We start from the raw sequence: 1,083,420 nt of genomic DNA, 5'->3' as shown, positions 1-1,083,420 counted from the left end.
AATTTCCTCTGTTTCTACACACCCCTCCACCCCCCGCAGTCTATTCTTAACAAAGGAGCCAGAGGGATTCTTTCAAAACATGTAAGAGCAGGTCCCTCCTCTGCTCAGAACCCTCCAACAAAGTCCTTATAAGAACCCACGAGGCTCTGTGCGGTCTGACGCAGAGGAGTGCACCTCTGTCTCCTACTGTTCTCTTCATTCACTTTGCTCCAGCGACACCGGTCCCCTTGTTGTTTCTCAGACATTCCAGACACACTCCCACCTCAGTTCTCTCCACTTAGAACATTCTTCTCTCAGCTATCCTCCTATCCCATTCCCTCACCTTCTTAAGATTTTTCTTGGCTCACTTTCTCAGTGGGACTGTCCCTGGCAGCATCTTTCTGCCTGCACTCTGACCCTGCTTTCCCTGCTCTACCTTTTTCTTTTTTATCTAACTTTTTTTTTTTTTTTTTTGAGGTACGTGGGCCTCTCACTGTTGTGGCCTCTCCCATTGTGGAGCACAGGCTCCGGACGCGCAGGCTCAGCGGCCATGGCTCACGGGCCCAGCTGCTCCGCGGCATGTGGGATCTTCCCGGACCGGGGCACAAACCCGTGTCCCCTGCATCGGCAGGTGGACTCTCAACCACTGCGCCACCAGGGAAGCCCTTTATCTAACTTTTTAACCACATAACCTATGTATTCAAATACATAGATACTTGAATATAAGCTTTTGCAGAGCAGGAATCTTTTTGTCTTTAAAAAAAAAAGGTTTATTATTTATTTATTTATTTTATTTATTTTTGGCTGTGTTAGGTGTTAGTTGCGGCATGCGGGATCTCCATTGAGGCGCGCGGGCTCTTCACTGCGGTGTGCGGGCTTCTCTCTAGTTGTAGTGTGTGGGTTTTCTCTTCTCTAGCTGTGACGCGTAGGCTCCAGGGCATGTGGGCTCTGTGGTTGTGGTGCACGCAGGCTCTCTAGTTGAGGTGCGCAGGCTCAGTAGTTGTGGTGTGTGGGCTTAGTTGCCCCGCGGCATGTGGGATCTTAATTCCCTGACCAGGGATGGAACCCAGGTCCCCTGCATTGGAAGGAGGGTTCTTTACCACTGGACCACCAGGGAAGTCCCTGTTTTGTCTTTTTAAATTACCCATGTGTCCCAAGTACCCAGAGCAGTGCCTGAAACATGGTGGATGCTCAATACATGTTTGTTGAATGAATGAATGGTTGAATGTAGAATATAATGAGATGAGTCTGAGGGTCTCCAAGGCAGATTGTGATGCTGAAGCTGAAATGTGGGAGTGATGGAAGCTGCCAAGAGCGAGTATAAGTATAATGCTGAGACTCCTGGGCTGGGTGAAGGGTACAGGTAAAAGATTATGAGGACCTGAACCAAGAGAGGGTATGGAAGGATATTTTAAAAGTGACAGTCTTGGGACTTCCCCAGCGGTCCAGTGGTTAAGACTCCGCCTTCCAATGCAGGGGGCACAGGTTCGATCCTTGGTTGGGGAACTAAGATCCCACATGCCTGCCTAGTGTGGCCAAAAACAAAAAAAAAGTGACAATCTTAAAAAACTGGAACTTACAGACACCATGTAGTTATTTGTTCATTTATTCATTCACTCAGTCATTCATTCATCAAATGCGTTCTCTGCTCCTACAATACGGAAAATATGGCGAAAGTCAATGCTGTATCCAGTCAGAGCTTTCCTGAGTTAAAAGGTGAAGTGTCCAAGTGAATGAAAGAGCTAGTGTATTCCCTGAGTAGGGCATTTGTCTCAGTCTCATAGGGTTACCAACACTTATATGAGCTGCCAAGGTGGGAGAAGTGAAAGCAGAGTGAACTGAATTGGCTGGTGCTCCTGTGGCAAATCCACTTGCTCTTTGCTGCCCAGGACCTCTGGCCTGCCTTGGGTCAAGGAGACACAAATATGGGGCCAGAGCTCTAAAGCTTCCCAAACAGCCGTGTAGGCTGAGACCCTGCTTACTGCCCCCCACTCCTGCCCTCTGTGTACTGTCTAAGGTGGGTCAACTCCTGGGGCAGGATGTGTTGGCCAGTGGAGAGGGTTCTGGGAAGACCTACCAATTAGACCAATTTTGAGATTCATCTGGGTTAACCAGCGGGGTTTTCAAATATACAAGTCCCTGAAAGGACTGATATGGATGGGGATTAGGGTGAGCAGAACTCTGGGAGGGGGAATTGGCTTGCAGGGGCTATGCACAAATAAATACACTGGGCCCTGGAGTCCAGAGGCAGCTGGAAACACAAAGGGTGCCACAGTTTCATCTTTTCCAATCCTGAGTATATCCGTGTGTGCATAACTTGCCACGTTGCTTTAGACCTTCAAGGCAAGCAAAGATCTGGATCCAGGGCAGCATGACACGGGAGTCTGGCCCCCTCACCTTTGACTCCTGTCCACATCCTCTCCCACTTGGGTCTGGCATCATAAAAATCATCGCATTTTGTAACTGCAGTTGCTGTATGGAAATGAGATTGGATGGGACAAAGAGGCTAACTTTTCACTTTTACACTTCGGTGTTACTTGAATTCTTAAAATGAGCAGGAGTTATTTTTGTTATTTAAAAAATTGGTGGTGGGTGGAGCCTGAGTCATAAAATCACTCAGTTTCAAGAAGGCCCTGCCTTTGCATCCTTAGTATTTGGACTTAGACTTTCAGCAAGTTAGTCTTATTTTTTATTTTGTATTTTATTTTATTTTATATATATTCATGTACTTTGTTTATTTATTTATTTATTTTGGGCTGCCTTGAGTCTTTGTTGCTGAGCGTGGACTTTTCTCTAGTTGCGGCGAGGGGCGCTACTCTTTATTGAGGTGCACAGGCTTCTCATTGCAGTGGCTTCTCTTGTTGTGGAGCACGGGCTCTAGGCACGTGGGCTTCAGTAGTTGTGGCACACGGGCTGAATAGTTGTGGCTCGCGGGCTCTAGAGCTCAGGCTCAGTAGTTGTGGCGCACGGGCTTAGTTGCTCTGCGACATGTGGGATCTTCCTGGACCAGGGATTGAACCTGTGTCCCCTGCATTGGCAGGCGGATTCTTAACCACTGTGCCACCAGGGAAGTCCCAGTCTTATTTTTAAAAAAGGAAGACATGGAATACAGACAAGACATGTAGATAAGCCAGCAAGTGTCAGTATTACTGACATCTATCCCCTCACCTCTACCCTCAACGCTACTGCCTTGGTTTAGGCCTTATTGCCTTTCTCCAGGCCCGTCAACTCGACAAGGGCAGGGCCGTGGTTACTATTTGATCTCCAGGTCATAGTACAGTTCCCAATACAGAGAGGCCAGTCCATTAATAAAATTAAAAGTGAATGGACTATGGTAACAATCTCCTCTTGGTCTCCCTGCCTCTAGTCTTAGTCTCCCTGCCTCTTGCTGCTAATTAAATTCAACAAAGATTCATTGATACACCTCCTATGGGTACATATTTCCTGCTGTTGTCTTTAGCCAGCAGTCCTCAAACTTTTCAGCTGCTGTATTCCCCACAATCATTTTTAGAATTTGTATTAGAAGTTTAAATAATTTCAAAGGATGTAATTTCTGGTTGCACGTACTGAATTTTTTTTTTTTTGGTAGCGCCACGCGGCTTGTGGGATTTTAATTCTCCAGCCAGGGATTGAACCCGGCCCTCAGCAGTGAGAGTATGGAGTCCTAACCATTGGACCACCAGGGAATTCCTGCATATATTGACACCTTAAAAAAATGTATCAATAGGATCTAAATACCATGGCAGTTTGATGCCCACCATTATTCATTAAAAAAAAGAAAACAAGGTAAACAAGGTCTTCTTTAAAGTTGGAATTGTATCTTGCATCTTCTCCTTAGACTTTTCCATTGAAAGTGCAAAATCCATTGCACTTCTCCCCATGGAATTTTATCCTGATATAACATATTTTTATCCTTAGAAGTTTTTTAATGATTACTTTATTATTCTTTTCTGCAACAAAAAACCATATGAATTGAAATTAAAAAAAATATATTTCCTGGGCTTCCCTGGTGGCGCAGTGGTTGAGAGTCCGCCTGCCGATGCGTGTCCTGGTCCGGGAGGATCCCACGTGCCGCGGAGTGGATGGGCCCGTGAGCCATGGCCGGTGAGCCTGCGCGTCCGGAACCTGTGCTCCGCAACGGGAGAGGCCACAGCAGTGAGAGGCCCGCGTACCACACACACACACACACACACACACACACACACACACACTCTCTCTCTATATATATATATTTCCTGTGATTATCAGATTATGGATGTTAAATTTCTTCTGGACTCAATTAGCATCATAATTATTATTAGTACATAATTGGTCAGAACAATATAGATGTTATAAATTATGATAAATAATTATTAAACATGAAAAAAGTTCAGTAAAAATGTTTTGCTCAATGAGATGATAGGCCTATGTTTTTATTTGGCCTATGTTTTATTTGGTGGTTAAATATTACATTGTTCACAAAAATAAGTAAATGAGAATGGAAGTTTTCTTTTTCTTTTATTTTATTGAAGTATCATTGATTTAAAAAGTTGTGTTAATTTCTACTGTACAGCAAAGTGATTCAGTTATTTTATATATATATATATATATATATATATCCGTTTTCATATTCTTTTCCATTATGGTTTATCACAGGATATTGAATATAGTTCCCTGTGCTATACAGTAGGACCTTGTTGTTTATCCATTCTAAATGTAATAGTTTGCATCTACTAATCCCCAACTCCCAAACCATCCCTCCCCTACCCTCCCTCCTTGGCAACCACAAGTCTGTTCTCTATGTCTGTGAGTCTGTTTCTGTTTCGTAGATAAGTTCATTTGTGTCATATTTTAGATTCCACATATAAGTGATATCCTATGGTATTTGTCTTTCTCTTTCTGACTTACTTCACTTAGTATGATAATATCTAGGTCCATCCATGTTGCTGCAAATGACATTGTTTCATTCTTTTTTATGGCTGAGTAGTATTCCATTGTATACATGTACCACATCTTCTTTATCCATTCATTTGTCGATGGACATTTAGGTTGTTTCCATGTCTTAGCTATTGTAAATAGTGCTGCTATGAACATAGGGCTGTGTGTATCTTTTCGAATTATAGTTTTCTCCAGATAAATGCCCAGGACTGGGATTGCTGGATTATATGGCAACTCTATCTCTAGTTTTTTGAGGAGTCTCCATACTGTTTTCCATAGTGGCTGTACCAATTTACATCCCCACCAGCAGTGTAGGAGAGTTCTCTTTTCTCTACGCCTCTCCGGCATTTGTTATTTGGAGGCGTTTTAATGATGGTGGCCATTCTGACTGGTGAAGGTGGTATATCATTGTGGTTTTTTTTTTTTTTTTTTTTTTTTTTTTTTTGCAGTACGCGGGCCTCTCACTGCTATGGCCTCTCCCGTCGTGGAGCACAGGCTCCGGACGCGCAGGCTCAGCAGCCATGGCTCACGGGCCCAGCCGCTCTGCAGCATGTGGGATCCTCCTGGACCGGGGCACGAACCTGTGTCCCCTGCATCGGCAGGCAGACTCTCAAGTACTGCGCCACCAGGGAAGCCCTGATTGTGGTTTTGATTTGCATTTCTCTAATAATTAGCGATGTTGAGTATCTTTTCATGTGCCTGTTGGCCATCTGTATGTCTTTTTTGGAAAATGTCTATTTAGGACTTCTGCCCATTTTTTGATTGGGTTATTTTTTTGTTATTGAGTTGTATGAGCTGTTTGTATATTTTGGAGATTAAGCCCTTGTTTGTCGCATCATTTGCAAATATATTCTCCTATTCCATAGGTTTTCATTTTGTTTATGGTTAACTTTGCTGTGCAAAAGCTTGTAAGTTTGATTAGGTCCCATTTGTTTATTTTTGTTTTTATTCCTATTGCCTTGGGGGACTGACCTAAGAAAACATTGGTCCGATTTATGTCAGAGAAAGTTTTGCCTATGTTCTGAGAGTTTTATGGTGTCATGTCTTATATTTAAGTCTTTAAGCCATTTTGAGCTTATTTTTGTGTATGGTGTGAGGGTGTGTTATAATTTCATTGATGTGACTGTCCAACTTTCCCAACACCACTTGCTGAAGAGACTGTCTTTTCTCTATTGTATATCCTTGCCTCCTTTGTTGAAGACTAATTGACCATAGGTGTGTGGGGTAAGGAGTTTTGATATTGTAGACTTTCTCAATTATTTGAGCCCCTTCTGAATTAAATGCCAAAAATCACATAGCAATCTTTTAACAAAAATTATTTTTAATAATCTATCGGTTGACACCTCAATTTTCAGTTTTGTTGAAAGCAAAAGAGTTGGAAACTACCTAACTTTCAAAAGGACTGTTACCCGGTTAGAATCACTCACTTTTCAATTTCTGGGAAGCATACCAGAAAGGCTTTACCAAGACTTAACAAATTAATATTACGTATATATTTTATTCTTTCAGATGGAAAGAATTCTTATTTAACCCAATACACTCAGAAAGAACTGGGAACATAAAAAATGAATTTTAATATGCCTTGCCCATTCAGCTCACCCTTAAACAACATGACTTTGTGTGGGTCCACTTATATGCAGGTTTTTTCAATAAATATATTGGAAAATTTTTTTGAGATCTGTGAAATTTGAAAAAATTCTCAGACAAACCACATGGCCTAGAAATATTGAAACATTTTTTTAAAAGTTAGGTATGTCATGAATGCATAAAATATATGTACATACTAGTCTATTTTACCATTTACTACCATAAAATTTATACAGATCTATTATAAAAAATTAAAATTTATCAAAACTTAGGTACACAAACACTTACAGATCATACATGGTGCCATTCGCAGGCCAGAGAAGTGTAAACAAACATAAAGATGCAGTATTAAATCATAGTTGCATAAAATTGACTGTAGTACTAACTGTACGACTCTAATAATTTTGTAGCCACATCCTGTTGCTATTGCAGTAAGGTCAAGTGTTGTGAGTATCTGCTTAAAAGGCTTTGTGAGGCTAATCATCTCCACATGAGCAGCTACTAACTGCTCTCTCCAGTAAGAAACATATCACAGTAAAATGTGATCTCTCATGGTTCTCACGTATTTTCCATTGTGTTTAAGGCAATATACACCTTGAGTAACATCCTAGGACCCATACGAAGTTCTATCAGTGATGCCGGAAGTACTCCCAAGAAGCAGAGAAAAGTCATGACATTACAAGAAAAAGTTGAATTGCTTGATACTTACCGTAAATTGAGGTCTGCAGATGTGGTTGTCCACCATTTCAAGACAAATGAATCCAGCGTACGGACCATTGCAAAAAAAGAAAAAGGAATTCTTGAAGCCCATCGCTGCAGCTACTCTAGCAGGAGTGAAAACCTTGCACTTTTTGCGAAATGCCTTTTTATCTCGTATTGAAAATGCAGCTTTTATGTGGGGGCAGGATTGCTATAAGAAAGGCATACCTGTAAACTCAAATGTGATTCAAGAAAAAGTGGTCATTACATGACAACTTAAAGCAAAAGGAAGATGAAGGATCCAAGGCTGGAGAATGTAATTCCAGCAAAGGATTGTTTGATCATTTTAGAAAGAGGTTTCGCTTAAAAAATGTCAGGACAACAGGAGAAACAGCTTCTGCTGACCAGAGGCAGCAGACAGGTTTCCAGAAGCCATTAAGAAAATCATTGAAGAGAAAGGATATCCATGTGAACAAATTTTTAATGCAGCTGAAAGTGCCCTATTCTGAAAAAAAAAAAAAGCCATAAAGGACATTTATAGTAAGGAACAGAAGTGAGCAGCAGAATTTAAGGCAGGCAGGGGTAGGTTAACTCTACTGTTTTGCACAAATGCAGTGGGGTTTGTGACCAGGACTGCCCTTACCTACAGAGCTGCTAAACCCTGAGTCTTGAAGAGAAAAGATAAACACTAGCTGCCAGTCTTTTGTTTGTACGACAAGAAAGTCTGGATGAGAACCCTTTTTCTGGATTGGTTCCATGGGTACTCTGTCCCTGAAGTCAGGAAATACCTTGCCAGTAAGAGACTGTCTTTTATATTCTTTCGATATGGGACAATGCCCCTGGCCACCCAGAACCCTATGAGTTCAACACTGAAGGCGTCAGTGTGGTCTACTCACCCCCAAACACAGCGTCTCTAATTCAGCCTCTGGATCAAGGGGTCATAAGGACCTTTAAGGCTCATTACACATGGTACTGTATGGAAAGGATTGTCAACTCTATGGAAGAGGACCCTGCTAGAGAAAACATCATGACAGTCTGGAAATGTTACACCATTGAAGATGCCATTATTGTTATAGAAAAAGCTGGGAAAGCCGTCAGTCCCCAAACAATAAATTCCTGCTGGAGAAAACTGTGTCCAGATGTTGTGCTTGACTTCATGGGATTTACTACAGAGCCTGTCAAGGAAATCACGAAGGACATTGTGGATGTGGCAAAAAAGGTGGACTAATAGACACCACACCGGAGGCGTTCACAGAAGATGACTTGATGGAGGTGAGTGCTTCTGAACCAGTGTCATACGAGGAGGAAGAAGACACAGAAGAAGCAGTGCCAGGAAACAACCTGACGTTAGACAATCTGGCAGAAGCGTTCTGATTAATTAAGACTGCTTTTGACTTCTTTTACAACATAGACCCTTCTGTGATACGGGCACTGAAACTAAAGCAAATGGTGGAAGAAGGATTGGTACCACACATTTTTAGAGAAACGAAAAAGCAAATACGTCAGACAAATTATGTTGTGTTTCCATAAAGTTACACCGAGTGTGCCTGCCTCTCCTGCCTCTGCCACCCCTGAGACAGCAAGACCAACCCCTCTTCTTTCTCCTCCACTCAGCCTGCTCAATGCGAAGATGACAAGGATGAAGACCTTTATGATGATCCACTTCCACCTAATGTACAGTATATAATCATCATGTGGTACAGTTAATAAACTTATCTGTTGTACATGTTTGTGTCTTTGTATGAAAGTCTAATACCTGCACAGCAAGACCCGTATGAGATATTTTTGTGTCAGCATCAGCATCTCCTAAGTATTCGTCTTGTAGAACATCGTGTGCAAAACTGGTATTGAAGAGGATACCCTATCCTTACGTAGGCATAAGGTGAGTGATACTTAATATAAAATTAATAATGTGTTAGTTTTCTTACTGTTTTATAACTTTGCTTTCAAAGACTTACTTTACTGTACAGTATGCCTCTCTGATAATTGGAGAAACCAGGTATCAGCCTATCATCACAGGTAAGTTGTTTTTAAAAAAATGTAACAGTGTTTCCAATACTATATTATGAATATGACTATAATACTATATGCTATAAAAATTTTATAATGATTCATTAGTGTATGGGCTAGGCTACCGTGAAGCAGTTGTATCAATTATACTAGGCTACCGTAAAGCAATCATATTGCTGCTTCTTCATTATCAATGCATGAATACCTGTAAATAAAAATTTCTTTTTTACATTATCTTTTCATTTTTCATGTCTGTTATTAGTGATACTTATAACACCTACAGTGGTTTGTATCATATAAGACAATACTCATGAAGGTGCTGACAGATGATTCATCCTGTAAACAGAGGATGTAAGTTCATGGTATTGATAAATAAAGTAAAATACTGTAATTGTATTTTCTCTTCCTTATGATATCTTTTTTTAAAAATTAATTAATTAATTTGGCTGCATTGGGTCTTAGTTGCTGCACACAGGATCTTCATTGAGGCATGCGGGATCTTTTATTGCGGCATGCAGCCTCTTCGTTGCAGTATGTGGGCTTCTCTCTAGTTGTGGCACTCAGGCTCCAGACTGCGTGGGCTCAGTAGTTGCGGTGCACTGGTTCTCTAGTTGTGGCATGCGGGCTCTAGAGCGTGCGGGCTCAGTGGTTGCAGTGCACAGGCTTAGTTGCCCCGTGGCATGTGGCATCTTAGTTCCCCGACCAGGGATTGAACCTGCGTCCCCTGCATTGGAAGGTGGATTCTTAACCACTGGACCATCAGGGACGTCCCTTGTGATTTCTTAAATAACATTTTCTTTTCTCTAGCTTACTTTATTGTAAGAATACAGTATATAATACATATAACATATAGAATATGTGTTAATCGACCATTTATATTATAGGTAAGGCTTCCGGCCAACAGTAGGCTATGAGTAGTTAAGTTTTGGGGGAGTCACAAGTATATAATGTGATTTTTGACTCTGCGGCTGGGGCGGGTGCTGGCACACCCAACCCTCACACTGTTCAACTATATAGTTTTTAAAAATAATATGTGTATATAGGGTCAACTATATAATTTTTTAAAAATAAAATGTGTTATTTTTTCTTATTATGGGCTGTACCTATAATTTGTTAAAAGCTTGGAGCTGCAGATTTGGTGCATTCAATTTAAGGGAAATGTCTGTCATATAAAAATATTGGCAACCCCAGATATTATCAAATTAATCATCCCATTAGTCTTCATTTCTCAATTTCAATAAACATGTGTTTCCCTATGGCACACATATCTCATCTGAATTCTAGCTCCAAACGAACGGCTAGATAAGGCGGAGATCCTTGTCCTGAGCGTGCTTCCCTCTACTCCTCCCTACTCTTACGGATTCACCTGAGATCTTACCACCAGAATCTTCACCACTTGTGAAATCTCCACCTTCCAGTTCTCCAGCTCACTTGTTCTAGTCACTTGATGCTGTGGTGGGCAGAACAGAGGTCCCCCAAAGATGTCCACATTCTAAACCCAGGAACCTGTGACTATACTACCTTACATGGCAAAATGGACTTTGCAGATGTAAAAAAGCTACAAAGTTTAAGATAGCTAGGTTATCCTGGATTGTCTAGGTGGGCCCAGCCTAATCACATGAAGCCTTAAAAGCAGAGAACTTTCTCTGGCTGGAATCAGAGAAATGCAACAAAGACGTAAAGCAGAAGAGATGTGGCAAAAGGGGCAGAGTCAGAGATATCTGAAGTGTGAGGAGGACTCCATGTGCTGTTGCTGGTTGGAGGATAGAAGAGACAACATAACAAGGAATGCAGGAGCTTCAAGAAGTTATGGAGGACTTCCCTGGTGGTCCAGTGGCTAAGACTCTGTGCTCCCAATGCAGGGGGCTCAGGTTTGATCCCTGGTCAGGGAACTAGATCCCTCATGCTGCAACTAAGAGTTCGCATGCCACAAATAAAGGTCCCACATGCCACAACTAAAAAAAAAAGATCCCTCATGCTGCAGCTAAAAAAACAAAGATCCTGCATGCTGCAACAACGATCCTGCGTGCTGTAACTAAGACCTGGTGCAGCCAAATAAATAAATATTTTTAAAAAATAAAGAGCTGATGCTAGAAATTAAAAAGAAAAAAAGAAGTTATAGAGACTCCTGGTTGACAGCCAGAAAGGAAATGGGGATCTGAGCCCTACAACCACAAGGAACTGAGTTCTTTTTTTTTAAAGTGAAGTATAATTGACTTACAATATAATTGACTTACAATACTATATCAGCTTCAGGTGTACAACATAGTGATTCGATATTTTTATACATTACAAAATGATCACCAAGATAAGTCTAGTTACCATCTGTCAGTATACAAAGTTATTAAAATATTATTGACTATATTCATGCTGAGCATTACATCCCAATGACTTATTTATCTTATAACTGGAAATCTGTGCCTCTTAATCTTCCTCACCTATTTCACACATCTACCCCTCCCCCACCCCACCACTGGCAACCACCAATTTCTTCTCTTGTATCTATGAGTCTGATTCATGTTTATTCCTTTGTTTCATTGTTTGGATTCCACATATAACTGAAATCATATGGTATTTGTCTTTCTCTATCTGAGATTTCACTTAGCACAATACCCTCTACGTCCCAAATGGGAAGGTTTAATTCTTTTTTATGTTTTATTTAAAAAACTAATTAATTAATTATTTATTTTTGTCTGCGTTGGGTCTTCGTCGCTGCCCATGGGCTTTCTCTAGTTGCATTTAGCGGGGGCTCCTCTTCGTTGCGGTGCGCGGGCTTCTCTTGTTGCGGAGCACAAGTTCTAGGCACGCGGGCTTCAGTAGTTGTGGTATGCGGGCTCAGTAGTTGTGGCGCATGGGCTTAGTTGCTCCACGGCATGTGGGATCTTTGCGGACCAGGGAGTGAACCCGTGTCCCCTGCATTGGCAGGTGGATTCTTAACCACTGCGCCACCAGGGAAGTCCCTCATTCTTTTTTATGGTTGGGTGTATATATATATATATATTTTTTACATCTTATCTATCCATTTATCTATCAATTGGCACTTAAGTTGCTTCCATTATGTTGGCTATTGCAAATAATGCTGCAGTGAACATAGGGGTGCATATGTCTTTTCAAATTAGTGTTTTTGGTTTCTTTGAAAAATACCCAGAAATGGAATTGCTGTATTGTATGGTAGTTCCATTTTTAATTTTTTGAGGTAATGTCATACTGTTTTTCATAGGGCTGCACCAATTTATATTCCTACCAACAGTGTACAAGTGTTCCCTTTCCTCAATATCCTCAACAGCACTTATTATTTGTTGTCTTTTTTTTTTTTTTTTTTTTTTTTTTGCTATACGCGGGCCTCTCACTGTTGTGGTCTCTCCTGTCGCGGAGCAACAGTCTCCGGACGCGCAGCAACAGTCTCCGGACGCGCAGCCTCAGCGGCCATGGCTCACGGGCGCAGCCGCTCCGCGGCATGTGGAATCCTCCCGGACCGGGGCACGAACCCATGTCCCCTGCATCGGCAGGCGGACTCTCAACCACTGCGCCACCAGGGAAGCCCTATTTGTTGTCTTTTTGACAATAGCCATTCTGACAGGTGTGAAGTGATATCTCATGGTTTTGGTTTTGATTTCCCTGATGATTAGAGATACTTAGCATCTTTACATGTGTCTGTTACCCATCTGTATGTCTTCTCTGGGGAAATGTTCAGGCCCTCTGCCTATTTGTTTAAAAATTAAATTAAATTAATTAATTATTTTCTGCGTTGGGTCTTCGTTGCTGTGCGCGGGCTTTCTCTAGTTGCGGCGAGCGGGGGCTACTCTTTGTTGCGGTGCACAGGCTTCTCATTGCAGTGGCTTCTCTTGTTGCAGAGCACGGGCTCTAGGCATGTGGGCTTCAGTAATTGTGGCACATGGGCTCAGTAGTTGTGGCTCATGGGCTCTAGAGCACAGTCTCAGTAGTTGTGGCTCACGGTCATAGTTGCTCCACGGCATGTGGGATCTTCTCGGACCAGGGCTTAAACCCGTGTCCCCTGCATTGGCAGGCATATTGTTAACCACTGCACCACCAGGGAAGTCCCTCTGCCCATTAAAAAAAATTTTTTTTAATATATTGAGCTGCAGGAGTTCTTTGTATATTTTGGATATTAACCCCTTATAGGATATATCATTTGCAAGTATCTTTTCCCATTCAAGAGTCTGTCTTTTTATTTTTAAAATTTATTTATTTTTTGGCTGTGCCACGTGGTTTTTGGGATATTAGTTCTCTGACCAGGGATTGAACCCAGGCCCACAGCTGTGAAAGCATGGAGTCCTAACCACTGGACTGCCAGGGAATTCTCTCTGTCTTTTCATTTTGTTGGTAGTTTCCGTCACTGTGCACAAGCTTTTTAGTTTGATGTAGTCTCATTTGTTTATTTTTGCTCTTGTTTCCCTTGCCAGAGGAGATATATCCAAAAAAGTATTGCTATGGTTTATATCAAACAATGTATTGGCTATGTTTTCTTCTCAGAGTTTTATAAAAGTTTCAGTTCTTACATTTAAGTCTTTAGTTCATTTTGAATTTATATTTGTGCATTGTGTGAGAGAATAGTCCAGTTTGAAACTATTCTTTTCTTTTTTAACATTTATTTATTTACTTTTGGCTGTGCTGGGTATTAGTTGCAGCATGCATGTGGGATATAGTTCCCCAACCAGGGATCAAACCTGGGGCCCCTGCATTGGGAGTGCTGTGTCTTACCCACTGGACCACCAGGGAAGTCCCTAGTTTGATACTTTTGCATGTAGCTGTCCAGTTTTCCCAGCACCACTTATTGAAGAGACTGTCTTTCCCCCATTGTATATTCTTGCCTCCTTTGTTGTAGATTAATTGCCCATATAAGTGTGGGTTTATCTCTGGGCTGTCTATTCTGTTCCATTGATCTATGTGTCTGTTTTTGTGCCAGTACCATACTGCTTTGATGACTGTAGCTTTGCAGTATAGCTTGAAACCAGGGAGAGTGATACCTCCAGCTTTGTTCTTCTTTCTCAAGATTGTTTTGGCTCTTTGGAGTCTTTTGTGTTTCCATGCAAATTTTGGAATTATTTGTTCTAGTTCTGTGAAAAATGCCATTGGTATTTTGATTGGGATTGCATTAAATCTGTAGATTGCCTTAGGGAGTATGGTCATTTTAATAATATTAATTCTTCCAATCCATGAGCATGGTATATCTTTCTATTTGTTTGTGTCATCTTTGATTTCTTTCATCAATGTCTTATAGTTTTCCAAGTATAGATCTTTCACCTCCAAGGTTAGATTTATTTCTAGGTATTTTATTCTTTTTGATGCAATTGTAAATGGGATTATTTTATTAATTTCTCTTTCTTGTATTTTGTTGTTAGTGTAAAGAAATGTAACAGATTTCTGTATATTAATTTTGTATCCTGCTATTTTACTGAATTCACTTATTAGTTCTAATAGTTTTTTGGTGGTGTCTAGCATTTTCTATATATAGTATTATGTCATCTGCAAATGGTGACAGTTTCCTTATTGATTTTCTGTCTAGATAATCTGTCCATTGATGTAAGTGGTGTGTTTGTCTCCTACTATTATTGTGTTAGTGTCAAAATTTCCCTTTATTCTTGTTGATATTTGCTCTATGTATATGTGGCTCCTATGTTGGGCACATACATATTTACAATGGTTATGTCTTCTTCCTGGATCTATCCCTTTATCATAATGTAATGTCCTTCTTTGTCTCTTGTTACAGTCTTTGTTTTTTTTTTTTCAATATTTATTTATTTATTTGGTTGCGCCGGGTCTTAGCTGTGGCACGTGGGCTCCTACAGATGCAGCAGGCAGGCTCCTTAGTTGCGACTTGAGAGCTGCTTAGTTGCGGCTCACCAGCTCCTTAGTTGTGGCACCAGTCTTTGTTTTAAAGTCTATTTTGTCTGATAGAAGTATTGCTACCCTAGCTTTTTTTAAAATGAATTTATTTATTTTATTTATATATTTTTGGCTGTGTTGGGTCTGTGTTGCTGCGTGCGGGGTTTCTCTAGTTGCAGTGAGTGGGGGCTACTCTTTGTTGCAGTGCATGGGCTTCTCATTGTAGTGGCTTCTCTTGTTGCGGAACATGGGCTCTAGGCATGTGGGCTTCAGTAGTTGTGGCATGCAGGCTTAGTAGTTGTGGCTCATGGGCTCTAGAGTGCAGGCTCAGTAGTTGTGGCGCGCGGGCTTAGTTGCTCTGTGGCATGTGGGATCTTCCCAGACCAGGGCTCGAACCCGTGTCCCCTGCATTGGCAGGCAGATTGTCAACCACTGCACCACCAGGGAAGCCCCAACCCTAGCTTTTGTTTGTTTTTTTGTTTGCATTTTCATGGAATACCTTTAAGCAATCATCTCACTTTCTGTCTGTGTCTTTTTTTTTTTGCGGTACGCGGGCCTCTCACTGTTGTGGCCTCTCCCGTTGCAGAGCACAGGCTCCGGATGCACAGGCTCAGCGACCATGGCTCACGGGCCCAGCCGCTCCATGGCATGTGGGATCTTCCCGGTCTGGGGCACGAACCCATGTCCCCTGCATCGGCAGGCGGACTCTCAACCACTGCGCCACCAGGGAAGCCCTGTCTGTGTCTTTAGATCCAAAGTGAGTTTCTTGTAGGCAGTATGTTTATGGGTCTTGTGTTTTTATCCAATTAGCCACTCTATATCTTTTGATTGGAGCATATAGTCTATTTACATTTAAAGTAATTATTGATAGGTATGTACTTATTGACATTTTGTTAATTGTTTTCTGATTGTTTTTGTAGTTCTTTTTTTTTTTTTTTTTTTCCTTTCTTCTTGCTTTGCTTTCTTCCCTTCTGATTTGATGACTATCTTTAGTGTTATGTTTGGATTCCGGTCTCCTTTTTGTGTGTGTATCTATTATAGGTTTTTGGTTTGTGGTTACCATGAGGTTCATATATAACAACCTATAAATATAGGTGATTATTTTAAGTTGTTAATCTAAGTTTGAACACATTCTAACAACTCTACATTTTTACACCCCCCCCATGTTTAATGTTTTTGACATCATATTTTACATCATTTTGTTTTTTGTATCCTTTAATTACTTATTGTAGATATAGGTGATTTTACTACTTTTGTCTTTTTTTTTTGCAGTACACGGGCCTCTCACTGTTGTGGCCTCTCCCATTGTGGAGCACAGGCTCCGGACGTGCAGGCTCAGCGGCCATGGCTCACGGGCCCAGCCGCTCCGCGGCATGTGGGATCCTCCTGGACCGGGGCACGAACCTGTGTCCCCTGCATCGGCAGGCAGACTCTCAACCACTGTGCCACCAGGGAAGCCCCTACTTTTGTCTTTTAACCTTCCTACTAGCCTTGTAAATGGTTGATCTGCTACCTTTACTGTATCATTACCATTACCAATGAGATTTTTCCTTTTGTAATTTTCATAATTCTTGTTGTGATCTATTCTTTTCTGCTTAGAGAAGTCCCTTTTATATTTCTTGTAAAGCCAGTTTAGTGCTGTTTAACTCTTTTAGCTTTTGCTTTTCTGTAAAATTCTTTATCTCTCATGAAAATCTGAATGATGGCCTTGCCAGGTAGTGTATTCTTTGCTGTAGTTTTTATCCTTCATCACTTTGAATAAGTCAGGTAGCTCCCTTCAGACCTACAAAGTTTCTACTGAAAAGTCAGCTGATAGCTTTATGGGAGTTCCTCTGTATTTAACTAGTTGCTTTTCTCTTGCTGCTTTTAAGATTCTTTCTTCATCTTTAATTTTTGCCATTTTAATTATAATGTGTCTTGGTGTGAACCTGTTTGGGTTCATCTTGTTTGGGACTCTCTGCGCTTCCTGGACCTGTTTTCTTCCCTAGGTTAGGAAAAATTTCAACTATTATTTCTTCAAATAAGTTCTCTGCCCTCTGTCTCTCTTTCTTCTCCTTTTGGGACCCCTAAATGCAAATGTTGGTACACTTGATGTTGTCTCAGAGGTCTTTTTTTTTTTTTTAAAGATTTTTTGATGTGGACCATTTTTTAAAGTCTTTATTTAATTGGTTACAATATTGCTTCTGTTTTATGTTTTGGTTTTTTGGCCTCAAGTCATGTGGGATCTTAGCTCCCTGACCAGGGATCGAACCTGCACCTGCTGCATTGGAAGGCAAAGTCTTAACCACTGGACCACCAGGAAAGTCCCCTCAGAGGTCTCTTAAACTATCCTCATTTTTTAAAAAATTATTTATTTATTTATTTTTGGCTGCGTTGGGTCCTCTTTGCTGCGTGCGGCCTTTCTGTAGTTGTGGCGAGTGGGGGCTACTCTTCGTTGTGGTGCATGGGCTTCTCATTGCAGTGGCTTCTCTTGTCGAGGAGCACAGGCTTCTCATTGCAGTGGCTTCTCTTGTTGAGGAGCATGGGCTCTAGGCATGCGAGCTTCAGTAGTTGTGGCATGCATGCTCAGTAGTTGTGGCACGCAGTCCCAGTTGCTCTGCGGCATGTGGGATCTTTCCAGACCAGGGCTCGAACCTGTGTCCCCTGCATTGGCAGGCAGATTCTTAACCACTGCGCCACCAGGGAAGCCCTATCCTCATCTTTAAAAATTCTTTTTTTGGGACTTCCCTTGTGGTGCAGTGGTTAAGAATCCACCTGTGGGGCTGGTGCCGGCCTGCTGATTGGGGAGCCAGGACCTGGTGGGGCAGACTGTGTGGCCCGGGGGTCCCAGGACTGGTGCTGGTGAGTGGGTAAGTTCACAGGCTAATAAGCTAGAGGCAGTACTCCAAAAAGTCACTTGCCAGAACCAGTGTCCTCATGGTAGAAAAAGCTCCCAAAATTGGTTGTGGCCAGCATCTGTGCCCCAGGGAGTCCCAGTTGCCTCCTGCCTCTCCAGGAGGCTCTCCAAGGTCAGCAAGTGGATCTGACCCAAGATCCTTTAAAATTACTGCCTCTGCTCTGGGACTTGAAGCATATGACATTTTGCATGTGCCTTTTGAGAGCAGAGTCTCTCTTTCCTACAGTCCTCTGGCTCTCTGCACACAAGCGCTGCTGGCCTTCAAGGCCAGATGTTCTGGGGGCTCATCTTCCTGGTGCAGGACCCCTGAGCTGGGAGCCTGATGTGTGGCTCGGACCTTTCACTCCTTAGGGAGAACCTCTGCAATTGTGATGAGCCTCCCGTTTGTAGGTCACCTCCCTGAGGGTGTGGGTCTTGACTATACTGTGTCTCCATTTCTCCTACCCATCTCATTGTAGTTCCTTCTTTCTATCTTTAGTGGTGGAAAATCTTTTCTGCTGATCTTCAGATCGTTCTCATAGATAGTTGCTCAGTAAATGGTCGTGTGCTTGTGGGAGGAGGTGAGTTTAAGGTTTTCCGAGTTCGCCATCCACACCTCCTACCTCAAGGAAATAAAGTTAGTTAGCAACCTATATTATCTCAGGAGATTTCTCCTTAGAATCTCCTGAGAGGAATACAGTCCAACCAACACTTTGATTTCAGCTTTTATGAGACTCTGAGCAGAGAACCCAGTTGAGCCATGTTGTACCTGTACTTCTGACCTACAGAACTATGAGATAATCAGTGGGTATTGTTTCAATCAATTTAGTTTGTAGTAATTTGGCAGTAATATTAATAGAAAGTGAATATGCTGTACTACAATTATTTACATTATAATCTTTTTAAAAATTTATTTCATTTATTTATTTTTGGCTGTGTTGGGTCTTCGTTGCCACGCGGGCTTTCTCTAGTTGCGGTGAGTGGGGGCTACTCTCCATTGTGGTGCGCGGGCTTCTCATTGCGGTGGCTTCTCTTGTTGTGGAGCATAGGCTCTAGGTGTGCAGGCTTCAGTAGTTGTGGCACGTGGGCTCAGTAGTTGTGGCTCGTGGGCTCAGTAGTTGTGGCTCGCGGGCTCTAGAACGCAGGCTCAGTAGTTGTGGCGCGCGGGCTTAGTTGCTCCGCAGCATGTGGGATCTTCCCAGACCAGGGATCAAACCCGTGTCCCCTGCATTGGCAGGTGGATTTTTAACCACTGTACCACCAGGGAAGTCCCAATTCACATTATATTCTAAGCTATTGATCCCCACCACTTTATCACTATTGGTCAGTCCCTCAGGCCTTTATTTCCTTTAGACTCTCTAGTCTGTCATTATAATTATTTCCTTATAAGCACCCTCAGGTCTCTTGTTCTTTCCCTTTATTGCAGTGCTGCTCAAACTTGACTGGGCGTAGCATAAGCCTCACCTGAAGGGCTTGTTAAAACGCAGATTGCTGGGCCCTACCTGCTGAGTTTCTGATTCAGGACATATGGAATGAGGCCTGAGACTTTACATTTCTTACCAGTTTTCAGTGATTCTGATGCTGCTGGTCTGGAGACCACACGGTGAGAACCACTGCTTTGCTACAATCACCCTGATTCAACTCAACTCCGTCTTTTCTGCACGTGCAACCAAGTAGCTGGATGTTGCCCAAGAGAAATCACCAACTGGGCTGACTGCTTTTGTTTAAATTTGTGATTACAGACTCCAAATGGGCCCTCAACAACTGCCTAGCTGTCCTCTCACGTTTCCCTAGTAAGGTTTCTAACTTTTCTCTTTTCTCAAACCTCCAATATCCTGCTCACCCTTAGTTTCAGCAGATAACCTCACCTCCCACGCTTCATTCAGGAAGTCGAAGCCAGGAGATGGGAACTCCCTCATCTTCCCACCTATGTACGAGGCTCTAACTCGGCTGGAGGCTGCTCCTTCTTCCCTCCCATCACCAGCCAACCTCTGCTTCTACGCTCTGCATCCCACTGCTCTCACCTCTCCAAGAACTCTGCTTCTTTAATCCCCTCCTTTCTCCTATGCTACTGATTGTGTCAATCTGGTTAGGCCTTGTATCCCCATTTTTAACCCTCCCTTGATTCTATTTACTCTCCCGGCCACCATCCCATCTCTCCACTCCCATTCACAGCAAAAATTCTTGAGAAGGTTGTCGACTTACTGTGTTTCTACCTCCTCACTTCCCATTCCCTCTTTTAAAAGATGCATGGGAGGTGTGTTTGTTTATTGACTAAATATTACATTGAATACTCTGTATCTGTTGAGCATTGTTCTGTGGTCCCCACTATCATGAGTTGGTGGACAAACCCCAAAATATGGTATTTAGAGCGAGTGACAAGTGCTACGCAGAAAACAGAAGAAAGTGGTGGTTTTCATGATTCATAGGGCATTCAAGAAATATATACTGAGCACCTACAATACACCAGGAATAGTTTTAGGCCCTGAGAATGCATCAGTGAAAAAGCAAAGGTTTCTGTCCATATGGAGTTTACATTGTATTGGAGAATATACAAAATAAACAATGATAACAAAAACTTAAAAGTACATGTTCGTGTTATGTGGTATAAGGAAAAATAAAGCAGAGAGAGTTAGGGAGTGTATGCAGGGGGACTGTAATTTTAAATAACGTGGTCAGCTAAGGCCTCACTGAGGTGACTTGAGTAAAGACCTGAGGAAGCTAGAGGAGTTAGCTGGGCAAATACCCGGGGGAAGAAAGTGCAAGAGCAAAGGCCTCAGGGCATGAGCATGCCTGGCTGGTTAGTGTAACTGCAAGAAACTGCAAGGAATGACAGGAGGAGTTGGCCTGGAGCTAGGGGAGCAAAGGGAATGACCAAGAGTCATAGAGGAGCCAGACCGAGAAGGGCAGAGTTTGGTAAACTTCTCTGTAAAGCGCCAGATAGTAAATGTTTTAAGGTTTGCAGGCCACACATGGTCTGTCACATATTCTTCCTTTAAAATTTTTAAACAACTTTAAAAAAGTGTAATAGTCTTCTTTCCTGGGCAGTACAAGGGTCTGGCCCTCTGGCCCTAGCTTGCCACCCTCTGAGACCCTGTAGGCCGTTGTAAAGATTTTGCTTTTACCCTGAGTGAGATGAGAGGCACTGGAGGATTCTGAGCAGAGGAGTGACAGGACCTCGTTTAGATTTGAAAGGATCTCTCCCACCGTTGTGTGGAGAACAGACTGAAGGGGCGGGGAGGGGAGTTGTGTGAAGGAGGAAGCAGGGACACTAGAGTTTATGTTATATGTGGGGCAAAATAAACCACCCCATAACTTAGAGGCTGAAACAACAAACTTTTATTGTTACTCATGGTGCTGTGGGTCAGGAATTCGGACAAAGCACAGCAGGGCTAGCAATTTCAGGGGGGCTGGAATGTCCTATATGGCTCCTTTGCTCACATGTGTTCACACACAGTCGGGGTCTGGCTGCAGCAGCAACACCGGGGTCACAGTTCTGACAGTTTAGTTCTTGCTGTTGGCTGGATTCCTTGGTTCACCTCCAGATGGTCTTATAGCTTCTCCCTCTTCAAGTGGCCTCTCTAACAGGGTAGCCAGACTTTGTTTTTTTTCCCCCCTTGGCCATGCCGTGTGGCTTGCGGGATCTTAGTTCCCCGACCAGGGATCGAACCCGCGTCCCCTGCAGTGGAAGCGTGGAGTCTTAACTACTGGACCGCCAGGGAAGTCCTATAGCCAGACTTCTTACATGACAGTGCAGGGCTTCCAGAGTGTAAAATTAAAAGCTGGCACGCCTTCTAAAGACTTAGGCTCAGCACTGGCAAGCATCAGTTCTGCCACATTCTCTTTTTTTTTTTTTTTTGCGGTACGCGGGCCTCTCACCGTTGTGGCCTCTCCTGTTGCGGAGCACAGGCTCCGGACGCGCAGGCTCAGCGGCCATGGCTCACGGGCCTAGCCGCTCCGCAGCATGTGGGATCTTCCCGGACCGTGGCATGAGCCTGTGTCCCCTGCATCGGCAGGCGGACTCTCAACCACTGCGCCACCAGGGAAGCCCCACATTCTCTTATTTAAAGCGGGTACAGGGCCACCTTGGTTTTGAGGGGAGGAACCATTCAAGGACATGAATACAGGAGCTGTAGTTCACTGGGGGCACCAAAGTGATAGTCCAGCACCACTGAAAGCTATTTTAATAATTGAGGCAAGATATGATGGTGGTTTGGACCAAGGCGTTAGCAATGGAGATGGTAAGAATTCACTGGTTTCTGGATATGTTTTGAAGGTAGAGTTGAGAGGATTTGCTGATGGCATTGTATGCAGGTGTGAGACAGAGAGTCCAGGGTAACTCTGAGGTTTTCAGGTTGAGCACCTGGAAGAATGCCATTTACTGAGAAGCAAAAGACTGGGGGAGGGGCAGGGTTAGGGGGCTGTCAGGAGTTCCAGCTTGTAATTTTAAGTTTGAGATTTCTATTGTGGATACTCAAGTGAGATATGAAGGAACAGTTGAATATGCAGGTTTGGAGAGGTCTGTTGTAGATATATAATTTTCAAGTTGTCAGTGTATAGATGGTATTTTAAGACCATGAGACAGGATGATATCACCAAGGCAGATTAAAAGCAAGAAAGGGAAATTTCCGGGAGGCAGAAACCAAAAAGGAGCCCAAAGCTAGTATGATGAGCAGAATTAGAAGCTGGGACAAGGTAGGTCTCAGTCACTAAGGATGGGATTTAATGTAGTTACAGCAACAGGAGATGAGGCTTTGGACTTGGTAAGACTTGGAGCTGGAATGAAGGTCCCATCATAAAGTATGAAAGGGTCCATTAAAAGTCTAGCAGGGTGATTAAAAATCCGTACTCCATGGAAAAATTTCAGAACAGTGTGGACGGGAGGTGTTCCTAAAACCTTTCAGAGAGAAAGAACTGTTTTCTACAAAGCCTCAAAGATCAGAAGGCATCTGAATTCTCACCTTTCTTATGGAAAGCTAGGAGGCAATGGGAAAATGCCTTCAAAATACTGATAAAAAATAATTTTCAGCTTAGAATTCAAACCCTACCAAACTATCAAGTATTTTCAGACATGCAAAATCTCAAAAAATGTTACTTCCTATGCACTTTTGGGACACAACAGGAGAATTTGCTCCAGTAAAGCAAGGGGTTAAACCAAAAGGGAGAAAGAATGGGAAATAGAGGACCAGGTCTTCATCATGAGAGAGAGGTGAAGGAAATCCCCAAAATGATGGTGAATGGAGAATCCAAGATGACGATGATGCTGCTAGCTTAGAGGACAACCAGCTTCCACTGGAACAAGTCAGAAGGCTCCAGAAGAGATTTCAAGGAGATGGGATAGATAGCGTGCCTAAAGGGAAGAAGTATACTTGAGAAGAGATATACACAGCTGATGGAACATTTGAAGATACATTAGGATAAGGACATAGAAAACTAAGCAAACAAAAATCTAGACTTAAAAAATTTTTTTTTAATTAGTTAATTTATTTTTGGCTGCACTGGGTCTTCGTTGCTGCACGCAGGCTTTCTCTAGTTGTGGTGAGCGGGGGATACTCTTCATTGTGGTGCGCTGGCTTCTCATTGCGGTGGCTTCTCTTTGTTGCAGAGCACGGGCTCTAGGCGCGCGGGCTTCAGTAGTTGCAGCACGTGGGCTTAGTAGTTGTGGCTCGCGGGATCTAGAGAGCAGGCTCAGTAGTTGTGGTGCACGGGCTTTGTTGCTCCACGACATGTAGGATCTTCCCGGGCCTGGGCTCGAACCCATGTCCCCTGCATTGGTAGGTGGATTCTTAACCACTGCGCCACCAGGGAAGCCCTAGACTTATTTTTAAAAAGGGGAAACAAAACTAAAACTAAAAGTTGCCAATTGATTGTAATATGTGTCATGATTTCAGAGATGTTAAGATGTGAACAAATGTACATGTTAGAATCAAAACTCAGTTGTTCATTAGGAAGGGCCTGTGAGTGGTAAGAATTCCTTAATTTTTATATGCTGAGATTCACCTCCTCTAATACTCTTGAATAATAATTTGGCAGAGTATAAATTTCTTTCATTCCTAAGGCTTTTCCTTCAATTCTGGAAAAAAACATTCTCAGTACTTTTCAAATATTTCTCTCTCTGCCATTTCTTTCAATTCTCTGGAACTCCTATTATATAAATATTTAAACCTTTTAATCTGTTCTCCATATTTTAACTACTGTTTCTTTCTGTTTAGCTCATGTTATATTGTGAGTGAGTTCCTGAGTTCTCTCTTCCAATTCTCTAATTCACTCTCCGAGTGTGTTGAATCTACAATTTCTCCCGTTGTGGCCTTTTTTTATTTTTTATTTTTGGCTACCCTGCGTGGCTTGCAGGGTCTTAGTTCCTTGACCAGGCATTGAACCCGGCCCTCCGCAGTGAAAGCGTGGAGTCCTAACCACTGGACCTCCAGGGAATTCCCCTGTTACGGCCTTTTAGATTTCAATTAGGGTATTTTTCATTTCAAGGATTTCTAATTGGTTATTGTTCATATTGTTTCATTTCAGTCTATTTTTGCTTCATAATTTCCTTTTGAAATGGAAGGTGTGCATTCATCTCTGAACATTTTCAACATCCTATTTTAAAGTCTTTCTATACTCTTTTACAAATTTCCAGTGGAAATTTGAGAAAATTTCTGATCTGATGGTTAATTTCAAAGGCCATCTTTCTCACCAAGTAGCTTCTTTCATATGTTTTGGAATTATGGTTCGAGTGAGAAAAGATTTGTTTTTGTTTGATTTCTCTCTCTTTCTGACTTTCCTCTCATCCCTTCTCAGGATGCCACCATCTGGCCCTCTGGAGCTCAACCTAGAGCCAGGGCTTTGGATTATGATCCGTCAGCCCCAGATATTAGGGAAATGGCATATCTAGTCAAGTCCAGTAGACAACTTGACAATCCCTGGTAGCAAGGTGTCCTCACCTCCCCAGGCTCTAATAAAGCCAGAGTTCCTAGATTGACAGCTGTTTTCTTCAACTTCTTTTCCCAAGCAGTGGAACCCACATCAGCCTCTGCTGTCAAGCCGTGAGTTTCAGTCCTTCACATTGAGGGGAGCACTTTACCCCCACAGGAGCTGAACGCCCACCCAGCTGCCAAAGTCCAGCTTCCAGACTTGGAGCCCACGAGCCTGAGACATGGGCCCCACTGATCTTACTGTGTTTCTATTTCATTTCTGGCTCATGGAGATATGTGAGGGTCCAGCTATATCTTTTTATTTATTTATTTATTTTTGGCTGTGTTGGGTCTTCTAGTTACGTCAAGCGGGGACTACTCTTTGTTGCGGTGCGCGGGCTTCCCATTCGGTGGCTTCTCTTGTTGCAGAGCACGGGCTCTAGGCGCGCGGGCTTCAGTTGTGGCATGCGGGCTCAGTAGTTGTGGCTCGCGGGCTCTAGAGCGCAGGCTCAGTAGTTGTGGCTCCTGGGCTTAGTTGTTCTGCAGCATGTGGGATCTTCCCAGACCAGGGCTCGAACCCTTGTCCCCTGCACTGGCAGGTGGATTCGTAACCACTGTGCCACCAGGGAAGTCCCAGCTATATCTTTTTTTAAAATCATTTTTATAATTTTAAATGTCATGGCTTGCTATGTGTTTGAAGTAAAGGGGTTTTGGGAGATAAAAACTCACTTCCTTGTGTTGACTTCAATCTCCTCACACCTGCTTTCTGTCCCCCACCCCTCTACTGAAACCACTAAGTCAAAGCCACTGATGCTGTTCAAGTTGCCAAATCCAATGCATGTTTCTCTATCCTTATCGTACTTGACTATTTGGCAGCTTTTGTCATAACTTCGTTCTTAAAACATCACTCTCGGGCTTCCCTGGTGGCGCAGTGGTTGAGAGTCCGCCTGCCGATGCAGGGGACGCGGGTTCGTGCCCCGGTCCGGGAAGATTCCACATGCCGCGGAGCGGCTGGGCCCGTGAGCCATGGCTGCTGAGCCTGCGCGTCCGGAGCCTGTGCTCCGCAACGGGAGAGGCCACAACAGTGAGAGGCCCGCGTACCGCCCCCCCCAAAAAAAAAAAAAAAAATCACTCTCTGTCTGGCTACCCAACAGTCTCATGATTCTCATTCTCTTTGTCCTTTGCAGCTCAGTAGATCAGCTATTTTAAGATATTCCTTTGTCTTCTGCCATTTATTTTTGCTCACGATGGTCTGCTAAAGCCTGTTCATCTTTTGTAGGTAGTCTGTCTTTTTCCATAGGTTGCTTTTAAGATTTTCGTTTCTTATATTTGATGGTCTCCAGTTTTACCATGATGTCTAGGTAGGCATTTATTTGTATTTTGCTCAATATTTTGTGACCTGCACCTGATGGATAATGTGAATTCCGGTCCCACATTGGTGCAGAACAGGCTTGGGGTTCTAATTTATCATCGATGATTCCTTCTCCGCCTGTCGCCCAGGCCAATGGCAGACTTTATTGCTCCTTCCCCAGGCTGGTAAGCAGAGTTTTTCTATCCTCCTGTGGGGAGTAGATAGGACTTTTATTCTAATTCCAGGCCTTGCCAGGGCTCAAGGCCTCATCTTCTGCTGCCACAGCAACATTAAAATCCCATCCCTAATGCCTAAGACCTATCCCGTCTCAGCTTCGCATCCTGCTTACCATGCTAGCTTTGGGTTCCCTTTTGATTTCTGGCACCTGGAAATTTCCCTTTGTGGTTTTCAGTCTCAGATACATCTTAAGAAAAAATTATCCAGCATTTTCTTTGTGTGAGCAGTGAGTCCTGCTTCAGTTCCGTCAGCTTGTCTTGGTTTCAAGACACCGTTTTGGAACTCGGAGCCAAAAATTTGACTCTTTCTCCTCACTGGGTTCTTTTGAGTCTTCTTTCCTGTGTCAGTAAACCTCATCTACAAGATCTAGTACAACTAAGCTGGCGAAAATTGAGTTTCGGTCAATTGAAACCAGTGTTTAATACAGTGGGGTTTGGGAATTTCTGACCTTCAGCGTAAAGTTCAAGTTCCCCAAACATTCTGATCCTATATATGTTCCTAACTCTATTTCCTGTTATGCTCTCTTATACACCCAATGCTTTTTTTAATATAAGTTTATTTATTTCCTTTATTTATTATTTTTGGCTACGTTGGGTGTTCGTTGCTGCGTGCAGGCTTTCTCTAGTTGCGGCGAGCGGGGGCTACTCTTCCTTGCGGTGTGCGGGCTTCTCATTGCAGTGGCTTCTCTTGTTGTGGAGCATGGGCTTTAGGCACGTGAGCTTCAGTAGTTGTGGCTCGCGGGCTCTAGAGTGCAGGCTCTGTAGCTGTGGCGCACGGGCTTAGTTGCTCCGTGCCATGTGGGATCTTCCTGGACCAGGGCTTGAACCTGTGTCCCCTGCATTGGCAGGCGGATTCTTAACCACTGCGACACCAGGGAAGCCCACACCCAATGCTTTTGACACACCCAAGTACCTGTTATTCTCCATATGCCCCTGAGATTTCTCACATCCATGACCTTGCATATTACCCTTTACCCAGAATACTTTTGCCATCACTTCAGGCCAAATCCAACCTGTCTTTCAAAGTCCAGTTCAACTGGTGCTCCTGCAAAGACTGGCTAATCTTATTTGCGTTTCCTCTGGATTTCTGTCACTGAGGGAGGCAGCTATGGTATAAATGACTGAATCTGTGAATTGATATCAGGACCTGGTTCTGCTACTCCTTAGCTATCTCTTATTACCTCTCTGAGCCTCAATTTTCCTTGTATAAAATAGAGATAGAAATATCTACCACATGGAGTTAAAATTTCTTTTGGCTCTTTTGATTTTGAGTGACAACAAAACCCAACCCAAACTGGCTTCCGATGAAACAGCATTTATTGATTTATATAGGTGAAAAGTCTAGGGGCAGAGATGGCTTCAGGCATGGGTGAAGTCAAATTTCAAATGATATAATCAAGCCTCTGTATCTTTCCTTCTTTCAGTTCTGCCTTTCACTCTGTCACCTTCAGGCTCAGGTTCAAAGAGTGGCAAGCATTTCCAGAACCCACAGTCTTCATGCTTCAAGTCCAGCAGACAAACTTGAGAATCTCTTTCTCAGAAGTCCCAACTAGGGAATTCCCTGGCAGGCCCAGTGGTTAGGACTCCGCGCTTTCACTTTCACTGCCGAGGGCCCGAGTTGGATCCCTGGTCGAGGGAATTAAGATCCTGCAATCTGTGCAGTGTGGCCAAAAAAAAAAAAAAAAAGAAGTACCAACTGTATTTTCATTGCTCTCGGTGGGTCACGTTTCCATCCCTGAGGTGGTCACTATGGCCAGGAGAACTTGACGCTTGGGTTGGCTGTGGCCCAGGAGACGTGTTCTGCCTCAGACCCTGGGTGCAGCCCTGGCAGCAGCACACAGGATCAGAGTGGTTGGGTGGAGATTCTTCACTGAGAAGTTAGGGTACACTTACCAGAGGGGGAAAGGATGCTGAATGAGAATAACGGCAGATGTCCATCACAAGTATGTCGAGGATCAAATGAGATAATATAAGGAAACTGTCCTCAGAAAGTCCCATTCAAATATAAATGATGATTATTCTTTGGTTCTCTCTCTTGTGGCATGAAGCACTCTCTTCCTTTGATTACAGCATCAAGGAAGCATCAAGTTCATGCTGCATCTCCCCTACTGCACCCTGAGCAGTTAGGGAGCAGGATTTGTGTCCTAGTCATCTCTGGGTCATTTCACCACTTCTAACTCAGCACCCAGAAAATAGGAAGTACTCAAAAATTGATTACGGAGTAACTGAAAGAGCCTAAAATCCCAAGCGTTCCCCAGAATGGTGCTAATCCCTAGGCCAAACTCTTGAAGGCCTGGGAGAAGTTTACACTTTCATTGCAGTCATAGGTAAGTCAGCTCTAGCTTTTTTCATAGTGGGTTGGGGTTAGGGTGAGAAATAATTTCAGGAAGGTGTGTCCTTGCATTGATTTGTTGACATGGCCAACCAAAGGCTATTCAGAGAAAAGAAAAGTCCTTCTGGTTTAATTGTTGACTTATTTGATTTCTGGTTTTATTTTTCTCTTCCTGCCCTCACTGTTAGCAGGGTGAGCTTCAGGAAAGTACAGACTGAATGAAAGAATTTCCCAAAGGCACAGACCAGCAGGACAGGTTTGGGGTTCCCTCCTGCTTCTTGAGGCCTGAGCGTCCAGGAAGTTTTGAGTTTAATTAAGGGAACTGGATATCAGATCTAGTTGAGCAGTTGGAAGACCAGCCCAGTGAATCTGTTCTGTGTCTCTGCAGTTGTATTCATTTCCTTAGATTTCCTGTCTGAACACAGAGACTGGAGCTACTGGGGCCGTACTGGAGTTTAGGAAATGAACTGTTAAGAGAGAGGATGAAGGACCCAAATCACCTCTTGAAATAGTCTACAGCTGACTGCTGCTCCAAAGTTGGCCTGGACCTGCTTTTTTGGATGATTTTGCAATAAAAACACTAACTCTTCAGCCACAAGTGTTAAGTAGGAAAGGTGATATGGTTTAACATATAAATATATGGAGGCTGTAGGGACCCACTAATTTTCAACCTGCCCTCTCTTTTGTGGTAGCAATAATCCTAATCCAGAAACCTGGGCCCTAACAGGGCAGAAACAACGGGGACAGTCTTTTTTTTTTGCGCGGTACGCGGACCTCTCACTGTTGTGGCCTCTCCCGTTGCCGAGCACAGGGTCTGGACGCGCAGGCTCAGCGGCCATGGCTCACTGGGCCCAGCCGCTCTGCGGCATGTGGGATCCTCCCAGTCCGGGACACGAACCCGTGTCCCCTGCATCGGCAGGCGGACTCTCAATCACTGCGCCACCAGGGGAGCCCGGGACAGTTTTTTAGAGAAGGAAAATTACATGATTATAGGTATTGTGAACGTGGACATAAGCACTTGACTAAGTTGCAGAGTCATTGTTGGAAACTGTTTTAGCTCCTGTATATCAAAGAAAATTGCTGATGGGCGGGGGAGTGGGAATGAGAATTGTCCAAGGGCACTGTTAGCAGGTCAGGAGTCGCCAAAGGAAAATCCGATCTGGGCGGGTCAGCAGCACCCAGCCTGCTGCTTGGTGGGCTTGAGAACATAGGCTGGGTGTTGCTTAAAAGGAACTCCCTATTCTCTATCTTCATTTCCTGGACTGTCCAAGTCAGTGCAGATTCATTTCTGGAAGGATATCCCTTGACCTTACCTCCCCTCGTGTCTCTGTCACTTCCCCAGTTGGCATTTTATCTCTCTTCCTGACACTGGCTTCCTCTTCGGGCCTCAGCAGTGTTCTCACAACTTTTTTGCGTAACACTCTCCTTGCCTGAACCTGCTGTTTGGTCTCTCTTCCCCACAGGTAGCCACAGGTGTTCTGCCCAGGCACCTGCAGCAGCACAGCCTTAGAGAAAGGGCCTGGACTTGGAAGCTACACAGAGGTGAGTTCTAATCCTAGTTCTGCCATTTATTAACAGGATGAACTTGAGCAAGTTATTTCATTTCTCTGAGGTTTCAGTGTCCTCATCTATAAAATGGGGATAATCTTTCTTACTGGGTTTCTATGAGGATGTGATAAGATAAAGGACCTAGGACAGTGAGCAGGTTGACCCTTTGTAAATGGCAGCTCTTGTTAAGAGTGAAGAGAGGGCTGGCGAGGACACATTGTACAAATGCCCCCTTCCCACCTCACCAGTGATAGCATCTGACCAACAGAATCAGGCGTTTACCCTGGCGGAAAACTCCTGCATAGATGGGAGCCTCCACTTCCTCATTTGTAATGTGCTGTAATATTTCACAGTCGGTTAGTCAGGAAATTGTTCTTAATATCTAGCCTAAGTTCCTCCTGCTACCATGTGTCACATCACAATTTTTAAAAAATGACACACAAACAGACCCATGAAAATGAGCAGATTTTTCTGTGAGTCAGAGGCACTCACAGGCCTTGGGGTTTACTCTTATCTTCGAGAAACCAGGGAATATTTGTTGTGTGACCCCTGCGGACCAGAAACTTGTGCTGGGCTTTGCTGGGAAGCTCCGGAGAGGTGTGACGAGACTCTCTTGGGACTCATGTCTCGTTTGGACCAGTGGTCTCAGTCTCTCTCCCTCTCTTTTAATTTTTGGGTTACAGATGAATGACTAATCCTAATTTAGAAAGCCTGGGAAGACAGCAAAGCAATTTAGTAGGACTGATCATGCTGGTAGGTAATCACAAATAGCAACTTGGCTCTGGCAAGGACTGAAATAAAAATTGTCCTTGTCTTTGAGATTTAAGCAGAAGATACCAGCCAGCCCCATGCAGCAGATTATTTTGTTTAACTATGCGTGTGCATTTTGCAGCTAATCCTTCTTACTGAGCTGTTACTATGAATCACGTCTTTTCAGCTATGTAGCCCCAGATCTCAGTGTCTGAGAAGCTCCTGTGGGAAGAAAATGTTTGCAGACTTTCACATGTGTCTACCCTATGGATGTACCCTAAAGCTGTGGGCTGAGCTGCAAACTGGCCGCCTGTGGACCACAGACAGCCCGTAGATGTGTGCTGTTTGGCCCCGCAGTGTTTTGTTTTTGTTCTTTTAGTTGAATTGGTTGCCCTAATCTAAAACTCCACAAGATTCACGTGATCCAGTTTTTTGGCTTCTCTTGAAAAAGGGAAGATCTGGCAACACTGAAGCTGCACTTCCTCACAGTAGCATCACCTGGGCCTGAGCAGAGATGCTCCCTGTAGACGGGATCACCGTTTCCTACTGCTTCATTCCCACTCATTTTCCTTCATGTATAGATCCTGCCTGGGCCTTGAAGGCATTTAAACTGGGGGCTCCTGGCCTGTGAAGTCCCCTTTGGTCACTGATAGCACAGCTGCTAGTGATCTGTTCCTTTGGACACTCTAACCTCTCTTCCTACACCAGAAACCAGTGTTTGTAATTTCTACAGATATCAGCAGAAATCAGTTGTGATCCCAGCATAAGTCAGTGTTTGTAATTCTTGCAGCTATGTCTTCCCTGAGTTTATAATAAATGCCACAGTTGAAGACACGTGTCATGTTACCAGTAGGTTCTCATGTGAGGATCAATGGCAGGAACCCCTGTTTGAAATTTGCCTCACCACACTGTTTCTAGGTTGTTCAAAGTCCAGGGGGCTTCTGTCTGGGCAGAGGAACATTCTCTACAACTTCCGGTATAACTGATGCTCAATTTATCCAATTTATATGCCTAATAAACAAACAAAACTAATAAATTTGGGGGGGAGGGTTTCATTTTACTTTATTTTTTCTTTAACATCTTTATTGGAGCATAATTGCTTTACAATGGTGTGTTAGTTTCTGCTGTATAACAAAGTGAATCAGCTATACATATACATATATCCCCATGTCTCCTCCCTCTTGCATCTCCCTCCCACCCTCCCTATCCCACCCCTCTAGGTGGTCAAAAAGCATCGAGCTGATCTCCCTGTGCTATGCAGCTGCTTCCCACTAGCTGTCTATTTTACATTTGGTAGTGCATATATGTCCATGCCACGCTCTCACTTTGTCCCAGCTTGCCCTTCCTCCTCCCCGTGTCCTCAAGTCCATTCTCTACATCTGCATCTTTATTCCTGTCCTGCCCCTAGGTTCTTCAGAACTGTTTTTTTTTTTTTTTTTTTAGATTCCATATACATGTGTTAGCCTAAGGTATTTGTTTTTCTCTTTCTGACTTACTTCACTCTGTATGACAGACTCTAGGTCCATCCACCTCACTACAAATAACTCAATTTTGTTTCTTTTTATGGCTGAGTAATATTCCATTGTATATATGTGCCACATCTTCTTTACCCATTCATCTGTCGATGGACACTTAGGTTGCTTCCATGTCCTGGCTACTGTAAATAGAGCTTCAGTGAATATTGTGGTACATGACTCTTTTTGAATTATGGTTTTCTCAGGGTATATCCCCAGTAGTGGGATTGCTGGGTCATATGGTAGTTCTATTTTTAGTTTTCTTAAGGAACCTCCATACTGTTCTCCATAGTGGCTGTATCAATTTACATTCCCACCAACAGTGCAGGAGGGTTCCTTTTTCTCCACACCCTCTCTAGCATTTATTGTTTGTAGATTTTTTGATGATGGCCATTCTGACTGGTGTGAGGTGATACCTCATTGTAGTTTTGATTTGCATTTCTCTAATGATTAGTGATGTTGAGCATCCTTTCATGTGTTTGTTGGCAATCTGTATATCTTCTTTGGAGAAGTGTCTATTTAGGTCTTCCGTCCATTTTTGGAGTGGGTTGTTTGTTTTTTTGATATTGAGCTGCATGAGTTGCTTGTAAATTTTGGAGATTAATCCTTTGTCAGTTGCTTCATTTGCAAATATTTTCTCCTATTCTGAGTGTTGTCTTTTCGTCTTGTTTATGGTTTCCTTTGCTGTACAAAAGCTTTTAAGTTTCATTAGGTCCCATTTGTTTATTTTTAAAACTAATACATTTTTAAAAGTTTCTTAAACTACAGTTTTACATTTAAATCCCATTATAAAATGTTTCTTTTGGGTGAAAATAAAAGAAAGCCCTGACTCAGAATGGCTTAAATGATAAGGAATTGTATTATCTCACATGACATGAAGCTCTGAGGTGGGATAGGCTGTGGGCATGGTGTGCCCAGGCTGCAGCTCCACTCTATTATGATTCTCTTGGTTCTGCCCTTCTCTGTGTCCTGGTAGAAGCCTCAGGCTTGTAGCAGTGTGGCTGCAGCAATGACATTATCATATCCAGACACAACAATTCAGAGAAAGTGGAACTTTTATTTCCCTTTTTTGGGACTGTGGAAACCTCTCTCAGAAGCCTCACATGGACTTTAATTCCCATCTCATTGGCCAGAGTTGTATCACATGCCTGTTCCTAAACCAATCACTGGCAAGGAGAATGGGACTGCCCGTTGGCTTTTATTAATTATCTCAGAGTGGAATGAGCGCTGAGAAGTCCATGATAATGATCACCTCATCACTTGCTCAAATTCCCTTAAACAATCCAAGTTATAATCACAAATCCAATAAGACTGATTTCTCAAACACTGAAACATCCCAACACACCAAACAGCAGACAGAATCACGAAAATAAAATAATCACAAAGGCTATAACCACATTTAAGTCTAACTTCAAAATATTAAAATCGTGGATTTAATTTCTTTTTCATTACTTCTATACTTATTTGTAGAGGTAATATTTATTTTGATACTTTTCTATGTTACAGTGATTTTACTAGACCCCAAGTTAAAATAATACCATTTTATACTGGCCACGGTTGTAGGTTATTTACGTAGGTTGGGGTTATTTATAATTGATTCTTGGCTGGAGCAGGGGATTTTGTGGCACCTTCTAAACTTGAGCTGGCATGCATCCGGCTGCCCTCCCCCCTTTTATAACAGCTTTATTGTCATAAAATTTACATACCATACCGTTCATCATTCAAAGTATACAGTTCAATAGCTTTTAGTATACTCACAGAGTTATGCCACCATCACCCAATCAATTTTAGAGCATTTCCATCATTCCAATGGGAAACCCATTAGGAGTCACTCCCCGTTTCCCCACTCCTCTAAGCCCCAGGCAACCATCAGTCTATTTTCTGTCTCTATGGATTTGCCTATCCTGGACATTTCCTACAAACGGAATCATACACCCTGTGGAGGCTGGGTCCCTTTTAATCATTACACTTTACTTGCTCCATCAGTGACATTTGTCATGCCTATACCTTTCATGGGGGATTTCCTGAAATTATGTATTTTATAGTTTTGCTTAGTTAGTACAGGCATACCTCATTTTATTGTGCTTTGCTTATTGCACTTCACAGATGCTGTGCTTTTTATAAATTGAAGGTTTGTGGCGACCTTATGTTGAACAAGTCTATCGGCACCATTTTCCCCACAGCATTTGCTCACTTGACATCTCTGTGTCACATTTCAATAATTCTCCCAATATTTCAAAACTTTTTCATTCTTATTATATTTTTTATGGTAAGCTGTGGACAGTGATCTTTGATATTACTATTGCATAAAAATTATGACTCACTGAAGGTTCAGGTGATGGTTAGCATTTTTTAGCAATAAAATATTTTGTAATGAAGGTAGGTACATTGGTTTTATAGACTATGCTATTATTGCACGCTTAATAGACTACAATATAGTGTGAACATAACTTTTCTATGCACTGGGAAGCCAGAAAATTCATGTGACTCGCTTTATTGCAGTATATGCTTCATTGTGGCTGGAACTGAACCCGCAGTATCTCTGAAGTATGCTTGTATTATATAATTGGTTGTACTGCCTTTGTTATGTATTTACACAGTTGTTTGGAATGATTGCAAATATAAACATGCCTTATATATTAAGCATTCACTCCCTTCTTTTCTTCCTCCATGCCTTCCTTCCTTTCTTTCTTCCTTCCGAAAATAAGTGTTGAGCATCTTCTCTGTATCAGGTATTGTGCCAGGCACTGGGAGTCCAACAATGAACATGCGGGTAGGCCCATCCCTTCATGACTTAGAATTGGGTGGAGGTCCTGTCCTTTCTGCTGATGACGAGGAGGCCATGCCATGTGGGTGCTGCTGAGCACCGTTCCAGAACTGGTCAGCGTCCTCAGAATAGCTTCCTGCTCCTTTTCATATTTCCAGTCTTCCCCTACCTCTCCTACCATCTAACCTTTGACATACTATCTTCAGGTGTATACTTACCACCATTTATGCAAACTTTTCCATACATGCTTCATTATCTTATTTTCACAATAGCAACTCATGAAAATCAGATTTGCTTTGCTACGAAGTTTTATTTGATGACAACACTAAGCTGTTCATTTGTTTCATATTTATATCTAGATCCTTCCCCCAAAAGGATTAAAATTGAAACAGAACACAGGTCATTTATAAATAGCCAAGATATAGATGTTAACAGCTAAGAAAATCTTTCTTATAGCTGAGCACTAGATTTATATTGGACCAGAAAAAGAATGCAAACAAATTTGCATCAATGGAGAGACTTCTGAATGGTGATAGATGATTCAAATAAAGATTATAAAAGAGAAGAGATTATAATCGTAGGTTTGGTGTGGGGTTCAAAATTAAGGAAGCAGAAGGTATATTAAATAACTATATTTTTACATTAGAATAAATAAGAGTTGGATAAAAGTGGAAAGATTTAATGCAAACTGATGTGGACTTAGAAAGAAAGATATTCGTCAGGTTTGTCACCTGGAAACAACTTGACTCACTACCAAACTGATTGGCACACCCAACATCCAGATTTTGGATTCTACTATGCTCCTTAAAAAAAGCCAAGACCTTTAAAAGCATAGCCAATTCCATGTCTTGGAACAGGGAAAGACAAGGAGGAGCCTGTAACATCTGAGAAAAGGATGCTTCCAAAAATATTTAAAATAGTGCTGATTGGACATTGAAGCCAATATAACAGGGCTCTCAGCGGTCGTGTTGTGATTCTTTTGAGCATCAAAAAAGAATAATAATTACAGTTAATTATAACATTTCTAAAGTCCATGGTTCAAAGTGAAAAGTTTTAAAGAGGCATATAAAAAGGTAATTATAACACCAAACGGGACTTCCCTGGTGGCGCAGTGGTTAAGAATCCGCCTGCCAATGCAGGGGACCCAGGTTCAATCCCTGGTCTGGGAAGATCCCACATACCGCGGAGCAACTAAGCCCGTGCACCACAACTACTGAGCCTGCGCCCTAGAGCCTGCGAGCCACAACTACTGAAGCCTGCACGACCTAGAGCCTGCGTGCTGCAACTACTGAACCCTCATGCCACAACTACTGAAGCCCTCGCACATAGAACCCGTGCTCTGCAACAAGAGAAGCCACCACAATGAGAAGCCTGCACACCGCAATGACGAGTAGCCCCCGCTCGCCGCAACTAGAGAAAGCCTGTGCTCAGCAACAAAGACCCAACACAGCCAAAAAACAAAAACAAACAAACAAAGAAAAAACACCAAATGAGGCTAAATGTAATAAAATATATTTAAATATTCTTATTAATTTCCAAAGTAGGTGTTACTATTTTTGACCTCTTTGTTTCTTCTGGTAAATACATTTTGTGTATTTCTGGGGCTCAGGGCAGGCCACCTCAAAATGTGCCTCAATGGCATATAGATTATTTTGAATTAAAGTTACTTAAGAAACGGCCAACATAAGAGGGACACTCTGACCCTCCCCTCGGTCTCCCTGAAAGCAGGAAGTCAGTCTCTCACGTGAAAGGTGCCCTCCCTGCATCTGGAGGTAGAAAGGACCCTTATTACTAGAGGTAAGGAAGTCAGGCCACGAAGCCTGTATAGACAAACCTGTTACTTCTTTAATATACTCCCTCAAGCCCAACTCTGTTTAGATTCTTCACTAACTGAGCAGCCAACACATAAGTTTCTTTGTCCTGTCACTTCTTCACAAACTTATTGTTTTGTTTTGGTTTTTTGTCTAAAAAGTATAAAAGTTGCCTGCTTTGGCCACTACCTAAGTCTCATTTCTATGGCATCTCCAAGTACATGAATTAAAATTTGTTTCTTTTTGTCCTGTTAATCTGTTTTGTGTCAGTTTTATTATTAGTCCCACAGGAACTCAAGAGGGGTAAAGGGGAAATTTCCACTTCCCCAACAGTATAAAGTATAAGTATATATTTCCCTCAGTGTAAAGAGGGACGAATGTATACAGGGAACAAAAGTAAGCCAAAGAATTATGTAAAAAGCAGAAATTGTACTAAGAACAGGAAAATAGGATTAACCTGATGGTCACATAATAACCAGGTAAACAGGGGGTCTGATAATGTGTTACAAGATGGGGCATCCATCAAATACCATAAGGAAAGAAAGCTGACTCGAAAGTTTCCATCCTTTGTTTCCTGGGAAGTAAAATCTGCCGATGATTCTACTAATGTATCAAAGGTTAGATGATGGGAGAGATGGGGAAAGATTGGAAATATGAGAAGGAGCAGGAAGCTATTCTGAGGACCCTGAACAGTCCAGGAGTGGTAAACTCAGCGGCACCCACATGGCATGGCCTCCTCAAGTCATCAGCAGAAAGGACGGGACCTCCACCCAACTCTAAGTCCATGAGGGGAAGGGCCAACCTGCATGTTCATTGTTGGACTCCCAGTGCCTGGCACAATACCTGATACAGAGAAGATGCTCAACACTAATTTGTGGAAGGAAGAAAGAAAGAAGAAAAGGAAGGAAGGCACTGAGGAAGAAAGGAAGAGAGTGAAGAATGGAAGATTTTTTTTTTCTTTTTGACATTGCTGATTTTCCCTCCATTTTTATTGAGGTATAATTGACAAAGAAAAATAGTATATGTTTAAGGTATATGACTTGAATTTTTTTTTTATAAATTTATTTTATTTTATTTTTTGCTGCGTTGGGTCTTTGTTGCTGCGTGTGGGCTTTTTCTAGTTGCGGTGAGCGGGGGCTACTCTTTGTTGCGGTGCACGGGATTCTCATTGTGGTGGCTTCTCTTGTTGCGGAGCACGGGCTGTAGGTGCAGAGGTTTCAGTAGTTGTGCCTCACGCGTTCTAGAGCGCAGGCTCAGTAGTTGTGGCGCACGGGCTTAGTTGCTTCGCGGCATGTGGGATCTTCCCGGACCAGGGCTTGAAACCGTGTCTCCTGCATTGGCAGGCGGATTCTTAACCACTGCACCACCAGGGAAGCCATGACTTGATGTTTTTATATATGTATACATTGTGAAATAATTCCTCCAGTCAAGCTAATTAACATAGCCATCACCTCACATAGTTACCAGTTACCATTTTTTTTTTGGTGGTAAGAACACTTAAGATCTAGCCTCTTAGCAAATTTCAAGTATACACTACAGTATTGTTAACTATATTCACATTGCTGTACATCAGATCTCCAGAACTTATTCATCTTGTAAAACTGAAACTTTGTGCCCTTGATCAACATTTCCCTACTTCTCCCTCCCGCCAGCCCCTGGCAACTATCATTCTATTCTTTTTTTTTCTTTTTTTTTTTTTTTTTGCAGTAGGTGGGCCTCTCACCATTGCGGCCTCTCCCGCTGCGGAGCACAGGCTCCGGGACGCGCAGGCTCAGCGGCCATGGCTCACGGGCCCAGCCGCTCCGCGGCATGTGGGATCTTCCCCGACCGGGGCACGAACCCGTGTCCCCTGCATTGGCAGGCGGACTCTCAACCACTGCGCCACCAGGGAAGCCCCAAATGTATATTTATTATAAATCACGATATCACATAGCCAAAGCACCATTCTTTTTTTTTTTTTTTTTTTTTTGCCTTCATACTTCTGTGCATGCAGCTAGCTACCTCTTTCTTTCTGGAATGTCCTTCCTTCTCTTCTACAGCTATCTGTGAACTTTCACTAATTCTCAAGACTCAATCTCCATGTCTAACAAGGGCTTAATCTCTGAAATATACAAACAGCTCATACAACTCAACAACAAAAAACAAACAACCCAACGGAAAAATGGGCAGAAGACCTTAATAGACATTTCTCCAAAGGAGACATACAGACAGCCAGTAGGCACATGAAAAGATGCTCAACATCATTAATTATCAGAGAAATGAAAATCAAAACTACAATGAGGTATCACCTCACACCAGTCAGAATGGCCATCATTAAAAAGTCTACAAATAACAAATGCTGGAGAGGGTGTGGAGAAAAGGGAATCCTCCTACACTGTTGGTGGGAATGTAAGTTGGTACAGCCACTATGGAAAACACTATGGAGGTTCCTCAGAAAACTAAAAATAAAATTACCATATGATCCAGCAATCCCACTCCTGGGAATATACCCAGACAAAACTGTAATTCAAAAGATACATACACCCCTATGTTCACAGCAGGACTATTCACAATAGCCAAAACAAGGAAACAAGCTAAATGTCCATCAACAGATGAATGGATAAAGAAGATGTGGTACATATATACAATGGAATGTTACTCAGCCATAAAAAAGAACGAAATAACGCCATTTGCAACAACATGGATACAACTAGAGATTATCATACTAAGTGAAGTAAGTCAGAAAGAGAAAGACAAATACCATATGATATCACTTATATGTGGAATCTAAAATATGGCACAAATGAACCTATCTACAAAACAGAAATAGACTCACAGACATGGAGAACAGACTTGTGGTTGCCAAGGGGGAGGAAGTAGGGGGGAGGGAGAGGGAGGGACTGGGAGTTTGGGGCTGGTAGATGCAAACTATTACATTTAGAATGGATAAACAAGGTCCTATCACATAGCACAGGGAACTATATTCAATATCCTGTAATAGACCATAATGGAAAACAATATAAAAATGAATGTATATATGTGTATAACTGAGTCACTTTGCTGTACAGCAGAGATTGGTACAGCATTGTAAATCAACTATACTTCAATAAAATGAAAAAAAAAGACTCAATCTCCACATCTGAGAAGCTTCTCCTAACTCTACCCTCATCCCTATTCTCAGTGGGTCAGGCTGACATGGAGTTTTCATGCATTCCATGGGGCAGTAGATATGGCCTTGGTCTCAGTGACAGATGATTAAATCAGGATTTTCATTGGAACATGAGGTTCAGCCTAAACTCCAGCTAGTGATGTTGGAGGAGGCTTTCAGAGTTAACCCTGTCACACAATTCTTACAGTTACAAGATCAGATTTTGCTGCTTTTGCACCTTGAGCAAACCACCCAACCCTAAGGCCTCAGAGGGTTTTGTCCTTGTTGGCATCAGAATTCCATTATTCTCCTCCTTCCTGTTTTTCACGACTGCCCCTCCCATTTGGATGGGCTTTAGTGACTATGCCACGCTTTCACAGCTGTTATTTTATTTGATCCTCACAATAACCCCATGAGGCGGAGAGAGCTGTTTTCACCAGTTGAGGAGACTGCAATTTGTCCTGGTTCTGAGAACTTGAATCCTGGCATCGGTTTATGAAACTTCCCATGGAACCAGAAGCTTCCTCTCAGGAAAGCTTTGGGGTAATGGCAGTCACAAAGATGCTATCAGCCCCTGAGTGGCCAGGGGCCGGACACCACTCCCACAACTGCCGGCTTCAGGCACAGTTGCTCAGCATTTCTGCTTCTTGTTGCCAGATTGTGCCCACTGATTACAGGGCATTTCAGTGATGGGATAAAATTCATATTTTATTTAAAAATTTTCTCCGCCTGTTTGGGCCTCTTCCTTCCGCTTTAGTGTGTGTTGTGCATCTGCATTACCCAGACCTCCTTAGGAGAATTTTTTTTTTAATTTATTTTATTTATTTATTTTTGGCTGCGTTGGGTCTTCGTTGCTGTGCACAGGCTTTCTCTAGTTGTGGTGAGCGGGGACTACTCTTCGTTGTGGTGTGCGGGCTTCTCATTGCGGTGGCTTCTCATTGTGGAGTACGGGCTCTAGGTGCGCAGGCTTCAGTAGTTGTGGCACATGGGCTCAGCAGTTGTGGTTCGCGGGCTCTAGAGTGCAGGCTCAGTAGTTGTGGCGCACGGGCTTAGTTGCTCCGCGGCACGTGAGATCTTCTCAGACCAGAGGTGGAACCCATGTCCCCTGCATAGGCAGGCGGATTCTTAACCACTGCACCACCAGGGAAGCCCTAGGAGAATGTTTTCCTTCTTAATCTTATAAGGGGTCATGATGAGCCTCTTCGTATGTGCAGATCTGATTGTGTCCACTGTCAGTATGTCTTTTGGTGTAGAACCCTTTGTCTCAAAAACTTATATACCTGTGCTTTGACCTGTAACAGGCAGAACAGTCCTCAGAGCTTTCTGCGAGACTGCTTCCTGCATTATAATCCTCAGGTTGGCTTGAATAAAATCTTCCATTTCTTTCTTAGATTGACTATCAGTTGATTTTTTTCTTCGACACAGACCTTTGGCCAAGATAAGATGAGAGCTCGATAGAGCTCACTGGCAGGCCTAGTGCTCCTTGTTGGTTACCAGGAGAGACTGGGGATTAGGAAGAATTTTATTTTTGAAACCAGCATATCTTGGCTCCTTTACAGTCCCTCTAGATTCTACTTGAAAATTGAACAATTCAAACTTAGTTCAACTCCCTTTTTGTATTGTGTCTTAGAGAAATAGTAGAAGCCAGTTGGCAATTTCAATGTTATGATTGGAAATCTCCTTAGCCAGATCCACAAGATCATTAAGTATCTTTACTAGTTTTTATTAGATACTCTTCCTAGTTTTTACATTATCTCAGGCAACAGTGTTGCCAAACTTTTTACCAGCTATAACTCTATTAGTTTGCTAGGGGTGCCATGATAACATGCCACAAACTGGTGGCTTAAACAACAGAAATTTATTGTCTCACAGTTCTGGAAGCTAGAAATACAAGATCAAGCTACCAGCAGGGTTTGTCCCTTCAAAAAGCTATGAGGAAGAATCTTTTCCATGCCTGTCTCCTAGCTTCTGGTGATTTGCTGGCTATCTCTGGTGTTCCTTGGCTTGTAGACCCATCACCCTGATTTCTGTCTTCATGTTCACATGTCATTCTTCCTGTGTGTTTGTGTCCAAATTTCCTCTTTTTATAAGGATACCAGTCATATTGGATTAGGGCCCACCCTAATGACCTCATTTTAACTGGATTACCTCTGTAAAACTTCATCTGAGACACTGGAGATTAAGACTTAAACATGTGAATTTTGGGGAGAGACAATTCAACTCAAAGCAGCAACTTTCAACAACAATTCCCTCACTGTCTTTCAAACCTTCCCTTGAGATCCTTTTAGCTTCTGCCACCCCCCTGCCCAAAGCCAGTAACACATGCTTTTTGTTAACAGTATCAAACTTCACAAATTTCAGTATCAGTTAGGGGCTGGTCAGGGAAGCAGCACCACTAAGGAATACAGGATTCATCACAGGGATTAAATACAGCACAATTGTAGGTAAAGCTGAGGGAGAAAAAGTCTGGAAGGAGATGGCTGGAGGATCAAAGGAAACTAACCAGGGATCACAAGGAAAGCTGCTGAAGAATTCTGTGGAAGGCTGTAGCCTCTGCATCCAGAAATGGCCTGAAACTGATAGGTCATCAGGGCTAGCAGTCAGGAAGACAGCTTGGATTGAACTGGGGGAGAGTGAGGGCACACTAGGATCCACAAGGACAAACTGGAAGCTATGAGGACAAAACGGAACCCATAGCTGTCTCTCATGCTGCTGATGCAGGTGGTCTGTAGGAGAAGTTGATGCATTTACCATAGAACTACATGTGTGCCTTGCCCCAGGGGCTTGGAGAAGCTGAAATAGGAGATGTGGTGGGAGCTGGAGGAGCTGGGGACCAGTTGCTGCTCTGCACCAACAGTGTGCCAGCAGGTCAGTAACAAGTTTACAATCCGCAGCTGGTACCTGGCATCTTCAGAGCACAAGGGCTGCTGCTTCACTTGCTCCTTTCAAATCTTACACAAATTTCTCTTGTGACCAATCCTATCTTGGAACCAGACTGGGAAGGGAAATTTGGGGAACTGAATTTCAGTTTAGTTAAATTGACACCGCACAGAACTACCACATGAGCCAAATATCAACAGTTGCCTGGTACCAGGATGCTGTGTCTCATATGTGTACTAGTGTCTCATTTAAGCCTCATCACAGTTTTGCAAGATAAATATTAGCATTTCCACTTTACATATGAAGAAATGAAGCCTCATATTTGCTCATAGGTAAGCAAATGGTGGAGTCTGGATTCTGCCCTACATCCGTGTGGTAGCCAGCTTCCAAGATGGGTCCCAGTGGTTCTTGCCTTCTGATACTCACGCTCTTTTGTATTTCCCCTCCCACCTTAAATAGGTCTGACCTGAGTAATCAGTAGAATATTACAGAAATGATGATAAGTGACTTTTGAGGCAGGATCATAAAAGACATTGCAGCTTCCACCTTTCTCTTTCTTAGACCACCTGCTCTGGGAAAAGCCAGCTGACATGTTGTAAGGACACTCAAGTAGCCTGTAGGTGGACCCATACAGGGAGGAACTGAGGCCTTTTGTGAACAAGTCCATGTGGGTGAGCCATGGTACAAGTAATTTCTACAGCAACAGCCTCCCCTTCAGATGACTACAGTCCCGTATCCTGACTGAAACCTCTCAGGAGACCTCAAGCCAGAACTATATGGCCTTTAAATTCTGGACCCACAGAAAATATGAGATAATGTTTATTATTATTTTAAGCTGCTAAATTTTGGGTTAGTTGGTTACACAGCAGTAGATAATATAATGTGTTAGGTTCCAAAGCACAGCTCCTTCCGTGACATCATTTTGCTTTAAAATTTGTTCAGATTATGAGAGTGGGGATTGTGGAAGAAGTAGGAATTTTTTTTTTTAATATACATTTATTTATTTATTTATGGCTGCGTTGGGTCTTTGTTGCTGTGCGCGGGCTTTTCTCTAGTTGCGGCGAGCAAGGGCTACTCTTCAATGCGGTGCACAGGTTTCTCATTGTGGTGGCTTCTCTTGTTGCAGAGCACAGGCTCTAGGCACGCGGGCTTCAGTAGTTGTGGCACGTGGGCTCAGTAGCTGTGGCTTGCAGGCTCTAGAGTGCAGGCTCTGTAGTTGTGGCACACGGGCTTAGTTGCTCTATGGCATGTGGAATCTTCCAGGACCAGGGCTCGAACCCGTGTCCCCTGCATTGGCAGGCAGATTCTTAACCACTGCTCCACCAGGGAAGTTCAAGAAGTAGGAATTTGAAAGTTCAGAATGTACTGGTCATGTGACCCCCACCCCCCACCACAAAGCTTTGAAATATCTTTTTGGTGCTTCCAGATACAGAGAGAGAAGGAGTGTCATCTAGTGGTTAATCTGAACCTTGAGAATTAGGAGGGTTTCTTTTTTGTCACTACCTAGGGAAAGCTGAGTTGGCATGAAGAAATTAGAGGTTAAATCATGTGTTTCTGTTGACTGGCAGACTTGAGCTGGAGTTGGGGAAGATCATTGATAGAGACTGGATTCTGGCAGAGCAAGAAAAGCCCTGACAAATGGAGAAGTGGGGTCTCTAGGGCCCTCACAGGGAGAGACTGACAGTCCCTCTGCTTTTGCCCCTTCCCTTCAACTGGGCCATCCTTTCCTCTGCCCCACCAAGTTCCCTTTGGCCTGAAGCTCACTGAAGCTGCTCCTTCCTTTTCTGCTCTTTTCCAAATCCCCCTTCCTTTTAATGATGCCCTTTTCCTTTTAATAAAGTTCATATATGTGCATTTAGGAACATAAAAGAGGAAAACAAAACCAAACTTCATCTGAGAACCGTTTCCCTTTGAAAACTCTTGGTATTTGTTTTTCTATCCATTTTGTCCAGATTTGGTCTTGGATTGGAGATGCAAGGCACTGTGCCTGGTGACTTAATCAGACTGGAGTCAGCCAGCAATATTTATTATCTTAGGATGTGAGCACTAGGAGAACCCTTCCAGAACATCTGGAGCAACCACGCTCATTTCATACGTGGAACATTTGAAGCCCAAAGAGGTCAAGTGATCATTGTTAACAGATATCAAATGAACATCTGCAATGAGGAGGACGCTCTTCCGGGCACAGATAGGTTCTTTTGAATGGTCCAACCATTCTGATTAGTAAGATGGGTGGAGTGATTTGCTGGGGTCCTTTCAGATCTCCTATTATGCAAGCACAGAAATATCAGGAAACAGCAGCATTACCCACATCAAACCCTTCCTAAATTGTGAACTGTCCCTCAACAGCTGAGAGTTAGAAAAGGTTGTCTGACCCTCTGATTTCTAAACCCACCTTAAACCTCAACTCTTTGCCCCCGGAGACCACTACACAGTAGGCATCAAGAGACGTTTGCGAAATGCATGAACCAACTTCCCTCGAGGCCCTTCCCTGCTTCCCCTTCCCCTCCTCTCCCACTAGGTACTGTGCCAGCATTTGAGCCCCTGATCGGGGACTTTTGGGGATCTTGTCTGGCCTCCTCAGACAGTGACCCCGTCCCCGGGTCAGGAGCAGGGCTCCATTTTTCACTGTGGGACGCTGGACTCTCATATTTTTTCTCGGGATAGGGGCTCTTGTTTGGGGGGCATGCGAGCATCGAAAATGGCCCGAGCTGGTCTTGGGAGCACTAGGAGGATGCGTGGTGGCGCTTGCTGTTCTAGCCGGGAAAGAAGGCCGGGCGTTCCTACCGGCAGGGAGAGGCAGACCACCGGACCCAGAGCTCCAGCTGCACAGCGCGGTTCGCCGCGGGCGCCGAGTGGGCGGGGCCTGGCGGGGGCGGGGTCTGCTGCTGTCAGGTGACAGCGCGGCGGGCGGTGGCGGCAGAGGCCAAGGGGCGTCAGACGCGCCGAGTGGCTGGCGGGACAGTCGCGGCAGCCGGGGTAGCAGGGCCGCGGCCATGGGGGGCTTGAAGGACGAGCTGCTCAAGGCCATCTGGCATGCTTTCACCGCGCTCGACCTGGACCACAGCGGCAAGGTCTCGAAGTCCCAGCTCAAGGTGGGCGCACCCGCCTACCGCGGGCCCGCACTCGCCCCTACCCGGCGCGTGCTCTACTACCACCGGGTGGAAGCGGGCAGGCGGGCGGTGACCATAGGGGATGGCGGACCGGAATGCGGCCGAGCGGCCTGCTCGGGGTGGAGGGAGCCGAGACCGGGATTTGGCATTTTTCGCCTCCCTCTTGCTTTCGGGCCTCGCGGTCGGACCGGTGCGTTAGTTCCCTCAGGGCTCCTGGTGAGCAAGGGACGGCGCGGGTGGGGGGCTCTGAGGGGCGAGCCGGTCTCCCTGTTGGCGCGGGAGGCCCAGAAAGTTTGACTCGGAGAGGGCGGTGGGAAGCTCCCTTAGGAAACCTATCCAAAGTTTCCTCCCTGCTCTGGGAGAGGAAGGGACTTGCCCAAGGTGACTGGTCAGAGCCCTCTAAGGGGCACGCTCTGCACCGGGGCAGTTCTCAAAACGGCCAAATGCCCTCCAGGCAACCAGGCAGTTCCGAGAAGAGAGAAGTGCCCCAGAGCCTGGCCCGCAGCGGCCTCCAATTTTGGGGCGCTTTGGCGGTGGGGTACCCTTTCCGACTAGGGAGGAAGACCTAGCGTCCTCAGGTCTGGAACGAATCGAGGGTGTGCCGTGTGCCGCAGGGACCTTAGTTTCCGGGTGAGAAGCTCTGATCTGGCACTTTGCAAAAGCAAGTGCTTTTGCAGAGTCTTTATTGTGACTGCCAAAGACCCCATCATTAAATGAGCGTATAAGGTATAAATAAAGGAATGCTTGTAAATTGAGTAACCCCAAGCAGGGTAAGTGGCATTTAGCCAGGAGAAATTGGCAGCTTCTTGAAAGTGTAAAATATGGAAACAGACAAGAAGAGCCATTCATAGACATTTAAAAATATACACATTTTGGATCTGAATGTCTGGTTTTCTTAGCCTCTTCTGGGAGTGAATTTCTGAAGATTGAGTTTGCTTTGTATATTTTGTGCAGTAATCAGGAGGTTCTCATGACTAGTGGCTTTTATGCCAGTAGGACTTAGCATTCTGCCTGTTTTCCTTTTACCCTTCTCTTTTTTTTCTCATTCATAAAAACATAGTCTGGAAGGTTTCATAGAGATCATCCATTTAATCTTTATTTGACTTTATTTTTAAAATTTACATAGAGTAAAATTGACTATTTTGGTGGATGGTTCTGAGTTTTAACATATATAGATTTGTATAACTACTACCAAAATCAGGGTTCCATCATCCCCAAAAGTTCCCTCATGCTGCCCCCCTCTTCCTCAACTGCTGGCAATCAATGATCTGTTCTTAATTGCTATAGTTTTGTCTCTTCTACAGTGTCATAAAAATGGAGTCATACAGTATGTAACCTTTTGACAGTGACTTCTTTTGCTCAGCATAATGCCTTAGAGATTCACCTATGTTGTTGTGTATCAATAATTCGTTTTATTGCTAAGTAATATTCCATTGTATGGTTGTACCATAGTTAATCCATTCACCCTTGAAGAACATTTGTGTTATTTCCATTTTTTGGTGATTATGAATAGAGTTGCATTTTACTCTTCACTGTTTTTACTTTTAATTTACCTATACCACTATGTTTAAAGTGAGTTTCTTGTAGATGGCATGTAGTTGGGTCTTGTTTTTTTTTTAATCCATTCTAACAATCTTTTAATTGGTGTGTTTAGACCAATTACATTTAATTATGATGTTCGATTTAGGGTTACCATTTGACTATTTGGTTTCTGTTTGTTTTCACTATTTTTTCATTTTTTTCTCTTCCAATTGATGGCATTAACGAAATATTTTCTATTACTTTTCTTGTACACCATTCAAAATTGTCTTTGTGGCTGCTTATGGAAAAAGTGTCCAGAGGATTCTTGACTGTGGGCTTGGCAGGAAGTATTAAATCCTAATGCATAGCTTTTACCCACAGGATGTTGATAATGCAAATGTGTCGTTGTATTTTGTCTCTTTGTCTGCTTAACTGAGAGATTTCGGGATTGATTCAGTTCTGTTCATCTTGCCAGTGTTTCTGGAATTGGAAATATTAAAAAGTTTCTATTTAGTTCTCTCCTTTTTGGAGTTTTGACTCTGAAGTTCGACGTTCATTGATCCATTGGCTAGGAATAGAGTTTTTGCCTTAATTTGCTCATTCATTCATTTGTTCATAAATAACCTTTTGCATATACTTTGTGTAAATTACCATACTAATTTTATAAAAAGATCAGTATTTTTAGGCTCTTAAGAGTTAATATCTCCTTGGAGAAAATATCATACAATTGATTTATTAAATAGCAGACTAAAAATTACATACCCAAAATGAGGTTAAAATTTATTGCTTTGGAAAACTGTATGGGCATTTTAAAATACTTTGGACACTTGTCTTTTTGAATTACCTTCACAGTTTTTGACGTGAGTGGTGACACTTCATGTGTTAGATACTGTGCCTAATTCTAAGGGTGATATGATAGTGAAGGTGGGGGAAAAAGAAACATGAATTTTTGCATTCAAAGAGTTTAAATGTTGGTAGGCAAACTAAAAGAATAGGCAACCGTTAGAGAAGTCTCTCTCTGCCTTTCTGTGTATATATATAGATTATATTACTTAGACAATTACCCTATCCTTAAAAAATGTAAGATCTGGTGGTAGAGATAAGAAGTACAGGAATACTATGGAGAGGAAGATGTTGAATGTGATAGAAGATAAGAGCCCATGATGAATGTGATAGAAGATAAGAGCCCATGAGATTTTAGAGGAAGAGACCAGTACTTTTTTTTTTTTTTTTTTTTTGCGGTACGCGGGCCTCTCACTGTTGTGGCCTCTCCCGTTGCGGAGCACAGGCTCCGGACGCGCAGGCTCAGCGGCCATGGCTCACGGGCCCAGCCGCTCTGCGGCATGTGGAATCTTCCCGGACCAGGGTACGAACCCACGTCCCCTGCATCAGCAGGCAGACCCTCAACCACTGCGCCACCAGGGAAGCCCAAGAAAGAGTTTTTGATGGATGGATATTTACCTGGAGATGATGTCCTTGGGTAAGTGTGGGGCTGTTGGTACAGGATCTTGGTAGTTGAAGCTTGGAAAAAGGAGAGAAGAGGTTCAACAGTGGCCTTGGGGAATGGCTACAGTAGGTGGTGAGAGGAAGAATGGAAGCCAGGGGACCAGAAATGGGATATAAGAACCACTTTGGGGCAACACTGGTGCTGAGGAAGAAGAGATTTTCAAGGAAAACATCGTCTGTTATCTTTGAGAGTTAATTTATTATTATTATGTACATATATTTTGGAGATTGTAAAGTAATGATATTGATTCTTCCCTGCCGTAGCTCATAAACTACAGTATTTCTTCTTTTGTGAAGAGAAGTTGTGAAAAGTTTGGAGTATTGGCATCATCTTGGGAATAAATTTATTTTTGACTTTTAAGGAGATTTCTTTGCAGTACAGTACTCATTTAGATAAATGTGTTTGGGTCACTGCTATAATTAGTAAATATTTTCCTTGAGGGCCCCCAGTTTAGTACAAAAATCTTACTGTTTTTCTTTTGGCTGTGTTGGGTTTTCCTTGCAGTGCGAGGGCTTCTCATTGCAGTGGCTTCTCTCGTTGCGGAGCACGGGCTCTAGGTGCACGGGCTTCAGCAGTTGTGGCTTGCGGGCTCTAGAGCGCAGGCTCAGTAGTTTTGGCGCCTGGGCTTAGTTGTTCCAGGGCATGTAGGATCTTCACGGACCAGGGCTCGAACCCGTGTCCCCTGCATTGGCAGGCGGATTCTTAACCATTGTGCCACCAGGGAAGTCCCCAAAAAGCTTATTTAAAAAAATTTTTTTTTTAATTTTAAAAATTTACTTTATTGAAGTATAGTTGATTTAGAGTGTTGTGTTAATTTCTGCTGTATAGCAGAGTGATTCAGTTATACATATATACATTCTTTTTCATATTTTCTATTATGGTTTATCACAGGATATTAAATATAGTTCCCTGTGCTGTACAGTAGGACCTCGTTGTTTATCCATTCTATATATAATAGTTTGCATCTGCTAATCCCAAACTCCCAAACCATCCCTCTCTCACCTCGCCTTCTGCTTGGCAACCACAAGTCAAAAAGCTTATTTTTTATACCTAAATTTTATTATTAACTAATAGCATTTTTAAAACATCTTTATTGGAGTATAATTGCTTTACAATGGTGTGTTAGTTTCTGCTGTATAACAAAGTGAATCAGCTATACGTATACATATATCCCCATATCTCCTCCCTCTTGCATCTCCCTCCCACCCTCCCTATCCCACCCCTCTAGGTGGTCACAAAGCACCAAGCTGATCTCCCTGTGCTATGCGGCTGCTTCCTACTAGCTATCTGTTTTACATTTGGTAGTGTATATATGTCCATGCCGCTCTCTCACTTCGTCCCAGCTTACCCTTCCCCCTCCCCGTGTCCTCAAGTCCATTCTCTACGTCTGTGTCTTTATTCCTGTCCTGCCCCTAGGTTCTTCAGAACCATTTTTTTTTTTAGATTCCATATATATGTGTTAGCCTAAGGTATTTGTTTTTCTCTTTCTGACTTACTTCACTCTGTATGACAGTCTCTAGGTCCATCCACCTCACTACAAATAACTCAATATCGTTCCTTTTTATGGCTGAGTAATATTCCATTGTATATATGAGCCACATCTTCTTTATCCATTCATCTGTCAATGGACACTTAGGTTGCTTCCATGACCTGGCTATTGTAAATAGAGCTTCAGTGAACACTGTGGTACATGACTCTTTTTGAATTATGGTTTTCTCAGGGTATATCCCCAGTACTGGGATTGCTGGGTCATATGGTAGTTCTATTTTTAGTTTAAGGAACCTCCATACTGTTCTCCATAGTGGCTGTATCAATTTACATTCCCATCAACAGTGCAAGAGGATTTCCTTTTCTCCACACCCTCTCCAGCATTTATTGTTTGTAGATTTTTTGATGATGGCCATTCTGACTGGTATGAGGTGATACCTCATTGTAGTTTTTTTTTTTTTTTTTTTTTCTGTACACGGGCCTCTCCCTGTTGTGATCTCTCCCATTGCGGAGCACAGGCTCAGCGGCCATGGCTCACGGGCCCAGCCGCTCCGCGGCATGTGGGATTTTCCTGGACCGGGGCACGAACCCGTGTCCCCTGCATCGGCAGGCGGACTCTCAACCACTGCGCCACCAGGGAAGCCCCTCATTGTAGTTTTGATTTGCATTTCTCTAGTGATTAGTGATGTTGAGCATCCTTTCATGTGTTTGTTGGCAATCTGTATATCTTTGGAGAAATGTCTGTTTATGTCTTCCATCCATTTTTGGATTGGGTTGCTTGTTTTTTTGATATTGAGCAGCTCATATTAAAGGAGATTAAGCCTTCATCAGTTGCTTAATTTACAAATATTTTCTCCCATTCTGAGGGTTGTCTTTTCGTCTTGTTTATGGTTTCCTTTACTTTGCAAAAGCTTTTAAGTTTCATTAGGTCCCATTTGTTTATTTTTGTTTTTATTTCCATTTCTCTAGGAGGTGGGTCAAAAAGGATCTTGCTGTGATTTATGTCATAGAGTGTTCTGCCTATGTTTTCCTCTAAGAGTTTTATAGTATCTGGCCTTACATTTAGGTCTTTAATCATTTTGAGTTTATTTTTGTGTATGGTGTTAGGGAGTGTTCTAATTTCATTCTTTTATATGTAGCTGTCCAGTTTTCCCAGGACCACTTATTGAAGAGTAACAGCATATTTTTGAGTAAAACAAAAATTACCATCTGTATAAATTTTGAAACTTAAAATACAAAGAAAAAATTAACATAAGAAAGATATTTGTTGGGACTTCCCTGGTGGTGCAGTGGTTAAGAATCCGCCTGCCAATGCAGGGGACACAGGTTCGATCCCTGGGAAGATCCCGCATGCCATGGAGCAACTAAGCCCGAGAGCCACAACTTCTGAGCCTGCGCTCTAGAGCCCGTGAGCCACAACTACTGAGCCCACGTGCCACAAATACTGAAGCCCGTGCACCTAGAGCCCATGCTCTGCAACAAGAGAAGCCACTGCAATGAGAAGCCTGCACACTGCAACAAAGAGTAGCCCCCGCTTGCCGCAACTAGAGAAAGCCCGTGTGCAGCAATGAAGACCCAACGCAGACAAAAAAATTTATTAAAAATAAAAGATATTTGTTGAGGCAAACATAGATTTTCATTAAACTTAGCAATAAGATAAAAATACAGAACACAGAATTTAAAAACTACTTGTGACTTACATAAGCTACTATAGAAGCAGATGTTGGGCTGTCCTCTAGTCCAGCAGTCCTCAACCTTTTTGGCAGTAGGGACTGGTTTTGTGGAAGACAGTATTTCCACAGGGCGGCGGCGGGGGATGGTTCAGGTGGTAATGCGAACAGTGGGGAGCGATGGGAATGGCAGATGAAGCTTTGCTTGCGTGCCACTCACTTCCTGCTGTGCGGCCAGTTCCTAACAGGCTGCGGACCGGTACTGGTCTGCAGCCTGGGGGTTGGGGACCCCTGCTCTAGCCACAGTGGCGTTTCTTGTTAAAACAGCTGGGCATGAGATCATTGCAGGTCAATATCTTGATCTTCATTAAAGAACACCCCTTATCACCTCCATGCCCTCCAACAAATAGGGAACCAACTTTGCCTCACTTTCCTTACCTTGATTCTTTCTTCCACATTCCCTGTGATTTCCTTGAGCTTCCTCCTGGCAATTTGTGCACCCTCTCCAGGGGACCTCTGTCTCTTTGGCTCCAGTTGTGGCATTTCTGGCTCCCTACCTGAGTTGTAGCTGTATAGGTCTCCACCCGCACAGTCAGCCTGTGCACCCCCATAGCAGTCATCAGCTATATTAGCTTAATCTGTAATTGGATTTTTAAAAGGCAACTCATTTTTTTTAAATGAATTTATTTATTTTTATTTTTGGCTGTGTTGGGTCTTCATTGCTGCACGTGGGCTTTTCTCTGGTTTCGGCGAGCAGGGGTTACTCTTTGTTGAGGTGCGCGGGCTTCTCATTGCGGCGGCCTCTATTATTGTGGAGCACGGGCTCTAGGCGCGTGTGCTTCAGTAGTTGTGGCATGTGGGTTCTAGAGCACAGGCTCAGTAGTTGTGGCACACGGGCTTAGTTGCTTCGTGGCATGTGGGATCTTCCCGGGCCAGGGCTCGAACCCGTGTCCCCTGAATTGGCAGGGGGATTCTTAACCACTGTGCCACCAGGGAAGCCCACAACTCATTTTTTAAACTGTCATTGATTTGCTGTCACTATTTTTCAGGCTGGAACACAGAGGGATACTAAACTAAGTTATTGTTTCTTCTTGTTTTTTTTTTTTTTTTGCGGTACGCGGGCCTCTCACTGTTGTGGCCTCTCCCGTTGCAGAGTACAGGCTCCGGACGTGCAGTCTCAGCGGCCATGGCTCATGGGCCCAGCCGCTCTGCGGCATGTGGGATCTTCCTGGACCGGGGCACGAACCCGTGTCGCCTGCATTGGCAGGCGGACTCTCAACCACTGCACCACCAGGGAAGCCCTAAGTTATTGTTTTAAGTTAAGCTTGTTCTAATTGTGTGGAGATCTACTTTTCAGCTGCTGAAGTAGATAGCAATAGGCTTATGGTGGGAGAGAAATCTTCAGAAACACATTCTTTACTTGCTTTTATACTTGTATTCATTAATAGCCCTTCCTTAGAAAAAACTGTAGTTTAAGTCTATGTTCATCTTGAATTCAGTTAAAAACTACTGGGAGAGATTTTGATGGAAACTTTTCTTTATATCTATAGGAAGGTGCTACATACATGTAGGTGGCTGAGTAAACATTATTGAACTTTTTTTTCACCAGTTTTTCCCTTGGTTTTGATGTTTGTGCCCTTCTTTTGTCTTTTTTTTTTTTTAATGAGGGACATTTGTGTGTGGATTCCATATTTTAGTAAACTTTATTAATATGCCATCTGAAACAGACATTGTTACTTTTAGGTATGTAAGTTTACAAAAGTCATAAGGGAAATAGGTATTGGACATATTGTTTGAAGGAGAAGCAACAATTATTTTCTTCTCCATTGGTGTTTATAAATTATCTTCAGATTATTTAGAATTTTGATGGTCTTGCAGAAAGATACTAAATCTCCAGTGTTAGTTAGAAATACATGCAATTCCAAGAAGTTGAAGAGATGAAGCCTATCATTTAAACAAATGTACATCAAAAAGAAACTTTTTGAATAGTTCATATATACATATGGTATAAAATTCATAATGTACTAAAGGGCATTTACAAAAGTGAAAAGTAAGTTTCCTCCAACCCCTGGCCCACACTAGTTACCTGCCCCTGAGGTAACCATTGTTACTAGTTTTTTTTGTATTCCTTCCAGAAATCAAAATGTACCTTAAAATTGAACTGTCCTACACTGTTGATGGGAATGTAAGTTGGTGCAGCCACTTGGAGAACAGTATGGAGGTTCCTTAAAATAAAATTGCCATATGATCCAGCAATCTCACTCCTGGGCACATATCTGGAGAAAACTGTAATTCAAAGAGGTACATGCATCCCAGTGTTCGTTGCAGCACTGTTTACAATGCCTATTGATTGATGAATGAATAAAGAAGATGTAGTATACACACACACACACACACACACACACACACACACACACACAATGGAATATTACTCAGCCATAAAAAAGAATGAAATAGTGCCATTTGCAGCAACATGGATGGACCTAGAGATTATCATACTAAATGAAGTAAGCCAGACAGAGAAAGACAAATATCGTATATCACTTATATGTGGAATCTTAAAAAAAATACAAATGAACTTATTTACAAAACAGAAACAGACCCACAGACATAGAAAACAAACTTGTGGCTACCGAAAGGGAAAGGAGGAGGGAAGGATAAATTAGGAGGTTGGGATTAACATATGCACACTACTATACATAATATGTATAGTATATTCAATATTTTGTAATAACTTATAAGGGAAAAGAACCTGAAAAAGAATATATATCTGTATATATATAACTGAATTACTTTGTTGTACACCTGAAACTAACAGATCATTGTAAATCAACTATACTTCAATAAAAAAGTACCTTAAAATTAGTACTCTTACTGTTATAGTTAGTGTTGTCTTCTTAAATATAGCAAAATCTAGTGATAGTTTTCCAACGTCTGTTATAATTTTACTTTACAATTATGGTTGCAGTGTGAATTACATGTCAGTGCTGGAAATGTCTTGAGTAAGATTATTGGCTCTGCACTCTTATCCTGTTGTTTTTAGAAACTCAGGGTTTTGTTTTGTTTTAAATTGTGCCCTTTTGAAGTAAAAGAGCTCACAACTAGTGAGGATGTAAATGAAAAAAAATTGAGGAACAACATGAGTAGTTTGAATCTTTATTCATTTCTCAATGATAGATTTTCAACTAAATGTTCTTTAATTTTTGCCCTGCGGTTGATTTTCGTATCTTGTGAATAATGTCATGTGTTCTGTTCCCATGTAGGCATTTAGCTTCAAAAATTTTTAATCTTGCTAGTTACAAAAGTAATTGAGCCAGGCCAGTGGTCTGTTGAAAATATAAAGGAAGCAAGTTACAGTAAAGGGCTTTTATTGTGTGAAACACAATGTAAAAGATTTGGTTAATTCTTGTGAATTTGGCATGTATAGTATTCCTTCCCTAATCTTTAGTGTTATGTTTCTGTTAACCCCTGTGGTTAAAGTTGTTTCTGTTCTAAAAATCTAATTTAAAAAAAACCCCATTTAGAGAACCAGAGCATGACTTAGGAGTGAGCCTGTGAAAGTCTTTGTAAATATTTTTTGCATCTCACCAAAATGAAACAGTAAAGACAGCTCTCCAAATAAAGAGCATGTAAGAGACATTCAAACATCTTAAAATGGTAATAATGGATTCTGGATTATTTCCTTTTTCCGTTTCTTACTTGCTAGAAACTTTTCAGTAAGATAGACTGGAAGTTTTTGTTTTTTTGAAACATATGTAAACTTTTGCTTTATTGAGGATAATACGCAATCCACGAGGCACTTTTGTGTGTGTGGCCTTCCATCTTAATAGCCAGTGCATTTCTAATCTTATGACTCAGAGGCTCTTAACCTTCCTGGTCCCCATTTTGTATTTCCTTTGGGGTCTTACTGCAGTCCCAGAGGTACATAGTAACTGGAAGCTAGAGACGGAAGAGGCTTTGAATAACCTTTTCTCACTTATTCAGTTTGCCCTCTCATTCCCCGACCCCCCCACCGCCCCACCCCCCAGGAGGGTTATTGTAATCCCCTCAATGATTATTAACACATTGGAATCCGAATCCTGCAACATAAGTCTAAGTTAGTCTTTGCCTCAGCTTCCTTTGTGTTTCCCAAGGCTTCATTTCATAAATCTATTTTTCTCCTCTTCTGCTTTATTTCCTTCTTCTCATTCTACCTTCAGATTCCTTTTTTTTTTTAACCCAAAATCTGTGTCTACTTGAAACTGCAGTTTTCAGAAATTAATTTTTAATTGTAGAAAGGTATTTGGGAGTAAATCTGCATATAGTCAAATTTCATATAAGGAGATCTTACAGTTAGGAAGAGATTTCTACAATGTCAGAAAAATTAGTTTTTTCATCTCAAGGTTCTTCTATGCCTTCTTTACCCTTTGCTTCCTTAGGAATATTTAGCTTTACAGCCACAATGGCTTACCAACCAGAAGTGACAGCAGTTAGGATAAAAGTTGTTCTGTCAGATGGACAATGTCGAAGGTATTCTATTTCACTGGGTAGGCACCTCTGGGAGGATGGAGCACCTGCATTACCAGGCAGCACATTTCCATCAGTTCTTTTTTTAATTGAAGTATAGTTGATTTACAGTGTTTTGCCAATCTCTGCTCTACAGCAAAGTGACTCAGTTATACACATACATATATTCTTTTTTTACATTCTTTTCCATTATGGTTTATCACAGGATATTGCTATACATGTGGTATACATTAGGACCTTGTTTATTCATTCTAAATGTAATAGTTTGCATCTACCAACCACAAACCCCCAGTCCATCCCTCATCAGTGCTTTTTGTTCATAGGGTGTTGTATGTCTCAGGCAGATGCTGTTACCTTGGAGTTGAGAGCAGGAGCTGGTAGGCAGCTGACTTAACTCTCAGTGACTTCCTTCAGTGATGATTTGAGAAAATGCTGTTAGATAATGGGACACCAGGCTGTTAGATCGAACTAGGTTGGAATTCTGAAGTTCTTCACCGGGGTGACTTTGGGGAATTTGCTTTGCTTGTTGTATTTAGGACTCTCTGTTAAATGGGAATTATAAGACATTTTAACAATATACTTGCTTGAATAGATGGAGCTCACAACCTCTATGTGTTACAACAGAACATTTACCAGCCAACAGTTTCTTACCAAACACTGATGTTGAAGAAAATTGATCTACAAAACAGTATACAAATTTGAAGGTTTTAATCTATACCTTTTGCTAGGGACTCTGGGGAAGTGAAAAATATACAGCATTGTCCCTTACCTTGAGGAGTGTGCAGTTTAGTAAAGAAGATAATACATGAAATGACTACAACAAGATAAAGTATAAGCAAGTTCTAGAAAGTGTGGGAAATGAGGGCTGTAGGCCATGCTGTCCAGTACATTAGCCATTAACCACATCTGGCTATTGAGCATTGAAAAGTAGCTAGTCCACGGGACTTCCCTGGTGGCGCAGTGGATAAGACTTTGTGCTCCCAATGCAGGGGGCTTGGGTTCCATCCCTGGTCAGGAAACTAGATCCCACATGCATGCTGCAACTAAGAGTTCGCATGCCGCAACGCCCGCCTGCTGCAACTAAGACCTGGAGCAACCAAATAAATAAATATTTAAAAAAAAAAAATGAAAAAGTAGCTAGTCTGAATTGAGATGTGCTGTAAATATAAAATATACACAGGATTTCAGAGACTTAGTACAAGAAAATAACATAAGATATCTCTTTTAAAAATATTGATTACATGTTGTAGTTATAATATTTTGGATACATTAGTAAAATTAATTTTACCTGTTTCTTTTTTTTTTTTTTTTTTTCTGTATGCAGGCCTCTCACTGTTGTGGCCTCTCTCATTGCGGAGCACAGGCTCTGGACACACAGACTCAGCGGCCATGGCTCACGGGCCCAGCCGCTCCACGGCACGTGGGATCTTCCCGGACCAGGGCATGAACCTGTGTCCCCTGCATCGGCAGGCGGACTCTCAAACACTGCGCCACCAGGGAAGCCCTCCCTGTTTCTTTTTATGTTTTAAAAATGTGGCTATTAAAAATTTTTAATTCCATATGTAGTTTGCATATTTCTGTCAGATGGAGCTGCTGTAGAAGTTTAAAGGAAATAGAGAAAAAGATGCAGACAGTTTTAGGGGCTTCCCTGGTGGCACAGTGGTTAAGAATCTGCCTGCCAACGCAAGGGACATGGGTTCGAGCCCTGGTCCGGGAAGATCCCCCATGGAGCAACTAAGCCCGTGTGCCACAACTACTGAGCCCACGTGTCACAACTACTGAAGCCCGCGCGCCTAGAGCCTGTGCTCCGCAACAAGAGAAGCCACCACAATGAGAAGCCCGCACACCACAATGAAGAGTAGCCCCCACTTGAGCACCTAGAGAAAGCCCACGCACAGCAACGAAGACGCAACTCAGCCAAAAAATAAATAAATAAATAAAATAAATCTGTAAAAAAAAAGATGCAGACAGTTGTAGACGAGAAACGTTTCATGGAGGTGATGGAATATCAGCTGCTTCTGGAGGGAATGGGGCAAATCTTGTCCAGTATAGTCACAGAAAGATGACAGGTATGATGGTGGCATTGTGGATAAGAGCAGGAGCTAAAACTTGGAGTATTTGTGAGCAGTAAGGAAATACTCTGGGTGGAGTAGTGTTTGATTTGAGGCATGGTGGAAAATTAGGATTTAAAGGGAGATGGGGTTACATTTTAGATGGTTTCGTTCTTGTACAGAATACATGATTAATATGTATTTGTGGACTATGTTAGAATGAGTAGTTTAGAACTGATCCTGTAAAGAGAGGAAGTTATTAATACTTTTTGGGTAGATATATGACAAAGGTAGAGTTTTGAGATTATTCTAACAATGTGGGTGTGTTGACATGAGGGGAGAGGCTGGAGATGGGGAGACCAAGTGGGGGACTTCTGTGAAAGTTGATGTGTGCTAGACTGGGATGGTGGCAGTGGGAATCAAAACCGATATGCTCCCTACCCTCATGGAGCTTGAAGTCTTGTGAGTGATATAGATCAGCAAACCGACAATTCAAATATGATATAAAGTACACAGCGCTGGGAAACACAGAGGAAGGGAACCTACCTAACCTGTGGTGAGAATTGGAGGAGTTAGGTCAGAGAATGCTTCTAGAGGAACAGTTGTCACTGACCTTAAGAAATGTGTGAAGCTCCTCTATAAGAACAACTGTGATGAAAGATTTGGAAAGTAAATCCCTTGGAGGCACAGCAAAAAGTGTCAGGAGAGAGAACACTGGTTAGGAAGTCAGGAGACTTGTCTCTGCTCTGTTATTTGTGTGACCCTGGAAGGTTTCTTCTCCTTGCTGGGCTTCATTTTCCTCATTTGCGAAATGTGGGACAGCAGACAAGATCTTCAAGGCTTAGCCTTCTAATTGAACTTTGTCAGCTCGATATGTTTACCACGGTCTTATCCTGGTGAGTGGTCTTTGTTAGGGCCTCAGAAGGGAGAATGGGAGCTGCTGCTGGGGGCAGGGAGCCCTTGTTTCCCCAGCCCCACATTCTCTGGTTAGCCAACAGGGGAGCTCACTCAGTGGAGAGAGGAATGGCATCTGAATTGGATCCAGAAATAGGACAAACTATAAATTAAAAAAGTACAAGAGTAGGAGAGTCCATAGTTTTGTTGTTAAGGGAATGGTGGTACCAAAGTTAGAATCGGGGTGGGAAACCTGTTTTGGGGAGAAAGGTAATGAACTCTCCTTTGGATGTTTTGGATGTGAGGCAAATTTAGCATAGAAATCTTTCATCTTAGTGATATAAACCAGAGCTCAGTTGATAGGTCAAGACCAGAAAGGGATCTGAGAGTCATTCAGGTGACTTAATGTTTTCAGAATTAAAGCACTTTTTTAAGAACTTGGGGCTCAAAATTGGGCTTTGGGAAATGTCCAGATTGGGAGAATGAAGGGTAAGGGAGGTGACCCCATAAAGGTAGACCAAGGTAGAGTAAGTTCTTTGAGAAATTTAGAAAATAGTATATCATGGGACCAAAAAAAGTCTTGAGAGGATGATCCAGACTGCTCAGTGCCAGAGACTTGGGAGAGTGAATTGTTTAGAAGGTATCTATCCCAGGTTGGGTTCTTCAGGAAACAGATGCTGAGACAGAGTTGGGAGTGCAAAAGGGTTATTGGGAAGAAACGCTTATGGGAAAAAAGAGAGGAAACAGGATTGGGAAAAGGAGCTGTCAAATCATGATACAGACTTAACAAAACCAGGAGCTCTGGAGCAAAGATGGCCTGTTAGAGAATGTCCATCCTGGGGAGAAATGGTGTCACCAGCTTGCTCAGTCATTGGCTGAGGTGGACCCCGAAAGTACTAATAACTAGAGGCTCTCAGCTAACCACAGTCCTTGTAGCAGGGCAGCAGTTCCTTTTTTGAGTGGTGCAGCTCTGTGTCTACCACAGAATCTTTTTGAAAAAGCAATTTCATGCCATTGATAGGGATAGAAAGAAGCCATATTATAGTGACTAGAAGGGGACAGAGTGGTCAGAGGGTGGGGCAGCAGAGAGGTGAACCTCAGATTTGTGATCTTTATCATCACCTTGGGTGTACACTGTGGCTTCAGATTTCCTCTTGGAGAAGAGTGTACTAAATTGAACTACCTAATTTCTCTGTCTTCTGCTATAGACTTCTCTCTCATACACTGTTAATTCCTCTTGAGTCCTTTCCTCAAAAATTTTTAGTGGAATTTTTAGAAACTGGACTGCTTTACTAGATCTCAGGTCAGATGAGTAATGCCTTCTAGTTCTGGTAGTGCTAATAACTAATGGAGGTTTTTTTACTTCAAAAATGACCTGAATTAGAGATTCCAATTAAACAAAAATTCTTCCTGGAAAGAATATACTGGTAGTATAGTGAAATACATTAAAAGACCCACATCTAGGGCTTCTCTGGTAGCGCAGTGGTTGAGAGTCCGCCTGCCGATGCAGGGGACGCGGGTTCGTGCCCCGGTCTGGGAAGATCCCACATGCCGCAGAGCGGCTGGGCCCGTGAGCCATGGCCGCTGAGCCTGCGCATCCGGAGCCTGTGCTCCGCAATGGGAGAGGCCACAACAGTGAGAGGCCCGCGTACCGCAAAAAAAAAAAAAAAGACCCACATCTAAATAAAGGTGATAGAGAAGCAAACTAAATGAAACTAAACAACAACAACAAAAAAAAACCAAAAAAAGAAAATTCTTAAATGGGACTCATTTAGTAAACATTTGTTGACATCAGGCACTCTCCCCTCGGCACTTTATTAGGTTTTTTTTTTTTTTTTTCCGGTATGTGGGCCTCTCACTGCTGTGGCCTCTCCCGTTGCGGAGCACAGGCTCCGGATGCGCAGGCTCAGCGGCCATGGCTCATGGGCCCAGCCGCTCCGCGGCATGTGGGATCCTCCCGGACCGGGGCACGAACCCGTGTCCCCTGCATCGACAGGCGGACTCTCAACCACTGCGCCACCAGGGAAGCCCTTTATTAGGTTTTGATATTGCAGGATAGATACAATAAAGATCTTCTCTTTAAGGAGCTTACAGAGTAGTGGGAGAAATAGAAACAGAAACTTATTGGAGTTAAATCTTCTTACACATGATTTATCTTCCTTTTAAAAAAATGTTTATTTATTTAGGCTGTTCTAGGTCTTTGTTGTGGCATGCAGGATCCTTTTTCTTTTTAATATTTATTTATTTATTTGGTTGCTCTGGGTCTTAGTTGAGGCAGGCAGGCTCCTTAGTTGTGGCATGCATGTGGGATCTAGTTCCCTGGCCAGGGATCGAACCCGGGTCCCCTGCATTGGGAGTGTGGGGTCTTACCCACTGGACCACCAGGAAGTCCCAGACTTATCTTCTTAAAGACATTTGTTTATGCTGTGATCCAGTGGGAGGCTGGAATCTAAGGAGGCTGCCCAGATGAGGAGACTTTGTTGCCCATAGTGTGGCTTCTTCAAGAGGCATGGCAAAGCATAGTTCTTTGTGAATGACTCAAGTGAGTTAATTTCATCAACTTTATAGTCCTACAATGATCTCTTCATATTTTTTAATTTTATTGGTGCTCTCTAGCTGAAACCCCAGATAGAGAGCACTAATACAGTTAATTTTAAAAATTAATTTAAAAATTTTACATAAATATAAAAGCTTCACTTTTTCTGATTATAAAGGTAGAACATAGAATATTCAAACAATACTTTAAGCCAGAGGTCCGCAACCTTTTTGGCACCAGGGACCGGTTTCATGGAAGACAATTTTTCCACGGAATGGCGGCGTTGAGGGGGTATGGTTCAGGCAGTAATGTGAGCGATGGGAAGCTATGGGGAGCAACAGATGAAGCTTTGCTAGCTCCCCTGCTGCTTACCTCCTGCTGTGCAGCCTGGTTTCTAACAGGCTGCGGACTGGTACTGGTCCATGGCCTGGGGGTTAGGGACCCCTGCTTTAAAGTATAGAGACAGGAACTTCCCTGGTGGTCCAGTGGTAAAGAATCCGCCTTACAATGCAGGGGATGTGGGTTTGATCCCTGGTCAGGGAACTATGATCCCACATGCCACAGGGCAACTAAGCCTGTATGCTACAACTGCTGAGCTCATGTGCCTAAACTAGAGAACCTACGTGCCGCAAACTACAGAGCCCAGGTGCCTTGGAGCCTGCGTGCCACAACTAGAGAAGAGAAAACGCACCGCCACAGCTAGAGAGAAGCCTGGGCACCACAACAAAAGATCCCGCATGCCTCAATGAAGATCCCATGTGCCACAGCTAAGACCCGATGAAGCCAAAAATAAATAAAATAAATAAATATTAAACAAATCTTTAAAAAAAAAATAAAGTATAGAGACAAAGGTAAAAGCACCCGAAATTCTACTACCAAAGGCAGATGCAGTTAACTTTGCAATGATTTTCTAACATCTTGCGCTCACCATCCTTCCTCCCTCTCTCTCCCTCTATCTCCCTTGCCTCCTACATGTATACACATGCATGCACATGTGTGCATATACTCATACATATATATCCTTTTATATAAATAGGATCCTATTTCATATGCTTTTGTAGCCTATTTTCTTAAACAGTGTGTTAGGGTCATGTTTCCATGTCAGTGCACATAGATACAGACACCATCATCCTTTATGACTATGAGCTATTTCATTGTGTTGATGAGTTATGCTTTGTTTAACTACTTTACTATTCAGAGATATTTGAGGTGTTTTGATGTTTTCAGCCAGGGATGCTGCTAAACTTCCTACAATGCATAGGACACCTCCCCCTGCTCCCCAGCAAAGAATTATCTGGCCTAAAATGTCAGCAGTGACAGAGAAAACCTGCTCTATACCTTCTCCAGTGTTGGGTGTTGGCAATTTTTACTCCCCTGTGTCTGCTCAAACAACAGGTGTTGTTTTTCAGGCAAAAAGTAGTAGCTCTTTTAGTTTGCATTATGTTGATCACTAGCGAAGTTAAGCATCTTTTCCTATACTTATTAGTCATTAGCTTCTTTTGTGAATTTTCTATTCGTGTCTGTGGTCCATTTCTGAAATTAGGTGTTCACCTTTTACTTAATAATTTCTAGGAGTAATTGAATATTGGAGCTATTAGCCTTTTTTGTTTGTTTATGGTGTCTCTTTTTAAAGGGAAATTTAAGAAGTTTTATGTGGTCAAATTTACCAATATTTTCTTTCTGATTTCTGAAGAGGGCTAAGTTAGTGAATTATCCAAAATAACTTATTAAAGGTAGTCTATGTAGAATGTAATCCAGTGGCATATACTGTAGTTCAATGGTATACGTTCTGTGGACACATCACAACAGACGGTTTTGAGTTAGATATCCTTCCTTAATGTGTCCATAAGTGCTATGCTGCCACTGAGTCCTCCCTTAACCCTCTGCTAGTCACCGTAAAGGATATGGAAGAACAACATTAGGCAGGGTTTCCTCCCTTACTGAGCTGCAGTTAGGTATTTGAGATATTACTGGTATGTGAAACAGAATTCACGTTAAGTGCTGAATAGGAGTTCAGTGGACAGAGGGGGCGGTGAAGGTTTCCTAGAGTTTATGAAGAATAACCCAGTCTTGAAGGATGTGACTAGGCAAAAGAGAATGTTTCCAGTACAGGGCATGATTGTGGGACAGGCAGTTAGGAGACCTGGGTTCTTGTTTCTGATTTGTTTCTAATCAGTTTGTGACTTAGGCAAGTCTCAGGCCTCAGTCTTTTTTTTTTTTTTTTTGAGGTATGTGGGCCTCTCACTGTTGTGGCCTCTCCCGTTGCGGAGCACAGGCTCCAGACGCGCAGGCTCAATGGCTATGGCTCACGGGCCCAGCCTCTCCGCGGCACGTGGGATCTTCCCTGACCGGGGCACGAACCCGTGTCCCCTGCATCGGCAGGTGCACTCTCAACCACTGCGCCACCAGGGAAGCCCAGGCCTCAGTCTTTTTATCAATGAAATAAGGAGATAGCAGTAGGCTATTTCCTAAGAGCATTTTCATTGTTAAAGTATTGTGGTTTTACTGTGAAAAGAGAATTTTTAGAATGAATTTGTTCAGCATTTATTGAAAGCCTTCTTCATTCTGAGTAGCACGTTAAGTGCTGTGGGGATGCAAGGGGAGGTAAGACATGGGCCTTTCAGAAATTTACAGTCCTATGGGAGAGAGAAAATCATGTGTGGTAGTGTAAGATAAGAAATACAGAGTGCTTGGGAAATGCAGAGTGAGGAAGGCCATCTTGATTTTGGGAGGTGGAGGCTTCAGAAAGGGATGGCAGTTATGTTAGGTAGAAATGGAGGTGTAGGGGTGATTAGAGCAGAGGCCTGGATGGGGCAGGGGAGTGATACAGGGTTTGTTTGGGATGCTGTGAGTAAGCTTGTTTGACTAGATTTGTACAGTTGGTGCAGAGGGGTGGGAAAAAATAAGGCTACAAATGTAAAGAGGGGCTGGCTTGCCAAGTGACTTAAATACGGAGCTCAGATACCTCTTTGGTTTTTACTTCTGTAGGCTTTTGATGACTTTCAGACAAGGTGATAATGTGAGGTCAGCAGCCCTTGAAGATTAATTTGGTAAAAGTGTCTAGGATGGTGATTGATGGCATTCAGGGACTGAGTCAGAGATGACTGAGATTTCTGAGGCTGAGTGTGATAAAGATAATTTAAGAGAAAGCAAGCAGGCCTTAAGCAGTGACAAGCAGGATGAAAAGATATTGTCGGGAAAGGGAAAATGAGTCCTTGTGGTAAGGGGCGGGACTTCTATTAAGACAATGCTCTTAAGGCAGGGCATAGCTCTGGTAGGAAGTTGGTCATTCTGTTAGGAAGAGTTTTCTGGTAATTCGCCCTGAGCTTGAAATTTTATAAATCAGACAGGAATTTTCACATTTAAAAAAAAAAAGGTTGCCCATTATGAATTATAGTTCTGTAATTGTGTCGGTTAAGATAAGCTTGTCGGAATAGAGATCCCTACCCCCCTTTTCTTCAGTGTTGAATTTTGCCCATTACGCACATCCTGTAAAGGGAAACAGTCTGTGACCAGGGGGCTCATTTCAGAGAACCTTTGTAATCTCTCCATCTTTGGGAGGGAGGAGGGTAAGCATCAGGCACTCATGTGTTAAAATACTGTTTAGTCATTCATCATCCCTGATGTCTTTTCAGGATAGTTGGAGCAAAATGCTTAAAAAGGGTAAATGGCAAACCGCTGCAAAGGAACAGACCACACGAGCAGTTAATTAGTCATCTCTCGTCAGCGGAGGCCCTGCAGAGGCATTAGCAGACAGCTAGGAAGGAACTGGAGAGATGAGGGTCTGGCATGGATGTGGATCTTTTATTGTAGTAACAATAGTTTATTCTTCAAATCGGGGCCTGAGAGCAAAGTTGCTTAGCAATTATGTGGGCGTTGAAAGAATGGCCTTTGGAGGAGCAGGCATTTGAAGTAGGATAAATTCAACTTTCTCAAGAAACTTGCAAACACTGATTAGAGTGATTGAGGGGCAGTGCTTTTACAAATCAAGAACTTGTAGTGCTATTTCCTCTTGATTGCTTTTGTCCTCATCTGTTTTCCAGCTTCCGCATCGGCAGAGGAGGCTAGTACCTCTTGGAACAGTTTCCCCCAAAGGCGGGTGCTGAGAGATGAGGGCTTCCAGAGAGAGAGTGGTCCCAGATTTCTAGACGGATGTGTTCTTCACCACTGGATTTAAGTTGGCTCCACTGAATAGCTCCAGCCATGTTGCTGGGTGCTGGAGAACTGACCGGGTGGGCACCAGTCCATCACTGCACCTTAGCAATAACATGCATGCATGGCCACAGCATTCATGTCACTTTTGTATAGGCAGGGCTCTCTTTTTTTCCAGGAGGAGAGGGAATGTGGCCGGGCAGGGAAAGGGCACCAAAGTATAAGGTTTGGGTTCTAGACCTAGTTTCACAGCACATAAAACTCTGTCATCTGGGGGACATCTCCTTATCTCTCACTCAGCCTCTTCATCTGTAAAGTAGCAATACCATCTACTTTCCAGGGGTGAGACTAAAACCAACTAATGGATGATGTGAGTCTACTCTAAAAAGCATAAACTGCTGTTTAAGCTTCTGGAGATTTTACTTCTTATTATTAGTTTATATTCTGGCCGTCAAGAATTTTTTTTTTAAAATACATTTTACTTTTTACTTTAAAAAAAAACTTGAGATACTGTCTAGGCTTTAAAAAAATTACTGATAAAATTTTTTTAAAGTTTAAAAGATGGCACATTTTTTTTTCTTTTAGTTACAAAACTTTTCCAGTTATCTATTATTCAGTTTGTTATTTTGTTTGAAGAAGACTTCCCAGTTCTAGGCCTTACTAACAATGAAAAAAGCCGAATTTCTGATCTAAATTATAGTTCTTTCTGTTGAGTTCATGAAATGAGTTTGGGTTGATAGTTAAGGATTGAGCTTTTAAAAACATTATTTTTAGAGACAAGTCACCAACTCTTCCTTTTGCAGTGAGGATACTGAGACTAAGCGAGTAAGTAGCAAAATATTCTAATATTTAAAAAGGGTAAATGGCAAACCACTGTACAGGAACAGACCACATGAATAGGGCTGGTACTCAGGTCTCCTCCTCCAGGGTTCTTTAATATAATCTGCCTCCCTCACAGTTTGCTTAACTAAATGAAGGTGGTTGAGAAAGTTATCACTGGATTTAGTTATCCCTGTATTTAATTGTCCAAGGCTGAAGTCTAGAGTTTAAATCTAAATCTTCAATGGGATCACTGGTTGAACTAAAGCAGCTCTGCAAAGATGTTGTTGACTTTAGAAAACTGGAAACATAATGTTCCTTGTTCCTGGAGAGTGTTGGACCAGCAATTACAAAACCTGACTTCTAGTCTCAGTTCTCCTAAGTAACCTAGTCAAGAAAAACAAATTTAATCTCTTTGAGCCAGTACTCACCATCTATAAGATAAGAAGGATGACAATATGGTATCTAAGGCCCCTGCCAGGGCTTTAGTTGGAGGATCTGTGAAACCCAAAGGCAAAGAAAGGGATGGGTGTGAGAGAGATTGGTGTCTGCTTTTTGTACCCTGAGGATTTTGCATTAATCAGTTACTTTTCTGATGTTATTTCTCTGTTGGAAAGCTTTCCAATTGCCCTTTTCCTATCCAAAAGCTCTTTTTATTTTAAGGCCTAGGTTACATTTCACTTAGTCTGTGAAGTCATTGTAGCACACACTATTCTTTCTGAGCTCATTTATTGCCCTTACATCTTATTCATCCATTAGTCATGGTACATTGCTGTGGAATATGTCTTCCTTTTATACCTAATCTCTAGGGAGTAAGTTAACGTAGAAGAAAAAGTGTAGAGTTCGAAGATAAGTAGATTTAGCTGTATGGGCTTAAGCTGGCCATTAAGAAAAGTGCACGCGCGCGCGCATGTGTGTATGTGTGTGTGTGTGTATGTGCGTGTGTGTATATATATATGTGTGTATATATGTGTGTGTGTATGTGTATTGTGTGTGTGTACGTGTATGTGTGTATATATACGTGTGTGTGTGTGTGTTTAATTTTTAAAATAGTTTTTATGTTTTTTGAATAGGGAAAATTTTTTCCTAAACTTAATGAAAAGGGAGATACAGTAAGAAACCTTCTTTTGCTCCTGGTCTGCAGTCATACTAGTTTTCTCCCCATGGTTACTCGTTTCTTATATATCCTTCTAGAGTATCTTATTTTTTCTTCCTTTTCCTTTTACACAAAAGATAACACACTATATGTAGTCTTAGGTACATTGCTTTTTTCACTTAAGTTATCTTGTAGATCTTTACGTATCACTACTCAGTGAGTTCCTCACTGTTCTTAACCTTCTATGAACGTACCATAGGTTAACCTGTGGTTGGGAATTTTAACTTGAGTAAAGTCCCAAATAATTTAAAAATTTGAATGACCGTTGAGCCTTATATGAGGAGTATGCTCTTTATTTCTCTATATTTCCATGGTATGTTGCAGTTTTTAAGCTCCTTACATTCCTGAAGTTGATCCTCACAACACTTTTTTGGAGGTAGATAATTACTCTGTAGGTTTTACTAGGTAAATAGAGAAAGGAAATGTCTATTTAGGATTTTGCTGACTGTGGTGCAAGATTCAGTAAAAGCTCTACCGTGCCCTTTTCATGTGCTCTACTACTGGCAAATAGAAGTTTTACTTGAGAAAAACAGCCTGCTTTGTAGGGGCTGATAGAAGTCTTCATTACTTCATTTATAACCATTTGTGAGTTTACTTCCTTTACTTTACTTACTTCCTTAAAACCAGTAGAGCATGTAGAAAAGGATCTCCACATAAATGAAGCTTTGAGAAACAAAACAAATGTAGAAAGAAGATATGCAAATGTTTTTTTATAGGTTAATTTTTTTAATCTTAAAAAATTCTAACGAAATATGTGTGTGCAGAAAAAAGTAACTTGCTTTATGGAATTGAAAGTATTCATTGAGATGAATTTGGCTCCTTAAGCGATTAAATGGGTAGGGCTGAGACAAATAGGGAAGATTTTAACCTGGGATTTAACATCTAATAAGATTCTGTGTTAGAGGCAGCATGGCCTTAGCTCTGTAATTTGACCTGTTTAGAATGCACAAATGGAATGGAAGGGATTTAAGTTTTATATTTAGATTTTCATTTAATAAGAAAAAAGAGTAGTACTGAAAGAGCCCAGACTGCTAACTCAGCTACCTGAATGTTAAAGTGTGCACTTCGATTATTGCAAGACCAGGATGCAGATTTTTTTTTTTTTTTTTTTTTTTTTTTTTTTTTTGCGGTACGCAGGCTTCTCACTGTTGTGGCCTCTCCCGTTGTGGAGCACAGGCTCCGGATGTGCAGCTCAGCGGCCATGGCTCACGGGCCTAGCCGCTCCGCGGCATGTGGTATCCGCCCGGACTGGGTCATGAACCCGTGTCCCCTGCATCGGCGGGCAGACTCTCAACCACTGCGCCACCAGGGAAGCCCCAGGATGCAGATTTTTGACAGAATATTTTCAACCATTTTGGTGACTCCTGAGATTTTTTTGCTATTGATTTTTCATGTATTTCTAAATCGGGCCCTTGATTTCTTTCTCTTTTTATATTTATACTCTTTTATACTCATCCTGAAAACTTAGCCTAGCATCACAGAATTTTAGAGATGTTTGGATGCTTAGAGTTACTAATTAATAACTAATTAATAACTAATTACTAATTAGTTATTATATTAATAATATATATTATATATATTATTATTATATTTATTATTATATATATTATTAATATATATTATATATAATATATATTATATATAATATATATTAATTAATAACTAATAACTAATTACTAATTAATAACTGGTATATTTGTATATTAACTTGGCCCTTTATATTGAACAAAGGAGAGAACTGAAGCCCAGAGAGGTTGTGGCTGGGCCCAGGTCAGCCACCTTGTCCAGAACCCCCAGCTGCAGCTGTTCAGAGCCAGGTTCTTTCTCTTACAGCTCTACTTGACGGACTGCTCTACTTAGGAGAAGTTTAATTTTAAACACATTCTCTTGCTCTTTCCCCCCTTTTTCTTTCTAATGTCGGCCAATTAATAAAAGACTACAAGGAGTCTGGTAGTCACAGATCTTGCATGGAGCCTGGCTCATTGTAGGGCATGTAAGAGAGACTTGTTTGAAGTGGACCAGAACTGGGGAGGCAATGAGACACTATGGGTAACAGGTGGGGAGCTGGCAGCCGGCAATTTATTCTTCATCTTTCTCTCCCCAGGACAGGGAGCAGCCAGTTGTGTTCGGACAGTGAAGGTGCCGTGTGCTGGTTAGTGGACGCCTCTAAACTACCCTTTTTCTCCCTTAGGTCCTTTCCCATAACCTGTGCACAGTGCTGAAGGTTCCACATGACCCTGTTGCCCTTGAAGAGCACTTCCGGGATGATGATGAGGGGCCTGTCTCCAATCAGGGCTACATGCCGTATTTAAACAAGTTCATTTTGGAAAAGGTATGACTCTAATCTCTTCCTTCTTACAGCATTGTTCAGATTGTACATTTCAAGTGGGCCCTATAGCCCCTTGTTGGTGAGTTCACTAAGGAGTTTCGGTGTGAAGCATCACGAGATAAATCAGAAAGGAAAGAAAGAATGAGACTGACAGTACTCCTATTTCTCTCTCTTCTCCAGTGTCTTCTAAAACTTTGATATTTTTATGACTTGGCTCTTTTTGGAAATTAAGTATTCTGTATTAATCTGTACCTGTCTTCTCTTAGGGAGCTTTTTTTCTTTTAAATTCTGGTTCCACATGTACTGGCAATGATTGTTAAAGCATGGATATGATGGGGTAAAATGTGATGTCAATTATCTTTATAGATATCATACAGCAAAACTTTCATCCTGGACTTTTTCGGTGCCACTTGGATGTTTCCTCTGGGATATGTTATGAGTAAAGATGCTGTAAAAAATGATTATGCAGGCTCCCCTGGTGGCGCAGTGGTTGAGAGTCCGCCTGCTGATGCAGGGGACACGGGTTCCTGCCCCGGTCCAGGAAGATCCCACATGCCGCGGAGCGGCTGGGCCCGTGAGCCATGGCTGCTGAGCCTGCACGTCCGGAGCCTGTGCTCCGCGACGGGAGAGGCCACAACAGTGAGAGGCCCACGTACCGCAAAAAAAAAAAAAAAAAAAAAAAAAAAAGATTATGTGTTTGGAAGCCATATTGGTATTTTCTGCTGGGTTTGGTTTCTCCCTTGGTTTGGATAATTAAAAATTGACACATTAAAGTTTTGACTTTAATGTTCTTTTATTTTTTTTTAAAGAAAATAATCTAAATTGATGGCACATTTAATTAAAAACATTGGTGATTAAAAAATTACAAAAAGTAGCTTTGTTATTAAATAGTCAATTAATACAAATATATGAAATAAAAAGTAAAACCTCTTTACCCTTTTTAGTCTGACTCCATGGGAGTAACCTCTTTTAACTGTTTGATGAATATCTTTGCTGACCTTTTTATAGACATGCAAATACACACTTATGCAATACATAGTGTTTTGTTTCTATACCAATAGGATTATGCTACATATAGTTCAACTTACTTTTTTAACTGAACAATATATTAGTGTCATCTTTCCATATCATGTACATTTAGTTTAGGTATGAAAGTAATCATATATGCACACGAAGGGTTGGGAATTACTGCTTTTGCTTATTTATAACACCAAGCCTGAAATTTTTGGATATATGTCAAAAATGTCTTTCAAAAAGTGACAGTGATAATACTTTTAAATTAAAAATAGGGCTTCCCTGGTGGCGCAGTGGTTGAGAGTCTGCCTGCCGATGCAGGGGATACGGGTTCGTGCCCCGGTTCGGGAAGATCCCACATGCCGCGGAGCGGCTGGGCCCGTGAGCCATGGCCGCTGAGCCTGCGCGTCCGGAGCCTGTGCTCCGCAACGGGAGAGGCCACAACAGTGAGAGGCCCGCGTACCGTAAAAAAAAAAAAAAAAAAAAAAAAAAAAAATTAAAAATAAAACACATTAAAAAGCCTGTTTTCCAATCACCTAAATACCATAACTATTGACATATATTTTTCTGTTGACTTTTTTGGGATTTTTATAGCTACTTATATGTATAAATTCTTTTTATAGTTAAGTGTCTTTTTTATAAAAGCAAAGTACAGTAATTAAAATTTATAATAATAATTTAAGTTACTGGTATGGAGAATGCCAAAATGTTGGTCAGCATTCTTTTTAAAAATCACATTATATGTTTTAGAAATTTTGCAGCAACGATTGTCCAAATTACAGTGTATTCATCTAGGTAGTATTCTTTGTACCTATATCTATTATTCCATATCAGCCTCATAATACAATTTTTTGCTCTTTATTTGTGTGTGTATGTTTTATACATATACTTGGTCATGCTTTAATTAGAAACAACTGCAGAGGGAGAAACCACACCATAATGAAATGAAAGACGATCAGACTCACAAAAGCCGCATATTGTGTGATCCAATTTATGTGAAATGTCCAAAATAGGCAAACACATAGAGATATAGAATAGATTAGTGGTTGCCAGAGGCTGAGGGGAAGTGGGAATGGTGAGTGACTACTGATGGGTTTGGGATTTCTTTTTGGGGTGATGAAAATGTTCTAGAGTTACATAGTGATGATGGTTGCAAAACCTTGTGAATATACTAAAAACTACTAAAATGCACACTTTAAGGGTGAATTTTATGGAATGTGAATTATATCATGATAAAAAAGATTCAAACAAATTATACAGAAACTGATGTGTGAGGTTTCAAAACTTCACAGTATGATGCTGTACTATTTTCTAAAGCTTTTTTGGGCTGTCTTTCTGTTTATTTATCAGGTAGCTCATTTGTGTTTATAGTTGTATTATAAGTAAATATGTCTTTTTTGGTGAAGAAATTCTTTTTATTTAGAAAAAATTCCCCCAGCTTTATTGAGATATTATTGATACCTAATATATATGTATATTGTATGTAATATATGTAAATTGAAGGTGTACAACGTGATGATTTTTTTTAATCTAACTTTTTAAAAAATTTTATTTATTTTTGTCTGTGTTGGGTCTTTGTTGTGGTGCATGGGCTTCTCTTGGCAGTGGCTTCTCTTGTTGCGGAGCACGGGTTCTAAGTGTGCGGGCTTCAGTAGTTGTGGCTCTCGGGCTCTAGAGCGCAGGCTCGGTAGTTTTGGTGCATGGACTTAGTTGCTTCGTGGCATGTGGGATCTTCCTGGACCAGGGCTCGAACCCGTGTCCCCTGCATTGGCAGGCGGAGTCTTAACCACTGCACCACTAGGGAAGTCCCCCAACGTGATGATTTGATACATATATATATTGCGAAATGATTACCACGGTAAGGTTAGTTGTGTTATCATTGCCTCCCATAGTTACCTTTTTTTTTTCCCTGTGGTTATAGCTTTTAAGATCTACTCTCTTAACAACATTCAAGTATATAATCCTGTATTGTTAATTATTGTCACAATGCTGTGCACTAGATCCCAGATCTTATTCATCTTAAAGCTGAAAGTTTGTACCCTTTGACCAGCATCTTGCCATTTCCCCTACCCCCCAGCTCCTGACAACCACCATTCTACTCTCTTATTTCTTTGAGTTCATTATTTTAAATAGTCTGCAGTATAACTGAGAACACATAGTATTTGTTTTTCTGTATCTTAAAGAAATTCTCTTAACCATGATTAGTTACAACAGCTTCAGAATCCTTGAGTTTACCGTTTGATATTTCTGCACTAATTTAAATAAAAGGCAAGAGGTTTTGAATACAACCATAGTGGTGAGAACATTTACACTCCATTAACAACCCCTAAGACAAGTGGTTAGGATATGGTACATGCCCAGATCCCACAGAAGGGGTTAAAATTAGGTATATCCCTCTTTTATTCTCCCAATATCTATTTTAATCAAGTTTAGGCCCTATGAACTAGAAACAAGACAGTCAATCTGCAGTGGACCATCAAACCCAAAGGACTCCCTTTCTCTGTGCGTCTAGGACAAACAACGGCTAGTCCCCTAATTTTTTCCCCTAAAGTATGTGTTAGCACTCTGGCATCATGGACTTTAAATAAATAAAAAATAAAGACTTATTGTCTTCCCTACTTTTAAAATACAAAAATGTGTTTTAAACAGATACTATAACCTCATCATATTTTTACTTTTCAAAAATTTCAATTTATTTAAACAAAATCAAACCAAGTTCACATAGTAAATATGTCTTATGTTCAGCAAATGTTTGATGACCTGCTGTGTGCATGTGTTTAATCTTAAAAACTAAAGACAATAAGCAGAATTATGTCTGTTATTAATATATATAGAACAGGGGCTTCCCTGCTGGCACAGTGGTTAAGAATCTGCCTGCCAATGCAGGGGACACGGGTTTGAGCCCTGGTCCGGGAAGATCCCACATGCCATGGATCAACTAAGCCCGTGCACCACAACTACTGAGCCTGCGCTCTAGAGCCCAGCAGGCATGACTACTGAAGGCCGCGCACCTAGATCCCGTGCTCCACAGCAAGAGAAGCCACCACAATGAGAAGCCTGCGCACCGCAATGAAGAGTGGCCCCCGCTCACCACAGCTAGAGAAAGCCTGCGCGCAGCAACGAAGACCCAACGCAGCCAAAAATAAATAAAACAAAATAAATAAATTTATATATATTAAAAAATATATATATATATACACATATATATAAATGAAACATACTGGGGGATTCTCAGAAATCTGGAAATTGCTTTGTTTTTCAGTGCTAGAATTTGTGTGGGCTGGACTAGTAGATAGAGAAACATGGTTGAATATCTTGAAGTGCTGTACCCTGATACCACATTTTGTTCTCCTTGATGTAACTCTCTTTAAACATCTTGAATTTTAAAGTTTTAAAATGTTCTTTGTTTTAGTATTTAGGTATTTAAAAGTTTTGTAACTGGGGGAGAAAATACAGCAGTATTTAAAAAGTCCAAAATTAGCCACAAAATTTGGAGAAAAACTTTATTCACAGAGCAAGTGAGGATGTGATGAAACAGTGAGCCCTTGTTTATTATTGCTTAGCCACCTGGAGTGGAATTTTGCCTGGCCTTCAATCCAAATAAAGCAGGCAAGGTTTTTGTGGTGTGGGTTTAAATTGAGCAAAGATTAGTGCCTTGTTTTGAAACTTGGTTGAAAAAAATGCCAATAGTGACTGAAGAATGTTAACATAAAAACTTAGAGATCGTCATCAGTTATGCAATGAAAATATGAAATGATTAAACATTGCAAGATGTGCTTTCCTATATATATGTGTGTGTGTGTGTGTGTGTGTGTGTGTGTAAAGTCTCATTTGATCCTCATGGTAATCCTGTGATGATGCACAACTGGAATTCTTATCCCCATTTAACTCAGGAGGAAATAGAGTGCATAAGGTTGCCTAGCTAAAAAGGGGTAGATAGATTTTGAACCTAAGCCATTTCACTTCTAGACCAGTGTCCTTTTAACTATATGTACTCTTGAGGGATTAATTACTCTCTTCCAGAATTAATGTTTTCCAGTTACGTAAGGGCAGGGGTAGAATGGTTTAAAAGCCATTCTGATCATCTCAGACTATCTCAGCCTCCTTCTAGTTCTCTTAGGTTCTTTCTCAAGTGTTTTAAGGTGATTTTTTCTTCTTAATTAGTATCTGGTGTTCCTCAGTGTTCATTTTGGTCATTTTCCTCCCAGGTTATTTGAGAGGTTTTCTGCCTTTGCCTAAGAGAATTACTCAGAAGGGGTTGAGACCAAGAGATAAATTATAATGAAACTTGCTTTGCGAAAGTAATTTTTCTATTTGGTTTCTATATTTGCTTCTTCAGAGAGAATAATTCCTGTTGTTCTTCACATTGATAGAATTTATTTTCAGCTTTCCTGAGGCTTCAGATGATTAACATGTGTGTTCTTGTAGCAAATATTTTGCCTCCGCTGATTGTTAACTTTTTCTTTGCTTATTTGTTAAATTTCTTCTTTAGAAGAAATAGGATTAGAAGAATAGGATTCTGGGGACTTCCTGGGTGGCGCAGTGGTTAAGAATCCACCTGCCAATGCAGGGGACACGGGTTTGAGCCCTGGTCCGGGAAGATCCCACATGCCGCGGAGCAGCTAAGCCTGTGTGCCGCAGCTACTGAGCCTGCGCTCTAGAGCCCGCGAGCCACAACTACTGAGCCTGCGCGCTTAGAACCCATGCTCCGCAGCAAGAGAAGCCACCACAATGAGAAGCCCGCCCACCACAACAAAGAGTAGCCCCCGCTCGCCACAACTAGAGAAAGCCTGCGCAGAGCAATAAGACCTGACGCAGCCATACTAACATACATAAATAAATAAAAGAATAGGATTCTGTGAACACCTAGGAAGAATTTTTTGTGAGCTTCCCCCCCACCCCTCTTTTTTTTGGGCAAAAAAACCACTGCACCTGGCTTATCTGATAGTGAGTAATTGAAGAGAGTGTTATATTGTTAACTTTTTACTATTGAGCCCTAGTAGACTACATAAAAAACTAGTTCTGCCTCAGCATGTTTATGAGGCAAGCTAAGCCTTTCATGAGATTTAGTAGCCTAATGGGCTTTTTGGTCCAAATCATGGTCAGTTATTTTCCCTGATTCTACACATTAAAGGTTGGTCTGGGCTATTTGATGATTAAAAACCAGTAATCCATTGGCAATAAGCCAGTCCTAATTGGGGAATTTGCTGCTTTCTAACATAATCCTTTTTTTTGTTTGTTTTTTTGGGAAACATACACACACACACACACACAAGAAAAACACACAAAGAGAAAAATTTTTGTTCAATATAATGTCCCTTTTCTAGAGTCTAGCAGTCTCTGCTTTCTGTTTTCCTAGGCTGGACATTTTTACTTTCTTACCGGATGCTTGCTCTTCCTGTGTTATAGTTCTATAAAATGAGTTTTCAAATTTCTTTTAGTGGAATGAATATGCCTTCGCATTCAAAATGTTGTCAAATGTATGCCTAACAAGTATCATTTAATAGGAAGGGGTACTGCTCTTAAGTTTCCCAAACCATGCTTTTGTACAGTTCTTTCTTATTGTCCTATAGCCTATGTTATTTTTTTCTTTCATTGTTGCTTGAAAGTTATATAGTATTAACTTGGTACAGTGGTCAAGTTGGACTCTACATTTTGATCAGATTTGTAAAGTTACACAGGACTAAAAACTTCGGAGTGATTAAAGAGGTTCCCTGCTGAGAATATGGATGACTTTATGTCATTGAATACTTTGGCCAGCAATATAAGAGTGATGTAGTTTAAAGAAATATTGTTTTCAAAAATAGCAGCTTTACTGAGATGTAATTCATGTACCATACAGTTTAACTATTTAAAGGGTGCCATTTGGTGGTTTTTAGTATAGTCACATTTTTGTGCAACCATCACTAAAATCAGTTTTAGAAGATTTCATTACTCTCCCTCAAAAAGACTGTACCCATTAACCCTTACTCTCCTCTCGCAGCCCTAGGCAACCACTAATCTACTTTCTACCTCTATGGATTTACCTATTCTGAACTCATACAATATGACTGGAATCATAATATGTGGCCTTTTGTGTATGTCTTCTTTCACTTAGCATCATGTTTTCAAAATTCATCCATGTTGTAGTACATAACAGTACTTCATTTCTTTTTATGGCTGAATAATATTTCATTACGGATATACCATATTTTGTTTGCACATTGGGTGATGGACATTTGAGTTTTTCCCGCTTTTTGGTTATTATGAATTTACTGCTGTTAGCATGCATGTTCAAGTTTTTGTGGGGATGTATATTTTCAGTTTTCTGGTATATACCTAGGAATGGAATTGCTGGGTCATGTGGCAACTCTGTGTTTAACCTTTTGAGAAACTGCCAAGCTGTTTTCCAAAGCAGCTGGGCATTTTACTTTTCTACCAGCAATGGCTGAGCGGTCCAATTTCTTCATATCCTCACCAACATTTTTTTTTTTTTGCTGTACGTGGGCCTCTCACCGCTGTGGCCTCTCCCGTTGCGGAGCACAGGCTCCGGACGCGCAGGCTCAGCGGCCATGGCTCACGGGCCCAGCCACTCCGTGGCATGTGGGATCCTCCCGGACCGGGGCACGAACCCGTGCGTGTCCCCTGCATCGGCAGGTGGACTCTCAACCACTGTGCCACCAGGAAAGCCCAACATTTTTTTTTATTCTAGGCATTCCAGTGGGTATGAATCTTACTGTGTTTTGATTTGCATCTCCATGATAATTAATGTAAAATACTGTTTTTAAAGTTTTTTTAATTGTAAAGGCAATAACAGGATATTGTTGAAATTAAGAAAAAAAAAGGAACTTATTAAGAAAATATGTATCACCCATAACTTTAACATATATAGGCAGTTACTGTTAACATTTTATATGTGTGCTTTGAGTTTTTATTTTATTTATTCTTTTGGCTGCACTGCACGGCTTGTGGGATCTTGGTTCCCCAACCAGGGATCGAACCCAGGCCCTTGGCAGTGAGAGCACAGAGTCCTAACCACTGGACTGCCAGGGAATTCCCAAGTTTTTGTTTTTTAAAATATGTTTTTATATATTATTTTTCAAGTTGGGATCATATTGAACACTTAACATTAATATTGTCCCATATCATTAAATTTTTTAAAAAAGACGTTGAGTATACATATGCTAACATTTATTTAGAGTCTATTGTGTATCAGGTACTAAATGTTTTAAACAGGTTTCTAATTAAGTCTTTATGTCAACTCTGTAGGTCAAGTACCATCATTACCACCATTTTAAAGATGAGACGGACCCTGGGTTAAATTGCTTGCCCAAGGTCACCCAGGTACTAAGTGGTATTCAGTGACTGTATAATAGTTTTGTACTGTGACTTTATACCCATTCCCTTTTTGGTGGACTTTTTTTTTTCCCACTCTTATAAATAATAGTGACTATCCTAGATAAATCTTTATCTGACTCGGATTCACTTGTTAGGATAGATTATTTGAAGTAGAATCACTGATCAAAGAGTGTGAATGCTTTCTGAGAAAAAAAATGTCTACAATCAATTTCTAAAGCGTCAGATTGGCCAGTTTCCCTGTCTTCTGAGAACTGTCTCTGTTCCACAGCCACTTTAGTCTCGAGCTGGTTTGTATGAAATTTCTAGTTTAGAGAACATGTGAGTTTAGTTTTGCTTTGAGTCAGGATTGAGGTCATACCTTATTCTTCATATGTATGAATTTTGGTGTGAAGTAATTATATGTTAAAAATAAGAAGGACTCTACACTTTCTTCCTGGGAAATTATCCTCCATTTGGACACCTTGAAACCACTAGCAGCCATTATTATTAAATGTGAGACTATTGATTTAATATGTGTGATACAAACTGGAATTTTGGAGCACAGTTTGTAATTGTAGATGAAATGGAGTATGGAATCATAGATTTCTAGACCTTTTGTAGTTAGAACAGACCTAGAGACCATTTCAATTTATGGATTTATTTTCATTGAGGTAATATTGAATATTGAATCCATACCTTTCAATGCCTTGCTGTTGTTTTAAGCATCTTTATCATGGCACACAGGGCCACGTTCAATTTGGCCTCTGCAACCTCTCTAGCCTCCTCTTCTTCCTCTCTCCTCCCTTCTTGTTCACTTCGGTCCAGCCACCTTGACCTTCCTCAGATTACTAAGACCCTTCCTGCCACAGAGTCTTCAGACATGCTGCTTCCTCTGCTGTAAAGTTTCCTCCACCCATAATGTGGAGGTCTTGTCTTGATTGTCACTTCCTCAGGGAGGTTTCTCCAGGTAGCACCCCACCCATTCTAGACCTAACCAGCTTTCCTGTAATGTATGCTTGCAACGTTTTGTGCTTTTCCTTTTTGCCACAGTTTTCACCACATAAGTGGTTGTGTTATTGCTGTATAGTTTGATATCTTATTACCCCCCTGGAGTGTAAGTTCTGGGATGGCAAGGACTGGTTCACCCATGTCCCACACTGTTGATTGTTTCCTTTGTGTGCAGGAGTTTTTAAGTTTGATGTAGTTTTGTCTGTTTTGCTTTTGTTGCCTGTGCTTTTAGAATCATACCCAAGAAATCATTGCCCATTCCAATGTCATGAAGCTTTTCCCCTATATTTTCTTCTTGGAGTTTTATCCTTTTAGGTCTTACACTTAGATCTTTACTCTGTTTTGGACTTAATTTCTGAACATGGTGTAAGATAAGGGTCCATCTTCATTCTATTGCATGTGGATATTCAGTTTTACCAATACCACTTGTTGAAGAGATGGTCCTTTCCTCATTGTGTGGTCTTGGCACCCTTCTTAAAGCTCACTTGACAGTATACATTAGGGTTTATTTCTGGGCTCTCTATTCTGTTCTATTGGTCTATATGTCTGTTTTTATGCCAGTACCATACTGTTTTTTGTTTTGTTTTTTTGGCTGTGCCGCATGGCTTGTGGGATATTAGTTCCCCGACCAGGGATCAAACCCATGCCTCCTGCAGTGGAAGCGTGGAGTCCTAACCACTGGACTACCAGGGAATTCCCCAGTACCATACTGTTTTGATTACCTATTAGCTTTGTAATAGGTTTTGAAATCAAGAAGTGTAAGGCCTCCAACTTTGTTCTTCTCAAGATTTTTTTTTCTTTTTTTTTTTTTTTTTGTGGTACGTGGGCCTCTTACTGTTGTGGCCTCTCCTGTTGCGAAGCACAGGCTCCGGATGCGCAGGCTCAGCGGCCATGGCTCACAGGCCTAGCCTCTCCGCAGCATGTGGGATCTTCCCGGACCAGGGCACGAACCCGTGTCCCCTGCGTCGGCAGGCGGACTCTCAACCACTGCGCCACCAGGGAAGCCCATGTTTTTTGTTTTTTAAATTTTTTGGCTGTGCCGCAGGGCATATGGAATCATAGTTCCCCAACCAGGGATCGATCCCACATACCCTGCATTGGAAGCACGGAGTCTTAACTGCTGGACTGCCAGGGAAGTCCCATCTCAAGATTGTTTTGACTATCATGGACCTTTGAGATTCCATATGAATTTTAGGAGGATGTTTTTTGTTTCTGCAAAAAAAAAAAAATGCCTTTGAGATTTTGACAGGGATTGTGTTGAATCTGTAAATTGCCTTGGATAGTATAGACATTTTAATAATTTAAGTCTTCCAGTCCATGAGCATAGAGTGTTTTTCTATTTATTTGTGTCGTCTTTAATTTCTTTGAGTAATGTTTTGTAGTTTTCAATGTACAAGTCTTTTGCCTCCTTGGTTAAGTTTATTCCTGAGTATTTTATTCATTTTGATGCTATTGCAAATGGGATTGTTTTCTTAATTTTCTTTTCTGATTGTCATTGTTAGTGTATAGAAACACAACTGATTTTTGAGGGTTGATTTTGTATCCTGGAAGTTTGCTGAATTGGTTTATTAGTTTTAATAAACCAGTTGTTGGGTGGAATCTCGAGTTTTCTACATAAGAAAAAGCATTTGGGGCTTCCCTGGTGGCGCAGTGGTTGAGAGTCCGCCTGCCGATGCAGGGGACGCGGGTTCGTGCCCTGGTCTGGGAAGACCCAACATGCCGCGGAACGGCTGGGCCTGTGAGCCATGGCCGCTGAGCCTGTGCTCCGCAACGGGAGAGGCCACAACAGTGAGAGGCCCACGTACCGCAAAAAAAAAAAAAAAAGAAAAGAAAAAAAGAAAAAGCATTTTATCTGCAAACAGAGATAATTTTGCTTTTTTCTTTCCAATTTGGATGCCTTTTATTTCTTTTTCTTGCCTAATCTCTCTGGCTGAGTCTTTCTGAACTGTGTTGAATAGAAGTGGTCAGAGTGGGCATCCTTGTCTTGTTCCTCATCTCTTCTCTAAGAGAAGAGAAAAGCTTTCAGTTTTTCATCTTTGAGCTTGATGTTAGTTGTGGACTTTTCATATATGATCTGATGTTTTCTTTTCTTAAAGGTGTAAATGCCATCGTTTGATATACTTCTACCTTTGATCATGATTAAACTAAAGAATAGTAGATTAGAATATAGAGAAGTAATAAGCCAAACAGACAATTTATTAAAATTAAATAAGACACAGAGAACTTGCACCGAAAAGCCACTATTTATTTCCTGGGAAAACTAATTTATGGAGAATCTGCTTGGTTTCTGATCCCACTGCAGTCTGACTTATATCCAGACTTCTCGCCTATCTTGAAGGTAACTAACTAGTGACCACTGAATTGCAAAACCAGTAGTCTTTTCTTAAACGACTCCTCCTTAATTTCTCTGTAGCATTTGGCACTGCAGTAGCCCCTTCTTATCCTTAGTTTCTCTTTCCATGGTTTCAGTTACCTGTCAAGCGTGGTCTGACAATATTAAATAGAAAATTCCAGAAATAAAGAATTCATAAATTTTAAATTGTACGCTGTCCTGAGTATCGTGATGAAACTTTGTGCCTTTCTGCCCTGTCCTGCCTAGGACACCAGGACATGAATTGTCCCTTTGTCCAGTGTATCCCACCCATTAGTCACTTAATAGCTATCTGAGTTATAAGATCAACTGTTGGGGTATTGCAGTCCTTGTGTTCAAGTAACTCTTTTTTTTTTTGGTTGCGCTGCGAGCCTTGCAGGATTTTATTTCCCCAACCAGGGATTGAATCGGGGCCACAGCAGTGAAAGCGCCAAGTCCTAACCACTGGACTGCCAGGGAATTCCCAAGTAACTCTTATTTTACTTAAAAATGGCCCCAAAGCACAAGAGTGGTGATGCTGGCAATTCAGATAGCCAAAGAGAAGCTTTAAAGTGTTTCCTTTAAGTGAAAAGGTGAAACTTCTATACTTAATAAGGAAAAAAAAAAAACTGTATGCTGAGTTGGCTAATATCTGTGGTAAGACCGAATCTTCTATCCGTGAAATTGTGAGGAAGGAAAAAGAAATTCTGCTAGTTTTCTTGTTGCACCTCAAACTGCAAAAGTTATGGCCAAGTACATGATAAGTGCTTAAAGATGGAAAAGGCATTAAATTTGTACAGTAAGAGACTTCCCTGTTGGTACAGTGGTTAAGAATCCGCCTGCCAGTGCAGGGGACGTGGGTTCGATCCCTGGTCCGGGAAGCTCCCACGTGCCGTGGAGCAACTAAGCCCTTGTGCCACAACTACTGAGCCCACGTGCCACAACTACTGAAGCCCACGCGCCTAGAGTCCATGCTCCACAACAAGAGAAGCCACCACAATGAGAAGCCCGAGCACCGCAACGAAGAGTAGCCCCCGCTTGCTGCAACTAGAGAAAGCCTGCGCGCAGCAATGAAGAACCAACACAGCCAAAAATAAATAAATAAATTTATTAAAAAAAATTTTTTTTACAGTAAGATATTTTGAGAGGGAGAGAGACCACATTCACATAACTTTTATTACAATATATTGTTTGTAATTGTTCTATTTTATTATTAATTATTGTTGTCAATCTCTTATTGTACCTAATTTATAAATTAAACTTTATCATAGATTTATATGTATAGGAAAAAACATGTGTATATAGGGTTCAGTACTACCTGTGGTTTCAGGCATCTACTGGGGTCCTGGAATTTATCCCTTGTGGATAAGGGGAGACTCCTGGGTTGATCAAACCTTCCTCTTACTCTTTCCTCACTCAGTTTTCATGTCTTTGTGGTTCTCCTACCACTTTGACTGTTCTTCTAGTCATCATAATTCCTCTTCCTCCTCCCGCTTGTAAATGCGAGTCTCTTGAGGTTCTGTTTTTGATTCCATCTATTTTCTCACTTTATGTTTTCTCTCAGTGATCTCACTGACCATTGTGGCTTCAGTCATTGTCGACATGCAGTTGATTCACAAATCTGCCTCTTCTGTTAGGTTACAGTTCCTTCCTCGATTGTCTTTGGACACCTCCATCTAAATGTCTTCCCAGAACTGCAGGTTGAAGATTCACATAATTGAACACCTGTCTTTCTTTCTCCCTTGTGTCCTCTTCATGCTGTGACCATCCCCAAACATGGTTGGTGTGCTGCTCCTGCCATGCCTTTGCTCATGGCATTTCCTTTCCTATCCTTTGGAGTACTTTTCCTTGTACTCTTCAATATACTTCAAGGTCTGCCTCAAATACCATCTTTTCTGCAAAGTACTATTGTGGGCTGCAGATGACCTGCTCGTTCTTTGCTCTAAACTTGGGAGTTTCCTACAGGCTATCTCTTAAAACTATAAAGCTCTTTGTGATTTTTGTCTGTGTTTGCTTTTCTAGGCATAAATCTAGCCACTCCCCCTCAGGAACTCAATAATTCACCTCATGATACACATAGAATCACTTCTTGTTCCTCAGGGCAAGACTGTATGCTTTCATGCACATGTCATTTTCCCTGGTGGCATATCTTCCACTTAGTGCTTTTTGGGGGTGTGGGTGGATAGAGTTGATAGTAGTGGTCTTTCAAACTAGTCCTGTAGAGATGTCTTCCATCACATAGATAGATGTCCTCCATCTACTGAATTCTACAAGCAGTTTGGCATAGAGAAGAGACAGGATTTGAGCTTTGATTTTAAACCCTGCTTTTGATATTTACTAGCCGTGTAAACTTGGTACTCAACTTTTCTGAACCTCTATTTCCTCATCTGTAAAATTGGGAGAGTGTTTAACCTTATGGGGCCAATACAAAGTTTAAATAAGAAACTGCATATAAAATGCCAAGCATATGCTAAGTCCTCAATAAATGGTGTTAAAGAAAAAGAAAGAAATGAAAAGAGAAGAGAAGAAAAAGAGAAGCAGCAGTTATTATTCCCTTCATGGGGTCATTTGTGTACCATGGGGGCATGGGAAATGGTGTCAGACTGAGACAGGGTGCTCAAGGCAGAGCACAAAGGATATATCTTCTTACTCGTGGGGAACTGGTTTACTAATGACAAATTCTAGCCAGAGAATGAGAGAAACTTCCTCCTGCAGCCAACTAGTGACTTCTTCCTTACATTACACACAGCACTTCATTCATCTTTCTCTAGAAAGAAATGCTTTGCTCATGTTGTCCTGTCACCCGCTCTGCCTCCTCCCGTACATTTTCCATATTGTCCCCAATACGGCTTTTAAAATGCAGGTTGTATATGTTGCCCCTCCCTCTCTTTCAGTACAGATAAATCCTAACTCCTTGCTGTGAATTATAAGGCTCTTCATGATCTGGTCTTCACCTACTTCTCTAGCCTAGTCTTTCACTGTGCCCCATGCAGTGGACATTTGTCATTTTTTCATCTGACCAGTATCAACTCTTTTCTTATGTCTGGGAAATTCCACAGTGTCTTGGTGGAGGACAGGACCTATCTCACATCTCAGATATTGAAAAGTTTGGATCCTCATTTTCCCAGCTCCCTGGCAGCTAGGGCTTAGGAATGTGACCTGGTGGGACTTTGAATCTGCATTGAGGTGGGGACTTTGAATCTGCATTGAGGGACACGGAGGATCAAGGACTGGGTCAGCGGCAACAGTGATGGCCTCATGTTATATTGGCAGTCGTGTCTCCACCCGCTGGTACCATGAGTAGTTTCAATTGCAGTTATGACTGCTTAGCCTAGATTGGTAACGGCTTAGTTTCAGAGTCTAGGTTTTTCAGCCCTTGTGTTGGATCTTTGAGGTTACCCATTGCTTTTCCAATAAATTCCTTATCTGTTTAAAGGAACTCAAGATCATTTCTCTTATTTGCATTTATAAAGAGCCTTGACTCATACCGCCCTCTAGTACCAAGTGCCCCATTCACATTAACCTTCCTGCAGTTCTTCCAGACTAACCATGGTTGTTTCTGCCTCTGGGCTTTCTCACATTCTGTTCTACCTGGAACACTCTTTACCTCATTCTCAAATTGTTTTGACTCTTGGCGGTCCTTTAGGAGTCAGCTCTGTTATGTCACTTTTTCTGCAAATCTTCCCCCAATTCTTAAGATTGGGTTAGCTCCTCAGTGTTCCCACAGAATCCTCTGCTTACCTCTATATAATACTTATCACACTATATTGTAATTGCCTTGACATCCCTTGGAGACATGGGCTAGTAGTATATTCAGTATCTTTGCATTGTCCCCGGCAGATAATAATTACTATCTAAATTTTATCTGTTGAATGAGTGAAAAACTATTGAATTATACTCTGTGTTATGTTAAAATTTGTCTATTTGCATGTCTGTTTTTCCTAATAAACTGTGACTATTCTAAGAGCAGCGGCCAAGTTCTTCTTCACCTTTATATCCTTAATTTGTAGCATAGTATTTGGCTCATAGTAGACCCTGAGAGAATGTTGAATGCATAACTGAATGACTGAGTGGCAGGGCTGTCTTTTTAGAATTTCAGTTCAACAGTTTTTCCCAAGAGAAAGTATCTTCTTTGACCATATAGGTAAAGATGAGATATCTGCATGTAGCTCATATTGAGTAATTGACATTCTCAACTTCTCTGTATCAGGATTGGTAATCTGTTTAGAAGATAATGTTTATACATGAAAAAAAAAACTATTTGACAAGCCAGTATTTTATGTGCCGACTGAGTGATACGGGCAGATGTTGCTTCAGTGTCAGGCTCAATATAACATTCTTTTTTTTTCCTTAATATTTATTTATTTTGGCTGTGCCGGGTCTTAGTTGTGGCTCGTGGGATCTTCGTTGTGGCACGTTTAGTTGCGGCCTGCGTGTGGGATCTAGTTCCCTGACCAGGGATCGAACCCGGGCCCCCTGCATTGGGAGCACAGAGTGTTACCCACTGGACCACGAGGGAAGTCCCTCAATATAACATTCTTTTTTTTTTTTTTTTTTTTGCGGTACGCGGGCCTCTCACTGTTGTGGCCTCTCCCGTTGCGGAGCACAGGCTCCGGACGCGCAGGCTCAGCGGCCATGGCTCATGGGCCCAGGTGCTCCGCGGCATGTGGGATCTTCCCGGACCGGGGCACGAACCCGCGTCCCCTGCATCAGCAGGCGGCCTCTCAACCACTGCGCCACTAGGGAAACCCTCAATATAACATTCTTAATCGAGTCTTTGAAAGTGTGGTACCTAAGCAACTAGTTAGGAAATGGTTATTGGTTAATTGGATTGATTAAAATAGAAGCCTGTAGTAGGCTTTGTCTTTCTGTTTTATTTGGTTTACATGCTGCTTATTTTGGACTGGTTCATTGGAATTTTTCCTTGTTCCTTTTTAGGTCCAAGACAACTTTGACAAGATTGAATTCAATAGGATGTGTTGGACCCTCTGTGTCAAAAAAAACCTCGCAAAGAGTCTCCTGCTCATTACAGAAGACGATGCATTTAAAGTATGGGTTATTTTCAACTTTTTATCTGAGGACAAGTACCCACTAATTATTGTACCAGAAGAGGTAAGTGTGGCTCTGGGAAGTTTTACAGGGCCATCTTAGCATTTAATAGATCTAACTTGGAAGTAGATATGGAAGGAGATCCTATACTAGTGTTTTTGGATCAGAGGCAAAAAAGCTTAGATCCAAAAAAGTCCAAAAGTTAGTGATTTAGGGTTATGCAGTAACCATGGAGATTTGCACACAGGGTGGGACTCTTCCTCTCTAAACTGCTATAATTATAGACAAATCCATCCTCATGTTCAAAGAGTCTTTATTCAGTACAAGTCACAACATAATTTTCTGTCTACTTACATATTGGCAAAACCATAAGAAATGGCTGAGTGATGCTAGGGAAACACATAGGATCCAGAATGTTGTTCCCAAGGCTGATTTATGTGAGGAAATAACTATTCTTGTTTCAAAGCCAAGGATGGAGACTTTTTTAAGACCATACTTTCTAAAGTAAATGAAAAAGGACATTTGCTTGTTTTGTTCTGGGTTATTTTCCCTGAGCTTCCAAGGGGCAGGGGGACGGCGGGGGACAGGGGGAATGCAGGAGTAAGCATTCTGTGCTCTCTTACTGCCCTAAAAAACGATCCACGTAATACATGCTTATTACAGTAGTAAATTTAGAAAAGACTAATAATATGCAGATTAATCAACTGTAGTCCTCCCCTTAAAAGAAGTCATTTGTAATCCCCTAACCTTGGACAAATGATGTAACCTCTTGAGTTTTAATTTCCTCATCTATAAAATGGGGCTCATAAAAATGTTTATTCTAAGGGTTGTGAGGCTCTGTATTTAAAGGACTTAGTTCAGTAAGTGAAATAAGTCAGAGAAAGAGGAATACTGTATGATTTTATGCATATATGGAATATGAACAAACAAACAAAATAATCGAACAAACCAAACCAAACAAAAACATATAGATACAGGGAACAGAACAGTGGCTACCAGAGGGGAAGTAGGGGTGGGAAGGGTGAAAGGGATAAAGAGGGTCAACTTTTTGGAAACTAAGTTTTCGGTGGTGAGCACACTATAGTGCATGTAGAATTAGAAATACAGTGTTGTATACATGAAACTTATATAATGTTATGAACCAATGTTACCTCAATAAAAAATCTAAAATTAAAAAAAATAATTAAATCGCGACTGGGGGAAAAAATAAATGACTTAGCTCAGTGCCTGGCACATGATATGTATTCAGTAAATGTTAGCTCCTATGACTAATATTATTGCATACATTTTTGCACACTAGTCTGCTTATTTCTGTAGGATAAATTTCCAGCAGTGGAATGCTAAGTCCTAAGAAATGCACACTTTCAGGGTATGAGATGAACGAAGCAGAATTGCCCTTCAGAAAGGCTGTACCATTTATATACCTACCAGTAGTGATTGAGGGTGCCCATTATTACCCATCCTGCCAGCATGAGTCTAGTCTGTGATTTATTTGTATGATTCATGTTTATGTTAGGAAAATCTGTTTAAAAGTTCACACTGCAATATTTTATTTCAAGTCAGCAAGGATTTATCGACTGGCAACAGTAAATGAGGCAATAAGAGGAATACAAAGTGAAAAAGATGACTTCCTGCCTTCAAGGAATATGCAGTCTGCTCAAGGAAAAGAAAAAAATCAAGTGTAATTCAAAGCAAAATAAACTACCTGTTATAAGAGAGGTGCAAATGCCATGCAAATACAGAGAAGGGAAAGATTTATTCCAGTTTGAGGGAGGTCAGGGATCAGGGAAGGCTTTTTAAGAGAGGCAGTATAATGTAGTGGTTAAAAGCAGGGTCTTAAACTTTTTCAGTAAAGGGCCAGACAGAAAATATTTGAGGTTTTGTGGGCTTCCTGGGCCATATTGTCTCTGTTATAGCTACTCAACTCTGCTGTTAATAGCGTGAAAGCAGCCACAAGACAATATGTTCCTGTGCTTTAATAAAACTTTTACTTATGGATGTTGAAATTTGAGTTTCATATAATTTTAATGGACCATGAAATATTATTACTCTTTTGATTTTACCCCTTCTAACCGCTGAAAAATGTAAAAACCGTTCTTGGAGCAAGTGTGTATAAAAACAGGCTGAGAGCCAGATTTGGCAGCTGGGGTAGATTTGACTCATGGGCTGTAATTTGGTGTTCCTTGGTTACGAGCAGGAGTCTGGAGTCAGATTTCTTGGATTTGAATTCTGGCTTCCACACTGCTCACTAGCTGTGTGACCTTGGGAAATTTACTTCATTAGTTTTTGCTGCAGTTTCCTCAACTGTAAAATAAGGCTAATGCTAGTATCTGCCTCCTAACTGCTCTTGTGAATATCAGATGAGAAGACTGCCTGGCCCTTAGAAAGTGCTCATTGTGTTACCTATTATATTTAGTGGGAAGGTAGCATTTATGCTGGGCCTTAAAAGACGGAAGAATTTTGACTAATGGAGAAGGCAGAGGAGAAGACTTACGGTTGGAGGGAACAGTGGGCAAGGTTATATGAGGCAGGAAAGGAAAGGCAGGGCATGTCGGAGATGAGTGAGGTATCCAGCTTGACTGGATTGCCAGTCTTTGAAACAGCTGGATTGACTGATTTAAGCCAAAAAGGGAATTTTAAAAAGGATGTTGGGTAGCTGACAGAATGGCTATGATGGCTGAAAAACCAGGTGTGGAGGCTGTGCAGTGAGGAACCACAGGGAAAATGTGTGTTGTACTTGTACCACGGAACACCTCTGGCCCTGCACACTGGGTGCTGTCCAGGAACTCAAATCTTCCTGCAAGTAACTGTTCTTGCTACCATGGAGAGTTTTCTGTGCCTATTTCTCAATCACAGTCAGGGCGTGATGCATCTAATTGTTATAACCTAGGTCACATGCCATGAGCTAGCTGCAAAGGAGGCCTGGAAAGTGTCCAATTGTGTTTTTAACTTCCATATTGGGAATTCCCCAGACATAAGAAGCGGGTTAGGTGCTGGGCAGTCAAAAAGAATGACACATGCCCTTTCTAACTAGAATGTGATGGCTGTACAGAGATAGAGACAAGTTTCAGGTCTGGGCAACTGGGAGGTAATATTGTATAGTTGTTTAAAGCATGGTCTTTCAAATCAGACTGCCTGGTTTAAATCCCTACTTGACCACTTTTTAGCTCTGTGACTGTGAACAGATTACTTAATCTCCCTGTTTGGGTTTCCCCATCTGGAAAATGGGGATCACTACTTCCTTCACTGGACTCTTGTGAGGACTGATAGTTGATGTATGTGAAGCATTTAACTTAATGTCTGGCTCCATGATAAACGCTCACTAAATTTTGTGTGTGTGTGTGTGTGTGTGTGTGTGTGTGTGTATGAATGAATGACAGGGTGATGAACAAATTGGGGATATGATGTATGATGATGGGTTTGGTACATTTGGCATTTTGAGTGGATCATCCTTGTGGAGCTGTCCTGTTTGAACTGAAAGAGTACATTTAGAGCTGTGAGAGGTCAGGGCTGGAGACAGAGACAGGGAAGCCATGGGAGTAGGTTAGATCAGGGAGGAAGAGACAATAGTGGGAGAAGCGAGGACTGAAGACAGAATTTTGAGCCCATTTCTGTAGCAGGAGGAGGAAGTAGATTTGGTAAAGGAAGCAGAATTGGATAGTCTGTGAGGTTGGTGGAGAACTGGGAGAGTGTTGAGTCATGGGTGCCAAAGAAAGAAGAAGTTCTAAGAAGCAGAAAAGTAGTTCCTAGCATTAGATTCTATAGAAAAATTAGAGGGTAATGAGTGAGAAGTTGCCCTTGGATTTAACAATTAGGTGGTCATTGGTAAGCAAGGAGAAGGCAGTTTCACTGTAGCGGTGGGGACAGTTTCTTAGTGCTTAATAATAATAATAATGTAATTGTGCACGTATGTGAAAGGGGAAGTAAAAAATAAAACATGCTGAGCTTCCCTGGTGGCGCAGTGGTTGAGAGACCGCCTGCTGATGCAGGGGACACGGGTTCGTGCCCCGGTCCGGGAAGATCCCACATGCCGCGGAGCGGCTAGGCCCGTGAGCCATGGCTGCTGAGCCTGCGTGTCCGGAGCCTGTGCTCTGCAACGGGAGAGGCCACAACAGTGAGAGGCCCACGTACCGCCAAAAAAAAAATAAAAATAAAAATAAAAAAATAAAACATGCTATGGAATTTTTGTCCACAAAAATTCTTTTAATACAGAAACATATAGAAGGGAATAGAATGTTGATAGATGTAGAAAAAGATATGCTAATGGTATTTTTAAAACCTAGCTACTGCTTAGGGAGAGTGGGAGGGAGACACAAGAGGGAGGGAATATGGGATTATATGTATACATATAGCTGATTCCCTTTGTTATACAGCAGAAACTAGCACAACATTGTAAAGCAATTATATTCCAATAAAGATGTTAAAAAAAACTATATTACAACAGTGACTATAAGGAAATCTTTCAAAAAAAACCTAGCTGCTGCTTGGAAGAATTGTGCTAATAAATCTCCAGTATTGTCTTTTAAGACATTTTGTAGTTATACATAGTGTTGTAAATTTATTTGCGTTTTCTTTAGAACTGGAGATGGGGTGGGTCTCTTACCCGTGATCTTTTGATCTCTAAAATATCCACAGTGGACTTGAAAGTGGCTTTGTCCTGATTTCAGAATTAGAAATTAGTTTGTAAGGAGACTTAACCATATTCCTCAAAGCAGCTCTTACTTGATGTGGAGGACTTGTCATTAGTAGATTATCACTGAGTCACAGGCTGTGGAGGGAGCCAGTCAGCATCAGCTTCCTGACTACTCTGCCTATGACACTCAAAAGATTTATGCTCGGGGGCTTCCCTGGTGGCACAGTGGTTGAGAGTCCGCCTGATGATGCAGGGGACACGGGTTCGTGCCCCGGTCCAGGAGGATGGGCCCGTGAGCCATGGCCGCTGAGCCTGCGCATCCGGAGCCTGTGCTCCGCAGCGGGAGAGGCCACAACAGTGAGAGGCCTGCGTACCGGAAAAAAAAAAAAAAGATTTATGCTCGGGACTTCCCTGGTGGCTCAGTGGTTAAGAATCCGCCTACCAAGGCAGGGGACACGGGTTCGAGCCCTGGTGTGGGAAGATCCCACATGCCGCGGAGCAACCAAGCCCATGCGCCACGGCTACTGAGCCTGCGCTCTAGAGCCCACATGCCACAACTACTGAAGCCCGCGCACCTAGAGCCCGTGCGCCACAACAAGAGAAGCCACCGCAATGAGAAGTCCGTGCACCGCAACGAAGAGTAGCCCCCGCTTGCCGCAACTAAAGAAAGCCTGCACACAGCAACGAAAACCCAACGCAGCCAAAAATAAATAAATTTATTTAAAAAAAAAAAAGATTTCTGCCCTAGGTGGCCCGAAAAACTGGGACCTACATAAGACTTGATGTGGGCCATGACTTTATTTTTATGCACCCAGAGCCCAGCCAAGACTTCACTGCTTGCTTGCCTTCCTCTTTGCAGGCTGACAGGAATGTCTTCGTCCTCTCCTAAACAAGTTAATCTTATTCGAGAAGGGAATGGCCTCTTTTGACTTGTCAGGATAGTCAAGTGGCATACCTTGTCATGTCATTGTTTGGACTTAACTCTGTTGTTTTGATGTCCTTAGCTCCCTCAGCATTCTTCTGATTAGAAGTAGAAATAGAGTTAGTTTTACAGATTATTCCTCTGTGGCCAGGAGTACTTGTTGGGGGAAAGAAGGGATCATTAAAACAGATTTACGTGGAACTGCTTTGTCTGGCTGCTGAACCGGCCTCCTAAGGTTTAAAATATGGCCTTGTATTTATTGAGCTCCTAGCACATCTCCTGGCCTTTGCCAAGCACTGCAAATTCAAGGTTGCACAGTTTATGAGAAACAGTAGAGTCATTTCTTAAGGTGCCCACTCTCTGTTAGATTTTGTTTTCTTCCTAAGTACTTTAATAGTGTTAAAAAAACTATATTTTGAATGAGTTTTAGACTTACAGATTTTAATAAAATTAAGTATGAAAATGTACATTTAAGAATAAATTTTGAAGTATAATGTCTTAATTTGTCATGAATGAGTTTGATTTGTATTATTACAAACAGTTTTTAGGCTTTATAAATTTAAAGTAATTTTTATGTTTCCAATAAGTCATTTACCATAATGATGGTTTGCATTTTAAGTCCAAAATATTTTTAAGTTAAGATTTAATTCTCCAGCTTCGATTAATACTATATGAGATATAAGTAACAGTGGTAGTGACATGAATAACATAAGTGGGGTAAGTTTGCTTTTGACTCAGTTTCCCATCACCCAGAATATCAATCAATATCAAGAATATTGAATAAATTAAGTGAAAGTGACTTAGTACCAAAAGTCAAGAAATTGCATGTCCCCATTTGAGATGGTTCTATAATTTTTGTCAAATGATATTCCTGGAAATGTGTGTCTGTAAAGTATAGTTTTTACATTAGTATTCATTTCCCACAGAGCCAAGAACAAAACAGGATGTTTGTCTGTTGCTTATTTGGAAGAATTGCCTTCTTGCAATTAAATATTAAACCTGAAATAGTTTTAAGAGATCCTTTATTAAGAAATAAAATCTGAATTGTTATTAAGTTAATAAAGACCCACTTCAATGATTACAGTGAAACAACTTCTAACAAACTTTGGAGCCAGAGGCCTCAAAAATCACATGCAGCTTGAAAGTTTATTCTTTGTTATTTTTGGTGCAACTTGCCTTGGGAGGAGGAAGTAAGCTGCTTCCTGAAACTGAATGAGCTCTTAGAATTGGTGCAGTCCACTCAGACTAACACAGCAGCACATGATTTATTACTTAGTATCATCGAATAGTTACTGAGAATGGGAATGTTTGTCTCTCCTTGGCCCAATATAATGAACTAAGAGGTCCTTAAGTTATTTGGTTATAAGTATATGACTGTGTTGAAAGCCAACAGGAAATGAATCTAGATTAGTTGCCTGGAACAGTCACTGGGAATGCAGAGCAGATGCTGAGTGCTGATGACAAACTCTGGAGCGTTGGGGGAGGGCAACTTCAGAAAGGTTCAGGATGACTCTGGGAAGCTGTTTCTAGAGCTGAGTTTGCTGCTAACAGGAAACAATGTTAAAGACATTCCAATATACATGAGGAATTGAAGCTCAGAGTGTGAGGGGCACCAGTTCATTCACAGTGGTAGGTGAGGAAAAGCTAAGGCTGTTTCTTGACTTGTCATGCCCACTTTTTGTTATCCTGTCCATGCATGTGGCCACACCCATGGCCTCACTACTAAAACTTCTAGCAGTGCCTGTACAACCTTTATCCCAAGTTGTGATCAGGCAGCATGGGCCCTCTTTTTGCTGCCTTAGGGAGATTGAATTTCTGTGCATGATAACACCTCTAAGTTATTTTACTTTGGTCAATTATTTATATAATTGACTTTTTCTCTCTTGTGTCTTATTGCCTTTAAGCTTTTTTCCTTCTACTCTTTTCTGTCCTGTTCTCTCCTTCCCTTTTCCCTTTCTTTTCTTCTTAATCATTTTCTTTTTCTCTTTTCCACTGCCTATCCCTATTACTTCTGTTTAAAAGCCAAGAAAATAATATCTGATAAGCTAAAGAGCAGATGTTACATCTTCAGCAAGAGAAAAGAAAGACCTAAGTGTGTTTTTCTCCAGCAAGTAAACATTTGTTGAATACCTACTGTATGCTAGATTTAGGGTATTAGATAATCTGCATACAAGAGGAGCTTATAATATCTCATCAAATTACAATAGAACTCTTGATATTTTTTGACCTTGTGATATTTTGCAAATGTATATTTCTTTGCAAACATGTTTTTCCTATTGTTGGCATTCTTTTTCTGTTAAAGTATGTTATTTCACAAACGACATTATAATCAAATTGTTGGAAGTGCAAAGAAGAGAAAGAAAAAATTAATTCACAATCCTATCTGTAACAAATTAGGCTCTAATATTTTGCTCTAGTATTTTTCAAAATATTTATATAAACTTTGTGCAGTGGAGATCATGGGTAAATTTAATTTTGCATTCTTCCTCACTTAATATTATTTCATAAATGCTTTCTTAAATGTAATTTTATTTTTTCTGTTTTTTAAAAATTTAATTTAATTAATTGATTTTTTATACAACAGGTTCTTATTAGTTATCTATTTTATACATATTAGTGTATACATGTCAATCCCAATCTCCCAGTTGATCTCCCACCCCCACCCCCCGCACTTTCCCCCCTTGGTGTCCATACGTTTGTTCTCTACATCTGTGTTTCTGCTTCTGCCTTGCAAACTGGTTCATCTGTACCATTTTTCTAGATTCCACATATATGCGTTAATATACGATATTTGTTTTTCTCTTTCTGACTTATTTCTCTCTGTAGGACAGTCTCTAGGTCCATCCATGTCTCTACAAATGACCCAATTTTGTTCCTTTTTATGGCTAAGTAATATTCCATTGTATATATGTACCACATCTTCTTTACCCATTTGTCTGTCAGTGGGCATTTAGGATGCTTCCATGACCTGGCTATTGTAAATAGTGCTGCAATGAACATTGGGGTGCATGTGTCTTTTTTGTTTGTTTATTGAAACAGAAAGTCACAAAAATTATAATCATCCTCATCAGTTCACTCAGCCCCATGTAATTAATTTTTTTTTCATCTTGATCTTTTGTTAGCACTTTTATGAATTCATCAGTTTTCCATTAGAGTTCTGAAAATGCTTATTCATTCAGTTCAGCAGTATAGTCAGTTACCAGAAACCTGTACTTCTTGGAGTCTTTTCAGTGAATTCCTTGAAGATGAAACCCTTTTGTAGGAACATATTTGCAAAAGCATCAGAGTACACCCAGAACTGTCTGTAAATGACAAAAGATTTAAAAATGACCACGGTTAAAGATTTGATGAAAGTTCATAATGATGCAATTGACAAGGAAATTTAGTTATTTCTGAGATATACATTTTAAAGTAATAACTAGAATTATGACTTATAACATTATACCAGAACATATAAGATTTTTAGAAATTTCATGTAATGTCTGAAACATTTATATTAACATATTTCCATACAAATAACCCAAAGGAAGTTTAGTATTAGTTGTTTTGTTTGTTTGTTTGTTTATACTGCAGGTTCTTATTAGTCATCAACTTTATACACATTTGTGTATACATGTCAATCCCAATCGCCCAATTCAGCACACCACCATTCCCACCCCACCGCGGTTTTCCCCCCTTGGTGTCCATACGTCCGTTCTTTACATCTGTGTCTCAACTTCTGCCCTGCAAACTGGCTCATCTGTACCATTTTTCTAGGTTTCACATACATGCGTTAATATACGATATTTGTTTTTCTCTTTCTGACTTACTTCACTCTGTATGACAGTCTCTAGATCGTCCATGTCTCAACAAATGACTCAATTTTGTTCCTTTTTATGGCTGAGTAATATTCCATTGTATATATGTGCCACATCTTCTTTATCCATTTGTCTGTTGATAGGCATTTAGGTTGCTTCCATGACCTGGCTATTGTAAATAGTGCTGCAGTGAACATTGGGGTGCATGTGTCTTTTTAAATTTTGGTTTTCTCTGGGTATATACCCAGTAGTGGGATTGCTGGATCATATGGTAATTCTATTTTTAGTTTGTTAAGGAACCTCCATACTGTTCTCCATAGTGGCTGTATCATTTTACATTCCCAAAAACAGTTCAAGAGGGTTCCCTTTTCTCCGCACCCTCTCCAGCATTTGTTGTTTGTAGATTTTCTGATGATGCCTATTCTAAGTGGTGTGAGGTGATACCTCATTGTAGTTTTGATTTGCATTTCTCTAATAATTAGTGATGTTGAGCAGCTTTTCTGCCAATTTTTGTGTTGGGTTGTTTGTTTCTTTAATATTGAGCTGCATGAGCTGTTTATATATTTTGGAGATTAATCCTTTGTCTGTTGATTTGTTTGCAAATATTTTCTCCCATTCTGAGGGTTGTCTTTTCATCTTGTTTATGGTTTCCTTTGCTGTGCAAAAGCTTTTAAGTTTCATTAGGTCCCATTTGTTTATTTTTGTTTTTATTTCCATTACTCTAGGAGGTGGATCAAAAAAGATCTTGCTGTGATTTATGTCAAAGAGTGTTCTTCCTGTGTTATCCTCTAAGAGTTTTATAGTGTCCAGTCTTACATTTAGGTCTTTAATCCATTTTGAGTTTATTTTTGTGTATGGTGTTAGGGAATGTTCTAATTTCATTCTTTTACATATAGCTGTACAGTTTTCCCAGCACCACTTATTGAAGAGACTGTCTTTTCTCCATTGTATATCCTTGTCTCCTTTGTCATAGATTAGTTGACCATAGGTGCATGGGTTTATCTCTGGGCTTTCTATCCTGTTCCATTGATCTATATTTTTGTTTTTGTGCCAGTACCATATTGTCTCAATTACTGTAGGTTTGTAGTATAGTCTGAAGTCAGGGAGTCTGATTCTTCCAGCTCCTTTTTTTTCCCTCAAGATTGCTTTGGGTATTCGGGGTCTTTTGTGTCTCCATAAAAATTTTAAGATTTTTTTTGTTCTAGTTCTGTAAAAAATGCCATTGGTAATTTGATAGGGATTGCATTGAATCTGTAGATTGCTTTGGGTAGTATAGTCATTTTCACAATATTGATTCTTCCAGTCCAAGAACATGGTATATCTCTCCATCTGTTTGTGTTATCTTTGATTTCTTTCATCAGTGTCTTATAGTTCTGAGTACAGATCTTTTACCTCCTTAGGTAGGTTTATTCCTAGGTATTTTATTCTTTTTGTTGCAATGGTGAATGGGATTGTTTTCTTAATTTCTATTTCTGATCTTTCCTTGTAAGTGTATAGGAATGCAAGAGATATCTGTGCATTAATTTTGTATCCTGCAACTTTACCAAATTCATTGATTAGCTCTAGAAGTTTTCTGGTGGCATTTTTAGGATTCCCTATGTATAGTATCATGTCATCTGCACACAGTGACAGTTTTACTTCTTCTTTTCCAATCTGTATTCCTTTATTTCTTTTTCTTCTCTGATTGCTGTGGCTAGGACTTCCAACACTATGTTGAATAATAGTGGTGGGAGTGGACATCCTTGTCTTGTTCCTGATCTTAGAGGAAATGCTTTCAGTTTTTCACCATTGAGAATGATGTTTGCTGTGGGTTTGTCATATATGGCCTTTATTATGTTGAGGTAGGTTCTCTCTATGCCCACTTTCTGCAGAGTTTTTATCATAAATGGGTGTTGAATTTTGTCAAAAGCTTTTTCTGCATCTATTGAGATGATCATATGGTTTTTATTCTGCAATTTGTTAATATGGTGTATCACATTGATTGACTTGCGTATATTGAAGAATCCTTGCATCCCTGAGGTAAATCCCACTTGATCGTGGTGTATTATCCTTTTAATGTGCTGTTGGATTCTGTTTGCTAGTATTTTGTTGAGGATTTTTGCATCGATATTCATCAGTGATATTGGTCTGTAATTTTCTTTTTTGGTAGTATCTCTGTCTGGTTTTGGTATCAGGGTGATGGTCGCCTCATAAAATGAGTTTGGGAGTATTCCTTCCTCTGCAATTTTTTGGAAGAGTTTGAGAAGGATGGGTGTTAGCTCTTCTCTAAATGTCTGATAGAATTCACCTGTGAAGCCATCTGATCCTGGATTTTTGTTTGTTGGAAGATTTTTAATCACAGTTTCGATTTCATTACTTGTGATTGGTCTGTTCATATATTCTGTTTTTTCCTGGTTCAGTCTTGGAAAGTTATACCTTTCTAAGAATTTGTCCATTTCTTCCAGGTTGTCCATTTTATTGGCATAGAGTTGCTTGTAGTAGTCTCTTAGGATGCTTTGTATTTCTGCGGTGTCTGTTGTAACTTCTCTTTTTTCATTTCTAATTTTATTGATTTGTGTCTTCTCCCTCTTTTTCTTGATGAGTCTAATGGTTTATCAATTTTGTTTATCTTCTCAAAGAACCAACTTTTAGTTTTTTTTTTTTTCAGCTTTTAGTTTTATTGATCTTTGCTATTGTTTCTTTGTTTCTATTTCATTTATTTCTGCTCTGTTCTTTATGGTTTCTTTCCTTCTACTAACTTCGGGTTTTGTTTGTTCTTCTTTCTCTAGTTCCTTTAGGTGTAAGGTTAGGTTGTTTATTTGAGATTTTTCTTGTTTCTTGCGGTAGAATTGTATTGCTGTAAACTACCCTCTTTGAACTGCTTTTGCTGCATCCCATAGGTTTTGGATCATCGTGTTTTTGTTGTCATTTGTGTCTAGGTATTTTTTGATTTCCTCTTTGATTTCTTCAGTGATCTCTTGGTTATTTAGTAACTTATTGTTTAGCCTCCATGTGTTTGTATTTTTTACGTTTTTTTCCCCTGTAATTGATTTCTCATTGTTGTCAGAGAAGATGCTTGATATGATTTCAGTTTTCTTAAATTTACCGAGGCTTGATTTGTGACCCAAGATGTGATCTATCCTGGAGAATGTTCCGTGTGCAGTTGAGAAGAAAGTGTAATATGCTGTTTTTGGATGGAATGTCCTATAAATATCAATGAAATCTATCTGGTCTCTTGTGTCATTTAAAGCTTGTGTTTCCTTGTTAATTTTCTGTCTGGATGATCTGCCCATTAGTGTAAGTGTGGTGTTAAAGTCCCCTAGTATTATTGTGTTACTGTTGATTTCCTCTTTTATAGCTGTTAGCATTTGCCTTATGTATTGAGGTCCTCCTATCTTGGGTGCATTTATATTTATAGTTGTTATATTTTCTTCTTGGATTGATCCCTTGATCATTATGTGTGTCCTTCTTTGTCTCTTGTCCATTCTTTACTTTAAAGTCTATTTTATCTGATGTGAGTATTGCTACTCCAGCTTTCTTTTGATTTCCATTTGCATGGAATATCTTTTTCCATCACCTCACTTTCAGTCTGTATGTGTCCCTAGGTCTGAAGTGGGTCTCTTGTAGACAGCATATATATGGGTCTTCTTTTTGTATCCATTCAGCGAGCCTGTGTCTTTTGGGTGGAGCATTTAATCCATTCACATTTAAGGTAATTATTGATATGTATGTTTCTGTTACCATTTTCTTAATTGTTTTGGGGTGTTTCTTTGTAGGTACTTTTCTTCTCTTGTGTTTCTCACTTAGAGAAGTTCCTTTAGCATTTGCTGTAGAGCTGGTTTGGTGGTGCCGAATTCTCTTAGCTTTTTCTTGTCTGTAAAGCTTTTGATTTCTCCATCAAATCTGAATGAGATCCTTGCTAGGTAGAGTAATCTTGGTTGTAGCGTCTTCCTTTTCATCACTTTAAATATATTGTGCCCCCCCCCACTTCTGGCCTGTAGAGTTTCTGCGGGAAATCAGCTGTTACCCTTATGGGAGTTCCCTTGTATTTTATTTGTTGTTTTTCCCTTGTTGCTTTTAATAATTTTTCTGTGTCTTTTAATTTTTCTCAATTTGATTACTATGTGTCTTGGCATCTTTCTCCTTGGGTTTATCCTGCCTGGGACTCTCTGTGCTTCCTGGACTTGGGTGGCTATTTCCTGTCCCATGTTAGGGAAATTTTCGACTATAATCTCTTCAGATATTTTCTCGGGTCCTTTCTCTCTTTTTTCTCCTTCTGGGGCCCCTATAATGCGAATGTTTGTGCATTTAATGTTGTCCCGGAGGTCTCTTAGATTGTCTTCATTTATTTTTTTCTTTTTTCTGTTTCACGGCAGTGAATTCCACCATTCTGTCTTCCAAGTCACTTATCCGTTCTTCTGCCTTAGTTATTCTGCTATTGATTCCTTCTAGTGTATTTTTCTTTTCAGTTCTTGTATTGTTCATCTCTGTGTGTTTGTTCTTTAATTCTTCTAGGTCTTCGTTAAACATTTCTTGCACCTTCTCGGTCTTTGCCTCCATTCTTTTTCCGATGTCCTGGATCATCTTCACTATCATTATTCTAAATTCTTTTTCTGGAAGGTTGCCTATCTCCACTTCGTTTAGTTGTTTTTCTGGGATTTTGTCTTGTTCCTTCATCTGGTGCATAGTCCTCTGCCTTTTCATTTTGTCTTTCTGTGAATGTGGTTTTCACTGCACGGGCTGCAGGACTGTAGTTCTTCTTGCTTCTGCTGTCTGCCCCCTGGTGGATGAGGCTATCTAAGAGGCTTGTGCAAGCTTCCTGATGGGAGGGACTGGTGGTGGGTAGAGCTGGGAGTTGCTCTGGTGGGCAGAGCTCTGTAAAACTTTAATGTGCTTGTCTGCTGATGGGTAGGGCTGGGTTCCCTCCCTGTTGGTTGTTTGGTCTGAGGTGACCCAGCACTGGAGGTTACAGGTTCTTTGGTGGGGCTAATGGCGGACTCTGGGAGGGCTCACGCCAAGGAGTACTTCCCAGAATTTCTGCTGCCAGTGTCCTTGTCCTCACAGTGAGACACAGCAACCTCCTGCCTCTGCAGGAGACCCTCCAACACTAGCAGGTAGGTCTGGCTCCATCTCCTGTGCGGTCACTGCTCCTTCCCCTGGGTCCTGATGTGCACACTACTTTGTGTGTGCCCTCCAAGAGTGGAGTCTCTGTTTCCCCCAGTCCTGTCAAAGTCCTTCAGTCAAATCCCACTAGCCTTCAAAGTCTGATTATCTGCGAATTCCTCCTCCTGTTGCCAAACCCCCAGGTTGGGAAGCCTGACATGGGGCTCAGGACCTTCAATCCAGTGTGTGGACTTCTGTGGTGTAATTGTTCTCCAGTTTGTGAGTCACCCACCCAGCTGTTATGGGGTTTGATTTTACTGTGATTGTCCCTCCTACCGTCTCATTGCAGCTTCTCCTTTGTCTTTGGATGTGGGTTATCTTTGTTGGTGAGTTCCAGTGTCTTCCTGTCAATGATTGTTCAGCAGTTAGTTGTGATTCCAGTGTGCTCGCAACAAGGAGTGAGTGCACATCCTTTTATTCTGCCATCTTGAACCAGTCTGCCTTAAATGTAATGTTAAATGGTTGAATAATATTCTACTCAGTGCAGAAGGAAGAAACATTGATGGAGTACATACTGTGCCAGACATTGTGCACAGTGTTCTATTTTTGTCCCATTTTATCCCCATAGTAGTTCTGTATGATGGGTGTTATTATACCCATTTCATAGATGAGAAAAATTGAGACCTAGCTTAGTTTATTTCCACTTCATTAATTGACTTCTACTACATTCTATGTATGATTCTGAGTTCTGGAGATTCAAAGATGAGTGGGACATTGTCCCTCCTGTAAGGATTTCAGAAAATCTACAGGGGGCAGCGTATGAATATAGAGATAGTTTCAATACAGTATGCTGAGTGCAGTGACACAGAAGAGGAACACCTGACCTGGGTCAGAGCAGTTTTACCAGAGCAGTGCTTCTCAAACTTTAATGTGCATATGGAAGTACTGGGGGTTCTTGTTAAAATGCAGATTCTGATTTTGGGGTCTTCGGTGCGGTATGAGATTCTTCATTTCCAACAGGCTTCCAGGTGATGCTGATGCTGCTGGTCCACATTTTGGACTATTCTGAGTGGGAATATTATAGACAATGTAGGATTTGAACAGATACCAGTTAGCTGGGTAGAGAAATGGGGAAAGGTAATCTAGATAGGACAGCATGGGGCAAGGCATAGAAGCATAAAAAAATGTGTTAAATGGGTAGACTACTTATAATCTATAGCAGGTGTTGGCAAACTACAGCTTGCTGGGTGAATTCAGCCCACATAGCCTGTTTTTATATAGCCCATGTGCTAAGATAATTTTCACGTTTTTAAAGGGTTGTTAAAAAATACCAAAAAAACAAAAAAAAAACCCGAACAAAGAAGAACATATACCAGAGATGTAGAAAGTCTTAAATGTTTACAAGCTAGCCCTTTACAGAACATGCTTGCGATCTGTGTTGATGGTGGTTATTGGTGGAGTGTAAAATCTGCAGTAGGGCATGGCAGGAAATATGTTAGAGACAGTAGGCAGGGGTGATCACAGGGGACACAGAGGAGCTTGGCCTTTATCTTTGAGGTGATAGGGAGCTAGGCAGAGTTTAAAGAAGGGAGGTGAAAACAGTAGGATTTTGTCACTGATTTGATGTAAGGGAGTGGGGAAAAGGGTCCTGACATGGGTGAATGGTGTTGTTCCCAACTGAAATCCATAATTGGAGGAGAAGCCATTTGAAAGGTAGAGATGGTTCATTCATTTTTGCACATGTTGAGTTTGAGAGAGCACTGTAGGATACCCAGGCTTTCCAGAAGATAAGAGAGATCAATTCTCATTCAGTATTACTGCATCACTGTTTTGTTTAACTGTTACTATTTCATTTACACTTTTAAAGTACTTTCATGTAACGTGTACCTCCATACTCATTCATCTGAAAAAAACAGGTTGTTGAACAGCAGGTGTCTTGTAATCCCTTTCATGCAATGTGATGTGTGTGTGTGTAGAGCTGTCTGGAAAGATGCGTGCAGTATTTTCTACTGTTTTTCTATACAAAGCTATGTGTTTCGGGATTTAATAGACTTTTCTGGCCCAGGCTAGGAATTCACCATTGTTTACAACATTGTCAGCATTCTAATGAGAAGCAGCAGCATTAATTTCAAATAATTGGCTTATGTGGAAAATTAATAAATTGGTGACTAAGTTGTACGTACTTTGAGATGCTTATTGTTCAGTAAAATTAATATTCTGATATATTGAAATCCAAGAGTAATCAGATCACATCAATTAGTTTGTGTATGATAGTATGTGTGCAGTTTGCTTTAGTTCTGTATGCAAATATACTATACTCTTAAAGATTCCAGTTTTTGATTACTTATTCTAGTTTCATATAGAATAAATGGCATTTTATCCATACCCTTCTCCCTGGTAGTATCATGATTCTTGAAAGATACACTTTTGGCACTATAAAAGAATATTTCCGAAATTGACCTTTCAGTGTAAGTAACACAGGTACATACCTAAGTTTAAAAGTTATTTTTTTGCTATGAAATAATGTTTTAAAAATTCTTTATATAGATTGAATACCTGCTTAAGAAACTTACAGAAGCTATGGGAGGAGGTTGGCAACAAGAACAATTTGAAAATTATAAAATCAACTTTGATGACAGTAAAGATGGCCTTTCCGTGTGGGAACTGATTGAGCTTATTGGAAATGGACAGTTTAGCAAAGGCATGGATCGGCAGACAGTGTCCATGGCAATTAACGAGGTCTTTAATGAGCTTATATTAGATGTGCTGAAACAGGTAAGAGTCCTATAACACTATTTCTCCTTACCTTTAGAATTTGACATGTTTGAAATAAAACAAATTTGCATTACAAAGATGAGTCTAAGTCACTTACACTTTTACACTGATTGAGAACAGGAATAAAGTTTCTTATTTTCCCAGTCTTGTGTTAGGCTTTCATTGTAAAGAATTATAGTTAAGCATTGGGAAATTACTATTTTGAAATAACTGTTTAAATGATCACATTTCTAAACATTTTTAAAGTACTTTTATGTCACGTGTACATCCATACTTATTCATCTGAAAGATCCCATGGCATATTGTTCAGTGAAAAAAAGTTTGTTGAACAGTAGGTGTCTTGTCATCCCTTTCATGCAATGTGATTTGTGTTTGTAGAGCTGTCTGGAAGGATGAGTGCCAAGATGTTGATTGCCGCTGGATTGTGGGATTTCTGTGAATTTTATTTTATTCTTTGTTCTTTTCTTATTATTGGACTTACTATTATATATGTTTACACATGTTGATCTCTCTTTATATATATGATATATATTATTTTTATAAAATCATAAAAATATTCTTTCTTTTGGGGAAAAAAACCTTTATATAGTAAAGTTGTGTTTATCATATTAGATGATAAAGTTTGTTTTCTCAGCACCTGCATAGCATCTGATATACGTATGGAGGCTTAATGCTTATTAAGTAGAATTTATATATTTTTAGTGGATTAGATTAGATTTCCTACCTTATTACATTGAATAATAGCTCTGATTTGGGATTTCCTTACTTTGGTCCTTTCTTTGCTCTGTTAGGTGATATTGCTTTTGCTCTTTTCTCCAAATGGAGCCCATCAAAAAAATTAATTGAGGCTTAATTTGTGTAAGTTTTTGGTGCTGCAAAGAGTTATGAGACATGGTCTCTGTCTGAAGAGGATTTCCAGACAGATTAGGATGGCAGAATATAGAACTACAGATGAATTGCAGTATGAGATAGCTTTGGCTTAAATGTTCAAGGATTAGCAAACTGAACAAGTAATATGATTAGAACTTAGTGTAATAATCGAATGATACAGCCAAGATATTATCATATATTTAACGATGTATATAGTCTACCATAAGCTATCAGCACCTATAGATTTACTATTTAAAATGTGAGTTAGGGCTTCCCTGGTGGCGCAGTGGTTGAGAGTCTGCCCGCCGATGCAGGGGACACGGGTTCATGACCCAGTCCGGGAGGATCCCACATGCCGCGGAGCGGCTAGGCCTGTGAGCCATGGCCGCTGAGCCTGCGCGTCCGGAGCCTGTGCTCCACAACGGGAGAGGCCACAACAGTGAGAGGCCCGCGTACCACAAAAAAAAAAAAAAAAAAAAAAAAAGTGAGTTATTCTTGAATAGTACTGAAGGGCTTTGGCCTATAATAAATGTGTACTTTTGCTGAAGTAAAAGTTTTAATCATACACCTTTGATGCTGATGTATGGGAAGGAAGCACAGGGCTAGTAAGTGTGAGCATAGAAGCTATACTTAGCAGCCAGTAGCCTAACTACTGGTCCAGTTCTTTTTCTGCTCCTTTGGAGCAGAGTCATCCTCCAGAATTGTGAGGTCAGGCAGAGAGGTACTTTGGTGCCAGAGGGGGACTGGCTGAGAAGATATGCTTGGCCAAGTTGACTGATAGGTTTTAGCATTTTCATTGATGGAGGTCTAGATTTACTGAGAATCACTGTGAGGTCTAGGTCTAGATTTACTGAGAATCTCAGATCACTGTGTGTGTGCATGTGTTTGTTTTCTATTTTAAAGGGAACAGATAGAATAGTATAATGAACTCTCGTATACCCATCACCCAGCCCCAGGAACCACTGATACCTGGTTAATCCTCCCCGCCTACTTTGAGCTCTCCTGTCTTATCTTGACACAAATCCAGACATTTCATTTTATCTATAAATATTTCAGTAGGCATCCCTAAAAGATAAGGTATTAAAAAAAGAAACCCCACAATGCTGTTAACATCAGGGGGTCTTGCAGTCTCTTATCTGCATATAGCTTTTGGCGAGGTTGGGGGGTTTGGGTGGGGGGAGGAGATGTCTCTGAGTGTCTAAAATTCTATGTAAACTTTTATCTGCACATGCTTGCATGAATTTGACTGGGTATAGTGCCCTGCCTTTGTAGCTCTTCAAAGGGTTCATGATCCACAAAGGGCAAGAACCTTTGATATTCATGTATTAAAGGCCACACATCAGATAATGGAGTAGGCAAGAATGTCAAGGAAGAGGTATCAGCTCTTATAAATAAAAGGACAGGAGTTTATATCAGATTTAATCTTTCATAGGGTTACATGATGAAAAAAGGCCATAGACGGAAAAACTGGACTGAACGCTGGTTTGTACTAAAACCCAACATAATTTCTTACTATGTGAGTGAGGATCTGAAAGATAAGAAAGGAGACATTCTCTTGGATGAGAACTGCTGTGTGGAGGTAAGAGTCAACGGTTACCTCTTTCCAGTGCTGCCCCCTGCTGTTCAAGTAGTGTATCTTCTTCTAGACTCCAGAGCCTTAAAAATAATCTTAAAATTTACATTTCCAAAATAATACAGGTATACAGTAGCCATAGTTTCTGAACCAAAAAATTAGATACCTGACAAAATTTTTTTCTAATGTGAGTTAATTTTCTTATACTCGAGAATAAAATATAGGGATTAAATCTCATTTGTACATTGAAGGGATCATTTCTTGAATAAAATGGAGTCATAAATAAGAAAATAAAGCAAAAAAAAAAATTTAGTAAGAAAGTGTTTGAAATCATGAATATATCAGAAAACCTGGGCCATTTTGAGTGTAATAGATAAACCAAAAGAAGATGTGAGCATTGCCTTGGAATACTTAGGGTGACTTTCAGAATACTTTAGTCACAGCTGCTAATTCGGTTAAAGAAGTGAAGTCCTCAAGAACATAAAGTTTTGAGTTTTTAATTTATAGCTGAACTATTGCCACATCTGTATTTATTGAAGAACATTTAAAATACCTAAGATCTCACTCATAAATGATAATGTGTTTTGATGGTTGAAATGGTATGTATTAATGTCTTAGGGTGTGCAGTGCCCAGTAAGGGGTCTTCTTAGATTCAAGTAAACATGGAGACTCACAAGATTACCATAGGTCATACCAGTCTACTTATAAGGATATAGGACAAGAACCACAGCCTGCCAGCAACAATACCCCTGGTGCAAGGAAGGGAGAGACGCATCTGGAGGGTGTGGGAATCACCCTGGGTTAGAAGCCTCATATCCTATAGGAGTCAAGACCTATTGGAACAGTCCATGGGTATATCTTCCAGGGTTCCCTTAAGAGATGTGCTAAGGTACAAGGGTTGCTGTGCTCAGGAAAGCCCAAAGCATGGCCCATAAGGTGGTGTTGGTTCTCCCAGTCTAGGTGTAGTACACTAATCCAGGGTCATTTTTACCATAAGTACTGTTGCCTAGGGGGCAGCATTAGAAAATCAATAATATTCATTTATAGGTACTTCTTATATAAATAATTAAGATTGAACTTAATCTAAATACTTTAAAATAAAATTTTAAAGACTAATTTTGCTTTCTGTCTTAGTCCTTGCCTGACAAAGATGGAAAGAAATGCCTTTTTCTCATAAAATGTTTTGATAAGACCTTTGAAATCAGTGCTTCAGATAAGAAGAAGAAACAAGAGTGGATTCAGGGTAAGGTAATTTTTATTACTTGTCATGATATGACTTGAGAGCTCTTTCAGCTTTGGATCTCATTAAAGATACTCGACATTGTTTCCTCATTGTCTATAGTTATTTCTATGTGAAACAGTAGCTAGAAGAATAACAAAGTGAGAGGAGTTCCCAAAATTTTCATCAATTTCATTTGCCTGATGAATGTGTGGGAAAATTATAAACTGGACATTTTAGGTTTTTTTACTCTTACTATTTAAAGAACATGGAATTTCCCCTTTTAAGAACTATAAAGAATTTTAAAGTAGCCATTTTGAGTATTTCGTAACGTGTAAAACAAAAGAGGAATTGTGCAATAGCTTTTGAATACTTCAAGTAATTTTCAAGATCTGTTACTTTCACAAGAAATCACTAGTTTCAAATAATTATCTCAAGAATGCAAACTTCTGATTTAATAACTTTCAAACTAAAGTATTACTTCAAAATTAGTAAAGAATGAAACACTTTATGAGATTTTATTTTTAATCATGAAAGAGGATTCTGAATGTTATATTCTTGAACATAGGTAAAATTGTTTTATTGAAAATTATGGTCATTTTGATGTAGTTTAAGAGTTTGAGGCAAGTGTACCTGGGTCTGAATCCTCTCTCCTGGGCTTCTGGGGTTGAGTTAGGAATTCTCTAGCAGCTTTCTTCTTCTGTGGAATGGGGCAAATAACAGTATCGACCTCTCAGGTTGTTGTGAGGGTTCATAATTAGAAAATGAAGATATAGTTGCATATTTAAAAAATGACACATCATTGCAGAAATGTTTGTGACAGATTGCAAACAACTTAAACGTCCATTAATTGGGGAGTGGTTGAACAGATTATGGTACAGCTACACAGTGGAGAATTGTGCAGTACTGTGCAGTATGTACTGATATGGAAAGCTCTCCAAGGCTCTGAAGAGTGTTATGCCAACATTTGTGTCAACAGAAGATGGAGAACGTATATACATGTTTATTTCTATATGCTTAAAGTATCTCAGGAAAGATGCACAGAAACTGTTAGCATTAGTTGCTAGTGGAGTGGAGAACTCAGTACTGGGGGATAGGAGTAGGAGCGAGACTTCATCTATGTCCTTTCATGCTTTTGAGTTTGAACAATGTGAAAGTATTAGCTCTTTAAGTAATTGAAACAATCAGGAAAGAAATCAGATTTCACGTAGAAATTATATAATGCATGTAAAGGGTGTATATATAGCAAATATTCAAAAAATGGTAGCTGCTGTTATCACCTCGGGAAGGGAGTATAGAGGGAGATGGTTTCATAAGGTATGGATGAGGGGCAGACTAAATACAGCAGGCAGCAAATCAGATACCAGGAACTTTATATCTCAGCCCTTGCTATGTCTTGTTCTTACCTGGCCTTTTGGGAAGTATAGGAAAGGGAGTTGGAAGTGTTGGGATTTCCTCAAATGTGTGTGATATTCCCAAATCAAGATCTGTTTAAGCACAGATAGGCAGTTACGGAACTTTGGAGCTGGAAGGGACTCCAGAGATCATCTCTCTCATGTTAGAGATGAGAAACCCGTGCTGTAAGAGGTTCTGTGACTTGCTCACGGTCACACCACTGTTCAGTGGCAGGATCAGAATTATCCTGGGTCTCTGGTTTTATTCCCACTATGCCATTTACATGTTAGGCTTACAAAGAATAAAGGGTATTCCCTGTTTTTTCTCCCATGCCTTTCACAGCCATCCATTCTACCATCCATCTGCTGAAGCTGGGCAGCCCCCCACCACACAAAGAAGCCCGCCAGCGTCGGAAAGAACTCCGGAAGAAGGTGCTGGCTGAGCAGGAGGAGCTGGAGCGACAGATGAAGGAGCTCCAGGTGGCAAATGAAAACAAGCAGCAGGAGCTGGAGACCGTGAGGAAGGTGGGTGTGGACGCTGGGCTGGGGGCGGGCTCTCATTTCACTGCAGAGGCCACAGCGACCTCACTTACTTGGTAGAGCTTTGGTTCTACCAAGACTAGGTTAATGCAACCGTAGAGAGATTTTTTTTGTGAACTGTGCTCGCAGGAAGTACATCTAGACCACTGAGTGAGACGCCCTGGTTTACCCAGCCCTTGAAAGTTATGAGGGTCTCAGGGTAGCAGGGACATTTCATTGACCAGAAAAGAACATTTATAAGAACAATGAGCACAGTTGAATTTTGTCAGAGAAAGATGAGACATTGTATTCCCCTAAGGATGTCAAGGTCACTTTTGGTGAACTGGACAGGATCTGTTGCTTTTTTAGGTTTTCCCCCTTAGCTCCCATCTTCACTCATGAGGATCTTGGAAGACCCTTAGTGTTAGAATTGTGGGGTTTTACTTATTGTTTGGAGCCAAAGATACAGTCTGGGTCAGCTTCCCTTTCCATCTCAGGGCTAGGAGGTCAAGTACCACAGGCTGTATGAGATAGTTGACATTCATTGGGAAACTTTCTTCCTCAGTTGTGTATATCACAATTCTGGGTGTGGTGCTGAGTCCTCAGTGTGTGGTCATGGTCTTTATTTGGGGCGCCTTTGGGTTGATCCTTTCTGCCTTGAATCACTGAGCACCTGCTAACCACAAGCTCAAGCATCCTTTTGTGTCCTCCTATGCAGCACCTGTGCCCTGGGATGTGGCATACTTTAAGGCCCCAAATTCCTGGTGGGGTTCTCCCTTTGCAACCCCTAGAAATGCCACACTCTGTGCTGACTTCCTCTGTTTCTGAAGTTGGTTGTCTGTCTTACTGGTGTTTCCTGGTGTGTGATGAATCATTTTTCTCTTGTTGCTTTCAAGATTTTCTTTTTGTCTTTGGTTTTCCACCGTTTTACTATGATGTGTATGTCTGTATGATATGAAGTATGTGTTAAACTCTTTGTATTATCTTAGAGTTCATTGAACTTATTGGATGTGTAGGTTAGTATTTTCCATCAGATTGGGAAAGTTTTCAGTCACTATTTCTTCCAATATTTTTCCTTCTCCTTTCTCTCTTTCCTATCCTTCAGATACTCCTGTTATGTGAATGTTGGTGTACTTAATGGGTGTCTCACATTTCTCTGATGCTGTTTTCTTCTCTGTTCTTCAGATTGCATAATTTCTATGAATCTTTTTTTGTTTTGTTTTGTTTTGCTTTGCTTTTTGCGGTACGCGGGCCTCTCACTGTTGCAGCCTCTCCCGTTGTGGAGCACAGGCTCCGGACACGCAGGCCCAGCAGCCATGGCTCATGGGCCCAGCCGCTCCGCGGCTTGCGGGATCCTCCCGGACTGAGTCATGAACTTGTATCCCCTGCATCGGCAGGCGGACTCTCAACCACTGCGCCACCGGGGAAGCCCTATCAATCTATCTTTGATAGATTCTTCCTACAGCCCAAATGTATGTATGAGAACCTCTAGTGAATTTTTCATTTCAGTTATTGTACTTTTCAACTCCAGAATTTCCATTTGGTTCTTTTTTATAATTTCTGTCTCTTTATTGATGTTGTCTGTTTGATGGGATATCATCATATCATCTATGACTTCCTTAAGCATGGTTTTCTTAGTTCTTTGAACATATAATAACTTCTTTGAAGTCTTTGCTAAATCCGGTGTCTGGGCCCCTTCAAAGGCAGTTTCTATTGCCTGCTTTTTTCCCTGCGTATGAGTCACACTTTTCTCTTTCTTTGCACATCTCATAATTTTTTGTTGAAAACTGGATGTTTTAGATAATACGTTGTAGCAACTCTAGATATGGCTTTCACCCCTCCCCCAAAAGCTTGTTATTGTTGTTTGCTCATTTATTTGTTTCATGATTTGGCTGGATTATTTCAGTGGAGTCTGTTTGCCTCATGGTGTGCAGCCTCTGACTGTCCTCCTCCCAAGCAGAACCTTGGGCATGCACACAGTGCCTTGGGGTGACCGAGGTGTCAGCAGGGCTTTTTTGGCATTCTTTTGTTTTATACAGTTTTTAAAGTTTACACTCCATTTACAGTTATTACAAAATATTGGCTATATTCCCCGTGTTGTAGAATACATCCTTAAGCCTATCTTACACCCAACAGTTTGTACCTCCCACTTTCCCTACCCCTATCTTGCCCTCCCCCCTGTAACCGCTAGTTTATTCTCTATATCTGTGAGCCTGCTTCTTTCTTGTTATATTCACTAGTTTGTTGTATGTTTTAGATTCCACATATAAGTGATATCATACCGTATTTGTCTTTCTCTGTCTGACTTATTTCACTTAGCGTAATGCCTTCCAAGTCCATCCATGTTGCTGCAAATGGCAGAATTTAATTATTTTTTATGGCTAAGTAGTATTCCATTGTAGATATGTATTCACCACATCTATTTTTTATTCATTCATCTGTTGATAGACACTTAGATTGCTTACATATCTTGACAATTGTAAATAATGCTGCTGTGAACATTGGGATGCCTGTATCTTTTCAGATCAGTGCTTTTGTTTTTCTTGGATATAAACCCAGGAGTGGGGACTTCCCTGGTGGTCCAGTGGTTAAGAATCCACCTTCCAATGCACGGGTTTGATCCTTGGTCAGGGAACTAAGCTCCCACATGCTGCAGGGCAACTAAGCCCATGCGCCACAACTAGAGAGCCCGTGCACTGCAGCTACTGAGCTTGCGCGCTCTGCAGCCCACATACCACAACTAGAGAGAAGCTCGCGTGCCACAACGAAAAGACCCTGCATGCCGCAACAAGGATCTTGTGTGCCGCAACTAAGACCTGACACAGCCAAATAAATAAATAAATAAATAAATATTCAAACCCAAAAAACCCAGGAGTAGAATTGCTGGGTCATATGGTAATTCTGCTTTTTAGTTTTTTGAGGAACCTCCGTACAATTTTCCACAGTGGCTGTACCAGTTTACATTCCCACCAACAGTGTACAAGGTTTTGGGTTGTTTGTTTTTTTGATGTTGAGTTGTACGAGCTGTTTATATATGTTAGATATTAATCCCTTATTGGTCATATCATTTGCAAATATTTTCTCCCATTTGGTAAGTTGGCTTTTCGCTTTGTCAATGGCTTCCTTTGTTGTGCAAAAGCTTTAAAGTTTAATTAGGTCCCATTTGTTTATTTTTGCTTTTATTTCTTTTACTTTAGGAGATACATTAAAAAAAATTGCTCTGATTTATGTCAAAGAGTATTCTGCCTGTGTTTTCCTCTAGGAGTTTTATAGTATCTGGTCTTACATTTAGGTCTTTAATCTATTTTGAGCTTATTTTTGTATGTGGCAGCAGAGCTCTTTGTCTCCATTTCTGATCTCTGTCAGTCTCTCAGCTCTCTGTTAAGCCGGATGCCTCTGTTGGTATCACCTCCAGTTGTTCATCTCACAGTGGCTCTGTTGTTTTCAACAATGCCCTGGAACCTACCTGGCCCCACAGTCTGATATTTGAATTCTGGCCCACATGTAGTTTTTGAGGCCTGTCTTTGAGACTTGTTCCTACTACACGGGGGCTCTTTGCTGGCCTCGCCTGTCAGACTTCTAGCTGGCCTGTGGTTTAGTTTGTTGGTCTTGTCGACTGAAAAAAAGCACAGCTAAAATCTGAGAGTTATGTTTTATTCGGGGACTTTACTGAGGACTCTAGCCAGCCCGGGAGAAAGCTTCTCAGCTCTGAGGAACTGTTCCAAAGAGGTAAGCGGGGAGCCAGGATACAAAGGAGTTTTTGTTGAAAAAAGCAAAACAAAACAAAACATGTAGTTACTGCTAATCACAAAAAACAGATATTTCAAGTTAATGATTTTAGTGCTTTTCAATGTATGGGAAGATGCAAATCTGAGCTCATTAAAATTATTTCTTAGATATGCATCTTAACTATCTAGGGCCAGGATCCTGTTTTCCTCCATCCTGAATTCCTCCCAGGGTGCACTGTTGGGACAGCTGCAGTGGCTGATGGCTTGATGGTGGGCAATGTTCTTTGTTTATTGGAACGGCAAGCAACATTTTTTTGTCTGCACCCTCCTGTGAGATACCTTAGCCCTAGATTGGAAACTGAGGAGAGAGGGAGGCTTATGTTCTTGGTTCCACGGCCATGGGGTAGAGCCTCCTTCCACTGCCATGTCGGGGGAGCAGTAGGCAGAGAGGGGGCTGCACCGTGGCTCACATGCCATAGGCTTTCACTATTCTTGCTGAGATTCAGTTGATTTTCTTGCTAAGTGTTCTCCGTTTGCTGTATGCTTTTAGGATAATTCCCAGAGACTTTAAATGGTTGTTTTTGCTTTTCTTCTAAATGTTGTTTTGCCAGGGAAAGGGTCTGTGGAGTTCCTCATGCACCCTTTGGGAAGTTGAGCTCTGATAAAGTTTTAAGGAATAATGTTAAGATGACAAAACTGTATAGGACAAGCTCAAGAAATAGATTCCTACCTCATGAATGCATTTGCAAGTGAATTTAACTTAATGACTGTACTAAAATTTTCTTGGCAAAATGTTGTTCAGAGTTATGAGGAATCATTCATTTACCTAATTTGTTTTGTATGTTGACTGGGAAAATTGTTGGAATGGAATTCCAGTGGATCTACAAGTTTTATTCGGTCTTTATTGAACACTGAGAATGTTTGACTTCCTCCATAATGTTTAAGTGTGACCATTTCTCTCCAAATACACTTCCATTGTAATATTCCCTGCTTTTCTGTGGATGGGTTTTTGGGTAGAAACTAGAAGAAGCAGCATCTCGGGCAGCAGAAGAAGAAAAGAAGCGCCTTCAGACTCAAGTGGAACTACAGGCCAGGTTCAGCACGGAGCTGGAGCGGGAGAAGCTTGTGAGTATCGCATGCCCAGAGGTGCTGCTGTGGCCTTAACTCACAGAGCCAGCCCCGGTCGGCAGAGGGGCAAAAGCCTGCCTGGGTTGGTGGAGGGTGAAGAGCTGGGAGGCTAGAGTGAGATCATCTTGCCAGCTTGGCTCTGTTGCTGACTTGCAGTGGGCTCCTGGGGAAGTTATTCATTCATTATCGGTTTATTGAGCACCTTCTATATGCCAGGTACCATGCCAAGGATATAAAGGTAAACCTTGCATTCAAGACCCCCAAGTAGAAATTTATGGAATGGGATGGTAAGTACTGTGGGTAGGAGGACTAAAGTTCCTGGTTTGCTTGGGACAGTCCCTGCCATCCTGGTACAATTATTAATAGCATCCCTTTCAGCCTTCAGAGTCTTGCCTTGGAAAATAAATAGCTACGGAAAAAGTAAGCATAAGTTCCATGACGTTGCACCTCTGTCATGAGCAGAGTGAGGGTTCTGAAGTCAGGAGAACACGTGAACGCTGGCCTGCCGCTCTTGGCAGCTCTGACTCATCATCTGATTAGAGGTTCTCATCCCCAAGAGACCCAAGGTCCAGGTTGCTTCAGGCAGCGAGCTGGTTAGTTGGAACACAGGTCTCCTCACATGAGTTGCAGTGTGTGGGAGAGGGCTGGGCCCAGGGCCTATTAAATAGGTGCTGTGACGTTCCCTTTAGCACCTTTTTGTTGCTCAGACTTGAAGTGGACGTGTTTGTGTCGCGAGAAGAAGGCATGTATGACATGGGGGGTGCTGCCCTCGTGGCCAGAAGATCTGGGTTTGTGTCCTCTGCTCCTGCTGATGAATAACTTGTTTCTCTTCTTCAAATTAGGGGGATAGTCGTATGATCCTTCATGACCCTTATGAGGGTGAACTAAGCTAATGCAAGTAAAAGTGTCTTATAAACTGCAGAGACGTATGCTAATGTGTATGTTATTGCATTTAGGATGTCCTTGTCTTTTAACTTATAAGGCAGAGATTCAAAGCTCTTTTAGCTAGAATGGAGAAACCATAAATGTGTTAGAACACTAATTAAGTGCTTGAGGTCCCCCTGGGGCCAGAGGTGCCCTAGAGAGGGAGAAAGGACGGGGTGCTGGGCAGCCAGGTAAGTGCAGAAGGGCTCACTGCAGGCCAGTCTTTCCTTTCCCCCTTATTTTAACCCTTCGGCTGTTCTGACTGGGAAAAGGTTCATTCTCTTTAGAGGAGACTCTTGGTAGAAAGATGGTGATTTTAAGACAGAAAGGAGTTTAAAGAGAAATTATACAGGGAAATATTTTTTTCTTGAGTCTGAAATGTGGAGTGAAAGGGATGAGAAATATACCAGGGCAGGAGAACAGCGTTTCGGGTGTAGTTTGTGGACCCAGACTCTTTGGTTGTGGTCTTGGGTCTTGGCATTGGGTTTGGTGCTCTTGCTTCCTCGGTCTTCGGGGAGTGAAGGACGGGCCCTGTCCACCCTGATGGGCTGCGGCTGTGGGCTGTGCTGCGGCTTCACTCAGGGTGGTGGTGGAGCGGGAGGCTTTCCCTGAGGGCGAAGTCAACCTGAGTTTAAACATGACTCTTTTATACCGTCAGATCAGGCAGCAGATGGAAGAACAGGTTGCCCAGAAATCCTCTGAACTGGAACAGTATTTGCAGCGGGTCCGGGAGCTGGAAGACATGTACCTAAAGCTGCAGGAGGCTCTCGAGGATGAGAGGCAGGCCCGGCAAGATGAAGAGACTGTGCGGAAGCTTCAGGCCAGGTGCCGATCGCCTCATCCTCTGTGCTTTATGTGCTTTGCCTGGACTCCTCATACACTTTCTAGGAATGACTAACTCTGCTGGAGAGGGAGGGGTCTCTGACAGATTGGAGAGACCCTGGGGGCTTGGCTGGCTGGGCTATTTATTCCCAGTCTGGGCCGCTGGGAGACCCTTGCTTATAGGGCTAAAGACAGGGCTCAGCTACCCTCTCCCAGTTTCTAACTTGCTTCCGCATTTGCTTTCTTTAAGATGTCATGTCAGGGGATGCAGCGCTAAAAACTGTTTCCCCAGCTGGTCAGTGCAGGCATATCTTGTGCTTTAAGCTACGCCCCCTGTTTTAGGAGCACTTGTGGGATGAGCTGGGGTACATTTTCCATAGCTGCCATGCCACACGTGGAGCAGCAACAGATGTTCTTTTAATCTTCAGGAGGAAAGAAAGAAGGAGGTTTCTTTGTTATGTATGTTGCCAAAAATGACTTAAAAATAAATGAATTAGGTTTTGAAAAGGTTGATTCTATTAAGGAAAAAATTATCTTCTAAATAGAAAATTAAATGCCTAGCACATTGCCTGGCATTTATGGGTCCCACAAGTGTGTGTTCACCATGGTGTTAACCAGAGGATGGGAACCACCACCCTGTTGTTATTGGGCAGTGATGTTAGCACACCATCCACTGCATGGGAAGGTTTGGTCCCATGTGACTTGCAAAGAGAGACATTCTAAGGGACATTAGACGTTTTTGAACCTCCTTATCATTTGTGATGTGTCAAGAGTTTATAGATCACCTTGTGCAGAGAATTCACAGGTGAGATATGTTATATATATTTACTTCTCTGAAGCTGTGAGGGAGGTTAATTATGACACGGCAGAGATTAGATCATAAAGGAAACCAGATAACTCCAGAAATTTATTAAAGTATTAGTTATTTCATGTTTATAGAATGAGTGATGTTTTGAATAAGACAGTTTTGGATAATTGATGCCAGTAGTTTTTAACCAGTGGTAAATATCATCATCCCCTATAAACCTTTTAAAAAATACTCATGTAGGGCCTGTCACAAATTTAGTAAATCAAAATATCTGTGGAGGGCTTCCCTGGTGGCGCAGTGGTTGGGAGTCCGCCTGCCGATGCAGGGGACGCGGGTTCGTGCCCCGGTCCGGGAGGATCCCGCGTGCCGCGGGGCGGCTGGGCCCGTGGGCCATGGCCGCTGGGCCTGCGCGTCCGGAGCCTGTGCTTCGCGACGGGAGAGGCCACAGCAGTGAGAGGCCCGCGTACCGCAAAAAAAAAAAAAAAAATATCTGTGGATAGGAGCCCAGGCATGAATATTGTTATTTAAAAAGCTCTCGCTAGGGAATTCCCTGGCGATCTAGTGGTTAGGACTCTGTGCTTCCACTGCAGGGGACACGGGTTCTATCCCTGGTCGGTGAACTAAGATCTCTGCATGCTGTGCAATGCGGCCAAAAAAAAAAAAAAAAAAAAAAAAAAATGCTCTGGCTAATTATTTTGTACACTCTGATTTAAGTAAATGGTTCCAACCTTTTAAATGCAAATATAACTACTACATACAGCTCTGCTCCAATAAGCTGATATTACTGCACAAAAACTAACTAGTTTTTCTTGGGGTATATAAGGCCATTTTATGAATTTTACTACTCTAAATTGTTCTTTTACCTTAGTTTTTGGAACTTGACTTTAGTTTTTGGAACTTGAAGTGGACAGGTTCGCGCCCTCTAGTGGTCATTTTTAAGTGAGGCGAGTCCATCTCTTTCCCGAAGTCACAGGAGGCTGGGCCTGATTCAGAGGGACATTTTTTTTTTTTTTTTTGCGTTACGCGGGCCTCTCACTGTTGTGGCCTCTCCCGTTGCGGAGCACAGGCTCTGGACGCGCAGGCTCAGCAGCCATGGCTCACGGGCCCAGCCGCTCCGTGGCATGTGGGATCTTCCCGGACCCGGGCACGAACCCGTGTGCCCTGCATCGGCAAGCAGACTCTCAACCACTGCGCCACCAGGGAAGCCCCAGAGGGACATTTTGTCAGATTGGCAACGGGGGCTTTCTCCTTGCTCCCACTCAGGGTAGGCCTTTCTGGGTAGGAAATCAAGGGAAGTCATCGTGGAGTTGAGATAGAAACATTTAAGTCTGGTACTAATGAACTGTAATATAATCTTAGGCTGAGGGTGTATATACAGGGCTTTTATTATTTTTTTAATTTATTTTTATTTTTGGCTGTGTGCGGGCTTTCTCTAGTTGCGGTGAGCGGGGGCTACTCTTTGTTGCGGTATGTGGGCTTCTCATTGCGGTGGCTTCTCTTGTTGCGGAGCACGGGTTCTAGGCGCGTGGGCTTCAGTAGTTGTGGCACGTGGGCTCAGTAGTTGTGGCTTGTGAACTCTAGAGCGCAGGCTCAGTAGTTGTGGAGCATGGACTTAGTTGCTCCGCGGCATGTGGGATCTTCTGGACCAGGGCTGGAACCTGTGTCCCTGCATTGGCAGGCAGATTCTCAACCACTGCACCACCAGGGAAGCCCTAGAGGGCTTTTTAGTTAGCCTCTGTCCTTTCTTTAAGCAATAGCAAGTCATTCTTCGAACGTTTGGCATCTCATTGTTCTTCCAATGGATGGTGCCTTCTCTGTCAGTGTCTTAAATTTTCCCAGAGATATTTTTTATAGTAAATTGTTTAAATACAAGAACTTTGACTTGAGCCATCTGGATCTTGTTGGGGGTTTTTTTCCCCACTAAAATTGAAGTTTTTTTTAAAAAATGTGTAATCCTGAAGGTTATCTATCCTCTCCTGAATGGGAACTCAGAAGGAAACTGTTCATTTAACATTTGGACAACTCAATCATTGGAAAGTTCTTGAGACGGAGCCATAGTCTGTCCGGTTATAACTTCCACCCACTAAATTTTTGTGTCTGTGAGGCCTAGGAGCGTACCTTAGGTCTGTATTCCCAGCAACTAGTACAGTGCATGGCACACAGTAAGTGCCCAAGGAGTCTTTTTTGAACGAATGGAGCCAGGTTCTATGCATGGGGCCATGTGGAACAACAGTCTCTTCCATGCGATAATACTCTTCATGTATTTGAAGGCAGGTTGGCGCTGAGCCCTGGTGTGAGGTCTGGGTTTGATTCCCAGCCCTGGTACTTCCTAGCTGTGTAATTTTAGAAAAGTTAGTTCATTTCTTGCAGCCTTCATTTCCTTATCTATACGATAAGCTCGTAGGGTTGTTGTGAAGGGTAAGGGAGGGGATGCTTGCAAAGAGTTTCGTGTAACGTCTGGATTTGGTGGTCACTCGGGGTATGTTGGTTTCTGTTCCTTTAGCTCATCTGCAGAGGGGGAAGATATGCAACGTATAGAATGTCAAATAAGCATTCAGAAAAGGTGCTGACAGGCTGGAATGGTGGTTTTAGAGCAAGAAGATTATTTAAAATATCAGCAGAACAAGTACAGGATCCAGGGTACTTGGCTTAATAGCAGCTCATTTGAAAAGATTCAGGGTTTTACTTCCCTGATATGATTGATTGCCAAGAACCTCATATACTCTCAGGCAGCCTTCATGAAGTGTTTGGAGCAAGTGAGGTAATAGTCCCACCGTAATAATATGAACTGATATTTATTCAGCACTTACGACATGGTAGGCACTGCTCTAAGTACCTTACTTGCATTATCACGTTTAATGGATCAGCAAACCTTTGGTGGTAGGTATAGTTCCTATTCCTTTTTTATAAATGAAGAAACTGAGGCACAGAGAGGTTCAAGTCTTTAGTCAGGAGTCTTGTTTGTAAACCACAGAAACCAACTTGGGTTAGCTAAAGCAATAAAAGCATTTGTTGGAAGGTTCTTGAGAAACTCACCAATTCCACAGAAAGGCAGGTGGCCAGGCCTTGAACACAGGCAGGAATCAAGGGAGGCTGAGCAGCCCTGACCAGGCCACGGCAAGAGCCCAGCGAGGGTGCTGCTGATGTCGACATTGGCACCGTGGGTCGGTCAGTCAGTTGTCCCCATTGCTCCTGCCATCACTTGACACTAGATGTTGCTGCCACCAAAAGATAAATTCTTCACTGTCTCTGCTCCTTTGTGTCAGTGGCTTCCATCAAGACATCCCTAGACACGTGAATGGGATTCAGGCTGGGCAGCCTAACCTCCTGCAAATGTCCCTTCCCCTCCAGACTTTCACCACTAGGATGAAGAATCCTTCCGGTCTCATTCACTGTTGTATCCCCTGTGCCTAGAAAAGCACATGGACAGTGTGGAATATATACACACTGAGTAAGTGAGTCCACTCTGCACTGGTCAGCCCACGTTGGCAGTGATGTGTTCACTGTGGATGTCACACTCCGAGGGACGTCTCAGAGGGTGCAGACTGGCCCTTGGTGGAACCCGGGGTAGGAGATGGGAGAGCTCATCTTACTTGAGAAAGAACTTTCTAAGAATCAAGGCTGCCAGAAATAAACTGACCCGGTTTGTGAAGCGTGGCCCATCACACAGAACTGGAGAACAACCCTGTAGGATGTTGTAGAGGGAATTCTTACAACGGTGTGGGACTGGGGATGGGGATTGGAGTAGTCAGATAGGGGCTGTGGAGTCTGTTACGTTACTTCTGCTGTTGTCGGTTTTAGAAGCGCAAATGCTCTTGGGTAGTAGTTACTGGCCTGCCGTGTGGCTTGTTACCATAATTCTGATGGTCAAGCCGGTAGAGATGCATCCCGTCCTGGGCTGGCATCTAACCACATTGTCTACACTTTGTGTACAGGTGGGGCTGCACGTTAATTTATTTATTAAATACTGGCATAGCTGGATATTCTCAGATAGGTAGCCTGTTATTAAAAGATAACATTTTGAAGTCACACAGGCCTGGGTTGAAATCCATTACTTACCTGTGCGTCATACTTTTAAACCCTTTGACTTCATCTGCAGGGATAATAACACCTTGCAGAATTGTGGAGGTTAGCAGCAAGGAAGGTGAAGAGCCTGACAGGCAGCGCTTCGTTAGGAAATGGTGTCTGCTCACTCTACCTTTTGTCAGCTCCTTCTTCTCTTGCTTTCATTAGTCAGCTTTTTCCTTGGTGATAGGTCTTCACTAGATAAAAAATGTTTTAATGTTGTAGCAACCCGGCAAATTTCAAAACACGGCCCTGCAGGTCACTTAGCCTTTGTGCCTCACTTTTTTCATCTCTGAACGGAATAATAATAGTACTTAAGTTTATTGTGAGGATTAATTGAGAAAACACACTTCCTTCTTGGCCCGTTAAGCCTTCAACGCATGTTATTTTTACTGCCATTTTTTTTTCATAAAAGGGTGAAACAGAGCTTGGAGCAGGACTCATGAGTCACCTTAGCCACTTTGTGAATCTAGTTTCCCTCTTGTGAAATGAGCGGTGGGTTAGATGACCCCCAGGCTTCTCTGCGGCTCTGGCGTGCTCCGACATCTGCTGGGTCAGGGGCGGTGACCGGGCGGGTCTGACGCCGAGCTCGCATCGCAGGTTGCTGGAGGAAGAGTCGTCCAAGAGGGCCGAGCTGGAGAAGTGGCACTTGGAGCAGCAGCAGGCCATTCGCACCACGGAGGCGGAGAAGCAGGAGCTGGAGAACCAGCGCGCCGTCAAAGAACAGGCCCTGCAGGAAGCCGTGGAGCAGCTGCAACAGCTGGAGCTTGAGCGGAAGCAAGCACTTGAGCAGTACGAGGTCATTAAACCCAGCCCTGCAAACACGTGCATTTAAATATTCTTAAACATTTAAAGCAACAGGATATTTGCTTTACTGTAAGAAGCGGTGTAAGAATTGTGTTTAGCTGTAGGTAGGAATTTTTTTACAGGCGATGGGGTGTAACAGTTGGAGTCCAATCAAGAGACTGAAACTACGCCGGCAATATGAACAGGGAAGGTTTAATATAAACGACTATTAACTCTAACAGGGGATTACCTCCTGAGCAGCAAAGAAAACTCTGAGCTGCAGGAAGGGCAGACACAGGAAGCAGCCACTGCCTCTAGGGCTGAGGCAGAGCGCCCAGGGGAGGAACACATCCACTTTGCTCCCTTAGCCCAGTGCTGTGAGCCAGTCCTTCTTGGAGAGGGCATGGCCTTCGCCCACTGGGTGGCAGAAAAGCTCAGTGAGGTGCTGAGACTGGGAAGCCACCCTCTGGGGCACTGGTGGAAGCTGCCCACAGCGGAGGTGCCGCTAAAACCCACTGGTGTGAGCACCATGGGTGTCCCACTAGCCGCAGGAGCTGCTGCGCAGAGCACAGTGGAGCCTCCTGCAGTGTCCCGCCAGCCCTTCCACTAACGAAGCTTAAGTGGTGCCAGCTGTCGAGGGAACGTTAGCCTAACGGCACAGGCAAGACAGCGAAGGGTGGGTTTGGAGCCGAGCGGCAGTAAGCCGGAACTGGCACACAAGGGTCTTATATATTCATCTGTAATTAGTGCGAATTACGTCCTCTGTGTGACCTCGGGCAGGTTACTTAACTGCTCTGAATCCTAGTTTCCACATCTGTAAAACGGGATAATAATATTTCGTGCTTCTTATGGCTGTGATGATTTAATGAGATAATCCACTAGTGTATAGTAAGTGCCTAATCATTGTTATTTGACTCTTAAACTACCTGTGTGTTTGCATAGTCTAAAATCTGCTTTTGTTCTAGGGAGTTAAAAAGAAGCTGGAGATGGCAACTAACAAGACCAAGAGCTGGAAGGACAGAGTGGCCCAGCATGAAGGGTTAATTCGATTGATAGAACCAGGTAACACATTCTTTGAAGTAATCAGATATTTAGTCAATTTATTTTTCTGTTTTATTTGTGTACTTGAATTGTGCTAAAAATAAAACCCCAAAAAACAAACTTCCTCAGCCCAAATATACAGAAACCCAGCTGTTTACAGTAAATTTCTCTTGAATAATCACTTGCCCTCTGATAGATAAGAAGTCCTGGTTAATCCCCTTTGTATACATCTTCTAGTTGTTTTGGCTGGTATAACCTTTATGGATGTTCCTCAGAGAAGAAATAACGTAGAAAAGTTACTCCTTTGTCTGTGGAAAAATGATAATGTTAATTGAAGAATATAAGACTTCCTATGTTTAATGCATGTTTGTCTCTTAGGTTCAAAAAACCCTCACCTGATCACTAACTGGGGCCCTGCAGCTTTCACCCAGGCAGAACTTGAAGAGAGAGAGAAGAGCTGGAAAGGAAAGAAGGCCACGGAGTGAGCAGAAGTCATGTCAGTTATGTAGGTTCTGAGTATAACTGGAAAGCTTTATGCTAAAGACAAAAGGACCTGGCTTTGCTGCTTCTAACTCTTCTTCTTTCAGTGCCTCCTGGTCAGTATACTAAGGAAGGCTTCTTACTGATCTGCCTGTAAAGAAGGGCTTACCTGAAAAGAAAAAAAACGTCAGCATCGTCAAGCTCTTTATTTACCCTTTCTCTGAAAACTTCAGCTTCTGAAAGTTCCCGTTAGCTCCCTCAGATTGCCGGTGGGGCCAGCGCTCGGACAGCGCAGTGGCGTCCTCATCGACCCGCGGCGTGTGGCTGGCAGCGAGCGGCGCTCAGCTCACCGGCTACCAGAACCTCTGCGGGCCGGGCCGTTGTTCTTCCTCCTCCGAGTGCTTGTTCCTAAACTAGATGGGCCAGCCTGCTCGCCGTGGCCCGCAGTTGACGTGGACTGCCTGTGACCACGGATGCTCTACTGGAGAAGGCGTTTCTCTCACACGTGGCCGTCGTTCTGACTAAGCGGTTGCCGTCTGTGTCTCTGGTTGTGCAGGTTCATGCAGTGTGACCGGTTGGCATCCTGGCCCCAGCGGCGCTATCTCAAGGAGGCAGAAGTCTTTCAAACAGTGCTTTGGCTGAGATAGATACTTACGAGTCAAGGACAGCACAGAGATGAACTAAGTAAATCCCATTTGGAATGATGTCTTGATACTAACTGAATTCCTCCTAATATTTAAAATGGTTTCAACTGTCCAAGTGCCGGCAGACCCCTTGGTTTTACTTTTGTAGTTACTGTACAGAACATTTCAGGTGTCCGTGAATGCTTGTCCTAATCAGACCTTTTCCTTGATAAATAGGGATATGATCATTTCTAGGAATCATTCATGAAAAAAGTTTTAAAATGTATTTTTGTGACGTGCTATGTTGAGAAGGAACAAAATATTTATAATTTTCAAACATTCTTACCTAAATGTTGTACAATGTAATATGCTGAACTTAATTTTTTTGCTAATTTTCTAAGGTATATTAAAAGTGTTTTGTATGGTTTTTGTTTGTTTTAGTAAAATGGAATCAGTAAGAAAATAAAAAAATACCAGAAGAGCATACATTTTCAACTGTCTGATTTGACAGGACAGGAGAGTAAGGTTGTGTGTATGTGTGCATGTTTTCATATAATGAGATGAACTTGGATTTAGGGACACTTCCTGAAAACACTGGGTTTGCAGTTTGGAGCCCCCAAACCAGTGCTATCATGAAGTTAGCTATGGCCTCCAATTTGGCATTTGAGTCACTCATGTGGGAAACCGTGGTGGATGTGTCAGCTCACAAACGGGAATTTACAAAGATGATTTCTCCCTCATTGTTGCTGTGCCCTCCAAATCCTCTTACCTCTGCTTTCCCGAATTTTCTTTTTATGCCTCTTAGTTTTTCTTTCAGTTTTACCAGAGTAAACCGTGTGGTTTTTTTTGTTTTGGTTTTACACAGTTGCCAAGATTAAAACGCCTCTTGTGGATTAAGCAGGCCCACTCAGTCCAGCGTGATTGTCTTGGAAAACTGATCATTTCCTTCTAGAGGAGAGAACACACTGGCTGGTGTTTTTTTAACTTTTTTTTTTTTCTGCGTCGGGTCTTAGTTGCAGCACGCGGGACCTTCGTTGTGATGCTCGGGCTCCTTGCTAGATGCGGCTCGCGGGCTTCTCTCTAGCTGTAGCGTGCGGGTTTTTTCTCTTCTCTAGTTGTGGTGCGCAGGCTCCAGGGTGCGTGGGCCCTGTAGTTTGCAGCACACAGGCTCTCTAGTTGAGGCGCACGAGCTCAGTAGTTGTGGCACGCGGGCTTAGTTGCCCTGCAGTATGTGGGATCACAGTTCCCTGACCAGGGGTCAAACCCGTGTCCCCTGCATTGGAAGGCAGATTCTTTACCACTGGACCACCAGGGAAGTCCCTAACTTCTTTCTCTACTGCAGTGGTTCTCAACCAGGGATGATACTCCCTGAACCCCCCAAGCAGAAATCTGGAGGGGCAGTGTCTGGAGACATTTTAATTGTCACTCCTGGGTTTGTTACTGGCATCTACACGTAGAGGCCAGAGATGCTACTAAACGTCCTACGATTCACGGGACGGTCCCTGTAACAAAGACTTAACATGGCCTAACATGTGACTAGTGCTGAGGTGGAGAAAACCTTCTCTGCAGAAAGGCAAGATCGAGGTTCGGAGCACAACAGTCTCTTAGAGTCAGGGTTTCCCCAGGAGGAGCAGCAGGAGTGACCTCTTTGGTGTAACTGGGGCGCATGTGGGGGGAGAGTGGCCGCGTGCTCTGTGAGCAGGCAGAGAGCAGAGGGCGGGAGCCTTGGCTCACCCCGTGCGGGGCGTCGTGCTTCAGGAACGTTGTAAATGCCTTTTCAGCATAGGTGCAAAGGGAATTGCTTTGGATATGCTTTAAAGTCTCCCTGGGATGCAGGTTGCTGGGGCGTGAAATGTAAAGCTGCCGTGACCTTGATCTCTTCATGTGAGTGGCTGAGCACGGGGAGGGGCTGTCGGAACCATTCGGCAGCTGGTGGGGGATGAGTGTTCAGATTTACGGCCTGGCTGGTGATGTACCTCACGGAGCACTGGTGCCTGTTACACTTGGCAGAGCCTCCGTCGTGCCTTCAGGGTCGTGCCAGCAAGGCATCGCTGCCCTAGTGGAGCAGGGATCAGGTGACGCCAGGCCACGGGAAGTGGGGAAGAGGCGCGGCCCAGCTGTTACCAGTTCCTAGTAGGGGCTCAACATTTACTGAAAGAATCAGTCTTGGGAATACTTTAAGGTCTATCTGTTTCTTTCCTCTTGCTCTCCCTCTACTTCCTGCCTTATTTTGATATTCATTTTGAGACCTGTAAAAGTCACCCCTCAACTTTAGGAAGCCGTATGGTGATATCTACTCAAGCTAAAGACAACACCTACCCTATGGGCCAGCGGCTCCCCCAAGGGAAATGAGGCAGGTGTCCACAGGAAGGCCCTGCAAGGAGGTTCACAGCAGCTTCATTCAGGATGACCCAAACCAGCAACAACCAAAGTGCTCATCAGCAGAGAACAGATCAATGAATATGGTATATTCAGACCAAGGAGACCATACTTTATTTAAAAAGAGTGTCACTGAGAGATGCAGCAACTTGGATGAATCTCACAGACATTATGTTGAGCAAAGAAGCCAAACACAGAGAAAATACTGTTTGATTCCATTTATATTAATTTCCAGAACCGGCAGAGCTAATCTGTGGATTTCGAAGTCAGAATTATGGTTAGCTGGGGGTGGGAAGGGTGGTTATTGACTGGAAACAAGTGAACCTTCTGGGACGCTGGAAATGGGCAGCGGTTACCTAAGTAAAATATATCAGCTTTACACTCAAGATTTGTAGTTTGCTCTTTGTAACTAGTGCCTCTAGAATGCTGGACTGGCTAGTCCCTAGGGGTCAGCTGGTCCAAAGCCCTCAACTTTGCACAGAAGGACCTGGAAGGGGATGGGCCAAATCTACCCAGGAACAGCTGCCCCTCTTCCAGGATGTGGTTCATGACAGCACCTGCCCCCTGCTGGGTCCTTTAAATACAGTTGATGTCATACGTTTTTAATCTCAGTTTTTTCTATCTCCCATCACGCAGCTGGTTGCGTGTCCCTGCTTCACCACTCAGGAGTGGCCCTGACCCCTCCTAGTCGTGTGCTCAGCTTCCATTGACCTTTCTGAGGTTGCTGAGTCTTTGGCCTTGGGTAGTGGGTGAATCTGTGGTGGACACTAAATTCCATCCAGGGTTAGCCTGAGATTCCTTTTCCACCTCTACCACGTAGATGCAGCACACTGACTCTCAGGGCTGTGCACCCACAGGAATGAAGGCCTTCCTCACTGTTTACGTCCACCTCCTCAACAGCAGTCCTCAGGGCCCGGTTGAGGGCCAGCGGGACGTGATGAGTGGGAGAGGGAAGCTTTGTCTAGCAACCCCCATTCTGTTCAGCCCTGAGCCCCGCAGCCTGCCCTTCTTCCCCATCTGAATCTCTCATTTCCTGTCCCGTATCACCCAGCCTCTTCCCCTTAACCAGCACTCTCTGCTTTGACCAGCAGCCCACAATGGGTCTCTAAATTACAATGTGTCTTGGTGTGTTCCTCTTTGGGTTCATCCTGTATGGGACTCTCTGCGCCTCCTGGACTTGGGTGATTGTTTCCTTTCCCAGGTTAGGGAAGTTTTCAGCTATTATCTCTTCAAATATTTTCTCAGGCCCTTTCTCTCCTCTTCTCCTTCTTGGACCGCTATCATGTGACTATTAGTGCATTTGATGTTTTCCTAGAGATCTCCTACACTGTCCTCATTTCTTTTCATTCTTCTTTGGTTCTGTAGCAGTGATTTCCACTACTCTTGTCTTCCAGCTCACTGACCTGTTCCTCTGTATCACTGAGTCTACTATTGATTCCTTCTAGTGTATTTTTCATTTCAGTTATTGTATTCTTCATCTCTGGTTGTTCTTTATATTTTCTAACGCTTTATTAAAAGCTTCTAATTTCCCGCTCTGTGCATCCATTCTCCACCGAGTTCTTTGATCATCTTTACGATCATTACTCTGAACTCTTTGTTTCGGGTAAATTGCCTACCCCCACTTAGTTCTTCTGGGGTTTTGTCTTGTTCCTTCATCCCTAGGGGGCCCCGGGGCTAGGGCTGGCTCACTGGTGGGCAGAGTCAGGGTCCCGAAGACTCTGCGTCTGCTGCCCACCCACTGGCAGGTGAAGCCAGGGCCTGGGGTTAGTGCCGGACTACTGGCAGGCAGAGCTGGTTCCTGGAGTCTAGCTGCAGGGCCCAGGGATCCTGGAGTTTGCTTTAGATCAGTTGCTGGGCAGAGGGTGGTTCCTGACACACCTGGGTATGAGGTTCAGGGTGTCCCGAAGGTTGCGTTCGTCTGCAACGGGACGAACAGACGAGTGGACAAGTGGACAGGGCCAGCCAGGCCCCCGTTGGGGAATTGTAGTTTTCTTCCCCCTGGTGGGTAGAGCTGGGGTTTGGCCCTCTGGTGGGCAGGGCGTTGTCTAGGGCTGCGTCTAAAGGCAGCTGTGGGCTCTTTAGTCTTTAGGCAGCCTGTCTGCAGAAGGCTGGGGCTGTGTCCTCGCGCAGTTAGCTGCTTGGCCTGAGGCGTCCCAGCGCCGGCACCTGCAGGCTGTTGGGCTAATGAGCTGGAGGAAGACTTTAAAAATGGCGCCCGCCAGCAGCGGCGTCCACGCAGCAGAAGTAGCTCCTGAGGAAGGCTGCTGCCAGTGACTTTGTCCCCAGGGCGAGCCGCAGCCATGCCCCCTGCCTCTCCGGGAGACGCTCCAAGACCGGCAGGTAGGTCTGGCCCAGGCGCCTATCAAATTATTGCTTTTGCCCAGGTGTGCGTGGGACTTTGTGTGCGCCCTCTAAGAGTGGAGTGTCTATTTCCCCCGGTCCTGAGGGGCTCCTGCAGTTAAGCCCCACTGGTCTTCCATGCCAAATGCTCTGGGGGTCGTCTTCATGGTGCTGAACCCCCGCCTGGGCTGGGGGCCTGACGTGGGGCTCAGAACTCTCGCTCCTGTGGGAGGACCTCTGCACTGTAATTATTCTCCAGTCTGAGGGTCGCCCACCCGGGGGTCATAGGGTTTGATTATATCGCGAGTCTGTCCCTCCAACCTGTCTCGTTTTGGTTCCTTCTGTTACCGAATTAAGTCGTATGGACCCTACTTGGGCCCTTTAGCCCAGCTGAGGCTCTCTGTCTTGGTGCGGTAGAGTTCTTTTCGTTTTGGGTTCAAGCAGCCGATAATAAAACCAAAGCTGAAATTGACATAGCATAGGCTCACCCGGTGGCCAGAGAACGGAGAAGCCGGAACTAAGATCAACTTCTCCCACCTGGCGGGAGGGACTTAATTTTAAAGAGTAAAGACAAAGGGAGGAGGAGCAAGGCCTGCTATGTGGCGGCAAATGCAGTAGTCTGCGGGGGAAGGGGCAGGGCTTTTTCTGAGGGAGGGGGGTCCCATCCCCCTTTTATCCTTTTTTGGTCCTTAATAGCTGGTCTTGGCTGCTGGTAGGTGTGTTATTTAATATGCTAATGTAGTAAAATCAATGTATAATGAGACTTGGGGTCTGTTGGAGGTCAGATTCATCGCCATCTTGGCCCCGGCTGGTTCTATCTGGGTTTTTTTTTCTTCTTTTTTAAGCCATTAAAAATCTGCTTTTCTTATTCAGTAATGTAGATTTTACCAGAAGGCTGATTAAAAACTAATCTTTTGAAATGTCACCAAAATAAAATCCTCGACAGATACAACACAACTAAGTATATCGTTAAAATATATTCTTAACAGAATAAAAGCCTAGAATGAGAACATTGGTTGAAAACATAGAAGCTCTACAGAAGCGGTAAATTAGGAGCTAGTCACATTTTAAATTTGCCGTCAGTGTTTCTTTGTTGAAGCCCAGAAGATAGAGCAAATTGAACGTATGGTATAAGTTAACACCGTGGTTTGTTTTTTTTTTAACCAGATTCTGGAAAAGTAGGATTAAATAAGGAGAGCTTTTAGATTATAAACTTAAATATCCACTTTTGCTGGTTTTTCTTTTTTGTGTGAGTAGTTTCATTTCTCATCTCTGGACCCTTTAAAGATTTATGTTCACTCCTGCTAAAGGGTATGGGGGGCGTTGGTAGGCTGTGAGCAGGGACACTCCTGCTAAAGGTGGGTGTTGATGGGTTTTGAGCAAAGACTTGGAGCAGCTCTGGCAACATTTTTTTATGTCTTTAGTTGTAGAAGATCTTTTCTGGTAGGTTCTGGTCTTTTTCACCGATGGTTATCCTGCAGATAGTTGTAATTTTGGTGTGCTTGTGAGAGGAGGTGAACTCTGGGTTTTTCTCCTGCAACGTCTTGGCCGCTCTCTCACACGGTGGGTCTCTGAAAGCAGCCTCCCTGGGGTCCTATCTTCCATGTCTTCTCTCCTCTGCTCTCAAAGTCTCTACCCCTCCTATGGGTCAACCAGGACCATCCTGGGCTGGTTCCCCTGGGAAGATGCACTGTAAGCCCACAGGCTGGTTTCAGGGGTGCCGAGACTGCAGTCACCTCCATGCTCACCTGTCCCGCAGCCCCTCCGGAGCCCAGGCCCCATCCCCCCATGCACTGCCCCACGCCGCTGACGGGGCTTTCTGTTCCCATGTGGAGGCCATTCGCGCCTGAAATATTGTTCACAAGGGACATGCAGGGAATCCAAAAAACGTAGATTTCATCCCCAAGTCCCAAGGCCCTGTTCTCCTAACAGCACAATTAGCTGTAAGATAAAGGGACAGTGTGAATGGCTTCTTTCTACAGTGGCTGCCCTCACAGCCTGAGATTCTAACTGGTCAGTGCTTGGCTTTCAAAAGTACTGAGTTGGAAAGAACCTGGATTCCAGAGTGACGCAGACCTGGGTCCTACTCATGGTTCTACCTTGCGGAGTTACCTTGGGTGAGCTGGGTTCAGAGTCTGCGTTCTCAGAGGGAATGTGTCCTTCTAAGGGTGTCACACGTGGAGGCACATCTGTCCCTTATCGGTGAGGGAATACATAACCGGCTCAGGTTTCTCCACTTCGCAGAGACATACTCCCTGCTGATGTGTTGTCTCAGTGCATTTCCTTAGAGTCTTGTGGTGAGGGGTTTCCATCTTGGCTGGGGCAGGTCCCCTAATGGGGATTTTGCCAGCAGGCTGGTAAGCTCTGAGGAAATCCCACAGGTGACTGAGGTAGGTCAGTCACGGGGGCTACACTTCCACGGGCAGGTGTCACTTGTGAGTGAATAAGCGAGGGCCTAGAGTGAAGGCTCCTCCCAGCCAGGCTCCCACTTGCCCAGTCACACCAGCTGCTTGGAGGACCCCAGCAGGCTGCAAAGTGGATCTCAAGGGTCTGGGATGGCCGCCTCCCAGGAGACCCCCAAGGACCCCAGGCTCTGCTTTCCCCTCAGAGATCTTGTGTCTTCCTTGTGGCCACTTCAGCTTTTCTCTGTGGTGGCCAGAGCTGTTCTCCACAGTACCTTCTGGGGCCTCACCCAGCGTTCTTGCTGATTCCCCCTCAGCACCAGTGGGGTACGGCTCCCACCGGTGCTTCAGCTCTGATGAATTCTCCCAAAGGCAAGCCCAGTGCTTGGGAAAGGCAGGCAGCCTCCTCGTAAATGTTGGCTTGTTAATAGCCCCTTTCTGAAATAAATCCTTGGTCTCAAATATGTCCCCAATACAGTCCCCCTGGGCACCATCAGCGCTTGATTGACCCACCCTACAACTCTCCTCTCATCGGTGGCTTTTACCCCACCCTATCCTGAGGTTGGGGACACGTTTCCCTTTCTTCTTAAAGAAAGTTAATCCCAGCATACTCGGAGGGTGGACCATCAACTCCAATGACGCAAGTCCTAGTTTCCTTTCTTCCAGCCAACCCTGGGAGACTTCATGCCAATGGAGACGCTAGAAAACCCAGAATTCCCTTGGCTGGACAGGCTCCATGTGATTTTAAAAAAGCAGTAATGTTGTAAGATTTTTTCTTATCACAAGGTAACACCCACACAGTGTGGAAAATGGACAGGGATGCAAAGAGAACAGAATCCTGCGCTCTAACCCGCCCCGCAAAGACAATCCCACACCCAGAGACACCGGACCAGGTCCTCGAGCAGCCCAGGTTCTCGAGCGGCCCCGGCCCGGAGGCAGGGAAAGGTCCCCGCTTTGTGGGGAAAAGCCCTCGTGCGGGGCGCGGGGACCCGCGGAGCCGCCAGGGGGCAGGCGTGTGCCGCGGACCCGGGTCCCGCCTGGACCAGGCGCTCTGCTCCGCGGCTCACGCGGGCTCGGGCCAGGCGTCTGGCGGGGGCGGGGGGGTGGGGGCGCCCAGGGTGGAGGAAGCCCCGCGCGGGCCCCACCGGGAGCGAGCACTGCCGTCAGCTCATTTTATCCTCAACAACCTGGAAACTTGGCGCTGCTTTCCTGTTTTACCGATGAGGAAGGTGAGGTTCTGAGAGTTAGTTGCCCAAGGGGACACAGGTCACGAGGGATCTGGGGCAAAACCCAGGTGTCCGGACTCCAGGGCCGCTCCCAGCCATTCCCAGCACGTGCGTGTGTGGGCAGGTTCAGGCCGGCCAGGGGGCCACATGGGGCGAGGGTGGGAGCCCCCCGTTCCCGCTCAGCCCCTGGGGATTTTCTCTTGGGGGCCTAAGGAGGGTCCTGCTGGCGCCCGGAGGCATGTTGATCATGCCTCGCCCCTCCCCCGACCCCCGAGGCACACAGCCCGGGGCCCTGTTACTGAAGGCGCCTCGGAAAGGGGGCAGCCCTCGGCCCTGTGCGGGGCGCTTGGCTGGAGGCTGCCGTTAGGGGTGAGAGTGGGTGAGGAGGGAGGCGGAGCAGCCAACAGGCAGGGGCCTGTTTCCTGCCTGGCCTGACCCCGTCAGTCCCCGGGGAGGCCCCAGCAAACTGAGCAAGGTCATCCAGGGCGAAATTCCAGCCTGCGCCCTGAGCAGCAACTTCGCTTTTCCCAATAAGGCTCAAGAAAGGACACGGAGTGTCCTCCCCACACCCCCTCCCTGTCAGCACCTCTGCTTTTGTGAAGCCTCCGCTGCAGACAGTCTGCCTGGAGAAGAGACAAAGATAGACCCTGGGACAGATAAGGAGAGACAGCGGGCATAGATAGGGCGAGGGACACAGATGAGGAGATGGGGGTGCAGGGCAGCAGCCCATGCAGTGGGTCTGGAGCCCCAGAGGTCAGAAAAGCTTCCCGATCGCGCTTGCTAAGCCACGACTGGGCTCTGGTGTTGGAGAAAGATGCAATCATGGTGGAAACAGAAGGGTTTTTGTGTGGTGGGAAAGTGGATTGGGCTGGCAGCCCCGCCCCTCTGGGCCACTGGTACGCGATGTGCGCCAACCTGGGACCGGTGGGTGAGGGTGCTGGAGAGTCAGTGGGGGGCATGGCCTCCGAGCCTCCAGATGGGGGGCCCTGTACCTGCGGTGGAGGGGCAGGTGGGGCACCCTGGGGCAAATGGGGTTGCGTCCAGGCTGCTCAGTCTCTCCTGCTCAGGACCTTCTCTTCCTCTGTATAGAATATTTGCACCCAGCACTGGCTGTTTGGCTTGGCAAGTGAGCAAGGCCACAAAGTCGTAGCTGGCCTGCGGGCGCTCAGTCAACGTATGCAGCTGAGTCAGTCACCACTACTTCCCTCACCCCCTGGGGGCAGGAGCCTCAGCTCCGCCCGCACACACAGACACATCCACACAGGTATGCGCAGACGCCATGCGGCTGAGTAATAGCCGCCTCTCCGAGAGCAGAGAGCACGTGCCTGCGCACATGCACACAGGTGAATGACGCGCATGCACCTGATTCTGAGTCACCAGAGCTGTTGAACCCTGAGGGAGGGCACCGAGAGTACGTTCTGCCTTCCCTATTTAGACGCAGGTACCCATATGTATGCGTGTACGTGCCGCCATGCATCCTGCTGCATCGTGCCAGGGGATCAATAAATATTTGTGGAATGGATAAATGAGTGAACAAATGAGTAAATGAACAAACACGTGAAGATGTGAGTGACACCCACACTGCTTGGAAACTCCTGTAAACTCGGTAAAATCGGTTGGGGCAGTGCTGCAGGGTGGGTCCCGAGTCTGTGTCTGCAGGGAGTTGTCTTGCTCCAAATATAGCCTCCGTGGGCCGGCAGGGAGCCAGGGCTGCCTCCCAGACCGTGACTTCACTGGGCCTGAGGCCCAGCCTCGGAGGAGTTGGAGAAAATTAACAGAGAAGAGGCCCCAGCTTTCCACAACCAGGACTGAAGTGTGAGACTAGAGCTGGTGGGTGACTGTGTACTCAAATGTCAGCGGCTTGAGCTGTAGGGCAGAGGGTTCTGCAGATGGGCCCAGAAAGGACCACTTCTGGGTTGGGATCCTGGGAACTACCTCTCCTGGATGTCTTGGGCCAAATGTGTGGGAGGCACAGCCCCACTTGAGGGCGGGGGCAAGCACGGTGCCTGGGTCCCTCTGGTGGGTGCCCAACCAAGGCCTCTTAGATGGTCCCCCATCTGGGCAGGCCTTCTTGCAGGGCCGTTCCCCGTCTGCAGCTTGACTCTTCCTTTCTCTAGCGGCTATGCCTCTGCCCTATTTCATCATCCAGAATATTGCAGCATTACCCCAGCTGATCTTCCTGCCTTAAGACTACCCCCTCTGGTCCATCTTGTTCACTGCTGCCAGCATTATTTTTCTAAAATACAGACCTGATTATATAACTTTTCTGCTCAAAATCTCCATAGCTTTCCGCTTCCATAGCTCCCCCCTATTTAGCAGTAAAGTTGGATTGCCTTAGCCTGGTGCCCAAGACCCTTTCATAACCTGGCCCTGCTCTACCATGTGTGTTTTGAAAGGCTGATGTGTGAAGAGATCGTTGGTTATGTGCTGACGGGTGGATTCGTGGCCGTTAGGCTGACGGATGCTTATAGGGATGGAGGGGCCCATGGACTGTTTGATTTGTAGACGAACTATGAGATGTCTGGGTGATTGGGAGGCTAGTAGTAGGGGTGGATGGGTGGCTGGTTGGAAGTCAAGGCTGTTTCGGTCGCAAGGAACAACCCGCCCCCCGCCACATGTCATCAGGAAAGGGGCAGGGGATGATTATGACCTGGGTGCCTTGCAAACCTCACTGGCGCCCGGGCCTCACGAAGGTTGGGACTGTGGCTTCTTGTGTCTTGAGCAGCTCTCGGTCTGGTCGCTTCTGCTCTTTGGTGCCCTCACTCACTCCTCTCCCAGCTGGCTTGGTTTTCCTCCTCATGGCCCAGCAGTCGTCCTCTCAGCTACTCTTTGCTCCTTCCTTCCACAGGTTTTTATCAAGTGACTGGTTATGTGCCTGTTCGCACCTCAGCCTTGCTTCTATGTGCCGAAAAATAGACTGTGAACAATAAGCTACTGCCCTTGCTGAGTGTGCTTTCTAAAGGGAGAGACAGACGCTAAGCAGTTACATGCGAGGTGGTTACATGCTGTGGAGCCAGCAGCGCAGGGCGAGGAGGTGGGCGGCGAGTGGAGAGGGGCAGGGGATGCGCAGGGAATGTCTCTGATCAGGGAGTATTTGAGCGGAGATCTGAACAAAGCGAGGGGTGAGCCCTGACGATATCTGGGAGAAGAGTGTTCTAGGAAAAAGGAATGGCAAGTGCGGTGGCCCGGAGGCGGGACCCCTCTGCATGTTTGAGGAGCATCAGTGAGGCCCATGTGGCTGATGCAGGGTGAACAAGGGGAACAGAGGTAGGAGGTGAGGTCAGATTAGCAGAGGGACTGATCACCAAGGGTTTTACAAGCCATCATTACAATTTAAACTTTTACCCCAAGAAAGAGGGGAAGACATTGGAGGATGTTCAACACGGAAGCGACAGGCTCTTATATTTTCAAAGGGCCATCTGGCTGCTGTGTTGAGAACAGACTGAAGGGGCTAGAGGTGGAGGCACGGAGGCAGTTAGGAGGCTCCTGCAGAAATCCAGGAGGTGGACCGGGGCGGCAGTGGCAAAGGCGGTGACAGGTGGTCCAGTTCAGGATGTGCTTTGAAGGCAGTTACCAGGATTTGCTGATGGATGGGCTGTGGGTGTGAGAGAGAGAGGAAAATTCTGTCAAGGATGACCCTAAAAGTTTTGGCCAGGGTGACTACGAAGATGGAGCTCCTGTTTCTGAAGAAGTAAGTTGTCTTTTTGGCAGGAGGCGGTGCAGGGAGAGGCGTTACATCACAGTTCAGATTGCATTGCAGAGTGATGCTCAAGGGGGGATATTAAGATGCAGTTGGATCTAAGAGTCTGGGGTTCAGGAAGGAGCTCTAAATTGGGGTCCCCGATGAGGGGCTTGTGCCATGTAGATGGCATTTAAAGCCAGGGGACGATGAGCTCATCTAAGGAGAGTGCAGACAGGCAAAGGGTTTGAGGCATGACCTCTTGGCCACGCCAGTGTTCGAGGTTTAGGGGAAGACCAACCTCCACAGAGACCTGGATGGAGCGTCCAGTGGGGCCGGAGGGAGAGCAGCAGATGAGGGGGCGAAGAAAATGTCTGAAGCTGGAGGGAGTGAACGTCACCTAGAGCTGCTGATGGCTCAGGAAGGACGAGGCTGGAGTGAAGGTTTGGTGGACACAGCAGTTCCTGGTTCTCAGTCCCGCCCGGTGTTTGCAGGCTCTGCTTCCGGGGAGGTGGTCATGCAGATCAGCCTGGACGAGGAGGAACTGCAGTGTGGCCCCCGCCACCCTTGTCTCGGGTAATGACACGGGGACGTGGCGGGTGCCCGAGGTCCCCGCAGCTCCTGAGCTGTACCATTGCTCTGGGTCCCACTCCTCCAAAGCAGAGGCGAGCAGCAGGCTTGATGGAAAACTTCAGTTAACAGGAAACTTAATGGAACAAAAGCTTATTGTCGCTCAGGATGGAGTCTGCAGCATGAAGGGACCTGACTTTTCAGTAATATCTAACATTCACCCTCTCCGGGGAAGGCACCATGTGATTGGCTAAGTCTGTCACCTCGAACACAGACAACCTCTTTGGGCAGACATTTTTGCCAAGCTACTCAAGTTGTGTATTTGTGTGTGTACACACACACATATATCCCACAAACACGAATATATGTATATATATAGTGCACATAGAAACACAGTTGCCTTAGTTGAGGAATCCCAAGAACCAGGCTGTGGTCTAATCAGGGTTCAGGAAGTAGAACTGATTTCACTTAATACATATGATATAACCCTCAAGATTTATGCAGAAAGAAATGTTTGTGTCCATCTTCCTCAGCAAGGGGAGGTACTAGAGCTGCAAATGCTCTTTTCTAGTATAAATGGGCTGTGAGAATAGTGACTTGATAACCAGGTGTGTATGTCATATTAATAAAGGAATCTTTATTTAGGCCAGTGAGCCATCAGGTCAGACTGGGCCAGACAGATGGGCAGAGGCGGCTGGACAGAATGTTAAAAGGGATGATAGGTAGCTGGCCGGATGAGTAAATTGGATAGAGAAATGACAGGTAGACGATGACTCTAGATTGATGGGTGTGTGAATTTTAGGTTAATGGATGGACAGTGAATGGAGAGAGAGATGGCTTGATCCCTTGTGGCAGTGGTGCTTCAGAATCATCTGGCAGGCTTGTGAAACACAGGCTGCTGGATCCAGCCCCCAGAGGTTTTGATTCAGTAGATCCATGGTAGGGCCTGAGAGTTTGCATTTCTAACCAGTTTCCAGGGGATGCTGGAAGCTCCTGGGTCAGGAGCCAGGGACCATGCTCTGAGGACCACTGCCCTCTGGGGTGCCTGGGATTGTCCTACAAGACAACAGCCAAGGTGGCATTGCCAGGCCAGCTGGAGGGATAGGGATAGCATCCAGCAGGTGTCCAGGCATCCTGTCACTGGCAACAGGCCTTTGTCCATGGTAGGCCTGGGAGCCCATGGCTCTTCCCCTGGAGATGTAGCACCCTTGCCACCGCCCAGCACCGTCTGGCTGGCTGCCTCCAATCCCTGCCTTCCACAGCTAGGGTTAAATGGAGTCCATAAGGTGCGTGCATTTGGCCAGCGAAGGCTGGGGGGCGGACACATGGAGCAATCAGGGGCAGTGCCCTGGCCAGCCCAGTGCACGGGGCAGAGACCTCCCTTCCCTGAACCCCTGCATGCCCCCTGTACCTCGGGAGCTGCCCTCAGAAGTGCTGGAAGCCACTCCAGTGTTCCTTAACCTCAGCATCCCAGAGAAGGTGTTCTTGTCAGGCCAGAACCGGCCAGGATGGCTCTTGGGGCTGCTCCCGGCGGCCCTGGGGCGCAGTGCGGCTGGGCGGGCAGTGAGGACGCCCCGGGCTGGAGGCTGTGGGTCGTGCCCCCCGCAGCCCAGCTGCAGACAAGCAGAGCGGCCCAGGCGAGCCCCCTGCTGACCCAAACCATCCTTCTGTTTGTCACCCCTGCTTTCTCAGGTTTGCTAACCGCGCATCTCAGCGGGATCCTCCTGAGCAACATAGAAACATGCTCAGGTCTCCCTCGCCTTAAAAAGCGAACAGGCAGCCCCTCTGACCCCGTGTCCCCTCCAGCTGCTGCCTCCCATTCCCGGTAAACGTCCTCCAGAGAGCTGCTCGTTCGCCTGTCTCCGTTTCTCCCCTCTCATGTACCTGCCCGCCCACCAGAGTCTGGCTTCTGCCCTCCGCCCTCCACTCAGACGCCCCTGTCAAGTCGCTGGCTTCTTCCAGGACGCCAAGCGCTCAGCCCCTCCCCGGCTCCGCAGCACCCCAGCCCTCCAGCCCTCCGAGCACTCCTGGCTTCTCCCACCGCTCTTCTCCGTTCCGTGTGTGGCACCGCCTTCCCCTGCTTCTCTCCGCACCCCTGGCACCCCTCCTGCCAGGTCCGCCCTCCGCCCAGTGCCCTGCAGCCACAGGCTGCGTCTCTTCCCTCTTCCTCTGAGCTCTAGCCCTCGGCTTGGATGACCGTCCCTACTTTTCTGTCCCCCAGATGTGCGCCTCCAGCCCCTTCCTGGCTACGAGGCCATCCCAAAGGCACGGCAGCCTCCACAGGCCCGGGGCCAAACTTACCGTCCTGTCCCGTCTGGCGGCAGCCCTGGCCAGCGCCCAGTGAGAGGCACCAGCCAGCCGTGCCCCTCAGAAACTTGGAGGCCTTTGACACACCTCTCCCCCTGGGCCTCTGTGGCCAGATGAGCACATCTCGCCCCATCTTATTGCCTCAGTCGCTTTGGACTGTGTGCAGCACTTTGCATCGTCACTGCCCCATCTGAATCCAAACCACTGTCCTTCTTCCCTGGACCACAACGGCCTCCTAAGTGGTCTTCCCACATCCTCTCTTACGTGTCTCTGGCCCTTTTTCCATGTTGCAGCTGCTTTGCGCACGGATTCTGCTCTTTTGTTTTTTGATGGCTTCGGTGCATTTTATTGGTTTTCTTTCAGAATCCTTCTACAAAAGAGCAAAGTTAAAAAGCAAGTCCCTGGCAAGAGGCTGAGGACCATTCCTCTTTCCAGAGAGCCCTCCCCCTCCCCGCGTTCCCCACCTGTGTCACTGCTGTGGTTCACGGGGGCAGAGGGCCTGTTACTCAGGACAGTCAGAGAAGCTCTCACACACACAGATGGGAGATGACTCGCCTGGAGAGGGTAGGGCCGGCTTAGGGTCACAGCAGGAGCTGGAGTCTCCAGGGCAGGAGGGCAGGCTGCTTGTAGGCTGGAGGCCCGTTAGACACGGAGCTCAGCCAGGCCTCCTCAGGAACCTAGAAAAGGCTGTGAAATTTGCAGTATCAGGTTTCGGAAAACACAGGGTCAGGGTCAAAGGAGCAGCTGGTAGTGGGGAAGGCCAGGCCCAGCTAATTTCCTGTCAGAGTGGCCCAGAGGCCCCAGCCCCTCTCCGGCTGGCCACAGGGGAGGAGATGCCGGGAATGGCTCACATTCCTCTGGCTGGGGCCACGCCGGACCTCAGGGGACCTGTGGGGAGTGAGGAGGTGGACGTGCTGAGGCCGGAGTTGGGGGCCCTCTGCAGGGACCAGGCCTCTGCCGTCCAACCCTTTGGCTGGAGGGGGGCCAGGGGCTGTACAGCAGAGCAAAAATCCATCACAGCTGCTGGAGCTTTAGGACAAAGGAGCCCAACCTTACATTTCAGATGAGGAGACAGAGGCTCAGACAGGACCAGGTCTCACAGGATCACACAAGCATCCTGGTTCTAAGCCCCAAACTCTGTTTCTTCTGGCCAGGGCTGCATTTCCTGGAAGGCCCAGCTCTGCTGAGCTGTGTGACAGTGGGGGACAAGCGGGCTAGGTCTGTGCCCCTCTTGGAGGGAGGCAGGAACCCTCACTTCCAGCCCGGGATGCGTGCTTCCCAGGTGGTCTAGCTGTGGGGTGGGCAGCCCATGTGGGGAGGGCGTGCGTGTGAACTGTGAGTCAGCTGAGGGCCCGTGTGTCCTCCCAGTGGAGGACCCCAGCTCATTCCACGCACAGATGGAACTCTCGTCCTGGTCCAGCCCTAGGAGGCTGAGGCTGTGGAGTCCTGGCCTTGAGTGGCCTCTAAGTGGCCTGGCCAGGCCCAGGGGGAGGCAGAGGTCATGGGTCCCTGGCCCGGTTGAAGTACGATGCCGGGGAGGACGAGCCGGGGATGCAGTCACACAAGCCTGGGTGCAGACCTGGCTCTGTCAGATGCTACCGTGGGACCTTGGGCCAGTCAGTTAACCTTTCTAAACTACTGGCCCCTCAGCTGCAAAGCAGGGAGGGGCTACTCCATTTCTCTCTGTCCATCAAGTGGTACGGTGGCTCTGTGACTTGGGCAGGTCTCCTGCCTGACACTGTGGGACAGAACCCCTCCCAGAGCCCAGAAAGGCTGCCCGTGCCCTCGCTCCACGGGTGCCCCCTGCTCCCCCCAAGCAGCCAGTGGCCTCCTGGGGAGGCGGGGCCCGGGCATCCGTGCTCCACCTGGCCATCCCTCCCTGTCTCCCGGCAGTTGCCTCTGAGGCTGGGGACATTTTCAGGTGTCCCAGGCATCCACCCACCAGTCAGGCCCCAGGTCCTACAGATGCCAGCTCAGGCCTGTCTCCGAGGCTTCCACATCTATCCAGCCGCTCTGCCTTCTCAAATTTGAACAAGCACAGCGGCCGCGAGCTGCCCTCCCTTCTCACTCTCCCCTGTGTGTTCTTCACTAGGGAGATCTTTTTACACCGCATCACAACCTGGTTTAACTGCCTTCGCTGCCCTCCTCCGTGCACCTTTGCATCCGTGAATTCAGCATAAATGTCAGTCACTCAGGGAAGTCTTCTGTGATCCTCAGAACTGGACTAGGATCTCCTCCCATCTTTCCACAGGCCCCGTCACAGCTTTGATTACACTAGATACCAAACCTTGTGTGTCTGGATAATGGCTTATTTCACTTGGGGTCCAGCATAGCCAGAACAGGCATCAGCACACAGCAAGCAAGAATGATGGACAAATGCCTGAAAAGATGGACACGCCATAGTTTGGGGTGATGGGCCCATTCGTAGTAGGTTCCCTCCTACAGTCAGAGGTTTGGGGGAACGTGTGCCCCTTATTAGGGCTGAGCGTGGCACCTCCCATACCAAGGCCCTGGGCAGAGACATAACTTCTGGTCACCTCCCTTTGGTGAGGCTCAAGTGATGGGGTCATGGCAGGGACCCCCAGCCCCACCTGCTAAACTGAGCTGCCCCCAGGAAATTTGGATGTTGTCAGAGGCAATGGGTGGGCCCGTGTCCGACAGCGTCTGCATGTATAAGTGCCTACGTCACTGGGGTGTGTACACGTGCAAGTGTACGTGCGTGAACACGTAGCGCTTGTCTGTTGCCTGTGTGTCAGGACTCTGTTTGCGTGTGTGTGAGTGTCCCCCTCAGGGCCTTGCAGCAGCTCCTTCCCAACCCAGCCCAGACCCTCGAGCCCATACCCTCCGTAACACCTCCACCCTCTGCCTCCCTCCTGCCTCTCCCTGGGCCATCCCCCATGCAGCATCCCTGCCCAGGGCCCCGGTGCCCTACACACACCTCTGTAATTTCGTGTATCACGGCAGTTCATCTGTATGATGCTGTATTAGTTTTCTGTTGCTGCTGTAACAAATTACTACAGACTTAGTGGCTTAAAACGGCAGATTTATTATGTTACAGTTCTGGAGGTCAGAAGTCCAAAATGGGTCTCACTGGGCTAAAATGAAAGTGTCAGCAGGGCCGTATTCCTTTGTGGAGTTTCTCCCGGCTTCCAGAGGCTGCCCACATTCCTTCGCTCATGGCCCCTTCTGTCTTCAAAGTCAGCGGTGGCTGACTGAGTCTCTCTCTTATCACATCACTCTGACGCTTGCTTCTGCCTCCCTCTTCTGCTTATAAGGACCCTTGTGATGACATTGGGCCCATCCGGGGTAGTCTCTCGAGGTCAGCTGATTAATAGCCTTAATTCCATCTGCAACCTTAATTCTTCTTTGCCACATCAGGTAGCATCTTCACAAGCTCTGGGGATGCGGACACAGACATCTTTGGGGGCGGTGCAGGGACGACATTATTCTGCACATCAGAGATGGTCTGTCCCTTCTTTCACTTGTGAGCTCTTTGGGCCTGTGCTGTGTCTTACACATCTGCAGATGCCTCAGGAGCAGAACAGTGCCCAGCCCACACTAGGTGTTTATTATATATTTGTTGGATAAATCTGATTCAGCCAACAGTTTGTGGAGAATCCATTTTGTGTTGGGTAATTTTACACATATCATCACAGCTTTTGTTCCCATTTTATAGGTGAGGAAATTGAGGCTCAGAGAAGTTAGGAACCACCCAAGGCCAAAGAGTAAGTGACAGAGCAGAAGCTCAGTGGACGTTGACCTCAGGTAGACAAGGCTGACACCTTTGTTCCTTTGAGTCTGGAGCTCCAAGAGAGACAAGCCCCTAGACCTTTGGTGGTGGCCATGAAAATGCACCTCTCAGGTTTCAGACTGGCCCCCGCTGCAGTGTTCTGACACCCGTCACCATTTGCTCTCAGGTCCCCGGACTGCTCTGACAGGCAGTCTTGGCACGAGGTCTCCCCCACTGGCCTTGTTGCTTTCTTAGATCTGAACCGCAGCCTAAGACTCTTCTGTTCCACCTTCTGTCCTCCCTTCTCTCCTCCATAGGGGTCAAACCTACATGAGTCTGATGTCCCTCCCAGCTGCCCCCCACTCTCTGCCCACCTTCCCTCACAGGTGTTACCCCTAGAAATCTCTTGCACATAGAATCCCGTCTTCCTGTCTACTCCTTTAAGTACCAGAACTGACATAAATGGTCTGAGGAAACAGTGTAAGAAGAGGACCTGAGGCTGTCTCACGCTGAGGGGAGGGGAGGAGGATGCCATCCTGGCTGGTGGGTGCCCCAGGTGGTCCCTAGAGCAGGTAGTAGCTCAAACGCTAAATATTTCACTGGTGAGGACTTGGGAACATTTCCTAGAGGGGAAGAATTCTGTGGCAGGGGTGATAATTCAGGCATTTGAAAAATAAGGGGGGAACAGTGCCTTCTAAAGATGGGCTGGTTACTGCTTGCTTGTCCTGACGCCCCACAGAGGGAGGAGGAAGGACGGCGAGCCGCCAACAAGCAGCCAGTGGGTGAGTGTGACGGCAGGGAGCCCGGGGGCGTGTGTGTGCCCGAAAAGGGGCCCTCACCCCTGGAGTGGGGGGCAGGTACAGCTGAGTGGCAGGTGAAGACAAATAGAGTTGCAGAGCCCAGATGAGTCCAAGCCCTCAGCCAAGGTAGTTGTGTGAGGACTGGGCCCAGCTGGGGAGATCTGGAACCCTGAGACTTGAGCTGAAGGCATCTGCATAGCACCCCTGAGGTCACGGGTGCTGCATCTTCCCTGACCCTCTGGGCTGGCAGGGGTGACCCACCCATGAGAACTGCCATCTCTGCCGCACTGAAAGATGCCACAGAGGCCTCGCCCCCGCAACAGTGCCCTCCCAGGAGTTGCCCCTGCTTCCTCTCCTGTCTGCCAAGGACAATGATTAGGGTTGAATTCCAGAATAATCTGGCTGGGGACCTGCTGGACCTGATAAGGGGAAAGAGACTATCTTGTGAAAGAATAGGAACTATTGTGGATACTGGCAGGAGGAGGGGGACGCTCCTGGGATCGGATTTTGAGAGTGCTTGATGAAGGGAGCTGGAGCATAAGACCGGATAAGCAAGATTCCATTGACGTGAGGACACTTTGTTGAGACACAAGATTTAATACCCTAGCTAGGATGCCAGGGGATGCGGCAGACTCTTTGAGAGGTCTGGAAAAAGCAGAGGCCGGCACTCAACGAAACGGAAATACCCAAGTTCCCCTGGCAGATGGTAGAGAAGAAATTTACGACAGCTGAGGAAAACGGGCACCTAGAATGATGTATTATGTAAGGCCAGTAGTGACGGGCAAGGCAGAGGGCAGACAAGGGGGCTTGCCCTACGGAAAGCTGTAGAGATGGTGAACAGAGCATGGTGCTCCTAGGGGCAAGACGGACAGGCAGCCAGTAGGCTCTGCTTCACATCACCGGCCAGGAAAGCAGACGGGAGTGGAGGAGCAGGAGGCAGGGCAATAGCAAGTCACGGTCCCTTGCTGAGTTCCCAGACCTGAGCCAGTTTTCAGACACGGAACCCGTCGACTGAAGAGGTGGCCAAGCCTCTAGGAGGAAGGACCCTGCAAAACTGCAACCAGTATGTACCATGGGGGTGCCTTCAGTTTTTCCCCAGAGGTCTATGGCCATTTGTTTGGGTGACTGTTCACTAGAGAAAGGGGAGCAGTCGACAGAGTTTGAGTTGACATTAACACCTGGAGACTCGAAGCATCATCACAGGCCCTTTTTCAGAGCGGGGCCTATGGAGGTCAGGTAGCAAGTGGAATCCTGGCTACAGTTCGGCTTGCAGTGGGCTCACTGGGTCCACAACCCACCCGGCAGTCCCTTGTACTCCAGTGTTTAACTAGAATTCAGGTGCTCTGATAGTAGGGGTAACCCCACATTGGGTGCCTGGCCCAGTGGGTAGGAGCTCTCATAGTAGAGAAGGCCAAGTGGAAACTTCTGAAACTGCCTTCTCACTCCCTCACCCTGCTCAAGGTAGTAAATAAAAAATAACATCTCATCCCAGGGGTTATGGCAGAAACGAATGCCACCATTAACCACTTAAAGGATGAATGGGTGGTGGTCCTATCATTTCTCATTTAATTCACCAGTCCGACCTTTGCAGAAATCGACAGATCCGGGAGGAAGACTGCAGACTGTCTCAGGCTTAACCAAGTGATAGCCCTGTTTGCAGCTGCTGTGTCAGATGTGGAATCATTGCTAGAGCAGATTAATAAGGGCTTAGGTATGTGGTTTGCGGTCATTTGGCAAATGTGTTCTTTTTCCACTCCAGTTTGAAAAGAGGATCAGAAACAGCTCACACTCACATGGGCTGAACAACAATATTCATTTACAGTTTTGCCTCAAGGCTACGCTTGTCATAGTATAATCCCTTTGTGGTAATATGCCCTTTGTCATAATATAATCCCCAGAGATCAGGGCCACGTGAGTACCACGGTGATCCACTACATCAATGACACCATGGTGATGAGACAGGATGAGTAAGAGGTGCCTCTGTGCTGGAGGCCTGGCGAGACCACATGCAGTTCAGAGTGTGGCATATAAACCTATGAAGACTCAAGGACCTGCCACTTCACTTCGTGAAGTTTGTAAGGGGTTCAGTGGCCAGGGGTATGCCAGGATATCCCCTCCCAAGTGAAAGAAATTGCTACATCTTGTCTCTTTCACAATGGTGAAGACAGCACGGTGCCTTGTACCCCTGTTTGGGGTTTGAGACAGCATATTGGTGACATGGAAGGCTGCTGGCTGTAGGTGGATCCCATAAAAGGAACAGGCACTGCAGAAGGTCCAGGCTGCAGTGCAAGCAGTCCTGCCACTTGGGTCATATCATTTGGCAGAGTCTCTGGTGTTGGAAGTGTCAGCTGGGGGAAAGGGAAAAGATGTAGTATGAAGCTTGTGAGAAGCCCCAGTGGGAGAGTCACAGGGCAGGCCCCTGGGATTCTACAGCAAGGCTACGCGATCGGCAACAGGATCACACACCTGTTGAGAAACAGTTCCTGGCACGTTACTAGGCTCTGGTTCCTAAGCTCTGGAACATTTGACCAGGGCACACCATATGGGGCATCTGAAACTGCCCATTCTGAGTTGGGGTCTGTTGGACGCATGAATTCAGAGTCAGATGGGCCTGGCAGTAGAATATTCGTAAGATGGAATTGCTCCCTCTGGGGCTGAGCCTGAGCGGGGCCAGAGGGCACCAGTAAACTGCATGAGGACATAGCCAGTGCCTGTCCCCTGGCTGGTACCTATGGCCACATGGAGGGTCCTGTACAACCAGCTGAAAGAGGAGGAAAAAGCCTGAGCCTGGTTTATGGATGGGTTGATGTGGTACATGGGTACAAACTGAAGATGGACAGTGGCTGCGTGACAGGGTGTAAAGGGAAATGGAAAATATTCCCACCGGGTAGGGCTGTGAGCAGAGGACTTGGTCATGTACTTCGTGTACAAAAAGTGGCCCAAGGTAGTGAGAAGACACACACGCTCTTGGGCAATGGCCAAATGGCCTGTTTGGTCAGGGGCCTGGAAGGAAAAGGATGGGAAGACTGGGGACAAGGAGATGTGGGGTAGAGACAAGCGGATGGACATACGGCAGAAAACATGAAGATTTTAGGGCCACGTGTTAATGCCCATTAGAAAGTACCCAACACATTAAGGCAGTGAATTTAAGCAAGTAAACAAAATGACCTGGACGGTTGATGCTAGCTGGTCCTTATCATTGGCTACATAGAACCAGCACGATGAGCATAAGTGGAGTGGCCACAATGGCAGAGGCAGAAGCCATGCAAAGGCTAACGTGGGCCCCAAAGCACAGACTCCCACATACCAAGGCCATTCTAGGCACTGCCGCCCCTCAGTGTCCAGCCCGCCAGCAGCAGAGACCTATGCTGAGCCCTCACGTGGCACCATTCCCGCCTGGGGCAAGTCCGCTACATCAGGCCCTTTCCATCCTGGAAGGGCCAGTGGTTCATCTTCACAGGGATAGAGAACTCTTCTGGGTTTCCCTTTCCTGACCACAGAGCCTCAGCACCACTGCCCAGGGACTTACAGAAGGCTGGATCCAAAGGTGTGGAATTCCACTCAGCTTAGCATTTGGCCAGGGACACAGCAAAGGTCCTCCTGCACTATAGTTCATGGCTGCCACCAGGGCGCTTAGAACTCCTATGTCCAGGAACCAGCAGGGATCCTTGACCCTGATCAGCAGAAGGCAGGCCTGCTTCTACACCATGTGGGCAGGAAGGAAGCTGTGTGCTGGGTGATCTTCTAGCTGCCTCCAAGTAATCCCCACTGTAACTGAGAAACAACCCGTGCAGCAGCCCTGACCTGAGACAGGTCTAATTACCAAGTATTCAGGTCCCTCCTCCCCCATCGAAGGTTTTGGTCACATCACCAGGCAAGCTGAGGTTGTTGAGAGTGAGGGGAATTCAAAATGGAGAGTGGGGGAGGCAGAGCGTGAGATGAACTCCATGACAGGGTAGTTAGCCCTCCGACTCCCCTCTTTCTCTCCTGAGTCTCCCTTAGAAAGAGAGGCCCAAGGGAAACAGGGAGGAACTGCTCTCTGAACCTGGCCACAAGGGGTGGACTGCAACCGCCGTGAGAAGACTTCCCCCAGGTCTCTGACTGCAGGGACTGTGCGTGACTGTCTGCCCCAGCTGTGCTTTCTGGAATCTACTACTGTGTTTGCTTCCCTGGCTGCTGCCTGCTGATGACTAAGCGGGGCAGGGCTCCCAGGCAGGCCCGCCCTTGGGAGGTGTGGGGTTCCTCTGACGATTCCTGAGGACTTCTCACCTGTCTCGCCAGGCTTCCTTGGAACTGCTCCACAGTCTAAGTCTCCCACCCAACTTTTCCTCCTCCCTCCCTTCCCTTTGTCTTTCACAAGGTCACACCTGCACCCAGGTCTCCTGGCCCTCCCAGCCTCCCCCGCTTTCCTTTCCATTCCGGGCCTGCTTCTCAGAGGACTGGGGCTAACACACCTGCCTCCCCAAGCAGGGTTCTGGACCAGCAGCCTCAGCGTCACCTGGGAGCTTATTAGACATACGGAATGTCAAGCCCCTTCTCAAACCTACTGAATCAGAATCTTTATTTTAACAAGGTGATTCATACACGCACTATAATTTAAGAAGCATTGATTTATAGATGATTTGGTCTTGTTCAGCAAATCCTTTAAATCTCAGTTTGGAATCTCAGTCATTGCAAAGGTGAACCGTTGGAATCACAAAATCGCAGATCTGGGTCCTTCATTTTATAGGTCAAAGCCTGCAGAGCTAAGGCGAAGGTTCAGCGTCATATAGTGAATTAGAACAGAGCCAGCACCCAGGTCTCTCGCCTCCCAGCTCTTTCCACTTTGGCTCTGCTGTGAGCAGGCCACTTGCTCTAAATCTGCATTGCCTAGCATGGTAGCACTGGAATGTGGCTAGTTGTGGTATAATAAAAAACAAAGTTTTTTGGGGGGGGTCTTTGTCCTGGGTTTGCGGTACAGAGTTGCTGAAACATTTAGAATTTCCTGAGTGAAAGGAAATTCATAGTGAGTCCCTTTGACCACACGTGTGTTTATGTGAATGCAGTGACTCAGGCTGGCGCCCCTAGATAGCTTTAGGATGAGGACTGGTTACCAGAAGGAGAAACGTGTGAATAGAGTGGGAAGCTACAGCCTCTAGGGGGGCTGGAGAGTGGGTTATGGAAACATCCTGAACAAGATCCAGAGAGCTTCCCAGTTGGCGACCACACGGAAGTGCGGGGAGGGTGGCACGCCACTCACTGCTCCCGAGCCTGGCCCCACACGTCTCTTCCACGCGGCTGCTGTTGTTTCCCTTACGCCAAACCAGTAAACATAAGCAAAGTATTTTCCTGAGTTCTGTGCGTTCTTCATGGCCCCTGGGACTTGCAACTGGCCTCTGAAGGGGGGCAGTCTTATGGGACCGAGCCTTTAACTGTGGGGTCTGTGCTGACTCTGGGGAGGATGTATCAGAACTGGGTGCGCTGCTGGACACCCAGCTGGTGTGGGAGAACTGGAGAATGGAGTGGGAAAATGACACGCATTTCATAAGTGGTGTCGGAAAAAAGATAACACAGTGGTCCAAACTGAGATGCGCCGTAAGTGCAAAATACACACTGGATTTTGAGGACTCAGTATGAACGAAGACTATAAAATATTTCATTAATAATTTTTTATACTGATTACATGTTGAAAAAGTGTTTTTGATAGATTATCGTAAATATATTATTGAAAATAAGATAAAATGTTATAAAATCAACTTCATCTATTTCTTTTTTTTTAAACAGTTTTACGTATTTATTTATTTGGTTGCACTGGGTCTTAGTTGCGGCAGGCAGGCTCCTTAGTTGCGGCAGGCAGGCTCCTTAGTTGCAGCATGTGGGCTCCTTAGTTGTGGCATGGGAACTCTTAGTTGTGGCATGGGAACTCTTAGTCGTGGAATGTGGGATCTAGTTCCCTGACCAGGGATGGAACCCGGGCCCCCTTCATTGGGAGCACGGAGTCTTATTCACTGCGCCACCAGGGAAGTCCCTCTATTTCTTTTCACTTTTTAAAAAAGATACACAAGTGGCTTGCATTATGTGTCTATTTGGCAGTGCTGCTCCAAGCCCTATCTCTTCATCAGCACTGCTTTATTTTTGGCTTATTTCATAGCTCTGGTTGCCGTAGCTGAGGGCATTTCCTGGTTATCAGCCTAAAATCTTGAGATTATTCAGAAGTTCTTTATGAGATAATGGGGTTACTTAACAACTCTTAAAAGAACTCCTAGTGAAATATCTATAAATGACAATTTTCACTGAAAAGCAAACCAGCCGTACCATTAACAGTTAACGCTCTGGCTCTGGAGTGAGGCCACTGGGCGGAGGGTTTGGGAGGTAAGAATAAAGAACCTGGGCTGGAGGTATTGGGGAGTGGGGCTTGCGCTCATGTGCTCCCTCGGGTCTGCATCTTTCAAGAGCCCGGAGGAGAAAGGCTTTGTCACAGGAGCCGCGGGGGCAGGGGCACCAGGCCCCAGTCCTTCTTCCTTGGAACCTAGTGCCCTTCTCCCCGTCACAGCTAAGACGGGCGGAATGAAGGGCGTCCTGACACTTGTGCTCAACTCCCAGTCCCAGTTGCTTCCCTCCTTACTGAATGTCAGGGACACAGTAGGAGAGAATGGCAGGTCCCAGGGACAGCCATTCAGAAGAGAGGCCTGGGGCTAATGAAGGCCTGAGGGCCCTGGCCTGGGTCGCATGAGCCCTCTAGACTGAGGAAATCTGAAGGCTTAAGAGGGGGATGCCACTGCCTCACCCTGGGGGTCCCCCTCAGGGAGGGCTCCTGGATGTCAAGACTTAGAGGTTCAGCCCTGAGGAGAACCTGCATTCTGATGGCTCCATTCGAGATGTAGTTAGAGTCCCCAAGGTAAACTCCAAGGGCTTATCTAGAGGAACTGTTGTCCAGAACTGAAAGCACTGATCCTTCATCTGTGCTGTTTAACTATTTCCTGAAGCAGAAAAACCTCATTCCATACTAGAGTTAAATTTCTCCTGCCTAAAGTTCTCACAAATTGCCATGTGCCACAGGTGGTGAGACTGCGACCGGGAAGAGGTGAAGCACTTAACCAACTTCACACAGCTCACCAGGGGCTCAGGGTGGGAGTGGCGGCCTCACGTCTCTTACCTAAACTCTGCAGCAGTGCGTCCAGAACCCAGAAGCTCAGGCCAGCCTGTCCAGTGTCTCTGGTTACTTCCTGAGCAAAGGGCAGTGATGACATTAAGAGAACCAAGGCAAGAAATGGGTTATGCTGCATTTTACCCTTGAACTTTTAGCCCCACGTATGAATCATAAATGTTGCCTTCTGAGTGCTAAGCAATGCACAGTGAACTTTATTTCAGTAAATGAGGGATGGTTCTTCTTAAGAAATAAATTTAATTCAAGGTGGTTAGTGAATGCAAGGCATGTAGCGCCTTCATGAAAGTTACAAGAATCCAGTTACAAAAGAAGCACTGTGTAAAGTCTCAAATAGCTGAGGGTACAACGGGCTCCATATTTTACAGAGTACAAAAAATTATTTCATATACAAAGAAAAATACAAATAATGTGCAAAAACCATTTTCACAGGTGGCAATTTATAAAATGAAAATGATAGAAAAATCCTTCATTCTTATCATCCCCCAATTTCTTATATATTAACACAATTCTATTTTCTAGTGTGTAGATAATTTTAAATTTGAAAATCTGATTTATTTTTAATCTACAAAGCGGCTTTTTAAAAAGGGAACCATTTCACTACTGAAATTTTATGAATGAATCAGTTAATTTTATATTAAATTATAAGCAGACTATCTGAAAAACAAGGATATAAGAACTCATATATACATATTTTTGAAATATTAGTTTGGTATTTAACATATTAACATTTCAAAACAAATGTAATGATCTAGCTACCTACGACTCCATCCAACCGCAGCGGCCGTTGCAGAAAAGCTGTTTCTGTGTGCCATGAGAAACAGTATTCCTGGTGTCTTAAGCTGAACAAACACAGGCTATCAGAAGTAAAGAAAACCTAAAGACCAAACAAGTCCCTACTGTTCATGTGCAGAGGTGCCGTTTGGGTATCCAGTCACGCCACAGTGCGACCTCGGTTTACACAGCCCTTGTCATAGGGGTCGTGTGGTCATAAACAGCTGGCTTCTGTCTCTCAAACATCTCCACGTTATTAGTTCAGTGCAAGTGTCTGTTTTGTGAGTTAGTGCATTCAGCTTTTTGCATGTTATTTTGTGTAAGAAGCCGTCAGGGAGCAGAAGAATACATGGGAGCACAAAGTCCTGCATCCTCAGGGCACCTTTGGCCTAGAAAATTCAGTGTTTTGGAAGCAGTATTTTCCTGCATTGGCCTGGTGATTACTGCATCATTCTCTGGACAATCTTTTTGCATCAGGATAATCTTGTGTGCCCCCCTTTGCCTGCCACTGAGCACTGATGGTCTTGCTGTGAACCCCAATGGTCGAGCAGGTATCACGGAAGCACCTTTGACAGCACCAGAGAACTGAGCATCTCTAAGGTCAGGTAGTAAGAATAGGAGCCTTTGATGAGAAACCTAGTCTATGCAGAATGGAAGATAGTCTTGGAGGATTTTGATTTTTGCTTGTCAGAAAGCTCTCCAAGGATATTAGGACCTTGGAGAACAAAAAGGATCTATGTATCTTTCATGAAGAAGGACCCAGGTAGGTGGCAGCCACTTTGCCTAAGGGATGGATGACGGTCGGCTCAGAAAGCATTCTTCTGATCCCTAACCATGAAGACCCTGTTAGAACAACCTAGTGCAAGATACAGGGAGGGCCTAGGGCTCTTGACAGACCTGTGTAACACACCCACTCAGGCTAAGCAGGCTTAGCAACTGCTAAAAGAGGGGAATGGGTTAAGTCTGGGTAGGAGAACCTTAGGCCCTAGGATGACTCATCAGAACCAGCAGGAAGCTGTTAGCTCCTCAAGGACTCACACACTTTTTTCCTATCTGGCAGCACAAGCCCCTCCTCCCTCTTCTGTTTGGGTTGACCATGGGCATCAGGCGTCAGATATACAGCTCTGGATCCTGTCCATCCACTGCTGGGCACTCTGTCCATCCTGGGCACAGAAGTTATACACACGTTTGCTGGTCTTGAGCTATAAAATCAAATGAAGAGAACCAGAGATGAAGGGCAGGGCTAGTCTATGGCTCTGGGCAAGTGTGCAAATAAATCCCTGTGACCTTTCCTTTCCGTTCTGCCCCAGAACCTCTGTTATTTTCTCTGTCTCCCACTATCATACTGTCATTGCCTTTAGAGTCATTATACTTTCCTGGCCCCGAAAGTCAAGGGGGATGTCAACAGAAGGGCCTGGCAGAGAAGAGAGACACACTAGGAAAGCCTGACTTTGCATCTTCCCGGGGCCTTCCTTGACTGAGGAAGAGGGTCAGGAATGGCTGGAGTCTCTGGCCCCGCCCACGCACTGCACCAGTGCAGCACAGGCGCCAGGAAGGCCGAGCTTCATCCACACCACGATGGAGTTGGCTTTCATGTCCCCTTTCCATCCCCTTCTCTAAGTCTTCAGTTGGGGCCACACTGGCAGCCCAGAGTCAGGGAAATGGCTTCATAGGCTGAGCAGGGCCCTAGAGTATGACCTGTGTTCCATATGTAGTCCTGCTTGGCTCTGGGGATTAGATAAGTCCCCTATCATGTGGCCCATAAAATGCCCCAAGGCCCACCTAAGGACTGCTGAAGATGTTAGGGCAGACAGTCATCATGTGTGACTAAGGATGTTTTTTTGTGGATGATCAAGCATGAAGATCAATGGATACAAAGGGAAGTAATATCTGTTCTTGACAGTAGGTGGTGAGTGAATAACTAACAATATTTAACAAGGCGTTCATCTGCTTCCACGTGTAGCTGGATCCCTTTTAAAGGAGTCTTTTGTGCAAAGCGATGTGCAGCCTTTCTGAGACATGTGGACAGCAGGGAGAGGTCAGGTTTGGGGATGAAGAGTGCTGGGTTCAAGCTCTGTAGCAATTCCCACAGCCGGGGTGGGTCTGTGACCCATGTGCAGTTACCACCAATTGCTCTGAGGCCCCATGATTCTTGGAGGTGGATGGATTGTAAGGGATCATGTGCAAATAGAGCCAGGAAAAGGCAAGATCGACTTACATCAAAGAAAGCCTTGTCACTCGTGTGCTTTGGGGCTCCCATGCTGGGGCCAGCAGGGATGACCATTTCTACCTCAGCCAGATCAATGTGGCCTTTACAGCTTGTGTCCTCACCCGAGTCATAGTATCGCAGCTGGAACCAAAAAGATACATGGGATATAAGAGACACAGAAAGGGAAAACAGCATGGCTTTTCAAAATGTATTTGAATACTTTCCCACATCTTGCTAAACTATGCCTGGAAGAATAGACAAGAAGTTAAAAACGCTGGTTGCTTCTAGGAAGAGGAATTAGACAGCTGGGAGAAAGGCGGAAAAAGACATATTTTTTGAAATTTGAACAAATAAGTGTATTACACATAGAAAAAGTCAACTAACAACTGTAAAAATATATATATACATGTAACATATAAAAAAGGGTTAATGTTTAGAATATATACCGAATTCCTAGAATTGAGAAGAAAAAGATAAACAACCTAATAGAAAAATCGTCAAAGGATTTCAACAGGCAAGTCACAGAAGAAATGTGAGTGACCTATAAACATCTGAGAAGATGAACAACCTAACTGATCAAAGAAAAGTAAATGAAATCAATGAGATTTCACTTTTCACTTAGATTAAGAAATATTAAAATGGCTGACAATATTCAGGCTGAATGGAAGGCACTAGGTATTCTCAAACACTGTTAGTGGGGATATAATTAGTCAGAAGCCTTTTAGAGGACAATTTGGCAATATGAACTAAAATTTAAAATGTTTATACCTATTGATACACCTTTCCCACCTCTAGAAATTTATCCTACAGAAACCCTCCCACAAGCATGCAAAGACACACCTATAAAGAGGTTTCCTTCAGCACTGCCTTTATTTTATTAGCTAACAACTGAAAAGGTATCTGTCAATATGGTTTTGGTTAATTAAATGATGGTACATCAATAATATGGAATTCTATACAACATTTCAAAAATGTTAAGATCTATTATGAACTGGTAGGAAAATATGTCCAAGCTATCTTTATTTATTTATTTATTTATGCGGTATGCGGGCCTCTCACTGCCGTGGCCTCTCCCGTCGCAGAGCACAGGCTCTGGACGCGCAGGCCCAGTGGCCATGGCCCACGGGCCCAGCCACTCCGCGGCATGCAGGATCCTCCCGAACCGGGGCACGAACCCGCGTCCCCTGCATCAGCAGGCAGACTCCCAACCACTGCGCCACCAGGGAAGCCCCAAGCTATCTTATATTTAAAAAGCAAGTTTCCAAATAGCATGTAGATATAAAGTGACTTTTGAAAAACAATAAATAGCTCAACATTTGATTGAGTGGTTACTGTGTGTAAGGACTGGACATCACTCTAACTAAATTAGTCTGGACTTCACTCTCTATAATCTACACGGCAGGAATGTGTGTGGCGCCTCCGTCTCTGTGGTTTTGGCCTCAGACTTTTCTCTGCCTCTCCATTCAGGCATAGTATGAGTAGGACTAAACAGAAAAACCATATACCTTTCGTGTTAAAGAAATCTAAAAGACTGGCAAGAATGCAAATATAATTTGATGTAATTGTAACTTATAGAAAAATTATGACATTCTCCTGTTATATTTAGTGATTTAATGAAACTTTTCTACACAGTGTAGGCTCTATGGTTTCAGAGACAATGTTGTTTAAAGTCCAGCCCCCTAAAAAGGGCTTCCATTGCATATCTGTAAAAACTTCTCTATATTCTTCCACAAAGATTCTGTGTAACCTTTATGAAACTCCTTGAGCAGAGGGAAAGGGGGTCCCCATGCAAAGTATTCATCTGTCAGGAGTCATCTAGGTGCAGGTCCAACAAGAGCACTGTACTGGCCTAACAGTCTGTATCTTTCTGAACAGACTCCATGTTGGACATAAGTGCATTGAGAAGCTGCTCAAGGCTGACTGGCCAGGTACAAGGTAGAGTGAGGTCTGTGGTCAGAACGTAGGAGGCCATGCGACTCTCACTAGTGAAGGGTGCAGAAGGGCTGGGTTCCACCCCAACCAAGATCACTGGAGCAAAGATTCTGACACTCAGGATTGTGCGGGGTGCTACAGCCACAGCAGAGAACCTAGCAGTGGGGAAAAGGCTTCCCAGCGTGGTCTGGGAGGTCCAGTCTAGTACTTGCCCACTGTGGATTTCAGGCTTGGGTGGGCACATCCCCTTCTGCCTATTTCAGGGCTCCCTCCATCCTCTGTTGCTGTCACCTCTGAGGGATAATGATGCCTTCTTTAGTACCAAGTACAGTGATGGGCACAGATAAAGTGTTCAATAAATGTTTGTTGAATACATGAACACCCTCGATTTTGAATGGATGTGTTATGCTGCAAAGATGAAGGTAATCTGTCTTCTGGGGAGTATTCATAGGCATGGGTTCTGTATGTGCATGTGGTATGCAACAAGCTGAAAACCTCAGGTCCTCTCGTGGCCTGGGTTTTAAGAGCAGGTAGCAGGAGCTAACATGAGCATTAAAAAGCAGAGTTCTATTGCTCTTGATGCTCTGGGCTCAGCAGTCACTGCCTCTGCCTGCACACACCTGCACTCTCTCAGAAGGCTGCTGCACTCAGTCTCAGGACTACTGCTCCTCACTGGGTCCATGGAGGAGCCTCAGGAGCATATGAGAGGCCTTAGGAAAGCATTCTGTACATGAAGGCTGTGCCTTTCTGCTGAGAGTCACACAACGGCCGGGGACTGAGCCTAGCCTAGGGAGAAGTGATTTCTATAGGCTGTGATGGTATTTATTACCTGATGTTTTGTTACATCCAAAACGAACCAGCGGGGCTTCCAACCTTTCAGCAAAGCCCCTCTTTTGTAGAGCGTTCCCTCAAAGGACCTAGAAATAACGATGACATAGAAGTTAATTTGATTTTTCATTTAAAAAGTGCTGTAAAGGGGATATCTGTTGTTTTTGTTGGTCAAGCCTCTATTTCCCCCAGATGATCCAAAAAAGATCCATCAGATCTCCCCCTAGAATTTTTCTATTAGATCTTTGGGGAAAGGCTGCCTCTTTCTGCTGGAATTACCAAACGTGTGAGGTTTGGAGCTCTCAGTAGCCATTTTTTATACCATGTTGGGGTAGATGCAGCCCATGGGAGAAAGCAGAGCTGGCAAACAACAGAAGCCTGAAGATGCTGTGTAAGAAACTGGCACATCCTTGGCCTTCCCAATTTATGTGAGTAAATTCCTCTCTGCTTGAGCTAGCGTGCGCTGGATTGCTGAAGTCTGCCCCTGAAAACGTGCTCACTAACACATATTCCCTCAAGAGATCTGGCAGACATGAGACAATAGCAATCAGGACCCGTCACAAATAACTACAACCTCTTGGCATTATTTTAGTTGTAATTTTGACTTTTCCTCTTCCAAGAACCGTCTAGCGCATTTAAACCAGAGACAAAGGATTAAAGCGGACCCATTTTAAGTTTACAGAAGGAGGCACGGCACAGGCCTAGCTTATTAAAGGGCCTGCGGTGTGGCCGAGGGCAGGGTGGGGAGAGCTTTTTCAGTACACCCGGGAGGGCTTAGCAACGTCAACCTGTTTTCATCATTCTTGGACGTGTACTGGCTGTACAGCGTGGCTGCTCTCCGGTCCACTCCGTTGGATGGGGAGATGCTGGCGTTCTGTTCCTCCCCCATGCTGCTGTCTGGGAGATGCAGCAGAGACCTCTTCTGATAGGAAGGGAGGTTGGTAGACACAATTCCTGGGGAGCCCAAAGGGTGTCTCTGGGGCTGAAAAAGACAGAACAGGAGCTAGGAAAGCTTTCCGAAGACTTTAAACAACTGATCCGATAATTTCACTTCTAAAAATTTACCTCAAGGAAATAACTGGACCATATATATGTATATGTAAAATATATATAAAAAGATGTTTATCCTGGAGTTTTTTAGGAAACTAGCAGAAAACTAGAAACCACCTAAATGTCTATCGTTATGCGACTGCTTAAAAAAAAAAGTATTTCCATACAATGGACTTCTAGACAGCCATTAAAAATGATGCTGATTTACATAACAGGGACAAACTGAAGGCCATGTACGCCACATATTAAGTAAAAAAAATGCAGGTTTTTAAAACTGCATGTATAGTAAATCCCTTTTATATGTGTTTAGAATTATAAAACAAGTTTGATGGCATAATGGTTTATTTCTAGGTTATAAATTTTGGGTGATTTCTGTCTATTTCATAACTTTCTGTATATTGTCTTATTTAAAGGAATACACATATCTCACTTTCATAATCAGAAAAAAAATTAAGAAACTATTTTATAATTCTGAGAAAAAAAGCAGTAAGACACCACCTACCTGTGGCCTGTCTGATAACAGCTCCTGAGTTGCCATCTGAAGGCAGGAGAAGGCACCCCAAGGACCCCTTCCTACCACATTGGAGGCTTCCTTCTACACTCCCTTCTCCTTGACTCCTCTGTGACATCTGACCCTGCCGACCTCTCCTTTCCTGAAGTGCTCTTCAGAACACTCATCTGTCCTAACTTCCCTTCTGTTGCACTTGGAGTCAATCTGATGTGGGTTTGACTGGTGGCCGCCCCACGTATCAGCTGTGTGATCTGAGCCTGTCCCAGCGTGCCTGAGCTGAGACGCCACTCCCTCACTGTGGGTTAACAGAATGCAAAGTGTGGGTGGCGCTCAGCACAGCCCTTCCACATACTACAGGTGGAGGGGCTGTGAGAAGCAGAAAACAAGAGTATTTGGTTTAAAAATATTTTTACGATAAATGTTTCTTAATTCAGAAACAAAAAGGGGGTGTGAACAACGGAAAGCAGCATATTTTGCTCATTTAAAACACTTCATTTTCTCTGATTATTTCTCTGGCGCAGATAAGGTCTTGGCATTGCCCTCCTCCCTCATGTGGTAGAAGATCAGCTGAAACCACAGAGGCGCTACACCAGGAATAATCTCCCCTGGATACAGGGCCCTGGAACATAAGTGTTATGTCACTGTGGTAAAGTGAGGCACTCAGGAAGTACCCAGTCATCCGGAGCTTTCTGCCCTGGACCCTCAGGGCATGACCCTCCCTTTGGCCATAAACCTCCTGAATTACCTGCGGCAGAGGCCCCACCTGACCTAGCGCCCTCCAGAAGCTCAGAAGTAGCTCTTCAAAGGGTTTTGCCAACTCACACGGTCTGCTCTGGGCTCTTCTTTAAGGTCCACAGTTACCCGTTCCCATAGCTGCTGCCACTTCTCAGCTGTTTGGTTCAATTTATGCTCCAGTCTTTCAATTTCCTGCAAAGTAATTAAAAGGAGTTTTCTGACAGATAAGTATTTCATAGAAATCAGGATGTTCCCCAGAGCCACACCCCCTCTGTACTAGATGAACAGCGTGGCCAGAGGGCAGTGAAAAACCATGGTAAGCATGGGGCCTCAGAAGCCTCCCAAGCCAGGAACAGAGGTGGGAGCTCTAGCTGGTGCGATGCATTGTGGCAAAGGTGATTTATTAGGACCTGTAACCGGGCCTTTTCGTACAGATGGCTTAAATAGATGAAATAAATATCCCCAACACCTTCACCCTTGGCCAGCCCATAGGACATCTGATGGCCACAGCAAAAGGTCAAGCACTGGGCCGGTGTCCAAACTGTAATAGCTGAGGTATATGAGAAGTCTGTCCTTGACAGAGGAACCCCTCAACTCTGATGATTCAAACCAGATGTAGAAAAAATGAACCAAGAAATGCCCAAGGAATGGAGTTTCCTTCAGACAGGGAAGCTGGAGAGCAGAGCGGCAGCCTCTGTGACGGTGTTTTCACTGAAGCACGCTCGTCCTGGTCAGGAAACTGGACGGAGAAGACTCTTCAGGAACTGTTTGGCCCGTATCTGGGCTCAAACCCTTTCCTCAGGGCTGCTGTTCTCATCAGGGTAGCTACTGCCAGGGTGGCTTCACTCCAGAATATTCCTTGTAGAAGATGGTTGGCAGTGCTCCCATCAGGCCATCAGCTACCCACACTTCTGACCAGAGGAAGTAAGGCACCCACAAAAGCCATAGCCCAGGCCTGACTCAGGCTGCTTGGCCAGCTGAAACAGCTGCGAAGCTGCAAACGGCTCCATTTGCTCGAATGCTTCCTTCTAACGCTGAAAAGCTCATTTTTACTGAGACTCTTTGCCAGTACATGAGCCTGGTTCCCCACTGATCCATGGGAGCAAATCTGGTGTCCTTATACTCCTGTAGTGCTAGCTATAGTGCTAACCCAAAGTAAGGAGAGCTATGTCCAGGAGCTGGTGAACCAGTCTTAACTAAGCTCAGTTCCTGAGGCCTCATGTGCCTCCAGGTCCCCTGGTGCCCCAAGAGTGTGTCTACACACGGCTGACTTACACTGACAAGGCTGGTGAGAGCGTCGGGCTGAGCACAGCTGACATCATCATAGCATGGCCACACTGTTCTCCTCTGGCTCTGGGGCCCAGCTCCTCTGGTCAGTTCAGAGTCTTCGGAGGGGAACTGCTTAGGGGTCAGCATTGTCCAGTCATATGAAGGCCCTGTGGAAAGGGTCTCCTCTACATAGTAATCCCACTTCTTGAGGCTGGAAACGTTTACATTGGGCTTCAGGGCCTGTATAAAGAAAATTCTGAAATATAGTTTCATCTTGACCCCAAAGTGCCCCAAGCTTACTGGCAGGCCAGCCCCTAACATTGCAGGGTCCAGGGAAAAAGTATGAATAGAGGTTCAAATACCATATATCTATATATTTAAACATTATACATCAACATAACTATTAGATAAAATATGTTCTATGCTCCTACCCTGACAAATATAACTTCCTAATGACCTAGAAGGCCAGGCTCCAATTGAGAATTCTTGGACTTCTGGGAATTCTACACCAGGAAGTGGTGGCACTGGGAAAGTTGGTCCCAGCTCCCAGTTCTTGGCCTAAAGCCCTGCTCCTCTTGACCCAGCTCTGTCCTATATTCTGAGGGTCTCTTATGAACGTGTGTATATACCCCAGCCCATGCAGCTAAACTCTTGTCTACTCCCTGTCCAAACAGCTACTCCTTAGCTGCCCTTTTAGCTTAGGGATACATTCACTGGCTTGGGGAAGTGGTCTGGTGACTAACTTGAATTTGGGCAAGGAATCTTGAAGTGCCAGAGCATGGTCTAGATGAAGGAGAGGCATCCAAGCATGTACCCTTGGTTTCTCATACACCTCACCTCATGAGAAGGGTGCATCTGGAGAAAGGCCAGGGTGAGGTCCTATTGCATGGGGCCCAGGGCCAGGCCTTCCTTGCTCCTGAGTAAGGTGGTCTACTCCACTGCAGAGCCTATTTCATGCAGACATGCATGGCAGAGGATGGCTGTCCCTGAGAGGTCATCCTTCTTGGGCTGGGCTCCAAACATCCCTGCTTCTCACAGGGGTTCTTCCATGGCTTTGGTACAAATGGACTTAGGGAAATCTTTTCTGCTTACACGGCTTGCTAAGGTTTCAAGTTTTGTTTGTTCTTTCTTCCCAGGGAAAGTTGACTTGCTCTGACTTTCTTGAAGTTATCCTTTCTATGGTTGGGGGGCCAGCTTCTAATTTTTGTGGTCAAGAATTTGGTATCCGTCTCCATTCCATCATAACCTAAACCCATAGTGTATCAACTTTTAAATAGCTTCTGGTATGAAACCTAGTCGAATGTTTATAAAACGCTTAAACAGCTTATATATGCTCAAAAAGTAAGGAAAACTTTAACACAAAATATTCCAAAAATGAAACATAAATGCTTTCTTTCTGTACCTCTGTTTCCACTGGTGAATATAAATAATTAAAGAAAATGGGACTCCTCTTGTGCATTCTATCGATACACTCCCAAATACAAATTCCTCTTTTGGCACGCTTGTCTCCTTTATCATCAAATAAAGTTCCTGTAGATCCCGTCAAAAAAAAAAAAGCAAAACAGAAGTCAGATAAATCAACAGTTTGCCTAAAAATATGATGCATGTAGCAGATGAAAAATGGAATATTTCACACGGCTCTAGAAACAGCAGCGCACGTGCAGAAGCCTTAGAAAATGACTGCAAAGCTAAAGATAGGAATGGACTTCATAGCTATATGGAAACAAATCTAAATGGAAGGAAAACCTGGGATAAAGTTTCCCCAAGCATTTAGCAGGACAGCATGACTCCCTTCCAATCGACATCCCGCGTCTATATCTAGATTCATAGAGGTCCATGCCAGGAGACATTCTACACATTTTTCAAGAGAAAATGGAAGGAAAATGATTTGATGAAAGTCAGTTAAAAACATAATTTTATGTTTCTTTTTAAAGTTGTTGGCTGTTTATTATGAAGCTATTTAAAGTGTTTTCTTTGGTAATTTATATATACCACAAATCATGGTCATGGAGACTTTGGATGTCAGAAGGATGCGGTCCGTATCCTTGGATGACTTAAACACAAAAGCTGAATTTGCGGGGGCGGGGGGCACTTCAGGTACTATATTTGTACCTTTCAAACAGTCAATCTGTTACTCACATGAGCCCACTTTATTTTTAATAGAGAGGAAGATGTGTTAGGGTGAGGCAGGAGGTATTTCTTTAAAAGGCCAGGAAGGGTGCCTCTCGTAGCAGTGCTGTCTTGCTTTGAATGAAAAGATTCAGTCAAAAGTCAACAAGCATTTTATTTATCATAAAAGAGGGTCTCATGCCCAAGGCTGCACAAAATCCTATAATATGAGGGGCCCCCAAGACTAATTAATGTTTCTTCTCTACCTTTCAACTGTAGAGTGCAGAAGAGTAGTTCTCAACCCTGGCCACTCATTAAAAAAAAAAGGGCTTAAAAAAATCCCAGTGCCTAGGTCTCACCTCAGACCCATTAAATCAGAATCTCTGAGGATGGGCCCCAGACATCAGTCATTTAAAAAAGTTCTCCAAGTGACTCTAATGTCCACTGTAACCAGCTCTACTTAATGTCTTCCCAACACACGGGTGCTTAAAAAATTAAGGTTTCTGATTATGATGTGTGGAATGACAATTTTATGAGTCAACAGAGGTCTGGAAGTACAAACAGTAAAGGAAACGGTCTCATCAGTGCTGTCTCCTTTACCAAATGGATGAAATATCATGCTAGATAATTTTAATAGCATGCACTGAAAAGCAGTATTTCTTTGCTTTCATATTTTAAACTGAGAATATTAGTAAATATTTTCAGCCATTAAGAGAGTCTTCTTTATGAATATTCAGGTATATATAATATACTGAAAATAGTCAATATAATATACTGATTTTCTTTATTTACTTGTCTTCTTAACAAAAATACTCATGTGTATCCCCCTTTCCCCCCCACTATAAGAACAGCAAAAGTAAGAATGTAAAATTCCCCTTGGGGAAATGTTTTCACAGGGCTGACTGGCTTTTGAGAATCTACTCTTTACAACTATTACTGCTATTAAAAATTATAATAACAATGGTGATGTCTAAAATTTGTTGAGTTCTTTGTGCTAGCAACTGTGCTAAGAAATTTACAAATATTTCCTAATGGAATCATCCTGGCCCAAAGGGGTGGGTGATATTATTATCCTCATTTTAAAGATGAGGAAACTCAGAGAGATACCTAACCTGTCCAAAGTACTTGGCTGGTAACTGGCAGTGTTGAAATTTAACTATTCTGTTTGCTCCAGAGCCCATGGCCGTAACTGCTATACAGACTGCTTCCAGGGGCAGGCAGCTTACCTACCAGAGTGTACCAGGGATGGAAAAACTATGAATCAAGTGTTTCTCCACTAACAGTGATACTGCTTGGAGATAATAAAATAGTAATAAGCAGATTTAACTTTTCAAAGGTGCTACATGATGACCACTTGGAGCCCCTAAGAGCTAACACAGCACATAATCTCACTCACTCATGTCCATTCTACTTTCGTAGTTTGTAGAGTAAAACCTTAAAGTGGCCTTGCCACACTTGGGGGTGGTTATCTTATTAGTGTCTTTAATTAAAAACACATAAAACTAACAAGAAAGATGGAACAAGGGCATGCAAACACGTACCGTGCTCTAATCTTTCATAGTCTGAATCCAGGAGAAATGTTTTAAAGCGATTAGACACATAGTGGAAAGCCAAGAACTTTAAGTAATAGGGATTGAATTCAAACTCAGTTGGATACTGGTTGTGAACCTGAAACACACAAGGCAAAGAAAAGAATAAGAATCAAATGGAACAAAAAGTGGATGCCATGCCACTGAGTGCTGACCTGAAATATGCAGGAGACCATTTGGTCACTCAGTCAACTGAATCCCTACCATGAGTGGAAGTCGGAAAGGAACCAGTCTTTTGACAGACACCATGCTAGGGGTTTTTTTTTATAAACGTAATCTCATATAATCTCCATAACAACACTGCAAGATAGGCATTATTTTTTTCCGGCTTTATTGAGATATAACTGACATATAACATTGTGTAAGTTTAAGGTGTACAATGTGATGATTTAATACACATATCTATTGTGAAATGATTATCACAAGAGGGTTAGTTAACACCTCCATAACCTCATACAATTACCTTTTTTTTTGGTGGTGGTGAGAACATTTAAGATCTATTCTCTTAGCAACTTTCAAGTATAGAATACAGTATTTGTTAACTATAGTCGCCATGGTGTACACGGGATCTCCAGAACTTACTCCTCTTATACCTGGAAGACAAACATCTCTCCATCCCCCCGCCCCCAGCCCCTGGTAACCACCGTTCTACTCTGTTTCTATGAGTAAGGCTTTTTTAGATTCTATCTATAAGTGAGATCATACAGTATTTATCTTTCTCTGACTTATTTCACTTAGCATAATGCCCTCGGATTCCATCCACATTGCTGCAAGTAGCAGGATTTCCATTTTTCTCATGACTGAATGAATTTCTCATGTTTATATATATAACATTTTCTTTATCCATGCATCTATAGATGGACACTTACATTATTTCCACTTCTTGGCTATTGTGAATAATGCTGCAATGAATGTGGAAGTACAGATATCTCTTTGAAATAATGACTTCATTCCCTCTAATATATCCGGAAGTGGGACTGCTGGGTCATATGGTAGCTCTATTTTGAACTTTCTGAGGGACCTCCATGTTGTTTTCCATAGTGGCTGCACCAATTTACATTCCCAACAAGGGTTCCCTTTTCTCCACATCCTCACCAACATTTGTCACCTCTTGTCTTTTTGATAACAGCTATTCTAACAGGTGTGAAGTGATGTCTCATTGTGGTTTCGATTTGTACTTTCCTGATGATTAGTGAGTGATGAACACTTTTTCATGTACCTTTGGCCGTTTGTATGTCTTTGGAAAAATGTCTATTCAGATCCTGTGAAGATGAGAATTATTACCCTCCCCTCCCCCACTTTACAAATGAGGAAGCTGAAGATGAGCAAGATTAAATAATTTACCCAAGGTCATTCACAGCAACTAGTGAGCCCAGATTTGAACCCTGGCTTGCTAGGCTCCTCGGGCTGTGCCTCCTTCACTACTTTATACTGTGCTAGATACTTGATATGCAAATTATCATAAGTTGTGGTTCTTGCTTTCTAGGCATTTGTGGTGTAATAGTGTGTAATACAGTAAGAAAAATTATGCTTACAGAAGTTTGGCAGTGACAGGAATGAGAAGAGAAGGTGGTGGTTTGGGGCGACAGCAAGAGAAATGTTTGTTTTCCCGACAAAAGAAATGTCGGGAAATGTAGGGCAACGTAGAAGGAGCCAACAGAGAGAGAATAAACTGTGGAGAAAGAGCTGATAACTAAGAGAGTAAGGCCCTGGGAAAGCAAGAATGAATGAGGCTAAGGGTCCAGAAACAGGGAACAGCCTTAAAAATGAGGAGGGACAGAAGAGTAGATAAAAAGAAAGGTATGTTCAAGTGCCAAGGGAAGGGGTAGGAGCTTATGCCTTTTAACATTAATTTTCCATCAGTAACTTAGTGAGGTCACTGGGAGAGGAATAAGGATGAGGGAATGACATGGGAGGGTGGGAGGAAGGCAGAGTCCGGAACGGTCACTGAGCTATAGCGTGCTCTAGGCAACCTGTACGCAGACTCCATGGAGCCATCTCATGTGGCAGAAGATAGGCTGATGACCTTGTGATGCTCTCCAGTCCACCCAGCAATCTCACCTTTGGATTGCTCACTCTCTCATGACCAGTTAGAGAATTTTGCTTGGTTGAGATAAGTTCCAATCATAATTGTATTTACTTAAAAGCTGTTTCAAATGAATACTGGAGGCAGGCTGTCTAAAAGCCAGCTTTCCTCTCCATGTTTTAATTTGGCAATGTAGACCAACACTTGGTCAGCCAAACAGAGCATACATGTGTGCAATATGTTGATTACCCAACAGATCAGTGGGAATTTAAAGTCATGATCTGGATATCAGTGATTTTATCAATGTTTATCATTTGATTAGAAACCTAGTTTTCTGTGATGATTAAAGGTTTTTTTTCCTATAACATTTTTTCTGGCTTTTACATTGAACTAAAATTTTAGATCATAAGTAATACAACATAAAATGGATGTTAAGAAGATGTATTAAAACAGAGTTTGACTCTTAAGCAATGGGCTTGTGTACTGTGGACCTGCTTTCTTGACCTAAGCCACTGCCCTTCCAGTTGGTTCTGGTCTCCCCAGGACAGGAACACTTTCCCTGAGACAACTGGGATGTGGCTCTGAATAGCGAGGTTGTGCGCCATATGCTACGTTTTAGAACTTAAACTCTTTAGCCTGGGTTCCTGGTTCAGAATCAGTAGCACCACCTCAAGGGGCTGGTGCACACATGATGGAGGGGGGTGACCTGGATTGTGGGTGGTGTGACAGGAGAAGGAGACAGGTCTAAGAGGATAGAACTTGGTTCTCTACCAATCTGAGAATCTCAGGGAGGAGAATCTGCAATGTGCTTGGGCAGGGTGAGCTCCAAGAACAACTTTGCCCCAACAGCCCCTGGAATAAACCTTGGTAATCACAGGCCAGACCCTTGGCTCACTGTGTCCAGGGGAAGAAGAGTTCAGGGCTATTTCCACTGACCCAGTCCATGACAGTTCAAAAAACTCTTTTAAAAACTTATTAAACAAAGCTCCAGAATAACAAAACATTTCTCTCAATGACTGTTCTCCATAAAAACCACTTGCCTCACACATAACTGTATCTTTCCTTGATTATTCTGATATTTAATGCGCTTAGGAATATAATTTTCATGACCCACTTCTGAGGTAAAGTAGAATGGAAATGATGACGAATACGACCTTAAGTTGAACTTACAGGCATTTCAGGGAGATCAGATGCTAGGACTAGAAGCACTCCTCTACAAGTGGAAAAATGCTTTCATAGCCCACTGTACTGAGTGACTGGGCTCACCACAAACCCTGCACTCCACAATTACGTTAGAAAAGCTAACACTTCTCCAAGGCCGCTGGCACCAGCCTTGCTTGAATTGGAATTGGTGCTTAGAAAACATTAAGGTGTGAGAGCTTGGGGGCAGCAGTGTCTGCATCTGTGTGCCACAATGGCACCTGCAGTTGCTAACTGCTTGGGGAAAAAAAACAGTCTGTCCTCATACTGGAGTTAGTTATCAGGTCTGTTGGAAGTGGAAGAGAAGATGCTGAACAATTTTTTTTTTTTTTTTTTTTTTTTTTTTACTGTGTAGCAACAGTTTAAGCAACAAGCATGAAAATTTCTTCAATGAAAAAAAAAATCAAATTGACCTGAGTCAAATGCTGGGTTGATTAATGCCTAGATAACCACATTTGGAATCCGACATTAAGAAATACAAGGGATTTTCTGAAATGTCTTTTTACCATAATGAGAAACAAAGACCTGATTGTATTCACAAGACAAAATCTGGTGCTTTCTCCACCATTTAGTCCTACATCCCAGGGACTCAATTTTTCCAGTTAATTGGCTTTTTTTCCTCGTCAATGGGACACCTGGCCTCTTCTGCTGTATCCCCCCACAGTGGTCTCCACAAGGCACAATCCACGTGCTTCCTTCTCCTTCTGTTAAGTATTGTTTTAATAGATGAAATGGGATCAGGCCAAAGAGACTGCCTCTAAGAACTTATTACAGGGAATGCATGAGAGTTTAGAGGTTTGTTAGCCGCAGGATTTTTTTTTAAACAACTTTAATGAGGTATAACTGACATACAATAAGCTGCATATATTTAAAGTGTACAATTTGATACCTTCTGACGTCTCCACACATCTGTGAAATCATCACCACAATCGACATAGTGAACATATCATCCATAACTCCCAAAAGTTTCCTTGTGCTCCTTTTGCATCTTCCTGCATCCTCCTCTGCAAGCAATGACTGATTTGCTTTTTGTCATTACAGATTAATTTGCATTTACTAGAACTTTATATAAATGGAATCATAAGTATGTACTCTTTTTTTTTTTTTTCGGTACGCGGGCCTCTCACTGTTGTGGTCTCTCCCGTTGCGGAGCACAGGCTCCGGACGCGCAGGCTCAGTGGCCATGGCTCACGGGCCTAGCCGCTCCGCCGCATGTGGGATCTTCCCAGACTGGGGCATGAACCTGTGTCCCCTGCATCGGCAGGCGGACGCTCAATGACTGCGCCACCAGGGAAGCCCTGTACTCTTTTTTTGTATGCCTTCTTTCACTAAGCATAATTATTTGAGATGCATCCATGTTGTTGGGTTAGCAGTACTAAATTCCTTTCTACAGCTAAATAGTATTCTACTGCATGGATATACCACAATTTGTTTATTCATTCACCTGTGGATGGACATTGGGTTGCTTCTAGATTTTTGGTTATTACATATAATGTTGTTGTGAACAGTTATGTATGAGTCCTTTTATGGGCATAAGGACTTCATTTCTCTTGTGTAACTGCCTAGGAATGGAATGCTGAATCACCTGGTAGGTAGGTATGTTTAAATTTTTAAGAACTGTTTTCTCAAACAATGGTATAATTTTATATTCCCACCAGCAGTGTTAGAAAGTTCCAGTTCTTCCACATCCTTGCTAACACTTGGGGTGGTCAGTTTTAAAATTTTAGTCATGAAAACAGGTATTTAGTAATATCTTATTTTGATTTTAAGTTGCATTTCCTAATGATAAATGATATCAAGTATCTTCATGTGCTAATTTTTCACCTATATATCTTTGATGGTCAGTATAAATGTTTTGCCATTAAAAAAAATAGGTTGGTTGTTTCTTATATATTGTTTTGCGAATTCTTTATATATTCTTGATACGAGTCCTCCAGCAGACATGATTTGCAAATGTTTTCTCCCACTCTGTGATTTGTCTTTTCATTTTTGTAACAGTGATTTTTGAAGAACAAAAGGTTTTAATTTTGACAAAGTCTAATTTATCAATTTTTTCTTTTATGGATGATGCTTTTGGTGTTGAATCTAAGATATCCTTGCCTAATAACCCAAGATCACAAGGATTTCTTCCTATGTTTTCTTCTAGAAGTTTTATAGTAGATCTTACATTTAAGATCTATGATCCCTTTTGAATTAATTTTTATATTGATGCAAGGTATGGGTCAAAGTTAATTTTTTTTTTGCATCTGGAAATCCAATTGTCTGGTACCATTTGTTGAAAAGACTAGTCTTTCTCTACCTATTGCTTTAAATTTTTTTCATTAAAAATTTTTAATTGAAATATAGCTGATTTTCAATGTTGTATTAGTTTCTGGTGTATGGCAAAGTGGTTCAGTTATATATATATATATATATAATGGTTTATTACAGGACATTGACTACAGTTCCCTGTGCTATATATATAGTAGGACCTTGCTTTTTATCTATTTTAAATGTAGTAGTTTGTATCTGCTAATCCCAAACTCTTAATTTATCCCTCCCCACCCCGTTTACCCTTTGGTAACCATAAATTTGTTTTCTAGGTCTGTGAGTCCGTTTTTGCTTTGTAAATGTTATTTGTATCATATTTTAGATTCCACAAATAAGTAACATCGTATTTCTACCTATTACTTTTGCATCTTTGTCAAAAATCCGTTGTCCATATATATGTATGGAACTATTTCTGGACAGTATTCCATTGATCTGTTTGTCTATCTTTGTACCAATTACCACACTGTCTTGATTATTATACTTTTATAATAATATCAGATAGTGCTAGTCCTCCACTTTTGTTCTTTTTCAAAGTTGTTTTGGCTATTCTAGATCCTTTGCATTTCCATATGGATTTTAGAATAAGTTTGCCAATTTCTACAAAATAGCCTCCTAGGAGTTTTATTGTGATTACACTGAATCTTTAGATTAATTTGGGGAGACTGACATCTTAACGACATTGAGTTTTCTGATCCATGAACAACAGGTATTTCTTGATTTATTTAGGTCTTTAATTTCTCTTAGTAATGTTTTATAGTTTCAGTGTCCAGGTCTTTAATGTATTTTGCTAGATTTCTTTCATGTTTTTTGATACTGCTGTAAATGGTAATGATTTTTAAGTTTCAGTTTTCCAATGGTTTATTGCCAGTATTGATTTTTGTATACTGAGCATGTATTCTGCAGCCTTGCTAAACTCATTTATTCTAGTAGCTTTTTTTCTTTTATGGGGGGGGGCGGGGATAGATTCCATGGACCATCATGTTATTTGTGAATAAAGATAGTTTTACTTTTCCCTTTCTAGCGTGGATGTCTTTTTAAAATCATTTAATTTTTTTCTCCAAATGTTCAATTTAATTTAAAAAAAATTTATTTTGGCTGTGCCAGGTCTTAGTCGTGGCACGAGGGATCTTCATTGTGGCATGTGGACTCTTAGTTGTGCATGCGGACTTCTTAGTTGTGGCACGCAGACTCTTAGCTGCGGCATGTGAGATCTAGTTCCCCGACCAGGAATGAAACCTGCGCCCCCTGCATTGCGATCATGGAGTCTTACCCACTGGACCACCAGGGAAGTCCCATGAATGTCTTTATTATTACCATTTTCTTGCCTTATTGCATGGCTATGACCTTTAGTACAATGTTGAATAGAGGTGGTGAAGCAGGCATTCACATCTTGTTCCTGATCTTAGGAGGAAAGTGTTCAGTCTTTCACTATTAAGTATGATGTTAGCTGTACTTTTTTTTTAATAGATACTATTTTTAGTTTGAGAAGATTCCTGAGAATTTTCACAAGGAATGGATATTGTATTTTGTCAAATGCTTTTTCTGCATCTATTGAGATGATGTATGGTTTTTTTAAAGTTCCTTAATATGGTGAGTTACACTGATTGATTTCAAATGTGAAACTGTGCATTCCTGGAATAAACCCCATTTGACCATGGTATATTACCTTTTAAATATATTGTTGAATTTGATTTGCTGAAATTTTGTTTAGAAAATTTGAATCTATGATCATCAGGGATACTGATCTATAGTTTTCTTTCCCTGTCTTTGTCAGACTTGGGTAATGCTGGCCTCATAGACTGAGTTGGGAAGTACTCCCTTTGCTTAAATTTTCTGTTAAGAGTTTTTGTAGAACTGTTATTATTTCTTCCTTAAATACTTGGTAGAATTTACCAGTGAAGCCACCTAGGCCTGAAGTTTTCAGTGTGGAAAGATTTTAACTACAATTTCAATTTCCTTAATAGACATAAGCGTATTCAAGTTATGTATTTCTTCTTGAGTGAGTGGGGTAGTTTGTGTCTTTCAAGGCATTTGTCCATTTCAACTAAATTTTTAATTTTATTGATGCAAAACTGTTCACAATATTCCCTTATGGTCCTTTTAATATCTGTAGAATCTGTAGGGATGTTATCGTTCTCATTTCTAATATTGGTAATTTGTGTCTTTTCTTTGATCAGTCTGGCTAGAGGTTTATTAATTTTATTGATCTTTTCAAACAAAAGCTTTTGGTTTCATTAGTTTTCTTCTTGGCCACAAGATCTGGGGGGCCTAAAGGCAAGTCTGTTTCAAATAAATTTAGCCTTATTGTATTATGTAGAATTGGGAATGACAGGCATCTCAGCCTATAAATTAATTCTATGTGAGCATTTCCCCAAATATGCTGATGAACAGAGTTTTAGGCCTCTTTCAGTCATCATCTGGATTCTGTTGTTCAAAATAATTTTGCATTTATCTTGATGAAGAGAAAAAATATACAGATTTAAAATACTAAGACTAAGCTGTTTGAGGCATTTTGGTTTTGTTTTCCATTATGGAGTAAAATCTGCCAATTTCACTTATTTATAGGAAGAGAATCTGAAATGGAATTTGGAGAAATATGAATTTATAGGGTCTTATTTTTTGCCCATATGCCATTAAGTACTTTGTAAAATTTAAAGGCCCATAAAAGTAAGCTATGACTCAAATCCCAGGAGAGATCAACATTTTGGGAATAAAATATAATAAGTTAAAACTGGATTTTGCTTTCAGGAATTAGAAATATTAAGCTACAAGAGACCCTATATTTAATGGTATCAACATTTTAAAAATTATGGGTATGTTAGACACACCCTAGAAAAATAGGTAGCTAACACTAGTTTTTGTTATTTCACAGATTAAGATTTAATAAACATTAATTGTATACCTTCTGTACTGTGCCAATCACTTCACATAAAATTTTTAATCCTTCTGCTATATATACATATATAAAGAAATTGAAGCACAGAGAGGCTGAATAATTTGTTAAAGATCAAAAATTAGTAAATGAGACTGATAGGCAAACTCAGACTTACTTTATGGGCTCAAATATTAAAAGCTTTAATGTGAAGTTGCTTTGTTATAAATCAGCTTGGAGTGTGTCAACTTTTGCCAATTTTCAGTTGACTGGGAAGCAGGCAGACACCAGAAACTCTTGAATACACCATGAATCAATTAACTGCAGTTATTTTGCCAATATGCATGGATAAATTTTAGAGTAATAGACCTATGTGAGGGCGACTTAGCTCCTCACACATGCACTCACAGGGAAAGCTCATATCTTTAAAAGGCAAATAGGTTTTCTCTTTGGAATAGGACCTAGCATAGTGCTGGCATATGGTAACTGTAGGGAGAATCATACCACAAAGCCAGACCAGAGTGAGTCAATTTACAATTTGAATAAACTTCAAAGGCAAAGTTATAACGGTTACTTGCTTTTCTCAAAGTAGCAAATAATGAGAAAGTTCTAAGACGCACTCAAAGATTTACTCTAATGCTGGAATAAAGGAGATGCTTTTCATATACGTCATGCTTTCATTCATATTATACATATCTTTTCCCTTAGTATTATATTTTAAAAGGAAATTTTGGGTAAAAAAAATTTTTGTTTTGTATTTGGATGTATTTTCCTTCTGAATTTGGTTCAACTATTTTAAGAAAAGGAAGCATCCTGTAATGATATCATTTGAGCTAAGCCAATTTCTTTTAGAAGCAACAAAAAATCTGCCAGATGTTGCTATTATGAAACTGTGATCTAGCATTTATAATTCATCTGACACCTGGATACACTGGCACAAACAATGGCTTTTTATATGATGAGGCAGTTCTAATTTGAGATCAGCGCTTCATCTGTTTTCTTTGTAACTCTATTAGTACTAATGGGCAAGTCTAGGCATACGTCCATGGACTGCCTTTTGGCATTCGGCATGTTAGAAAAGGTTAATAAGCAGGGAACACATTCCACCTGGGGAAGTTTTGCTAGCTGCTGCATAATTTTGCACTTATTTTTAAAAATGTTGTTGAGGCTTGGCTCTGTTTTGTGCTCCTGAGAGACTGAGGATAGCACTAATTCGAACTGTCTGGCAAAAGCCAGAGTCATGTAGAGCATTAGTGTTCACTTGAAAGGTATTCGAAGAAGGCATTTTCTAATGCCTAAAACCACTATGTAGGAGATGATGAAACGCTACCTTATAATTAAGTCAGCAAGAATCAAAAGCTCTGTTTGTTAACTACAGTCTTCTGTTTTTGAATGAATAAATTGTCCCTTTTCAGCACAAAATAATCTACTTCACCAAAACTGACACCTGTCATAGCCAAGCATTCTTTAAATACTGCAATTAATGTCATACACTCACTTTGCCATGACTTGCCTGAACTTAGGTTATTATGTGTGAGAGTATTAAGTTGAAGGGTTCAGACAAAGTTTTAAAAATTTATATTTTAATTTTTTTTAATGTAGTATGGCCAGATTTGAAATCATACTAAAGGGGTGTTCAGACCCGGAACAATATTATTTTCTACAGTTTGTGAAGCATTCACTTACAAATAATTGAGTTTTCATTAAAAGTCAACTTTTGTTTTCAGTTTCAGAACTGAAATTTCTTACTGATTGTGAGTAGGTTCTTTCGCTGACTCTAATATTTAGGTATGCAGAATTCTGCAAGTTGAATATGGGTATTTAACACATTTAATACTGTATTTAACTTAAGCCAAATTCAGCCATACAAACTCAGTCCCCAGCAACTCTCCCTCAATTAGAGGAAAGGAATTTTTAAAAGGTAAAAGTTGAAAACGAGGTGGGGAGAAAGGGAGGGGAGACAGTAGCAGGCCAAGAAAATTCAGAAAGATGGAAAACAGAAGGAAGAATAGCAGAAAATGACAGGAGATGAGAAGCTACACTGGGATGAAAATGATTTGAAAAGGTAACAGTTTGCCCTGTAAACCCAGAAAGGCTCAGGACTCAGAGGCCCAAGTCCTATATAGGAGGAAAAGGGGGGCTAAAAATGAGAACTAGTTTTAAGTCTAGAGAGGCAGTGGTGAGACCTCCAGGGTCCTTTCCTATCTCATGTAGTCTTTCCTGCCTCATGACTACCTTCTTGCAAGCAAGAGATTAGAGGTGTGTTCTCTGGAAAAACCAAACTTGATAAGTTCTGGACTTGGGAACACCATGCACAACTGGGTTAATGATGAGACTGAAAACAGTACAGAAAAAGTAAAACTCTGCACACTTAACTGGGATTTCCCTGGACCAGGCAGCCAGGGTTATAAGTACTTTCCTGGGTATCACAATGGCAAATTTTTCTCTAGAGAAACTAGAGAGCTGCTGGGTTTTTTTTTTTTTTTTTAGAACTCCAGTTTACTAAGAAGTTGGACTTACTAATTAAAAATTTTTTTTCATATTCAGTGAAGTATAATTTAAATATACTAAAATTTCCCTATTTTAAGCCTACAGGTTGATTAGTTTTGGTCACTGTTCATTTGGTTATACATTTGTATAACCACCACCACAGTGAGGATACAGAACAGTTCCCTCATCCTATAAAGTTTGCTCATGTCCTTTCGAAGTCGACCCCCTCCCCTGACCACTGGTACCAGGCAACCACTGATCTGTTTTTCTACCACTACCATTTTGCCTTTTGTAGGGTTTCCTATAAATGAAATCATATATTGTGTAGTCTGTAGTCTTTTTTACCCATTTTCCCCATTTTTATTGAGAAATAATTGGCATACATCACTGTATAGGTTTAACGCTACAGCATGATCGTTTGAATTACATATACTGTGAAATGATGACCACAATAGGTTTAGTTAACATCCACCATCTCATATAAATAAAAAGAAAAAAAATTTTCTCCTTGTGATGAGATTTTTTCTTTTATTTTATAAATTTATTTATTTATTTTTGGCTGCATTGTGTCTTCGTTGCTACGTGCAGGCTTTCTCTAGTTGCGGTGAGCGGGCTTCTCATTGCCGTGGCTTCTCTTGTTGTGGAGCACAGGCTCTAGGCGCACAGGCTTCAGTAGTTGTGGCACTCAGGCTTAGTAATTGTGGCTCGCGGGCTCTAGAGCGCAGGCTCAGTAGTTGTGGCACATGGGCTTAGCTGCTCCATGGCATGTGGGATCTTCCTGGACCAGGGCTTGAACCTGTGTCCCCTGCATTGGCAGGCAGATTCTTAACCACTGTGCCACCAGGGAAGTCCCTTATGATGAGATTTATCTGACTTTTTTCATTGATCATGATTTTAAGACTCATCCATATTGTTGTGTATATTAACATTTCATTCCTTTTGCTTGCTGAGTAGTATTCCATTGCATGCATGTACCAGAATTTGTTCATCTGTTCACCAGCTGATGGACAATTGGTTTGTTTTTCATGCTACTCCTTTATAGTCGCACCCATTCCCCTCCCCCACTATCTCCAAACCCTCACAACCAATAATTTATTCTGTATCTCTATAATCTTGTCATTTTGAGAATGTTATATAAATGGAATCATACAGTATGGGACCACTGGAGATTGCGTTTTCTTCACTCAACATCATGCTCTTGAGATCCATTCAAATTGTCGCTTGTATCAGCAGCTCACCCCTTTTCATTGCTGAGTAGTGTTCCATGGTATGGATGAACCAGTTTGTTTAGCCATTTACCTGTTTCAGGACATTTTGTCCCCTCCCTCCTGCAATTTCTGGCTATTATAAATACAACTTCTATGACAATACTTTCATATTTGAACCAAGTTTCTTATAAAAAGCATACTGTTACGTCATGTTTTATTTAGACCATTTCCATTTTTAATGCAATTATTGGTATGTTAGGGCTGAAGTCTGTCATTTTACTTTTTGTCTTCAGTTTGTTCTATTTCTTTTTCTTTCTGTTTTCTTTTCCCTGCCTTCTGTGGATTACCTGAACATTTTTTAGAATTTTATTTTGATTTATCTATAGTGTTTTTGAGTGTATGTCTTTATGTAGCTTTTTTAGTGGTCGTTCTGGGTATTACATTACATATCTTGTTACTGTCGACTGGTGTTGACATTTTAGTGAAGTGTAGAAACCTTACTTCCCTTTACATCCCTTTGTGCTCCCCCACTTATAATTGTCTTAACTATTTCCTCTACATATATTGAGAACATCAAAAACTGTTATAATTTTTGCTTCAACCATCAATTTAGAAAACTGAAGAGGAGGAGAAAAGTCTATTGTATTTATCCATATTTTACTTTCTGTTGTTCTTTATTCCTTCCTGATATCCCAAGATTCCTTCTTTTATCATTTATTTTCTGCTTGAATAATTTCCTTTAGCCATTTACATCTATGATCCATTTCAGGTAAATTTCTGTGAATGATGTAAGGGTCAGGGTTCATACTTTTTTATATAGATATACAGTTATTCCAATACCATTTGTTGAAAAGTTTCCTTTCCCCATGTCTCATTTTATAATTGTTTTCTGTGGGGGAAGTTGTCATTAGAGTTTTAATCCCTCATTTGTGGAAACAGCAGTTAAACTTACTTCCTTTAAACTTTATTTCACCCTTTGAAATCTGAGGATGTTATATGAAAAATATTATATGAAAAAGGGACAGTTACAAACTTTTATTTCAGCCATAAAAAAGGTTTAAGTTAATTTTAGGATAAAAATATGTGAAACCAAAAATATGGATATTTTCAAATGCCTATGGATGATATCTTAAAATAATCAGTAAAGAAGTTTGTAAACAAGTGTCCTATTCTCAGTTTAATTCTTTTAAAAAAGTTGACATGGGAATTCCCTGGCAGTCCAGTGGTTAGGACTCCATCCGTGCCTTCACTACCAAGGGCCTGGGTTCAATCCCTGGTCAGGAAACTAAGAACCTGCAAACAAAGCAGTGTGGCCAAAAAAAAAAAAAAAAAAAAAAAAAAAGTTGACATGGATTCAGTTTAATTCTTATTAAAAAAAGTCTACATGGGTGACTTTACCTGCCAGTCCTCTCATTCCCCACTGTTTTGATTACTGCAGCTTTGTAGTATTGTCTGAAGTCTGGGACAATTATGCCTCCTGCTTTGTTTTTTTTTCCTCAGAATTGCTTTGGCAATTCTGGGTCTTTTATGGTTCCATATAAATTTTTGGATCATTCTAGTTGTGTGAAAAATGTCATGGGTAATTTGATAGGGATTGCATAAATCTGTAGGTTGCTTTGGGTAGTATTGCCATTTTAACAATATTAATTCTTCCAACCCAAGAGCATGGGATATCTTTCCATTTCTTTGAGCCCTCCTTAATTTCCTTTATTAATGTTTTATAGTTCTCAGTGTAAAAGTCTTTCACCTCCTTGGTCAAGTTTATTCCTAGGTTTTTTTTTTTTTTTTTGGTGCAATTTTAAATGGTGCAATTTTAAAAGGTACTTTTTTTTTTTTTTTTACATTCCCTTTCTATTTCATAGTTAGTGTAAAGAAATACAACTGATTTCTGAATGTTAATCTTGTATCCTACTACTTTGCTGAATTCATTTATTAGATCTAGTAGTTTTTGTGTGGAATCCTTAGGGTTTTCTATATATAGTATCATGTCATCCACATATGGTGACAATTTTACCTCTTCCCATCTAATTTGAATATGTTTTATTTCTTTTTCTTGTCTGATTGCTGTGGCTAGGACTTCCAATAATATGTTGAATAGAAGGGGTGAGAGTGGGCATCCTTGTTCCAGATTTTAGTAGGAAGGCTTTCAGCTTTTCACCATTGAGTATTACATTGGCTGTGGGTTTGTCATAAATACCTTTCATTATGTTGAGATATGTTCCCTGTGTACCCACTTTGGTAAGAGTTTTTATCATGAATGGATGTTGAATTTTGTCAAATGCCTTTTCTGCATCCATTGAGATGATCATGTGGTTTTTGACTTTTCTTAATGTTGTGTATTACACTGATTGATTTGCATATGTTGAACCATCCTTGTGAATGTGTGATGAACCTCACTTGGTTGTGGTGTATGATCTTTTTTATGTGTTGTTGGATTTGGTTTCCTAATATTTTGTTGAGAATTTTTGCATCTATATTCATCAAAGATATTGGCCTGTAATTTTCTTTTTTGGTGGGATCTTTGGTTTTGGTATCAGGGTGATGGTGGCATCACAGAATGTCTTTGGGAGTGTTCCCTTCTCTTCAGTCTTTTGGAAGAGTTTGAGAAGAATCCGTATGAGTTCTCCTTTGTATGTTTGGTAGAATTTGCCTGTGAAGCTATCTGGTCCTGGCCTTTTGTTTGCAGGGAGATTTTTTAAATTACAGATTCTGTTTCACTTCTAGTGATCAGTCTGTTCAAATTATCTATTTCTTCTTGATTCAATTTAGGTGGGCTGTATGTTTCTATAAAGTTGTCCATTTCTTCTAGGTTGTCAAATTTGTTGGCATATAATTGTTCATAGAATTCTCTTATGTTTTTTTGTATTTCTGTGGTATCAGTTGAGATTTCTCCTTTTTTATTTCTTTTTTCTCTTTGGGTTCTCTCTCTCTTCTTCTTGGTGAGCCTGGCCAGGTTTGTCAATTTTATTTACCCTTTAAAAGAACCAGCTCTTGGTTTGATTTTTTCTGTGTGTTTTTTTTTAATCCCTATATGTTCTTTAAGTGTGAACACCACATTATGAAGATTGTGATTTTAATTTTTAAAGATATCCACTTTTATACGCCAAAGACATTAAAAGCAAGTCAACTGCTTCATCTGGTATTCAACTGCATAAAGAGTGATTTTTTTTTCTTTTTATAAATTTATTTATTTTTGGCTGTGTTGGGTCTTCATTGCTGTGCACGGGCTTTCTCTAGTTGCAGCGAGTGGGGGGCTACTCTTTGGTATGGTGCTTGGGCTTCTCATTGCAGTGGCTTCTCTCGTTGTGGAGCATGGGCTCTAGGCGTGAGGGCTTCAGTAGTTATGGCACATGGGCTCAGTAGTTGTGGCTCACGGGCTCTAGAGCACAGGCTCAGTAGTTGTGGCGCACGGGCTTAGTTGCTCTGCGGCATGTGGGATCTTCCTGGACTACTACTTCTTCCAGGGATCGAACCCATGTCCCCTGAACTGGCAGGCGGATTCTCCACCACTGTGCCACCAGGGAAGCCCAAGAGTGATATTATTTCAATGCAGGGGTAAAATTGGTTGAGTGTACTTATTAAGACAACAGAGGCATCCAGTGAGGAGCCTTAAGAACCTTTCAAGTGAAATTTTGACATTATTATATTCAAATTGGACATGAGGAAGAGTAATTCTTTAAGAACTGTAGAGCCACTGAAAGTTTTTGTTTGTCTGCTTTAAAGGTTTTTTGTAAAAGAGAGTAACAGCTTCATATCTGAGCATTCAGAAGATGTTATTAGCAACTCAGGACACCCTAGATGGTCTTGATGAAGGGTGGTGAGAGCCTCAACAAGGCTGAACCAGGTGGTCATTCAAATTTTCATTTATACATATTTATTGAGGGTCTACTACATTCCAGAGACTAAAATTATAATTGCATTAGATATTAGGGATATGAAGGTTAATATAACATAGACCCTTCTCCCAAGAATTCTCAGTCTAAGTAGAAGGCAACAGACACGTACAAATAGATAGATGCTAGTGTACAGATGCTACCGAAGAAGTCTGTACACGGTTCATAAGAATACAAATGAAGGGGCCAGGAAAAGGTTCAAAGATTACTTAGAATCATGGAATAAAATATAGTGCTGAGAACAGTGCCTGGTGCATAGTAAGCGGTCAAGAAATATCAGTAATGATGACTGCAGATGGTAGTGGGATATAGGCATGAAGGCAGGAAATAGCCTGTGCATAGCATAATAAGACAATGTGCAGGATAAGAAGTGCTTTCATGAAGAACTTGTAGGCGTTCAGCTATCCAGAAGTGAGAAAAAATGCTTGCTCCTCCCCTTTAGTCTCAGTTAAGCTTTCTGTTTCAGAGACAATGGGCTTCAAACTTCTCCCTCATGTACTTGTCGAAAGATGTCTGAATAAAAAAGCTAATATTCAAACAGGAAGCAAATATATAATTTGCTGCAAAGAGTTTAAAAGTATAAGCTCAACCTTGTGACCAGCTTCTCCAGATACTACTCAAATCAACTAAAATTATTCAATAGGTCTTTCTTTTCTTTAAGAAGCTGATGGGAGCAATCAAAAACATAACCTCCAGTGTTTGTGTATGTAGGGGATGGGGTCGATGGAAAAGTCACTGCTAATGGGTATGGAGTTTGTTTTGGGGTGATAAAATAATCAGAAATTGCTTGTGGTAATTGCACAACTCTGAATATACTAAAAACTACTGAATTATACACTCTAAATACATTTTTTAAAAAATTATGAAGTGAATTGATAAAGCTGATCAAGTGATTAATGGAATAAAAAACAAAACATAACCATACATAAGATGATCTAGTTCCAGTACTGGTTCCTAAAAACATTTTTACTTTTCTTTCCAACAGACACTTGAGGCCAATGTATTTCAATTTCAAAGAGGATCACTGTTCTGACAAATATGTTTGACATGCCAGAACCCATTCACTGTTGTGGTGCAGACGAAACAGGCTATAAGTGTCAACCTTACTTTTTCTAGGCCATTTTAGCCACTGGTGCCAATGCCTTCAACTTTTAAACCCAGTGCCATCCAATTCTCAAGCCCAATACTGACCAAGGCCTGAGATGAAGGTAAGAGGGAGCCCAGAGCATTCACATCTCCCCCACTCCCAGCTCCTACTGGGTTTGACTGGATTATATACCTGGGTTTCTGTCTGGTCTCTTTTTTAAAAAATAAATTTATTTTATTTATTTATTTTTGGCTGCGTTGGGTCTTCGTTGCTGCATGTGGGCTTTCTCTAGTTGCGGTGAGCGGGGGCTACTCTTCATTGCGGTGTGCAGGCTTCTCATTGCGGTGGCTTCTCTTGTTGCGGAGCACGGGCTCTAGGTGCACGGGCTTCAGTAGTTGTGGCGCACGGGCTTAGTTGCTCCGCGGCATGTGGAATCTTCCCGGACCAGGGATGGAACCCGTGTCCCCTGCCTTGGCAGGCAGATTCTTAACCACTGCGCCACCAGGGAAGCCCTCTGTCTGGTCTCTTGATTAGCCCTAATTATGCCACCCAGTAGAACTGAGCCATTGTTCTCAACCTCAGAGGCTTGCCTGGTCGGGCCCTGATTCTTTCTCTAGGGGTTTAGCTCTACCTCCTATATTTTCAGGCATAAAGTAGGGTCCTCCCCAAATGGGAAGACCACGTGCTGGATTTCAGGCTTGGCCAACACCTAGAGAGTTTTACTGTTCTACACTAGATCAAACCTTCTTCGAGAACAAGCCAAGTTTGCTCCGTTACATTAGATGGTAATTTAGAGTGCTGCCCACTTCACTTGGGAGCCAGCTCGATAGCCAGCTCAGCTAGCCTAGTTTCAGAAACCAACTAGTTTTTTCTTTTCCATTTCCAGGAAGCTACTGCTGAGATTTTAGCAAGTCTTACGGCTGAGTCCATCAGAGCTGTGACATAAAGGTACCTGGCACAGCAATGCAATGCTCAGTAAATGCTAGGTCTTTTCTTTCTCTCGTATCAAGTCGATTTAAGCTTGCTCTACTTACCTGGTGTACACAATCTAAGAACTGTAGGAAGACTGGAGTGAAACCACTGCCCTGACAGCTGAGGGTCAAGCTGCTCCGCTGACTGAATTTATGACCAAAAGAGAGCCACTCTTTTTCGACCAGCATCCGGAAGCCTTCAAGTGTCCTATAAAAGGGGTCACTGAGTAACTGAACCAGGGAGGTCACCTAGGGTACAAGCAGGTTGGATACTTCATTACTTTCAGTCCTGAAAAATTCCTGCTTCTAAGACAAAGCACTTCCTTTTGATGACTGACAGCTAATTAACAAGCAAAGTTACCTGGATGGCAAATTTGTTCACTAACTGCTCCAGGACAGCTAAGTGAATTAATTCTACAAACTTTCCATTAAAAACTGAGACTCAAATTCATTTTGGCTACATTTTCCTTCAGAGGAGAATTAAGAATTTAATCCTTGCCTGGCCAGTTTGCTGACTGTGGCCTTCTTCTAGGTTAATTAATAAGGTCAGAGGATCAGTTCAAACCTACATCTACTTTTTGGCAGATGTAGATTAATGTTTTACTGTAGATTATACTCGTACTTTTCCTTTTCACTCTGGAGTGAGTAAAGAAGGGGCTTACAGAGAACCAGAGAAAGGACTGACAAAACATGGGAAGGATGGTCCATGTCCTACACTGCTGGTCATGCTTGCATGATGCTTCTGTGGTGTGGGAGCCTGATGCCCTGAGCCAGAGCTCCAGGCTCTGTAGGGCCTGGAAACTCACGGCACAGAGCTTTTTGATGGATACCAGGTGGTGTTTAACAGAGGACTTTCTCTGTCCATAAACACATTAGTCATTATACAAAAGATTCATCTGCAGAATTTTAAAATAACTGAATTAAAATACAAATATAAAATTAAATATCTGAAAATATGTTTTAATAATTTACTTGTGCAGTGATGTCCCAGCCTTCTTCCAAACACACCAAAACTGAGGAACCATTCTCAAGTACTTCTGATACAACCACAGCAAGCTGCAATATCCTGTGAAGCTAAGAGTTAAGAAAGGAGGCCACAATTAGACCAAGTGCTTTCTGAGCACCAAGAACAGACAGACTTGCTATCAACCTTAGATAATCAAACAAGTTAGGGATTAAAATATTTGGACAAAAGAATCATATGAATTTTAAATACTTAAAGTTCTTTGTCAAAATCAAGATTAAACAATGACACATTTTAAAACAATGTGTTCAAGTGATACTTAATGAAATAAACTGACCGTACAAGATTCCCCTCAAAGCAGAAGAGCTATAATTCTTTCCAGTGGAAAAGAGTGAGGCTCTATGTGGCCCTCGCAACATAGTTATTAGATTTAAAATTTGTTCTTATGTGATATAGTGAGTTCTATTTCCGACGGCTACACAACTTTGTAAATATACTAAAAAGTACTGAATTGTATACTTTTTTTCATTTAAAAAACCTCTAATATTAGAGAAAATATACCTACAAAAAAATCTCAGGAGAAAGAAAAATATTACAAAATATATATAATGCATCTCCCCAGAGAAATTACAAAAGATATTGCTTCTATCAAATGTGAATTCTATACTAAAGTATTTGTACTGTGTATTAAATGGGAAGAAAACTTTTATTTGTGCTCAGCTTTTTAAGCCAAGACAACTGACTCCAAGTCCCTAATGAACAATTAGGGTGTGAGCAAAGCACATAGATTTCAAAACTAAATGTGTAACATTCTGGTTTAAAAAAATTTTAAACATTACTTGACATAACTTGTAGAATGAATCCAACTCTGAACTAAAACAAAACACTCCCACCCCCATATTTTAAACAGAGGTAGGCTATTATTTTTTTAAATTATTTTTTTAACGTCTTTACTGGAGTATGATTGCTTTACAATGGTGTGTTAGTTTCTGCTTTATAACGAAGTGAATCAGCTATACATATACATACATCCCCATATCTCTTCCCTCTTGCGTCTCCCTCCCACCCTCCCTATCCCACCCCTCTAGGTGGTCACAGAGCACCGAGCTGATCTCCCTGTGCTATGCAGCTGCTTCCTACTAGCTATCTGTTTTACATTTGGTAGTGTATATAAGTCCAAGTCACTCTCTCAGTTCATCCCAGAGCTAGGCTATTTTAAACACAGGAACAAGGCACATGTCCTCTTCAAGAATGGGAAGGTCCTCATTCACTGTTCCTATAACACAACTATTACCAGGCCTGAATTCTCTTGGGCTTAGCATGTGCTCCGAGTTAACTTTTAAACTGCCAATATCCCAAGTGGGGCAACGTTTTCCATTGTTTTTAGTCACTAACTTCTGATATGAATCCACTTTGAAGTAAGGAGTAGAACACAGAATAGGAGAAACATAGATGGATAGGTTGAGTGGTAGGAACACTTTGGGGCTGGGGCTTATAACTTAGGGACAGCAGGGGGTATTGATCAGCTCCTTCCATGGGTACTCAAAGTATCCTGAATTGCCTTAACAGTAATTAACACAGCCTCATATAATAGCTAATTGTATATGTGGCTGTTTTCCTAGAGTTTAAGTACCCTTGAGAATTGTCACTGCCCTGGGTACTTACATCATTTCCTGGCTTTTTTTTTCTTTTTAGTCCAATGTACTGTGGGAAACAACCCTTTTTCCTCCTCAAGAGAAGCAGGAGGAAAAAAAAAAAGGCGGGAGGCTTGGAGGTCAATGTGGACAGGGGATAGAGGGGCTGTGTGCTCCTACAAGGGGGGAAGGAATAATGGACATAGCACCAGGGGCCTAAAGACAAGGCTGAAGGCTGTATTGCAGAGAGGCTCTTGGCCAAATATCTGCATCAGTGTCTAAAACATGCATGTCATAAACACCTTTCTTTCTGTGGTTTGGAAGAAATGTGGGTTAGGTGTGCTGGCATAACTATTTCTCCTTAATTTCTCAATAAGCGTTCAATTAAAAACATCCCAAGCTTGACTTAGCTGAAAGAAGGATATGTGGTTTTTCCTAAACCTTAGGTAGGCTTCAGGGCAACCAATGTGCCTTTGTTGGGCTGGCTTGGGAGTGAAGCCACAGTCCAGAGACACAGAACAGGCAGAGACAAATAGAAAGTGAGAAAGTAAGAGGAAAAGCCCCTTGGAGTCACCTAGCAATCACATCCTGTCCTGGATCCTCACTCTGTTAGTAACAGAGCAGGAGCCCTATACATACATGTTGTTTAAATTTGTTGTATATCAAAAAGTTTCCATCTAAAAATAATAATCTCCTTCTTAGCATCCTATGGAGACCAAGCAAGTTTCAACAACAGAGAGAAAAACCCAGGCATGGAGAATTCTACCCCTTCATTTCCTGTATCACATGGTTCCCTGGAACTGAAAGCCCTTTACAGAGGGCACACAATCAAGGGAGAATGTCAGGTAGTGGGGAACATAATATTTTTTTCCTCAAATATCAATTCTGTATACCCTTGGGCCTCTCTTTTCTTGAGTTATAAGATAAGCTGCTCCAGACATTACCTGTGGGAACCACTCAGAGTCTCCCAGGGCTCTCAGGAAGGTCACTTCTGAGTCAGTAGGGATGGTGCTTGGGACACAAGCTCTCATCAGTTTTTTAAAACTGGCTTTCACTTGTCGGATGTCATGAAATTCAACAGGAACAAACTCACAATTTAAAGCAAATTCTAACTTGAAGTTCTGTGGATGAAGATGCAGAGAGAATTAGGCAGACGACGTGTTATAGGTAAAAAAAAACAATGTTTTCAACAGGGTAATGCTTAGTGATATACAGTTAGTTGAGGCCAAAGAGCTGCAGGGGCTGCAGTGGATCAAGAAAGTCAATCATTTTTCGCTAATGTGTCAGTATTGCTGGAAAGAGCCATTCAGTAAAGTCTAGTGGTTTGACTTAGCTTGCTGTCATTCTGAGAACTTGAAGAGGCTACTAGTAGACTGGAACCTGATGGAGCTTATAGGACCAAATATAAGCTACTTACAAGGCCATGAACCTGGAGGTCTAAGGAGGAACCAATGACGCCTGACAGCATGATTAATCTAAAACTGTAAACTAAGTCTCCCCAAGATGTGAATTATAATTAAAAGGTAATATGCTGTTGAGGTTCCAGAGCTCTACAAATTAAAGTTTATAGACATACACATTTGTTTCTTATTATGCAAGTAAAACATAGTCATTGTGAAAATGAAAAAAAAAAGCAGAGATAAACACTGAGAAGAATATAAAAATCACTATCTCACTGCCCTACGACTACTAATATTGTATTCTTTTAAAGCCAATAATAAAAAAATACATATACAGTAAAACATGAAAGGCTTTGTTGATTTCTAACTTTTGGACAATTTTTCACTCAGTATGACACATATATCAATCTTTGTTTCAGTATTTTTATCATTTATATTTTTAATCCATATGGAATTTTTTCTATGTGAGTTCGCAATTTTAACTAAAGAATGCTAAATTGGTGGCCCATTGAAATAGTTTATTCTGATAATCTAGTTGCCTACTTCTGAAGACGATTTAAAAGTTCTCTAACTTCTTACGCCAAAGAAAGAATGAATTAATTTTCTCATGTTCTTTTCACTTTCTTCACATTCTGCCCAAATTACTCTACTGGATCATCTGCTTTTCTAAGAGTAAACTGCTTTTTGGAGATTGGCTGTACAATAATATGAATGTACTTAGTTAGCACTGCTGAACTGTACATGTTAAGATGGTAAATTTTATGTTATTTGTATTTTACCACAATTAAAAAAAATTGCTGCCAAAGACTTACATATTGGGTCTGTTTCATGTTTTATATTGGTTACTTTATTTTTTAAAGGCCTATTAAAATTTTAAAATAAAAAGTAAAAACCCCCAAGTTGTTTTTCTTAAACAGCATTACCAATGTATATTAAGGAAAAAAAAAGTTTCTTTGTCTTAGTAATTCCACTTTTAGGAAGCTAGCCTAAAGAAATAATCTAAAATGTACGAAAAAATCCTCTAGTGGAGTGTATCTCCAATAAAAAATAAAAATAAAAAGCTATATGCTTGAAAATGTGACTGCAATTTTACATATAGATGATAAAGAAAGAAACCGAAACATCCAACAAAACAGAAAGTTATGGGACTTCCCTGGTGGTCCAGTGGTAAAGAATCCACCTTCCAATGCAGGGGACGCGGGATGATCCCTGGTAGGGGAACTAAGATCCCACATGCTGCGGGGCAACTAAGCCCGCGCGCCACAACTATTGAGCCTGTGCACCTCAACTAGAGAGGCTGCGTGCCACAAACTACAGAACCTATGTGCTCTGGAGCCCGCGTGCCACAACTACAGAGCCCATGCGCTCTGGAGCCCACGCGCCACAACTAGAGAGAGAAAACCCACACGTCACAACTAGAGAGAAGCCCGCGTGCCACGCCAAAAAGATCCCTCATGCTGCAATGAAGATCCCACATGCCATGATGAAGACCAGACACAGCCGAAAAATAAAAATAAATAAAAAGAAAATAAATATTAAAAAACGGACTGAATGTTTAAAAAAAAAGTTATGCAGTGATTAAAATAAATATGAAATGTATTACACAACATGGAAAGATGGCTTGAGATAAAGAACTTAGCACTATGAGAACATGAGTTCTTTTCTGTTAGTTTTTTTTTAATCTTTTTTTGCTTTAAACGTTCTATGCAATTCAAAACATATTATTACAATCCAGATATATTTACCAAGACATTTAGACATTTATATTCCTGAGTATAGTTCACTGTGCTATACAGTAGGCCCTTGTTGGTTATCTACTTTATTTTTTAAAATTTTCATTGGAAAATTGACTTACAGTGTCGTGTCATATTGGTTTTTTTTAAAACATATAAAAAATAGTTTACTTTTCAGAAAAACTAGATTCCTTTCCATTTCCCAACCATACTTGAGCTAGGTATACCTACCTTATAAAGCAGGAGTTATCAACCATCGTGTTCGACACACTGTTAAGATTATGAAGAATTTGTTACTAAGTATAAGATATTAAAGTATGTGAATTAAAAAAGGTAAATAAGGGCAATTCCAGATTGTTTAGAATGAGTCACTCTCACTTATTTACTTTCCTATGTTTCCTTTGTTGGGATAAAAAGGTGTGGAGCTGCAACTAGGCAGCGCTGTGCTGGCTAGACTGTGGCACACGTCAGACAGATATGCACCCATACCCTACAGACACAGTTGAATTAATAAAAAGCAAAATGTGAAGGAATATACAAAAATCCTAATAACTATTGTGCCAGAAATTATGTTTGGAATTATGTTTTTAAAATACAGTATTTTATTGATGAAAGAAAGAGAGAAAGGAGGGAGGGAGAGAGGGAGGAAAGGAGGAAGGGTCCCAATTGGTCAGTCTTTCTTACTCATATATGCATGATCACACAGCTTATCTGAGGACTGATGTGCAAAGGGAATAGCAGAGGTGAGCATTCAGGAGACAAACCTTGGGGAGTGACTCAGATCATAAATAAGAGGTGTGCTGAAGTGGGCAAAGTCTGTGCTCTGGGAAAGACACTGGTGCCAAGGAGGCTGTGCAGGCATCCCTGGACTACTGTTGAAAAATGTCCCAACTATTTTCTGGATATAAAATTATCTGCTGTATCAGAAGACACGTGTGCATATTTAAAAATTGAGCGTTACCCAGCAGTTTCATTCCCTCTACCCTAAAGCTTGGTGACTAAGTGACTGCAGTAGTCCAGGCAGTGGGAGAAGAGCTAGCAAAGCCAGACTGCCACTGAAGAGCTGACTCAGTCACTGGCATCCTGAGGACCAAGCATGTGGGATCCTGCTCACAGCCTCCATTTTACAGTTCAGCTGAACATCTGTCTAGATTGTCCAGTGCTCACTGGGGCACTGGACTAAACTTTGAGGGGATTTCTGAATTAACAAATACTTTTAGGGACTTCCCTGGTGGTCCAGTGCCTAAGAATCCGTCTTCCAATACAGGGGACGCGGGTTCGATCCCTGATCACAGAACTAAGAGCTCACATGCTGCAGGGCAACTAAGTCTGCGCACTGCTACTACTGAGCCCGCACGCCACAACTAGAGAAGCCCGTGCGCCACAACGAAAAGCCCGCGTACCGCAATGAAGACCCAGCACAGTCAAAATAAAAAACAAAAACAACCCCCCCCCAAAAACCCCAAATACTTTTATTTCCCACACACCTGTCAGTAGTAATGAAATTTATTCTGTAATGTGTGAACTGCAAAAACATTAAACCCCAAGGAATTATTGTTGCTTTTGGAGATAGAGACTATCTTTACAATTTATGGGACTTGAGCATAGTGAAGCTCTTTAACATAATAATTTAAAAGTAAGAATAAAGGGGCTTCCCTGGTGGCGCAGTGATTAAGAATCCGCCTGTCAATGCAGCAGACACTGGTTTGAGCCCTGGTCCGGGAAGATCCCACATGCCGCAGAGCAACTAAGCCCGTGCACCACAACTACTGAGCCTGTGCTCTAGAGCCTGTGAGCCACAACTACTGAAGCCTGTGCGCCTAAAGCCTGTGCTCCGCAACAAGGGAAGCCACCGCATTGAGAAGCCTGTGCACCGCAATAAAGAGTAGCCCCCACTCGTCTCAACTAGAAAAAGCCCGTGCAGCAACGATGACCCAATGCAGCCCAAAAAAAAAAGTAAGAATAAAGTTGATTACCAGCTAATATCTTACATTTTCTGACATGTCTTAGGACGTGTCACTCTATATAGTCTTGAGAACCCTTAAAGAATGTAACTTAAGAAGTGTAGCCTTGGCCTTCCCTTGCCTCCATATGCAGTGCCATGCTCTTCTTTCCACTCTTCCTTCCTGCAGCTTTATCAATAGGTTTACAAGAACAAAAACATCTGTTTTGCCATGGGCACAGACTCCTATGGAAGCTGAACTAAGACAGTGGAAAAACACAGCCTGGATAAGCCTTATTTTTTTAATGTACACTCCCTAATATTCATGATATTTATGCTGATTTTAAAAATGATTATGAATAAGCACTTGTTTTCATGCCTAATAAATATGCATTGTGTGTATGCATGTGTATCTCTATCTATATAAGTACAGGTAGACATACATGTATACATACACATGAGCTAATTTTTTTAAAGATTATTAACTCCAGGTTAAGACTCCATGCAGCAAAAAAGAAAAAAAAATTTCTAGGAAAGCTGGTTTATGAAATAAGTTTTATACACTGCCTTCACGTATCCATGAAGTTTCTAAGTGAGAAAAAGAAATCTTACCCTTAGCTGCGACTTCTCACCAAATATATAAAGGGCTGCTTGGCGTTTCAAGAGCTGGTTTTGCAGGTAAGTGCTGTTACTGAAGGACGTCGAGTGATCCTTGCCTGCCAGCCGGGCGCCAACATCAACGAAGGATGTTGGAGAGCTGATCAGGCGAGCGCTAGAGCGAAGACTTGCCCAAACACCTTCACAAAAGTCAAAACAATTGAGTGAGATAATCTGATGTGAGAATGACACTGAATAGGGGAAAAGATGCATGCTCTGTGGGTACAGTTTTAGAGGTAACAGCAAATTAATTCATCTAAGTAATCATGTATCATATTGGTCATTTGTCATTTACTTTTGCATCATATAAGCATTATTAATATAGTATTTCAAAAATCATTTGGCTCAGAGGAACCTAATAAGTCACCCAAGTCAATTCTATTTTTGTATACTGATAAAAATTCAGTAATTATAAGTAAATACTGGTATCATAAATAGAGTGCACTGGCTCTAGGAAAGAAAAAATGTGGGCAGGATGCAATAATGAAGCCTAGGAAGGAGAACGTGGAGTAAATTTCTCAGGGCTTCAAAAAAGAAGGAACATTATTCTGCTTTAGTCAGTCAATTTAACCATAAAACCACATTAAGAAATAAATTAGAACTTTACTAAACCCACTAACATCTGAGAATTAATATTTGTGTATCATGCCAAAATAATGTAATTTTAAGTCAGTATAAGTTATATTTTAGTCTTTTTTCCCCCAGTATCCAGGAAAAACAGTGAGAAGTTATAAATTTAGTAATGTGCATTTCACTGAATCTTAGGAAGCTTTATTTAAAAGGTATAGTCAGAAGCAGATGTCTTCTAAGGGAAAGGTCAAGCTAAGCTACTGGAAGGATCTCATAAGTTGACCTTAATTATATTAATTAGAAAAATCAAGGATTTCTAATATGCAAGTGAGACTATCAAATATCAAATATCTAAACACAAAGGCATATAATAAGTCCCAAATTTGACAGAGCTCCTTACAAATGCCCACAGACTGTAGCGTTCAGGCTGGTGACGGAGTCACAGTGGTGCATAACACTGCCACTGCTTCCCTAAAGTGCATTCTCTAGATTTGGAAAGGCTCTTTGAGAAGCTTTAATCTTTGCCAAATGTTAAATCAAGCCATGTTTCTAGGTGACTACAAGTCATCATGATAATGTCACATCTGCTTCTCTTTATAAGCATCTATAGGGTCAGGAGACCAGTTCTCAAGAAAAGGTATTGTAAATTTCTGCTTAACATGGATGAAACTTTCTATTACAACCTATGAGTTTTCTTAGATGTTACAGCAAGTGTTAATTTTTCGGTAAATGGCATCACAGAGGAAATTCAGAATGTGGATGAGAATAAAGATAATTTGACAAACAAATGTGAAAAAAGTCACTTGTAACACATATGCTTTCATATGAAGATGGTTAAAAAGAGTGACACATCAGGACAGATAATACAGTACCTTGATAATGGACTCTTCCCTTAGCTGAAGATTTGGGATTTGACTGAGTAAAACATTTATCTCTGTACCCATGCACTGGTAGGCAAGATTAAAGAAGGAAGAAGGAATGAAATGTATATAGCAGCAAACATCAGAGCAAATGGAGTAAGAAAAGAACAGGTTAATTTTAAACATTAAGTTAATGATAGGGGAAAAATGTAAATATATTAAAAGCAGAAGATTTGATTAACAAAAAGCTGCACGGTCACACAAAAAGATGAACTGAGTGCCTGTTAAATGAAATTTCAGCACTTGTTTATAAATATTATAAGCACAATGAAATGGACAGCGCAGCAAAGAGTGCCACTAAAAAATTATACCAAATGGAATAAGCTTTTGGAGGTTGTCATTTGGTGAGAAACAGATTTTTATAATAAAATTAAGGAATTTGGGGAGGGGTGAATACACTGGCCCTAGTATTTAAGGAGGCTGACTGATTGGCAAATACGATGTGTTGTACAACATGTTTGTTCTTTGAGCAAGGCCATCATATCAGGAATGAACCTCTAACAACCATTTGGAATAACAAAGGGCATGTTTTTGCAGTAGAGCATTAAGCATTGCCACACTATCTTCTTTTTTTCCTCTTTTCATTTGGAAATTCCATTTATTTTCCATAAGCAGATAGATAGTTACAAGCAGCAAAAATTTATGACCCTGTGACAATACCCAATGCCACTAAAAATACAGCTTGTGATGGTTGACGTAATGACTTCTCCTAAAATCCCTATTTGCACCAAAATGATAGGCAGTATCAAAGATAATACTTTTGTAATTTGAGTAATATTGTTTTTTTCCAACAGAAAGAAAGTGCTTCGTGACTTATCGCAAACTTTACCTGGTAATAACAATAATGGTGAGCGGTAAGTTACAGTTATATTCTTTCCTGAGTAAAGGAACTGCTCAAATCACTTAAGGAAAATGATTCCGTACTTATTGAGGATTGAAAACATTAATGGCAGGATTATTAAGCTATCCATTTCAAAACTGCATAAAATATGACATAATTTGATAAAAGAAAAATCATCATAAGTGATTTTTCATTTCTGCCTCACTCCTTTGGAAGTAGGAAATGAAGGGCCTTGATGGCTTTAGTGGCCAAAGGAAGTCAGAAAGCTAAGGGTTCCAGAGGCACTGGCTGATTATACACAGAGAATGCTACTGCAAGACAGAACAAAGACCTGGAACAGCATGAAAAAGGCACAGGGACTCCTGTGTGCGAGCCAGCTACTCTCCTTTCTGCCAAGGTTTTAAGCTTTCCTATTGGAATATGGATCATTAAATGCTTACAGTGAAGCCTGAGTGGTTGGTTCCTGATTCTGAGATACTGTTCCCTAAATATATCATTTTCTTATGCTAGTCCCTTGGCCTAGAATGACTTCTCCCATTTCTTTACCTGACAAACTTCTTATTCCTTAAGATCCAGGAACGATGTAAACTCCTCTGAAAAGCATTCTTGACTGTCCTCCTAGAGTTGCAGACAGCTCTATCTGAACTCTGATCCCATTGCACTGTGATTACTTGCACATTTTATTCTACTTGATTGTGTACTCCAAAGGGCAGGGACCTAATCACATTTACTCTTATATCCATGCTGAGAGCCTGATATCTAGGTACTGCAAACATTTGTTGATTATTTTCTTTTTGAAAATTGATACATATGAGCTGTTGTAGTTCTCTACTATACCTTCAACTCAATTATTTGCCCTGAAAGAATGAAAAGGGTATTAATTAAAAAAAAATTAAGCACTTTCTCAAACAGAGCCTCATTAATGAAAAACTGCCAAGTGTTTATCACCTAGCAGAAAATCAGCAATGAGAAAACGGGCTGTACTGATATGGGGCCAGCAGGGCTTGGAGAACTGTAAGTCCATCTGGCAATCACGTTAACCAAAGGCATTACACTACTGCATTGGTGGCGAGGTCTGCTTAGCTTCCTGAGTGATTCCTAGGTGTCAAATACTTGTCCTGAGCATGTAACACCGACCTGGAGCGGTGTTTTTCCAGACTGCAGGGTCCTCCTTAGTGGTTTGTGAAATCATTTTAGAAGGTCAAACCAGTATTTTTAAGGAAGTGAAACAGATTAGAGTGGAAAATACTATGAGCACTGCATGTGGTATAGATGAATATTGTTTCATGAAACTTTCGCTATAGTCTATATACATTTTGCATTGTGACTTAGTACTACCTTTGTGATATAAAATGTATATGTATACATATAGATATAAAATGTATTTCTTACTGTGAGCCATGATCAAAAGAGTTTGAAAGTTACTGGTCTAGGCCTAAGACACATTCTCCTTTATCTGCTTGCCTTTGGCCAGTGAGAAGCAACCTGGCTTAAGGTAATTTACATACAAATGTAGACTTTCCTCCCATTTCAGTGGAGTATTATGCAACAATAATGACAACAACCTCAACAATAATAATGGAACTAACATTTATTGAGCTCCTATTAATAACGAGCCACTTACTAAGTTAAGTGCTTTACATATATTATTTCATTCATTCCCCATAACTATTCTAAAGCTAGAATACTTTTTATTATCTCCATTTTACAGATGAGGACACTGAAAATTACGAAGTTTCCTGAATTGCTTAATATCATACACTAAGTGGTAGGACTGCAGCTTGAATCTGAATGTAACTGAACCAAACTCTTTATGTCTTGTCACCTAAGCAACCATGTGACCCTGGATCTGTCCAGCAGGGTCTGGCTAAGGGGACTGTTTCAGGGAAGAAGTGATACAGTTCATCCCACCCATGGGAGTGCAGTGTTGTTCAGAGCATGAGCATTTCCTAAGCAATGGTATTGTTCTCTCTACTCTGTTCAGAACAAAGGAGAGAAGGAAAAGAGATGCTTGGGTTGGACGTGACGACAGGGTATATTGAATTTATGGATGTGACCTTATGCCTAGCACAGTGCATGAGGTATAAGCTATATTCAGTGAAGGCTGCACTGAAATGGACTGACCTAATCCTAGTCCCAATTATGCTCTTGGCTGCTAAGTGATCTTGGCTAAGTTACATCATCTCTCAAAGCCTCCTAAAGTACCTGTCCTGGAGGTTATTTCAAGGATAAAATAACACTGTAGAGGAACTTAAAGGGCTATGAAAACGTAAAGGATGAAAAATTTAAAAGCTGCCTCCATGTGGCTACTTCTCAAATATACCCAGGTATTTCATTTTTATATTTAAGAGGCTGATTTTCTCATGGCATTTTTCTATACAACAAGATAATTTATCCAAGTTGCAAATACTTGCATTTTCCCCATGGGGCATAAAAGCTATCGTAATTTTAAATGAAAAGCAATTCACATCTTCATTTTTTCTTAACTGGTTTTTGCGTCAAAAAGGTTGCTTCCCCTGGCTTAGGAACTCTTCAACGTGCATGCTGAACGCTAAGTGACCACCCTCACTGAAAAAGGGTGAAGGAGAAGGTGAAGGTCAGTCTAAACCCTGGCTCATCAGAGTGGGAAAGGCACACAGTGTAAATAACATAAGAAGGAAACCTGTAATTAAGATTCTATGACAATGAAAGGAATGGAAAAACAGTGAAAATACAGACGAGGAAAAAGGAGAAGGTTAGGAGGGAGATTTCGAGACAGGAGGCTCTTCCCACACAGGGTAAATGAGGAACTGCTGGAGAAGTGGTACCCAGCTCTCTGGAAGAATGAAGAGACTCTGTACTCGAGGGTGGGAACAAGGAAATGAACTAATGTCAGGGCATGCAGGTGTCTACATATAGTCTTGCCCTGGCCAATCTGAGTGTGCGTCTACCTGCCATGTTCATGTTAATAGGGAATCTTCTGAGAATTCCCAAACTTGCTTGCCCCAGTCCATTCCTGCTTCTCTATGTGAGAGGGATGATGCTATCAGAGGAGACAAAGGAAAGCAGCGCCAGGGATCACAGAAGAAGTTGAAGGTGCCAGGAAACAGCCGTATCTCATCTTCCAGTTAATCACTGGGACCTTGGGAGATTTGGAGGCTTTGGGAATGAAGAATTAAGAGATGGAGGAAAATAATAAGATTTGCGTTTCTGGATCCTAGCTTAAGATACCAGAATGAAGGGACCTGGTTAGGAGCAAAAAATTGTCATAAGGAAACACACTAAGTTTACAGGAATTTTCAGAAGAAAATATTTGGGAAGGGGGTCAGAAATAATAATTATGGCCTCATTATGCATAGAAAGGGTCATAAACAGATTAAATAGGAGATTTTAATCCTAAAATATAAATACAGCCTTCCAGGTACCTTTGAGAATAGCAAAGAATGGACTCATGACTAGAATGTAACCACTAGTGGGGAATCCCTTGTATAAAAAAGCCATGAGTCTGAGGCCAATATAAAAAAAGCAAAGATAATGTAGTTGAAACAGATTGGTGAATATCCTTGTGCCTTAGGTACCAACACAGAAGGAGAGACAGTTTTGTACCTAAAATTTATATTATGGGTCACCTGGCCCAATGGAGGAAGAGATAACATGTTGTTGATGAAGTTTACAAAGGCAAAACTCAAGAGCAGGGTGGGGATGGGAAGACTTCAGCTAACCAGACATATGCCAGAAGTTGCACCCTACTAAAAGTTAAAGGGAAAAGTTTCTGACGTGCCTGCTAATATAAGCTTTCAGATGGCAAATAAAGCAATAAGAACTGCAACGTCGAACCAAATTCTGACAGGAGTTCTTGGCAACAAAAATACCAGAAACCTTAGGAGAAAGTCACTGTACTATCTTTTAGTTCAGATTCACCAAGAAAGAAATGATGAAAAGAATGAAGTTTGTGTCTTCAACTTTAAAACAATAGTATTTTAAAAGTTCTGGAAAAAGTTACATATGACTGTTATGGGTTTAACTGTGTCCCTACCCCCTGTCAAATTTCTTATGATGTAGTCCTAACCCCCAGTACCTCAGAAAATGTGACCTTATTTGGAGATAGGGTCACTGCAGATGTAATTAGATGAGGTCACACTGGAGTGGGGTGGACCCCTAATTCAGCATGATTGGTGTCCTTATGAAAGGGGAAATGTGGAGACAGATGCACAGGGAAAATGTCATGTAAAGATGAAGGCAGCGATATGGCTGATGCTTCTACAAGCTAAGGAATGCCAAAAATTGCCAGCAAACCACCAGAAGCTAGGGGAAAGGCGTGGAACAGATTATTCCTCACGGCCCCCCAAGGGAGCCAACCCTGACAACACCTTCGTTTTGGACTTCTAGCCTCCGGAACTGTGAGACAAATGGTTGTTTAAGCCACACAGTTTGTGGCACTTTGTTACAGTAGCCCTAGCAAACTAATACAATGACCTTAAGGCCTGATTAGGAAGATACTTGAAGAAGGGTGAAAGCTCTTAGGAAATTCTGCCATCATAGAAAGTTCTGATGAGGTAGGGAAAAAAGTATCTAAAGAATCAGTATGGCTGCCAGGAGATGTGCACAGCAATCTTGGTTTTCAAAAGGAAAAAAAGTGAATTTTGTAAAATAGAGTCTTTATGTTGATTCTGAACCACTGTCTCTTACTCCTCAAACTAGCACTTCAGAGAACAGGAGTAAAGATAACAGGCACTGGAGGCACAGCCTTTGAGTCTGGAATCATGTCTCCCTAACTGTCTATGCTTCTGTGCTCAGCCTTTCTGCACTGCAAACTTGAAGCATCATGGAATGCTGCCAGAGCTGAGTCACCATTTAGATATGTTCCCCTCCTCTCCCAGTGCTTCCAAACTCATCAGTATGTTAAGATTTCAGCAATTATTATACCTCTTGTCCCACGAGGCTAAACTCATCTGTCACCATGCTAGTAATAAATTTGATCATTCGTTTAGAAAAGGGTAATTAAAAACAAATTTAACCATAATTAGTTGATTTGAAGTATCACTATCTAGAAAAAAGTTTTCTGCTTTTAAGGTTGTATCAGTGCTCAGTTATAAAATCAATCTTACTAACCTCCTCGAGCAAAGCTATTGGATGGGTTTACATCCAAATGTCCTGGCACTACCTGCTTAAGCACAGTGGACATTCTTGAAGTCCTCCTTTCAGTCCCTAAAGTCAGCCAAAAAGAAGAACAAAAACCATGTCGTTCGGGTTAACATTACTCAAATGACAAAAAGTTATCTTCATGTGTAGCATGTCTAATTGCTGCCAAACATTGTACTTTTTAAGTACCCAAAGCTTTAATAGAGATAACAAGGCACTGTTACTATTTCCTCAGAGATACACACATCTGCAAGATTATAGAGAGTTAGGTTTGGCAAGTGCAATCAGAGAATTTAATGATAAATGAAACAAGGCATGCATGGTGTTACTTTACAAGAAAAGCCACTTTCTGCTTATGTTGAGCTATTCAAATAGCTGATTAAGCCAAGGAGACCAACTTCTCAAGTCGCATGCTCCTGTGTCTAACACATTAGGGTTACCTCTACATGAACCCTTTGGGGTTCCATCACATGATAACTGAAACAGAATATTAGTACAAGTCTTAATGGCTTCATCCAAATCTAGTGAAAACAAACTGTACTGCAAATCATAAAAGGCTGCAGAAATGTCAGGAATTTCAAAGTTATACATGATGATTTTAATAAATATACATTTAATAAACATGTTCAACTTACACATTCAACTCTGTAATATTTTAAAGTCTATGTAAAACAGATTCCAGGAAAAAAAAAAATCCCACATGACTTTATGTTTTCCACCACCTCTCCTATTACTCTTTTAAAAAGGAAATAATTAAATCTCTAAAGTTGGTTACTATTTACTACAAGTTAATAGTGGTACCCTGATGTCTAAATAAAATAAAGTTATAGCCCCACAAGGTAAAACATTAAGGGGTCATGTTGAAGGAACAATGCAAATAACTAAAGAGACTAACCCTAGGAATGAATATGACCTTTCACAGTTGTCAAGAAGAAAAATATTATTAGAACTTACCTGGAGACAGAGCAAGTGCTGGCCTGACAGTAAGGGTGTTATTGCCACTGAGTTTCTGATGGACAGAAACTGCACTCAGTAAGGCTTGCAAGTACTTTTCTTGTTCTATGCTACTGGAAGATTCTAAAGAGGAGGTAGGAGCTATAAAAGGAAAAGATATTACATAAAACAAACTGTATCTATGTTAATAAAACAGGCTCTCTCTATATACATACGCTTATTCTTTCTATATATGGTCTTCAAGTTACCGTACCCAAATATAGAAACCAGCCCCACTTAAAGCTCCAAACTATTAAATGGCTAATCCTCCTATGATATTGGTTTCACCACACCTACTTCTTGATTGCCCCATCATCCTCCCAGAAAGAGCCCAGGTCTGGAAAACCAACATACAGTCGGTCCTTCCAAGCACAGGTGCAGTTTGTCATCAACCAATCAACTCAAAATAAAGATTCATAAAAGACAGCATGTCCTTGATGATCTCCCCCAACCACTCTGTCCATGCCACTGTTTGGGAGCAAAGGATGGAGCAGTTTCCCTCAGCATCCCAGAATGGGCAGAGGTGAGAATATCCCAGTACCAGTAATTTTATTCCAATTCTGTCACATAGGCCTAGGGGATATGAACTTGTAGAGGGTTGTTGTGGAAAGAGAGGAGGAAGATGAGAAGACAAGAGCAGCTGCTGCTCAATTCCCTGGTCCTTTTGAAAGAGGATCAAAAAGTATGCACAGATGGAAACAACTGTCAGAGCAAGTCTGGGTTGGAGGGAGTCTGAGCCTGGCTTGTGTGGAGTAAAACAGAATCACTGAAATTGGCCCAGGCACTTTAAAGTGGCATCGGGAGGGATTCACTGGAAGGACAATAGATAGTAACAAATTTTCTTACAAGGTGAATAGGAAATAAATAGTTAGCATTACTATATTTTTGTATTTTATCAACTTTAAGGTGCCATCATATTTTATAAACTCTAAAATGTCATCAATTATAAGATGCACCACAATTTTATGTACTAAGACTAAAAAACTCTGCCATTTAAACCATGACACAATTATTTCTGTCACATGAATTGTAAGTTGCATTCCAATTTCAAAGATATTAAAATGTGAGCAAATGTGTGAGCTCAAAAATGTGAAATATAGTAAATTTATATTGAAAAATAAGAAACCAGTGGAATAAAACAATTTCAATTTTTCTAACTAAAAGTTCAGTGATATGCTCATTAATGCTTAGTGATATGCTCATTAATGCATTAATGCTGAAATGATTCTCTCTCTTTATATAACCTACATATGCTGTGTTCTATTATACCCATTATGTGGCTTGGGAGGATTCCTCTGGGCAGAAAAAGTTAAAAGCCAACTGCCTTCAATTACACAAAAATGCCAGGTGAAATAATAACAATAACAACAACAACAATAATAATATAGCGTGGTGTGTGTCATGCCCTCAGTCAACTGAATGATCAAAGATGTACTGGCCAACTTTTAACTTTCAGGAAGGAACAGATGAGAATAAAGAAGAGATATCAAAAAGCACATGGTTCTACCTACTGAACCACTGAACTTGAGTGAGTTCATTTCCAAAGAGGAAAGAATGCAGCAGCCATCCCTAAACTGGATCTGATATCTTAGCGGTCCTTGTTTAATTTTATTGAGCATCTACTTTAAGCTAGAAGTTATGAAAAAGCTTAGCAAAATATAGCTCCCGACTGACCTCAGACCTCAGACATCGTGCTCAAAAATATCCTCAGAAAAAGGGGCAGTGCACTTAGTGTATCGTTTTTAAGTTGGCCAGCCTCTGGCTTCCTGAAAACCTCTCTGCTTGAGAGCTCCTAAAGCAGCATTTTGGTCATTAGTTTGCGTGTGTGTGTGTGTGTGTGTGTGTGTGTGTGTGTGTGTGTGTGTGTGTGTGTGTGTGTGTGTGTGTGTTGTAGGAATGAGATAGGATATCTTATACCACGTGGGACAGAATCCCTATTTGCTTCTGAAGCGGTTAAATATATTTGAATGCTTCCCAAAAGAAAAGAAAATGATTAGTATATGTAACCTGTTTCCATCTGTGGATACTCTGGTTTGTGAAGTGAAAACAGCCTAGAACCAAAGACTTCATTATGTTAATTTCTATTAAAATCCAAATATAAACAGACATATTAAGCAAGATGGCAAATTCAAGGTGGAGCCCCACATTGTCAAGTCTAGTTCTTAAGCTGTACATGTATATAGCACCGTGGAAAAGGCTATGTGTGAGAGGCTCGATGAAAGGGTACAACTGGCATTCCCAGATTTTACTTCCTTCATTTTTTGGAATACTCTGAAGTGGAAGGATCAGAATACTGCTGTAAGAGAGCCGCTTACCTGCCTGAGGGGAGTTCTGAGATTTAAAAAGGCCAACTACTCCCTTCCCATGGAATCCTCCAGATCGCAGAAGCAGGGTACTGCTTCTTGAGTTCTTCCAACATACAACAGGCAGGCGATTGTGTCGATAGCAGCGGGCTACTCTTGGTAAACTACTGTCCTGTACAGCTTGAGGTACAACTAAGAGGCCAGGATAGCTTTAGGGACATGGAAGGGAGAAAGAGAATAATTTGGATGGGCGAGGAGGGGTGGGGAGAGGAGAAGAAAAAAGAAATGGAGAGAAAGAGAATATAAGAACATGAATATCATAATATCATAGTAATTTTCTAAGACTCAAACATATTGGTGGAGTGGTAAGACATATATTTCAAACATGAAACTAAGTTTTAACTCAGTTCTTTAGCGTTTGAGAAGAAAAGGCCTAGATGGTGAAGACAGCTAACTCATCCACTAATCTGTATTATTATTATTATTTTTAATAAGCCTCCTTCAGTGATACTGCAGCCTTTTGCTAAGGAACAAGCTTAGAAAATGAAAACGTTACAAAGAATTATTAAAAAGGCTTCTGTTAAACGTGATTTCCCTTGCCTTATACATGACTTGAAATAAAGATTGCAAGATTAATGTATTTTTAAAAATTAATTAATTTATTTATGGCTATGTTGGGTCTTCGTTGCTGTGTGCAGGCTTCTCATTGCAGTGGCTTCTCTTGTTGCAGAGCATGGACTCTAGACACACAGGCTTCAGTAGTGGTGGCTCACGGGCTTAGATGATATGCGGCATGTGGGATCTTCCTGGACCAGGGATCGAACCCATGTCTCCTGCACTGGCAGGCGGATTCTTAACCACTGCGCCACCAGGGAAGTCCCAAGGTTAATGTATTAGTGTCAACTTTATGAGAATGACAAATCAAACTGTCAACTCATTGGATTGCTGAAATGACAACAGAGAATAGAGTACACTAATATTTAGACTGCCAGAGATGGTGAAAGGATTAAAAATCAAAACCAAATGATCTTTGGTATGAAAACAATTCGTTCAAATGTCAAGTGCATTTAAATATTTTATTAACACTACATGTTGATAATTAAAAAAAAAAGATTAGCTCGTAAAGTTACAGGATATGATGCTGGGAAAATGAAAAACAGGCAAGAGACCTTGTTTTTAAAGATTACTAAGTACTAAAGACAGGCAGCTTTCAGAGCATTTCTTTCCTTTAGTTTATTTAGAAATATTAGACCAAAGAGATTTCATATTAATAACCTCCTAACCTCTAATCCATGTCTTTTTTTGTGACTTTTTTTATTGTGGTAAAATAAACCTAACATGAAATTTAACATGTTAGCCATTTTCCGTGCACAAATCAGTGACATTAATACTTAACCAGAGATACCTTGGAAGTATTCTGAAAACCTAGTACTTCCATGCTTCAGGAAGTTACAGGCTGTATTCTTCTAATACCACAAACTGATAAAGAGACCTAGCTATAGACATAATCATTCAAGAAGACTTGAAAAGCAGTTCCATTATTTAGGGCCCTCTATTTCTTTTTAGAAATCCATATCACTAGCACCTAGGTCAAGAAATGGACCATAACCAGCATCCCCTGTGTCACCTCCCAATCACTATTTCTCCCTCTTCCTCCTCAAAGATTATCACTATCCTTGACTGCTAACAACATGGATGAGTTTTGCCTGTTTTTTTGAATAAAAAAGGAACGAATAGAATTTATTTTTTTGTGTCTGGCTTCTTTTGATCAACAGTATGTTTATGAGACCCACCCAAGCCTTTGCATATAACTGTAGTCTGTTCATTTTCATTGCTATATAGTAGCCCACTATGTGACTATACTATTTATCTATTCTTCTGTTGTTGATTTTGAGTAGTTTCTAGTTTTTGACTATGTAAGAAACACGTTGCCATGAACATTCTTGCAGTTGTCTTTTGGGAGAACATATGCATTCCTAGATGGAGTAGAATTTCCAAAAGATACATGACAGATTGTGCACTGTTCAATACATGTCTAGAAGTTTAGTAGATGCTGCCAGACAGCTTTCTAAAGCTGTTCAACCAATTTACAGTCACACCAGCAATAAAGAGTTCTACTTGCTCAACATTTTTACTAGCATTTTGTATTGTTGGTCTTTTAAATTTTAGCCATTTTTGCAGGTATAAAGCAGTCTCACTGGGACTTTAATTTGTATTTATCTGAAGACTAATAGGTTGAGCATTGTTGGAGGATGGAGGGAACCAAAAGTACCCACCAAACTGAGAAGGCATCTTGAGACTAAAAAATCAGACAGGCAGCTCCATATAATTAATGGATCAGTTTATTACAGGGTAACTAACTCATAGGGTGGGATCTAGATCGGGTGAATAATGATGAGGAAACATTCTCAACTGCACTCCAAGCCACTGAGGGGCCACTGGGACAATTTTATAGTTAACCTAGGGTATGGGGGTAGGTGCTTGGAAACAGGATGTGCATTCTCAAGTTAAGAGATATGAATAGGTAACTACTCTCATGGGTACTGGGAATACTTAAGGGAAGGTTTTCATCATTGTTTGGGGACTAACAGAGCATAGAGGCTACCTGGTCCTAATGATCATTAAACAATATCTATTAACTACAAAGCTCTTGATGACAGAGAAGTGATTCACTGCATAGTACAGTGCTTGGTAGGGTCAGCGAAAGACAGGAGAAACCGTAAGGGCCCAAGATGGCATCAGTTATGCTAACAGCCATACAAGCATCTTTTCAGATATTTATTGCCCACCAGGATATCCTCACAAAAGAGGATATCCTCTGCCATTAGTTATTGCCTTTTTACTCTCTTAATGATGTCTTCTGATATATAAGACTTCTTAATTTATCAATTTTTTACTTTCTGGATAGTGTTTTTCCTGTCTTAAATCTTTCCCTACTTCAAGGTCATGAAGATATTCTCCTGTCTTCTGGAAGCTTTTAATTATTTTAACCTTTTACGGGTAGATCTACAGATCAATGGGAATTGATTTTTGTCTATGCAGTGTAAGGTAGAGGTCAAAATTAATTTTTTTCTTGTATGGATATCCAGCACCATATATTGAAAAAAACATCTTTCATCCACTGCTCTTAAGTGCTATCTTTATCTTAAACCCAGTGTTCTTATATGTTGAGATATTTCTATATTCCCTCTTTTGCTCTAGTGGTCTGTTTGTCTATTCCTGTGTACATCCCATACTGCCTTAATTACTGTAGCTTTATAAGAAGTCTTGATATCCTGCAGTGTTATTCTATAAGACTATCCTGACTACCTCTAGCCTTTTGCATTTTAGTGTAACTCTTAGAATCATCTTTTCAATTTCTGTAAACATTTTTCTGGGATTTTGATTGGGACTGCATTGAATCTATAGATCAATGTCTGGAGAAATCGCAGTTTTAGAATATTGAATATTCTAGTCCAAGAACATTAAATATCTATTTATTTGTATCTTTAATGATCCTTAATATTGTTTTGACTGTTCCATGTAGAGGTCTTACGCATCTTGTATTAGATTTATTCCTAAGTATTTAATGTTTTTTAGTGCGACTTTAAGTAGTATCAGTAGTACTAAAATAACATCATTTAAAATTTCATATTTTAATTATTTGTTTTTGGTACATATATGACTAATTTTTGTATAATGACCTTGTACCAGTGACCTTATTAAATTCACTTATTAATATAACAAGTTTATCTGTTGATTCCTTCAGATTTTCTATGTGTATAATCAGATCATCTGTGAATAATACAGTTTTATTTCTTTCTTTTCAATCTTTCTGACTTTTATTATCTATTTTTCTAGTCTTTTTGTACTTCCTAAGACCTCTAGTACAACACTGACTGGAAGTGGTGATAGTGGGCATTCTTTTCCTGATCTCAGAGTACAAGTTTTCAATAGTTTACCATTAAGTAATTTTTGCTATAGGATTTTTTTAGACACTTAGGAGATTAAGGAGCTTCCCCTGTATTTCCAATTTGCTTAGGGTTCTTCTGTAAAAAATCATAAATATATATTACACTTTATAAAATGCTTTTCTGTATATAATGAACTTAAAACACTTCGTAATTCTTTTAATGTGGTGAACTATGCCGATTAATTTTCAATTGTCAAGCCAGTTCTGTATTCTTGTAATAAACTATACTTGTTTATAATAAATTCTGCATGAAATGAAACTTTTGTCATTATGAACTATCCTTTTTTATTGCTAGTAAAATTTTACTTTAAAAATCTACTTTAATATTTATATAGTGACAATAGGTTTTTTTAAAGGTAGTTTTGCATGGTGTATTCTTTCTGTTCACTTTCAACATTTTTGTAATCTTGTACATTAGATAAAGCCCTTAAAAGCAGCATAAAGCTTAAAAAATTCTGATTATCTTTTTCTTTTAATTGGAGCATTTGTCAATTTATAACTAACATAATTACTGATATATTTGAATTTAAATTTACCATCTTACTCTTTGCTTTCTATTTGTCCCATCTGTTCCATACTTCCTTTTCTCTCCTTTCTTGCCTTCTTTTGGATTATTTTTTATTATTCCATTTCCTTCCTTCTAATAGCTTGAGGGATTTATGTTATTTAATATCACCATAAGTTCTTTATAATAAGTGTTCTAATAAGTGGTCTGTTAAGATTTTATTTTGTTTCTGACAGATTGAAATGATAAATAATGTCTGTTTTCTCACTGTCAGGTATGATTTTGATAGCAAGCTTCTCAAATAGTAGGACATCACGCCTTACACCTTTGCTTACACTTATATACAAAGAGAATATAGTTAGAATGATAGAGTATCAGGAAAATTACTGCATACTCAACAAAATCACAGCCTTTCAGTACTTAATGCAAAAATTTTATCTGTCCCAAATCTCACACTATACTCCCAATCTGTTTCTCAAGTTTCACATTGGTATTTGTACATTTAAATTGTCATTTAAAATGAGATATCTATAGTTCTTTGAGAACAGTAGGATTGAAACTAATAGTAACATTAAGACAACTTTCTAAGATATGTACAAGGCTTACAACTTACAAAGTACTTTCACAGCATTATTGTATTTAATCAAACCAGTAATTTATAAATGCAAAGAATAGAATTTACCTGGAAATGAAAATGATTAAACTTGTGGATGGTAGAAATGTAGTTTTAAAAGATATAAAGCATGGAATAGGGCTTAACAGATATATAAAACAGCAATAGACAAAAGAACAGAAAAAAGAACATGTGTTCATTTACATTCTTTAAGTAATATCTCCTGAAAAAATTCCAATTAGACAGCATAAGGAAACCCTACCTACACTTGGGTTAGCAAATTACAGCCTGTGGGCCAAAACTGGCCTTGCCCATTTATTTATGTGCCGTCTATGGCTGCTTCAGTGGCAGAGTTGAGTAGTTGCAATGAGAGAACATATACCCTGCAAAACTGAAAATATGTATGTACTATTTGGCCCTTTAAAGAAAAAGTTTGCAGACCCCTGACCTATAGCAGATTTTCATCTCTCCTCTCTGCCTGGGCAAATTCTATTCTTACTCAAGTTATCTCAGACATGTTAGAAGAGAGGCAAATGGGAAGAGAAAGACAAATATGGGAAATTCATAAAGCGGACAAAAACTTTTACCATTCACTTTCTGATCTAATACAGGCACTGTTCAGTGATATAACTACTTCTGAGAATGTCAGTGAGATGCTTGCACATGCTGCATAAAAAGTGTCCCTTAAACACACATACCCCTGGACACCTTGCTCCTGTTTTCTAGCATCTCTCTTTCTCTCTGTGCTATGGATGCAAATAGCCCATTCAAGATGCAAATGGAAGGAAGGAAAGGTCTCTTTTTGGACACCACCAACAGACTTACCTCCGGCAGAGTGAGTACATCCTGTTGGAGGCAGTGATTCGAAAGTACTCTGGTTTTGAGCGAGAAGAGCTGCTACTTATGGTTCCCAAACCTAAACGCTGATAGTCTCTGAAACAAGCTTTTTCCACTAACTGTTCCATTGTAGATTTCTCCGAAGCCTTCAGGGTGGTACTTGTGGGGAGTTCACTATCATCTGAAACTGTGAAGGAAGAAACAGGTTTTGAAGAAATGATATAGCTCAAAGTAGAGGATTAAAAACTTCCTTCTGAAGAGGATACTTAACCAAGAGAGGTTTATATTAGGGCTAGAGGTGCTATGTATACCAAAATTAAATCATGTAACTTCTCTGAGGAATCATTATGCTTAAACATAAATTAAAACTGTAATAGTCAGGAAATAAAACATCAGGAGCTCAACTAACTCAAAGTATCAGGGAAATTAACTCAAAATTTCTAAAAACAATCTAATTTTGAATTCATTACCCATATTTTTCTGTTTCAGTCAGGCTTGCTTATTAATGTCCACCTGCAGTGATTTCTGTTTAGGACTCTATAGAATAAACATTCATACTTTGTGAGAGACTAACCTGTCAGTAAAACTGATCTCTAACATGATCACTACACAAACTCATCATTCCAGGTTTCAGTTAACTTCAAAAGCATAAATTTTTATTAGAAATTTTTAGATTAAGCAGAAGTTCACTAGTGGGAAATGACCTTTCTTAGGTATGAAGGAGTTGTATTTCGTAGAAGTTATATTTTGTCAGAGGATGTGGTATATATGGGAAACTCCCTCACAATTTTGCAATCGCAGGTTACAGAATCCTTTAAGATTTTAGATGTTGGAAGAATTCCCAATAATGAAGTATTTTAGGGAGGATTTTTTAAAAAACAACATTCCTAATTGGTACTGCATGTTCTAACTAAAAAAAAAAAAAATTTCCATGTTAAAGACTATCTTTACTTACTTCCCTGTTTATTTTTAAAGTGAGAGAAGTCAAATTAAGCTTTCAAAGTTTTTGGAAATGTACTCAAAGTTCTAAAGTCAAAGGGAATGATATGGCTCTCTTCCATTAAAAGGAAAAAAAAAAACCCAGCTTATCTCTATAAGACTTTGTGCTTTAGTTTGTGAACTTCACAATGCAAATATATCATTAGGTATCAGTTTTATTTGTGTTGGCCTCTTCAGAGGAGCAAAGAGCATTATATAATTTGGTCTTTTGGTGGAATAACTATCATAGAATAAGTTTTTGTTCTGTGAAGTCATAAAAATCTTTGAATTAGAAGTCAATAGTGATGGGTAGCAGTAGTTTTTGTATGGCTTTCCATGTGACTGTGAGAAGCCAGGGTTCCAATAAATGGTCTTTTCATTGCCCCCAGAGGCAAGCCCATAGATACACATACTGAAATGGAGACCTTTAGCTAGTGAGCTCTCTAAAGGTGAGGTTTCTATCTTTAAAATGTTCTTGTTGTTATTAGTAGGAGTAAAAGTAGCAGTTGTATAATCACTGATTGAGTCTAAGAGCCTGAGAAAGAAAAGGGTACAATGGCATCCTCTCTATTAGACCAGATTCTCTCTAGTGTTAATTCCATAAGCATACTTGACACTAGGTTAAGGAATAACCTTTTGCTGCTAGTTTTCTGCCTTTATTTTCCTGACGGAGAGTTATCTCCACTTCCCAGATTCTGCTCTTTTAAATATTTAGCAGGCACTTTTTTCTTATCATCTAAGAGTGCCTTCATCTTAGGCCCCCATTTTGATTAAGAGCACCCACAATGTTCTTACCAAAACCTCAAATCTTCAACTTTGAATATTTAATGCCCTTATTTCCTTATTCTTATTCCATAACAATAACGTATGGGGGACTACTTTATACCTAAATTTTCTATGTAGTGGGGTTTCTTTCTTTTTCCCTTTAATGAGACCCACATAACAGTGGCCAATCAGCTGTATGGATTTGGTAGAGGAGGAATATAACTTAACAAAATCTTATCTGAACAATGGAATATTGGGAAAATAAAAATTTTTTTTTTCCAGTTCTGAGAAGCTGGTAAGTGCCTCTCATCTTATTAGACAGATCTAGGTTTTTGAGAGTCAGGTTTAAGTGCAACTATGTCTTAGTCTCTTGTTCTTACTCATATAAGAAGAAAGATACAAAGTTCATTCATGAAGGAAAAACAAGTTCTCACATACCAGATATGTCATCCTCTTCATTCCATCCAGGACGGTTCACTCTCTCTTCCACAATTGTCCCTGTCCTCCTCTTCAATAAATACTGCCGCCCAATCGTCATTTTCCCTGCCCTTTTGGCACCTTTCACAATTGTTTTTGAGAAGGTGCTACAAGTCACAAAACCAAAGAGAATGTCAATTTAATATGAAGGTGCCACTTATATTTTTTGATACCTACGTTGCTCAACTTGTTTCTTCTCTATTCCCACAGCCACTACCATTGTCCAGACCTTCATTAAGCCTCTCTTTCTTTAGATCACTTTTTATATGTCAGCAGACTAATTTCCCATAAAACACTGCTGTCATCAGGACACTGTTTTAGGCAAAAAGTGCAAGAACCTAGAGTGGGACACAAACTACTTATCATTCCCCATCTAAACTCCTCAGTTTGGCTTTTTGGTCAAGCATGTCCTTAACCTACTCTGGTTATCCATGCCACTCCCCCCACCAGTTCCCATAGACTATGCTTGCGGAAGTCCTCCTCCATGGAAAGCCAGCCTGCCTCCTTCTCTGCTGATTCAAACTCTCTACTAACTCATAAGTTTTTCTTTAAGATCTTGACAATTATAACTGGCAACACCTTTACTTATTTCTTAAGTGTTTTAAATGTGTATGTGTGGTGTCCTGCCTTCTGACACTAGAAGCCTTCTGAGATACAGAAAAGAGTAAAATCATTCCCCTCTTTGAGAGGAGAAAAAATAAGAAACCAGAAATTTGAGTATCCTTTTGAGAGTCAGCTTTAATTAAAGAGAAACTAGGATTTAAGTCATTTGGACCTAAAAGTACTTTATTTAAATGGTTTACTTTTTCTTGCTGATAGAAATTCTGGGTATAGATATCTACAATTCAAAGAATTAAACAAAGAACCTATTTCCTGAATAATCATATTGAGATGAAGGTTTCAAGTAAGATTGTTTTTGATTATGTTCTTCTTTATTGCAAAGAACAGAACTCTTTTTGTGTTTTCTTGTCATTCGATGAAAGGTGGTAAGGATTCTTTTGTTGTCAAATAGTTTTGCCAGTCCTTGTCTTTAGTGATCTGAAGTGTAAATCTGAGGGTTATGAGCATGTTTTACATAGTTGTTAGAAATCACAGAATACTGGTACTTCCTAAATTAAGCCTATTGTGAATCACTTCAGGTGTAACTTAAACTTAATGGGATTTTTGAATTTTTTCCAGCTAGAGCTATATCTTTTGTTTTATATATGCAAGACAATTCTAAGATATTTAAGAATTTAAAATTGCTATATCTCTGTTGTAGCTTGACAGAATCAGCTTGATTTTATAGATATATATAACCAACCCCACCCTGACAGTTTCTAAACATAAAACACCATACAAAACTTTGTTTCTTCCATAGAGGGCTGAGATAATGAATATCACAGGCTCCCCTGTGACCCCACAGTGCTAAGATAAGATGCTTAGCTCACCATTGTAATTGCCTAGAAAGCTGCTCATACTTCTTCAGCATCTCATATCTGGCTATGCGTGGTCTCTTTTGCTCACCAGGTAACAACGGTACAAGTGGCTAGCTATGCAGTTTAGAAATGACTCAAATCACCTATAATCCCCAACCTATCCCACTTTCAGGCAAAAAGAAGGCCTTTTCTCCAAAATCTGCAGAGTACTCCCTAATATGTAATTTGTACTAGCAGATGTCCAAATTCCAGGTGTTTGATGATGAATGGACTGAAATGTTAAGCCTTATATTTTATCACTAACTGAAGAGAATTTTAAAGCAATTGTTATTTTGTAATAACTGAAATTTAAAAGTTTCAACATGAATTCCTCAACATTTTCATCAGAAAATAAGTATTCCTACTAAAGAAATATGACAAGTAAATGCAATGCCTGATCCTGGATTGGATCCTGTACCAGACAGAAAAAAAAAGTAGCTGTAAAGGCTCATAAGCAAAATTTGAATATGGAATCTGGGTTAGGTAAAAGTTTTATGACAATTAAATTTCCTGGTTGTGATTACTGTACTGTGGTTATATAAGATAATGTCTTTGTTCTTAGGAAATGTATACTGATGTATTTAAGGATAAAGGGGCATTATATATGTAACGCAAATGGTTTAGAAAAAATATATATATGAGAGAGAAAATGATAAAGAAAATGGAATAAAACAAACAACTGGTGAATCTGGGTAAAGGGTATACAGGAATCCTTTGTACTATGTTGTAACTTCTCTATAAATTTGAAATTATATCTAAATAAAAAGTTACAAAAAAGAAAAAATAAACATTCTCATCTCTAGACCAGAGCAAAACTGTCTACTAGGCCTGGATATTAATGAAAACTGAAGTTAGAAAGCGATCAGTACAGGAAAAAGGGAAAACAGAATTTCACATTCTAAAAATGCATCATGAGCAATGGACATGATTGTTACATATATTGATGCTGCTGTTCCATAACTCCTGAGCTTGGTTCAATGGGTGTGACAAAACAGCAAACAAAAAGAACAGTCACATATTGACCCAAAAGATAGGTCACTTCGCCTGACAGTCAACTATGGGAGGGCTGAAATGAAGAAACCTGTCTTCTTACCGAAAGGAAGTGTTCTTTTCCTTCTGCTTGGGTAAAATTATTTGTGGGGTAGTTTGTCCAGCAGCAAAAGCAAAGGTGGTAAAAATGGACTGAGGATAACGAAACTTCATCAGCTGTTTCTTAAAGATCTCTACTACTTCTGGACTCACTTCTTCATCAAATGCTACTTTAATCAACTAGGGACAAAAGAAATTAAACATATCAGAAACATTAAGGATTTCCAGATAGCTTCCCCCAAATTACTGAAATAACAAAAAAATAATAATACTAAATGGCAAGAGTTTCGAAGTTGAAGGGACCTTGGATATCATGCAATAAAATTTAAAAATTTCAAAAATAAAAAAGGCTCAGAAAGGTTTACTTGTTATAGATGGTTAGTTGGCAAGGAAAATCGTGTATCTTGAAGTTGAGTTTCTTTAAGACTATCTTTTCTCAATTTCTTTTCATTTCTTTTCTTTTTTTTTTTTTTTTTTTGGTTGAGCCACACAACTTGTGGGATCTTAGTTTCCTGATCAGGGAATGAACCCAAGGCCCTCGGCAGTGAAAGCACAGAGTCCTAACCACTGGACAGCCAGGGAATTCAAGACTATCTTTTCTATGATGGGATAGGGAAATTAACTTATAGTGGCTGGAGTAGGAAACATGTCCTTCTCATTTATTAACTGTTGGTTCTAGATAGGGAATTTGGCCTAAGAAGGTCTCTTCCTACCCAGAGATACTATAAACCTAGGAAGAAAAAATTCAGTTTGACTAGAATCCTACCCAGTAGACCCATGCAGCATTCTAGTTTAGAGTCCTTTGGCAGTTGGAATAGTGAAGAAATCTCTAGGAGGTCAGTACTCTCAGGTGACCAGAGAAGGTCTGGGCCTAGAGATCAGCAGACTTACATTTCACACAATTAGCATATGGAGGTACTAGGGAGGGCTTCTTGCCTGGAAGGAACGAGGCAAGAACTGGAACCCCTGCAAATCTGAGAAGTCAGAGACAAAGCAGGAAGAGTGAGAAGAGCACAATGTCGCAGACCGAGAATTATAAAAAAAGGAAAACTAAGAAAAGATCACTCTTCCAAGTGTCTGGTTTGCATCAATAATTTCACAAGTTCTGATACGTTCAGAGCTCCCTGAAAAAACCTTTGCTTCATCAGGGGTTACTTAGAACCTTAGACCTAGCTATAATTCTCAGAGCTCTACCTTTTCCACAGAAGAGCCACAGGGCATTTCCTTCTGAAACAGATCCCAAGAGATGCTTTCTGTCTAAAGACTTTATCAAACCCAAACTAAGGTATGACTTGGCACAGAATAAGAGTCAACTGTGTGTGTCTGAATTTCTAAGATCACTGAATATCAACAGATAATCTGTTATTACTCTGAGTTGACTGCAGGGCTCAGGAAATGGAGGATTAAATCCAATACCATTCAAGAGTTGACTCAATCAAAGATTACCCTCTCAGACCCTCTAATTCTCCTCATCCTCTAACTCCTGACCATATGATCAAAAGAAAGTGGCCATGACATCATTTGTAGAAAACTTTTAAACAGCAGACAAATGGCTCCCTTTCTTAATACCTGAAAAGATGCTGATGTGATCTGCAGTCCTTCTTGCATGTTCTGTTGTAGCTGGTTCTGCATTGCGATCTTCTTCTCCTTGGTGATGGAGGCAATGGGAAAACTTCGCACAACTGTCTGCTCACCAACTATAGGAAGACAGGGTACAGACTAAGCAACAGCACTTTACAGCTCATTTATTTTTTAAAAATAAATTTATTTATTTATTTTTGGCTGCATTGGGTCTTTGTTGCTGCATGCGGGCTTCTCATTGTGGTGGCTTCTCTTGTTGCAGAGCACAGGCTCTAGGCACGCGGGCTTCAGTAGTTGTGGTGTGTGGGCTCAGTAGTTGTGGCTCACGGGCTTAGCTGCCCCGTGGCATGTGGGATCTTCCCGGACCAGGGCTCGAACCCGTGTCCCCTGCATTGGCAGGCGGATTCTTAACCACTGCGCCACCAGGGAAGCCCTTTTCTAGAGGTCTTTTTTAGAGTCTCTGCGCTCATTTCACCAGCCTCTGCCGGAGAAATGTGTCTGGAGAGGACAATGTCCAGGAATGCAGTGAGAGAAAGTGCCACGACTCTAGAATTGCATTCATTAGTTTTGTTGCATGGCAATTCATTCCTGAGAAAGAATCCTTTCCCAGAATGAAGGAACTGTCCCAGCCTGCCAGGCTTCATTCTAGTTCCCCAGCCTATTATGTGCCACACAAGATCATCTGGTTTAAGGTATCTTATAGGAAGGGTAGGTTTTATACAGAAGAAAAGAAGTATCTTCAAATATTGAAAAGACACTTATCATATTTAATGTAATAATAAAGCAAAACAGAAAAGATTATTAAAGTTTGTTTCTGTATAAAGGTGCTATACTATGTATATGTGCCTTCAGAAGATATATGATTGGGCTTAGGCCCAAGATTTTCAGGAGTTTAAATATTAAAGCAAGAAAGGGAAAATACAAATAATTATTTATCAACTACCTGAGGGTATGAAGATGAGCATCTAGAAAAGAAGCAGCACACATGAAGCTTCCCTTGGAGAGCTCACAGTTCCCCATGGGGGAGGAAAGTCACATGCAGAATACAGAATACAACAACATGCAATTAGCTCCTAGGTTTGAGGGAACACGGCTTTAAATATTTCAGAAGGGGAGAAGACTTCTGCACGCTAGATGGCTAGAGACTGATTCCTGGAAGAAGTGAGAGAGAAGGTGAGCGTTGAAGAGAATGTAGGTTTGGATCTGCAGAGGGGGAAAGGGTGGGCATTTCAGGCAGTGGTACAAGTAACAGAAAGGAGGAGCAATGGGCAAGGCCCCTCAGCTAGTAAGCCAAAGGGGGTGAGATTTAAACTAGGTTTATCTGACTTAAGAGCCCATATATTAAGTAATCTACTTATTATTATCAGAATTCCTCAGTCCCTGAACTTTTGAATTCCTAACCTGGAAAATTCTCTTATATTAGACTCGTACCTAGAGCCTAAACAAAATCAAGACATACACAGGATTTAAGTTCTAAGATGTATTAAATGACTTATATAACACATGTCAAATGATCAGATTTCTATGTGGCATTAAAGGAGAAATTTTAAAATTTAAATTAACTTAAAAAGAGAAATAAAAGAGGCAAATACAAAACTTTTCTCTGATGAAAATAATTTTCCTAAAATGTGAAATTAACCCAAAAATTGTCAGGAAAAAACAAGAGACCAATACAAGCTTTCACACTAAATATGGCTTTGATTTCTTTAAAAGACATAAATTAGAGCAATTTAAATGACCAAGTATCTCATATATTTATATGCCCAAAATATATGTTTATGGCCACTGAGCTCACAAAGGTTTTAGTAAAAAAATGCTTTAAGTACTAGATATTTAGTTTTAAAAATACACTTGCTTACAAATACAAATGTAATTTATTTACAGTAACATGACAGGAGAGGATTGAGAAATTTTGCTCTCCTTTTCACTCTTTTTCAAAAGAGCACAACTATTCCTGCTGATTCATTTTCTTTATTGAATTTTACAAGCTTTTTGCTTTTCATGTGGTAAGCAATCTTTATGACCAATAAACCATCTTGATTCTATCTAAGCAAGGGATTATACAACTGTGAGATGTTGAAGATAATACAGTTTATAAATCTGAATTCCACTGTCTAACAAAGTGCATAACACATAGTACACACTCATCAAATGCTATTGAATAAATAATTTCAGATGAGGAAAGAATTCTAGTGACCATTTATCCCAATGTTTCTCAATCCTCAGTATGTAACAAAAATACACAGATGCCTGGGGGGGGTTCCCCCTCCTAGAATCCTATTACAGATTCTAATTCAATTGTTTGAGAGTTAGGCCCAGAAAAAAACCTTTTTTTCTAAAGCTTCCCAGATAATTCATGTACGCAGGCAAGGCTGAGAGCGACTGCATTATCACCAAGCAAGCCCAATTCCCTAATTTTATCAAAGGGGAAATTGAAACTCAGAGAGGTTAGGGGACTCACTTAAGATATCAAGATTGGTCAACAGTGATCTAAACCTGAGCTTCTTGATTTGGAGTCCAATAATTTTACCTAAAACCTTATATGCTTTTCCTATCAACCAGAATAGTTTATATAGAGATTTGAAAAAGATAATTCAGACTTGATAAGGTATGCTATTCCTTGCTAATACAGAAGATTGTAGAGCGTAGTAGTAAGTAGAAGTTGAGGGAGTTTAGTGAATAGAAGAGAGGTATCTTCTTAGAAGAGAGGTCTGCTGAATAGAAGAGAGGTCTGCTAAGAGAGGAATGGGGTTAGTTGAAATGGAATGAGAGAAGTGGGGTTAGTTAGTTAGTGCTGTACAGCCCTGCAATGCTTAGCACACCCTTCCACAAAAGGGATCATGAGTCTGGAAAACCTCAGCCTTACAGTTTACTGCAGGACTCAGAAGGTGGGGCAAATCAGCAGAGGATGTTAGTAGCTGGATACTATGAATATCCCTAAGTCACAAAATGCTGCCTCATGAAATTATTATAGTTTCAGTGGATGAACCGTGGTTTGCTCTCTAGAAGATACCTTTGGTTCTTCAAATAAGAATCTATGATCCAAATTATTATTAGCTTTGACAGACAAAAGTTCTAAAAAAAATCTGTGTAGTAAAAAGGCTTACTCTGAATCTGAACTGACTCGCAAATCACTGCACACAGATGGAATCGAAGCCTCATGCAGCACATAGATAACCCTGTTCTGATGGCATTATATGAGCCATACCTAGCTGATCATGGGGAGTCCCTCTGAACAGAATTCTGTATGTGGTGAGGAACAAGGCTCCTTCTGCTGGCAGGAGCTGAGGGCCTCCAAGAAGGCCTCCAGTGGCTTCTTCTCTTCCATCAGGATCCAGCAGGACTCGAAGACCTTCACAAACAATTTCTTCTCCAGGCAGTAGAGCAGGTCTAAGAATCTTGGGCTAGCAACAGAGAAAGTTAATTTAAACACAACTCTAGTGGGATTTCCAACCCTTAGACCAAGGTTATCTTTGCAGTTACAGAGCTAAAAAATTTGAGCCAGACTTCCCAAGTAGCCAAAATGAGTAAACAGATTTGGGAAGAGGCAGAAATGATGTTTCTATATCCAAATGCAAAAAGATTCTTCTCAGCATTGCTTATTCACAGTAAAATCATTGGAAATTACTAAACTTTTTGAGATACCTATTCAATGGAACATTTTGCAACCATTAAAAAGAATGACATGGATCTATATATGTGAACATAGAAAGATGCCAGAATACATGGCTAAGTAAAAAAAGAGCTACCAACCAGTGTGTATATTATGATCCCCTTTTAGAATATGAACCAAACTGTTAAAGGTGGTGCTATCATGGTTAAGAGTAGAGGTCGGGGTGAGGAGGACCATGGGGGACTTTCATTTTGTACAATGTGTGCTTCTTTAATGTTTCAATTTTATACAAAAGCATTGTTACTTTGAAAATTGAAAAAACAAATATTTTTTAAAAATGGATGCATCTTTGAAGAGCCTTTCTTAGCCTTTTATAAAGATTAACACAAAAAATGGCCAAGCTATGACCATTTATACATCTTGGGAAGTAAGGAACCACATGATACACTTCCCTGAAGGGTTCAAAACAATCCATCTCTCCTGAAGATATAATACGCTTATTATTTTTTTTTTACTGAGCAATAAAAACTATATAAATCAGCACTATTCTTTTTGTTGGCTCTAGGAACCTCAGAGCTAAATGTAAAGCCAAAGTATAATGATCACTGTGTGTCAGATTTCTGATAGAATTATCTCTCCTTTCCATCTGGCTTCTGATTTCTCCTTTGAATTTATTTTTAGTAGTTCTCTTATACAGGTAAGAGGGTCTTGAACCCTGGTTCCACAGAGTGGTGCCAGACTAACTGCAAAATAATCATCTGGGAGGCTTGTTAAAGTACAGATTCCCAGGCCAAGTCCCAGGGTACTCCTATTCAGGAGGCTGGGCTGGGATTCAGGCCTCTCAATTTTTAATAGACTTCCCAGATGTTTGCGATGTATGCTTGTAATGGATACAGATTCAGGAACCTGGTGATTTTATGGTAATTGCCTTAAGTCATTTTTGGGGGGAAAGAGGCAGGGCATAAAATCGTGGCTTGGGCTTGGAAGTTAGAATGTTCATAATTTATGCCTCGCCTATAAAAGTAGACTCAACAAGAGGTTATGATTGCTCCTTTGTTGATCCACTATTCTGTTTCACTATACTTTTTTATGAGGATCTACATGTAAACTCCTCTCAAAGTTTAATGCATCATTAAAACTAGAGCTGGTCTCTGTAGAAGGTTAGGAGAAGGTACTTTCTGGGGCACAACTGTTTACTGTTGCTATTTTTAAGAGATTTTATACTCTGAAAGCATGTAGTCTGGAATAATTACCTTCTGTATAGGTGGAAGTCTTCTACTCTCTCGATGCACTGCTTCTAGGGTTTCAACGTGCATAGCTACAATTCCTGGGATGAATCAGAGTATTCAAAATGAAAGAGTACCAAACAAGCAGAATTAAAACAAATTCTGGATATTTTAGAATTAAAAACTAATCATAGTTTGGTGGTTCCTCAAAAAGTTAAACACAGAATTACCATATGACTCAGTAATTCCACTCCGAGGTATATACCCAAAAGAACCGAAAATAAGACTCAGATACTTGTACATGAATATTCATAGTAGCACTGTTCACAACAGCCAGAAGGTCAAAACAATCCAAGTGTCCATCAACAGATGAATGGATAAATAAAATGTGGTATATCCATACAATTACAGTATTATTCAGTCATAAAAGGAAATGAAGTTACAATACCTGCTACAACTGGATAAACCTTGAAAACATTATGCTCAATGAAATAAACCAGACACAAAAGGACAAGTGTTATATGATTTCACTTATATGCAGTATCTAGAATAGGCAAATTCATAGAGATAGAAAGTAGATTAGAGGTAACCAGGGGCTAGAGGGTGGAGAATGGGGAGCTGTTGCTTAATGGGTACAGAGTGTCTGTTTGGGGTGATGAAAAAGTTTTGGTAATAGACAGTTGGTGACAGTTGTACAACATTGTGAATATAATTAATGCCACTAAATTTTACACTTAAAAAAGTTTAAAATGGCAAATTTTATGATATATTTTACTATAATTTAAAACTATTGAAAGAAACTAATTGAAACAAAAAATAAATAGCAGGCTAAACTACATGGAAGCCAAGTATTATGCTGGAGAAAACAGACCCATAAGAATAATTCTTATTCAGTTATCTCTAATATTCTGGTTCTCTGATATCTGCAAAGTGATTACCTGGTATCATGCAATGCAGGCTCTTGATGTGATCCTGAGTAACTCCACTCTCTGTACAAACTTTGTCAATAAATCGGGTAATGAAACGCACAACAGAATTGGCAATGTCATTATTCTCTGAATCTTCAAACCCACTTTCTGTATCATAGCTCTCAGCTACACTTCCTGCAATACTAAGAAAGTCAAGGAAAGAAATCATGGTCAGTAAAACAAATGACTACTATATCACAGTGATCTTCCACAGCAATTTAAACTTGCTCAAAGGGATGTATACTCAAGTAGAAACCTCACTTAACTCCATGGCTTCTCTATAAGTGATAGTGGTGAAACACGATGTTCTGTTTGCCGACATTTGGAAGCTATTGTCAGGCATTGTTCTTTGGATCCAGATTTGTTTTTGTAAGGAATACCTTCTGTCATTTTTCTAAGAGGAACTCACGAACCACAGAAAATAAAACAAAAAGAGACTTTAAATTTTATCTGATACTTGGACCTTCTAAAAAAACTTGTCCTTCCAAATTAATTGCCACATGGAGCCAGACAAAGTAATATGGCTATCTTTGGCCTTTGGCAACCGGGGGACATGTCCCTGGTAGGCAAAGTAAAAGAACTTTTTTCAGCAAGTAGCATATTTTTCCAAATGGAAGAACAAAATTGTCCTATGAACCCTTCTCTTGCCAATATTCTTCTTTCTGTCAGTGAATCACAACCATTTTGGTCACTTTGAAACCATCATTTGTCTGTAGGTGATACAAATCATGCAAAAGAAGGGAATAAATTTGAAATGGAGCAGATGTGAAAGTGTAATACCTGCCCGTGTTGCTTTTTTTTTTTTTTTTAATTCAATAAATACTCCTGCCTCCTATGACTTCTTTTAGACTGCTAGTCATGGAAAAGACTCACTGCCAATTCTAAACTACTCACTTCTCTTTCTTCCAAATCCAACCACATTAGCTGAATCAGTGTTAGAAGTAAAGCAAAGCAATGAATTTGGCCATCACACCATCCCAAAGCATTAACAAACTTAGGTGTCTTAGCCACTCACTATGTAAATCAGATTGTAGAAAATGTCATGAAAGAAAAAAAAGGTATGAGCAAGTGATGGATGTGTTACTTAAGACAAGGAAGTCAGGAAGGCCTCTCTGGGTGGGTGACATTAGAGCAGAGAACTAAATGAAGTGAGGGAGTGATTCTTATGACTATTTCAGGAAGAGTATTCCAGATTGCAGGAACAAGAAGTACAAAGGCCCTGAGGCAGTATCATGCCTCGAATGTTGAACAGGGATACCAGTTTCATTGACGGAAGAGTGATAGGAAATAAGGTCTGAGCAATAGCCAGGGGCCAGATCCTGTTAGGCCTTATGGTTTTATTCTCAGTGGTATGGGAAGTAGTAGGGTTAAGAGCAAGGAATGGTTGAGGACATGATTACAGGCAAATGCAATGGATAAACTGAGGAAAAGGAGGGCCAAGAAACAAATAATCACTTTGACAAGAAGGAGTTCATTAGTAATTTTCCAGAGTGCTTTCTGTAAATTGCTGTGGTGGAAAGTGACTGAAGGGCTGGATCAGTAGTGGTTGAGACATTTGAAAAATCAGAGGTCATGAAAGAGAAGAGAGTATGGGAGGTGATTAACAATAGTTGGATGTAGTGAAAGTCTTTTAATAGAGAAAAGCTGAGCAAGTCTGAAGATGAGGAAAATGGTTGCTTTTTGAAATATGTATAGCAATATTTGCCCGAAATACTTTATATTCTGTGCTAAGCCAAGAAGAATAGGAGGGTCTCTGTGTGTCCACATTTGGTACCTGTTTGTGACAATGCTGTTGCTCCCACTTTCCCAGTCTCCTGGTGCTGATGTTCTTAGGAGCTTGTTTTTACTTGTATCTAGTGGAACTAGCAGATTGACCATGAGGTTTGCAAAGTGAATGGCCTGACTGAAGACAGTGCTTTCCTCACGTTGCACCAGCTCCTGCTGAGCTGATTTGCTCAGAGTAGGCCAAAGGCGTAGCTGCTCGGCTGCCAGGTCCATTGCTGTCTTCTCCTGATATTGGTCATCAGGCAGTTTACCCTAAAAACCAAAGCAAAAATATCCAAATCTGGGACTTCCCTGGTGGTGCACTGGTTGAGAGTCCGCCTGCCAATGCAGGGGACATGGGTTCGATCCCTGGTCTGGGAGGATCCCACATGTTGCAGAGCAACTGAGCCCGTGCGCCACAACTACTGAGCCTGCGCTCTGGAGCCCGTGCGCCACAGCTACTGAGCCCGCATGCTGCAACTACTGAAGCCCGTGCTCCCTAGAGCCTGTGTTCCACAACTACTGAGCCCACGTGCTGCAATTACTGAAGCCCTCGCACCTAGAGCTTCGCACCCCTCGCACAAAAGAAGCCACTGCAAATGAGAAGCCTGTGCGCTGCAACGGAGAGTGGCCCCCGCTCGCCGCAACTAGAGAAAGCCCGTCTGCAGCAACGAAGACCCAACGTAGCCAAAATTTTAAAAATATAGTAAAAATTAAAAAAAATCCAAATCTATCACTTGACATGAGCTTCAAAAAACATGGAAGATGTTTTAATAATTCATCTATCAAATACCTATGTCAGTAAAAATGAAAATATATAAACAAAATATAACAACATGAAACGTAGTCTTTTTTTCTGAGCTCCAACAGGCCTTGAATGGAACCACATGACAAACACAAGGAAGCAGCAGCAAAACAAAGATGTACACACTTCTCATTGCTAACATTTCACTGCATTTATTTATCTCTATGGCTCTATCCCCTTCAAGTTGCCAGTTATAACAAATCGTTGACCTGAAGTACCTATTAACGCTCAGGTCAAATGTGCCAGTAGCATTTTCTAGTACTCTGCTGTTTCTTTTCTTCTGCTCTTTGGAGAAGAAGATAGAATGACCAAAGTCACAAAAAATCAGAGCTAGGTTTCTTTGTAAATATGGGAATCAAACATTATCACCACATGGGTATATAGGTGTCCATGGGATTTTAAAGAGGGGTTTCCTATAGGCTGAAGAGTTAAACAACAGCAGTAACCCACATCTGCACAGCACTTTACAGCTTATGAATAGCTGGTATATCTATAGTCTCACTCATACCTAAACTGGGGATCAGAGACAGACTTTTATAGAATAAAGGACACAGAAGCAGTGACATGTATTTGCTCTAGGAACGTTTTTGAGATATACCAATGTTAGCACCACATCTTCTTTAAAAATTATCAAAAGCACCCCACCAGGCCAATTATTTCTAGAATATGACTTCGAGCTAATACTTTTTGAATCTTCTACAAGTTACCCCTTTTCCAAGTGCATCTGGTGTTTTGAGAGTTTTAAATTAAGAAAAAACAATTAAAGCTAATTGTACAACAATAATTTGCAATACCAGATTGATGTCATATAGTGCTATTTGTTATTTAAATTTCTGTTCTTATCATACTCAATAATAGATCAATAATATGTTTAAAATTACTTGAGGTCATAGAAATATGGGACTACTAGGTAGTTTCAGTTAGCTATAGAGGTTCATTTATCTCATGTAATATAAGGCAAATTTAAAATGGAGGAAAGGATCAGCAGCAATGTATTAGCCCAGCATGTAGGATTAAAAATTACTCTTCAATTATATTTCAATAAAAAAATAAATTAAAAAAAACTTTAAAACAAAATTACTCTTAAAGTGAACCAACACTGATAATCAGCCCTTAGTGCTGCTTTAAGTTCAATTAATGAGGACAGTAATTTCTAACAGTTATTATTTAGTATGTGCCAGGAACTCTTCAATGTCCTTTACTTGTATTAGACATTAAAGTCTTACAATAATCTAATCTATTGATTTTACCAATGTAGAAATAAGGCACAGAAAGGTAAAGTGAATTGCCTAAGACCAGACAGCTAGTGTATGACATTTCAGAATTTCAGAAAAATTTAAACTGCTCTTTCAAATTAAAACCAATATTCTTTATTTTAAACTATTTTCTTGATAGTTTCCTTAAATTTATTTTATGGTGATAAAAATATATGGAAACATATAGAATACTCCTAAAAGAAGACCTAGATTTATTGCTGGCATACTTTTGAGCATTTATTTAGGAGTCAACTGACTTTAATTTGACATTTCTTCAAGAAGTTAATTGCATAAAGACATCTGCCTAGGTATTTTAGGGTTATTCTTTCTGTTCAACTTCCTATAGTTGTTTCCAGCGAATTCTTATTTATTAAAATACAATAAAACAATTCTAGTGCTACAGAACTGTAGTAAGAAGTTATTATGGAAAAAAAATGTCAGAAATCAACAGGAGAAAGATGCTCACCAGAGGGCTTCCTAAAGTAAACCCCAAATACACTGGTAGGAAGTGGCTAGATTTCCTTTGGCCCTGGGAACACCTGAGTAAGCTTTCCTTGAAGCCAGGACCACAGCCCCACACAAATACCTTTCTTTATCTTACCTTTTGCTTCAGATGTGGGGCATGATTGTCTTCCTTGGCTGAGAGATACAGGGATCGAACCTGTTCCTGCACCGCATTGTAAAAGGTTGTCTCCCAAAATTGCTGATTCGTCCAAATGGGGTGGTCCTGTACACAGGTGTAAGCAAACTGGCTGACTCCAGGGGCCAGTTTCTGTGAGAACACACAATATACATCACCATGGGGCTGACAGAGTCATGACAGTTCAGAAGGTTACAGGGGCCGCAGATAATCATGAATGTGATAAAAGGATTTATCTAAACAATATCTTATGGCAGTGCAAGCTTAGCAATCATCAACTTACATATTTTTAACTGGCAACTTTGGGCTTGCTATCAAATCCTTCAGGGTCTCTGTCACTTTATCTATTAAAATGGACATTTTAGCAACAGCTAAAAATCAAAGGAATTATATGAATTAGAGAATATATGAAAAGTACCTAAACACTGTACTGTGCACACAGCAAGCACTGTAGAGTTGGTAGCTCTTATTACAATTAGGACATATAATAAAATTCATGACAACCTAAATATAAAACTCCAGATAATTCAAAATTTCTTCTACTTGGTAACAGAGTACATTTTGGTGGGGTTAGGGGGACACTAATTGAAATGCGAGTGAGCCTACAGCTTCGCCTTGCACACAGAATGAGGGCATATTATGAATCTGGGACTCAAGAGGAATTGCACCCTCCCTCCTGCTCACTCCAGCCATTTACCTCCCTACCGAGGCTGCTGTCTGGCTCACAAAATCCATAGATGACTGTCCCGGGCTTCTGGGGCATTTTCTGGTAACCAGGTCTGGGTGTGAGAAGGTAATCTCAAACCAAACCTTCCTTTCCAGAACTTCCTGCTGGGCTTCTAAGTAAGAGTAAACCCTACTCTGTGATTAACAACAGAGGGAAAGAAAACTAACTCTGCAGTCACTTGAGGCTCTTCATAAATCTTTATGCATCTCATTTATACTAAAAATCTCGTTAAGATGCACATTATTATTGCCAATTTAAAGAAGAGAAAACAGAAATTCAAGGTTTAAGTGATTGCCCAAGGCCATATAGCAATTACATAAGTGGTGGAACGAGGTTTCAAGCCCAAAGTTTGTTTGTTTCCAAAGTCCCTGCTCTTTTTGCTATAGCAAATTATCTTGCAAAGAAACTGAAAGCAAATCATAAATAAATTAAATACTGTTTAGCACAACTATCTGTTTTTTTTCCTTCACTTTAGGATTTTGTTTCCCAAAGTAGTATTCTGCCTTGAAACCTCTGATATGATTTTAATTAATGCTGCGTTTTAAATTTTACAGACAACTTAGTTGCCAAACTTCAGTAAATGATTTGAGTCACCTTTCCATAGCTGTTTCTTTCACCTCTAAAAGTTAAAGATGTTTCAAAAAATTTTAAATCCATTATTTCTCAGCAAATACCTGATAATACTTTCAATAGACAGATAATTTTTGTTCCATTTTATTCTTTAGAATTGAGTTAATTTGTTTTCTATCAGTAAAGTTTTTGATAATGTAAGTTTTATTTTGAAGTAATTCAATAAGCGAATTCTCTTCTAAAATGTTGGACACTGAAGATCACTATTAAGGTTATATACATAGCAGTTATGTAGCAAAAAGTTGGTTCATTTCTTAGGGATGCATAACAAATGTATAAGATTCCTGGTAAAAATCATATGCTCAGTACATGCTAATTAATTTCCTTCTTGATTAAGAACAGACTAAACCTACAGCTGGAATAGGCACCATGTATACCATGAAATGTAGTACTTATATAGTTGGAAGTGGGGTGGCTGTGATTTTGCCTAGTAGAGTCTCTGTACTTCTGCATCCCATATGTAAGTCCCTTTCAAGATAGGCCTATGCACTGCTGTTGGGATGATCGTCCATAACTCTTTTAAGGGCTATAAGCTGGAACTGACCATGAAGCACCTATCAGGAGATCCCCAAGGGGAAGCTGTGCAAAGACTGCTCATTTAAGACACAGCTACTCTCCACCTATGGGAATCAAGGACAAAATGTGTGTGGTTCTGTGAGCCACAGATACTGTGAGTCACATACTCCTTCTATACTCTACTTGAGGACACCTGAGATGTGGGTTGAACTGGGTTTATTTTTGCCCCAACCACTCTAAGAAATAACAATGACCTCAGTGGCAGTGCATAGGCCTATTGTGAAAGAGATTTTAAAGGCATAAAATTTAAACAAGGTAAAAGCATAATTCTCAACTGCCTTTCCCTTGAGTATAGCCAGAGGCAGCACCATTTCTTACAAACACAATGTAACAACAGATTCTAAAATTTTGGAGTTCTGAAATTGTATTAATATAGATGAGCTCAGAAAAACTGAGCTCTTAACAAATCCTTATCAGTTTCTCACATGTGGTCCTTTTAGGATCATCAACAAAACAGAAAGTTATAATTAATTATAAATCTCTTATTACAACTTGACAGAGCACTGTAGGAATCTGAGAGTCTAATGAAGCCCTGCCTCTCTCTTTCAGCAGTTTTCTCACTGATGCTGCATATTCACTTTCCTTGGCACATACCAGTTATTATCTACCTGTTTATTCACAAACTACAAGTGAATATGTAAAAACTTCCCTAAATCTTTTGAACAAAAGTGGACTGAATGTGTTCCAAGGCAGAAAAATGGTGTAACAGTGACAGTGGCCCAAAGGGTCAGAACCCACAGCTTGTTTACTAGGTGAGAACGACAGCAAGGTGAAGGGATTATAGGATAAGCACTTTTTGGTGGCAAGTCAGTCACAAATGGTGATGGCATCTGATACATGCATAAGAAATCATTAATGCCCCAATACTTTAAATATTATTATTTTTTCAAATATGAAATGTGCTTCCTTTCTTTGTGGTTTCCTGCTATGTCTTCTCAAGTGCAAGCAAGGGGCACTGAGTTCCTTGCTGTTCAGATGGGCAGATCCACTGCACTGGTGGGTAGGTGTGTTCTTAGGGCCAGCAGAGGGCAGTAGCACCTTATTCTGCCTAGATTCCATCCATATAAGGCTTTTTAAATAAGAATTGCAAAAATGGAGCCATGCATTCTGACTGGGCTAGAAAGTTGGGTGGAAGGTGAATACTGCATGCCCTCACTGTACATTTGAGAGACCCCATAAAGCAAATGGATTTGCCCAAGGTCACACAGCAAGATGGGTAGAAGAAAAGGGAACAGAGATAAGGTTTTCCATTATTCTATGTCATTTCTGTAAGATACAAAAACTAAGATATTTCACAAAACAAAACTATAATTATCTAGAGAAAGAGGCAATGATACTGCTTAGGGGTTCAGATTCATTATGTTCTATGATAGTGTTAATAGTAGTTTTAGTAAACAAAGAAAATAAGCACCTGTAGATAAAACTCTCTCATGATTCTGATCACTTTTTTGGTTTGAAAAAAAAGACTTTCCCAAGATGGTTTCTCGAATTGGCCCATATGCCAGCGTTATGACCTTTTATTTTGTACACAGATGAGACTTAATCCACAATGAAGGTTTGAGGGTGGTGGTAATACTGTTGTCAAATGGCATCTTTTTTTCCTCTTCAATTTTGGCAATAATATTTATTTACATTTCATAATAATTCTTATGATTTTATCCTACATAAACAAGTGATATTTTGCCATGCAATTTTATGAGATGTTTAAGAATGTGTTGACTTCCTTCCTTATCTAGAAAAAATAGCTCTGAAGGTACTAGATTAAGAATACCATTCATTTTCCACAAAGCATTCAAAGGAAACCCAGCATGGGACAAGATATGGAGAATAAACTTCACGGGGCTCATTAACCAGCAGGCCAGATTCAAATCCAAGTAAATGGATACAAGTCATCTCAGAGACGAGTTGGTCAAGGGAAGGTTAAGATATCAGTATGAGAGGCCTATCTAAGGACTGTCTGGCTAGATACGTTTGCTCTCCAGCCCCAAGGCTTCAGTTAGGGAGTTCAGAGGGAAGCCAGATTTCAGGAGAAAAAGCTCCTGGGAGGAGTGATTCCATAAATATGTAGTGTTCTTAAAAAGAATAATTAGAATACAAAGATTCACTGTTTAAATTGCTGGGTATTTCCTATCCAGTTCTGGACACTGGAATACAAGTGTACCCTACGGCACAGTTCAGGGATGGTGCCAGCCAGCCCTTTTATGATTCTACACTGGCCTGTGAAGTCCACATATTAAGTCACTTGAAGAATTAACATGGACATATATATACACTACCAAATGTAAAATAGATAGCTAGTGGGAAGCAGCCGCATAGCACAGGGAGATCACTCGGTGCTTTGTGACCACCTAGAGGGGTGGGAAAGGGAGGGTGAGAGGGAGGGAGACGCAAGAGGGAAGAGATATGGGAACATATGTATAACTGATTCACTTTGTTATAAAGCAGAAACTAACACACAATTGTAAAGCAATTATACTCCAATAAAGATGTTGAAAAAAACAAAAAAAAATTAACTTCTGAGTATTTTCTGATGAGCTTTGGTGAAATGCTTAGTCTTGAGAGACAAACAAAAGGGAGACAGGAATGGGGAAAACGTGTATTCAAAACCTATATTTATCAACTCTTAACCACATCTTAAACATATTTGCTTTGTGCATTTTTTTAAAACAAAGGACATACAACATTATGGATCTGGTTGAAGCCTACTGTGTACCTCTGTTGATCCCATTTCTCTCCTATCCTAGAGGCAACAATGATCCTGAATTAGGTATTTTTCATTCCTATTTATGTTTTTATACCTGTTTATATCCATAAAGAATATATAGGATTATATTGCATTTTATTCCTTATTAATGCTTTTCAAAGTATACATCTTATATTTCATTGATTTATGTAATATTTAATTAAACTATATAATTAATTGGGACAAAACACCTAGCTCTTTGTAAACAAACAACTCAGAAGGGACAGAAAGACAGTGGCCTACAACAACGAAAACTGTGTTCATTAGTCAGTGGGGTTTACAGAAAGGTGAGTAATCAAATTAGTTAAACGGAGGTAATGTGAGAATCTACCATAGTTTTTCCTGTTCTACTACCTGATACTGAAGAGTGCAAGTAACCTCAAATGCGTAATGGTCTAAACCTCTCCTGGGCTGCTTAGAAGATCCAGGCACAAAATTTCTACACAAGAAGTATATTCATTCACAAGCATTGCCCAGTATTCATTTGATGTGCCAGTGTCAGTAGCTGGAATGACAGGGTTGAAGTCCTTAAACTATGTATCCTTCTAATGATTCTCTGTATGAAGCTGCTTAGTAAATATTGAGAGAAGAGAGGATGAATCAATTTCTTTCCTTTGTGGTCCAGAATTTAGTAGAAATCAAATACTAGCTTGTTGTCAAGTCCTTTGCCTGGGTCTCGTATTCCTAAAAACACAAAACTGGATCTAAATCCCTGCCTCTTTTTGGTAGGTTTTTAAACTTTATATAAATGGTACCATATTGTGTTTTATTCTGCCACTTGGCTTTTCACGTATTATGTTGCTAGACTTATTAAGGTAATAATAATTATTGCTATTATAACTAACTTGTACTGATCTCTCACTATATACATTTGTCAACTTACTTAGTATTTATAGCAATCTTATGATCCACTGAGGTAAGTACTATTATTACCCTTGTTTTAAAGGGGAAGAAACTGAGGCACAGAGAAGTTAAGTAATTTGTCCAAGAGAATATTGCCAGGAAATGGTGGAGCAGAGCTGGGATTCAAACCTAGGTAGTTTAGCTAAGAATTTAATTTCTTAATCACAATTTAACTATTGTGTGAAATTCCACTGTATGAATATATAGCATTTCCTTGTTCCTGTTAATGGATATTTGTATTGTTTCTACCTTTTAGCTATTATAAACAATGGTTCATGTCAACTGTCAACTTCGATTATTAGCTTCAGTACTATTTAATATAGTTCCTGGAACTACTTGAGAGGAGCCTAAGAAATATTCCCATTGTTATCTGTACCAATAAACATTTTTGGGTTATTGTACATTGGTTATTTTTCTAATGAGAAATTATTTCACATAGACTTTTTACAGATCTACTATTTGAAAAAATTAACAATAATTCTTTAATATAAAATATCTAGTCAGTGTTTAAATTTTTAATTTATCTTATAAATGTTAAAAAGTTTGTCTTTTTCCTTGTTTTTTATTTTTATTTTTTTTTTACAGTTTGTTTGACTCAGGAAGGACCCAAATAAGGCCCATATATTACATTAGTTTATATATCTCTGAGGCTGGTTTTAATCTACAGATTTCTTTACCACCTGTCTGTCTGCCTCTCTTTTTTTCCCACCACTTGCAATCTGTTTTTTGAAGAAACTGGATTATTTGTCCAACAGAACTTCCATCCGTCTAGTGGCTGCTGACTGCGTCCCAATGGTCTCACGTGACCTATTCTTTTGTCCTCTGCATTTCCTGCAAATTGGTAGTTGGATCTAGAAGCGTGATCAGATTCAGGCTTGATTGTCTGGCAAGAATATTTCATGGAGATACTATTGTAAGAGGCAAATCTGGTTGTCTTTCTGTAATTTTTTTTTTTTTTTGCGGTACGTGGGCCTCTCACTGTTGTGGCTTCTCCCATTGCAGAGCACAGGTTCCGGACGCGCAGGCTCAGCGGCCATGGCTCACGGGCCCAGCCGCTCTGCGGCATGTGGGATCTTCCCGGACCGGGGCATGAACCCGTGTCCCCTGCATCGGCAGGCGGACTCTCAACCACTGCGCCACCAGGGAAGCCCCTCTTTCTGTAATATTAAAGGCCATTGATGGTCAATGCCTAGATTCATTAATCATTAAGAGCAATAAAATACTGATATTGTCATTCTACCATTACCTCCTCACTTATTAGCTAGAATGTTTCTATAAAGAAAAAGTTCCCCTCATCAACTGTTTGGAGACCCAAACATATAGTGTAAATTAGAAAGCAGGTTAAAAACATGATTTTATCCCTTCATTTATCAGTTTTAAAAACAATGACTTGGGGACTTCCCTGGTGGTGCAGTGGTTAAGAATACCTGCCAATGCAGGGGACACGGGTTCGAGCCCTGGTCTGGAAAGATCTCACCTGCCACAGAACAACTAAGCCCGTGTGCCACAACTCCTGAGCCTGTGTTCTAGAGCCCGTGAGTCACAACTACTGAGCCCACATGCTGCAACTACTGAAGCCCGTGCACTCTAGGGCCCGCATGCCACAACTAGTGAGCCCACGTGCTGCAACTACTGAAGCCTGTGCACCTAGAGCCCGTGCTCTGCAACAAGAGAAGCCACCGCAATGAGAAGCCCATGCACCGCAATAAAGAGTAGCCCCCGCTCGCCACAACTAGAGAAAGCCCATGCACAGCAACAAAGACCCAATGCAGCCAAAAATAAATTTAAAAAATTAAAAAAAAAACACCAAAAATTTAAAAAAATGACTTGTTTTTCCAGCATCTATTACAGATGAACAATTACTTTTTCTTTTTTTAAATTCATATTTTTACAAACTCACAGATTTTAAAACATATTTTATTTAACTATTCTTAAACCTGTTTAGAAACAAGCCAAAAAAAATCTATCCATAAGTGTTTATTGGAAGCTGTGGACTGATGAACCTAATGATGTTGTTTATAACAGCACTGTAAACCGGGAGGATAAAGTACCTGATTGGGAGAATATAATCAGCAAAAAGACTAGTAGATACATAACAAGGTATTTTCTCTGAGGTGTAATTGCAAAAGGAGCAATAGAATAAAGGCATCAGTGAGTCCTGGCACAGGAAATGGAGGAATTTGGTGAGTCATAGTTCTTACTAGGTGTACTTGCAAATGGCCCAAAAGCTCAACAAAAATGTTTATTATAGCATTATCTTTAATAGCTATACCCTCTCCAAAGTTAGCAATTTTAATGTCTAACTATAGAGATGAAAGGTTAGACAAATGATGGTACATTATTAACACAAAAGAATATTATGCTACCATTAAAGTGGTTAATATGATACTGTGCTTATGAATGAAGTGCTTATGCTGTATTTCAGAAAAACAAGTCAATTATGCTATGATTATGTCTGTAAGTACACAAAGACTGGGAGGAAAAAGACAAAATGAAAATGAATTAAAGGTAATAGAATTCTGAACAATTTATTTTCCTTCTTCAAAAATAATTTTAAGAGATTTTTAAATTAAATGTGGCAGACTGAATATTCTTTTGCTCCCTGAACTCCACTGAAATGACAGCAAAAGAAAAACATTTTTTAAACATACAAGAACAAAGAGAATGAGAAAACAGACACCAGATAAATGATGTTAATAAAATTTTAGATGTCATAAAATGGATTTATAAGCAGTAACAAATGTTGAAGATCAGATAAAGCTGAAACCCCTACTACATAGAGAAGGAAAGCCCTTTTCACACTTTAAAAGAGTAAATTTTAGGGTATATGAATTATATCTCAATTTAAAAGATGGAAACAACCCAAATGTGTATCAACTGATGAACAAAATGTAGTATATATGTACAATGTAATACGTGCCAGTAAAAAAATGTGAGGTACTGATACACGCTATACCATGGATGAACCTTGAAAACATTATGCTAAGTAAAAGAAGCCAGTTATGAAAGATTACATATTGCATGGCTTCATTCATGTGAAACGTCCAGAACAGGCAAATACATAGAGATAGGAAGTAGACTTGTTGTGGCCTAGGGCTCGGGGGATGAGGAGAAATAGGCAGTGACAGCTAATGGGTACGGTGTTTCTTTTTGTAGTAATAAAAATGTTTGAAAATTGCTTATGGTGAAAGGGAATACACTAAAAACCACTGAAATGTATACTCTGAATGGGTGCATTATTATGGCATGTGAATTATATCTCAATAAAACTTTTAAAAAAGGTTGCTATGTATACTTTATTTTATCACTTAAAAAAAAAAGGTTGCTGACAGGAGAAACTGGGCAAGTACACATGGAAACTATCTGTCTTAGCAACTTCTGGTAAATGTCAAAATGCTCTGAAAGTTTACTTTAAAAACAAGATGGAAGAATATATAGTATAGTGACACTAGTCAAAAGGAAGCTGGCGTGGCTATGTTAATAGAAGATGATTTCAAAGCAAAGAATATTACCACAGATAAAGAAGGTCATTTCATAATGGTAAAGGGTCAATTAATCAAGAAGACATAAAACCCCAGAGTGTTTATGTACAAACAAGAGAGCTTCAAAATACATGAATGAAATCTCATAGAAATGCAAGGAAAAATACACAATTATAGTTGGAGATTTCAATATCTCTAAGTAATTAATGGAAATGTAATCAGAAAATCAGCAAGGATATAATAGACTTGAATAACACTATCAACTAACTTAACCTGATAGACATTGATAGCACAACAGCAAAAAACCCACCCTTTTCAAGTGCATAAAAAACATTTATCAAGAAAACCTGCTCTCTGGGCAATAAGTCTTAATATATTTAAAGGGATTCAAATAATACAAAGTATATTCTCTGACCAAAATGGAATTAAATTAGAAATCAATAGCAGAAAGGTATCTAGAAAAATCTTCAAATATTTGGAAACTAAACAACTCATGGATCAAAGGGGAAATAAAAAAGGAAATTAGAAAATACTTTGTACTAAATGAAAATGAAAACACAACATATCAGAATTTGTGAGATGCCACTAAAGCAATACTTTGGTGGAGATTTATAGCAATAAATGCCTGTATTGGAAAAGAATGGTCTCAAATCAATGACCTTAGCTTATACTTAGAGAGATTAGAAAAAGAAAAGCAAATTAAAGTCAAAACAGGCAGAAGAAGGCAATTAATAAAGATTAAAGCAGTAATCAATGAAACAGAAAACAGAAAATCAATAAAGAAAACCAATGAAACCAAAAGCTGGTTCTTTGGGAAGATTAATAAAATTGATAAGTAGTCAATTAGTCAGACTGCTTAGAAAAAGAAAAAAGATAAAATTACTGCTATCAAGAATGAGAAGTAACACTATTAGAAATTCTACAGATATTAAAAGGATCATAAATACTATGAATAACTTTGTTATTGACAATATTGACAAATTAGATGAAATGGACAAATTCTTTGAAAGATATTTATACAAACTACCAAACCTCAAACAAAAGAAAACAGATAACCTGAATAGGCCCATATCTATTACAGAAATAGAAATTTTAGTAAAAAAATCTTCCCACAAAGAAAACTCTCAACACATGGTTCCACTAGGAATTCTACCAAACTTTTGAGAAAGAACTAATACCCCTTCAACACAAATTCTTCCAAAGTTTGTCAAAAATGTGGATCTTCCCACATGTTTGACCAAGGTGTAAGGCAATTAAGTAGAGAAAGGATAATCTTTGCAATAAATGGTGTCAGAGCAATTGAATCTTTGATCATATCTAGTACCATATATAAATATTAACTCAAAAGGAATCATAGACTTAAATGTAAAACCTAATACTCTAAGGCTTCTAGGGATATTTGCAAATCATAAATTTGCTAAGGAGTTATATCCAGAATATGTAAAGAATTCTCAAAACTCAACAGTAAGAAAACAAACAATTCAGTTTTAAAAGATGGGCAAAATACCTGAATAGACACTTTACCAAATATGATACACAGAAAGCAAATTAGCACATGAAAAGACTCTCAACATTATCAGTCATTAGGGAAATGAGAATAAAAATCACAATGAAATATCACTACATATCTATAGAATGGCTAAAATTAAAAGCAATGACATTAGTGTGTGAGGAACTGGAACTCTCATTCACTACTGAAAGGAATATAAAATGGTAGCATTTTGGAAAAAAACTTCGGCCATTTCTTAAAAAGTTAAACATACACCTACCATATGATCCAGCCACTCCGTTCTTAGGTATTTACCCAAGAAAAAAATGAAATGTATGTCCATACAAAGATCTGTATACAACTATTCACAGTAGCTTTATTTGTAATGGATAAAATCTGGAAACAACAAATGTTCACCAAAAGGTTAACTGCGGGATTTTTTTTTTTACAATGGAATACTACTCAGCAATAAAAAGGAATAAACTGCAACAACATAGATGAATCTCAAAATAATTATGCTGAAGAAATCAGACAAAAAAGATCATATACTGTATAACTACATTTATATATAACCACAGAATATGCTAACTACATGCAAATTCTGTACTGACAGAAATTAGATCAGTAGTTTCCTGGGGATGGGGGTGAAGGTTAGATGAGATGAAGAGATTACAATGAAACATGAGGAAACTTTTGGGGGTAATGAGTATGTTCACTATATTGAGTGTGGTGATGGTTCCATGGGGGACATATATATATGTCAAAACTTATCAAATCAAATTGTACAGTTTAACTATGTAAGTTTATGTGTTAGTTATACCTTAATAAAGCTACTAAGGGCTTCCCTGGTGGTGCAGTGCTTAAGAATCTGCCTGCCAATGCAGGGGACACGGGTTTGAGCCCTGGTCCGGGAAGATCCCACATGACGCGGAGCAACTAAGCCCGTGCGCCACAACTAGTGAGCCTGTGCTCTAGAGCCCACGTGCCACAACTACTGAAGCCCACGTGCCTAGAGACTGTGCTCGGCAACAAGAGAAGACACCGCAATGAGAAGCCCACGCACCGCAACCAAGAGTATCCACCGCTCACCACAACTAGAGAAAGCCCACGTGCGGCAACGAAGACCCAACACAGCCAAAAATAAATAAATAAATAAATAAAATTTATTTTTTAAAAAAATTACTAAAAACACTTAGTAAATGTACACGTAAGTTTGTATGTAAATTTTACCTCAAAAGAAGAAAATGCAAACTCTAATTACAATTCTCGCTACAAAACGACATGCGTGTTGAAGTACTGGAATTATATGTTGACTATAATTTGCTTTAAAATACATCAAAAATAAGATAGACTGATGGATGGATAGATATATACAAAGAAAGGATAGAAAAAATGTTAATACTAAACTCTAGATGGTAGGTTTATGGATGTCTACTGTAAATTAAAAAAATTTTCTCTCTGTTTGAAAAATTTCATAATAAAATATTGAAAAAAAAATAAGAGTATTAGTCTAGGCATTAGTATCCGACTAGTAGGAGTTCGAGAAAGAAAAATAGGAAAAACAGATGATTAAATAAATGAATAAATAAATAAATCGAAGGGCATGGATTTTCAAATTGAAAGAGCCATCTCATGTCTGGCAAACTGAATGAAAAAAGAACCACATTAAAGTATATCATTAGGGACACTTAATCCTTAAAGGAGAATCCTATAAAGAAGCACAAGGAAAAAAATGGGCGACACAAAGGATTAGAAATCACTGCGGCATCAGACTTTTTGCCAGGTAGGGTGGTATTTGTGTGGAATGGAAGGAGGGAGGGAATTTATAAGTAAGAATATGTAGAGGTGGTATGGTGGTGAAAGTAGGAGATCTAAATTTTCATATTCCAAGTAAACTGATAACATCTAACATTGTAAAATTAAGAAATAGCAGTAAAAGCATGTTAGAAACACTAAGCCAAATACCAAAAGAAACATCTGAACAATTGAACATGATTGTCTCTGGAAAGCAGATCTTGGAAGTAAGGCAGGGACCTTTGTTTTTTGTTATAAACCATGTAATCTTTATATTTCTGACTTATATACATATATTACTTTGAAAGGTCTTAAATTAGAAAACACTTTAAAATGCAATTATTATACGTGGAATAAAGTTAAATAGAAAATAATTTTTTTATTTTATTTTGTTTTATTTTTAAAAATTTTTATTTTTGGCTGCATTGGGTCTTCATTGCTGCATGCGGGCTTTCTCTAGTTGCGGCGAACGGGGGCTACTCTTCGTTGCGGTACGCGGGCTTCTCATTGCGGTGGCTTCTCTTGTTGTGGAGCACAGGCTCTAGGCGCGTGGGCTTCAATAGATGTGGCGTGAGGGCTCAGTAGTTGTGGCTCACGGGCTCTAGATTGCAGGCTCAGTAGTTGTGGCGCACGGGCTTAGTTGCTCCGCGGCATGTGGGATCTTCCCGGACCAGGGCTCAAACCTGTGTCCCCTGCATTGGCAGGCGGATTCTTAACCACTGCGCCACCAGGGAAGCCCCAATAGAAAATAATTTTTATTAGTTACTTCTCAGAGAATATTCTTTTGAAACCTGTTTTTACAAATATGTAAATTGAGACACGGAAAAATGAAATATGTTTAGACTAAGTTAGTGGATGGGTCAACTTCTATTATAATGACCTAGAAGCAAGTGTTAAAGGTCTTCCATTATCTCAGAATTTTGTTCTTACAAAATATGTGGGCCCTTGAGTGGTCTGGAAATAAATCTCTATTATGTCATGTAGAGTTTTTACTCTCTAGCAACCACAGGTATAGTATTTATCCCTAGTACTTGAGAGATTTCAGAAAAATGACAAATTCAAACTCCAAACCTTGCAGGGCATGTTTTAGGCTCAGCTAAGATTCAGCAGGTTATTGAAATTTTGCCTACAAAATCTCTGTTCCTAGGTAAGAATTGTATTTCAAATAATAAACCCAAAGTTCTAAAAAACGCTGAAATAAAAAGTTTGGCCAATTGTGCTTATTTTACTATATTATCAAGGCAGGAAAGTAGTCCAAAATAAGATTTTCAACTATGTGGTTTGAAATGAAATGTTTAAGGTTTTTTTTTTTGGCCATGCTACATGGCTTGTCGGATCTTAGTTCCCCAACCAGGGATTGAACACGGGCCCTTGGCAGTGAAAGCATGGAGTCCTAACCACTGGACCTCCAGGGAATTCCCCAAAATGTTTACAGTTTTAATCCTAGGTTAATTAGAAAAAAATTAATCAGGATATTGTAAAGTTTTGCTGGATATTAAAATTTTGTGATTTGGCCTCAATCTATTATGCAATCTCTGTCTTAAGGATACATTTCTTTTTATTAAAAATTAATTCATTCATTCATTTAATTTTGGCTGCATTGGGTCTTTGTTGCTGCGTGCGGGCTTTCTCTGGTTGTGGTGAGCAAGGGCTACTCTTCGTTGCGGTGCGTGGGTTTCTCATTGCAGTGGCTTCTCTTGTTGCAGAGCATGGGCTCTAGGCACGCGGGCTTCAGTAGTTGTGGCATGTGGGCTTCAGTAGTTGTGGCTCGCAGGCTCTAGAGCGCAGGCTCAGTAGTTGTGGTGCACGGGCTTAGTTGCTCCACGGCATGTGGGATCTTCCCAGACCAGGGCTCGAACCTGTGTCCCCTGCATTGGCAGGCGGATTCTTAACCATTGCACCACCAGGGAAGCCCGAGGATACACTTCTATAAAGATACCCATTAACTGAAATCTAATTTACAAGAGGCCATTCCCTTGACTTATACTGCTCAGAGTAGATGATCTATACTGTTTCTTTCTCTTTGTTCATTAGTATGTACAAAATTCCTCCTGGAGCACAGAGGAATTTGATCTAAGCAAATAGATCTAGAGTGAGAGAATTGACATTTGGAACAATGCAACGGTTTAACAAGTGAGGGTGGAAGAGGCACTGACAACCATTGGTTCCAATGCCCAAGCCCTACCGTCTTGGCAGATTGCAGAGATGGAGTGACAAAGGCAAAGATGCTATACATTTACCCAAAATAGCACATGTTCTAAGGTAACTCATTCCTCCGCTGATGGAACTGAATATTGTTCCTAGATAAAAATTATAGATTAGCTAGTCTAAAAATAGCTTTGGTGATACTAATGATTCTTGGATTTCACTTTATCAGAGATGAAAGGAAAACCACCTTTCTAGGGCTTGGAGAGTCTTTTCAGTGACCTGAAGTAATCACTAAAAAGCAATTTTTACAGTGTGCTACACAGGTCTAAAGAGATTTGGATTAGTGTCGTATATATAAATATGATGACATTGGATTTGGCAATGATTTCTTAGATATGACATTAAAGGCACAGGTATCAAAAGAAAAAAGACAAGTTGGACTTCATGAAATTAAAAATTTTGTGCATCAAGACACAATCCACAGAGCAAAAAGGCAACCCACACAATGGGAGAAAATATTTGCAAATCATATATCTGATAAGGGATTAATATCCAAAATATATATAGAACTTCTAAAACTCAACAACAACAACAGAACAACTTGATTAAAAATGGGTAAAGGACTGAAATAGACATTTCTCCAAAGAAGATATACAAATAGCCAATATGCACAAGAAAAGATGCTTAACATCACTAATTATTAGGGAAATGCAAATCAAAACTACAATGAGATACCACCTTACACCCACTAGGATGGCTACTCAAAAAAAAATCAGAAAATAACACGTGTTGGTGAGGATGTGGAGAAAGGGGAACCCTTGTACACTGTTGGTGGGAATGTAAAATGGTATAGCTGCTGTGGGAAACAGTATGATTAATTCCTTAAAAAATTAGAAGTAGAATTACCATATGATCCAGCAATTCTACTTCAAAGGAATTGAAAGCAGAGCCTTAAAAAGATATCTGTGCAGGTATGTTCATAGCAGCATTACTATTATTCACAATAGTTAAAATGTCAAAGCAACCCAAGTGTCCTTCGACTGATGAATAGATAAGCAAAACATGGTATATACATACAATTATTCAGTCTTAAAAGGGAAATTCTGTAATATGCTATAACATGGATGAACCCTGAGGACATCATGCTAAGTGAAGTAAGCCAGTCACAGAGAGACAAATACTGTATGATCCCACGTATATGATGCACTTAGAGTAGTCAAAGTCATAAAGACTGAAAATGAAATGGTGGTTACCAGGGGACAGGGCGAGAAGTGAATGGGGAATGATATTGTTTAATAGGTATGGAGTTTCAGTTTTACAAGATGAAAAGAATTATGGGGATGGATGGTGGTGATAGCTGCACAGCAATGTGAATGTATTTTATGTCACTGAACTCTACACTTAAAAGCAGTGAAGATGGTAAATTTTACGTTATGTGTGTTTTACCACAATAAAAAAAGAAAAAAATGAGCTCACAATCATGAATGGTAGTAGTCATTCACCACAGCCTTGGTAATTCAGAAGGTATATTATGAAAGCAAAACTAAGAAAATTATGGTGTACCGTCTGTGCTAATTTCATGTCAGCTTAGCTCTGCCCCAAGGAGGTGGGAAGATTCGATATGGAAAACACTTAGCATAGTACCTGGCAGTTAATATGTATTTAGTAAATAGTACAACTATGCCAAGGTTGTACTAGGTCATGTGCAACATAGTTGCATTAGGCATAGTTGTACTAGGTCATGTGCAACAGCCGAAAGCCCATGTGGGAAGTCATAGATATCTCCGGAAAATATAAGCGCCTGCCTGGGTAGAGGAACAGTAAGCAGTTTTAGGGATATACAGAGGCAGCTGGGCAGGCCAGACACCTAGAAAGCTGGCAACAGTCATCCAGCTCTAGATGTCCTGCATGTTAACAGTTCACTACTATATTAGGATAAAAAAGACAAAGATGTATCCCATGGAAAAGCACATTTATTTTCTTATGTGATTAAACTTTAGAATTTAAATCCTCTGATTAAATTTGGATAATGTTATCACTGTCTTAGAGACTGTTCTGATAACAAAGAATCTAGAGAGAAAACACAATCAGAAAGCTTTGATTTCAAGTGATTTTTAACTTGAGTTTTATTACCAAGTAAATAATCTTAAGAAAAATGAACTTCTTCCTTACACTATTTTCTACTTCTTACTAGATGAAAGCAGAAATCACAGTACTGTTAGATTACAATTTTGAGGTACATCTTCTCCTTCCTTAGTTTCCATCTACTCAACTTTTCTAGACACACAAAGACACACACACCGTTAAATTATTTTGTTAGAATTATAAAGAGCAAAGTAAGTCCTGAAAGCATCCTTACAAACAACAAAATCAACATCTTGGGGCCTAAATTTCTGTATTTTATTGAAATTTTGACTCAAAAACTTAAGACTCTTGTCAATGACCAAATAAAGACTCAAATTGTAGGCTGCATCCATAGTACACTCAATTGCAGGTGAAGTAATGGCAACTGTTTTCTAAGGGTTATATTTTGAAACTGTGGTCTTCAGAGAACAAGTGATGGACAGCCGATATGAGTCATGAAGCTGGTGCCCACGCAAAGTGGAGGCCACAGAGCAGTGAGTACTAGGGCTGGACATTGAAGTGCTTCTGACGGATAGAATATTCTCAGATGAGTCACCTAAGCTCATTATAAAGACAACACCTTTTTGACTTGGATGTGTATCTGATAGAGGCAGACCAACCTATTTTTGAGAAGAAAAACTCAGTATTATAAGTTGACTGTATATAGTGGGGGAAAAGGTTATTTCTTGAAAAGAAATACGCCCTTGTTTTTGAGGAAAACAGCTCTTCTTCAATTTCAGTTCTACTGTTCCTTATTTATTTTGGAAAGATTCATTAAAACTGAGCCTCTAGAATGATGAACAAGCTGTTGATCTAGTAGCTGTTTCCCAAGAAGAATTATCCACTGAATCATAAAGATCAGGTCAAAGTTACCTAAGTGTTTGCATGGTAAGTCCACAACTATACCCAGAATTCTAAAAAATAAGTAAATAACAGTATTATCTGGCTAAAAATAACTAAGACAGGTCCAGGCTAAGAATAAAATAGCTGTAAAGCTATACTAAACTCTTCTAGGGGATGGTTTTTAAGCTCCAAGGGATCATTTCCCACTTCTAAGGATTTTAGGGACACCAGAAAATCCACCTATGCACCCCCATTCCCAGCTTTTATGTCCATTTATTAATGTCTAAAATTTTACTGTTCATGTTTCTTTCTTATAGTTTAAGGTCTAGTTCCTACTAAAAGGCAAATATCCCTGAAGGTTTGGGGATACCTTTAGCCAGTTGCCTACCAATGAATACGAAAAAGGCTTTGAGATTAAGTTTCCTTAGCAGGGTAGAAAAAGCAGTCATTAGGAAACTGGAAGCCTGATGCAGGAGAAAATAAGAGGGCCAATGAAGTTGGAAAAGGGCATGGAACAAGGCTGGGGAAATCATCTATCTCCCCAGTTTGCCTGATCAGTTCTCCCTGGGAGGTCCAGTTTGGGTCCTTGGAATATGCAGAGAAATGTTCCTAATTCATGGAGAGGTGGGAGGAGTTCAAGTTCAACATACCTAAGTGACAGTAGGTTTCTATGCCTATCATCAAACACTTGCAGAAGTATGCATATCTGCTGGTGTGAGAGCACAAATGTGAAAGTATACAGGCACACACAAACACATAACATGTGTTAAACTTAAATCACTTATTTTTTTTTTTGAAGTATAGACTCCCTAAGTTAAAAGAAACCTCAGAGATAGTTGAATTTTTTCATTGACACATGGGGGTGTTAAGACACACAGAAGTAAAGTGACATAATCAAGGTCACACAGCTACTTAGAGCAGTACTGAAACGAGGAAATGATGTTTTATAAGATACTAAATAATTTGGCCACATCCTCTCTTTCTGGACCTCCTGAGTACTATTCACTTATGTAGATGTCATCCTGCAGGTGAAGGAGCTGAATGATCTATGTGCTGAACATATTCTTTGCTTTCCCATTGCCATGACATTGGTTAAACTATTTCTGCCACTTGGAATCTCTCCTTCCAATCTCTAATGGTTAAAATCCTATTCATTCTCCAAAGGTCTATTCAAAGGTCTCTTTCAAAATGCTTTTCCTGGTTACTCCCTCTCTATTTCCTATCTGTTAGGACTGTTCGTGCCTCCCTAAACTTCATATGTTGAAGACCTAACTCCCCAGTTTGGTTGTATTTGAAGGAACTAAGGTTAAATGAGGTCATAAGGATGGGGCCCTAATCTGATAGGATTAGTGCCCTTATAAGAAGAGATACCAGAGAGCTCTCTCTCCCTCTCCCCCTCCCTCTCTACTCCCCACACATGCATGAGGTAAGGCCCTATGAGGACAGAGCAAGAGGTGGATTCAAGCCACAGAGTCCTTAACCAGAAATCAAATTGGCTGGAACCTTGATCTTGGATTTCCAGCCTCCAGAACTGTGAGAAAATAAAATCCTGTTGTTTAAACCACCCAGTCTATGGTATTTTATTGTGGCAATCTGAGCAGACTAAGACATTATCTTATACAGAACTTCGTTTATACTTCTCTAACAATTATTTCATTCTATTTACATCTAGGACTATTTTTGCTCAAGAATGTGCTAAAATGCCATCTTAAAACCTCTCTCAGAATTATATAAGATAGAACAACTACTGACAGATTTTAGCTGCCAATGTAGTACAATGTAATAGCAATAAAGAGTATTAGTATTTGTATTACAACAAAAATGATCAAGGTACAGAGGGTTTTTTTTTTTTAAAGAAGTAATACCCTACTGTTTTATAAGAAAATGTATTATGTGAAATCAGTTCCTATATTGTTCCTATCTTCACATGGTCATTAAGAGATGATAATAAATATTTATTAATAGGCCAAAATTTATTAGGTTTTAAAAACTAAGCATTAACCTATGAATTAAACACAAATAATTAAAAACTTTTGTGTACATATCATCTCTCTCTTAAAGCCATCTCTGGCACATCTTGGAATCAACTCAAATGTCTGGTTAAAGTATCTTAAATATGAGTATTGGGGATATACAGAATGCTTGTTGAATTTTTAAAAAGTTAATTACATGTTTTCCAGTGGTTTGCTTCTAACATTACAATATTCATTCTAATTTTATTAGCTAGAAATGTCACCCAAGAGTATAATAAAACTATTTAATTTCTCACGGTCATTCCAGCTGGTTCTCTGACTTCTTCCTGGTAATCCCCTGCCGTCAGTACTGAAGCAGTCCTATGACTGAGCGTTCTCCCTGCTTTCATTTCCCCAGTACTTAATCTCCCTCTGAAAGTGGTCTCTCTTTATCTTTATGCCTCTCTCACCACAGAAAAATCTATCAGTGACAAACGGGGACAACTGCAAGGCTGCAGAAATTAAAAACAGACTTCATGAGTTAGGTACAAAACGTTTCCCTTTGGACATAAAGGGAATTTGCTGAGTCACTGAGTTAAGTATTTATAGCACCACATAATTTATTTTCTGCTGTAATAACTTCTTCCGTAATTCAGCAGCTCCTCCACAAGTCTCCATCAAATCTATGATTACTCAAAAATGCTAACAATGCTGACTAATAAGAAGGAAACAGTGCTACCTAAGCAAAATTAAACTAGAAGAATAATCTATGTATAAAGTGCTTTTTAGGGACAAGTTTTAATAAAATCTTTGCTTCCATTATCCACAAAGAGAGTCATAAGTTTTGCATTTTACATTCCTTTCTCAATTATGTTATCAGGCTATACCGCATCAAAAGTTTTTAAATTCCTATCCTTAGCCCTTTCCCTACTACACTCAAGAATTCACAACCAGAAGAAGCTAAAAGCTACAGGTTGTAAAGTCAGCCTCCTATTAGCTACATCTGGCTGCAGATGTGTTTCTTTTTTGGCTGTCAAAAGCCTTTTAAAAAATTAAGCCAACATTTAAAAATGAAAAGATTCTACATAAAAGCTAAATTTCTAACTTCTTTTGAAAAACTGAAAGACGTGGTAAAAATATTCCTGCATTCCTGCATGGTGACAACTGCTGAGGCTGACCGGGCTGCCCTCATTAGACAGTCTCTTCCTTTGGCCTGCTTAATTAATTCATTTGCCTTATTTGTTTGGCCTCCATAGGCATTTGGCTTGTCTCCCTTGCTAAAAGCAAACCACGCTATAGATAACTTTGTGGATCTCTCCTTAAGTACTCTCATCAACACTCACCTGCTACACTAGCCTATTAAGCGGCTTCTGTTCCTCTAACCTCTCAATCCTCCTGAACATCTACACTGCTGTTAAGTTTCTGAAACACAAGCAGGTCACTGCCCTGTTCTAGAGAATGCTATTGCATGCTTCTTAGTGACTAGAGAATAACATTAATCTAAACTCATAACATGACATTCTAGGCATTCTGCGATCAGATTCCAAATTACCTTTCCCATCACATTTGCTAAGTAGATTGACACTATCCGAAAAGGAAGTGTCAAGTGGTCTGCTATGAAGTTCTGCTCTTTTCACCATTTTAATCAATGACTTAAATAACGAGAAGTATGATTTTCAGATTTCAGGAGGAGAGGGAATAGGAAATATTTATAATTTATTTACGTTCATCCTGTGAGATGTGTACCTTAATCTTTTTACTGCCTTCGACAAGTGCTCACCCATGGAAAACAAAAAGATCTGGGGTCAATGGTGTTTTAAGATTACACAAATGTCAATCATAAAGATACACAGCTCCTTTGCCTTTTACAGCATAGTAAGCATTCCTAAAGCATTTCTGGATATGGAATCTTAATTTTTCAAGACCAAGAAGAAAAGCAAGATGACAGATAAAAGACATAAATAAATTGAAGCAATGGTTACATAAAATAAGATTTGCATTTGGACAGAAGGCTTTCTGCACCGCACTGGTACCTAAGGATATATTATACTATAACCACGAACATTTTTCAGAGTACCAGAGGTGTGTTTAGCACTCTGCAGGGGTCTGGGATGGTAGTTCTAAAATGTACTGTCACTTATAAGGTTTTAAAACACTGGGATGAAGCCCTGTGAAATAGAATAGAGTTGTGTTAGGAAGAACAAGTAACTGCCAATTGTGACACAGCATCCCACTAGAGAAAGAGTTATGCTATAAAAATTTTAAGTTTGTTCATTCCAGAAAAGGTGATACAGTCCAGATAACTTTTTTCTTTTTTTTTTACTCAATCTTTTGGATTCAAATTCCATTCCTGGTGGACCAGTTTCTCATGATAACACTTTGGCATGGGGCATGCCCAGATGTTAGCTGCAATGCACTTCCCAGAAGTCATGTCAGCTTCAGTTAACTTTCTTGAATGGAAAAGATCACAGATTTCAGTTTTGGCCAAGTATAGTCTCTGCAACTCCAACCCCCGACCCCCAATTAAACAAATGAATTTGTTTTGTAAGAAAAACAATAAAGCAAAATGTGTTGTTTTTCCACAGGCTTTTCTTGTAAACCACAGGTCTCTCTCTTTTAGTTTTTACATCTTTATTGAAGTATAATTGCTTTACAATGTTGTGTTAGTTTCTACTGCATAACAAAGTGAATCAGCTATATGTGTACATATATCCCTGTGTCCCCTCCCTCTTGTGCCTCCCTCCCACCCTCCCTATCCCACCCCTCTAGACGGTCACAAAGCACCAAGCTGATCTCCCTGTGCTATGCAGCTGCTTCCTACTAGCTAGCTATTTTACATTTGGTAGTGTATATAGGTCAATGCTACTCTCTCACTTCCTCCCAGCTTACCCTTCCCCCACCCCATGTCCTCAAGTCCATTCTCTAAGTCTGTACCTTTATTCCTGTCCTGCCCCTAGGTTCATCAGAACCATTTTTTTTAAGATTCCATATATATGTGTTAGCATACGGTATTTGTTTTTCTCTTTCTGACTTGCTTCACTCTGTATGACAGACTCTAGGTCCATCCGCCTCACTACAAATAACTCAATTTCGTTTCTTTTTATGGATGAGTAATATTCCATTGTATACACGTGCCACATCTTCTTTATCCATTCATCTGTCAATGTACACTTAGGTTGTTTCCATGTCCTGGCTATTGTAAATAGAGCTGCAAAGAACACTGTGGTACATGACTCTTTTTGAATTATAGTTTTCTCAGGGTATATGCCCAGGAGTGGGATTGCTGGGTCACATGGTAGTTCTATTTTTGTTTTTTTTTTAAGGAACCTCCATACTATTCTCCACAGTGGCTGCATCAATTTACATTCCCACCAACAGTGCAACAGGGTTCCCTTTTCTCCACACTCTCTCCAGCATTTATTGTTTGTAGACTTTTTTGATGATGGCCATTCTGACCGGTGTGAGGTGATACCTCATTGTAGTTTTGATTTGCATTTCTCTAATGACTGGTGATGTTGAGCATCCTTTCATGTGTTTGTTGGCAATCTGTATATCTTCTTTAGAAATGCCTATTTAGGTCTTCCACCCATTTTTGGAGTGGGTTGTTTGTTTTTTTGATATTGAGCTGCATGAGCTGCTTATATATTTGGGAGATTAATCCTTTGTCAGTTGCTTCATTTGCAAATATTTTCTCCCATTCTGAGGGTTGTCTTTTGGTCTTGTTTATGCTTTTCTTTCCTGTGCAAAAGCTTTGAAGTTTCATTAGGTCCCATTTGCTTATTTTTGTTTTTATTTCCATTTCTCTAGGAGGTGGGTCAAAGAGGATCTTGCTGTGATTTATGTCACAGAGTGTTCTGCCTATGTTTTCCTCTAAGAGTTTGATAGTGTCTGGCTTTACATTTAGGTCTTTAATCCATTTTGAGTTTATTTTTGTGTATTGTGTTAGGGAGTGTTCTAATTTCATTCTTTTACATGTAGCTGTCCAGTTTTCCCAGCACCACTTAATGAAGAGGCTGTCTTTTCTTCATTGTATATTCTTGCCTCCTTTGTCAAAGATAAGGTGACCATAGGTGCCTGGGTTTATCTCTGGGCTTTCTATCCTGTTCCACTGATCTATATTTCTGTTTCTGTGCCAGTACTATACTGCCTTGATTACTGTAGCTTTGTAGTATAGTCTGACATCAGGGAGCCTGATTCCTCCAGTTCCGGTTTTCTTTCTCAAGATTGCCTGGCTATTCGGGGTCTTTTGTGTTTCCATACAAATTGTGAAATTTCTGCTTCTAGTTCTGTGATAAATGCCAGTGGTAGTTTGATAGGGATTGCATTGAATCTGTAGTTTGCTTTGGGTAGTATAGTCATTTTCACAATGTTGATTCTTCCAATCCAAGAACATGGTATATCTCTCCATCTGTTTGCATTGTCTTTAATTTCTTTCATCAGTGTCTTATAGTTTTCTGCATTCAGGTTTTTTGTCTCCTTAGGTAGGTTTATCCCTAGGTATTTTATTCTTTTTATTGCAATGGTAAATGGGAGTGTTTCCTTAATTTCGCTTTCAGATTTTTCATCATTAATGTATAAGAATGCAAGAGATTTCTGTGCATTAATTTTGTATCCTGCTACTTTACCAAATTCATTCATTAGCTCTAGTAGTTTTCTGGTAGCATCTTTAGGATTCTCTATGTATAGTATCATGTTATCTGCGAAGAGTGACCCACTGTCTACTTGTAAAGTATGTTATTAAATTATATTAGACACCATTAGTATTTTCACAAAAGTTCATGATAGATTCTCAGGGTTTTGGGATCCTTAAATACCTCTCAGTCCAACTGTGGAACTTTTAAGGCACTGATATCCAGTCTTCAGCCCAAGATTTTGGTTTCACCTGGCCTTTGATAGGAGTTTTATATCTGTTGTCTTTAAAAGCACTCCAGGTGATTCTAATGTGAGCAGGGTTGAGTGGATCCAGGTAAAAGGATTAGAGCTCATTTAGAGAAATAAATGATTGGGAATCAGGGGACTTGGGCTATTGTACTGAATGCTGAATAATCAATTCAACAAACTTTTTGGTGAAATGCTCTGTACCATTTAAAGACGGGGGTGGGTTTCAAACCTTTTTTTTAAAATGCAATTTTGGCTTTTCTTCAAATGAAATCTTATTTGTAATTCAATGTATGCGAAAGAAACAAAAGGGAAGTGGGTTGGGGTTAGGAACTTCTCCTCTATTGCATTAGCCTTCCCACTGCTCTTCTAAGTAAGAAGCTATCTCTCCAATCCTATAGCATTTTCATCCTATAGCTTTGATGGCACACTTGTTCCTTATCCCAAGGTTGCATATTTCACTTTTCCTGGAGTATAACTGAAATGAGGACAGGCGTTTGTCGTAGAGCTGTGGGTGGGCAAAATACACGTGCTCATAAGAACCCTGCCCCTGGAGGATCTCTATCTGCTCAAGCCCTGCAGCCTGTGTCTGGTTTCTGACTTCCCACTTAGGCTCTCCCATGTGTCCTCTGAGGTAAATCAAGAATTAACCACTGTTCTCCAATTATTCTTGGTAATACTAAAAGAAAGCCTAACAAAATAAGTTATGTATTCAATCATGTAAACACATTCCAAACGTTTCATGGAAACACCCTAAGGTAGTCAATATATAAACCAAAGCTTTTGAGACCTAGATATTGAAATAGTGTAATTACTTCCTGTTACTATACATGATGTCAACACTCCAAAGTAGTTCATGTACTTTTAATTGCATTATTTAAAAATGTGGAATATTCTTTAAATAATTTAAAATCTATAGTCTAATGTTTTCTTCCAATCCTCATGTTGCCCATGAATACCCTGTCTATTCCAAAGCTGTATAATTCACAGTCATGTCCCTGCACTCCACCCCCACCCCCCACCCCACCAAGTTCATTAAGCCTGGATAGTTCCCTTCTCAATTTTGGGGGATATAAACATTTTATACTATATTCTATACATGGTGATAGCAAAGTAAGAAGAGATATACTTTTGGGAGAAGTCTATTTTCTCTAGAAGATGAAAACTTTCAAACAAATTTTTATGTTTTGATTAAGTTATTCTGTTGTAAAACTTTTACCTTTAAATCTGTATGTCAGGAATTATTTGACTGCCCTGGAATCCTGCAACGGGATCTAGCACACCAGGTATACTAAGGCTCAGGCAGAATCAGACTTACAGAAACTCTGCAGCCCTGCCCTCATCTTCCAGTGTGACTTTTCAGCAGATGGAATGCTTCCTCCCTTCAAATGTACTTGGAGGCGCCAAGAGAATACATCAAATTCCATGCAACTGTAGAGTAAGTTGGAGCCTAGCTTCAGCTCATAATTATATTTCCATTCTCATTGTTTTCTTGTAAAATAAATTAGTTGATTTTTAATGGCACTAAATAACCTACAGAAAGACTGCTTAAATTAGCAACTTTCTTTAACTTCCGTTTGAAAGCAGGAATTTTGCAACTTCTCTTGATCTCCTACATGTGATTCTCTTGTGCTGTTTCACCCTTTGGCCTTTCTTCCTTTCCTCATTCCACAGATTTTTTTCTCTTCTCTCTCCTCCCAGTAGGGTTTGGTAATCATCTCTCTTTAGAAGCCTCTCAAATTTAAGCCTCTCATTGTTTTCTTCACAGATCCACACAGAAGTTCTATAGCAAAGGCATCAAACTGGCATCCTGCAGTTCTTTTGTTTTATTTTGAATTTTATTATTGATAATTAGGAAAATTTTAAAAATTTGAAGCAACATGGATGGACCTAGAGATTATCATACTAAGTGAAGTAAGTCAGAAAGACAAATACCAAATGATATCACTTATATGTGGAATCTAAAATACGACACAAATGAACATATCTACAGAAAGACTCAGACACAGAGAGCAGACTTGTGGTTGCTGGTGGGGGGGCGTGTTGAGGGAGGGATAGAGTGGGAGTGTGGGGTTAGCAGATGCAAACTAGTATATATAGGATGGATAAACAATAAGGTCCTACTGTACCACACAGGGAACTATATTCAATATCCTGTAATAAACTATAGCGGAAAAGAAAATGAAAAAGAATACATAATGTATATATAAAACTGAGTCACTCTGCTGTACAGAAGAATTAACACAACACTGTATATCAACTATACTTCAATAAAATTAAAAACAAACCAACCAACCCCCCCGCCACTCGACAACAAAACAAAACCCCCCCAGATCTCTGTCTTATTTTGAAAAGTGCAAGACCCAGCAACACTTGCCCACATTTCTGCCTGACAACAAAAGAATGGAACTAAATAGAAGATGTTCTCTTAACATGGAACAAGCATTCTGCAGTTCTATGTACTTCCACTTCAATCATTTACATTACCAGTTTGGTGTCCTTAAGCATTTGAGTTTGCAATCTCGTCAAAGAGGATAGGAAGAATAGATAGCAGGCCTGACTTTTAGATTCCTTCCACCCCAAAGTGTCAATGTTTAGTGACAGTCTACCTTTAAATCCATATATTTGCCGTGATATCACTGGGGAGTTAGTCATATATTGTTTGTTTTCAGTTTAAGTAATCAGCACATGACCTTTCAGTAGGGAGTGTATAGCCTGATAAGCAGAGTGGTGTGCAGATCTGTATGTGTGAATTGGGGGGAGGGCTGTTCTTATGGAGCCCCTGGAGGGTTATCACAAAGTTCTCTTGATCCAAGAGCAATACATAGACCATGTCTTCCATTTGTCTACAACTCCCCTCCTTCCTCACATCACTGGTCTGTTATTGCCATCAAAACTCAGCACAACTTTTGCACAGTGCTATTTATGCTAAGAAAATGCAATAAATACATCTTTGGTGCTTCTGAAAACAAAACAAACAAAAAAACTCAGCACAGAGCCAATAAGAATTAACTGGACAGTTGGTTTGAGTGTTGATTCTTGTGTTAGACAACTGATGTGTCCACCTATAGGACTTCTGATTGGCTTTCACCACATTTATAACACTTCCTGGGAGAACTCAGCTAAACTTGACACAAGGAAAAGGAGGAGGAGAAAGTGTAATAACAAAAATATCATCAGTAGTCATTAACATTTATTGAAGGCTTATCATGTGCTGGTCAGTAAAGCACTTTACATGTGCTACAGCATTTAATGCTCATAATAACCCTATAAGGTAGATACTATTATCATCCTTATTTATGGCTAATGACACTGGCAAAGAGAAGTAAACTAACATGCCTAAGCTCACAGAGCTATTAAGTCCCAGTCAATCTGATTGCAGTGCCCACTCACTAGATGGTAAGCTTTGTGAAGGTGGAAGGAAGTTGTATTTTGGAAACTGTATACTGTGTAATGGTTAAAAGGATGGATTCTGGAGTTCAACAAAACTGGAATATAAAGTCTTTTCAGAAAACAACTTTGGGTTTTGTTGATCCTTTGTACTGTATTTTTGTTTTCCCTTTTCATTAATTTCCTTCATTAAGGACTGATTGTGTAACAGACACAATCTAGGAGATGGGGACAGATCAGTGAACAAATGAAATTTTCTGCTTTCCTGGAGCCTACATTCTAGTGGCAAGACCCAGAAAATAAATGTAATAAATATATGTGATGTGCACATACCCACAAAAAAGCAGAGAAGGGGGACTAAGCGTGGAGAGGGATGGGTAAAATTTTAAACAGGGTTATCAGGATAGGCCTCACTGAGAAGGTGACATTTAAGCACAGATAGGGAACTGAGGGACAAAATCATGGAGTTAATTTAAGAAAGTGCCTCTGAGTATGATGAGAAGCAACTGCGGGGTTTTAGCCGAGGAATGACATGATTTGATGTATGTTTTAAAAGGGTAACTTTGGCAGCCGTGTTGACAATAGAATGTAAGGGGCAAAGGTGGAAGCAGGGAAACCAGTAAGAGGGTAATAATCCAGGCAAGAGACTGCCATGGGCTTAGGAAATGTTTTTTAATTTATAAGTTTGTCTATAGATTTCAGTCTCCCCACCCAGTGCCAAAGGCTCTAGGTTCAGGGTACAGCTGGATGCTTTCAGGTTAGCTGCAGCTTTAGCCAGCAGCAGCATTCCACCTTGATTCCTGCTTCCTTTTCATTTTTCACCCACGAAGATTTCCCTGACGTTCTTGTGCTTAGTTATGCATTTACTAAGATATTTTATTTTACACTACATGTTCAGTGTTTTATTGCTGGTGGTGGGAGTGCTGGCCAGGGATGTTTCAGAACATCTAGTATGCTACACTGTCAGAGTGGAAGTCCCTGGGTTTGAATTCCACCTTTTCCCATTTAATAGTTGTATGACCTTGGCAAGTTATTTATCTAGACTCAGTTTCCTCAAATGTAAAATGGAGAATATAATATCTAGATCATGGGGTGGTTATAAAGATTATGATCTTCTAATGCACATAAAGTGCTTAGCCACAATGCTTGGCACATAGGAAATGCTTAATATACTTTATCACTATCATCATCATCATCAACATGCCTGCAGCATTTTATACATAGTAGGTATTCAATAAACGATTGCTAAAGTGATCTATTGAAAATAAATTACAAATAGCAGTGTGCTCAGTGGAAAAGACATGCAGCTGGGTTGTCTCTAAGTATACATCACAACCAGAGCCAAATGCATAAAAATGTTAGGAGAACTCTTGCCACCCACTCACTCCCTTTAAAAAAGTGAATACGGGCTGCACTCAACTAACTGTAATTCATTAAATGTCTTCAGTTAAACACCCATGCTGTCTTTATGGCCACCTTCCACTACCCCAGGAGCAGAAGTGAAGGGGGAAGTAACTAGCCAAATGTCAGACTCTACAATCTCATGCCTTCAAGAACAGTCAGGGGATGCAAACAGAGGGAAATAAAGTAGGATTTCTTCTCTGTAACTTGTGGGTCCCACCAAGATGCTAGCTCTTCTTTCTTCCAGGCAGTGCTTTCTCTCAATTGACATGGTGGCAATGGGTAAGATGCTCATCAGGTTCCTTGGAGGAGGCACAGGGTTTCCTCTTTTCATGAGACTATTACACTCATTAGCTATTTAAACAAGATACTATCAGATAAAAGTTTAACTGATTTCTATTTTTTTTTTTAACTGATCTCTATTTTAAAGTGAGTATAATTTAAAATTTCTCATAAAATGTATCAAGTGTAAATCGATGTTATTTGAATTATAAATCACAGTCTGGGCTGGTCAATGCAAGTAGTTCTAGAAAAGTAGGTTAATATTTGATCTCACTAAGAATGTTTAGCTTTCCACAAGGAAAATTTTATTTTATAACCTGAACTAATCATGAAGGGAATCTGGCATATAACAATGGATGGCTAAGAGAGAACTCAATTCCTCTCCTGAAGTCAGTTCTACAGTCTTTGTGATGTTTGTGGTGGCTGGACATCATCCATCATCTCATCATTCCCTACAAAGGACAGCCCAGCACATGTTAATAATATAACATATTACCATATGATCCAGCAATCCCACTCCTGGGCATATATCTGGAAAAGATGAAAACTCTAATTCAAAAAGATACATGTGGGGACTTCCCTGGTGGCACAGTGGTTAAGAATCTGCCTGCCAGTGCAGGGGACACGGGTTCGAGCCCTGGCCCAGGAAGATCCCACGTGCCGTGGAGCAAGTAAGCCCGTGTGCCACAACTACCGAGCCTGCGCTCTAGAGCCTGTGAGCTACAACTACTGAGTCCACGTGCTACAAATACTGAAGCCTGCGTGTCTAGAGCCCATGCTCTACAACAAGAGAAGCCACCACAATGAGAAGCTTGCACACCGCAAGGAAGAGTAGCCCCCGCTCGCCACAACTAGAGAAAGCATTGTGCGCAGCAACAAAGTCCCAATGCAGCCAAAAATAAATAAATAAGTAAATAAACTTATAGAAAAAAAAAGATACACGTGCTCTAATGTTCATAGCAGCACTATTTACAATAGCCAAGACATGGAAGCAACCTAAGTGTCCATCAAAGATGAGTGGATAAAGAAGATGTGGTACATATATACAAATGGAATATTACTCAGTTATAAAAAAGAATGAAATATTGCCATTTGCATCAACATGGATGGACCTACAGATTATCATACTAAGTGAAATAAGTCAGAGAAAGACAAATATTATATATCACTTCTATGTGAAATTTTAGAAAGAATACAAATGAACTTATTTAGAAAACATAAACAGAACCACCGACATAGAAAACAAGTTTATGGTTTACCAAAGGGGACGGTGGGGGGAGGGATAAATTACGAGTATGGGATTAACAGATACACATTGCTATATATAAAATAAACAACAAGGATTTACTGTATTCAATTTCTTATAATAACCTACAATGGAAAAGAATCTGAAAAAAGAATATATATATTATATATGTATAAAAACCAAATCACTTTGCTGTACACCTGAAACACAATATTTTAAATCAACTATACTTCAATAAAAATATATTAATGTATTATTGAATAATAAAAATCTTTTCTGAGGTTTAACAAGTTAAATGGCTTCAAATATGGCTTACTTTTTTTTGACTCTGAAAATATCTTTGTGGGTAAATTTTTAAAATTTCATAGTGAATTCTGTATATAAATACAAACTATCAAGTATTAGAAAATCCATGAAAAAAATTATTTCATGAGCTTTCACCCTGTTTTCTAAAATCTAGATATGTGCGTTTCAGACAAGCCCAAATTTTACCAACAGATGACAAGAAGTCAGACCATATGTTAAGAATTTTTAAAAATAGCATGATTGATTATATTTTAAAAATGGGAATAATAATAGTTATTATTATCCCATGCATATAAAGCATTTAGCTTATTAGTTCCTGGTATGTCAGAAGTACTCAATAAAAGTAGTTATGATTTTTATTATTCTTTTATTTATTTTCTTTCAATAGCCAACAGCTATAATAGTTATGCTAAAATTAACATTAATGCCTGTCATAGCCACAAGACAATTTATGCATGGGGTCTTACTGATGTCATTATTCCTAATCTGTCATTCAGTTTAATTGGGCCCTAGTGACATTGGGAAAATACACAGACAATTGCTTCTGTAGTTAGATCCAGAGAACACACACACGAGAAGGTTACACGCAATGTTCAGTTTGGTGTGAACCAAATTAAACAAATAAATCAACCAGTATTAGTAAGGAAACTAAGTTAGGTAAAAGTAAGTAATTACACACACCACCGCTATATAGAATCTTTTCAAGAATATTTAAATAAATGGTGTCTAATCCATTCCACATAAATATTTTAAATCTGCATTTACAACTCTCCTTTTAAGGTTAGGCTGTTGCCCAAATCACTTATGAAAAATTTCTGGAATTTAGCTAAGGATTTTATGTAACCAAGATTCTGATCTTTTCTTAGTATATTAAACACCCTTTACAATAACTGTACTTACACTATATTCTCTGAATCTCTTACTACAGTAGACACTATTCTCACTTAAGGCACCAAATTCCAGAACAAAAAAATATAAATATTAAAAACTAAGAAGAGAGTAAAGTCGGACCATCCTTCTGTTCCCAAGCACCTGGTTTGACCACCACGTTGAATGGTAGTTTGTACTTCAAACTCGACTCTGCTACATGATAATAATGGAAGAAAAGGTCTCTCCTCCAAGGTGGTTATTTCTCAGAGAATGACTGGGGTTAACAGTTTTGACTCAATATTGATAATAAATCCTGAGGTTGAAGGTTAATTATTGGTAACTAATTATCCTTTGTGAATAACAACTTTCTCTAGAACATTAATAAAAGTGTCTTGATTTGTATAGCTTTCATGTATATTAATGTTGAAGGATGCTCTAAGACTGGCTGAAGCAGAAGAAATAACAGAAAGAGGGTTCTGAAAAGAGGGAAACGAGTAGAGAATGACAAATAAGCCCAGGAAAGCATGGAAAGTTGATTAGAAAGCCTGATGGAGAATGCCCCCATGTGAGGGAGGGGACAAAACTCACAGCATAGCCTGAACCCACAGGAAATGGTAGGAAGAGAAAACAGAATTCCCACAAATCATGGTGTCATTACGTAAGGGAGACTATGGAGGATTAAAAAAAGTAAAGAATAGATTAGTCTCCTTAATCCTTGACACTCTCCTACTAGTTTAATAGTTCACTTTGTCTGTACCTTTTCTACTTAGTACTAGTGATTTTCATGCCTATCTATCCTACTGCATAATCAATGGATAGCAGAAATCATGTCTTATGCATCATTGCAACTCACACAATTCGTAGTACAGAGTTTTACACAAAGTAGACAGAGACTTTGTTGAAATAAAATTTTCTACCAAAGTGGTTAAAGTAACTTTACATTTACAAGTAACCATGTTCCTTCAAATCTTGTTCTTGCTATTAGTTTGTTTAAACCTTAAAAAAAAATTATGAGGGTAGAAGTAAAAAATCCTCGTTATTTATATAACATTATTCAAACTCCTTAACGTGGCACACAAAGCCCTGTATACACTAGCCACAGACTACCTTGTCTTTCTGCCTCCACCTCTAGTCACAATTCCCACTAAGTGGTTCATGGTGTTTTCTCTGCCTGTAGTATTTATGTCTTCCCTGCCCACCCACTTCTCACCTCATCCCCACCTGTAAGACAAATGCCTATTTATCTTTCAAGGCACAAATGTCCTAATTTTTTTGTAGTGTTCCTTGCTGCACCAGGAATTAATGTATGTATAGTACTTACATTATACCTGTTTTAGAACACTTACGTTGTGATTTATTTTACTAATCTATCTTTTCTGTAAGCATGTGTGCTCCTTAAGGGCAGAGACCTTGACTGTTCACTTTGTATTACTAACACTTGGGACATGGTGGTTGTAGTTCAATGTCTATTAAACTGAATTGTACTGGTAGGCTGTCTTATTTCCCCAAGAATGAATAAAAGGGCCTCCGACCTCTGAGAATATAATATGAAAAAGTTGAAAAGTCCAGAAAAATGCTCCATAAATACTTGTTAATTCTTCACTGGAATACACAATAATAATTAATATCTGTTCTTGAGTGTTAGAGTAAATTATTCTATAATTGCCTTGTATCACTAGTTTAAACTATGAATATTAAACTAATATTAATAAAGAACAGTAATTCCAAACTAATTATATAATTATAGAGGTTTTCCAGGAGGACCAGGAGAAAGGAGCAGCCATGTAAAACTGGAAAGAAAGAGTGAGAGAAGCAAGAAGAGGTTGTGCTGAGAGGGAGGAGGAGGAATGCTAAGCTGTCCTAAAGAAAAGAAGAAAATAAAAGGAGGAAGTAAAAGTAAGATACTGTTTTTCTGGCCATTCTAAAATTCTGCTGTGCTGGAGGCATCTGCTATAACGAACACATTCATTCACATATCTTTTCCAGGCCAAATTTGGATTGAGCCCAGTGTTGATGCCTGTCTTCACTTTGAAACGTTGTCCTGCTGTCATTTTTAAGATTAGTATTTGATTTTACAGCACAAAAAAGATGAAAAAAGACCCTTCATCACCCCCACTCTTTTTTTGGCCAAAAATGTAATTCTTTGAGACCTGTTATAGGAAATGCAATATATCCAGATCATGAAGTCTAAGAAAAACAAAATTCTTTTCCTATTTTGTAGATTTTTAAGAATCTCTCTCGTCATTTACCAATGGGGGAAAAATGAAGACTGATGAAATATCTAGTTTTTATTACTATAAGATTTTTCTTCTAGCAGCAATCTTCCATCAGTTAGAATCTATAGTAGGATCATATCTATAGTAGGATAAGTAGGGTCCATGCTAATGACTAAGAGGCAAAGCCAGTTAGTTATTCAAGAAACTTCTAAGTCATCAAAGAAATGCAAAACTGCATGTGGTGTGACTCTGAGTACTTAGTAGGTTTTATATTAGAAATATGTGGAAATTAGAGATTTATAAATAATGATGTGTGATAATTATTTATTAGATTAACCATAATATACAGTTAATCAGCATCTCCTAACTTTGCCTCCTCCAAGCCAAAGCTTAATGAAACATCCTTGCTGGATATATGGATGAAATAATTGGAGGAATGAGGAGGTAGGAGTGATGCCAGTTCAATACCTCTAAGCAAAGAGACAAAAAAACCCAAAACTCCGAGAAGTATGCTGCATAATTGGGACTCACATGGGGAATTGTATTATAGTTAAAGAATACGAGCTTTGGAGTCAAGTACAACTGAGTTTGAGTCCTGGCTCTGCCACTTACTTGCTCAGTGGTACAGATTCTCTCTAAGCCATAGTTCCTTTGTCTTAAAATGGGAATAATACTCTCTGAGTTGGATTAGGTACAGTAAACCAAATGTAGCATCTTGTACACAGTAAAAATTCAATAAATATTATTATTCCTATCACCTTCCTCTGGATTTCTGTTCTTTACTATGTTCTAGTAGGTGCACACGCTTACATAAGAGATATACAGCTTTGACATGAAAGACACAGACATGAAAGACATAATGGGAGGGATTTGGCATACTTTGATAGACTCTGGACTATCTCTTACATAAGAGATATACAGCTTTGACATGAAAGACACAGATAATAGATTTTAGTTTATTTTGCGGGGGCAGGTGTTGGGTGCAGAATTACTGCTAGAGTCTGGTGGCAGGAAGGTCATCGTTCAGGAAATCTACTAGCAAATTCTGTGATTCTCCATGTTTTAATGTTCACTTTCTGATGATTAGGTAGGCCAGGTTTACACAAATGACTTTTTTCAGATTTTCAACAGATTTTCTTAACATACTATGCTGAATATACTTACTTTGGGCTTTTATATTTTGAAATGGAAATGATACCTAGGTCTCAAGTTTTATTTAGTCAGATAAGCTAGTGGATATTCATTTAGAATGTATAAGCAAAAGTTAAAATTTAGCAATGGAAAAATTAAGAACTATAAACTCATGTAGAGAGAAATGTAAAATTCATTTCTTCAAACTGAGAAATCAGGCTTTACATCTCATATTTTTTCTAATATATTTATTAAAAGATAATAGTTTAATTATATATTACATTTGAATTAGGTATAAATTGAAACAATACAGAAGGTGACTTAAGCACTCAGCGTGTGAAAAAATTTTCATTAATAATTAACAGCCCTAAAGAAATCTTCTAAAAAAATAGGTGAACTTCAAGTATATTACGCTCAGTGAAAGAAACCAGACATAAAAGAACATATATTGTATGATGCAATTTATATAAAATATCCAGAAAAGGCAAATTTATAGAGACAGAAAGTATATTAGTGGTTGCCAGAGAGTGGAGAGTGACTGTAAATGGGCATGAGATTTCTTTTTTGGGGCGACAGAATTGTTCTAAAATAGGATGGTGGTGATACTTGTACAATGCTATAAATATACTAAAAGTCGCTGAAATGAGACTTAAAAAGAGTGGATTTTATGGTATTTAACTTATACCTCAATAAACCTGTTAATAAAAATAAATCTTCCACGTGGCTGGATTTTAGAAAACATATTTTTACATGCTAAATGAAACGAGGATTTTGAAGAAGAAATCTATTTCTACTGCAAATGAGAGCCTGAATAATGCTCTTATGGTGAAATAAGACATAGCTCAAACAGTAAATCAATAAACATTCTCAAAGTGCCATCTGCAGGGCTTCCCTGGTGGCGCAGTGGTTGAGAGTCCGCCTGCCGATGCAGGGGACACGGGTTCGTGCCCCGGTCCGGGAAGATCCCACATGCCGCGGAGCGGCTAGGCCCGTGAGCCATGGCCACTGAGCCTGCACGTCTGGAGCCTGTGCTCCGCAATGGGAGAGGCTGCAATAGTGAGAGGCCCGCGTACCGCAAAAAAAAAAAAAAAAAAAAAGTGCCATCTGCATATGGAGATCTTTGGAATTTGGGAAGGCAACACATCAGGGTGCTTGAATTGAGGTAAATAGGGTGTTGCTTTTTCCCCCTCAGGTAAACATAAACCACAGTGCGTACCAAAGGAGAAAGTGTCATCTCTCCTGGGAGTCATTTTGAGCATCGGTAACCAACAGATGTGCATCAAAGACATAATGGGAGGGATGTGGCATACTTTGATAGACTCTGGACACTCTCCAGATTACTTGGGTTATTAAGAATTGCAACAGGGTGACCCTAAGTTACACAGGTCACTAGGAGAAGGTACTAAATGGTGGTTCATGGTAGAGGGGTCCATGGCCTTCACTGTTGCTCAGTGCTATCGCTAGGAAAGAGCAACGCAGGGGTATCCGATTTTGGTTCCACTTCTGCACTGAGTATTGGTTTTATCTTATGCTTTAATTAATTTTCTTCCCAAAAAAGTAACATTTAGACAAGAACCCCTGCTTTAAACTCTGCGTATATATTCTGGTTCTTATTTTAACAAACATGATCTTTGAATAAAAAGGACCTAAGTAAAAAAAGAGTAGACCAATGTTATTCATTAACTGTGAAATGGTTCCTCTGTCAGTAGTTAATTAATGGATACAACATTAGACCGTATGCTTCTTGAGGGTAAGGACCATGTTATTCATCTGTAACTCTGCAACAAACATAAGCACAGGGCTTGGCACACCTAATAAATGTTTGCTGAACCGAGAATGAAAGCACCATATAAATAATAAACATAACATGAATGTAAAAGATTATATTATTTTTCACCACAAAACTAATCCTAATAATTTAAACCTAGCTGTTAAGGCACTACCTTCAAGAAAGGCTTTGAAAAAACCACATTCACAGAAAGACAGACAAGATAAAAAGGCAGAGGGCTATGTACCAGAAGAAGGAAAAACAAAAAAGCCCAGAAAAACAAGTAAATGAAACGGAGATAGGCAATCTTCCAGAAAGAGAATTCAGAATAATGATAGTGAAGATGATCCAAGACCTCGGAAAAAGAATGGAGGCAAAGATCGAGAAGATGCAAGAAATGTTTAATAAAGATCTAGAAGAATTAAAGAACAAACAAACACAGATGAACAGTACAATAACTGAAATGAAAACTACACTAGAAGGAATCAATAGCAGAATAACTGAGGCAGAAGAACGGATAAGTGACCTGGAAGACAGAATGGTGGAATTCACTGTTGGGGAACAGAATAAAGAAAAAAGAATGAAAAGAAATGAAGACAGCCTAAGAGACCTCTGGGATAACATTAAACGCAACAGCATTCGCGTTATAGGGGTCCCAGAAAGAGAAGAGAGAGAGAAAGGACCTGAGAAAATATCTGAAGAGATTATAGTCGAAAACTTCCCTAACATGGGAAAGGAAATAGCCACCCAAGTCCAGGAAGTGCAGAGAGTCCCATACAGGAAAAACCCAAGGAGAAACACGCCGGACACACAGTAATCAAATTGGCAAAAATTAAACACAAAGAAAAATTATGGAAAGCAGGAAGGGAAAAACGACAAATAACATACAAGGGAACTCCCATAAGGTTAACAGCTGATTTCTCAGCAAAAACTCTACAAGCCAGAAGGGAGTGGCATGATATATTTAAAGTGATGAAAGGGAAGAACCTACAGCTAAGATTACACTACCCGGCAAGGATCTCATTCAGATCCAATGGAGAAATCAAAAGCTTTACAGACAAGCAAAAGCTAAGAGAATTGAGCACCACCAAACCAGCTCTACAACAAATGCTAAAGGAACTTCTCTAAGTAGGAAACACAAGAGAAGAAAAGGACCTACAAAAACAAACCCAAAACAATTAAGAAAATGGTCACAGGAACATACATGTCAATAATTACCTTAAAGGTGAATGGATTAAATGCTCCAACCAAAAGACAGAGGCTTGCTGAATGGATACAAAAACAAGACCCATATATATATGCTGTCTACAAGAGACCCACTTCAGACCTAGGGACACATACAGACTGAAAGTGAGGGGATGGAAAAAGATACTCCATGCAAATGGAAATCAAAAGAAAGCTGGAGTAGCAATACTCATATCAGATAACATAGACTTTAAAATAAAGAATGTTACAAGAGACAAGGAAGGACACTACATAGTGATCAAGGGATCAATCCAAGAAAAAGATATAACAACGGTAAATAGTTATGCACCCAATATAGGAGCACCTCAATACATGAGGAAACTGCCAACAGCTCTAAAAGAGGAAATCAACAGTAACACAATAATAATGGGGGACTTTAACACCTCACTTACACCAATGGAAAGATCATCCAAGCAGAAAATTAATAAGGAAACAAGCTTTACATGACACAACAGATCAGACAGATTTAATTGATATTTATAGGACATTCCATCCAAAAACAGCAGTTTACACTTTCTTCTCAGTGCACACGGAACATTCTCCGGGATAGATCATATCTTGGGTCACAAATCAAGCCTCAGTAAACTTAAGAAAATTGAAACCATATCAAGCATCTTTTCTGACCACAACACTATGAGATTAGAAATCAATTACAGGGAAAAAAAATGTAAAAAACACAAACACAGGGAGGCTAAACAATACGTTACTAAATAACCAAGAGATCACTGAAGAAATCAAAAAATACCTAGAGACAAATGACAATGAAAACACGACGATCCAAAACCTATGGGATGCAGTAAAAGCAGTTCTAAGAGAGGAAGTTTATAGCTATACAAGCCTACCTCAAGCAACAAGAAACATCTCAAATAAACAACCTAACGTTACACCAAAAGGAACTAGAGAAAGAAGAACAAACAAAACCCAAAGTGAGCAGAAGGAAAGAAATCATCAAGTTCTGAGCAGAAATAAATGAAATAGAAACAAAGAAAACAATAGCAAAGATCAATAAAACTAAAAGCTGCTTCTTTGAGAAGATAAACAAACTTGATAAAGCTTTAGCCAGACTCATCAAGAAAAAGAGGGAGAGGACACAAATCAATAAAATTAGAAATGAAAAACGAGAAGTTACAACAGACACCGCAGAAATACAAAGCATCCTAAGAGACTACTACAAGCAAATCTATGCCAATAAAATGGACAACCTGGGAGAAACGGACAAATTCTTAGGAAAGCACAACCTTCTGAGACTGAACCAGGAAGAAATAGAAAATATGAACAGACCAATAACAAGTAATGAAATTGAAACTGTGATTAAAAATCTTCCAACAAACAGAAGTCCAGGACCAGATGGCTTCATAGGTGAATTCTACCAAACATTTAGAGAAGAGCTAACACCCATCCTTCTCAAACTCTTCCAAAAAATTGCAGAGGAAGGAAAACTCCCAAACTCATTCTATGAGGCCACCATCACCCTGATACCAAAACGAGACCAAAATACTACAAAAAAAGAAAATTAAAGACCAATATCACTGATGAATATACATGCAAAAATCCTCAACAAAGTACCAGCAAACAGGATCCAAACACACATTAAAAGGATCATACACCATGATCAAGTGGGATTTATCCCAGGGATGCAAGCATTCTGCAATACATGCAAATCAATCAATGTGATACACCATATTAACAAACTGAAGAATAAAAACCATATGATCATCTCAATAGATGCAGAAAAAGCTTTTGACAAAATTCAACACCCATTTATGATAAAAACTCTGCAGAAAGTGGGCATAGAGGGAACCTACCTCAACATAATAAAGGCCATATATGACAAACCCACAGCAAACATCATACTCAATGGTGAAAAACTGAAAGCATTTCCTCTAAGATCAGGAACAAGACAAGGATGTCCACTCTCACCACTATTATTCAACATAGTTTTGGAAGTCCTAGCCACAGCAGTCAGAGAAGAAAAAGAAATAAAAGGAATACAAATTGGAAAAGAAGAAGTAAAACTGTCACTGTGTGCAGATGACATGATACTATACATAGGGAATCCTAAAGATGCTACCAGAAAACTACAAGAGCTAGTCAATGAATTTGGTAAAGGAGCAGGACACCAAATTAATGCACAGATATCTCTTGCATTCCTATACACTAATGATGAAAAATCTAAAAGAGAAATTAAGGAAACACTCCCATTTACCATTGCAACAAAAAGAATAAAATACCTAGGAATAAACCTACCTAGGGAGACAAAAGACCTGTATGCAGGAAACTATAAGACACTGATGAAAGAAATTAAAGATGATAACCACAGATGGAGAGATATACCATGTTCTTGGATTGGAAGAATCAATATTGTGAAAATGACTATACTACCCAAAGCAATCTACAGATTCAATTGAATCCCTATCAAATTACCAATGGCATTTTTTACAGAACTGGAACAGAAAATCTTAAAATTTGTATGGAGACACAAAAGACCCCGAATAGCCAAAGCAGTCTTGAGGGAGAAAAATGGAGCTGAAAGAATCAGACTCCCTGGCTTCAGACTATATTACAAAGCTACAGCAATCAAGACAATATGGTACTGGCACAAAAACAGAAACAGAAATCAATGGAACAGGATAGAAAGCCCAGAGATAAACCCACACACCTATGGTCAACTAATCCATGACAAAGGAGGCAAGGGTACACAATGGAGAAAAGACAGTCTCTTCAATAAGTGGTGCTGGGAAAATTGGACAGCTACATGTAAAAGAATGAAATTAGAACACTCCCTAACACAATATACAAAAATAAACTCAAAATGGATTAAAGACCTAAATGTAAGACCGAGCACTATAAAACTCTTAGAGGAAAACATAGGAAGAACACTCTTTGACATAAATCACAGCAAGATATTTTTTGATCCATCTCCTAGAGTAATGGAAATGAAACCAAAAATAAACAAATGGGACCTAATGAAACTTAAAAGCTTTTGCACAGCAAAGGAAACCATAAAGAAGACGAAAAGACAACCCTCAGAATGGGAGAAGATATTTGCAAACGAATCAACGGACAAAGGAATAATCTCCAAAATAAATAAACAGCTCATGCAGCTCAATATTAAAGAAACAAACAACCTAATCCAAAAATGGGCAGAAGACTTAAATAGACATTTCTCCAAAGAAGACATACAGATGGCCAAGAGGCACATGATAAGGTGCTCAACATCACTAATTGTTAGAGAAATGCAAATCAAAACTACAATGAGGTATCACCTCACACTGGTTAGAATGGGTATCATCAGAAAATCTACAAACAAGAAATGCTGGAAAGGGTGTGGAGAAAAGGGAACCCTGTTGCACTGTTGGTGGGAATGTAAATTGATACAGCCATGGAGAACAGTATGGAGGTTCCTTAAAAAACTAAAAATAGAATTACCATATGACCCAGCAATCCCACTACTGGGCATATACCCAGAGAAGACCATAATTCAAAAAGACACATGCACCCCAATGTTCATTGCCACACTATTTACAATAGCCAGGTCATGGAAGCAACCTAAATGCCCATCGACAGACGAGTGGATAAAGAAGATGTGGTACATATATACAATGGAATACTACTTAGCCATAAAAAGGAACGAAATTGGGTCATTTGTAGAGATGAGGATGCATCTAGAGACTGTCATACAGAGTGAAGTAAGTCAGAAAGGGAAAAACAAATATCGTATATTAACATATATATGTGGAACCTTGAAAATGGTACAGATGAACTGGTTTGTAGAGCAGAAATTGAGACACAGAAGTAGAGAAGAAAACGTATGGACACCTAGGAGGGGAAAGAGGCAGGGGTTCGGGTGGTGGTGTGATGAATTGGGAGATTGGGATTGACATGTATACACTGATGTGTATAAAATGCATGACTAATAAGAAAAAGAAAAGAAAGGAAAGCAGAAGGTGAAAAATTTCTTAAAATGTTTTGACTTCTTACTATGATCTGCCCACCTTTATAGACAATTTATCGGTATTAAATTGATCTCTAAAAAATATATAAAAAATTAAAAAAAAGAAAAAGAAAGGCTTCATAAGTTAAAGACACATGAAATACATACAAGTTCGTAGAAGTAGAAAAACGTGTGAAGGAACTGTAGAGAAAAAAAAAAACCCTAAACTTATGGTGGCTGTGGTGTAACAAATTCCCTAAGATCTAATATAGATAATGTTGCAAGTGGAACATCTTTCACTCTAAGTAAAGCTCTAAAAGATAAACATTTGTGGGCTTCCCTGGTGGCGCAGTGGTTGAGAGTCCGCCTGCTGATGCAGGGGACGCGGGTTCGTGCCCTGGTCTGGGAAGATCCCACATGCTGCGGAGCGGCTGGGCCCGTGAGCCATGGCCACTGAGCCTGCGCATCTGGAGCCTGTGCTCCGCAACGGGAGAGGCCACAATAGTGAGAGGCCCGCGTACCACACAAAAAAATAATAATAATAATTAAAAAAAAAGATAAACATTTGTTTCATTTAGGCCAATAAAGTACTTCGCTTTTATGAGAATGGTAAGTATATACATAATTATCTTTTTATTAAAAAGAAAATACATGCTGAAAACTATAAACCATTGATAAAGGAAACTGAAGATGATTCAAAGAAATGGAAAGATATCCAATCTTCTTAGTTTGGAAAAATTAATATTGTTAAAATAGCCATACTACCCAAAGCAATCTACAGATTTAACGCAATCCCCATCAAAATACCTATGACATTTTTCACAGAAGTAGAACAAAGAATTCTAAAATTTATATGGAATCAGAAAAGGCCCAGAATTACCAAGGAAATCCTGAGGAAAAAGAACAAAGCTGGAGGAATAACCCTTCCAGACTTCAGGCTATACTACAAAGCTACAATAATCAAAACAGCATGGTACTGGCACAAAAACAGACATATAGATCAATGGAACAGTATAGAGAGCCCAGAAATAAACCTGCACACCTACAGTCAATTAATCTATGATAAAAGACGCAAGAATATACAACGGATAAAAGACAGTCTCTTCAATAAATGGTGTTGGGAAAGCTGGACAGCTACATGTAAATCAATGAAATTAGAACATTCCCTCACACCATATAGAAAAATAAACTCAAAATGGATTAAAGACTTAAATTTAAGACATGACACCCGAAAACTCCTAGAAGAGAACATAGGCAAAACATTCTCTGACATAAATCGTAGCAGTATATTCTTAGATCAGTCTCAAAATATACAAGGCAAAAGAAATAAAAGCAAAAATAAGCAAATGGAACCTAATCAAACTTAAAAGTTTTTGCACAGCAAAGGAAACCATCAATAAAATGAAAAGACAACCTATGGAATGGGAGAAAATATTTGCAAATGATGCGACCAACAAGGGGCTAATAAGCCAAAATATACAAACAGCTAATAAAACTCAATATTGAAAAAACAAACCCAATCAAAAAATGGGCAGAAGCCCTAGACATTCTCCCAAAGAAGACATACAGATGGCTAAGAGGCACATGAAAAGATGCGGAATGAACATGCTCAAAAGATGCTCATTGCTAATTACTAGAGAAGCACAAATAAAAACTACAGTGAGGTATCACCTCACACCGGTTGGAATAACTATCATCAAAAGTCTACAAATAATAAACACTGGAAAGGGTGTGGAGAAAAAGGAACCCTCCTACTCTGTTGGTAGCAATGTAAATTGGTGCAGCCACTATGGAAAACAGTATGGAGGCTCCTTAAAAAACTAAAACTATAGCTACCATATGATCTAGTAATCCCACTCCTGGGTACATATCCAGAAAAAATGAGAACTATACTTCTAAAAGATACATGCACCCCAATGTTCACAGCAGCACTATTTACAAGAGCCAAGACATGGAAACAACCCAAGTATCCATCAACAGATGACTGGCTTAAGAAGATGTGGTATATATATATATATACATATACATATATATATACACACACGCACGTGAACACACACACACACACACACACACACTGTGGAATATTACTCAGCCATAAAAAAGAATGAAATATTACCATTTGCAGCAACATGGATGGACCCAGAGAATATTATACTTAGTGAAGTAAGTCAGACAAAGACCCTCTCTGACTATATGATATCACATATATGTGGAATCTAAAAATAATACAAATGAATCTATATACAAAACAGAAACAGACTCATAGACATAGACATAGAAGACAAACTTATGGTTACCAAAGGGGAAGGAGGAAGGGACAAATTAGGAGTATGGATTAACAGATACAAATTACTATATATAAAATAGATAAGCAACAAAGATTTACTGTATAGCACAGGGAATTATATTCAATATCTTGTAATAACCTATAACGGAGTACGATCTGAAGAACATAAGTGTGTCACCTTGTTGTACACCTGAAACTAACAGAATATTGTGAACCAACTATACTTCAATTAAAAAAATAGCTGGTTTACTTAGAAAGAAAGAAAGAAGGAAGAGGGGGGAGGGAGGGAGGAAGGAAGGAAAGAAGGAAAGAAGAAAGGAAAGAGGAACGGAAAAAGGAAAGGAAAGGAAAGAAAGAGGCACCTGATCCATCATCTCGCCTACGTCCTTACCCAGAGCAGGCTTTGACTTCCAGTATTAAAAAAAATACGTGTGTGTGTGTGTGTGTGTGTGTGTGAAAAAAGTGAAAAAAGCAAGGTGAGAAAAGTGTGAATGGTTTGATCATTTTAGTTTAAAAAAAGATAATTTTATCTGCATATCCTAGCAATAATACACAACTTTTTTTCCCAGGAAGAAATCAACTGTCAGAAGAAATGGAGTAGAGGTGGAAAAGGGGGCGTTTATGTTGCATTTTGTATCTTTCTGTACTATCTGAATTTTCTAACCATGCATATGTACTACTTTAAGAAAATGTCCATCTGACTGATGAAACTGTAGACCAGTTTGGTTATTTATTTATTATTTATTGTATTATAAAGACTAATGTAAGTTCCTAGTGGCCACATCAATGTTTTGTTCATCTTGCTGCCCAAGATGCTGCCTGGCATAGTAACCTTTTATATTTCCATAAGATAGACGTTCAGAAAGTATATAAGAATCAATATGATCCACTCCCTAACCCTCTCTGTTGGTTATCAATGCAGTACCTCTTTCCTCCAAATCTATCTTTCTTTGCCTTGCTTTGTGGTACTGGAGCTGGACCTGTAAAAATTTCTCCTTTGCCAGCTGGCACAATATTAAGCTTTGTCAGTAGGGACAGAGCAATATGAAGTGGTTTCTTTTCCTGGTTCTGGTGTGCTTTTTTCTTCTTGTTCCTGTGACATGTACCTGCTAGCCGTGTGTGGGACAGCCAGTTGTGCTCACCACTCACCCTAGTGAGTGGATTCCTAGCAAGTCTTGCCAGAACTCCAGTAGGCAGTTTCCTGCTTGCCAGTCTTAGTCTGTGGCCCTTCAGTGAAGTTCACCTCAGTGCCATCCAGTGGCCACAGAAACACCTCTCCAACAAGGTCTGAATCTCGGTCTTGTTGGGAAGTGGCACACTCCAAGTTGAAAATTCTCTTTATTTCTTAGTAGTTGATCCCCTATTACTACTTAATAACTCCTTATATTAAAATTTTCCTGTTCATATTACTGGTATGGTTTCTGGTGCCTAATTGGACCTTTCATGCCCAAATCAAATTAAACCAAAAGAAACCAAGTAAAATCAAGCCAAGTCAACAACAAAAAATTAAATCTATAAACCCATCATAAAACATAAGTTTGTATTATTAAGTATAATAACACAGAGAAGAGCATGGCATGTAGCCCAACTTGTTAACTAATTGCATTAAAAACTTCCACAAAACAAAAAAACACGATGTGATGGTTTTGTACTGTGTAAACTAAACTAAGCTAGAACTGTATTTCCCAGAATTCTCTTTCCTCCATGATTCTAGGTTAGGGTTGACTACAGAGAAATTTGTCTAAAATTTGGAAGGCAAAAATGAAGCAGCAGCCATTATACTCTGAAGGTCAGTATAGGATGCCAGGTGCTGCTGTATCTCATACGCTTTGTTGCAGATCTGCTGGACCATCTTGATGTGTGGAAAGAACTGTGCTCACATTTCCTGCAGTTCCTTCTGGATCTCTTCCTTTAGCTGCTCCTAGCCAGGGCCAGGCACATGTGTAACTCCATGGTCAGTAATGCTGCTTCTTTTCCAGGTCACCTGCTTTCTTGAGGTTGGAGGACTTTAAAAGACATACATAGATTCTAGTTTGTCCTTGTTCTTCCCTGTATCATGCCCAGCTTTTCTTCCTGACTGCTGCCCTGATGATCTATAGTGACTTCAGGGCCACAGGCAGACCCTAATTCAAAGCTTTCCATAAACTTCTTCCCCAGCTTCTACAACAGAATAAAAGCTGGTCCCTATAATAGATTCCTTACTTCCTACCACTCATGGTGCTTCTGCTATGATGATCAAACCCTCACTAATATACACTATAAAACAGATAAATGATCCAGCTTAAAAAAAAATCTTAAGTAATTTGGATTTCTTGAGCAATTGAGTTTCTACTGTCAATTCTTATTTCCCCTATGTTTCTTATTTATTTCTACATAATATCTAAGTTTAAAAAATAGATGTTAAAGTGGGAAAAATTTTAAATGCCATTTTCTTTAACAAATGCCCATGTGAGGGCCCATATGAAGGCTAGTTAGAACCAAGTTTTTTGGTTCCTCTGAGATAGATATGGAGACAAATTTCCTTGGTGGCCTAAGATACAGGAGAGCCTGACCTATTTTTGTAACATTATTCTCCATGCCAGGAGGGGAATAAGATGAAGAACTACTAGGGAGAGTTCTGAGAAGACGAATATGTATGCATTTAAGAAAAACTAGAGTGGGCCTGGAGATAAGTTTAAGCTGATGAGGGAAAACCAAAAGATGATGCCTAAGCTCCAGATGGTTGTCATTAGTTTCTAAACCCAAATTCATTTGTTTAACATTTTTGAGATTTGTCCTTGTTTCCTGAGCATGCTCAGTATGACCTGCCAGGTCTCAGAAGTATGAGTCTCACAAATTCCATTTTCTGTTTTAGAAGAGGATGGGAGGGTAAGGAGGAAGAAAGAGGAATGCAAGTGAGTTAGCAGCAAAGAGTTCCTGATTACGGAGAACCTTAGGGTTAAGACCTTTAACTCAGAGACTGTGGACAAATCATTTGAAGTAAAGTTTTTAAAAAACTGAGTTTATCAAGAAATATTTATTGGGTACCTACTAAGTGCAGGAGGGGGGCTAGACCTTATCAGTTAGAAATGGTGGATGAAACAAAAAGGACGGGCAGAACAAAAAGAGTAAGAGAATACTGCCAGCATTTAAGGGCATGGATCATTTCATCACTCAGCTAAGGCACTTTATCTGGTGCCTAGTTCTCTACTAAAACAGATCTAGGAATATTTGATAATCTCTCCTGACTTAGCGCCCATGAAACATGGAGTAGCTTTAGCCAGAAGTCCTTCCATAAGTCCTGGGCTTCCTGAAGCTACCTGCACACAGCTGCACAGTGAGTCAGCCTGGCTATCACAGGTTTATTGCTTCCTACTGTACATTTCAGAAGGACGTATTCAATGTGCTGTTCAGAGTGTGGCTATTTAACTCCTTACAAGTCCTTCATAGGAAAAGAGGGAATAAGAGTTTGCTGGATTTATTTGCCCTAAGAATTAATCTCTCTATGAAAAGGCATGGATAGGACAACTACAATAAATGACAGGATTAAGAAAAGCACTGAACATTCTGGAAAATTTTCAGAAGGTTCATAGAAATTGCCGGTGAAGTTAAATTCTAATTTCTGCCTCCATTTATTTATCTAGCTTGTTAATTTGTTCATTCATTCATTCAACAAACATTTGTTGATTGACACTGGGATACAGCAATGAATAAGACAGACAATATCCCAGCCTCATGAAATTTATTTTCTTTGGTGGGGGAAAACAGTCAAACGTAAACTAACCAACACACAACACAATTTCAGGTGTTATTAAGTGCTTTAAAGAACAATAAAGTAGGGATGGAATGGTGGGGTTATATCTTAGGAGATGATTTAACATTATATATTATATTTTTTACATATAGCATGCAATAAACATTGTAACAAATATAACCACAGATATGTCTTAGATACACTAAGGGGACGCGATTGATGTAGTTCCATGATAAATCAAACTGAATACATCTATATAAATCATAATGACTTATATATAGACCAATGAGACTTACCCTATAGAAAGCACTGGTCAAAGGGAGTAATGCTGCAGCAATGTTATATTCTTCTAAACTTGAACAATCCTTAAACAAAACAAAGAGAAATGAGATTAGGACATTTACCAGAAATCACAAATATGTGGAAACAAAAATCTATGATACATGATTTACTGTCCTAAGGGGTTTTTACTTTTATTTCAAATTGTCATTAAGGCTTACGTAGATAAGTGTGAAAAAAAAGTATGAAAAAATACTGTCCCGAAGCACATTGTTTTTTTAAAAAAATATATTTTATTTTTTTTAATTAAAAAAAAAATTCTGTTTTTTGCTCGTGCCACGTGGCATGTGGGATCTTAATTCCCCGGCCAGAGATGGAACCCATGGCCCCGCAGTGGAAGCACGGAGCCTTAACCACTGGACCACCAGGGAAAGTCCATTCTTTTAGAAATGATATAAAAATACATTTGAGAAAGATGTTTTCATACACTATTGGTGAGTAGCTACTTTTACTTTCCTGTTTTACAAAAGTTGTGTTTACAGCTGTGCATATTTGTCCAAAAATTTCTGGACGAGGTTTTAGTGCATTTAACGACTGTATTTCATTGAATCTGAGATACACATTTTCTCCCCACATTTTAACTTCTCTGAGACTGGGATGTATAATTGAAATAATATATTTTTTCTTAGTCTTACACATGAAGGGTTTATAAAATTCTGTTATTGATCAGGCAAGAAATACCACTGATGCCAAAACCCCTTGGGTGAAATGTTGTTGGGGAATGGGACGGTCAGAAAATCTCAGTGGGAATGTAAAATGGTGCAGCTGCTAGGAAAACAGTATGGCAATTCCTCAAAAACTGAAAAGTAGAATTATCCTATAATCCAGAAATTCTACTTCTGGATATATACCTAAAACAACAGTGACTTGAACAGACATGGGGGGCCATGGTCTGGAACAATGTTCAAGGGTAATACCCTTAGAGAGGTCAGGTACAGTAATTTCAGCCCCAACCTTAGACAATATAACTATCGCCATCAAAATGCAAATTCATCAGCTATTCATAGGTTTGTATGAATTGATTTTAAACTCACAGAGCTGAGACCTTAATATCAATTATTCCAATGCAATTCCTCTACTTTTCAGATGAGAAAAAGAGGCCTAGATGTCAGCCAGTACTGGAATTTAGATTTATCTACCTATCAGCCTGGTGCTTTTTCCTCTAAACACCGCCTTTTGTACTTGATTACTTTCCTCATATTCTTGAGGAGGCGGATATGAGTTTTCTGAGCTGCCAGCACTGATTTTGGAATGTGAGGGAGGGAGTACAGGCCTCAACAGCAGAGCAGTTGGAGGCTTAAAGCTGCAAAAGGGCAATGGTGCCAGGGACAGGGCCCCTAGAAAAAGGAGAAAGAGTCAGAAGCAAAGAGAAAATACACCATAGACAACCTTGGTCTATTTCAAAATACTACTATGGCTTGGCAGGGCTGAGGGTGTAGTTCTGCCCTGAGGAAAAAAAGGAGGAAACTTTCTTTCAAAAGTCATGGCCCAAAGGCGGGCATCTCTTCTAATGCTAGTCTTGCTTAGCATGAGTACATTTGGTATTATGATCTGCTAAAAGAGTTCTTAATAGAATTTCATGCATTTTTAACTACGAAAAACACAGCTATAGAATACACTAAATGTCCAACTCCAGAAAACACTGAAACAATACTGGGTTACAAGACAAATCTCTGTAATAAAGAATCATTCTCATAGACGTGACATTCTTTGACCCAATTTAAAAAAAAAACTAAAAGGTAGGCTCAAACTTCCTATACTGTCCTAAAAATAATAGTTCTAATTAATTCACCACACAGAGTAAACATTTATTGGATAAATGAATAAGTGAATGAAAAAAGGAATAAATTCAAGAAGAGAGAGAAATGAGGAGAAGAAGCTAAGGACAGAAACCTGGGAAAGATATATTTATAGAGAAGGAATAAAGGAAAATCAAGATGGGAAAGAGAAGTAGGAGAAAGCAGTACTATAGTTGTCACGAGAAGAAGAAACGACCAATAGTGTTGAAGTCTCCAGAGAAATTCAGTAAAATGAAGATTGAGAAAAAGCCAAGAAACTTGTGAATCAAAGAGGTCACTGGTGACATGATGAGGGTATAAGTGAGTAGAGTAAAAAAGGTCCTGAGTGTAAATGCTCATAGTTGTAAAGGGAAGGAAGCTGTTTGAGGAGTTATGACATCCAAATGGGTAGCTGAATGAATCTTGGTAGGCCTAAACCAGATGAATACTAAGATTCTATGTAATCCTTTGATTCTATACGAATTAGAAGGGACCTAAGTACACCAAGGAGGAAAATCCGAGGGAGAGAGAGTTGAAAAAGAAAGGTCACTGATAGAACAAGGTCTCTGTGATATCGCTGCTAATCAATATGGTCCCCATTTCTAAGGGGGAAACATCTCATTTCCATAAAAAGCAAATAAACAGAATTTATATTAACCAGCAGGATCTCTGAATATTTCAGCAAATATAACTTATTAGGAGAGAGAAGCTTGTTTCTACAACGGAGACTCAGGCCTACCTAAGAGGCTTCCATGGGAAAAGCGGGGAGAGAGTCCTCAGACTGTTGTGCAAACACTAGTTTTATGGAGTACTGACAGCTGTTACTTGGGGGGAAATTGGGGAAATGCTGGGTAAACAAAATTAAGTGCGATGTTTTTGTTTTAAAAAACTGTAGGACTTCTCAGGGCTTTATACTGTGACTGGATGAAAGGAATTTGGTGGCAGCATTTCCAACCTAATTTGACTAAGAACATTTCTTTTAGAAAGCAATTGAAAAATATATATATATTTAAATTGAGGGCAATTGCTATTTTATTATTATTATTTTTTAAAATTATTTATTTATTTATGGCTGTGTTGGGTCTTCGTTGCTGTGTGCGGGCTTTCTCTAGTTGAGGCGAGCGGGGGCTACTCTTCGTTGTGGTGCGCGGGCTTCTCACTGCGGTGGCTTCTCTTGTTGCGGAACACAATCTCTAGGTGTGCGGGCTTCAGTAGCTGTGGCACACGGGCTCAGTAGTTGTGGGGCATGGGCTTAGTTGCTCTGCAGCATGTGGGATCTTCCCGGACCAGGGATCGAACCCGTGATCCCTTCATTGGCAGACGGATTCTTAACTACTGCGCCACCAGGGAAGTCCAGAAAAATATATTTTGAAAAAATGATTTAATATCATAAAATATCTTCTGAGAGCACTCCAACCAAAAGATCATTTAAAAACTTAGTTATGAGCTTTTATTTCTTGACTTATGGTCATATACTGACAGGCATTTTTACTGTAAAGAACTAAAAATGCTAGATAATATATTTAAAAATCTTTAATGCAAGGCAATGAACTGGCAAGAAAGTAAGGAACACTCAGGCCAAAATATAAGTTAAGTGGGAACCTGGAGAGATACAGCACTAAAGTGCAATTTTACCTCAAGAACAGTTGGTGAGCAAAGTAAATTTGAGTATTAGTTTTGAACAACTCAAAGGACTCAAAAGATAGGAGACAAAACCCAGCACTCGCTAAAGGTAGGAAGTCCATTAGGAGAACTACCTTATGGTAGGGACCCCCTAGGGCCACCTGAAACACCAGATGGAAAGTCTGAGATATAAAACGATAATTCAGCAAGGGAAGTAATGAATATGTGAGTAAATTAAGCATACACTGACTATATAAAACACAAAAATAATGTCTTTCAGTATTAAAGAAAAATAAGATACAACTAAAATATACAACCACGGTAGCACAGACATTGTAAGGTGGTGGACTGGAGCTGGATTTTGATAAATTAAGTAAACATTTAAATTTCTCTGTGTTATTGCCAAAGGAACAGAATGGGTTACAACTTCTAAACTAGTGGGGGAAAAAGTGGACTGAAAGAAAAATAACCCAAAGGAAAGCAAGAAGGAGGAAAAGAAACTCAGAAAAAGGAAACAATCAAAAAAGAACAAAATAAGATAGTGGGAATAAATAAAAATATAATAGCAGAAATAGACCAAATACTCTGGTTAAAAGACAACTATTGTAAGAAGAAATGGGAAGATGTTGGTAAAAGAGTACATATAAGATGAATAAGGTCTGAGAATCTAATATATAACATAGTGACTATAGTTGATAATACTGTATCATATAATTAAAATTTGCTAAGAAAGTGGAACTTAAGTATTCTCACCCCTCCCCCAAAAAGGAAATCTGTGAGGTGATGGATGTGTTAATTCGATTGTGGGAATCCTTTCACAATGTATGGTATATTAAGTCATCATGCTGTACACTTTAAATATGTTATAGCTTTATTTGCCAATTATACCTCACTAAAACTGGAAAAAGTATATAGGCCATGTAGGAAAACACCACACCTTTTTCCTATTCTCTGTCATCTCCATGGATTTTATAAAATAATCCCAGAATACGGCAAAAAGGGTGAATCATCTTTTTCTTCCTGACTTATTCCTCACCCTCTTGCTTAGGACACTGCTATGCACAAGAATGTCATCCCCTGTGTCCTAGCACATCTGAGTTTCTTTAACAGAAATGCCTTGCATGTTTCTGAAGACTGTCATGAGGCCCAAGGCAATAAAAGTTCAACAGACTTGAGCTGTAATCTTCTCCTAAGGAAATGGCTGGGATGCCAAGATGCCTTTTGACTTTGATTTCACAGCAGGGCTTCATTTGTAATGATGCTGTCCAAACTTTAAATGACAACAGCTGTGATATGAAGTCCCACACACTCATTTATAAAAATTTCCCACAAATTAAAAAAAAATTAAACAATGGGGAATTTCAATCCATGACCAATTAGCAGGGAACAGGCAATCATAAAACATTTAGGGGCTATTTATTATCTTATAAAATGTTTACACATTGTAGTGCATGTCTCAAACCTGAGCGCCAGTCAAATGCTGATTGCAAAATATAAATATAAAATTCTTTGCAAATCACGTTAGAGATATTCTAAGTTAATTAGATTGAAAAATGGAAAAAATTTTGAAACAATAAGTACAACTATTGACATAGCAATAGCATTCCGGAATAGTGCAGTTATCTGTTGGGGAATCAGTCCATAAATACACATCCTGAAACCCCCTGTGTTTTGGCCACGTAATAGCAAAGTAGTTACAGACATACCAGACAATTTATAAGACTGCAAGGACTTGAATGACTATACATGTTTTATTCTGAGCTTTGCTATGCAGCTTACCTTTAATTTTCCTCCTACAACTGAAGAGTGAGCCCTGCAATCTTAATTTCTCATTACCCTCAGTTACTTCATATTTTGATTTGCATATCTTTGGACTGTCACAACCAGCATTCCCATTTTTGTAAAACTTTGGAACCTCTCAAAAACGATATAGGTAAACATTAAAGAAAAAAATAAGACTGAAAGGCAGAATGTCTTGCAAAACTGACTTTTCTTGAGTTTAGACTTAATATAGCTCAGAAAAAATTTTTTTTGAATTGTCCAAAACACTGAGAACATTTGTATCTTCTACGTAGGGACAAAAATTAAAACTACCAAAGCCCCAAATACCTCTGTATATCATGTTAGTCTTCTGCTCAAAAATGTCAGCTATGTTCTGACCATTACAGGATAATGACCAAACTCTTCTGCCAAACTTGTAAACCCTCCGTGGTGTGGACCCATCTCCACACTTACCCAACCATATGGCCCTCCTGCAATAAGCCGCAGGTCTAGTCAGTCTGCTTTATTTATCATCTTCTATTCTATATCATAATTACCTCCTACCACATCTAATACCCCTAGAATAGCACCCATGCCTTGCTTTATCATTTACACTCTTCCTCCTTGGCACCTCCATATGCATGCCCTCGTGTTTTCCCACCCTTTCTAAGTACGGTGCTAAGTACAAAATAAGCAGTAGGACTCATTGTTGTTTCGGCCTCAGGTTACATTTTAATGCTAAATCTACGAATATAACCATTGAGGATGTATCACAAGTTTGAACACTATGGTTATTTAATATGTACCATTACTCCCATTGAGATAGAAGATGAATGCTAGACTTGACAAATATTATCAAGCTTTGCTTTAAGTTTTTGAGTGAATGGCGCAAGTCCGCTTCAATTTTATGTCTGGAAACTAGGACACTGCACCTGGCATATAGTAATAATAGTTAACATTTATTGAGTGCTTACTAAGTATCAAACATATTTTCAGTATGAATTTACAGAAATTATTTCATTTAATTTTTACAGCACCTCTAGGAGGTAGATACTACAATTATATCCATTTTGTTGATGAAGGAACTGAGTTTCTCAGAGGTTAAATAATTGCCTGAGATTACATGGGCACAAATGACAGAGCCAGAGCTCAAACCCAGGTAGTCTCACTCCAATGTTTGTGCTTTAAAGCTCTATGCCCCGTTGCCTCTCAAATGCAATTGAACCTAAAGATGGCATCTGTGGAAACATATAATTCAGGCAAAAGAAGAAATTTTCCACTAATTATAAATAATTTCCTCAAAAGAGGCTGAAACTATACTACATCTGTGAAAAAGCAATTGAAAACTTAAAATGTGGCTGCTAAAATTAAAATGCAAAGGAAGGGCTGGAAGTTAATTTTTTTTCCCTCATGGTATCCTTTTATTTCATCTCTATCTTCATAATTTCTTAAAAAATTAAGAAATACAAAGGATCATGTCAAAGCTTCTAAAATACGCCTAATAGGAGTGCTGGAAAGAGAGAACAAAGTAGGTAGAAGAAAGCAAAAGAAACAATAAAAAGAATTTTGTCTTCATATGCAAAGAGTCCAGCGAGTGTCAAATAGGACAAATGAAAAAAGATATTTGGTACAATGAATAAAATGTGGTATACTCATACAAAACAATACTACATGAAAGTGAAAATAAATGAATTATAATTATATCCAAAATCATGGATGAATCTCCCAAACAAAATTTTGATCCAGAGAATCAAGGCAAAAAGAACACATCATCATCATCATCATCATCATCATCATCATCATCAGTCACTGCTGAAACACACATTCTTAATTAACATTGGCCTCTATCTCTATTTACCACATCAAACACACCATTGTAAACACGTAGGATTTCATAAAGTCTACTATAGCAATGTCAAAGAATTACTTTTATCAAATCATACTGACAAAGGAAAATCTAACAAAATCAGGTCAAGTGAAAAAAAAAGATCACCAGTTCGGATGATTTTATGCTAAGTGTTTTAAAAGAAAATGATTTGATGTCAGAGGATTAAAGGGAGTCCCTTAAGAAAAATAATGAAGGCTTTAAATATTTTTGCAAAATGATCATCTTTGAGACAGTGCTGTAAAAGCCAAACATAAAGTAAGTCATAATGCTATTTCGTTAGGAGAATTATTTTAAATACCTTTCCCTTCCCCAGACAAAAGTGAGATTCATACTTTGGTTCTAAAAATATCAGCATATGGTAAAAATTATAACCTAAATATCTGTTAAAATTTTATATTTCTTCTTCGAAATATAATGTATCAAACAAACCGTTCCCCCACTATTTGGTATGAAATTTTAGTTCCTATTTTATATGGATTTACTGGTGGTGATAGTGAAGATTAGTTCTACTCTTAATGATCTAAAGGATGCAGGAGTGATGGTCTCTGTCATATCTCTATTTAATTCTCCAGTCTTGTGTCTGTAGAAACCAGACAGATCTGGAGGATAAAAGCAGACTACAGCAAATTCAATCACGCGGTAGCTCCAATGGCAGTTTTATAATAAAGATGTTTTGTCTTTGCTACAGCAGATTATCATGGTCGTGGGTATGTTGCATGCAATTACTGATGTGGTGAATAAGTTCTTTTCTATCTCTATCAGAGAGGAGGATCTGAATTTGGACCATCTGAACATCATATAGAATATTATGCTGATCTACTACATTGATGACATCATGCTAATCAGGCTGGATGAGCAAGAAGTGGCTACCATGTTGGAAACCTTGGTGAGACATGCACTCCAGAACATGGGAGATAAACCTTATAAAGGTTCTGGCCTGCTGGGACATCTCATTCAAAGTAAAGGACAATTTGTTGTATCTTGTATCTCCCATCATGAGGAAGGAAGCAAAAATTCTGGTAGGCCTCTTCGGGCTATGAAGGAAGCATATTCCACATCTGGGATTACTGTACAGGCTCATACCAGGTGACACAAAAAGCTACCAGCTCTGAGTGGGGCCCAGAAGAAGAAAGGGCTCTGTAGCAGATCCAGGAATTAAAAAGCCCTGCTTACCATCACAGTCAGTGACCCACTTAGAGAGTTTGCACTTTCCATTGCTGTAACTCTGAGTTGTGCAAGGTTATAGATTCCAGTCCCCAAAGGAGAAACATTTCTACCAGGGGACAAAACAAGAATCTCATTAATCTATGAACTACAGCTGTCACCAAGGCACATTATACTCCTAATGCCCAGAAATTGGCAGACAAGAGGAACCATAATTTTTTTTTTAACATCTTTATTGGAGTATAGTTGCTTTACAATGGTGTGTAAGTTTCTGCTTTATAACAAAGTGAATCAGCTATATGTATACATATATCCCCATATGCCCTCCCTCTTGTGTCTCCCTCCCACCCTCCCTATCCCACCCCTCCAAGTGGTCACAAAGCACCGAGCTGATCTCCCTGTGCTGTGTGGCTGCTTCTCACTAGCTATCGATTTTACATTTGGAGGAGCCATCATTTTGGCAGAAATAACTGAACCTGAATGCCAGGGAGGTAGGGCTAATGTCACATAATGGGAACAAGGAGGAATATGTTTGGCACCCAGTTAAGTCCTTGGGTACCTCTTGGTACTTCCTTGCCAAATTCTGATGGAAAATGAACAAATGCAGCAACCCTAGGATGAGAAACACAAAGTGACCAGTGACCAGAGACTAGGACCCCTCCAGGATGAGGGTCTGGGTCATAAGAAGGGAAGTTAGCATCATTTGCAATCCTACAATCAGCTACATCTGCAGGGGCAAACGTTTTTCCCACTTACCCTCTTCTAAGTTTCCCTCAGCAAGAAAGGCACACTAGAATTCTGGAGGAACTGCTCCTGAATACCTATGAAGAAGTGGAGGCGAGCACCACAAGGGATGAACATGAGAATGCCTTATCCAAACACCCCTTCAAGGGAGGACTTGTTGCCTCCATGACTGGCAGTGCTGTCAATAGCCCTTCCCGAAGCAGCAAATATTCAATGACTGATTAAGGTGTGGGTCCATACGCAGCCATTCTGACTTAACGTGGGACAACTTCAGCTCCAGAACTTTGTGTGGGTTAGGCTGAGGTTATCCTTGAGCTCACAATATTGCCTGACTTCCCCTTTTGCCCAATTCTATTTATTTTCCCTCCCTCCCACAGGTGTTGATCCAAAGACCACTCCCTAACAAACATCCTTTGCACTAAACTCTGCCTCAGAATCTGTTTCCAACCTGAAACAACTTCCTAATAAAGTAGTAGCACACACTGTTTTCTGGGGAACCCAGGCTAAGAGAGATCTGTAATTTGAAAAGCTCACTATTGGCTATGGGACAATGAATGCATTTGGGCAGGAACAAAAGTGGATGTGGGAAGAATGCTTAGATGGGTATTATAACAATCTAAGTGGGATGATGGTAGTTTTGATTGGGGTATTACAGGTGGAGGTAGGAGACAAGTGGATCGAGTTAAAAGGTTTTTATGGGGGTAAAAATCAGTATAACTTGGTGTTAGAGATGAAGGAGAAGAAGGTGTCAAGGATTACTCAGGTTTTAGTTCGTGTAACTGGATCAATGGTCGTGCCATTTGCCAAGATTAGGGACAATGGAAGGGAATCAGGTTTGAGGGTTGAGGGGTAAAGGAAATGCATGATCATGACTTCAGTTTGTAACCATTAAAGCTGAGCGTCTTTGACACATGAAAACGAGATACCAGGTATACAGCTGGATATAAAGGTGTAGCTCAGAGAAAAGGTAGAAAAATAAACTTACGAGTCATCAACATGTAGGTGGTAGTTTACGTTGTGGGTGTGAAAGAGACCATCCTTGAAGTGAGTATAGAATGAGACAAAAATTAATAAATAATATAAGGCTTTAAAAATTAAAGGCCAAGTGGAGAAGGATGAGCTTTCAAAGATGGAGAAGGAATGGCCAGAAAGGTACGAGGATATGTAGAAAATGTTGCATCATGGAAGCTAAGGAAAGAGAGTGCTTCAAAAAGAAATTCTAATTGATAAACTGCTTCCTCTATCTTCAAAGCATGGAAAAGTCAGTGGACTTAACCACGAAGAGATAACATGAATAATTTATATACTTTACAGTTTCAAGGTAGCTACTATAACATATTTTTTGTTTGCTTTCCTATATTCCCCTTCCCCTCAAAAAGACCGTAATTTAAATTCCTGTGGGAAAAAAAGAAAGTGAATTATAAATCTGCCACATTTAGAATGGCTAATCTGTCATATTTAGAAGGACTAATAAATAAAACCTACAGAAAAGCCTTCTACATTAGAAAAGCCTTCATGTATATAAGTGAGGTTATGAACAAAAACAAACACCTCTTTTTAGCATTTTAAATCCATAGGTTAGGGACTTCCCTGGTGGTCCAGTGGTAAAGAATCCGCCTTCCAATGCAGGGAACGCGGGTTCCATCCTTGGTCTCAGAACTGGGATCCCACATACCTCAGGGCAATTAAGCTCACGTGCCTCAATGAGAGAGCCCACGTGCCGCAAACTACAGAGCCCGTGCACTCTGGAGCCCACGCGCCACAACTAGAGAGAAGCCCATGCTGCAACAAAAGATCCTGCATGCCTCAACGAAGACCCTGCGTGCCACAACTAAGACCCAACGCAGCCAAAAAAAAAATGAAAAAAAAAATCCATAGGTTATCATTATGCTGCTTTTATAATATAAGCAAAAGATAAAATAATCAAATACTTATATAACCAACTACTGCAAATAACTAGAGACAATTTTCTTCATGATTTATGTTGTAAAAGCAATGATAACATAAGATCAGGAAAAAAACTTAACTCGCTCTTATTTTCAATAATATTCTGGAATGCCATTGTGAAGAGTTAAAAATGGACATTGGCAGAAAAATTTTAAATTGTAAGACTCATTGGCAGCATTATTTATGAAAATCTTTTTGAAAATCAAAATCAGTTTCCACACAATGAATGAAATATGTGAAAAGTGAGATGCAATTAACCACATCTCACCATCCTTAAATATAAATAGGCAAGGAATTATCAATCCTATGGTTAAATACATTTTTTTCTGGTGCACTGATAAGAAAGACACTCAGTAAAATGTAAAGTGTTACCTAAGGTCAGGATAGTAACATGAAAGCATTTCTGGGAATCCTAAGAAAACAATGCTTGCGAATTCTGAACTTATTTCTTAAAGACAACATAAAACTAGACACTGGTCAGAAAATCAACCCCCTCTGGATTGGCTTTGGCCTTCTCAACCCCGCGCCCTCACTTTCACTGGCAAAGGTCACCACCTGTGACCTCTTACTTGCCAACCAAATGGATTATGTTTAGACATTTAATTTAACCTCTATACCATTTGTCAAGATTAAACACATATTTTCTCTTTTTTAAAAACTACTTTCCTTTAAAAAAACTCACAAACTTTCATTTCTTTATAAAAGATCTAGGAAAGGCAGGTAAGTGAAAAAAAAAAAAGAAAAATATCTTGTCATAAATCCCACAACCTTTAAACAACCAATGTAACACTTTGGTGTCTATGCTTCCTATTTTTCCAAGTCACAAATTGTATATTTATTCATATAATTTTTTTTTTTTTTTTTTTGGCGGTACGCGGGCCTCTCACTGCTGTGGCCTCTCCTGCTGCGGAGCACAGGCTCCGGACGCGCAGGATCAGCGGCCATGGCTCACGGGCCCAGCCGCTCTGTGGCACGTGGGATCCTCCCGGACCGGGGCACGAACCCGCGTCCCCTGCATCGGCAGGCGGACTCCCAACCACTGCACCACCAGGGAAGCCCTATTCATATAATGTAACTTTACTTTTATATAGTCATTTCATCTTTAAAAAAAAATTAATTTTTCTTCCAGTTTTATTGAGATACAATTGACGTACAGCACTGTGTAAGTTTAGGGTATAGGGTATAATGATTTGATTTATATACACCATGAAATGATTATAACAATAAGTTTAGTGAACATCCATCATCTCATACAGATATTAAAATAAAGGAATAGAAAAAAAGTTCTTCTTTCTTGTGACAAGAATTCAGGATTTACTTTCTTAACAACTTTCAAATATAACATACAGCAATGTCAATTATATTTATCATATTATACATTACATTCCTAGAACTTATAACTGGAATTTCATACCTTTTGACTGCCTTCATCCAATTCCCCCTCCTCTGACCCTCCACCTCTCGTAACCACAAATCTGATCTGTTTTTCTCTGAGTTTGATTTTGAAGTATAATTGGCCTACAATACTGTTAGTTCCTGTTATACAACATAGTGATTTGATACTTCTATACATTTCAAACTGATCACCATGATAACTATAAGTCTAGTTACGCTATGTCACCAAAGATATTGTTACACAGTTACTGACTATATTCCCCGCAGTATACATTTCAAACTATGCCATTTATTTTGCACCTGGAAGTTTGTACCTCTTAATCTCCGTCACCTACTTCTTCCCCTACCCTCCCCCATAAACACACTGTTACAACCGTGCATTTTTACTCACCTCCCCCTGCATTTACTGTTTTTGACAACATATTTTACGTTTTTTTTGTTTTGTGTATCCCTTAACTACTTATCATGGATAGATGATTTTTACTACTTTTGCCTTTTAACCTTCGTACTAGCTTTACACGTGGCTGATTTACTACCTTTACTGTATATTTGCCTTTACCAATTAGATTTTTCCTTTTGTAATTTTCATGTTACTCATTGTGGCCTCCTCTTTTTCAATTAGAAGAAGTCCCTTTAATATTTCTTGTAAAGCTAGTTTGGTAGTGTCAAACTCTTAGCTTTTGTTTGTAAAACTTCTGATCTCGCCATCAAACCTGAATGAAAGCCTTGCTGGGTAGAATATTCTTGGTTGTAGGTTTTTCCCTTTCATCACTTTAAGTATATCATGCCACTCCCTTTTGGTCTCAGAGGCTAGATCCTGGGGCAGCTGCCTGAGGGGTCCAAGGTGTCTCAGAACTAGTGCTGGCCCGCTGATGGGTGGAGCTGGGTCCCAGGGTCTGTGACTGCAGGGCCCTGGGGGTCCCAGGGCTAGTGCTGGCACACTGGTATGTGGGGCCAGGACCTGGGCCCCCTGGTAGACTGGGCTACATTCCAGGATGGCTGTAGGCTCAGAGGCTCTTAAGGCAGCCAGCCTGCTGATGGTGGGGCTGGGTCCTAGTGCTAATAATTTAGAGGGAAGATTCCAAAATGGCGCTTACCAGCACCAGTGTCCAGGTGGCAGAACAAACTCAGAATGGCTGCCGCCAGTGTCTATGTCCCCAAGGTGAGCTCCAGTTGCCTTCTGCCTCTCTGGGAGGCTCTCCAAGATCAGCAGGTGGGTCTGACCCAGGCTCCTTTCAAATTGCTGCTTCAGCCTTGGGTACTGGAGCATGTGAGATTTCATGTGCGCCCCTGAAGAGTCTCTATTTCCCAGAGCCTTCTCACTCTCCTGCAAGTAAGCCCTTCTGACCTTAAAAGCAAACATTCTGGGGGCTCATCTTTCCAGTGTAGGACTCCCGGGATGGTTAGCTCAATGCGGTACTTGGACCACTCACTCCTTGGGAAGAATCTTGGTAATTGTAATTATCCTCCCATTTGTGGGTTGCCCACCTGGCAATATGGGTCTTGACTACACTGAGTCTCCAGCCCCTATTACTTTACTTGTTGTGGTTCCTTCCTTATATCTTTAGCTGTAGAAAATCTTTTCTGCTAGTCTTCTGATCCTTCTCATCAATAGTTGTTCTGTAAATAGCTATAATTTTGGTGTGCCTGTGGGAGGAGGTGAACTCACAGTCTCCCTACTCTACCACCTTGGCCTGCATTCTTCCTAGTCACTTCGTTCTTAAATTAATTTCCTACCTTGGCTTCTATGACCCCATTTTCTCCTTACACCTTTTCTCCTCTTACATCTATGACCCTTTCATCTCAATGTTTATAGGTTTTATTATTCTGCTCACCCCTTAAATGTCAGTATTTCTCAGGTTTTTTTCCCCATCCTTAGATCTCCTCTCTTATAGTACCTACTTTCCTTAGGCTGGCTCAACCATTTCTATGAGATAGAGTGCCACTGTATTTCCAGCCTAGACAACTCTCCTCAGCTCCAGCCGACTGGGCTCTTCCAATTTGTTGTAGAGACCTCAAACTCAATATATCTTAAACTGAATTATCTCCACCCCTCACATATACCTTCAAGCCTGACACTCTTCCATACTACCTTGGTAAAGCATCTATTCAGTCGACTAGCCAGAAACCTTTTCTATCGCATCATACTCTCACACTCAGTCAGATATCAAGTTGATGCTTCCAGTGTTATCCTGCTTCCATTTATCCATCCAACAAATATCTTTAGTTGAACTAGGTACATTGCACTGGGGGCTCTGAATTAAACAGTTATATAATCATTGCCCTCTTTTTTTTTTTGTGGTACGCGGGCCTCTCACTGTTGTGGCCTCTCCCGTTGTGCAGCACAGGCTCCGGACGCGCAGGCTCAGCGGCTATGCCTCATGGGCCCAGCCACTCCGCGGCATGTGGGATCTTCCCGGACCGGGGCACGAACCCATGTCCCCTGCATCGGCAGGCAGACTCTCAACCACTGTGCCACCAGGGAAGCCCATCATTGCCCTCTTGAAGCTGAATCAAATACTGTTAATTCTGTCTTTATCACATTTGTCATCTCTTCCCTCTTCTTCATATTTACTACCTTTGTTTGGGCTTTCACCACAGGTATAACTTCTTTACTCCAACCAATTTCTGAGCCTTTGGGGAGTTCTGTATCAGAACTCAGAATGCTTCTCTGTTTTGCCCCATCTTCCTAATTTCAGCTTTCTCATGTCTGAAAAATCAGTTAACACTTGTTCATGTGCTGTCTTTTAAAATTTTGTGCTAACATTTCTTTACCTGTTTTCTTTGTCCTTGTAGAATTGTGTTTATCTTTTAAAAATCCCTCTACTATCCCTTTTAGTTGAGTTTCAGAAGGGAAATGGAAATAAATGTGTGGAGATAGTGACCAGGCACCCCAAATCAAGTCATTCTAGAGTTTATAATTTCTAGAAGTTTCTCTATGCCACCATTTTTAGAATACTTTAATATCTCTTCCTTCACATTTCCTAGCTATGTGATTTTCCACCAAGAAAATTCGAAATAGCCTCTAGTTCATTCCTTAAAAAAAATTATTAGTATCTTATATAGTCATCTAGTCACCGAGGAAATAGTAAATAAAATTCAGTAAGTAGGTAGATGTATTAGGACTGTATAGCAACCATGTACAACTCATTAGGCAACAACGTGCAAATATTAGTGACATACCTTGGGCCTTAAATCTCAGGTGGAAATTAGGTCTAATTTTTTATTTTGGAACACTAAAGCCTACCTGCCAAATGACTGGCATGACAGCCTACCAGAAAATTCTTTCTGATCTTAGCTAAATATTTTAGAGAACTATGAATGTTTCTTCTACAAAACTTTTGGAATGAACACACACAAACACACATACACACACAGAGCCATGGTATTTTTGAAAGGATACGAGAGTTAACCTTGAAACTGAACAATCAACCAAATATTTACTTAATTCCTATTCCTTAGGGGAAAACAAATCACACCACTGGCCGGAATTCTCTGAAAAAAAAATCAGACCTTTTCTTTCTAGGTGTAGTTTTCCTAAATAACACACAAACATACAAAATAGAATTCAGCTAGCTGAGAAAAGGCAGTAAGGGCTGTAGAAACTGAAAAGGTGCTGGACATGAGGAGAGAAGTGGCAAGGTTACTGGAAAAAAGAGAGGAATCCTTGTCGGAGAAGACACATCAGGAATAATTTTTTTTTTTTTTTAATGAAAAGACAGGCAGAATTGGGATGGAGAAAGAATATATTCTAAGTTGGGCAACTAAGCTTTGTACAGGAGTAGGGGAGGAAGGTACAGGAGGGAAAGGCAAAAGCAGGCCAAGCTCCTGACACAGAGAGGAGTTATCAGTTTTGAGTGTAGTTTATTAAGACTCAACATGGACACTCTGGGCACTAGTATAAGCACACATATGCCTTAGTAGATACCTAGTCTGTCTTTCAGAGCATACACATAAAGGAATTTTGTGATCAGGCTACAGATGATTAGACTCTCCTCCACTAGATAAGGTTTTTATTCCTTTATATGTGAAAAAAGACATCATCTAAGAGTTCCTTACCATTTTACCTTTTTATCCCTGAGATTTTAGTGCTGTATAGAAAAGTTGTCCTTCAAAGCACTGGTTTGAAAAGACTAGCTGCAGAAGAAGCCTATTTTCTGAAACAAAATTGACTGGCTAGTAGAGAGTGAGTTTGGTTGTGGTACTCAGTGCCTTTATTTCAGAATGGTAAGTGTCAGGTGAGTGGCACCCCAGTCAGGGAAGTATGAAGTGGAGAAAGGCCACGTCTTTCTAATGTTTTGGTGTTCTGTCAGGGCTCCACAACTGCTCCTTCCCTTAATCCTCCCACTCATTGTGTACACTGCCACACTTCCTTCTTTCTCTTCTTCAGCTTGCCTCTCCTCTCTTCTTAGTCTATTTGCCTATGATACCATTTCAGAAAATTGAGGTCCCTGGACCAGCAGTAGTAGTGTGACCTGAGAACCTGTTAAATATGCAAATTCACAGGCTCCACTCCAGACCCACTGAATTAGAAATCTAGGTGTGGGGATCAGCAATCTGTGTGTTAACAAGCTCTCCGGTTATCCCAATACATGCTAAACTTTGAGAATCACTGGGCTACAGTGTACAACTATCCTTTCTGATACAACCGTGAACCATTCTAGAAAAATAGGGCTATATTTGACTTGATTTTAGATTTAGGTGAATGTGTGAACGATTTTGTGTTATTCAAATTACTCTACATTTGCTTAAAGTAACCGGCACCAAATACTTTAGACTAAAATCTAAATGCTTAGAAGAAATAAGTTTATGTTATTTAGTTTATACTTACATGTTTTCATTTTTTCAACCAATAAATATGGGCCTACAAAGTGAAAACTTGCATACGGTCCCTACATGACAGGGCTTACAAGGTAGTGGAACCAGCAGAGAGGCCTAACAAGATGTAATGAAAATCAATGTGTTCAACATGCCACAGGAGAAAGTGAAGTAGAAAAAGTTGTTATGGGAGCATAGACGAGGGAGTGATTCCACCAGAGCAATCAGAAAAGGCTTTATGAATGAGGGGCATCTGAGCTGAACTGGAAGATGAATAGGCTCTTTGGATTAATTTCTCTTCCTTACATCTCTAATTTTTTCCTCTTATATGCCAGTTAATGGCTATTTTGCATATGGTTTTAGATGCAGTGTTTAAAAAATATATAAAGGTTAAACATGACGATATATATATATTCTGTATGGGAAATGAGGCCCAGTGATTTTGGTTTTAAGAAAAGCATTATTATTTGCTTCAAGACAAGTTTCCAATATTGAGCTAGTTTATGTTTATTTAAAGTTTCCTTTAAATAAATCTGAAGAAATGTTTTTATGGTTATAGACCAAAACCTATTTTATTGTTTAAAGACTATGTGTAGTATATTGGAAAAAGCACAGGACAGAACAACATTAAGACCACATTCTTATTCACAGTGTGTCACTATATGGTGCTGTGGTCTTGAGGAAATTACTTCACCTCTCTGGACCTTAGTTTCTTCATCTAGAAAAGTTTGGACTCAGTGATCTCTGAGGACCTTTATTTTTATTTCTTCTTTGTCAAAACCCTTTTGAATTCCATTTATAATTTCAATTGGTTCAATTATTAAAATATTCATCAAGAGGGGAATGCCTCTTTTTCTGGCTATCTAGGCAAATATACTCTACAAATACTTTGGCTACAAAAGTAGATTCCAGAAGCTAGTCGCATGAAGTTTACAGAACACAATGTTAGGCTCAAAACGTGTTCATCACAGACCACATTAGGAAAGAGTGTCCTTAAAATTACATTACTTCATCTCTAACAAGAAGTGTCTCAAGAGGCCATGGCAGTGGTCAAAACCTTGGCTGAATGACTTTCTGTTGTATAATTGACAGAAAAGTCATTCCTCAAACTGTAAAACCTGCTCTGAAACATACCCTAATTAAACAACAACAATAACACAGATAAGGCCAGAACTGAATTTCATAACGGAGAACATAAGAGATTTAAATCAAGTAGAAGATTTTTTGCTACAGTGAGACTCTACGAAAACATGGTTAGAATATTTCAGTCCAAATATAATTCTTAGTGCACAGAAAAATAATGACAAGTGTTTACTATGGTTGTGAAATTTTGAACCTTTCAAAAAGTTGAGTAACCTTAAAGAATGAAAAGTTATATAAAAAGGAACATGTCTTCTTGACTCTAAAGTAGGTTGTAGACCATTTTCTAGCCTGGCTCCTCCTGGTGCATGGCGGTCATGTTCTGAACTGCAGGAGGGGGGATTTAGTAGTGACCTTTTGGAATGAACCACGTTACTGGCCAAGTGTCTGTACCTAATTGATTTTCCTCACCCTTTTAAAAGTGCATCTCTAATTCCTGGCCCTAAACACCTGCTTAAAGTTCAGCCAATTTCTGCGGTGAGATCCAAGTTAAGTGAATTTCACTGAAGTGTGAAGTGTGAGGCAGACACAGAGTTCATTATCCTGACTGTGGTGATGGTTTCATAGGTGTATACACATGTTAAAAAAGTTATCAAGTTGTACACTTGAAATATGTCCAGTTTATTATATGTTAAAAGTTCAGTTTAAAATGTTACAAAAAACTACTATCAGTGCTATGGTAAGAGTATATAAGAGATGAGTATAGGGGCCATTCTGACCTGAGAAATACAGGAAAGATAAAAGTTGAGCTGAGGCTTGAATGATATGTTCACCAGTTATGGGGGAAATTGAAGGATAGTGGGCATTACAGGACAAAAAAACTGAACAAAGGTACAAAGGCAAAACATAGTTTTGTCATTGTACTGTAAAGAATGTGGCTGAGTGGAATTTAAACTAGTAAGACGACATGTGGTGATAAATACAAGGCTAGAAAGAAAGGCATGGCTTTGATGCCATTCTAAGATAACTTGACTTTACTTTGTAGGTGACTAAAGTTGAAAATTTTATACACATCTGAATTTGCTTCCTTGTAAAACCCCACTTAAATTACAGTAAAGATATTATTTTCTCAATGCAATCCCTAGCAAAATTCCAATGGCACTTTTCACAGAAATAAAACAAAAAAATCCTAAAATTTCTATGGAACCACAAAAGACCCTGAATAGCCAAAGTAATCTTGAGAAGGAAGAACAAAGCTGGAGGTATCATGTTCCCTAGTTTGCAGAACACCAGACCCAGCTGAAGGTAGGTGTACCATACTGAAAATGAGCGAAATTAAGTAAAATATTACATACCGAACGTTAGGACACCTAAACCTCTTACTCTATTGGGCTCCTAGAACTCTGGCAGCCAGGTTTCTACATTCCAGGGAGGAGACCAGATAATTTTCTGGGAAATATGACCAGCTCCATGCTCCCACAAAAAAAAAAAAAAAAAAAGGAAAAAAAAGAAAATTAAAGCTATTGATACTGAGGGTTATCCTATAAACAGATAACCAAATATTACCATACATCTGAGCAAAGCTTCTAATATAAAAGACAAAGACCAAAAAAAAAAATTGACTGAGAAAACTATGGAGAGACAGAAACCAAGCACCTCTCCCCCTCCCCCACCCCCTCTCTCTCTCTCTCTCTCTCTCTCTCACACACACACACACACACACACACACACACACACGCTCTTTGTCAATATCCTCAGACAGATATGTGAAGCTATTACATTCATGAAACAAAACTAGAATACCAAAAACGAGAATATTCAGAGAATAAAAGTGTCTTTGGGTATGAAAACATATGATAGCTGAAATGTAAAATTTAATAGAAGGTTTGGAAGATAATGTTGAGGTAATCTCCCAGAGGGTAAGTCAAAAAGGCACAGAGAGAAAATAGAAAATAAAATTAGAGTACTGGTCCAAGAAGGCCAACATCTGAAGAGTATAAATCCCAGAAGAACAAACTGAGGAAATGAAGGAAAGGATATCAAAGAAAATAACTGAAGAAAATTCCCCGGAATTTAAGGACAGGAACTTCCAGATTAAAAAGGCCTATCAAGTATCCAGCACAACACATGCAAATAGCCCAATGACATCAGGGGACATCATTGTGAAATTTTAGAAGACTGGGGTCAAAGAGAAGATCTTACAAGCTTCCAAAGAGAAAAAACACAAGTTTCATGGGAAGGGTAAAGGAACGCAAGCATGGTTCAATTCGGGATATTTATCCATTTAATCCATTTTATCAACACAATAAGGGAGAGAAAACCATATTATTATAATAGGTGCTGAAAATCCATAAAAATATTTATCAGCCAATACATATAATAACCAAGTAAAACAGTAATACAAGAAAGCTAGTAAGATATAATAAGAAACATCCACTAAAGCCAAATAATAAATATTACCCTAAGTGACAAAACACTAACCATTTCGATCAGGAATGAGACATGGATGACTTTCATGAAATTTTTATTTAACACTGTCTTGGAGGTTCTGGCAAATAGAATAAGACATCAAAGTGAAACAAATAAATGGTGTAAACACTGGCAAAGAAGAAATGAAACTATCATTTTTGGGGACTTGTACTATTATATGCCTAGAAAACCCAAGCACTATAATAGCAAACAGAAATTAATAAGAGAATTTAGTAAAATGGATTGATATAAAATATACAAAATCAATAGCTTTAATTTATTTTTGGAAAAAGTAACTAGAATGGAAATGGGAAAAGCACTTCAGTCACAACAGCAATATGAACTATCAAATACTAGGGAATAATACATTTAAAAAAGCAAAAAACTTACGAGAAGTAAACTTTAGAAGCTAATTAAATGGCATAAAACAAACCAGTTATTGCTTGGGAAGGCTTAACATAATAAAATATTAACTTTCCCCAAATTGACATAAAAATTAAATGCAATTTCAATTGGGTTTTCATTCTCAGTTCTAATGGAATATTTTGGGGAATTGAATATTATTATCTTAATGTTTATATGAAAGAATCAATAGCCAGGAATGGCTAAAAAAATACAGAAAAGAATATCACTGTAGGATAATTTGTTTTACCAGAACATAACAAAGCCCCTTAAATCAATATGGTATTGGTTAAGATATATATAAATATCCATGGATTAGAATAACAAATCCAGAAATAAGTTACAGTATATATGAGAATTCAATATATGACAAATGTGGTAATTCAATTCAACAGTAAAGCAACGAATTATTTAGTAATTTGTGCTGATATCAACTGGCTATCCTTTTGGAAGAAAATAAAATTGGACACTTATGATATACTACGTAATTATAAAAATAAATTCCAGATGGAATAAGAATCTTGCAAGAACATTTAGACAAGATGTATATCTTAGGAACGAAAAAAAGGGTCTTAATTAGAATGAAAATACAGAGGCTATTAAAAAAAAAAGAACAGCCAAAATCGGAACAAAAAATTAAGTTTTTCTATGGCAAAAGATAAAATACAAAGCCAACAGATGAATAAATGTATTTGGGAAAAAAACTGAAAGGGCAATATGTACATTAAACAAAGTGTTCATACAAAATGGCTAGAAAAAGTCAAATAACCCAAAAGAAAAGTGGGCAAGAGGTATGCATAAGCAAGTCACAGAAGAACAACTCCAGAAAGGTCAAACAAACATCTAAATTGATGCTAAAATTCAGTAACAGTCAAAGAATTGCAAATTGAATGAACAATGAGATTAGCTGACTGACTGGCTGGCTGGTTGATTCATTTATTCCTGATTCACACATTCAACAAATATTTACTGAAAATTTTCATGGGTCAAATACTGTTTAAGGTGCTGGGGATCAGAAGTTAACTAAACAAAATCCTTTATGTGTAATTTTTGCCATATCATTTTTGCCCATCTGTCAAAGAGCAAACATTGAAAAGAGCAACTGAACCTATCACTGGCAAAGATGTGGGGAAGGAGATACCCTCAATAAATTGGCAGAAACATGAAACATAACAGCCTTTCTGAAAAGCAATCTGGCAATACCTATTAAAAATACACACACACATATATATACAAATATATAGCCTTACATATACCCCCCCCCCCCCACACACACACACTCTTTGAGCAATTCCATTCCTAGGCATCTAACTTACAGAAGTACAAAACTAACACAGTAAACAAAGACATATGTTGTTTACTGAAGCTTTGTGTTGGAAAAAAACTGTACAGAGAGTAAATTCCCATCAATAGGGAAATGCTTGAAAAAAACTGGGTTGCAGCCACACCATGAAATATTATACAGTAATTAAAAAGAATGTTTAGAACCCTGGTTCCCAAACTATGAGATGAGTCATTCTGTAGTGCTACATCAAAATCACAGAAGTGACATGGTATATAATTCTAATGTTCAGGGGAAATACAGCATCTTTCAACATCTCTTGACCTTGCATGAACAACTAGCTGGAGGTAATGCACATTTTCAACATTAGATTGTGCTACATTACTATCAACAACATATCTTTGTGAAGCTGGGGTATTCAGTAGTTGTTGTGATTTAAAAGCAAGTACTATAATTAAAGCAAGATGGAACGGGATATGTAGGTAGTGCAAATCATGGTTTGAACAGCTATGAAGTACTTAACAGGAGCACACATTCCATTAGTAAACGCTTGTAGTTATTTAAAAATGAAATAACAGTATTAATTTTTTCAATTTATGTGTATTTTTTTCAAATGGTTATTCACTTTCAAGGACATCAATACATATTAAGCTGGCTCTAATTACTTAAGAAGTGAAGCTGTTAGGTATTTCTTTTTGGCCCAGGGGGCACCAAGAAAAAATTGCTGAGATACTAAGGACTCTGAACTCAGGAGGTTTGGGAACCTCTTAAACTTGTAGTTCAAGAAGTCAAAAATAATAGAATAAAATTAAAAAGTTGACAAAAAGGAATAATACAAATAGAGGAAAAATTACAAAGGCAAAGGGTATTTCTTCTTAAAAAAGAAGAGAGAAGTCAATAATACACAAATTCCTAGGAAAAAAATACCAAAGAAAAATGAAAAATTTCAAGTCTATAATTAGAAATTTAAGATATTCCTACAAAGAAAACACTAAGTTCAGATGGCTTTACTAACGAGCTCTAACAAACTTTCAAGGAACATGCAATTTCAATCTAATATGCACTATATCAGAGAGAGATACAGAGGAACACTCCCTACTTTATTTTCTGAAACTAAATGTGACCTTGTTCTAATACCAGTCAAGGACAATATAAAAAGGTATAGGCTAATTTCAATCATGAAAACAATCATGGGAAAAAAACCCTAACACATAAAGGCCAACAATGCATAAAAACAATTGATAGCTGCAGAAAAAGCATTTCATAAAATTCAATACTTATTCATGATAAAAACTCTTAAACTAGGAATAGAAGAGTACTTTTTAACCTGATATAGGACACTTATCAAAAACCTTTTAGCAAATACAAAGCTCAATAATGAAACTTTAAAAGTCCTATCACTTTTATTTAATGTTATACTATAAATTCTTGCCAGACAATAAGAAAAAGAAATAAAATGTATAAAATTTTTAAAATAAGGCAAAAAGCATTACTATTACTGGATTATATGCTTGCCAACACGAAGTACTAAAAGGAATGCATAGACAAATTATAAGAATTAAGGAAGTTTGCAATATTAATGAATACATTTATATTTCTATATATCAGAAAAAAGCAATTAGAGTATGTAATTTTAAAAAGACACCATTTGTAATATAAACAACAGTAAAGACAAAAAAAAAAAATAGGGCAACCAGAAATAGATCTAAAAAAAGATGTATAAAATCTTCACAGAGAAAATCATAAAATGTTATTAAAAGACATTAAAGGCCTATATACATTAAGAAATATACCATGTTTATGGATAGGAAGACTTGCAAAAATGTCAGTTCTTCCTTAAATTAGTCTATGGATTCAATGTAATTTTAATCAAAGTGCCCATAGATTTTTTTATGGAATCCAACAAAGTGATTCTAAAATTATATAGAAAAACAAAGGGCAAAGAAGAGGCAAGATATTTCTTAAGAAGACATAGCATGGGGACTTGACTCGTGGGTATTAAAATTTAATATAAACTTTAGTTAAGACTATGAGACGCTTTTGTGAAAACAGGCTAACAGATTAATGGAACAGAAATCCTGAATAGACCCATATACTTATAGAAATGTGGTGTGTGAAGAGGGGGCCACAGCAAATCACTGGAGAAAAGATATTTATAGAAATAAATCATTCTGTGGGCAACTGGTTATACATTTGGAAAAAAATAAACTGGCTCTACCTCATACAATCCACAAGAAATCAATTTCAGATAGATTAAAGGACTTAAATATGAAAGGCAAAATTATTAAACTTTTTAAGTGGATATGAACATATCTTTATGACCTCACTGAAGGGAAGTATTTCTTGCACGAGACATAAGAAGAGTACAAATCATAAAGGAAATGCTTACAAACTTATAGTCATCAAAATGTGCTAGAAAGACAAGGAAAAGACAACCACAATCTAGGAAGAGATACCTGCAACATGAAAGGATTGGTGTTCAGAACATATTAAGAACTCCTCCAAATCAAAGAGAAAAAGATAAACAATTCAGAAGAAAAAAGGGCTGAAGAAGCAAATAGGAATTTCCTTACATAGAAAACATGCAAAGCCAATAAACATGAAAAATTATTCCACTTTATTAGTTATCGGGGAAATGCAAATTATAACTACAATGATATACCCTTATATAATGACCAGACTGGCAGAATTTAAAAATTAAGATTTTTTTAATACCAAAAGTTGGCAAAGATGTGAAGTAAAAGAAACTCTCATACACTGCTGCAATAATGTAAATTTATAAAGATATTTTAGAAAATAATTTGTCATAATCTAGGAAAGTTGAAGTTGCACATACTCTTGACTCAGCAATTCCATTCCTATGTGTTTATTCAGGAGAAATTCTTACACAAGTGCATCAGTGTATAAGAATGTTCATACAACATTGCTTGAGTTACAACACTGCTTTCATTGCTGGGGCAATGAAACAGTCCAAATATCCTTCAACAGTAGAATGGACTCACACAGCAGTGAATAAATAAACCATAACTACATGTATCAACACAGGTGCTCATTATGAGCAGTTACTCAAAAAATACTTACTGTATCAATGAAAAAACAGGATGATTCCACTTACATGAAGGTCAAAGCAGTCAAAACTAAACTGAATTATAGTTTAAGAGTACACATATGGGGTAAACCACGAAGAAAAGCAAAGGAATGAATAACATCAAATTCAGGAGAGTAGCTCTAAGGGAGAGGAAGAGTCAGAGAACAGTTGAGTGGAACTCCCAAGAACTTTAATATGAATGTTCTATCTCTTAAACTAGATGTTGGGTACATGTGTGCTTTATTACTACTCTTTAAACAATACATATGTCACAATTACCATATCACAAATAGAATTTCATGAATCACACAATGACTACTTGAAAACAAGGTCAAGTTGAGATGCATGATGGGTAATGATTCTCAAGGTTTACACACTAGCTAAGTGTTCCACTAGTAAACACTAGCATTACATGTACAGTTCATATTTCTGCCTCAGCAAAAATACAAATTACTATTTATCATGGATTGTTCTCAAATAATCAGTATATAGAATGTCAACCCTACGATTATCAGCAGTCCGTTAAATTTCCATCAAGTGTCCCTTAGAAATGTACAGTAAACACTCAATGAGATCTGATATAACTAGGTAAGAATTTTAAATTCCATTTTCAAAATCATTTTATTGTCCAGAATCTTCAGAAATTATTGTTGGTGTTTCTACACATTTAGACAGATGTAACTGAGATAAGTAAAATAAAACAAACTTGCAGAAAATGAAGATTGCTACTTAAGGATTTTCCTGACCTGTACCAGAACTTATTACAGGAAAAAAGCAATCTAAGGATGGAAATCTGGACTTGGTTCGTTGATCTGATTAGATTCAAAAGCATTAAAAATTGGTGGTGGTGGGGGGGTATGAAAAGGCAGAGGAGTTTTAGGGTAGTGAAAATACTCTGTATAATATCATTATGATGGATATACCTCATTAAACATTTGTCCAAACCCAATGAATGCACAGCGCCAAGAATGATGCAAACTGTGGACTTAAGGTGATTATGATGTGTCAATGTAGGTTCATTAATTGTAACAATGTACCACTTTTGTGGGAAATGCTGATAATGAGGGAGGCTATGCATGTGTGGGGGCAAGGGATATATGGGAAATCTCTATACCTTTCTCTTAATTTTGCTGTGAACCTAAAACTGTTCTTAAAAAATAAAGTCTTGCGAGTCAGGTGTGGCCCATCTGGGTGGGCTGTGTGGGCTTCGGGGAAGAACACGCAGCCACTCAGGGGCAGGTTCTTGGTGGAGGAAAGCAGGCAGGTCACCCACGGCACCCCTGCCACGCCGAGGACACTCAGGAGCCTGGCGACCCAGGAGCAGCCACCGCGCACCAGGAGCAGCACATATCTGAAAAAAAAGTCCCTCCTGCTGACAGAGAGATGGCAAAACCTACAAGCTGGCTTAGAGACTTTACCTACAAAGCGAGAAACCGTGCGGCTGACAGGGTCTTGGGGCTCCAGTCTGGTGTCAGGCCTGAGCCCCTGAGGTGGGAGAGCCGAGTTCAGGACACTGGACCACCAGAGACCTCCCTGCCCCACACAATATCAATTGGCGAGAGCTCTCCCAGAGATCTCTGTCTCAATGTTAACACCCAGCTCCACCCAATGGCCAGCAAACACCAGTGCTGGATGCCCCATGCCCAAAACTAGCAAGACAGGAACACAACCCCACCCATTAGCAGAGAGGCTGCCTAAAATCATACTAAGTTCACAGACACCCCAAAACACACCACTGGACACAGCCCGGCCCAACAGAAAGACAAGATCCAGCTCCACCCACCAGAACACAGGCACCAGTCCCCTCCACCAGGAAGCCTACACAGCCCACTGAACCAACCTCACCCACTCGGGGCAGACACCAAAAACAACGGGAATTACAAACCTGCAACCTGTGAAAAGGAGACCCCAAACACAGTAAGTTAACAAAATGAGAAGACAGAGGAATATGCAGCAGATGAAGGAGCAAGGTAAAACCCACCAGAACAAACAAATGAAGAGGAAATAGGCAGTCTACCTGAAAAACAATTCAGAGTAATGATAGTAAAGATGATCCAAAATCTTGGAAATAGAATGGAGAAAATAAAAGAAACGTTTAAAAAGGACCTAGAAGAACTAAAGAGCAAAAAAACAATGATGAACAACACAATAAATGAAACTAAAAATTCTCTAGAAGGAATCAATAGCAGAATAAATGAGGCAGATCGGATAAGCGACCTGGAAGATAAAATAGTGGAAATAACTACCACAGAGCAGAACAAAGAAAAAAGAATGAAAAGAATTGAGACCAGTATCAGAGACCACTGGGACAACATTAAATGCACCTACATTCAAATTATAGGGGTCCAAGAAGAAGAAGAGAAAAAGAAAGCATCTGAGAAGATATTTGAAGAGATTATAGTTGAAAACTTCCCTAACATGGGAAAGGAAATAGTCAATGAAGTCCAGGAAGCACAGACAGTCCCATACAGGATAAATCCAAGGAGAAACACACCAAAAAACATATTAATCAAACTATCAAAAATTAAATACAAAGAAAAAATATTAAAAGCAGCAAGGGAAAAGCAACAAATAACATACAAGGGAAACCCCATAAGGTTATTAACAGCTGATCTTTCAGCAGAAACTCTGCAAGCCAGAAGGGAGTGGCAGGATATATTTAAAGTGATGAAAGGGAAAAACCTACAACCAAGATTACTCTACCCAGCAAGGATCTCATTCAGATTTGACAGAGAAATTCAAACCTTTACAGATGAGAAAAAGCTAAGAGAATTCAGCATCACCAAACTAGCTTTACAGCAAATGCTAAAGGAACTTCTCTAGGCAGGGAACACAAGAGAAGGAAAAGACCTACAATAACAAACCCAAAACAATTAAGAAAATGGTAATAGGAACATACATATCAATAATTACCTTAAATGTAAATGGATTAAACGCTCCAACCAAAAGACATAGACTGGCTGAATGGATACAAAAACAAGACCCATATATATGCTGTCTACAAGAGACCCATTTCAGACCTAGGGACACATACAGACTGACAGTGAGGGGATGGAAAAAGATATTCCATGCAAATGGAAATCAAAAGAAAGCTGGAATAGCAATTCTCATATCAGACAAAATAGACTTTAAAATAAAGACTATTACAAGAGGCAGAGAAGGACACTACATAATGATCAAGGGATCAATCCAAGAAGAAGATATTACAATTGTAAATATTTATGCACTCAACATAGGAGCATCTCAATACATAAGGCAAATGTTAACAGCCATAAAAGGGGAAATTGACAGTAACACAATCATAGTAGGGGACTTTAACACCCCACTTTCACCAATGGACAGATTATCCAAAATGAAAATAAATAAGGAAACACAAGCTTTAAATGATACATTAAACAAGATGGACTTAACTGATATTTATAGGACATTCCATCCAAAAACAACAGAATACACTTTCTTCTCAAGTGCTCACAGAACATTCTCCAGGATAGATCATATACTGGGTCACAAATCAAGCCTTGGTAAACTTAAGAAAACTGAAATCATTTCAAGTATAATTTCTGACCACAACGCTATGAAACTATATATCAATTACAGGAAAAAAACTGTAAAAAAAACACACACATGGAGGCTAAACAATACACTACTAAATAACCAAGAGATCACTGAAGAAATCAAAGAGGAAATCAAAACATATCTAGAAACAAATGACAATTAAAACACGACGACCCAAAACCTATGCAATGAAGCAAAAGCAGTTCTAAGACGGGAGTTTATAGCAATACAATCCTACCTCAGGAAACAAGAAAAATCTCAAAAAAACAACCTAACCTTACACCTAAAGCAATTAGAGAAAGAAGAACAAACAAAACCCAAAGTTAGCAGAAGGAAAGAAATCATACAGATCAGATCAGAAATAAATGAAAAAGAAGTGAAGAAAACAAGAGCAAAGATCAATATAACTAAAAGCTGGTTCTTTGAGAAGATAAACAAAACTGATAAACCACTAGCCAGACTCATCAAGAAAAAAAGGAGAAGACTCAAATCAACAGACTAAGAAATGAAAAAGGAGAAGTAACAACTGACACTGCAGAAATACAAAGGATCATGAGAGATTACTACAAGCAACTATATGCCAACAAAATGGACAACCTGGAAGAAATGGACAAATTTTTAGAAAAGCACAACCTTCTGAGACTGAACCAGGAAGTAATAGAAAATATAAACAGACCAGTCACAAGCACTGAAATTGAGATTAAAAATCTTCCAACAAACAAAAGCCCAGGTCCAGATGGATTCACAGGTAAATTCTATCAAACATTTAGAGAAGAGCTAACACCTATCCTTCTCAAACTCTTCCAAAATATAGCAGGGGGAGGAACATTCCCAAACTCATTCTACGAGGCCACCATCACCCTGATACCAAAACCAGACAGAGATACTACAAAAAAAAGAAAATTACAGACCAATATCACTGATGAATATACATGCAAAAATCCTCAACAAAATACTAGCAAACAGGGCTTCCCTGGTGGCGCAGTGGTTTAGAGTCCGCCTGCCGATGCAGGGGACGTGGGTTCGTGCCCCGGTCCGGGAAGATCCCACATGCTGCAGAGTGGCTGGGCCCATTAGCCATGGCCGCTGAGCCTGCGCGTCCGGAGCCTGTGCTCCGCAACGGGAGAGGCCACAACAGTGAGAGGCCCGCGTACCACCAAAAAAAAAAAAAAAAAAATACTAGCAAACAGAAACCAACAACACATTAAAAGGATCATACACCATGATCAAGTGGGGTTTATCCCAGGAATGCAAGGATTTTTCAATATACGCAAATCAATCAATATGATACAACATATTAACAAGCTGAAGGATGAAAACCATATGATCAATTCAACAGATGCAGAAAAAGCTTTTGACAAAATTCAACACCCATTTATGATAAAAACTCTCCAGAAAGTAGGCATAGAGGGAACTTACCTCAACATAATAAAGGCCATATATGACAAACCCACAGTCAACATCATTCTCAATGGTGAAAAACTGAAACCACTTCCTCTAAGATCAGAAACAAGACAAGGTTGCCCACTCTCACCACTACTATTCAACATAGTTTTGGAAGTTTTACCCACAGCAATCAGAGAAGAAAAAGAAATAAAAGGAATCCAAACTGGAAAAGAATAAGTAAAACAGTCACTGTTTCCAGACGACATGATACTATACATAGAGAATCGTAAAGATGCTACCAGAAAACTACTAGAGCTAATCAATGAATTTGGTAAAGTAGCAGGATACAAAATTAATGCACAGAAATCTCTTGCATTCCTATACACTAATGATGAAAAATCTGAAAGAGAAATTAAGGAAACACTCCCATTTACCACCACAACAAAAAGAATAAAATACCTAGGAATAAACCTACCTAAAGAGACAAAAGACCTGTATGCAGAAAACTGTAAGACACTGATGAAAGAAATTAAAGGCAATACAAACAGATGGAGAGATATACCATGTTTTGGATTGGAAAAATCAACATTGTGAAAATGACTATACTACCCAATCTACAGATTCAATGCAATCCCTACCAAACTCCCAATGGCATTTTTCACATAACTAGAACAAAAATTTTCACAATCTGTATGGAAACACAAAAGACCCCGAATAGCCAAAGCAATTTTGAGAAAGAAAAATGGAGCTGGAGGAATCAGGCTCTGTGACTTCAGACTACACTACAAAGCTACAGTAATCAAGACAGTATGGTACTGGCACAAAAACAGAAATATAGATCAATGGAACAGGATAGAAAGCCCAGAGATAAACCCACGCACCTATGGTCACCTTATCTTTGATAAAGGAGGCAAGAATATGCAATGGAGAAAAGACAGCCTCTTCAATAAGTGGTGCTGGGAAAACTGGACAGCTACATGTAACAGAATGAAATTAGAACACTCCCTAACACCGTATACACAAATAAACTCAAAATGGATTAAAGACCTAAATGTAAGGCCAGAGACTACAAAACTCTTAGTGAAAATATACACAGAACACTCTGTGATGTAAATCACAGCAAGATCCTTTTTGATCCACCTCCTAGAGAAATGGAAAGAAAAACAACAACAAAAAAAACAAATGGGACCTAATGAAACTTAAAAGCTTTTGCATAGCAAAGGAAACCATAAACAAGACGAAAAGACAACCCTAAGAATGGGAGAAAATATTTGCAAATGAAGTAACTGACAAAGGATTAATCTCCAAAATATACAAGCAGTTCATGCAGCTCAATTTCAAAAAAAACAAACCACCCACTCCAAAAATGGGTGGAAGACCTAAATGGACATTTCTCCAAAGAAGATATACAGATTGCCAACAAACACACGAAAGGGTGCTCAACATCACTAATCATTAGAGAAATGCAAATCAAAACTACAGTGAGGTTATCACCTCACACTGGTCAGAATGGCCATCATCAAAAAATCTACAAAACAATAAATGCTGGAGAGGGTGTGGAGAAAAGGGAAGCCGCTTGTACTGTTGGTGGGAATGTAAATTGATACAGTCACTATGGAGATCAGTGTGGAGGTTCCTTAAAAAACTAAAAATAGAACTACCATATGACCCAGCAATCGCACTCCTGGGCATATACCCTGAGAAAACCATAATTCAAAAAGAGTCATGTACCACAATGTTCACTGCAGCTCTATTTACAGTAGACAGGACATGGAAGCAACCTAAGTGTCCGTCGACAGATGAATGGATAAAGATGTGGCACATATATACAATGGAATATTACTCAGCCATAAAGAGAAACGAAATTGAGTTATTTGCAGTGAGGTGGATGGGCCTAGAATCTGTCATCCAGAGGGAAGTGAGTCAGAAAGAGAAAAAGAAATACTGTATGCTAACACATATATATGGAATCTAAAAAAAAAAAAAAAAAGTGGTTTTGACGAACCTAGGGGCAGGGCAGGAATAAAGACGCAGACGTAGAGAATGGGCTTGAGGACATGGGGAGGGGGGATGGGTAAGCTGGGACGAAGTGAGAGAATAACACTGACATATACACACTACCAAACGTAAAATAGATAGCTAGTGGGAAGCAACTGCATGGCACAAGAAGATCAGCTCGGTGCTTTGTGACCACCTAGAGGGGTGGGATAGGGAGAGTGGGTGGGAGGCGCAAGAGGGAGAGGACACAGGGATATATGTATACATATAGCTGATTCACTTTGTTATACAGCAGAAACTAACACAACACTGTAAAGCAGTTATACTCCAATAAAGATGTTAAAAAAAATAAAGTCTTAAAGAAAAAATAAAGTTTTGATAAAAATAATTATTAAAACCAAAAAGCATTAATAAATCTTTTGCCAGTGGTTAATGAGAAACTGGTAGTCCATGGCACTCAAAAGCAAAACAGTTACCTAAATTAACACCTATAAACAACCGTAATCAGGTGCCTATGTAATCAAATCAGTGTTGCCATACATATTTTAATTCAAATAAGAGGAACAATAAGCCTCGCCTACTGTATCAAAGTTCACTAGAGAATTTGAAGGAAGATCATAATAAGCTCAAGATGCTAAATTTCTATCACAAGGTTCAGCTAAGGGACCAGAAAGTTTCTATGACTACTCTAAAAGATAAATGAAATAAGATCCTGTAGCTGCAGGGTTCAGATGTGTAACTATCATAACAAAGTTTAACCCTTAGGTGACTGAATTACAGTACAAACTGAGGTCACAGCCTTACAGGGTCTCATGTTAAATGAGGGTATTGATGGGGAAGAAGAGTGGAGTGACTTTGCAGTATGTCAATTTAGCTAAGCTGGAACTACAGTCCCCAGAATTCCCTTCACTGTACAGTTCTGAGCTAGAGTTGCCAGAGATGTGGAAGGTGCAAGTGACGCAGTACACATGCTTATGTTCAGAAGTAAGTGTAGGGTTAGGTGCTGCATGCACATACTGTTACTGATCTGCTGGCTACCTTGTCAGTCAGGCCTGCAGCTCCTTCAGCTGGATTTCCTCTTTCAGGATCTTTGAATTTCTGAGCTAATGTATATGCAGCTCTGTGATGAAGAGAATTAACTTTTTCTGCAAGCAAACTTGAAGGCTTAAAGGCAGTTTGCTTGCAGAAAAAGTAGGGACGTGATGAGATATTTGTATACCCATGCTCACCACAGCATTATTTGCAATAGCCAAGGTAGAAGCAACCTAAAATGCTCATCAACAGAAGAATGGATAAGCAAAATGTGTTATACTCATACAGTATAATATTATTTGGCCTTAAAAAGGAAGGCAATTCTGACACATGCTACAACATGAATGACCTTAAGGATATCATGCTAAGTGAAATAACCCAGTCATGGAAAGACATATATTGTATGACTTCACTTATATGAAGTACTTAGAGTAGTCGAATTAATACAGATAGAAAGTAAAATGATAGTTGCCAGGGGCTGGGGTGGGAGGTAGGCAGAAATTGGGAGTTACTGCTTAACTGGTACAGAATTTCAGTTTGGGAAGATGGAAAAAGTTCTGGAGATGGATGGTGGTGATGTTTTTGCATAACAGTGTGAATGTACCTAATGCCACTGACCTGTACACTTGAAAAGGGTTAAAATGTTGAATTTAATGATGTGTATATTTTACCACAATAAAAAAAGTCCAACTAGAGCTCATTCATTCTTTGAGCACTTCTGTACTTCCTGAAATATAAAGCCTTTCTCATGTTTTATTTGCTCTAGTCCTGGCCCTAGTAATTTCTTCAAGGAGTCATTTCTTCCTTTTGATGGAGACTGGTATTTAGAAACCAAGATGTGGATACTAGGTGTGTTCATTGTTATACGGGGGTGTCTCTGCTGCCTGGCCCTCTCAATACATACAGCTAGGAAATATATATATGCACCCTCCCCCCACATATTCACAGACATACACACACATTTCCACATATTTTTTTCAATGTATATATGTTGAAAACCATGAGTTGGCATTATTAGCCCTAATTTATTCAAAACCATAAGATTCATGCTAGCTTCTCTTTTTCGATACTTATACTTTCTTCTTTTATCAGTGAAAAACCTGGCTACAATTATCCTCAACACCTTTACTTAATTTGGTCAGTCTTCTGACTATAAATAGTACTCTTATTCCACTGGGCCACCGATACCAATTCATCTACTCTCTGTGTGTTTGTAAGTATGGGATTCAGCCTCTGTCTGGCTACCATTACCCTGCCTGAGCCTGCCCAATGGTGCTTGGATACGGGAGGAAGGAAGGAAAGAAGGAAGGGGAGAGAAAGGGGGAATTAAAAAATTTTTTTACTTGTTAGTTGGTTTTTGCTGGTAAAAAGAAATATTATTGAGTTTTGTAGATTGGTCTTACATTCAGTAATCTAAATGAATCATCTGAGTAGTTAATTTGTCAATGTGGCACTTTTTCCAGGCAGAGGATCATATCATCTGAAAATAATGACAGTTTTTTCTTTCTCTTCTAATCCTTGGATCTCATTTTCCCCTTGTAACATTTTTTAATTGAGAAAGAATTCACATGTAACATTGTATTAGTTTTAGGTATACAACATAAAGATTTGACACATTGTTAACACTAGTGATAAAAGTAAGCATCTTTATCTTATTACAGTCTTAAAGTGAACACATAACATTTCTTCAATAACTATAAGGCTTGCTATAGGTCTTTGGTATGTAGGTTTTACCAAGTATGGAAGCTTTTCTCTAATAACAGTTTGCTAAGAACTTTTACACAAATACACATTGAATTTTATTAAATGCCTTCTCTGTACTGATTAAGATAATCTTAATTTTCTCCTTTAATCTATTAATGTGGTGAATTATACTGAAAGGATCCAGGGACCAATTCTACTATATCATGATGGTTTGGTTTTTTTTAATACACTAATATAATCAATTAGCCAATATTTTATTTAAGAGCTCTGCACTTTCCTTGATATGAAAAGTGGGACTAATTTTTCTTTCCTTCTACTGTATTTATTTGGTTTTAGAATCATATTTACACTAGCCTCCTAAGATGATATTAAAAATATAATGCTGATTGAAAAAGAAACAGAATATGTACTACAACATTTACATAAAATTAAAAATACATGTGCACTAAATAATATGCAATTTTAAACAACATCTACATTGAAAATAATATATTAAACACATTAAAATAATTGAGGGAGATTGGGAGCATAATGGTAATAAAAATAAATGAATAGGGACTTCCTTGGTGGTCCAGTGGTTAAGACTCCACACTCCCAATGCAGGGGGCCCAGGTTCGATCTCTGGTCAGGGAACTAGATCCCACATGCCGCAACTAAAAGATCCCACGTGCCGCAACTAAAGACCTGCGTGCTGCAACTAAGACCCAGTGCAGCCAAATAAATAACTATTAAAAAAGAAAGAAGAACTTTAAAAATAAATGAATAAAACAAGAATGGGACCTGCATGGACCAAAGATGATATGGTGTTATGAACTAGAGAGGACCACGATTGCTCCTACTAAGCAAGGATGAAAAAAAGGGTCCTGAGATGATAGAATTTATAAGAGGAATCCGGGGGACATCTAGTCCAACCTCTTTGACAATGCAGAAATCCTTTTTCAGCTTTCCTGAAAATGACTGAAGAGTATTTGATGGATTGCATATCTATAAAGCTGTCCTTTTCGCTGTTGAAAAGTTTTAAATGTTGGCTCTAATCTACCCCTTACAGACTTACCAAATCAGAATCTCTGATGATGGGGCCCAGAAATGCACATTTAAAAATTTTAAGGAAAGCTTAATAAATGGCTACACCAGATAACAGGACACTGATTTTTCAACTCTAGTTACATGTCAAATTTACCTGTGGAACTTTAAAAAAAATACAACATGCTTCATCCCTGAGATTCTAACACAGTAGATACGAACACTCATGCTTTAAATATTGGGTGGGACAAAAGGTTCGCTTGGTTTTTTCTGTAAGATGGCTCTAGTAGCACTTAGTTGTCTTTAACTTCATTTGAAACAATTTTGTTAGACTGTATGTGACAGCTGTCATATCAGCGTACATTTAAAAAAAGACTTTTCAAAATTAGTGAATTTCTGTGTAGCCATTTCAAAACTGAAGATGGAAAAAAGCGCATTTTCAGCATATTATGCTTTATTATTTCAAGAAAGGTAAAAACACAACTGAAATGCAAAAAAAAGATTTGTGCAGGTATGGAGAAGGTGCTGCGACCGACTGAACGTGTCAAAAGAGGTTTGCAAAGTTTCGTGCTGGAGATTTCTCACTGGACGATGCTCCATGGTCAGGTAGACCAGTTGAAGTTGACAGAGATCATATCGAGACATTAATTGAGAACAATCAACATTATACCACGTGGGAGATAGCTGACATACTCAAAATAACCAAATCAAGCATTGAAAATCATTTGCACCAGCTTGGTTATGTTCATCGCTTTGATGTCTGGGTTCCAAGTAAGTTAAACAAAAAAAACCTTCTGGACCATATTTCTGCATGCTATTCTCTATTTAAATGTAATGAAAACGTTCCGTTTTTTAAAGAAATTGTGACAGGTGATGAAAAGTGGATACTGTACAATAATGTGGAACGGAAGAGATTGTGGGGCAAGTGAAATAAACCACCACCAACCACACCAAAGGCCGGTCTTCATCCAAAGAAGATGATGTTATGTATACGGTGGGACTGGAAGGGAGTCCTCTATTATGAACTCCTTCTGGAAAACCAAAGGATTAGTTCCAACAAGTTGGTCCCAATTAGACCAACTGAAAGCAGCACTAGACGAAAAGCATCCCAAATTAGTCAACAGAAAAAGCATAATCTTCCATCAGGATAACACAAGACCGCATATTTCTTTGATGACCAGGCAAACCTGTTACAGCTTGGCTGGGAAGTTCTAATTCATCAGCTGTATTCACGAGACATTGCACCTTCGGATTTCTATTTATTTCGGTCTTTACAAAATTCTGTTAATGGAAAAAATTTCAATTCCCTGGAAGACTGTAAAAGGCACGTGGAAGAGTTCTTTGCTCAAAAAGATAAAAAGTTTTGGGAAGATGGAATTATGAAGTTGCCTGAAAAACGGCAGAAGGTAGTGGAACAAAAGGGTGAATATGTTGTACAATAAAGTTCTTGGTGAAAATGAAAAATGTGTCTTTTATCTTTACTTAAAAAACTGAAGGCACTTTTTGGCCCATTCAATATATCATTGACAGTACTGTCGACTGGGACAGTATTTGCCAGCTATATGTGAACTTTAAATTTTGCTTTCAAGCAGAGGTTGTGAATTATCAAACCATCGATCTAGGTTTTCTTTCCTAGATATTCCTGTGCACAGAGATACAAAAGTGAGCAGAGGCTAGCTCTGGCAACCTGTTTAAGGATGGAAGCTGTGGAGAATTGAAACTCTAACCAGATAAGGTAAGCAGCTACTTATATTACATTCACTTATTCATTTACTCATTCATCCAAGTTGTACTGAGACACTATTTCATGCCAGACATAATGGAGAATATAGGTACACCAACAGGTAATTTCATTATATGTGGTAAGCGTTATTGTAGGATCACGGTGGATAGAATGGACGCAGTACAAAATACAGTAGAAGCACACAGAAATGGCTACCAACCTAAAACTGACGGGCCAAAGAAGGCTTCCAGGAGGAAGTGACATCTAAACTAAGAGTAAAGGATGACTAGGTTAACTAGGTGAAAGGGACAATTGAGGGAGTAGGGAGTAGAAAAGAATAGTGTTCCAAACTAAGGCAGTAAGATGTGCAAAGGCCAGAGGATTGACAGCAGTGAAAAATGAGGCTGTAGAGGTAGGAAGGAGCAAAGATATGACAAGAATTTACTTTGAGGGCACGGGGAAAGGATTTTAAGTTGGGAAGTGATGAGATCCAACCTGAATTGTAGAAATATCACTTTTGTAAAGCAAGGAAACAGATAAAGTAAGGGGATGGGTCAGGAGAGAGGTGGGAAGACCAGTTAAGAAGTTGCTGCAGTAAAAGAGGTAAGAAACGTTGGTGACTTAAATCAGGATATTGGAATTTAAGGACAGAGAAAAGTGGATGGGAGTTGAGAGACATCAGGAAAGAGACATAGGAACGCAGACTCTATAGGACTCAGTGGCTGATCAGACGTGAGGATAAGGCTAAGAGACTAATTTCATGTTTTTTGCTTATTTGGTGCCATTTGTTAAACCAGGAAACTCAGGAGGAAGAGGTTGTGGATGGTGCCTGAAAATGGGGATAAAAGGTGATTATTTCAGTTTGGAACATAACATCTAAATAGCTTTGGGACATTCAAGTAAAGATGGAGAGCAACCAGCAAGATATTCAGTTCTGGAGGAAGATTTGGAAGGATTACGTAGAAGACAGTAATGGGGATGAATAAGATTGCCTAGGTAGAATCTTAGACTGGGAGAAGGTTTAAGATTTAAGATAAACATTTAAGATTTTAAAATAAACATCACGACTTGCAGGATGGGGATAAGAAGGCTTACCAAAAAGACTGAAAAAGAGATTCAAAAGAAGTAGAAAGTCAGGAGAAATGGTATCATCGAAGATAAGGGAAGGGGGGGCTTCCCTGGTGGCACAGTGGTTGAGAGTCCACCTGCCGATGCAGGGGACACGGGTTTGTGCCCTGGTCCGGGAAGATCCCACATGCCGCGGAGCGGCTGTGCCCGTGAGCCATGGCTGCTGAGCCTGCGCGTCCGCAACGGGAGAGGCCACAACAGTGAGAGGCCCGCATAACGCAAAAAAAAAAAAAAAGATAAGGGAAGAGGGTTTTGCACAGAAGTGGCCAGTGGTCATCATCAAATCTACCATGTGTCAATAAACAAACAAACAAACAGATAAATAAATAAGAACTGAAGAGTTTCCACTAGATTTATCAATGAGTTCTCATTGGTTGAGTTGGTGATAGCCAAAGATTTGGCCTAAACCTTACAGATGTTAGAACAGCTAACTTCTTAATGAATTTTCTCCTATATCTGAAATTCAAAGGGTTGACAACCAAGTTAGTTCCTTATTAAGTAACTTAGAAAAGTAGACTCTTATTTCAATAATTACCACTTCCATGAAATTATGTAATCATTCATGTATTCAAATAATATCTGAATACTTTCTATGTGCCAGGTACTGTGCTGGATGTTGGGTATACAATGATGAACAATAAAAACAAGGTCTGTTTTCACTCAGTTAAGGTTGGGGTTTTTCAATAGCAATTGCTATTTAGGAAAAATAAAAATAAAGATCCACAAGTTTCCAGAATTTAACTTCCTGATCTAAACTTAAATTTAGCTATATAGTACCTATTGCCACAGTTTTTTGTTTTGTTTTGTTTTGTTTTTTGTTTTTTTTGGTACACGGGCCTCTCACTGTTGTGGCCTCTCCCATTGCGAAGCACAGGCTCCGGAAGCGCAGGCCCAGCGGCCAAGGCTCATGGGCCCAGCCGCTCCGTGGCACGCGGGATCCTCCCTGACAGGGGCACAAACCCGCGTCCCCTGCATCGGCAGGCGGACTCTCAACCACTGCGCCACCAGGGAAGCCCTGCCACAGTTTTTGAAGAACACAGTATATCAGTGACTTAAAGGCAAGAATAAAAAAAAAAAAATTATATTTAGGACTCACTTTTCAAATTACAAGCTGTGTGATTTGAGAAAATCACTTAATTTCTTTGAGCCTATTTCCAGAGGGTAGTAGTGATTGTGGATGACCCTGTTTCAAAGCCAAAAGAAAGCTGAGGTTGTCTGAGGCAGTCAGAGGAATAGAGGTACCCAAGAAGGAAAAGGACAGAATAATTATGGATGCTGACTAGATGGTTCTCTCACAAGGGGCGTGGAGAATGAAAGCAGAGTTGAGGAACAATGGTGGGGAGTAGGAACGGACTTTGTTTAACTGACCCCTTCTGCTTAGGTCATCCTTCGCAAGAGGTAAACCAAAGAATGACAAAAGAAAAAGAACGTGTCCATGGTGAAGCTTGTTGACTGAGAGCTTCATTATAGCATGACCTGGTTGAGCTGTTCCGTTAAGAAACTCTTATCTCAGTATTTTTAGTAAAATCTTTTCCTCTTTGGCTGGTCACATTTCTCAGAGAGCTGTCTTCCAATGTCCTGCTTGAGGGAAGGTTGCCAAAGTTCTAGGAGCTGAAGGGGGAAAGTTGTCGACTGGTATTCTTAATATCTGACACTCACTTTACTCCCATGTTTGCAGCAAAACAGTATTTCCTTCAGCCAGACATAGTGTTTCCCTGGCCTGTTCACGCTCTGTCTCTCTCTCTCAAAAATATACAAACCAACCAACCAACCTCTAATACTCTGCCAGGGTAAAGGAGAGGCAGCTGGCTGTTAACACAGAACTGGAAAAGATCTGAGACGGGACTCTAACTGCATCTTAAGGAGACTTTCAACTAATCCTCTTTTTAATGTTTTAACTCCATCTTAACCTCCTGCTTTGAGCAATAACTTGATATCTCTAATTCCTGAGCCCTGTGCAGTTCCACAAACTGGGGTGCTTTAAGGCTTGTACAAATGTTAGTTAGGAGAAGTCTTTCTTTGGGCTGCTAAGTAAAGGCAATCATCCATCAGCTTTCTAGTTTCTAAAATGTTGTTGCTGTTGTCTCCTATCCTGTTTTGCCTGTGGGTTTACACATTAAAAAAACTCTTTACTTTTGTTTTAGGGTTTTGGGGTAGTAGCTGAGGTTAAATGTATGTATTCAATGTTCACTTTAACCAGACGTTACTCTATCTACTTATCTCATCTCCCACCACCTTTCTATATTACACCTGGCAACATGGAAATATTTTTTAATTTTCAAAAACACAGGTGCTTTCCATACTTTTTTCTACTAGCAACTTCGTCTATTTGGAACACTCTCCCTCCCAATCCTTGTCTGACAAGTGCCCTCTGTGACCACCTCCTTCCCACTCTAAACCCAGTAACCCGTAACAGCATTCGTAGCACTTTTTCATACACCTCTATCAGTGCATATTCTACTATATTATAAATACAAGTTTACCTGTGAGTTTTTCCTTCTAGACTGTGAACTCCTTAAGAACCAAAATGATATCTTAATCATCTCAGTATGTCTAGTACCTATTACGGAGACTAGTACATGATAGAAATCAGTAAATGTCTGGAGGAGGAGAAAGGAGGAGAGGAGTAAAATACATACCCTGCTCAAGCAAAAGATGTATTCTACTGATTAACATACTCTTTTTTAAAAAACTGAAGTACAGTTGACTTACAATATTATGTTAGTTTCACGAACACAGCAAAGTGATAGTTGAATATATATATATATTTTTTTCTTTCTCAGATTCTTTTCCATTATATGTTATTATAAGATATTGAATATAGTTCCCTGTGCTATACAGTAAATCCTTGTTGTTTATCTATTTTCTATATAGTATTGTATATCTGCTATCTCATACTCCTTATTTATCCCTCCCTCCTTCCCCTTTGGTAACCCTAAGTTTGTTTTCTATGTCTGTGAGTCTGTTTCTGTTTTGTAAGTAAGTTTATTTGTATTATTTTTTAGATTCCACATATAAGTGATATCATATAGTATTTGTCTTTCTCTGACTTATTTCACTTAGTATGATAATCTCTAGGTCCACATGTTACTGCAAATGGCAATATTTCACTCTTAATTGCCAAAATATACAAAGAGGGCTTCCCTGGTGGCACAGTGGTTGAGAGTCCGCCTGCCGATGCAGGGGACACGGGTTTGTGCCCTGGTCCGGGAAGATCCCACATGCCACGGAGCAGCTGGGCCCGTGAGCCATGGCCGCTGAGCCTGCGCGTCCGGAGCCTGTGCTCCGCAACGGGAGAGGCCACAGCAGTGAGAGGCCCGTGTACCGCAAAAAAAAAACCCACAAAGATTTCATACAATTCAATATCAAAGAAACAACCCAATCAAAAAATGTGCAGAAGAACTAAATAGACGTCTCCAAAGAAGTCAGACAGATGGCCAACAGGCACATGAAAAGATGCTCAACATCACTAATTATTAGAGAAATGCAAATCAAAACTACAATGAGGTACCACCTCACACCGATCAGAATGGTCATCATCAAAAAGTCTACAAAGGGTGTGGAGAAAAGGGAACCCTCCTACACTACTGGTGGGAATGTAAATTGGTGCAGCCACTACAGAAAATAGTATGGAGGTTCCTTAAAAAACTAAAATACAACTACCAAATGATCCGGCCATCCCACTCCTGGGCATATATCCGGAAGAGATGAAAACTCTAATTTGAAAAGATACGCGCACCCCAATGTTCATAGCAGCACTATTTACAGTAGCCAAAACATGGAAGCAACCTAAATGTCCATTAACAGATGAATGGATAAAGATGTGGTGTGTATATTCAAGGTCAGAGTGCCAGCATGGTTGATTGAGGGCCCTCTTCAGGGTTGCAGACTTCTTGTTATATCTTTACACAGTGGAAGGGGCTGGGGAGCTCTGCTGGTTTTCTTTTGAAAGGGCATTAATCTAGTTTGTGATGTCTTTACCTTCATGACCTAATCCTTAATACCATCACCTTGGGCACTAGGTTTCCAACATATGAATCTGGGAGGACACATTCAGAACACAGCACTTAACAAAATTCTCAAATTTGCTACCTCTTACATAGGACTGGTCATCAGCAGTGCTTGAGTGTCCTTAAAAACTTGTAGATTGTGGAACGTTTGGGGTTCCAGAAGATAAGCCATTTTTCTCATACTTTTAAACCTCTGTGTGGTTTCCTATATTATTCAGAGCCCTTAGCCTAAGATGCCCAATATAAGAATTTATCCAGTAACCAATGGAATTTTATAAAACAATTTTATTGGTACCAGAATTTTCAGCCTTGACAAAATCTGAGGCTTGACTGTGAAGCCTATCCTCTTTAATAAGGCAGGACCCTTAGTTACTTTTGGAGATACTGACCACTGCCAGTTGAAGTCATAGTAAGCCCACTGTTGAGTAGCTTGCTTGCTTATTTATGTATTTATTTATTTATTTATTTAAGCAAGACTTTCTCAATGAAGAGAAAGCCACTGATTCACATTCTGGCACAAGTTCCTTACCTTGTCACAGACTACTACTTTGAATAGCACTGTGTTAGACCATCTCATTATATCCTCCATGTATCTTAACTTCTCTTCCATATTCTCCATCTTCTTGTCTCTCTCTGCTCCACTATGTGTAATTGCTTCAGATCTGTATTCCAGTTCACTACAAGTCTCTCACTGCATTTAGTGTGATGCCTAACCCATCCAATGAGCTTTTTGTAATTATGTACTTATTTCTTTGTTTACTTATTTTACCCAAATAATTTCAAATATATTATCAAAATTGAAAGAATTTTACAGTGAACACCTGTATACTAACCACCTAGACTGTCATTAACATTTTACTACACTTGCTTTATCATTTAGCTATTCATCTACCTATCCTTTAACCCATCTTATTTTTAGTGCATTTCAAAGTAAATCGCAGACATCAGTTATACTTCCCCCAAGTACTTTAGTATGCATATCATTAGAGGTCAATATTTGTTTATAGGTTCTTCTTTTGCCGTATAATTTACATACAATAAAATGCACAAACTTTTAGTGTTCACTGGGTTTTGACAAATATGCCATAATGTTTTTGAGATATATCTATGTGATTGCACGTATCATTATCCTGTTTTTGTGTGTGTGTGTGTGTGTGTGTGTGGTACACGGGCCTCTCACTGTTGTGGCCTCTCCCGTTGCGGAGCACAGGCTCCGGACGCGCAGGCTCAGCGGCCATGGCTCATGGGCCTAGCCGCTCCGCGGCATGTGGGATCTTCCCAGACCAGGGCACGAACCCGTGTTCCCTGCATTGGCAGGCAGACTGTCAACCACTGCGCCACCAGGGAAGCCCCTAGCCTGTTTTTTTTAATCGCCGATTAGTATTACATTGTATGGATATATGGCAGTTAAAGAAAAAAGCATTCTCTGATTGATGGGCACCTGGGCTGATTCTAGTTTTAGGCTATTATGAATAAAGTTCCTACGAATACTTTTGTATAAGTCTTTTTATGGTCATATGTTTTAATTTTTTTAAGGTAAGACCCAGGAGTGAAATTACTGGATCATAGGCTAGGTATATGCTTAGTTTTATAAGAATCTCCCAGTCTTTTTTCTAAAGTGATTGTAACAGTTTACATTCTCAACAATAAAAGCTGAGAATTCCAAGTACTTTACAACTCTGTCAACATTTGGTATTGTCAGTCTTTCCAATTTTAGCCATACTGGTGGTTATATAGTAGTATCTCATAATGGTTTTAATTTGCATTTCCCGGATGACTGATACAGAGCAGTTCTTCATGTTTTTACTGACCATTCACATATCTTATTTTGTGAAGTGTCTGTTCAAACTGTCCATTTTCAAAAACTGGTTTGGCTTCACCTTATTAAGTTGTAGGAGTTCTTTATATAAACATGACATCAGTTCTTTGTCACGTTTACATTTTGGGAATATTTTTTCCTAGTCTTAACTATTCATTTTCTTAATGCTGTCTTCTGAAAAGCATATTTTGATAAAGTACAGTGACCTTTTTTTCTTTTTTGGTTATCACTTTTTGTGACCCGAGAAACTGTTGCCAGTTATAAAGAATATAAGTGGCAATAAAGATTCAATTAATTATTAAAAAAAAGAGAAACTGTTGCTCATTCCCAAGTCATGACTCTATTCCATGCTTTCCCCTAAAAGCTTTATTGTTTTATATTGTATGTTTATGTCTGTGCTCTACCTCAAGTTAATCCTTGTGTTTGATGTGAGGTAGAGATATTGGTTCACTTTTTTTCCATATGGATATATTCAGTTATTTCAGCACTATTTGTGGAAAAAACTTTCTTCTCCCGATTGGATTGCTTTGGTGCCTTTGTCAAAAATGCCATAAACGCGGGTCTATTTCTGAGTGCTCTTTTCCACTGATCTATTTGATATGTCAGTATCACACTGTCTTGATTACTGTGGGTTAACAGTAAATCTTGAAATCTGGTAGTGTTAAGTCCTCCAAATTTGGTCTTTTTCGAGACTGCTTTGGCCATTCTAAGTCCTCTGCATTTCCACATACATTTTACAATTATCCTGTCAATTTCTAGAAAAAATTCTGCTGCAGTTTTTATTGGGATTTCATTCAGGCTACAGATTGATTTGTGGAGAACTGACATCTTAACAATATTGGGTTTTCCCTATCCTTTGAGTTTTTACTTTACTGATTATATAATCTAAACTTACCTGGCCATTTTTGTTAGTTTCTTGTTATTTGCTTATTTTGTATTCGATCCTTTACTTATTTAAGTATTTTAATTATTATATGTTCATACTGAATAATTCCAATATATAAAGCCTTTGGGAGTCTCAATCTGCTGTTGGTTGTTTCTGTTGACACTATTTCATATTGGCTCATTTCTTTGGTATTTGGTCATTTAAAAATTGTGAGTTCATATCTTACTGAATTTTATCTGTGGGAATCCTGACTGCCTAAATTGTGGCTGCATTATTCTAGAAAGGATTTATAATTGCTTCTTCTGGAGGCAAGGGTGAGGGGCATGCCGCTGAAGAGGGATTATTTTATTCCTCTTCCAGTGTCCTAACCTGATGTAAATAAAGCTCTCAGGTTCAACCAGCTCTCTTTACAGAAGTCGACTTAATTGTGCTCACAAATCTGGTTTCCCTACCTGCTAATAGCTCAGAATTTGGTTTTTCCTATTTGTCCTTTTCTTGAGAGTAGAGGAGGGGCCTATTATAGATTTCCTTTTCTCCTTGGGAAAAACTATATATCAAAATCATGGGGTATTTTTGTTGTTGCTTCAATTTTCTAAGATCTATTTCTACATTAGTGAGAGGGTCCCTCATAACATGCAGTTTATCATAATGCTGGAAATAGAGGACTTTACTGGGTTTTTAAATTATAATTTACTGTGAAAAGATCTTAGCTAAGATCCTGACACAAAAATCATAGATCTGCTAAAATGAAAAGAGTTAAGGCCATGATATTTTTGAAGAGATTTCTAGTAATCTCAGTTACAAAAAACAACTAAAATACGATCAGTTATTTGAGATGAGAAGATACATAGGAATAATCTATAATCTCTATAAACCAGTCCTTTAAAAAATTATCTTGGCAGTGAAAGAACCTGATAAACAAAATAACCCCTTGGCAGTACTCATGTTCCATTTAATTTTCCCTTGAGGACAGAAAAGACAGAATAACTTCAAGATCATGAAGAGCAAAAATTACTAAAATTTCTGAATCACTACCTAAAAATTGGTTCATTTAATGTTTCTATCTTAAAACACCAACACAGATGTTTGGCCTCTCTGCCTTGACATTCTATGCTTTTGTAAAGAATGTTCAGAATGTCATGTTAAATCCCCGCAAGTAACATTGTTGCAACAAGAATATAAATATTAATAAATCCCAAGTTGGTAATAAATAACCCATTAAAATAAGAGTATCACATGTGAACCCATTTATAACTGAAAAGAGCCTTTCTATAATGTTAAACAACAGCATATGCTGGAAGAAAGACAGGATATATTTTAATGTATTTATGAAATAGTGAATTCAAAAATATTAAGTGTTCATCAGTACAGGTGTATCTGGAAACAACACCAACAAAAAAATGCAAGCTTTTTACCCCTAGAATATGATTATTCAAATGAAAAGGAGTATTTTTGTAACCCAAGGGTACCTAGCTATTCTATAAGTAATTACTAATTAGTATATGCTAAAATTAAGTTTAGAGAAAGCCTTATAAATTAGTTCTTCAGTTAATTACAGCACATAAAGTACAAACGGAAAAAAGCTCCCTAAAACAGTTTTTATAGTTTTATCACCAGTTATAGGGAATCAGGAAATTACCTAACTTTATAGCTTCTGGTGACCTTGATCTATTAATCAAATTCCTTTGTTCTCTATAATGACAGTACCAAAGTAACTGTAAGAAAGTAACAAAAGTAGCAAAAGACATGAGTTTTTTTAGGGTAAATTTATTACGTCTTATTCTTCTCATAAATGTTTGATAATTTCCTTCCTATAAAAATGAGAATCATTTTTTAAGTTATAAAATATGCTTGTTATATGTTTTATATAACTTAATTATGCTTGTGTGTATGTGTGTGTTTCAAGCAGAGAAAAGTTTAAATGGAAGTCAAAACTCCTCTATCTATGCCAGAGATAACCATTATTAAGGATTTAGTGTAAATATCCTTCCAGATTTTTACCATGATATACATACATACATATATGTAATTTTAGATCAAAAATAGAATTATATCTACTTTATGTAACTTCCTTTTGCCCACCTGGCAATACATAACAGAAGCTTTTTCATATGGGTACATATTATAGAGCTACATATTACAGCTGTACATATTATAGAGCTACCTCTTTCTATTTAGTAATTGAACAGTATTCCGAAGAAGAGTTCTACCATAATTAGATTAATCAAAATCCAAATGGTAAACATTTAGGATGCTTTCAATTTTTGCTATTATAAACTATTACAGCTCGTCTCTTATGCTCTAAAGTAAGAATGTATTTCCAGTAAAGGTGAATCATCTCCTATCGTGCCAATTTGCTTAAACAAGATTACTTTTTTTTTTTTTTTTTTTCGGTACGCGGGCCTCTCACTGTTGTGGCCTCTCCTGTTGCGGAGCACAGTCTCCGGACGCTCAGGCTCAGCGGCCACGGCTCACGGGCCCAGCCGCTCTGCGGCACGTGGGATCTTCCCGGACCGGGGCACGAACCCATGTCCCCTGCATCGGCAGGCGGACTCTCAACCACTGCGCTGCCAGGGAAGCCCCAAGATTACCTTTTTGATGCTAGATTTTAAGTTAGAATTTCTGAGAAAGGTATCACTTGAAATGGGTTTTAAAAGATAAATATACCCGGGCTTCCCTGGCGGCGCAGTGGTTGAGAGTCCATCTCCCGATGCAGGGGACATGGGTTCGTGCCCCGGTCCGGGAAGATCCCACGTGCCGCAGAGCGGCTGGGCCCGTGAGCCGTGGCCGCTGAGCCTGAGCGTCCGGAGACTGTGCTCCGCAACAGGAGAGGCCTCAACAGTGAGAGGCCTGCGTACCGAAAAAAAAAAAGAGATAAATATGCCCTGCAAAAAAATGTAACAGTAGTACCCTAAGACATTAATGTGTATAAGTTATAAGATTATAAATAATAATGATACAATTAACACCCATATACACAGTTTAAGAAATAGAGTATTACCATTACCTTTGAAGATCTCTATGTTCATGTCCTTCCTCTCTGTCTCCTGGAGGTAATTTTCTTCAATATTTTGCTTATTCCCTTGATTTTCTTTTTTCCCAGTTTTATTGAGGTACATTTGACAGATAAAATTGTAGTATACAATGTGATGATTTAATATATGTACACATTGCTTTTCTTTTTAGTTTTAACACATATATTCTATCCCTAACTTAAATATCTCTAAATAATATATTACATGCTTTGAATTTTATATGAATGAAAGCATATTGTAATTGAATTGCCTTTTTATTTTTGCACAAAATTATCTTCTTTAAGATTCATCCACATTATTCCTTATAGCTGCAATTCATTCATTACCTCTGCAAATAATGTTCTAACATAAGAAAATAGCACAATTTATCTATACATTCTACTGCTGGTTGGCATATGAGTTGTTTCCAGTTTCCTGCTATTTCAAACAATGTTCCTATGAACATTTTTGCGCATATCTCTTGGTGTATGTGGGTAAGATCTCCTCTAAGAGTGGAATCACTGGGTCATAGAATATGTTCATATTCAGCTTTACAAGAAAATCTTTGTACCATTTTACACTCTAACAAGCAGAGTTTACATGCTCCATTTGTTCGATAACTTCACCAATACTTAATATTATCCAATTATACAATTATTGCAAAACAGTGAATGTAAAATGCTATCTCATTGTGGTTTTAATTTATATTTTTCCAGTTATTGACACAGATCATCTTTTTAAAAAATGTCATTTTATTTATACACTAATTATCCAACTGGATTTCCTTTCCTCTGGGATACTTTAAGTCTCTTGCCCATTTAAAATTTGGGTTGTCTTTTTCTTATTGATTTGTAGGAGCTTTTATAATCTGAGTACTAATCAGTTGGTAGTCATATGCTCTGCAAACATCTCTCACTCTGAAGTTTACATTTTCATTCTCTTTATGGTATTTTTTGATGAATTTTAATGTAGTCAATTTAATGTAGTCAAATTTACCAATCTTTTCTTTCTAACTGAGGTAAAAGTGGTATATAACAATATTTTCTTTTAAGATTGGCACTATTTTTACCATGTTTAACAAATCTTCCCCTCCCCCAAAGTCATAAGGCTATGCCATTTATTCTCTTTGAAAGACTATATAGGTTGGCTTTTCATATTTAAGTATTAATATTTAATCCACATAAAACTGATTTTAGTGTATAGTGTGAGGTATCGGTACATTTTTCCTGTACATGGTTCATTATGTGTACATGGTCACCCAACTGTCCCAGTACTAGTTATTGAATTTTTTACCTCTTTGTCACTAATCTGAAACACCAACTCTGTCATAAATCACATTTCCAAACATGTGTACATCTGTTTATAAACTCTAAATTCTGCTCTACTGGCCAATTTGTTTATGATTGTGCCACACACTGTCTTAATTACTACAATCTTAAACTAATTAAAAAATTTCTTAAGTGTTATTGAGGTATAACTGACAAATAAAATGGTAAGATATTTAAAGTGTGCACTGAGGTGATTTGATATATGTATACATCGTGAAAGGATTCCCACAACTCCGTTAAATAACACCTCTCCTTACACATTTATCTGTCTTTTTTTTTTTTTTTTTTTTTTGGTGAAAACATTTAAGTTCAACTCTTTTAGCAATTTCAGTTATATAATAAAGTGTTACCAATTGTAGTCCCCATGTTGTACCTTGGATCCTCAGGCCTTATTCATCTTATAGCTAAAAGTTTGTACCACTTATCGACCTCTTTCTATTTCTTCCACCTCTCAGCCCCTGGCAACCATTTTCTACTCTGTTTCTAAGAGTCTGACCTTTTTTGTTTTTTAAGGTTCCACATATAATACCATGCAGCATTTGTCTTTCTCTGTCTGGCTTATTTCACTTGGCAGAATGCCTTCAGGGTTCATCCACGTTATTGCAAGTGGTAGAATTTCCTTCTTTCTCATGGCTGAATAATATTCCACTGTATTGTGTATATATACCACATCTTCTTTATCCATGTATCCATGTATCCACTGATGGACATTTAGGTTATTTCCACATCTTGGCTATTGTGACTAATGCTGCAGTGAACATGGGAGTGCAGATACTTCTTCAATAGCCTGTTTTCATTTCCTTTGGATATACCCAGAGTGGAACTGCTGGATCATATGGTATGGTTCTATTTTTAATTTTTTGAGGAATCTCCATACTATTTTTTATAGTGGTTACACCAATTTACAGTCCTACTGACAGTGCACAAGGGTTCCTTTTTCTCCATATCCTTGCCAATACTTATTATCCCCTGTGTCTTTGATAATAGCCTTTCTAACAGATGTGAGGTGGTATCTCGTTGTGATTTTGATTTGCATTTTCCCGATGATTAGTGATACGGAGCACATTTTCACTTACCTTTTGGCCATTTGTGTGTCTTCTTTTAAACTAATTTTTGATATGTGACAAGGCCAATTCCCAGGCTTTGCCGTTTGTTTTAGGAGCATGTTGATAATTCTCAGACTTTTGCTCTTTCTGTTGGGATTCTGATGGGAATTGCAGTAACTCTATAGATTATTTTGGGGAGAACTGATATCTTTATAATACTGAGTCTTCCAATCCATGAACATGGTATATCTTTCCATGTCTTTAGGCCTTCTTTCATCCACAAATGTTATTATTAATTATATCCTGTAATTCTCACTTTCCAATCTACCAGAATTTAACATGCATTTTACTCAATCTCTCTGGAGTTCCACAGATAGTCTTTGAAATCTTAATATTTAATCACATTTTTCTCTTTGTACAAAAAGTTTAAGAAAGAATTTTTGCATCACCTACAAAGAATACGATGCCAATGTCAAGGGACAGGATAGGGAAATCAGATTATTTGCTTCTCCTAAACTGTGTCCTCATTATTGTGTGGGAAGTTTACCTCTGTAAGATAATACATGTATGTTGAAGCCAACTGGAAATATTTTTTTTGTGTGCTTTACCCACACAAAGTACTTAGTAAACGCTTAACTGAGTAATTCATTTATCATTTGGATTACCCACCATTCATTGCCCTCTGCTTTAATAGTACAACTGAAGACTGACTGAAAAGGGCTGACATGAATACAGACATTAAGTAATATACTACTGAATGTTTTAAAGATGACTTTTCATTTTCAGAAAGCTTGCTTATAGAACTAGTAAAATAACCTAATATTTTTCAAGAAAAAACAAAGAAAGAATAAAAAAACTCTTAATATTTATGCCAAGTAATACATAAGTGTTTCTGACAGAAATGGTATGGATATTGGCTCTTCATCCTATTAGGTGCAGAAGGCTCAAGAACCTGATATATTGGTAATTACTGAATCACCTGGAAAAATAAAAAGTATTCTCAAATAAGAAGGATAATCTGAAAGAACTAAAAGTTACCTGTAGAGTACAGTTCATCATCCTTATTATGTAGTCGAACTGTTGATGGTCTAATATTGCCCGGTTTTGCTGAACATGTAAACCCAGCTCATCAGTGAGACACTGTCTTGCTGCCTTTCCTTTAAGGGCTCTCAGTGCAGCAGGAAGGGTCTGAGGACAAGAGAGGAAGACATGAACAAAAGGTACCACTGGAAAAAAAGTAACTTTCAATCATACTGAAAACTCACGTGTATCCTATAAACCATTTAACAGAGTTATTAGTAGAATTAAACTGCTAGAAAAGAGTTGATGTACTGTTAAGGACAACAGTAAACAGATGGATTTATAGTGATTTTTTAATTTGTAAGGCAGCATGAAAATAAGTAGGACTAGTTTATGTGATACATTTAAAAAACAATAAACTTCATTTAAAAAAACTCATCAAAATTGTGGTCACCAAAATAACTGTTGCTTCAGATTATGAGTCAAAACCACAGACACTTAGACATGTTCTTGCAATAACTGGTCACATCTCCATGGCAAGAATAGAAGGAAAAATTAAAATGACAAGAATCATGGGTGATTTTATACTTTTCAAGTGATTAGCAACTTAATCACTACTCAGTTTTAATTTATGACTGGAAAATTCTGCAATCTCTTCTTATTTCAAAAGCATAATTAAGAAGGAAAAAAACTCAGAGCAACAAACAGAAACCTCTAGGTGTATGTACTAAAATTCTTTCACTTCATCACCCACAAGAACGCCTCTTCCGTTTCACCTTTAGAGCTGAATTAATTTACTTTACATAAAGTAATAATTTAACTTTGAAAACCTAAAATGAGAACAAAGGGGCAAAGAAGAAGGAAGGGAAGAAGACTGAGAGTAGGGGGACCTAATATTGTTACCACGGGTACAGGAAACAGGCTGTGAAAGCTGAAAGCAAGAGAAGCAAAAGAAAGTCTGTAACACTTCAACCATAAGAAAAAAATGGATACCAGAAAAACTCAAAATATAAAGAGGCTTGAGGTCATTTAGTGCAAGGGTAAAAACTTCATTTTACATGTTTTACTAGCCCCTTGTAATAAATGTTCAGAATTATGACGAGTCACTAAGGAAAGGTTACATATGTTTAGTATGTTTTATTAAAGAAGGCAAGAAAATGTGCTTTAACAAGGCATATTTAAATGAATACCACAATTTTTATAATTCATTACTTGTTCTAACTAGATTCTTTGTAATAAATAAAATTATATTTTAGATGTTAAGTTTCTAAGTAACATGCCAAAATAGAATTAATGAACAATGTTTAAAAGTTCCGGGGGGGGGGAAATGACTATCAATACTTCTCTGGTTGCCATATAATTAGGCTTGGGTAAGATTTTAAATCTTAGACACTGTTCATTTAAAATGATCAAAACAATGAAAGGATACTTTATAAGGAAAAGGGATTGAATCAGAGAAGCGGTCAGTAGGCAAGCTAAACATAGAAATCTGAAAGGGATGTGATGAATGCTTACTTGGGAAAGATGGCATTTTATTACCTTTTCAGTCTCCAATGTTTTATTTTCAAATATGAATGAGATGCAGTTTCTAACAACTTCCAGTCTCTGTGCACTGTTGAAAACTGTTGTCACCTTATCCATTATTGAAACTAGTAAAGGAGTATAAGGAAAACACAAATTAAACTCCTTCAGCAATTACAAAAGGGGAATATTACTGTTTACAGTTTATGACTGTTTACATGACCAACACTTAAGCGTTTTTTTCCCTTGTTACATGACACTGAAAGTATTTCATTTCCTCACTTTGATTACATTTTTAGGTTGTGAAGTGGCAGTCTAGTCAATGGGTTATTTAGGATAATTTCACAGGATAGATTCTAACACTGTACTTAACTCTTAGGCAAATTAATTCATATTTACATTGCTCAGTAAATTTTTTTTAAGGTAATAATTTTTCCTTTAATTGTAAACAAACAAAACAGATAAAAAATATTTTGGGTACAAGATCATGACAAAAATAGCAAACACTCATATGTAAGAGGACTGACTACTAACAGACAAAGAAGTTGATACTTCTAACATATTACCAAAGAAAAACCACATACCACAAAAAATTAGGTTCTACAAATCTGAGTACAGGTGACCTGAAGAAGCACTGCACACAAAGAGAAATGATCATGGCCAAAGAATCACTATAAAAATTTGGGAGAGTCACTTCTCAGTTCTGTGAACTTAGTACCTGTCAACTTTACAAGGTTGGATAATTCTAGTGTACTACATAGGCTTACATTACTTAAAATAAATTTAACTTATTAAAAGAATATTAGAAAGATATAAATTGAAGCAGTATTTGTCAAATAAAAAGTATAATTTCACAAAGAACTACACTATATAATTTGTACAAATGAGGCAGTATCAATAATTCTTAAGCCTTATACTTTATGGCTGCTCTTACCTAACAAGAAAGACCACCATATCTTACTCTTAGCATTCCTTTCATTTCATCAATACGAAATTTTATATCCTTCAAATAATTTTTTAAACTTTTAAAAATCTTGAAATAATTATAAGCTTACAAAAAGTTGCAAATTATTACAGAGAAGATCCATGCACTTAATCACCTTCCCCCATGGTGATATCTTACATAACTATACTGCTTTATCAGAATCAGGAAATCAATCTTACTTGGTTTTTACTGTAGTTTTCTTGAAATCACTTAAAATCATGTAAGATTAACATTAATGACCATGACTGTAAAATAGATCATTTCATATGACTTTTCTGTCTGAAACATGCATTCTTAATTTTGCACTCTGGTGCTTCCCACATGTGTAGGTCAGTGGCATAGACTGAAATTGAAATTGATCTATATTTAGAGTAGAAAACTTCTTAGTCTCCAAATAAGACCACATGCTTTATTGAGAGAGTAACATCTTTAACCTATGTTTATAAAATTTTAATTCTAAAATCTTTTTAGCAGCATTTTAAATTTTCTTTAGGATGAACCATTAAAAACCCCACATTTTCTTATAATGAATCTGCTTACCATCTGGGAATTATTATTTTCCTTTGGAGACTATGACTTAGTTCATTCCCAGAAGAAAGTTCTTCACTTAGAGTTACTGATGTATCAGGCATTGGCCAAATCCCCAGTTGTGGCATTCTAATACTAGCTTTCTAACATTTGATAACAACTCTGGTTTGTGGGTATTTGACCTCCCCAGGGCTTCCTTCCCAAGGCTTTGGCTTTCAAATGCTATTTCTAGCATTTGAAATAGCATTTGAATAGTATTCTTCAACACTCTGGTCCCTCTGAGGAACAGCTGGAAACTAATTAACCTCTCAAAATGTGAATGGCTCTTAAAGTGACAGAGCAATTCTACATTCAGATTAAATGGGTATCATGTAAAATGAAACATTCATACCTTTTAATTTTAATACAAGGGAAATCCTAATTCTGATCAACTCAAATGAACCAGAAACTGGGACAGAGGTCCCTGTATTCGTCTTTCACTCATTCATTCATCATTTGTTCGTTTGTTCATTCATTCATTCATTCTAGTTTTACAGGAAGTGCATGCAGGGACAAATACTGAGTCATGTGTAACTCTTTCACTGACTACAATGAGACATTCCATATGCATCTAAAAAAAGAATTTGATGCTGATTGAAAATGAAAGTAAAGAGATTATACAAAAACAATATTGAGACAAGGCTACAATTCAAGCAAATTAAAATTTAAACCAACTTCTAATCTGTTCATGTGGGTATTTAAAGAAAGCATTCAACTAGCTCATGGATATTAAAGTTAAATGACCAAACCCTTCAAAAAATAACTACCCTAACATGTCTACTTCTCCTCCATTCTCTTCTCTATGTGAAAGTACAATCAACACTTAAGTAAAAGCTGTTACTACTTAGGGAAATAATAACAAATTAACATTATTAAGTAAATAATAAGTAATATTAACATTACTATATAACATAAACGTTAAGATACATAAATTATTAACATTACAACATAAACAACATAAATAATTAATAAATAATTAAACAACATAAATAATTAATATATTATTATCCCGGAATTTTAATAATAAAATTTCACTCACTTCCAAGTATGATGGAACAGTTTGTAACAAACTAAAACTCCCACCAGGAACAATTATATAAAAGTAAGATAAAATGCAAAAGCCATCTATTTAAATATATCAGAGTGCTACAGAAACACATGGATTAGAGGACCTAAAATTCCAGAGAAAGGAAAAGACCAAAGAGGTAAGTTAACAAGTACATCCACTTTTTCCCTAAGAGATTTGCCAATATTGAGTACAGACAGGAAGCTGAGAATCTGGGCTTGATTCTGGCAGATGGCCAGGTTGACCAGCAAAGTTTCTGTTGAGAGCTGAACAGACAAAAGTGGATGTATGCTATAGTCCTGAAGTAAACCTCTAAAAGAACAGTAAACGTATATAAATAACAAGTTAACAGATATAAATTATGGAATAGAAAATAATTTATTAATCGAAAAGAATGAAAGAAAGCAGGGGAAAATGTAAAACAAGAGGATCAAATAGAAAAAACCCAGTAAATTATATTAAAGCCATTACTGTATGAGTAATTATATTTATATAAATGAGCTAAATACAAGTAATATACTACAATAGTCAAACTGGAGGAAAAAAACCCTCACATGCTGCTTACAAGAGGCATACCTTAATTATAAGGACCCAGAATTTGAAAATAAAAAAATAAAAAACGATAAACCATACAAACACTAACCAAAGGAAGGCTGGTCTAGCCGTATAAAACTCAAAGTACACTTTATGCCAAGAAGTGTTACTAGAGACAAAGCAGGACATTCCATAATGATTAAGGGGTCAATCACCAGGATGCTATAATATTTGTAAATATATTTGCATATAACAAATCAATTTCAAAATACATAAAGAAAAAATGGAGAGAACTAAAATGAGAACTAGGCAATTCTATTACTTATCATGGGAGACTTTAACACATCTCCCGCAATAGCTGAAGAAAAAGAAGAGATAAAAATCAGTAAAAAAAAAAAAAAAAAAAAAAAAAAAGACAATGCACAGAATGGGAAAAAATATTTGCAAATTAACATGTTTCATAAGGGACTTGTATACAGAACATACAGAGACTTCTTAAACAAAAAGACAAATAGCTCAATTTAAAAATGGGCAAAGGGGGGCTTCCCTGGTGGCGCAGTGGTTGAGAGTCCTCCTGCCGATGCAGGGGACACGGGTTTGTGCCCCGGTCCGGGAAGATCCCACATGCCGCAGAGTGTCTGGGCCCGTGAGCCATGGCCGCTGAGCCTGCGCGTCCGGAGCCTGTGCTCCGCAACGGGAGAGGCCACAACAGTGAGAGGCCCGCATACCACAAAAAAAAAAAAAAAAAAAATGGGCAAAGGATCTGAACAGAGACACTTCTTTTCCAGAAAAGATATAAAAATGGCCAATAAGCACATGAGAAGATACTCTACATTAGTAGATGTGGAGAAACCAGAATGCCATACATTGCTGGTAGGAATGTAAAATAGTGTGGTTGTTTTGGAAAATAGCCTGGCAGCTCCTCAAAACATTAAACACAGGCTTATCATATAACCTGACAATTCCACTCCTAGATATTTACCTGACAGAACTGAAAACATATGTCCACACAAAAACTTACACATGAACGCTCACAGCAGCACTATTATTAGTAGCCAAAAAGTAGAAACAACCCAAATGTCCATCAACTGATATATGGATAACAAAATGTGATACATACCCATACAATGGAATATTATTCAGCCACAAAAAGCAATGAAGTACTACACATGCTACATGGATGAACCTTGAAAATATCATGCTACATGAAAGAAGCCAATCACAAAAGATCACATATTGTACAATTCCATTTATATAAAATGTCCAAAATAGGCAAATCTATAAAGACAGGAAGTAGATTACCGCCTAAAGCTGGGGAAGGAGTGGTTTTGGGGGTGGGGTGGGGAGTAACTGCTAATGGGTATGGGTGTTTCTATTTGGAGGAATGAAAATGTTTGAAATTAGACAGTGAAAATGCACTCTGTGAAGATACTAAAAACCACTGAATTGCACACTTTTTTTTTTCTTGGCTGCGTTGGGTCTTTGCTGCTGCACACGGGCTTTCTCTAGTTGTGGTGTGCAGGCTTCTCATTGCGGTGGCTTCTCTTGTTGCTGAGCACAGGCTCTAGGCACGTGGGCTTCAGTAGTTGTGGCTCACGGGCTCTAGAGCGCAGGCTCAGTAGTTGTGGCGCACAAGCTTAGCTGCTCCACGGCATGTGGGATCTTCCCGGACCAGGGCTCAAACCCGTGTCCCCTGCATTGGCAGGCGGATTCTTAACCACTGCGCCACCAAGGAAATCCTGAATTGCACACTTTAAATGGGTGAATTTTATGGTATGTGAATTACATCTCAATATAGCTATTTTTAAAAAAGAGAAGATTCCACAGTGGGAGCCGTTAGGCTAATCGTTACCCTGTGAGGGGTACTGAATGGAAAAGTGTTTCTAGGTATTGATAGTGCTGATTCTGGTTGCACGAATTTGTTCACTTTGTGAAAACTCATCAAGCTGTGCACTTCTGTTTTTGTGTCTTATATCTTAATAAAAGGTTCTTTTTTCCTTTTAAGATTTATTTATTATTTATTTTTGGTTGCGTCGGGTCTTAGTGGCAGCACATGGGATCTTCGTTGAGGCATGCGGGATCTTTCAATGCAGCGCGCAGGCTCTTCGTTGCAGTGCACGGGCTTCTCTCTAGTTGTGGCATTCAGGTTTTCTCTCCCTAGTTGTGGCACACAGGCTCCAGGATGCGTGGGCTCTGTAGTTGTGGCACAGGGGTTCCAGAGCGCGTGGGCTCTGTAGTTTGCAGCACTTGGGCTCTCTCATTGAGGCACGTGAGCTCAGTAGTCGTGGCGCGCGGGCTTAGCTGCCCCGTGACATGTGGGATCCCAGTTCTGCGACCAGGGATCGAACCCACGTCCTCTGCATTGGAAGGTGGATTCTTTACCACTGGACCACCAGGGAAGTCCTCAAAAGGTTTAGTTTTAAAACAAATAAATGGACAAATACATACCAACAGGTGGACCTGCGGGCACAACACATTTCTTTTCCACTCTTGAAGCAGGAGGTGCATTCTGGTTCTTGGCAAGATTTTCCTGTATTAATTCCTGTACCCGAGTTTCATCAATCTTTGGGAAAGGAAGAATATGAACTCGCAAGTGGGATCCTTCTGTTGGACGTGGAACTTTCTGAAACGCCATATGAGGGTTTGGATTTTCCTGCGATATGAAACATACGTAAAATGATTCCAAAGTTAAAAGAACAATGGCAGATTGTCAGCCAGAAACTGAAATCAGAGAGATGAGACACTGTACATACATTCAAATATATGCCATAAAATACAGAGTATTGGAATCTTACTTCTTACATGATTTACCAGCAGCATCTGATACAGCTGATCACTCTTTTTCCTCTTCAAGGAACACTTTCTTCACTTGGTTTCTAGGTCGTCTTGTTACATCTTTGTTTATTTTTCATCTCCCTAATCTCTTAACTATGTGAATACCCCAGGGCTCAGATCATGGGCCACTTTTCTAATTACACTTACTTTCTTGGTGATAACTTCCAGTCTTTTATCTTTAAACCATAAATCACCAATGATTCACAAATTTTTATCTCCAAATGAGCTTCCTCCTGAACTCCATACCTGTATATTCAACCACCTGCACATAGTGTTTCCATCTGGATTTAAAATAACATTGTAAATATATGTCCAAAATGGAGCACTTAATATTCACCTCCTCCAAATCTGCTTTCTACAGTCTTCCCCACTTCAGTAAGTGGCATATTTATTTTTTCCAATCACTCCGGTGAAAAGCTTAATCATTAATGCCTTTCTCTAATACCGAATTATCCATTCCTCTGCAAACCTTTTACACTTTGCCTTTAAAATACGTTTATAACCTGACCACTTTTCAATACATCTTGGTTCAAGCCAATATCTCTCATGTTGCTACAGAACATTCTCTTAACCAGTCTCCCTGCTCCACCCTTTGCTCCTACCCTCACTCTATTTTTAACACCGCAGACAGAGTGATCTAGTTAAAATGTCAAATCATCACCTAACTACTCTGTTCATTCAAATAGCTCTTCATCTCATTCAGAGTAAAACCAAAAGTTCTTACAATAATTTACAAGATATGGCTTCTCTATATGACTGTGCCCTACTACTGTTTCCTTCATTCATTCTGCTCCTGCTACACAGGCCTTCTAATTCCCGCCTCAAGGTCTTCACACTTAACTGTTCCCTCTGCCTGGAATGCCCGTCTCCCACCAGTTTGTACAGCACCCTCTCTCTTTTCCTGCATGTCTTTGCTCAAATGCCACCTTTCGTGCCCACCCTATCTAAAATGACACCCCCCAACACAGTCCCTATCCCCCTTACTATATTTTCCTTGTCACCTTCTCACATACTACAAATTCTATTTAACTTGTTTATTGTCTGTCCTTTTCTCATTAAAATGAAACTCAAGAGGACAGACATTTTGATCAATTATAAACTATTTTTTTATCCTCTGCTGTATACATATTGCATCTAGAAACTGCCTGGCACATAGCAGGCACCCTAAACTACTTCCTACTGTATGCTAATGAGTGGGACACAATGTTGAACACATATTAGAATTGCAGTAATTAAATTAATTGTGTCAGTTAATATTTTCATAGACCCTTAGGGCTGGCATGGACTTTTATCCAGCTACCACTTAAGTAGAATTATATTTCAAATACTACGGGCAGAGTGGAATCCATCCTTTTTACAAAGTTCTCTAAAGAATGCTGCTATAGGGGCTTCCCCGGTGGCGCAGTGGTTGAGGGTCCGCCTGCTGATGCAGGGGACACGGGTTCGTGCCCCGGTCCGGGAGGATCCCACATGCCGTGGAGCCGCTGAGCCTGTGCGTCCGGAGCCTGTGCTCCGTAACGGGAGAGGCCACAACAGTGAGAAGCCCGCATACCACACACACACAAAAAAAAGAAGGCTGCTATACAATCATTCTTAGACCAATTCTTGCATTTATTATTCTTTGCAACCAGAAAATTTCTTTTTCCTCCTGAACCTGTGTTATTCACGTTGTACATTAGGCTCAATACTGCCCTATACATTCTCTGGACAGTTAAAATGGCCAACTCTCATCATCTACCAGAGCTGCTCCCCACAATTCTTTTTGGTTATTTGACCCAGACCCAGACCACAGCAGATGATATAGGGAGCATATCTCAGCAATACAATGGAAATAATACTCCTTTAAGTGTCAAAAGCCTGGGTTCCAGTTTTTGCTCTGCTCATTATGTGATGCTGGATAAATAACTTTGCCTAAGTATATACAGGCATACCTTGTTTTATTGCCCTTCACTTTATTGTGCTTCGTAGATACTAGGTTTTTTACAAATTGAAGGTCTATGGCAATCCTGTGTCGAACAAGAGTACTGGCACCATTTTTTCCAACAGTATTTGCTAACTTTGTGTCTCTATGTCATGTTTTGGTAATTCTAACAATATTTCAAACTTTTTCATCATTATTATATTTGTTATGGTGATATGTGGTCAGGGATCTTTGATGTTATTATTACAAAAAGATTATGATTTGCTGAAGGCTCAGATGATGGTTAACATTTTTTAGCAAAAAAGTATTTTTAAATTAAGGCATGTACATTGTTTATTTAGACACAAATACTATTATTGCACAGTTAACAGACTACAGTACAGGGTAAACACAACTTTTATATGCACTGAGAAACCAAAAAATGCGTGTGACTCACTTTATTGTGATATTCGCTTTACTGCAGTGGTCTGGAACTGAACCCACAATGTCTCTGAGGTATGCCTGTACTTACGCTTTTCTTAAAAGGTTCCTGAGAAGGTGAAATCAGATTGAAAACTTGTTCTTGCCAAAGTAGCCCTCATACACACTTTGTATTTTCCCCTTATATTGTCAGCAAAGACAGGAAAAAATAAGTAAATTCCTATGCCAAGTCTTCACAATCACCACTTTCTAAACTATATGTTGAAAAAACTGTTCCAAAATTACACCTGGATTAACACCAATATCACTAGCCCAGAATTTCTGAAACTGCCCTTTTCCAAAAGCAGCATGTTTTTTCTCTGTTCTTTAGGCACAATATCTAAGATACCTCGTCTTCTCAAAAGTTATAAATATCAACTTTCTAATACCCATTGGGCAGATATTTCTTTCAGGAGGGGGAGGTAATTCATGTGGATTTTGAGTTTGAATCATTTAAAGTACATTCTTCACTACTTCCATTTCTATCTATACTTATTTTCTTTATAATAAAATAAAAACTTTAAAGATACTTCCTATGATATAAATAATATTCATTAAAACAAATTTGAAAAAATGGAAAAATAAAAGTAGAAATCTTCTTAGTGGTGCCAGTATCTTTTCTAGTATATTTTCTCTCTCTCTTACTATGTATTCTTCTCTCTTGCTCCAAAAATGACTTAAGGTGGTTTAGAAAAATAAAGATACACATATTGATTGCTTCTAATCAAAATTCTGTAATGTTATGGATTCATCCTAAACTTTGTAAGGAAGATCAAAGATCCAAAAACAGTCAAGGCAATTCTGAAGAAGAGTAAATAGAGAAGTCAAACTTTCCAGATATCAAAATTTATGCAAACCTTTAATAATTAATACAGTATAGTAACTGGCATCACTGAAGGGTTAAAGGGCTAATGGAATAGAGAAGCCCAGAAGCAGGACTATATGTGAAAATGTGATAGAGACAGGAAACACTATAATTCAGAAGGAAAAGTTAGACAATTCAATGAGAGAAGGTAATACAACAAAGTAATTTTAGCTCATGGTCTCTGATATCAGACAGCCTGGGTCAAATCCTAGCTTAGCCACTCACTAGTAGCGTGACCCGGTGCAGTATCAATTCTCTTACCACTTGGGTTTTAGTTTCCTCATCTGTAAGGAAGATAATAATATAATACCTACTTCACAAGGTTCTTGTGAGGGTGGAACAAGTTGTTATAGGAAAGCTTTACAACACACACACACACACACACACACACACACACACACACACTTCCCCAGAATAAATCTGAAAGCTCTTTTCTGAAAGTTTAGAGTATATTCATTTGAAAAATGTTTAGTCACTGCATATTCTATGGCATGACACCATGCCTCTGAAACTAAAACCACCTCTTTCTCCCAGGGTTCCCATCATATCACCAGCTACTTATATTTTAACAACAATGACAACAATAATAGTACTCAATGAGGGTTTAAATAAAAATCACTTATTAAAGAAAAGATATAGCTATTTGTCACTAATAGTATTTTTTTTCTCATAAGCAATTTGAAATATTGTAAACCAAATCCATATACAATTCAGAATAATAAGCATTCTAAAAAATGATTTTAAAACAAAGTTCAAAGCTGAGGCTATCCTTTAGCTGTACAGATAGTCTTCATAAAAATTCAGATTATGGGCTAAAGTTACTAAATGATAATATATTCAGCTGTGTTTAGAAAATTCAAAAAAGGCTCATGCTCCAAGATCTAGTACTATTTGGTTTTCTGGCGGCCGTATTTGTACGCTGCTGCCCTCTAGCGGGCAGTATGGTAAATATAAAGGACCACACTCACCACCTCACACCCACCTTAGTCACATAATGACTTCTGAGAAGATAGCAGAAATGAGACATTTTAAGCCTCGTTGAACTCTGCATGTTCTTGGAAACATGCTATAATTTGTAACTCCAAATGCGTTTAGATCAATCCCTTGAAGATTACTGAGCTCATTAAAAACCGCAGCCCAATTTCATTGTTGAATCTCCGTGTTGAAATAAGGAAATGCATTATTTTCCAACAGAACAAAAAAGCAGCCAAATACTCATCTTTGATTTTAGAGAAGTGCAAATATAAAGTAATAACCAAGGACTTAGACAACTACATACTTATGGTGAACATAATTCTGTCCAAAGCAACAAGAAAGCTGGCAAAATGCACTATCATTTAGAGGGAATTTTAAAGTTGGATAATGATTTTCAAGAAGTGGGTTCTGTAATCCTGCTTTTAGAGTATACTATAGCAATGGGAGGTATAATGATTTTCTCAGACTTGAAAAAATGACACACACACCATCTGGTCTGGAAACATGGATTTTTCTTTTCTCTCTCTCTTTTTTTTTGGCAAGCTAAATGAGAATATGCTTAGGGCTTACAAAAAACAAGGCTGAGAAAGCACTTCAAATAAAAGCAAAGGAAAGCAAGACAAAACAAAAAGCCCCAAACCCTACTGGAAATTCAAAGTAGGCACACTGGGAAAAAAAATTTCTTCCAACACATTGGTCTCAGCAATGAATGACAAATCAATGTGACCTTGTCAGGGTTTACCAAGTTTCCCATATTAATTTAGGTATTTAATAATTATTTAATGTGCACCAATCATACCTAGACCTGTGTTACACAAATTCTTAAAAATCCTTTTAAATACAGCCGAAACCAATACTATCAATTGGACTAAATCGTTAAACACTGAAAAAATGTAACTGGACTTTTTAGAGTTGCCTGGCTGTGAACATGTTTGATGGAAAGAAACACTCTCAATTTTCCATCCTCACAGGTCTTTCAATGATCACCTAATAGAATTAATGTCTCATCCTTAATACAAAGAAATTTGGTATATGACTTCAATATGTAATGTGCTGGTTGCCCTAATTCAGGGTTTCTTAACCTTGACACTATTGACATTTTGGGCTAGATAATTCTTTGTTTGGTGGTGGGGGGCAGGGAAAAGTGGGTGTCTTGTATACTGTAAGATGGTTAGAAGCATCCCTGGCCTCTACTTACTAGATGCTACTAGTATACCCTTTCTAGTTGGGACAGCCAAAAAATGTCTCCAGACGCTGACAAATTTCTGGGGGTACAGAGTTTGCCCCTGTTAGAACAACTGCTCTAATTCATGACTCTAGACGGAGGCTTCATGGTCTAAGACAAGTCTTTTTACAAGTACCAAGAAAGCACAAAGTGACGAGCTAGGAGACCTAATACTCTCACTCACCCGCTGGCATGCAAATTAAAGCCATAAAAGGATAAAACCACACACCTATTAAAATGGCTAAAAACAAAGCAAAACAAAAAAACAACTGAGGATACCAACTGTTGGTGAAGACACAAAGCAAACAGAACACTCAAATATTGCTGGCGGGAATGCAAAAATGGTATAGACTTAAGGAAACAGTCTGGCAGTTTCTTACAGAGATAACATTTTGTTACCATTTTTCCAGCATCCTACTCCTAAATATTAACTCAGGAGCAAAAAATATTCAAGTTCACACAAAAACCTGTGCAAATGTTTAGGGTGGTTTTACTCATAATTGCCAATACTGTCCTTCATTTGCTCAACAGATAAATAAAACTCTGGTATAACCATACAATGGAGTACTGCTCAACAATAAACAGGAATGACATACATGCAGTGGCATGGATGAGTCTGAAATGCATTATTCTAAGAGAAAGAAACCAGACTCGAAAAACTATGTCATGACATTATGGAAAAAGCAAAAACTACAGAGACAGAAAACAGATCAGGTGCCAAGAGTCTGAAGTGGCAGAGCGATGTGACTCTAAGGGAGCATTAAGAAGAAACTTGGGGCGACAGAAATGCTCTACGCCCTCAGTGTGGTGGCGGTGGCCGCAAAACTCATTCGTTTACCAAAACCCATCAAACCGCACGTTAAGAAGGGTAAATCTTACTACCTGTAGATTACACCATGGTAAACCCGACTGAAAATAGACAAGCAAACCAGACAGGGTGGAGGAAGGAATCTGATTTTTACGCTTTGGGGTGGGGGCCTCATTTCATCCTAACAATCTAAGTAAGTTGTTTATGTTTTGACTTTTTAAGATGAAAGATGACTGTAATATTTTACTTTCTTCCTATAACAACAAAAACAAACCCCTTTATTCACAGTTGGCAAAGAGTACAAATATCATCAGTGTAGACTGAATGTGCCTGGGAGTGAAATTAACTTCTGCAGAAATGTAAAGGGAACAGATCTTATGTGATTTAGAATGGCTACTCCTGCATTTGGGCTTTGTTCTCTCATTAGTTTTCAGACTTATTTGTTTCAACATTGGGCAATGAAATACTTATTAGGCACAAACAGAAATCTCATATTATTTTATAAGAAAGTCCAAGTCCTCTCATTTTTCCTTTAATTTTTAAGAAAACAAATTACACAGTCTAGCAAATGTTTATGTACTACCGCAGATGAAAAACAAATTAGAAAAACTGCACTATGTAAAACAGTAAAACACATGTCCAATTGATTTCTTGCTGCCTTGGAACAGATGTTTATAAAGCTCTTGATCTGACCTATCCTAATATTCTCATTTTGCATTCAGCTAGTTGTCTTTTATAAGTGTATACCAAGAATCACAGAGAAAGAGCAGGTGAGTAGCTACATGTGCTGTCATGTAGACATCAAGAATTCTGATAGCCAAAGTAGGCAGACACAGTATTATCAACCCGGCATGGAAAGAAAAGCTGTACCAATGTATGGCCAATAAAAATCTTCATGGTATAACTTTGCCAACACATACACATTTGTCTCTAATGGATTTATTCCTTTCCTTCGTCTTCATTCCACCTTCCCTTTCCCTTCTCCACCAAACTCACCAAACACTTTTCTTAACTATTTAGGAAGCTTCAGAAAGTTAAAAGAGCAGCTAAACCCCGTTGCAATTCATCCTACTCAGGTCTACTCACATTCCTACAATTCATCCCTACTCACTGAAAAGCACTATAAGGGAATGATGATAAGAAACTGGACAGTTAACGTTTGTTTTTGAGGTACTTCAAAGGGAAGTGAAAGAGAGAGGCTAGATACACATACCAGACTTCAGTGCAATAAAGTATTTACAAACATCTGAATGGAATCACCAGGTCTCAATTCTAACCCAATAATAAGGAAACAGTCAAATTATATGGTTGGTTTTTGCTTACCAAAAGGGAATTTTAGAAATGTGATAAAAAAAAAAAAGACTAGTTAAAAATAGAACCATCTGGATTATTTTCCTTGCATTGAGACCATCCTTCCTCCCTCCCCTCAACTTCCTGTACAACCCAAGAAAGTAACTTTACCATCATGTCTGTTTTTAACTTTGTATCTACTTCAGATAAAACTTTGTATTTACTTCAGAAAAAACTTTGTATTTACTTTAGGACCATCATGGATTTAGAATCACAGAACTGGAAGGAATCTCATAAAGTCTGATGATAATCCACTGGAATATTCTCAAATACTCATTACTCATTCATCATGTATGTGTATCCCCTTCTCAAGGATATTAGTGGAATCATGTACCTAGAAAATGCCTGGAACTAGTAGGTACCTAATATACATACTGAATGAACAAATTTGATTAACTTAAATGGAACAGAATTAGACTGTGGAAGGGAAAAAGCCCAGCAAGGGCTCAAGAAATGCAGAGTACATTTGAAGGGCGATTTCCATATCTTACCTAGTAATACATCCCTCACGATGATCACTTTAAAAGTGCTATTCTATAGGATGGGGGCTGTTTGTGTTTTACAATCACCCTTAAGAACATATAATTACTAGATATTTATTTTATTGCAGTTTTCAGTTTTGTTTTGGCTTAGTGTAAGCTACGTATCATTAAATTTAAGTTACAGATTACATTTAAGCTATCATTATATTTCAGTTACTTTGTTTTTGCATCACAATGGCTTGGCACACTCCCTTACATACACTGCATATTCTGTCCTGTGACAGAGACAAACCTGGGTCACAACCCCAGCTCTGGTCACTTACTGGCTATACAATTTTGCAGTTCTGGAACAGTCTTGTAAAAATGCAAGAAATAGATACTCAGTTATTAAAGGGATCAGTCCCAGAGTCTCAAACACTGATTCCCATTTGATGTTTTGCTATTCTTTGAAATCCATAAATAAATCACTCCTAGTAGGCCAGGAAAAAACCTTTCTAATCTTCAATTTCCTCACATATCAACACCTGCCCTATCTACCTCACAGGGCCATTTTCAAGTCAAATGAGAAAATACATTAAAGAGCTTTATAAAGAAAAAAGTATAAAGTCAGCCTTTGGAAGTACCACTATTTTTCCAATTGGAGATGAGCCAGCCTAATGGAGTGAAAGAAGATAGTCTTAGGAACTGGATAGAGGAAAATTCCTGAATTTAAAATCTGGATTCAATCACTTAATAACCATATGATCCTGAGCCAATTATTCCCAGTAAAATGGGGATAATGACACCTATTTTACATCGTTATAAGGATTAGAGATGATGTATGTAAAGTGCTTAATTCCATGCCTGGCACGTTGTGCTAAACACTCAATATTTATTATTATTACAATACGTCAACAGAATTTTCTCATGTGATCACGCTACACGTTAGTTCTATACAGCCATCATATTGACAATAAATGGCAAAGACCAACACAGAACACAAGTTTTCCTTCTGACAGAATTCTTTTTTAAGTTTCAGCATACTAATCAAGAAACAGATTTATTATATTGGACACAGTTATAAATGTGGAATTTAGGATATCAGTCCAAGGGATAAATTTTAAAATAACTTCAGGAATAAAATTCATAAATAACTGAATAATATGAAACAAAGAAACACAGTTTAGTATTCATGTTTTTATCCAATTGGTTCTCAGATTTCGAATGGATGTGACAAAGCACTGACTAATGATCCAACATCCAAAAAGGTCCACCTATTCAAATAATGAAGTTATACAATACCAGTATACTGACCCAAAATCTTTCTTAACTGTATTTCCTTTAAAATGCATCTTCCCTCAACTTTCCCCTGGAAAACCATACTTCCCACTTACTTCCCTTTACTTAGTAAAAAGATTCAACTCTGAAAAGCTTCACACGCAGGAGATATCATTAGCCACAATCCACTTTTCTGTGTGCATCTTAGGTTTTCTTCTTTCCTGGTATCCAAATGCATATTTTACCACATTCCAGTCTTTTTAACTTATTGTATTTCTTCTCTCAGGGAATATTTTCACCCTTGAGTTTCTGTAGTCACCTGACAGTTTTCTTTCTTTCTTTCTTTCGCTTTTCACTCCCTATATGTTCAAAACAATACAACTCAAAGTTTTTCCTGATACAGTGGACAATCACTGTACAAAGCTAGAGCAGAGTAAATTGGTCAATTCTGTCTGACGCAGTTCTGGTTTCCAATGAGTCTAATCTTTACATCTCAAAAATGTTCAATACACTCTTAAGAAGACAGAGACCTAAATGAAAATCACAATGAAGGCAAATGACAAACTGGAAAATTGTGACTAATATGTTTTTGTAATAGAGCAATTGACAGGAAAATCACTTTGAAAAGTGAGGTCTATTTTGATGCCCAGTACCAACTGTAATATCTTGTAACTCATAGTCCCAAAGGTTTTAAATCAGAACAAAAGAGATAATCACTAGGAATACAAAGCTTTTTAATTTTTCAAACAAAATACTTTATTAATACTTTTAAAATTAATGGCTGTCTAAATAAATACACTTACTTACATTTTTGAATAGTTGCTCAGCAAGTTCTCTGACATGCTTTATCATCTTCACTGGGTTATTTTCTTCAACTTTAATTCGCTCTACTTCAAAAGCTACCAACTTGGAAAAAGAATCAAATGGTAAAACATCAACTCCCAAATATGCTGAATATAGAAAACTGTGTGAAAATTTCACACAATTTGCAAACCAGAAAGCATCCAAAATGTATACTATTATTAAAACAAATTGTTTTAGATTTTTACTGTGTTTTGCCTCTATTTTACAGTTACAGAGTCAGTCAAGCCCTTGCATGTTCTGGTGGTCTCTCTCTGCTGATTTAGGGTCTTGGAAAAAGTCATTTCTGGAACTCAGATTCTTCTCTCATTCTCCAGGCCTCACTCAGAGAATTCTCTCAGAGAATTTCAGATGGTCAGAAAGTCTTCAAACATTTCCCTAACTCACAAAATATGAACCAAATGTTCAAGTTGGGTCACTCTAGTCCTAGCATGCTAACAGCATGATTTGAAACAAGTCACTAAAACTCCTGAGCTTCAGTTTCTTCATCTCTAAAATAAGATGGAAGAACAAGATGACCTTTAGGTTCCTTCTAGTTCTCAAATTTTATAAACTCTGATCCATTTCCTAACCAACTAACTTACTGGGAGAACTGTGCTAGTGTGTACACTTGAAGTAGAGCAAAGAGTACTGACAGGAAAAAATGAGGTATAGGGAGGAGGTAAACAGATGGATTTTTTTTTAAGGGTATAATGTAGGAATTCTCATGCAAGGAACTAATAGATTCACTGGAGCAGACATATAAAACTATGACTCCACCTCTTCTAGGCCAGGATTCAGAAGGATTGCCAAAGAAAGTCAAACGTTTCTTTCCTTCTAGCAGGTCTATTTGATGGGAGTGTGGGGACAAGACAACACACAGTGCAAGCTGTCACTCCAAGCTCCATAAGCCTTGTGTGTGGTAGGCTGCCCTTGGCTAAATGAAAACAAGGATCCCTTTCCCAGGAGCAAGTGTAATTTTCCTAAAAGCACATTCCCCTGCAAACCAGTTAAATGGCCAAAGAGGGTAGAAGAAGAAATTACTTAGGTCTGGTGTCCCATTTTTTTTAAGCCCTTGACTGAAGTAAACATACAAATAACTGGTTTTCAAGTAACATCATCAATAAGACATCAAAAATCATCACTGTAGACAGAACACAGAACTGGATGAACACTAAGGGGAGACCCAATAGGAATCTCACACAGAGTCCTTGCCTTATCATTGTTTCCAAACTGAAGAATCAATCTATCCATCCATCCATCCATCTATCTATCTATCTATCTATCCCTTAAGTATATAAATGAACATAATAAAAGACAAGTTGCCATATAAAGTTAGAGACATAAAATAAAGGCTAATGCAGACTAGTGGCTCTCAGAGTCCTCTACTCTGGGAAAGTCTGGAGGAGGTGGTGAGATATGAGAAGAGTATCGAAAATGGACTGAAAAGGAGAAAGAGAGCACTTCAGACAAGGGAAGCAGTTACAAATACAGTCAGAGGCTGTGGCAAGCCGGCAAGCAAGTTTTCTGGAAGTAATCAATCTGGGTTATTAGTTGTGATGAAGATGCTAGAGAGAGCTACTAAAGGAATTTGGATAGAAAGCAAAGGGTACATAAACCAATGTTACTATTTAGAATGCTTCAGAGACTAATAAAGCATAGGCGCTAGAAAGGACCCTGGGGAGCACCTAATTCATCCACATAAAACATTATGTATCAATTACTTAGTTCAAGATCTAAAGGCTGGTATATGTTAGTATTAGATAATCAATGATCAATCATATTAGAGAATCAGAGATCAACAGTGATCAGAAAAAATTGTCCACCTCAGGGCAATCTCTCCTAGATCTTCACATGCTTTGTGTTATTATTAAGTAAAGCATTTGGTGCAGATCTCCATACTCAGAACTAAAACATATGCCTTTTCTTTCATTCTTACCTTACTTAACTATCTTTACAGAGAATAAAAGACCCTTCTCTGAACCAAGCATCTTTAAAACCTTGATTCCTAACTTCTCTATATAAAATAAGACCACCAGAAGCATAATATGATCACTATTACTATTCTTCACTACCTTGGGTGCCAGGAGTGTTTTTCTTTTATAGACTTCTAAGAACTTTTACATTTAACTTTTACATTTATTGGTTCCAATATAATGTTCTTCCAGAAACTGAAATGGGAGTAAGAGTCATTGTTCTATCCACCAGAATGGGCTGCTATGAACATAGTTAAATGATAAATGGAAAGATGCATTACAATAAGAAAATTCACAACTAGCAAAAAATAGGATCCTTATTGTGAGTTGCATCTGCCCTAACTTTTCCTTTATATGGCCAATTCCTTGAAGATAGAGACTAAATCTGTTTTAAATATACTTAGTATCTCCTAAGGGAGCTAGACAAATGCTGATTATTGATTAGTAAGAATGGCTTAGCTAAACGCAAAGAAGGTGCTAATTCTTACTTGAAATCTGCTATATTTTCCAAGGATTAGTACTTAAGAAAATACCCTTATTTGTGGTTCTATCTTTTACCGAGGAACTGAAATTGTATCTTCCCTACTTTATTTTCCAAGCTTTGATTAAAATAAAGATAACAGTTAAAAAAAAAAAAAGAATGGCTTAGCTAAACTATGGCTCTAAGACACTGATAGATTAAATGTAACTGCAGTCTGAAATAAACTATTTATACATTGAACTTAGATCTTTCTCTCTATAAAACTGATAAGTTCTATCTATACAATCACTGTCAATTTTTCAAAAAGATTTTAATCAAATATTTAAAATTCAGTTGTTCAAGGGAATTCCCTGGTAGTCCAGTGGTTAGGACTCCACGCTTCCACTGCCGGGGATACAGGTTCCATCCCTGGTCAGAGAACTAAGATCCCGCAAGCTGCACAGCGGGGCCAAAAAAAAAAAAAAAAAAAACTCAGTTGTTCAAGATTTTTATGTATTTCTGAGACATCCAATAATTATATTTTTTTCTAATTTTTCTAATCCACATTATAAACATCAAGATCTGATATGCATAATAATAAATATTTTTGATTTTGATTAACTGTTTAAAACACTACTTCTCTACTTTTATCTACTAGTCTAATTTTGTGTGTAAATAATGCATTCATTTGATAAGAACTATACCTCATCAAAAAGATCACAGGATCTATAGGGAGGACCTCTTTCTGAAACAAAACCTGCAAATGCCATTCCATTGAGAACTTTTGTGAGGAAATCATTCTCAATCAAACCACGCTGTCCCAAGAAAGCTGTCTGTAAAGAAAGAAAATGTGAAATGAATAAGTTATCACTTAGTAATGGATGAATGATCAAAACATAAATATAATAGAAAGATCAAAGCCTGAATAAATGTCTTCATGCATAAATGTGTTGTTAAAAAATACATTCCTCTCTAAAAGGGTTTTGATACCTGAAATACTACATGTATTGAAAAGAATAAAAATGAATCTGTCTGTAAAGCATGAGGGGAAATCAGAAATAACCTCAATTTTAAAAGAAAAATCAACTTAAAGTTACCATACTATAAAGGAAAATATGTCAGCTCCACAGTACTATTAAAGATTATCGTACACCTGACACTAACACAACACTGTAAATCAACTACGTTCCAATAAAAATATAGAAAAGAAGAAAAATATTATCACCTAACCACAAAAAGCAGAGATTTTAAATAATCACATTTGATAAATTAAGGTCAAAATACATGGCTAGAAAAAGATAACCAAGTTGTTTTATTAAATAGAGTCTACATTTTGGATACATACAATATGGTATTATATCTTACCTTGTGAAAATGTATTACTGGTTCTGTATGAATTCTTATGAGTTGTAAGCATGATCTATATCCTTGGAAAAGCTGTGCAAATAATCTAAGAAAAACTGCACGCACTTCTTTATCCTGAAAATATAAGAAGAAATATGTTAGATAATTAAATTGCTTAAAAAAACAAACGAAAAATCACAAAGTCGGAAAGTTGGAAAGAACCTGAGAGATTATTTAATAAATCTGTCTGTGTTTCCTACACAGAAGACTCATTTGTGGCAGCATTAAGTGATGGACATCTAGTCTGTCCCACTGTTGGAGAGTAGAGGCCATTAAATAGTTCTTTTAAAAGCTGAACCAAACAAAACTTGCCTCTAGTACATCCAATTTTCCTCTCAGAAAAAAACATAAATCACAGGGTCTCCCCTTTCACCATGTTAGAGAAGGGCATATTTCCCAAGTCATTTGATTTTTATATCCATCAAATGAATTACAGTCACAAATACAAAAGAAAACACTCAAGACCGTATCTTAAAGGCTTATGAAACTGTTCCAAAGTTTATCCAATTTATAAAAATCTATTCTTATATTAATAAGGTATAACAAAAATCTGTTTTGATAATTCAGATTTTTAAAAAATCATAGTTTTAGAACTCTAAGGAAACTTACAGATTTATTTAGTCAACCTCTTATTTAATTGACAAAGAAACAGTTAAAAATGCTTCATAATTTGTCAAAGGTGTGCAGCTCTATAATGTTCCTTACTGACCACAAAGCTCATCTCTAAGAAATGCAATGATCAAAATTAAAAAAGGGTCTCTGTTATATATTCACTCTTTTATGGCTTCCATTTGGAGCTACATTCATCCACTCACTCCTTAAACTTAATTCTCTCCTGTAACCAACAATCTCTGTTTCCATTTTTTGTAAGCTTCCCTTTTTTATCCTTGCCTGACCCTTTTGATTTGATGCTTGACACAGTTTTTCAGGCTCTAATCTATGTTCTGATTTTTTGTCCCATACTTACTCATGCCTCCTCAGAGCAACAGTCTTAGCTTACTCCCCCTCCCAGTCAGTGTACTGCCTGAGGCTTCTCCTTGAGCAGGTCACAAGGTCAGTCAGTGACAATTCTCCTAATTTCTAATTTGGCACACCTTTACTAGGCTGCCCATCTAACTCTCACTATACTCAGCTTCTTTGAAAAACATACAAAGAAAAGCAACTCTTTTTAAAAACATCAAATTTAAATATTAAACTTCTTACCAGCATTTTTGAGTGAGATAAAGCTGTTCGTGGAGGGGGAAAAGCATGATCTGCTACTTCCAAATCTGGGTGTAGAATCTAAAGCAAAGAAGCTTTGTTACATAAAAGATTGTAATATCAGTAAAATCTATTATTTGATCTACCTGGGGCATTAAGATGAAAAAGTGTCAGTACATGAATTACAATATATTCCCTCCATGAAATACAATGAGTTAGCTGAGGCAGCTCTGTATGTACTATGTGAAAAGCAAGAAAAAATATTTAATTAAAAAACACGTTCTAGGGACTTCCCTGGTGGTCCAGTGGTTAAGAATCCGCATGTAAATGCAGGGGACACAGGTTTGAGCCCTGGTCCGGGAAGATCCCACATGCTGCGGAGCAACTAAGCCCATGTGCCACAACTACTGAGCCTGCACTCTAGAGCCTGTGAGCCACAACTACTGAGCCTGTGCGCCACAACTACTGAAGGCTGCGCGCCTAGAGCCTGCGCTCCACAACAAGAGAAGCCACTGCAATGAGAAGCCCGCGCACCGCAACAAATAGTAGCCCCCGCTTGCTGCAACTAGAGAAAGCCAGCAGGCAGCAACGAAGACCCAATGCAGCCAAAAATAAATAAACAATTTTTAAAAACCCACGTTCTAGAAAAACACACATAGTGTGATTTCATTTATTTGAATATAAAACAAAATAAATCCTAAATCTATATATGTACATGCACTGATATATATATATAAATGAAAATGTAAAGTTCTGAAATACACACTAAACTGTAAAACAGTAGTCACTTCTGGAAACAGAATGGTCTAGGGCAGAGTTATTTGTCTATACAGTTGAAAATCTTAAGCATTTGTTCTTATGTTTCTTAGTGTAGTTAAAAATTAATTAGTTAATTAATTAAAATACTGAGGAGAAAGGAAATAAATTTATGAACCTCAAAGTCCAGAGGGGTAACAGTATAACATAATGTGACAAGTATTACAAATATATAAAATAGTAATATATGAATATAAAGTATAATTAATTCAACCTCGGGAAAGTTAAAAAAGAAGGTAACTAACATTTGTGTTAGGCTTTGAAGGAAAGCAGGTTGGGGAGCAGGTGGGAAAGAAAGGTCCATGCAGGACTTAAAAGAAAAAAATAACTTTGTATCATTATGTAGCAAATTTTTGTCTTTGCAGAATCATTTTCAAATACTCAGCGTTTCGTAACATACTTACAATAGACCAAAAGGCTCAAAACAACACTTACACACGACACCAAAATATCGATAATATTTACAATCCAATCACCAAATCATTACTACAGTATAATAACATCTTCATGTCTATAAATTATCCATGATTATTATACAGTTGGAGTACTGTGTAACCATTTGATTACAATTATTGACTGACCAAATGAAGCTCATATACTTGTGTGTCAAATCTCCCACACGGTCCATCTTTTTGGTCCAATTTTGCCAGTATACTATGCTCTCATGTACACTGTCGTACATAATCCACCAGTGCTTGAAAACTACATAAGTAGGCATACTCAGTTTTATCAGAAATGAATTTTACTCATTGATTAAACTTGGTGGCACAGGTGTTGTAGGTTAAGGTTTACCAGTGTGCAGCAGAACCTCTACCAAGAGCCACTGATTTAAGAACTAAAATCTTAATCTTTGTTAATTTTGGTACCTAATTCCTGCATAATTAAAAATATCATTAAGTAATCATACATAAGATTTTAAAACTTATTTAATTTTCTAGAAACATAAAACTTTTTTCAATCACTCAAATACTACCTTCTCAGCTTTTGCTATATCCATATACGACTGATGCAATTATTTACCTAATATTTTTCTTTAAAATGTCTTTAAATTATCTTATCTCTTTAAATCTAGTATTTTCTTAGATGATACCATCTGTGAAGTCACAGGTTTTGTATGCTATTTTTAATAAACATTATAATACATAATTATTAAAATAAAAAAAGTTGCCACATACCACCCCAAATCATCTCGATACTTCACTCTGGGAAACAGTCATTTGTCATCCTTTGTATAAAATATTCATCCTATTGATAAAGACTAGGAAACAGAGGCCTAGAGATGTAATGTGATTTGCTCAAAATATCAAGTGGCAGGATGTAGACTGGAATTTAGTTCTCCTAAGTCCTAAACTAGTTGCTTTTTACTCTATCACACCTTGTATCCCAGATTACAAATTATATTAGGAAAAGTCAGTCTTCTCTAAATGTTCCCATTCCACAGAATCCACTATAACAACATAAGGACTAACAATTCTGAGAATAAATCCCTCCTGGTAATCCTAGACTTCTGAGTTCCTAAGTTCCTGTTTAAGGGGAAAAAAAAAAAAGATCTTAAACAGCTCAGACTGGAATACTATTCAAGAAGAATATGAAGGTCTTAGTTCTAGTAATGACTTGAAAGGGAATGCAAAATTTCTAAGTTTCAAATTTCTGATGATGGATAAATGGGCACCTAAAATGTTGTCAGTAAAATAAAATACTGTACTTTTAAAAATAAACAAAGGTTGACAAAAGAATTAAATTTGTTTCAATGAGAAACACCCAAGTCACAATATTTCTTAAAACTTCACTGCACAGAATGCTGGACATTTAATCTATCACTAGGTTACATCTTTTTTGTAGTAACTTGGAAACACTGACCGGTTGCTATCACATTGTTTTGCAAGAAGCACACCTACCAAAGAGAAATGAGATGTCAATAAAGAAGGCGAAGGAAAAGGAACAGGTGCTAGCTTCTAATGAGGGATGTTAGGAGATTCAGGGATTTCGAGGCATAGTCTGGTCTTGTTTTCACAGGTGTGTTTCCAATACCTAGCACAGTATTCAGTATATAGTAACTACTAAATAAGTATGCTGAGTGAAAAACTGAATGTAGAACAAATATTCAGTTAGGATTCAAAGTATATTCTTTAGATAATATCTAATAAATAATCTTATTCTAACTACTATATGAGAATATATTCATGTTTTAAGAAGATATCTTTTTTAAGTAATTACACTGTCAATAAATGATATCCAATTATCTTAGTTTAGATTTAAATCCAGAGAAAATTACTATAAAAAATATATCATACCAAAGAAAGAGCTGCTTGAGTCTGATGTAGAAGTGGTTCCGGAAGGGAAGAGAGGTGAATACATTCAGGAATTTTAATAGTGCCTCCATCCAAATCAGCTATGATTACATCTAACTGAAGAAGACAAAAAAAAAATTAATCTGTAATTAATAAAATGTATGTCTAGATTGGCTTCCCAGCTATATATATATCTCCCAGCTTCCTCTGAAATTAGGTATGGTGTGTGACTAAGTTTCTGCCAATGGAACATGAAAAGTGATGTGCACACTCCCAGGTACTCAAAACAGAGGGGATGTAAGGCCCTCCTATGGTCTCTTTCCCCTTCCCATAGCTGAAACTATGAACTGGCAGTAACCCAACCCTGAACACTGAGAAGATGACAATGCCTGAGTGGATTCTAGTGGAGGAACAAGAAGCAAAGAAGTTTGGACCTTGAATGCGTTCATGGAGCAAACTGGTCTGACATAATGGAACACTTTTATCTACAAACTGCTGCATAAGCGCTAAATAAAATTCCATTTTGTTTTAGCCATTGTATTTTGCATGCTTTATTACAGGAATTAAGCCATATCCTAAATAACACAGTAATCATTATAAGAGTTAACAAGCAAAGCAATTAGTATACATCAAAATGGTACTGTTTAGGTAGTTAAGAAAGAAGCTGATTTTTAGCATTTTACAAGTCTGTTTTAAAATAACAGGTAGGGGCGCAGGGGGCCTGGGAGCCGCGGGGTCGGGGTGGCGGGGTGCGCGAGGGCGCCGGTGGCGGCGCTCGGCCTGCTGCGTTAAGCGCTGAGTGCGGGCGACATTGTGGTCAACAAGGTGACCCAGAGCGCCTTCCCATTCCCCGTAACCCTGTCGCTGTGCCACATCCTGGCGCTGTGCACGGGTCTCCAGCCTCTGCTCCATGCCTGGCGTGTGCCCCTGGCGCCACTTTTCTTGTGCCCTGGGCCCCAACCGCATCAGCAGCCCAGCTGCCTGTGGCCGCCACGTTTCTAACGGCGTTACATGCTGCCGCTTGCCTTCGGCAAGTACTTCGTGTCAGTGTCCGCGCACGTCAGCACCTGGAAGGTGCCCATGTTCTACGCGTACACTGTCAAGGCCACCATGCCCATCTCGGTGGTCCTCCTGTCCTGGATCATCATGGAGAAACAGCACCAAGGTGTACCTGTCACTCATCCCCATCATCAGTGGCGTCCTGCTGGCCACAGTCACCAAGTTGTCCTTCGACATGTGGGGGCTTGTCAGCGCCCTTGCTGCCACACTGTGCTTCTCGCTTCAGAATATTTTCTCCAAAAAGGTATTACGAGAGTCAAGGATCCACCATCTCCAGCTGCTGAGCAGCTTGGGCTGCCATGCTGTCTTTTACATGATCCCCACGTGGGTCCTTGGTGGACCTCTGAGCTTTCCTGGTCAGCAGCGACCTGACCTATGTGTCCCAGTGGCCTTGGATGCTTCTGCTCCTGGCTGTCAGCAGCTTCTGTAACTTTGCCCAGAACGTCATTGCCTTCAGCATCCTCAACTCCATCAGCCCTCTGAGCTACTCGGTTGCCAATGCCACCAAGAGAATCATGGTCATCACGGTGCCCCTGATCATGCTGCGAAACCCGGTCACCAGCACCAACGTCCTGGGCATGATGACAGCCATCCTGGGGGTCTTTCTGTGCAATAAGACCAAGTAAGATACGAATCAGCAAGCCCGGAAGCCCTCCCTGTCACGATGGGGGACCTGAGCAGTAAGGAGCATCATCGGAGCCCCCTAGAGAAGCCCCACAACAGCATCCTCTTCCCCCAGCACGGGGACTATCAGTACGGCCACAACAACATCTTGACAGATCACTTCTAGTACAGCCGGCAGAGCTACCCAAACTCATACATGTTGTACCATTATGACATGCAGAGTCTAGCAAGCAGGGCAGGATGTTCTGCCAGTCCTCCTCTCCACCCCCCAGAAGTACCAGAAACTTCTGACAACCAGTGAAAGTATAACCCAGCTGAGGGGGGGATTGGTTCCACTGCTTTAATTCCACTGCTCAGGTAGGCACAGGACTGGTGCAGGAGTGGAGCAGAGGAGTGCGAGGGTTATTGAAAACATCTCCAGCCACAAAGATGGACTCAGCTTTCTGGTCAGCCCCATGGCTGTGTGCAATTCTGGTAAACGTTCCCCAGTGCAAAATTACTGCGATTAGCATTGAATTCTTAGAACCTAATTCTCTGACCCATAAGTCAGACTTGGCATGTGCCCGGATCCAGAGGGAAGGATGGCCGCTGTCTCCTGGGCTCCTTCTTCCCTTGCCGGAGTAGGGCATCCCTCCTTTTGGAGCAGCAAGGAGGAGAGGACGCAGGGCTACGAGAAGGATCATGGGGAAATCATGTTCAGTGTTTCAAGCTCTATTTCTCTAATACTCATTTTGTGTTTTCTGATGAGCCTTCACCGCTTCTGTGCTGACTTAGTGGGATGTTTGGTGGGGAGATGTTGGTTTTATGAGGATCTTGCATTTTTCTAGGGCATATTTTGTAGTTGTCTGTGTTATGCCTCAGTCCCCCTTAGGGGATGCAGGATGCATGAGGACTGGCTTATGGTTGGAAAACCCTTTTGTTTTTAAGCATTTAAAAACAAGAAAAGTTGCTGGTGATGCCTATCTCAGCACATTTCTGCATTTAGTAGGAAGGAATGAAGTGTTTTGAAGCGCTCTTTTAGTGACCACAATCTCTGAAAGTGACATGAATCAAGAATGTCATCTCAATAGTTTGTGTCATAAATGAGAGCTCAGCACTCTGATTCCATTAGCTGTTCTTGTGGTGTTTACATGAGGATCTGAATCATGTCCCTGTGAAGGGGCAAGCACCAAGCTAGGACTTAGTTTGCCAAATCAGAGTCTGGTCAAGAAAAATATGTGGGTTTTGGTAGAATCACATCATTAGGAAGATTATGTGACCCCAGTGGGTAACCCATGTGCTGAGGTCCAGGTTGGGACACCTGGCATCACAAGAGACTGTGCCCTCGGAGGGGACCACTTGCTTGGCTGGTGGGGTCTTCGCTGATGGCTGCCTTCTTACTTCAGCCCTGTCCCCAGCCTCTTGAACAGGCACTTGGCTTGACCAGCAGATGGGATTTGGGGTCACCCTTTACCTTCTGGTATGTAAGACAGTTCTCTGTTCCAAGAGGAAGTACCTACTGTAGCTAAAGCTTGACTACCATTTGTTTTTGATAAATGGAATTTTGTATTTAGAGGTTACATCTTGTCAGCTTATGAATGGGCAGCTCCTGGAGAGGTCACAGGGTCCCCCCTTCTGGCCTGTGAGTTTAGTACCACTGGCCTCAGGAGTCCCTGTTTTTCACTGGCTTGCTTTTCAATTACTTTGGCCCCAAGTTCTAAGACAATTCTGTGTAAAACAGGAAGGGGCCGTCCTGAAGGGTGTTATTTATGAAAAGAACGTGCTGTGTGCCTTCACCAGAGGCAGTAGAGTCTGCAGTTGAACCACAATAAATGGGGATAATTTTGCACGGCAAAAAAATAAATAAAATAACATGTAAAAATGTAACAGAGAAACTAGCCAAAATTGTTGAAGTTATTATGTTGATAATAGGATTAAAATTAATTCTAATTTATTAAATAAAAAATTAAGAAATTTACTTTTGTCAGCACTTGGTTTGTCTAACTTCCAGAGACAGTTTTTATTCAGTGGGAAAAAATTACCTACAAACCAGATGAGTGTGTTTCTAATTAGTACTAATGAGGTTTTACTTAATGATTACTGATTTACACAGATTTTTATATGGTGATATCAAAGTTAAATAGGAACTAGATATCAATATATAAGGTTAGAAAGAATGATTAATATATGAATAAGGGTCCTGTTTATAACTGTAATGTAGAATGGTGTTTTGTCAGTTTACATAACACCTATGATTTGATTACAATTGTAATTATGTAAAACTACCTACAGAGCTTACCTCTTTGCTGGCATTTAAAACTAAAACAAAATTAGAATTACAACTTTTCAGGATTTGTGGATCACAGATGTCATATAGCCCAACCTTTCAGTGAAGCATTTTTCTTAAACTCCCTGAAAAGTGTCACGCAACCTGTTCCTTGCACTCTACTTACACTACCTGAGAGTACACTCTTCACATAAGGAAACCCAGTCTCATCATTGGGCAGCTCTATTTAGCTGAAAACTCTTATACTGAGGAGAAATTTGTTTCCATATCCACTATACCCACTGATTCTATTTCAGTCTCTAACCCTTTTTTCTATGACAGCTACTTAAATATTTATCTTTAGCTATCAAATAACATTAGGTTATTACCTGAGAAAATTTCCTTAGGGCCTCACAAAATAGTTTCCAAACTCTTGACATCCTAGAGGTCCTTCTCTGAAGCCCATTATTTTGTTACAGTCCCTCTTAAAGTGCAGTACAGAGAAATAAACCTGTTATTTCAGAACTGGCTGAATACAGAGCATTACTTTCTCTCTCTGGTATTTTATTCATATGGCATTGAGAACAGAATAATATGGTGGAGCTCATACTGAACTTGTATTCCACTAAAACTCTTCACTCTTTTGCAAATGCTTTTTGTATTTTAGTTATCGGCCAATCAGCATTAACACAGGCCTCATTTTGAAATACGAATAAATTAAAGCACTCATAACAAAAGTATAAATTAATGGATAATTTTATCTTCCTTTCTCATATATAGGATGAAGATTACAGAAAGATAAACTTAACATGCCAAAAGAGGGGAATTTTAAAACATTAATGAATTCATTTTATAAGTCTCCTGTACTTGCTATAAGGAAAAATTAATGTATTTAGATTTTTGAATGATGCTTTTCTTCCAGCCAATCTTTTCTACTGGTAATGCAACAGATTCGAAAATAGTAATTAGTTGAAATGTTACAGGACTCAAAAAAATATGATAAACCTCTGACCGCAATAACCGGCAATTTAAAGATGAATACTGGAGACCCTCAAGATGGTGGAGGAGAAAGATGTGGAGATCATGTTCCTCCCCACAAATACATCAGAAATACCTGTGGAACAGCTCCTACAGAACAACTGCTAAACGCTGGCAGAAGACCTCAGACTTCTCAAAAGACATAAATATTTTTTTCCTTTTTCTCTTTTTGTGAGTGTGTATGTGTATGAGTCTTTGTGAGATTTTGTCTGTAGAGCTTTGCTTTTACCATTTGGCCTATGGTTCTGTCTCTCCGTATTTTCTTTTTTTTTGCATAGTTTTTAGCACTTGCTATCATTGGTGGATTTGTTTTTTGGTTTGGTTCTCTTCTTTCTTCCCTTCTTTTTTTTTCTTCTTTTTATTACTTATTAATGTTTTTAAATATTTTTTTATTTTAATAACCTTTATTTTATTTCATTTTATTATTATTTTTCTTTCTTTCTTTTTTTCTCCCTTTCCTTCTGAGCCACGTGGCCGACGGGGTCTTGGTGCTCCAGCCGGGTGTCAGGCCGCTGACTCTGATGAGGGAGAGCCGAATTCAGGACATTGGTCCACCAGAGACCTCCCGGCTCCACGTAATATAAATGGTGAAAGCTCTCCCAGAGATCTCCATCTCAATGCTAAGACCCAGCTCCACTCAACAACCAGTAAGCTACAGTGCTGGACCCCCTATGCCAAGCAACTAGCAAGACAGGAACACAACCCCACCCATTAGCAGAGAGGCTGCCTAAAATCATAATAAGGTCACAAACACCCCAAAACACACCAGCAGATGTGGTCCTGCCCACCAGAAAGACAAGATCTGGCCTCATCCACCAGAACACAGGCACCAGTCCCCTCCATCATGAAGCCTACACACCCACTGAAAGAACCTTAGCCACTGGCGGCAGACACCAAAAACAACGGGAACTACAAACCTGCAGCCTGCAAAAAGGAGACCCCAAACACAGTAAGATAAGCAAAATGAGAAGACGGAAAAACACACAGCAGATGAAGGAGCAAGGTAAAAACCCACCAGACCAAACAAATGAAGAGGAAATAGGCAGTCTACCTGAAAAAGAATTCAGAGTAATGATAGTAAAGATAATCCAAAATCTTGGAAATAGAACGGAGAAAATACAAGAAGCGTTTAACAAGGACCTAAAGGAACTAAAGAGCAAAAATGATGAACAACACAATAAATGAAATCAAAAATTCTCTAGAAGGAATCAATAACAGAATAACTGAGGCAGAAGAATGGATAAGTGACCTGGAAGATAAAACAGTGGAAATGACTACCACAGAGCAGAATAAAGAAAAAAGAACAAAAAGAATTGAGGACAGCCTCAGAGACCTCTGGGACAACATTAAATGCACCAACGTTCGAATTACAGGGGTGCCAGAAGAATCAAGTCCAGGAAGCATAGAGAATGCTATACAGGATAAATCCAAGGAGAAACACGCCAAGACACATATTAATCAAACTATCAAAAGTTAGATGTAAAGAAAAAATATTAAAAGCAGCAATGGAAAAACAACAAATAACATACAAGGGAATCCCCATAAGGTTTAACAGCTGATCTTTCAGGAGAAACTCTGCAAGCCAGAAGGGAGTGGCAGGACATATTTAAAGTGATGAAAGGGAAAAACCTACAACCAAGATTACTCTACCCAGCAAGGATCTCATTCAGATTTGACAGAGAAATTCAAACCTTTACAGACAAGCAAAAGCTAAGAGAATTCAGCACCACCAAACCAGCTTTACACCAAATGCTAAAGGAACTTCTCTAGGCAGGGAACACAAGAGAAAGAAAAGACCTACAATAACAAACCCAAAACAATTAAGAAAATGGTAATAGGAACATACATATCGATAATTACCTTAAATGTGAATGGATTAAAAGCTCCAACCAAGAGACACAGATTGGCTGAATGGATACAAAAACAAGACCCATATATATGCTGTCTACAAGAGACCCATTTCAGACCTAGGGACACATACAGACTGAAAGTGAGGGGATGGAAAAAGATATTCCATGCAAATGGAAATCAAAAGAAAGCTGGAATAGCAATTCTCATATCAGACAAAATAGACTTTAAAATAAAGACTATTACAAGAGGCAGAGAAGGACACTACATAATGATCAAGGGATCAAACTAAGAAGAAGATACTACAATTGTAAATATTTATGCACCCAAAATAGGAGCACCTCAATACATAAGGCAAATGTTAACAGCCATAAAAGGGGAAATTGACAGTAACACAATTATAGTAAGGGACTTTAACACCCCACTTTCACCAAAGGACAGATTATCCAAAATGAAAATAAATAAAGAAACACAAGCTTTAAATGATACATTAAACAAGATGGACTTAAATGATATTTATAGGACATTCCATCCAGAAACAACAGAATACACTTTCTTCTCAAGTGCTCACGGAACATTCTCCAGGATAGATCATATATTGGGTCACAAATCAAACCTTGGTAAATTTAAGAAAACTGAAATCGTATCAAATATCATTTCTGACAACAACGCTATGAGACAAGATATCAATTACAGGAAAAAAACTGTAAAAAAACCATACACATGGAGGCTAAACAATACACTACTAAATAACCAAGAGATCACTGAAGAAATCAAAGAGGAAATCAAAAAATATCTAGAAACAAATGACAATGAAAACACGACGACCGAAAACCTATGTGATGAAGCAAAAGCAGATCTAAGAAGGGAGTTTATAGCAATACAGTCCTACCTCAAGAAACAAGAAAAATTTCAAATAAACAACCTAACTTTACACCTAAAGCAATTACAGAAAGAAGAACAAACAAAACCCAAAGTTAGCAGAAGGAAAGAAATCATACAGCTCAGATCAGAAATAAATGAAAAAGAAGTGAAGAAAACAAGAGCAAAGATCAATATAACTAAAAGCTGTTTCTTTGAGAAGATAAACAAAATTGATAAACCACTAGCCAGACTCATCAAGAAAAAAGGAAGACTCAAATCAACAGAACTAGAAATGAAAAAGGAGAAGTAACAACTGACACTGCAGAAATACAGAGGATCATGAGAGATTACTATAAGCAATTATATGCCAATAAAATGGACAACCTGGAAGAAATGGACAAATTCTTAGAAATGCACAATCTTTCGAAGCTCAACCAGGAAGAAATAGAAAACATAAACAGACCAATCACAAGCACTGAAATTGAGACTGTGATTAAAAATTTTCCAACAAACAGAAGCCCAGGACCAGATGGCTTCACAGGCGAATTCTATCAAACATTTAGAGAAGAGTTAACACCTATCCTTCTCAAACTCTTCCAAAATATAGCAGAGGCAGGAACACTCCCAAACTCATTCTATAGGGCCACCGTCACCCTGATACCACAACCAGACAAAGATGTCACAAAGAAAGAAAACGACAGGCCAATATCACTGATGAACATAGATGGAAAAATCCTCAACAAAATACTAGCAAACAGAATCCAAAAGCACGTTAAAAGGATCATACACGATCATCAAGTGGGGTTTATCCCAGGAATGCAAGGATTCTTCAATATACGCAAATCAATCAATGTGATAAACCAAATTAACAAATTGAAGGAGAAAAACCATATGATCATCTCAATAGATGCAGAAAAAGCTTCTGACAAAATTCAACACTCATTTTATGATAAAATCCCACCAGAAAGTAGGCACAGAGGGAACTTACCTCAACATAATAAAGGCCATATATGACAAATCCACAGCCAACATCATTCTCAATGGTGAAAAACTGAAACCACTTCCTCTAAGATGAGGAACAAAACAAGGTTGTCCACTCTCACCACTACTATTCAACGTAGTTTTGGAAGTTTTAGCCACAGCAATCAGAGAAGTAAAAGAAATAAAAGGAATCCAAATCGGAAAAGAAAAAGTAAAGCTCTCACTGTTTGCAGATGACATGATACTATACATAGAGAATCCTAAAGAAGCCACCAGAAAACTACTAGAGCTAATCAATGAATTTGGTACAGTAGCAGGATACAAAATTAATGCACAGAAATCTCTGGCATTCCTATACACTAATGATGAAAAATCTGAAAGAGAAATTAAGGAAACACTCCCATTTACCATTGCAACAAAAAGAATAAAATACCTAGGAATAAACCTACCTAAGGAGACAAAAGACCTGTATGCAGAAAACTATAAGACACTGATGAAAGAAATTAAGATGATAGCAACAGATGGAGAGATATATCATGTTCTTGGATTGGAAGCATCAACATTGTGAAAATGACTATACTACCCAAAGCAATCTACAGATTCAATGCAATCCCTGTCTAACAACCAATGGCATTTTTCACAGAGCTAGAATAAAAAATTTCACAATTTGTATACAAACACAAAAGACCCCAAATACCCAAAGCAATCTTGAGGAAGAAAAACAGAGCTGGAGGAATCAGACTCCCTGACTTCAGACTACACTACAAAGCTACAGTAATCAAGATAGTATGGTGCTGGCACAAAACCAGAAATATAGATCAATGGAACAGGATAGAAAGCCCAGAGATAAACCCAGGCACATATGGTCACTTTATCTTTGATAAAGGAGGCAAGATATACAATGCAGAAAAGACAGCCTCTTCAATAAGTGGTGCTGGGAAAACTGGACAGGTACATGTAAAAGTATGAGATAAGAACACTCCCTAATACCATACACAAAAATAAACTCAAAATGGATTAAAGACCTAAACGTAAGACCAGACACTATCAAACTCTTAGAGGAAACTATAAGGAGAACACTCTATGACATAAATCACAGCAAGATCCTTTTTGACACACCTCCTAGAGAAATGGAAATAAAAACAAATGGGACCTAATGAAACTTAAAAGCTTTTGCACAGCAAAGGAAACCATAAACAAGACGAAAAGACAACCCTCAGAATGGGAGAAAATATTTGCAAATGAAGCAACTGACAAAGGATTAATCTCCAAAATTTACAAGCAGCTCAATATCAAAAAAACAAGCAACCCAATCCGAAACTGGGCAGAAGACGTAAACAGACATTTCCCCAAAGAAAATATACAGATTGCCAACAAACACATGAAAGAATGCTCAACATCACTAATCATTAGAGAAATGCAAATCAAAACTACAATGAGGTATGACCTCACACTGGTCAGAATGGCCATCATCAAAAAATCTACAAACAGTATATTGTGGAGAGGGTGTGAAGAAAAGGGAACCCTCTTGCACTGCTGGTGGGAATGCAAATTGATACAGCCACTATGGAGAACAGTATGGAGGTTCCTTATAAAACTAAAAACAGAACTACCATATGACCCAGCAATCCCACTCCTGGGCATATACTCTGAGAAAACCATAATTCAAAAAGAGTCATGTACCACAGTGTTCATTGCAGCTCTATTTAAAATAGCCAGGACATGGAAGCAACCTAAGTGTCCAATGATAGATGAATGCATAAAGCAGATGTGGCACATATATACAATGGAATACTACTCAGCCATAAAAAGAAACGAAATTGAGTTATTGGTAGTGAGGTGAATGGGTCTAGAGTCTGTCATACAGAATGAAGTAAGTCAGAAAGAGAAAAACAAATGCCGTATGCTAACACATATATATGGAATCTAAAAAATAAATAAATAAATAATGGTTCTGAAGAACCTAGGGCCAGGACAGAAATAAAGATGCAGACGTAGAGAATGGTTGTGAGGACGTGGGGAGGGGGAAGCGTAAGCTGGGACAAAGTGAGAGAATATGGGCATATATATACTACCAAACGTAAAATACACAGCTAGTTGGAAGCAGCTGCATAGCACAGGGAGATCACCTCGGTGCTTTTTGACAACCTAGAGGGGTGGGATAGGGAGGGTGGGAGGGAGACGCAAGAGGGAGGAGACATGGGGATATATGTATATGTATAGCTGATTCACTTTGCTATAAAGCAGAAACTAACACACCACTGTGTTAGTATAATGCAATTATACTCCAATAAAGATGTTAAAAAATAAAATAAAATAAAAATAAAGATGAATACTTACAAGCTCATGAACATCAGTTTTAAAGACAGAATGTACTCCAATAATGAAAGGCGTTGGGGAACTCAGAACTTCCAGTAGCTGAGCCGGGAGAATAGGAATATAAGGATAACTGGAAATAATAAAAACATACATGAGATATATTTGTTCTTCGGTAATATAACATACCTTTCTTTCATTTTTATGCTGTGTGAATTTTAGATTACCTATGTTTAGAAATTATCAATAATATTCGCCGGGTTGTTAATATTAAATTCTTGGGGAAAAAATGTTTTAAAAAATCTTCATGTGAAAGATATGATCCAATATAACAAGATATAAAGTAAACAAGGGCAGCTTCCTTATCCCTTACCCCTAGGCAAGCAGTCTCTTTAGGTTGTTCAAACTTGCTTGAAATAATTTTTCCGTACACAGCAATCTGACATCAGGTGGTAATACTGACTCCCTGATCGGTCCGCTCCCTCAATATTGGTGATGGTTTATTTGTCTATATAAAACAATCATTCAAATTCCATTTTCTATACTTGATTTTTGTATTTAATAAGAATGGCAAGGTACAAAAGCAAAGGTTTAGAATGCTCTATTATCCAGGAGTTAAGAAAAGCTCATAGGTTAAAAAAATTTTTTAATAAAATCTGTAGACTGTCTAAATTTTTTCTAGTTTGTATAAACTTAAGTTTCCTAGATATTGTGATTATCAAATTGATAAAAAAGAGTATTAAAATAAAATATTCTACTTACAGCACTCTAAGTCATCACTTGTTTAGGTTGTTTTATTTTTTACTTTTTATTATGAAAAATTAACTTCCCTCTCCCCCCCGAAAATAGAGAAAAAAGGAAAATAAAGCCCCATGTATCTAATTCAGTTTTGACAATCACCAATGCATGGCCACATACATATTTCTACCCATTTTTGTTCTCTTCCCTACCATATTGTTTGGAGCAAATCCCAGACATATCATTTATACATACTTTAGTATATATCTGAAAAAGATAAGGGCTCTTTAAAAAATAAAACCATAATACACTATAACCCCTCAAATTAATAATAATTCCTTAACAGTAAATAGTCAGACAGTACTATCTTAAGATTTTTACCTCCTACTATATTCAAAGGGAATTAAATGTTGCTGACAATACTATTCAAATTAATTATTTTTTCATGAAATAAATCACCACTCAATAATAGACAACTTGGAAAAGTTCCAAATTCCAGGCTAATTCCTATCAGAATCATGACTCCTACAACAATGTAACTTTGTAACATATGCCCTTGTCATTCAAAACTGTCGTGCTATGATGTTTTGACTGATCATCGATAAGTAATGCATGATTTGGGAATAAATAAAGATACCAAATAAAAACTCTCACCTATATTTAAGAGGAAACATTAATGATTCCAGGGCTCTACAAGCATCACTAAGTCTCTGGAAACTTGCAGAATGGAAGAGAACCTTATTTTCTGTGAGGACTGCACAGAAGAGGCTGAGGACATTCTGAATTCCTGAAAACACAAAGAGCAAATGATTACCAAATGCATTTAATTTTACATGTGCTGCCAACGAAGACTTAGAATGACATGGAATGAAAAAGCCAATATTTTAAAAATCTCTGAAGAAAAATATTTGGTTAAACTATAAATTCCATAGAGCCTAAGGGTATTTCTTTCCCAAACTTTCAGTTTTGTTTGTCTAATCAGTGTAACACTCATTGAATACATTAGTTGTTTGGAAATACACTATTACCTTCTTTTCAACTTAATCTCCAAGGTCTGTACTTAAATTTCTGTTTTAGATCCTTGGCATTGTTCTAATAACATTTTTCCCTTTTAAAGTCCATTTGTCTGATGTTAACATAACCATACCAGTTTTGTTATTGAAATTTTCCTGGTATATCTTTTTTCCACCTTTTTACATCAACCTTTCTCTACTCCTTGGAAATAGCACATTGCTGACAACTTTAAAAATCCCCACTAAAATCAACAAGAAGAAAGCAACGTAAGAGAATAATATGAATTTACAATTTACAAAAGAGGAAATCAAAATGATAAACATGAAAAGAAGCTCCAAAACTTCTAATAATCAGAAAAATTCAACCTAATAAATTCATGAGGTATGATATTAAACCTACTACAATATCCAAAATCAAAGCCTGACAATTCTAAGTTTTTATGAGGATGGCAGGGAAAGGAACTATCATACATACTGCTGTGAGGAATATAAAGAAACTTAAGATGCATATACCCTACCATCTAGTTATTACAGTAATTTTAGTAATTCCATTATTAGTTATTTATCACAGAAACTCTCTCACATGTACCCAAGAAGATAAGGTACAAAAAGGTATGTTGTAGAAGTATTTAAACAATGAAAAAAGTGGGCACATCCTAAATGTAAGAATGAAGAATAAATTATAGTAAAATCATACTATAAATTAAACTTCCTCTGACTGAAGATGGCAAATGTTGACTGAAACAAAAAACTAAAGTTTTATTATTCAAAATTTATAAAATGAAAAGCAATTATACTCCAATAAAGATTTTTTTTAAAAAACACCAAATTTATAAAATGAAATAATTATTAAAGAAATTTAAATACAATTTTCAAGTGATACGGCTTTTGGGGGTAGGTCTGTAACATTTATACTTGTGAATTTAAGATAGATTAAAACATCACTAAGACTTTTGGGATACCTTTACAGCAGTGAAAATACGAGAGCTAGTGCTACATATATCAACATGAATAACTCTCCCAAATATAATATCGAGTGAGGAAAGTAAGGTAAAAAGTGATGCTATAGAATGACAGCATTTATATATTGTTTAAAACCATACAAAATGCTACTATATATTGTTCCGGTATATACAAACATACAGTCAAAATATAAAGATATATCTGGGCCTAAAAAATACCAAATTTGGGATAGTATATAACTCTGGGATGAGAAGGCATACGCAGGAAGTTTCAACGATATCTATGATGCTACAGTTGTTAAACTGGATCATAGATACATTAAACATTTTTTTTGCGGGGGGGGGGGAATAATTTAAAGCTTACAGAAAAGTTGTAAGAATAGTGCACAGAGCACCCATCTACCCTTCACAATGATTCACCTAATGTTAAAATTTTGCTCCATTTGCTTTAACATTTGTACTTATGTACTAGCATGCCCTGACTCTTTCTACAAACACACACACATTTTTCTGAGCCATGTGAATGTACACATCACGACATTTACCCCTAAATACTTCAGTGTGTTTTTTGTAAGAATAATGTCTTCCTAACCACAGTATGGTTATCATCCTCAGTAAATTAAACATGTTGCAATACTTGAAGTCTAATCTTACATTTGTATTCCAATTTTGTCCACTGACTCAATGTTATTCTTTGGAGCTTTTCCCCTACCATCAGCATTCATTCTAAGCTCAATATTCCATTTAGCTGTCATGTTTCTTTATTCTCATTCAATATGGAGCATTTCCACAACCTTAAATTTTTCTTTTACTGAGATAAAATTCACATATCATAAAATTAACCATTTCAAAGAGAACGATTTATTCATTTGCTCACTAAACTATCTTGCATCCTAGGAGTAAATCCTACTCAATCATGGTCTATGATCCTTTAACATGTTGTTGAATTTGGTTTGCCAATATTTTGTTGAGGATTTTTTCATCTAAGTTCATCAGGGATGTTGGCTTCTAGTTTCCTTTTCTTGTAGTGTCCAAGTCTGGCTTTGGTATCAGGGTGGTAATGCTGGCCTTTTAAAATGAGTTTGGAAGTGTTCCCACTTCCATTTTTTAGAAGAGTTTTTAATGGACAGGTATTAATTCTTCTTTAAATTTTTGGTTGGATTCACCAGTGAAGCCATGTGGTCCTGGACTTTTCTTTTGGGAATGTTTTTGATTACTGATTCAATCTCCTTAGTAATTGTTCTGTTCAGATTTTCTATTTATTATTTCGTTTTGGTAGGTTGTATGTTTCTAGGAATTTATTCATTCTTCTAGTTTACCTAACTGTTGGTATTTTCACAGTACTCACTTATGATCCCTAGTGTTTCTGTGGTACCAGTTGTCATGTCCCCTCTTTCATACCTGATTTTACTTATTTGAGTATTTTCTCTTTTTTTTCTAAGTCTAGCTAAAGGTTTGTCAATTCTACTTATCTTTTTTAAGAAACAGCTGTTAGTTTCATTGATCTTTTCTACTGTCTTTTTTTTTTTTTTTGCGCTACGCGGGCCTCTCACTGCTGTGGCCTCTCCCATCGCGGAGCACAGGCTCCGGACGCGCAGGCTCAGCGGCCATGGCTCACAGGTCCAGCCGCTCTGCGGCATGTGGGATCTTCCCGGACCAGGGCACGAACCCGTGTCCCCTGCATTGGCAGGCGGACCCTCAACCACTGCGCCACCAGGGAAGCCCTCTACTGTCTTTTTATTCTCTATTTCATTTATTTTTTGCTCTGATCTTTGTTATCTCCTTCCTTCTACTGACGTCAGGCTTCATTTGTTCTTTTTCTAATTCCCTGGAATGTAAAGTTAGGAGATTTGAGATCTTTCTTTTTTCTTAATGTAGATATTTATCACCGTAAACTTCCCTCTTAGATCTGTGTTTGCTGCATCCCGTAAGTTTTGGTGTTTGCTTTTCCATTTTCGTTTGTCTCATGATATTTTTGATGTTTTCATTGACCCACTGGTTGTTCAGGAGCATGTTGTTTCATCTCTATACATTTGTGAATTTACAAGTTTTCTTCTTGACACTGATTTCTAGTTTCACACCATCCTGGTTGAAAAACACACTTGATATGATTTTAATCTTCATAAATTTATTAAGACTTGTTTTGTAGCCTAATATATAATTCATCCTGGAGAATGTTCAATGTGTGCTTGAGAAGAATGTGTATGTATATTTTGTTGCTGTTGGATGGAAGGTTTTGTATATGTCTGTTAGGTCCATCTGCTATAACATGTTGTTTAAGTCCTTACTATTTGCCTTACTGATTTTCTGTTTGGATGATTTATCCATTGTTGAATGTGGGGTACTGAAGTCTTCTACTATTATTGTATTGCTGTCAACTTTTCCCTTCAGATCTGTTAATATTTGCTTTATATATTTAAGTACGCTGATGTTGGGTGCATAAATATTTACAGTTGTTATAACCTCTTGATGAACTATTTTATCATTATATAATGACTTTGTCTCTTATTACAGTTTTTGGCTTAAAGTCTATTCTGTCTGATATCAATGTAGCTACCTGTGCTTTTCTTTGGCTTTTATTTGCATGAGATATATTTTTATATAGCTTCACCTTCAGTATATATATACCATGAAAGCTGAAGTGAGTCTTTTTTCTTTTAGGCTCTGGTGAGGACAGCAGTCAGCACCTAGCTCTGTGTTAATTAGAAGCTGTACCCTGTAAAGTATGCAGTCAAACACCTTTTAGGGAAACACTGGGAGAAGGGTATTTTTGCCTGCTCCCTCCGCACTGAGCCTGGAGGGATAACCACAGTAAGTGCTCACACACCCATTAAGAACTGCTTCTTTGTGTTCTATAGTCTTATGGGACTTGTGAACACAAACTCTGTTGGCTTTCAGAGCTAGGAGTTTGAGGGAACCATTCCTCAGGTGGGAGCCTTAAAAGTTGATGTTCAAGATGTGTGGCCCCAACCCTTTGCTCTTCAGGGAGAAGCTGCGCGTTGGGGGTTCCCTCTCCATTATTTGGTGCTGTGCAAGGAGTGGGGTTTATGGCGGGAGTGTATCTCCATCATTCCTACCCATTTCAATGTGGGTATTTTCTTAGGAGCCCAAGGTACAGGAGTAACTTAACTAGTTTCTGGATTTCTCTCACAGGGAATTGCTCCATGTGTAGCTCTCTGTGAAAGAGTGAAATTCAGGAGCCTCCTATGTTGCCATCTTGGTCCTGAGTCTCATCTAGCCCTCCTACGACTCTCTCATTACCAGGATTTTCCTGTTAAATTTCTAGCAGGTCTGCCACTAGCCCCAAATAGGATTATAACTTAGACAAGTAGAGTTAGAGTTTTTTCCCTTTCATTTCCTTCTGGATTCAATATTATTTTTCCTGACAATGATGTTGTGGGCTTAAGCTTTCCCCGCTTTTGGCAGCAAAGTTGCTGGTTTTATGACCAGCCCTGCCCTGGCAAAACTATCATTTTCACTGATAGTACTGACATGTGGGAAAGATGGGAGCCACCCCAGGTAAGAATGCTGCAGGTTCCTACTATTCTTATCCAAAGGTCTAGCATGAATAAATGCTTCTGAGTTTGTTGTTTGCTTTTGGTCAATTTCCAGAGCACTGAAATAGTTGTACAATAACTGCACAACAATTTCTGTCTAGTTTCACACTGATTCTTTAGGGAGAGGATTAACTCTTCATACTGCCATAACCAGAATCATTATCCTTGGTGATGTCAATTTTGTTCACCTAAACTTTTGTTTATTGCTATCTAACTTCTCTAATGTATACTTCGTATTTTTCCTTGTAACTAATAAGCAGTCTGTGTTCAGACACTTTAGACCATGCAAATATCTTGTTCCTCACCAAAATTTCTGCCTAGATTTAGCATCTATTGATAATTACTATCTGACTCAGTCTTTACTATGATGATCATAAAATGCTTTTCCAAATCCAGCACTTCCTCCACATTCACCAGTCAGCACTCAACATTCTGCAATAAGCAGAACCCTCATTTATTCATCCCCACTAACCTGCTTATTTATATATCCATTATCAGTATGGACTCATGGATTTCTTTTTTTTTTTTTGGATTTCTATTCTTTTATTCCAACATTCTATAAGTCATTACTGCCCTTAATTATTTTTGTGCCAATTAAGTCCTAGATTTAGACAGTGGGCACCCCTTTAAACCTAGTTCCTGTGTCCCTGTGACATGAACTCAATTTTTTTTCTTCTTACTTTCTGTCTTGACAAAATAATCCAGGCTCATATTTTACCTACTCTGTCCCTGCTCTGAAGTCAGCCACTTCTCCAAGGAGGCTGGTTCCTTTTTGTGAGGAATGGCATTAAAGATCAAGGATACTGGGGTTTAGGGTAAATGTTAGATCATTTCTTCTAGGGTGTCTTTGTTTCTGGGCTACTTCTGCAGATACAGCAGATACATGAACGCATATACATGCATAAAGACAAACAGACACACACACATATACATATATTTGAGAAATCCTGAGTCCATATCATTACTTTCAATTCCAATCTATTCTCATAGGGTCTCCCCACTGACTCCAATACGTATTTGCATGTCCCTTCTTCCACTGAGAACCCTGGATTCTAATAACATAAACACATTTATTCATGTGCTAAATCTTATATATAAACTGCATGATTTTTTCAGCCATTCTAACTCAAAAAAATTACACCAACTAAAAAGGAGTTAATAATTTATTTGCAATTCTCTCCAAAACTGAGGTTATATAGTCAAATACTGTGTTTATAAGTTACTTTGATTAGTTTTTCCTCTTCAGTATGGTTATGTTATTCATTTGAAAGAGAGTGGAGTTTGTTTCTGTATGCTTTCAGTTTTAATTTTTTTTTTATTTCTTCCCATCATGATTGATCTAATATTATTTTCTGAAGACGTGAGACCTAAATAAGTTTTGAGAAGTCAAAACTACATAAGAAGGTCTACTCAGAGAAGTGTCACTCCTTCCCTGAATTAATAGTATTGTGCCAGTATCAATTCCCTGGTTGTTATAATGTACTATGATTACATAAGACATTATTGTTGGGGGAAGGTAGGTGATGTATTCTTGAGAATTCTCTGTACCATTTTAGCAACTTCTCGTGAGTCAAAGCCTTTAAAAATAAAAATTTATATTAAAAAAGTCTGCAGTTGTATTAATTTCCAATGGCTATTATAATAAATTACCACAAACTTAATGGCTTAAAACAACATGAATATATTATCTTAAAGTTCAGGAGGTCAGAAGCCCTACTCTTGGCTTTTCCAGCTTCCAGCACCTGCCCACATTCCTGAGCTCATGGCTCCCTTCTATCGTCAAAGCTGGTAAGGCCGGTTGAGTCTTTGTCCCTTGTGTGATGTCAGAGTACACCACTCTGACACTGACTCTTTTGCTTCCCTCTTCCATCTTTTAAGGACCTTTATGATCACACTGGGCCCACCTAAAGGAGCTGACACTCGAGTTGTATTTTGAAGGATAAGCGGAAGTTAGAGTTAGGGAGACAAGAGCATCAAGGCTTTCAAAGTTGACAGAAGACCATATGCAAAGAAACAGAGGACTGAGGAAGGAAAAGGCACTCAGAGAGACCTACAAGTAGTTTTGCCAAGGGTAGGTTCATGAAGAATTTGTATACCATAGTAAGGAGTCCAAGCTTTTTTCCTGAAGACTCTAGGGAAGAACTTTTCCCTTTCCACTCCCATGTGAACCCTCTGTAATCCCTCACACAAAAGATAATCCATCAGAAAATAAAAGTCATAGCTGGCATCATGTAGTAGTAGATAAACTGTGAAGAAGGAAGGCATGCACTTTTAAGGGACTCTAACCTACTTATATCAGTAAAAACAATCAATTTGTGATATCAAGGGGTGAAATATTGGACTATATTTACTAATAGAGGATTTATGTCTCATGTATTAGAAATGAGTTGGGATAATATTCTAGTGCTTAAAGGGTAAGTTTCTCATTATCCAGAAAATTATTTAACGTAATATAGAATAAAATTTACCTGTGACTAACTGAAGGATTGCTTAAACTTTGTATTTTTAAATATAACATGCTTTCTTCAGCTTTAGATAATTAACAATCTCAAATATTTTAAGAAATTACATCAATGTTTTTATTCCTAACTAGCAACACTTGTTGCTGTGTTCACAGAGTTATTTAGAAATTCATTTTCTTTGAACTACTAGTCATAATCAGCTTTCTAAATAACCTTGAATTGTTTCCTAGTCTTTGGTAGCCAACGTCCATCCAAAGCTACACAATAACAGTGGAGAAAACAATATGAAAAACAAACATTCCAGTGATAATTACTGCTGATTTCACTATAATGGTACATACACATCCTGTTGATTATTTAAATAGTAAAACATTCTGAAAAATTACTTCCTGATCTTAACTTTTCTTTAGGGGTTAAAGTTCTAAAATTCATAGCATCAAACATTAATGAACGTATTTGTTTCCCGTTTTGAAAAAACAACACCCAAAACTTTTCTCCAGAATCCTCCCCTTCTCTGAATAATAACGGTATGTTACACAAATAGAACACTACGTCTCAGCTTTCAAATGGGCAAATTGAGGAACTGAAGGCCATGGTTTTCAAGACAGCCTATATTTCCAAAAGCCTTAAACAATTTACTATAATTCTGTCAATCCACAATGGAGAAAACTTAACAATGGTTATGGCTTAATACAAGTCATGAAAAAGGAGATTTCTCATTCATTCGGTTGTTATTTGTTGAGTAGCTACTATGCACAAGGTATCAGGAATACAATAATGAAGAAAAACAAAATCCCTACCCTCCCAGATTACCTAAAGCTTTATATAGTTTAGTTTTGTAACTACCATTGAGAAGCAATGTTTAATATTTGTTACAAATTCGGTATATTATTTCCAAATATATTATAAATGGAAATCTTCTAAGTAAAAAATAACTAAGAAATGTAACTGAACTGGGCAAGTATGCATGGGTATATTTTAGTGGTTATGAACATGGGCTTATTCCCTTGAACGTGACATGAATTAAATACACTTTACATACTTATAAGTAGAGTTTAGCAATCTGGTAATCTTTAAATACAAGAAGTCATTTAACAAATACTTATGACCACAAAGAATTCAAATCTAAAACTGTATATCTATAGCCCAAGTAACAATCCACAGAAGACCAACTCAAGCAAAACTTTGTAAAAAGGTATAGCACATTTCCTTCCTGTTGAACAACACAACTGGTTCTCTGGGTCAAGGGTAATCACATCAACCCCAAATGGTCCAGATTCCTAGTCTGTGCCTGTTCTGAATGACCAGGTTTTTAAATCTACTTTAATGTTTAAATTTAAGAAGCAGGAAACAAAAGAGGCTTTAGGAGTGGAATAGCAAACAAAGGGAAAGGATAATATAGAGTGAATGAATAACTGGAGAATTAAAGCAAGGAACAAACAGGAAGCAAGTGCCTTGGCAGAACGAACTCTTTTAATTAAAACTTTCTTCTCCACTTTCTCCCCTGCCTCTACTGTTAAACCTTTACCTAGCTGCTGAGATATGCTAAACTCTAGGGATAGATATAAAAAAAATTGAGGCAGGTTTGTAGGAGCTCACAGCTCAGTGAAGATGGCAGGTTGGTAAAAAAACAGCTAACACACAACAGAATAGAGACCTGTAAAAAATGCCACAGAGCACAGAAAAGAGGATAATTTATCCTGCCACCATTTGTAAGTTGCATACTTAATTGTTGGAATAACCATATTTTATAAGAATATTAATCTCTAAAGTGCTCAAAGAGGAACTTCCCTGGTAGTCCATGGTTAAGACTCAGTGCTTCCACTGCAGTGGGCCCACGCATTTGATCCCCGGTTGGGGAACTAAGATCCCACATGTTGCGCAGCGCGGGGCCAAAAACAGCAAAATGATATTTTACACAAGAGAACTTTGTGACAATGGTGGATAACAGTTAATAGTTATCTTGCCTCAGACATCTGCGTTCATTAAAGGATAACTCAATTCAAAGACAGAGGTAACTATTTAGTGGTAGCATTTAAACGCCATAAAAGGAAAATGGAGAAGATCGTTTTGAATCAGGATTCTTATGAACTGTCCTCAAATGATATCATGTAGCAAGCACATACTTTATGTGTAATTCTAGCAAGCGTAGTACATTAGTCAACAAGCACTCCATTGGTCAATGACTGTCAGTCTTTGGTATTTTTAAAATGGTTTCCTTTATAAAACTAGCATAAATATTTAATGTTTAATTTTGAAAAGAAAACAATCAATTTCCTGATAACATTCTGACTACTTCTGAATGCTCAAGCTTCATCAAACATCTTACCATTTCATGAAGGCCTGTCATGGCTCTATACCATTGCTTACGTTCTTCTTTCTGCCTAGAACGTCCTTCTTCCACTTTTCTAGCTAGTAAGAGTTAGCTCTTAGTATCTCTATTACTGCACTAATTATACTGTACTGTAATTTTAAAAATGTATCTGTTTCTCCACTAGGCTAAAAGTATTATCTGGGATAAGGGCTGAGGTTGTTTCATCTTTATATCCTTAGTGACTAGCACAGGACCTGGCACATGGCAATGGTTTTGTAAACATCCGATGAGAAAAATATACTCCTGCAGATAGGCATTATAGAAAGTTTATTCTTTGTGCTATTTATTACCAAAACGTAAATTGAACAGTCTTCTCTAGAAATTTTAAGACTCTGTAATAAAGCAGACATGGTAAGAAGTTTCTTCAGAAAAGTGCTCCAGAACAGACTAGTGAGAAGATTTGTTTCAAATCCCCAAGACAAACAGTTGACATCTCAACTGCCAAAAAATGATAGATTTCCCTGGTGGTGCAATGGTTAAGAATCCGCTTGCCAACGCAGGGGACGTAGGTTTGATCCCTGGTCCAGGAAGATCCCACATGCCGCGGAGCAACTAAGCCAGTGTACCACAACTGCTGAGCCTGCGCTCTGGAGCCCGCAAGCGACAACTACTGAGCACAGATGCCACAATTACTGAGCCCGCGCGCCGCAATAAGAAGCCCGTGCACCATAACCAAGAGTAGGCCCACTCGCCGCAACTAGAGAAAGCCCGCGCGCAGCAACAAAGACCCAGCACAGCCCTAAATAAATAAATAAATTTATAAACGGTCAAAAAGTGATTAATCATAAATATAGTTACAGTAAAACACTACATTTCCTATTTCCTTCTTTCCCACCTAGAGCACAATATGCCATTTATAGTAACGGTCTAAACTCTTGTGCCCGCAAATTCTCCAACTACCATTTTTTCTTTTTTTTAATTTTAAAAATTAATTAATTTTCGGTCACATTGGGTCTTCGTTGCTGCGTGCGGGCTTTCTCTCTCTTCATTGCTGTGTGCGAGCGGGGGCTACCCTTCATTGTGGTGCACAGGCTTCTCATTGCGGTGGCTTCTATTGTTGCAGAGCATGGGCTCTAGGTGCGCAGGCTTCAGTAGCTGTGGCTCACGGGTTCCAGAGTGCAGGCTCAGTAGTTGTGACGCACAGGCTTAGTTGCTGCGCAGCATGTGTGATCTTCCCAGACCAGGGCTCGAACCCGTGTCCCCTGCATTGGCAGGTGGATTCTTAACCACTGCGCCATCAGGGAAGTCCCTCCAGCTACCTTTTAAACTACATGTATTGAGAAAGAAAACAGCTACTTCAGTTTTTTCCATTATAACTGAGAATAAGACTAAAACAACTAATAATGCTATATGAATAATCTAGGAAAACTAATGAAAATAGTAATATGATCCAAGACACTAGATTTTGATCATTTAAGGAAAAAGAACAAAAATCATTCTACAACTGATGCACTCATCATGTGGTTCATAAATTTACCAATCAACATATTCTTCTTAAAGGTGTTACCTTTAAAGAGAACCATTTTCCACAACCTAAGCCTTCATTCTTTCCTCTGACATCTTTCTTCTATTTCAGGAACATAAATTATTTTTGATACTCTTATAAAAGTTAATGTCACTTTAAGAATAATTATATAGCATTACAAACAGAAGCTTTTCCAGAGGAAGACAAAAGAGAGAATGCCAGAAGTTTTCCATTAAAATATTTAAAAGCAGAAATAACTTTCTAAATAGCAAGTTATGGTTACAATCAACATTTTAAGGATATTTATGTAAAAAGGAAAAATTATGTTTATAAGATAAACTGAAGAAAAACTCTAGCTATTTTAATAATTTTTAAAAATCTATATTTAGTATTAGATATAATACACAGAAATATTGACTCAATAATTGCTAATGAAAAACTGACTAAATATGGGTGAGCAAAAAGAAAGTATGCATATAAAAAAGTTTATACCAAGATGGAATCATGAGGAAATAAAAATCTTGATCAGAGCAATAATGAATAAGGAGATTGAAACGGTAATCAAAACCTCCCAACAATGAAAAGTTCTGGACCAGATGGTTTCACTGGTGAATTCTACCAAACACTTAGAGAAGAATTAATACCAATTCTTCTCAAACTCTTCCAAAAAACTGAAGAGGAAGGAACACTCCCTAAGGCCAGAATTACCCTAATAATAAAGCCATGTAAGGACTCTGTAAGAAAAGAAAACTGCAGGTCAATATTACTGATTAACATAGACACGAAAATTCTCAATAAAACACCAGCAAAATAAATTCAGCACATTAAAAGGATCATATACAATGGTCAAGTGGAAGTTACTCCCAGAATGTAAGGAGAGTTCAACATATACAAATCCATCAACGTGATATACCACACTAATGAAATTAAAGATTAAAAAATCCTATGATTATCTCAACAGACGCAGAAAAAACATCTGATTGAACATTCTTTCATGATAAAAACTCTCAACAAATTGGGTATGGAAAAAACATACCCCAACATAATAAATGCCACATATGACAAGCCCACAGCTAACATCTTATTGAATATTTAACAGTGAAAGCATGAAAGCTTTCCTGCTAAGATCAGGAACAGGACAAGCTGCCCACTCCTCTTCAACACAGTACCGGAAGTCCTAGCCAGAGCAATTAGGGAAGAAAACGAAATAGAAAGCATCCAAATCCGAATGGAAGAAGTAAAACTGTCTCCATTTGCAGATGATATGATCTTATATATAGAAAATCCTAAAGACTCCACCAAAGAGTTGTTAGAACTAATAAACAAATTCAGTAAAGTTACAGGATATAAAATCAACATACAAAAACCAGTTGCATTTCTATATACTAACAATGAACTATCTGAAAAAGAACTACAATAATCCCATTTACAGTAGCATCAAAATGAATAAAATACTTAGGAATAAATTTAACCAAGGAGGTAAAAGATCTGTACATTGAAAACTATGACACTTTGATGAAAGAAACTGAAGAAGACACAAATAAATTGAAATATATCCCATATTCATAAATCAGAAGAATTAACATTGTTGAAATATCCATACTACCTCAAACCACCTATGGATTCAAGGCAATCAAAATAATTATATTTTTCATAGACATAGAAAAAAAATCAGTCCTAAAATTCATATAAGTCCCTAGATAGCCAAAGGGATCCTGAGAAAGAAGAACAGAGCTAGAGGTTTCACAATTCTTGATTTTAAACTATATTACAAGGCTACAATAATCAAAAAGTATAGTATTGGCATAAAAACAGACACATAGATCAATGGAATAGAATTGAAAGTGTAGAAGAAGCTCACACTTATGCAGTCAACTAATATTTGACAAAGAAGCCAAAAATATTCAATGAGGAAAGGACAATCTCTTCAACAAGTGATGCTGGAAAAATTGGATATTCGTGCACAAAAGAATGAAATTGGACCCCTAACTCACACCATTCACAAAAAATAACATGAAGTGTATTAAATAATAAAAGAACCAAAACTATAAAACTACTAAAGGAAACAGGGAAAAATCTTCTTGATATTGGTCTTGGCAATGATTTTTTGGATGTGACACCCAAAGCTCAAGCAGCAAAAGCAAAAATAAACAAGTGGGACTACACCAACTAAAAAGTTTCTGAACAGCTAAAGAAACTATCAGCAAAACGAAAAGGCAGTCTACAGAATAGGAGAAATTACATGCAAACCATCTATTTGATAAGATATTAATATCTAAAATATATCAGGAACTCATACAACTCAATACCAAAAAGAAAAAAAAAAGATTAAAAAATGGGCAAAGGACTTGAATAGATGTTTTTCCAAAGAAGATATACAAATGCCAACAGGCACATGAAAAGATGCTCAACTTCACTAATCATCAAGGAAATGTAAATCAAAACCACAATGAGATACCATCTTACAACAGTTAGAATGATTTTTTTTTTTTGTAAGATGTTGGGGGTAGGAGTTTAGTAATTTATTTATTTATTTTTGCTGTGTTGGGTCTTCGTTTCTGTGTGAGGGCTTTCTCTAGTTGTGGCAAGTGGGGACCACTCTTCATCGTGGTGCGCGGGCCTCTGACTATCGTGGCCTCTCCCGTTGCGGAGCACAGGCTCCAGAGGCGCAGGCTCAGCAGCCGTGGCTCATGGGCCCAGTCGCTCCACGGCATATGGGATCCTCCCAGACCAGGGCTCGAACCGTGTCCCCCGCATTAGCAGACAGCCTCCCAACCACTGCGCCACCAGGGAAGCCCCTAGAATGATTATTATCAAAAGAGAAGAGGGAATTCTTCTACACTGTTGGTGGGAATGTAAATTGGTCCAGCTACTATGTTAAACAGTATGAAGCTTCCTCAAGAAATGAAAAATAGAACTACCATATGATCTAGCTATTCCACTTCTGGGTATATATCCAAAGGAAATGAAATCACTATCTCAAAGAGGTATCTACACTCATGTGTTCATTGTAGCATTATTCACAATAGCCAGGACACGGAAACAACCTAAGTGTCCATCAACGGATGAATGGAAAAAGAAAAAATATATATACTACACTGGAATATTATTCAACCATAAAAAGGAAGGAAACCCTGTCTTTCATGACAACATGGATAGACCCTGAAGGCACTATAGACCCTGAAGGCACTATGCTAAGTGAAATGTCAGATAGAGAAAGAAAAATACTCTATATATTCTCATTTATATATGGAATCTAAAAAAAACTGAACTCATAGAAATAAAGAGTAGAATGGTGGTTGCCAGGGGCTAAGGGGTGGGGCAAGTGGGAAGATACTGGTCAAAGCGTAAAAATTCCAGGTATAAGATGAATAAATTCTGAGAATCTAATGTACAGCATGGTGGCTATAATTAACAATACTGTATTACATCCTTGAAAACAGTGAAAAAAGTAGATGCTAAATGTTAACAGCACACACACAAATGATAGTTATGTGAGGGGATGGAGGCATTAACTAATCTTATTGTGGTAATTATTTTTCAGTATATACAAGCATCAAATCACCACATTGTAAACCTTAAACTTATATATGTCAATAAAATACCAATAAACACAGATGTTACATGCCTAATGTTGTTTTACTATGGAAACAAAGTGACAATAGCTAAAGGCCCAAGATCATTTTAGTCTGTGACTTTAAAAATGTCTAATAAGTAGTATACTATAAAAATTAGGAAATAAGTATTCTAAAACTAATGTATTTGTAGTTAAAAACCAAATTATAGGTTAATATATATGACAAAAGATGTCATGAGAATTTCACAAAATTATTTGGGTCAAGGAAGGATACCTGAGCTATGGATTAGATTAAAAAATCAGAGGGGCTACAGCAACCAGTTCTTGTGAATATAATCTTATTAACGTAAAAAAATTACAATTTTCCACACAAAACACAAGTCTTCAGGTAAACAAAAACAATTCACATAGACTACAAAAAGATACAAACAAATAAATAAAATAGGTGTTAAGTTGGAGATGAAGATGGTTAACAGAAAATTTTAAGGAATGAGGCGGGTAATGGCAGCAGTCCACATAATTACTTCAGGCAAACACAGAGACCTCTGAAACTGTGAAAAACAAATTCATTATCATAACAATCCTTGGAGAGAAGAACCAAGGAAATGCTATCATTACATTTAGACTTTTTTACAGGAAAACTAGTCAAGGCTACAAAAGAATCTTAGAGTCTTATCTGCTTCCTGTCTGTGCTTTGTAAAATCTACCACCACTACCCCACCCCCAACCCAGGTAGTGAACTCTGATAATGGTCTAATACTGACCTTCAACAACAGTCCAACCAAAATGACTGGTGATAAGAGCATGCCTTTAGCAGAATTATCAGTACCACATGCTCTGAGAACTACAACTCTGCATACAGTGCTGTTTTAGAAGCATCTTTCTTTCTCCTTTCCTTTCTTATCTTTTCCTTATTCTTTCCCTGGAAAAGTAAATTTTGAATATGTAAGCAAAAGATAACTAAGCTCAAAATACTAGAGAGTAAAATAATGACATCTGATATTCAAATAGCTAATCATTGTGTTATGGTGCACTTCATCCATACACAGAACTCTCCTAGGAGATATGACTGCCATTTTCTTCATGGCTAGTGTATTAATTTATTCAAGAAAAACCGATGCCTTCTGTGCCCAAGGCACTATGCAGATACACAGAATGCAAATAATAATAAGACAAGGCAGTTCTTGAAGCTCCCAGTCAAGTCAGGGAAAACTCCCTATTAATAAATAAGGAAAAAGCACAGAGTAGAACTTCCATACTCTCCCTTGAAGAAAAAAAAAAAAGAACCTGGGACATTTGACCAACAGTTTCCTACAGCCTGGATTTTGACAACTGTAGTCTCTTGGACCAACGTGTTCCCCATCTTCTGTATTTCCTATGATCAGAATCAGATTTAAGTTCTCTGGCAAAACACAGGTAGTGTTTGGCAAGGTTAGGAACATAATATCTGCCTGTTTTTCTTCTGCGAGGGTTGTAAAATGATGTTCTATTTCGATAATTTCTTTTTCCTTTATTTTTGAAGCTTTTCTAGAACTTTAGAGAAACTGAATTATACAGGATGCATTCTTTCTTGTCTGGTTTTTTTTTTTTTTTTTTTTTGCGGTACGCGGGCCTCTCACTGCTGTGGCCTCTCCTGCTGCGGAGCACAGGCTCCGGACACGCAGGCTCAGCGGCCATGGCTCACGGGCCCAGCCGCTCCGCGGCATGTGGGATCCTCCCGAACAAGGGCACGAACCCGTGTCCCCTGCATCGGCAGGGGGACTCTCAACCACTGCGCCACCGGGGAAGCCCTGTTTTTTTTCTTTGAATATAATTATTTTCAAATTAATCCATATGGTAATTGTAAGGTCAGCAGGTCCGAGGAAGGGCCCAGGGAGCCAGACGGAACCCCCGCCAAAGTGGCTGATGCAACCGACACCTGACATTGCCACACTACTCGGCCCCGGTCTTCCCGCTCCCCGAGGGGCGGAACCAACCGCTCTGAGGCTGATGCAACCGACACCTGACATTGCCACAACGCCTGAGAGATTACCAAAAAAGGGCTGCTTCACACAGCAAGCACCTCCCCTGCGTCCACCCCTATAAATTTTGTTCGCGCCCGCACGTGGGCGCGACTTCTCTGGCCCCTTTCTCTCGGACCAGTGAACCTCGCCCGGGAGCGTTCCCAAATAAAGCATGTTTAAGCTCTCCTCCGTTATTGGTGCCGTTCCTTACAGTAATATGTCTCAACAATTCATTTCTTTATATTGCCCAGTAGTATTCCATTGTATGGATATGCCACAGATTATTTATCCATTACTATAACCATTATTCATTACATTTATGGACACTAAGCTTGTTTCCAGATTTTCACTATTATAAAAATATGGATATGACCATTCATTTACAAATATTTTTTATGGACAATGCTATCATTTTACTTAAGTAAACGCCTAGGAGTGAAATGGCTGGATTATTTGGTTTATTTAACTTTTTAAAAAAGTCAAACTGCATTCCAAGGTAGCTGCCCCATTCACACTCCCATTAGCAGTAAACTAAAGTTCCCATTCCTCCACTTCAGGCAGCCCTCTGAATAGCTGGAATGCTAATGTTCCTCTCCCTCCTTCTCAAGGGATTGTGCACCTTCTCCCAACACAGCAAGCCACACCTCATTCTTCTTTGTTCCCAGTGGCCCTCAGGCATCCCAAATATGCTAATTTTGTCAGTGCTCCGAATATGGCAAGACAGAAACCATTTCCTTGGCCCAGCACTTTGTAAATCTGGAACATTGGACGGACACTGCACTTTTCTCCTTCCCTTTCCCCCAAGGAGAAGCTGCAAGCTGGGCGTTCTCTTCCAGTGCTGGCTGTGCTGGCTTGGGGGTGAGGCTGACCAGGTAAAGTGAACTTGCTCTTCTTACCTGTTTCAATGTAGCTGTTCTCAGCTCTGTGATCAACTGGGGTACCACACCTTCTTAAGTAGCTTCTGGAATTCTCACAAAGGATTTTTGGTCTGTATATAATTGTTAAATTGATGTTTCTATGGGAGAACGAGGACTGGGACCTCCTATTGTGCCATCTTGCTGATGTCACTCCCTAAATTCTCACTCTTGACTGTCCATCTCCTTCACTATTTAAGCATAGTTATTTTAATATCTGATAACTACCTTCTGGTGCCCCTGGGGGCCTTTTATATTGTCTATGGTTTCTTTTATATTTCTTTCAGATAGCTTTAGTCCTCATGTTTCTGGTTATTTTTTTTAACTTGATGGTCTGCTTTATTTTTTTTTAATTAATTTTTTCATTGGAGTATAGTTGATTTACAATGTTGTGTTAGTTTCTGCTGTACAGTAAGGTGAATCAGCCATACATATACATATATCCATCCACTCTCTTCTAGACTCCATTCCCATATAGGTTGTTACAGAGCACTGAATAGAGTTCCCTGTGCTATACAGTAGGTTCTTATTATCTTTTCTATACAGTAGTGTGTATATGTTAATCCCAATCTCCCAATTTATCTCTCCCCCTTTCCCCCTTAGTAGCCATAAGTTTGTTTTCTACATCTGTGACCTATTTCTGTTTTGTAAATAGGTTCATTTGTACCATTTTTTAGATTCCACATGTGTTATCATATATTTGTCTTTTTCTGTCTGACTTATTTCACTCAGTATGACAATCTCTAGGTCTATCCATGTTGCTGCAGATGGCATTATTTCGTTCTTTTTCATGGCTGAGTAATATTGGTATATGTATATTGGTATATATGGTATATATGTATATTGGTATATATGGTATATATATGGTATATATGTACCACATCTGCTTTATCCATTCCACCGTCGATGGACATTTAGGTTGTTTCCATGTCCTGGCTATTGTAAACAGTGCTTCAATGAACGTTGGGGTGTCTGTATCCTTTCAAATTATGGTTTTCTCTGGATATATGCCCTGGAGTGGGATTGCTGGATCATATAGTAGCTCTACTTTTAGTTTTTTAAGGAATCTCCATACTGTTCTCCAATAGTGGCTGTAACCAATTTACATTCCCACCAAGAGTGTAGGAGGATTCCCTTTACTCCACACCCTCTCCAGCATTTACTGTTTACAGATTTTTTGATGATTGCCACTCTAACAGGTGCGAGGTAATACTTCATTGTAGTTTTGATTTGTATTTCTCTAATAACTAGTGATGTCGAACATCCTGTCATGTGCTCTTGGCCATCTGTATGTCTTCTTTGGAGAGTACTGGGCATACATGTAAAAATCTGTAGATATACTGGAGGCCTAGAATGCAGTTATCTTGCTCCAGAAAGGATTTACTTTTACTCCTACTATAAGGCTAAAGATAGTAGCATTAAGGATCATTTTAATCTGTTTCTAGGAACTGAAATGATTTCAAGCTGTACTTCAGGCCCTCAGGGGGACTGTCTACTTGTGATTTACCCTCTCCCAGGATATGGTCCTTTATGGTCCCAACTCAAAGCAAGAGAGCTTTGTAAAGGAATTTCCCTTGGTAAAATGTGAACTCCGATTCTCCCCTTCGCCGTTGGCTATCAACAGTACAGAGATCAGTTTTTCAGTAACTTCTTTCAAAATCAAGAGATGCTTGAGAAAAAGTGGTCCCAAATATCTGGTTCACTTCTCTAGGTTTTTTTCTTCTCTTGGACCATAGTTTGGTCATTATTTACTGCTTCTGACGCTTTCAAGTAGAAGTTGTTTATACTTGTATAGCTTTCCTAGTATTCATTGTTAAGAGGGTTAGTCTGAATTACAAAGGCCATCATTACTGGAAGAGAGGTCCAGGTTTTATAAATTTATACTTTATCTATAGCAGTTTTTCTCATCAGGAGTGCTACTAGTATTTGAGGTAAAAAAATCTTCTCGTGCACATATATTATGCATGAAGAATGTTTAATATCCCTGGGTCCTAGGCATGAATGCCAGTAACAATCCCTCCCCTCCCCTTCAAATCATTGTAAAAATGCAAAAGCATGAGAGGTTTATAAGGCACTCATTAAGTATAAGATCAATGGTAGCATTTGGGAATGTGAAATTTTGTGTCATATCCTTCTATTCCTCTTCATGGTAGACCTTTGCTTTGATTGACCCTTTAGAGGTATACAGGCCCTCTTAACTGAAAAAGGTCAGGTGAATAGTGGTTAGATAAAGTCAATTAAGTCAGTGATTAGGAGGGACCATGGACATGCTGTAGGTAGTCCATGAACCCCTAAGATTATATCTAAAAGTTCGTGGAGGGAGGTTTTAGTCAACAAGATATTCTTTAGAGAAGTACCACCAGGGAGACAGTACCTATTTCACACGTTAAGGAAAATAGCTTTAATTAAATTAGAATTTGGTTGAGATGACTCAATGAGCAGAAACTTTCAGGGAGGAAGAGAAGGAATATGTAATTTTTGAGAGTTTAAACCCCTAAGGTGGGGGCAGATATAATAGAGAACTACTACTTTGGGGTTGATGTAACCTTTCATCTTTATTAGGATACTAGAAACTCTACTTGTACTTACATTAATCTCTTCTAAGGCTTTCTAAATTTCACTGACTGAAGTCACAGCAGAAGAATTAGGATGGGGCCAGTAAAGAAAAAGGAGAGATAAATTTCAGAGTTAAGCAGGGAGTAAAATTCAACATGAGATAGGAGGGAAATAAGAAGGTAGAATTTTTGTGCAAGGAATTAAGAATTCCATGGAGAACTACTAGACTGAGCCCCAGGAAAGGGGAGGTTTCAATTCAACTAGAAAAAGACAAACACAGATGGAGAACAATGAGAAAGACTGAATCAAAGAGAGTGGAACACTCTTACACAGGTACATATAAAGGATAAGTACAAGGTAAAGTAAGTGGGAATCTCTGGCACCATTGGTCTAAAACATACTCATTTTTAAGTTATAGTACTCCTTTAATGAAGTATGAGCTGTCCAATGTACAGAGGGCACTTTCTAGTGTCCTCCCCCTAATACGTCATCCTAGCCATTGCTAGAAAACTGAAGTCTGATACAGGTGGTGGGATGAAAAGGATGGGACTTTTAGTTCTATCTGACAAGGTTTCTATAAAAGCAATTCATCTAAGGAAAAACAAAATATACTATCTATTCGTCTTTTAAAGCACAGAAAATATGTTTACTTTCTAAAAGCTTAATTGACTTAAGAGCAAAAGGGGCCTGGGTTAATTTTAAAAAAGAATGAATACTAGTTAAGATTAGAACCCATATAATTATATAGTTTACATATCAGTTATCTAATGGTTTGCTTTTTATTTTCCTGATTTACGTCAGGTGATGTAGGCTTAAAATAAATCTTTTTTTCATAGGCTTTTATAAGAACACTGAAAATGGGAGAAGGAGACATACCCAATTGCTGGAACAGGAGAGCCGCACTAGTGCCTGTGACAGGAAGACTATCATGCAAGGGAGTCTGGATCAGCTGTCTATCTCCTGCACCCAAGGAAAACAGCTTCTGCAGAATGGGCGGAAAACACACACACACACCACAAATGATTTCTTTTCAGATATTTTCTTAAGATAAAAAAATCCCTTTGAAGTTCAAATTTAAAGCAGATGATGACCATGTAAGATCCAATTAACAGATGTGAAGGGCAATAATGCAGCCCAAAACATTCAAGTTACTTTGTGTCCAAATGAATATGGTACAAGAAAATTCAGTAGTTGAAAGGTGAAAATTTAGTAATCATGAGATACACAAATCATTGATAATAATACTTCATGAGATACACAAATCATTGATAATAATACTTAACTAAAAAATAGTAAAATGTTAAAGCTAACATTTATATGACAGTTATATGTCAATAAAAGTGGAAAAACAAAAGAAATACAGTAATATGAACCATGCATGTAATTTAAAAATCTCTAGCAGCTACAATAAAAACGTTTTTAAAATTAAAAAATAAATAAAATAAAATCATGTCAACAAAATTCCCATCATAATAAAGGCTCATAAAACAACTCGGCTGCTTTAAAGTTTAGGTCCAATCATGACCAAACTCACATTTCATATTATGCCCTTGTAGCAGAAATAAGAGAATGAGGGAGGAGAGTGCAGGAGGAAAAAAACCTTAAGAGTAACCAAAAGGCGCTAGGAAAGACAGGAGACAGCTAAAAAGGCAAAGGGCACGGGAAAAAGATGCCATTTTTACTATGAGTAACATCTCTATCAGACTGAGGATAAAAAACTGTAATTTTTAGAGGGCTGTCCTTTTCCTCAATATTACATAAGAATAAGTAAAATAAGTGATCAGCTAATCAATTTTAGGACTTAAGGAAAGGAGCCTTTAAAAAAAAAAGTTCTCTAGAAATATTAAGTCATAGCAACTGAAGTTCTCATTTTTCTACTTCAGAGACGAATATAAAAATTTCAGGACATACAGAAGATGAAAAACATGCCACTTTGAGAAAGTTTTATTTCAGTAGAAGAGTTTAATGTCCTCATGGGCTCAATCTATGACAAAATCCTTGGGAAATTTTAAGGTATAGATTATATTTTCCAAAGAAGATCTGTGATTTTGGACAATGGTTAACATTATCATTACTAAAGGTAGCAAACTGAAATGAGAAAAATAAGCCCTCCTCTTTTGAAGCTTAAATGCAAGCTATTCTATTAAAGATTACACACAACATACAAAATGGTTTTAGGACCACATATAATTGCTTTTAACCAGGGAAATGAAGAAATGAATTAATCTATCCAGAAGTAGTTATAATGTTACAAAGAATTATATTAAAAGTTTTCTTAATGTTACCTCCTAATTTTTATCCCTGAAAAAAATTTTAAGTTAATAAAATGAGGCGTAATCACAGAGAGGAATAATAAGAAAGGTACAAAGAACACATCTGAAGTTCAACTTAAAAAAGTGTATTTCCAAGAAAGCCTAAGGTAGAGTTCAAGTTACACAGAATATGACTTCTAACTATGCTATGTGAAAGGTGAACCCTGTGTTAAAATTAACCCTATGACCTAAGAATGGAATCTTGAGTCTCTAGAAGGCAGACCATAGGGACAATGCTTAATTAAACTAAGATCCTTTTTAAAATGAAAATATTTAAAGAATTCTTTCTTTCCTTTTCTTCATAAATTAAATTTACTGGAGGAGAGGAGAAGAGAAGCAGGCCCTCTTCATCTCCCTTTTTATTCTATTTACCTGAGACCCTCCAGCCGCTGGGACAAGACACGCACACAGGTTTGCAATGAGACTTTCCAAGGAGACATTCAGAGTGTCCACATATACAGTATAGATCAAACCCAGGCAAGCCTGAAAAGAAAAGATGCATGTAGTTATTTCATGGAAAAAGCAAGCACTAAAAATAAATTGTTGTGACATCTGCTTCCAGGAAAATTTCTCTTTGAACCTAGTAGATTCTACAGTGACCATGGAATAAATTTTAAGCAGCAAATGTTATTAAGTTTATTAAATTTTCCTCTAGAACCAGAAGCTCTAAATGAGCTTTTGAGATGAGTTTATAAAAAGCAGAAATCCGTAATTCGTAAAACAGGTGTTTGTGCTTAGATAATCACTCTAGCAAATTTGTGGGGCTTAAAACTGTTTCTGTCTCAACTTATTTTGCAGAACTCCACATTTCAAGATAAAAACTTAGAAACTTTATCTTGTTTTGTGATTCTTATAAATTCAGAACATTATTCTACAGAAAAACTTAACTTACGTGAATTATTACAAAGAATAGCAAAATAGAGACAAGATATGATTAACACTTTAAGCGCAGAAGAAGGTAGGTGGTAAAATGGAAGATAAAATGTAATCATATGAATCTCTCAGTTTATTAAAACTTATAACTAAAAAATTAGCATCTGTTAGGAGTTAGCCACTGTCATTGAAATCTTGACACTAAGAATATACATAATCTCAACAATATGAAAAAGTTTTCCAGAAATTATGTATCAATTTCCCAAATCCTTGAGAAATTTTAAGGTATAGTTTATACCTTCCAAAGAAGATCTGTGACTCTGGACAATGGTCAACATTACTATTATTAAAGATTGCAACTGAAATAAGAAAAATAAGCCCTCTTCTTGCAAAGCTTAAATGTATTTATAACTAAAGTAAATTTTTTCCACATTTGCAAATTCTAACTATCTAAAAAAATAAAATATCTGGAAGTAAACAATATTTTAAAGCTATATGGATAGCAGTATGATCACAACTATTTGAAATCACAAATACTTATCCTATTTCCTTGAACCTGGACTCCTAAAAAGAAGATCAACAAAAATACACTAAGTTGTTATATTACTAATGCATTTTAAATTTGATACAGGTAATCAAATGATTTCTTTAGGATTCATAAATTTTGGAGTCAGTAAAGATGGGACCTATTTTAAAACAAACACTACATCCTTAGAAGTTTAAATAGTCATATTAACTTACTCAGGTACTTATTTTAACCAACATGAAATACATTTCTTCTGTTCACAGTAATTTTATTGATGAATTCCTAATCAATTTAATGATATTTTAGATACAAAGAATTTGTTACCGTGGTTCACTCAAAATAGATTTATACAATAATACAAATCAATAATGACAACTATGAGTTCTTTACCCTAAAAATTTCTGGATAATCTAATCTGGATACCAACACCAGGCTTTTGGGAGCAAACACTTCTGCAGGCTGAATTAAACCAGGCACTTCCACTTCACCTTCAATCTCATCTTTCTTTGTTCCCTAAAGAAAGAGACACTGCAATCAACAGACGAACAATTTCCTAGGTTTATAACTCACAAAATATAGACATACCACACACTTTCATGTACTTTACAAAATCCAAAATTAATTACAAAATATAATTTACAAAACTAAAAATAAACATACTTTGAGAGGAATCTGAGAAGCAAGTAGGCAAAGAAATTATGAAACAGGGCATACTTATTTCATTTTTGAAAATTCCTTAAGCTCCAGATATATACCACAATTTTATTTGAGCATTTGGTTTCTGTGTGAGGTACCAGTAATCAAAGGTAAGTAAGACACATTCATTAGTGACCCCTACAAATACAAATGACACTCACTTAATGGAAATTCAGTTTTCAAGGAAAGAAAAAATCTGTTTTAGAAGTAAGGCACTACTTTTCATTTTTGCTTTTTGGACTTCTCCCAATCTTTCAAACAAAAGTGATAATCATTTAGGATTATGTTGCAGAATACTCATTGCTCTTAAAAGTAAAGCCCAATCAGCTCTAAATTCTTTTTGCTCAGAAGCAACAATGTTGATTTTTTGAAAACAGAGGATATTTTTATACACAAAACTGAGTTTCAGAATGTACCTAGTGCCACTGAACTGTACACTTAAAAATGGTTGAAATGGTAAAGTTTATGTTATGCATATTTTAGCACAATAAAAATATCTAGAATTTTTTTAAAACCCTAAATGTTCAGTGATTAAATACTAGTTAATAAAATAAACTTTGAAAGATATTATTCTCATTAGTCAACAAATATTTCCTGTGCACCTATTGTTCCATAATACTATATGACGCACTATAAAAGTTCCAAGTGAAAAGAAAAAAAAAACAAGGTAGTATTCAGACTTATTTCTATATAATATTCTAAGATGCTAGGACATCTTCCCTAACTAGAATCCTCTTCTCTTTCTTTTCCATTCATCAAAGGTCCAGCTTAGGAATTATCTTCCTTCCTGAAGCCTTTCCTTTACTGATTTATCTCCTACTATTAATTCTTAGCACAGTTCATCAACATATCACACATTTGCTCATACTTATCTCTCCTGCCAAACCTCTCTCCCAAATGCCACAAAATGCCATATCCAACTGCCTGCTTGACCTCTCCACTTAGATGACTAATAGGTATCTCAAACATGTCCAAAATACAGCTCCAATCTTTCTTCCCAAACTCTACTCTTCCTGCAGTATTCCCTATCTCAGTTAATGGAAATTCTATCCTCCCATTTAGCAAATCAAAAATCCTGATTCCCCTCTCTTTCATAACCCGTATCCAAACTGTCAGCAGTCCTGATTTCTTACCACCTCCACTGCTACCACAGTACTGTGAGTCACTATCATCACTTGTCTGGGTTATTTTAACAGCTTCCTTTAGTCTCCTCTGTTCCTCTTTAGCCCCACTTCGCTTCCTTGCTGCTCCTCAAACATGCTGGGCATGCTCCCACATAAGGGTCTCAAGAACTTTGTTATTCCTTTGCCTGGAACAGATACAATAAATAATTCCCTCATCTCCCTTGGGTCTTCATTCAAGTAAACTTCTGCTCTGTTAAGCCTCTGTTGGCACCCTACTTGAAACTGCAATGCCCTAACACTCCCTATATCCCCTTCCTTAATAAAAATAAAATATATTTTATTTTTCTCCACGGCATGACAACATATTATGTATTTCACTTATCTTTGTTTTCTGGTTTGTTTATTTCCTCCACTAGAATGTGCTCCACAAAGACCAGGATTTCTGTTTTGTTCACTGGTAATTTCCCGGTTACTAAACCAAGAGCTGGCCACATAGTTGATACTTACTTAATATTTGTTCACTGCATTCATGCAGGAATGAATATTCTTAGAATAGTTTTCTGGGTATTTTACCAAGGGAAGCTTTTTCCCCCTACTTGTTCAGGCCAAGAACTGTATTTCTGTCTCCTTTGGAGCCCGTATAGTTTCTATACAGTGAAATATAACCAAGTATTAGATGTCTATGGAATGCACATATCCAAAGGGAAATATCTGTTTACTTTTTATTATGTGTGATAAGATCCATATGCTCTTGAAAGATTTTCATTTGTTACAAAGCAAAAGCTAAAATTAGGTTGGGTGGTTCCTGGAATTCTTAGAAATAATAAAAATGTGATGAATATGAATTTACCAAAGATTTCCACACTTAATGAATCATATTCTTTACGGATTACTAACAAATTTTGTCCTTTCAGGACAAAAGAATGACTGAAATTCCTGAAAGAGATAAAGCTATCCACAATTTTATGAGATTGTGATACATGCCCTAGAGTACCGTGAGAAGTCAGCTTGAGTAAGTGCATAACCATTTCATATAAATGACCATTAACCTGCATTAACCTAAACATAAAATAGAATGCCTTGGTCATTTCTTAAAGCTATCCTTTTATTAAACATTCACTAACTGGAATAATTATTAACAAGAAAGAAAAAAGGTCCAATATAATGTTAATCAATATTAAATAAAAACAATTCCATTTTTCTTTTTTTTTTAATTAAAAAAAATTTTTTTTCTTTTTTTCTTTATTTTTGGCTGCTTCGGGTCTTCATTGCTGAGTGAGGGCTTTCTCTAGTTGCCGCGAGCAGGGGCTACTCTTCATTGCAGTGTGCAGGCTTCTCATTGAGGTGGCTTCCCTTGTTGCAGAGCACGGGGTCTAGGTGCGCAGGCTCAGTAGTTGTGGCAGGCAGGCTCAGTAGTGGCTTGCAGGCTCTAGAGTGCAGGATCAGTAGTTGCGGCGCACGGGCTTAGTTGCTCCGTGGCATGTGGGATCTTCCCAGACCAGGGCTTCAACCTGTGTCCCCTGCACTGGCAGGCAGATTCTTATTGCACCACCAGGGAAGCCCAATTCCATTTTTCTTTACATCTCTTTTTAACTTTTTATTTTATATTGGAGTATAGCTAATTAACAATGGTGTGATAGCTTCAGGTGCACAGCAAAGGGACTCAGCCATAGTCTTTACATCACTTTTTATTATAGACTTTGACCTTTACTTTGTAAATGTGCTATAAATCATAAGATGCTGTTATTCTTAATTCCAATAGCTCTCCTGTAAGAATACAATGTCCCAAGTTTAGAGAAAGTTCATATTCCTTTTTTCAAACCAAAATGTACTGCTGTGATTAAAAAAAAAATTCTTGTTTATAATAAGGCTTATTCCAGGAGATAGTAATGACGTGGTTTTGGTTAAATTTTTCTATAAGTAATATATCATGTAAGGGAATAGGGCCTCTTCTTTATAGCTGCTAGAATACCTTTTGTGTAATAACTATGTAGTGATACTAACTTTGTTTTGCATTTTACAATGACAGATTTTCACATGTCGAAAAGATGTGAGAAACTTAACAATAAGCAGGAAATCAAAAACACAGGACACAAATGTAATAGATATTGTAATAATGATTGGAAATTTAACATTTTATAGTATAAAACATTTTCACATATTTTATCTCATTGAACAATATTTACAAGCCTTCTTCTAAGCTAAGATTATTCCTTGGTTTTAGTAGGTCCCATTAAAGATACAAATTTACCTTAAATACTGTTTACTGAACTGCCTCACACTGACTTGTAATGTGACCTTATCCCTTATACGTATCATAAGCACATGCCACAACTTGCCCATTTATTGATATTTTTTCTACCTATTGTTACTACGGACCACATCTGCTAGTGGGATTCCCAGCTTCTATGTAGTTTACATTCGATGTAGCTCTCATAGTCTTCATGCTTCAATAATATGGGATATATTAGTACCCACCATAGCAATCTTTCCTTAAAGTACTATTGCCTTTTAAATATATCCTAAGATCAAAATGCTAAAAATTATTAGAATACTGACTTTATGGAATGACTCCATATAGCAGATAGGCACAATCTTTAAGAAGCTTATCCTATCACTCAGGTCAAATACTTCAGTCTCATCTCTGTTGTACTCCTGATGCTTGATTCCTGTCTATTCTATCTTGAAAAGACTAGTTGCACCCAATATCATCTGTGCTAAGTTCATTTTCAACAACACTGTTTCATACTAACTCTCCCTACAAAATTTTGTTAAACACTCATTTTAAAAGGAGGATGAAAGGAATTATGCAAGTAAAAAACTTGCAGTTCTGCATTTCCTTTTTGAAAAGTAAGTAATTTATTACAGTGTACCATTATATAGAGTTGCCTCAGTTAAGCAATTTAAGGACTTTAAGATTTTCCAAAATTGGAAATAAGTTTTAAGTAGTTGCAAAATTCTGTAAGGTCTACAGTTCCCCCAGCAAACTTCTTCATTTCTTGCCAAATAATCCCTTAATCATGTTGACACGTCTATATGACAAAACCTAGTTTATCCTTGCATTGGTCTGGAAAATAATGACTACATGAAACATACAAATTTTAGGATAACAAGGCTTCAGACAAATCAGGCCACTAGTCTTCAGCTCAGAATCCAGTTTACCTCTAGCAAAGAGAATATCCTGATATTTCCCCCTTCAGCAGCTCCTGTGTGCTACAGTATTCCAAAGGTAGGACAAATTCATTTGTAGGGTTACTATACATTCACCCAGAAAGCTCCGTAATTTTAAGTGGTGCATAGTCCGTAATTTTAAAAAAAATATATACTCATAAGGCAGCATTTTCCAAAGTGTTTTCTGCTGGAAGCTAACAGATACTGCTTAGCCAAAAAGATCTAATCAAAACATTTTGGAAACAGTAAGTTAAAGCCAAGTTAAAAAGGTTTCTTTACTGCAGGATTTTTCAGACTTTGATATGCAAATATTATTTCTACAATGCCAAGCAAAGGAGATATAATATAAATTATTTCTCCAACTTACTGGACCACTGAAACCCTCTTTATTACAGAGCATCAAGAGGACCTAGTGCCCTACAGAACACATGCTGAGAAAGGCTGTCACAAGCTATTTTGGGACAGAAAATGTACAAAACTGAAATATGTATATATTCCTGTGTTCTATATCCTTAGGAGGCTAGGTTAATACAATGTTTATTTCATAAATATATTATTATACTTAACATCTGTTTCATTAATTCTCACATTTCATAAAGTAAAATAAGATTTGAAAAGATTAGAAAATGGACAAGACTGCTGGGAGCTAGGGTGCTTTACAGCTGCCCTAAGAAAATATTCAGCATGCCTGTGGCCCATTTGCACCAGATGAGTTAGGAACTTCTACTTTGGACCAGTGGTTCTCACACTTCAGTGTGCAACAAAATCACTGAGGGCTTGCTAAAATAGATTTTTGGGTCTCACCCGTAAAATTTCTGATTCAGGTCTGAGAATTTACATTTCTAAGAAATTCCCCAGTGATACTGATACTGCTGATCCAGGGACCGCACTTTAAGAACCACAGTTCTAGGCTAATTAATATGAGAATATAAAAGAAAACAATAACTGTAACATATATTCTACATGCCAGACACTGTACTAAGCATCATACCAGTGTTCATAATTCATTTATACAATCAAGAACTTATTAAATACTATTTTCTAGTAAAGGAAACCAGGACTCCCTGGAGAAATGACATTCTATATTTGGGCCAGAAAAATGTACAAAATAAGACTATTCATCTTAGTCAAAAAGTAAAGAATCTGTCAAAGACTAACAGAATCAAAATAAATAAAAATCGCAGCTGAATGAAACTCAACAAATACACAAAAATCCATGAGTTCATATGATAATTTTTTAATTGGTCACTACTGAAGATTGCTAGGGTACCAATCTACTATTTTGAAAATTTTTAAAAATAAGGAGAAACAACTGTCTTCTCTATCAAACTGTGGTCAATGAAAGTTCTTTTTAATAGTTGAATTTCAGTCAATAAATGCAGCAGGAATAATAGTATGAGGAAATTATCTTTTGTAATTCCTACTGAAATAATGTATTTAGGCAATGATCATCAATAGATCCCAAACGATTAAGTCAAAGGCTGGCACTACCCCAAACCCACAAATCAATCATAAATTACTAAAAGGAGAACAACGAGAAAATAAGTTCATCTTGATGTAACACAATAGGAAGTACAGTGCAATTTTTGCTTTAAAAATTGAACGTGAATCCAATTAAGCCTCTAGATCTAAATATTACTTTATGGAAACTATAGAGAGTAGAGGTACAAGTTAAAAAATAACATGGAGAATTAATCAGCCAAATCCAGAATATAGAGCATTCCATAGGACAAATGACCCAGTTCTTCTACCACCCCCAGAAGAGGGACTGTTACAGAAAGAAGTTAAGAAATATCAACCAAATACAATGTGTGGAACTTGTTTGAATAAACCAAGACATTTTTGAGACAATTTTTTTAATTTAAAAATATGTAAGTTGGATATTAGATAATATTAAGGGGTTATTCAAAATTGTAATTAATTTTGTTAAAAATTATAATGGCAGATTGGTAATCTAAAGAAGATTTTACCAGTTAGAGATACATACTAAAATATTTGCAGGTGAAATATGGTATCTGGGGTTTGCTTTTAAATGTCTCTCCCTAAAAAAAAAAAAAAAAAAAATCAAGGATTTACATTTTAAAAGATTGACAAAATGCTGATAATTTTTAAAGCTGGGTCAAGTGTAATGGGATTTATTATACTACTCACTTAAATTTTCTATTTGTTTCAGAATATCCATAATAAAAAAATGAAAATAAAACCTTCATTGTGCACCTACTATATGTCAATGTTATTCCGAAGTACATTCATTCATTTCACCCCTTTTCTTTGATCACATTTCGTTTGCTAACATACCAAAATGTCTTTAGTCTGAACTGCATCATTATTGGTTCATAAACACGTTTACAAACACATTAAAAGACTCCAAAGTGATACAACTAAATAAAAAATTTAGACAGGTCTATCATTTTTTAAGGTAAGTCATATAAAGCAACGTCACATCTATCATATTTTACTGATTACTTAAAAAATTTTATAATCACATTGCCTAGTTGGATAATTCCGGGAATATGTTATCAAAAGTTTAATGCTTGTGATTTTTGACAGTGTTACTGTATCTTAGAGAGATAAGAGCCAACATTTTTAAAGTTGCACAATTATACTTTGGATAGTTTGTATCCCTAAGTTCCTCTTCTTTAGGCTTCCAAATAATGTGCCATAGTATATTTGGTATGAAGTAATTCACACAAAATGAGAATTAAAAGATCTATTTTTCAATTGATGATATGATCCAAAAATAAAAGAAAAACACATTTTTAAAAAATATTTTTAGGGCTTCCCTGGTGGCGCAGTGGTTGAGAGTCCGCCGGCCGATGCAGGGGACACGGGTTCGTGCCCCGGTCTGGGAGGATCCCACATGCCGCGGAGCGGCTGGGCCCGTGAGCCACGGCCGCTGAGCCTGCGCGTCCGGACCCTGTGCTCGGCAACGGGAGAGGCCACAACAGTGAGAGGTCCGCGTACCGCAAAAAAAAAAAAAAAAAAAAAAAAAAATTAATTAATTTATGTCTGTGTTGGGTCTTCGTTTCTGTGCGAGGGCTTTCTCTGGTTGTGGCGAGCGGGGGCCACTCTTCATTGTGGCGCGCGGGCCTCTCACTATCGCGGCCTCTCTTGTTGCGGAGCACAGGCTCCAGACGCGCAGGCTCAGTAGCTGTGGCTCACGGGCCCAGTTGCTCCGCGGCATGGAAAAACACATTTTTTTTAAAGTACATAATTAACTGTTCACATCGAAAATGGGAACAACATTAATGATGACCTAGAAAGGAACATCATCTGGGCTTTAATATTATCTTTTTCAAATATTACCTCATTATTTTTTACCAATTTTTGGACCAATTCCAGAAGATATTATCTCTCTGTTCTTCATACAGAAAAGCTGTTACATAATTCTGGCTAGCATCTACTACCTAAGCGAACTTATATAGGAGCCAGAACTCTTATAACTTATTTACATTTTCAGAATCTTAAAAAACTCATATGAAGCAGACACTAACTTTCTGTAAGGTGACTGTAAATACTAAATAAATTACAATGTTTTGGTCCAGTTAAAATGGCAAATAGGAAAATATCTGAGCTAAAAAGAAAAATAATTTTGAAACATTGATTCCAAATATACAAGAACTCTAATCTTGTTTTTTGTTTTTGTTTTGTTTTGTTTTGTTTTTTTGCGGTACGCGGGCCTCTCACTGTTGTGGCCTCTCCCGTTGTGGAGCACAGGCTCCGGACACGCAGGCTCAGCGGCCATGGCTCACGGGCCTAGCCGCTCCGTGGCATGTGGGATCTTCCGGACCGGGGCACAAACCCGTGTCCCCTGCATTGGCAGGCGGACTCTCAACCACTGCACCACCAGGGAAGCCCCTAATCTTGGTTTTTAATATTATTCCATACTCAAATGAGCCAGGGCTCCTTGGAGAATTGGCTGATTTCAAGGCTGAGGAAGAGAAGGAAAAAGATGATCCTGGATCAGCTTGTTATGCAAGAAAGTTTAAAAATGCTAAAAAAAAAACCCTGATGGGGCTTGTCAAGAGAACACAGGAACCACTCTGAAGGGTTGCCCACTGGTCAAATCTTGGACAATCTGTGCATTAAAACAGTAAAAACCATTAATTATATACTACTGAAGAAAAAGAAACTGGAATACATGAATCTATAACTCACATAGATAGACAAGACAGAAAACGTAAAATGTCAACTGCTGACTGGTAAAGGTACAGGTAGAGAGTGTGCATAGTTGGAAAATAATCATTTTGCAACCATCATAATAAAAATTGGCACAGGCAAGAATCATCACCAAATGCTGAATCTGGCAGGGGGGATAATTAATGAGTAGTAGAGTATTTGCATAGTCTTAAAGTATCTTATCAGTCATGGCTTATTAGTTGCAAGCAAAGAAAAAAAAATAGCAACTATACAATGGAGATAATCTGACAATCACCAGACTAGGTACTCAAAAAGAACAGCATCAGTAAGGCAGGTGGGTAGCAGACAGACATTGTGTACTTCCAGATGTGTGCCCTTAGTAGGACATACACTTAGTATTCCAAATGTTGGTAGTAATCCAATTACTGATGTATAACCTGAATCTAAAGTGAGAGACATCAGAAAAACAAAAAATATTAAGCATTCTATTTAAAAGGGGCATTGGGACCTGCATTATTTGAAAATGTCAAAGGCTGAGCAACTATTCCAGATGAAGACAGACAAAAGATAATTAAATGCAATACAGAATTTTAAATTACATCCTGTACTGGAAGACCAAAAGGGGGGGCGGAGCATAAAGAGCATTAGGTCAAATGACAAAATTGAATGGATGGTAGATGAGATAAAGGTATAATATTGATATTGATTTTCTGATATTGATAACCATACTATGTTTACATAAGAAAATACTTATTCCTATGAAACATACACTGAAGACTTTAGGGCAAAGGGAAATGATGCACACAAATTTGTCTCAAATTGTTCTGAAAAAACTTTCTGTGTGTGTGTGTGTGTGTGTGTGTGTGTGTGTGTAAGGAGAAAGAGGGAGTAAGGGAAGGAGAGGGGTCTATTAAAGAGAATTAATATCTATGATAATAAAGAAATGGGACAAAATATTTTAAATGGGCAAACATAGGTAAAGGGTATATAGATGTTTGCAATATTCTTGTAACTTTTCTGTAAGTTTGAAATTATTTCCAAATGAAAAGTTTGAAAAATATCCAAGAATTCCTAGAACCGCTCCAAAAATGCCTGCTATAATGTCATCCTGTATTGATTTCTGTTAAGTTTAATTGGGCTTCCTAGAATCTCTTTACACCTGCTAAACTGTCTTTTTTTAATCAGGTTTATAGAGGTATAATTGACAACATTTTAAGATATTTAGAGTGGTGATATGACATATGGATACACTGTTAAAGGTATCCTCCATCCAGTTATTTAATATATCCATCACCTTAGATACTTTTTTTGTGTGTGGGGGGGAGATGAAAACATTTAAGATCTACACTCTTAGTAAATTTCAATCATACAATACAGTGCTATCAACTGTAGTCATCATGTTTTACTAGAGATCCTCAGACCTTACTAATCTTATGGCTGAAACTCTGTATTCTTTTACCAACCTCTCCCTATTTCTTGAAAGCTTCAGCCCCTGGTGACCACCATTCCACTCTCTATTTCTCTTGAGTTTAACCTTTTTTGTTGTTAAGATTCTACATATAAATGATACCATACAGTATTTGTCACCCTCTGCCTTATTTCACTTAGCATAACCATCCATGTTGTTATAAACAGTAGGATTTCCTTCTTTCTTATGACTGAATGTTCCATTGTGTGTATGAAATATATATCTGTTGTGCATATGTATTATGCATGTATATAAAACATCCTTATCCATTCAACTATTGATGGACACTTAACTTGTTGCCATATCTTGGCTATTGTGAATAATGCTGCAATGAACATGGAAGTGCAAATAACTCTTCGATACCCTGTTTTCATTTCCTTTGGATACATACCCAGAAGTGGGATTACTGGATAAGGCAGTTCTATTTTTAATTTTTTTAAGAACCTCCATACCATTTTCCATAGTGGTTGCACCAATTCACATTTCCACCAACAGTTCACAAGGGTTCCCTTCTACCTACAGCCTTGACTACACTTGTTACCTCTTATCTTTTTGAAAACTGCCATTCTAACAGGTATGAGGTGATATCTCATTACGGTGCTGATTTCCATTTCCCTGATGATTAGTGATGTTGAGCATCTTTTTATGTACCTGTTGTATGACTTCTTCGGGAAAATGTCTATTCAAGTCCTTTCCCATTTAAAAATTGGATGGTTTGGTTTTTTGCTATTGAGTTGCATGAGTTCTTTATATATTTTGGATATTAACCTCTTAACAGATATGTGGTTTGCAAATATTTTCTCCCATTCAGCAGGTTGCTTTTTGATTTTGTTGATAGTTTCCTTTGCTGTGCAGAAGGCTTTTAGTTTCATGCAGTCCCACTTATTTTTGCCGAAAGTCATTGGCAAGACCTTTGTTAAGGAGCTCACCCCTTAAGTTTTCTTTTAGAACTTACTCAGTTTCAGGCCTTACATTCAAATCTTTAATCCATTTTGAATTTATTGTTGTGTATGGCATAAGATAGGGATCCTGGTTTTTTGTTTGTTTGTTTTTGCATATAGCTGTCCAATTTTCCAAACACCATTTATCAAATTGACTATCTTTTTGCCACTGTATATCCTTGGCTCCTTCGTTGCAAATTAACTGACTATATACACATGGGTTTATTTCTGGGCTCTGTATTCTGTTTTATTGATCTACATGTCTGTTGTTATGCCAATACCATACGGTTTGATTAATAAAATTTTGTAATACACTTTGATATTAGGAAGTGTGACTCCACCTTTAACCTCCTTTCTCAAGAATACTTTGGCTATTCAGAGTATTTTGTGGTTCCATATGAATTTTAGGATTCTTTATTTCTGTGAAATATGCCACTGAACTTTCGATAGGGACTGCACCATATCTGTAAATTTCTTAGAGCTGTATGGACATTTCAACATTATTATGTCTTCCAATCCATTAGCATGGGGTATCTTTCCATTTATATGTGTCTTCTTCAATTTATTTCATTAATGTCTTACAGTTTTCAGGATACAGATCTTTTACCTCCTTGGTAAAGTTATACCCAGGTATTTATTCTTTTTCATGCAATTATAAATAGGACTATATTCTTAATTTCTCTTCCTGATGATTTGTTGTTAGTGTATAGGAACTCAATTGATTTTTGTTTATCAATTTTGTATCCTGCGACTTTACAGAATTCCTTTGTTAGTGCTAACAGTTTTTTTGTAGTCTTTAGGATTTTTTATATGTAATATCATGTCATCAACAAACAGAGACAGTTTTATTTCTTCCTTTCTGATTTGAATGGCTTATATTTCTTTTTCTTGACAAATTCTTTTAGCCAAGACATCCAATACTATGTTGAATAACAGTAGCAAGAATGGGCATTCTTGACTAGTACTGGATCTTAGAGGAAAAACTTTCAGCTTTTCACCACTGAGTATGATGTTAGCTGTGGACTTGTCATAAAGGGCTTTTATGATGCTTAAGTATGTTCACTCTATACGCAGTTTGTTGAGAGTTTTATCATGAATGGATGTTGAATTCTGACAGATTTCTTTGCATCAATTAAGAAGATCATATGAATTTCATCCTTTTATTTTGTTAATGTGGTGGATCACATTCATTGATCTGCATATGTTGAACCCTGCATCCAGGAATAAATCCCACTTGATCATGGTGTATGATCCTCTTAATGTATTGCTGAATTTGGTTTGCCTTTATTTTGTTGAGAATTTTTGCCTATGTTCATCAGGGCCTGTAGTTTCCTTTTCTTGTAGTGCCCATGTCTGTCTTTGGTATCAGTGTAATGCTGGCCTTGTAAAATGAGTTTGAAGGTGTTTCCTCCTCTTCTCTTTTTTTGGTGGGGGAAGAATTTGAGAAGGATTGTTATTAATTCTTCTTTAAATGTGTAGCAGAATTGACAAGTAAAGCCATCTGGTCCTCGATTTTTCCTTGGTAGGATGTTTTTGATTACCAATTTAATATCTTTACTACTATTGTTCTGTTCATATTTTATATTTCTTCATAATTCAGACTTGGTAGGTTGTATGTTAGTAGGAATTTATTCATTTCTTCTAGGTTGTCCAATTTGTTGGTGTGTGTTTTTTCATAGTAGTCTTATGAGTCTTTGTATTTTTGTGGTATCAAATCTAACATTTCCTCTTTCATTTCTAATTTTATTTGAGTCCTTTCCCTTTTTATCCTGCTGAGTATAGCTAAGGGTTTGTCGATTTACCTTTCCAAAAAAAAAACAACTCTTTGTTTCACTGGTTTTTTTCTACTGTCTTTTTACTCTGTTTCATTTATTTCCACTCTGATATTTGTTATTTCCTTCATTCTATTAATTTTGGGCTTAGTTTGTTCTTCTTCTAGCTCCTTCAGGTATAAACTTAAGTTGCTTATTTGAGATTTTACTCTTTTCTTAATGTAGGTGTTAACTGCTATAAATTTCCCCCTTATATCTGCTTTTGCTTTAGCCAATAAATTCTGGTATGCTGTATTTGCATTTTCATTTGTCTTAAGGTATTTTTTTTATTCCTTTAAGTTTATTCTTTGACCCATTCAATAGAATGTTGTTTAACCTCCACATATTTGTAAATTTTCCAGTTCTCTTCTTGTAATTGATTTCTAGTACTATACTTTTGTGGCTGGAAAAGAAGCTTGATATGATTTCAATCTTCTTAAATTTATTGACTTGTTTTGTGGCCTAACACATTACCTATCCTGAAGAATGTCCCACATGTGCTTGAGAAGTATGTTTATTCAGCTGCTGTTGCATGGAAGATTCTATATACGTCTGTTAGGTCCACCTGGTCTCACATACTGTTTAAATCCAGTTTTCTGTATTGATTTTCTGTCCGGATGATCTATCCATTGTTAAATGTGGGGTCCTTAAGTCTTCTACTATTATTGTATTGCTATCAATTTTTACCTTCAGATTTGCTTTATATGTTTAGGTGCTCTGATAATAGATGCATAAATATTTACAAGTGTTATACTCTCTTGATGAGTTGACTACTTTATCATTATACAATGACTATCCTTGTCTCTTATTACAGTTTTTAGTTTAAAGTCATTTTGTCTTATATTAAGTATAGCTACCCTAGCTTTCTTTTGATTTCCATTTGCGTGAAGTATCTTTTTCTACCCTTCATTTTCAGTCAATGTGTGTCCTTAAAGCTGAAGTGAGTTTTGTTCTAGGTCTTTTTGTTTTTTTTAATCTATTCAGACACTCTACATCTTTGGATTGGAAAATTTAGTCATTTTACATTTAAATTAATTATGTATTTACTACTGTCAATTTGTTGTTTCCTTGCTGTTTCAAATTCTTTATCTTTATTTTAGTATATATTTACCATTACAAGTGAGATTTATACTTTCATATGTTTTCCTGTTACTAATTAGCACCTTTTCATTTCAGCTTAAAGAAGTCCCTTTAACATTTCCTGTAAAGCCAGTCTAGTGGTGATTAGCTTCTTTAGCTTTTGCTTGTCTGCAAAACTCTTTCTTCTCTTCTTCGACTCTGAAGGACAACTTGCCAGGTGGAATATTCTTTTTTTTTATGGTACGCGGGCCTCTCACTGTTGTGGCCTCTCCCGTTGCGGAGCACAGGCTCCGGATGCACAGGCTCAGTGGCCATGGCTCACGGGCCCAGCTGCTCCGCACCATGTGGGATCTTCCCAGACCAGGGTACGAACCCGTGTCCCCTGCATCGGCAGGCGGACTCTCAACCACTGCGCCACCAGGGAAGCCCCAGGTGGAATATTCTTAATGGACACTTTTTTTTCTCTCAGCACTCTGAATAAATCTCGCCACTCTTCTCTGGCCTGCAAAACTTCTGCTGAAAATTCTGATCATCGTCTTATCAGGGTTCCCTTTTAAGAACCAGTTATTTTTCTCTTGCTGTTTTAAGATTCTCTCTTTGTCTTTAACTTTTGACACTTTAATTATAATGTGTCTTGGTGTTGGTCTCTTTGGGATCATCTTATTTGGAACTCTCTGGGCTTCCTGGATCTGAATATCTGTTTCTTTCCCCAGGTTAGGAAAGTTTTCAGCCATTATTTCTTCTTGTAAGTTTTCTGCCCCTTTCTCTTTCTCTTCTCCTCCTGGGACCCCTACCATGCGAATGCTGGTTTGCTTGATGTTATCTCATAAGTCCCTTAAGCTATCTTTATTCTTTTCCATTTTTTTCATTTTTCTGTTTTAATTAGATGATTTCCACTGTCCTGTCCTCATGTAAACTGATCCTCTCTCCTGTGTCATGTAGCGTGCTATTGAACCCCTCTATTGCATTCTTCAGTTCACTTATTATACTCTTCAGCTCTGTGACTTCTATTTGGTACTTTCTTACACTTTCTATTTCTTTGTTGAAATTCTTACTTTGCTCATCCATTCTTCTCCTGAGCTCAGCATCTTTATGACCATTATTTTAAACTCTTTATCAGGTAAATCACTTATCTCCACTTCATTAAGGTCTTTCTCTGAGGTTTTACCTTGTTCTTTCATTTAGAACATATTCCTATTTCTTCATTTTCCTTGACTCTCTGTGTTGGTTTCTATGCATTATTTAAAACATCTACCTCTCCTAGTCCTGAAGGAGTGGCCTCTTGTAGGAGATGAACCTTATTATTCAAACCTGCCCTAGCTCTTGGTTGTCTCTCAAATCTTTATGATGGTCCAAGCAGCCTACTTTATTCTTAGTGCTCACCATAGTTGAGGGTATACCAATACCTGATAGTGTTCCAAAGGGAAGGATCATAGTCAGCACCTAGATTCAGGTGGATTGGAAGCCAGACCTTCAGGTAGCAGCTTTTAATGTATGCAAATATGTATCTTTCAGTGGAGACTGGGAGATGGGTGTTACTGTCTGCTCCCTCTGTGCTGAGCCTTGGGGGATAGCCAGTTAAGAACTTCGTTTGCTACAATCCTGTGGGACCTGGGAGCTCAAGTCCTGTTGGCCACAGAGTCAAAGGTTTAAAAGGGTGTGTCCCTTGGGAAGCAGCTGCAAAATCTGGGGCGCCAGACATGTGCACAAGCTCTTTCCAAGAAGAAACCAGTGAGCGGGAGCAGGCTAGAGAGGGAACAGAGATGGCACCTGCCAGATCCCTGGTCTCCAAAGAGAATCAAAATTAGCTCCTAGATGTGTGCTAAGTTAGAAACCTGACCCTCAGGCAGTAGCTTTTAAAGTATGCAAACACGTGGCTTCCCTGGTGGCGCAGTGGTTGAGAGTCCGCCTGCCGATGCAGGGGACACGGGTTCGTGCCCCGATCCGGGAAGATCCCACATGCCGCGGAGCGGCTGGCCCTGTGAGCCATGGCTGCTGAGCCTGCGCGTCCGGAGCCTGTGCTCCGCAACGGGAGAGGCCACAACAGTGAGAGGCCCGCGTACCGTAAAAAAAAAAAAAAAAAAGTAGGCAAACAGGATTTTTTCAGGCAGACTGAGAGATGGGTGTTTCTCCCTGCTTCCTCCGTGCTGAGCCACAGCAAATCCTTGAAAACCCATTAAGAACTCTTTGCTTGTTATAGTCCGGTGGGTCTCATGAATAAAAGCCCCATTGTTTTTCAGAGCTAGGTGTTTTTGGGTCCTTACCTCAAGTGGAAGTCTAAAAAGATGGGGGCTAGATGCAGGGTCCAAACCCTTCGCACCTCAGGGGAGGAGCTGGAAGTTGTAAGTTGCTTCTCAATTGCACGTCTCTCTGCCAGGGGACATTTATGGTGAGACTGCATCTCAGCCTTTTCTACTCACTTCAGTGTGGGTATGTTCTCGTTTGCCTGCTATATAGGAATTGCTCAGCTAGTTTCTGGATTTCTTTCAGGAGAAATTTCTCCATGTGTAGCTGTGGATTCAGTGTGTCCATAGGAGTGAGTTCAGAAGCTTCCTATGTCACCATCTTGGACTGGAACCCCCTACATTGTCTTAATGTATTACTTTTCTGTGAGTTTATTTGGGGGGTAAGGGGTTGGTAATGATGGAGAGAAGAAAAAGAACCCAAATAATCACAGTTTCATTAGATAATTCTAGGGTGTTGTAAAGAGGTACCCTCAAGAATATGGAAATAAAAGAAAATACTGCCTTCTCAGCACTGACTTATGTTCAAAAGATCAACAGAGAAATGAAAGGTCACCTGAAAAAGATAGCAAGGCTCTCAACAAGAGAACATTCTTATTTAGACTGAATTGACCAAAATGGGAATTCGATTGGCTATTTGTTGGCAACATCCACCCGAACACTAATCAGGACAGAAATGACTAGAATCATAGACATCTAAGTTCTCTGTCTGAATTGACAACATAAGCCCTAATTTCAAAAACAGTTGGCCCCGAACAATGCAGGGTTTAGGGGCGCCGACCCCACTGTGCAGTCGAAAATCCACATATTAACTTTACGGTTGGCCCTCTGCATCCACGTATTCAACCAACTATGGATCATGCAGTACTGTAGTATATAGTTACTGAAAAAGATCTGTGTATAAGTGGACCCGTGCAGTTCAAGCCCATGTTGTTCAAGGGTCAACTGTATAAACAATGGGCTGTGTTAATCTGGCAGGTGTTAAATATTTGACATCAAATATTCCTTAGTTTGATTCCACAATCAAAATGCTTCTGATTTTGATACGGCTTCCCACAAAGATCTGACAACAAGGAGAAAATGTGCTGATAATATAGATAATGTATATTTTGTTCTATATAACCTTTTAACTTATCACTGTAAATTAAAAAGCTAGCATGCTGGTTTTAATACATCAGTCTAATGAACTTGGATAATGTGAGTCTGTACCATGAGAGGTGGTTTGTCTCCTCTTGTACTGAAAAATGAAATTTCTGCATCCAGAAAATTCAGATCTTGGCATTTAATTAAAATAACAAAAATAACAAATGCTCCTTTGTGAGGTCATTTCAGAAAGCAAGCCAATCCTTTTCCCTGGTGGTGATACTCATTCATCTGTATGTAGCAGAAAGCATAGCAGATGATAATGCAATTGGCTCACTCAACATCCTGCAAACTGTTTTATAGTTTCCTTCTCATACTATAGGGCCTTGAAAGCAAAACAAACAAACAAATAACAACAACAACAAAGTTTTTCTGATTCCTTTGGGGGGGGATCTGCATGCAATCTGACACAAGGAAACAACCCATATGACACTTAAAGCAGAAGTCACCAATGTGTGACAGTGGCTACACATGGGAGAACGGATTTTTTTAGTGTGATTATTGTGAAGGCTGTATTGTCTGGTACCCAACATCATAGTAATAAAAGGTTGAAAAAGCATGAACAGCCCCAAGCTAGGCAGTTCCTAGTAAACAGAACTGGTTCCCTGCTCACCCCTTACCCATGAAATTACATAAACTACCCAATACTTTCTCATAAATCCTTTTCTGAATAAATTAGAGACAGTAGATCCAGTTGTTTGAAACTGAGAGAACCCCAGCTAATTCTCTGAAAGACCCAGTATTTTCAATTTCTATAGTTCTAGCCTATTAATGTCAGTCCCATCATTTTGATACTACCACCACTAATAATAATGAGTTAACAGTTACTTCAGCACTTAAAAAATAATATCAAGCATTGTGATAAGTGATTTATAAACATTCTGATTAAATGCTCTATATTCTGTGAAAGAAACCTCAGGAGAAAGACTGAAAGGGAAAAACCACAGGTTCATCACGAGAGGACACAAATCTTCTTAATAAACCAATTTGCAGAGATGCGATTCTTAGAAGTATGCAGATTATGAACAATATTTTAAAGAAGAACAATTAAACCTGGACAATAACTTTACCTTCTTGCTCTCTTCTTCAACAATATAGTACCTCAGTCATTTTAAAGTAGCTCATAGAACTCAAACTTGCTATTCTAACAAAAACAAATATGGCATAATAAAAAGATTCCTAAATGGTGTCTCTTTGGCTATAATTTGGCTAGAAAAGTTGCTGTACCTGAAGATTGATCTCTGCCTCATAAAAGGTTAGGCACGAGCAGTAATGTCGATCTGAGTCAATATCTGTCAGGACCACCACAAAAAACGTTGGCTGCTTCCTCTCTCTGGACAGCTGCCACCCTCCAGGCTGACAAAACTAAAGGAGATAGAAAAAAAAAAAATTGTCACATCTTAAAAGTATAAGGTAAATTTATTAGTTATAAATCCCTGAGAAATGTCTCCCCATTTAAAAAAATTCCAGATGTGATATGTTACTTCAGCCAATATTTTTCAAAAATCACTTGCAGATTCATGATGTAGAATACTTTCACTAATATGCATATGCATTTTATGAAGACAGCCTAGATTTTCCACAGACGCCACTCATTCTGAGACCGGGGTTGGCACATGTAGGAACAGAGCACTAAGATGAAAACTTTTCACCATTAGAACAAATCATGAAATAAGTTGAAGATAAAGTGCTCAGTACCTACCATGGACAGAAAACAGAATTATTTTAAAATATCGTCATTAATCTAAGACTCTTCAATTCAGTACAATGAAAAAGACATCTTGTTCATCAAGACAGACCACATTCTGGGCTATAAAATACACTTTAATGTATTTAGAAGAACAGAAATCATATAATGCATGTCCCAGACCACAATAAAATTAAACTAAAAATCAATTACAGAAAGATAGCTGGAAAATCCCCAAATACTCAGAGATTAAACAACACACTTCTAAGTAATACATGGATCAAAGACAAAAATCTCAAAAGAAATTTTCAAATATTTTTAATTAAATGAAAATGAAAATACAGCTTAACATTTGTAGGATTCAGCAAAAGCAGTGCTTAGAGGGAATTTTATAGCGCTGAATTCACAGAGAAGAAGAAAAATCTAAAATCAGTCATCTAAGTTCTATCTTAGGAAACTAGAAACAAGAAGAGCAAATTAAATCCAAAGTAAACAGAAGGAAAGAAATAATAAAGTTAGAGCAGAAATCAGTGAAATCTATTACAGGAAATCAATAGAGAAAAGCAACAAAATCTAAAGCTAGTTCTGAAAAAAACATTAAAATCAACAAGTCTCTAGCCAGACAAAATAAAAATAAAAAAGAAGATACAAATTACTAATATCAGAAATGAAAGACAGGACATCACTATAGATCCTGTGGACATTAAAAAGATAATAAAGGAATACTATGCATAACTCTGTGCCCACAAATTGGATAATCTAGATGAAATGAACCAATTTCTTGAAAGATATAATCTGATAAGACACACAAGAAGTAGACAATCTGAATAGGCCTATATCTATTAAAGAAAATGAATCAATAATTAATAATCTTCCAAAATAGAAAGTATCATGCCACAATGGGTGCATGGTGAATTCTACCAAACACTGAAGGATGAAACTAAAACATTCTCTACAATCTCTTCCAGAAGACTGAAGCCAAAGAAATACTTCCTGACTTATTCCATAAAGCCAGCATTACCCCAATGCCAAAACCAGAAAAAGAAATTACAGTAAAACTATACATCAATATCTCTCATGAATGCAGATGCAAAAATCCTCAACAAAATATCTGCAAATTGAATGTAGCAATGTATGAAAAGAATTACAAACCATGACCAAATAAGATTCATTTTGGGTATGCAGGGCTGGTTCAACATTGAAAGTCAATTAATCACATCAAGAAGCTAAACAAGAAAAAGTACATGATCATATCAATAGATACAGAAAAGGCATTTGAGAAAATCTAACACCCATTCATGATAAAAACTCTCAGCAAACTAAGCATAGAGGGGAAGTTCCTTGACATGACAGAGAACATTCACCAAAAACCTACAGATAACATCATACTTAATCATAAGAAACTAGAAGCTTTCTAGCTACGATTAGGAACAAGGCAAGGATGTCACCTATTACCACACCTTTTCTAAATTGCACTGAAAGTCCTAGTTAATTCAATTAGCCAAAACAAGGAAATAAAAGGTTTACAGATTAGGAAGGAAGATGTGTAACTGTCTTTGTTCCCAAATGACATGACTGTCTATGTAGAAAACCTGAAAGTAATAAACAATTCCAGCAAGTTTCCAGGATACAAAGTTAATATACAAAAGCCAACTGCTTTCCTATATACACCAACAATCAACTGTTACTTGAAATTAAAAACACAATACCATCTTCATACATTAGCACCCCCAAAAATGAAATACTTAGGTATAAATCTAATAAATTATGTACAAGATCTATATAAGAAAAATCACAAAACTCTGATGAGAAATCAAAGAACTAAGTAGAGAGAAAGAGAGAGCAATTCCAATGTTCATCAATAGGAAGACTCAATATTGTCAAGTTTCAATTCTTCCCAGTGTGATCTACAGATTCAATGCAATCCCAAACAAAATTCCAGCAAGTTATTTTATGGATGTTGATAAACTAATGTTAAAGTTTATATGGAGAGGTGAAAGACCCCGAACAGCCAACTCAATATTGAAGGAAAACAGAGTTGTAAGAATGACACTATCTGACTTCAAGACTTATTATAAAGCTACAGTAATCAAGACAGTGTGGTACCGGTCAACGAAAAGACAAATAGATCAATTAAGCAGAATGGTAAGCCCAGAAACAGACCACACAAGTATAATCAACTGAACTTTGACAACAGAGCAAAAGCAATACAATGGAGAAAAAATAGTCTTTTCAACAAATGGTACTAGACCAACTAGATATTCATATACAAGAAAATGAATCTAGACACAGACCTTACACTCTTCACAAACATTAACTCAAAGTGGACCATACACCTGAATGTAAACACAAAACTATAAAACTTCTAGAAGATGACAAAGGAGAAAACCTAGGTGATCTTTGTTTTGGCAATGACTTTTTCGATACAACACCAAAATCATGAACCAGGAAAGGAATAATTGATAAGCTAGACTTCATTAAAATTTAAAACTTCTGCTCTGTGAAAGACACTGTCAAGAAAATGAGAAGACAAGCTAAGGACTGGGAGAAAATATCTGCAAAACACATATCTGATAATGTACTGTCATCTAAAACATACAAAGAGTTTTTAAAACTCAACAATAAGAAAGTGAACAACCCAATTAAAAAGGGGGCAAAAGATCTCAATAGATACCTCTCCAAAAAAGATATAAAGGTGGCAAATAAGCAAATGAAAAGATGTTCAATATCATATTTCATAAAGGAAGCAAATTAAAACAACAAGATACCATTACATATCTATTAGAATGGCCAAAATACAAAACAATGACAATGCCAAATGCTGGCAAGAATGTAGAGCAACAGGAATTCTTATTTATCACTGGTAGGAATGCAAAATGGTACAGCCACTTTGGAACACAGTGCACCAGTTTCTTACAAAAGTAAACATACTCTTACCATACAATTCAGCTATTTACCCGAAGGAGTTGAAAACATATGTTCACACAAAAACCTGCACATGGATGTTTATAGCAGCTTTATTCATAATTGCCAAAACTTGGAAGTAACCAAGATGTCCTTCAGTAGGTGAAGGCACATCCAGGTGACAGAATACTTTATTGTGCTAAAAAGAAATGAGCTATCAAGCCATGAAAAAACATGGACGAAACGTAAATGCACATTACTAAGTGAAACACACCAGTCTGAAATGGCTACATGTGGTATAATTCCAACTACTTAACATTCTGGAAAATGCACAGCTATGGAGAGCAAAAAGATTAGTAGTTGCCTGGGGTTGGGGAGACATAAATAGGCAGAACTTAGAGGCTTTTTAGAGCAGTGAAACTATTCTGTATAATACCGTAACTGTGGATACATTTTATTATGCATTTTTCAAAACCTTTAGAATGTACACTAAGAGTGAAACCTAAGGTGAATTACAGACTTTGGTTGATAATGATGTGACCAATGTAAGTTCATTCATTGACTGTAACAAATGTACCACTGTGGTGGGGCATACTGATATTGTGGAAAGTTGTGCGTTTGGGGAACAGAGAATATATGTGAATTCTTCGTACTTCCTGCTCAATTTTGCTGTGAATCTAAAAGTATTCTAAAAAGTAAAGTCTATCTCTAAAAACATGAAGAAAAAATATCTGGATAACAATATTGTTGAAGAGATGGAATAGAAATAGAAAGGAGCTCACCAATACAGCAGCTCTCTGTGCCAGATTGCCTTCTGTTACCCTGCTTAATAACTGTGTAATTTGGAGCACTTTATTTAACCTCTCAGTGCCTTAGTTTCCTCATCTGTAAAAGGCAGAATATTAGAACCTATCTACTAGTACTCTTGGGACGATCATACAAGGTAACACATGAAAAGTACTCAGAATAGCCTTTGCCATATAATTCCGTGGTAAGTGTTAGTTATTATGATTATTACCCCCTTTGACCTAACCTTAGTTTCTATCATCACAGCTATAACACTTTCTTTCCCCTTCTTTACTAGTTTTTTCCTGCCTCTCCTTTCATTGCCTCATTGACTCCTTGACTCAGTCTAAAGAGACATCAAAAAAGTAATATTTGGATGACTTCCTACATTTAGAGAGACACATTAATCAAGTTCATAGCTTCTCTACCAAATGAAAAATTCTACCAGACTCATTTCCTTGAGCAGACATCATAAGGAATACATAAAGAAATAGCATGAAAACCTTAAGGACACATTAATTAGTTAAGTGAAACTATTTTTCTCTACTACATTTGTGTTTTGAAATAGTAATTCATTGAACAAATATTTATTGAGCACTTCAGTTTCACTTATTCTGTGACGTCTTCTCTGAAGCGCCCCAGTTTCTCTAGCCCCCTCCAAACCAAAGAATCAAGCAGTTCCACTCATGTGTTCCAAATGATTTTATACATTCTTATTATAATAAATAATTATAATAACCTTTTCTTCCTATATATAGCACTAAACTTATATATTTTACTAACATGGTACAGAAAAGTTGACTTGTCAATTTGTTTACATGTATATTTCACCCTCAACAATTCATTTATCCATGACTTTACATCTTTGGCTTTCCTGTGGCCACCATAAGCCTTTTTCATTCTAGAAAAGTAGCCCTCAAAGTGTGGTACACAGAATCACAGGAGTCCCGGTGGTCGAAACTATTATCATATTAGTACTAAGAACTAGTTGTTTCTTTCACTTTGTCGACATTTACATTAATGGTGGAAAAGTAATGGTGGGTAAAGTTGCTGGTAACTTAACAGTAATCAATGCAGCAGCACCAAACTATACTTGTAGTCACTGTATTTACACGCACGTTTGCAGTTTAAAAAAAAAAAAGTTTCTGTTAATAATTTCCTTGATGAAGCAATAAACATTTTAATTTCATTGTAACTTGACCCTTGAGTATACAGTATTCTGTTTCAAAGAGTAAATACACATAAAGCACTTTTGCTGCATACAGAAGTATTATAGTTGTTTAGCAAAAAACTACTTGTGTAGATGTTTAAGTTGTGAGCTGAACTGTTCTCTTTTTTCCCCCAAGAACACCATTTTTTACTTGAAAGAATAACTGACAAACATGTTTATATAGTCTTATGTATTTGGTAGACATTGTCTCAAATGAATGAAATAGGCCTGTCACTTCAAGATACAGATCTGAGACTGTTTGTTACCAGTGATAAAATGAACTTTCAAGCACCATCATGAGCCTGACAGCTTTGCATTCCTGATTAATATGACAGTATTATTAACTAATGTAATATTTTAAATACTGTATGTGTCAACATTTGGAATATCTGCATAACTCATTGATCCCTATTTGCCAAGTGACTAATGCATGATGTTATAAAATCATGCATGGATAAAAGATCTTTCAAAGTGCAAAGCCAACCAATATATTTTATCGTAGCAGAGTAAAAAAAAGTTCATTGATGCATTTATATATCTCACATTGCAACTAGCCTTTAAGATATTATTATTTGTTGAGTGTTGGTGTAGTATTCAAACAAGAGTTTCCATAAGTATCTGAAAAGGCTATAAAAATACTCCTCTTTCCAACTACATATTCGTGAGACCTGATTTTCTTCATATACTTCAACCAAAACAATGTACTGTAAAAGCATGAATGTAGAAGCAGGTATGAGAATCCAGCTGTCTTTTATTAAGCCAATATCAATGATATTTACAAAAATATAAAACAATACCATTCTTTTCCCTATCTTTTTTGTTATGGAAAGTACAGTTATTTTTTCAAAAAATATGCTATTTAATATGCAATAGTTTCCTGTCCTTTTTAAAATAAATAAATAGCTTAAATTTTTCTAGTTGTCAGTTCTAACACTAAAATTGATAAAACTACATAAACAAAACTCTTTGCAGATTCTCAGTCATCTGTGAGAGTATAAAGTATGAGACTCCCAAAGTATGAGACTTGCTATTCTAGTAAGAATGAGTGTTAATGTGTAACTAGCCTTGGCTTAAGCTACTTAGGTAGCAGAAAGGTATAATCTTTGGCAGAACCAGGGAGTTTTAACAGGTTAAACTTCTGGGTTTAACAAAACCCAGAAGTGTCTTTCAAAATACTCGTGTCTGAGCTTGGGTATGAAATAATATAATGATACAGAGCCTGTGTCATCAGGTCTACTCATTCGACAAACAAGTCTTCTGATATAAAGTGAATCAGTTCTGTGAATTAATAGCAAATAATCGCATTCTCTTAGAGGTCTGTCATTCATTATCACAGCTGCTCATCAGGCTTGGCAAACGGTACTAAAAGCTATACACCATAGAATAACAACTATACATTTTCACATAATTTAAATGAAACTATAGGTTTTCAGTAAGGATTAAACTAAATCTCTTTATGTTAGTTCCAACTCAACCAACTTTACTGATTTCTCAAATCAAAGGTACCCATCACAGAGAAGTGTTCACAAATAACAAATTAACTTTTGTAAACGAATAGATATATTACTTAAATAAGCAATCAGATATTTTGCTGCTAAAACTAGAAAAATCAACTCATGCTTACTTTTCTCAAATGCTTTACACATACAGTGAATATAATAAAAATATTACAGAATAATAAAAGATGTCCATAGCATTACTGTGACTAATTTTAATGATCTCTCAAAGGTGAAATGTTGTAGAAGGTTCTTGGGATAACAGTCACTCAATATTTTCCAAGACCTTCATATACACATCTATAAATTTACAGCTCACTAAACTACATTTTACTGTTCAACCTCTAATTAAAAAAATTAAAGGTGTCCCTTTAAAAAAAAAAGAAGTCTGTAAGAAAATTCCTTCTCATAGAAAAAAATAAACACATAACATCCAGAAGGAGAATATGAGAGTTTAGGTAGGAAGACCTCCTTAGTTATTTAAATGGCCTCACTTCCCCAAGTTAACATTATAACAGGAATTCTGATTTTAAAAGTATTAACAGTAAAACTTCTGGGAAATTCCAAGGATCCTCTTTTTGGATTCAATAAGTACTTCTTCAAAACTAAGCTTAATGTGACCACAACTAAGATAGTAATGGTAATTCATGCTAGGCCTGGTCAGATATTTTTTACTTAAATTTTTCACAAAGAAGCTGCCAAGATAGCTGGTTACACTGGTTACACATAAGACCCTTTATTTCATACATAAGAATACAGCTACGTAATTATTTTATACTATGCAGTAATATTATTAGAATCATACTTCATAAGAAATTTTGATGTTGCATTCTTAAATGAAATATATTAATACACAATAAATAAACAATAGCTCACATAACTGAGTTTACAGAAATGTTTTTTCAATGGATGAAAAGAAAGGCCTTAACCTCCAGTTAAATGTCTACTTTTCAAATTCATTGTATCATAAGATTAAGTAATAATCGAATTTGGTGTATCAGGAGATGATCCCACTATTAATGAGAAGTACTCCTCATAGGATTTGGGTTTGAAATATAATAATGCTAACTGGTTTAATCATTTCAAACCTTAACTAAAAGCGTGCTGAGAAAGTAATAAACAATGAGAGGGGAATTCCATGGCGGTCCAGTGGTTAGGACTCCGTGCTCTCACTGCTGAGGGCCTGGGTTAGATCCCTGGTCAGGGAACTAAGATTCCCCTCACAGTGTGGCCAAAAAAAAAAAAAAAAAAAAAAAAAACCCCAAAAAACAATGAGGGAGTGGACACTGCATTTCTTGAACCTGAGCTCGAGTCACATTTCTGACAGGAATGTGAGAGAATGTTTAGACAGCTGGAAACAGAGTAGTCACTAAAAGATAGTAAGCAGAATGATAAGCATTAAACAAACAGGATAAAAATCAGGATTTTGCTCTCCCCAGTGTCTTTACTGGCAAACAGGGGAAAAAAATGCTATCACAGGTGCAAAACCTAAACTGTTTAGAATTGACTATCATAACTGACTGGCCTACATTTTGCCCTCCTTTTCCAAGTCACTGAGGAAACACATCTACTTGGAGTGATACTATCAATGGACATACCATATATATGTCTGTTTCATAAATATGCAACAATGTATGTTTTTGACTATTCCCTTCCACTTGACTCTCATCATTTCCCACAGATCATGCTCATAAAAATTTTACAACATATCTGGGAACAGCCAATATGGGGATTCCTTTTCAGGATGTTATCTGTCTTTATTCAGTTCCAGTTTTCTTCAAGACCTTGGCATAACCTGGAAACAAATGATACCTCAAGGGTGCAAGGTTAGAACTGACAGACATTTTTAGGCTCCACATTTAATGCATTACAAATACCAACTTTGTTTACTTGTTTCTTTAATTGCCCAAATGTATGAAGTAGATCATGTGCAAACAGGCCACCCATCTGCAAATAAAAGATAAGTGCCAATAATCCCTCATATTTGTGAAACACTTTATATATAATTGTATCCCACAAGGTTTATTTTACAAACGATGAAACCAAGGCTATGAGACGTTAAGGTGATACAGCTAGTGTGTGATAAAAGCAGGACTAGAATTCAAGCCTCTGTATCTCTACAAACTGCGTCTTCTCACTGCTGAATTATCTTTGTATATCACCTTGTGGATATTATTTTATATTAATATGAATTTACTGTAGAAAAATCAGAAAAGAGAAAATGAAAATGAACTAAGTTCTTTAACATACAACCTTCCCTTGCAACCATTTATCTCTGGATGTACTTTTTATATAAAATGGGATATATTATACATATAGTTATAAGTCCTGCTTTTCTCCACCTTCTGTAACATGTGCGTTTTCCCATGTACCTACATATTTTTAAGAAAATTATTTTTAATGACTGAATATTACACCAGCATATAGGTAAGCACCACAACATAACTAATTCCCTATTGTGGGTTGTTTATGTTGTTCACAGTTTTTTTTCTTAATAATTCTGGGACAAGCATGGTATTATATAAATCTTCCCAGGCATGTCTCATTATGTTTTGTGGGAAGAACTGGTTTTGTAGAGCACAACCAAAATGAGCACAAAAAATGTTTAATTGCCCTTGAATTCCTTTTTAAAGGTTAGGCAACCCCAAAATTATTTTGTTTTGCTGATAGAATTCTAAAAAGGACAAAAAAGAAGTGATAACAAAGAACTGTTATTATGAAGTATATTCTGACCAAAGAACTGACTTGTGAAATAACGTAAGAGAAGCCTGAAGAAACTGAACTCCATTGTCAAGCCAGGCCATGGCAATGTCAGGTGTGTGCTCTTTACTTTAGACAGATATTTTTCAAAAGTTCAGAGAAAACACAGTGGTTGTAAGACTTTGGAAGAGAAGCCAATCTAAGAGTTGGGAAACTTTCAAATATTTTGTTATCCACAGAATAATGGATATCACACACATGTGCCTAATTTTAGTGGACAGCTTTTGATGAAGTATAATTTTAAAAGACTATCCAAAACAATCTGCTTTAAATGAAACAATTTAAATGGGTCACCTATAATGCTTTTAGTAGATATTTTATTCAGATATTTTATTACTACTACACAACATTACACTGTCCTCATCAGTATAATAAAACTTTATGTATAAGATAATATGATTTGTCTGCCTAGAGAATCCAAGCAAACTGACTAAATATTGTTTGAGTAAATAGGAGTTTAGTCATGTAGCCAGATATAAGAACATATAAAAATCAACAGCTCTCCTTGAGACCAGCAACAAGTAATTTCTAAAAAGATCTTATTCATAACTTTAATATGTCCTCAAAGCTACAGGATGAGCTAACCTAATCTCTCAAGTTTTGAACATTTTGGCATATCAGTCTCATGAAGAGCCCTACACATAAGCCTCTAAATATAAAAATTTCAAGAAGCAAACTCCAAAGAGAAAAACGAATGTTTAGAATAGCTTCTAACATCCAAGTTTTGAAAAAATACAACTGTACATGATTTACAAATTTAAAACAATTCCAAGAGCAAAAGAAAAGTTATTAATGACTTCTAGTTAAGCATGGCAGATGAAACAATGAGTTTACCTCCGAGAGCTCCTGAAATCCCTCTAAAATTGCAATTAAAAAGAATACAAACAGCAAAGTAAAATGAAAGAAGATAACAGGTTTAAAATGACAATAAGAGGGACTTCCCTGGTGGTGAAGTGGTTAAGAATCCGCCTGCTGGGGGTGGGGTGGGGGGGAGTCAAGATGGTGTACTACCAGGACATGTGGAATTCAAGTCTTCTCACAACTAGGGCACCTACCAAGCACCGGTGGGGGACCACAGACACCTAAGGGGATGGGAGGAACCCCCAGAAACTGGGTAGGATGTGGGGCATGGGGGGTGTGAAGTGGGGGGAGAAGTGGAGGCAGGAAGGGACTGGCGCCCCTGAGGGGCGGCTGGGGGAGGGAAAGGGCTCCCACACCCGAACGGGTAAATTGGGGAACCACTGGGACAGCAGAGGATCAAAAGGGAGTGTGGCCAGCCTTCCCCTACCCACTTGGACCCCCAGGAACCTGCTGAGATCCCGGGCCAGATCCTCTGCCCACCAAGGCCATCTCCAGCCACTCAGGTCCTGAGGGAGTGGGAGGGAGGGATGAGGGGGGCAAAAGTAAACGCCGGACCTTGGGATCCACACCCCTGAGGGGTGGCTGGGAGAGGGGAGGAGTTCCTACACCCCGCAGGACCCACCCATGGTTAGGGGTCCAGCAGTGACGGGGTAGACCCTGGGGGAGACAAAGGGGGAGGGGGGCAGAGGAATGGAAGGGAACGGGGCCAATGCTTTCCCTGTCCACTTAGGCACCAGGGAGCCGGTTGAGCTCCAGGTCTAATCCTCTGCCCTCGGAGCCTCCCTCCTGCCACGCAGAGCCAAAGCCCTGCCCCTACACCCCGATCCAGGGTCCTACCTCTACATTTGGAGACGCCTTCCAATGCGCTGGGCCTAAATCCCACCCACACACCCTCACTCAGGGCCCCACCTTCAAACTCTGGAACTCCACACACCAGAGGCCCTCCTTTCCACATGCTGCCTCTCCCCTTCTGCACAGGTATTAAGCAGAGACCCCGCCCCATACGTGAAAGTCACCTCGCCTAAGCCCCGCCCCATGCTCAAACACCACCCCACCCCCACACACCCCCTGCCTAGGTCCGGCCCCGCCCTAAACCCCACCCCTGCCTAAGTTCCACCCCTGCCTAAAGTACACCCCCACAGCCAAGGCTTTTTTTTTTTTCCTTTTCCTTCTTCCGCTTTTAGATTGGGGTTCTGTTTTACCTTGTTGATTCATTGCTATTGATGCTTTTATATTTCCTAATAAATCTTTTATTTTTCTAATTTTATTTTATTCTTTACAATTTGTTAGTGATCTCTCCTTTTGGCTTGTTGCTCCACCCGCCTTTTTTATTCTTTTTTCTGATGTGGTTTAATTTTACCTTGCTGTAGTTGTTTCAATTATAGTTTTATTTTTCCTAATATATTTTTTATCTTTCTAATTTTATTTTGTTTTTATTCTTTGATATTGTACTGTTCCTTTCTTCTTTCTTTCTTCCTTTTTTTTCTCTTACAGCGCCACAAGCTTGCGGGATCTTGGTTCCCAGGTCAGAGGTCGGGCATGAGCTCCTATGGTGGGAGCTACAAGTCCAAACTGCTGGACTAACAGAGAACCTCAGACCCCAGGGAATATCAACTGGACTGAGACCTCCCGGAGGTCCTCATCTCAGCACCAAGACCCAGCTCTATCTAACTGCTTGCAAACTTCAGTGCTGGATGTCTCAGGCCAAACAACCACTAAGACAAGATTACAGCACCACCCATCCAATTAAAAAAAAAAAGAAAAGACAAAAAAATGTTACAGATGAAGGAGCAAGGTAAAAACCTACAAAACCAAATAAATGAAGACGAAATAGGCAACCTACCTGAAAAAGAATTCAGAGTAATGATAGCAAAGATGATCCAAAATCTTGGAAACAGAATGGAGAAAATACAAGAAACATTTAACAAGGATCTAGAAGAACTAAAGAGCAAACAAACAGTGATGAACAACACAATTACTGAAATTAAAAAATACTCTAGGAGGAATCAATAAAAGAATAACTGAGGCAGAAGAATGGATAAGTGAACTGGAATATAAAATGGTGCAAATAACTGCCAAGGAGCAGAATAAAGAAAAAAGACTGAAAAGAATTGAGGACAGTCTCAGAGACCTCTGGGACAACATTAAACACACCAACATTCAAATTATAGGGGTCCCAAAAGAAGAAAAAAAGAAAGGGTCTCAGAAAATATTTGAAGAGATTATAGTCAAAAACTTCCCTAACATGGGAAAGGAAATAGTAAATCAAGTCCAGGAAGCACAGAGAGTACCGTAGAGGATAAATCCAGAGAAACACAATGAAGCACATATTAATCAAACTACCAAAAATTAAATACAAAGAAAAAATTATTAGAAGCAACAAATAACACACAAGGGAATCCCCATAAGGTTAACAACTGATTTTTCAGCAGAAACTTAGCAAGCCAGAAGGGAGTGGCAGGACATATTAAAAGTGATGAAAGGGAAAAACCTACAACAGGGATTATTCTACCCAGCAAGGATCACATTCAGATTCGATGGAGAAATTAAAACCTTCACAGAGGGACTTCCCTGGTGGCACAGTGGTTAAGAATCCACCTGCCAATGCAGGGGACAAGGGTTCGAGCCCTGGTCCAGGAAGATCCCACATGCCACGGGGCAACTAAGCCCATGCGCCACAACTACTGAGCCTGCGTGCCACAAGTACCGAAGCCCACACACCTAGAGCCCATGCTCCACATCAAGAGAAGCCACCGCAATGAGAAGCCCTCGCACCGCAATGAAGAGTAGCCCCTGTTCACCCCAACTTCAGAAAGCCCACGTGCAGCAATGAAGACCCAATGCAGCCAAAAATAAATAAATAAATAAATAAATACATATATTAAAAAAAAAAAAAACCTTCACAGACAAGCAAAAGCTAAGAGAATTCAGCACCACCAAACCTGCTTTACAACAAATGCTAAAGGAACTCTCTAGGCAGGAAACAAAACAGAAGGAAAAGACCTACAAAAATAAACCCAAAACAATTAAGAAAATAGTAGTAGGAACATACATATCAATAATTACCTTAAATGTAAATGGATTAAACGCTACAACCAAAAGACACAGACTGGCTGAATGGATACAAAAACAAGACCTGTACATATGCTGTCTACAAGAGACACACTTCAGACCTAGGGACACATACAGACTGAAAGTGAGAGGATGGAAAAAGATATTACATGCAAATGGAAATCAAAAGAAAGCTGGAATGGCAATTCTCATATCAGACAAAGTAGAATTTTAAATAAAGACTATTACAAGAGACAAGGACGGACACTACATAATGATCAAGGGATCAATCCAAGAAGAAGATGTAACAATTGTAAATATTTATGCACCCAAAATAGGAGCACTTCAATACATAAGACAAATGCTAACAGCCATAAAATGGGAAATCGACAGTAACACGATCATAGTAGGGGACTTTAACATCCCACTTTCACCAAAGGACAGATCATCCAAAATGAAAATAAATAAGGAAACACAAGCTTTAAATCACACATTAAACAAAATGGACTTAAATGATATTTATAGGACATTCCATCCAAAAACAACAGAATACACTTTCTTCTCACGTGCTCACGGAACATTCTGCAGGATAGATCATATCTTGGGTCACAAATCAAGCCTTGGTAAATTTAAGAAAATTGAAATCGTATCAAGTATCTTTTCCGACCACAACGCTATGAGAGTAGATATCAATTAGAGGAAAAAAACTCTAAAGAATACAAACACATGGAGGCTACACAATATGCTATTAAATAACCAAGTGATCACTGAAGAAATCAAAGAGGAAACCAAAAAATACCTAGAAACAAATGACAATGAAAACATGATGATTCAAAACCTATGGGACGCAGCAAAAGAAGTTCTACGAGGGAAGTTTATAGCAATACAATCCTACCTCATGAAACAAAAATCTCAAATAAACAACCTAACCTTACAACTAAAGCAATTAGAGAAAGAACCACCAAAAACCCCCAAGGTTAGCAGAAGGGAAAAAAAATCATAAAGATCAGACCAGAAATAAATGAAAAACAAATAAAGTAAACAATAGCAAAGACCAATAAAACTAAAAGCTGGTTCTTTGAGAAGATAAACAAAATTGATGAACCATTAGCCAGACTCACCAAGAAAAAAAGGCAGAAGACTCAAATCAACAGAATTAGAAATGAAAAAGGAAACGTCACAACTGACACTGCAGAAATACAAAGGATCATGAGAGATTACTACAAGCAACTATATGCCATAAAATGGACAATCTGGAAGAAATGGACAAATTCTTAGAAAAGCACAACCTTCTGAGACTGAACCAGGAAGAAACAGAAAATATAAACAGACCAATCACAAGCACTGAAATTGCAACTGTGATTAAAAATCTTCCATCGGGGTTTCCCTGGTGGCGCAGTGGTTGGGAGTCCGCCTGCCGATGCAGGGGACGTGGCTTCATGCCCCGGTCCAGGAGGGTCCCACATGCCGCAGAGCGGCTAGGCCCGTGAGCCATGGCCGCTGGGCTTGCGTGTCCGGAGCCTGTGCTCTGCAGCGGGAGGGGCCGCAGTGGTGAGAGGCCAGTGTACCGCAAAAACAAACAAACAAACAAAAAATCTTCCACCAAACAAAAGCCCAGGACCAGATGGCTTCACAGGTGAATTCTATCAAACATTTAGAGAAAAGCTAACACCTATCCTTCTCAAACTCTTCCAAAATATAGCAGAGGGAGGAACACTCCCAAACTAATTCTACAAGGCCACCATCACCCTGATACGAAAACCACACAAAGATGTCACAAAAAAAGAAAACTACAGCCAGTACCTGTGATGAACACAGATGCAAAACTCCTCAACAAAATACTAGCAAACAGAATCCAACAGTACACTAAAAGGATCACACAACATGATCAAGTGCGGTTTATCCCAGGAATGCAAGGATTCTTCAGTATACACAAATCAATCAATATCATACACCATATTAACAAACTGAAGGATAAAAACCGTATGATCATCTCCGTAGATGTTGAAAAAGCTTTTAACAAAACTCAACACCCATTTATAATAAAAACCCTCCAGAAAGTAGGCATAGAGGGAAGCTACCTCAACATAATAAAGGCCATATATGACAAACCCACACCCAACATCGGTCTCAATGGTGAAAAACTGAAACCATTTCCTCTAAGATCAGGAACAAGACAAGGTTGCCCACTCTCACCACTATTAGTCAACATAGTTTTGGAAGTTTTAGCCACAGCAATCAGAGAAGAAAAAGAAATAAAAGAAATCCAAATCAGAAAAGAAGAAGTAAAACTGTCACTGTTTGCAGATGACATGATACTATACATAGAGAATCCCAAAGATGCTACCAGAAAACTACTAGAGCTAATCATTGAATTTGGTAGAGTAGCAGGATACAAAATTAATGTACAGAAATCTCTTGCATTCCTATACACTAATGATGAAAAATCTGAAAGAGAAATTAAGGAAACACTCCCATTTACCACTGCAACAAAAAGAATAAAATACCTAGGAATAACCTACCTAGGGAGACAAAAGACCTGTATGCAGAAAACTATAAGACACTGATGAAAGAAATTAAAGATGATAGAAACAGATGGAGAGATATACCATGTTCTTGGATTGGAAGAATCGACATTGTGAAAATGACTATACTAACCAAAGCAATCTATAGATTCAGTGCAATCCCTATCAAACTACCAATGGCATTTTCCACAGAACTAGAACAAAAAATTCCATAATTTGTATGTAAACACAAAAGACCCCGAATAGCCAAGCAATCTTGAGAAAGAAAAACGGAACTGGAGGAATCAGGCTCGCTGACTTCAGACTATACTATGAAGCTACAGTAATCAAGATAGTATGGTACTGGCATAAAACAGAAGTATAAATCAATGGAACAGGACAGAAAGTCCAGAGATAAACCCACGCACATATGGTCACCTTATCTTTGATAAAGGAGGCAAGAATATAAAATGGAGAAAAGACATCCTCTTCAATAAGTGGTACTGGGGAAACTGGACAACTACATGTAAAAGAAAGAAATCAGAACACTTCCTACCACCATATGCAAAAATAAACTCAAAATGGATCAAAGACCTAAATAAAGGCCAGATACTATAAAACTCTTAGTGAAAACACAGGCAGAACACTCTATGACATAAATCACAGCAAGATCCTTTTTGACCCACATCCTAGAGAAATGGAAATGAAACCAAAACTAAACAAATAGGACCTAATGAAATTTAAAAGCTTTTGTCCAGTAAAGGAAACCATAAACAAGACGAAAAGACAACCCTCAGAATGGGAGAAAATATTTGCAAATGAAGCAACTGACAAAGGATTAATCTCTAAAATATACAAGCAGTTCATGCAGCTCCATATCAAAAAAACAAACAACCCAATCCAAAAATGGGCAGAAGACCTAAATAGACATTTCTCCAAAAAAGACATACAGATGGCCAACAAATACATGAAAGGATGCTCAACATCACTGATCTTTAGAGAAATGCAAATCAAAACTACAGTGAGGTATCACCTCACACCGGTCAGAATGGCCATCATCAAAAAAATCTACAAACAATAAATGCTGGAGAGGGTGTGGATAAAAGGAACCCCTCTTGCACTGTTGGTGGGAATGTAAATTGATACAGCCACTATGGAGAACAGTATGGAGGTCCCTTAAAAAACTAAAAATAGAACTACCATACGACCTAACAATTCCACTACTGGGTATATACCCTGAGAAAACCATAATTCAAAGAGTCATGTACCACAATATTCACTGCAGCTCTATTTACCATAGCCAGGACATGGAAGCAACCTAAATGTGCATCGTCAGATGAATGGATAAAGACGATGTGGCACATATATACAATGGAATATTACTCAGCCATAAAAAGAAATGAAATTGAGTTATTTGTAGTGAGGTGGATGGACCTAGAGTCTGTCATACAGAGTGAATTAAGTCAGAAAGAGAAAAATAAATACCGTATGCTAACATGTACATATGAAATCTAAATTTTAAAAAAAGATTATGAAGAACTTAGGGGCAGGACAGGAATAAAGACGCAGACGTAGAGAATGGATTTGAGGACACGGGGAGGGGGAAGGGTAAGCTGGGACGAAGTGAGAGAGTGGCATGGAGTTATATATACTACCAAATGTAAAATAGATAGCTAGTGGGAAGCAACCACATAGCACAGGGAGATCAGCTCAGTGCTTTGTGACCACCTAGAGGGTGGGATGGGGGGGTGGGAGGGAGACGCAAGAGGGAGGAGATATGGGGATATATGTGTATGTATAGCTGATTCAGTTTGTTATAAAGGAAAAACTGACACACCATTGTAAAACAATTATACTCCAATAAAGATGTAAAAAAATTTAAAACAAAAAGATATTGGAAGCCAGAAAACTGGTTTACCCTACAAATTCCTGGAAAAGGTAATGAATGGGTGGCACTAGGTATATATGAATATCACGAATATGAAGGGAAGACCAAGACAAACAAAGAAGAAGGAATCAGTGACCATAAGACAATACAAGAAGCAGAAAATTTCAAACACACGAGAATGAAGTGATCAAAATCACGAAGAAGAGTCTGTATATTAGAGAACATTTACAGAACAAGAGAGATAATGAAAATTAAAAATGAAGAAACTGGAACACTGTCTCAGTAGACTCCCAAAAGGGACATACAAATGGAAAATGGGAGAGATACAAGTAAGGAGATTAGATAATTGTGGGAGTTCTAATTCTGAGGTAACAGGAAATTCAGAAACAGTGAACAAAAAGGAAAAATTTATGAAAGAAGTAACGACACAGCCCTCCCACCCCTCACAAAGCCCAGAACCTTAGGACAGGATTAAATTTCATATGTCTAGCATACTGAATTTATGTTTTTAATTAATGTTTTTAAAAACCCATTAGTTTTAGCACATCATCATGAAAGTTCAAAGAAATGAAAAAAAAAAAAAAGGTCCTAAGGAGAAAAAAATTAAAGAAAAAGAAAAACTAGATATTTTACAATAGATCAAAAATCAAAATAGGAACAGAAATCTATTAACATAATTAATTACATTAATAAATATAATCATAAGAGTAATAAAATCAACTCTATAATTTTTAAAATAGGACATAACTCAATATAACACCCATTCTTAAATTAAAAATGAGTTCCATTATTACTGATATTGTTTATTGGATATATTAGCAGAATCAATTACACAGAAGAAAGAAACTACAGATACAAAAACTGGAAGATAAAATTATTATTGTTTCCCAATTATATAACTGTATAACATGGAAAACTAAAGTGGATCAACTAAAAGAACTATTATGAATAAGAGAATACAATAAGGTAATAAAATTTAAAATTAATAAATACAGAAGACTCTTATTTGGGGCCAAGATTTACCCTGCAAACTGAAACACCTTAAAAAGCTGGACAAAATATATGAAAAAATGGCTTGCAAGACACTAAGGTGTCCGGCAACTTAAGGTCAAAGATCCCTGAAAGGCAGGAAACAAGCAATGTGAGCTCTACTACTGGCGCCACTTTGTGCCTTGAGTTTATAGGCCATGGTGCAGGGAGGGGGAACAGAGGTGGAGCTTAGAGGACTCCCTAGACAAGGAAATAGAGGAGAGACTTCTGGAGAGCAGGGCAGCTAGAGTTCTTAGGACAGAACCCAGAGAGGAGGGAGCTGCACAGAGAAGGAACATGGGATATCTGCAGAGGGTTCCTCTGAGAATTCAGTAGGGTACTGATCAGTACATGTATTGATATATGAGGAAACCACCCAGGCTGGTAAAAGAGCCATCTGAAAAGATTAGAGAAAATAGCGCCCATCGTTTAAGCATGGCTGGGCAGAGTGCCTATTCCCACCATCCAGAATGTAAAAATTCATAATTCATGGGACACTGGACACAGTACACAGAAACGTCTTGTCTCAGTAGTGGGAATAATTAGCCCTAGATTGGATCTGCTCTATTGCTGGTACATAACAAATCATAAAAGCAAGACTCAAAAAGATCAAACTGTTTAAAATAACTTTAACTGAATCTCAGAAGCTCAAGAAGATTTACAGGAATACGAAATGTCCATCACCCAACAAAATAAAATTCAGGATACCAGGCATCCTATTAAAGATTAACAGGCATGCAAAGAGATAGGGAAATGGAACCCATGATGAGGAGAATAATCAATCAAAACTGACCTAGAACTGACAGAGATATCAGAATGAGCAAAAAGAAGACACAAAGAGTTACTATTACTGATTCCCATATGTTGAAAATTTAAACAGAGACGTGGAAAATATAAAAGACTCAAATCAACTTCTAAAGAGGAAAACTACAATGTATGAGATTTAAAAAATGGATGGGATACATAGCATATTAAATATTGCAGAAGAAAAGATTAGTAAATTTGAATTCACACCAATAAAAATTATCTAAAATAAAATACAGAGAGAAAAAAGAACCCTCCAAAACGAAATGAGCATCAGTGAGCTCTAGGACTTCAGTCAGCCTAACACACGAGTAATAAGAACAAGGAAGTGAGGAGGAAGAGGAACAGAAAAAAACATTTGAATTAATAATGGCCAAATATAACAGCAGATGAAAAATGGATCCATACAAAACAATGAAGAGCACCAGAAGTGTAACTACATGGGTAAATAAATAAGACTTTTTCTTATTATTTAAGTCTCTTTTAAAGATGATTGACTATATAAACAAAAATAACATTGTGGCATGGGGTTTATAGTATATATAAATGTAAAATGTATGTCAACAATTGTACAAAAGTCAGGAGAGGAAAATGGCAGAGTACAGTAGTACTGTATGGTTCATATACTATAGGAAAGGTTGTACAGTATCACTTAAATGTAGAATGTTAAGTTAAATACACCATAAGTTAAAGATGTATAAGCCTGAAAAGTGACAAAACAAAGAGTTAAAACTAATAAGACAACAAAAGAAGTAAAATGGAATAATCAAGAAAAATACTCAATCTAAAACAAAGCAGAAAATAAAGGGGAAGAAAAGGCCAATGAGATGAATAAGAAACAGTAAAATAAGATTCCAGCCTAACTCTATTAATAATCACATTAAATGGCTGAGATGATGACTTTGGATAAAAAGCAAGACCCAACTATATGCTTCCTACAAGAAACTTTAAATACAAAGATGCAAAGTTAAAAGGAAAAGGATGGGAAACAGATATCATATGCTGACATTAACCAAAAGAAAGCTGGCTAATATTAATACAGATTTCAGAGCAAAGAATGTTAACAGGAACTAAAAAGGCATTTTATAATGATATATGGGCCAATTCATCAAGGGGACATAAATTTCTAAATATTTATGCCCCTAATAAAGAGCGTCAAAATACATGAAATAAATCAGATGGAATTGTGAGTAAAAAGACACAAATTTCCTCTATTTTAGTCAAAGACTTCAAAATCTCTCTCTTAATAACTGATAAAACAAGTAGACAAAACAAGAATACTAAGAATGTAGAAGATTTGAAAAATACTATCAAGCAGACTTGACCTAATTGATGTTTATAAAACACTCCACTCAAACAGCAGCAGAATACACATTCTTTCCTAGCATACTTCAGACATTTACCAAGACAGAGTATATTCTGGGCCATAAAATATATTGCAGTATGGGCTTCCCTGGTGGTGCAGTGGTTGAGAGACCGCCTGCCAATGCAGGGGACACGGGTTCGTGCCCCGGTCTGGGAAGATCCCACATGCTGCGGAGCGGCTATGCCCGTGAGCCATGGCTGCTGAGCCTGCGTGTCTGGAGCCTGCGCTCCGCCACGGGAGAGGGCACAACAGTGAGAGGCCCACGTACTGCAAAAAAAAAAAAAAATATATATATATATATATATTGCAGTAAATTTAAAATGACTCGAATCATAAAAAGTATGTTTTCATACCACAAGGGAATTAAATGAGAAATCAAAACTCTGGAAAATCCACAATACTGGAAACTAAATAATACATTTCTAAATAACTCATGGGTCAAAGAAGAAATCAAAAGGGAAATTACAAAGTATTTTGAACTAAATGAAAATGAAAAGATGACCTATCAGAATTTGTGAAATGCTACTAAAGTAGGACTTAAGTGGAATTTGTGAGATGCTACTAAAGCAGTACTCAAGGGGAAAGTTAAAGCAACTAAAATAGAAAAGAAGAAAGGTCTTAGTCAATGAACTCAGTTCTATCTTAAGAACTAGATAAAGAAAATTAAATTCAAAGTAAACAGAAAAAAGAAAATAATAGGGATCAAAGCAGAAATAAATGAAACAGAACAGACACAATAGAAAAAAAAGTAATGAAAGTAACAGTTGGTTCTTTGAGAAGATCAAAAAACTTGATAAACTTCTAGCCAGACTGACAACAAAAAAAGAGAAGATACAAATTGCCAGTATCAGAAGTGAGAGAGATGATATCACTAGAGTCTACAGATATTAAAAGGATCATAAGGGAACATTATGGATAACTTTTTGCAAATAAAGTTGACAATTAGAAAAAATAAACAAATTCACTAAAAAACACAAACTACCAAGCTTTCTCATGAAGAAATGGATAACCTAAATAATTGTATTTATCAAAGAAATTGAAATTGTAGTTAAAAATCTTCCCACAATGAAAACTACAGTCACAGATGGTTTTATTGGTGAATTCTACCAAACATTTAAGGAATCAATAATAATAGCAATTCTACACAAACTCTTCTAAACATCTGAAAAGGATAGGATAATCCCCAATTCATTCTATGAGACCAGTATTACCCTGATACCAAAACCTGACAAAAAACATTATAAGAAAACTACCAACAGCTCTCATGAACACAGTCACAGAAATTCTTTCAAAAATACTTTTTAACAAACGGAATCTAAGAATATAGCAAAAGGCTAATACATCATGATCAAGTAGGATTTGTCCCAAGAATAAAGGGTTGGTTTACATTTGAAAAACAATGTAATTCATCATTTTAACATGTTTACATAAGAAAATATAACAAACTAAAGAAAAAAAGCAGTATGATCATTTTGACAGAAGCAGAAAAAACAGTTGAAAAAATTCAGCATCATTTCTGTTAAAAACTCTGAACACATTAGAAGTAAAAGTGAATTTCCTTAACCTGATAAAAGACATCTATGGAAAACCTACAGCTAACATCATACTGAATATTTAAAAACTGAATGCTTCCTGCTAAGATCAGGAACAAGATAGGCGTGCCCACTATTACTACATCTACTCTATTTTGGGCTACAGGTTCCAGCTAGAGCAATTAGGAGAAGGGAGGGAGGGAGGAAGGAATGGAAGGTATAAACTTTGGAAAAGAAGAAATAAAACTCCTTATTCACAGACAATATAACCGTCAATGTAGAAAATCTACAAAAGGTGTCTAGAAGTTATATGTGATGCTTAGAAAGGCTGTAGGATCAATACACAAAAATCAATTGTATTCTACATACTAGGAGTGAACAATCAGAAAATATTATTTACAATAGCATCAAGAATACGAAATAGGGATAATATGTCAAAAAATATGAAAGACCTATATATTGAACCACAAAATACTGCTGAAAATCTAAAGACCTAAATAAATAGGGAGATATACTTTGGTCAAGTGTTGGCCAACTCAATATTATTAAGCTGTCAACCTTCCAAATTAACACATAGTTGAATAAATCTATAGATTCAATGCAATTCCAATCCCAATGCCAGCAGGGTTTTGTTTTTGTTTTTGGTAGAAATTATAAAACTGAATTTAAAATTCCAATTGAAATGTAAAGGATGTAGAATAGCTCAAACTTTGAAAAAGACAAAATCGGAGAACTAACACTACCTGATTTCAAGAATTGTGATAAAGCCAGAGTAATAAAAAGCAGTGTGGTATTACAGTAAACATAGGCAAATAGATCAATGGAACAAAAACAGACAGTCCAGAAATAAACCCACACGTACAAGGAGAACTGATCTCCTCCTACACTTGCTCGAGGAAAGATTAACTGTTATGTGTTCTAAAAGTAAAGGATAATGAAATGAAGCACCATGTTAATGGAGAAGGTCCCTAAGCAGAAAAAATTCTCCCTGCACATAGGGTTCCCTGATCTATTGCTGCTTGCAAGTCACCTCCAGTTGTCACCTCAGCACAATACCCACACAGGTAAATTTTACTTTGCATATATTTATACATATAAGATTAAGTGCTTCCTTAAGTGACTTAAAGGATAAATCATACGCAGCTGAGTTATCTGCTTATAATCCACCCTTTCTAATCCTTGGACACCTGTCTTAGGGAACGAACTACTGGAGTTACAGAACTTTCAGGTAGCTCATCTTATTTAAACTCTTCCATTCAATGCTATTTCCTAAAGCCTCATTTTGGTCTCAGAAGAAGACTGTCCTTTTCTGTTTGAATCCAAGGTCAAGCCCTCTGTCCTGTGGTCCTATACACCACTGAACTGAAAATTTCATGCAGTTCCAGGGCTATGTCTTTATAATACTGTTTTCCTATTTCTTCTCCATTTTTATTACTAAGGCTCCATAACTGTGGTTAAGACAGGATTCTTGAATAAAACAGAACTGTATTCACTCTTCTGTGGTCTTTTTTACAACTATGCACCTAAAAGGTTAAAACCTGTACCCAGCCAACAGTAAAGATTCAATAAATGGTAGCTATTGCTATTATCTTTATCACTATTATTATTACCTACCTACACCCAGTTACTTCCTACAAATTAATTTCAAAAAATTAATTTCAAATTCTTCTCTACCTTTAAGCTCTAAGCAATTCAGTGTTGTTGCCTTCAAGGGGCCAATGGACAACTATTCATATTATTTAAAAATTTTAAAATAAATACTTAATGAATTTGCTTTTGTTGTTTAAAATCCAAGAAATATCAATGTTTGTAAAGAAAACGTTCATATTATGCTGCCCAACCCAGTGACATGGACACTCTACCCTTCACCTCCAGCCATATAAGTTATTATTAATAGTTTTACGTGTTTCCTTCCAAATATTTTTGCACCTTCTATATACACATGTATGTGTGCATATAAGTATTAAGGTTTAATTCAAACAGTGCAATGAAACCCATCTTTCCTTATCTAGATTCACCATAACCATTTCACCACTTAAAAATATTTAGTTTTGCTTTTTTAATATAGGCATTTCATGTATTTTGTTTAGCCTCTAAGATAGAATTTATTAAGATTATAGTTACTGGGACTTCCCTGGTGGCTATGTAGTTAAGAATCCGCCTGCCAATGCAGGGGACACAGGTTCAAGCCCTGGTCCGGGAAGATCCTACATGACATGGAGCAACTAAGCCCGTGCAACACAACTACTGAGCCTGTGCTCTAGAGCCTGCAAGCCACAACTATTGAAGCCCGCGCGCCTACAGCCTGTGCTCTGCAACAAAGAGAAGCCCCCGCAATGAGAAGCCCATGCACCGCGTTGAAGAACAGCCTCCGCTCGCCGCAACTAGAGAAAGCCCACGTGCAGCAACGAAGACCCAACGCGGCCAAAAATAAATTAATTTAATTAAAAAGATTATAGTTACTGAAGTTGAAATTTTATAAACAGCTCTAAGAAAAGATTAATTTTATCATAAAGACTTTGTAATTTTATGGGAAAATTAAGATTCTAGTTAGTACAGAGAGGTGACATTTCAAAATCTTTCAGGCCCAACATATCTACTCACTTCCTGAAGCTCACTGCCCTGTAAGAGTCAGAAATACATATTTCAGGGACAGTTATAGATATATTTTTAATTGAAAAATGGAAATTAACAAATAGTCATAAGAATTCCTTGGGGGTGTTTTAGAATGAATTCAAAATTTAGTGCTTAAATAGAGGAAATAAGCTGAGTTCCATTACAATTCCACTTTCCAGTTTATAAACACTGGAATTTTACTAATTTCCTGGATGACAAATGGAAGGAATGCTATCATTTGGGTCTTTTCCACTTATAGTTCCATGACCATGATATCTAAAAACAAACAACCCAGTGAAATCTTGATTTCAAACAACTCCTTCAAGAAGCCTATACAATAGGCTCATATTACATGAAAATTAAACTTGAGAAATTACGTCATGAATGAAACATTCATTTGCATTCTTGTCCTTTTTTTTTTTTTTTCGGTACGCGGGCCCCCCACTGTTGCGGCCTCTCCCATTGCGGAGCACAGGCTCCGGACACGCAGGCTCAGCGGCCATGGCCCACGGGCCCAGCTGCTCCGCGGCATGCAAGATCCTCCCGGACCGGGGCACAAACCCATGTCCCCTGCATCGGCAGGCGGACTCTCAACCACTGCGCCACCTGGGAAGTCCTGCATTCTTGTCCTTTAAAGTGCTTCATAATAGCAAGGAAGAAGGTAAACTTGAGAATTAATCTTAAAAAAAGATTAGGTCTTAGGTCTTCTACTTAAAGAAAATAAAAGTCGAGGATCCCACTAACACAACCTCATCTAAAAAGCAAAAAATGAATGTAATATACTAGAGGTATTATTTTTAAGGGAAACATTTACACAACCAAAGGAAAAAACAGATACAACCTATGCAGGGAAAAAATGACTCATTAGCAGATCTGAAGAGGGAAAAGCTGCCCAAGGTGAAACCTTTTATAAACTAAAATTACATACTGTACACTAAGCTCAGTATACTTACTTAAAAAACTGGCTTCAGAATAAGGTACATGCAAAAAAGGCTCAACAAAATATTGGCCAGTCAAATCTTGCAGTATATAAAAACAATAATAGAGGCCCTGAACCAAGATGGCTGAGTAGAAGGACGTGCTCTCACTCCCTCTTGCGAGAACACCAGAATCACAACTAACTGCTGAACAGTCATTGACAGGAAGACACTGGAACTCACCAAAAAAGATACCCCCCATCCAAACACAAAGGAGAAGCCACAATGAGACGGTAGGAGGGGTGCAATCACAGTAAAATCATATCCCATAACTGCTGGGTGGGTGACTCACAGACTGGAGAACACTTATACCACAGAAGTCCACCCACTGAGGGGAAGGTTCTGAAGCCCACATCAGGCTTCCCAACCTGAAGGTCTGGCAACAGGAGGAGGAATTCCCAGAGAATCAGACTTTGAAGGCTAGTGGGATTTGACTGCAGAACTTCGACAGGACTGGAGGAAACAGAGACTCCACTCTCGTAGGGCACACACAAAGTAATGTGTGCATCGGGATCCAACGGAAAGTCCCAGGAGAGACTGCACCAGACGTACCTGCTAGTGTTGGAGGGTCTCCTCCAGAGGTGGGGGGGTGGCTGTGGCTCACCGTGAGGACAAGGACACTGGCAGCAGAAGTTCTGGGAAGTACTCCTTGGCGTGAGCCCTCCCAGAGTCAGCCATTAGCCCCACCAAAAACCCCAGTAGGCTCCAGTGCTGGGTTGCCTCAGGTCAAACAACCAACAGGGAGGGAACCCAGCCCCACCCATAAGCAGTCAAGCGGATTAAAGTTTTACAAAACTCTGCCCACCAGAGCAACACCCAGCTCTACCCACCACCAGTCCCTCCCATCAGGAAACTTGCACAAGCCTTTGGATAGACTCATCCACCAGAGGGCAGACAGCAGAAGCAAGAAGAACTACATTGGCCAATCAAATCTTGTAGTATACAAAAACATTAATAGAGGACCTGAACCAAGATGGTGGAGTAGAAGGACGTGCTCTCACTCCCTATTGCGAGAACACCAGAATCACAACTAACTGCTGAACAGTCATTGACAGGAAGACACTGGAACTCACCAAACAAGATACCCCACAGCCTGTGGAACAAAAACCATTATCACAGAAAGACAGACAAGATGAAAAGGCAGAGGGATATGTACCAGATGAAGGAACAAGATACAACCCCAGAAAAACAACTAAATGAAGTGGAGATAGGCAACATTCCAGAAAGAGAATTCAGAATAATGATAGCAAAGATGATCTAGGACCTCGGAAAAAGAATGGAGGCAAAGATCGAGAAGATGCAGGAAATGTTTAACAAAGAGCTAGAAGAATTAAAGAACAAACAGAGATGAACAATACAATAACTGAAATGAAAACTACACTAGAAGCAATCAACAGCAGAATACCTGAGGCAGAAGAACGGATAAGTGACCTGGAAGACAGAATGGTGGAATTCACTGCTGTGGAATAGAATAAAGGAAAAAGAATGAAAATACATGAAGACAGCCTTAGGAGACCTATGGGACAACATTAAACGAAACAACATTCGCATTATAGGGGTTCCAGAAGGAGGAGAGAGAGAGAAAGGACCCGAGAAAATATCTGAAGAGATTATAGTCGAAAACTTCCCTAACATGGGAAAGGAAATAGCCACCCAAGTCCAGGAAGAACAGAGAGTCCCATACAGGATAAAGCCAGGAGAAACACGCTGAGACACACAGTAATCAAATTGGCAAAAATTAAACACAAAGAAAAATTATTAAAAGAAGCAAGGGATAAATGACAAATAACATACAAGGGAACTCCCATAAGGTTAACAGCTGATTTCTCAGCAGAAACTCTACAAGCCAGAAGGGAGTGGCATGATATATTAAAGTGATGAAAGGGAAGAACCTACAACCAAGATTACTCTACCTGGCAAGGATCTCATTCACATTTGATGGAGAAATCAAAAGCTTTACAGACAAGCAAAAGCTAAGAGAATTGAGCACCACCAAACCAGCTCTACAACAAATGCTAAAGGAACTTCTCTAAGTGAGAAACAAGAGAAGAAAAGTACCTACAGAAACAAACCCAAAACAATTAAAAAAATGGTCATAGGAACATACAGGTCGATAATTACCTTAAATGTGAATGGATTAAATGCTCCAACCAAAAGACACAGGCTTGTTGAATGGATACAAAAACAAGGCCCATATGTATGCTGTCTACAAGAGACCCACTTCAGAACTAGGGACACATACAGACTGAAAGTGAGGGGATGGAAAAAGATATTCCATGCAAATGGAAATCAAAAGAAAGCTGGAGTAGCAATACTCATATCAGATAAATAGACTTTAAAATAAAGAACGCTACAAGAGACAAGGAAGGACATTACATAATGATCCAGGGATCAATCCAAGAAGAAGACATAACAATTATAAATATATATGCACCCAACACAGGAGCACTTCAATACACAAGGCAACTGCTAACAGCTATAAAAGAGGAAATCGACAGTAACACAATATTCGTGGGGGACTTTAACACCTCACTTACACCAATGGACAGATGATCCAAAGTGAAAATAAATAAGGAAACACAAGCTTTAAATGACACAATGGACCAGATAGATTTAATTGATATTTATAGGACATTCCATCCAAAAACAGATTACACCTTCTTCTCAAGTGTGCACGGAACATTCTCCAGGAGAGATCACATCTTGGGTCACAAATAAAGCTTCAGTAAATTTATGAAAATTGAAATCATATCAAGCATCTCTTCTGACCACAACACTATGAGACTAGAAATGACTTACAGGGAGAAAAACGTAAAAAATACAAACACATGGAGGCTAAAAATACATTACTAAATAACCAAGAGATCACTAAAGAAATCAAAGAGGAAATGAAAAAATACCTAGAAACAAATGACAATGAAAACACGACGACCCAAAACCTATGAGATGCAGCAAAAGCAGTTCTAAGAGGGAAGTTTATAGCTATACAAGCTTACCTCAAGAAACAAGAAAAATCTCAAGTAAACAATCTAAGCTTACACCTAAAGGAACTAGAGAAAGAAGAAAAAACAAAACCCAAAGTTAGCAGAAGGAAAGAAATCATAAAGATCAGAGCAGAAATAAATGAAATAGAAACAAAGAAAACAATAGCAAAGATCAATAAACTAAAAGTTGGTTCTTTGACAAGATAAACAAAATTGATAAACCATTAGCCTGACATCAAGAAAAAGAGGGAGAGGACTCAAATCAATAAAATTAGAAATGAAAAAGGAGAAGTTACAACAGACACCGCAGATATACAAAGCATCCTAAGAGACTACTACAAGCAACTCTATGCCAATAAAGTGGACAACCTGGAAGAAATGGACAAACTTTTAGAAAGGTATGACCTTCCAAGAATGAACCAGGAAGAAATGGAAAATATGAACAGACCAATCACAAGTAATGAAATTGAAACTGTGATTAAAAATCTTCCAACAAACAAAAGTCCAGGACCAGAGCGCTTCACAGGTGAATTCTATCAAACATTGAGAGTAGAGCTAACACCCATCCTTCTCAAACTCTTCCAAAAAACTGCAGAGGAAGGAACACTCCCAAACTCATTCTACAGGACCACCATCACCCTGATACCAAAGCCAGACAGAGATACTACAACAAAAGAAAATTACAGACCACTATCACTGATGAACATAGATGCAAAATTCCTCAACAAAATACTAGCAAACAGAATCCAAAAACACATTAAAAGGATCATACACCATGATCAGGGAGGATTTATCCCAGGGATGCAAGGATTCTTCAATATACGCAAATCAATCAATGTGATACACCATATTAACAAATTGAAGAATAAAAACCATATGATCGTCTCAATAGATGCAGAAAAAGCTTGTGACAAAATTCAACACCCATTTATGATAAAAACTCTATAGAAAGTGGGCATAGAGGGAACCTACCTCAACATAATAACAGCCATATATGACAAACCCACAGCAAACATCATTCTCAATGATGAAAACTGAAACCATTTCCTCTAAGATCAGGAACAAGGTAAGGATGTCCACTCTCACCACTATTATTCAACATAGTTTTGGAAGTCCTAGCCACAGCAGTCAGAGAAGAAAAATAAAAGGAATACAAATTGGAAAAGAAGAAGTAAAACTGTCACTGTTTGCAGATGACATGATACTATACGTAGAGAATCCTAAAAATTCCACCAGAAAACAACTAGAGCTAATCAGTGAATTTGGTAAAGTTGCAGGATACAAAATTAATGCACAGAAATCTCTTGCATTCCTATACACTAATGATGAAAAATCTGTAACAGAAATTAAGGAAACAGTCCCGCTACCACTGCAACAAAAAGAATAAAATACCTAGGAATAAACCTACCTAGGGAGACAAAAGACCTGTATGCAGAAAACTATAAAACAGTGATGAAAAATTAAAGATGATACCAACAAATGCAGAAATATACCATGTTCCTGGATTGGAAGAATCAACATTGTGAAAATAACTATAGTACCCAAAGCAATCTACAGATCCAATGCAATCCCTATCAAATTACCAATGGCATTTTTACAGAACTAGAACAAAAAAACCTTAAAATTTGTATGGAGACACAAAAGACCCCGAATAGCCAAAGCAGTCTTGAGGGAAAAAAACGGAGCTGGAAGAATCAGACTCCCTGACTTCAGACTATACTACAAAGCTACAGTAATCAAGACAATATGGTACTGGCACAAAACCAAAAATACAGATCAGTGGAACAAGATAGAAAGCCCAGAGATAAATCCACACACCTATGGTCAACTAATCTATGTCAAAGGAGGCAAGGATATACCATGGAGAAAAGACAGTCCCTTCAATAAGTGGTGTTGGGAAAACTGGACAGCTACATGTAAAAGAATGAAATCAGAACACTCCCTAACACCATACACAAAAATAAACTCAAAATGGATTAGAGACCTCAATGTAAGACTGGACACTATAAAACTCTTAGAGGAAAACAAAGGAAGAACACTCTTTGACATAAGTCACAGCAAGATCTTTCTTGATCCACCTCCTAGAGTAATGGAAATAAAAACAAGAATAAACAAATGGGACCTAATGAAACTTAAAAGCTTTTGTTCAGCAAAGGAAACCATAAACAAGACGAAAGGACAACCCTCAGAATGGGAGAAAATATTTGTAAACGAATCAACAGACAAAGGATTAATCTCCAAAATATATAAACAGCTCATGCAGCTCAATATTTAAAAAAACAAACAACCCAATCCAAAAATGGGCAGAAGATCTAAATAGACATTTCTCCAAAGAAGACATACAGATGGCCAAGAAGCACATGAAAAGCTGCTCAACATCACTAATTATTAGAGAAATGCAAATCAAAACTACAATGAGGTATCACCTCACACCAGTTAGAATGGGCATCATCAGAAAATCTACAAACAACAAATGCTGGAGAGGGTGTAGAGAAAAGGGAACGCTCTTGCACTGTTGGTGGGAATGTAAATTGATACAGCCACTATGGAGAACAGTATGGAGGTTCCTTAAAAAACTAAAAATAGAATTACCATATGACCTAGCAATCCCACTACTGGGCATATACCCAGAGAAAACCATAATTCAAAAAGATACATGCACCCCAATGTTCACTGCAGCACTACTTACAATAGCCAGGACATGGAAGCAATCTAAATGCCCATCGACAGATGAATGTAAAAAAAGATATGGTACATATATACAATGGAATATTACTCAGCCATAAAAAGGAATGAAATTGGGTTATTTGTTGAGACGTGGATGTATCCAGAGATTGTCATACAGAGTGAAGTAAGTCAGAAAGCGATAAACAAATATCGTATATTAACACATATATGTGGAACCTAGAAAAATGGTACAGATGAACCGGTTTTCAGAGCAGAAATTGAGACACAGATGTAGAGAACAAACGTATGGACACCAAGGCGGGAAAGCGGTGGGGGAGTGGGGGTGGGGTGTGATGAACTGAGCCATTGGGATTGACATGTATACAATGATGTGTATAAAACTGATGACTAATAAGAACCTCCTGCATAAAAAAATAAAATTCAAAAATTCAACAACAAAAAAATAATAAACACAAACAAATGGGGTTTTTTTGAGCAACTTAAGGTTAGCTCAATGTTCAAAAACAAATCAATATAACCCATCATATTAATCTAAAAAAGAAAAATCACATCATAATATCATTTAACAAAACTTCAACAGCCATCAGGATAAAAATTTTCATCAAGCTAAGAACAAAGGGGAACTTTTCAACCAAATAAAGGACATGTGCAATAGACCTACAGTGAACATCAAAGTAAATGGTAAAAGATGAAATACTTTCCACTTATGAAGAGGAAAAATGCAAGGATATCTACATTCACCATTCTGGCAATAAAACACATATAGAACAGAAAGGAAGGAATAAAACTATCCCAATTTGCAAGATGACAAGAATGTCTATGTAGAAAACCCCAGGGATTCTTTAAAAACAGTCCTAGAACTATTACGAACAAAACTACAGGATACAAAGTCAAAACACAAAAATCACTTAAATTTCTATACACTAGCAATAAACAACATGAAACCAAAATTAAAAAACAACAACAACAAAAAAAAACCAGTAACATTTATAAAAGCTTCCCCACCTGCTAACCCAGCTCATGGAGCTTTATTCAGAATGGAATAATAAGATCCTGTTGGTTCTTGCTGCACTTGAAAGGGTAGGCCCAGCTGGGCCATATTCCCTAAGAAGCCAGTGCTGGAGACCCATGTTTGCTCTCCTACTTCTTTCAAAACTCCTGGGACGAGAGTTGAGGACTACCTGGAACCCCTTTTCAGAATCCACACCCACCCAAGCCTTACTCTCTTCCTACCCATCCCACCACTCCTGCTGTCAAACATGAATGACAAGATTGACATAGGGATATTCCTTGGGCTGGGAATCCCCTGACAGCTTCAAGGGAATACTGTATGACAACAGGGAGAAGTCTCACATCTATCACAGTCCCTCTACCACATACATACAGATGCACAGACACACTACTATTGGAAATACTTAGGTATAAATCTAATAAATCATGGCACTTATGAAAGAAATCAAAGAAGACCTAAAAAACGGGGAGACGTACAATATCAGAAGACTCAACATAGGGACTTCCCTGGTTGTCCACTGGTAAAGAATCCACCTTCCAATGCAGAGGATGCGGGTTCGATCCCTGGTAAGGGAACAAAGATCCCACATGCCACGGGGCAACTAAGCCTGCACGCCACAACTACTGGGCTCACATGCCTCAATGAGAGAGCCCATGTGTCTCAAACTACAGAGCTCACACAGCCCGGACCCTGCGCACCACAAATACAGAGAAGCCCGTGCGCCACAACAAAGAGCACATGCCGCAATGAAAGATCTCACACACCTCAACGAAGACCCCGCACGCCGCAACTAGACCTGACACAGCCAAAAAAAAAGAAGACTCACCATATGAAAGATATCAATTTTCACCAAAATGATCTATATCAAAATCAAAATCCAAGAAGGGCTTTTTTTGTAGTTATAGATAGCTCATTCTTAAACATTATATGGTAGGACAAAAGTACTACAATAGCTAAAAGAATGTTGCAAAAGAAAATTAAGTTGAAGGAATCACACTATTAAATTTTATGACTTATTATAAAGCAACAGTAATCAAGAGAGTGTGGGGAATTCTCTGGCGGTCCAGTGGTTAGGACTCCATGATTCCACTGCCGGGAGGCCTGGGTTCAATCCCTGGTAGGGGAACTAAGATCCCACAAGCCGCACAGCATGGCCAAAACTGGATAGAAAGCCCAGAGGTAAACCCACGCACATATGGTCACCTTATCTTTGATAAAGGAGGCAAGAATATACAGTGGAGAAAAGACAGCCTCTTCAATAAGTGGTGCTGGGAAAACTGGACAGGTACATGTAAAAGTATGAAATTAGAACACTCTCTAACACCATACACAAAAATAAACTCAAAATGGATTAAAGACCTAAATGTAAGGCCAGAAACTATCAAACTCTTAGAGGAAAACATAGGCAGAACACTCCATGACATAAATCACAGCAAGATCCTTTTTGACCCACCTCCTAGAGAAATGCAAATAAAAACAAAAATAAACAAATGGGACCTAATGAAACTTAAAAGCTTTTGCACAGCAAGGGAAACCATAAACAAGAGAAAAGACACCTTCAGAATGGGAGAAAATATTTGTAAATGAAGCAACTGACAAAGGATTAATCTCCAAAACTTACAAGCAGCTCATGCAGCTTAATAACAAAAAAACAAACAACCCAATCCAAAAATGGGCAGAAGACCTAAACAGACATTTCTCCAAAGAAGATATACAGATTGCCAAGAAACACATGAAAGAAAGCTCAACGTCATTAATCATTAGAGAAATGCAAATCAAAACTACAATGAGATATCATCTCACACTGGTCAGAATGGCCATCATCAAAAAATCTAGAAACAGTAAATGCTGGAGAGGGTGTGGAGAAAAGGGAACCCTCTTGCACTGTTGGTGGGAATGTAAATTGATACAGCCACTATGGAGAACAGTACGCAGGTTCCTTAAAAAACTACAAATAGAACTACCATATGACCCAGCAATCCCACTACTGGGTATATACCCTGAGAAAACCATAATTCAAAAAGAGTCATGTACCACAATGTTCACTGCAGCTCTATTTACAATAGCCAGGACATGGAAGCAACCTAAGTGTCCATCAACAGATGAATGGATAAAGAAGATGTGGCACATATATACAATGGAATATTACTCAGCCATAAAAAGAAACAAAATTGAGTTATTTGTAGTGAGGTGGATGGACCTAGAGTTCTCATCCAGAGTGAAGTAAGTCAGAAAGAGAAAAACAAATACTGTATGCTAACACATATATATGGAATCTAAGGGGAAAAAAAAGTCATGAAGAACCTAGGGGTAAGACGAGAATAAAGATACAGACCTACTAGAGCATGGACTTGAGGATATGGGGAGGGGGAAGAGTAAGCTGTGACAAAGTGAGAGAGTGGCATGGACATACATACACTACCAAACGTAAAACAGATAGCTAGTGGGAAGTAGCCGCATAGCACAGGGAGATCAGCTATGTGGTCTGTGACCACCTAGAGGGGTGGGAAAGGGAGGGTGGGAGGGAGTGAGACGCAAGAGGGAAGAGATATGGGAACATATGTATATGTATAACTGATTCACTTTGTTATAAAGCAGAAACTAACACACCACTGTAAAGCAATTATACTCCAATAAAGATGTTAAAAGAAAAAAAAAAAAGAGAGAGTGTGGTATTGGTGAAGACATACGTAGGTCAATGGGATAGAAGTCCAGAAATAGACCCATATAAGTATGGCCATCTGATCTTTGACAAAAGAGCACAAGTAGTTCAGCTGAGAAAGAATAGTCTTTTTTCAACAAATGGTGCTGGGACAACAGATCATTTATATGCATACAAAAAGAAATATTAATCTCAATCTAAACCTCATATCTTATACAAAGATTAACTCCAAACGGACCACAGATCTAAATATAAAACACAGAACCATAAAACTTTTAGAAGAAAACACAAGAGAACATCTTCACGACCTGGGGTTTAAGTGAAAATTTCTTAGAAATAACACCAACAACAGGATCCATTAAAAAAAAATTAACTCAAACTTCACCAAACTTAAAATTTTTGCCTGGGGACTTCCCTGGTGGCACAGTGGTTAAGAATCTGCCTGCCAATGCAGGGGACACGGGTTCGATACCTGGTCCGGCAAGATCCCACATGCCGCGGGGCAACTAAGCCAGTGCGCCCCAACTACTGAGCCTGCGCTCTAGAGCCCACGAGCCACAACTACTGAGCCCACCTGCCACAACTACTGAAGCCCACGTGCCTGGAGCTCATGCTCTGCATCAAGAGAAGGAACCGCAATGAGAAGCCCACGTACTGCAACGAAGAGTAGCCCCCACTCGCTGCAACTAGAGAAAGCCCACATGCAGCAGTGAAGACCCAATGCAGCCAAAAAATAATAATAATAAATATATAAAATTTTTAAAAAAGAGCACTCACTAAAAAAATTTTTTTGTGTGTAAGAAAGACACTGTTAAGAAAATTAAAAGCCAAGTCTCCAGAATATATAAAGAACTCTCAAAACTCAACAGTAAAAAAAGCAAACAATCCCATCAGAAAATAGGCAAATATTTGAATAGGTATTTATCCAAAGAAGATATATGCAAACAGCCAAAAACACATGAAAAGATGCTCAACAACATTAGTCATTAGGGGAGTGCAAATAAAATACACAATGAGATAGTACTTCACTCCCATTAGGATGGGTATAATCAAAAAGGCTGATGAAAGTATTGGCAAGAATGTAGAGAAACTGCTGGTGGAAGTGTCAAACAGTGCAGCCTCTTTTGAAAAACAGTCTGGCAGTTCAGCAAAAGGTCAAACGTACAGCTACCACATGAATCAGTAGTTCTACTCCTAGGTATATACCCAAGAGAAATGGAAACTAATGGGTCTACACAAAAACTTGTGCATGAGTGTTCACAGTACGTTATTCGTTACAGCCAAAAACTGGAAGCAACTTAAATGTCTTTCAATAGGTGAACGGATAACAAAAATATGGTACACCCACATAATGGAAAACTGAGTAATAAAAGGGAACAAGCTACTGATACATGCAACAACTTAGATGAATCTCAAATACATGATACTAATTGAAAGGAACCAGGACCTAAAGGTTACACACTGTATGATTCCATTTATACGGCACTGTCGAAAATATAAAACTACAGTAACAGAGAACATATCGGTGGTTGTCAGGGATTACAAGTGGTGGGAGGTGTGACAATAAAGGGATAGCATGAGGGAGTTTGCTGGAATGATGCAACCGTCTTGTATCCCGATGGTAGTGGTGGTTATACATGTCTTAAAATACATATATCTGTATCCCAAACAAATAAAAAGGTTAATTTTATTGCATAATAATTTAAACAATAAAAAAGTTTTAAGAATGATAGACAAAATTCTATTATTCCCAGCAGCTGCCTATGAGAATTAGAAAAATAAACATGGCCAACTTGAATGTTTAAGGCCAAATATACGGAATTTTTTCCCAGATGTCTCTGATTACTTAGCGGGGGGGGGACAAAGGCAGGTTTAAGTGTGCCACAACTTATGTTATGGTTTCCCTAGAAGCAAACCCTGAAGTAAGGATTTTAGTGCAAGTAGTTTGTTTGAGAAAAAAATCCCAGGAAACTGTAGTAGGGAAGTAGGAAAGAGAAGGCAGCCACTGTGTACATTAATGAGCAGGCTACATCTGTGGGCAATTGGAGTTCAGTTGTCTCACTGAGAGTCAGTGTAGGGCTTACATTACAGTTATCCCACTCAAGGCGCAAGGGAGCTAGAGGTTTTCCCCTCAATTTCTGTCAGTCATCAGTTGGCTGCTCCTATGGGGCATGAATTCCCTAGAAGTTCTGGCCTGCCAATGTGCAGGGGCAGAGCAGGCTCCAGGGGACAAAGAAAGCCCCCAAGCTAAAAATCATATGTACTGGCAGTCAGACATCAGGACAACATGCATAGAAATGGAAGGTGCTGCTTATAGGCAGGGCACTGAGGAAAGATGGACATACACACACACCACATCTTTATCCATTCAGCTGCTGATGGACACTCAGGTTGCTTCCATATCTTGCCTATTGTAAATAATGCTGCTATGAACACTGGGGTGCAAGTATCTTTTCGAATTAATGTTTTTGTTTCCTTTGGATATATATCCATGAGTGGTATTTCTGGATCATATAACAGTTCTATTTTTAGTTTTTTCTTGAGTAACTTCCATACTGTTCTCCATGGTGGCTACAACAATTTACATTTCCACCAACAGTTTTATGCTTAATGAAACATGTCAGACAGAGAAAGACAAATGTTATCACTTACATGTGGAATCTAAATAAAAAGAATGAATATAACAAAACAGAAACAGACAGATATAGAGAACTAGTGTTTACCAGCGGGCCAAGGGAAGGGGGAGGGGCTAAATAGAGGTATGGGATTAAGAGATAGAGCTATCTATCAAATAAATAAGAAATAAGCTCTAAAGATATGTAGCACAGTACAGGGAATATAGCCAATATTTTGTGATAACTTTAAACGGAGTATAATCTGTAAAAATATCGAATCACTATGTTGTATACCTGAAACTAATATAATATTGTAAATCAACTACTTCTCAAAAAAAATAAAGTAGGCTTTTACATATACTGAGTTACACTTATATGTTTCCTATACTCTTCCTGAAATTGAAATAAAATTACTAAAATTGTTATTTTGATTTAATTATTAAAATTATTAAATTCCTTATTAAACTGAAATTGAGAGAGCAATTTCTTTAACAAATGACTTGCAAGGAAAATCAAAGAAAGAAGAAAACTATCAATTAAGAAAGATTTACAAAACCTATCAACTAAAAGCAATATGTGGACCTTGTTTATATGTTGATTCAAGCATCTAAAATAGTGAAGGATAAATACACAAATGAGGAAACATGAAAACTGTTGGATATTGGTGATATTAAGAAATTATTGGTAAGTTTTAGATATGATAATGACATTGTGGTTGTGCTAACAAACCAAAAGAGGTTTCATCTTTTAGACATACATACCGAAATATTTACGAATGAAATGATATTAAGTTGAACCATATGGAATTATCATTTTGTAGACAGAAAAAGGATGGATATAGACAATTTCATATGGTCCAATTAATATCTATGGTCTGTTTCAAAATAATCCAACAGGGTGGGTGTGAGGCTGGTGAGTGGATAGGGCTTATAGATGAAAAAAAGAATGACCCAAAGTTAATGACAGTTGTAGCTGGATGATGAGTACATGGGAGTTCATTTCTCTCTATTTTGATGTTTTCATTTTTCTATGTATTTAATGAATAGAAAACTGAGGCGAGAACCCCACCTGTAACTATGCCTTGCCCAATGCTTATTAGCACTCCATATGACACACAGTAAATAACAAAAACACAAATGTTGAAATGATATCTAAACCAATATTCTTCTTAGAAAGGATTATCTATAGGAAATGGTGGGCTAACAAAAACACAGCTAACCATGTCATCAACAACCGAGAAGGGTAGTAAAACCAAAACAAACTAGTTAGACTAGCAAAAGAAGATAAAATAGAAAAATAAAAATTAGAAACAAAATGTTTTTTTAAATTTTATAAAATTTTCACACGTGATTTAATTGTGTGGATTTTACTACCTCTTAAAGTTTGTAATAGCTATATATTCCTCACACCACAATCCCTTTCACTTACTTTTAATCAGTATTGTATGTGATTTCATTTAGGCTGATTAAAAAACATTTGCTCTGAATTCCATTACCTATCTCTGTTTACTAAATATGGATACAGGTACAGACTAGATAAAGGATATAGAAATTTTAAAATATATCCATTAAGCTCTCTAGAGTCTTTTTCTTTTTTTTAACATCACACACACACAATTTTAAATCCATCTAAAAGAAATATCTTGCTTATAGCCAGGCAAATGTTGTTTAGACATATATTTATATTAAATTCAACTTGCTAAGTATAGCCAGTGTTAGTAAGGATGGATTCATTCTATCTTGGCTATCCCTGGGACACTTTATATTAAGACATACAGTTTAAAAGTTACAGAAAAATATATCAATACTTCCTTAATATTACGAAAAACCTTTTAATAATTACAGCTGTCAAAGAGAATTAACTATCTCCTAGAGAATTAGAACCCCTTACTGACATATTAAACCAGAAGCTAGATTTATCAGATATACTGAAAAACAGGTTCATAAAGAAGGCTGAACTTGATAATTTCATGGTCTTTGGCACCAGACAGAAAGAACTGAGTCCTGATTCTGGTCTTAACTGAGGTTATGATTTTGGTGAAGTTTCCTAATTTCTCTGAACCTCAGTTTCCCTTGAACATAAAATACCTCATATTTTGTGGATAAGATTAAATGATATAATGCATGTAAGTTGTTTAGCACAGTACCTGGGACATAGTAGATGATTAATAAACACTATTATAGAACCTTTGGCCTGTCACACAGCTGGTACTCAGATATACTAGCAATCAATATCACCTTCATTACTATTGCTACTGCTATTATACATAAGGGTTCTAGTAAGTAACTGATGAATGGAACAGAGGAAACATCTCACCTGAGCCATAAAAGGTGGGACAACAGAGGGACCAGAAAGATGGCATTACTGAAAGACAGGATCCATGTGTCAGTATTTCTATAAGCAATGGGAGCAGTGATGGTGACCCTGAGACTGATGGTAATTAATTCAATTAGCTTATTGAACAACTACCCTGTGCCAAGCACTAACACAGAATAAGAAAAATAAAGTCCCTGCCCTGTGGCAGTTTATGTTCTAGTGTTTCTGGTGATTCCAATGACACATAGTTGTTACTTGAATATAATGTAATTCAGGAAAACATCTGAACCTGAAATATATATACAGTAGCTGTCTTTTTTGTGGACCCAGGCAAGGGTACTAGAAATGGCTACATCTCTTAGACTGGTATTATAAGTCTGCAAAAGAATGATACTTCAAATCTCAATGATACCTGGTATAGATACCACCAAATATTAAGTACATAAACCTCACAAAACACCTGTAATAAAACCCTTTGTCAGCCAAAGATCAAATGACAGTATCAATTCCAAGTATCAATTCAATCCATGGCTAAGATTTCAATGGCAAAAACAACCCAAGTTTTACTGTAAATGGTAACTGACTAGAACACTGCACAAAAGCTATCAGTTTCCAAAACACAGAATACAGTAAAACTTGTGATTTGGAAATAAGTCAAAATATACATCTAAGGAAACTAATGTTTCAAGCAGTTCAAAATTTGTTAGTTTTAGCTCTCACGAGCTTTATAAAAATATGTTTGGTATGAAATGCTAACACTGTTTTTGATAAGAACTGTCTAAACAAGATGAGTATTAATATTTACCAAAACAGAAAAACAACGTGTTAGCCTGATATGGGCAGCTGGCTGGCTTTAAATTCTATCATCTATCAGTCTCCCAGAATATTTACTACTTGTTTACTTAATGCAGCCTTTCTGAGAAAGGCACTTGCAGAATATTCACTGGCTGCTAAATATTATTGTTAGAAACAGCAACCAGAGATGGTTATCTGTTTAAGCTGTTTATCTTTGTCCCTTGAAAAAAAATTACAGCAAATAGAACAAAATGTTCTACTGCAAAGGCTCAGTCTAAACGTATCTGGATAATAGCAAAATGAGTGTCTCCTTGGAACTTCAGAGGTAACAATCTCTGAAAAGCAGCCTGGAGGGGAATATCTTCCTTTCAATTATAAATTATCAAACAATAAAATATACAGAGAAAACTTTTCCCTTGAAAAAGCAACAACTAAATCAGTCATTCACAGAAGAGAGAAAGACTGAGTGTCACACCACCAGAGTGTGCCTAGACCCAAGCATCAGAACCAAAAAGAATGAAGATTTAATAGAAAGGTCAGACCTACACAGCAAACAAAAAGGTAAAGAAGAAATGGCTAAGTGGTCTCCAATCAGATTAGCTCATGGAAAATTGTTTGAAACATAAAATAAAATAATAGGGCTTCGTTGGTGGTGCAGTGGTTGAGAGTCCGCCTGCCGATGCAGAGGACACGGGTTCGTGCCCTGGTCCGGGAAGATCCCACATGCCGTGGAGCGGCTGGGCCCGTGAGCCATGGCCGCTGAGCCTGCGCTCAGCAACAGGAGAGGCCACAACAGTGAGAGGCCCACACACCGCAAAAAAAAATTTTTTTTTAAATAAAACATAATAGCACATCTTATGTTTACATAGCACCTTGCATTTTTCAAAGCACTAGGGCTTGAGATCAAAGAATCAGTGCCTCAGTGAAGTGTTCGCTCATTTCCTCAAGTCTAAATTGTTCCTTTATTGGGGTCCTCTTAATTCTTTGTTTAATATCTGTATTTGAACATTTATCCAGACTACCTTGTATTACAACTGATTATAAAACAGGCTGTATGTCTCACTATATTATTAATAACCATAGGGCTGTGTTTTTATTCAATTATTTCCCTAGAACATAATATTAGCACTACGTCTCTCTCCAAATAGGTGCTAAGTAAAACTCTGTTGAATTTGACTCTATTATCTTCCACAGTGCTCATAACTATCCCATGAGATAGTGAAAGCAGATACACCTGTTTTATAAAGGAGGAAAATGAAATACAGAAAGGTTAAATAATGTGCCCAGATTCACCCAGGTAGGCTCAAGGAACTCTGACTTCTAGGATAACAGTGTCCCTTTGTACGACAGTTTAGAAGACTTAGGTAGCAGAAATTCATGGAGAAATAACTCACAGAATTTAGAATGAAACTAAGCAATCACAAGTTAGCATTACTGTATAAAGAAACCATTTATATATTATCTATTGCAGAGCCCCAGTAAAAGAATAACATTTGATTTGTAATCCTGAGCTTTCTTTGCCTTTCCTTATCCAATCAAGAGAAGTTAAATCCTGTATATTTATTCTGAAAGCTACTCACCTAGGAATGTGACTTAAAATCAGGATGGTGTAATAGTGAACCTTCAATCACTAATTGTGCACCAAAAACATGGTCAGGACATATACAATATATGAAAAGATAACAAAAAAGACATAGCCAAGTTCCAAAACAAGATAAACAACTCCAATGGACAGTAATGAAACAGAAATGGTTAAAAAAAAAAAGTAAATTTGGTTAAAAGCTCAGGTCTCCTGGTTACAGGTTACTTAAACAGGAGTGACAGAGATCAGCACCACACCAGCCCTTACACACACACACACACACACACACACACACACACACACACACACACACACACACACACACACACACACACACACACACCAGTCAACCTTCACCTAGGGCTTTTAGAAAAATTCCTGCCTTGGGGCAGGGGTGGGGGGAGGTGGGCTGACATAACCTATTAACCTAGTACCAGAAATGGAATCAAAGTACTGAATGTTTCTGTCATATCTCCACCATAACTGGTGATAGAATCACTGAAACTCTGGAAAAAGACTTGGTTCTAGATTGGGGACAAGGAGAGTTAAAGTGAAAATTAACTGAATACCTAGAGACAGATAGGTATGAACAGAGAGGGAGGAAGGACAATGGCAGAAAAATGAGCAGCAAACCAATACTCAAAATCATACAGAGAAATCTACTGCTAAAAATTACAGCCAGAAAAATCAATAATCAAACATGAATTTACTCAATATGAAAATAATTTTGTAGAAATAAAAAAATCTTTAAAACTAAGTTCATATAGAATGTTCAAGGAGATAAATGAAAGCAAAATTTCAACTGAAAATGAACAAGAAATAATGAAAACAAAAGCAGGAGAAGAAATCTAGGTATGAAGAGAACCCAATTAGAAAATCTGAAAATGAAAAACAGTCATTGAAATTTAAAAAAAAAATAGATGAAATGAACTCTTCTCCAGATAAAATGAAGACAGAATTCTTGAATTAGAAAAAAGTCCTGATACATTGACCAAGAACTCAGCACAGAGAATCAGAAAAAAATTTTAATTGAAACCACAGCTAAAAGACATATAAGGCATATATTGAGAGGCTCCAATATTCATGTAATGGGAGTTAAAGAAAAAAGTACTAAAATAAATGGTGAAGAAACAACAACTGCTGAAAATTTTTGAGAAAAGAAAACTAAATCTTCAGATTCATAATGAAACTGGACAATTTGGAGTCATCATCAAGAGAAATTCTTTTGAGATTGTTTCTTAATCTGTGATTTTCCCATATATTTCTGCCCCTCGCAACATCCTACAAAGCTGACAAATTACACATTCTTATAAAAACTAAAGCTAAATGGACCAGTTGGGTCACATAATATCTGGTTGGGGTTAAGGAGGTAGTTCCAGCAATCCAGCTGTAAGGGCTAGAGCTGTCAGATGGGAGGGAATATAGAAATTCTTTTACCAGGCTTCAGAGAGCATTCATTTGACAAGCAAGGGAAATGCAGTCAGATGATGGCTTTACTCTTCTGTTTTATTTTCCTCTTCCATTCAGTTCAAGTAAACTCCAGAAATAAGAAAAATTCACAATAAGCAATGACTGAGTACAAGGCCCTGTACTACATATTATAAGGGGTACAAAAGCTATCTTCCCTTCAAGACCATTTAGATAAGAAAACAGTTGAAAAGTAAATGATGGGCCAAGATGGAGTAATGAGGGACTAAATTTAATCTCCTGCCAAAAAAAAATTTTTTAAAAACCAAAAACTGGACAAAATGTATAAAGTAACAGTTTTCAAGACACTGGGCATCAGGTAATAAAGGGCAATGATCCATGAAAAATGAGGTGACCCTTAGGATTTCCTCAGCTTCCCACATTGAGTTTCCAGGTTGCAGAACAGAGAGGGATAAAGTCCAACAGACTCTCTGAGTTGAGAAGACAGAACAGATATCCAGAAAGACCAAGGGAGCTAGAATTTGCAAAGCATGGTACCACAGAAGACAAAAATGCTTAAGAGAGAAAACTCCAGAGATTTGCAGAGGGTTCCCTTCAAGTATCCAACAGTGTATGGAACAGAAGCAAAAAAAAATAATAATAGAAAAGATCAGATAGAAAACAGAAAAACGATTAGAAAAAAAAAACAAACAATGAAACCAAAGCTAGTTCTCTGAAAAGTTCAGTAAAATTTATAAACCTCTAGCCAGGTGGACAAAGAAAAAGAAGACACAAATTATCTGTATCAGGAATTTCTTTAAAGTACCACAGATCAAAAGAACATTAACACTATAATAAGGGAGTATTTATAATAACTTCATACCCATAACTCAACAACTCAGATGAAATGGACAAATTTTTTAACACAAAATTTGAAAGACACTCAAGAAGAAACAGATATTCTGTCTGAATAGTCCTGTATCTCTTAAGTTTCTAGTTTAAAACCTTACCACAAAAAAAAGTCTTAGGCCTTACAGCTTCATAAGCAAATTCAATTAATCAATTCATGAGGGTGTAATAATTAATTCTACATAAAAACTTCTTAAAAATAGAAAAGTAATTATTTTTTGAGTTGAGTATAACCTTGAGACCAAAACCAGACAAAAGACATAATGAGAAAACTACAGACCACCAATATCTCTCGTGAATACTGATGAAAAATTCCCAACAAAGTATTAGCAAACTATTCCCAGTAATATGTAAAAAGAATAATACATCCTACTAAGTAGAGTTTATCCTTGGAATTAAAGGCTAATTCAATAATTGAAAATTGATCAGTGTAATTCCTCAAATCAAGAGACTGAATCCACTCCTGGGCATATATCCAGAGAAAACTCAAATTCAAAAAGATACAGCACCCCAATGTTCATAGCAGCATTATTTACAATAGCCAAGACATGGAAGCAACCTAAATGTCCATCAATAAATGAATGGATAAGGAAGATGTGGTATATATACACAAGGGAATACTATTCAGCCAAAAGAAAAGAATGAAATAATGCCATTTGTAGCAACATGGATGGACCTAGAGATTATCATACTAAGTCAAGTAAGTCAGAGAAAGAAAGACAAATACCATATGATATCACTTACATGTGGAATCTAAAATATGATACAAATGAACTTATTTACAAAACAGAAACAGACTCACAGACATAGAAAACTAATTTATGGTTACCAAAGGGAAAAGGGAGTGGGGAAGGAATAAATTAGGAGTTTGGGATTAGCAGATACAAACTCCTACATATAAAATAGATAAACAACAAGGTTCTACTGTATAGCACAGGGAAATATATTCAATATCCTGTAATAAACCATAATGGAAAAGAAAATAAAAAAGAATATATATATGTATATAACTGAATCACTTTGCTGTACAACGGAAACTAGCACAACACTGTACATCAACTATATTTCAATTTAAAAATTATAAATAAATAATACATAAATAAATACACTGTTGTCAAGTCAAGAGAGAGACAGAGAGAGACTGAAGAAAAATACCATACAATCAGCTCAATAGATAGAGAAAACATACTTGACAAAAATATGACATCCACTTATGATTTAAAACTCTCAGCAAACTAGGAATAGAAGGAAACTTCCCAACATAAAAAAGAGCATCAACCCAAAACTTCAAGTTTGCTGTTATGTATTTTGGGTATTAACCCTTTATCAGATATATGATTTATAAATACTTTCTCCCATTCTGTAGGCTGCCTTTTCATTTTGTTGATGGTTTCCTTTGTGATGCAGAAGTTTTTTAGTTTGATGTAGTCCCACTTGTTTGTATTTGTTTTTGCTTTTAGTGTCAGTTTCAAAAAAAAAATCATTGCTAAGACTGATGTCAAGGAACTTAATTTTATATTATCTCTGTACCATACAGATTTATCAAATTGCATAAGATTACCTTGGCAATACAAGAATTTTGCTTTATGTGTAACTTTAGAAACTGATTATCACATACTACTACCTATAATAAACATAAGCTAAATACTCTTCTATTGTTATTTTTAAAGCCAATAAATAATGAACATGTAATTTCTATTCTGGTATTAAATTATAATTGTTTAGGGACTTCCCTGGTGGTCCAGTGGTTAAGACTCTGTGCCCCATGCAGGGGGCCAGGCTCGATCCCTAGTCAGGAAACTAGATCCCACACGCTGCAACTAAAGATCCCGCATGCCACAAATAAAAGATCCTGCGTGCCGCAACGAAGGCCTAGTGCAGCCAAAATAGATAAATAAATAAATAAATAAGGCCATGCTTATTTTTTTACAAAAAATTGTAATTATTTACTGTTTGAAAAATAATTATTTTTAAGCAATTTGTTTTTCTAAACAGAAAAAATTATCCCAAATACTTGTGAGCACTAATAAATGCTAACTTGTAATATTTTACAATAGAGCTATATGGAGTCTGAGAGAAGAAAAAAAAGTACCTGCTAGAATGAGAAGCACATATCTGAACAAATAAATGTAAACCTTATTTCAACCTACCATCCCTTAATCCACTTGAAATGGTTCAAAATATTTAAAAATTTCTCTTGAGATTTCTTCTTTGACCCATGTGTTATTTAGAAATGCATTTTTCATTCCCAAGTATATTGGGATTTTCTAACTATCTTTCTATTACTGATTTCTAGTTTAATTCCACTGTGGTCTGAGAACAGACACTGTATGATTTCCAGTCTTTTAAATTTGTTAAGGTGTGTTTTATGGCTCCAGATGTGGTCTATCTTGGTGAATGTTCCAATTGGTGAGCTTGAGAAGAATGTGTATTCTGCAGTTGCTGGATGAAGTATTCTATAGATGTCCATTATAATCCAGTTGATTGATGATGTTGAGTTCAATTATGTCTTTACTACTTTTCTGCTTATTGGATCTGAACATTTCTGATACAGAGGGTGCTGAAGTCTGCAACTATAACAGTAGGTTCATGTATTTCTCTTTGTAGTTCTAATTAGCTTTTTCCTCATATTTTGACACTCTGTCTTTAGGCATATACATGTTAAGGAGACTTTTTACCCCAAAATTGCAGCTTAAAACAACAAACATTCATTTTCTCAGTTTCTTTGGGTCAGACCCTAGGAGTTTAGTTGCTGGGTGGCTCTGGCTCACGGTATCTTCCGAGACTGCAGTCAGTCTGTCATGCCTGGGTTGCAGATCTTCCAGGGTCACTCCCATGGCTGTACGCAGGCCTCAGTTCCTCCCTACATGGGCAGAATTCTCCATAGGCTGGCTGAGGGTCCTCAAGATACAGCAGATGGCTTCCCCAAAGGCAGTTATTCAAGAGACAGATAAGGTGAGAGAGCACACCCAAGACGGAAGCTGTAGTCCTTTCAAAACCTAATCTCACAAGTAACATTCTTTCTATAACAGAGTTGTAGACTACTGTTTAGACATTTTATATACACATCCTTTGTCAGATATATGTTTTGTTAAGTATTCTGGCCTAATCTGTCACTTGTCTTTTCATTTTCTTAACAGTGGCTGATGAGGAAAATCCTTTAACTTTGAAGAAGTCTAACTTATCAGTCTGCTCTTTTATGATTATTGTTTGCCCCGTATGGAGTATCTGTCTACCCCAAAGTGGCAAAGATACTCTCCTAAGCATCTCATTTAAAGCTTTATAATTCTAACTTTAATTTAGATCTATAGTCTATCTAGAACTGATTGTTGTTTCTGGCATTCTAGCCTCACTAGTTGAGAAGTATTCCTTTCGCTATCTGAACTGCTTTGTCACTTTGGGCAAAATCAACTGATTTTTCAAGTGTGGGTCTTCTGGATTCTCTATTCTGTTCCACGGACCCACAGTATTTGTATATTTTATTCTAATACAATGTTGACTTGAGTTCTACAACTTTATAGTAAATCTTGAAATTACAGAATATAATCTTTCAACTTTTTTGTCCTTCAAAACTTTTTGGCTGTTCTAGGTCCTTGGAATTTCTATATAAATTTTAGAATCATCTTGTTAACTTTTACCAAAAACTTCCATGGGGATTGCTATGTTTGGGGCTATACTAAAACAATATATTAAAACAAGAAGAATGTTGACAATTCTATGAAATCTAATCCAATCTATTGCTTTATCTTCTTAAATTTATCTCAACAATGTTTCAGAGTTTTCAGTTAGAGGTCTTGTGTGTTTTCTTAAATTAATCCAAAGTATTTCATGTGTTTAGAAACTGTTAAAATTAGAATTTACTTAGTGCCTTTTCCACTTAAGGCCACTAGACTACAGAAAGAAAATTCACATTTATCATACTGGCTTTGTATCCTGAGACCTTGCTAAATTCATTTAGTTAGTTCTAGTAATTGTTTTGTAGAGTACAATTTTCCAAACACACACATCATTTGCAAATAAAGATGGTTTTACTTTTCCCTTTCGAATAGTTATGCCTTTCCTTTATTTCACCTTATTGAACAACAGAGCAATGTTGAATATAAATGGTGAGAGAACATCTTTGTTAAGTTCCCAATCTTAGGGGGAACTTGTTTCAATATTATTCCATTAAGTAGGATGTTAGCTCTAAGTTTTTTGAAGATGACCTTTATCAGATTAGGGAAGTTTACTTACAGTCCTTATATAAGGGGAAAACTGTTTCGTTATGAATGGATATTCAATTCTTTTAATGTTTTTCCTGCTTCTATTGAAACAACCATATATATGGTCGCTTTGTCTTTTATTGTTTATATGATGAATTACACAGATTGGTTTTGAAATATTAAATGAGCCTTGCATTCATGGGTAAATCTCCACTTGATTATGATGAATCATGATATGTTATGCTTTTTAAATATTGCTAGAGATTTGATGTGCAAATATTTAGGTAAGGATTTGCACATCTGCTTTCACGAGGGATAGCTGTCCACAATTTTCTTTTAACATCCTTATTGAGTTTAGGTGTGAGGCCTTACGCCGACCTCAAAAGAATAAGTTTGGAATTCTTCCCTCCTCTGTCTCCCCTATTATCTGAGTTTGTATAAAATCAGTATTCTTTCTTCCTATATGTATGAAAGAATTCATCACTGAAGATTTCCCTGTAGAAAAGGTTCTGACAATGAATTCAATTTCTATACTAGATACTGGGCTAATCAGATTTCTCTTTCAATTTATGTTTCAGTAAGTTATATTTTTTTCAAGAAATTTGTCTATTACATCTAACTCGTCAAATTTATGGGCATAAAGTTGTTCATAACAATCCTTTATTTTCTTCTGAATATCAGTAGAATATATGGTAATATAAGCTCTTTCATTGCTAATATCAATAATTTTTGTGTATGCAAGTGTGTGTTTTATTAGACTTGACAACGACTTCAATTTGGATGGCTATTTCTCTTTGTTGGTTTTCTATTTTATTGATTTCTACTTTTATCGTTATCTTTTACTTCCTTCTGTATACCTTGGACTTAATGTGATCATTTTATATCTTAAGGTGGAAACATAAATCATTAATTTTAAATCTTTCATCTTAGTATATAATCTTTTAAAGGTACAAAAAAAATTTCCTCTAAGCACTGCTTTCGCTGCATCCCAAATTTTTTTAAATATCAGTTTTAATGAGATGTAATTTCCATAAATAAAATATACCCCTTTGAAGTATACATGATGCATTTTGAAAACTATATAGACCCATGACATTATGACAATTAAAACATGGGACATTTCCATCACTTCAAAAAACTCCCTCCTGCCTTGATGAAGTTCATTCCTTCTACCCATCCCAGATCCCTGACAACCACTGATCTGCTTAGTGTCACTACAGTTTTTGTTTAATCAAGAATTTTATATAAATGGAATCGTATAGACTGTAGTCCTTTATGTATTATTACCATCGCTCTGAATAATGACCTTGAGATTCATTCATGTTGTTGTGGGTAACAGTTATATGTCCCTTTTAAAAATGCTTTGTTAAGGGGTTAATCTCCAAAATATATAGGAACTCTTACAACTCAATATATATATTAAAAAAACTATTAACCACATTTAAAAATGGGTAAAGGAGAGAGCCATATCTCTAAAGAAAAACATAATAATGGCTAACAAGCATATGAAAAGGTGCTCAGCATCACTAATCATCAGAGCAATATGAATCAAAACCACAATGAAATAGCTCCTCACACCCGTTAGGCTGGATATCATAAGAAAGAAAGAAAACAAGTGTTGGCAAGGATACAAAGAAATAGAAACCCTTGTATTCATACTGTTGGCGTGAATACAAAATGGTGTAGCTTCTATGGAAAATAGAAGAGAGGTTGACCAAAAAAGTAAAAATAGAAATACCATATGACCCAGCAATCTCACATTTGGCTATTTAGCAAAAGAACTAAAATTAAGATATTAAAGAGATATTACACTCCACCCAAAAAATAAAATAAAAATGAAAATAAATAAAAATAGCTTTATTTAGGTGTAATTTACATATATATAATGCACACTCATTTCAGGCATATAGTTAGATGAATGTTGGTAACTGAGGAGTCATGTAACCATTACTCTAAAAGGTTTCCTTTTACCCCTTTGCAGTCGACCAGCTCTCTTGTCCCTAGCTCTAAGTAACCACTGATAAGATTTCTGTCCCTATGATTTTGCCTTTTAAAGACTTCCACGTAGACAGAATCATATAGTCTTTGGCATTTGTCTGACTTCTTTCACATAGCGTAAGGTTTTCAAGATTCATCATTATTCCAACATGTATCAATATTTCATGTTATTGCTGAGTAGAACTCTGTTATATAAATGCCCCGTATTTTTTTATCCATTAACCTGTTGATAAAAGTACACGTTTAAGAAACTAGCTGTTATCCAAAATGGTTGTACCATTTCACTCTACCAACAGGAATGTATGAGAGTTCCAGTTACTCCACATCCTCAGTAACATTTGACATTATGAGTATTTTCCATTTTAGACATTTTATTGGGTAAATAGGTTTTAATATGTAATCCCTAATGACCAAAGGACATTGAACACTGGCCATTTGTATACCTTATTTCCTAAAGTGTTGGTACAAATCATTTGCCCATTTTCTAGTCTGGTTGACATTTCTGAGTTGTAAGAATTCTTTATATTCTGGATAAAAGTTCTTTATCACGTAGGTATTTCGAAAATACTTTCTGCTAAATTGTACCTTATGGTTTCATATTATTTATAGTCTTTTGAAGAACAGAAGTATTTAATTGTAATGAAGTATAATTTATCAACTTTTACAGTTTCTGCTTTTGGTACACTAAGACACCTTTGCCCAAACCAAGGTCTGAAAGAATTTATCCTAAGCCTTCCTCTAGAAGTTTTATATCTTTAGCGCTAACATTTAAATATATAATCCTTTTCAGGACTTCCCTGGTGGCACAGTGGTTAAGAATCCGCCTGCCAGTGCAGGGCACACAGGTTCGAGACCTGGTCCGGGAAGATCCCACATGCCAGGGAGCAACTAAGCCCATGCGCCACAACTACTGAGCCTGTGCTCTAGAGCCCAAGAGACACAGCTACTGAAGCCCTCGCGTCTAGAGCCGGTGCTCCGTAACAAGAGAAGCCACCGCAATGAGAAGCCTGTGCGCCGCAACACAGAGTAGCCCCCACTCGCTGCAACTAGAGAAAGCCCGTGTACAGCAACGAAGACACAACGCAGTCAAAAAATAAAAATAAAAAATTTAAAGCTCACTTTGCTGTACAGTAGAAACTAACACACAACATTGTAAGGCAACTACTCCAATAAAAAAATTAATTTAAAAAATTTAAAGCTTCTACTCTTCAAAAAAAAAAACACCTAGTGTTATAAAAATAAAGATCAAGTCACAGCTTTGAGAAAAAATTTACAAAACATATATCTGATAAATAACTTGTATCCATAATATAAAAGACAACTCAAAACTCTGAAAGAGGAAAACAACCCAACTCGAAAGTTGCCAAAGATTTCAATAGATACTTCACCAAAGAAAATACCCAGGTGGCAAATAACGACAAGAAAATATGTTCAACATCATTAGCCATTAAGGAAGTTCATATTCGAATCATGAGATACTGTGACATATCTATTAGGATGGCTAAAAGTAAAAGACCGACCATACTAACTGCTGATGAGGATGTGATAAGAGTTCACATACACTGATAGTAAAAATGTAAAATGGTATATCCACTTTGGAAAAAAGGTTTACACATTTCTTTTGATCCAGCCATTCCACTACTGGATTTTTATCCAAGGGAAAAGAACACATATGTCCAAAATATACATAAATGTTCACAGCAGCTTATTTATAACAGCCAAAAACTGGAAACAACCCAAAGATCCACCAACAGGTAAATGGATAAATTGTAGTATATCTGCACAATGTAATATGACTCAAAAGAAAAAAAAATAGGAATGGACTACTGATAAATGATAAAACATAGATGAATCTAAAAATATTTATGCTGACTGAAATGTATTTATGCTGTCCTCTCAAAAGAAAGAACATAGTATACGATTCCAATTTATATAAAACTCTAGGAACTGCAATTTAATCCATAGTGACAGAAAGCAGATAAATGAATGTCTGGAGAAGGAGGTGGATGAAGAGTGGGACGGAGGGATTATAAAGGGGCAATAGGAAATTATTGTGGGTGATGAATACGTTCATTATCTTCACTGTGGTGGTTTCACGGGTATATGTCAAAACTTTTCAAATATGTGTAGTTTTTAATATGTGTAGTTTATTATATATGAATTATACCTTAATAAACCCACTGAAATAAAAAATTAAGGAAAACACAGAAAGACAACCATCTCTGAGGTACAACAACACACACACACACACACAGAGCTAATTAAAATATTGATAAAATTAGACTTCATTAAAATTAAAGATTTCTGTTCTTTGAAAGGTACTTATAAAGGAATGAAAAGACATTATACAGATTGAGAGAAAAATATTTACAAATCTTATACCTGGTGAAGGACTTGTATCCAGATAGAATTTTTAAAACAAATAAATCTCTAAGCTCAATAATAAGAAAACAAAAACCCAAATTTAAAAATGAGCCAGGGGCTTCCCTGGTGGCACAGTGGTTGAGAATCTCCCTGCCAATGCAGGGGACACGGGTTCCAGACCTGGTCTGGGAAGATACCACATGCCGTGGAGCAACTAGGCCCATGAGCCACAACTACTGAGCCTGCGCGTCTGGAGCTTGTGCTCCGCAATAAGTGAGGCCGCGACAGTGAGAGGCCCGCGCACCACGATGAAGAGTGGCCCCCCTTGCCGCAACTAGAGAAAGCCCACGCACAGAACTGAAGACCCAACACAGCCAAAAATATATAAATAAATAAAATTTTTTTAAAAAAATTAGCCAAAGATTTGAACACATATTTCACCAAATAAGATATACAGATGGAAAATGAGCACATGAAAAATTGCTCAATAGTATGAGTCATTAGGGAAATAAAAATTAAAACCATAATAAGATGTCAACTACACACAGTACAATGGCTACAGATAAAAAGATTAACCCTACCGAGAACTAGCCAAGATGTGGCAACACTGGAATTCTCATATACTACTTGAGGGAATGTAAAATGGCACAATGTTTTCAAAAAACACTTTGGCAGTTTCTTTAAAAAGCTAAATATGTGGGCTTCCCGGGTGGCGCAGTGGTTGAGCGTCCACCTGCCGATGCAGCGGACACAGGTTCATGCCCCGGTCCGGGAAGATCCCACATGCCACGGAGCGGCTAGGCCCGTGAGCCATGGCCGCTGAGTCTTGCGCGTCCGGAGCCTGTGCTCCGCAACGGGAGAGGCCACAACAGTGAGAGGCCCGCATACCACAAAAAAAAAAAAAAAAGCTAAATATGTACATATACATAGTCAAATATACCCAGCCATTCAACTTCTAGAAATTTATCCAAGAGAAATAAAATCATATGTCCACACACAGATGACACAATTGTTCATAGCAACTTTATTTATAATAGCAAAAATTTGGAAATAACCAAATGTTCATCAAAAAGTGAATGGATCAAAAAATCATGGTTGATAGATACATATATATGTATCTATATACATATATATGTGGTGTATATACATATATATGACTATTCAGCAATAAAAAGTGAATTATTAATATATGTAACAAAGGTGAATCTCAAAATAAGTATAAGTATGCTGAGTGAAAGAATCTAGATAAAAAAGAGTACATTCCGTATGACTCCATTTACATAAAATTCTAGAAAATGAAAAGTAATCTTGTATCTACTTCATTGGGCTGCTGTGACAAATTACCACAAACTTGGTAGCTGAAAACAACAAATTTTATTCTGTAACAGTTCTGAAGGCCAGAAATCCAAAATCAAGGTGTTGGTAGGGTTGGTTCCTTCTATAAGCTCCGAGGAAGCAACTGTTCTGTTCCTCTTGCCTAGCTTCTGGTGGCTGCCAGCAGTACTCGACAGTCCCTGGCACATTGTAGATGAATCACTCCAATTTCTAACTCCATTACATCACCTTCTCCTTTCTATGTCCTCTCTTTTTCTTATAAGGACACTTGTCATTGGATTTAGGGCCCAACCTAAGCTAGGATGAGCTCATTTCCAGATCCTTAACCTAATTACATTTTCCAAATAAGGTCACATTCACAGGTTCCATGTGGACATATCTTTTGGGAGCCCACCATTCAACCCACTAATGTACAGCGACAGAAAGCAAATCAGTGGCTGTCTGGGGATGGGGAGCAATGAGAAAAAAGGATTACAAAGAGGCATGAAAAAAACTTCTGAGGTAATGGATATGTCCATTATCTTGCTTGTGGTAGTGGCTTCATGGATATATGCATATGTTAAAAGCTATTAAAGTGTACCTTCTGCAATAAGAACACCTTCATTACTGACATCTGAATCTCAAAATACAACCATCATATGGTACTGAACAAAGTAAACAATCACAAATTTGAAGTAAGATAAAGGGAAAAGGGTTAGGAAAGGATATGGAATTCAAAAAGAATAGCAGAACAAACTGAGCTGTAAATTATGAATGACAGAGGCTAAAGGAGTTCTACTACCTGAAAGGGAAGAAAGGTAAATCAGGCAGCTTAAAATCAGTACTCTGAACATTGCCTGCTATGTAGACCCTCAAGAAACACTTTTAAAGGCTAAATATATACATATATACAGAAAAAGAGTCAAGGTAACAGTGAATTAGTAATACATGGAAAGAATCAATGTATCAATGAAGTGTTCATTCAGAGTTCCCTGTGGTAACCATGGAACAAACAGTGGGGAGCACAAAACTTCAAAGAAGGTTGCAAAAGCAAATGAGAATAGATAACTTTTTAAGGTGGCTGTTTGCACCAGTACAGGAAACCAGAGTTTCTAACAGTAACACTAAGTATAAATATGACCAAAAAAAATTAATGTTTCCATCTTCATTCTCATTTGCCAAGAACAAAACTTTATATGCCAATGACTAAAGTGGGAGGAAGGGTTAAAATAGGGAGTAAAGGAGTAAAGAAGGAATTCTCAATGACTGGCCCCTTCCTAGACTGTTATAATACCTACAGTTTGGTGATGCACTGGAAAATCTGCTGAAACACAAAAATTCTTGCCATATTGTTCAGAAACCACTAAATTAGACACATATGCAAAATGCATTTTTCTATTCCACAGAAAATTCAAAGTTAAAAAAATATATAGAAAAACAAATAGCCATAGATTTATCTACAAATAAACTTTACTATGTTACTATGTGAAAAATATATCATATGTTAAAGGATGAAAAAGTAATCCTTGAAAAATAACAAACATCCTCTTTAATGAGCAACACCCATTTGTTCTAGTATATCATGCTTAATTCACATGACTAGCAGCTTGGTTTGGCAATCTCACTGCATAAGCCAAATAATTCGTAAAAGTTTGACAATATTATTTTTAGTTCACATGCTTCTTGGATTGAGCCCATAAATGCTTCTACTTTATGCTACTCTAGGGACTCCATTCAGACACAAATACATTTTTTTAGCCATTGTGAGGCTGAGGGAGGAACTGAGTACATATACCATTATATTCTAAACATATACAGCCCATTTAGGCAGAATTTAGAATACAACAATTTTTAAAAATAATAACTGTTGTTGCTTCTAAATGGAGTCAATGAACTGTGACAGTATAGTTGAGACTATACAACATTATGTACAAGAAGTACATTTCCGCTAATGGTAAGTAAGGGTCACCAATGATCATGACCTGATAAGTTTAAAATTTTAATTGTTCTTTCATAAAATAATGCTTGAGAATGGTGACACAAAATATCTTAAATATAAAGTGTTTACAAGTACCTTGATTATATTATGAAGCACAAAACATTTTTATTTTTAATGAGGGAGAAATAGATCTAAAATTAGAACTTAACACAAACATCTGAATCAATTGTTTCCCCTACTACTTCCAAACAAAATATTTCAAATTCCGTACAAGATTCTGCAAACCCATGAGTACAAACTCTAATCTTGACACTGAATTTGGATCATCTCCATGGAGGAAATCCATGAACCAGATGTGAATTTATTCTTCCAGATGTATTTTATATGTTTGAAAAATAAAACATTTCTTCACTGCCTTTATTTGAGGCCACTTAAAATTACACTAAAATCAGAGGCAGCAAAAGGGAAATCCTACAAATCTTTTTTGAGTCTTCTACTCTAAAGCACTCATTTATTGAATTATTACTAAATTAACCAAACTATATATACAGTTGCTACATTATCAACGAACATTAAAGTAAATGGTAACTGAGAATCAATTTAACATTTATAATCCACTATTTTTCTCAGTGTTCAGTAGCCATACTAATTATAACATAAATTGTTTTAAACAACTTCCTTTTGATATTATTAAATATTAGATATTACTGGAAAATAAAGAGAAAAATACACCTACAATTTTATTAAAATGTCATGACTTCAACATCTGAGAAAAAATTCTACACAGAAATAAATGAATCACAGCAAGACTTAATAAAATTAGTCATACACCTGAATCTAATTGCATGGCCTCAAAGTTTTAAGTCATTTTATAATACCAATGACACAAGTTCAAAAATCAAGAAATATAATATCACAAAAACCAACCACCATCATATTAAGATCTCAACCAACTATAAACAAACAAAAATGGTTCCTCTGGCACATACATTTCCTTTGCCCTCCACCACAGATCCTCTAAATACTTAACAGTTCCTATGTAAATTTAAAAAAGAAGACAAAGTTTAATCAGGAAAATGGGTGATCTTGCTGAAATGTTTAATTTTACCCAGGAAAAAGGATGTACACACATGCTAATTAGTTATGACAGTTGTAAGTGGGTGTGACTTAAATAAATATTTTATATGAAAACTGCCTAATGCACTAAGAAATAACAGCTGATCAAGCATCAGTGCACATCACAAAAATCTAAACATACACACAAGCACATTAAACTGACAATTTTTGTCCTTATGTTTTCAGTGATTTAATAAAATGTTAAAATTATGATATCCTACATAAAATGAATATTTTATATTTAGCAACCCATTTTAATTTTAATAATAATATAATTTTAGATGTGTTCATAGAAACACTTTATGAATATTCCAAGAATTTAAATTCTAAACTAAAAGAAGAAACTTTTCCAGGTAGGAAATACTATATAAATAATTTCTTTTTTACCTGAGGGATGGGGTTGATTTCCTACATGTATCAGAAATAAGTGTGAAGTAGTAGACAAGAACACATTTTATGAGCTTCAGTAAAACTGCGCAATAACTCAAATCAGAGGACCAATGTTTCTTTTCTAATTCTCTAAAGCACCAGAAACATCATTTTACACCCACACGTATTTATTTAATGTACAATTTTGATGTTGTGCCAATAACTCTTACTTTCACTAACAATTCCTCTCTGGAAGTAAGTAATTGTGATTGGATTTTAAATACAAATAAATTAAGAACAAAAATTTAACTTAAGTGCTCTTAAGAAAACAGATGTTTTCATTATTAAAAAAAAAACCTATCAAGCACAAAAACTCCTCTTCATTTAAGAAGAAACCTGTTATGTTTTACTTAAACTTCATACTTGAATTTGAACATAAAAGTTCCTATGAATTGCAGAAAGATGAAAAATCTCTGATTTCAAGGAATAAAATATGAATGACATTAGCCATGAGCTAAAATGTCACATTCCATACATGATAAGATTGAACGCTTGGTTTCTAAAATATAGCTGACTTTTCCTTTATTTAAATTCATGAAAGGAAAACAAAAAACCTGATAATAAATCTGACACTTATAATCAGATAAGGATAACTGCTATCTTGATGAGTTGATTAGCAAACACATTTTCAGAGAAAGTAAAATTTGTAGGATGCAAGAAACGGAACACACAGGCAAAAAGAAGAAACAGAAAAGGTAAGATGAGGGAAAGCAAAATCATTTAAATCTGACATAGGTCTTTAAACAATAAAGTACATAAAAGAAAAAGAATAGGAGAGAATGTTCCTATTAAGACAAAAACTTAGTATATTGAAAACAGGATGAAGTATAAATAGGAAAAAATGCATTAAAACTGTGTATTTATGATGGAGAAAAGAAAAGGAGTTTTCTTTATCTTTTTAAAGCATCAAAGAACTGTCGTATCTGAGAGAGATCATTCTCTAATAATAATATACATGCTTAAAATAATATGCTTTTTTGGGTGGCATTTCCCCCCCTCCCTCAGCTTTACTGAGGTATAATTAACACACGGAATTATAAGATACTTGAAGTGTACAACCTGATGATTTGATACACGTATATATCATGAAAGGATTCCCCCACGCATTGAGTTAATTAACACATCTAAAATGGCATACTTTGGGCTTCCCTGGTGTAGCAGTGGTTAAGAATCTGCCTGCCAATGCAGGGGACATGGGTTCGAGCCCTGGTCCAAGAAGATCCCACATGCCATGGAGAAACTAAGCCTGTGCGCCACAACTACTGAGCCTGCGTGCCATAACTACTGAAGCCCGCACACCTAGAGCCCGTGCTCTGCAACAAGAGAAGCCATTGCAGTGAGAAGTCTGCACACTGCAACGAAGAGTAGCCCCCGCTCGCCGCAACTAGAGAAAGCCCGCGCACAGCAACGAAGACCCAACACAGCCAAAAATAAGTAATAAAATTTAAAAATAAAAAAATTAAAAATAAAATGGTACACTTTTAAAATCTTATGTATTTTATTAAAGCCTCAAAAAATAAATATTTGCACACAATAAAACATAAAATATCAAAATATACACAAACTTGTTTCATCTAATATTTCTCTGTAAGAATTATGATAGGTCAAATGAGGAAAAAGAATATGACTATTAAATATTTCTAACTATGTTTAAAACATTAATTAAAATATTGCTATATTTTTCAGTCAAATATTAATATTTACTGAGAGCCTACCATATGACAAGTATTCCACTAAATGCTAAAGATGCAGTTGGCAAATAAGTAAGGCATGACCCTTGCCCTCATAAGATTATTTTCCAGTAGGGCAGCAAAACTTAAGTTAGAGATAAGTGCTAAAAGGGAAAATCACTCAATTTTTCACTTTCTGGAACATTTCATATAAGACAGAGGTAACTTACTAATAGAAATTTTGGTAAAATTCACAAGTAAAATAACTGAGAATAATGCTTCTTACATACAGTTTGTTTTTTTTTTTTTAAAGAAGATGTTGGGGGTAGGAGTTTAGTAATTTGTTTATTTATTTTTGCTGTGTTGGGTCTTCGTTTCTGTGCGAGGGCTTTCTCTAGTTGTGGCAAGCGGGGGCCACTCTTCATCGTGGTGCGCGGCCCTCTGACTATCGCGGTCTCTCTTGTTGCGGAGCACAGGCTCCAGACACACAGGCTCAGTAGTTGTGGCTCACGGGCCTAGTTGCTCTGCAGCATGTGGGATCCTCCCAGACCAGGACTCGAACCCGTTTCCCCTGCATTAGTAGGCAGATTCTCAACCACTGTGTCACCAGGGAAGCCCTTACATACAGTTTTTAAAAACTGAATCCATTTCTTTAACGGTTAGAGTTCTCTTAGATTTTCTATTTCCTTTAGTCAACTTTGGTAATGTATATTTTTTTCTAGAAAACTAGAAATTCTAAATCTTATTCAAAATTTTCATTTTTACAATAAGCCTCTTCAAAGTTGCTATTATAATTTTTTAAAAATCTCAACATGAGCCCTTTATATTTCTAATACTGTTTGTGTGTACTACTTCTACCATTTCTTGACCAATGTTATCAGGGGAATTTGCCCAAGTTAAAATACTGGCTCCATCATTTATAAGTTGTGTGGACTTGAGTGAGCTTTTAACTTCTCTGGGCTTTCCTCAGTTTTTAAATAGGAGTAAGAATAGTACTTTTCCCAAAGATTATTGAAGCAATTAAATAATACACGTAAAGCACTTAGAACATGCTTGGCAAATAATAAGTGCTCAATAAACAGTACATATTATTATTAAGTGTGGATTTATTTTTATGCATCTTGTTTGGAACACAGTATGTTTCTTCAATCTAAAATCTCATGATTTTCCTTAATCTTTGAAAACTTACAGCCTTTATCCTCCTTTCAGATATTGTCTCTTACTCATTCACTCTATTTTCTGGTTCTGAAACTTCTATTAGACATAAGTTGGACCCTGTAATTCTGCCTTCCATGTTCTTAAAATTTTATATATATATTTTTTCTCTTTATCTGTGCTGTTTTTTGGGTTGTATCCTCAAAATCCCTCTTCAAATTAACTAATTCTCTCTTCAAATGATTATACAATACTATAGTAAGAAATATTGTGGCACATAGAAAGAATGCAAAAATTTGGTGAATGAAAATCACTGACATTTTAATTTCAATTACTGTATTTTTGCATTTCTAAGCATTGTTTGGTCTCTTTCAAATCTCCCTGTTCTTCATATTACACAAGTTTTCCAGTATGGCTCCTATTCCTTCTTTTAATTTCCAATCATTTTAAACAAACTTGGTTTTAAAAAAGTTTTTAGACTGAAGTATAGTTGACTTACAATATTATATTGGTTTCAGGTGTACAGCATAATGATTCAGTATTTTTACAGATTATGCTCCATTAAAAGTTATTACAAAATAATGGCTATAATTCCCTGTGCTATACAATATATCCTTGTTGCTTATCGATTTTATACATAGTAGTTTGTATCTCTTAATCCCATACTCCCAATTTGCCCCTCCCCCTTTTCCTCTCACCTTTGGTAACTACTAGCTTGGTTTCTGTATCTGTGAGTCTCAAACTTGTTTTACAGTCTCTTTAAGGTTTTTCTATTATCTCCAGCTCTTGTTGTATTTATTCACTTGCCTATTGTGTCTACTCATTCTCCACATGGTAGTTTCCTCCTATGGTTTACAATGTGTACAACCTTCAGCAGAGGATGCTTTACACTATGGGATCTATGTATGCCCTAAAGGACATACACGTTCATTTGCTTTTGCCAGGCGCCAAGGAATTTCACTGGTCCCTGACCAAGGAAATAAGTTCGTCTGTATAGAGTTCGTATGAACCTTTTTGTTTATTTTATATTATTATTTTAATTATGATATGGATTACTTCACCATTGTTACTGGAATTCCTGGCTGCAGTGAGCAAATAAATGTGACACTCTTTCAGATGTTTTCTCTTAAACAATAATACATTCAATTAATCCCAGAAATGTATACTCCTATCCCAAGTACTGGCAATTCTAATCTATTCTATAAATCATCTTTTTAATAAAGAACTACAATATATTGCTGTATATTTTCAGAAGTAATTGTAATAATAATGATAATAAATACATTTGGGTAATATGTTAAGAGTTTATATAATCCCTTAAGTAAATTTAAAATACAGCATCTTTCCTTTGTTCCTCACAACCACCCTGGGAAGATGACAGGGCCAGAAATACTACCCTCATTTTAGACATAAAGATCTGAGGTCCAAAGCTGTTGGCTCGTGTGCACACACAGAAATACACTACAGTCTCACTTACTATTCATTAGTAGTATACGTATCTGATTTTCTGTTTCTGGTAAGTATTCTTTTTCTTTCCTGTTAATTCCGGATATCAAATCCTACAACACTCCCCACCTATTTTATTACTTCAATTATTAGTATAAAATACTGAGACTCCAAATCTACCAGACACATAATATTGCTATAAGCATTATAAAAACATCATGTTATCTCCGTTCTAAGACATACCTTTCACACTTCAATGTGTCTACAATCAGGATGGATCTCCCAACTAACATCAAAAGAAACCTGCTGGTGATTATGCAGAGAAGTAAGTTATGAAACCACTACAAACACAGCTGTGCTCATAAAATATCTGTTCATCTGACTTTTACCTTGGTTGAAGTATCTGCATTTGTAGCACCAAATGTGATTGAATTTTAATTCAAATTGAATCCCTAAGTGTCTGCTAAATTTTTTAAAAAAGATTATACCGTGATGCTGCTCTGAAACAGAAAGTAAGAATACATAAATAAAGTTGACTGTCACATACCAGGTAAGATAATTAAATACAGTGGAAAAATGTGAACTCTTTAAGAATTGCTGATTTCCAATGCCAGGACAGAATTTATACATCAGGGAAAACTCAGATGTTCTCTTCCAAACATTCCAATGAAGCACTGATAGATTAATTTTCTAAAACACTTCTTTTGTCACGTTATTCTCCTGTTCAAGAATCTGTAATAGCTTCTTATTACCACCTAATTCAAATACACACTTTACACCATTTTCAAGGCCATCCATTATCTGGCTTCATAAATTTATGCAATTTTAATTTCCATTTTTCCCCACTTCTACCTCCCTGTGTCTCTGCTTCAGTCAGGTCATTCTGTTAAAGGAAGTCCCCATCTTTCCTACAATCCTACCTTTATCTGTTCACTTCTTCCCATCACCTTCTTCCTAACGAATAAAATCCTACCCTACCCTCCAAAGCAATTAAAGTCTTAACCTACTTAATTTTCAGTTCCTGCTGTAGCTAGAGACACTATTATATAAATTATCAATAATACTTACCTATTTGTTTCTTAACTATTGCTTTGTCCTAACTTAGACCTTAAGAAGCCTTGGAAATATGAAAACTATCATCAGGCCTTTCTCTTATACACTAGATGAGAAAAATTCTATTAGAAAAAAAAGGACGACTTAAAAGATAGAAAACTAAATCTCAGAGAAATTAAATGAAATGCCCAGATCAAAGAGCTAAATATAAACAGTTCAACCTAGACGAAAGCCCATTTTAGTGATCTTTACCTTCAACATAGTATTGGCACATGAGGTATGGAGCAAAACAGAAGGTATGTTTCAAACCCTGGTCCTATTTTGCTTTTTAGCTTAATATAAAAAATAAAATCACAAACAGGGCCATTATATACTTCTGTTCCTTGCGTGTTAACCCACTGATATTCGTCTTTCCCAATTAGACTGAAAGTTTATGAATTTTGAATTAAAGTTCCAATACAAATTAGATGCGGTTACTGGGAGGGGAGGAGACAGAATTAGTTACGGACTTGCTTAGAGTCACAAAGTTGTATTTAACCTTGGTAAAGCAGTCTTAAGAGTCTCTCTTGGGTGCTATTTATACATTTTTTTTTTTGATTACAATCATGCAATATGATTCCATTTGGGATTTCGAGTAAAGTTGGAATGCTGTATTCCCTAAGGAACGAACAGTGTTTAGTTAAAAAAAAAAAAAAAGGAATGTGATACTTCTGGTCAAAAGTTCTCTTTCTGGAATTCATGATAAATGAAAAGAATTTTGGCCGTTCCTATGTCGTTCTGCATCCCACAAGCAACGTGCAATTCCTCATGTCACTACAACCTGGTTATTCACTGAAACAACTGATCTTATTATAAAACAAGTTAAAGAAACAAACAAAGCCTCCTTCAGTTCCTGCCCTGATTCATTATTAGAATTCAGCTTTCCTTTCACCTCACCCACAATCCCAGATATTGAATGCCAAATGTCTGTTTCACTGAAAGACAGGACATTAGACAATTTAAACATCAGCAAAATTGAATTCAGCTATCCTTAGTCACTGACTGACGACTCTATTCCTATTTGCACATTTTTAAAGTACTACTATGTCCTTCCCGGAAGTTCTTTTTGCATTGCAGATTACGACAGGGACTGTAGTACAACAAAGGAAAAATGCAAAAAGTCAAGTGTCAGGATAAGAGTTAGAAGCATACACACATATGTAAGTAAGCCTGGGTCAAATTCCTATTCAATGAGATATTAATCTTTAATAAAAAATTTAAATAAACTTTTGAATACTTAATTTAGCATAAAGCAACTTAATACTGCCTTAGTATCAAATTCAAAATGTGATCAGAAAGTGTACACTATAACGTAAGGGGAAAGTATTTACAAAGCATTTTTAAGATTCTGTAATAAATAATATTTGATTGTAGCATACATCCTGTTTTTCTAATGTCATGTGATAATTGGATATAGGAAATGTTACCATCAAATTTTCATTTCCCATTTTAGAACAGAAACTAAATATATTTGCTCTCTCCCCCCCTACCAAAAATCAGAGGTGATATGATTGAGGTACTCAAAATTTATCTCTAAAATTTACCTAGATGAGTTTCAAAAAACAAACAACTTATTAAGAACACTAGAAATCACATTTAAACAGCTGTACACATTCTATATCTAAACTGAACAGAGTTCATTTAACAAATGACAATTGTCTTTACTTCTACTGCTGATTACCTGCTGGGAGCACAAAAGAAAAACAACAACAACAAAAAAAACACACCTTCCTCTGTTAAAATCACATCTACAGGAAAAAGGCTACTAAAAAAAGAACAGTCTGCTATTTCAAGTTAATATCCTGCCAGTAGATATCCTGCAACGCTCAGGACGAAAACTGTTTTCAAATAAACAGTTTTATATTAGCATTTATTTAAGACAGAAATCCCAGACTCAGAAAATTAAAATGATATTTGTATTATTAATATATTTCAGTGAAGAAGTCTGCCACCTTCAACTGAGACTGATTTGCACCATACTTTCTAAAACCCTATAATGATGAAAATTGTCTCAGTACTCCCTTACCCCTTGCCTTTGCATCAAATATATTCACCATTTATGATTCTCATGGGTAAATACTAGTATCAATAACAAACTAGAAACAAATTTTATTTTGAAAAATCCAGAAAGTGACAATATGGAAATATGTACAGATAAAAATGTTGGAAGTATAAAACAACAGCAAGCATAATTCTAGTTGAACAGCATTTAATCTTTCAAATAAGGGAAAGTTTAGGTTAAATAAATGTTATTTAACTATATGTATACCACTACAAAGTTAAAAGTAGATTTAAAAATTCTGGGACTTCCCTGGTGGTCCAGTGGCTAAGACTCCACACTCCCAATGCAGGGGGCCTGGGTTTGATCCCTGGTCTGGGAATGAGATCCCACATGCCGCAAGAGTTCGCATGCCGCAGCTAAAGATCCCGCATGCGACAACGAAGGTCCCACATGACACAACTAAGACCTGGCACAGCCAAATAAATAAATAAATATATTTAAAAAAAATTCTTAGCATGAAGGCATTGGCAAAAATCATTCATAGGAGAACTTGATACTTTTGTTTTTACAAATTTCTTCAATTTACTATTAAAAGGGTTCTCTGATTTCAACTCCTTATGGCTGAATTAATAAATGATTGTTTAGTAAGTTAGAATTTAACAGTAGGTAAACCAAAGAATATTTAATTTCCAAGAAAGAAATTATTTACAAGATCTCCTGATATCATCTACTTTGCAGTTTATCCTACAATTCCTTTTTTTAAACATGTTTTTGGTTTGTTTCAATGGTTTCCAAACCTGACTATGCTGTGGAATCACCTGGAAGGCTTTTAAAATTTTTCAATGCCAGGACCCCAACCAAAATCATATAAATCAGAATTATCTTGGCACGCAGGCCTCAGTATAAGTTATTTTTAAAATTTTTTAATCGTGGTAAAAACACATAACATACAAGTTGCCATCTTAGCTATTTTTAACAGTACAATTCAATAGTGTTAACTATATTCACATTGTTACGCAACAGATCTCTAGAACTTTATCCATGACTGAAACTCTATTGAACATCTCACTATTTCCCTTCCCCCCGTCGAACCCCCAATGGTGTCCTGGCAAACACCATTTTCCTTTCTGTTTCTAAGAGTTTTGACTACTTTGGAGACCTCATATAAGTACAAGCATACAATGAACCTCAAGGTCCATTCATGTTGTACCATGTGACAGAACTTCCTTTTATTAAGGCCAATATTCCACTGTATGTATATACCACGTTTTCTTTATTCATCAGTCAGTGGACACTTGGGTAGCTTACACATTTTAGCTATTGTGACTAATGCTGCTGTGAACATGGAATTGACATCCAGAAAAGAAAATAATCAAGCACAGAGAGGTAATGGTTGAAATACACTTTAAAAATAGTCAAAACCTTCAGGCAAAACGGGTTTGCTTCTTCCATCCTGCTCAGCCTTCTTCCTTCCTTGAACCTCCCCAGTCTCTCCATTTTCATTCATTCATTTATTTATTCATTCATTCATTTATTCATTCATTCATTCACTTATTTATTCATTTATGGCTGTGTTGGGTCTTTGTTGCTGCGTGCGGGCTTTCTCCAATTGTGGTGAGCGGGGGCTACTCTTCGTTGTGGTGCGCAGGCTTCTCATTGCGACGGCTTCTCTTGCTGTGAAGCGCGGGCTCTAGGCACACGGGCTTCAGCAGTTGTGGCTCGTGGGCTCAGTAGTTGAGGTTTGCAGGCTCTAGAGCGCAGGTTCAGTAGTTGTGGTGCACGGGCTCAGCTGCTCCGCGGCATGTGGGATCTTCCCGAACCAGGGCTTGAACCTGTGTCCCCTGCATTGGCAGACAGACTCTTAACCACTGCACCACCAGGGAAGCCCTTTTCCATTTTCTATACAGTATTCTCTTTCAATTCAATTCTGTTCTTAAGAAAGGATTTAATATGAATTTAGGAATGTTTATGATTTCTCCCCAGGACATTTACAGATAAAGCCTTAACATCCTTTAGATAAGAAACAATTTTTTTTCACTTGGTAAGAAGGAGAAACTTTAAGCAACTACAAGGCAAAGGTACTCAAGAGCTGGTACCGTCACAGACAATTTTCAAGATGATTGGCTAATAGTTGTCCATTTATTTCACCTAAGGCTGACTATTTTAGAAACAAAACAACTAACACTGATATAAGAATATTCTTTGGTACCCACCAAGCATTTACTTGGAGACCTGTAGAATAAACTGTATATCTCTTATATATTTTAGAGTTTAGAGCTAGAACTCAAAGCAGGTCCTCAAAATCTGCTTCTTACTTGAATCATGAGAAATTTCCAACATCATCACTTGTTCATTACCCTCAATTATGCAGACTACAACCAAGACCCTAAAAACAGGCCAAATAAGCAAACAGGGAGTAAAAGTTAGATATCAAAAAATTCTTTGTTAAAAGGCATTTGAGGGACTTCCCTGGTGGTCCAGTGGGTAAGACTTCGCCTTCTAATGCAGGGGGTGTGGGTTCGATCCCTAGTCAGGGAGCTAAGATCACACATGCCTCGCGGTCAAAAACCCAAAACATAAAACAGGAGCACTAGTGTAACAATTTCAATGAAAGACTTTAAAAAAAAAAATGGTCCACATTAAAAAAAAAAAACCTAAAAACAATTTTAAAACAAAGGTCTTTGCTTTCCTCATATGAGAATCCTTTGGCTCTCACTTCAGTTATCAGAAACCATCAGTTTACACACAATTTTAGCAAATTTAATGAAATGATTTTCTAATATATAACAAATGTAAATATTCTAGGGTTGAAGATGAAGACATGGAAGTATGAACAGCACAATCGTCTAGGTTGGCCCTTCTACCTACACCCTGCATATTACTTGAAATATCGCTTATTACAGTATATTATGAGAACTGATACTCTTATTGAGTAGCTTTACTCATCAAGCAAAGATTAAGTTACATTAGTATGAGAACTTAGAAAAGTGCATAGCTTACAAGGCACATACCTGTGCAGCTGCAGCACACACACACACACACACCTTATCTACACCTTTCTCCTGCTTTCTTCCAGCAGCTACCCAATTTTGCCTCTTTCATGAATCACCACTTAAGTAGCTCATTACTTTGGCTTTACCTCTCCCTGCCTAGTTTCACCATTCCAACCACCTGACTCAACTGAAGGAAACCCTCCCTCCATTGTCCCTACTGAAAGCAAAGGATGCTTCAGGATTAGAGTATCACAAGATACTACAAAACTGAATCTAAGAATGTTCAGCTTTGAAAGAGAAAGGCAGAAAGGAAGATTACTGAGGAAAAGAAATGGGAGTAAGAAATGAGACATGAGGCCTACCTCACAAACACAATTTACTGAGTAAAAATATTCATTCTTCCTCTTAATAGTTTATTTATGACAGATACTTTGGGGATAACATACTATTAATATTTGTTCTACTTTCTTCCTCTTTAATATCAGTAGAAAAAACTGAAGATTTATCCCTATTATCTGGGTAGTTTTGTAAAACACTACAATGATCCAATACTTTGCTTAGGCTTTTTGCACCTATTATTTGTTCTTTTTTCCTGTCTTCATTAGGTTTTCTGTACTACTGCTCAAACTGATGCTGCTTTCATATAATTCACTGCGATGCTTTCTTTATTTTCAACATTCTAGAATTGTTCTAACAATTTAAGAATTATCAGTTGCTTGTTAATGAGCTACACTTGAAAGGGCAGTAGGCCAATAAAACCATATGGGCATGCTCCCTTTCTTATGACAAATTTTTAACAACTCTTTTTTAACTATTTAAATAAGCTTTTTACCTTAGAATAATTTTAGACTTACAAAAAAGCTATAAATATAATAGAAGTCCTGTATACTCTTTATCACTTTCCTCTAAACATCTTATACAGCCATGGTACATTTGTCCAAATTAAGAAATTATCATCAGTAAAATACTATTAACTAAGCTACAGACTCTATCCAGATTCTTACTTGTCCACCAATGTCCTTTTTCTATTTCAGGATACCAAAATGCTTTTAGTGTCATGAGTCCTTAGTCTCCTATGATCCATGACAGTTAAACTTTGCTTTTCTTCCTTTCTTCTTTTTCTTCATATAACTTGACAGTTTTTAAAAGTGCTGGTTGGAAATATGGTAGAATGTCCTGCAACTTGGGATTGTCTAATGTGTTCTCATGTCCATCCTGCTGTTATGGGTTTGAGGAAGAATGTCACAGAAGTAAAGGCCTTTCTCATTGCATTACTATCAAGTGGTACACTCTATCAACATGACTTATGACTGCTGATGTCAACACTGATGACCTGGATAGTACCAGTTTTTTTCTATTCATCCATTGTTATCAATCTGTTCAGGTTTTCTACTACCTCTTGAGTTTCATTCTGATAATTTACATTTTGTTTAAAAAAATAATCTGCCTCATTGAGATTTTAAAAACTGTATATGTTTAAACTGCACAAAATATTTTATTCTTTATTATTAATATCCTCTAAATCTGCAGATATATTGCCTATCTCAATCCTGAGGCAGTATATTACTGTTTTCTTTCTTCTTTTCTTAGATTTTTTTTTAGATTGGACTATTTTGCACACCTTCTGTTTTGAGTTTTATTATCAATTATATTTTTGGTTTTCTAATTTACTATCACCTTTTAACTCCATTATTTATCAAAGAAGCAGTATTTAGATCTTGACAGATGGCCAGGGCATTGACAGATTAAAAAGTGATGGGACTTATATGTGGAATCTAAAATATAACATAAATGAACTTATTTATGAAACAGAAACACACAAACATAGAGTACAGACTTGTGGTTGCAAAGGGGGAGAAGGAGTGGAGGAGGGATGGATTGGGAGTTTGGGGTTAGCAGATGCAAACTATTATATAGAGAATGGATAAACAACAAGGTACTACTGTATAGCACAGGGAACTATATTCAATATCCTGTAATAAAACATAATGGGAAAGAATATGAATAACTGAATCACTTTGCTGTACACCATAAACTAACACAACATTGTAAATCAACTATACTTCAATAAAAAATAAATTTTTTAAAAAAGTGGGGCTTCCCTGGTGGCGCAGTTGTTGAGAGTCCGCCTGCCGATGCAGGGGACACGGGTTCGTGCCCCGGTCCGGGAAGACCCCACATGCCACGGAGCAGCTGGGCCCGTGAGCCATGGCCGCTGGAGCCTGCGTGTCCGGAGCCTGTGCTCCTCAACGGGAGAGGCCACAACAGTGAGAGACCCGCATACCGCAAAAAAAAAAAAGAAAAGTGATTGGAAGGCAAACTGAACAAAGCAGACAACCAAAGAAACAGAGGATTGGAAAAAAAATGGAGCATGTAATCTGACCTAGCTATAATACATAAAACATGCAGGATGAGAAAGTAAGAATAGATGTAAGCAATATTAAACAGGTTCAAATAAAATATTATATTCAATAAATAGATCTCCTCAAAAACTTAAACATAAAATTTCCATATGATCCAGAAATCCCATCTCTGGATATACTTCCATAGAATTGAAAAGCAAGAACTTAGAGGTATTTGCACACACATGTTCATTGCAGCATTATTCACTATAGCCAAAAAGTGAAAACAATCCAAGTGTCCACCGATGGATGAATGGCTAAACAAAATGTAGTATATACATAAAATGGGGGTATTATTTATCCTTAGAAAGGAACTAAACTCTGATACTTGCTATATTGTGGATAAATCTTGAAGTGATTATGCTAAGTAAAATAAGCAAAACATAAAACAACAAATATTATATGATTCCCCAGATATGAGATGCCTAATATAGGCAAATTCACAGAGACAGAAAGGAGAACAGAGGTTACCAGAGACTGAAGGGAAAGGGGAACAGAGAGTTGTTATTAATGAGTACAGAGTTTTGGAAACTCTGTAAAAAAGTTTTGGAAATGGATAGTGGTGACTTTCACTACAACATACATACATAACATACAGCAGTGTTTATTATTCATGTTGTACATTATATCCCTAGTACTTATTTATCTCATAACTAGAAGTCTGTACCTTTTGACCACTTTCGTCCAATTCCCCCTTCCCCACCCCTAGACCCCACCTGTGGTAACCACAAATCTGATCTCTTTCTTGTTCTTTGTTTGTTTTTTGAAGTATAAATGACCTACAACATTATGTTATTTTCTGGTGCGCAACATAGTGATTCAATATTCTTATATATTACAAAATGATCACCACAGTCACTTACCATCTGCCACCATACAAAGATATTAGATAATTACTTACTATAATCTCCATGTTGTCCATTTCATTCATATGACTAATTTATTCTGTAACTGGAAGTATGTACCTCTTAATCTCCCTCACCTATTTTTACTCATCCCTTTACCACTTTACCCTTTACCCTCCCTGCTATCAACCACCTGTTTGTTCTCTGTATCTACGACACTATTTATGTTTTATGTTTGCTCATTTGTTTTGTTTTTTAGATTCCACATATGAGTGAAATCATACAGTATTTGTCTTTATCTCATTTATTTCACTTAGCATAATACCCTCTAGGTCCATTCATGTTGTAATGAGTGGCAAGATTTCATTTTTCTTATGGTTGAGTAATATATATTAATCACATCTTCTTTACCCATTCATCTATCGACGAATGCTTAGGTTGCTTCCATATCTTGACTATTGTAATGCTGCAATGAACACAGGGGTGCATATATCATTTTGGATTAGCATTTCTGTTTTCTTTGGAAAAATACCCAGAAGTGGGATTGCTAGATCAAACAGTAGTCCTATTTTTTATTTTTTGAGGAACCTTCATACTGTTTTCCACAGTGCACAAAGAGTTCCCTTTTCTCCACATCCTCACCAACATTTGTTATTTATTGTCTTTTTGACAAGAGCCATCTTGACAGGTGTGAGGTGATGGCTCATTGTGGTTTTGATTTACATTACCCTGATCATTACTAACGTTCAGCATCCTTTCATATGTCTGCCATCTGAATTTTCGGAAAATGTTTATTCAGACCTTCTGCCCTTTTTAAAATAAGATTTTTTTTTTGATGTTGAGCTGTATGAGTTCTTTGTATATTTTGGATGTTAACCCCTTTTCAGATATATCATTTGCAAAGATCTTCTCCCACTCAGTAGGCAGCCTTTTCACTTTGTTGACAGCTTCCGTTGCTGTGCAAAAGCTTTTTAGCTTCATATAGTTCCATTTGTTTATTTTTGCTTTTGTTTCCCTTGCCTGAGGAGACAGATCTAAAACATACTACTAAGACCAAAGTCAAAGAGCATACTACATAGAGCGTACTACATAGTATGCTACATAAAATTTCTTCTAGAAATTTTATTGTCTTACAGGTCTTACATACAAGTCTTTAATCCATTTTGAGTTTATTTTTGTATATGGTGTGGGAAAGTACTCTAGTTTGATTCTTTTGCATGTAGTTGTCCAGTTATACCAGCACCATTTATTAAAGAGGCTGTATTTTCCTCATTGTATATTCCTGACTCCTCTGTCATAGATTAATTGACCATATAAGTGTGGGTTCACTTCTGGGTTCTCTATTCTGTTCCATTGATCTATGTGTCTGTTTTTGTGCCAGTATTATACTGTTTTGGTTACTGTAGCTTTGTAGTATAGCTTGAAATCATGGAGCATGATACCTCCAGCTCTGTTCTTCTTTCTCAAGATTGCTTTGGCTATTCAGGGTCTTTGTATTTCCAAACAAATTTTAGAATTATTTGTTCTAGTTCTGTGAAAATCCCATTGGTATTCTGATAGAGACTGCATTAAATCTGTAGACTGCCTTTGGCAGTATGGTCATCATAACAATGTTAATTCTTCCAATCCACAAGCACAATATATCTTTTCATTTCTTTGTCTCATCTTCAATTTCTTTCATCAATGTCTTACAGTTTTCCAAGTACAGGTCTTTTACCTCCTTAGATTTATACCTAGTTATTTTATTATTTTTGATGTGAGTATAAATGGCATTGTTTTCTTAATTTCTCTTTCTGATAATTCAGTTAGTGTATACAAACACAACAGATTTCCTTATACTAATTTTGTATCCTGCAACTTTACTGAATTCATTTATTAGTTCTAATAGATTTTGGTGGCATCTTTAGGATTTTCTATATATAGTATCATGTCATCTGCAAACAGTGACAGTTTTACTCCTTCCTTTCCAATTTGGATGCCTTTTATTTCTTTTTCTTGTCTGAATGCTATAATTAGGACTTCCAATATTATATTGCATAAAAGTGGCAAGAGTGGACATCCTTGTCTTCTTGATTTTAAAGGAAATGCTTTCAGCTTTTCACTGTTGAGTATGATGCTGCCTATAGGCTTCTCAGACATGGCCTTTATTATGTTGAGATACATTCCCTCCATATCCACTTTGTTGAGAGTTTTTACCATAAATTTATGTTGAATTTTGTCAAAAGCCTTTTCTGTATCAACTGAGATGATCTATGATTTTTATTCTGTGATATGTTAATGTGGTGTATCAAAATATGCAGATGTGGAACCCTTCTCGCATCTCTGGGATAGATCCTAATTGATCATGGTATATGATCCTTTTAAGGTATTGAAGAACTCAGTTTGCTAATATTCTGTTGAGGATTTTTGCATCTCTGTTCATCAGGGACATTGGCCCGTAATTTTCTTTTTTGTGGTGTCTTTTTTTAGTTTTGGTATCAGGGTGATGCTGGTCTCATAGAATAAGTTCGAAAGCATTCCTTCCTCTTCAATTTTTGTGGAACAGTTTGAGAATAGTAAGTGTTAACTCTTTAAATGTTTGGTAGAATTCACCTGTGAAGCTATCTGGTCCTGGACTTTTGCCTGTTGGCAGTTATTGATTACTGATTCAATTTCATTACTAGTAATCAGTCTATTCATATTTCATAGTTCTTCCTGATTCAATCTTGGGAGATTGTGTGTCTAGGAATTTATCCATTTCTTCTAGGTTGTCCATTTTATTGGCATATAATTGTCTGTAGTAATCTCTAATGATCCTTTGTATTTCTGTGGTGCTGGTTGTAACTTCGTTTTCATTACTGATTTTATTTATTTGGGCCCTCTCTATCTTTTTCCAGATAAGTCTGGCTAAAAGTTTACCAATTTTGTGTACCTTTTCAAAGAACCAGCTCTTAGTTTCACTTCTCATTTCTATTGTCTTTTAGTCTCTATTTCATTTATTTCTGCTGATCTTTATTTTTGATCTAATCTAATCTACTGTTGATTCCTTCTAGTGTATTTTTAATTTCAGTTACTGTATTCTTCAGCTCAGATTTATCTTTATATTTTTTAACTTTTTGTTAAAACTCTCACTGTGTTCATCCATTCTCCCCAGTTTGTTGAGCATCTTTATGATCATTATCTAGAACTCTTTATCAAGTAGATTACCTATCCCCACTTTGTTTAGTTTTACTTCTGGGGTTTTATCTAGTTCCTTCATTTGTCACATAATCCTCTGTCACCTCATTGTGCCTAATTCTCTGTGCTTATTTGCACATATTAAGTAGGTTGGTTATATTTCCTGATCTTCAAGACGTGGTCTTATGCAGGAAACATTCTATGGGACTCAGCAACACACTCCCCTCTGGTCAACAAAGGTATGTGACCTAGGGGTGCCCCATATGTAGGCTGAGTGGGCCCTTCTGTTGTGGTGGGGCCAACTACTGTGGGTGTGCTGGTGGGTGGGGCTGGCTCCTGGGCAGTTGGCTGCAGACCCTGCCTCATGTGGAGGCTGCCAGCTGCTGGTGGGTGGGGCTGGGTCCTGGCATGGCTGGCTGCAGGGCCTGGGGCTGGTGCCAAACTGCTGGTGGGGAGGGCCAGATCCCAAGGCAGCTGGCTGCAGGTGGCGGTGGTCTCGAGGACAGTGCTGACCTGTGGTTGATTGGGGCTAGTGCCTGGGGGATCCTGGGGCTGATGTCAGCCCACTGGTGGGCAGGGCCAGGTCCTGGGCTATCTGGTGGGCATGCCTGCGTCCCCATATGGCTGGCTACTTGGCCTGGAGGGGTCCCAGAACTGGCGCAGACTGGCTGGTGGGCAGCTAAGCCCCTGGCACTAACAGGCTAGAGGGAAGATTCCAAAATGGTGCTGTTAGCACCAGTGTCCTTGTGGTAGACTGAGTTCCCAGTGTCCTTGTGGTAGACTGAGTTCCCAAAAATGACTGCCACCAGTGTCTATGTCCCCAGGGAGAGCCCCAGTTGCCTCCTGCCTCTCTGGAGGGCTCTCTAAGATCAGAAAGTAGGTCTGACCCAGGTTCATTTCAAATTACAGCCTCTGTGCTGGGTCTTGAAACATGTGAGATTTTGTACCTGTCCTTCAGTTGAAGTCCATTTCCTACAGCCCTCCAGGTTTTCCCAGTACAAGCCCCACTGGCCTTCAAAGTCCAAAGTGCTGGGGGCTCATCTTCCCAGTACAGGACCCCTGGGTTGAGGAGCCCAATGTGGGGCTTGGACCCTTCGCTCCTTGGGGAGAACCTTTGCGATTTTGATTATCCTCCCGTTTGTAGGTCGCCTACTTGGGAGTGTGGGTCTTGACTATATTGCGTCTCTGCCCCTCCTACCCATTTCATCATGGTTCCTTCTTTACCTTCTTGTACCTTTGCACAAATTTGGCATTCAAATAACTGCTGAATTAATGAAATAACTAATATTTTACAAAGTCCAAAGAGTTTATATGATACTTATTACATCATTTACAATAAACACTCTTCCCTTCAAAAATATTGATTGTCTTCCTGAAAACTAAAAGCAAAGGTTATCTTTTTGCAAGGATCACCAGAGACCATCAATCTATCTTAGTCCTCACCTATCTTACGACATGTTCTAATACCAAGAATACATGCCAGTTAAAGAATCTGTAGTGGGACATCACACACTAGTTAAAGACTTTGATGACTGTGGAATTAGATGAAATGACAGTACTGAACTTCAAAGTCCTAAAAACATATTAAAAAAATAAAAAACCTATTGTTTGGGCTGCAAGTGAGAAATAATACATTTTGTCAGTTTTATTAATTTATAAACTCAATTTCTGGGGAAAAATGCTCAACAAAATAAAAGGTAGTGAATTTACAGAGTTGTGAACTTTTCATCACTTTAAAACAGGTAGGGGAAATAGCTGTGTTTTCTTTTGAACTGTATTTTCTAATCATTCTTATATGAATAAATGTTTATTTTTCTACTTGTTTTCTTATCTAGTGTAATTCAGCTCTCAAAACAGGAATTTCTCTCCACCTGGACCAACGCAGATAATATCCAAACAATGACCCCAGGCTCAAAGAGTCATGTCTGCCACAGAATACTATTTCTTGCTCCTTTGCTATTATTTCCTTGGTTCTAAGAAGCTTTGAGAAAAATGGTTTTGTTGTTACTTGTATACAATTTCTCTCCTCTCCCCAAAGCAATCAATAGCTATTTATTAAACATATAGCTATGCACTGTGCTTAAGCACTGAGGAAACTAATAAATTATGATCCTCTGTAATTTTTTTAAAATGTAGTCTATTTTTATTTTCCTTGATGCTCACTTTACCTTCACTCACCTAAAAACCTTCAACAATCATGGGTCTGATCTGTAAAATATATTGCACATCCAACCACTTCTCTCCACATCCATTTCCATTGCTTGGTTCAAACCACTATACTCTTTTTAATACAGCTGTTGTAATAACTAAATAACTAACTAGCTAACAAACTAACTGATCTCTTGCTTTCACTCTTGTTTAGTTATAGGCTAGTATGTGAGATTTCTAAACCCTACACCGGCATTTCAATATTTTTTTCATTAAGCTTAAAAACTGTATTATGAAAATTTTCAAATATCAAAAACAAGAATTTGATGAACATGTATACTCCCTTCACCTAGGCTTAAAAATTATTAAGATTTTGTCACAATTGCTTTTTTTAATTGAGATATAATTGACACATGACATTACATTAGTTTCAGTTGTACAACGTAGTGATTCGATATTTGTATATATTGTGAAATGATCAGGTCCTCCTTTACTTTAATTGAAAGCAATTAATTGGAAATCATCCAACTTGCAAAAATATTTGTAGCCAGACATGAGGATGATTTAGTTTCTCATTTTCTGAGAAGTATACAAAATGGCTTTCCAAAAAGTAATCTTATGAATATTAATTATATGTGTTACTCTTTCACCTAGAGACAACTTCTTTAATCAAATATACTATAAAGGGATGGGAAATTTTAAAATTTTTATTAAATATACCTCTGGTAAAACAATACTTTAACTCTTTATTTTGAAATAATTATAGAATCTAAGCAACTTGAAAAGTGTGTATAAACTTTTGCCAAATGGGATTTTTTCCTGCTATTATTTCTTCGAATAGTTTTATAGTCCCACCCTCCTCTTCTTCCAGCACTCTGATGATATAAATGCCAGATCTTTTATATACTCCCACAGGTACCTGAAGCTCTATTCATTTGTTTGTTTGTTTTGTTCTATTCTCTCTCAGTTGTTGAGACTAGGAAATTTCTATTGCTCTATCATCATGTTCATAGATTCTTTTCTCTGTCCTTTCTACGCTGCTGTTGAGTCCACCTACTGAGGAGTTTTCTCCCTTTTTTAAAATTTTCAGTTATTGTATTTTTTGGTTCTAAAATTTCCATTTAGTTTTTCTTTGTATCTTTTATTTCTTTACTGAGAAAATCTATTTTTTCATTTGTTTCAAGTGTGTTTGTAATTGTTTTACATTTGTAAAGGCATTTGTATGATGGCTGCTTTAAAAATCATTGTCAGATAATTTTAACATCTGTGTCATTTTGGTATTGGTATCTGTTAACTGTCTTTTCTCATTCAAGTTAAGATTTTCCTGGTTCTTAGTATTATGATTAATTTTCACTTGAAGCCTAGTAATTTAAAATATTATGTATAAAATTCCAGATCTTAGTCAAATCTTCTATTTTAGCATGCCTCCTCTGATAGTGCTCTGGCAGGGGAAGAAGGGTACTGCCAAATTATCGCCTGATGGGGGTGGAAGTCCAGTTTCCCTACTCAGTCTCTGTGGATGCCATCAGGGAAGGGGATCCTTGTTACTGCTGAGCAGAGGCAGAAGTTCAGGTTTTCCACTAGGCCTACACTGATACTACTCTGATTGGAAAGGGCAGGGCTTCCTCATTGCTGCTATCTATGTTGCCTTCACTGACACCATGAGTGGTGGCCTCATTAGTGGTAGGTGGTGGTAAAAGGCCTGACTCTCCAATAGGCCTCCTCTGATATCACTACTGTGTAGAAGAAAGGTGCCTCCTTACTGCCACGTAAGGGTAGAAGATAAGCCTCTCCATGTGGCTTCTGTGACAACAGGAGGCGGAAGGGGACTGACTCTTCACCACTCATGGATGAAAGTCCTGACTTAAATGAAAATATTGAATTTCCACTCAGCCTTCTCTGACACCACTGCAGTTGGGGCAGAGGTGCAGCTGCAGTCTTTCTTCTGTGGTGTTTGGATAGAATGGGTATTACCTAAAAGTTCTTGTCTTGGTAGGCTCCCCTTTCCCTTTACCAGACAGAGCATGCTTTTCTTGCCCTTTTTTTCCCCCCCATTTGTGCCAATTGGCACTGCTGGGTTGCTGACTTCTACAACACCCAGTCTGGGATATATAAATCAACAAAAAACCCAAGATCTCACTACCATGTTACTCAAGTCCTTTTACCTTTAAGAGTTCCGTTATCAGTCTGCCTTTACCCTAAGAATCTTCTTATTTAAAAAAGAAAAAGAATATAGAATGTCCAGGGACTTTAGCTGTAGTTGGTGGGGAGAATAAGGAAAAGTATATCTATTCTACTTTTCTGGATGCATAGGTGAAAATGATATTTTTAAATTAAATTTTAAAAATTCTCTCAGCCTCTGAATATATTTTAATCAAAATCTTCAAGCTACAAATTTAGTTCAATTTACAGAAAGTGGGTGCCATATAATTCATTTGACAACAATACTTGTCAAATCAGTTAAGCTGGATTTAACTTCTACGAGAAAAGATGTGAATTTATTTTTTAATTTAAAGAAAGGTATTAATATTCATCTCTGTGACAATCAATTGTTCAATAAATTCTGAGGTAAGGCTGGGAGAACAGGGAAGGGGAGAGAAAGGAGGGATAAAAATGACAGAATGCTGAGGAAATTTGTTGCCCAGATATATAATCTCATGGAACATTTAAATGCCATAAAGTACCTAAGCCTAGAGGTGCTCAAATCTGACTTCTTTCAGCATTTGATGTAACCTTCAGGTTAATAAGAACAGAAGTAAAAGTAATCCATCCTCTTTAAGCTCTTAAGCCTTGTAACTTTGCACCTTTCCTTAAGAAACATCATTCCTCCAAGATTTCAGCCTAGATTTCTCTCATTGCTAATTCTGAAATTCTGAGAAAGAAGCACATACTGAAGTCATCATCATTAACAGGTAAGTAACCTGTATCACAGGCATGAACTGCACCATTTCTGAACAATTTAAATGTTTCTCTTAGTAACAAGCTTGGATAAGGATAGTCTATGAACTGAAATATTGCACAAAGCCTTCTAATTTCTTTTCATGTATCCGCCTTTTAGATGTAAATGTAAATTAATTTCCTCATCCGCTACAGACCTGGGAATGTAGTTTGGCTTTATATTTTTCAATATCTAAGGGGACTATGTTATCAGGTCTTCCTGTAATGTCAAAGTAGTACAAGGTGTGACTCACACCTATTTAGAAAATTAGGATTATTGTAGAAAGCTTCTATATCAAACAAAGCCACAATTTCTAAGAATAACAACCTTACTTTTCAAGACTAGTTTATGCTGGATCAAAACATTTTTTCCTTCTACCTACCTAAATTCCAGAGGTCATTTTATGCTATCTCTCAAAAAAAAAAAGTTTCTGGTGTGAAGTCACCATTCACTGCAAAAATGACTTCTATATGTGAATGTCAAAAATGACAAACTATAATGCCATAAAGCCATCGACTTCTTAGCGCTTCCATTACCAACCACATTAAACTTGCAGACTGATTTTAAGCAACCAATACAACTATTTCCACTAGCCAGAAGTTTGAGGAGGTATCTGTAATCAGAATTTATATTGACTATTTTAAGACTATTTACAAGATGAGATATCTCCAAAGAGAATAACAGTCTAAAGAAAGGTACCACTTGGCAACGCATTGATAGGATATGTAACTGACACAAACACTTGGAGGGAATCATTCTGCAAAACTCAGGTTGAACTCATAAAGGTGGGTACTATAAGTAGACATCAAATATGTATCCAGACGTGAAAGATTTTGTCTGCTACAAAACCAATAGTCTCATGAGAGTATTCTCCTTCTTAAATTTTTATTAATTCCACTCAATCCTTGGTTACTGTATAAAATATTGATGTATCTGGGCCCCCGTTCTTACCTCTTCCATTAATTAGGCATGGAGCCTTTAGTCAATTACATGAATTTCTGCCTGTAAAGAGAGATCAAAGAAAGGCATGGCAGGAAGATATCTGCTAGCCACCCACTCCCACCCCCGCCTTGAGAGAATCCCACGTGAAACAATATGCAATGAAAGAAAGTAACACTAGTTATTACCCCTATTCTGAAGTAATCTATAAAAGCACCAAAGCAATTAACAAAGTCAGATTTGTAAAATGATACAGCAAGCATGTTATTTTTCAAATTACAAAATTTTTTCTGTATTGATATCTAGCTTTATGGTTCCCTGAAAATATGTTTTCAGATGGCAAATATTCTAGATATTAAAATAGCACTGCTTTTTAAAGGAAGACTGACAAAGCCTTTCAGAACCTAATTCTGGTAGAAAATGGTAAGTAATAAATATAAGGTAAAGTAAAACAAAGACTTAGAAGCAAAACATTTTCTTAGTTTCTGTACAAGACAACATTTTGATGAAAATGTTTTTTAAAAGGTCATACTGACTAAGACAGCAGAATCACAAGTGTGCTATCATGATGTGAAAGTCAAGAATATTTTTTAAATAGGAATAATCAAAAGTAAAAGCAGTGAAAGAAAATGAACATAAACTCACGGAACTAATAAGTGATTTTAGTAAGGTTGCAGGATAACTACAAATCACTGATGAAAGAAATTACAGAAGACCTAAATAAACGCAAAGAAATCTGGGTTCATAGTTTGGTAGATCAATATTGTTAAGATGTCAATTCTCCTTAAATTGATCTACAGATTCAATGTAATCTCCATCAAATTCCCACAAGGCTTTTTCATAGATATCAATAAATGAGTTTTCACAAATCCACAGAAATGTGTATCCCCACCAAATAATATTTTCTGATCTTGATTTAACCTTCAAGTCTTTTCTACCATATTCATGCTCTGAATGTTCAATATGACTACTTAATGTATGCACAAAGCCATGGTAATTTTTTATCTACTGAGAGATATAAATAACACTATAGCTAGCCTTCGTATTAGACCCTTGTTTTGACTGTATACAGTTTCATGAAAACAAAAACAGAACAAAACAAAGACATAAGCCTTCATACTTTACCAGAATTATGCTCCTGTCAGAAAGAATATATATGACAAATGCTTGCTGAGTAAACACATATAAGAATAAATGAACTTGAAGACACATTCCAGGAAGTTGGGATGATGTAAGAGAAAGACAATAAATTCCACAGTCATTTTCTATATAATCTTTTATACTTAAAAAATCTTTATGGTCTCATCGCACACAGAAAAAAATTTAAACCTATTAACGAATTATGTAGAGCCATAAACAACTGGCCCCTACCACCTCTGCAGCCTTCTCTTCTCTGTTATGACCTAACATCCCTCCAAATCCAAAATAAATACTAAGCTTCAGACAACTTAATATCCTATCTCAGGACTTTTGCTAAAGCAGTACAAATGCCTTTTCTCTTTAGCATGTTTAAATTCCACTTATTTTCCAATTACTCTTGCTACATAATAAGCCATCTGAAAATGTAATAGCTTAAATTAAGCACCATTTTATTATGCTCTTGGAATCTGTAGATCAGGAATTGACAGTGCAGGGGCAGGACACTGTTCTCATTCACTGAACAAATACCAACAGAGAAGATTAAGATCAACAGATTAAGATTAGCTATTTCTGGAGAATAGCATTACTGATGGAAGACGGGATATTTAAATGGAAATTTAGTAATTTAACATTTAAATTTAAGTTGACTGACATGGTTTAAAATTGGTTTTTAAAAAAAGTTTGTTTTAACTGCATTGATCTGTTGTCTTTAATATATTTTATTGACTAAAACTATCTAGACTACAAAAGTTATTTTTTAAGCAGTTCAGCTGGAAATGTTTCACCTTGAAAACAAATGATCATGTTATAATTCTACTTTAAAACAAATATCCCACAGTTTGCAACTGGATAAAATAGCTCAGACTTAACAAACACTTCAAAGAAAAACATTTATAAATATGGCAGGTCTGAGATGGAGGCATTTCGTTGCTGGTGAGGCGTGGTGGGTTTTTTCCCCCCCAAATCCATATAAAAAGGTCAATTGCTAAATAAGAACAAGAACAGGCATGAAATGGGAAGATAAAAAACCAAATAAGGATAATGACAGAACTGGAGCAATTACCTAGTGTATTAAATTCATAGTCACGCATGACTAAAACCTTCTGGAATTGGGGTGAAATCATTAGAGAAACACTAGTCAGCACTTCTCATAAGACTCCTGACAACTAAAGGGTTCCTCCCAACTTTCTATGCTAAAGGTTAGAATGCATGTCTCTTAGAACAGATTTATGTGTCATCATCAAATCTAATATTCTGATATACATGATCTCTAACCTTCAAGGATTCAATGATATCTGAAAACATGTATATTCAGCTATGCCTACACATACCATACTTACTTAACACCTCTAAAAATGTCCATAGTATAGTTCAAGTTCTAAAGAGCTTCTGTAATGCTAGTCAGAAAATACGTTAGTATTTCTTTGCTCACCTAGCCTCTCCTCTGCAACCTTCTTCCACCGATTAGGTAGAAGGACCATGAGATTCCATATACCTATTGACAACTTTCACTAGTATTCCTTTCCTCCCAAGAAACAGCACGCCTAAAAGGGCTATGAAAACAGTACAGTGCTATCCAAACATTACTACTGCACACAGCTTATTTTCCTAGCTATAAGAACAATTCCTATTCAAACAAGTCTTTATAGATCACAAAGTGTATAACAGGTAATTAGCTGGTTGATCAAACAAGTTAGTTAAAGCTGAGAATCATAAAAAATGATAAACACCTCTGACATTTTTAACTTAAAACATATATATACATCATTTTATTATAATGAGAAATCTTTACGTTGTTTAGAAGAAATATTATTTCAAGATATTCTCTATTGTTTTATCATAACTTACACTAAATTTTGAATATAATATAAAATAAGGCTTGGGCAGCTCTGGCTATCACAGAAGTAATTTCTAGCTTTGGAGGTAATTTCAATTTCTCCTCTTCTTCATATTCAGATCCATCTATTTCTGTCACTACGTGTAACATATCTACATCACCCATAATTTCATTTTCCAACTAATCATCAATATTAATACCTTCACTAAACTACAGGAACATATAATTTTATAGACATCAGTTGATAAACTATTTTCAGTTTCTTTTTGTAGTTCATTGTTTTCTGTAGCATTGTCAAACTGCTCGGTTTTATCTAAGATTCACTGAAAACTGAGCTGGGAATTTTGTTCCATTTGTAAACTCTGTCTTTAATGTTGATGACTTATAAAAGGTGCAGAAAACCTAGAATCCAGTGTTCAACTTACTCCAAAAGGTAACTTTAAATTTTTCGCCATTCCTGAACCCCTTGATCCATGTGCTGAATTAAGGATACTAAATATATAATTTTTAAGAACCTCTTAATATTGTCTTAATTTCCTCACTATTGAGATCTGAAGGAACACTGAATGCCTACTTAAATATGCTCCCAAAATCAAAGCATACCATAAGACATATTAAGAATGAACCAAGGATACAGCAGACACCAGCAGAGGAAAGCAAAGAAAGTTCCACAGGTGCAGCAGAATTGGCATGAGTGTTAGATGAAAAGCAAGAAGGGAAGAGAAAGGAAATTCCAGGAGAAAGGAATAGCTTGATCAAAATTATATAGGAAATGAATGCTATAATGTATTTCTGGAAAAGAAAACCAGCTTAACATGGTTGGTATACAAAATGTGTGGAAAGAGGCAGAAAGGATAAAAGTCCTAGATGAGGCTTTCTTAGAAAGATAACTAGTAGCCAGATAATTAACCTTGTTTCCCATGATAAAGAGAATGAATTTCATTCTGCAGATAGGTAGTGGGATAATGCCGACTTTTGGAGAAGGTCAACAGTGACCAAATCAGATTGGTATTCAGGAATAATAACTCAGGCAATAGTGAAATGTAGGCAGTGATAACGTAACAAAGACTGGATGGGAAACTGTTATAATTACCAAGAAGAAAAATTATAACAGCATCATACGTAAGTTGTAGAGGCCAAGACAGAACATATTTTGGGCCACGTAAAAGGCATTCAAGGGACTTCCTTGGTGGTGCAGTGGTTAAGAATCCGCCTGCCAATGCAGGGGACACAGGTTTGAGCCCTGGTCCGGGAAGATCCCACATGCCACGGAGTAACTAAGCCCATGCGTCACAACTACTGAGCCTGCGCTCTAGAGCCTGTGAGCCACAATTACTTAGCCTGCGTGCCACAACTACTGGAGCCTGCGTGCCTAGAGCCCATGCTCCGCAACAAGAGAAGCCACCGCAATGAGAAGCCCACGCACCGCAAGGAAGAGTAGCCCGTGCTCACTGCAATTAGAGAAAGCCTGCACACAGGGATGATGACCCAGCACAGCAATAAATAAATAAATATAAATTTTTAGAAAATAAATAAAAATAAAAGGCATTCAATAAATTGAAAATGATTTGAATCACACAAAACTGTATTCTCTGACTACAATGGAATTAAATTTAAAACCTTTAAATAAAAGAACAATTACCCACAAAAATCCCAAAATATTAAGAAACACAATTCTAAATTACCCGTGGGTCAAAGAATAATTTAAAAGGGAAAGTAAAAACTTTCCCTGAATTAAAGTGAAAGCACAATTTATTAAAGTTTTTGAAATGCATTAACGCAATACTTGGGGATTAATTTATAGCACTAAACACCTTTTATTAGAAAAGAATAAAGGTCTCAAATCAATGACTTCAGCTTCCACCACAAGAAATCAAAAAAGAAGAGGAGATTAAACCCAAAGTAAGCAGAAGAAGGAAAATAATAAGAGGATGGAAATCAATGAAATTGATAACAGAAAAGCAATAGAGAAAAATCGATGAAACCAAAAGCTAGTTTGCTGAAAGGATGAATAAAACTAATAAAATTGATAGACTGATCAGGAAAAAAAAGAGGTTCTATTGCTTTAAATTTACATCTATGATCTATTTGGAGTTCTTGAGATATGAATGGAAGTTCACCTGTTAATATGGCTATCAAATGTTCTCACCATTTGTTGAAAAGGCTATCCCTTCTCCAGAATTACCTTTGTACCTCTGCCAAAAAATCAGTGTGTGTGTGTGCATGTGTGTGTCTGTGTGACTGTGTGTGTGGGGGGGGGTCTATGTTTGGATTATCTCTTCTGTGTGTGACTGTGTGTGTGTGGGGTCTATGTTTGGATTATCTCTTCTGTCTATTGATAGAATTAGTATTGTTCCATTATCTATCCTGACTCCAGTGTTAAACTGCTCTGAACACTGTAGCTTAACAATATGCCTTCAAGTCAATTAGTGTAAGTCCTCCAACTTTGTTCATATTTATCAAATTCGTTTTCCTATTCTAGGTCTTTTGTATTTCCATCTGAATTTGAATTTCACTAGTTCATTGCTAGTATATTCAAAAACAATTAGTTTTTGTATATTGACCTTATATCCTCCAACTTCCCTGAACTCATTTATTAGTTCTAGTAGTATTTGGAGATTTGTTAGGATATTTTACACACTGATTCTTTTTAATTTACTCATTTCTATATTTTTTACCCTTTTAACCCTCACCATGAAATAGGTGGAATATTTTCTTCTCATCTATCTTCCAGTTTACTAATTCTCTCTTCAGGAATGCCTAATATGCTGTGAAGTTAATCTCTGAGTTACTTATTTCAGTTACTGTATTTTGTCAGTTCTTGAATTTCATTTGGTTCTTTTATTAGTTTGCAATACTCTGCCAAAATACTAAATCTTTTATTTTCCCTAGACATATTAAAGCACAGTCTTGTCTGTTAGTGCCATTATCAGAATCCTTTGTGAGTCTGTTTCTACTATTATTTATCTTAGTTTTCTGTCACATTGTCTTATCTCCTCGAATTGATTACTTTCAACTGTATGCTGAACACTGTTGTTGTTTTTTAAGGTGGAGATAATTTGAAACTCTGGATGATATCTTCCTCCAAAGTGAATTTATGTTTTCCTTTAGCAGGCAGCTAGCCTAAAGACATCATAAATAGCAGATAACCTTAATCCAATCAGGAGTTAAAATAATTTAAGAGTTGGTTTCAGTCCCTGTGAGTGCTGCTCTATTTCTAATTCACCCATATATCTACAATGTAGCCTATTATAACACTTAGAAATAAATCCAGAAACAGATTTAATTTAAAAGAAGGGAACTTGTTTCCCAGCTTCTGACTCCATCAAAATTACAAAATTCTGACTACCTATTTTATTATTGAAAGCTTTCCTGAGAACCAAATACTCTTTCTCCATACAGTCAGCTTTGGTGTTAAACTCTAAATGTCCAGATTTACTTTTTATTGTAATGGACAGATAAGTCATTTCAGTGAGCTACAACGTGAGTCATGCAGAAAACAAGTGCTATGCATCTATATTTTTGCTAATAGTTACAATTCAGTAATTGTTTCACTATCACTAAGAAGAGAACAATTTTATACACTGGTCACACTTATCCACAAGTTATTCTCCCTCACAACAGAATATTAAAATGTTGAAAATGCAAAAGTCATGGCGAGAGACATTAAATTTTGTAACACCACTGCTATATTCTGCTGATATACATATTTAAAAAAGGTGAAATAAATAAACTTAAGAGAATTTGAAAGGGTTTAAAATTCCCCATTCAAGAAAGGCTGAGACAGCATACTAAAAGATATACTGTCGCCATATATTTGAATTTTTTAAAGAGAGATATAAAATGAAACTTTGGGGCAATGCCCCCCCCCAAATTTATATATATCTTTATAGTCTAGAAACTCTTTATGTTCTTTTTATTAAAATTTCATTTTATTTCTACTTCAGAGGGGATGGTCATATATATTTTAAAGGTCATATATATACAGGATTAAATAACTAAATAACTTTCTATTTCTGACAATTTTCAACTTCTCCTAAAACAGAATAACTTTTCTAATGTCTTCATATTTAATTTTCCACACCTATGGGTATTCTCACATTACAGGAACAGTTACAAGTGAGGAAAGTTCCCAAGCACTTATTTCTTTTAATTTTTAAAATTTTAGAGTGTCCTTGTCCCCATGGTGAAACAGAGCCACCCCCTGCCTCTGCAGGAGACCCTCCAACACTAGCAGAAATTCCAGATGGAGGAGGCTCGTCTCTAACAGATGACATCTGAACCTCAGATTCCTGGCAATGAGCCGTGTGGATGAAAGGCTCTTGGTGCTGCAGCCAGGAGTCAGTGCTGTGTCTCTGAGATGGGAGGGCCAACTTCAGGACACTGGTCCACAAGAGACCTCCCAGCTCCACGTAATATCAAACGGAAAAATCTCCCAGAGATCTCGATCTCAACACCAACACCCAGCTTGACTCAACAACCAGCAAGGTACAGGGCTGGACACCCTATGACAAACAACTAGCAAGACAGGAACACAACCCCACCCATTAGCAGATTGGCTGCCTAAAATCATAATAAGTCCATAGACACCCCAAAACACACCACCAGACGTGGACCTGTCCACCAGAAAGACAAGATCCAGCCTCATCCACCAGAATACAGGCACTAGTCCCCTCCACCAGGAAGCCTACACAACTGAAACAACTTTAGCCACTGGGGACAGACACCAAAAACAACGGGAACTACGAACCTGCAGCCTGCAAAAAGGAGACCCCAAACACAGTAAGATAAGCAAAATGAGAAGACAGAAAAACACACAGCAGATGAAGGAGCAAGACAAAAACCCACGAGACCTAACAAATGAAAAGGAAATAGGCAGTCTACCTGAAAAAGAATTCAGAATAATGATACTAAAGATGATCCAAAATCTTGGAAATAGAATAGAGAAAATGCAAGAAACATTTAACAAGGACCCAAAAGAACTAAAGATGAAACAAGCAACGATGAACAACACAATAAATGAAATTAAAATACTCTAGATGGGATGAATAGCAGAATAACAGAGGCAGAAGAACGGATAAGTGACCTGGAAGATAAAATAGTGGAAATAACTACTGCAGAGCAGAATAAAGAAAGAAGAATGAAAAGAACTGAGGACAGTCTCAGAGACCTCTGGGACAACATTAAACACACCAACATTCAAATTACAGGGGTTCCAGAAGAAGAAGAGAAAAAGGAAGGGACTGAGAAAATATTTGAAGAGATTATAGTTGAAAACTTCCCTAATATGGGAAAGGAAATAGTTAATCAAGTCCAGGAAGCACAGAGAGTCCCATACAGGATAAATCCAAGGAGAAACACGCCAAGACACATATTAATCAAACTGTCAAAAATTAAATACAAAGAAAACATATTAAAAGCAGCAAGGGAAAAACAACAAATAATACACAAAGGAATCCCCATAAGGTTAACAACTGATCTTTCAGCAGAAACTCTGCAAGCCAGAAGGGACTGGCAGGACATATTTAAAGTGATGAAGGAGAAAAACCTACAACCAAGATTACTCTACCCAGCAAGGATCTCATTCAGATTTGATGGAGAAATTAAAACCTTTACAGACAAGCAAAAGCTGAGAGAGTTCAGCACCACCAAACCAGCTTTACAACAAATGCTAAAGGATCTTCTCTAGGCAAGAGACACAAGAGAAGGAAAAGACCTACAATAACAAACCCAAAACAATTAAGAAAATGGGAATAGGAACATACATATCAATAATTACCTTAAATGTAAATGGATTAAAGGCTCCCACCAAAAGACACAGACTGGCTGAACGGATACAAAAACAAGACCCATATATATGCTGTCTACAAGAGACTCACTTCAGACCTAGAGACACATACAGATTGAAAGTGAGGGGATGGAAAAAGATATTCCATGCAAATGGAAATCAAAAGAAAGCTGGAGTAGCAATTCTCATATCAGACAAAGTAGACTTTAAAATAAAGACTATTAGAAGAGACAAAGAAGGACACTACATAATGATCAAGGGATCGATCCAAGAAGAAGATATAACAATTGTAAATATTTATGCACCCAAAACAGGAGCACCTCAATACATAAGGCAAATACTAACAGCCATAAAATGGGAAATCGACAGTAACACATGCATAGTAGGGGACTTTAACACCCCACTTTCACCAATGGACAGATCATCCAAAGTGAAAATAAATAAGGAAACACAAGCTTTAAATGATACATTAAACAATATGGACTTAATTGATACTTATAGGACACTCCATCCAAAAACAACAGAATACACATTCTTCTCAAGTGCTCATGGAATATTCTCCAGGATAGATCATATCTTGGGTCACAAATCAAGCCTTGGTAAATTTAAGAAAATTGAAATTGTATCAAGTATCTTTTCCGACCACAACACTATGAGACTAGATATCAATCACAGGAAAGATATGAAAAAAATACAAACACATGGAGGCTAAACAATACACTACTTAATAACGAAGTGATCACTGAAGAAATCAAAAAGGAAATCAAAAAATACCTAGAAACAAATGACAATGGAGACACGACGACCCAAAACCTATGGGATGCAGCAAAAGCAGTTCTAAGAGGGAAGTTTATAGCAATACAATTCCACCTTAAGGAACAGGAAACATCTCGAATAAACAACCTAACTTTGCACCTAAAGCAATTAGAGAAAGATGAACAAAAAAACCCCAAAGTTAGCAGAAGGAAAGAAATCATACAGATCAGATCAGAAATAAATGAAAACGAAATGAAGGAAACAACAGCAAAGATCAACAAAACTAAAAGCTGGTTTTTGAGAAGATAAACAAAATTGATAAACCACTAGCCAGACTCATCAAGAAAAAAAGGGAGAAGACTCAAATCAACAGAACTAGAAATGAAAAAGCAGAAGTAACAACTGACACTGCAGAAATACAAAGGATCATGAGAGATTACTACAAGCAACTCTATGCCAATAAAATGGACAACCTGGAAGAAATGGACAAATTCTTAGAAATGCACAACCTGCCAAGACTGAATCAGGAAGAAACAGAAAATATGAACAGACCAATCACAAGCATTGAAATTGAAACTGTGATTAAAAATCTTCCAATAAACAAAAGCCCAGGATCAGATGGCTTCACAGGCGAATTCTATCAAACATTTAGAGAAGAGCTAACACCTATCCTTCTCAAACTCTTCCACAATATAGCAGAGGGAGGAAAACTCCCAAACTCATTCTACGAGGCCACCATCACCCTGATACCAAAACCAGACAAGGATGTCACAAAGAAAGAAAACTACAGGCCAATATCACTGATGAACATAGATGCAAAAATCCTCAACAAAATACTAGCAAACAGAATCCAACAGCACATTAAGAGGATCATACACCGTGATCAAGTGGGGTTTATTCCAGGAATGCAAGGATTCTTCAATATACGCAAATCAATCAATGTGATACACCATATTAACAAATTGAAGGAGAAAAACCATATGATCATCTCAATAGATGCAGAGAAAGCTTTCGACAAAATTCAACACCCATTTTGATAAAAACCCTCCAGAGAGTAGGCATAGAGGGAACTTTCCTCAACATAATAAAGGCCATATATGACAAACCCACAGCAAACATCGTCCTCAATGGTGAAAAACTGAAAGCATTTCCACTAAGATCAGGAACAAGACAAGGTTGTCCACTCTCACCACTACTATTCAACATAGTTTTGGAAGTTTTAGCCACAGCAATCAGAGAAGAAAAGGAAATAAAAGGAATCCAAATCAGAAAAGAAGAAGTAAAGCTGTCACTGTTTGCAGATGACATGATACTATACATAGAGAATCCTAAAGATCCTACCAGAAAACTACTAGAGCTAATCAATGAATTTGGTACAGTAGCAGGATACAAAATTAATGCACAGAAATCTCTCGCATTCCTATACACTAATGATGAAAAATCTGAAACTGAAATCAAGAAAACACTTCCATTTACCATTGCAACAAAAAGAATAAAACATCTAGGAATAAACCTACCTAAGGAGACAAAAGACCTCTATGCAGAAAATTATAAGACACTGATGAAAGAAATTAAAGACGATACAAATAGATGGAGAGATAGACCATGTTCTTGGGTTGGAAGAATCAACATTGTGAAAATGACTCTACTACCCAAAGCAATCTACAGATTCAATGCAATCCCTATCAAACTACCAATGGCATTTTTCACAGAACTAGAACAAAAAACTTCACAATTTGTATGGAAACACAAAAGACCTCGAATAGCCAAAGCAATCTTGAGAACGAAAAACGGAGCTGGAGGAATCAGGCTCCCTGACTTCAGACTACACTACAAAACTACAGTAATCAGGACAGTATGGTACTGGCACAGAAACAGAAATATAGATCAATGGAACAAGATAGAAAGCCCAGAGATAAACCCACACACATATGGTCACCTTATCTTTGATAAAGGAGGTAGGAATGTACAGTGGAGAAAGGACAGCCTCTTCAATAAGTGATGCTGGGAAAACTGGACAGGTACATGTAAAAGTATGAGATTAGATCACTCCCTAACACCATACACAAAAATAAGCTCAAAATGGATTAAAGACCTAAATGTAAGGCCAGAAACTATTAAACTCTTAGAGGAAAACATAGGCAGAACACTCTATGACATAAATCACAGCAAGATCCTTTTTGACCCGCCTCCTAGAGAAATGGAAATAAAAACAAAAATAAACAAATGGGACCTAATGAAACTTAAAAGCTTTTGCACAGCAAAGGAAACCATAAACAAGACCAAAAGACAACCCTCAGAACGGGAGAAAATATTTGCAAATGAAGCAACTGACAAAGGATTAATTTCCAAAATTTACAAGCAGCTCATGCAGCTTAATAACAAAAAAACAAACAACCCATCCAAAAATGGGCAGAAGACCTAAATAGACATTTCTCCAAAGAAGATACACAGACTGCCAACAAACACATGAAAGAATGCTCAACATCATTAATCATTAGAGAAATGCAAACCAAAACTACAATGAGATATCATCTCACACCAGTCAGAATGGCCATCATCAAAAAATCTAGAAACAATAAATGCTGGAGAGGGTGTGGAGAAAAGGGAACCCTCTTGCACTGCTGGTGGGAATGTGAATTGGTACAGCCACTATGGAGAACAGTATGGAGGTTCCTTAAAAAACTACAAATAGAACTACCATATGACCCAGCAATCCCACTACTGGGCATATACCCTGAGAAAACCATAATTCAAAAAGAGTCACGTACCAAAATGTTCATTGCAGCTCTATTTACAATAGCCAGGAGATGGAAACAACCTAAGTGTCCATCATCAGATGAATGGATAAAGAAGATGTGGCACATATGTACAATGGAATATTACTCAGCCATAAAAAGAAACGAAATTGAGCTATTTTTAATGAGGTGGATGAACCTAGAGTCTGTCATACAGAGTGAAGTAAGTCAGAAAGAGAAAGACAAATACCGTATGCTAACACATATATATGGAATTTGAGAAAAAAAAAAGTCATGAAGAACCTAGGGGTAAGACAGGAATAAAGACACAGGCCTACTACAGAATGGACTTGAGGATATGGGGAGGGGGAAGGGTAAGCTGTGACAAAGTGAGAGAGTGGCACGGACATATATACACGACCAAATGTAAAACAGATAGCTAGTGGGAAGCAGCCGCATAGCACAGGGAGATCAGCTCAGTGCTCTGTGACCACCTAGAGGGGTGGTATAGGGAGGGTGGGAGGGAGGTAGACGCAAGAGGGAAGAGATATGGGAACATATGTATATGTATAACTGATTCACTTTGTTATAAAGCAGAAACTAACATACCATTGTAAAGCAATTATACTCCAATAAAGATGTGAAAAAATTTATTTATTTATTGGCTGCGTTGGGTTTTCATCGCTGCTCGCAGGCCTTCTCTAGTTGCAGTGAGCAGAAGCCACTCTTCGTCATGGCACGCAGGCTTCTCACTGCGGTGGCTTGTCTTTGTTGCGGAACACGGGCTCTAGGTGTGCAGGCTTCAGTAGTTGTGGCATGCAGCCTCTGCAATTGTGGCACACGGGCCCAGCTGCTCCGCATGTGGGATCTTCCCAGACCAGGGCTTGAACCCGTGTCCTCTGCACTGGCAGGCAGACTCCCAACCACTGCGCCACCAGGGAAATCCCTGCCAAGCACTTTAAATTGTTTATATCGTTAAAAAGATCTGCTAATGCAGGGGACACGGGTTCGAGCCCTGGTCCGGGAAGATCCCACATGCTGCGGAGCAACTAAGCCCGTGCGCCACAACTAATGAACCTGAGCTCCAGAGCCCACGAGCTACAAACACTGAGCTCATGTGCTGCATCTATTGAAGCCCACGCGACTAGAGCCCATGCTCCACATTAAGAGAAGCCACCACAATGCGAAGCCCATGCACTGCAACGAATAGTCCCCGCTCTCTGCAACTAGAGAAAGCCCACGAGCAGCAACGAAGACCCAACACAGCCATAAATAAATAAATAAATAAATTTATAAAAAGATCTAACTTGTGAAGCTTTCAGATCATTTGCTTTACTGCAAATAAGTAAATATCTCAGTTAGCTAAATAAAACCGATTTCTATATAGAATTTACCCTTCCAATCAACAAAGCAAAAATAATAATAATGATAAACTAAAATGATTGGAAAGTAGGTTTTTCTAATGTTAAAAATTTCTTCTCACAAAAACCAATATTTTCTCATATTCACCTAAATATTTTTAGATATAACATGTCTAAATTTTATCACATACAAATGCAGGTTCATGTGGTGTAATTGCTAACCACCAACCACCCACAACCATACTCCCATACTCCTAAGGATAAAGAACAGTAATTTTTTTAAAAAAGCAAAAAAATTCTTCTACCTGATCTGATAAGGTGCTACACATAAGCAAAATTGATTTAAATGACCTCCTCACATCCCCTGTTCTGATTTCCCCTTTTTCACACAAGGCCCTCTTAAAGGGGTATAAGTCAATTCTGTGACACACATCTGATGTCTAAGAGCATTCAAAAGCAGGAATATTGGGGAAAGTTTCTGCATATTTTGAGCTCTTTCTGGAAATCTCCTTTGCTCTTTGACTCCTTCCCTAATGACAAAGAAAAGTAAAATGGCTAGGTAGAATACAATTACAAACTTCAAATAAATTACAGATATCATATAAAGTTCTCATTTTGGCCCTTAAAAAATCATTAAGTACCTTATGGGGCAGATATATCTTGGCACACTTTTACGTAAACAAAACCCAAAGAAGAGCAGGTGTGGGAAGGTGACCACAAACAAAGTCAACACATGTATTGAGGCAATACAGTATACTTACTTTAAGGAAACAAAAAAAAGTAGCAATAATCAGCTTTGGTCGCATTAATAGAAGTAATATCTATCTCAAAGTGGGAAAATACAGTCATTTATTCTGCAGTACAACTCTACACCTAGTTATAAGGCACAGTTTAAAAAGGAATATTGCCAAAGCGAGATTCCCAGAGAAAAGTAACCAGGAAACAAGGCACACTCAGTACCGTCACAGAACATGACTGATAATACTAGAAACACTAACTCTCATTACTTTAGTATCCTTCTATATGATGACTTCCAAATCTATATCCCCAAGACTGACCTGTCCCCTGGGCTTCAAATGCATAACTACACGCCTGCTAGATATATTTATTTGACTGTTTCACATACATTTTGGCCTCAACCTAAGAGATAGTATAGTGTAAAGAGCATGAATGGTGGAGCCAGAATGCCATGATACAAATCCAGAGTCTGGATTCCATGCTCTACAGCTATGTGAACCTTGAACAAACAAATTACTTGACCTCTTTGTTCCTCAACTTCCTCAGCTATAAAATGGAAACAGTAATATTTATCTTGTAAGTTTGTCATGAGATTAAAATATGTAATTTTTGAAAGTTCTTAAAATAGAAATGGACACATACTCAGTGCTCAAAGTGTTTGTGGAAAAAAATGCATACCTATTAACCAAATTCAAACTCTCCATCCCCAAAACTATGCCTCTTTCTATAATATTTATTTCAGAAGATGTCTACAAGACAAAAACTCTACCCCTTTCCATGCCTTAACCTCTTTCTTCAGTGAGTCCTTCAAGTCTTGCCATAAGGGCCAACAAAATCTGGCCAGAAAATGAGGAAAGAGAGAAGGAGGAAAGAGAGAAGAAAAGGGGAAAATGAGGGAAGAAAGAGAGAAGGATGAGAAACTAAGGAATTATGGCAGTATGTCCACAAAAATGTTAACAGTGGTTGTCTCTGGTTGAAGAGATTACAAGTAATCACATTCTTCTTTATATACCTTTCTGTATTTCTGAGATCTTCTAAAAGATAAAACGTGCTACCCCTTTCAGTAGAGAGAAAAATAAATTGTTTCGAAAATGTCTTTAATGATATTCCAGATAAAGTCTAAGTCCTTCAGTAGGACCTTCATAGTTGGTTCCTATGCCTTTTGCCACCCCCCATATCCCTTGCATCCTCATATCTGTACCTCTGCACAAGCTGAACACAATCCCCATTCACCTTTACCTGGCTAATTCTTACCACATGGGTAGCCTCTCCTCTGGAAAGCCTTCTTGGACCGCAACCCTGCTCACTTCAAACCCACTGTTCCAATGTAGGCTAACTACTCCTTCTGCATGCACCTTTAGAACCTAGTGCACACATATAGCATTTACCATAGTAAGTTCAATAATTAAAGTGTTTATAAATTTGTCTCTCTCTGTCCTTGAAATAAGGAAACTCCAGCAGTATCTCACACGCAGTAAGGGATCAAAAACAGTTTGTTGTACAAAAGACTCCAAAGTCATATTGTTTCTATTCTATTATGTTGTTTCTCTAGAGCTATATAAAAGTTGAAAAGGTGAATTCCTAAAATAGCAGATTCTCAATCTTGGAGTACTCAAGGTAAAACAGAATGCTACCATTCTTGTTTCTTCAGTCAATCGTTTGTTCACCAAATATTTATTTAGTACCTCATATATGCCTAGCATTAGGGATACAAAGATGAGCAAAAACAAAGGGTTTCTTTTCTCATGATACTTGAGGTGGGAAGAGGAGAGGGCAAATACTGGCTAAATACTCAAAGCTACTAAGTAAACACTAGTGAACTGGCCTTGAAGTTAAAAAAAATACTATTCTAATAGAATATATAATGAAAGACATCACCATGTTTGGAAAGATCAAAGATTGTGAATTAGGAATGAGATTGGGTTACTTAAAGAAAGCAATTGTCAATCCTTTTTTCTGGCTGCCACATACATACATATCCAGTTATGCATTCTTTCCACAACAAGCTAAATAACTTTACTCTTAATGAACAGACCATAAAGCCTCACCAATTACACTACCCTATGCCTTCTTCAAAAACCAAGCCAAAGCTGTTCTTTATGACTTGCAAAGCCAAGAACTAGAAGATGAACCAACCTTAATTTCCTGGCCACAAATGATTAGTCCAGGGATGATTTACTGAGGGCTGTCCTATAAGAACTCTCTATATTGAAAGATGTGCAGAGACTGTTAGCTGCCCACCCAATATCTATTTTTCCCCCTTTTCTCCCACTAGGAGATTTTACTGGGGATGGCAACACACCGAGCTCAAAACATCAAATCACCTAACTCCAGACTTTTTTATGTTTCAGGAAAGAAAAATACATCCCCCACCTCATTTAAGCCATTATTGTTCGCGTTTTCTGTTGAATGCAATTGAATGCTGCGGAGCAACTGAGTCCATGCACCACAACTACCGAGCCTGAGCTCTAGAGCCCGCGAGCCACATCTACTGAGCCTGCATGCCTAGAGCCCGTGCTCCACAACAAGAGAAGCCACCGCAATGAGAAGCCCACGTACCACAATGAAGAGTAGCCCCCGCTTGCTGCTACTAGAGAAAGCCCACATGCAGCAACAAAGACCCAAGGCAGACAAAAATAAATAAATAAAATTTAAAAAAAAAAAGATGTGATTTCTTTAAGCCTAACGAATGCTACTGACAACTGATGGAACTAAATGAAACTTCTGCCCTTTGGGGCAATGGAAGAATATAATTCATAATGGCAGGCATAGCCAAGAGTGAAACAAGACACACCTTAATGTTGAACACCCAAAGCAGAGCTGTTTGAAATAAGAACTCAGGGTTTAAAGCTATCTCTTCCTTGCAACTAGACAGAACATTAAATGAAATGCATAGCATTCTTTTCTCATGAAAGGATATTAGAATTCAGCTGAGAACAATATTATTTTAGATACAGGCTTAAATATACTTTTTTTAAAAAAAAATTTTAATAAATAAAATAGCCACAATTTTTGGTAGTTATGGGTACCAAATTGCTAGGCCCCCTCGAAATTCTATCTGGCATGCAGTTAAATCGACAGGCTCATTAAATATTTACAAGGACTGGACAGAAATGGGTATGTATAGCTTATTTAAATATTGATGGGTAGAGGGAAATAAGAGAGAAGGGAATCCAAGACTACATGATTTCCACAGATCCAAGATTAACTAACCAAGATTAACAGTTCCCTTTATGTGTGGGGCTTACTTCAGTCTGATAGCTTTCTTCAGACTGCCCCTTTCATCTGTAATTTCTGATATACAGCTTTCCTAGGTGAGTCTTTAGGCTAGTTTTAGTTTTTCTGAGAAAGCAAATTGCTTCCTATAGGTTCCTTGAGAACACTCCATAGTGTATGAGAGTCGAGGTGAGCAAAACCTTACCTGTATAGGACAGTCCAAAGGATCAGATAAATCCGTGGGAGAACAAAGCTAATGTCATGGAGTGAGGTGGAGTAAAAAAAATGAAATCTGACACCAGAGCTTTGACTTTAATTGAGCTAAGACACAGTGTCCAGATGAGGATGATAAAAGTAGGAAATAAACACTTTCAATATGGCTTTTTAAAATAATCAAAAAGAACTGTAATTATAGTAATAAAACACTTTCGAAGACCTTTTCCTTCTCCCACTTCCCTAAAATACGCAGTAAGATTAACACGATTTAATAATTAAAACTGCATAACTAATCAATCCACACCTTGGTTCTACAAATTTGAGAGGGTACTGAGAGCAGAAAAGGAAAGAGAATGAAGTCTCCTGGGACTGCTCCAAATGAAAGAAATCCTTTTTATATCATTAAGTTTTATACCAAAATCACAGAATTATTTTGGAAAACATACCCTAATAAAAGATAACAATAGTAACAACAGCTAACACATAATGATTACTATGCACAAGCACTATTCTGAGCACTTTTATGTGTATTAATTCATTTGATCTTTCTAATGATCCTGTAAGTCACAATACTATTTTTATTCTTATTAGACTGATGAAAAGAGGCAGAGTCTTTAAGTAAGACTTAAGATCACCAAATTACTAAGTGGAGAAGCTAGAATTAAAACTCAAAGAGTCAGATTCTAGAGTCCATTCTCTTAATCACTTTACCAAATTGTCTTTTTAGGTATTACAACTTAAATTCATTTGCAGAGTAAAACTGGACAGAGCTAAAATTATTTCTACTTTCTCCCTATCTTGTCAAGGTACTGCTACTCCCCTAGTCACCCAAATCCGAATCCATGAGACAACTTTTGGCCCTTTGGTGCACTCATATTCAATTAGTCATCCAACCAAACCCTGTCAATTAAATACGTACTCCATTTCCACTCCTATTATTATCCTGGCGATTCTGTAGCCAAGAACTGCATCAGCTTTTTAAGAAGCCAATAGCTCATGCCAACCGAACTGCAGGCCTCTTATATTAGTTTTATGAGGCATAATTATAGTAAAATATTTTACGTTTCTCCTATAAAAGTTCTCCTTATTAATTTCAGCCCATCTCTTTAGCCTATATATTAATATTCCCTTCCAGATATATACCAAAACACTGGGTAAGCAAAACTTTAAAAATGTACTAATATACTCCCTATTCAAATGAAACACAGAGACTTTAAGGTTTTAGCACTAGAAATAAAATCTATAGGAGCGAAAGGTAGCTGGATCAAGTGATCTTTTAAACTTTACACTTGGGGGTAGGGTGCTCTCACTTCAATTACCATAATCATAAATTATGACCCTCAAGGGAGCATAGTGCTTCCTTTAATCCATTTTGGTTCCAATGAGCATCAACGAGACAGTTTGGAGACTTTAAAAAGGACTTTACCAAACAGAGAGAAACAAATAAAAATAGAGGTCAACAAGCTTAAAAGCAGTCCACAGCATAGGATAAATCACAGTACTCTCCAAACTTTTTCACTTCCTGCAACACAGATGTTATTTACACAGCACACATGGTAAATCAAGACTGCTCACATCAGTGGTCTCAATACCTCAACACACTGATGGCCCAGCCAAGTGGCACAGAGCATCGCTTGGCAAGTTCCACACTAACCTACCGCAGCTTATTTGCTCTCAGCCTTCATAAATTCTAATCTATTCCAAGCCAGAGAGCCATCCAAAGCCCGAGAACACCTTTGAAGGTCCTTCATATGGGTTCCTCACTTCCCAGCTACCTTTGTGCTAGGATGTGGGGAGTGCTATCTTCTCCTCTTTCTCTTGAGAGACAGAAAGAAATAGTAGCTAATTCTGACCTACACCTTGGACCCTCCTATTTTATTCCTGTTTTAAATCTGGAAGAAAAGCCTCATCTAGCTGCTTGGCAACTGACCACTGAGTGACTTTATTCAATTAGTGAGCTCTTACCTCCACATATAGGAGTAGCTACCTGAACCAGAGGGCTAAGGTGATTTGAGATTATAAAATACACCAATATTGGTATTTGAAACTTGCCACAGATATTAATATGGTGTGATATGGAGTATATTAACTTCTCATTATACGATGTTCTTGTAATGTTTTCATACCCTTGCAGCACTGCAACTAACACCTCTAAAAATGACTGCCAGAGCAGTAGCAAGAGCTCATGACTCTACTAGCAATAGCTGGCACTAGTCTCCAGTCTCTAATATGATCTGTTACAAAGCTAGCCAAAAATAATGTCCAAAGATTTGTCCTAATTTAAATTTCTTTTTGAAAAGCAGAAGGCAACTGAATTAAGATCCTAAATGTACATGTACATAGTGTAACATCCAGCGTTACATGGACCAGCTACCCATTTAATCACTTTCAACTAGATCATGTAAGTGTCTGAAATCTCACTTAGTATAAAATAATTAAATAGGATAGGTAAGATTTAACATTCTGCCCTGCATATGGTCTAGAAAGTCCAATTTATTAGGTTAAGAGTCTTATATTTGTAATTTACCAACACATCTAAACATTTTAGAACCACCAACTTTTGAAAAAAAGAACATGAGTATGTATATATTTTAATACAAATTTAGAAACAGGATTTCGAAGGAGAAAAACATAGTATTTCCAAGTACAGGAACAACAACTGGAATATTAACCTGAATAGGTCAGGCTAATGTGCTTATAAATTTGTGAAGCAGAACAAGACCCTTGAAGATGATGTGTATAAAACTATGAAGGTGAATATATATACAAGAACAAGTTTATCGTCACTAAAAAAATGCTATTAGACTGAATCTGAGGGCATGGGCCACATCTGTCTTATTTACTGTTGTATCCCCAGCACCCAACACATTGTCCAGCACCTAACAGGCACTAAGAACATACTTAAGGATGAATCACTGGAAGCTACATGACCATTTGGAAAAGACTATTGTATACAAACTAATTTAACCATCAAAAAGGAGGTTGGAATTTGACCAGGAAACCTTTAAGGTCCTTTCCAAACCCTAAGATCACATGACATTTTTATCATTACCCCAGTGAAGATTTTAAATGAGGGTCACACTTCATTATAGGAAGAACCTTTAGAGAGATGTCTACCAGTTACTAGAGGCTGCATGATAACCCATCAGTCATTCTATACAAATCTTTGTCAAGCAGGAAAAAAGAAAGAAAAATGAGTAAAAGAGAATCACTAAACATTACAGATCCTAAAGGACAAATTAACCTTATTTATATATTTCTATATTTTGAAACTAGACAATTAGATTAATCTAAAAAAATTATCAAGTCCATGGATTGTATTAAAAGAATAAATCTTTAAATGCTGTGTTATGTACACTAACAAACAACTAAGGGGGAAAATCCCCTAGTATCAAAAGTACATAGAGGGACTTCCCTGGTGGTGCAGTGGTTAAGAATCCTCCTGCCAAGGCAGGCGACACGGGTTCGAGCCCTGGTCTGGGAAGATCCCACATGCCGCGGAGCAACTGAACCCGTGCACCACAACTACTGAGCCTGCGCTTTAGAGCCCCTGCGTCACAACTGCTGAGCGTGTGCACTGCAACTGCTGAAGCCCACGCGCCCTGGAGCCTGTGCTCCGCAACAAGAGAAGCCACCACAATGAGAAGCCCACGCCACAATGAAGAGTAGTCCCCGCTCGCCACAACTAGAGAGAAAAGCGCACGCGCAGCAACGAAGACCCAACGCAGCCAAAAAAAAACCCAAAAAAACAAATGTAAATATATTACTTAAAAACATATATATTTTAAAAACAAATATATTTTTTAAAAAGTACATAGAATAATTTTTTCCTTAGAAGCCTCAAATTGGAAAGTCCTGTAACAGTTAAGCAACTGCTCAGTTACAGAATTTAGAAATACGTAAGATTTTTTTTTACTTGTGCCTAACTCGCTTTAATGATAAACTGCAAATGTGTGATAAATCTCTCTACTCTTTTCTTTGTCTTGAATGGAATACAAATATTTTAAAAAATAGTGTATCATATACAAATAGATTGCACACTAAATGTGTAACCTATCTGATTACAGGAAGTTATAATCACGGTTGTGTACAACTCACCTGTCTGAATAATTTTTGGCTACTTTAATCCAAGAAACTAACATCCATCACTACTTCATATTAAAGATATTTTCTATAATAATTTGGTGAGATTAAAGTATGTTACAATTTGCTTTGTAAAATCAAAACTATGCAGAACTCTAAAAGCTAGTTAACCTAGCTCATTTGCTTTCCTTAGGCTATCTGGCAAGCAGCAACAGGTAACTGGCTGCCTTGATTACTTATAAACTAATGGGCTACACTATTCCTGCCAATACTTTCTTATTTTTTAATAGTACTTATCACTTCTCAAGTACCATATAATTTACTTATTCATTATAGTTAGTGTCAGTCCATTCTCTACTATAAATTTAAGTTCTAAGAAGACAGGGATTTTATCTGCTTCACTGCCATATCATCAACACCCATCTCAGTGACTGACACATAGTAAGTGTTCAATAAATATCTGTTAAATGAATGAACTGGCATTAAATCATAGCCAAATTTTCAAAATGGCTATAAATTTTAAAGCAAAATTCTGGACAGATGAGCAAACTACAAAAAAAAAAAAGTTTTTCGTAAGTACTCACAAGCTAGCACTTTAATAATCTTTATTTTAAAAATCACCAGATATGATCCAGCAATTCCACTCCTGGGTATATATCCAAAGAAAACAAAAACACTAATTCAAAAAGATTGCACCCAATGTCCATAGCAGCACTATTTACAACTGCTAAGATAAAGAAGCAACCAAACTGTCCATCAACAGATGAATGGATAAAGAAGATGTGGTGTGGAATACAACTTAGCCATTGAAAAGAATGAAATTTTACCATTTGCAACAACATGGATGGACTTGGAGGTATTACGCTTAAGTGAAATATATCAGACAGAGAAAGACAAATACTATAAGTTATCACTTATATGTGGAATCTAAAAAATAAGACAAACCAGTGAATATAACAAAAAAGAAACAAACTCACAAAAAAAGAACAAACCAGCGGTTACCAGTGGGGAGAGAAAGAGGGGCAAGATAAGGGTAAGGGATTAAGAGGTACAAACTACAGTGTATAAAATAAATAAGCTACAAATATATATTGTTCAGCACAGGGAATAGGGCAAATATTTTATAATAACTATAAATGAAGTAAAACCTTTAAAAATTGTGAATCACTATGCTGTATACCTGAAACTGACATAATATTGTAAGTCAACTATACCTCAATTTTAAAAATTTTTTTAATTTAATAAAATAAAAATAAAAATCACTAGAGATCTATATCTAAGTTATTAGTTTCTGGACTCCACCCCTACCCCTTTTTCATGTTTAGGAAACAATTCTTCACTTTTAGTAACAGCAGCATCACATCATTCTACTACTTAAAGTTGTCACCATCACCAAGAGGCAACAACAGGCTGTTCTGTGAAATAAGATTACAGGCATTACCTAGATAGAACAATATTAATATAAGTAAATATTCATGTGAAATTGAAATGCATATTCCAGAAATTTTAAAGAAGGCACATTCAGTTTAAAAGAATTTCTAGCTGATGGAATAAATAGAAAATATCGATATTACTTATGAGCAGGGAGCCTTCCTGTGGCTCTTTTCAACTCAGAAAATGTCTCTCCTTCCACCTCTCTGACCTGCCAGAAAGAAAAACATTTAACCAGAATCCAAGATTCTACCTCATCTTGTTTATCAGTGCTCAGAAGTCTCAGGAAAAGCAGTCACTGCCTGGGGAAAGAGACCAGTAAACCTCAAACAATGGAAGCCACAAACAATGGAAACCACAATTAATTCATAAATTGACAGCACTTCTCATTTAAGTTTTATAGCAGTTTATTCCTATTTCCAAAATAAGTACATAGTACTGAATTGGAGAAATATACTGAAGATCTTACTAGGCTTAACGAGATCTTCCAGTCAGTTATGAACCCAATAGTAGAATCTATTTCATTAGAACACTAAGGCTGTGGTAATCAAAGCTATTCTGAGTTCACTCATACTATGGTGTGTTTCTTGTAAATACAGTCTATCTTTGGAAGAAATAAAAGCTGCTAGCTCCTTAATTACCAAAGATTTGTATCATTAGACCCTTTTGATTTTATTGTTTTAAAGTTAACACTTTTCTATTCATGTCTTTCCAATGCCAGTTAAACCTTCCTAATTAGAATAAGACTTATCTTGTTAATTTTTTTTTAAAAGAAACAGAAAAAGAAAAAAACTTTTAAAAAATCAGCTTACCTCATCTAACACAAGAATAGAGTATTTTAGTTTAGTTTTAGAAAAGCTTTAGCAGAGAGTCAAAAGACCAGGAGTTTTTGTTATCATCTCAGCCAATAGTAAGTAGCTATATGACCTGGATTTCAATATCTAATTTTTAACACAAATGGAGATGAATTTTAGCACTTAAAGTAAATTCAACTTACCTAAAATTGTCACTTTTCTCTTTAGCTTTCCAAAGCTTGAATTTATACAAATTTTCCCAACTTAAGAAATGATCTAAATTTCCACATATATTTCAGATTCTGGATAATTCTTAGCCTAACTTAAAGTATCTTTAAGCTAGCTAGAATTAGCTGTTTAAAGAAATAAACTTTAGGGCTTCCCTGGTGGTGCAGTGGTTGAGAGTCCGCCTGCCGATGCAGGGAACACGGGTTCGTGCCCCGGTCCGGGAAAATCCCACATGCCGCGGAGCGGCTGGACCCGTGAGCCATGGCCGCTGAGCCTGAGCGTCCGGAGCCTGTGCTCTGCAACGGGAGAGGCCACAGCAGTGAGAGGCCCGCGTACCACAAAAAAAAAAGAAAGAAAGAAAGAAACTTTACTAAGGATTGATTATCTTTATGATTAACTTATGAAATACTGGCCCTATTTTTAGCTTTTATTATATTTAAGGAGATGTCAGAAATCATTCTACCATCCCCTTTATAGACACATTTCAGTAAAATGCAATAGTAAACTACTGCTGACATAAGTACAAAACGAATCCGCCTGCCAATGCAGGGGACATGGGTTCCAGCCCTGGTCCGGGAAGATCCCACATGCCGCAGAGCAACTAAGCCTGTGCGCCACAACTACTGAGCCTGTGCTCTAGAACCTGCAAGCCACAACTACTGAGCCCACATGCCACAACTACTGAAGCCCGCGTGCCTAGAGCTCATGCTCCGCAACAAGAGAAGCCACCGCAATGAGAAGCCCACATACCGCAATGAAGAGGAGTCCCTGCTCACCGCAACTAGAGAAAGCTCGTGCACAGCAACGAAGACCCAAGGCAGCCAAAAATAAAAAATATATAAATAAATTTATTTTAAAAAATGACATATATATTACACACACACACATATATACAAACACACACATATATATATATATATATAAAATTTCAAGGCATGTCTTCAAAGTAAGGAAAGATAAAATTTACTATAACAGATACAGCCACATCACTGATAGATTTATAACTGATTAATAAACTTTTAGTTCTCAAAGATTAAAAAACTTTTCTTCAGTAAGTTTTGTCAACTTAGTAACTCTCCACCTAAAATTTTGTACATTGGTGATATTAGTGACTTTTTATAGACACATAAGTACCACTAGAGGCCACCAAATACTTCATTTTTTAAAACTGACACATTTGTTAAGTTATAAGAAAAGTGACCATATCCATAGCAGGGAAAGTTCCACATGAATACTCAAAGCACAATACAAACTCAAGAAAAAAGATCTGAACATATTTCATGCAGTAAATAGTATGTCTGGATCACCAAAGAACTTGATTAGAACAAGAACTGGGGTGTAGGGGGATGGATAGTATCAAAATATCATTCCTTATATACCATTGAAAATAGATTATATGACCTAGAGAGTTGATGTTCTCTAAATAGCTGTTGCCTTTCTTAATCAAATTATATATCTATATATAGGTATATATACTGATACAGACAGATAAATAAAATCCCAGAGTTCAATATTCTTTCCTCCATATCACAAAGTCTTTCACATATAGTAATGTTTTTACATCTAAAGTTGGCTACCATCTATAGCAATTAAAATTTTGATAAAGAAGTTCTATTTATAAAAGTCGCCCCACAAATTTGAATATATCCAAATTTCTGGCTTGACAAAGAAAATCTGGCTCGGCAGAATAGATAACACCTGAGAAAACTTTGCTCTGACACCCTAGGTGAATTGCTGCTAGAATACCCTATGTCCCCTCATTTCTTCCAGTCTCCTCCTCCTCACTAAAGGTAAATAGCAAGAAACAGAAGGTCCAAGTAGGATTCAGAGATTCTGTAGATCCAAGTGAAATCTATGAAACAAAATGGGACTTCTTATTATCCGACTGTCCACCTTTTCTGCATGATGATACACTATTTTTCAAGAGTTTTCAAGCATTCCAGGTAAACTTTATTCGTTCATGCTTTTGGTGTTCTATTTAAAGTCTCTGCTTAACTAAAGGTTGCAAAGATGTTCTCCTAAGTTTTCCTTTAAAAACCTTTATACTTTTAGCTTTTACATTTAGTCTATGATCTACTTCAAATTAATTTTTCTGTAGGTTGTGAGGCAGGGTCAAGGCTTTTTTTTTTTCCAAATGGACATTCAGTTGTTTCAGCACCATTTGTTGAAAACCCTATCTTTTTCACAACTGAATCACCTTGGCAACTTTATTGAATATATATTTACCATAATGTGTGTGTTTGCTTCTAGACTGTAGCAAGGATCTACAAAAGACAATCCTTAAGCCAATACCACATTTGAATACTGAGCTCTACAGTATGCCTTGAAACCAGGTAGTACAAGTCCTCCAACTTTGTTCTTCTCCAAATTCTTTGGCTACTTGCTATACAATGTGTCTTAGAGACTGATTCACGTCACTGAACAAAGCTCTAGGTCATATTTTTCTAAAAAGTTTTTAATAGTAGTAAAATATACATAACATAAAATTTATCATCTTAACCATTTTTAAATGTGCAGTTCAGTAGTGTCAAGTACATTCATATTGTCCTGCAATCACTCTCCAGAACACTTTTCATCTTGCAAAACTGAAAATCTATACCCATAGACTTAGCATAATGTCCTCAAGGTTCATCCATGTTGTAGCACATGTCAGAATCTCCTTCATTTTTAAGGCTGAATAATATTTCATTGTATGTATATACCACATTTTGTTTATCCATTTATCTGTCAGTGGATACCTGGATTGCTTTTGGCTGTGGTGAATAATGCCACTATGAACGTGTGAACAAAAAATCTATTTGAGTCCCTGCTTTCAGTTCTTTGGGGTATATACCCAGAAGTGAAATTGCTGGACCATACAGTAATTCCATTCTCAATTTTTTGAGGAACCGCCCTATCATTTTCCATGGTAGCTGTACCATTTTACATTCCCACCAACAGTACACAAGGACTGTAATTTCTCCACATCTTTGCCAGCACTTTGTGTTTTTTTATATTAGTCATCGTAATAGGTGTGAAGTGGTATCTCACTGCTGTTTTGATTTGCGTTTCCCTAATGGTTAGTGACATTAGCATCTTTTCATCTGCTTGTTGGCCATCTTCTATCTCATACTTTTTAACAGTTGCATTATATTCTGATGAATGACTGTGGCACTACTAATTCAATCAGTCACCTACTGATAGACATTTAGGTAGTTTCCTATTTTTTGCCTTGAATAACTTTACACATGCATATGTATAAGTAACCATAAAAATCAATTTGTTCAGGACGCATGTTTTCCGATTCACTACCTTTCACTCTCAAAAGCATTCTGGTTTGAATAATATATATTATTTATCCAAGTGTCAGTTCTGCTATAGGACAAATTGCTACAAGTGAAATTAGGCAAGAACTAACTTTGATTAACCTTCCAAGGCTATTTGTTACCAGAGCTCACCCCACATTAGAAGTCCGGTATTAGAAAGAGATACCAAAATATGGCTTAGCTCTGTCTGAGACATGTAGGCTATACACTTAGATTACAGGAATTGCAGAAAACACACAGGCATGACTAGGATTCAAGTACAAAAGACTGACAGAATAGTGATACCATCACTTCCCAGAGAAAACAAAATACCCAAAAAATGAAAACTGAATCTTACAGAAAGTCTGTAGTAAGGGGGCCACAAAAACAAAATAAAACAAAAACAGGGAAAAATGGAAGAGAATTAACTGACATTAAGAGAAAATTAGCATGATGAAGACTGTTGTATTTTCTCTGACACCAAGTATGTGTTTTTTCCCAGTACCAACTGGGTATCCAACAATTCAATTCATTTATGACACTAACTTCCCAGAGTCAGTGCAGACCCCACAATCAAGGGGTCAGGGCTCTGCCCCACAAGACTGCCCTCACTCCAGATGCCAGCTGCAAAAGGGATGACCAAGTTATCCACACTTCTGCCTGCAGACTACAAATTCAGGGGCTCACATGACTGTCCCCCTCAGGTTCAATAATTCACTAGGACAGCTCACTGAACTCAGGAAAACACTTTACCTACACTTACCAGTTTACTGTAAAGTATATAACTCAAAAAGAGCCAAATAGAAGAGATAGATAAGTCAAGGTATGGAGGGAGGGGGTGACAGAGCCTCCACACCTTCTCCAATCACACTACCTTCCCAGCACATAGATGTGTTCACCAACTTGGAAGATCTCTATATCCCTTCATCTAGGGGTTTTTATGGAAGCTTCATTAGGTAAGCATGATTGATTAGCTCGTTGGCCATTGGTGATTGAACTCAATCTCCAGCCCCTCTCCCCTCCCAAGTAGGGCTGAAATTTCCAAACCTCTAACCGCATGGTTGGTTCCTGTGGCACATCAGCCCCCTTCCTGAAGCTACCTAGCGTTCCCTAAATTCATAAGCCATCTCATTAGCATACAAAAGACAGTAAACTCCAAAGATTTCAGGAACTTTGTGCCAGGAACTGAGACAAAAACTAAATACAGTGTTCATTTTTTATTTTACCACAAAGACTGAATTAATGATGTCAAAAAATAAAGTGGTCAAGGAGAATTAAGATAAGGGAAAAGGCCTCTGAATTTCAGCAAGAACACTGTGGCAGAAGAAAGGTAGTTGTTCACTAAATCTGTTTCACTTTTCTCCTAGGCACCCATCTAGGCTTTATTTGCCAAACTCCCATTACAGTTAACTGTGGTTAAATGACTGATTTCTGATGAATGGAACAGGATAGAAGTGATGTATACAGCCTCCCAGGCCTACCCCATAAAACCCACCTCCATGCTTTCTTTTACTACTCTGCCAACTGAATGCTGATGCCCAAGATGACCCTGAGAACCACACTTTGAAGACAGCAAACCACACTCCTGTCTACAACACTGTCACTAATCAAGTAAGTGATTATGCAAGTAAGAAGAAAAAAGCTTGTTTCATTCTAGCCACTAAGGCTTCAAGGTTCACCTATTATAACATCTAGTATTTATTAACTTAATGAATTCAGAAAATATTACTAAACTTCAACTTTGTGATTTCAGAATGGAGAGGACATAAAGTGTACTTCAGAATAAACCTCTGAAATGTGGGTGAGATGGATGTAAGAGATGCGAGTGGACAGCAAGAAATCATAACATTATAGTTTATTAAAATATTAATAGACAATCACCTGATAACAGTCCTGTAGGAAAAGCAGTATTATCAGAAAGATAAATTAACTTTGCTTAAGATTTTAAAGTTTCAGATCCCATATTGCTTCCAGAGTACCACACCAGTCTCTTATAGAAATAGAGACAGCAAATGAAGAATAATCATTTGAAACATTTTATAATGAAGAAGAAATAGGATAATAGCTAAGAAATAAACTCAAGAAAAGACTTTTTAAAGTTAATACTTGGGATCAATGGAAAATGAAGAATAGAACAAGGAACTGGACATTAAAAAGTATAGAACAACCATAGTGGTGATATGACAGACAATTACATGAGAGATCAGTAGCAGTATTCTGTGTGGTAACGGGGCCAGGCTGTTTGCAAACAACATGAATTTGTAGTAGGTCAGGCTTGTGTACTGTAGTTCTACGTCTTCTTCAGGAAGTTCACTATGGCGTCAAAGCATTAGGGATAGCAGGACCCCAACATGGCAAGAAAACCTCTCCTGAGGTGGTTCTGAGAGCAGACCATGGAGACTGGGTAGGTGATTCTCTAGCATAACTGAGGCTATCAATACATTAGTAAAATAAGCAGAATTGTAAGCTACTGAAAGTCTAGTAGAGTATAACAAACCACCTTAGTAAGCATCAAGGAATGTGAGAAGAGTAACACCAAGACTGACTAGCTTCTACCTCAGAGATGTTGAGAGAATCCACTATCTCAGATGCATCCTCTAGACTCCATCTACAGGATGGAGTTCCTACCTGCTATGCAGTTTTATTACTTCAAAGAGACAACTGTGTCTTTGGGAGTAGGAAACAAAAATGTGAGCTCAAACCACCACTTTCCAGCTTAAACCCCATTTGTATCCACTTGCTTTGTTGTGAACATAACTTTAAACGTCCTTTTTGTAGTCCTTAGTATGTTTCAAAAGCCATGTCTTCATGAAACAATCTAAATATCCATTGACAGAGGAACAGATAAAGAAGATGTGGTACATATATACAATGGAATACTACTCAGTCATAAAAAAGAACAAAATAATACGATTTGCAGCAACATGGATGCAACTGGAGATTGTCATACTAAGTGAAGTCAAAAAGAGAAAGAGAAATACCATATGATATCACTTACATGTGTAATCTAAAATATGGCACAAATGAACCTATGAAACAGAAACAGACACAGAGAACAGACTGTGGTTGCCATGTGGGGGGTGGCATGGGAGTGATGGACTGGGAGTATGGAGTTAGTAGATGCAAACTATTACATATAGAATGGATAAACAACAAGGTCCTACTGTATAGCACAGGGAACTATATTCAATATCCTGGGATAAACCGTAATGGAATAGAATACATTGAGTATTCTCATAGACTACTCATAGAATACTGAGTCACTTTGCTGTATAGCAGAAATTAACACAACACTGTACATCAACTATACTTCAATAAAAAAATAAATTAAAAAAAGCCATGTCTTCATACTTCATAGCAATGTTCTTGTTTTCAGCCTCAACTCTATGCAAAATCAAGAGTTCTTCCACACATCCTTTACACCAGCTTTAAAACTAAATTCATCACCAAGCACCCTACCTCAGCACAGAGGCTTTAGATGCTACCTACAGTATCTTTCATAGGTCTCGTTTATAATTATATATTTTTTATTTTTAGCTGTCTTCTTATCTCAAATCTCTCTGGCTGGGAAAGTATCCGGCCTATCTTTATTTTAAATATTACTTATACAGCTAGTTTTTTATACTCACATGCAGGACCTACATTTTCACCTATTATATTTAATCCTCTTATATAAAGGGCCCGTAACTCCAGCCTTTTAAAATCTTTGTGAGCCCTGATTCTGTCATCCAGTATGTTCACTACCTTTCTCATTCTCCTTTCACGCATATTCCTCTACAAAGAGGGGAGAAAATTCTCTTCCGTCCTTTCTACACTCGGTTTCCTGACCAAACAGTATTTATATCTAGGTCAGATGGACCACTGCTAGCCCATCTGTGGTATTCAATGCATTCTAAACAACTAAAAGAATTAAAATATTACATGATACTTATACTTACTTCTCTGCCCTCAAATAGCATCCCATACTAAGGCTACTTCTCCTATGTTACAACTGCAGAATGCTGAATACAAGATTTTTTTACCTCTTCTCCCCAATCTATACTTATAATTACAGAAAACTGGATTCATACTGAAGGTAGTCAAATCATTAGTCTATAACTTAAATAAATGAGCTAATATCTTAAGAACCTCAAATTTATAAATTCTAATGACACGGTTAATCCTCTTTTACTCAAGCCACAACATTTTTTATCACAGTACTTTAGACTTCTAAAAAAATCAGAAAGATTTACAAATGCGTCAGTGCAGGCATTCCCTAGTGAAGATGGTGGCATGTTTTCTGAATTATGATATAAAAAAATTCACTTCTGAGACAGGGCATCTTTAAAAAGAGCTAGTGCCTAAACAATACTATTTTGTTGATGCCCAAAACCAAGCCAATAAAAATATTTCTTCCCATAATCAGAAATAGATTGTTAGCCATAGAATGCCTCTGCAAAACAATTCTTACATTTTCTTTGAAATATTGTCTCTAAAATTAACTGAAACTTTATTTATATGACTGTCTGTGGTTTCCACGTATGCCTAAAAGGCACAAGAAAAAGATAAAAATATCCCAGAATTGGAAAAGCAGTCATTATGTTTGGTTTAGCTTATTTTCATATTTTTATTTTTAAAAACCATCCAAATTAAAGTTCAGCATTTCTCAATAGAAGAAAAGAAAGAGAAGGCGATTTCTTTACACAAAAGCAGCAAGACTAAATTCAGCATCCTCTAAATTAAATTTGGGATTTGACTTATTAGCAAATGAATGCCTTAAATCCTTTCCCACAAGTCATAAAGTTTAGTCTTCATTCTGAACAGAATTACCTTTCATTTATTTTTTTTTCATGGAAAGGAATTTTACTTTAAATATAGCAGCGTGTACATCTCAATCCCAAACTCCCTATCTATCCCTCCCCTCAGGTAACCGTAAGTGCATTCTCTAAATCTGTCAGTCTGTTTCTGTTTTGTTCATATAAGTTCATTTGTATCATTTTTTTTTAATTATTTGTTAGGTTCCCCATATAAGTGATATCATATGATATTTGTCTTTGTCTGACTTACCAATACTTCACTTAGTATGATAATCTCCAGGTCCATCCATGTTGCTGCAAATGGCATTATTTCATTCTTTTTAATGGCTGAGTAATATTCCATGGTATATATGTACACATTCTCTTTATCCATTCATCTGTTGCTTCTATGTCTTGGCTTTTGGGCATATATCCAGAGAAAAACATGGTTCGAAAGGATACGTGCACCCCAATGTTCATTGCAGCACTGTTTACAATACCTTTCATTTAGAATTTAAATACATGAAATACTTGTTGTGTGGGCAGGAAAGATGGCAACAGAAAATAATTTCAAGTCTAATACTATGCTCTGAACCCAGGTTTATCCTCCGAAAAAAATAAGTGAAGTTGGTTTCTAATAACACAGCATTCTTTTTTTTTTTTAACATCTTTATTGGAGTATAATTGCTTTACAATGGTGTGTTAGTTTCTGCTTTATAACAAAGTGAATCAGCTATACATATACATATATCCCCAAATCCAGTGCCTCTTGCATCTCCCTCCCACCCTCCCTATCCCACCCCTCTAGGTGGTCACAAAGCACCGAGCTCATCTCCCTGTGCTATGTGGCTGCTTCCCACTAGCTATTTTACATTTGGTAGTGTATGATATGTCCATGCCACACTCTCACTTTGTCCCAGCTTACCCTTCCTCCTCCCTGTGTCCTCAAGTCCATTCTCTACGTCTGCGTCTTGAATCCTGTCCTGCCCCTAAGTTCCTCAGAACCAATTTTTTTTTTCTAGATTCCATATATATGTGTTAGCATACGGTATTTGCTTTTCTCTTTCTGACTTACTTCACTCTGTAGGACAGACTCTAGGTCCATCCACCTCACTACAAATAACCCAATTTCATTTCTTTTTATGGCTGAGTAATAGTCCATTGTATATATGTGCCACATCTTCTTTATCCATTCATCTGTCGATGGACACTTAGGTTGCTTCCATGTCCTGGCTATTGTAAATAGAGCTGCAGTGAACATTGTGATACAAGACTCTTTTGAATTATGGTTTTCTCAGGGTATATGCCCAGTAGTGGGATTGCTGGGTTGAATGGTAGTTCTATTTGTAGTCTTTTAAGGAACCTCCATACTGTTCTCCATAGTGGCTACATCAATTTACATTCCCACCAACAGTGCAAGAGGGTTCTCTTTTCTCCACACCCTCTCCAGCATCTATTGTTTGTAGATTTTTTGATGATGGCCATTCTGACTGGTATGAGGTGATACCTCATTGTAGTTTTGATTTGCATTTCTCTAATGATAAGTGATGTTGAGCATTCTTTCATGTGTTTGTTGGCAATCTGTATATCTTCTTTGGAGAAATGTCTATTTAGGTGTGCTGCTCATTTTTGGACTGGGTTGTTTGTTTTTTGATATTGAGCTGCATGAGCTGCTTGTAAATTTTGGAGATTTATCCTTTGTCAGTTGCTTCATTTGCAAATATTTTCTCCCATTCTGAGGATGTCTTTTGGTCTTGTTTATGGTTTCCTTTGCTGTGCAAAAGCTTTTAAGTTTCATTAGGTCCCATTTGTTTATTTATGTTTTTATTTCCATTTCTCTAGGAGGTGGGTCAAAAAGGATCTTGCTGTGATATATGTCATAGAGTGTTCTGCCTATGTTTTCCTCTAAGAGTTTTATAGTGTCTGGTCTTACATTTAGGTCTTTGATCCATTTTGAGTTTATTTTTGTGTATGGTGTTAGGGAGTGTTCTTACTTCATTTTTTCCATGTAGCTGTCCGGTTTTCCCAGCAGCACTTATTGAAGAGGCAACACAGCATTCTTTTAACACAGCATGCTTTTAAACATTTCTGAACCTCAGTTCTTCCAAATTATAGAATCCTGTTTTCAGATCTTGCATTTACATTCAAGTCCAAATGCTAACCAAAGCTTAAAGTGTCACTCTGAGAATACTCTCAGAATACTCTCAGATCTTGGCTGAGACCAAGAGTCAAAAAACCTGGGTTTGAATGCTAGCTCTGCTGCATCTGAGCTGCTAGACCTTAGTGAAACCATTTAAAACTTCCTAATCCTCAATTTACCTACCTTTAAATTAGATATACTACCTCTAATCATCTAATGTGTGAGTTCATCACAGTCTGTGAATTGTATGTAACTGTTAGATATTAACATTAATGTTACATGCTAAAAACTTGTTCCGCTACTACCACCTTGGTAGGGTAAGATTTTTTTCCATGTAAATCATCACAAAAGGGTCACTACCACCCTGGAATCAAAAAACCACCTAGGCTCTGAGCCAAATCACCTTCAATTAGACTAAAATTTTATTAGGCCTATCTCTGGTCTTGAAGTTGCAGGAGTTGCTCTAGATTACACAGTATATCACAGTTACTCAATTATTGCTGTTAACATGCAGAATAGTTGCACCTCCCTAACATATAAAGTAAAGCACAAAGCCATAAATAATAAGACAACAAAAATTTAACAGCTAATGTTCTATTATGTTTTAAAAATGGGCTTTGGGGACCTCCCTGGTGGTCCAGTGGATAAGACTCTGTGCTTCCACTGCTGGGGCACGGGTTCCATCCCTGGGCGGGGAGCTAAGATCCCACGTGTCACACAGTGCAGCCAAAAGATAAAAAAATAAAATAAAATTTAAAAAATTTTTAAATAAAAATTAAAAATGGGCTTTGTTAGATAAACAAATTTATTCTGTACCTGACAAAGCACAATAGACATTAGAGGATGAGAATTGCTATCAGTTACGAAAAAATTAAAAGAAAAAATTCCCAATGTAATCCAGCACTTCAAATATTCTTTAAATATTAATCTGGCTCCCAAAATCTTGAAATGCCTCATGAAGAATCAGCCAAGATGTCATCTAGGAAAATCTTAGGTGAGGAAAAGTTATGCTACCTCTTAACACCTCGGTTTCACCAATCCAGCAGCACACGGCTCTACTTGTTATTGGAGAGGCACTGACAGCACTTGAACATGGGAGTGTCTGTCACACAAAGAAAAAATATCCATTTACTAACTATTAAAATCAACATGTGTCTCTCCATCACTACTGGAGAAATATCAGAGGCATCACAGTATCTATGCCTTAGCTTTCAAAACACAAAAATTATTCCTTCTCAGTCATAGCTAAATAGCTAGAGTCAAATCATGATCTCTCTCTGACCCAATAATGTCTGCTGTTCTTGAAATTTATGAAGGTGGTTCACTGTTCATATTTTCAAACTGATGTAGTTTATATCCATCCACACATTGATGTGAGGGGAGGTAGGAACTCACAAAAAGTTCTAAAAGGTCTCCAGTACCAAAATTTTCCCCTTTCAATCATTACTAAAAAGGACAGTGAAGCAGAGTTTTAAAGCTTTAATAGTACAAACACCAGTTATCCACACCATAAGACCAATTATTACTATTTGTAGGCATGTGGAAGAGAAGAGAAAGGAATACAAGGGCTCTCTTAAAAACCTACTTTTCTCCTCCATCTGTGTGGTAACTCTTACCTTACCCAGAACACTTGACTTCTGACACTTCTAGTCACCCAGTGTGGGGTTTTTTTCCCCCAAACAAGCAATTATCCAAGACACCTGCTGGGTGTCCTACAATTTTACAATTTAACTCACTGATTAAGGTTAAGGGCTCAGTCCCACAAGACTGACCCCCACTTCAGATATCAATTGCATGTAGGTTGTACAGTAGTACAACTTCTGTACGACTTGGCTATAAATCGGAGGTTCCCGTGCCCTCCAGCCCTTTGGATTCAATTAATTTACTCAAGTGGCTCAGAGAGCTCGGGAAAACATTTTACTTACATTATCCAGTTTATTAAAGAATATGATAAGGAATACAGATGAACAGCCAGATGAAGAGATACAGAGTGAGGTCTGGGAGGGTCCCAAGCATATGAATTTCTCTCTCTGTACAGTTGGGGTGCATCACCCTCCCAGTAGGTGCACGTTTCACCAACCTGGAAGCTCTCCGAATCCCAACTTTGGGGATTTTTATGGTGACATCGTCACGTAGGCATGATCAATCATTAATTCCATTTTCAGCCCTTCTCCCTTTTCAAGAGAATAGCAGGTGGGGCTGAAAATTCCAAGCTTCTAATCATGGCTTGGTCTTTCCAGTGACCAGCCCCCATCCAGGAGCCATCCAGGAGCCCACCCAGAGTCGCCTCATTAGAACAAAAGACATTCGTATCACCCAGGAACTTACAAAGGTTTCAGGAACCCTGTGTCAGGAACCGGGATCAAAGACACTCATAACACTTAGGAAATTAGACGGACTTCAGAAGCTCTGTGCCAGGAACTGGGGGCAGAGACCACTATGTATTTTCTATTATCTCAAAGATCCTCACGTTCTTTCCCCATTTTTAATGCCTAAACTCAAGATTTACCCTCTCTGTGTGTCTACAGAACCCACAGCCTTCTTTACAAAACTGGGTTTAACAATCAAAATTAAGCATTTAGAAATGTACCTTTTATCCTCAGCGAGGCAGAAATGGACACTCATTTGCTAGGACAAGAAAATTCATAATTTTCAACATCAGTTTTATTCCTAATAAATATTTCTGATCCAGGCTAACAAGAGAATGAACAATTCTTCCTCTGGGGGAGGTGCTGCAATATGTCAAACAAACAACAACAATGACAGTAACAATAATAACATTAACAAGCTACCTCATTTATTGAGCACTTACTTTATGGAAGACACTGTTTTAAGCATTTTATTTATATTTTTCCCATTTTACCTTTGCAGTAACCCTATGAGATTAGTATTATCATTATCCTCATTTTATAGATGAAGACGGCTGTTCAAGAAGTTAAGTAACTTGTCAGAAGTCATACCGTACAGGTGGGATTTCAACCCAGGCAGTCTCCTCTTCATTGTCATATTATACCAAATGATCGCTCAACAAGAACTGCTTTGATGAACACTGCTCATGTGTATGTGTGTGTATGTAAACATACACACAATATAAGTGAATACACAAACATACATACATACACACATATATGCATTCTCTAAACTTTATAGTCATACTGAAAAATACTTTAGTGATCATCTTCTCAGTCTCATTTTACCACCATAGATCCACCACCAGACAGAATGTCCTGGTCATCACAAATTATGCTCCACCATTAAATTCCTTTAAAACGGCTGACAAAAATAAAGCAGTTGAACTGCACTATTATAAAGCAACATACAGATTCTGTAACTGGAAAGAAAGAATTCAGATTCTGATTTCAAGGCCAAACTCAAACCATGACTGGTCACTATTAAACCAACCTTTGGTTTTGTTTGTCTGTGTTTTTGTTTAGTTGTCACTAAAACAACGACCTAGAAATTTTCAGAAAAAAATATAATAAATATTTGATTAGTGACACACTATCACTGAAGCTACTAGACTAAGATTGTGACTAAAAGAATCAGAGGAATTTTTCAGCTTCCAGGTATATAAAAATCATCTATTTCATCTTTAATATTAAAGAGAAGATTAAACAGGAAAAAGAACAGCAAAACAGACATTCCAGAATCAGTATATTCAAAGTTTACTGTATTAGGGCGATTATTTCTAATAATGTGTTACAGTTAAATCACCAAATTATTTAAAAGTAACTGTAACATAAATATAACCATAAATGAAACATGAAAAGAAAAATATCATTATAAAAGTACAATAAAACAATACCAACTTACCAGTTCAACTCCCTGTGGAAAAGGTGTATCATCCCAGTCCTTCTGTGGAAACCTCTGGATTATTTTCCCCAGACCTGCTCCTGACCCTATTAATAAAATCAAAGTGAATTTGGTTATAGGGTACTTAAAAATCTGAATACTCATATTAATACTTATTTCTAAATGAATATTTGTTGAATAAATTGATATACTGATTAAACATTTTCAAGTTTTAAAGGGTCTAAAACTACCTTCTAAACATAACACTGAAATGATAGGCAATCCCTATCCTATAGACTCTCAAAAGAGTAACACGTATGAAAAGCTAGGAACAACAGACAGAGGCATTAAAATTGGAGTCTCCACACCATGGGAGCAACTGCACTTTGTTCCCAGTAAGGAAAGCCGTCTTCTCAGTATCTCAAGTTGATATTTAAGAAGAACTTTTCTATAGAGACAAAGTAATTTTAAGTGACAAATGAAATGGTACCATTAGCACTAAGCTTCAGTTATGGGTTATAAGCACTGTTTTGGGTTAAATAAAGATTTTTAGAGTGGCCTGGGAACTTGACCATTGTCTAGACAGGGTTTTTCAACATCAGCACTACTGACAATTTGGGCCAGATAATTCCTTGTTGGGTTGGAGGCAGGGGGCTGGGAGCTATCCCATGCATTATAGGATGTTTAGCAACATCCTTAGCTTCAACCCACTAGAAGTTAATAGCACCCCACCTACAATCACCAAGTTGTTACAACCAAAAATGTCTCCAGGTCACTGCCAAATGTGCTTTGGGGGGGCAAAAATGCCTCTGGTTGAAGACCATTGGACTATATATAGCATTATTATTATAAAATTACCCTGTGACACTAAAAACCAGATCAACTTAAAATTGAACTTTGGGGATATAATCTGTGAGTAATCTGGGGCTAGAGACTACATATTAGGCCTAATTGCTTTCTGCCATACTTTAAAATATATTTATTTATTTGGCTGCACCAGGTTTTAGTTGCCCCAAGCAGGACCGTCATTGCCGTGTGCGCGATCTTTTAGTTGCAGCACGTGGGCTCTCAGTTGCAGCATGTGGAATCTAGTTCCTTGACCAGAGATCGAACCCGGGCCCCCTGCATTGGGGGCGCAGAGTCTTAACCACTGGACCACCAGGGAAGTCCCTCTGCAATCCTTTTTAAGAGCTTCATGTGTTTGCATATTCTACATGTTGTTCCAACTCTGAAGTCAAAGCAACAACATTCTGATTATTTGGACATCTAAGTAAAGGAAACCTTAACACCTGATTCAAATTTTGTTTTTCTTCACTGATAGCTTCATTACTTTTTTTTATTTTTTAATAGATCTTTATTGGACTATAATTGCTTCACAATACTGTGTTAGTTTGTGTTGCACAACAAAGCGAATCAGCCATATGCACACACGTGTCCCCACAACCCCACCCTCTTGAGCCTCCCTCCCATCCTCCCTATCCCACCCCTGTAGGTCATCGCAAAGCGCCAAGCCGATCTCCCTGTGCTATGCTGCTGCTTCCCACCAGCCAACTATTTTATATTGGTAGTGTATATATGTCGACGCTACTCTCACTTTGCCCCAGCTTGCCCTCCCACCCCATGTCCTCAAGTCCATTTTCTATGTCTACCTCTTTATTCCTGCCCTGCAACTAGGTTCATTAGTACCATTTTTTTTTTTTTAGATTCCATATATATGTGTTAGCATATGATATTTGTTTTTTCTCTTTCTGACTTTCTTCACTCTGTAGGACAGACACTAGGTCCATCCACCTCACTAAAAATAACTCAATTTTCTTTCTTTCTATGGCTGAGTAATATTCCATTGTATATATTGCCACATCTTCTTTATCCATTTATCTGTCGATGGACATTTAGGTTGCTTCCATGTCCTGGCTATTGTAAATAGTGCTGCAACGAACATTGTAGCACATGTCTCTTTTTGAATTATGGTTTTCTCAGGGTATATGCCCAGTAGTGGGATTGCTGGGTCATATGGTAGTTCTATTTTTAGTTTTTTAAGGAAGCTCCATACTGTCCTCCATAGTGGCTATATCAATTTACATTCCCACAACAGTGCAAGAGAGTTCCCTTTTCACCACACCCTTTCCAGCATTTATTGTTTCTAGATTTTTTGATGATGGCCATTCTGACCAGTGTGAGGTGATACCTCACTGAAGTTTTGATTTGCATTTCTCTAGTAATTAGTGATGTTGAGCATCTTTTCATGTGCCTCTTGGCCATCTGTATGTCTGCCTTGGTGAAATGTCTCTTTAGGTCTTCTGGCGATTTTTTAACTGGATTGTTTGTTTTTTTGATATTGAGCTCCATGAGCTGTTGGTACATTTTGGAGAGTAATCCTTTGTCTGTTGTTTCATTTACAAATATTTTCTCCCATTCTGAGGGTTGTCTTTTTGTCTTGTTTATGATTTCCTTTGTTGTGCAAAAGCTTTAAAGTTTAATTAAGTCTCATCTGTTTATTTTTGTTTTTATTCCCATTACTCTAGGAGGTGGGTCAGAAAAGATCTTGGCTCTGATTTATGTCAAAGCGTGTTTTCCCTATGTTTTCCTCTAAGAGTTTTATAGTGTCTGGCCTAACATTTAAGTCTTTAATCCACTTGGAGTTTATTTTTGTGTATGGTGTTAGGGAGTGTTCTAATTTCCTTATTTTACATGTAGCTGTCCAGTTTCCCAGCACCACTTATTGAAGAGGCTGCCTTTTCTCCATTGTATGTTCTTGCCTCCTTTGTAGTAAATTAGGTGCCCACATGTGAGTGGGTTTATCTCTGGACATTCTATCTTGTACCACTGATCTATATTTCTGGTTTTGGGCCACTGCCATACTGTTCTGATTACTGTAGCTTTGTGGTATAGTTTGAAGTCGGGGAGCCTGATTCCTCCAAGTCCGTTTTTCTTTCTCAAGATTGTTTTGGCTATTTGGGGTCTTTTGTGTTTCCATATGAATTGTAAAATTTTTTGTTCTAATTCTGTGAAGAATGCCATTGGTAGTTTGATAGGGATTGCACTAAATCTGTAGATTGCTTTGGGTCGTATAGTCATTTTCACAATATTTATTCTTCCAATCCAAGAACATGGTATATTTCTCCATCTGTTCATGTCATCTTTGATTTCTTTCATCAGTGTTCTATAGTTTTCTGAGTACAAGTCTTTTGCCTCTTTAGGCAGGTTTATTCCTAGGTATCTTATTCTTTTGGTTGCAATGGTAAATGGGAGTGTATCCTTAATTTCTCTTTCTGATTTTTGCTGGTGTATAGGAATACCAGAGATTCCTGTGTATTAATTTTGTATCCTGCAACCTTACCAAATTCATTGATTAGTTCTAGTAGTTTTCTGGTGGCATGTTTAGGATTTTCTATGTATAGTATCATGTCATCAGCAAACAGTGACAGTTTTACTTCTTTTCCAATTTGTATTCCTGTTATTTCTTTTTCTTCTCTGACTGCTGTGACTAGGGCTTCCAAAACTATGTTGAATAAGAGTGGCGAGAGTGGACATCCTTGTCTTGTTCCTGATCTTAGTGGAAATGCTTTCAGTTTTTCACCATTAAGTATGATGCTTGCTGTGGGTTTGTCATATATGGCCTTTATTATGTTGAGGTAAGTACCCTCTGTGCCCATTTTCTGGAGTGTTTTTATCATAAATGGATGTTGAATTCTGTCAAAAGTTTTTTCTGCATCTATTGAGATGATCATATTGTTTTTATTCTTCAATTTGTTAATGTGGTGTATCACACTGATTGATTTGCATATATTGAAGAATCCTTGCATCCCTGAGATAAATCCCACTTGATCATGGTGTATGATCCTTTTAATGTGCTGTTGGATTCTGTTTGCTACTGTTTTGTTCAGGATTTTTACACCTATGTTCATCAGTGATACTGGTCTATAGTTTTCTTTTCTGTGATTTTTTTTCTGGTTTTTAGTGTCAGGGTGAACATCTGATTCAATTTAAAAAAAAAAATTCACTATCATCTCTCATCCTCATCCCTGTGAACTGAACTCCCCGGCCCTCATCTAGACTTTAAAATCACTTTCTGACCAAATCTTACCTTTAAAAGATAAACAGAAAGTTAAGTTCATTTTACTGACCAACTCTGAACTATCTGCTAAAACCGAGGTCACGTTTGACAAAGGCAAAATGAAAACATTCTCAATTAAAATTAACAACTGTGCTCACTTCGGCAGCACATATACTAAAATTAACAACTGCTGCAGTATAGTAACTCTTCATATACCCGTATTATAGGAGAATAAAGGATTTCATTATGAGTAAAGTAGGGCTTCCCTGGTGGCGCAGTGGTTGAGAGTCCGCCTGCCGATGCAGGGGACACGGGTTCATGCCCCAGTCCGGGAAGATCCCACATGACTCGGAGCGGCTGGGCCCATGAGCCATGGCCGCTGAGCCTGCACGTCTGGAGCCTGTGCTCCGCAAGGGGAGAGGCCACAACAGTGAGAGGCCCGCGTACCGCAAAAAAAAAAAAAAAAAGACTAAAGTAAACTAAAAGTGATTTATCATAGGCATTCAGTTTTCAAAATCCACCTCAAGCATCACCACTTCTTACATTCACATCAAGGCTAATTCAACAAATTACTAGATACTGGGATACACAATGAAAAAGATATGGCCCCTATTCTCAAGGAACTGATAAGCTATTAGGAGAAACAAAAAAATGAACTGATAATTTCAGTATATCATGGTAAGTACAATGATAGAAGAGAACCTAACCTAACGTAGCAGAGAAACCATGGAAAACTTTACAGAAGAAATGACAGAAAGCTTCTTGTTCTTTCAGTACCATCTTTATATGCCCAAGTACTTGGCATACTGAATGCCTCGCACTTAGCTCATATGGAGCTAAATGTTTATTTTAATAGATTCGTTAATATTGACAGAAATTGTTTTAAGCTTACATCTCCTCTCTTTTTTTTTTTTTTTTTTTTTTGCGGTACGCAGGCCTCTCACTGTCGCGGCCTCTCCCGTTGCGGAGCACAGGCTCCGGACGCGCAGGGGCACGAACCAGTGTCCCCTGCATCAGCAGGCGGACTCTCAACCACTGCGCCACCAGGGACGCCCTCCTCTCTTTTAAAAAAGAGAGAAATGCATGTTATTTATCTCATCATATTTAACCAGGTGTTCCTATATTGTTTATTCAGTTCTGAAAGTCATACTTCATGCATTGCAGGCTCAGAAAATATTTTAACACGTTAATTTTTACTAATTATAAAATTAACAAATGTTAACTGCAGGAAATTTTTTGAATATATAAAAATATAAAGAAGAAATCACCCATAATCCCACACCTGAAGACAATTACTGTTAACGTTTTATCCTAGGCTTTTTTCATACATGTATTTTTTCATCAGAATTGAGATAATACTAAACCTAGATTTATATAATGCTTTACTATTAATATTTTATAATGGGCCCTTGATCATAATATGCATTTTCTATTTTCTCTATTATAAATAATGCTACAAAAAACATCTTTCTATATAAATCTTTATCCTCATCTCACTTTTGCCCAAAAAATTCTTAGATATACAACTAATGGATCAAAGAATATGAAAATTTTAAAGACTCACACAAAGCCAAAGGGCTCACCAGAAAGATATTAATAATTTTTTTACGTTCTGTGTATAAGAATGAGACTGGCATTTTCACTACATCCTCACCAACAACTGTTATTTTAAAATTTGTTTTAGTTAGTGCCAATTTGAGAAGTAAAAAAGTTCCTCGTAAGCAGGAGCATAACTTTCAAAAGTTCTCCAGGAGCAGCATATTATTTATTGATTTCATAATGATATGCAGTCTTTCAATAATATGAAAGCTTAGTTTGAAATGCTGATGTAACATTTATAAGTGCACATAGAAATACGATTCATGAGTGATAGATTTCATATGATAATGTTATTTGTAAATGGAAATTAGGTTATAAAAAGGCAAAAACAAAAATGCTGAAATTGATATTTCACAAGTAAAATGTGGAAAGAGCTACAATAACTTGGTTTTGAATATCAAATATGTAAACTGATGCAGCTAACAACTTTTGAGGAACTTAGGAAAATACCTTACAGAAGTAAACAAACATTGTCTGATCCTTGTTTCTTGGATTTTAAGAGTTTAGTCTGAATGTTTAAACTTATTTCCCAAGTTTATATAATTTATATAAAACCATTCTTATAGGAAGTACTGGTTGTATTTAAGAATGCTGACAAGATGACCTTTTACATTGAGGAGCAAGCCACATTGAAGGAAGACTGTTCTAGAGTCAAATGTCCACCAGTGTACTGATAATTATGTCCAGAGATGAAACAGGTCATGTAAGTCAGAGTGAGTGGCTGTGGAAGCAGCTCCTATCTGCACTATGTATTTAATGGGGCTGGGTGACTGGGTAGGGAGAAAGAGAAATTCCTCAAAAGAAACGGGACCACTTCTTAGAAAGGAGAGGTGCTAAGCAGACAAAATTGTGGTTGTTCACTGCATTGCATGCAGCTAAATTGAAAAAAAAGAGGGGACGGTTATTAGTCAAGGCCTTCATGTTTTTCTTTCCAGCCCCTACTCTTCTACTCTTCTACTATCATAAAAATAAGAAATATGATGACCAAATGGAGTTCATACATAAAAAGGGGGACTCTTGGCCGGATACCAGCACATTTGGAAATAGCCTTCTTTGAAAAAAAGTGCAAATGCTATACAAACTGCCCCAAACAAATTTAGGAAGGATGAGGAAATACTGGCGTGATCAGGCACACTTTTCCCTCCTTTACGTGTGGTAAGCCACTTTCCCTTGGGTCCTAGTAGGGCTGCCAGACTACCCAACCCAGCCACAAGGATTAGCAAGTGACCTAGGATGATCCAACCACTCAGTCAAAATGACTGTTTTAGCCTTACCATATGACCCCAGGAAAGTCAAATAGTATTCTCGGGGGTTACTAAGTAGTATGCTATAGGTGCGGAGTTGTATAAGGAAGAAGTTCATCTGCAGAAGAACTGAAGAATTAGTAGGGGTTAATTAAGTGAAGAAATGTAATACTCTGCTCTATACAAAACAGGATGCTTGATATTTGTTGACTGTACCAATTGACAAAAATTAATCGTTTAAGTGGCTTGTGTATGCTTAAAGTGTAAACGTACAAAATATACACTAATTTGTTTAACACAGACTCTGAACTTTGAGAATTACTCTAATGCATAATTCGCTAAATCTTCTGTATATTTATCTAAACAACTAGATCATTTATCTAAACAACAATCAGTGGTTATCTACACTAGACTTGTTTTATGAAGTCCAGCTGCCCATATCATCTTCTATCGAAAATGGCACCACCCACAGCTCAATGAAGGGCAGCAGTCATGCTCAGAAGCACACAATCCTGTCTCTCCTCTCACCAGCCAAAGAGAAATTATGAAATCATTATTTTGGTTATCACATTTACTGCTACTTGTCTGTTTTCACTAAAGTGAAAACAGTGATTTTGGCCTGCTTTGTTTACTGATGTATCCCAGGCATTTAGAACAACTACTAGTATATATTAGATACTTAATAAAATACTTGTTGAGTCAATGAATGGGACTATTAGGTGGGCAAGGGCATTTATAAACCGGAAAGCAACTTATGACCAAAGTGACCTGGCTGTAAAAGGTATCCTAGACAAACCTGATTTCTCTGCTAGGAAATTTTGAATAGAAGAATGAGAGACTAAAGGAGCTAAAAAGATGTATCAAGACTTGCGAGCTCAGGCAACCACAGGGCGTCAAGCCAGTTATAGAACAGGAGAAACCCCGGCAGAGACTTGCCAGTAGAACAGGTCTACCTCCAGTAAACTCTGGCAGCACTGTTGCATCTGTCATTAAACTCCTGAAGTATTGTAATGATATTCCTCCTTCTTAAGCTAGAATGGACCTATGATTCCTTGTCAGTAAAGAATCCAAAGTATAATACACTGTAAGAAGCACTCTGATAAATCAAGCCCTTTCAAACTGGTAAAGGGTTTGGAAAATTTTACATAAAAAGATTTAGTCAGAAAACTTTTTTTAAAAAGTTAAGAAGCACATATGAGAACTTTCTCCAAATATGTAAGGAGCTATTATGTGGAAGAAGATAAAGTGGAGCAAACTAGAGCCAAAAACTATAATTCAGAGGAGATATTTTTGAGTCAGTATAAAGGAAGAACCTTGTGAGAATGAGAACTATCAAAAACAGAATGGGGCTTCCCTGGTGGCGCAGTGGTTGAGAGTCCGCCTGCCGATGCAGGGGACACGGGTTCGTGCCCCGGTCCGGGAAGATCCCACATGCTGCAGAGCGGCTGGGCCCGTGAGCCACGGCCGCTGAGCCTGCGTGTCCGGAGTCTCTGCTCCGCAACGGGAGAGACCGCAACAGTGAGAGGCACGCGTACCGCAAAAAAAAAAAAAAAAAAAAAAAAAACAGAATGAACTGCCACAGAAAGCAATGGTTAGAACGAGTTTTAGTACAAGCTACTAATTTTTGTGGTCTGGAAAACAGGGCAGAACGGTAAGAGGACAAATCCAAAAAAATATGGAAAGCAGACTACTACAGCAATTCGTTTATTCAACAATAACAATGCCAGGCCTTGTGTTAGGTGCTAAGGATAAAACCTGCTGTGAGGACATTTAAAACTTGAATTGGGGTTTTAAACAGCACTTAAATGATTAAGTTTTGTCAATAAAAGGACAGATGTAGGCACAGTACAACAATGGGTAAAGATTAGGGAAGAAAATAATACTGTTTAGAAATCAGGTCATGAGTCTAAGGAAATAAGGGCTAGAAAAACTAAAAAGTTCCAAATTTTGGAACAGAGATATTTCTTATTCCTATTTTTTTTTTTTTTTTGCGGTACACGGGCCTCTCACTGTTGTGGCCTCTCCCGTTGCGGAGCACAGGCTCCAGATGCGCAGGCTCAGCGGCCATGGCTCACGGGCCCAGGCACTCCGCGGCATGTGGGATCTTCCCGGACCGGGGCACGAACCCGTGTCCCCTGCATCGGCAGGCGGACTCTCAACCACTGCGCCACCAGGGAAGCCCTCTTATCCCTATTTTGACATAATAGCAGCATCACTTAAGTTCAATGATGAGAAATGTAATTCTTGAGAATCCAAATAAAATGATAAGTAATGGTATATCCAAAAGAAAAATCTTAGAAGCAGACATTCTTTCATGCTTTAAAAAGCAATTCATTAAGTCTGTTCTCTATACCTGTGAGTCTGTCTCTATTTTTGCTATGAGGCGGGATGGGGTAGGGAACTGAGAGGTACAAACTACTATGTATAAAATGGAAAGGCTACCGGATGTACTACACAGAATAGGGAAATACAGTCATTGTTTTGTAGTGACTTTAAATGGAGTATAACCTATAAAAATACTGAGTCACTGTGTTGTACACCCGAAACTAATATGATGTTATAAATCAACTATAGTTCAATTTTTAAAATGCAATTCAAGTTGTCTAAAAGTGCATGATGCATATACATGGTGACTTCTTTACACAGTGACTCTGTTTTTCAGATGATTTATACACTTAGCAAACTTTACACTCAGTCCACGTGTAATACTGCAAAACTATTCATGAATAATTATGGAAATTAAAGTATGGACTTTCTGACTGGCTAACACATTTCAAATATATAAACCAAATAGCAGAGTAAATTTATTAATATCTACATGCAAAAGCAGAAGTCTCTAGCTTTATTAGTGAAGAAGGTATTTGTCTTTGTCTGGTGTATTTCACTTAGAGTAATGCTGGCGGGAAAACAGGGAGAGACTGGTAAAAGAGTAAAAACTTTCAACCATAAGATGAATAAGTCTGAGGATCTAAGGTAAAACATGGTGACTACAGTTGATAACACTGTATTATAAAACTGGAATTTGCTAACAGAGTAAAACTTGTTTTCAAAAAAAAAAGATAAATATGTGAAGTGATGAGTTAATTTAACTAGATGGGGGAATCCTTTCACAATGCATATCTATACCAAATCACCATGATGTATTCTTTAAATATCTTAAATTCTATTTGTCAATTTTACCTCAATAAACAGTTGGGAAAAAATAGTGAAAAGCCAAAAAAAAATTTTTTTAATTAAGGGTACTAACAGAAACTTTTAAATAGGAATATTACACAAATGAAACAGTAACCTTTATGACTGACCTTTGAAATAATTTTACAAGTAAATGAACAGATAATGTAGAGCAATACATCATCTAAAATGTCCTCTTATTTTCATCAAAGATTGCCCATCCCTTGGTTCCTAACTGACCCTCATCTCTCCCAAGGAGGACAAGAACAGAATCAACATAGATTTGTCCTTAGAGAGGAAGTAGAAGAATTCTGATAAAGAAACATGGCAGACATAGTATATCTGTCCTCTGATTAGTATATTGGAAAGAACCCAGGCTTGGACGTTAGTCAGACTTAGGTTCAAATTCAGGCTCTGCTATTTCATAGCCTTGTGACCTTGAAAAATACACTTAATCTCTCGAAATCTGTTTTCTCAACCTCAAAATATGGTTAATATAATGCCCATCACACAAGGTTGCTATTAACAATGAGATTACATACCCAGCAGCACAGAATCTGCCACAAAAGACAGGCTTGGGACAAGAAAAAGTAGGTCAATTTAAGACTTACTCTTTTACTTGAAGAATATAATTTAAAGGAGCTCCCATTGTTAATATTATCTCCTTAACGAAAGTGAGGTACCCAAAGCCTATTAAGAAACCAGTGGCAACCTAAAGGACAGCCTTTAGTTGATATCTGTTTTACCCTGTCCCAATCAACACTTTTATTAATTACATGGTGGAAAACAGAAGACATCCTCTTCAAATCTATAAAAAGCAAAAATCTAAGAGAAGATGGAGATGGAGGTAGCAGAAATGTAGCTCATCAATCTGTCTGAATTCCCATATAAAAAATAGCATCAAAATATCACAGTGAACTGGCATAAAGACCAATGTAACAGAATAGAGAGCCCAGAAATAAACCCTCATGTATATGGTCAAATTATCTTTAAGAGAAGTGTCAAGGCTACACAATTGGGAAAGAATAGTTTCTTCAACAAACAGTGCTGGGAAAACTGGATATCCGCATGCAAAAGAATAAAGTTGGACCCTTACCCTACACCACATAGAAAAATTAACTCAAAATGGATTAAAGACCTAAACCTAAGACCTGAACTACAAAATTCCTAGAAGAAAATAAAAGGGAAAAGCTTCATGACATTGGATTTGGCAATGATTTCTCAGATACGACATCAAAAACACAGGCAACAAAAGTAAAAATAGACAAATGGGACTACATCAAACCTACAAACTTCTGCACAGCAAAGGAAACAATCAACACAGTAAAATGCAACCTGCAGAACAGGAGACAGTATTTGCAAGCCATATATCTGATAAGGAGTTAATATCTACAATATATTAAGAGCTCCAACAACTCAACAACAACAATAAAAATCCAATTTAAAAATAGGCAAAGAACTTACATGGACATTTCTGCAAAGAAGACCTACAAATGGCCAACAAGCATATAATAAGATGCTCAACATCACTAACCATTAGGGAATACAAATCAAAACCACACAGGTTAGGATGGCCACTATCAAAATTCCAGAAAATAACAAGTGTTATTGAGGGTTCAGAGTAACTGGAACGCTTGTGGATTGTTGCCTAGGATATAAAATGGTACAGCCCCTGTAGAAAACAGTATGGAGGTTCCTCAAAAAATTAAAAATAGAATTACCATATAATCCAACAATCCCAATTCTGGGTATATATTCAAAAGAATTGAAAATAGAATCTCAAAGAGACATTTGCACATCCATGTCCACTGTAACATTATTCACAATAGCCAAGAGGTAGAAGCAACCAAAACATCTATTAACAGATGAATGGATAAAGAAAATGTGGTACATACATACATGGAATATTATTTAGCCTTAAAAAAGAAGGCAATCCTGTCATATGCTACAACGTGAATAAACTTTGAAGACATTATGCTAAGTGAAATAAGCCAAATACTGCATCCTCTTATATGACAAATGTAAAGTAGCCAAACTCCTAGAAATATAAAGTAGAATGGTGGTTGACAGGGGCTCGGGAGGAAAGGAAAGGGGAATTTTGTTCACTGGGTATAGAGTTTCAGTTTTGCAATTTGAAAAAGTTCTAGGGATCTGTTACAAACCAACATACACACACACACACACACACACACACACATATGTAGTAAACACTGATGCACTGTATATTTATATTATGCATTTTTTACAACAATTTTTTAAAAAATAGCACAACCAAATACTCATGGACAACATGCATAAGAAAACTAGGTGAAAAGGTATCTCCAAAATACTCCAATGGGAGAAAAATCATAAACATCCACCAAATCTGGAAAGTATCTGCATCTGTGCAGGATTAAGAAAGAAACAACAGTAATGGTTTGAGAATAGGAGGACCCCAAAATAGCCAACAAGTATTCACCAGAAAGCAGAATGGCCAATTTGAGAGCAGCAGCTCAAAATGGAACGGCAAGGACAACATTTCTGCAGCAAGGACTAAAATTGCTGGAGCAGTTTAAGCCCCCACACTGGAGAAACTGCAGGGAGTAGAATCAAAATTGAGCAGAAAAGGACTTATACTACCTGACTTAAAGACTTACAACTAAAGCTAGAGGAATCAAGACAATGTGGTAGGGACCTCCCTGGTGGCGCAGTGGTTAAGAATCCGCTTCCCAATGGAGGGGACATGGGTTCGAGCCCTGATCCGGGAAGAGCCCACATGTCGTGGAGCAACTAAGCCCATGCGCCACAGCTACTGAGCCTGTGCTCTAGAGCCCGCAAGCCACAACTACTGAAGCCTGTGTGCCACAACTACTGAATCCCGCGTGCCTAGAGCCCTAAGAATCCCACACACCGCAACAAAGAGTAGCCTCTCTTGATGCAACTAGAGAAAGCCTGCACGCAGCAACAAAGACCCAATGCAGCCATAAATAAATAAATAAAATTTAAAAAGACAATGTGGTACTGTTATTAGAATCAATAAATTGGACAATAAAAGAAAACCCATATGACTGTCTCAACAGATGCAGAAAAAAGCATTTGACAAAATTCAATATCCATTCATGATTTTAAAAAACACTCAGCAAATAACAAATAAAACATCCTCAATACATTAAAAAGCATTTATAAAAAGCCTATGGCTAACATCATACTTAATGGATATAGACTTAAATGCTTTTCCACTAAGATACAGAAAAAGGATGTCCACTACCATGACTTCTATTCAACATTGTACTGGAAGTGCTAACCAGTGCAATACAATAAGAAAAAGACACAAAAGGTATACAAATGGGAAAAGTATAAGTAATATTGTCTTTATTTGAAGACAACCTATAGAAAATCCTAAGAAATCTTAAAAAGCTACTAGAACTAATAAATGAGTTTAGCAAGACTTCTAAGGATCAATATAAAATATTCATGTATTTCTATATACTAGTAGATTTCTATATACTAGCAATAAAAATTAAAATTTAAAAAACATATGCCATACATCAAAAATCATGAAATACTTAGGGCCATTAATAGGTAAATGGATAAAAAAAATTGTGGTATATTCATACACTGGAACATAATTCAGCACTAAAAAATAAAACTGCTGATATATGTAACGACACGGATAAATCTTAAAATAATTACACAGATCAAAAGAAGCAAAACACAAACGAGTACCTGCTACAGGATTTCATTCACATGAAACTGCAGAAAAGATAAATCTACTCTATAGTGATAGAAAGCAAATCAGTGGTTGCCTAGGGATGCATATTAGGGATCAACTTGAATAAAAGAGGTATGAGGGAATTTTTTAGAGTGATGGAAATTTTCTTTATTCTTAATGCCGTGGTGTTTACGTGAGTAAATACTTCTGCTACCACAGAGTTAAGACAATCAGGAAGGAATACATCTTCTTTAAATTTTGCCTGTAGTCAGAATGGAATCTATTGTAATCTATGGAAGAATGAAAGAGTCCTAGCATAATTCATCTGTAATGTATATTTTCCTCCTGTAATAGTTTTCTCTATATTTGAACATGTTCCTCTAGTCTGTCTGGAAGATATTGTGATAGAAATGTGCAATATCCCAAGGGAGCCTATTCTATCTCTGGATGATTATCATAGAAGATCCTTCTGAGAACCTGATACAGGAAACTTTAACTATGATGTGCAGTATTATCATCGATCTATCAAATTATTTTTTTAAGTACTAAATGTAATATGTGAATACAAACTGAGAAGACAACTGTGTTAAAATTTAAGGAGAATATCTTATATATGGAATCAAAAATAAAACTAAATTCACAGATTAAAAAAAATTTAACGAGAATAACTATTTCTTCTCTGGCTCTCTCTATACATACATTTTGGTTTTTAATTTTTAAAAACAGGTATCTTTAAATGAATTTGAATAATTTTAAACTCTTTCTAAGCCCCAGAAGATAGGAGATGTATTTAGTTATGAGGTGTATAACTAAAATGTATTTTAGTTATAAGGTGTACTAGGTTGAATAATGTACCCCAAAGATTCATGCCTACTTGGAACCTCAAAATAAAACTTTATTTGGAAATATGGTCTTATTTAGAATATGGTCTTAATTAGTTAAAATGAGGTCATACTGGATTAGGGTAGGCCCTAAGCCAATGGCCAGTGCCCTGGAAGAAGAGAAAACAGAGATACAGACAGATACACAGGAAAAATGCCATGAGAAGACAAAAGCAGAGACTGGAATGTTAGAGCTACAAGTCAAAGAATGTCTTGGACTGCCAGCAACCACCAAAAGCTAGAAGACAGGCATGGACCAAACTCTCCCTCAGCACCCTCCAGAAAGAACCAACCTTGCCGACACCCCGATTTTGGTCTTCTAATCTCTAGAACTGTGAGAGAATAAATTTCTGTTGCTTCAAGCTACCCAAATTGCAGTACTTGGTCACATCAGCCCTAGAAAACTAAAATATTTGGTAACAATATTTCATTACATTAGTAGAGATCTGATTTTGTTGACATGAAAGAAAAACTAAAAAAAAAAAGTCTATTTTGTTATAATATCTACTTGCTGGTCACGGTGCTCCTTCCTGGGACTATATAGGATAAATTTAGTCCCATTTTTACATTGTAGTCCTTCAAATATTTGAATATAACTAACAAAAATCTTATCCCCTGCCTCCTCCTCTCCCTGATCTTTACTTTTTCAGCTTAAATAGTTTCAGTTTGTCCCACAGATCCCAATGTGATTTTTTTTTTTTTTTTAACACGGTTAGGAATATGGAGTGCGGGTCTAGATTACCTGCATTCTAATCCAGTTCTGCCACTTACTTGCTACCTGACTCTGCGAAAATTGCATTATCTCTTTGTGCTTCATTGTTTTCCCCATACATAAAAGAGGGCTACCTCTTAAGAGCTCTTGTCAGGAAAAATATGAGTTAATATACATGTAAGGTGTTTCAACAAATACTTGGCGCATGGTAAACGCTATATAAGTGTTGATGATGATGACGATAATGATGACCACGATTATAACAAAATAAGCGTGTGCCAGTTTGCCTGAGTAGTACTCAGAGCTGAACACAGTACTTGAGATTACTGAGTTGATGTAAGTGATGCAGTATAGAGAACTGTTGTTCTAAATAACTGTGCTACTAACAATGAAGCTTAAAGTGTTAATTATATTAGGTCTTTTGATTACCACAAGACTTTTGAATGAAACATGTAAACGTTTTTTTAAACGTTGATGCTATCCTGTACCTGTACAAACACTGTTGCAGACTCAAGTTGTACCTATTAAATTTCTTTAGTTAGCCTAGCACAGGCATGTTTTAGATCCTATGTCTGTTACTCACTGTATTTATATTACTCAATTTTTTAAAGTAAGGGCATACATTTCATAGAATGTGACCATTTTAACAGTTCAATAGGTGTTGACAAAATCTTAAAAACTATTTCAGTAAAATAAAAACAAAAATGGAAATTATTTGATCGTGTTATACTAAAAAATCGCTCAAGGAGTTCCCCCAGAAAATATTTTCCAAAAACACTTCATCAATATCAGCATAAGTCTGATTAAAATTTTTTATTTTCCCAACTGGAGTTAAAATTTCCACAGGGAAAAAGTCTTGGTCAAAACATGCTATACACACATTATGGACACTGGCACCAGTCCTTCTATCCCATTCTATCCCCAAACAATCTGCAACTTCAGCACTCTGCCTAGCACCTGTTCTTCTCTTCTTCATTGAGAAAATCACCCTCAAGGGGAAACGAGTGAAGCAAAAACACAATGCTAGAAAATCAGAACTTCTGACCTTTCAGGAATATATAACTGATCTATATACATCTTAACAGGGTAAAAGTTGATCAGCAGAAACTTAATTTACTTGTTCACAGGTAAAATTAAGATGAGGGTCTTGCAGGTCCCAAGCTCCTGATCCTTGATTTACAAAATCTGCTTTTTAGCACATGATAATTTTTTTAAATGTTTGCTTATTCATCAGAAGACTTATGCTATAATGCCAAAATAATCAGAAGATCAAAGTTCACCAAAACAAGATCTAATTGTGCCAGTAAAGACCGACTTTCAAAGGATAAGGAAAATAAAAACTGTTCATTCACTGAAAAGAAAGCATGCAGGAAATCATTCCACAAAAGGCTTTCATATTTGATCCATTTAGTATTTAATCAAAGAAGTCTGTTTTTTTCAACTGAAACAAGCCTTTTTGTGGTTATTCAAAAATTTAGGTAGGAATGCAATATGATTTTCCGAATTTCCAGTATAATCTCCTATTATTCAAAAGGCTTATTTAGAACACACAAACTATTTTTTTTCCAGAGTTAAATTTAGCAAAAGCCCATGGGCTTTCACAGAAGTGAAAAAGAATGCATTTCAAAATTGAACAGAATACATAGAGAACAAGGTATACCATTAAAAATAATAAGCCAAGGGGATTCCCTGGTGGTGCAGTGGTTGAGAGTCCGCCTGCCGATGCAGGGGACACGGGTTTGTGCCCCGGTCCGGGAAGATCCCACATGCCGCGGAGCGGCGGGAGAGGCCACAACAGTGAGAGGCCCGCGTGCCGCAAAAATAATAATAATAATAATAAGCCAACAATAGCTATATAACCTTAGCTTCTATTAAACTCACAGTTTATCAATAATGTATAAATCCAGTGATTGAAACATTAAAGGTCAGGATTTAGGAAAAGAGAAAAGAGTACAAATTGAAATTAAAACTAAATATGTGATTTAGCGTTTTGATAAAGTTCTTCAGATTGCATCTTCTTACTGAATAAAAATGCCTTCTTTCACAGCAATGCATGTAAAGCTGTTCACAGTCTGAAATGCTGTAAAAACTATACAGTTGTGTATCAATATTTTAAAAGAGAAAGCCTTTTCAAGTCTATAGCTCCAAATATCTACCAAATGTGCCCAGGATGCAGCGTCATTCACAGTCACTCCAACAGTTCAAATTCTCATCATCTTTCACCTAAATGATGGCTAGAGCCTCATCATCATCCTGCTCCTCTTCACTCCAACATATTCAAGCTTCTGGCAGTATGGAAATAAGCTCTGCAAAGTCACAGTTCATCACACTAACTCCCTTGCTTAAAATCATTAAATGATTCTCCCACTGGCTACAGAATAAAATAATTCCAAAATCATTACTTTAGGGACTGCCACCTCTCCCAAGATGAAAGCAACAAGGACTGAATTTATCCTCTAACCTGCAACAACTAAAAAAGCAGAAAAAAAATACAATGGCTTTCAGACACTGACATCAGGCAGTAGATGACAGTAAACTCAGAGAGAAAATAAACAAATGAGTCCTACAATTGCCCCAGCTTACTCCCTGGTGAGAGTTTCCAGACTGCAGGACAGGAAAGGGGAATCCAAGTGAAGTCTAGCAGCTTCCCTGAGTTGAAGCAATAGAGTTGAGAGTCCAGGAAAGCCAAAGAGGTTAGAGTTCACAAGGCAGAATACCAAAGAGAAGAGAGATTCACAGGAAAAGAGAAGTCCAGAGATCTGCAGAGGATCTGCCTGAGTCTTCAGCTGAGTACTCATTACTTGAACATAAGAAAAATCACCTGAGGCCAGGGAATAAACCACATGAAAGGAACAGAGAGAATGAGTCTCAGAGCTCACATAAGGCCAGGAATAGCTTGTGTTCCCAATAACCAACAGCGGGAAAACAAACCAACCAACAAAGAAAAACGCTGCCATAATTCCCAGGGCTTCAAGTAGAGAATTCAGAAGAGTAGTAGTGTGGAAAAATCAGCCCTAGACTAAATGCTGCTGAGGGTCCACCTAACAAAACTGAATAACAAGCCTCAAATAGATCAAGCTATTTTCAAGTGATTTAATTACACCCCAGAACAAAGTTCAAGAACAGTTATAGAAACATAAAAATATCCAGCACTCAACAGAGTAAAGCACAATGTCTAACATCTAAGTCAAAAACCACCAGGCATGAAAAGCAGCAGAAAAGTATGAGCCATAGGAGTAGAAAAATCAGTCAACTGAAACAGACTCAAAATGACAAAGGTGATGAAATTAGCAGATAAGGACATTCAAAGTTATTATAACTTTGTTGCATATTTTCAGGTACAGACATGAAAAATACACTGGATAGAATTAATGAATTAGACACTACAGAAAAAAAAGATCAATGAGCTTGAAGTTATAGTGATATAAAATCTCCACCATGAAAGAGAAAGACAAACAGACTGCAAAAATTAAACAGAGCATCAGTGAGCTGTGAAACAGCTTCCATTGGCCTAATATGCATGTAACAGGAGTCAGGGAAGGGGGAGGGAGACCAAAATATATCTGAAGTAATAATGGCCAAATTTGATGAAATTTTATTTTTCCAAATTTGACAGAAATTATAAACCCAATGATCAAGAAGCTCAACAAACCACAAACACACACACACAAAAAAAAAAATTGGGGAAAACTATACCAAGGCACATAATAGTCAAATTAATTTAAAATGATATGAAAAGAAAATCTTAAAAACAACCAGAAAAAAAGAGACATGTTATGAAGAGCAACAAAGGTAAAAATGACAGCAGACTTCCCATTATAAACAATGCAAGTTAAAAGACAATGGAGTCACATCTTTAAAATACTTAAAGGAAAAAAATGTCAACTCAACATTTTAGGCCCTGTGGGTCTGAGATTCCCCTCCCCCACCAAGAGACATCAGACAGCCCAGCCTGGGGAACATATTCTTCTGCCACTTCAGACAGCACTAGCCTGGACCAGTGGGAGAACCAGATAAACCAAGAAGACCAAAATAACATTGCTAAGAACTAAAAACTAGACTGCCACTGGAACAACAGCTTACAAAATTAGACAATGGTCCATGTGCTAAATCTAAACAGAATACCTAACTCAGCAGCCAAAATACCCAGGATGCAATCTGTAAAACATCCATTGTACCAGGAACCAGGAAAAGCAAACCTGAAAAATCAACTGATGCCAAAAGAGACATGAATCAGTTGTTGGAACATACGACAAGGATTTTAAAGCAGCTGTCATAAAAATTCATCAATAATTGATCCCAAACTCCCTTGAAACAAAGGAAAAAATAGGAAATATCAGCAAAGAAACAGAAGTTATAAAATGAATGAAAATTATAAAACTAAAAAATAAAATAACCAAAATAAAACTATCAGTAGAAGGATTCAATGTTAGAATAGAGACAGCATAGGACAGAATTAGTGAACTTTGAGACAGATCAATAGAATTTACCCAATTATGAACAATGTGAGGAAATAAAATATAAAGAACAGGGCCCTGAGGATACATGGGACCATAACAAAGTATCTAACATTCATACCACTGGAGTACTAGAAGGAGAAGAGGGAGTATAACTGAAAGAGTATTCAGAGATAATAATGACTGAAAGATTCCCAAATTTGGCAAAGTAGAAAAATTCAAGAAGCTGAGGGAACCTCAAATGGGATAAATTCAAAGAAATCTACACCAAGACACAATAATAATTAAACTTCTGAAAACTTAAAAAAAATATATTGAAAGAAGCAAGAGAGAAACAATATGTTGCCTACAGGATAACACCTATTCAAATGACAGCAAACTTTGCATCAGAATCCATGGAGGTCAAAAGGAAGTGGCACAACATTTATTAAGTGCTGAGAGAAAGAACTATCAACTATGAATTCTATTTCCAACAAAATATCCTTCAGGAATGAAGGGGAAATCCAGATGAAGAAAAACTAAGAAACTGCCACTAAAAGACCTATCCTTAAAGATCAGCTAAAGGAAATTGTTCAAACAAAAGAAATGATAAAGGAAGCAATACTGGAGCATCAGGACAGAAGAACAATGGACAGAGCAAAACTATGAGTACATACGATAAACTATCATTCTCTTCATTAGTTTCATAAATCATATCTGATAATTAAACAAAAAGTATAACAATTCAATTCAAAGTTTAAATACCTTCTACAATATCCCCAAACAGTTGTTTAGCCTCTGCCTTAACACCTCTAAGTAAAAATGAAATTACTACTTCCCAAATTATTAGAAAGTTCTTCCATATGTTGAAATATTTGTTCAGAATCCAAGTCTCCCTAGGACTGGGGTTTTGTTTTTGTTCAGGTCAGACACCTTCAGATCAGATCCAAACAACATTTATTCTGCAGTTACTATACATGAGTTAATCTTAACAAGCTATGAAATAAAAATATTAATCTCCATTTTACACATAAAGAAATAAATTTACATACCAGCTAATGTTCCCAAAGTCACATTGTATAAATAAGTGGCAGCCCACAAATGTGAATCCAAGTCATCCTAAATCCAGTATTCAGTATGCTTCTCAACCAATGGCTGGTGTCTTGATGTCAACTGGCTCTAAACCTCCTTCCAGGGCAATATTCTCCATTCTCTATCCTCAGTCCAACAACATTTGGATCACTTAAAACTTCTCTAACCTTGAATTTTACTGCTTGCCTGACTTGCAACCTTTAGTTGCTGTACTGTAGCAGGGCAGGTGGGTAGTAATTGCTGGAATTAACTCTTCTTTCAACACAGAACTTAATCTGGGTATGATCTTGTAGATAAGTCCAATTCTAGGGCCCTGACTCTCTCCTATTCTTCCTATTCTACTGAAAGAAACTAGACCATCCCAGGGAAAGCCCAGAGATTCAATAATTAATATTTGCTACACTCAATGTAACAAGCTAAAAATAAGCTCACCCTTCTCCGACAAGTAGTCCTTCAACTACTTAAAGACAACTACTGTGTCTTCTAAAAGGTAAATATGATTTTCATTTCCCTTTCTATCTTGGTCACTCTTCCAAGGGTCTATTTCTCAAAAGACTACTACACTAAAGACATCAACAGTAATTATGAATAAACAGAAATAACTCAAAATATAAATACCTTCCCACAGTAAGTATCTTCTAACTAATCTAAGACAGTCCTCACAGATATATACATATACACCATTGAGTCCTGTTTTAAAAAAGAACACTACATTGGTAATCAGAAGATCCCAGGCTTATCTTAGCTCTATCTCTAAATAGTAACCTTAAGCAAATCCTCTAACTTCTCTGAATCTCAGTCTCTCACCTATAAAGTGATCTTAGGTCCCTTCTGGCTCTAAAATTCTATGCATGATAGACACCAGAAAATGTGAAATACATACATCTACCACTAGAGGGAACAAAACTATGGTTGCCAACCTAAAGAGTAGATAAAAATCTCCAGACAGATTACCTTGCTAGGAAAACTACACTCATTTAAACTATATGAATTTAAACTATGCCTCAATAACTCATCTGCTGACAAAGAACTCCAGGCTACTGCTTAAACACTGTTATTTTGTATGATGTAGAATAACAGATTTCTTTCTAGACTGGTTAAAGTTATCTTAAACCAAACTGAGTATCACAAAAACATGTGTGTAATACTGAGAAATCAGCAAACTTACCAAAAAAAGAGGGATTGATACAGTAGGACAGAAAGAACACAGATGAAAGGAAAGGAGAAGTGAGGAAGAGAAAAAGAAACAGCTGGGGTTTTCTGGAATTTCTAATATAACAGTGTACCTATGCCTTTCAAAGTATTATAGAAATGTATTACCGTGACACCACAGAATATTTAGCCCCTGTTGATAATACAGCAGAAAAAGTAATCCCACATAAAAATTTCAGACAACTTTCTTATAAACAGTTTAAAAACACCAATATGTTGGTTGTATGCATAATACCTTGATCTTTTTAGAATAAAAAAATTACACATTTAAAATACAATTCTTCTCTGCTATGACTTGTGGTATCACTTTCACTATGTTGTTAAGTTTCCCTCCAACTGAAGATAAGATTATTATGTGACAGGTACTTAGTTTTAGCATAAGAATTTTAAAATAGAACATTTTTAAACTAAGGAGAAAAGTTATTGACAACAGCAAAGGTCATCACGTTCATCTTCCTTAAACAAGAGATTCCTGTTTGTTACACAATGCAATCAGGCGTGATACACCTAAATTTCTCATTAAAACTCAGTCAACATGTTCCTATCAATGGATTCCCTAACTCTAACTCAATAAAGGAGAAGGCAGGAAATCTCTGAGTTTGAAAGAATCTCTAGCAACCTGTGCCTTGCAAATCAATCACGTCTTTAAAGGAATACAGATGCTAAATTTCTTCTTCCCAAATGCAGTTTAAACATGTCCCCTACCTACAGCATTCTCCCCATCTCTTTCTTTCACATCTCTAACTCCCTATCTCCAACTCAAAGTTCACCTTTGAGCAGAACTACCCGCACAGATACCAGCAAGCCTTACGTTTTCTGCTCAATTCTTCTCAAAAATCAAACTTCCTGTCCTACAAAAAGAAGTGAACGAGTTATAAGGCTGGTTGTTTTCCCTGAGGTTTCATTCTCTTAAAAACAAACATTGCGGGCTTCCCTGGTGGCTCAGTGGTTGAGAGTCCAGCAGCCAATGCAGGGGACACAGGTTCGTGCCCCGGTCCGGGAAGATCCCACATGCCGCCGAGCGGCTGTGCCCGTGAGCCATGGCCGCTGAGCCTGCGCGTCTGGAGCCTGTTGCTCCGCAACGGGAGAGGCCACAACAGTGAGAGGCCCGCATATAGCAAAAAAAAAAAAAAAAAAAAAAAAAAAAAAAAATGCCTTTTTCTACCAGATAAAACAGAATCTTTCTCAATCTCCCAATGCCATCTACAACCCTTACTGAGCATTTCCACAGACGCAGTAAATTAAACATGACCAAAATGGGATTTTTCCATCGTTTCTACAAAACCTGTATCTTCTCCTCCTCCATTCCCTGTCTCAGAGAGGGGCACCTTACCCATCTGGGTATTCAGTGCCTCCATTAGAAGTAGGTTCAGCAGCATATGACAAAAACCTAAAATATTAGCAGCTTAAACAAGGGAGAAGTTTGTTTCATTTCATATAAAGGAAGTCTAGAAGTGGGAGCCCAAGACTAAAGACATATCTGTGGTCTCGGGGATCCAGCTTCTTCAGCTTCACTGGTAGCAGGGGATATAAGATGCAGTAGCTTATCTTCTACTTTAGAAGGGACATCTCAACATATCCCTAAACACTGCCACGTGAGAAACTTCACTAAGGTGTCAGATGCTTAAAATTTGTATGGGCTTTGTGTACTACTGCTGAGTCTTTACAAAGGCTCTAGGGTGCTTGCTAGTTCTCTAACCCAAAGTCCTGTCATTGAGCATTATGTCATCATTGTAGGGGACCAGTGAGATACACTCTGAGATAGTGAGATGAACAAAATCCCCATAGACTAAATGATAGCACAGAGCTAAAAAACTAACCTAATGATGGAGGTAATATGGTGACAATATGGTGGTATTACACTGCTGGTCATTTCTGATGATCTTTGCATATGTGTGTGTGTGGCTATATATACTTTGCTCTTTTTTTGGCTGTGTCGGGTCTTAGTTGAGGCACACAGGATCTTTGTTGAGGCACGCGGGCTCTTTCATTGCGGCGCGTGGGCTCTTGCTTGCGGCATACGGCCTTCTCTTTAGTTGTGGCGTGCAGGTTTTCTCTCTCTAGTTGTGGCATGCAGGCTCCAGAGCGCATGGGCTTTGCAGTTGTGACGCGCAGGTTCCAGAGTGCGTGGGCTCTTTAGTTTGCGGCATGCAGGCTCTCTAGTTGAGATGCACAAGCTCAGCAGTTACGGCACACGGAATCTTTTCATTGCGGTGCACGGGCTTCTCTCTAGTTGTGGTATGCAGGTTCAGTAGTTGCAGCATGTGGACTTAGTTACCCTGTGGCATGTGGGATCTTAGTTCCCTACTAACCAGGGACCCACGTTCCCTGCACTGGAAGGCGGATTCTTTACCACTAGACCACCAGGGAAGGCCCCCCCTCTTTTTTTTTTGGTAAGGCATTTGATAGATCAGTAGTTAATCACCGGGTGCCAGGGTCTATTTCTAGTGAAGAGACCACATGTGGAACACCAGATAGAACCAGGTAGAACTAGAGCTGTGGATGAAGGTTATGGTAATACATCATCATTCTCCAAGATCTACCTATCTTCCACACAGACAAGAGAGTTCAATGCAGCCTGAAGCTTTCCACCCCTGAACCTTTCAATTCTTTAGTGCAGCATTAATCTCTGTAATTCTGGATGTGAGACTGCTTTTGGTTTATTATCTTGGTAGAAAGAGAGAGCTCCAGGGGGCTACACCTGGCTCTTCCTGCCATAATGATTCTTAATCCATGGATATGGAAGCCAATTTGGGAATTCTCCCAGCTGTCAAACATTTATTCCAAATATGCACTAAGAAACTAGATATAACCACAGGATGAATTCACAGACCCACCAGCAGCACTGTGAAATAGTTTCAAGCCAAAGCTCCATTTCACACCTGATTTCCACAAGCTCTCATTCTGCCTGGTGGGACACAGTGGCATCCTGAGTCACTAGGAATTAGCATTAGCTCAGGTTCCAGTAATTCCTGAAAGGTTGAGTATTTTCCCTTCCCTGATGCACAGTCACACTCGTATATGGCCAAAGGTCCCTTTCTTTAGGGAAGGCTATGAAAAAAATTAACTGCCTCAAAGGAAAGTACCTTGCCTCCTCTTTATCCACATATCTAGATATGTGAAGTGATAAAGGTATGGGGATTAGGTGATTCCAGTATGCTGACCTAAAATCAATCCTATGTTTATCAGACCTAAGGTGTTTCATTTGGCTTGTTTGTTTGCTTTAGTTCAGGCATCCAGATCAAGTAAGACCTTAGTGAGCTGCACCTCCACGTCAATCCGCTATGATAACCACTGTCCACCTTGCCTCTGACGGTTAACTTACTTGTCTCTGCCGTTCCAGGATCCCACTCACTTAAAGGGGCCCATTTTATAGCAGCATCTCTCACACTCATACCAAGAAAAGAAATGACTGCCGCTACAGCACTTTTTAAGGATGCCAGCATTCCCCTCACCACTGTATTTTCTTAAAGCTGGTAGAGAACATCCATCTTGGGAGGACATAATTAGTGAGTAAGAAAGCCAGCTGAACATTAATAAATTCACCTCCCTAACATTCCTAACTTCTCCACTCTGGCATCTTAACTTTGTTCAATGTAGGTCACTACTGAATTGAAGTTTCAGTCAACAAAACAAGCAGACAATTAGAACCAGTTCTTGCTGCTTGAGCAATCACCAAATCTGAAATCTCTTGCGGGTGAACCTACATTAACAAATTCAGCCCAAACTAAAACTGGATCCCTTCTTTCCTTATCTAGCAGCCTCAAAAGCCAATCTTGTATCTATTTCCTAGATTTTTGCTAATATAAATTAGTAAAATTCTTACAATTTTTTGATGCATAAAACTTGTCTTTGATTTCGAAATTGGCCCTTTGGACTTGCTAGGATCTGACTCTAGCTATATAGGTCTAGAGGTAGGGATGGGATTGAGTACAGCCATGACTCTACAAGGTGAGGTCATGATAGCAACTTTAAGCAAGGCAGGACCACTCTCACCAGTCAAAGAAAGACGGGCTGTTTCTGCTGGCAAGGGAGGTTCAGTAAAAATCATAGATTCAGAATATCTGGTGAGTTCCCTGACAGTCCAGTGGTTAGGATTCCACACTTTCATTGCCGAGGGCACAGGTTCGATCTCCGGTCGGGGAACTAAGATCTCGCAAGCTGCACAGTGCAGCCAAAAGAATAAGTAAATAAAATAAAAAGCAAATTAAAAAAAAAAGATTATCTGGAGTCATCCAAACACATTCCAATTCTTGGAATCTCATTCTTTCCCAATCAATGCCCCAGCTTACAGCTAAGAGATCTGATTAAGCTGTAGATTCAACCTACATGTATTTCAACAACTTACTGGATTAGACTTTGACCCAATTTTGGTTCAGACAAATGGATAAAGAAGATGTAGTACACATATACAACAGAATATTACTCAGCCATAAAAAGGAACGAAATTGTCATTTGTAGAGACATGGACGGATCTAGAGACTGTCATACAGAATGAAGTAAGTCAGAAAGAGAAAAACGAATATTGTATATTAACGCATATATGTGGAACCTAGAAAAATGGTACAGATGAACCAGTTTGCAGGGCAGAGACACAGATGTAGTGAACAAACATATGGACACCAAGGGGGGAAAGTGCCGGTTGGGGGGGGTGTGTGTGTGATGAACTGGGAGATTGGGATTGACATGTATACACTGATGTGTATAAAATGGATAACTAATAAGAACCTGCTGTATAAAAAATAAAATTCTAAAATTCATAAAAAAAGAATCAGATGTTCACAAAATCACTAGAAAAATGGAGAGACAGACTCTAGAGTAACTGAGATTCCAGAAACTCCTAACCCATATAACATTCTGCCTCAGCCACAATCAGGAAAGCTGTCACCATCAGTACAGGAAGCTGGCAAACAAGGAAGCTGCTGCAGAAGCTGTAGAAATAGAAAGACACCCACTAAATTAGGAAACCACCCCCACAAACTGCTAACTCAGAACAAGTCTATCTCCCTCACAATTTATGCCAGCAAAATTCAAGCCCACCCCCCCACCTCTATCTGCACCTGATTCAGTTCCAAATCAAAGTGTATATGAAGGGTGGAACCTAAATCATGTCCAGAAACAAAGTAGCCTATAGGGAGAGAATGTACTGGTCAGGAAGACTACTAAGTACTCTCATTCTGAAACTTACATTTCTACACTGTCATTTTTAAAAGTGGTATTCTCCAACAGGCATATTGAATTTTAACCTATCAATAATGCAGTTTCCTGAGCCTGCATTACTGAAAACTAGATTCCAGACTAAGGTAAATGACATCTTATAGGAACAATCCCCTGTATCAGTAACAAGCATATACCTCTTACAATGTTGAACTGCAACATTCTCCCACATCCACTACAATGGTTTTGTTTTAGGTCCTCATCATTTCTTTTTTTTTTTAATTTTAATTAATTAATTTATTTATTTTTGGCTGTGTTGGGTCTTCGTTTCTGTGAGAAGGCTTTCTCCAGTTGCAGCGAGCGGGGGCCACTCTTCATCATGGTGCGTGGGCCTCTCACTGTCGCGGCCTCTCCTGTTGCGGAGCACAGGCTCCAGACGCCCAAGCTCAGTAGTTGTGGCTCACGGGCTTAGTTGCTCTGCGGCATGTGGTATCTTCCCAGCCCAGGGCTCGAACCCATGTCCCCTGCATTGGCAGGCAGACTCCCAACCACTGTGCCACCAGGGAAGTCCCCCCTCATCATTTCTTGCATGGACTACTGCAATAGCTTCCTAACTGTTCTCCCTGAGTTCACTGTTGCTTCCTCCAAACCATTTTCTTCAATGCTGCCAGCGTTTTGTACATTGTGTCACTCCAATTAACTGACTTACCACCACATTCAGGATAATGGTCAAATTCCTAACAATCTGAGCCTTACCTAACTCTCATCCATATCCTTATGGAGACTCTAGTTTCAACAGCCTATTCATAAAGCAGCCCAAACAAGTCGGATCCATTCAAACTCATTGATCTGCCTTTGAATATACTGTCCCTTCTGCCAGAAACTCTCCTTTTCTCCCATCACCAAGTTAACTCTTACACATTTTACAGGATTAAGTTCAAGTGTCACTTCCTTTTAGAAATATTTCCTGGCGCCTTGTGTCCCAAGATTAAGTGTTCCTTTTCTGCACTTCCATAATATCTCATTCTAAATATTTAGGTGGGGGCAGGGGGAGTCAAATGGTTATGTGATCTCCAACAGGACTTAGCAGTTCTAAAACATAAGAGAAAAAAGTGAATTGTGAGGCTCATTCAATGTTATATTGAGACAATCAGGAGAACAGGAAAGCTGAGGGTAAGTTAGACTAAAGTTGAAGTGAATATGAGACTTCCCTGGTGGTGCAGTGGTTAAGACTCTGCACTCCCCATGCAGGGGGCCCGGGTTCAATCCTGGTCAGAGAACTAGATCCCACATGCATGCCACAACTAAGAGTTCGGATGCCGCAACTAAGGAGCCCATGTGCTACATCTAAGGAGCCGGTGAGCCGCAACTAAGCAGTCTGCCTGCCACAACTGAAGAGCCCACATGCCTCAACCAAAGAGCCACTGAGCCACAACTAAGGAGCCAACCTGCCGCAACTAAGGAGCCCACCTGCCGCAACTAAGACCCAGCACAACCTAAATAAATAAATAAATGTTTTTAAAAGAACGTTGAAGTGAATAGCTATGGAATTCTAACTAGGAAAGGAAAAGAATGATGCTAAAAGGGTGCTGACAAATAACAGACTCACAGACATAGAAAACAAACTTATGGTTATAATATGCTTATAGTGGGGGGCAGCAGAGAGGATAAATTAGGAGTCTGGGATTAACATATACACATTACTATGTATAAAACAGATAAACAGCAAGGACCTACTATATAGCACAGGGAACTATATTCAATGTCTTGTAATAACCTATAATGGAAAAGAATCTGAAAAAGAATAGATAGATATATGTATAACTAAATCACTTTGCTGTACACCTGCCACTAACACAAGACTGCAAATTATATTCAATAAAAAGTGGTTATTAAAAAATAATAAAACATTTTAAATAAAATAAATAAATGAGGGCTGAGAGATTATATCACCCTATTGGAAATGTCTAAACTATCTTAAAACATTGTTCTTTTTACACTGAGTCAAAATCTTCTCCAAGTATTCTCACCACCTGATGTCACCAGATTCAGAGTACATCTATTCCTTCTTTAACATGACAGCTTTTTAGCTGTTTGAAGGCCATAAGCATGATTCTCCCATCCTGCTCGCCTAATTCCTCTAATGGAACTGAGTAATCGTCCTATTATACATTACTCTAATCCTTATCATATAGTGTCCAAATAGAGTTAAACAACTTAAGAAATGTGGAAGATGTAATTCAACTATACTTCAATAAAAAATAAATAAATAATTAAGTGTAAATTCCAGTCAAAAAAGAAAAAGAAATGTGGAAGAATAATTAACTCAGAATAATAACACATAAAAGGATTAAAAAGCAGAAAGCTAAGAGATAAGAGACAATTCATCTTAGGAAAAAGCAAATATTTAAACTTGTAAATAAATTAATGTCTAAATGAGTATTCTAAAAAGTCACAACAAACAATACAGGAATTGGGACTTCCCTGGTGGCACAGTGGTTATGAATCCGCCTGCCGATGCAGGGGACACAGGTTCGAGCCCTAGTCTGGGAAGATCCCACATGCCACAGAGCAACTAAGCCCATGCGCTACAATTACTGAAGCCCACGCACCTAGAGCCTATGCTCCGCAACAAGAAAAGCCACAGCAAAGAGAAGCCCGCGCACCGCAGCGGAGAGTAGCCCCCGCTCGCCGCAACTAGAGGAAGCCCACACGCAGCAATGGAGACCCAACGCAGCCAAAAATAAATTGATTAATTTTAAAAAAAATACAGGAACTAAAGACACATAGAAAGCATATTAGTTTCCTTTCATAGGAAGAAATCAGCAGACATTATACATTTGATAATTCAAGAAACGTGTTTACTCATAGTATTTAAAGTAATAAAGTACCCTCTAAGACTAACAATATTAACATAACAAATATGAGGAGGTAGAAGGATAAGTTAGTTATTAGGTTTATTAAATCCCACATCTTTCATATTTGAGAATCAACAGATGCTGTATAAAGTTGTTCAACATATTCATTCCTCTATGTGTCCACCAACAAAACAAAAACAAACTGAAAAGAAGTATTACTTCAAAGGAAGCAGGAATGAGGGTGGATGAAGTAAGGGAGACTTTTTACTTTATATTCTTCAGTTTAACTGTTTTGTTTGAAAAACGAAACAAAAACAACCAACTAAAAATAAAACATTTACTAATACATACAATATGGGAAAAAAATAAGTAGTAAAATCTGTGATTACATACTCAAGGAAATAAAAAACAAAATGACCACTGACAACTTTGAATAGTTTTTTCAATTACTCCACAAATATCATCGCTATGAAATCACAAAACACTCACTGCTACAAGTCAGAGACCGCAATGCCTCTACCAGAGGCCAAATTGTGCCATTGCTTCCACATAATATTTATGAGCAAAAAAAATCTCTGAGCCCTAGAGAGATGTTGCTCTATTTTATAACAACCTCTGAGAGGAAGAATAACTTCCAATCAGCGGCCATGGCTCACAGGCCCAGCTGCTCCACAGCATGCGGGATCCTCCCGGACCAGGGCACGAACCCGCGTCCCCTGCATCGGCAGGCGGACTCTCAACCACTGCGCCACCAGGGAAGCCCCCTAAATTCTCATTTTAATTCCCTCCTCTCTACCACCACTCCCTTAGGCCTTCAAAATTTCTTGCCTTAATTGGTATCCTTCTCTCCCTTTTCTCCTCATTCTGTACACTGATACAAAACAATCATTCTAGCATGCAAACTTTTTTTTAAATTAATTTGTTTGTTTTTATTTTTGGCTGCATTGGGTCTTCGCTGCTGCGTGTGGGCTTTCTCTAGTTACAGCGAGTGGGGGTACTCTGCGTTGCAGTGTGCGGGCTTCTCACTGCAGTGGCTTCTCTTGTTGGGGAGCCTGGGCTCTGGGCGCGCGGGCTCAGTAGTTGTGGCACACGGGCTTAGTTGCTCCGCGGCATGTGGAATCTTCCTGGGCCAGGGGTCGAACCCGTGTCCCCTGCACTGGCAGGCGGATTCATAACTACTGCGCCACCAGGAAAGCCCCTAGCATGCAAACTTGATTATGTCACACCCACATTTAAAATATCAATGTCTTCCCACTATGTATAAAGTCCAAAGTCCTTGGCATGACATTCAAGGCCCTTAATGACCTGGCTCTAGCCCAATCTCTCTGCCCTCATATTTTCACACATCCCCATATACACCTCATAACTCTGGCCACACCAAAACTACTTGCAATTCTTCTAAAGGGTCATCCATTCTTAGGCCCCCACGTATTTATTTGTGTGCTTCTCTCTTCTTCCTTAGAAGCCCCTTATTCTCTTCTTCAGCCGGCATACCCTTATTTCTCATAGATACAACACAGAAATCACATGCTCCAGAAAGTCTTTTTGCATCTCCTCTCTTCCCTACCAGACCAGGTTAAGGTTCCCTTTCTCTGTGCTCTTCATAGTATTCTGTCTATCCCTCTGTTTATCCTATCATGTCTCCTTTCACTTATATTACTATTTTCTCTTTACCACTAGAATGTTGTCTCAAGATCAGGAACGGTGACTTCTCTCTTTGAGTCAGGCAATTTACAAGACAATATTCAAAATAACAATTTCTTAACTAATTAAACGTGATATTTCTAAAAGCTGGTATCTATAATAGGGAATATAATCATAAAAGGAATTTTCCCACACAAAAAGGAACAAGGGAGAATTCTGCTTCTGGTATCACTGAGTTAAGTGCCTACCAAATCAGATAACAACTGTAATTCGTGAACAAAATACAAAAATAACTACCTAAAGGCACTGAAGAGTAACCAAAAGAAGGCATATTAAATTAGAGGGGAGTCAATACTTGGAATAGAACAGTACAGGTGAATTTCTCACTTTTTTTTCCTATGGCAAGTCCGGTCAGTACCACAGGGGTTCCTAAAACTCCAATATAAACCTCACAACCTTCCTATCTTGAAGAACCAGAAGACAGAGTTCAGGGACACCATGGATGCTGAAAAGTAAGAGGAATCTCAGAATGAAGAGAGCCAAAAAGGGAGAGATACAAAATCTAGGTACAAACTCTATCTAAGTTTCTAGCTGACCTCTGAACCACATTTGCAAGGAGTAAACCATAGGAAGCCCAGCTAAGGATAAAAGAACTGAATTAACACTACCATCCAAGAGATAGCTTAGAGTTTGAGTCCAATCATGTTAACTGCCTACTAAACAAAAGCATCAACAGTGTTTAAAGGAATATAACAGAATTCAAGAGTCTCTACAACTTCATGTGTACAATGTCCAGGATACAATCCAAACTTCCTTCACAGACAACACAATCAGGAAAAGGTGACCCATTTTCAAGAGAAAAGATAAACAACTGAGACTAAGTAAAAGATTGCTCAGATGTTAGAATTAGTAGACAAGATTTTCAAACAAGTATTACAACTATGCTCAATGATGCAGAGAAAATTCTATCATAACAAATGAAAAGAAAGCTTAACAGGCCAAAAGAAAATTAAAAAATAACCAACAGATATCCTACACCGAAAAATTCACTGGACGAACTTAACAGCAAAATGAAAATGACAGAGAAAAAACTCAGTGCACTTGAAAATAGACCAATAAAATTACGGAATTTGAAGAATAGAGAGAAAAAAAGATTTAGGGGAAAAAAGAAAGAAAGTCTCAGGGCCAGCAGACTGGCACACAAAATGCCAGAAGAATTTCTTTAGGCTGAAGGAAAATGATACTAGATGGAAACTCAGATCTTCAGAAAGTATGAAGGGCACCAGAAATGTCTTGAAATGCATTCGTTAATTCGACAAATACTTAACACGTACCTAGGATAAACAATGTCCTTTAGGCAATAAACATTTCATTAACCTTGTTTATAAATAATTTTTATTATTAATTTATGCTATATTTTCAGGGATGTTTTATCAGTAGTCCTCTATATGCCAGTTATGAAGTCTCTCTCTTTTTTTTTTTTCGCCGCACCACACAGCTTGTAGGATTTTAGTTCCCCCGACCAGTGACTGAACCCCGGCCACAGCAGTGAAAGCGCTGAGTCCTAAACACTGCACCACCAGGGAATTCCCATGAAGTCTCTTTACCTCCTGCTTTAGACTGAATGTTTGTGTCCCCCAAAATTCACACGTTGAAATCCTAACCCCCAATATGGTGGTAATAGGAGGTGAGCCTTTGAGAGGTGATTAGGTCATGGCGGTGGAGGCCTTATGAATAGGATTAGTGCCATTATAAAAGAGACCCCAGAGAGCTCCCTTGCCCCTTCTGCCATGCAGGAAGATGGCTGTCTATGAACCAGGAAGCAGGCCCTCACCAGACAATCTGCCAGCACCCTGAACTTGGACTTCCCAGCCTCCAGAACTATGAGAAATAAATTACTGTTGTTTATAACCACCCCAGTCTACAGTATTTTCGTTAAAGCATCCCAAACGGACTAAGACACCTCTCCCAAACTGTATATTTGAAAGTTTTATCCATTTTATGAAACTAGGAATGTAAATAAAAAGTAATACAGTAGGCATACACTGTTGAATATTTTTATTAACTCACTGACTATAAAATCTAACAAGCTAGAAACATGGGACATCAGTTGTTTCCTCCCTGTCCCACATTCAACTCCTCAATATATCCTGTCATTTCTACCTCCTAAATATATCTTGAATCCATCCACTTCTCTCAATCTTTATTGCCTCTACTCATGCCATCATCATTCCTTACATGGATTACTATTTTCCCTCTTGCCCTTCTATTATTCTCACAACAGCCACAAATCATGGATCATGTCACTCTCCTCCACTGATGCCCCACTGCATTTAGAATAAAAACCTAAACTCCTTACTAAGCTTCCAAGATCTGTGTGATATAGCCCCTATTTCTACAGCTTCATTCATCCCATTCTAGTCTCAACTTCACCCATTATATTTCAGTGATAGAGGCCCTCCTCTCAATTCCTTGAACACATCAAGTTCTTTTATAAAGTTCTTTGTACAGACTGTTCCCTCAAACTGGCTTACTCCCCCTACCCTGTCTACCCCCTAGTGCAATGGACTGAATAATTGAGTACCCCCCCCCACTAAAATTCATACATTGAAATCCTAGTCCTCAATGCGATAGCATTAGGAATGAGGACCCTTGGGAGAAAATTTGGTCATGAGGGCAGAGTAGATTTATGTTCTTATAAAGATGACCCCAGAAAGCTCTCTCACCCTCTTTCTACCATATGAGGGTACAAAGAGAAGATGGTAGTCTGCAACCTAGAAGAAGGCCATCACACCAGAACCCAACAATGCTGGCATCCTGATTTTGGACTTCCTGCCTGCAGAACTGAGAAATAAATTTCTGTTGTTTATACGCCAACCAGTCTATGGTACTTTGTTATAGCAGCCTGAACTAAGATACTCAGCTACTTAAATGGCTAACTCCTTCTGATCCTTTACATGTTAAGTTTCTACGTCACCTCTTCAAAGTGCTTATCCTGAGCACCTTGTCAAAAACATGTCTCCACATTATTCTCTAACGCTGCACTATTTTTTTCCCCTCATAACATCTGTCACAAATCAGAATTATGGTGTCTTTGTTTCGTTTTGCTTTCCTTTACATTGCTTTTTACTGTCTGAGACCCCTATACAGGACTATAGTTCCATGAAAACAGGGACCACATCTGCATGGTTTGCCAGGACACCTGATAGCTAGTACAACAGGAATACTGAGGATGCTTAATAATTTTTTTTTAATTAACTGAAAGCCAAAAACAGGCTCAAGTATTCACACATCTCATTACTGCTTCATTTCAAATAGTTTACTTGACATCTTAGTTTACCATATTGAGATAGGGAAACATGAGGAGACTGACTTGACAAATAAATGTTCATGCAAAATTTTTAAACTTTATTTATTTATTTGTTTGTTTATTTATTTTTGGCTGCATTGGGTCTTCATTGCTGCATGCAGGCTTTCTCTAGTTGCAGCGAGCGGGGGCTACTCTTCCTTGCGGAACCTGGGCTTCTCATTGCGGTGGCTTCTCTTGTTGCGGAGTACGGGCTCTAGGTGCACGGGCTTCAGTTGTGGCACACGGGCTCAGTAGTTGTGTCTCGCAGGCTCTAGAGCGCAGGCTCAGTAGTTGTGGCACACAGGCTTAGTTGCTCTGCGGCATGTGGGATCTTCCCAGACCAGGGCTCGAACCTGTGTCCCCTGCATTGGCAGATGGATTCTTAACCACTGCACCACCAGGGAAGCCCTCATGCAAAATTTTTATTAAAAATAAAGAGAATATAAAATATTTCCTTTACTGTCCCTGAGAATCTGTGTTACTCAAATCAGGATGAAAAATACTTTATATATATATATATATATAAAATCACTGGCAATATTCCAATCTAATCCACATCAGGAGCATATCTTTAAAATACACCAATGTGTGGACTTCCCTGGTGGTGCAGTGGTTAAGACTGTCTGCCAATGCAGGTAACACAGGTTTGATCCCTGGTCAGGGAAGATCCCACATGCCGCGGAGCAACTAAGCCTGTGCGCCACATCTACTGAGCCTGCACTCTAGAGCCCGCAAGCCACAACTACTGAGCCCACGTGCCACAACTACTGAAGCCCGCGTGCCCAGAGCCTGTACTCTACAACAAGAGAAGCCACAGCAATGAGAAGCCCACGCACTGCAACGAAGAGTAGCCCCCACTCGCTGCAACTAGAGAAAGCCCGCACGCAGCAACGAAGACACAACACAGCCAAAAATAAATAAATTAATTTTTTTAAAAAACCACCAATGTGAGAATATAACTGATAATATTTAACAATTTAAATTAACAAAAGTAAAAACATTTCTTCTTTTATAAAGAAAAAACCTAAGTGGAATATTAAATTACGCCAGAAAAATGAAAAAGACCTTTTAAGCAGATGCAGCATTTTGAAAACCCAATTGCTTATCAAGAAAGCAGTTGTCTAAGTAGTATAAGAATGTTCTTAAGAAAATAGTAAACATCTAAATCCTAGACAAGAAGTATTCTCTGTCCCTAAAGAGAAGTCATAGAGGTTGTACTTGTGCTATTATAAATAGAAATCTATTTCCTAATAATTGTTGTGTATATATTTCCTTTATTATCTCCACAGGAGAACCAGATGACAATGACTGACTACATCATTTTTTTTAAAAAAAGAGAAAGCTGGTTTTTTGCTTTTATTTCTTTAATTCTATTAAAAGCCATCTTTAATTCACCCTACCACAGAAGTTCTTAAAATAATCTGTGCAGTTAATTTCTAACTATCCCAAGGGAAGCTATTCTTACTACTTCCCAGGAACATTTCATCATTCTAGACTCAGACATTTGCAGCATCTGTAGTAAATTAAAATATGATACCATTCATTATTTATCAGATTGGCAAAAGTTAAACTGACAATACCCTGAGCTGATGAAGGGATTTAAAGGGGAAAAAAACCATTCATATACCTTGTTACCAAAAGTGTAAATTGGCAAAATTTAAACAGGACAATTGGTAATATGTTTCAGAAGTTTTTAAAATGTGCATGCTTTTGAAACAAGGATTTTCATTTCTAAAACTTTATACAACAGAAATAAGCAGTCAGGAGACATGTGTAAGCCCACAGGCTGCAACACTGTCAGGTAATATTGAATTTAAATTTAAATGACCTATATATCATTTGGTTATTTGGTACTGGTAAATTGTTTAAATTATAGTATATTCACATATCAGTCAGGGTCCAGTCATAGTAGGCACAATTCATTTTCTGAAAAGACAGAGTATACAGCTATTAAGAATAGCATATATCTTTATTTATTATCATAGATGTCCAAAACACAGATTTATTTGTTTGTTTGTTTGCCTGCACTGGGTCTTATTCGCGGCATGTGGGATCTTCATTGCCACGTGCAGGATCTTCATTGAGGCATGAGGGATCTTCAGTTGCGGCATGCAAACTCTTGGTTGTGGCATGTGGGATCCAGTTCCCTGACCAGGGATCAAATCCGGGCCCCCTGCATTGGGAGCATGGAGTCCTAGCCACTGGACCACAAGGGAAGTCCCGATTTTTTGTTTTTTATTTTTTAAGAAACACTTTCAGTTTTCTCTGTTGAGTATAATGTTAGCTGTAGATTTGTCAAAAATGGTCTTTATTATGTTGAGGTATGTCCCGTCTACATCCAACCTGTTTAGGGTATATATTATGAAAGGATGTTATATGTTGTCAAATGCTTTTCCTGTATCTATTGAGATGATCAAATCACTTCTATCTTTCATTATATTAGTGTAAAGTATCACATTTATTTATTTGCATATGTCAAACCTAAACCAGTATTTGCTATCAAAGGAGCTAACTGGCCATACACTAAAACTTTTTTATTTTTATTTTTATTGGAGTATAGTTCATTTACAATGTTGTGTTAGTTTCAGATGTACAGCAAAGTGAATCAGTTATACATATACATATATACACTCTTTTTTATTTATTTTTTATAAATTTATTTATTTATTTATTTTTGGCTTCATTGGGTCTTTGTTGCTGCGCGCGGGCTTTCTCTAGTTGCGGTGAGCAGGGGTTACTCTTCATTGCAGTGCGTAGGCCTCTCATTGCAGTGGCTTCTCTTATTGCAGAGCACGGCTCTAGGTGCGTGGGCTTCAGTAGTTGTGGCACACGGGCTCAGTAGTTGTGGCTCGCAGGCTCTAGAGCACAGGCTCAGTAGTTGTGGCGCACGGGCTTAGATGCTCTGCGACATGTGGGATCTTCCCAGACCAGGGCTCAAACCTGTGTCCCCTGCATTGGCAGGCGGATTCTCAACCACTGCGCCACCAGGGAAGCCCTCCACTCTTTTTTAGACTCTTTTCCCATTATAGGCCATTACAGACAATTGAGTAGAATTCCTCGTGCTATACAGTAGGTCCTTATTAGTTATCTTTTTTTTTTTTTTCGGTATGCGGGCCTCTCACTGCTGTGGCCTCTCCTGTCGCGGAGCACAGGCTCCGGACGCGCAGGCTCAGTGGCCATGGCTCATGGGCCCAGCCACTCCACAGCACGTGGGATCTTCCCAGACAGGGGCACGAACCCGCATCCACTGCATCAGCAGGCGGACTCCCAACCACTGCGCCACCAGGGAAGCCCCAGTTATCTACTTTATATATAGCAGGATGTATATGTCAATCCCTATCTCCCAATTTATCCCTCCCCCCTTACTCCCTGGTCACCATAAGTTTGTTTTCTACATCTGTAACTCTATTTCTATTTTGTAGATATTTTCTGTTTACCATGTCTTCTCTTCGAAAGTCTCATGCTGATTTACAAATTGAGCTCTTTAATCTTACCTTTTAAAGTAGTTACCATGTCCTTTCTATCAATTCTCTCCATTTTTATCATATTCTGACAAGACTTCTTTCACATATGTGATAAGCTTTATGTCCTAATCTTCATTACAACTGTACAGGAAGAATTATTTTGTCCTTATCTTAAAGCATAAGAAGAACTATGTAGCCAAACCTCCCCCTAAAAAAAAATCTTTCTACTGCCGGACCACTGTTCAGATGCTCTTATTCTGAGTAATCCCTAACTTATAATCTTATCTGTACCACGAATTTTTAAGAGTTTCTAAACTAAAAAGTATCCATTTATTTTTCCTTAGCCTCTTGGTGTTAAGAGGCTAAGGAAAAACAAATTTTTCCCTAACCAAAAAAAAAAATTTTACCCGAAAAATTCTGTATTATTTTGAACAACCTATGATAATTCTCTTTTAAAAGAAAAAAACAATGATTAGTATGGCAGCCAAGGAGATGAGCTGCTCAGATCTCCTTTCAAGAAAGAACATAAAATACACCTGTAGGGAAGGTAAATAGCTATTAGAGCCTTCAGGCTCTGCAACAGCTTTCTAGCCAAAACCACAATCTTCACAGAAATACCCCAACCAATGACTGTGCATGGTTGGGATACTAGGACATGGCCATTTCTACCTAACACGGGACTCTTCTAAAAAGCAATCTTTGCTCTAGAGCTCCCCACTGAGCTGGCTCAGACTTTGTATAGAGTTAACTGCTGTGCCAAAAATTAATCAAGCTAGGACACTAGCTTAGAAATTGGCTCAGAAAAAACACATCCTTGGTGTCAGAGTAAAACATCTGCAGGGGTAAAAACAACTAACATCCCAAATAAAATGATAAAAGTCTTCAGTATATTTGTTTTTAATATTTTATAACAATATTTTTTCTCCCTGAAGATTCATTCATTATTTTGATACAAAAAATAAACCCTTTAACCAGTAAAGGGTGTCACTTGTTTTCGTAATGTTGTAGAGTAATATTTTCTAAATCTCACCCTGTAGAAGAATCCAAAGGGATATATAAATTAAAGAAATAAATGTTTGTTTTAAGGTGCTAATATTATACTTTTATATTTGGATGTTTGATGAATAATAATGTTATATCAGTATTAAATAACTGTATCTGTTGGGTCCTTTGGAAGATGCTGAGATGGAGACAGGAGTGCAAGAGATGTACTGGAGAACAATGCCTGTGAAAGATTAAAGGAAGCAAGATAGGGCCAGGAAAGTCTCACCATGATCCAACTTTGAAAAAGTCTCAGCCATGTGAACAAGGAACATTTTTTAAAAGCCAACTGAGAAAGGCCACCATTACCCTGACATCAAAACCAGACAAAGATGTCACAAAAAAAAGAAAACTACAGGCCAATATCACTGATGAACATAGATGCAAAAATCCTCAACAAAATACTAGCAAACAGAATCCAACAGCACATTAAAAGGATCATACACCGTGATCAAGTGGGGTTTATTCCAGGCATGCAAGGATTCTTCAATATACGCAAATCAATCAATGTGATAAATCATATTAACAAACTGAAGGATGAAAACCATATAATCATCTCAATAGATGCAGAGAAAGCTTCTAACAAAATTCAACACCCATTTATGACAAAAAATTCTCCAGAAAGTAGGCACAAAGGGAACTTACCTCAACATAATAAAGGCCATATAGGACAAATCCACAGCCAACATTGTTCTCAATGGTGAAAAAATGAAAGCATTTCCACTAAGATCAGGAACAAGACAAAGCACCAAGCTGATCACGCTCACTACGATTATTCAACATAGTTTTGGAAGTTTTAGCCACAGCAATCAGAGAAGAAAAAGAAATAAAAGGAATCCAAATCAGAAAAGAAGAAAAAACTGTCACTGTTTGCAGATGACATGATACTATACATAGAGAATCCTAAAGATGCTACCAGAGAACTACTAGGACTAATCAATGAATTTGGTAAAGTAGCAGGATACAAAATTAATGCACAGAAATCTCTTGCATTCCTATATATTAATGATGAAAAATCTGAAAGAGAAATTAAGGAAACACTCCCATTTACCATTGCAACGAAAAAGAATAAAATACCTAGGAATAAACCTCCCTAAGGAGACAAAAGAACTGTATGCAGAAAACTATAAGACACTAATGAAAGAAATTAAAGATGATATAAACGGATGGAGAGATATGCCATGTTCTTTGATTGGAAGAATCAACATTGTGAAAAGGACTATACTACCCAAAGCAATCTACAGATTCAATGCAATCCCTATCAAACTACCAATGGCATTTTTCACAGAACTAGAACAAAAAATTTCACAATTTGTATGGAAACACAAAAGACCCCAAATAGCCAAAGCAATCTTGAGAAAGAAAAACGGAGCTGGAGGAATCAGACTCCCTGACTTCAGACTATACTACAAAGCTACAGTAATCAAGACAGTATGGTACAGGCACAAAAACAGAAATATAGATCAATGGAACAGGACAGAAAGCCCAGAGGTAAACCGACGCACATATGGTCACCTTATTTTTGATAAAGGAGGCAAGAATATACAATGGAGAAAAGACAGCCTCTTCAGTAAGTGGTGCTGGGAAAACTGGACAGCTACATGTAAAAGAATGAAATTAGAACACTCTCTAATACCATACACAAAAATAAACTCAAGATGGATTAACGACCTAAATGTAAGGCCAGACACTATAAAACTCTTAAGAGGAAAACATAGGCAGAACACTCTATGACATAAATCACAGCAAGATCCTTTTTGACACACCTCCTAAAGAAATGGAAATAAAAACAAAAATAAACAAATGGGACCTAATGAAACTTCAAAGCTTTTGCACAGCAAATGAAACCATAAACAAGACGAAAAGACAGCCCTAAGAATGGGAGAAAATATTTTCAAGTGAAGCAACTGACAAAGGATTAACCTCCAAAATTTACAAGCAGCTCATGCAGCTCAATATCAGAAAAACAAACAACCCAATCCAAAAATGAGCAGCACACCTAAATAGACATTTCTCCAAAGAAGACATACAGATTGTCAACAAACACATGAAAGAATGCTCAACATCACTAATCATTAGAGAAATACAAATCAAAACTACAATGAGGTATCACCTCACACCAGTCAGAATGGCTACCATCAAAAAATCTACAAACAATAAATGCTGGAGAGGGTGTGGAGAGAAGGGAACCCTCTCGCACTGTTGGTGGGAATGTAAAATTCATACAGCCACTATGGAGAACAGTATGGAGGTTCCTTAAAAAACTAAAAATAGAACTACCACACAACCCAGCAATCCCAGTACTGCACATATACCCTGAGAAAACCATAATTCAAAAAGAGTCATGTACCACAATGTTCATTGCAGCTCTATTTACCATAGCCAGAACACGGAAGCAACCTAAGTGTCCATCAACAGATGAATGGATAAAGAAGATGTGGCACATATATACAATGGAATATTACTCAGTCACAGAAAGAAATGAAATTGAGTTATTTGTAGTGAGATGGATGGACCTACAGTCTGTCCTACAGAGTGAAGTCAGTCAGAAAGAGAAAAACAAATACCGTATGCTAACACATATGTATGGAATCTAAAAAAAAAAAAAAATGGTTCTGAAGAACCTAGGGGCAGGACAAGAATAAAGATGCAGACGTATAGAATGGACTTGAGGACATGGGGAGGGAACAGGGTAAGCTGGCATGAAGTGAGAGAGTGGCATGGACATATATACACTACCAAATGTAAAACAGCTAGCGGGAAGCAGCCACATAGTACAGGGAGATCAGCTCGGGGCTTTGTCTCCACCTAGAGGGGTGGGATAGGGAGGGTGGGAGGGAGACGCAAGAGGGAGGGGATATATGTATACGTATAGCCGACTCACTTGGTTATACAGCAAAAACTAACACACCATTGTAGAGCAATTATACTCCAGTAAAGATGTTAAAAAAAATTAAAATAAAAAAATAAAATAACTAATGAATATTTGAAAAAAAGGTTCCATTTAAACAGTGACCTTCCCTTCTAGTAATGTGTAGTCTGTAATTTAGACCAACATTCCCAATGCAAACAATTAGAAAAGTTGAAAAATGTTAAAATCATCTGATCATAGACATTAGAGTAAGCAAGACAGAAAAAAAAAAAATTACAGGACACAGATCCAGAAGGAGAAGAAGAAAACCTAGAGGTAAGATCAGCATTTTGGGCCACTTTTCCCCTAGCACAATTCTGCAAATCCAGCTGAAGATTTAGAAGATAAGCAGAGCTTTTGACAGGTAGGTAGGGATAGAGAAAAAATACTGGAGTCCAGAGTCTACCAAGAAAAGAAGTATAGTTAAAACCCTGTAATATTTGGAGTCCAAACACTGAAAGGCTACTCCCTAGGCAGCCTAAAATAAACTTACTATCCTTGGGATTACAGTCCTACCTCAAATCATCTCAGTACTTAAAACTGGATTAAGGTGATACAGAATCACTAGTGCCCCTAGCCACCTGCCAGAAGCAAACATAAATCTTCATCCTAAACCTTCAGTTACTTCTGTAACTTTTCTATTTCTAATATCCAACACTCAATCAAATATGACTAGGCATAAAAGGAAAGTGCTTTTTTTTAAAGCAACAATAAAGCTCCCACAGGAATCCAGAAAATAGCATTATTAGAAACAGACTGGAAAATACCCAAGCCATGTCCATGCATAAACTTCTATAAGAATGTTCCTAGCAGCTTTATTTGTAATAGCCAAAAACTGAAAACAACCTAAATGTCTTTCGATGGATGAATGAATCAACAAATCTCAATTTTGCCAATTTGTCAAATAGCGATACAATGGAATATTACTCAGCAATAAAAAGAAACTATTTGATCCACACAACCACGTGGATGAATATCAAGATAATCATGCTGAGTGAAAGAAGCCCCCACAAAAAGAACATGTTGTGCATTTATATAAATTTCCAAATATACAAGTAATCTACAGTGCCAGAAGGCAGATCAGTGGTTACTTAGGGATGGGAAGTAATAAGGGAGAAAGGAGTAGGAATCAAGGATTACAAAGGCACATAAAGAAATTTTGGGGAGTAATGGATATGTTCATTATGTTGATCATGGTGATGGTTTCACCAGTATAAACATATCAAAACTCATAACACTGTACATTTTAAATATGCACAGTTTATTTTACATCAATTATATCTCAATAAACCTAAAAATACATGCTTAATATGTTCAAAGAAATAGAGTAATATATCTTCAAAGAACTTAATTTTTTTTTTTTTTTTTTTTTTTTACAAAAGAACAAAGTAAGTAATCTAAAATTGAAGCACACAATTAACCAAAATTAAGAATTCAATGGGTGGGATTAACAGCAGTTCAGAATGTAGGTCAGAAGAAAACATGCAGAACACAAAGAGACAAAAGGATGGAATATATCAAAAACAAAAGTTGGGGAGCAAAAGACAGAGGGGATACAGTGGGAAAGTAAACATACATGTATTTGGAATTCCAAAAGGAGAAAGAAAATGGGACACGAGAGCACTCAAAGTGAAAATGGCTTAAAATTTTTGAAAACTGATTTTAAAACATCACGATAGAGACTGAATAAGCCCTATGAAACTCAAGCAAATAACTACAAAGAAAATCATTCCGAGTTCAAAAACGGGGAAAAATGCGTAAAGCAGCCAAAGGGTGGAAACCAGATTATCTTCAAGGAAAGAAAAATTAGGGCTTCCCAAGTGGCGCAGTGGTTAAGAATCCACCTGCCAATGCAGGGGACACGGGTTTGAGCCCTGGTCCGGGAAGATCCCACATGTCGTGAAGCAGCTACTCCCATGCACCACAACTACTGAGCCTGCGCTCTAGAGCCCACGAGCCACGGCTACTAAGCCCACGTGCCACAACTACTGAAGCCCACGAGCCTAGAGCCCATGCTCCGCAACAAGAGAAGCCACCGCACCGCAATGAAGAGCAGCCCCCGCTCGCCGCAACTAGAAAAAGCCCGCTCACAGCAACGAAGATGCAACGCAGACAAAATTAAATAAAATAAATAAATTTATTTTTTAAAAAAATAGGAAAGAAAAATTAGACTTTAGGCTAACTTCAATAGAAACAATAGGAGCCAGAACACAACAGAAACACATCCTCAAACTGAATGATAACAACTGCCAACTTAGAATTCTATTCCCTGCAAAAACTTCTTTCAAGCATGAATGTGAAATAAACACATTTTCAAACAAAAACAGAGAATTCTCAGAATTACACACAGAAAACTCAGCATAATTATTTTGAGACTCATTCATATGGTTCTGTATATCAATATTTTGTTCCTTTTTATTGCTAAGCAGTAGTCAACTGTATAAATATATCTCAGTTTACTTATACATTAATCTATTAATGGACATTTACATTGTTTCCAGTTTGGGGCTATTATAAATAAAGTGTGCTTAAGGCAGAAGAAATATTTTGCCAGATAGAAGCCTTAATGAACCAGGAAGGGGAAAAAAAGTAACATTAAATATGTGGGTAAACTTAAATGAATGACTGTTTAAACAATAGCTACAATTTCCTATAGTGTTTAAATTTTAAATAGAATTAAACTACAACAGCAGTACACAAGTCAGTAGAAATAAATGAAGTTAAAGTGTTTTAAAGTACTTACACTAGCAGGAAGAGGATAAAAGTGTCTATTTATATTATTAGCCTTCGATAATTCAGAGAAAATTCAATAGTAACTGTCAAGAAAACTGAGACATTTCATTCTTAAATTCAACAAACACTGAACGTCTCCTATGTACCAAGCACAAAACTAGGCACTATGTACATACAGCAGTAAACAAAATAAACTACAAACAACTCAAAGCCTACCAACAGAAGAATGGATAAATGCATTACAGTTTGTTTATAAAATGGAATACTACACAATAACGAAAACAGAGCACAATATACATAACATGGATGCATCTCAAAACACAATGCTGAGTGAAAAGAAGAAAGACACAAAAGGATACTTACTATATTCCTCCATTCATAGGAAGTTCAAACACAAGCAAGAGTAATCTATGGAATTATAAATCAGAAGTGTATCTTTAGAGAGGAGGAAGGGTTATTGATTGGAATGGAGCATAATGAGGGCTTCTGGGGTACTGATAATGGTCTGTTTCTTGAACTGAGTGGTGGTTACATGGGTTCATTTGGGGGAGTATTTACTGAGCTGTGTAGCTTGTGTAATTTGTTTATGCATGCTGTAATTTCATTAAAAGTATTTTAAAAGATGGTGCAGTCTACATGTACTGACGTGGAAAACTTCAGAGCGTACTTCTGGGAAAATTAAGTTCTGAGAAAAAGAAGAAACTACTGAATAATAGTTTTATCTCTTTTTATAAAAATATATTGCATATATACATTATGCAGAAAATAATTCTGGGAGGGTGCACAACAAAATATCAACAAGAGTTATATCTGAGTGACATAAATATCGGTGGCGTTTTTCTCCCCATATTGGTCTGTTTTTTAAATTTATCTACAACAAACATGGAAATCTTACATAACAGATATATTTGAAAATTAATTATAAAAGAACAACAGCCTTTTTATCCTCCTCAATCTAAAGACAATTCATCTTGAAAGAGGAGAGCAAAGCCAAATGGGAATAGAAATGCTCTGCTTTCTCTGACAATCTATTAATATAACACCTCAGTACCAAACAGCAGGACTATTCTCTCTTTCTTTGTTGATACTGCTCCTAAAACAATTGTAAAAGCTTTTTATGGACTTAAGCATTTGTCACAAGCTTCATTACAAACTTTGGCCTTCTCCACACTATTTTCATAGTCTAGTGCCTCTCATTTATATTCATCTTTGTTTATATGGCTGTCCTTGCCCTTCTTTACGTCCTTTCAGTATCTGCATTCATCAGTACTCCCATCTTATTTTACCTTCTGTTCTCACAGGCAATACCTCATGATTTTTTTAGAATGTCTTATCTTCTTCAAAGAGCCAGACACTAGAAAATTAAAATTTCACCAACTCCACACTATCCAAACATCAAATTCAGATGCCTCTCAGCTCTCCTTGTGACTGAAAGTACATAACTCTTTTATAGGTAACTGTAAAACATTACAAACCCTTTCAGTGCAGTTACCCAATATTCAACACTTTATGTGCTTCATTTTGGGGTTTTCCTAACACCACTTCGATCAATCCTTTAAACGGTAAACTAAAATGCACAAATATTTACCACAGCAACTTATAATTATTTAATTTTACTTATATTACATAAAATTTATAAAATGAAGAGGGGAAAAACCACAATTCAGCCACTCTAACACAACTTATTTCGATGTACTTCCCCCTTTCAACTTTCTTCATTTGGGTGTGTTTCAGAGCTGTAATTATTTTGCATAAATGATTTTATATTTTCACTTTTTTCCCAACTATACCATAAGCATCTTTCCATGTTTCTATATGCTCCAAAAACATTTTTAATTATAATCATTCCATTGCTGCTGAAGATTACTGGCTCCAGTATTTAGCTACTATAAACAATGCTGCAATAAACATCTTTACATAGCAAGTTTTCAAAATTTTCTATTATATTCTTAGGTTAGATTCATAGTCTTCCCTAAGGCATTATGGAAAAGGTGGTACTGGAATTAAAGGATAGAGAATTTTGGGAATTCCCTGGCAATCCAGTGGTTAGGACTCTACACTTTCACTGCTGAGGGTGTGGGTTCAATCCATGAGTCAGGGGACTAAGATCCCGCAAGCCACGCAGCACAGCCAAACTAAATAAATAAAGGATAGAGAATTTTGAATAGAGAAGAGAAGGACACAGGACAAGCAGGCCCTGACTCTGAGGTCTGTGGGGAATACACAGTGGTTCAGTTTGGCTGGTGCATTATGTATGTATAAAGGAAAACAAGAAATAAAAACTGGAAAAAGGGGCTGAAGCAAGATGATGGAGGAATTTTATTAAGTGGACGATGGAGGGTAACTAAAGTGTTTTTCTTTTTTAAATAACACACAGGTTAATGTAACTGATATGTATTTCTCAAAATTAGTAAAAATCTTAAGTGGCTCTGAACATGTAAGTGGTGCTTGTAACGTTTTTTATCTAAAGACCTACCTCAAATCATAAAATTATAAACCATCCTCTAACATCAGAACTTTTGTTAAGCTTCAATCTTTTTCAGGTTCCCCTTCTAAAAAGTGAGTTGATTCAAGGGAATGAGAAGACAAGCCACAGACTGGGAAAAAATATTTGCAAAGGAGACCTAAATAGACATTTCTCCAAAGAAGACATACAGATGGCCAACAGGCACATAAAAGGATGCCCAACATTGCTAATCATTAGAGAAATGCAAATCAAAACTACAATGAGGTACCACCTCACACCAGTCAGAATGGCCATCATTAAAAAGTCTACAGATAACAAATCCTGGAGAGGGTGTGAGAAAAGGGAACCCTCCTACACTGTTGGTTGGAATGTAAATTGGTACAGCCACTATGGAAACCAGTATGGAGGTTCCTCAGAAAACTAAAAATAGAATTACCATATGATCCAGCAATCCCACTCCTGGGCATATATCCAGACAAAACTATAATTCAAAAAGGTACATGCACCCCTATATTCACAGCAGCACTATTCACAATAGCCAAAACATGGAAGCAACCGAAATGTTCATCAACAAATGAATGGATAAAGAAGATGTGGTACATATATACAATGGAATACCTACTCAGTCATAAAAAAGAACAAAATAATGCCATTTGCAGAAACATGGATGCAACTAGAGATTATCATACTAAGTGAAGTAAGTCAGAAAGAGAAAGACAAATATCATATGATATCAGTTAAACGTAGAATCTAAAACATGACACAAATGAACCTATCTATGAAACAGAAACAGACTCAGGGGCATAGAAAACAGGCTCGTGGTTGCCAAGGGGGAGGGAGTTGGAGGAGGGATGGAGTGGGAGGCTGGGGTTAGCAGATGTAAGCTATTATATATAGAATGGATAAACAACAAGGTCCTACTGTACAGCACAGGGAACTGTATTCAATATCCTATGATAAACCATAATGGAAAAAAATATTTTAAATGTATATATATGTATAACTGAATCACTTTGCTGTACAGCAGAAATTAACACAACATAAATCAACTACATACTTCAATAAAATAAGTAAATAAATATTTGTAAACAGTGTATTTGATAAAGGGCTGTTATCCAAAATATTTTTTAAATCTCTTAAAAATCAACAGTAAGAAAATGAACAATCCAATAAGTTAAAAGTGGGTGAAAGATCTTGGGACTTCCCCACTGGCGCAGTGGTTAAGAATCCGCCTGCCAATGCAGGGGTCACGGTTCGAGCCCTGGTCCGGGAAGATTCCACATGCCGCAGAGCAATTAAGCCTGTGCACCACAACTACTGAGCCTGCGCTCTAGAGCCTACGAGCCACAACTACCGAGCCCATGTGCCACAACTACTGAAGCCCGTGCACCTAGAGCCTGTGCTCCATAACAAGAGAAGCCACTGCTATGAGAAGCCCATGCACTGCACGCAACAAAGAGCAGCCCCTGCTCGCCACAACTAGAGAAAGCCCGCACACAGCAACAAAGACCCAACGCAGTCAAAAATAAAATAAATTTAAAAAATAAAAATTTTTAAAAATTAAAAAATGGGTAAAAGATCTAAACAGACACCTTTCCAAAGAACACATACAGAGGAAGCATATAAGCATATGAAAAGACATTCAATACCATATTTCACTCAGGAATTGTAAATTAAAATAATAAGATACCAACACACACCTATTAGAATGGCCAAAATCCAAAACACTGACAACATTAAATGCTCTTAAGAATGTGGAATATGGATAAAGAAGATGTGGCATATATATATACAATGGAATATTACTCAACCATAAAAAGAAATGAAATTGAGTTATTTGTAGTGAGGTGGATGGACCTAGAGTCTGTCAAACAAAGTGAAGTCAGTCAGAAAGAGAAAAACAAATACCGTATGCTAACACATATATATGGAATCTAAAAAAAAAAAAATTGTTCTGATGAACCTAGGGGCAGGACAGAAATAAAGAAAGGGATGAAGAGAATGGACTTGAAGACATGGGACAGGGGGGTGGTGGGGGGGAAGGTAAGCTGGGATGAAGTGAGAGAGTAACACTGACATATATACACTACCAAATGTACAACAGATAGTAGAAAGCAGCTGCATAGCACAGGGAGATCAGCTCAACGCTTTGTGTCCACCTAGGGGGTGGGATAGGGAGGGGATGGGGGATATATGTATACATATAGCTGATTCATTTTGTTATACAGCAGAAACTAACACAACATTATAAAGAAATTACACTCCAATAAACATGTGAAAAAAAAAGAATGTGTAACAACAGGAAATCTCATTCATTTCTGGTAAGAATGAAAAATGGTACAGCCTCTTTGGAAGACAGTGTGGCAGTTTCTTACAAAACTAAACATACTTTTACCATACAATCCAGCAATTGTGCTCCATGGTATTTATCGAAAGCAGCTGAAAACATGTCCACACCAAAACCTGCACATGGATGTTTGGAGTAGCTTTATTCATAATTGCTAAAACTCGGAAGCAACCAGTATGTCCTTCAGTAAGTGAAGGGATTAATAAACTGTGGCACATCCAGACAAATAATATTCAGCACTAAAACAGTATGAGCTATCAAGCCAGGAAGAGATATGGAGGTACCTTATGTGCATATTACTAAGTGAAAGACACCAATCTGAAAAGGATACATATGGTATGATTTCAACTATATGACATTCCGGAAAAGGCAAAACTATGGAGACAGTAAAAAGATTAGTGGTTGCCAAGAGTTCAGGAGGGAAGGAGGGGTGAATAGGTGGACCATAAAGGATTTTCAGGGCAGTGAAACTATTCTGTATGATGCTATAATGACATAATGTCAAAACCCACAGAATGTACAACACCAAGAGTGAACCCTAATGTAAACTATAGATTTAGGGTGATGATAATGTGTCAGTGTAGGTTCATCAACTGTAACAAATGTCCCACTCTGGTGCAGGATGTTGATAGTGGGGAAGGCTGTACACACTGGGGTAGAGGGTATATGGCAACTCTGTACTTTCCCCTCAATTTGCCATAAACCTAAAACTGCTCTAAAAATTAAAGTCTTTTGTTGTTGGTGGTGGTTTTTTCTTCCAGTTTTATTGAGATATAATTGTAAAGTCTTTTTTTTTTTTACATGAGTTGATATCTCAAAAACACGTAAGGGTCCCACATGAAATAGAACAGCAGTTCATTAATGCTTCATTAAATCCTAGCTTGATCCTAGAATTACGAACATTGAAATAACCATGCTAGAAGCCTGTCCAAGTTAAGCATCAAGGTCTTGATTGGGATTTACATTACAAGGGTGTATCTGTCTGTTAAAACTTAAATTGTACATTTATGTTCTGTGCATTTTATTCCATATAAATTAACATCCAGGGAATTCTGAAATTTTAAAATTATTTTGAAGAAACTTGATTGGGTATTACAGTCCATAATCAAATAAAATTACTATACTTGAAGTCGATTTTTTTTTCTGTTTCAAAGTTTTAAAATAAAGGAGAGGTGCTACCAAAGATACAATAATTAGCAACGCAACCACAGAGAGAAAGGAAAAAACAGGAGAGGATAAAACACAAGTCTAGAAGTTGAAAAGCAACTGGATAAATTTAGCTGAATTAGCTCACCCTCAGAACACTAAATCCTAAACCATGGGGAAAATGACAAGAAGCTACCCAATTCAGACTTCAGGGTGCTCAACAGCTCTGGCAATACCAAGCAAAACTGGCATTACCAGACAATTCTAGAAGTGAAGGGTGGGTGCGAACTGTACAAAAGCCTAGGTAAGAAGCAGTTAGATCCCCAGATACCGTCCCTTCTCTGTACACCTAGGTGACTGTCCTTGCTCCATCCTAGCTGAAGAGTGGAGGCTTAACATCAGGAAAAAATAAAAGAGAGGGTAACTCGGCTGTGGGAATATTTAGCAATTGAGAGTAAGGATTTCAAACTGCAAAGAGAAGAAATGTTAAAAGTTTACATAGTGAGTGTTGCAACCCCCAACAATCTTCTCCTTCGTGGCTCCTAAAATTCTGGCAACCAAACCTATACCCCCCAGGCAGAAGATGGGAAGATCCTTCTCTGGGAAATGTGACAAACCCAAAAGACCGGGAGGTTATCGAACCCAATTAAAGCAAGATCGTGCAATAGTGAAGGCCGTAGTCCAAAACAAGATCATGAGGCACAAGATCATGAGGAAGCTAAGGAAAGCCTCTAACGTGGAAGATCAAAAACAAAACAAACAGTGGGGGAAAAAATCGAGAAGAAAAAGACTTTTTAAAGTCTTTTTGGACTTAGAAACGTTTTTAAAATCAGTAATATCTTTAGAGACACAGGAAAAGCTACCATATCCATAAAAAACAAGAAAACGTTATGAAAAGGAATATTCAGAGACAAAAAGAGCTGCAGAAATATTTTTAATGACAGTAGAAATAAAAAAACAGGTGGAAGAAAAAAGACATAATTTTTTAAAGCCCAAAGAGATGAAAACAGGAGTTCCAGAGAGAAAGAACACAGACAGTGGAGAATGGAAGGATGTTAAGTCCCTAAGTTACCTGTTTGGAAGAGGCTATTGAATAGCTATAATAAGGAATACAAAAGAGAGCTACTTCAAGACATGAAATTTCAAAGATCAGGAATAAATGAAAAATCCCAAAAGCTTTGAGGGAGGGGAAACTGAGCACCACATAAAGGATTAGGAATCAGAGTAGCTCTGGATTCTCAGCAATCTTGAAATTGAAAAGACAATGGATCAATAACTTCAAATTTCTGAGGGGAAATGATTTCTAGCCAATTCAAATTATCAATCAAGAATATAAACATTGCAGACATGCAAGGCCACAGGAATGTTACTTCCTTTTTACTCTTTCTCAAGATGCCACTGACAGGTACACTCCAACAAAATTAAGGAAAAAAACAAGAAAGAAGAGATGAGGTTTGGGAATAAAGAGATCCAACACAAGGAAGAGGGAAAAAAGGGAGTCTTCAGAATGATGGGGAAGAAAAATTCCCAGATATCAGTGGTGCATCATATAGAACTAATACATAAAGCACCTCAGTAGGCCCAAGGAAAGAGTTCTTCAAGAAGATAAAGCTGATGGAGAGACTTAAATAACTGGCAGAATTAGCTGCATTTGAACTAAGAATAAGCAACAAAAACTAAGTAAACAAACAACAAAAGAGATAATTATTAAGTTCATTTACATAGTCAAAATGAAAGCATTGAACACTGACTTAGCCAAAACTACAATGTAATATTTGGGAAGATGCCAGGTTGAGTGGGAAGTGTGTCTGTGCAGGCAAGTGAAATCAGTTGGGTGAAAGTCAATCTCCATTTTCATGATGGGAAGTCAAGAAATACAGTCTAATATTTTTAATCAAAAACAGTAATATAAGATTTATTTAGAGACATGGAGGTATATCAGTTAGGGTTAGGTTGGGCTGCAAGTGAATGGAAACCTTAAGCAAGAGTAGCTTAAACAAAACAGGAAATTTCTATTTCACAGAAATGAAATAATCCAAGATTGGTATGGAGGAGCCATAATTATCTTTTCATTCTACAATCTTCAATATATAGCTTTTAGTTCCTGTCAAAGATGGCTGCTCAAGTTCCAACCATAACATCTACCTTCTAATCAGCAGGAAAGAAAAGTAATAATGAAGGTTGTGTTCCTTTCTCTTAAAAACACCTCCCAGAAGTTGAATGTGATTTACTGTTTAGTATTTAATCATATCACCGCAACTACCTACAATAAAAATTATTAATTAATTAACATTTTTACCCTGTTGTGGAAAAAATCATTTCATTAAGATCAAAGATATTTTCAGAGTATTTTATGTTATTAATTCTGCAAAATGTACAAAGGATGAGCAATTCCCTAGAGTTAAGACACTGTAGTTAGTGTACTAGTAAACTAAAAAAAAAAACCAAAACAATATTTACCAGATTTTTACATCCTGAAATAAGATTTTTTTTCTTCTTAGTTATGGTCTAAGAACAAGATTTTTATGTTGAGTCAGAGAAAAGAAGTACATGCAAAGTAATAATAATAGTTAACATTTATTCAGTGTTTTCCATATATACAAAGCACTTTATAAACATCTCATTTAATCCTTACAGTCTGATAGAGATACTCTCATCATTTCCATTTTACAGGTAGGAAATGGAGGCTTTAGGTAACTTGTCCAAAGTTTTGCATCTTACAGTACAGGACCTGGGATTCAATCTCAAGCATTCAATCTCAACTCTACAATCTACACTCTTTTTTAACACCTGAGTTGTCCTGCCTCATTTCAGTGAAAATTATCAAACTTTCCTCATTTGAATATAAGTGAGATTGGTTGCAGGAAAAGAGAGCTACTCAAGCAAGTTCAACCGAAAGGGAGGTTAGTATAAGGGTTCAACAAAGATCTCGTAGAAATCCAAGGGCTTTGTTCACAGGAGCCAGACCAAGCCCCAAAATGTGGGCACACAGCCTGGATTTTGCTTATCTCTACATAACTTCTCTGTTATGTAACTACTCTCCCTTTTTTTTTTTCTGTTGGCCAGTTCCTTTGCTCCCTAGTAGTTTCCTATTCCTTTGTGATTTTCACTAGCTGTCCTACTGCTGCTGTGTGGCTCTTCCAGCCCCTCTGCTTTATTGTTTGTTTCCCATTTGGGGAGCTAAATCGTATGGGCCCATCTCACCTTTCTGAGGCAGACCATATAAGTGGATGGGTTTGAGTTCCTATCCTGTCATTTCTGAAGAGAGGTAAAGTTACATGATCCAAAACATGGCCACTGGCCCTAAACATGGCCATGACATTTCACCTAGAAGTGGGATATGGGTATCATAAGATTTATTGACAACTAACTGACCTAGTTTAGGTGAAACTAATCGAAGAAAAAGATGGTCATGTGAAACTTTTACTAGATAAATATTTTTCTAAGGTGCCTTTCACAGAAGTTTTAGTCAATGGCCTGTGAAGAGTGGTAACTCTGACTAACTATATATAGGAAACTGCCAAACGTATTTAGTTTCTGGAGATTCACAGTGTGGAATGGTATATTTAAAAATTCTCAAAGAAAAAAAAGAGGGGGGGAAAAAAACTGAGAATCCTTGCAATATGGAACTTTGACAAGCTCTTTAATATAACATTTCCCACACTTAGCTTGTCACAGAGTTTGTCACACACTTAGTTTGTGTAATAGCTATCTTACTGAGCAGTACAGGGGGAAGGAGCATTCCATTAGAGTACAGTAGGGGTTTTCTTTTTTTAGGGGGGTAGGATTAGTTAGTGTTATAAAATACTATCGGTAATTCTATTATATTTTCAAAATGCAACCAAGTAGTAAACATGATACCTTGCTTTAAAACTTTTAAAATTGAATGCATCTGGTGAGGTTCTCTATCAATTTATGTTAATGCCGCAGACAAGCAAGCAGGACCTAATTACCAATTAAGCAATAAAGCTGTTTATAAGAGCAAATGTTCTCTGCATCAAGTCTATGAAATATTTATATATATGTATGTATATGTATAATAAGAGTGTATGTGCATATGTATAAGAGTGTATGTGTATATGTACATGTATGTATACGTATAAATGCAAACATATATACCTATATACACACACTATATTTCTTAACCTTTGTTATAATCGTCAACATGTGTTATTGAATACCAGTTTTATAGAGATATCTCCCATGCAGTGATGTGATCTTCCTAAACGATGAGAGGGATTCCATAATTATATAAAGTTCAGGGTCACTGTAAGTCCAAAACAAAGATTCTTTAAAATGCATGAAAATAAGTAAGTAAATAAATAAATAAACCTTCCTCCAAAAAATAAAATAAAATAAATAAAATACTATTGGTAATTCTACTTAGCAGTCATTGACAGTAGGGTATGATTATTAAAAATACAGGCTTTTGGGCTTCCCTGGTGGCGCAGTGGTTGAGAGTCCGCCTGACGATGCAGGGAACACGGGTTCGTGCCCCGGTCTGGGAAGATCCCACATACCACGGAGCGGCTGGGCCCGTGAGCCATGGCCGCTGAGCCTGCGCGTCTGGAGCCTCTGCTCTGCAACGAGAGAGGCCACAACAGTGAGAGGCCCGCGTACCGCCAAAAAAAAAAAAAAAATACAGGCTTTGACGTTACAGAGATAGGATTTGAATTTTAGCTCTGCAATATACTAGGTGTGATTTTGGATAAGAATTTAACCTTTCTGGGCCTCAGTTTGCTAATCTGTGATACATCCCATCAGGTACTTAGCCCAGTGCCTAACATGGTAAATACTTAATAAATGGTGATCTGTAAAATTACCTGTGTTTCTACTAGAAAATGTTTGGGTGCACCAGTTAGGGCAATCATTCTTCTATAATAGGAAGTTATCTTATATCTGAATAGTTTTATCTAGCATAATTCATGTGTCAGACTTCATTTTAGGGTAAATATGGAATAAATATGGGTTCAAAGGAGAATCTCAATTCACAGAAACGATATCAATAGGAGAGAGGCTATTAAATTTTCTACACCAAGGAGTAAAATTTATGGGGGTGTGGTGTGAGGTGAGGTTATTGTTCGAGATCTGCTATGTAGGAGTATGTGTGTAGGGGGTGACAATATGGTGAGAGACTATGCTCTGGAGAGGGTGGGCCAGACTTTTAGGATGAATTCACCTAATGATGTTTTGATTTTTAAACCAAATGTATATAAACGAACATAATGCTCTGAGTGTTAGCAACAACCACAGCTCATTTCTGGAAAAAGCAGCTATAAGGGCTTGCATCACTTGTTATGCTTTCTATCACGAGTTCCGGCTTATAAATTAGCATGACCTGAGAACTGTCCAGTAGTTCTGTCTTACAAAATGATGAACTAACTCAGTCTGATCCTCTTCCTTAGGGAATCTGAATATGAGACAGCAAAGAAGGCAGTAAGCAGAAGCTGCAGGACAGTAGAAACCATTTGGTAGAGAGAGCAATCATGGTGAAGAGTAAAACGTATCTACAGATACAGTGGAGGCAGAATCAGGAAACTGAATGATGACAATGATCAGTCAGAGTTCCTGTTGGGATACCAATTTTATTTTATTCTGACTAGTGTTCCAGTTCTCAATGAGGCCTGATTGTGGAGACTGTCCTTGTCCTTCCACACTACTCTTACACTAAACTCTCGATATGAAGTAATTTAATTGAATCTGCATATAGTTCTGACAATCAGAAAGAGTCCATCTTGCTTAATACTACCGCCCACATCCTTTAAGTAAAGCATAATAATTCACTTAGTTGGTGTCAATGAGACCAACTGACTAGCTGGGTGGGAGGAACTGGGACTTTGTGCCATTACTGATCAGAGACTGTAACAGCAGTTGTGCTTCTTTCTTTTTTTTGACACAGTTGCCTCAGTATTGGGGTGAAGAGACCTGGGTTTATGGCTCTGCCGTCCACTAGCTTTGTATGATCTTAGATAATTCTCTTAATTTTGTGGCCAGAGTTTTCTTTCTGTAATTTGAATTAGTCGAGCAGGGGTTTTTGGGCCCAGAAAAGAGACTTTTAGCTCTAAATTGGTCACTGTTCACAGAGCATTTAGGAACGGTAAGAGATGGCAATAAATCTGAAAGATGAGAGGAAGTAATGTGGTCAAACTAAGTAAACATTAAAATATTGATGCAGCTTAACTAGGAAAGTCTAACAGTTTTCAGCATTTCTCCACTCTTTTGTTTATGAAAAAGGGATGTCTGGGGGATAATATATCGTCACAGATGTGACATTAACTTATCTACTTTTGCTACCATGTGTTTCTGGTTTTTTATCCTTTATTTATATTTCAAATATTTATAACCATTTCCTCTAAAGAACTTGACAAAACAGGTAGATTTGTTTTTCAATCAGTACTTCCCTAGGCTTAGAGTCAACCTGGCTGTTAGTTGTCCCCCAGTATCTGTTTTTCCCTCTTACTCAGTAATGGAATCTTTGGTTTTTAGCTGGGTATATGGCTACCTGGAAGAAAAATGTCCCATTTTTCTCTCACTCAATATAAAAATCTTGTCCTTAGACCATAACTAAGAGAGGAAAAAAATCTTATTCTGGATGTAAAAAATCTGGTAATTTTTTTTTTTTTAATTTACTACTACACTAACCACAATGTCTTAACTCTAGGGAATCTTTCACCCCTTTGTACATTTTGCAGAAATAATAATATCAAATACTCTGAAAATATTTTTTATCTTAATGAAATGATTTTTTTTCCACAATGGGGTAAAAATGTTACATCAATGCCAGATACACCTTATCTAAAGCATCAACATTTTAAATGATTCCAAAACATAACAACTTTTAAAGAACAACAAAATAAACTTCTATAAAATAATAAGTTATTTCTCTTATTCTAAGATTATTGTATTTGGTATCAATATACAAACCTACTATAATAACAAGAAATACAAAGGAAACAAATACATAGTAGTTTCTATTGAGGTATTTTAATAACAAACAATTTCAAATCCAAAGACAAGTGATCTCATTACCATTTACTAACTGTATTTTTAACTCTATTAATGCCTAGATCATACTAGATTCACTTTGTATATTGAAACAGTTATTTACTTCCTAGGAATAATTCATAGTTATTTTAATAATTATTTATCTGTATCACCCTCCTCTATTCAGTTAGAGTTCCCCTGTTTGACAGCAAAGAAATTAGTTAGAATAACTTGAGAAAGTATATCAAAATTTTAAAAGCCCACTTTTTTTATTAACCTGCCCCCACCACCCACAATGTGTTGATAAAAATAAAAGTCTGTATTATTTTTACTTCAATAAGATTAACTATCTTTCACAAGTAATTGAATCTGTGTTCACTAAAGGCACAACTTGAGCTCATATTTGAGCACTACTACATATAAAATAACAACTCAATAATAAAATGAAAAACAACCCAACTCTGACATGGACAAATGATTTGAACAGACACTTCATCAATCAGCATAAGAAAAAAATGATCAACAATATTAATCATCGGAGAAATCGAGAAATTAAAACCACAATGAGATATTACTACGCACACACCAGAATGGCCAAATATTTACAAGACCGGCAGCGCCAAATATTGATGAGACTGCGGAATACCCGCAACACTCAGGCACTGTTGGTAGGGATGCAAAACGGTACAACCACTTTGGGAAAAAATGTTGCAGTTTCTTATAAAATTAAGCATACACCCACCTCTGACCCAGAAATTCAACTGCTAAGTATTTACTCAAGAGAAACGGAAAATATTTTCACAAAAACACTCAAAGGAATAGTCACAGAAGTTTTATCCATTATAGCCAAAAACTGGAAACAGTCCAGGTATCCATCAATAGAATGGATAGACTGTTTTATATTCACACAACAGAATATTATTCAGCAAAAAAAAAAAAAAGGAATAAACTTCTGATAGACATAATATGGGTCAAAAACACTATGCTGAGTAAAAGACGCCTTATATAAAGGAGAGCATGCTGTATAACCCCATTTACAGGAAGTTCTAAAATGGGGAAAATTAATCTAAAGTGAAAAAATATCAGAACGGTGACAGTGATTACCTCTGGGAAGGTGGGGACAAGAACTGGGAAGAGGCATAAGGGAATATTTTGGGGTAATGGTGCTATACTACATTTTGACGGGGGTTGGTTTATATAGATGTATAAAATTTCCAAGAATGTAAACTTAAGATTTATCTCATTATATGTAAATCTTACATCAAAAGAAAAAAGGTCCAAAAAATATTGCATTCTAGTTCATGATAGCCATGCCAAACTAGTTAGGAGGGAGTACACTGATATTAACAATTTACTTTGAAATGTATCCCCAAAAAAGATGGAAAGATGGATGATAGAGAAATGAACAGATGAATTAATATGTGATAAAATAGATATAGTAAGGACTTCCCTGGTGGCATAGTGGTTAAGAATCTGCCTGCCAATACAGGAAACACGGGTTCGAGCCCTGGACCAGGAAGATCCCACGTGCCGCGGAGCAACTAAGCCCGTGCGCCACAATTACAGAGCCTGCGCTCTAGAGCCCGCGAGCCACAACTACTGAAGCCCACGAGCCTAGAGCCCGTGCTCCGCAACAAGAGAAGCCACTGCAATAAGAAGGCCGTGCACCACAACGAAAAGTAGCCCCCACTCGACGCCAACTAGAGAAAGCCTACACACAGTAAGAAAGACCCAACGCAGCCAAAAATAAAATAAATTTATTTTTTAAAATAGATATAGTAAAGTGTTAACTGTACAGTGTAAGTAGTAGGCTATGGTGGTCACTACAAATTTCTTTCAACTTTGATTTTTTATTTATTTATTTTTTGGTCAGGCCACACAGCTTGAGGGAATCTTAGTCCTCCCGACCAGGGATCGAACCCGGGCCCCAGCAGTGAAAGTGCGGAGTCCTAACCACTGCAGTGCCAGGGAATTCCCTGAAATTTTTCATACAAATGTAGTGAGGAAAAAAAACTTGCCCAATCCCTCAAGATTCAACTCAAAATCAATTATTTATGAGCCCTTTTCTATCACCCTCAGCCACTGACCACTAGTTTTACTGCCAAGAGCACTCATCTGGCAATTTTATGTTAGTTATCTTTCCACATATTGTCTTATATTTATAAAATAGAGTGTAAGCCTCTTGGGGGCTGCTTCTTGAGAGTGGGAATAAGAAAGACTGTCGTGATCTGTTGACTACTCTTTCTTTGTAAGTATAAATTCTTTAATGAGCCATAACTTCCAAAAGACAGCTAAACCTATCAGTCAACTTAAATATCAATATATACACATATATGCATATACAACACACATACATGCGTCTGAAAACTAAAATAAAAACCATTAGGGCTTCCCTGGTGGCGCAGTGGTTGAGAGTCCTCCTGCCGATGCAGGGGACACGGGTTTGTGCCCCAGTCTGGGAATATCCCACATGCCGCGGAGCGGCTGGGCCCGTGAGCCATGGCTGCTGAGCCTGTGCGTCCGGAGCCTGTGCTCCGCAACGGGAGAGGCCACAACAGTGAGAGGCCCGCATACAGCAAAAAAAAACCCAAAAACCATTAAACTTTTAACCAAGTGCCCATGATTTTTTTTTTTGAGTCCTTGGCTATTAATGAAATATACTACACCTACTGAATTCAAGAACTGGTTGGTGCTTTCTGAAAATACTCTGTGAAGAGCTATGGCACCAGATTTGAGCATCTTTATTTGAAGATAAAGGTATCCTCAGGCAGTTATATGGAGTCTATAATTCAATGATCACATAAGATGAAAAAACATTTACATAAAAAGTGATGCCATTCTTTAAAATTGTTCAACATTTTCCCATTGTTCAATACAACATTTAATTAATCTTAAAGAAGTTTTGCTACTTTCATGTTTCAAAAATTATACATAGTATTTACATTTAGGATCTTAAATTTCCTGTCACTTTACAAATACCTTTTCTCTATACCTGTTAAAGGACAATAATAAAACATTTAAGAATCTTCTGTTATCCTCTTTTTAAGTAAGATGTATCAGCATAAGAAATCAACATTTAGGTATGAGCAAAAGGAAATAAGCATATACATTACACATATTTTATAGTAATTTTAATAATTCCACATTTTTGTCCCCAGAAGAAAAAACATGAAGCTGCAAGTATCAGATATAGCAAATACTCAAACAAGTTTTTCTAAATTCATCTCAATTGTTGTAACTCTGGAAGAAACTACAATTTACTTTCTGTTTAGAGGTGTTGCCCTCACTGCCATGTATGAATAACCAAGAGAATGATTACTGTACTCTTAAAACATTAATGATAACTACGATTGATTCAAACTGCAGAAATGTTAACTAATATTATCAGGAGAAATGCAGGAACTTCTCGAACAAACTATGAATGTAAAATAAATAAATTTATTTTAAAAATATGTGGTGTATATATATACATATATGTATATTTATATACATACACACACACACCACACACACATATATATACACACACACAATGGAATATTACTCAGCCATTTTTAAAAAGTATGAAATATTGCCATTTGCATCAACACGGATGGACCTAGAGAATATCGTACTAAGTGAAGTAAGTCAGACAGAAAAGACAGATATTATATGATACCCCTTATATGTGGAATCCTAAAAGTAATACGAATGAATCTATATACAAAACAGAAACAAACCCAAAGACATAGAAAACAAACTTATAGTTGCCAAAAGGGAAGGGAGGGGGAGGGATAAATTAGGAGTACGGGATTAGCAGATACACACTACTATACACAAAATAGATAAAGAATAAGGATTTACTATATAACACAGGGAACAATATTTAATATAATAACCTATAGTGGAAAATAATCTGAAAAAAGTATATATATATATATATATAAAACAATCACTTTGCTGTATACGTGAAACTAACACAATTACTGTAAATCAACTATACTTCAGTTTTTTAAAAATGAACAGGATACAGTCCCTGTCTTAAAAGAGTTCACAGTCAAGTATAGAAATCAGCAAAATAATCAACACAAGGTATCTCTTTTTAAAATATGTTAAAATTTCTGTATCTCCTGCTAATTAATATGAAAACATTCAGGGAACTCAATAAAAAACCATACCCCACTGAAATTTTGTGATACATGCCTAAATGTTATATATGTGTATTAAGAACATATATACATACATGTAAAAATAATAGGTGCCTTTTTTTTTTTTTTTTTTTTTGCGGTACGCGGGCCTCTCACTGTTGTGGCTTCTCCCTTTGCGGAGCACAGGCTCCAGATGCGCAGGCTCAGCGGCCACGGCTCATGGGCCCAGCCACTCCGCGGCATGTGGGATCCTCCCAGACCGGGGCACGAACCCGTGTCCCCTGCATCGGCAGGCGGACTCAACCACTGCGCCACCAGGGAAGCCCTAGGTGCCATTTTTGAATGCTGTTTCTTCTAGGCAGAAGATCCTCCTTATAGGCTCATTTAATCCTAACAATCTTATGAATCAGGTACTACTATTACTATTAACCCAAGTTTACAGAGGATAAACTGAGCTCAGTGGTAAGTTGCATGATTTGTCCAGTCACACTCCAGTAGATGATTAAGCAGAAATTCAAACTCAGGTTGTCTGACCCAAAAATTTCTGTTCAGGACTTCCCTGGTGGTCCAGGGGCTAAGACTCCATGCTCCCAGTGTAGGGGGCCCAGGTTCGATCCCTGGTCAGGGAACTAGATCCCACATGCCACAACTAAGAGTTCGCATGCCATAACTAAAGATCTCACATGCTGCAACTAAAAAAAGACCGAGCCTCCCGCAACGAAGATCCCGCATGCCACAACTAAGACCCGGTGCTAATGAATGAATGAATGAAATTTATGCTCAATTGTGACCAACCAATGAGTTATACTGTCTCATGCAGAGCCTCACTGCAAAGGTACAGAGCAGGAAAGGACACTATTTGGACAATCAGAGACCTTTCAGCCAACGACAGAGCACTGAGGCTGTAAACGACTAGGAAATGCCACTCACCATGGTAGAGAAGAAACATCCCTGTCATGTAAGACACCGTGACTGCATTGTACAGGTAATGCAGATTTCCTCTGCCACTGCCACTGCTTAGATACCTTGAGGCATCCTGGGTATAAATTTGAAGCCACTGGCAAACTACTGAAAGGTTAAACACAGAGTGACATAAACATTTTTTTGAAAAAAATTACTCTAGTAGCAATACGGAACTAGCTGGAGAAGAATTTAACTGAAAGGAGGGTCTGAACGATGGCATTAACTGTGGGAACAGACCAAAAAAATGAGAAATGTGAGAAAAATTTAAGAAGAAAAATAAAACACTGTGAAGTGAAAGTGAGGAAGAAAGGGAAAAGTGTGACAAGTTTCTGACTTGGGCAAATGACCAAGAGGAAAAGGTCTGGAAGAGGAACATGTTTACTTGAACATGTTGAATTTCCAGTTCCTATGAGACATCTAGGTGGATTCTTTTTTTTTTTCTTCCCTGTAAGCAGTTCCACCTTCTAGTGCATACCTACATACCCCTACTAGTATCTTCTTGATGCCATATACCTGTCCAAAACTACCTGGTCATTACATTCCATACTGGTGTAGATGTCAGCCTTTTAAAAGAAGAATTTTCCATTTCTCTGCTAATGAGATTGATCAAGCCTAGCAAATTAAATAAATTCCTTGAGAACAAAGCCAACATCCCTCACCTGCTCTCCAATCACTCAATAGACACTTGGCTGAATGGCTAAAAGGAAGCCACTTGGTACTCCACTTATAAAAGGCTACTAACTTTTCTTTTAAAGAGAAGAGTCAAGTCCATCTTTTCCCTAAATGCTCTAACTTGTAATTTCAAAAACCTTCAGTTATTTACTATCCCAAATGAATCTTTATTGTTGTCCCCTCCCATTTCTTTCCTCCTTACAGAAAAACCAAAAAATGAGTTTTATTAATCTAATCCTGTGGGGATTTTGGTTTACTCAGGCTAAAATTATTTGGTAAAATATCTGTCTAAAAAGAAAAACAAGTAACATTCTTTTCAAATTCCATACAACCATGTGGGATAATTATATAAAGCATTTGTAAAATTCACTCCAGTCCCAACTACTACTTTCCACTGAAAGTTTGTTCTGACACTTGATGTCTCTCTCTAAATGTAACTAGACTCAGATTAAGCTGGAAAAAAGACATATTTTTACCTACAAGCAGATGTCATTAACTGTAAACAGATTTTTTTTTTACTTAAAAACTTGTCCCAAAACTAGTTATTTTCTTTAAATAAGAATCTTCAATTTCAAGTTTTCAAATCTTATATTTAAATAAACTATAACAATTGAATATTTGCTTGATGGAAAAAAATTACTTGAGATGTCAAATTTCCGAACAAGTTAACTTTTCTTCAAATCATGGCACTAATTGATCTTTTAAATTAATAAAGTACACACAAAGAGCTACAACCACTCAAGGGAAAAGAAGTCATCTACAGAATGGTCTCATCCGTGGAAATGGGCCTTTCCAAGGAAGATACAAATTCTTTCTCCTAACTCAATCTATTAGGGAAATCACTGAAAAAGAAAGCCCTACAAATCTGTCCACCCGATAAATAAATAGTAAATAAGTGTTCAGCTCCCATTAGATAAAGTAGTCTACTAAAATAATAAAAGTATGTCTACTGAAAAGACTTTTTTCCAGTTTCAAAGACTTTTCTACTCATAGAATACTGGGATTTATTTGCACCAAGCCCTCAAGGAACTCTTTCAGTCTGAATAAATCAGGCAAATACAAAAGAGAAGAACTTGGAATCTCAAAAACTCAGATTCCTGGTTTTAAATATTTTTAGGTTATAATAAAGGCCAAAGACAAGTAATACTTTGTAATGTTTCAGAGACAGAATTTGAATTAGGTGTAAGGTATGATCTCCCTGATCCTGTCCCTTAGCATTCTCGCCTTCATGAAACTATGCAGTTTCCTCTGTTGCTGCTTAAGCAATAACTTTTGTTGAGTGAATTATTTTTGTCTAACTAAAATTCCCCTGAAGGAAGGGAATTCTCTGGCAGTCCAGTGGTTAGGACTCCACACTTTCACTGCTGAGGGCCCAGGTTCAATCCCTGGTCAGGGGAACTAAGATCCCACAAGCCAGTAACAAATAAATTAATTAATTTTTAAAAAAAATTCCCCTGAAGGAAATGGGAGTATAAACTGATGTAATCTTTCTGGAAGACAATTGAGCAATATATCTCAAAACTACTTTTAAAAATGTTCTTTTGGCTTTCAGGAATGGCTGGAACCAGAAGTTTAAATGATGTTGCCAAAGTTTTGTCTCCTCAGTTTTTGGCTATCTTTGCCTCTCTTCAATATTCAGACATACTCTCTATACACTGTAGAGAAAACATACATTGACAGCCCCAACTTAGTTACATTATCCTACCTTAGTCATCCCAGTAGAAAAAAAGAGATTTTTCTTTTCCTTCCAAAAGAAAAGACCCATGAATGACTCTAAATGGCCCAGCTTAAGGTACAGGGTGGGAGTAACAAGGACACTTTCCCTGGAACCACAGGGAATATAACATGATTCCCAAAGGAAGGTATGCTAGGCAGAAAATTAACATATGTCCATATAAATGTACATATCCTTTGACCAGCAATTGCACTTCAAGGAATTAAAATTTATACAATTATTCTGTACCAAACATAAATAAATGACAAGAATAAACTCATTTAATCTTCACAACAACTCTGTGAGGTAGATACTACTATTTATTATCATCCCAATTTATAGATACAGAAACTCAGACACAGAAAAATTAAATAATTTGTCTAAAGTCAGAACTTGTAAGAGGCAAAACCAGGAATCAAACCCAGATCATCTGACTCTATCCCATGCTTTTTTTTTTTTTTTTTTTTTTTTTTTGCATTACGCGGGCCTCTCACTGTTGTGGCCTCTCCCATTGCGGAGCACAGGCTCCGGACGCGCAGGCTCAGCGGCCATGGCTCACGGGCCCAGCCGCTCCGCGGCATGTGGGATCTTCCCAGACCGGGGCACGAACCCGTGTCCCCTGCATCGGCAGGCAGACTCTCAACCACTGCGCCACCAGGGAAGCCCCCATCCCATGCTTTTAACTAAACTTTACTGCCTCTCTCTTTAACTACTTATCACAATAAATTAAAGATGAATGCAAAGATTCAGCTAGACGAATTCATCACATTTATAATTACATGTACATTAAATTATATGTTAAAATGATAAAACACTTTAGCTAATAAAAATTAACGCTACTATATATTTATATATACACACACACATATATTTTAGAATATGGAAAGCTGCCACTAATATACAGTTAAATTTTAAAAACACATACTGCATAAATGAACAGATGTTATGAACTTGTTTTATAAGAATTAAAATAAAACTAATGATAGATCCAGATGCCTATGGATGCACACAAAAATCTCTGGAAATATATCTTAAATTAAAATATCAGCAATATACCACTTCACACCCACTAGGATGGCTATAATTGAAAAGACAAAGACAGATAACAATAAAGACCTAGCAACTGCAAAGTCAAGAACAATCTTGATTCCTTAGGAGAATGGCAAGCCTCACCATAGCTGAGGCTTATCTATTTGCCAATTATCAGCTACTCACATTATTTCCTTAAGTCTTTCAACAATTTCTTCAATAGTTTCAAACCTCATGACCCACAAGTACAAATAACTCTTGGCAAACATGGTGATTTCACCATACTATTTCTTTTAAATTATCCATTAAAAATAAACAATCCCTTGTAAGTCTCTATGTAATACGTACATAGAAGAAAAGACGAGTTATACTGTTTTGTTTGGTTTTTCTTAATTAGATGCTTTGGTAACTAATTATTCTGTTTAATCATTAGTAGAAGAAAACAGTTCCATTATACTAGAGAAGAAAAAGAAAACAATAGGGACAGCTTTCAGAAATCATTAAATTAACTGTACAAGTTATATCAGTCCAGAATCTAGATGTTTTTGGACTTAAGGTATTGTCTTTTAAAAACTGCTTCAACTAACATTCATGCTTACTGAGTAATAAAAATGGTATCATTATTTGTTCAGATTAAAATCAAACAGGAAAGATTACAAATCATCAATTAAAAATAAATATGAACACATAGTTCTACATAGTTCTACAAAACTTATTTTTCTTTTAAAAGTAACAGAAAATATGATGCTTGTTTAGCTGTGCTTTGATTTGAATCATGAATGTTATGACCATATTTCTAGGTAACATCAAAGTTTTTTCAATGCTGGGACCATGGACGGAAAACAGGTACAAACACAAAGATGTCCTATTCCCACACTTCTGTTTCTGTATATCTCCTTTTCTTGCACTGAATTCTAATACAGCAGACCAGTTGGTGCTATAGGCCAATGGGTAAGGAATGGAATATCTCCTGAATCCCAGTCCTGAGACAGATCCTTGGGATAGAAAACTAGAACCAGGAAAGTGGACCCTATATAAACCTGGCAGGAATGGACTGTCTGCTTGGCCCCCACCTAGGGCCTAGACTTAAGGAGACATGTTAATAGGAAAGATGACCTCCATCACATGAAAGGAGGCCAGAAAGTAGGCAGGACTGTTTTCCCTTTAGGAGACCACAGATGGAAAAGGAGTAAACTACACTTCGCAAACCAGATAACTGACTTAAAAGTTACTCTCTGGCTTTGTTACCCTTTTGTTTTGTTTTTAGCCTTTAGAAAACTCTTTTTTCAACAATCCAGCCTTGTTTAAGCTGTGTCTTAGCAAACAAAGGGGAAATGACTGGGTGGAGAGGGAGTCATTTGAGGCAGAATGTGAAGAAAATAGTGGTGTTCCATGAGAACACTTGAGACATGGAAGAATTGGGGCTCTATTGGGGCTCTGAGGTCAAACCAACTCTTCCCATGTGATGGCTCTCCTTCCACTGCCAACCTTGGAAGACCGGAGTTTTCACTTTATTAAGAGAACTAGAAAGTTTCTGTATAAGTACACAGAACCAAATTAGCTGCCAAATTAACTGCGACAAGGTCTGAAGAGATAGGTACTATGGTCAAGAGTCAGCAACTTTCTGTACTATTTGAAATATTTGTAACAAGTAGGTTACTACAATAAGTAAAATATAAAACAGATTAGCAATAGACAGGTCAAAGCAGGATATACTGATGCACCAAACCATGACAGTATGAGTCAAAACTGGGTAGAAAAATAGATGAGCAGAGTTTCCAATCACCTGGACAGAAGAGTAATTCAAGAGCCAAGCAGAAAAGATCAGAAGGTCAGAAAGTAGGTCTAACAAGTAGGTAAAGTCAAGATGTGAGTAAAACAGGGTACACAGACTGCAGAGAAAGGAAACCAAACCACCAGTCTGAAATCAAAGGCAATTAACCTGCTTCCTATAAAAGCAAGCAATTGTGTTACCCCATTTGTGCTTATAGTTGTGAAAGCACAACATTGCTTTAAAAGAATTTAGTGTCATAACCCTGATTCCAAGACCAGAAAAAAATATTTTACTCCTCAGGAACCTAATTCTCTGGGACAACTTGGTAGGTATGACACCCATCTCTCTGTGATATCCTACTTATGCGATGTAAAACTAAAATATTTTAAGTTATTTGTGGCATGTTTTAAACATTGTTTTAATTTCATGCTCTTAATTTCTAAGTCCAAATATACACCTTACAGACCAAAATTACTTTCACTTATGTGACTTTTCCTTAACTTTTATTCTATGGCTGAACAGTCTTTCATAAAAAAACAGGTCTCCCAATCCTCCTCAGTTCCAAGGCTGCAAAAGAATCTTAAACAAAACAAAACATCAATATGCTAGAAGGAGTAAAACAAAAATTGCTTCTTGGGGAACGTATAACACTTTAACAATTCACTATTCCAAAATAATATTTTAACATAAAATAAAATTCTGTAGGCTCTATTTTTACTTATATGTACCTGTGAAGGTCCACTAAGTGTCTTCTTACAGCAAGCACACACTCTTCTTCTTAGAAGAGCATGTAAAACAATATGATATTTCACTGTTGTCTCTGAACTTATGTGGTATTCATAATACTATAGATTACAACATGTTTAGCTTTCAAAACTTGAAAATCCTCTTCAACTTTTGGTCATAGTTATAATCAAATAAAGCATTAAATTTAAGAAGCTTGAAAAGAAGCAATTTTTTTCTGAGATTATAGCTAATCATCTTTTACAGTGATCACTTTGCATAGTTTAACACTTAACTTTCCACGAAGGACACTGCTGATAAGTTAAGGGGAAAATGTTTCTCATCACAATTAGGAGTCCAGACTTACCTGTTATACCAAAAAATAGCAACCACACTTTGCAACAGAAAAATATTTTCAAAAGCAAGTTTATCTTCCTGACTGCCAAAGTTCTATGGAAACATTTTTAAACCTTCTTGTGCAACAGGTTTTTAAATTTTGTTTTCCAAAACATCAAGAATTTCAACTCCAGAGATTAAGTGCAGAAGGACAAGAAAACAATGCAGTGACAAGCCTCAAAAATAGCTGGGGGGAAAAAAAAAACTGTCTTAGCTACTCTAATATAATCTTCATTTATTACCTATCAGCACTCCTTCTCAAGTTCTGATACTATTACTTATCAGTTCTCCTCTTCTGGTCCCCATATTTCAGCCAAATCAAAGACCTATTCATGGTTTATCACTTCAGTGCCTTTGTACTACTGTCCCCTCACCTAAAAATCCCTTCCCTATTCCTCTCCCTCACTCTTCTTCACCCCCAGTCCCTACAATGCATTTATAAATAAAAGTTTTGATTTAGACTCTTTATTTTAAAAAAAAATTGATGTAAAGTCAGAAAATCAAGTTCAAATCCCAATTAATCCTATTTAATTCCATTTATGATCTGTGTGAAAGTGGGCTAATTATTTAACTTTGATGGACTCCACAGGGTAACTCACTGTGTTACCAAGAAGAGTTATTGAGATAATGTATGTGGAAACACTCTAATTTTTTTAAACGGATAAAATGAAGATAAGTCTCTGCATGTGAAGCAAATGCCTAAAGAAATAAATTTAAGCTATGTGACAGAGCCAAAGAAAGTTAGCTGTAGACTTTACTAACATAATAATACGGAGAGAACAGATGGCGCTAGTAAAAGTTAGAACAAAGAACATATATAAATCTAAACCATTCTAAAAGCTATGTGCAAAGCTATATAAATATGTATATAATATATATTCCAAGAAATTCTGAATTTTTTGTAGCATGTTATTCACCCAAGTATTTAGAGCAAATGCTGTTTTTTGTTTTTTGTTTGTTTGTTTTTTTTCAAGTGGGAGACTCAAGTATTTCTGTTTAATTCCATTAGATAGAGCATGTTGCCAAGGAGACCACAAATGTAGTTCAGGTCCCAGATGCATCAAACCTCTCTTCCCCTGCCCCTGCCATACATTCAGAAGGTCCCAGGCACCCAGCTGGATGTTGGTCATCATAAGCCCTCGGTCATTAAAATGTTTTAACTTGTAATGTTGTGGGAATGATTTTCTTAAAATACATTTGGCCTTTGAATGTATACTCTATCACAAAATTATTTTCCAAAAATTGTCTTAGATTTAGCATTCTGTCCAGATAAATTTCCTAATATTTATGAACACCTACCATTACAAAACTTGCATGAACCACTGTGTTTGTAGTTGGCTGAATAGTATCCCACAAAATTCATATCCACCAGAACCCCAGAATGTGACTTTATTTGGATATAGGGTCTTTGCAGTATTAATTAGTTAAGGATCTCGAGATGAAATCATCCTGGATTTAAGGTGGGCCCTAAATCCAACGACTAGTGTCTTTATAAGAGAAAGGATATTTGGACACAGAGACACAGGAAAGAAGGCCATGTGAAGATGAGGCAGAGATCAGAGTTATGCTGCCACAAATAAAGCAAGCCTAGGACCACCAGAAGCTGGAAGAAGCAAGGAAGAATTCTTCTCTAGTCTTCATGGGACACTGCCCTTCCAGCACCTAGATTTCAGACTTCTAGCCTCCAGAACTGTGAGAGAATAGATGTCTGTTTTTTTAAGACACCAAGCTTGTGATAATTTGTTATGGCAGCCCTAGGAAACTAACACAGTTTTGGAGCGCTAACCTGTAGCTATTACACAATAAATCGTACTGTCGTTAAGACATTTTAGAGAATGAGGACTATTTCTCTGGTACTTCCCTATGATAGTGTTAATGCTCTCTTAAAACACAAGTTTTTTCCTTTCTTAATCTTTTTGTTCTATACTCCAGAAAAATCAGTATCTGTAGAACTGTACATACAGTTTTAAAAATCTAGCCTGTTTGAAAACCATTTACATTTAAGCAGGAATTTATGAAATATTTCCACAGGCAAAATATTTTTCATTCATTTTGTTCAGTAAACAATGGAAAACTTACAGATATAACTAAAAAATTTTTTCTGAAAAATTCTACAATGAAGACATTGATATGTATAAGGGAAAGTAAAATAATTATGAAATTATAAAGTTATATTTTCCTTCAATGTAGCTTACAGAAATGAGAACTTTAAATGAATAGCATTTACTTTATAAACAACTGCATAACCCAAATCATTACTCAAAGTCAGCAATAATTAAAAACAGGACATTAAATCTTGTGATATTTAATGATCTCAGCTTTGACAATAGCAAATCTTTAAAATTAAGAATACTAGTGGAATGGGACTTCCCTGGTGGCACAGTTAAGAATCTGCCTGCCAATGCAGGGGACACGGGTTCGAGCCCTGGTCCGGGAAAATCACACATGCCACGGAGTATCTAAGCCCATGCACAACAACTACTGAGCCTGCCTCTGAGCCCGCGAGCCACAACTACTGAAGCCCGCGCACCTAGAGCCCATGCTCCACAAGAGAAGCCACCGCAATGAGAAGCACGCACACCTCAACAAAGAGTAGACCCTGATCGCCACAACTAGAGGAAGCCCGCACACAGCAAAAAAGACCCAACGCAGCCAAAAATAAATAAATAAAAATAAATTTTTTAAAAAAATTAAGAAATACTAGTGGGAGGACTTCCCTGGTGGCACAGTGGTTAAGAATCCGCCTGCCAATGCAGGGGACACGGGTTCCAGCCCTGGTCCAGGGAGATCCCACATGCCACAGAGCAATTAAGCCTGTGTGCCACAACTACTGAGCCTGCGCTCCAGAGCCCACGAGCCACAACTACTGAGCCCACGGGCCACAACTACTGAAGCCCAGGCGCCTAGAGCCTGTGCTCCGCAACAAGAGAAACCACTGCAATGAGAAGCCCGCGCACCGCAAAGAAGAGTAGCCCCTGCTCACCAAACTAGAGAAAGCCCACGGGCAGCAATGAAGACCCAAGGCAGCCATAAATAAATAAATAAATAAATTGATTTTTTTTAAAAAAGGAATACTAGTCTAACAGTACAATGATTTAGTCAATGGCTTCACTGTTATAATAGTTTTTAATGAAGATTATCATCATATTGGGCACAACCTACAATATATAAATTAACCTACAACTGGGAAATAAAATTGCTGCTCAAAAAGTTATTTTGAGGGACTTCCCTGGTGGCGCAGTGGTTAAGAATCTGCCTGCCAATGCAGGGGACATGGATTTGATCCCTGGTCCAGGAAGATCCCACATGCCGCAGAGCAACTAAGCCCGTGTGCCACAACTACCAAGCCTGCGCCCTGAGAAGCCCACGCACCGCAACGAAGAGTAGCCGCCACTCTCCACAATTATAGAAAGCCCACACACAGCAATGAAGACCCAACACAGCCAATAAATAAGTAAATAAATAATTAAAAAAAATAAAAACAGGGCTTCCCTGGTGGGGCAGTGGTTGAGAGTCCGCCTGCCAATGCTGGGGACACGGGTTCGTGCCCCAGTCCGGGAAGATCCCACATGCCGTGGAACGGCTGGGCCTGTGAGCCATGGCCGCTGAGCCTGCACGTCCAGAGCCTGTGCTCCGCAATGGGAGAGGCCACAACAGTGAGAGGCACGGTACGGCAAAAAAAAAGAAAAAAAAAAAAACATGCAGGGAAGGGGTGAGGGGGCATGGGCACATTGGTTCCTCATCCATAAATTGGGTTGAATCATATGATCTGTACAGTTAACTTTCAACTCTTAAAATTTTATGAAACACAAAGATCTTCACTAATTTCACATCTCACTGACCTCTATCTGCCACCCCTGATGCTGAGAAACATTCCCTCACTTTCTTTGACTCTGGATACCGATCTCCTCCACCTCTGTGCCTAGATTAAGATTAGCTATATGCAACAGAAAACTCTAATTTATAGTGGTTTAAATATACAAGGTTATAGTCTTGCATGTAAAAAAAAAAAAAAAAATCCAGAGGCAGCTATGACAATTCCACTATAAGTCATTAGGGACCCAGGTTCTTTCCAGCTTTTTGCTCTGACATCCCTAAGATGTGGGTCCTTACCTACATGGTCCAAGATGGTTGCTAGAGCTCCCCAGTCTTTATATCAGGATGCCAGTCTCAGGAAAGAAAAAAGCTAGAAAAACGTACCCTCATCCTTTAAGAATACTTTTTGGAATACTGCATGCATCGTTTCCACTTACATCCAACTGGCCAGAACTTATGCACATGTCTCTATCCATTAGTAACTTGAAAACAATCTCTCCTGTATGGCTACAAGACTAGCCAAAAAATCAGGGGTTCTATCAACATCAAGAAGAAGAAGAAGAAGAACTATTGGGGAAAATTAAATGTCTCTCTCAAACTCTCTCTTTCTTCTATGCTTCCTTTTACTTTCCATCCTCTTAGCAAGAGCATTCCCCAAAGATCAGTCCTTGGTCCTCTATTCTTCTGTCTCTACACCGACTTTCTGAGGGCACTCACACAGTGTCACAGCTCTATCTACACTAATGACTCTCAAGTCTTTGTGTTCAGCCCCTGCCTGTCCATCTTCTGAAGGCTTCATTTGGATAACTATAAAGTAAAACCCATTATCTTCCAAGCCAACAAAGACAAATAAGTAATTTTAAAAGAAAAACATTTTCAATCTTCTTATTTAAGTCATGGATTCACAAGTATCCCAGACCTTCAAGGTTGGAATTTTGAAGTCACCTCTGACTCTTTCCACAAGCCATGGGTTGCAGGTCATAGTGAACTTATAAAAAGAAATGGAATAAATTGGACTATATAAGGTTTATATAGCATATGACTTGGGATGTGCGTTTATCAAACTGGCTTTGGCCCCTACAACTATAATGTTCTAAAGTCACCATCCTAATTATCAAGTCTGTGAGTCTATCGGTCATAGATATAGAATGTCTGTGTCCCCACCCCCCACAAAATACATATGTTGAAACCTAATCCCCAATATGATAGCATTTGGAGATGGGACCAAAGTGATGGTATTTGGAGGTGACTAAGTCATGAGGACAGAGTTCTCATTAATGGGATTAGTGCCCTTATCAAAGAGATCCCAGAGAGCTTCCTTGCCTCTTCTACCAAGTGAGGATATGGCCATCTATGAGCCAGGAAGCGAGCTCTCACGAGACCCTGAATCCGAACCCGCCTGTGCCTTGATCTTGGATTTCCCAGCCTCCAGAACTGTAAGAAATAAATTTTTGTTGTTTAAGCCCCTTAGTCTATGATAATTTGTTACAGCAGCCCAGACAAAGATATTATTTTTAGTCCTCATTATACATGACATCTTCAGAGTATTTCACATTTATTCATCATTTCCTCATCCTCAAAATTCTCCACACTCAGCGTTTCCATGATACCACTCTATCTTGGTTCTCTTGCAATACCTCTAACCACTCCCATCCAGTTTCCTGGCTGCTACTTCTCTATCTACCTCTTAAATATCGAATTTTCCCTGGGTTCAATTCTTAGGCCACTCCTCTTTTCACTCTATACACATTCCCTAAACAATCTCATTTTTTTCTTTATTTCTGACAATCAGCTGGCTACTGGTAATTGCCAAACTATATCTCTAATCTTCACTTCTCTCCTAACCTCCTGATCCATACATCTGAACACTTAAATGACATCTCTACCTTGGTTATAGGCAGGCACATTTAATTCAACATATCAAAACTAACCTCAGCATTACTTTCCCTCATCCAAATTCATTTCTTCCCCTAAATTCTCCATTTGCATTCACAGCATCATCACCCACTCACTTACCCAAGCTAGAAACTGTTACCCTCAACTACTCTTTCTCCTTTACCCTTCACATCCACTCACTACTAAATTTTGCTAATATGAGCTTTAAAATTTCTCTAGAATCCATACGTTCCTTTCTATTCCCACTGTAAAAGCTCCTGAGTTTTTTCACACTGTTCTTTCTCCCTCCAGTCCATTGCTATTTGAGTCACATTTCTAAGATGTTTCTTGATTTTCAAGAATCCCCACTTTTCAACAGACTCCACGGTCTACAGAGTGAAAGCTATAAATTCCATAGCCTAGTACACAAAGCTTTTCACAATCTGACCCCAACCTACTCCAGCACCAAAGCTTACCTCAATTCCCATTTACACTATACTTCTCTCCATTCCTGAAACAATCCATTTCACACATTTACATGTTTTTCTCTCTGCCTATAGCCTCCTCTACCCTTTTTTTCTACCTGGCAAATGCATATTCATCCTGCATACCCTGGTTTAAACATCACCTTTCATAAGAAGCCTTCTCTCTCCCTCAGTAAAGTGGACACATCATCTTCATTTATCACTATTTATTTCAAGACTGTCTCCATTAATGACTAAGTTAGGGATAGAATCTTACTCCTTACTCATTTATTTTTGTTCCAGCAATTAGCACAATGCCTGGAAAGCAATAAATACTTGTCAAATCAATGAATCCCAAACGGTTCTTGACAACTGGCAACAAACAGCAACCAAGAAATCCCAACTACTTCAATACAGAATGGGGGAAGGGAGGGGATCCAGGCTATGAATTACAATGGTTCAATAATAAACAATTATCAATTTTTTAAATGTCTCAGACTATGACACCTCAGGTATTATGCATAAATTTACCTTTTACCTTATCTCACTTATACTGCTTAAATAAAATATTTCAAATGCTTTCTCTAATATACTTAAGCAGGTTGATATGAAAGAATGCAAGAACCTCAAATGATTATAATACTTCATTCCAGGTTAAATACCATCTAAATAAATGGATTAAATTCTAAGTGTATTAACGGACAGCAAAAGAAAACAAAAAGAAAAAAGTAAAGGCATATAAGGGAATTAACCCATGTGGTCATTAACAATTTTTCTTGCATAAATCTCAAAGTACGAGAAAGTAAAAACTATAAGAAAAATAAAGACAGTTGGCTAAGTAACTTCACCTACTAGAAACAAATGAAATTTGCTAATTATTGTGCCACAGTACATATGCAAAGTCAGGAAAATAAACTCTTAATTTCAAATTATCAAAATCAGACTGTCATAAAAATCAGTGATTTTCAAGCTATGTTCTCCTCAGCATGACAGTACAGTAACTCCCCTACATACGAACCTTCAAGTTGCAAACTTTCAAAGATACGAACAGGCGTTCGCATGTCCAATCAGGCAAGTTAGTTCACGCGTCTGGCGTACATTGTCAAGCGCGTGCATCTTCTACGAGTGGTTGTGCGTTTGTGTACTTTACTATACAGTACTGTATAGAATACAGTAGTACAGTATCTTTATTTCAAGCCCAGGATGTCCGGAAGAAAGGGTAAAAGCAGCGGTGATGTAACTGGTACTGCTAAGAAATGCCAAGCAGTAACGATGGAAACAAAAGTGAAAATAATTGAGACAGTGGAGCGACAAGGGAAAGAGGAAGTAGGTGAAGAACTGAAGAGATTCACAAACACAGGAAATGGCAAGGAGATTTTCTTTATTTGAGGAGGCACTGTTAGTTTTTGAGGCACAGGACCCAAACGTAAAACGGAACATGAAGGTTGCAGCAGTTGTTCAGAATGTAATCCAGTGCTGCCATGTCATCTATGATGAGAAAAAAAGAGCTACTACCCAGACATCACTGGATCATTTTTTCAAGAGGGTAGATAGAATTGAATCCAGCAAGGAACCAGAACCTGTGCCATCAACGTCAGGCGTGAGTGAAACTGCAGCTTGCCCTCCATCTCCTATAGCTGACGATCCTTCAGCTCTACCATCTCCCACCTCCTCTCCCTCCTCCAGTCAGTAACTCCTCTTGCCTGTTCACTCGATGCCAGCCCCTGTATGCCAGCTGTTGTACTGTACTACTGTACTTTTCAAGGTACTGTACTGTAAGATTAAAAATGTTTTATGGGCTTCCCTGGTGGCACAGTGGTTGAGAGTCCACCTGCCGATGCAGGGGACACGGGTTCGTGCCCCAGTCCGGGAAGATCCCACGTGCCGCAGAGCGGCTGGGCCCATGAGCCATGGCCGCTGAGCCTGCGCGTCTGTAGCCTGTGCTCTGCAATGGGAGAGGCCACAACAGTGAGAGGCCTGCGTACCGCAAAAAAAAAAAAAAAAAGTTTTATTTTTTGTGTTTGTTTTTTATGTATTATTTGTGTGAAAAGTATTATAAACCTATTACAGTACAGTATTATATAGCCAATTGTGTTAGTTGGGTACCTAGGCTAACTTTGTTTGACTTACAAACAAATTGGACTTATGAACGTGCTCTCAGAACAGAATTCGTTCATATGCAGGGGACTTACTGTAGTATTCAGAAGAGCACAAAATTGGAAACAAGTTAAATATCCAATAATAAAGTAAATGAAGTCATTATTATACCCATTATAATACCCATTATTAATATACCCACAAGATGTAATAATTTTGCCACTGAAGATTATGTTTTTCTGGAATTTAATAGAATAACCTTTTCCTATGTCATTGATGTTAAGGGGAAAAAAAGGCTACCCTGGGTGTCTTTTTATCTTCCTTATAGCTTTTTTTAAATTAAACTTTTATTTTAAGACAACTATAAGAAATAATACAGGGCTTCCCTGGTGGCGCAGTGGTTAAGAACCCGCCTGCCAATGCAGGGGACACAAGTTCAAGCCCTGGTCCGAGATAATCCCACATGCCACGGAGCAACTAAGCCCGTGTGCCACAACTACTGAGCCTGCACTCTAGAGCCTGCGAGCCACAACTACAGAAGCCCGCACGCCTAGAGCCGGTGCTCCGCAACAAGAGAAGCCACCACAATGAGAAGCCCGCACACCACAATGAAGAGGAGCCCCTGCTTGCCACAACTAGGGAAAGTCCGCATGCAGCAACGAAGACCCGCAGCCAAAAATAAAATAAATTAATTAATTATTTAAAGAAAGAAAGAATACAGAAATCCCATTTCTCTGTACCCAGTTTCCCTCAATGATAACATCTTACAAAATTATAGAACAATATCAACACTAGGATATTGACATTAATACAATGTACTTTCTTGTTCAGATTCCCCCAGTTTTACTCATTTGTGTACTCATTTGTGTTTGTGTGTATTTAGTTCTATGCAGTTCATATGTAGGCTTATGTATCCATCACCCAGTCAAGATACAAAACAGTTCTACTACCACAAAATCCCTCCTGTTACCCTTTCATAACTACACCCATCCCTCACCTTCCTTATAGTTTTTTGTATTTTCCATATGTGCAGCAACTGGGTATTCATTCAATACATCTTTATTAAACATCTACTATGTGTCAAGCACTCTTCTTTGCATATAATTCAAATAGCATGTATTAACTATTTTTTCCAGTTTGTAAAAGTAATTTTTCAAAAGACAAGGTTTTTTTCTTTCAACTCAACTTTAAAATAGAAATATGAAAAAAATCAACTAAAAAGTATTATTAATTGAAAAGATACTTTAGGAACAAAAATAGTTTAGTATGTTGAACACATAATTCCAGGAACATTCTGGAATTAAACACAGAACATTTCAGTATCATATTATCATAGTATGATTAGCTTTTAGAGAGATGTAGGTAACAAAATCATACTAACTCCTGAAGAAAGCTTTATAAAAAAGGTTTGCAGACTCAATTAGGTTTATCCTTTACTTACAATTCAAACAAGTACATAGATTTGGTGGATTTTCTCCCAGTAAGTTTTTTTTTTAATTAAAGTTTTTTTTTAATTTATTTATATATTTATTTTTGGCTGTATGGGGTCTTCATTGCTGCGCCCAGGCTTCCTCTAGCTGCGGCGAGCAAGGGCTACTCTTTGTTGCAGTGCACGGGCTTCTCATTGTGGTGGCTTCTCTTGCTGCAGAGCATGGGCTCTAGGCGCGCAGACTTCCGTAGTCGTGGCTCACGGGCTCTAGAGCACAAGCTCAGTAGTTTTGGCGCGTGGGCTTAGTTGCTCTGCGGCATGTGGGATATTCCCAGACCAGGGCTCGAACCTGTGTCCCCTGCACTGGCAGGTGGACTCTTAACAACTGCGCCACCAGGGAAGCCCTCTCCCAGTAAATTTTTACAGAGAGTTTTACATAAAAAGGACTATTCAAAGGATACAACTCAAGATACACAAAACTATTCTAATGCCTAAAAAGTGATTCAAATTAAAACGCCTACTTTTCAAAAGCTATTGTTAAGAAAATGAAAGGGCAAGCCACAGATTGGAAGAAAATATTTGCAAAACACCTGATAAAGACTTGTATCTCTAGGGGTAAGAGAGGAATAAAGACACAGACCTACTAGAGAGTGGACTTGAGGATATGGGGAGGGGGAAGGGTAAGCTGTGACAAAGCGAGAGAGTGGCATAGACATATATACACTACCAAACGTAAAATAGATAGCTAGTGGGAAGCAGCCGCATAGCACAGGGAGATCAGCTCGGTGCTTTGTGACCACCTAGAGGGGTGGGATAGGGAGGGTGGGAGGGAGGGAGACGCAAGAGGGAAGAGATATGGGAACATATGTATATGTATAACTGATTCACTTTGTTATAAAGCAGAAACTAACACACCATTGTAAAGCAATTATACCCCAATAAAGATGTTAAAAAAAAAAACTTGTATCTAGAACTTAAAAATTCAATAATAAGAAGCCAACAAATGCAAACTATTACATATAGAATGGATAAACAACAAGGTCCTACTGTATAGCACAGGGAGATAAACCATAATGAAAAAGAATATAAAAAAAGAAAGTATAGGGCTTCCCTGGTGGCGCAGTGGTTGAGAGTCCACCTGCTGATGCAGGGGACACAGGTTCGTGCCCCGGTCCGGGAAGATCCCACAAGCTGCGGAGCGGCTGAGCCTGCGCGTCCAGAGCCTGTGCTCCGCACCGGGAGAGGCCACAACACTGAGAGGCCCGCGTACAGCAAAAAAAAAAAAAAAAGTATATATGTATAACTGAATCACTTTGCTGTATAGCAGAAACTAACACATTGTAAATCAACTATATATTAATTTTAAAAAGAAGCCAAACAACAATCCAATAAAAAAGGGTAAAAATTTGCTCAGCCTCTTTACAAAAATATTCCAATGCAATAGGCACATGAAAAGGTGCTCAACATCATTAGCCACCAGGAAAATTCAAATTGAAACCACAATAAGATACCACTACATGTCCACTAGAATGGTTAAATTTTTTTTAATAATATAAATAAAATTTAAAAGACTAACTGGAACTCTCTTACATTGCTGGTAAGTATGCAAAATGGCATGGCCAGTTTGGAACACAGTTTGGTGGTTTCACATAAAGTTAAACAGACACTGATCATATGACCCAGCAATTCTTCTCCTAAGTATCTACCCAAGAGAAATGAAACCATATGAACAGCCAAAGATCTGTCTGCAAATGTTTAGAATAACTTTGTTCATAATAGCCCAAAACCAGAAACTCAAAAGTCCACCAACTGGTGAACGGATAAACAAATTGTATTATATTCAGCAATAAAAAGGAACTGACAATACATACAAGATGGATAAGTCTCAAACATATTTTTCTAAGTGAAAAAAGCCAGACATAAAAAACTATACAATTCCATTTAGAAGACATTCTAGAAAAGACAAAAACGCAAGGACAGAAAATAGATCAGCGATTGCCAGAGGCTAGGGAGGGAATTGACTGCAAAGGGGCACAGAAGAGCTTTTAGGAGAGAAGTGTTCTCTATCTATATCTTGATTGCGGTAGTGGCTACACTTATGTGTACATCCGTCAAAACTCATTGAACTGTTTAGTTAAAAAGGTGAATTTTATTGCATGTAAATTATACTTCAACAAACATGACTAAAGAAAAATTATCCTAGGGAGGGTGGGAGGGAGGAAGGGAGACACAAGAGGGAAGAGATATGGGAACATATGTATAACTGATTCACTTTGTTATAAAGCAGAAACTAACACACCATTGTAAAGCAATTATACTCCAATAAAGATGTAAAAAAAAAAGAAAAGAAAAATTATCCCAAGTTAAAAAAAAAAAGAATAAATCTCACTATCAAGATTCTACAATTTATAAAAGCTTCTGGATTATGGTACTTAAAAAAATAATCTTCCCTTTCCCTACTGTGGGATAGAGAGTGGTCATTATAGCCCTGGGGTGGGGTGAGGGTTGTCAGAGCCCAAGTGAACCAAGGAGGTACTCTATGTGGGGAGGAACGGCCAAATGAGTTTAGTCAGAGTCCAAGCACTGCAAGGAGGTTGTCAAAGCAGAGGGGCAACCTGGCATGGGGCACTGGGTGAGCACGGAATGAGGACGACGTCGTGCTCCACATGGAAGCAGAACCTAAGGGGAGTGAGAAGTATATTCACAAACAGTGGGGAAGCTGACATGGGGAGCCGAAGCCAGGGCAGGTTGAAAAGGGTGTCCCTGTATTGGGGCATCCTGGTATGGGCTGTTAGGTCCTGACAGGGACAGGGGGCTGGGAGAGAAAGAATGAAGAATCTGAGCCCAGCAGAGAGAGGAAGGCATCCAGGAGAGGAGAGGGTGGTAGCAAAGATGAAAGATTGGTTAAATACAGGGAGACTGAACAAAGAAGTAAATATATTAAGGATAACGGAAGCCAGATTTCTCACTGTCAGATAAGAATATTACAAATATAAAAAAGGAAAAAACTAGACTGGACCCTGGAGTGTTGAAGTGAAATCAGTGGTACTGGTGGGAACTCACGGTTTTCAATATATATGGATAAACAAATAAACATAGACATAAATATGTGTGTGTGTACACATACATATATTCCCCGGCTCGGTCCATTAAGAAAGCCTGAGAGCAGTAACAATACAACAGCAATAAACACACAGCACTGAGATCTTAGCTTCTAAATACCATTCTCCATTAAAAGGATCCAGGTCTCCCCAGAGAAATGGCTGATTCCAGGACTAAAGGAGGGACAGTACAAGATAAGCCCAGAACATCTTCTTATACCAAAAAGTAAAGACATACTCAAAGAATGGTGGGGACACGTCATAAAGACACAGAAGCCAGCTTGAATGGGCTCTCGTTGGCCAAAAGAGGAATAATTTGAACAACTAAATAAACAGTAACAATATTACTCAGCAAAAAAACAGAAAACCATGTATCCATAGATATAAATGCATAAAGGAATACAAGTCTGATGAGGAACAAGACACATAGTTCCAAAGAAGTCCTCACAAAAACCATTTATTAATTAACTATTAAATATTAACTTTAGAGTGAAGAACCCTAGCAGACATTGCTTATAATCAAAGTAATCAAGGAATCAAAGTGAAAATCACCAATAATAGGACAAACTGAAATTGTACACCAGATAGGATGCAATGAGCACCACTTCTGTGATATTCCTGCCCAAATACATAACCTGTATGTATCTAATCATAAGAGAACAGATAATCCCAAATGAGAGGTATTCTACAAAATAACGACCCTATAATCTTCATTAGGGTCAAGGTTATGAAAATCAAAAGATGAAGGAATTGTTTCAGATTGAAGAAGTCATGCAGCACATGGCCAAAAATGTATTGAAAGTAAATGAAAATGAAATTCAACGCCATCGAGAATAAGTACGCAAGCAGCAAACACCTGAGTATCAGTAAGATTCCTCAGCTGAGCTCAAAAGCCATCCAAGAGCTTGCCTCACCTCTGATGAGATGGGCCTGTGACAAATAAATGCAATACATAATTCTGAACCGGATCCTTTTGCCAGTAAAGAGATTAATGGTATAATCAACAAAACGTGAGAACTAGATGGAGTACTATGCCAGTGTTAATTTCCTGATTTTGATGATTATACTGTGATTATGTAGGGGAATAACCTTGTTTGTAGAAAATACACACTAAAGCATTCTGGGGTGATAAGGAAGGACATCAGGTCAGCAGCTTCCTCTCAAATGGTTCAGGGAGTAAAGAGTTCTTTGTACCATACTTTTCTGCAAGTTTGTGATTGTTTCAAATTTTTTTAAAAGGTGAGGGGGGAAAAACCCCAATGTCGCTAAAAATGAAATAATGTTAAAAACAAACTGTGATTCTCCATATTGTTAATCTTGGTAATAAGAAAGAGACAGATTATGCAAAATTACTAGGAAATAACAAATAAAATTTTGGAGCCAGAAAATACTTTAAATATAGCCCAAGCCCTTCTTTTGTTAACCTCAGTCAGGTCAAGAGTGATGAAGGACTAAAGAATATAAAAGGTCCCCGCTAAAGGAACTTATCAGGAGAGGAATAGTGAAAGGGGCAGTAGACCAATAGTGGGTAGAACAATGGTATTCTGATGCTACAAATGGCTGTAACCATCAGCAAAACACAATCTCAGCATCTCCTCTGAAAAATGAAGGGACTGTCTAGCTGAGATCGAAAATTCCTTGCAAATGTGCGACCAGAATTACCCTGAAATAGACGTGCTTCCCCAGCTCAAGTTATTACATTATGTGTAGCTATACAGTAATACAAAAGAATACAAATACAAAAATAAACGGGCATAAACCCTGAATTCTCTTCAGTTGTGGAAATCCCTCAATTAAATTAAAATGCAATGCATTTGCCAGATTGTTCCTTATGAGGAAAATTTTGTGACAAATGAAAAGAATTAAAACACACATTAAAGTGAAACAAGATCACCTTCAGAGGTCTGCTAACGGTCCTTACCTAAAAAGACAGTGTTCACGACTTGGGGGGGGGCGGAGTTGGGACGAAGTGAGAGAGTAGCATTAACAAACATACACTACCAAATGTAAAACAGCTATAGCTAGTTGGAAGCTGCTGCGTAGCACAGGGAGATCAGCTCGGGGCTTTGTGACCACCTAGAGGGGTGGGATAGGGAGCGTAGGAGGGAGGCTCAAGAGGGAGGGGATATGGGGATATATGTATACGTATAGCTGATTCACTCTGTTGTACAGCAGAAACTAACACAACACTGTAAAGCAATTATACTCCAATAAAGATGTTAACAACAAAAAAAATAGTGTTCAGACTCATTCTGAAATAACCGTCACATTTGTTCTGAAAGAACGAGGAGCATTTCCTAGAAATGTTTAGAAGTTTAAGGATCCTTTCCCCTTCCTCGGTACCACGCGTCCACTGGCGCGGTGACCAGACAGGCCCCCACCAGCTCAGGGGTGAGGGAGCACAGGACTCTCAGCACTTCCTTTCGGAGAGGACAGCCCCCTGCGTCACTCGCTACTCACTCAGGATGCTGGGCAGAAGTTTATCCCCGAGGAACTTAGCACAGTTGGCTCCCGCCCTACCAGCCCTGCGGTCCTGGCCCAATCCCGCCGGCACCGGGGCGCTGCCCCTGGTACCCAGCCCCCTCCAGAGCGAGGGTCGCAGCACCCAGACTCGCCCCAGCTGGGCCGCCCCGGGCCCGGAGGACGCGATCTCCTCCTCCCCCTCCCCTCGTGCCGGTCCCTCACGCCCACCGCGAGGCTCAGCGGGGCCAAGAAGGCCGGACGCCGAGCGCCGCTCAGCCGGGGCCCAGCCCGGCCCTCCCCGCCTCCAGGCCGCGACGCCCGGCCCCGAGGAGCCCACTGGACGGCAGCCGGGGGGCGGGGGCGGGGAGGCCCGGGGGCGGCGCCCGTCCCACACCCTTACCTGGCTTCTCGTGGTCGTAGCCTACTACGATGAAGTAGTCGGCCAGCCGGGCCATGGCCGCCGCCGCCGCGCCGGGGAAGCGGGTGCCCGTTGCCGCCTTCGCCGCCGCCGCCCACCCGCTCCGGGAGGGCTCAGCATTTTCCCTGCAGCAGCAGTAGCGGCAGCGGCGGCACTTCAGCCATGTTTGACAACCGAGGCGCGCTCTGCGCCTGCGCCGCGCTTAGCGTCCGCTCCTCCCCCGCCCCCACCCGCGCTGGCTGGTTGACCTGACCCCCCGGCGGAGAGCCCACCCCCACCCTCTTGGCGCCGCTAGGACAGCTGGTTTGGGGAGTGGGCTGCCGGGCGTATTGCCACCACACGCCGCCACCGCAGCTGCTTGGGGTGGTTCACTTTGAGGCCTGGCTGCTCCTCCGCGGCCCACCTCCCACTCCCCTATTTTTCCTAAAGCAGGGTGTCTTTCCTTCCGCCTTCTCCACTCTTTCTTTCTGGGTCTGGGAAGAAGAGACAGGGATGGCTGAGGGGTCCCCTGGAAAGTTTGCTGCTTCCCCTCCCCCTCCCCCTCCCAAGACGAGATTCTCCCGCCCTCGACTGGAAGCATGGAATTTGCACCGCCAGGGCTTTTGCTGCACGTTTCCTGTTTATGTTGTGCAGATGGGAATTTTAGGAACATGCCACCGAGTAGGCGGAGGAGGAAGAGGGTTTTGCTCAATCCTCAGAGGCGCCTCGTGCTTTAGTGCTGGGTGGGCTGGAGGGGGTTGGCCTGGGCTTCCCCCGGAGCGCCTGGGGAGGCTGGATTCCTCCGAAGAACGCGGCATCCCCGGGATCCTCCTGAACTGCCCGGAACAACAGAATCCGAGGGAGGAGGCTTGTCTCTCCCAAGGGAGCCCTTCTCGCCTAGGGTTTCGCCCCTTGCAGCGGTCCCAGGGCTCTTGCAGCAGGAGCGGGAACTTCCAACTTCCCTGTTCAAACAATGCAATTAAAATGAATTAGTGGATTTCATCATCCAATCTAGGAATTATCTAGATCGCTTTCTTTTTACTGCAGCTCTTATTGATCGTTCCGAATTTGGCAAGTGAGGCATCCATCCAGATGAGCTTGCTTTGTCCTCTGTTAGCATCTCCTGAAGTTTTAGTAGCAGGATGTATTACAAGTGGTAGACTGAAGTTGTGGGAATCTCCATGATTTGCAAATATGATTATCTTCCTGGTTGCTTGTCACTACTCATTATCAATTGATGATTTAACCCTTCATTTACATATAAGAGCTCTTAGCAAAGTGTCTTAAATGCTTAACGAGTATGTTTAATGAGTGAATGCATACAATTTCCCCCAACTACCAGCAGGAAGCTGCTCGAACTCTGAACTGTGAGTTCAGAGATTTGGTGTCTCAGCTACTGGAAGTTTACTCTCATTGATCATTTCCTCTTTCTGTGTGGTGCTTTTTTCACCCAGAGATTGGGAGGGTTGGGCTGCTCTAGAACTGAAACTGCCAGGAAGGAATACTGTAACTCAAGGAGTTCATTTGCAAATTGCACATGGTCAAACTGAATCAGCCTAGTTGCAGAGGTAGAGGGAAGATAACAGATTGATCTTGAAAACAATTAAACCTAAAATGCTTCAGTCACACCTCAAGTAAGAATCCTCTCTATAAATTCCCTGAAAGCTCATCATCCAACTTGATCACTTTTAGTAAAAGCCTAATTTAACTTCCTTGGGAACTAGCCCATTCCACTGTTTAACAACCCTATTGTTAGAAAGTTCTTCCTTGTTATGTCAGAGTTTTTCTGTAACTTCCCCCAGTTTTGCTCCATGGAAATACCCAGAAAAAATAAAATCTATCTTTGTATGATAGCCTTTCTGATTTTTAAGGCAGCTATCATGTTCCTTCCCCATTTCACTTTTTTTAAGGTGAAATGTACACATCATAAAATGAACCATTTTAAAGTGTACAATTCAGTGGTATTTAGTACATTCACAATGTTGTGCAACTACCCCGTCTATCTTGTTCCGAAATATTTTCATCACCCAAAAGAAAAGCCCACACCCGTAAAGCAGTCACTCCCATTTTCCCCTCCCCCAGCCTCTGACAACTACAAATTTGCTTTCTGTCTCTATGGATTTACCTAGTATGGATATTTGATATAAATACAATCATACAATATGTGACCTTTTGTGTCTGGGTTCTTTCATTTAGTATAATGTTTTCGAGGTTCATCCATGTTGTAGCATGTATCAGTACTTCATTCTTTTTCATCGCTGAATAATATTCCATTGTACGTATTATACCATATGAAGTCAAATTTATCTATTTTTTCTTTTGTTTCCTGTGCTTTGGTGTCATATTGCCTGGCTTCCATTGCAATCCATTGCCAAATCCAAGATCACTTCTTGGAAGGGAAGATTTACTCCTATGTTTTCCTCTAAGAGTTTCATAGTTTACTCTTGTTTTAGGCCATTGACCCATTTTGTGTTGAGTTTTATATATGACATGACATAGGATGTCACATTTTACTTTTAAAATGTGCTTTTATTTCATTCACAAGTGTTGGTTTAATTTTTTTTTTTTTAATCAAAGATTAGCTGTTTTCAAGCCTCGAATCAAGTGCTGTTTGCATTTAGACATGTTTCACCTGTTAGGTCATAGGTAGGCTGCCAGACCATTTGCAAATGGGTGTTTTGTAGCATAGGGATTTTGACATACCCCAGGTATATGTATATAAAGGCATCATGTATTTGAATACACATGTGAACATATTTAGCATACACTGGAACTGTGCTTTGTTTCTCAGCCAACAGCTGCCAGTCTGCTGAAACTGATAAGCCCTGACAAGGCAGCCTGATTACTGAGGTTGGCTGAAGGCCAGACCATCCCCTGAGATAACCACCATCACCTCTCACCAAAGAGTGAGGGGTAAAGCAAACTCAGATTGGTTTTACTGAAGGGTGGCATGGAGGGAGGAAGACTATGCAACACAGTGATGGTGTGTACATAGCAGATGCCTTTCCTTTATGCTTTAGAAGTCAAAAAGGAGCTGATTACTAGTCAGCAAGAATTATCAACCTACTGCTCCTACATTTGGCTGTCGTGGAGTAAGTGGTTGATCTGTACAGTCATTTCAAGTGCTTCCTGTGGTTAGCCACTACAGTTCAAAGAGGCAATATGAGAGTTCGACTTGACCAAACATCTGCAGGCAGGGCTGGGGCCTCTTCAAACAATCTCTACCAACAAGTAAAAAAGGAGACTAAGCAGCTGTGGTAGAAAATTCCCTGATCCATTGCCACATCTCCATCCACTCGGTTGCCCAAGTAAGAAACTGAATGATTGCTACCCTTGACACCTGCCTCTCTCTCAGCCCCACATTCCTCACTCAGTTCTATTGATCCTACTTCCCAAATATGTAAGCTTCTCTCCCCGCCTCACTGCCACCTCACTAGTCTGAGCCACTATCACCTTCCACCTTGACTATTGCAAGAGCTTCCTAACTGGTTTCCCTGCTTCAATGGTGATCCCAGACTTTCCCTGTAGGTAAAACTTCAGGACAGTAAGTGGATTATGAACCCTGTCTTCAAAGTAAATCTGTAGAGGAAACACACTGTTTCTACCTTGGGTGTCTGTTTAGGGTGCGGGAAGGAGGCTTCAGAGATGGCTAATAGAAATTGTCCTACAGATGCTTTCATATGTGTGATTATATGAATAATTGAATCCTGACAGTCACGTAAACTATCCCTGACATTAGCAGTGTAGATAGGTGCTGTGAGAGGTTGCAGACTGTTTTTACTTAGATTGCATGTCTATCTGGTGAGTGGGACTGGCTATGTTATGTGCAGAGGCCAAAGCAAAATGAAAATAAAGGGTCCTCTCTGTTCAAAAATTATTAAGAATTTCAAAACAGCAACAAGCAGAGCATTAAACAAAGTGTGGGGTCCTGTGTGACCGAACAGGGTGCACGTCCATGAAGCCAGCTCTGTTGGTGAAGTTTAGAGTGGAGTGTGTGTGTGTGTGTGTGTGTGTGTGGTGGATTAATTGAGATTATGGTGGGACTAGGCCCTCTCCAATCTCTCCAGGGCAGTGGTCCCCAACCCTTTTGGCACCAGGGACCGGCTTTGTGGAAGAGAATTTTTCCACGGACGAGGGTGGGGGGGATGGTTTGGGGATGAGTCAAGCGCATTATATTTATTGTGCACTTTATTTCTAGTATTATTATTATGCTGTAATATATAATGAAATAATTATACAACTCAAGATAATGCTGACAGGAGGTGGAGCTCAGGCAGTAAAGCAAGAGATGGGGAGTGGCGGTAAATACAGATGAAGATTCTGTGGCTTGCATGCTCACCTCCTGCTGTGTGGCCGGGTTCCTAACAGGCCACGGACAGGTACTGGTCCATGGCCCCGGGGGTTGGGGACCGCTGCTCCAGGGCACCACCACTGCACTGCTCCCCTTCTTGCTCCTCCCTAATCCAGTCATCACGTTCAATGGCCACAATGGATCTTTTAAATAAATGTGTATCAGATCATGTCTCTCCAGTCTTCAAACCTGTCAAGCTTCCCAAATCGCTATGAATAAAGTGCAAAATCTTCATCATATCTCAAAGGGTCCTATTTACTCTAACCTTGATGACCTCCTTAATCTCATTTCATGCTTCTCTTCTCCCTCACTCAATACATTTCAACCACACTGGCCTCCTTTTTTCTTCCCTAGTGTTCCAAGCTCTTTCTCATCTCTAAGCATTTGTCTATGCTTTTCCTTATATTTGGAACATTAGGTCCCCCTAATCTTGCTTTTCCTTCAGAACACTTACCACAGTTTGTAATCATGTATTTATTCCTATGAGGATTTGTTTATATTTGGCTACCCTACCATGCTGTAAGCTCATTGAGGGCAAGAATGATGCTTACATTGTTGATTATTTTTTTTTTCATTGTTGATTATTGTATGCCCAGCATTTAACACAGAGTTAGGCATATAATGCATACTTGGTAAATGTTTATTGAAGGAATGAATGAACATTCAACTCATGTAGGCCCATACATTAGAACTGCCTCATTCCTACAGTTCTAATCTGATAATACAGTATCCCCACCTGGAGGCAGGTAGCATGATGGTTGCTCTCGTTAACACCATTCTCATTGGCTAGGGATAACTCTAAATGATCGAATCATCTCTTTTTTTTTTTTCCCCTGTACGCGGGACTCTCACCGTTGCGGCCTCTCCTGTTGCGGAGCACAGGCTCTGGACGCGCAGGCCCAGCGGCCATGGCTCACGGGCCCACACGCTCCGCGGCATGTGGGATCCTCCCAGACCGGGGCACGAACCCGTGTCCCCTGCATCCGCAGGCAGACTCAACCACTGCGCCACCAGGGAAGCCCCGAATCATCTCTTTTATACTCCATTTATTAATGCCATTCATTGTGCCATCAGTAGTAAATTTCTCTTTAAGTCATTTCACCTCATTCTGTTATAGCTGTTAGTATAAGAAGCTTCTATATGTTAACCATCTTCTCTGTGTTCTCTTTCATCTGTCCTATAGCAACTTATATTCCCTAAGCTTCAGGGAGGTTTGTCTTCTTTATCACATTCAAGGACTGATTATTTCTGTCCATATGTTTTGTGCAAGAGCACAGAAATGAGGCAGCAAAAGCTTGACTTTTCTTTGTGCTGATGCTCTGGAAAATTCTATGCCCTAGAAAGAGAGAGGTTAACTGCCCTCCCTGCCTCTACCACTCCAAGACAGAAATTAATGCTATAGAAACAGTGCTTTTTACTCTGTGCCAGCATTCTTTACTTGGTCAATCTCCTGAAATCGTATGCTTATTTTATACTTAAATTGGTTTATGTACATGTGCATTTCTCTGGAAAGGATCTATATCTTATTAGTTTAGAGAAGTCAGAGATTCAAAAAAAAAAAAAAGTGCCCTGAGCTTTGTATCCTGCTTTACTTTTTCCTGTGACTAAATCTGAGTAGCTGATTGGCTCCTTTCTCTAAACCACTTGGTGTTATGACTCCCGGATGCTTCTTGAAACTTGTTTTCAAATGGACTTGGTAAACAAGCCCTCAGCTTAGCCGAGGCATTTTGAACTATATGAACAATAAATGCATTGTAAAATTTCCTGTTTGAAAAAAGAGGCATCAGAGATAATTATGCAATGCACTTAGCTATTCAAGTTTAGTTATTCTTTTTAATATTATTTATTGTTTCTCATTTCTTTTCTTCATGACCTGAGTGTGGTCACACTGGCTTTAGGGATTGTGTCCACAGTGTTAACTGAGAAACCACCACCAAATTTTTTTAAAACTCCTTACATTACTAAGAATAAGGCTTGGATTTAGGGCCTAAAAATAATTCAGTTGGAATGTGAAGAAGTTGAGACACCATTATACAACAAGGCTTCAGCATATTTGTATGTCTGTATATATGATGTCAGAATACGCACAATTATTACAGTGCTTTGGGGGGTTATTTTTTGAAAATTCTTGGGCACAAAAGAAGTGGATCTTCATCAACCAAAATTTCTTTTCTTCTGCTTCTTTCACTTGTCTTGCCAGTGAGATTTTAAAGATGTTTCTTCCTTCACTTCCTTCCTTCCTTCCTTCCTTGTACTCTGTGTGAATCTACAATCGCTGCAACTTGAATGGATGAAACTCCACGTTTACAAATCGCCAGAAGCAGACGTCCTTAAGTTGTTTCCTTCTATGTCCGACGTTTAACCGTGAATGCATTCTAGTGATTTTTCCCCCTTTTGTTAAAGTAAACGAACCTCAGGTTCCAAGGGAAAAAAATAGATGCCAACATTTGGAAAACTTTATATCTTTTTTTCGACTTATACTCCATGACACTTTGGGGAACCTTCCGGCCCTTGTCGCCGACCCAAGCAAACACACACACACACACACACACACACACACACACACACACATACACACACACACAGGCTTTCGAAGATACGGGTGCTCTAGCAAAACCCTGAGCTGCCAACACAGGGCTTAAAGAATTGACGGAGTTTTCAAGCGTCAGACCTCTACGTGCCAGAGCTATAAGGCACACCTGGGCTGATATCATTGTGCCAAGGCTCTCAGGTGGGAATCCCCGGCACTGCCGCTATGCTGCTGGCGTAGGCACTGGAGCCCGGCGGAGTCTCCACTTCTGGCTTGGGTTTGCTTTTTGAAGCCTCCAGCAGCTCAAAGCGAAGTCTGCACCAAGAGCTCCGTCCCCGGTCCCTTCCCCCATCCCCTCCACCCTCCCTTTCTCCTGGAACCAGGGCTCTCCTAAAGGCCACAGCCGGGAGGCCACGAGGTACAGCTGAAGAGTCCTCTGCAGACCAAACCCCCCAGGGCTGGTGGGAACTGGAAGGAACGAGTCCAGACCACGGGACCTTCCCTGGCTGTGGGCCGGCGCCCAGCTGTCCTTGACCTCCCCGGCAGCCAGAGGCGCAAGCCGGGGAAATGAAAGTAAAAACCTGTCTTGGCGCGGACCCAGCTGGAAGCTGGCGACGAGTAGGTCGCATCCTCAGACAAGACTGACAAGACAGCCGGTCCTGGACAGGGTCGCTGCGAAGAGCGTGACTCGTAGGGGACGAACTGAAAGGAAGCATTGAGAAATGGGAGACGAGCGAGCAAAACAGAATAGTTAGGCTGGGGAGGCTCCTGGAAACAGAGCAGGCACTCAGTAATACCTGCTGTCTGCGGTGCGGGCAGACTAGCCGCCAGATCCGGTCTACTGCGGCAACTGCCCTGAAGCCAGACAGGCGGCCCGAACCCAGCCAGTGCGCTGCGCTGCACTCCTCCGACCCTCGGCGTTCCCAGCCCAACCCCGAGCCCGAGCCAGGAATCTGTCCCCCACCCTCAGCTGGAACTCGGGTCCGCTCAGGTGACTCCCTCGGAGAAGAGTCCTCAGAATAAATAACTTCGGCGCGGCCATTCCTTCCCAGGTGCAATGTCCACCGGTCAGTCCTGGGAGTGAAAAGGCGGCTGAGCCAGCAGTGCGCGGCCCAGGGCAGGCAAGGTCCTGTGCACTGGGTCTCAGAACCAGTGTGGCAGAGCAGGTAGGAAGCTTAGAGATCCGCTGGGAGCAAGTTTTAAATGGGGAAACCAGAGGGTGGGGTGTGTAACTTGCCCAGGTTCACAAAGAGAATTGCCGTAGGGTGAGAGAAGAAGCTGCACCACAGAGTTCCAATGGTCCCGCGCGCCCTCCGCCTCTCAGTCTAGGCCCTCGGCTTCAGGACCTGCATCCAGGGAAGTGGGTGATAGGATACCAGAGGCCCTCCTGCAAGAAGTAGGGAGCCCCGCGGGGTTAAGTTCCCTCCCTAGTTTGGCCTCCCGAAGTTAAGTAAGAAAGTGAAGTCAAGAAGCAGTGATGGAAGAGCATAAACGGTGACAAACGTGCTTGGGGGTGATTCATCATGAAAAGGCATAAATCCTTGGGCGGGGGCTAGGACTCTCCTCTCTCCCTTGACAAGATGATGGTACTAGCCTAGAAAAATCCACGCGGCGCCCCAGTCCAGTCGGCCGTGCATGTTTGCGGGGCCGAGCTGGGACACTACTGTTTACCACCTTTGGTGTGACTTTGGGCAAATGCTTACCCCTCTGAACTTTAGTTTTCTCATTTCACCAGGTAGAAAGTTGATGTTACCTTCCTTGTCTAACTCAAGGTAGGTGTGAAGATCAAAGGAGATCAGAATGTGGCCATGCTTTGTAAAGGGATTAACATAAGTGAAGCATTAGTGTGCTTCCCTGGCAGTATCCTCACGTTTACAAGGGGTGAATGAAGGCTCCAAGGGCAGCCAGGCAAACTCTCAGGTTGTAACCTTATAAGGCATACTTGGATTAAAAGGGAAAAAAAATGAAACTGTATTCTTCGTCCTAATTTTGGTTATTCCTTTATTTCCAAATAGGCATGCAAATTCTGAAACTTCAGGTAAGTCCCCCCTTCTAAATCCCAATTCTCACATCAGCCTTTCCGAGCCTTGCCCCTATTGCGAAATCTTACTAGCCCATCCTCAGAACCCCGGAGTCTCGGCTAGCCCCCCTTCTCTCAGCTGTGCTCTGTGCTCTGCCCCTGAGGCTGCGCTGAAGTCTGGGGTCGCGGCCAGGTCAGGCGCCGAGCCGGCACGGGGCGCGGTCCACTCGAGGCCACAGCTCCAGAGGTCTGGAGTTCGGGTCATCCGCGTGATACCCCGCGCTGGCTCTCGCAGTTGTGTGCCAGAAGACGTTATACTCTGGGCTGCATAAGTCCTAGGTAAGGACCCCCAAGAGGTTGTACCGGCTCTGCTTCGTCCGGGCTTAAGGTCTGAACTCTGTGCCCAGTGAGTCAGGGCTGAGGCAGTTCCTGCACCAATCTCCTGGAGCTCATCTCTGAGCCCTCTAGGCATGAGGGACCCCCCACCTCACCTCCAAACCCCACACCCGCAGGCAAGCAATGCGCGCTCCCGATTGCAGAGCGCGCGCCCAAGGGAGGAAAGGGAGGGCGCGAGGGCAGCCTAGGCCCCGCCCCCTGAGCTCTTATAAAGCGGAGGAACGAGAGCCGGCCACTCAGTGGTTTCTTGGTGACATTAGGCGGAACGGGTCGAACCTTACCATCTCTGGTTTCTCACCGCAGCTTGGACGTCTGGGTTTTGCCACTGCCAGAGCGACGTCTCAGACTTAATCCTCCAAAGATCTCGGCAGATCACCCCCTCAAGCAGGTAAGCACCGCGGGCCGGGCGGGTTAAAGGTGGGGAGGCTTGCCCAGGCCGGAGACTAGGAGCGCTGGGTGAGGGGTACAATCCACTTTGGAGGGTCCTCTGCTGGGTGCGTCCCACATCCCGGGCCCAGCTCGTGGACACAGCTGGAACTCCAGAGACCCAGTCCCCTCTGCTCCGTCAGCCAATCCGAGAAATTGAGCGGGGAACCTCTGGGAGCCTGGCGTGGGTCAGTGGCCTCCCCTGCGGGGCCTGTCACCCCCCTGGCGGGTGCAAATGCCGCTGGCGCCTCTCTGCGCCCCGGGGAGATAAGCGTCTGAGTCCGGCAGAGCGCGGGTTGAGCTTGCCCACTCCGGGGCCCCCCGCCCGCCTCCGTGCCCCGCCCGGCGGTGCGGCACACCCGGGCGCTCACGCTCGGCTCCTCTTTCTCCTTCCCCAGGGTCTACGCATCGACGCTGGGATGAAGCTGGTTCCCGTCGCCCTCATGTATCTGGGCTCGCTCGCCTTCCTAGGCGCGGACACCGCACGGCTCGACGTGGCGGCAGAGTTCCGAAAGAAGTGAGTCGCAGGCAGCGCCTGCCCCAGTTCTGGTACCTGCAAGACAAGGGAAACTAACCATTGGTCCCCGAGGGGTTAGAAGTGAACAGGAGCAGGGATGGGCCAAGACCTCGTCTGGACGATTGCGAATCGAGTCTATTTGTGTTGTTTAGATGGAATAAGTGGGCTCTAAGTCGCGGAAAAAGAGAACTTCGCGAGTCCAGCAGCTACCCCACCGGGCTCGCCGATGTGAAGGCAGGGCCTGCCCAGACTCTCGTTCGGCCGCAGGATGTGAAGGGCGCCTCTCGCAGCCCCCAGGCAAGGTAACTATGCGGGGCGCCGTCGCGGGGTGGGCAAGGGGAGCTCTCCTCCGTTGCCCTGGCCCTGGGGATCATCGGGGCTGTATGGCAGTTCAGATGGAGGTAGCAGTTAGCAGCTCCCTCTGGTCTTAGAATGGCTCCGTTCCCGCTGGGTGGGGCCAAAGACCTGCTTGATGGGGGTCTCATGTGGCCTTCCTTCCCTTCTCCAGCAGTCCGGACGCCGCCCGCATCCGAGTCAAGCGCTACCGCCAGAGTATGAACAACTTCCAGAGCCTGCGGAGCTTTGGCTGTCGCTTCGGGACGTGCACGGTGCAGAAACTGGCGCACCAGATCTACCAGTTCACGGACAAGGACAAGGACGGCGTCGCCCCCAGGAGCAAGATCAGCCCCCAGGGCTACGGCCGCCGGCGCCGACGCTCCCTCCCCGAGGCCGGCCTGGGACGGACTCTGTCTTCCCAGGAGCCACAGGCGCGCGGGGCCCCGGCCTCCCGGGCTCATCAAGTGTTCGCCACCCTTCTTAGGATTTAGGCGCCTGTGGCAGCAGCGAACAGTCGCACATGAATCCCGCCGGCGCCTCCCGGGACGGAGGACTTCCCCTAGCCGAGCCTCTCAGCCTATGGGACCCGGGCTGAGACAGCCCTGAGAGACCGAGAGTCCGGGAGGTACCGTCCGGCGGCGAGCCCTGGCTTTGCAGGACCCCGTCCACCTCGGAGGCAGTGTTCTCTTCACCCTAATTCGGCCCGGGTGCCCCGGGCGGGGAGGGTGGTGCAGAGGAATCCAAAGGAGTGTCCTCTGCCAGGCTCATGGAGAGGAGAAACTGCGAAATAAATGCTGAGACCCCCAGGGGCAAGGGTCTGAGCCACTGCCGTGCCCGCCCACAAACTGATTTCTGATGGGGTGTCACCCCACTGGGGCGCAAGCCTCACTATTACTTGAACTTTCCAAAACCTAGAGAGGAAAAGTGCAATGTGTGTTGTATATACAGAGGTAATTATCAATATTTAAGTTTGTTGTGTCAAGATTTTTTTTTGTAACTTCAAATATAGAGATATTTTTGTACGTTATATATTGTATTAAGGGCATTTTAAAGCAATTATATTGTTCCCCTCCCCTCTATTTTAATACGTGAATGTCTCAGAGAGGTGTAACGTTGTGTGCTGCGTGGAATGTGAGCGTGTATGCGTGAAAGAGAGACTGGTTGCCTCTTGTGGAAGAAGAAAACACCATGTCTGTATAATCTATTTACATAAAATGGGTGATATGCGAAGTAGCAAACCAATAAACTGTCTCAATGCTGATTCATTCTCGGGTCACGAGTCTTGGGAGGGAGGGTGTCCCCAGTCTTGGTCCGCTCGGGAGCCCTGGGGTCCGGGAGCCTTGGGGTCCAGCCGCCTGGCGTAGGAAGGTAGGACGGCTGCGCTGGCGCGTGCTGGCTGCTCTCCGCGCTGGCTGAGCTGTCGGAGTAACGCTCTCTGGTGGGACGTGCAGAGAGCGTGTCTCGCGTGCGGGTCCGGGCTTCCAGGAGATGCTCCAGGTCACAGCCTCGTGTGGCGGCCGGGCCGGTTGGGGTAGGGTGAACCCTTAGTGGGGAGGCGAGCATGGACTCTCCCGATTACGCAACAGAGTCCCAGATTTTATGGAGTTGCTCACGGAACCCTGCGCAATAAGCGCACCTCGGAGAGTTGGGGTGGTCTCCGAGGTCTTCCAGCTGAGGAGTGTCCCCCTGCTGCAGCGGGGCTAAAGTTAGAAGCGACTCCAGCAAAATGTGCGAGCTCCTCCGGGAAATCCGCAGCCGGGCCAGTGACCCCAGTCCTCTCCCGGCCCAGTGCCCCAGAGAGTGTGCTGGCTCATAAGCGATACTGCGGCGCCCCCAGCCGGCCGCCTCCGACGCGCCAGAGAGCCTTCAGGCAGTACGTGCGGTTTAATAAGTCCTCCTACGTGGGAGTCAGCACACAGCCTTAATGAAAGAGGAAAGAAAAAAACAGTTTGCAGATGCCAACCAGGGCCGGCCCCCCCTAGACCTGCACGGCGGCTCCCTGTTCTGGGACCGTGACTCAGCGCCCACACGGGGCGCAGCGTGCAGCTGCTGACGGGAGGCGGGCTGGACGGACGTGCCGCCGGAACCGTGCGCCTGCGACGGCCTGAGACCTTCATTGTTCCGCCTCCCCTTGCCGCTCTCCTCTTCCTTCCTCCTTCCCAAGACGTTTTCATTTTTTTCTCCACTTCTCTCCAGTCTTCCTTTCTCTCCCTTCTTTCTTCCTTCCTCCCCTTTGCTTAAATTTATACCTTATCATCTTAGACCATTGACCCCCAGTTCTGGTGATAGAAGCCAGACACTAAGCCCCAGTGAGTGACTAGAAGGGCAGGGGACGTGGAAACAGTTAGGACAGAAGAAGAGGATAAGGGAAGGCACCCTGCTATTGATGTCTCTACCCTATTTGTCTCAACCAATATCCTGAAGACCCAGGATGGAGTTCTACTGCTTGTCCTTTCCAGAAAGACTCCCTGGCCTTTACACTTCAAAGCATGACTGAAATGTTGGTGCTTCTAGGTGATCTTAGAAACCTTCTTGGTGAAGAAAATCTGAGGGTGAGTTTGAATAATGGAAATGTTTCCAGGGCAGCCTACCTTCTCCTGGGACTTTTGGATCAATTGCATTCCACAAGGTCCCTTCTGAGGGCCTAGAATAGTTCCTTCCAGAAAAAGCCTCCATGACACTGAAAGGGGTCATAGGTCTGGAGTCCAGAGGCAACCTGCTCCTGAAGCAGTTTCAGTTTCAAAGAAAGTAGATCCTAGTACATGGAATTTCCTTAAGACCATCTGAGGCCTCAGTTTTGAGCACCTGGCTATTGACAGTGTCAATCTTCATACAGTTCATTGTCCTAGTTGATCTTAACAATTTAGTGAGGTTCATCAGAATTCAAGGGGTTACAAAAGCAGCAAAAGACCGTGCTTTTCTTAAGGTCCTTCTAGTAAATATTCACTTAGCGGGAGCTCTGTGGCACAGGCACTGCACAAGGTACAGGGGATGTAAGAATGAAAGAGTGACTAAAAAAATCCAGTTTTGGAATTCCCATGCCCGTGAGTGGTTCTGGGTGGTCTGAAGGGGCTACAAAAACTGGAGAGCTGCAAACACTTCATCCTTGCAGACAGTGGCTTGGGATTAAATACTCACCCTTTTCCTTGAGCCAAGGTTTGTCCAATAGCCACAGAGCCCTTCAGCCAAACCTCACCCTGGCAGAGTTTCAACCAGCAGACAAAGCTGCCAAAGGCAGGTTGGGCACTAGCTTAGGGCTATTCCGAGCAGGGAACAGGCATTTGCCTTCTGCCCAGGGAGTCTTATGACTCCCTTCAGGGAATCTAAGGCAAGTGAAGGAGATGGTTCAGCTCTGAGATGAAGAGGCAGCTGCTCAGCTGGAGTCCTTCCCAACTAAAAAATCTGTGATTTGGAGACATGTCTGAAGACACAGGAGACCCTCCTAACACCAGTCTGGTACAAGTTCAGAATTGACTGAAGGTCACCATCAAACCCTGAGGACCTTCTCTGTGAGCCATTCAACCTTCCTTCTGGTTTCTTTTTCATAAGGTGTCAAAGCCTGTCAGGATAAGGTCTCTTGATGCCAAGAACACATCATTTATCAACAGTGGTGAGTCATTTGTGGCTGATCCGACCTGTCGACGGCTGAGGAGTAGTCGCAGCTTTTATCTTTAGCTACTGTTGCTGGCTGTGGGAATGGTACCCTCCATTTGTAATCAAACACAATGTACCAAGCAATTTCTTGAAATGCCCACACCTTAGCTGAACAGCTAAGGGTGGAAGGGAGTGATGGCGAGGAATGGAAACGGCTTCTTTTTTTTAGCACCTTCTTTGTATTAGACATTCTCCTAGTCACTTTATATACCTTAGCTCATTTAATTCTTACAGCAGCCTTGTGGAGTAGGTGTTATTATCTCTGTTCTGTCTGTGGATAAAGAAATTGAACCTCAGAGACATAAAGTAACTTAGCCAAGGTCACACAGTGAGTAATCAGGGCTGGAGTCTGGATTTGCACTTAAGTGCCACAGGCTATTTTGATGCTATGAAGACACAGAGAGTAAGGTGGAATAATTTTAACATTTGGATTCTCAAGCCAGATGTCCCCAGATGTCCTCTACTATGAGGATGGCTTGGGTAGGTGATTTACACCTGTGGTTCTGAAGGATTTACATGAGACTGGTAGGACTGGAAACCAGAACTGCTTCAGCAGTATGCTTAGTGAGTGCAAAATAAATAAATGAAGTGAGTTTTTTAATTCTTTGACCTGGTTTGAAGTGGGGATTATAATCAGAAATAGTCGTTTTTTCGCCCTGAGCTAAGCCGCTGACCTCTTTGGTTTTTGTTGCCAAATACAGTTAGAACATATACCTGAAGGCCTCAAAAGCTGGCTTCTGAGAGGAAGGCCTTCTGAGCTATTCCTGGCCAAACCCAGTCCCACACTGCAGGTCTTGAGTCGCCTGGAAGGACACCTGTGTCTACAAAGCTGCAAATAGAGTTTCCACCCTTAGGTGGAACCTTTGTCCTTGGCAACTGCTGTCCAAGCCGTCTTTTCAGAGGCTGAGTGAGCTGACAGAGTTATGAGCGCTGCCCCTCCTTTCCCCAGTGGGGACGCCGAGGGCCTTGTTATCCTGGGTTCCACAGAGGTTTCTGCCAAAGCCGGATTGGAGGCTTGGTCTTCATTGGCATGGGAAGAAGGGTGAGGCTAGATAGCTATCTGGTGGTCCCACTGGTCTTGTTCCAGAGTTATTTTGAATTCTGGTAAAATAATAAAATGACTGTGACCACACAGGCAGCTGAATTTAGTAGGTTATTGTACTTTATCCAAAAGCAGGAAGGTAGTTCTGAGTGTTAAGATGAGTTTTTGAGACTTAAGAAATGCATTTTACTTATTATACAATATTTATCCAGTGTAGAAAAAAAGAAAAGATTTTCCTTTTATACCACTCCCAGAGAGATAACTACCATTATTTTAGAGTTTACCTTTTTAGACATTTTTACATATTATACATACGCACTTTAAAAAATTGAACTCAACTGCAGAGAGCTGAATGAAGCATACTTCTCAGTTTAAGTTGTTATTATTGGTCTGTGCAAGCCTTCTCTCTTGTTTTAATTACTTTATTTTTTCTCCTTTAATTCCCATTCCCCTTCCCATCTCCTCCATAGGAAGTGTCTTTAACCTGTTTGATATCTGTACTTATTATATGTATATAATCCTGTAAAATCTGTTTTGTTGTTTTGTGACTATGTGTTTTTAACATACAAATATATTGTGTTAAAAAATTTCCTACTTTTCTCACTAAACACTTAAAAAAATAATTATCCAAGTAGATTGTTTCTTCTTATAGCTGCACATTATGGAGTAATAACGCATCTACCACATTTAACTTCTCTTGTCTCTTAATGAGGGACTCTTGGTTTGCCTCCAGCACCTGTTTGCCACGAATAATGTATAGATGAACATCCTGTTTCATGTTCTCTTGTGGATCTGAATGAGAATTTCTTGAGGTTATATATCCAGAAATGGCATCCAAAAGCTTCTACGGACAATGTTAAGTTCTGTGAGATTAGTCTCCAGAATGCCTGTACCAGTGTGTATTCCCACCAGCAGTGCGTGAGAGTTCCCCACCTCCCGGTGTCCTTGCCGACCTCTGTATGGATTCATGTTTGCCATCCTAAAGGGTATAAACTAATATGGCACTATTGTTTTAACTTCCATTACTGATTACTACTGAATTTTATTTATTTACTGGTCATTTGGACTTTCCCTAATGGGCCACACAAATTTTAAAAAGTGGGATCAGGTTGGTCTGCAATCTGATTTTTTTTTTTTTTTTTTTTTACTCATCAGTATATTCGTGGCATCTTTCCATGTCAGTAAATAAATCTGTACAATATCATTTTTATTACCTGCATGATATTTCATCATATGAAATTATCCTAATTTGTTTAACCATTCCTCTGTTATTGGACATTAAACTTCTCCCCACCCCCTGCATTTTTGCCATGAAAACTTCCTGAATAAACATCCTTGTGTATTCATCTTAGGGTAATTTTATGAATTGTTTTAAAGATAAATTCTTAGAAGTAAAATTACTGAGACCATTTTCTCACTCCACATGCAAAAATAAACTCAAAATGTATTAAAGACTTACATGTAAGCTCTGAAACCATAAAACTTCTAGAAGAAAACATAGGCAGGGTGTTCTTTGATGTTGGTCTTAGCAAAATTTTTTTTGGATCTGTCTCCTCAGGCAAGGGCAGCAAAAGCAAAAATAAACAAATGGGACCACATCAAACTAAAAAGCTTTTGGACAGCAAAGGAAACTATCAACATAACAAAAAGGCAGCCTACTGAATGGGAGAAGATATTTGCAAATTATACATCTGATAAAGGGTTAATATCCAAAATATATGAAGAACTCATACAACTCAATATCAAAAAAAAAAAACAGTCTAATTAAAAAAATAGCAGAGGACCTGAACAGGTATTTTTCCAAAGAAGATATCATTTCCAAAGATGGCCACTAAGCGCATTGAAAAGATACCCAACAGCACTCATCATCAGGGAAATGAAAATCAAAACCACAATGAGATATCACCTCACATAGGTCAGAATGGCTATCATCAAAAAGACAAGAAATAAGTGTTGGAGAGGATGTAGAGAAAAGGGAATCCTTTTCACTGTTGGTGGGAATGTAAATTGGTACAGCCACTATGGAAAACAGTATGGAGTTTCCTCAAAAACATTAAAATGGAGCTACCAGACAATTCAACAATTCCACTCCTGGGTATTTATTTGAAGAAAACAAAAGCACTAATTTGAAAAGACATATGCACCCCTATGTTCATTGCAGCATTATTTACAATAGCCAAGATATGGAAGAAATCTAAGTATCCATACAGTTGAATGGGTAAGGAAGATGTGAGATTTTATATATATATATATATATACCCCACCACAATATTCCATTGTATATACAATGGAATATATATACAATGGAATATTATTCAGCCATAAATAAGAATGCAATCTTGCCTTTTGCAACAACATGGATGGACCTAGAGGGTATTATGCTAAGTAAAATAAATCAGACAGAGAAAGACAAATACTGTATGTTTTTACTTACAGGTAGAATCTAAAAAACAAAATAAACAAATACATATAACAAAACCGAAACAGACAGATACAGAGAACAAACTAGTGGTTGCCAGAGGGGAGGGAGATGGGGAGATGGGTAAAATAGGTGAAGGGGATTAAGAGGTACAAACTACCAGTTATAAAATAAATCACAGAGATATAATGCACAACACAGGGAATATAGTCAATAATATTGTGATAACTTTGCATGATGCATGATCTATAAAAATCACTCTTTGTACACCTGAAGCTAATATAGTATTGTAAGTCAACTATATTTCAATAAAAAAAAAAGTAAATTTATTGAGCCAATAAGTATGTAGTTTTTTGTTAAATATTTGATACATATTGCCAAATTGACCTCTGGAATGATCTGTTTTTACTTCTACTAACAGTCTATAGATGTCAATTTCCTATATTCTTAGAAACACTGAGCATTATACTTCTTTTTTAATACTGTGTCATCTGATAGGTAAAAATGATATTTCTTTTTTTTTTTAATGATATTTGTTATTAGAAAGTTTTGTTCTTTTCCTATGTTTCTAGACTGCATTTTATATATTAATAATTCTAAACATATTTAGTTTATAGTTTCATTCTAATAACTCTATAATCTTTATCAGCTGACTCTTAGTCATCATGATTTGTTTCCTCCTATTTCTGTAATTTGGGGTTCTGAGCTCATCTTATTAAAGCTTAATCTATGGTGATTCTGGGTTGAGGTGAATTGCTCCAGAGAGGTTTGTGTTTGCTTTTTCTTATTGCCCCAGAGTTATTACCAACCTGGGACCATTTTTAATACTAATTTCTTGATTCAGTGTTTCTAAACCATGCACGTGTGCATTTGTGCTAGAGAAGTGGGGTGTAGCCTTTGGAGGATCCTGGATTTACCTGAGTGTCTCAATTCCTTTTCTTCTGTCCCTAAGCAAGTCTCTTTATTACCAGGGAGAGGAAAGCCCTCCCTAAAGTCCAGGCAACTACTTTTCAGTTAAAGCTCTCCATTCTGGTTTTTAGTTACTTTGGTTTGGTCTCTTGTGGATTTTCTGTATTTTCATGGGGGTTCAGTTATCCATTTAAAAGGATGTTAAGTATGCTTTGCTTAGCATTCTAGATGTTTTATAGTAGCTGAATTTTCAGCTTATCTAGTCTGCCATTACCACCAGAAATAGGAGTCAGTATCAACTATTCTCATTATTACTTCAACTTACAATATTTCTTTGATCAATAGTAGATGAAATATTTCTCATATCTTTACAATAATTTATATGTCCTCATATATATTGTTTTATTGTTGTTGATCCTTTTATTCTATTGGAGTGTTTGTCTTTTTTTATTGATTTGAAATTCTACTTAATGATTAAGAATATTAAAGTTTTGTCATATACACACATTCCTTTTTTTCATTTTTGTGAAGTGTGATTTATTTTTTGCCCTATAAAACTTTAGATATTTATATAATCAAAGATACTAATTTTTCTGGCTTTATTGGCTTGCTTAGGAAGTCCTTCTCTGTCTTAATATTTTAGAATATTCATCAATTTTTCTATTACTCTTCTGATTTCATTTTGTACTTTAAACATTTTAATGCAACTGGAATTTATTTTGGTATATGATGTGAAGTAGAGATTTAACTTTATTTTTTTCTCCCAAATAGTTAGCAGTTGTCTAACACATATACTAAGTAACACACATTTTCTGCAGTACTTGGGAGGTTTCCTTCATCATATACTACAAAGGTTTTCAAACTGTGTCCTATAGAGCCACAGGGTTTCCCTGAGTTACTTCTGCATATTCCTGGGGAGACAAGGAGGAAGCAAAAGTAGACTCTCTAGCCTCAAGTGGAGCAGTTCTACTCTTTTTTGTTTTATATGTTGAGGTCCCATGTCAGAGTTTATTTGAAGAAAGAATTCATTCCCTGGTGGTCCAGTGGTTAAGACTCCGTGCTCCCAATGCAGGGGACCCGGGTTCCATCCCTGGTCAGGGAACTAGATCCTGCATGCCACAACTTAAGATCTCGTGTGTTGCAACTAAGACCTGGTACAGCCAAATAAACAAAACAAAACAGCAACAACAAAAACTTTAGGAAAAAAAAAAAGAATTCATCTGCCTGCAAATCAGTAATACAATAAATCTTTTTTTAAATTTCTTTAATTTTTTTATTTTTTAAATTAATTTTTATTGGAGTATAGCGGATTTAAATGTTGTGTTAGTTTCTGCTGTACAGAAAAGTGAATCAATTATACATATACATATATCCACTCTTTTTTAGATTCTATTCCCATAGAGTTCATTACAGAGTATTGAGTAGAGTTCCCTGTGCTGTACAGTAGTTTCTTATTAGTTATCTATTTTATATATAGTAGTGTGTATATGTCAATTCCAATCTCCCAGTTTATCCCTCCCCTCCGCAATAAATCTTAAACACTAAATATTTGAATTTGTTTCTGGCCCTTTTATTCTCTTCCATTCTCAGTCTGTCTTTTCCTGTACCAGGTTAACAATTCTACAAATTAATATAAAACTTTTCAAATTTACACAAAAATTAGAGATAATAACATAATGAACTCCCATATACCTATTGTTAAAATCAACAATTATCAAGATTTTCTCACACTTAATTCATCTATCCCTTTTTCTTTTCTGTTTGCTTTGTTTCTTTCCAGAGTGTTTGGTTTTCCCTGCCCTTTATTCCTCTCCCTCCTTCCCTCCCCCCCTCCCTCCCGTCCTTCCTCCTTCCTTCCTTCCTTCCTTTTTCTCTTCTCTTTTCCCCAGACATCATATCATTTCACTCACACAATTCAGTATGCATCTGTTAAGAAAAAAGGAATGAAAAAAGAATGTTTTCTTTCATAACCAAATGCTATTGTTACACTTAACGTTAACAATAATTTTGTGGTATCCTCTCATACCCAGTCCATAATCAAATTTGCCTTATTGTCTTGGAAATGTCTTTCAACAGTGGTTAGTTCAAAACAGACTCCAAACAAGATTGCTGTATATCTAAGTTTTCTTTTAATTTAGAGCAATCCGCCCCCCCTTTTATTTTCATGCCATTGACTTGTTGAAGAAAACAAGGTTTTAATAATTGTCACTTAGAACTTTTATCATCAAGATAAATCTTGATTCTCCACTTCACTCTCCCTGTGTAGACTCAGCCAGAACATCCTGACCTGCTAACTTGTCAGGGTGGGGTCAGGGTGGGGGACTGGAGTGACCAATGTCACAGTATTTCTTACACATAGAGAGTATCTTGAAAGGTTAATCTTTGTGCTTTTCTTTGCTACACTTTTTCCACTTGACCTTTCCCCTAGTAAATCAGAGGCATTGCTCAAGGAGAATTAGGATTGGTAAAACCGGAATGTGAAGAGAAAGAAAGAGTCAGAATAAGGCAGTCAATGCTCAGTTTTCTGACTTTTAAAACAGCCTCTTGAAGCTCACGTCAAAGACAATAGTTTTGAAAGCCAAAGCCTTTTATTTGCAGAGTGCCAGGTTTTGCAGAGAGAAGAAAAGGCCCTTGAGAATCAAAAGGGAAGGCCCGGAAGCATGAGGGATTGACTTTGCCCTAAACATATTAGAAAGAGTCTAGAGGGAGAACCTGACTAAGCCCCTTCACCCCAGCATTCTCTGGGCTGGGGGAAAGCTAGGACTTAGGAGGTTGGAGGGAGGGCTAGGGGCAGAGTCCCAACAAGAGGAGGACAGCATCATGGAGAGACTGCAGATTAGCCTCAGCAAGCCTTTGGAGGCTGATCCATGCCTGGAGCCCATCTGCCACTTGAGTGAGTCCCACCGTTGCTGAGTCAAAGGGCCATGTTAGCTGTTCTTCTCACCACTGCCAAGGGTCTTTCATCACCAACAGCCAGAGGGCCAAGCAGAAGTGACACTTGTCTGTGTCCAGAGTAATTTTTGAGCCCCATCCAGATTGCTCCGAGTGGCAGAGGACACTACTAAGCCACCTCCAACTTCTTAGATCAAAGGGCAGGGCACTTTACACCAAAGGAGTGGTGAGCTGGAGGGAGGGCCACCCACCTCTGTATTTGCGCGGGACTGGACCCTGCAGGACATCCACAAGTCACAAATGGGTCAGGATTTCCCAGCCTAGTTGTACTCTTGTGTTCTAGCTAGTTTTTGGTCTCAATTTGATGGGTTTGTTCTGCTAGTTAGAGCAGTCCTCCTTAACCTTTTCCGTCTGTTAAAACCACGCGGGGGAGCTTTTACAAAAGTACTGACACCAGACCACATCCCAAACCAATTGAACTAGATTCTCTTGTGGGTGGGCCATAATGTCATTGTGTGTTTGTGAGTAAAATTTTATCTTTGTGAGGCCACTTAACTTTGTTCAGCCCAGACGTTATCACTCTTCAGCTATTTCAAAAATGCACCCCAGTGATCATAACAGACTGAGACCAAGAGTTAGTTTATGTTTGTATGTAGTGTTAAGAAAAAGCTACAGGCCCCAAATGGCGTCACCTGTGCTAAAGCCCATGATAGCAAACCTAGACTTATTACCTGACCTAATTGCAGTTTCGACCTTCCCCAGAAATGTAATCTTAATCAACCAGGCTGGAATTTTTGGGTCAGCACCTATGAGGTAATCTGTCACTAGGCCCTCTCCATCCCCCAGAGGGGATGTGTGTGATAAAACCCTTGCCATTCCCTCCCCCGACCCCAAAAGATGTCCTGGCCTAAAAGTAATCCTTTCTTTTCTTTTGCTAATAGTTCCCTCACCCTATTCTTCTTCCTATAGAAACCTTCCATTTTATACAACCCCTCGGAGCACCCTTCTAGTTGCTAGGTGGGATGCTGCCCCATTTGTGAATCGATGAATAGAACCAATTAGTTCTTCAAATTTACTCATTTGAATTTTGTTTTTTTAACAGTACTTTTATTTATTTATTAATTAACATCCTTATTGGAGTATAATTACTTTACAATGGTGCTAGTTTCTGCTGTATAACAAAGTGAATCAGCTATACGTATACATATATCCCCATATCCTCTCCCTCTTGTGTCTCCCTCCCACCCTCCCTATCCCACCCCTCTAACAGTAGTTTTAGATTTAGGATTGTACCCATTAACACAGCCAGAAATAGAAGGGTTAATTGCAGCCAGGAGGGGCAAGCATTTGGAGAGAAGACCAGCAGCAGGTGATGGGAGGAAGGCCAGCCTAGGGTGCCGTAACAGACAACAGGTGGTTGTGCTGTAAGGCGTTGGCAGCAAAGAGGAACAGCAGGAAGCACCAGGGCATCAAGAATGGCAGAGAGGAGACTTCCCTGGTGGTCCAGTGGTAACGAATCTGCCTTCCAATGCAGAGGACGCAGGTTGGACCCCTAGTTGGGGAACTAAGATCTCACGTACTGCGAGACAACTAAGCCCATGCCACAACTACTGAGCCCACATGCCACAACTAAGACCAAATGCAGCCAAAAAAATAATAAATTAAAAAAAAAAGTCAGAGAGCACAGCAATGGGCATCCTAGGAGCAAACTACAGGCAGGCCCCAGGGAAGTCCAGCTGTAGGAGGCGGAGAGAGGACTCTGCTTGTGACAGCTTGTTATAGGCTGGATAGTGTCTCTCCTCCCCAAATTCATAGTTGGTGTCCTAACCCTCAGAACCTCAGAATGTGGCTGTGTTTGGAGATAAGTCCTTTAAAGAGGACTTATTAAGGTAAACTGAGGTCTTATGTGTGGATTCTAATCCAATCTGACTTGTGTCCTCATAAGAAGAGGAGATTAGGACAGAGATAACACGGGGACTGAGGGATGACCGTGTGGGGACAGAAAGAGAAAGTGGCCATCTCCAAGGCAAGAGAAAGGCCTCAGAAGAAACCAAACCTGTGGCACTTTGATCTTGGACTTCTAGCTTCCAGAACTGTAGAAAAAAAATTCTGTTGTTTAAGCCACTCAATATATGGCATTTCGTTATGGCAGCCTGAGTAAACTAACACACTGCTATCAAAGGGACTGGAGAGAACAGGGCAGGGATGTAATCCTAGAGGTAGGGTATCATGGCTGGATCTCAGTACCAGGCACACATCAAGGGTCAGGGAACCAGGACTGGGACACTAATTCAGGGCAAGCAGGAACTCATTCATTCAATCAATCAACAATACTTTAATAAGATTCTAACTCTATGCTGGTCCCTGTCCCAGGCACTGGATACACAGTGACTGCACTGGTCCGGATGAGAGGTGATGTTGGCTTGGATTAGCAGGGTAGCAGTGGATCAGGTGATTTGACACTGAAATAACCCAACATGGAAGTGATGCTCCTTAAATCTCCCTGACCAGGCACATACCTACCTACCTACCTACAGCGGGGTTTGAGTTACCTCCTCTTCAGAGAGAAGGAGCAAGGACCAGGCAGGTTATTTATAACTTATCCAGGTATATGGTTTTTCTCTTTGGGAGACAGTAAAGTTTCAGTTTACAAAGAGGTTTTACTGGCATCTCAGTTAACAAACTTGGATGTTTCCCCTGAATGTCTCCATCTCATGGTTTTTAACATGTAACATTCCAATTCTATCTTAACTTTATTAGTTTTTCTAAAACGTCAAAGTTTCTTTCCCAAACTATGTTTCAATGGAAAATGCAAGCATTTCCAGGCAGTAACTCCATCATCTGTGCCACTGTGGACAACCATCAGATGAACTTCCCTAATTTATACCACATCTGCTCTCCTAGCCCTTCTTGACCCTGAGCATTAAAAAAAAAAATCCAAATTATTTTTTCCCAAAATAAGCATCCCTCCCAAATTTCCCTCACCAATTTTCTATTAAATGAAAGACAAATTGTCAACATCGAATCAGCCAACTTTTATGAAAAGCTGGGAAGTCTTTCAAAAGCTTTCAGAGTAAACTGCCTTGTTAAACACGACGAGTAGATAATGGGAAATAGTTTCATCTATACGGTCCCTGTTGATCTCTTCGCAAATTCTGGTAACCGGGGACTGCTTGACACAGGCATCCTTCTCTACTTTATCACTGTGGAGGACTCTTTCCTCACCCATTATTTGAAAAATTAAAGTGGTGTGAGCCCAAGATCTCCCAACTTGATATGCACTCTGGCCTTGTTTCATTTGGCAGGCAGCATGGGGGAAGAGTAGAGGACACAGGCTTTGAAGTCAGGCAGTCTTGACTTTGCCCATGGATTCTTCCTTCTTCTAGCCCTGTAACTGTGGGCAATTCCCTTAACCTGATTCTCAGTTTCATTAGCTATAAGATAGGGATAATAATATTTACCTTACAGGCTTGTTGTGAGGATTAATGATGCAACGTATATGAAAGCATCAGCCGCTGCCTGGCAGTGTAGTAAATGCTCATTAAATGGCCACTCTTTTTAATAGTAACAACTAAGGATGCCCTGATTTAAAAAAAAAAAAAAAAGCACCTGCTCTTTCCCCATGCCAGAACCCAGAGCTGAAACAGTAGGTGTACCATGTCACCTTAGATTAGTCATCTTAATAACTGGGAGATGGACTCAATGATCTCTGATTCCTCCCCTCTAGCTCCAACATTCTAAGATCTTATATTCAGGGAGAAATGAACACTGAAGAGCAGAAAAAAATTAGATCATCTTTTCTGACTAGTTCCTCTGGAGGCTCAAGCTGTGCTTCACTAGTACTTCCAGTTCCAAAGCTTATAGGATGATGTTTTTTCAAGAAAGCAGGGGGAGGAGGCCTGGGGGGAGAGTACCTGTTAACTTCATGGCTGCAAAATAATTCTTCAAGGTAACAGAAAAAGAGCAAAGGGACATTTGACCTTTTCAAGATTTTTTTAAAATGCAAAATACAAGGTATGCTCATAATCTTGTTTTCTGACTGATCCTTTAAAAAATCTGGCATCTTAATGATTCCACTTAAAAGCACTGAAGATGGGAGCCAGAAGGAAACTTTTTCTTTCTGAACAATGACTGAGAAGGGAATTCTAATGAATATTTTGGCACACAAATCTCATTTTCTGGCTGCTTCAGGACCCAAGAGCCAGTAGGTCATAATTAAAGCCAATAATGGCAACTCCAGACAGTTATCCAAATATTTTCCTGGTGCTGTCAATTCTCCATGTTAAATGATTTAACATCATATTTGGGGAGTGTAGAACATACAGAGAGGGAATTAAATGCTGATATAAATTTTGGAACATTCACTGCAAGTTGCCTCAAAAGATATTGTTTATTACATTCAAAGGAATCATAAAATGTTTTCTTTAGTAGATAATTTTGAAGTACCCTTTCTGTGCAGAGAGCTGTGAAGTTTGTCCTTAAGCCCTCAGAACAAGATCACATTTTCTGCAAGAAAGAAAAATATTGTGTGTTTGGGACTTAAACCTCATATTATGTAAATAAATGAATTTCTCCTACCTTCACTGCACCTTTCAGGAATGTTCTCTTTGATCACCAGAAGCTGCTAATGCCGCAGATATAGTTATATAACTTACAAAAGACCAAAGTTCCTCACTTTTCTGTCAATTCCACTTCCCAAAAGAAAACCCACAAATACATCTGTTTATAAAATCTGCTTAGGATGTTGAAAACAGGGTCTTCAATTTTGTCCTTTTTTTTTTCATAACAAGTTCTGTATCTTTAAAAACAACAACTATGCAAAATCCTCCAGCCCCATCCCCTCTCTCCATCCCTACTTTAAACAGGAAGAGAATTTCCTCCTGGATGGAAATTAAGCAGCTCAATCTAAACTGGGTCTGAGAGAGTTCTGATGTACCATTTTGGGATGAAATAAACTGGCCAGTCAATTCATAAAGGCAAAACTGGATTTTTCTGCAAAACAATTCAGCCAAAACTTGGGTTCCAAACTCCAGTGCTGTGCTGGGGCAATGGAAACTTTCCAGCCACAACTTGAAGTTGGGAGCCAAGCACAATACTAAGGCAAGGAAGACATCTGAGACCAAAGCAGACAGTGATCTTGGCATTGCCTGCTCCTGAGCCCAGAGCTTCAGCAGCCGTGGGGTGGTGATGTAGCCTTCAGAGGTCTCTAAATCTCTACTTGCACCAGAGACCAGATTTTAAAATCCCCCTTGTCTCCCCTATCTTTCTCTCTCCACACATTTCACCTTGTGGGTTACATCATAATAGATGGTGAAAATGCTATGCAGTGTACACACAATTTTTAGGCATACTTCCACTTAATCATACTCGGGTTTCTATGACGGCCTTCCCATTGTGCATGAGCAACTCCTTGACATTGAGCAAGAGAACACGAGACTCACAGCCACAGCCTCTTGCTCTGTGATACGGCCATTCTGTGCTGGTCACTTTCCTGCCTGGCTTGCAAAGAACCAGGCAGGTCTCTGGTTTGGGGTGACATTTTTTTTTGGTTCTCTTGTCACAATGCACAGAGCACACTCAAGAAGACTCTATATTCTCCACATTACAAGATGGCAGTGTGCCAGTTTCAGAGCCAGCTGGCTGACTCAGAGATGAGGAGATAATTCCATGATACTTTGTTTTCATTCTCACCCAAAGGGTAAAAAAATGTAAAACTTTGCTGCCACCTGCTGTTTTCTTAGTAATAAATTCTTGAAATGATTCTAGAATGGTTATGTGTTGATTTATTTTAGCAAAGTGCCTTGAAGAATTTGGGGGATTTCAGAATACATGTTTGTAGAGTTGGGTACCAGCTGGCCTGTCATTTCCTAGGACGGATCGCTGGGCCAAACGGGTGGCTTCCTTCTTTCAGGCCATTAAGTCCTGTCTGTCCCACCCCTTGGTACAAACTTGCTAGGGCGCAGAAGGGAAGGGCAGACTCCCTGACCCCTGGCAAGCTTCCAAGGAAGTCCACGCAGGGGTATGGCCAATGGGGTTTAGGTTTGGATGTCCTTTCATCATGGGCCAATGATGTCATGAAAGCCATAACTGAAGGCAAATTCCCCAGGCACAGACTGTTCTCCCCCGGGTGTGTCAGTGGATACTGTTCCTCAGATGTACCCTTCTGAAGTGTTCTTCTCAGCAGAGGAGGCTTTAAACCTTGGGATGAGGTTCATTTGTGATGTCTCCAAATGCTTTATCTTTGTCATCCTTGAGGAAACTGAGGCAGATTAAGGAAGAGGGGTCCCCAGGAAAATGAAGGTTAACCCAATGTGAATCACTCCCAGGTGAGAATTCTTGAGCCCAGGTTAGATGATGAGACGGAGGAGAGAAATGGTATCTCCTCGAAGCATAGGTAAAGAGCAGGGGAAGAGTTAGTAGTTAACAAGTTTAGATGGGCCTAATAAGGGCCCTTAGTCACCTTACTGGAGGCACCCGGAGGACAGAGACCTCTTAGTCTTGACTGTATTAGTAGCTTTTTGTTGCTCCAAATCAGAGAGCGGGATTTTTTTCTTTGCAGTCTCCCGGAAGATCCATTTATATGTAAATGAGTTCCTTTCCATTGTCTTTTGAGAATTCTTTCAACCAAGATCCTTTTGTTGGCAGAAATTAATGAATCTATTAAGTATGCTTTCATATAATTCTAAGTGCCCATTCTTCCTCTTTTTTAAAAAATGTAAGATCTGGGGGCTTCCCTGGTGGCGCAGTGGTTGAGAGTCTGCCTGCCGATGCAGGGGACATGGGTTCGTGCCCTGGTCCGGGAAGATCCCACATGCCGCGGAGCGGCTGGGCCCGTGAGCCATGGCCGCTGGGCCTGCGCGTCCAGAGCCTGTGCTCCGCAAAGGGAGAGGCCACAACAGTGAGAGGCCCGCGTACTGCAAAAAAAAAAAAAAGTAAGATCTGGGACTTCATAGATGGGCAGGAATGAAGTTTTAAGGAAATGACACTTGATCTTTCTCCGGTCAAAGAGAAAAGGCATCTGAGTTGTACTGATAAGCTTTGAAGGTGAGCCATGGCCCATTATTTAGTGTGTGGCATGATAGTTGGCATGTAGTGACACGTTTGTGGAATGATCAGACTCATCACCCATTGTTTCCCCAGTAGGTCTGTGAGATCTGTTAGAGAGGGTTGGGAGTAGAAAGGAACAGAAGGAAGAGTCTCAGACTTAATAAGGGGTAAAGTTTGTGGGTAGAGTGAATCATAGGGTCTAGAATGCTATGGTAGGGGATTAGGAGGTACAAATGACTATGTATAAGATAAATAAGCTATAAGGACATATTGTACAGCACAGGTAACACAGTGAATATATTATAATAGCTATAAATAGAGTATAACCTTTAAAAATCATGAATCACTATATTGTACACCTGAAACTTATATTGTACATCAACTACACCTCAGTAAAAAAACTTTACAAAAACAAACAAAAAACCCAACTAATACTGTATGTATGTGTACTACTTATAAAGCAAATATAATTCTTGGAAAAAATCAAACAAGAAGAGTATAACGTATAAAATTCCTCCTTGCATGTCTCATTCCCTAAACATTACCATTGTTAATGTCTTGTGCAAGCCTGGCTGTGCTTATGCTTCATGTATTTTCTTGTTTATATCCTCGTTCTTTCTCAGAATTTTGTAAAGGCTTTGGAAAAGTTCCAGCCTGTCTCAGCTATGTAAAGAAGAGTTCAGGGAAGGGGTTTGTATCCTACTAAAGAAGTATCAGCATCTCTCTGAGGCGGCTAATGTGATGATCGCAATGGGAGGTAAAATGGGAGACCCTAAGCGAGAAGGAAAACTCAGGTGGACTGGATTGGGTTGTGGAGATTCCCATCGGAGGTTCTCCCCTCCTGGAGATTCTCTATTATTTAGGTTTTCTTTTTTTTTCTCCCCGCAGCCTTACTGAGGTATAATTGACAAATAAAATTGTATATATTTAGAGTGTTCACTGTGATGATTTGATATATGTATACATTGTGAAATGATCACCACAATTAAGTTAATGAACACATCCATCACCTCACAGTTACTCTGTGTGTGTGTGTGCGCGTACCTGTGTGTGTGTGTGTGCGGTGAGAATGCTTAAGATCTAACCTCTCAGTAGTATATAATACAGTATTGTTTTATATTTATATAAACCATATATATATATAATATATATATATATAAAACATATATATATATATATATATATTTATTGTAGTCATCATGCTGCGCCTTAAGTCCCCAGAACTTATTCATCTTATAACTGAGGGTTTGTACCCTTTGGCCAACATCTACTATTTTCCCTTCCTCCTAGTCCCTGGCCACCACCACTCTACATTCTGTTTCTATGAGTTCAATTTTTTTAAAATTAATTTTTATTGGAGTATAGTTGCTTTACAATGTTGTGTTATTAGTTTCTGCTGTACAGTAAAGTGAAGCAGCTATATGTATACATAAATCCCCTCCTTTTTGGATTTCCTTCCCATTTAGGTCACCAGAGAGCATTGAGTAGAGTTCCCTGTGCTATACAGTAGGTTCTATGTTATACATAGTAGTGTGTATATGTCAATCCCAATCTCTCAGTTCATCCCACCCACCCTTCCCCACCTTGGTATCCATACATTGGCTCTATGAGTTCAATTTTTTTTAAGCGTCCACATATGAGTGAGATCATACAGTAGTACACTGTATTTATCTTGACAGCCTCAGGCTTTGAAGGTTCTGGATTTTTTTTTTTTTTTTTTTGAGGTATGCGGGCCTCTCACTGCTGTGGCCTCTCCCGTTGTGGAGCACAGGCTCCGGACGCGCAGGCTCAGCGGCCATGGCTCACGGGCCCAGCCGCTCCGCGGCATGGGGGATCTTCCCGGACCGGGGCACGAACCCATGTCCCCTGCATCGGCAGGCGGACTCTCAACCACTGCGCCACCAGGGAAGCCCGCCCTGAATTTTTAATTTTCGGGAAGGGAAGCAACTTCTGAAGAAAACAATGAGGTTGGTGTTTCCCTGCATGTTTGATTTGAGTAGCATGGGACCCCACCGTCCCATGCATCTGTTGATCCCTTGCTCCCTGTAGAAACCTTGTCTTGGCCCAAATGTCAGAGCCAGAGTCCTCAATCTGGTTCTGCACTCTGGGGTGGGGAAGAGAGTGTAGTGATTGCCAAGTGAATCAAAGATGACCATAAGGTAAGCAGGTGACTGGTAAACTCTGCCCATCATAAGGCTATCCCAGCAAATGTTATTTTGCAAGGGTACATATGAGGCTCCCCAGTGACTAGATGAACAAGATCACTATTTCTGCAAACCTGTCCTCTGATAAACACACACTCCTGCCGGATGGTGCCAGGACACGGTAGTTTGAGTGTTTTAGTTACCGGTTCTTGCCCCTCCTGTTGTGCCTGGTAACTAAGATGCTGTCAAGAAAATACAGCAGGGCTCCTATGAGCTTAAAAAGAGCATTTCAAAATATTGCATTAGCATTAGCCTTTTGTCCCTTCAGTCTGTTTTTCCTAGAACAAATGTAATCTTAGTTGCTACAAATTCTGTTTAAAATAGCTCTTCTGATGAGTCACCTAAAGTTAAGCTGCAGATATGGTATTGTTTTAGCCATGTCAAGCTTGAAATATTAGCCAAGTCCTAGTAACGACTCACTGGGGGGAGCTGGTGACATGCTCTCACATGTGTTTTGGGGAACATCCTAAAATGTCCAGAGAGACAGACATGCCTCGGATGAGTTGGTCAGTGTTATGTATCTCAGAACAGGCTGTAACAGCGTCAAAACGTAAGGAATGGTCTCTGCAGGTTCAGAAGCTCCTCACGGCCTAAGACACGTGAAAATTCTGCCTATCATACACCAGCCCTGCCCCAGCAAGTGGACAGAAACTTAGGGAAGTCTCCAAGGGGCCATGCAAAGGGGTCAGAGGAACTTGCAGATGACCTGAGGAAGAAATTAAGGCTTTAAACGGAACATCATGCCACGACTTTAAAGGTCATTATCTAGTTTGCACTTACATCAGACTCTAAATATTGTCAGAAAGTGGATAATTTGCCAGGACCATGAACAGTAAAATCGCTCAAAATAGACCACAGAAATCTTCAAGGCCAGTATGGCTGTGGCAGGCTGTGATGCTCAAACCTGATGCTGCCTCGTGAGAGACCTCAACTGGGAGGAGAAACAGCAGCTGCTTAAAGGAACATTTACACTCACTGACACTCAAACATTGCAAAAACTTTTCGGGCCACGTGAGCGCATGAGGCATTGTTTCTCCCTTTCCAAATGGAAGTGGTGTGGGACTGGAGACTCGTACTCCTTAAGTGAAGTCCTTTGTCAGAAACCAGCTGTACTATGGCCTCTGAATGTTCTGCCCTTCTCCCTTCCTATGGTGCCTAGCTAGCACTGAGCAGTAGCTAGCAGCTTTACCATCCTGTGGTCCCCACCCTCTGCTGGCCAAAGCCAGGTCACCTCCTGCCAGGCAGCTGCTGGGTGAAAGTCCAGAACAGCTCTCCTGAATAAACAAGTCAAAGAAAGGCAATTCCCAGCAGTGGATGGGGCTGTGCTCCAGAAGTCTATTTGCAAATCTGTCCTTTGGAACTTGGAAGACATCCCCCAGGAGGAGCAATGTTATACATTGTGGCTAGGTTTGCAGGCTAGCCCACAGCCTGGATTTCACTCAGATCAGACTTGGGAAGCAGTGCTCTAGAACTCACCTTCGCGGGTAATAGATCTGTGGTCTCTTCGCTTTAGTTTACAGACATTTGCTGGGCTAGGTATGGTATCAGCTCATGAGGGATTCCAAGCTGCCTCAGATTTGGGGGGTGGGTTGATTCAGTGGTTCCCAGGTGTCAAGACGGTGGCTGAGATTTTCCCAGCTGCATGAACCCCCAGCTGCCCTTTCCCACCCACACACTTCAGGCTGAGGGTGAAGAGATGACTATTCTGGCTTTTTTTCTTTATTTTTGTCTGCGTTGGGTCTTCGTTGCTGTGCGCAGGCTTTCTCCAGTTGCGGTAAGCGGGGGCTAGTCTTCATTGCGGTGCACGGGCTTCTCACTGCGATGGCTTCTCTTGTTGCGGTGAATGGGCTCTAGGCGTGTGGGCTTCAGTAGTTGTGGCTCGTGGGCTCTAGAGTGCAGGCTCAGTAGTTGTGGCGCACGGGCTTAGTGGCTCTGTGGCATGTGGGACACGGGCTGGAACCCGTGTCCCCTGCATTGGCAGGTGGATTCTTAACCACTGTGCCACCAGGGAAGCCCTTATTCTGGCTTTTCTTAATTTGGTTCTCAAGGTATCCTGGTGTTGGTCCAGACAGCCTGGGTGAGAATCCTGCCTTCTCCACTTACACAAGTTGCATACCCTCTCTGAGCTACAGTTTCTCATCAGCAAAATTGCAGTAATGTATTCCTAAGAGAGCCATGGGGTTGCCTCCCAGACATCTGTTCTCCTTCTCTTGGCAACTACCATGACTTTTGTTAGGATATTCACATCTCTCCCCAGGAGCAGACCCCTCTGCTCCCGAAGCCTCAGCCTAGTGCAATTCCATTTCCAGGTCATTATTATAGACCCAGTGCTGGCCTCATTCAGGCCAATGAGCTTGCTGAAGTTTACTGGTTACTCCCAGAAAAAAAAAATGTTCCCTCTCTCCTGCTAGATAAGGATGGGGGTTATGTGTGGTCCCACTCTGAGACTGCAACAGGGGTCAGCTCTAGTTGGTAGTTCTCACTGTGCGTGGCAGAGTGGAGAGATGGAAAGCACAGGACACCTTGATGAAGTTTCTGGACTCCTAAATCGACCCATCCTGAAACCTGTTCTATTTCTGTTGTTTCAACTGTGTGAACCAATACTCCTCTTTACTTTGTGCCATTCTGAGTTGAGCTTTCTGTTCTTGTAATGCAAGACATCTTTAACTGATACATCACAGCACAGGATTTATCATGGGTATTAAATGGGATAATGCATTCACAGTATTTAGCACAGAGCCTAACTTATAAAAATGACTTCCACCCTTCCAGACCAAGGGTATTAGTGGGACAGACCACCATTTCTCAAGTCTTTGTTGGGGCTAGGGAAGAAGAGGGTCTGACTCAGCAGATCCCAACTAGACCTTAGCCTGTTTAGAGGTTTGGGCATCTTGCCTGGGCTGGGAGGTGGCCTTGCTGGACCGGTTCTAGTTTTAGGATCAACCTCTTTGGAGGGAGTGGGCTTTATAAGCCTGGTGTTCCCCTAGACCCTGGGCAGGTATATGTGTTGAAGAGGGTTGGGGGAAAAAGAGGGAAGAAAGGAGAGAACCATGATTTGCTAGAGAAATAACAAAAGGACCTATCTTTGGGATCAGGGTTAATCTCTTCCCTTCTCTCTTTCTTCATTTCCCTCCTCACTTCCTTACACTTTTCCTTACTGTCAGTTCTCACCAGGCCTGAGGAATAAGAGAACCTCAGAGTTGGGAGGAATTCCTGATGAGGGAGGGGACGTCTTTACTGGAGGGGGACAGGAGAACTTCTCTTATCTCACTCTAGTGACTTATTTAAGTGTAGCAGGATCTCAGTTTGCAGACTAAAAGGTGGATTTAGACTCCTATAGGAGGTTGGCAAGGCTGGTGTCTTGGAGTCCTGGCACGAAAGATAAGGATGTAGGCAAGACAGCCTGGTTCACGGACAAAGGGTTGTGTTGTGACTGTGGTAGGAGGGCTGTAAGTCAGATTTCTGGTCATTTCATCACCCCTAGATTTAGGCCTGCGTCCCTAGTGAGAGGAGACTGCAATAAAAGAATAAGTTGACACAAAGCTGGCAGGACTGAAAGCTCTGTAAGGGACCTTGTTCACGTGACATCACTGCTTTGCAATCTTGCCGCATACGAAGATAGAGCTCGTTTGTCCCAATTTAGCACACTGCTTTTGGAATATGCTAGAACACAGGATGGAGAAGGAGTGTAAGAAAACATTTCTTCATAAAAATGGGTTAAGGGTGCCATGTTCCAACAGCGGAATGGATGCCTAGAAGTGAAAATAGAACTCCTACGAGATCCGACTAGAACAGGACTGACCTGCCAGCCTCTTATCTGGACATGAGATTTATGACTGTGGTCAAGAATTGCCCTCGCCTTTGTTTTTATCAGCCACATTCCATTAATGCCTCATAATGAAGCTGTGGTCAATAAAAAAACCCAGTTGCTTTTTACATGAACTGCTGCCAAGCCAGGAATCCCCATGAATTTGTACGGTCACTTTTTTTTTTTTAAACAAAATACACAGTGGAATAATGATCCTTGCTGAATTTCATGCTGTGCAGATTATTGTACATCTTGTTTCTTTCATCTCTTAGCTATGACTCTAAACTTTGTGCTTATCTTCTTCATTCAATTCATATATAAAAATGCTGACTAAGGCAGGGTAAAAGAAGGATGACTCTGATGGAAAACTTCCTGCTGATGGACACCAGTTATTTATTTTATTTTATTTATTTTTTTTAGTGCTGTTTTTATTTATTTATTTTTTTCATTTTAACATCTTTATTGGGGTATAATTGCTTTACAATGGTGTGTTAGTTTCTGCTTTATAACAAAGTGAATCAGTTATATATATACATATGTTCCCATATCTCTTCCCGCTTGGGTCTCCCTCCCTCCTACACTCCCTATCCCACCCCTCCAGGCGGTCACAAAGCACCAAGCTGATCTCCCTGGGACACCAGTTATTTATCAATCCTCTGTGGATATGGCTATTTAGTCAGCTGCAAAACCATGTCACAATACTTTTATACCACTCACCTTCCCAACCTTATCTATCAGTGAATCGTGAGATGTTTTGTCTGAGGCTTCACTGAAATCAAGTTACATTGTCTCTGGCATTTTGACCCCTAGAAGTCTGGCACTTACTCAATACCTTGCACGTGGTAGGGTCTCATAAATGTTTGCTGAATTAAATTGGATTCCCTGAATCATCTGCTTAATAACCACATATTTAAAAACAAAATAAAAAGGAAACGAGGCATGATTAATTGATGAGATACTTGGTTTCCTAGTGCTCTTTACATGCCTTTTCATTGTTTGAAATCAAAATGTAAGTGTCACACATCACAGAAAAATAAAATGTAGACTATGACTGACTATAACCATTGTGCCATTTATTATCATTATACATATCCATTATTGTAATTTTTTACTTGTAAAAAACATAATCACAAAAACATCATTTTTCATTTAATCTATTCCAGCTACTTTTCTGTTACTGAGGAGAACTCGTTTGTATGCATCTCATTCTTTTCGAAGTGTTTAGATTGTCTGTTTAAATGCTTCAGGTTCTGACATCACAATCATTTGTCTTTAAACTATGGAGTTAATTAATTCTTCCTAAAGTATATTCAGCATGTACCATATGCCAGATCTTGGCTCAGAATGACAAGGAACTAAAAAGAAAAAAACGGGCAAGGTCTTGGCTGGTCAGATGTTTGGAATCTGATAGGGGTCATAAAACAAGCACATAATGATGGAACAAGGGCCCATGTGTTAAGGGCTGCAGAGGAGTGTGCCACACGCTCAGCTTGAGTTTTTCTGCTGCTCTTAGGACAGCTAAAGCTGATGGGCTCTCTGCCTTCAGACAGCTCCTGCACAGGCAGCTGTGCGAAAAGAGGTACTTGATCGAGGTGAGGGTCCCATGCCGCTTCCCTCTATCTGTTGGTTATCAGATCGACACAGGGTCCTGATCACAGAGACTACAGCAGAGAGAGGAAGAGGAAGAAGTCAGGAAAGAAAGAAGCCGGTTGTGGTAAGTAGACTCTCAAGGTGACCTCCCTGAACTTCAACTCTGGCATTCATACCTTTGTATATTCCCCTTTTCTTTTTTTTTTAAATTTATTTTATTTTATTTTTTAATTTATGTTTGGCTGCGTTGGGTCTTTGGCTTTCTCTAGTTGCGTGAGCGGGGGCTACTCTTTGTTGCGGTGTGCAGGCTTCTCATCGTGTGGCTTCTCTTGTTGCGGAGCACAGGCTCCAGGCGCGCCGGCTTCAGTAGTTGTGGCACGCAGGCTCAGTAGTTGTGGCTCATGGGCTTAGTTGCTCTGCGGCATGTGGGATCTTCCCGGACCAGGGCTTGAACCCGTGCCCCTGCATTGGCAGGCGGAGTCTTAACCACTGCGCCACCAGGGAAGTCCCTATTCCCCTCTTCTTGAGTGCAAATGTGGCCTGTGACTTCTTTCTAACCGATAGAGTACATTAAAGGTGATGGAATGTGCATGATTATTGATTTGGTTCCATATATAATCTTAGTGCCATTTTGCCGAATGGCTCTTTTAGCTTTGCGGAAGCAAATAGCCATGTGGGGAACCCCAAGTGCCAAGGACCTGTGAGCAGACTCTAAGAGCTGAGGGTGGCCACTGGCTGACAGTCACCATGAAATGAAGCCCTGAATGCTACACCCACAAGGAACTGAATTCTGCCACTTGAGTTCTGAGTGAGCTTGGAGCAGACTTTTCTCTAGGCTGGCCTTAGAAGAGAGCATAGCCCTGGCTGATACCTGATGGCAGCCTTCTGAAACCCTAAGCAGAGGGTTCAGTTAAGTAATGGCTGGACTCTTGAACCACAGAAACTATGAGATAATAAATGTGTCATAGTAAGCAGTTGAATTTGTGGTAATGTCGTTAAGCAGCAATAGGTGACTAATATACCACTGGTTGGTCTCTTTTGCCTCCATAAGAACTGCAGGATAAAGAAGAGCCAGAGGGAGGAGGTTGGAAGGGAAACTCAGCAACTTGATGAGGAGAAGGTAGTGACTAGAGAATGGGCTTTTGCTGTGAAGCTCTGCCATGTTCATTCACTCATTCATTCACTTATCCATTCATTTGTTAAAGGATGTTAAATTGGAAGTATGGACAGGCACATCAAGATATATGTATCAGTCAGCTTTCAGGGAAGGATATTGTTATAGACTGAATTGTGTCCCCCTAAAATTCATAACTGAAGCTCTAAACTCCAGTACCTCAGGGTGTGATTGTATTTGGAGAGAGAGACTTTAAAGAGATAATTGAATTAAATAATGAGCCCATTAGGATGGGCCCCAATCAAATCTAACTGGTGTTCTAATAAGAAGAGGAGATTAGGATACACAGAGAGACACCAGAGGCGTGTATGCACAGAGTGGTAACGATGTGAAGAGACAGCAAGAGAGCAGCCTTATGTAAGCCAAGGGGAGAGGCCGCAGGAAAATCAGCCCTGCCGACACTTTGATCTTGGACTTCTAGCCTCCAGAACTGTGAGAAAACAAATTTCTGTTGTTTTATCCACCCAGTCTGTGGTATTTTGTTATGGCTGCCCAAGCAGACTAATACTGATTTAGAAACTACTCTAGATATTTTAAGCACAGAAGGATTTAATACAGATTTCAAAATCACTGGAAGAGCTGGAGTAGCTGGAGTTGGGGCTGCCACCAGAACTAATGTGTTCAAGAATGTACTGCTGCGGGCCTCCCTGGTGGCACAGTGGTTAAGAACCCACCTACCAAGGCAGGGGACACGGGTTTGAACCCTGGTCCGGGAAGATCCCACATGCCGTGGAGCAACTAAGCCCGTACGCTACAACTACTGAGCCTGCGTTCTAGAGCCTGCAAGCCACAACCACTGAGGCCCGCATGCCTAGAGCTTGTGCTCCACAACAAGAGAAGCCACCGCAACGAGAAGCCCGCGTACCGCAACAAAGAGTAGCCCCTGCTCGCCACAACTAGAGAAAGCCTGCGTGCAGCAACGAAGACCCAACACAGCCAAAAAAAAAAAAAAAAAAAAGACCAGTAGGATATTAGAAATGAAAAACAGAATTATATATAAAAACACAAAACCCAAAGAGGTATAGCTCCAATATGAATTATTTGAGTGAAATTGTTTTACACGTATAAATGGCATGCAATATTACCTTTTATGTAAATACTGAGGCAGGTACTGTTCCATCTATATTACCATATTTTATTGTTGCCCTTAAACATTTTTTTGTTGTTGTTGTTTTTTGCGGTACGCGGGCCTCTCACTGCTGCGGCCTCTTCCATTGCGGAGCACAGGCTCCGGACGCGCAGGCTCAGCGGCCATGGCTCACGGGCCCAGCCGCTCCGCAGCATGTGGGATATTCCCGGACCGGGGCACGAACCCGTGTCCCCTGCATCGGCAGGTGGACTCTCAACCACTGTGCCACCAGGGAAGCCTGCCCTTGAACATTTTTATTCATCTTTAATGTAGATTTATGTTCAGCCTGATGAGTCCCTGATTATGACATCCAGTGAGCACGGGGTAATCTTTAATCTGAATAATTCCGTTAATTCTAAGTCTTACCTTAGTTTCTTGGCCTGATTGACTTTCAGTGACTATATCACCATATTCATTCCACAGTGACTCCCAGTGATCCCCACTGTTGCTATACACGTCCTACCGTAATTACTAAATGGTTAGTAACTGGCTTCTGACCAACAGATTACAACCAAAGTAAAATGGGATGTCACTTCTCAGTTTTATTTATGTTTATTTTATTTTAAAAAATTTGTTTTATTAAAGTATAGTTGATTTACAATGTTGTGTCAATTTCTGCTGTACAGCAAAGTGATTCAGTTATATATGTATATATGTATATATATATGTATATTCTTTTTCATATTCCTTTCCATCATGGTTTATTACAGGGTATTGAATATAGGTCCCTGTGCTATACAGTAAGACATTGCTGTTCACCTCAGTTTTAAATACAAAAGACCATTACTTCCCTGTGACATTCTCTCTTGTGTTCCTGCCCTTTCTCTTTCCCTTTGTTTCTGTTCTCTTCCTCTGAGCTCTCTCTCTTTTATCCCTGAAATTGGGAAGCAAGCACCAATGTTAAGAGCTACTCTATGGACAGGCTCACGTGAGGCTTCTTAACTGCATTTAGTAACCTGGCTGCAAGGGAGCTGTAGTTTTTAACTTTCCAGCCTCTGTAGCACAGGAAGGCACGAAGAAGGGTATGGGAAGGGATGCTGAAGCTTATAGACATATCCAGCGCCATATGCTAAACAGCAGAGCAAAGCAAGTGCCAAGACATTTGAAGTATAGGGCTGGTCAAAAAGTTTGTTCGGGCTTTTCCATGCCATCTTACGGAAAAACCCGAATGAACTTTTTGGCCAACCCAATAGATCCCTGAAACTGATAACAGAATTAATTAAACTGCTCACTTACCTCAAAGATAGAAAAAGCATGGAAAAGAGAGGACTTTCAAAGAGGATTTCTTAGGAAAAGTTGTGCAGTTTTATCTCCGCCTATCCTAAGCAATAGGGCTGAGCACTTCTCCTATCACTTCAGGTGAGTAAGAAGGTATTCATTAGGACCACTTTGGGAGTTTGATGTGGATCCCCTGAAATTTGGTCATGGGAGCATTCCTACTGGACTTTTGTTGGACTTTTGCCTTGGAAAATGTAAAAGATAGAGATGGTTAGGTGAGCTGCTCAGACCTTGGGAGTGAAGGAGAGGTAGTTGATCTGGGCAGCTTGCTCTTCTAGAGTTTGCTGGGGCAGAAAATGTGTGAGTGTTTCAAGAGCTATGGAATGTCACAGGAGAAGTGAATTGGGAGAGTTGAGGGAAGCATTTGAGTTGAATCAGTGTAGAATTAGCTAAGCTGAGGAGGGCAGAGTATGCATTCCAGGGAGAGGGAACAGCATGTGCAAAGCCTTAGAGGCACCAAAGGGCCTGGAATGTCCGAGGAAAAGTTCAATGCTCAGTGCGGCTGTGGTATAATTTGGGGGTGCAGGGAGTACAAAAAATTAGCTTGGGAAAATGCCCTAAGTACATGTTGTGCTTCCAAGCTTAGCCTTTGTCCTTAAGGAACTAGGCAATTACTGTAGAGGATTTTTTCCTTTTAAATAGACACACTAATTTTTAGAACATTTCAGATGTGCAGAAAAACAGAGCAGATAGTACAGAGAGTTCCCACATAGCCCCACAGTTTCTTCTATTACTAACATCTTATAATATCATAGTGGCATTTGTTACAATTGACGAATCTTATATTGACATTATTATTAACTAAAGTTCATAGTTTATTCAGGTTTCCTTACTTTTTACTTAATGTCCTTTTTTTCTGTTCCAGGATCCCATCCAGAACACCACATTACATTTAATTGTCATGCTTCCTTAGGCTCCTCTTGTCTGTGACAGTTTCTCAGACTTTCTTCTTCTCAGTAACCTTGACAATTTGAGGAGTATTGGTCAGGAATATTATAGGATGCTTTTCAGTTGGAATCTGGCTGTTGTTTTTCTCATGATTACACTGGAATTCTGGGTACTATGGATTTTTCAGTATAATTTGACCTATGTTTTACAAGAGTGATTTGGGACCAGTGCGAAGGGTGAGTTAGATGGAATATATTAAATTGGCACCACTCCATTGGCAAGCCTTGCAATGGCTTACCATCACAATTATTATTATTTCAATTTTAATTTTTTAAATTAATGTATAGTTGATTTACAGTGTTGTGTTATTTTCAGGTGTACAGCAAAGTGATTCAGTTATGTATTCTTTTACAGATTCTTTTCCATTATAGGTTACTATAAGATATTGAATATAGTTCCCTATGCTATACAGTAGGTCCTTGTTGCTTATTTTATATATAGTAGTATGTATCTGTTAGTCTCAAACTCCTAATTTATCCTCCCCCCGACTTTCCCCTTAGGTAACCGTAAGTTTGTTTTCAATGTCTGTGAGTCTATTTCTGTTCTGTAAACGAGTTCATTTGTAACATTTTTTAAAGATTACACATATAAGTGATATCATATGATATTTGTCTTTGTCTGACTTACTTCACTTAGTATGATATTCTCTAGGTCCATCCATGTTGCTACAAATGGCATTATTTCATTCTTTTTTATGGCTGAGTAATATACCATCACAATTATTGAATTAAAAAATCTAGAGAAAGACAAACACTGTATGATTTCAATTATATGTGGAATCTGAAAAACAAAACAAATGAACAAACATAACAAAACAGAAGCAGAGTCATAGATTCAGAGAACAAACAGGTGGTTGCCAGATGGGAGGGGAGTGGAGGAAGGAAAGAAATAGATGGGGAAATTAAGAGGTACAAACTTTCAGTTATAAAATAAATGAGTCATGGGGATAAAATGTGCAGTGTGGGGAATATAGTCAGTAATAATACGATATCTTCATATGGTGACAGACGGTAACTAGACTTATCACGGTGAACAGTTTGTAATGTACAGAAATATGGAGTCACTATGTCATGCACCAGTAACTAACATAGTGTTATAGGTCAATTATACTTCAAAAACAAACAGACAAAACTCGTAGAAAAAGAGATCAGATTCATGGTTACCAGAGGTGCGGGGATGGCGGAGGGGGAATTAGATGAAGGTGGTCAAAAGTTACAAACCTCCAGTTATAAGATAAATAAATACTAAGGATGTATTGTACAACATGATAAATATGATTAACACAGCTGTATGTTACATCTGAAAGTTGTTAAGAGAGTAAATCCTAAAAGTTCTCACCCCAAGGGAAAATATTTTTTCTTTTTCTTTTCTTTTCATATGAAATGATAGATGTTTACTGAACTTGTTGTGGTAATCATTTCATGGTGTATGCACTTCAAATCTTTATGCTGTGCACCCTAAAACTTATACAATGCTGTATGTCAATTATATCTCAAAAAAACTGGAAGAAAAAAATCATACTCTTTAATATGACTTACACAGCCCTTTGGGATCTGGACCCAGCCTGCCTTGCTGACCTCATCTCCTGACACTCTCCTCTTTGCTCTTAATGCTTCAACCCCACTGGCTTTTGTTTCCATTTCTTGAAGGTGCAAGGTTTGCTACCCTCAGGACATTTGAGTGATTTTTGCTATATAATCCAGGTAGAAGAGGAATTGGGCCTGAATTAGAGGAGAAGGGACAGGTCAGAGAGCATATATGTGGTACAACTGAAAGGATTTAACTGATTGGATGTACGAAATAAAGAAAAGAGGATTTGGGCACAGTTCTGAGACTTTGTAGTCTGTAAGACTTGATCACTGGACTTGCCCATTCACTGAGAAGGGGAATGCAGGAGCTTGGGCTGGGGGGACATCATGAGATCACGATGATATACCAAGTTTGATTTGCTTGTGGGCCATTAAGATGTTCTTGTCCAGCAGGCGTTGGACATCATGAGTCTTGAGTTCAGGAGGGAGGGTGTGTGGAATAAGAGCAACTGCCAAACAAGAGATTATGGTGGGGACGCTGGTTATTAATTCAACTGGGATAAACCCAAGGGACATATCTGCAGTAATTCAAACCCTTGGCAGCAAAGAGTTTAATGTGAACTTCAGGTCAGTAGAGAAATGAAATTTATTTTGGAGACTATCAAGGAAAAGGAGGCCAGGACTTTGGGGAGGATTTTGTGGTCATTCCACTCACCGGACTTAGGCTAATGACTGCTTCTTTTCTACCGGAATGAGACTTTGGGACTTGAAAAGGCTGCTATATTAACTTATTAATATAGCCTCAGAAAAAGTAGTAGAGAGGTTTGGGGTTTAGACAGTTATATAAGTGGAAAATAGAGTGGTGGACAGGTCAGGTTATGACGAAAGTGCTCCCAGGTGTGTCATTATGCCATTATATTTACTGTCTTTGTACTACTATATTTACATTTTATAAAAATTACAAAAGTGATACAGCCATACTTTGCAGATGCTGTAGATTGGTTCACTTAATAACCATTGAAACCACTTTCTCCTTTCCTTTACTGTAGAGGCTGGAAAGCAAAATACATAAATTCCAAGATCTCATTAAAACTGGAGGTGGCCACGAAATACAGTCTGGGTTCATGAGGAGTTCCCAGAAGTCCTTGCAATGGGGTTCCATTTCTGAATAGAAAGGCAAAGATACGTGAGGAGAAGCTTTTTGCCCTTCTGACTTCTAGCCTGGAGCTTAGATACAATGCCTGGAGACAGCAGCCCTTTTGTTACGAAGAGAATGAGAAGTGTAAGCTGAGAATGGTGAAGCCTGATTTCATCATGACATCCTTTAGCAACTGGGCTGGTTCTGGTCCACCCACTTCTGGATTTTGTGTTATGTGAACAAAAATCCTTTACTTCTTTACACCAGTAAACTGACTCTCAAACTTAGCTGCCCATTAGAATCACCTGCGGAGGCTTAACTCACCCAATGTTTACATGACCCTTTATACCACCAGTTGGATGGGAATTTCTGGTGATGGGACCTGAGATTCTGTAATATTTAAAATTCCCCAGGGGATTCCAATGTGCAGCCAAGTTTGAGAACCAGTGTTTTTTGTTTTTTTTTTTTGCGGTACGCGGGCCTCTCACTGCTGTGGCCTCTCCTGTTGCAGAGCACAGGCTCCGGACGCGCAGGCTGAGTGGCCATGGCTCACGGACCTAGCCGCTCCGCGGCATGTGGGATCTTCCCGGACCGGTGCACGAGCCCGCGTCCCCTGCATCGGCAGGCGGACTCTCAACCACTGCGCCACCAGGGAAGCCCAGAACCAGTGTTTTTTTAAGCCACTGTTTTTTTGTTTTTGTTTTGTTGTTGTTATTCACAGGTGGATGCTATTGTTACAATACATGTGTCAAAACTATATTTAAATAATAGAAGCATATAAATTCCCCCATCTCCAATCAGCTCCATTGCTACTGCTGTCTCTAGGGCAAACACAATCCTCATGGTGCTGTGCCACTTTCAAAATTTCCTGTCTGGGGCTTCCCTGGTGGCACAGTGGTTGAGAGTCTGACTGCTGATGCAGGGGACACGGGTTCATGCCCCGGTCCGGGAAGATCCCGCATGCCGTGGAGCGGCTGGGCCCGTGAGCCATGGCCGCTGAGCCTGCGCGTCTGGAGCCTGTGCTCCGCAACAGGCCACAACAGTGAGGGGCCCAAATTTCCTGTCTGCATGTACCAATGTATATTCGTTTTTTATTATAAAAATCCTCTAGAGGCTGTTCAAGTGGGGCCTGAGAAGTGACATTGCCAGAGAGCCTGGAAAGATCAGGACAGTACTAATGTCAATTAACTTCCTTTCTACATAAACCATTAGAACATCTGCGGAATGTCAATATTTTAGCATCCAAACTACTTCTCCCTTCTAGAAAAACATATTTCACTGATACAGTCTAATCTTCTACTTCAGGTGTTTAAAAATTGCATACAACTTTTTAACCATGATTAATCATTTAACTATGAGACAGAAAATGTTGACAATGATGTCGCTGGGCATCAATGTAAGGCAATCCTTATGTTTTATGTACTAAAGCCCTCTGAGTTCTTGCCTCAAGTTTCAGTTGCGAGGGTCATGTCTTTTGAAGAACCATCATCTTTTTTGGTTTATGTTTTTAAGGTGCAAATCGCTTTGAGAACCAGGAGAGGTTGAAATTGCCACACGATAACATTTTCAGCAGTCCTGCTACAGTTGATAGCATATCTAAAAAATGTATATAAAAGTATTCCTCTGTTGAAAAGACCTAGCTTCAGAGTGAGGACTCCTGTGCCACAGAGTATTAAATGTTGAGACTTTACAACGTGACTTGTAAAATAAACAGTAATTTGTTTCTCACGGGAGGAGGCATTGCATTACAAGTTCTAGAATGAGAAAGCATGGGTTCAAATGCCAACTCTGCAGACTAGAAACAAGTTTCAGTGAGAATGTGGAGAAAAGGGAACCCTTGTGCACTGTTGGTGGGAATGTAAATTGGTGCAGCCTCTGTGGAACCAATTAAAAATAGAATATCATATGAGTTCCACTTCTGGGTACTTATCCAAAGGAATGAAAACAGCCCTTTGGATGGATGAGTGGATAAAGAAGATGTAGGATATATGTACAATGGAATATTATTTGCCAATAAGAAAGAATGAAATCTTGCCATTTGTGACAACATGGATGGACTTTGAAGGCATTATGCTTAGTGAAATAAGTCAGAGAAAAACAAATACCACGTATGCTTTTATTTATACATGGCATCCAAAAAACCCCACACCCTCATGAGTACAGAGGACAGATTAGTGGTTGCCAGAGGCAAGGTTGGTATGAGCGAAATGGGCGAAGTGGGTGAAGGGGGTTAAAAAGTACAAACTTCCGGCTATAAAATAAATGTCATGGAGATGTAATGTACAGCATGATGACTATGGTTAATAATACTGTATAGTATATTTGAAAGTTGCCAAGAGAGTAGATCTTAAAAATTCTGATCACAAGAAAAAAATTTTTTGTAACTATGTATGGTGATGCATGTTAACTAGACTTATTGAGGAGATCATTTCACAATATATACAAATATCGTATCATTATGTTGTACACCTGAAATAAATATAATGTTATATGTCAATAATATTTTATGTGCCTTGGGGCATATTACTAAATCTCTATGCCTCAGTTTTCTCATCTATAAAATAGTGATATTATTGTGAGGATTAAAGGAGATAATAAATGTAAAACAATTAGAAATATGCCTAGTACATAGTAAATGTCCAATAAATATTAACTATTATGGTTAGCTGTGATACTTTGAACACTTAATCCTGAATACCTATGCTTTAAAGTGAATTCCCTTTCTGTGGAATTTTTTCCCCAGACCTTCAGTTGGCATGGATTCCTCCTCCCAACAATTTCTACTGAATTTCCCGTTGGGATTTCACCATTAATATTTCATTTTCCTCTTATGGTCTCACTCTACACATTCTTCCTGAGCTCTAGTTATCACCATATGCTGAATGGCTCCCATATTTGAGGCTCAGTCTAAATTTGTTTGCATATGCTCCAGACTCCTATGGCCTTTCAGACATTACCACTTGGATGTTCCATAACATTTTATCCCTAAACTGTATTCCCTATTGCAGAGAATGGCACCATAATTCTCACAAACCCTCCTAATTGCTGAATGTAATCCCCAGCTCCTCTCTTTCACATCCGTCAAACAGTCTATCAACTGTGTCTCTTGTCAACCCACTTCTCTCCATCCTCCTTGCTGCCTCCTAGCTTAGGCCATTGTCTTCTCTGTCAACTACTGCAGTAGCTTCCCATTCCCCTGTCTTCACTCTGTAGCTTTAATAATACCTCTAAAATGTAAAACTGTCATGCTATCTCTCTGCTTAAAACTCTTCAATGACTCCCTATCATCCTCAGGATAAAATATAAGCTCTTTAACAAAGCTTATACATTCTGTCATAATCTGGCCAGTGCTTGGCCTTCCAGCCTCGTCTGTCTTTTTTTTTGGCCACCCCTGGATCTTAGTTCCCCAACCCGGAATTGAGCCCTCACCCTCAGCAGTGAAAGCACAAAGTCCTAACCACTGGACTGCCAGGGAATTCCCCCAGCCTCATTGCTTGTCCTTCCCTCCTTTACGTTCTAAGGTCCAGACTTACTGAATGAGTCCATTGTGTTCGCTGTCATCTCAGGACCTTGGCGTTTGCTGTCCCATCTACTAGTTTCTTCTCCTTGTCCCAGCCTTTGCCCTGCCTCACTTTTTCTGCCTAACTCCTTCTGATCCGTCTCAGTTCAAGTATCGTGTCCTCTCAGAAAACGTCTCTTGACTCCCACACTCCACAAGGGCACCTCCTACTTGTTCTACAGAACTTGTTCTTATCATCGCACTTAACCACACTGCACTGTAATTATCTGTTTACTTATCTATAACATCTACTACAGAGAGACACAGATAAACCTTGATAAAGACAAGGTCTGTGTAATCAATAACTACTGTGTAATCAGTACCTCTATCAGGCACTTCCTCTAAGTCTTCTGGGAACAGCATTTCTTTTCTGATAACTAATTCTCTCATAGTCTCTACAGGGTTTGGTAGGTCTTTACAGGACTTAGATCAAAGGTGATTGCATGCCCCAAATGGGAGCAATCATGGTATAAAGACTGTGATAGGATAATGACAAAGCCGAATAGATGCTGCGTTCAAATCTAGGCTCTTCACCTTAATAGAGTCTGAACATCTTTGTGGTTTTATCTTTTCATCTGTAAATGTGTATAATAATACCAACTTCATGACAGATGCATCTTGAAGAATGACAGTGAATTATTGTAAATCTAATCAGGTGTTTGTTACAGATGTAGTTTCATTGCTGGAAAAATTTAACACACTTGGTATGCAGCTGTTCATCTGAATGTTTTTTTCTTTATACTTGTTAAGAAAGCCCATCAGAAGCAGTTTGCCTTTAGTTGGCAGGACCAACAATATCCCTTCACTATCCTACTTCAGGGATGTATCAACTCTCCAGCCCTATGTCATAATTTTGTTCCAAAATTTTGATTGCCTTTCCATTCTGAATCATCCCAGTTCATCAGATGGATGACATCATGCTGATTTTATCCTGCTTCCTGGTAAGCAGGAAGTAGGAACTACTCTAGATACACTGGAAACACAGATTCAACCACAGGGTGGGGAATAAACACCACAAAAATCCAGGGGCTTGCCATCTTGGTAAAATTTCCAGAGGTCCAGTGATCTGGAGCACAGTGAGTTATCTTTACCAAAGCAAAGAAAAAGTTGCTGTATCTGGTCCCTTCCACCACTTAGAAAGAGGTACAATACCTCTAGGGTCTCTTTAGGTTTTGGAGGCAACATGTAACTCATTTGGACATGCAACTCTCACTAATTTACTGAAAAACTCAAAAAGCTGCCAATTTGGAGTGGGACCCCAAACAAGAGAAGACTCTGCCTCAGATCTAGACTGCCATGCAAACCACTCTACCACCTGGGCTGTATAACACAGCATCCAATTGTGCTTGAAGTGCCTGTGGCAGGTAGGGACACTTTAGCGTCTCCTGTGGGTGAATCATAGCCCAGACTATTAAGATTCTGGAGCAAGCTTACCATTTTCTGAAGACAGCTATTCTCTGGAGAAACAGTTTCTAGGTTGTAAGTGGGCCTTGGTAGAGACTGAATGCTTGACCACGAGTCAAGTTACCATGCAACCTAAGTTGCCCATCATGAACTGAATGTTGTCTGACCCTCCAGGCCATAAAATTGGGCATTCACAGCAGCATTCCATCATTAAATGGAAATGGTATGTATGAGATCAGGCTCAAGCAAGTTCTGAAGGCACAAATAATTTGTGTAAGAAAATGACACAGATGCCTATGGCCCGTGTTCTTATCACATTGCCTTTTCCCTCTCAACCCGAATCTGTGGCTTCTTGGGGAGTTTCCTATGACAAGTTGGCTGACAAGGAAAAATTCCAAGCCTGGTTTAAAGATGGGTCTGTACAATATGCTGGTGCTATCCAAAAGTGGATGGTTGCCACACTGTAGGCCTGCCATGATGGATGGCTTCCAAAGGTAGGAGTGAAGGAAAATTCTCCCAGTGGGCAAAAGTATGGATTTATATTGACTCTGTGGCTAATGGTTTGCTTAGATGGTCAAAACTTAGAAGGATCATGATTGGAGAATTGATGACAAGGTCTGAGAAAGAGGTCTGTGGCTAGAACTCTCTGAATATGAACATAGTGCTAAGATATTCTGTCCCATGTGAATGCTTACCAAACAGAAACCTCATCAGAAGAGGATCTTAATAAGCAGGTGGATGAGATAACATGCCTGTGGACATCTGTTAGCTTCTTTCCTCAGCCACTCCTGTCTTAGTCCAGTGGAAACCAAACAAAGTGGTCCATGGAGGTTATTCATGGACTGAGCAACGTGGATTTCCAATCATCACTGGCAAACGTTCAACCTGCTAATAGCAGAGACCAACACTGAGCATTCATTATGGCACCATTCCCTGGGAGCACCAGTCACATGTGGTAGAAGTTTGATTACAAAATATCACTTCCATCATGGAAGGGACCGAACTTTGCTCTCAGTGAAACAGACACTTACCCTGGCTACAGATTTGCCTTCCCTATTCACAGTGTTTCTACCAAAACCACTATCCAGGGATTTATAGATTGTGTTATTCACATGGTATTTCACAAAGCATTGCTTCTGACCAGGGAACTCACTGCAAATGATGTGTGGCAATGGGCTCACATTCATGGAATTCACTGGTCTTGCAACGTTGTCCATCACCTTGAAGGAGCTGCCCTGATAAAGTGGTGGTATGTTCTTCTGAAGGCTTAATTACAGTGCCAGCTGGGTGGAAACATCTTGCAGAGCCGGGGCAATATCCTCCAGGATGTATATATACTCTAAATTAGTGACCAACTTATGTTGCTATTTCTCCTGTAGCCAGTTTTTATGGGTCCAGGAATCAAGCTGTGGAAGTGGGAGAGGTTCCTCTTACTATCATATTTAGAGGTCCACTAGTGAAATTTTTGCTTTCTATTTTTATCATTTTAGGCTCTGCTGGTCTAGAAGTCTTATCTCCCAAGGGAGGAATGTTTCCTTCAGGGAACACCTCAATGGTACCATTAAACTGGAAGTGAAGACTACCACCTGGCCACTTCAAGCTCCTCATGCCAATGAAACAACAGGAAAAGAAGGGGGTTACTAAACTGGCTGGGGATATTTGACCTGACTATTAAGGGGAAATTGGATTTTCCTAGAGAGAAGACTTTAAGAGGCTTGTGTTACCCATTATCAAGGCCAAGTCTGCTGGATTAGACCTGTATTTAATTAGGGTTCTTATTAATGGCAAAGAATAGAATCCCACATCCAAGCAGCTTGAGAAAAACAAGGAATTTACTTAGAAAATTGTCTCCTGGAACTCAAAAGACAAGATCTCAGTTGGTCCTCAAGAAAAAAGTGGAACCAGGCTCTCAAATGCTGGAACAGCTCCCCATATCTCATTTCTGCTTCTCTCTGCACATAAGTTTCATTCCATGTTCTTATTGCAGACTGGTCCTTACTGCTCTTCAGTCCATGTGGCTGAAAACATGGCTGCTAAGAGCAATAGCAATAGTCTCCCTGGAGGGAGACTGATACCTCTTTCCTGTCCCGGTTGCAAACTTCCTGGGGAAGAATTCTGATTAGTCCGGCTTTGTTCAATGTCTGAGGGAGGGGTCATATTGTACTAACATGATGGCTTCCATGAAAACCTCAGGGGGAGAGTTGGTTGGTCAGAAGGTTAGGAACCTGTGGGGAGGTGATTATGAGAAAGTCTGTTCCCAGAAGAAAAAGAAGGATGTTGGGTTGACAAGTTGTGAGGGTCTACTACGATGTAGTCCATTGTCCCCCCTAATAATAATAACGAAAGTAAGTGAATAAATAAATAAACAATAACAAATATTTATAGAGCTTACTATGTGCTAGATACCATATGTGTGTGTGTGTGTGTGTGTGTGTGTGTGTGTGTGTATCACAGTCTATAAGGTAAGTTTAATTTGTATCCCCATTTTACAGATGGGAATAAGGAGACTTAAAGAGGATTAAGTAACTAGTCCAAGTAGGTAGTTGAGCTGGAACTTGAACCCAGACTTACTTGTTTCCAAGTGCTGTTCTTGTAACATGACACCCATACCTAGTTCTCCAGGCTCTAGGCACCCAGTCTCACCACAAACCCCACGGTGCTAGCTGGGCACCTGAGAACCTGCATAGGTCCTGAGAGCTACTTTTTCTGGGCTGGATTTTGTCCCTGGGCTCCAGGTGTCTGACTCTGTGGGATCAACTGACCACGAACCTCAGTTTTCTTATAGATAAAAATGTGTTGCTATAAGATTATGGAAACTATATGAGGGCAGATATTTTTGTCTATCATGCTCACTGCTAATCCCCTGGACCCAAAACAGTGCTGGGCACTTGATAACTATTTGTTAAGTGAATGAATGAGACAAAGTGAAACTCACAAGGGTCCTGCTTGAGGAATATGATATTCTTGCTTTTTGGCTAACTATTAGGCTTCTGTGTATGGGGTTAGGCAAGTCACAGGGAGAGAGATGGAGGGGACTTTTAAGAAGCTGTGTATATAAGGAGAGAGAGAGAGGGAGAGAGGAAGAATCCTGTTACAGGAAAATTACAGAGACTGGGGAGGAGAGGAGGGAGAAGACAAATGCAGGTGTTGTATTAAGATATACTAGTGGTCTGCAATGTAAATGTTCTGGCTCTGTCCCCATGGAATCTGTGGTGAACACTGTATCACTAACCACTGCTTTAGAGGTGGATTTGTTAAGTATTGGCCTTGAGGTGGGTCCAGGGTGATGTTTGGAGCTGAGCACACACGTGTTATGATTGAATGAGATAAGGTACTTGAATACTCTGGCCCTGCAGCTGGCACATGGAAGTCTCTCAGTAAAAGCCTATTTCCCTATTGACCTCAGCTGACCTCCTGCATCTCCCTGAACACAGCACAGGGCTTGGCATGCAGAGACTTCTCAGAATGTCTGCCTCCCTGCCAAGCGGGTTTTCCAAGGGCTCTGCTTGAGAGCATGACAAACCTCTGAGATATGGAGACTTTTGTGCCACTTCACTCTATGCAGAGTTCCCGCATGCCCACTCCCAAAAGAAAACACTCTTTAGCCTGGTTGGGAGACTCCTGGGTAAGCAAGTGATGTAATTTGTTTTCACAAAAACTATAAGAGGCTTTTGAATTAAGCCTTTGCTCAACTGGCTGTTGCCAAAAATGACGGTTGCTTTGTGTCATTGCCTGTTGACAGTGGTCATAGTCACGCATTGTACCTCAAAGTCCAGACCTTTCCAGGGTAAAACGCTTGCAAGGAGGCTGAGCCGCCCAGAGGTCTAGAGGGATCCCGTTGGGTGCCCAGCCAGAGCTGGCCCCAGGGATTCTACTCCAGGTACAACAGAGTTGGTAGACAAAGGAAATGACAACCCATTCAGGCTCCTGCTGTCCTTGGGCACAAATAGTCTCAGAGTTGTCATAGATATTTTAATCAGGATGTCCCTTTCATTTGAATCAGCGGGATGCAGGTTCTATATTTACTTGTTTGCCCCTTCTACCAGACTGTGTAGGAGGGCAGGAACTCTGACTTGTTCATTGTTATGTGCCTGTGGCTTAGCACAAAACCAGGCACAAAGGACTCATTTGGTGAAAATCCGTGGGATGGAAGAACGAATGTAGCGTCCTCTCTTCAGCCTCTTGTTTTCAGGCTCTTTACGCCCTTTCTCTGGCTTGAGTCCCTGCTCTCTGCAGGTGTCTCCTAAGAGCTCATGTCCCTCTGTTTCCTTCTCATCCTGGAAACGGAAGTTCGTTTTGAAACCTGCTCTATTGTTTGTTCTGCCCGTAATCCCAAGCTGAATGGGACCCATTTGTTGCATGCTTGGCTGGTCTTCACACAGCATGTTTTTGTGATACGTACCATTTCCTTTCAGACCAAGTGTGGCCTGGTATAGTGGCAAGCCCCAGTGCACCTAGGGCTGTTAATGTTCTAAATTTCAGCTCTCCCACTTTCTAATGGTGTCATTCAGGCAAGTTATTGGATTTCACGAAACCTCAGTTTCCTCCATCCATAAAGTTGGTGCAACAAGGTGAAATTCACTGAGATTGGACCCAAAGATTTTTGGATTTTTGTTTTTTTTTAACATCTTTATTGGTGTATAATTGCTTTACAATGGTGTGTTAGTTTCTGCTTTATAACAAAGTGAATTAGCCATACATATACATATATCCTCATATCTCCTCCCTCTTGTGTCTCCCTCCCACCCTCCCTATCGCTCCCTTCTAGGTGGTCACAAAGCACGGAGCTGATCTCCCTGTGCTATACGGCTGCTTCCCACTAGCTATCTATTTTATATTTGGTAGTGTATATAAGTCAATGCCACTCTCTCACTTTGTCCCAGCTTACCCTTCCCCCTCCCCGTGTCCTCAAATCCATTCTCTATGTCTGCATCTTTATACCTGTCCTGCCCCTATAAGTTGAGATTGAAAAAGAACTGTGATTTAAAATTCACAAGCAGTTTTGTCTCCTAAAAAGGAAAAGTCTAGGAAGTGCATCCTATGGGCCAAGCAAATGTAGAGCAAAGATCTTACGCTGGAATGGGGAGGGTTTGATATTCTGTGGCTCCAATAACCTAAAATGGTTAGTAAAATTGTGTCAAACATTTTCGTTGTATTAGACAGAGTTAATCTCTCCAAAGGGTTTCTTTTGGAGCAGTGTTTATTTCCTCAGTATCTATTTAGACTGCCATCTGCCTGTTTATTATTGCTTTTAGAAAATGGATGAGCCATTTGCAACTAGTAAATAGTAGAAACTCAGTTGCTCAGACATTGAGGATGTCTGGAAGGCTGTATCACCCTGGTCATAAACTCTTGTCAGAGGAGAGAATGTGAAAAAAAACTTAACTGGGTGTTATGGGGCTCAAGATTGTCTAGCCTGTAGTGTCATATACATGGTATTCTATGGTCAGAATGCTTTTTCTAACATCATTTAGAAGTTGGAGTTTTCCCTGAAACGGACATTTCAATTCTCTGGCCTCCTGGAATAAGGTCAATCCTAAAGCACGAAATAAAGACAAAGGGGATGGGCCTTGGATTGGAGTGTGGGGAAATAACCACATCTTTTATCTGGATTGTAAGGAGTTGGGGAATGAAGAGTATCACCATTGTGGGAAGCAGGCTGGCCCTTGCCCCATGGCAGCAGTAGAGCAGTAGGGTATAGAAGTCCAGTGTGGAGCCTGGGAAATTGGAGTAAAAATATTGGGTTTTAAGTTTCTCTCTGTTGTAATTCTCTTCTAAGTCTGTGTTATCACAATGAGAAAATAGGGGAAGGGTCTGTATAGCTTATGCTGGGGCAGAGCAGTGACTGGGCTTAGGAAAGTTGTATCTTGAGGGAGGCAGATGTTCAGACCCAGGATCCTCCATGTGGGGCTAGGCAAAGTATGGGAGAGGTGGAAAGTACAGGAGAAATGGGTGAGCCACACAGGCATTCCCAGGGGAACTTGGTAAAAGCTTGGATTTCTTGAAGACAAGTGGGATGGGGCTTAAGCTACAGTGCCTGGGGCATTAAGCAGAAGCAGGAAGTTGCAAACTGAAAATTTGACATGTCTGAGTTACATCAGGATACTAAAATCTACGTCATCCTGTGGTAAAGGACTTGCTGTTACAGTCAGGTTTTATTAACTGCGCTACTATCCTTACTAGTGTAAGTTGAGCTGATCGACTTCTAAGATGCCTTCTTGCTCAGCAGTTCTTTGAGACTGTGGGGTGTGGAAGCACCCGTGGAGTCAGCCTGGGTTGAGTGTCCATTGGTTCTCCCCACTGCATTCTCCTCCTTCACTGTTCTGATTCTGTTCAGCTGGCATGGAGTATGGGGCAATGCTGGAATGTTTCAGAACATGTAGCCAGGGCAATGTTGTAATTCATTAGGAGTCATTCTTAAGGGGAGAGAAGCTTGTACTTCAGATATTTGGTCACATTCTTGGAAATTATGGTTCTGAGGTCTCTCTGGTTGCAGGAGGGCCAATTCCCATTCATCTTGTGACATGCTGAGATATTGTTTAGGCATTTCTTAAAAGCAGAGGAGATATTTCAGGAGGAGCACAAACAAAACCTCCATTTCAAGATAGCACCAAAAAATAAATCTTTCTTAAAATTTACACATGAGCACTTCAAGCCCTGCTATGGGACAAGGCCAAAGAGTCATGTGGCAGGCAGGCTGTGTTCTCCAGAGATGGCCACAATACCATGTCTCCTCCCCGATGCTGTTCCCATGATGATACTTTGACATTCCTCCTTTTGAGAGACGGGATCTATGTTCCATCTTCTTGAATCTGGACAGGCTTGTGACTTTGTGGGGAAGTAATGTTATGTGACTGAGCCCAGGTCATAAAAAGTGATACAATTTCTGGCTGGTCCTTGTGGGATGCTCAGTCCTGGAACCTATATTAGATAGATACCTGTTGCTGTGTAAAAAATCACCCCCAAACTTAGCAGTTTAAAACAACACACATTTATTATCTCTGTTTCTCTGAGTAAGGAATTTGACCACAGCTTGGCTTGCTCCTCTGCTGCAGGATCTCTCCCAAGGCTACAGTCAAGGTTTCAACCAGGGCTGGGGTCTCATCTGAAGGTGAAAATGAGGAAGGATCCACTTCCAAGGTTATTTATATGGTTGTTGGCAGGATTCAGTTCTTTGAGGGTTATCGGATTGAAGTCTGTGATTCCTCACTGGCTGTTGGCCAGGATAACCCTTAATTCCTTGCCATGTGGGCCTCTTCAACATGGCAGCTTTCTTCATCAAAGCCAGCAAGAGAGAGAGAATCTGATTCTCAATTTTCTGTAACTTAATCACGGATGGAATGTTCCATCAATGTACCATATTCTGTTGGCTAGAAGGAAGTTACTCAAGGGGATGAGATTACACAAAGTTGTGAATACCAGGAGGTAGGGATCATTGGGGGTCACCTTAGGACCTCTTACCATAAAACCTAACCACCATGCTATGAGGAATCCCAGATGGAGAGGTCACATGTAGATGTTCCAGTGTTACAGACATGAGTGAAAGAGCCTTCAGATAATTCTAATACCTAGTCATTGAGTAACCTTCCAGCCTTTCAGACTTCCCAGCTGAGGTTCCAGACATTGTGGAACAAATACAAACTGTCCTTGCTATGCCCTTTCTGAATTCTTGACCCATATAATCCTCGAGAATAATAAATTGGTTGTTGTTTTACACCACTAGGTAGTAACTAGAACAAACCACATATCTTGAAGCTTTATTGCTTACCTGGTCACCTGGTTTGATCATATGAGATACTGTTGCACATTTTTCTGGAACTAGATTGATATCACATTTCAACCCAAAGTTTGCAACCTGAGAATATTCTAAGAGTCCATGCAGGATTGAAAAACCTTGAACGATTCTATGAAAGTGTCATAGGCACTACTTACTTTTTGGCTCATTTTAAAAAAGTAGCACCCTACTCTTGGTGTCTTTCCTGTATCAGCGGTTTGTAAACTGTCTTCACAAGGGGCACAAGACAAATCCAATTTTCCCAGGCTCAGTTCTGGGATTCAGCTGAGCTTTCACAGCCACGGGCACACTCCTGAATCAGACAGGATGTTCTAAACTTTCTTATCAGTCCATTTTGAACAGGACAATCATAGCGCTTGGTCAGGCATGAACTATGCATCAGAATAGTTCTGCATACTTCTTGTTTACACATGTATATTGAGGTGGAAAAAATTTGAATTACTTTAACATCTGGCACTTGAATTCCTCTATGGGAGGGAAGTAACTCTGAGAAAAGAATTTGGTGAAGAAGCAGTGGGTGTGCGAGAATATGCCCCAACTGACCTCCTACACCAGCCTCTCTGGGTGAGACAGGGAAGGGAATTTGTTTCTGACTTTGGAGAGATGGCAGGAAGAGGAAAGAGCAGAGGACAGAGAAGGGAGAAGGAAGACAGAGAAACCAGAGGAGTATGTGAGGGTGGGTGCAGTGTGGGAAGCTGTGGTATTGGGGCTCATAGAGAAAACCATCATCAGGGGGTGGCTGCAGGGCCTGAGGACAGCAGGAATGTGCAATGAGGATTCCTAGGCGGTCTGTTGTACAGTGAGTGATGGGACTCCCTCCCTGTGACTCCCCCTCAACATCTGAAGCAAATATTAATTTTTTGGCCACGCCACATGGCTTGCAGGATCTTACTTCCCCAACCAGGGATTGAACCTGGGCCACGGCAGTGAAAGCGCCGAGTCCTAGCCACTGGACCACCGGGGAATTCCCAAACAAATATTAATCTTATGTATGGTACATATGAATTTTTTTCCATGAAAGGGCTAAATTTTGTGTGTAGATTGATATGGTGCTAAACAAAGACTGTACTCAAAGAACATTACCCTGAGGAAGCAGGACATGAGAATCTATGTGTCCTGAGCATTTACAGAAATCCTAGAGAAAGCTTTCGACTTCCAAAGACCCTGGTGGTGTGTATTTTGAGCAAAGGTTGCCTAATCTTCATGATGCAAGGACCTCACAGCTGATGTGAGGGACTACCTGAACATCTATATGTGTCAGGCCCTGTCTGGTTCCTGGCCCCTATGTCCTTCCTCAGTTTTCTACCCTTTCTTTTTCCTTGGCCTATGTATGTGAGCCCCTGACCTGCACTTATAGGCCCAACCCTGCTTCAGATCCCTGGGACATTCTGGAGATGCAAGAGGTATTTAACTAGATCTGATCTGATGGTCTAGGGCTGCACATAAAGTCAATTTAGCTACTTTCCTGACTTCACACCCCTATTTTGCTGTCTCTCTTTCCCCATCCTGAGGCCCTCAGGACTTGTAATTAGACTTTTGCTGTGTAATCTATTCCTAAATTTCTTCTCTGGTCTTCCACTTACTCGTTTCCTCTTAAGAGTGAGGAACCTTGGGCTCTGGGCCTAGATCTGATACAAAATTTCTATTCACTTATGCAAAGTCACGTTCACTCTCTGGCCCTTGGGTTCCTCTCTTGTAAAACATTGTGGATGGGGAGATGATTATTAACTCAACAGGGTTGGACATGAGTTATATAGGCTCCTCAGCACAGGGACTAGATGGGATGGGTCCTGGGAGTCCACTGGTCCTGGCGGGGACTACAGAGGTGTGGTGCAGTCAGGCTAGATGTGGGTCGGGGCTTGTGACTGCAGGGCTCCATCAAGCGTTTGGGGGCAGCCATGGAGTGTAAAGTAGAGATACATGCAGAATCTTGGTTTTCAATACTCAGGCCATTGAACACAAACTCAACCAGTGTCTGGGAGTTGTGGAGTAGGTCCAGCCCCTCTATGAGGGAAACCTGGCCAGGGTAGATAGGGACTCAGAAGAACAACCAGAACCCACGCCATGGAAACTTGAGTTCAGGGCAAAATTCAGTTTTCAGGGGGCAATGGAAAGACAGGGAAACTGAGGCTGAAAGTCAGGGGTATGAACTGAATCAGTAGAGCTGTCAGGTTGTGACTAGGAGACCTTGGGGGTTAGTCCTAGCTTACAAGCTTTTGGGGGATAAAATAACAAGATTATTTTATATCAGCAACTATATCAGCTAATGCAATTACAATTGCTTGGGTCCAACCTTTTCTCAAAGCTACTCTAGAATGGGGCTAAACCTGCCTATGGGGGAGGATGGATTGTTGGTACCAGAGCTCTCTAAGCAAAAGATTCTAGGGTTTCTTGAGCAATCTCAGACATTCAGGACGGGTCAGCTGAGGATGAGCCACAGTAGCCTTCATCGCTGTAGAGAGTATAGACCAGGGCATACCTGGATTGGGCCCCTTTCTTCCAGTCATTGAGCAGAGCGCCACACATACTTGTGAGTTCACTCTAGCGTGGGTGAGAGACAACAGTGTCTGACACATAGTAAGCCCTCTATAAATGTTGGTTAAATCAATGAAAAATGAAAGTTGAATAAAATAAACAGGAAAGACTGACAGCTGGGAGAAAGGATAGAATAGCAGTGATCCTGGAAAATTGTCCTATTTCCTTTATGTGATCCTTACCATCAACAACTGAGTCTTAACCTTTCCCCTATAATGAGAAAAATAATTCTCAAAACATATTTTCAAATTATAGATTGCCAGAGTCAGGGAGATGTTCCTACCCTTGACCCAGTAATCCCACTCTTGGGATTCTATCATAGGAAATAATTCAACAAAAACAAAAAAGCTAAGTGCACAAATGTATTTATGATAACATCATGTGAGGCAGCAGAAAAATGGGAACAGCCCATGTGTCCAATGATAAGGGCCAGGCTGAGTTAATTTTGGTACCTCTACTCAGTGGAATATTCTGAAGGCATTAAAAAGATCACTATGAAGATTATGTACCAAACATGAAAAGCACATACTAAATTATTTCATAAAAAAGGAGTATGCAAAATGCTACATACATTATCAGTGCAAATGTGTTGGGTGTTCTTCCTTGTCTCACCCAATTTATTCTAAGTTTCTATTGCCATGGTTAAATTACAAAAGGAATGTAAAATGTACTTCAGAATATCTAATGTTCCCCACCCTTGCTCTGATTTAAAAAATGATACATATTTGAACTGTGAGAAGATGGAAGGAGCAGGATAGTATAGATTTTGAATCTTCTTGAATCACCACATATAAAACAGACAGAGCAACTAGTTAAAAAATTTAAGACCTAGGGTCAACATTTGTAACAAAACTAGGTAACAAAATACAAGCACCAGCAACCACAATGTGTTTGGGCATTGAATTAGAATGAATAGAATTAGAAATAACAGACAAAATCATTTTAGAAATGAAGACTCAATTAGAAGAAGCAATAGAAACTATCCAAACTGTAATACAGAGGAGAGGGGGAAAAGGCGTAAAAAGATGATCAGAGGCTCTATAACCTATGGAACAATAACTGGTGGTATAATATGTGCATTATAATTGGAGTCCTAAATTTGGGGTGGGGTGGGGTGGGGCAAAGAAATAATGGCAGAAAAAGTTTTCATATTTAATAAAAACTATAAATCCACAGACCCAAGAGGTACAACAAATCCCAGGCAGGAAAAATAAAAAGCCAACCACACCAAAGCATAACATAATCAAATTGCTGAAAGCTAATGACAAGCAAAACAAAACTAAACAAAACAAAAAACCCTCCAAAACTTAAACTCAGCCAGAGACACTCAGAGATACGTTACATACGGGGGAACAAAGACAAGAATGATTACAAAAACAAGCCATTGTTTCTAACAACATCTTTGAAGTACTAAAAGAAAACTCTGTCAACCTAGAATTCTCTATTCAGGAAGAATATTCGTTAAAAATGAAGATAAAAGAAATACTTTTTCATATAAATAAAAGCTGAGAGAATCTGTGACTATCACCTGTACTGCAAAAATGTTAAAGGAAGTTCTTAAGGCTAAAGAAATATGACACCATGTGGAAACTTGGAGCTACATGAATGAAAGCAGAGTGGAAGAAATGGTAAACATGTGAGTATTTACAAAAGAATTTCCTCTCATTTGAAAATTTTATTACAAGATAATTCACAGTTTAAAAATAATAACAATGTTTCATAATGCTTGTAACATAGGTAGAAGTAGAATGTATGACCACAATAGCACAAGGGATGGGAGGGGAAATAGAAGCGTATTGTTATAAGATCTATGTTATACATAAAGTGGCATATTATTTGAAGGTAGACTGTGATAGGATAAAGATGTGTATATAAAATGTGAAGCAATCACTAAAAACAAAACAAGAGGCAAAAAGAAAGTACTTCTAAATAAGTGTAGCCAAAGACTACAAATAAGTAGAGATAAAATGGCATACTGAAAAAGCAATCAAAAAGTAATCCAAAAGAAGTCAGTAAAAGGAAAAAAAAAAAAAAGAAATAACAAAAAACAAATGGGATAAGTAGAAAACAAATAAGATGATACATTTAAATCCAGCCGTACAGATAATTACATTAAGCACAAATGTTCCAGACACTCCAGTTAAAAACAGAGACTCAACTTTGTGCTGTCTACAGAAACTCACCTTAAATATAAAGCCACGGATGGGTTAAAATTAAAACGATAGAAAAAGATATACCTTGTAAACACTTGTAAGAACACCGGAGAGGCTATGTTAATATAAAACAGTAGACTTCAGGACAAGAAATATTACCAAGGATAATGTGAGACATTTCCTAATGATAAAAGGGTCAATTCATCAAGAAGGCATAATTCTAAATGTGAATACACTCAATTGGAGCTTCAAAATATATGGGGGAAAAAAAAGACAAAAGTGAACAGAGAAATGGACAAATCCACAATTATAGATGGAGACATCAACATTCCATTCTCAGTAATTGGTAGAACACAGATAATCAGTACCAATAAAGGCTTGAGCACCATCTACCAACTTGACCTAATTGACATTTACAGAACATTTAATGCCCAAGAACAACAGAACACACATTTCTTTCAAGTGCATGTGGAACATTCACAAAGGTGGAACAAATACTTAATGGGTCATAAAATGTCTCAATAAATTTAAAAGAATTAAAATCACATAGAGTACATTCTCTGACTAAGAAAGAATTAACTTAGAAATCAATAACAAAAAGATAACTGGAAGATTCACAAATATTTGGAAATTAAATGATACTCTTCTAAATAACCCTCATGTCAAAGAAGGGAAATTATAAGCTATTTTGAACTGAATGATAATAAAAACACAACAAATCAAAATTGGTGGTAGGTAGCTAAAGCAGTGTTTTCAGAGAAATTTTAGCTTTAAATGTTATTAGAAAAAAATGTTATTAGAAAAGTCGAAAGGTCTGAAAATCAATGGTCTAAGGTTTCACCTTAAAAGAAAGCAGAAAAAGAGCAAATTGAACACGAAATAAGTAGATGAAAGGAAATCACTGAGTGGAACCCAATGAAATAGAACACAGAAAAGTAAAAGAAAGTCAATCAAACTGAAAGCTTGTTCTTTGAAAAGGTCAGTAAAATTGATAAACCTCTAACCAGACTGAGATACAAATTGTCAGCAACAGAAATGAAAGAGGAGACATCATTATAAATCATGTAGGTATTAAAAACCAGTAAGAAAATATTACGAACAGCTTTATGCTTAATGAGTAAATTCTACCATAAATTTAGAATGAAATGATGCTAATTCTATGAAACTCTTTTAAAAACGAGAAGAGGAGCACTAGCTGACTCATTTTAGGACGTTGGCACTATCCTGATACCAGAACCAGACAAAGATACTACAAGAAAACTGAAGATCAATATTGCTTCTGAACAGATTAAAAAGTTCTTAATATTCCAGCAAATTGAAACCAACTGTATATGAAAAAGATAATAGATCATGACCTAGTGGGGCTTATCCCAGGAATGAGGGGTTGACTTAATGTTTGAAACTGAAAATCCATCAATATCTGGAGATCAGTTAACTACTCAAATATTTCAACCCAGTTTCTACATAGTTTTATTTTGCACATTTAAAATTTTAAACAATCTGGAATTTACTTGGTTTCAGGTGAGAATATGATTTTTTTTTTTGCCAAAGAGTTATTTTTTCCAATGCCATTTTTTGAATAATTTGGCATTTCCTTATTAATTTCCAATGTTTCTTTATCATAGCTTAAGTTACTAATTTAAATGTTTGTCAGTACTCTTGTCAGTTTTATAGTTTTGTGATGTTTAAAATAAGAGTAGTTTAAAAATATATTTCATATCTGACAAAACAAAGAATTTCCAATACCCTTCTTATAAACATTTTCCCCAGCTCTTCTAAAATTAAATGTATTTATTACAAGTAATATATTTACTTGGCTTAAAAATCGAATCATAGCAAAGGATATACAGATGCAACAAATGTTACTAGTTTCTTGTGTATTTATACATATTTTTATATGCATCCATGTTTTATGCATAAACTAGTAAATATGTAAGTATAATTTTTCCTTTTTAAAAAATACATGTACGAATGATAGCAAACTAGCACAGCCTTATGTACTTTGCTTTTTCACTTAACATTTTATCTCAGAGTTCATTCCATTTCAATATATTAAAAGCTTCTTTGTTCTTTTTTAAGCTGCACAGTATGCCATTGAATGGACACTGTAATTGTTTATTGAGCATTTATACATATTTGTTTCCATTTTCGTATAATAACAACAAATAAAAAAGAATAACATTGTACATATATACAAGGATACCCATAGGATAAATTCCTAGAAGAGTAATTTTTGGATTAAAAGGCATGTACATTTATAATTTTTAACTATTGACAAATTGCTCTCCATAGAGGCTGTACCAAGATACGGTACCATCAGCAATGTACGAGAGTGTCTGTTTACTCACACCCTTATCAGACATGTTTCCTTTCTTTCTTTCTTTCTTTCTTTCTTTCTTTCTTTCTTTCTTTCTTTCTTTCTTTCTTTCTTTCTTTCTTTCTTTCTTTCTTTCTTTCTTTCTTTCTTTCTTTCTTTCTTTCTTTCTTTTTCTCTCTCTCTCTCTCTCTCTCTTTCTTTCTTTCTTTTTGGCCGTGTTGGGTCTTCACTGCTGTGCATGGGCTCTCTCCAGCTGCGGTGAGCAGGGCCTACTCTTCATTGCGGTGAGCGGGCCTCTCACTGTGGTGGCCTCTCTCATTGAGGAGCACGGGCTCTAGGCATGCGGGCTTCAGTAGTTGTGGCTCATGGGCTCTGGATCCCAGGCTCAGTAGTTGTGGCGCACGGGCTTAGTTGCTCTGCAGCATGTGGGATCTTCCCAGACCAGGGCTCAAACCCGTGTCCCCTGCATTGGCAGGTGGATTCTCAACCACTGAGCCACCAGGGAAGCCCAATGACATGTTTTCAAATTTTTTGATCGCTATCATTCTAGGGGGTTAAGAAAACTTACATTGCCTATTGTTTCAATTCACTTTTCTTTTATTCTGAGTGATTTTTTAATCACTCTTCTTGACTACTATTTTTTTTCTGGACATTATCTGGGAATTTTAACATATAGCATTGATAACTAAGGTATAGATTTGATAAATAATGATAATTTTGTCTTAGCACCCCTTGTTCCTCTTTTATGTTTTCCTTTATTTCATTGACCTTAACTTCTAGAACAATACTAAAGAATAATGGTGAGACTGAACATCCTTTTCTGGTTACTGATTTTAATGGAATAGTCTATAGTATTTCAATTTTAAGTAAGATATTGCTGGTCTTCATTATGGTAAGAGATTATCAGGGGACGTCCGTGGCGGTGCGGTGGCTAAGACTTCGTGCTCCCAATGCAGGGGCGCGGGTTCCGTCCCTGGTTGGGGAACCAGATCCCATGTGCCTCTTGGCACAGTCAAGAAAGAAAAAAATAAATAAAAAAAAGAGATAATCTTACTCTTCCTAAAATTTTAACTGTTAAAAAAGAAAAAAAGAACCAACAGAAATGGATGTGGAATTTTAACAAATGATTTTCGGAATCTAGATTTGGGTGATTTATTTTTCTTATTGATGAACTGTATAATTTAAATACATTTCCTGATGTCAAACCATCCTTACATCGCTAGAATAAACCCTGCTTGAGTATCACGGATCTTTGTTTTAATGTGCTTTGATCCAATTCGTTAAAGTTTTTCTCAAAAATTTTCTGTCCATATTCGAAAGTGAGACTGTCTGTTGTTTCTTGTGTTTATACTGTTCTTGACAGGTTTTGTTGTCAGGGTTATGATGACCTCATAAAATGAACTGGGCAGCTTTTCTTTGCTTTTATGCCTCTCTGCTCTCCTGGCTTTGGGAGAACAAGGCTGGCCCATGCTCAGAGCTTTTCCAGGACCCCTGGTGACCTCCAGCATGTTCCCCGCCCTCTTCTGGACTCTCGGTGCTATTGTCTCTGGCATCTCTCTGCTTCTCCTTAGGTCGTACTTCCCAGTGCACTCCCCTAGCATCTATGCTCCAACTTGAGCTGGCCTCTGGGTGAACCCAGGGGAGGGGACTTCCTTGGCAGTTGGAGGTTCTCGGTGTGCCCCTCCCACTTCCTCCAGGAGCGCCCCCAGCTGCAGTCACTAGCTCTCTCCGGGCTTCTGTTTCCAGCTCTCTGCTGCCCTCACCTGCCTTCTGGCCACCCTATGTGTCCTTATGGTTTCCTGTAGCCAGAGGCATCGAGAACAGGGCTTACTTCCACAGGTTCAGTGTTCGTGGGTGTCTTGAAGCCCCAGGAAGTTCTCCAGAGCAACTGGTTAGAAGTGGATGCTACAGTGAACAGAACAGGCTGTCTCTGAAGAAAGACAGTGCCAGAATAGATCCAGAACGTGGACTCTGCCCTCACAGGGGAAACATGAATCACATTTCTGGCAAAGGACACCTCTGAGAAGGGCTGCTGTGGTTTGGCAGGGCAACTCTGGGAGTCCCAGAGTGCAGAAGGGTCACATTTCATCTGGACCTTTGTCCAACATGAACTGGTGTCCCCAGAGACATCTGGGGCCCAAGAGGTATCTATGACTTACACCTCTACACCCTCCGCCCCCTATGCTGCTTTCGCGTCCTTTCCTGCCACCTGAGACAACTTGTCTGTTCAGGCTTTCTGTTCAGCTGTCAGCTGTGAATGACACCAGATGGTGAGGCCTGAGCTATTCCGTGAACCATCTGGCTCAGGCTGACGCTTTCCTTGCCAATCTCCCCTGAGGCCATTTAAGGCCAAGGCCATGGGAGGCACTTCTGTTAAGTATGTTGTTGCTCTCTATTTAATCTCACCTAGTGGTGAAGAGTCAGGCAGATTTGGGTTTGAACCCTGGGAGTGTCACTTACGTATCGTGGACCAATAACTTAACCTCTCTGTGACAACATTCCTCATCTTTAAAATAGGAAAATAACAACTTGTTAGGTTGTTGTGAGATAATAATGCATATAAAGTTATTTGGCCCAATGCCTGACCTAGTATACATTCTATAGATGTTAGTTAAGTTCTTCACTACTCTGATTATTATTTCTCCTGTGAAATCAAGGTAACTCCTTAGCTGACATTTCAAGGCTCTCTACAACCAGTGTTCAATCTGTCTTTCCAGCCTTATCTCCACTGCCCCATTGTACATACTCATTAATCAGCCAAATTTTCACCTCCTTGCTTTTGTTCATGCTGTTGCCTTAAACTGACCTCGTCCCATCTCATCATCATTTGCTGAGAAACTACCCAATTGTCAAGGCCCAAGTTAAATACCACCTGATCCATGAGGAGTTCCTGGCTGCTCCATTCAGAGGCTGTCTGCCTCCCCCTGGAGTGTTACCACTGTAACTGTTTTCAATAAAGAACCAGGTGATGAGATTGGCCCCTAAGAGTGAAATTTAATGTCAAAGTTCATGTGACAAATGTCCTGAATTTCCATGGATATACCCCTCCTGGAGAGTTGATCTCTGAATGCCTCAGGCTTTAAGGGCACTGTTGGCTCCAGAATTTCTCCACGGAGAGGGCTGGGAGGCAATCTGCTGGGAGGGGAAGCTAGAGGTGCATGGGAAACACACTGATTTCACTGTGATGTATGTTTGTTAGGGATGCTTAGGGGTGGGTGGTAAGAGGTTGGAGTCAGGTAGCATTAGTCCTACTGATGAACCACGAATATTTCCTAATCTGTGAGTGAGTGAATGGAGTACTTAGACCTTGACAATAACTAAGCCAGCTCTAACATAGACTGTTCTTGAAGGAGAGAATGTCAACAAACCTGCAAGGAGGTAGTGTGGAGAGAAGCCAGAGTGTTACCATGTGTTGTGCCCATCCACCTCCAGGTCTCTTTGTGAAAGGCCTGCTGGGGAGATGGGACCTTTGCCTAGGTTAGGTGGGCTGGGTTGGCCAGTGTGGGTGAGAACTTGGCATTCCCAGTAGTTGAACTAGTCAAAAGGGAGAGAACTGGGGCCTCAGCAGGCAAGGACCTTACTTCTCCAGGGACCTCTCAGGTCTGATGGGCGCTTGGCCTGTATCTGTCTACCAAGAACCATGGGCAGGAGGTCAGGCTAGGGGCAGAGGTATATTCATCTCTGGGAAGTGGGTTGGCGGCTGTCCCCAGGGATTTCAACAGTCTGGCCATGCTTTGGGGTATGAAATTGGGGGTGTGCGTGACCTGGTGTCTAGGCATCCTCCCCCTGAATCAAACGGTTGGGCGAGGAGGCGTACAGTCAAGGGGAGGGTCAGAGAATGACCTAGGCCTGACACAGAGGACTTGAGAGATGTTTGCTCCTTTGAATGGCTGTGTGAGGCAGCAAAGGGTAAACTGGACCCAGGGTGATGGAGTAACCAGCAGAGAGCCTTTTAGAGCACAGTCATGGAAAAGCCTCATTTTGCTATACTCCAGCTTAGGCCCCAGGATCCAGCCCCAACCTCTTCCTTGCATTTTGCTGAAAAGTTTGGTCCTCTCTTAGACTTTAAGGAATATTCGTGCTGTTTTCTAAATATTTCCAGTTCTCCTCTCTTCCAGGCACATGATAAGATTGCACTTCCTGGCACCCTTGTGGCTGGAGCCAAAGTGACCACTTGAAGCCAATGGGTTGGGAATGGAAGGGGTGTGCATCACTTCTAGGCCAGAGCATCTCGTTGCCAATACCAGACCGTCTGGAGCTCTCTCTCTGTCAACAGTTTGGGCAATGTTCAAGATGATGGCTGATCTCTCAGCCTGGGTTCCCAAGGAGGAGATGTAGAGCAGAGCCCCCAGCCATGGACAGGTAGAATAAGAGGGAAATAAACCTGTGTTATTATGAATCACTTATTTCTGCTTCATGGAGGATCCAGGTCCCCTGCACATTCCCAAGTTCTACTCTCTCACAGTATTGGAAGACCTGTTTTTTTCCCCCCAAGACTCTGCTCTCTCTGATTTACTTTTGTCCTTCTTGGTCCTGCTCTTTCTTTTCCTAGTTCTTGTCCTTTGCACACATATCCTTGGGTCCCAGTGTTACCTTGTCATTGCTTAGCTCCATCCTCAGGGCCCCCAAAGTCCCCTCTTGGACCATGAAAACCGTGGGCACTCCTCAGGCAAAATTGCAGAGGCTGGAGTGGGAGAAGGCGGAGGGTGCGTGGTAGCTTCCAAGATGGCCCTCATGATCCTTACCTCCTGGTATCACACCTTGTATAGTTCCCTCTCACTTGGTACCAGTGTAGGTCTGTGACGTCAACAGAATATGGCAGAAGTAGTGGTATGTCACTTCTCAGATTAGGTTATAAAAGATTGCAGTTTATGTCTTGGTCACTCTCTCTCTTGATGATTCAGTCCGGGAGAAGCCCTGTCATGAGATGCTATGGAGAGACCTGTGACAAGGAACTAAAGCCTCCAGTAGCCCTGTGAGTGAGCTTGAAAGTGGATGCTCCAATCAAGTCTCAGGTGACTGTAGCCCTGGCTGATACCTTGACTGCAAACTCACAAGACACTCTTTGCTAGAACCACCTTGCTAAGCCGCTCCTGAATTCCTGACTCCATAATACATGTTTGTTGTCTTAAGCTACTAAATTTGGAATAACTCATTATGCAGCAATAAATAACTAATACAGGGCAGGTGCTGGGGAGATTGTTTTGGGGATGTCAAAGCTGAGTACAATAAAGATGATAGATCTCAGCTTAGCCTAGGCCATGTTCCTTGCTCTGGGACGGATTTGGCCACCAGGTGCCTTTACACGTCATTGCTGAGAGACCTCTTTGGACAGCACTCAGTGCAGGAGAGGAGGGGGCAGGAAATGTGAACACAGCTTGGTGTCTTATCCCTTAGAAATATCGCTTGACTTAGTCCCAAGAGACTCACTCAAGCCTGTCTTGTGATAAACACTGAACCCATTTTACAAAGAATGTAAAACATTGGTGCACCACCCACATTACTTTAGGACAACTTTGCAGAGTGTGACACACAGAGAGAGAGCTAGTGTGACCCTGCAAAGATTCCAGCACACCCGTAGAACCCTGTAGAGTACTGGATACCCCAGAGATGGGTGACACCTTCCATAGGAGTGAGGAACTAAGTTGCTGATGGGGAGCAATAAGCTGGTGAAATTGGACCTATTGCTGTTAAAGCATCTTCACTTGTGCTTATAGCCTTGCAGGGCTTGGGAAAATTTGGGGTCCAATAATAATAATAACAACAACAAATACTGTTCTTCCACTTATTAAGCACTTGCTATGTCTGACTTCAAAGTAAAATAGTTCATGTACATCATCATATTTTTCAAGCTTTGAAATAATCTATAACGTGGATATTATTCCCATTTTACAGATGAAGAAATTGACATTGCATAACTTGCTTCCTCCAAAAGTCAAAGCAGGGGCCACACGGGCAGGCACCTTCCACTTTTAAAGGCACAGTCCTCTGGTCCCCGCATCTGACGTGGAGGACCCAGCTCAGGTTGTGTTCTAAGCACATGTAGATCTGGCTCCTTTGTGAGACCAGGTCCCCTGGAAGAGAGACCATGCCACAGCCCGACTAAGGCTCTTGGCTGCAGAGAACTGACCTGCTTTTATCCACCAAGTCAACAAAATGTGCAGATAACTCATAATGGCAATTGGCAGAGGGCATTTGAGGTGAAGATCTGTGAAGGAGCAAATAGAGGTCAAATCCCTGGAACAATCTAGTCACAGCAAATGAGGACTCTGTCACTTTAAGACTGAATTTTAGGCAATTGTGAAAGGAGAGATGGGAACAACATTGCGAATGTGCTGCACGTTACTGAACTATACGCTGAGAAAATGGTTAAGACAGTACTTTTTTTTTTAACATCTTTATTGGAGTATAATTGCTTTACAATGGTGTGTTAGTTTCTGCTTTAAGACAGTACATTTTTTGTTATGTGTTTTTAACCACAATTAAAAATATAGATTTGAACATTTGGGATCTACTGGGTTTAGTCTAGTCACTGGCGGACAATACAAGACAAAAATAAGACCAAGCTCTTATGCTACAGTCATGCTTGTTCTCCAGGGGGTTACAACTTAGAAACATGTGAACAGGGCTCCTTGTCCCTCTTGTTCACTCCATGCTCTGACCCAGTACGCAGTAGGTTCCTTAAATGTTCATTCCCTTCTCATAATATGGAGGGCTCGTGCATGATGGCAGGCTTCCTCCAGAGCAAGCATTCCAAAAGTCCCAGGTGGAAGCTGCAGGCTTTTTGCAAGCTAATCTCAGAATGTCACTCACACTGCATTGTCTTGGTCAGGAAAGTCACTAAGGCCAGCTAAGATTAAGGAGAGGGAAATCAGATTCCCCCACCCCCTGTTGTGGTGGCCAGCATCCACGTCCAAGAGGGAAGGAAGGAATGGATGGGGCCATCTTTGGAGACAGGTTACCCTACCAGCAACACTGGGATCTGGGGATCAGTCCTCAAAGTCTGTGATTCTCCCTTCCTCCGCAGCTCCCTGAGGGCCTAGGTAACCCTGCCCTCTTGGACACCTCTGTCTGTAAAGAAACAGATGCTCCTCTCCACTGTTCAACCCTCCAGAGTCTCCAGGGACCCAGGGACTGTGTAGAGTGGGGCAGGGGTGTTTCCATTGTTGGGGAAAGGATGGCTGAGTGCCTCCAGGGCTCAGGGGCAAGGTGGGGTCCATGAGCTGAGTCTTTACATCTTCAGTGCCCACAGCCTCTTCTAAGCCCAACATACAGCCCCATGTACCTGCACCAGTGAGGGCACATCTGCACAAGAGGATTTGCTAAATAACTGTTGTCCACTCTGTATATCCAAGAAGAGTGTCTTTTTAATGCTTACATTTTGAGAGGGAAATCTATCCTAAATGGTATATATCCTCTGGGTCTTTTTAAGCCATCTACAGGAATCATATTTCACAACATGGTGAAGGGGAAGAGACTTGGGTTTTGGAGTCATAAGGATGTGGTTTCTTTTACTCAATCAATTAATAAAACATAAAAAAATTAAAATTAAAAAAGGAGATTTGGGGAATTATCATCAGTTAGTAAATGGGATCTGATAGAAGGAAATGACTGTTCTAGGGACTTCCCTGGTGGTCCAATGGTTAAGATTCCATGCTCCCAATGCCGGGGGGGCTGGGTTCGATCCCTGGTCAGGGAACTAGATCCCATAGGCATGCCGCAGCTAAGAGTTCGCATGCCACAACTAAAGGTCCCACATGCTGCAACTAAGACCTGGCGCAGCCAAATAAATATTTTTAAAAATGACCGTTCTAATGAGGTTTCATGTGGGTCTGTGTGGGATATGAACTGACAAGTTGAGGAAGTGAGTGAGCAGGTGAGACACGGTCGGGTCATGGCAGGGAGGATGAAATCAGACCATCGCAGAAACTCGACCTGGAGCCAGGACTGGAGAGGAGGGTTTGTCAGTTCATCCTAGGCCCCCACTGTGGCCATGACACTGTAGTCACACTTAGTCACAGTCACTGTGTGTATATATATATACACACACTGTATATATATTATTATATATAATGTAATTTTATATAACTATTATATAATTGCAATTGTTATTGTATAATAATGTAATATATATTACATTATGTAATGCAAGTTATGTTTTTTATATATGTGTGTGTGTGTATATATATATATATATATAAAATTAGTAAACAGCAATATATGTTTGATCACATAGGATGGGTTTGGGTCTTTCAAATGATCCTTTTGCCACCTTTACAAAGTCCTGGGTCACAGAGGCCTTTCAGGTTTGTGCAGGAGGCAGGCCTGCACAGGTGGTCCCGCAGCATTGTAGCCATCGTTCCAGGGCTGAGCTCCAGATGAGCAGCTCCTGTTTCTGTCTGTCTGGGCTACATGTTAGACCTGACCTGCAGCAGAGCACGGAAAGCCAGCAAGGCAGAAACAGCCTGTGCTCCTGATGAACTGGTGGGAGAATCCAGACTCTCTTCTGCTCCTGCAGGCTCCTTGGGAGGTGGGATCCTGACCCGGCTCTCAGAGAGAAGCCCTGTGGCTGATGAGGTAAGTGACGGATCTGGAAACGGGTTTGGGAATCTTGGCTTCTTCTGAAAGGTATGAGGCCCCGGGTGCTGGGGGTGGGCAGTTGGGAAGGGAGCTGTGGCTCCTGAGTTTTGCACACTGAGAAGCAGAAGTCCTTTAGAGATACGAGGCCTGGCTGAGAGGTGTGAAACTGAAGTACCACCTGCTTCCCAGGCCCTTTGAGCGCTGTATTTTTTTCCAAGGCTCTGGGATGGTATTTAAGAGTAACCCTCTGCCTAGCCAGCTTTCCCACCCCACCACCAGGGAGGACCGTTACCTTTGATGATGCCACACCTAGCACAGGATCTAAGAGGGGCTCCACAGCCCCTCATTCCTCTCCTGGCTCAGTCCACAGCTGTCTCTTACCTTCATTATAAGCCCTATGAGGGCTTATGTCTCATTCCTGTTGGAAGCTTCTGTAGCTTCTCTTTCCCTCCCTCTCTCCTTGTGCGTTGCATATAATATATAATCCAGGGTACCAGTGACCATTTGTTAAAGACCCTTGTCCCCAGATGCTCCTCAGCAGTACTGTCTTCTCCTCTGCCCTATAGACCAACTGCTGTGGCTTTATGACTTTACAGTGTCAGCCAGAGTTCTTAAACTGCAGTTTATCATAGTCTGTGGTCTCCAGATTCTTGCTTATCAAATGTATCTTCTTAATATGATTAATTGTGCTTTATCATTCTGAAAACTCAGGATAGAGCTTACTTATATCATGTGGGTCTTTCCAGTCTGAAAGATAGATGCTATAAGTTTTGTGTACAGTAATGCAAATTGGCTACAACAAATAGTATGTTTCAGAGATAAAACTAGTTTTAGATTAAGGATGCAAAACTTGAATGTTTTTTTGGTCTCCAGATTCTTGCTTAATTCCTTTGTCTGGAAATCTCCCGGATAAATCACAGCCAGTCATATCCATGCTGCACCTCTCCCCAGAATAACCAGCATGAGAATGCAGAGTTAGAAGGGCCCTGGGAGTGCGTCCTTGTATTATGGATAGAAAAACAAAACTCCTGAGGGGACAAGGGGCTTGCTCAAGGTCATGGTTTTGAGTCAGGGCCAGAGGTCAGCTCTCCTGCCTCCCGGGGCCTCTGTGGCTCAGAAGGCCAGCCTGGTGGCCTCTTTCTTCATGAGGACTGAGGTTTTGAAATGACCTCCCTCTGGCCCTCACCTTTTAGGCATCACATCTGGAGAGGCAGTTTGATGGCTGGGCCAGGACAAGCGTGTCTGCTCCAGGGCAGGATGAATGCTCAGGACCCGAGGAAAAAGATCTGGCCTAAGGGAGTGGAGACAATAGCCAGGACCCCTCTTGACATTCTTTCCATGCAATGCCTTCTCCTGTCAAATAGTAGTTTGACAATGAACCCAACGTACAAATAGTGTCCTGCTGGAATTCACCCTGAACATGAACTTTGTAAAGTGTTCACGGCCATCGGAACTCCTTGCCTACCCCATGTAACTGTCTTCTGGCAGGAGGACTATTTTGTTTTTGTGGCCTCGGGGTAATGTTTTTCTCATCAGCAGAGGCTGATTCCTGCCTGAGTCCTGACCAAGGCCGCCGGCTGCGTGCCACGCTGAGTTCTGGCGGGGAGGAAGGTGGTAATGCTGCTTTAGGAAGCTGTTTTCCAGGCACTGCTCATTTGATCCCCAGTGAAGCCCTGGGTGACAGGCAGGGAAGTCCTTATTAGTCCCTAGTTTATAGGAGACACTATAGCCCAGAGAGGATGAGTGATTAGCCCAAGGCCACACAGCTAGTGAGTTACTGAGATTGGGGGAGTTTTCATATTCCAGCTCTGCTATTTACCCTGAAGAGCATTTGAATCTAGGGTTACCTACTTACTAGTTGTGGGATCTTGAGCATTACTTAACCACTCTGCCTCAGTTCCCTCACTTTTAAAATTAAGAATATAGCATGACCCTCATTGGAATGTTGGGAGATTAAATGAGCCAATCTATGTGAAGTTCATAACCCTGTGCTTGGCAGTCAGTAAGTGCTGAGTAATGTTAGAGATTGTTATTATTCTCAAGTCTGGCTCTGCTCTGAGACAGGGCAAGTCTCTTCTGAACTCAGATGAAGATCCCTCCGGGCAAAGTCATAGCGCTGCAAAAGGCTTAGAGGTAATCCAGTTTGACCACTCATTTAATTTTATTACTATTTTAAAAATCTGGCATCTGAAGACAATCATATATAATTACTCTTGTGATACATAGTTATTAGGCACACACAAGGTCAGTGGTTCACATCAATAGTTGAAATTATTATTGCACTGACGTAGGCAAATAAAAAATTAATTTTTCTCTTTTTTGGTTATTTTTTGTTGTCTGTAATAGAAATCCATGTCATCACATTTCTCTATTACATGCACCATTTAATCCTGATCATATGCACTGACAATGACTCATATTAAGAGACAAAAATAGAAAAAGAAAACAGTATTGCTCATAATATTCGGGAAGTGGGGGGTGTGGAAATGAGATGAAACAAAAGCGTGTTAATTTCCTTACCTTTGATAGCAGCCAATCCATTGATACTGTTTAAAATTGAAGCTTGTTTAAAAAAAAAATGCATAGCGATTCAAGTCTCTTAATTTTTTTCATAATGTGTTTTCTTAACCTTAGAGGTATCTTTGAGAAATATCTCCTGTGGAGAATAAATGAAGGTAGGTAATTCCATTAGCTTTACTTCAGCATTTTATACCTTTTACTAAAGAGTATGTGAAGGGTGATTCCCTTTTTAACTGACTATTTCATTAATATTCATCCATCCATCCACCCATCCATCCAACCACTCTCCCTTCTTAGTTACCTGCCTATCTATCCTTCTCTCTGTACATCTATAGAAAGAAATATCTGCAATCATGTTTACTTATGTTAGCTATGATTATTTTGATTATTTTGAGGTGAAGGGATTTTGAAGATTTTTGAATAACTTCTTTGTGCTTTTCACTATTATTTGAATTTGTTATAATAAATATGTATCTGCCATTTGCAGCAGCATGGATGGACCTAGAGATTATCATACTAAGTGAAGCAACATGAATGGTCCTAGAAATTATCATACTAAGTGAAGTAAGTCAGACAGAGAAAGACAAATATCATGTGATATCACTTATATGTGAAATCTAAAAAAATGATACAAATGAACTTATTTACCAAACAGAAATAGACTCGCAGACATAGAAAACAAACTTATGGGATATATAAGATAGATAACCAACAAGGACCTACTGTATAGCACATGGAACTCTACTTAATATTCTGGGATAACCTATATGAGAAAATAATCTAAAAAAAGAATGAATATATGTATATGTATAACTGAATCACTTTGCTGTACACCTGAAACTAACACAACATTGTAAATTGACTATACTCCAATAAAATTAAAATTAAAAAAAAAAAAAAGAAAACAAACTCATGGTTACCAAAAAGAAAGGGGAAGAGGGATAAATTCGGAATTTGGGATTAACAGATACATATTACTATATATAAAATAGATAACCAAAAAGGACCTACTGTATTGCACAGGTGACTATATTCAATATCTTATAATAACCTATGATGGAAAAGAATCTGAAAAAGAATATGTAAATGTAATATAAAATGAATCACTTTGCTTTGCTGTACATCTGAAACATTGTAAATCAACTATAATTCAATAATAAAATTTTTAAAAATGTATCATTAAAAAAAGTATTTATTTATTTGGTTGCTCTGGATCTTAGTTGCAGCTCAGAGCCTCCTTAGTTGCAGCTCACAGCCTCCTTAGTTGCAGCTTGCTGGCTCCTTAGTTGTGCCAAGTGGGCTCCTTAGTTGTGGCATGCGAACTCTTAGTTGCAGCATGTGGGCTTCTTAGTTGCGGCATGCTTGTGGGATCTAGTTGCCTGACCAGGGATCAAACCCAGGCCCCTGGCATTGGGAGCACAGAGTCTTAACCACTGTGCCACCAGGGAAGTCCCTTAAATGTATCATTGTTTTAAAAATGAAGGATTATCTTAAAGAAGAGGAGACAAGCTTCTGGAGTTCCCTAACATTTGGGGTTTCCTTGCCCTTACCACCCTCCCCCACCCCATATACTCCAGAACCAAGTCTTTCATGCTCATCCGATACCCATGGTGGTCCTATACTAGGCCCCTGCTCCCAGAGCTCATGTCAGGAGTCTTCAGTGATGGAGAACTTGAGTTGCAGAAACTTTTTGCAAAAAGGCTGTGAATAGCCTGCCAGGGAGGCATGTAACTGAGGGAACATGGCCAAGGACAGGGAGACAAGAAAAGAGTTTTGAGTCGCTGACATTTCCCCATTTTACATATGATGAGACCAAGCCTAGAGGGGAAGAGTGACTTGTTCAGTGCCAGCCAGCCTGTCACACACATCCAACGCACCACTTCAAAGGCAGGCAATATTTTTCTCCAAGCCCTATTAAATAAGGAGAGGTGGTAGGGCCTCAGGCCCTCATTCTTGATTTGGAAGTTGGAGAAGGAAGGGTAATGTCAAGGTGTGAGATAGGGATTGGGGCCACAACCTCTCTGTCTCCAGCAGGTAGTCCTATTTTCCTATTAAATTTGCCAGAATTAGCAACCGTAGGGACTACAAGACCCCCTGGAAGCATCTACAGCAGCCACTGCACTGAATGTTTACAATCAGGGAAAAGGAATCCTGGACAGATATTATGTCTGGATTTGAGTGGAGAAGATTCAGAAGACTCTGCAAACCAATTATTGTCTTCTCTACCCCAATCAGGGCACATGGCCTGTTTCCCTACATTCTAATAGTTTTTCACATATCTTTGGGGGTGGGGTGATGGCTGGGGTGAGGATGGGGCTCTTTCACAACTCTTGAGGAGGGCAGCCCCTGTTCAACTCTTGTCAGCACCTGCCTGGTGGACAGCTCCACAGCAACCACCAGATCTCCCCATCTCAACGGGGCCACGGGGCCACTGGTGTTCTGTGAATGATGGCTTGTCTTTCTCTTGTTATTTCTTCTTTCTTTCTTAAGACATTCACTTTGTTGTAAGGGAGATTCGATTCAAGAGGTTTTATTCTTTAGGATACACAAAACAATATATAAAAAGGAATATGAAATTAGTCTGAATAAAGTATTACTTTGGCTAATTATAAGAGCCTGACTGATTGAGTTAGAAACAGCTCAGGGATTTGCGTGTGTGTAATAGCTCAGGAATCTTCTATAACAGGATTTTCAGATCGAAATCAACATCAAGGATACATCATCTTACAAAAATTGTTTTGGGCTACTTCCCAGTGCTAATGCAATATGGGAGAGGTTAGTTGGACACTGAAATCTTATCATTTCAAGGATATGCTAATGTTTTAAAGCTAATGTTCAGAATATTTGAAATCTGGGATGTTCCAGAACATTCAGAATTATGATTATCATGCCCATAACCAGCAGTCTAGAATGACTCAGGTAGAAGAGAGAAGTCTAACTGGAAATGGATGTCCTGGAGCTGTGAACACCCTGGAAACTAAAATACTTGAGGGTGTACAGAGATTTTCCTGCCAGGAGTGAACAGAAAGCTTTGAAAAAATGTGATTCCATCTATTGCTTCACTCAATAGGCATGGAACATTGCCACTAAAGCCTGTAAAAAGGTGTATGGGCAGGTCAGGTACTGGCAGGAGAGGCTGATTGGCTTCCATTAGGCTCTTCATAAAACAGCCTTTACTTGGGGAAGTCACCTTGGCCCCGAGTCTGGTTTTCAGCCTGGCAGTCTTGGAAATGCAATTTTGTCAATACTGAGGGTGGCTTCATCTCACTCAGAACAGGGTTTCACTGTAGGTGAAAGTAAGTTTCACCTACTTTCCAGGTGTTCACTGGCAATGAGAAAATAAAGCTCTTTGGGGGCCTGGCATTTGCTGCTTTCAGTCAGTATCCCTTCTTTTTCTATAGAAAAACCATCTGGAAGCCAGATCATAATCAGAAGGTTGTTTGGTGAGTTGGGACTCAGAATAAGGGGAGATAGTTTTATGATGGCGAGTTTTCATGGCAAGAGGTTCTGACCAGTCATTCCCCTCATGTCTAGGATGGGGGGAAAACTGCCACTGAAGCTGGATAGGTTAAGATCTTGGGTTCAGAAGCTGACCCTCTCTGTTTGGGTCCCTCTTAAAGCAAACCCCGAAACAAGGATTTGAGTGCAAGTAGTTTATTTGGGAGGTGGTCCCAGAATCAGTGGTAGCAGAGTGGGGAAATGAAATGGGGAAGGGAAGGAAGCCAGTACAAGCATGTGATCAAACAAGTTACCATGGTGGGCAACTGGAACTTAATCTTACTGGGGACTCTGAGAAGCAGTGTACAATGTGCATCTCATTGTTAACCCACCCCAGGGGCAAGAGATGCAGGTTCTTTATCCATCAACTATCATAAGTCATTGGTTGAGTGATGTTTCTGACCACAGGGTGGAGTTAAGTAGTTAACTGGCTGACATACCCAGCATACTGTGTGTATGGATATATCACTTATTTTCCAGCCTGGTGGCCAGAGAAAGTCCTCAGGTCAAAGGACACAGGTGAGGCAGTTAGAAGATGGTTTGATGGGCACCAAAATGGATGGTGTTAATGGGTTAGAAGTGGAGCACAGGTAGCACATGCTACACCCTCTCCATCCCTGTATTGTAGTGAGTCATAAATTGGGTACTGTTTCTGTTTCCATTTATGCTCATACTTTTTTTTTTTTTACTGTACTTGTATCACTGACCAATACCCTTTATGATGATTCCTTCTTTTTATTTAAAAAATAATTCGTTAAACCTACTTAATTAGATTCTGCTCTTTCTACTCCTGATCCCAGGAATAGTCTATGATTATAGCTTTTTACATGTTTCTAATTTTATTGAGAATGTGAAGATTTTAATAGTTTAATTCTTAGAATTTGGGGAGTGTCTTGCTGATGACCATGTGTACTGCTTCCAAGAGGTGGGGATGGGGGGAGGAAAAACACATTAGTAACTGGAAAAGGAGGAACATTTAGAAACAGAGTATTTGATGTGTTCTTAACTTTTTATGAAACTTGACCACAGACTCTTGAGTTCACCTGGAAGAGAAAAGACACAAGCCTAGCCAAGAATATTTTGAAAAAGAACAATGGCGAAGAATATGCCCTATCAAATATCAAAATATACTATAAAGCTACAATGATTAAAACATTGTGGTTTTGGCATAGGAATAGACAAGTAATTCAATGGAACAGAATAGAGAGTCCAGAAACAGAGTCATCTATATGTGTGAGTTTAGCATATGATGAATATTTCAGATAAGAGGATAAAGGGAGGGGAATAGGGTCAATTATATAATAGGTGGTGTTATTAGATATCCATTTAGAAAAGAATTAAGTTAGATCCCTATCCCACACATATACAGAAATAAAATTCAGTTGTGGAAGTAATACTAAAGAACAAAAATTAAAACATTTTAGAACAAAATATATGGGAGTATTTTTTAAATCTTGGGGTGGGGAAGACCATTCTAAGTAAGACAAAAATTTAGAACCTGGAAGAGGCTGACAGATTTGACTACATAATATTGAAAACTTTTGTGCAAGCTAAGACACCATAAACAGATTACAAACACAAAAGAAATTCTGGAGCTCTGTCCCCCACTCTCTAGTTCTTATCTTTCTCTGACTCTCCTCTTCTCAGCCCCTGGCCACCTTTCTGAGACTCTGCTCTCCCTTTCTCAGTCTCTAATCCTTCCTTTTTGAGTTTTCCCTCTTTGAGTTTTCATCTCTGGGTTTGTCTCACAGTTTCTCTCCTTGAGAAAAGTCAACAGGTCCAAACAGTGAACTCACACATGGATCAAGAAGGTAGTAAAAAAAAAAATGGTAGAGTTGGGGGAGAATTTGCAGTATATATCAGTATATAACAAAATGTTGAGATTCATAAAATATATATAGCAAACATAAGCCTGTATAAAAGAAAAAAGTGCTATTAGAAAATTGGATAAAGGATATACACAGGCCATTGGAAGATGCTGAAATGGAAGTGGCTTAGTGGTTCTCTGGTGTACCTCTGATTCCCTCTATCAGAACAGGACACCCATTTCCCAGATTCTGAGAGTCTCAGTGCCTCCTGGCTCTCAACTGAGTCCTCCTATAGAAGCTGTCATTTATTTAGAACAAAAACAAATGCTGTAGTTCCTAGAAAAGCAGTCACACAGAAGTCTGAAGTACACTAAAAACGGTGTCATTGTCATTTATAAATAAAAGTGGTCTTTACAGCTGCCACCATAATTGTGCTGATTTCAGTCTTATTTATTTATTTAGGCAAAGGAGAATTTCCCTTTGCCTTTTACACCGTTTTTAAAAAATATATATTATATACATATTTATTTATTTTGGCTTCACTGAGTCTTATTTGCGGCACACAGGATCCCCATTGCAACATGTGGGATCTTTAGTTGCAGCACGCGGGCTTCTTAGTTGCGACATGCACATGGGATCTAGTTCCCCTGGCCACCTGCATTGGGAGCATGGAGTCTTACCCACTGGATCACCAGGGAAGTCCCAGTCTTCTTAATTTAAACACTTAATTCCCTTTCCACATAAAAAAGGGAATTACCTAATTTGCATTTATGTTGATTACATTTTATTGTCTATATCAAGTCTTTTTTGCTATTTGCTTGCTTTTATATCAAATGGTGAGGTTACTGAGAAATCTGCTTTGCTCTCCCTACTCTTCTGGAAGAAGATCTGACCTCTTTCCTGGCTAATGACAGGGGCCAAGGGCCAGGATAGTGGGCAGTGGTTGAATGCCACTTTGGGATCTGACTGTCCTCAGAACACAGAAACACCATGTGGACTGGAGCAGGACTGCAGTTACGTGCGTGGGTCAAAAGGAAATGTCCCTGACAACAACAACAGCTGGGCTTGTAGCTGTGCTTCCCCTGGCAATCCTGCAAAACCATGTGCTCATCCTCACACATTGCTCCCCAGTGCACAGTGTGATAGGATGTTTACCGCTCACCTGAGCAGTTGAGGTCCAGAGGGGCCAAGGTCCAGAGGGGACAAGGAGGACAACGGTAGGACTTGAACCCAAATGTCAGACCATACATATTCCTGAATGAGGGCATGACTCCCCTAAAAAGCTGCCCCCCCTCTTTATGCTCCTACATACAGGCCCTTGTTCGTTCCCAGTTATGCCAGATTTGAAGTATCTCTGTAACTCTTGGACTATTCTTGTAACACCCGGGTGGAGTGTAGAGTGGGTACAGTCTACCGACAGAAGTACCTCTTACTCTCAGGGGTTCATGTACACCTGTAGAGTCCAGGAGATTCAGCAAAAGATTTAATTGTCTCATCAAATCATTCATCGGTCCTTACAGAAGTAGCCTTAGATGGGCAAATGGGAGTGTTCCCTTTGTTCTCTTCACCTCCCTATGATCCTGTTTCTTTTCTCTACTCCTTGGCCTCCCCCAGGGTCCTAACTCCATTCCAGAGCTGTGGCATTATATCCTGAAGTCTTCAGGTCTTAATGTCTTTAAAAATCAGCAGAGAGAAACATCCATAACATAAGTCATCCTCTTTCTAATACTGATTGCCTCCTGTAGCCTGGTTTTTTTGTGCTGACAGAGTTTCTACCACTCTACTGTGACTATCTAGAGACAAGCCTTCCCCAAAGGAGGAGGCGGGGTTATCTGTAGGAAAGAAGTGGACGAGGGGGAAAGAAAACCTCATGCAGCTACCACATCCCTTGGGTCCATCTCCTCTAGCAGATGGTGGACTCTTTGAGGGCAGGGATTTGCTATCATCCCTGCTACACCCACACCAAGCATGGGGTCTGCTGCAAAGTGAAAGCTCAGTGAGCACTGGATGAGTGAAAACACTCGCGCAGAGAAAAGCAGACCTCAAGAGCATTCCGGAACCCAAGCCTCCTTCACGCGTGGCTGGTGTGACTTCTTCTGATTCATTCATTCAGCAACATTAACAACTATCTTCACCAACCCTGGGCCAGAGAGAACAAGGCTCCCTCCCTCATGTCAAGGAGCTTCTGAGTGGTTCTGGAGGAATCAGATGAGCCACACAATCACAGGACTCTCTCATTGCTGGAGGATGGGGGTCCACAGAGTGCATTGGGAGCTCAGAAGAAGGGCCTTCATCCAGACAGGGGAATTGGGGAAGGCTTGACATTCTTTTTAGAAGCTGATATGTTCCCGGCCAGAGATGGGGAGAGGGTGAGGAGAGCCAGCAGAGAGGGAGCTGGCCGGCAATGGGGCCAACAAAAAACTTGGCTATTTTCACCAGCCTCTGGCCAGGAAGGGGGAGTGAGAAGCCTCAAATGGAGCTTTGACACTGTTTTTCTTTCTTCTGGAGAGCTGCCACGTGCCGCCACAGAGAGCATTTCACGGGTAGATGCATATTATTCCAGTGTGTTTATCTAGGAAACCGGAGCCCAGCTCCAGCATCTGGTTTTCAGCACAATCCTGAACGCAGTCCAATTTTCCAGTTGGGTTAATGAAAATAAAACCTGGGAAGCTGTGGGCTAGCTGCACTGGGGGTGAGTCCTGGGCTCACAGAGGGTCATGGGCTGCAGGGCCGGAAGGGCTCGGGCAGGTCATGGATTCCATGGGACTGGCCGTGAGGCTGGCACCAAAGACAACCTTGCACAGGAAGGGACAGCTGCCAGCCTGGCTCCAGGGACCATCCCTCACAGAGGAATGGATGTCTTTGGATTCCATCTGTCTTAACCTGACAAAAATTGACGGAGCATCTTCTGCGGCCAAAGCACAGGGCGGGGGTGAAATGCAAATGTGAACCAGCGCCTGCCCTGGCCTCCCGGAGGGCAGTGATGAGCGGGACCCATGACAGCCCCTGTCAGCACTCACCACTCAGAAGCTGTCTGGAAACTTGGGACCTGGGAGGGATATTTTTTTTTTTTTAGTGGTTTTAAAAAAATTAATTAATTAATTTTTATTTATTTAATTTTTTTGGCCGTGCCATGCAGCATGCGGGATCTTAGTTCCCCGACAAGGGATTGAACCCTCGCCCCCTGCAGTGCAAGCGTGGCGTCTTAACCACTGGACCGCCAGGGAAGTCCCAGGACCCATTTTTAAAGGCCACCTTAAAAAAAAAAAAAGATACATCTGGGCTTCAGGGAGCCCTGAAACCCAGAGCTAAAAGTGCACTTGCCCTCATGGCTGCCAGTTCCTGCATATCTTTCTCATTTTCCGGTCTCACTGCAGGTTGGATATCTCTGCTCTCCAGACTGCACGGCGAGAAAACACGATTTCCCACTGCTCCTGAGTTCACATGAGCCTCCTTTTCTCTCTCTTGCTTCCCCAATTCCAGATTCCTTGAGAAAAGGTGTTCACTGGGCCTGGTAGGGGACAGGCTCACTCTTGATAAAATCATCTATGGCCAGGGATCAGGGTCACCTGTGTAAATTGGGGGAAGGGGAGCCAACCCTGGCTTGGGCCTCTTCTTACGAAAAGTGCTTACAGTAAGATGCACATCACAGACAGCTTCTCCTCCGCCCACTGTACCATTGTGAGTGAGACAGGACAGGGAGGCTCGCCTGTGAGTGTCGGAAGCAGGGCTAAATCCAGACTCCTAACTCCCAACCCAGTGCTCTTTCCACTACACCCTGTTCCTTTGGTCCTGATGCGAAGCCAACGATTGTGAAATAGACTCTGCCCATGCTGTTTCCCCGTGGGAGCAGCTCCAGAATGAGCAGTGTTGATTAGAGAGAATTTTGTTGGCAGACCTTGGAGTGAGCTGGGAGCCAAACACCAGTGGTGTGGCTAGTTGCAACCCTTGGGGAAGCTACCAGAAGGTGTGTGTCATAGGTCCCAGATAGGGTGATCTCTCACAGAGCTGTGAGGCTCCTGGGGGAAGGATGGCCCCTTATTCTTGTCTACTTTACCTGGAGGCTACTTCTTAAGACAGAATGAAGGGAAGGCCAGGGCAGGGCAGGGAGGAGGTGCCTCTTTCTCCTGAGTCCTGGCTCAAACTAGCGAGCCATAAAATGGCCTTTGGTGAGGGGCTTCAATGGTGGCGCAGTGGTTGAGAGTCCGCCTGCCGATGCAGGGGACACGGGTTCGTGCCCCGGTCTGGGAATATCCCACATGCCGCGGAGCGGCTGGACCCGTGAGCCATGGCCGCTGAGCCTGAGTGTCCGGAGCCTGTGCTCCGCAACGGGAGAGGCCACAACAGTGAGAGACCCGCGTACCGCGAAAAAAAAAAAAAAAAGGCCTTTGGTGGAGAGACCTTTCCTTGAGGCTAGAGAGGAGAGTCCCCAAGCCAGGCTAGACAGCTAGCTCCTGAAGGACCCCGCAGGGGAAGGAAATTGGGTATCTCCTGGTCATCCAAAGCACCTGACAATGACATTTTTCTTCCATTCCACCATCTTGGTGTGAGAAGTGACGCTGATGTTTTCTGGGATGCTGTCAGTGTTGCGTACACCTTGCTGCTCCGGCTTCTGTCCCTCCAGCACCTCATGACGGCAATCACTGATGTGGCCGTTTCCAAGGCTGAGCTCAGGCCAGGGCTTGAGGCAATCCTGATGGCAGCCTCAGTCCATTCCAGGGGACTTGGAATCATCTTCCTACTGGTACGCCTAGCATGGGGAGCACCAGGCTGGGCCTCTGCTTGGGCTCTTCCTGCTTTGCTGTGTTGGGATATCCATAGACTGGGCTCCTACCTTGGTCCCTTCTTCCTAGTTCACTTGGTAATACTTCCCTGAACCCAGATTGCCTGGGGCCCCACATCCACTTACAACCCTTGAACTGCTGTCCATTTCTCCAGCCACTGATGCAGGAAACCCTGGGCACCATGATCTAGCTTCACTTGAGTCTACTTTGCCTCTCATCTCTGTCATCTCTGCCTGTTGGACTGGCTGTCTTAAATACTAATGCCAATCAGAAATGCCTTTTTTAGCTGGGCTGGAACCCATGGCTCGGGGTTAATGAGGGAGCCCTCTCCATCTTCTCTTGTTCCTCTCCTTGGCCCTGCATGTTCCTCTGTGTGCCCATTCTAGTAACGCTTAGCGTGGGCTGTGCTTCCCACTAGACCCTCTATTGGAGTCTTCTCTCCTTTCCTTCGGTTTCTCTTCTGTTGGTTGTGAGGGTTGCTGGGGGTCAGTGGGCAGCAGCCCTTTCCCCAGGGAGCTGATCTCCTAACGTACCAGTGAGGGATGCTGACATTTTAGAGTCAAGTCTACCATGTAAATATGTCCCAGAATATTACGGATCATCCTAGGTCAGCACAATCATCAACCCACAGGATTAACCGGAATCTAAACAGCTCTGTCAAAGGTGAAGAAGGAGAAAAGCAGACTCTATTCCTCATTCTTTTGATTTTAATTCTCCCTCCCATGAAGCAGGCAGGTTTCACCTGAGTACACTCTAGGCTGACCTTTCACAGTTCCTTTCTCAATCCAGCTACCGAAATGACATTGTTTACATCCCTGAACTTGGGTCTGTAAGGTTCCTGCAGATGCAGGGTCCGTTCTGTCTAATCATTTCCTCTTCCTTGGACATGGTTCCTATAGATTTTGCCCAAGGCTGAAATTCCCTCATCCACCTACCCACCCACCCACTCATCCGTCCAGTCACTCAGTTAATGCTTCTGCCAGTTTCTGTGCTGTGCAATGAGAACACCGTGATAAACAAGTCAGACATGGTTTCTTTCCTCAGGGACCCTTGTGCCCTGCCTCTGTCCCCTCAGCACCACTTAGCAGGAGTCACTGATGTGTCCACCTCTGGGCCTGGCCTCATTCTTGTGGGGATGACAGAAAAAAGCAGGGGAGATGGATGATAAACACGTAAACAATAATTAACGCTAGCTGGCTAAGTGTTATATAGGAAATAAATGGGACAGCAAAAGAGAACAGCAAGGGATTAGAGGGGAGACCTATTTAGAAAGGATGTTGGGAGTAGGCTTTCTGAGGAAGTGACATTTAAGCTGAGATCTGAAGGATATGATGGAGGGACAAAAATGAGCAGGCAGCAGGAAATAAGATATGCTAAGGCCCTGAGATGGGAAAGAAAATGTGTTCCAGGAATGGAAAGCAGCATGGCTGAAGTACTGCAAATGAGAACGTGGCATGAAATGAGACTAGGGAGGTAGGCGGGAGACAGATTAATGCACAGCTTTTTGGTCATGGTAAAAAAGTTAGAAAAGGAAAAGGCTTAGATAAGGGCTGATGTGATCTGATTTATATTTTTGAAAGATGACTCTAGCTGCTATGGGGACAGTAGATTGGAGAGGGCCCCGTGGAAGCGGGGAGACGAGGTAAGAACTATTGCAGTCTTTCAGCTGAGAGATCTGATGTCATGACACTGGAGACGCATTTTGGATATAGATCAGGAAGATCAGATGTGGTAGGCAAGAAAGACTCCATGTATGACTTCCATGTTTCTGGCTTGAGAAACTGTGTGAATAGCAGTGCCATTAACAGAGATATGGACTGCAAGCAGAGAAGTTTTGGAGTTTGAGGGAGGAAATCCAGACTTGGGCATGTCTATTAGACATCCAAGTGGGTCAAGTAGGCAGTTGGAGAAATGAGGCTGGAGCTCGGAGAAGAGGTTGGGCTGAAGTCAGTTTAATCAGCGCTATCAGCACCTGGAGAATAATGAGACAGGAGGAGACTTTCTATCTGCTTCCCTGGCAGCTTTGCACGAGAGCTAAGGACTTCCATGCTGCCTTGAGGAAAGAGGTTGGGGTGTGGGTCCCAGGATGCCCTTCTCATAGAAGCGAGGGCTCTTGGGTTCCTGCAGGATCAGGACCGTGCAGGAGTAGTGATTCAGTTGGGGCAGGGAACTTTCTCTTCTCCACTGGACAAGCCTTTCCTAGGATTGCTCTAAGTTCCATTGATTATTTTTTTGCTTTGCCCTGGAAACACTTTTTATGTAAGCCCTCTCAGAAAGTGACAAATCGTGGAAAAATCCTCTTGGATATGGATTCAGCAAAGGCAGAGATGGCATATCTTGCTCTGTGATGTGGAGGCCGTCCCCAAGGATGCACCAGAGGCCAAAGAGCTGGAAAATGGATGCAGGTGGCCAGGCTGAGTCATTGCAACTCTCCACTCCTAAGAAACCATACCTAGCTTCACGTGATATGGAGGGAGGGCAGAGGGGGGGCACTCAGATGTGTCTGACAACCAAGGCAGGAAGGGAAGAATTGGACAAGGAGGAGAAATGTTATTTCTCTGGAGCGGGAGAACACAGTGTGCTTCTCCCACCAGGAGGAATTTTCCTGCCTAGGGCTCCATTCTCTCCCATGGCTGAGCTCTCTGGGATAGAACACTGTGACTTGACCCCAGGGACCCTCCAGTGGAGGTTCCTGCTGCTATCATTCTTGACTTTATAGGACACAATTGGGGAAGCAGAGTCCTGCCCCTGTTCCCATATGCAGAGCTTCCTGAGCTACTTCTCCAGGGATGAAATGCCTGCTTCTGCTCCTCATTTCTTTGATTTATTTCTCCCCACTTCCCCCCCACCCTGGTCTCCTTTCTTACATCTTTATTTCCCAACTCTACCTCACAATGGAATGAAGTGGTGTGTAGGGCCTGACGCGGTTGACCATAGCTGTAGAATGTTGATGGTGGGAACAAAAAGTGAGGAAAGAGCAGAGAAGCTTCTGTGCACCTTGACCCAAGAAGGTACCTCTCCAAGCTCCAAGGTTGCAATCCTCAGTAATCAAGGAGAAGGCACAGGGTGCAGATGAACTTCTGGTGGGCCAAGAGAAGAGGGGCAGCTGTCTCCATGGGCACATTTGCTACAAGACCACATTTTTCTTTTTCCATTTTTTTCTTTTTCTTTCTTTCTTTCTTTCTTTCTTTTTTTTCCCCCTGTGTCCCGGCGCTTGAGGATAGAACCTGCTGGTACCGAAGACATGACGCCAAGGGGGCTGGAGCCCTTTCCCTCTACCTCCGTACATTACGCGGACCGGGACCGATCCCCGCCAAGAAAAGGAGGGTAAGACCACTTTTAAGGTGGCCTGTTGACAGGACAGTTGTCAGGATTATAAAGAAGAGAGATTAATGGAAGCAATGTGGAAAGCACAAGCATCAACGAGGAGAGATGGTAGTCAACATGTGGCCCTGGCAGTCCTTCTTCCTCACTACCCTCTCCCATCCCCAGGTGCTTCTCCCTAAGGTTAAAAGCTATCCCCCTCTGGGGATGAGACAATGTAGGGAGCCAAGGCAATGGCTGTTGAAAATGCAGTCACAGAGGTCTCTCTGGGGCGCCTAGTGGCCCAGGAGTGGCGGACACAGGAGCTCTGGATGCCTCCCCCTTTTTTCTCCACTCCTTATGAGTTTTATGGAGTTAGCACAACAACCCTGGACAAACACTCCAATGGCTTCTCATCTTTCTCAGAGTAAAATCCAAAGTTCTTATCACTAACCTAAGACCCTTCGTGACTTGGTCTCCCACTGCTTCTCCTACTACGTTCTCCCTGTTCACTCTATTCCAGCCACACTGGCCTCCTTGCTGTTCCTTGACGATGCCGGCACGTTACGCCTCAGGGTCTTTGCATTTGCTGTTCCCTCAGCTTGGAAAGCTTTTCTGAGACCTGTGTGGCTCACTCCCTCATTCAGGCTGCTGTTCAAATGCTACCTTAACAGAAAAGCTTTCTCCAGGCATCCTCCCTAAATCAGACACCTCCCTCAGTCACCTCTCCATCCCTTACCATGCTTAATTTCTCTTCGTAGCTCTTCATCATCCTGTAACATATTACATATCTTTCTGTTTGTTTCTTGTCTGTCTTTCCCTGCATGAATGTAACTATTCACTACTGCATTCTCAAAGCCTAAGACAGCATCTGGCACATGTAGGAATTCAATAAATATTTGTTGGGTGAGTGAATGAATGACTAAATCTGATGGAAGTAGAGGTTTGGGTGACTCGCTAGCATTGACATGTAATCTGCACAGTGAATGTTTGTCACAGTTATCAACATTTTCTTCAAATTAAATCCATTTTCTAGTAATCTTGTCTCATCAGTGCAAGAGACCTCCTCAGTGTTGGGCCGAGAGCCAGGCTATTCCTGGAAAGATTTGCAGGACAGGCCAGCAGGGTGATGCTCGAGCTGGGCCCCTGAGGCCTGAGAAGAGGGCCAAAGCACTCCTGGGACTTTCATGATGATGTCACACTTATTTGGATTTCCACGGAAGGAAGCCTGGGCTATGTCCCTCTCTGTGGATGAAGTGGAGGGAAGGGATGTATTAGTCAGGGTTCTCCAGAGAAACAGAACCAACAGGACACACACACACACATAAGTTTATATATTATTTATCTATCTATCATCTATCTATCTATCTATCTATCTATCTATCTATCTATCTATCTATCATCTATATATTGAGAGGTATCAGAAAGCTGTTTGGAGCACAGACAGGAGATGGGTAAGACTGGAAAGGGGGAGTCAGTTAAGAGGAAAGAATGGGAGATGAGAGAGGTATAGATTTGAAGAAAGAGAAATTGAAGGAGTGTCAGCTGAAGACCCCTGCCTCAGTAGAGTAGATGCAGAGGCTATCCTGAAAATGCTGAGGTTGGCAAAGGAAGTTTGCGGGGTTTGAAGGGAGAAGATAAGGGCAGCCTGTTGGCCAGAGAAGTGGGGAGACTCCTGGGCTGAATGAGGAGCTACAGGAAGGCTCCCTGGTAGATGGAGAGTGTGACTCACAGTGGGGTCAAACTTCCCCCATAAGTAAGCCTCCTGCAGCCCTCGTTGGCAAAGGGTGTGGGGATCAGGGAACAGGGGACCAGGAGTCAAGAGAGCCAGAGGGTGCTGGCTGACGTGCACTGGGGGACCTGGGAGAGGTCCAGAGCCTGGAGGTTATCTGGGAGCTCCAGGGCAGGCTGGGCAGAAACAGGGAGATATGAGGTTGGACTGGAGGCTGCTCTCTCCAAGGGGGAGTCCACAGCCAGAGGAAGCGGCAGGGGTTCCTCATGGTGACCACGTATTCAGGTCCTTATAGATGCTCGTCCCTGGTCTGGAACAGCCCTGCCCCTGATGTATCCTTGCAGTGGCAGCCCCAGGCTCTCCTCTTTCCCTGACCGCTCAGGTGGAGACAGTCATCTCCTTCTCAGCACTTCCAGCGCCTGGACTTGCTTCCTCACAGCACTTTTCAGGCTGGATTGAAGGTGACCCTATCCATCTCCTCCTCCCATTCTCCACATCCCCCAACATGGGGCTGTGACTTCTTGAGGGGACAGGCTTAAGTCTTGCTCATTTGTGGAGACCCTGAGCCTGGCACAGCTGGTCACAGCCCTCTGGGGTTGTTCAAATAACTATGTCCTGAAATGGGGCTCTCCTGACTATCGGTTTATGCCCAGGACCCCAAGTGAGAGTAAGCGGAGGGGCCGTGGTGGGAGGCTGGATGTCTCCTCTCCTTCACCCTTTGCTTTCCTTCTTCCCTCCCTCCTTCCCTCTCTCCCTCCCTCCCTCCTTTCCTTCCTTCCTTTTTTTTTTCTTCCTTCCTTTTTAAACTTGAAGTATAGTTGCTTTACAATATTGTATTCGTTTCAGGTGTACAGCGTAGTGATTCAGTATTTTTACAGATAATACTCCGTTTAAAGTTATGACAAGATAATGGCTATAATTCCTGTGCTGTACAATCTATCCTTGTTGCTTATCTATTTTATACATATTCCCTCTTCTTTCTTTCCTCCTTCCTAACCCCGGCTCTTCCATATTCTGTTCTGGGGAAAAGTGATAGAACGATCCAGACCGGAGAGTAGGGTCAAACGTACAAGGTCCGAGCAGCCTCCAGCCCCCAGCACCCCAGCGCGTTCAAGCTCACACCTGCCTGCCACGGGGCCCAAGGCTCGTCCAGGTGGCCGAGGGAGGGCAGCGCCACGCAGAGAAGCGGCAGCCCCAGCGACGGACGGCAGGGGGCGCCGCCAGGCCTGTCGCCCGGGCGCGTATACCGTCGCCTCCCAGCCTCCACCCCCAGGTGATTTCAGACTGGGTTTGGAGCAGTATCGCAGACGGGGTGCTTACGCGGGGGGCTTGCGCTGCCACTCCCCGGCTGTGTAATCTAGTGCTGCCTACAATCTTAGTTTTCATAGCTATAAAATGAGGATAGTATAAGACCATAAAATGTGAAAGTGTTCTCAAAGCGCTTTCACATCTGTCACTGTTAGAGGCTGGCTGTCCCTAAGACTTATATTTCCCGATTTACAGCCTAATAACTTTTGCATCCATCAAACATGTTTGACAGAGCTAAGGGTGAAAAGTTCTCCTTGGGGTGGCCTGCTGCTCTGAGGACAGTAAGTTCTCCACCAACTACTGTAAACACTGTTGGCCTGACTCCTGCCTGGGCTTTTTATTACGTGGTGCCGGTGCAGTAGAGAGGGGATTGCGGGCAGCAAAAAGGAATGAAAAGTTGCTCCCCTGACCCTTCTCAAGAGTCCTTTGTTTAGTCAACAGGTATTTATTTATTTATTTATTTTTATTTTTTGGTACGCGGGCCTCTCACTGCTGTGACCTCTCCCCCTGCGGAGCACAGGCTCCGGACGCGCAGACCCAGCGGCCATGGCTCACGGGCCTAGCCGCTCCGCGGCATGTGGGATCTTCCCGGACCGGGGCACAAACCCGTGTCCCCTGCATCGGCAGGCGGACTCTCAACCACTGCGCCACCAGGGAAGCCCAACAGGTATTTATTGAGCACCTATTATTTGTCAGGCTGTTCCAGGGACTGGGGATACAGTGGTGAGCCAGATAGCATGGAAGTTCCGGACCTTTATTTACCTTTGAAGTCTTGACTAATCCTGCCCTAGATTAGTTTCAGGTTTGCCTAAACCAGGGTCCAGAGGCCTCTGCCCCTCCACCCTTAATCCCAGCCCCTGCCCTCTGTTAATGACAGCCTTAGAGGAGCTCTGTTCCCCAGGGCAAAATGTCAGGCTCAGCAATGCCAAGGCTTCTGAAGGCCAGAGGTGACACCTCCTCCCGCCCATCTCCCCCCAACAGCTTCCTCGGGGATTTTTACCCTCATAAAGAATGGTGAGCTCTGGGCTCTGTCAGGCATGGGTTGTCCTCAGAGTCTGGCTGGCCTCAGCCAGAGCAAAGTGTGGCTGAGTTTGGGCTGCTTCCCTCTGCCCCTCCTCTACCACTCTCTCAGAGAACTCAGTCTCTCTCTAATTCCCCAGCCTCAACCCTGGGCGCCAGCTTGAGCCTTCCTGAAATTTCCCAGTTGCTGGTTGTCTCTGACTGTGTCCAAGTTTGTAATCCCCAGGGTCCCGCTTTTGCTCAGAGCTCAGGAGCCCAGGTCTAGAGCACCTGAGGAGTGAAACCATGGCTGATGATCTTTGGGGATCCCCAAAGCACCCTGCTGGGGTGGAGGCAGCCCAGGCCCCAGGATGGCACAGAAAGGCCTGGAGTCTTGTCTCCCTGCACCTACTTGTTTGCTGTGTAATGTAAGTCACTTTTCTTCTCTGGGCTCAGGTTACTTGTTTGTTCATCCATCCATCCAATAAGCCTTTTGACTACTCGCCGTCTCCTGGCACTGTTGGCTAAAGTCTCAGCCCCTTGGGATGGCGTTTAAGGCCCCTCACCGTCTGAGCCATCTAGGAGGGAGCTGGACGAGAGCTTTTGCTTCCTGAACTGCTCTAGTCTGCCCTGACTGCCCAGTCCTTCACACACCACACCTGGAGCCACAGCTGGTCTCCCGGGCCAGGGGCACACTCAGGGCACCTGAGTACAGAGAAGCTCTGTCTTTCCTAGCATTTCTTGGGAATTCTGGCTGCCTGGTGCTAAAAGACCTGAGGGTTTGGGGACGGTCTCTCAGTCCCTGAATTCAGGTCTAACCTTGGGGGTGGGGAGGGGCACAGAGAAGCAGGTTATAATGAGAACCAGCTGACCTGGAGAGGCTCAGTGGGGTAGGTCTCTGCATGGACAGCCCAGGGAAGAAAAGGAAAGGTGGGAGGAGAAGGAGTTCTGTAGGAGCCGAAACCAGGAGAGACCAGGAAGTGGTCATGGGCAGGTTGACTTGACTCAGGACTGGGGTCTTGAGTTTGCTGCTGCCTTGGTGGCCAGACTTTAGGGGAGAGACAGCCTGGACAAGTTGGGTGTGTGTCCTGTTCCGTTCACTTGACTGCAGTGCTTAGTTCAGGTTATGGCATGTCGCTCAAGAGACATCTATCAGAGTAAACTCCATGACGAACAAGAGCTTTGGGGAAGAGACTTGATCTGTTCCCATTGGACTTGCATCTGGGAAGATGAAGGCTTGAAGTTGCTGGGAGTCATTTTCCCTTAGCTGTGAAATCTGAAATTGAAGGCAACAAGGAGGAGCAGAGCAGAGGCAGAGCTCAGATGCCATCATTTGAGCCCCTTACGATGCTTTGCCTACAGCTGCCCACCCCTGGGGCTTTTTAGTTTCATGGGCCCTTTTTTTGCTTGAACTAATTAGATCTGTGTGCGTATGTATGTGTGTTTTAATCACTTGCAACCAAAAAAGTCCTACCCAATATAGAGCCCATGATAAAATTCATCTTTATAAAGACCAAAGTGATGGGGGATGATTCTTCAAGAGATCATTAGAACTCAGTCCCACAGTGACTCAGTGGTGCTCATCAGCTAACGACTGCTGACTTGTGCAGGGTCAGGTGAGGCCCCACGGATCCAGAGACCGGCAGCCTCGGGGCCTCAGGAGAGCTGTTTTATAGGTCCAAGTGAGGCAGGCCCAGAGCCTGTCCACCTGGACACCATTGCACCTGCCTTGTGCCACTTGTATTACTGTCTGGCTACTGTCTACAGCCCAAGGTAAGTCTGCTCACATAGTCCCAGGGAAAAGGGCTTAATCAGACACCAAGTCTGGGACTTAATCTCCTGGCAGGCACACCTGGGGAGGGGTTGTGTGCTTCTGAAGGTCCCACTTACAAGCACAGGCTGGGAGAGAAATTCTGTGTTCCTCTGATGTCCTTCATCACAGCAGTCATGGAGTTGTCACTCCTTCATTATGACTTAATCTTCTGACAGCTCTTCCCCAAATGGATTTCTGGGTCTTGACCTGGAAAAGTGGGACATAGACAGGGAGCCAGGGCCTCTGGACTGCAGAGGCCTCCAAATGTAGCAGGTGCACATGAAGATGGGCTAGAACTGAATACTAGAACAGACTATGTAGAATTTTCAGTTTTCTGGATTTACACTCAGCAGAATTTAAGTTACCTCAAGAGTAAATAGTCTACAGTTCCCATTCAGAGGAGAACTTTGCTGTCTTCAACAATTTTTTTTGCTGCCTGCATAAATGAGCCTAACTTTTATATGTTCCAATTTTCATATAACTTTCAATTGTGTAACTACACGTTGATACCTTGAAACTGGTACTTCATCTATCAGCTGGGGGGATCTGTGTTCCCTTTTGGTGGCCACTTGCTACCTGCTGCTGCTAGGGGATGAAAGCCTGGGTCTCTACCTTGGGGTGGAGGTACAGGAAATGTGTATGGCAGAGTTGGTCTCATTTCCCACAATGTGCCAAGGGGACCCCAAATTTCCTGGATACCTGGGGCCTGGAGCTTGCCTGTTGACATCAGATTGATGAACAGTGTGGGTGCTTCCATCTCCCCTCTCCCCTCCTGTGGTCCTTGCATCTGGTGGGGGTGGGGAAGGAGTTCAGTGGCTGGTGGTTCCAGGTGATGGCAAAGGTGGTCTTCTGGCTGGAGATGGTGGAGATTTTGCCCATCTGTAGTAGCGGAGAAGATGAGGGTGGAGAGGGATGTTGGAATCACAGAATAGGAGCTACAGCCTGGGCCTCTCCAGGCCCCAGGGAGCAACAGGGGGGATACCCGTGAAGGCTTCTTGCACCTGCCAGGACCCAAAGCAGGCATAATGCGTGTGATTTTTTTGCACATGTAAAACTGATATGTTTAATTACCCCTTACATTATTGTTTTCCTGCGGAGACCCAGTTACAAAGATTATCACTAGAGGGCAGGAGAGACTTCAGTGAGAGAGCAGGCTTCCAGCAGGGCCACCACTTCTCCCATAGACGGGGGCTGAGCTGCCTAAAGCTTTCCCATTCATATAGAAAATGAGGATGTGTATGACGCACTGGGGTAAACTGAAGGGGACGTGGGGACACATATTTGGGCTTAGTGGGAAAATGCATATCATTTTTTTCATGTTTTGAAATTATAGTAAGATACAAAGTAAAGGAAAATAGTAATACTGAATTTGTATAAAATTCTAAAAATTATTTCAAATATTTTACGGTTAAACATGAACTGGCTTCCACTAACATCTCTTTTTATAACTAATTTTAAACTGAAATGGAAACATGAAACTTCTGATCAAGATTTTTAATTATTTCTTTAAATTCTTGATAATCATCATTGACAAGAAAATTCATGTGTACAACCTGGTGATAAAACATTAAAAACAACTTTATAGCCACTAAAAAATTTATAGCAGTTGAAATTACATTTAAAGACTATGAGCTTTTTCTCACCTTCCATTGACTAATGCAGTGTTGAAATTTCTTGTGATAAGGCATTGGATTTAACATCCATCAAATCTCTTGGATTTGAGTGTACTGAAATAATGCTGAAGCAGAATACACATGCATTTTTAGAGAAGTCACCTTGCAGCCAGCCTGGATGTAACTAAAAAAAGTTCAGCTGCTGCAAAAGATAAGAAGCAGCCCATATACATAGAGTAACCATTGTCCTGATTAGTCCTGAAGGGTTCTGATTTATGTCTTCTGACCTGACATGACTATTCATAGCACCTCCTTTCACTCAAAAAAAACCGAAACCAAAAAACAAAACTGCATCAGTTTGGTGCTGATACATATAACATGGACAAATCTCAGAAACATTAACCTGAGTGAAAGAAGCCAGACACAGAAAAGTGCATGTTGTATGATTGATTTCATTTATTTGAAATGCTAGAACAGGCACAACAAATTTGTAGTGATGGAAAGCAGATGAATAGTTGTCTGGGGCAGCGCTGGGGGTGACGTGGGAGATGACTGCAAAGGGCTAGGTAGGAAATGTAGGCAAGGTTTTCTATCTAGGTTGTGGCAGTGGTCACCCTGGTAGATCACCTACTTATACATCTGTCAAAACTCATAGTACTGTATAATAAAAATAGGTGCCTTTTACTGCATATAAATGATACTTATTAAGTGGATTTAAAAAAAGAACGTGTACCAGTTTGGACAATAAATTATATGGCTTCTGTACATATGCATGAAGAGAGAGATTCAGGGCTGCCATCTGATGCTGGGCCCGCCAGGAGCTCCCTCCTGCTCTCCTTCCTCCGCCTCTGCCCCCTTGGTGGGCACTCTGTGGTCCCTGGGCACGTGGGACACACTCCTCTTGGTGCACAGCAGGCAGTGGCACACTCTGCAGCTGGTGGCTGGGGAAAGTGTGCAGGGGGTGGAGGCCCCCTTCTCTGGCTGGGGGAAGATCAGTGTCCTTGTGCCTAAGGGGGCTTGCTTGAAGGGGGCGGCCCTCCAAGGAGCTGTAGGCCAGGCTCTCCCCAGGAGTGACCAGCCCACGTGCTCCAGGTCCCCGAGCACGCCGGGGCTGCGGACATCACACCACGTTGCTGCACACCTGTGGCCCACTGGAGGCACGCCTACTAGAAAGCTTTGGTCTTGGGAGGGTGCCTATGCCAGTCCCTAAGGCTTACTCCTGAGGCTGGAGTCAGAAATGGGGAAGATCTATGTAAAGGAAATAAACCAAAGCCCACTTCTTGGCCCCAGGAAGAAGAAGAGGAATGAGAAGGGGAGGGAGGAGAGACAAGAGAGCAGTCAGACACTTGGGTCTTAAATCCCCTTTCTGGACTTTGGTCTAGAGCGGGTGTCGGCACACTTTTCTGGAAAGGGCTAGATACGTGTTTTAGGCTTTTGGGTTGTCCCATCTCTGTTGCAACCACTAAACTCTGCCCTGTCGTTTGAAAGCAGCCATGGACAACATGAAAGTGAATGACTGTGGTCGCGTTCCAATACAACTTTATTTATGGAGGCTGAAATTTGAATTCATGTAATTTTTATGTGTCACAAAATGTAATTCTTCTTTTGAGTTTTTCCAGCCATTTAAAAATGGAGAAAACATTCTTAGCTTACAGGCCTTACAAAACAGATGGTGGGCTGGAATTGGCTGGCTGGGCACAGCTTGCCAATTGCTGGTCTGGAGAGGTGTGTTTCGTATGGGGAATCCTGAGGGTGCAGGGCTTCTGGAAAAGGGATGGCTTTTGGATTTCTGGCTTTCAACACAGTTAAAGAGGCCATGACCTTTAGCTTTCCTGAGATGTTCTCTCAGCTCCTGTTTGTTTTGCACCTAAACCAGAAGTTCTCTCTCAGCCCCTGAAGAACTTTCCCCAACCATAATACACAAATGTTATTATTTGACTTTCAGTCATTTGATTTGGACTTTCAAATAAGTTTTCAGAAATCATCTGGCATGACAAATTAAAATAAAAGAGGGCCATAAATTGACATAGAAATGTGTTAGGAACCAAAGGTTATGAGGAACCAAATTCTGTGTTTTGAGGTCTATACCAAGGTGTGCGTGGGGTGACTCCCTGAATAAAGTCCAGGGCGGGGGCCCCTTCAGGTACCATTATAGGGAACTAATTCGACACTGGACCAAGAGTCCACTGTAGTCACTGCCCCCTCGCACCTAGAGTAGGCAGGCCAGGTAAGCAGCGTCCCTGTGGGAAGGGCCAGGTTAGGGCCTGTTTCTGGGCATGCGTGATACTTAACACCTGCATGCCTTTAGCTCAGCTTGCATTCACAGGCGTCCTCAGCCAGCTCCGCTTTGCTTCCTGCCTCCTCCTTCCTGGGCCCCACGTCTTACTCTCCTTCTGCGCCCCTGGATCCTTTCTCTCCTTATTCCCTTTTCCTCCTCCTTGTCACTTGCACGGTCGTTTGGGTTTTGTTCTCGGGCCTTCCCTGACATCAGGAGTTGGTGCCCCAGGGCGGTGCTGCGGCATAGCTCTTGTCCCTGCCCCACCCTGTCCCTTGGGGGGGTCTCCTGCGCCCACTGTTTGTGAATTATGTGAGAGAAAATGGCAGTTTGGCTCAGGAATAGTGAAGCTGGATAGCATCCCTGGCTCCCTTCACTTGCTCCTCCGTTGGAAGTCAGCCTACAGAGTCCTGCTCCCAGGACGGTGTGGCCATCGGTGGGCTGGCCGCCCTGACCTCTTCTTCCCGCCCTCCCTCTGTCCTTTGCGTCACTAATTATCTTCTCTGTATAGTTAATAGATTATAATTGTGGGTTCTCAGGCCTGCCTCCCCTCAGGGGCTGGTCTGGGCTGTGTGTGTCCCTCCAGGACCTAAAACAGGGCCAAGCCCAGAGTGGGCCTTGGTAATACTTGTTGGCTGGAATTGAATTGGCAGTTCGCTAGCGGGACCTATCCAGTCTGGCTGGAACCTGGGAGCTTGAGCCAGCCCCTGCTGCCTGTCCTCAAGGGACCTCAGTCACGGAGGATGCCTGTGGGTCACTTACTCCAGAACATTCTCCTGTGTCGACTAACAGGGCATCCAGGGGCGAGGAGGGTTGGGGACCTAGGAAGGAGCCCTGTAACACCACAGGGCAGGGAGGGATGCAGACCGGGACAAGGTCAAGGCTACAGAAAGGGACTTTGGCAGGAGCATTGCCATGGGGTGGGGGCAGAGAGAGAGGAAGCAGAGATCAGGGGGAGTGAGATCTGTGCCCCACACTTGGTCCTGCTTTTCCTGCTGGGGCCCTGCCCTGCTGGAGAGAGAAGCTGGTTGCCTCTCCCAGGGAGAATCAGGCCTCGCAGGCAGGAGTTTAAGAGCTCCATCAGCATCCCCAGGATCTAATTATGGAAGCTGGGGACCCAGGCTCTTACCTCTGCTGTGGTCTGTTGAGAGGGAGAGTCTCAACTCTCAGGTTGCCTTTGCTGAGGGCTCTAGGGGATAACTGCTGTGGGAAAGGGCAATTTTGGGCGGCAGGAAGGGGATTTCTCTGAGGCCCGGTATTTTGTGGATCGAGTGGAGGCACCTGGGAGGCTTTGGAAAATTGGTGGGTGGAACCACGCAGCTTGGCCCTCTGTGGCGCTGGCCTGAGCTGCGGCTGCTGCTTTCATCTTTAACGTGTTTGTTCTTTCCTTCACAAAGGACAATAAAAGGAGAGCTTCTAGCATCAGGCTCTGCATAGACACTGACAGGAAGCTCACAGCCTAGAGCGTGGAGGGGGATGGACGTGTCAGGTAATGTACGCTTTAATAAGGAACTGCACAGAACGACGAGGTGGGGCTCAGGAGGCAGCGTCCAACTCTGCCCGGAGGTGGGGCTCGTGGGGACGCCTTCCAGGAGCAAATGGCACTTTTGCAGAAGTGGGTGGGGAGGTGGGAGGATGATCATTTTCAACAGCATTTGCAAAGGAGTGGCTGTGAGAGAGAGCTCTCGTCCTTCCCTTCAGGCAGTCAGGACGCTTTGCCACAGTGCTTGGGAGGGGAATCCAGGATGTTATTTTAGGAACTCCTAAGGGGTCCACCATGAGGGGTATGGTCAGCCCTGGAGTGGGGTCTGAAAGAGTTAAATACTGTTGGCCTCCACTAAAGCTTCCAGGAAGGAGACTGCTGGCTGCCAGCCCTGGGTGTGCATTCTATTCTTCCAGTCTAGGGGGGGCTCTGCAGTCCCCCCACCCCTTCCTCTACCTCCCCTCAGCCCCAACTGCAGCCCCTAGAGAAAGCCTTGGAGTATGAGACTGAGGCTCAAAACAAGGCCCCTGGGTGTGACAGCCGTGGTAGTGGCCGCCACCGGGTTAGATTGTGGGTGTCTGGTGGGTGTGGACCCACCAGATACCCACAATCTATTGTCTTTTAAATTATTATTAGATAAATAATTTATTTAATTAATATAAAAATGAAATTTATATTAATTTTTATTTTATATGGAGTATGCTTGATTTATAATCTTCTGTTAGTTTCAGGTGTACAGCAAAGGGATTCAGTTATACAGATACATATATCCATTCTTCTTCAGATTCTTTTCCCACATAAGTTATTACAGAATATTGAATGGAGTGCCCTGTGCTGTACAGTAGGTCCTTGTTTATTATCCATTTTACATATAGTAGTGTGTATATGTTAAATCCCAGGCTTCTGATTTATCCCTCCCCATTCCCTCTCCCCTTTGGTAACTGTAAGTTTTCTCTTTATGTTTGTGAGTCTGTCTCTGTCTTGTGAATAGGTTCATTTGTATCATTTTTTTAGATTCTACATAGAAGTGATATCACATGGTATTTGTCTTTCTCTGTCTGACTTACTTCACTTAGCGTGATAATCTCTAGGTCCATCCATGTTGCAAATGGCAATATTTCATTCTTTCCAGCTTCCACTTAACACCTGAGTCTGCTCCGGTCTCATGGCTTCCAGTGTATTCACCAGGATATCCCCTGGGAAACTTGGTCCCCATTCAGGTGTTGGAGGAGCTTAATAGCATCAAGACTTGATTTTTCTTCCAGGAATGGATGATTTAGGGATGTTGGCTCCCATGTTGGCAGAATGGAGACTGGACTTATTGAAGCTTGAGAAGTTTTAAAGAATGTTAGTAGCTGAAAATACTTCAGAGTTCTTGCCCTGGACGTCTCAAATCGGGATATGCAACGCTGTGCCAAGTTAGGATAAATATGGACCATCTTCCTGGAGCATCAATTTGATGTGAATTATCTGTGGGCAATACCACTCCCACCTATGTTTATTAAAACAAATATACATATAGGAATAGAATGCAAACTTCACATAAATGTTTAAGAGAATGGGGAGTCCTGACAGAAACCTTGAGTTTCAGAAGCAATTCAGGCTCTCCTCCCAGACCCTTGGGATTTGCATTCTTTCCTCTGCTCTGAGTATTGTCCCTCTCTCCACCTTTTACAAATGACAAAACTACGTCCAGAGAGGTGGGTCAGTTAGTTACTCGCCTAAGTGATACCGCAGAATGGGAGGTGGGTGTGTGACTGGAATGCACATGGCTGGACTCCACATTGAGCATGTTGTCTGCCACCCAAAAGCGAATCCGAAGTGCCACGTTTTAGTATTTTGTTTTCAGTCGTGCCATAGAAATAACTAAATCCCACCTGTTAAAGTAGACTCTGAGCATGTTGGAGGGAAGGTAGGGCAGTGGAAGGGTCAGGGACTGAAAGTCAAGAGACTGAATTTTATCCTTGAGCAGTTCTTTCAGTAAATAAGTTCTGTGACTTTAGGCAAGTTGCTCATCTTCCCTGTGCTTGGCCTTCCTTATCTGTAAAATGTGGTGGCTACACAAGATACTAACAAGCTGGCCTTCTACGCAGCGGGACAATGCTTGCCTTCCCAGACCCTCCAGACCTGCAGCTGGGCTCCTCCTGGCCATTCTAGAGCCCCTGAGGGAGGGGCAGCTTGCAGCTCAGTTGGCACCTCCTGCATAACAGTGACCAAGGAAGGCTGCAAATGGGGCTTGGACAGGGTCTGGAAAATCAGCCTTCTACAGGATGCCTCCTGCTTTTGTTGGGGATCATCAGGCTACAAGGTCAAGGTCAGAGCCACTCAAGCTGTCCTCGTAAGGGTGCATGTATGAGGATACACTGGGCAATCTCGTAGCCTCGGGGAGGAAGAACTGCCTGAGCCTGGCACCCAAAGCTGCCCCCACTTCCCGGGGCAGCAGCATCTTTCATCTTCGCAGCTTTCTCTCTCCTCTCATCTTGACTGGCTTCCTCTGCTTGCACACAGCCAACCTGGCTGCCAGCCCAGGAAGGGTGTTGCCCACAGCTTCTCTGTCTGCTACAGAGAGAGAGCTATAAGCTTGGCTGGCTGCTGAGCTTGGGAGGGTGATAGGAGCCTCGCCAATCAGTATGTAAATTTTATTCAACTCTCCTGCTTTTAGTCCAGCACCTCACCTTTACCTTCCCTGGGCCAGGGATCTCTTATCCTTGAGTTTCTGCAGAGACTAAACCATTTATTTCCCAGCACGATAGTTTCCTGGCAGGGCAGGATTAGGGAAGGACTCTGGGAGAGCCAGCTCTTCCTTGTAAAGACTTTCTCTCTATCCTCCTGTTTTCAGCCCCATTTCTCACCTTGGCTCCAATTCATGAGCCTTGCTGGGGTCCACTGAATGGAACGAGCTTGCTTCTGGCATCCCCACCTCCCCCTTTGCAGGCACTTTGGTTTCAGCTTTCTCTGCTTTGCTTAGTTGACATTATCCAGCCTCTTGCCTCTTCTAAGGGTTTATTAACTTCTGTTGTCCTCTGTCACCGTCATGCCAATTTCTTTGCTCTTGTGGACTCATTCTTTTTCATGTCATCATTTTTACTTTAGTGGGTGTCAGGAGGGAATGGAGATACACATGTGTTTAAACCCCCCTATGCTTAAGTGGAAGTCCCAGTCACCATTCAAGACATTCTTACGTTTCCATCAGTCCTTTGAAACTCTTCTTGTCAAGGACACACATTATTTACATGTTGCCAAGTCTAAAGGTCACTTCACTGAGCTCGCAATACTGTCTCTCAGCAGCATTCCACATACTTGACCCCTCCCTTCTTCATGAACAACTGGCTTCTTTTGACCTTCAAGATGAAGCATTCTTCTGATTTGTCTGTTTCATCCACTGGCTACCTTCACTCTCTTTTGCTAATTCTTCCTCTTCTGAGAATCCCCATGGACTCTTTCCTTGGCCCTCTTCTCTTTTCTGCCTATACACTTTCCCCAGTAGATCTGATCTAGTCCTGGGTCTTTAAATACCTCCTAAAAGCCAGTGACCCCCACATATCCATCTCCAGCCCCGAAACCCCCTGAACTCCAGCTTACTGGACATCTCTATTTGGATACCTAACAAGCATCTCAAACTAGAACTCTTGACTTTCCCTTGAACCTGTTCCTTCCTGGTGTTCTCCATCTAAGTAAATGACATGCCCACATACCCAGTTGTTCAAGACCAAAACACAAGATTATGCTTCACTCTGTCCTCTCCTTCTCTGCTCCCATTTACTACATCAGCAAGCCCTGTCAGTGCCTCCACAATGTACTATTACATCCACTTCTTTCCAGCTCCACTGCAACTACCCGGTCAAGGCCGCCATCATGTCTTGCTTGGACTATGCCAATTACCCTCTGATTGATTTCCCTGCTTCCACCATTGCTCCCCATGTCCCATGAGCCACCTTCCACACTGCAGCCAAAATGATTCCATTAAAAATATCTATTAAAAAAAAAAATCTATTAGGCCCCAATTCACCTAAAGCAGGAGTCAGGAAATGACAGCCTGCTGTCTAAATCTTGCCTGCTACCTGTTTTTTTTTTTTTTTTTTTGCTACCTGTTTTTATATGAGCCCTAAGCCAAGAATGGTGCTAACGTCTTGCAAAAAAATCAAAAGAATAATATTTCATGTCACATGAAAGTTATATGAAATTCAAACTTTAGTGTTTATAAATAAAGTTGTATTGGAGCACAGCTATAGGCAGTCACTTACGTATTTTCTACGGCTGCTTTTGCACTACAAGGACAGAGTTGAGAGGCTGTGATAGAGCCCTTATGGCCTCAAAACCCAAAATATTTACTATCTGGATCTTTACAGAAAAAGTTTACTAACTCCTGACCTAATCACAAATAGAGTTCTACACTTTGATCATTTAAAATTTGGTGATGGGAGTGTATGGACAGCATGTGTTTTCCTTGTGAGAATTAAGGAATTATTCAAACCATTTGTTTCATTGGGAGAAACTCTTTGGATTGGGCTAAATATACAATAATTCTAAATGAAAAAGAAAACAGATTCTTTCATCTCATTTGAAATCTAAGAGCCAAGATGCACTAATTATCAGAAGTTATTTAAAAATTCAGTCAAAACAAGACTTGCTAATGGATTGGGATGAATAACTTCCTCACCTGTCTTGTAAACATGTTCTTAATTTAGAAATCAGCTGTCCATTAGCAAATAAAATATGGAAGAGAGTTTGTACTAAAAAATGTCTGTCAGGTTATCCACTCTCTTAAGATTCTCCAGTGATTTCCTATTCCCTTTAAAATAAAACCCAAGCTTTTTACCATGGCCTCTGCTCTTCTACAGACTCCTTCTACCACCCTCCCTTGTTTTACAGGCTTCAGCCACACTGGCCTTTCTGTTGCTCTCTCATTTCTGCCCCAGGACCTTTATACTCGCTCTTCCTTTTGTCTAGAATGTTCATTGCAGCCACAGCTCCTTCTCTTTCATGTGAAAGCTCATACTTACCTCTTCAGATAGGTTTTCCTAGTCTATTTTATCTGGAATAGGCAATCTTTCTCCCAAATGACTCTCTAGAACATCACTTTGTTTTGTTTGGGTTTTAAAAAATTCATGGTAGGACTTCCCTGGTGGCGCAGTGGTTAAGAATCCGCCTGCCAATGCAGGGATCACAGGTTCAATCCCTGGTCCAGGAAGATCCCACATGCCACAGAGCATCTAAGCCCGTGTGCCACAACTGCTGAGCTTGCGCTCTAGAGCCCATGAGCCACAACTACTGAAGCCCGCACGCCTAGAGTCCATGCTCCACAACAAGAGAAGCCACCGCAATGAGAAGCCCGCGCACCGCAATGAAGAGTAGCACCTGCTCGCCACAATTAGAGAAAGCCCGCGAGCAGCAACGAAGACCCAACGCAGCCAAAAATAAACAATTTTTTTTTCTTTTTTTTTTGTTGCGGTACGTGGGCCTCTCACTGTTGTGGCCGCTCCTGTTGCGGAGCACAGGCTCCGGACGCGCAGGCTCAGCGGCCATGGCTCATGGGCCTAGCCGCTCCGCAGCATGTGGGATCTTCCCGGACCGGGGCACAAACCCGTGTCCCCTGCATCTGCAGGCGGACTCTTAACCACTGCGCCACCAGGGAAGCCCAATAAATTTATTAAAAAATAAAATAAAATAAAAAATTCATGGCAAGTATCATTATCCAAACTTACCTTCTTTGTTTGTTTATTTGCAAATAATTTAACTCTCCACTAAAAAATTAGCTCCCTAAGGAAGGGTCCTTGTCTGTCTTGTTCATTTTTTGTGTGTGTGTGTCTCCACTTACACAGTGCTTGAAATACAGGAGGTGCTGGATAAATATCTGTGCATTAAATGAATGAATGACCAGTTAAGTTAAAGGGAATAGGAACAGGGACAGATCCCGGAGAAGGGGATGTAGGCAGCGCAGTCACCTCCAAATTTGTCTTTTGAACTTTTGCTTCCTTTCCTCACTCTAGGCTAGGGTATTACATGAAATCTGGCCCTTTATAAAGAGTCAGCAAGCAGAATTGAAGGGTAAAGGGGAGGACAAGAAGATTGGGGGTGGGAGGCTGGCTCAGTGGCACAGCTCTGCAAAGGTTTTGCTCTGTTCCTCCGCCCCAAGCAGCACAGTTTTCCCTTGTGACATTCTGTAACTTTCCATGCAACTTTCTCTCACAGCTTTTTGTGGGTAGTTTTCCACGTGGTCAGTCAGCTCCATCAAGTGTGGGCCGTGGAACGTCTGGGATGGTCCTGAGACTATCCGAAGGGTGGCGTGGTGTGTTGTTTGTACCTGGAACCAGTTCCCTGCTCTCCTTTGTGTAGGAAAGTCCAGGAGTGACACACAGGATGTTCCTTCGTGGCTCTTTTTAAAGGGAATGGTTCAAGGAAGCTCATTTTGCCTCTACGTTAAAACCGGAATCTGTGGTCTGCAGCTCAGAGAAGATGTGGCGACACAGATTCTCCCTGGGAGTTTGGGCTGTAGTTTGGGAAATGACAATGTAGCAGTTTCCTTTCCTTTGTGTTGTTGTGTGGTTATTAAAGGTTTTGATTTGGGGAAAAAAACAAACATAAAAATAGCTACAAATATATTTATAAAAAAAAGAGGGAGAGAGAAAATGTTCACCTTTTGAAGAAGGCAAAGTGGGAAGCCGGGCGCCTGAGCACATTTCCTCTGTGAGTGACTTGAGGCTCTAGGGTGGTCACAGCGCTCCGGCAGAATTTTTACAAAACTAGGGAAGCGGTGGACCAAGTTTTGGAAGCTCTGCCCCCTCTTCTGATGCTCATAGCCCAGGGAAGGCTCTACCCTAAGGTGAGCTGGGGAGCAGCAGCTGCCCAAAGGGGGCCTTGCAGAGCTCTCTCACCCCTCCCGCCTTGCCTGCAGTCCTGGGGCCGTGACCGCGCTCCCATCAGTGATTCAGGGAAGAAGGATGCTCAGTCAACTTGCAAGACTGGGCATCTCCCAGCAACACATTCTTATTGTCTTAGAAGCACAGCTGCTGGCAAGTTCCTTGGTCATGTCTCAGTGATCTGTGTACCTGTTTCTTGGGCCTCTTTATGTCTGACCCAGTTCTTAGTCCAGATCTTGCTTCTTAATTAACTCAGGGGCTTGTGTAATAAGTGGCACACCCACATTGTGATGAGGCCTGTTCAGGCCTTATTCTCTTACGTTCTGGCTTGTTCTATGAGTTTCTAAGGATGTGGGTTGGGGAGGCAGGGAGAGCTGTTACCGGGTCTGCCCGATCTGGGCACCAGGATCTATGCAGTGACTGCCTGTTGGAAGCCACCAAGCCAAGGTGTCTTTCTATAACGGCAGGTGTCTTATCACCAAAGCCAGTAAATGGCTTTCCTTGGAACCCTAGAAAGACAATGACAGCACAAAGGTTAGTCTAGAAGGACTGAGCTGACACTGGGGGACGAGAACTATGGAAGTGGACTGAAGCAAATGGATATACACAGGAAATCACACAGAAGATGAAGGGTTCTTCAGTTATTGATGCTAATTCCTCTTCACTAGGGGACTATGACAACAACAGCCAGCTGTGGCTGAGGAATCATCCCTGTCCTGATTCTGTTAACATCCTCTCCTTTTGTTGTCTTACCCTGGTTTTAGTTCCTTTTTTATTTTTTAATTAGTTAATTATTTATTTTTGGTTGCCTTGAGTCTTTGTTGCCGTGTGCGGGCTTTCTCTAGTTGCGGCGAGCGGGGGCTACTCTTCATTGCAGTGCACAGCCTCCTCATTGCAGCGGCTTCTCTTGTTGTAGAGCACGGGCTCTAGGTGTGTGGGCTTCAGTAGTTGTAGCATGGGGGCTCAGTAGTTTTGGCTTGTGGACTCTAGAGCGCAGGCTCAGTAGTTGTGGTGCATCGGCTTAGTTGCTCTGTGGCATGTGGGATCTTCCCGGACCCATGTCCCCTGCATGGGCAGGCAGGTTCTTAACCACTGCGCCACCAGGGAAGCCCCTGGTTTTAGTTCTCAATCCTCATTTTTGTCTCAAGCTGTCTGCATACCGCTTTATCTACCCTGAAATGATTTACTTTCTGAAACTGGGATTTAGTGTCAAGAGTGGAAAATTCCCAGCCTTTCCACCAGCAGTTGCTCAAAGTTCGCAGTAAAGAAGCAAGTCTTCAGTGACTATGCTTTTGAGGAGGTATAATTTCATCCAGTGTGTCTGGCTCTGCATGGACTTCTCAAGATTCCAGTGACAGCCTTTGGGCCACGGAGTCAACATGACATGAAAACAGTCTCCTAGGGCTTCCCTGGTGGCGCAGTGGTTGAGAGTCCGCCTGCCGATGCAGGGGACACGGGTTCATGCCCCAGTCCGGGAAGATCCCACATGCCGTGGAGCGGCTGGGCCCGTGAGCCATGGTCACTGAGCCTGCGCGTCTGGAGCCTGTGCTCCGCAATGGGAGAGGCCACAACAGTGAGAGGCCCGCATACTGCAAAACAAAACAAAACAAAACAAACCAGTCTCCTATATTTATCCAAAAAAAAAAAAAGTGAAAACACTAATTCAAAAAGATATAGGCACCCCAATGTTCATAACAGCATTATTTACAGCAGCCAAGATATGGAAGCAACCTAAGTGCCCATCAACAGATGAATGGATAAAGAAGATGTGGTGTATATATACAATGGAATATTACTCAATCATAACAAAGAATGAAATTTTGCCACTTGCAACAACATGGATAGACTTGGAGGGTATTATGCTTAGTGAAATAAGTCAGACAGAGGAAGACAAATACAGTATGATATCACTTATATGTGGAATCTAAAAAAGAAAACAAACCAGTGAATAGAACAAAAAAAAGACTCATAGGTATAAAAGACAAACTAGTGATTACCAGTGGGGAGAGAGAAGGGGGAGGAGCAGGATAGGGGTAGAGGATTAAGAGGTACAAACTACTGTGTACAGAATAAATAAGCTACAAGGATATACTGTACACCACAGGGAATATAGCCAATATTTTATAATAACTGTAAATGGAATATAACCTTTAAAAATTGTGAATCACTATGTTGTATACCTGAAACTTATAAAATGTTGTGTATCAACTATACCGCAATTGAAAAAAAAAAAAGCAGACCCCTAATGCCCTCTGGTTTACAACTTTGGATCTGAACCTTCCCTGACAGCCCCGCACACTGTGTTCTGGCTTGCTCCTGATCCCTCCTGTTCTCAATCTGGCATTTTTCATCTTTGGCCTCACTTTACCTTTTCTATCTGACAATTGGTCCATGCTGCTGGTTCTGCTCTGTTATTGCCACGTGGCTAAAAGCTCTCTTTCCAGCCTTGCTTCCAAAGTTCCCTGGTTCAGATCCCTCCAGGGAGCTTCTGCCAGCCTCACCCAGTTGAAGAGCAGGATCTAGATGCATCTTAGCGTCTCTGTCAGCTTCCTTCTCTGCCTCACACTGGGCCAGGCCACCAGCACGGGCTGTTGATAAGGGTGGATGCTGACTGCCAAAGGCTCCTTACTGCCCAGTCATTGATTCCCACCCTCTGGTCTCCTACCATTAAGCATCTTCCATCTGCAGCCACTGGGGTTTTGGTGTCTAACCATTTCATGACCACATGCATGGGGTACACATTTACATTACCCCCCTGAGAGCACCCTTTTGGTAATTAATAGTCCTCACATTTGTTCAGTGACATATGGTCAAAAGAGTACCTTAGTATAGTCACATATATTGTCTCATGTCCATACCTCTTTCTGTTTTCTTTTGCCGAAACTACACTGACACATCATAATCACCCAGGGTCCATGTGCCTTAATTTCTTCCATTCTTTCTATGGCTTGAAAGCTCATTTCTTTTTAGAGCTGAATAATATTCTATTGTCTGGATGTACCACAGTATATTTGTCCAGTAGGCTACTGAAGGACATCTTGGTTGCTTCCAAGTTTTGGCATTTATGAATAAAGCTGCTATAAACATTTGTACGCAGGTTTCTGTGTGGACATGTTTTCAGATCATGTGGGAAAATACCAAGGAGCACAATTGTTGGGTTGTGTGGTAAGAGTGTGTTTAATTTTGTAGGAATTTGCAAACTGTCTTCCAAAGTGGCTATACTACTTTGCATTCTCATCAGCAGTGAATTAGAGTTCCTGTTGCTCCACAACCTCATCAGCATTTAGTGTTGTCAGTATTCTGAATTTTGGCCATTCTAATAGGCATGTAGTGGTATCTCATTGTCGTTTCAACTTGTATTTCCCTAATGACATATGATGTTGAACATCTTTTCATATGCTTATTTGCCATCTGTATATCTTCTTTGGTGAGGTGTCTGTTAGGGTCTTTTGCTCATTTTTTAATTGGTTCATTTTCTTATTGTTGAGTTTTAAGGGTTCTTTGTGTGGTTTGGATGACAGTCCTTTATCAGATGTATCTTTTCCAAATATTTTCTCCTAGTTTGGGGCTTGTTTACTCATTCTCTTATTAGCTCTACTTTTGTAGATAATAAATGCTACAAATTATTGAGAGCTTACCATACACAAACACTGTGCTAAATACCCTACATATAGTATCTCATAAAATTCCAATGAGATGCCGTGTTTACTGAGGTTCTCTAAACTGTAAGTAGCAGAAACCAACTCTGGCTAGCTACGTAAAGAAGAAATGTACTGAAAGGATAGTAGGGTATCTCATGGGATAGGAAGCAGAGCGGAATAATCAAAATTTGGAAGGGTAGAAACCCACGCTTGCCTACTTTTGTAGGCTCTTTAGAATGTGGGTTTGGGGGATAAATCTGGGCAGTCCTATTGGCTCCTAGCCCCTGCTATCTCTTTGTTCCAAATACCACATTCCTTTGAGGGAGAATCTGATTGGGTCAGGTATCTATCCTTGGGCCAATCAGGTTGAAGGGACTTGCATTACAGGCATGGCCACTGGGGTCCCTTGCCTTTCTTTGTATCAGGGCTGTTCTCAGAGAAAGGGAATCACTGTGAACCAGTTAGCCACCAAAAGGACATCTACTGCAAGCAAATAGTTGTATCAGTCAAGGTCCTGGCACTCAAAAGTGGGTCATTGAAGTACATTAATAAGGGGATTAAGAGGGAAGAGTTTAGGGAAAGCAGCAAGGTATGTTAGAGTATCCTGGGGCTCGTGACAGTGGGGAGCTGTTCCGTGCCAGGCCTGAAGAGGAAGGAGGAAGTAGTGGTTTTGAAACCTGTGGAGAAAGCTATAGGGAGAAGGCTGCCTGAAAATTAGCTGTGGTTTTGGGGAGAAGGTCACAACCAACTCTCAGCAACCCAGCAGTGTGGGATCTAGGGAAATAAATATTAAGATTTCACTCTCCTCCCACCTGCCCATTTCTTGGACACAACCAGAGCCAGAGAGCAAAGGAGTCCCTTGATAAAGTTCTTTTTTAAAATTTTATTTATTTATTTATTTATTTTTGGCTGCGTTGGGTCTTCATTGTTGCGTGTGGGCTTTCTCTAGTTGCGACGAGTGGGGCTACTCTTCAATGCAGTGCACAGGCTTCTCATTGCAGTGGCTTCTCTTGTTGTGGAGCACGGGCTCTAGGTGTACGGTCTTCAGTAGTTGTGGCTCATGGGCTCAGTAGTTGGGGCGCACGGGCTTAGTCGCTCTGCGGCATGTAGGATCTTCCCAGACCAGGGCTTGAACCCGTGTCCCCTGCACTGGCAGACGGATTCTTAACCACTGCGCCAGCAGGGAATTCCCCCTTGATACGGTTCTTATAGTCCAGCCTCCCCAGACTCCTCTACTCTTCTGTGTAGAGAAGAGTGGAGAGTGGATATGGAGGGGCAAAAAGAAGACAGTCAACACAGTAATATAAATTTCAGTTCATGGATGAAGACTCTCAGGTTTGGAGGAGTTAGTGACAGGTTTAGATTCACACAGTTAATTCAGGGTCAGAGTTAGGGTTTGAACTCAGTCAGTCTGACTCCAGAACCTGTGCTTTTGACCACTGTGCTCTCAGATGAAGACTCTGGATTCAAACGCTGGACACACCACACACAACTCAGGTGAGGACTTTATCTCTCTGGTCCCCTTGCAGCATCACCTCTTAGCTGCAGCAGCAACAAGAGCTCATAGTCCAGCCCCCTCGCCCCCTCAGTGGTGCTGATAGACATACACTTGCCGGTTTCCTTCAAGCAGGAAAGCCCGTCCTCCTGGGCTTTGCAGGGCTGTATGCTTTGGAATATCAGAGGCAGTCAAAGTAGAGTCCAAGCCTCTTGACACCATGCAAGCAGCTCCGCTCTCCTGTGGGTAGGAGTGTGATCAAAATTTAAATTGCACTCCAATTAAGTCTCTCCTCCTCTCTAAGTACTCAGGGGATCATTCTCAGGCTTGGACCATGTACCTGTGAGAGCTAATACCATTATCAGATGTCCATTCCTCTCACATAAATAGTCCCATTAGCACCTTGTCTGTCTGGCCTTACACTTTCCTGCCACTGCTTGGAGCTCCCCAGACAAACACATTTCTAATCAGGCATGCAGAGGAACATGTCATTAATGGCAGTAATATTCACTGTATGGTTTCCTTTCCCATTATTTTATAGCTCTTTAACCTATTTAATAATAGATAACATCTACGATATACTTGCTGTGTGCTAGGTACTATGCTGTTTTTACATGAACTGTCTCATTTCATATTGACAATAAGCCTAGGAGCTAGCTAGGTACTATTTAATCCCCACTTTAAGATGAGGAACTGAAATTTATAGGGGTGAAGTATGGAGCTGTAAAGCGATAGAATTATTATTAAGTAGTGGATCCAAGATTTGAAGCCAGACAGCCTGGCTCCAGAGCCCACAGCACTTAAGCCATGATGACTCCTGTTCTGGATGCCCTGTATTCATAAAAGAGTGAACTTTAACCATCTTCCTCCACTTCAGAGGTGAAACTTTAATATATATAGGGAATAGGAGTATGGTGCAAACTGTTAGTGATCACCAAATATCAATGTATTCATGTAAAGTTTCCATCTCTATTGCAGCTGTGTTAGAGACATGTGACTAAGTCTGGCCCATTAGATGTAGGCAGGAGTGATATATACCATTTTAAGCCTGGCAATAACCCCCCTGCACTATCAGCTGCTCTCTCTTTCCTGTCTATGGTTCTAGAAGTTAAGAACTCTGAGATGACTAAATTGCAATTTGTAAGGAACTTGTTACTGCGTGGAGAGGGCAACGCAGAACAGTTGCCTGACCTACATTGGATAGTGACATAAGTGAGAAATAAACCTTTGTTGGGTTAGACCGCTTAGAGTTTGGGGTTTCTTTATTACCACAGTATAGCTTATTGTACTCTAATATAAATTTCTTACTCATAGAGATACTGGTACATCTAAGTAGGGCACTGCTCTAACAGCTTAATGGTCTGGTGGTATGCTGAGCGGAAAACTAATGTTGGAGACTGGAAATATCTCACTGCTTTATTTATTTATTTTTAATATCTGTCTATCTATCTATCTAGCTATCTATCTATCCTTCTGGCTGCACCAGGTCTTAGTTGTGGCAGGTGGGATCTTTGTTGCCACATGCAGGACGTTTGTTGCAGCATGTGAGATCTTTAGTTGTGGCATGTGGGATCTTTTTTTTGGTTGCAGCATATGGGATCTTTAGTTGCGGCATGTGAACTCTTAGGTGCGGCATGTGGGATCTAGTTCCCTGACTAGGGATCGAATCCTGGCCCCCTGCATTGGGAGCGCGGAGTCTTAGCCACTGGACAACCAGGGAAGTCCCTCTCACTGCTTTAATGCTGAAACATCAATAATTGGTCTAGGGATTTCCCCGACGGTCCAGTGGTTAAGACTCTGCCTTCCAATGAGGGAGGTGCAGCTTCAATCCCTGGTCAAGGAGCTAAGATCCCACGTGCCGTGGGGTGTGGCCAAAAATTAAAATAAATAAATAAAAAAAATTGAAGGAAATCTTAAAAAAAAAATTTGATCTAACTTGGGAGGCAGAATCCATGTTTATTTATATGACATTTCTAGGAGCAGAGATTGAAAAACAGAACATTAGTAATGTGTGTTGACTACTGTTGGCTGCAGTTGTCAAGGTATTACAAGAAAAAAGATGAGCTCAGAATAGAATTGGCCAGAGACTGGCAGAATGAATAAAAATCAAACTAACAGACAAACTAACAAACATCCATGACTCAACTATATGCTGTCTACAAGAGACACATGTTAGATTCAAAGACAGAAATAGATTGAAAGTAAAAGGATGGAAAAAGATATACCATGCAAATAGTAACCAAAAGAAAGCTGGAATGGCTATATTATTATCAAAGTACTCTTTAAGACAAAAATTGTTACTAGAAACAAAGAAGAACATTTTAATTCTTTTATTGTTATAAAAGAATCAATCCAACAAGCAGTTATAAAATGATAAATCTCTGCATCTTACAAAAGAGCCCCAAAATACATGAAGTGAAAAATGAGAATTGAAGAGAGAAATAGAGTTTTACAATAATAGTTGGAGACTTCAGTACCTTACTTTCAATAATGGATAGAACAGACAGATAATAAAGGATAGACAGATAATCAACAAGGAAGTAGAGACTTGAACAACAATATAAACAGACTAGACCTAACAGAGAAATAGAACTCTGCACTCAACAACAGCAGAATATACATTCTTCTCAAGTACACATGGAACATTCTCTAGGATGGACCATATGTCAAGCCATAAAACAAATCTCAATAAATTTTAAAAGTTTGTAATAATGTATGTTCCTCAACCACAGTAGAACGACATTTGAAAGCCATAACAGAAGGAAATTCACAAACATGTTGAAATTAAACATATTTCTTCTGAATAATCAATGGATCAAAGAAGAAATCCCAAGGGAAATTAGAAAATACTCTGAGATGAATGAAAATGAAAAAAATGGGGACTTCCCTGGTGGTCCAGTGGTTAAGACTCTGCGCTTCCACTGCAGGGGCAAGGGTTCGATCCCTGGTTGGGGAACTAAGATCTCACATGCCGTACCGCATAGCCAAAAAAAAAAAAAAAGAAAAAGAAAGAAAGAAAAAACTGGGCAAAGAATCTGATCAACATTTCTCCGCATAAGATATACAAACGGCCAATAAACACATGAAAAGATGTTCAACATCATTAGTCATTAGGGAAATGCAAAGTAAACTATGAGATACAACTGCCCACCCACTAAGCTGGCTATAGTCAAATAGAGACACTGACAAGTGATGGTGAGAATATGGAGAAATTGAAACCCTCATACGTTGCTGGTGAGAACGTCATATGGGATGGGCTTTCTGGAAAAGAGTTTGACAGTTCCTCAGAATCTTGAACGTAGAGTTCTTATATGACCCACAAATTCCACCCCTAGATATCTATCCGAGAGAAATGAAAACATACATCCATGCAAATACTTGTACACAAGTGTTCTTGGCAGCGTTATTCATAATAGCTCCAAAGTAGAAACAGTCCACATGTTCATAAACAGATGAATAAACAAAATACAGTAAGTCCCCTACGTACGAACAAGTTCCATTCTGAGAGCACATTCGTAAGTCCAAGTTGTTTGTAAGTCCAACAAAGTTAGCCTAGGTACCCAACTAACACAATCAACTATATAGTACTGTAATGTAATAGTTTTAGAATACTTTTCACACAAATAATACATAAAAAACAAACACACAAAAAATGAAGAAAACATTTTTAATCTTACAGTACAGTACCTTGAAAAGTACAGTAGTACAGTACAACAGCTGGCATACAGGGGCACATCGAGTGAACAGGCAAGAAGAGTTACTGACTGGAGGAGGGAGATGGTAGAGCTGAAGGATCGTTAGCAATAGGAGATGGAGGGCAAGCTGCAGTTTCACTCATGCCTGACGGTGATGGCACAGGTTCTGGTTCCTTGCTGGAACCAGATGCGTGTTCACATCTTTGAAAGTTTGCAACGTGAAGGTTCATATGTAGGAGACTTACTGTATAGTGTATCTACACAATGGAATATTATTCCGCCATAAAAAGAAATGAAGTACTGATTCATATTACAGTGTGGATGAACCTTGAAAACATTATGCTAAGTGAAAGAAACCAGACACAAAAGAACCACATATTCCATTTATCTGAAATACCTAGAATAAGCAGATGTATAGAGTCAGAAAACAGATGAATCTAGGGGATAGAGGGAATGGGAAATGGGGAGTGACTGCTAATGGTTACAAGGTTTCTTTTTGGGTGATGAAAATATTCTGAAATTAGACAGTGGGAATGGTTGCACAGCTTTGTGAGTATAGCAAAAAACACTGGATTGTACATCTTAAAAGGGTGAGTATTATGGTCGCAATTATAGCTCAACTTAAAATAAAAAAGCATAGGATTGGCTGTTTTGCCAATTAAATTAAATGGAATAGACAAAGTCCAGAATATTGAGGCCTGCAGAGTTAGAAAAGCTGACTGCTTCTAGTTCCCAGATAGAAAGAGATGGGAATTTAAAAGGCTTTGCGTGGCAAAGGCCCAAGGAAATAGCTGGTTAAAGTGATTCATGGAAAATACCTGATTAAAGGTGTGTTCCGGGCTTCCCTGGTGGAGCAGTGGTTGAGAGTCCGCCTGCCGATGCAGGGGACACGGGTTCGTGCCCCGGTCCGGGAAGATCCCACTTGCCGCGGAGCGGCTGGGCCCGTGAGCCATGGCCGCTGAGCCTGCGCGTCCGGAGCCTGTGCTTCGCAATGGGAGAGGCCACAACAGTGAGAGGCCCGCGTACTGCAAAAAGAAAGAAAAAAAGGTGTGTTCCTTTGTTCCAGCTAGCTTCAACGAAATCACTCTCACATTGAAAGAGAATATGCGGGGGCAAGAAGGCAAAAGAATAAAGCAAACTTGAAAACTGTATCTTAGAAAAGGAACACTGAGTGTGAGTATTGGCACATGGAATGGTCTGGATGCAAATAGGTTAGAAAGTTATTTTTGAGGAAACTGTATTGTTAAAGAAACCACAAGCCTGTGTGAAAAGTTTGAGTCCTTTAGTTAAGCCTTAAAACTGTGCAGGAAGTTGCACAGCCCCTAAGAAAACATTCTCTCCAGTGCCCTCTTTAGATGTGGCCAAAGAGAGTAAGGGTCCAAGAGGAAGCCTCTCAGATGGTGGTGCCTAGGATCACAAAGAACAGTGAAGGGCTGAATTCCTACCCCTGGCTAGGCAGCCATTCTAATGTCTGCCCGTTGGTACGTCAGCATTGCAATACCCATGTATTCAGCAGTGTCATACCAGTGTAGCTGTGGAACAGTGACCGCTGTGGGTCTCTCAGTCTTCCCCTTTCCGAATGGGAGTGTTAAGTGAAGTTTTCCTCTTCCTGTTCCATCACTGCACATTTGTATGTTGGCATGGGTATGAGACAGACAACTTGCCCTTTTAGTTCACAGTCTAAAAGAAGTCACATTTGTTCCTGACAGAGAGGACTGAGAAACGCAATGACAGATTGGATTTTGGATTGTTTTCCATGAAGAGCAGTAGAAGGTGTCCTATTTGTAGGAAGAAGGGAACAAAGGGATATTTAATGACCAGAAGAGGACACTGTGGTGGAGACTGTTATTTGTTTACCACATAGGCTTGCCATGTGCTCCTCTACATTTTTCAGCCTACAATGTTGGGCAGTAATTTTTCTTTCTTGTAAAGTATCTCTGATGTCAAGGTATCAAGGTTTTGGAAGACTTACCAAATGAGTTTGAATGTTTCTCCTCTTCTATTCTCTGACGCATCTGTTTAGATCAGTATTATTTATACCTTAAATTTTTGTGACTCCATTTGGGCTTGCAGTTTTCTTTGTGGAAGAGTTTTAATGCCAGACTCAATTTCTTTGATAGCTATAAGACTATTGGCATTTTCTATTTCTTCTTGTGGCAGTTTTGGTAAATTGTATTTTTTAAATAAAGTTATTTATTTTATTTATTTATTTTTGGCTGCGTTGGGTCTTCGTTGCTGCACACGGGCTTTCTCTAGTTGCAGTGAGCGGGGGCTACTCTTTGTTGTGGTGCACGGACTTCTCACTGCGGTGGCTTCTCTTGTTGCAAAGCACGGGCTCTAGGCACGCAGGCTTCAGTAGTGGTAGCTCGCGGGCTCTAGAGCGCACGCAGGCTCAGTAGTTGTGGAGCATGGAGTTAGTTGCTCTGTGGCATGTGGGATCTTCCCGGACCAGGGCTTGAACTCGTGTCCCCTGCATTGGCAGGCGGATTCTTAACCACTGCACCACCAGGGAAGCCCAGTAAATTGTATTTTAACAAACTTGAATATTTCACCTAAAATTTCCAATTTATTGGCATAAATATGCACATATAGAACGCCAATTTATTGGCATCAAGTTGCTTATAATAGCCTCTCATTGTCCTTACATGTATGTAAAGTCTGTAGTGATATCCCATTTTTTATACCTGATTTTGGTATTTGTATTCTCTCTCTCATTTTTTTTTTCTCTCTAGATCTGCCTTGCCAGGCATTTATTAATTGTATTAGTCTATTCAAAGAATACACTTTTGACTGCTGATTTTCTCTATTGCATGTCTTTTTCTCTATTTCATTGATTTTTGCTCTATCTTTATTTTTCCCTTCTATTTGTTGGAGGGGTGTTTAATTTGCTGGGTTTTTTTCTAAAAGTTTTTGATTTGGACACTTAGATCACTGGTGTTCAACTTTTCTTATGTTTTAATATATACATTTAAAAAAATTAATTAATTAATTATATTTATTTTTGGCTGTGTGAGGTCTTCGTTGCTGTGCATGGGCTTTCTCTAGTTGCGGCGAGCGGGGGCTACTCTTTGTTGCAGTTTGTGGGCTTCTCATTGCGGTGGCTTCTTTTGTTGTGGAGCACAGGCTCTAGGTGCACAGCCTTCAGTAGCTGTGGCACGCGGGCTTCAGTAGTTGTGGCACGCGGGCTCAGTAGTTGTGGCTTGCGGGCTCTAGAGCACAGGCTCAGTAGTTGTGGCACATGGGCCTAGTTGCTCTGCGGCATGTGGGATATTCCCAGATGAGGGCTCGAACCTGTGTCCCCTGCATTGGCAGGCGGATTCTTAACCACTGCACCACCAGGGAAGTTCCTTAATATATACATTTAATGGTATAGGTTTCTTCTAGCTACAGCTTCAGTAGTGTTATTGACCACACTACCTCCCTTCTCCCACTGATCAAGTAGTGAAAGACTCTTAGATGGTGAAAGTGCAGGATGGAAACTGTGTGAATTTCTGAGTCACTGTTTGGAGGGAAGCCATGCGGGAGAGCTGCCTGACCTGCGTTGGCTTGTGATATGAGCAAGAAACATAACTTTAATGTGTTGAACTACTGAGTTTTGTTTGTTTGTTTTGAATAGGTTGCTATAACCTAACTTATCGTGGCTAATATAAGAGGGCCTGTCTTACATCAGCTCCTGTATTGGTCCACATTGCAGAAGACCTCTTCTCCTTTATTTACTCAAATATCAATATTATGAGATTGTTGTTATAAGAGGTTTTTACTGAATATGTGGGGGTAATGGAGGGGTATTACAGCACAGCACACAATAGGAAACAACTTTACATTGAATATGCCTTCCTCTTCATCGCACATGAAATTTGTCTTTATTTCTCTTTTTGGTTTGGCCCTGCCAGGTTTTTGAGTTCTCTTCTCTATTTAAGCTTTTCCCTCACAGTTCGTATTCTCTTCTCTTCCCATCCTTCCTATTCTAAGGCACCTCAAAACTCTCCAGTTTTTACATATAGCTTTTCCTTACCTAGGATAAAATCAAATTCCTAGTCATGGTGTCTTCTCTACTGACCAAAGCACACCCAGAGGTCTGGGGCAGAAATGGGGCTGTGGGCAGCCTGTTGGAGAATCAGGATGGGCCTTCCAAGCTAAGAGTTTTTTTCCCAGAACCTAGAGTTGTATTTAAAAAAAATTTCCTGCCACTTTTTTTTTTCTATGCTTGGGTTTTTATTTATTTTATTTCACTTCTTTTATTTTTCACATAGTTGAAATCATGCTTTGCGTTGTACTTTTATAACTTAGTGTTCTATCATAAGCATTTACTACATTACTATATGATTTTGGTAAGCATCTTTTTACATTTGCATTTTTTTCCTATTTAAAAACACAATGATCAATCCCAGGACGTAAAGAAGGACAAATTAACTGAAGTTAACTTGTCCCCCTGAAATCCCATCCACTGGACAAAGAACATTTTACACAGTGGGCTGCATGACTTCAGCTTCTGACAGTTGAACAGAAAGAAAAATATTCGGAAAGTCTGTGAGTGACTGCTTGGACAGAGCTATCCCTCATCAAACTGTAACCGAGCCATGGCCCTGGTGGGACAGCCTGGTGTGCTGGGAATCAGGACTGCCAGGTTAGATGCATCTGTGTGTCTGGAGCAGTTGTGGGGAGGGGGTGAGGCAGCAGTCTGCTCTCAGAAGGATCTAGGAACCTGTTGGGAGAGGGTCAAGCCTGTGCACATTGCTCGTGTTGCCCTGACCATCCTCAGAGGGAGGGGCTATAATGGAAAGTGAATAAAAACAGGGCTGCTTCACTGATTTCTGTGGGAGTTTTGGGCCACCTTGCTTTGTGTTCTCTGTAATAGTGACCCATGGAGGACAGGGAGGGGATGGTGGGAGGGATCCTTCCTTCTCATGGTAGATAATCCTGGAAACGGATTGGATACAGCTGCCTGAGCCATGAGTGGACCGAAATATGTTGGTCTGGAAAAGGAGGGTTGCAAGACCACCACGACAGGCTGCCACAAAAATTGGCCATGACTTCAATGTTCAGCCTGATTGGGTACCAGTCACCAACTAACATAGAGGCCAGAGGTCAGAGGGCTAATGTGGTGACTCTTAGCACTGTTCTCAGATCCTCAACTGAGGAAGAGAGAGAAGCTACAGGGACAGGTGGACTCAGCCAGGTGCCTGCAGCCACTGGGTTCATAGGGAGGCCTGTGGGCCAGGTTAGAGACAGGAAAACCCTATACTGAAGAGTAACCTCTGCATGGGGCTTAGGGAGGGGTCTGAAGATGTAGGCTAGAGCTGCGAGGAAAAAGGCCTACCAGGACCAAAGGGCCAGGTAATATGAGACAAGTAAGAACACTGGGAATCTGGCTTTATTGGAAGCCTGCCATGGAATCAGTGCAGATGCTCTTTCGCCTTCCCTCTTCAGGCCCAGGGAGGGTGACACCCTGATGCTACCAGCCCTTGAGTATCATACAAATCCTCATGGTTCCCTACACCCTTGCCACATCTTTGTAAATAGTCCCTCTATTAAATTATCTATTAAATCAATTATCCTAATATGAAGGTAGCATCTGTTTGCTTCTGGGACCCTACTGATATAGAAGCCATTCTGTTGCTGGCTCTGGGGAGGCCCTCTGGACCAGCTCTGGAGATGGAGTCTGGGGACAGGGCTTTAAATAGTAGATGCCTGCAGGAGGGGAAAGGACAAAAGATAAGGACAGAGAGTGTAACTTCATTGACATACTCCAGAGATCCCTGGTAGGAATGGAATTTGGCAATGCATTTATGCCTAACTCATCGGGATGGGTAGAGATCAGACAGATCTGATTTGAAGCAGTGGGTGGGGTGGTGGTATTAGGAAGCAGGACCATTAATATCACCCAGATCTTATTCCACTTGCTCTCTGGAGAAGGGCTGAGCAGCAGTCTAGACCCTGGAGGGGGGAATGAGTGATTAAAGCTAGAGCCCACTGAAGCAGGAGTAGGGTGGGAGGGGTGGGACCTGGCCCTGGAGTCCCGGCACAGGGTCGGGCCCCTCTACAGCTTTGGCAGAAGGAACAAAGATGCTCACAAAACAGTATGGGAGGACATTCTTCCCCACTGACTTCCAGGATATACTCACATGGAAGGAATGTTTGAGAGAGACAGAACTGGAAACATCCAGAAAACATGAAGGGTTGGGGAGGGTGGGCATGAGGAATTTAAAAACAGGTTTATTATAAACTTAATAAATGCTGGAAAAGTGACAGAATTTGGAAAAGTTAATTTGAAAACATCACCACCCTGGAGCACTAAATCTGGTTTTATTTACCCAGGCCATGTGATATTTCCTTTAGTAAAATAAGAGATTTATACACGTTGGAAATGGAGCTTTTATTGTGTAATCTTTACAGACTTTCCAATCATGAATATGTGACAGAAATAAAATGTGGGAAAATGACTCAGGTATTTATTCCCCTAAATTCTCCCAGGGCCTTTGCACATGCTGTTTCCAAGGTGTGGAACCTGGAAGGAGGTCAGTTTTTCTTGTTATGCTCTGTTACAGCTCTTGTACTTTTCTTTCCAGCACTATCACTGTTGAAGTTATGTGTTCAGGCGGTCATTTGATTAATGTCCTGTCTTGCTAAATAGCTGTAACCTCCATGAAGGCAAGAAGTGTTCTGCTGACCATTGTTGCTCTAGGACCTAGAGCCTGACACCTGCTAGATACTCAGTAGATATTTCATGGATGACTGCCCAAAGGACTTTTAGAGCATGTCAAGACTGGCTTCCCAAGTAAGAGCAGGTGAACCAATAAAGACGCAGACGTAGAGAATGGACTTGAGGACATGGGGAGGGGGAGGGGTAAGCTGGGACGAAGTGAGAGAGTAGCATTGACATATATATACTACCAAATGTAAAACAGATAGCTAGTGGGAAGCAGCTGCATAGCACAGGGAGATCAGCTCGGTGTTTTGTGACCACCTAGAGGAGTGGGATAGGGAGGGTGGGAGGGAGACGCAAGAGGGAGGAGATATGGGGATATATGTATATGTATAGCTGATTCACTTTGTTATACAGCAGAAACTAACACACCATTGTAAAGAAATTATACTCCAATAAAGATGTTAAAAAAAAAAAAAGAGCAGGTGAACCACAGTGTATAGTTCTGCTAACCTTGGGCCTATATTCCCTGCATTGCTCTGTGAAAAGACCTTTTTCTGACACCACACTAGCAGGGTGGGAGCATGTAACGCCATATACCAGCATGGTAACTGCTGACGTTAGGACTTCATGTGGAAGGGTAGTCAGATAGAATCCTTCAGTCAGATAGAGTCCTGCCCTCACAGCATGAAAGACAACTCCTTTGATTTCCCTGAAATTGCCAAAACGTTTATCCTTAACTTAGATCCTTGGGTCTCAGAGTGGTTGCTATGATTATGCAGATATCATGGTGCACTGACACCAACTTGGAGAAGTTCTAAGGTGGCAAGGATATCTAAACTGCATAGTGTTGTATTTTTCCCTGCTTTCTCTGATGTGAGATTTTAGGCCTGATGTAATCAAGTTAATCACAAAATCTGTGGGAGTTATATTTGGATGTTACAGAACTGCTCAGTGTGGCCAATGCAAGATAAGTGGAAATATGATATGGTGGCTTCATTAAAAGACATTTGGGACCTACTGTATAGCACAGGGCACTATATTCAATATCTTGTAATAATCTATAATGGAAAAGAATCATATAAGTGGAATCGATGCAGTAATTGTCTTTCAGTGATTGGCATATTTCACTTAGCATCATGTCCTAAGATTCATCCATGTTGTCACATATTGCAGGATTTCTTTCTTTCTTAAGGCTGAATATTCTTTATTGTATGGACATACCACATTCTCTTTGTCCATTCATCCATCAATGGACATTTAGGTTGCATTTTCATCTTGGCTGTTGTGAATAGTGCTGCAGTGAATGTGGAATGCTAATATCTCTTTGAGATCCTGATTTCAATTCTTTTGGATAACTATGCAGAAGTGGGGTTGCTGGATCATATGGTAATACAACTCAATAGCAAAAAAATTAATAACCCAATTTAAAAATGGGCCAAACACTTGAATCAACATTTCCTTGAAGAAGACAGACAGATGGCCAACAGGTAAATGAAAATATGCTCAACATCATTAACCATCAGGGAAATGCAAATAAAAACCACAATGAGATAGTACTTCCTACCTGTTAGGATAGCTATTATCAAGAAAACAGAAGACAATGGGTGTTGTAAGGATGTGGAGAAATTAGAACCCTTGTATACACTGTTGGTGGTAATGCAAAATGGTGCATTTGCTGTAAGAATAGTATGGAGGTTCCTCAAAAGATGAAAAATAGAACCACTATATGGTCCTTCCTCCCTCTTGCTTCATGAAACATGGAAGTAATGGCTGAAGATCTATCTGTAGGCTTTTCTTAGCAAAGGAAGGGGGACTGCTAATTCCCACAAGGATGAGACCACACTTGAGGGCAGGTAGAGTGGTGGCTGGAAAGAGTCAGAGGATTTGTGAAGTGCCCATAATTCCCAACTCTGGACTATTTACAGGAAGAAAGAGAAAAAAATATTTCTCTTATTTATCTCATTGTTATTTTAGGTCGCTATTATCCTCAGCTGAATCTAATTCCAAATAATACATTTGAGAATACTCAATTATTGATAAACCACAAGCTTTTGCAATGTTTATTTAGAAAGGATCTGAACTTTGCCATATGTCACTGGAAATTGATCTGGCTCAAGTGGGGATTGTCTAGAATGTGACTGTAGACAGGAACTATGCAGATGGGTCAAGGACTGGGGCTTACCTTTTGGGAACATTTGACAGGTGATAGATATCAGTGACTTCCAACTGCTTTGTTTCTCTTTCTCAGAGACTCACCCTTTAGACAAATCATGAGCCATAGGGACTTTTGCCCACCCCGAACTGTTTGGGGTTCGTCCAGTGTTCTCCCCAAGATTTCTGAGGATTTCTGGGTAGAGCTTCTGCTTCATAGTGACCTTTGGGTTCTCATCCCTTGTTATGTGCAGATCCCCTCTCCTCTGACAGCCACTCTCCTTTCTTTCCTGGGTCTTTCCAGCATGGAACATAACTCTTCCTTCTTTGTTCCCTCAGGGCACCTCTGAAACCACTTTGCCTGAAGGTTTAGGGATAGTCGGATAGTCGATAAAGAGCCATTTGCCCTGGGTCTTTTCACAGTTAATGGTGCAAAGAAACAGTGGAGTTGTGAAATAACAGTTTTTTAAAAAATTCATTATTTTTGGTTCTTTTAACAATGTTTTATTGTAGTAAAACATATAGAACATAACATTTGCTATTGTAACATGAACAATTCTACGTGTACAATTCAGTGGCATCAATTACATTCACAGTGTTGTGCAATCATCACAATTTTCTGATTTTTGATTTCCCAAATCAAAATCTTATGCAGAGTCCTCCTCCCTCACCCAGAGGTGTCATTATTCTCAGTGAGATCATAGTTAGGCTCATTCTTAAATAATAGAAATTCAGGAACTGGAAAAATGCCTGTGCTTCTCTTGGATACAATTTAAGCTGCTCCCATTCCTCCAGATGTCCCTGGTAGAATCCACAGAGCTGAGGATGGATTGGGTGTTGATGGTACTGTCACACTGATGGTGGTCAGCCTTCTGGAGTCTGACACTCAACTGGGAAGCAGACAGTGTCTGCAGCCAGGAGGGATCTTAGGAATGAGTATGGCCTAAGGGGAATGTGTGTGTGCCTGTGTGTGTGTGTGTGTGTGTGTGTGTGTGTGTGTGTGTGTGTGTGTGTGTGTGTGTGTAGGTGGCAATGGGGGAAGACTGCATCCCCAGGAGACAGAGGTCACTGCCTCATGTGAGGCTGTACTCTACCCACCTCCTTCTCCCCCTTCCCAAGTAATTCTGGAGGGCTATATTCATGCTAGAAATTGACACCTGAATTTCAAAGTATAGAGGGAGAGATGAAGGGAGTTTGGGGCAGGTGATTTGGGGTGTTCAGACAATGAGTTAAACGTGCAAGTTGTTTGAGGCTGTGATTCCCATCTATAGGAGTCCCACCACAGAGTCTCACTAGATGGTATAACGATTAGGCTGATGGTAGAGTTCAGAGAATATGAAAACCACACAAATTCAAGTTCTGGGAATGAGCTGGGGGTGGAGCTGGAGCTACAGCCAAGCATTATCTTGTGCAGAGTCCTGAAGGGAAGGCAGAGACAACAGGCCATTCTTAGGTGGGGAAGGGGGTTGCTAATTCCCAGACTTCAATTTAAATACAGAGACCGTGTGCCCACAAGCAGACAGGTGTGTCCTGGGGAACAGCCCCCTGCCTACTGAGAGGGTGTTCTGTGGTCATGTGCTGTGGGCCCCAAGCCTCAAATCCCCACTCACTGACCCTCTTCACTCCAGTCCAGAGAGGAGTGACTGGGGGACTCTAAGCCCAAGATCTCCGGGCACCCCAAGACTCCACACTAGCCCCACTCCAGGCCCGAGCATGAGGACAAGACATCTCCCCACTTCCTGTCACAACAGCTCCATTTCCAATCCTGAGTGCACGTGCTCTGGGTCTAGGGGCTAGCTCACACTCACGCTAACTTTCAAGGTGCTCGGGTTTGTCTCTCTCCTTTCTAGAAACCCATTTCAGAAAGAAGGAATCAGCTGTTAACTGTAAGGGGACATGCTGTCAGACTCCAGCTTGCTTAGGGATGATTGACCACACAGGAGTTCAAAACTGTAGGGGAGGAGGGAGTTCCCTGGTGGCCTAATGGTTAGGATTCCAGGCTTTCACTGCCACGGCCCCGGTTCAATCTCTGGTCAGGGAACTGACATCCGGCGTGCGTTGTGCCAGAAAAAATAGAATTCCTGGGGGGGGGGTGGAATTGAACCTCCAGCTGGAGTGGGGAGGCAGGTGGGGCGAAGGCTGTATGCTACAGCACCAGTGGGGGCCACAATGCCCTTCCATGCCCGGAGCACTCATTTTCCAGCCACTACATAGTCCTGATGGACCTATTTCTGCCCCGTTTCCAGACCATATGCTATGATTTCAGTTCACTCAATTAGTAGAAGGCCCGGGGGCACTTTGGTTTGAAAATTGAATGTATTTGCTGAGACTCTGCTAAAGCACTCTCAGAAGCAGAACCCCCTTCTTATCGTCTCCTGGGTGAGATTTTTTGCTTCTGTAGTTCAGGAGACGGTAAAAGGAGACAGATGAATTGGTTATTTGGAGGCTGCCATGCCCATCTTGGATGTGCGTGTGCGCATTGTGGAACAACTACCCAGAGGACGGTGTTAGTAGGGGTTGGGGGGATGAAGCGCAGACCCCTGGGCTTCCAAAAATGCTCAGATAATCCCCATCTGCCAGTGTCAGAGCACCCTTGGAGGTAACCCACAGCTCGGGGCCCAGTGCTCTCCAAAGCGTTCAGGTCTGAATGATTGGAGGGAAGGGCAGATTGGAGGAGAGGAGGAGAAAGGACTCAGGATGTCTGCCCCTGGTGGCAGAAGAATGGAGAAGAGACTGATGGTGCTGCTGGGGGATGGAGGTGGGGCGGGGGACGGTTGTGTTGGTTGCTACTAGTTGGTGTTCTCACCGACTTGCTCGATGCAAGGTTGCCGCAAACCTTCAACTTGTCAAAAACACAATATTTGCTAAGTGCAATAAAGCGAAGCACAATAAAATGAGGTATGTTTTTTGTATTTATGTTTTAGTGTAAAAATAAATTTAGCAATATTTACTGTATGGATTAAGTCACCCTTACTCGACATTTTTGTCAGGTGTCCATGTCATGTGTCATAGAAGAAGTGTCCTCAGGGAAGAGGGAATTCTACTACATAGGGGAGGGGTGACAGTGGCACCCTCACTGTTCCAGTTACTTTCAAGTGGATCGCAAGGTATTACGAATTACTTGTAGCCCAGGTGGTAGATAGATTATATCATCTAACTAGCATTTAACTAATTCTCACAAAAGGGACAAGTAGCTTGAAACGATTCCTGCAAAGAAATCCATAGATTGAAAATCCAGTTGGCCCTCTGTATCCATGGGTTCTGCATCTGCACATTCAACCAACTGAGGATGGAAAATATATATATTTTTAAATTCCAGAACATTCCAAAAAGCAGAACTTGAATTTGCAGTGTGCCTGGCAACTATTTACATAGTATTTATTTATATATTGTATTAGGTATTATAAGTAATCTAGAGATGATTTAAAGTATACGGGAGGATGTACATAGGTTATATGCAAATACTATGCCATTTTATATAAGGGACTTGAGTATCCATGGATTTTAGTATCTGCAGGGGTCTTGGAAGGGACGCTGTAATATGGATAGCACAAGCAAAAGCAAACTCAGAAAAATGGTAGAGCTAACAATTTCCTGCTATTCATATGAGATCCATTATGATGATATCTCTGATACGGAAGTCTATCAGAAAAAAGTTCAAATGTATAAAAAAAGACCTCTCAAAATACGGATTTACATCGCTATAGTTAACAACCAGCCTAGGGGGATACTGCACTTTGAGGTATTAGCTAATAATTACATAAATATGCCATCATGATCAGCGAGATATGTACATTCTATACACCCAGAGCATGAAGACAAATCTCGATGATTTTTTTCCACGTCATGCGATACTTAGTCGTGTATTTTTGTGAACTATTATTAAATGTAATAAACATGTTTAGAAATCTCTTTTGAGTAAAATCTCTTTTATTTAATAGTAAAAGGCAAAATGTCAGTCAGTATATTGGAAAAAACCCACTGTTCTATTTGCCATGATTAAAGTGACTGAATTGGTACAGAGAGAAGATGGCAACACGTAAAAATGCATTCTGTTGAAAGACACACAGAAAACGTCGTCGAAGATTTGGAAAAATGGTTTAGAACATATTATGTGTTGTGGAAGTTGGATTATGGTTGGATGCCAGTTGCTAATATGTTTTACTTTAAGTCTTTTCAGTGATGGCATTCATAAAGAAATACTTCTTGTGATCTACTAAAGAAAAGATGTGTTTATAATGTGAATGATATATCTAGTATAACATGCTGTGGTTTTTATGTGTAAGAGTAAATATCAATGCAGTGGCTGCCCAGACTGGAATACAAAACTGGGGCTGGGCAGGGAGGGACTCCATGTGAGTCACACAAGGTATCCCTTCAGGTATAGGTGATATTTTAGCAATGAATGTAACCGTGCTTTAAAATAATCATGTTATGGGGAAAGCACTTTGAAAATTGATGCTGTAACTGTTTCCATTATCATGTGATTTTAATGCCAAAATGAAGTGTGTCAGTTTCAACTATATAGACTGTCATAGCCACTGTCTTCAAAATTAAGAAATATACTTTTTAAACCTATATTACATTCTTTCAAATAAAGAGTTTCTGGAGTTTAAAAAAATCCCATTGTTAAAAATATCTGCAGGAACAACTGATGAAAATGAAACAGCTCATAAAACACTGAGCAGCTTAAACTGGTTTTGCCTCCTTAAATAGGTTGTTGAAACAGCCCCAGCTTAAACTGGTTTTGCCTCCCTAAATAGGTTGATTAATCAAACCTTGAGTTATTTTACAGAAACAGCAGTGCAAGATGGGAAGCCATCTCTTCAGGATGACCCCCAACTGAGAATCTTCAGTCTACAGCACTCAAAGAATCAAAAGGTTGCCACTGGAACTCTTAACAAAGCAAAGGGGGTCCTTCAATAAGGAACATCTTCCAGTAGCACGAGTAGTTTATATGTTCTGATTCAAGACTAGCCAGTCAGCTTCCAAGTTTGAAGTTCCTCTAACCTCTTAAATTTCACCCCAACCCTGGATCAAGGAGACAGATTTGAGAACTTTGCCTCCTGTCTCCTTGCTGGTCAACCTCGCAATAAAGCTTCTTCTCCCTCAAAACCAGTGCCATATTATTGGCTCCTATGCACATCAGGCAGTGTACCTTTGCTTGATAACAAAAACATCATTGGGAGTGTGGGCTTCATGGACAAAGAAGAGTTTCCTGGGGGAATTTCACATTTGCAAAATTGGTAGATGGGATTTAAGCAGTGAGAATTGTGATTTAATAAGTGTAGTGAAAGAACTTTTTTTTTTTTTGATGTGGATCATTTTTAAAGTCTTTATTGAATTTGTTACAATATTGCTTCTGTTTTATGTTTTGGTTTTTTGGCCTGGAGGCATGTGGGATCTTAGCTCCCACACCTGGGATGGAACCCACACCCCCCCCCCCCCCCCCCTGCATTGGAAGGCGAAGTCTTCACCACTGGGTGGCCAGGGAAGACCCAGAACTTTTTTATTTGGGTGTATTTATCTTTGTGAGGTTTTTGGCTTTGTTTTGCAATTAACAGCCATTAGGAGTAAGTATTGACATTAACTGAACTTAAAAGCATACTTTCTAGTCTCATAAAATATTAAACTAAGATTGATTGAAATCATTTTTAATCATGTTGCTCTCAAACACATTTTTGCTAATAACTTTAAAGTGAAGGGAAAAGGGTATAATGTACCATTCATTAAAATTGAAATAATTTAAGATTATTGTTTCATCTTTACCCAATCCTGTAATGACTTTTAGCATGCCTTGTAATACATAATGTATTTATATAGTTACATGTGCATATAACTTACAAATAAATTGTAAATATCAGGCTAGGACATAGAAGGAATAAAACTTGGTGCACAAATGTGACAATGTGAAAGCAGTTAGCACCATCAGGACACTAATGAATAGTTTCGCTTCCCCCTTGGTGACTAACCGGTGTGAGATATGAAAGGGAGAAGGAGTCGAGGATAGCTCTCAAGAGTGGCTTGGGGGAGTGGGTGGTGGTGCTGTCACCCAGAAGGCTGGAAATGTTATCTAATGAAATTTGGGTCCACTTGACAAACTACTGACACTGGGTTGTGGTGAAGGAAAGTGCAGCATTTGTTGCAAGGCCAAGCAAGGAGTACTGGCGGGTAAAGCTCAAAAGACTCCTCGATGGATTTCAGGGAAGGGTTTTTAAAGACAGGGAGAGGGCAACAGGGTGGGTGATCAGATCCTGGACATTCTTCTGATGGGTGGTGAGATAATTGGGAGTCAACATCATCAACCTTCTGGTTCTAATTGTCTGGGGTCTATGTGCTTGTTGATCAGCATGCAGTTAATGCCTTCCACCTGGTGGAGGTTTCAGTCTCTGCAAAACAGCTCAAGCATATGGCTCAGAATATTATCTGTAGCCCTCGAAGAGGAACTAAAGGTCCTTGACTTTGTTTTATAGCTAAACTATTATTATTTTTGTCTTACTTGACTGTTTTCCTTTGCTTCTGCATTTTCTCACTTCTCTGATTAAATGTGGAACTCAGGAAAGGCCTACGATGCTAAAGTTTTTCTACAAACAAGATGCAGGTGGAGGACAGGGAGGGTGGGAGGAGTCTGTCCCTAGAAGGCCTTATAGAGTCTTGCTTGGTTACAGAAACACAGGAACAGGAGTGGGTTCTGGCACGTTCCTGGAAGGAAATTAGGAGTTTGAGTTTGGACACGTTTCCTCCGGTCTAGGAACCTCTAGTGGAGATGTGTCCATTTGGTTGGATATGCCATCTGCAGCTCTGGAGCATTCTGGGCTGGAGAGGAGGTTCCAGAGTCATTAGCAGGCAGGAGGTTTTAACATGGGAGTGGGTGAGATCCCCAGATGGGGCAGGCAGCCGAGCAGTGGAACCCCAGAGAACACCACCACAATGAAAAGCCAGGCCCTGGAGGCTGAGAAGCTGCAGTCATTAAGGTGTGTAGAAAATCTGGAGAGAGAGAGGGGTGGTGGTTGCAGGCGCCGACTCCGGAAACTGTACTCCAAGGGGGTTGCAGGAAGGAAGGTGTGCTCAGCAGGTTCAAAGGCTGGGGAGAAGCGACTAGGGGAGGCTATAAAGCACCCACTGGCTTTGGCAACTAGAGGTCAATCCGGACTTAGAGGGGCGGGTGTGTAAGCCAGAGCACAGGGTTGGAGGAGAGAGTGTGTCAGTTCAGCCCCAGGGAGTAAGTCACCTGTTTGGGGGCGCTGACCCCACAATCTCTCCTTGGGACAAGTCCCGGCAGGGGAGGAGGTCTGGGAAGATCCGAACATCGTGAGGAACGCTTTGGGGCCCGGGGGTGACCGCGGAGGCGAGCCGGGCTGGACCTGACCCCCGGCTGCGGCGGGCGCTTTTCCGGCCGAGGGACAGGGCGGAGGCCGCCGCGCCCTGGGCTCTCTCAAGTTTCCTTTCCTGTTGGCCGCGCGGCCCTGCGCTTCAGGTAGCAGCGGCCCGGCCGGGTGGGTGGGCGGCGGACAGGACAGACCTCCGCGGCGGCGGCTCGGCCCGCGCCCCTCTGCCGCTGGCTCCTCGCCTCTCCTCTGCTCCGCGCCCAGGTAGGTCACCGGCTGGGGCGGCGCGAGACCCCCGGGATTCTCCCCTGCGGAAGCGGCCCTTTTCCTCCCGCCCGGCGGCCCGGGAGCTCCGGGCTGGCGCGGCGCAGCACCGCGCCCCGGGACCGCCGGCCCCTGTCCCTGCCGCGGGGCGCATCGCCGGCTACCGCCCAGCTCCCGCCGTGGGGCGAGGCCCGGCCCGGGCTCCGCGGGTCGGCGGCAGGGCGGGGCAGCCCTTCTGCGGTGCTCGCTGTTCGCCCTGACCCGCGTCGCCACCTGCTCTCCAGACTGCGAGCCGCCCCCTTTGGCCCACTGCATGACCCTGTCCCCTGAAGCCCGTGAGTGCGCGCGACGCTGCGCTACTGACCTTGAACCCACGGCTCGCGGCCCCCGGCGGCCCACAGTGGGGGTCGGAGCGCCCCCGGGTCGGAATCTTGGCCCTGGGCTTCCCTGCCCGCTAAGGCGGCGGCTCCGATCCCGGGCTCATTCCCTGCCTGGGCCCTGGACTGTGCTCCTGTCCCAGTTCCTGCGGTGGCCTGGGCTCCAGAGGCCTCAGGTGAGCCCGCCATACCTCAGCTCCCTGGCGACCGACATTGGATTCGAAAGGTTTAGAGAAATCATGGGACCCGGGACTTGCCGCCACTTAAGAGCCCGGACCACTTTCTAGTGCTTGAGGACTGGCCAGATACCGAGGGCTGAGGATTTCCACCTGGAGGCAGGGGGATGGGCAGGATGGCAGGGGGATGGGCAGGATGGCAGAGTGATGGGGTCATTGGAGGCCTTCATCCTTACCTCTTTAGCTCGTTCCTGGCAAGGGAGATAGGTGTACTGCATCTGGCAGTCTGCTTTGTGCCCTTGAACTTCCTGGTAGCTGCTTTGCCAGTGGAACTGCTTGCCTTGGCTGGCAGAGGCCTCTGGGGTGAGTTTTGAGAGGCCCTGGAGTAGGAGACGCTTGCTAACTAGAGTGTCACTTACACTAACTGTTGGGTCCTTGTATGTGGCTGGAAGCTTGGTCATGACAAATTAGCAAAGGAGCTGAGTGAAGACAGCTGGCAGCACTAGTAGGAATTTCAGCATGGTCCTGAGCCCTTGTTGGCTATCCCCCTGGATGTGGTGACCAACATTTGGCCATCTTTAGGGGGGAGTTGGCTGCAGCTGGAACCCTCATGGGAGAAATTCCTCCCCTGGCTGTGAAGCATCAGTGTTGAGTGGTAGTCAAGCCGTAGGGCCAGGCAGACAGAGCCCCTGTCGGCACTTACCTTCTGGAGTGTTAGCAGGTTTGGAGTAGTTAGCCTGACCTGGCTGCAACTCTAGTGGCAGCTCTGAGGGACCGGCTTACTCTGAAGATGCCGGTTCGGGGCTGCGCTAAGAATCATGGGACTTACGTGGGTGGTTTGCTGGGAGACTCTGGGACCTCTGAGCCCCAACCTTGGCTCTTTGGAGAGCCTCAATAAGGCTCTCAGCAAGGTCAGGAAGCTCTTGGAGAGATGAGGCCTGTTTTCCTTGTCCTCATACTAGGTGAATCACTCTTCAAATGGCTTTGAAATCAATCCCTGGTTTTGAAAATATCATGGGCAGATAAAATGTAGCCTTACGGTTAAGCAGGGAGAAGATCTTCTCTCCCCGAAAGCTACTCATTGGCCTCCCTGGTTCTTCCCCCCAAATATTAATCCTTTATTTCTTCTGTGTGCTGCTGCATATCTAGGACAGGAGATCATGGCTTTGGGCTCTGATCTAGGAGGGGCTAGGGCCCAAGAGGATGGGCTCAAGGCTGGGGTGCTGGCCATGCAAAGTCAGCAAGAAGTATCACTCATAGAGGAGAAGGCTCTTTTTCCTGATACGGTTTCACATTTGAACATGGTTGCCTTCTCCTTGCACCCAAATAGGAGTTGAGAGAGTACTTGTCACATAATAGTGTTCAGTAAATGTTGAGTGAAAGGATTCAGTGTCTACATGAAAGGTCATGTTCATTTTCCCAGCTGGACTTTCTCGTACCTGGTATCAGGATGATAATGAGTTGAGATAATACTTATAAAGCACGTATTCTGTGCCAGGTACTATTCTATGCACTTTACACATGCTAACTAATTTAATTGTCATGGCAACCTATGAGGTTGGCACTGTTATTATCCCCATTTTAGAGGGAATAAAACTGAGCCAGAGAAATTAGTAACTTGTCCAAGGTCATGCACCTTAGTGGTGGGACAGGAGTCCAACCTGGGTAGTCTGGCTTGAATCCATATTCTTAACCACACACCGAGCTGACTCTTGACACTGGCATAGATAGATTCACCACTTAGCTCATTGACCCATTAATTATGTTATGCGTTCATTCATTCAACAAGTATTTCTTGATACCTGCTATATTCCAGGCATGGGGATACAATAGTGAATGAGGTGGGCGAGGTCTGTCATGGAGGTGATATATAGTGGGCAAAGCCCCTTTGCCCAACGCCTCTCTGAGTCATGCACACCTCAGAAATGAGAAGGAAGATGGGCCCCTATAGGCAACCCCACAGCATCCTTTTGGGGAGGGGAGAGTCGTATCTTTTGGGATGAGTCATAATTTGATTCCAGCCTTTCCTGTTTGTTGGGGTTTTGTAAGGGACACTTAAGTGATAACAGTGAATGCAGTCTGATTTGGCACAATAACTTTATGTCCTTGAACCTAATAAATATTGTAGGTCTTTATCTCATGGCAATGAAAAAAAAAAGTGAATGCAGTCTGGTCTCCTGGGAGGGAGGTGCAGGCCTGGGTCTGGTTATCATAGATTGTCTTTTTTTTTAAGTCTATTTAAAAAAATTGAGATATAGTTGATGTATAATATTATATAAGTTACAGGTATGCAATATAGTGATTCATAATTTTTAAAGGTTATACTCCATTTATAGTTATTATAAGTTATTGGCTGTATTCCCTGTGTTGTACCATATGTCCTTGTAGCTTATTTATTTTATACATAATAGTTTGTACCTCTAAATCCCCTACCCCTATCTTGCCCCTCCCACTTCCCTCTCCCTACTGGTATCCACTAGTTTGTCCTATGTATCTGTGAGTCTGTTTCCTTTTTGTTATATTCATTCGTATTTTTTAGATTCCACATATAAATAATATACAGTATTTGTCTTTTTCTGACTTATTTCACTTAGCATAATGCTCTCCAAGTCCATCCATGTTGTTGCAAATGGCAAAATTTCATTTTTTCTTATGGCTGAGTAGTATTCCATTGTATATATGTGCCACATCTTCTCTATCCATTCATCTGTTGACGGACACTTGGGTTGCTTCCATATCTTGGCAATTGTAAATAATGCTGCTGTGAACGTTGGGGTGCATGTATCTTTTCAAATTAGTGTTTTCATTTTTTCAGATACATACCCAGGAGTGGAATTGCTGGGTCATATGGTAGTTCTGTGTTTAGCTTTATGAGAAACCGCCATACCGTTTTCCACAGTGGCTGCACAAATTTACATTCCCACCAACAGCGTATGAGGGTTCCCTTTTCTCCACATCCTCGCCAGCATTTGTTATTTGTGGTGGTCTTTTTGATGACAACTGTTCTGACAGGTGTGAGGTGATATCTCATTGTGATTTTGTTTGTTTGTTTTTAATTTTTTTATATTTTATTTTTGGCTGTCTTGGGTCTTACTTGCAGTGCGCGGGCTTCTCATTGCGGTGGCTTCTCTGGTTGCGGAGCATGGGCTCTAGGCGCGCGGGCTTCAGTAGTTGTGGCTCGTGGGCTCTAGAGCGCAGGCTCAGTAGTTGTGGCACACGGGCTTAGTTGCTCCGCAGCATGTGGGATCTTCCCGGACCAGGGCTTGATCCCGTGTCCCCTGCATTGGCAAGCGGATTCTTAACCACGGTGCCACCAGGGAAGTCCTGTTTTTTTTTTGGCGGTACGTGGGCCTCTCACTGTTGTGGCCTCTCCTGTTGCGGAGCACAGGCTCTGGACGTGCAGGCTCAGCAGCCATGGCTTACGGGCCCAGCGGCTCCACGGCATGTGGGATCTTCCTGGACCGGGGCACGAACCTGTGTCCCCTGCATCGTCAGGCTGACTCTCAACCACTGCGCCACCAGGGAAGCCCTCTCATTGTGATTTTAACTTGCATTTCTCTGATTAATGATACTGAGCATCTTTTCATGTGCCTGTTGGCCATCTGTATGTCTTCTTTGTAAAAATGTCTATTCAAGTCTTCTGCCCATTTTTTAATCAGGTGGTTTGTGTTTTTGATGTTGAGTTTATAAGCTGTTTATATTGATACTTTGGATATTAGCCCCTTATCGGTTATATCATTAGCAATATTTTCTTCCATTCAGTAGTATCATAGATTGTCTTAACGTTCCTTCAAAAGGGAAAAGGCTTTGCGTTTGGGACCAGTGTTCCTCCATCCAGAGGGACTTCTGGGCCACGGGGAGCAGAGACAGCTTAGGCTCAAGGTGGAATTGTTAGGTCCTGAGCAAAGGTTGCCCTCCCAAAACAGAGCCACAGTTTCCTCCTAAACTGTTCTGGAGGGTCTTGTATCCCTACAGCGGGGCCCTTGGCCATTGTCCCAACCTGTGTCATCTTAGTGGGTCTGCTGCCCATCTCTGTATGGACATGATGGAGTAGATCTCACACTGGTCACTGGGGCCCAGGAAGGCAGCTTTCTCTAGGTTGGAAAATGAAGGCTCAAAGTGGAAGGCATTTTCCAAAGCCTATGCCCAGGATATTAATGGATGTTTTTCCCTATGGTGGCAGTGGTGGGAGGGTCAAATAAGTGTGTTGGGTTAAAGAAAGTTAAGCAGCTTTCTTGACTGGAGGACTTCTCAGATGTCTAGGACCTACTAGTAGGAATTGCGTGTGAATCCCCATAAAGACTGTGGTATGCAGTCCTGTCTCAGCCTTCTGACATTTTTATGTTGTACACACTACACTTCGGAAAATGCTTGTTTAGACCAAGGGTATCCACGGTCTGGTTAAAGGTGCAGAATAAGATTCCTTGGATATGCTGGGTCTAAGTCGGTTCTCAGATGCATGGGCTAGGATGCTCCCATGGCAGCCCCGTCCTACCCGCCCCCAACCTCGCCCCCCAAACACACTAGCAGAAGGAATCGTTTGCCTCTCCTCCCTCTGGCAGGATAGTACTAAGGGCTCGGATTTCTTTTTTTTTTTTTTTTTTTTTTCCGTTTTAAGGTCATTTAATTATTTAATGAATACACATTACCCTCCCTCTAGGTTGCTTGTAGCCTGCTGGTTGCACTGTTTATGAAACAGCTGTGAGGACGGGGGGTTCATAATCTCTTGCTAGCTAAAGCCCGGCAGCGGCCTGAGGATCGTGTGTCAACCCTGTAATCCTGCTCTGTACGCACAGGAGTTATTATGTGGGCTCAGGAAGGCACAACCTCATGATCGGACGTGAGGAGGTGACTCAGGCCCAGGTCAGGGCTGGAGCCAGCCTCCCGGTAAACAACTGGCCCCATCCTTTCTGGGCGCTTCTCCCCAGGATTTCGACAGCACCACAGAAATAGCCCTTTTGCTCATGGTTATTTCCCAGACCCACGCTGTTGGTCTGAGTCACGGGGAAGCTGTGTGTCTGTTGTGAGCTTCCCCACAGAGGACCATCCTTCTCCTAAACGACGGATGAAGAGTGGAGCTTTGCGACCTGTGATGCTGCTGTGATCCACCCTGACTGCTCTGCGGGTCCCTTGAGGCAGGGAGAGCGGCAGCTGTGGTGGCTGGGTGGCCGCGTCCAGCCGGCGCTCAGGAGGCTCCTCCGAGCTGGAGGCCCACATGGGAGCCGGGAGCGGCAGTAAGAAGGGGAGGCTGGGGCAGGTGGGCTTGGGTGGGTCAGGCGGGAGGCGCCTCTTCCCTGGGTGTGGAGGGGTGGGCAGGCACGTGCGCTCCGGCAGAGCTGGTCAGGCTGCCCTGTCACCTGTGATGTGCAGCTCTTTTCAGGGAAGAAGGGAAGGAATGAGACAGGGCATGCCCGTCTTTTCATCCTTGCCTGCTCCTGCGCTGAGATGTCCCCTCCCCCTGAGTCTCTGTCCTTTCCAGTTCCTGGCCCTTCCCTCTTTTAGAGGGGGTGGGGAGAGGCTCATATTAGCAACTGGCCCGGAGCTCCCCCCGCCAGCCCTGGGGTGCCCTCAGGACTGTTTGGGGGGCCCTCTGAGGAGACCAGGGCAGGCTCTGTGTGTATAGACGACTTCCCTTGGTAAGATGAACCGGGTCCCAGGCCAAGCCCGAGGCGGGGTTCAAAACGGAAGCAGCACGGGTGATGGTATCGCGGTTAGTGCGCGGCTTTCAGGAGGGGTCTGGACGTTAGAGGGAGGCTGTGGCTTATCGTCTGAGGTTTGTCAGGAAGGCTGAATGCACTATTGCATTGGACAGCAGTTGCTTTAGTTTCCTGCTCTGAAGAGGGCTGTGAACCGGGCCAGGACGCTGCATTCCGGACACAGCAGCCATGATAACTAGCATTACCTGGGCCCCGTAGGACTCTTGGAAATTTTCCGCTTCCATTTCATATTCACGGAAGAATTTCCAGCCCAGACTTTTCCTGCTCTTACTGAGGGGTGCTCACCGATATGCAAAGCAGAGACCTCCCACCCCAGCAGCAGACAGAACCGAGCTAGCTGCACTTACACTGACTCAGCTCAGCCTCCCCGGCAGCACGCAGCCCTTGGCCCAAGTGCGTCACCTGGGTGGCATCCTCAGAATCGGCCATGGAGACTCCAGTGCCAGGCTCAGGTCTGTGTCATGGGTTCTAACTGGGGGAGTCTGGCAAGAGCAAGAAACAGCATCATTTGTATAAGGAGGGGATTTAAGAGGCACTGTGCTCCCTTTCTGGAGGGGTCATGGTGCTATGAAAACGTTCCTGTTTGTTGAGATTGGTGGATTCTTAAGCACTGCGCCACCAGGGAAGTCCTCACAAGGTATTTTTTATGTGATTGCACTGTCCTCATAGTTATAATTTTGGTTGCTTAATTTTTTTTTCAAGCGAGTATGCTCTCATTTGGACATTTTAAAGCTATTTATATAAAGAGTGAAGGTAAACATGTTTGTGCTTTTTCCTTCCTTCAGATTCTTTTCTTAGAAGCAATTTCTAGAAGTGGGTTTACTCTGTCAGATGCTTGAATGGTTTATGGCATTTGCTGCCTCTTGCCTGGGGCCCTTTGGAGGTCTGCTTCTGAGATGCGATGTGAGGTTTTGGAATGCTGCACTTGCCCGGGGCCTTAGAGTTGAGGGCTGGGGGCCCAGCTTTGTTCTCCCCTAACAGCTCCTCCCGGGTCTTAGCTGTTTGTCTTTCTCTCCATTTCTTTCTTCTGTCACCTTCTCTGGCCTCTGCTCTGATAGTTTCCAGCTTCCCCTTCTCTCTGCTATCAGGATGTGGAAATCTCCACAGTCAGCTGTTCATCTCTGCAGGATAGGCCTTTGCAGTCCTGGTCTCTGCTGCCACGGACCAGCAGTTGCGTGCTGGGCTGCCTCTCACCTCCCAGCTCCCTCCCACTCAAGCCCCTGAGGGTGAAGGAGGCCCAGGAAAGGCCTGGCCCTGGGGGCCGGGTGGGGGGGAAGGAGGAAATTGGTTTTACAGTCTAGGGGCCCACAGGGGTACTGTGCCTGTCCGTTACCAGCCTGCTTGCTTCACTCCTGTCTGTGTCATGAATTAGACCCATGTACCGCAGAGAAGACCAGAGCAGCAAGGCTCCCCAGGCACCAGAAACCTCCCTGGTACCTAGAACTGAGAGGGCCTTGGAGATCACTTAGTCTAATCCCCTTATCTCACAGGTGAGAACACTGTGAGCCGAGAGAATGACTGCCCCAGGGTTGTTCAGTGAGTCCCTCCTCCCTTGTAATTGCTTCCTCTCCCTGCCAGGCAGCAACTGGGCCCTGTCTCACCTTCGTCCTCCTCTGTCGGGCTGACAAAGCCACGTCTCTCTTCAAAACCCTCCTTAAAGAAACTGGATGGACAGGAAACGCCTCTTCCAGAGCCGCTCCTGGTGAAGGTGGCTTGTGGAGAGGAGGCCGTATTGGTCTGCTCCATAAGTGTGAGGGACAGTGTGGACACTTGTCCTGACCCCCAAATAGACAGAGAGAAGCAGCACAGCGTAGTGGTTTAGAGGACAGATGCAGGAGCCAGGTGCCCGCATTCAAATCCCTCAGCAGAGGCTTAGAGAGGAAAGGGACAGGCGAGCCAGAGACTGAGAACAGCTCAGGTCTCTGCCCACTTATGAGAGGTGTGACCCTGGGCAAGTTAGCTCTCTGTGCCTTCCTTCTCTCATCTGTAAAATGGGAATAAACTGAGCTCGTGAATGTACAGGGCTTCGCAGAGTGTACTTACTGTGGGCTATGTAAGTGTTGAAAGACAGGCAGAAAGACAGTAAAGAAAGGAGCCAACCAGGCGATTTAGACCAGCTACTGACAGGAGCCCAGTGTGCAGAGGAGGATAAGGGCAAGCTTCTTTGAGGAAGTGAGTTTTCAGTGGGGTTGTGAGAGGTAAAGAGTCTCCCTGTCCCCAAACCTTTATTTTATTTGCTGTCTTGTTAGAAGTTCCAGAGGGTTTGGGAGATGGTGGAATTATGATTTCATTTCAGCAAAAGGCCTCATTTTATGTGGTGAGGAGTGTAGCTGTGGATCTCCTGGGACCTTATGCTAATCAGTAACCCCTTAGGTCTTTGGTCTTCCCCTATGTGCAGTGGGAAGCAAGTCTGGACGTTGTAGTACGTGGCACGACCTCCTCATAGCCTGCAGGAAGGGGCTTCTGAACTCTCCTCTTTCTGCTCTGTCATGGAAACCAAGGCGGGAAGGACGGGGCCGCCCACGCGCTAAGGATTCCCTGGGTTCAGGACAACAGAAGTAGACTTGGTTGGACAGTTCATTCTTTCACTTCTGAACGTTTGCGTTCTCGTGAGATGTAACTGGACCTACGCCCTTCCCATCCAGTCACTTATGGAGCTAGTTTTAAAAATTGGCCTGCAGGGTTTGGTCTGGGGAGTTCCTAAGTAGACAGCTGACCACAAGCACCAGGGCACCTGGCCCTTTTTTCAGTGTCTTCTCCTGCCACTCACCAGTGACTCAGGTGGTCCAGTAATTCTTATAGGCTCACGCTGGTTCTTTTTCTGCCAGTCGAGATGCCGCGCCAGTTCCCCAAGCTGAACATCTCCGAGGTGGACGAGCAAGTCCGGCTCCTGGCCGAGAAGGTGTTCGCTAAAGTGCTCCGAGAAGAGGACAGCAAAGATGTCCTGTCCCTCTTCACCGTCCCCGAGGACTGCCCCATCGGGCAGAAGGAGGCCAAGGAGAGGGAGCTGCAGAAGGAGCTGGCGGAGCAGAAGTCTGTGGAGACTGCGAAAAGGTTTGTCCCCCTGACTTGGGTGGGGCTGTTCAGACCCAGGCGTGCTGTGGGCGTGTGTCCTGGATGAGACGCTTTGTGTGAACTCGGCTGTCCTGGGAACTGAGTTTATTTCTTAACCAAGACTACTGAACTCACCGCTTATTCACTGAAGTGTGTCTTGGTGCCTTTGTTTGCTTGAAAAGATCAAAAACCACTTTCTCTCCTGATGTTTTAATAACAAATCATGTGCACAAGTACACACCATTTCCAAATGACATTTCCATTTTCTTTCTGAAAACTCGAGGATTTCTTGGGAAACATGTTTTACTTCTTTTCATTGCTAATTAACAATGTATATGTACTTTGCACTGTTAATTAGCTCACTATTTGCCAGGTGCTGTGCTGGGCACTGGGGATGCATTAGTGAACAAGATAGGTATAGTCCCTGCTCTGTAGAGCTTACAGTCAGCCTAGACAGTAATTAAGTGACTGGACCACTTAATTGAAAAATGACAAGTTATGGTAAGTGCTGTGTTAGTCAGGGTCTAACCAGAAAAGCAGAAACTACTTGAGTAATGGAAATAGGATTTTCATGCAGGGAATTGGTTACAGGGGGTAGAGAACCGAGGAGGCAAGCAGTGGGGAGAGAGGCAGCCCGGAGATTAGACACAGCAGGAAGCAGCCACTACCCCAGGCAGAGAGACAGTGGAGAGAGGTGGTGTTGCTGGAGCCTGGGGTAGAGAAGTTGGAACTGTGGTGGCCTTGTCAGTGGAAAATGTAGCCTAGGGGGAGAGGCAACGGCTGCAGAGATGCCTCCCAAGGCAGAGATGGAGGCAGGGATACCTGGCTTTAATCCTTCTGGCATGTTCCAGTTTCCCCCACCGGTTGCCACTGGCCAAACCTAGCCAGCAGCCAGCTGACGCATGGAGAAGGGAGAGTCCTTTTTCAGACTGGGTTCTTAGGGAAGGTCTTTCCTAGGAGGTGACGTTGTAGCTGCTGCAAGGGCATAAAGGAGCTAGCTCTGGGTAGAGCTGGGTGAGAGTCTTACAGGTGGAGCAGCCAGGACAGAGGCCCTCAGGGATCTTCAAGGAGGCCCATGTTGGGCAGAGGTGTGGTTAAGGGGGAAGAGCCATGACCTCCGGCTGGAGGGGTAGGCAGGGCCCAGATCAGAGTGGTCTGTGCTCCCTGGTAAGTATCGGGCTGGCTAAAAAGTTTGTTCAGGTTTGTCTGTGAGATGTTACGGAAAAACCCAAATACACTTTTTATCCAACCCAATAGTTTGGATCTTTGTCCAAGTGCATTGGGAAGCCCTCACCCTTTTAGCTTATCTCACCTGGGAGAGCAGAATTAAAGAATAAAAAGCTTTGAGAACGTGTCTGGCAGGGCCGTAGCTGGGTGCCTGGCTGGCTGGCGTACTGCAGACCCCAACGGCTAACGTCGTAGAACTTGGGCTTTCTCTGCCACCTAGTCCATCATCAGGTCCTTCCTAAGGTACCGCCTTATTTTAAAAGGCAAGTCCTTTCCTTTCTTGGTAGGACAGAATTTCAGTATTTCCTTAACTTTTTTTTGGAAAGTAGTAAAATGTCAAGTACTTGTATGAAGGTAAGAACAGAGGTTCATCATCCAAAAAATAAGTGTTTTCCTTCCTCCGAGGGGCTGTGAAGTGAAGGGGTCGTTGGTGCCATTGGCCAGCTCTGAGTGCCAGCCTTGTGCTGAGTGAGGTGGGGACAGGTCATCCCTGGAGGGTAAAGAAGAGGCTGATGGGGGAGACCCTGGTCCACACTACACTGACTGAACAGAGGGCTAACTTCATGAACTGAATGGTCTGCCGGCGTTCTGTGTCTTAAGAATTGAGCATTTTGGACCCTTAATAATGAGAAGGAGTCCTGGCATTTCGTATTACTAGAAATAGGTTTCTGAGGCCAGTTTCCATTACAGAGCGACACTGGGCCTGACGTCTTCAAAAGAGAGTCTTCTCTTCTTATCGATGCCCAGGCTAATGGCAAAATGGAAGCCTTCTTACTCTAAGTCTAAACGATGCTCCGTGGTTTCCAGAAATTCCTCTACAAGCTCATCTCCAGAAATTTTGCTCCTTCCCTACTTGTTAGGTTGTGATGGTCTTGGTTTGCATCTGTCTGCCCCCCCCCCTTTTTTTTTTTGCGGTATGCGGGCGTCTTACTGTTGTGGCCTCTCTCGTTGCGGGGCACAGGCTCCGGACGCGCAGGCTCAGCGGCCATGGCTCCCGGGCCCAGCCGCTCCGCGACATGTGGGATCTTCCCGGACCGGGGCACGAACCCGTTTCCCCTGCATCAGCAGGCGGACTCTCAACCACTGCGCCACCAGGGAAGCCCTGTCTGCCCCTTTTGACTGGAAGCTCCTTGAGGACTTTATCTGGCTCCCACTGGATCCCCAGGATCTAGCCCAGGACTCGGCCTGTGTTGGTGAGCAGTGGATGACGTGTGGCAGAAGAAAGACATCCTGTTTCTCCACTGCCACCACAGATGCTACCTCGGGGTGGCCACGGCTCTCTGGGCCACTGTGTTCTACCACTCCCTGGTACGCTCTGTGACCTTGGGCCCATTAGGAAACCTTTCTGTGCCCCAGTTTTTCATCATCTGTAAAGTAGATATGGTAAAGAGCTACTTTCTTGGGGTGTTGTGAGGAATGAGGGAATTAACATACACAAAAGGCTTAGGGCAGTGCCTGGATCACAGGAAGCCCCACGGAGATGTTAACTATCTGTCCAGCTTCCTGTGGCAGAGATGGGCAGCAACAGCAGCTACTGCTTCCTGTGGGCTAAGTGCTGCCCTGTGCAGTTTACTTTCATTCTTTAAGCCCCACATGAAGCTTATCAAGTGGATATTCTTATCTCGATTTTGCTGATTAGGACACATTGCCAGTAAGTGACAGGGCAGAGACTCAAATCCACGTCTGTCGAAGGTAGGACCCCACACTTTAACCACGAGGCTGTCCCATCTCCAGTCAGGGCTGGGGTCCTTGCTTCCACGAGAAGACACTGGAATGACACTGGGGGCTACTCCCCAGGGTATAATTGCCAGCTTCTGAATGAAATGGAGGGAAAAGCTGGACCGTAGTTCCCTGCTGCCCGCTGGCTTCTTTTCTGCCAGAGGACAGCTTGGTCCCTAGACTGCCTGTCAGATGTCCCAGCATCCTCTGGAGCTGTGCACCCCCAGCTTTATCTCTCAGCCTCGCTGTTCAGTAGAGGCACCGTTATGCAAATACTCAGATGTGAATCTTCCGGAGGAGGAACCCTCTCTGCAGCTTCCTCTTTGTCTCTGGCTGCTCCCTGACATTCTGGAGCCTAAATGCTCATGTGGAGCCTTCCCGCCAGAGCCAGGCGCTGTGCCGGGCTTTGAGGATGGAGGGCGCTACATACAAGAATCAGAGGGCGACCCCTGCCCAGTAGCCAGCGAGGAGCCTGGGCCTCAGTCTAGGCCCACATGGAGATGAATTCTGCCAACCACCTGCATGAGCTTGGAAGTGGATTCTTTCCCAGGGTCTCCAGCTAAGAGCCCAGTGTGGCCAGCCTGGGTTTGGCCTTTCAATACCCCGGACGTAGAGCCCAGCCGAGCCCACGCCGACGTTTCACCTACAGAGCTGCGAGCCAGCAAGTGGGCCCTCTCCTTGGGCTCCATTTAGCTTTTCCGGTTTTCTTAGAGACGAGCTTTAGTGGTTAGCTCTGGTTATTCCAAGCCCTGGCCCATGGCGTGTGGGCCCTAAGAAGCTGCCCCATCTGTTGTTAAACCTGTCCCTTATCCCTGTGGAGTCCGAGCTCCCAGCCCATGTTCACGTGTGACAGTCTGGGGCTCACCTGAAGACCAAGGTTGGAGCCGTAATGGATGGGTTCTGGCTTCCTCCCTGGGGCAGAGGAATATGGACGTTCCTTGCACAAGTCTGGTGGGCTTTGGCTCAGACAGCTTTCTGATTGTGTTTTTTTTTTTTTTTAAACTTTCTTACCTGTTCCTCACCTTAGATGTCACCTTGCTTTTCCTTAGCAGGACTGGTCATCAGGCGGCATTGGCTGAGGCCTGCAGGGGTATAGTTGGCATAGAGATAAAAACAGTGACCTGGCAGACGTGTGGGTGACACAGAAGCCAGAGTCTCCCAGGGTCTGGCTGACTCTGTCAGAACAGGAGAGGGAGCCCAAAGTAACGGCTCTTCCTCTAGGTGCGAACATCCAAAAGATGCCAAAGTGGGAACCTCATTGCTCAAGGTGAGTCTGCCTCTGAGGAATGATTGACAGACATGAGTTGGTATCTTCCTTGGAATGGGATGCTTGACTCAGCTCCGTGTGATGGATGGATGGTGGGCTGGGGAAAGCCTAGGCTGGAGGTTTCTGGAGTCCAGCCTGGGTTTCCTGAACAACTCAGTGCATCTGTTATGTAGGGTTGGGGTCAGGGCAAAGACAGACTTCTGAAAAAGGGCCGCCCGCCTCCACTTTCCAGGTCTAAACAGTCTTGTCCCCTAAGAGGGGATAACACATGTGGGCAGATAAGGACCAGAGAGCCATGGCAAGCAGTGGGTGTATAGACAGGGCGGGAAAGACTGGTGGTTCCTGAAAAATCAGCCGTGGGTCTGTGAGAAGAGACCCGGCCAAGAGCCAGGAGGAAGACAGCTGCCTCTGGGTGAGTCATAAGGTCGGTTTGGAGATCAGCTGATTTCTCCACACCCTGTAGGTGTCGCTGGGGCCTGGAGAAAAGGAGGGGTTCTAGGGGCTCTGGTGGGTCACGGTTGTCACTGAGTCCTTCGCTGGTGGCTGTAGGCCCTGGTTGTGCTGGGATAGTACCCAGGAGGCTGCTGGGCCCTGTGACACAGGAGGGCAAGTAGTCAGCTGGTTGCTGGCGTTGGACATCACTGGGTGGCAGTGCTGGGGAGAGACGTGGGAGAGGGGAGTGCTGATGGCCTCACCTCCCTGCTGCTTAACTCTATGCCTGGAGATCCTAGGACTTGGGGTGGTGTCATTTGAAACATTACTGATTAGTTAATGAGGAAGGTGAGGGTTCACAAATCAGCATTGCAAATAAGCACGAGCTTGTGGCGTTTTAAACCAACCTTGTGCTTACTTCCCCAAGAGTTTGTGAGATCGTCTTTTGGTCCCGAGGTGACAGGTCCAGAGAGACCTGAAATTGATGCTGATCAGTCCCTTTCCCATAACAAAGCTACAGACCTGTGCCTGCCCCAGCAGCGGCCAGGAGGGCACATGCCAGGCTAGAGGAGGGAGCAGCTGGGGTGACAGGGTACCAGGGAGGTGGGAAGCTAAGGGCCAGCTGCACCTTGCCGTGACTTCGTATAAGCCATTTCCCATCTCTGGTCCCCTGACTCTTCCTTTATGAAAACAGGAGGTGGGACTGCTTGACTGTCACAATCTCTTCTGGCTCCAATGCCCCAAATTGTTAACTTTGTGAAGTGCACTGTGATTGAGACTGTTCATATGCTGGGACCCAGAGTCTGGCTTATCTGAAGACAGCATGGTGGTTGATTCGACATCGTGCTCACCTCACTTGCCCTTGGTGTTAGACCCCTGCAGGGTGGTCTGCCCTCTGTCTCCTGAGACATTTGCCTACTTGCATGTTCCACGCGCCCTGCAAACGCAGGCCACAGCAGTTCTTAGTGGCCGCAGGGAGGGGTGTCTGGGATATTGCATGCAGAGAGACGAGTGTGAGAGGACGGCACGAACGATTAGAAACTTCTTCACGGTAGGACCAGCACCGCTGATTAATCAGAGCCAAATTCTCCTGCCATGTCCATAACAGAGACTCTTCATCACTCGCCCCAGTTCGCTGCTTTCTTTCACTTTTCCTTGTCCTCGACTTTTAGAAAGAAAAGTTTTAAGATGATTCGGTCCCAGTCCCTGTCTCTGCAAATGCCGACGCAGCAAGATTGGAAGGGCCCCCCGACAGCCTGCCCAGCCGTGTCTGCAGCAGCTCCTGTGCTCCCCGGAGCCCCTCCCCAGCCCGCACCTGCGCCCTATGCCATGCCTGAGTACCAGCGGGTCACCATCAGCGGAGACTACTGTGCTGGGGTAAGGCGTCTCTGCGGGGGCTCTGTGAGTGTTGTATATGCCTTGTGCCAAAGCTGGGGTCCCGTGGGGTCACGTCCAGCCCTGAAGCCTGGCCTGGTCTGTGGGTGTCTGGGAGGTGGCAGGCAGGAGGCACAGGAGCCTGGAGAGAAGGAGGGTTCTAGGCGATGTAGCGGGTGTGTGTCTAGGGCGCTGCTCTCCCTGTGAGGAGGGCCTAGGGCTGCAGGTTGGTACACCGTGTGGCCCGTAGGTTCCATATGTGCTGTGGGCCCAGAAACACTGCCCTCTGTCCCTGTAGCCCATTGGGGACGGTTCCAGCTTGGGCTCTTTAGTGTTCCCAGATGTTGAATGGATTAAGTCCTGGTGTTGATTGGTTTGTGCGAAATCAGTTATTGCTGAATCAGCTCCTCCTCTGTGCTTGGACTCATGTCCTTAAATACAGGCTAGACCAGCCAGGCAGGACGAGCAGGTCTCGACAAGAAAGTAAACAAGCTTGGTTTGCACCAAGTCGGTTAGCTCAGTCACTGAAAATGTGCTCCTTTCACCTGGTTGGATGATGCCTTTTTATTGCTTGTTTCTTGAAGAGAAGTATCACTTAGTGCCAGGTTTGGTTCCGTCTCCCTGGCCCTCAACCTACTACCCTCAGTTGGCCTTGTTATTCTGTCTCTCTTCTTTTTTAACAGTAGTTTTAGAATATATAGTGTATCTGAGAAAGCAAAGTGACTTATTACTCTTCTATACGTTTTCTTCTAGCTTAAAAAAATTTATTTTTTGAGCAATAGAAAATCCTTGCACATGGCTTAAAATTTAAAAGGTACAAAAATTATATCAGTCCTCTAGCCACCCGATTCCCCTCCTCAGAGGCAATCCTTGGTTTTGGTTTCTGGTGTGTTCTCACATAGATGGCCTGTGTACCTACAGTTTACTATGCCCGTGTAGTTGATTTATTTATTTTTACACAAATGGTGGTTACTATACATTATACTGAGCCTGGGTTTTTCATGTAACAGTACATCTTGGAGATAATGCCATATCAATACATCAAGAACTTCCTTGTTATTTCTTTTTTACAAGTGCATAGTATTCCACTGTGTGGATGAACCATACTTTATTTAAATTCCTTTCTATGCATGGGAATTTTGGTTGTATTGGAAACAACACAGGCCTTGCCTGGAGATACAGTATCCTGACCAGGAGTCCGTGGTGTCCACCCAGCCTCTGGCATGTGGGCAGAACAGTGGAAGGGGAGACTAGAGGTGGGCTGACAGCCAGCTGAACGGGGGGGAGGACGTTGGCCTGGTGCATTAACTAGCTCCTTTCAGTCAGTCTCCTGCTTGGCACATTGTAGGGCATTGAGCCCCTGAACTGGTGAGTGGTCCCCAGAGAGCCACCAGTCTATGAGAGGCAGGCTGACCTTGCAGGTCGCCTTGGCCCCCAGTGGGTCAGCCGCCAGGCATGAGGCCTGCAGTGCTTACAGGTTGGCTGGTCTGCTGGGACTCTGAGCACGTCTCTGATACCTCCAGCCGTGGCCTGAGCCCCTTGCCCTGCTGAGTCCCTCAGTCCTGCAGACAGTATTTGGCTTTATTGTTGGCAGGGACATATTTGTGTCTACGGTGTTGTCCGCTCACCTATTCCTGTTGCTCTTCTAAGCCATCAGAAAGTGTAAAATGGAATTAACACCCCCTCATGGGGACACCTGGAGTCAGGAAAGGAGAAGCTCCTACCTTAACAAGAAGCAAGGAAAAAAAAAAAGTGTAAAAACGTGCATGGGAAAGATGTATACCAACTTCCTTCCTCTGAGGATGGAGTGGGTGGAGGAGGGCAGAGTTTTAGCTGTTATCTGAGATGATTTATTTATGTAAACATATAAGACATCTGAAACAACAATAAAAAATATTAAAATTGTTAGCTCTGGAAGGTAGATACATGGGTGTCTGTCATATTATCTTCAGTGCTTGTCTGTATGTTTACAACATTTCAAAGCTAAAAATGATTTTTTTTTACTAAAGCAGAGGGGTCACGGTCCAGGCCCCAGCCTTCCGGCTCTGTGCTCCCTCTTGTACCTCCCTCTGCTGCATCTCATATCCTCTCTTATGAATGACTGTCTCCCCCAGCACGTTCAGATTTCTTCCACACCTGTCTTTCCCAAGAGACAAAGATTAACGAGCCCTCTGGAAGGTGGGAATTTATCTCATTTATCTCTGAGCGTGAGGCAGCTCTGGGAAAGCAGAGCATACTTGGGCTTTGGGACTCGGTCAGATCAGGGTCTGAAGTTTGACTTCGTGACTTCCTGTGACTTATCCTCTCTGGGTCTCTGTTTCCCCAGTTGTAAAATGGGTTGCAGTGAGGACCAAAATGAAATCTACGAAAAGGGTCTGTCCCATAACACACAAGTGCTTGTTGACGGGGTGAACGGGGGTGATTACCAGATGAATCAGAAGCCTGGGGTTGGCAAAGCAGCAGACTGAGCACACAGAAGTTTTTATCTTTACCTCCGAAGAAACCATGTATTTTCTCAACTGAAAATGATGGTGCTAACCCTGATCGGGGATACGGTCCAGGCTGTGCCTCTTCTTGGGCCGGGGGCAGCAGCAGCTGGCTTGTGGTTTAATCAGCCGCACTGAGGCTGGCCTGCAGTGTGCAGGCTGGGGTACCTGACTCTCTCCAACAGCCCCAAATCTCCTCCTGTGTTAGGGGACCCCCAAGACCCCTGCTGGGTTCAGTGATTTGCCAGGAGGACTCCTAGGACTCAGCGCAGAGCTGTGCTTAGGACTAGGATTTATTACCGGGAAAGGCTGCAGAGCAAAGTCAGCAAAGGGAAGAGGTACGTGGGGCAGAGTCTGGAAGAGGCCAGCAGCAAGCTTCCCAGCAGCCCCACCCAGTGGAGTCACCAGAACGCACTTAATCCATTCAGCATTGAATTGTGACAGCACGTGTGAAGTGTCGTCTACCACGGAGGCTCCTTAGAGACTCAGCAGCCACGGTTTTCACTGGGGCTGTGGCCACACATCTGCAGAGCACATCCCTCGGGTCCAGACTCCCAGAAGGAACTTGGGTGTCCGGCATTAACCATGGTATTTGTACAAACCGTTCAAGCACAGGGAACCACTGGGCCCACAGTGGTGGGAATGCTCCCCAAACCCAAGTTGCCTGCTGCTCGTCAAGGGCTAACCTTGCGGCAGGTCTTGCTAGGTCAGTGGTCTCAGGCCTGCTGTGTGAACCCTTTTCTGCAGATCACCGTGGAGGACTATGAACAGGCCGCCAAGAGCCTGGCCAAGGCCCTGGTGATCCGGGAGAAGTACGCCCGGCTCGCCTACCACCGCTTCCCACGCACCACGGCCCAGTACCTGGGTCACTGGCGGGCAGACGCTGCACCTCTGGAAGAGGGCCTCCCAGGTACGGCGCTGTGGCTGCAGGTGGGCTTTCAAGCAGGGCATGGCCCGAGGGTTGGTCAGGAGGTTTTACTGGTTGGATGTATCTCCCCCAGATGGTGTTTTAAGGGCAGAGCCCTGGTGTTGGCTTCTCCTACACTGATTTTTTTTGCTGGTTTCCCCGAGGATTGATTCCACGTGCACTGTGTGCCTTGCCCTTGGTTGAGCTGTACAAGTTGAGAGAGACAGGGGAGGGGGTGAAAGACAGTCCCTGATCTTGGGGGTCCTCCAGGGAGACAGGCAGCCTCATGCTGGATATTTAAACACAATCAGACAGTAAATGCCAAATTGGTGGTGAGGTGGGTGGCGTGTGGGTAAGTAGAGAGGGTGTGTTCCCAGGGCAGGGAAGTTGGCTCTGGAATCCAACACACCTGCATTCCGATCTAAGCTCCACCACTGTCTTGGGCAAGGAAGGTATTTCTCCAAACCTCAGTTTCTCAATCTGTAAAATGGGAATACTAATATCTATCCCTTGGGCCAGTTGTGAGGATGAAACGAGAGAATGCACGTGAAGTGGTTAGTGCAGTTCTGGCATCTGGGGAGTGATTGGTAAATAGGAGTTATGTTGATGCTGTGGAGTTTGGGGAAGGAGGGATCAGAGAAGGCAGGATGGTTTCTGGTGGAGTCTGTTTGGCCTGTGAAAGACCCAGGAGCAGCAGAGGCTGTAAGTTAACTAATATGAATGAAGACAACAGGAAACCTCGATCTTGAAAGCTGGTGGTGGGGTATCGGATGAGGGCCTGGTGGCCTGTGCCAGCACCCAGGACCCTGGCTGCCCCCTCGGGGGGAGTTGGTGCCAAGATGTCTCCTGTCTCTTGCTTTCCTTGAAGCTCTGAGACCTCGACTTTGGGCATCTGTTACTACCTGGGGCCCTGGGTAAGTCTCAGCCCTCCCAAACCCGTTTCCCTGTCTGTCTGAGGGAAGTTGATCCCACCCGCTCCAGTGTTGGCAAGGGCAGGCAGGACTGACTGTCGAAGGTGTACTTTATACAGAACAGAGTCCCCGGGGGCCCGGGTATGAGTGTGGTGATGTGGAGGCAGTGGTCCCCCCAGGCCTTTGGACTGCGTGTGTCTCACAGGCACTGGCACACATCAGGGACTCCTGAGATGGCCTGTGGCCGTGCCTGAAGTGTGTGTGGGGGGCATCAGTTCCCTGCCCCCCTGCTGCTTCAGCCCCTGTGATGCCTCACATCTGCTCTAGGGCAGTCTGTTCCGAGCACTGATGGGGGTCGCCCAGGCAGCTACTCCGCCTTCATTCCTTCCATTGATGAAGATTCCAGGGTTTCCTCCTGCCTGGGGTGGCAGCCAGGCAGCTGGACCCTGTGCGGGGTTGGCTGATGTGCAGAGCTGAAGCCCCCAGTTCTACTGCTGCTCAGGATAACCTGTTCCTTGGCCAGAACAGAGCTTATCGAGAGCCAGGAAAACCCACTATGAGAGTAATGAGAATAATGCCTTACGATGTATTACTGTTTACAAAGCATTTTCCTCTACCTGCTAGTGCAGCCCTCACAACAGCCCATTAAGGCAGGGTGTCATCCTCAGGTGAGCAGACAGGTTCAGGAGGTAACGTTGTTTGCTCCAAGTCGTAGCTGGGAAATAGCCAAGAGGCATTTTCTGGCGCCTGTGGGCTAACAGCCCGCAGCCGTAGGGACAGACAGCTCTGTCTCTGGGGGGGGACGCGTTCCCTATTCTGTGCTTATTTGTGGAGGGGATGGCTTCTAGCCCCTTAGCCTCCCTGGGCTCAGGAAGATGTGGAAGGGCAGGGACAGTTATTCCCACCGGGCAGTGCCAGCTTCTGTCTGTTCTCTTATTAGGAGGAGACACAGCTGCCCTTTTTCATAAGCCTCGTGTCCCTGAAGTTCCCAGGAGGCTGAAGCTCGTTTCAGTTAAAGCAGTGAAGGGCCAGCCGCGTGCCAGGGCCCGTTCTAGGCAATGGGGGCACAGCAGTGAACAAAATGAACACATACTGCCCAAGATAAAGAAGAGAAATTATTTTACATAGTGGCAAGTGCTGAGGAGACAAAATAAAGCAGGGAAGGGGATATGAGATGTCGGGGGCAGTGGGAGTGGTTAGGTTTTAGATCAGACAAGCAGGGCAGGCCTCGGTGGGAACGCGACTTTTTTTTTTTTGCGTTACGCGGGCCTCTCACTGTTGTGGCCTCTCCCGTTGCGGAGCACAGGCTCTGGACGCGCAGGCTCAGTGGCCATGGCTCACGGGCCCAGCCGCTCCGCGGCATGTGGGATCTTCCCGGACCGGGTCACGAACCCGTGTCCCCTGCATCGGCAGGCGGACTCTCAACCACTGCACCACCAGGGAAGCCCGGAATGCGACTTTTGAGCCCCTGTGAGCTCCTGAGGTGAAGGGCACTTGGCCATCACTCAATCCTGTTTTGCAGACTTCCACCCTCCCCCACTGCCCCAGGAAGACCCTTACTGCCTGGATGATGCTCCCCGAAACCTGGGCTTCCTGGTCCGCATGCAGGGGGGCATCCTCTACGTGTACGATAACACAAAGATGCTGGAATGCCAGGAGCCCCACAGCCTGCCCTACCCGGACCTGGAGACCTACACGGTGGACATGAGCCACATCCTGGCTCTCATCACCCATGGCCCCACGTAAGCCCCCCGAGTCTGCCTCTCTTTGCAGGGGTGCTATCCTGTAGGAAGGGACCGGGGGAGGCCTCTTGCTGTGGGCTTCTCCTCAGCTAAACCACCCCCAGAAAGAGGGTGGTTTCCCCTTTCCCCAGTGCTTTGTGGGTTTCTGCCACAATCTTCCTTCACAGGCTGGCATATTCTTAAAGTCGCTACTACCTGTCCCTTCTGCACGCACAGGTGTGGGGCGTCTGCTTGCTGCTGGCCACCTGTGCACCTTAAAATGGCGGTCACTCCTCCCCCCAGGCAGGACGGCAGCCTTGCAGAGAGTTACCAGCCTAGGGCATTACTGCAGGTGGGGGAGTGATGAAGACTGTTGCTTCCTCTGTTGGCTTTTCTGTGTTTCTGGAGGGGAGAGTGCAGGGAGCCTGGGAACTTAGCCACGACCCCTGTGTCGCCTGTAGGCTTGGCTCGAGCTAACCTGGCAGGGAGCTGTCTTCCTGGGCCCTCGCTTCTTGGTGAGCACTTGAGCGAATCAGCAGTGGAGGCTCAGCCTGCCCGGGCCCTGAGCCCCTCTGACAGCGGCTGTGCTGTGAATACCAAGCCAGGACTGGGGGTCCGGGGGAGGGGGAGGAAGCTGGTCACGGCTGAGGGACTTATCTCTTGCCCTGCCTTTTGGGGTTCGCTGGAAGTGGGGTGATGCCGTGTCTGAGGTGGGAGGGTGGGCCCCAAAGGGATGGACAGAGTGGGTCTTGGTCCTCGGTGATCTGAGGGCAGACGTAAGAGCCGGGAGGGGAAAGGGTAGTTCCCGGGAGCTTGCCTCAGCCAGGAAGAGCAGGAGCTTTGAGGGGAAGCCTGGGGGATGGGACTGCTCCCCACGTGTGTGAGCAGTGGCTGTCGTCAGGGCGAGTCCCGCTGGGGAAGGGACTGGGTGATATGGCCTTGGGGATCCCGTCCGACCCAGACTGTCCCGTGCTTGGCTCTGGGGCTCATCCAGCTGATGGTGCTGGTGCGGGGCCAGCGGCTGCTCTTCACGCACGTCTCAGTGACGGGGCGCCAGAGGAGCTGTGTGTGTTTGGGGGCCACAGGGAAGCAGGGTGGCCTGGCTTGTGATTGAAGGTTCCACGTGGCTGTGGGCACAGGCACCTGGCAGTTGGCTGAGAATAGGGAGTGCTCCCACCTGCAGTGGCCTTTGCCAGCCGGTGGGGACATCAGTCCTTGCAGAGATGGTAACCCCTACGTTTCTAGTGGCCCATGATGCAGAACATCCTCCCCTCATCCTGAAGCCTCAGAGTTGAGAAGTCTTCAGGTCTCAGGGTTTGGGGGATGTCATTTGGTCACAGGGTGGTTCTCTGCTGCCAAGGTGGGCAGGTCACGCCTTAAGGTTTGACTGTATTATCAATCTTTTTCACTTTTTCACTCTTTTCAAGGAGTGAAAGGTGGCTGAGGATAGATGGGAGGAAGGAAAGACGGAAGGGCTGAAGGAGGGAGATCTTCCTTGAGTGTCCACTCTGCTGAGTTGGGCCCTTCACACACATAAGCCAGTTCAACCCTCATTTCAGTCTTGGGCATTGCTGGCTCCATACCTGTTCATGAGAGATAGCAGCTTGGGATGAATTGCCTAAGCCCGTAAGGCTAGAAGTTAAGGAACCCGTGTGAGGTTGCAGTCAGCTCTCTACTGCCCCCATCGACTCACATGGCTGTGGTTCCACACTTCAGCTGGGTCTGCAGAAAGCGGGCCCCTCCGTACCCCTCCCTGCTCCGTCCTGACCTTCCGCCCAGGGGTCGGTCGCCGCAGACACTGGAGGTCTCCAGACTAGAGAGCTTGCTGTGCCTTCTTCTCAACTGTGGTTTCTCCCCTTTCCCAATCTGCAGGAAAACGTATTGTCACCGGCGACTGAACTTTCTGGAATCCAAGTTCAGCCTTCACGAGATGCTAAATGAAATGGCTGAGTTCAAAGAGTTGAAGAGCAACCCTCACCGAGACTTCTATAACGTGAGAAAGGTGCGTTAGCCGGCCGGTGTTCAGAGCCGGTGCCCTAGCCCGTCCGGGCTCGGCCCCCTGCGTAGCCTTCCTATGTACAGAGGGAAGACTGGCCAGTTGCCTTCCGTGCGGCAGGCCACGCCTCAGGTGGTACTTGGTATGACATGGTGGAAACCTTTGTCCATGTTGTGTATCTGTTGGAACGTGCCCTCCTCCTTGAGAAATAGGGCATGGCCTATTAAGTGGTTATAAGAGTGGAGACCAGCCTACTTTTACAGTAGAGAATGTATTAAATTTATCATGGATTGAGAAAAGCTATTAAGGCCTCTTTGGACTTGGGAGTTTGTGGCCCTGCTTCCTTCTGCATGGGGCGTATTTAAGGCCCCCCTCTCTGGCCTTCCCCTAGAGTGGAGAGCCTGCAGGGGCCGCAGTCGGGGCCGACGTGCAGGTTAAATGATCACGGACTTCCGCTTTGCCATTTTATTCCGTGTGACTGATATACAGCGAGCGTGGGATCAGTGCCAAGCGTGGGGCCTTTGATGCCTAATGAGAGGACTTCCTGTCCACAAGCAGCTCCCAGCCTGTTACTGTTAGTGTGATAGGTGTGTGACCAGGGTGTCTTTCAGGGAGAGGCCAGGACTGAGGTGACTTTGAGTAGGAGTTTGCCAGGCAGAGGGCAGGGCAGGGGGTGGAAGTGATGGCCCAGCAGGTAGAGGGAGCTGTGGCTACAAGCAGCAGCAGGGGGAGAGTGGCCTGAGACAGGAGGGAGCGCGAGGGTGCCGGTACAGCTGCAAGGGGTGCAGTGTGGCTGGAGCTCGGGGGTGGGGGCAGAGGCTCGTGGCGGGCTGTGGGGAGTGAGCCTGCAGGTGTGGGTGAGGTTCTGGATCACGCAAGGGCCCACAGGTTTGTCAGAGGCAGCAGGGAGGCGGGCGGGGGTGTGGCGCTGCTCTGGGACAGAAGCTCCGGGGAGAAGGGTGGGGTAAGGCTATGCCCGGAGGAGGGGTGGCCACATCTGAACTGAGTCACAGCAGGGTTGTCATGGCCACAGGGGCCTCTGTCCCAGTGCCACCCTCTCCCTGGGGTCAGCTTTGACAAGGGAGGGTAGGCCAGAGGAGGTTGTGTCTCCTCTGGGGAGCCCAGCTCAGGCCTCCCTGACCCCCTGCCTGGGAGCACTCAGCAGTACTACGTGGACGGCCTTCTCCAGCGAGGCCCCGAGATCACCTCTGCTAAGCTGCATCCCACTTGGATGGGATCAAGAGCCCCCAGGGTGCAAGTTAGGCTTCTGCTCCTGGGCTCTGAGGCTTATGGAAGAGTCTCGGGGATTTCCAGGCAGAGGTGAAAGGATGTGTGTTAGACATCACCTCCGTGGCATATTCACCTTCAAGCACCATCTGTTTCTTCTGTGTGATCCTCAGGTGCTCAGACAGCTGGGTGCCTCAGTCATTAGGTCAGCTCCTCTCTGCCCTGCCCGAAGGAACCCTACAACGCCCAGATGGGTGTCCAAGAAAACTCCTTGCCCAGCCCTGCGCAGCCCTGCCCTCTGCCCACGTGCGCGCTCTGGGCCTGACTGCTTCCTGCTGCCTGCGCCTGACTGCACTGGCTCCGACACTGTCTGCTTCTAAGGCGGGGCCCCAGTGGGTGTTTGCGCTCTCTGGCCACCATGAGGGCGAGAGTCCTAGGGGGCAGGGGGCGAAGGGGCTGTGGTTACATACCAGAGCCCATCCTCGCGTTCCCTGTCAGTCTGGGGGCTCATGTGCTCTCTGGACAGAGGTGGCCTTGAGCCCCGTGCTCTGACACAGTGGGCTGTTCTCTGGCACCACAGCTATCCGTAAACGCACGTCCAGGTCAGGCTGTGCCCGCCCCTCCCTGCCTCCTGAGTGCTGGCTGCTTCATCTTACCCTGGAAGCCTGTGCTAGGGGAGGAGAGCTGACTTGCTGAAGTTCAGGCCGGGCTGGGAGGTGGCCTCCATACTTCCAAGTGGCTGTCAGTGTCACAGGGGCAGGCCAGGGTCCTGCTCTGAGGCAGGAGCTGTGCCTGGCTGTGGGTCAGTGTGGGCGGTACTTGTGAAATTACCTGCAACGTCACATCAGGTCATGGGTTATGGCACCGTGAGGCCAAACCAGCAGGACTGTGTCACTGAGATGACTGTTTTCTGCTCAGAGCTGAGAATGAGGGGCTGAGTGTTCGCTGCTTGGGAGTTGGGTAAGATTAGGCCTTACCCACTTCGGTTTAAATGTCATATCAGGGATAGCAGATAGGTTTCGTCTTCTGTGCCAAACTTGACCAACGGGGAGCGGCTACCTGAGGCTACTCCCGAAGCTTAGTGAAGAGTGCTGTAATTGATCACCGATGTTTGCCACAGGGGTGGAAATAGTCAGCGTTGGCTTAGGGGCCGGGTATTGGCCAGCCCTGTTTAGAAACTCTACTGTTCGTTTAGACCCAGGTCTTAGATGAAAGCAAGGAATGCTCTTGGGTCTTCTGGTGAGTTGAAAATGCTGACCTCCAAGGACAGGCTCTTTTACTTGTTCCTAAAATAATCACCTTGGTAAGTTTGAAGTTTGGATCAGATGCATCCTGGATTATCCAGTTGTTTTCCTCCCTCATCTAGTGACTCCTGGGGATGAGGACAGGCTGCACCCCCTGCAGTGTGTCATTGCTATGCTAGAGGACAGCAAGAAAGCCCAGAATGTGCTAAGTCATGCTGAGGTAGTTGAGCCCAGCTGTGTCCAGATGAGATTACTCCGGCTGACCTCCGCTTGTGTGTCCCACATGAGCCCAGCCCATCCGTGTTGTGCCTGAGCCTGTGTACTGCTGTGCGACGTTTTAACTTTTGGTGCTTCCTTTCTCTGATGCCTAGTGGTCTGTTTTTCTGGTAGGAGTGGCAGGATTAAGGGCAGGAAGGGCTCTGATGAGTGAGTGATGTTGGTCAGTGATATGGGCTGGCTGATTAAAAAGCTCACAGAGGTTCAGTGGATCAGGTGTCTGGTTTGGCATGACTTGGAGATGCCTGGCCAGCTGTGAACAGCATTCTTTGGCCTGAGGTCAGCCGCCTCCTCACCCCAGCCCTGGCAGAGTGCCCAGTCAGCTGCAGCAGGGACTGCAGAGTGTGGGCTGGCAGCTGGCAGCACCCTGGTCAGTGAGGCTGCTGCCACCCTCCTGGGGGAACCTCCCTCAGGCCCCTTGGGCTCATGGAAGGGGGTCAGGATGTTCACTGTGACTTCAGGCCATCTCTCAGCTTAGCCAGGCCTCCGTTTCTTTAGGGCTAGTGGCTGAGGGGAATGCTCTGAGGGCTCCAGAGAGGTCAATGGCAAGTGTGGGATTTTGTGGGGCATTAGGTGGGTCCTCAGGTTTCTAGGAGGTTGTGGATATCATCGAAACTATTGGAACCTCCTACACCTGTTCATTGGTCCATTCATCCATCCATTGATTCAACATCATACCAGGCTCTGGGGTAGGCGCTGGAGGCTTAGATGCATCAGACGTGGTCCCTGTCCTTGAGGACTGAGCTCCCAGTCTAGTGATGAAGTAGACAGAAAATTATTAGATCAGATTGGAGGACATAAACAGTGACGGGAGTGTCTGTGCTAGAGTCCCAGGTTGGGCAAGGGAAAAAATGATCCGCTGTGCTTGCGGGATCAGGACAGGCTGCCACGTGGAGGAAGTCGTGGGAAATTTCTTGGTGGATGGATCGGTGGGGAGGAGGGAAGGCATGCCAGGCTGAGGACACGCGGTGTGAATAGCATGGCACCTCGGGCACCTGTAAGTGGGGGTGTCCTGGCTGGAGCAGAGAGCAGGGCAGTGGCAAGGTGAGACTTAAGGCTTGAAGTAAGCCTTGAATCTCAGGCTAAGGAGCTTGGGCTTTATCTTGAACACTTGGGGGCACTGATGATTTGTTAACAGGGATAGTGGCTGGATCTGACCTACATTTAAAAAAGATCTCTTGGTGCTGTAAGGAGGGGGACTGGGCAGCAAGGCTAAGCGGAGGAAGACCAGTTCCAAAGTCTACAGGAGAAATGGGGCGGGGGATCTGGCGCCAGTGCAGGTGCTGAGGCTCTGCGCTCCACACCGAAGCCTGGATGTCCTGGCTCCTGTTGCTGGGGGGAGGTGGCCCAGCTCACGTGCTGGGGGCCACTGTGTTGCAGGTGGACACGCACATCCACGCAGCTGCCTGCATGAACCAGAAGCACCTGCTGCGCTTCATCAAGCATACGTACCAGACGGAGCCCGACCGGACAGTTGCCGAGAAGTGGGGCCGGAAGATCACCCTGCGGCAGGTGTTCGACAGCCTGCACATGGACCCGTACGACCTCACTGTGGACTCGCTGGATGTCCATGCGGTGAGTGAGCTCGGCCAAAGGGCCTCGTGCAGTCCTGGCAGGGGACTCAGCCCCCTGGAAAGGAGCCAGGATTGGGCTTGGAGAGAGGCTGGCCACGTAGGCATCTCTTTCTCTTCTAGCCGTGGATGATACGGAACAGGGTTCTTGGCCTTGCTGATCAATAGAAATTGACTAGAGGCTAGACAAGAAATTTAGGCAAGGCTTTATTGGGGACCCTGCTGCAGCAGGGGGGAGCGAGAACAAACAGGTTCCCTTTCGTGCTTGCTCCCTGCGTGGGGAGTGAGCTTGTACCTTATATGGGGTAAGGGTAGGGATGTGTCCCGGGGTTGGGCGGGAGCGGTGGCTTAGATGGTTTGCCCACCCCTCTGGTGGTGTTGAGTGCAGGGGGCATGCTCAGTACCCTGCTTTTGCTTCCAACACCCCGTTTTTGCTCCAGGCTCTTCAGAAGTGGCAGTTGGGTTTTTTGGTCTCTTTGTATCTTTTTTTTTTTTTTTTTTGCGGTACGCGGGCCTCCCACCGCTGTGGCCTCTCCCGTTGCGGAGCACAAGCTCTGGACGCGCAGGCTCAGCGGCCATGGCTCCTGGGCCCAGCCGCTCCGCGGCATGTGGGATCTTCCCGGACTGGGGCACGAACCTGTGTCCCCTGCATCGGCAGGCGGACTCTCAACCACTGCGCCACCAGGGAAGCCCTCTTTGTATCTTTTGTCCATAATTTGCCCCAACTGTGCATGCACACAGTTATTTTTAGTCCTATATAGTTTCTTTGCATTTTGCTGCTTGAGGAGACGTTTGTCCAGGTGCAAGTACTGTAGCACTGCAGCAAGGAGTCCCAGGTCCCAGCCTGTCTCATGGGGACTGTGAGAGGTAGTTTGTCCTCAGAGAGTAACAGGGCTGGGACAGGGGAAAAGAGTGTGTGACTTGGTCAGAGAGGTCCCTGTTAATTCCACTTAGGAGTTGTGTGACCTTAATCAACTCATTTAAGCTTTTATTTCCTTGCTTATAAAATGGTGACTGCCACGTGCCTTATTGACATTACAAAGTTATTAAAATACTAACTGATGGTGCAGCTGCTATAGAAAACAGTATGGCAGCTCCTCAGAAAGTTAAATATAGAATTACCGTACATTCTAGCCATTCCACTCCTAGGTATGTACCCCAAAGAATTGAAAGCAGGGACTAAAACTGTTACTTGCACATTAATGCTTATAGCAGCATTATTCACAGTGGCCAAAAAGTGGAAGCAAACCAAGTGTCCATCAACAGATGAATGGATAAATGAAATGCACACACACACACTGGAATATTATTCAGTCCTAAAAAGGAATAAAGTACTGATATCTGCTACATCCATGGATGAAGCTTGAAAACATTATGATAAGTCAAAGAAGCCAGACACAAAAGGACAAATACTGTATGATTCCACTTGTATGAGGCATCTAGAATAGGCAGACTCATAGAGACAGAAAGGAGAATGGTGGTTACCAGGGTCTGGGGGAGCTATTGTTTAGTGGGTGCAGAGTTTCAGTTTTACAACATGAAAAGAGTTATGGGGATGGATGGTGGTGATAGTTGCATGGCAACGTGAATGTATTTTATACCACTGAACTGTATACTTAAAAATGGTTAAGAAGGTAAATTTTGTGTTATGTACATTTCACCACAATAAAAAAATCTTAAACCAGACACTGAATGAGGCAACGTGGAGAAAAGTGCCTTATGAAGTCTAAGCGGTAATAGGACACACATTATCACTGATGGTTCAGTATTTTCGGCTCACTCAGCCAGCCCTGCTCCTGGAGGCATGAGGCCCTCGATCCCTCTTTACAGAGGGCCTTGCAAAAGGACCCCAGTGCTGGCTGAGTGAGGATGCATGATCCTGGCCCTGGGACTTCCCAGGTTTTCATGCAAGAACTGACACAGAAGGTATCTTTCAGTGTGGCTCACAGAGGCCACCTTGTAAAGGCCTGAAGGGGTCATGTGTGTGGTGGCTGCATGGTGATCTGGCTGGTGTCCCTTCTCCCCAGGGCCGGCAGACGTTCCACCGCTTTGACAAGTTCAACTCCAAATACAACCCTGTGGGGGCCAGTGAGCTCCGAGACCTGTATTTGAAAACTGAAAACTACCTGGGAGGAGAGTACTTTGCTCGGATGGTCAAGGTGGGTGAGCCCTGGACCTCTCCAAGCCCTCCTCGGATTCCTGACAGCATCTGCGTTCATGGGGTGGGGGCCCCGCAGGGCCTCCTGTCCTCTTCCCCTTCGTGAATCCCCGTCCATCCACCATCCAGCTCAGGCGAGGTGCAGGTGCCTGGGTGCCAAGTGCTGTGGCCCTGGCCGCTGACTCCCGAGTGCGCAGGCTGTGCTGTGTGTGGACTGTGCTGACTGCAGGCAAGAGGGGGGGGAGGGTGTCCACTGCTGGCCCAGCTCTCGGCATCCAGGCTTGCTGCTCTGTGTGTTTGCAGCCTGCACCGGGTATAGGTTAGCCCCATTTGGAGATGCTTCTGCTGTCTGGCCTGGTCATGTGTGTGACTATGCAGGTCCAAGGCCTTCTTCCCTAGAAAGGTGGAGTTAGTGCTGACGGGGCAGCAAGGGGATGTAGATCAGGCCTTCTGAGCCCAGGAGCAGGTGGCTGAGGGAGCTGCAGGATCTAGCAGCTGGGGTGCTCTGGGCTGACCTGAGCTCTTCTTGGTGCCAGGAGGTGGCCCAGGAGCTGGAGGAGAGCAAGTACCAGTACTCAGAGCCACGGCTCTCCATCTACGGCTGCAGTCCTGAGGAGTGGTCCAACCTGGCCCGCTGGTTCATCCAGCACAAGGTCTACTCACCCAACATGCGCTGGATCATCCAGGTGCCCCGGATCTAGTAAGTGAGGCAGCTGCTGTCTACCTGTGTCCTCTGGGGTCGCCAGCCTGTCCCACAGGAGCTGCTGAGTCTGTGCTGCTGAGGGACAGGGCCTGTTCCAGTGCCAGCCTAGGCCTCTCTGCCCCAGGGATTTTCCTACAGGGCGGGGTGGTTGGCAAAGACGTCCTTGTGACACTTCCACTCTGTTCTTTGAAGAACATACATGTGTAGAGGCCTGGTGGGAACTACTGCCCATCTTCTTGTCACTGTGGTTTGAGGATGGGCTATCCTTTTGGGTGAGGCCCAGGGTCTATGACCTGATGCGGGGCCTACACTGCTGGCCCTCTCCCTGGATATGACTCAGACCACCACTGTCCTCTCCAGTCTGGCCAATATGGCCCCTGGATGGGCCTGGGACACGTGGTTTAGGGGAACTGAGCTGAGGGGAGAGAGTTGGATCAGCCTGAATCCTGGCACCCCACTCCCAGATTGGCCTCTAGCTGGAGAAAGCTCTCTGATGGGTATGGGTAGGTGTTGAGTGTGCCACCAATGCCTAGTGTTGCAGAACTTGGCGAGGAGGGGAGGATCTGTATTGGAGCCCTACCTCTGAATCTACCCTGGGTGTTTAAATGGGGGATCTGTGCTGCCTGAGGGAAGGGACTGGGGAGGCTGGTCTCTGATGGGCCAAGGGGGCTGTTGGGTCCACCTTAATCAGCAAGTCTCCGCTTTCCCCCAGTGACATATTTAGGTCAAAGAAGCTGCTGCCAAGCTTTGGGAAGATGCTGGAGAACATCTTCCTGCCCCTTTTTGAGGCCACCATTAATCCTCAGGATCACCGAGAGCTTCACCTCTTCCTCAGATATGTAAGTGTGGGTGGTGCCCAGGCAGTGTGCCCAGTGAGGGAGGGACGAGAGGAATCCCCGGGGGGGGGGGGGGGTGGGGGGGCGGGGGGGGTGGGTAGGGTCAGCCTTCCCTTCTAAGATCCTGTCACTGGTGTGCCCCAGGCATGAGGTGGCCAGCCCAAGAAGCTGAATTTCTAGAATAATGAGCCTGCTCCTCTGGGGCAGGCCTGCGGGCATGGGTGGGGTGCTGGGAAGGCAGCCGTGAGGCAGAAAGACTGAGGAGTTAGTTCCTGACCAGGTGGGGCTGGAAGGACTGGCCTCTGTCCCAGCTGTAGCCTCAGGTTGTTACAAATGCAGACATTTCAGGCTCCTGCTTTTGCTTAGAAACCAATGGTCCTCCCACCTTGTTTGGTTAAGCACACAAGCCCCACAAAATATATTTATCTGGTTAGTTGTGGGAGAGTGTGAGAAGCGTGGAAGAGAGACTTAACCAGAAAGGGCATCAGGGGGACAGGAGCTGGTCCCGCCTCCTGGGTGCCCAGAATAGAGTTGGCTGCAGGTGGTGAGAAGCAAGTTCAGTGCCTGGTAGAGTTTATGGGGATGGTTTCTGACAGTGAGGGAGGTGGGGAAGATACCAGAGGGCTGGGAGTGGGGGAAGGAGGGGTGACTGAGTGAGTGTGAGTGTGTGAGTGTGTGTGTGTGTGTGTGTGTGTAGTGGGAGTTGGGGGAGTTGGGGGGTTGCCAGGAAAGTTTGAAGGGGCTGAGGGACGGCACTGAATTTATGTCTTAGACAAACACCATGCAGGCTGTTGTGTGAAGAAAGGCCTGGAACAGGAGCTGGAGGTGGGGGGCAAGGGGGCAAGGTGAGAGTCAGGGGCCTGCTCCAGCAATGGAGACGTGCGGGGGCCTTGGACCAGCAGTCGCAGCTCACACTGATTATTCGCTCCCTGCTCTGGTGATCCACGCCATGACGTGATCTTGCTTCAGCCTCACGGTTGCCCCCCTTGACATCATTTTGTAGGTGTTAATAGTAAGCAGCATGATTATGTGTTGCTGTGTGTTAGACACTGTGGATTATCTCACTTAATCCTCACGACCGTCCTGTGAAGCTACTAGCTCCGATTTACACATGAGGAAGTGGAAACTGAGAGATCACAGAGCTAGAAAGGGGCAGAAGTGGAATTCGTACCCAGTTCCCTGACCCAGGTGTTGTCATCCCCACATTAAGGAAAGTGAGACGTATACAGACGGTGGGCGGGGCCGCTGGGCGGGCATGGGCACGGGTGGAGAATGGATGGGGCCTGGGCACACCCTGAAGGTGAGCAAGGGGAAAGAGTCACGGGGGGCCTCCTGGTGCCTGGCTTCGTTGGGGAGCAGATGGTGTGCCTTTCAGAGGACACTGCCAACTATGGGGGGACAGCAGGCTTGGGGAGGAGGAGTTGGGGTTTGGACATGTTTTGTGCTTGAGGCCATGGGAGACCCAGTTTGGGGCCCTGCATTAGCAGAGCCCAGGAGAGGGGCTGACACTGCCCCCATGCTGGGCTCCCAGAGTTCAGGTGCAGCATGGAGCTAGTGAGCGCAGAGCAGAGCGGAACTCGAGGTCCGCCCTGGCACCCAGACCTGTCCAGGCCGTGCTGAGAGCTGCAGTGGGACCCTGTCATTTCCTTTGACACATAATGACCGTGACAGGGAAGATTCTGCCAAGCCCCTGGTGGTCGCTTGCTCCTCTGGGCCCCTACTGCCATTTCGGAACAGGCAGACTCAGCCGGTCCTTCAGGGGCCCCTTCCCAAAGCACAGCTGTGGCTGAGGGACAGGAGCAAAACTGCTCTGCATGCTGGCTGAGAGCTGGGTCCTTGCAGGTACATCCTTCATCAGGGCCTGACCTCTGGGAGCAGGTGACGGGAAGCCTGTGACTCGGGTGGGGCCCTGGGGGTGTAGTGTGGGCCCCAGCTGAGGTGTAAGTGTAGGGGGAGGGTGGGCATCTCCTGAGCTGCTCTGACCCCAAGAGCCATGGCTCAGCCTGCCAAGGGGCCCTCTTGGATGGCACACACCTTGGCCTGTTTGAGAGGCATCCCAGCTGGCCACACCTGGGACATCATGGCCGCTCTAGGGCATCCTCCACCTACAGCCCCAAACAGTGCAGACCCTGAGCCCGTTTAGGCTCAGAGCTGGTCGTCTCACGTGGGAAAGCTCCTTAACTGGCCCTGCTTTGCTGTCAGCCAAGCCCTCCCTCACAGGGTCACTTGAGTATTAAGTTAGCTGATGTGTGGTAAGTGCTTCAAGCAGGCCCTGACATACAGTAGGTGCAGGGGAAATGCCTGTCCCCCTCCCCCTCACAGCTGTTGGCACCGCTGCTGTTGGCACAGCCTAAGGATGGGAGGTGAGTATAGCTGCCTCACCGCTCACCTGGCCTGGCCTGAGCTTCCCTTCACTGTTGCCACCACACAGGGGCTTGGCACTCTCCAGACTGACTTCCCGGGTACCTCTGGAAGCCCCGGAGGGACAGACTGGGGCGCTGCGCCCACTCACTATCCCTGGAAAGAATGGGGCTCAGGCAGGCCACGGGGTCCCCAGCTGAGGTTTCACAGCTGAGAGGCCTGGGCTCCAGTGCCTTCAGCAGGCTCACCTCAGCTGCACATATACCAAGGCCTTTGGCAGCTCGTCTGCCCTGGCTTGACGCAGGACCCCTCCTCCTGCCCAGGTGACGGGGTTTGACAGCGTGGATGATGAGTCCAAGCACAGCGATCACATGTTCTCAGACAAGAGCCCCAGCCCGGACGTCTGGACCAGCGAGCAGAACCCGCCCTACAGCTACTACCTGTACTACATGTATGCCAACATCATGGTGCTCAACAACCTCCGCAGGTGGGTGAGCTGGCCCCTGTGCACACCTCAAACCAGGGGATGCTCCTGGGCCCACCCCACAGGGCACGTACCCACAGGGCACGTACCCATAGGGCTACACACACATGCAGGCGTGCCTGCTGCCACAGATACGATCACACATACAAGGCAGCCAGACCCCATGCCTGGACACACGTCCATACACACACTCACCAACACCTACATGTGTGCACGTCTGTCCCTGATATGATAGAGACACAGGACCTGCTGATACACGTTCACTAACCTCCACGCCAGTGGTGTTCACACGTGCGTCTATCCATTCAGTGAATCACAGCACCTGCCATGTTAAGGCACGGTCCTGGGCACGGGACACATAATAGGGAACAAAACATTGCATCCACGTGCTCATGGAGCTTCCATCCAGTGGTCTCACGCCCAGGCTCCCCACAGCGCACACGTGGAGGCGAGGCCCACGAGGCAGGATGCTGAGCCAGTCCCTCCCCACACGTCTAGCGTCCTCCCACCCCTGCTGGGCCACGGGGCCTCAGAGCTCAGCCTCAGCCAGCGCTAGTTTGTGGGTGTGGAAGTTTTGAGGGGGACCATGATTGAAAGGAGACGGCCAGGGTTGGAGCCCTGGGCTGAGCTCTCCGAGGTAGGAGCTCTAGTTCTAGCTCTGCTGTTGCCCTCTCGGTGGCTTCTGACATCTGGGTTTACCCCTTTTTATAACAAGGAGGCTGGACTCCACAGTTTCTCGTGGGCTTTCCTGCTCTGAAGGTCTATGAATCTGGGCTACCAGGCCCTGGGGAAGGGGAGGAGAGGATGGAGGACTAGGCCCTCTCTTCCCAGAGATGAGGTCTCTTGGTTCTGAGGAGCTCTGGGCCTGGGCCTCAGCACCTGGGGAGAGGTTGTTTCCAGGGTGCCCTGCCTCAGCGGTGCGGACCCTGCCATGGGGGACTGTCTCCCCTGGAGTGGGCCCTGAGCTAGCAGTGCAGGCCTGTGGGGCCCGGGGCAGGTGGACCAGGGGTTCTTTCTCACCACAAGCCTCACGTCTGCAGGGAACGGGGCCTGAGCACGTTCCTGTTCCGGCCTCACTGCGGGGAGTCTGGCTCCATCACTCACTTGGTATCTGCTTTCCTGACTGCCGACAACATTTCCCATGGGCTGCTCCTCAAGAAGGTAACTGGGCCCCTGACAGATGGCTGCCCTGCAGTGACAGTCCCGCCCGGGGCTGCCCTGGGGAGGAGTGGGACCACCTGGGCTCCTGCCTGCGCCCTGGGAGGCTCTGGCCAGTGATGCAGGAAGGCCGGGCCTTTTTCTGGGCTGTGCCGTCTGTAGTCTCTTGGCTTCGTATTTAATTATGAAAAAACATAGCCAAATACATCACAATTTAGATTTTCAAAAAAATGGAGAAATGGAAAAAAGTCCTTATTGCTATTACTTTAATAGAAACAGCATTATTAGCTTTTTAGTATTTCCAATTCCCATCTTTTTCCAGAACATATTTCTAATATGCTTATTATCATAAAGAACACAAATTTTTGGTTCCTTCTTCATCCCTTATCGTCACAAGCGTTTTTCTGCGCTGCTCATTCTAAAGGCTGCTGAAAGGACGGCTGCCACTTGCTTGGGCTGTGCCTGATTCAGCCAGGCTCTAGCTGTTGCACAGAATCCACCCAACTTTTTGCTCGTGTAAATCATGCTACCATGAACTCTGTGCATTGTCTTCTCCGTATTTTGACTCACTTCCATAGGAAGGATATTTGTTCCAACTCCTCTCCTTCCCTGGTCCTGGGGAGGTCGAACCGTGTTTCACATTTCTGTGTGGGGTGGCTGCTATATCAGAGAACCACTCTGGCCCGGTCAGGTCCGCCCCTTCCTACCTCCGAGGAGCTGCAGTGTTTACAGTCTCAACCTGAATGTTTGTGGTCAGAGCGCAAAGCAACAAAAGTGGGCATCTCCAGGACTGACCTATTGGGGTCAGCTCCTGGGGGAGGGCAGCTGAGGACGTAGGTTGGGGTCAGCCCGGGGCCTTGTAGGTGCCCTTCCCTTCCTGCCCTGAGCTGTGCCTCCAGTCTGGAGCCAAGAGGGAGCGCTTAGTGGGCAGGAGAGCAGTCCCAGGGAGGGATGGGCCCTGATGCAGTAGTGAGGTAAATGTGGAGGGTGGGCCTGGGGGTCCTGGCGTTGTGGAGCTCGGGGTGACTGGGGGCTCCCGCAGACACTGCCCGGACCCCTGGTTTCCCCTGGTGAATGCTTCTCCCATCCCTCCCTCCCCTCGCTGGCTCTTGTTTCCTGAGTTTGGTGGTTCTTTTGCAGAGTCCGGTGTTGCAGTATCTCTACTACCTTGCTCAGATCCCCATTGCCATGTCTCCTCTTAGCAACAACAGTCTGTTCCTCGAATATTCCAAAAACCCTCTGAGGGAATTCCTGCATAAGGGACTGCATGTTTCTCTCTCCACCGATGACCCCATGCAGTTCCACTACACGAAGGTGAGGACTTTAGGGGCAGATAAGGACTGTAGGGCCTCCCACTGCTGGCACCTGAGCACATGGCTCAGCTCTGCCTTTGGGGTGGCATTGGTGGCCCACTGAAGACAAGAGGTAACTTTCTGGTGAGCGAAGTGCTCCTTCCAGGAGCCCTCGGGGTTCTTGAATCTTTGAGGATTTTTCTTTGCCTTTCATTTTCCGTCTTTGATATTCACTAGCTCTGTGATGTTGGTAGAGCTACTTACTTGACCTCTCTGTATTTTATCCTTCTTCATGTGTAAAATAGGGATAAAATTGTTCCTATGTCCACCTCTACCTTATTCTAAGGATTCATTAAGATAATGAATCAGTGTCTAATGTAGTGTCTGCGTACAGCATGTATTAAAGATGTTAGCTACCATTTTTGTTACCACTATTATTACTAGCACACTGTGGATCTCTGGGAAACTGAAGAGGAAGGGAAAGGCGATGCCATGCATCACTTAGTGTACAAGCACGTTTGGGTGGTACTGATAAGACCAGCCACGGATTAGTAAAAATAGAGGTGCCTGGGTCTTCTAGGACAGGCTCCAAGCTCCAAGCTTCTGGTCTCAGGACCCCTTTATATTATGAAGAACTGAGGCCCTCAGAGAGCTGTGGTTGACATGCCTTGTATCTAGTGATACTTAACTGTGTGAAATTGAAAAATACTAACTCATGTAAAATAACACTAATAAATCATTAAATGTTAACAAACTTAGCAATTTTTATGAGAATAACCATATTTCTGCAAACTACAATAACAAAATACTGAGAATGGCAAGAATGGCGTTTTGAAAATCTCTTTAATGTCTAGTTTGATAGAGGACAGCTGGATTCTCATCTCTGCTTCTTCAGTTAATCTGCTGTGATAAATTACTTTTATCAAGGTGTATGAAGAAAATCTTGCCTCACAAAATGCATAGTTGGAAAAGGGAGGACCTTCCAGAGGCCTTGGGGACCCTCAGGAATGCTGGGACCATGTTTTCAGAACCACTGCTCTACAATACAGAGGCAATGATGTGGCAAAGAGGTGACGGAAGGGCTTGTGATAAATGTCAGACGTTTCACATCCCAGAGGACAAAGTATAAGCACAGCTCAAACCCAAATGCTTCTGGGCTAACACTATCTCACTACTGATCCTTGATCGCTTCTCATTCCTATTTAATGTTCCATCTCTGTTCTTTACTCAGATTAACTTTTATTTTGGATGATCCTAAGAAAATGTGTTAAATACAAAGCAAGACTATAGGATGGGTACTAAAAGTGTGCACGACAGGGAGACAGGCACAGGAGAGCAGGCTGGCATCCCCAGTCATGGGCACAGGGCTTGGAACATGTGTTGGTCAACAGATAAATCTGTAGGTGTTCTTTGATATATCTGGCTTTGGCAACCTGAGCTTTCACACAAAGATCTCCGGAGTTTGTAATTTAAAGGTGGGGGGATATTGTTTTATTATTCAGGTGCCAGTCCTTAAAGAAAAATGAAATCTGCAATGTCAGTCTGATGTTTCTAGCTTGGGAAATATGTGAAGCATTGAAATGGATAGTCTCCCATCTAACACATTTACTTTGGGGGAATCTAGGAAGCACTTATGGAAGAATATGCAATTGCGGCTCAAGTGTGGAAGCTGAGCACGTGTGACCTGTGTGAGATCGCCAGGAACAGTGTGCTGCAGAGCGGCCTCTCGCATCAGGTACGCCGTGTGATTGCACCACCCCATCCCTCCTGTCCTTTCAACACACGTGTACATCGGATGCCTGCTGTGTGCCAGGCACTTTCTTGGCCCTGGGACTGGGGATGAACAGAACAAGCAGGGTCTCTGTCACACTGAAAACTCATATTCTAGGGGAGAACGCTGTGGAGACTCCTGAATTTTCATGGATGCTCTGTCACCTTTTTCAGACCTCTGCTCAAATGTCACCTCCTCAGAGAGGCCTCCCCTGATTACCCACTCTACAATAGCCACACACTTGCCCTCATTCTCCATCATAACATTTATTACTATATGACATTGCCATATGTAGTCATGTGTTTTTCTGTCTTGCCTTCTAGAATGTAAGTTCAGCATTATAGCCCTGGGGCCTAGAATAGACCCTGGCACATAGTGGGCACTCAATACTTCTTGAATAGATGAATAGTACCTAGATTGAATAGAAAACTCTAGGGATGGGACCCAGACATCAGTAATTACAAAAAAATTTTTTGTAGCTCCCTAGGTGATTCTGACATGGAGCCAGGGTTGAGAACTATTGCTCCAGATGGTGTCTTAGGTCCCTGGGGTACCTTCGCTGGGTGGTGTCACTGGTACAGGGAGAGGGCTGCATCTTGCTCTTGTTGGATGCTGATGTAGACAAGAGTTAAGGCTCAAGATTCATTTTGTGGGGACATGATTCCTTGGACTGGCTGTCCCCAGACACACCTGTGCTCTTGTCAGCTCCCGGGAGAGCCTTGCTAGTCTTCACGCCTTCATCTTGCCTTCTTCATTGCCAGCAGCTCTTGTAGTTCTTTGCCTTTCTGACCAAGGAAAGCACAGTTGGAAATGACGGGAATGAATGTGGTTGTCAGGGTGACAAGCTCGAGGAGAGGGAGGCCAGGAGGAATTTTGTAAGAGCTCTGTGGGGAAAGATGTCTTGATGGAGGACCTGCTTTGGAGGACTAGCCTGACTTGGTGTCGTTAATGTCAGAGCTGCCATGTGGATATAGAAAGTGATTCTAAGGTATATTGTTTCATTTGTATTTCTCTTGGTCCACAGGAAAAGCAAAAATTTCTGGGACAAAATTATTATAAAGAGGGACCTGAAGGAAATGATATTCGAAAGACAAATGTTGCTCAGATCCGGATGGCGTTCCGATATGAGACCTTATGCAATGAGCTCAGCTTCCTGTCTGACGCCATGAAATCAGAAGAGATCACAGCCCTGACCAAGTAGTCGAGCACTAGACATGCATTTTAACTTTCTGGTTTAATTTCAAATCTGCTGTGATTAACAGTGTTCAAGATACCAAACTATCCTCCACGGAGAGGATGCCTGTGAAGAACTTTCAAACTAGTGATTTTTGGTTGCACTGTTCACTTTAAGGTCTAATATGCCCACTTCTGTTAATATTTTTGAGTAATAGATGGTGAATCCTCCTTGGGGATCTGGGAGCTAGACACTTGTCTATATTCATTCCTAATTTTCCAGATGTTTCTCTTGAAAGTGCTAATGCTTGCATTGTTGGGACAAGGATCTTACATGGTCCAGTGCCCACTGATATATGAGGGCTGTGTGGTTTTCTGCCACAGTCCTCTCTGTAGGCCCTGCAGACTAGTTGGTATTTGTTCATTTCAGCCTCTGATGGGCTGGCTGCCTTAAAGTCTGTTTCAAAGCTCCCTTTCATAAAGGAGCTACTTCGAGAGAATTAGAAAACTTCCTTTGTTGTGCTTTTTTTTTTTTTTTTAATGAGTTTTTAAAACTTTTATTTAGCCTCCCTCCCTTTCTATTTAGGAAACCAAATATTCACATCACAACCATCACTCCTATTTTGGGTCTTGGTTTCCTCATCTGAAAGGTGAGAGTTTGCACTAGATGAGTGATTTTCAGGTGGTGGTCTGTGAGTTCGCCTCCTGGACCACTTCAAGGCAGGGGTGGGCAGGGGGGAATGAGGTTCTGGGGTGCTGCTTTTACTTCTTCAAGGTGACTCTGCTTTCATCAGTTTTACATTGGGACTTCTGTGTATTTACATTTGAACTAAGGACTTTGAAAAGCACAGGACTAGATGACCTCTGTTCTTTTTGGCTTTAATATTCTATGATTGTAGCCCAATTATCATTTTACTTATGAAGAGTTAGGGCCACAGAAGTAAAGTTTGCTTAAGGTCACACGGCTCTAATAAGTAATAGGACTAGAACTAGGTTTCCCTAATCCTAATCCAGTCCTTTCCCCACTATTCCATCAGACCTCACAAATGTAGATTTTTTCTGTCACTGTAACCTGGTGCATTCCCCCCCCCCCAGGTGAAATCTCACCTTTACCTAATATGCAGACTTCTTCAGAAGATATAAGTGGTCCCTGGGGCTAGGTAGAAAGCATTTTTAAAGACTAGTCTGAATTTAAGCTTTACCAATGTATTCTTCATCTGTGTTACTAGTGCCTGGTACATAGTAGGTGCTCAATATATGTATATTAAATAAATGAATGAATTTCCTCTTTTAGCAACTTTTTAAGGATGTGTGCTTCTGGTACTCACCAAGCTGCTCAAGGACCTTCCTGTCTATCTCTGTGGGCAAATGCAGACTACAGGAAGCCCTTCTGAATTATTACAGAGTTAGAAGAACCCGATTTTTGCCTGTGAAAATGCTTACCTGACTTTAGATTGTTTTGTCCTGTTACTTTATAATGCTTATCACCTCTACTGGTCAACTTAGTACAAACAATAAATGTAGTCTTTTTACTAGGCAGACATGTGCTATCTTACAGCTAATCATGAAATTGAATGAAAACCGAGTATTTGTGTTAGGCATCCACTATTTTTTGAAAAGCCATTTGTATACTTTTGCCCTAACATAGCAAGTATTGTACAGTTTTTCATTGTCATTTTATCTGTATCAAGTATTTGTTTTTATTATTAAAGTCTGTTAGGACTGTGGCTAACTAGTAGTTTTAAACTATTTAAGGCATATCTTTAAGTTTTTAAGAAAGATGGGCATCATGAAAAGCTATCAATAATAATTACTAATTTATCTGTTTACTAAGGTTCAGGTATGGATGACATTCACTAGGAAAACTCAGAAATTTTGAACTGAAGCTTGCAAAGTAAGCTTTACAAAGCAAAACCCAGAAGGTAAAACTTTGCTTTTTTTTCTCTAACTTCTGCTGTAACAGTTCATGACCAAAGCCTCACATGGTCATTGTCATTTCCTTTTCCTTGGATATAACTTCAGTCTGTTCAGCCAACACCTGTTGGATTTTACCTGTCCTGCAAGCTTTTCAGATACCTTTTTCTATAGCACTGTGCACTGTTATTACATCATTGTACCTAATTGGCCTTTTTGGGTGGATCTCTACTTTCTTTTGTGATCAGAGCTGGACTCAAAACCAATTGTATACTAGCCCACATTTCTAAAAGAATGGTTTTTGAGGCATGTTATCCCTTGCTTACTCTAAAAGGCTCAAGTTCACATTATATGTTACTTCAAACTGCATTGCTGAAATGATCAATATTATTGTTCTTTGCCTCAAAAAAACCAATCAAGCTCCTGGGATGGTATTTACCAAGGCCTGTCCTGGGCCTTTACTTTCTCTTACCTTGGATAAAGCTGAGTTGAAAGCACATCCCTATGGCTTTCTCTTTACTTGTTTGAGTGCTGTGTTGGTGAAACAATATTGACCTTTCTCTGGGTTTGCAGATACAACTGAAGGTGATATGTTGGTAATATACCTAGGTATTCTCTACCTGAACTACGACTGTTATAAAGAACAAGTATAGAGGGGGCAGAGTCAAGATGGTGGCGGGGGAGGATGCAGAGTTCACGTCTCCCCACAACTAGGGTGCCTGCTGGACACTGGTGGGGGACCTCGACGCCTAAGGAGACGGGAAGAACCCCCGAGCGACTGGGTAGGATGAGGGGGTAGTGAGGGGGGAGAAGTGGAGGCTGGACAGGACCAATGCACCTGAGGGGTAGTTGGGAGAGGGGAGGGGTTTCCACTCCTGGAGGGACCCTTGGGGCTTGGAGGATCAAGGGGGAGCACACCTAGCATCTCCCCTGACCAACTGGGACCCAGGAAGCCTGCTGGGCTCCCAGGCCAGGTCCCTTGCCCTCCAAGACCCCCCTCTGGGCTGCATGGGTCCTTGGGGCATAGGAGGGAAGCGGGGACATGAGGAGAGGTGGATGGGAGGGGCCCTCTGGGACGGGAGGATCAGGGGAGGTGTGGCAGGTGTTTCCCCCTCACCCACTTGGGGCCTGAGAAGCCTGCTGGGCTTCCGGGCCTGGTCCTCCATTCTCCAAGGCCCCCTCCAGCCTCATGGGTCCTAGGGCATAGGAGGGAAGGAGCAGGTAGAAGAAGAGAGTCCAATGGGGAGGGGCCCTGTGGGATCAGAGGATTGGGGGGATGTGCCTAGTGTTTCCCCCACCCACTCAGGCCCAGTGAGCCTGCTCGGGTCCTGGACCTGTTCCTCTGCCCTCCAGGGCTGGGGCCCCTCCTGTTGCATTAAGCCTAAGCCCCCCTCCATTCCCCCACCCCTAGGGCCTTTTCCTGCCCTGTGGGTCCTAAGCATAGGCCCTGCCTACTACCTAAACACCACCACTGCCTAAGCCCCGCCCCCCATAGCCAAGGCCTTTTCAAGCTTTTTTTTTTTTTTTACTATTGTGGTTTTGTTTTACCATCCAGGTGTTGTTTTCATCTATATTTTTATTTTTTTATTCTTTCTAACATGTCTGTCAGTTTTCTAATCTAATTTTATTTTTTACACTTCGTTATTGTTCTCCTTTTTTTGCTGCCCCATGCAGCTTGTGGGATCTTGGTTCACGAGCCCGGGGCTGGGTCAGAGCTCCTGTGGTGGGAGGTCCGAGTCCAAACCACTGGCCTGACAGAGAATATTCCCAGACCCCAGGGAATATTCATCAGAGTGAGGTCCTCATTTCGGCACTAAGACCCAGCTCTACCCAACAGCCTACAAACTCCAGTGCTGGAAGCCTCAGGCGAAACAACCAGCAAAACAGGAACACAATCCCAGCCATCCAAAAAAAAAAAGAAAATGAGATGACAAAAAAATATGTTACTGATGAAGGAGCAAGGTAAAAACCTACAAGACCAAATAAATTAAGAGGAAATAGGCAATCTACCTGAAAAATAATTCAGAGATATGATAGTAAAGATGATCTAGAATCTCAGAAACAGAATGGAGGCATGAATTAAGAAAATGTAAGAAATGTTTAACAAAGATCTAGAAGAACTAAAGAACAAACGAACAGAGATGAACAACACAATAACTGAAATGAAAAATAGACTAGAAGGAATCAATAACAGAATAACTGAGGGAGAAGAATGAATAAGTGAGTGGGAAGACAGAATGGTGGAAATAACTGCCAAGGAGCAGAATAAAGAAAAAATGAAAAGAAGACACTCTCAGAGACCTCTGGGACAACACTAAATGCACCAACATTCAAAGTATAGGGGTCCCAGAAGAAGAAGAGAGAAAGAAAGGGTCTGAGAAAATATTTGAAGAGATTATAGTGGAAAACTTCCCTAACATGGGAAAGGAAATAGTCACCCAAGTCCAGGAAGTGCAGAGTCCCATACAGGATAAACCCTAGGAAAAACAGACCAAGACACATATTAATCAAACTAACAAAAATTCATGAAAAAATATTAAGAGCAGTAAGGGAAAAACAAAAAATAACATACAAAGGAATCCCCATAAGGTTATCAGCTGATTTTTCAGCAGAAACTGCAGGCCAGAAGGGAGTGGAAAGATATGCATAAAGTGATGAAAGAGAAACACCTACAGTTAAGATTACTCTACCCAGAAGGATCTGATTCAGATTAGATGGAGAAATCAAAAGCTTTTTCAGACAAGCAAAAGCTAAAGAGAATTCAGCATCACCAACCCACCTTTACAACAAATGCTAAAGAAACTTCTCTAAGCAGGAAACACAAGAGAAGAAAAAGACTCACAAAAACAAACCCAAAACAATTAAGAAAATGGTAATAGGAACATGCATGTCGATAACCTTTAATGTAAATGGATTAAATGCCCCAATCAAAAGACACAGACTGGCTGAATGGATACAAAAACAAGACCCATATATATGCTGTCTACAAGAGACCCACTTCAGACCTAGGGATACATACAGACTGAAAGTGAAGGGATGGAAAAAGATATTCCATGCAAATGGAAATCAAAAGAAAGCTGGAGTAGCAATACTCGTATCAGATAAAATAGACTTTAAAATAGACTGTTACAAGAGATAAGGGACACTACATAATGATCAAGGGATCAATCCAAGAAAAAAATATAACAATTATAAATATGCACCCAACAGAGGAGCACCTCAATACATAAGGCAAATGCTAAAACAACCATAAAAGGGGAAACGGACAGTAACACAGTAACAGTAGGGGACTTTTAACACCCCACTTACACCAATGGACAGATCATCCAAACAAAATAAATAAGGAAACACAAGCTTTAAATGACACAATAGACCAGACAGATTTAATTGATATTTATAGAACATTCCACCTGCAAGTGGCAGAATACACTTTCTACTCAAGTGCACATGGAACATTCTCCAGGGTAGATCACACCTTGGGCCACAAATCAAGCCTCGGAAAATTTAAGAAAATTGAAATCGTATCCAGCATCTTTTCTGACCACAATGGGATGAGATTGGAAATCAATTACAGGAAAAAAACTAAAAAACACAAATACATGGATGCTAAACAGTGCACTACTAAATAACCAAGAGATCACTGAAGAAATCAAAGAAGAAATTAAAAAATACATAGAAACAGATAATTAAAACACTATGACCCAAAAATTATGGGATGCAGCAAAAGCAGTTCTAAGAGGGAAGCTTATAGCAATTCAATCTCACCTCAAGAGACAAGAAAAATCTCAAACAATCTAACCTTACACCTAAAGCAACTAGAGAAAGAACAAAGAAAACCCAAAGTCAGTAGAAGGAAAGAAATAATAAAGATCAGAGCAGAAATAAATGAAATAGAAATAAAACAATAGCAAAGACCAATAAAACTAAAAGTTGGTTCTTTGAGAAGATAAAATGGATAAACCTTTAGCCAGACTCATCAAGAAAAAGAGAGGATGCAAATCAGTAAAATCAGAAATAGGGGAAATCACAACTGACACTGCAGAAATACAAAGGATTATAAGAGACTACTGCAAACAACTATGTGCCAATAAAATGGACAACCTCAAAGAAATGGACAAATTCTTGGAAAGGTACAATTTTCCAAGACTGAACCAGGAAGAATTACAGAATATAAACAGACCTATCACAAGTAATGAAATTGAAACTGTAATTAAAAATCTTCCAAAAAAAGGTCTAGGATCAGATGGCTTCACAGGTGAATTCTAGCAAACATTTAGAGAAGAGCTAACACTGACCCTTCTCAAACTCTTCCAAAAAATTGCAGAGGGAAGAACACTCCCAAATTTGTTCTACAAAGCCACCATCACCCTGATACCAAAACCAGACAAAGATACAACAAAAAAAGAAAATTACAGACCAATATCACTGATGAACACAGATGCAAAAATCCTCAACAAAATACTAGCAAACAGAATCCAACAACACATTGAAAGGATCATACACCATGATCAAGTGGGATTTATCCCAGGGATACAAGGATTCTTCAATATACACAAATCAATCAATGTGATACACCACATTAACAAATTAAGTAATAAAAACCATATGATCATCTCAATAGGTGCAGAAAAAGCTTTTGACAAAATTCCACACACATTTATGATAAAAACTCTCCAGAAAATGAGCATAGAGGGAACCTACCTCAACATAATAAAGGCCATATATGACAAACCCACAGCAAGCGTCATACTGAATGATGAAAAACTGAAAGCATTTCCACTAAGATCAGAAATAAGGATGTCCACTCCTGCCACTCTTACTCAACATAATTTTGGAAGTCCTAGCCACAGCAATCAGAGAAGAAAAAGAAAAGAAATACAAATTGGAAAAGAAGAAGTCACTGTTTGCAGATGACATGATACTATACATAGAAAATCCTAAAGATGCCACCAGAAAACTACTTAAACTAGTCACTGAATTTGGTAAGGTCGCAGGATACAAAATTAATGCACAGAAATCTCTGGCATTCCTATACAGTAACAACGAAAAATCAGAGAAATCAAGGAAACAATCCCATTTACCACTGCAACAAAAAGAATAAAATACCTAGGAATAAAGCTGCCTAAGGAGGTGAAAGACTTGTACTCAGAAAACTATAAAACACTGATGAAAGAAATCAAAGATGACATAAACAGATGGAGAAATATACCATGTTCTTGGATTGGAAGAATCAATATTGTGAAAATGACTATACTACCAAAGCAATCTACAGACTCGATGCAATTCCTATCAAACTACCAATGGCATTCTTCACAGAATTAGAACAAAAAATTTTACAATTTGTATGGAAACACAAAAGACCCCGAATAGCCAAAGCACTCTTCCAAAAGAAAAACAGAGCTGGATGAATCAGGTACCCGACTTCAGACTATACTACAAAGCTACAGTAATGAAGACAGTATGGTATTGGCACAAAAACAGAAATATAGATCAATGAACAGGATAGAAAGCCCAGAGATAAACCCATGCACATATGGTCACCTAATCTATGACAAAGGAGGAAAGAACATATAATGGAGAAAAGACAGCCTCTTCAATAAGTGGTGCTGGGAAAACTGGACAGCTACATGTAAAAGAATGAAATTAGAACATTCCCTAACACCACAGCCAAAAATAAACTCAAAATGGATTAAAGACCTAAATGTAAGACCAGACACTATAAAACTCTTAGAGGAAAACATAGGAAAATCACTCTTTGACATAAACCACAGCAAGATCTTTTTTGACCTACCTCCTAGAGTAATGAAAATAAAAACAAAAATAAACAAATGGGTCCTAATGAAACTTAAAAACTTTTGCACAGCGAAGGAAACCATAAATAAGACAAGAAGACAACACTCAGAATGGGAGAAAATATTTGCCAATGAAGCAACAGACAAAGGATTAATCTCCAAAATATACAAACAGCTCATGGATCTCAATATCAAAAAAACAACCCAATTTAAAAATGTGCAAAAGACCTAAATTTTACCAAAGAAGACATACAGATGGCCAAGAGGCACATGAAAAGATGCTCAACATCACTAATTATTGGAGAAATGCAAATCAAAACTACAATGAGGTATCACCTCACACCAGTGAGAATGGCCATCGTCAAAAAATCTACAAACAATAAATGCTGGAGAGGGTGTAGAGAAAAGCGAACCCATTTGCACTGTTGGTGGGAATGTAAATTGATACAGCCACTATGGAGAACAGTATGGAGGTTCCTTAAAAAACTACAAATAGAACTACCATATGACCCAGCAATCCCACTACTGGGCATATACCCTGAGAAAACCATAATTCAAAAGGACACATGTATCCCAATGTTCATTGCAGCACGCTTTACAATAGGACACGGAAACAACCTAAATGTCCAACGATAGATGAATGGATAAAGAAGATGTGGTATGTATATACAATGGAATATTAGTCATAAAAAGGAATGAAAGTGGGTCATTTGTAGAGATGTGGATGGACCTAGAGTCTATCATACAGAGTGAAGTAAGCCAAAAAGAGAAAAACAAATATCGTATATTAACGCATATATGTGGAATCTAGAAAAATGGTACAGATGAAGTTATTTGTAGGATAGGAATAGAGACACAGACATAGAGAACAGACTTGTGGACATGGGGGGGACAGGGAGGGTGGGACGAATAGGGAGATTAGGTTTGATATAAATACACTACTGTGTGTAAAATAGATAGTGGGAACCTGCTGTATAGCACAGGGAGCTCAGCTTGGTGCTCTGTGATCTAGATTGGGGGGGCGGGGGGGAGGGCAAAGGTGGGGAGGGAGGTCCAAGAGGGAGTGGATATTGGTATAAATATTGCTGATTTACTTCACTGTAGAGCAGAAACTAACACAACATTGTAAAGCAATTTTGCTCCAATAAAACAATTAAAAAGAATTAAAATCTCAAAAAAAAGTATAACTGCAATAAAAGGAACACTCATCAGACACAGTTCCTTGAAAATTTTTATACCTTCAACCTCTAAAGGAATATGTGATTAGAAAGAGGATGCCAAAGAATTAAGACTATAAACAGCTACAAGATTATCAAAATATATCTGAGGGGACGTTTATGTCTTTGATACCAAAATGTGTACTTCTCCATGACAATATACATTAATTATTAACTGCTACTCCTTCTTATAAATGGCTTTCCACTTCTCAGCACTAAGATTCTAGCCTGCTTCTCTAATTACATTCTTTTATCTTAGAAATGATCTTATAAGGTAAACATCAAAACCACCATAAAGTATTTTATCGATTATTTTTACTATTCAGTAGGGTAACAAAAGACCATGAAAACAAATGAAAGTCTGTTGCTAACTCTTTATATTATATTGTCATTGTGTTGCCCATTTTAAATGTGGGTGAACAGCTGATTTCCCTAATCTCCAAGTAGTTTTCTTATTCCTAGACAGACAAAGTAAGCTGGACTGACTTAATGAAGAAAAAAACAGTGAAAAGTGCAAATTCTTTGGACTACCTTTTAATGAATCCAACTTTCCAGTGATAAAAATCACTGAACCAAAATATATTTTCAAGCAGCCTTATTACCCATACATATATTAGGTATAAGGAAATTGAGTCTAATTTGAAATGAGTTTTAAAACATAGCACAAAAACATTACAATCCCCCAGAGCACAATACAAAATAGTCCTCTAAGGAATATAAACACAGTATATAAGAATGTGAAACTACATGATAAGAAAAAAAAAATCTCTTCAATTAGCTAAATTTACTTGCTAAAGATTATTTATTGCACAATATGTCAGTTTGCCCTAAGAATAAAACAGATACTATTATTTTCAACGTCTAAATTCAGTACATAGTCAAATCCACTTTCTCAAACTAAAGTTCTACAGTATTATGAGTAAACCCTTTGTTATTGGGTTAAGATAGGGAAACTTTATAACTTATAAAACAAATTTCTTAAGAGTTCATGAAACCACTTCATAAATCCTAGAAGGCACACATATTTCCTATCATAGTAAGTGCGTTTAAGTACTTCATATTTAAAAAAGACAAGCTGTACAGAATACAAAAAGTATACATTTCATCCATTAAACAAATTTATAACTTCTATGATTAGCTATTACAGTAGAACCTACCTAACATTCACATCTGAAGAATTATCACCCAGTTTAATGGAGTGAGCAAAAAACTGTGCTCCTTTATTTGATAAGGCTAGTAAAAACGTTTAATTTCACAGTAGATCAGTTAGTGTCTTGGAGCTCATATTGGAAAATAAAAGGTTTGGGCAATATCAAGTCACTGGGCTCACTGTTAAATAATTCCTTGAAAGGTGAAGGATTCTGGGGGGATAAAATCATTGGCTATACCTGGAAAGATCTAAAAATCAGTAAAGCCACTTTGTTCATTTTCAGAAACATTCTTAAATTGGGCAATCTGAATGAGACTCAGAAAATCTAATCCATAAAGACAATTTAAAATCTTAGAGCTGGAAAACACCTCAGAGGATTCTCTGTCTCAAGGTTTTCAAAATAGGTTCCATGGAGTACTAAGAATCCATGGAGGAGATTCAGAGTTCTGGATTTTGACTTGAATTATTTAATTCTTTCTTTTGAAAAAAAATTTTAAAAACAAGTCCCATCATACAACTGTATTACTCATCAGATTCCAATATACTGGTAATCACCAGTGCATTAATACATGTTTTCATTGGTTGACTTCATAAATATTTAGTTATTATGGTATATAAAGTTTATATAAGGAAATTTATAATGATAAAATGACATTTAGTGGGGTAGGGTGTGTGTTCATGCATGTGCAGCACATGTGTGTAAGGGTTCTGAGTAAGATTTTTACTTGAAAAAAAAGTTCTATTGCTGAAATAAAGTGTGAAAACCACAGATAAAGTCTGTTTCTAAAGTAAGAACCTACAAACCAGAGGAAGGGGCTTTCTCTAGGTCACACAGCCATCAAGTACACTGCCAGGTTGATATGCTACAGCCCCCAGTACTCTACTTGCATAAGCGTCCATAGCAAGTGTTTAGCTATTTGGTACTGAGCTGCCCCCATCATGAATGTCAACCAATTAGTTATCACTATTTTTGGGGTAAAATCAAGCTACCTTTTGTCAGACATTTTTCCTAAAAATGAATTACTTAATTTGCATGCCTATTAAAGTCCCTAGTATCCAAAAATTCTGCTGTCAATAAGCAGCAACTTAAATTGTATACTTTGGTACTCTGGAAAATAGTAACATTTGCAATTTACCAATAATAAATCAGAAAAGTTACATGGAATGTTAAAATACTTTTTAAAGACATCAGGCCCTAGTTTATTATATGCTGAAATGTTAGTGTTTGCATAAAATAAAAAATTTTACTTTATAAGCAAAATTTTAAAAAAATGGTTCAAATGCCACTGAACATAACTATACTCTTTCAGGGTATTTCAAATAAAATGCAGTGAAACAGTAAGTCAAATTAATCTCCTAACTTTCAGAGGTGTTTTATGTACGTATGGTTAAAAGGCTACACCCTATTTTCTTCTCTCTTAATCTAAGAAATTTGAAGACTTTGGGAGCTCAGAAAGATGCCTTCAAATTAAGAAAATAAAAGCATCATAAACCAATATTGAATGATTTATCATAATTTGGACATAAAATTTAGGGTCTGTGATGAAGAAAAATTTCCATCTGAAACGGCAAGATACATACGTATTATCAAAAGCTATTTAGAACAGTTTCCCAGCTGTGGGAAAGCATTTCCAGAATAGCCAAGAAGATTCTCCAGCAGAAATCCATTTACAAGGCAAAGTCCTGCCCAAGTTTATAGTCCTAATCCAAATTATACAGCATGGGGGAGGGGGGAGAAGACTTTTAAGTGAAAAGCATGTAGTTCCAAAACACTTAAAGTTATGAAATAATTGCGGATTATTTCAAGTAAAAACTATAAAAGGAGCAATAGCTAACCACAAGGGGGCATACATACTCCTTAGATTCCAGCAGTAAGACTAATTTAAGTAGTAACATGCACTTTGATGTATTCTACATTTTCAGTCATTTAAGATTTTCTCTCAGATGGCTACAGCTTTTTAACATTCAAGGTTTATTTTAAACCTAACTAAATAGATTCCAGAATACTCTTGCCCTGAAAAATAATAGTATTTCAGAAGCCCCTGGAAATGTTGCTGTTACCTCAGCAAAGGAGTCAAGAGCTATTAGTCCTAATATATATTAGAACAGATAAACAATAGGAAAATATGGTCTAAAACAGTAGCAAGTTTTAGTTTACCATAAATGGAAGACATGGAAAGTTTATCAAAGGAAATGGACAAATTGTCAGAAGAGTGAAAATAAGAGGGTGGGGAAAATTGACTTCTCTGTGTCTGTCCTACAACATCCCTGCATTCTTCCGCCATGACCAAAGTGTTTGTAGCCCACATTAGCAACAGAACACTTCACCCCAAGGTCATGGCCTATGGGGCTGGCCTGCCTCATCAGCCATGTTAAGAATATAGTTAGCCATATCATCTTCAGTGGGTGCATCTGACACCACCCAAGATTCATTTGCTCCAGTCATCTGTAGGCGGCAAATCGGGCAATTCCTGTGTCGATCACTCCTATTAGAGAAGTCAAATAACAGTTTGTTTTCTTTTTCTGTTTAAAAAATGGATTTGGAACAATACAAGTACATTTTTTTTAAGTAAACAGCATAAAAGTATATAGTGAAAAATATATCTCTTCCTCCTATCCCAGTCTTTAATTATTATCCCCAGAGGCAACCACTGTTACCAGTTTCTTATACATTCTTCTAGAGATAGACCAGGCATGACCAAGCTTGTGTGTATCTATACATCACTGCTCTTTTTACAAGTATCAGCACCTGTTAGAGCTGTCTATTCAAAATAAACATACACTGTTTGGATAGGCCATACTTCATTTAACTTATCTCCCATAGAAGGACATTTAGGTTTTCTCCTATCTTTTGCTGCTATAAACAATGGAATGGAAGCATTCAAGGTTTAAAATAATAAATGAACTTTACATGCAGAATAATTTTGGGGGGAGGAAAGAGCTTATATATAATCACTTAAATCAGATTATGTTTTCCAAAGGGATTTTTTTGTCTTGTCAAACATTATTTTGGAAATTTCAAAAATAACATATTTGAGCCAGAAACATGTCATAGAGGGAAAATATTTTTCTCTTCATCTCTCAGTGAAGTCTGAGACCAAAGTAATTAAATTATATCAATTGCTCCTTGGCTTCTGTGCAAAAATTTAGAAATCTGTTCCAAAAACTCAATGTGAAAGTAGAGCTGGCATATATAATTCAGATTCATTTCTGGTTCCTCAGAGATATTTTTCAAGATAATTGTGTGCTTTTCTGTGCACAAAGTTACAATTTTAAAACAGTCAGTTTCTGGCCAATAGGGAACAGATTTATCTTCCCACTTGAAACAACTAAAACACTGGACAAAATACATGAAATAATGGTTTTCAACACTAAGCATAAGATGACAAAAGATTATAACCCTGGAGAGATAGGAAGCAAAAGAAGGTGAGCCCTATAATTGCCCAGCTTACTGCCCTTGAGAGTTTCCAGGCTACAGAGCAAGCAGGGGAGACTGAGATGGAGCCCGGTAGACTCCCTGAGTTGACAAGTCAGAGCTGAGGACCTCGGGAAGCCAAAGCAGCTAGAGTTCATAGGGTGGAGTACTGCAAAGGAGAAAGCTACACAAAGGGAGAATCCCACAGTCTACTGAAGGTCCCCGTAGATATATTCAGTAGAGTAATGATCAGTGTGTGCATGTGAGGAAACTACTCGAGGCTGTGGAATCACCCAAAAGGATTTGAGGGAACAGTAACCAAAGCTCACACAGGGCCTGGGACATTGCCTGTTCCCACCAGCCAGCGTGGAAAACCTCATAATTTATGGAGCATTGGGTAGAGTACTCTGAAGTCTTGTCTCATTAGTGGGGCATAATTAGCTTCTAAACTAAACATCATTCTGGTCCTGCCTAACAAACCATAAAAGCAAGACTCAAAAGGATTAAACTGTTTCCAAGTAACTATATTCCAGAACAAAGCTCAAGAATATTTATACGTATACAAAAATATCCAGTACCCCAAAAGGTAAAAAAATCACGATGTCTGGCACCCAGTTAAGAACTACCAGTCATACAAAGAAGTATAAAAATACAACCCAAAATGAAGAGGAAAATCCATCAAAAGTAATCCAGAACTCACACAGATATTAGAATTAGCAGCAAAAAAATGAAAGGTTATGATAATTATATTCCATATATTAAAAAAGTAGAGGAAAGACAAACATATTAAGCAGAGATTGGAAGATATTAAAAACTTAAACTTCTGGATGAAAACTAAGATATCTCAAGAAAAAAATACACTGGGTGGGATTAATGGCAAGTTAGACATTGCAGGAAAAAAAGATTAGTGAATTTGAAAAGATATAGCAACATCCAAAATGAAATACAGAGAAAATGACTCAAAAAAGAAGGAAAGGGCTTCCCTGGTGGCGCAGTGGTTGAGAGTCCGCCTGCCGATGCAGGGGACACGGGTTTGTGCCCCGGTCCGGGAGGATCCCACATGCCGCGGAGCGGCTGGGCCCATGAGCCATGGCTGCTGGGCCTGCATGTCCGGAGCCTGTGCTCTGCAACGGGAGAGGCCACAGCAGTGAGAGGCCCATGTACCGCAAAAAAAAAAAAAAAAAAAAAAAAGAAGGAAAATAGCATCAGTGAACTGTGGGACAACCTAAAGTGGTCTAATACATTAGTAACTGGAGTCTCAGAAGGAGAGGGGACAAAAGAAAACAGAAAAAAATATTTGAGAAAATACTGGCTGAAAAATTTCCAAAACTGATGATACTATAAACCTACAAATCCAAGGAGCTCAATGAACCCTAAGTGCAAGGAACATGAAGAAAACTAACGCACATCAATCAAATTGCTCAAAATAAGTGATAAAGGGAAAAAACCTTAAAAGCAGCCAGAGAAAAAAAGGCACATTACCTACAGAGGAAAAATGATGAGGATGAGAGCAGATTTCTCACAGGAAATGATGTAAGCAAGAAGCGGGGGGAGCAACATCATTAAAGTACTGAGAGAAAAAATATCAGTCTAGAATTCTATATCCAGAAAAAATATCTTTCAAAAGTGTTTTTCACACACTTGATAAAATCCTATGGAATCTACAATAAAGCTATAAGAGCTAATAAATAAATCCGTAAGGTTGCACAATAGATTGATACACAAAATCTGTTTATTGCTAGTACATAGAAATACAATAATCAGAAACTGAAATTTAAAAATACCATTTAAAGTAGCATAAAAATTATAAAATACTTAGGGATCAATCTGTCAAGGATATGCAACACTGGAAACTACAAATATTGATGACAGAAATTAAAGAAGACCTAAATAAATCGAGAAATATACTGTGATGTGCGTTGGCAGACTCAGTATTGTTAAGAAGTTAACACTCTCAAAATTATTTAATGCAATCCCAATCAAAATTCTTATAGCTTTTTTGTAGAAATTGACAAGCTGATTATACAGTTCACACTGAAATGCAGAAGATCTAGAAAAGCCAAAACAACTTTGAAAAAGAACAAAGTTGGAGGATTAACACTCCCTGATTTTAAGACTTACAAAGCTACACTAACCTATGTAGTGTGGTATTGGTGTGAAATAGACAATAGGTCAATGGAACAGAATAGAGTCCAGAAATAGACTCACCTGTGCTTTAACAACTGATTTTTAACAAAGGTGAAGAGGCAATTTAGTGAAGAAAAGATAGTCTTTTCTACAAATTGTGCTGGAGCAACTGGAAAGCCATGTAAGCGTAAAATAAAAACTTTTTGATCCACATGTCACAGCATATATAAAAATTAACTCAAAATAGATCATAGACCAAAATGTAAAACCTAAAAACTATAAATCTTTTGGAAGAAAAAATGGAAGAAAACCTTTGTGACCTTGGGTTACACAAAGATTTCTTAGATATGACAGTAAAAAATCATTATCCATTAATCACAAACTGAGAAATTGGACTTCATCAAAATTAAAAACGTCTACTCTTTGAAAGACATTCTTAAGAGAATGAAAAGATAAATCAGAGTGGGAGAAAATATTTGCAAATCATATATCTGATAAAGGACATGTATCCATAATACATAAAGAACTCTCAAAACTTAATACAAAACAACCCAATAAAGAAATGGGCAAAAGATCTGAATGAATACTTCACCAAAGATGAAATACATACAGATGGAAAATTAGCATAAGAAAATATGCGCAGCATCATCAGTCAGGAGGGAAAGGCAAATTAAAACCACAGTGAGATACCACTACACATCTATTAGAATGGCTACAATTAAAAGGACTGACAAATACCAAGCACTGGCAAGGTTGTGTGGCAAGTGGAGCTCTCATACACTGCTGGTAGGAGTGTAAAATGTCACAGCCACTTTGGAAAACAGTGGGCAGTTTCTTACAAAGTTAAACATATACCTACCGTATGATCTAGCCATTCCACTTCTAGTTATTTATCCAAGAAAAAAACAAAATGTATGTCCATAAAAGCAGTTGTCCACAAATGTACATTTAAAGTATATATAAAGGCAGCTTTATTTGTAATAGCCAAAAATTGAAAACAACCCGATGTCCATCAATGGGTGAATGGATAATAAATAAGCTGTGGTATATCCATACAATGAATACTACTCAGTAATAAAAAGGAAGGAGCTACTGATACATACTACAACATAAGTAAATCTTGAAATAATTACAATGAATGAAAAAAGCCAGACAAAAAAAGAGTACATACTGTATGATTCCATTTATAAAAATTATAGAAAATCCAAATTATTTTATAGTGATTGAAAGCATATTAGTGGTTGTCTGGGGACTAAAAGAAGGGGTGGGGGGAAGGAGACCTTACAGTGGGCATGAGGTAACTTTTGGGAGTGACAGATTTGTTCATTACCTAGATTGTGATGATGATTTTTATGGGCATATACATATATCAAAATATATCAAATTGTACGTTAAATATATGTAGTTATAACTGACATATTGTATGTCAATTATAAATTCTCCTGAACACTTGATTCTTATTTTGTAAAATAATGAGCTTGACTAGCTATTCTCTAAAGTTCTCTCCAGGTCCAATATTCAATATTCAAGGATTCATATTATTCTTTCTAATCATATATGGAGGAAAAAAGTAGAAATGAGGAGGAAAATAGAAGAAAAGGCGGAATGTTTGATTCTAGACTCTAGTCAGGCACAAATCTCCTTACAGCAAAAGTAAATTGTCAAAACTAAGATACATCCCCACATTTTATAAACTTTAGGTATAAAAATATTTTAACCAGTAGGAGGCATGTCATAAAATCCAAAGTACTAAAGAACAAAATCTCTTATACTTAACTATAATATTTTTGCATTTTTTGAAGTTTATTCATATACACTCTCCCTCTTGATCTTGGCCTAACCCATGAAAGCAGCAGATTACTTACCACTTGTCAATGCACTTCTGACAAAAGCTGTGAGCACAAGGCAGGATGAGGTCAGCTCGACCATCCATACAGATACAGCACTCCTCCTCGTCAGTCAGCTGCTTTACCCTGCAATGTGAAAACTGAGCTGGAGCAATGATATTCTCTGTTGTCACTGTGCAGTAAACTTTGTTTCCATTGCCTTAAAAAGCATTATCAAGCATCTATGTGCCCCCAACATAAAGCACAATATGACTCATGCAATATCAGAGTAAATTAACTTATCTTTTAGGGACAGCTAATATATTAGGGAAGAAGTACTAGAGGGGCAAATTCCATAAAGGAAGGACTGGATAAAAGATAAATCCTGAGATGGTTAAAAGGAAAATATGGACCAAAACTGGAAAATAACTTAGCCCATTTTAATCATATTGAATTTTTATAAATGAATTCAACCAATATATGATTTATGTACCATGCAGGATACAAAGCTTTCTAAAATAGGGATCCTGCCATCAGGGTCTTGTTATGCTACTGCTGATAATGGGCATATAAGTGAAAGAATAGCTTAGTCTTAAGGATCAGGTGCTTGCTATATGAAATACAAAAAGAGTTAGAAAGCAAAGTTATTTGTCCTCAAAGAGCTCTTTCATCTTGGGAAGAAAAGAGATACTGAACCTTCTACTCCAGCCACAATTCTGAAGGCCCCTGAATGAGCCAAGGACCTTTGTATGTGGTGTTTTCCTTTCCTGGCATACTCTTGTGAGTTTGGTAAACTCCAACCTCAGTTACTCAGCTCAAGATACCATCTTCTCTATGCTCTCAAAACCAACATTTTCCTCAGTTAAAGGACTTAAATACTGTATTTTAATTGGCTATGTATTGGTTGGTCTATCCATACACTGTAAGCTCTTTGAATACAAGGAGTTTGTCTTAGGTTCTCAATACATGTTTCTTGAAGTGATTTTAATTTGCTTTTAATCTTTGTGCTATTCTGTAATTTTTAGGTTTACTTCATCAAGCATGTACTACCTTTTATAATTATACAAAAATTAAATGTTTCAAAGTATAGCCACTGGACTATAAGCTTCTTGAGGGTAGGAACTATCTCTAACATGTTTTTATTCCCTGCTGTGCTTATACCACTGTATATAAGACATTATATAGTACTTTAAAATCTGTCAATTTGTATATAGAAGATAAGCAAATGTCAAATGTGCATTACATGTAGTAAGTGCTAAGTAAAGAAGGAAGAAATGAGTATATTTCAAACTTGTCGGAAAGATGAGGTAGAAAAAAATGATAGGATTTCGACAGACAGAGGACGTTCTATGTGAATAAACAAAGCTACAGAGGTAGGAAAAAAAACCCCCAAAACTCTGTATATGTGTGTAACAAGGAGGCTAGCATCATGCTCCGGGGAGAAAAATATGAGAAAAGATTGCTTAAGTATAGCAGAGATAATCTGATCCTTGTATGTCAAAATAATAAGTTTAAACTTGTTCTGACAGAGTTTAATCAAGGGGAAAGTGAACCCCCATTGGAAATAATGCTGTAGGAGATTAATTGGGAGAGCAGTATGGAGGACAGTCTAGAGGGAGGAACACCAATCAGATCCTTATTTCAGCAATTCACCTGGGAGATAATTAGGGCCTGGTCTAAATGGCATTACAAAAGACAAATCATCAGGATGTGGTAATAGACTAAATGCTATGCTTTAGCAATGCATAAAAGAGGGCAGCCCCTGAATTGAAATGGGGAAACTTAATGAAACCCTAGATGGATGTGGATCTAATGTTATTTGAATTTTTCTATATCTATTCATTTAAATGTTTAAATGCCTTTTAGGTGCCACGTATTGTGCCAGACCCAGAAGAACTAGGGTCTCTGCTCTTGAGGAGTTTACAATTTATGTCTAAGGACATAGACTTGGGTGTCAGTAGCAGAGAATATAATTGAATCCATAAACAGTGACAGAGTCCTGACGGTTAGAGTTTAAAACTGAGGAGTAGAGGGTTACAAAGAACAGCATTCTGGATGGAGGTGAAAGAAAGAACAGGAGACACAGAAGCAGCCAGTAGAAGCTGTACTATGTTCACTTTTCTTGCTACCTTCCTAGCAATACAGTGACCAGAAGAAGGAAGGAGGAAGAGTCTTGCTCTGTTTGTCCTTATTAGACCACTTGTAAAGTGGAGAATTCAGTTCTCTGCCCCCTACCCTGAAAGACAAATTGACAAATAAAAGATCATCCAGGAAAGCCTCTGGGATATAGAAGAGACCTATACAAACAAAGGCCGAAGGAACTGGGGAGGCTTATCCTGGAGAACAGAGGCTCAGTGAGAATCTGATTTCTGTTTTCAAGTATTTGAAGGACTGAAAGAGAGAACAGACTTGTTTGGTGGATTTCCAGAGGGCAGTGTCACTGAAATAAGTAGAATACAGTAATAATTTAAGAATAATGATAGTTAACTTTTACACACTTTTTTTTTTATGGGCCAGGCACTGTTCCAAGCATTTTATTTATTTAATTTATTTCTTTTTGGCTGCGTTGGGTCGTTGTTGCTGTGCGCAGGCTTTCTCTAGTTGCGGCGAGCAGGGGCTACTCTTAGTTGTGGTGCGCGGGCTTCTCATTGCGGTGGCTTCTCTTATTGTGGAGCACGGGCTCTAGGCGTGCGGGCTTCAGTTGTGGCTCATGGGCTCTAGAGCGCAGGCTCAGTAGTTGTGGCACATGGGCTTAGTTGCTCCGTGGCATGTGGGATCTTCCCAGACCAGGGCTCCAACCCATGTCCCCTGAGTTGGCAGGTGGATTCTTAACCACTGCACTACCAGGGAAGCCCCCAAGCATTTTACATATATTAACTCACTTAACTCTCCCAAGAGTCCTATGAAGTAGATCTTATCATTGTCATCCTCTTTTAAAAGATGAGGAAACTGAGGAAAGAGAGTTTAATAACTTGTCCAGAGTGACATAGTAAGGAGTAGAGCCAGGATTTGAAAACAGGCAATTTGGTTCTAGAATCTGTGCTATGCTGCCTTAGGAGAGCCAGATTTTGTCTCTGAGGAAAATAGCAAAAGGGAAAATTACATAGTGATTAAAGCTATTTGTGAATCAAAAGGCTTGCCTTTCTGAGGCAGTGAGTCCCTTACAGCTGCAGGTGTTCATGTACAAGCTGGACTACCACTTGGCTAAATGTGGTTAAGTCTCACTATGCAAAGTGCTATCCATGGATGAGCAGTAGTGACAACACCTGGGAACCTGACAGAATCTCAAGCTCCTTCTCAAAACCAGTGAATATTAAAGTTTAAGAAGCACTCTAATATAGGATCTTCCTGCACCAGAGAGTACTAATGCAGAGGTTGCGAGCATGGCTGTATTGCCAGACAGGCCAGAATGTGAATCTCAGCTAGGCCAATTTCTAGCCGTGTCATTTATTTGTCTAAACCTCAGTTTCTACATCTGTAATGAACCAATAATTGTATTCCTATGGGGTTGTTGTGATTTAATGAGTTTATACGTGTAAAGCACTCATCACAATGCCTAATACCCTACAAGTACTTAATAAATATAAACCACTAATAGAAATAGGCACCAGATGTAAGGCTGAACCAAATAAATACCTCTTAAGATCCCTCTCAACTTGAAAAGTCTGTTTTTCTATGAACTAAGTGTATCAGGGTGTAACAAAAAAACCCAAAAATCATACAAAGGCAAGAAGCAGCCCTAACCTACCAATCAGGCATTGAGTTTCCCAGTCTCAAGCGCACATGAAAAGGAATAACACTCTTACCTCCTTCATTACAATGACTGCAATAAGAAAAAAGTATTACTTTCAATTAATTTGCTACCATCGAGCTTAGTAAATACTATTTACTAATAAATACTATTGTCAACTTTCAAAATACTCAAAAATAAATCACCATTCTGAAGAGGGAGAGGACAAAAAGCAGGAAATCAGACGCCTGTCTTTGAAAGATTAACTTTACAAAATACAGGAAAGATAAGCCAAAATCCTGCCTATAATACTCTAAAACTCATTTGGCATTTCATCAGCAACACTTGTACAGCCCAAACGTAGAAAACCAAACAATCCTATTAAAGATAAACAGGAAATGGTAAGTTAAAATACAATCTTACTACAACATAGTATTTGGAAACCAGGTGGTTAAGAATGGATCGGAAAATGCAACTGTAAATGGAGCAATAAAAAAGAAGTTCTTGTTAACCATATTCTTAACTTCAAGTTAAAAGACACTGTCAATTCAGATTTGTGCTGTCTACCCTGTATGACAATAAGACAGGATGTCAACATGTCTGGACCCACATAAGCCTTTTTCCAATGAGGCATTTATAAAGTTAAATTATGGTCATGGTTGTCAAGTGGCAACAGGTGGGAGTTTTCACATGCCAAAAGCATTACAGAGAAGGAAAAGAAAGTTTAGATAGAACAATAATATATTAGGCCTGAGTAAACAAGCACCATCACAGAAAATGCTGTCTGACTTCATTTCCTTCTGGTAACTCAGTACATGCAATATGTGTACCAACTACTTGTTCATTCCTGAATGGACTGCCAAGTCCTGGAGACAGTATTTACAATGTTAATGCTCCAATTAGTCAGATATCTTTAAGAAAAACTGGAATGGTTTTGCCAGATTCTTGGACCTAATTCCCTGAAGAGCTTTGATTGTCTAAGAACCTAAATGCCTATTATAAGAGGGGTATTAACTATATCCTTTGTCATTAAATGCAAGCAGGTAGAGCGAAGAGTGGATTCATGGAAACTAGATTGACAGAAGCATTACCTGGTGTGAGCCACTTTAGTTTTTCTTTTATTTGGCACTCTAACAATGTCCTGAAACACAGAATAATCCAAAAGCAGATCTGGGATATAATATCAACTAAGACAAAAAGTAATGTGATTTAAGATGTCATGGAGAACACCAGCAAAAACATTAATGCGATTTCAGTACTTTGCATGTTGGAAAATAAGAGAAACATGGTATTTATGAACTGTATACCTTCCCATCCAAAGACTAGCCTGACAAGATGTTACAGATGATGAGTTTTCATCAGGGTCTTCAGAGGTGGAGCTCTGTGCCAATACTCCTGCTGCTTGACTCGTGATGTCTTTATAAAGCTGCATAAACTGGTACAAATTCATGATCCGTGATGCTTCCACAATGCCACTGCTTTTGTTAATCTAAAAATACAAAGAAAATGAAAAAAAAAAGTTGATAATTTTTTTGATCGATTTTTCCCAAAAAAGGGGAACAAATATTTAGTCAAACATCCTAGGAAACAGAAGTTTTCAAAGTTTGCAAATTACCTAACAAGAGAGCAAGAGTCTGAGCAAATGAATAATATCATGTCCCCTACATTTGTGGGGTTCAAAATATACAATATTATATCATGTGATACTCAAAATAACCTGTAGGGTTGATGAGCCATCATCCTGTTTAGTTGTTGAGGTCAGGCAACTTTCCCAGAATTAAGAAACTAATTTTAGAGATCAGTATTGACATTCCTTTTCATTTTAATTTATTTAAAGAATTTCTTTTTTTTAAAATTAAGGTTCAGTTTTTAAAAATATTTATTTATTTATTCATTTATCATTTATTTTGGCTGTGCCGGGTCTTAGTTGCGGTATACAGGATCTTCATTGTGGCACGTGGGATCTTTAGTTGCAGCATGCATGTGGGATCTAGTTCCCCGATAAGGGATCAAACCCGGGCCCTCTGCATTGGGAGTGCGGAGCCTTACCCACTGGACCACCAGGGAAGCCCCTATAGAATTTTTTAATTAAAGATTTATTTGAATCCAACAACCACATGCCATTCTACTATAACTGAAACAACAGATTTCCTTCTTGAATATCTTAAGTTCTATTATATACCAAAACTTACAATCTGGAGACATGAGAAAGTGAAGTACAATAGTTAGGTTATATTAAAAAGACATGATTATAGCAACATTTCAATATTTTGAATAAAATAATAATATTTGTAACTAGCATTTATTAATTATTACTTGAGAGGGCAGTAAGAGAAAAAACAGAATCAAGTATGAATCAGATTCCACTGTGAAAATGGTAGAACCATCTCTAGTAATCAGAAAATTCATTAAATTTGGGGAAGGTAAGGTCTCTACAGAGATGCAAATATGTAAGATTCTTTGTAATAAAAGACTATACATGGGGTAGAGAACAAATAAATAGCATTAATGGTGACAGGAATTTATACAGGCTTACAAAATAAGACTTTCAGAGCTGAGGAAACTGGGCCAGTCTTCCTCTGGAACTGCACAGTTCAGAAATTAGGGAATAATTCATATAAACTTAGTATTTAATAGCAAAGCTCATCAAACTTCAATTTTTTAAATTGAAGTATAGTTGATGTACAATATAAATTACAGGTATACAATATAGTGATTCACAATTTTTAAAGGTTATACTCCATTTATAGTTATTATATTAGCTATATTCCCTGTGTTGTACAATATATTCTTGTAGCTTATTTTATACCTCATAGTTTGTACCTCTTAATCCCCTCCCTTTATATTGCCCCTACCTACCCACCCCTGCCACTGGTAACCACTAGTTTGTTCTCTATATCCGTGAGTCTTCTTTTTTGTTATATTCGCTACAAACTGTTATTATTATAATCATACAATTCACATAATATTTATCAAGTACCCATTATGTGGGTGTTACACGTACTATGTGCACTGCTCTAGGCACTGGTGACATAGTGTGTAAAAACCAGACAAAAATCCCTGTCTTCATGGAGGTTACACTATAGGTAGGAGAGACAGACAAATAAAATACAGATTAGATAAGATGGAAATAAGTGCTATGGAGAATATTAAACAGAGGAGAGAAAATGCTGAAAGGCTACAGGGAAGGCCTCACAGAGTAGGTGATATTTAGGAACTAAAGAGGTGCACGAATCAGTCATATGGATATCTGGGGGAAAGAGCATTCCAGGATGATAGTCAAGTGCAAAGGCAGAAGTGAATCTGGCAAGGAGCCAAGCGTGGCTGGAAAAGAATGAGAGAGAGAGGAGTGGTTGAAGATAGGGTTAGGGAGTGAGGTGGGGACAGAATGTATAGAACTTTGCTGTTCATAGTAATGACTTTGGTTTTTACTCCAAGGGCATGGCAAGTCACTGGAGGGTTTTGAGCCAAGGAGTAATAAGATCTTATTTCATTTCAGATTATGAGTGGAACAGACTGGTTATTGTGCTGAGACTAGACATAATGGGGACAAGGGCAGAAGCAGGGAGACGAGTTAGAAGGCTATTGGAATAATCCCAGTGAGAGATGATGGTTGCTAGGAATAAGGTGATAGTAATGACAATGGTAAGAGTTGGTCACATTCTGAATATATTTTTAAGAGAAACCTGACAGGATTCACTCATACACTGACTGTGGGGTGGGTATTAAGAGAAAAAGAGAAGTCAAGGATGACTCCAAGGTGTTGGTCTAAGTAAAAAGATGGATGAAAATAAAATAATTCATGAAGCTTCTTAACAGCCACCTTAGTCCATAATTTTAATTAACCCATTAATTTTTCTAATATTATTTCCACAAAATATTCCATTTAAACATTATTTAGATTATTTTTTTATAATGTTTGAGTATAACCGCCACAGCAGATAGCAGATACTCAGGATAAGGTCTTACTGTAAATTGGCTTTTAGTTGCTTAAGATTAAGAAATATAAAATTTCAGTCTACTATCAGCTTTTTTTTTTTTTTTTTTGCGGTACGCGGGACTCTCACTGTTGTGGCCTCTCCCGTTGCGGAGCACAGGCTCCGGTCGCGCAGGCTCAGCGGCCATGGCTCACGGGCCTAGCCGCTCCGCGGCATGTGGGATCTTCCCGGACGGGGACACGAACCCGCGTCCCCTGCATCGGCAGGCGGACTCTCAACCACTACGCCACCAGGGAAGCCCTACTATCAGCTTTTTATACTGGACTTTAACTCTTTTTTTCTAATGTTAACACTGACTTCTCATAGAGTCTTTCAAAAAGAAACTAAGAAATGCAAATAAAACATTTCTTTAGATCTAAAATCAAGAAAAATTATACAAATGAAAGGTCTGATTGCCTATGTTTTTAATACTTTTGTTTTTCTAACTTAGAATCTTATTTTAAGGATGATGTTTAATCACCATAAAGATATAATGGTTAGAGATACTGAGGCAAAAAAAATTTTTTTTGACTAATAGTAAAATCAAACATTAATTCTGTGTTTGCCAAAGAAAAGCAACAGAAAACTAAGGGATCAGAAATCTGCTACATTCATATTCCTACAGTTTTCTACAATTTCTACTGGGCCCTTCAATGTGAGCTGAGTAATTTATAAAACAAAGATGGAGAATGTAATTTAGGTACTATACTATATCAATACACAAGGAAAGCTTCAACCTATCCCAGTCATTTAAAATGAGAATATTTCTTCAACAGATTTTTGTTCACTCAACATATATTGAGTTCTTACCAGGTACTAAGCATTACAGGCTGTAAGAGATACAAGGATGAATCTAGACAGAGTTCCTGCTCTCAGGAGCTTAATATCTTCTAGGGAAACTAAGAACCTAAACAAATAATTTTAGTCATAACGTAAAATTTAATCATGAAGTATAAATAAAGTGCTTTTGGAGTTTAGAAGAGCCAAAAGAATTTCTTTAGGTTAACTTTATGGATGAGATGGTATTTGAGGTGGACCTTTAAGGAGGCCTCAAATTTAGACATGCAGAAATAAAAGATGTGGCAGAAACTACTGGCTGATTATCCAAATGCCATTCCCACTTTTTACTGTGCCAGTAGTGCCCTAATTTTGTTTTGGTGACTACCACTCCCTGAAATGACTCAGGAGTCAATCCTTGTTAGTCTCATCTAAATCAATCACAGTAATCACATCCCCTCTGCCAGTGTAGGTGTAAGAAGGGGAATGTGAGCTAATATTGACCCAATGAGTTTGAAAGAGGGATCTGCTAGGTCTTTGAATTAACCAATCGAGGAGGTACTTTACATTAGGGTTTCTTGATAAGTGAGAAAATAAATACTGTTTTTGTTTAAACTGGTGGAATAGGGTTTTTTTGTGACTTGTATCTGATGGCAATTTAAACAACAGAGGAATGGACATTCTAGATGAGGGAACTCAGTGAGCAGAGGCATCGAGATAGGAAAGTAACAGCTATACAGCCTTAAATTAGTTAAGCCTGGTGACTGCAAAAGGGGATAGTGGTAAAACAGAAAAGATAGCTTGGAGCCATATTGTAGAGGGCCTCAAATGCCAGGTCAAAGAGTTGGGACTATTTTGAAGCCAAGGAAGAATTGCTGAGGAATTTTAAACAGAAAAGTGATCTGATGAGAGCTGTGCTTTAGAAAGGTTATTCTCACAGCATCATAAATTAGAACTGAGGTGGAGTCAAGAATGGCGGTGTAGGAAGACGTGGGGTTAGCGTCTCCCCACAACTAGGGCGACTGCCAGCCAATGGTGGGAGACTCTGACACCCAAGGAGATGTGAGGAACCCCAAAGTGAATTGGTAGGACGTATGGGGGACTGAGGCAGGAGGACAAGTGGAGGCCAGACAGGATCGGTGCCCCTGAGGCCAGGGAGATCAGGAGAGGCAGGCAGGAGGGACTCTCTGAGAAGAGTGGGAAAGGAGTGGGGGGCAACTGCCCTGCCCATTTGGGCCCGGGGAGGCTGATGAGGTCCCAGGCTGATCCCCTGCCCTCAAAATCCCCTCCAGGCCACATGGGTCCTTGGAGGTACAGGAGGGAGGCCAGAGGAGATCAGGAGAGGCAGGTGGGAGGGGCCCTCCCAGACCGGAGGAGAGGAGAAGAGGGCGTTTGCCCCACCCATTTGAGCCCAGGAAGCCTGCTGGGCTCCCAGGTGAGGTCTGCTGCCCTCTGAGACCAGGGGTGGGGGGCACACCTGGGCCCCTTCTGTTCCTTGAGCCTAAGCTCCACCCCCCCACAGCCCACAGGGCCTTTTCCAGCCCTGTGGGTCCTGAGCATTGTCCCTGCCCACCACCCAAACCTCACCAATGTTTAGGCCCCACCCTCCACAGCCAAGGCCTCCCCCCACCCTTTTTTTTTCTTTTCCTCCCTCCTCTTTTTTACTATTGTGGTACTGATGTACCTTCTGGTTGTTGAGTCATCTATATTTTCATTTTTATATTCTTCCTAGCATATCTGTTAGTTTCCTAGTCTAATTTTATTTTTTACTTTGTTATTGTTCTTTTTTTATTTTGCCACCCCAGGTGGCTGGCAGGATCTTGGTTCATGAGCCTGGGGTCAGGCTGAAGCTCCTGTGGTGGGAACTCCGAGGCTGAACCACTGGCTAACAGAGAACCTCAGACCCCAGGGAATATTCATCGGAGCGAGGTCTCATGGAGTTCCTCATCTCGGCAGCAAGACCCAGCTCTAGCCAATAGCCTATAAACCCCAGTGTTGGAAGACTCAGGCCAAACAAACAGTAAGACAGGAATACAACCCCACTCATTAAAAAAAAAAAAAAAATGAGATGGCAAAAAAACATGTCACAGTGCTCGCTTCGGCAGCACATATATTAAAATTGGAATGATACAGAGAACATTAGCATGGCCCCTGCACAAGGATGACACGCAAATTCGTAAAGCGTTCCATATTTTTACATATGTATATGTATAGCTGATTCACTTTGTTATAAAGCAGAAACTAACACACCATTGTAAAGCAATGATACTCCAATAAAGATGTTAAAAAAAAATATGTCACAGATGAAGGAGCAAGGAAAAAAGCTACAAGACCAAATAAATGAACAGGAAATAGGTAATTTACCTGAAAAAGAATTCACAGTAATGATAATAAAGATGATCCAGAATCTTGGAAATAGAATGGAGGCACGGATTGAGAAAATACAAGAAATGTTTAACAAAGATCTAGAAGAATTAAAGAACAAACAAACACAGATGAACAACACAATAACTGAAATGAAAAATACTAGAAGGAATCAATAACAGAATAACTGAGGGAGAAGAACGAATAAGTGAGCTGGAAGACAAAATGGTGGAAGTAACTGCCAAGGAGCAGAATAAAGGAAAAAGAATGAAAAGAATTGAAGGCAATCTCAGAGACCTCTGGGACAACACTAAATGCACCAACATTCGAAGTATAGGGGTCCCAGAAGAAGAAGAGAAAAAGAAAGGGTCTGAGAAAATATTTGAAGAGATTATGGTTGAAAACTTCCCTAACATGGGAAAGGAAATAGTCATCCAAGTCCAGGAAGCACAGAGAGTCCCATACAGGATAAACCCTAGGAAAAACACACCAAGACACATATTAATCAAACTAACAAAAATTAAATTCAAAGAAAAAATATTAAAAGCAGCGAGGGAAAAACAAAAAATAACATACAAAGGAATCCCCATAAGGTTATCAGCTGATTTTTCAGCAGAAACTTTGCAGGCCAGAAAGGAGTGGAAGGATATACTTAAAGTGATGAAAGAGAAACACCTACAGTTAAGATTACTCTACCCAGAAGGATCTGATTCAGATTAGATGGAGAAATCAAAAGCTTTTTCAGACAAGCAAAAGCTAAAGAGAATTCAGCATCACCAAACCACCTTTACAACAAATGCTAAAGAAACTTCTCTAAGCAGGAAACACAAGAGAAGAAAAAGACTCACAAAAACAAACCCAAAACAATTAAGAAAATGGTAATAGGAACATGCATGTCGATAACCTTTAATGTAAATGGATTAAATGCCCCAATCAAAAGACACAGACTGGCTGAATGGATACAAAAACAAGACCCATATATATGCTGTCTACAAGAGACCCACTTCAGACCTAGGGATACATACAGACTGAAAGTGAAGGGATGGAAAAAGATATTCCATGCAAATGGAAATCAAAAGAAAGCTGGAGTAGCAATACTCGTATCAGATAAAATAGACTTTAAAATAAAGACTGTTACAAGAGATAAGGACACTACATAATGATCAAGAGATCAATCCAAGAAAAAAATGTAACAATTATAAATATTTATGCACCCAGCACAGGAGTACCTCAATACATAAGGCAAATGCTAAAACAACCATAAAAGGGGAAATCAACAGTAACACAATAACAGTAGGGGACTTTAACACCCCACTTACACCAATGGACAGATCATCTAAACAGAAAATAAATAAGGAAACACAAGCTTTAAATGACACAATAGACCAGATAGATTTAATTGATATTTATAGGACATTCCATCTGCAAGTGGCAGAATACACTTTCTTCCCAAGTGCACATGGAACATTCTCCAGGACAGATCACATTTTGGGCCACAAATCAAGCCTCATAAAATTTAAGAAAACTGAAATCATATCAAGCATCTTTTCTGACCACAACACTATGAGGTTGGAAATCAATTACAGGAAAAAAACTGTAAAAAACACAAATACATGGAGGCTAAACAGTGAGATACTAAATAACCAAGAGGTCACTGAAGAAATCCAAGAAGAAATTTAAAAAATACATAGAAACAAATGACAATGAAAACACGACACCCCAAAACCTATGGGATGCAGCAAAAGCAGTTCTAAGAAATTGCTAAGTTTATAGCAATTCAATCTCACCTCAAGAAACAAGAAAAATCTCAAATAAACAATCTAACCCTACACTTAAAACAACTAGAGAAAGAATAACAAAGAAAACCCAAAGTCAGTAGAAGGAAAGAAATCATAAATATCAGAGCAGAAATAAATGAAATAAAAATGAAGAAAACAATAGCAAAGATCAATAAAACTAAAAGCTGGTTTTTTGAGAAGATAAACAAAATTGATAAACCCTTAGTTAGACTCATCAAGAAAAAAAGGGAGAGGACGCAAATCAATAAAATTAGAAATGAAAAAGGAAAAATCACAATTGACACTGCAGAAATACAAAGGACTATAAGAGACTACTACGAACAACTATGTGCCAATAAAATGGACAACCATGAAGAAATGGACAAATTCTTGGAAAGGTACAATTTTCCAAGACTGAAGCAGGAAGAAATAGAAAATATAAACAGACCAATCACAAGCACTGAAATTGAAACTGTGATTAAAAATCTTCCAATAGGGCTTCCCTGGTGGCGCAGTGGTTGAGAGTCTGCCTACCGATGCAGGGGACACGGGTTTGTGCCCTGGTCCAGGAAGATCCCACATGCCGCGGAGTGGCTGGGCCTGTGAGCCATGGCCGCTGAGCCTGCGCGTCCAGAGCCTGTGCTCCGTGACGGGAGAGGCCACAGCAGTGAGAGGCCTGCATACCACACACACACACACAAATCTTCCAATAAACAAAAGCCCAGGACCAGAGGGATTCACAGGTGAATTCTATCAGACACTTAGAGAAGAGCTAACACCTATCCTTCTTAAACTCTTCCAAAATATAGCAGAAGGAGGAACACTCCCAAACTCATTCTATGAGGCCACCATCACCCTAATACCAAAACTAGACAAAGATGTCACAAAAAAAACTACAGGCCAATATCACTGATGAACATAGATGCAAAAATCCTCAACAAAATACTAGCAAACAGAATCCAACAACACATTATAAGGATCCTACACCAAGATCAAGTGGGATTTATCCCAGGGATGCAAGGATTCTTCAATATATGCAAATCAATCAATGTAATACACCACATTAACAGATTAAGTAATAAAAACCATATGATAATCTCAATAGATGCAGGAAAAGCTTTCAACAAAATTCAACACCCATTTATGATAAAAACCCTCCAGAAAATGAGCATAGAAGGAACTTACCTCAACATAATAAAGGCCATATATGACAAACCCACAGCCAACATCGCTCCCAAAAGTGAAAAAATGAAACCATTTCCTCTAAGATCAGGAACAAGACAAGGTTGCCCATTCTCACTGCTACTATTCAACATCGTTTAGGAAGTCCTAGCCACAGCAGTCAGAGAAGAAAAAGAAATAAAAGGAATACAAATTGGAAAAGAAGAAGTAAAACTGTCACTGTTTGCAGATGACATGATACTATACATAGAAAATCCTAAAGATGCCACCAGAAAACTACTAGAATTAATCAATGAATTTGCTAAGGTTGCAGGATACAAAATCAATGCACAGACATCTCTGGCATTCTTATACACCGACAATGAAAAATCAGAAAGAGAAATTAAGGAAACACTCCCATTTACCACTGCAACAAAAATAAAATACCTAGGAATAAAGCTGCCTAAGGAGGTGAAAGACTTGTACTCAGAAAACTATAAAACACTGATGAAAGAAATCAAAGATGACATAAACAGATGGAGGAATACACCATGTTCTTGGATTGGAAGAATCAATAATGTGAAAATGGCTATACTACCCAAAGCAATCTAGATTCAATGCAATCCCTAACAAACTACCAATGGCATTCTTCACAGAATTAGAAGAAAAAATTTTACAATTCGTATGGAAACACAAAAGACCCCAAATAGCCAAAGCAATCTTGAGAAAGAAAAACGGAGTTGGAGGAATGAGGCTTCCAGACTTCGGACTATACTACAAAGCTACAGTAATCAAGACAGTATGGCAGTGGCACAAAACCAGAAATATAGATCAATGGTACAAGATAGAATGCCCAGAGATAAACCCATGCACATATGGGCACCTAATTTACGACAAGGAGGCAAGAACATACAGTGGAGAAAAGACAGCCTCTTCAATAAGTGGTGCTGGGAAAACTGGACAGCTACATGTAAAAGAATGAAATTAGAGGGCTTCCCTGGTGGCGCAGTGGTTGATAGTCTGCCTGCTGATGCAGGGCACGCGGGTTCGTGCCCCGGTCTGGGAAGATCCCACATGCCGCGGAGCGGCTGGGTCCGTGAGCCATGGCCGCTGAGCTTGTGCATCCGGAGCCTGTGCTCCGCAGCAGGAGAGGCCACAACAGTGAGAGGCCCACGTACAGAAGAAAAAAAAAAAAAGAATGAAATTAGAATACTACCTAACACCATACACAAAAATAAACTCCAAATGGATTAAAGCCTTAAATGTAAGACCAGACACTATAAACCTCTTGGAGGAAAACATAGGAAAAACACTCTTTGACATAAGCCACAGCAAGATCTTTTTTGACCCACCTCCTAGAGTAATGGAAATAAAAACAAAAATAAACAAATGGGACTTAATTAACCTTAAAGCTTTTGCACAGCAAAGGAAACCATAAACAAGACAAAAAGACAACACTCAGAATGGGAGAAAATACTTGCCAATGAAACAACAGACAAAGGATTAATCTCCAAAATATACAAACAGCTCATGGAGCTCAATATCAAAAAAACAAACAATCCAGTTAAAAAATGGGCAGAAGACCTAAAGAGACATTTCACCAAGACAGACATACAGATAGCCAAGAGGCACATAAAAAGATGCTCAACATCACTAATTACTAGAGAAATGCAAATCAAAACTACAATGAGGTATCACCTCACGGGTCAGAATGGCCATTATCAAAAAATCTAGAAACAATAAATGCTGAAAAGGGTGTGATGAAAAGGGAACCTTCCTGCACTGTTGGTGGGAATGTAAATTGATACAACCACTATGGAAAACAGTATGGAGGTTCCTTAAAAAGCTAAAAATAGAACTACCATGTGACCCAGCAATCCCACTACTGAGCATGTACCCTGAGAAAACCATAATTCAAAAAGAGACACGGGGGCTTCCCTGGTGGCACAGTGGTTGGGAGTCCGCCTGCCGATACAGGGTACACGGGTTCGTGCCCTGGTCCAGTAAGATCCCACGTGCCGCGGAGCGGCTGGGCCCGTGAGCCATGGCCGCTGAGCCTGCGCGTCCGGAGCCTGTGCTCCGCAACCGGAGAAGTCACAACAGTGAGAGGCCTGCATACCGCAAAAAAAAAAAAAAAAAAAAAGAGACATGGGGCTTCCCTGGTGGCGCAGTGGTTGATAGTCTGCCTGCTGATGCAGGGGACGCAGGTTTGTGCCCCGGTCCGGGAAGATCCCACATGCCGTGGAGTGGCTGGGCCTGTGAGCCATGGCTGCTGAGCCTGCACGTCCGGAGGCTGTGCTCCGCAACGGGAGAGGCCACAACAGTGAGAGGCCTGCGTACCGCAAAAAAAAAAAAAAAAAAGAGACATGTACCATAATGTTCACTGCAGCTCTATTTACAATAGCTAGGACATGGAATCAACCTAAATGTCCATTGATAGATGAACGGATAAAGAAGATGTGGCACATATATACAATGGAATATTACTCAGCCATAAAAAGAAATGAAATTGAGTTATTTGTAGTGAGGTGGATGGACCTAGAGTCTGTCATACAGAATGAAATAAGTCAGAAAGAGAAAAACAAATACCATATGCTACGCATATATATGGAATCTAAAAAAAAAAAAGGTACTGATGAACCTAGTTGCAGGGCAGGAATAAAGAGGTAGAATATGGACTTGAGGAAATGGGGTGGGAGAGTGAAGCTGGGGTGAAGAGAGAGTAGCATCAACATATATACACTACTGAATGTAAAATAGTTGGCTGGTGGGAAGCAGCAGCATAGCACAGGGAGATTGGCTCGATGCTTTGTGATGACCTATGGGGGTGGGATAGGGAGGATGGGAGGGAGGCTCAAGAGGAAGGGGATATGGGGACATGTGTATGTATATGGCTGATTTGCTTTGTTGTGCAACAGAAACTAACAATATTGTGAAGCAATTATACTCCAATAAAGAGCTATTAAAAAAATAATAAATAAATAAATTGGAATTAGGAGAAGAGTCTGAAGGCGTGGAGATTAATCACTGAATCTAAAGTAATCTGGATGAGAAGAAAGAGGGGCCTGAGCATTAGTTACAGTCTCCTTGAGAGTGTGAACTTTGTGTTACAAGTAAACTCAAGTGAAACCTAGTAGAGATAAAACTGAAAAGATCAGCTGGATGGTTACTGTGGAAGAGAGAGCAAGAAAAGGAGAAAGAATGCACAGTTCTCAGAAATGACCTTTGTCACTAGAGTTCTTATAAATTCACCCATGTGTCCTCTGAAGTTGACTTTCAAATAGTCCTGAAAGATTATGTGCAGTGTAAACTCAAAGATGATGGGAGTACTGTATGGGATTTACTTAGTCTATTTGAATGGTTTTACATGTTTTAAGCACAGTTCTTCATTTCTTCTTTACCTTATTCCTTTGCAAATTCAAAAGTTCTTTTGGGAGTATGCATATTTATAACACTGTAAAAAACCGCTTATGAACGTAATATAAATATAATATAAACCCCAAAACAAACAGAAAATGGAAAAATATGTGTTTGGTATACAGTTTTTTAAAAAATAAATTTATTTATTTATTTGTTTTTTATTTTTGGCTGTGTTGGGTCTTTGTTGCTGCGTGCGGGCCTTCTCTAGTTGCAGTGAGCAGGGGCTACTCTTCGTTGTGGTGCGTGGGCTTCTGCTTGTGGTGGCTTCTCTTATTGTGGAGCACGGGCTCTGGGCGTGTGGGCTTCAGTAGTTGTGGTGTACGGGCTGTAGAGCACAGGCTCAGTAGTTGTGGTGCACGGGCTTAGCTGCTCTGCGGCATGTGGGATCTTTCTGGACCAGGGCTCGAACCCATGTCCCCTGCACTGGCAGGGGGTTCTTAATCACTGCGCCACCAGGGAAGCCCTGGTATACAGTTTTTGAGCCCAGTAATCTAAGTATAAATAACAAAATGTGATCTTGGATCAAGCTGTATTTCAGTGTGTATTCTGTTACTATGATTTGTGACATATTATACACTATATAAAGTTACACTGCTACCCACACCACACTGTATCACATTAACTACCTCTGTCATGAATAATGCAAAAAATTTTTGAATGATGGTTCTCTGGCAGCTGTTAAGTGCTTTTTAACATTTGGACTTAAAAAAAATCAATAAGCAAATGTTCAGTGTTGATAGACACAGCTGAGTGGTATTAACTATACTATATATTTTCTCTAAATCAACTGTAAACTTTAACAGGTGCCATTCAACTTCAGGCACTTAGCCAAGTCTGGAATTAAGATCTCTCTGTCTTTGTTCCTCTAATCCTTTTTAAAGTTCTTTTACTACTTAAATAATTAGACCTTCAAATTCGATCAACTAAACACAATCAATCCTACTCCACTTATAGCATAGTAGTGGCAATCAACCCACTGGGGAAATGTGACATATTATTTGGGTAACATCCAGTGTCCATGATACAAAAGAAAAAAATCTCCTTACCCAGGAGTTCTTCATGGATTGATCAGGAGTTGAAATAAAGGCATTCATGAATGCCCAACTTATTGTTTATATGCATATGGATGATTTTATTGTGTTTTAGAGCAAGGGTTGGGATAGGAGGAAGCTTAATAAAATTCATGCCTTTAATTTCACCAAAAGTTCTGTGGCCTCAAAAAGGTTAAGAACCACATATCCTAATCTACCCATTAGTGGATGAGGCTTCCTAATACTCTATGACAGCTGCCATATTTTTTAGCACAGTTGATATACTCTATTATCTAAAATTTAAAGATGAACTAAGAGACACTTAATTTTTAAGAAGTCATCTTAGAGCTAAGTAGGGTGTTACTTTAGGATTCCACAGTCAGTTAAATTCCAAAAAGAGAGGTACAAGATAAGGATGAACGTTTACTACCACTTTCCTTGATTATAAAAACCTCTTCTGGGGCTTCCCTGGTGGTGCAATGGTTAAGAATCCGCCTGCCAATGCAGGGGACACAGGTTCAATACCTGGTCTGGGAAGATCCCACATGCCATGAAGCAACTAAGCCTGTATGCCACAACTACTGAGCCTGCATGCTGCAACTGCTGAAGCCCGACTGCCTAGAGCCGGTGCTCCACAGCAGGAGAGGCCACCGCAGTTAGAAGCCCTTGCACTGCAACAAAGAGTGGCCCCTGCTTGCCGCAACTAGAGAAAGCCTGCATGCAGCTACGAAGACCCAACACAGCCAAAAATAAATAAATTAAATTAAAAAATAAATCTCTGCTATATGGCAATTATACAACCAGTGAAATTCAAACAGTTAACCTGGAAGGCAAAAATAGTATCAAAACTGTTTTATATGGTTTTACAAATAAATGTTAATAACAACCAAATTATAAACATTTATTTCCACTGTATTATATTATACTATTAAATGTGGTTCTAACCACCAAAATAGTTTAAGCTCAGAGTTGGAAATATCTATCACTCTCACCTTGGTACAGACTACTCGTACAACCACTTTCCAAAAGGCAGAGGAATCAGACCCAGGTTGTACCTCAAAGAGAAGATGTTTTTCCTGGCCAGAAGCCACTTTAGCAGTTCTGAAAAGAGGTAAACACATTCGTTAATTTTATGAAAAGTCACGTAAAATAATGGAGCTACGAAACCAGATTCAAGAAAGTTTAAGACAGAGGAGGAAATGTGAAGAAAACACAGAAAGACAAATAACAATAATGGTGATTGTAATAATTAGATTTTTAAAATACAGGGATAGAGAATGTTTTGACTATAAACATACAATTTAATTTTCAAGGTGGAAAGCATAGTGGAATGATATTTATAAATCTATTTTTTTCATATCTATATCTCAATGGTCTTTAAATTTCTAACAAAGACAGCTAGGAAAAACATGTGCAAGGAATCAGGTACTTAAAGAAAAAATTTAGCTGGTTTCATTTATCCATATTTTGACTAGTGCCTCAGATGTATATAAAGTGTGAAAAAATGTTGATCTTGGTTGAGTCCTTCCTTAAGCAACAACACTTATATACCTCTTTGAAGACAATTTTTACAGATAATTTGAAACTGGATGAAGCAAATGATTTTGAGACGCTTATGTAACTTTACTGTCCTCCCCTAGCAGAGTAATTCTGATTTAGAAAGCAACAGGATACTAACATAAAAAATATAACACTTTTTAGGATAACTCAATATCGTGCAACAATGCCAATTTAAATCAGTTCAAAGACATAAGTATTGCAGCTCCCTTTTATCATTACTCACATTTCTCTCTGAGCACCAGTGGGGATATCACAGTCAGAACTAAGAAACTTACAGCTAAATAAATTGAGGCCATTGAAAATTAAGTAACTAGCCCTAGGTAACAAAGTCTGCCAGTGAAAGTAGTACTGCCAGTTCCCAGTTCTGTTTTCTAGCTATCAAGCCATGCGTCTTTTGCGTAGGTTTAACTTTATAGTTCTCAGACAGCACTGAACTTGTGAAATTCCAACTCTGACCCAGGGGAATTGGTTTTAAGAAGCAAATCCAGTCAGAAACATTCTGTGCTAATAAATAAAAGGGAGATACTCTTTTACCATCACCTCTATTTTACACAGTAAGCTTAGCTTGAGGATGTTTTCATAGGACACATTTTATCCAGTATCTTTAGGCCAAAAAACAAAATTTCATATAAGAGACTAGGTTTTTTTGTATGTAAGTTCTAAGACTCTAAAGGGATGGCAAATGTCATTGATTACTCTTCAAAAAAGTTGACACAATATACATAAAAATTCCACTCTTATGATACTATTAAATTCTCAATTGAATTTTATTCCTTAAGAATACAGTCTCAGAAGTAATGCCTCAAATGCTACCATTTGGATGATCTTTAAAAAAAAAAAAAAAGAACAAAGTAAAATGCTAGAGTTTTAAAAACCATGACTACATTTTTATTATAAAAGATCAGACAATACACAAATATACACAGTAAAAGGTAAAATCTCCCTTCTCTGCTCCCCTTTTCCATCACCTCCCCAGAGAGCTGTGTATATCTTTCCAGTTCATTTTCTATGCATTTATATATATATATATCTACACAGGATCCATCCATATATCCATACAGGGCTTCTTTTTGGTTTGTCTGTTTTTAATGAGTGAAATCCAGTGTTCTTAAAAGAAATGATCTTCTAAGATAACTTTTAAGAGTTAAGAATGCTTTATTCTTCATGACTGGCTAATAACAGGACACTCCAGCCATGTCCATAAAAACACTGCATTTCCTTCTCTTTATCTAATGTGTTCTAAATGGCCAAGTATAATATGTCTCTTATCCAATACAGTTATTGCAAAGCTTAAGGAGTACATTCATGTATTTTACCCTAAACTATTAATAGTGACTATAATATAAATTTATATATACTAAGTGGTTCCAAACTGCTTGGTGATTTTGTTTGGCCTTTTTGGGGTTTAAGGAGAGGTAACATGGGATAGTGGAAAGATCTTCAGACTTGGGGAAAGCTGGATCTGCCATCGATACTTAGGTAATCACTTTAGGCCTCAGTTAAAATGTCAGACTGTCAGCAGAGTGCCTTGCACATACTATGGGCTCAGTGAACGTTAGCTAAGTTGGATAGACTAAAGAAAGAACCTTTAAGATCTCATTTAAAAGGCAATGCCAATAAGTTATAACTATACCCCCAGGGAGACAGAAGATACATATACAAAGAGAGTTGGATATGGGTGCTGCTAGAGGAAGACTTAATAGAAAGAAGTGACATCTGCTCTCCTGTCACTAAGGGAGAACACACAAACAAAAATGGAATATTTTAAAAGTGTAACAATCTGGGGTCATTCAGGGACAGAGCTCAGTATATTTTAATAGCTTCTATACAGATCAGTATAAAAATTGATTTAATAAAGAATAATTCACAAAGAGAAGGCTGTTCTATTGGATGTGCTACGGAGTCAGAGAAGTTTATACTCCATCTTAGAAACCTATTCAAGAGTTAAGTAGAGATGTAAACATGATAGCTAATTAGAAAATATTTATAAACAAAATATCTTATTCTTCAGTGATGACAAATGAATTATTACCATATATATATATTTCTCTGGCAAAATAATGGTTCAATGAACAAACACAGAAGATTTATTTATTAACTAGATGAATTGGTTGATATTCAGAAACCTGAAGTGCCCTTTGACTATCCTAGGTGCCTTTCTCTAGATGACTAACTGGTATATTCTCTTCTGTTATGCACCTCCTTCAGTGCTTTCAAACAAGGGTCAATTTACACGCCTGTGGTCAAAATTCAGTTTTAAGTTCCTTCTGTTCTTTTAGTCCTATGACATATTTTTAGATAGCTACACAGAAAGTCTTATAGTACTCAATAAATATTTGCTAACTGCTGCTGAAAACATTCTCTTACCAACCAATACGTGTGGTTATCTCTCAGACAGTCATAACACTGGGGCAAGGGGAGAAAATAAAATGAAAAAGAGCAAGTCTTACACATCATTAAGTTCTGCTACTCTTCCAAGAAATTCTTCATAAGTTAAGGAGCCACTTTCTCGAACCAATGTGACATGTTTTGCTACTTTTTCTGGTAACTTGTTAAGAACCAGCTGCGTCTGATCCGAAATTTGCTGTCCCATGATGAAATGATGTCTTATGAAATCCAAAAAGAGTGTTGCTTCACATCGTTTCTGTCAAATATACATAAAAGTTACTTTTACATGTAATATATGGTATATATATTGTGTATATATATATATATATATATATGTAATATATACTTTTAATATGTAATATAAAAATGGCAACATACCCATCCCTTCAAGAAAGTAAAGCAAAACAGGAATACTTTTAAGTGAGATCTCAACAGACTTACATGAGTCTAAGGTGGAATTTATTTAAACAACTATATTTTAAAGTAAAGATTTACAGTTCTATTTTTTAAAGATCATACAGGTAAATGAGAATACAGGATTCATTTATCTTATTGGGAGGGTGAATTCCTATAATTTTGCCAAGTTAAAAACCATTACACACACACACAGAGGCATTTAAGTGATTGTATTTAATAGGAAGTTTGTTTACCTCATATAATTTTCCTAAGAACATTTCCTGACTGCTTACCATGTCAGGCTCCAAACTAAGGGCTTTCATATATTATCTCATTTATCTCTTACAATAACCCTAAGAGGTAGGCATTATTATATTCCTAGTTGACAGATAAGGAAATAGAGTTGAGTGACTTATCTAAAGTTAAACAGCTGGGGACTTCCCTGGTGGTGCAGTGGTTAAGAATCCGCCTGCCAATGCAGGAGACACGGGTTCGATCCCTGGTCCAGGAAGATCCCACATGCCAAGGAGCAACTAAGCCTGTACGCCACAACTACTGAGCCTGCATGCCACAACTACTGAGTCCATGCACTGCAACTACTGAAACTTGCGCACTCTAGGGGCCGGGGACTGCAACTACTGAAGTCTGCATGCCTAGAGCCCGTACTGTGCAACAAGAGAAGCCACTGCGATGAGAAGACCGCGCACCACGACGAAGAGTAACCTCTGCTCGCCACAACTAGAGAAAGCCCACGCGCAGCAACGAAGACCCAACGCAGCCCCCCAAAAAACATTAAACAGTTGGTAGCACTTCCCTGGTGGCGCAGTGGTTAAGAATCCGCTTGCCAATGCAGGAAGCCCTGGTCTGGGAAGATCCCACATGCCGCGGAGCAACTAAGCCTGTGTGCCACAACTACTGAGCCTGTGCTCTAGAGCTGGCAAGCCACAACTACTGAGACCTGCGTGCCACAACTACTGAAGTCCATGCACCTAGAGCCCGTGCTCCGCAACAAGAGAAGCCACCGCAATGAGAAGCCTGTGCACCGCAACGAAGAGTTGCTCGCCGCAACTAGAAGGAAAGCCCACGCACAGCAATGAAGGAACTAGAAGGAAAGCCCACGCACAGCAATGAAGACCCAACACAGCCAAAACTAAATAATAAATTTATATGAAAAACAAACAGTTGGTAAATGGTTGAAGTGAAATTTGAACTCATGTTTTTTAGATTCTAGTGCTTATATTCTTTAACGCTATGATATACTGTGATGTATAATCATGATATAAATAGATCAGCTAAAAAATTTATTGTAGAATTACTTTATTTATAAATGTACAACTTAATTTTAATTGTAAAATATATGTAAATTAAACAGACTTTTTAGCTAATTCAACTATGTTACATTTTCTTTTTAGAAAAAAAAGTGCTTTTGCTTTTTAACTCCTCTAGGTATTTATTTATTTATTTTGCGGTACGCGGGCCTCTCACTGTTGTGGCCTCTCCCGTCGCGGAGCACAGTTTCCGGACGCGCAGGCTCAGTGGCCATGGCTCACGGGCCTAGCCGCTCCACAGCATGTGGGATCTTCCTGGACCGGGGCACGAACCCGTGTCCCCTGCATCGGCAGGCGGACTGTCAACCACTGTGCTACCAGGGAAGCCCGGTATTTATTTTTTAATTAATTAATTATTTTTGGCTGCATTGGGTCTTTGTTGCTGCATGCAGGCTTTCTCTAGTTGCGGCAAGCGGGGGCTACTCTTCGTTGCAGTGCATGGGTTTCTCATTGCGGTGGCCTCTCTTGTTGTGGAGCACGGGTTCTAGGCACGCAGGCTTCAGCAGTCGTGGCACGCAAGCTCAGTAGTTGTGGCTCATGAGCTCTAGAGCGCAGGTTCAAGAGCTGTGGCACACGGGCTTAGGTGCTCCAGGGCATGTGGGATCTTCCCGGGCGAGGGCTTGAACCCATGTCCCCCACACTGGCAGGTGGATTCTTAACCACTGTGCCACCAGGGAAGTCCCTCCTCTAGGTATTTTTATATAACTTGTTTTCTAAATATGAAGGTGATATTTTAGTTAAAAGGCTGGATCACTACTTTAATAATCTACTATCAAGGTAGATCAATAAGTTACTGAATTGACTTAAAATTTAATCACAAAACATTTATTTAATAATCACTCTAAAGTCTTGAAGGATATAATTCTATGTATTGTGGCTAGAGAAGAGTTGGATGTGTTTATTCTAGACAGTTTTTTCTCCTTTGGTAAATAATGATTTATCAAAATATTAAGCACGGAGATACGGTTAAAATAGAAAATAAGATAAATTTTTAGTATTTATGTATCCTGATATATTCTACAGCTGAATAAGAAAATCCCAATTCAATACGAATACCACTACTAATAATAGTAAAATCAACTAGTATTCGTTCACCACTTCTACTGTGTAACACAATCTTCTAAGTACTTTATATATATTCATGAATTTAGTCATTTAAATCCTCATGATAACCATTTCACAGATGAAGAAACAAGATAGCTAAGGAAACAAGCACAGAGAGGTTAAATTAATAAAGCCACAAAGCTAATATTAGACTTTTTAAAAAAAAATAAAGTTAGAAAAAGAAAAAAGCATTAAAATTAAAAAGAATCTGATCCTCCCCCCTCCTATAAGAAATTCCATTTTATTTACATGTCAAAGACTATCATTTTACTTCACCTGAATTAACACTCATATCATATAAAGCAGGTGAAACAGTAACAATTTATAGTAAAAATTTTGTCAGGAAACCTGCTTTATCATTTAATCAAAAAAATGAAAAGTTATAACTCTAAAATATAAAATCATTTACAATAAGAGTTCTCAGTAACCATAAATATGCAAATTTTGCTTTGTATTCAAATTTAATGTGTTATATTTGAGGTTTATTCTTTTAGTCACATTAAATATAGGAAAAGTACAACTGTTCTAAAGAGAAAAACTCAACAATTACTGTTTTGAATCTGAGCCTACTTGGCAATGATAAATATGTATTACAGAGATAAATGAAAGGAAGTTGTTGAGGAAGATCCAGGCCACTAAGAAAACATCTCTGAAGGCAAAATTATACACTTTAAATATAGCCAAATGGATTCATAGCAATCGTATTCAAAGAGAAACAAAGATTTTAGCTTAGAGGAGGTCTCTAGAGTACTCAACATTAGTAATTTCTGGATTTCATAGTCTAATATAAAGTCTCAAAGCACCATGATGTTGCACATTTATTTCTATTCTAAGTAAGGATACTTTCCAAAAATAAATGAAAAAAAATCTCTAAAACTTAACAAAAATTTAAAGAATAACTTATAACCTAGGAAATAGAAGGATATAATACTAGAATAAAAGTCCTTCCCAAGAAGGCAGTAATTTCACACCGACTTATACTACATACAGTAACACTATGGTCCTTATTTTTCTTGTTCTAATCCAGATGTGTGAAAAAATCATCAGGAGCCAAAGGCTGTACACTGGTGTTAGGGAGCCACTGTTACATGGCCTTTTAAAAAATTAAATTCAACAAGCACCATATGCCTGGCACTGTGCTGTGTTCTGGGGATACAACAGTGAGTGTAAGAAACAGGGTTCTTGCCACCATGGAGCATCTGATTCAGTGGGGAAGAGACAACAATCACACCAATAAATACATAATTTCAAAATAATAAGTGCTAAGCCAAACAAGTATAGGGTACTGAAAGCCTATAAAAGGGGGACTTGACCTAGTCTTGTGACAGGGAAGAAGTCCTTGGGCAAACATTTGATTTGCTATCGGTCAGAGTTAGCCAGAGAAGAGAGGGATAGAGGCATGGCAAGGGGAGGACATTCCAGGCAGAGGTTATAGAAAGCACCTAAATAGGAAGGAGTATGGTGACTTTGAGGTTAAAAAAAAAAAAAGCCAGAGTGACTAAAGCCTAGGCAGAAGGAGAGGGAGACTGGCACCAAGAGATGGGATGTTTACCATTTTTGTTTATGACACAAAGACAAGACTGCATGCCTGCCCAATCTGTGGATGACTGAAACTGGAATGAATGAATAATGTCCACAGAATACCAGAATCAAAACTGAAAATGGATACTGATTTTCTGAAATAGAATAAATTTTTATGTCAAATATGACTAAAAGTTAAATCCTGAATATGTTTTGAAAGGCACATAAAGCACATAGGTAAGTTATGTTTAAAAGCAAATAAAATATAAAAGGTCTGAATGTTCCAGTCAAAATAAGTAAACAGTAAATAGCAATAAGAAAGATGCTAAAATAATCCTAAACTCTTGCTAGAAGCAGATGTCCAGAGCAAGAGCCTAGTTCCACTGTGCTCTGGAATGGTTCCAACACACCAGAGTTCTCTAATCAGCTCTAAGCAGTGACACTTTTAAAGGGCACTAATCATTTGAATATATTTGGGAAAGCACGCAAGATGTTATGGATCTAGAAGAGGAAACAAAGCAATTTATTCTAGATAATCATAGTTCAGTAACAACATGGAGCATGGTGATAGGTTTGTTCAAACACCTGAAGAGCTTTCATGTGGAAGAGAAAGTAATATTTACTTTATATAATTACAGAGACCAGAATGGCCAGTATAAATTATGCTGATTTCAGGTCAATATAAGAATTTCCTATCATCCATAATTATCCAGAAGGGTTAAGGGCTGTCTTGCAAAGCATGTGAGCTTGCATTCACTGGAAAGGTGGAGGTGTTTAAGCAAAAATAAGAAGTTCATCTAATTAGTGTTTTAGAGAAAATTTTTGCTTTAATGAGAAGTGGAGAAGGCAACCTCTAACCTAATATTTTGCTCCCAAAGTGAAACTTAAATTCTCTCTAGCATTCCTGTACTGATTTAATAAAAATGCAATAAAATATTCTAATCAACCAGACTGAAAACTTTAAATTATACCTACAATTCTTAACAAAGAAAAATTAAACTTTTGAAATATATGGTCTTAAGATTTCATGTAAAATATTAATGATAATTTAATCAATATGCCCACGAAACAGATATTAAAGAGATTTAGTTGTTTGTTTATTGAGTTACAAAATGGACCCTTTTAAGAGGTAAAATTGTAATTATATGCAGATGACATGATAATATATATAGAAAACCCTAAACACTCCACACAAAAACTACTAGTACTGGTAAATAAATTCAGCAAGGTATCAGGATACAAGATTAACACACAGAAATCTGTTGCATTTCTTTACACTAACAATGAAATACCAGAAAGGGAAAGTAAAAAAACAAATCCCTTTTAAAATTGCACCCCCTCCCCCCAAAAAAAATACTTAGGAATAAACCCAATCAAGGAGGTGAAAAACTTATATGCTGAGAACTATAAAGCATTGATAAAGGAAACTGATTCAAAGAAATGTAAAAATATTCTGTGCTCTTGGATTGGAAGAATTAATATTGTTAAAATGACCATACTACCCAAAGCAATCTACAGATTTAATGCAATCCCTATCAAATTACCCATGACATTTTTCACAGAACTAAAACAAATAATCCTAAAATTTGTATGGAGCCATAAAAGACCCAGAATTGCCAAAGCAATTCTGAGGAGAAAGAACAAAGATGGAGGCATAACCCTCCCAGACTCAGACAAAACTACAAAGCTACAGTAATCAAAACAGTGTGGTATTGGCACAAAAACAGACATATGGATCAATGGAACAGAATAGAGAGCCTAGAAATAAATCCACACACCTACAGTAAATTAAACTTTGAAAAAAGAGACAAGAACATACAACGGAGAAAAGACAGTCTCTTCAGTAAGTGGTGGTGGGAAAGCAGGACAGCCACATGTAAATCAATGAAGTTAGAACACTCCCTCATACCATATACAAAAATAAACTCAAGATGGCTTAAAGACTTAAATATAAGACATGACACCATAAAACTCCTAGAAGAGACCATAGGCAAAACATTCTCTGACATAAACTGTAGTAATGTTTTCTTAGGTCAGTCTCCCAAGGCAACAGAAATAAGAGCAAAAATAAACAAATGGGACCTAATCAAAATTATAAGCTTTTGCAAGGCAAAGGAAACCATAAACAAAACAAAAAGACAACCTACGGACTGGGAGAAAATATTTGCAAACGATGCAACTGACAAGGGCTTAATTTCCAAAATATACAAACAACTCATACAACTCAATAATAATAATTTGAAAAAACCCAATCAAAAAATGGTCAGAAGACCTAAATAGACACTTCTCCAAAGAAGACATACAAATGGCCAATAGGCACATGAAAAAATGCTCAGCATCACTAATTATTAGAGAAATGCAAATCAAAACTACATGAGGGAGAGGAATCAAGATGGCGGATGAGTAAGACATGGAGTTCACCTCTTCCTACAAATACGTCGAAAACACATCTACAAGTGGAACGACTTGCACAAAACATCTACCAAACACTGGCTGAAGACCTCAGACTTCCTAAAGGGCAAGAAAACCTCCATGTAACCAGGAAGGACAAAAGAAAAAGAAAAGAGAGAGAAAAGAATTGGGATGGGACCTACACCCTAGGGAGGGAGCTGTGAAGGACGTAAGGTTCCCGCACCCGGGGAAGTCCCCTCACTGGCGGGGAGATCAGCCTGGATGGAAAGGGAGCTTTGGAGCCTTAAGCAGAGTGCAGAAACCGGATTGTGGAAGGCAAAATGGAGAGTGACCTGAACAGACGTTGGTACCGTCACCTTGTACTCCCCAGGCTGAGACGCTTGTCCACCGGTGTGGGAGGAGGTTGGGTGCTGAAGCTCAGGTTTCGGAGGTCAGACCCAGGGAAAGGGCCAGGGTTGGCTGTGTGGAGACAGCCTGAAGAGGCTAGAGTGTGGCAATTGAGGGTGTGTTCAGAAGAAGCCTGGGCCAACCAGAGAGGCAAGGCGCCACTCCTGGGGGGGTGTGCAAGGAGAGGGGTGGGACCACTATAGGAGCTTCCTTCCCTGCAGGCATGGTCTCAGGCAACAGGACACCACCTACACAAGCTCTGGGGGCAGGTGTGAGCTTCCACTGCCACTGTGGGCTCCAGAGACAGGCACAGGCCACTGCCACTGTCATGATGGGCTCCAGAGGTGGGCACAGGTAGCCGCCACCACTAAGAGACCTGCGAGCAGGATCTAGTTGCTGTCCCTGCTGTCCTGGGAGGGCGAGGGCCGGCGCTGCAAGACCCATGAATGGGTGCCAAGTGTTGCCCCCACTGTCCCGGGGGGGCGTGGGCCATCGCTACCGTTGGGAAACCTGTGAGCAGGCGGCAATAGCTGCCCCCACCATCTGGGGAGTGTGCACAGGCAGCGAGCAGGTGTCAAGCACTGCCCCTGCTGTACAGGGAGTGTGTGGGCTATAGTTGCCACTGGGATACACGGGAGGAAAAGTCAATTGCTGTTCCTGCTGTATCAGGTGTGAGCATGGCCTGCTGCACCTACACACCTCATATCAAAGGAATTACAGCTAACACACACTGAGGAAAGAGGCAGCAAGCATCCAAACCAAAAGCAACCTCTTGATTCCCAACAAGATGGCAGAGTAGAAGGACTTGAGCTCACCTCCTCACGTGAAAACACCCAAATCACAACTAACTGCTGAACAACCATGGACAAAAAAGACTGGAACCTACAAAAAAAGATATTTTACATCCAAAGACAAAGAAAAGCCACAACTAGATTGTACGAGGGGCACTTCTGCAATATAATCAAATCCCATACTGGTCGGATGGGTGACCCACAAACTGGAAAATAATTGTATTACAGAGGAGTGAGAGTTCTGGGCCCCATGTCAGGCTCCCCAGCCTGAGGGGTCTGGAATTGGAGCCCCCAGAGCATTTGGCTTAGAAGGCCAGTGGGCCTTTAGTGCAGGAGCTCCACAGGACTGAGGGAAACAGAGACTCCACTCTTGAGGGCGCACACAAGATTTCATGTGTACTGGGACCCAGCACAAAGAATTGACTTCATAGGAGCCTGGGCTAGACCTACCTGTGGGTTTGGAGGGTCTCCTGTGGAGGCAGGGGTTGTCTGTGGCTCACTGTGGGGGTAAGGTCACTGGTGGCAGAAGCCCCAGGGAATACTGATAATTGTGAGCTCTCCTGGAGGTCTCCATTTTGGCACAAAGACCTAGCCCTACGCAACAGCCTACAGGCTCCAGTGCTGGACGCCTCAGGCTAAACAACCAGCAAGACAGGAACACAGCCCCACCCATCAGCAGACAGGCTGCCTAAAGCTGTACTGAGGTCACAGCCACCCCTAAACACACCCCTTGACATGACCCTGCCCACCAGAGGGACAAGACCCAGCTCCACCCACCAGTGGGCAGGCACCAGTCCCTCCCACCAGGAAGCCTGAACAAGTCTCAGGACCAATCTCACACACCAGGGGCCAGACACCAGAAGCAAGAGGAGCTATGATCCTGCAGCCTGTGGAAAGGAGTCCATCCACACAGAAAGTTTCACAAAATGAGAAGACAGAGAAATATGCTCCAGACAAAGGAACAAGATGAAAACCCAAAAGAATAACTAAGTGAAGTGGAGATAGGCAATCTACCTGAAAAATAATTGAGAGTAATGATAGTAAAGATGATCCAAGATCTGAGAAAAAGAATGGAGGCACTGATTGAGAAGATACAAGAAATGTTTAACAAAGAGCTAGAAGATTTAAAGAACAAACAAACAGAGATGAACAATACAATAACTGAAATGAAAAACACACTAGAAGGAATCAACAGCAGAATAAATGAGGCAGAAGAACAAAGAAGTAAGCTGGAAGACTGTCGTGGAAATCACTGCTGCAGAACAGAATAAAGAAAAAACAATGAAAAGAAATGAGGACAGTCTCAGAGACCTCTGGGACAACATTAAATGCACCAACATTCGCATTATAGGGGTCCCAGAAGGAGAAGAGAGACAGAAAGAGCCTGAGAAAATATTTGAAGAGATTATAGCCAGAAACTTCCCTAAAATGAGAAGGAAAACACTCACTCAAGTCCAGGAAGTGCAGAAAGTCCCATATAAGATAAACCCAAGGAGGAACACACCAAGACATATATTAATCAAACTGACAAAATTAAAGACAAAGAAGAAATATTAAAAGCAACAAGGGAAAAGCAACAAATAACATACAAGGGAATCCCCGTAAGGTTATCAGCTGATTTTTCAGCAGAAACTCTGCAGACCAGAAGGGAGTGGCATGATATATTTAAAATGATGAAAAGGAAAAACCTACAACCAAGAATAGTCTACCCAGCAAGCGCTTCATTCAGATTTGATGGAGAAATCAAAAGCTTTACAGAGAAGCAAAACCTAAGCGAATTCAGCACCACCAAACCAGCTTTACAACAATCCTAAAGGAGCTTCTCTAGGCTGAAAAGAAAAGGCCACAACTAGAAACAAGAAAGTTACAAATGGGAAAGCTCACTGGTAAAGGCAAATATAAAGTAAAGGTAGGAAATCATCCACACACAAATATGATATCAAAGCCAGCAACTGTAAGAAGAGGAGAGTATAAATGCAGGATATTGGAAATGCATTAGAAATTAAGAGACCAGAAACTTAAACAATCATATATATATATAGACTGCTATATCAAAACCTCACGGGAACTGCAAACCAATAATCTACAGTAGATACATACACAAAAAAGAGAAAGCTATCCAGACACAACACTAAAGTTAGTTACCAAATAACAAGACAAGAGAACAAAAGAGAAGGAAGAAAAAAGACCTACAAAAACAAATCCAAAACAATTAACAAAATGGCATTAAGAACATACATATCAATAATTACCCTAAATGTAAATGGATTAAATACACCAACCAAAAGACATAGACTGGCTGCATGGATACTAAAACAAGACCCGTATGTATGCTGTCTATAAGAGACCCATTTCAGATCTAGGGACGCATACAGACTGAAAGTGAGGGAATTGGAAAAAGGTATCCTATGCAAATGGAAATCAAAGGAAAGCTGGAGTAGCAATACTCATATCAGACAAAATAGACTTTAAAATAAAGACTGTTACAAGAGACAAAGAAGGACATTACATAATGATCAAGGGATCAATCCAAGAAGATATAACAATCGTAAATATATATGCACCCAACATAGGAGCACCTCAATATATAAGGCAAATGCTAAGAACCATAAAAGGAGAAACTGACAGTAACACAATAATAGTGGGGGACTTTAACAACCCACTTTCATCAATGGACAGGTGATCCAGACAGAAAATCAATAAGGAAACACAGGCCTTAAATGACACATTAGATCAGATGGACTTAATTTAATTTATATAATATATATAAATATATATTTCCATCCAAAAGCAGCATAAATATATATAAATATATACTTCCATCCGAAAGCAGCAGAATACAATTTCTTCTCAAGTGCACATGAAACATTCTCCAGGATAGATCACCTCTTGGGTCACACATCAAGCCTCAGCAAATTTAAGAAAACTGAAATCATATCAAGCATCTTTTCTGACCACGTTATGAGACTAGAAATCAATTACAGGAAAAAACTGTAAAAAACACAAATATGTGGAGGCTAAACAATATGTTCCTAAACGACCAATGGATCACTGAAGAAATCGAAGAGGAAATCAAAAAAATACCTAGAGACAATTGCAACAAAAGACAAGATCCAAAACCTATGGGACAGAGCAAAAACAGTTCTAAGAGGGACGTTTATAGGAATATAATCTTACCTCAGAAAACAAGAAAAACCTCAAATAAACAACCTAACCTTACACTTAAAGCAACCAGAGAAAGAAGAACAAACAAAACCCAAAGTTAGTAGAAGGAAAGAAATCATAAAGATCAGAGCAGAAATAAATGAAATAGATGAAGAAAACAGAAAAAAATCAATGAGCCTAAAAGCTGGTTCTTTGAAAGGATAAACAAAATTGATAATCCTTTAGCAAGGCTCATCAAGAAAAAAAGGGAGAGGGTTCAAAACAATAAAATTAGAAATGAAATAGAAGTTACAACTGACACCACAGAAATACAAAGGATCATAAGAGACTATTACAAACAACTACATGCCAATAAAATGGACAACCTAGAAGAAATGGACAAATTCTTAGAAAGATACAACCTTCCAAGACTGAACCAGAAAGAAACAACCTTCCAAGACTGAACCAGAAAGAAACAGAAAATATGAACAAACCACTCACAAGTACTGAAAATGAAACAGTAATTTAAAAACTTCCAACAAAGAAAAGTCCAGGACCAGCTGGCTTCACAGGCAAATTCTATTAAACATTTAGAGAAGAGTTAACACCTATCCTCCTGAAACTCTTCCTAAAAATTGCAGAGGAAGGAACACTCCCAAGCTCATTCTATGAGGCCACAATCATCCTGATACCAAAATCAGACTTAGATACCACAAAAAAAGAAAATTACAGGCCAATATCATTGATGAACATAGACACAAAAATCCTCAACAAAATACTAGCAATTCGAATACAACAATACATTAAAAGGATAATACACCATTATCAAGTGGGATTTATCCCAGGGATGCAAGGATTCTTCAATATCCACAAATCAGTCAGTGATACACCACACTAACAAACTGAAGAATAAAACCCGTATGATCGTCTCAATAGATGCAGAAAAAACTTTTGACAAAATTCAACACCCATTTATGATAAAAACTCTCCAGCAAGTGGGCATAGAGGGAACTTACCTCAACATAATAAAGGCCATATATGACAAACCCACAGCTAACATCTTTCTCAATGGTGAAAGGCCGAAAGCATTCCCTCTAAGATCAGGAACAAGACAGGGATGTCCACTGTCACCACTTTCATTCAACGTAGTTTTGGAAGTCCTAGCCATGGCAATCAGAGAAGAAAAAGAAATAAAAGGAATCCAAATTAGAAAAGAAGAAGTAAAACTGTCACTGTTTGAAGATGACAAGATACTATACATAGAAAAATCCTACAGATGCTACTAGAAAACTACTAGAGCTCATCAATGAATTTGGTAAAGTTTCAGGATACAAAATTAATACACAGAAATCTCTTGCATTCCTATACACTAACAACAAAAGATCAGAAAGAGAAACTAAGGGAACAATTCCATTTACCATTGCATCAAAAAGAATAAAATACGTAGGAGTAAACCTACCTAAGGAGGCAAAAGACCTGTACTCTGAAAACTATAAGATGCTCATGAAAGGAACCGAAGATGACACAGATGCAAAGATATACCATGTTCTTGGACTGGAAGAATCAATATTGTCAAAATGACTATACTACCAAAGGCAATCTATAGAGTCAATGCAATTCCTATCAAATTACCAATGGCATTTTTCACAAAACTAGAACAAAAAATTTTTTTAATTTGTATGGGAACACAAAGAAACCGAATAGTGAAAACAATCTTGAGAAAGAAAAACGGAGTTGGAGGAATCAGGCTCCCTGACTTCAGACTAAACTACAAAGCTACAGTAATCAACACAGTATGGTACTGGTGCAAAAACAGAAATATAGATCAATGGAACAGGATAGAAAACCCAGAGATAAACCCATGCACCTATGGTCAATTAATGTACAACAAAGGAGGTAAGAATATACAATGGAGAAAAGACAGTCTCTTCAATAAATGGTGCTGGGAAAACTGGACAGCTACATGTAAAAGAATGAAATTAGAACATTCTCTAACACCATGCACAAAAATAAACTCAAAATGGATTAAAGACCTAAATGTAAGGCCAGACACTATAAAACTCGTAGAGGAAAACATAGGCAAAACATTCTTTGATGTAAATCGCAGCAAGATCTTTTTTGATCCACCTCCTAGAGTAATGAAAAGAAAAACAAAAATAAACAAACGGGACCTAATTAAACTTAAAAGGTTTTGCACAGCAAAGGAAACCATAAACGCGAAAAGACAACCCACAGAATGGGAGAAAATATTTGCAAAGGAAGCAACTGACAAGGGATTAATCTCCAAAATATACAAACAGTTCATGTAGCTCTATTTCAAAAAACAAACAACCCAATCAAAAAATGTGCAGACTTGGGCTCCCCTGGTGGCGCAGTGGTTGAGAGTCTGCCTGCTGATGCAGGGGACATGGGTTCGTGCCCTGGTCCGGGAAGACCCCACATGCTGCGGAGCGGCTAGGCCCATGAGCCATGGCCACTGAGCCTGCGTGTCCAGAGCCTGTGCTCCGCAACGGGAGAGGCCACAACAGTGAGAGGCCCGCGTACCGCAAAAAAAAAAAAAAAAAAATGTTTAGACCTAAACAGACATTTCTCCAAAGAAGACATACAGATGGCCAAACAAACACAAGAAAAGATGCTCAACATCACTAATTATTAGAAAAATGCAAATCAAACCGACACCTCACACCGGTCAGAATGGCCATCATCAAAAAATCTACAAACAATAAATGCAGGAGAGGGTGTGGAGAAAAGGAAACCCTCCTACACTCTTGGTGGGAATGTAAATTGGTACAGCCACTATGGAGAACAAAATAAAGGTTCCTTAAAAAACTGAAAATAGACCTACCATATGATCCAACAATTCCACTCCCGGGCATATATGCAGAGAAAACCATAATTTGAAAACATACATGCACCCCAATATCCACTGCAGTGCTATTTACAATAGCCAGGACATGGAAGCAACCTAAATCTCCATCAATGGATGAATGGATAAAGAAAATGTGGTACATATATACAATGGACTATTACTCAGCCATAAAAAGAACGAAATATAATGCCATTTGCTGCAACATGGATGGACGTAGATTTTGTCATACTGACTGAATTAAGTCAGACAGAGAAAGACAAATATCATATGATATCACTTATATGTGAAATCTAAAAAAATGGTACAAATGAACTTATTTACAAAATAGAAATAGAGTCACAGATGTAGGAAACAAACTTATGGTTACCAAGGGGGAAAGGGGGAGAGGGATAAATTGGGAGATTGGGATTGACATATACACACTACTATATATAAAATAGTTAATATTGGCCTACTGTATAGCACAGGGAACAATACTCAGTACACTGTAATGGCCTGTATGGGAAAAGAATCTAAGAAAGAGTGGATATATGTATATGTATAACTGATTCACTTTGCTGTACACCTGAAATTGAAGTAATGAAGTAAGTCAGACAGAGAAAAACAAACACCATATGCATCACTAATACATGGAATCTAAAAAAATAAACTAGTGAATATAACAAAAAAGAAATAGACTCAGATATAACAGAGAACAAATTGGTGGTTACCAGTGGGGAGGGGGAAAAGGGGAGGGGCAAGATAGGGATAGGGGATTAAGATATACAAACTATTGTGTATAAAATAGGTAAGCTATGAGGATATATTGTACAACAAAGGGAATATAGCCAATATTTTATAATAACTATAAATGGAGTACAACCTTTAAAAATTATAAATCATTATGTTGTACACCTGAAACATATAATATTGAACATCAATTATACCTCAATAAACAGTACCTCCCCCCCACAAAAAAAAGAAAATGATCCCTTTTGTTTCTGCATTGTTTTGAACTGGTGTCCTAACTTTGAATAAAATTTATAATTTGAGGCAGCATATTAACTTGTTATCTTATAATTCCACTTGGTATCAGGTATCTGGGAAACCTGATTATTAACTCCTCAGATTAAAAGGGAACACTATCTAGAGACTACTGAAAGGGCATGGAAAATTGGTTCTCGGGCTTCCCTGGTGGCGCAGTGGTTGAGAGTCTGCCTGCCAATGCAGGGGACATGAGTTCGTGCCCTGGTCCGGGAAGATCCCACATGCCGCGGAGTGGCTGGGCCCGTGAGCCATGGCCGCTTACCCTGCACGTCCGGAGCCCGTACTCTGCAATGGGAGAGGCCCCAACAGTGAGAGGCCCACATACCACAAAAAAAAAAGGAAAATTGGTTCTCAACCTGGTTCAGTGGAGAGGGCCCAGGATTTACAATTCATTTTGAATACCATAAAATGATAAATGTCAACGTCCATCATGGGCATAAAAATATGACTCTGTGATCTACATGCAATAAAACCACAATCAAGGGTGCATGCATGCATGTTCATGAAACAATCTGCTGAGGCCACCCTCTCATCACCCGCCACAGGTTTTTCAATGTTCCTCTTTGGTGACTAGGCACATTCTTCTATCACAGCACATATCATCAGTTAGGTCACTTGACCATCCCCCTCTATGAGCTTCTTGAGGGTAGTAGCTGTGTTCTCTCTTCTGGCATATACATAAGCACACAATAAATGTTTATGAATGGATACAGTAAATATTGTTGACAGTTTCTGGTTTTTTATTATTAACTTAGTATTCTTTTCAGTTTTGTTAACTTGTTCAGTCATCTACTAGTTGCAGAGAAGCTGAAGTTAAAAAAATACATGGAAGAAAAAATATAAAATTGTAAAAATGTATCATTAATGTTTATGTAAATTGAGAAACTTTCATTATTTGGTATAAGCAAAATACTCCCCTCTAGATCATGAAACAGTAGTATTGAACAGGAACTTAATTTGCCAACCACTGGCATAGAATTCAGCAAAAGATAAATCTCTGGTCAAGACTTCTCAAAGAACTGGCAGCTCTCATGCTATTGTGCCCCTATAATTTAGTCCTTTCAAGCAAGATAACAATGTGCTTTCAAAAAAACATTTGAAGGATTTTCTAAATAAAGAATAATTGTTATTTTGAAACTCATAAGAATATCAAGGATTCCAAAAATGCCACATTCCCTAGTGGGTGGTAACATAACACTTGATCACTGCTTTTTCTAACAAAATGAATTGCTGTAGTTCAAATATTCTTTGTAAAGCTATAAAAATCACATCATGGGTAACTGGAAAAAAAAAACCTTCATGAAAATTTAAACCATATCCATTCATAAAAGGATTAAAGCAAAGATGAAAAGCCTGGAAGTACAAGATGACTAGCTCACAAATACTGCAGTATTTAGAAAACCTCTCTGAGACCTCCATGAAATCTAGTATCAACTTCTTTAGTTACAGAAGAGATATTTATAGTTGAAATAATCATCAACTATTTTCACTATTAACTCCGTTTTAGCATCAGTGAAAAAAACTAAGTACTAAAAACTAGGTCCCTATTTTATTACTCATTGTTTACTCAAACTCTAGATCTGTAAACAGATTATCAGCTGTCCTGCAAGACAAGAAAGTAACAGCGGTTATTACAGACCATAGTGAAACTATCAGACTAGTCAGAGCCACTGTAGAGTCTAGAATGTCTGTTCTGGGGTCAAAGACCTTAATCAGACAAAAATTTTATGCAAAGAAAAACTACAAAAGGATAGTACTTGGAGGCTGAAAACATGGGTTTCTGATATCACCAGGGTGTTTACTAAATACATTTCATATGTGGAAAATGCACTAACTAGACTTGTAAGCATTTTCTCTGGACATTCTCTGCCTTTGGGGAAGAGAAAGGGAAAGGAAGTGTGTCAAGTGCTTAAATGTGAACTTAGAAGGATCAGACAACACACATCAAATATAAAACTCACTTCTATCAAATGACAAAGAACACATTTTGGAAACACACAAGCATATCCTGGAGGGAAATATTTAGAAACTGCAGCCAGGCAGCATCAGAGGAAAGGAGAAATAGTCATACTATTTTTGAGTTCTTAATTCAGAAAGCATCACTTCTTAGAGGGCTTTCCAATATAGAGGCGACTAATTTAGGATCGTTGGTCCGGGGCACCTCATGTGCCAGATGAAATTCAGAACGGATGGAGCTCATTTTATAGCAGGAAGAATGGGCGCGCGGGGAGGGGGGGAGGTGGAAAAGAATCACTTCATGCATAAGATCTAAGAGTTATAAGCCATAGGAAGTGTCACGGCCGCTTTAGAAATACGCCAGAGATGAGAACTGCATCACCTGGCACGGTGAAATAGGACAGGGTCAGAACACGGACGTACACTGCAATTTTCAAGGGGCTGGGGATAAATGTGAACAATAATAGTAAACTCACATTCTGTAACACGATAAAAATAACAAAGGAATCATTTCAAAAGCGACACAGAAAGTTTCCTTTCCAAGAATGAATATTACAATTAGTAGCCAGAAAACTTCTGGTCTCTGCCGGGTCTCACGGTGGCTGGTTCGACAAGGCCAGGCCTTTGGCAAGGGGAGCTGCCTAAGCTAATTTAGAACGGGAAGACGGGTTAAGTAGACGGACTTGGCCATTTCTGAGCCATCACCCAGGCAAGGGTTTCTAACTGGGGTGTCCAGGGTGGGGCGCGCGCACAGGTTTCTAGCCTCACTCGCGCGTTAACTCAACACACCCACCACCCTTCCGCCACCACCCCGCCTCAAGCGCACCTGCACTCGGAACCAACAGCTACGTCTGCTGGCCGACTGACTGCGCCGGCGGCAACATTCAAAAGCGGATCCGCGCTCAAGGAGGAAAAGCTGTCTCCTGATCCCCCTGAACCACTTCCCCCGCCCGCCCAAAACGGAACAAGCCACTTCCACGCTCTGTCACTGGAAACCACTGGCTTAGAGACAGTACGACCACGGAAGGGCCTCCCAAGCCAGCTCCACACCCTAAGCCGAGGCCTAGAGACGGCGGCGGCGGGTCGGGGCTTGTCTCCCCACGGAAGCCCGGCGCGGCAGTCGAGGCCTGGCCCGCGTCTCTCCTCCCTGTCCGAGGGCTGTGGGGCAGCGCAGGGGAAGCGGCGACAGACCAGCGCTACGGAGCTCACCCCAGGTTCAAGGCATCGCGCTTCCGGCAGCAGCGGCGAACCCTCAGCTAGCCTCTCAGACCCGCAGGCGGCGGCGGCGGCGGCGGCGGCTCCGGCCGTTACCCGGTCGCACCTCAGTGACGTACAAGGCGTGCACCACCACCCCCGCCCCAGCGCGTTGCTTAGAAACGGTGCTCAACCTTCTTCCCCAGAACTTCCGCTAGCTAGCTCAGCTTCTCCTGAGGACCTGCGAGGTCCCGGACCCGGAGGCCTTCCGATAGGGAAGTGTGGCGGCGGAGGCCTAGGAGGAGGCCTGTTCCTAGGGGCGGCGGAACAGGCCTCGCCTGGCAGGCTCCTCGAGGCTAAGGCTCCGTGGGGCCTCAGTGGGTGCGGCCTGGCGGGTGCTGGCTCTCCTGGCCCCATTTCCTGAGCGAGAGCCCGGCGGGTGGCAAAGGCACTGCGAGCCCCGGTTTGGTCAAGGGTTGGATTCCAAGCCACTACTTATTAGGCCTCCAACCTCCCACTGGTTATAGCTACACGAAGAGCATCACGTTTCTTTATCATGAAAGGGGCCCATTATGCTCACCTAGCTAGATTAAGAAGCATAAAAGAGAATATATAGGAAGTAACCAGCACAGAGTCCAAAATGATAAGCCCTAGTAAATGGCAACTATTATTATTATGAACACATGTTGGCGAGATCATGGCTTTTCAGAACGTCCGTAGTGGATAATTGCTGTATATTAAGCATCTGTTGTGTGCCAAATACTATACTAGGCACTTTATAGGCATTGCTCTTGTTTAAATAGTTCGCTTGAAGTTGCACAGCCAATAAACAGCAGAGCAAGGGTTTAGACCCAGGTATGCCTCTCACTATCGCCTTTATGCTTAGCAGCTAAATTAAACTACTTCTTATGCTTGTACATGTTGCCACACTCATCCTTCCCCAGTCACTTGTAGATTTACCTTGCAAGAACTAATCTTGCCCTCTAATAACAGATAATACTTGTTGACAATTTACTATGTGCCAAGGCCTGTTCTGAGTACTTTAAAGGTATTAATTCATTTAATCCGCACAGCAGTCCTATGAGGAAGGTATTATTAATACTCTCATTTTACAGTTGAAGAAACAAGCTTAAGAAAGTTTTCCAAGGTCAACCAATCAGTAAGGAGCAGAGGCAGATTCAAACCCAAGCTGACTGAACCCTGAGCCTGTGCTTTTTAAAAAATACATATTTTAAATTTATTTATTTTTGGCTGCATTGGGTCTTCGTTGCTGCGCATGGGCTTTCTCTATTTGCAGTCAGCGGGGGCTACTCTTCGTTGCGGTCTGTGGGCTTCTCACTGCCGTGGTTTCTCTTGTTGTGGCTTGCGGGCTCTAGAGCGCAGGCTCAGTAGTTGTGGCACACAGGTTTAGTTGCTGCGCGTCATGTGGGATCTTCCCAGACCAGGGCTCAAACCCGTGTCCACTGAATTGGCAGGGGGATTCTTAACCACTGTGCCACCAGGGAAACCCTGAGCCTGTGTTTTTTAACTCTTGTTCTAAACTGCCTCAGTGAGGTGGTGAGACTTCATTAGGGCCAGATCCATGTGTCTGTGTATCCCTTTAAAATTTTTTTTTATTGAAGTATAGTTGATTTACAGTGTTGTGTTATGTATACTCCTTTTATATACCTTATGGAGAGTGTACTGAGGATTGTCTCCCTGACAACCAGCACAAAGCCTGGCATGCAGTAATTGTTCAACATTTGAACATTTGATGAATATTTGAATGTGGTAAAAACTAACAGCCTAATGATGAACCATACATAATGATTTTTAAAAATCTAATTAAATTCAAAAAGGTCCTATAGTTGAAACTAATCTGTGCCAGGAGTCAGGACTATTTCTCTGAAAAAAATTGCTTTCAGTTAAATGTAGTGTTGGAGGTTCTAGTCAGTGTGATAAAACCAGACAAAGAAAATTTTTAAAAGGCATTACATTGGAAAGAACACTGTATTTGCAGACAAAAATACTTTAGAATACTACAAAAAAAAATCTACTAGAACTAGAAGTGAGTTTTGAAGGATACCAAGTCAGTATATAAAAATCAGTTTAGGGGCTTCCCTGGTGGCGCAGTGGTTGAGAGTCCACCTGCCGATGCAGGGGACACGGGTTCATGTCCTGGTCCGGGAAGATCCCACATGCCGCGGAGCAGCTGGGCCCGTGAGCCATGGCCGCTGAGCCTGTGCTCCACAACAGGAGAGGCCACAACAGTGAGAGGCCCGCGTATCGCAAAAAAAAAAAAAATCAGTTTATTTCTCTATAGTAACAATGAAAAATTAGACTTTGAAATGTTTTAAATACCATTTAGCAGCAAAAAAAACTCAAAACAAACACACACATACACAAACTTAGGGATACATTTGACCAAAATGTGAAAGACATATAAATTGAAAACTCTGAAATATTGTGAGAGAAATTAATGATCTAAATACAGAGATATATCATGTTCATGGATCAGAAGATTCAGTCGTTTTAAAATGTCATTTTTCTCTGAATTGATCTATAGACTTAGGGCAAGTCCAATAAAAATCATAGCAGGTTCATTTTGTGGGAATTACCAAGCTGATTCTAAAATTTCTATGAAAATGCTACCTAGAGTAGCCCAAACTTTGATCAAGAAAAACAAAGTTGAGGGACTTAGACTACCGGACTTCAAGATTTATAAGAGACACAGTAATCAACACAGTGTGGTACTGGTGTAAAGACAGGCAAATAGAGCAATGTAACAGAATAGAGTGCAGAGACAGACCTACACAAATATGGTCAATTGATTTTCAAGAAATATGCCAAAGCATGTCAATGGGGGAAGGATAATCTTTTCAGCAAATGATGCTGGAACAACTGGATAGCATATGCTAAAAATAAAAATAAAGAAAAGAATCTTGATCCTGTCCTCATATCATATGCAAAAATTAACTAAAAATGGATCATAAATCTAAATTTAAGTGCTAAAATTATAAACCTTATAGAAGAGAACATAGGAGAAAAATCTTAGTGACCTTGTATTTGGCAAAGATTAAGAAAAGGCACAAAAAGCACAATCCATAAAAGGAAAAAAATTACATGTAGTAAGTTTCACTTCCTCAAAATTAAAACTTCTGCTTTTCAAAACACACTTAAGAAAACGAAAACGTGAGCCCCAGACTGGGAGAAAGTATTTGCAAAACATATATTTGACAAAGGACTTCTAACTAGAATATATAAAGAAATGTTACAATTCAATAAGAAGACAACCAATTTTTTTAAGTGGACAAAAAATTTAAATAGGCACTTCACCAAAGAAAATATATGGATGACAAAATAAGCACACAAAAAGATGCTCAACATCATTATCATTAGGGAAATGCAAATTAGAAGTACAATGAGATATCACTGCACACCCTAGTTATTAGAATGGCTAAAATTAAAAAGACTGATCATATAAAGTGTTGGCAAGGATGTGGAACAACTGGAATTCTCATATACTGCTTGTTGGGAATGTAAAATAATACAACTTTTTTGGGAAAAAGTTTGGCCATTTTTAAAAGAGCTACACCTACCATATGATCCAGCCATTCCACTCCTAGGTGTTTACCCACAAAGACTTATACATGAATTCATAGCAGCATTATTTGTAATAGGCCCAAACTGGAAACAACCCAAATGTCCTTCAACAGGTGAATGGAAAACAAACTATGGTTTATCCACATAATGGCATACTCCTCAGGAATAACAAGCAATGAGCAACTGATATACTCAACAACATGGATGAATCTCAAAGTAATTATTCTGAGTGAAAGAAACCAGACTAAAAAACAATTCATGCTATGTGATTCCATTGATATAAAATTCTAGAGAATCCAAACTATAGTGACACAAAGGTCAGTGGTTTCTTGGGCTGGGGATGAAAAGGTGCCAGGGTAGAGATGAGCAGGAGGGTGGTATTACTCAGGAGCAGGAGGAAACTTTTTGGGGTGATAGATATGTTCATTTTCTTAATTATAGTGATGGTTTCATAGGTGTATACATGTGTCAAAACTTCTCAAATTGTACTCTTCTATCATGTGCAGTTTATTATATGCCAATTATACCTTAATGATATTGGGGAAAAAAGACATATCTATTTTTTTTTTTTTTTTTGGTATGCGGGCCTCTCACTGTTGTGGCCTCTCCCATTGCGGAGCACAGGCTCTGGACACGCAGGCTCTGGACGCGCAGGCTCAGCGGCCATGGCCCACGGGCCCAGCCGCTCCGCGGCACGTGGGATCTTCCCGGACCGGGGCACGAACCCGCGTCCCCTGCATCGGCAGGCAGACTCTCAACCACTGCACCACCAGGGACGCCCTGACATATCTATTAAAATTTTAAGAGGCTTTATATTTCAGACTGATCTGAGCCTGGGAAATCAGGAAAATCACTCTGCAAATTGCCTTCAATTTTATAAACTGGAGGGACTTCCCTTGGTGGTGCAGTGGTTAAGAATCCACCTCCCGAAGCAGGGGACATGGGTTTGATCCCTGGTCAGGGAACTAGATCCCACACTCATGCCACAACTAAGTAGCCCCCAAGCTGCAACTAAGGAGCCCATCAGCCTCAACTAAGGAGCACATGTGCCACAACGAAGGAGCCCACAATCCACAACAAAGGAGCCCGTGAGCCGCAACTAAGGAGCCTGCCTGCTGCAACTAAGACCTGGTGCAACTGAAAAGAAAAAAGGTTTTTAATTTAATTTTATTAAAAAAATTTTTTGTTTCTTTTTGGCTGCGTTGGGTCTTCATTGCTGCGCGTGGGCTTTCTCTAGTTGCGGCAAGTGGGGGCTACTCTTCATTGTGGTGCACAGGCTTCTCATTGCAGTGGCTTTTCTTGTTGTGGAGCACGGGCTCTAGGAGCATGGGCTTCAGTAGTTGCAGCACATGGGCTCAGTAGTTGCGGCACGTGGACCCTAGAGTGCATGGGCTTCAGTAGTTGTGGTGCGTGGGCTCAGTAGTGGAGGCACATGGGCTCTAGGACGCACGGGCTTCAGTAGTTGTGGTGCATGGGCTCAGTAGTTGGGCGCAAGGGGTTAGTTGCTCTGCAGCATGTGGGATCTTCCCAGACCAGGGATCAAACCCGGATCAGGGATCATCCCTGCACTGACAGGTGGATTCTTAACCACTGCGCCACCAGGGAAGTCCAAAAAAAAAATTTTTTTTTGTAAAACAGGGCCAGTACTCCTCTATACTTCATGGAGAGTATAGTGAGGATTAGACTATAGGCAAGACTACAAGACTGAAATATTTAAAAATTAGTATTAAATTAGTGTTATTATTGACATCTCTAGATAGTTCTTTCTCATCACTACAGTTTTTTCTTAACTTTGCACAAGCATAATGAATTAGCTAGAATGTAAAACAATAGGACAGTAATAAGGATTATCTTAAAAACCATAATAGAAGAGGTTAGGATTCTCTCTGGAATAGGACTTAATGAAGTTGTTTTGTAGCAAGATAAGGAAGCCTTTATTTTTTTTCATATATAGAAAAAATGTAGGAAAAATGTTTGTAGGAAACCATAAATATTAACAGTTATGGGGGGAGGGAGAAATTAGGAGTTTGGGATTAACAGATACACACTACTAAATATAAAATAGATAAACAACAAGGTCCAACTGTATTCAATATCTTGTAATAACCTATAGTGGAAAAGAATCTGAATATATATATCACTGAATCACTATGCTGTACACCTGAAACTAACACAACCTTGTAAATCAACTATAATTTTTTTTTTTTTTTTTTTTGCGGTACGCGGGCCTCTCACTGTGGTGGCCTCTCCCGTTGCGGAGCACAGGCTCTGGACGCACACGCTCAGCGGCCATGGCTCACGGGCCTAGCCGCTCCGCGGCATGTGGGATCTTCCTGGACCAGTGCACGATCCCGTGTCCCCTGCATCGGCAGGCGGACTCTCAACCCAGCGCCACCAGGGAAGCCCCAACTATAATTTTAAGAAAAACTTTAAAGAAGAGTTATGGGAGAAGAAACCTCTAGGGTAATCCTTTTATAAGAAGGATCCTTTTATAATGAATCTTGCAATTTGTAATGTGTATTCAGATTGTCATAGTTTATATAGGTATTTTCCAGTTAAAGCACAGAGGCTTCAATAAAATTGTAGTAAACACAGTCTTGTAGTGAAGAGCAGGAAAATTTGAGAGACTTTTGAAATACTTTTCTAGGAAAGTATGTCCAATGTCTCCTGCTTTTTGTAAGGTCACTAAACATCTGTGACAGGACTGTGGGAATATATGAGGAAGGCTTTCAGTGGCTATGGATTGTAAACATTTTTAACTTCCTGTATGTAATTCATAAAATCATAAAGTCAAAAGAACTGTCTAATAAATCATCTGGACTAACATTTTTTTTTATAGATGAGGAAACTGAGATCCAAAGGTGGGAAATGATTCAACAAAGGACTACAGAGCAAGTTAACTAAGCTGGGTTAGAATCCAGATTTTCTGGCCACTAGTCTAGTGCTTTTCCCTCACAATGTACTGCTTTCACTCTAATTACTGCTTTTAATTAGATCAGTGTAGAATACGGAGGAAACGAGTCACCTACAGTTGAGATGAAAGCATCATCTTCCAGGATGCTGCACTTTGAGGTTTTTACATCTGATTTATCCCTCCTCTCAGGCTGCTGCTTCTCAAGTTCTGGCCTCAGCCCTCTGCTTTTATGTGTTAAACATTTGGAGAGCTCATGCCCTCCTAGCTTCAATTATCACCTGTATACAGATGATTCTCAAGTCAACATTGCCAATTGTTAACTTTCATTGGTGTACCAATCCTGTACTTCCCTAATTACGTAGGGTATCTCCCATAGGAATGAATACCACAGTAATGGCACCTGAACTCAACAATTTCTATATCAAAGTGGCCTCAATATTCCTTCTGGTCTCCCAGGCTCAATCATATGAAGAGATTTTTTTCTGTCTCCTAAAGCATTCTGTCATGGTATCCTGTACATTCTTTAAAATTTCTTCTCATTTTTTTAATCCTTTTTTTTCGAGTTCTTAGTGTTCTCTATATATTATCTCCTGTAAGCCTCACAATGGTCCTAAAAGACAGATTTTAAAGCTACTAAGATCATCTCAATTTTACAGAAGAGAAAAGAGTCCTAGAGAGGTGAAATAACTTGCCTAAGTTCATATAGTGCATACATGGCAGAGCAGGGATTCAAACCCACTGTCTGATTTCAGAACCTCCTGTTTTAGCTACTGTATTTTACTATTGGTTTTAACCCATTCTTGTTTATTCCTATCATCTCAGTCTAAGTTCCATGTTAGATCCACATCCACAGATAGATTAGTATACCTTAGCTGATCAACCTATCCTGAAACATATTTATTCAGTCTATCTTGTATCTTGCTGCCAGACCAAGCAACTTAAAATATTATCTTTTAAGTCTACACCATTAAGGTGTTGGTACTCAATATTAAGCCAGAGCTGGTCAACAAAATGGGCCTTAGTGTTTGGGAACTGTTTTAAATGGATGAATTTACCACCCCATTGCCCCAAAGATCTATCTGGACCTTGGGGAGAGTCAGCTCTGTATACTATCTACCCCCAGCGTTATCCGGTCGATCCAAGCCACCTCCGAGCACCCTCCCCAACAATCCTTCATCACGATGTTCTGTGATCACTGATCTTAACACAACTCTTCATGGCCCACCTACCTTTGTCATAACTCATCCCTCACGTTAAGCCAGCTTCTTCTCTGCCTCAGCCATCTCAGTTTGACCCTAGGAATTCCCATTTTCCTGCCAACAACTCCTCTGCCATTTTCTGCTTTTTCTTTGAACACTTTCTAACGTACTGAAACCAGAGGAATCCACTTCCCTGACAACCTTTTTTGGCTAAGAGACAAGTTAACATTCTCTTCCCTAGCTGTCAGATCCTTTCACAACAATGTTTTACTTCCAGCAATTAGTCGTCTCTGTTCCTTTAAGCTCTTCCCTCTGGAAGTCTGTTTTTTCCTAAACCAGCTGGGCCTAATAATACTACAGATGAAAGAAGTCATGTTTCTCCTTGTGCAAATGTGAGCCTCAAACCTTACCATTATCACGTATAGTCCAAGGAAGGATCAATCCAATGCATACAGACCGGGCTGGGGGAAATGAAGGGAGAAAGTTCAAGAACAACATAGAGATTACTTGCTCCAATCCTGGAAGCTTTTCACCTTGGTTTTTTTGGGTCCTTGTTGTCAGAGAGACAGACTAATGGGAAATGACAAAGTCTATCCCAGGAGAGCAAAACCCAGGTCAGTTTATCACTCTGCTACATGGAAAACAAGGATTAGAAGCAGCTGGTCCATAATTACATTTCCCAGATTATGTAGAAAAAGTCTTTTTACAGATAGTAAACTTGTACTAATTTGTTTTGGATTAGGATCCAAACAATCCTTCCTCACTATGTCCTGTGATCACTGATCTCACTGTAGCCCTTTATGGCCTCTCATTGCATTTGATCATTAAATTTTAAGGTTTTTAAAATTTAGAACAGTCTGTCTCTCCCGCTTTTTTCATACTATCAACTTGTTACAAAAACTGGGTGTGTTAGGGTTCAACCGGAGAAACAGAGCAAGTAGGAAGTATAAACTAAGAAGTTTATTGCAAGGAATTGATTTAGTGGTCGGGGCTCTTGGGCTTAGCTGGAAATCCATAGAGCAAGCTGTCAGGAAGGGCAGGCTGGAGCTCTTGGGCGTGAGTGGAAACCACCACACTCAGAATTTCTTCTGGGAAGCCTCAGTTTTGCTCTTAAATTCTTTCAGCTGATTGAATCAGACCTACCCAGATTATCTAGGATAATCTCCCTTACCTGAAGTCAACTGATTACAGACTTGAATTACATTTACAAAATACCTTCGCAGCAACACTTAGGTGAGTGTTTGATTGAATAACAAGGGACCAAGGTTTAGCTACCTAAACGCATAAGGACTATCACTCTGGGTCAGTGGTTGTATAGACTCTCCCTACATTCTGGATTTATCTGCTTTCTTCCATTTACCTTGTTCCCTTTTCTTGCCATATTTCCCATATAGGCAGTTTGGCTTTAGAGGCTTGCTTTGTTTCATGTTCAACTGTTTTGGCAGGAATACTTCATCGCTTGTGCTGCATCACATCAGGAGGCCCCTGATATCTGCTTTATTAAGACTGATCACTGGGGTTCCCATCAATATTTCACCTAATGCCTTTATCCATTATGGTGGTAGTCTGAATCCATTTTATTAGGGATTACAAAACGAGGGTGATTTTCTAATTATCAGAACTTAGTAACATCACTTCTGTAAAAAACTTTTCCTTATGAACCAAGGTTATTTGGTTACACTGAAATATTTCCATACGGGAAAGACAGGAGAAATACCAAATTCTTTCCTCTTAAGGAGTTGGTACCTAGTTACTTGCAATTGTGTCCAATGTGTGGAATTTTAACGTTTTTAGTATAATTATGAATGCATGGGTTTTATATATTTGATCAATTGCATTTATTATTACTTTTGATATTTATATGGTCCCATATTTAGCCAATGGTAGTCACAGTATATGGTCTTTTTGACAAGACTTTTATAGCTTGCTTACATTCTGGTCCCTGGCTTATCTTCTATATGTTATATATTTCCTGCTCCAGATCTGGAACTACCATTCCTCCAAGGAATTCTGGATCCTTTTACTGGGGAATGGTATGTAGAGGTCCAATCTGGTTGCTAGATAGATCCATAGCTATTGGATTGTCATTACTTCTAGTCCTTTTCAGTAGACAGAACTAGGGAAATTGAAAAGAAAATAACAATCTAGAGTTCATACTGATATTCCTAATTTAAATTTGATATTACAAGATTTTAAATCTTGATCAAGAAAATAACAATCTAGAGTTCATACTGATATTCCTAATTTAAATTTGATATTACAAGATTTTAAATCTTGATCAGTCTCTTCATGTACTAGTACTGCATTGTTTTAATTATAGGGGCTTTATAATATGTTTTAATATCTGGTTGGGATAACCTCCTCCTCTGTTGCTCTTATTTTCCTCTATGGAGAGAACTCATCTGAAGGGAAAAGGAAGCCAGGCCATTATGAATGATTGCCTAATAAAGCCTTTGTCATGGGATGGAGAGTAGGCTGGAATGAGGTGATTTTAAGTAGATTTTATCCATGAACCAATTCCCATGGAATCAAGTCCATGTCATAGATTTATAGAGGGATGTTAATAAAAGCTGCAACAGCTGTCTGCACTAAAAAGTCAGTATATTAGGTTATGGTAAGTACTGGTTTGGTCCATTTCAAATGGATTTAATCACAAATGGAGAGAGAAGCACTAATCATCCACTTGTTTCACACTAGGGTTACTAGATAAAATACAGGATGCCCAGCTAAATTTGAATTTCAGGTATACAACGGATTTTTTTGTGTGTGTAACTATGTCCCAAATGTTACTTCACACAGATAACTGGGACTAAAATATTATTTATTGTTTACCAGAAATTCAAATTTAACTGGGCATCCTAGTGTTTGCTTTGCTAAATCCAGCAAGCCTACCCAGCACATTCCTTAGCTTTGGTACATCAGGGATTCCAGTGCATCAGCACTGGTGTCAGGCAACTGCAATAATAGCTGGTAGAGATGGCAGTGCCTGCAGAATTTTGTGGTGACTAGAGGAAAAAGCAGCAGTCTCTAGTAGACAAGGTGTCATCAAGAGAAGTAGCATTGCTGGTAGATGCCACGGAGGATATTACCAGGGAAGCAGCAGCAGAGTCAGGCAAAGTCAGAGATGTCTTGTTGGTGTGGCAGTTCCCCGAGGAAATAGAAGCAGTACTCAATAGAGACTGTGGTGCCTGGTAGATTTATTGATAACTAGAGGAAACAGTCATGGTGCTTGGTGGGAAAAGGAAGAAACAAGCAGAAGTGGCCAGAGTGCCTAATGGAAGATATGATAGCACTTACTGGAGTGGAATTAGACCAAGAGCAGTGGGAAAAGACTTAGTGCCAGGTGGAAGGTGACCATACTTGCTTGTGAACACATCTGAGTTGCCTGCTTCTGGATAAACATGGAGGGTTACTTTTTTTTTTTCCAAGGAGTAGGATTCTGCTTCAACAGAGCCAGATAAAGGCAGATTGCATTGGTGCTTCCCAAGCCCTCACTCTAGAAAAGGAGAATAAAGGAAGTATAGATAGTGTAACAAGGATAATGATCTCTGCCTCTACCCACACTTTATTTATATCAGCCAATAAACCCCAATGCAGGGCTCTCTGTGGAAGGGCATAGAGCTTAAGGCTGGAGGCCTAAATACTATCCAAAAAAGGATGCAACAGGAACCGCAAGTCCACTTATCTAACCACATATATAGTGTGGAAGTGATGGATGAGGATGGCTACAGTGCCTTTAGGGACCAGGCCATGCCAGGGTCTGAGGCAGAAAGCTGACAGTTGAGTGTCATGAATAAGTCCTGAGCTTACATGCAGAATAACTCCACGCACCAGTAAAATGAGGCCTACTAGAGGTCCTGGCCTTTATCAATCAGGTTAGCAATGACTCTTCCCATGAGGGGGTATTAAAAAGGGGACATACAGAGGTGGGAGCAAGGATGGGAATATTCTCTTGCTTCCGGTAAAGTTTGAAGTGTTCCCCAGCTCTGGCTGGCACCACATGACATTTCTCCCCATGCAGATGCAGGCTACCCAGCTTACTCACTGAAGTATCATGGTGTCACTTTCACTGAGCATCTTAGTGCTTTGATCTACCTGCACTTGCATTTCAGACATAGGTCAAGATCTCCCACAGACAAAGCCATATTTCTGTCCACACTGGCATCAGGTTTGCCTCTTGCCTCTGCCTAGACACTAGTCAATACCCATGGTGAGTTCGCATCATCTCTGATGTCTAACAGTGGCACATGCCTCATCCCACCCCCCTTTCCAGATTTATAACCCAAGCAGAGTTTCCGTGCTGGGTCTTCAGATTTAGACATCTCCTCCCCATACCTCTACTACATAGAAGTTCCACTTGATAGTACATCTTTAATAGAATCTTCTAATAAATCTACTAGTGGAGAAAACATGATGTGATTTTAAGATATTTTGCTATGATACTATAGCTTTGTGCAGTTTTGTAACATCCAAGTCTTTGTTATTACTATTATTTACAATTTTAGCTTTTGATGAAATGATAATCTTCATAGGTAAAAGCATATGCACAACATAGTATTCTATTAGGTCTTTTGATGTAGACATTTTACTTTTAACTGATTTTGTCTTTTTTTTTTTTGATCACAGAAGAATGTCTTCAACTTACCTGGAGACAAAAACCCAAACAAAATAACAACAATGATTGGAGTAGTTAAAACAAAAGTCTGGAAATGGCCCCAAATGGTCCTCATTTCTAGAAAATCTTAGAATTTGGTATGCAGAATTTCAGGCTGCCAAGAAAGCACCCTAGACTTCAAAGACTAAAGTAAAAGTCTAGAGACCGAGGAGCCAAATTTTGCCTATATTTATTGGTTTTGTGGTTGCCGAGGGAGCTCAGCTTTCTTTAACTTGACCACAGTCCAAAACACTGCAGTTTCCTTGTTACAATAAATATTAATATGAGATTACGCATAGAGGTGAGTCAATGGCCAACTCATAGAGTAAAGTTCAAGTACAATAGCCTTTATGTATTCTTCTGGCTTGTTCACAAATGCATTCTAAACCAAGAAAAAAGTCATCAGGAAGAACAATATTTGGGTGGTCAGGAACCATTGGCCCTGTATTGAATGATCTTAACACTCAATACAGAGAGGTGGATAAAGGTATTACTTGGAGCTCATGAAATCCGAACAAGTGTATGCATTCATTCATTCAGCATTTACTGAGAGCCAGCTATGTGTGTGCTAATACATACATATAGTACCCTCAGGTCCAGGCACAGAATGCCTAAAACCCTTGTAATTTCCTAAGTGACAAAAGCACTAGGAACATCTTTTGTTCTAATATTTTGTTTTTGACCGTGGTTCCTGACACAGAGTTCCTAAATCCCTTGGAATTTTCTCCTGGGTGATAGCCGTGCCTTTTGTTCTAATGAGGTGACTCTTGGTAGGCTTCTAGATGGTGGCTGGTCATCAGAAAGACTAAGTCACGATCAGAAGCTTGGAACTTTCAGCCACACCCCCATTCTCCAGAGAGGGACTGGAAATGGACTTAATGAGTGATCATGCCTATGTGATGAAGCCTCTATAAAAATCCCCAAAAGGGCTTCCCTGGTGGCGCAGTGGTTGAGAGTCCGCCTGCCGATGCAGGGGACATGGGTTCGTGCCCCGGTCCGGGAGGATCCTGCATACCGCGGAGCGGCTGGGCCCGTGGGCCATGGCCGCTGAGCCTGCGCGTCTGGTGCCTGTGCTCCGCAACGGGAGAGGCCACAGCAGTGAGAGGCCCGCGTACCGCAAAAAAAAAAAAAAAATCCCCAAAGTGCAGAGTTCAGAGAGCTTCTAGGTTGGTGACACCTGTAGGTGCTGGTAGCATGGTGCACCTGGGGATGGCATAGAAGCTGTGTGCCCCTTCCCACATACCTTATCCTGTGCATCCCTTCCATCTGGATGTGCATCTGTGTCCTTTATCACATCCCTTTAGATAAACTGGTAAACAGCAAACTGTTTTCCTGAGTTCCGTGAGCCATCCTAGTAAATTGATCACCTGAGCAAGGGGTCATGGGAACCTCTGCTTTATAGCCAGTGGTTTAGAAGCATGGGTAACAACCTGGAATTTGATTGGTGTCTGAAGTAGGAGGGAGGGGCAGGCTCATAGAACTGAACCCTTAACCTGTGGCCTCTGACACTATCTCCAGGTGGACTGCATCAGAATTGTGTTAACTTGTAGGATACCCAGCTGGTGTCCCAGAGAAATGCTTGTTGTGGAGAAAACCCCACACATATCTGATGTCAGAAGAGCTGTGAGTGTGGCAATAGTGTGAGAGTAAAGGAAAGACACACAGGAAGAAGACTGAGTTTTTCTAACATAAGTAACAATAATACCGCGTGGCATATGCTAACATAGATATACAAGTTGCAAAGAGAAGGAATGAGAAGAATCATTAACGTCGTGGGGGGCAGCCTTCTAAAATGACTCCCAGTGATCCCCCACCTCCTGGTATTTATTCATGCCCTCGTATAATCCCCTCCTCTGAAGTGTGAGGTGGGCATAGTAGTTTGCTTATATTGAATAGAATATGGCAAAAGTAATAGGATATCACTTCCAAGATTAGGTGTAAAAGATGATTTCCATCTTACTAGCACACTCTCTGACTCTTCAGCCTTGCTGGCTCTGATGAAGCAAGTTGCCATTCTGTGAGCTGCCCCAATAGCGAGTTCCACATGGGAAAGTGCCGAGGGCAGCCTTTGGCCAATAGCAAACAAGGAACTAAATCCTGCCAACAACCATGTGAATGAACTCGAAAGTGATTCCTCCCGTAGAAGAGCCTTGAGAAGAATACAGCCCTGGCTGACGCTTTGACTGCAGCTCTGTGAGAGCGCTGAAGCAGAGGGCCTGGTTGGCCGTACCCAGATTCCTGACCCACAACAACTCCAGATAATAAGTGTTATTATAAGCCGTTTAGGTTAGGGGTAATTTGTTATGCAGCAACAGATAACGAATACAATAAGGAAGAAAAGCAAAGGTCATTGAAACAGAAGGAACAGCACTTGCAAAGATGAGAGAGCACAAGACCGATTACATTCTGGAATGGCAAATATTCTGGTGTAGTTGCATCATGAAGTGTCTTTGCAGGAATGACTGGAGATAAGATTTGAGATAAGGATTCGAGGCCAAATTGTAAAATGTGTTCAAGAATCATTTGTTTTTGTCAGTGTTCCCTCGCAGCAAAAAGAAACCTCTCCAACTATTTTAAACAGAAAAACCTTAACAAGGGGAATTAGGTACTTACAACATTGTTGGAAGGGCTTAGAAACTAAGTCTGAGAGCTACTACGACTGTAGTTGCCTCTCACCACCCATGAAGCTAGGCCAGCTTCTGGAACTTTGCCACAGAAAAGCCCAGTATCTCCACGATCATGCTTGCCTGTGGCAATAGCTGAAGTAGTGTAAAGCTGGTCTCTCCTTCCTTCTGCCGTCTAACTCCTGGATCATTGTATAGTACCAGAAAGTAAGGAAGTGCCCAATAAAAACACAATGATAGGGGTAGGTCAAAGGGACACAGGAGCAAATGGAAAGAGTTCCCAATGGTCAAAGCTGGAGCAATTTGAACAAAAAAAAAAAAAAAAAAGAAAAAATTACATAAAGTTAGATTATACTAAAGTAGAAAATAAATATTCATGAGTCCATACTGATAGAAATAAGTGATTGAATATATTAATGGAGATTAATAAATCAATATCATGTGCAAGAGAATGCCAAATAACTTATGTAGACATTCCACTTTCAAGGAGGCAGAACATAACTCCCCTACTTAAGTATGGGCTATACGTTGTGACTTCTTTCCAAAGAGTACGGTGTGGAAAGAGGGAAAAAAGAGCGCTCCCAGCTGACCTCAGTATTATTAAAATGCTCTGAGCTCAAACCTGACCTTGCGTGTAGACTATTACAGGGTAAACAACTAAATTTTATTTACATTTAACTAGGAGATTGAACTGACAAATAATTGCTTTTCTTCCTGTTTGGAGACTTAAACGTTTTCTTTTTTAGTGTGTGAGTGACCCTCCTGTTCCTTAGGAAGAATTTATTTACTTGCATATTATTATTATTGTCTTTAGAAACCTGTTCTTCCCCAGAGCAACTGATTTTGCTTTGGGCACTAGGTAAAGGTCTAGAGAAGGGCAATAAAATGTAAAATTCTTTGGCTTGAACGTCAATATGATTCAATTCTGTTCAAGCCAATGGACATTTAGAAACTCCCACTATATGCAAGCATGTGCTGGGTCTCAAGCCATCTGCTTTAATCCTGCTTTCTGCCCTTGGAAATCAGCTTGTCTTTACTGGACCCGCATTGGCATGCTAATATCTGACAGTTGGCCTGGACTTTATAAAAAGCATGCAATTTTACAAGGGACTCCTTCCCAACACAGAGTGCCTTTGTCCAAAGGAGTGGATCTGTAATGTTTGAGCCAGAGACACAGGCATAGAGAAGAGTCATTTCTGGGCAGGGAAATCCTTTGCACCACCTGCAAATATAATCACATGGCTGTCTACCTGCCTCGATTGAAGACTGGCTTTGGTAGGCTGCATTGTAGGTCTAACCTGGGATGGCCCCTCATATTCTTCCAATTTCTCTTTGTTCAATGGAGAGTAAAGAGAATCTGACTAGGAAGAAGGAAACTTCTAGAACAGGCTCTACTTCTAGCTGTCTGTGACACTGGGCTCCATTTTTTTTTAGCTAAGAAAAGAGAGTTTAGAGGAGCTTATCTTGGGTCCTTCTGAGCCTTACATTTTCTGATCATATGAGCTGGATCAGGTAAGTCTTTGCTGAGGTTGGTGTCTGCCTCAGGTAGGGAGCAGTTCTCAAAGTTGTTTAGTGGTTCTCTTTTTCCCTTGTTATTTCAATGGTTTTGAAGAAAAATTCCCTGAAGTTGGGACAAGAGTCCTGAGTTGTCTTTCTTATTTTGCCTCTGTGGTTTTTGGCAAGTGACTGATTTCAACCTTGCATATTGGAATGGTTTACATCCCTACATTGTCATCTGCAAGGAAAGCCTGGTATTGTAGGGAAAGGAGTGTGGGCTCTGTGGTCATTCTGACCTGGGATTGAATCCTACCTTTATCACTTAACTAGACGTGTGACCTCAGAAAAGTGACTTAACTCCTCTAAAAAGCCAACTTTCTAATTAATAAAAAATGACAGTAATAATCCTTCTCAAGGAAGATGTGGCAGTTAAATAGAACAACATGTGAAAATGACTGTCACTTAGTAGGTGCTCAATAAGTGATAGTTTCCTCCCTCCCTCCCCCCCTTCCTTCCTTCCTTCCTTTTTTCCATAATGATGGAAGTTTTACATTTTCGTCAGTATTTTTGCAATTGACATTTGGTCTATCTAGCGATTACATGTGCCCTCCTGAGTAGGGCATATTCTTGTCTAAATTAACAGAAGATGATAGTATCCTAATATACGGTAGATGCTCACGGGTGGGAGACCTAGTGTGGAAGTTCTGATTGTTTTCCAGTTAGCAAACACAGAAGACCACTAGTTAGGCTCTTTCCCTTTCTTCTTCACTCCCTGAGAACTGGTTGAGGCTGATAAAGCTTAAGGACTGACAAATCAGAGTTTTAAACTCATAGACCTCAGGGCCAGGTAGGTTGTGAATGAGTGGAATGGGCTGGGTGTGGAAAAAAAGGCAATAGTACTATAAAATCCATAGGAAATGGCACCTTTACTTTGGTGTGAGGTTGCTATAGAGAGTGGTGAGGACTGTGGTGAGGTGGAGAAAGCATCTCCCATTTAAAGGGGGCAGTCACTGCTCAGTATTAGTAATTATGGCTATGAGGGAATATGGGTTCTTTAGCTCCAGATCTTGCCAGTTTTCAAGGGAACAGAAATACAAATATATGAATTCTCTTGATGTTTAATTCTTGGCAATTAAGCCAAATTTTAATATTTGTGGGACAACCATAAAAGACTATGCCAACAGGTTATGGCCTCTGAGTTGAAAGGATCATGGAATTGTGGGGTTAACTGTGAGGGGAAGAAGATATTAGCAATCTCAGAGAGAAAGACTAGAGAGAGGGGGAGAGAAAGTTAGAGAAACAGGACAAAGGAGCTATCTGAATCTCCAGCTTCCTGTGAACTCTGGAACAGATTGGAATGTAGAACCTGAATCCAAAGTAAAGGACTAATTTATGTGTGTATACTTGACCTACTTAAAATAAGACCATCTGAAGCAAGAAGAGCCTCACATAGTGATATATATACTCTTGGGTTTACAAATGTATTTCAGCTACCAAAGTTGTCTCTCTTACTTTTGCAAACAACAGATCACTTCAATTTTGCACGAAAGGTATAATGCATCTATGTAAATAAGAGAGCAAAGGAATTTTCTAAATGCTTTTATTTTTTCAGCACAAATATTTCTGCACCTCTCAGACTCCTTTTGCTGGAAAAAGGAGAGTTAGTGATACATTTGGTAATGACATCTAAAAAATGTACTTTGGTGTATAGAGGTAATGATGTACTTTTTAGGTATGTTAATAATAAATTAAGGCTATAATTGTTGCCATAGTCACGAGAAAATAATGAGTAGATTAGTCTCAGCCAAAAAAAAAAATTGGTTTTGGAAGTGGAAAGCTGGGGATATCAACATTGAAAAAAATTAGCTTCATACATTCTACTATATGCAATTTTTTATTAATAATCTTCAATTATAGAATGTAATAACTTGCACAGTACCTGACATATAGTAGGCATTCAGCAAATGTTTATTAAATTTTACTGCTTTTTAACACAGTAATTTCATTCAGTAATAATTTCTATAACTTGATAAAAATAGAAATTTTTCAGAGATTTTTTTTTGGGGGGTGAGAAAAGAATATACTTTCTTTTCCCTAGAAAGTATGTTCTTCTAGAGAAAATAGCAGCAGTAGGAGAGAGAGAGAAAAGTAAGTGTGTATAAGTTCTAAAAAGTGATTCCAACTAGAATTATTCAGAGATGAACACTTTGACCCTGTCTGTATTTACAGTCCCTACTGACAAATGCTGCTAATATCCTCAGCCTTATCCTTTTTCTCTATTTATTTTGGTTTTACAGAGATTAGGTCTCAAGTCACGGGAATCTCCATGTCCTTCAGCTGCTAAACTTTTCCTTCCTTCTTTTTCTCTTGCCTGGCTCAGAAGGACATGCCAGATGGTACAAGTGTTTCCTTTCCAGAGCTGAAGAAAGGATCTGGGCTGTAGAGTCAATCAATAGACAAAGCCTTGATCTCAATGGTTTCTTGGCTCTCAGCTCACCTATTCTCAGGTAGCCTAAAGGCCTCTTGACAAACAGGTTCTGATTAGCTGTTTGAGGTCCAGGTGCTTTGCACAAGCTCCTTTCTCCCACTGGGATATTATTAGCACATAACCAGGCTAGAAAGATTGTGGGAAGCTTTGGAGGTAGGAGGGTAGGATCCAGAAAGGATTGCAATAAGGAAAAGGGAATTCCCTTTGGTGAACTCCAGAGTCCAAAGGTAGCCCTGAGCTGACTCTAGTTAGGGACCAAGGGTAGACTTGCTTGTTTGGTTCTTTGGACCTTTTATAGGCTCCCCATCTGGGACCAGGATGTGTATCAGGAAGGAAAACAACCTCAGGTGTGTCCTCTTATTTCTTTCAGCTTCCATCTAAACTTCAGCTTCCAGGCATCGCACTGTGGTTTTGGGTTGACTCTTGGGCTCCTCGGGTTTTTTATCCATTTTCTTTGATTCCTCATTAGGGTTGCTATCATCGGCCTTCTCCTCCTTCACTACTTTAGTTTCTATCATTTCCTTCTGCTGGTTCTTGTTTGTAAAAGGGAAGGCCCTCACATACCTGTAGGCATAAACACAAAATTAAAGTGAGAGACTTCTACGTAACACATAGAACAACAGATAATGTTTTGTGATGGCCCATATTGGCATAGTACCTTGGGTACTTTTATTTCAGAGAGATGCTAACACATGCACCCTCAAATACTTTAACCATCCCCACCTGGATGGATTCATTTAGATAGGACGGTAAGTTTGCAGGCAAAACTTTAGGCCGGCCTTAACACCCTCTCGTCAAAAACAAAGAATTGAAAACCAAATAAAGCATATCCGTTTTTCCCTAGATGTCAATCTTTTCTTTTTATTTCTTGATATTCGAAGGGACAGCCATTGACCTGTATCTAAAGGCTGGATAACATACAAGTGCTGAAATAAAGGCAAGGTTGGGCAGTAGGGAGGACAGGTGAGGTGAGGGAGAACATTTACAGTATAAGAGGATTACCATCTCCATCTGGACGAAGGAAATGTCGATAAAACCCTGGATAAACACAAGATATGGATGTGACAAAGATGACGAGACTAACCATGTGCCAACAGTCCCACCTTTTGATGTAGCAAACCGCGAGGCCAGCTGCAGCAGCAAAGAAGAGGAGTGCAAGCACCAGCAGGGTCGTGGGAACACCTGGGGGAGACAGAGACCGCGCCTTGTTCCTCCATGTAGACATTACTGTGCACCGCTCTTCTAATGACTCATCCTTACACGTGATGGAGACCACAGAGCAGAAGAGCCTTCTCTGTGACCACACAGGGGCCACTTACGGCGTTGGGCCCACATGAGCTTCTTTGCTTCCTGCCTATAGAATCCTTGGCCTTGCCTCATGCTCTCCCTACTCTATAAGTTGCAATATGACAGAGTCCATTTCCTCTCTGTGGCCTTGAGGTGACAAGTTTGGAGCAAATCAAGTGTAAGACCCTTTAAATAGGAAAACTAACTTGCTAATCATAGGCATTTAAGGTGTGTATATGTACTTTAAAAACTTCTGCATATGAATAGATAGTAATTTATTCTGAAAAGTCTTTGCGTTTTAAAAGTGAAGCTATTTTAGACTCATGATTTTTAGTTTAATCATTAAGGTTCTTTAGAGACCTCAAGTTCTAGGACTTTATGAAATTTGAATTTGCATTAAGCTTTTATTTGTATTTGTCAGGTCCTGAGTGCCCAATCTGGATACAGGCTAGTTTCTATGTATTGTCTGCTACACACACACACACTCAAACACATACACATAATGCAGACAGAAAGTTTTTACCTCCAAACCCAACAGGTTCATTCTTGAATGCCGCTTTATTTTCAATATACGATTCAGTTTCTGTAGCTATGGTGCTCGTTTCCATAAAAGCTTCCGTTATACAAATTAATTTTCTTTTCCGTGGAATAGAAGTGGAAGCCAGAGCAGGAGCCACAGTGGGTGTAATAGACTCAGGTCCATCAGTAGACAACGCTGAGTGTGTACTCTCACTGACAATCATTTCTGTTGTGTATGTTGCAGTTTCCGTGTTGAATATGGGATCATCGGTGGTGATAATTTCTGGAAAGCATGAGTTAACCCAGGTATCTGTCCGGGGAGGGAAAAGTGAAATAAGAAAGAAGTATTGCAATAGCCTCCTAATGGGTCTGCCTGTCTCTAGTCTTACTCTCCTCTGATCTCTTTATACTGCAGCTGGAATGGTCTTACAAAAATGTAAAGATAATCATATCACTTCCTCCTTTAGAATCCTTCCCTGACTGCCTGTACTGCACAGCCTATAAGGCCTTCCATGATCTGGCCCCTGCTGACACGGCCAGCCTCACCTGATCGGTCTTTCTCTCGTTCCCCCGCCATGCTAGAATTCCTTCAGTTCTTTGACATGCTTTCTCTAACATCCAAAACTTTGACCTGAATGCTTTCTTCACTTGTAAGACTCTTTGCCCCTCTTTATTAACTCCTCCTTGTCCCTCAGGTCTCAGACTGAATATCTCTTTCTTAGGCAGACTTGAAGACCAGATTGGATCCCTAGACATACATTCTTGTACCTCCTTGTACTTCCCTTGTCATGATTCTCACTACACTGCTCCCCACTGGACTGTGAGCTCCCTGGAAGCAGGATTCCTGTCTGTCTTGGTCATCATGGTATGTGCAATGTGGCGGGCACATAGTACATGCTCAATACTTGATGTCTAAAGGAAGGAAGGAAAAGTGAAATGAAGAAAGGAGTAGATGGGGAGACCAAATATACACACATGACACCACTTGAGGACAGAGATCTACTAAAACCAGATTTCTCTGTGCTCATTAAAAAAAAAAATTGTTTTTAAAGGAGGTGGGAGACCGGAGGGATGTAGGTTTGCTCTCCGATCTGTTGAATGCGGTAGAGAGGAAACTAATATTTGTTGAACATCTTGCTCTGAGTCAACCATGGCACTTCCTTAAACAATTTTATAAAACCCTCATTTATACAGGAAGAAACTGAAATTCAGAGAAATTGAATAACTTGCCTAAAATCACATAGCCAGTAAATGGCAGAGCCATGCAATATATTACAATATGCATTTGCATCTCTTTTAAATCTCTAGTTATTTGTGATAGTGGGTAGCATCAGCTGGAATGTTAGCCATGAAGAAGAAGTTATTCTATTATTTTTGAAAATTAAGTAAAAGTTACCAACCAAGGCCATGGTAAACATGATAAAACATTTTGACACCACATGCATTCAGTCAATATTTTATACTATTCATTTCATTTTGAAAAGACCTCTATTCAAATAGGCATCATCCTTGAACTCTGCCCTAGACTTTGGAAGGCAGCTATGCTCACCACTATACCACCAATGCCGCACTGGATTTTTAGCTACGTTTCCCGTTCTTAAGCAGGTGCTATATACTTCCTTCAAAAAAATGAACATTTTTTTTTAATATCAGGGGAAAAGTATACTGAACACGATATACTGTGCTGGGAACTGAGAATACAGAGACAAATAAGGGATGATTCCTGTTTCCAAGAGGACAGAAGTATTTTGATGAGGCTAGGGGGCAATAACTGGGAATTCACAGAGGAGATGGCATAAGCAGTATGTGGAGGGTTAATGTGCTCATTCAACAAATATTTATTGAGCTCCAACTCTGTGCCAGGTGCTGTGCTAGATGCTAGGGATGTGGTGCAAATAAGACCAAGTCCTTGCTCGTAAGGGCTTATGTGTTATTGGAAAGAAGGATAGAGATAATAATAAAAAAAAAAGCCAGAAATTTCAGAGGATGATAAATGTTGAGAAGATAATTAAACAGGATAAGGATCAAACTGGAAGGGGCAGGAATGGGGACAGATACTTTGGATAAGGTGATAAGAGTAAGTCTCTTTGGGGAGGTGATACTTAAGCTGAAACCTGAATGATGGAAAGTAGCAAGTCATTGAAGATCTAGGGCAAAAGCATTCCAAGTAAAGAGAACAGGAAGTTCAAGAGCCTGAATTTGAATAATCTCAGCATGTTTGATGACTAGAAGGCTGGTATGGCTGGAATAGAGCTCCAGGTCGTCTAGTATGGAAGAGGGAATAGGATATCCCAGTCAATAAGAACAGCGTGACCCAAGAATCCAGAAGTTTGAAAGTGTAGGTATGTCAGAAAATGACAAGGAGCACAATGTGGCTGGCGTGTAGGGTGTACGCATGATGGGGAGCAGGAAAAACTGCAAGTAGGAGATGAGACTGGGAAGATAGGTCAGAGCCAGTATATCAAGAGTCATAATTGCCATGGTAAAGAATTTGGAATTTATTCTGTAGGAGAAGGAATTTTCAACTGGGGGCAGCAGACCTTCCAACTGACATACAGAAGTTCTCATATGTGCCCAGTTTTATGTGCACAAGTCTTCATAGTTGACATCAGATTCTCTGATAGGAAGCCACCCAAGGCTGTGCAGAAGAGGAGGGACGTAATCATCAGAGGAGGTGTGTGGAGGATGAAATAGAGATGGGAGAAAGGGCAACCAGGAGCCAAGAAGGAGACTATTGCAATTGCACAGAAATGGGAGAACACGGAACTGTCTGGAATTCTAAAACTTATATCTTAGAGATCTTCTAGAGAAAAGTGGTTCTCAACTCTGGCTGCAGGTTAGAATCATCTGGGGAACTTTAAAAAAATACTCGTGTGAAGGACCCACCCTGGGCCTGGTATATTACTGACGTGTGGTCATCACCAGGTGACGTGGAAGTGGCAGGGCCCAAGGTTTAAATCCTGGCTCTGTCCCTTACTGACTGTTGCCACAGCAAATCACCCTCTAAGCATCAGCTACTTCTCTTGGAAAGTGGAAGTGGTACACTTGTATCATTTCACTGAGGATTAACGAGACAGTACATGTGTAGGGCCTAGCAGAATCTATGGCATAATCTGTAATATCTGTAAGAATTAGTTTCCTTTGCCTCTCTGTTCATTAAGTGTAGCCAGGAAGGCCGCCGTGTGAGGGAGCAACGGCAATCTGATCCCGTGGTCCCTTACTGGTCGGGGGCACAATGTGTCTCACCTGGAAGCGTTAGGACCTGGCTCTCCTTCCCTCCAAACCACAAATATAATTTCTCTAGAATGTGCTGAATGCTTTGATAGATATTAAACACACAGTGTGGTTGGTGTCCAAGAGGAAAGATAGGAGTCAGGGGTATAGAAAGGCTGCCTGAAGAAGACGGTACTTGAGACTTGAATAAAGAATACAAGTTAGCCAGGTGATGAAGAGGACGGGCATTGTGGCAGAGGGAACAACATGAAACAGGTGGTGCACGCCGAGCATTAGAAACACTTTGGTCTGATTCCCAAAGCTCACAAAGATAGCAGTAAGAAAGACAATTAGGATAAGGTTTGGGGTCAGGTTTAGGGTTACTGGGATCCTCAGAGCTCACAAGATAGCAATAAGAAAGAAAGTTACAAAAACAAAGAAGCATAGGGTAAGTCTAGGTTAGTGTGACGATGAGGGCTAGGGTAACTCTGTTCCTCACAAAGATGGCAAACAGAAGCAGGTGAACCTGATTTATTTCAAAATGATAACATAACCACACAGGGTAGCAAATTTTCTCAAGTCACTTTTGTACACAATTCTCTGACAGTACATCCTTAGAGGGATGTCTTCTGAGGACTAAAAGAAATGCAAAGGAATTGCAAATTCCATTCAGTAGGTTTATTATTCCTAATAATGCTGTTTTTATAATTTTGAAATTATTGTAGGATAAGAAAATATATTATTTATTGGGAACAAGAATTTTCCATATAAGAGAAAAAACATGCAAGTATAGAACAAAGTAAACAAAGAAAAAACTTGAACTGATGAGTTGGAAATATCAATGCAAATGCAATATATATATGTATATTTTTTCCTAGCTGCCCACTAAAAAGGACTGAGAAGCATTGAAAATGAGAGTAGTAATAAGAACAACTTGCATGCAGATCTTGGTTTCGAATCAACATTCTCTACTAAAAAGAACCAAGGCCCTTTGGAGAAATAAATGGCTGATTCCATGTGTGGGATAAAGAAAGTACAAAGTGAGCCTGGGACATGTTATCATGCCAGAAAGCAATGACTTGCTCAAATACTAATGGGATGAAAACAAAAGTCAACTAGAAGGGGCTCCCACTCGCCAAATTTCGGACAATTTGAGCATCAAAAAGAATAATAATTGTAAAATTGATTATAACATATTGAACACAGAGTAAGTAAAATGCTACATGTCCATGGTAGTATAAAGGGGAGGGAGGACATGTGTGTGTGTGTGCGTGTGTGTGTGTGTGTATGTGTGTGTGTGAGAGAGACAGAGAGACAGAGAGACAGAGAGAGAGAGAGATTCTTCTTTATCAAAGAATGCCAGCTAACAAATGTAGAAGGAAGAATAGATGTAGAAAATTATCATTTTGCAGTCCTGCATATAATAATTAATTCCAGCTAGGATCATCAATGTCTGCTTGAACTATCAGGTAAAAGACGATTGGGGGGTCAGACTATTTACATGGTGCCAAAATGTCACACTATAGGTTACCTCCTCATTGCAAAGGGGAAAACGCATCTGAGTTCATTAGAGAGGTCTGGCAGTCACCGTCTTATTCAAATGATCAAAGTTAGCATGTAATAGGGGGACATACTTACATTAAGGGCCTTTTGTTGGGATATGATCTAAAGTACACAATATCGTCTATCCAGTATTTTTGCCAAACCTAGCGAACATGAATCTACACCTAACTTTAAGTATATAGGAAGCGCAGGGAATGGAAATACAAGTGAAATGAAACCACGAGGAAGCATGCAAATCCAAGTCATCTCCCCTGACTCCTTTTCATTTAGTCCATAGGGCTGGGTGTCCTATCATTGCACTGACAGCTGGCAGGAAGGCCAGGAAGTTAAAAGGCCAGGCCATTTGACCGGCATGGACTAGCCGTCAGATGAGCAAGCATGCCAACCACCAATTCCACAGTCAAAAGTGATAGGCGGCAGAGGCAAGGGGAGGAGGATGGTGAAAAAAATATGGGAAGAAGCTTATGTTCCAGTTTTCACTCGGCCTCTAGCTGACTGTAAGACTTTGAATAAGGCAAACCTCCATTCTGAGCTACAGTCATTTCATCCATGAAGTGAGCGAAGTGGACGAAGTCTCTTTCACGGCCCTTCCTGGGCCAAGGCTCCCTGGTTCACAGAACCTCTTGGACCTCATGCTGCCTTTGGGCAACAGAACACTGCGGGTGCACTTTTATCTCTCGGATCTTAGAGAATGACCACTGACCCATCTGACCTTCAGAAGGTCAAATTTATGAGTATGTGTGAAGAGTAATAAATCAGACAGAGGTTCTTATGATAAAGTGAGAACAAGTGTTTAGTCAAAGAAAAACTTTCTGAGAAGTTACTTAGGTAAAGCACTTGGGCTAAGGCCTCCAAGGTCTCCCAAGAAGGTTAAAGGGCTGACTGTGAGCAAATCAGTTCTATTTTCTAGCTTTAATTCCTTCCTTCATAAAATGAAAATTGGGTCTTGTTCTTAAAAACATCTAATATAGCATCTGAATTTCCACTCCTGTAAAGGAATGTGGGATAAAGGAAAGAGTTAGATCTATGTGTGAATCTTCATAGTAAGGAGACCTTAGACGAACGTACTTATGTCCTCTGCAAAATAGGGATGATAAAGCACACCTCCTATGGAGATTGTCAAGGTTCAGCGAGATAACTTAGTACCTTGCTTTGTCCATAGTGGATGTTTCCCTCCCTTCGTCCTGTTTAACTTGTAGGATGAAGGCGGGGTGGGTAATGGAGCCTACAGGGATGCCCTCTCCCTATGTTGCCAATCTGTCATATTTTCTCTAACTTTTTGCTTTGAGAGGGACACCTCTACCCTGGTCAAAGAGGCAGTCTTGGGAGGATTCAGTGGCCATCACCATGATTGCTTCTGCTACTGCTCAGGGTTACTCTTCTCAGAATGGTTATAGAGCTATTGAAATCCAGACAAAACATGCCACGTGGAGAGGCTGCAGATCTGACTCACCAGATGAGTTGTGACAATAGGCCCTGTGCCGCTGGTTGAGTGAACTTCTCCAAATCAGGACGCCCACTCCGTTCTTCCCACACTTGGGGTTCTGGATAATCCGAGGGATGACCACGAACTGATTTTTAACCCATCCATAGCTGTAACAGAATACACATGACCTGAGTGGATGCATTGATCTCTGTTGCTGAACAAGAGCACAGAGCCAAAAGAGCTCCCACAGTGTTTGTGAATCCAGCTGTTTCTCACCTGCAGGTCTCAAAGCCAGATTTCCATGCTGCTTCAACCTGCTCTTTGCTGGCCAGAGTTAGTCCTACGCGCCTACAGGCCTCCTGGGCTTCTGTGAAATTCAGCTGCGGGTGTGTCCTTTTGTTCACAAGAGTGACCCCCATGATTCTGCATGGTCCTGAGATGGAAAGCTCTGCAAAGGAATCACATAGGCCCTCAGTGTACTGCTGTCCTTGCCCCTAGCCCTCAGGCTCTCCTTCCTAGTAGAGCATCATTGCCTCAACGCAGCAGCTGGGATTGAGGTTTAGAAATAATAGGACACAGACCAGACATTTTCCACAAGGACATCCTGCTGGGTTAGGAAGGTGCTTGCCCGGATCCATACTGTACCTCTCACCAGGTCCGAGTCCATCGTCCCTCACTGCACTCAGGTTCCTTGTTCATTACGTGGAGGCTTTGGCTACCAGTTCCCGGGCTGCAGTCTAGGGGATGCAGCTTCTGCAAACCTTTATGGAGTCTATAAAATGAAGGGTCTGAGACTTTGAGAAAGATAGAATCCAGGGCTCTGGTTAACAGAATAGTGAACAATACTCCAATGTCTGTTGGGGACAGCACTATTTCTGAGATGGGCTGAAAAATGTTGCACTTGGTATAATAGAAAGTGAACCTTCTCTGACCATTGGGGGGCAGGCTTACTCAGAAGTTCCTAGAGGAGTCAGATAGTAAAACTTGCATGGCAGAGAAACTAAATAAAGGAAGTAGACTTTTAAAGTCAGACCTGGATTTGAGTCTAGCCTGTGTCGCTTGCTGGCTCTGTGGATTTAGGCTGGTTACTTCATCTCTTGGAGCCTCAGTTTCCATATTTAGAAAGTTGAAAGAATAACAGTATCTACTGTATAGGGTGGTGAAAGTTAAATGAGTTAATTCAAATAAAAATGCTTAGCATAGTGCCTGCCACATAGTAGGCACTCAATAAATCATAACATAGTATCATTATGTTACCTTCAAAGCACTTTGGTTTTAGTCTGCTAATGACTGATCTCCCTAGGGAAGCTGAGGCAGTTGCAGAGTTAAGATGTAAATAATATCTTACTCAAAATCTAACAAATCTGAGAATTCTTTTGATCCCTTCTCTCTGGGTTCTGGGATTTATAGACCTGTATGAAATTGCAAAGTTGCATTGCATTTTGGTACTTTGTTCCAATTGGGCTTCATCCACAAAAGTCCAAAGGGCATTTCAATCTCCCACGTAATTGCTTGAACACAGATCTGTGCACTGTCAAATGCTTTGACCACTGTCTAAGGTGGTATCTAAATTTAAAGGAAGTTTCTTCTTGCAAACATGGAAGGAGCATTTCTAAGTCCCCCATGTGACCTTGCTGTGGAGCAGGGGGCTGGGGGGAAGGGAAATGTATGGTATTTGTGGATAGCCTTGTTTGCTTCCAGACCCTGCTCTCACCAAAAGAGAGACCAGAGAGCCAACACCTAATATGAGTGTTTGTGACAGAACAGCCTCTTATGACTGTGGGCACTAACACTAATACCTACACCAACACTGATATTAATACTAATGTCAATGTTAATTCCAACTTCTATCACCTGTAGATGCCACTCTGTGCCAAACCCTGTCTCTTTTGACAGAAAATTGAGGTTCAGGGAGATTAAGTAACTTTCCTGAGCCCAAGGATATACAGCAACTAGGTGGCAGTTTGGGGGCACAAACCCAAATATGATTGATACTAAAACCTCAGTTCTTAACTAGGACGCTGTTCTGCTTCCCACTGTGCAGTGTGGGGGGAAGATGAACACACACACAAACACACATATACACACACACACCACTAGAGCTGAACTCTCAGAATACACCATTTGTCCTGGAATTTGGCCCATTTCACTCATAAGCTTGTTTACGGCTGCTTCTTTGGGAATACCTGTAGAGAAGGTATATTAATTACATTGTAATGTGGTCTTGATACTCTCATCATACATCATTTTTACTCTAAATATTATTGTTATGAGTAATGATAGACCTATTCTTGGCAATAGACCTAGCTTTGGATATTTCTTCTATTGTTAATTGGCTGTGGGACCTTGGGCAAGTTAGCATTCTCAGCTGTAAAAGGGGGATGGTTATATATTCTTTACAGAATTTTTGTCAGAATTTTAAAATTATATAACTTGTACCTAGTGGAGGCTGGGTCCACAGTAGACAGTCAACAAATATTCATAGATTTTATGCTTTCCTATTTAAGGGCAAAAACAGGGAGCTGGAATCCAAGTGATATTTGAGTAACCCCTTCCTCAAGCATTCTTAGGAAACAACAAGCATAGTAGAAACAGTATATGCCTAGGAATCAGAGCTGAATTCAAACCCAAGCTTTATTATTTACTGCCCTCATGACACTAGGCAAGTTGCTTGGCCTCACTGAGCCTGTTCCTTCATCTATAAAGTGTCTTCTTAAGAAATATATGTATATATTTCTTATATATATTTTATATACTATATATAGTACATAAAAATAGGCCCTCAAAAATACTAGCGCCCATCCTCATCCATCCACCTTCATCAACCACCTTTTCCCTAATCATGGCTCTGTATAACTTTCAGTTGTTTCCAAAATTTCAATTCCCTTAGGAAAATTTTGCCATTATTGAGGATGGTCCAAAGACTGTGCTGAGTCAATGTCAAAGAACAATTTCCATAATAGTTTGAGGATTAATGGCAGTATTTTTGGGGAAAAGTGAATAGTCTCCCCAGGGAGATGTCAAAGAGGGCCAAACTTATTTGAAAGTAACAGTTCTGGTATTTGAAAAAAAAATCAACCATATTAACTCTAACCTCCCTCATAAAATGGAGTATGACAATATCGAATCAACTCTGGATGCCTGTTCCGGACATATTTTATACCTCAGGGCATCTTCCAACAGAGGAACACATAATTTTCCTTTTAAATTGCTCATATTTTCATTTGCCCAGAGCTGCAATGAGTGATTTGTGGTTACAATTTTGTTTTGTCTACAGTGCAGAATGAGGTTACCATTTAGGCAGCTCCAAAGCCCAGGAATCATTTCAAGTCATTCCTTTGGTAGGGAGCTGATGACTAATTTTCAAACCTACATTTTCACAGATTTTTTTCAGTTAATTTGCTATTTACTGCATATTAAAAACATAAGCATTCCATGATAGTATAGTAAAATTAAAAATAATGATACTGATACTTCCAAAAATATAAAACAGGCCAATATTCTGTGAAAGTTAACCATTTTCCCCAGGCTAGGTGATTGCTTAAAATTTTTCACAATCACGCTTTGCTTCTTCAATGAAACACTTTTTAAAACAAGTGATTTCTCCTCAATGTTTTGTTTCAAAATATTCTCATTAAAAATATCCCATAACCAAAAATAAAAGTCAAGATAACATAAAGGTAAATGAGAATCACTTTGGTGAAGTTGACAACACGGTGAAAACATTTCTGGCAGAGCAATACTACCAATGAGACCTTCTGTCGACACTGAGTGCCATCCCACCCCAGAAATTCAGTCAAGAACTTAGTAGTCTTAGGACAATCTGCAAGATCTTGCCTTGCCTCAGGTTGGCAATCTGGTAAGAAACCTACCTTCTGTGCGGAGAGAGCCTTGGACCAGGAGCCTTGTGGTCCAGACGGAGGCAAGAAGCAACACCAGGCTGAAGTACTTGGCCATTGCGCCAGCCCCTTCAGAGCCAGAGGAGCACCTCAGATGGGCACCAGCAGTATCAGAGGCAGACGATCACCAGTCTGGATGGAGACTTCTGGAAGTAAGTGGGGGCCCACACGGCTCCACTTCATAACTGAGACATCCGGATTTCCCTGCTTTCAAGCTTCTGACTTGTCAAGGTCACTAGGGGAAATGAGTGACGTCCCTTGAATGCCCAGGCTGTACTTTGTGGAAGGCTTTCTGGAAAATTTAGCTAATGCTGACTCAGAAAACACACAAACGAGGAAGGCAGATAGCACAGGGTGAACTGCTGAAGGTTTCCCCAATTCCCATATTCCCTGCCACCACCTCCCTCCCCCGCCAGCTCAGCGCTTACGAGGTTCGTTGTTGACCGTGGAGCCCGCTCATTTATATACTCTTAGGAATGCCTCTGTCTCTAAAGGAAACTGAGCATGGATTGTGCTGCCTTTCCTCCCACTATCAGTGGGTTTTTTTTTTTAATTTCCGACTGCATATCCTTGTGATCTGTGGGGGAATGAGGCCGAGGCTCATGAAAATGAATGATTATTTAAATACCAAGGACAGAGTCCTCATGCTTCCCTTCAGGATTTCTTTATATGTTTGAAATTTCTACCCCGCTACAGGTGATTCCTGCTTCAAAGAAACCAGACACTTTAAAATTCATGCAAAACATGACTAGGGGGCCAATTTACAAAATCAGTCATTTAATACTTTACAATAGTGGTCACCACAGGGGTCCTTTATATAATAACTCTCTCTTTGATAACTTCTCATATTCTGATAGGTGAAAATTCAATTTAGACTTCCTCTTTTTTGTTTGATGAATGTGAGATTTATCTGCACTGTGCACAAGCCGTCTGCACTCTCTGTTTCCCCTGCTAGAGTTTCAGTGATTTATCTTCCATGGCAATTATGGAATTCTGGCTTGAGAGTAATGCCTTGGGCAAAGGGTTATTAGTTTTCTCCAAAAGGAATGTCATTTATAGGAATAGTGTATGGATAACTAGTTCTTTCCCATACAAAAGTTATTGGTCATAAAGTTAGATATTGGTGTGGAAGACAGCAATAATGAGAGGAGAATCTGCTCTGCACAAACATAGAGAGCTTCTAAGGGACCAGGGGAATATCCCTTAAATAGCGGTAGCTTAGACCTCACTACTTGGGCGAGCACAAGACCTAGGCTACGGGGACCTCAGAAATATACATGACTCCTCTATCACCATGGAGCCAGAGAGACAGGAAAGCAGCAATTGTATTCTCTTCGTCATTATCCTTAAAGCTAGCATCACACCTGAAAGACAGTTAGCCTTCAAGCATTTGATAAAGTATTACAAAAAGGAAGAAGGAAGGAAGACAGGAAGGGACAAAAAGAACCAGAAAGGGTCTCCCTACTGAAAGTCAACCACACCATGTAACATGACAGGAGTGATGTCTCATGTTCAAAAGTTCCAGGGATTGGGGTAGGGGGTACATCTTGAGGGGAGGCATTTTAGAAATTTTGCCAACCACAGTTACCTACCTTTGATTAGATCATGATTCTGCTTTCTAGGAGAAACTCTCACGTCCCATGTCCACCTTCATTGGATAGAATCTTCCTTGGCCACATTTGTGGTGGGAATTAGGGAATACGGGCTCCTTGGGGGTAGCACAGCTTGTACAATCTGCTTTCTGCTGATATAAGCTTAGGATCCCAAAAGTTGTTTTCTAACTTAACAATCAAAGGAGTTTTTAGTCCTGGCTTGTATCTCTGTACAATAAATACAATTCCCTCACAAACTTAGGTTTCTGATCTATTTGCTTCCATTTGATTCCATGTACAATAATCACACCACAAATCCTTTCCCAGTCACAATTCTCAAGATGTATTTCTCTTCCTCAGCCCTATGCTGCCCCCTCTCTAATTTAGTGGCGGCTACCCTGCGTTCATTAGAAACCACAGATGAAAGGGCCATATTCTTAATCTGGCCTTTACCATAGGGCTGCTCTGATCTTAATTCAGCTGAAAAGTTTTATTGCTTCTTTTTCACTCAAGCTCTTTTCAGTCTGGTTGGGGTTTAGAAGGAGTCAGGTTTTCTAAGCCTCAATCTAAGAACTCTATATCCTCTTTCCTTTCTGTTTCCCAATAGCCATTTCTTTCCCAAGTACTTCTTTGTCTTGCAATACCTCTCAAAAGGCAGCCAATAAAGGTTCACACACTCCAACGCTCTGATTCTTTCCAGTCACTTCTCCTAGAGCTATAGGCTGCCCATGGACTGTCTTTCAAGTTACCCTGGGTACGATTTTACCAAATATTTTTGTTTTCTTCACAACATAGGTCACCATATTTCTAGTCCCTGATATCCGTGTTCTGGTTTCCTGCCACTTGACTGATAAGCCAGGGTCTCATATTTTGAAAATTTGTTGTTTAAGTACCCTGTTTCTGGTTCTGTATGCATTAGTTGGGGTAGGCTAATGGTTATAACAAACATTCCTGAATTTCAGTGGCTTAATATACTAAAATTTTATTTCTTGCTCATGTCACAGTTGAATTCTGTGAGCGCCCATTCAAAGACTTGGCTTCCACCTGGTGGTCCCACCAACTTCTCGGGCCTCAGGTCCTCAACTGCATGCTCTGAATTTGGCAGGCAGAAGGGGGAATATAGAGGATATAAAGTACTGGGCAGGAGAGTCTATGTAGGAAATTGGATCTGGAAGGTCTGCATTCCCTTGCCCCTAGCTGCAAGAAAAGACTAAAAAATATAACTAGGGACTTCCCTGGTGGCCCAGCGGTTAAGACTTCACCTTCCAATGCAGGGGGTGCAGGTTCGATCCCTGGTTGGGGAGCTAGGATCCCATGTGCCTTGTAGCCAAAAAACCAAATCATGAAACAGAAACAATATTGTAACAAATTCAACAAAAGACTTTAAAAATGGTCCACATTGAAAAAATCTTAAAATAAAATCTAGATGTGGAAATCAGACTGGTGAAAACTTAACAGTCTCTATCACAGCAAAATGTATGAATTAAAACAAAAAAACAAGAAACAAACAAACAAAGAAACGTAGGCCAGGAAGATACAGGAAACTAGGATCAGGAATGAGGATGAGAAGGAGAGGAACTGATCCAGCCCCTGGGAGGGAGCCCATAGTGACCCGAGGGCTGGGGACTTCTGGGAGGCACTGTTATCCAAAAGTAGATTCTAATTCAGGGTTGGGCAAGGTTGTGGCCCAGCTCCACAAAATGAGGAGGCATTCAGCTGCTGCCAAAGGTTTGGAAATGTGCTTTTATTTTCAAACTCAGGTATGTGACACTCTATATTTCAAGGCTAGCACACCTGTGTGAGGTTTAACAACGTTAGGAGCTGACAACCAGTGATACACAAATCCAGCATCTCCCTCTCCACTTATGCGGCCAGGCTGTACACAGGGAGCAATACAGAGAGTCCTAGGGCCAAGCAGAAATGTCAGACCTCAGAGGCATTTTGAAGGGAACTTTTATTTCAGATCAATATCACTGTTGGAAATACAGGGCCTGTTTCTGTCTATTTCATTGCTGCTTTGGCAACAGTTCCAATTGCCTCAGGTCATCTTTGCTTTTCTTGAAGAATTACCGGGAGTCCTGTTTCAGGAATGCCCTTGGAAACGTGGGTACTCTTTTGTTCCTTCTCGTCCTCAACCTCCCTTTACTCACAGAGTCGTTTGGCTGAGGGCCTGGTCTGGAAGCATTCTTGCAGGCCTTTCTGTGGAGCAGCTGGAGGGTCAAGAGCTCACTGCAGCTCCTCTCCTGGCCTTTGTCTCAACAGGAAGCAAAGGTGGGAACCCTGTGACCAAGTGGGTGATGGGCCAGCTCCGCCTCGTCCTTCTTCACGGGAGGCTGAGACTGGATGTTGCCAGCCTAGAGTCCTGCCCCACAGCCAGCCTCTCTGGAGCGCCATTTGTATCCTGTCTTTGGCTTTGAGGGCCTCAACATCCTCCAGTGTATCCAGTCGCCCTGGAAGAGGCAGGGCAAACCATCCATCCATGCGGCCAAAGTCCGTCTGCCATGATCTGCACCTCTTTACCTTAATGGCACATCCTTGGTCAACCCTGGCTTGGGCTTCTCTCACAGTGGTTTTCTAGCCACTGGAAAGGATGCCTCCCTTAGAACAACAGGCTGCTTTCACAGTGGGGCCTAACATAGGTGGGTCTTTCTGAAAGGAGTGGTTGCATCAAGCCTAGCCCTTGAGCTTGGAAATGTTGTTGCTAATCAGGTCACAGAGGAGACTGAAAAATACTGGAATAAGTCGAGGCTAATAAAGGTGTTATTTTTTTCGTTGAGTTGTTGGTGGTGATGATGCTGGTGTTGGGAAGTATGCAAAACGTCGGCTGTTCCCAGACTGCTCTCCACCCCCTTGAATGCTCACTTGTTCTTTTGACCAACATTTAATGATACCCTCCCAAGCATCGGCCACCATGCTAGGCACTTACCCAGAGAATGGGTAAGACATGGTTCTTGTCTTTGAGGAAAAATGCTAGGAAAGGCAGACACATAAATAAGTTATTCTGATACACTATAGTAATGGTCATTAGTAGTAGTAATGAAAATGTTTAAAAAGTGCCAGAAAGCACAGAGAAGGGTGTGACCTACAATGTGGGGCATGGTGGGGAGTTGGAGGGAGGCCATTAAAGGTGTAATGGAGGGGATGATTTTTGCACTTGGTCCTGAGGAGTGACCAGAAGAAAAGAGGAGAGCAGCAGAAGAAAAACTAGTGAGAGAAAACAATTTAGTCTGGGAACCAGAAATGGCTTGGAGTGGCTGAAGGGCCACTCAGGGGAGTGGGACTGGAATGTAAGATGTCCAGTTAGGAGGCCTTTGGAAGAATCAACTTAGTGCAGGGGTTGAGAGCACAGCCCCTGGGGCCAGCCTGGCTGGGTGTGACTTCCAGCCCCATGATTTACTAACTGGGTATCCTTGGCAAGTTACTTTGCATGTTTTGTGCTTCAGTTTCCTTATCTGAAAATGGGAAGAGTCACAGTTTTTTTCTTTTTCTTGAGGACTCATTGAATGAATCCCTATATAATACCTAATACAGTGTTTGGCTCATGGTAAGTTCTATATGAGTGTCAGAAACAAAAACAAATGTCAACAGCAAAACAAAAACAACAGCAAAGCCACCACCATAAAACCCACACAGAAACCAGCGCCCCCCAGAACTGATGAGGCAAGAAGGCAGGTGGCAGCTGTCAAGGTGGAGTGAGAAGTCCAGCTGGAGGTGGGACGCACTCTCAGTTTTCTGCTAAACAATGGGAATGCTCTGAGACCTACACTTTGGTTGGAAATGCCATTGAAACTGGAACACTGCAGTGGAGATGCACACTCGCATGTGGGCACAGCGAAGCTGAAAGTGCATTGTCTCCTCTTTCCCCCTGAGAGGCGGGTTAACTGCTCTCAACCAGAGAGAACAAAGAGGGGATAGACTGTGCTCTACAGCAGCTCAGAATTAGCCCTGGAAATGGAGACCAGCAAGTTCGCCATGGAAGCCATGAGTTTTCAGTGTTTCTCAAACATCTTAAGCCCACGTAGAAAGCTCACTGAACAGGTGCCTGGTGGCTGCCCCACACCTAGTGAAAATCTGTGGGTTGGCTTTAACCCTAACACATACCCAGAGCACACGTTTGGAGGGTAGGTGGCTTCATGCATGTGTGTGCTGTGTGTGTGTGCGCTCTGTGTATGTGTACAGAGGAATATATGTTCATTTACATCTTCCCACTTCATTTCAAGCACTGAGCTAAAAAGCAGCCTAAACGTTTTTCTGATAAACCTTTCTGACTTCTGTAAAGAGAAACTCTGATTGCAAAGGGGAGAAGGGAAGGCTGAAGGAGAGTCAGTAAGAATGAGATGGGAAATGGGAAGATATTCATGTGAGGCTCCAAATTCCAGGTCTGATCCTTGGGGGCAGAGTTAGGCTTTAGACACAATCCTTCCTGATTTCCGATCAATGGCAGAGAGGAAAATGGGGAGGGGGAGGGGGCTTCGCACTGTACCCTATAAAGAAGGTGTTTTGTTTCTCCCCAGCCATCTGAGCTGGCGCAGGCAACTGTCCCTTCCGTCGGAGTTCCCTGGTGAAGGCCACTTCTTTGTCCACTGATGCTTTTTGTTGATCCTCCAAGAACATCAGTTACTGTGTGTGAATAGCTCCCATAGGGGTGCCGAGTGTGAAAGAACCCCTGCTTGTTCCCCTGACGGCAGCAGTGGTGTGCCCATGCCCAGGCCTGACACATCATGCTTGGGGAAAGGGCAGCAGGCTGTGTGCTGGAGCAGGGCACTGGCCGGGTGTCGGGTTTCCTACTGCTCTGTAGGCTGCTCATGCTGGAGTCCTGAGCTCCACCATGAGTCCCTTTGGGCTGCCGAGCAAGTGGATTTCCCAAGGGGCCCGTCGGCCTGCTCCACACAAGAGTTATAGGAACCGTAGAGCCCCAGCACAACAGTCAAGACCAGCATTGCTGCGGCCATCATCCAGACGACTTGCCAGTGCCGACAGAGTTTGGGATACATGACTTGTAGGAAATGAACCAATTCTTCAAGTTTGCTGTCAAATGAAAAACATAGGTGGAGGGTTTAGTATATTGGGCACATATACGATGCCCAGAACTTCCATCTGGAATACTCTCCATGTTGTCTTGCGCCGTGGTTCTCAAACTCAGCTGTGCATAGTGTTGTTTGGCAGCAATTAATCAAAATACCCCAGGTCTACTGAATAAGAATCTCCAAAGGTATGGTCTAAGAATCTATAGTTAAAAATTTTTCCCCAGGTGATTTTGATGCCACCAGTCTATAGCCTTTATATTGGGAGAGTCTAGGCTAGAACATGCTACTTATTTGTGTGACCATTCATCCATTCGCACATGCCCTCATCTACTCATGAGATAGTCACTGATATCTGAACTCCCCCAAGCCCCAAGATACCAGGTTGGCTGACCCATTCTCCCATGCAACCAGACAGGACCAACAGCTTTTCTGCACTTAGTGGTACCAGTGATCAGTTCCGAGTTCTAACCTGTCCCCCGCCTCCATGTTCAGATGCCTAATTTGTTGTCCTCAGTTCCACATCTGACTGTATCTAGAGTGGAAGGACTGTGATAAACTCCTAGAAGACTCTCAACGTCGAGTAATAAATAACTGGACAAGTAATTCAAGGAACCAGATCAACCTCAAGAGCTCACTTCAAACTGTCCCGGGGCCTCCAGCAACCTCTGGTGACTTTCTCAGCCCTATTAAACTTCATTCCCAAATAACCCCTCCTCCACTTTCTCTGCTCTCTCCACACTTTTCTCTTCCCTCTCATCTCTCTCTTTTCTCTCTTCCCTCCTTCCCTTTCAACCCTCCCCCTCTGTTTTTTGCCTGCTTCACTCCACTTTTCCCTCTTCCTCTTTTCCCCACTGCCTTTCAATTTTTCCACTCTTTTTTGTGGCCCCTTGAAAAGACATTTGGTCAGATGGTCTGCTTTGAAGAGTCCATTCTTAGAGCTCTCTGGAGAAGCCTTGGACACATTCATTAAGCTAGAATTTCTTCCTGTTTCTAATCCCGGATCTATTTTAAAAAATAACAGTGAGAATACTGAGGATCACCAAATGAAAGAGGTGAGAAAAGGGACATGAGGTCTTTCTGAAGATCCTGAGGCTCACACAGACACTGAAATATGCAGACCATTTGCTGAGAAGCAGAGAGCTCTAATTCAGAGAGCTAATAGCAGATTAGCTATTCTCTCTCTCTGCTATTCTAATAGCAGAGAGCTAGGTGCCTGACAGTGGTACAGAGACTCAACACATACTCTTCCGTAGAAAGGGATCAGATGCTCAGAGTGCCTGCCTTGGATGCTAAAGCACTGGTTGGTTTCTCTTCCATGTGGGACCCACTGATGATTGTTTCAGGAACAATTAAGCAAAGCAAAACAGTGAGTACATGAGCTGAGGTGAAAATCATTGGCTACTTTCACAACTGTTGGGGAGAGAGAATTTGGAAGTGGAAGCTTAGTTTCTTTCAGCCCCATTTAGTTTCTTTAATTTCTATTCAGATACAACTGGATGCTAAGACACAGTCTCTCTTTTGGGCTGTATTTCTGTGTTCCAAAACAAGCTGCTGGAGCAGGGAGAATCCCACTCTCACCCCATCCTTAAGTGGGCTGGCAAAGGAGGAGGGCAAGATCTGGCTTCGTGACCCTTAGCTGGTTACCCATTTCCAGCCTACAAAAGTTGTTAGAAATGGAATTAGATTAGAAATAGAAGTCCTTTGGAAATCAATTTGTGGTTGTTCTGAGGTCTACCTACTCCTCCATCGGGAAGGGTGAGGTTGCTGCCCCCTCACCTGGGCCTGGAGAGAGGGGCTTCGGAGATGCTGCTTGGCGAGCTCGATATGTTGTAATTTGGGGGCACAGTGAGTAGACTGTGCGTGACTCCCACCTGAGAGATGTGAAGAGTGAGAATCTTGCTGAACTGCTTGGTGGCATCAGAACAGGGGGCCACGATACGGAAAACCATCCTCCCACCACTAGTGGGTCAAAGGTGCATATTTCACTGTAACTGGATGTAGTCAGGAGAAGGAAGGCTGGCATGGGATGTCATAGACCCTGCCCGGAAATGCTACCTAGAAGCTGAGCGTGGAGGGTATACTTCCAGCTGCCCAAGGACTGAGAGAGGGATTTTAAGTAGCTGGCCAGAAGAGCTGCATTCGACCTCATAAGGGGACCTGCAGTTGAGAGATCCTCAGAAATGGTGTGAACATGTGTGAGCTGGGGGGTAGGAGGGGTGCTTTTCTCTGAAGGTCCCATAAAACACCACACTGAACAAAATCAGAAGGTCAACCTTAAATGCCTGCTAAGGCCTGGAACCCGCTCACAAGAAGACCAGTCAGGTAATACCTTTCCTACCCTTGATCTCCACCCCCTTTCCCAACGTTAGCTCTGGAGAGGTCAGGCGCTGCATTAGCACAGCTGGGGTGGAGGGTGGGAGTGGCAGAGAGCAAGAAGTCAGCTCTGTCTCCACTATAGGCTTCCTTCCTGAAGCAGAGTGGAGCTGGAGGCCAGGGGGTATGGGGAGAAGTTCAGGCTTTTGACTATTTCAGGGAACTGGCCATTTTCATTACTGAAATGAGGTTATTCTTGGGACTTAAACTTGACCAGAGGACTTCTATTTTCTGAGAGTTATTGGAAGAGTAAAGGAGTCTGCCTAATATCATCTTAACCCCAAAAAGCCAGTGTGAACAGACAGTGGGAGAAAAGACAACAGTTCCCTGTTGCATCTTATGAGTCCCGCTTGTTCCATGCATTACCTAAATGTCAGAAGACTGTGTTCTGTGTTTTAATATGGTTAAGATATTGGATGGATTCACCCAAAGTTCACTTAAGCTGATCCTCCAGAAAGTAATATTGAAAACAGATATTATTACATATTATTATAATAGAGGAGAGATTCAGATAAAAAGACTCTAGTGTTTGATGCTGAATCTCTTAAATAAGGCGCCAGCTGCTGGGGTTAGCTCAGTGTTTTTAAAATGCACTAAGTAGGACATGGAACCTTTAATAACCTTAGACCTTGCTTGTTAATGAGATGCCAAAATTTCATGGGGGGAATCATGCTTGAGTACAGGTGCCTATAGGCAACTGTGTATGTAAGGGATTTGCGAATGAATGGATTGCCTGGCACTGAACACAACAGCTCTCGGGGCTAGTCTGGCTTTGGTGACAGGTGAGGAAGGGACCCTGTAACTGTGGGTGGGCAGTTTCTATGATAGCAGTGTCTGTCGTTATAGAGAAGATGATGCCACACTGCTGTGCCTGAACAGGTGAAGCTACACAATGTGCTGAAGGCCGAGGACCCATCTCAGGGCTGTGCTGATGCCTGGTATCCACCACCTGAGGTACAGGCATGTTCATAAGACCAAGAAGTGAATCTGAGAGGGAGCAGAAGTTGGGAAAGAGAACGCGGCCTTTCAGTATCCTCAGCAGGACCAAGAGGATACTCTTGGATGTTGGATGCAAGGGGCGGCCATTGCCATGTGCTGCTGAGCAGGAGCTGGACAGAGGGGAAGCCGGGCACAGGCTCACTTCCTCTGGGATTTCATGAAATGGGAGGGACAATCTCCCAAGATCAAATTAGCTAGATAAGGATTCCAGCCTTGTGCTTTGTAAACCAGACTGTTTATATTCCATGTACTCTCTCTGCTTAGTTCTCTTTTGTTCTTTCCCAGTGTTTGGAAGGGTTAGAAGTCCCAGCCTGTGTTTCTGTTTTGAAGGGAGCCAAAGAAAGGGCTGAAGCCCAGGCCTGGGCTTGACTGCATTAAAGGAGAGAAGACAGTCTGGTGGCCTGGAAAACAAGAGCAGAGGACACCCAGGAGGGACAGAAGACCAAGAAGGATAGGAACAAGCCACTTGGAGTAGGGACTGTGCTTTCATTGTGAAAACTGGGCTTCTCTCCTTAGGGGAGGTGGTGTGCCCTTGCACAGGTTTGTTTCCAATAGTGAAGCCCTTTCTCCAGCTCTCCCCTTGAACACTGGGGTTGACTCATGCAGGCTGACACCTCTCACTCTGGTTGAATCTTCCACCAACTAGGCCCTTGCACAGGTTTGTTTCCAATAGTGAAGCCCTTTCTCCAGCTCTCCCCTTGAACACTGGGGTTGACTCATGCAGGCTGACACCTCTCACTCTGGTTGAATCTTCCACCAACTAGGCTCTACTGGTCATTCCTATGTGTTTTGAAGCATGTCCATCTCACTTCTAATCCGCATTTTATTACCTTATTCATTGGGTGCATGTGATTTCCAGAGTCTGCCAGCAATGAGGCACAGACACATACCCTGTCCCAAAGGTAGCAGCTGATTAGGTTAATTGATTAAGATGCAGGATCTACATTACCTTTATCTACTGTTACATATATCTTTCATGGTTTAGTGGAAAATGCACTTGAAATATAAAGTATATTAAAAGGAAAAATCCAAGTATTTCCAAACCAAAGTGAAAACAATGTCCAGACGACCAAACTTGTTTGATCACCATGGAAAGAACCTGTTGGACACTTCCTTTGCCACAAAGTTGAGTTCATCCCCTACCTCCCTGTGTTCTCTCTGTCCCAGCTCCCCTCTAGGGCTTCAGGCCAACTTCCTTGAACTCGGCTCTTTCATGGGAATGGTTGGGCAATGAGCTAACTGTGGTCCCTCGCATTTTCTCAGCTCCTGAGAACTGCTGGTTGCTGCCGGTCCAGCCCTTGACAACCCCTGACCCCTCAGCTCTTGCAAACATCCTCTTATTAACTATTTGAGCTCTTTGGGATTTCCTTTGCCTCCTCCTCCAACATGAGTGCCCTCTTGGTTTCTGTTGGCTGCTCACTCGGGACCTAGACCCACAACTGCCCTGGACTGGCACCTCCAGGGATGTGCAATGAAATGAATTGGGACCCATTTCAGCAATGGCGAGGGCTCCAACCTGCTTCTCTGCTCCTTTTCCTCTTCCTCAGTTTCTTCTGCCTCTTCAGCTTCCTCAGGGCTCTCGGTCTTCTGTTCTTCTTCCTCCTTCAGGTCTTGAAGCTCCTTGGTCTTCTTTAGCCCTTCCTGGTATCTGGGAGGCAACAACGAACAATTGAGTCTGGAAAGGCCAGGGGCGGAGCATCCTTTCCTGAGTTGCTAGAGGAGGCACTGAGCATCTCTGATGATTACACACTCACTTCCTGTGGTTCCACACAAGAGGAAAAAGCTGGGAAGCTCCACCGCATCCTATGGTGGCTCCTGTCAGGATGATTTCCCCTCACCCCTCGGCCATTCTTCCTGTTTATGTGAAAGTGTGACAAAAGAGACAGGGAAAAAATATGGGTGCAGAGTCTCCTGGCTGGATTCTTCTACAAACCATTTGGGAGGGCTAAGGACTGTGTGGCCTTGGAGCCTCAGCTCCTCCCCTGTAAAAAGGAGAGGCTGGCACTCATTGCACGGATGTTGGAACATTTTAAGGAAGTGCCAGGTGTATGGTTTGACCTGGGGAAGGTGACACCTGTCACACAGGCTTGTTGGGAAGCTTTGTGAAAGTGAAAGGCACACAGGTTCACAGTAAATGTTCACAAAGCTGATGGAAGCATTCACTCCCCTGCATTCTAAGTACAGAGGACAGGTGTGGGTGAAAAGACAGGCTTTCCAAGAGAAACCCTCTGACTTCCTTCTCCCAGGTTTAATATTACCTTGAACATAATTTTTGCTTGTCCTACAGCTGAGTGTTTAAGGCTAGCACAGTTGGGTTGGGGCAACCCCACCACGGTGCAGGTGGCCACCACACTGAAGCCCACAGGTCCCACGTCAGAGGGAAGCTGTATCTCCCTCAGGAGCTACTGGGAAAGAAGCTCAGGATGTGGTACCTGGACAGAGGTACTTCTCTACCTGGATTAGCTGGGGCCTTGCTCAGTATTCTGCCTCATCAGTGACTAACAACGAGCCAAAAGTGCTATTGAAGCTCAATTAGAGAAGGGGGCAGCTGAAAGGGGACTCCTTTGACAGGAAGAAGGGATGGCTGGGGCAGTTCCAGGAAGTGGGGCTGCAGCTGCTCCTGGGCACTGCTGGCAGTGGCGTGACTGCTCTGGGCATGTGTCAGGAAGCCTCAGGCACCACCAAGAGGAACCCACCCAGGGCCCCTGATTTCCAGATCATTCTGGTGGCTTTCTGCCTAAAAAAGAGGGCAGCCTAGTTATTATCTACCACACACTCTTGCCTCGTTTCCTCCTGTCTTTCCTGTGGAACAGTACTGCTCTTTCCTATGTAGTTCCTTACTCAGGCAAGGAGGTCCCAGGGCCACGGGTTGCTTCCCTAAATCCTCTAAGAGACAGGAAAGGCCCGTGGGAAGGTATCTTTTGAGCAATGCCAGGTGACCTCAGGGCTGCTGAAGGCTGACTCACCCCTTCTTGTATGCTTCTTCCTCCATCCTGGCCTTGGTCTCCTGGCTAAACCCCTCCAGGCAGCTTGGAGTCGGGACGGAAGCAGAGGCCTCACAATCCAGGTCCCCGTTCGTCTTCCCACTAGCAAGAAGAAGGAAGTACAGGGCGTCCTTTCAGGGACAGATGGGACTTCTGAAAACCAAACCATGTCTTTGTTCTGTTCCTGGCCGGAAGTGAGGAAACTCATTCTGGATTGAATTTATTTCAATCTTTCTACCTTAAGATTTTATAAAGGCCTTAGTCCATGAATCCTCCTTGGGCCCCCAGACATCAAGTACTGCACCAGCTTGCCTTTTTCCTCCTGCTCTCTAATCCACTTTTATTCTTATTCCAGGAGAGGCTCTGAGTGGACAGACAGATATTGGGAGCTCCAGGGCACTAAGAGGAGGAAGATGGAGGTGGACCAAACGTTCAGAGTCATCCCATCCCTGTAGTCCATCTTCTGCTTCATTCATGTAAATATCTACCCAGTGCTAAGTCACAGGCACCTTGTAATGTGCTGGGGATACATTAGAAAACAAAAGAAAAGGTCTTTGCCAACACGGAGCACAGCAGGAGAGAATGCCCAAAAAAGGAAAGAAAAAATATGAAATTAATTACAAATTGTGATAACTTTTATGAGAGAAACAAACTCTGTGCAATGACAGAAAATAATGAGGAGAGAATCTGCTTAGATTGAGTGGCCAGAAAAGGCCTCTCAGAGATGGAGTAACTGAAGCACAGACCTGAAAGATGAGAAGTCAGCCACATCTATAGCAGAGGGAAGATCCTCCCAGGTAGAGGATCCAGGATGTGTGAACACCTCGGGATACAAAAGATGTGGAGATGTTTGAGGAACTGAAGAGGAGCAATGAGGTAAGAATTAACTTCTGGACAAGATTTTTGATGCCTGTGAGGTATCCAGGTGGAGATGTCAAGTTGGTAGTTGGATATACCAAAGTGAGTGAGAGAAGAGCTCTAGGCTGGAGATATTCAGAATATAGATGGTATTTAAAGCCAGGGGAATGGATAAGACTGTCTGGGGACATAGTATGAGGAAAATTGAGAAGAGGACCCAGGACCAAGCCACAGGCATCTCTGTCCTTAGTTCAGGTGGAGAAGGAGCCTGTGGAGGAGCTGAGAAGTAGCAGCCACAGAGGTAAGAGGAGAACCCGGAGAGCATGGAGTCCTGGGAGCTGAGAGAGTGTAAGCAGCTCTTTGCAGGAAACTGCCCTCAGCAGGAAGCCCATTTTCTTGTCACTTTAGCAAAGCTATATTGTAATTAACTTTTTTTTTCCTGTGACGATTTTTTTTTTTGGAATAACATTTTTTACAATGTTGTGTTCGTTTCCGCTGTAGAGCAAAGTGAATCAGCTATACGTATACAAATATCCCCTCCTTTTTGGATTTCCTTCCCATTTAGGTCACCGCAGAGCACTGAGTAGAGTTCCTTGTGCTATACAGTAGGTTCTCATTAGTTATCTATTTTATACATAGTAGTGTATATATGTCAATCTCAATCTCCCAGTTCATCCCACCACCACCCCTTCCCCCCTTGGTGTCCATATGTTTGTTCTCTCAAATAGGTTCATCTGTACCATTTTTCTAGATTCCACATATGTGCATTAATATATGATATTTGTTTTTCTCTTTCGGACTTACTTCACTCTGTATGACAGTCTCTAGGTCCATCCATGTCTCTGAAAATGACACAGTTTTATTCCTTCTTATGGCTGAGTAATGTTCCATCGTATATATGTACCACATCTTCTTTATCCATTCCTCTGTTGATGGACATTTAGGTTGCTTCCATGTCCTGTGTATTGCAAATAGTGCTGCAATGAACACTGGGGTGCATGTATCTTTTGGAATTATGGTTTTCTCTGAGTATATGCCCAGGAGTGGGATTGCTGGGTCATATGGTAGTTCTAGTTTTAGTTTTTTAAGGAACCTCCAGACTGTTCTCCATAGTGGCTGTATCAATTTACATTCTCACCTAGAATGTAGGAGGGTTCCCTTTTCTTCACATCCTCTCCAGCATTTATTGTTTGTAGACTTTTTGATGATGGCCATCCTGTCTGGTCTGAGGTGATACCTCATTGTAGTTTTGATTTGCATTTCCCTAATAATTAGTGATGTTGAGCATCTTTTCATGTGCCTCTTGGCCATCTGTGTGTCTTCTTTGTAGAAATGTCTATTTAGGTCTTCTGCCCATTTTTTGGTTGGGTTGTTTGTTTTTTGATATTGAGCTGCATGAGCTGCTGGTATATTTTGGAGATTAACCCCTTGCCAGTTGCTTCCTTTGCAAATATTTTCTCCCATTCTGAGGATTGTCTTTTCATCTTGTTTGTAGTTTCCTTTGCTGTGCAAAAGCTTTTAAGTTTCATTAGGTCCCATTTGTTTATTTTTGATTATTTCCCTTACTCTAGGAGGTGGGTCAAAAAAGATCTTGCTGCGATTTATGTCAAAGAGTGTTTTGCCTATGTTTTCCTCTAAGAGTTTTATAGTGTCCAGCCTTACATTTAGGTCTTTAATCCATTTTGAGTTTATTTTTGTGTATGCTGTTAGGGAGTGTTCTAATTTCATTCTTTTACATGTAGCTGTCCAGTTTTCCCAGTGCCACTTATTGAAGGGACTGTCTTTTCTCCATTGTTTATTCTTGCCTCCTTTGTCATTGATTAGGTGACCATAGGTGCATGGGTTTATCTCTGGACTTTCTATCCTGTTCCATTGGTCTATATTTGTTTTTGTGCCAGTAGCATACTGCCTTGATTACTGTAGCTTTGTAGTATAGTCTGAAGTCCAGGAGCCTGATTCCTCCAGCTTCGTTTTTCTTTCTCAAGATTGTTTTCACTATTCGGGGTCTTTTGTGTTTCCATACAAAAGGTAAAATTTTTTGTTTTAATTCTGTGAAAAATATCCTTGGTAATTTGATAGGGATTGCATTGAATCTGTAGATTGCTTTGGGTAGTATAGTCATTTTCACAATATTGATTCTTCCGATCCAAGAACATGGTATATCTCTCCATCTGTTTGTGTCGTCTTTGATTTCTTTCATCAGTAACTTATAGTTTTCTGAGTACAGGTCTCTTACCCCTTTTAAGTCAGGCACCCCCATGCTCTACTCATCTCCAGCTCACGCACACCTTTCAAATCTTTTAATTACATGATACCTTGCCTAACTTGTTGGTTCTTTCCGTAGATCAAAGAGGTAGAAATGAAGAATAAGTAATTAACAGATGACCAGATCTCTTCCCTAGCTTCCCCTTCAGTAATCTCCCAAACAAACCGTGTGACCAAACTGTGTGAACAAGATAACATCTAGAGTGAATGAGCCTACATGCAGTGGGGGGATGGTGACCACTCTGACCCCCATTCCAATGACTAACTGAGATTACTTCCCTCCTTCCCTTTAAAAGTTTCATGGCTGAGCAGAATCTTTGGAGGTGGTTTTTGGGGACACTGAGTCCACCATCTCCCCAGATTGCCAGCATTCTGATTAAAGGCACCGTTCCTTTCTACTATTTGTGAGTAGTGATTTTGTAAGCAGCGCGCAGTGGGACCCCCATTTGATAACAAAAGGAGAGTGTGTCAAGGAGGGAGCATTAAGTGTGTCACGCACACACTTTTGAGAGCCTGAGTCAGATAAGTACAGAAAAGGCAACTATTGGATTGGATAACATGGAGGGCAAGAGGAGCTTTGGTTACACAGTAGGAGCAAAGACAGATTGGAACGGACTGAGGGAAGAATGGGAGGTGAGAAAGGGGGAGACGTAGACAGGAATTTGACAAGGACAGGGAATAGAAGACTGTCAGGGGAACAAGTAGCTGAAAAAGTGGGTCAAGGGATGAAAGCACATTTGAATGTGGATAGAAATGATCCAGTAGAGGAGATGAGAGAAAGGGGAGGACCAAAGGAATAAATTCTTTGAAAAAAGAAAGTAGGGACAGACCTTAGAAAGGTGGAGAAACTTCTCCTTGGTCATAACAAAGGGAGGAAGGAAATGAAGATGGTGAGCTGGGAGTTTGGCAAAGGAAGATGAGAGGGATCCTCCTATCTGATAGCTTAAATTTTCTCTATAAAATGGAAGACAAGGTCATCTGCTACAAGTGAGAGGTAGGGAGGTCTAGGAAGGCTTGAAGAGGGAAGAGAAGGTGTAAGAATCATGGGGTGGAGGTGGGGGGACACACGTGCTAGAAGATCACAGTAGGATGGCTGACGGTGCTGGGAGCCCATTTGAGGTATGAAATCATGAGTTTAAAGGAAGTATACTGGTGGCCATGCCTTCTCTATAAATCCTGCAGCTTACCTAGGTGTCTGGAATCCCAATGGGAGTCTTGTCATGGAGGAGCCCTCGAACGAGGCAGAACAGCGAGCAGAGCTTTTCAGCCAGGACTCTGACAGATCACAGCTGCCACCCTCCCCGACCTCTTAGACAGGCTTTATGAGTCTCCTCATTCTCGGCATCAGTCTCCCATGTCTTGGTTTCCCTCAGACCTTGTAAAATTTACATTTCATCAGGCTGGAAACCAAAACCCATTGTGAACAAGAAAGATAATGCTCTAAAAATATCAGCTATTCATAACATTTCTCCTTTTTAAAATTACATTATCCACTCCCTTCCATGCGATCTTTGCCTAATGTGCCGTTTCCTATTTGTCCTAATGACTGGAACAAGAGCAGAAAAACACAGCTACAGCCAAGGGTAGGGAAAGCAATTATTTTATGAAATATGGTAGGGTGTAAAATGTTTACTGTTATTTCCTGACCCTTAGACTGAGCTTATAGTTCCTTAACTATCTTCTCCAACTATCTGGAATTTTCTCCCTATGCATTTTAAAGACTGTTCAAATACCTTTTCCTTTGTGGAACTGTTGCTAATGTTTTCCTCTGTCTCACACCCTCTGGTTAAAGTTGATCTCTCCCTCCCTTTATACCCTCATTGCACCTCTTTTATAGCATAACTTGGAGCTAGGGCACTTTTATGTTTTATACACATGTCCATCCCTCCATATGACTGTGATTGCAGGGAGACAGTCAGTTTGAATGGTGCTTGGTACATAGTAAGTGCCTTTAATTGTTTGCTGAGTTGTATTGACTTCACCGTGGCTCATCTCATCCCTGTCCGTTAATCTTACAAAATGGGCAGGTCCTCTATGTAAATGACTATTGCCTGAGAACTCAGTGCTTGGGTTGAGCTGAAGGAATCCCTATGCATGCCTATAAACGTGGAGCTGAGCACAGCTTGTGCCCACCTAAGGACTTCTGGGCCAGACACTCATGGATCTTGGCATCTATTCCTAGGCCATAATCTTGCATGCTTTCTTTCGGGGATGATTAATTAGAATAAGGCTCATTGTTCTCTCATGTCCACTGGGTCAAAAACATTTGTCATTGTGCTCAGCTCTCAGTAACATGAGGGGCTGTTTAATCAAAATGTGTTGTGTGACCTGCAGATATAGTAGAGTCTATTTTTTCCACATGGTTAACAATATTTGAAAGTGACTCCAATCCTTTCCAATGGACAGATCTTACCTTCTCGGGCTCATCTAGGTCTCTAAGCCACCCCCACTGCCGAGGCTCCCTCAGACAAGCCCAGCCCGGGGGACCTGGGCTACAGTAGCTTCCTTAATCTCTGTTACTCAATCCCAGGTTTCTGGGGTCCACTACCAGTTGATTGAGGGCTAATCCATTCCAGAATACTATCAGCAAAGGGGAGTTGTTTACTGTAGATATTTAATGTCATATAAAACCTTGAAGCAATTTATCCTGAGGGCTCCCAAAGTGTAGCAAATGGTTATTTTACAAATTATAGTGAAAATTTGCTCTGTGATACAGCAGTTTAATGGCCCCCCTTATGAAAGCAGCCCTGTGCACCATCCGCATCTACGCTGGCGCTGATCCCTCAGTGAATGGCTCTGTGTACACCCTCTGCTCCCACCCACTCTGCCCTCCACTCCACACCCAGGCAGTCACCAGCTTCTTTCACAATAGCTCACAGGAGCTTTTTCAAAAATTGCTCTTAAATCCACTCTCTTCTCACCAGTCACACTGAGCTTCTTTCTGTTCTTCCAGTTGAGGGTCTATTAAGTGGTTAAGCACATGAATTCTGCTATCTACTAGCTGTGTAACTTCAGGCAAGTGATGATTTCACTGAGTTTCAGTTTCCTCATCTATAAAATAAAGATATTAATAGTATACCTGCCTCATGGTATTATTGTAAGGATTAAATGAGATCATTAATGTAAAGCAATTAGAACAGCATTTGGCAAAAAGTAAGCATGTAATAAATAATAAGTATTGTAAGCATGGGATAAATCATCAGTAGTGTTCCTTGACTACTCCATACTTTCTTGCCTTAGAGCATGGAATGCTGTTAACCTCCTATTCACCTGGTTAACTATATGACCTTCATGTTTCACTTTTAAAGTAAATTCCTAGAGGAAACATTTTCTAAGCCTCTGTCCCCTGACCCCCCATACCAAAACTGGGTTGCGTGATCATTTTCTTGTGTCTTACTCCCTTGGTAACCTGTACTTCCTTCTGATATCACCCATCACATTGTATTACAATAGGTTGTTTCCCATCTGTCTTTCCCATTATACTGTGAGCTCCTTGGGTGCATTCTAGGTGCCTGGCTCTTGGTTATTAATTGTTGAAGGAATGAAAAATGAAAGACTATGAATACATAGCTTTTTCTACTTATGAAACTGTTCTTGAGCCTTGTTCTATTTTAACCTTTAATACTAATTTTAAATATTACTCTCTCTATTTTTCTCTAAATCTACAGGTTCCTAGACCCTTGTTGAGGTGAAGAACAGGTTACTATGAAGTGACCTGCAAGAACAAGGTTCAGAATTCTCTCAAGTCATATTGGGAGTGCGGTCTGCAGTTAGGTATTTGCTTGTGAAGTATCCACAGGCATTATGATCTTCTCATCATCTTTCATGTGCTTAGCCAATTCCCTACCTGCTTAGTCACTGTATGCTTAGGGAAATGTGAGATCATTTAAATACAGCAATCTAGAAAGCAATGCATATTAACACATAATGCATTATTTCTCTTTAACAGTTTGGAAAAGGTGGCTAGAATCAACTGTATTTCTGTTAGAATGGAAGACACGAATTCATTTTCACTCACAGATTGTCTCATTGTCAGCCTCTTGGCAATCGATATTTCCAGTTCCGTAAATTTAGATGAAAATTACTTAGCATCTTTTAGAAATCCAGAGGGGGAAGCTGTTAGTCTGAATCCCTCCTCCTTTGAACATCCCCTCCCCTTTTTGCAGCCATCTTTATAGGCTGGGTATATTCCCAACAGGCAAGTCAACTACAGCATGGGTAATGTATCATGGTGGTCTCTCTGAATAGCCCATAAGAATGAGCAGCAGACAGCTTCTTGCTTGACTTGCCTGAATCCTCACTCTGTCCCTATCTCTCCTGGTTCTAACCCCCTGGAATGGTGCTGCCACCTTTGATCCTCATTCGTTGCCACTCCTGATTCAGGGCTGCTGCCTGCTGTCCCCCATTTTGCACCTCGCCTGCTCCTACCAAGGAGAGTTCAGGTTCTTGATGACCTCCACTGCCTCAGATGGAAGCTCTCAGCAGGCCTGAGCATTCATTCTACAGAGTCCAGGTCCTGCCCCATCATGAGAGTCTGCTGGGGAGAGAGGGGACATGGATTTTCTCCCTTAACCTGCTCTGCAGGTCGACAGTTAGGAATGGAGCCTTGCTGGGAAAAAGGGGTTGGTGTGTCCAAAGGCAGGACTGGAAGGGAGAATTTCAGTGCGCTTCTCACTCAGGGTATCAGATGACCATTTCTGGAGAAATTCAGAGACCATGGACTAGACACTATGACTTTAGGGACTTGGTAAAATTCTGTAGCCTCGGTTACTTCCACGTGGTTGTTAGTTTGTCACCCCTTTACAATGTCCCTGTGGTGATCAAGAAAACAAAGAAACAAAGAAACAGACAAAAGCACCCTACACAACATGAAGAACTTGTTAGCTTTCCCCGGGGTGAGGTGGCAAAGAGAGGAATTGTCTCGCAAACGTCAAGATTAATGGGGGGAGAGTCACTGAATGACAGGTTGGTGGTTGCATATTCTGAGAGGTGAGGAAAACAGGCTGAGTCTGGGGGTGGGGAGCTGGGAGTTTGTCTGTACTAAAAAAGGGGCCCAACACAGACATTCCTTGCCAGGCCAAGCCAAACTATTCTAACATCAATGAAAAATGAAGGACTAAAGCTGTCTCAAGGCAAGGAAGAAGGAAGAATAGAGGTGTATGTTTTACCAAATGAGGAGAGACACGTGGGGAAAGTTCTGAGAGGTGGCAGCTGTGATCCAGATGTTTTCCAGCAAGCAAATGAAAGAACTGGAAAAGCAAGTTATAAACTCCTCTGAGTATGTAGAAATAGCCTGCCTTGCTTTGGCTGAGGATAAAAAGACTCGCAAATTGCATAGGTGCCTAGAAGAGGTAAGCATAGCAGACACTGTTTGTTGCAAATTCAATACTCACTCTCCCTCCTACTTCCTAAAAGCAACGTGATTTTGCTCATGAATTTACTCTTCTTCATGGAGCCATTTTGGTCAATGGGAAGCTGACACGCTCTTCCCATCTCTAGGGCATAGTTTAAGCCCATGATGACAATCTCATTCCTAAAGCCTGTGATTGGTTTAGAAAGGGAGCGTGTTCCAAATTTGCTAACAAGATAAGAAGGAAAACTGAAAAAAGATTTCTGAGTTCATTCCTAAGAAAGAAACATGGAAAGAGATGGTTCCTTTCTTCCTGTAGATGTTGTCATGTCTGGATGAAATACCTGTAAGTAGTAGCCATTTGCCACAAACCTGCTGATGAAGTCAACATACAAAGTGGGCAGAGAAAAGGAAATTGTAGAGGTTGAGCTGGGGCCTTGCTGTACCACATCTGGAAAAGCCTCATCTGTGGACCTACTATTTAAATCCCTTTGAGCTGGGGCTTTCTTGTATCTGTAGCCCAAAGGATCCCATTGAATAAAGAAGGCTTCTGCCCCTCTGGGCTCTTCTGGGACGGAGGCACACTTGGACTCAGCTGCAGCATCTTCCTGGTCCAGGAATTTTGCAAACTGGGTCTGAAATCTTTGTGGGTCTCAGAGTCCCATTCATTTCCCCTAGAACTTAATTTGCTTTCCATCGCATTTGGGGAGTGAGGTTGGGAGGAAAGGTGAGTTGGGGAAATTTCCTCAGAGATCCCCAAAGTTAAGAGGAAAAGGGACATACTTACTTTTCCAAAAGTGCAGGCAGTGCTGAGGGGACAGGTGGGTTGCCTTTCCCATTGGGTGATTCTGACTGAATGGAAAACAGGAGACAGAGAATTGAGGATCAGCTAGGAAGGAAGAAGCCCGGGCCGACAGGTTTCCAATGATGCTGGGGAAGAGTTGCTGCTGCTCTTCTTTCCTCTTCCCCCTCCCCAAGCTTTCTAATCTGCATCTGAGCTCAGGCACTGGCCCTTCCTCAGGCCTTCTCTGCCCTCCTTTCCTGGGTGTTCTTTCCCTCTGGGGCACAGACAATGTGCACATTTTCCTTCTCCTCTTCCAAGTTTTCTTGAATAAGGGAAAGAGTTTACATATTGAGGCTCCATTCTGGAGGGGAGCCATCAGTTTCTCTCTGTTCCCTGTTTACTTACTTGGACTAAATACCAGGGAGGCTCCTACCAAATGCAGGTCCCAAGGCCCCTGGGATGGATTCACACAAGCCCATCACTGCCCTCGAGATACAGTTCCAAGCACAACTCTCAGGAGATCCCTGCCGTTACTAAAAGCTCAAGGCATCAGAAATTTCTTTATAATAAATTCCCCAGGAATACCACATTGTTTTGCTGCAATGGATTCGGTTTAAACAATGGCTTTCAACTCTGCCTGCATGTTAGAATCGCCTGGGGGATATTTTCTTAAAGTACTGATCCAATCCACAATCTTGGGTTGGGGCCTAGGCATTGAATGTTTTAGAAGTACCCTATGTGATTTTAATGGATAGCCCTGATTGCTAACCCCTAGTCTAAAGGAATATATATATTTGGAAGCCACATTATACATTTAGTATAGAATGGGAAATAGTCCCTGTTAAAACCACTAACTAGCTCTCCTAAGAGTTTTAGGTAGGTTTAACCAGATTTACAAAGTTCTGGAATCTAGAAAATATTTTGTTTATAGGAATAGTCTTTGTTTTAAAAAAAAATTGAAGCAGATTTTTTTTTCTGATTATAAGTAATACATTCTTACTCTAGAAATATAGCGGCATCAAGAAAATTAAAATCACCTGTGATTTTACCATTGCCCAGAGATAACCATTATTAGTAGTTTTACTTACATTCTTTCAGAATTTTCTGCTTACACACAGAAAAACACTCTTTCTTAAACTGCAAAACACAGTTACGCAGTATATACTGGGGTTTTGCTTTTTGTTAATAATAAATTATGGACTTTTTTCATGTCGATAAATAAAGTTTTATATTTGAATCATATATTTAGCAGCTGCATAGAAACCCCTTATTGAGCTTTTCCTAATTTATTAAACCAATCTCTTATTAATGGGAATTCTGCTTATTTCCAATTTTTCAATGTTGTAAACAATGCTGCAATGAATCAAAGCAGGGTAACATTGGGTTTAAGAACTCAGGCTCTGGAATCAGAGGGCCTAGGGTTCAAAGCTCAGCTTACCAAGTACTCCATAATGCAATCTTCAGCTGCTTAAACCCACTGCAGAGTGGAGGGTTCTGGTTTAAGCATGAAAAGACATACGCTTTGCAAGGAACACTCTCTGAGCTGCCAGCACCTTGCTCAAGGACACTGAGTCTTCTCAGGGCAGTATAAGACCTGGGGCCTGGTCTGTACTGAGGCTTCTGAACCCATAGCCCAGAATCTGTGCTTGGAATTTCCTCTCCTTGTTGACCCTACCTCATCCAGGTCACCCCCACAGTTGTGAGCCTGAGGCCCAGGAGGCAAGCATTATCATACTCACCAGGGCTGGTAAGGAGGGGATGGGAGATGAGCTGGGTGACGGGCCAGGCAGGTTCAGGATATTAAACTTGGGCACCACGGCAACGCTGACCCTCCGGCGGGGCATGTTCTGTGGGAAGAGAAGGGATCAGGCCCACTGTCATGGAGGGGGCAGCACCCAAAATTCAGAAAGGCCTGGGAAATGCCTACTAATTCCAAATGCTGTGTTCAATGGATATCCTGGTTTTAGGGTAGTGATGGTGCTGGGGGTTGGTGTAGAGAGAGTGGCCAAAATTAACAAATTTTTTTTATTAGTGATGAGTGATTTCTCAACATGTTCTGATTTTAATTTCTCAGATCCTGAAGAGATGGAACAGAAATGACGCCCAGTCATTGGACAGTGTATGAAACCCTGGATAGTGTATGAAAATGATCTATGGCAATACCAAAGTTTGTGCATCATTTCATGTTCATTAGAGATGGTGCAGTACTGGAAGCCACGAGCAAGGGAAGGTTGGAGGATGAGCTAGCTAGGTTCGGAAGCTGAATGAGAGACTCTGTCCAGAGGTTCTTTTGCACCTGTGGATCCAAGAATGACTGATTTCCTGGCTGACTGCGGAAACTTCTGTCTTTCTTTCCCCAGTATTCCTTGAACATGCATACCTTTCCCAGCGAGAGGGACATGGACCGTGCTGTGCGAGGGACCCCATCTTCTGCAGCAGGAGGGAACAGAGAAGAACCCAGGTTAGTTCTCAGAGTAGGCTCCAGCAGGAAGCAGATAGCAGAAACTAAGCCAAGGTATCTATGGGCCAGAACTGACCCTCAAGGGATGTCCCAAGGGCCTAGGTGCAGAGGTCACTGAATTTGACACTTGACCTTTTGAAACAATCATCTGCAGAGTGGGTTTTTTTTGGGACACAGCCTTCATCCTAACTCCTCTGGGCACTATGAGAATCCCTAGTCTTGTACCTCTGGTCTCCACCTCACACCACCACACGGTCTCTGGGTTATGCCGTGGAGAGTATGTGAAGATTCCTCGTAGCAATACCGGGGCTTATTGGGTCATTTCTTGCTCATTCAAGGAAGGTACATTCACAGAAATTATGAGCAAGGAAGGTGTGGTGTCAATAAAAAATGGAAACGTGTTGACAACAGTAATTTCAATATGTCATCTACAAAATAATTCAGAACAAAAGAAACTAGCACCCCTGGGTTTTCTTCTCCTTAGTACATATATTAAGTGATATGTAAAATATATAAAATTCATGTAAAATATTTAGCACCACACCTGGATAATACTACCACTAGAAAACACCAGCATGCGTAGAGAAAGGTTTTTGACAGCTCAATTCAGTTTGATTCAGTTTGACCAGTACCATCTAGTCTGTATAGCTGTCTATTCCTCATATTCATGTACTTTAGGTGTTTCTCTTGAAAAGCACATAACTAACACTTTTTCTTAATCTAATCTGAGGTTTTCTATTAACCAACAAGTCTAAGTTGTTTATATTTCTTGTGATTGATATATTTCTACCATCTCATTTTGTAGTTTATGTTTCCTTCATTAATTGAATTTTTTCTAACCTTCCCTCCCCCCCAAATTGGTTTGGAATTTATATATTTTAGTTGTAATCTTTAGTGTGCCCCCTTAAACTTTTAACATGTTACATGACATTAGATTTTAAATGAATCAAGATCTCTATCCTTTTCCTGAATCAACCTTAAAAAAAGATCACTCCTTTGAACTTAAATTATATTGTTTTTCAGTATTTTTTAAATTAATTAATTAATTAAATTTTGTTTTTGGCTGCCTTGGGTCTTCGTTGCTACGCATGGGCTTTCTCTAGTAGCGGCGAGTGGGGGGCCATTCTTCATTGCGGTGAGTGGGCTTCTCATTGCGGTGGCTTCTCTTGTCGCGGAGCATGGGCTCTAGGTGCACGGGCTTCAGTAGCTGTGGCATACGGACTCAGTAGTTGTGGCACATGGGCTCAGTAGTTGTGGCTCACGGGCTCTAGAGCACAGGCTCAGTAGTTGTGGCGCACAGGCTTAGTTACTCCGCAGCATGTGGGATCTTCCCCGACCAGGGCTCATACCCATGTCCCCTGCATTGGCAGGCGGATTCTTAACCACTGTGCCACAAGGGAAGTCCCTGTTTTTCAGTATTTTTATTTTACTTTGTTTTTGAAATCCCAAATTATGATGATTGTTGTTTTACACAGTGAATGCTTATTTAGATTTACCCACATGTTTACAAATGTCTTTGATCACCATCCCTTCTTGCTTCTGACTTTCTTTTGATCTCAATTTTATTTTTCCCTAAGCACATCCTTTAGTTGTTCTTTTAGCAAGGATCTGTGAGAGGTAAACTTTCTCAGTTGTTGCCATAAAATGTTTTTACAAAGCCCTCAAGCTTGTATGATAATTTAGTTGGTAGTATTATCTCCAGGTTGACAGTTATTTTCTCTCAGCTCTTTGGACAATACTTCATTGTCTCCTGGTCCTATTATTGGTCTTGGAAATTGCCATTCCTTTGTGAATAATCCGTCTTCTCTCTGGTTATTTTTAAGAACTGCACTTTGTCCTTGGGGTTCTAAAGTTTCTCTCTGATGTGTTTTTATTTCTTTTGCTTGGGAGTCTCTGTACTTCCTAAATGCAAGGATTCATGTCTTTCTTTAGTTCTGGAAAATTCTCAGATCCTGGGAAATTCCTTTGAATATTTTCTCTCCCTTATTCTCTCATTATGGATCTCCTAATAAAAGTATTTCGAAGTTTCTCATTCTATATCCCGTACCACATTTCTTTCATATTTAAATTAATTTATCCCTCTGAACTGAATTTTGGGTGACTTCTTCAAATCTGTCTTCTAGTTGACAAATTTTTTCCTCAGCTGTTCCTAATCTGATGTAAATGTTGTACCAATCAGGATAAGCTAGGCTATGCTACAATAATAAACAACCCCAAAGCCTTAGTGGGTTATAACAACTAAGATTTATTTCTTGCTTTTGCTACGTGTCCATTTGCTTATGAGTTGGCAGCAGGCTCTGCTCTGCATCCCCTCACTCAAGACTCAGGCTGATGGAGCTTCTACTATTTTGGAGCAGTGATGGCTGTCATGTCTGGAGAAAGAAACATAAGGCAAATGGCACACTAGTTCTTACGGACCTCAGCTCAAATGCGACACATGTCCCTCCACTGACATTTAATGCCAAATCACATGGCCTCACCTAACTTCAAGGGGATGGAGAAGAAGTGTGCCCATCTGAATGGGCACATTCAGGAGGAGGAGATCTGAATATTGAGGAATAGCTTCAATTCTAATAACTACCACTCCTAAACAACTGAGTTTTTCATTTCCACGCCTCTATTCCTCATTTCTAGGATTCTATTTTATTCTTTTTTTTGATGGTTGTACTCTTCTATTCTCATATTTCTGATTTGTTCTTTTATGCCTTTAATAATTTTACCCATATCTTTAAAAAATGTATCAGATTGTTTTATTATCTGCTATCTTTAGCATATAATCCTGTGGTTTGGGTGTCTGATGATTCTTGCTTGTGGTAGATTGTTTTCCTATTTTATAATTCTATATTGTAAACTCATCTTCTGTGAAGCTTTACTTAGAGGATCCTGTGTCTCCTGGGCGCAGGGTGTGTCTCTCCAGAGCGACTTATGTTTGTTTCCGCGGTGTTCCTAGCAGCACCATTGTGATGTTCTTTTCAGAATCTCTGCATATTGCATCATCACTTTTGTTATGGCATGTACTTTGTGGGCATGCACTTTTCCTATGAGGAAGGAGAAAGTGTTTTTTTCTTACTAGAGCCCAGGGTGAAACAGACAAACTTCCTTGATTTGTTCCATTGTGAGTTGGTGAGTATTCCACAGACGCAGTCCTTGGAAAGTCTTAACTTTCTATGGGAGGCTCAGAGTCAACTCTCTGCCTTGGGTGTCCGAGGCCTCATCTCAGATTGCATGTGAGTGCAAAAGCCCAGAGCCCAGATAGCTGAGGCTGACTCTTATCCTCAAGGAAAGCTGCAGGGTCAGCTTGGTTTCAGTTCTCTTTTCTTTTCTTGTATCTGAGTATTTCAATTTCTTTTCTTGTGGAGTCAGCTATTCTTTTAGACTAATGTTTGCTTCACTTTATCCAGCAGACATTTCTAAGTATTTGTAGTCAAAGGATTTTCAAGTTTTCCTGTCAGCCAAAACAGCAGAACCAGAAAATATTCTTTGTGTATGAAGAGTTCATACAGTTAATAAAATACCAATGTCACAAGTGGGCAAAGAATTAGAGAATTTACGCAAGTAGAAATACAAATGCCCAAGAAACATTTGAAAAGGTCAAGAAATACAAATTAAAACTATGGGAAGAGATACGACATTGGCCCATCAAAGTCAAAAATATTTTCAAAAAGAAAAGCCAAGAATGTCCACGGCACAATGAATTGAGCATCACTGTTACCCATTAAATGGAAATATCAATGGGTTATTTGGAAATAATTTGCTTTAAGAGCCTTATATGACATATATACACTAATATGTATAAAATAGATAACTAATAAGAACCTGCTGTATAAAGAAAAAAAAAGATTAGTGACATAAACTCTGAATCTGTCTGTCATCAGAATTCCCCGTTAAAATGCAAATCCACCTGATAGAGGGAATGATTGTTCTTTATTAATCACAGAAAACTGAGCATATATTAGTTTGTCACCATTAAATACAGAGAGCAAATATACAAGGAATTGAACACAAAACTGGGGCATTTTTTACAGTAGAACGGACAAAGGTAAGATTTCAGGGATATATTTCAGTCAAGGGACAGCATGAGGGTCTCTAAGTGGGAAAAGATGCCTTGAGAACAAACCTCACTTGTTTCCCATTTTTTAAAGGTAAACCTGGAGTACTATGACTAGAGAGAATCTATGAGATATTTATATTGACTCTTGATTAATTTCTTCTAAAAGCTAGGCATTGCAATGACACTACTTTATTGATGATTCTGTTCACAACTCCTGTCAACTGAAGTTTGTGTTTTTTTCCCTCTCTGGATATTTGGTAAAACTGACTTTTCCCCTAAAGCTCCCCAGTGACTATTCAATTCTCTGTTTCAGTTTGTTTAATAAAGATCTTATTTATACAGAAAAAAAAAGAGCCTTCTACATATTCCTTTCCCCTGAGCTAGTATTTACACTTCTGGAAATCTACCTTAAGGAAATAATCCAAAATGCAGGCAATCAGCATGTTTCATATTCAGAAAAAAAAAATAGATTTTTTTTTTCTTCTGAATGTGTATCATCTTTCTTGAAATCAGAGATTTTATTTTTCACTGTAGTCTTCAGGCACAGACAAAGACTGCATATATGACAAAGAAGTCATATAAAAGCTTAAAGAACAACCACCATCAGGGAATGGTCACAGAGTATCTGATGGGCACATCTGGCCCCTCTGCACCAGCCCAAGCTGAGGTGTAGCTTGGAAAAACAGTGGAGTGGGAACAGATGTGTGAAAACTACCCATTCACCGTTCAACACTCCACTACCGGCTCCCATCTGATTGTAAGCACTTTCTCAGGCCCCCAGACTGAACGTGGGACTCTGCCATGTGCGCCCATAAAATCTGCTTACATCTATCACAGCACTGCTTACACTGCCTTGCCCTCACCACAGGCTGGGAACTCCTCTGGGTCGGGGGCTGGGTACACTTCACCTCTGTATTCCAGTATCACGTGGGCACACCGGAGATGCTCAATAAACACCTGTAGAATGAATGGATGAGACTCACGGGCAACTGTGCTCTTTCCATAAATCATGGGTAAGGTGGTTCACAGGAGACCCTGCACCTTGCAGGACAATACTGTAAGAGTGCACGTGTTAGGATTTCTTTGGTGGTAGCTTCTCCAACTTCCAACACTGACAGAGAGAGATTTCTTAGAGGCCCAGATGCATGTGGGTCAGGAGCCTTGCTGCCAAGACCAAAGCAGACGGTCTGGAGCATGTGTACGCTGCCTTTGGACCCTGGGAAGCGTCACTGATATTCCCCAGGAAACTTGTGAAACCTCCTGTTTATAAAGGTTTCTCCATCTGTTATACTTTGTGTACTTTCCCTCCTTCTGCTCTTGGTAACACGGATGTTTGCATTCCAACAGGGATTCCTGTTGCTAAAAGGTCTGTCTTCTCCTGCTAACACCACACCTCATCAGCCAGAGCCCAAACCCTGGCAAGCTCCCAAGGAGAGATACTGGTCCACAGCACCGTCCTCCTCCTCCTGGACTGCGGCAGAGCCTCCTAACGCGTCTCTCCATCCCTCAATGTCCACACTCTCCTAATGCATCGTCCACTCTGAAGTCAGCAATCTTCTAAAAATAAAATCTGACTATGTCAGCTGGTGTAAACCCACCGGTGTCTCCTCACTGCCTGGAGGACAAAGACCCAGATTGTTCACAGGGCTTGGCATGTGGCCCTGGTCTAACAAGTCTTACCTTCAACATGTCATTGTCACGCTCCAACACCCCAAACCACAGCAGACTGTTTGTTTCATAGTCTTCTCAGCCCAACCTCCACGCCTTTGTACATGCTATTTCCTCCACTTGGGGTGTATTTCCCCCTTTAGCCTGGAGAACTCCTACTTTTACTTTAAAACACTGCAACTCTCCTACTGTATAGCACAGGGAACTATATTCAATAGTCTGTGACACAATGTTCACTGCAGCACTATTTACAATAGCCAGGACATGGAAGCAACCTAAATGTCCATCGACAGATGAATAGATGAAGAAGATGTGGCACATATATACAATGGAATATTACTCGGCCATAAAAGGGAACGAAATTGAGTTATTTGTAGTGAGGTGGATGGACCTAGAGTCTGTCATACCGAGTGAGCTAAGTCAGAAAGAGAAAAACAAATACCGTATGCTAACACATATATATGGAATCTAAAAAAAAAACAACAAAAACAGGTCAGGAAGAACCTAGGGGCAGGACAGGAATAAAGACGCAGACGTAGAGAATGGACTTGAGGACACGGGTAGGGGGAAGCGTAAGCTGGGAAGAAGTGAGAGAGTGGCATGGACATATATACACTACCAAATGTAAAACCGGTAGCTAGTGGGAAGCAGCTGCATAGCACAGGGAGATCAGCTTGGTGCTTTGTGACCACCTAGAGGGGTGGGATAGGGAAGGTGGGAAGGAGACGCAAGAGGGAAGAGATATGGGGATATATGTATATGTATAGCTGATTCACTTTGTTATAAAGCAGAAACTAACACACCATTGTAAAGCAATTATACTCCAATAAAGATGTTAAAAAAATTATAAATAAATAAATAACAATGATATTCTCCTGAAAAAAAAAAGTCTGTGATAGACCATAACAGAAAAGAAAATGAAAAGGAATGTATATATATGTATAACTGAGTCACTTTGCTGTACAGCAGTAATTAACACAACATTGTAAATCAACTATACTTCAATAAAAAACAAAACGAAACAAAACAAAACCACAGCAACTCAATATCAAGTGGAACCAGATGGCCCTCCCTCTGTGCTTCTATAGCAATCTGTATAGAACTTCTTTTAAAAAGAGTATTTCTTTAAAGCATTTGTCTTGCCCACGAGTCTAAAAGTTATCTCAGCAGTATTTCCTTTACCCAGGTTCTCACTCCACCCCTCTGCCCAGACTCCATCTCTCACCTGCATTACTATAATAGTCGCTTTGTGGGTTTCCCTGTCTCTGGCTTTACCCCAGTAATGTAATTGCCACATCACTGCCAGAGGGAATCTTCTAAACTATATATGATCATGTCATTTCCCTGATTAAAATCTTTGGTTGGATCCCTAATGCTTTCCAGAATAAAGTGCAATTTCCTTAGCATGTGCTGCCCAAAGTGGGGACCCCAAAGCACAAAGGTTGTAAGGTTTGGGGTGTGCCACTCTCACAAAGGAGGTTGAATTCTTGCAGCCTATGGGCTTTGCATTAGTGATCAGTTTCTCTGGTTACTTTTATTAGGAGTTGCTTGGGGGCCATTCATGCTTTCTGGTTCCAGGCCCCCAAGCTCACAGGAACAGTGACTGTGAGGCCCTGTGGGCAGCATTGGGCCAGGCAGCAAGCTTTGCTCACCCTAACACAGGTCCTGGGGCTGTCCCATAGGTATGATGCTAGCCTGGATCCATCAGGGACCCAATATTACAGGGCCAAGGTCGGGGGTGGGCAGGAACCCAGTTTCTTACCAGAGGGGCCACAGCTGCGGCTTGAATTCTGATTTGCAAGTTTTTTAAACTCCATGAGCTCTGCATGGTCCTTCTCATACGTCCTCTTCAGGTTCTCCACATACTGCATCATCACTTCTGTTGCTTTCGACATGCGCTTTTCCTGCAGGGAAGAAGAGTGTGAACACACAGGGCATTTGGATGAAAAGCTCATCAGCACTGTTTGCTCTGAGCCAAGCTCTGGGCTGGGGGACTTGAAAGGATACAAGGACCAATCAGACGTGACTCTGCCCTCTAAGAGTTTGCTGTCGGTGATGTGAGTTGAGACAGGGGCTCAGGCACCTGCACTCAGGGATAACAAGGACGAGCCCAGCCACAAAGCCTCAGGAGATGAGAGGGAGCAGAGTCATCTCTGCTTGCAGAGAATGGGTCAGGGGAGGCTTCTTGAGACGGAGTGAAGTGCTGTAGCATCTGGGCACATAGCTATGGGCAGGAGAGACAAAGAGCATTAGCCAGGGAACTCCAAGAGCCAAGGTCCAGAGGCAGGACATCACAAGGCTTCTATCGAGGTGAGGATTTCCCCTCCAGACAGGATCCTTTGCAGAGTGAAAGGGGATGCCATCACGAATTATGCTGGGACAATAAACATATACCAGAACTGTCTGGAAAGCCAGGAAAGCACAGGTCATCCTACTCATGTAGGAATCAGCAAATGGCTGGGTTTGTTCGCAAGAAGAAAAGGTGAGTTAGGGCTGGGTTGTGAAGGACCTTGAATGCTAGACTAAGGAATTTGGACTTATTCTGAAGGAAGAGGGGAGCCATCGAATGTCTTAAAGTAAGGGAGTGTCATAATCAGGTCGCCAGTGGAGACTGGACTGAAGGGTGTGAGACTGGTGGCAGCAAGAGCAACAAGAGAAGAGAGGATGAGTGCCTGAACCAGTCCAGTGGAACCAGAGAAGACAGTGAGGACAGAGACACGGAAGCCACTTGGAGAAGGGTGAAGGCTGGAGTGAGCCGTGCGTGGGCTGAGAAACACTTTCACGAGGGCTGTGCAAAATGGGGAAGAGTCTTCTCTACTGACACCCCGTGGATCCCTCAGAGATCCTTGCCCGCGGCCTGCCTGTCCACAGAGGGACATGCTCAGTGACTGTCCCCTGGACAAAGTCCCCACAGCCCTGAGCTGAGACCAGCCACTTCCCTAAAGCCCTCCCTTTGTTGCTGCTCCCAGCTGGAGTGGCTTCCTGGGTGCTGCTGCTGAGTTGGGTGCCCTTTTGCCGGAAGCACACGGGTGGGACAGCCCCGTGGCTTGTCCTTCCTTCATTCTATGAGAACTGCCCAGGGCTGGGCCCCAGGAACACCCCTGTCATGCAAACCACGCAGCAGGACATGGGTCCACAGTGACAGCAACAGTGATAACGACACCCAGGTGCTTTACAAGTGGCACAGTGCCCTGTATGGCAGGTACTGTCAGCATCCGCATTTTACGGTTGGAGAAGCTGGAGCACAGAGGCCCAAGGCCACACAGTGAATCCTTGTGGAGCCAGGATGAGAACTCAGGCGGTCTGACCCCACAACACCATGCTGGATCAGGGTGGCACCCTGAGTGCCTCACGACTTCAAAGTGGCTGCGAGGGAGCCAGACTTGGGCCTGCACCCCAGCTTTGCCCCACGCTAGTGCTATTACCTTTCTGAGACTTCACGTCTTCATCAGGGGATAAGATTACTTACTTTACAGAGTTGCTGGGAGGATTAATGAAACAAAGCAGTTTTTCCTAAAGCACATTTTGCCAAATACTAGTTCCCTGGGAGTTGAATAGGTATTTTGTGGGAACAAGAAGGGGGAAGTGATTCTTTACTCAAATACATTTGAGAAATATGTCGGTAATGTTAAACAGACTTTTTCATTACAGGACTTCTCAAAGCCTTGCTTATGCCAACATACATTAGAAATCTCCAAGAAAGGAAGGTAGTATGCAGCAGTTCTCAAATGTGGGTATCCACAGAAAGCTTTTTCTGGGGAGCACCTCAAGAATATGGTGGGCCTTCAAAAATACACGGAGACGACTACGATTATGGACGTAGGATGTCTGGCACAGAGGAAGCCATCCGTAAGCAGTATCTGTAGTTGCCACTGCTTACATCCCTGCTCCAGTTACTGCAGACAGAGCAGAGCTCACCTGGCGGACGGCCCCCACCATCTCGGCGCGGCTGGAGAGGCGGGCAGCCAGGCGGTGCAGGACAGCGATGTCCTCCAGCAGCTTCTGGTAGGTCTCCCGGTGCTCACAGTGGTGCCAGAGTGAAGCTGAGGACTGAGGAGGGAGAAGGAACATCACATGGGGTCCTCACAGACAAAGACTTGACCAGGGCTGTCACAGACGAGCCCTGGCCCCATCCTGGCCGAGAGGAGGGGCCTCGGCAGGGCCCAGGCGATGGCTACTGCTGGGATTGGAGAAGCCCAACGTGGACACTCTGTAGCTGGCTGGCCTGAAGGAAGGGAATCACTTCTGGGTCTCTGGTCCCCAGGGTGCTCCCTTTGCCATCCCAGGTCATCCAGCCCCCTCCTGAGAGGCTGCCAAGGGCTCAGAGGCCTTAACCACAGCCCTGAGGTAACCAAGCCTTTGGGATCTCGGCCTCAGCTCCGCCCAGCTCTGAGGAAGACTGCCTGGCTCAGGGCCTTGGCCCCATTTCTCACTTCAGGAGACTCTACTTGGTGACTGAGAAAAGCAGGAGACCCGGCACAGCCCTTGGGGAAAGTGTCTCCTGCAAGGATTCCCCAATAAGGCTCCACAATTACCGTAATGGAAGCTTTGAAGTGTTCCAGTTCCTTCTCTGTGTTCTCCTCTGTCAGGTTGCGTTCCCTCTCCGCCTGGTTAATTCTAGATTCTAGGGTGTAGCTGTCATTTCTAAAGGCCAAGGACAGTTGTACAAACACGTTCTGTTGGGAACAAGAGTGTTGGAGAGGTGCTAGGAGGAGTTAGTGCTGGGAGCAAGGCTCCTGGTGGAGTTTTTGCTCAAGGATTTTAAATCAGCTCCTGGAACCAGCCCCCAAAGCAGCCAAGAACAAGTGAAACTCTCCCTTAATGAAGTAAACTGCACAAAAGATGGCGAAATAGTAACCTGAGGTCCATGCCAGGTCCTTCCCAGGACCAGAAGACCAAACACATTTTACTGAAAAAGAATAAGAGAATAACACTTTGCTTTTTCCTGAATGTCAAGAAAATAACATCCTGTATATGGGTTTAGATAAACTCGGGCCAACACAGCTGATTGCGTAAGCAGTTTGGATTCATGCTAGGATTTATGGCATGCGGGTTCTGGAGATTTCACATGAAACCACTGTATTTAAAGAAACCCCACTTGAGATGTAGGCCTGTTGACTCAGAGCAAACTTCAACCAGCATCTTATCTGAATATTCCAAATCCTACGCTGAAAGCAGCTTTTACAAGCTGCCAGGAGATTAAACAAAGCCAAGTATGATCCTGTTAGGAGAAGCTTTCTGGGACAAATATTCCATGCCAAAAATGCGGCCTGCATGAATGAACTTTGAAAGGTGGTGTTGATCAGACATGGAATTCCTGGTCTAATAGGAAACTACTGGGGAGGAGAAATAGACAGATGGACTCTACACAGGAAGGAAGCAATGGCCTTCATTTTTACAGCCCTCATTTACCTTGCCTGTGTCAAGTGGTAGAAGATTTACACCCTTAGGGTGAGTTGATTCTGCCTGAGCATCTGAAGGTCATGTAACATGGCCCACGGGGGGCAGACATCTCCAGACGGAGAACTGAAGACCCTGAACTGCTCGATGATGATGATGATGAGGGCCACATTGAAAGCTACTCCCTGTTGAGTATCTGCTATACGCCAGCACTGGCAGGAGTTTTACGCACCTTAGCTTGTTTAATCCCTCAACAATCCTCTGCCATAAGAACTGTTATGTCCACTTTATGGGTAAAGAGACCGAGAGCAGAGAGGTCATTAACTTGTTCAAGGTGTCACAAGGGAGTAGCAGAGCCAGAATTCAGCCTCAGACGATTTTATTCCAAAGCCTGTGCTCCTCTCACCATGCTGAGCACAGATTGTGTCAGCACACACCTGAGGACAGGAGCGCACCCTTAACCAAAGTGCCCGCGGCCATCACCACCAGCGTCAGTGGGTGGGGATTCTCTGTCTTGCCCAAGCCTCAGTCAAGTTTATCAATAATGCTCAATATTTAGGTCTCTATAACTGGGTTATCCCCTTAATGGCAGTGTGATATAAAGAGCCCTGAAGTCAGTCAGAACACTTGACTCCAAATGCTGATTCTGCTAAGCACTGGGTCTGGGATCTCAGATAATTTATTTAATCCCTCAGTTTCCTCCTTTGTTCTGCTACCTGCTCTACCTGTTTCTCAGAGCTGATGGGGGGGTCAGCTGAAAGGATGGATATGTGTGTGCCAAGGACTGTGAGTTCTACGTCTGTGTGCCAGGTAATTGTTACTATCTGTGCCAGATATTTTACGCAGTCCATCTCCCTGTGCTTATGGGGTCCACCGGGTCTCAGTAAGTGTATGTTCGTTTTCTTGTTATCAAGGGTAAACTGTAAAATCTTCCATCCTCCCAACCCGGAGTGAAGTATTCTGGAATCATCCATGTTCTTGCTCCCCTCCTTCTATCAATTCCAATGTAATTGTCATGGAAACAAACTACTGCTGGTGCCGGAGGTCCTCACTGTCTCACCTCCGATGCATTCTCTTTGACCATGTACCCCTTCGACAGAACGAAATGCAAATTCCTCTGAGCTCACTCACCAGCCCCATTGGGACAGCTTCTCTACAGAGACAAGGAGGCCCCGAGGAGAATCATGGGAGAATCAGGGAAGGTGGGAGAGCTGACAGCATAGCCACCACCTTGGCTGAGCTGGCTTCCTTACGTCTGAAACCCTCAGAAGGAAAGCACCTTCTTCCTCCAGATCAAAGTCTGAAACGTGAAATCTGACCATCTTTTAATAATTTTGAAATAAATTTGATTCAGTTCTGCAGCCTCCCAGCTGCTCTGTGTATCTAAGTCATACTTTTAAAGAAAACAAACAACCGTTGAAGAAATGTGGAACTTCCAGCTACCGTCTCATCCCTGACGAAATTTGACAAAATCTTCCATTAACTGGAGTGGTGGTCGGGGGCTTGGTGGCTCAATAGGGCTGATCACGATGCCCATATTCCCCCCATGGCCACTCATTCTCATGTTTGTATAAAAATGTCAGGAGTAGAGGCTGGAGAAGGAAATGTTCTGAATGAACCCACTCAAGCTCAAGTACTCAATTTCATAAAACACTGGAGTTACTTACCTCAACTTCCTTTTCAGTGAGTGGAGGGGCACTGTGAAAAAGAAAAGACATGCAAATGAACTTTATCCAACCTTTGAAATAAACCAAAAGGTGCCTTTGAACAGCACGCAGACCAGGTGTTTCCAGGAATTAGAGTAAGCAGGGCTGGCGAGATGGAAAAGATGCAGGGTACCCTTTGTGTGAGTTCTGTAACCCGTGAGATATTCGCCAAGATAGTGACTCCTGCAGAGGAAGTATGGTGGAAACTATTAGATCCTGGGGTCAGTGCTCCACCAGTGCCTCTACTAAGTGTGACTTTGGATGAGTTATTTAATCTAAGTTATTTAATCTCATCTGTCAATTGGGAATAATATCTACCTTGCAGGAGTCTTATAAGGAATATATATATGTATGTATAAATGTGTATATATATGTGTCTATATTCACCTATATATGACATTCACACGTGTATGTATGTGTATATATATGTACATATGTGTATATTCATATGACATCCACACTCAGCAGGCACTCAGGAGATGTTTATTATTATGACTAACTCACAGGCATGCTGTGAGGACTTAATAAAAGACTATACAAGCTCTATACTTCATAAGTTGTATACATCTGAACAGCCATTATAATTTTTCTGGGGCTGCCCAGGTCTGCAAAGCCTGACCCTCCTCCTGCCTCTGAGGGGTGTGACAAGGGTGCATGTGAGCCAGAGGATAGACGGTAGGGAAGAGTGGCCAGAGCTCTTCTCCACAGCAAGAGCCTCTTCTGATGGCTGGAATCAGAGTTTGGCCGAGAGAGCCCCAGCTGGTGCAGAGGGTGCGGTTCCCACAGCAAGCATCCTCCGCTCTGCACCCTTGATCGGCTGCTGCTCTGGCTGGTGACTAAAGCAAGCCCTGCTCTGAAACCCGGACGACGTAAATAACGCACCGGGCCCTTTCCTGTGCTGGGGTGGGAGAACGGGGAGGAGTCCTACTGGCGTCACAGGACTTGGCAACCAGCATGCCATCGATAAGGTTCTCAGGAAACACAGCTTCCTCCCTTTGACGGGTGTGGAGGGACCCCGAGAGCAAAGGTAGGGGTCAGCAATCTCTGCAAGGGGTTGGTTCTCACCCCTGACTAGGGACTATGAGAACCTTCCTGTCAGGATGAGGCAACAAGACCCCATGGCCATCAAGTCAGCAGAGTACAGAGCACGAGATAAACAAGTGCAAAGCTGTGTGAGGCTTGCAGTTCTGGCCACAGGCCCACCCGTCAGGCCCTTTCCTCTGGGGGCCAGCCAACACAATCTCAGCTGTCATATAGGACATGCACATCTTGCTTAAATGGGTTATCAAACTCACTGAGCTTGCGTTTGATTCCTGGCTTTGTTTGGATATTATGTGAAAATTACGTTTTCATCGATTATTAACCAAACTTACTTTTCTACCTTGATTACTCACGTTCTGCTTTTTTGCTATAGAACGCATTTTTGAAAAATGTACAAGGCCCTGAGGACCCAGGGAGGTGTGGTTTAGGTAAAGAAGCCACATGACAAGGTCAGCTCCTGAAGCAGAGAGCTATGCCTCATGAACTGGCACAGGCAGGGAGGGGCAGAGCCATTACCCTCCAAAAAGGTGGAGGTCTAGCAGGTGACGTACAAGGAGACCACTCTGGATGTGCCTCAGAATTCAAACTGCCTTAATAGGCCTTAGAATAAAATCAAAGGCCTCTGCGAACTGGCCCCTACCGGATTCTTCCCACTCTTCAGCCACATTCGCCATTCTGCTCTTCAAACACACTTACGTTGTTGTGGCCCCAGGGCCTTTGCATTTACTGTTCTTTCCTTTTTTTCATGCTCTTCCATTTGCAATTCAGTAGTTTTTAGTATATTCATAAAATTGTACAACCATCATTACAGTCAATCTTAGAACTTTTTAATCCTCCCAAAAAGGGACCCTATACCAATTAGTGGTCACTCCCCCAATCCCCAGCCCTATACAATGACTAATCTACTTTGTCTCTGTGGATTTCCCTATTGTGGGTATTTCATATAAATGGAATCATACAACACATGACTGATTTCTTTCACTTAGCAAAATGTTTTTGAGGTTCATCCATCTGGTAGCATATATAAGTATTTCATTTTTATGGCTGAATAGTATTCCATTTTATGGATATATCTGATTTTATTTATTTATTAGCTGATGGACATTTGGCTTGTCTCCATTTTTAGCTTTTATGAAAAATGCTTGTTATTGAACATTCACATACAAGTTTTTGTGTGGACATATACTTTTCATTTCTCTTTGTTATATACCTAGGAGTGGAATTGCTGGGCCATACAATAACTGTATGTTTAACTTTTTTTTTTTTTTTTTTTGCAGTACGTGGGCCTCTCACTGCCGTGGCCTTTCCCGCCACGGAGCACAGGCTCCGGACGCGCAGGCCCAGCAGCCATGGCTCACAGGCCTAGCCACTCCGCGGCATGTGGGATCTTCCTGGACCGGGGCACGAACCCGCGCCCCCTGCATCGGCAGGCGGACTCCCAACCACTGCGCCACCAGGGAAGCCCTGTTTAACTTTTTGATGAACTGTTATTCCAAAGTGGCTGTACCATTTTACTGAGAATTTCAATTCCTCCATATCCTCACCAACATTTGTTATTTCCCATCTTTTTTATTAAAACCATTCTAGGGATATAAAATTATATCTCATTTTAATCATTTATGATAAATGATAAATCATTCATTTAATGAATTTTTCATTTATTATTCATGATAAACCACTTGAATTTGCATTTCCCTAATTACTACTGATGCTGAGCATCCTTTCATGTGCTCATTGACCCCCATATATACTCTTTGAAGAAATGTCTATTTAAATCTTCTGCCCACTTAAAAAAATTAGTTGTCAACACTACTCAGTCATAAAAAAGAATTGAAATTTTGCCATTTGCAGCAACATGGATGGACGTGGAGGGTATTATGCTAAGTGAAATAAGTCAGACAGAGAAAGAAAAATACTGTATGATACCACGTATGCGGAATCTAAAAAAATACAACAAACTAGTGAATATAACAAAAGAAGAAGCCAACTCACAGATATAGAGAAGAAACTAGTGGTTACCAGTTGGGGGGGAGGTGGGGAGGGGCAAGATAGGAGTAGGGGATTAAGAGGTACAAACTATTATGTATAAAATAATCTATAAGGATATATTGTACAACACAGGGAATATAGCCAATATTTTATGATAACTATAAATGGAGTATAATCTTTAAAAATTGTGAACACTCTGTTGTATACCTGTAACATATAATACTGTACATCAACCTCACTTCAATTAAAAAAATTTAAAATTAGTTGTTTTTTTTTATTGAGTTATAAGAGTTCTTCGAAGATATATTATAGAAACAAGTCGCTTATCATATATGTGCTTTGCAAATATTTCCTCCCATTCTGGGGGTTGTCTTTTCACTTTCTTGATGGCATTGTTCACCTATGAACCCCACCTGCTTCTCTTTGAGTTTGAACCACCTCACCTGGCCCTTTATTATTCTTTTTGTTTTGGGTGTATTAGTCCTGTCTGAACTATTGGACTTTGACCCTTCTGGGGTCAAAAATCAAGTCTGGTGCTCCTGTGTCCTATCTACAATTGAATACAGGGGCCACCCAATGTGGGGTCTTGTGCAACCCATGCCCCAATTTTACCTTCCAGGGAGAGACTTGTGGACCCGCAGTTTGCGAAGCAGCACATCAGAAATATTGGGCATGACATCCAGGCCACTCTTTGACTCTTCTTCCTCAATAGCTGGGGAGAGTTCAGAAGGGGGCCCTGAAAAAAAAAAGTGTTTAATTTATAAAATGTAGTACTCTTGGCAATTTGCTTCAGGGGGTAAGGAATAGCTTTAACATTAATTGGAACCTGGTTATATGCCAGGGGCTTTATAATTGTTATTTTATCTTCACAATGACCCAATGAGTTAGACCTTAATCATCCCATTTTTCAGGTGGGTAAACTAAGACTCAGCAAGATTAATAACTTGCTTAAGGTCACAGAACTGGTAAATGGCATAGGCTTCAAATAATTCTATCTGCTCTAAGTTCTATGTTCTTCCCATTGCTCTCCATGGTACCAAGCAGGCTCTTGTGTCTGGGGTCTGAGGTTGGTTTCTGGTAACTGGAAAATTGTTGGCTCTTTGGCTATAAAGTTTGGAAAAGTCCCCTCTCTTTGGCAGGCTTCTCAAGAGGCCTGCTGCCCAACTATTCTTCCTCAGATGAATTCAGAAGTTCTATCATCTGTGTCCTACTTAGAAATCAGCATCTGGTTCCACATCCCCATAGATAGGAGTAGAAACAGGGTTTTTCCAGAGTAAAGCTAAGGTCATTAGATCTTTTACAGATCTCAGAAATAGATGCCTCCTCATCAACAGAACCAATAAATAGCCTTTTTTTTTTTTTAATCTCCTAAACCTGTCGTGGGTTTGTGCTCTGAAGGCAGAAAGAACAAACCAAGTACTCTCTTTCCCACTAATTTTTCTCCTGCTTGAAGACAGCTCTTGTACCTCTCCAAAGCTTCCCTTCTCCAGGTTGTAGCCCGATTTTCCCAACTGTTCACTGCGGCCTCTAGATGCCGCCCCCTGACTGCACACATTCTGGTTGTTGCTGTCCCAGAGCCCAGATGTGCTCTAACAAGCTCTTAGCTCAGGAGCACTGTGGCAAATGGTCTTGGCATTGACATTAGTTATTCATTTAGCACTGACTTGCTGTGCCCTACACTATGGGCTCACAGCACATTTAGGATTAAAAGCCTTGAATCTCTTTTACTTGAACCAAATCAGGTATCTTCGTCCCATACAATGGTTATTTTCCATTTGCACGCAGGACTTATAGTTATCCGTGTTTTGCCGTCTTTCATGGGTTTGACCCAACAGATTTCCAGAACTGTAGTCCAGGCCAGAGATCAGGACTACGGGCAAGGTTGCGGTAGCCATCTAAATGGAGCTAAGATTGGGAGTCATGTGAATTAGAAGCCTCCCCAAGGGAGACCATGCAGAGAGAAGAGGAGGTATAGTTTGGCTCCAGGTAAACAATGTTTAAACACTTTGAGCTTCCCGATAACTGAACAGTGTTCATGAGTTTCCTGGTACTCAAGGAATCCAGCAAAGTAAGGAGGACCATCTGTCAGAGTCAGGGCAGTCAGCGATTCTTCTTTGGATATGAGATTCAACTCATATCAGGTAGCTAGTTCTCTTAGTTACCTGTCACCTCTTGGGTTCTGTCCTGACACTTACTGCTGTCTGACGTTTCCATGTGACAGATGGCAAACCTTGTGGTGCCTCTGGTCACACTCTACCTTTATGTATTCCCCACTGCACCCAGCAGAGAGATAATGAAGCAGTGGGCTCCTGAGAAATCTATGATTGACATAACCGTATGAGGTCTAATAATCACAGGGAAGTCATACGAGGGGATTTTGCCTAGAAAAGTCCGCTAGGTAGAACCCCACTCCCCAAAAAGGGATGGGTTTCTAGCCCTGCTAAAATGGCTGTCTTAAGAGTGATCCCAGAATTTCCCTGGTGGTGCAGTGGTTAAGAATCCGCCTGCCAATGCAGGGGACATTGGTTCGATCCCTGGTCCGGGAAGATCCCACATGCCGTGGAGCAACTAAGCCCATGTGCCACAACTACTGAGCCTGCGCTCTGGAGCCAGTGAACCACAACTACTGAGCCCTCATGCCACAACTACTGAAGCCCACGTGCCTACAGCCCATGCTCTGCAACAAGAGAAGCCACTGCAATGAGAAGCCCGCGCACCACAACGAAGAGTAGCCCCTACTCGCCACAACTAGAGAGAGCCCACTCGCAGCAACGAAGACCCAACGCAGCCAAAAATAAATAAGTAAATAAAAATTATAAATAAATAAATAAATAAATAGAGTGATCCCAGAACCTGCCACCCTCTTGATCTCAACCAAATTAACAACAATAACAACAACAAAAAATTTAAAGTCAACTAAAAATAGACCAGCAACTCTCAAGTACAGGAAAAGGCAATAATCTTTAAAAATAATGGCCAGAGAAAAACAGAACTTACTAGAAATAAATGTAGAGCTCCCACCCTTGATAACCCTTCCTTCCTCCCTCAAAGAATCAGTACTGAGAGGAAGATGTGAGAGGAAACGTTGTGACAAACTTTTATAGTCACTTTTGTGACTACAGAGCCGGGAGAAGTGGACCGAGGGGTGGGCAGGCAGCTGCAGAGGCGATTCAGAAAGTTTCTCTAGAGTAGAAGGATATCCATCCCACCATAAGAACACCCAACAAGACAAAAAACTGCCTGTGCTGCTATTTGCTTTTCGTACTGAGGAGGAGGGGAGAGGAGAAGCAGAATGACAGCATAGTATTCTACCAGAGCTGATGATCCCAAACAACACAGAGGGACTTACCAGAAAGGAAAGTAAGAGAAAACAAGTAAAACAATCCCTTCTGATAGAGTGAGTGACAGGAGACACATAGAAAGCCCCAACTGAAGCTGTCACAACCCCTACCCCCATCCTGCACTTCTGAGAAATAGCAGAGTGGCCAAATTCTTTGGATTTTGTCTATCTTTTCCTTCCTTTATCTGGCAGGGGAGTGAGAGTGGCTGCTGGGAATAGTTGGGTTAAGTGTGGAAAATAAACACCTGGGCAGATTGTCCCTATAATTCTACCCTGAACTGGTGAAATAATCCATGCCCCACTACTGCCCACCCAAGGGAATAAGATATGCCCCCACTTCAGTGGAATAAATTCAAGTGTTAGACTATTAACAAAGTTATAGAAGAAGAGCAGAAACCAACCCACAACACCACTATCCACAGCACCAGCTGAACTTCCTCTTTTCCCCACCACCCAAGCAATGACAACGCAGACACAAAATACCCAGTCCTCAACTAAGAGCTGCCAGGAGGACAGAGATCTCAGAAAAGGTAGGAAAAAGTCGGTGAAAATTGACCTACACAATATATCTAGGTCAAGAGAAAATCCAGGTAGAAATGTCCATATCAAAAAAAAATTAAATGAAAACAAATGGCATGGCAACTACACAAAAATAGTATAGTCAAAAGAGGAAGGAAAGAGGAGAGGAAGGTATAAAGGAAAGAAGAAAAGAAGCATGCTGGAGACAGATGTCAGAATAGAAACATGCTGGAGACAGATGTCAGAATAGAAACATAGATACAAGAAACACATAAAATGCATTTTTTGTGCAAAATGTATACCACAAATGTCTTGACTCAAGGAGAAATTAGAACCTGAAAAAATGAAAATAGGAATCAGAGGTGAGATGAGAGGATCGCACAAAATGGAAGAAGATTACAATTTAAGGAAATAAACTGAAGACCAAAATAACAAAATGAAGCAAAAAATTCTAAAAATATAGAACTAACCAATATGTTGGAAATATGCAGGAGTAAAACAGATAGAGCCTCAAGCTGAATTAGTGGGAGAGATTGAGATGAGCACAAGGAAGTAAAGAAGGAAAGAAAGATTAAAGTATCGAGAGGTAGAGTAATGGACCTACAGTGGAGACACTGAGGAGAAATTTACAGATTACGGTGGCTCTGAAGTAGTGAAAAAACAAAAGGAACAAAGAACACATTCAAAGACATAAGAGAAGAAAAAATTTCCTCCACTGAGAGAAAAGCTGAACTTGCAGACTGAAAAAGCACACCAAGAAAAAAAATATATATATATACATATATATAAAACCTTACTCTTTTCTATGCATGTATATATATCTTATATAGATCCATAGCTATATATGAACATAAAAATGCTTCTCCAACTACCCTCATAGAAAGAGTAAGTAACCTACAGGGAAAGGTAAGGGTTGAGAGGTGCTGGAAATAAGCTGGTCTCAGACTTCTCTACAACACTGAATACAGCGTAACATCTACAAAGCTCTGGGGAATAGAGTGATCCAGAATTTATAACCATCTAAGCTGTCCTTCAAGAATAAGAACATTTTCAAACATGCTAGAATTCAAGGAAAATGCACTCTAAGCCCTTCTAGGAAAACTATTGGATGATGAAATCCAGCTAAACAAGACATAAATCAAAATCATAAGCTTGGGAATTGTGAGCCACAGTAAAGGGACTGGTGGTGAACATTAAATTCACTTACATATAAGCTTAAAGCTAAACAACTATGGAAATTATGGTTATAGAATGGAATGTAAATGTTACAACCTTGAGAGTATAAAAAGAATAACTTAACATTTGTATAGGTGGAGATGGAAAGGTTAGGAAGAAATATGAAAGTGGGAAGAAATACTGCCGTTCTCATCTTTCCCTGCAATAATCCAAACTTGAAATATGTAATATAAAAACGAACCTCAATGACTCCAAACCCTTAATGCATTTCATAATATCTATTTTAAAACTTTTTAAAACTAACCTCTTTTTTTTTTTTGGAGGAAGCAATTACCAAAATTCAGCAAGCCCTACAGTTTCACTTCACTTTAATTCAAGTTCAATTAAATTTTCATACTTTTTATTAAAAAAAAGTATATGGAGCAATCTATAATCTCCCTCTCTCCTTCTGTATTTGTGGGAAAGGGGATGTTTGATGTAAGCGATTTTTACTTTCTTCTTTGTATTTTTCACTGTTAGTTGAATTTTTTGAAAATCGACGAGCTATTTTTAATAAAAACAGTAAAATTATTTTAAAAATATCTGCCTATACCACCTCATTCCAATGAAAGCTTTTGTTTCTGGCAATCTCCAGGACTTGGAAAAGTAACTTTGGGGGCTTCTGGTTAAAGATGTGCTGGGGTCCAGGATGATCCCCCAAAAGGTCAAAGATATTTGACCTGGGGATCAACTCTCTTCTGATCTATTTTCTCAGGGAGGCCTTCTCCTTGCCTGAGACCTGAGGGCCCTGAGCCCCAGACTGGGGTGTCTGGAAGGACTGCCTCAGCCCACACCTCTCCCAACGTCCAGGTCCAGATATCCAGCCACGTCCTAGACATTACCCTCTGGATCAGGATAACAAAAACCACTTCAACAGCCACCATTGATCAAACATAAGCTTGCATTAGATGCACTTTCTCATTTACTCCTTAGAATATTTGCAGAGCAAATATTGCTAAGCTCAGTTTCTGGGGATGCTGCGAACTAGGAAACCGAAGCTCAGCAAAGTTAAGTAGATTCCCCAGGATCCCAGCTAAATACTGGTAGTGCCAGGATGCAAAGCCAGTTCTGTCAGACTGCGACATCCAGTCTTCTTCCCACAGGCATTCAGATGTCCAAACCCAAACGCGTTGTCTTTCTCCTTAAGGGAGCTCCTTCTTCTGTGCTCCCCACCCTGATTAATAGCACCATCACCCCCTTGGCCGTGCAGACGCACACCTGTTGGTCTTTCTGGTCTCCCTCTCCACCCCATCCCCTCATCAAGTCCTGCCAAGCTGACCTCCAAATGGCTCTCAAACCTATCCTCCCCACGTTCCCTCCTGTCCATCTCAGTCTACAGTCCCATCACCTCTCACCAGGCTGCTTCCATACCCTCTTACCTAGTCTTCCCACCTCTAGCCTCAGCTTTCACAAACTGTCCAGAAGAATTATTCTCAGACTCAGCTTTGATCCTCATGCTTCCTTACCTAAAGGCTTCTCTGGCTTTGCAAGGGGTGCTAAAGGAAGTTCAAACTCATTAATTAGACCTCAAAGACTTTACCTTCTCTGATTCCCACCTCCACTCCACCCTTGCTGCCCATCTCTTTGGGACACATGGCTCACACTTGATTCACCTGGGATTCCTTATGTTCCTGGAACATGCCAAGTGCTAGAAGATGCCTGAGTGCCTTTGCTCCTGCTATTCCCTCTGCCTGGGATGCCCTTCTCTTCCTCAGCTCAAAGCTGCTTCTCCAAGGATCCTGCCCTGACTCATTCACCCCTACTGAGCTGGCTGCGTATTCCTCTGTGTTCCTAGGTACTTTATGGTCTTAAAGTCTTGACACAATGTATTGTAATGACATTGTCTACCCTTGTATTTCCTCTCCTACAAGGTGAGGGTGAGCTCATTAATTTATTCAATATTTATTTAGTGCTTACTACGCTCCAGGCAATGAGCATGGAGCTAGGCATATAATGCTGAGCAAAACAGATGTGTCACTGTCCTCTGGGAGCTTGTTACCTGGCAGGACAGATTAATTAGAGAAATACCCAAATGTTACTTTTCACGCTGTGATAGGTTTTATAAGGGAGAAGCATCTGGAGCGTGCTGGAAAAGTCTTCCCTAGGAAGGTGACATTTGAGAAGATATCTAGAGACTGAATGGGAGTTCATTAGGCAAAGAGGAAGAGAGGAAGAACATTGCAGGTAGAGGGAACAGCATGAGCCAAGCCTAAGAAGGAGGAGGAATGAGTTGCTGAAGGAAGACCAAGACGTTGAGAGGGAGGAGGAGAGTGGTCCTAGAAGATGCTGGGGAGGTGAGCAGGGTTCATCGCACAGGGCCTCTTAAGCTCTACTAAGGATTCTAGTGCTCATTTTGAGAGGAGAATGAAGCCTCTGAAGAGGCTGAACCAGATTTGCATTTCAGAGATTCCTCTCGCTGCCTGCGGATGGTGGATTGAACTGGGTGAGGAGGTCAGGAGCGCAAGCAGAGAGCTGGGATAGGAGGTTGTTGAGGGAGCCAAGGGACTGGTAATGACGGCAGGGCCTGAGTCTCCTTCACCTCTGCACCCCCAACATGCAGCCCAGGAACTGGTCCACAGTCAGCCTCATGTCTTTGGCTTGAAATGACCTGCAGATGATCAAGACCCAAACATCCTTCAAAGGGTCCCTGTGAAGAGAACTGGTTGGCTTGTTGGAAAGACCAGATGCAACAGGGAAGAGAGTCTCCAAGTCCTCAGAAACCGAAGGAGAGCCAAAGTTCTTAAGACTCCAGAATGTTCTAGATTTTCCCCATCTCCCAGAGGAACAGCCAACAATCATCAGGAGATCTGAGTTTTTCCCAATGAGCTCATATGCACTGTTGTATTTAGAACCTGTTAAGGGGCCAGACTTTCTAGCTCCCGGGAGGAGTTTACAATACCTTTGGTCCCAGGCACAGGCGGGGACGAGGCTCTTTGATGGAGCTTTCAGAATGTAGGAAAAGGAAGTCACAACCCTGCTGATCAAGCACATGTGGTTGCCCGCCACATCTCCAGACTGCCCTCTATACTGTGGAGCACAGAGTACAATGTCCCACTTAGCTGGCAAGAAAGAATTCTACAACCTTGATGACAGGAATTAAAATGTATGACAGGTTCCTGCTGGAATAAAGACCAGTATCGCATAAAAACATTACCTCAGCTCAGTGAGGTAGGTACTATTCTCACCCCCATTTTATAGATGAGCAAACAAGGCATCCAGAGCATAAGAAACTTGCCTGAGGCTATGCAGCTGGTAAGTGGGGAAGCTTGAGCTTTTAACCACTCAGATTCTAGAAATGAGAGAAAAGTGGGAGGGAGGGTACCTTTACTGAACACCTTCCATGGTTAATTTTTTACAGTTTAGTGTTTATAGGAATCAAACTCATTTACCTGGTAATTTTATTTCTAAGATCCATCTTGTTCCCTGTTGGTATTAGATAGTGAGGTGTTGCTGTAGTAGTGGATGTCTACATTGTTATAATTTTTTGTAAGTTAACTTGGCAGTATGCATATATATTTAAATATAAATACCTTTTGATCAAGCAATTCTACTTCTAAGATACTATCCCATGGAAAAACTCATGCATTTCTATAAAAATATATCATGGAGAATGTTCATTATAACATCGTTTATAGTAGAGAAAGAATACAAACAACCTAAATAGTAATCAATAAGAGAAAGGTCAAACAATTTATATAGTTCCTCATACCACAGAATGCTACAAAGCAGTATTAAATTTTATTAAAAAACTCAAAGCTCCATATGCACTAAATGAGAAACTTTCTAATATTGTTATGTAAGAAAGACAATGTGACAGAGACAACTGGTCATCCACCAAAATCTGCCCTCCTCAGCTTCCATGTGAAAGGAGTTTAATATGGACATATGGCCAGCAGCCCAGCTAGTGACAACATTCCCCAGTATCCCTTGCTGCTAGGTATTGCCATGCCACATCATCACCAATGAACTGGGAGCTAAAAAGAGATATGCAACTCCCAGTTTACTTAAAAAAAAAAAAAAGCCTGCTCTGAACTTCCATTGTTTCACCTTCCTACAAACTGGAACACAGATTTACCCATGATCCAGCTTCAACCATGTAGACAAGTGTAATACCTCAGGGGATAGCAAAATGACAACAGAGAAGAAACCAGGGTCTCCGAATGATCACATGGAGCAGAGCCACCTGTAACCCGACAGCTCACCTTAGAATTGTTACTTAAGCATGAAACAATCTTCTCTCTCCTATAGGTTAGCAAACTTTGGGGCCTCATGTCAAAGCAACTTAGATTTTATCTTAATTAAAGCAGGAAGGTTGCAGAATACTTTAAAAGAGTTACTTACATAGAAAATTTGGTAGTAAATATAAAAGAAAGTACATCATGACCACATGCATTTTATTGCAGGACCATAAGGGTTTATTACTATATATGGAAAATTATTAATTAATATATTAAATGATATAATTTATATGATTCTTTAAATAGATATGCAAATTGACAAAATTCAACATGAATCTTAAAACTCGGAAGAGAAGAATATATTTCCTTAAAATAATGAAAAATAAAAATAATACATGAAATAATATATTTTTATATTTTATATATTTTCTCTTTCTACATATTATATGTTCTTCTATTTAGTGATAATATAAATATGAAATAATAATAAAAAGTTAAAATAGTGGATCTATTTAATAATTAGGTACAACATGGTCCTTGAAAGAAAAACACACAAAAAATTCAATTAAAAACAGAAAAAAGGCAAGAGTTCTCCTTATCACCATTGTCATATTAGAGAATGTTGCCAAAATAATAAACCATATACAGATATACAAGAGAAAGACACATACACATGCACAAGCACACAACTAAGACAAATAGTGAATTTGATAAAATAAAATAACAGATTGTGAATGTGAAAAAATGAGGTATTTTGCAAAGTGGTCAAGAGCCTTTGGATTTAGACACATCTGGGTTCCAATCCTGGCTTTAGCAGTTAATTACCACCTCCCTGAATCAATTTCCTCATCTGCAAAATGGGTATAATAAGACCCACCCCTCAGGGTTGTTGTAAGCATTAAGCGAAATATTGTCAAATGCTTAGCATGGGTCCTGGTACATAGTAATCACCCTAGTTATAATAATCATGCTACTTAACCACTATTGTAATCACTACCATTTGTTAACAGTAATATTTATTATACAAGAAACATGTATAATACCAAGCAGCATTCATCTATGACACTAATTATCAGTTAGGAAAATCTAATGAAAAAAGTCTTCTTCATAAATAAGCAAAAATATAAATCATGTAGAATTTGTCTCAATAAGAGATATGGAAGACCTTTACAAAGATCCTTAAATCTAGTACAGGAAAAAGAAAGGAATACTTAAATTAATAGAGGGACAAACCACGGGCCTGAATGAGAACTAAATGTTTGCAAACTAAATAACTGAAAAATCTATGAACTGTAAAACAAACAAAACTAGGACAGTTCTGAATCCAGTGTGTAGCCTTAGAGCAATCACAATTAAAATGTTGTATAAGATGACATAAATTTCACTTAAAGAATAGGTAGGTGAGAGGCAAAACTGGAAAAGACCTGGAATCCATAAATCTTAGGTTACAGTTAAGAGCTTTCTGAAGTGTCCTAGTCCAATAGGGAACAGAGGCCCACAGAGGCTGAAGAACATATTTAAAGACACCGGACACCGTTAAGTGGTGTCTGGCCATGAGCTCCAATCTCCTGAATTCTTGTCCAGTTGCTCTATTAATTTGCACTGAATCTTTGTATCTAGAATATAATGAATACTCTGAAAAAGAAGAGCAATGGGGGAGAAGTAACCCACTGTACACAAGAACATATTATAAGGCAGCAGTAATTAAAATGGTACAATACTGATCAGAATAAAACAGAATCAAGGGCCCAGAACCAGTCTTTGCTATACATTAAAAAAAGATGCAGTGTATGATTATCTAAGCCACAATGTAATAAGAAATATAAACACTATTAAAATATTATTGAGGTAACAGAATCTTAAGTCTTCAAATACCTATATCTTAAAACAAATTTCAGAGGTATTAGCAAAATAAATATAAATAAATCAAACTGTAGATAAACTACCAGAAAATAGATTTGCTATCCCAATTAAGGAGAAGTAATATTTTTATAATGATTTAAATAATAGAAGATTTTCAAAGGAAAAGATAGGTTAAAATTACTGTATAAAAACTTTATGATCTCTCTAAAATAATACAAAATTTGTTCAAAGGCAAAGAAAAATGAAAAAGTATTGACAAAAAATACAGCCAAAGAACGGTTACTATCTATAAGGTCTACATGTATGACCAACAAAAAACCCAAGACCCAAATGAACACATGAGTAAAGAAATAAATAGTTAATTCAAAAAAATGTTTTAAAATTTTAAGTTTAAGCAAATTAATTGAAGTAATAATGGAACGGTATTTCGCACTACTACTACTAATAGTAGTAATTGTTATTTTGGATCATCTTGTTCTCATTACATTCTGGCCAATAAGGAGCAAAAGCAAAGCAAAGCAAAGTCTAGTGCAGGTAGTGTTTAGTGAGAAGACCCCTCACTCAGTCTACAGGGAGCATCACCCATTGGAGGCAATATGGTAAACGCAAATATTCCTACAAATATTCCTACACTTTGACCCCGTGACTCTCAAGCCTGGGAATTTATCCCGAGAGAGTAACTTAGAGGAAGAAAGAAAAAAAACCTACAAGTACAAAGTTGTTTATAGTAGTGTTGTTAATCATAGTTAAAACAACTGTAAACATCTGAAATACCCAACAATAGATACATCAATACAAAAAAGGAAACTATGCACCCATTAAATGATAAATATGAGGACAAGTCAAACTATAATGGAATTAGTCGTGAAATAAGTATTTTAAAAGTAGAAACAGGGGACTTCCCCGGTGGCACAGTGGATAAGAATTCGCCTGCCAATGGAAGGGACACAGGTTCGATTCTTGGACTGGGAAGACCCCACACATCGCAGAGCAACTAAGCCTGTGCGCCGCAATTACTGAGCCTGCGAGCCACAACTACTGAAGCCCACGTGCCCAGAGCCTGTGCTCCGCAGCCACCGCAGTGAGAAGCCCGTGCACCGCAACAAAGAGTAGCCCCCGCTCACCACAACTAGAAAAAGCCCACGCACAGCAAACGAAAACCCAATGTAGCCAAAAATAAATAAAATTAAATCTTAAAAAAAAAAAGGTAGAAACAGGGAGTTACATCTACACCACCAAATCAATTGTGAAAAAATTATAAATAAGGGTAAATACTGGAAAGAGTAAAAACTGTTGCTTTTTCAGAATTTATGGGGTTGCGGGTGAAATTTTAAGATAAATCTTTTCCTAGGGTTTTAAATCTGCTTTAAAAACAAGTTCGAAATTAAAAGTAGAGAAGTATATCATATTTTCCCAAAGATTTCATCTAAAGATGAATAATTTTTTTTAATTAGTACTTTAAAAAATTGTTGGAGAGTCAGGCGTGTAAGCCAGCCGGAGCGGCAGCGCCGGTAGCAGCGACCCGGAAGGGAGCGCGAGGCGACGCTGGCTGCGGGGACCCGGTGACAGTGCGAGAAGTACTAGATTTTACAAGTTTGCACCATGCATGAGTATAAGCTAGTCGTTCTTGGCTCAGGAGGAGCTGGAAAATCTGCTCTGACTGTACAATTTGTTCAAGGAATTTTTGTTGAAAAATATGATCCTACAATAGAAGATTCTTATAGAAAGCAAGTTGAAGTAATGCACAAGACTGTATGTTTGAAATCTTGGATACTGCAGGAACGGAACAATTTACAGCAATGAGGGATTTGTACGTGAAAAACGGACAAGGCTTTGCGTTAGTTTATTCCATCACAGCACAGTCCATATTTAATGATTTACAAGATCTGAGAGAACAGATTCTTCAAGTTAAAGACACTGATGATGCTCCAATGATTCTGGTTGGTAATAAGTGTGACTTGGAAGATGAAGGAGTTGTAGGAAAGCAACAAGGTCAAAATTTAGCAAGACAATGGAACAACAGTGCATTCTTAGAATCCTCTGTAAAATCAAAAATAAATGTTAATGAGATCTTTTATGACCTAGTGTGGCAAATTAACAGAAAAACTCCAGTGCCTGGGAAGGCCCACAAAAAGTCGTCATGTCAGCTGCTTTAATATACTAAATGCATTGTAGCTCTGAGCCAGGTCTGAAGAACTATTGCCCAATTCAACAGTGCCAGCATTCCAACTTTATTAAACCTGCCAACACCTTAAACGGACTTTCTGTGGTGGTACCCTTTAAGGGGCGGATGAAAGCTACTACATCAGTTTGCACATTCTAATCACTTTCCAGGATCACAAGAGAGATTTTTACTTATATAATAGTCCTAGAGTATGCAGCTGGTAAAACCAGAGGCTACAATCCAGTATTACTGTTAAGAGACATTTTTCATCCACCAATGTTGTACATGTATGAAAATGGTGTACTGTATACTTTAACATGCCCCATACTTTATATTGGAGAGTACAATAATGTAAATCCTAAAAGCACCACTATTATTTTAGCATAATAGAAGAGAGTCCAAAGAGCTCCTACATAGACTACTCCAGATAACTTCACTTCTTTGATACTTGTAGCTTATTGTAATTTTTAAAACATAAATTCAAGGTCATTATCATTGTATTGTACAAATAAGTGCTTTAACACAGCGATACAGTTTTTTAATTTTTAAAAATCTGTGGAGACAGTGATCTTGTCTTTAAGATATAATAGTCCTTTCAGTATAATGTCTTAAAGACGTTGCCTTTAATATCTGTTGGGAAGGAAATGTCCAGACTTTTCAAATCTTTTATTATATGTTTCCGTTTTTGTTTACATAGGGAACAATGTTTATAGTTGTGTGTACAGTGGGGGGTCTACAACAAGAAGTGTATATTTTCAAACAATCTTTTAATGATTTAACAATTTTTGTAAATCATTTTCAGGCTTCTGCAGCTGTAGATTCTCACTGTGAATCCCCTGCTTGCTCATGCATAAGTGTATTTGCAATACCAAATATACAGGTTTAGTATTTTTGCCTGTTAGTGATTGTTTCACATGTGTAACGTTTTGGTTGCGATGTTAAATGGTGGATGAGTACTGTGGATGTGAATGTGGGAAGTAATTTTAATCATCTGTAATTGGTCACAAGGCCTAAGTTGCAGTAACTATTGCTGTTTTATTTAACGATGCCTTGTTGCTTTGTATGCACTAACATTTGGCTGTAAACACTGTGTGTCTATCCAACAGGGAGCCACAGTATTTAAATTGACCAACCTAATGTTACAACTCCTTTTGAGGTGGCCAAACGTAAACTAAAAGCCTTAATTAAAGTGGTGCAATTTTGCATAACTTAGCATCAGTAGTTCAATAAATTTGGATTGCCAAAAAAAAAAATAGTTGTTGGATGTTTTACGTCTGGGAATCTTCTTGTCAATGTTGAATAGGTAGGTGTTAGTTACTACATTTCAGACTAGGGGCTTCCAACATGGTTGGTGGCACCCTGGACACAGCCACAGAACAGTCCTTAAGCAGAAGGTTTCTATGCTGAGAATGACCACGAGTAGCGTGAGCCATCGGGAGAAGTGAGTCAGGAGATGGGAGCTGGGGTGGAGGTGAGGCAAGAGACCCCAAGTTGTACTTTCTGAAGGCGAGTCTGGCAAGTGGGTGGGTGGGGCCTTGCAGCCACCAGGAGGGAAGGGCTGGGGTCTGGACTTTGTAGTGACAGCAGATTAGAAAGCAAGAGATGACTCTGATGTCTCAGAAAGAGGAACTGTTCTATCTGGGTGGCTTCCTGGGTGTGAGAGGACAAGGAAAAGGAAGCATCAGAAGTTCAGGCCTGGGTCACCCTTCCAGACCCACTAGGTGCTAACAAGGCTCAGGGAGGGCTGGAGGGGTCCAGAAGGGGGGCTGGTTGGAAGAAGACAAGTTTAGAGGTTTTCTGAGTGGGCAGGAAACGCCATCTGATTCACTTATTCAACCATTTGCAAATATTTACTGAGGGCCTGCTCTGCGTCTGGCCCACACTCGCCACTGGGATGGACAAAGGCCCTGACAGGATGTGCAGTGTTTACACGTTCACCTTCTTTGATCTGGAGAAAATGAATCTATCCCCAGCCTGAGGAGAGCATCTCCCCGATCCCACCTACCTTTTTCCTGCTCAGCCGCTTCACTAAGGTCTGGAAGCTTGAGCCCCACTAAGTTCTGATTTCTTAGCAGGATGTGCTCCTTTTTAGGAAAAGAAAGACAACATTTCAGATGGTGACCTCAGGCTGGACTCTTCCCTCGGTTCTATGGCTCTGTGACCCCTCAGTCTCACGGGGCAGCACCCGGGGCGGGGACAGTCACGACATCTGAGGGGCACCAGGAAGACCGCTCCTCTCCCAGCCTGTAAAGGTGCTAGAAACCCCACCATCAGTGCCCCATTCCTTGGGTCAGGAATGGTCCTTCGCATGGCCGGCTTTTTAAATAAGCCTGTGAGCCTCAGGGAGAGGGAGCTGCCAGCCACATGGTGGCTGAAGGCTGGAGGACAAACAGAAGCAGAGCCCAGGGCTCTGGGGATAGGAGGGTCCCCTGGGTGCGTATGGAGCCGCCAAAGATGGAAACAATGTTTGTGATCTCATGGCTGTGCTCTGAGCTGCCTGGAGCTTCCGGCCTTGTTATTCTGGGCAGTGAGTGCCCACTCTCAGGACTTGCAGCCTCTCCTGCCCCCAGTTCCTCAGTGGCCTGTGATAGCACCTCTTGAGTTGTTAAACTCTCCAGACGAATGAGGCCTGCAGATTGCCGTCCCAAGGCTGCAGGCCAATAGCCACTGCTGCCTGGGGCTTCGGCCAGCAGAGCCGAGGAGAGATGGGGATGCTGACGGCAGGTATGTGGCACAGGTAGGCTCACACCTGTTCCAAGTCCAAGACCGGCGCTCCCAAGTGGAAATGCCACAAAGAGCTCCTTGGGCCTGTGACCTGTGCTTCTAAGGGGATTTTCAGTGTCCCGGTAGCAAAGGCCACTTGGACGATTTTCCTCCCCGGTGAAGGAGAGGAAAGGGCCAGCAGAGGGAGCTCTGGCCCAGATGGAAGTCATGCACCAGGGCCCTTGACCTGTTTCCTTAACCAGAGGCCCACAACCAAGCGGCTCTCAGCACCCTGGCTTGGGCTGGAGGTGTGGTCAGACGCAGGGCAGTGGTTAGTGGGATGGGGCCTCCAGGTTCTCTGTGGTTTTCTTTGCTGCAGAGGGGAACTGGCAGGGGTCTGGGGGTGGTCTGTTGCCTGGCCTGGCCTCTGCTGCCCAGAGGCACGTGAAGGCAAATGCCTGTCTGGCCTCCTTGGCGTCACCTTCCCCAGGGGTCTGGGGCTGCGGCCCACCAGGGGCGGCTCTTGCAGGCCTGTGCTGACCCGCTAGTTAGTGAGGTCTTCCTGGCTGGGTGGGCTTTTCCGTGTATAATGTTTTTAACCTCAGCAGCCAGGCCCCAGCTCCCCTGGAGCCTCCAACGCAGAAGGCTTCTGTGCAAGACAGTGGCCACGGTTGGAACGTGTTCCTGCTAGTGCAGACCCCCAGCCCCGCACTTGCTCTTGACCGCTGTCAAGTGCCTCATTTCCTTCCCTGTCCCACGGCCCCTCTGTAGGGGAGCCAGGAGGGCCTCGTCCAACTCCAGCTGTGCGGGCGCCAGGCCTCACCCCGTGGAGTCCCGGCTGCCTTGGCCTGTGGCCTGGGTTGGCCCTCTGGGGAAGTGGAGCTTGGGTAAGGATTTCTTTGTCCTGTTAAACTCTTCTTTTCCTCACACCCTGGGCTCTCTCCCCCTGCATCTCTGGATGACCCCCAGTCATTCCATGAATAGGGCAGTAGCCCCATGAGAGACAGCTGTGCCTGGTTTGATGGCCAATGACAGTTAGGGACATCAGGGGTGTTAGAAGAAATTCACCACAGGGGGAGCAGCCCCTCACGGCCATGTTTGGATGGGTTTGAGGCCCTTTGTTAACAGGTATCAGGAAGGAAAGCTTGGGGGGCAAGACAGAGGGAAAAGCCATTCCATCCTTGCCCTATCCTAGGCATGACAAGGTGCTCCATCAAAGGCTTCTTGTTCGTGAGCCACCAGCTCCAGTTAGAGAGGAAAACACAGCCCAGGACTCAGGGCCCATGTGTCCTTCCATATACCCACCTTCCCCTTGAAATGTGGCAGCTCTACACCAGCTGACCTCACCCGAGTGAGCAGGGTAGAGGCACGAAAGGTGATATTTATGAAGGACATGCTGCCCAGTGGGCTGGTTTTTGGGGTGGGGAGGTTCAGGGTTCCACAAGGCCCACGTCTGGGCCACAGCTGCCCCACCCCAGGCCCAGGTCAGCCCGGCCCAGAGACCCTCAGCCCAGGTTGGGGACCTGGACGCACACCCTGCCCAGCAGGACCCCAGGAACCCACCTCACGGAGTTTGGTCAGTTTCTGCATCCGCACTGGCTGCACTTGTATCTGAAAGTCTTTAAGTCCAGGAGCCTTGGCCAGCTTGCTGCCAGCTTTGCCTGACAGACGCTTCTCTTCCTCTGCCAGCGGCACCTTGGCAAGCACTTTCTGAAGCCGGGGGCCGGGTTCTTCGGGACTGCTGTCCCAGGAGACATCCCGCAGCAGGGGCGGCCGGGACACAGGGGGCCACAGCTCAGCTTTGGAGCCAACCTTGGACCCTGTGGGCTCTCCGACTGTACTTTTCCCCTGGGGGGACTGGGGAGCCGCCCCTCCAGAGCCCTGGGTTGGGCTTCTGGGCAGAGGGTTGCCCTCCTTGGCTGTCTTCAGAAGCGGCTTCCCTAGCTCGCTCTCAACAGGGCCAGGCTGGGGGCTGTTCAGGGCCATTTTCCCACCACTGCCTGTGCCAGAAGCTGGGCCCTTGGGTATGGCCTCTGGGCGATGGAGGGGATCAAAGTTTTCCTTTTGTTCTATTGCAATTTCTTTGGACTTCTCAACTGTGGGAGAGCGAGGAGTCAGCCTGCCCTGAGACACTTTCCTCTGGTCATTCTGCTTGCGGTCAGCTAGCCCTTTGAGGACATTCTGAAAGAGACAAGGTAGAGCTGGGACCCCGGGGGCAGGTTGGAGGGGAGAAGGGTGGATTCACCTCTGCTGTGGGGTCTCTAACCCCATGGACCCTGCTAAGGGACCCGCACGTGTGTGTGCGTGCGCACGTGCGCACACGTGTATGTGTGTACATGTGTGTGTGTGTGTGTGTGTGTGTGTGTAGGGGTGGGGAGGTGTTGGAGAGGTATGGGCTAGGTAGAAAGGGAGGACTTCTCAGTCACATCTGAGCCAGCAAAGGGGACCTACAAACAAGCCTGAGGTTTGTAAAACAGACAGGATAAGGGGACCTGCCATTCAAAACCTGCCAAGAACTTCCCAAGGGCTAGGCGCTGCAGAGGACAGTGGAATGGAGTGCAGCCACAAGTTTTGGCTTTGACTCTGTTGCCCCAGATTCTAGTCCTAGCTCTGCCTGGCAAGGCCCTTAACTCTTAGGGATTCAGATTTCCCATCAGGTTTGTGAACTCCCTGAAATTATATACAAATGTATATGTGTGTTTGTGTGTTGTATGTATTTTTCTGGGAAGAGAGTCCATAGCTTTCAACAATGTCTCAGAGCGTTCTATGATCCAAAAGAGGTTACAGATCACTGAATAAGGGGGTTCTTGCAAAGCTGATAGCTTGCTGTTCAGAAGTTCCAAGATTCTGTGCTCTTCCTTCATTTCCCAAGGGAAAGCTGCTTTGTGAGGTGCAGGTTCGTGTGTCTGTCTGGGTATTTGTGTGGCTGTCTTGTGTGTGTGCTGAAACTCTACCAGAGGACTCTATCCCAGACCCAGTTCTAGATGAGATTATATTCTATGCTGCCCTGACACCACCTTGAGCAGGTGGTTCTAAGCAGGTGTGGGGCTCTTCGTTTGCTCGTCAGCAGAGATGAGGTTTTCCAGGCTGCCCCCAGGTAGAGTCCCAGCTAGGGGCTGGAGCTTTCCTGCAATTTTCACTAGAGCTGACGGGGGCAGCAGTCTTCCCTGGCTGTTGCTGGGCCCAGTGGTCCCCCCAGCCTCTGGCAGCAGCCTGACTGGGAATGTAGGACTATGGGCAGGACCACCATGGAGGTCATCCCCACTGAATCCCGCAGCCTCACCCCCTCCACCTCAGGCTTCCAGTCACCGTAGGGCAGAGGAACCTTCTAGCTTCCTCAGCCTTGACCTTCCACTCACGCACACCCACTGGCAGGCTGCCCAGGGCCAGCCTAGGCTTCTGGGACACCGTGTCTCCCACACTCAAATCATCCAAACTGGGCAGACCTCAAACTCACAGGCTCGCCAAGGGGAGGTGAAGAGACTTCGGCCTCATCCCCCTTCTGCTGGAGAAAGTAAACACGAGTCAGTCAGCAACGTGAAGAGGCCGAGTCTCCTCTTGAAACACCCTCAAGGAGACCCCTACAGTGGTGCCGATGTCTCCCCCACCCAGCACCCTCGCCTCCAGCGGGTCATGGAGGGCCTCTCAGGTGTTACGGGGTTAGAGGAGAGACTAGTTGACATAGAAACCCCAAACGGTGCCCCGTTACCTGTGGTGGTGCTCCGGGCAGAGGGGACCCTGGGCCACTGCACGCATCCAAACCTAAAATGGTCCAGACACTGGCAAGTGATGTCCAGCACCCCAGACCCTCAGCTGTCCCTTTAGCAAAAACGCATCTACCTCCCCAGAGTGTCCTCCCTTGGGTCCCTCGGGCCCAGGAGCCAGTAATGCCCATGCCTGTTGAGTACCTCTCACAATGCCAGGCTCTGTGGGGAGTCCCCATCTAATCATCACAGAAACCACATGAGGCCAGGGCAGGGGGAAATCAAGGCCACACAGCCGGAGTGTCAGCGCTGGGATCTGAACCCGGGCTGCCTGGCCCGAGCCTGAGCTTGCCCCGCAGCTCTGACAAGGGTAGGCTGCTCTCCCTGGCACCCCAGCCCTACCCTGGCTGAGCTGAGGGTGTGGCCCTGAACGCAGCCTAATGAAAGGGAAGCAGTCAAAACACAGAGTGGCCCAAATAGAGGCCTTTGCAAATAAGCTCTGAGGTGACCTCTCTCCAGGTCCTCTCTGGGCAGAGGGCCCCGGCCATAGCCCCCTTCCCTCCATCCTCATCCTGGGCTAGGCCTACCTCCCCACGCTAGCTTGAAACCCCAAAGAAAGCACATCTTCCTCCTCTGAGGCAGCACAGCCAGGCCCCTGGGGAGGGGACCAAACGGGCATCCTGACTGGGAAGGCTGCAGGACAGGAGTCCTGGGGCCCAGGGGAGGGACTGAGCCACCACCCAAGGTGGGGAGCCAGAGTGGGCAATGCCGTGGGGTTCAGGGGGGAGGTGGACCTCACCAGGCCGCTTGGGGACGGTGAGGGAGTTGCTCTGAGAGGACCCAGGAGAAGTTCCGGGGCTGAGGTTTGGGGAAACAGCTGTGGAGACAGACACAAATTGGCCAGCATTCGTGAAGGTTCAGGACTTCAGCCTAACAAAGACATCCTTTCAGGTATTTCTCGCCTCTGGGGACTGGGTCTGCCTCGTCAGGTTCAGGGGCTGATTCTGGACTCCATATGAGGCTCCTACCACAGCCCAATGCCTCCCTGCTGCCAGCCCAACAGAGGGGGCGCTGGGGTCATTTGGGGGAGAGGGAGGGTGATTGGGGTCACACTCCTCAAGTCTGCCTGGCCTCACCCCAAAGCACCTTCTAGAAACAGAGGACCTGGCATTGCTTGGCAGGTACAGCTCCAAAGGCTATACCTCCTAGACTTGCCAGGATGGCTCTGATTTCAAATGTGCCCCTTTCCTCCTAAGTACATTCAGACTTGTTTAGCTGCCCCAATTTTTTCCTCAAGAAAAAGAGTGACTTTAGCCAAAGGGATAGCAGGAGAATTTCAGAAAACCTTTCTTCTAATCCAGAAATTCCAGAGAGACACCAAAGACCACACTTCCCTTCCCTAGGATCCTTCCCGGGGCACAGCTGGAGGTCAGGGAGAGGAAGCCCAGGGCCAGCCTCTCCTGACCTTTGCAGAGGAGGTGCCCACAGAGCAGGGCCTCCTGGGGATGGTGGGAGACCACACAGACCCCAGCCCTGCAGGGTGGCCCGGGAGTCTGCGCACTCGGGCATCACACAGTGGGTTTCTCTCCAGGCAGGGTTCAGGGACTGGGGAGCCCAGGTCAAGTTCATGGGTGTCATATGGGCTAGCAATTCTTGGCAAAGCAGGAAGACAAAATGGTCACACATAGACCCCAAAAAATGGAAAGCAGAGTTTTCTGGGCTAGAGTTGGGTCAGTATTTCAGAGCTTCTGATACGGGGTGCGATGCCCTCTCCCCACAGGATCCTCTCCACGAGCCTCAGTCCTCCCGGGCCTAAGAGGCCTGGGGGCAGGCGCGTCGAGAGCCACCCCTGGGAAGCAGGGCTCCTGCTGCATCTGGGGCTGGGCCCTCCCCAACGCCCGCCCCCGTCGGAGGGGCTCAGGGCGGCCTCCTGTCGTCCTACCTGACGGGCAGTCGCCGGGGCTGCTCCTGGACTTCCTCCCGCGGCGGGTCAGGAACCGCTCACTCACCGACTTGGCTTCCTCCAGCAGCGCCAGGTTTTTCTTCTTGTCCTCCTCTGAGATGCTGATGTCCGGCAGCTGGCCGTTTACCAGGTCAATGATGTGCCCCGTAGGGTCTGCAGAGGAGGGGTGAGCACGGCGTGAGAGCCACGGAATCCTTGGTCCCCAACCTCAGCCCTGCCCCCAGTCCCTACCCCTCAGCCCAGGGACACTGCCCAGAGGGGACTTGGCCAGCCAAATCTCAGCCCATTGCCGGGTCCTGGAGAGGGCTGCGTGGGGACAGCCAGGGCTCCCCCAGCAGGCCTGACCCCTCCAGCTTGTAGCCGGTGGATGTGGCAGGTCCTCTGTCACAAATGGCCGTGAAGCCACCTAGGTTCCCAGTACTGTCCTCCACTCTGCCATGAGGGAAGGCCACCAGGAGACCCACCTGTTCTACCTGCTCCCCTAGTGTTCTTCCTTCGGTCTCTCTTTCTTTAACAAGATAGTGAGCTTAACATATGTGGATAAAGGAAGCACTCCAAAGATCATGGGCCAAAGACACAACCCCATGGCCACCTTCCCTCCTTTTTCCCTCTACTCACATTGTTTACCCCCATCCTTCTCCATAACTGCCCCTTCTCCAGGACGCATTCCCTGGGTGAGTGACACCACCTCTCACCCAGCTGCTCGGAAACGTAGGAGTCACTCCACACTCTTCCCTCCTCCTCAGCTGCCCCCAGGTCCAACCAACTCAGCATCAAGTAAGTATCTCTGGAACCTGTGCCTCATCGCCACTGTTGCTCATCAGCTGTAACTTACCTGCACAATTACATCAGCCACCTCATAGGCCCTCCACCTCCAGGCTATCTGCTCCGTCCCATCCTCCACTGCCTATCACAGTGACCTTCCTAAGGGCCATATCTGACCATGCGATTCTCCTGCCTCAGCTCATCAGGATTCCTCCTGGTCCCCCGTGTGACGTCCAGATGCCAAACTGCACCCAGCCACTTTCCCTGATCCCACATACTCCTCTCCTCCAGCCCCTTGGTAGTGAATGGCTCCCATTGTGCCTCTCCAGCCTCCGTTCCTCCTCCTTCTGGTCATAGCTCCCCGGTTTGCACTGGGTGAAACTCGTCTGAGTCTCAGTCATGTTAGGAAGGAGCTAAACAATACTGCCCATCTCAGCCCAAGTGCCAGTAAGGGGACCACGTACCATCCTCAGCCAGCCAATGAGCTCAATCCCCCTGGGTGACTGGTTCAGGGATGGCCATGGAGGCCAGTGAGAGGCAACTCTGAGAATGGTGGTGCGTATATGGGGAAGAGGAGCTCTCTTTTCACTGAAGGGATGTAAGTTGCTGGTAGCCATTTGCCCAGAAGGAAGCCAACACGCAAGAGAGGAAACTTGGGAGATGGGATGGGATGATTGCTAATGACCCAACATGAGCATCTGGGCTCAGCGCTCCGTGAACACACAGACCCTGGCTTTTATTTATTTTTATGTGTTTTGGCATAAGCTAGTTTAATTGAGTTTCTGTCATTTGAAAGAGTCCTGACACACAGCCAAGCAGGCAATTGCTCTGTTACGGCTCCTGCCCAGCAACACAATTGCTTCCTCCACCCAAATGACGTTTCCTCCCTCTTGTCTATCTGTCCGACTCTCTAAGGCACAACTCAGATACTATCCCCTCTGGACTACTAATCTGAGAAGAAGAAGAGGGGAAGGGGCCAAGCCCGGCCAAGCTGCCAGACCTCAGTCTTCTTCCTACTCAAACACACCTTCAGTTGGACCCCTATCTCCGGTGGCAGAAATAAGACAAATCGGCCTAGCCCTTACCCACAGAAGTCAGGGGAGCAGTGGAAACCTTCAGGTGTCGGTGAGAAAGCCTCCTGTGGGGACTGTGAGCTCTGAAAGACCAAACAGAGTCATCTTGTTAGGAAAATTTGTCCACAGCTGGTAAATAGGAGACCAGATGCTTGCATAATCTTTCAGAGTCATCCTAGAGCATCATCTTACAAGCTTGTTATTTTTTCAAGGGCGAAAAAATATGGGAATTTGTTAGAAATGCAAGTTCTCAGGCTTCACCCACCGACAGGATCAGAAACTCTGGGGATGGGGCCCAACCATCTGTGACCGAACAAGCCCCGGCCCCAAACCCAGGTGATCCTGATGCTCTCCAAAGTTTTCGAACCACTGCCCTTTGTAACTTTGACGATTTAGTATTTATTAGGGCTCAGACTCTGAGTGAATATCTAACTTGCGGAAAACTCATAAACTGTGAATAATTGCCTGGTAGAGATGCAGATGATTTCTGTTGGGGAGAAAAGATAAAAATAAGGTTTCATTGCCCTGTGAAACATTAACCTATCTTGTATCTAACTTAGCAATCTTTTTTTTCTCTTTTTAAAGATGTATTTATTTATTTATTTTGGGGGGCTGCGTTGGGTCTTCATCGCTGCGCACAGGCTTTCTCTAGTTACAGCAAGCGGGGGCTACTCTCCATTGCCTTGCGCGGGCTTCTCATTGCGGTGGCTTCTCTTGTTGCAGAGCACGGGCTTTAGGTGCACAGGCTTCAGTAGTTGTGGCACGAGGGCTCAGTAGTTGTGGCGCACAGGCTTACTTGCGCCACAGCATGTGGGATCTTCCCGGACCAGGGATTGAACCCGTGTCCCCTGCATTGGCAGGCAGATTCTTAACCACTGCACCACCAGGGAAGTCTCTAACTTAGCAATCTTATTCCAGCTTTCTTTTCCTCCTCACTGATTATACTACGTACATCCATTTCTCGTATCCTCCTTTGAGCTGGCTTTGTTATCCTGATGGTCCCCTCGTTAATGAGTTAAGTAAATCTTTGACACATGCTCACTATATATCTGTATTAGAATTATCTTTGTAACTTTTTGGAAATTAAACTTAGAAAATCTCATTCCAGCTAGACCAATGCATGGGCTAGTGCTGTGTAAAACCTAGGCAGGGACATCCCTGTGCATGTGAGCCAGCGTCCCTTCCAAGAGATCATCTTCCACACAGGACCCACTTTGGCCAGAAGCAGGATTCTAGTAAAAAATTCACATCTTTTAGGTCTGTTTGAAAATATCTGAGCAGTTACTGTAGAAAACTCCCCTGCTATGAGCTGTGCTTTTCTTAAAGGTTAACAAGGTGCAAAGAGCCAAATCTAGGAGAGAAGAAATAATTTGTGGGGAAAGATAATGGAAAGATCCCAAGCTCTCTCTCCCATTTTGAAAAACTGCTTGATTGTATTTCATCAATAAAATGATCAAGAACGAAGAAAAGATTTGTAAAAAATAGAGCTGTCTAATCCGCACATGCTAGGAAATACTGCTCTTTACAGCACAGATTAGGCAAATAGGAGGTTACCTGTTGACCAGGTTTTTGTCAGTTTCTTCTTCCGGTGAACTGGCATCCCCAGTCAGGATGATGGTGGGTGGACTGCAAGATATTCCTGCGGTGGGAGGGCCCTGGTTGTTTAGAACAAAAAACACAGATGGAGTTAAGCTCCCAGGAGCTGGAGCCCTTATTCAAGTATCATGACACTCAGAGACTTCTTGACGAGGGTCAAATGCTGTTTATTTGGATTATTCAGGGGGGGAAAAAAAAGGCAGTTTCTCCTTCATTTACCGAGCTTAACTTGGTCTATTTTCATGCACTAAGATTAGGGAACTTCTAAGCCATCCCTGGTTAATTCTCACTAACAATGTAGAAAAAGAATGGTGCAGGGTCCTCAGGCTGCAACCAGCCTGGTTGGGGAAGGATGGAGGCCAGCAGAAAAGGCAGTGGCACCACACATTCCCAATACTCAGTGACGCCCTACATTTGGCTAATTGTGACCTTTCAATAAAGGTGATTTGTTCCATGGATAATGGAACACGCTTTGACTTTTGTAACTTTGTAAAAATGTTTATCTACATAAATACACATTTCTGAAATAAGAACAAAAGTTAGGAGCCAATCCTTAGATTTTTGAGATAGTTTGCAACCACTAAACAAAATAGAACAAAACTACTAACCATCAAAATGAAAGAGTTATTACATCCCAGGTTGGAGAAGTTGTAGTGAAATTGGTATACCGTTATGCTGCTAATGGCTGTGTGAGTTGTAAAACCCTATCTGGAGTAGAAAAAATACTTGCTGAGTGAGTAAATGAGTGAATGAAATAAAAGCAATACTGTATAGGATATACAATAAGATCCATGAAGATGCATATCAACCTGTGTTTTCCTACACCTAAGTGTACTGGGGGTAAAAATAGGACCAGTTAACAGTAACACACAGTATCTCTCTGGTTCTTCTGCCACGTGCTATTGCGGTATTTCCATCTCAGAATTGTTCCCAGCTATGTCTGGGAGACTCTCCAGAGGTCCTGACTCCTCCAGAGGACCCTTCATCATTTGCCTTCTCCTCTGCCCTGCCCCCTTACTGATGGGTACAGCCCGGGCCTTCTGTGAATGCCCTACTCTCCCTGCCAAAGTCCTGTCTCCCTGGGCTCCCGAGCATGTCACACCACCTGCACTATTGGTGTGGCCTCCTGAATCTTCAGAGCAGCAGGTGCCCATGGCCACTGTCTCTGGAGGTCGTGTCCTTCTGGAGTCCCTGGGCATTAAGTGCTCTTACCTCTACTGGCCCCACTGAAGCCATGGCCTGGGGGCTGCCCTCGCAGAGCCAGGCTGAGCTGTGTTCTTGAGCCCTTGGTATGCAGGTGTTGGTTCCTTGCGAGGTGAGGAGGAGGTTCTCTCTCCTTTTCACATCATTCTTTGTTGTCAAGTGGGTGCTGTACAGTACCATGTGGACTTCTCAAATCCCACAACTTTTAGTGAAACCAGCTCTTCCCATTGTCATTTGCATCTCTTCCCTCCCTTGGCCTCAAACATGAGGCCGGGTGAGCTGGAGAAGAGTCTCTGAGTCTAGCCAGGGAACGCTGGACCCCTATGTTCCAGGACCTTTCAGCAGGAGGGAGCTGCAGTGATGGGAGGAGGGGGAAGCCCTCAGAATCCTCGAGCACATGGAAGGGCAGGGACTTTGGCTGGGTAGGAGGAACAGGAAGCAGCACTGCCTTTTGGAAGACTCACACTGCACTCAAATTTCTGCTCATTATCTGCTAGCTGTGTGTCCTTGGGCAAGTTATCTAACCACTCTATGCCCCATGATCATAAAATCTAACTCACAAGGTTGATGTGAAGATTAAAAATAATGTTGACACAGCACCTGGCACATGACTGATGTTTTCAATAAATGGTAATATTACTGTCAGATTACCTTTCTGTCTCTCATTCGACAAACACAGTTTAGTTATCCATCATGTGCCAGGGGCAGTTTGAGATACAAAGACCCTCAAGAGCTCACAGCCAAGCAAGGGATACAGAGAAGTAATTAATACTTATAATAAGTATAAGGAATGAAGCACATTCTGTGAAATGATAAGGAATGAAGCACATTCTGTGAAAGCTCAAAGAAAAGGAAAGAAAACTCTCTCAGGAGGGGAGCTGGAGAAGACTCTCAAGAGGAAGGGACATTTGAGCTAGGTCTTGAGGGATGAATAGGAGCTTGCAAGACAAAGATATTAGGGGAGAGGTTTTTGGGCAAAGGGAACAGCATAAGTAAAAGGCATAACTGGGCATTAGGGATTCACAATGTAGCTAGAGCATAGACTATAGAGTATGTGAAATAGGAGGGCCCAGGGATGGGGGCGGCCATATTGTGATTTATAAGAAATGTATATATTTGGTCATTCAGATGACAAAAATATATTCCTCATATATATTTGGTCTTCATCCACAGTTCCTGGCTTACAGCTCCCCAAACACTTGGAACTTCCTGAGTGATAAAAGCTTGGGGAAACATCTTTTGTTATAATATTTGGTCTCTTGTCCTCAGTTCCTGAAAATGCTTCAGAGAATTGCTTGACATGTTATAATGAGGTCCAAGAAACTAATTTTGGGGCAAAATATGAAACCAGAATAAGAGGTTGAGCCAGCTTTTGAAAGACCTTGGTTGCTACTCCAGTGAGTTTGGTCTTTGTGGTTTTGGAGATGGGGAACACTGAGGATTAGGCCTGGGAATAACTTGACTGCCCAAAGAGAAAACAGAAATGTTGACAGCAGATCCGTCCATGGATCCCCGTGATTCCCACTGGTTGAGTTGCTGGAGGAGGCCCTGTTACTGAAGCACCATTCTGCCCCATAGGAATTTTGAGGAGCTCCCTAGTAAACTGGAGCCGTGTCACTCTCCAATTGGATATGCACGGTTGGAGAAGGTAGAGCGATAGGGAGTCAGCATGATGCTTGTGGCTGAAGCCAGGACTGGCCAACCTGTCCTCATGACCCCAGAGCTCCAGTCCCTCCAAGAACGCAGATATACATCTTTCTGTCAAAGACTCCTCCTGGAAGAGACACTCAGGAAGGTTCCCCAAAAGCAACAACTCCTTCTGTGGATAGTTTCACCCTGATGGGCTGGTGATGAGCTAGTCACCTGCTTCGTCCTCTTGTTGCACTGTCCCTCAGTTCCCATCACTATAAAGTAGTCAATGGTCTGCGGTCTCAGAAGATGTTTGTGTGAATAAAATGAAGTGATGAATGTGTATGCCCTTTTATAACTGTCATCTGATCTACAAATACCCATTAATCATGGTTATCACTCAAATGAACAGCAGCTCCACTCAGTTCTCCCCACCTTTTGTCCACCAGGCTTCACTGGTGGGAGACTAGCAAGCAGCAGAGGGGCTGGCGCCTTCCAAGGGGCCAGGAGGGAAGCAGAGGATCTTGGGTCATGGTGTGGGGCCTGAGGACACACAGTGGAACAGCACCCATGGGAGCTGCTGAGGTCAGGAAGGGGAAGCAGAGTGTCAAAATGGCAGGTGATGATGGAGCTGGGGCAGGCAGGGCCCAGGCAGTGCCAAGCTAAATGGGAGAGCCAGTGAAGTGGAAGGAATGTGGTGCAGGGGGAAGGTGTTTCTCCTGGGTAGATTCTCTGGGGAGCAGAAAGGGCTGAAGTTTTCCCAGAGGCTTCTGTTCACCTCACTAAAAGGGTTTCTTGCTAACATGGCCTCTTGGATCTCAGTGAGAGAATTAGCATCCTCTGAATCCTATCCTCTGAGCTCAGAGGTACAAATTGGAGACCTGGGAGCCTGTTTGCTGTGAGTAGCATTTACAAGTTTTTATATTAGTTACCAACATTTCATAATTAGAAGAATTCCCATAAAAGTCTGGATTTCCTGCTTTTCCTAAAAAACCAGGAGATCAAGCCATCTTCGTTCCACAGTTCTGCCGAGTAACCCTTGGTTGGAGTCAGCTCACGCTGGCTTGTTTCAGTCATTCACACTCCCTGCCTGGCCCCAAAAGCATCTGAGTTACTGCTCCTGTGACCCATGATTCTTAGCCTGTCTTGGTTTTCTGGAGCGCAGGAGGTTTGTGCTTAAAGCCTCCTCCACCCACGTCATCTTTTTTTATTCAAACCACTTTATTAAGGTGTGATTGACATATTTCATGTGCACAACTTGATGAGTTTAGAGATAAGTATATACCGTGAAACCCTCACCACAATCCCTATCCATCACTTCCAAAATTTCCTCCTGCCTGAGGATAAGAACACTTATAAGATCTACCCTTGTAGCAAATATTTGGGTATACAATACAGTAGCGTTAATTCTGGGCGCTCTGCTGTACAATAGATCTCTAGAAGTTATTCGTGGCCGTGTAACTTCCACAACATCCTGACGGAACTACTTTCCATATGGCCTCATGGGTGACTGTTACCATGGCAATGCCAGTCAAAACACTGACTATGCCTATAGTATGTGTGAGGTTCCTTCCCTGGGTGGAATTTATTTCTACAGTGAAAATTTGGCCTCTGAAAATCACCTTTTCCATGTTCATCACATTTAGAGAATTTTTTTCTTGTATGAATCCTCTGGTAAACAAGAAGAAATGCACTTTGGCTAAAATATCATTTTCCCATTTGTTCTATCATATGGTTTCTGACATCCCTTGGAGGGGCTTTTACAAATTCCCAGCATGCACTGGTGATGATGGGCTAGGTCTACATAAGGGGGCAGAAGGAGCCAAACATTAATTTCTGCATGTTGTATTCTAGAAATAAAATGGTGGTGGTGGTGCTCGGGTTATACCATATACCCATTTCCAAGAGTCTCATATGTTCCAGCTGCTAAGTAAGTAGAATGCAGTTTATTTATTTTTGTTGACACACTACCTATTTCCCAAAGCAATCTGAAGTCACCAACAATAAACTATAAGACATAAGAAGATGAAACTATAAAAAGGAGGGAACAATTGGATAAATACAGACATCCCTAGCAGATAAAGAAAAATATATGCTTCTTCTAGCATCCATGGTTTGACCCGGAAGTTAAACTATTTGATCTGAAAGCCAATGAAGCTGTGATCCATGTGGGCGAGTCTCTGAGAGAGTCTGCCTTAGAGAATCGTTCAGCAGATAAAAAGCAAATGTTTTCTGGGATAAACTGGGAGATTGGGATAAATTGGGAGATTGGGATTGATATATATACACTACTAAATATAAAAGTTAACGAATAAGGACCTACTCTATAGCACAGGGAACTCTACTCAGTACTCTGTAATGGCCTATATGGGAAAAGAATCTAAAAAAGAGTGGATATATGTATATGTACAACTGACTCACTTTGCTGTACACCAGAAACTAACACAACATTGTAAGTCAACTATACTCCAATAAAAATTATTTTTAAAAAAAGAGAGAGAGAGAGAGAAGTCCACTCTTCATTCTCACCTCTAAGGAGAACAAACCTTAACTCCCACCCTCCCCTCTCCTCTCCCCTTTGACTCTTCACTTGCTTACCCGCCGCCCCAGTCTCCTCTCTCTCTCTTTCTTCCTCCCTCTCTCCCTCTCTCCTTCCCTCCCCACCTTCTTCCCTCCCTCCCCCCTCGGCTTATTCCTCCAGCTTCATTAAATTCTTTCTCGTGCACATTGTCTTACCCTTGCTTTTTATGATTGACACAAAGGTTTTCAAAAGTCTTAGAGTCTAAGAGAGGGGGCCAGCCTGTAACATTTGCACATTACTATGCTTTGTTCTGTCCATTCATACAGCGAACGTTTCTTGAATGCCTAGCGCTTTCTGTGGTCTATGCTAGGGCCTGGAGGCAAAGGTGAACTAGGCAGCCTCTGAAAGGCATCCCAGTTAGCACAGTGTGATGGGGAGTGGGGTGGAAGTACCCTCCTCCTCACCCCTACCCCATCCCAGGTGGCGCCCAGGCCTGATGCCCTTAATGCTGACACTGTGAGGTAATGGTCTGCAAGGCACTGGAGGAGCTGCTTTCTGGTAGGAGTTTTCTCTGCCTCCTGGTGAAAGGTCACTTGCAGCAAAGCTCTCCTGAGGTGACTGTCACGCATGGGGCTGCAGGCACCCTCAGTCAGAGGAAGGTCAGGAGCAGAGGTCCCCACACAGAAAGGCAGACACAAGCCATGGTGGCAAGCGCCAAGCATGTAACCATGGACGCACGCAGTCTGAAGCTGCTTAAAAATCAGGAGACACAAAGCAATCAGGGAGAAATCCTCTAATACACTGATGGAATGTCCTGGAATATCCTCACTCTCTCCTTCCAATGTGTGCAAATTACATGGTAATAAAATCAAATTGTTCTCTCCCTAATCAGCTCACAGAAAGCTCTGGGCAACTTCTAATGTTCTGCAAAACTGATTTTGTGGGGAACATTCAGTCTTGTGCTGGCTGGGTTTCACTTTCGCAGGTACTAGAGAGAGAGTAATCAGGAGAGTGTGGGAAGATTCCAGCGGCCCTCTGGGTGAACTCTGCCAGGTTTTAATGCAGTGTAAATACCCATCCCTGCTCCCACTCTGAACCGCTGAAACAGAAGGCAGGACCTCAAGGAAGCTTGTGGGTCAGCGGGTTCAAACAGAGTTCGCCAGGCAAGTTCCTGGCTTCCGGACTTCAAGGGCGTCAGGCTCCGGAGCCACACTAATTCATCATACAGCTTTTCGCATTAGCTGTGTGACCTTGGGCAAGTGACCTCACCTCTCTGTGCCTCAGTTACCTCATCTGTAAAATGACTATCTCACAGGGTAGTTACAAGAATTCCACAGATTGGTGTAGAAACAGGATTGCCAGACAAAATACAGGATATCCAGTTATATCTGAGCTTCAAATAAACAACAAATAATTTTTCTAGTATAAGTATATCCCAAATAGTGCATGGCCATAACTGTATTTTCATTTGCTAAATCTGGCAGCTCCAGATGGAAAGCTCGCGAAAGGGTACCTGGCAGCTAGTAAATGCTCAATGAGTGTCAGATGTTATATTCTGTTATTGGTAACTTTGGGGCTAAATTAATGACTTTGGAATTTGGTTTTGAGGAGATTGTTGTTCTGTGTTTTGTGTCTGAACAACCTTTTGGAGTTAAATTAGGAGGGCCTCACCCTTCTGGTCACAGAGTCACAGAGCATCTTCCCCTGGGGCATCTGGCCACATAAGCCCAAGTAATCAATGACCCAGGGAAGCCCACCTCCAAGGCCACCTTCACCTGGCTCCACTCCCTCTCTCACCATCTGCATCTCAGACAAAGTAGAGATGCCTTTTACATATAGCAGAGGCAAAGACACAAACATGGATAGAAGGAAGTGACATTTACTCAGACCTACTGCATGTGGGGCTCTGTCCCAGACACTTCCCGTGTGTTTTCTCATAATCCTCCTAGCAACTCTGGGAATGAACCTCAGGGCACCCATGAACAGCTTGGGGTGATAATACCTCCTGACCTCACAGAATTGTGCAGAGGAAGTGAGAAGATGAAAGCAAAAGCCCTGAGCATGGAATTAGGGAATTAATACATTTCTTTTCTCTCCCCTCTTTTTCCACTTCAATCCCCACTTTACCAACAAAAAAACAGACATATTATGTCCAGGGCTGCACAGCTGGTAAATAGGGGAAGAGACCAACACCAGGCCTGTTGGCCTTCCTGTTACACACACTGCCCTTACAAGTCGTCTCCAGGTCTTGGGTCTCACTTCCCCTGGTTCCTGGTGTTCTGCAGGCCTCTGACATGCCTCTCTTATTCTTCCCAGCTGCACCCTCCCTCACGAGCCCCTTCCTCCAGGAAGCCCTCCAGGCTGAACACACAGCTAGAGGAAAGACAGCAGGGGTACCCCTCTCACCTTCCAGGGGCCCAGCCTTCCCAGGGATCCATTCCCCTTCCCTGGAGTCAGCCGAGCACTGCGGGAGCTGGGCCATCTCCCGGAAAGCTCACCCTTTAATAAGCCAGCAGGTCACATTTTGTTCTCCTTAAATAAACCTTATAGAAACATTTAGATGTTTATTTCGCTCATAAATTCCCAGGAATGCACAACAGTTTCCTAACTGCCTGGGTGCAGGGATAAATATAGGCCAGTGGTACAGACGGGAATATGAGCTTCCTTTCCCCAATGTCATGTGACTAGGCCTGGCTCGGAAGCTCTGGGCAACAGACCAGCCCCAGTCCAGGCAGGAGTGGGGAGTTTAGCTCCTGCGCTTGGATGCTGGCAGACAGCCTGGAAGAGGACTGTGCAGGAAGGCAGTGTGGGGTGGTGAAGTCGGGAGGTCCACACTGGAGTCTCACCTGGGTGACCTCAGGCAAGTCACTTAACTTCTCTGAGTTTCAAGTTCTCAAACATTATGTGGAGCTAATAATCCCCCTTTTCCAGGCTAGTTTTAAGGGTGAAAATGACAGTGAGGATGGTGACAGAGGGTGGGCACTGTTGCAGCTGTATCCCCAGGTCCCTCTCTCACAGCCTAGAGGGCAAACAGGGACTGCCTCTGGATAGGGGGCCCTGGCCGCAAAGAGGACTTAGCACTCTCGTGACAGGATAAAAGGACTCTCTGCGGACTTGTGAAACAAATGATTATTCCAACAGCGAGTGCTAAGAGCACGGGAGAGAGCAGAAGTGCCTCTGCTGAGCTCGGCTGGACCTGGGGCTCCTCCCTGCCAAGTGCTGAGGACCAGATCCCGGTTTCCTGAAGGCTCCCAGCGCCCACTGTGTGGATCCCCCCATGCGCCCATGGCCTGCCCTGCCTCCGTGGACCCTCTTTCCTGCCATTGTCCAGTCTCTTCCTAGCAGTCAGGGGTCAACACCCTCCCCCCGAGATTATCCTGCCTTCTTCATCACTGTTTTTACTCTCGTGTCACAGACTTCAGGAGTGTAACAGTGCTCACAGTGTCTATTATAGCCTTACTCTGTGGGGTAGGGGGGTATCACTCAGCCAGCCAGCCATTCATCCATCATCTTCTATCCTCTCCTCCTCCCTCCTGTCCATCTCCTCCTCCTTTAATTCTAGGCATTTAATCATCCATACAGCCAGTTATCCACACAACCATCCATCCATCCCTCCCTCCATCCATCTCTCCCTCCCTTGCTAAGCTCCTACCACACACTAGAGCTTATGCTGAGGGTTGGAGACACACACATAGCCCCTGACCCTAAGTAGCTGGCATGCAATCTGACAGGGAACTCAGAGAGACAAAAAATGACAAGCTACTCCATTGCTCACGATAGGATCCAAGGACAAATAATTGTAATGTACATTCCTGACCATCTGTAATAACAACCAACATTTCCAAAGCACTTTCTGCTCTGTCCTAGGCACTTCTACAGCTACTATCTCATAGCTCTTACTCTCTGACCAGAACCACTAGAAGCCATCCTGGTGGAACAGTCCTCTTGACCCTTTCCAAGCTTCTTTTCCATAGAGGATGGGACATCAAGCACCTGCCTCCCATACCTGGGGCTTCTGGTGTCCAGGACACTGGTTTTACTGCTGGGTGGAGCCAGGGAAGGAGACAAAGGTGGCGGGAACAGCTCAGCAGAAATGGGTTTGGATCTCCACTCAACCACGACACAACCATATGACCTTCGACAATTATACAACCTCCCAAAGACTCAGTTTCTTCTTCTATAAAATAGAGATAATAATAATATCTACCTTGGGAGATGAGACCACATAGCAGGTGCCCAATAGATGTCTCCAATATTTTGTACATCAGACTCTAATGCTTTACTGATAATTTACTTGAAGATATTTCATTGAAGATCTGAATGGAGGCTGTTTTTGCAAAGGGTGGGATGAGATAAGTATGAATTCAAAATCCTCAAGTGGAGTATTCAAGGTACTGCCCAGTTCCTAGGGATTAGAGTGTACTTCCTTGCCTCAGTTTTCTACCTGGAAAATGGGATAATAATCATACCAACCTCTTAGTGTTGTTGTATGTAAAGTGCTGAGAGCAGTGCCTGTCACATAGGAAGCACGGTATGAGGGCTCTCACTGAGTTAGTCGGGAGGGTGCAGGCTTTTACTGTAACACAGGGGTGTGAAGCCCAGGCCATTTCCACTCTGCCACATAGCTTATATCTCATGTTCCTATGGAATGGAAGCATTTGTTGCACCTTCCGGAACTCCCTGGTTGCTTGGGGAACACTGCTTGGAACGCTTCTTAAAGGACAGCTGTGCAGGATGATGGTGGTAAGACTGAATGGGTCTCTTACTACGCTAAGCAGGAAGAGAGTTCCAGGTTTGTTATGGTGGCAGCTACCATGCTCTCCAGTTCTGGGCCAAAACAAGGGGAGACCCCACAGCTTCGTGGTAAGAGCTTCTAAGAGCTCCACAAACGGATCCCTTCCTTTTAGGGCCGCATGCAGAGGGCTGCTTCTCCAAAAAACACTCCAACCTCATTTTTAGTTAACTAACATTTAGGGATAGGGGTTGGGTTGAGAGTAGGGATGCCACTGGTTAGTTGAGCGCTGCAGTGATCTTGTCAACCAGACGCTGCTGTATATGAGGGTTAAGCATCAATTTCTGTCTAGAGGATCTGAAAGTGCAGTACCAAGTAGGTGCTCAGGGAGGCCTGGGGTGAGAGTAACAGGTGTTTGTGGCCTGAAGCAGGAACAGCACAGTGGCCCGGGTTTCTAGGGGTCAGTACCCATCCAACTGGGCTGTTTCATCATCCGACTGAAGGAGAATGAGGAAGGGGGTTGCACACGATGGGGCCGGGGCAGCTTGGGTTTTGGGCAAGACGTGTGACATGGAGCTTCGTCCCCTGGCTGCACAGGCTCACACACCTGAGAGGATGGTAGGCAGAAGGCATTTGGTGAGACCCAGGGCCACAAGCTGTGGTGCTTCGGGGTTTATGTGGTGGTGAGTTCTGCAGGGCCCAGGTTGGCCCTCTCAGACAAGTGGTTTTGGGAGCAGAGGACAGTATTCTCTTGGTCCAGGCACCTCTCACAGAGGCCCCAGAGCAGGGCAGAGACTAAGAGTGTGGGCTCTGGGGCCAGGCTGCTTGGGTTCAAATCCTGGGCCTGTCACTTACGAGCTGTATGACATTGGAGGAAGGTACTTAACTTCTCTGTGCGTCAGTCTCCTCAGCTATGAAATGGGGCTGATGATACCTACCTCATAAGGTGGCTTGGAAGTTAAATGAGTTAATAGTGTAGTACCTGTTGGCACGAGGTTAGCTATTATTAGTGGTTTTGCGGATAATGGAGAACAGGGTGAGGGGATGGTCAGGGAGTGGTGGTCAGAGGGATGCTGGAGCAGATGATGTGAAGGATGTGAGGTCAGCTTATGAGCTAGCACTGACCTGTCCCTGGGGGCTTCCTGAAACCCTTGGAGGAGGATGGGGGGTTTTCCAGGTGGAAGTGAGAGCCAGTGAAAATTGGGCTCTTATAGCTAATAAGAACTTCCCCACACCTTCAGGTTTGTAAGGCCCCACTGAGGAGGCCATGTGGTCCCAGTGAGTGGAGTTTCTGATATGGCTGCTGGCCACAGGCCTGGAAACAGTTGGTGTCCTGGTCACACTGTCCCTGGGGCCTGGGGCCAAGTTTGGTGCCCCACGGTGAGGCAGAGGCAGGCTGGTATGTGTGCAGGGGAGGGGTGGGAGGACGCTCTGAAGGCTGTCATGGCAGCAAAGTCTGGAGGAACCAGAGGCAGAGAGGCTCTGGGAAGATGCAAAAACTGCCGTCCTGCATCTGTGGGTCTTCACCCCACGACAGGCCATTGTGAGGGCAGAACTGAGGGAGAGTCAGGCTCCAGCTGGACCAGGAAACAGAGCTGCCAACCACAGTATAGACCCACCCCAGGGGACTCTGGTTCAGCCGGTCTAGGTGGGCAGAGGAATCTGGGGTTAACAAGCTCCCAGGTGACTTACACTATGCAGAATTTTGCCTGCCTTTGGAGGAAGGGACTTCCTGTGACCCCTTCTAGCTCTGATGGCCTGTCATTCTGGGGTCCCCTAAGGTCCTAGGCTTCTGTCCTGACAGCTTCTATTCCTGCAAGAACCTCTTGGCTACAAGCTCATCCCGTTAAGCTCCTCCCTGTTCAAGGGCCAACCCAGGAAACACTGCTCAGGATGCAGTCTCACACAGTGCATTGTCAGGAGGCTTTATTTCTTTGTGGGTTTTGATTACAGCTTCTGATTAGGGTCCTAAAGGGTCTGCCTTTCTGTCTGCGTCTGTCTGTGTGAGTCTGTGTGTGTGTGAAAGTGTGTTTAGCATCCATGTGTTTGTGCGTGTGTGTGTATGCAAGTGTACGTGCAGAAAGAAAAACAGGATCTAGGCCTACAGCTTTTGTGTTTTTGTGTGAGAAGGCCTCAGCTAGTGCTCGTGTCAGTGATGGGAAATGAGGGCTGGGGCTTGAGGAACCAGAAGTAGGGCTGGACCCCGGGGAGCCGTAAAGTCAGAAGGATGCTCTGTTCTTTGCCTGCTTCACAGAGTGGGAATTCACACAGTACTGGGAGTTCCAGCCAGCCCTCCTGGCCAACCCTGCTTCTATGGCCTCTGCTGCTCCCAGGGACTCAGGCTTCAGCCCTCGGAGGCTCTGGCCCAACTCACAAGGCCTGACCCTCCCCTGAGGCTGTGGCTGCCCGAGAAGCCCAATGTGGGTCATCTGATAGGTGCAGTAGAGGGAGATCCCCTTCACTGATGATGCCCGTGGGCTTCTGGAGAACTCAGGGGGGCCCAGTGCCTGTCAGTCGGGGCAGAGAATAAAATAATACTGAATCTGATGTGGCCTTCAGTCTGGGGTCTAACCTGCCCCAGCTCCATGGTCCCTCAGGCCAAAGAAGGTCCTCAAGGGTTGGGCTGAACAGACAAGAGTCCAGGAGGCAGCCACTAACACCTGCCCGGGGAAGAGATGAGGAACCAGAGGCACAGTAAAGTTAACAGACTCAGCATCACGTCTCTTGACCAGGATGTGGAGGAGCTGTGACTTGAGCCCAGCGTGGTCTCACTCCAGAGTCCACATTCTTAAATCCTGTGCTAATGGCCCTCCCTCATAGGATCTGGGCATCCTGGCTCCAGCTCACCTGAGTTCCTCGTGGGCCCTTCTCCCGCTGGATGTTGGCAATGCAGAGGCTATTGGGACCTGCAAACAGTCTCTTTTGAGCATTTGAAGGACCTTCAGAGACCATGAGGGCCCATGGTCTATAGTATAGAAGTCTGGTCCTGGTTCAAGGTCACAGGGAAAGTGAGCTTGTGGGGGCCCAGAATCTGGAGTTTCTGCTGCTCAGCTAGGGGTCTCTAACCCTCAGCTGTGTGGTGAGCTCATGGGGCCCTCCCCCTGCTTGGCCAGCCCTAGAAACTCACCCTCACCTCTGACCCAGTGAAGCTACACCTACATGTGGTTTGAAGCCATGATGGTCAGAAAGGCCAGCGGGCTTTTGTGCTGTCTCGTTTTGTGTTTCTTGAGGAGAAGGTTTGAAGTGTCTTTTTTTTTTTTTTTTTTTTTTTTTTTGCAGTACGTGGGCCTCTCACTGTTGTGGCCTCTCCCGTTGTGGAGCACAGGCTCTGGACGTGCAGGCTCAGCAGCCATGGCTCACGGGCCCAGCCGCTCTGTAGCATGTGGGATCTTCCCGGACCGGGGCACGAACCCATGTCCCCTGCATCGGCAGGCGGACCCCCAACCACTGCGCCACCAGGGAAGCCCCTGAAGTGTCTTTTAATTAGAGAGGTTTGGAACCAAAAGGAGCTGAACTCATTGTAAAAGGATCTCTTCACTGAGGGTGGAGTTCCATCTTTGCCCATCTTTCATTTTTTATTTTTTAGGAACACTTATATTCTTGGGGAGCAGGCCATGGCAGCTGTTTGGGGGAGTTGCCCAGGATTCGGGAGCTGGATTTTGCATCAGAGTCCGGCTTAAGGGCACCATCGTTGTGAGTAAAGTGGAAGGGGTCAGGGATGACCACAGCAAGAAGTGGTCCAGGGCTGGGAGGTGGGGATGCTAAGGGGACAGAACCTGGGAAAGTTGTGACCTGAGGATAGGGAGCCGTGACGTTTGAATCCGGATCTATTTTACTCTGTGTTGTCCTTCCCTTCTTTAAACTCCAAGCTTTCAGTAGACTAGAAAATTTTTTTGTTGGTTAAACCTTACAGTCCACTGTTGGCAACTCTTTGGGGGAACGGTCCACACGTGGTAAGGAACAGCAGCTGCAGGAAGGGGGCAATAGCAGAGCACACAGTTCGGGGAAGACTAGATGTCACCCGTGGAGGAGCAGAGGAACAGCTCAGAGCCACTGAAAGCAACTGGCAAGCAGCACCTACCGTAGCCCAGGACATTTCTGGGAGCGGGGCTCAATAAAGACCTGAGCTGGTGCCTGCAGCCAAAGGCATGGGGGCTTGGCTCGCTGTCGTTTCGAAATTCAAGGGCTCTCCAAGGCTGCCAAGTTCTGCAACATCTCAATCCCATGAGCTCGGGATGTGGGGATACAAGAGGCCATTCTTTTCTAAGCGTTTATTATCTTAGTTCCCACAGTTATGATGTGTAAAGAAAACAAATGTCATCATAACATGAAACTATTCACTAAGAATCTGCCCACTTGTCAAATTAATGCTCACTCGTACAAGCTTCCCTCACTTAACAAGTGTCTATCCCTCTGGCTCAGGGCAGTTTGGAGAAGTGTCAGATACAACAGGATGATATAAGTTCAGTGCAAACCAACTGCAAAGTTCACGAAGTTCACAAAACCATGTCTGAGAACTTCACGTACAAGGTCTTAGACCAATGAGCAGCAGATGTAGCCGGACCAGTTAACGAATGGAGTCAGAATTGTGAGGATGATGGCAAGATGGGTTCTTCATGAGGGAATGATTTGAATATTGAAGGATTGAAAGAGGTCCTTAGGAAAATGAATGAACCCTTTAAATATTAAACAAACAGAATCTCTTAATGAAGGTGCTATAAAGTAAAATGTGAAGGTTGTGATAACACATGAAAAGCTAATTTTGTTGGCATAAAAAATATACCAATACCAAAGTCAACGCACTTGATTAAGATTCTTTGTTCATTCTAAAAATTAGCGTATAAGCTATATTTTGTAATATGTACAGCTAAAAATAACTTGTCTTCACCATTTCATTTGTACAATACAACCTCAATGAGCCCCTTTAATTCACTTTCATCGTTTCCTTTTTTATAATAAAATCTCACTGAATCCCTTTTTCACTATTTACTGAGGAATTTTGACCTTCATTTCAAGTGGATTCACTTTAAGTGACCTGGTGCTTGTGCCCACGACCCTGATACATGAGGCCTTCCATGCTGACGGTCCTCCTCCGAGCCTCTCTCCATCCTAGGAGGGTGGTGTGACTTCCCAGGGGGCCTCAGTCAGACACAGCCTACAAGGTAGCACCCTCAGGATGTGTGGGGACCTTGGTCAATTCAAACGACCTTTGGGTATGTATTCCGCGGCGTGGAAGCCGCACACCTTCCCCAGGCCCACTGCAGCCTGCACAGGCTGTCAGCAAACCATGTGGCCTCAGCCCAGGGCGCTTGGCGTGGCCCGAGCCGGGCGGGCTGCAGGCAGGGGGGAGGCACTTACTTGGCCGGCCGGGCTCTGGGCTGCCTGCGGCTCTCCAGGGGGCTCCTCGTCCTCGGGAATGTGGGGCATGGCAGCCTCCTGGTGGGAGTGGCTGCGCGTGCCCGGAACCTCCGCTGCGTCAGCCCCAAAGATGCTCCAGGAGGCCTGGGCTCCACAGGCTGAGGAGACGCCAAAAGGACAAGTCAAATCCACTCCCATCCCTGACCCATGCTGGGTCCCGTTTCCAGGTGCCACAAGCCGCGGAGAGAGCCTGCTTGAGTTTGCATCAACAAGGGCTAAAGTAGGCGAGCAGAGGGCGTTTGGAATTGCATTTCCTCCTGCTCCCTGGCTCTGCTTACAAAGTCAGAGGTGACCCAGAGATTTTGCATCTAATTTGGGCCATACAGTAAACACAGCGATCCCAGAAGGGAGAAGAGTGCTTCGAACTCCTCAAAGCCATAGCCGATGGAGGACACTCCATTGGGAGCCAGACTTGGATTTGTCAAACATGTGTTGAGCAGCTACTGGGTGCCAGGCACCATCCTAGGAGCATTACCGACATCACCTAAATTAATCCTCACGATGACCTCTGATGCAGGCATTACTATTCACATTTTATAGATGAGAGAACTGCTTCAGAGAGTAGAAGTCACTTGCCCAAATCATACAAAGAACGAAGCATTTGAATCCAGATCTTCCTGATTTGGAGGCCACTATACCACACAGCCTTGCTTGGCCAGGTGGGGGAGGAGGAAAGGATGGTGTCTGCCAACTTCCTGCCCCATGGCTCACCTCATGCCCTTCAGCAGCTCTTCTAACCCTCAGTACAGGGCTCTCTCACTTGAGGACAGCTCTCATTGGACCTGTCAGGCCTGCTAAAGTCATCAGTCTGGAGGCTCAGCCAGGGTGAGTCTCCTGTGCCTTGTGCAGTGCTTGCCCTCAGCAACCTTGGGTTGCTTCCCCAAAGCTACACTTAACCCTCCCCATGGGGTAAGGCCTGGCCGGGGTTGACTCCAGTCAGCATAATCTCATCCATCTTGCCTCAGTGACTGGCTCAGGGATAGACAATGGGTCCAGCCTAAGCCAATGAGCATGTGGCAATGCTCTGGGACCCAGATGCTTTCTCTTGCTCCGGGTGGTGGAGTGTGCAGATGTGGGACCTGGTGCTGCAGACGCCATTTTCCTTCCACGAGGAAGGTCAGACTGAGGAGAAATCTGACACACCCAGAGGAGAGCAGACCCAGGAGATCTGCAGAGAAACGGAGCTGGAGCCCTGATCAAAGCTCACCTGCAGCTGAAACTCTTTTTGAACTAGCCAGTTACAGAAACAATTAAGTCTCTTAGTGTTTAAGTCAGTTTGAACTGGGTTTACTTGTAACTACTAACTTGTAACTACTAACGACTGTTACTTGTAAGTACTAACTGCGCTTTCACACTTTCATGTTTCTTGCCAGTCAAGAGGTGTGGGACCAAAATCTCTCCGATAAACCTGAGCCAATGGGTCTGGCTCCTCTGCTTCCTCTCAGAAAAGGGGGCCAGTCATGTCAGGTCTCCATCTGGAGAGGCAGGAGAGCAGAAATAGTAGATAGAGCACAGGCTTTGGAACCAGATACCTAGATCTGAGTCTTCACTCTGCCACTCACTGGCTGTGTAGCCTTGAACCTTTGCTTCACCTCTGAGCCTTGGTTTCCTCGTCAGGGGAACAGAGATAAGAATGCCTCCCAGGTGGGACTGTCCCTAGGACGAAAAGAGACAGAGCACCCAGCATGGAGTAGGTGCTCACAGAGACTACCTGCATGCTGTTCTGCAGCCCAGAAGGTCCAGGGGGCTCTGCCTGGGCTCTTCCCACCCCTAAACTCCTTTAGGTCCCCTGCCCTAGGGGGATGGATGACACCTCCAGGGACCCGAAAAACCAACAACCGGCCTGGTTCTGCAACTTCAGAGGTTCCTTGCAGGAGCTGCTCTGGGAGACAGCAGATGAAAGGCACCAGAGGCAGATGTCGTCCTCAGACCCTGCCCTCGGCTGCAGTCAGGGGGCTGCTGGGACACACACAGGGCAAACGAAGGACATTGCCATTTACTGAGTATCCACTATACCCTGGGTCCTATGCAAGATGCTGTCTGCTGGAGGCTGCAGGAAGAGAAGCCAGGAAGCCCTGCCATCGCCCAGGACACCAAGTGTTCTTCCTGTACCACAGAAATGGCTTGCGAAGGCCCTAGAGCCAGAGTGCTGTGGTGCAGCTCAGATGTGGCATCAGTCACAGCTCTGACAGATGCCCCCAGCTAACACACACCTCTTGACTGAGCTCCCTGAGGCAGGCAAGGGGTCTTATTGATCACGGATACCCAGAAGGTTCATCCAGGAATGCTTGTTGACTTGTATTTAAAGAACTGGAGAACTTTAGCCCCGGAGTTTTAGTCATTGTGACCACCATCTTGGCTTTTGTCATTCTCTGCGGTGGACAGGGAGCCCTATCCAGCTCTGAAACAGTTGGGGTGACCCCTGCTGGTCGGCTCAAGAAATCTCATTTCAAGAAGATGATCTGTGAGCAGAGTCATTCATTCCTTCACCACCAACACTCACACCTACTCTACCATAAGGATGATGAAAATGTGGTCTTGGCCCTCAAGGAACACGGAGTCCAATGGTGGGAGGAAGTTGGAAAACAAGATTAAGAGGTAAACACTTTGGAAGTGAGAAGCTGCAGGGTCCCAGAAAAGGGTCCCTAACTCCAGAAATTGGGACGAGTGGAATACAGTTTTAGGGAAGAGTCCACGCTAGAATGGTGTTTAGACTGAATCATGAACACTGAAATGCTGACTGAATTTCTCTGAACAGAATAGCTGGAGGCCTAGTGGAGGAGGTGGGACAGGAAGGTGGGTCATGGGCAAGAGGACAGATTTAACCTGGCTCTTGGGAATGAGAGCTCTGGGGCCAGGGCATGCTGTGCCTCCCAGCTCAGGTTGCTTCTGTATAAGTAAACTCAGCATCGGGTTTGCCCAAAGGTGAGCTCTGGGATTGATTACTATCACCTTGACTTGGATGTCAGCCGCAGTGACAACAGTGGTGCTGGGCAAAGCATATGGTAACAGAGTTTGAGGGTAGCAAAAGAATACCCACAAACCCCAATTCTACCAGAGAAGTGCACTACACATCCAAAGAAAACTCTTAAAATGATGTGTGATGTGTGTGCAGGTCTCCAGGCTGTCTTTTTTTTTTTAATACTGTTTTATTTTATTTTAATTTATTTATTTTATTTATTTACTTTTGGCTGCATTGGGTTTTCGTTGCTGCACGTGGGCTTTCTCCAGTTGCGGCGAGCGGGGACTACTCTTCGTTGTGGTGTGTGTGCTTCTCATTGTGGTGGCTTCTCCTCTTGTGGAGCACGGGCTTTAGATGCACGAGCTTCAGTAGTTGTGGCACGAGGGCTCAATAGTTGTGGCTCGCGGGCTCTAGAGTGCAGGCTCAGTAGTTGTGGCACATGGGCTTAGTTGCTCCACGGCATGTGGGATCTTCCCGGACCAGGGCTCAAACCCATGTCCCCTGCATTGGCAGGTGGATTCTTAACCTCTGCACCACCAGGGAAGTCCATCCAGGCTGTCTTAATAGGAGTATGGTTTCCAAAACAGGGAAGCTGACAGTTCTACTTTTCTTTTATGTCTTAATCTACATGAAGTGTATTGTGCTCTGCATGCTAAGAGGGATTCAGATGATCTGGGGCATGTTCAAAAGAGGGGAAGCAGGGGCTTCCCTGGTGGCGCAGTGGTTGAGAGTCCGCCTGTCGATGCAGGGGACACGGGTTCGTGTCCCAGTCCGGGAAGATCCCACATGCCGTGGAGCGGCTGGGCCCGTGAGCCATAGCCACTGAGCCTGCGTGTCCAGAGCCTGTGCTCCTCAACGGGAGAGGCCACAACAGTGAGAGGCCAGCGTACTGCCAAAAAAAAGGGGAAGCAGGACAAGAATTTGTGTTTAAAGAACTAAAGACCTTTAGCCTGGAAAAGAGAAGGTACAGGAAGAAATAAAACCTCTTTGCAGATATTTGAAAGCCATTCATGTAATTCTATTGTCCCCGAAGGGTAGATGCATGGCCAATGACTGAAAGGTGAGATCAAGGCAAGGGAAAACTTTCTAGTGGTTGGAACCATCGGAAAATGAAATGGGCTACTCTTTAAGGTAATGAGCTCCCCATTCCTGGGAGAGTTTCATCAAAGGCTGGGGCAAGGGTCATAGGATTCCTAACCCACTTCAGGGGCCTTTTCTAACCCTGGGAGTCCCTGAAATCCTGATCTCCTCCTAATCACAAAAAACCACAGATTTGAGGGCCCCATCCCATAGGATTCTAGGACCATGGAATTCCAAAGTCGCATCAGAAATACCTCCACTTCCTTTCCTTCACCTCCTGCTCTTCAAGAAAGACCTTAAGTCAGTCCCTGGGTCAGAAAGCAAAGTAAAACAGAAACGAATTAAGTCAGACAAGCACTAAGAGGTGTCAGCTACTGCAGGATAAAGCAGAGTGGAGGCTGGCTGAGGTCCCACCCTTGACAGGATGGAACCCCAAGCTCCTCAGGGGGAGCCCCAGCAGCCCCATCCTCCCGGGCCATTCCCACGCTGTTCCTGCCCCATCGCTTTCTCTCCCATCCATTATTGTAAACTCGCTGCTTAAAATAGCAAGGTAAAAGCAGAGTCCCTCCCCCAGGGTGACATCTGGGTTCCTCTGGAGCTCGTGGGCACGTGGACCTCGCATCCATCACAGCAAAGTTTAGAATATAGTCTCCAGGAAGTGGTGATCTAGAGCAACGACCCAAAAAAGGAGAAAATATTTAGTGATGTTTGGTCTCTGAGCCGCTCCTTCTTTAACCCATTTTCAGGGCCCTTCTTGCTGCCTCTCCAGCTTGGTCAGCAAAGGGTTAGGTGGGTCATTGCCAAGCGCCATCAGCCCTTTGGACTCTACTCTTTCTGCCCCCAGCCAGTGTTTAACTATACAGCTCGGCCTATTTTACAGGAAGGAAAACTGAGGTGCAGAGAAGTGAAGCAACTTGACTGGTCCAGCTACCTTTGTTCCTGGCACAAATTACCAAAGCCTCTGCTGGAATAACTATCCAATGATTTGTGTCACCGAAAAGGCCAAAAGCCTCTAAACCACATTTAAATATTTTTATCTGCCCCTGGTTATTCAGTAAAGAAAGCAAACTAATATACTTTTATTCCTTTTTATTCATCAGCTATTTCTAGGTCGCCTACTGAATATCGGACACTATGCGAGGTGCATTTCAGATGCTATCTTGTTTATTATTTCCATTTTATATATTAAGGAACTAAGGATCAGAGAGCTGCAACAACTTGCTCAAGACCACACAGCTAATAAGTGGCAGGCCAAGGGTTATAACCCAGGCTAGTTTGATTCAAGGCCCCTCATCTCTCCCCTCTTCTACTCTGTCCCCTCCACCAGGAGTTCTGCTAGTGTGTAGCAGCTGAACGCCACATGGGTTCTCGCCGTCCTGCAGGGGAGAGTTGCAGTGTGCATTCCCAGAGGGCATAAGATAGTGGTGGGGCAGGGGAGAGGAAGCAGCAGGTTGTGAGGCTAGGGGTTTTACAGGGACAAAAGAGCGGGCCCACTGTCAGGGTCTGCATGATCCCCACTATGTAGGGTGGCGAGCGCACCCACTCATCCATCCATCAGTCTGTGGGTCCATGTGTTCAACCACTCAACTTCTTAATCTTCTATTTATACAACTGTTCATTAGTTGTCCATCCTACCTTTCACCCCAGAAAGGCCCACACTTGTTAGTGAGTAGCAGAGACTCTGCCCCTGGGAATAGCTGCTGTAGGACCCTGTGGGCTGTGGGGAGAGGGCAGGAGGGGGCTGTTCTGACAGAGCAGCCGTAAAGCACAGGCATGCCCATCCACAACTGGCAGAACACCTCCATCCTGCCCATCTCAGTCATGGGAGGGGGGTGGCTTCCTGTGGGGCTGCCTACGTGCCAGCAGGCACAGGGGCCAACATTAAGAGTCATGATTTCTCAAGGGCCTTTACATCCCCTTTGGTGCTCTCAGCAAGCCTTGAGGTGGATAGTGTAAGTACTATTATTCTTAACGTTATGATTAGTCTCATTTTACAGACGAGGAAACAGAGGCTCAAAGACTTGCCCTAAGTCGCATCACCCATGAGTGGCAGTGCTGGAAGTCAACCACAGGTCAGTCTGACTCCCCAGCTCCCTGCAGGGCCAAGTCCACTAGCTCATGGGTGGCATTCTTGGTAAGCAGTGGCCTCTTACAGTGGCCCCTGGGATGCCTCTCCCAGAGCCTTGTGACCAGTCCAGAAGAGACCAAACCCCGCTCTGAAAACACAGTGTCCCAGGAGCACAGCCTGCAAACTGAGTGGCTCTCACGTTCCCTCTGTTAAGCTTTGGGTGTCGGAAGAGCCAGAGGCCCTTCTGGGAAATAATGAGTTAACCTAGACTCCACTGACCTTTCTGGAGTGACTCCGAATTCTCAGAAGGGAGGGTTTTTTTTTTGTTCTTCCAGCTTTGAATTTTTGCTTTCATTTTAGCAGCACAAAGAATTTGAAAGAGATTAAGTTGCTATTAATACCACTGGTCTATCTCTAGATGAAGAATTCGATGGAGGGAATTGTTTGGGGTGGCTGCACACACATCCCTCTCAGCCCCTCTGCAAACTCAGAGGATGACAAGGAGGCCACTGGAGAAGGGCCAGTCCTACCCCTGCTCCCATCCGACAAGCCCAGACAGGGGCAGGGACTTGACCAAAGTCACACCTGTGAGTGAGGAGCAGCCAGAGAAGGTCCCAGAACCCTGCCCCCCAGCCCCACTACACATGTCAGCCTTCTGGCTTCTTATTTTGAAAGGTTTGCTTTTAGTAAATAATAAGCTGATGTGTCCATGCTGTGAAAGCAGGCATCCCTTGGCAGTGCCTCTGATCTTGGGTGAGTGAAGATGTTCCCAGCTCCCTGTATCCGCCCCAGGCAGCACTGGATACACCTAGAAAATCTCCCTGGGCATCAGAGATCAGCTCAAAGTGCTAAGAGGTGCCTCTGTGGGTTCCTAGACCTGGCCAACTGCGGAGCTGAGTCCTGTACCCCAAGTGAGTCCAAGTTGGGGTCTCCCTCACAATAGCCCTATGTTGCTTCCTAACCTTGAGATGCTGTGAGAGGGCTCTGGACCTTGGCAGACTGGGTTCTAATTCTCCCTCTGCCTCTTTCTTGCTGGATTAGTCTCCTCTTGGCCTCAGTTTCCTCATCTGTAAAATGGAGGCATACATACATAAAATGTATGTACATGCATTTTAAAGTTGTTGTAAGGATTAAATTAGGAAATACACGCAGGGTGTTGCACAGACTATACCCTCAATGAGTTCCTTTCCTATTCTCTGAATCGGGCAGCTGAGTTCTCTGAGCCACAGCATCACCAAAACGCAACCAAGGCCCAGAGAGTTTGGTGTTCATCCTGGGTGGCAGAGTTCTTGGCTTTGTTTCTGGCAATTTAAGGAGGCAGAGTCCTGGCTTGGCCAGGGCTTCTCCTCTGTACTGACAATCAGATAAAAGACCATCAGACATAATTGGAATTAAACCCACCAGGGGCCATTCACTCTGCTGTCGGGCAACCAGTGGCTGCAGTGGTGGGTTTACAGAAACAGCATGCAGTACTGTGGTCAGCCCCACGTCTGCACTGTGGTCATCCAAGCTCTGTGCAGTGGTCAGTCCTGGGTCTAAGCTCAGTTCTATGATGTGGCCTGTCCCAGATCTGTGCTGTGGTCAGTCCTGAGTCTATCTGGTTCCAAAGACCCTGACCTTTCTGCCACCCCTGTGCTGACTCCCAAAGCACAGAGGCTGTCATTCTGCAAGGGAGAGATGAAACCTAGCTTGAGACCTGGTGCAAGTGCTCAGGCTGCACAGGATAAATGGGAGAATGGATGACTGAAGGGGGCACAGTCCTCGGCATGTCAGTGGGAGCCCCAAGTTTCCATCCTGAAAGCAGATTTGGATTGAAAGGAGGAGTGGGGAGCAAGGGTGGGGTGTAGAAGGAAGGGGCCTTGGGGGCAACACAGAGGGGAGGATGAGGGACCGGAAGGGACCCCCTCAATGACCTCTCCCCGTCACCACAACCCTTCTGGTCCAGGGGCTGGGAGTACAGGGGCTGCGGCCCAGCGGTGCTTCGGCAAGGAGTCCCTGAGCACTCCCGACACTCTGGCCTGGAGTCTGCACACTCTGGCCACGCTCTCCAGTCCCAAGGGTCTCTCACGGGCTCTTTTGGCTGGGGGTGCCTTTCTCCCCTGATTCAGAACCCATTCTAGCCCTGAGGGTGAGCCAGCATCTGCTGAGACCTGTGCCAGGGCCATACGCAAGAGGGGAGGCCGGGTCAGCCCTCAGAGGAAGAGCACAGGAGTGTGCACGATGCTCAGCTGCTGGGGGACGTGCAGGGGCTACTCAAGTAGGTGGCATGTCTGGAATCCTAACAGACGCCCTGCTTCCCCTCACATCTCCTTTCCCCCACTGCCCTTCCCCTCGGGCAAACAGGGAGGCCATTCTGTGCTCACTGCCCAGGAGGGGGGCTGGGGGCAGTTGTAGCAGCAGGAGATAGAGGAAAGGGAGTCTATCTCTGCCTTATATATCACAAAGAACTAGCCCTTAGGGAAACAGGAAGGGCTCAGTGCACAGAAAAAAGGATTTGGGCAAAAACATCCTAAGTAATGGTAAATCTCCCCCCAACCCAAGACTAGTAAAGATTATGGGACAAAGGAAAGACAGGAAAAGTGGAGAGGAAGCAGTGAGAGGGTAGACTCTGGTGAGTCCCTGAGAACGGGGCCTGTGCCCTGCTTCCCTGGGGAAGTGGGAAAAGATCCCCAAATCTGAGAGCAGAGAGGTCTTGGGCCCCATTTCCCAGACAGAACCCAGAGGAGAAGACCCCAGAGAGAGGAAATGGCTATTTGATATGACTTGATAGATGAGGCCTTTAGCCATCCTCACAGCGGGTAGGGTGGGGAGCACAGGGCGGAGAACACAATCATTTCTGTGCACCTAGGAGCAGACAGTTGCTAGACCTGAAGGTGCCTTGAAAAGGCAGGTTCAGAAGTTACCTACTAAGCAAGGACTGACAGAAACAGGAGGATCACCTTGTCAAATGATGGGCACTCCTCACCCCAACTCTCTGGCACTCAGGAAGCCCCTTGGACCTTAGATGCCACTCTGGAAGAAGGGGAGGGTTGGAGAAACCCTGAAATGCCTGGGATCCATGTTCCACACCCCCTGAAAAGTGGTCAAGTCACAGCGAGAGCTCTATCCACCCCCAGCCCCGGCCTCAGCCAGGACAGGAAGTAAGCCAGAACATCTCCCCAGCTTTCCTCTCCAGCTTGTTCACTTTAGCAATTCTTTTTTTAAAAACTAAGTCCAGTTGAAAAAATTTTTTTTTCTTCTTGGAAATATGTGCAATTGCTTAATCGGAGGCAGTTCAAAGGCACAGGGAACAGCAGAAAAGTATCTGAGCCCCCCTTTGAGCTCCCAGGAGAAATAAATCTCTCCCAGTTCTCTTTGTTCCAGGCCACCCAGCAGCCTCTTCCCTGAGTCACTCACTCCAGAGTGACATGAGTCATTGTCCTGGGGTCAAGGACCACATGGTATTCCCGGGTCTGCAAAACTGACCAGGGCACCAAGGGGCCATCAGCAGGGCTTGATGCTGCCTCTAATCAATGCAGGGCCAGAAGCTGCCTCCTAGATTCTGGGCCTGGTCCTACCTTCCCCAGGTGTGTGGCCTCAGTGAGTCACTGAGCCTGTCTTGGGAAGGAGGTGGATTTTTAGGCCCTTCCTTCTTGTACTTTGTGGGAACTTCTCCAGTGGTATGCTGGTGCCTGACTGTGTACCTCTTCCTAACTCCACATTTAGTGATGTTGAGTTAGTAACTTAAAATTGGTCATGATGGGAATATTTATATCGCAGGAGTCAGCAAATGCTATATATCAAAGTCCTTTTTTTTCCCAGAGAGCCGGCTGTTGAACATTTACCAGCACACTACTGAGCCCTTCAGGCAGCTCTTCCCATGTGCACTATGGTCCCCTCACACTCACCATGTCCCAAACAGAACCCATCATTTCTTCCTGCCCCCAGCCCTACTCTCCCACAAGCCCACTCCTGTGTACTAGCGAATGCACTCAAGCTAAAAACCCAGCAGTCCTCACTCCCCACATTCAGTTTGCTTCCGAGTCTTGTCAATCCTAGTTCAGGTGTCTTTGATCACTTCGCTTTTTCTCGTAGCCACCATCCCAGCCATGGCTCTGTGTGACCTGGGTCACTACAACAGTCTCACTGGTCTCCTTACCTGTGGTCTGGTCCCTTCCAACCACCATCCACAAGATGCCAGAGCAGTCTCTCTAAAACATAAATTGGATCACCCTTCCCTTTTTTATAATCTTTGAGATTATAAGAAATCCTCACTTAGAACTGGTCTCTTTTCCCATGTAACCAGTTCTAAGTCAAGATTCCAGCCCCTCTCCCTGGCCTCATCTCTTATTTCAGCCATCATACACCTTATGGTCCAGCCACGATGAACCAATAGCCAACCTTCAAACATGCCCTGCTTCTTTATAACTTTTGCATGATCCTCTTCCTTATGCCTGGGATGCCTTCCATTCCCTTTCTATACCTGATGAACTCCTATTCATCTAATTCAAATATTCTTTCCTTCATTCACCCTAGAAAAAATTTCTCCCTTCCTGTATTAGTTTCCTATGGCTGCTGTGACAAATTACCACAAACTTGGTCTCTGAAAACAACACAGATTTATTATCTTACTGTTCTGGGGGTCAGAAGTCCAAAATCAGTCTCAGTGAGCTAAAATCAGTATCAGCAGGCTGTGTTCCTTCTGCAGGGTCTAGGGGAGAATCCATCTCCTTACTTTTCCAGTTTCTAGAGGCTGCCTACATTCCTTGGCTGGTGGCCCTTTCTCCATCTTCAAAGCCAGCAGTGTAGCATCTTTTCTCTTCTCTGACCTCTGCTTCCATCCTCACATTTCCTTTTTGTCTGACTTTGTCATGCCTCCTTCTCATAAGGACCCTTGGAATTACACTGGGCCCACACAGCTAATGCAGGATGATCTCCAAATCTAAGGAACCTTAATCTAATCATATCTGCAAAGGTTCTTTTTCCATTTAAGGTAACAGGTTCCAGGGATTAGGACACAGACTTCTTGGCGGGGAGCAGGGGAGGATTATTCAGTTTACCACACTTCTCTGTTCTCCCAGAGCAATTTGCACAGGTCCCATCTCAGCTAGAATTTGAGCACCTCAACAGCAGGGACTATACCTTATTCACATTTTTATGACTGTTTTAAATATTGAATAAATATTCATATTTTTATGACCCACATCCAGTACAGGGTGAAACACATAATGGCCACTCACTAGGTGTTGGCTGAATTAATTAATGAATGAAACCATATCACTAATAAACAGATTAAGAAAGCTTTGCTTTAATTGGCAACTAGCTTCTGTAAAAATAGGATTCGTGTAAAGGCAACAAATTCAGATCCTTCAGGGGCCAGGCAGGTGAAATGAAGGACAGTCATTATGGGGTGTGGCTGACCACAGAGCACAGGTACCATCTAACTGGGGCAGTTACTATTCAACGGGGGGGGGTGGGGGGTGGGGGGGGGTGGCTCATGAAAAAAATACCCATCTTTGTTGGCTAGATCTCCCAATTTTTCAAGAAAAGCCCAAATCCCAGATGTTTAAATATGGAATCTCCCAATTTATAAATGCTAAATGTAATTCAAAAAGTTAGAGAAACACCATGCGGCCAGACAAAAACATCCCTGGTCAAGATTCGGTCTGCAGCTACCAACTGCCACCTCTGGTTTATACCGTGAGAAAACGTTCTCCTGGGCTTTTCCTGCTCATTAATCTAACCCAAATCAAGGCCAACAAGCAGTGCCAGCTATGAGCACTATCTGAGAAGGCCAGTCAGCTAAGCAGAGACTGGCCCTCTCTACAGACTGATGAGGCCCCCTCCCACGGGCTCTCTGGGTGATGTGTGATTCTACAGGCCTCTCCTTGCTGTCCAGGCCCTGGAGCTGCTGCCTGAGGAGACGGGTCTTTGCCTGGCCTCAGACCTTTGTGGGAGCCAAGCCCTGCTCCATGCAGAAACACCTCCCCAGTCCAGTGGCCCTGCCCCTGGCAATGATATCAAACCAAACCCAGCCCAGAATTGGCAGCAAGCATGAGACGTGGTACAAGGAGAAAAGCAGGGATTTGGGAGGGAAACAGACCAGGTCCCATCACAGCTCTGGCACTTACAGCTCAGTGGCCCTTGACAAAGCAATGAACTTCTATGGGACCAGTCTGCTGTTTGTAAGAGGGGGTTAAGCTACTTCTCTCAAAGTGTTGCTATGAGATTTAAATAAAATAGGCATGGAAAGTATCCAGAACATAGTAAATACTTAAGAAGTGTTCCTTTACTCACATCTGGGAAAGAAAATACTGATAACACAAATCACCTGTGCCTCATGCAACAGAGGACTTGACTTAAAACCTAGATAATGCTCCTCTCTGGGCTTGGTTTTCTGGTTTTCCAGCCCACAGCAGATTAAAAACAGAAGACACAACTGACCACAAGGAAGGAAGCAGCCACACTCTGAAGAGCAGACGCAAGCACTCTGTGTGGCCCAGACCCTGGGGCCATTGGACAGCCTCTTAGACAGCCTCCCAGGCCCTGCATTCATCCCTGCCGTACAGCCAGCATGTCCACGGTGAGCATGGATGAAGCAGAGTTCCCATGTTGGCTCCTTGGGAAAGACTGGAGAGCAAGTTCCATTTTAGAACGTCTCCATCCAAAATGCTTCAAAGGCGTAAAGGTTTGATGTTTTAGACATAGTCATTTTTGTTCGAATATATTGGCTAGGGGGGGGGAAAACAGCTGGCACGATTCTACTTTCATTTAAAGATCATCTATATTTATATATATATATATATAATATATATATCTTATGTGAAATATGTGTAGATTAATATATGGCTCTATCTGTTCATGAGGGTGGGGGACAGAGGTCAAGATGGTTAAAACCCAAATGTTAAAAATGGTTATCTTCAAATGGAATTATGAATAAATTCAATGTAATATCTTTTGAATATTTATGTCTATATTTTCCCATTTTTTTCTACAATGAGCTTGACTTACTTGCATAATAAATAATGGCATTGTTAAAAGAAAAAAAAAAAGATAGTCTCTTTGGTGTCCTGAGAAATTAAAGGGAGCCACCAGGAGCGGCCAATCTGAAAAGCCAGGAACAGCACCCTACCACCTTGGGAACTTTGTTCCAAACAAAAAGAAAATTTCTTGGGAATTCCCTGGCAGTCCAGTGGTTAGGACTGTGCGTTCACTACCGAGGGCTCAGGTTCGATCCCTGGTGAGGGAACTAAGATCCCACAAGCCACGTAGCACAGCCAAAAAAATGGTAATGATCAAGTAAAATAAAATAAAATTTCTTCCTTGATTTGGCAACACCCCATCCCCAAACAAACAAACAAACAAACAAAAATAACAAATGAATGTCCAATTCCCAGCGTGCCTTTCTTTGCCATTCTTCCCTCCATGACCCCTCCTTCTCCCTCTCCCTTCCCAGCTTTGCTCTGGGGAATAACCATCAGGGTTTACATGCAGGAAGTGGTTTGGGAAAGTCAGAAGGAAAAGATGGTCTGCACAGTGACTAAATCATTCATTCATTCAAGAAACACATGTGAGTGGCTCTCAGTGTCAGTGTCGTGCTGGGCACTGGGGCTCCAAGTGTGTCCCTCAAGGCTGCCTCCCCAGGAAGCCTTCCCTGACCTCTCCGGGATGCTGTGTGCTCTCTGGTCCACGATAGCACCTTGCAGCTGCCTCCATCTGCCACGCAGCAGTTTCCTGTACAAAACCACATCTGCCAAGCCTGAAGGCAGAGAGCTTTCATCTGTGCCCCAGCTGTGGAAACGTAGTGCGGGTCCAGAGCTCAGTACCTGGTGGATCCTCCTTTTGAAAGAAAGAACTCTAGGAATCAAACCACACCTTTCATCTGGCCTACTCCACACACAGCACAGTAGGTATGATATTATTTATTAGCTTTTGAACCCTCTCAGCTCTGTGAGGGAGGTATTATATTTCCATTCCACGGATGAGGAAATCGAGTCTCAGAGGGGTAAAGTGACTTGTGCCAGGTCACACAGTCAGGTAACAGAGTCAGGACTAAGATCTGGGTCTTCTGTGCCTAAAATGGGATCTTTGTTCTTTCTCAAGAGCAGAGTCACTCCTGTTCCTATCTAACCTCCACAGAGACAGAACAAGGGTTATTAGCAGAGGTTTCCGGACAGGGGGTCTGGATTGTTCCACATCACAGCCCTACCTCAGGGCCAGCAAGGGCAACCCTAGCTAAGGTACAGAACTGAAAGTCCTTCTCCCAGCATCCCCCGGGGCAGATAGGAAGCAGCTGCTCAATCTAAGGCAACCAGAGTAGATAGCTCTTCCCTGCTGGGATGGAGCATCCAGCTCAAGCCCCACCCCCTATTTATCTCCACGCTGGGAACCCTAGTTCTCAGAAGCTGTGGAAATAGGCCCGGTAACCTGGGCTGGGCTGCAGGGCAGCCCAATATGTGCTTCAGGAGGCCAAAGGGAGGATTATAATGGGTTGGTGACAGGAGCCTTCTGGGGGAGTGAAGAGCAGACTGTGACATCAGCGGCCTGTGTGGGGATGAGTTCCTTCACCACTCTGCCCTCAGTCTCCCCATCTCAGTACAGGGCTGGCTAAGTTGCCAGACTGTGCCCCACTTCCTGCCCCATGAGTTTGAGGTCCATGGAGCCTACTGAGAGCAGTCATATAATCAGTGGCGAGGGGTCTAACTGGCAACCCCAGGGCTAGAGGCAGTCTGAGGCCATCTTTGTATCACTTTCCCTGTTACAGTGATTGGCTCAAGGGTGAGCATGTGACCAGCCAGAGCCAATGAGATACAGTAAAACTTTGCTGGGCATCCTGGGAATGAGATTCTTCTTCTTCTTCTTTTTTTAATATTTATTTATTTATTTGACTGCACTGGGTCTTTAGTTGTGGCATGTGGGATCTAGTTTCCTGACCAGGGATCAAACCCAGGCCCCCTGCATTGGGACCACCAGGGAAATCCCTGGGAATGAGATTCTTATTCCTAACTGCAGACCTTGAATCTAAGAAGGTGAAAACAGAATCCTTGTTGTGATGATAAAGAATTTGTCTAAGAATGTAATCAGTGTGAAAGAGAACACAGCAAAGAGCCAAAAGAAACTAGGTTCTGAGGCTACCATCTAAGGCCCTGATCAAGCCATGCCTGATATCCCTGGCCTTTTATGTTTCAAGAACCAATAAATACCCCTTTCTGCTTAAACTGGCTTATGTTGGCTTTTTTGGCTCTTGCAATAAAGATTTCCAACTGGGAAAAACAGCTTATCCTTTGTAAAACTGGCTTTCAGGGTCTTTCTCAACACCAAAGCCTTCGCTTCCCTCATCGCTCCGCTGCCTACATGAGAGTTTGATCTGAAAAACTCAGATCTGGAGCAAATGCTCTTGCCCTAAGTTACTCCCTGACTAAACTTATCACCGTGCCCCTGTCCTCAGAACCTGCTCCTCATTCTGCATCCCCTGCACCTGTTGATGGGCTCGGCATCCTCCCAGAAGCCCCGCCCAAACCAACCCCCACAACCATGCCTGTCTCTCACCCTTCCCCCTACTACACACACACTCTTTTTCTTTTTTTTTTTTTTTAATTTATTTGCGATACGCGGGCCTCTTACTGTTGTGGCCTCTCCCACTGTGGAGCACAGGCTCCGGACGCGCAGGCTCAGCGGCCATGGCTCACGGGCCTAGCCGCTCCGCGGCACGTGGGATCCTCCCGGACCGGGGCACGAACCCGTGTCCCCTGCATCGGCAGGTGGACTCTCAACCACTGCACCACCAGGGAAGCCACACACACACTCTTTTAAACTCAGTCTGCAGAGGCGGAACTAGGTTTGAGCAGCCTGCATGTTCCTGCCTAAAAGATAGCACGGTGAACACAAAGACGTGTTTGTTGAGTTAAATTTCAACCTTTAATTGATTTTCAAATGTCGTTGCCTCCTGAAGATGACCACCAGGGACTCATGCCATCTACCCCTCGGCTCAGAGTCAGATGGCGCCTGTTAACCCTCCCCAAGAGAGCACACCCTGAGACCCTGGCAACGGGAGCCTGTGTGAACATGATCGCCGCCCTCTGCCCTGGACCCCAGCCCCACAGTTTGGGGTGAGGACCTCAGTTTGCAGGACAAGGAGGAAGCTCACACCTCACCCAGCGAGGCCTGTGGAGGGGACAGGAGCAGTTGTGGATCTCGGCCGGGGTCTTTTCTTCACCAAGAGAATCTGAATTGAACTGCATTTGCAGTTTGGTCAATTCAAAAGATGCTCCTTGGATAGAGGTTGTGGCCACAAGAAACCATGTGCTTAAGTAAAATAGAGCAATTCCCTTGGTGTCCAGATTTATGCAAATAGCTGCAGGATTTGAGTCTTTAAGCACAGCTTGAGAGCAGGCTATGGTAAACAGTGATGTGCAATGGCCTGGGAGGCTGGGGGCAGGGAGGGCAAAGGCAGGAGCCTGGGAATGACTGTCCCAACCGCAAATTTTGGTGGCCTGAGGCACATGAATTACAGTATGCTGCTACTTGAACAGGCATGAGCAACTGCAGCTGCTTAATGATCTGAGACAGGAAGGAACCCTAGAGGATTTCTCTCCAGGAGAGTTGTCATCTTCCCACAATGAAGATGGTGAGTGCACGGAAACAATTCCAAGGCATCAGCAGAAGAAAACCCATACTTATTGCACTAGGTGCTCTACCTGGCTCTTTACATCCTTTTATCATATTCAGTCCTTACAACAGCCCTGCATGATATTATTATTCCCATTTTACAGATGAGAAGCTCAGAAAGGCTAAGTAATTTGCTCCAGGCATTACAGTTACCAAGCACTGTAAACAGGGTTTGAGCTCAGGGTAGTCTGTCTCCAAGCCCAGGGTTCGGCTCAGCACACCATGATGAGGGCAATACAGAACCCGGCAGCAGAGGTGGCACAAAAGAAACACCAGCACAGGACCAGAAGAGGTTTTTCTGGCTAAGGATTCACCAAGTCATCATGGAGAAGTTATTATCCTTAACATCAGATTCCCGTACATTCTGTCTGTTAAATTGCAGTTTGTTATATGTATAGTACCTGTTCTTATGTTAACTGTTTGGCAAACAGCAGAGTTCAATCCAGGGTTTAAGCTGAGTAATTCTTAAGAATCTTCTGGAAATGCTGAAGCTTCTGGAAATTTCTCACTTGCACTTCCAGGTGAGACAGGCTGATAACAAACCAGAAAATGGACCCTTAGGAGGGTTGGTTTCCATATTATGATGACATTGCTCAGACAAAGGGTTCAGCAAATTATTTGGCCTCTGAGCCAAATATGACCCACTGACTCTATTTGTAAATAAAATTTTATTGAAACACAGCCACAACCATTCATTTATGTATTGTTTATGGCTGTTTTTACACTCCGAGGGCAGAGTAGAGTAAGTGAGGCATATACTATCTGACTTACGAAGCCTAAAATATTTACTATTTGGCTTTTTACATAAAAAGTTGGCCAAACCTGTTCTAACACAATTCCAATTATTTGTTTTCAGGTTGGTCTTCCCCACTTGGCTGATAGCAACTCAGTGGGCTTCAAGGCAGACTCCTATTCATCCTTCAAAACCCAGTCTTTTCATCTTTGTATCCCCAGCACCAGATACATAATTAGGGTTTGGCAAATGTTGAACTGAATCAAATAATTCTTTAACCCAGATTACATGCATATGTCTTCTGAAAACACCTAAGGGGAGAGGGGACAAGACTCCCTGGAGGGTCAGAGATGTTCAACTTGAGGAAACCAGGGCTACCTGGGGAGTAAAATCAGGCATTCTGAGTGTTACCTGGCAGTCCTGCTTGTGAGCCTGATTCTCCCTCCTGGGGCAGGTGAGGCCCGGCTCTCAGGGCACCACAGAGGATCTCACTGACTCCCACCAACTCAAGCACCTTGGGCCTTGCAGTTAGAATATTCTCCGTGGGGTGGGATAGGAAGGGTGGGAGGAAGACGCAAGAGGGAGGGGATATGGGGATATATGTATACGTATAGCTGATTCGCTTTGTTATACAGCAGAAACTAACACAACATTGTATGGCAATTATACTCCAGTAAAGATGTTTTAAAAAAAAAGAATATTCTCCTTGACAGAGAGGAGAGGAAAACCCCCTTCTAGGAAATTCTCTTTTCAAAGATTAGTATGTTCCCCTTACCCAAGAGGGCATAAACGTTTGGTCCAAACTGTTAGATGCCCCTTACAGTAGGCAATTTGATGTACTCCTCTTTAATAAATGAACTAGCTGATTGATGTTTTTTCTCTGGAGACTTACTTTTTTTTAGTTCTGACTACCCATGAATTTGCACTTCCTGAGCAAAGTTCCTTTGGGGAAGAAAACTAGGATTTCAAAGCAGTGAGGCCATTTCTTTGTGACCTCACTATGAAACCACTCTGTGACCTTGGGCCAGTCATGCCTTTCTCTGGGCCTAGCTTTCACCTTCTATACAATAAAGTTCTGACATTTGACCCCTGGAGGGGACGGAAAGCAGTGGCCTGACAACAGACAGCTTGACAGAGCTTCTTTCCTCTTCCATGCCTCTGTGCTACAGTAACTTACTCTGCCACCTTCTCCCTCCCCAGCAAATCCAGCAGTTCATTCCTGCTGCCCCTTCTAGAGGCTTAAAGAAGATACTTTAGCTCTGAAGCAGATTCTTGGAAGATAAGAAAATGCCACTGATGTGGTTGGAAAAATCTGAGCTGGATGAAATGGAAACACAGAGCTTTCCCTGGAGGCCAGATGAGAAAAGCATGGACATAGGCCAAAGTCCATCGCTTCCTTGAGCTTCTGGGAGCTGGCTGCCCACCTCCTGTTTCAGAACACAATGCCCCCCTTACCCTTCACCCTCCTTGCAGATCCCCCCATGGGCATAACTTCTGAGGCTGCAGGATCCTGGTTACCTGGGAGCAAATCAGTATTACTATGAATTGAACTGGTTTTTATTGATTTCCCTATGGGTGATTTACAACGCCTGCTAAAAGGGTTTGTGGCCAGATGTCAATAAAAACACTCAGAAGGCAAGAGAGTTAAAAATAAAAGACTGCAAAAGGGAGCAGAGACTGTGCAGAGGAAAGAGGGAGATAATTTCACCAGCTGAAGTGAGATGTATCCTCAGCTCAGAATACCTGGAGAGAAAGCTTGATTTTTGGTTTCTATAGACGTAACTAATTTTGCTTTTGGCTATTGTAAGAATTAAGGAGCAAAGAACAGTTAGCATCTTGAGCTTCCACAGCTGACCCTTTGCTCAAAAAAGAACAAAATTAGAGTGAGCTTTTGCATTTCAGAACTTTAAAGTTCATTTCACGGGAATCTTTCCATTTAAGAACTTCACATTTCATTTCACAGAAGGACTCCTCATGCAAGTATGTCACCATACTGTTTACCCAGCAGAATTTGGAATTATTTTCTTTCAAGCAGGCAGTATAAATAGAGGTTCTAGATGTTATATGCATGTCTGAGTCTGATGGCTGGACCCTCTTTGATGTGGCTCTAGGGTAGGTTGACAAAAATGAACTCAAGGAACATGCAAGATCACAAGTGAGGATCCTTTAGCTCAGGACTAGAGACAGTGCCTTTTAATTCTGGCTGCAGGTCACTGTCATTTGGTAGTCTTGTGAATGGGTTACTTAAATAAATTCTGGCTTCACTAGTTGCAACTAACCAGAAATCAGATCTCTCAGAGGAAAACCAATGAGGCTATTGCTATGGGCTGAACTGTGTTCTCCAAGAATTCACATATTGAAGCCCTAGCCCCCAGCACCTCAGAATGCGACTGTATCTGGAGATGGGGTCTTAAAAGAGGTGATTACACTGAAATGAAGCCACTAGGCCTTAATTCAGCATGACACATGTCCTTATAAGAAGAGGAAATTTGAACACACAGAAAGACACCAGGGATGTGTGTGCACAGGGAAAGACCATGTAAGGACACAGCAAGAAAGTGGCCATCTGCAAGCCAAGGAGAGAGACCACAGGAGAAAACAAACTTACTGACACTTTGATCTTGGACTTTCCCAGAAATGTGAGAAAATAAATTTCTGTTATTTAAGCCACCCAGTCTGTGGTATTTTGTTATGGGAACCCTAGCAAACGGATACAGCTACTGACAGAATTTCTTAGCCATATCGGGTTTAAATTCAATTCTTTTTCAAACAGCTAATCTTTGGAATTGGTATCAATGAATTTGGGGGAATAACTGCTTTAGTATTTCTCTAGCCCAGCCACAAAGCTCCTTTCAGGACCCTCTAATGAAATAAAAATGCTCTGGAGTAGGCCCCAAGAATTCTGGTTTTGAAGAAGTAAAACTATCACTATTTGCAGATGACATAATCGTATACAGAGAAAATCCTGAGGAATCCACTGAAAATCTATTAAAACTAATACACAAGTTCAGCAAGGTTGCAGGATACAAGATTGATATACAAAAATCAACTATATTTCTATACACTATCAGTGAAAACTCCAAAAATGAAATTAAGAAAACAGTTCCAGGGACTTGCCTTGTGGCCCAGTGGGTAAGACTCCGCACTCCCAATGCAGGGGGCCCAGATTCGATACCTGGTCGGGGAACTAGACCCCGCATGCATGCTACAACTAAAAGTTTGCATGCACAACTAAGAGTCTGCATGCTGCAACTAAGAAGTCTGCATGCCACAACTAAAGATCCCGCATGCTGCAACGAAGATCCCGTGTGATGCAACTAAGACCTGGTGCAGCCTAAATCAATAAATAAATATTAAAAAAAAAAAGAAAACAGTTCCATTAATAATAGCATCAAAAAGCATAAAATAATTAGGAATACACTTAATAAAAGAAACAAAAAACTTACACTCTCAAAATAACAAAACATTGTTGAAGGAAATTAAAGAAGACCTAAATAGATAGAATGCCATCCCATGTTCATAGATCAGAAAACTTAATATTAAGATGATATATTCCCCAAATTGATCTATATATTCAACACAATCCCTATCAAAATTCTAGTAGCCTTTTTTCAAAAATTGACAAGTAGATCCTAAATTTTATATGGAAATGCAAGGGACCAAGAATAACCAAAACAAACCTTAAGAAAGAAGGGGAAAAAAGGGTAATTCACAACTCTCAATTTCAAAACTTAATAGATAAAACTACAGTAAGATAACATGATGCTGGGTAGTATGTGAGGATAGACATATAGATCAATGGAACAGAACTGAGAGTCCATAAATAAACCCTTACATTTATAGTCAGTTGATTTCAACAAGGGTGCCAAGATAATTCAATGGAGGATAGTCTTTTCAACAAATAGTTCTGAAACAACTGGATATCCACATTCAAAAGAATAAAGTAGGACCCCTTCCTTATACCATATACAAAAATTAACTCCAAATAGATCAAATACCTAAATGCAAGAGCTAAAACTATAAAACTCTTAGATGAAAACACTGGAGTAAACCTTTGTGTCCTTGGGTTAGGCAGTACCTTCTTAGATACAATACCAAAAGCACAGGCAACAAAAGAAAAAATAAATAAATTGGACATCATCAAAATTAAAAACTTCTGAACTGCAAATGGTACAATTGAGAAAGTGAAAATACAACCAACAGGAGAGGAAAAAATATTTGCAAATAATATACCTAATAAGGCACTTGTATCCAGAATGTATAAAAACTCTAACAAATCAGTAATAAAAAGACAAAAAACAATTTTTAAATGGACAAAAGATTTGAAAAGACCTTTCTCCAAAGAAGATATACAAATGGCCAATAAACATGTGAAAAGATGGTCAACGTCACTAGCCATCAGGGAGTACAAATCAAAATGAGATACCACCTCACACCCATTAGGATGGCTAAAAGAAAAATGACAGATAAGAACAAGAAGTGGCAAGGATATGGAGAAATTGGAACCCTTATACATTGCTGGTGGAAATGTAAAATGATACAGCCACTTTGGAAAACACATTAGTACCTCCTCAGAAGGTTAAACACAGATTTGCCATAGGATCTGTCAATTCCACTCCTAGGTATATACCCAAGAGAAATGAAAACATGTGTCTACACAAACACATGTATCCAATGTTCATAGCAGCATTATTAATAATAGCCAAAAAGTGGACACAAGCCATATGTCCAACTAATTAATAGATTAATAAAATATGGTATATCCATACAATGGAATATTATTCAGCTATAAAGAGGAATGAAGTGCTGACACATGCTGAAATATGGCTGAACCCTGAAAACTCTATGCTCAGTGAAAGAAGCCAGTCACAAATGACCATGTATTGTATAACTGCACTCATACAAAATGTCAAGAATAGAGAGATCTATAGAGACAGAAAGTAGATTAGTGGTTGTTTATGGGGTAGAGGAATGTGGGGGAATGGGATGTAACTATTAATAGATACAGGTTTCTTTTTGGGTGATGAAAATGTTCTGGAATTAAATAGTGGTGATGGTTGCACAGTTCTCTGTACTAAAACACACTGAATTGTATATTTTTAAATTGTGTATTTTAATTGGGTAAATTATATGGTATATGGATCATATCTTAACAAAGCTGTTAAAAAATGAACCTTTGCCCCCAAAAAAGAGAAAAGAAAAACAAGAAAACAACAAGAAATTTAGGGAGACGGGTTGAGGAAAAGAGATGGAGTATATGTGTGTGTGGGGGGGGGTTATGAGAGGAGAAATGAAGGAGAAAGAGACAACAGAAAGACGAAAAGAAATAGGAAGAGATGAAGGGACCAGGGACATGAGCTCAGAGAGACAGACACATAGAGACGTGGAGACAAGACTACACCCAAAAGAAAGAGAAACTTGCCAAGATGCACGTGCAGATCGCTCGTCTGTTCTTCCATTTAGCAGATATCTACTGAGCATCTTCAAAGCCAAGCTCTGTGTACAGCAGTAAACCAGGCAGAGCAAGCCACTGAGCTCCACAGTAAGAGACAGAGCTCTCATCAGGCACTCAAGGCACGGATGGTGAGAGCTGGGCTGCAGTGCTCGTGCCCACGTACGCACACTGCACATCCACATCCACACACTCACTCCAGACCACACTCAACACATGCAACATTCCCAAAAGTCAAATCATCTTTGCAGGGTACATCATTTCTCACCTGAGGCATTTAGAATTCTGCTAGCAAAGACCTTCAAATATATATTGTTTTTACAGGTATGGGCACAAATAGGAATGACATCTTTTATTCTCACCCTGAAGTCTCTATGAAACGAGGCTCAAGGACAGGATTCATCAGTCTGGAGATCCCCTGTACTCTTCCCCTTCATCAGTAAGGACTAGCTTTGGAAACAGAAAGGAATGTGACCTGTGACAAGCACACCAGCACTGCTCCTCTGGGCTTTCAGCTGTAAAGTTCCCAGAACACATTCTTACATATTCCTTTCGTCCATCCAGAGCTAGCCCAATAAAGGCATCCTGTGTTGCCTGTTCCCCTGTCCTGTGGCCCCTCTACTGCTGACAAGCACGTGAGAGGAAATCTCAGCTCAACAGGAAAAGTGACTCTGTTCCCTGCACAGAATCTGCTCCCTGCCTGATTCAGCCAACTCTGAGAAGGGAAAGCCAGGGAAGTTTCTGGATGTCTCTTGCTCTGATCCCTTTTCTCCTAGGTTAGCCAGAGTCCGAGTTGCACAGTATCCCTGACATAGTCTTGAGTCATATCCTAAGACGGTGGTTGATCCCTTTGTATTAGTGTGTGACGAATTCTCTTTGCAGGAGTTAGTATTGGGTGATTTGGGTGCTGTCTACCAGCATATAACTACGAAATGCACAAAACCCAGAGCACGGCGGGAGTGGGCACTGGCCTGCAGACTCTGGGCAGGCTGAATCAGAGCTGTGCTGGGAAACAGTGCTTGGGTTCCCTGAAGGCCTCCACGGCTGCCCACCATTTGGAGCAGTAGTGAATCCAAAAATAGTAGTCCAGCAACTAAAATTGCCTTCCACCCTGGGCCAGGCCAGTCCCCTGGGGATGTCAGTATTTCTAGAACGTCCCCATTCACCCAGAGTGCCTTGTGTCAGACCCCAGTGGGGATCTGGGCGACCGTTAAGCTCTGCTGGTTGTGTTCACTCCTGCCCAGGCCCTCTTGACACTGCATCACTTGCCCTGCTTCCCAAACAGGAAATGCTCTAGATTTATGCTGCTTGCTGTTACCAAGTCAAAGGCCTTTAACCTGGCACATGGCTTGGAAGGGCAGAGAGTGACCTGGGTGACTCTCTGTCATTAGTTGTAAATTAATTCCTAAAAATGAAGACTAGGGAAGCAGAATCACCTGGGGAAGCCTGAGCTTCTAGCTTGGTGCTGATGCCACAGGAAGCCATTTCCATGGCAGCCTGTCTCTCCCTGATAAAATTATTCTGGGTTCCCAGGGAATTTTATCATCATGAAGACTTGTCACGCCAAGCATGCCTCAGTGCCTTTGTACATCCTGTGCTCTATGCGTGAATGCCCTTTACTCCCTCTTCCCTGACAAATGCCCCATCACCCTCTTCTGCGATGTCTTGCTAAGGGCAAGGAAGCTATGGTGTTCGTGAAGTTGTCTGCAGTGAATGCTTTTGCATCACCACTGCGTTGTACTCCACGTCTAGAGATGCACCCCCCCCCCCCACTCTCCCACCTCCCGATCAACAGTGATTCCCAGCTGCCTTGCTCACGGGACAGGAGTGATGCAGAGAAGGAGCATCTCCAACAACTGGACTGACCTCCAATCTTCCAACACCTAAGTGGCCAGGATCTCCAACCCCCGCATGAGCTGTCTGACTGAATGCAGTTTTAGTGTCTCTCAGCTTAAAGATCATGCGCTTTAGTTCTCATTTCCTTAGCTGTCACCCTCCTTAGTGGCTGTACTTGGCGTCCCTAAGAGATGCCATGCAGCACAGAAGAGAGAAAGTGCTGGGGCTGGGGTGGGGAGGGAGGACAAGTTAGCTTACGAGTCAGTTTCCTCCTCTGTAAAAGGGAGGTAACTGATTCCATCTCAGGATGGCTGAGACGATGAAATGAGATATGTAAATGGCTTGGCACAGGGTTGATGCTTTGGGGAGACAGCTACAATTTATGCCCCTTTAGCAGAAAGTCCCCCCTCTTCTGGTAACAGCAGCATCTCCTCATCCCCGTGCTTGGGGTGGGTGGGGTCAGGCCTGGCCAATCAGAACACCCCTGGCCCTGGTGATTCACCAAGGGATGAACACAAGACTAAGAATGGGCCAATAAATTCAATTTGGCGACTTTTGTTGGAATGACTGGGGGAGTTCTTGCTGCTGGGGGTTCTGAGAAGAGGCTGTAAGCCAGGACCTGTGTGTGTCACAGTGAGAGGCAAAGGCTGCCTAAGGAGAGATCTGAACCCAAGGACAGTTGAGAGATAGAGGGAACAAGCCCCATGGATCCAGCTATTTCTGGAACTGCCCTAGACCTCTCAGTTATGAGACCCAGAAAATTCTGGTTCTTGCCTAATCTAATTTGAATGAGTTTCTGTTCCATGCAAACAAGAATCTTGGCTAATGCAAAGCTCACCAGGTTTGGTTTACCCTTCCTGCTGTCATTTCTTGGGGCAGGGATGTTGGGGGGAGGAAGGGGGCCTCCTTGAGCCCTGCAGAGATGAGGCCACAGCCCACCTTCCCGTCCTCAGCCTCCTTGTCTTCAGGCCATCTTCCTCCACACTGATCATTCTCGAACACGGGCTTAGTCACGTTACTCCTCACTTAGAGGACTCCTTGGCTCCCCCTGGAGAGCAAGTCCCCACTTCCCCAGCTCCATCTTCAAAGCCCTCCACAAGCTGACCTAATTGCCTTTGGAGCGTATCTCTCTCGGGACCCTCTCCCCCATCCCCTGACTCCACAGATACCGCGCCTGATTCACAGCAACGTGTTCCCCACTCAGAAACATCCCCCCACCGCATACCCACCACATGCCTTTCCCTGGAAGCCCTTCCCCTCTTTACCAACCTGCCAAGACTCCACTTCCTCAACTATCTTCTCTTCCGAGAAGCCTGCACAGATAGCCAGGGCAGAATGAATGTCCCACTGCCCTGCACTTAATCCCTTGTCATCTATAGTACTTGTCAGTCTGTCCTTAAGTGAGAATAATGTATATACATTTTGAGAGCAGGAAGCATGTCGTCCTCAATTCTGGAGCCCCCTGGGGCCCTCACACAAGGATTGCCTGCCACAGGCCCCTGGTAAATTTGCTGACACGAGACCTCAGCTTCCAGCCGACAAGCTCTGAAGCCCCTACCCCTCCCCTCAACTGAACTCTAGGAGAGGGGAATCTAGCCTGGGGGTCACATTTCCTCTTCACCAGGAACTTTTTTTAAATTGTGGTAAAATACACACAGCGTAAATTGTACAGTTTAAACCATGTTAAAGTGTACAGTTCAGTGGCACTAAGTGCCTTCACAATGCTGTGCGCCTATCATCACGACCTAGTTCCAGAGCTTTTTCACCACCCCAAATGGAAACATACCCATCGGGCACTCACTTCCCGTTCCTTCCCTCCTCCCAGGCCCGGTCAAGCACTAATCTGCTTTCTGTCTGTGCGGATTTGCCTATTCTGGGTATCTCACATAAATGGAGTCATACAGTATGTGGCCTTTGTGTCTGGCTTCTTTCACTTAGTCTCATGTCTCCAATATTCATCCAGGTTGTAGCAGGTATTAGTACTTCATTCTTTCTAATGACTGAATAATACTCCATTGCATGGATATATCACATTTTGTTTATCTATTCATCAGTTGATGGATATTAGGTTGTTTCCACCCTTTGGCTATTGTGAACAGTACTGCTATAAACATTATTGCACAAGTTTTTGTTTGAACACCTGTTTTCAAGTCTCTTAGGTATATACCTAGGAGTGAAACTGCTGGGTCAGATAGTAATTCTGCATCTACTGGGAAGCCTCTTACACTTGTTGTCTTTAATCTTCACTAACATCCTAGATCCACTTGGCTGACATCACCTTGGGAGAGTCCATCAGCTTTTTTTTTTTTTTTTTTTTTGCGGTATGCAGGCCTCTCACTGCTGTGGCCTCTCCCGCTGCGGAGCACAGGCTCCGGACGCCCGGGCTCAGCAGCCATGGCTCACGGGCCCAGCCGCTCCGCGGCACGTGGAATCGTCCTGGACCAGGGCATGAACCCACGCCCCCTGCATCGGCAGGCGGACTCTCAACCACTGCGCCACCAGGGAAGCCCCATCAGCTTTTTAGAAGGAAGCTATTTCATCTTGATTGTTGTCTCCTGATGGCAATCCTTAAAGGGTGTTCCTAGTTTTTAATATTAACCTCTTGCTGTTTAGAGCTTTCTATTGTCTAAGCTACTTAAGATCCATTATTTAATTTGTCCCTCACAGACATACTACAGGGTAGATACTATTATGTCTGTTTTTCAGATGAAGAGGCTGAGTTCCCGTGGGGTGGCATGACTTGACAAGGTCACAGCCATCAGGGGCCCAGCTGAGGTTGACTCCCAGCCCAGCGCCCTTTCCATACAACCACAGTGGCCCTCTCTGTCCAAGGCCTTTTTTAAAATAATCGCCTTCTGAAATGTATTCTCAGGTCCCTCATTGTCTAGACATGCGCCTTGCTAGGTGACTTAGTGCTGGCACAGACTTCACACGCTCTGCCAGTTGGCACCTCATTTAGAATCAGAATGTTTTTCCTGGGGCGGATTCTGCCTGTAGCAGGGAGACCAACTTGTGCCTTTTCTGGATCTTCTGGGACCTGCCGGAGTCCTGGGATAATGCTCCCTTTTGATGTTGATCTGAAGCTAAATCTGAGTGTGTCCCACAGCTCAACCTCAGCTCTTGACATTTCCTGCCTATTCCTTCGTCCAACCCGAGAGCATCCCCTTCCCCTTCTCAGGAGGAAACTCTCTCTTGGACTGGGGAGTCCCCTGACCTCTTTGGAGCAGAAAAGAGGCACAACGACCTCCAGCCTGACGGGGTGGAATTGGCCCAGCCTGCTCCTTGGAAGCTGCCAACCCTCATATCCTAGTTCCACGTGGAACCACCTAGAAGACTGTAAAGAATAAGGCAAGCAAAATAGACAACAGAATGACAACATTCACCATTCATCAGAGCGTACCATTGTCGCTGACGCTTTAGGGACATCTGCTCACTCAATCCCCCGACTGCACTAGGAAGAAGATGTTATTTTGCAGATGAGGAGACTGAGACCCAGTGCCCTGTCGCGACTCCTCCAGAGCAACAGAGCTGAGGGTGACCAGGCAGGACTGGAAACCAGTAAGAGCCCGTGCTGTCCCCACTCTGGCCACCGTCTGCCTCCCAGCTTTTGGAGCTGACCTGGCCCCCTTAAAGCCTGCCTCGGCAGTCCTGCAAGGGGTGAGGGCTTTCTAGATGCCGCTCAAGCACAAATGTCCCTAGCCAGCCTCTCCCAAAGTATGTCCTCTGCAACCCTCATTCTGGGTGATGCTATGAGCTCTGAAAATAAGGTTCCACATTTTGATACACTTGCGGATGACAGCATGAGGCAGGTTTCTGTCCTGTAGGCCTTCTCAGCCCTTAAGAAGCAAAGATGCAGGATAAATCTCTGAGAGGGAGAGAAAGTATAGATAGTTTCCCAGACTTATTTGACTACGGAATGTCAAATGGAATGACTATGGAATGACTCCTTTTTCAAGGAGTAGCTCAATGTGTCCTCCTCAAAGTAGTGGTCAGAGATGCCCCCAAGCCCTCTAATTAGTGGGTATCCAGAGCTCAGGGAGCATGGTGGTTGTGACGTGGGCTCTGGAGCCAAGCTGCCTGGGATCACATCTCAGCCCTGCTGCGTAGTAGCTGTGTGATCACGGGCAAGTTATTTTAATCTATCTGTGCCTCAGTTTCCTCATTTGTAAAACATGGATGATGATAACAATGTAAATTATATTCTACACATAAGCTTCTTAGAACAATGTTCAGCACATAGTCAGCGTTCACTAGATGTTAGCTGGCATTTTCAATCCTTCTCGAGCCTCGCCCCCAGGCCAACAGTGGCCTCTGATATTATAAAACCTCTTAATGAAGATGGTGCAAAGCCAATTAAAAGACAGCTGTGGCTCCCTAGGAATAACCCTTCCTACCCTTGATGCCTGTGAAAGCCTCCTTTTATTTCTACTTCATTTTTTTCTCCCTCACAGACAGGCATGTAAAGGTCAGAAGACCAAGATTCTGCACTCTCCTTACTTATTTTCCAGTGGGATCTCAAGTTTCCTTCCCTATAACATAGAATGTAGTAAGCCTCTAATCCAGGGGCAAGGCACAGAGCAGGTGGGGTTAGAGCACTAGGCAGGCAGAGGCTGGATGGTCAAGCCACGAGGAGAGGACAGCATGAGTGACAGGTTGTCACTTTCCTTCTGGGGAGATGGGAGAGGGGTCTATGACAAGGGTGCTTGGGTAATGAATTAGGGTAATTTACAGTAGCTGCTGCAACCGACCTAAAATCTTAGCTGCTTTAAGTGTGCATCCTGGGGACTAAGTCTCCAACTTGTAGCAACAAGTTCTAGGAGAGACCATCCTGTATGGAATATATAGCCAGCAGTAAGTGGGTCTATGGATGCCTAGAACTCCTGGATGGCCTTGGCTGCCAAAACCATTCTCTGTTGCCCAGTTGATTCTCCCCTCCCCCTTACTGGAAGAGTAAGACCTTGGGGGAGGGCAGGCATTTGTCTCTGAGTTAATTCTCTCAGCTTTTAAAAGACTTCTCTGCAAACTCTGAGTCTCTAGTTGTTCACATACTGGTTTCTTAATGTCTTGCCTCTGGGAGGCCTCAGGCCCTGCAGTAGCTGTTACTTGTCTCACTGATTCTCCACTTGGGGCAGAGATGGTTAGTGCTCCCTGAATACTCCTGTGTTCCCCTGCATTTCCCAGCCTCCCTTGCAGTTGACTGGGGCCGTATAACTAGCTCTGCCCAAGAGACTGGGTGTCACCTCTGAGTAGAGGAACTTAGGGCCATGCCTCCTACATCTGCCTCTACCTCTATTGAGATGGCTCTGGAGGCCAGGTGCTTCACAGAAAAACTGGAAGGACCAACTCAGAAGCAAAAGAGGTCAGACCCCTCCGCCTGGGACTGACTTCTCCACTGAGTGTGTGTGTGTGTGTGTGTGTGTGTGTGTGTGTGTGTATGGGGGTGGGGGAGGGGAAGAGGAGAGAGAACATCAGTTGGGTAACAGAGGAGGACACCTTTGGCACACAGGGCCGTCCAGGAATTCTTGGCATTTACACAGCCATTTAACGCTAGATGTTATCTTTCACATAGGATTTTCTGTTACTGAACTTCTTGCTGTAATTTGGGGTAACAGTGTGACCTATGATTCAGATATCCCCAGCGGTACCACGGGACAGTGTGGTAGACAGCATGTCTCAGGCTATAATACACACACAAAGTACCTGCGGGTCTTGTTAAGCTGCAGATTCTGGTTCAGTACTTCTGAGGCGGCACTTGAGAGTCTGCATTTCTAACAAGCTCCCAGCTGATGCTGTTGCTGCTCTTCCCTAGACCATGCTCTGAACAGTAAGGTGAGGGGCCAGGGCTGACTCATCCATTATATCGGGTAGGAACAGCACCTAGTGCCCATTAAAATGTTTTAATTGCTTTTAAGAGTCAGAAGGAAAAAAAATGAACTTTTAGGTAAAAAAATGTTTTAATAGATAACATTAATATATTTATCTTTACACCAACAGAGTTATAAATTTCATAAGCAAGAAGGGGCTCATGAAGTCAAAAATGCCTAGGGCCCAGGGACTTCCCTGGCAGTCCAGCGGTTGAGACACCGCGCTTCCACTGCAGGGGGTGTGGGTTCGATCCCTAGTCAGGGAACTAAGATCCCGCATGCCGCGTGGCACAGCCAAAAAGTAAAAAAAAAAAAAAAGCCTAGAGCTCACCAAAATCCTACTGTGGCCCTGGGGGCAGGGGTGGGGGCAATGGAAGGAGCTATGATATCTGTAGTGCATAAGGCTGTGAAATCTGAAGAATTCATGAAAGGTGACACAGATCATGTGGCTCCATGGTCCTCTGGGAGGATCACATGAGATACAGAACGAGAATGTGCTACTGGGCAACAGAGAACGGTTTTGTCAGCCAAGGCCATCCAGGAGCTCTTGGCATTCATATACTCACTTAGTGCTGGCTATATATTCCATATAGGATGGTCTCTTCTAGAATTTCTGGCTATAGGATGGAGATGGGCATTTCAACTTGCATTAGACTTAGTCCCCAAGATGTAGTTAGCTGCTTATACCATTTTTCTGAGTCTCCTCAGTTCTCCAGATCTCCACGTAGGGAGCTCTGAGGGGTACCCAATGCCTCTTGGAGGCCCCCAAATTCTGGTGCCCCAAATCCCTTCCAAGGGACTTCCAGTCTTTTTGTCCCCGATCCCCACCCCACAGGACACACTCATGTGCTCCTAGAGATGGAGGGCTGGGAGCAGCTGGCCCCATAGTGTAAGGGAAGAGGGACCAGGCTCCAGAGGCCGCTTTTGTTAGCGACAATGATCAGAACAGCAACTGTCCAAAGCATGAGTCAAATGCCTTGTTAATAAAAAGAGAATGAATAAGCAGTCCCTTCAGCAGTAAATGTTTTCTTAAAAACACAGCCATCCATTTACTTTGGACCTGATGCCAGTTCTGACTGTTCCCAAAAGCACTGCATGGGCTTTTAGAGAATGGACAATAACAGCTGACCCTTCTAACACATCTGCGATCCTCCTTTGTCACAGATGCAGCATCTGACACAATTATTGCTCTGGGTTGGCCTCAATCATGCAATCACTGGGGTGAACCACTGGGCCTTGGAGGGTGAACTGTTCACAGATGAGGAAACCAAGGTCTCAGAAGGGACCTTTGTGCTCAAGGGCACAAAATGAGTTGGAAGCAGAGCCAAGCCTAGGACCTGGGACCACTGCTTATATGCTGTCTTCATTTCAGCACCAGGGGTGGACATTGGAAGGCTTTTACTGTTTTCAGACCTGGGAGGGTTCATTCTTTTATTCACTCACTATCTACCAAGAACCACCTTAAACCTGCCATGGTTCTAGCCTCCCTTAATACTTCTCAATAAACCCATAATGATCTAACCTTTTGAAAACTCTTACTGGCCCAGCGTCTATCTCCTCCTGGCCTGATAGTTCCAAGTGTGAGATTCTATCTGTTGATGGGCTGTGTGTGTTTTGCATCAAGGGCAACCTAGCCTTGACCTTGCCACTTTCCACTGTGTAAACCCGAGTGAACTAGCGAACCTCAGAAAGCCTCGATTTCTCATCAGTAAAATATAGATATTATTATTACCGATCTTACAAGGCATTGCAGAAATATGCGATAATGTATGTAAAGCATTTAACAAACTATGTAGCCGGTGCTCAATAAATGATAGCTGTGATAGAAATAAGTACATTATTATTACTCTTGTTATTGTCAAGTGAAACAAGCTCCTGGGGATTTCAGCAAGTTGAACGTCCCCGTCCAGGACTCTGAAAAGTCAGGCTTTCTTTGTTCCCGTGCCTATGCAACTTCTATGGTTTACAGACTGTAGGAGTCATTAGAGAGGGACAACTTGCAAGCATTTCTGGATCTAAATGTGCCACATCCTTGAGGTAATCACCACACCCATCTTTCTCTGCTGAACCCAGCTAACCAGAGAAATAGTCTGCCCCAACCAGTGTAAGGTCCTGTGAACCCCAGAATTGTTGGGAATGTTGGCTCTACACGGGGACAACAGCAGGGAAACAAGGCTGCCGTCTGAAGTACAGCCATGTGAAAAACCACATGCAAGGGATATGATTAGTCATCTATGGAAGTAACCCAAGAAATTGTCTGTAAATGTGGCTGAAGAGATGGGAGGCTTGACCAGGATCTCCAGAAGGCAGGACAGGAAGACAATTATAAGCATGTGATGAGATCTTTTGAAGAGACTTTTGCTTTCAGCAATTTTCCCTTCTCTAAAAGGAACCCCTATATACAAGGGATGGCTCCCCATGGCCACATCGATACCCCATGTTCCTGTCACCTGACCATGGCTGATTGGTACTGACCCAACCAAGCTGGGCCCATCGGGGTCTCTCCCCCAAGACCTTGGACAGAGACTAGGAACCACTGGAACCTGGTCAAGATAGGAGCTGAGCCCTACTGCAGCGGTCTTCAGGGTGGGGTATGCAAGCCCAGGGAATATGCAAGATGATCCAGTGGAATATGGGAAGACAGTTGGAAACTGTTATTTATTTTTACTTCCTTAGTATTAAATAAGTAGACTGGCAATGGTGCCTTCATTCAATGTTGAAAGGTCACTGTCACAACCAGTTTGTGAGATGTCCTGAGGGAACAGGGGAAATTCTCCAATGCTAAGGGACTGACATTGCACTCATGTAGTCATTTGCTTTCAGCGAAGTATGATATATCTTGAATGTGCCCAAGTGGATTCATGAAATATATTTATCTAGTTTTAACCAAGCCAACCACCATAAAATGCGCAAGTGCCTTAAAAGCCTCCTGCAAAAAATGAGGAGTGAAGATATTACTACCACTAACACCACAAGCAACTCTCAAAAAAGTTTTTACAAACTGGTGGATCAAATTGAAAATTTCACTTAGAATTCAGTAAGTAAGGATACCCTTCTTCCACATCAGCTATCTGAGCTGGCTATCCTCTGTCTGGCCTCCCTCTCCCTGCCCTGCCCCAGGATCCATTCTCTGCTCCCAGATGACAACTATGGGATGCATCACTTGGGCGTCCATGCTTGCTGGCTGAGTTTGGCCAATGGGCCAGCAGGAGGTGGGGGGAGAGACAGGTTGGGCATTTCCTTCCCTGCCCCCTCCTTTCTTCCATGCTACATCTGTGGCAGTGACTGTATCCTTCCCTAATTACAGCTCATCCTGGATGGTCCCTCTTCCCCGGCTCTTCACTGGCTTCCAATCACATTATTTTCTTCTCTCACCCCTCCTGGGTAGGGCTAGTAACGGCTCCCTGCTGCTGCTAGATTGGGGGCATACCTGGGCCTCATCCCTTGTGGTTTCCAAACCTCTATAAATAGTCCTTTGTTAAAGTCTCTTGAGCCAGTTGAGTTGAATTTGGTTCCTTACTGGGAGACTGATTGGTACAGTGGCTGGTTTAACCATGAGAGTCATTAAAGCCAGGGGTTCTCCAAAGTACTGAGATCTTAAAATATAATGAGGCACAATTAATCACATTTCTCTTACTAAAGAATACTCTTTTAGGGCTTCCCTGGTGGCACAGTGGTTGAGAGTCCACCTGCCAATGCAGGGGACACGGGTTCGTGCCCCGGTCCGGGAAGATCCCACATGCCGCGGAGCAGCTGGGCCCGTAAGCCATGGCCGCTGAGCCTGCGCGTCTGGAGCCTGTGCTCCGCAACGGGAGAGGCCACAACAGTGAGAGGCCCGCGTACCGAAAAAAAAAAAAAAAAAACTCTTTTAAGGAAAGCAAAAAAAAAAAAAAAAAAGCTGCTGGCACTGTTAAAAACATAAAATTTCTAATTTTACATGTTTTATAAAATAACTCACATTAATACAGTAGCTCATGAATATAATTTAAAATAAATACACATAAAAAAATAAATACACATAAATTAGAGATGCATACTAAAAAATTTTTTTAATTGATGAGATGAACCGTCAAAAACCCTTTGCTTTAGAGAACCCCTCTGCTCTAGAGAAAACACTGGCAAGTTCCTACTGCCAGGTCCCTAGCACTGCCCTGGGGGCTGTCTTCCTGGAGCCTAACGGTCTACTCCTTCCTTTGATTCTCTGAACTACCTTCCAACAAATCCCATCTTTCTACAGAAGACAAAGCAAACTCCAAAGAGAAATGCTTATCTAAAGTTCCCTGGGGAGAGACCTCTCCTGTGCTCTGGGGGAGTCTCTCCGTTGTAGGCAGAGATGGCTATCAGGCCACTTTATGGCCTACATGAAATACCCCTCAGAACTTTCCACCTTCTGAGCAAAATCTCCATCTCCCAGGCATTGTGGTCACTGGAAAGGGTAATCCCTCCCAATACATTAGCACACAGACATTCAGAATTACATACTTCAGTCTCTTGTGAGTTTGATTATCATGAGTCAGTCTCCATGTACATAATCAACTCCAGACCAATGACCAGGCTTAGAGATAGGTCCAGGACCCTGAATATCCCCAAGATCATGCTCCTTAGGGAGTCCTCTTGGCATCCACCATCTAGATTCCTCCTAATAATACTCAGCCTCATCAGCATCACCTTCCATCAGGGACCAGTTTCCTGTTTCAGCTGGGAAACAGGAAACATGTCTTAGCTAAGAAGTCCAGAAGGACATTACAGTCTTTTTACCAGGGAACTAATCCCGAAACAAATTGAAAATATCATGGCAAGACAGCCCTTAGGGAAACATGACCATTTGGAGCCACAAAATAGAGAAGTTACCTGTGCTTGGTGTTAATCTGAGCTTAAATAACAGTTATTATTTATTGAGTACTTATACACATACAAGTACTGTAGATACATCAATCCATTCATCTTCACAACAACTCTTTGATCAAGTTATATCATTATCACCATCAGCCTCATTTTACGGTTAAGAAAAGTAAGACAGAAGTTAGATCATTTCCCCCAAAGTCACACGGTAAGTTGCAGAGCTGGGACTTGAATTCAGGTCATTTGATTTGACAACCTGAGGTCCCAACCTACTCCATGCTGCCTCTGTGGCAGATTGGGTGACCATGGCCATATCTATGAACTTTTCCAACACAAGCCTTGGTGAGTCAGAGAGAGTGACTCAAGGCTCACAATGTAGGACATGGCATTTCCTGCCAATAAAAAGTTCATGGTTCTAGACTTGTATTTTCCAACTAAACAGAAGAAGGGTCTTGTTCATGGACAAGGTTATGAGACCTGATAAAGACAGTCACAGGCTAAAAGGAGACAAAAGAGAGATGCAAAGGAGAGCTGGCCTAGTGGAACAGCTGCCCCAGACTCCTGCCCCCAAAGCTCAGGGCCTCTGCTCTGAGCAGCAGTGTGGGGGCCTCCTGGGCTCAAACTGTAGGAGCAGGGACAAGGGCTGGACATTCTCACTCTGCACTGTGGCCTGGTGTATAAGCCACAGAGTGATGGGAATTGCTACAGATTGGGGATCTGATAGTTTTGGATTTGACATCCCATTCTTCACTTACTGGTTACTAGTTAACAGTCTTAGATAAGTGGCCTAACCTCCTTGAATCTGTTGCTCATAAATATCTCCCTTATATGGCCACAGTACAGACTTAATGAGCTATTATACACAAGATGCCTGGCATGTACAGCATGTCCAAACAAAGGTAGTTTCCTTCCCTCTCTTCTCTTGTCTATATGAAGTATTCCAGAGGAGAGAATGGTCATTTTCTCCCTCACTGGAGCTGCCTAAATGGAACTTGCATTAAAAAAAAGAAAAAGATCACACCAGATACTTCTAGTTGGATGCTTATCTTGTCCAGGGAAGCACTTGTCCTCAAACAGGTGCCTCTCAGGCATCTCAGGAGGAGAAAGGGTGACGTTCCATCAGGCAGAAAGCAGAGGAGCTGGGGTGCCTGCCCTCCTGGGACCACATGGCTGCCCTGCAGCTTAGCAACATGACTTGGGCCAGACCATCACTGCAGTTCTGTTAGAAGCATAACGCTTCTTCTCCATACGTGACTGTTCCTTCCATGTGGAAGGAGCCTTAAAAATGTAAGACTCCTGGCTCTGCCCCCGGGGAATGGCTGTCTGATGGTGAGTTCAAGAAGTGTTAACATGAATAGTCAGCCCTTTCCTCTTCCCTTCCTCTTGGGACACACGTTCTGCTCTGCTCCTCCAGGCTCTAAGATTTAAAGGGGCCTGCCTCCCCTGGAGGGCACTACATAGGGCTGGGGGGTAAGTCTGCTCAATTCAATATTAGAAAGCCTGCTTGCCTTTGGAATGGAATGGAAACCACATTCTCCTATTAACTTTATCAGTCATAAGGGTGATATTAGGCTGACTTCTCGACGAGCATTAGAACTTAAGTGGAGGAAGAAGGTGTTTTTACTGAGCCTCCTTAAAGACCCCATCAGGTACCAATGGCCAGTCATCTAGAGCATAAGTCTGCTACTGCCCTTGGCGCATTAATGGAGGTGAGACTGGGACCCAGAATTACGGTCAGTCAGAGCCTCACAACCAGTCCAGAAGCGTCCTTGATGGAATCTCTGAGGGGGGACGGACAGAGGCCAGAAATAATAATACCTAATGTTTACTGGGTGCTAAGAGCAGACACCAGGCTGAGGGATTTAATCCTACAAAGTGGACACCATCATTATCTCTGTTTTACAGGAGAGGAAACCGAGGCTTGGAGAGGTTAGATGTGGCTCAAGGTATATAGCTGGTCAGTGGTGGAGTTGCATGGTCACTCCAGGGCCTGCGCTCTCCAGCAGGGCAAGATGCTGCCTCAAGCTCCAGGCACCAGCTGCCACTGTGATCACAAGGGAAGAGTTGGTCAAGGCCAAGCCCTCCTCCCAACTTGGAGCCGGTGCTCTTTTGACCACACCTGTTCAAACCTGCACACTAGGTTCAAACCCAGGAGAACAACTTGCCCTGATTTGCCTGGTTTTGCCTGACGTCTGGTTTTAGTACTGAAAGTCCTGCAGCACCTGCACTGCTGGGCTAACTCAGATGGACAGAAAAGAACTTAAAAAGCAATTCCGATGTGAGTCCATGTGTTGCGAGTTGAGTCAGTATCCCACTTAATATCGTCTTGCAGAACAAGCCCACACTCTAGGGTGTACTGCACAAGCCCACCTGAGAGCGCAGAGTTTCCAAACTCCACAAAAGGGACAGAAAAGCCATCATGTGTGTGCCACTGAGACAGGCCCCAAAGAAAAACCACATTTGCAAATGCCCAATGAGAGGAATGATGATTAAATTTTGCACAGCTAAAATTATTTGGTAGGATACAACCCCTTAAAAATCATGTTTTGAAGTATCTTTGATGACATGAGAAAATAATCATGATAGAATGTTCAGTTAAAAAAAAGCAGACTAGGGCTTCCCTGGTGGCGCAGTGGTTGAGAGTCCGCCTGCCGATGCAGGGGACACGGGTTCGTGTCCCAGTCCGGGAAGATCCCACATGCCGCGGAGCAGCTGGGCCCGTGAGCCATGGCCGCTGAGCCTGCGCGTCTGGAGCCTGTGCTCCACAACGGGAGAGCCCACAACAGTGAGAGGCCCACGTACCGCAAAAAAAAAAAAGCAGACTACTACTCAGCCATAAAAAAGAACAAAATTTTGCCATTTGCAGCAACATGGATGGACCTGGAGAGCATTACGCTAAGTGAAATAAGTCAGACAGAGAAAGACAAATACTGCATGATATCACATATATATGAAATCTAAAAAATAAAATGAACTAGTGAATATAACAAAAAAGAAACAGACTCACAGATATAGAAAATAAACTAGTGGTTACCAGCGGAGAGAGGGAAGGGGGAGGAGCAAGATAAGAGTAGGAGATTAAGAGGTACAAACTATTATGTATAAAATAAATACGCTACGAGGATATAACGTACAACATAGGGAATACAGCAATATTTTATAACTATACATGGAGTACAACCTTGAAAAATTGTGAATCACTATGTTGTATACCTGTAACTTACATAATACTACACATCAACTATACGTTGGTGTTTAAAAAATTGAAAAAAAAGACTAAGATGTCCTTCAGTGGGTGAATGGATAAATAAACTGTGGTGCATCTAGATAATGGAATATTATTCAGCACTAAAAAGAAATGAGCTATCAACCCATGAAAAGATATGGAAGAATCTTAAATGCATATTACTAAGTGAAAGAAGCCAGTCTGAAAAGGCTACATAGTGTTTGTCTGCAACTGTATGACATTCCGGAAAAGGCAAAACTACGGAGACAGTAAAAGGATCTGTGATTGTTAGGGGTTGGTGGGGAAGGATGAAGAGCTGGAGCACAGAAGATTTTTTAGGGAAGTGAAAATACTCTGTATGATACTATAATGGTGGATACATGTCATTATGCAATTTGCCCAAACCCATGGAATGTACAGCACCAAGAGTGAACCCTAAGGTAAACCACGGACTTTGGGTGATTATGATGTGTCAGTGTAGGCACATCAGTTGTAATAAATGTGCCACCCTGGTCGGGCTGCTATGTTGGGGGAGGCTCTGCATGTGTGGGAGCCAGGGGGATCTGGGAAATCTCTATGCAGACCTTCCTCTCAACTTTGCTGTGACTTAAAACTGCTCTAAAAAAATAGACTTTAAAAAAAAATTTTCTTTTTTTGGCTGCACCTCGCGGCTTACAGGATCTTAGTTCCCCGACCAGGGATTGAACCCAGGCCACCACAGTGAGAGTGCCGGGTCCTAACTACTGGAGCGCCAGGGAATTCCCTTAAAAAAAATTTTTTTTAATCAGACTACAAAACCACACATGGTAAGGCCCTAGTTTTATAAAATATAGAGAAATATAAAGAAAGAAACACACCATAATATTAACAATATTTATCTCTGAGTGATAGGATTCCAGAGGAAACTTTTATTTCTTTATGTTTATTTCTGAATTTCTTACTTATACTTATTTCTATATTTTCCTAGAAAGTTTAGCAAAGAATACACATTACTTTTATTACCAGGGAAAAACTCTGAATAAGAATTATAAATTTAAAAGTACTGGGAAGAAAGTAATGAGAGGTGATTAAGCCCAGCTTTCTCTAACTCTTTTTTTACATCTGTAGCCGATTAGCAGAGAGGTTTTCTGTCTGGCTGGCTGACCTGTTTTCCTTCTCCCATGGGGAAGGCCCTCGCAGAGAAGGCAGGGTGTGTCCAAGGTCACGGAGTCGGTGTTGCCTCTGCATCTCAACCAGTGAGGCTGCCCTGGACTGTCACCTGAATTCAGGGTCTGGCCTCCAAGGTTCATGGGGCAAATGCAATCCTCTTGATTTTCCCATCATTTGGACAGTGATGCTCAATAACTGCCCAAGACCCTGGTTACTAACTAGAGGCAGGGTGGCATCTAACACTGGAAGTGCCCACTTTGGACCAAGCTGGCCTGAGCTGGAATCCCTGCTCATCACCTACAGACTGTGTTCCCTTAAGCATATCGCTTTACCTCTTTCATCCACAATGTCCTCACCTCTACCACAGGGATTAAATTAAATAACAGTTCTAGCACAGACCCTGGCACAAAGTCAATTCATATCCATTTTCTCTCCTGCTTCCTTTTGCTTTTACTACAAGAGAACTGAGTTCTCTATCTCTGTCCCCCTGCCTCAAAGAGCTCAAAGAGCAGAGTCTGGGGGCTCCTAAATCTCTCCTCCCCACCCATCAGGGCCTCTGTTCCTCCTCATCAAACAGTCCCTCTGCTGACTGCCAAGCCACAGAGAGGACGGCTGAGGGGCAGTCCAGAGTCCACCTGTCTCACCAGCACGTCACTGCCCCCTGGTGGGGACAACAGAACCCTCGGCCGGTCTGGCTCCCTAGTGCTCCCAGCCTAACAGCCCTGGGAAGCTGCTTCCTTTTTCCTGTAGGAGATCCGTGGGCTGCTTTACTTCTCCCGAGACCCTCAAAGAGCAGTCTGAAGAGTGAGTGTTAAAAAGGCAGCAGTTGCCAAGCTCTGGGAGGTGGGAGCGCCAGCCAGGGGTCCCAGATCCTGCACTGTATTTACTCAATCCGCAGAGCATCTCCAGCCTTTTACAGCCGTTTACTGGGCAGGAGGGAGCAGACAACTGGGCCCCTCTCTGGCTTCTGGCTTCCACCGGCCTTTCCTTTGGAGAAAGGCAGCCCGAGTGCCGCTCACTCTAGGAATAGCTCTGACTCCGAGCTCCTGGAGGTGTGCAGGCTAGGGGCACAAGCAAGGCACAGGCAACCCCTTGAGGGTGCAGGGAAGGAGCACGGGGGCAAAGCTGGAGACAGGAGAGATGGGGACAGGGACAAAAATCAGGGGCTGTGACCAGAATACAGGATGGGAAGTGCAGGGACAGAAGCAGGGGCAGGTCAGGGCGGGGAGACAGGGCTGGGCCATCACAAGGTCCAAGGTGGACAGGGGGCGGGTGGCACAGGGTGGGAGTGGGGGGCAGAGAGAGGCATAAGTAAGCACAGAGCAGGGGTGGGGAAGGGGTAGCAGGCGGTGTGGGGAAAGCCCTGACCAGCTGGCATGTAATCTGGGGACCCTCTTTGCTCCACAGGGGCCCACAGGAAATCTGGGGTCGCGGACGCCCAGCCAGACCCACATTTGCACCCTAACCTGTGCATGCTTTACAACAGCAAGCAAAAGGAGCACAATTTAGTTAAGTTAGGACGGGCAAGATTCACTTCTTATTTGAAAATTATGACAGCAACAATAAAAATACTCGGCTGAAATGCCATCCAACCAAGCCAACTCCCCTGGAAAGTTAAAGTCAGGCGCCCCCATCCCAGCACCCTGTACCTTTAAGGAGGAGAAGTGTTCCCTTGCTCCCAGCTGAAGAGGCAGGTTATTCTTGGAGATAGCAACGACTTACCTAAAACTGAGTTACTCCCCTTTCCTCCTCCGGCCAGCCTCTCTTCACTCTGGGGAGCTTTTACCATTTAAGGTCAATGTTACATCTGGCTCCAGAGCTCAGAGCTGAGAAGCCTCTGGCTGCCGAGCCCCGCTGCCCGCCTCCTCGGAGAGGGGCTGGGACTTAGAGCCCAGAGCTCCTCAGGGACCCCTCTGGCCTGGCTCAGGGGGCTAACGGCAGGGAAGCTGGCCAGGCCACCCCGGGGCTCAGCGCAGGCTGGGCCTGAGAGGCAGCAGCTGGTCCTGGGCCCCTCCCACGGGCACCGGCACAGCGGAGGGCAGTGCCCACGGGCAGCTCATGCCGCTGGGCATGTCCTGGCCAGACGGGGACCAGGGGAACTCGGCAGATCTGTCTCCCAGCCTGGAGTCTCCAGCAAGCATGTGAGCTTGGACAAGACCCTGGCCCAGTGCCAGGGAAACTGGGAACATTTCCTGTCCCAGGGATTCGGAGGTGGAGGCTGCTCCCCACCTTAAGCCCTTGGGATTAACAGAGAGAAGGGCCTGGAAGATGAGCTAATCCCAGACCTGGCACCAGCCCCGGGGCTTCAATTCCTTCTCTTCCACTTGACAGTCCTGTGCTCTTAACCTCATGGAGACTCAGCAGTCTCCTCCTCTCTAAAGTGGGAATCATAGTGATCACACGTGCCTAACTCCTAGGGTTGCAGGAGGATTCAATGAGATAATATTGAAGGGCTTAGCAGAGTGCCAGCACCTCAAACTTGCTGATCAACAGAAATTAGTTTCCTGCCTGGACACAGGTGAGGAAGGGCTGCCTGTCTCCTGGAAGTCCACACCCTGCCCTGACTCACTCCTCACCACCTTGGGTGCAGCACACCCGCGAGAAAGATCATGGCACTGCGGGCCCTGAACCAGTCACATGTGGGCTCCAGCCCTCTTCTGCAGTTAGAGGCAGCTCAGAGAAGCCCTGAGTAGGGTTGTCAGATAAAATACAGGACACTCACTTAAATCTGAATTTCAGATAAACAACACTTATCTTTTAGTATAAGTATGTCCCAGATATTGCACAAGACATACTTATTTTTTTTTATTTACTTATTTTTGGCTGCGTTGGGTCTTCATTGCTGCGCGTGGGCTTTCTCTAGTCGTGGCAAGCAGGGGCTACTCTTCACTGCAGGGCGTGGACTTCTCATTCCGGTGGCTTCTCTTGTTGCAGCGCACGGGCTCTAGGCGTGCAGGCTTCAGTAGTTGTGGCTCACGGGCTCTAGAGCGCAGGCTCGGTAGTTGTGGCACACGGGCTCAATTGCTCTGTGGCATGTGGGATCTTCCCGGACCAGGGCTTGAACCCATGTCCCCTGCATTGGCAGGTGGATTCCCAACTACTGTACCCCCAGGGAAGTCCACGAGACATACTTATATTAAAAAATATGTTTTTTATTTTTATTATTTTTTAACATCTTTATTGGAATATAATTGCTTTACAATGGTGTGTTAGTTTCTGCTTTATAACAAAGTGAATCAGCTATACGTATACATATATCCCCATATCTCCTCCCTCTTGCGTCTCCCTCCCACCCTCCCAATCCCACCCCTCTAGGTGGTCACAAAGCACCGAACTGATCTCCCTGTGCTGTGCGGCTGCTTCCCACTAGCTATCTATTTTACATTTGGTAGTGTATATATGTCCATGTCACTCTCTAATTTTGTCCCAGCTTACCCTTCCCTCTCCCCGTGTCCTCAAGTCAATTCTCTACGTCTGCGTCTTTATTCCTGTCCTGACCTAGTTTCCTCAGAACATTTTTTTTTTTTTAGATTCCATATATATGTGTTAGCATACGGTATTTGTTTTTCTCTTTCTGACTTACTTCACTCTGTATGACAGTCTCTAGGTCCATCCACCTCACTACAAATAACTCAATTTCATTTCTTTATATGGCTAAGTAATATGCAATTGTATATATGTGCCACATCTTCTTTATCCATTCATCTGTCGTTGGACACTTAGGTTGCTTCCATGTCCTGGCTATTGTAAATAGAGCTGCAATGAACATTGTGGTACATGACTCTTTTTGAATTACAGTTTTCTCAGGGTATATGCCCAGTAGTGGGATTGCTGGGTCATATGGTAGTTCTATTTGTAGTTTTTTAAGGAACCTCCATAGTGTTCTCCACAGTGGCTGTACCAACTTACATTCCCACCAACAGTGCAAGAGGGTTCCCTTTTCTCCACACCCTCTCCAGCATTCATTGTTTGTAGATTTTTTGATGATGGCCATTCTGACCGGTGTGAGGTGATACCTCATTGTGGTTTTGATTTGCATTTCTCTAAGATTAGTGATGTGGAACATCCTTTCATGTGTTTGTTGGCAATCTGTATATCTAAAAGAAAATAAGTTTTTTAATCTGAAATTCTAATTTAACTGCTCATCCTGTATTTTTATTTGCTAAATCTGGCAATTCTAGCCGTGGGCCATCACTTGACACTTCAGAAAGCATTCACCTGTCATGCTGAGAGCTCTAGGGGTTGGTACTTCAAGGCTTGTAGTCTCAAGGCCTCCTGGGGACAGCTGCCTGGCTGTACACAGTCCTTATCCCCAGCTCCTGGCCATGGGTCAGTCACCCCAGCCATGGCAGGCTTTCTCTGCCAAACCTGGCCCACTGGGCTTCCATCCCAGCCCCTTCCATGGGCATCCAATCCTGGACTGTCTCTCCTCCCTGCTTGTTATGAGAGAGATTCCTGATGAGACTGCAGTGCATGCCGTCTGTCACACCCATAAATAACTGTATTTTTGCAGATGGAACCAGAGGCGACTCTCCTGGTTACTAGTCACGCTTTCTCTCAGGCGTCCACCCCTATACATCTGCTGGGAACAGGCCCCCCTGGTAAAGCCACATGGTGGTAACTACTAGAATTGCAGGTGTAGGGAATAGAAGGAATTTACCAAACTCTTTAGTGCTGTGTCTCCAACTTCATTGTGCAACAGAACCCCCAAGTGTGAAGTTCTCTGGACCCCTCTTCCAGAAATTCTAATCCTGTGAATCTAAAGTGGGACCCAGGAATCTATATTTTAATTAAGGCCCTCAGGTGATTCTTAGGTAGTTAGTCCAAAGACCTCACTTTAGGGAATGATGCTCCAAAAGTTGATTTTGTGAATCTAGCAGCAAATACTACAAAGACAACTAGAAACAGGTTGAAATGGAACTGAAGGGACTTCGCTGGTGGCGCAGTGGTTAAGAATCTGCCTGACAATGCAGGGGACACAGGTTCGATCCCTGGCCTGGGAAGATCCCACATGCCACGAAGCAACTAAGCCCGTGCACCACAACTACTGAAGCCTGCGTGCCTAGACCCTGTGCTCCACAACGAGAAGCCACTGCAATGAGAAGCCCGCACACCCCAAGGAAGAGTAGCCCCTGCTCACCGCAACTGGAGAAAGCCCGTGCGCAGCAACGAAGACCCAACACAGCCAAAAAAAACCCCAAAACACAAAGAAATGGAACTGAAGCCTTCGTGTGCATGTGAGGGAGGGTGTGTGTGTATGTCTGTGTCTGTGTGTGTGTTTCTATGTGTCTGTATGTGTGTATACAGACTGTATGTTGAGCACCTACTATATTCCAACCACTATATTAGATGCTCTACATAAAAGCATGTACCCTCATAAATGCCCTATGAAATAGAATTATTATACCATTCTTTTGGAAAGAAAACTGAGACTTGAAGAGGCGAAAAGACTTCTCTGTTGTTCCACAGCCAGTAAGTGGTAGAGCTAAGAGGTGAACTTACGTGGTTTGGCCCTAAAGCTCTCCCCTCTGTACCATACTTCCTCCTCTTCAGCCAGGGCTCCTTAAATTGGGGTTTATGGATAGCCTTCAGGGGTTTCTGAGCCAACTGAAATTGTATGCAAAACACTGTGTGGGGACTTCCCTGGTGGCACAGTGGTTAAGAATCCACCTGCCAATGCAGGGGACACGAGTTCGATCCCTGGTCCAGAAAGATCCCACATGCCATGGAGCAACTAAGTTCGTGCGCCACAACTACTGAGCCTGTGCTCTACAGCCCGCGAGCCACAACTACAGGAGCCTGCGTGCCTAGAGCCCGTGCTCCACAGCAAGAAAAGCCACCACAATGAGAAGCCCGTGCACCGCAATGAAGAGTAGCCCCTGCTCGCCTCAACCAGAGAAAGCCCACGCACAGCAACGAAGATCCAACGCAGCCAAAAAATTTTAAAAAAAAACAAACAAAAAAAACCCCACACTGTGTGATTTCTGTTTTTCTTGGGTACAGTTCCATAGTTTTCACAAAGGGGTCACCAAATAACTTTTAAAATCATTGCATTAACACAAGCATTTCATGAAACACATTACTGATAGGCATGTGAAATGGAGCATGCTCTATAGAAGACAATTTAGCATGATCAAAATTATAAGGCTCGTATCCTTTGACCCAATTCCACATCTAGGAATTTATTGTACAAACACACTCCCACACTTGGGAAATGACAAATGAACATGATTATTCATTGCAGCTTTGTCTATAAAAGCAAAAGGATTGGAAACAACATAAATGTCCACCAGTTGGGGGCCATGAAAGGTGATGGGTATAGCCACAACTAAGGATGAGAAAGCTCGTTGTGTAGTGACATGAAAAGCCCCCAAGATCACATGGTTAAGTGGAAAAAGTAAGATAACGGGACAGTATAGATATATATACATGCACACAAATGTGCTCATATTCACACATACTCACAAGTACATATGTGTGTGTGTGCACACAATCTTGCTAAAATTAGCACAAGAAACAAATAACATTAACATTAGTTGCCTATGGGGAGGGAATCTAAGTGGCTGGGGCAAAGGGTATCCACTGTATATCTTCTTTATACATTTCAAGTTTTGAATCATATGAATAAGTCATGTGTTTGCATTCAAAAATAGTAATGAAAAACAAGCATTGCTGGAAAGGGATTTAATCAATTCATCTTCCAGCACTGCTTCCCCCAAATGTCAGAGTATTGGCATGAGCCTGATTAAAGGTTATTTTTGTTTTTTCACTTTTCATTTTGGAATACTTACAGACACACAGGAAGTTGCAAGAATAGTACAAAGAGTGTCACGCACCTTCCCCCAGCTTCCCCCAGTGGTGAGATTGTACATGGCTGCTGTTTGATACGAAAACCAGGAAGTGGGCATTGGTACGTTATTGTTAACTGGACTACAGATCTTATTCTAAAGCTTATTTTAAAAATATAGCCTTCTCATAGCTCGTATACTCATTTAAAATGTTTATTGAGTGTGCCACACTAGGGTTGGCTGATGAGATGTGATAGGGACACTTCAGAGCCATCCCTGCCATCATGGGGTGTAGACCAGTGGAGGTGACCCCTTACTTAAATGGAAACAGCGTTTGGAGGCCTGGGACCCAGCAGTGCACAAGGAGTGCTGACCACAGCTCTAAAAAAGGCACTGAGTCCCTTGCTGTCCCGGTCATGGAGCTTCACAGCTTGCCTGAAAGCTGACTTTTAATCCTTAAAAGAGCATGAGCAATTACTCGGGCTATATTTATCCTCGTTCCTGGAGCCACACAGGGATTTGGCCTCACTCGACCAAAATCTCCAGCTCATCACTCAATCCATCAGAGACAATCGTGTGTCCTCAGCATCAAAGAGGTGGGCCAGCTGAGGCGCACTGGCACACAGCTGGGGGAAGCTCTCCCCACAGGCCCTCTGACTCAAGGCCAGGGAAAAAGTTTAAAAATCCCATGCCAAAAGCACGTCCTGGGGCTGAGGGAGACCAAGCCAGGAGAAGCAGCAGCTTGCCAAGAACACTGCCAGCTCAGGGACTGGCTGTTGGGATAACCGCACTGGCAGTGCTGGCCTCCTCACCCCTCTTATACTTAGGGACTCTGCGCAATACCCAGCACTTAGGAGGCCCCACATGAGTAAGCGAACAGATGAGTGGCCAAATCGGCAGGAATGGCATCCAGGTGTCAATGAAGGTGACAATGACAGGGGTTATTTACTGAACATGGTGCCAGGCACTGTGTTGGCTACTTTACATATAAGGTCTAGTCAGTCCTCACCAAATCCACGTGATGTAGGGCTTCTCATCCCCAAGTCCTAGATGAGGAATCTGGGACATGGAGAGGTCAAGTAGCCTGCTAGTGCCTCACAATCTGTGAACCCAGATCTTTGTGACTCTAGAGTCCCTGGATGTCAAGTTCAAGAGTGCAGACTGGGAACATAAGGTGTCTCCTCTCCCTCCCAGGATCCCATTAAAATAATAGCAAAGGAAGCCTTAAAAAGGAACAAATCCTTAGCCATAAAGGGGATGGGGTGGGGCATGAGTGCACACACTCCTGGAACTGGCAAGAGGATGGAGGAGGGCTGCCTAATGAAGCTGGGACCCTGGACAACCCCCAGAGAAGGGGGCTCAGCCGCTCTGGTGCCCCTGAGAGGCTCTGGACTTCAAAAGCCAGGTGTGACAAGGACAGAAATGAGATGTAGAGTCAAGGGGGTGATTAAAATCTGTGGGCAGAAAGGGCTGGCAAGGAACTACCTCAAGTAACTTTTGTACAACAGCACTTGGACTAAATGCCTTCTTCCGGCTAAAGGGAAAGAAGAGCTGTAAACAAATACTGAGTAGACTTCTTTTTCATAGACATATGGATTAGCAATTCTCAGAATGCTTTCTGTGCCTTCTAGGATTAACTAAATTAGTAAATACATTGTAAATAATGCAGGTCAAGTTTCTCACTGTCAAAGGAGGGAATGACCAATATGGAAAGGAGAGAAAATAGAATAAACCATGCAGTGCTGTGTTGGAATTATAGTACTGGAATAAACTGGACGGATGGATGGATGGATGAATGGATGGGTAGATATGTATATGGGCATGTACATGTAAACATATTTATTTACATTTATATACATATATACAGATGTGTGTGTTCATGACATGTATCTATTTTCTAGCTCTGTCCACTGAGAGGCCTGGAAATAACAATGCTCCAGTAGCAATGAACACACTTTGCACACAAATTTTGGTTTATAAATACCATTCGCCAGTAAAAGGATCCAGGCCTCCTTGGAGAAGTGGGTAATTCTAGGGCTGGGATGGGAAAGTTCAAGATGAGCCTGGAACATCTTACTGTGCCCAAAAGTAAGGAACTGCTTCAAGAATGATGGTGACATGTCAAAAGTACAGAGGACCACTTGAAGGGGCTCTCACTGGCAAAATCTGAGGCAATATGAGCATCAAAGTAACTAATGATAATAAAGGATTATAACCCATGAATAAAGGAAGAATTCACAAGTGGTCCCAGGGTGCGCTGGGGAGAGAAAAGATCTTGGCATCCTGACTGCATTAGGCCAGCCCTGGAGGGAACAACCACTGGAAAAATTGTCCTCCACTTTCTCCACTCTGCCTCCAGAGCATGACTTACCCGTTTGCTTCAAGGACATGCACTGTGCACATACCCTGGGCCTGGGCCTCTTCTAGGCAGTGAGGTTGCAGAGGCGAGCAAAACGTGACTGCTGACCTCCAGGAGCTTATGGTATAAGAGTCAAGAAAGTAAGTAACATCTATGACTATGGGGTGTGTAAAAGTGGCTTGCAAACTGTCTGTCGGTATGCTTACAGAAGGTGTTAGAGTAAAACTCTTCTGTAAGGAAGAACGTGGTGAGTACCATGGATGGGCTGGGCTGGGTTCATTGAACTTGAACTAAGGGCTGCAGGCATTCCAAGGAAGATGTGGGGGCATTAAGGAAGGTTCGATTCTAGAGGAGTGGGCATTTGAGGCAGTCATGCACCCACACAGGTCAAGGTTTCAAGATGTGGAGAGTGGGTCTGGGATGGTGTCTCTAGAGAAGTAAGTGGTGTGGGCCTAAATGTGGCAGCAGGAAAGTGCTCAGGGCTGCCATGGCAGGGTTTCTGTCATGGGGCTGGGCTGAGACGGTCAGACTACAAGGGAACCTTGAACCCTAGGCTTGAGTTTGGACTTGACTCCATGTGGGTTGGGAGCCCCAGGAGGTTTCTAAGCAGGACCAGTGCGTAATGAGAGCTAGGCTTTGGGAAGATTCTTCTAGGACAGGGGGACCAGTCAGGAGATTAGTGATAAATGTCCTTTGGAGCCAGATGAATCCCAAGGAACTGTGGGGAAATAAATTAATCTCTCCAGTGTCATTTCCTCTTCTTCAAAATGGGTAACACTGGGGATTATCTTCAAAAGACCTGTTATGGCCCACAGGCTGGCCAATTAAAATAGGTACCAATGGCTGTCTTGCTGGAATTGCTGGGTCCTAGAGGCCCCCTGCAGTTCCAGGCACGAACTCTTCTCTTGCCAGATCATGGGGAGATCCAGGGAATTCTGGGGGGGAGTCCAGGGCAACTGGGGTGGTGGGAGAGAAGTCAGGGGTCTCGGGGCAGGAGCTGTTTACCAACTGACAGGGAAGTACCTCAATATTTGAACAACACATGGCTATGGTGGGGTGGCTGGGGTAAACATTAATTAGCCTGGGTGCTCCTGAAACACCCCATAAAGATGTGGCTCTCAAGAGAGAAGAAGATGTCTAGGATGACCAGGTTGAGCAAATGGATATATAATAGAGTCATTTATAGAGATGGGAAAGTGAACTGGGGGACAGGAGTAATAGACTCACAAGAGTCCCATTTTGGACATGTGAAGTTTTAGATGACTATGAAACATCCCAGTGGAGATGACACATGGACAGCTGGACGTATGAAGCTCTTCACAGAAGTGGCAACAGCAGTGATGAGGGTGGGCAGAAAGACATAGACTCAATAAATTTGTGACCTAACTGCATGTGAGGCGCTGAAAGAAGAGGTCGGGTGACTCCAGAGTTTTGCCCCTGGACAGGGAGAGAAATGCTAATGCCAAAGGGCAGCCAGGAGCAGGCACTCACTGGTTAAGAAAGATGAGTTCAGTGTGAGATGCTGGTGGGATACCTGGATGCAGACAATCAAGTGGAGATGCCCAGCAGATGGTTAGAAATACGGGGTTGCAAGGATTGTTGCTTGAGAGAGGTCCAGACGGGTGGCCTAGATTTTAGAAATATGGATCTCTAGGAGACCTTTAAGTCAAAGGTGAAGATCGTGAACAAGCTACTGGACATTTGGGAGGGCCATGTCAATAAGTGGAATCAGAAGTCAATTTGCAGGGGTTAATTATGGGGTTTGGTGAGGTCTTGGATGTGATGGCGATGAGGCTCATTTCATCATGCACTCAGCAACTATGTGCTGACATGTGTGGGTGGAAAAAGGAAGGAGGATGTGGGTAAGAATGGACTATGATACCAGGGTGATCTTAGATATCCCCAAAGCGGGTAGAGGACTGGGGAGGATTTCAGAGAAGGCGGTACTGCTCTTTGGAGAAGTCTGGATGAATCTGTCTCCTCCTCTGGGCTCCCCTGGACCCTGTGCTCACACACATCCATCAGAGCAGAGCTTTCATGGCTTACATACCTGTACATGGGTGTAAATGGACAAAGTTGTTCATGGCTGTCGGGGGTCATTTGGGGATTATGGTGGCCCCAGACCTCACCAACACACGCAGAGAGCTGAGAGGAATCAGTATCTCAGCCTTACTCTTTCCCATTCATAGCCCATGGGAATGCTGGAGCACACCAAAGAGAAACTCGATATTAGACATCTGTCACTTGTTGTTGGAACTTTTCTGCCTCCCCTACCTAACTGTGAGGTCCTCAAAGACAGGGGCCCTAGTGTAGGACTCTCTAAGTGGCAAAGAACAGAAACCCACTCTGGCTGGCTCAAGTGTAAAGGGGGCTGTGCCAGTGATAACTGAATCCCCCCAAAACCTAAGAAAGCATACCGAGACCTCAAGGGAGCAGAAAGCTGTCGGGACCTGAGGCCCCTACTCTGTCTGTCTGTCTTAATGTCTCTGTCCTTCTGTCTCCCTCAGGCCATGTAACCCTCTCTCTCTGCCTGTCTCTCTCTCCCTCTCACCCCCCTCTCTCCTCTCTCCTCTCTCCTTCTCTCTGTGCATCTGCTCCCTCCTCCTTCTCCTCTCTCTACTCTTGCTTCTTCTGGACTTTTCCCTTGCTGTGGCTCACATGGCCTCTCAGCTCCAGCTGTTTCCTTCCCCCAACCACCTGACAAGTGTCTTGTTTCAGATTTTCAAGAACATCTGACTGGCCTAGCTTGTCTGTTTAAGCCAAGTCTCTTAAGTCATTAGCTACCTTTGGAGGAGGTATCTCTCTCTGGTCTAAGAGTCAGAGCTGGGGCCATGCGTTAAATACAGTGGCCCTTTTTAGAGCCAGATACTGGCGTCAACCAACCAGCAGCCTCTTTATTCAGAGAATTCTCATTTCCTATGGCCAGGACCTCTTTGAATTCAACCTACTATTGCGTTGGCTCTTGGTTGTAACAACCAAGTCATTCTTGGCTCATCGAAAACCCATTGTCCACTGAGGCACCCAGATCTTTATCACAAAAATTGAGCTATCCCTACCTTGCCCTCCCCTAAACTATCCTGAGTAACTCTGCAGTCTCAGCGTGTTCTCCAAACACAGGATTTCTGCGCTGGTGCCATGATACAAAAGATTGTTTATCTCACCAAAGGAAGAGCCAAACTTTCTCAGATTGTCCTTTCTGGCTTCACATAGGGATGGGTTTTGTTTTTTTTTTTTTTTTATGAAAAATGGAAAGAGATGTGAAGCATGAAAGGATTTTTGAGGTTTGCAAGTTGACATTGCACCATTAAATTAATTCTAACAAAAGCTCGATTTCACTAATCCTGAGAGGAACTTGATCTCCAGATGCACTGACTTACTGGTTGGGTGCCTGCACCACGAGGCCTCTTCCACAGCCCAGAGTTGGGTGTTTTTCCTTTTTAAAAGACTTTGAAGTTGCGAAGAGCATATATCATTTTTTAAGAGCAAACCCAAAAGACCTCTTGCAAGTAGTTTTGTTCAAGTGAAGGTTAAGTGAATTAAATAGAACAGTCCCCTTTCATAACAACAAAAGAAGAAGAAAGAGGAAGAGGAGAAGGACGGGGAGGTTCTTTTGTTCTTCCTCATCTCCCTGATAGGGAAGGCTGGGCGGCTCCAGGGCTTGGTTCTCAGACCTAGATTCTTTTCTAACTGTACTCACTCCCAAGAGGATCTTATTCGAGCTCAGTGATTTTAAATACCACCTATTTAAACTCTCTGAAGACTCTCAAATGCTCGTGTCCAGTCTGGACCTCGCCCCCAACTCCAAAGTCATATATCCAACTGCCCACTCAACATTCCTCTTGGGTGTCTCATAGTCAGCTCCAACTTAACCCATGCAACCTGCAGGACCTGCTTTGCCCTCAGCTTTCTCCATCTCAGTAAAATGCAAGTCCATCCTTCGAGCTGCTCAAACACAAAACATGACTCATTCATGATTCCCCTTCTTGCTCCCCACACACCCTACAGGAAATCGATCAGAAAATCCTGTTGGCTCTATCTTCAAAATATGTCCAGAATCTGACCATTTCTTGCTACTTCTACCGCTGCTACTCTGGTCTAGGCCTCCATGATTTCTTGCCATGTCATCAACGTAATTGCCTCCTAATTGTTCTTTTGCCCCCACAAAGTAGGCAGAGTGTTTCTTCTCCATCATGAGTTATATCATGACTTACAAGACTTACTTTGTACCAGGTACCATACACGGCAATTTAAATCCATCGCTTATTCTCAAAATGTAATCCCCAAAAATGTTCAGTCTGCATTTTCCGGTTAAGGGAGTGAAATGAAATACCTTATCCAGAATCGCACAGCCATTCTTTGAAAGAGCTGGACCCAAACATCTCAAGGCCCTGGCTCTTTCCTTCAATCCAGTTGCTGACAATGAATCTGATTTTCATCCCCAGGAAATCCCTTTCTCAAAGCTGCCTGCTGAAGTCAGTGCAATCTAAAGCCAAGTTCATAAAAAGAGATTTTAACAAGATCAGGTAGGTAAAAATTGAAGAAAAGCGGGAAGAACATTTCTGTAGGTCAGTCCTCTTGATGGCAGTTTACCTGCCCAATTTATTCCGTTCAATCAGTAAATCTACCCAACTTATGGTGCGATATATCAGAAAGAGGTTTCTCCACCAGGTACCCTGGGGCCATATGAGGATAATACCAACCAGGGCCATATTTACTCTCCTTCCCCTCCTTGGGATTCTGGGCCCTGTAGCATCATTTATTTATTTTTCACATCATTCTGGGTGCAATGTTCCTCAGGCTCAGTACCTCTTTTATTTCAACAATGACAAAAATTGCACAAACAAATATCTGAGCACACCCTCCAAACATGGAGAAATGTCTATGCTTCAGAATTCACAAATGCCCGATCCAATCCATTTGTTTTTGTAAGCTTGAACTTTCACATTTAAAATAAACCATGTACTAGACAAAAGAATTCACTTTGGATCTGAGCCTTCCTTTGTGATCATCCTTCCTTCTTCTGGATTAAAAGCAAAAGACATCTGCATGTTTTGGATTCTCCAAAAGCTAGTTTTGAGGGGTGTTGGGACCGCCCTCATTTTTGTTGGACGGGGATGCTGCTCAGTTTTTGTTTTTGTTTTTTTTCCTGAATGTTGAAAGCATTCTGGGAATGGAAAACTATACGGCAGGACCCTGAGGGCAGGGCACCTGGGTGACGGGTTCCCTAAGAGCAGTAAGGGACTGAGCGGAGAAGTTACCCCCTGGAAGATGCATAGCTTTGGGCAGCAACCTTGGCTCTGCATGGAGGCTGTCACCCATGACCCACAGGAATCTGCTTGTGCTTCAAATGTGGATATAGGGGGTGGGGTGGAGATTCTGATGGGCTAAAAATATCATGTGAACCAGAAAGGCTCTGAGAAAAGGTATTGTCTGCTATTAAGCAAGACACATCTCAGAACTACGAGAGGTGAAGAAGGGGAGTGTGCCAAAGCACAGAACCAGATTTGATACCAGCTGGCGATCAAGCTCCAGAAACACCAATAGGAGAGCAATAGGGAAGGGTTTTACTCTTCTAGAAGTCTGAAGACCCATCACAGTCCTTAGGGAACATGACACACACTGCAGAGAATGTCCTTTGGCTAGAGTAGGGACTCAAGCCATAGCTTAAAATCCACATCTCAATATTCATTTATTCATTCATTCATCCAATAAACTTGTTTCTTTTCTACTTCCTGCTAATGAGTCTCCTTGTCTTTACTCTTGCCTTTGTCTAATCCAATCCAGTCCCCCCAGAGCAGCCAGAGACACACTTCTAAAATGCTATTTGGTTGCTTACACCCTCTGGCAGAGGGAGAACAGACACCAGTGACTGAAAGGACTCCACTCCCTGTATCAAGAGCTCCTCTCCCTGAGTCCGGCTAAGTCTGCCCTCCTCCTTCCTGCTTAAAAGATCCACTGCTGACCTTGGACCCTTCACATACCTTCACTAGTTGTGTTAATATGAAGACCTGCGTGATCTCTCCTTTCATGTTGCATTAGAGTAATTCTTTGAACTCTCAGAGTTTAATCTTATTTTTTGGAGTTTTTAGAAGGAGAAAAAGGAGAATGGGGTAGGACAAATGATGCTGCCTCATTGTGACGCATTTACGTCTTCCCTTTGCCCCCAGATCCTCTCAATAAGACCTCCATATAACATCTACATATAACAGAGGGACTGTTAATGTAAATTTCAAAAAAAAAACCCTATAGTTTTTGCTATGGTTAGAAGTAGGAATAGCAAACTACACTGGGGTAGATTGTACCTACTGGGGGGAAAAAATCAGCTGAGTGACCTCCCCTAACAAATATAAGGCAAATAAGTACTCGTGCACAGGAAAGAGATGTAACAAACTCTTGTAGCCTGACAAAGACTACCTCTCCCAAACATCTGTGATATATCTACTGTGGTAAATCTGCATAGGAGACAAGGGCATTGAGCCCCTGACCCTTTCCTTTTGCAGGAACATTATTACAATCTCACTGACATATTGGGAGGGCACCAATTGGAATCTGTGAGCAGAAAGGGATACCAAGGGCCCCAGAGGGGAACACATCATGAGGGTGATCTAGCTCGTGGTAAGAGCCTAAGTGGTCACGGACGAGGGAAGTGGGGTTTGGTGGAGCATGCAGCTGAGGCTGCAGGTCCCTCTCAACCAAGCCATCCTGACGTGGTGGTGTGCTTTGGGTGTAATGCCTGAGTCAAATGTATGAACTAAAAGAGCTGTAACTTTAGAACCTAAATAAGAGACACTCCTGTGACCCAAGAGGTTATATCAGTCAGCTAGAGAAGGTTACACTACAGTAACAAAAATCTCCAAAGTCTCAGTGGCTTACAACAGTAAAGGTTTATGTCTTAGTCATATTACATGCTGGCTATGGTTTGGCTGTAGCTCTGCTCCATAAACTCTTCATTCCAGGACTCAAAGTGAAGGAGCAACCCCACATTGCCATTTTTGTGGCAGAAGAAAAAGAGAGAGAGTGATGGCTCTTGAAGTTTCTGATTAGAAGCAGCACATGTTACTTCCATCTCACTGGCCAATGCAAGTCATAGGGCCAACCTGGAGAGCAGTGGAGTGAGAAATACAATCCTTTTACAAGGAGGGTAGAGACAATCTACCACAGAGAATTCTAGAATAGTGAGGGCATTTTTATGGCAACAATCCACAACTACTTGAGACATGTTTTCAACTATGACACCATATGATAGCAACAAAAACAGGGGCAGCAAAATCATCATTGGACCAATGAGACTCTAGGGTCTTCTCTCTGCCTAGCATTTGGAGGCAGGACTGTCCCTTTGGACTGAGTAAGGCTCTGAGGTTATTAGAAAATTCAAGGGGAAAAAAAAATACCTCCAGTGGAAGATACTGGACTTCCTGCTAAAAGACAGGCATGCGGGTGCTTAAAATTTTTAAGGAAGATGATTTTAGTTGTACTCCAAGCTGGGAAGGCAGTTCATAACAATTATATGCAAAATCAAGAAGGTGGCTTATGGTTGTAACAGTTAGCAGTCAATCAATAGTAACCATAGGCCAGATAAGCTCTGTTAAGCACTTCATATGAATTACTTTAATCCACACAGGAATTTATCAGTAGGTAGTATTATTACCCCTATTTTACAGAAATTAAGATTTATAAAGGTGAAGTATCCTTTCCAAGTGTACAGAGTTAGCAGGTGTAGAGTTCTGATTCAAACCCAAACCTCTCTAACTCCAGAATTTTCTCCCTAAACCACATTTGATTACCTCCCTCTAATACTCATCACTTCAGTCCCTTTTCCTCCTCTAATTTGACCCCATTTTTCTGTCTTTGCCTGTTTTTCTCTTGGACACTCCCTCTGCTACTGTAGCACCAGGAGCCTCTCCAAAGAAAGATTCCCATTCTCTGTCTCCACATCCTGAAAGTCAAAATTTAACCTGCTCAGGTCCAGCCCTAAAGGTCAAGATTGCTCTGCAGTGTCCTGGATTCCATACCCCTTCCTCATCTGCCAAGAATGGTCACCTCCCCTCCTCAAGTCCATCTCTGGCTGCAACTCTCTGCCACCATTCCCACACTGGGAGCGTCCAGCTCTGCTAGAAAAGAGGCAAGAGGGGCAGAGCCCAAAGCACACCCTGCAGCAAATGTACAGCAAGCAGAAGGCTAACTTGTCCTAATTCACAAGGAGAGGTTCCCATTTCTAGAAACAAACCTATCCAGCGAAGAACAACTCAGGAATTTTAAAACACTGAAAATACTCCAAGTGCCAGAGTCTTTCTGTGGCAGGCCCAGACCGTTCAAGGCCTTAAGCAGCCCCACACTTGGCATTTGGAGAGTCAGCAATTACCATTTCATCCGAACAAATGGCATGCTAAAGTTTACCCTTAGAAGGGTGACCATATGCTTTGAACCAAAACTAGGAAAACACTCAGTGAGAGATTTCTTTTCTGATTTGTGAATGTATTTAAAAGAAAAGTCTCCTGATAACCTAAAAATCCTATTGCATTTGGTTTTGCATTCGACGAAATCCCTTGTATAAATAAAAATACAATTCTATGAAATTGGAATTGTATATCCTCTCCTAATTACTCTGTCAAGGAAGGCTTACATCTGGAAGTCTTCTCCCAAAGTAGTGTTTCTCAACATGTGATCACCTTCTGTGCATGCTTTAAATTGATGTTCCTGGATTCTACCCCAGATTGGAGGTGGTAGTACAGGGAAATCTGTCATTTCTAACAAGGTTTCTAAGAAATTCCCACTGAAATTTGAGAACCACTGCCTTAAATAATGAAAGCCCCCCCCCAAAAAAGACTAATGAGTTCATGTGAAATAGAAGTTTTGGAATCCCCCAAATGCCTATAACTTCTCTCAAAAACCAGTCCCTGCCATTACTTGTAAAAGATTGCTGGTATGTGGCCAAGATGGTGGAGTAAGAAGAGCCTGATCCCACCTCCTCCCAAAGGCACACCACAATCACAACTACTTACAGAAGGGAACTCACACAACTCAACATCAAACAAACAAAAAACCCAATTAAAAAATGGGCAGAAGAGAGAGATTGGTTCAAGATGGCGGAGTAGAAGGACATGCGCTCACTCCCTCTTGCGAGAGCACCAGAATCACAGCTAACTGCTGAGCAATCATCGACAGGAAGACACTGGAACTCACCAAAAAAGAGACCCCACATCCAAAGACAAAGGAGAAGCTGCAGTGAGTTGGTAAGAGGAGCGCAATCAAAATAAAATCAAATCCCGTAACCACTGGGTGGGTGACTCACAAACTGGAGAACAATTATACCTCAGAAGTCCACCCACTCGAGTGAAGGTTCTGAGCCCCATGTCAGGCTTCCCAACCTGGGGGTCCGGCAATGGGAGAAGGAATTCCCAAAGAATCAGACTTCAAAGGCTAGTGGGATTTGATTGCAGGACTTCAACAGGACTGGGGGAAACAGCGTCTCCACGCTTGGAGGGCACACACAAAGTAGTGTGCACATCAGCACCTGGAGGGAAGGAGCAGTGACCCATAAGAGACCAAACCAGACCTACCTGCTAGTGTTGGAGGGTCTTTTACAGAGGCAGGAGGTGGCTGTGGCTCACTGCGGGGACAAGGAACCTGGCGGCAGAAGTTCTGGGAAGTACTCCTTGGCATGAGCCCTCCTGGAGTCCGCTATTAGCCCCACCAAAGAGCCTGTAGCCTCCAGTGCTGGGTCGCCTCAGGCCAAACAACCAACAGGGAGGAAACTAAGCCCCACCATCAGCAGACAGGTGAATTAAAGTTTTACTGAGCTCTGCCCACCAGAGAAACAGCCAGCTCTACCCACCAACAGGCCCTCCCATCAGGAAGCTTGCACAAGCCTTTGGATAGACTCATCCACCAGAGGGCAGACAGCAGAAGCAAGAAGAACTATAATCCTGCAGCCTGTGGAACAAAAACCACATTCACAGAAAGATAGACAAAATGAAAAGGCAGGGGACTATGTACCAGATGAAGGAACAAGATAAAACCCCAGAAAAACAACTAAAGGAAGTGGAGATAGGCAACCTTCCAGAAAAGAATTCAGAATAATGATAATGAAGATGATCCAGGACCTCGGAAAAAGAATGGAGGCAAAGATTGAGAAGATGCAAGAAATGTTTACCAAAGACCTGGAAGAATTAAAGAACAAACACCTAGAAGAATTAAAGAACAGAGATGAACAATACAATAACTGAAATGAAAAATACACTAGAAGGAATCAATAGCAGAATAACTGAGGTGGAAAAACGGATAAGTGACCTGGAAGACAGAATGGTGGAATTCGCTACCACAGAACAGAATAAAGAAAAAAGAATGCAAAGAAATGAAGACAGCTTAAGAGACCTCTGGGACAACATTAAATGCACCAACATTTGCATTATAGGGGTACCAGAAGGACAAGAGAGAGAGAAAGGACTCGATAAAATATTTGAAGAGATTATAGTCAAAAACTTCCCTAACATGGGAAAGGAAATAGCCACCCAAGTCCAGGAAGCGCAGAGAGTCCCAGGCAGGATAAACCCAAGGAGAAACACGCTGAGACACATAGTAATCAAACTAACAAAAATTAAAGACAAAGAAAAATTATTAAAAGCAACAAGGGAAAAATGACAAACAATATACAGGGGAACTCCCATAAGGTTAACAGCTGATTTCTCAGCAGAAACTCTACAAGCCAGAAGGGAGTGGCATGATATATTTAAAGTGATGAAAGGGAAGAAACTACAACCAAGATTACTCTACCTAGCAAAGATCTCATTCAGATTTAACAGAGAAATCCAAAGCTTTACAGAGAAGCAAAAGCTAAGAGATTCAGCACCACCAAACCAGCTCTACAACAAATGCTAAAGGAACTTCTCTAGGTGGGAAACACAAGAGGAGAAAAGGACCTACAAAAACAAACCCATAACAATTAAGAAAATGGTTATAGGAACATACATATTGATAATTACCTTAAATGTGAATGGATTAAATGCTCTAACCAAAAGACACAGGCTCGCTGAATTGATAAAAAAAACAAGACCCATATATATGCTGTCTACAAGAGACCCACTTCAGACCTAGGGACACATACAGACTGAAAGTGAGGGGATGGAAAAAGATATTCCATGCAAATGGAAATCAAAAGAAAGCTGGAGTAGCAATACTCATATCAGATAAAATCGACTTTAAAATAAAGAATGTTACAAGAGACAAGGAAGGACACTACATAATGATCAAGGGATCAATCCAAGAAGATGATATAACTATGGTAAATATTTATGCACCCAACATAGGAGCACCTCAATACATAAGGCTAAATGCTAACAGCTCTAAAAGAGGAAATCAACAGTAACACAATAATAGTGGGGGACTTTAACACCTCAGTTACATCAATGGACAGATCATCCAGAGAGAAAATTAATAAGGAAACACAAGCTTTAAAAGACACAATAGACCAGATAGATTTAATTGATATTTATAGAACATTCCATCCAAAAACAGAAAATTACACTTTCTTCTCAAGTGCACATGGAACATTCTCCAGGATAGATCACATCTTGGGTCACAAATCAAGCCTCAGTAAATTTAGGAAAATTGAAATCATATCCAGTATCTTTTCCGACCACAACGCTGTGAGATTAGAAATCAATACAGGGAAAAAACTGTAAAAAACACAAAAACATGGAGGCTTAACAATATACTACTAAATAACCAAGAGATCACTGAAGAAATCAAAGAGGAAATGAAAAATTACCTAGAGACAAATGACAATGAAACCACGATGATCCAAAACCTATGGGATGCAGCAAAAGCAGTTCTAACAGGGAAGTTTATAGCAATAAAATCCTAGCTCAAGAAACAAGAAAAATCTCAAATAAATAGTCTAACTTTACTCCTAAAGGAACTAGAAAAAGAAGAACAAACAAAACCCCAAAGTTAGAAGGAAAGAAATCATAAAGATCAGAGCAGAAATAAATGAAATAGAAACAAAGAAAACAATAGCAAAGATCAATGAAACTAAAAGCTGGTTCTTTGAGAAGATAAACAAAATTGATAAACCTTAGCCAGACTCATCAAGAAAAAGAGGGAGAGGACTCAAATCAATAGAATTAGAAATGAAAAAGGAGAAGTTACAACAGACACTGCTGAAATACAAAGCATCCTAAGAGACTACTACAAGTAACTCTATGCCAATAAAATGGACAACCTGGAAGAAATGGACAAATTCTTAGAAAGGTATAACCTTCCAAGACTGAACCAGAAAGAAACAGAAAATATGGACAGACCAATCACAAGTAAGGAAATTGAAACTGTGATTTAAAATCTTCCAACAAACAAAAGCCCAGGACCAGATAGCTTCACAGGTGAATTCTATCAAACATTTAGAGAAGAGCTAACACCCATTCTTCTCAAACTCTTCCAAAATATAGCAGAGGGAGGAACACTCCCAAACTCATTCTACAAGGCCACCATCACCCTGATACCAAAACCAGACAAAGATACAACAAAAAAAGAAAATTACAGACCAATATCACTGATGAATATAGATGCAAAAATCCTCAACAAAATACTAGCAAACAGAATCCAACAACACATTAAAAGGATCATACGTCATGATCAAGTGAGATTTATCCCAGGGATGCAAGTATTCTTCAATATAGGCAAATCAATCAATGTGATATACCATATTAACAAATTGAAGAATAAAAACCATATGATCATCTCAATGGATACAGAAAAAGCTTTTGACAAAATTCAACACCCATTTATGATAAAAACCCTCCAGAAAGTGGGCATAGAGGGAACTTACCTCAATATAATAAAGGCCATATATGACAAATCCACAGCCAACATCGCTCCCAAAAGTGAAAAAATGAAACCATTTCCTCTAAGATCAGGAACAAGACAAGGTTGTCCACCCTCACCACTATAATTCAACATAGTTTTGGAAGTCCTAGCCACTGTAATCAGAGAAGGAAAAGAAATAAAAGGAATACAAATTGGAGAACAAGAAGTAAAAATGTCACTGTTTGCAGATGACATGATACTATAGATAAAGAATCCTAAAGAGGTCACCAGGAAACTACTAGAGCTAATCATTGAATTGGGTAAAGTTGCAGGACACAAAATTAATGCACAGAAATCTCTTGCATTCTCATACACTAACAATGAACGATAAGAAAGATAAATTAAGGAAATAATCCCATTCACCTTTGCCACAAAAAAAATAAAATACCTAGGAATAAACTTACTTAAGGAGGTAAATGGCCTTTACTCAGAAAACTATAAGACACTGATGAAAGAAATCAAAGATGACACAAACAGGGGCTTCCCTTGTGGCGCAGTCGTTGAGAGTCCGCCTGCTGATGCAGGGGACACGGGTTCGTGCCCCAGTCCAGGAAGATCCCACATGCCGCGGAGCGGCTAGGCCCGTGAGCCATGGCTGCTGAGCCTGTGCATCCAGAGCCTGTGCTCCGCAACAGGAGAGGCCACAACAGTGAGAGGCCCGCGTACCACAAAAAAAAAAAAAAAAAAAAAAAGATGACACAAACAGATGGAGACATATACCATGCTCTTAGATTGGAAGAATCAGTATTGTGAAAATGACTATACTACCCAAAGCAATCCACAGATTCAATGCAATCCCTAATAAATTACCAAAGGCTTTTATTACAGAAGTAAAACAAAAAATCTTAATATTTATATGGAGACACAAAAGGCCCTGAATAGCCAAAGCAATCTTGAGGGAAAAAATGGAGCTGGAGGAATCAGACTCCCTGACTTCAGACTATACTACAAAGCTACACTAATCAAGACAATATGGTACTGGCACAAAAACAGAAATAGAGGTCAATGGAACTGGATAAAAAGCCCAGACATAAACCTATGCATCTATGGTCAACTAATCTATGACAAAGGATGCAAGAATATACAATGGAGAAAAGACAGTCTCTTCAATAAGTGGTGCTGGGAAAACTGGACAGCTACATGTAAAAGAATGAAATTAGAACACTCCCTAACACCATACACAAAAATAAACTCAAAATGGATTAAAGACCTAAATGTAAGACCAGACACTATAAAACTCTTAGAGGAAAACAGAGGAAGAACACACTTTGACATAAATCACAGCAAGATCTTTTTTGACCCACCTCCTAGAGTAATGGAAATAAAAAATAATAATAAACAAATGGGACATAATGAATCTTCAAAGCCTTTGCATAGTGAAGGAAACTATAAACAAGACAAAAAGACAACCCTCAGAATGGGAGAAAATATTTGCAAACGAATCAACAGACAAAGGATTAATCTCCAAAATATATAAACAGCTCATGCAGCTCAATATTAAAAATCAAGGGCTTCCCTGGTGGCGCAGTGGTTGAGAGTCCGCCTGCCGATGCAGGGGACACGGGTTCATGCCCCGGTTCGGGAAGATCCCACATGCCGCGGAGCAGCTGGGCCCGTGAGCCATGGCCGCTGAGCCTGCACGTCCAGAGCCTGTGCTCCGCAACAGGAGAGGCCACAACAGTGAGAGGCCCGTGTACCGCAAAAACAAACAAACAAACAAACAAACAAGACATACAGATGCCCAAGAGGCACATGAAATGCTGCTCAACATCACTAATTATTAGAGAAATGCAAATCAAAACTACAATGAGGTGACTTCCCTGGTGGCACAGTGGTTAAGAGTCTGCCTGCCAATGCAGGGGACATGGGTTCTAGCCCTGGTCCAGGAAGATCCCACATGCAGCAGAGCAACTAAGCCCGTGAGCCACAACTACTGAAGCCGGTGCGCCTATAGCCCATGCTCTGCAACAAGAGAAGCCACCGCAATGAGAAGCCCATGCACCGCAATGAAGAGTAGCCCCTGCTCACCGCAACTAGAGAAAGCCTGCACGCAGCAACGAAGACCCCACGCAGCCAAAAATAAATAAATTAATTAATTAATTAATTAAATTTAAAAAAATATCTACAATGAGGTATCACCTCACACTGGTTAGAGTGGGCATCATAAGAAAATCTACAAACAACAGATGCTGGAGAGGGTGTGGAGAAAAGGGAAGCCTCTTGCACTGTTGATGGGAATGTAAATTGATACAGTCACTATGGAGAACAGTATGGAGATTCCTTAAAAAACTAAAAATAGAACTACCATACGACCCAGCAATCCCACTACTAGGCATATACCCTGAGTAAACCATAATTCAAAAAGAGTCATGTACCACAATGTTCACTGCAGCACTATTTACAATAGCCAGGACACGGAAACAACCTAAGTGTACATCAACAGATGAATGGATAGAGAAGATGTGGTACTTATATACAATGGAATTACTCATCCATAAAAAGGACTGAAATTGGGTCATTTGTAGAGACGTGGATGGACCTAGAGACTGTCATACAGAGTGAAGTAAGTCAGAAAGAGAAAACAAATATCGTATATTAACGCATGTATGTGGAATCTAGAAAAATGGTACAGATGAACCGGTATGCAAGGCAGAAATAGAGACACAGATGTAGAGAACAAACGTATGGACACCAAGGGGGGAAAGCAGTGTGTGTGGGTGGGGGCGATGAACTGGGAGATTGGGATTGGCATATATGCACTAATATGCATAAAATAAATAACTAATAAGAATTTTCTCTATTAAAAATTATGTTAAATTTTAAAAAAAGAAAGGAAAAAACATATCAAGGAAAGGATACATGAAGAATCCAGTTTCAAGGAAAATATGCCCCAAGAAACAAAAAAGTTTCCCACAAGTGCTTCATGCTTTGGAATAAATGAATGAGAGCCAAAGTCTATAAACTGAGCATTCAAATAGTACACATTGATGGGGTTCAGGACACACTACCCCAAAATATGGCATCTTGGTGTACCGTATATTTTAAGAAGAAATTTGAGAAAATGATGGAAGCAAGAAGGTCACTCTGACCTTCCTCTGCCCTTCTCCCTTGAAAGAAGCATTAAAACCCTCAAGTGAGAGGAACATCCTTGTCTCCAAAGACAAAGTGACACCTGGAAGAATCTGAACAAGCAGGCCTTGTTAGATTTCCCCAAGTTTACTATAATTACCTCTTACTTCTTGACCTATCATATTCCTCCACGACTGTGTACTCTTGATCAAACCTAGCATAAAAAGACTCAGGTCTAACTGTCAAAAAAAACCCCACATTTCAAAAAGACACATGCACCCCAACGTTTATTGCAGCACTATTTACAATAGCCAGGACATGGAAGTAACCTAAATGCCCATAGACAGACGAAAGGATAAAGAAGATGTGGTACATATACACAATGGAATATTACTCAGCCATAAAAAGAAACAAAATTGGGTCATTTGTAGAGATGTGAAGGGACCTAGAGGCTGTCATACAGAGTGAAGTAAGTCAGAAAGAGAAAAACAAATATCGTACATTAACGCATATATGTGGAATCTAGAAAAATGGTACAGATAAACTGGTTTGCAAGGCAGAAATAGAGATGCAAATGTAGAGAACAAATGTATGGACACCAAGGTGGGAAAGCAGGGAGGGGCGGGTGGTGGTGGGATGAACTGAGAGATTGACATATATACACTAATATGTATAAAACAGATAACTAATAAGAACCTGCTGTATAAAATTAAAAATAAATAAATAAAAATTTTTTAAATGGGCAGAAGATTTGAATAGATATTTTTCCAAAGAAGACATACAAATGGCCAACAGACATATGAAAAGATGCCCAAAGGGCACAGGACCAGCTGCTATTTTTATATACTTTTTACAACTGAAGCTTGGGTTTTGGAAAACCTGGGAGGCTTTGGGGAAGAAGCTCAGGTTACGGGGATCAGGCCCGAGGATGGAATTCATGACTCTTGGACTCTGGCACCTGAATAAGGACAAACCTGAAAGACAAGGTAGCCCAGACACTTGCTGATCTGACCAAGGGGCCTGAGTATGGAACAGAATGAAGAAAGTGCCCAGTCAAAATGCACAACTAGGCAGGATCCATAACAGAACTGCTGGCTCCAGGCTACTTATCTGGAATTCCAGCTGTTGCCGACTTGGGCTTCCCTGTCCTCAGGTTCACCGCTAGAGATGCATCACCAACTTACTTTAGATCCATGCTGTTGAGGGACAATGAAACAATTGCTGCTTACCCCTTGGTCACTACACATGCCAATCAGAATCCACAGTGTGCACCTGCCATTGGGTCACTTCCTCTAGCACCTGCCCAGCTGGGGGCTTTGGGGAAGAAAGCAGGTAATCCTGGCCTCCAGCCCTCCTGCTTATCCTGCTGTAAGTAATCATTCATCCACTCTGACTCCTGACCCACCCAGACGTCTGAGGCCCCACCTCATCTCTCTCCTGGACTACTGCAGCAGCCTCCAGTTTGCCCTCCCTACCCCCAACTCCTACCACACAAATCCACTGCACAGAAAGCTACTCCATCAGTTTTCTTAAGGCGCAGTCAGGATCAGGTGCTCAAGCTGGTCTGAACCTCTTCAGTGTCATCCTCACTGCTTAGAGAATAAAGTCTAAATCCCTCAATGGGACATCAAGATCTTACACAATCCAGGCACAACTTTCCCTTCTCATTTCATTTCCCATTCTAGTCTCACATGGATCCCCACCCTGTGCTTGAGCCATATTTAAATTCTTGTTCTCCTATAATGTTCTGCATGTTCCAACCGTCCTATCTTTTCAGCCTATTCTTTCCCCTCTGAAGCCCTCCTTTGTCTCTGCACTCATTGAAATCCTAGCTATTCTTTACAGCTCATTCTTTTTTTTTAACATCTTTATTGGAGTATGATTGCTTTACAATGGTGTGTTAGTTTCTGCTTTATAACAAAGTGAATCAGCTATACATATACATATATCCCCATATCTCCTCCCTCTTGTGTCTCCCTCCCACCCTCCCTATCCCACCCCTCTAGGTGGTCACAGAGCACTGAGCTGATATCCCTGTGCTATGTGGCTGCTTCCCACTAGCTATCCATTTTACACATGGTAGTACATATAAGTCCATGCCACTCTCTCACTTTGCCCCAGCTTACCCTTCCCCCTCCCTGTGTCCTCAAATCCATTCTGCGTCTTCATTCCTGTCCTGTCCCTAGGTTCCTCATAACCACATATTTTATTTATTTTTTTATTATTATTTTTTAAAATAAATTTATTTCTTTTATGTATTTATTTATGGCTGTGTTGGGTCTTCCTTGCTGCACGTGGGCTTTCTCTAGTTGTGGTGAGCGGGGACTACTCTTTGTTGTGGTGAGCAGGCTTCTAATTGCAGTGGCTTCTCGTGTTGTGGAGCACAGGCCCTAGGCACACGGACTTCAGGAGTTATGGCACATGGGCTCAGTAGTTGTGGCTCGCGGGCTCTAGAGCACAGGCTCAGCAGTTGTGGCACACAGGCTTAGTTGCTTCGTGGCATGTGGGATCCTCCCAGACCAGGGCTCGAACCCATGTCCCCTGCACCGGCAGGCGGATTGCTAACCACTGCGCCACCAGGGAAGCCCCATAACCACATATTTTAGATTCCACTTCCTCCATAAAGCCTTCTTAGTTGGAAGTAACTTCTCATTTCTCTCTGCCTCTAAGTACTTGTCATCATCTAAGTAGCCATCCTTGTCGCTCTCTGCCTGTGTTTTCAGTTTAACCCTTATTTGAATGTCAACTCTTTGAGGGCAGTGCCATGTATTAAATTGCTAGCATGGTGTGTATATTCAATAAATATTTGCTGAAGCTGAACTTATCTAGAGGATGAAATTAGACAGGGAGTTCTGGGGCAGTTAATAGAAGAAAGAAAGAATAGAGATCCTGGCCCTGTGTCCTCACAAAGCCAGCACGCCCTCAAGAATGAGGCTGGGGAGGAAGTCTCAGTGCCCCTAGGCGTGGCCACATCCCAAGGGCTCACTACTGTCTCCAGCCACATGAATCCTGCCGCAGTGTTCAGAGACAGAGCCTTGACCTGGTGAGAAGCAGACACAACAACTGTCCGAACCCAGGTCACCTGGGTGTTAAGATGCTGAGACGTTAATGCCAGAAGCATGCAGCCCAGACTCAAGCACCCACGTTCGTGTGTCCTTCTCAGGGCATGATATGGCTCTCTTGGAGGAGGGGCAGGGAGAGTCAGCCATGACATTACATTGCGCTCCCATGAACAGCATCAAGATGGCTTGAGGTGTGCAGAAGTGATAGAGGTCATGAAAAGGCTTCTGTTTCGCTCTGCACAAGCCCTGACGTCTTTGGCTTTCAGCTTCCCCACTTCCTCTGGTCTGGCATAAAGAAGGCCCAGTTGTCAGCTCTGGGCACTGCTTGCACTCCTGCCCTCCCATAGGAACCCAGGTTTCCTACAGAACAGAGGGAGTCGTGAGCTGTCATCCCCTGAACTTCTCAGGGAACGAATTCCCGGAGATGTGGGAATTTGCCATGAGGCAGGAAGCTTCTTCCTAGTGACTTGGGTTGGAGGTAGGAGGAAAAGGAGGTGAACAGAGGATCTGGCCTTGGCCCTAGCCCTAGGGTTCCAGCATGCACAGCAGGCTCGGGGATAGCCTGTGTGACAATTGGGAGTCCACCACCCAACCACCACTGCCACCGCTGCTCAGGGAAAAGGGAAAAATAAAAACCTCTGTAAGATGAGCTCCTACACACAAACCTGGAGGCTTATGGGGCCCCACAAACCTGCCACTACCAGTGAGTGACTGATACAATAGGTATCTCAGTAGAACGCAGTTCACTTAGAAGGTTGAATGGTTACCATTGAATTCCACTAAAATCCCATCAGTTATCAGAGCTTTATAAGAGCTCCTGACAAATAATGATAACTTACTGTTATGGGTTGAAGTCCTAACCCCCAGTACCTCATAATGTGACCATATTAGAAATAGGATTGTTGCAGATGTAATTAGTTAAGATGAGGTCACTAGGGTGGGCCAGATTCAATGACTGGTGTCTTATAATGAGGGAAATATGGACAGATACACACACACACACACACACACACACACACACACACACAAAGGAGAGCATCATGTGAACAGGCACAGAAGATGGCCATCTACAACCAAGGAGAGAGGCCTGGAATAGATTCTTGCCAAACAGCACTCAGTAGGAACCAACACTGCAGACATCTTGATTCACACTTCTAGCCTCCAGATCTGTGAGACAACATATTTCTGTTGTTTAATCCACTCAGTTCATGGTACTTTGTTATGACATTCCTAACAAATGAACACTCTTACCATTGAAAAATTCTCACTATAAGTCATGATCACTTATTTCAGTTAGCCCTAAAACAACCCAATGAGTCAGGTACTTTTATTTATCCTCATTTTTCCAAACGAGGGCTCTGAGGCTATGAAACGTTAAGAAATTTGCCCAAAGTATTAAGTTGTGGAGCCAAGATTTGAACTCTGCTGCCTGACTCTGAAATCCGTGTTCTTTTCTGCACCACCCACCACTGCCTCAGAAAGAAGGGAAGTCCTGATGAATAATTCTGTCATGGGAACCAGGCCCACGTGAGCTCTGCCTGGTAGTCATGCTCCCCATGTGGACACATTCAATTCATTGTTGTCAACACAATGGGCTTCCTGACATGCCACCGGGGTAGACAACACCTGGCAGCTCCCAGATGGCCACACAGGAGCCAGGGTGGATGACAGGCCAGCAAGGGCCAACAGGTGAGGCCCAGCTGACAGGATTTGGCAAGAGGGTGAGGCCAGTATTCATGGACCTGACAGGTTCAGTCATGGTTCTACAGGGTGGGTGGCACTGGGCACTAAGAGAAGCCAGTGAGAATTCTGTGAAGGCAGGAAACAGACGGGCAGTTATTAGGAATTGAGCCTGAAAAGGAATAAGGACAAGACAGGGGCAGAAATGCAGGATCTGGGACCCACGGAGACCAAAGAGGCTGAAATTCAAGGCCAGAAGGTGGAGAGAGACTACAGGAGCCCCTCAAGGAAGATGCTGTCCAAGGTCAGAAGTAACTGGTCTCTGAGGATGATGCCTGTAGGTTTGACTTTGGTGAGAACAAGGTAGAGTTGAGAAGAGGCTTCTTGTCTAACTACTGGAGAAATAACTTACCTTGTGCAAATGAAGCAAATGGGGGAAATCCCGTGTAAGGCAGTTGCCCCAACTGCAGGCTTAGAGCCATCCTGGCTTTCATTTGGGGTTTCTCCACCCTACTCTGCCTGGTTCAAGTCCAAGGGTCATGAAAGGCCTTTAACAGCTCTGGACAGAACACGCCTTCCTCGTTTCTCTCCTGATTCTGAGCCCTGACTTCCTACGAGATAGGGTCCTAACACTCCCAGCAGATGTGCCCCAGCCACTTCCCAAGTGTTTCCTAGCCACTATCAGCAAGCAACCATCACTTCCCTGAGTGTCTGGGGTCTCAGATATGAGCTTATGGGCTTCGCCAGTTGGGACCAAGGCCAGCCTTCAGGAAGTTGGTGGCAGGGGACTTGCTTCCCTTCTGAGCTCTATTTACCCATCTTCACACCATTGCAGGACTTCCTCACCCTACCTTCTGTGGGACATGGATAAGCATTTTAAATGTCATTATTTGTATATTCTAATCTAATGTACATTTTGAAAAGGTAAAATTTTATAAGTAGCAGCATAATTCTTACAGCGCTTTGGGATAAGTTTAACAAACGATGTCACAAGAACCGTAGAGAAATTCTGCTTTTTGACCCAGTAATAGCACCCTTGCAATGTCATTCTAAGGAAACATTCAAGAGATGAGGAATATACTCATTCATGAATTTAGTAAGCTTGATAAAGATGTGAGGGCATGTGAGGGATCACTATGCAGGGCACTCTATTCCATCTTGCCAGCAACCTCTGACTTCCTGCATTCCCCTCACCCCTTTTCATTTGTCCACCCAGATGACCTCTGAGGCTGCAAATCCCGCCCCCCCCATTCTAAAGAGCAACTCAGCTCTCCATAACACCTTCCCCAACACTCCCCCACCCAAACCCCCCCAAATGCTCCATTCAACACTCTCAATCCCCACTCCAGAGAAGGCAGTAAAAAGTGGTTATTCTTAGCATAGTTTTCCTCTTCCTCTCACATATACTATGGAAATTAAAAAGCTATTAGAAAAGAGAGAGGGTTAGCTCTGTATGTGCTGACATGAACAAAAGATGTTGATGATTTATCATCAAATGAAACAAACAGACAAGTTGCAGGGCCATATATACAGTGTGATACCTTTGTATCCATGAGGTCTGGCAGGCTCTGTGTCAATCTGTTAGCTGTAGTTTCTTTCCTGTGGGGAGGAAATGGGATTGAGGTTATAATGGAGAGCATTCACTTTCTTACTCCATATAAATATATTATTTGAACTTTGTTTATTTTACAATGAAAATGTATTGATTGTGCAAGTAAGAAAGAAAAGACGATGCAGGATTTCAGCATGGGGAAAGCAGGCCAAGGATTACCAAGGCCCTGCCCTCTTGGAGAAGCAAATTTTTACCCTCAGCTAGTTTGCTCATTTTTCCCCAACTGCCTCAGGAAGCTGAGAGAGAGTGGGCTCTCCCGTTGGAGGCATTGCTCAGAAAGCCAGGCTTAATGCTCTTCTATTACTGCTGGCTAACAACCCTTCTCCCTCAGCCTTTCCAGACCACTCACCCGCACGCAGTGTACCAGGGCTGTATGGGGCCCGGAAGACCACTCCTTGATAGGTTCTCCTTCCTCTGGTGAGAGCCATGCCAAAAAACCTGGGGTTCACCAGGACCACAAGCTCCTCTTCGACAAAGAGAGGTGAGGGGATTCTGAGTTGTTGATATCTCTTCTCACCCTTCTCGGCAGGATTAATCAGGCTTGGCCAAAACCAACCAGTAACACTGAATGAAAACAGAGAAGACAGAGAGCCTCAGTTCTATCTTGTCCACTGTGCCTCAACTCATAGGAAACAAAGGTAAGTCAACAAGCTGTGGTTTGTAACCACTTTAATGGATCAGGGGAAGTAAGAGCCTTGAATGTCCTCCCAGGTTAGATGGAAGTTTCCCTCCTGGGAGAAGAAAATTCCTGGCAAGTTAGTGCTGGTTGTTGGCAGGCCACCTCAGGTCCTTGCCCTGTGGCCCTCTCCATAGGGCTGCCTGAGTGTCCTCACAACATGGCAGCTGGATTCCCCAAGAGCCGGTGATCCAGGGGTGATCAGGCCACATGTTTTATGACCTAGACTCAGAAGTCACACATCATTTCTGCCACATTCTATTCATTAGAAACAAATTAGTAAGCCTAGCCCAGACTTAAGAGGAGGGGAATGAGCCTCCACTTTTTGAAGCAAGAAGAAAGAATTTGTGGGCATATTCTAAAACACCACAGTCATTACCTATCAGCCCTTGTATAGCTTCAAGAGACACAAAAATGAGTCACACAAAATCCCTACCATCAACCGCAAATCAATCAATGTGATACACCACATTAACAAATTGAAGAACAAAAACCATATGATCATTGCAATAGATTCAGGAAAGCTTTTGACAAAATGCAATATCCAGTTATGATAAAAACTCTCCACAAAGTGGGTGTAGACAGAACATACCTCAACATAACAACATAACATATGATAAGCCCACAGTTAACATCATATTCAATGGTGAAAAGCTGAAAGCATTTCCACTAAGATCAGGAACCAGACAAGGATGCCCAGTCTCGCCACTTTTTTTTTTTAATAAATCTATTTATTTATTCTTGGCTGTGTTGGGTCTTCATTTCTGTGCGAGGGCCTTCTCTAGTTGCAGCGAGCGGGGGCCACTCTTCATCACAGTGTGCAGGCCTCTCACTGTCGCGGCCTCTGTTGTTGCGGAGCACAGGCTCCAGACACGCAGGCTCAGTAGTTGTGGCTCACGGGCCTAGTTGCTCCACGGCATGTGGGACTCTCCCAGACCAGGGCTCAAACCCGTGTCCCCTGCATTGGCAGGCAGACTCTCAACCACTACGCCGCCATGGAAGCCCTAGTCACTTTTATTCAACAAAGTATTGGAAGTCCTAGCCACAGCAATCAGACAAGAAAAAGAAATTTAAAAATCCAAATTGGAAAGGAAGAAGTAAAAGTGTCATTGTTTGCAGATGACATGATACTATACTTAGAAAATCCTAAAGATGACACAAAAAAACTACTAGAGCTCATCAATGAATTCAGTAAGCTGGAGGATATAAAATTAATGTACAGAAATCTGCCACATTTACATACAGTAACAATGAACTATCAGAAGGAGAAATTAAGGAAACAATTCCATTTACAATTGCATTAAAAAGAATTAAATACCTAGGAATAGATCTAACAAAGGAGGTAAAAGACCTGTACTCAGAAAACTATAAGACACTGATGAAAGAAACTGAAGACTAACAAAAACAGATAGAAAGATATACTGTGTTCATGGATTGACAGAATTAATAGTGTTAAAATGACCATACTACCCTAGGCAATCTACAGATTCAGTGCAATACCTATCAAAATACCAATGGCATTTTTCACAGAACTAGAATAAATAACTTTAAAATTTGTATGAAAACACAAAAGAGCAAAAGCAGCCAAAACAATCTCGAGAAAGAAGAACAGAGCTGGAGATATCCCTCCAGCTCAACACTGCTAATCATCAGGGAAATGCAAATCAAAACCACAGTGAGATATCACCTCACACCTGTCAGAATGGCCATCAGCAAAAAGACCACAAATAACAAATGTTGGCCAGGATGTGGTGAAAAGGGACCCCTTGTACACTGTTGGTGGGGATGTAAATTGGTACAGCCACTGTGCAAAACAGTATGGAGGTATGGAGGTTCCTCAAAAAACTAAAAATAGAACTACCATATCATCCAGCAATTCTACTCCTGGGTATATCTCTGAAGAAAACGAAAACACTAATTCGAAAAGATGCATGCCCCCAATGTTCATAGCAGCATTATCTACAGCAGCCAAGATATGGAAGCAACCTAAGTGCCCATCAACAGATGACTGGATAGAGAAGATGTGGTATAAATATACATACAATGGAATATTATGCAGCCATAACAAAGAATAAAATTTTGACATTTGCCACAACATGGGTGGACCTGGAGTCTATGTTAAGTGAAATAAGTCACACAGAGAAAGACAAATACTCTATTTTCTCTCTTATACATGGAATCTAGAAAATAAAATGAATATAACAAAACAGAAGCTGAGGGCTTCCCTGGTGGCGCAGTGGTTGAGAGTCCGCCTGCCGATGCAGGGGACACGGGTTCGTGCCCTGGTCCAGGAGGATCCCACATGCCCTGAAGCGGCTGGGCCCACGAGCCATGGCCGCTGAGCCTGCACGTCCGGAGCCTGTGCTCCGCAATGGGAGAGGCCACAACAGTGAGAGGTCCACGTACTGCAAAAAAAAAAAAAAAAAAAGCTTTACACAAAAATTTATTAAAAAAAAACAGAAGCTGACTCACAGATATAGAGAACAAACTAGTGATTACAAATGCGGAGAGGGGAGGGAGGGGCAAGACAGGGGTAGTGGATTAAGAGGTACAAACCACTCTGTATAAAATAAATGTTACAAGGATATATTGTACAGCACAAGTAATATAGCCAATATTTTACAATAACTTTAAATGGAGTATAATCTATAAAAATTTTGAATCACTATGTTGTACATCTGAAACTAATATAAGATTGTAAATCAACTACACCACAATTTAAAAAAAAAATTCTCTGCCCTCAAAAAACTTTTCGGCTTGACTTCCCTGGTGGTTCAGTGGGTAAGACTCCGTGCTCCCAATGCAGGGGGCCCAGGTTCGATCCCTAGCTGGGGAACTAGATCCCAAATGCATGCTGCAACTAAAGATCCCGCGTGCCACAACGAAGATCCAGAGAAGCAAAAATAAATAAATATTTTTGAAAAAAAAAAGAAAGAAAGAAAAACCTTTTGGCTTAACAAAGGAGACTGACAAGTCATACTGGATTATATAAGCTGTGGGAACACAAAGGACAAAGTTTTCTCCTGGGGAAGGGAGGACAGTGGGAGAGGAGTCTCTGAAAGGAGGTAGAATCTGATGTGGGCCTTGAAGTGTGAGTAGGAATGTGTTAGATCAGGTGAACTGATGCTCAGCCCCCATTCCAACCTCCTTCTGGTGTTCCCTGCTCTGCAGGAGCTGCTAAGATAAAACTACATTTCCCAGACTTCTGTGCAGGTGACGCTCTGGAAAGGATTTAGGTTCCACTCTGTAAAACACACAAAAGCAAGATTTGGAGGGCAGGAATCAGGTGTGAGCCAAGCTCCCATCCCTTCTGCTATTTCTGCTGACGAGTCTGCCGTGGAGGTGTTTGCTTTTCCTACAGCACAGGTGGCAGCAGCCCCAGACACTGGCTCACGGGGATATCCTTTTGCTGTTGAGACTGTGGCTAGTGTGGCATAGTTCTGGAGTGGCAGCTATGTGCTTCCTGAGGGTAGAAAATGCTCAGGCCTTCCAGAACCTCGTCTAGAGTTGGAGTGGAAGGGCTCAGAGCACAGGGACAGCTTGCCTCAAACTCTCCCTCCTATGTCTACTCCTCCTGGCCCCCTTGACTTCAACTCTTTCATATCCTTAAATGAGTGAGAGGCCACCCCTTTGCAAGGACTCAGAGGTGATCTTACTTTGGCAAGTGGCAGGATCTTGGAGCCTTAACTACAACTGGGAGTGAAGCCATTTCATTTTAACAACCAGTCGCTCCAAGTTAAAAACCATAAAATGCCAACAGAAATTAAGCTGGCCCTCTACAGTCTTTTACTGTCTCCTTCACTGAATCCATCCACACATGCAAAGTTGTCAGCCAAATGGAAGTGTCGCTGGACTCATTTAAGGGATAAATGTGGGACCTTTAGAAAGTCTATAAGCCCAGCAGATGTCAGGAAGCCAGCAACTGATGTTTGCCTGTGGTTTCTGGGCTGTGTACCTGGGATGTGCAGGTTAGAACAGAGCTCACCTCCCCCCAGTCCTGGGCTGCAGAGACACTGACTTGTGATGGGGTTTTTATTGCTCTTGTTTTCAATCATTAATGTACCAACATCACGTGCCAGCTTCCACAGGGCTCTCATTCTCCAGCAGGCTCCCCATCCCTGCACCCACATACACATACACATACACAGTGCTTCAGATACTTGGGAGACTGACCTTCTCGCATTCATTTGATAAATATTTATAGCTTAAGAAACAACAGGCTGGAAAGCCCACAACAGCCATCAATCCCACCCACAGTGGGACTTGCCTGGTGTCAGCCTGGCTTGTAAACCTCTCTGAGTGCAGGGCAAGGCGTCCTGAGCAAGAGGCAATAAATACACACTGCTTGGTTGAGCCCCTAATTGACAGAATCTTGAAACCAGAAACCAAGTCTAGGGTTCCTGCGTAGCCCGTGAGCCTTAGATGGGAAACAAGCATGAGGACGAGATGGATTTGACTTCTGAATGATGACTCTTTTTTGAATTGCAGTAAAGAGTCAGTGTCCAGATGTCCCCCCAAAGGCCTCCTTATGCAGCTTCTAAACATTTTCTAGATCCTGGACCCCTTTCAGAATGTGATTAAAGTTCTGGGTATTCTCCCCAGAAAAATACACACAGGCACATACACACAACACTGTGCATGTAATAACTTCAGAGACAGGCCTTCCAGAAGCTAAGAGTCTCACAGAGAAGGTAAACAAACAAACAAAAATGCACATGAATATGGAGGACAACATGACGGGCACTCTGAAGGATTGTGGCTAAAGTATTTTGAGAGTTCATGGGGGAGAGAGGTCAAGTTGTAAGGTAAAGAGTCAAGCACAACAAGAAGGAACCAATCCTGAATGCATTCCCACATCCTCCAGACGTCCACCGAGGGCTTCTGTACCTTGATGTCCAAGTGAGGTGGCCTGGACTTCTGAATCCCGTGGACCAGAGAGTTCCACGTGCTCTCGAGCATTTCTGCTGGCTCCCTGTGGGGCCTCAGTCTCCTGGCCCTTCTACCTCTTGAAATTCTAGCTTCCTCACACACCACTTCTGTCCCCATATGACATCCCCCAACCCCAACACAAAATTCAGCCACTCCTTTGGCTTCCACGATAGAAAAATTCAATCCCACCAAGCATTTATACATACAGGTTTTACAAAATATGGGAGAATGGGTCCTGGGAAAGGGTCATATTATACAGCACCTGGACTTCTGCCACCACTGAGTCCCTCTGCCTTCTCTCCACACTTTTGTCTCTTTCCCCCTTTTTTTCAGAAGCAGCTTAAAGAGTTCCTGAGCCTTAGTGCCCGCTGACACCTAGGTCCGGGGTGAGGGTGGGGTGAGGGTTGGTGGGGAAGGAGAAGAACCCTCTCTCCAAGGACGGATCAAGGCATCCTTCCAAAGCACACACGCAGTGACTTCTCTAAGAGGAATTCAGCAATAAAAGTCTCTCCATCCCATTTGTATGGGTGAGTTGAAGAGAACAAAATCCACTCCAGCTAGGTTAGGTAAGAAGGGATTTATGACAGGATATTAAGTGTCTTACAGAACTACTAGGAGAAATGTAGAAAAGACTTTAGGTTGAGCTTTCAGAAAAGCCTCCCAAAGAAGATCTGGGCCACCAGGGAAGCTGCTTGCTCCAAAACCACCAGTGCTCCTGCCACAAGGTCACCAGCAAAATGCATGATCCTGGCCTCCCAACATCCATGAGGCTAGAGACAGGACACCGGGATGCCTGCTCACGCCACCAGAGAGAGCTCAGTCAGTCCCTCAACTGCAATGCCAGCAGAAAGAACAGGGGCAGCAGAAGTATGGCCTCTGCCTGGCGTCCACCCAGATCTCTTCTGCCTCATACCTTGAGGTCTGATCATCCATCCAAGGAAAGACATCCGAGAGTCCATTACAGTCAGGATCCACTGGGCCTGCCCAACAGGTGGTCTGATCCGAGCACTCATCCTTGTAATGTGGGTCACACACACTTGTGTGCCCTTATCCTTGCCCCCAGGCAGAGCCAGGACTGGAATGAGGCAACGGGGCTCCAGGGGCACAAAGTAGAAGGAGGTACTCCCTCTATGGCTGATGCAAGTGCAAGGTCAGCACCTGGAGTGAGTGTCTCCTTAAATATTTGTGCACTTGGTCTCTTGCCTGCCTCATCTTAGCTCCAGCCAGCTCCCAGGGGATACTAACCTGCACTCCTTCCCCAGCCTTGACAATCTGGAAACAGGTCCTGGCTGGACATCGTGGTGAGATTTCCTGCCACCTCCAGCTTGATTCCTAGGCCAGATGTCAGAGGGGGCACCAGGCTGTCTGAAAGCCAACATTTCTAGGCCCAGCTTCCCGAATCCAGGAGTCTTCAATAAACTGATTTATTTTGTACCTCTTAACCCCCACCCTTATCTTGCCCTTCCTACATATAACATAAATAAACTATAATGACATATTGTACAACACAAGGAATATAGCCAACATTTTACAATAACTATAAATGGAATATAACCTTTAAAAAGTGTGAATCAGGGACTTCCCTGGTGGCACAGTGGTTAAGACTGCAAGCTCCCAATGCAGGGGGCCCAGTTTCGATCCCTGGTCTGGGAACTAGATCCCACATGCATGCCGCAACTAAGAAGTCCTCATGCCACAACTAAGAAGTCCACCTGCCACAACTAAGAGTCCGCATGCTGCAACTAAGGAGCTCGCTTGCCACAACGAAGATCCTGTGTGCTGCAACTAAGACCCGGCTCAGCCAAAATAAATTAAATAAATAAATAAATATTTTTAAAAATTGTGAATCACTATGTTTTATACCTGAAACTTGCATAATATTGTACATCAACTATACCTCGGGACTTCCCTGGTGGCGCAGTGGTTAAGAATCTGCCTGCCAATGCAGGGGACATAGGTTCAATCCCTGGTCCGGGAAGATCCTACCTGCCGCAGAGCAACTAAGCCCATGCACCACAACTACTGAGCCCATGTGCCACAACTACTGAAACCCAAGCGCCTAGAGCCTGTGCTCCTCAACAACAGAAGCCACTGCAATGAGAAGCCCGTGCACCACAACAAAGAGTAGCCCCTGCTCACCGCAACTAGAGAAAGCCTGCACGCAGCAATGAAGACCCAACACAGCCAAAAATACATAAATAAATAAATGTATTAAAAAAACTATACCTCAATTTTTAAAAAACTAAGTAGAAAATAAACAGCTGTATTTAAATCCCTCTGTGCTGAAGTCTCATGAGGGATGCTGCTCTTTTGTCTTATGGAGTAAGGAGTTCCTTCTCCTTTTTCACACCAATAGGCAATGAAAGAGGTAGACTATGGCTAAGCTCACCCCACTTTCCACCAACATACTCCCAAAGGGAGAAAAAGGAAGAAAAGCATTGTGGTAAGAATGAATAAATTAGACTATATTAAAATTTAAAACTTCTGTGCATCAAAGGACACAATCAACAGAGTGAAAAAGCAACCCACAGAATGGGAGAAAATATTTATAAATCATGTACTATCTAATGAAGAGTTAATAACCAGAATATATAAAGAACTCGTACAACTCAATGACAAAAAAATAAACAACCTGATTTTAAAATGGGCAAAGGGCTTGAGTAGATATTTATGCAAAGAAGATACATAAATGGCCAACAATCACATGGAAAGAGGCTCAATATCACTAATCATTAGGGAAATGCAAATCAAAACCACAGTGAGACACCACTTCACACCCATTAGGATGGTTACCTTAAAAAAAACAAATAACAAAAAAGCCACCAGAAAATAACATGTTGGCAAGGATGTAGAGAAATTGGAAGCCTTGTGCACTGCTGGTAGGAAGGTGAAATGCTGCAGCCACTATGGAAAACAACATCATGGTTTCTCAAAAAATTACAAATAGAATTATTGTATGATCCAGCAACTCCATTTCTGAGTATATACACAAAAGAATTGAAAGCAGGGTCTTGAGGAGATATTTATACTGCCATGTTCATAGCAGCATTACTCACAGTAGCCCAAAGGTGGAAGCAACCCAAGTACCCACTGATGGATAAACAAAATATATACATACAGTGGAATATTATTCAGCCTTTAAAAGGTAGGAAATTCTGAACATGCTGCAACATGGATGAACCTTGAGAACACTAGGCTAAGTGACATATGCCAGTCACAAAAAAACAAATTGTTTGATTCCACTCACCTAATCAAATTCATAAAGACAGGAAGTAGAATGTTGATTCGGGGCTAGGGGATGGGGAGAATGGAGAATTTAATGGGTATAGAGTTTCAGTTTTGCAAGATGAAAAGAATTCTGGAGATTTTTTTATACAACAATATGAATGAACTTACCACTACTGAACTGTACACTTAAAAAGAGTTAAGATGGTAGATTTTATGTCATGTGTATCTTACCACAATTAAAACATTTTTAATATTAAAAAAAAAGAAAAGCATTGTGCACGAGCTGCCTTTCTCTGCCTTCTCTTTATAACAGTGTTTGAGGATTACCATTTGGATGAGAAGGGGCCTTTAGAATACCTGCCCAAATCTGCAGGAGCGCTATGTGTTTAATATAGTATAACATCTGCCATTGGTGGCGGAGGGGGTGGGGCACCAGGCATTGTGCTCAGTATGGTACTTTACTTGTGGTTCCTTTTTCTTTTTTAAAAATTTTTATTTATTTACTTATTTATTTTTGGCTGTGTTCGGTCTTCATTGCTGAGTGCAGGCTTTCTCTAGTTGCGGCGAGCAGGGGCTACTCTTCATTGTGGTGCACGGACTTCTCATTGCAATGGCTTCTCTTGTTGTGGAGCACGGGCCCTAGGCGCGCAGGCTTCAGTAGTTGTGGCACGTGGGCTCAGTAGTTGTGGCTCGTGGGCTCAGTAGCTGTGGCTCGCGGGCTCTAGATCACAGGCTCAGTAGTTGTGGTGTGTGGCACACGGGCTTAGTTGCTCTGAGGCATGTGGGATCTTCCTGGACCAGGGCTTGAACCCATGTCCCCTGCGTTGGCAGGTGGATGCTTAACCACTGTGCCACCAGGGAAGCCCCATGGTTTCTTATTTAATCCACATGAAGACCCTAGGGGGTAGGTCTAATTATTAGGGATGAAACTCAGACTTCAACGGGTTAAAGTCACAGTCTGTGACTTACCAAGTCACAGAGCTAACACATCAGTGACCCTGAGACCTGACCCCAGGTCCAGTAGGGCTCCGAGGCTGGGTGGCCAGCACCACACCACACTGCCTCCCTGGCAGAGGCTGACTTTTCAAGGTCCATTTCAGGCTCCTTCCCAGCACGATCAGAACCCTGGTGTAAGAGGCTCTCTATCTTCCCCATTCCTACCACTGCCCCCATGAAACGTTAAATAAACGTACAAGGATAACTTTCCTCTTACCTCTTTGCAGCCGCCGCCCCAAGAGGCCCACCCAGACCAAATCACACACAGGAGGCGGCCAGCGGTGTGGTAGGTGGTATGCTGCCCTGGAAGGGAGACCGAGAGCTTTCCAGCCAAAGGGCCCTGGGTTGAAAGCCCAGTGCCACCGCTATGTAGCTGTTTGACACTGAGCACGTGACACCCTCTTTGAGCCTGATTCATTATCTGTAAAATGGGATAAGTGATCCTCACCTTGTAGGGTGGTTAAAGGGTTTAAATGAGTACGTATACAGTCCTTCCTCAGCATCCGCAGAGAATCAGTTCCAGGAGCTTCCTCGGACGCCAAAATCCACGCATGTTCAAGTCGCTTATATAAAATGGGTACAGTGGGCCCTCCGTACCCGTGGGTTTTTCATCCATGGATTCATCTAACCTAGTTCTGAGTGGTTGGTTGAATCAGAAGCTGTGAAACCCATTTAGGTCTTTAATGCATTTTGAGTTTATTTTTGTGTATGGTGTTAGGGAGTGTTCTAATTTCATTCCTTTACATGTAGCTGTCCAGTTTTCCCAGCACCACTTATTGAAGAGACTGTCTTTTCTCCATTGTATATTCTTGCCTCCTTTGTCATAGATTATACCAAAGGTATAAGGCCAGACACTATAAAACTCCTAGAGGAAAACACAGGCAGAACACTCTGACATAAACCACAGCAAGATCTTTTTTGACCCACCTCCTAGAGTAATGAAAATAGAAACAAAAATAAACAAATGGGACCTAATTAAACTTAACAGCTTTCGCACAGCAAAGGAAACCATAAACAAGAAGAAAAGACAACCCTCAGAATGGGAGAAAATATTTGCAAATGAAGCAATTGACAAGGGATTAATCTCCAAAATATACAAACAGCTTATGCAGCTCAATATCAAAAAAACAGACAACTCAACCCAAAAATGGGAGGAAGACCTAAATAGACATTTCTCCAAAGAAGACACAGAGATGGACAAGAGGCACATGAAAAGATGCTCAACATCACTAATTATTAGAGAAATGCAAATCAAAACTACAAAGAGGTGTCACCTCACACTGGTCAGAATGGCTGTCATCAAAAAATCTACAAACAATAAATGCTGGATAGGGTGTGGAGAAGAGGGAACCCTCTTGCACTGTTCGTGGGAATGTAAATTGATAGTCACTATGGAGAACTGTACAGAGGTTCCTTAAAAAACTAAAAATAGAGCTACCATTCAACCCAGCAATCCCACTACTGGGCATACACCCTGAGAAAACCATAATTCAAAAAGAGTCATGTACCACAATGTTCATTGCAGCTCTATTTACAATAGCCAGGATGTGGAAGCAACCTAAATGTCCATCAACAGAGAAGTGGAGAAAGAAGATGTGGTACATATATACAGTGGAATATTAGCCATAAAAAGGAACGAAATTGGGTCATTTGCAGAGATGTGGATGGGCCTAGAGACTGACATACAGAGTGAAGTAAGTCAGAAAGAGAAAAACAAATATCATACATTAACTCATATATGTGGAATCTAGAAACATGGTAGGTGATCTTATTTGCAAAGCAGAAATAGAGACACAGATGTAGAGAACAAATGTATGGAAGGAAGGGGGAAGGGGTGGGATGAATTGGGAGATTGGGATTGACATGTATACACTATTGATACTATGTATAAAATAGCTAACTAATGAGAAACTACTCATTAGTTATAGTAGTATAGCACAGGGAACTCTACTCAGTGCTCTGTGGTGACCTAAACGGGAAGGAAATCCAAAAAAGAGGGGATATATATATATACATATAGCTGATTCACTTTGCTGTACAGCAGAAACTAACACAACATTGTAAAGCAACTATACTCCAATAAAAAATTCATTTAAAAAAAATAGACGAAGCAGCTGCGAAACCCAGCAGATTCAGAGGGCCAACTGCGTATACAAAATCTGTGTTGTCAGCCAAGGTTGCCTGTCCTTTGAAATTCAAAAACACTGGCTTGAATCTTATTTCAGCCTCTGCCAGGGACAAGATCCATCTAGAGATTTATTTCTGCACAAATCGGAATTGTGTCACTTTCCTTCGAAGCCAAAGAGGCTTGGTTTTAAATACTATTTTCTTCTCTGTTATCCATGAAAATTTCCAAGAACTGTGCCGGGTCCATCATAATCACTTTGAGGACCAAGAGGTCAAAGGAGGGGTAGAAAGGAACAGTCCTCCTTCTTAAAGCAGAGCTGGACCCCTCCACAGATGACTTCCGGGAGGACTTGATCTGTTCTGAGGTTTTCTGATCTAAGAAACAGAAAACCCAACCTGAAGGCATTAAATACCAGGCAACTTATTTGTCCCCAAAGCCTAAAGTTCAGAGGCAGGGTGAGCTTCTAGCACTGGGTTGTTCAGAGGCTCCCAATGTTTAGCAGGCTACACCTGCTTGCCTGAGTCTCTCCCCTCCCCCTCTCACCCCCATCAGCTCTTTCCAAACTGGCCTCTTGGGGTAGCAGGATGGCTCCTGGCAGCTTCCAGGGCGACATGCTTCCTCATTCACAGCTAATGGATCGATGTGGTCACATGCCCACTCCTATGCCAAGGGGGTTGATATTATGTTGATGACTTAGGTCAGTTGGAACCTACCCCAAAACCAAAAGTTGACTTGATCCTTGACTTAAACCACATTGTAGTTATACACGGTGGGATAGCTACTGGTGGGCAACCGTATTATCTGCTACAAAACCCTTTATCAGTGTGCGTGTGTGTCATCCTGTATGTGTGATATGCCAGTGTGTGTAAAGTATGAGTGTGCTATGTGTATGTGATGTGTCTGTGTGAGAATGTGTGTGAGATGTGTGTATATAAGTGTAGGTGTGCTTGGTAATCATTTTGCAATGTACACAGGTCAAATCATTACGCTGTGCACCTTAAACTTATACAGTGCTGGATGTCAATCATATCTCAATAAAACTGGAAAAATTTTAAAACCGTACTATGCTATGTGATTGTGTGTATATGTGTGTATGTGAAATGCGTGTGTGTGCTGAGAAGAACAAGTGTCCAAATTAAGTGTCGCTTCTGTTTGGGGCCTTTCACTCTGATCTCTGCTGCTATCACCTTGATGGCCACTAGGGGGCACTGTGCTCCCCTTTTAACCCTCTGGCCAATGTGTGTACAAAATCCTTTTCCCCTAAGCACAGATGAGAGGTTGGAAATTTTTAAAACAACTATACTAACAAAAACGAACAGAACGGAAATCAATTCAGAGAGCATAAGAAACATTCAAAGTTGTTTCTTACAACGTACATTGCGGAGCCAATAATTACCTCCTGTTTTCCGCAAAGCGCTGTCCGCCTTTGAGTCTTTCCAGCTCCTGGCTGTGACTTAGGGACACCGTCTCACTCCCTGCTTTGCAGAACAGTCTCCAAGAAACATGTTCCCTCGCAGCCAAGGCCAAAACTCCCATCTGTGCTCACCATTTCACCTCAGGGCCCTTCCTCCCCACCCCCTCCTCTCTCCCTCCTCCCATCACTGTTCCAGGAGACTGCCCTTCCCAGCAGCAAGGGGCCCACAGTAAAACAGCTTCATTATACTCTGCAAGCTAAGAAGCAGCACGATCTAAACACAGAAAGGTGGCCTCATGCTCTCCATCAGCGCACTTTAGACTCCGACGAGAGACCAGAAGGTCACCTGCTCCCCAACCCCTAGTCTGGTGCGGGTTCTAGCTGCCTGGCCTGCTGTCCAGCCCCTCCCCTTCCCCTTTCCCGTCCCTGTCCCCTTCCCTGCCCTCGCCTGGGCCCTGGCCAATCGGGCGGAACCAGTCCTGTGCAGCCCTCTACTGCCCTCTACTGGGGTTTTGCTTACACAGCCCTGGAGTTCACCAGCACCCCGGGACTACGGGACTCTTCCCCAACTCTTTCAGAGTCCCCCTTTGGTCTGGCCGCTGGAACATAACTCACCAATATTTTAACCCACCCATCGCTTCTCAGATGCTTAATTAATCTTTTTAAAGCTGTAAGGGATTTAAAACTCTCATTCCCCAGGGCCAGGGTGAAAATTGAAAGAACTTACTTTTTCATTCATACATGATTCAAATGTTTATTGCATGCTGTTTGCTAGACTCCGTGCTGGCACTAAGGACACAAAAAGGAATAAGAAAGAAACTATCCCAAAAAGGAATAAATAAGATGCTGGGATAAAATATAACAAGGAGAAGCTACTTGGATGAAGAGGAAGCAACTCTTCCTCACTGCAACTTTTGTTCTCCTCCTGCCCATCTCCACATAACAGCCAGAGTGACAATGTTATCCACCGAGAAGTTGGAACATGTCACTTTCCTACTTCAAATCCACTAAGTGCTTCCATTTGTATTTAGGACAAAACCAAGCTGTCCCTACAAAATCTGGCCTATCTTTCCACTCCATCTTGTGTCCTTCTCTCCTGTGTTTTCATGTGCTCACCACACTTGTCTTTTTTTAGCTTCTGCAAATAAGGCAAGCTGTTTTCTGTCTCCCAACCTTTGGATATGCAGCTCCCTCTACCTCGAATGCTCCTACCTTCGTCTCCATGAAACTGGTTACTTCTTATTCTTCAAATGTCAGCCTAAATGTCACCCATCAGCAAGACCTTCTCTGTCTTCCCCATCCAAAACATGTCCACTTCTAGTTCTATCTGATATCAAAACATATTTTGAAACTTCAATTAATAAAGCAGTTTGATATGAGAAGAAATTAATGAAACCAAAGAAAAATAAGAAATAGACTCTAACGCACAAGGGAATTTACTGTAAAGGTGGAAAGGTGAGATTTCAAATCATTGGGGAAAAGAGTAAATAAAATAAAAGTAAGTAGTGGTAGCACAACTAGTCAGTACCTACTGAGATAAGAACAAAGCTGGGTTCTTATCTCACTCCTTACACCCAAGTCAATTCCAGATAGATCAAATATGAACTGTAAAAAATAAATCATAAAATATCTCTAAAAAGGGGGTTAACTAAATACTAATCTAAGAAAGAGGCTTTTCTGAGAAGGCTATGAAATCCAGAAGCCAGAAGGGGAAAAGTTAGTCAACTTGTCTAGGTAGCAATGTAACTTTGGTATGAAAAAAAAGGAAAACAACAACAAAAACTGAAACTTAAATGAAAGGCTAGGTTCCAAAACAGGGAAAACAAATTTAAAACATATTTGTCAAAGAGCTCTTTTCCTTAACTTAAATAGAACTGATATAAATGAATATATATATATATATATATATTTAAAAGCCCAACAGAAAAGTGTGCAAAGGATAGAAAGAGATCATAGAAAAGCAAATTCAAAGGATGATAAACATGCAGAAAGATGCTCTCACTCATGTATACTTAAAGAAATGCAAATCAAAATGGTAAGAAAACATTTTTTTTTTTCACTTATCAAACTGGTACAAGGCTTCTCTGATGCTGGCAGGGATGTGAAGAAATTAATCCTCTCATCCACTTTTGATGGGAGGGGGGTACAAATTGATGCAATTTCTTACTACAGGTAAATCTGATAAATACAAAAATTTAAAAGGCACATGTCTTTTCATATAGCAAAAAATATGGTTATACCTACAAAAATTCAGTCACATACGTACAGTTATCTTTCTGGCAGAATTTTTATAAAAGCAAAACCCAAAGTGTCCATTAAAAGTGAAATAAATTATCCATCATCTATGATTCCATACATAGAAAATCCCAAAGATGCCATGGAAAAACTACTAGAGCTCATAGATGAATTCTGTGAAGTTGCAGGATACAAAATTATTATATATAGAAACTGTTGCATGTCTATACTAACAATACACTATCAGAAAGAGAAATTAAGAAAACAGTCCCCTTTACAAACCCATCAAAAAGAATAAAATACCTAGGAATAAATCTAACCGAGGAGGTAAAAGGACTGTATTCAGAAAGCTATAAGACACTCATGAAAGAAATTGAAGATGACACCAACAGATGGAAAGATACACCATGTTCATGGATTGGAAGAATTAATATTGTTAAAATAACCACACTACCCAAGGCAATCTACAGATTCAGTGCAATCCACATCAAAATACCAATGGCATTTTTCACAAAACTAGAACAAATAATTTAAAAACTTGTATGGAAACACAAAAGAACCCAAATAGACAACAATCACAATCACCTTCACTTCAGACTATACTACACAGTCACAGTCATCAAAACTGTGTAGTACTGGCACAAAAGCAGACACAGAAATCAATGGAACAGAATAAAAAGTCCAGAAATAAACCCATGCACTTATGGTCAATTAATCTACAACAAAGGAGGCAAGAAGATACAATGAAGAAAAAACAGTCTCTTCAATAAGTGGTGCTGGGAAAACAGGACAGCTACATGGAAAAGAATGAAATTAGAACATTTTCTCACACCATATACAAAAATAAACTCAAAATAGGTTAAAGACCTAGGTGTAAGACTGGATACCATAAAACTCCCAGAGGAAAATATAGGCAGAACATTCTTTGACATAAATCATAGCAAGTTTTTTTGGATCTCTCTCCTAAGGCAAAGGAAACAAAAGCAAAAATAAACAAATGGGACCTAATTAAACTTAAAAGCTTTTGCACAGCAAAGGAAACCATCAACAAAATGAAAAGACAACCTATTGAATGAGAAAATATTTTCAAATAATATGACCAATAAGGAGTTACTATCCAAAGTATATAAATAGCTCATGCAACTCAATATAAAATAAATAAACCTGATTAAAAAATGGGCAGAAGAACTGAATAGACATTTTTCTAAAGAAGACCTACAGATGACCAAAGGCACATGAAAAGACACTCAACATTGCTAATCATCAGGGAAATGCAAATCAAAACCCCAATGAGATATCACTTCACACCTGTCAGAATGGCTATCATCAAAAACATTACAAATAAATGTTGGTGAGGGTGCAGAGGAAAGGAAACCCTCTTGCACTGTTGGTGGGAATACAAATTGGTACAGCCACTGTGGAAAACAGTATGGAGTTTCCTCAAAAAACTAAAAATAGAACTATCATATCATCCAGCAATTCTACTCCTGGGTATATCTCCGAAGCAAATGAAAACACTAATTTGAAAAGATACATGCACCCATATGTTAAAAGCACCATTATTTGCAATAGCCAAGATATGGAAGCAACCTAAGTGCCCATCAACAGACGATTGGATAAAGAAGATGTGATACATATATACACACACACACATATACATACAATGGAATACTACTCAGCCATGAATAATAATGAAATTCTGCCATTTGCAACAACATGGATGGACCTGGAGGGTATTATTCTTAGTGAAATAAGTCACAAAGACAAATACTGTATGTTATCACTTACATGTGGAATCTAAAAGATACAACAAAGGAATGAATATAACAAAACAGTAACAGATTCACCAATATAGAGAACAAACTAGTGGTTATGAGTTGGGAGAAGGAAGGGGGGATGGGCAAGATAGGTGTAGAAGATTAAGAGGTACAAAATCCTATGTATAAAGTAAGTAAGCTAGCAAGATATATTGTACAGAACAGGAAATGTGGCTAATATTCTATAATAATTGTAAATGGGGTATAATCTATAAAATTTTTGAATCACTATGTTGTATACCTGAAACTAATATCAACTGTACCTCAATAAAAAATAAATAACATTTAAAAAAAATACATTATGGTACTGGCACAAAAACAGACACATAGACCGATGTAACAGAGTAAAGAGTCCAGAAATAAACCCACAACTTATGGTCAATTAATTACAACAAAGGAGGCAAGAATATACAACCGGCAAAAGATAGTCTCAATAAATGGTGCTGGGAAAACTGGACAACTACATGCAGAAGAATCAAACTGTGACTACTCTCTCACACCATACACTAAAACAAACTCAAAATGAATTAAAGACTTAAATATAAGCCCTGGAGTCATAAAACTTCTAGAAGAAAACCTAGGCAGTATGCTCTTTGACATTGGTCTTTGTAACTTTTTTGGATACGTCTCCTCAGGCAAGGGAAACAAAAGCAAAAATAAACAAATGGAACTATATCAAACTAAACAGCTTTTGCACAGTGAAGAAAACTATCAACAAAAGGAAAAGGCCACCTACAGAATGGGAGAATATATTTGCAAACTATTTGTCCAATAAGAGGTTAATATCCAAAATAGACAAAGAACTCACATAACTCTACATCAAAAAAACAAACAGCCGGATTTTTTAAAATGGGCAGAAAACCTGAATAGATGTTTTTCCAAGAAAGACATACAGATGGCCAACATGCACATGAAAAGATGCTCAGCATCACTAATCATCAGGGAAATCAAAGCAAAACCACAATGAGATACTACCTCACATCTGTCAGAATGGCTATTATCAAAAAGATTACAAATAACAAATGTTGGTGAGCGTGTGGAGAAAAGTGAACTCTCTTGCACTGTTGGGAATGCAAATTGGTTCAGCTAATATGGAAAAGAATATGGAAAAAAATAGAACTACCATATGACCCAGCAGTTCCACTCCTGAGTATTTATCTGAAGAGAACAAAAACACTAATTCAAAAAAAAATGCACCTGTATGTTCATTGCAGCATTATTTACAATAGCAAAGATATGGAAGCAACCTAAGTGTCCATCAGTAGATGACTGGATAAAGAAGATGTGGCACGTATATAATGGAATACTACTCAGGCATTAAAAGGAATGAAATTTTTCCATTTGCAACAACATGGATGGACATGGAGGGTATTATGCTAAGTGAAATAAGTCAGACAGAGACATATACTGTATGGTTCCACTTATATGTGGAATCTAACAAAATAAAACAAATACACAAATATAACAAAGCAGAAACAGAGTTACAGATACAGAGAACAAACAGGTGGTTGCCAGAGGGGAGGAGTAGGAGAAGGAAAGAAATAGGTGAGAGAGATTAAGAGGTACAAACTTCCAGCTGCAAAATAAATGCCACAAGTATGAAATGTACATTGGCGGGAATATAGTCAATAACTATGTAATATCTTTGTATAGTGACATATTGTAACTAGACTTATTGTGGTGATCAGTGTGGAATATATAGAAATATTAAATCTCTAAGTTGTGTAACAGGAAATAACATAGTGTAGAAGTCAATTATGTATATATATAACTAATTCATTTTGTTATAAAGCAGAAACTAACACACCATTGTAAAGCAATTATACTCCAATAAAGATGTAAAAAAAAATTATACTTCAAAAACAAACAAACAAATTTTAAAACTCATAGAAAAAAAGATCAGATCTGTGGTTACCAGAGGCAAGGGTTGGGCGGAGGGGGAATTGGATGAAGGCAGTCAAAAGGTACAAACCTCCAGTTATAAGGTAAGTAAGTACTAGGGATGTAATGTACAACATCGTAAATATAGTTAACACTGCTGTATGTTTTATATGAAAGTTGTTAAGAGAGTGAATCCTGAGTTCTCATCTCAAGAAAAAAAAGTGTTTTTTTCTATTTCTTTAATTTTGTATCTATATGAGATGATGGATGTTCCCTAAACTTATTGTGATAATCACTTCATGATATATGTAAATCAAATGATTATGCTGTACACCTTAAACTTATATAGCGCTGTATGTCACTTATCTCTATACAACTGGAAGAAAAAAATTATCTGTCATTTACATGATGCAATTATGTGCAGAGATTAGAGAGAATAAGGGTGATCTGGACATGCCAATGGGGAAAGACTTTTAATACATTATTGTTAATAATTTAATTTTAATTAACTTTATTAATTCTCTTTTATTCTTGAAAGCATGCTGTACAGGAAAATGATCCCCTTTGTATAATTTATAGCATTGACACATATATGGGTAAGTGTATTTTTTTTTCCTGGAAGGAATCACAGGTTTTGCTTTTTACCTTTGGAGAGAGAAAATGAGATGGGAAGGGAAGGAGTGAGATTTTCCCTTTTCATTTTGTACTTCTCTGGAGTAAAGTTAAAGGACTTGAAAACTTTTACCTTGGATTTATATTATATTTTAACATTTTTTTTAATTTGCCACTCAACTGTTTGTAATGAAATTATGGTCTCAGCTATGAATGCCCCTTTCAATATATGTTCTGTGATAAACAACAGAATTCCTTTAAGTGTGTCTCCTTTACAGTGAGCGAGATGTGAACACTTTCTTAATCGAATGCACTGGAGGGATGCTGCATTAGCAAGGGGCTTTCATGCCATTTTCCAGGGTTGGAGGGGTGGATGTGAGGACATAGGCTAGAGCCTGCCCCAGCCATGGCCAAGAGCGCTGTCCCTCTGTAACCCTGCTGCCTCGGCCTTCGTAGGATAACCTTTTCACAAAACTCAAAAACTTGAGGGACTTCCCTGGTGGTGCAGTGGTTAAGAATCTGTCTGCCAATGCAGGGGACACGGGTTTGAGCCCTTGTTTGGGAAGATCCCACATGCCACAGAGCGACTAAGCCCATGCGCCACAACTACTGAGCCTGCACTCTAGAGCCCGTGAGCCACAACTACTGAGCCCGTGTGCCACAACTACTGAAGCCCACACGCCTAGAGCCCGTGCTCCACAACGAGAAGCCACCACAATGAAAAGCCCGCACACCACAACGAAGAGTAGCCCCTGCTCACCACAAATAGAGAAAGCCTGCAAGCAGCAATGAAGACCCAACCAAGCCAAAAATATAATTAATTAATTTTAAAAAAACAAAAAAAAAACTTGAGCCTCAGGGCAGCCTACATTCTCTAAAGGGCTCCTGCCCAAGCCAGGGCCCCAGACCACCCACACTGATGGCCTGTGCCCTTTCCTGCATCCCAGAAGCTGGGCTATTGCTTGTCCAGTGACTCCAGAACAGCTCCAGTTTACCCAAATCAGCCAACTTCTCTGCTATCCCATGGTAGAACCACACTGCTATGGACTGACTTGTCTTCCCCCCAGAACTCATATATTAATTAAGTCCTAACCCCCAGTGCAATGGTATGTGGAGATGGGGCCTTTGGGAGGTAAATAGGGTTAGCTAAGGTCATGGGGGTGGGTCCCTTACGGTGCGATTAGTGCCTTGTCAGAAAGCTTGCTTTCCTCTCCCTCAGTGATGTGAGGACACAGCCAGAAGGTGGCAATCTGCAAGCAAGGAAGAAAGCCCTCACCAGGTAACCTAATCAGCAGGCACCTTGATCTTGGATTTACCAGCCTCCAGAACTGTGAGATAAATTCCTGTTGTTTAAGCCTCCCAGTCTTGGTATTTTGTTATGGCAGCCCAAGCTGACAATTATACACACATTCTCCAATGAAAGCTGAATTCCTCCTAAGGGATTGTCCTTCTTTGGATATGCTCCCTCAGCCCTAGGGTACCAAAGTGTCTTTACATCATAGGGTTACTCATTTATCACAATTAATAATTCTTTATGTTATACTTCCTCTATTTAACCTCCTGTGTGATTTCTGTCTCCTGATTGGACCCGAACTGCTTCACCAATATTTTCTATCTTAGCACTTACTTATTTCATAGCACTTATCCTAATTTGTAATTTTTTTAATTTAATTACTTGTTGCTTGTGTATCTCCCACTAGACCATACACTCCATGGTGACAAGGACCGTGTCTCTCTTCTGTATCTTTTTCAGTACATAGTCGGTACTTGGTAGACCCTTACTGACTAAGTGGAAAGCAGTAAAGCGTAGTGATTAAGAGTGTGGATTCTGGAGCCATACTCTGTGGGTTAAAATCCTGGCTCAGCCTCTTAAAAACTGTGACCTGGAGCAGAGTACTTAACTATGCTTCAGTTTCCCCATCTGTAAAATGGGGATAATAATGGTACATACCTCATAGGACTTTTGTGAAAATTAAATTGGTTAATATACATAAAACTTCTAGAAGAGTTCCTGACACATAGAAAGTGCTGTATATACTATGTTATGTGAAGAAAGGTCAAAGGACATGAAGGTAGTCTGGTGACTGGTGGAAGGATCATCATCTTCAAATATCTGAAGGACTATCATGTACAAGACCCAATTAGACAAAACTCCAACAGAAATGGAAAAGTATAGAAAAGAAAGTGGGCTAATAACAAAGCATTTGAAATGGCTTTAGCCGTCCTAAAGTGACCAGTCATTCTGGTTTGCCTGGCTCTGTGTAGGTTTTAAAACTGAAAGTCCTACCCTGGGAGACCACTTGGTCCCAGGCAAACCACGTGGCTGATCACTCTAGCTGTCCCCAACAAGACTTTCTTCATGAAGTAGTGAGTGTCCCTTCCTGACAGATTTGAGCAAAAGCCAAAGAGCCATGGTTCAGGGATGTTAGAGAAATTATTCCCATGTGAGGAAGAAACTGAGACTAGAAGAACTTTAATCCAGATAAAAAAGCATATTTTAACAGAGAAGTAACATGCATCTGGAGACAGGAAAACCCTAGTTCAAATTCTGGCTCTGCCACTTACAAGCTGTGTGATCTTGGATAACTTAACTTCCTGAGCCTCAGTTCCTCGATCTATAAAATAGGAATAATCGTCCCTAACTTGTAAGGTTGTCATCTGGATTAGATATAATGGATGTAAAGTGATTTGCACAGTGTCTGACGTAATGTAAGTATTCAGAGGTCCAACTCTAGGATTCTCTAAGCCCAGGGTTTCTCAGCAGCGGTTCTCTAAGTGTGGTCCCTGGACCAAGAACACCAACATCACCAGGAACTCATTAGAAATGCAAATTCTCCATCTCACCCCACACCTACTGAATCAGAAACTGGGATTGGGACCCAGAAATCTGAGTTTTAACTAGCTCTCCAGGTGATGCTTGTTACATTAAAGAGTTTGAAAAGCACTGCTGTAAGCAACAGTCCTGTCTCTGAAACAGAAGAATGGGAAATCTCTCCAAAACTTGAAAAGTTTTCCCTTTATCCCACCATAATATAAAATTATTTTAAAATAAGAATAGTGCTGAAATGTTGATCCAAATGCCTTTTAAAATTACATATATATGTAAACAGGCTTCGTAAACAGGCTTCACTGGCAGGAGTCATCTACACTCTGGGGTAAATATTGATATTTCAGTATGACCGGGCCTTGGCATGCCCTCAGCGAAAAAGCACTGATAAATTGGCTTACTTTGGTTACACTGTGTAAACCACTAACTTGACCAATCATAAACTACACAGTTGAGTTGATTTCCCACACTCATAGAGGGGGTAAGTCGGTAGGATAGCTGGAAAAGAATTTCTTAAGTTGTTATAACATACTTCTTTAGGCGGAAAGTCACCCTGAGGGTAAGTAAAAAGAATTCTCACTGGAGTGCACATTAATTTTTTCTCTGCCCTAACAAGTCCCAGAATATAGTGGTATGTTTATCACATACACAAATCTGGACAAAGAATCAGGTAAAAGTATTTTTAAACTGTTCTAAACTCATTTTATAAACAGACATCTTTTAATATACAAAATCTAAGATAACTCAGTCAAAATAATCCATCTTTCCTTGAATCTGAAATGCTTCTCATGATTTTTAGGGATGAATGAGAAGAACAATCTTCACTTTTCAAAGTTCTGAGAATATCTTCAAAATATTTATTTAAACACTCAAGCAGAAAGCTTCATCTACACAAAGCAATGGTATGCAAATTCCTTGTGTACGTTTGCTTTTGGAAGCAATATCCTTTGCTGTGCTTCCAACTGTGGCTTTTATCAAGCAATTCAAAATCTATTTATGTACTGAGAATTCTAGGCTCCTTACACTGTGAGAGGGGAGTATTTGAAAAATATTCTGACCTTGAGGAAAGTCAGAGGGGAGAAAAGACTACATTCAAAACAGGTATTTTAGGAACTTCCCTGGTGGTGCAGTGGTTAAGACTCTGAGCTCCCAATGCAGGGGGCCCAGGTTTGATCCTTGGTCAGGGAACTAGATCCCCCATGCATGCCACAACTAAGGAGCAGGAGAGCCTCAACTAAGAAGCCTGCCTGCCACAAGTGAGACCCAGCACAACCAAATAAATAAATAAAATATATTTTTTTAAATAGGTATTTTAGGGCTTCCCTGGTGGTGCAGTGCTTAAGAATCCACCTGCCAATGCAGAAGACACAGGTTCAAGCCCTGGTCCAGGAAAATCCCACATGCCACGGAGCAACTAAGCCCATGCGCCACAACTACTGAGCCTGCACTCTAGAGCCTGCGAGTCACAACTACTGAGCACTCGTGCCACAACTACTGAAGCCTGCGCACCGCAACGAAGAGTAGCCCCTGCTCGCCGCATCTAGAGAAAGCCCGCGCGCAGCAACGAAGTCCCAACGCAGCCAAAAATAAATAATAATTAATAAAATAAATATATTTTTTAAAATCTTTAAAAAAAGAAAAGGTATTTTAGCTTGTTTCCCTGCTGATAGCAGTCTTGCAAACACGGTGAATGTTCCTAAAACCAGCCGGACTTTCTGCAAGAAGTGTGGCAGGCACCAACCCCACAAAGTCACACAGTATGAGAAGGTCAAGGGAAAGTGGCATTATGACAGGAAGCAGAGTGGCTATGGTGGCCAGATTAAGTCGATTTTCCAGAAAAAGGCTAAAACTACAAAGACAATTGTGCTGAGGCTTGCATGCGTTGAGCCCAACTGCAGATCTAAGAGAATGCTGGCTATCAAGAGGTGTAATAAACACTTTGTGCTGGGAGGAGATAAAAAAAGAAAGGGCCAAGTGACCCAGTTCTGAGTTTATTTTGTTTTATTACGAAGAGAATAAAAATTTGAGATTGTTTACTTTTAAAAATAGGTATTTTAAATATACTGTGATATACGGACTTAGAGAACAGACTTGTGGTTGCCAAGGGGGAGGGGGTCGGGGGAGGGATGGAGTGGGAGGCTGGGATTAGCAGATGTAAGCTATTATATATAGAATGGATAAACAACAAGGTCCTACTGTACAGCACAGGGAACTATATTCAATATTCTGTGATAAACCATAATGGAAAAGAATATTTTTAAAAATGTACATATATGTGTAACTGAATCACTTTGCTGTACAGAAGAAATTTTTTTTTACATCTTTATTGGAATATAATTGCTTTACAATGTTGTGTTAGTTTCTTCTGTATAACAAAGTGAATCAGCTATATGTATACATATATCCCCATATCCCCTCCCTCTTGCGCCTCCCTCCCACCCTCCCTATCCCACCCCTCTGGGTGTACAGCAGAAATTAGCACAACATTGTACATCAACTATACTTCAATTTTTTTAAATGTAAAAAAAATAAATAAATAAGTATACTGTGATATATACTGTCTTCCAAACTGAATATAGTTCAATGCCAAGCTATTTCTGGAGACAATAAGACGAACAGGCGACAGATTCTTGAATGATATTAACAAGGAAGGTTTCCTGGAGGAGATGGGACACGATAAAATAAAATTTATATTTTAAAGAAACATAAAATTCTTTCTGTCCATTTGGGCCTCCTCCCTCCCTCCCTAATGTGCAGTGTGCATCTGCATCACACGTTAACCAGAGCTCCTCAAAGATGGGATGCCTACTCGACACTAAACATCAATTTTTTTTCTTTCTTCTGATGCGAGCAACATAACTTCTCAGAAGATTCACATTTCTTCCCAACTCTGTAGGTGGTCATAGTGACTTAACAGCTCGATTTGTACATGTTTATCTGGACTATGTATCTTTGGTGAACTTTAGGTAAAATATCAGTGTACCATTTTGATGTATTTGTCTTGCAAACGTATTGCTATATGACTGTGCCTTCAACTTCTAACAGGTGGAACAGTTCTCAGAACTTCTGAGAGTCTGTCTCGTGGGTTATCATCCTCAGTTTGGCTTAAATAAAATCCTCTTTCTTCTTAACTTGATTGCTAATTGAATATTTGTCGACAGACACATGATGGATGTCAAAGAATTGGTAAGTTTTAATGCTGGGATGTATTCATTTGTCACTGGCCTTTAAAGAGTGTAATTCTTGCCATTAAGATTTTGCTTGAAACGCTTCCCACATTCTGCCTACTCAAATCCTACCCATCTTTCAAAGCCACTTCAAAGTCCATCTTCTTTCCTTCCTTCAACAAGGATCAATAATAAAATCCTTAAAATAAGAGGGATCTTGTGCTTCCTACCTTTGGGGACAAAAAGAAAGAGAGGAAGTGAAGAGTTTGAGAGTGTGTGTCCTATCTGAAGTGAGCAAACTCCAAGGGATAGAGAGTTGGTTGCAGTTTCCAAAGTAAAGTCACATGAGTATTGGCCTATCACTTTACACCTCATCTTATTTCCATAACGGTCCCAGGAGACAGATATGACCACCCACCATGGCCTCGCACCATTGGCAGATTACTGTATCCATGTCATAGGGCTGTTCTGAAGATTAAATGAGTTTTGGCAGGTAAAGTGCTGAAACAAGTAAATATTCAATACCTCTTAGTCACCATTATTTAATTTCCACTAGGGGAAGTAAGGACCAATCAATCAAAAGTATTAAGTAACTTGCCCAAACATGCCAGAGATACCACACACTTAGGGATAATTCCTGTGCTAATTTCTTGTCTTGGGAATTCCCAGACCACGTGGGAAATGTCCAACACCCAACGTACCTGATATACAGACCCGTGGTTGCAACGTCTCTTTTTTTTGGCCGAGACGGGTGGCATGTGGGATGCTATTCCCCCGACCAGGAATCGAACCCGTGCCCCCTCCCTTGGAAGCGTGGAGTTTTAACCACTGGACCACCAGGGAAGTTCTCCCACCCCTCTCCCACCCAACTCGTCTCCCATCACCAGCTGCAACTTTTATATCCTGAGGCCAGACTGTTACCTGTATTGGTGGGATTTTTTTTCTTTAGGGATTTTTTTCCTTACCCCCTTTTACGTAGGGAATAGCCTTTTAAGGCTTCTAGCATGAACCCAAAGCCTCTAACTCTGTCCCTGTGAGAGCATTAAAACTCAATGCCCTGCAGTAATAGAAAACAGAATCCTGCTTGTACCCACCACCATCTGGGTAGTCTTAGTACAGGCTTCAATTTCTGTTATTCAGATTAGTAGATCTCTCAGCTATGTATCTACAAGGACATGCTATGCTACGCTGTTCTTGTTGTTTTTTAATTCAGCATATCTAGGTGTTTATAGCAGGAGGATTTTCTGGTTATTCTAATTTGCCAGAACTAAGATTTCTATCATAGTTTTTTTTTACTGACAATCAAATTAGTTCTGTTAATCTTTACATTCCCAGTTCTTACCTAAGGGAGCATTTTATATAGTTTTAAATTCCTGAAAATAAGCTCATGTTTTAAAGATGAAAGTTTATCAAAAACCTAGAGGTGGGGCTTCCCTGGTGGCGCAGTGGTTGAGAGTCCGCCTGCCGATGCAGGGAACACCGGTTCGTGCCCCGGTCCGGGAAGGTCCCACATGCCGCGGAGCGGCTGGGCCCGTGAGCCATGGCCGCTGAGCCTGCGCGTCCGGAGCCTGTGCTCCGCAACGGGAGAGGCCACAACAGTGAGAGGCTCGCGTACCGCAAAAAAAAAAAAAAAAAAACCTAGAGGTGGGGAAGGGATAAGGGAAAAAAAAAACACCTAGAAGAAACTATGACATAGATCATAAAACAACTGCCCAGAAAAATATAATGACAAATTATAAGCCTAAAATGTTTTACTAATGATCAGATGTCCTACTACTTCAGAAACAAGCCTTATTTTAATAAATGACAAGGTAAAGCACAATTTAAAAATTCACCTGCAAAGACTTATCCTATTGAAAGGCTCCTCCTAAAGTCGGAGAACCTGAGCCACAGGAGAAACCCTCCCATCGGACAGGCCCTCCCGCGGGGAAAGTTTCCGGGGCAGGGGGCGGGGCTGCCGGAAGTCGCCGGTCGCCGTCTGCTGTTCGTTGTTTGAGCTGCTGACGGGAAGGAGAAGCCCGAGCTTCGGCTGCGCCGCGGGGCGGCAGTCACGACCGGAGCCCGAGCCGCCGCTAGCCTCTGGACGAGCCAGAAGCCAGGAGCACCAGCTGCGGAGCGGCGGGGCCGAACGCCCGCTCGCCTTCTGATCTCGTCATGTCGCGGGGCTCCATTGAGATTCCCCTCCGGGACACTGACGAGGTAAGTGTAGAGAATGGGGGAGGGTGGGGACCTTGAACTTGGAGATCTCCCCCTCCCCCTTTCTCTCGACTTCGTTTCCGAAGCGAGAGCACCCTCTCCCCAGATCCAGCTACCCGGCCGAAGCTCCTATCACGTCTTTCCCCAGCCCCAGCGCCCTCCCAGGCTGGGAACATCAGGTCCGCGCAACCTCGAAGCCACCCCGAGAAGGAGTTCTTGAAAGTTCCCCACCAACCTGTCCGTATTTGACAGTACTCTGCTCTTTTCCTAATTCAGGAGCGCAGGGGTGTGACAGTGCCTGATAAAATGTAAGGCACCTCATAGATCGCAGAGGTGGGCGCAGATGTCACTGTGTTCTCTCTGCTACTCAAACTAAGTGTCTCTCCCTGGGAATATATAGGATGTCGCCCTTCCTCCCTTAGAAACTCGAGTATCATGGTGCACCACATCTGCCACACAAGGCTCCATCAACGAAACAGAGACCCCAAGATAATAGCCGCTGCAGTGTGCTGATAGAATTAACCCCATTTCCCTTCCTGTCGCCTCTTTTATGGGTGGCCTGTGGCTTGTCTGAGTAAAGTCCTCAGAATTGATGTTGTCTTATTCGATATCTCATACTCTTACTTTTGATTGAGGTACAATATTGAGATATGTTTCACTTACTGTAAAATCCAGTGGTTTTTAGTAGTGTAACCATCACCACTATCTAATTCCAGAACATTTTCCTACTGTTATTTTTGTGCCACATTCAGGAGTGTGTGTGACACAAATGATGCTTCCATGATTAGTGTGTACGGTGGCACTCAACTTTGCATTGCCTCTAGGACTGTGCTTCTCAAGTTGTCAGACCAGGACTTCCCTGGTGGCACAGTGGTTAAGAATCCGTCTGCCAGTGCAGGGGACACGGGTTCAAGCCCTGGTCCAGGAAGATCCCACATGCTGTGGAGCAACTAAGCCCGTGCGCCACAACTACTGAGCCTGCGCTCTAGAGACCGCGAGCCACAGCTTCTGAAGCCCGCATGCCTAGAGCCTGTGCTCTAGGCACAAGAGAAGCCACCGCAAGGAGAAGCCCACGCACACCGCAATGAAGAGTAGACCCCGTTCCCCACATCTAGGGAAAGGCCGCGTGCAGCAACAAAAGACCCAATGCAGCCAAAAAAAAAAAAAAAAGTTGTCAGACCGAGTCTCAGAGTCTGTGGCCTGAGTCTCTGGGGTGTTTATCTGTACTTTACCTGCATTATACGTTACGCAGGGCTTCCTTTTAGTTTTTTCAGTAAGAAAAGCTTTTGTAGCATTTTATAGTTCTAGTGATTTGAGGACAAATATCAGGGTTTGTTTGCTATGCTTTAATATTACCATATAACGTATTTGTCATATGCTCCTTAAACGTTTCTTAACGTATGCTTGTTCAGCCCTATTGAAAGTGAACACAAATCCTATGTATAACCATACTGATGTATCTTTAGGAAAGCAGCAGTCAAAGAAGAAATGTGAATTTTAAAAAGAAAAATAAGAGTTAAAACCTACATTTTGTATTTTAGGTCATTGAACTTGACTTCGATCAGTTACCGGAGGGAGATGAAGTTATCAGTATTCTGAAACAGGAACACACACAATTGCACATATGGATTGCTTTGGCGGTGAGTATTCATGTAACAAATATTTTTTATATGTTGACTGGAAAAAATACGTGGTTCTGTTTTCAGTTACAGTAATAGCCAGCTTGGGTGAATGATAGTACCATGTATATGGAAGTTAATTGTATTAAAGGCAAGTTTACTAAGTGATGTGTTGGCCTCTGGTAAATTAGTATATGTTGGTGAAAGCAGAATTCATTTAAGTTAAAGAGTACTCTATATTGAGCATTTGATTATTTAGTGATTACTCAGTGAAGACTGGCTTATGGTTTGTAGATAAACTGAGAAAAAACGAGGTGCCACAATTTAAACAATCTAACACCCTCTACCCTCCCCAGCACCAGCTGCATAATGATGTTTCTTTTTTGTGGGAACATTATAGTAAATGATTATGAATAAAATACAGTAAATACTTTGATCATTATTCCTAAGCAAGTTTGTCACAGGTCCCTTTCACATAAAGATATACAGGAGGCCTCTGACCTTGAAGAGTCAGAAAAGTAGATCTGGAATCGGGCTTGTGTCCAGTGCTCAAGCCTAAGTCTGTTTTTTTGTTTTTTTTTTTTAAGCCTAACTCTTAAAGAGTTTCTTAAGTATGGATTTACAGAGAGATACTTTCAGTGACAAGCAGTGCCCTCCTGACTTGAAGTGCTAAGTTTTCCTGGTCTTTGGAGAACAAGACATTAATGCTTGTCACATATTTTTTAAAACCAGAAGGGAACTTAGTATTTTTTTAGTACAAATGCCTCCTTTAACAGCACTTACATGAAAATTGAAGTCTTGGAGGGTTAGCATGGAACCTGTAGTAAAATAAATTCATAAAGCATTGTGGGCTGTAGGTTGTTACACTAGAAAGAATGTAGGCTTTGGGATTAGAGAGTCCTTTGTTCAAATTCCAACTCGGCTACTAACTAGACAAATGATCTACCTTCTGAGCCTATTTCCTCATCTAAAATAGGGGGTTGTTAGCACTCACCTTAAGGGTGGTTGTACAGATTAGAGATAATGTATATGAAGCTCCTGGCATTGTTTGTGGCCCACAGTAAGGGGTTAATAAATGGTGGCTATTCCTTTTATTATTAATGAATGAAACAGATACCCAGGGAAGTTATTCAGCAGACCCAAAGTCACAGACAATTTTTGATGGATCTATAACTGGAACCCAAGTTTTCTGTTTGGAATTCTTTATACCCTCTCACTATTGCTTTCTCTCTTGGGCTCTGATTTAGTTTGAAATCAGCTATTGCTAGGTAAGAAGATGGAAGCATTTGTAGTGATTATAATTTTTTAAACAGCTTTATTAGGTATAATTCATCTATAGTAAACTGCATATATTTCATATGTACCATTTGAGAATTTTTAGCATATATGTACACCTGTGAAATCATCACCACAATCAAGATAATGAATATATCTATCACCCCTAAAACTTTCCTCCCACCTCTCCCTTGCCCCTCCACAGTGCCCAGGCAACCCCTGATCTGCTTTTTGTCACTAAAGATTAGTTTGAGATTTATCCATGTTGTAGCATGTACCCAATAGCTCCTTTTTACTGCCGAGCAGTAGCCGTTATACAGATAGACCACAGTTTGTCCATTCACCTTTTGCTCAACAATTTAGTTGTTTCCAGTTCGGGGCTATTACACATAAAGCTGCTATAAACATTTGTGTACAACTTTTTGTATTGACATATCCTCCAGTAATTCTAGTTTGATTCTTTACCTTATAGCTGGAATACTACAAGCAAGGAAAAACAGAAGAGTTTGTAAAGTTGTTGGAAGCAGCGCGTATAGATGGCAATTTGGACTATAGAGACCATGAAAAAGACCAGATGACTTGCTTGGATACATTGGCAGCCTATTATGTACAACAGGCTCGGAAGGAGAAGAATAAGGACAACAAGAAAGATCTTATTACACAGGCAACCCTATTGTATACGATGGCAGATAAAATTATTATGTATGATCAGGTAAATTAAATCAGATATCTTTGAATTTATGAAAGGGAAAAAAATACCGCATGAAAGTAAAATGTGTATAATAGGCAACAGATTTTCTTTCAGTTTTTCTTAAAATAACATAGTTGATAAGAATAGTCAAAAAGAAGGGTTCCTTAATAGAATGGAAATTTCTTTGGTCCTGATACTGTTGAAGTAATATGGGCAAATTTAGCATGTGAAACTTAACCACATGTTGAGTTGGTAATTCCAACATCCTCAGGTGAACTTCAAGCGTATTTTAAGGAGTTTGAACTTTTCTTTTTGTCATCGTTCCTGGCACAGACAACTTGCATTTTGGGATAGTTCCTCAATTTGCAATTAAGAATTGCTTACTGGTAGTTTAAACACATTACAGTGATAAAGGAATTTGTGTGATGATCTGCTTCCTTCCTATATGGTTTTTATTTTCATGTTACACATTTGTGTTAAATTGTGGTTAGTCCTGGATAAAGTCAAGTCTAAGATGATGCATTACTTTTTCAGAACCATTTGTTGGGAAGAGCCTGCTTCTGCCTACTTGAAGGTGACAAAATGGATCAGGCTGATGCACAGTTTCATTTCGTACTCAACCAGTCTCCAAATAATATTCCAGCCCTTCTTGGTAAGTCACTTTTGGCAACCATCTTAGGAATCTATATTTTTCATCTGTGCCTAGAATGTATTTCTTTGTTGATGACTCCTTAGTAACTGGGCTGGGCAGCAAAGTAGAAGAGCTTTACCTTATTAAAAATAAAACTATTACAATAGATCATTATTTCTGTTGAAATTACAGAAATAAGATATATACCAGTTAAGCATAATTTGTTATACACTTCTAAAGCGTCAATAAACAATCTATTTGGACAACTCTAAGCTACTTTAATTATTTTATAACATTTAACATAATATAGTACTGTTCTATTTATAGGCATAGATTAATATACCCTTATGGAAAACAAGTTTAGATATGAAATCATTTTTGCTGTTTTCAAGTGTTTGTTACTGAGAGATATATTTGATTTAGGTGAGTTAGTAGAGAGCATATGAGACTTGTGTTCTTTAATAAGTGCATGTTTATTTTTAAAAATCATTACAGGTAAAGCTTGCATTTCATTCAACAAGAAGGATTACAGAGGAGCTCTCGCTTACTATAAGAAAGCCTTGCGAACTAACCCAGGATGTCCAGGTAAGAGAAAAACTGTAAGTCTAGGCTGTGTATGATCCAACTTAAAATATTGGTATTTGATTCAAAAGCTGCATAGTAGATCATAATATAATCTTTTTGCCCTATACTAGTTTTCTTTCCAAAATCTCATTCATTTAGCAAATTTTGAAGTCAAATGTAAAATGTTTCCAGAAGGAGAGGGTGTCAGTGTCAAATTCTGTTGTTAGGCCAAGTAAAATAGGGAATGAAAGTTGATCATTGGATTTGGCAGCATACAAATCATTAGTGACCTTGATAAAGCAGTTTTACTGGAATGGTGGAGGTGAGATACTCATTAGGGTGGAGTCAAAAGAGAAAAGGGAAGGAAGGGAATTGGGAGGCAGCAAATGTAGATCTCTCAAGGAGTTTTACTATCTAGGGAAGAGTAGGAATGAGTTGACAACTGGAAAGGGAAATGGAATCAAGAGGGGCTTTTTTTAAGATGCGAGAATGTATATGGATGAGAATGATCTAGTTGAGAGGGAAAATTTGATGATGTGGGAAAAATAGGGCAGGGTTGCAGGAGCAGTGTCCTTAGATGAGAAGGGGTAGGAACTAGTGAGCAGTGGAGAGGTTATCCTTAGAAACATGGTTGTGTTTTGGCATGGCTTTGGAATTGGGAAGCATTTATAAGCATAGCTCTGCAGATGTGCATGTAGTCAGTCACTATATTTAAGACCTTAATGAAGCTTTTTGTTCTCTGTTTAAAAATTGCTCTTTAAAAATTAGATAATGAAGGTGCAGTGTAGCCAGGAGCATTGGAAGACAAGAAAAATACCACTATTATAGGTGTTCTGTTCTATGGTGAGAAAGGTATCCTTGATGAGGGGGTAAGTGTTGGGAGGTGTAAGGGGAGAGTGGTATGCTCTGACCTCCAGTGAAACCAAGTTTGTGATACACCCGAAGATTTTATAGTGTAGTTATACTGAAGTTAATTCTGCGATTTTGCAACTTGTAAATAGAGAATGTTTAAGCATTTAAAAAAATTTTAATCCTAAAAATGCCCTAGTTTGACAGACTGAATGACTTGATTTTATTTTTGTAGCGGAAGTTCGTTTAGGAATGGGCCATTGCTTTGTGAAACTTAACAAATTGGAGAAGGCTCGTCTGGCATTCAGCAGAGCCCTGGAACTCAATTCCAAATGTGTGGGAGCATTGGTGGGACTGGCTGTTCTAGAACTCAACAATAAAGAGGTATGTGAGTGAAAAAACTGTCTAGTTCCTGACTGATTTGTCAGGTGAGTAGTATTGAATTATATATTGAATTATATCTCAACAGAGCTGTTAAAAAATGCAATCTTTTGGAGTCTTTTCTGTTATTTGCCTTAGCAGTAAATCATTTAGGACAGTGATATCAAGTATATTTACTACATGCACCCAATTTCAAAGGGCAGGAAATGCTTTCCAGTGGCAGTGTTTCTGCAGTTAAGTTTGTTAAGAAAGCTAAATTCTAAAAGTTTACCTCACTATTTGAATTTATTTTTATTATTTTTTCTTTAATTTTTAAAGATTACTTTCCATTTGCAGTTATTACAAAATCTTACCTATATTCCCCATGTTGTACAGTACATCCTTGAGCCTATCTTACACCAGTAGTTTGTACCTCCCACTTTCCCACCCCTGTATTGCCCCTCCCCGCTTCCCCCCACTGGTAACGAGTAGTTTGTTCTCTATATCTGTGAAGCTACTTCTTTTTTGTTATATTCACTAGTTTGTTGTATTTTTTAGATTCCACATATAAGTGATATCATACATTATATATCTTTCTCTGACTTACTTCAGTTAGCGTAATGCCTTCCAGGTCCATCCATGTTGCTGCAAATGGCAAAATTTCATTCTTTTTTATGGCTGAGTAGTATTCCATTTTATATATATATATATATATATATATATATATATATATATATATATATATACACACCATATCTTCTTTATCTATTCTTCTGTTAATGGATACTTAGGTTGTTTCCATTATCTTGGCAGTTTCCATATCTTGCTATGAACTTTGGGGTGCATGTATCATTTCGAATTAGTGTTTTTGTTTTTTTCAGATATATACCCAGGAGTGGAATTGCTGGGTCATATGGTAGTTCTGTTTTTAGTTTTTTGAGAAACCTTCATACTGTTTCCCACAGTGGCTATGCCAATTTTCATTCTCACCATCACTGTTGGAAATTTTTTAATCCCTGATGAAAGTTAACTAAAACAAGAGCTATATTTTGCTATCTGAACTTAGATTTGTATAATCTTATTTCTTCAACTATAAAGGAAACTTTGAAAAAGTGCTATTTAAGTAATATTTCACTCAACCCTGCCATCATTGTTTTTCTTTTAGGCTGATTCCATCAAAAATGGTGTCCAACTTCTTTCCAGAGCCTATACTATTGATCCTAGCAACCCTATGGTATTGAACCACTTGGCAAATCACTTTTTCTTCAAAAAGGTAGGAGAAATCATTTATTAAAGTTGTTTAATTTTAAATCCTGATTTTTGTTTTTCTGTACTGCAGGTGATACTTTATCTTTTTAACTTGGAAAGAAATTTGAATCAAGAGTTTTTTTTCAAGTTAGAGTTTGGATTAGTATCTGGGAATACTAATTAGTATCTGGGTATGTTTGTTCATTCATTCATTCATTCATTTAATAATTATTGACCCTGTATACTGTACCCAACATTGCGATAGGGATGTGAAGTTCAGTAAGATGTGGTTTCTGCACTCAAGGAGTCATTTCATAGAAAACACAGATATGGGAACAAATGTAAATGTAAAAATAAAGGTCTCTGCTCTGCTGTGGTAAAGAAATGAAAGAGGAAGTGATTAAGGAGAGTTTTCATCACCAAGAATGAGAGAGCTCTTGAACTATGTTTTTAGAAGAAGGTCACTAGGTAGCTGAAAGAAGACAGGCACAGATCTATGAAATGGTCTTAGTAGTTTAGTAAGAGTGTATCATATGGTGAAATTTTTGCTTGTTTATTTTCACATGTTGATCATGATGTAATTTTTTAAGTTGCCACTAACTCTGTAGAAGCAGTGGCATTCTAGGTTTCTCAAATACTAAAAGAGTTTTTATATAGTTAGTAAGCATGAGTTTAATCAGTCATTTTTAAACCAGGTACTAAATTATACCCAGAACTTTAATTAAATAGCAGTTTAGGTAAGAGTTCACAAAACTGCATCAATCCTTATTAGTAATAGATGCTATGTTGCTGTTATTGTTGCTATTAATATGCATCGTATGCTTGTAAAATGCCAAGTACTGTTAATAGTGCATGCTATGAATTTATATGATATTCAAAATAGTCCTATGTGGTAGGTAATATTTTCCTCATTTTGTGGATGTATGGAAGCAAGAGTTAATAGCCTGAGGTCACACAGCTATTCACCATGATGCTTTACTCTCTCTGGCTGTAGAAGCATACCCCCCTTTCATAATGAATTATTAATTAAGCTTTATGCTATGGCTGTTCTAGTACTAAAAGGCAACTACTTAAGGAGAGGATGGAAATGTATCTCATATGTAAATGAAATGTTACTGTTTAAGATAAAACAGCTACACAAGTTAGTTTGGTTTTTACTGGAAAAACAGCAACAGCACAAAAACAGAGGATGGATGATTCTAAATATTTGAGGGCATATCTAGTAGTCAGTGCTCACAGCAGTTGGGACAGCTTCCTTGAACCAAATGAGAATAATTCAGTTTTTAATTTTCAATGCTAGTCACCCTTCTACTGCAGAAGATAAAGACTTGCTTCTACTGAGAACAATCAGTATATTCAGAACCTTAAAGATTACATAGGTGATGGACTTCCCTGGTGGCGCAGTGGTTGAGAGTCCGCCTGCCGATCCAGGGGACGCGGGATCGTGCCCCGGTCTGGGAGGATCCCACATGCTGAGCGGCTGGGCCCGTGGGCCATGGCCGCTGAGCCTGCACGTCCGGAGCCTGTGCTCCACGATGGGAGAGGCCACGGCAGTGAGAGGCCCGCGTACCGCAAAAAAAAAAAAAAAGAAAAGATTACGTAGGTGAAATATGTAAATCAAGCCAGTATATTTGGGTGTTACTGAACACCTGATCTGTGATCAGCACTGTGCCAGGTGTCATGAGGTCATCTTGCACTGGATATATGTCTTTAAGGTTTACAGAGCATGTTTACATATGTTTTCTCAGTTTGTCATTACAACAGCCCTAGAAGGTAGGCAGGGTATTTCCATACGCTCATTCCAGTGAACAGTATATAAATTAAGCCAGAAGGCTGTGTCATGTAATTAAAAGTGTGGAGTTTGAATCACTTGGTTCAAATTCTGGCATCACCATTGTATATAGTTCTGTTGCTTTGCGCAAATAAACTAATAATTTCCCTAAACTTTAATTGCCTCACTTATAAATAGTAATAATACCTACTGTATAGGATATATGGGATGGTAGTTAGGATTAAATGTAATATGCATATTAAATACTTATCTAATGTGAAGCACTCAGTTCCTGATAAAAGCTGCAATCCCATTATTATTTCTAATGTTAAAAAAAAAAAATGTCGAAAGTGGTCATTGACCAAACAAAAACTCTACTTCAGACCAGATTTCTAGTCAAATGAATAAAACACATTCCTATTAAAACTGGAAAGTTGTTTCTACCCCTGATGTATGAACTCTGACTTTGAGACACTTGGGAGACTAATCCAAAGGAAAGTCAGGCCTAATAGAAAGGTCATGACCCATGCATTCAAATAGAGCTGAGTACAAGTCCAGGTGCTGGCACTTGCTACCCTCATGTGATAGAACATAGCCTTGGAGTCAGAAAAAAAACAACCCACTAAATCGAGATTCTGGCTTTTCACCTTAGATAACAAACTTTACTTCTTTAAGTGTCTATTTTCCCATCAATAAAATGGTAATAATGACACACTTTACAGGGAGGTTGATTAAGCTTAGAACTAATATAAGTATTATACCTAGCAGAGGGCTTTGGATATAATAGTTCTCAATAAATTGTAACTGCTTCCATTACTGTTAATAAAGGACTTAACCTCTCTTGGGTTTTCTCATCACAGAAATAGGGACTAATGCCTCAAAGGATTGTTGTGGGGATTAAATGAAGTAATAGTACTGGGGAAATGTTAAGTACTGTACAACTGTTAGTTCCCATCTTCCCTGAATTTATCAGCAAGGGGAATGAGGAAGATGATTTGTAATTCTGGATACAGTGCTGCTATTGTTCATTCAATGAACAAATTTTAAAAGTGAAATTTGGGGAAGCCTTATGACTGAGACTGGTAGAGTTGTTTGGGTTCACTCAGTTGAGTTTTGGATCTTCCTTGTTCAGGATTACAGTAAAGTCCAGCACTTGGCTCTCCATGCATTCCATAATACAGAAGTGGAGGCCATGCAAGCAGAAAGTTGCTATCAGTTGGCTAGATCATTCCACGTCCAGGTAAGTTAACTTTACACCCTCTCTAAATATCTAATTCTTTAATGGTTTTCCAAATCATTTAAAAACTTTTGTACATATTGTTGGCCTTGTTTTATTTCATTTTTTAGGAAGATTATGACCAAGCTTTCCAGTACTACTATCAAGCCACACAGTTTGCCTCATCCTCTTTTGTGCTGCCTTTTTTTGGTTTGGGACAAATGTACATTTATCGAGGTGACAAAGAGAATGCATCTCAGTGCTTTGAGAAAGTCTTGAAAGCTTATCCTAATAATTATGAGACTATGAAAATTCTTGGCTCTCTATATGCCGCCTCAGAAGACCAAGAAAAACGAGATATCGCCAAGGTATGTTTTAAAAATCTAAAAATTTTATTTTCTGTTAGCTATCTCTAGATGTGCATTCCTCATGTCTTGTTATTGCTGGTAGAAATATGATGGACACAGTTCTGTTAGCTGAGTTTGTTGTAGTCGAACTAACATTTGACTTATCAAACAGGATAGAGTAGCCACCACGTTTGAATGTCATACCCTAGAGTTGGAATGCTTTAGCTTAATGATCTCTTTCATCCCAGGGCCATTTGAAGAAGGTCACAGAACAGTATCCTGATGACGTTGAAGCTTGGATTGAGTTGGCACAAATCTTAGAACAGACCGATATACAGGTATTTAGCCATGTTTTCCGTCTGCTACCTGATGTGTTTTTGGTAAGCCTAATGCAGTGTTTCTCTTCCTCTCATTTTCACTTACACTGTATTCTGTCCACCATGAAAATACAGGGTGCCCTGTCAGCCTATGGAACAGCGACACGGATCCTTCAGGAGAAAGTGCAGGCCGATGTCCCCCCAGAGATTCTGAATAACGTGGGTGCCCTCCATTTCAGGCTTGGAAATCTGGGAGAGGCAAAGGTAGGAACGTAGAAATATTCCCTTCTTTTATACTATCAAGTTCAATGCACACTTTTTCCTATGTATCAACCAAGTCTTTTAACAATGTAATTTTCTTTTCTTTCTCCTAGAAATACTTTTTGGCATCATTGGATCGTGCAAAGGCAGAAGCTGAGCATGATGAACATTATTACAATGCCATTTCTGTTACAACATCATACAATTTAGCCAGGCTGTATGAGGCGATGTGTGAATTCCATGAAGCAGAAAAACTATATAAAAACATCTTACGGGAACATCCTAATTATGTTGACTGTAGGAATTTTAAACTTTTTTTGTGTGTATTAAAATGTCCACAACAGCAGCAAAAAATTTAGCCTGAAAAAAATCTTTCTTAGAACCAGTAGTAAACAGTTTTAGGAAATTCCCTTGCGGTCCAGTGGTTAGAACTCCATGCTTCCACTACAGGGAGCCTGGATTCGATCCCTGGTCAGGGAACTAAGATTCTGTAAGCCCCGCAGTGCAGCTGCGGTGCGACCAAAAAAAAAAGTTAAACAGTTTTGAAGGTTATATGCCTGCCCCCTTTTCTTCAAGGCAAATTTGTGGCCTTAAAAAAAAAAAAGAAAAAAAGATGCAGCTTCAGTTAAATTTATGCTAGAAACAAAAAGAAACAACTAAAAACCAGTTGGACCATATTTTATAGACTAGGCCATCTTCAGTGGGTCAGCTACCTTTATTAGGCTTTTAACAACTCCTTGGCATATTTGGTGATGGGTTTATCTTTATGATGGGTCCTGCTTTGAATTCATATAAACATTTTGCAATGTTTATAATAGAAAGAACAGTGCTTTTCCTGGAAATAATTATTACTAAAAATGTCCTACCTTGAGTTTTTACAACCTAGACAATGTGAAATTTGGTAGGTTTTTAACTAAAAATATTTTATATGCTGTACTTCCCTTAAAAGAACCTAAAGCTATGAGGTTTTGACTCTGGTCAAATTAGGGGCTAGCAATTTGGCCCCTGTCGTACTGTTATGGATGCAAAAGTGATTTAAAATAAATAAGATTTTAGTTGAATGTCAGGCTAAATTTGAACTGAGTTGATAGGCAGTAGTAAGCCATTGTTGTTTCCTGGAGAGAGTGACATTTTTTGGAGAAAATAACAACATTCGTATGGCACTTTTTTTATTTAAGTGGAAGAGCCGCAGTTAGAGCCCAGGTTTTCTAACTAGTAATCCCTAGTAGTCTGTGCTTTCACTGTAGTGCCATATGCCAAGCACAGTGCTGTGCATCAGAGAGAAATTGGAAACAGAACAATGCTAAGCTTTTAAAATAACTTAACTTGAGATGATGACTTGGTCCAGGGTGCTAGCCTGGGGAATAGAGTGGAAGAGATAATCTGAGATTTCAAACAGGAAGACTTGATGGTGGCAGAGTTGCTCTTCAATTTATTAGGTTATTAATTAGCTATATTGATGCTTGATATAGTTTCACCTGTGGGACTTTTCTGTTCATTATTAATGTATTAATGAAAAACAATTGTTTCAAAAGTATGCCTTTAAAATTATGATTCTACTTTATAGCTAATATTTTAAACATGAAAACTTGTATATTTTCAGGCTATCTGCGCCTAGGAGCCATGGCTAGAGATAAAGGAAATTTTTATGAGGCTTCAGATTGGTTTAAGGAAGCTCTTCAGATTAATCAGGTTGGTAATATTAACTCTTAAATTTGAAAAATAATTATTTCACCATTTCCCCCCAGTAAATCAATTTTTCCTTTTAATGGCTATCATATTTCTAGACTTGGCATCTCCCTGTTTTTTTCATTTACTTGTTAAAGATACTAAAGGGTATAGAAGTCATCTAAACGTTTTGATTGTGGCCCACGGTAAGAAATAGATTTCACACTACAGCCTAGTACATACACATGTGTGTATACAGACAACTGAAATCAAAGTTTTACAAATCATTTTGTGCTCTTTCCATAGGCAGTACATTGACATTTTTACTGTATTCCATTCTGTTGCATTTCTTATGGTGATAACTAAACACTAAATTGATGTTACAAGTCACTGATCCATCTCAACTCTCAGTTTGAAAAACACTGTTGTAAATGTAGCTTGTAAACCTCTCCAGTAATCAGCTGTTGTGGAAAGATGATTGATCTCTCTGAATCCAAATTACAGATTTTGCTTCTTTTTATATGTGTGTTTTTAGGACCATCCGGATGCTTGGTCTTTGATTGGTAATCTTCATTTGGCAAAACAAGAATGGGGTCCAGGCCAGAAGAAATTCGAGAGGATATTAAAACAACCAGCTACTCAGAGTGACACTTATTCTATGCTAGCCCTTGGCAACGTCTGGCTCCAAACTTTGCATCAGCCCACCCGAGACAGAGAAAAGGTAATCTTTTTTCATCTCTTTAAAACAAAATTGATACTTATTTGATTCTTGTTTGAATTTTTTTATAATGTTTGTATCTTTTTATAGGAAAAGCGTCATCAAGATCGTGCTCTGGCCATCTACAAACAAGTACTCAGAAATGATGCAAAGAATCTGTATGCTGCTAATGGCATAGGTAGTTATACAGTTTGGATATCCATAATAATTTGTGAAATGAATGCTTTTGGAGGGATGTTTGCAGATCAGAATTTCTCTCTAGTTGTTTTTCTGGCTACAATTAGAAAATTCTAATTCTGTGAACCTTTTTATAACTTTAGGAGCTGTTTTGGCCCACAAAGGATATTTCCGTGAAGCTCGTGATGTATTTGCCCAAGTAAGAGAAGCAACGGCAGATATCAGTGATGTGTGGTTGAACCTAGCACACATCTATGTGGAACAAAAGCAATATATCAGCGCCGTTCAGATGGTAATGTCTTAGTTTTCAAGATATTTTTATTTTGTGTTCATTGTCGAGCACTTGTTTCCTTAACCATTCTGGTCCTGCCTTGGAGCTGGGTGCTATCTCTTATGACACTGTGTCTATTCAGAGGCTTATAATTATATATGGTTAAGGCCAGTCTTTGGTGTCCAGACAGAGATGTGAGTCCTGGTTCCACCTCTAATTGCATGTCTTGGACAAAGGACATCTTCTCTGAGCCAGTTTTCATATCTATAAAACAGAAATAATTGTACCTTAATCTCATAGAATTTTTTGAGCATCCAGAATGAAAAATACTTGGCACCGTACTTGGCACTAGTTTGCCTCGCATAGCAGAAGTTAGTGGGATTTAATATCCGTTTGCTTGTTTTACCCTCTTACTTCTCAGATGAGAGAACTGAGTTTCAGGAGGGTTAAATTACACTTAAAATGAAACTCCATGGGGATAAGTTTTCATGGTTATAGAATTATTTTTTTTAATTTATTTATTTTTGGCTGCATTGGGTCTTTGTTGCTGTGCGCAGGCTTTCTCTAGTTGCGGCAAGCGGAGGCTACTCTTCATTGCAGTGTGTGGGCTTCTCGTTGCAGTGGCTTCTCTTGTTGCAGAGCACGGGCTCTAGGCGTGTGGGCTTCAGTAGCTGTGGCATGTGGGCTCAGTAGTTGTGGTGCACGGGCTCAGTTGCTCCGTGGCATGTGGAATCTTCCCGGATCCGAGCTCGAACCCGTGTCCCCTGAATTGGCAGGCGGATTCTTAACCACTGCACCACCAGGAGAGCCTATGGCTATAGAATTTTATTATGCTTTTCATATTTGTTGATTACTTGAACTTGAAGTAAAAGAGTCATGCTTAGCATCTTTTGCATAGTAAAAAGTAAAAATGCTCTTATGGGGGAATTATTATGGTCAGAAAAAACAGGTTTCTGACCAAAGTTAGAAGACAGGCTCTGGACTTCCCTGGTGGCGCAGTGGTTAAGAATCTGCCTGCCAATTCAGGGAACACTGGTTCGAGCCCTGGTCTGAGAAGATCCCACACACCGCGGAGCAACTAAGCCTGTGAGCCACAACTACTGAGCCTGCACCCTAGAGCCCGCGAGCCACAACTACTGAAGCCTGCATGCCTAGAGCCCACGCTCCACAACAAGAGAAGCCACCACAATGAGAAGCCCGCGCACTGCAACCAAGAGTTGCCCCCTCTTGCTACAACTAGAGAAAGCCCACGTGCAGCAAGGAAGACCCAGCGCAGCCAAAAATAAATAAATTTATTTTTTTTAAAAAAAGAAGATAGGTTCTGGGAAGTGGTTAACCATTTTTCTAAAAAGGATGGGTATTATTGTATTCAGAATATTGGAAAGGTTCTGGTCACAGGGACTTACAGAACCCAGATTGCATATGGTAGTCTCAGAGGTTGTGTTTTTGGAGGTGGGCCTTCTTGATCTGCAAATTAATTTCTAGGGATATTCAGGGAAAAACCGTCTAACCATCTTCCACAAAAAAGAACTTACCTATGATAAGATGTGTTCCATGGTCAGAAAGTGATATGTTCACAGCAAAATTAATACCAGTATTGCTATATTGGTTTTACTAAGAAATTAACAGCAAGAACAGTGAGATTTATCATTCTCATTGCCAGTAGTTTCCACCAGTCCTAAAGAAAGGTGGTAGAGCACCTTAGGAGCCAGGTGTATGACTTCTAATAAGTTGTCAGTGAGCCTGTTCTAGATAGTATTGCTGAAGATACAAAAAAAAGACCTTCCAATCTGTTTAACCTTTCAGTGTTGGTCGAAATTTCAAATGGAAAAACTATTTCTAGTATGTAGTTTTTCTTGCCAGGTTTTTATGTTGTGAAAAATGTATGCTGGTGAGTGTAAAATATCGTTCTCAAATTAGTCTCTGAAATTAACCATTCAAAAGACAAAATACCTTTTCACATAGCTTTAAAATCGCTTGAAATTTTGTCACAAAATGACAATATCATTTAATCCTTGTTGTGTTTTAATTAACGTTTTCTTTTATTGTAGTATGAAAACTGCCTCAGAAAGTTCTATAAGCACCAGAACACTGAAGTTGTGCTCTATTTGGCCCGGGCTCTCTTCAAGTGTGGCAAGTTACAGGAATGCAAACAGACTCTGCTGAAGGTAAAAAAGAGAACTCAATTCTATGCTGCATTGTATTTTTTATCCTGTTTTACGCATGCTTACACACCTAACACTCTATTTGACTAAAATCCTTTTCATGTCATTATACCATATGAAAGATTTGCTTTGTTTTTGTTTATAGGCTAGACACGTGGCACCCAGTGATACAGTTCTTATGTTTAATGTGGCCTTGGTCCTGCAAAGATTAGCTACCTCTGTCCTGAAAGATGAAAAGAGTAATCTGAAGGAAGTACTCAATGCTGTGAAAGAACTGGAGCTTGCACACAGGTAAGATTTTGTAGGAACAACCTTTGAAATGCTTTGTTTCTTTAAACCCACGTGGCTCAAAAGAGAATCATTCTCTATTAGAATCATTCCAGCGATTTTTAAGCCAAAGCAGACTGCTTCCGCCAGGTGGCACCCAACCGTAGCCAGGATCCTGATAGAATTGGATCATGTAGTCCGACCCCTAGAACTGGCTGGCTGGCTTTGCAAACTTGCCCTAGATTTTTCATTGACCTGTCAATAATATGACCCAGCATTTTACACACTAGAAATTTTTAGACTCCACTTACGCTGGTTTTACTTGTTATACTAGTGACTTTTTATGTGATATTAGTTTTACTTAAGCTGAGATTAAGACCTTTCCTCTTAAATATTGAATAAATTTATTCAGCTCAGCTCAAAATTTATGTAACCTTACAGTACTTATTTAGTAATTCAGCGTATGGTAAAATTAAAACCTGACATCTCTTCAGGTTTTGTCCAGCCTTATTTGAATTCTTGTTTAATTATTCTTTGCCTTGTCTAGTAGATTGTAAGTGCTTTCATGGCTTAAGCCTCCTAACCTCCATGCTGACATATTTAGTAAATTTGGTGTTTAGTAAATATTCATTGCTGGAATTGATTTTTGGTGGTTTGTGAATTTACTGATACCGTTAACTTTATCATCAAGAACTTACTAATATTGAGTGGTATATTGATGAGAGTCTTTTTTTAAGTGAGTTGTATATATATTTTTCCTATTGAGATAACAGCCCTTCATGAATACATTCATTTAAGTATTAAGTATTCATTAAGTTTCAATCAGTATGTAAGCCTCCTCTCAGACTGTTTTTTTAAGAACAGATTAAAAATCTAAAGGGTGTATTTCATTAATTTTTTTTTAAGTAAAGTATTTTATTTTCTCATTCTATTTAGATATTTCAGTTACTTGAGTAAAGTTGGAGATAAAATGAGATTTGATTTGGCCCTTGCTGCTACAGAAGCCAGGTAATGTACTATTTATGGAAGGTGACTCTGGGTGAGGCAGTGATAGCAGTGTGGACTGGGAGAGTGACACAGTAGTGAATGGGTTTCTGACCTTCCAGAGGTCAGTCTTTCACACTCCTCTCTGGGACACTCCAACCTGGACCAAGGCTTTTTCCTAAGGGTCCTTTCAGGGAATATGGCAAAGTTCAAGTACTTAAGTTGTATGGGAAAATACTTTTCTATTTCACTAATGTCAGCTATGTAGTCAGAATCAAGACACGATTCCTGAATCTGTCACATGTAAAGATAGTGTCGGGAATCTTTTTAGCTGTGCTTTGGGAGGACGGTTATAATTTGCAAACTTAACATGGTTGACAGTATTGGCTTCTGAGAAACTAAGTTAATTTTCCTAATTAAGACTCCCTGGTGGTGCAGCAGTTAAGAATCCGCCTGCCAGTGCAGGGGACACAGGTTCGATCCCTGGTCTGGGAAGATCCCACATGCCGCGGAGCAACTAAGCCCATGTGCCACAACTGCTGAGCCCGTGTGCCACAACTACTGAGCCCACATGCCACAGCTACTGAAGCCCACGTGCCTAGAGCCCATGTTCCACAAGAGAAACCACTGCAATGAGAAACCCGCGCACCACAACGAATAGTAGCTCCTGCTCGCCACAACTAGAGAAAGCCTGCGCACAGCAACGAAGACCCAAAGCAGCCAAAAAAATAAGATAAAATAAAAATTAAAAAAAAGAAAAGGGCTGAAGAATTAAAAAAAAAAAAAAAGACTTCCCATAGGTATCACCTAATGATCCTGCTTCAAACTTTTAAATGTGTGTAAGGAATACAGATGCTCTGAGTTTTTTAATAAAAAGTATATTAGCTACATACATATTTCTCTAAATTTGGATTGTTCTAGGCAATGCTCTGACTTACTGAGCCAGGCCCAGTACCACGTGGCCAGGGCGCGCAAACAGGACGAAGAAGAAAGGGAATTGCGGGCCAAACAAGAACAAGAGAAAGAACTGTTAAGGCAGAAACTTCTCAAAGAACAGGTATGTATTGTGTTTGCAGTTATACTAGAATTAAAGGTGTACATACATACACTTTGTATGTTAAAAAAGAAGTTCTTCTGATGATAGCCATGATTTTTTTCTGTCATAAGAACATTGTGATGAGGTTTTTTCCTACTCTTTTTCCTCATAGGAAGAGAAACGTCTCAGAGAAAAAGAAGAGCAAAAGAAACTTTTGGAACAGCGGGCCCAGTACGTAGAGAAGACCAAAAATATTCTTATGTTTACTGGAGAGACTGAAGCAACAAAAGAAAAGAAAAGAGGTGGCAGTGGTGGACGGGTAAGATATGACTCCAGTTAGAAACGAAGCTAATTGGTTAAATTCACTCAGTCCTTAGTCCTGAGCTTTGGCTTCCTCCTTTGCTAAAAGTTAGTTTTGCAACAGAGACTGCTTTAAATGGTGTCCAGTATTTAGAAATGCATTTCACTATTAGCTGAGTACAGTTTACCTTGTAGCAACTTTGTAGTTGATGATTTTTGCTATTTGAGGCATTCATCCCAATTAGAAGTTTTTAAAGTATGGGCCTCACCATGCGCTTCTTCCACGTGACTTAGAGCAGCGGTCCCCAACCTTTTTGGCAGCAGGGACCGGTTTCGTGGAAGACAATTTTTCCATGGATGGTGGCAGCGGGGAGGGGTTGGGGGGAGGTGTTGGTTCAGGCGGTAATGCGAGCGATGGGGAGCAGTGGGGAGCGGCAGATGAAGCTTCGCTCGCTCGCCCGCCGCTCACCTCCTGCTCTGCGGCCCGGTTCCTAACAGGCCACGGACCAGTACCGGGCCATGGCCCAGGGGTCGGAGACCTCTGACTTAGAGGACTGATGGGAAGTGGCCTCTTTCATACCTTAGCATTCCACCCACATTCCACCAGCCAGGAAAGCAATGACTGTGGTCTTGTTTGGGTTTCAGCGGTCCAAGAAGGGAGGAGAGTTTGATGAGTTTGTCAACGATGACACCGATGATGACCTGCCTATATCCAAAAAGAAGAAGAGAAGGAAGGGCAGTGGTAGTGAGCAAGAAGGCGAGGAGGAGGAGGGTGGCGAGAGAAAGAAGAAGAAGAGGAGAAGGTAGTGTCATGGAATAACCTTTTAAATCACCTGGGTTTTAAACCACCTCATGAAAGTGGCAAAAGACCTTTCACCTTCTGAATCTTAGGTTTAGAATCTGTGAACACCTTTTTATCACTTGATCCCCCCAGACAGGGAAGCCTTTCATTCCCCCATTTCCTACTTTAATCCTAAAATGGACCCCACTACCAAATTCCCGGCGTGCTTGGAGTCTCCACACATGTCCACAGCTTTCCTTCTGAGTGCTCCGAGTCAGTCAATAATTGCCTTTCTTATGACTGAAAATTGCAATATTTATTGGAAAATCTATGCAGTTTAGGATGAGAAACGTTAGTGTGTCCACACTGACTGTCCATCTTTGAAATCTTAGAAAAGCCACTGAGCTTCAGTTTCCTCTCTGTAAAGTAGCGATGGCCCACCTCCTGGTTTTACAGGATGTATAAAATGTGAATTTATGTGAAAGAAGGGCCTTTTAATCCTCCTAGTGCCATCCGCTGTTAGGATAAGTGGTGCCCTGCCCCCCTCTCACCTGGAAGTGCCCCTAAGCTGTCTGTTCCTCTCATGGTGCTTCTGTGTCCGGGAACCTCCAGTGTTAGCTAGACCTGTTCTTTCCAACCCGTGTCTGGCTCTGCTTGTGGAATTCATTCAGACCTGTGGAATTGAAGCTGTGGCTGGATATTAGCAGGCCTGGGATGAGTAGTTGGAAGGGAAGAAAGAGGAGGGGAAGGAGGTTGAGTCTGGAGCCTGGGTCTTTTCTCACATCTTCTGTCACTCACCAAGGGCAAGATTCACGCTTATCTTAGATTAGTAAGAGGGCTTAAAAGTGACTCAGTTAGTCAGCAGACATGGCATAAATACAGTTTTTGCAGACTCCCGAGCCATGTGCAGCAAGAGTAAGTTGTGGTCTCTGCCCTTGAGGGGTGTACAGTCTGCTCGAGGCCAGCCCCTGTAAAGAAGGGTGTTCAAAATGACTAATACTGTTTGAATGGCACAGAAGTCTTGGGTTTTATAGGCACGAGTGAACCTTGACAAACTTTCTCTTGGTGTTCACTATTTTAGACCTCCGAAGGGAGATGAAGGATCTGATGATGATGAAACAGAAAATGGCCCCAAATCGAAAAAGCGCCGTCTACCAAAAGCAGAGAAGAAGAAGGCAGTAAGTGTCCAGCTCTGTGGTTTTCATCCCCAGTAGGCATCAAAGACTGCGGTACTCTAGAATACATTCTTCCCCTGCAGTGTCTTCAAGCACAGACACTTGTTTTTGAAGTTTGTTGGTTGCAGTTTGATTGTATCAGTATCACTGCAGTGCAAACCCAATTTAACAAGACATCCTAACATAAAGAGTCTTGACTAATCTATTACGTTTGATCTTCTTTCTTCAGCCCAAGCCAGAACGTCTGCCTCCTTCAATGAAGGGAAAAATAAAATCCAAAGCCATAATATCATCAAGTGACGATTCATCTGATGAAGATAAACTGAAAATTGCTGATGAAGGGTAGGAATTTTTCACTTATGTTCTCCTAGTGAAGGATAACCAAGAGTGGTCACTGTGCCAAAGCGTCATCTCTGCAGCTTCTTAGAATCTTAGAGCAGGAAGAAGCCTGAGCACACATCTCATTCCAGTCTTGTCATTTTGTCCTACTAAATGTTTGTCCCTTAAAGAAGGAAACCTATTTTGAAATCTCATTTCTTCGTGAATATTAGCTGAAATTTTCTATCATTTTGCTACACTGCCATTGACTGGCTTAAAGTATTAAGAGTAGCCTGATCTTGGTCACAGGGAGAAAGGGACTTTCTTGACCATTTCCTCCCTTGTCAGGCAGGGATGACTCAGCACTGCCTGCTCTATGGAGGGCTTATCGTAGACTCCGCTAGCTCACAGCCTACTTGGTGAAACAATATTCTGTTTTACTTGTACTGAACTTGCCCCTCAAGCTCTGCATTTGGATTCCTAGACTAAGGCTCTTAATACCATACTATGCTGGGTTCTTCTGACGGCCATCATTTCATTCATCCATTCAACAGACATTTGAACATCCATGCTATGAGATAGCAAGCTGAGAGCTGGGGATGCAGAGGATAAAGACATCGACCCTGCCCCCAGGGAATTTGTACTTTCGAGACAGTGGAGAATGACAAATAAACCAAAACTACATTATAGTGGGAAAAGGGTTATCACTTATATTTTGCATTTATTGCTCTTCAGTGACCACATGTAATCTGGAGTTTAGGTAGTGGGGGGAACTACTGAGGTGTTTTTTTGTGGAAGAAAGGCTGTTTAAGTCTTAGAAGAAGAATAGAGAGTCCTAATCAACTGTACTTCAATAAAAAATAAAAATAATAAGAATTTTTTAAAAAATAAAAGGAAGAGAGAGTCTTGGTTGGTTAGAGGTGAGGCAGGGGTGAGAGGTTAGCATGTCGAAGGGGCTAAGGGTCCTGGTGCAGGGCTGGTCTGGTAGGGTAAAGCGTCTGTAAAGATCTGCAGTTCCCTTTTTCTCTGAAGATGCTGGTTGACACAGATTTGGATTGCTTTTCCCTAAAACACTGTTTCACCCTTGCCCACAGTGTTACCCTGGTCCACTGATTACAGAGTGATGGTTAGACCTTCATGAAGTGTTTGCTTATTTGGCCAGATGGAATGGAGTGAATTAGATCCCGGGGCCCACTGGCCCTTAGCGTGTATACAGAATGAGTTATGTGATGTGTGTCTAAGTTTCTTCTTTCAGATGTAAGCACAAAGAGCCTTTCTTCGGGATGTTTTCATTTCTAGGGAGAGTAGTATGTTTCACCTCCCTCACCCTTCTTAGACTGACCCTGTAGGATTTAATATTCCTTTCTTGGAATATCTGTTATGAAAACCAAAACTAAGGAATATGCCCGAGGAGAAGCATGTGCTCCTCTCCACAGCTCTGGTGGGGGAGCAGTTGTGACAGTGGTGAAGGGAATGTTCTTTCCTCCAAGAAGCCAAAATTCCCTGGGTGCCACTGCACCCCCAAGCATTAGCACAGGTCCCCTGCCCTTAACATCTGATAAGTAGAGGGGGAACTCTGGCAAAAGTACACAAACAAGCTGCAGAACCTTTTTATTTAGCCCCAGCTTCCTATGTTGAGTAGGTCTAGTCGTGGCGGAGGGCACCGGAGCAGAAGCAGATCCTGGGACAGAAAGGGTGACTTTGCTCCTCAGCGATCTTCTAGCACAGATGGCAGTGGCGCAGAGGAGCTTCCCTCCCAGCCAGCCTTGGGACAGAGTGCATTCTTCAGAGTCTCTGCAGCCCAGTGAGGTCCCAGGTTGCACCTCTGCCGCTGTGTATTGGTTTATAAAGATAAATAAATGTATCCCTTCCTTTTCATAATTTTACGTACGAAATTGAGAAATGCTTCATTCTGATGAAGGGTGCCTGGGATGACCAGTGCGGTCACCCTTCACTGTCTATGTTCTGTCTCAGAGCTAAAGTGCCTTATTCTTTTTAACTTTTTAATCCTCTCTTAATAACCCTATCACATTTACAAAAAAGCACATCAAAGGATATCACAAAACGAACACCTGTGTCAACAGCGATCCGGTCAAGACATCAAATGCCCTTCTTTTTTCAAGCGCATCCCCGGTTTGTCGAGGCTCCCTTGGCCAGAACCCTGGTCTAACGAGCGTTTGTCTTTGCCAGACATCCCCGCAACAGCGACAGCGACTCCGACGAGGGCCAGCGGCGGAAGACGGGCGCCTCCTCGGAGGAGAGTGACTCCGACGAGAACCAGAACAAGTCCGGCAGTGAGGCCGGCAGCCCCCGGCGGCCCCGGAGGCAGCACTCAGATGAGGACTCAGACAGCGACCAGCCGACCAGAAATCGCAGGCCCTCGGGCTCCGAACAGTCTGACAACGAATCCCTGCAGTCCGGGCGGAGCCGCTCGGGGGGCTCTGAGATGGACTCTCAGCCCGCGTCCCCCAGCGCCGAGTCGGACCACTACTCCGAGAGAGCATCTGACAACGAGGGGTCCGGCCGAGGCTCCGGCAGAGGCTCCGGCAATGAATCCGAACCCGAGGGATCCAACAACGAGGCCTCGGATCAGGGCTCAGAACGTGGTTCAGATGATAGCGACTAGGCTTTATTTCATGAATAAGCTTCATCTCCGCAGGAAACTTTTTTAATATATGAAAGCTGTGATAAAAACATTTCAGGTGTTTGGTCAAACAGTGGTGGATTTTTCTTAAGGCAATTTTTTTCTCCTATCCATTTGTACGTTACTATGTCCCAAAAGATGTTTCCCTTGCGAGAGTCCAATATTTGAGTCTCTTGAGAAAAAGGTGACTATTCTTTATTATGGTACAGTTCCACCTATCATATGTGAAAACCCCAGGAAGATAAACCCACATGCTGAACCATTCCTCCCGAGATTTGACTGAAACTGTGGCAGATGTCTCATCTTCTTTGTGTGTTAAGCAGCATATTATTAGGACTTTTATTGCAATCTTTTACCAAGTGGTGTGAGGAACTTGGTATTAATGTCTTTGTTCCATTTCAAGTTTAGATCAGGAATATTTTTATTTTCTGGAGGAAGACGTATCTACTGTATAATTGCACCAAAGTACAAATGAAAGGAAGGTTTTCTTCAATAGTGTAATACTGCAGCCATGTAGATAAAACGACAAATATATCATTTGTTAGGTTGAGTAAGATGTGGAAAAATGCTTTTCTGTTAGTAGTATGCAAAGACCTACCTAAGCCACATAATAAAATTCTTTTACCAACTTTTATGTGTAACTTTGTGTCATTTTTTTTTTGCTCAGTACATCTGTATATGAAAATTTAGCATCTATAAAAATATGCAAATATTTGGAAGAAACTGAGCTAAGCTGGAGGTTGTTTACTCAAAAGTTTTGTAATTCATTTTTTTAACATCTTTATTGGATTATAATTGCTTTACAATGTTGTGTTAGTTTCTGCTTTATAACAAAGTGAATCAGTTCTATGTATATGTATATCCCCATATCCCCTCCCTCTTATGTCTCCCTCCCACCCTCCCTATCCCACCCCTCTAGGTGGTCACAAAGCACCGAGCTGCTCTCCCTGTGCTATGCAGCTGCTTCCCACTAGCTATCTATTTTACATTTGGTAGTGTATATATGTCCATGCTACTCTCTCACTTCGTCCCAGCTTACCCATCCCCCCTCCCCGTGTCCTCAAGTCCATTCTCTACGTCTGCATCTTTATTCCTGTCCTGCCCCTAGGTTCTTCAGAACCTTTTTTTTTTTTTTTTAGATTCCATATACATGTGTTAGCATACGGTATTTGCTTTTCTCTTTCCGACTTACTTCACTCTGTATGACAGACTCTAGGTCCATCCACCTCACTACAAATAAATCAATTTCATTTCTTTCTATGGCTGAGTAATATTCCATTGTATATATGTGCCACATCTTCTTTATCCATTCTTCTGTCGATGGACACTTAGGTGGCTTCCATGTCCTGGCTATTGTAAACAGAGCTGCAATGAACATTGTGATACATGACTCTTTGAATTATAGTTTTCTCAGGGTATATGCCCAGTAGTGGGGTTGCTAGGTCATATGGTAGTTCTATTTTTAGTTTTTTAAGGAACCTCCATACTGTTCTCCATAGTGGCTGTATCAATTTACATTCCCACCAACAGTGCAAGAGGGTTCCCTTTTCTCCACACCCTCTCCAGAATTTGTTGTTTGTATATTTTTTGATGATGGCCATTCTGATGGGTGTGAAATGATACCTCATTGTAGTTTTGATTTGCATTTCGCTAATGATTTGTGATGTTGAGCATCCTTTCATGTTTTTGTTGGCAATCTGTATATCTTCTTTGGAGAAATGTCTATTTAGGTCTTCTGCCCATTTTTGGATTGGGTTGTTTGTTTTTTTCATATTGAGCAGCTCATATTAAAGGAGATTAAGCCTTCATCAGTTGCTACATTTACAAATATTTTCTCACATTCTGAGGGTTGTCTTTTCGTCTTGTTTATGTTTTCCTTTGCTGTGCAAAAGCTTTTAAGTTGCATTAGGTCCCATTTGTTTATTTTTGTTTCCATTTCTCTAGGAGATGGGTCAAAAAGGATCTTGCTGTGATTTATGTCATAGAGTGTTCTGCCTATGTTTTCCTCTAAGAGTTTGATAGTGTCCGGCCTTACATTTAGGTCTTTAATCCATTTTGAGTTTATCTTTGTGTATGGTGTTAGGGAGTGTTCTAATTTCATTCTTTAACATGTAGCTGTCCAGTTTTCCCAGCACCACTTATTGAAGAGGCTATCTTTTCTCCACTGTATGTTCTTGCCTCCTTTATCAAAGATAAGGTGACCATATGTGCGTGGGTTTATCTCTGGGCTTTCTATCCTGTTCCATTGATCTATATTTCTGTTTTTGTGCCAATACCATACTGTCTTGATTTGTAGTAGCTTTGTAGTACAGTCTGAAGTCAGGGAGCCTGATTCCTCCAGCTCCGTTTTTCTTTCTCAATATTGCTTTGGCTATTCAGGGTCTTTTGTATTTCCATACAAATTGTGAAATTTTTTGTTGTAGTTCTGTGAAAAATGCCATTGGTAGTTTGATAGGGATTGCATTGAATCTGTAGATTGCTTTGGGTAGTATAGTCATGTTCACAATGTTGATTCTTTCAATCCAAGAACATGTTATATCTCTCCATCTATTGGTATCATCTCTTTTTTTTTGGTATCATCTTTAATTTCTTTCATCAATCTCTTATAGTTTTCTGCATACAGGTCTTTTGTCTCCTTTGGTAGGTTTATTCCTAGGTATTTTATTCTTTTTGTTGCAGTGGTCAACGGGAGAGTTTCCTTAATTTCTCTTTCAGATTTTTCATCATTAGTGTATAGGAATGCAAGAGATTTCTGTGCATTAATTTTGTATCCTTCTGCTCTACCAAATTCAATGATTAGTTCCAGTAGTTTTCTGGTAGCATCTTTAGGATTATGTCTGTATAGTATCATGTCACCTGCAAACAGTGACAGCTTTACTTCTTCTTTTCCGATTTGGATTCCTTTTATTTCTTTTTCTTCTCTGATTGCTGCGGCTAAAACTTCCAAAACTATGTTGAAGAATAATGGTGAGAGTGGACAACCTTGTCTTGTTCCTGATCTTAGAGGAAATGGTTTCAGTTTTCCACCATTGAGAACGATGTTGGCTGTGGGTTTGTCATATATGGCCTTTATTATGCTGAGGTAAGTTCCCTCTATGCCTACTTTCTGGAGGGTTTTTATCATAAATGGGTGTTGAATTTTGTCAAAAGTTTTTCTGTATCCATTGAGATGATCATATGGTTTTTCTCCTTCAGTTTGTTAATATGGTTTATCACATTGATTGATTTGCATATATTGAAGAATCCTTGCATTCCTGGGATAAACCCCACTTGATCATAGTGTATCGTCCTTTTAATGTGCTGCTGGATTCTGTTTGCTAGTATTTTGTTCAGGATTTTTGCATCTATATTCATCAGTGATATTGGTCTGTAATTTTCTTTTTTTGTGACATCTTTAGTTTTGGTATCAGGGTGATGGTGGCCTCGTAGAATGAGTTTGGGAGTGTTCCTCCCTCGGCTATATTTTGGAAGAGTTTGAGAGGAGAGGTGTTAGCTCTTCTCTAAATGTTTGACAGAATTCACTTGTGAAGCCATCTGGTCCTGGGCTTTTGTTTGTTGGAAGACTTTTAATCACAGTTTCAATTTCAGTGCTTGGGATTGATCTGTTTATATTTTCTCTTTCTTCCTAGTTCAGTCTTGGAAGTTTGTGCTTTTCTAAGAATTTGTCCATTTCTTCCAGGTTGTCCATTTCATTGGCATATAGTTGCTTGTAGTAATCTCTCATGATCCTTTGTATTTCTGCAGTGTCAGTTGTTACTTCTCCTTTTTTCACTTCTAATTCTATTGATTTGAGTCTTCTCCCTTTTTTTCTTGATGAGTCTGGCTAATGGTTTATCAATTTTGTTTATCTTCTCAGCCAGCTTTTAGTTTTATTGATCTTTGCTATCATTTCCTTCATTTCTTTTTCATTTATTTCTGATCTGATCTTTATGATTTCTTTCCTTCTGCTAACTTTGGGGGTCTTTTATTCTTCTTTCTCTAGTTCCTTTAGGTGTAAGGTTAGGTTGATTATTTGAGATTTTTCTTGTTCCTTGAGGTAGGATTGTATTGCTATAAACTTTCCTCTTAGAACTGCTTTTGCTGCATCCCATAGGTTTTGGATCATCCTGTTTTCGTTGTCATTTGTGTCTAGGTATTTTTTTGATTTCCTCTTTGATTTCTTCAGTGATCTCTTATTTAGTATTGTATTGTTTAGCCTCCGTGTGTTTGTAAGATTTTTTCCTGTAATTGATATTTAGTCTCATAGCATTGTGGTTGGAAAAGATATTTGATATGATTTCAATTTTCTTAAATTTACCAAGGCTTGATTTGTGCCCCAAGATATGATCTATCCTGGAGAATATTCCATGAGCACTTGAGAAGAAAGTGTATTCTGTTGTTTTTGGATGGAATGTCCTATAAATATCAATTAAGTCAATCTTGTTTAATGTGTCATTTAAAGCTCGTGTTTCCTTATTTATTTGTATTTTGGATGATCTGTCCATTGGTGAAAGTGGGGTGTTAAAGTCCCCTACTATTATTGTGTTATTGTCAATTTCCCCTTTTATGGCTGTTAGCATTTGCCTTATGTATTGAGGTGCTCCTATGTTGGGTGCATAGATATTTACAATTGTTATATCTTCTTCCTGGATTGATCCTTTGATCATTATGTAGTGTCCTTCTTTGTCTCTTGTAATAGCCTTTATTTTAAAGTCTATTTTGCCTGATATGAGAATTGCTACTCCAGCTTTCTTTTGATTTCCATTTGCATGGAATATCTTTTTCCATCCCCTCACTTTCAGTCTGTATGTGTCCCTAGATCTGAAGTGGGTCTCTTGTAGACAGCATATATACAGGTCTTGTTTTTGTATCCATTCAGCCAGTCTATGTCTTTTGGTTGGAGCATTTAATCCATTTACATTTAAGGTAGTTATTGATATGTATGTTCCTATTACCATTTTCTTAATTGTTTTGGGTTTGTTATTGTAGGTCTTTTCCTTCTCTTGTGTTTCCTACCTAGAGAAATTCCTTTAGCATTTGTTATAGAGCTGGTTTGGTGGTGCTGAATTCTCTTAGCTTTTGCTTGTCTGTAAAGGTTTTAATTTCTCTGTCAAATCTGAATGAGATCCTTGCTGGGTAGAGTAACCTTGGTTGTAGGTTTTTCCCTTTCATCACTTTATATGTCCTGCCACTCCCTTCTGGCTTGCAGAGTTTCTGCTGAAAGATCAGCTGTTAACCTTATGGGGATTCCCTTGTGTGTTATTTGTTGTTTTTCCCTTGCTGCTTTTAATATTTTTTCTTTGTATTTAATTTTTCAGTTTGATTAATACGTGTCTTGGCATGTTTCTCCTTGGGTTTATCCTGTATGGGACTCTCTGTGCTTCCTGGACTTGATTGACTATTTCCTTCCCCGTATTAGGGAAGTTTTCAACTATAATCTCTTTAAATATCTTCTCAGTCCCTTTCTTTTTCTCTTCTTCTTCTGGGACCCCTATAATTCGAATGTCGGTGCATTTATTGTTGTCCCAGAGGTCTCTGAGACTGTCCTCAATTCTTCTCATTCTTTTTTCTTTATTCTGCTCTGCAGTAGTTATTTCCATTATTTTATCTTCCAGGTCACTTATCCGTTCTTCTGCCTCAGTTATTCTGCTATTGATTCCTTCTAGAGAATTTTTAATTTCATTTATTGTGTTATTCATCATTGTTTGTTTGCTCTTTAGCTCTTCTAGGTCCTTGTTAAATGCTTCTTGTATTTTCTCCATTCTATCTCTAAGATTTTAGATCATCTTTACTATCATTACTCTGAATTCTTTTTCAGGTAGACTGCCTATTTCCTATTCATTTGTTTGGTCTGGTGTTTTTTTTTTAATCTTGTGCCTTCATCTGCCCTGTGTTTCTCTGTCTTCTCATTTTGCTTAACTTACTGCAGTTGGGGTCTCCTTTTTACAGGCTGCAGGTTCATAGTTCCCATTGTTTTTGGTGTCTGCCCCCAGTGGCTAAGGTTGGCTCAGTGGGTTGTGTAGGCTTCCTGTTGGAGGGGACTGGTGCCTGTGTTCTGGTGGATGAGGCTGGATCTTGTCTTTCTGGTGGGCAGGACCGTGTCCGGTGGTGTGTTTTGGGGGTGTCTGTGACCTTATTACGATTTTAGGCAGCCTCTGCTGATGGGTGGGGTTGCGTTTCTGTCTTGCTAGTTGTTTGGCATAGGTTGTCCTGCACTGTAGCTTGCTGGTCATTGAGTGGAGCTGGATCTTAGTGTTGAGATGGAGATCTCTGGGAGAGCTTTCACCGTTTGATATTACTTGGAGCTGGGAGGTCTCTGGTGGACCAATGTCCTGAACTCGGCTCTCCCACCTCAGAGGCACAGGCCTGACACCCAGCTGGAGCACCAAGACCCTGTTAGCCACACAGCTCAGAAGAAAAGGGAGAAAAAAAAGAAAGAGTGAGAGAGAGAGAGGGAGAGAGAGAGAGGGAGGGAGAGAGGAAGAAAAAATAAAGTTATTAAAATAAAATTTTTTAAAATTATTAAAAATTTTGGGCTTCCCTGGTGGCACAGTGGTTGAGAGTCCACCTGCTGATGCAGGGGACACGGGTTTGTGCCCCAGTCCGGGAAGATCCCACATGCCACAGAGTGGCTGGGCCCGTGAGCCATGGCCACTGAGCCTGCGCGTCCAGAGCCTGTGCTCCGCAACGGGAGAGGCCACAACATTGAGGGGCCCGCGTACCGCAAAAAAAAAAAAAAGACAGAACCCTAGGACAAATGGTAAAAGCAAAGCTATACAGACAAAATCACACAAAGAAGCAAACACATACACACTCACAAAAAGAGAAAAAGGAAATATATATATATATATATATATATATAAAGGAAGAGAGCAACCAAATTAATAAATCTATCAATGATAATAAAGTCTAAATACTAAACTAAGATACACATAAAACCAGAAACAAATTAGATGCAGAACGCAAACCCCAAGTCTACAGTTGCTCCCAAAGTCCACCTCCTCCATTTGGGATGATTCGTTGTCTATTCAGGTATTCCATAGATGCAGGGTACATCATGTTGATTGTGGAGATTTAACCCGCTGCTCCTGAGGCTCCTGGGAGAAATTTCCCTTTCTCTTCTTTGTTCACGCAGCTCCCGGGGTTCAGCTTTGGATTTGGCCCCGCCTCTGCATGTAGGTCGCCGGTGGGCATCTGTTCTTTGCTCAGACAGGACGGGGCAGCTGATTCGGGGGCTCTGGCTCACTCAGGCCAGGGGGAGGGAGGGGTACGGATGCAAGGCGAGCCTGTGGCGGCAGAGGCCGGCGTGACGTTGCACCAGCCTGAGGCCCGCCGTGTGTTCTCCCGGGGGATTTGTCCCTGGATCACAGGACCCTGGCAGTGGCGGGCTGCACAGGCTCCCCGGAAGGGGGGTGTGGATAGTGACCTGTGCTCGCACACAGGCTTTTCGGTGGCGGCAGCAGCCTTAGCGTCTCATGCCCGTCTCTGGGGTCCGTGCTGTTAGCCGCGGCTCACGTCCATCTCTGGAGCTCCTTTAAGCGGTGCTCTGAATCTTCTCTCCTCGTGCAGCCCGAAACAATGGTCTCTTGCCTCTTAGGCAGGTCCAGACCTTTTCCCGGACTCCCTCCCGGCTAGCTGTGGTGCACTAGCCCCCTTCAGGCTGTGTTCACACAGCCAACCCCAGTCTTATCCCTGGGATCTGACTTCCGAAGGCCGAGCCTCAGATCCCAGCCCCGCCCACCCCGGCGGGTGAGCAGACAAGCCTCTCGGGCTGGTGAGTGCTGGTCGCCATCGATCCTGTGCGGGAATCTCTCCGCTTTGCCCCCCGCACCCCTGTTGCTGTGCTCTCCTCCGCGGCTTCGAAGCTCCCCCCTCCGCCACCCACAGTCTCCGCCCGCGAAGGGGCTTCCTAGTGTGTGGAAACCTTTCCTCCTTCACGGCTCCCTCCCACTGGTGCAGGTCCCGTCCCTATTCTTTTGTCTCTGTTTTTTCTTTTTTCTTTTGCCCTACCCAGGTACCTGGGGAGTTTCTTTCCTTTTGGGAAGTCTGAGGTCTCCTGCCAGCATTCAGTAGGTGTTCTGTAGGAGTTGTTCCACACGTAGATGTGTTTCTGATGTATTTGTGGGGAGGAAGGTGATCTCCACATCTTACTCCTCCACCATCTTGAAGGCCCCTCTCAAGCTTTATAATTTTTTGTAGTTTTGTGGAGTGTTTTTAAGGATGCAAGAAACTATTCACAATAGCCAAGACATGGAAGCAACCTGAGTATCCATAAACAGATGAATGGATAAAGAAGATGTGGTATGTACATTCCATGGAATACTAGTCAGCCATAAAAAAGAATGAAATATTGCCATTTGCAGCAACACTGATAGACCTAGAGATTATCATACTAAGTGAAGTAAGTCAGACAGAGAAAGACAAATATCACAGGACACCACTTATGTGTGGAATCTAGAAAATAATACAAATGAATTTATTTACAAAACAGAAACAGACTCACAGACATAGAAAACAAACTTATGGTTACCAAAGGGAAAAGACAGGGAGGGATAAATTAAGAGTATGGGATTAACAGATACACACTACTATGTATAAAATAAACAACCAGGATTTACTGTATAGCATGGGGAACTATATTCAATATCTTGTAATAACCTATAGTGGAAAAGAATACATATATATATACACATATATACATAACTGAATCACTTTGCTGTACACCTGAAACTAACACAGTATTGTAAATCAACTATACTTCAATTAAAAAGAAAAACATAATGTTTAAAGATGCAAGAAAACTAAGGCACTACTATCTATTTTTATTTTTAATAACTTTGTGATTAACAACGTAAGGGTAATTATTTTATGTAGCACTGTACTGTTTGTAAAAGAACTGCAATTAGTTTAGTCAACAAGTATGAAATGCATTATATTAGACGTTGAGAACACAGAGGTGAAATGTCTTTCCTGTCCTCAAATGGAGTGATGTTTGCACAGGTTTTGGGAACAAAGGGAGAACAAAATCAAGGCAAGGTTTCCTGAAGGATGGGAGACTTGAGGTGACTCAAAGGACCCACCAAGTGGAAAGTTAAAGGAGGGTGTTCTCGGAGGGGAGAGCTGTATGTGCAGCTCCAGGAACTAGAATAACTAAGGAAGGCAGGGCAGATATCCCCCCGGGAAAGATGAAGAGCCTGAAATTCAGAATCTAGTAAGGGTGAGGTTCAAACTAGAATCCAGGTCTTTTGTCTCCTCTCTCCCTACTTTTTCCAATATGTCACATGTAACTTGGGGTGACTTAGTTAATCCCCAAATGACAAATCCAACGACGTTAGTAATCATTTCTCAAACGGTGACTCACTTCAAGCAATAACTAAACCCAAGTCCATCGGTAGAAGTTCCCTTGGAGAGCTATTTAT

At 41.1% G+C, this 1,083,420-nt stretch overlaps 9 protein-coding genes, 2 long non-coding RNA genes, 2 other non-coding genes and 2 pseudogenes across 41 annotated transcripts; 9 read left to right on the top strand and 6 right to left on the bottom strand.

The window, feature by feature from the left end:
• Positions 1–46,044: 46,044 nt before the first annotated feature.
• SWAP70 (switching B cell complex subunit SWAP70) lies at positions 46,045–125,290 on the top strand. 2 transcript variants are annotated; one of them, XM_067749934.1, is made up of 12 exons: positions 46,045–46,230; positions 70,740–70,880; positions 87,505–87,678; positions 104,597–104,824; positions 107,127–107,273; positions 108,402–108,510; positions 110,224–110,405; positions 115,145–115,252; positions 116,838–117,004; positions 122,475–122,673; positions 123,626–123,722; positions 124,080–125,290. In XM_067749934.1, exons 1-12 carry the CDS (start codon positions 46,132–46,134, stop codon positions 124,184–124,186), a joined length of 1,758 nt encoding a protein of 585 aa, XP_067606035.1. In that variant the 5' UTR covers positions 46,045–46,131; the 3' UTR covers positions 124,187–125,290. The 2 variants fall into 2 exon arrangements, with proteins under 2 accessions (XP_067606035.1, XP_067606034.1); XM_067749933.1 differs by lacking the exon at positions 46,045–46,230 and adding an exon at positions 46,316–46,438.
• A 7,715-nt stretch (positions 125,291–133,005) lies between these two features.
• Positions 133,006–203,200, top strand: LOC137230473 (uncharacterized). 5 transcript variants are annotated; one of them, XR_010946150.1, is made up of 5 exons: positions 134,172–134,494; positions 181,503–181,594; positions 182,360–182,421; positions 193,059–193,118; positions 202,253–203,200. It is a non-coding gene; the product is annotated as an uncharacterized lncRNA (long non-coding RNA). The 5 variants fall into 5 exon arrangements; XR_010946151.1 differs by lacking the exons at positions 193,059–193,118; positions 202,253–203,200 and adding an exon at positions 185,745–186,022; XR_010946149.1 differs by lacking the exons at positions 134,172–134,494; positions 193,059–193,118; positions 202,253–203,200 and adding an exon at positions 133,006–133,154.
• Positions 136,524–139,963, bottom strand: LOC137230472 (uncharacterized). The gene is made up of 3 exons (XR_010946146.1): positions 139,702–139,963; positions 137,132–137,536; positions 136,524–136,746 (listed from the first exon to the last, which is right to left on the bottom strand). It is a non-coding gene; the product is annotated as an uncharacterized lncRNA (long non-coding RNA).
• Positions 151,559–610,897, bottom strand: SBF2 (SET binding factor 2). 3 transcript variants are annotated; one of them, XM_067749929.1, is made up of 42 exons: positions 610,706–610,897; positions 525,488–525,573; positions 405,788–405,925; positions 387,134–387,256; positions 385,717–385,827; positions 383,909–384,014; positions 362,804–362,936; positions 361,436–361,544; positions 350,440–350,553; positions 347,333–347,410; positions 346,091–346,204; positions 345,430–345,558; positions 342,257–342,355; positions 331,721–331,925; positions 326,139–326,248; positions 324,618–324,767; positions 272,446–272,514; positions 224,010–224,180; positions 221,358–221,620; positions 219,554–219,726; positions 218,643–218,716; positions 216,985–217,180; positions 213,765–213,892; positions 212,200–212,375; positions 209,611–209,756; positions 207,418–207,616; positions 201,535–201,731; positions 199,181–199,321; positions 198,197–198,292; positions 192,217–192,291; positions 190,730–190,914; positions 185,987–186,163; positions 183,417–183,518; positions 182,508–182,693; positions 164,340–164,466; positions 162,092–162,219; positions 160,696–160,929; positions 159,508–159,612; positions 157,913–158,106; positions 157,126–157,213; positions 154,374–154,505; positions 151,559–153,357 (listed from the first exon to the last, which is right to left on the bottom strand). In XM_067749929.1, exons 1-42 carry the CDS (start codon positions 610,758–610,760, stop codon positions 153,259–153,261), a joined length of 5,721 nt encoding a protein of 1,906 aa, XP_067606030.1. In that variant the 5' UTR covers positions 610,761–610,897; the 3' UTR covers positions 151,559–153,258. The 3 variants fall into 3 exon arrangements, with proteins under 3 accessions (XP_067606030.1, XP_067606031.1, XP_067606032.1); XM_067749930.1 differs by lacking the exon at positions 192,217–192,291; XM_067749931.1 differs by lacking the exons at positions 192,217–192,291; positions 198,197–198,292.
• Positions 350,688–352,420, top strand: LOC137230479 (solute carrier family 35 member E1 pseudogene; annotated as a pseudogene).
• A 9,325-nt stretch (positions 610,898–620,222) lies between the features above and the next one.
• On the top strand, positions 620,223–622,539 carry ADM (adrenomedullin). The gene is made up of 4 exons (XM_067749928.1): positions 620,223–620,387; positions 620,824–620,942; positions 621,095–621,244; positions 621,451–622,539. Exons 2-4 carry the CDS (start codon positions 620,845–620,847, stop codon positions 621,767–621,769), a joined length of 567 nt encoding a protein of 188 aa, XP_067606029.1. The 5' UTR covers positions 620,223–620,387; positions 620,824–620,844; the 3' UTR covers positions 621,770–622,539.
• Positions 622,540–698,192: 75,653 nt separating this feature from the next.
• LOC137231342 (small nucleolar RNA SNORA57) lies at positions 698,193–698,319 on the bottom strand. The gene has a single exon (XR_010946467.1). It is a non-coding gene; the product is annotated as a small nucleolar RNA SNORA57 (small nucleolar RNA).
• A 42,645-nt stretch (positions 698,320–740,964) lies between these two features.
• On the top strand, positions 740,965–782,946 carry AMPD3 (adenosine monophosphate deaminase 3). Of its 4 annotated transcripts, none has more exons than XM_067749921.1 (15): positions 740,965–740,983; positions 750,700–750,925; positions 756,743–756,947; positions 760,178–760,340; positions 762,771–762,990; positions 764,842–764,971; positions 769,093–769,287; positions 771,311–771,442; positions 771,978–772,141; positions 772,857–772,983; positions 775,665–775,828; positions 776,866–776,986; positions 778,124–778,297; positions 779,900–780,010; positions 781,071–782,946. In XM_067749921.1, the coding sequence occupies exons 2-15, from the start codon at positions 750,705–750,707 to the stop codon at positions 781,245–781,247; spliced, it is 2,304 nt and encodes a 767-aa protein (XP_067606022.1). In that variant the 5' UTR covers positions 740,965–740,983; positions 750,700–750,704; the 3' UTR covers positions 781,248–782,946. The 4 variants fall into 4 exon arrangements, with proteins under 4 accessions (XP_067606022.1, XP_067606021.1, XP_067606020.1 ...); XM_067749920.1 differs by lacking the exon at positions 740,965–740,983 and adding an exon at positions 741,094–741,601; XM_067749919.1 differs by lacking the exon at positions 740,965–740,983 and adding an exon at positions 747,073–747,388.
• Positions 780,297–839,240, bottom strand: RNF141 (ring finger protein 141). Of its 5 annotated transcripts, XM_067749923.1 has the most exons (8): positions 838,990–839,240; positions 832,946–833,089; positions 820,909–821,102; positions 817,891–817,999; positions 803,698–803,879; positions 798,700–798,807; positions 784,255–784,385; positions 780,297–780,831 (listed from the first exon to the last, which is right to left on the bottom strand). In XM_067749923.1, the coding sequence occupies exons 3-8, from the start codon at positions 821,049–821,051 to the stop codon at positions 780,776–780,778; spliced, it is 729 nt and encodes a 242-aa protein (XP_067606024.1). In that variant the 5' UTR covers positions 821,052–821,102; positions 832,946–833,089; positions 838,990–839,240; the 3' UTR covers positions 780,297–780,775. The 5 variants fall into 5 exon arrangements, with proteins under 5 accessions (XP_067606024.1, XP_067606023.1, XP_067606027.1 ...); XM_067749922.1 differs by lacking the exon at positions 832,946–833,089 and having other exon boundaries at positions 838,990–839,236; XM_067749926.1 differs by lacking the exon at positions 832,946–833,089 and having other exon boundaries at positions 784,251–784,385; positions 838,990–839,235.
• Positions 809,234–809,340, top strand: LOC137231385 (U6 spliceosomal RNA). The gene has a single exon (XR_010946507.1). It is a non-coding gene; the product is annotated as a U6 spliceosomal RNA (small nuclear RNA).
• Positions 839,241–857,028: 17,788 nt separating the features above from the next.
• On the bottom strand, positions 857,029–870,998 carry LYVE1 (lymphatic vessel endothelial hyaluronan receptor 1). The gene is made up of 6 exons (XM_067749917.1): positions 869,813–870,998; positions 866,217–866,388; positions 865,968–866,107; positions 859,743–860,048; positions 859,036–859,114; positions 857,029–858,496 (listed from the first exon to the last, which is right to left on the bottom strand). The coding sequence occupies exons 1-6, from the start codon at positions 869,895–869,897 to the stop codon at positions 858,310–858,312; spliced, it is 969 nt and encodes a 322-aa protein (XP_067606018.1). The 5' UTR covers positions 869,898–870,998; the 3' UTR covers positions 857,029–858,309.
• Positions 870,999–873,159: 2,161 nt separating this feature from the next.
• IRAG1 (inositol 1,4,5-triphosphate receptor associated 1) lies at positions 873,160–1,050,109 on the bottom strand. Of its 14 annotated transcripts, XM_067749912.1 has the most exons (24): positions 1,035,617–1,035,744; positions 1,032,541–1,032,727; positions 1,022,613–1,022,827; positions 1,022,193–1,022,250; positions 950,914–951,071; positions 935,429–935,529; positions 933,887–933,957; positions 932,016–932,189; positions 930,873–930,950; positions 930,079–930,131; positions 929,827–929,874; positions 927,933–928,550; positions 925,672–925,750; positions 911,000–911,123; positions 907,319–907,349; positions 904,787–904,927; positions 904,170–904,301; positions 902,014–902,155; positions 894,452–894,501; positions 893,811–893,918; positions 892,075–892,139; positions 882,797–882,916; positions 881,347–881,478; positions 873,160–876,459 (listed from the first exon to the last, which is right to left on the bottom strand). In XM_067749912.1, the coding sequence occupies exons 5-24, from the start codon at positions 950,980–950,982 to the stop codon at positions 876,216–876,218; spliced, it is 2,580 nt and encodes an 859-aa protein (XP_067606013.1). In that variant the 5' UTR covers positions 950,983–951,071; positions 1,022,193–1,022,250; positions 1,022,613–1,022,827; positions 1,032,541–1,032,727; positions 1,035,617–1,035,744; the 3' UTR covers positions 873,160–876,215. The 14 variants fall into 14 exon arrangements, 13 of the variants coding, with proteins under 13 accessions (XP_067606013.1, XP_067606010.1, XP_067606011.1 ...); XM_067749909.1 differs by lacking the exons at positions 1,032,541–1,032,727; positions 1,035,617–1,035,744 and adding an exon at positions 1,050,009–1,050,109; XM_067749910.1 differs by lacking the exon at positions 1,032,541–1,032,727 and having other exon boundaries at positions 1,035,617–1,035,755.
• On the top strand, positions 923,014–924,072 carry LOC137230464 (ras-related protein Rap-1b-like; annotated as a pseudogene).
• On the top strand, positions 1,042,586–1,046,995 carry LOC137231123 (large ribosomal subunit protein eL42-like). The gene is made up of 2 exons (XM_067751665.1): positions 1,042,586–1,042,608; positions 1,046,680–1,046,995. Exons 1-2 carry the CDS (start codon positions 1,042,586–1,042,588, stop codon positions 1,046,993–1,046,995), a joined length of 339 nt encoding a protein of 112 aa, XP_067607766.1.
• A 27-nt stretch (positions 1,050,110–1,050,136) lies between the features above and the next one.
• On the top strand, positions 1,050,137–1,074,651 carry CTR9 (CTR9 homolog, Paf1/RNA polymerase II complex component). 2 transcript variants are annotated; one of them, XM_067749900.1, is made up of 25 exons: positions 1,050,138–1,050,372; positions 1,051,911–1,052,009; positions 1,053,736–1,053,975; positions 1,054,489–1,054,606; positions 1,055,081–1,055,170; positions 1,056,234–1,056,382; positions 1,057,524–1,057,631; positions 1,060,510–1,060,617; positions 1,060,725–1,060,961; positions 1,061,189–1,061,278; positions 1,061,393–1,061,521; positions 1,061,632–1,061,815; positions 1,063,122–1,063,210; positions 1,063,722–1,063,907; positions 1,063,995–1,064,082; positions 1,064,225–1,064,373; positions 1,066,404–1,066,520; positions 1,066,663–1,066,808; positions 1,067,721–1,067,792; positions 1,068,690–1,068,825; positions 1,068,977–1,069,123; positions 1,069,750–1,069,907; positions 1,070,967–1,071,063; positions 1,071,290–1,071,402; positions 1,073,569–1,074,651. In XM_067749900.1, exons 1-25 carry the CDS (start codon positions 1,050,328–1,050,330, stop codon positions 1,074,002–1,074,004), a joined length of 3,531 nt encoding a protein of 1,176 aa, XP_067606001.1. In that variant the 5' UTR covers positions 1,050,138–1,050,327; the 3' UTR covers positions 1,074,005–1,074,651. The 2 variants fall into 2 exon arrangements, with proteins under 2 accessions (XP_067606000.1, XP_067606001.1); XM_067749899.1 differs by having other exon boundaries at positions 1,050,137–1,050,372; positions 1,061,189–1,061,521.
• Positions 1,074,652–1,083,420: the final 8,769 nt, after the last annotated feature.

Source organism: Pseudorca crassidens, chromosome 9, assembly GCF_039906515.1.
Source record: "Pseudorca crassidens isolate mPseCra1 chromosome 9, mPseCra1.hap1, whole genome shotgun sequence".
NCBI classification, from domain to species: domain Eukaryota; kingdom Metazoa; phylum Chordata; class Mammalia; order Artiodactyla; family Delphinidae; genus Pseudorca; species Pseudorca crassidens.
The sequence above is the reverse complement of the archived record's forward strand: the minus strand, read 5'-3'. Positions and strand labels throughout refer to the sequence as shown.

Excerpts from the sequence above, each read along its gene's own strand:
- SWAP70 (XM_067749933.1), top strand. The coding sequence starts at position 46,331 with ATGGCGGACCGGAATGCGGCCGAGCGGCCTGCTCGGGGTGGAGGGAGC. Across the intron at positions 107,274-108,401 it reads ATGAGAACTGCTGTGTGGAG|TCCTTGCCTGACAAAGATGG; the intron begins GTAAGAGTCAAC and ends TTTCTGTCTTAG. Across the intron at positions 110,406-115,144 it reads AGCTGGAGACCGTGAGGAAG|AAACTAGAAGAAGCAGCATC; the intron begins GTGGGTGTGGAC and ends GTTTTTGGGTAG.
- SBF2 (XM_067749929.1), bottom strand. The coding sequence starts at position 610,760 with ATGGCCCGGCTGGCCGACTACTTCATCGTAGTAGGCTACGACCACGAG. Across the intron at positions 525,574-610,705 it reads CTACGACCACGAGAAGCCAG|GGTCAGGAGCAGGTCTGGGG; the intron begins GTAAGGGTGTGG and ends TTTTATTAATAG. Across the intron at positions 186,164-190,729 it reads GTGAGAAGTCGCAGCTAAGG|AACTTCAAGTTAGAATTTGC; the intron begins GTAAGATTTCTT and ends CTTCATCCACAG.
- ADM (XM_067749928.1), top strand. The coding sequence starts at position 620,845 with ATGAAGCTGGTTCCCGTCGCCCTCATGTATCTGGGCTCGCTCGCCTTC. Across the intron at positions 620,943-621,094 it reads GCGGCAGAGTTCCGAAAGAA|ATGGAATAAGTGGGCTCTAA; the intron begins GTGAGTCGCAGG and ends TGTGTTGTTTAG. Across the intron at positions 621,245-621,450 it reads TCTCGCAGCCCCCAGGCAAG|CAGTCCGGACGCCGCCCGCA; the intron begins GTAACTATGCGG and ends TCCCTTCTCCAG.
- AMPD3 (XM_067749918.1), top strand. The coding sequence starts at position 748,299 with ATGGAGACTCCAGTGCCAGGCTCAG. Across the intron at positions 756,948-760,177 it reads GCGGAGACTACTGTGCTGGG|ATCACCGTGGAGGACTATGA; the intron begins GTAAGGCGTCTC and ends CCTTTTCTGCAG. Across the intron at positions 776,987-778,123 it reads ATGGGCTGCTCCTCAAGAAG|AGTCCGGTGTTGCAGTATCT; the intron begins GTAACTGGGCCC and ends GTTCTTTTGCAG.
- RNF141 (XM_067749923.1), bottom strand. The coding sequence starts at position 821,051 with ATGGGACAGCAAATTTCGGATCAGACGCAGCTGGTTCTTAACAAGTTA. Across the intron at positions 798,808-803,697 it reads GCTAGTCTTTGGATGGGAAG|GGTAAAGCAGCTGACTGACG; the intron begins GTATACAGTTCA and ends TTCACATTGCAG. Across the intron at positions 784,386-798,699 it reads CAGAAGTGCATTGACAAGTG|GGCCCCTCCCCATTGGACTC; the intron begins GTAAGTAATCTG and ends CTGATCCCACAG.
- LYVE1 (XM_067749917.1), bottom strand. The coding sequence starts at position 869,897 with ATGGCCAAGTACTTCAGCCTGGTGTTGCTTCTTGCCTCCGTCTGGACC. Across the intron at positions 860,049-865,967 it reads CTATTGTCACAACTCATCTG|ATACCTGGGTTAACTCATGC; the intron begins GTGAGTCAGATC and ends CTCCCCGGACAG. Across the intron at positions 859,115-859,742 it reads TGAACCTGTTGGGTTTGGAG|GTGTTCCCACGACCCTGCTG; the intron begins GTAAAAACTTTC and ends TGTCTCCCCCAG.
- IRAG1 (XM_067749902.1), bottom strand. The coding sequence starts at position 992,621 with ATGGTAAAAGCTCCCCAGAGTGAAGAGAGGCTGGCCGGAGGAGGAAAG. Across the intron at positions 930,132-930,872 it reads CACCGTCCCCAAGCGGCCTG|GTTTGGATGCGTGCAGTGGC; the intron begins GTGAGGTCCACC and ends GGACCATTTTAG. Across the intron at positions 892,140-893,810 it reads TCCCCTCCTTACCAGCCCTG|TCAGAATCACCCAATGGGAA; the intron begins GTGAGTATGATA and ends TTTTCCATTCAG.
- LOC137231123 (XM_067751665.1), top strand. The coding sequence starts at position 1,042,586 with ATGGCCAAGAGCGCTGTCCCTCT. Across the intron at positions 1,042,609-1,046,679 it reads GCCAAGAGCGCTGTCCCTCT|TCTTGCAAACACGGTGAATG; the intron begins GTAACCCTGCTG and ends TGCTGATAGCAG.
- CTR9 (XM_067749899.1), top strand. The coding sequence starts at position 1,050,328 with ATGTCGCGGGGCTCCATTGAGATTCCCCTCCGGGACACTGACGAG. Across the intron at positions 1,057,632-1,060,509 it reads ATCACTTTTTCTTCAAAAAG|GATTACAGTAAAGTCCAGCA; the intron begins GTAGGAGAAATC and ends TTCCTTGTTCAG. Across the intron at positions 1,067,793-1,068,689 it reads CTTGCTGCTACAGAAGCCAG|GCAATGCTCTGACTTACTGA; the intron begins GTAATGTACTAT and ends GGATTGTTCTAG.